Here is a 1,007,525-nt window from a genome sequence, read left to right on the forward strand (position 1 = left end):
GATATTGAATAAAACCGGCCCCAGGACCGACCCTTGGGCCACTCCACTTGATACCGGCTGCCAGCTAGTCATGGAGCCATTCATCACTACTAGTTGAGCCCAACGATCCAGCCAGCTTTTTATCCACCTTATAGTCCATTCATCCAGCCCATACTTCTTTAACTTGCTGGCAAGAATACTGTGGGAGAGCGTATCAAAAGCTTTGCTAAAGTCAAAGAATAACACGTCCACTGCTTTCCCCTCATCCACAGAGCCAGTTATCTTGTCATAGAAGGCAATTAGATTAGTCAGGCATGATTTGCCCTTGGTGAATCCATGCTGACTGTTCCTGATCACTTTCCTCTCCTCTAAGTGCTTCAAAATTGATTCCTTGAGGACCTGCTCCATGATTTTTCCAGGGACTGAGGAGAGGCTGACTGGCCTGTAGTTCCCAGGATCCTCCTTCTTCCCTTTTTAAAAGATGGGCACTACATTAGCCTTTTTCCAGTCCCCGATCGCCATGAGTTTTCAAAGATAATGGCCAATGGCTCTGCAATCACATCCGCCAACTCCTTTAGCACTCTCGGATGCAGCTCATCCAGCCCCATGGACTTGTGCTCATCCAGCTTTTCTAAATAGTCCCGAACCACTTCTTTCTCCACAGAGGGCTGGTCACCTCCTCCCCATGCTGTGCTGCCCAGTGCAGCAGTCTGGGAGCTGACCTTGTTCGTGAAGACAGAGGTAAAAAAAGCATTGAGTACATTAGCCTTTTCCACACCTTCTGTCACTAGGTTGCCTCCCTCATTCAGGAAGGGGCTCACACTTTCCTTGACTTTGTTCTTGTTGCTAACATACTTGAAGAAACCCTTCTTGTTACTCTTAACATCTCTTGCTAGCTGCAAGTCCAAGTGAAACTTCCTGATTTCACTCCTGCATGCCTGAGCAATATTTTTATACTCCTCCCTGGTCATTTGTCCAATCTTCCACTTCTTGTAAGCCTCTTTTTTGTGTTTAAGATCAGCAAGGATTTCACTGTTAAGCCAAGCTGATCGCCTGCCATATTCACTATTCTTTCTACACATCGGGATGGTTTGTCCCTGTAACTTCAATAAGGATTCTTTAAAATACAGCCAGCTCTCCTGGACTCCTTTCCCCCTCATGTTATTCTCCCAGGGGATCCTGCCCATCAGTTCCCTGAGGAAGTCAAAGTCTGCTTTTCTGAAGTCCAGGATCCGTATCCTGCTGCTCTCCTTTCTTCCTTGTGTCAGGATCCTGAACTCGACCATCTCATGGTCACTGCCTCCCAGGTTCCCATCCACTTTTGCTTCCCCTACTAATTCTTCCCAGTTTGTGAGCAGCAGGTCAAGAAGAGCTCTGCCCCAGGTCGGTTTCTCCAGCGCTTGCACCAGGAAATTGTCCCCTACACTTTCCAAAAACTTCTTGGATTGTCTGTGCACCGCTGTATTGCTCTCCCAGTAGATATCAGGGTGATTGAAGTCTCCTATGAGAACCAGAGCCTGCGATCTAGTAACTTCCATTAGTTGCCGGAAGAAAGCCTCATTCACCTCATCCCCCTGGTCTGGTGGTCTGTAGCAGACTCCCATCACGACATCACCCTTGTTGCTCACGCTTCTAAACTTAATCCAGAGAGTCTCAGGTTTTTCTGCAGTTTCATACCAGAGCTCTGAGCAGTCAAACTGCTCTCTTACATACAATGCAACTTCCCGACCTTTTCTGCCCTGCCTGTCCTTCCTGAACAGTTTATATCCATCCATGACAGTATTCCAGTCATGTGAATTATCCCACCAAGTCTCTGTTATTCCAATCACATCATAATTCCTTGACTCTGCCAGGACTTCCAGTTCTCCCTGCTTGTTTTCCAGGCTTCTTGCATTTGTGTATAGGCACTTAAGATAACTCACTGATCCTCCTGCTTTCTCAGTATGAGGCAGGAGCCCTTCCCTCTTGTGTTCTCCTGCTCGTGCTTCCTCCCGGTGTCCCACTTCCCCACTTACCTTCCCACTTCCCCACTTACCTATTATCTCTGGCCTGTCAGCCAGGTGCAGCCGGTCAGACACTTAGGTGCTTAAGCCATCCTCTTCTCCCCAGCCCCCTCTCCAGCATTTCATTCCTGGCTAACTTAGGCAGCTCCCTGCTTAGCTGTTGGCTTCTGAGTATCGGTTTCCTATGGCTCTAACTCACCCACTGTGGGGAGCCTGAGCACCTAGCTCTAGTCCAGGGATTCCACTAGGTGGCAGGACACCTAGTGTATGTCTACACTGCAATAAAAAACCCACAGCTGGCTCATGCCTGCTGACTCGGGCTTACAGGGCTATTTAACTGTGATGTAGATGTTTGGGCCTGGGCTCTCAGCCCCTGCCAGGGAAAAGGGACCCAGAGCTCAGGTTGCAGACCAAGCCCAAATGTTTACACCACAATTAAACAGCTTCTTGCGAGCCTGAGTCAGATGGCATGGGCCAACCATGGGTGTCTAATTGCAGTGTAGACATACCCCTAGGGGTTAGGTGTTGCAATGCTGAGTGGTACAATACCTAAACACGTTTAACAAAATATGGGCCTTAGTCTCTCACATTCCCATCTGTAAAATGGGGATAACAGTAAATTCCTATCTAATGGGTGTTGTGAGGATAAATACTATCAATACTGTGAGGCACTCAGATAGGAACCGGGGGCGGGGTGTGTGTGTCATATAAATACCCAAGATTGATCAATAGTGGACTACGAAGCCCCCCTAAACAGCCATCAAGTATGGACAAACCTTGAAGCAATAATCAGAAGGGCCCATACTTTTTTACCAGGCTGTAGCACAGACTTATTTCTGCTTTATAAAGTGCCAGCATCACATTCCTTTTGAAACTCGGCAAAAATCTCGCTTTCTACTTAAACTATTCATTCCATTTAGCGTAAAACTAAATCAGAAATACCAGATGATCAAGTCCAACCAGATTTTCAATGAAGGTGAGATGTTTTCTGAACTACCGTATACAATTGCAAAAAGAAAAGGAGGACTTGTGGCACCTTAGAGACGAACAAATTTCTTTGAGCATAAGCTTTCGTGAGCTACACTGAATGCATCCGATGAAGTGAGCTGTAGCTCACGAAAGCTTATGCTCAAAGAAATTGGTTAGTCTCTAAGGTGCCACAAGTCCTCCTTTTCTCTTTGCGAATACAGACTAACACGGCTGCTACTCTGAAACATATACAATTGCTTTCTTATTTACAGCATGCCAAAAAGAAGATGCCAAAACAATGCCATATCAAAAACCACAGACCAAGTGTTGTTCTTATGAATGAAGACACGTGAACGTTTTTAAAGCATTGTCGCGTAGGAGCTATTTTGATATTTGCCTCCATGGTTCAGATAACAATTCATGATGATAATAAGCTGAGCCCTAACTGCACGCACACTATGATCATGCTGTGTAAGTTTAAAAACGCTACTTGTCTGCCTGCCTGTTTAGCTGGCAGTATTACCCACCAGGAGCACAAATGATTTGAAGCCCAGATGCTGAGCAATTTGAGATGCAGAAGCACCCTACAGTGAACAATTATTGCCTTGGAAGGTCTTATTATCCTCATCATGCCATGAATTCTGCACAAAGTAAACATGAGTTTATTGTTATGTATTTCCCAAACTACAGTCTTGCAAGGCAAGTTTTGAAGACGGAAGTTTCTCATCTCTAAATTTTAGCCTTTTCAGCCCCACTTCCTACTAAAATGGCAATTGATGTTGCTAGCCATGTGAGCATCCCTGGCCTAGTCATGTCATGCTGTCAGACCTCGTCATTCTAGAAACACCCTCGTTCTTCAAACAGGAAAGGCATTAACAGTTCTATTTTATGAGGACAATAGGCAGACAAGTGTGGCCTTTTTAAACCCAACAATCTTGTGAGGCATAGTTCAGAATAAGGACACGTAGCTCTTCATGAAAGGACAACATCTGGCCCTTTGCACATTCATAACACCTTTCTGAAAAATATGATATTGACTTTATTATTATTAAGGTGCAGCTGGAGGTCCCCACCCTCGGTATATTAAAACACATGGAAGCAACTGAATCGTTGATTTGATTGGAACTTCCCCTCCACCCCCTGACTGCAGACTTAGTCCGTGTGTTTGATTTCTATTGATCGTATGAGGTTCTCTAGGATTTAGCCCAGTAATGTAAGTGTTATGTATTAGTGCAACAAGGATGCTGGCCAACAAAATGTGGCATGTCGTAGCTATGAGTAAGCTGACAGCCCTTAAAAAGAAGACAAAATACAGTAGTTAGCTTGGAGGAGATTCATCACCTTTGCTGAGTCACAAACAGGCACTTTCAAACCTAATGGTTTATTCAACTTTATTGACAGTGTGGTTTAATCTATGTTGTGATTATGCTGCATCAGTCTGTATGTTGCATTCACATAAACAAAGGGCAACCATATATTTTTGGACTAGATGACTTATTTTAGAGCCACAATGTGTGTCTTCCATGAAAAGCTACAGCTGAGCCAAACACGACATGGCAGCTGTCTTCACCAGACAGCAAATTTCTAGATTTTAAGGTGGGAAAACACAGAAAATAAAACCAAACCACACCAAACTTCAGGCTCAGTCAGTGTCCTACTTAACCCTCCAACAGATATGGTAGGCAAGTATTTTTATGTAAATATTAAACTGAAGCACAGAAAGGGTCCTTGGCTTTAGCACAGAAAGGGTCCTTAGCTTTCCCAAAGTCACACAGAGGGGTAAACTGAGGCACAGAATGATTCCTTCTTCATAAATGATCTGGAGGATGGTGTGGATTGCACTCTCAGCAAATTTGCAGATGATACTAAACTGGGAGGAGTGGTAGATACGCTGGAGGGCAGGGATAGGATACAGAGGGACATAGACAAATTGGAGGATTGGGCCAAAAGAAACCTGATGCGGTTCAATAAGGATAAGTGCAGGGTCCTGCACTTAGGACGGAAGAACCCAATGCACAGCTACAGACTAGGGACTGAATGGCTAGGCAGCAGTTCTGCGGAAAAGGACCTAGGGGTTACAGTGGACGAGAAGCTGGATATGAGTCAGCAGTGTGCCCTTGTTGCCAAGAAGGCCAATGGCATTTTGGGATGTATAAGTAGGGGCATAGCAAGCAGATCGAGGGACGTGATCGTTCCCCTCTATTTGACATTGGTGAGGCCTCATCTGGAGTACTGTGTCCAGTTTTGGGCCCCACACTACAAGAAGGATGTGGATAAATTGGAGAGAGTCCAGCGAAGGGCAACAAAAATGATTAGGGGTCTGGAACACATGACTTATGAGGAGAGGCTGAGGGAACTGGGATTGTTTAGCCTGCAGAAGAGAAGAATGAGGGGGGATTTGATAGCTGCTTTCAACTACCTGAGAGGTGGTTCCAGAGAGGATGGTTCTAGACTATTCTCAGTGGTAGAAGAGGACAGGACAAGGAGTAATGGTCTCAAGTTGCAGTGGGGGAGGTTTAGGTTGGATATTAGGAAAAACTTTTTCACTAGGAGGGTGGTGAAACACTGGAATGCGTTACCTAGGGAGGTGGTAGAATCTCCTTCCTTGGAAGTTTTTAAGGTCAGGCTTGACAAAGCCTTGGCTGGGATGATTTGATTGGGGATTGGTCCTGCTTTGAGCAGGGGGTTGGACTAGATGACCTCCTGAGGTCCCTTCCAACCCTGATATTCTATGATTCTATGATTCCCAAAGTCACCCAGGACCTGAGCCAAATCCCAGCAAAGTCAAAGGGAGTGTTTCCATTGGTCTTTCAATTGACCCATAGCGAATCAGAAACAAACTAAAGAATAGAACCCAGGTGGCCTGACTCCTGATCTAACTACTAGGAGACATTGCCTCACTAGGAGAGGGTAACTTTCATTCTTTATACCCAAATTGGAATTCTGAGTTATGCAGCCTTCCCAGCAGTGTGTTTATGAGTTCTCTATGTGTGGTATACTATGTGCTATCCAGGGCCTTGATTCACCGTGGCAGGTTATATAAAGACGGTAATAGTTGCTGGTGAAAGGACTGCAGCTTTTCTTTCGGAAACGAAGAGGGAAAATTAAAGAGCTCCACACATTCAAATTCAGGTGCAGACTTTTGTGTGTGTCGTTTATCACAATTAACAGCCATAAATCTAAGTGCATGCAATATTCTAATAATGATTATTCCAATGGGCTCGACTGCCGTTCACCGTCAATTTCTGGTTTAAAATATTTGCAGTAGCACATTAGCTGAATCCCAGTATCAGCCGTGTCCAATTCGCTTAGAATCAGCAAGATGACTACAATGAAGAGGCACGGAACACTTTATTACCTGAGCGAAGCAGATGCTCTAATCTCTCCGTCGTGAGTATTCATCATCACTGGGGAGAAGGGAATCAGCGAAGGAGCATTGTGCAGAATGTCTCACCGCTGCTGGGCTGCAGCGTATTCTGCTTTTCAAGCTTTACAAATGCCTAATGAGTGCCCTGCCAGGACTGAAATTAGAATTAATATTTTTATCGTCAGCCATGCCAACCCAGAATAGAAACAGGGCTCGCATTTTCTTCTCGGGCGACTTACCAGTGGGCACGTTTAGAAATGTAATATTAGCTACTTTGCACTTTCCAGGCTGTACTTTGGTAGGAGGGAGGATAGGAAGGCCCCGTGGAGGCTGAGTGGGGAGGATGGAGGGTTTTGAGTTTTGGCTGAAGTCTCGCTGTGTCATACAGTCTGATGGCGGGGCGGGGTGGGGGGCACCATTCACTTCTGGGTGAATAATGAAAGAGGAAAAAAAAGTGTATATATGTGTGATCTTTGTGTGCGCGCTCAGGGGTGCGGGGGATGTCTGCCACGCTGCCAGCGTAGGCTTAGGGTATATACTGGAGCCTGCTTTAACCTCACATCCGCTGTTAAGCACTTTTCAACCGATTACACTGTTGCTGAATCGTCTTAGTGAGACTTTCCCCTTCGGATGCCTCTGGAATGTTATTTTTCTTAGCCGGTTACACCCCCTTGTTCAGCTGCCACCCTCCCCTATCTTGGGTGACCAGGTATTAGACTCTCTTTGCACAGCTGCTGCATTCCAGAGTGGTGCACCATGGAATTGTTTGGCACCTGTACTCCTTCCTGATCAATTTATTTACGCTTAACGTTCAACTTACACCACTGATAAATTTAACCTGATGTATCCGTAAGTACTTGCTGCTGTTGCTGTGGATTTATCATCAGTTCAGACTTATTGATATAGCCATTGATTTTTCTTCAGCTCTCCTCTGTCTTTTATACCCTAATTTTCCATTAATCCTCATTCATTAGTGTTTTCTTGCCATTAGAACCTGCAGACCTTTTTTATTGGTGACTTTTATTAACTTGTGATAAAGAAGACTCTACTTTTTAATGTATCCCGCAGACCTGACTTTGTAGTATAGCAGTGTTATTTACATTGGAGTAGTTAAGTTTGTGCTACTGTCTTTGTACCATAGAGAGGTGTCAGATGATGCAGGTGTTGGATACAGGGATGAAAGAACAGAATTGACTCTAGAGAAGCAAGTATTCGGTTGAATATATGGAGCCATCTTCGGGTTAAGTAGAGCAATAAACCTGAACTGGGACCCCAGCTCCAATCACCTGTTATCTTTGGAAGAAGTATGGATGTCAATCCAGGTCCAGCTTTTGCTGCTCACGCCTGTCTTTGTTTAATTGTAGTCCTAGGCGACATGGAACAAACTTTCCCGAGAATTCTATAGCAAACAGGGAAAAAGACTGGGGTACTCAGAAACAGTCAGGGGGAAATCTACTCTCCCAGGAAGACCCACAATTTAGACACTCCTAGCAGAGCAGGAAATGGGTAACAATAAAGAACTCCCAAAACTCACTAAAATCCTAAATGCTGAAACCAAATTTGGTGCACTGAATACATCACTGAGCTCCTAAAGGATGAGGTCTCGGGGTAGCAGATGAAGTCACCCAGATGGAAAAAAGATCTTTTGTGCTTCAGGCTCAACACAGACAGTAAAAAAAGAAAAGTTATAGGGTAGTTGCCTTGGCTGAACTTCAAAGTGCTGTCCTGTCATAAGATTAAGAACGGACCACCAGGCACTCTCGGTTTGTATTCAGCTATGTGACTGACTATAGTCAAAAAATGGAACAATACCCTGTAGAATAGCACTTCCATTCAGACTTGCTCTCACTGAAATCAGTGGGAGTTCTGTCATTGACTTCAGTGGTTGCAGAATCAGGCCCTAAAAATACTTGCCATTTATGGGTCCCATATACAAGCTATGTTTAGCTATGTGATTAGCTGAGACCACTTAAAAATGGTTCTGCCAAAGGGTTTATTTTCTTGTCATGTTATTGATGTCACTTTTGTAGCGGTAATGAGGGTGGCCCATTTCAAACAGTTGTCAAGAAGGTGTGAGTAACAGTAGGGGGAAATTAGTATGGCGAAATTAGTTTTTGTAATGACCCATCCACTCCCAGTCTTTATTCAGGCCTAATTTGATGGTGTCCAGTTTGCAAATTAATTCCAGTTCTGCAGTTTCTCATTGGAGTCTGTTTTTTTGTTGCAGAATTGCCACTTTTAAGTCTGTTATTGCGTGACCAGGGAGATTGAAGTGTTCTCCTATTGGTTTTTTAATGTTATAATTCCTGATGTCAGTTTTCTGTCCATTTATTCTTTTGCATAGAGACTGTCCAGTTTGGCCAATGTACATGGCAGAGGGTATTGTCGTGGTACATCATGATTAAATACCATAGTTCCAGAACCCCTCTGTGGTAGGTGTTGTGCAAAAGCTTTATTTGCCTAGTCTGGAAGATTTAGGACCCTTGAAATAGTTGGTTCCACTCTTTCACTTGAATGATTTTCAGCCTTTTTTGTTCAACAGTAATAAAGAGGAACTGAATTTACAATCTATTAATAAGATTGTCATTGCTTTAACTCTTGCTATAATCTAAGGAAGACACCAGAATGATATTTTCCTTATTTAGGGCTTGATTCAGGACAGTCCATAAGCATGTGCTTAACTTTACACATTGACAATAAATATTTGCTTGAAGTTAAGCATGTGCTTCAGTGCTGTCTTGAGTAGGGATGCTCTCCTGAACTGGCACCTTATAAAGCACTGACTCTGTGCAGTGAATGCCTTCTTTATGAATATAGACCCTGATCTTGCAAAGATTTACACTCATGCCTAACTTTGAGCATGTCTTTACGGGATATGGGGGTATAATGAAGAAACCTTCAAAAGACTCGAAAGAACCAAGACAATGCTGGGCGTCTCCTGTTCAGAGGAACCAAAAGTGAAATCCTGGCCCCCTGGAAGTTAATGGGAGTTTTGCCACTGACTTCCAGGCTGTATGTGTGATGGCTCTGTCCTAAAGCAGAAACTGCGCGGCGGTGCATGCGTTTGCCATTTATCTGTCTGTTTTTAATCTTCTGTGAATTTTTCTGCTGGATTGACAGTCCTGGGCACTAAATTCCTCTGTTTATCCACAGAATAGGTTCAGCATGTGCAGAAGCAATGTGATCTTCCTGGCACGTAGTCCATTGCCAAACTGGGAGCAAGGACGGTTTCCTCTCCATTGCCATTTAGTTTTTGGCCTTTCTGATGAGATTATGAACAAAGCAGACAGTTCTCACCAAAACATGTTGGCAATTTTGTAGTGTGGACATAAGGAAACAATTCAAGACCAACCACTCATTTGGCATAGGCTACTAAACAACCTTCAGATGATAACTTTTGATTACAATAGGTATGGGGAGGATTTGAACTGGCAAGCTAGAAATGAGAGTTTCTGCATAACAATTAACAATTCCTTGAATGATCTAGGACCTGATTTTCATATGAGCTCAACACCCATCATCTCCCATTTAGAGGCCTAAATAAAGTGACTGTATTTTCAAAAGGTCTCAGGTCCCATTAGGTTTTGGCCACTTCATATAGATGTCTACTGGGAACTGAGCTCTTGAAAATCTGCTATCAGTTCTGGGTACTGAGCACTCTTGAAAATCTCATCCTTGGTGTCTAATATTTAATAACTGAATAATTCCCTTTGATATTCTAAAGCAAAATTAAAAAAAACAATTTATCTATTACAAGATTCTTAAAATATATCTAGATGCAAGGGGGGAAAAAATCCAATGTGATGAGATAGGGTTGGTTGGATACTGAAGTCATCACTGAATTACAAAGAGTCTCCACTGAGGACACCAGAATGATTTCCAGATTCAATGCCATATTGTACCTGGATACATCCAAACCCCTTCATTAGTTACACAATAAATGTCAGGCTGACCCAGGTAGAATTATGGCTACAGAGGAGAGGTATAAAATGTGGCTAGCACAGTTCATAAATCAGTTGCAGAAGTGAAAATAAAAATTATAAATTTTAACCTGCTACATTCTGTATTAACAAAACCTCTCAAAGCATGGCCATCTGTTTTCACTGAGATGGTTTAGCTTTGTTAGGCATAAAAAGGAAAGGTAGCTTGCTCACTAAGCTTTTTTTCATGCACATAAACATACACGCACAATTTGTATTTTTCTGAAAACCTCATAGTTTTCTCATTAATACTAATATGAAAATGGAAATAAAAAATAACACTACTCCCAAAGCGTGTCCCTGAGTTGATGTAATGATTCCAGAGGAGTCATTAACTTTCATTGTGTCCATAAATTTAGGCTGCATACAGTAAATAGGTTGTTTATGAAAAGGTATTTAATTACCCAATAGGCTGTAATGGCTCCTTTGCATCAATAATTACGTCAAAAACCTGAATTTTTTAAACATCACTAAACATATATTGATAAAGTCGATTTTAACAATCCCACACCCTTTTGGTCCATTGGGCCACTAAAATGATTTTTCAAAAGTCACTAAATATGTATTTAAGAGAATGAAATGACTCTACAGAAGGTCAATGCGTCAAAGTCACTACTTTTAAAAAAAACTACACAGAAGACAATTTATAGGAGAATATGGTTATAAAAAGTCCCCAGGCATGGCTTTATGTCACAGACCGGGAAATGCAATTCAGTACACTTGGGGCCTGGTCTTGCAACCACTCACTGCCAGATGTGCTGTTTACTGCCCTGAGATGTCCCTCTTGGCATTAATGGCAATACTCCTAAAAGTAAAGTTACTCACATTCACAAGTATTTATGGAATCAGGCCCTTAAGTTTGCATTCCTGGTTCTGTCTTGACTTTGCTGTGTGACCTTGGCAAATCACTTGACTTATCTGTGCCTTAGTTTCCCTATCTCTGAAATGAAACAAGTAATACTAAATAGCCTTATAGGCAAGTTGTGAGATTTCATTATGGCTGTAAAGAACTTAGATGCAAGATACTATATGGAAGACAAAGTATTAATATTACTGTTGCAGAGCTACTTTATTAGTCATGTCAGTGATCAGAAAAAATAAACTAGAAAGAGGAACCTAGAAAATCGTGATGGGTCCAAGGAGAAATTATAGTCCTGTTGGGACAATAATGAATCTTTTACAAAGACCATTCTTAAAGATCTCAGAAGAACATGTACGTGAAATATTTTTGGATCAAAATTGACCTGTTTTCATGTTCAAAAATGTTTAGTGAAATTGGAGAATTCTTTATGAAATGTACTAAAAATATATCATGCAAACATTTTTCCCTCTCTTAGAATAGCAGTAAAACATTTTAACGTTGCTTTTTTAACTCGGATAGTTGGATAGTTGTGATTAGGCACGTGGTTTTGGTTCTCATTCTCTGATTGACTGAGTGTAACCCATATGATTGGAAGCCATTTTGATTCATTTTTTTTTAGAGGTAAGGTCTATCAGTAGGGCTGCCTGTCACTCAATATAGCACACTGGAAGAACAAAAACACCCAAAAGAGAAACAAAACAAAAAAGGGGTCTTTGCATTTTGGAGGCATTTCTTCTGAGGACCACTGAGCTAGTAGACGCTGCAGAAAACATTTTTCTGTATTATTTGTCTCCCTATTATATTGTTTGGGTTTGTATTTTTAATATTGCTAGCCCCAAGTGTTCAAAAGACATGAGACAATTCCAAACAAACAAACAATCACAAGATTGAGTTAAAAATCAAGAGCTATAATAAATTTATTTTTTATTTAAATTTTATTTGCCTTCGTCATTGGACTTATTAGGCTTCATGTTTTGAAGCTTTTCTCCACAGCCATGAGGAATAGAAACTGTTTTTAATTTTAAATGAAAATTTAGATTCTTCAGTAATAACTTGTTTCCAACAAGTGGGGCTTTAATATTGTGAAACTGACACTAAAATCGCTAGATTCAGAGTAGCAGCCATGTTAGTCTGTATCCACAAAAAGAACGGGAGTACTTGTGGCATCTTAGAGACTAACAAATTTATTAGAGCATAAGCTTTTGTGGGCTACAGCCCACTTCATCGGATGCATAGAATGGAACGTATAGTAAGAAGATATAGGGCAACTTCCACCTTCTCTGTATGTGTGTGTGTGTGTGTATATATATATATATATATATATAGTCTTACTATATGTTCCATTCTATGCATCCGATGGAGTGGGCTATGGACTTGTTAGCCACAAGTACTCCTGTTCTAAAATCGCAAGAGTAAGCAACACTGCATTTTTTAAATATAGGGCTCGCTCCTCAGGTTGTGTAAATTGACATAGCTCCTTTGACCTCTGCAGATTTACACCAGCCTAGAATATGGCCCATAGAATTTTATAACAATATCCTTACTGTGTAATGACCAAAAATTGTGTTTCTCGGGGAAGAGGATAGCTTTAGTATGCAATCACTGTACATACCTGCCTCCCTATCTAGCCTAGTGAACTTTGTGGAGGATTGATCTAATCCATGCCAGCAACAGCCTCAAATCTTGTACTACATTCATAGCGGTCTCTCCTCTCAACACTGTAAGCAAAGCCCTGAGTGGATTCACCATAAAAGTAGCACATTACTATACGCTCGGAAAGGATTGTCAAAGCATTGTGCTACCAGCTGATAAAGGATATACTGCTCAGCATGGGTATATGCCGTAATTAATCATTGGGCGTTAGGTAACAACATGAAAAGATAGTGGCATTCAGCTAATAAACTACTCTGACCAATTGCCAGTGTCTGTTATGACTGGCAGCATGAGATCACAGTAAACAAATAAAGCATTTTAAAAAAACAATCCTAATTCTCAGTGCACGGTAAAAGTAAAAGAACAGCAGAATAAAATCTATTCAGGCAGAACAGCGATTTGAATCTGTGCCTGGCACAGTGCACATGAGTTCTGTAAGTATTGGGCTACCAACTACTTGGGAGGGAAAGAAGAGGGAGAGGTATATAAGTCTCTCAGCCTCTCTTTGAGACGTTCCATAAAAGTTTTGAGAAAACGAATGTGGTCCCTTGTAAAGATTCAATTTTGCTAAATTGGCATTTTTTGAAAAAAATATTTGATTGAAAAATTCGCAAGCAGCTCTTCCTGCGATTGTGCAGCCATCATTACTAATTCTGTCTTCGGTAGACTGAGCTCTGGCATTCAAGTCAGCCCAGTGAGTTTTGTTATTTTGCTTCAGACTTTTATTTATTTATTGAAGCCTACAAACTGTTCTTCATTGGAGCCTTTACCCTTTCTTTACCTCCTTCAGGTTTGTGACAGAACAGCCTCCTCCTCCCCATCTCCCTTGTCTGAGGATTCCTGGGGCTGGAGAAATGCAGTGGTGTCTCCCTGCAAGGCCTTCCTGTTGAATCTGCCCAGTTCACCAGGTGACTTTATGTAGAGCTTTGATCTGCTGCTGGCCATTTCAAGCCTCAATGCCAGGAAGATTCCTCAGTAGCAATGATTAAACCTTTTCACTTTTAGAGGTTTGCCCAGCATCTCACCTCACTTATGTAGGTGGCCCTGGTTATCTATTTATTGCTGCATTGTCCTGGAAAGGAGGGGAAAATACCTGTAGTGACACTATAGAAACCCCCAAATCCCAGAGAAACGCAAGATCTTCTCAAATTCTAGGAAACAACTAGTCCGCCAGGAATTTTCGAGACAACCAGGGTAGCCATATAGTAATGGAGCACAATATGTCCCTGTGCGATGCTTCATGCTATAAGCTGAAAGAGTAGCCACTCCATGTGCATTATGTTAGTGTAACCAGGAACTGGATCAATTTCCCAGTTCTCCGCTGTACACCAGCCTCTTTTGACCTGGATGGAGCCCACCACACTCGTGCAGTGGATACAGAGTTCTCCCATGCAGTCATTCCACCTACAATGGATCACCCCTACAGATCCCTACTGCAAAGTTCTCCATATATGGATGAGTTTCACCCTCTGAGGAGATTGGTCTTGGGCCTGATTCTGGTCTCACACCAATTTTACATCTGTTGAATTCCACTGATTTCACCAGAGTTAGAACCTCATGATCGAGGCGATTATTGCTAGTGAAAGATACTGTGGTGAGCTATGGCTGGAATATACCCTTACTTGGAGGCATGATAGAATGGAAGTGCCTTTAATTCAAGGGAGTGAAAACATATATAAAACTTTTTGTGGGGAACAGAAACTGAGACGCCCAAAATAATAAAAATATTCAGCACATTCCAAGAAAACAAGATAGCAAAGGATGAAATAAGAATCTTTCATCCAGAGGCTGCTCAAGCGTGCATTTAAAAGAAGGAATAGATCTGCCCGTTGTAACCCACCTGTACATACTCATAATGCTCACTGCTCAGCATAACCTATTAAGCAAAATCAAGTGTGCAGACTAATACCAAATCAATTACAGCCGCTAATGTGTGAAATAACCAGCCAGCAGAAATATTTCAAGTTGTACACGGTGTTCATCACAGGTAATCATAACCTCTTAGCCAGAGTATCAGAAATTAAATCGGCTGGTAAGGTTCAAGGGAGAACTTAATAGAACATATATTAAAACTTCCCAAGGGGTCATGTAGTCTATTGAAATGGAATCTGGGTTAACAATGTCCTTGGTATTAGCTTTGAAAATACCCAGTTTCTTATCGCTCCCTAAGGGCTTAGGCTTAGGTCTTGAACATGAACATTCCTATTGAATCCAAGAGGGTTACTTGCTTGAGTAAGGGTTACTCGTGTGGCTAAAGGTTGTAGGATTGGAGTCTTTATTAAAAATGCTCATATTGTTAGATCATTTATTTTCAACAGGGGGGAGGGGGGGGGGTCATAGATTAAATAATATACTTCCTGGAGTTGTAAAAACAGCCATAGGGTGCTATAACCTGCACTGTAAATCCTGCAGTGATATTTCTGAGGTCATCATCTCAGATTATGAATATGATTTACAATTACCCAGTTTAACTGTTCTCAACAACGTGACATGGTACCTCAGCATCATGGAGGAGGAAGGAGACTGACTCGAATGTAGAGGGCACAAGAACCAGACCCGGGGTTGGCCAAAGGTGTAGGTTAGTATAAGTGGCCTGAGGAAAGCACGGGGAGACTAGGACCAGAAATTTTTGGCGGAAGGTAGTCTGGGACTGGAACTGGCTGAGCAAAGAGACTGGGAGCCCAGTGGGAAGGGAGTCTGGGGAAGTAACTGTGAAAGTAAAAATGCTGGTAAATGAGTCTGGGGCAAGTAGCAAGGTGGGGGTGGGGACTAGGACTCAGATGGAGAGTCCTGTGGAAGAAACTGGGAAAGGAGATTGAGTCTGGGATGAGAAGCCCAAGATTGGCTAGGTGAGGACGCTGGCACAAGGACACACTGAGGCTGAGACAGGGACAGTAAGATGGGAAAGGGAAAAGAGAGAGGAGTGGGACAGGCTGGAGGGAACAGAGACAAAAGGAGCCAGGCTTGGAGAGAATGGGAAAAAACAGTCTGTGACCATTATGAACATTGTTCTTCAGGAGCTGGAATGGAGCCCAAGATTCCTGAGTCTCACCATTCCTCTGCTGTCAGCAAATACTTGTGAAACCTACTGGCAAAGAGTCTCATCCTTCTCTAGTTCCAGTCCACATTGAGGATGATAACTTACTACTGCTGTCAGTTATTCCATTAACTCAAGTGGCAGAGGTCTGTGCTGGGGAGCTAAAGGTTCCAACCATGCTGATTAACCATATAAATATAGGTCTGGAAAGGATCTTGAGAGGTCATTTGGTCCTTCCCTTGCACTATATCAGGACCAAATAAATGTAGACCATCCCTGATAGGTGTTTGTCCAACCTTTCTTAAAAATCTCAAATTATGGGTCAGGTATCAGAGGGGTAGCCATGTTAGTCTGGATCTGTAAAAGCGGCAAAGAGTCCTTTGGCACCTTATAGACTAACAGACATATTGGAGCATAAGCTTTCGTGGGTGAGTACCCACTTCGTCGGATGCATCCGACAAAGTGGGTATTCACCCACGAAAGCTTATGCTCAAATTATGGGGATTCCATAACTTCCCTTGGTAACCTATTCTAGTACTTAGCTATCTTTATCGATAGAAAGTTTTACCTAATATCTAACCTTGCTGCATCTTACGATTGCTTCTTCTCCTATCTTCAGTAGAAATAATGTGGAACAATTGATCACCATCCTCTTTATAACAGCCCTGAACATATTTGAAAACAGGTATCAGCTTCCGCCCTCAGTCTTCTTTTCTCAAGACTAAACATTCCCAGGTTTTTTTTAACCCTTCCTCATAGGTCAGGTGTTCTAAACCTTTTATTATTTGTGTTGCTCTCATCCAGACTCTCTACACTTTGTTCACATCTTTCTTAAATGTGCTGCCCCACACTGGACACACTACTCCAGCTGAGCCTTACCAGTGCCAAGCACAGCAGAAGAATTACCTCCACATAATACAAAAATGGCAAATATCATTCTGGAGTGTAACTGCATCACATTATTGACTCATATTCAATTTGTGGTCCACTACAACCCCCAGTTCCTTTTCTATAGCATTACTACCCGAGCTAGTTATTCACCATTTTGTATTTGTGCATTTGATTTCTCCTTCCTATGTCTAGCACTTTGCAACTGTCTTCATTATATTTCACCTTGTTGATTTCAAGACCGATTCTCCAATTCATTTTCAATTCTAATCCTATCCTCCAAAGTTCTTGCAAACCCTCCCAATCTTGAAGTTATTTAAACATTTTTTATAAGCACATGCTCCACTCTAATTTCCCAACCATTAGTGAAAATGCTGAATTGTACTGGACCCAGCACAGATCCCTGTGGGACGCCACTAGATATGGCCTCCCTCTTTGACAATATGTTTTTTTCAACTAGCTGTGCACCCACCTAAAAATGATTTAATCTAGACCATATTTACCTATGAGAATTGTGACATATCTTTCTCTGAAGAGCCCATTATTAAGTATTTGTTCCCCATGTAGATACTTACAGACTGGAATCAAGTTACCTCTTAACCTCCTCTTTGTTAAGCTAAATAGATTGAGCTTGAGTCTAACATTTTAAGGCATATATTTTAATCCTTTAATCATTCTTGTTGCTCGTTTCTGAACACTCTCCAATTTATCAACAGCCTTCCTGAATTGTGGGCACCAGAACTGGACACAAGAGTCCAGCAGTGGTCACACAGTGCCAAACACACAGAGAAAATAACCTTTCTAATTCTACTCAAGATTCCCTTGTTTATGCGTCCCAGGATCACATTCTCTCTTTTGGCTACAACACCACCACCGGAGCTCATGTTCAGCTGATTATCCACCACAACCCCCAAGCTTTTTCAGAGTTTTTCCTTCCCAGGATAGAGTCCCCCATCCTGTAAATATGGCCTACATTCTTTGTCCCTAGATGTACACACTGACATTTAGCCATATTAAAATGTATATGTTTGCTTGCGCCCAGTTTATCAACCAATCCATATTGCTCTGAATCAGTGACCTTTCCTCTTCATTATCTACCACTCCCCCAACTGTTGTGTCATCTGTAAACTTTATGAGTGATTATTTTATATTTTCTTCCAGGAAGAGGGGACACATGGGGAGGTATGGGGGGTCACGTGCCCCCCAGATTTGTTGCTTGGCTAGTATTAAGCATGCTCAGTAACACTGCGAGAAGCCAGCTGCCCTCATTCTGCCCCTTCTCCTCCCCTACTATCATCTCTGCTTCCAGGTCATTGATAAAAAATTTAAATAGGATAGGGCCAAGAACCAATCCCAGCGGGATGGCACTGGCAACAGACCCCCTTGATGAGAGTCCTCCATTTATAGTTACATTTTGAGACCTATCAGTTAGCCAGATTTTAATCCTTTTAATGTGTGGCACATTAATTGCATTTTGTTCTAGTTTTTCAATCAAAATGTTGTGTGGTACCAAGTCAAACGCCTTTCAGAAGTCTAAGCCTGTTATGTCAACACTATTATCTTTATTAACCAAATTGTAATCTCATCATAAAACGATATCAAGTTAGTTTGACAGGATCTATTTTCAATAAACCCAGGTTAATTTGCATTAATTACATTATTCTCCTTTGGTTCTTTATTAATAGAGTTCCATATCAGCTGCTTCATTAGCTTGCCAGGGATCAATGCCAGGCTTATAATTATCAGGACCATCCCCTTTACCCTTTTTAAATAGTGGCACGACATTAGCATTCCTCCAGTCTTCTGGAACTTCCCCAGTGCTCCAAGACTTATTGAAAAACAACAATAATAACCAGCTCTTTTAAAACTCTTGGATGCAAGTTACCTGGACCTGCTGATGTAAATATCACCTTGACTGCTTGTCCCCTATCAACTAGACCAATAACCCTGTCAAAGAAGAAATTAGGTTAGTTTCTTATGATTTGTTCTTGACGAATCCATCTTGGCTTTATCTTGTCCCACTATTATCCTCTAGGTCAGTGGTTCTCAACCCATGGCCCACGGGCCACTTGCAACCCAATCAGCACACAGCTGTGGCCCATGTGACTTCCTCAGGGCCATACAGGTAGTATATATATTTTGTGGACTTGGCCCACATAACACACGGATTGCTGCCTAGGCGACCCACAATGGTAAATAGGTTGAAAAGCATTGCTCTAGGTGCTTACAAATTGATTGTAAGCATGAGGGATATGATATCACACGGGAATTTATGGGAAGAGTTCATTTGCTTTTTTAAAAATGCTAGGAAATTACAAACTAAAAAAACATTAACAACATTTGCAAAGTCAAACAGTCAGAAGTGAGGAAGCGTTCAGGTGGCCCTGCATACCTTAATTCATCCCCCTTGTGTGTTTGCATTCTGGTACAGTACTGAAATATATGATCAAATACTATTTTCCATATATACACATACACACTCATACACATATGGAAAAAATAATATATATTAACTCTATTATAGGTGGCATAGGAACAGCTCTCATATGGTGCTTTTCATCCATACATTTCAAGGTGCTAGACAAAGGAGATCAGTATCATTATCCCCATTTTCAACATGGGGAAAGTCAGAGAGGTGAAGTGACTTACCCAAGGTCACCCAGCAGGCTAGTGGCAGAACCAGGAACAGACCTTGGGTCTCTCGAGTCCCACCGCAGTGCTCTATTAGGCCAGACTGCTTCCCTTTGGAGCAGTATAGCCAGAATAGCTCTGTTGATCAGGCGTGTGATGAGGTCTGACCGACGTAGCTGTGCCAGCAAACGCCCCTGGTAGACACAATTATACTGGCGCGCACACACACACACACACACACACACAAAACCTATACCAGAATAAGTACAATTTTGACAGCATAAGCTGTGTTCACACTAGGAACTGGTAAGCTGGTATAACATGCTGTTAAAGTGCTCCTAGTGTAGACATGGCCCAAGATCCATCACCACCTCTCCATCAAAAGTTCCTGTGTTAAAATTAGAGCTGAGCAAAACAGTATCAGTTAATCATTTAGCCTTTTTTTCTGCTCAAGGAATATCCCTGAGGAGGTTAGTTTCTGAACTGTATTCCTCTTTTATGTATTTATGTTTCACTCTATAGATTGATCACACTGTTCTGAGCATTTGCTATTCACTTTTGCTATTTGTTTGCTGGTTAGTTTTGATTGGCCACATAAGTCACTTGCAATTGTTCCTATTCTGAATTAATATGCACACACAAACTCATGCTATGAGCTGTGCAATCGAGAAGCCATTTGCAGCAGATAACTTTATTTATCCTACAATCTGATGACGCAAGACATATTTTATATCCCAAAAGGTGGCATTATTTATGTTAATATTTACATATAAAACTCTCATAATATCATACATGTGAATTTGTATAGGTATTCACACATGTAAGTTTCAAATTTGCTCTCTACAAACCTGATGGCTTCTTTGCTCATGGAAAGCAAACACAAAGAGGTGTGAGCATCACATGAAGTGAATTTGTTAATATTCATAGAAAGTTTTTTGCAGTATTTAATACTGTTTAATGCAGTTGAAGTAAAAGAGACACCTCTTTTTTAAAATAAAATGTAATGAGCTCTTTATTGTGCATCACGAATCCACAACAAAGGGCACAAAGAAAACATTTTGCTTCACACTTCGCCTTTATCATGTAAAATTGGAGAGCCTCCCCCCCCCCACTGCACTTTTACCATACTAAACTAGGAAGACTACAATGCTGCAATGTTGTATAGTTAGTAATACAATCTCTGAACTTCACCATGTCTGTTGCTTGTATTGTTCCTAGCTAAATGCTAGAGCCTTTCACATATTCACATAATGTCTAAAGTTGGGCTCTGTAAAGAGATCTTCTCTCTGTTTTACTTTTGAATAGGAACTTTTTACATTTTGGAACAAGAATGAACATACCTTCTTTCTTGTGAGCCTATGTTCAGCCTGTAAAAAGAAAAGGAGTACTTGTGGCACCTTAGAGACTAACCATTTTATTTGAGCATAAGCTTTTGTGAGCTACAGCTCACTTCATCGGATGCATCCGATGAAGTGAGCTGTAGCTCACAAAAGCTTATGCTCAAATAAATTGGTTAGTCTCTAAGGTGCCACAAGTACTCCTTTTCTTTTTGCAAATGCAGACTAACACGGCTGTTACTCTGAAACCTATGTTCAGCCTGTGTTAGAAAAGGCATTTCATGAACCCAAAAAAAAAGGAATGCAGTTCCTTGAGAAATTACGTATTTTCCAAGAGCAACTAAAATGCACTTCCATACAGGGGGTAACAGCTTCAATTATTTGAGTCTCAAAGGTTTTCCAAAGTGAGGTAAATGGAGTTCGATATCAGAAAGTATAAAATAATCAGGGAGAAAACTGTCTGTAAAACCTTGAGTTTTATGAGAATATCAGCATTTCAGGAAATAAAAACGTATGAGAGTTTGGATACATTATATGGAGATAAAGGTATGATGCAGCCTAGTTTTAATGAAGTAGCCAAGATTATAAAAAGATAATTACACACATTATTACAACAAAGTAATTTATACCTGAAATTATCTACACATCCTACAGCAAAATGTAAAAGTGGCTGTACCATGTACTTTGAAAATGAAGTGATGATAATCGTGCACATGGGCAGTGGGCATCTCCTAAATGATCATTACCACCTTCTCCCTTTTAGAGTAGGAGTTTTTAGCTGACTGTGAGGAGTTCTAGCAGCCTTTGGGAACCTCATCCTAGTTACTTAGAATTAGTGTAGAAGTCAATTGGAGTTCTGCGTGTGGAGTGGCTGAAGAATTTTTTCCTTAATACTCGCTCCATTTTGGGCAAACACAAGACCTAGATTAACAATCTAGGAATAAATGAGTGTAACTCCCATTGGACACTCTAGGGCAGCAACATGAACACTGGTGTCTAACTGCACAGTGGATGTAAGTAGTAAAGTACTGTAGTTTGCACCAATTTGTCATCCAATGAGAGTATAGTATGAGGGTAATTTCCACACAAAGAGGAGGAAATGGGTAGGTATAACAGGAGCAAGGGTATCCTCTGTCTCTCATGGTCCTGTCAGTAGCTTTTCCCGTAGACCTTTTCATTTTGTCATTTCAGCATATGAATTATACTCAATCTGCACACACTGAATGACCAATCAGTACAAGTTATTTAAGACTTTCAGCCACATTTTCAAAACAGTTGTATTTAATATTTTATGTATGGATTATGCCCATTTTCTGACCACCTAACCCCACTGTTTAGGTGACTGGAGAACTTGACCGAGTGTGCTTGCTTCCTGGAGTGTATATTCCAAAGGAGAAGAGTAGTCTAGCGTTCAGAACATGGGAGTGGATGTCAAGAATCAGAGATTACAGTCCTGTCTTTACCACTGATTTGCTGTCCATTTAAGCGCATTGCTTTATCTCTAGAGCGCCATGTCTCCTTTACAAAGTAAAATGTAGAAATTGTCAATAAACAGTCCAAATAACAACACGCCTTTGTCTTCATCTTTACTGGATAACAAAATTACAGCTCTCTATTCTTTTCCTTATGCAATAGCTGTTAGTGCAGATTCTCTTGAACACTACACCCCTGATCCCTCCTTTAGTTACACCAGTGTAAATAAGAAGTAACTCCACTGAAGTCAATGGAGTTACACTGGTGTAAAAACAGAGTGAGTAGGAGAATTAGGCCCCCCATATTCATTTTATCCTCGGCTTAGCTTTCAGTTCAATGTAAGATGTTGTAGGTGCCATGAAAAGAAAATCCATGCCCCGTTCTCTTACATTTCCAACCAACAAAAAAACAGCAGCAAAACTATAGATTTCTCTTTCCCTGTTTCTTTGTGGTTTAGCATTTTTGAGAAACGAGTACTGTGCTGTACAAAGAAATGAAGGGAAAAGCTCTACCCAGGGAGCACACAAACAGTGGCATGCAATTGGAGCCGAGCTGGGAAATTTGGTGCGCCCTATTTACACCGACAAACAATTGCTAAAACAACTCACTCATGCATAAAAGTTCAGAAATTTCAAGAGCCCCGATGGTGGTCCTGTACCTGGAAAAAGTCTCTTCAGCTGCATGGTTCCTTTTGGATGTAATCCAGTATATAGACAGCCCTGCAGCCTTAAAATCCCACCAGAGATGGTTCTTGTTTTGGGGGGTGAATTCCACTGAGCAACAATGGGGCACTGGTAAAAAAGCCATTGCCTTTCTGAGGGATTTTCCAATTCCAGAATTGTAACCTCCACACCCTTAAAATGCACAGCTAGATATCGAGGGCACTTCCAGCAGGGAACCTGGTGTCTTATATCAGGGGTTCTCAACCTTTATCTTTCTGAGGCCCCCCCCCCAACATTCTTTGAAAGTTCCCCAGCCCACCTGTGCCACAACAGCTGTTTTTTCCCCATATCCAGTAGATCAAAAGCCAGGGCTGGCGTTAGGGGGTAGCAAGCAAAGCAATGGCTCAGGGCCTGATGCCACAGGTGACCCTGCAAAGCTAAGTTGCTCAGACTTCAGCTATAGCCCTAGGCAGTGGGGCTCAGGCTTTGGTTTTCTGCTCTGGGCCCCAGCAAATCTAATGCTGGCCCTGCTTTCTGGTTTATTTTGGTGGACCCCCTGAACCCAGCTCGTGGCCCCCACCAGGGGGTCCTGGACCCCTGGTTGAGAATTACTGTTTTACATAAGAAAAGGAGGACTTGTGGCACCTTAGAGACTAACCAATTTATTTGAGCATAAGCTTTCGTGAGCTACAGCTCACTTGACCACTTTAAAATATCCTCCAGGACAGGTTTGTTCGACGTAAGTTAAAGATCATCTTCAATTAATGAGCAGATTTTTGTTGCTCCCTAAGGTGATGGTTTAAGACAGACCTTTATTTGAAATCATTTCTCATCTTTCTAAATGATTGTTGCTCCTTTTTTCTTTCCATCAAGTACTCCTCCCCTTGGGCAGACACTTCCGGGTTTTGAAGACTCCAAGGAAGCAAATTCTTCCCAACATAGCCTCTGATCCTCTAAGCTGCTGCACAATCTCACTGAAGTATACAGGGCCTAGTGCATGGAGCATTTTACTGGATCAACAATGGCCACCTCAGACTCATTCAAAATGTTTTGAATTTATTTAAAATATTTTAAATACAATTTTTCAAAGCCTTAAAAAATCCTGATGAAACTGTAACCCTGTGGAGATCAAGTGGCAAAGACATGTGATGGAGGTTTTAAAACCTCATTTTTTCTTCTCAACCTTTTATTTCTTTAATAAAAGTTAGGTACCTTTAAGCAGACATGAAAGTAGAGAAAGTGAGGCCAAGGACCTGAGTTACTCACTCAAGGCAATTGATGGAATTAGAACCAGGATTAGAACCCAGCAGTTCCTAGCTACCTTTCCCATGTTCCATTTACAAGACACTTCTTTCCATGTATTTATCCTTTGACCCTTCACTTGTTTCCAGAGCACTGTTCCTCAAAAGACCCAATCCTGCAATGAGGTACATGTGGGCAGATCCTAACACTCATATGGAGCCTCGTTGGAGTTCTGCATGGGCCAGAGGTTCCACCCATGCCGATCTGATCACAGGATAGTTCCCTTTAACTGAAAAGTAGTTCACTGTAAACTATGATTTTTGCTAATGGAAAACTGGTAAATTCGGCAAATGAGTTTGTTTTTCCAATATTTTTTCACTAATGACAGCCAAAAGTCAAATTTCAAAAGTATTAGAGATTGTGATACATATTTCTAAGGCTGTAGTATCTTGGTATCAAAACAGCATCAATACAGAATACTGTATCTTTGTTTTTTGTGCAAAATGCTCACGTATTTCTAGGGTAAGAACTTATAAATCTTACCCTGAATTTCACAAAATAGGATGATATAACATAACGCAGGTTGTGCATTTATATTGATTTTATTCTTTCGGTGTTCCCGTTCTAACATTTTTCACTTCTGAGGAGCCAAAGTGTCTGAGCTGGTATTGGCTATTGTATAAAAACGAAACCCAGGCAAATTAAAAGGAAAAATAAAAGGCACTGAACAAAACCAGTTGATGTGATTTGCTCCCTTTCTCCTAACCATAGCAATAAATCTGGGTACCAAAAACCGCACTTCCCATATTGAACCTTGCAGTTGTTGAGCTCGGTTGTGTATAAGTCCAGAGTTTACCCCCACCATAGTTAGTACGTAACATATTTCAACTGTCAAATCGTAAATCCAAAAACTACAGCTGGGACCATGGAAAACTTTTACAATGAAACTTAAGTGAAATCTGAAAGGTTTCTTTCTTCTCTACCCTTAAATAAAAGATTCTCTTACTTGTTGCCAGACATGAACCTCAGTGTGTGATTATACTGCTCAGTAATAATATCGGGAAAATGGTTCTTTTGTTTGTTTTGTCCAATTTGAATTAAAGCAATAAGAAGAAATGAAGGAACATGCATTACGTGAATGAGAAACACAATGTACTGTAAAGGAAATAAAAAGGATAGAAACTATAGAAAGATGAGTGTAAAAAAGTAGGAAGTCAACACTGGCAATGAAAAAAAGATTGCAGAGTAAGTAATAAAAACAATAAAATCTCCTTCTGATATATAAAGTGGAATAAGTTGACAAGGGAAGACATTGAACCACAGCAGGATATTTGAGGAAACTTAATATAGCTGCAAAATTAAATGAGGTCCCTTCAGTGTTTGTGAGAGAGACTAGAGTTAGGATCCTAGAAATAAAGAGTGCACTTAGATTTTTCAGAAGGCATTGCCTTAACATCATCAGGTTAATGTTAATGAAAGTTATACATACACCAGGTGAGACCTGGGTGTGCAGTGAGGACCAGAGAGGAAAAGAACCACTCAAGGAGTGCGGCAGCTTGAAGTACTCAAAGGTATTACCTTTCCCATACATTCCAGCAACACTCAGGTGACAGTGCAGCCCTTTTTAGGACTGCACTGCTCTCCCTTTGTAAGGGAAGGGGGTGGAAAAGGTACTTCAAACATTGCCTGCCCAAATTAAATCCGGCCAGTTTACCACAGCTGGTGGATCATCCTCAATGCAGTTGAAAACCAAAAATAACTAAAAAAGCACTAAAGACAGCTGCTTGGAACATCAGGACTATGATAAACAAAGATGATACTTCTTGATCTGAAAGAAGAATTGCTCTCCTTTCAAAACAGGTAGCCCGGTATGACATTGACATTGCAGTGCTCAGTAAAACTAGATTGGCAGCTGAGGGCATTATTACAGAACCGGCTGGGGGTTACACCTTCTTTTGGAAGGGAAAAGAACCACACAAAGATAGAATCCATGGAGTGGGAATTGCCATCAAGACCAAACTCTTGTAATGTCTTGAAGACTTTCCAATAGACATTAACAAAAGACTCATGAAACTCCGGTTACCACTAAATAGGTTGCAATTTGCTACTACCATCAGTGCATATACGCTCACCTTAACGAGCCCTGATGGTGCTAAGGAATGGTTCTATTCCGATCTCGACTCTCTCAAGTCAAAACCAAAAAGTGACAAACTCATCATCCTAAGAGATTTCAATGGAAGAGCAGGCAAAGGTAATAACAACTGACAAGGTGTCATTGGGAAAAATGGCACTGGAAAAATAAACGAAAATGGTCTCCTACTCCTAAGCAAGTGTGCAGAACATAACCTGACAAGTCCAAATACCATCTTCAGACAGGCAGACAAATATAAAACTACATGGATGCACTCCAGATCCAAAAAATGGTGCATGCATGCGCGCACACACACACACACACAAACCAGAGTGATAAACTATGAATTCGACCCTTTGCACTGGCTTGGTCTTTTCTACACATGGACTCCCTCAGATCTAACTACTCCCACCCTACCAGTGTATAAAGAACTCTAGGTTGGTGTAATTTACACGCCAAGGAGACAAAAGAAGGTGTGAGCTACATTAGCCTCCATCTTACTTTAACTTACATCTTCTTGCAAATAAGTCTTATCCATGTCAGTAGCATAGTAGTAAGTAGGCATAAGGAAGTCAGACTGTAAGGGAATCTAGGGGCGTGATATAACTCTCATTGAAGTTAATGGGAGTCTTTCCAGACCTCAGCAGGAGTTGGATCAGGCCCTGTGCTAGTGTGAAGGAGTTAACACCACCTCTGAATCTAGCGCAGAGATGTTTTTGCACGGGGTGCATGGGTTAACTACATGAGCAAACAGTTATTGAATAAGGGCCTGATCCAAAGCCCACTGATACCCAAGGGAGAATTTGGCTATTTAGAATGACCATTTATTACGCAGCTGGAAATTAACATTGCTAAGATTTTTTTAGAGCTGCTAAGAAGTGTTCAGTGCAGCTGTTCTCAGCTCTGGGGGATACGGTTTCAAGGTGGACCATGCAGCTGCTTTCTGCAGGGTCACAACATTTTCTACAGATTCTAAGCTTCCATTTTAAAGGAAATTTACTTTTAGCTCATCTGGATGTGAAGATAACCTTCTGAAAATAAATAGCTGAAGCAACTGGGTTTGTTGAATATGCAGCAGTAGGGAATACCTAATTCCTGATAGAAAATGAGTACTTGTGGCACCTTAGAGACTAACAAATTTATTTGAGCATAAGCTTTCGTGAGCTACAGCTCCCTTCATCGGATGCATTCCAATGAAGTGAGCTGTAGCTCACGAAAGCTTATGCTCAAATAGATTTGTTAGTCTCTAAGGTGCCACAAGTACTCCTTTTCTTTTTGCAAATACAGACTAACACGGCTGCTACTCTGAAACCTAATTCCTATGCGCTCAATAAATATGTATACATTACGCTCTTTTGATATATGTCATAAAATGTGAAATAATCAAATCTGTCTGTATTTATAAATGCCAAATTTGGCAAGATCAGCTGAAAAATTCCAACAAATTATTGGGTGTTATGGTGGCTTGTTTTCGGTTGAAAAAGCAGAGGACTCTGAATGATGGGTCTCTGGGATTTGGAGAAAGGGATAAAAAATAGGGATGGTTTGTGGATTATAGCTGTAAAGAGATTATGGACCTCAGAGTCGGGATCAGTTAATGGTTTCAGTTCTTTAGATGACTTGGCTAATGATACTGAAATCAAGATTGGTAAGGGTAAAATATTGCTCTTAACATAGTAAACTTGCAGAGTGGAGAGAAACTTGGATAGCACTGTGAGAGGTGTATTAGAAATGGAGACAGATTAGCAGACAGACATAGGGCAAATCTTATTTCTCCTTTAACAAGAAGCAGCATGAGCTCCCCACAGCTCTTGTTGTCAAACCCAGGCGGTTCATAGGGGACATGGATACCTAAACATGCCTTCAAGACCATGCCCACCTGCAGCTGCTGTTCTTATCATCCCCGCAAGCCTAAAGCTGAAGAGGTAGAAATCTAGCCCAGCTGTACGTTGAAAAGGCGTCGTGTGCTTTTTCTTCTCTCCTCACCCAAGGCCTGATATAAAGCCCATTGAAGGCAATGGAAAGATTCATCCCATGCTTCCACACAACATAAGGAAGCATTTTCCTATAAGGCCCTGAACGTACAAAGAGTAAATTCCCTCTGCTCCTAGTGAAACCAGTGAGTAGAGCTGAATTTCAGAATAGTTGTCCCCTTTTTTTGGTCCAGAAATTGAAATTCAGAAACTGTTGACCTGTCCTAGTTAAGAACATTCATCACCTTATAGGCTATGGGCCCCAAGTTTATAGGCAACAGAGATCTATGGAGAAAATGGGAAATCCTTCAGATGAATTCAAGTAAAACTCTTTACACTTGAAAAGGAAAAGGCTACTCTAGAGGGCCCAGTATAAAAGGGGAACAAGATGTGTTTAGGCAAAGAATCAAAGAAATGTAGGGCTGGAAGGGACCTCAAAAGGTCATCAAAACCAGACCCCTGAGCTGAGGCAGGACAGGTTTGTCAAACCTGTTCTTAGAAACCTCAAAGGATGGGGATTCCACGACCTCCTTGGGAAGCCTATTCCAGAACTTAACTACAGTACTTGTATAGTTAGAAAGTTTTTCCTAAATCTCCTTTGCTGCAAATTAAGTCCATAACTTCTTCTCCTATCATCAGTGGACACGGAAAACAATTGATCACCATGCTTTTTTTAACAGCTCTTAACATATCTGAAGACTGTTATCAGGTTCTGCATCAGTCTTATTCTGAAGATGAAACATGCCCCTTTTTAAAATCTTTTCTCATAGGTCAGGTTTTCTAAAACTTTTCTCATTTTTAGTGCTTTCTTGTGGACTCTCTCCAATTTAGCCACATCTTTCCTGAAATGCGGCACCCAAAATTGCACACAGTACTCCAGCTGAGGCCTCACCAGTGCCAAGTAAAGCGGGACAATTGCCTCCTGTGTCTTACATACAACACTCCTGTTAATACAATCCAGAATGATATTAGCCTTTTTTGCAACTGCATCCCATTCTAGACTCTCATACAATTTGTGATCCACTATAGCCCCCACAACTTTTTCAGTAGTAATACCACTTAGCCTGTTATTCCCCATCTTATAGTTGTGCATTTGATTTTTCCTTCCTAAGTAAAGTAATTTACACTTGTTTTTATTGAATTTCATCTTATTTTTCTACAATTAATCAAGGTCGTTTTGAATTCCAATCCTGTCCTCCAAAGTGCTAGCAACCCATTTCAGTTTGGTGTTGTCAAGGTTCCTTCCCCACTCTGAACTCTAGTGTACAAGTGTGGGGACCTGCATGAAAGACCCCCTAAGCTTATTCTTACCAGCTTAGGTTAAACATTGCCACCACCAAAGTGTTACACAAAGAACAGGGGAAGTGCCCACTTGGAAACGTCTCCCCCCCCAAAAAAATATCCCCCCAAGCACTACACCCCCTTTCCTGGGGAAGGCTTGATAAAAATCCTCACCAATTTGCATAGGTGAACACAGACCCAAACCCTTGGATCTTAAGAACAATGAAAAGCAATCACGTTCTTAAAAGAAGAATTTTAATTAAAGAAAAAGTAAAAGAATCACCTCTGTAAAATCAGGATGGTAAATACCTTACAGGGTAATCATATTCAAAACATAGAGAATCCTTCTAGGCAAAACCTTAAGTTACAAAAAGATACAAAAAACAGGAATGTACATTCCATTCAGCACAACGTATTTTATCAGCCATTTAAACAAAACAGAATGTAACGCATATCTAACTAGATTGCTTACTGACTTTTTACAGGAGTTCCGACCTGCATTCCTGCTCTGGTCCCAGCAAAAGCATCACACAGACAGAGAGAACCTTTGTTTCTCCCCCCTCCCCCAGCTTTGAAAGTATCTTGTCTCCTCATTGGTCATTTTGGTCAGGTGCCAGCGAGGTTATCTTTAGCTTCTTAACCCTTTACAGGTGAAAGGGTTTTTCCTCTGGCCAGGAGGGATTTAAAGGTGTTTACCCTTCCCTTTATATTTATGACAGGTGTCACTACAGATTTTATAAGCATACTCTCCATTCCATTATTCAAGTCATTAGTGAAAATATTGACTAGTATCAGGCCCAGGACAGACCCCTGCAGGACGCCACTAGATATGGCCTCCCAGTTTGACATCAAACCACTGAGAACTACTCTTTGAGTATGATCTTTCAACCAATTGTGCATCTACCTGGTAGTAATTTCAACTAGACCCCATTTCCCTAATTTGCTTACGAACTACCACATAGAGAGAAAGAAACATATGGGCTCAGAGTCACTGCCTGTGTAAGTCATTGTAGTTCCATTGACTGTGGTGTGGAGACTTCAGTGAAGCGATGCAGACTCACATGAGCTGAGGCTCTGGCACAATAGTGCTAAACGGAGCTGGTGAAACAAGACAAATGAATGAAATGAAAAGAAATTTAATGAGACTTTGAGAGAAATGTATGTGGAGTAATGAGACAAACGGCTCTGAGGAAAGTAAAAGGGGACAAACCTGACGGGAAAAAAGGGGCCTCTCCCTGCTCTACGGATTTTCTAAGAATAAACCTATTTAAAGAATGAAATTATTGCAAATCTGTCTCTACAGTTACTGTAGTTATAATGAAATCCATTAAAATGAATATTTGATAAATGAATAGAAATGAAGAGAATAAATGCATATAAATACTAAATGGTGAAAATTAAATTAATAATTCTCTTAAATGAATAACTCCACTGTGCTTCTGTTTGTTAGGGCTCCATGCAGATTAAATCCTTCTCAAAAGGCAGTTTAAAAGGAATTTACAATGCAATAAAAGGCTATATGTGCTGGAGGGTAGAAGGGTAATGGAAAGTAAACATTTCTGATGTTTACTTATTGCTGCAACCCTTTGATGCACGCCAAAACACAACAGTTTAGCTACTGGATAGGTTTTATGGATACTGTATGCTGCAGAAGAAGCAGTATCTGCACTTGTGTACACTGCTCAGCTCTCTGCCAGTGACTGTTCACAGCTTGCTCTACTATTACTTATTAAATATCAACATGCTTGGCTTGTAGGAGATCTAGACATCAAGAGAGCTCTTGATTCAGAGAGCTTACAATCCAGAAGATAAACAGAGAAAGACAAGGCACAGACAGGGCCAAAGAGCCAACCAAATAGCTGATTTTTTCAGTTTGGGGGCTAACCCGGAAAAAAAATTGGATGAGTTTAAACTGAAATTGATATTTTTTTTTCATTTTTTCCCCTCACCAGGAAGAAACAACAAAACACAGTAGATGGAATTATGGGTAAACAACCTTATAATTCATGTAAATGAAGCTAGCCAGAACTGGCTTTTCCCCTTTTCCCAATAGAGGGAGAAAAGAGCTCCATCTCTCAAGGTCTACTATCTCTGGTGCTTATCCTAAAGTTATTAGTATAAAGAAACAAGCTACCAGTTAAATGGGCACATTGTACACCAGCTGGGTGGCTCACAATCCATTAAACATGGCAAGCTGCACTCTGCTAGCCCTGCTTCTGTTCACTAAACCTCAGTGGAGCTATGCACAGTAAGCAGGATTTGGCCTTGTGAAATGAATCATATATATTCCTGGGAAAATTACAGACACAAATTTGCACCAGATTGCATATAATAATGCACATCAGCACAATTGCGAGCGTCCCCATTGGTCTTACAGTTTTCTTTGGTTAGTGTATCTTCAAAAATGTGCATATCCAGAAGCATATAGAGTGCATTTTAATATTTTTAGGGCTGGTTGAACGACATTGGACAGCATATTTCATTACCCATTATATTGCTTTAGTTACAGTGCTCTGACAAGTTCAAAGTCTGTTATCTCCCTCATCCACTTACAAAGTTAAAGTTAAAATAAGATTGATTAGCAGAATGTACAAAGCTCCATGTGCTATTATTTACTCATTAAATGCCAAAGAGCCATTTCATGCTCTTCATTCCTTTTTATCGCTATCGACTGAAACCCTTCATCAGAATCAATTAGAGGGATTTGAAATGCCGAGAGTGATGGAGAAATGGAGAATGAGATTTCATGATCGCAACAAGCTATAAATACTGTCATCCTTACTGTCCTAATGTCCCCTAATCTTTATGTAATGCTTAATTTTTTTCTGAAAATCTGTTCTAGATTCATTTAATTTTTAAGAATTAATTAAGAATGTGTCCTTTTTCATTAGTTACAAGGGATTATTTTTTAAAGTAAAGCTATATATTATGTGGCATGAAGTATAAAAGCAGTTGTCATGGAGATACTGGCAATGGAGGAAACTATATGCTGTCTACTTTGAAAACTGTAGAGCGTATCTGTTTTTATGTACAGGATTTTGAAAGCATGGTGGCTGAAGTTTAGGGATATCACCTGAACATTTCAGTGGAACGTTCCAGAGCATTATGTTATAACAGTGATGAAGTAAATTCAACTTCAGTGGGACATACCTGGATATGTCCTTGGAGCATTTCAATAGTACTCAAAGATAATAGTGAGTACAGCTGGCTGAAAGTTTATTTCCTTCAGAAAATGCCATTTGTCAAAATGTGCTATTGGGAAGGTAGACCACTGGAAGGTTTCTTCAGCATGGAGTGGAGTTTCTGAAAGAGAAAGAGCCTGAGAGAGAGAAAGAAACCCACCTCCTCAGAGCAGCCAATAGCCCAGTGGTTAGAACACTAATCTGGTATGTGGGAGACTCCTTGGGTTTTCGTGAAGCATTTGGAAAGGTCTTCATTTCATTCCACTTCTGAACAAAAAACAAATTCCAAAAACCTCAAAAATGTTGGCAAAACAGAATTGGTTGTTTTCCAGGCACCTGTAGTAGGGCAGAGACAAATTCAACTGTTCTGTGACTCTCTTAACTTGTCTATCAGACAAAGTTGGTCATGATCTCAGCAGAAATGGAATCTATAAGATTGAGAGATCACCATCTACTTCTTTCTTATGTGATTATGTCAACCTTAATATATAAGTTATTCAGCTGCACACCACTAGGGCAGGAAAGCAGCTCTTTAAAATGAGTCAGTCCTTGAAATCTGGCAGTTTATGGTTCATTTATCCCTGTGGGATATGAGGGTGTATTTCACTGAATAGGCCATAGAACTGAAAGTCAGGAGGTGTGGATTCTAATTCCAGTTCTCTCTCTCTGGTTTGCTGCAAAACCTTGAGAAATTAACTTCTCTGTTCTTCAGTTTCTCTAGACATAAGATGAGGGCAATTACACTTAGCCATCTTCGTAGCAAGCTTTAGAGCTCTATAGACAAAAGCGCTATGTAATTGCTACTTTTTTTTTTTACTACGAGTTGGGTAGTATTTCAAAGTCTAATATTCACCTATCTCTATTAATAAAGTGTATTTCCTTAAAATGTGATACTTAAATAACTGGTACATGCTGAGCCCACTCTTCTGACCTTAATGGTTAATTTGCAAATACATCTACTTGAATGCTGGCAAATAGAAAGGTCTTGTTTTGAAGATGAGCGATTTCTTGAGCAAAGCTTGCATTACTACAGTATCATATAAGAGCCTAGTGTCATTATTCTGTCTTTTATGTATTGTAGGTAGTAGATATTAGATTTTCTGACAGAGAAAATACTATGATGCTTAAAACTGTTAAGTAGGTTGTGTATTAAGCATCAGTTCACTACTTTATATTTTTATAAATATATAGAAAAACACAAAGCTTTTGCAGACAAAACTTAAGGGACTGATTCGTGAAAAAATGTTATGCCTCATTTACTCTGGCCTCTTATGCACTATATTTATTAACTTAATTACTTTTCATATGCAGGAGGCCATTTTGCTAATGTGCACCCCAGAAGGGCTCACATCAGAATGGAGAAGGAGTGAGCCAAAAGGGCCATTAGCAGCTCCAGTGCAGAAAATGAATTCCTAAATTCACCACACATTAGAAAATGAAACACAGGGTTGGGGTTTTTTTTTCCTTTTTGGTTTTCTTTCTTATTCTAAATAAATCACAAACAAAATGTTTAAAAATATGTTTCATCTTTTTGTGTTTGCTTTTTACGGGCTAGTGTGTGGATTTGGGCACAGCCCTGAGCAAGGGTAGTCTGTAAGTTGCACCACTTAAAGATTTTTCTCCTGCTTCCTCTTTGCTTCTGATGTGGAGTAACTTCCTGATGGCTTATACCAGCAGCAAATTACACCACCATTCAGATCCAGTCAGGTGCATGGGCCAGCAAGGAGGTGAGATTAAGGTGACCAGATAGCAAGTGTGAAAAATCGGGATGGAGGGGCAGGGGTGTTAATAATTGCCTGTATCAGACAAAGCCCCTAATATCGGGAGGGTCCCAATAATATTGGGACATCTGGTCATCCTAGGTGGGATAGAACGAAGGCTCCACTCCACTTCACACATCTGCTCCAGTGTGAAAATAAGCAGATGCACTTTGCCCTCTTTAGGGTGCCTCCACACTAGGAAAGGAGGTATGGTCTTACCTTGTGATATTGTGTAACTAACATGAGGTGAAAAACCTAATGAGGACAAGGCAGTTCGTAGTTTTCACATGTAAAAACTACAGACTGCCTTGCTCTTACAAGGCTTTTACCTCATGTTAATTACCACGTATTAGCTAACATGAGGTGAGAACACGTTTTACCATAGTGAAGACAAGGCCCTTGTGTGACTGTGTAGTGCAAATAATTATCTGACTCTGAATGTATCTTTACATGTATCTTATTAGCTATACACCAAGCACACAATATAGGTGTTTGAGTAATAAGAAGAAAGCCATAATGAACATCATGTGTAACCATCTCTGCCTTACTTTGCTGATTTGCATTTCCTTTTAAAAAGGAAATCAAAGGAAATAGCTTCAAGCGAAAACAAAATTAAATATGGTGAGGCTAATCCTGCAGTCTTTCGTCTGGCAAAACTCCCCATTGACAACGCTGAGTGAGGGAAGGACCACACATGTGGGCTTGTTTCAGTGCAGTAAGAAGATGCTGTTAATTTGCTGCGTTCTTCAACTACTGGAAAGTCTCAGACAATATTGTGAAAACTAAGCTTTCATTGGGCTCAAAAGTATATTGGAAAGGTGACCTGAGTTGAAAATTCTGAGTGTTATGACCATTTATTATTTACAAGAGTGAATGACGACGTGACGTTTCCTGTATTTAATTGTAAGATGAAGGGTGTGTTCATAAAGAGCTGCACAGGGAGTTCAGTGCTGGCAGGAGCCTTCTAGTAGTTAGAAGGCAGGACTGGATGTTAAGATACCTAAATTCTAGTCCTGATTCTGACACTGACTGTGTGTGTGACCCTGAACAAATCGCTTATCCTTCCTAAGCTTGGCCATCCAAAGCACCAAAGTCCTAAGCATCTCCATGGTAGTCTCAGTGTCCAAGGATTTCGGCAGGAGTTGTGAGCACTCCATATATTGAAAGACTGGACTCCCCATGTCTCAGTTTACCCACCTAAATCTACTACAGACTTCCCTGTGTCACAAAGCTCTTTAGAGGCTTAATCCATAGTTTATAAAAAAGTTTTGAGTGTCTTGAATGGAAAGTGCATTGAATTGCAAGGTATAATATAACTGGGAAGTATATTAATCAATCAGAATTGCACAGGGTAGTGTAATACTTAAACATTCAGCTCATTAAAATATTGAGTTACAGTTGCACTATAATAATATAAAATGAACCTTGTCATATGCCTATGAGAGCAAAAATTGATAATGAAGTCTCACACAGCGTAAGCACAGTATATGAGGGACATTAACAACTATTAGAGCATCTTGGGTAGTTTGGCCCGGCCCCACATTCTCCTGGCAGAGTGAGGCTAAGGATATGGACATCAGTTGTCATGAGATCAAGTCATTGATTGAGACTAGTAATCCCAGTGCTGATTTGAGTCAAATTCAGTGGAAATAGGAATTAGAAATTTAGAAGAGTATTGGGGCAAGACTGACCACGAAGGATGACTGTTAGCCTAAATCCTATATGGCACAGTTTATTCCATAGCACGTATTCACACAATAGATGACTGACTGAAAAGGTGCAAAAGTCACTTCTCCAAGTGAACATGAGGAGTGAGCAGCAATGGCTGTGTCGATTGTGGAGGAGGAAAATGGAAAGGTGCAAATTTCTGGAGTTATTAAAGTATTCATTAATCCTTCCCTGCATGTCAGAGTGCTATACTCCGGGGGTGAGAATGTGTTTGGCTGAAAACAAGCAATTATTAAAATAGATTTGGCAGATGCGTATTTCCAGATGCTCATGCAAGATGAATCATGACAGTCCCTGACAAACACACCAAAATATCTGTTCTGCTGTAATTGTTTCCCTTTAGGCTTTGCATCAGCTGTACATATACACACACACACAGCTGTGTGTGTGTGGAAAGGAATGTGTGCATAATGAGGAAAATTCTGCAAGGTCCATCCCAGAACACAATGCTACCTTAGTCGTATCCTGGTCACAGGGAAAAAACAACAACCACCAAGAACATTTTAAACACTTGGATAGGTTCTTCAGAAAGACTATGATCTCTGGTGCCCAAAATAATCCACATGAATTCTTCAAATTATCTACAGATGACTTTTTTCCCCATCCAGATTTTCACCATGCTGAGTGAAATTCAACCCAAGGAGAGATCTCCATGGACAGTTTACCCCAGAACTGAATATGGCCTCTTCTTTTGGTATTAACTAGGATAAACCCATAGGATTAAATACACAACACGTGGCTATGTCTCTGAAGATTCCTATGACAGCTGAGCAACATGGAATCCTATTTTATGTTTCTTTGAAATCTCTAGTGTGAATGGCATAAAAGGGTTTTTAAGCCATTACCCTGAGAGTTGTTTCTTTTGTGGTGGGCAAGGAGGTTCGCTGATCAAGTAGGACTCCCCATTCACTAGTCTTCATTTCCCCTAACTTTCAAAGTCTCTACATTCATTATTAGCGATGATTATTTGTATTGTGATAGTGCCCAAATGCTGCAGTTAGATTTGCAGATTAAACACCCTAGGCATTGTACAAACATTGAAGGAAGAGGGTTGAGCCTGGTTCCCTCTGGGTGGCTGGGAGGGTCTCCAAAGTGGCATGTGGCTTGTGGGACACTGCTCCAGACCACTCCCTAGTGGTCAAGGAACAAGGGGTAGATCTTCCAAGGGAATTTTGGAATCTTTATCTGAGCTGGGGTGAGGGGGGAGTGAACAGTATTTGAAATGCTGTACTGATAACTAATAAGGAAGGGAGGCGGACAGCTGTACCAGCAAATGGGAATGTTTAAGAAGCTTGTCTAGCATCGGCGATTAAGGGGAAAGAAGATTTCTTTAGAAATGGTCCTGTCATCTGCAGAGAGGTGGTAGAAGAACCAGCCAAGCCCGACCCAGACAAAGATGCAAATAGACTTGCTGAAAACAAAGGTAATGAAACCTTTGATGGGCAGGTGTTTGGATTGTTGCTTCAACTAACCAGAAGCAGCTTCATTTGTAGAAAGGCGTTGCATAAAGTAGGACAAAACACCACTGTATAAAAATTAATAAGTGGGCACCATGTTACTTTCCCTATCAATGCATTAAAAAATCCTTCCACACATTTGTTTTAAAATCAAAGATGCAGCTTTCCTCAACCAGCTCAGTGACATGGCCCCAACAGTGAAAGTCCATATTTTTCATAAACAGAAAATACTATTGTACTTGCCCCAGAGGCGGTGCGTATATGCCCCTCACTGGCAAATAAAGGGTTAACAGGGAAACTAAGGGCCCAAATAGTCCATTCCATGACACCTGGAGGAGGCACATAATTAAGGAGCAGACCAGCTGAGGAGAACCAGACTGGGGAATAAAGGAAGGACTGCAGGGCCAATGAGGGAGATTAGTACATCCACAAGAATATCCAATTTTGTAGTTGTCATAACAGCCAAACTAGTAGCAATTATGCTAGCACTAAATTGGATCTGGGATGTACATCCAGCAGCGGTGGTCATTTTTTCAGATTCAGTCTCAGGCTTTATGACAATTAAAAGAGTGTCTCAGTACACAGAAGTGATGTAATCAATGAAATTATATTTCTAACAACAGAGTAAGTACAGAAGGGGATACATGTAGCATTAGCTTGGATCCCAACACATATTAGGATAACCGGGAACAAAGTGGTGGACAAATGAGCTAAAAACGCAGTAAGAAATGGAAAGATTGACATGGAAGGGCCCTTGAGTACACAGGAATTCAAAAGTCTTGCACAGAAAAATGTAGAAGAGGAATGTCAAAAAAGTTGGATTAATGAAGAGAGAGGAAGAAGATTTTTTGAATTGTGCCCTAGAGCTGAGGATAATGACATATGTCAGGGCCTAGATAGGAAAAATAAAGTGATTTTCTTTAGAGTACTAACTGGCCATTGTGGCTTAAAAATAAATCTTTTTTTGAATAAATAGACATAAAGATGGACGATATGTGCTTTTTAAAGTGGAAGAAGCAATGCATCACCTTTTATGGGTATCTAAAGGCTTGGATAAAGAAAGGGAAACGCTTTCTGAGGAATTAAAACATCTTAAGGTAACAAAAATTACATCATGTTTTTAGTAAAAATGTTGGGGAACTGGGGTCATATTAGAAAGGTGTTGTTACATTACCTGAGGGACACATGGCAGGGTGAGAGAACATAAACCTCTAAGTATTTAGGAATTATAATTGACTATATTCAGTCAACTCTTCTAAGAAAGAAAGAAAGAAAGAAAGAAAGAAAGAAAGAAAGAAAGAAAGAAAGAGCTGTGGTAGAGAGAATACACCCTGGGATTGAGCCTGAAAGGAGAGAGCAACAAAAGTGAAGGGTTTCTAGGCAGCTGCCAGAGATGCTAGGAGATGCTTGGAGAAAGCTTCCTACCAACAGACTGGCAAAAGCCGCATGAGAGATCAAATTCCAGGGAGAGGGGACCGGAGAGCACATCTCCATGACAGATGCTTGCAAACAAACAAAGGTAGAAAGAAAAGGAGTACTTGTGGCACCTTAGAGACTAACCAATTTATTTGAGCATAAGCTTTCGTGAGTTACAGCTTCTCTAAGGTGCCACAAGTACTCCTTTTCTTTTTGCAAATACAGACTAACACGGCTGCTACTCTGAAACAAAGGTAGGAAGCAGCCCAGGGAGCCATTGAGGAATCATAAGAAACAGACCTTAGCTGCTTATCACAAGGGCCATGAGCTGGAACCCAAACGAGAGGGTGGTGTGAGCCTCAGGAAAGGGGCAAAGACTATTGATCCCAGACTGGAGCTGAAGGCCTGCTACGTGGCCACCAAGACTTCAAGTTTTCATTTGGACTTAGCTGGTGACACAAAAAGGGGACTGAACTGAAAGGTGCCCAGGCCAGAGGGCTAGGATATGGGAGACACAGACTGCAGCATAACTAGAAAGGAGGGAATAGGGGGTGCTAGAAGCAAAGGACCCCTGCAATGCCATTACCTGACGCCAGAAGTGCTTTGGTGGTGTTACTGCTTATACCCTGCAAATCACATTAAAAGTGTTGTATTTTGAAGAGTAAATCTTCACTCAATTAGGCAAGATTTGTTTTCTGACACTGTGATGACGGCTTTTATTTATATAATGATGGTAAGGACTGAACTTAAGTCAGCAAAGCAAGAACATTCAAAATTATGGCTGGGACTCCATCTTTAATGCAACCAGTTCTGCTTACATCCTGCAGCATCTAGAGCTTCAGCTCACTTAACAGATTTGTTATCACTTGTAATACAGCACAACATATTAAAAACTGAGTTACAATCCTAACTTTTTCAGTTTCCTACCTTAGAGTAACTTTAGCAGGGAGCTTTTAGTAAATCAGTTTGTTTACTGAATAGTATACAGCTCCCAGAACACCTGGATTTTGAGGGACAGGCCAAGATTCTGAATTCTGAGTCCTCTCACCCGACATGGTACAACCAAATGCCTGAAAGGTCCACAACCATAAAGGTTCTCATGCTCCCCTTTATTGCCAGAGGGGGAACTCAATGGAGCAGGTGAAGGTATGGAAAAGGACATGTTCTCCTCTTGCATCTGTGGGGCTGGGCATTTGATTTCTCAGCTTCCATGGACAGCCCCATCCTTGTCTGACATTCTAGCAGGAGAACTTGCAAACTCCTTGGTTCCAACAAAGTACTGGGCTTTTGAATTTGGTTGCTCTCCTTCCTACATTTTGACAAATGAGGAGTCAGATCACATGGAATTCTGAATCTGGTTTGGTAGCATATGGCAATGGGGTAGCATCTCTTTAAATAGCTAATGATCTCTCTACTTGTGCTCATTGTCTCCACTGCCAAATTCTCCTTTTCTTGTCTCCTTCCCCGGTGGAGTTCCCACGGATATCTATGGAGAGTCAAAGCATACAATATGCAGTAGAGATTTGCAGTGTAGATCAGCAGAGAGAATATGCCCTTGGCTTGGTGCATGCGTGATTCATCATAACTGGCATTTCAGATGTTCTGGGTTATGGCCTACTTTAATGTGTGTTACTCACAGGGAATGAGTAAAGTATTTTAGAGGCTGATAAAAAATCCCTGAAACAATATTTTTGTCCTACAAAGGGGGAAATGCTTTTAAAAAACAGATCTCTTCAAAACTTTGATTAAATCTCACCTAGGGTCTTATTCAAAGTCCATTGAAGTCAATGGAAAGATTTACACAGACTTCAAGGGGCTCTGGATCAGACCTTAATCCCTGACTAAAATAGACTGGGTTTTTCTTCTCTATATAAAGGATTGCCTAATGACAAAATGGGACTATGCCAATGAGCCAGGGCTGCCAGGTCAAATGTATTGCTGGGTAAAATGAGAGGAGGATGAAACTGTGGTTAAGGTATTCTGTGAAAACTACAGATATACCTTCAATCGCTGGCTGCATTCCACACTTCCTGTGTGACCCTGGTCAAGTCACAAAGGCCTTTACTCAGCAAAGCATGTGTTCCAGCACATGTCTAAGTACTCTGCTGAATCAGGACCTTCGATGTCTCTGGGCCTGATGCAAAGCCCACTGAAATCAATGGAAGTCTTTCCATTGAATTATATGAGCTTTGCACCAGGTCCTCTGAAGCTCAGTTCCCCTGAAGCTCAGTTCCCCAGCTGTGAAACGCAAATAACCACAGCATTTCCTTTCTTTCATCATTTGTCTGTGTGGCTGGTTGTCCCTACCAGAGCACTCTCTAGCATCTGGTGTGCACCCATGCAGGTCCCACCGGTTACCACTTAAACTGTTCTTTCAACTCAAATACAAAGGACATCAGGGCTCTTTCACTGGGTCACAGGGTATCTCCTCACACTGCCCATAGTTCAACAGAATGTCCACGAGGAACAACATGGACCAGCCTTATGTGATTCTTTCCCACCCATTGTCTGGCCCAGCCATTCCACAGACTTGTAGTCTGTTTATTGCTGAAGAGCAGGAGACCCTCAGGTCCTTTGCTTCCTGACGTCATCTTATCAAAATAAATCTTTACACAGTCTTTGCCAGCCACAGCTTAACTTCTAAAACCCAACCCTGCCTGAGCCCCTGCTCCAGGCAGTTCTAGCTTCAAGGAAAACCTGTCAAACCCCTACTCTCTGGTAGCCCTCCTTGTCTTATATTCCCTCTCAGCCTCCACCCCAGCTCATTAATCAGCCACAGGTACACCCCTCTGGGATCAATTGGCTCCTGTGAAGAGCCAGTCGCTACTCATATGGGCTGGCACATGCCCTTTTAAAGGGACCATACACTTTATGACAGTCTGTCTTTTCTATTTAGATTGCTCTTTGGACAGGGACTGACTCTCACAATGTGTATGTACTGCACTGAACACAAGGAGACCTTCAATCTAATTGGGCACTATCACAATACAAATAAAAATGATAACAGTAACAATATTTATAAAGCATAAAGCATAAGGCTGACACTGTCTTCTAAATGCAACTGAAACTTGTCTGTACATACCCAATGTACATTTCCCCCCATTTTCCAAGTATTAGACATTTTGGGCTCAGTCCTGCAAGAAGATAAGCAGCTCCTGAAAGGTTTGAAGCCCCAGTTCAGCAAAGCACCGAAGCACAGGCTTAACTTAAGTAAATGTGTAGTTCCATCAAAATCAACAGTAGTTGAGGTTGTCAGCCCTTCCAGGAGTTACTCAGCACCTCAGAGGATTGAACCCTTTACACATATGTTTATAAAATTGCACAAATCTCAGAGAAGATGAGAATTGGATCAAAAATTGGTCCTTTCTATCTCACCTTTATAAAACACTATATCTATGTGAGCTTTTTTTTAACCACATATTATACATAATCATGAACATCAGCAAGGGGAAATTCATAAAACATTAGCACTTTGATCTTTAATGCTCTCAGTTAAAACCAGGTTCTACAGGAGAAAAGAGAGACCCATATATGTACTTGCCTGCTTATACTGCAAATGAAAGGCTAAGATAAGAGATTCCAAAAGGAAAATAGAAAGTAAAATGTTTATCATGCAAATAAGTTTCAATAATATAGGAGATATTTATCTGGACCCCATGTGGCTGCAATTCTCTGCAATGAGGAATGGTCTCTCTTTTGTAAACAGCATTATAGTAAGGCAATGGCAGGCATCGGAATAGTTTATATACTGAAAATGCAAGATAAAGATAAAATATATGGATTAAGAGATGCAATCTATTTTAATCTTGTTAAGGTATAGGAGGTGGAGAAAATAATCTTTACATTCAGGCAATTCCACCAAGATCGAATGATGGTTAGACTCCTTAGAGTGTATGTTTCCAATTTTTAGCACTACTTAAATGGTCTTAAACTGCTAATATTTTATATGTATTATTTTAAATATCAACTGATGATGGCAATACAGTATTCCTATTGGATAATAAAATTCTAAAGGACTATAATAATCAAACATGGACCATCATTATGAATACAAATTAGGGATTCCCAATTTTAATTCTCCACCAAATTCTTCCACATAAAAACACATTTTATGGACATAGCCTTATTCTAGAGGTTCATATTGGTGCTGTTCAATAACCCAAGAAAGAGTAGTGTCAGCACTTGTATTAAAATGTCTTTCATATATTTAGAGACTTAAATAACTCGGTTGTAAAATTTTTACTCTAGACTATCAGAAATGTAAAAGGCTTAGGGCCTGGTCCAAAGCCCACTGAAGCCAGTAGAAAGAGTTTCAATGACTTTAATGAACTTTGGATCAGGCTGTAAAAGTATAAGTTTCCAAATTTAATAATTGTTCCAGAACATAAGTACATGCAAAATCCCAGATATCCCCAACCTCACAGTCAGTCCGCATAGAGCTGAGCAAATAATTGATTTTTCTGGTTCTATAGCCAAATCTAAAACATCCCAAAAGGGTTCATTTCAGGTCAAGCCAAAGTGAAATTTTTTTTTCTCACTGAAAAAAAACCTGCCAAATTTTAGTTTTGTTCACTACGAAACAGTTTTTCCTGATTTTTTTATTTTGTTTTCAGGTGTTTTTACCCTTTTAAAAATAAATCTAGATAAATTATTAAATGAAATGTTCTTTCAAAATGAAAAGTCAAAATGTATTGTTTCAACATTTAAAAAATATTATTCTTTTGGCCAAAACTATTCACCTAATTTGTCCAAATTCACAAATAGTTTAAGTTTCCCCCAAACTGCGTTGTTTTTGATGAATGAAATTATAATTTCCTCTAATTATGTTCACATTTATACAATTCGGGTTTTTTGAAAATTGATCCAGAAAATTTTCGTCTGTGAATTCTCAGCATATCTCTTAATTACTTCTACATGCAAGAGCCATGAATGTATGAAAAACAGAACTACGGGTGGAAATCTCAAAAGACACAAGTGAGTGATAGGCATGCACTCGGACTGAAAATCTATGAGATTGGAACCTAACTCCTATTAAAAAGAAAAGGAGTACTTGTGGCACCTTAGAGACTAACAAATTTATTTGAGCATAAGCTTTCGTGAGAGTGAGCTGTAGCAGACGAACACGGACGAACAGACGGCTGCTACTCTGAAACCTAACTCCGATTAGTGTCTTTGAGAATTGCCCTTCCAGTGACTTACAATGCTTAAACATCTGTATCGCAAAAGCTGCTTACATTATTTAGGTGCAACTCATGGTCTTTTGGAAATCAGTGGAAGTGTTTCCATTTACTTCAGTGGGATCAGGAGTTAGTACTCTATCCAAAGACCAGAAACCAGTACATTTCAGATTGACTTCAATGGGAAATTTACCAGTATATGGACTACAGAGCAACCCTTTGCTAATAATGATCCCGCAGGAACTAGCAACTCAAATTATGAAACTGAGTTTTCAGTGTACAACTCTATAGAAGGGAAATGTAACTAATGGATAAATAAAAGCAGGCATTAATTATGCAATATGAATTAGCAGGAGGTGGTCTATTTAATATGATAATCATACCCCTTGAGCCATAATAGTAAAAGAGAAAAAAGTCAGAATAGAGTCACTACTGAGTATTAAGCTTATGATTATATTTTAATTACACCTACTATTCTGAGTACACAGAACATTCTCCATTAATATGATACAGGCTTTAAAAATATTATAGATGCACCTGTACAACCAGCTTTCAAAAGAACCTCTGCACTTCTGGTCATAAGTGGAACTGAGCACTTCGGAAAAATCTGGCCCATATAGTAGAACCTCAACAATCCACACTTAGCTAAACAGCATGCATGCAAAATCACCCAGTCAGCGCAAACACACCCAGAATCCCTATGTTTCTTAGCTCTTCGCAGAGATTTAAAAGCAGGTGACTTCTTAAGGTCACACCTGACCAAATATCAGTATTTTCACAACATATGATACTTGTATGTAGTATCAACTTAAATAACAGTTAACCAATAGAAATCAAGTACATGTTGGGATGCATTATTCCTGCTTTTTTGTGTTGGATCACACGGGGTTAAATGCTTCCCTATGTGCCACCTGAGTCTTATTTTGAGGGCTTAACCTCTTCATAAGGCCTGGTTCAGGGCCTTTGCCCTGAGGAGAATTCTCCATATTCAGTATTTTGCAATAGATCTCTCACAGTCATTGCCTATTAATGGGATCCTACTATATTTAGATAACTTTAACACTGACCTGCAAAGCAACAAAGAAAAGAAATTCAACATTCAAGATTCCATATAGAAAGCTCTAAGCACCATGAGAATTAATTAAATTTATAGTCACATAACAATGACCAGCCATCACCAGTAAATAATCATATACAGGTAACAAGATAATTCAGTGACTTATGGAGCCAACAGTATTAAATACTTGTATGGAAGTAACAAATTCAATGTAGATTGCTGTTAAAAATGCAAACTGCCTTTTTTTCATCGAGATTTGTTGAAAAAATAATCTTTTGTGAAAAATTACCGAGTCCAAATGGCTCTGTTGGAAACATCCCAACCAGGGTTAAAAATGTATATATATAAATATATAGATATAGATATATAGATATATACAGGCATTTTCTGAAGTCTAGTCTCGCTCTCCAAATCATAATCACAAAGAAAAGGCATAATATTTACGCAGTAGCCTGGGATGGCTCTTACTTATTTGCTGTGATGAAGAGTCAATCCTGTACTTCCTACTCTGACAAAATGTTCATTGAGGAGCACAGGATTGAGCCCTCAAACATTTTCTTTGGGGAGAATGTACTGCACATGTGCCCATTGCTTTAACTCTCAGAAGCCTGGTTCTATCAGCTCACTAGATGTGGAATTCCTAGTGATAACAGAGGAAGGGTGGTTCCACATACCGAGACCAAAAATTATCATCATTATTATTGTTTGTTATTTGCTGAGACAGTGGCTTGTCTCTATACAGAACATTGCAGAGAAAGTATGGTCTTTGCATCACAAAGGGTTAAAAGTTTAAGGCTACGTCTACATTAAGAGGGAGCGATGTGATTCCCCTGTTCAAGTGCACATACCCACACTAGCTCTCATCGAGCTAGTGCAAGTGTGAATAGCAACATTGCTACGACAGCGCTGGTAGCAACAGCCATGCCATGCCATGCCGAGTACATACCCCACCAGTTTCAGGTGGATTCACACTTCGCATTGCTCAGCCAAGCTACACTGCTATTTGTACTTACTTTAGCTCAATGACAGCTCATGCAAGTATGTGCACACGAGTATGGGAATCACACCCCTAGCTCGTAGTGTAGACATAGCCGAAGGGTCCAATCCTTCAAGGACTCAGTGAACTTGGCAGAGAGTTTAACTATCAGGTGGAGTCCCATTGAGATCCCATAATGGGTTTCTGCCTGGTCATAAACTCTACATCCAATAGTAAGGGTGAAATACTTGGTCCACTGAAGTCAAAGTGAGTTTTGACATTCTCTTCAATGGGGCCAGGATTTCACCCTAAGTTTGGCCAGATCAGGCCCCGTGAAGAACGCCCCAGTCCAGCAAAGACTTAGGCACATGAGTAACTTTGAGCATTTGGGCAGTTTCGGGACAACTTATGTGCTTCAAGTTATGCAGGAGCTTAAGTGCTTTGCTGGGTTTAGCCCTTTTTTTCAAAAATTTGACTGAAGTATAAATAATTTCACTGAAGAATGCATGGTTTGATTTTATAGAAATGCAGTGCCAGCCATTAAACTTTATTACAAAATAACGGGACAAATCTGCCCTAACTTATGCAACCCAGCTGAGGAACTAGGGTTGTATAGGATGACAAGTCCTGCAGAATTTGGCCAACTGTTTGCTAAATTTGGGCCCAAGCAAGCAAGCTGTCCCCATTCAAGAAAAATTGCAGTCACAATGAAATGTCAGGTTTGGATCAGAGATGCTGGCTGGCCAGTGGGGAAGACGACTCTAAAAGTTTCTGACATTGTCCTGGTCTGCTGCTTGTGTTTGCTAAGTGGAGCTTGGAGGAAAACCTCATAAGTCTAGACCTCTGATCAGAAAATTCAGAGAGCAGTCACATGTCTGCTCTCCATTCAGTCACATATATTAATACCTTACGTTGTTTCTGCCACAGCTGTTACTATGGAATAATTTGGAAACACAGGAATGCTGTTCTCATTACAGGAACTCTGCCATTTATTCACTAGCTTCTGCTGATACCCTGCTGCTAACACTCCACAACGGACAATAGATGCTGCTGAAATAAGGACATCACCAATAATTCAGCATAAACTCTGGCCAGCTTATTAACAATCCTTTTCATCAAACCTATTCATTCTCCAGAGCTTTGATTAAAACAGACCCACCGTGTAGGCATGGAGTTACCAGGTGCTTTTGATTTGTTACATTTCATCCTCAGATACATTCTTATAGTAGCATGGACTTAATGAGAGAGTTATACACAATAAACTGCAGGACAGGGTCCATATTGGCTAAAGCCATGGCATAGTCCCACCTGTTTATTCCAAATTACTCATAATTAAAGTGCTTGCTAAAGTAATATGGTGTGATAGAGAACCATGCAAAGCAGATATAGATTGGCCTGTATCTTTCAATGAAGAATAATTTTTTTAAAAAATGTTCTGCTTTATGTTTGATGTTAAGACAGGCTGTTTAAAACAGTGCTTGGAGCCTGTTGCAAGAATTAACATTTAGCATACGTATGATATAGTTGATAAAGATATACCTTGATAGAAATGGTAGTAAATAATGGAGTTTTTGCTATAGTATAGCGATACTGACAAATTCTTTATTTAGAACTTACCTAACATTTTCCAGTCATCTCAATCCTGTTTTATACAAACATCAGTTTTTCAGGCCATGGTTTCTTCATTATAGAAAGTATTTCAAACAGATTATAGACTCATAGAATGTAGGGTTGGAAGGGACCTCAAGTCCAGGCCCCCTCCCCTCCCCCCCCCGGTGCTGTGGCAGGATCAAGTGTACCTAGACAATCCCTGACAGGTGTGTTTATCCAACTTGTTTTTTAAAATTTCCAAAACTTCCCGGGGAAGCCTATTCCATAGCTTATTTCGTTGTCATTTTTATTACAGCACAGAAGGCCTTATTCATTAATTTGGTGGAACTGGTGCATTACAGGTATGGTAATGCATATATGGACACGGCATACCATTCTTCTCTATGGCCTTGTTCCTACAAAAAGTTTCCACTGCATATACACAATAAAATAAATAAATTAGGTGCAATTTAATGTTGGGGATAGTATAGACATTTTTCTGTACTAACTGCTATGATACTAAGATTATCATCTTGTTTACTTCAATAGAGATTTTCATACACAATGAGCCATCTATTCCAGTACCTTGTCTCCAGTGCCAGATAATTCACAGGACGGTGCAAGGACACCAAAGTTAACAATTATGGAGTAATCTGCCCATAAGAAACTTTTTCATGAAACTCTCGGCTAGTAGTTAGTCTATGTCCTGAAGTATTAAGGTCCATATCCCTTCAAAAGTTATTTTTCCCTGTCTAATATAACATTATAATCCATCTAAACATCCAATACCATATGAATGCTCGGTAGGTGTAACAGAGCATTTTGCCCCAACTTGTCTATATAATTTTGTAACAATAATATAGTTATAATACAAATTAAATTGTAATGCAAAGAACTTTGCAAACTATGGCCAGATCCTCAGTTGATGTAAATCATTGTAGTCAATAAAGCTTAAACTGGCTGAGGTCCTAGCTTTGTCCCTACAAGCAGAAGTGCTGCCATATTTCAGGTGTAACAAAGCAAAATAGTTTGCCATAGTATGTGAAACTGACTCTAGCCAGAGAGGCCCTCTGGGAGAAGAGAGACAAATTCCTGCCAGTGATAGCTTGCAATCACAGGTACAGTAGACAGACGTGGAATGGGAAAGCAGGCAAAGGAAGTGGCTAGGGAAATGGTTCTCAAGAATCACAATAAGAATAATGAGTGAAATCCTGGTCCAGTTGAAGTCAACAGCAGAACTCCCATTGATTTCAGTGAATCAGGATTTCATCCCGTGTGAGTCATGCAATATAGTGCAAATCATATCAGTTCTGATAGTGTTAAGTACACACAGATGTAGGTCAATATGGAACTGGTAGTTCGCATAGGCCAGGAAATCTACAGTGAAAAAAGGAAGGCAAAGAAGATGGGTTTTGAGGAGGGTAATGTTGCTTGTTCCACAGAAAGAAGGATGCCATTAGACATAGGGAGCAGCAAGAGGAACAGAATTACAGAGGACGAATATACATTTTTGGCAGCACACTCACGTCTGCAAATCTGCCTCTTCCCACCCCCAAAGAGTTTGAATAAGTGTAATTTGGAGGAATTCCAGAAAAATGAAGCAACAGGGATTTTTGTCAGTGCCTTGTAGTTAAAGGCTGCAACAAACTCTGCAGAATAAAGACCAGGAAATGATACTGCATCATCTTTGCAAGAAACGTCAGATTTTCCCTTTCCAGATAATATGGTAAATTCTCCCTCGACCTTCTTTTCTTAAGAAAACAATGAGATCAGTCTTGCAAAAGAAAACAAATGCCAGAGTTAATCATCCTGTAACAATTGGTATATCAACAACAACTAAAATTGCAGGGCTATACTAAGATAGGCTTTTTGATATATTGCCATTCAGGGGAAAGAACGTGTACGTTTTATGAGGTTTAGATAGCATTTAGCTGCATATATGTAATTGTACACAATAAAGTGACATCAGCTGGAAAATTCAGCTCAAAGAAAAAGTCAATTCTTCATCAGTTCTCCCAGATATTTTGTCCCCTCTGATTTCAGCCTCATTTGGAACCAGGAAAAGTTATGTGAACATTTTTCAGAGTTAAGGAAACCTTGGATCAGGGACTGTTTGAATATGGGGTGAAGTTCTGGGCCAATTCAAATTTTAGCCAGAGCGGTTCACCAGTCCCTAATGATAACACTTGGCCTCCATCTCTCAATGGGAACCATCACGAATCCTCCTTATTCCTTCCTCTTTGATCTACTACTATTCTTATAGCCCAGTATCGTGATGCTAATTTTGGCCAGATTCTTATAACAAATAGTATGTTACTCCATGAGTAACCTCATGGAAGTCCATGGTCCCGTTAAAGTCAATAAGGCCATTTGTGCAGTCATCAGGTACTACTCAAAATGTGTAAGAGTGTCAGAAACAAACATTCTTTAACCAGTGAAAGTGATCATTGCTGAATGCCGTGACGCATGCCCTTGCCCCAGGACTGAAAATGCAGCCCATATGCAGCTCAGAATTCCCACTGAAAAGTGACAGATTGGAAGCAATGCACAGATCATGGCATCCCATTTAGCAGTGCTAAGCACTATCACTAAGCCAGTGGACTGCTTCCCTCCCTGCGGCACACTGAGTGGAAACTTTTAGTTCATTAAAACTGTGGCTTTGATTAATCTAGCTGTAAATTACAATACCAGCCTTTTTAAAGTACATAACTTATTCCTTGCATGTATATTTTACGTAACATAGATTATGAATTAATAGAGCAATATCTTTAGATAAAGGGATGGAAAGTAAATGTCGGCAGATGATAATATTCCCTACGTCTACATAGCTGCTTGTGTTGAATCTCTATAATCTTCACCTGAGGCTAGATTCGGCGGGAAAAACTGGAACTTATAAAACTGTCTAAGGTAGTGTGGACAATAAATAGCTACCATAATTAGTTCATAGTCATTATCAGCTTTCTTCAACATGCGGGGCCTTATCCAAAACCTTGACATCAATGGATCTTGGATCAGGCCTGAATTTCCATAACTGGTGTTCCCTTGTTGTAACTCAGAGCCAAATACAGACAATTGTTTTACTAATTTTTTACCAGGACAGGGAAGGTGGGGAGTTCTCAGCCTTAGGACTATCAGGTGCACTTTCAGCAGAAATTTTAAAAAGCATCAAGTGATAAAGACATTAGCAATTTATTCATTAAACAAGCCTGATAGTTTGCTACTGCATTCCACATCTGAGTTTGGTGGCACAGGTTTGAATTCACGCTACTAATGAATTTCCTAATCTCACCAATTTCACTTCCAGTTTGAATAAATCAAAATAACAAATTCTGTATTCAACGCCCCCATTTCATTCATTATTACTCCTCCACTGCTTTGTGCCTCTACTCCTGCTTTCATCCTTAACTTTTCATTTCTCTTTTTATTTTTATATTAAGAATTTATGCATTTTCTCCTACCAGATACAAGCCATTTGATGCTGCTAAGATCACACACTGTCATTGTTATTTTTATCAGTATTAGTAATGGAATCATTATCATACTCATCACTAAAAGCTAGTTCATTTTCTGATAAGACAAAATTTCCTCACATACATTTCAAGGTATTTGATTTTCCCTATTTATATTCTCAGGAGGCATTTCATCCTCCCTTGCTGGAGCTGAAAATGCATCTTCAATAAGTAAATTTCCATTCTGGTCATTACTCAGCTTTGATTATTAATTTCTGTTTACTACTTTGCAGCACAGGAAGCCAGATATATTTGCTGCTTTTAATTGGGTATGTGACGCCAAAAGGATTTCTTTCAAATGCTAAAGGCCACAATGTGATTATGGGAGGCTGATATAACTCCCATTGAACTCAATGGGACTGACATCTGTGGAGTTGAATCATGACATTGGCAGGTTCTTGAAGGAAGAAGCCCTGGACGAAGGTGCTCACTGGGACAAATACCTCGGCTCTCAAGGAAAATACTGCCTGACCCTTATCCAGGGCAAAAAGGGAAGCAAAGGTCCCTTATGATCTTTCTTCCCTTTGCTCACCCATACAGACGCAGCCCCAGTCTAGCCCTATAAAAATATCAAATCCTTCATGGAATAAGTGATTCATCCTTTTAGTATTTTATTTGGTCCATATTCTCTGTCTCATCTTTGCTTGCTATAGGTCCCATAGGTCTAGTTTGTGACTGTGTATGTTTATCTAGCACAACTCAGGCCATGACGCTGTACCAGTAAAGACAGACTCCGTATGTATGTTCACATCTAAAGTCTGGAGCTGCAGTTTGGCTAATGGGGTGAACCAGTACTCCGCAGCCACTCCAGATTTATAGAGAGTTCAAAATTGTTAACACTTGAGTCCATCTCTCTTAAAAGGTTCATGTTGGCTTTATGGATGGATAAATATTCAGGCCCGCCGCCCCCAAAAGCTAAGTTCAAATCCTGCAAAGATTTATATACATGTTTAACTTTATATATGTGTGTAGTCCCATTGACTTCAATTCAGTCCCATTGACTCGTAATGTTAAGCATATCTCTGAATGTCCTTGCAGGATGATGGCTTTAGTTCGCACAGCTTCCTTCCTTCCTATCACTGTTTACGTGTTCCATTGTTATGACAATATTTTCTTGACTATCTATAAAAGGTAAATTTTTTCCTCCTACATCTGCACTTCTTTGGGAACCAGCTTTCTGGTCTCCCTAGACACATGGTGCTCCCCTTAACAAGTGGCATTGTTGCCACTGGGTTAAGAAGAAATTTCTTCAATGAGGAGGTTATCCACTAGGAGTGAGAAGTGTTGGAACAATATTTATATTAGGCGTGCTGCTGATGGAAACCATGAATTTGGTGTTTGTTATTACTACTTCTAGGCATGGAGTTCAGCAGCATCCCCAGCACCACTGCTAGGACCACCATGTATGTACAGAGTGCAGAATATATGAGAAAATAATTTGACCACATGTAAGGGTTCTGCCATCCTGCATCTGCCCTGTTGCTTTTCATTCACAAAGAAAGTGCCCTGATTATGAACTACCTGATGTGTCGGTTGACAGTGGCTTTTTAAAATTTCACTCAACTTTACTTAATAGGCTTCATGCATTTGTAACATTAAGGAGTCACATTACTGAAAATTAGTTTCAGTGATGTTCTGCTAACATTACGGTGCAGCTATTTGTTACCACATGGAAAGAAAGCAAATTAGTGGGCTTGCTTCCCACACATTGCTGGTGCTGCTTTATTCTCTTCCCCTTGTACACCACAAGATGTTGCATGCATGCTTTTCAATTATACTGTAGGCCAAAGACAGTCTGAACTCTTTGGAAAACTGAGTGCTTCTAAATGCTTAGCCTGGGATTATTAAACCTGCATAAGGAATTTGGATACCTGATTCCCATTAATCCCTCAGGCAGCTTTGAGTTTGTGGGGTGGGGGGCGGGGCGGAGGGTGAGAAAACCTGGATTTGTGCTGGAAATGGCCCAACTTGATGATCACTTTAGATAAACTATTACCAGCAGGAGAGTGGGGTGGGAGGAGGTATTGTTTCATGGTCTCTGTGTATATAATGTCTTCTGCAGTTTCCACAGTATGCATCCGATGAAGTGAGCTGTAGCTCACAAAAGTTTATGCTCAAATAAATTTGGTTAGTCTCTAAGGTGCCGCAAGTACTCCTTTTCTTTTTGCGAATACAGACTAACACGGCTGTTACTCTGAAACCTAATTAGGCAGCTTTGAAATTCTTAGCCTTAGTATATGAAGTTTCCCTGGATATCAAGTGTTTTACTATTGCCTATACGATAGTCAGCCAGACACCAACATGGTGCCTAGACTGACCTATTTCACTTTATATAATGCACTTATGTAGCTTTGTAAACACTATGCAAATATTATCTAATCATCCCATCTGGTCTGGCTGTGTAGAAGAAATTCAGGCTGGAGCCTTTCCCCAAAGCTTTTACTGTATTTTTTCTTGTTGATTCCCCCCCACCCCGCCCCCCGCCCCCAAGAAAACCCAAGTAATTATTTTTAATGGTTTGGAAGATTATGTCTAGACACGCTGGGCAACAATTTCATTTAAAAATGTGAGGGGAGGCCACTTAAAAGGTACAATACACAGCTGCACATTGCAACAGAAAAGCCACTATTACAAAGTAAGTCAAAAGAAAATTAAAGACAGAGCCCAAAATTCACCACAAGCAAAATTCACCAGTGCCATCGGGATCAAAGTCTTGAATGTCCCTTGGACACAAAGTAAATATAAAAGTTAAGAACTATAGTCATTGTAAAAGGCAGATTGTACACTTTCCTTGGGCAATGTCACTACAGGGATCTGAAGTTTGCAATTCATTAAATAACATTATACATTTGGTTCCATTTCATGGGAGTTCATATTGTCCTTGTATTTTGCTTTGAGCTTTGGGTTTGAGCAAACCTAAAAATGTTAATTAAACACAGCACAACTTGTTTCAATTTCACTGCAGAACTTATTCGCTACCCTTCATAAAAAACCTGGGCAGGAAGGGATGTGCTTTAAAGTTGAATGTACCATGCTGAATCTTTGCACAACGCTGCAGCGTGTTTCAAGGTTGTCATGAAACAAATCATGTTTGGTAGATTTATACAAATTCGATATGTGACTATCCTGACCGATCTGCAGAATAAGTAGGCTTGGCAGAATTCAATTTTTATTTTTTATAACTTTGATGGCTAATATCAATGTTTATTTAAGCATTTTAATTTGTTTAAGCCGTATAAAATGTTTAAGCTTGCAAAAATTATGGGGGAGGGTGTCAGATGACAGGGGGCATCAGACAATAATTATTTAATGACAGTAGGTGCTGAGATTCAAAAATTTAAAGTTTTTAAATGGTTAAAACACAAAACGTCAATATCACATGTCAAAATGTACAAAGCAAATATACTTTAATCAAAGTCTAATAAGTTCTCAAGCAGCATTTTTTTAAAAAATTTGCCTCTCTGTAAAAATTAGATCATCATCGATGGAAATATTTTTGTCTTTTTGTGGGAGGACTCTGAAATTGACTTTACTGACATTCACCAATAACGATCTTATCCTTCCAAATCTAAGAGTAAGCTACATGCTAGTTAAATGGAATAGGTTACACTGAAAGTATTGAAGCGAGAGACAAATTAAATACAGAACAGATATAAAAGTACTTTTCTCACTGCTTTCCTTTTCTTTATTTGTCTGTCTTTGTGTTATAAGCCACTAGTGCTGAATGCTAATAAGGCAAATCCAGCTAATAAACAAAATATCGTGCATTTACATAGGATTGTGCCTTTCATACCAAAAGATCTCAAGGGCTTCATAAACTTAAAATGATGTATGAACTATTTCTTCATCCATCAATGGAATACAGCTCCCTTTGCAAATACAACATGTATTGCATGCACAACATTCTACAGCCAGAAAGGTATCATATACCCAACTGAAACTGTAAAAAGAAATTAGGGCAACACTCCTCGTGTTAGGAAAAATTGAATGACCATACATGAAAGGGACCTTGGTTTTATAGCTTAGTAGAAAGATAGCACCTCCAGACACACAGTGTCAGCTTAGCATCATGCTGGCACATTAGGTCAGTACTTTCCAGCGCCATTTTTCTGGAGCACCTAGGTTTTTCCGGAGGTCTCCCATCTAACCATTGCCAAGGCATAAGCTTTCAAGGTATAACAGGATCACAGCAGAAGGTGGTTTGGCTGCAGATCATGTGCCATTATCCTCCTGAAAACTGGTAATGCCTAAGTGTTACCTAGGCAGCTAGGAATTTCAATTCCCATCAGCATCTATTGCACCCCTGACATTTTCTGTCTCATCAGTCTTCTGATGAGTTCAGTAAATACTTTAATTTGATGCAGCATTTTTCTTTTGCAGTGTCTGAGATGTAGTTGTTTATTACAGTAAAATTAAATGCAGGAGAATGCAGTAATGATTCTTTTTTAAATTTATGCAGAATGATTTGTGAATTAATTGAGCAGTTAATTTCCCTTTTGTTTATCTTAGTAACCCAAAATGTGTCATAATTTGATGTCAATGTTACCACACATTCTGAACATGGAGTGGAAAGGATCCTTACCTACAGGCTCTCATATTAAGGATTAAAGAATCCTTATCAACTACAGAATGAATTGTCTTTGGATAATGCCAGGGTAATGAAAAGTACATTTAAAGTGACTTTAAGACTGATAACTTTTCAGGAGAATGGTTTAAATAACTTTTGTTTTTCTTTTTCACTCCTTCCACCATCCCCAAAAAAGCCTGTGGATTTAATACAAAATATTTACAGGAATTTCAGCTGTCTAATTGCTATTCCTCTTGTTGTCTCCGCACAAAAGGGTTCTGAGGTAGATATTTGTGCAAAGGAACATTTCTTTAAAAAAGCAGACAGTTGCTTTGTTAGTTTTATTGAACACACCGTAGGGAACACTAACAGCAAGGATAAAATACAAACTCTAAATTACACACAGAAGACTTTGTTCTTATATATTTGGTCTAAACGTATCAAGAAAATGGCTGTAACAATAATTTTGGAGAAGAGAAGAGGAAAAATATTGTGTTTTAATGAAGACAAACAAGAAAAGCACTAAATCTTGCCATTTTCAGCATGCAAGAATATGTGATATAATCTTTACCGGCTGAATGATTAATTGTCTATCAAAATCTACAGCAAACCAGGAAAAGGTTGAAAAAACCAGATAGTCTTGGCACCTACAAATATTTTTTTAAACATAATAGTCAAAATTTTTACCTTAAAAATCATGTGTGTACAGATGCTCAGATATCAGTGATGGGCATGGTATGGGAAACTAAATAGAAAAAAAGTAAAGTATTTACACTTGCTACTCAAAAAGCCCAATCCATTGTAGGCTCCAGAGGGAAGATCTTCAGCTGGTGTAGACTGTCAGAGCTCCAGGGAAGTCAGTGGAAGTATGACATTGTACACCAGCTGAGGATGGTCCCCTAGATCTATACGTCAAGCACCCAACAAATGCAGCCTTACCCCATTCTTGCTCTTCCTCCTCCCCCCAGCTCCTCCTGCTGTTTTCTAATATCTCATGTCCTGTCTTAACTTAGGCCCCAATTCTACAAAAAGGCACATGGGCAGAATCCTGCACCCCCAGAGAGCCAGGTAGCCCCTGTGTCTACAGCGCACTTCTGCATGTCTTTTTCACACGGGCAAGCCTTAGGTGCACAAGCAGCTCCATCTGGCTTCAAGGTGAGATCAAGCCCTTGGGCTGTAAGCTCCTTGGGACAGGCTCTGTCAATCACCATGCACATGCATAGTGCTATAGAGGGAGGCGGTGTGTCCTAGTGCACAGCACTCTGGACTGGGACTATTCCTGACTCTGCCATTGGCCTGCTGAGTGACTTTGGGCAAGTCACTTCATCTCTCTGTGCCTCAGTCTCCACGTCTGAAAAATGGAGATAATGATATTCACCTTGTTTGTAAAGAACGTTGAGATCTACTGATGAAAAAGCACTATATAAGAGCTAGGTATTATTATTACATAATAAAAAAATAGATCCATGCATCTTGGTAACATCTCAGGCATGCCATTATAGCAATTCAGAATTATTCACATCATAAGAGTTTAAATGTTTCCATTTGCTTGTATTTACTTCATGTTTTTGTTTATAGGGCTCTTGTTTGCCTGAAATGTTTTAAATCAGCATGTATCATAGGATTGGAAAGATTCCCAGGTGTTTTAATTTTAGTTATCAGTCATAGTTTTAGTGACCCAAAATTATAAAAGGAACTTTACAGATTTTTTTTTTAAAAAAAGAATGAATGAATGAATGAGGCCGTTCTTTTCCCAGTGAGCATCCCATCCCATTTCAGACATGATGTGAGAAGTGTCTAAATAATAGGAGGTGCAATGAGATCATGTGGTTCCTTAGTTAGGTCTATCTCTTTAACAGAACCCCTAACTTGTTGTTGCTTTTAATACATAATTATTCTTATTCATTTCTTACAGACATTATGAAAAAAGTAAGCCTGGCGTGAGAGAACTGACCTGGCAAAATACAATTAGGAAGGACATTCCATTCATATGGGATGCTGTGGAGAAAGGGACTGAAACACTTTGGGAGAAGCAGACAAACGAACGTCAAAGCTGGCAGTGTTGGGTGAATGACAGGCTTGGAGTAGAAAAAAAAAGACGAAGAGTAAATTTTTTTAAAGCGTTTAACTGACTTACAACCCTACATGTCATTTTGAAAGAAAACTTAGACCTTATCTACACTGCTGGTTACTTTGGTATAACTTACTTCGCTCAGGGGTATGAACTATCCATACCCCTGAGTAATATAAGTTACACCGACCTAAATGCCTGTGTAGACAGTGCTATGTTGGCATGAGAGCTTCTCCTGCTAACATAGCTACTGCCTCTCATGGACGCAGGCGTTATTACGCCTATAGGAGGGTTCTCTCCCTCCTGTAGAGCATCTCCACTACAGCAGTGCTGGATGTAACTGTAGGCACGTCAGAGCCTAGGGTACATTGGATTTTGAATGAGACTTGAAGCCTACATCACCTTTGAAAATGAGACTAAAAGCTTGTCTAGACGGAGAGTTAATGTGCAGCAAGCTGCGGTGCAAATCTACAATGCATTAGCATGCTGCACGCTAACTGGCCATGTGGACCCTGCCACCATGCACTTACAGATCCCCAGTGCACACTGACCTACTCCCGTTTCAAAGTGGAGCACACTGACGCTCAGGACAGAACTTTTCGTGCACAGTAGCAGCATCCACAGAGACAGCTGATAAGCAGCACATTGGTGTGCTGTAGGTTCCCAGCCCAGCTCGCTGCACATTAACTCGCACTCTAGACAAGCCTTAAACCCCTTAAATCACATATGAAAATTTTACTCTGGATCAGATGTGCAGAAAGGGGTATGCACTAGCTCCAGAGGCTATCAATAATCTGTCACTGACCCTTTCCCTACTCTTTTTAGAACATCTTTTCTGTTTTTCTGCCAGCAGACTTTATACCCCATACTAAATATAGTGGGGTTTGCTACAACGTTTTTGCTACATCAACTTTCAAATTGATTTAAAAAAAAGTTGGCTCTCAGACATATAATAACTGAGCTACACTCAACTAAAGACCATTTAATTTCCTAATTACCACTTTGTCATATTTGCTGTCACCATATTCTTAATATGACCAGATGTGAAACAAACATTTAATCATTTCTCTATTAGCAGGAAGAGCCAACGATACTGCAAGATCCAATAAAAGATATTACCTCACCCACCTTGTCTTTCAAAATATTCCCAGTGATAAGATCAAAACAATGGGTGTCTTATTGAATAAACAGATGCATATTATATTGTAATACCTATTATTCAAAAACATATTAACCCACGCAAAGAAAGAAACTAGGGGAACAGATGATTTTGACATTTAGTATGACTCCGTTTTTTTCTTTCGTACGGTCACGTCATTTAATCTCTCCGTGCCTCTGTTTCTCCTCCCATTCTTTGTCTGTCTTGCTATTTAGACCGTAAGCAATTTGGAGCAGAGACTGTCTCTTGCAATGTGTTTGTACAGCACCTAACACAATAGGTGTCTGAGCACAGTTAGAATTTATAAGCATTTTTATAATCTGAATAATTTATAATGATGAGTTTTTCAGCATTGCCCATGTGTTTGTTATGTTAATTTTTTGAGTTCTGCTTGGCTGTGCACAGGTTACCTTTCACCTCACAAAGTGAGTTTGGCCATTTCCTCTCCCTTTAATGAGAAACTTCTCCACTGCTACAGTATGTACAACTTTGTGTGGGCTCGGAATGAAATCCAGGCCCTATTGAAGTCAATGCAAGTTTTACCATTGACATCAATGGAGCTAAGATTTTATCTTTTGTCTCTGGATGAATTTTCACCTTGGTGATCAATAGGAGATACTCCCACTGCAGAATCTGCATATTCAGTAGGCAGGGTAAAAGGTCACTAACAATTTGTTGTGTTGGGAGATTTAATAATTCACTGGAAAGAGTTAGGTTCTGTTGGGGGAAGTCCAGACCTGGCCAACTTGGCAACCTCTTTTCCATTCTTGGGCGTGGGGGTGAGGCAGAAGGAGGGAGGGTGAGCTTGACTATGCACCCAGGCTTCTTGCACCCTGTACATCCACTTTCTGCTGATCGTGGCACCTTGGTCTTTAACGTCCTACTCGGATATTAGCCAATCACTTTCTGTAAATGTGAGAGAATATTATACCTCTGCCCCCCTTTTTCTTTGCCTTGACTCTAATCTTTTCCAATGGTTTCATGCTTTCAAGTATTTAGAGTCAATTATAGATGCTCAAACTATCTTTGTTTCTAAATGGCTTTTCTGCCCTTCAGTTAGAAAAAAACATCAAAGGGTTTGGCAGCCTTTAAAACTGAACACACACTAGAATTACCTGGAGAAAGATAACTGTTGATTTTTTGGACTTATATTAATGGGGTGATATTTTCCCCTCTTGCCATGCACAGAACTCCCATTAACATTAATATGGTTGTTGTTGCAGAATAAGTTTGACCTTGTATATTGAGCACCATGGATTGGTATTAATATTTTCTGTACTTAGCAGCAGTCAGGGGAAATCTAGCCAGTCATGTTGAATGATATATTCCTACCTTTGCACCATGATCCTACTCACTCAAGAATTTAAGGCATAGATAAGGGTGTTTATAACATGTTATCCTTTTCCTTTCAACAGTGAATTATTATGCTTGGTATTGAGAATGTTTAAAAATCAATATTAAATGTCTGATCTTTAACACCTATGTTTATCAGTGGTTCAAATACAATAAGTGAACTGAAAAGCAATTGTGGTACGTTTCTGAAGTCAGGTAATCAATACATGGATTTGTTTGATTTAATCGGAATTTTTTAAAATTGTGCTAAATTAAAATTTAACTGAACAAATTCAGAATGCTAAGGAAAAAAATATATTAAATGAAAGGCTTAGGACCACATCGGTGATATTTCAGGACATACACATATCTCCAAATCTGAGTAGAGAGTACTATGAACCAGAAATCTACAAAGTTGCCAAATGTTGTGAATTAATTAGGAGAGGTTTTTATATAGAACTATGTGATGCTTATGCAAAGTAGAAAGGGGATACAGAGTAGGATACTAAAATGAATAAGAAATGCTTGTTTTGACCCATCTGGTGGCCTTTGCTTGGAATTGTCTGGACGTTGCAAGTCAGGACTGAGGTGCATTGAAAAAAGCCTTTTGGGGAGTTGTGGATAGCATTTCACCCTACAATGCTTGACTTTAGCCAACCTTTTTTCCCCGGAACTAAAGAAAATATATTTTTGTAAGCTCTTGAACTGAGATGATTGAGAGCTTATGAAATACAGATGGGCACCTCTTAGGTGAATATGTTTTTTTGTAATGGGTAACCACATTACAGAAGAATCTCGTATTTCTTGTGACTGTTTGGGATGAAAGAAATCATATTAGACCCACCCAAGACCCATTCCATTAGACTGGGGAAAAAAGAAAAAGTTGAAAGGTAATATGATTTAAATTGTTAAAGAAAACATGTGTGTTATTCCTCTAGCTTTGGGCATGTCATGAGCGTCCCTGCTTTATTATCTGTGTTGTTAATTGCTCTAAAACGTTTTGTTGTGAGAGTGCAAAAGCAAATGTAATGAATAAAAAAGGAACTCTAAAACTTGGACTTTCTTATAAGGCTATCCTTGTGGTTCAATTTTTTGTGTGTGATGCTATGCTTATGTTCGTGACTTCGATGAAATTTACTTTGCTCTTTTAAATGGGCTAAAAAATCTGTAAAAATAAGTAAATATATACTGCTAAGCCAAAAAACAGCACAGGTGGTTCACTTTGTGAGTACTGTGATATAAGAAAAGACCATTAAAAGCCTTTGAACTAGTATATTTCTATGTTTTACTCTACTGCCTAAAGCACAACCACAGACCAAATAATTGAGAAATTTTAAAGGCTATTGAACACTGGAAATGTGAAATCAGCACCAAGTTATTTAGCACAGATGCTCGAATGAAATGAAGGGTAAATTCACTGTATTCAAGGACCTTTAAGCTCACACTTATAATTGTGTCATGTGGCGTGGTAGTCTAGTGTTTCATATGATGGGCTGTAATATAAAATACTAAGATACTTGTTTAAGTCTGTTTCCTCCACACAGACACACACTCTCTTTAAAAAAATCATCTTGGTGTTTTACGTGATCTCCAAGCCACACTATCAACATGTGCTCCTGATTTCACCCAGTTACACCAAATTTCATTAAGTCAGCATTTCAACAGCTTTTTAATACCATTAAAAATTGTGCTCCGATTCCAAAGGGCCTATGTGCATGGTGCTGAGTGTGCTTACCTTTACTGCGTGATGAAGGTTTCTAACCATCAGAGGAGTGAAGTTTTGGAATAGCCTTCCAAGGGAAGCAGTGGGGGCAAAAGACCTTTCTGGCTTCCAGATTAAACTAGATACATTTATGGAGGAGATGGTATGATGGGATAACATGATTTTGGCAATTAATCGATCTTTAAATAGTCATGATAAATAGGCCCAATGGCCTGTGATGGGATGTTAGATGGAGTGGGATCTGAGTTACTACAGAGAATTCTTTCCTGGTTATCTGGCTGGTGAATCTTGCCCATATGCTCAGGGTTCAGCTGATAGCCATATTTGGGGTCCGGAAGGAATTTTCCCCCAGGGCAGATTGGAAGAGACCCTGGCGAGGTTTTTGCCGTCCTCTGTAGCATGGGGCACGGGTCACTTGCTGGAGGATTCTCTGCACCTTGAAGTCTTTAAACTACGATTTGAGGACTTCAGTAGCTCAGACGTAGGTGAGAGGTTTATCGCAGGAGTGGGTGGGTGAGATTCTGTGGCCTGCGTTGTGCAGGAGGTCAGACTAGATGATCATAATGGTCCCTTCTGACCTTAATATCTATGAATCTATGAATCTATAAGGACACTCAGTAATGCTCAGCACTGGGACTTAAATTTAGCTGGGCTACAACACAAAAATAGGGCCCAAGTTCTAAAGTCTTGGTGGCTTGCTTCAGTTTAGAGCATCACTTACATGTACAGAAGCTTATCTGAATCATAGATAAACTAGGGTCCTGGTCCAGACAGGCACTTAAGCACAAGTGTAACTTTAAAACCATGATCAGTCGCATTAATAGCTTCACGAGCATGCGTAGTGGAACTACACATGTGCATAAAGATACACTCATATTTAGTTCTTTGACGGATTGGGGCTGTGGAGACCTGGGAAATAGCTGTACATTTTTTTATGAATATTGTGCATGCTTCTGCGTGGTTATGATGAGTAAATTGTTAGGGGATTAGATAAAAAGAGGACTCAAACAGGAAAGGGAACAATGGCCTATTGACCCTAATAACAAAGTGTGCAGATGACACAAATATTGGGGGAATGGTACTTAATGAAAAGGACAAGTCACTGCTAGAGTGATCTGGATTTCTTGGTTAACTGGGAGCAAGCAAACAATATGAATTTTAATATGGCTAAATGAAAATTTATACATATAGGAACAAAGAATGTAGATTATACTTACAGGGTCGGGGACTCTATCCTGGGAAGCAGTGACTTTGAAAAAGATTTGGGGGGATCATGGTTGATAATCAGCTGAACATGAATTCCCAGTGTGATTGTGGGACCAAAAAACCTAAAGTGCTCCTTGGATAGATAAACAGGGAAATATTGAAAGGTTATTTTTACCTCTGTATTTTGCACTGGTGCACCCACTGCTAGAATATTGTGTGAGTTCTGGTGCCCACAATTCAAGAAGGATGTTGATAAATTTGAGAGGGTTCAGACAAGATTAAGGGATTGGAAAACATGCCTTTTAAAGATAAGCTAACTAGATTGGGCTCGTTGAGCCTAACAAAGAGAAGGTTAAGAGTGACTTGATTAAGTTTATAAGCATCTACACATGGGAAACAAATATTTAATAATGGGCTTTTCAATCTAGCAGAGAAAGACATAATCCAATGGCTAGCTAGATTATGGCATAACAAACCTTTTGACGATGAAGGTAATTAACCATTGGCACAATTTACAAAAGGTTGTGGTGGATTCTCTATCAATGCCAATTTTTGAAATCTAGATGGGATGTTTTGCTAAAAGACATGCTGTCCAAGTTATTTTGGGAGGAGTTCTATAGCCTAGGTTATATAGGCGAGCAGACTAGATGATCACAGTGGTCCCTTCTGATCTTGGAATCTATGGAGAATCCCAACAAAACCAGCAGCCCAGTAAACAGCTGTGAAGAAGAACTCCTCAGCCCTCATTACATAGCTATTTTGCCAAGGTTGATACCCTGGAAATCAAAAGATACTGATCAGTAAAAAGATCTGTCCTGCAGGAGTGGGAGGTCAGCTGTGGCAGGCGAATGGACAGTCAGGGTCTGTAACAAGTAGTCTGCAACTTCGTACCAAAGAGAAGAGGGGGCTTCAAAGCTAAATTCTATCTGCTTAGGGGCTTGAGGGGAATGCCAAGTATAGGTAAGGCAGTTTGTGTATAGGTCTTTTGCTATGTTCGCTCCATTTTTTCAGAGTGCTGTGTACTTTTGGGTAAATAAATCATACTTTGTTTTGGAGAAGCTGCTTCAGTGTCAATGCATGCTGTTACTGTCCACAGGCTCCTGAAATAAAATTCTTGCAGGTTGCAAATCTCAGAATTAGCAATCAGGGGGTGTAACTTGGAGACTAATCAGAGAGTGTTTGGATCATGGAGTCCCACTCACACAGAAAAGTGGAGGCATGGGCCTGTCACTTGAAAAGGGTGTACTGGGGGACTGGCTGAGGGTCCAACAGAAAGGGCAGTTTACCCAGTGCCCGTGACAACAGCCTATCTGAGAATTTTGATGAATTTCCTCCTAAGACTTCCTTTTGTCAGAAGGTGGTGGATAGCCAGAAGTAGCACTTTCTAGGGAAGCATTGGCCATGAGTCCATTAACAGGAGTGTGGAGAACCTCTCAGCAGCAATAGGTGGGAATGCTAGGATTGCTGCTGCCCTACTGAAAACTTAGATGCTCTTGGACTTCTCTGGTACTGTTTTGCCAAAATGTTTATGCATTCTGGCCAAGCCACGATCATGGACATTCCCAGAAAGAGGAGCACAACTGATATGAAATCCTGCCAGTAAAACAGGTGAGAATGCAGGGTAGAATTACCTGAACTAGTGCTGAAACTCAAGGAAGTTATTGATTTGGTTCAATTTGAGGGAAGGTTCTGACTGGGGAAATCTCTGGCATTTCACCAAATTCACAGTGGTATCACTGAGTGCAGAATTTGATCCCATCATATGTGATCTTGTGAAATATTAGAATCACGTAATTCAATGTTGTATACATTTAATGCAAGTCTTCTCCTTAATGGTCAAGTTCTGCTCCGAGCTGCAACTCCAGAGTAATTCCATTGTCTTCACCTATTCATTTTGAAGTCAATGGAATTGCTTTGGATTTACACCAGCATCATTGAGAGCTCTGAAGTCTATTCCTGCTCTCACAATCCTTTCTACTTTGAATTTCATGAGGTCAGATGTGAAGATGAATTTGTTGTTTAAGCTTCTTTCTCCTGAGGGCAAGAAGCTTTATCATTTTTTTCTACTGATCTTGTCTTGTCTAAAGACGAATCAATGGATCAAGTTATGAATGGTATGTCATGATTAAGTGATTTATTCCTGGGCAGATCAAATATGATATTGCTTAGGTTCTTGCCTATTACTGACTATAAAGATTTATTCAAAGTACAGTATCAATGGCTAAGGGAAAGAATTGTTAGCTTTCACCTAATGTCCTTTTGGAAAAGATGTGTGCAACTGCATCCTTCAAGTTCAAATATTAGATCTGGTAGAATTTCTGTGCTGATAGGCTTGGCAAGGATGGTCTAGTGGATAGGGCTCTAGCCTACAACACCAAAGACTGGGCTTCCAGTCCCTGCTCTGCCACATACTTCCTGTGTGAGTTTGGGTAGGTGTCCTAGTCTCCCTATGCCTCTGCTCCCCATCTGTAAACTGAGGATAATAGCACTTCCCTGTGTCATAGGATTGTTGTGAAGATAAACTGTGAGATGCTGAGCTATTATGGTATCAAGAGCCATATAAGCACCTTCCATAGAGATTCCGCATGAGTCACTCAGACTTCATCAAACAGATGATTGGTCAGTGAGCCCTTTAGGTATTAGAGTGCAATAATCACCTTCCACAAGCAAGGCCTTTCTAAAAGCAACATATGTTATTGGCTATCACTGTACTCTCTGACACTTGCCACTGGAGACATACGTGACTTGATTCTTAATGCAGTTTGGAAATGTATTTTATTTGGTAGAATTGTGTGCACCTCATTGAGTCAGGTTAAGCCCAACTTGCCTTAAAGGGCCAGCCAGCCTGTGAGATTTCCCTCCCACCCCTTGTAACTCTTGCCCAGTCCCAGGACAAGCATCACCCTCTAAATCCTATCCAGCTGGATGATTTTCATACACATGGGAAGCTACACCCTCTCATCCTCAAAGGGTTCTCTCCAGACTGCCCACCTAATTTTCTCTCACTGGAGCCTCCGGTGCCACTGCCAGCCTCTCTTGCTCATCTTCAGCTTACGCCACCCAGAGCCCCAATGTTTTTGTCTGGCTTTATGTCCATTCTTCATCCTGCTACCCCAGGTCAATATATGTTCACCAATCTGTCCTTCTTCCTATGTGCTGAGGGGTCTGAGTCCTCACCGTGTATTGTTTGGTACCTATTTCTGTCACAATATTGGTCCACTTTATGGCATGACTGGGGTATGGGTGGTCTGACCTAGTGGTCAGAGCAGAAGCCAAGCCAGGTCAGATACCAGGAGATTAGAGTCCAACACAAGCCAGAGGGCAAAACTGAGATAATAGAATCATAGAAGATTAGGGTTGGAAGAGACCTCAGGAGGTCATCTAGTCCAACCCCCTGCTCAAAGCAGGACCAACACCAGCTAAACCATCCCAGCCTGGGCTTTGTCCAGCCGGGCCTTAAAAACCTCTAAGGATGGAAATGTCACCACCTCCCTAGGTAACCTAGTCCAGTGTTTCACCACTCTCCTAATGAAATACTGTTTTCTAATATCCAACCGAGACCTCCCCTACTGCAACTTGAGACCATTGCTCCTTGTTCTGTCATCTGCCAACACTGAGAACAGCCTAGCTCCATCCTCTTTGGAGCCCCCCTTCAGGTAGTTGAAGGCTGCTATCAAATCCCCCCTCACTCTTCTATTCTGCAGACTAAACAAGCCCACTTCCATCAGCCTCTCCTCGTAAGTCATGTGCTCCAGCCCCTGATCATTTTTGTTGCCCTCCGCTGGACTCTCTCCAATTTGTCCACATCCTTTCTGTAGTGGGGGGCCCAAAACTGGAAGCAGTATTCCAGATGTGGCTTCACCAGTGCCGAATAGAGGGGAATAATCACTTCCCTCGATCTGCTGGCAATGCTCCTACTAATGCAGCCCAATATGCCGTTAGCCTTCTTAGTAACAAGGGCACACGGCTGACTCATATGCAGCTTCTCATCCACTGTAATCCCCAGGTTCTTTTCTGCAGAACTGCTGCTTAGCCAGTCGGTCCCCAGCCTGTAGTCGTGGATGGGATTCTTCCTTCCTAAGTGCAGAACTCTGCACTCATCCTTGTTGAACCTCATCAGATTTCTTTTGGCCCAATCCTCCAATTTGTCTTGGTCACTCTGGACCCTATCCCTACCCTCCAGCATATCTACGTCTCCCCCACCAGCTTCGTGTCATCCACGAACTTGCTGAGAGTGAAATCTATCCCATCATCTAGATCACTAATAAAGATATTGAACAAAACCAGCTCCAGGACCGACCCCTGGGGCACTCTGCTTGATACCAGCTGCCAAATAGACATCGAGCCATTGATCGCTACCCGTTGAGCCCAACAATCTAGCCAGCTTTCTATCCACCTTATAGTCTATTCATCCACTTCATACTTTTTTAACTTGCTGGCAAGAATACTGTGGGAGACCGTATTGAAAACTTTGCTACAGTCAAGATATACCATGTCCACTGCTTTCCCCTCATCCACAGAACCAGTTATCTCATCATAGAAGGCAATCAGGTTGGTCAGGCATGACTTACCCTTGGTGAATCCATGTTGACTGTTCCTGATCACCTTCCTCTCCTCAAAGTGCATCATAATGGTTTCCTTGAGGACCTGCTCCATGATTTTTCCAGGGACTGAGGTGAGACTGACCAGTCCATAGTTTCCCCGGGTTCTCCTTTCCTTTTTTAAAGATGGGCACTACACTTGCCTTTTTCCAATCGTCCGGGACCTCCCCCGATCACCACGAGTTTTCAGAGATAATGGCCAATGGCTCTGCAATCACATCAGCCAATTCCCTTAGCACCCTCGGATGCATTAGATCTGGAGCCATGTCCAGCTCTTCTAAATAGTCCATAACCTGTTCTTTCAACACTGAGGGCTGCTCATCTCCTCCCCATACTATGTTGCCCAGGACAGCAGTGTGGGAGCTAATCTTGTCTGTGAAGACCGAGGCAAAAAAAGCATTGAGTACTTTAGCCTCTTCCACATCATCTGTCACTAGTTTGCCTCCCCCATTCATTAAGCGTCCCACGATTTCCTTAACCTTCTTCTTGTTGCTAACATACTTGTAGAAACCTTTCTTGTTACCCTTCACATCCCTTGCTAGTTGCAACTACAACTGTGTTTTGGCCTTCCTGATTACACCTCTGCATGCTGGAGCAATATTTTTATACTCCTGCCTAGTCATCTGACCAAGTTTCCACGTCTTCTAAGCTTCTTTTTTGTGTGTAAGCTCACCGAAGATTTCACTGTTAAGCCAAGCTGGTCGCCTGCCATATTTGCTATTCTTTCTGCACATCGGGATGGTTTGTTCCTCAGCCCTCAATAAGGCTTTTTTAAAATACAGCCAGCTTTCCTGGACTTCTTTCCCCCACATATTAGCCTCCCAGGGGATCCTGCCCATCAGTTCCCTACAGAGTCTAAGGCTGCTTTTCTCAAGTCCAGGGTCCATATTTTGCTACTCTCCTTTCCTCCTTTTGTGAGGATCCTGAACTCAACCATCTCACAGTCACTGCTTCCCTGGTTGCCACCCACTTCTACTTTTCCTACCAATTCTTCCCTGTTTATGAGCAGCAGGTCAAGAGGAGCACTGCCCCTAGTTGGTTCCTCCAGTAGTTGCACCAGGGATTGTCCCATTCACTCTCTCAAGACTTCCTGGATTGTCTGTGCATACTGTATTGCTCGCCCATCAGATGTCAGGGTGATTGAAGTTCCCCATTAGAACCAGGGCCTGTTCCAGAACCTGGAAACTTCAGTTAATTGTCTGAAGAAAGCCTCATCTACCTCATCCTCCTGATCCTGTGGTCTATAGCAGATGCCCACCATGACATCACACTTGTTGCTCTCGCTTCTAAACTTAACCCAAATACTCTCAACAGGCTTTTCTCCCGTTTCATACTAGAGCGCTGAGCAATCAAACTGCTCTCTTACATACAGTGCAACTCCTCCACCTTTCCTCCCCTGCCTGTCCCCTGATTCAGATGTGGGGTTTTTTTTCCAAAACCAAAAAAATTCATTTATTGAAAAAAAACAACCCCTCCCCCGCCAACTCCTGAAGAAATTCACATGGCATGACACATCTGTGCAATGTGGGAGGAAGTAAGGGGATGGGGTGGAGAACAGAAAAATCACAGATTTGCATATGTTCTGTTATATTCAGCCTTCCTGTCTGGAGTGCCATGCAATGAGTGCTGCACTTCAGGCTGGCTAAAATGCATGGTGATGGGGGTTGAGTGCAGTGGCTAAGGGTCATAGTTTGCAGGGCTGGGCGATGAAGGTAAAGGTGTTAGTAGGCAGGCAGGACCAGGTTACCAAAAGATCAGAGACCAAGACAGGCCAGAGAACAAACCGGGAGTCAGGTGTTAGGCAGGCAGGGTCAGGTTACCAGAAGATGTGTAGCAAGGAGCAGGCATTGTAAGTAGTCCTAAGCAGGGAAATCCCAGGTGCACAAACAACTTCCTGTTCCTGTGCTGGGTTTATCTAGAAGCTGGGAACCAATCAGGACCCCCAGTGTTCTGCCAATTGGATTCCAGGACTGATGTCCTATGTCAGAGTTCAGCTTCTATTTTGGAAACTGCAAGCAGGTCCCCAAATAGCTGATTACTAAGAGCCCTCTGGCCCAGGATTTAAAACCAGCAGTCCTTGATGTGGTAGCTCCATAGTGTCACTTTTGTCACACTGTTCCCTCTGGACTGCTCCTGAGGGAATCAGGTGTGTAAGTGAAAGGGCTTCCATTACCCGAACTCCACTGGCACCCTTAACTTTGTGATGCGGGCCAGTCCCTCCTCTCCATTTTTGTTCCCACTTTACCCATTGTGGCCTCTTGATGTCTTACAAGGGTAGCCCCTTTTCCAATGTCCAAGCTCCCCACACTCCAAACACTCACCTGATGTCTATGCCTTGACACCAGACTGAGTCCCTGCAGTTTTGCCTACAGTCTGTCCCCCACAGTAAGGTTTTATGTCCCACTTTACATATGGGCAAACTCTTCTTATGTGACCTATTTCTCCCCATTAGTAACACACCCTTAAGTGGGCTTCCTGGGGCCCAGCTCGCTTTTTCTTCTCTGGCCCCAACAGCTGATGACAGTTTCCTTACACAGGATCTCCAACATGGTTTGTTGCTGCTCCTCTACCCAGGCCAGTTGCCTCAGTAAATCCAGCTTCAGATCCTTCTGTTTTCATTGGGTCTCCTGGATTTGTCAGAGGACTGCCAGGATCCATTCTGATGGATAAATTACCTATTCCAGCAGCTGGGGCAGGAACTCTGGCAACCACATCTGTGCCCCCACAGATTGGCTTGGGAGAGAAGAAATTCTCCTGGCAAAGAGGACTTCCATGTATTTCGGCTCCATCCCGCATTTGTAACTGTTCCCTCTTTCCCCTTATTCCAGGAGTCAGTCAGAGCCCATTTCTGATACCTCTATTTAGTGGGACACACTCACTTTTGGATCACCCCATTGCCTCTGTGTATAATTTTGCCGGCATCCTTGGCTCCAGGATTTCCTGCAGGCTGTCTGCCTTTTGCCAGGTCTTCTGTGGCTCAATCTTCCAGCCAAGTCACAAGTTCAAACCCCTTTTGGAGTAACTTCTAAGTCATGGGTCATGCTGAGCCACGCTTGCTTTAAAGGGCCAGCTGGCCTGTGCCAGTGCCATATAACTAGTGACGGGAGAACGGACTCAAAACTTCACCCTGAACTCAACTAAATATCTTTTATGATTTGGCAAAGGTTGGGTAAGCATGTTTCCACAACCCATGTAAATATTCTTTCTCTGAAGAAAGGAGATTGGTGGATGGTCTCAACATGGGCCATACAGCCCCCCATTATCCTCCTCACTCTCCTGGCTCACTCGCTGGCTTTCTCTCAAGATCTTCCTTTCGCTTCTCTATTAGCAGGCCTTCTGGACGCTCACTTTGCCACCTCATCTATGACCCTCGAAATGCTCATGCCTCTTGCTAATTTCTTTCACTGGCTCCCTAATTAGCTACAAATCAGGTTAAAGAGTCTGGCTGACTGGGTTTTTTATAAAACTCATCATGCAGTTACAAACAACCATGGGCATGAGCCATCCATTTAAAAATAAATAAATGTCACTTAAAATGGGTCAATCTTGAGTATTTCTGTAGATGTTAGAAAAAAATGTTAAGTGGAATGGTTATTGCAAAAGGCAGCTCATTTCAACTTGAAAAAAGAAGTGTGGCTGGTAGCAGTTGAATGCATGTGTCTTTATTGCATCTACACACAGATGCCCCTAAGAGACCAAAACATTCCCAAGGAAACCAAGTTCAGCAAATAGTTCATACTTTCTAGTGTGAGCAGAACCAAATAACTCAGTCAGCTTAAGGAGCAACACTGATTTTGCCAGCTGAGAATCTGGTCCACTAGAGCTTCTGTGAAACAATTATGTGGGAATCTGTATTTTTGAATATCTACAGGAGCAGGTATGTGGCCAGTTTGATGAAACATATGCTCCTACCACTTATTACAAATCTGCTTCTGTCAATGCTCCTGACAAAGCATCAGTAAAGTATGCCCTGGAATATTAAGTTAAGCGCTTCATGTATTAATTACTATGTTACTCTGAGTATTTCTCTGTTAGCATTTGTCTGCCTTTTTATCTCAATGGCAGCACCCCTTCCTATTTTATACTAGTACATGGTAATGAAGTTATCGTTTACTTATAAATTACCTTATTATGAATAGAAGGCGATCATGGTGCTCCACTTGTGTCAGGCTAGGAGAGTGTGACTTGAGCACTTTATAAATGGAAAAGTCCAGTTCTGTATTCATTGCGGGGGCATCCCACTGGAATTTTCTATATGAACTTTCTGAGCACAGGCATGTTAAATTTTCCATACTTACTGTATGTTAATATCTGCATATCTTGGGTTCTTATAGTCCTGGTTCTTTGTTGTAGGTTAATATCACGTCCTTTCTCTTGGAAAATGCAGTGACACACCACATAGTGGAGATTTACCCTGCATTTGGCCACCTTTCATATAGAGTCCTGCACAGATAAACATCTGCTTGTCACCTGGTCAAGGCACCAATCCAAGTGTGCAACCAAGCATGCTCTTTTTTCCTCTGAATACTAATAGAGCTCAAAACTTCAGGGATTCTGATTTTGAGCTCTATGAGTATTCAGAGGAAAAAAGAGCAAAAGGATGCTTGAAATGTCAGGCTTGTATTTTATGGAGTGAACAGGGTGGTAGTTGCAGTGGTGGATGGATAAGCTGTTTTCTTCTTCCTCTTCTATGGTTGCTGCGTTCCAGTTTTGGCTATCAAAAGTCCCCTTTTTTTCTGGGTAGTAGGTATTTCTCAAAATGTAGGCCTTGATTCTGCTCTTACCCCAGTGTAACTCCATCAGCTGTTTGGTGTTACACCTTACCTCCATGAATTTAACTGGGAATGGGATCCAGTCCCTCACTGAGAATATCTCCACTCTCTATTCCCAAAGCAGCTCTTCACACTTGGACTGCCCCATCAATATAGAAGTCTCGAGTCACTTTCTCTCTTCCCGCCCTGCCATACAACCCTCCTGTTCACTTCAGTCTAGACCCTGTTCCCCACCAACCCCTTAAACTTTCATCCCAAATTACATCACATTACGACATTTACATTCCAACTCTTCTTCATGACAGTCCATCCCTGTGCAGCATTTTTCCCTTTCTACTCATACAAGAGTCATTGACAACACTTCTGTGCAGCATTTTCCTCTCCAAACAGCGTTCAGTGATACTGAAGGACACTATATGAAACTAGATTGTATTGTCTAGTGGAATAAATAGCAGATAGTTAAGGACTGACAGGTAACATTCTCTTTAAGAGAGAGGGTCAATTTCCAGCTGATTATAGGGATGTAAAAGGGAAATAAATAACAGGTTGGCTTTTAGTTTTTAAGTGTATTTCCGATTGTGCTGGCAAAGTAACCCTAGAGACAATGGATCAACTTAATCCCGGGTGCAATGCTGTTTATCTGTATTACACCAGGGATGAATTTGGCCCATTGGCTCCAAACCCTCTTGGATACCTCCTGAAATCGTATGGTGAAGCTATATCAGAAAAGAGCTTTAATGTATTTGAGGCTAAGCTACAAAAGGGTCAGATCCTCAGCTGGGGTAAATCAGGGTACTCATGGCAGCTACCTTAATTTATTCCAGTTGAGAGTGTAGCCCGGAGTTTTTGGACCTGAGAGGTGAAGATTGCAAGTAGAAAGAGACACAAGTAAGGTAAAAAAAAAGAGTTGAAGAACAGCATGATGGGGCATCCCCCTGCCATCCAAATCAGGAGAAGGTTAACGAGCTTTTCTGGGCTCAATCCTTACCAGACACACCTGCAGAACCTGCTCCAGGAAGCAAGCAGGAAGCAAGCTTACAAAGGAGAGCTGGTCACAGGAAAGGATGGCAACCAGAAGGAAAGCTGCCGCCCCCTTGGAAGGACCTGACTTGTTACAGAGAAGTGGAGAAGAAAACAATTGACAAGCCTCCGCTGCCCACAAAGACTTACCAAAACCCAGACAGGCCTTTGAAAAGGGTTGGGGGCGAGGTTCTGAAACTGTCTGAGTTAGACCCCCTCAAGGAATGCCCTGCCTATCACAGCCAGCATCGTGAAAACTCTGACTCTTATTTAAAGATGTATCTTGGCAAGCACCTTGGACTTCCCATTCTATTTCTTCCCCATTACTGGGAAGGTGATGAGCCAATTGTTGCTCTTAAGTACCACAGAACTGATTCAGCTCCCAGGACTACTCTCATAACTACTTTTATATTCACTCCCAATAGGATATTGAGGCTAACTCGTCAGGCAGTAGAATTCTTTTTCAAGGGCAGAGGATTAGATGGTATTTCCAGACGTTCCACAAGCTACTATATTACACAGGATTTGTGTGTGTGTGTGTGTAAAATCATCTATATCTCCAGCTAAAAGAGATCAATGCAGAAGTGAGCTGCCATTGCTAGTTTAAACTGGATAACTGAGTTTATGGGCCAGCTGGTATCAACTGACATAGTTCCACAGAGGAATCTGAGGCAGGGTCTTTATTATATGTTTTTAAGTACTTTGCACAATTCGGCCATAACCCATGATTGGCGTACCTAAGCACCGCTGCAAAATAAATAAAATAGCTGAACCAATGGGGCTACATCTACCCACACCAGCTGAATATAGGGCCCTGTATTACTTGGATTTGCCACAGTGGAAGATTTACCCCAATTTTTTTTTGGTTATATTCATAAATCATAGGTTCATTCACCACTTACACAAGCTACCAGCCCTTTAAATTTAAAAATACATATATATGCTGGAAAGTACCGCCAGAGCTTTATTAGACCTCATGCTCTGAAAAAAGCTAGTTCTGATGGAAGAAGACGTCCGTTTCATAATGTGGATGCCAGAGCGAAACAGCCCTTTAAATTGATAACTAAAAAATTTCACATAGTCAGCTTGAATTGATTACCTAAAACACAGCTAACGGTTTAGGACTGTGATAAAAAGCTGAATGTGTTTAAAAGTTTGTGTTACCAATAGAGCTGCGTGAAAATGTTTTGCCAAAAATTGCAGATTTGCGTTCAACCGAAACTTTTCATAAATTTGTGTTTGCCAAATGGCTTCAGTTGAAGAATTAAAAAAAAAAAATTTGAAAAGGTAAACATGGTTCAACATTTGCTAAACCAAGCATTTCAGCTTTTCAATTCAAAATAACTTCTTTGCTTTGAATATCAATTCTATTAAAAAAAAGAGGTTAAAAATATTAAAAAAAACCTTTAAAAATGGAACAAAACATTTCATATAATCTGAAACAATTTTTTTCAACATTCATGGTTTGCTGAAAAATTTGAAAAAAAATTGTTTCAGATCGACCCCAAAGACTTTTTTTCCAATCAGATATTCACACAGCTCCAGTTACCAACCACATACAAATATGACTGCAGGATCAGGACTTCAGATATTGTATCACCTCCTCGATGTGCAAGTGACTTTTGTGTTCATGACACAATGCTATTTAAAGATAACTTTTCACAGGAAATGGGTCATTGGTTCAAGCTTAAACTTGTGGCCAAAACCAAATGCTTATGCATCATACAATTTGAGCAGCTGCCTTGAGAGAGAAAAGTTTGATAATTAGGAGAAAAGGGCTGTTTTGAATATTGTCTCCATTTTATTTCCTGAGTTCCATTGCTCTATTTGGGTAGGGAATAATTTTAAGTAGAGTCTATCAGAGGTTTAGTGCCAAAGGTAACATTGTATTATTCACCAGAGGGTTCGCAGATGGCTTTTTAAGGACATAAGAGAAACTGAAGAGGCAATGAAATATTAATTTCTCCTGTTTAGAAGTGGACTAATACAACCATGCCTTGGTCAACATAAGCCAGATGAGAATTTTAGGACATTTCAGAGCATGGTTTTGCATCACTGCCCATCCTGGCTAATAGCCATTGATGAACCTATCTTTCATGGACCGATTTAGTTCTTTTTTGAACCCTGTTATAGCCTTGGCCTTCATCCTTGACAGAGCTCTTCTTTGTACCAAAACAGTGAGTTATTTCTCTCCACGTTCTGTCCATCATTCAAAAATAACCACAAATCATTTTTATTATTATTTTTAATCCAGAGAAAAGGAAAGCACTTTGGGAATAAAACAACATAGTGTGGAAAAAACATAAATTTGGAAATACACATTCATTTTACAATGAGAACAATTCATTACACCTCTCGAGTGCTTCATGAGTGTGGGAAAACTCTGCAGCTTCATCCAAACACTCCATAAATCTTACAGGCAGAGTAGGCAACTCCTGTTTTCCTGAGAGAGTAAGCACTTCTTTGTAATTTTAGGACATTTGTAATACAAACCCTAACTAGCTGGATTTCAGATGCTCTGAAATTTAGATACCATGGTCAAGATTTTCAAACGGAAGGTGTGACTACTCGAGACATGCTGAAAAGAGTTTTCAGAGTAGATGTTCAGCATTTTCTGCAAATTAGGCTCCCTCTAAGTGTTTCAAATCTGGTACCCAAGAAGTGAACCCAAATCGTTAGCTATTTTTGGAAATCTTGGCCACCCAGAGCCTGAAATCCACATAGAAGATAATGTCCTTTATCTGAAATTCCAATTATCGAATGTGTTGGATCTCTGACCACCAATTCCTGGAACATTTGGATGATTGGGATGTACCTGTCTGTAAATTGTAATAAACATTTTTAAACGGTTTGGAATGTCTATTGATGTCCCGAATGACATTAGCCATTGCATCCCAGGTTCTACCATATTTTAGGGCCCTGGGATCCATGTTATTGAACCAGCAGTTTGAGAGGCATATGGTACAATTCATTGACAAAGCCAACAAAAATCAAAGCAAATGAAAAGAATTCCATATAATTCAGTGCAATGTATATTAGATTCATATCTTCATGTTCCAGTTTAATCTATAAAAATATATAATTCAGGAAAAAATAAAGACTAATTCACAATTACAACCACTTTCACGTCATGTCTATCACTGCATTCTATTTCAGTGTCTTTCTTTCTCAACACTGATATATGATGTAAAAATTACAGCAATGGTACAAAACAGGTAATATGTGCTTCTTAATCCAAGTATGTAGAATCTACCTACATTAATAGTCAATGTTAACTTTTTATTATACTGTGTTATAAAAGTACAAATTCATTCAAAGTAAACTATTTTCCAGAAAGAAGCTGTTATACCTCCACTCTGTGCCCTTTAATGTATTATAAAAATCAACTTTTCATTGCACATTACCACACAGTATGAGATTTATTGGTTCCCTGGAATCACTATATCAAGTCTGTATTACTGCATGGTGAAAATCCTCGTTATTTAATCTTCTTCTGAATTGACTAGCTATCATTTACTGTAGGTGAGCATATTTTGTATGTTAACTCTATTTTACTATTTGAAAAGTTAGAAGGAGACAGAATGAGAGAGGCATACATTCACTGTGTTTCTCATATTCTGAGTCAAAGCTGTTCATTGATGATGCAATTTGATAGATGCTTTTTGTAGCATTTTATAAAATGTGGAAATATTTGCATATTGCGTCTGATCAGATAAATCCCATAAGAAGTTGTGGGACACAGTCTCAGTATGAACTAGTGTTTTGAACATTAGCACTGATGACAGCACTAGGATTAATCCCCATGCGACACAGCAGTGGTACCAGGGCTCAGAGGTATAGAATGCATAGGTATGAACACAATATTAAAATCCTTTACTGAAGCAAAGCAACAGAATTTTCCAAAAGAAAATATCTGCTCATACTTCTTCACTTCATTCTTGTTCTCTCTTGTGCACAAATGGTTAAAATATTTGAGTGTAAAGTGTTCCCTGAATTCTTTCTGCTTTCTTTGGATGAGGAATTACATTCATTTTCCATTTCTCTTAGCATATCAAATCATAATATACATGATAACAGTATGCTGCCCACTAACTTCCGTACACTGCAGATGGAAAACAAAGAGCTTTTGTCTTTATCTCATCTGATTTAAATGTGAAATATTAAGCATCTCCTTAATTCCCCTCTAGTGGATTCATAGAATGGAAAAAAAATTTTAGATGCTGAGGCCGGGAAGTGAGGGCAGATAGGGGAAAAAAAAGGTCCAGCTGAATGTATGAAAAGCCACAAATAGTGCATACATAATACCAGATTGCCACAAGGCAGAACATTCTAGTAAGTACTGGAAAACACTGGTGCCTTAACGTTCTGGGAGGGGATGAAAAGCGGCCTCAAGACTGCTCTATTCTATATCAGCTGATCAAGCCTACAAAGTTATGCTAACTGGGAATCACAGGAGCACATTGGGAGCTCTGAACCATCCCGCCAATGTGACATGGATACAAGGGGCCTGCAGAAGGGGGAAGTCACAGGAGTTCTCTATGAAATCTCTAAACCCCTATGCACGCTGGCAGAATTCCCAGCTTGCCAATTAAACCAACTTTCTAAATACTGTAGCTGAGGATATGGCCCAATGTCTGTCAAGGTTCCAGTCATGCCTGATTTCCTGTCAAATAATACTGCTTTGAGCAGTGTAGCTTTTCATATGGCCTTAGTTGAATTGGATGGATAAAAATTCTAACTAAGAATGCATCACAAACTGAAAATGTAGTATAAACATGAATTGTAGACAGAAATAAACATAGGAAAGAAAACATCTACACAATCCCTGGCAGAGGGACCTTATGATTTTCTCTAGTTCCCAGAGCTATCTTTTTTTAAAAAAAATCAATGCTAGGGGACCAAAGAAAATCTCACAATCAACAGTCAGGGAGCATTTTGCACCAGGAAATAGATTATGTTCCCAGTGCCAATATTCTGAAGGTTGCATTGGGGAGGTGCTCTTAAAGAATGTAGAATAAAAGCTGAACGAACTGCTCAAACCCTAGGAGTCCTTCCCACAGCTCACTCCAAATGGGGTAGACTGACTAGGTCTTTGGAATCTGATTACACCACCACATTCAGCTCTCTCAGGTTAGTGCCTCAGAACGTCATCAAGGGGTATGTTTACACTACCCACCGAGCGATCAATCCAGCGGGGGTCGATTTACCGCATCTAGCCTAGACGCAATAAATCGACTCCCCCGAGCACTCTCCCGTCGACTCCTGTACTCCACTGCTGTGAGACGCGCAGGCGGAGTCGACAGGGAGCAGCAGCAGTCGACTCACCATGTTGAAGACAATCTAAGTACGTTGATCTAAGTACGTCAGCTAAGTAAGTCGATCTAAGTACGTCAACTTCAGCTACGTTATTCATGTAGCTGAAGTTGCATAACTTAGATCGATCCCCCCTCTAGTGTAGACCGGGCTTTGGATACCTATAGCGATTCCATAATAAAGACATAGTAAAAGCCACCTAAGTGTGTTACATTAAGTATGCTAGTGAATCTGTAAAGTATCTCTGTCCCAAGAGACTGCTTCAAAATAATACCACTTTAATTCTGAGGGCTTGTCTTCATTACGGGGGTAAGTCAACCTAAGTTATGCTACTCCAGCTATGTAAATAACATAGCCAGAGTCGACATAGTTTAGGTCGACTTATCCCGGTGTATTCACTATGCTGCGTCAATGGGAGACGCTCTCCCATCAATTTCCCTTGCTCTTCCCGGAAAGGTGGAGTACCGGGGTTGACCTGAGAATGCTCTGCCATCAATTTAGCGGGTCTTCACTAGACCCGCTAAATTGAACCCAGCTGCATCGATTGCAGCAGCATCAATCTCTCCATAGTGAAGACCAGCCCTGAGTTCTGCCTATAAATAATGCACAATAATGATCAGATAAAGAGGCCTTAACATCATTATAAAGCAAGATAAGCTTCTCAATGATTGTGTAGCATCATTTAAAAATATTAAAGGCAGCAAGCACTTAAAAAAACCCCAAAGAACAGGCGCTTACTTCATTTTTAAAAGCCTTGTTGGGGAAAAACAACAGAGAAAGTAGCTTAAACAAAATTCTTTTTTACCAAATGAATAGATAGCTGAATAAGCATGAAACTGTACTTACACATGAAAAAAATATTCTGTTCAATGCCTGTGTTCTAACTAGGTTTCTTAAATTAAGCCTCTGTTCTGATTCCAGGCCTGTGTATTTCCTAGAACAAAGGATTTACATTAATACATTCCAAAATTTTTAATAAGCATCATGATTGTACCAGATTACAGTATATCACATATACATACACTATATACACTTATACTCTGTCCTGTGCTTTATGCAGTACTGACCAACGAACACGAAAGGTTCCTGCAAACTTTTATAAAGTTGGTCCTGCCTTTATTATCATATGTTGAGGGATACAAGGAATTACGCAGAATATAAATAACTAATAGTCCTTACAAAATGTTTTGGAAAACGTTATCATTAAGCCAGCTTCTGTCACCATTACACTTGATTATGTCCACCCACTTTGCGGACGAACATATGGGAGCCTTCTGTATGATTTAGTCCCATAAGGTGAATACTTAATGAAACACACTGAAATAACATATTATGCTGATGACGTGATGACATCTTGTAACTCTGCATGAGCACCCAAAACTATGGTGATAGGTGGGGCTGGTAGCACCACCTATTATTGTGTTCCCAACACTTCCCATTAAAAGACCCTGTTTTCAATTGCGTATAACTTTGCCAAATTTTTACCATTTGGGCTGAAAATGTCCAGGCTGGGTTTTTTCCTCAGTCTGAGTATTATTAATTAGTACTACTACTACTACTGGAAATGTTCAGTGAAAATGGTTCAGTCATTTCTGAGAATAAGGCTAGGGAAAAATACATTGTTTTGCCTATTTTCACAATGTTTTGACAACGTGTAATTGAGAAGATATAGCACCCTCAGGGAGTTGAAATTTGGCAGAGGAGTGGCCTTTGTGTCAGAGGCGGGCCTTTTGCGATCCCCAAGAAAATCTGCCCAAATTTGGCCAAGTGATAAGCCTTTAAAAAAATCAGAGTTTGCACACGCTCAGAAGAGATGTCCTACATTTTAACAGATTAAAAACCTCACAGATTCCATCTGCACTGGGCATGCTCTGCCTGGTGCTGAGCAGGACTTTCCCTGCAATTGTGGATAGCTCTGGGCTGCCCTGGTCATGTTGGGACCGAGACCCTGATCTGATAGCAGGACCCTTTGCTCTCAATGCCCTCTCTGCTGGCCCCAGGCAGTATCGAGGAGGAATCTGCCCAATTTGAATGCAGAGGGGAATAGACCAAAACCTGTGGAGGGACACAGGGAGTAGATTGGTACCAGGAGCCTGGGGCTAGATACTGGGAACAGACGAGGAGCATGGGGAGAGACTAGGACTAGTGAAGCAAGGAGATGAACTGAAATCCAGTGAGCCAGAGGGAAGGAGGTGGGGAGAAGGGGAGACAGATTTGAGGAGGAGCCAGGGTGATGGAGGAGAATTGGGACTGACTAAGGAAAGACAAGGAGCCACGGACTCCAGGGTGGGGGACACTAAGATTGGATGAGAAGCCTGGAGAGGGAGACTGGGACTTGGAGCCAGTGGGGAAAAGGAACATGGGCAACAGAGAAAAGGGAGATTAGATGAGGGGCCTGGAAAGCAGGAGCTGAGACTGGCTAGTCAAGAAGACTGGGGCAAGGAGCTAGAGGGGATGGGAAAGGCTAGACAGGAAAAATGGGACTGGGAACAGAGAGGGAACACTGGATTTGGGCTAAGAAGCCTGAGGAGTGGAAACTGGGACTGGCTAGGTGAGGAGAGTAGCACTGGGATGAGGACGCCAGGGTGGGGAAGAGACAGGACTGAGACAAGAACAAGGGAAAAAGGATCAAGCCTGGGGGGATTGGAGAGAAGAGTCCATGCTCACTAAACCACACTTTCCTCCAGATCTTGGAATGGAATCCAAGTTTCCTGAGTTCCACCTGTTGTCAGCAAATATCTGTAACACCCTGGCAAAGTGTGTGGTCTCATCTCCCTCTAGTGCTGGTCCAAAGAGAGGAGGACAACCTACTATTACAACTTGCTACCCCCCACGTGGCAGAGATCTGTGCTATGGATCTAAATGCTTCAAACATGTTGATCAGTCAAATGGGTATCATTATGATGCAACACGATGGAATTTGCTTTTTTGCTTTTGCTATTTGAAAGCCTTAGGAAATAACACACACAAAAGTTTGATGTTAAAAGAACACTAAGGCTGCAAAGTCAATCACTCAAATTTAGGAAATGCCAGAATTAAAGTTTCCTACAAAAACTTGTTACCCCTTGTGCATATGCATTATGTAACAGTCTTTAAGTACACAATAACATATTGTTTTTCCATAGGACTCCTGCCTCATTCAGTGCATAGAATGAACAAGCTCTGGGGATGAATCAGGGCTGGGTAGTGAAGGAGGCTGCTGTTTGTAGGAACCTTACATTTCATTAGTTTTGGAAGGTGTATAGTGAATAAGACAGGGATCGTGAGGAGAAAAAGGATGGTCTCATTGTTAAAGTAGTTGGATACTGTCCTGGAGAAACTGGATTTTATCCCTGCCTCTGACACAAAGTTTCTTTCTGGTGCTGGGCTAATCACTGCAACCAAACTTTTCACAGGTGGCCACTTGCTGTCCTAGTTTTCTGGGTGCCTGACTTGAGACCCTGGAGTCTGGCTTGCAGAAGTATTGAGCACTTACAGAAGCACCTGAAGTCAATGAAGCTGTGCTTTAAACATACAAAGTGCTATATGCTAAGTATGCTGCAAAATCAGACCCCAGACATCTGAAATTGGATTTTGCTTTCCACTCCGAAACTGGCAGGCACTAGTAGTGCAGTGCTGGAAAGAATGTGCCTTCAGAGCAAAGGGAATGCCACTCAGGCAACCACCTGTCCAAGTTAAGGTCTGATCCCGAGATCTACTGAGTACCCTGAAGTCCCACTGAGAGTTAAAGGAGCTTAACTTCTTCCACCCCACATAACTGGTTCTTGAAAGAGTGACACTAACATATTTTAGAGGTAGTCACTTCCAGTTATCCTTAGCTAAAAGAATGATAGCCCATAATATAAGGCTTTGAGCATGGACCCATCTCTTGTAATTACTCCCTTGAAAATGTGTCTAAGCCCAAACTTAGTTCTCTCTCTCTCTCTAAAATGAGTCACAGATTTTAAGACCAGAAGGTACCATATTATGATCATCTAGTCTGCCCTCCTGCATAACACAGGCCATGGAATTTCATCAATCTCTTACTGTCTGGAAGAAAATATGTAGTTTATGATATTTAACTATCTCCATGTATTTTTCCCTATAAGTTTATACCCTTCTCTAGATTTCCTAGTGAATCCTGGTTTCTCTATATCCATCTCTTAGACAGTATGTGTGATGACCAACTTCTTGCTTATGGGCAGGGATTGAAAAGGGGATCTCCAGAGATAAAAACATGAGTCTTTACAGCTTGAGCTAATGGGCTTGCAAGTCATATTTCTTTGGCCAACAAATAATGGCTTTGGAATCCCAGACAGTTAGGCTGAGACTTTTCACACCAAATTCCCTATAAAATGAATGATAAATTAATATTATAATGATGGGCATTCTTTGAATGCATGCAATAAAAATGATTAAAGTGGGTAAAAAAAGATATGGAAGAACTACTCCTAAGGGAAACAATGTAGTTAACTGAGAGACTGATTTGTTCCCCATGCATTGCTTTGTACAGCTCCCTAGAACAAGTCCTAGAAGCTGTGATAATGGGAAGAGGGAAGGTGAAGCAGTCAAATGTAAGGTAAATTCATTCTGGAATTTATCACATGGGTATCACCTCAGTCTATGTGGGTGGGGAGGGTACCATGTATAGAAATCAGTATTTGCACAATACTTGAAAAATGAAGGCACTATACAAGTCATATGTTTATTTGTGTATACTATACAGCAAAAAGGGCTTGTTTTTCTTGGGTGATAAAAGCAATTCACTGCCCACTGTGAAGTTAATGCTGAAATTCCAGCTTCAATGTCCTTGTTATTTCTCTGATTTGATTATATTTTAGTTCTTTATGGACTCACAAAAATCTGCACTAATAAAATCATGTTAGCCTTTTATTATCAACTGCTTCACCACACAAATATTGCAAGCCTAAGGATTTCTGGTCCTGGTGAGTATGGCTCTCTAGCAATTAATGTATTTGTTATGCTGGGTTTGACAATCGATGCTCATGAAAAGATAACAGATTTTTTTAGTATCCTTCAAGGAGTTTGCAAACACCGCATTTTTAAAAAGGGCATTACATTTATTTCAAGACAATACCAGAAGGAATTTAGTTTGAGTAAACTATTACAATTTACACACACCTTTTCTTACCTGATGTGGAACAAGTGGCTGAGAGAAAGATTCTATATTAGAAATTCACTGGATATTTACAGCTTTATCTTGCTATCAATTCCCTGAATCTACCAGACTACATGTAAAACCAATGGCAGGACATGGCCCGCAGTACCTTTTCAAAGGTAAAATGGTTCAAAAATTATCTGTGAGCACCGACTTACACCTCTAAAATCAGACAAGTTAGAGTCTAGTATCCCATCAAGCCTATGCCCCTGCAGGTGCAGGGGATCATCTCTAGGTAGACATATACTCAGAGGTGAAAGTAAGCCGGTATGCCCTGGTACGCTGTACCAGCAAGAGCCGGTGCGCCGTACTGGACCGGCTTCCCCAGGCGGCAATTTAAAGGGCATGGGGCTCCCAGCAGCAGCTGGAGCCCCGGTCCCTTTAAATGGCCCCCAAGCCCCGGGGCTCCCAGCTGCCTCTGCATATGGTAGCTCTGGCAGCGATTTAAAGGGTCCGGGGCTCCCAGCCACCACTACCGCAGCGAGAGACCGGGGCTGTTTAAATCTTGATTTAAAGGGCCCGGGGCTCTAAAGGCCCCGCCTCTTCTGGTTAAGGCCAGGCCCCTTCCAGCTGAGGCCCCGACCCTGCTCCGAACTGCGGAGTGCCGGTAAATCCTTTAAGTTACTTTCACCCCTGCATATACTATAATGGTGTTGTTTGCAGTAGAATACTTCAAGGTCTGTGATTTTAAAACTGGTTATGGTCTAACATTACTGGAGGAAGGGGAAAAGGAAAGTTAATCAGGAATGATGCACTTGTAACAAATGACACAGTATTTTCAAAAAATCTCAGTTGATACAATATTGGAAATGACACAGAATAGTTTAATGGGAGATTGGGGGATTTTACATTTTAGACACTTGCCAAGAGGTGTTGGTCTATATTTTAGGCCCCTTTATTGGAGCCTGATTCTGTACCACTGAAGTCAACAAGTGCTTTACCACTGACTTCAATGGGATCAGGATTAAGCCCCTGGGGATCAGTAACCCAAGCGCTAACCTCACAGCTGGGAGATTACGCCTCCTCAGGAAATACAATACAAATCTAGTGCATACAATAAATTGTTAAATATTGTTGGGAAATACAAAACACACAGTTCATACGAAGCAATTCCAACTGGTTAGGAACCACGGTGATGGGTGCTATTGGAAACCCGATGATCGAGAAGAAGTGCTATGGCAGAAGAAAATGGTGCCATGCCATCTCTTTAGAGTAGGTTTGGAAAGTCAAATTGCTCACCTGCCCTCCAGCAGACAGATCCCTCCACCTAGTGTCAGCTGAAAGGTAGAGAGTAAACACTTTCCTGTGTTAATAATGTACGATGAAATGTGACAAAAGCAAAGTTGCACACACTCTGTATCAAATCATTGCAGCTATAGAAGTATATTTATGAAGTACAATATGTGGGGAAATAAAGACTCAGAGTTGTAATAAACTCCCTGTTTTCACTTTGGGAACATGCTCTTGTTAAACAGCACTGACATAAAATTGCACCCTTTGGAGAAATTTTGCAATTTTTCCCAGGTGAAATTTTTCTCCATTCAAACAGAAATGTGGCTGTTTCCATTAGAAATTGAAAAGCCTCCTTTTTATTTTCAAGGGCAAATTTGAGGTAACAATAAACTATTTAGGATCCCAGACAGCAACGACTTTTCCAGTCTGGAAGTCCCAGTGACGTCTGATCATTTTTTCCTGCAGCTCTAATTCCACGCTCTTCATTGTTAAACCTGTTTCTCTACACGCTCTAAATTTTATTGCATGGAGTTATAATAATCTATGGATTTAAAGCCCTAAGGCCCAGTAAACTTTAGCCCTAACGGTCACCTGTTTTGCAAAATTAAATGACTTGCATTCCAGTTGTCCTGTGTGCACTCACATTCACCCCAGGAGCACAGGGAGGTACAAACTGCACCTGCTTCACCCATCAATAATTCCATGCTATGCAGTGGTAGAGGTATTACTGTTTCTCTCAGACAGGGATTCCATTAGGGGAATACTGCTTTATGTTTCAGACGAGAGATATGCTTAATCTATTTGGGTTGTGCTGGCTATTCTAGGTTCTCTGGAGGGGTGGGAATTGTGAGTGGCTTGCACTACTATGATTGCACTGCTGTGAGTCCACAGCCTGGGTTCTGCCAATGAAACAATCAAGCCCTATATCTTAAGACCTTCCCTAGGATTCTTGGGGTTTGATTCTCATTTACGCTAAGGTCCCTTTATACCACTCTGGGAGTGAAGGGGGGCCGTAAAGTGGATGCCATTATAAAGGTTGACAGTTTTGTTAACCAGGGTAGTACTACACCTAGTTCTATAAGATTAGGCACTTCATTTCATAAACATAAATATTCAAAATATTTTTGGTCAACTCCGTCGACTAATTCAAATCTTTCTGAATCATCTGAATTGTTCATATTAAAAAAAAAACCCAAACACTTTTTTATTGAAATTAAAATTCTCCTTTTCCTGTGCAGAAATAGGATAATCAAAGGTTCTTAACTCTCCCAGAACCTAAGCAACATTCACACTATATGCATCATCCCCAGGAGTAAGGATTGTCTCAAAATGTTGGACTCTACCTGCAAGGTATCGAGTGCCTCCTCCTTAGTCCTGCATGCCCTGAACGCCAATAGAATGAACCCACATCCTTCAACTTCCTCTCCCCAGACATAAAGGGGAAAGAACAAAGATGAGTTTGTTGAGGAGGTGTAACAAATCTGGGTACTGGAGGACTTAAGGGTGAACCAATGAATTTTAGGGTACTGCAGTCAATATTTTTCTGAGGAATCACAGCTCTAATATACTTACAGCGGTGGGTGTTCCTCACCTCTGAAAATCAGGCCCTTCGCATTTTGCAGGAGGTGTTCAGCACTTTGCAAGACTGAGCCCTCAGTCATAAAAATATATTTTACATACAAAAATACAGCAGATTTCCTTCTAAAAATCAAATCTTGAGTGTTATTCCCCTTTTAGTATGTTTTTACACATTCTCAAAGAGACATTTGGGATATACCATGAACAGTGCAAAAGACTGTTTTATAGTTATTAGAACACACATGGTAGTACCTTTAAACACCGATTGGAAAAAAAAAGTTGGAAAAACTTTCAATCTCAATGAAATTCTGGTCCGACTTGAACTTTAGCTTAGTGAATTGTAAACAAACTTCTTAGAATGCTGAGAGTTTTCTCATTTCTTTCCAGCAAAGGCAGTCTCAAACACATCAAGTCCTGCTTTGAAATAAACCTGAGCTGAATTGATGCTGTTCAGCACCTTTGACAAAGCTGCTTGAAGGGTCTCATTTGACTGATGTAGCTTGCAGTACTCCAGTGCCTCTAGCAGAACTGAAAATTGGCTCATCTTTTCATCCAGCCTGAAAAGAATGTTTCTAAAAGAGAACAATGGAAAATGGTAAACACTTTACTCAAACAGATGAAAACAATTACTTCATCAAAAATCATCAAGGATCCCTCCAAGTACCATCTACGCTTTACAAATGATACATATTATCTACAGCAAACCTAGCCTGCAGCACACTGAAAAGATGAGTGCATATTTATTCTGGTTTTTGAAAGTGCACCTGTCCATCGCTTTAGGTGCATGTACACTAAAAACATTTACAGATCCTCTGGAAGAACACCCAAACTCTTCCTTGCCCACTCAGTTATTCAGGATTCAATTGAACTCACACGCTTAGGCCCATAACACCTCTCTTGAAGTATCTCATGTTCTCAGCGGGATTGCGTTTATTCCCCCTTTTAAAAGATTTTAGTTATTACTAGGGAGCCTATATATGAAAGAAATATTTTCTTTCCTTTCTGCTCCTGTTGCTTATTTCCCACTTCAATGTCACAGTAGGGAGAAATCCTGGTCACACTGAAGACAATGGCAAAACTCTCACTAACTATAGCAGGAACATTATTTCACCCATAGTCTTCTGTGACATCATCACCAGTGCAACTATCTTTAATATCGTAGACTTAAGACGGAGAATACACTAAAGGAACAGCAAAACTCTTAAAAAACAAAAACTTGTGTTTTCAGGCAACATCCTTAGGAATTAAAAAAAAAAATAACCAAAGAGAAATACAGACAACATAAAACATGAGCAGAATTATTTATACAGAATCCAATCCTGAAGTTGCTATTGCAGGCAAACCTACTACCAGATTCTTTGGGAACTTTGTCTGTGTAAGGTATTGCAGACTGAAATTAAAGCTATTCAGTGGTTTTCATGAGACTTCTGTAGGTCTTTAAAAGCAGGCTATAAATGTTATCTAAATGCAGTAGTAAATGCAGTAATTATTATACCAATTAGATAATCATGTAAATATCACAAAACTCTACCCTAGTGGCTCCTTTGATTGCAAACCAAAGTGTGTAAAGTTTCAGATAAAAAGGCCATAAGTGATTCTATGCAGGACTATATCCAGAAAAACACAGGGAGGAAGAAATCCCATAGCATGAACATGAAAACAAGTAACAAAGAAAGCAGGACAGCCGAGACACTACATTAGTAACTTAATTACAAGACAGGCCCAGTGGCAACTCCAAATTAGTAATAAAACTCCCATGGATACTCACCTGGAAGACAGAAGACTACAAAAGAGTATCTTTTGCAGATTACTATCAGAGTCTTCTAATTACCAGTCTACAAGAGGGAGTGGTAATGAAGTGGCAGGATAAATGGCAACTCAGAACAGCCACTTCTGTTCAGTAGTGTTTTGAGTATAGCAGTGTGTAACAAAATGATATAAATAAAGAGTGACATTTTCCAAGTACATGAAACATCTCAGATCTTTTAAAATGTATTTCTTACTAGCCTTACCTATTTCTAATTCATTTGCTCTTACAGGGAATATTATATACCCAAACAATAATTAGCATGGTGCTATAGGAATTATAATCTTTGTAAAAACAATGAGGAGTCCTTGTGGCACCTTAGAGACTAACAAATTTATCTGGGCATAAGCTTTCATGGGCTAGAACCCACTACTGTATTTTCCACTCCATGCATTTGATGAAGTTGGTTCTAGCCCATGAAAGCTTATGCCCAAATACATTTGTTAGTCTCTAAGGTGCCACAAGGACTCCTCGTTGTTTTTGCTGATACAGACTAACACGGCTACCCCTCAGAAACCTGATAATCTTGGTATCCTCCAACAGGACAGCACCTAGCATATTTTGAGTGCTACACCCAAAAAATAATCATTATCAACATGTTTGTGGGAGGGGCGAGGGGGAGGGGAAACGGTATAAGTAAAACTGTGCAGTGCCCACTTCAAAGATCTGTTTAACATGCTTCTGTTACATGTGAAAAGGATGTACCATAAATTCAAAGGTGACTGGATTATGCTGCATGTAGTCACAGGACTACTGTGTAGTATAATGAGTGAAATCGGTGCATGCTGATAGCTAGAGAGGTGTTTTTTTTTTTTAAGGTGAGTTGAGGGAGCACTGACAGCCTTGCACTGGGTCCCAGAGCAGTCATGCCCTCAGGGAAGTCACAGGAGAATGAGTTATGTAGCATACCTTACTACTCCTTGAGGGCTTGATCCTATTTGCCCTGAAGTCAAGGCTTCTGCTTTCAGAGGATATGTGCATGCCCCCCTCATGTAATGTTCACAACATACTACAGATACATACTGGGGAGACTGAATGCCTGGTCATACTCTCAAACCATCAAGCCACACAACCCTGTGGGCAGTGGCCAGCACAGAAGCCAGTCACCTTCCTTCTTGACGGGTATGTTGCAGTCCTGTCTGGCACTGTGTGAGGTGGGAAGAAGCAGCTCACTGTACGCTCTCTCCCCACTAAAGCATCCTTTACATGAAATAGAGGAAAATAACACCGATAATTTAAAATTATTTCAACAATGGCTTTTTTAAAAAAAAGGTTAAATTATGCCAAGCAATGAAACATAACGATGGCATTAAGGGATAAATTTTAAACTGTTGAAGTCAATGGGAGTTCTCATTGACTTCGGTAGAGCCAGGAGTTCATCCTAAGTACCTAAAAGCTTTGGCACTGTAGTCTGGATTTAGGTACCTAGATAAAGCTATAGGACCAGATCTTCAACTTGTGTAAATCTTTACATGTCAACTGAAGTCAGTGGAGCTATGAAAATTTACATCAGCCACGGATATGGCCCATAGAGAAGAGATGGCAACCTAAAGATGGCAAGACTTTGAGGTCAATTAGAAAGTACATTTTTGAGGCATATAGGGACCTATCTTTACCACACCCACCTTGAATATTAAAATTTACTGTAAACAAGCCACATGAATAAAACAGATTGTTTATCTTTATGAACATCTACTGGGATCTTAACACATTTTCACTCTGCTGCAGTGATTCCAATGGCAGATTGGTTACAGGCTACTATTTAAGTAGGGCTGTTGATTAATCACGGTTAACTCATGCGATTAACTCAAAAAAATTAACTGTGATTAAAAAAAATAATTACGATTAATCACACTGTTAAACAATAGAATACCAATTGAAATTTATTAAATATTTTAGATGTTTTTCTACATTTTCAAATATATTGATTTCTATTACAACACAGATGCAAAGTGTACAGTGATCACTTTATATTATTATTTTTTATTACAAATATGTGCACTATAAAAATTATAAACAAAAGAAATAGTATTTTTCAATTCACCTCATACAAGTACTGTAGTGCAATCTGTTTATCGTGAAAGTGTAACTTACAAATGTAGATTCTTTTTTGTTACATAACTGCACTCAAAAACAAAACAATGCAAAACTTTAGAGCCTACAAGTCCACTCAGTCCTACTTCTTGTTCAGCCAATTGCTAAGACAATCAAGTTTGTTTTCACTTACGGGAGATAGTGCTGACTGCTTCTTATTTACAATGTCACCTGAAAGTGAGAACAGGCATTCGCATGGCACTTTTGTAGCTGGCATTGCAAAGTATTTACATGCCAGATATACTAAACATTCATATGCCCCTTCATGCTTCGGACACCAATCCAGAGGACATGCTTCCATGCCAATGATGCTTGTTAAAAAAATAATGCGTTAATTAAATTTGTGATTGAACTCCTTGGTGGAGACTTGTATGTCTCCTGTTCTGTTTTACCCACATTCTGCCATATATTTCATGTTATAGCAGTCTTGGATGATGACCCAGCACATGTTCGTTTTAAGAATACTTTCACAGCAGATTTGACAAAATGCAAAGAAGGTACCAATGTGAGATTTCTAAGAATAGCTATAGCACTCGACCCAAGGTTTAAGAATCTGAAGTGCCTTCCAAAATCTGAGAGGGATGAAGTGTGAAGTATGCTTTTAGATGTCTTAAAGGAGCAACACTCCGAAGCGGAAACTACAGAACCCGAACCACCAAAAAAGAAAATCAACCTTCTGCTGGTGGCATCTGACTCAGAGGATGAAAATGAACATGTGCCAGTCTGCTCTGCTTTGGATCGTTATCGAGCAGAACCCCTCATCAGTAAGGAGGCATGTCCTCTGGAACGGTGGTTGAAGCATGAAGGGACACATGAATCTTTAGCGCATCTGGCACGTAAATATCTTGTGATGCCAGCTACAACAATGCCATGCAAACACCTGTTCTCACTTCAGGTGACACTGTAAACAAGACGTGTGCAGCATTATCTCCTGCAAATTGTAGCCAAACAAAGTTGGACTGAGTGGACTTGTAGGTTCTAAAGTTTTACATTGTTTTATTTTTGAATGCAGTTATTTTCTGTACATAATTCTACATTTGTAAGTTCAACTTTCATGATAAAGAGATTGCACTACAGTATTTGTATTAGGTGAATTGAAATATACTCTTTCTTTTGTTTTTTTACAGTGCAAATATTTGTAATAAAAATAAATATAAAGTGAGCACTGTACAACACTCTGTGTTGTAATTGAAATCAATATATTTGAAAATGTAGAAAACACCCAAAAATATTTAAATAAATGGTATTCTATTATTGTTTAACAGTGCAATTAATCACAATTAATTTTTTTAATTGCTTGAGAGCCCTATATTTAAGACAAATACTCTTAACTGACCGGAGTACAAATCAACACATAATGAGGCATTTTTAGTTGCCTGGTGAATGTAAGAGACAGGAGAGCTTTCATCATCATGTAAAAGAAGATCTTAACTTCTGCAATAATAATATAATTTAGGAACAGTTGATCTATTGCACAGTATGGTGGAAGCTTTTTGTGATTTATGACAATACTTTAAAAGCATAACAAGTAACATTAGAAGTATCTTTAAAAAAAATTCTTCTGTGGATTCTCACCAGGATCTTATATTTTCCAATTACTTATCTCTGCATTGCAAACCATACCACCTGTTTTTTGCTGCATATAACGAATTCTCTCTTTATAAATCCTTTACAAAGAGTCAGCGAACAGTATTTCATTTTTGTATCTCCAAGTTTCATCAAATGACAAAATGGCTATAATGTTTCTCAGTTTTTGAATTTTCATGTATTTTCCAGTCAGTAAAAAGTGTTTTAATTAAAAATTACAACTGCTTTGAAAAATACCTACTCATTTCACTTGCATGCATTAATATTGATATCCAATTGCTATACATAGAACCATACCCAAGACACCTACGTTTACTCTATGTAATTCAATCACTAAAACATTCTGTAACTGAAATCATTTTTGTAGCCTACACTTTTAAAACAACATTAATTCCACCCTGTTGCCTAATCGTTTAAATATCTTCCTTCATCTTTAATTATTTTGATCTTAAAAATATAATTCATATAGTCAGCCTGACCCACACAAAACACAGAGAGACTACTAAAAGGAAAGTGTAATACATTATTGATGACACTAATGAAATTACAACACACATCACTCATCTTAATGGGTCTGTTTCAATGACACATCACAGTGACCTGAAAAGTACAGCATCACACTAGGACACCTAATTAATAACTCCAGACAGTACTACTGAAAGAGATAAAGCATCTTCATATAACTGACAAATCAGTCTTAATAAACTAAGGCAAAGGGGCATATGAAATGAATTTTAAAAGAAAGGCATCTATAGCCCTTACAATGAGTCATTTCCATGTCTGCAAGCATGCCTGTCACTGATGGAAATAATGACTTTGTATTCTAATGTTGATTTTCATTATCACAACTGGGTATGGAATGCCACTCCTTACATAACTGAAATTAACAGGCATTATACCTCATGCCAGGACATTTCTCAGTGATAAATCACACTTGATAATAAGTCATGTCTTTCAAAACAGACTAAGCTGTATGTACTGTACCATAATATAGGGACCAATATATACCCCCAAACTATTTTAGAAGTTATACTGAAGCAATTGGACTGTTAAAAGTAGATTACTGTATTTACCTTGTCACTGAAAGAGATTATTTTATTTGGGAGACAAGCATGTACATAAGTAACGTAAGATATATGTGAACATATGAGGTGAATTATTGTGCTGTTCACATATATCTTCTATCTTAAGGGTTCCGGTTTGGATTTTGCAGACCAAAAGTAATTACTAAATCACTGGAATGTGACAGAAAGCAAAAGGTCCCCCATGAGTCGAGTTCACATTGTCTCAGTGGGATCACACTAAAATCACTTATGGGAAAGTGCAATGAGTATCTCCGTCTGTTCTACTTATAATCAAATGTGCTATGACTAGAGCTGTTTCAATACTCTCACAAATTCATTTTATGTATCTCTGAATGATTTGTACTTATGCTCTGGAAAAAACAACAACAACCTACAAGTGATTTCTGACATTCTTTTTTATTTCCCCTCTCATCATCATGAAAATTTTCAGTTCTGAATACACCTTCCTTAAAGGCAGGGAGCTTGTCCACTTTCATGTTTGTAAAATACCTAATGCATTGCTGTGTTACATAAACAAATAAATTATTATAATAAATATTCACATGCTGAGATTTTCAGATTCACGGGGTCTGGATTTATTACAGGATCTAGAGCACTATATATTCACGAGATTTAAAAAAATAGTTATACTAGCTTGTATCTATGAAAACTTTATAGGTTGGTGGAGATGAAGGTTCCCCCTCTACTCACCCACTTATATTTCCTACCTCAGTCCTTTTCCTCTTCTTTCTTCTTTTCTTCCTTTCGCCCTACAAATAGTTTATTCTGAAGTGTTATGATTATGGTATTGTCGAATGGCATGATGATGACAAAAGAGCAGCATATTGCAAAATTCTGCTCCAGGGTGTATAATTTTTGTTGATAGACTGGTAAGAATATCATTAGCTTTCTCATCAAGATGGATGAGTAAGATTTTATTCTTGGGCTGGTAAACTGTCATGAAATATTTGCAAGGCTGATTAAAGGTAAGAGGCCCTTCCCCCCTTTCTTACTTCCTCCCTGTCTCTTCTTGGCCTGTTCTCCAATTTATTTGCATACTGCATTATTAGTGGCTGAAATGTGTCCATTTACAAACTAATCACATACTCTATACTCCATACTCTCTGGAAAGCCACACTGTATTCAAGTACAATTAATGAACACTTCTATGCATAAATAATAATACCATGCTCTAACATAGTGCTTTTTCATGAACAGATCTCAACATGCTTTACAAAGGAGGCAAGTATCATTATCCCCATTATAAAAACTTGTAGGGTCAGATTTGACTCACAAAATTCTACTGAGTGGATTGCAAGAATGTAAATGAGGGCAGAATTTGACTTCCAAGGCCAAATTTTCCATTTATTTACACCAGCGTAATCAGGCCAAACTACACTGATGAAACAGTGGTGTTTCATTGGTATAAACCTAGTCAAAGAGAGAGCAGGATAAGATCCACTGTGGTTAGCTCAAGATAAAAAGTCAAATCTCGACTGCTCAGCAGAGTTGAGGATTTGGACCTTCAGGTTAAAGCTGAGCAAATAACTGATTTTTTCAGTTTGGTGGACAAACCAGAATATCCAGGAAAAAAAATCATTCATTTTGAACAGAAACTGAATTTTTCTGGTTCTTCTTACTGAAACAAACACTCCTCCACCCAATTTTGTTCAGGTCAATTTGAACTGATATTTCATTGAAAAACCTTTTGAAATGAAATGTCCAAATGATTCATTTAGGCAATGTCAAAATGAACCATTTCAGCATTTCTGAAAAAAAAAAAAACCTGTTTCATTTTTTTTTGGATGAATTATTTGCCTAATTCAATTTCAATTCGTGAATAGTTTCATTCATTCTAAAACTTCATTTTGGGGTGAATTTTATTATTTCACCAAAAAAGTTTGGCCAGCTTTACTTACATTTATCAAAGAAAAGGAAGCTGGACATATGATTCTTTCTTTAATTGTTAATGACAAAAGACTAGCATTTACATGTTTTAAAGTATATAACAAATCATTCTAGCCTTGTGCATAGACAAAGATAGCACAATTACCATCATAAAACGAACAGAATGTAAGTCGTGATTTTCTGTTAATAAGACACTGATCTGTAATTCCTTAGAAAAGATTTCAAACAGAAGACTGTATCCATAACAACATGCAGCCACACAGTTTAACTTTCAGCACATAAAATAGTAATTGCTTTTTTCGTTGACATTTTTATATTTCCATGGTTTATAACAACAAAAATGGCCTCCAGCATTTCCTGACAGTTAATCACTGATTCAGTTATGGGCCCAGTAAGATGTACCTCTTCAAGCCAGCCTTGCATCAACTGGCAGGAAACGTTCTCCCTGATGGACATTCAATGAATTGTATTCGCATCTGTAGCCCCAATTCTGCACCTTGTACTGCACAGAAGGACTTCACTGGAGTTCTATGCAGGGGTAGGGGTCCACCGGCATGGATCAAAATGCTGCATTGGGATCTAAAATTGTACTGTTTTTCCCATAAATATTGAAATGCCAACAACTTTCCTGAGAGCTGCAGCATTTTTAAGCTTTCATAAGGGGAGTAACATTAAATTCCAATTTTTAAAATTTAATTACAGGTAAATAATCCTCACAGCAATCCCTGAACATCAAGTGAGACACAGATTGGTGCATACCTGGTATAGAAAAAAAACCCTACATTTTTATACAGTACTCCAATTTGTTCTTTAGAATTCAGTTCTGCTCTTATCAAAGTAACTCCTGTATCACCTGATTTTGATCTCACTCCCATGGTTTTTCCACTGAACTCAGTGGGGTTGTTCCTGATTTACTGTGGGGGTAAAGGAAATCAGAATGATGCCCACTGACTTCAGTAGTGCAGATTCAGGTACAGTACAGCAGAATCAGAATGTAAAGGGAAGTATCAGGAAGGCAAATGGTCTTCAGGACTCACAAATGGATGCTTATCACTGTTAAAGAACAGTCCTATGTAATGTATTAGGCATGATTCCCTGTAGGGTTTTATAGATATTAATTAAATAGGTTTCTCTAGAAATGAGTGTAAAACCCCATAAAAAGTATCAGATCTTTTCTAAAGAATTTTAAAACCATCTTCTAGAACAGACTAGAGAATGATATACCTCCTACAGAAATGTATAGGTTGCTTTAAAGATTCTATAGGATTTTTCCATAAGTGCGTGGACAGTGGATTTGTACCTTTGAGAGTCATTGAGGCATATTGTTTAAAAATTAAAACTAACAACTGTATCTTAAAATATGCTATTTGCTGGGAACATGTGAGTCAATGGTGTCAAATATGCTTTCTGTTATTTGTTGAATGATATTTAAAATATAAATATAGTTACCTCTACCAGTAGCAATAAATCTGAGTACATTCCTCGTTGGTAGATTTATCTTGTGCTATTACATTGCACATGAGAGCAGCATATGTTCATGTTGAACAATATGAAGGAACTTTTTTGTTAGAAGGATGTCTCAGCCTGGGATACTGATTCAAAATTGTTGTGCTACCCGTTGAAGAAACTGACTGGGGGTGAACTCTGAATGTTTTCCGAATGGTGCTCACCTTATGTTAAGCAGCTGCTGCAGGAATTTAGAAAACAGGTAAGACAAATGGTGATTCCCAGTGGGAAAAAAAATTCGAATTCAAAAAGTAGGAGGCAGCATCCAGTAGTTAAGAGTAGCACACCCCGGGAGTCAGGTGTCCTGGGTTCGATTTCCAGCTCTTCCACTGAACACGTCTACCTTTTCTGCCTTATTAGTGATAATTCTACCATTTTCAACTAGTAATGGACCAATACTGTTAAGATTATTTTTGTTTCCAATATACTTGTTTCTTAATGTCTTTAACTTTGGTGGCCATAGATTTTTCCTTGTGTCCCTTTGCTTCCTTTATCAATCTTCTAAAATTTCTAGCTTCTGATTTATATTCACTACTGGTTTCAGAGTAACAGCCGTGTTAGTCTGTATTTGCAAAAAGAAAAGGCGTACTTGTGGCACCTTAGAGACTAACCAATTTATTTGAGCATAAGCTTTCGTGAGCTACAGCTCACTTCATCGGATGCATTCAGTGTAGCTCACGAAAGCTTATGCTCAAATAAATTGGTTAGTCTCTGAGGTGCCACAAGTACTCATATTCACTACTATCAACTTCCCCTTTCTTCCATTTATTTTATACTAATTTTTATAGCTGCCCTCATCTCCCCTTTAAACCAGGTCAGTTGTTAACCAATAGGAGCTTCTTCCTCAACTGTGGGATTATGGCTTTTTGGACATCCAGTGAAGTGTTCTTAAATAACTCCCAATTAGCATTTACATGTTTCTAATGAAATTCTTCCTCCAAGCTAATCTGGCTCATAATTGTTTTTAGTTTTGTATAACTGGCATTTTTAAAGCGGCAATTATATATAACACTGGTCTGGATTTTAATCTGTTTTCACATTGAAATATGATCAAGTCGTGCTCACGGTTACTTAAGTTACCATTCGTTTTTAGTTTTAGATCAGTTCCTCATTGCTCTTTATCTGTCAAGACATAGTCTAATATAGGAGTCCCCCATGCTGGGATGCAACACTTTTTGAGTTAGGAAATTGTCATCTATAATACACCTCCACCCCGATATAACGCAGTCCTCGGGAACCAAAAATTTTTACCATCTTATAGGTGAGACCGTGCTATATTGGGGTAGGGAGAGGAACCGCTCCCTGCCCTAGCTCACCTCTGCTCCTCCTCCACCTCCTCCCCTGAGCATGCCACCGCTGCTCCGCTTCTCCCTGCCTCCCTCCCTTCCAGGCTTGCCGCGCCAATCAGCTGTTTGGCACGGGAAGCCTGAAAGGAAGGGAGGCGGGGGGAGAAGCAGAGTGGCGGTGGCACGCTCAGGGGAGGAGGCGGAGTGGAGGGGAGCTGGGGCGGGGAGCGGTTCCTCTGCGCCCCCCCCACCCCGGTTACTTGCTGCGGCCCTCCCCGCACCCCCTCCCGCCCCAGCTCACCTCCGCTCCGCCTCCTCCCCTGAGCATGCCGCCACCACTCCACTTCCCCACCTTCCGTCTCTCCCTCCAAGGCTTGCCGTGAATCAGCTGTTTGGCACGGCAAGCCTGAGAGGGAGGGAGGGGGGGAGAAGCGGAGCGGCAGCAAGCTCGTGGGAGGAGGCGGAGTGGAGGTGAGCTGGGGTGGGGGTGGGCTGCAGCAAGTAAGGGGGGGGAGCGCAGAAGAACCACTTGCGGTAACACGAATTCGGATATAACGAGGTAAAGCAGCCCGTCTCCCCGGAGTGCTGCTTTACAGTGTTATGTCCGAATTAACGTTATATTGGACCGTATTATATCGGGATAGAGGTGTACTTAGTAATTCCAACCATGTTTTAGTATTGGCAGCATGAGAACTCAAGCATTTGTCACTCAGATTGAATTTTCCCATGAACACACAGCTGTTTTCTTTCACATTACAGATAGGTGCACAAAGAATCAGTCATCTTGTTCCCTAGTGTGATTTGGCGGTCTGTAGCAGACAGCAACTAATAGCCCATCTTGTGCGTTATCTGTTAGGACATTGATCCATAAGCATTCACAATCATTTTCTTATGAGTTAGCAGTGACTCAGAAACATGTAATGCCATTTTTATCATAGAGTGCTAATTCTCTTCTCATTTTGTGCACTTGATCCTTCTTAAATAGGTTATAATCATTGGTTTTAACTTTCTCATAATGAGAATCATCCCACCAGGTTTAAGTAATGCCAACTAGATGAAATTTATGCTCATAAATGAGCAATTCCAATTTCTTGTTTATTACCCAGGCTCCTAACATCGGTGTACAGGCAATTAAAGAATTTCTTCTTTGTGTCCATTGGTTCCTTGATTAATTTTGTGTTCTCAACAGCTCAATTTTATGCTAATGGTGTACTCATATCTTCCCTCTTTTTCCTCCTGCCCACTCTAGCCAGCCTTCCCCCGAGACAATTAGTCCCCCTTCTATGAAGATGGAAGCCATCCAACCGACACCGTCCTCCCTCCCCATAGAAGGTGGACCAGTGTTTCACAAAAGCGAAACCTTCCACCCTAAATCACTTACCTAGTCAGTGCTGCACGTCCAGAATCTTCTGCTTTCTGTCTTCCTTTACTTGTGGGAGAGGAAAGATCTCAGAGGAGATTGCTTGGACATACTTCTTCCTCAGCACACTTCAGAGTTCCCTGAAGTAATCTACTATCTGGGAGATATCTGGTAATGCAGTGTCATTAGTGCTAATATGAATCATTACCAAGAGAGCCTTTCTTGTTGATTTAAAAAGCCTATTCAATCAGAGTTATGTCTCATGTCTTGGCTTCAGGAAGGCAGCACATTGTCCCGTTGTCCATCTATCTCTTGCAGAATGTTGTTTTGATTCTACTGAATCCCTAAAAAGGATCATCTGTCTTCCTTGGACATTTGGAGAATCATTTGTGGACAAGCGTGATTTTCTTACAGGTTGGGGCAAGCTGCCATTCACAGATGTGTCCCCTACATACCTCCATTCCCTTGGACCAGCTGATACTTGGTAGGTATCTTCCAGAGTTTCCACACAGAGGACCTGGTATTGATGGGAAACTTCTAGCTGTGTGGAGTTCCCCCTGGTCCTCTTCTCTCTGGTAGCCAAAGCCTGCCCCTCCTCATCTATCTCCAGCCAGGCAGATTGCCACCGTAACCTCTTGCCTTTGGTGGTTACGAACTGCTAGGTCTCCTTTCTGAATTCCTCCTTCTCCAAATTCTTGAGCTCCTTTCTTCTTTGAACAAGAAATAATGGTGATTCCTTAGCCTGGATGCCCAGGAATTCCTCAGCCCCTCTCCTCCTCAGGAGCAGCTCTACTTTTTCTTCCAATCCAAGAATCTTCTCCTCCAGCACTACCACCAAACTTGCACTTCAAGCACAGGAAGTCCCTTCTAGCTTCAGACAGGAAAGAAAACATGGCACATCCGCTGCAGTTCACCCCCACTGTACCACTCCAATTTAAAAGCTTATAAAAGTTAGTTTCTTCCCATTTTCCTACAATATTCAGCCATGTACAAATGATAATCTACATCAATACATTGCAAATTACAATGAGATCCCATTGTCAACCACTTGACATTGAAATCTGAATCTGTCAAAGGGAGATACAATAATAGTATGCACTCTGCTGTTACCATAATTGTAGCTATATTTGTCTAAAGTTCAAACACGTTCTTACAGCTAAATTAATTCTCTATTTCGCTTACCACACTTACTAAAACAAATCAAATCCAGAAGTGCAGAGCAGATAAGGATATACAAGCAAACCTTTGCTGAATATGCCAGACTAATACAACAGATAAGATGTGTGAGGTAATATCTTTCATTGGACCAGCTTCTGTTTGTGGAAGAGAAGCTTTCAAGCATCACAGAGCTCTTCTTCTGTTCTGGAAAAGGTAACCAGAGTGTCACAACTAAATACAAGGTTGGACAGACTGTTAAACCTAAGGGGTTAACACGTTGCAAGAATCCACATAAAATGAAGTGGGCAATTGTGGAAGATGACCCCCCACTGGCAGTGCCACCTAGCGGTCAGGCAGGGCTGTGGTTGGTAGTCTTTCTTTCTTCTACAATACCAGCCTGTGGGTTCGGTCACTTCTTTAGGGCTCACATTTTAGTCCACCCCTTTCAGGGTAAACATAAAGGAAAGCCCAATAATGGAGAAGTCTTTTGGTGCCCAGGAGGGCTTCAGGACTTTCTCCGTCTGGACCCCTGTGTATTCAGGGTCTTCCCCAGCTGGATTCTCTGCCAAGGGGACTCCAATTATTGTCCCACCTTCAGGTGTTGGAAGGGGAGCCTGGGTCCACCCACGCCACTGGGCTTCCATCCAGGGCCCAGTGGTGGGCAGCTACATTCTGCACCTTGGGGTGCTAAACAACTGCCTCTCTGAAACACTTCTTACAGCTGAGTGCCCCCTTCCCGCAGGATAAATTAAAGAACTGAACTGAAAATGAAGTTTCTGACCTTCCCAAACAATCACCAGTCTCTCCAGCCTTGGTCAAGTAGGTATGGTCAGGTCTCAGGCAACAAGGACTTCTGGGCTGTTAGTAACCCAATGTTCAGGCCTGTTCCCTTCCACTGCTTTCTCGCTTTTGAGCTGCTCTGCTTTCCCTTTTAAGCTACACTCCCAGAATGTGCAGGCTTTGCATGTGCAACTGGGTGAGGTGGCCTGGGCCCAGAGCTGCTCATTATCACTTGTTCTCCAGTGTGGGATTTCAACATCCCATCACAAGCAATTAACATCTCTGCAGTCATAGGACAAAGGAGGGTTAGTATGTTACAATTCATTGGCATAAGCCATAAACCAGTTTCTCTTTTGAGGCCATGATTTTCAGTATCTAGCAGAGTTATGAATTTAAGTTCCTGTGCTTGTCTTTTGAAGCTGTTGTGCAGGTTTCCTTTGAGAATAAGGACAGAGGTCAGATATGAAGGAATCGTTTTGTGAAAAGGGTTTGCCTCCAGGTAATATGGTGTTTTTGTCTTCTTTCATTTTTCTGTGTGAGTTCATTCAAGAGTGTGATGATTTTCTGGTTTCACCCACATAGTTGTTGAAGCATTTGAGGTGAACCTCATCCAGTGCACAAAGCGATCCTAGATATTACAAAAGATGTTACCTCACCCATTTTGTGTCTTTCATGTTCTGGTACCAGCACAGCTACAATACCACTGCAAAGAGTCATGCTAGGAAGAGACAAGATGGTGAGTGTTTTTATGGGAAACACAGAATGTCAGGCCAGTCTAAGTCTAAGCTTGAGAAGAAGCTGTGCCTCAAGCTCCCCTACATGCATGGGTGTTGTACAAGCTGCACCATCCTTTAGTAACTTACTTCTTCCTGTGCAGAGTTAGGGGCCAGGTCATGTCGCCAAATCTGAACTGGCCACTGCTAGGGCAACGTGTGCCCCAGTGCCCGTGGACGGAACACTCCCTTTGCTCCTGCTGCAATTGTCTCTGGCCCTCATGCTGATGCTCGATGGTGGCAGAAGGCACTTTTCCTTTGGGGACAGCTGAGCCTTTTCATAAAAATTATAGGCCAGGTCCTCATCTTGTATAAATCAGTGTAATTCCACTGATATCAATAGAGACATGCAGATTAATACAAGGTAAGGGTTGGGTTCATATTTTAATATACCTTTCAAAATTATTTTCGAAGCCAAGAATTCTTTAGAGTTACTCTGCTACAGTAAGCCTTTGAATATGACAAAAGAAACTAAAGCCAGTACACATAAAGAGGTAATCCAAAACTGCATTCAGTCACACTGCGATCAAATGTCAATCTAAGCAAACTAGAAAAAAAGATCGTATTGATCTTAATAAGATTACACGTTAGTGAAGCACTCAAGGCTCAACTACACCATTGAAATCAATGGGAGTTTTGTCTCAGATGACAATGGGTTCAAGCTACACTATAGGATTCAAGCAGTAGCAGATATAAACCAGGGATGGAGAGCTTGCTTAAAGAACAGGTTTCATGCAGTCTTTTTTTTCTTTAAAAATTCTTCTTCCACTGAGCTATACTTTAGCTGTGGACACATTATCAAGCACAAAGTTTTCATTCTACAGGCCTATGCTGCATTCCTGCCACCTCACTAAAGTCAACAGAGTTTCATTTTTGTAACAGATAAAAAAAGGGTCTGCTTTAAGCTACCTCAAAGCACCACCTTTGAACCCCCATATTCACCACTGTCATCTAATTATGATATGTTTTGTACAAAGTATGCCTTGTGAGGTGGTGTTGTAAAAGTCTTGATCTGTTGAACATTAATATCCTGTTTGATTGTATGTGCTATCGTTGTATGTAAAGTTTTTCAAGTCTTGCTGTGTTACTGAAATATGTTGCGAGGTTGGGAACACCCACAATCAGCCTTTCAGGTACAACAATGGAGTAGCCAGACAGTGATTAATGGCTCATCAACACCCATCAAGAACACAATCCACTATCTTGGAGACTTCTCGGGTGAGGCACATATGCCATAGGGGCAGGCTAACAGATGTCACAACAAAGATCTTTCCAGCAAGCTGGAAGAAAATATAGAAGAAGGGAAGTCATGTCATCACTAGGCCTCTGTCTCCCTCCAAATCAACAGCTGGAAGAAACGTCTGGAGGACAAAGACTTTGGAGTGGGGAAGGGTGGTCCCAGGCTGGAAAAGAGTCCCCGCCTGTGTACTGAGGATCAATGACCTGTTTGTACCACCTCTCAGGGTGAGACACTGCTTGATTCAAATCCTGCTTAGTTTGTAGAACTCAGACTGTGACTTTATTTTTATTTCTTAACTTTGATTGCTATGCCTGCTACTTATAGCCACTTAAAATCTCTCTTTATGTAGTTAATAAACCTATTTTGCATTTTACCTAACACCTGTGTGTTTTGGTTGACGTGCTTAGAAAATCTCAGCGCAGCGCAGTTCACAGCGCAGTTCACAAAGGCTAGTATGTGTCCACTCCACACTGAGGGAGGGGAGGACTGGGTAATGAACTTATGCTGGCCAGGCTTCTGACCAGTGCAGGATGGTATAGTTCTGGGGTGCAAGGCTGGGGAGCTCACGGGAACTGGCTGGAGCCTCCCAATTGATGGTTGATGAGTGTTTGGGAGATCATTCATGTAACTCAGTTGGGTGTGTTCCTGCCTGTAGATATCCGTATAAGTGCAGTACCTGCACCAGAGGTTTGTGGCTTGACACAGCATTGCAGTGTGAGGGACAGGCCCAGGTTAGTGGGCCAGAGGGCTCAGTGATACCACAGTCCAGGTTGCACTCTAGAGACCCCATCACAATCTCTACTTGAAAATCACTGTAAAACTTCATGTCTATTTATTCTTTATTTTCAAACAGCTTGCTGTAGGTGCAAAAGTCACATGTGGAGATTTTCACAACTCAGAATAAGCTGCACTTTTAACTGCCTGCTTTTTCTGTCCATCTGGCATTATAGGGTTTTGTTGCTTAGGGAGACAGTGGTTCACTTCCCAGCTCTACCACATCTCTTCTTTGTGACCTTAGGCAACTCACTTAGGGTAAGATTTTCAAAAGCACATATGTAGCTAAATCCCATTTCCACATAGAAGCTGAACGCTCATTGAAAGTCAACAGGCTCCTAAGTCAGCTAGGCCTGTTTGCAACAATTACCCTTCATCTCACTGCCCCCCTGTTCTCAATCTTCTGCTTCTATATCATACCTCTTTCTTCCTTCTTTGTCTGTCTCATCTATTCAGGCTGTAAGCTCTTCAGAGTGGGAAAACTCTGTTAGTATCGGTCTGACATAGCACAATTAGGTCCCTATCTTGGAAGGAGCCATAGGCACTACTATAATGCCTATAATAAAACAAATCATAACACAGTTAAAGGCATAGCTGAAAGTCAAAACAAATACATATTATATATGTCTATTGTCTTCCTTACCAATTACTTGCTATTTGTAAGCATTCTTTACAGTCATCATCTATCATCCTGTACGCTGAAAACAAACCATCACAAATTTGCAACTTTGTGGAGAGGTTAAAAAAATTCAAGCAGGAAAAATATCTAAATGTTTTCATTTTACTTTTTTGAGCATTTTACCAGGTAAATTAATTTATGTAAAACAAAGTTATCATCAATACAATTTTCATATTTTTCCCTGCATGAAAATATCTAACAGCATGGAAATGTCACCCATCTTTTCTTGCTAACACTTTCCAAAAGACCATACATTTCAGGATAAAATGAATACTTTGGGGAAACTCAACAGAAACTACTGGATAATCCAAAATTTTCAGAGTATCTAATTCTTGCAGAAGTACTGAAAAGATTTTAATGTTCCTGTTTAACTAATTTTTTAAGTCAACCATAATTAAATCACTGTTGAATTATCTAATATTCAGCATTGATTAAGTGGCAATTTCTCTTTAAAATGTGAAGAAAATTGTGAGACAAGCCAAAGTCATGGGTAAAGTAAGACATGAATATTCCACTTCATGCTGTGTTTAGTCACATATTTGTGGTTTGCAGATAGAATCCATTTGTGTTGCCACAACAACATGACACACTGAAGGATCATAGAGTTATATTATGGCATTTATCCAAAATTTATGCTCAGTACCTTGCTCTCTGAGAGGTGCAAAAGGATCAGACATTTAGAGCATGGGTTATGCTGAAAGTATTACCTCCTATAAGTATTAAGAAACAGCATAACTGGACATGATTAGCAATAATGAGAAAAGACTATAATCACAATAGGAGTTTGTAAGAGCATTATCAGATTAGTGATTAGTACTGGTGTACATTATGATAAATTTATTGCTCCAAAACCAGCTGAATGTTAGGCCCAGCCATGCATAATGCACAGTACCAGTTTGCATCACCCCAACGGGAGCTTGAGGGAAGACTGAAGCACAATACTCCCAATGCACGGGAGACATATGTGCACGCACTGCACACTATGCTTTAGGAGGGGCCAGACTGCTCCCATGGTACACGCTGCCCATTCTGCAAGATGGTATGGCGGGGGCAATGCCTTGCTTTGTCCAACCCCAATTCCTCTCCTTTGGGGCAATTTACACCTCCAAGGGCAGTGCTTGTGCTTCCTCAAATGCATGGCTGTGACTATCCCAAGGGCTTGCATGGGCCATGCATGCAGTGTGTCTAGGAAAGCTTCTTGTGACATTCAGGGGTACAGCTTATTCTTTCTGCTGCACTGGTTCTGCTCAGCAGGCTGGCCCAGATGAGGGCAGGGCTATGGTCTTATCTCCTCCCTGACCCTCCTAATCCCTTTTCTGGTATTTTGCACCACTCAGGAGAATAGGAAGTAACTATAATTATAGCTGTCTCTTCTGCTGGCCACTCAAGGGGGAGGAAGTCTCCTTTCTCCCTCTCTCCATCTGTGTAAGGGCTGGTACAATCTAGAAAGAAGACGTTTTGACAAAGCACAAAGACATTATCATTCCAAGAGAATTACTCTAGATTCCACTGGTGAAACCAACACATGAGCCTGGCTCAAATTATGGAATTAACTAAAATGAATGTAGCAAATGTTATTTCAATTTTTAAAAAGTTACAATTAGTTATATAAGTGCTATTAGAATGTTCAGGATTTAATTGGAAATGGTATAATTATTACTTTGTATGGTTTGCACTATATATATTTGGTGTGGGTGTTCTCAATAAAGTTCAGATCTCATAATTGTTTCATAAATGGTAATGTCTCTTATTTCTTTAGAAGGTAAATCAGCAAATAAGAATTGCTATAATGCTTTTATCATTTATTTTTAAATGGAAAGTACTTGCACAAAAGATTCTCTGTATACTTAGTTTTATGATCCAATCCACTTTTAACTATGTTGTGAAAGTGTTGAATACCTGATTTATAGTTTATTTATTGTCACTAGTCTTTACTATCCAAACAATTTACAAGACATGGACTAAGACACATATTCTAATCCAAAGAGCTCACAAACCCAGGTTCTAATCCTTTTGTGGTATCTGATAGCATAGACTTGGAGCAAATTGCCTGCCAAGAAAGCCCATATCCCATTTTTATCAAATAAACCTCAATTTTATCAAATAAAGTATAATATCTTGGACACTAAACTGGTAGATGGTGGTTAGTTTTCAAGTCTCTTGAAAATACTAGTTGTCTTCGCATATTTTCAGCACATTGAATATCTTTGCTTTATCTCCTGTGAATTATTTCTGCTTTAGTAGTTCAAGAACTGGAAATCTTAGACTATGTCTACAATGGCAATTGAATGACAAAACTTTTGTCTTTCAAAGGTGTTCAACCCCTCCCCGCAAGACAAAAGTTTTGCTGTAACTAGTGCAGTGTGAAAAGCCGCTCGTTGGGGGTAGAAGTTTTTTGTCGGCAGGAGAGCCGACAAACAGCAGCTACACTGCATACTTTTAGGAGCACAGCTGAAAGGACACAGTCCTGTTGCTAAAAGCTATGCCTTAGTGGCATTGTGTGTTACTTTTTCAATCCCTAATATTTGATTGCATTATCTTTGATTTAAACCAACACAAACTACAATTGGATTGCCTGGTAGTGGGAGAGGTTTACAGTAAACAAGATCTGGAAGAGGTTCTTGCAGAGAAAAGCAAGGTAGGAAAAGCAGATGAAGAGGCAGGGAGGCTGCAGAAAAGATTATAGTACACAGGGCAAGAAATGACTAAGATGTAGAGAAGGATTTTAGCAGTGAGGATTGACTAGAAAGGACTTTTTGGAGGTACAAAAGACAACATAACAAGACTTTCAGTTGGAATATGTGGGTAACAGGACTCAAAGATGTATCTGGAGTGAGAGTCTGAGAACATAATGAAGTTGTCAACAGTGATAGAAAACTGACATAAAGGAGAAGGGTAAAGGAAGATAGATAAGTAGTTCTATTTTGGAAAAAATGAGTTTTGAGATGGCAGAAGAACATGTAGCAAGAGCTATTTATGAAAAAAAAAAGGAATTGCAAGTTTGGACAGACTTGAAGACACTGGAATTGGAAAAATCTGATTCACAAATCATCAGCATGGAGGGAGAAGAGGAGAGAATTTCCTTATCCTTAGAGGATGGCAAGAAAATGATAAGAACTTATTTAATTCTGAAAAACTTACAATTTCCTCCCCATCCTCCAGCATAAAACAGAGTGTTACATTTATAAATATCATAGCAGGTTTTATGATAAAGTGGATACTTATCACCCACCATAGTTAATTTGGCATGGTCTTTGTGGCATTTCCCATTCTAAGGATCAGAAAGACCACTGAACATGTTTGGTTCAGGTCTGGTCAAAAATCTTCGTAGATCCAAACTGACAGAAATGTTATAACAAAGTTTGTTTAAACATTAAGTTACATGATGTGAAACCACAAAATGATGAGCTCAAAATGCAATGCAAAACTTGAAAAGTGTTTGTGACAAAAGAATTACTGTAATTCAACAGTTCTCTTTGCTGAGGTGGGTTTTTTTTGTTTTGTTTTTGTTTTTTTAGTGACATTGCATTACATGTGTATCCATGTCACAATATAGGATTAGGAGGTCTTCTGGGAATATTTGTATCAATAAAGCTTGTCCTCCATAAAAACCAATGAGAAGTTTGTTTGCACACAGAGATTTTAAAAGGGACTTTAATTTTCTTAATAAACATATCTTTTGAAGACTGAATCCTGGGGCATGTGAATTTTGTCACCTGAGAGCCTGCTGTAGCTTATCAGCTAAACAGGAATATATCAAGTAGACTCTGTACATATATCAGGAGTGAATGCAACAGGGAAAGACAAAACTCAATCTGAAAGACAAACATTTGTTCTAATGAACAACAAACACTTGAGTGGCATGAGATTAGCAGCAAAGCAAAGTATATTATCATGTGGTGCTAAAAGTGCCTCAATATCATCATTATGGTGAATTTAAATTTTAGACTGAAGTAGTCAATTATTTTTTGTCAAGGTACAAATTTCTTGGTCAAGGTTCACACTCCAGAGAAACATTTTTCACACTGCAATAACAATAATGGTAATAATTAGAAAATTAAAATATTTCACGATCCATTCAAAATGTCTCGCAGTCTGGATTTGGCCACAGTCTGCCTATTGACTACCCCGTTCTAGATCCTTTATTTGCTATACTGTACCATTTCACAATATAATGATGTTATAGAGTGCTGACCTGTGTCCTCAGCCCTGGATGTAACCAATAGCATGTTTGAATCTGCTTCAAGCCTCTTTTCTCAGGGCTTCAGCTTTATTTCTTCCAAAGAATCCAAATTCAGTACATCAGTCATCCCTTCCCTATGATTTCCTGCGGCAGTAGTCTCCTGTAGTACTCCACTAGTCTTCCTGCAGGCCAGCCGCCTGGGAGTCACCACGCTCCAGGAGCCAGCCTCCTTCCTGTAGTTCTCCACCTCCAACTGAGCCATTTGCTGGCTTTCATAATCACTTTATCATTAACTGGTAGTTGATCCATCACAGATGAGGCTGGGTGCAACTCCTCTGTGACAGGAGTATTAGTGTAGCATAAATTGTTTTTTCACGTCAGATAGATTACTTCGAGACATAAAAACAATGCAGTCACTGAAAAATATTATTCAAAAAATGCATCATCCAGGGAACAAGAGTTTAGAAGCAATCTTGTATGAGAAAAATGAGTAACAAAATTAATTACTGGAAGTCTTCTCGAAAAAGGTAGCAGATGCCAAGCTTACTTCTCCAGCGCTATTTGTAAATCATTTATGATCTCCACCAAAGTAGTCACAACAACTCAGGTAAGATTTTATGCAAAAATGGTGACCGACAGAGACAGCTTTAATGGACTGGGTAAAATTGGTAAGGTGCAGTAGGTGGACCTCAGCAATGGGTTTTATGCAAAGCTGAGTTAGGGAAGAGCTTTTGTAGAGTCACTACAAACATGTGTCAGTGTGGAGATACCTGTGCTTGAAGTGGCAGAATAATAGGAAGAATAAAAAATAATTGGAGCAAAAATGACAGGCTAATACCTTGCATGTACTCTTTGCTTTTTTAAGACTGAAGAGACGAGGTTTGTTTGGTTTTTTTGGTTTTTTTAGTGTCTCCTTCAGCTAAGAAAAGTATGGTGGGAACATCAAAGGAAATTTCAGAAGTGTCTGCAGTGAAAGACAGAGTGTATCTCTAATGTAAATAACAAGTCATCTTAAGATGTGGTTGAGTTGTTAAAATGGACCAGAAGGAAGGAAACATACACCAAGAGAGGAAACCAATCCTGTTTGCATAGTGTGTGTGTCATGCCAATACAGTATGAAGTTCCCTCATTTTCACTGTTGTGTTTGGAATATCATGGAACATTGTTATTTATTGTATAGGGCCGACAAGCATGTTAGACACTTGAAAGAAAACACATAAAAATCAGGTCCCTGCCTAAAGATCTTACAATTTAATATATGGGTTTGACAGACAAATGGCACCCGCAGGCCATGGTGATGGGCAGGGAATACCAACCAGAATACAATATATTGGGAATAGGAGGAATGAGCTAACTTAGTCCAGTCATAGAAAAAAGTCTAGATAGTTCAACGTTTTTTAAAACATAAACACATTCAGTTAGGTGATGCTGCAGAAACGGGTTTTCAGCTGAGATTTTCATGAAATGATGGCAGAAAGGTTTTTGAAAGGCGTTTCAAAGATAAGAGACCGCAGGGCAGAAGCTGATGAAAAGGAGATACAGTAATGCACATACCCCACTCATCATAGACGGATTTGCCTGATTACCTAACAAATCAATGCTTACACACAGAAATTCATTTTGTCATCTTGTCGCAGGAACCAATGGAGCTTTTATTCCCCCATGTGGAGAGTTGGTTCATCAGTATCACTGTAAGGCGTCAGTTAATATTTCCATTGCTGGCAATTTGCTCCAGGTTTCTGCATTTTTTTTAGAAGGGGAAATATCTTCTCCTCTCCTTGGCATCCAGGTATACCAGTTTAGTGGGTGCTGATGGGGTTAAGATGTTTTGATTTATCAGCATCTATAGAACCAGTTTTTATTACTGCGGATACTGACCACCAGACTGAGAGGATGCAAGGGAAGATAATTCTATTAGTGGCTGTGATAAACTCATGTTTACAAACGTCACCTATTTGCCATCAACTTGATGATCTAGGCCCCTGTCCAAAGTCCACTGAAGGTAATGGAAATATTGACCTCAGTGAGCTTTAAATATATGTATATGGTAAAGGGATTATCTATTTTTTGCAAAAACAATGAGGAGTTCTTGTGGCACCTTAGAGACTAACAAATGTATTTGGGCTTAAGCTTCCATGGGCTAGAACCCACTTCATCAGATGCATGGAGTGGAAAATACAGTAGCAGGTATATATATACCTAGTACATGAAAAGATGGGAGTTGCCTTACCAAGTGGGGGGTCAGTCTAACGAGACAATTCAATTAACAGTAGAATACCAAGGGAGGAAAAATCATTTTTGTCGTGGTAATGAGGGTGGCCCATTTCAAACAGTTGACAAGAAGGTGTGAGTAACAGTAGGGGGAAATTAGTATGGTTAAATCAGTTTTTGTAATGACCCATCCACTCCCAGTCTTTATTCAGGCCTAATTTTATGGTGTCCAGTTTGCAAATTAATTCCAGGTCTGCAGTTTCACATTGGAGTCTGTTTTTGAAGTTTTTTTGTTGAAGAATTGCCACTTTTAATTCTGTTATTGAGTGACCAGGGAGGTTGAGGTGTTCTCCTACTGGTTTTTGAATGTTGTAATTCCTGATATCAAATTTGTGTCCATTTAGTCTTTTGCGGAGAGACTGTCCGGTCTGGCCAACGTACATGGCAGAGGGGCTATTTTTTGCCTTTGCACTCATTTGTTAGGTTAGGTCAACTATAATACAGTACAGTCGAACTCAAAGAGGCATAAAAATAGAAAAGCTGCAACACTATGTAACCTCTGCTTTGAATCTACCAGCTTCTGGAACTCAGAACTCTAGGAGTCCGACCTTATGCACGACAACAACAACAGTCAGAGCCCTCTGACACCATTTCTCAGCATGCTTGGAGTCACGGATGGGTACAGAATGGACTAGAAACTCTTGGTGAAGCCAATAGGGAGGCTTCTGCATGGTGTGATATGGACAAATGGTTTGCTGAGCCAAAGATGAGCCAGGGCTGCTCAGCCCCTCAGTGGGAGGATGCAGCCTGACTCAGCGGCGGAGCCCAATTTTAGTTTCAGTTTTGAGCTTTGAGTTTGGGAGCTGAAATAAAAGCAGAACAGCCTAGGAAGTCTCTGATTTACTCCTCCGCCCTACAAAGAGAGCTTTTTAACTGCTGTGGGATCTAGTACATGGGAGGAGCAGCTCCAGCCCTGCAAAGTACATAATCCAGAATGGCTGAGATCTGACCCGGTGCTAGTTACCGAGAGCCAGCCAAGATCTCCACAGGCAAGAGAGGATCCTGCCCTGCTCTGGGGCAAAAACAAAGTAAGAGGACTCCTTTCTGTTCAAGCCAGCCAGTATTCACAACACTTGTCTCCAGACTCATCCTCAGCATACTGCTCACATTAGAAGATACCAGGGAGGGATCTGGGGATTGAGATAAGTTGTGTATATTAGAGGTTGGGGAATTTGTTGATGTGTTAGTACTTATTAACCGTAACACTTTCCTTCCCCAAATAATATATTCCTGTTCCCAATAAAGTCCCCTTCTTATACTGTTATTTTTGGGGGGTGCCAATTGTTTGCTGGGGTTTGTGTTGATGTACTTCATTGTTTCTCGTGTACTGGGTTTTACGCTCCTATCCAGCAGTGGTAGCATTATTCGTGTTGGGCCCAGTGAGGAGTCACCAGGCATCACTAAAAAGAAGCCAGCCCAATCAGGGAAAGGGGAGAAGCCACAGCAAATAGCAAGCACCAGGGAGAAGACTTGAGTTACACCTTATAGAGGAGGAGGGGGACTACGCTTGATCATTGTGGAAGTGTAAAGAACTGGGGGCATAAAAACTGTCCGTGAGAGTTTATATATTCACCGGAATATTCATAGTTTGTAAAATTTCACAGAAACCTGAATCATTTGGTTGAGGACTTGTATTCAATTTGGAACAATATTTCCCATCTGCTTTGTTTACAGACACATAGAGTGGTTAAGCACTGGAATAAATTGCCTAGGGAGGTTGTGGAATCTCCATCACTGGAGATTTTTAAGAGCAGGTTAGACAAACACCTGTCAGGAATGGTCGAGATAATTAGTCCTGCCATGAGTGCAGGGGACTTGACTAGATGACCTCTCGAGGTCTCTTCCAGTTCCATGATTCTATGATTTCTGGGTTTTTGTTTAAATGCACACACATTTTATTTTAACTTCAGTGAAAGGTTTAATTCAGGTTTGGACCAAGATTTGGGATGGTTTTTATTTTGTCTGATCCTCTTTTCCACAGTGCCTTGCCATCTTTTCTCTAAGCTAGAAAATAATCTTCACACTGTCATGAAATACTCTTTGTGCAATTAAGTGAAGTATTAGGGAATGTGGCCAAGAATTCATGGAAGCTGTGGTCTTTAAATACAGTGGTGAAAATGTTGAATTCTGGGCCATTAGTGTACATCTTGTTTTCAGGGTTAAACAATCGCAACATGTGAAGTCAGGAAGGAATTTTCCCTCAGGTCACATTGACAATGACCACGGTTTTTTTTCTCCTTCCTCTGCAGCATCAGGGTGTGGGTCACTTGCCAGGATTATCTGGATATATATATCTCACTTAATCATTTCCCTGCCATTGTGGAGGCCTCAGGCACTGGGGCACCTCATTCCCTCCTATTCTCTGCCTGTGGCACATGACAGTTTAGTCTCCTGTGGGATGTAATACTTTGGTCTCAGTTCCATTGTTGGACTCAGTGTGTAGGCACTGGGTGGTGTTAGTGGCCTGTGATACACAAGAGGTCAGACTAGATGATCAGGTGATCCCATCTGGCCTTAAGCTCTTTGACTTTAAACAAAAGAATATGCACATCATGACAGAGAATTCATTAGACCTAATAACAAAAGCAAATATCAGTAACATCTTAGAGCAAGCAATGGAAATCATCCCCACTTGATACAAGAGAGTAGCAGAAACAAACAAATCAGTAACCATCAGACTAACAGGTTCAGTTTACACAGACCGAGGATAACACAACACTGGCACAGTCAACAAAAGATAAGACAAAACATCAGGTTCAATGTATAGGTTCTAAGAGCTCAGAGTCCTGACTCTGCTCCTCTTCCCATTCTGTGGAGCTCCCTTTCCCTCCCACCTCTGACTCAATCCCTTCACTCCGCTCTCACCACAGCAAGCCAACAGCCTTATGTTCCTTTTATTTTATGCCCCCTGCCAAGCCTCCTCTCAGAACAGAATCACTTTGGACTTCTGATAACAAGTTCCTGCCCCCTGTCTGTCTTTCAAATGCCATCTCTCAATACTGGCTCCTGATCTAAGGGGGTTGGGCTCAAAGCCCATCAGCTGGGGAAGTATGGCTTATCAGGCACACATGGTATAAGAGATCAAAAGGGCACATGAATGGAATGTCTTCAAATTGCAGCGTTAGATAGGGAAAAGGACAAACTAAGTAAGGTTAGAAATGACTCCCCTGATACTGAGACGATACAAAGACCTTGTCACTTTTATGAACATCTGCAAAGCCACCTCACTTCCTCCTTCCAATCCCTCCTTCAAATTCTCATTTGTAATGATGCCTAAAAGCTTAACAGCTAGGCAACAGGTGTGCAGTGATCACGGCCTATCATGCTGTCCAGTACCGTTTCACTGTTTGCTTGTACTCCCCTTCTCTTCATCCCCCTGTTGTCTCTTGTCTTATATTTAGATGGTAAGCTTTGGGGTGGAGATAATCTTTTTTATTATGTGTTTTAATCGTGCCTAGCACAATGGGGTCCTGATCCATGTCTCAGGCTCCATGCTGATATTCAATTCATTATTATTAATAATAAAATAATGACTCAAAAATAAGAAAATCAAGAAGACAGAACTGCACAGCAAAAACTGCAATAAAAAGTAAATTGGAAGAAAGAAAGTGGGTAGCTGAAAGGAAGGAAAGAAACACAGGATATGTACACATCATACATTCAAGAGAATCAAAAAAACATTCAAATAACCATCAATTTACAATATAAGGGCAGATTCAATTATAAGAACAGGAAGAGAGATGGAAAATATCCGGTAGCTTTCAAACCTTGCCCTTCTTGATGATAATATCACAGTGGAAGAGGAAGGGAAAATATCAGGTTTAGGATTAGGGAACGGAGAACTGATTCACATAAAATTTTAAAAAATGAATTTTCATCCAAAACACAAATCAAACTTGAAAATAACCTTTTGTGAGGCAGGAAAAACTTCCTCACCCCATTGTTATTCACCTCTGTCCAGGTTTCTGGTTAAGACTAGAAGCAGAAAGCCCTAACATTTCCTGGTAGAAGCTGCTCTTGTGTATTTCCAGTATAGCTGGGACCAGGAAATCTTGAGAGAGCATGTTATTGCGAGATTTTTCAGATTTGCCAGATAATATGGATAATCAATCAAATGATGGTGCTTTCTTAAACTAGACTGAACGGGCTTTTAAGGTTTGCTCATCACAGTAAGTTTATTATAAGGACATAATTACGTATGAAAATGATCAATAATCGAAGGAACTTGAATTCTATCAGTTTACTAGAGTTATATGGTCACTCATTATTAATAATTATTTAATTTCATTACAGTAGGTCCAACTGACATCAGGGTCCTACTGTGCTAAGCACATACAGACAGATAGTAAGAAACGCTTGCTGCGCCAGACAGCCAACAATCCATGTAGACAAGACAGACAAAGGAAGGAACACTATCCCCATTTTACAGATGGAAAACTGGGACACAAGGAGGTTAAGTGACTTGCCAAAGTTTGCCCAGGAAGCCAGTGGCAAAGCACAGCCTAAATGTCTTGAGTCTCAGTCTAGTGCCTTAGCCACAAGCGCCATCCTTCCTTTTCAGCTTAGATTCTAGAAAAGAACAATATAGTATAGCTTCAAAGACCTAAGGATTAAGGATAAACACCAGCCTGCCAATAGTGACTGAGAAGCGATGCCTGAACTTCAGTGAATTTTGTCAAGTACTTTGATTGAGCTTGAGAATATGAGTCCAAATGACTATACAGGAAGAAATAATTTTTTTCATGAAGAATATGTGCTTTATTGTGCACACACATTCTTCCTTCAAAAGACGGTAAATTACAGTATTTATGGAATCTTAATGATCTAAACACAGTTGGAGCCTGAAGGTCAAGGCTGCAAACTGCATCCTAAATTTCTGTTTACAGATGAAGTACAGTATTTATTATGGCACTGCTTGCGCTGCTATAGTTAAAGGTCTGCCAGCGTTGCCATTATAAACCACTATTTCAGAGGGTTATAACTTGCCCATCAATCTTCGCACTGGGATGAAACACAGCACACAAGGTCTCAGCTGTGGGATTGATTTTTGTTGTTGTTGTTTTCTTTACCAAATTACAAAAAAGAAATTCATCTGGTAAGTTTTAAAGTTATGACAGCAATAAAATAAAGGTCACTCGTTTCAAATACTTTTTAGTGTTCCTATTGTATAACCCAGCTATAGCTTCAGTTTTAAGACAAATTTTGCAGGCCATTTATACATTATTACACCAGCACTTAATTCTTTAAATAAGGAATTCCTCCCCGCCCCGAAATCATTAAAAATACTGCAAATAAAGTTGCATCAGTGGATTAACATTTCCCTCCCAAAAGGAAGCTATGGTGCATCTTGTTATTCTTAAAACAAACAAACAAACAAACAAGCAAATCAGATTTCTAGTTGTACTGCCTGAGTCTCGTTTACACTAAGGGTACATCTAAAGCTGGAGGATCAATTTAAAATGCACGTACATGCTAGCTTTCACAGTGCTAGTGTGCTACAAACAGTGCAGCCACGGTGGTGCAGGCTGGCTGCCCGAGTGTATACCTATGTTATCAGATGGGATTGTACATGGGTGGCTATCCCACACCACTATAGTTACACTGCTATTTTTAGCTCACTATCTCAATCAAAACTAGCTTGTGTATGTCTAACTGAGCTGGAAATTACACTTAAAGCTGCAGTATAGGCATAAGTCTCCTTTACACTGCCCTGGCTATGTACGGGGGCTTGAAAGGACACGCACATGAAATTTACTATTTACTTAGTGTGAATGAGAATCAGGCCTGTTGTGTAAGACACCTCCCTTTAAAATGGTTTGACAAGAGTCTTCGTCAAATAGCATTGTTGGATTCCATGTTATTGTTTCTTAGTGGCCCTGGATCACACTTGCTTAGTTTCCAAGGTGTATCAAATGGGGGTCTGTCCTGGGTCCAGTACTAGTCAATATTTCCATCAGTGATCTGGATAATGGAGTAGAGATTATGCTTATAAAATCTGCAGATGACATGACGCTGGGAGGAGTTGCACGCACTTTGGAGGACAGGATTACAATTCAATAAACCTTGACAAATTGGAGAATTGGTCTGAAATCAACAAAATGAAATTCAATAGAGACAAGTACAAAGTACTACACTTAGGTAGAAAAAAAATCAAATGCCTACAAAATAGAGAATAACTGGCAAGGCAGTAGTACTGCAGAAAAGGACCTGGCGGTTATAATGGATCACAAATTGAATATAAATCAACAATGTGATGCAGTTGCAAAAAAGGCTAATATCATTCTGGGGTGTATTAATAGAAGTGTAATGTAAGACACGGAAAGTTATTGTTCCACACCAGTACCAAGTAGAGAGGTCTAAGTCAGAATACTCTGTCAGTTCTGCGTGCCGTACTTTCAGAAAGATGTGGACAAATTGGAGAGAGTCCAGAGGAGAGCAACAAAAATTACAAAAGTTTTAGAAAACCTGACCTATGAGGAAAGGTTAAAAACTGGGCATGTTTAACTTAGAGAAGAAAAGACTGATGGGGGACCTGATAAGTCTTCAAATATGTTAAGGGCTATTATAAAGAGGATGGTGATCAATTCTTCTCCAGGGCCATTGGAGGTAGGACAAGAAGCAATAGGCTTAATCTGCAGCAAGGGAGATTTAAGTTAGATATTAGAAAAAAAACCTTTTAATTAAGCACCGCTATAGACTTCAAAGGGAGGTTGTGAATCACTGTAATTGGAGATTTTTAAGAACAAGTTGGACAAACACCTGTCAAGGATGGTCTAGGTATATCTAGTCCTGCCTCAGTGCAGGGGGCTGGACAAGATAAGCTCTTGAGGTCTCTTCCAGCTCTACATTTCTATGATTGTGTGATCTCCACCCTATTGTGAATTGCTCTCTACTTAGGAAGGCAGGAGTACTTCTTTGATCAGTTTCTGTAGATTGGAGGATGGTGAAAAGTTAAATTTACATTTTACTTCCATACAGAGCAATTACATCTCATCAAGGAACAAAAGATGATAAACACTGCAAGGATATGAAAATAAGGAGAACACAATGTGACCCAATGGAAGTATTTCTCACTATCCAGAGTTTAGACATTTCCTATTTTTAAAAAATTAATAAAAAGTACACATTTATATTGGGACAGATGCACCAGAGTGCTCTTGTGATGCAAATACAGTCACCCATTTGAAGGGGTTTATAAAGCCAAGGATATGACTGCTTTGTGATGTCAGAGCAACTCAGAGCAGCCACTGAGTACGGCTGAATATGGTCTACCAGTCGTTCTTTGGTGAACATCTTCCTTCATGCCACAAGCTCAATTACTGTGAGAATGACATTGATTGGTCCCACCACAAATTTTACTCTTCTGTTAATATCGCCTTCATTATAGCTATAGGACTGATTCATTTGCATTCTAGGCTCCCCCCACAATCTACTTTTCTTATATGGTTGCACCTGTTTCATACCATCCTCAATGCTTGGAATAATCTCCCTCTTCTTAAGTACCAAGCTTTCGACTCTCCTCCAAATCCTCCCTGGAGGCCCCAAACCAATGCTCATCTTGGAGCAATTAAAGGGAGGAAGACAGAAAAAGAAAAACATTTCCCATCTATTTCGTTTTGAGAAAACCATAAAACAACATGATCACTACTGAGCAGGACTTAAATCCTAAACATTTGGGTCTGAAAAGTTGCTTAGAACTATTTTAAAATAGTATGATGGAACCAGTCAAATGGTTGCCTTTAACCAAACACATTTTTTTAAACTAACAAGGAGTACATATTTCTCCAACTACCAAGTCAACTCTGGAAGCAGAAGTGAGGAAGGCTCATTCTTTCTTCTCTAGAAGATGAAAAGTGGACTGCTTGAGCCATTTAAAACTAGTCTGGACAAAGCACTTTAATATTCAATAGGGAACAATTCAGGTAAGGGGGAGATAAACTAAATGCCCCCAAAGCTCCAAAACGCTAGTTACTATGAGGGGGAAGTTATGGAAGATGGCTGACTAAAGCCCTACCATTCAGACCAAGGTACTATCTTTGTCCTATTGAAAGTACCTAGACAAGGAAAGATAAATTAGCACACAAGTACAGATTTTATATATATCACTTTGCTTAATCTTCTGTAAATCAGTGCTTAAATTTTTTTGTAAAGTTTTTAATAAAACATTGAGAAGCATGTCAAATACCATTCGATTTCAAAATATTTTTTCTTTTGAAAGCTTACTGTACCATCTAACATAAATATCTGTCATGCTGCTTGAGTTCCTATAGCACAGAACATCTTGTTAGCAGTGATATCATGTCAGAAATGTTACAAAGATGCACTCTAATCACCTCCTGCACTGGTATGAATTTAAATTTTTTGCTGTAAGGATTTTTTTTTTAATTTAGCTTTTATCTTGGATTCTCACTGAGACTTTTAAAAGAGGTATGACAGTTTTGAAAGCTAAGCAATGTGAGATTATTATTTTAGTTGGAATAAATGAATGGAGAACATACTGAACATCCTACCTGTAAAACCCTGGAGGAGCTTGATGAACTAAGAAGTTTTGCTCCAGACCTCGGAGAACATCATTAAGCATTCTCACTCGGATAGGAGCTCTCTCCTTGGGGTCATTAGCTGGACGCATCTCATCTGACTGGAATAATTCTGCACTGTCCCTCAGTCTTGAAGCCATTGCCAGCAACTGACGAATGTCTAGTTGGTCACCTAGTAATGATAACAGAAAAATACAGGTCTGTAAATTATTCAAAAGGCAATAATTTATTGCTGTTGTCAATAAAATAACCTATACTTTTTTAAAATGGCCAAGTTGTCTTAGGCTGGAACAAAGGCATCCCTGGTGGAGTTAAACCATGGGTCAATGGAGCCTATAATCTATTTCACATGTACAGTAATTTCTCCAGCAGTACCAACTTGTGCAGTGATATCTTAAAAATCTTACAAGCTAAGAAGAGTCAGACCTGGCCAGTATTTGGATGGGAACCGTGCAATGAAAACTTAGTTCTGCAAGAAGTGATGGTTAAATATCAGTAGCTGGAACGCTTCTTTCTGAGACAGTATGGATCCAGTGCTGTTAGATACTGCTTCTCATGCCACAGATTCTCTCTCTTCAATATGTATGTATTAGTCTACTGCATCTGAAAACCTATCCCTATAGTATATAAGCACCAGCTCCTGCCCTTTCACCCTTTTCTCCCTCATAAAAAGCATAAAATCATACACACCAGAGCAAGAATTTACTTGAATTCCATCTCTCATCTTAGAATACTAAGCATACTGAAACTCTGTAGCCCATAAGGCTATCTTGCCTTTATTATAACCAGCAGTTATGCAAGAAACCTATAGGCCTGTATCCTGTAAGACATTAGCTTCAGCAATTACATAACTCTTGAGGTCTATAAACTTTGGCACAGATAAATGGCCCAACCTTAATCCCTAAGTCTGAGGAACAGAGTGTGAGGGGGAGTTTTGTCCATAATGACACCAGCCAATGACAGACACCTGAGCTAACACCACCTTTTGGAAAGTTTTGGAAAGAACATCCAACCACAAGAGTGCCATGGCAACAAATTGACATATATGATAATAAGTTGAGATCATGAATATACTAACCTATAGAAGGACATCCCAACATTAGTAGGGTGAGGAAATACAAATAAGGAAGAGGAGAGAAACCCCTACTGGCACTAGACATGGTGGCATCAGTATAACATATTATGAAAGCTGTGTCCCAGGCTGTGTGTTGTAGGGGAGAAAGAGAGATGCGGCCCTTGAGAGGTGCCAGAATGATGGCCACTGGTGGTGATGATGAGGAAGATAATGGCTAACATTTTGGGTTGTTCTGCAGGGGATGGTGTGAGTGCAGATGTTCAGATGTACTTTCTGTATTATCTCTATGTACTGAATTAGAGTGTTTTTGATTTTGCTAAATGTATTAATAAATTATTGTAACTATAGAAGGTTTCCTATAATGTGAGTGTTGCAGCTGTGCACATCAGGGTTCCCAATATATATATTAATTTTAATAATACTGGGCCTGATCTTGGGACAAGAACCTGTCAACCCTCAAAGTGATAACTGGGAATTCTTAAGTAATCAATAAATAAATATAATTAATAAACTATAGATTGGGCTACAACTTCTTAAAGGTTAATCACATTTGTAGAAGGGGTTTGAAATGATTCCTCTATAGTTAAACTGTAAGTAAATGCAGACTCTGTTAACACTTAAAGGGACATTTAAGTGTGATACTCCAATTACCTCAGTGTTTTCAAAATTATTAACACCACAGTAAAAATTAACCTAGCCTGATATTTGCAACCGACGGAGAAATTGAACAAATGAGAGCTTATACCAATGCACAGCCCAGATTCAGTTGAGATTGTTCCTGATTTAAAGAGAAGAGAGAAAAAAATGAGATGCATGAATTGGAGAGTCTCCTGGGTTGTGGAGTGTATTCCCACCTGCAGTGCTGGTGAAGGGTATGCTCTCCTCTTAGTGCGTGCACAGATCCCAGTAAGGGGTCACAGAATCAACAGTGTTCTGGTAAGAGCAAGATCTCCCTGGCCTATTAATGATGGGAAATGAAACTAGTGATTCAAATAAACCTCAACATTTTTAAATGCTAAATTTGATTCAAACAGAACTTCCAGGGCTTTAGAAGTTTGCCCATCAGTAGCTGAAAGTACAATCTTCAAATATTTTTGGATCTAAGATTTTAGCTCATGGGTATGTATAATTAACACCAAAGAGAAGAATACACAACCCCAAGATTACAAGTTAAAGGTACCAAAGTTGCTTGGTTAATAAATATAAACAGATATCAGAACTGATTCATTAACACCACCAAAACCTCTTTGGGTACATGGATGGGTTGACTTAGGTGGGAAGGGTGTGTAACCATGATAGAAAAACATTGTGAGGCTGAAGAATCCAGCAGGACCCCCTGAACTTCCCACTGTCTCCTTGCCCTGAACAGAGTACTTGCTATTGATTATATTTTACAAAGGGAGAGGGGAGCTTACAGATCGCCCACACACTCTTCTGGCTGTTGCATTCAAATCTGGTGCAAATCTGGAGTCATCCAAAATGCATCATCATGGTGGAGAAGACCGCAGGTGGTGTAGCAGAGGTTGCCACATTTGCTGAAGTATCAATATGAATTTCAGCACAGGCAGAAGTCACTTTGAGGGGGGAAAGTGAGAGAGGGTGGGTTAGGGTCAGATTTGGTTTGGGATAAGATTTCTTTGGGGCATAGGGGAAGGAGAGGTTGGGCTGCTTCTAACTGCTTTTAACTTGTTTGCTATTCCCTAATGAGGATGGATGATAGGCAGTGATCCTGTACCACTGTATTGACATAATTATGGATTAGAACTGTGAAGTTTAGTGACTGATTACATTAGGTTGACAACTCAGTCAAATATTATTTGAAGGTATAAAATGTGATCATAGGAAGCAGAAAATTTTTGGAAAAATATTACATGAAAAATTAATGCTCTTACTTATCAAAGCTTATCTTCTATTTTATCTTATTCTATCTTATCTTCTATCAACACAGCATGGGGAGTAGGTGGCCAGCCCTCTGTGGAGAAAGAAGTGGATAGGGACTATTTAGAAAAGCTGGACGTGCACAAGTCCATGGGGCCGGATGCGTTGCATCCGAGAGTGCTAAAGGAGTTGGCGGCTGTGATTGCAGAGCCATTGGCCATTATCTTTGAAAACTCATGGCGATCGGGGGAAGTCTCGGACGACTGGAAAAAGGCTAATGTAGTGCCCATCTTTAAAAAAGGGAAGAAGAAGGATCCTGGGAACTACAGGCCAGTCAGCCTCACCTCAGTCCCCGGAAAAATCATGGAGCAGGTCCTCAAGGAATCAATCCTGAAGCACTTACACGAGAGGAAAGTGATCAGGTACAGTCAGCATGGATTCACCAAGGGAAGGTCATGCCTGACTAATCTAATCGCCTTCTGTGATGAGATTAGTGGTTCTGTGGATGAAGGGAAAGCAGTCGATGTATTGTTTCTTGACTTTAGCAAAGCTTTTGACACGGTCTCCCACAGTATTCTTGTCAGCAAGTTAAAGAAGTATGGGCTGGATGAATGCACTATAAGGTGGGTAGAAAGTTGGCTAGATTGTCGTGCTCAACGGGTAGTGATCAATGGCTCCATGTCTAGATGGCAGCCGGTATCAAGTGGAGTGCCCCAAGGGTCGGTCCTGGGGCCAGTTTTGTTCAATGTCTTCCTAAATGATCTGGAGGATGGTGTGGATTGCACTCTCAGCAAATTTGCGAATGATACTAAACTAGGAGGAGTGGTAGATACGGTGGCAGGTAGGGATAGGATACAGAGGGACCTAGACAAATTGGAGGATTGGGCCAAAAGACATCTGATGAGGTTCAACAAGGATAAGTGCAGGGTCCTGCATTTAGGACGGAAGAATTCAATGCACCGCTACAGACGAGGGACCGAATGGCTAGGCAGCAGTTCTGCGGAAAAGGACCTAGGGGTGACAGTGGACGAGAAGTTGGATATGAGTCAACAGTGTGCCCTTGTTGCCAAGAAGGCCAATGGCATTTTGGGGAGTATAAGTAGGGGCATAGCCAGCAGATCGAGGGACGTGATCGTTCCCCTCTATTCGACATTGGTGAGGCCTCATCTGGAGTACTGTGTCCAGTTTTGGTCCCCACACTACAAAAAGGATGTGGAAAAATTGGAGAGAGTCCAGCGAAGGGCAACAAAAATGATTAGGGGTCTGGAACACATGACTTATGAGGAGAGGCTCAGGGAACTGGGATTGTTTAGTCTGCAAAAGAGAAGAATGAGGGGGGATTTGATAGCTGCTTTCAACTACCTGAGAGGTGGTTCCAGAGAGGATGGTTCTAGACTATTCTCAGTGGTAGAAGATGACAGAACAAGGAGTAATGGTCTCAAGTTGCAGTGGGGGAGGTTTAGGTTGGATATTAGGAAAAACTTTTTCACTAGGAGGGTGGTGAAACACTGGAATGCGTTACCTAGGGAGGTGGTAGAATCTCCTTCCTTAGAAGTTTTTAAGGTCAGGCTTGACAAAGCCCTGTCTGGGATGATTTAATTGGGCATTGGTCCTGCTTTGAGCAGGGGGTTGGACTAGATGACCTCCTGAGGTCCCTTCCAACCCTGATATTCTATGATTCTATGATTGTGTTGGGTCCCAACATCGCAGGTTTTAGGTTAGGTGCTAGATTTTGGCTGATTCTAAACGGTTTGCCATACAGGCACACTTCATATGTCTCAAAGTACGTTAGACAATATTAACCATCCTAAAGAATCAAATGATAGTGCAGTCTTTTCATAAAACTGTGAAGTTTAATGTAAGAGAAACAATAATCTAATCACAAAATCTATAAAGTAACAAAAGTTTAATCTTTATGCTACTATTTACCTTCATAAAATCTCTTACTTTACTCAGAACCCTTCTCTTTCTGTTAATAAGCAATCAGCAGCCAACTAGAACTTATTGGTGTCATAATGAAAAAGGAAAGAAATGTATGCTTTGATCTAGATTTATCTCCTGCTGTTTTGAATGCAAAAGATGTGAGACAATTTGGTGCATTTGGTTTTTAGTGGTTTCTTGAAACAGATTAACAGAATCACTGTGTTATTCCTCTATTTTCAGACATCCAGTAAAATATCGTATTTTTTTCCCTTAGATCTGAACATTAAGTTTGGGTTTTTTGGATATCAACAAACTAACTCCATTTCTGGTGTGGATAAACGTATGCTTGAATCAGCTCAACAATCTCATTAGGGCCCAGTTATAGTGTGTAAGTATAAAATTGCACCCTGCAAAATCCACCTGACAGTTTAAAAATATCTACTCAGAGCAACAAAATGAAAGACAAGGCAAATTTATGGTTAGAACTGGTTCCTTTTAATTTTGAAATATTTAGGTCTCTTCAGAGTGTGTATGATAAGGCCTAGATTATGTCATTTAGAGCCACTTTAGGGGGAATTCTGGCAAAAAATCCCTTCTTGAGTTCCAAGCAGTGAATAGAGATGTTACACAATGTCCAGCTCTCCATCCTCGGCCAGCAGTGGTAGCCATGGCCCCTCCATCTTCATGCCTCCTTTTGGAGCACCCAGGAGAAGCAGTAAAAACACAAGCAAAAGAGGAATGATAAAAATCCCCTACCCATATCAGCAAAAGTGCAAGGACCATATACGAGTAATGAAAGATATCAAACAATCCAATGGAAGCATCATGTCTAGCTAAGGATATCCTTACATAGTCTATGCATAATAGATGGACTATGAATGCATGATCCTTGCAGTCTTGCCAGCATGGAAAGGTTAAAATTCACTGCATTAGCAACATTTATTTAGTTTCATCAGCAGTGTTTATATATCAAGCAGCATGCAATATTTAGAATTGTCATTCTTAATATAATACAAATGATTGTGCATATCAATCAAGCCTCTCCAACAGTGAGTGTGAGCTTAGGGGAAGAGTTCATCATTCTATATCTGGAAATGAGGCCATGCAGACCACCCTTTTTAACATAAAAACAAGGAAATGCTTACACTGGAATTTTTTGTTTTAAAACAATGTGATAAGTATTTTGCCCTCAAACCCACTACATTTCATATAAAATGATGAGCTATATATACTGTGTGCATCACACACTAAAACTGCACTCATTATATGAAACAAACAATTTATTTAATAGTCTCTCATAAAACCTTAAGTATTTATAGATATTGAACTCATAGGGAATTATAAGGGCATGAGAAATCATATTATCCTAAGATAGTGGACTTCACTGATGGGACAAAGTGTGATTTATGTTATGTATAAACACAGAGGCTGAAACTGGAAGGGCAGATGATTCAGAAGAAAAGGATGTGTTAACTAATATCATTTTAAACATCTTGTGACATCACCCTAGAGAAAAGAAAAAAAATTACAAGTGTTATTTCACTTAAGGGAAAACAAGGGCACTTTATTATTCTACATTTTCTATTCTTTGTGCTGCACACTCCAGTATGAATCATGATGAATCATCTAGCTAGTTATTTAAAGTTGTTAAATAAATAAAAATGCAGGTACCAGAAAGAGACTTGGGAGCCTGCACTCTGTTGATCACTGAATTATACAGCTGACTTTCATTACACATGGTGTATGTGGATCTTATTCAAAGATAGGTGACAATGGATAGATATTTATTCTAGACAGCTGGATTGAGTGCAATAATGTTTCTCTTTAACCAATTGCCCTTATAAAAAGGTAGTGGTGGAGGTTTAAGTATTTAAAAATTACATTTCTGCCCTCTGACAGTAATACATTTCTTCAGGACCACTTGGAAGAGCATGACTGGTCACAAGCAAATCAACCAATTAGAAAAGCCCTTTTGACATGGATGTTTGTGAGAAACGACTGATTTGTTCTGTGACTGGCTACAGTCTGCAGGACCAGTTAGGGTACAGTACTATCTTGAAGTTTAGAAGATTTTGCACATTTAGAAAATCTTCTAAAAGCATCTCTATAAGTCTTCTAAATATAAATCTTCTAAATGCTTTTATATCGTCATCAGTAAACCTCAAAGAACTTTACATTATCCCCATTTCACAGATGGAAACCTGAGGCACAGAGGTGAAATGACTTGCCCAATGTCACCCAGCAGGCCAGTGGCAGAGCTAGTAGTCTCAGTCCAGTGGTCTTTCCACTAGACCACATGATTGCTATGTGATTCCTCAGTGCCACTCCTCCTTCCTGTATATTTTGCTACAATGGAATGGGGATAATGGTCATGCTTGAAACGTTTACAGTGTGTGATTACTAACAGAGCTGGTGAGAGAAATCTCGTCCCTGCTCTATATCCCAAAACATTAACAGTTTTATTACATGGCTGCTATAGTAACAAAGTGTGAAAGAAGACCTGTGTCTGCCTCTCCTTCTCCACCCTGCAACATGTAGCCCCCCACCACTTCCAGCTCCCCTTTCCATTCTCATCCCATTAAGACATTAACTGGTACTACAGACACCATCAACACGTAAGAAGTTGTTTCATTCTGTCTCCTGCCCTATGCTGCTGCATACACACATCACAGGCTGCAGTTTACTGGACGGCCGCACACTACACTGGTTATATAGCCCAAGCTGCACACTGAGGTGGGCCTCTCACTCCCACTACCCACCTCCATTTGCTGCTGTTTGCCCCAGGCTTCTCCAGCCATGGGTCAGGTCCACTCAGTCCATCTCCCCTCCAAACTGGGGTCCTCCCACAAATGCTGGCCAGCTCTCCCCACCACACAGGTCCTGTTGGGATCCAGGAAGTGGGCGGGCGGAAGCTCGCTTCGCGGCAGACCACCAGCTCGATCCCAAGATCCAACAACCACACAGGTGATAGGCATCTTAACTATTCATTGTCTGGATTTCAGATGTTGTTACCTTCTTTCCCCCACTCATCCCAGATCCCAGCTTGCATGGAAGGACAGGGACAGGAGCTCAGACTCTCCAAGAGGAGCAGGGTCTCCCACATCCCACAACACACAGTAGGCAGGGAGAGGGACTGCAGAGAGGTAGGACAACGTCAGATCCCAGCACAGACATGAGGGAGAATTCAGGGCTGATTTATGCACTCCTAACCCCCAAATTTCCTCTGCAACCCCTCACATTCTCCAACCCCTCCCGTGTTCTCTCCTTTCACTGCCTCTAATCCCTACCTCTTTTCCTGACCACTCTTCCCTCCCTTACCACCCATTTGCATTTACCTCCCTCCCTTGTACCCCATCCCTAGCTGCAGACACAAACCCTTCTCCCCCATTCCCACCTTCTCTTGCATCCCTGCTCCCCTCTCCCCTCCCAGTGAGCATTCCCATGTGTTATTTTCTTTTCAAAAATAGTTTCAGCACCTACTGAATATGCTGCTGTACTCAGATTACATTTCCCCCAAACAAAAATGTCCCTTTCATAGAGGCACTGGAACTATGCCTGCTTTTTTTACTTCAGATTTCTGCCCTGGGTTGAATTTCAACTCACAGGGCTGGATTTGTGCTCAGATTCAATGACCATAACATAACCTCAATCACCCAGGTCATGCAATGTAGAGGTATTTTTCCAGAGAGCTGTATCTTGGGAACCACTTGGTGAAATGGTCCCAAATTTGGATCACTAACAATCCTGTAGCCCCATGATGCACATCACATTTCAAGGCAAAATGATTAACTATGTGGATTTTACAGCTTAAGGGAAGGTGATGGTGTCTCATGGCAAGGACGGATGTTTCTCAGCATCATGATCATGCCTCGCGTGGCAAATGCTTGCCATATTTGGCACATCTATGAGCACCAAAGGAGACAGCTTGGATGATGGGGAAGGGGAGCTGGAGGTGTCAAGAAAGGCCCGCCGACGGGCGTGGGCAAAGGTGGCAATTGCCTAGGGGCCCATATGATTTTAAAGGGCCCAGGGAAAAGTTCCCTGTAAGCTGTGTGGCATCGCAGCAGCCTATTTAGTGCCGCGCAGGCACTCAGGGAACCCACCCAGGGCCTGGCCCCCAACCTGCTGTGGCACCCCTCCCCCGGCCCCAACTCTGCTATGGCCTGGACCTTCTGTGGCCGGGGCAGCCCAGCCCGGACCCAGGCGTTGCCAGGCCCAGCCCGGACCTGCTGGGGCCATGGGGAAGGGTGCCTAATCTGCAGCCCCAACCCTGGAGCTGCCACAGCAGGGAGAGGCGCCTCTCTCCTCCAACCTAGGTGCTGCTGTGGGGCGAGAGAGCTGGGGAGAGTACTCTCTCCCCGCCGTAGCCTAAGAGCACCCTCCTTCACCCAAACCCTTCATCCCCGGCCCCACCCCAGAGCCTGCACCCTGAGCCGGAGCCCTCATCCCCTGCACCCAACCCAGCTTGACCTTTGTAACAAAAGGTGCTCCGTCACAAACCATTTGCCTCTAACACTTAACCCTTTCCAGGGCCATGCACTCCAGTTCAATCCTTTGTGAATGCTCCAGGAAACCATCCTGCCACACTTTTGCCTTTGCAGCCCTCTGTTGGGATGAATTCACTAGTACCGGGAACATATCCTCTTCACCTCAATTGGAGACATATCTGCCTCTCTATGGGTGATAATTCCCCTGTATGTGTAGGCCATGATGCAGCAAGTGCTGAGGGAAATCTCTACTTTCCCGGTACAGGAATTGTTTTTTTCCCTTCCCTCAGCCTGTGATCCAAACACACAGACCAAGGTCATTCAGTTTCAAACACAGCGCCTTCAGGATCTAACTGATAAATCAACTCAAACAAATTATTCAACAGTACGTTATCCTGCTTCCTACTGGCTGTGAAAACAGAGGCAAGTTGGAGTGATCTGCTGCCAATGTGAACTAGTGTAATAAATAAACAAGCAAGATGGCCACTTGTCAAATGGTGAAAGTTACAGAGCCTAAATGGCTGTGAAGTTCAGAGTCCCCTTCCTGCTTGTACTGAATGTAGCATTAAATGGAAAGAAAATCTTGCAGCTCAGTCATGGAGGTTGCTTATCTTTGACAGTAATTATGAGATTTTAATATTAATTATTGATTAAACTGTTTTAGTAAGACCAAAAGAAATGTAAACAATTTATCCTATGTTAAACTAAAATCATGTTTCAGTCAACGTCATAGAAACACTCTGAGTAATAAAATCAGCAGGTATTGTTTACTCTGAAACTGAGAATCTCAGTATTGAAATGTAGGTGACCCTTTTTTTATGTTAGCTGAGATTAGTCTTGCTTGAAACAAAATTACCTTTAAGCCTGTTCTGAACTTCTAATGCGATGTCCAGGGCATTAAAGGGCAGAACTGGTTCACTGGCAATTTGCAAAGTCACCTCTCCCGTTAGCTGAAAGAAATCAAAAGAGATTAAATAATTTCTAACCCATTTCATACTCAGCATTTCATTTGGAATACCAGATAACTTCATTACATTGGTCTGCCAGGGAAGCTGAATAAAACACACAGGACAAACTGAAAACACACACACACAACACCCGTTATTAACCAAATAATTCTAGTACAAAAATGTATAAAGAGATTATAATTTATGACCACTTCTGTTCAGTGCTTTCCTATGGCACAGGATACTATTGGAGATTTTTTTTAAGAAAAAATATCTTCTTGTATTTCTAAAAGTGGGAAGCAAATTTAAAATGTTCTTTTTTTTTTTTTAAACAGCAGACAGATGAACTACTAAGACACTAAGGGCTGGATCCAAAACCCAATGAGGTCAAAGGGAATTTTTTCCACAGACTTTAACAGGCTTTGGAGCAGACTCTTAGCACAGAATCCCATGAATACAAAGAAACTGAGCTGAGTACTCACAGTGTCTAGGGAATATATGATGGCTTGACATGAATAACAGCTTAAAGAAGGTTTCAGAGTAGCAGCCGTGTTAGTCTGTATTCGCAAAAAGAAAAGGAGTACTTGTGGCACCTTAGAGACTAACAAATTTATTTGAGCAGAAGCTTTCGTGAGCTACAGCTCACTTCATCGGATGCATTCAGTGGAAAATACAGTGGGGAGATTTATATAAATTTACATAAAGATTTATATAAAATTTTTTCAATGCACATATTCAGATAGGAAAGTTTTTGAGTAAAAAGCATTGGGAAAGGCTGCTTTTTGTGAAATATCACAGAGGTGCTGTGGAAGAGAAGTAGCACAAGAAAGGAAATTCCCAAATGCAGCAGAAATCTACAAAAATCAGGCTTCCATTATGCAAAAAGAAAAGGAGTACTTGTGGCACCTTAGAAAGTACTTAGAAAAGTACTCCTTTTCTTTTTGCGAATACAGACTAACACGGCTGTTACTCTGAAAGCTTCCATTATGGGTGCTGAGCACTTCAAAGTTCAGCCCTAAACTCTGATCTCAAATGGTCAAAGCCTGCAAATCCTTCCTTGTGCGAATACCACATGTGAAATGGACTCAGTTGCCCTAATCACACGTCGACATGTATAAGTTGTTGGGGAACAACATGGCTCCAGATCCACTACCCTACTAAATGAGAATGAACTGTGGGCATTTCAAAGATACATATACTCCACATATATACGTCCTAAGTATTGGGATACTGTCTGAAATATTTACACTTAAAATCAACATTGGCTCTTAATTTGATCAATACAAACCTTCACTAAATTTTAATTCATGATTACATAAATTTCACTCAGCCTCCACACATCTCTGGGCTATGAATGCTATGAGACTGTTGCAGCTTCTGTTCAAAGCATAGTCTGATACAGAAACATTTGAGACTTGAAAAGCACTGGAAAATGTTTCTTTTGTGATATATCAGAAGTGCTGTGGAAGACAAGCATCCCAGGAAGTTGCTTCCCCTTTCACCTTCATCCTAAATAGCATCAATTTTGATTATGCTAAATTCCTCCTCCTATGTATGTTTCTCAGAAACAATTTTGTTTTGCTTCTCAGCTACAAAAGATGAATACCCTATTGTGCTATCCATTCGATTAGGCAATACCAAGAAAAAAAAGTTATGACTGAAGCAATTTGCAAATCTCATAGTAACAGTTTTACATATTGCTGTGGACGCCTTTGTATGTTTGTTAATGAAGTAATTGTAGTGTTTATTAAATCACGTACATGGCAAGTTAACCCAAAGAAATCAATCACTGAGAGGAAAGCTCAGAGCATTGATTTGAGCCAAGTGAGTAATAATGCTTCAGAAACATACATCAAGCCCACGTAATGCAGCAAGACAGAAAAGGCCACTGATTTCTTATTTACAGTCTTATTTTTGGATATTCTATCCCCAAAGAATACACATGCAAACTAAAGACGTGTTTCTCCCCCCTTCAAAACATGGTTCAGACTAACTACTAAATTATTAAATAGAAGGCTACTTTAGGGAAAGGTACAGACAACATTACATTCACAAACTGAAATACTAAAAAGCAAAATAATAATTGATTCCCCCACCACACATTACCAGTTGTAATTATTAATGACAGCTCCTCACACAACAATCATAATACACAATAACTGATGCAACATACACACAATTATCCAGTCTGAAGAACAATGTTATAGTTAGTATACCAATTGATTGTGAGCTGTTTATGTTCTGTGTTTTAGTATGGAAAAAAAACACTGAATGATATTTCTATTTCACTAAAGCTTTGGGTATCTGTTGAGAAATTGTTTTCTGTAACCTTTATAGTGCAGATCCAATTATTTTCAAGAGAAATGCTAGTATAAAAGATTCTGATAATAGCAGAATGCTACTGGGTATGTTACAAAAGGACTGAAAGGGAAGTAGGATACGATTATTTCTTTGAACTGCTGCTTCCATCAAAAAAATTTTGAATATTCAAAATATATTTGACCTTTGCTGTACATAATCATGTTTTTCATGCTGTTTCACTGTCCAGCTAAAACATAACAAGAACTGCTGCAGGTGATCCATTGACAGGCAGACATGAGACCCTAAGCAAAAGAAGAAATCGTACAAAGCTCAATGGATGACAGTAACTAAGAAATTCCCAGGGATGAACTGGATGCCTCATCTTGCAAACACCTATTACTAGGCACAGTTCTTACTAGCCTATGTAGTCCCTTGACTTAAACAATGGGAAGCACCGGCTTAGAGACTAGACCTGGAAATATTTGCAGCATCAGACACTAAGTATCTAAGTTATGCTTACGAAGTATCCATGCACAATCACATAGCTGAAAGCACAAAATACAATTAAAACAAACCCGATAGGCACAAGTTATGGGAAGGCTCTTCTGTCCCAGCCATATTTGTCTTGACTTAAAATACAACGTATAGAAAATATTAATTATGATTATTTTGGTCTGACAAATGTAGTTTGGTTTCTGAATTGAGGATACCTGGGAATGTGACAGTCAATAATAAAAACGGTTTTCTAAATTTAAGGGTTCTCCCCCTGGCTCTGCTCTCTTCCTTCTGGCTTCCGATGCACACACATCCGCCTCTATCTGTACCTCCTGGAGTTGATTCCCCTAGTCTGACCACCTATCCCTTATGCCCGTAGCTTGCACCTAAAGACCCTTCCTACTTTTGCCTGTCTCCTCCTTTGAGCCCGCTTACTCCCTTGCACCTGTTCCTCCATTCTGTCTCTCTCACCTCCCCAACAGGAAAGCCCTAAAGCAGCTGTGTACTCTTCTCCTCCCTGCTCCCCTGCAACACCAGGCTGGCTAGACATAAGCAGTGGGAGAATTTCAGGCCACCCACCACTAGCCACTGCCCAACCCTCTCCAATGGGGCCAGGTTTGAGAAAGCCTCTCTTAAGAGGGGATTCAGCATCACATGACACTTTTTAGGGTAGCTGTATATTTGGATGTATTTTTCCTCCACCCAGTCATCGAAATCTTAGCACATCTGCTCATCAGGGAGCTCCATTTGCTTGCAGTTTTACCCAAGTTTCATCCAGCTCACGGATCTAAATGAACTATAAAAGCTAGCGCTCAGGGACATCATGTGGATTTGTGACATTCCCTGGAGGACTGGAAGGCTATAAACAATGAATGGATTACACGCATCTATATATGTAGTTTTTCACCTGTGACAGATGTAATATTGGTAATATTCCTCATTTAATTCTTCACCACTTTCTCCAAGTGTACTATCTCCTATTCTAAACTGGAAATATTCTGCACTTTAACTTCCACAGTATCTGAGGAAATCCAGGCAAATGGATTTAAAACGGGCAGGGGGACTGCACTGAAGTGAATAGTATGTCACACTCTTCTTATGGCCACTGAGGCAATCACAGCCCTTGTGGTAGATCACAACCCCAAAAATAGAATGTAATATGCCTTTACCTTTCCTAATATGCATGCCTCTTGCCACAAAATGCTGCAGCAGTAACTGCAACTTGTTTACTGTTTCTACAAATGCCGTGTCCATCCTAACACCTCTAAGTACTTTCCCCAGCATGTACAATCTAGAAAAAATACAAAATATAAACTTGCCATAGCCAAGAGTAGGTAACCCTGACTAACAAAATATATAATCAACCATCAGAAAGCTTACCTCATCTGAACATCTCAGAACCCAAGCCAACCCACCATCCAACTCCCAACACAAAACCCTGAGATGCAGCAAGAAATCTGGAATCTAACAAACCAGTGGGATTAGCAAATTCCAGATTTGTGGACCACACATAATGTCCTACCACTTAGTTTTGTCCCCAATGAAAGGAAAAACATTTTAGCCCCACAAAGTAAGGAGAGGGAAGATAGCTCTGTTAATCTTGAGACCAATGCTGTTTTTACACCAACAAATTGGACTCTTACACAATTATCAGTAATCCAGTATTTATTTAGGGCCTGACCCAAAGCCTATTGAAATAAGGGGCGGGGGAGGAGCTCAATTGACTACAATGGACATCGGATAAGACTTTACTGATTATTCTTGTGTTATTTTGAGCAAATCAATTATTTTTGGAGATTTATATTCTAAATGTGAGATGTTTTATAAATTTCAATTTATTTTTCTTTTTACTATCCCAAAAGATGTTTTTCTTGTTACTTGATTTATGTTTTGTCCACAAAGATAGTTACAAATTCCTAATATCAATCTTACAAAATTCCTGTGCGTTTTGTCATAGGTTATGAATTAAATGTCTGTTATTCTGACATATATTAAATATGTAATCGCAGCAGTCATATATAGGATATGGTGATCATGGAAGTCACATACACAGTTGGAGGAATAGTAGCATTTGTTTTTCGCTCACATGTTTGCTAGCTGAGCTATTGTTTACTTGCACTTTCAGAAAACGGTTTTGTATTCATGACATAATACCTCAATCACGATGGCCCATATCCTGCAACGGACTGCACTGGCAGAGTTCTACATCCCTTTTTAATCCCATTCACTTCAACTGGGCTCCAGCTGGGTGCTGGGGTTTATTGCACAAAGTCAGTTGCGAAAGTAAAAGCCGAAGACTTATTGATACAGGGGCCAGCTCCGGCCCCCGGAAGGGGTGGGGCCTCGGACAGAAGGGGTGGGGCTGGGGGTCAGTGCCCCCAAGCCAGTCCTTTCACACTGCCTGGCCTGTGCCGCCTGGGGCTCCAGTGGTGATTTCAAGGGCCCAGGGCTCCAGCTGCTTCTGCTGCTACCCCGTGCCCTTTTAAATTGCCAGCCCTGGGGCAGTTGCTCCTTTTTCCCCCCCATCGGTGACTGGAGTGGGGGGGGGAGGAGCAAAAGGGGCAATGATATTAAAGCGCTGCCACAGCACTTTAAAGTCAGCTGGGTACGGGCCAGTACCGGCGGCCACTTTTTACCAGTACGCCGTACCGGCTTACTTTCACCCCTGATTGCAGGACTAGGGCATGCGTTGGTATATCCGATGTCTGGCAGAAAAACAGCTTGGAAACCTGACCTGGACAGGACAGAAAAATGACAGCACAGAACAATGGGCAGCCCCCACCTCCACATGCAAACTGGTGACCACAGTGATCATATTTCACAGACATCGTGATATGAAAAGCCTGCCCACAGTGAAATATTCATGTAAGAACATAAAAACATAGGCATGGTCATACTGGGTCAGACCAGAGGTCCATCTAGCCCAGTATCCTGTCTTTGGACAGTGGACAGTGCCAGGTGCCCCAGAGGGAATGAACAGAACAGGTAATCATCAAGTGATCCATCCCCTATTGCCCATTCCCAGCTTCTGGCAAACAGAGGCTAGGGACACCATCCCTGCCCATCCTGGTTAATAGCCATTGATGGACCTATCCCCCATCATTTATCTAGTTCTTTTTTGAACCCTGTTATAGTGTTGACCTTCACAATATCCTCTGGCAAGGAGTTCTACAGGTTGACTGTGCATTGTGTGAAAAAAAATACTTCCTTTTGTTTGTTTTAAACCTTCTGCCTATTAATTTCATTTCATGGCCCCTACTTCTTGTGTTATGAGAAGTAGTAAATAACACTTCCTTATTTACTTTCTCCATACCTGTCATGATTTTATAGACTTCTATCATACCCCCTTAGTCATCTCTTTTTCAAGCTGAAAAGTCCTAGCCTCTTTAATCTCTCCTCACATGGGACCCGTTCCAAAGCCCTCATCATTTTAGTTGCCCTTCTCTGAACCTTTTCGAAGTCCAATATATCTTTTTTTGAGATGGGGCTACCACATCTGCATGCAGTATTGAAGATATGGGCACACCATGGATTTATATAGAGGCAATATGATATTTTCTGTCTTATTATTGATCCCTTCCTTAGTGATTCCTAACAGTCTGTGCGCTTTTTTGACTGCCGCTGCACATTGAGTGAATGTTTTCAGAGAACTATCCACAATGACTCCAACATCTCTTTCTTGAGTGGTAACAGCTAATTTAGAACCCATCATTTTATATGTATAGTTGGGATTATGTTTTCCAATGTGCATTACTTTGCATTTATCATCACTGAATTTCATCTGCCATTTTGTTGCCCAGTCACTCTGTTCTGAGAGATCCTTTTGTACCTCTTTGCAGTCTGCATGGGACTTAACTATCTTGAGTAGTTTTGTATCATTTGCAAATTTTGCCACCTCACTGTTTACCCCTTTCTCCAGATCATTTTTGAATATGTTGAATAGGATTGGTCCCCATACAGACCCCTGGGGGACTACACTATTTACCTCTCTCTATTCTGAAAACTACCATTTATTCCTACCCTTTGTTTCCTATCTTTTAACCAGTTGCCAATCCATGAGAGAACCTTCCTTCGTATGCGTACTTTGCTTCAGAACCTTTCAAATACAGATAGATGTGTCAAAATACACATCAGGATACGGTCTGCGTGGCATTGCTGTTCTAGCACAGAGCTATCCCACAGCTTAGGAGTTATTCCTTTTTGTCAGAACTGTGCCCGAAGACTAGCTACATGCTATGCAAATCTCAGCGGGTGCAAATGTTGAGCCTGTATTTGTAATACCTTTGGACATTTTTAGCTACACCACGTGTAGAATGCCAAACAGACATCTCAGAACTGTTTATGTGCCAAGTTACAAACAAAATAATTTAAAAAGCCAGGTAAACTGCTGTATTTACCCTTTTGTGAACACTGCTCTTCACCACTGGATTCACTCCGATTCTATCTGCTGCAGCGAATTAGAAACAGGTACTTGAAGTTTGAATTGAGCATCAGCTCCTCCTTTACATGTCAGTGTATTACTATACTGGACTTCCTATCCTCTCCTGTACATGATCATTTTGTTCTGTGTTAGCCATTACACTGTATTGGGCTGTGCCTTCAGAAAATGACCTTCTGATCTGCATGCACACATCATCATGTATTGGAGAAAATGAGTACATACCCAGAAGCTGATTTTACTAGATACACGGTGATACACTGTAGAGTAAATAAAGGCAGAGCAGAAATTTACAGTAGCTGTCGTCTAGAAGACGGAGTCCATGGTTGGGATTCAAGAGACCTGGGTCGTATTCCCAGTTAGAGTTGCCACCTGTCCAGGTTTTCCCAGGATCATTCCTTTTTTTGAGGTAGCTGTCCTGGGAAATTGATAATCTTCTCAGGACTTGAAAAGTCTTGGTTTTTCTCAGCTGAGTTCCCCTCCTAGCAGCAGCCTGAGAGGTGACTTATCTTCCGCCTCCTCCTCCTTGAGGGTGCTGCTGTTCCTCCTCCCTCCCAGCAGCTGTTAACAACTGTTAAGAAGCTGCAGCTTCCCACCTGATCAACAAGCTGCTGAGAGCAGTGAAAAGAGCTTAAGGCAGCAGCCCCACAGCATGCTGCTCCTCACCATGGTGGCAGCTGTTCCTGCTCAGCATGGCCCTGTTCCCACTCCCCAGAACTGTCTCCTACTCCCCTCCCTTCTGTGCTCCTCTTCCCTTGCTAAGGGACATCCCTTTTTTGTTTGTTTGTTTTTTTGCGCCTCAGGGGTGGCAACCTTACATTGATTCATTGTGTGACCTTGGATGCAATGCTTGATTTGTGACAGAAGAGGTGAGGGGACCCAAGCAATAATGATGGCATCCTCTGCACAGTGTAACCTGGTACTCACTATATGTACAAGGTCATGCCTTGCACGCCACTGACAGAAGAGGTACCAGGGATCTTCCCCCAGAATGATAAGAGCCCCATCAGAAATTAAGATCTGCTTGGATGATGAATTTAAACTCTGGGGCTCAGTTTTCCAAAATAGACAGCGTCTGATTGGTCATGTTTTTTTCTCTTGCATCTATACCCATGGGTGGACAGTTGAGGGTGGGCACAGAAAGATAACATGCTGGCTGAGTTACTTGGAATATGGGGGGAGGAGCGAGTGATTCGAGTAATTTAGTTTTAAAAAGTAAATCACAAGACACATTTAAAATGATGCTTTTATGTTGCATGGCCATTATTTTCTATCTTGCTTAATTGTCCTAATTATCAGCTCTTCATGGCAGGGACATCTTCCCTCTTCCCATATATATGTACAGTGACTAGCACAATGGAGTCCTGATCTCGCTTGGGGCCTTTGGGAACCACCACAACACAAGCATCAATAGTAGGAGCGTCCTGACCTTAATAAATCATAATATTCTGCATATATTTATTGATTTTCATAGGGGAATCTTGGTGTTTGACAACGTCAAATATTCAAAAATCACGAGTGACTCCAAACCTCATGAGATTTTTTAAAAAATAACAAATGTGGGTTCTTTTTATTTGCCTTTTGGTTTTTCAAAGTGCAGTTGCTTCACATTTTCAAGCTTTTGTCTGCATGAAAGATGGTGAGGTTTGTTTGGTGTGTTTTTTTAAAAAATAAAAGCAGAGGTTCTCATGCAATAGCATGATTCTTGCAGCCAGGACTGTAAGAAAAATACAAAAAATCATGAGATTCACGATAAAAATCAAAAGAGTTGACAACACTGGAATCTGAACATGCTCTATAAGCATTGCTTATACAATCAAGCATCACTGGACCTATTATTGCACCCATTTATAGATGGGGAAACTAGAGCACAAAAGTAGTAAAGTGACTTTCCCAAAGATCATACAAGAAAAGACGAGGCTGAGGCAGGAACATGACCCAATTTCTTTGACCTCCTTTCTTTCTGCTTTACCCCACAAGACCTTGTGTGTGTGTGTGTGTGTGTGTGTGTGTGTGTGTGTTTTGGAGGGGGGAGGGGAGAAACTAGAGGAACATCTGCTTAAAAAGTACAACTGGTAAAAATAATAAATTAAGCTTTGCTTACCTAGTCTATGAGGAAATGTGGTCTAGATGAAATTACTATGGGGGGGTGCACTACTGGTTGAAAGACCGTATAAAAAGTGTAGTTATCAATGGTTCGCTGTCAAACTGGGAGGGTGAATCTAATGGTGTCCCACAGGGGTCAGTTTTGAGGCCTGTACTATTTGATATTTTTATTAAGGACTTGGATAATGAAGTGGAGAGTATGCTTATAAATTTGCAGATGACACCAAGCTGGGAGGGGTTGCAAGCACTTTGGAGGACAGAGTTAGAAATCAAAACAACCTTGACAAATGGGAGAATTGGTCTGAATTCAACGAGATAAAATTCAACAAAGATAAGTGCAAAGTACTTCACTTAGAAAGGAAAAAAAATCAAATGCACACCTACAAATGGGGAAACACAAGCTAGGTGGTAGTACTGCTGAAAAGGGTGTGACGGTTAGGAGTCAACAATGTGATGCAGCTGCAAAAAAGGCCAATATCATTGTGGGGTGTATCAACAGTCGTATCATGTAATACACAGAGGTAACTGTCCTGCTCTACTTGGCACAGGTGAGGCCTCAGCTGAAGTACTGTGTTCAGTTCTAGGTGCCACACTTTAGGAAAGATGTGGACAAATTGGAAGGAGCTTAGAGGAGAGCAACAAAAACTATAAAAGGTTTAGAAAACCTGACCTATGAGGAAAGGTTAAAACAATTACACATGTTTAGTCTTGAGAAAAAATGGAGGCAGGACCTGGTAACAGATTTCAAATATATGTTAAGGATTGTTATAAAGAGGATGGTGATCAATTGTTCTCCATGTCCACTGAAGTAGGATAGGAGAAGTAATGGGCTTAATCTGCAGCAATGGAGATTTAGGTTAGATACTAGGAAAAACTTTCTAACTAAGGGTAGTTAAACTCTGTCATAGCCTTCCAAGGTAGGTTGTGGAATCACCATCATTGGATGTTTCTAAGAACAGGTTCGACAAACACCTGTCAGGGCCGGTCTAGGTTTACTTGGACCTGCCACACCGCAGCAGGCTGGACTTGACTTCTTGAAGTCCTTTCCAGTCCTATGTTTCTATGTTAACAAGCTTTGGCTGTAACTAAGTGTAGTTTTGGTGGACAGATTAAGAAACAGGAGATTTATTTAAATTTTTTGCTTAAACTTTTGTTTATTTATTTTTAAAACAAAGGCTGTTAAATTACCCTTGCAACATTTTTATCAGCACTTATGGAGCGACATATGTATTATTTGTTCTTCCAGTTTAAAGCTGCCTCAGGACTAGGTCACGTACTGAAAATCAGAGACAGATATTTATATATTTTTAACACTCAGTTCAGCACAAGTTATCTGGCAGCTTGCATTTCAAGTCAGCAGAGGGCTCTCTGAGAGAAGCAGACAGTGACTCTAAGGCTACAATAGATGAACTAGAGAATAATCATTCACAACAGATAGCTGTTTCTGAACAAGGGAAAGTATTAATCATACTATGAAGTGTTATAAATATTAAATGCATTACTCCAAAAGGAAAACATTTCACCTAATATCAATTTATTCTCAGTTCAGGAAATATTGATCAGGAAGTAAACGAGTTAATGGACAAAAAATTATCTGTGTGTGTGTCTATACACACACACACACACACCCACTACATTAAAACAACATTAAGGTTACAAAGTCAAGCACTCAGAAGTTAGGAAATGCTAGAATTAAGATTGCCTGTGCAACCTTAAGACACCCCTGGTGTGTATGCATTATGATACAGTCTTTAATTACATACTCACATACTATTTTTCCTACAGGATCCCTGACTCATTCAATGCTTGCGATGGACAGTGCTCACTTAATAAGCAACTATACAATATTTTATTTCCTCCTTGTTGGTCTGTATGTGGTCCCATGCCTTATTTACATTTTATTCAAACCCTGCCTCAAGACAGAATTGTTTGTTTCCTTATGGACTTTTCTATGGCATTTTTCACTATAGTGTGAGACAAGGGAGTATTATTGTTCCCCATTTACCAGTGGGTAATTGAGGCACAGAGACTAAGGCAAACACATCCACTGCTTTTGGGAGCCCAATTTGATGCCTAGTGCCTGACTTTACCGAGTAATTTAGCATTATGCAATCATTTATATGTTCAAAGCACAGCTCCATTGATATCAGTTGCAGCTGTGAGTGCTCAGCACTTCTGCAAATCAGACCCAGGTTCTCAAGTTAGGCATCTAGAAAATAAGCAACCTTAATAATGTTCTTTAACACAGATGTGTGTGTGTATTTTATATATTATATATAATTTAAATGTTCTTAATTTCTAATGGCAGACCATAGCCCAGCCTATAAGGGTACACAGGACAGGCATAAGGGTAAGACAGACCCTGTTTATCTTGCTCCAGGGGGAATTCTGTGCCACTACTTACATGCAGAATTCATGTCCTCCACAGATTCTCCCCCCTCCCCCTGAAAATAGATTCTGCTGGATTCTGCTGCAATTAAACCTTTTGCCCACCAGGGGCTCCTGTGGCCCCAGAAGACAAGGCAGTCATTTCAGGGTCAGAGCAGCCAACCACAGAGAGGGATGAGGCAGTGGCTGCCTTCCCCGCAGCGCCCTGCCCTCCTCAGATGAGAAGACACAGGATGTGAAGGGGATGGACAGAGCAGGGCACATGGGGCTCATGGGGGCGGTCACAGAGTGGGGTTCAGGAGGGCTAGTGGGGGCACAGCATTGAGCCAGGGGCTGAATGGGAGTGGGGTGCAGGGACACATGGGGACAGGAGAGGCTAGGGGTCAGCCCCGGTCTGTTTGGGGGACGCTCCCCAACTCCCTAACAATCCCCCCCCCCCCCCAAAAAAAACCTCCCTGTTCCATACTTCTCCCACCCACACCCAACAATCCACCAGGTTCACCCAAGGCTCCTTCCCAGTAATTAGTTCCCTCTCCCTCAGCTCTTCTGTTACCCCTGACTCCCCCACGCCTATGTACTGCTTCTCAAGGGTGCAGGAAATACATTTCTGTATTGTAGTTTAAATTAGTTATTACTCAGAGTTCTGTATTAATATGCCTAATAAGGAATCTATTTGTCAAAAAACATTTCCTGAATCTTTTTTGTATTAGTAGAGACACACTTGCTGACAGGTATTTTGAAATAAGTTACCAAAATAATTGAAACTGGCATGATTGTGTTATTTTGACAAATAAAATATACAGAATTTTGCAGAATTTTATAATATTGTGCACAGAATTTTCAGGTTTTTTGGTGCAGATTTCCCACAGAAGTATTATCTCCATTCACCTAGATGGCCTACTTGCATTACCACTGCAGGTCCTGCTGAGGGGGTGTGACGGTGTGTTTCTGCATTTGTAGGTGCGTGGGGATGCGGGTAGAAATGGGCAGAGCCTTAGCTCCTTCCCCCAGCACACTGGCTGGCATAGCTGAGTTGCCACAGGAATTAGTAATCTGCTAACGGTCATGGCTTTCTGAGGCACAGTTCCTTCCATGAGCTGCTCCTGAATAGCCCACTACATGCCACCCATTACACAAAGGTGGATGCAAAGGGACAAGCTAGCCTTAAGTATTTTATTCTTGTTTTGTACTGGTAGATGAAGGGAGAGCAGAAACAGCATGTAGAGTCATTGGGGCATGCATGTAACTTGCATTACTACCAATAAGGGTTCATGCTTATAGCTATTTATATCTGTTAAAACTCTAATCTTTAGGTGCGCCCAGAATGTAATAAACCAACAGCTAGAAGGGGCCTCTCCTCTAAAACCTCCTGCTATTACAATCATTCTCAGTTAGGTTTTTTTCTGAGGAATGTGGGCTAAATTAAGTGTTACGAACATGCATTGAGGAAGGGGTACAGTAAAATACACTTGACTTTATGCCATCATTCTGTACCCATAGCTCATGCCAATAAAATCTTTAGCCTTATAAACTATGTGTTTTTTCTACTACATCTCAGGGAAAAGCTTTTATTTTTTTAAGCATTTTAAGAGTTTGTATGTGTATTAATTTTATGTATCCCTTCAACTGTAAAGCCAGGTTGCCTTGGTTACCATGTGCAGGCCTGAATGAAACAAATATAGAAGACTGCTTTTAAATCCCAACAATTTTGCATAATACCTTCCCCATAAATCAGGATGCCACAACTGTAGGGCAAATGACCTTGTAAATTTCTGAATTTCTTTGACACGCCTTTGGATCAGGGAAAAGAAGGGGGAGAATGTTGGATCCTTTTTAAAATAAACAATGGTGACAGAAGCCGGTTAGTAGAAGTCTCAGAGAATCTGATTAGCTGCGTGCGGGTGCATGAGAGATGGGCAATGGTGCACAATATCTTTGCATATATCAAAGATATATAGTTTCCATTAATTATTTTAAGCATAATTTGATGACAATCATACATTTACATAGCATCCTGCATCTTGAAGGATCATAGAGTGGGTGACTGTCAAAACTGATATATGAATTACAGACCAGTTTCTCTCGTTCCCACACTGAAACAAAGTCACATTTGGGGTAAAATGCAGCAACTGTTTAACAGTGCACAGCCACACAACAGCACAGTTTAGGATAGGAAGTGAAGAATACCTTTTCCAGTTTAAATTATTAGGTAGGAAGAGTACAGTTACCAAGACAGAATTTCCCTAGGACAATGGAGTGACTTCCTGTTATGTACTGTTATGAAAAGCACCACAGGATGTTAAAGATGGCATGTGGTCAGAAGCTGGGATATCCAAAAATAACACCACCGGAAGCACTGTGCCCTCCAGTATTATCTGTGGCCTTGGTAAGTGAGTGTCACCTACAGAACAGTCAACATCACTTCCTGAAGCACCTAAGTGTTTATTAGGGGGCTCCTATCTGAGTCCTCATTCAGATGAATCCTGCATAGTTATAAGAACTGGCAGGGTCACAGCACAAAGTGGCATGACTTCAGAGAGCTGAATTACACCAACGATCATTTTCTTAGTGGATGTATGCCATTCTACACAGCAACAGGAATCAAGCAATCATGATTTGCATTCAAAAGGAGTAGTGGTAAAAATACAGCTCTAGTTGCATATGCTGTCATAGGGAGGTTCAGAAGTCCTGCAGCAGCTCCAGCCTGACAAAAATCATTTGCACAGCAAATAATACTTTGCTTTAAGGCCCTGATTAGTCAAGGAACTGCGCACATGCTTAAAGTTACACACATAAACTAAGTATCTTGTTGCACTGGGGCCTACGCAGGATCTTCCATCCAAGGACAACAAAGTCCTTGCCAAAGTGCCAGTTCATCAGTAAAGACCACTCTTATGCTGAATCTGTAAGAGTCAATCAATCAGACTAAAACTTCTGGCACTGTAAAAGCTAGATGACAGTCGCCAGAGGGGAGCAATAACAGAGAATTCCGTAATAGGAAGCTTGAACCATAGCTTACAGTATAGGGCCTGATAACATCCCTCTAATCACTTGCCATTTACAGAAATGTATTTGATTTAATTGAACTTATAAAAAAGAGCATCTCTAATCATACCTCATCAGCACATACTTATTATTCAAAAAGAAGCCATATGTATTACCAAGCACTCTTAAATAAAATAATGCATATAATCTGCTTTGGTATCTCATAGTCTTTTTCCTTCTGATTATTCTATAGTAAATCTTTTCCTTCCATCCTTCCTTCCAGTATTTGTTCTTCTTCCCCCTTCTGTGCACTGATTCCATTTATAGACTCTTCAGTGTTGATGATCATAATGTCAGCAACAGGAAATGCCTTTGCTACTATGGCAGTGAGATGCATAACCCCTCAAGCCTCAGTGCATAATTATGACCTTCAAAATATTCAGCTATATTGGGCCTGACTCAGCGTAAAGGTTAGCAAGGAGAGGCTGAGGAGATGCTGTCCTGTTTTCTGCAGCTTGGAGCCTTCCCCAATAGGCTGTCTGTGTCCTGCCTGGCTGTGATCCTCACTGACCTTTGACTTCTGATGAACATCCAGAGTCCCAGGAGAGCCTGGGTGCCAGGAAGAAGTTAGTCCTGGAACTAGAGGAGTCAGGGTTGAAGAGAGTCAGGGCTGAGGGAGCAGAGAAGCAACTGCAGGGAAGAGATAAGGCAGTGGGATTTTGGGGACCAGGGTCATGGAAATGTATCACAAATTCTGTCTACACTGCTTAGATTCAGTATTTATGAAAAAAGTCAGAGATGTCTTTTGTCTCTCCCTCCCAACACACCTGACTGTGTGTAAGGTTGGTAGTATTAGTCTGAAAAACATTCCCCATCTCCCAGTGCATAGTTGTGTGCATTTTTTCACTTTGGTCACCCTAATCAGTGAGGACTGGCGTATCGGCAGCTGACTAAAGACAACACATTAGCACGGAGGGACAGAGATTGGCCTACTACAATACCAGGGAACCACAGGAAGCTGCAAGTATGTAGGATTGTAGTCACCAGAGATGGAAAAGACTGCTAAGATTATCAAGTCCATCCCTCTTCAGGGACAGCATAAGACAGATCAGACACTAAACTGATACTTCATTAAATCATAGTCAAAATGGAGGACTATACAACACAGAGCTTATTTCCAAGAGACTTTCCAAGGAGGCTCAGTTGGAATAGCCTATTAGGAAACTTTTAATTAGGGCTAAATTCTGCTCTGACATGCACACATGCAATTGTCATCATTTCTAGCTAGGTGTGTACGCTTGTTGCTCATGGCCTAATTGAAATATACAATTTCTGTGCACTTGTTCCAGCTATATTTTTTAAGAAGTATGTCAATTCAATTTCGTGTAACTATAACTTTATTTATACAGAGCATGATATTTAGAATAAGAGGCAAGCACTAGACTGATATCAAGACTGATTAATACCTTTGGGAAATGGAGAGGAGAAAACACCCTCCAACTCAGACCACTTTCCCCTAATTAAACCATGCAACTTACCAAGTAAAGAAAAATTTGTTTTTGTGTTTTGTTTTTTTAAGACAACATTAAGGCTGCATATGTTTGGCATTGAGTGAGCTCCCCTCAGGCTTTGTGACAATGCCTGGGCTGATAAACTCCTTAAGCCTCAGGAAATCTCTGAAGTACCTGCTGAAGTACCTGCTGAAGTATTTTTTAATTAGTCTGCATGCTCCTGAGGCTACTGATTTACCTGAAAAAACAAAAACAAAAAACATCCCTCATCTTTCAAATCCATCCCCGAGTAACAAAGAAGAAAGAACTAAGCAGCAATATTTCTCATTTCAAACTATTTATATGACTAGCAAGAGAGGAGACTTGGAGAAATATATTGAGCTATATATTGTTACAGTCCCATATGAATCCTGAGACCCAATAAAACTGCAAAAGGATCTGAAAGCAGAAGCGAGATTTATGCCCATGTTTGGCTTCCTAATAACTGACTTGTTATAAAAGTTATTCAAATTGTGATGGAGATTTCATTCCATTGTGCTGTCTTCCCACATGTAGTTTATTCCTTCCATAGTGATATACTAATGTAGACTCTGTGTTAAAACAATAATGGCAGCAACACATTATAGCAAACTACTCCAGTCGCATAGATTAAATAGAGATATAACCTTAAACTACTGAAAAAAATGATATTGCTCTGTCAAATGATGGCACTTAGTCTAAAAAAAGCCCAATATTTACCCACAGTTACCACACCATGGTAACTCTATTTCCTGTTCTAAGTATCTTACTGATATTAATAATTACCATTAGTTTTCAAGTACCAAAGACACACTACGTGCCTCACAAAACAAGTAAAGACACGTTCCCTCCCCTGAAGAGCATACAGGCTATACCAAACAGGACACAGAAACCTAATGTCAAACAGAGAAGGGGGCAGAAGGAAGATGATGAAAGACAAAGGTGACAAGAAGATCACAAAGTTACCCTAAGGGTCCTGTTGCACAGAGCACCTTGCAGGATCAGGGCTGAAGGCATATACTCATCTTGCTGGTTAAGTCCCTTTTTTGGCTGATGTTCCCTTCCTTTTTTTTCATTTAGTTGAATATCTATTTTCCCCCTGACTTCAGATCAGTTTCATAGCAGAAGCGAGTTTTCAGGAGAGATTTCAATGTGGTGAGGGACATGTTTAGTGGACAAGTTCAGCATAGGCATTCCAGGCATAAGGGACAGCATGGAGGAAAGCACGAAGAAGCACTGAAGATGTGGGAGAGGGGGAAATAGGAGAAGAGACCAGGTTTGAGATTGAGGCAGAAGATGCGTGACATAGGAGCGTGAAAGCAAGTTTGAATTTGATGCAGAGCACAATAGGATGCGTGGGGACCATCTTGAAGTGGGGGTAAAAGGACAGCTGAGGAAGATCATTTTGGCAATGGCATTATGGATAGACTGGTGGGAGCTGAGATTAGCAGAAGATGCAGTAGTTAAAATGTGAAAAGATTAGGATTTGGATAAGTGATTTGTCATTAGGACAGGGAAGAAGGGAAGAATATTAGAAATATGACAAAGTAAAAAATGTAAAAGTTTTATAGGGAAATACTACAGAATCTCCTAGAACACTGTAATAATGGGGTAACTGTCAGCTTGTTAATTATGTCCAATGTAAGCAGTTTATTGTCAATGCAATTCCCCCAATCCCTGCATGATCCTCAACTAAATTGTTTTTCAGTTCAGAAGACAATAAGTTCTGCAGAGTGCAATACGATCATTGATAAACAATGAACAAATTAATATGAGAGTCCACAGCAGCTATTCAAAGGGGCGTGCATGCACAAATCAGGGAGCAGAATAGGTCTCTAAAACATACTGTGTGTACAAGACAGATGGCTGGCTACCGACTGAAATGTTGCTTCCCTTCTCTTATTTTCACAACACTTTCGTTTAAGCAGGCTGTAAAAATTCCCATTTTTTTCTCTGTGGAAAGACAACCTACAAACTCTGAGGTTCTCGGAAAAGCTTTAGCCTCAGATGAATTAGTCTAGACTATCTTCAAAAGGCTTTCCATAACAGAGTTAAATTTCTCATCAATCTTTTTCACTTCTACATTACAAATCTGAGAAATACAAACCACTTTTAAAAAAAAACAAAAAAGCTGCTTTTTTTATAATCAAACTGAAAAGATCTACAGGAGTTGTTCAGATCTCTTAGGTATGCCACAAGACGGTATCTGTTTTAGAACATAAGCTAATTATGCATGTGGCCAGGACAGCGACAATAATCATCATGTGGTTTATCTGTGATTTTGGCATAATTATGTATGTTATAAAAGTATTTACTAATGCTTATAACTAAGGGGATGATCTAAAGAACATTGAGTCAAACCCCTTTGAAAACCTGCTCCAAATACTGAGCGCTGAACTCTTGAAAATTTGACCCTAAATGACTCAAAACATTCCCTCTCCCCATTTATATATTATGCATTTGTGAATAAAAACACTGCTTATTGCTTTTAGAGAATTTTAAGGCACTTTCATGGAAATATTTGTGACTTGCTTTCCCCTGCCTTGAAGCGCAAGAATACCAAGATGAGAGCAGCCCTCACAGCTGAGAAGCGAGTGGCGATAGCCCTCTGGAAGCTTGCAACGCCAGAAAGCTACAGTCAGTCGGGAATCAATTTGGAGTGAATAAATCTACTGTGGGGGCTGCTGTGATCCAAGTAGCCAGTGCAATCACTGAGCTGCTGCTATCACGGGTAGTGACTCTGGGAAATGTGCAGGTCATAGTGGATGGCTTTGCTGCAATGGGGTTCCCTAACTGTGGTGGGGCGATAGACGGAATGCATATCCCTATCTTGCGGCTGGACCATCTTGGCAGCCAGTACGGAAACCGCAAGGGGTACTTTTTAGTGGTGCTGCAAGCACTGGTGGATCACAATGGATGTTTCACTGACATCAACATGGGATGGCCAGGAAAGGTGAATGATGCTCGCATCTTCAGGAACACTGGTCTGTTTGAACAGCTGCAGGAAGGAACTTACTTCCCAGACCAGAAAATTACCATTGGGGATGTTGAAATGTCTATAGTTATCCTTGGGGACCCAGCCTACCCCTTAATGCCATGGCTCATGAAGCCATACACAGGCACCCTGGACAGTAGTAAGGAGCTGTTCAACTACAGGCTGAGCAAGTGCAGAATGGTGGTAAAATGTGCATTTGGATGTTTAAAAGCTCGCTGACGCAGTTTACTGACTAGGTTAGACCTCAGTGAAACTAAATTTCCCATTGTTATTGCTGCTTGCTGTGTACTCCACAATATCTGTGAAAGTAAGGGGGAGATGTTTATGGCAGGGTGGGAGGTTGAGGCAAATCGCCTGGTGGCCGATTATGCACAGCCAGACACCAGGGCGATTAGAAGAGCACAGCTGGGCGCCCTGGGCATCAGAGAAGCTTTGAAAACCAGTTTCATGACTGGCCAGGCTACGGTATGCCAGTTCTGTTTGTCTCTCCTTGATGAAAACCCTCCCCCTTGGTTGACTCTACTTCCCTGTAAGCCAACCGACCTCCCCCCTTCAATCACCGCTTTCAGAGGCAATAAAGTCATTATTGTTTCAAAATCATGCATTCTTTATTAATTCATCACACAAATAGGGGGAAAACTCACAAGGTAGCCCAGGAGGGGTGGGTGAGAAGGGAAGCACCGGGTGGGGTGGTGGATGAGGGGAGGAAGGAAGGACAAGGCCACACTACAGTTCAAAACTTATTGAATGCCTGCCTTCTGTTGCTTTGGCAATCCTCTGGGGTGGAGTGGCTGGGTGCCCGTAGCCTCCCACCCTGCATTCTTGGGCATCTGGGTGAAGAGGATATGGAACTTGGGGAGGAGGGCAGGCGGTTACACAGGGGCTGCAGCGACGGTCTGTACTCCTGCTGCCTTTCCTGCAGCTCCACCAGACGCCTGAGCATGTCAGTTTGCTCCCCCATTAGACTCAGCATTGCATCCTGCCTCCTTTCATTGCGCTCCTCCCTCCTCTCATCGTGTTCATTTAACGCTTTCCTGGTCTCTGCCATTGTTTGCCTCCATGCACTCTGCTGAGCTCTTTCAGTGCGGGAGGACTGCATGAGGTCTGAGAACATTTCATCGCGAGTGCGTTTTTTTCACCTTCTAATCTGCGCTAGCCTCTGGGATGGAGATGATAGGGGGAGCGTAGAAACATTTGCAGCTGCGGGAGGAAAAAAGGGAGAATAGTATTTAAAAAGATACTGTCATAAATATAAAGGGAAGGGTAAACACCTTTAAAATCCCTCCTGGCCAGAGGAATAACCCTTTCACCTGTAAAGGGTTAAGAAGCTAGGATAACCTCGCTGGCACCTGACCAAAATGACCAACGAGGAGACAAGATACTTTCAAAGCTGGGGGCGGGGAGAAACAAAGGTTCTCTCTGTCTGTGTGATGCTTTTGCCGGAAACAGGAAAGGAATGGAGTCTTAGAACTTAGTAAGTAATCTAGCTAGATATGCGGTAGATTCTGTTTTGTTTAAATGGCTGATAAAATAAGCTGTGCTGAATGGAATGTATATTCCTGTGTTTGTGTTTTTTTTCTAAGTTAAGGTTTTGCCTAGAGGGATTCTCTATGTTCTGAATCTGATTACCCTGTAAGGTATTTACCATCCTGATTTTACAGAGGTGATTCTTTTACTTTTTCTTCAATTAAAATTCTTCTTATAACACTCTGATTGCTTCTTCATTGTTCTTAAGATCCAAGGGTTTGGGTCTGTGTTCACCTATGCAGATTTTTGAGGATTTTTATCAAGCCTTCCCCAGGAAAGGGGGTGTAGGGTTTGGGGAGGATTTTGGGGGGAAAGACGTTTCCAAGCAGGCTCTTTCCCTGTTATATATTTGTTAGACGCTTGGTGGTGGCAGCAATAAAGTCCAAGGGCAAAAGGTAAAATAGTTTGTACCTTGGGGAAGTTTTAACCTAAGCTGGTAAAAATTAGCTTAGGGGGTTTTCATGCAGGTCCCCACATCTGTACCCTAGAGTTCAGAGTGGGGAAGGAACCTTGAGAGATACATTTTAGAGAACAAAGGGAAGACTATTTCACACTGAATCAAGTGATTCACATTACATAGCACATGTGCTTTTGGTACAAGGTCGCATTTTGCCTCTTATATTGGGTGCCTGCTGGTTTGGTGAGAGACATCACACACGCTCAGCTGGGCAACAGAATTCGGCTTGCAGGCAGCCATGGTAAGGCAAAGGGTTTCAGCTTCTTCAACCTTCATAACGTGGGAACAGTTTCAAACAGCAGCGCCCTCCTTTCCCATACCAAGGAAAGCCCATTGGGTTGGCCATTTAAGAGGCGGGGCTGCGGTTTTAGGCTGAATGTGTAGCACAACCCAACCCCCACTCCCACCCCCAATTCTCTGGGATGATCACGGACAGTGGTGGGGTAGTGGTAGGGGCGCTCCCTAGAATTGCATCCAGCTCATCATAGAAGAGGCATGTATGGGGCTCTGACCCGGAGCGACCGTTTCCATCCTTTGTTTTTTGGTAGGCTTGCCTCAGCTCCTTAACTTTCATGCAGCACTGCTGTGTGTCCCTGTTGTAGTCTCTGTCCATCATGCCCTTGGAGATTTTGGCAAATATATTGGCATTTCATCTTTTGGAATGAAGTTCTGCCTGCATGGATTCTTCTCCCCTTACAGCGATCAGATCCAGTGTCTCCTGTTCGGTCCATGCTGGAGCTCTTTTGCGATTCTGGGACTCCGTGGTTACCTGGGCTGATGAGCTCTGCATGGTCACCCGTGCTGATCAGCTTGCCATGCTGGCCAAACAGGAAATGAAATTCAAAAGTTCCCAGGGCTTTTCCTGTCTACCTGGCCAGTGCATCCGAGTTGAGAGTGCTGTCCAGTGCAGTCACAATGGAGCACTCTGGGATAGCTCCCGGAGGCCAATACCGTCGAATTGCGTCCACACTACTCCAAATTCGACCCAGTGAGGTCGATTTTAGCGCTACACCCCTCGCTAGGGAGAAGTACAGAAATCGATTTTAAGATCCCTTTAAGTCGACAAAACAGGCTTGGTCGTGTGGACGGGTGCAGGGTTAAATTGACCTAATGCTGCTAAATTGACCTAAACTCGTAGTATAGACCAGGGCTGAGATTGGATGAGGAGAAGGAGGGGACAGTGGGACTGGCTGGACAATGAGACTGGGACCAGGAATGAGTCCCAGGCAAAATGGGTGGAAAGGAAGGGAGATAAATTGACAAGTACCTGGAGTGCCAGGGAAAATCCAGGACTGGCTTGGCAAAGAGACTGGGACAGTGATTTGGAGCAGGAAGGGGAGACTAGGCCTGGTTGGGCAAGGAGGCTGGGACTGGGACAAAGAGGCAGGTGTGGGGAAGAGACAGGTCTGGGATAGAATGGATTGGAAGGAATATAGCAGAAAGGGTCAAGCACAGGGGAAATGGGCAGAAGTGTCTGTGTCCACTAGAGTATACTCCTCTCCAGAGCCTGGAATGGAACCCAAGCTTCCCAAGTCTCCCTATGCCTCTGCTGTCAGTATCTCTCTTTGGACCCTACTATAAATTGACTCTCATCTGCCTCTAGTGCTGGTGCACATACAGACTGAAAACCTACTACTACTACTGGTTACTCCATTAATTCAAGTGGCAGAGGTCTGTTTGGTGGAGCTAAACTTCCAATTCTGGTGATGAACCATGTGCCAATATGATGCCACATGATTTAATTTCTGGGGTTTTTTTTCCACTTAGCTTTTTACACACAAAAATGATATTAAAATAAAAATAAGGTTGCAAAGTCAGTCACTCAAAATGTTTTGAAATGCCAGAATTAAGGTTGCCCGTGCAACTTCATTCAGCCCCATAATGCATATGCATTATGACACAGTCTTTAGTTACATGATCACATACTACTTATTCCACAGATCCGTACCTCATTCAGTGCACTGAAGGGACACTGCTCACTTAAGACGCAACTATTCAATATTTTGTTTTTTCCTCATTGTTCAGTTTGTGGCCCATGCTTTATTTACTGCTGTTGGGGAGAGACCTCAATATCGATGTAAACTTCATATTAATAAAATTATTGTCATTTTTTATTCAGTTATTACAAACTTGTTTGCGCCTTTACTGGATGTTAAGATATAGCTATATGTACGTTATAGCCAGGATGCTTAAAATATAACAATGCTTTAGCCAGTTATGTAACAAAATGTTAAACCTAAGAAATTCCAGAAGGCTTCTGCTTTTATCTTCCAAGGACAAGTAAACATCAAGATGACAAACCGTGTAGAACATTCACATTTTTAGCAAAAGGTCTGACTCCGAAAGGAATGCAGGGTGTTTTCTCAGAGCAACAAAACTAGGTAAAATAGGTGTACCAATCCTCACCCTTGTGCACAAAAACCTGCTTGTGTTTTAAACTTTAAAGGAAAACGTGTAGTTGGAAATGTTTTAAACTTAGTTTATTTCTTAAATGTTGAAATGGCAAAAACATTTGTAAAGTTCATACTTGCAAATATATTAGCAAAATGCAAAGCTTCTAATATAGCTAAGTAAATGGCAATATGCTTTGTATACCAATAAGGAATCTAATGTTCTTGCTAAATTAGTGTAACAAGCCATTTAATGACAGAATATTATATTAATGGAGAATTAATTAATTACTGGCAGTGTGCAAACAAACCCTCACCCAGCTCGGAAAGCCAAGAAAAATCACGGTTCCAAAAACTGTCACGTACAGTCAACAACTTAAGCTAAAGACTTTCTAAAAGTTATTGAATTTTAAAAGACTCTTTTGAGAACTAAAAAGTTTTATATAAAGAACAGGAGTATTTGGACCTTTTGAAAAGAGAATTTCATTTCCTGTCAAATTCTAATAAAATGTAAATAATATGGAGTGAATAAAAAGAGAATTATAATGAGCTTTGAAAGTTATCTGATGCTTCCCTGCCACAGGAAGCACAAAAGCAATTAAAGAAATACTGCATATTCATTAATAAGTGCCACATACATAAGATAAAAAGTTCCCAAGGACTACCCGTGAAGGTGTGGAGCCACTGAATGAGTGACAGCAACCAACTTGCATCTAAAAAAGCTTGTAAGATGTGCTTTACTATAATTTCATGGAAATAGAAAAGTATAAGAGACTCTGGAGTGAGCACCCACTAAAGCAGCAAGCTCTCCACAACTCATCCTGGAGTGAGCACCCACTAAAGCAGCAAGCTCTCCACAACTCATCCTGTCCATCTCTACAAGCAAGCTGCCACAGACAGATAAGACAAACACAAAGAGACTTTGGGGGGAAAAATCAGCAGAAGGGGAATGCCGCAATTTCTGAACAAAAAAAGGGGAAAATGCAAGCTTCACCATCCTGGCTACCACCACATCTTGAGACTCTGAGATCTACCACTGGGCCTTTGTCATCCTGATCCTGAGAGATGTTCTGACCAAACTATGCCAAAGGGAGCAACTCAGATAACATTGCCCCCTCCATTGGCTTCAACTAAATTCCACACACCCCCTGGGATGTGAGACTTTGTCTCCTGCCTCCCACTCTCCTATATGTCCTTTTCCTTCCAGATGTTATTTGTTCTTTTTCCTATCCCTCTCTTTTCCCCTTCTGTCTAATAAAAGTCTGGCATAGCTGGCCAAGACTGTATATTCTGTAACCCTGCTACGAGCCTGTGACAAGAGAGGCAGATAAAAGCAATGCCCTAAACAACCTGATGCTGGTTTGCTAGATCTTGGAGTGGCTAATAAGATGATGTGCCATCCCTGTGTTTTTCCAGCAGTAAGTTTGCAAGTGAGAGTCAGCACCAGAGACAGAAGCTGGATTTCCTGTCTTTGCCATTCTTCTTTCTCACGGCTTGTGTGTGCTTTGTCTTGTTTTGGCTTTTCGGAAATGGAATCGGCAGCTCCAGCCCATCCCAGCTAACCTCTTCTCTCTTTCCCCAGAATGAAACCTATTACTAATCTTGGCAGAATTCTATTTGTATGTTTTTATCATTTCAAAGGATATAGATCAGGGATCGGCAATCTTTGGCACGCCGTCCCAGGCCAATGGGGGCAGCTGGAAGCGGCGCGGGCTGAGAGATGTGCTGGCCGCTGCTTCCTGTAGCTTCCATTGGCCTGGAGCGGCAAACTGCAGCCAGTGGCAGCTGCAATCGGCCAAACCTGCGGATGCTGCAGGTAAACAAACTGTCCTGGCCCACCAGCGGCTTTCTCTGATGGGACGCATGCCAAAGGTTGCCAATCCCTGATACAGATGTTTATTGTAAGCTTTTTTTTATTTTTATCCATTTAAATTTTCACAATTGCAGGAAACTATGGGGGAGTCAGGCAACAGTTTTTTCATGACAGTAGACATTAAATGAAATAAATTAAAGCTTGAATTCTGAAAAACTGTCAACATCATATGTCAAAATATACAAAGTAAATATCCTTAAAATCCAACTCTAATATGTTCTCAGTCAGCATTTTTCTTACGTTGCATATCTGTAAATTTCAAATATCAATGGAAATACTTTTTTGTCGGTTTGTGTGTGTGCAAATAAATTTACAGATAAAAATCCATTCTTTCTAAGCCTAGTTATTACCATCTAAAACAGCAATTCTCAAACTGTGGGTCGGGATCTCAAAGTGGGTCATGACCCTGTTTTAATGGACTGGCTTAGACTTGCTAGTCTCAGGGCCAAATTCAAAGCCCAAGCTCAAGCTCAACCACCCCGGGCTGAAGCCGTAGTTCAAGGGCTTCAGCCCTGGGTGGTGAGGCTCAGGTTGCAGGCCTCCCATCGGGGCTGAAGTCCTTGGGCTTCGACTTTGCCCTCCTCCCTTCTTTTTCTGTATTTTTCATGAAAAAGGTTAAAAGATTTTTAATGGTGTGTTTTCCATAGTAGTAAGCAGGCTGAGGTCTCTGTATACCAAACCTTGTTTAAAACTGTTTTAATGTAGGACAGTTTCAGGGTCATATTAACACCTTTGACTCTTCGGGCTCATTTTATTCCATCTGAATTAATATAACCATTAATACCACAGGTCAATAGATCTGGACTATTATATTAGTGAATGCAAAGCTGAGGGCCTTTCAGAGGGGAACCTCCTCCTATCAATTCCCTCTCTTTTAATCCAGTGGGGACCCAGGTTGAGCGTCTCCAGTGAATGTAGCTGGACTATGTCTCTCAGATAGCCATATCCAAAGGCATGTTGGACTTTAAATATGTCAAAACCTAATGCAAATTTAAACATATGGTATCCTATGCAATTAGCTAAGAAATGAGGTCACTAAAACCGCCTCTGTAACAGATGCTGAAAAATACAGTTCCTGAGCTAGTTTCTCAACATGGATATGAAAGTCAGTGTTCTGATGGGGTATGTATGCTCAGAAGCGAAAGTTGCTATTTAAAATTACTGCACAGCACTAATGTTCCACAGAAAGATTCCGACTACAAACACTGCAAATATAGTACATGCTAATGAAAAGAAACACATGATTATGCAAGACACTGTATATTTTAATCTCTGTTTAAGAGTAATTCACAGAATTCCAGCAGATCTCCACAAAAGTAGGTGAGGATATGAAAATCACTTGTTAACAGCTTCTTGGTTACAAGCCTGTTCAGTTTATAAAGCATTGCTAAGAGCTTCTAAAGAGCCTTACTTAAGCACTGTCATTAAAAATATGTTGTCACTGTTCTGAATGATTTATAATCAGTACTGCAAGCTTGTATGTAAATATATTAAAGGGATAAGTTCTTCATGTTTTTATAACCTGTCAGTGTTGTTAGACATCTCAAGCATAATGTATCCCTGGAGACCTGGGTTCAAGCTTTACTTTGGTTACATGTAATGCCTGTAGTAATTTCAGTCTAGTCCATGCATAAACCACAACTGTCTTTCCAGTTCTTTAAGTCTGTGTCCAGTGAACGACAACTGCCTAAGATAACAGAGTGCTGGATCATAGCTGTGAGGAACATGATAGTGTGGGCAATGCTATCCTTACTATCTTTCAAAAGCTCCAAAAAGTTTCACTAGTATTCTGTTTTCTCAAATACACACACACACAATAAGTCAACAACAACAGCATTGATTACTTAAAATGGGATGGTGGGAAGACATGACAACTGAAAAGTGCATTTTAGTGGGCAAAGGATTTTTATTTTTATTGTTATTACATTCTCACAAGACCTGCTATTTTTCTGTGTTCCACATCAGTGATCCAATTCAAACTGTGAGCTTGAAAGAGTTTTACTGAAATTCAGCATACTTCAGTAGTCTATATCATGAGTTTTCTTCATTCTGTACAGAGCTGCTTATATACTTTACATTAGAACAGGAGCAAGTTAATGAAGAGCTTTAATTTAATCCACAGCTATCTCGCACGTCCATGAGAGACTTGCTCATCACTCAGATAACGACTGTACAAACAACAAACACATATATATTAATTGTACCATGTTTAATAGGGGTGACATTCTAGGTACAAAAGAGGGATTTCCAATTAATAGAAACACGTATGTATGCCTTTTTGTACATCTTGTGCTAAATATTGTGTAGAAAAACATATATTTCTGCTAATTAATGCTTCTTCGATGAATGTAAACAGCATCTGAAAACAACCCATCTCATAACATGGTTAATAGTTTTATCAACCAATATTTTACTGTGTAGAAAGATTATCCCTAAACTTGAATTGAACTATTGGACAGAGAATCCCTGGCAGAATCAATATAATTGAATTCCCAATTAAGTTTAAGAATATATGGAATGTATTGTCATGACTATTATTTTTGGGGGGGTTTTATTCCCTCAAAATACTTTAGCAAAATGAAAGCACAGAAACTGAATTGAGACTAGGAAAAGTCTTTTTAAAATAAATTGAGCAAAAAAGTATTTGTTCATTTTTGCATTTCTCACACATTCCTGAGATGCACACATTTTCATGTCCTTTATTTTCTCATTTAATCTAATTTTGGAATGTCTGAACTACTAGATGAATCATTAGGTGTTAAGATGGAATAATTAAGGGAAAACCCACAAGTATTGATAATCTTCATAGAATGCAATACCAAGCAAAAATTCTCGTTGCTCCAAATTTGCTGCTGCAAACACCACAAACAATGAGCATTTGTTTTATTTTCTCTGGAAATATTGCTACTGGAATAGCTGATGTTCTTAAAATAAGACAGGCAACCAGTAGCCTGACTAATGGTTTAATATCAACGAGGTTTTGTCCATTTTTTTTTCTAATGCTGCAAACATGTGAAGAACCTACACATCCAGCATCCAGTTAGGGTAAGAAAAAGCAAATAAACACTATTCATTGTTACACGCTAACAACGCAGTTGTTTACAAGAGATCAGAATTTGAAAGACTGTCATGGTCTGAAGGTAGCTCTACTTATTGGCAGCTAGAACCCAGTTCTATTCTCAGACTCAAGGTTACAATCACCAGGGGAGTTGAGCCCCTCTACCTGAGGTTAGAATTGGGCCTGGTGTCTTTCAAAGGTGGGCTAACTCTGGCTAAATGACATCTGCCATGCATGTTATTAGGAATCTTACACCTTCCCACAATGTGAGGAGTGCGTGCAGCAGGGAGAAAAATTATACATACAATTAATCAACAAAGTATTTTTAATAGACACTGAGTCGTTCTTTGACAACTAGAATAGCATCATCAGACAAAGGTGCCTGCTGTATTTTGGGACATTAACCCACATATTTATGTCCTCTGATCTTTTTTTTTTTTTTTTTGCTTACTTTCTCTTCACTGAAGCGAAAGGCTCCAGACTATCTTTCTTATTCTTCCCCAACAAGCACAACCTCCCAGTTGAAAAGAATTTCTTGCTTGAACTAAAAGATGGCTCGATATTTTTAAGATCTAGCTCATTCTTTATTTACAAAGGCAGTTCCTCTGATCTGCTCATTACTAAAGGATTTGTGAGAAAACTTCCATCACTGCAAGCCAGGTTGTTATCGGATATATTATAGGAAGGTACTTATTCCTGTGGACAGTGGCTAATATAACAATATACAGTTCTAAAATAAAACACTTACAGGGACTCCATAAGTTTACATTATTTTGCCTTCACGCTATTATTTTGTCTTCTTTTTTTCACTGCTGTGGCCACACGGCCCTTGAATGTGCTGGTAATGATCTGCACCTCATGGGATATGTCTTGCTTTTTTAAGTCCTGTGGAGAAATGTCTATATTTGTGATGGACGTTTTGATATCAAAATTTTAACGTGGTGAATGTTTTTGACCCATTGTGATTGTGAAAGGGATGTCTTCAGAATAAAACAAAACTACAGGTGAGTGGGAAACCATACAATCTATATCCTGGTAGCTTATTAGACAGTGATGAAGTGTTGATGGCTAGACAGATTTTTTTTCCCTGAGATCAGTTTAAAAGATTTAATAAACAACCTTACAACGTTCTTCTCTTCCTTCCAGTTGTCTCTCTTCTTATAAAGCTGCTTCCAAATATTTCTCTTTGTGACTTATTTCTGATACGGTACAGTAAGCCCCCATCACATTTTGGCACAGAGCTATTCCCCTATGAATCTCTGGGTATTAACAATAGTGAACAGTGACCCTCAATTTTAACAGGAAAATCCATCCATTGGAATGCAGTGTGCAGCAGCAATCAAAAAAAGCAAACAGGCTGTTAGGAATCATTAAAAAATGGATAGAGAATAAGATGGAGAATATCTTATTGCCCTTATATAAATCCATGGCACGCCCACATCTTGAATACTGCGTACAGATGTGGTCTCATCTCAAAAAAGATATACTGGCATTAGAAAAGGTTCAGAGAAGGGCAACTAAAATGATTAGGGCTTTGGAATGGGTCCCATATGAGGAGAGATTAAAGAGGCTAGGACTTTAGAGCTTGGAAAAGAGGAGATTAAGGGGGGATATAATAGAGGTATATAAAATCAGGAGTGGTGTGGAGAAAGTGAATAAGGAAAAGTTATTTACTTGTTCCCATAATATAAGAACTAGGGGCCACCAAATGAAATTAATGGGCAGCAGGTTTAAAACAAATAAAAGGAAGTTCTTCTTCACACAACGCACAGTCAACCTGTGGAACTCCTTGCCTGAGTAGGTTGTGAAGGATAGGACTATAACCTGGTTTAAAAGAGAACTGGATAAATTCATGGAGGTTAAGTCCATTAATGGCTATTAGCCAGGATGGGTAAGGAATGGTGTCCCTAGCCTCTGTTTGTCAGAGGGTGGAGCTGGATGGCAGGAGAGAGATCACTTGATCATTACCTGTTACGTTCACTCCCTCTGGGCCACCTGGCACTGGCATTGGCCACTGTCGGTAGACAGGATACTGGGCTGGATGAACCTTTGGTCTGACCTCAGTATGGCCATTCTTATGTAAGGCTTTCAAAGTCCTTCCTCATTCTCCTCCGATACTACTACTTAGCAGTGATGTAGGACTCATCCAAAGTTCCCTGAAATCAATAGGACGCTTTCAATAGTGCTCTGAAAATATTAACTAATAGTCACACCATCACTGTGACATAGGTTAAGTGATGTAGCAAAGGCCATACAGGCAGCCTGTGTCCCTTGATGTGAGATGAACTGAACATCCACAGCTGAAGTCAATGGTAGTTGTGTAGGGCTGCTCAACACCTCTTGAGGCTTATAGGTCCTTAGTTCACTTAACCATTCTGCCTCATACTATTGAGTTGCCCTACCATGATAAGAGGGTATATTAACTACTCAGCATAGGAACAAACAACTCAGCTGCAGGCAGTTAGCTGGCAAATGGAAGGGAATTTGTGGTGGATTTAATACCACTTTAGGGGCCTCCTCTCTCCCATAGACATTAACTGGTCTGGCCTCTACCTAATAAAATGTATCACAATCAGGGCTGGCTCTAGGATTTTTCCCACCCCAAGCAAAAAAAATTTTGGCCACCCCCACTTTTTTTTCGTGCCCCCCCAACCCCCAGCTCCACCCCCAATTCCGCCCCATCCCCAAATCCCTGGCACTGCCTCCTCCCCAGGCGTGCTGCATTTCCCCCCCCGCCGCATTGCTTCCTGCAGCTCCCCCGCCCCCCGCAACCTCCTGCCCTAGCTCACCTCCGCTCTGCCTGCTCCCCTGAACACGCCGCCGCTCTGCTTCTCCCGCCTCCCTCTCAGGCGAGGGAGAGGCAGCGCATTCAGGGGAGCAGGCGGAGCGAGGGTGAGGGGGGAGCGCAAGAAGTAACGGGGGGAGTAGAGGAACCGCTCCCTGCCCCAGCTCACCTCCGCTCCACCACCGCCGCCTCCCCTGAGCGTGCCGCCGCTCGGCTTCTCCTCCCTCCCTCCCTCCCAGGCTTGCCGCACGAAAGGAAGGGAGGGGGGAGAAGCGGAGCGGGGGCAGCGGGCTCAGGGGAGCGGGTGGGGGCAAGCTGGGGTGGCAGGGGCACATTTCTAGGGGTGGCATGGCCGGCACCGGAATGCCACCCCTAGAACTGTGCTGCCCCAAGCACCTGCTTGTTTTGCTGGTGCCTAGAGCTGGCCCTGATCAGAATGACTAGCTCTAGCTTCCCTTTCCCAAACTTTCTCTGAAACAAATAGTACCAGACATTTTCATTAAAATATACAAATTAAGTTGAGACTATATTAGTCACAGATAGGGTAAAAAATCAGCAGGGGGAACAGCTGTGAACTTCTCACATCCAAAGGTCACCTCTATTAATGACCAACCATCCAGAAATACACCAAACCAACTGTGCAATGCTGCGCATATGTAGACGTATTTCTTCCTGACTCTTGTAATGATCACTGTATGCCCTGAATCATAACATTTAACTACCCCGTGATCACAGGTATAACCGTCAATGTTAGCTGTAACATTATTTAAGTAGCCACTGTTTTAAATCAACCTTGGTATTTTATATCGCATAATGAGCTATCTCAAACTATTTCAGGTGAAATTAAAAAAAAAAATCACACACACCCTAAGAGCCAATATATTTTGAATCATATAATACACCCATGGCCAAATTTGTCCCTGATAGAACTCTCTGTTTGGAACAATATTTTCAAAGTTAATGATCTCCCCCAGAAACAGTGGAAGATACGGTTTCTGACTGATTCTTCTAGATCCACCAACAGCTTTTGATATGGGTGATCATGAAACTTTGTTGACCCTAGACGCAACAAGGGTAAATGGAATAGCTTTTGAGTGATTCTGTTCATATCTAGGAGGACTCAGAGGATAGTTGTGGGCATTTCTTCCTCTTTGCTCATGGGTCTCTCTTGGAGAGTACTACCGATTTCCCACAAAGACCTCCCTGAGGAGGTTCTATACTATTTCACCTCCTGTTCAATGTGTACATAAAATCGCTGAAATTATTAATGAGGAAACATGGCTATGATGTATTTTGTATGCTGATAACCTCAAGCTCTACATTTCCATCACAGCTGATCTGACTGGAGTAGTGGAATGAGTAACTCACTCCCTGTATGAATTTGAAGCTTGGATGAGGACGAGCTGGCACAAATTAATCCAGACAAGGCTGAGATGTTGATGGGATGGGAGAAGCAGATGGGACAGATATCAGCACCCTTACTGAGGATGTTTGACAACCGACTGTAATGCAAGTATGGAAATTAGGTGTGTTTTTAAACCCCAATCTGCTTCTTAATCTATCAGCTGCGGCCAAAAGTACTGTTTTAATCTACTGTTGTTAAACAGAATGAAATCATTTCTGTATGTGAGGCTGCATCTTCAACCACACAGAAACTGAAGCTAGTGGAGAACGTACCACCTGCATGCTGAGTGGTATTCCACACCAGATGTGCATTGCACCAGCATTTCTGGATTCTGCAGTACCTGCCAAAGGTTTTCTGGTATTAGTGTTAATCGATAAAAACAAATTTTTGTATCATACTCCACTGCAGAGAAGGAGGCTGGCCTTGTCATTAAGGTACTAGCTTAGGACTCAGGAGAGCTAGGTTCAGTTCCTGGCTCTTATACGGATCTTCTGTGTGACTCTGAACAAGTCACAGCCTGCCTTATCCAAAGACCATTCAAGTCATTGGAAGGACTCGTTGACTTGAATGGTCTTTGGATGAGAGTCTTAATTTGTACCTCAACTCCCACCTTACTGGGTGCTGTAGGATAATCTTGTTAATGCTGGAGATACTATAGTGATGGGAATCTTTTTTATGGTATTGATTCTTATGCACCAGGATTTGATATTTATATGGGGTTCCAGACAGGTCTATTTTTTAAAGGTATAAACAACTATGGAAATACTGTAACTGCTCAGTAAATATCACATGGTAATACAGTGATACAATACAACTGTTATTGCATAAAGTGCAGTTTTCAGTTCTCATATTGCCAATGCAGAAGAGAAGGGAGAATTGAATTAAGAATTTCCAATAGGCCCTATGTTATCATCGCTGACACTGACTTTTAAATAAACCTCTCTCAGAGAACAGCCCCATGTATTTACATTGGCTATTGCTACACTGTAATTAGAATTCAATTACATAGTAATCTGTGCAATAAAGCAATGCCCAAAGAGATTTGCAGGCCTTATATTTGAAGGTTTCTTTTAATCAGCGAGCAAGTCTTGATTTCAGCTGCCTTGGGTTTCTTAATATATATTATTTCTAATGTTTAGAAGTCTGTGGAATTTTTCTCTTCCATTTTTGGTTGTTAGAGGAATAGTAATTGGCTTAGTAAAGGAGAATTTACAATACAGGGTTAAATTCTACTTTCATTTACAACAGTCTAAACCAGGGGTGGGAAAACTACGGCCCAGGGGGCACATCTGGCCCTTCAGATGTTTTAATCCGGCCCTCAAGCTCCCACCAGGGAGCGGGGTCCAGGGCTTGCCCTGCTCCGGCGCTCCAACCGGGGAGTGTGGTCGGGGGCTTGCCCTGCTGCATGCTTGCCGTGGCTCCCGGAAGCAGCAGCATGTCCCCCCTCCAGCTCTTACGCGTAGGGGCAGCAAGGGGGTTCCACATGCTGCCCCTGCCCCAAGCGCCGCCCCTGCAGCTCCCAGTGGCCAGGAACCACGGCCAATGAAAGCTGCAGTGGCGGTGCCTGCGGACCAGACAGCGCACAAAGGCGCCTGGCCATGCCTATGCGTAGGAGCTGAAGGGGGGACATGCCGCTCCTTCCAGGAGCTGCTTGAGGTAACAGCCACCCAGAGCCTGCACCCCTGACCCCCTCCTGCCCTCCGAACCCATCCGTCCCAGTCCAGAGCACCTTCCTGCACACCCAACTCCTCATCCCCAGCCCCACCCCAGAGCTCGTACCCCCCAATTTCATGAGCATTCATGGTCCACCATACAATTTCCATACCCAGATGTGGTCCTTGTGCAAAAAGTTTGCCCACCCCTGGTCTAAACCCATAGTATTGTAATGACATGGATTTCAGAGGAGTTACTCTGATTCCATACTGGTGTAGCTGAGATCAGAATTTGGTCCCTTGAATTTTGAGCAGTGTTAGAAGAAAGGCTGAATAAATCCCTGTATGTATGTCATATTTTATATGGAAAGATCTTAGAATAAAGTTCCACATGACAAGCTCCTGTTTACTTATGTCCTATGGAATTTTACTTTGAGCACAGATTATCTGTTGTGATGGAAAAATAGAATGCAAATGAAAGATTTCAGACTAGAGGAGATTTGGAGGGAGGAACAAGATGAAACACTAATTAAGATTCCCCACATGATCAGTGTTCAGAGCTCTGCATTATGCAGGTATTGAGTGACCAACAGGTTAAGCTTTTATGGGTCAATTGTATTGTATGCCAGGATACTATAAGATGGTGGTTTCAGTACTTAAGCATTAAACAGGAATATGACCCTTTCTCATTGCCTCATTAGGATCTCATGTGACGCTCCTGTCATGCAGCAAATTTTGTATGGCTTATATTTAAAGAAAAAGGAACCAAGAAAGCTCAGGCATGTACCACTCTGGCTGAAATTATCGAAGTCAGAATGAATGAATTCATATTGTTGGTAAGGAGAAACTCTCTGCCTCTCCTCTCCCTTCCCCACTTCTGTGCAGATGAGTATTTATGTGAAGGCCCCTCCCCAACCTGCAAATTAGCTCCAGACTCTATTAAGCTCTCTACAGATATTCAGGCCATGATTCCAATGTGCATTTTCCCTTATTTTTTATTTTAAAGGAAAATTAGTTTAAAATATTAATTAGCTGAGTGTAGTGAGGCCCTGCACTTAACTCAATGGCTTTTCTCTGTTTGTGTGTCTTAACTTAACTGTCCAAAGTTTACCTATAACATGAAAAATTTTGAAGACTGCATCCAATCAATTACAAAACATAAGAAAGTGTTCTCAGCATCTGTAGACAGAACCCAATTGATCTGGGTGAGAATCAGAAAACCCTGATTTCCATTCAGATCACCAAAGAGAATATAGGGGTGAGTCAGTGACCTCGCAGAGGTCTGTGACAGGGAGCAGAGTCAGACCTCAGGGTTAAGGTTTAAGCTGAGGGTTAGTGGACCCCTCATGTCACTCCAGCCAGGCCACTCCACCCAACTCTGATTAGCCTCTCCAGGAAAAGAGACCTGGCTGACTCCAGGGATGGTCCTGCCATCCCTCCCTCACCCCTCCCCACATACACTTTGGTCAGAACGTTGTTGATTTGGGTGAAACTTGGTAAACTAGAAAAGCCTGATTTTTACCAGAAATTAAGCATTTCATCCAAATCAATAAGGTTCTGACCAGAAAGGGGTGGCAAGTGATCCAGCTGGGGGTACAGCTTGACCTATTATTAATTATTATTATTATTAATTGTACTTGTATTACTGTTGGATCATATTAAAGAAGTTCTGTATTAAAATCACAAATGAGTTTGATTCCCCATAGTTTAAATTCCAGGGTATTACTAATTAAGAGGTCTCTTGGTTTTTGGTACTGTTTCTCTCCCTCTCTGTGTGAAACTTGCAAGCTGCTAATTGTGTTAGACATTCTAAGACTGAGTCTGTTCTCAAAGCAATTCTTTGTAACAACAACTACTCACACAGAGAGAGACTCAAAGCAATACTCTGTAACAACAGAAAGAACACCCAGAGACTCCCCGCCCTTTTGTTGTATTCATCTCGCTTTGTTAACAATTGTGATTAAAATAGAGATAGAGGATGTATGTGGATGGATGCTTGGTGTGGATAATAACTAAATGATCAGCGAGGTGCCAGCCTAAGAATCCAGTGTCCATTGGCTGAAGAAGGCGTCAAGTGGAAATAACCAGAGGACCCCTGGAGGGCAGACTGGAATCCACCCAACAGCCTCAAGAATGGGAGAACCAAAGAACAAGATAACATCTGGCAGCATGGAGTCGGCAGGAATGTGCTATCTGCTGATTGATTCTGCAACAGCATGATGAAGCAATTCCCATAGGCTGGCAGAGGAAGAAATTCCTATAAAAATGGACTCTAGAAAGTGAGAACTTTGGGGTCTGATTCTGCAAACCAACTTCCAGGAGTGTCAGATGAGCATCTGACAAGGCCCTGCTCCCTCCTCTTGTCCAGGCCACCTGGCCAATGGTTTGGCATGAGCAACTCTAAGGCTTGTAACTAAGATAACAACCTTGCAGAACATGTGTTTCTGTGTGTGTGACACAGAACAGAAAGATAGTCCTTGCCCCAGAGAGCTTGCATAAGCAACAAAATGTGCGATCCACTAGTACACTATCTAATACCTAATATTATCCTCTGGCTACTACAAATTCTATGGCTATTCCACCACCACAGGCATTAGCTATTCTACTCCCTATTCCTCACTTTGCTGTGCCTCATTTTACCCATCTGTAAAATAAGGATAATGATACTTATCCCTATTTGTGGACTCTGTAGATGAAAAGTTCAAAATCAGTGCTAAGTAGTGCTATGGAAAATGTTAAAATTCCTCTGGTGGATCTAAGATTCTTTTTCCATGATAAACTCATTTATTTTTTAGTCTATTGCTTTCTTTTCCAATTGAGTAGCAAAACTGTAAAACAAAACCCAATTCTCCTGTCTTTCCCTTTAAGCAAATGTGTTTTTATTATAATCATCATGTATTCTACTGGGGCTTTGGACTCAAGAGATATGTCCTTTTAAATTACTCTCATAATTTTAACAGTGTCATCTGTCTTCTATTCAGTATTATATTTATCTCTTTTTAAAAAATTACATGTTCGTTAATAACTGCAACGTTTAGTATCTGAAGTTGTAAGAACTTTTTTTAAACATCAAAGTAAGACTATCAACCACTTGAGATCAGAATACTGCTCTAATGGTATTGTTGCCTCCAGCAAGCAGGCATCTGGCATCTACCAGACAAATACAAACATACAATCCTTTCATAGAGGTTTCAAACCACAAGTCCTGTGACTGCAGGGGCTGAAATATCACTTCGCAGCAATCAACAGGATGTTGTTAAAATACTGGGCAGTCAGCTCACATTGCACTGAGTTTTGCTGTCATTTTAAATAAAAGCTAGTGATCTAATACTTGCATAAATTATATTTGGTATGTTTCATGATTTTGTGAAGAACTCAGCCTCTCCTCATAACTCATGTGTTCCAGTCCCCTAATCATTTTTGTTGCCCTTCGCTGGACTCTCTCCAATTTCTCCACATCCTTCTTGTAGCGTGGGGCCCAAAACTGGACACCGTACTCCAGATGAGGCCTCACCATTGTCGAATAGAGGGGAACGATCACGTCCCTCGATCTGCTGGCAATGCCCCTACTTATACACCCTAAAATGCCATTGGCCTTCTTGGCAACAAGGGCACATTGTTGACTCATATCCAGCTTCTCGTCCACTGTCACCCCTAGGTCCTTCTCTGCAGAACTGCTGCCTAGCCATTTGGTCCCTAGTCTGTAGTGGTGCATTGGATTCTTCCGTCCTAAGTGCAGGACTCTGCACTTGTCCTTGTTGAACCTCATCAGATTTCTTTTGGCCCAATCCTCCAATTTGTCTAGGGCCCTCTGTATCCTATCCCTACCCTCCAGCGTATATACCTCTCCTCCCAGTTTAGTGTCATCCGCAAACTTGCTGCATGTGTCTGCACAGATCTGTTTTTGTGCTTTTTCAGGGAGTTTCTTGAGCAGATGGTGTAGTTTCTTTTGGTAATCCACAGTGGGATCAGAGGATAATGGCCTGTAGAATGTGGTGTTGGAGAGCTGCCTAGCAGCCTCTTGTTCATATTCCAACTTATTCATGATGAAGACAGCACCTCCTTTGTCAGCCTTTTAGATTATGATGTCAGAGTTGTTCCTGAGGCTCTTGATGGTGTTGTGTTCAGCAAGGCTGAGGTTATGGGGCAAGTGTGTCTATGGGCTATGTCTACACTACGAGCTAGGGGTGTGAGTCCCTCACATACAGAGCACAATCCCGCCTGAATACTGCAGGTATATACTCAGGACAGCTAAGCCAAGCCGCCCCTGCCCATACTACTCCAGCTACACTACTATCATTGAGCTACTGCATGTATACGCAAGCTGAGAATCACACCCTTAGCTCGCAGTGTAGACGTAGCCTGTGTATCCAATGGGGGATGGATGGGGGATGTTCTGCCTTACTGTGCTCTCTCACTAATGGGATGGCTAAGCATATCACCCACTGCTCATATGGGCACACCTGGTGGCCTTCTGTGCTCCAGCAGCCCCTCCAAGGGCTCTATTTGATAATTAACGATGGTCATCAAAAGTAAATATACTAATATAACCTTCCCTGTATGTCACAGTCATGTCCAGATTGAGACAAGGCACCAGAACCATCTAACGCCATTTGACTAAAGGAACCTTGGTCCTATTACCTGATACCTATTACCTGGCTGTAAGTAAGACACAGGCTTCTGATAGGGGTTTGGTCACTGCCCAAGCTATAACCCTTAAAGGAGCTTTGTTAACTGTAAGCCATGCTTCTGCTCAACTGCTATCATCAGCAGCATATCTCTTTGCAACTGACTGTATTCCATGGGGGACCCACCCCGTTTGTTTGTTTGATCGATCCTAGATGTCAGCTTGGCCAGCGTATGATCTGGACTCCCACCAGGGCAGCACAGAAAGACTTGGGCACCTAGCAAATTGAGGTGGGAGTGTGTGTGTGTGTGGGGGGGGCGGCACAAGGGTTATGCAGAAGCCTGAGCAAACACCTCCCACTGAAATTTTCAAACTCTTGTGCAATACACTGGGTGCTCTGGGCTGCATGGAAACACCGGTGAGGAAATTGTTAACATATGCTGATCTATGTACATTCACAGGCACATGATTCAATAGGGTGAGATGCTCTGAAAGAGATTTGAAAGTGTCTGTGCAGAGCCAGATCCTGTGATACTAGCCTTGCTGAAAATGTCACAAGGGCCAATGTGTTAAGAACATCCCAAGGGGAGAGGGCAAGGGACACCTTGATATCTAGCACTGAGTTTCAGCTGGTCTGCCCAGCCCAGTGTACCCACCTCACTATTGGTTACAATCTGTATGTAAAAGGTGTCATGTAATATGTCATTGAAAAGCTCATAACTTGCTGACTATTAATATCACTGTGTAATGTACGTGCAAGCAACTGATGCAAAGTTATGAACATAAACTGAAATTATAATTCTTAAAATGTGTTTGCCAGTCAAACAGGAGTTACCCCAGCCTAAACAAACAAATGTGGTTTCTCCACCTGTCAGTAATTTCCAAAGTACTTTGAAATAAAATGAGACTGCATTGGCTACACCCAGGAGAGAAGAGAAATTTTACCTGAGCTATAGAGACAGATCAGTCTAAACCTCAAATAATAATCAATTGAATCAACGGAATGAATACAAAGTTAGTGTATCATGTAAGGTCTTTTATGAATGCCTGGACCATGCTGATGATTAATACCATTGTAAAATTAATATTATGAACTCAATAGGAAGAATTATGAATACTCATTGATATTATGTTTTTAAGTGCCTGTCCGAATAAAGGAAGGAACAGTGCACCCAGACAGGAGGGGGCAGCTATTTACCTGTCTCCTATGTAAATTAGAATCAAAACAACAAAAGCCCAATTTATGTACAGGGGGATGGGAAGCCCACAGAAGGGAAAGAACAGCAGGAAGTCATCTTCCTGGTGGACCCAGCAAGCTGGGCACACAGGAGGGCTTCCTGCCTTCTGAAGCAAAGTCACTGAACTTTGGGAGATATAAGCAAGGACAGAAAGCCATTATTATTTTTTGAGCTGTCTAGGAGAGGGCTGGATACTTAACGGCACATGGTTTTGGAGAAGTTTGGGACTGGGAGTGCATTGGGGCTATCTTGCTACTTGTAACCAATGCTGGTGGAAGCCAGAGTGGGGCTCTAGACAGGCTTCTTGGTTCAGAGCTGCTTTGAGTTATATTTTTTGGTTGAGTCTCCCTCACAGCTCGAACAGGCTGGGTGGCCTCCTGAGTGAGTCAGGGGGTAGAAGTGGCACGCCCTCCCTGGACCCTGCTGTGCGGAGTTGGCTCGAGTCCCGCCAGCACTTGCCCTGCAGAAATTGAAGTTAAACTATGCCTATGCCCAAGGGTTTTCCCCTTTTGGTCCAGAGTCCTGTGCTCCCCTGATCCCCTGGCATGTTTATAGCATGTTGTGGGTGGCCCTCAGCAAGAAAAAGCTTGAGAACCCCTGGTGTATTAGGAGTACATAGGCCGCAAGAGACTCAAAGTGTTCCCTTGACACCTTTGTTTGCATTCCTGGCTTAGCTGTACCACTAAGCTAACTAAATTCTGAGCAGCCCCGATGCACCTCTTGGCACTTAGGAAGTTACCAATTCAGTGCCAGACCAGGCCCCAAACCTGCTCCTTTGGAATGCACAGTTCTAAGGGAGTTCAGCTGACTGGGACACACCCAAACAGAGCTTCAAAAGCTCCCTACATGCCCAACTACCACTTACGCCTCTTTCTGGACACTCAAGTGGCTATTTACACTTACGCAGACATTTTAAGAATTCTGCCCTAGTTAATGCAGATGGCTCTTCTTTTGTTCACTGACTTATCTGAAAGGATGGACGTATAAAGTGATTTTGATTTCAGATGAAAGGCAGAACTGAGCTAGTCCGAGTTGCATCATGAAAACCATAATTTTCCAGAAAAATAGTGAAGAACCAAAATGAACATGTAATACAAGCTGGGATTGTAAAGCTACATTTCTCAGAGCCTGCCTTTCATTAACTCATGAAAAAATAAAGAAATAATGTTTACGAGTTTATCTAAAATATGCATTTCATTAAGAGTCAAAGAATAAAAAGGCCTTAGCAGATTTATAGCAAACATCTCTCAAACTGATTTACAGATCCTACCCTGCCACAGATTTAAAAGTCCTACAACAGATATACAAAACTTGCCAATAAATTTGCATTGATTTACAGAACTCTGACTATGCCTTACAAGGATACAAGGATTTTGGAACTGTGCCATTAGGATCAGATTACAAACCCAACTTTAACACATTAGCTCTGAGGTTGGCTTTATAAATCCCGATCAGGTTTTCTGCCGCTTTTTCCTTAAAGTTCAGATTTAGTAATGAGCTCCATAAAAGGTTATGCAATTTGTTTCCTGTCTTCCTCCAAAGCTCAAAATGAAGCCCACTCCACCCACAAGGCATCCTGGCTATGTTGCAAAGTGACGATATGTTGTATTTTGTCACTTTTAGCCATGAGGTCTTGTATAATTTTATAGCAATAACAATATGTATTTTTAAAAATGACAACAGAAGACTTCTTTTTAATTAAAGAGGGGTGTTTGGGCTGACGTACATTACACAGTCAGCTTTTTGCACTGTGCACAGGAAATGAAGCTTTCTAAGGGCTAGATTTTGACATCCTAACTCACGCTGGGTTTGTATCTGACTTAAGTGTGACAATGGGAGGTGCTGGGTGCTGAGTTCTTTTGAAAATCTCCCCCTTATTTAGGTGCCTGAATGGAATATGAAGTCTTTTGAAAATCTAATCTCAATTGAGGGTGCTGAGCATTTGAAAATTTGACCCTACTTGTGAGAGGCTCTGTGTGCGGCAGAGAGGATCAGAGTGGTGAATTAGCAGAGAGATGAATGGTGGAATGAAAGTGATGGCAGGGGTACCGGGGAGGGGGAGGGGGAAGGGGGGAGGTAAATACAGAGGTGGAACCAGAGAGTACACAAGGTAGGGAAAGAGAAATAAATAAATGGGTGGAGGAAGACAGAAAGGAGACATTGAAGACAAAAGAGAAAAGAGATCCATCATGATCCGTGATAGGAAAAATAAGAGAAAATTGAGTGAAGCCAGGATAGAAAACAGATATAACAGCAGCAAGAGAAATTTAGTATGTTACAGCTCAAAAAAATGTATTCAAACAGAACACTGATAGACATTATATATAGTTAAATGCAGAATCCAATAAGTTGTACAAGGCTGCAGGAGGTAGTCTTTACGGGGCTTGGCATCACAGGTGTTTTTCATCCTGGTTGGTAGGCATAGTCCTCCAGCTAATAAGTGCCAAGGAAATTTCTCAAGAGCAGATCACGGCAATCCTCACTCCTGCAGCACACATCGGATGTGACATACAGTTCTGAAACCTGTTCAGTGCTCACAGGATTTAAACTCAGAAACCTGATCACAATGACAGGGCTTTACATTCCTGATGAATCCGTGAACAGTGCCCCAGGTAGAAGAAGTACTGAGGCCTGCTATCGGTTATTAGCATTCGCTGTGTGTTTGTGGCAAGATGTGAATCTCCTCTTGTTGATTTATAGGTGAAGTTGTTAAAATCTCCATACTGTGCTGTGGAACAAGCACATGCCATAAAAGCTTTTCCCCCCGTTGTTAGACATTAGCAGGGCCTTGATCAGTATGAGAATTAGGCAGATTTTTATTGAGTTGGAGCCAAAGAAATTAAGCAAATGCTTTAAATAAAACAGAAAAATTCACTATAAAAAGGGTTGATTTCACTTCATAAAGTAAAATGAGGTTTTAAAAAGAGATTTTGAACTGAAAACCAACATCTACATTGCTGAATTAGTGATTAATCTATTTTAGATATTTCTAGGGTGCCAGTCACTGTAGCATGTAAGAGCACTAAGCATAAAAGCCAACAAAAGGACTTTGCACTCTTGCCAGTCTACAGTTTGACTGCTTACACTTGATTTTCTCCCTCATTAGTGCAGGTAGACTTGTGGATGTGGTCAGAATATGTCGTATTCTGATCTCTTACAGTAGGTTGTTCCACACCCTGAACCCAGCTATATGAATGGCTTGCCTTTTGCTCCCAAATGTTTCACCCTAGACCTGTCTAGTTTCCATATCCCCGGTGAATGCAGTTACCTTGGTGGGTCATAGATGGAGAACCAGTCATTAAGGCTGCCTTTTCCAATACAACAAATGCAGAGTCAAGATGCTGACTTTGGTCTGAGAACAAATAGGGAGCCGGTGAGAACATAGAGAACTGGTGTGATATGCTCACAGTAGCTAGTTCTTCTCAGGAAATGGACTGCTATGTGTTGTTCCCGCTGGTAGTTTTGACAAACCTTGACCTACAGCCCTAGATGGAGGGAAGTAGAGTAATCCTTCTTAAGGTGATGAACATATAGACTGTGGTTGCCTGATCCTTATACAAGAGGAACGAGTGTAACTACCTGGCTAGTAGGAGGTAGAGAACATTTCTTACTTCTGTCACTATTATTAAAATGTCAACAATATGCGCAGTCCTGTACATAAAGACACAAACTAAGATATATAGTTCCTGTCTTGAGGAAATTACAATCCAAGACCCCAGTCCTACAAGCAGCTCCACATGGAGTCCTACTAAAGGCCATGGGGCTCTGTATGGGCTCAGGGATTTGCCTGCATACAAATGCTTGGTGGATCGGGGCTAACCAGGCATAAATCTGGGATAAAGGAAATTATTTTATTCTAGTTTAAATACTGCAGAGGAAAATCTACCATGGGGTTCCACAAGGTAGCTGTGGTGAATTGACAGTGAGATGGTGCCTAGAAAGACCACTCACTAATTGTGTCACCCAACCTCCCTAATACAGCCTTGCAACAACGTTAATAAATTCCAAGGCCAGAAGGGACTATTGTGATAATTTAATATGACTTCCTATATAGCACAGCCCATAGAACTTCCCCCAAATAATTCCTTGAATGTATATTTTAGAAAAAACATCATATCTTGATTTTAAAATGGTCAGTGATGGAGAATCCACCACAGTGCTTGGTATATTGTTTCAATAGTTAATTAACTTCACCATTAAAAATGTATGCCATATTTCCAGTTTGAATGTGTCTAGCTTCAACTTCCAGCCATTGGATCATGTTATACTTTTCTCTGTTAGACTGAAGAGCCTATTATCAAATATTTGTTCCCCATGTAGATATTTACAGACTAATCAATCACCCTTAATCTTCTCTTTGTTAAGCTATATACTTTAAGCTCTTTGAGTCTCTCACTTTAAAGCAGGTTTTCTAATCCTTTAATCATTTTCACGGCTCTTCTCTAAACCCTCACTAATTTATAAATATCCTTCTTGAATTGTGGACGTCTATGTCTTGTTCTTACATCACAAAAGCCACTACCACAAATATTACTAACTAACAGCATTGTTGGTGAGCTTAGTCGAGAGACCATGGACTAAAGCTGTGACTCAGCAAAGCACATGTTTAACTGTAAGTGTTTAGGGATCGACTTAAATAGGTGCTTAAGAGCTTTGCTGAATTGTTGCCTGTCTGAGTGTGGAAAGTGGATTACCCTTTCACTCTGGGAAATCTTCTCTTCAAGTTAGGGTTAAAGCATGTTTGCAGGGTAATGTGTGTTAGTGTATATTGCTAATGTTTGTTAATCCCTGTATAAGTACAGAGCTTCAGCAACTATGGCTCTCAACCTGGTACCTTCCACAAAGTGATTTTCTTGTTGTAGAAAGATTTTGAGAGGGTAACGTTTTTTTTTTAACCCATAGAATCTTTTACTGTTGTCATTCAGAAAACCAAATTTGAATATTTCTGTAAGTTACCCAGCCTTTGTCCAGACAAATCAGGCATGTTTTAGAGTACAGGACACTGAAAATGTATAAATCCTCCAGTTAAAGTTGACACTTTTGGTAAAACAATCTGAAATCAAACTACAATGGTTATATTATTATTACTATTTAGACTGGAAACCCTTTGGGGCAGGTATGATCTTTTTATCACACGTACTTTGCCTAGCAATATGGGGCTCTAATTCCTGAAATTGTCAGCATCTTACAAACAATAAAATTTATTCAGAAGATATTTCTATCTAAAAAGTGAAGCAGTCTGAATTGTACTTAGTAACCTGTACACTGAATTTTATTGTCTCCATCCGGAAGATTTTTGTTTATGAAAAAAGATGAAATGTGAAAATGAATGTTTCATAACCAGTTTTATTTCCCCCTTTTTTCTTCCTCTTCAAACTAGGGTCACTCATGGCTCACAACACATTAACAAGATACATTAAATGATGCATCAACTACACATCAGAGGTGGCCAAAATTGTACTGTATAATTATACAAGGTAATTATACAACGTGACCTGGAAATTTCTATTTGACTTACAAGAATATTTCTTTGAATTGTGTAACAAACGCTATTTCTTATTTGTAACATTACTTCAAGTGTGATAGGTCTGACATGCTGCTTCCTAACATTAACACATGAGGAAGGAAATACACCTTGCTAGCCTCTTTTCCATAGAAAACAATTACTAATTTAAAAGAAGCTGAAAGGTGCAAGAGGCTTTTGGACGATTGTTAAATGCTTCTTCTCCTTTCCTATCTTACACAATATAGCCTGGCACCAGCATATTCCATGGACTTTGCCACATAGTTGTTCTCTGGAATCTAAATCTTCAAATATATCAAAAAATGAACATTTGTTTCTGGTCCTTATATTCAAGAAATAACGCGGGGTGAAATTCTAGCCCCACTGAAGTCAATGGCAAAACTTCCATTGACTTCAAGGGAGCCAGGATGCAGGTTTATCCACCACTGTTCCACAGTTTCAAGACAACAGACTGTGGGGTAGTTGGTTGCTGTTAAGGGTTGTGTGATGGGAAACTAGGAATTCAAATTCCTCCTCTTCACAAACTGGAAGTCTTTCCTGTCCATGGCCACAAAGGAGTGAAAAAGATGACATTTACTTTCCCCACATGTGCCAAAAGCGCAGGAAAAATAATAGTGTTCTCAATCTTCCCTACACAGGGATCAAGTGTCTCCAGAAGATGAACACTGGTGGGGTAAACTCTGTGGACACCGTCTTGGTGTCTTCCTGTCCACTGAAATATCCCAGAATGCATCACTGTTTGATATCACAAATCCATCAGTGACAATGAGACTTCTGGTACAGAATTTGTCACATTCTGCGATACTGTCAGTGAACTAGGAAATACTGAGAGAAGTTAAAATATATTTCTATGCCGAGTGTGCCCCACAGCCACTTTAGCAGCGGGGCCTGCCCACATCATTTTGGCACCTGAGGCGGGGAGCTCAAATGACGCCCCCATACCCCCTCGCTTGGGCCAAAACTTTGAAAAGTCTCAATTATGCCTTCTTCCTGTTCTACTCCTCTCATGGTACTGCTCTCACTCCACCATCTCTGTGCATCTAGAGCAGAGAGAATACAAATGCACCAGCAGCAGACACAATTTTCTACACTCTGGGTCCTAGAGGTGCCCCCCCCAACAGTCTGGCACCTGAGGTGGCCGCCTCAGTTCACCTCATGGTAAGGCCAGCCCTGTTTAGCAGAGATGTTCAGTGAGCAAGTATGAGCTTAACTCAGTTTTTCACTTTTGCTCTGTACTTCACTTTTAACATTTAAAAATAGCTCAGCTGTTACCAGACACCATAAGGCACAGAATCTGCTGGAGTTTCCGTAGTAAGGTACATCAGTCTGACCATCCCTCATTACCATCAGTCAATCTTCTTGGCCTCTTGCTGTAAGCAATCTCAGTCAAGGAACTCTGCCAATACTACAGTGGTTGTGTGTCAAACGGGAAGTTAATGACTGCAGCATGTGGACAAATCTTCCTGACATTACTGTCAGTGATACTTCTGAAAGATCTGTTCCAGAGCAATCTATTATTCCTATAGTTGACAGTAATCCAACAGAACCAACAGAAAACCTATTAAAATATTGGTGTGAAAACAAACAAACATAACCAAGACTAGCACAAATCACTTGCAAATATACTTTTTTCTGTGCACCCATGGGTGTTTGCTCTGAATGAATTTTAAGAGCTGCTGGTCTTGTGGTCACTGAAGCAAGAAACAAATGTCACACCTGAAACCATAGAAATTCTGAGAATTTATATCTCCGTGCATTTTCATCTTGATCGCGGGACACCTGGTTCTTTTACACTGCTCTAGATATGTGAAAATATTTAAATTGCTAAAGGAATAACAAAAGTAAAACTGGAAACATAAAGACAAGTTATAATAGTATTCTTCAGGCTATCACACAAATAACACCGCAAATAAAATCTCATAATAAACCCCCCAAGATTTATAGCTGAGTACAATACTTACTAAAATAAATACAGGTCTCTCTCAGATAGCTACACAAAATATGCTTTTAGGATATTTTGCAATGTAAAGGCTCTGCTCAAAAACCAGGCTGCCAATTCCTCTCCTTGTCATAGTACATAATCTAAAAATCAGAGGTCATACAATGTTCTGCAAAATAGTACTGCAGAGACAAAAGAGCGGTACTCATTATTTAACTGAAAATAAAGAAGTCAAGAAAGGATTTTGTCTCCTATTATGCTGATGTAGCTGATTTACCTTTTCATAATAATACTTAGCACTTGCATAGGAGAGCACTTATTCAACCGAGCTACATCAATTTACAGTAGTGAAACTGAAAGAAGTATTTGGTTCTTAGTCTTCAAAATCTTTTTCAGTTTTTGAGCTATATTTATCTCAGCTACGGCAACGTAAATCTGGCATCATACTGGATGTGTGCTCTTTGTAGAGGAGCAGAATATGGCTTATTATACAGTTCCCAAAATGGAATTAAATGCAGTATTTATAAAGCAGGAAAAAAGGCAGTTTTTATTCTGAGTCACAATGAATCACATTTGCAGCAACTGCTGCCTCTGATTTTGCACCTGCAAATAAGAGTGTGCATCTGTGCTTATGGGCCCAAAGTCAAAGTCTAGTTTGTGAGCTGCTGTAAATCTGTCCAATTTTTTCTTTATATGCACACTTTATGAAAACATGTAAGGCTTGATTCTGAACAAACTTACACCAGTGTAAACTGAATAACTCCACCGAAGTGAGTACAGTCAGATTAGTGTAAGTGAAATCAGAATCAGGCCTATATGTTTATGCCACATCCATTTGGTCTGAAATGGGTCCCTAGCAATGAATTTTAACACAGAGGGAAATGTGAGCGACTAATAAAGGTTAGACACTTGTACAGATGTGACTAAACAGATGCAACATCAAGTCTTGTTATTTAAATCAGATTACCCAGAACCATACACCCACGGTAACAACGTGAAGAGAAAACAATGCTTATGGTATTTTGCCACTTCCTTTTTACTCATTTTCATTACTTAACATGAATTTTTCAAAAGACTTATTAGAAACTCTACCTCCAGGTACAGTAATGATAATTTCAATGTGAGCTGAAATCACTGAAATCTGGTTGCTTTTGTTCCATTGGATGCTTTGAAAAGCTTTAAATGTGCCCAGAGACTGGCAGTATTTTGTAAGATCATAAATACTTTGGAGCAGGAAGTCTCTTTTTTTATATCCAGTTGATTTTTTTCATTAACACTTTATTCTTATTATTATAAAAATAACTTTTTTATCAAAACATTTTCTTAGAAAAATTATTTTGGTAGAAATTTTCCATTTTTTTGATGTTTTTTTCCAACTTGATTCCCCCCACCCCATAATGATGTTTATGATTTAGAAAAACCAGAAATTTCACAGGAAGTTAAAAAATATTCCCCCGAATTTTCCATGAAAAAGAATTGGCAGTTACAACCAGATTTAGTTTGTTAATACATGTTTGAATTATACTAAGCACAACCTGGCCTCTATCCCTGAATGTGACCTCTAGGCACTACTGTAACACAAACAATAAATAATAATAATTTGAAAACGTTCTCTTGCCTAAAACAATGGTTCCCATAATACCTTACTTCAAAGACATGAAATATCATAACCTTTTCTGCAGCTTCTTACTTCTCTGCAGAAGTAAAGGGGCCATTGGGGCTGCTACTGTTTACAGTGGTTGCCCCTTTAGCTTAGCCAATAAAAGTATGATTTTAACTAATCAAATGCTTTTGATAAATTTATGAAATCATTTTACCTTTGACACTGAAATAATGGTATAATTCCTCACTGTTAAGGAGAGTAATACAGACAGTGTAGTATTGATGGTGTAGAGATAATCATGTGCGATCACATGGAAGGACAAGGAAAAAATTTCAGGTAAAATAAGAATCCCTCTCACCTGTCCTAATACTGCCCATTGTCAGAAGTGAACATGAGAAGAATTTTTTTTTTTGAGTTTCTGAAATATTTACGTAGGTGATCCTTTATTTCCAGTGTCTCTCAAGTACTAGGAAGAGTACGTGGTGAAATACCAGTCAAAATGCTTTACTCTGTTCTGTTTTGGAAGCAAAAGGGCTGATAATCAATTAGGAAAACCCGTTTCCTTGAGATGCTGTAATGGTGCCTACAAACCCCATACTGAGCTTAGGCAGGAGGGGAAGGCAAGCAGCTTGATCACACCCACACGCAGCTGCCAACCCTAAAGGCAAGTATTCACAGCTGCGCCCAACAGAGGAAACAAGACCTACTATAAAGGAGAGAGAGGAGAGAGGGAGGGGGAGGCAAAAAGGCCTGGGACAGCAAAGGGGCAACATCCCAGCTCCAGGCTGCCTTTCCGAGCACAGCTAGAGACTGAGGTATGCTTCCAGCAGGGCTGGCTCTACCTTTTTTGCCGCTTCTGATTTGCCACCCCAGGCACCAGCTTCCTTAGCTGGTGCCTAGAGCCGGCCCTGGCTTCCAGATTCAGTCAGAGTTCAGAGTCAAAGAAACACCTTGACCAGGAGCAAACTAAGGGGTTCCCAGCAAGGGCAGCAGAGACCTTCCAAAGGACCACAACCGGAGTCGGTGACAGATGCCCAGTCCAATTATTTTTTCCAGAGTTGCATGGTTGGGATAAGCATCAGTAGTGTGGGATGGTTTTCCAAAACGAATTTAAACTTTTGAGATTGGCCCATTGTAAATGATGGGTAGATGCAACAACTTTTTTGATGGAAAAAGGGGGCTCGATGATGTGGTCGGGTGTCATCTCCACTATAAAATATAAAAAAAAATCAACTCAACCTGTGAAACATTTCCTAATCTATTGGGATATGAGTTTATAAGATTTGCACCATGTCTAATCTAAAGTTAGAGACAAACATTCAACCTGAGAAAGGCTGACTTATATCAGCTTTACTGCATGTCACCTTTCATCCTACCTCAATTACACCACTCTCATTTTCTTACTGTACGTTTCAAAATTTCCCTGAGCTTTCATCATGAATTTTGATGGATAAGCCAGGCTGTTCTGTCTGTCCAGGCAGGTGTGAGATTAATGGCTGGCCAGGTTATGATCTTTGGGTACATTACTCTCCTAGACTACAATATATATTGATGAGTTGTGTCAGTTTTCATATACACACTTGTCAGTTGTATTAGCTAGGTAATGAAAGCATAAGTTATGGGGGCCATCAAAGTGAAAGGAGAAAATTTTTCAGTGTCATAAGAAATTAGTGAAGGATAACTCACAAAAATCTTACATTAATTCTGATGAGGCAAAATGTACAGAGAATCACAAAATTTAAAACAAGAGTTTTAAAGCGAGCCACATCTTCAAGATCCAGCAAAACTGTCATTCCTTTGGTGATATTGGAAGTGACTATAATTAAAAACATTTTGGCTTTCTAGGTTACGTGTTCAAGTCAGTGCTTCATTCTTTTTGAGAATAAGCCTGTGCACCTTGATAAGTCACATTACACCCACTGCCAAGAAGAAATTACTGTTGGATTATTTGTAGCCATTTGCCATACGGACTCGGAGACTTGAGAGATCTGATAAAGTAATGGTGAACATTACTTTGAGAGAAGTTTAGGACATACTATATGACAATAGATTTGATTATTGCAACTTCCCTTTACTTTCTGCACAATATAAATTCTGTAGTTACTGGAGGTAGTGAAGTCAAGAGCACATCTTGAGGGCACTGGCATGAAACAGAATTTAACTCTACAATTACTGGTCCTCTTTCTGTAAGGCACATTTTTTTTTCTGAATGTCATGGTTCAATGAACCTGGACTTTTTTCCAAATCTTCACAACTATCAGCTAATCTAATAATCAGTGGACGTTTATGCCAACAATAATTTCAGTCATTTTTATTAAGAATTTCAACAAACAAAAGTGAGGACAATGATTATGACCCCTTCCTCTTCAAGAAATCATTGAGAACTTTACATCTTTCATTAAAAGTTTCATAGGGCCAAATTCTGTACTCTGTTACAAGTCTGGAGTAATTCCATTGATCTCAACAGCTGCTTAGAGCTCAGCATCTCTGAAAATCAGGTCACTTATTTAGGTGCTTAATTTTAAGGCACCATTTGTGAAAATCTTGGTCTTTATCTGTAACATTGTTTGTATGTCTTTTTATAATCAGCTATAAATCAGCATTCTAATACATGACCTCTGATTATGAAATAGCAATGATATTTTATTGTAGGTAAGAATAAAAAAAATATGTGCACAAAATAAAGCTGCCTTGACAGTCAGGATATAGAGAATGAATGCTGCTTGCCAATTAGTTGGATTGAGTTTGAACAGCTGTTGAAAAGAAATGTGCTGGCTGGTTATATTTTCAAAAGTGAATTCATTTGTATATTACAAAAGCAAATTCAGTATATTTAAAATTCTTCCTATGAGCCAGTTTGTTTTTTGAAAATTAGGGGTTATTCATAGATCACCCTTTTTACCAACCTGCTTTGAATGATGCAATGAATTCTCATCAGAAAAACAAAACAAAAAGTATAAGCTTTCACCACGGTGTAAATGTAAATATTAATTCCCTGTATGGCAGAAACCACATCACAGAACAACAACATTTTGAGTATTATCTGTTTTAAGTGTAAACTACTAAGCTCAAGTATATGGGAAATATTCTAACAAAGAGGAAAGGGAAAAATAAAACATGAAACATATCCATCTGCTGAACCAAAGATACTTGTGCCCAGCTTCACCAATAACTAAAATGAGTTTATCAGTCATGTTTCTATCAACAGATGTCACTGCTGTCTATGAAAATTACCAGCGCAGGTTCCCAACTAGAATGAAATTGATACATTCCAAAAACATTAAGCAAATACTGCTTTATAAAAGAAGAAAGAGCAGGTAGCTAATTGTCTCCTACTTTTGCCATTCTCTGAAACAGGGAGAAAAGTTGAGAAAGCAGGAAAAGAGATTAAAAAACTGTTGGGGAAATTGTTCTCTCCAGCTCTTAGGCCCCAATTCAGCAGAGCACTTAAGCACATGCCCTAGGGCCACATTTAAAAAAACCCACAAAAACTCAGACCCAGGTTTGAAAAAGTGTGCGCAGTACCCAAAACACACTCAGAAATTTAGAGCTCTGTCAAATATCTGTCCAGAAGTGTTTTGTTGAATAGGGATTGGCTTAAGCACACGGTTAAGTACTTTGGTGAAGCACAGCACTTAACTAAGAGAGGACTCTCTGGAAATGGATGTCACCGCTGCTGCACGGGGTAGAGAGTCAACCATTCACACAGTGCCATTCCCCCCTTGGCCTGAGCCCCATATAGTAGCCCTCATGGTCCAGGCCTCCATGGAAAGGTGAGTGGGAATAAGGGTAAAATGAACATGCCCCCTATTCACACCCAAATATTTATTTTACAAATGTTTTTCATGTCCCCTCTCTGCACCATGGACCTTTCCTGAAAGCTGCAGCCAGTGCAAGATGCCCTAGCAACATGGCTCCAATGCAGGAAGATTTTGACAACTACCTAACTGTACACACCCACACCACCCTACAACTGAGGACACGATGGACACCAATTTCAAATGAAACTGCAGGGACAATCAAGATAGGCAGAATATAGTTACTCACACATTGCCATTTTGTCCAGGACACCAGTATTACTTTGACCTCATACATTTCTGTTTGACGTCAGGGTAGCTTTTTTTTTTTTTTAAATTTGATAGTAAATTACAGATTAAAAAGTGTTCTGATCCTTGATATACAATAGCACCATACCCTTCCCATTGGAGTTGCAACTTGCTTTATTCCATCAGATTATAGAACTTTCCCCCAAAGCATTTATAAAACAATCTTAGGAAAACTCTGACTTCCTTTGGCTGTAGGCAAAGCCGCTCGATATGCTAGAATACCACATGACCAAGCAAAGTCCACCCTCTCTGAACAGACTGTAGATACTATGAGCTTGTCTATATTACCAGTACTTTGTTGGCTTAGCTATATGGGCATACCTATGCTGGCTAAGCCCCCTAGTGGATATGCAGCTTACAACAACAAAAGCAGTTATTTTGTTGGCATAGCTAAATCACCTCCCCAGAATGACAAACTTTAAACTGGTAGAAGGACTCTTTTGTTGGTATAACTGTGTTCACATTCATTTTTTTACCAGCAACAAACACTTCTGGCTGACATAGCTATTCCAGCAAAACAATGTAGTGTAGACCAGGCTATAAAATCCAAACTTTACCTCTTTCCTTGAATCTGGCCTTACTGGTAATTCACGTGCACAGAACATAGACCTCTGATCAGCTTGACAGTTTGTAGAGTCTTCACTGCAGGACCTCACTGTCCCTGGTGACTTATGTGAGAGACAATCGAACCTATCTCATAGTACTAGATTGGAGATAATTAGATATGCCTGATCTAACCTTGGCATGGCTCAGCAAAAACACATCTCCCTCACATCAGGTTGATGGCACAGAAAAGCCCTGTATCCCCAAACTGGATCCAGAAATCTGCCACCATGTTACACACTGCTTATGAGATGTAATCACTGTGATTCCCAGTGGAATTTTGCTAGATGGTGAATATTGCACACATAGAAAAGAGTAAATCTATGTCTGAAAGGTGAATGTTTTGATTCCGCCAGGCTTTAAGCGGACTAACATCTCCCAGATTGGCATCAGTAGCCTCCGGGAGATAGAGCCTGATTCCAGGACACTCCCGGCAAAAACGGGAGGGCTGGCAAACCTAGGCGCCTCTCCCGCGTCCAGCCCAGGTGCTGCTATCAGGAGAGAGAATTGGGGGGAGTCCTCTCTCCCTGCCATAGTTCCGGGGCAGCCTGAACCCCAAACCCCTCATCCCCTGTCCCAGCTCTGAGCCCCCTCCTACACTCCGAACCCCTCATCTCCACCCAACCACATGAATTTTGCTATGTGCACCAATATGGAGGTGATGTGTCAAATTCATTCTGCACATGTGTGCTAAAGTGTATGGAGTTATGAGACACTGATGTAGAAGAAAAGTCCCAAGGTATTTAAACCCTAAAGCACAGTAAGAAAACATTAGGAATGAATGGGAAACCATCTCTGGCTGTGGAGCATTTCAGTGATTTTCCAAAAGTGGCTGGTGCATTTGTAACCCAAACACCTCCTGGGGTGGTGCTCCATCCCATCCACATAGCGATTAACGAGTTTGCTACAGCCTTAGTGAAGAGCCATGTGGCTTTTAGCTCATGCAGTAGAGAGAGGCTCATGCATTTAGCTCCAGAGGTCCCAGGTTCAATCCCACCAACTGATGACCAGGGTCTGTCAGTGTTACACATTTTCTTTCAACAAGCAGAGGCAATTTCTACAATATCACTGTATATTCTTTCCCAACAAACAGAGAATACAGTGGAGGAGGGTCCTTCCCCTGTTCTGTATTCTCTGTTTGTTGGGAAAAAATATACAGTGATATTGTAGGAATTATTTTACTCTCTGGGAAAAGAAGAAATTTGCATAATACAAAAATAATAACTGAACTGAAACTTAACAGCAAGAAGGGACAGTAAACTTAAAACTGCACCATTTTTTTTACTGTGAAGAACCTAAGATATTGAAATAGAAAACAGAATACCAGAATTTTAATTTGATTCTTCACCTATTTCTTGATGCTAATGAGAGGGTAGTTTTACACATGGCTGCAATTCACTGTGATCTTTTGAACTACTGCTATGAAAACTAACCACTCATCTTAACAGTTTGAATCATTAACTGGAATTATTATTCACATTGCTTTAGATTGTGACATATTCCAGACATCATAAATGACATTTATACTCACATTCTGTAAAGTTTAAAGCACTCTGAATTGCACAGGTTTCTACAGGTCTGTAACAATGCATTAAACATAGTCCCCTCTCTGAATTCCAATTCACATACTATTGAGGGAAGGTGGAAGAAGAGACTACAATGGTACTTTAGGATTTCATGGTAATTGCTACACTGGTTGGCATTTCAAAATGAACATGACCCTTTCACTGACATCTTTCATCACTTAGGGACAATGCGTTGTCCTTGATCCAGGCATTATATTACTATTTACGTGAATGGAAATTGCATGCTAGGATTGAGGCCAATAATACAGTATTTAACAGATAAGAGCTGTTCGATCTGGAATTCATGGTACTCATCTGGGGTTGGATCCTGCTCCCATTCAAGTCAATGTGAAAACCTCCACTGAGTTGAATATTACAGGATCAAGCCCCTGAAACATAAGTGTTTTAACATGTTGCATTAGAAAACTGAAAAACTTTCAGGACAGAGATATTAGTGTAATCTCTGTGCCAGTAAAGAGATTGGTAACAGCTCAACTGGTCAAATAAAGTATCTTTCAATAAAATCCCATGATGAAGGCACTAGAGTACTGTATCATCTCCACATACAATGTTTTTAAGAGAAACTCAGTTGTAAGGAGAGTGTTCTACTAACCACAAGAAGCAGTCTAAGAAATGGACTGTCTTTGCTGGAATTGTTTGTATACTGTCTAGTTTGAGGGGGGGGGGGATGCGGGGAGGGCTGATCCCTAATTAGGGCTTTGATATGCTACCTCAATAGAAAATTAATATAATAATTCCACAGTGCGGATTGAAAGCATCAGTGATCTCTCTTAGGAAAGAAAGAGAGCAGCAAGTTAATACAGTTTTTGAGCAGCCAATGGATTAGGAAAAACATCATTAAAGCAACACAAAAAATTCTGAAACATCTGGGGGGTTTTCTGTTTTTTCTTAAAGTTATTTTCTTTGTGTAAACACCTATCTTAATAAGCACATGCCAACAATGAGGAGAGAGTTTTTGGCAACTGAATTACCTTGATAGCCAATAATGTGTGCGCTTAGCAGTTTTGACATTGAAGAATGGGTCATTGCAATGCTACCTTTATGAAGTTTGATTCACTAATAGAACATGTACAACTGGTACAGAATGAGACAACTGGAAATGTGGGGAGGACTTGAATAACTCCAGGCATGTTCTTCAATCCTTCTGGTTAGGACAGCTAGTGTCAGGTTGTTCTTTCAATTATTGGATTTCAGGTTAGATGGGCAAGGATTTGGGCTGCAGTGTCTTTTCAAAATGTGTATGGAAGTCCAACTATATTGCATTTCAAATAACAGCCAGCTGCTCTATGGAAACTAATTGGGGATGGGCATCAATCACGCTCACATATTCAAAAGTACAATGAACAGAAATAGTAGACGCAAAATATTTTCATCATTCAGTATGGTGGCATTTTGTGGCCAAAAAACCCACAACAAACAAAAGACACCTTTAGAGTCCGTGATAACATTGGCTCTTTCAGGCATATATACTAGTGGCTTCTTTGTATTGCAACAATGAGTCACAATGTTCAGCAAAAAGAGACAGATGTCAGGAGGGACTGCCTTCATTACAGCTATCAGTGGCCAGCTAGTGGTGTAGCTGCACCATTACAATCCCTAAAAGACAAGGTAAGCCACCATAAACCAGGATATTCCCCTGGTCAGTATATCCTCTTTTCAAGCAGGAGTAAGCTTCACCATTACAAAATAGACACTTTGCTTATTTATACATTAAGGGTTTGCAGTTATACTAGTGGCTGGTGACAGATACCTGTAATTGTACCAAATCCCCTGTGTGGATGATCCACCAGTCACGGAGAACTGGGCAGATTAAACTTGGGCAGGCAGTGTTTAAGGGCTTTTCCAGACCCTTCACTGAGTAGGGGGAGCAGTGCTGTCCCGCGAAAGGGTTGCTCAGTCACCTGAGATGTTGTAGAACATCCTTGATGCCCAGGATTCAAGGCTGATGACCAGAATCCCAGACCTGCATGCAGGTTTGTGGTTATGATTCCCAGCATTCATCTACACCTGACACTTCAACATTCACCTGTTGCCACAGGGTTCTCTCTTTCTTAACAATGCATGAATGTCATCACATAAAAAACCTCATGCATGAAGACAAATGCACAGGGGCAGTCTCAGTCTCTCAGCTGCTGAAGTCAAAGACCTACAGCCCCACAAGTCACAATAACTGGGAACTTCATTAGCTACAGCCATTGATGTCTTTTGTGCCTTGTCAGGCTTTACATATTCCACAGTGCATTGTTGCATTGCCTTTCCAGCCACTGGACCAACATGTCTCCTCTGCCTGGTCTGCCAAAGGAGATTTAATGTGCTGGGGATAGGAATTTTCCCTCATGACTATCCTCTACCTGGTTTCACCTGTCAGTCAAAGCAATAACCTGTGGTGTGGGCCACTGCCATCAGCACTGCGGCATATTAGCAGCTATTTGGAGCCACAGGTGAGAGCTGGGTGTGAAGTGAGGACCAATGAAAGAACCACTCGAAGAGTGGAGCTCTCCTATCTTTCAGGGAACTACTTCTCCTTCTATACCCCAAGCACCCCTAATGTTTACATAATGATTATATTGTGCTTAGTTCGAATTAGCTGAGTTGCTATATATCCCGATGTTTTTTGCTTAAATTGCAGTTCTTTAAAAAGTGACTTGTCAAAAATATGTTGCTTGTTGTGTCTTAAAGAGGCCAGACAAAATTTGTTCATTAACAGATGCACCCTCAGAGTAAAACAAGCAGGGTTTGGGCCTAAGAGGAACTGGGGTATTCAGGATCTGTAAGATTCTAGACAAAAAACAGTGGCCTGAATTCCTGTGAACCTTAGTTGAAAAGATCTCTCATTGAAGTCAATGGGAATTTTGTTTTAGGACTGTATTTGCCTGAACACTGTAGAGAGAATGGAAGTAACTCTTAAAAAGCTGGGACTTGGAACATCATGAGTGTGCTGTGCCTTGATCTTGACTTTAGGGGATCAGGAATTAATACTTTTCTGGCATCCAAAGAATGGAATGGTTAGAAGAGTATATATGTGAACCATGAGCTATGCCCACATAAAACTGGGTGCAGTCTACAATGGCCCAGATACTCTGATGCAGCCAGCTTCAACGGGGAGCAGGCCACGACTCCCTGTTTATCTGCAGAGTTTTATGATGATCACGGCTCTGGCAGAATTGAGCACTCTAAATCCACCAGCTGGTAACAGTGCCCAAGAGACTGCGTTGGAGCACAGTGTATTCTGGCCATTCCAGCTCCAGCCAGGGCTGCATGAAAGGGTGACATAGCAGAGTGGCACCATGTGAGCAATGCAAAGGAAATGGAACAGGCCAGAAATCAGGTCCAAAATAAATATCTTGATTGACAACACTGCAACTTTAACTGATTTTTATTACTTTTAATCCCCCCCCCACACCCCTCAGCTATTAGAGTTCAAATATAAGGTGCAGAATTCCTTGAAGAAATTAGCTTTTATTATTAAAGAACATGTGGGCTCCCAGAAAATTCTAATCCTAGGAGAAGTAAGTTAGAGAATACAGTAGTGTAGTATATAGTATCTGATCAAAGGCAGCTTGATTGTGTGTCAGAGCTCTTATTTTCTTTACTAGAAAAAGGGGCCTCCTTTTACATGTGGCATTGAAAAAAACCCTAGACATGATTTTTCCTTTTGAATGCTGTTATTGCCCTGTTCATCACAGTTCAGACAGAATGCTAGATGAGGTGAAGATTCAGTACTGGTTCACGTTGCCAGGTCTGCCTCATGGTTTCCATTATTCCATAGCAATTGTCAGTAACAAAGTATACATTTCCAGAATGGAGCTTTGTGCAGAGCATCTTATTTACCCACTGCTTGAACTGGATTATGCCCTCTTTCATGGAGGAAAGATGGGCTGGAAAATAAACCACCTCACCTGTACACTTGAGAGAATATGTGCTAACTTCAGCTATTCCAATGAAACATGACTACGCGTCTTTGCAGAAAAACAAGTTCTGTCTTTGCACCAGCTGATCCAGATTGTCACTGCAGAGCATAATTCTACAGTGCATATTCTGAGCTTCACGAGACTAAATTGTAAACTACTAGTGATGGGCAGCATAGACTCAGCATAAGGGATGCTTGTAAATCAAGGAAAAGGCTGGTGCCTTAACTAAGGATGAGATTGTCTGGCAAACAGAATTAACATCTTGGGAAAGTGTTTCAATTACTACTAAAATTGAGACTCAGGCTATGTCTACACTTTCCACAGTTTACACTACAGAAGGATGCAGCAAATTGCTAGACTATAATTCCCCCGTGTGGACACTGCAGGGGCGAACTAAAAGGTTCCTAGTTCACATTAAGGTAATCCTGTTTGATAATGATTACATTAATGCAAACTAGGAGCCTTTTAGTTCACACTGCAGCATTTACATGGGGGAGTTATAGCGCTGCACTTTGCTTCACAGCCCCGTAGTCTGAACAGCAGGGCAGTGTAGACAAGCTCTTAGTTAGAAGTGAAGAATGTGAGGCCAGGTACTAAGCAGAAACCACCCCTGCCAAAGTACAAGAGAGTCCTAGAAAAGTTAAGAGGCTTGACTGAAAGTCAAGCAGGAGCAGGAGTTTGGACAATGGTGAATAGCTGTCCAGCTGGTTGACTGTAATGAACCACTGCTTTGTTTTTAAACCAGGACGATGGCTGGAAACAGTGTTTGTTTGAGTTGTATTGTTCTACTCCTACACCGTACTGTTCAACCTTTCAGTTGCTTCTACAGTAATTAAAGAAGAAAAAATGCATGTAACCTAAGGGGGAAAAATACTAAAGTTTTTGTTCCCTGATCTTTTTCCTCATAGTTTCAACATCACAACTGCCACAGTACTCAGGTAAAGAAGGAAAGCAGGAGGGGGGAAAAAAACAAAACAAAAAACACACACCCTGGGATAAATCCTGGACAAATTTTTGCACGTTCCTTCCCTCCTCCCTACCCCCCCCCCCAAGTTTTCAACCAACTATATCGGATGCACTGAAAATGTCTTCAGTTTCAGGATGGATGGAATTTCATATGTAGAAGGTTTAAAATTTAGAAATTTCAAAAGTTGATTAAACAAATCACACCACATGATTTTTCTCCCTTTCCTTCCAGCTATCCTTAATACCAAAATGGTCCCCCCGCTATTCTTCCTGAATGAACAGCTGCAGAATACGTTGTGCTTTTGAATCTCAGGAATGCAAGTTTCTATGCAAGTCTGACGGCACTCAGTGAGTGACCATTACAGATTTATGGAAGAAAATACAAAAGAACAATCAGCAATGTAAGAATGAAATTATGTGATAGATCGGGGACATAACCCTGCGTAGTCTAATGGCAATACTGCAAGACCCAGATTATAAAATGAAGAAACTCCTATAGTGAAACACCAGTGGGTTTTTTCAAACTGTAAAAGTACAATCATCCAAAGTACACATGCACGGCACTAATTAAAGCAGTGGCGTTTCTCCTATATATACACAAATGTCATGGTGTTGGTGTTCTTTCAAATACAAGGAGAAAGAATGATAGTAAGCAGCCATGTTTGTCCAGTTAAATACCATCCCTTGTAACTCTGAGGCTCCACACTCTGGCTCTGTTGAACATGCCTATAATAGCTAAGGGGCTAGCTACACCTTCCTGGAGTAAGTGTGCCCATCTCAAGTCTGGGCCTCCTGCTCTTACCTGTCTCTGGTTGCCATCTCACAATTCTTCCACCCTTAGACTGGTACATACCCTATGTATGCCAACCGCTTATCCCGCTGCAGTACCAGCTGAGTGTCAGGCACTTGCATTTCTTCTCTTTGAGGACTTGTGACCAGCGATATTGGCCAACAGGCTTCTTCAAACAAAAATATTTTTTTTTAGTAGTTGGAGTAAAACACAAACAGCCTACAGTCGTACTTAGTCCTCTAATCTTATGCTTCCCTACAAACTAAATACTCAAAAGAGTTGGAAAAAAGCCATTTCGCCTAACCTGGATTTTTTCTTTAAATTGTAACAATTCTGAAAAAATTTCCCAGAAAAACATTTTTTTCTGAAATGAAAACAATTTAGAAAAAAAAATTCAGAATTGCTTCAGTTTTTAAAAAAAATTATGTTCGTGTTTTACAATATTTCATGATGTCAGTAGTATCAGTACATATGACGTCATAATACAATATAGTCGCTGAAAAATTCTATTCTATTTTATTTTTAGATTATTTTATTTTACTGTCTGAGAAAACATTAAAGGCAGCTGCTACTTAGTACAGACTGAAACATCTTATTTTCTAGCTCAATTTATCTTCTGTCTCTGTTGTAACATAACCAGCTAGTGCCTCATTTAAATACAAATGCAATGGCACCTGTTACCCATTTGTTTCTTTTTCCTACTGGCCCCTCTTCTCTCTCTGTTTTAGCAGTGAATGCAAACATTGTTTTAAGATCATTTTAAAAGTCTGTTTAAGAAAAAACAAAAACAAACAAATATACAGGACGTTGCTGCAGCCAGTGGCAGGCTCAAAGGCTCCTCCTCCCCCCACGTCCCAGCTCTCAGCAATACACGGGCCACATCAACACTGATGCTCTTTTCAGTGGTAGCTGTTACTTATCCTCTGCAGTGACTGCCAGTATTCAAGCTGGAGGAGGGAATAGTTCCCTTCCTTTTTTTTTACTTTTACATTTCTTGTTTGTGATGTGCTTGTCCTTCCTGCTCTACTCATTTCCAAACAGCATTTGATCTTTAAGAAAAAATAGCCTAGTATAATGCACCTGTGGTATAGTTCATATAAGGTACAGCTGTTATACTGTTTTTCATTATAGCTTTCATGTCCCATCTGGAACAAAAATGTGCATACCACTTATTTGCAAATGCTATAAGGAGCTTATTTTATGTCAATCTATATTATCTCAAATGTCAACTATAAAAATGGTCCTTCAAATATTACAGCCCATGCACAAATAGGATCTAACATCTGTAGGTATGGAAGAAAAGAAACCTATCTTTCCACATGGGATCACTGTAAACTGTTTGCATGAACTAATAGAAGAGGTTCAGCTGGTGTCAGATGGTGCAAGCAGTGATAGAAGGATATTAGAGGGCGTCTCTTGAGTGGGGGTAGCCGATGCATATGGAAAAACATAAGGAAGACCAGTAAACTCCATGTTATGGTTTTCATCATGCACCACAGGATTTGAATGAAGGGGGATGAAATGGTGTGCACCACTCAAAGTGAAATGTACAAACACATGCAGAAGTAGTTAAAAATCAAGGCCACTAAGGCTAAACTTGTAAAAGGTATCCTAAGATACAGGGATTCCATGATTTTCACATTTCAAAACATGCATTCCTGACCTTTGTCATTGTGGAAGGATTGCCATTTTCATATTAGTTCATACATGCTTTAGTATCTCATCGCCCATCGATTCAATATATAAAACAAATGCTACTTATATGACACTCATATAAGTTACATATTTTCACATATTTAGTTTTGTTTGTTTTTGTAAGAGAGAAAGAAAAATACAAAGATACCCTATAGTGTAGAGAAAACGGGAATTGGTACATACACAAATATTTAATACAGTATTTATATAGTACGTAACAAATAAGATATTTGTGATTGAAGTGGATTATTTACAAAAGAAATGTCAGAGATAGCAATACTGTTGTATTCCTGGTACAGTTTCGTATAAAGTTTAGCTCCCTCGCTCCCACTCTCAGCAGAGAAGCCAGCGATTCAATAGGCACGGACACTTGAGTGCATCCTTCGGCCTCAAAAGGAAAGAAGGACTGAAATGCATTTGTGGGCATTATGTGCAATGCCAATTCTTGTGCTGCACCTTGTCTCTGGGTCAACTTCATTTACCCACAGTCTTGCAGTCATTCAGTTCAATTTCAAGGAAAGTGTTCATTTGTAGCCTCACTCAAAGAGAAGAGTTGGATTGTAATATATCTTTTGTACGTTATTTAGATATTTAGGTCAGAAGGGACCATTATGATCATCTAGTCTGACCTCCTGCACAACGCAGGCCACAGAATTTCACCCACCACTCCAGCAAAAAATCTCACACTATATCTGTGCTATTGAAGTCCTGAAATCGTAGTTTAAAGACTTCAAGGAGCAGAGAATCCTCCAGCCAGTGACCCATGCCCCATGCTACAGAGGAAGGCGAAAAACCTCCAGGGCCTCTTCCAAGGTATGTCTATAACCTGAATGCGACCAAGACATCTTAACTCAAGAAGAAACAAAGGGTATTTCTCCCAGAAACAGAAGAGGAAAAAAAAGTATTTATTGAGGGACATTTGAAACACACCGGTTTTTAAGGTATAAAGGCATAAGGATTCTAGATTATACGACTCCCTCATTGAATCACTATCAGCATCACTAATAACTTTCTCAAGAGCTAGTGATTCAGAAGCCAGAACTCATCATAGAACCAATTACGACATTTCTAGCATGCCTTTTGTCAGTTTGGTCCCTGCCAAAGAAGAATCAATGCAAAGATTTCATTGCTGAGAGTCCAAGTGCTGGTGAATGGCCCCATTGGCATTCCCTCAAACACTGCCATTAAAGCTCTCAGCAATGTGCAGTTCCTAAGCAATGTATGTTGTCATATTAAAAGTTACACACAAATATTTTAAAGCCAGTATTGTTAACTCAGATAATCATAATCATAATGTAGCTATTATGAAACTGTGAGAGAGTTGCAGAATTGTATTGATGGGTCTTATTGAAACAAGTTAATATACCATTGATGTTAACGGAGTATCACCAGATTTATTCCAGTGTGCGAAGAGATTGAGGTCCAAGTTGTTTGCACTAATTCACATATTGCCTATGGTGAGGCACATTCCATGTCCAGCTGTAACAGTGTCTCAAGGCTCCAGCTGACAGATCACTAACTGTTGTTCTGCAACTTGCTCCAATACTGAAAACTTGGGCCAATGCTTGTTTACACTAGGGCTAACTTGCCATTATAACACCACTTCTTCTACCATCAGGCGGCCCATATATTTCTCTCATTGCACCCAATCTTTTAACCCATCCCAGGCCTTCCAGCAAACAACCCCATATTTGCCTTCAAACAACTAGTCTCTAACACAGGGGTCTCAAAGTCCTGGCCCGCGGGCCATCTGTGGCCAGAAAACCTCCCCACTGTGGCCTGCAAAGGAGAGACATAGGCAGACACGCTGCCGGTAATCTCTGCTGTAGGCACCGCCCCCCACAGCTCCCATTGGCTGGAGGAGAGGGACAGAGAGACCATCATTAGTTGCCAGGCAGAGTCAACCATGGAGGCAGCATCATTAGTTGCCGGGCAGAGTCAGCCAGGGAGACTGTCACTTTTTTCCACAATGAATATAAACGAGTCAAAATACTGAAAAAAGAAAAGGAGTACTAGTGGCACCTTAGAGACTAACCAATTTATTTGAGCATACGCTTTCGTGAGCTACAGCTCACTTCATCGAATGCATCCGATGAAGTGAGCTGTAGCTCACGAAAGCTTATGCTCAAATAAATTGGTTAGTCTCTAAGGTGCCACAAGTCCTGCTGTTCTTTTTGCGAATACAGACTAACACGGCTGCTACTCTGAAACCTGTCAAAATACTGAACACAACTATCTGATGCACACCTTGCTGCAATCCTACAGGTTTCAACTGCTCAGTCACCGATGCCAAATATCAACAAACTCACAGAATTGAAGCATTGCCGGGTGTCTGGCAAACACTAAAAACTCTCTGGCAGGTGAAGAATTGTATAAAGTTGTATGACAATTTTATTATTTCTAAGAAATTCAAAATAAAAAATACTATATGAACGTTTTCTTTTTTGAGCACCATCTTCAGTAACATTATTGGCCCGCTGGGAGGATTTGAGGACTGACACTGGCCCGAAGGTAAATTGAGTTGAGACCTCTGCTCTAACATATGCTGATCTGACAGCTATTCTGAGCCATCAGAGCACCTGCATGCTCTGATTATACACTGTTTGCCTCTTAATTAGACACTCATTCACCATTTATTTCACCTGGTGAACCCAAGAATACCTTTACCTTGAGGGTATTCATTGGGTTAGATTAGTTATGCTAATCAGCCACCATAGGCTGACAATTAACCCTAATTAGCTAATCCTTTACTCTTAAACATAACCCCAGGTATTTATGTTTTAAACTTTTCATAGATTCTAGTACCAGATAATTCACACATTAGATTTCATTAAGGTTCCACGGTACCTCTCTTTGAGAATGCAGCCAATGGGCACTTTACCAGTGACTCCACTGGGCGCAGGATTCAAGCCTTTTATGCACAGAACAGGTGCAACATAGGCAGTTGCAGTTTAAGCTTCTCCCACACCGATCTTGCTAGTGTGCATCTGCTGATATGGGTGAAAGACTGTCTCAGTCTCCAGGATCTGTGGCCTCTTATTTTAGACTGATACTGAAATGCCAAATGCGGTAGTGGTCCTATGCTGTGAATAGCTAGGAACTAGACTAAGACCACTGTGCCAGCAGGCTACCTAGAAGCCAGTAGACAACTCACACTTGTTCTGGAAACAGACGGTTTTGATGACCTAGTTTACCCACAACCATTTTGGCTCTCTGTGTGGACAGCACCCACGATGAGTCAAGTATTTCACAAGCCACCCATATGTAATTTACATGCAGTTTGGCATTTTATAATACTGTTTTAACATTTACTTTGTGCATATCTTTCAATTGTACAGCGTCTTCATAGCTGGATCAGAATAAATAAATCCTGACTTAATAAAGTAAATATTGCTTTTATGATAATCATTATGCAGCAAATGAATCTCTTAATGCTGTGATTTTAACATTTTCTCAGTTTCTAAATCTCAATTTGATACGATAAAGCTACTCTGACTTCAATGCATATGTACTAACTGTGTCCTAAAATACCAATTATGGGTGGATCTTCCAAGGGACAGACAGAGCATCATTCAAATCAAGCCCAACCTGGTCACTAAAAGAGTCATGATTGTAATTTAAAATGCATTTTCTCTCACATAAGCAGCTGAGAAAGGGCAACGTTATAAAGGCATGGCACTCAGACTTTGATGCTTTCTAGTGAGATTTTTCTTTGGGCATTACAACTTGATAAAGGAAAATTGAAGATTATGCATAGAAGCATAGATGACTGTTAAAATATTAATTTGCACTAGCAGCTGACGGACACTATTCAAATTAGGAAGCACCAAGATATGGAGCATTACACATATGATTACAATATACTATTGCCTGCTTTTTAGGCCTTAGCATGGACCAAGTGTCACAGAGCATCATGTGTAAAGTCCTGAGCTAGCCCACAATTCTCTGAGTCTACCTACATTCAGACTTCATCATCATCTTACCACACACACAGAACGTTGGGAACAGATTCATGACCTACAGTTCCAAAAAAACCAAAACAAGCCACCACCACTACAGGTCTCTCTACCTCTTGAGATAAGAAGCATAATTTTGCTAGCTCAGCTTTGCAAAAGAATCAAATACTTGATATTTGTGTTCCATCCCCTAAACAGCAATGGTACAATACTCATATAGATAGTATTTACAGTGTAAATCAGCTGTTTAGAGCACAACTTGTAAAAACTTTGCTTCTTCACTCAGAGATTCGTAGAAAAGGCAGGTTGACTGAAATGACGTGTGGTGGATATGCTGATGGCTTATTGCTAATGAGGGAGTCACCTTCACTGTTACATTCATAAGGGCAGTCTATTAATAGGGACATACATTTAAAACATATATGATGTATTATTTTCGGAGTGTAAAGTGCACAGAGTTTAAGAAAAACTCCCATTTGAAGATGGGATGGTACCAAGGCTGGAGAAGCTGGAAGGGATTTATCCGTTTCTAAATGATACATGCAATTTTGGCAAGTGCACTGATATTGCCTTTTCAATTTGTTTGTTTGATTTCATGTCATAAGTCAGCAGGATTCTGTCCTCTGTGTTTAAGTTGGGGACAGAACAGCTTCAAGAATGGAAGTCAGGTTGGTGAGGCGGGAGTCTTTAAAAAAATTAAAAAAAGCCTCTGTCTGAGGTATATAATTTAGCAGCAAAAATACCCAGAGTGCATGAGATAAGCTTTTCATACAACTGTGGGTACATCCATACTGCAATAAAACAAACCCTCACACCAAATGTCAGAGCTCAGGTCAACTGACCCAGGCTCATGTGGTTCAGGCTGCAGAGCTAAAAATTGCAGTGTAGACGTTCGGGCTCAGGCAGGAGCCTGGGCTTTGAGTTTCAGAGCCCAGGCTCCAGCCTGAGCCCAAAAATCTACACTGCAATTTTTAGCCTTGCAGCACGAGTCAGCTGACCTAGGTCAGCCACGGCCATGCTGCGGGTCTTTTATTTCAATGTAGACATACCATAAAACCCGCAGAATGCAAAGCACTTTGTAAGTAACTATTCACAGTTACTAAAATCAGACACTAGGTGCTAGATTCTCAGGTAAGGTAAATCCATTACACCAGCTGAAGAACAGGCTCAGAACTACAAAAATTATATTAGTTATACAGGGGTCAGTGGGAGTAGGCCCATCAATTGGTATTCTGTATGCATTATTCAGGTTCATGCATTTTAGTGTGCAAGACAATTTCTTCTCATCATTTTATGAGTATGCAGGAAGCAGAGTCAGATTAAATATGATAACCGACACTATCCATGGACCAAACTGCATGTTGCCTTGAATGCTGACAGCACTGTCAGGGATCTCAATCAAATTTTAATTGCATTGTGCCAGAACTTCAAGGGTCAGCTCTAGTCAATACAATGCAGGAAAGTAGGAGTCACATGTCTGCGTGCAGTAGGAATATGTCCATTTTTAAATCATAACCAGTGTGCCCATCAGGACAGAATATTTGGTGCAACGCTAGCCATTTACTCCCTTAATTTTGAGGAGAGAAAATTCCTTTAACATGCTGCATTATTTGGTGAAAGGACAATTTAATGATTAGCTTCGGTTTGAAAAAGGAATCAATTGTTGACAGCCTCATTTTAAGTAACAATGTGCTTATAAGTAGTAAAAGCAGCTAACTGCACAAGCTATAATATTTCAAGTAATATAATGAAAAACAATAAAATAAACCTCTCTGTGATGGAAAATACGTAGTCAGTATAAACTCCAATTTCAGCAAATGAATCCTTTGTTTGAATTTAACTATACATTTGTGAATGAAGAAAGGCAAGACAGGTCTGTGATATTCCCCTCATGGGAAAGAGGGGTGCTTTAAAAACCTAGATCCAGTTTACGGCAGTTTGATTCTTTATTAGAAACAACGTTCACTCTCCACATTTTACAAGTATATGTATTAGCATTTTTTTTCACTTATTTAATATGTCAGAAAACATATAGTGCATCTCTCCGTGGAGATACTCTGCATGGAATAACAATAATTTGATGTAAAAATATAGAGCCTGGAGTGTTTTTTAAAAAGGCACAATTTGAGCACATAGCTTCAGAGTACCGCAAAGAAAATGTATGGTATCCTTTCAGATTAAGCAACAGTATTAAAAATGCTTATACATTTCTTTAACTATCTTTCTTTACATCTTAAATCTAAATGATATTTCCACTTAAGAGACTCTGACAAAAGCCTGATCATTCAACCTGCCAAGATACACCAAGGTTTCCTAGGTGTCTAGAGAATCGCATCAAAAATTCTGTCGACATCATTAATACAACTTGGCTTTGAAACTCAAAAGACCAAATAAAAGAAGGCTATTTGGTCTCTCTCTGTTTAATTCATAAAAGGCTACAGAACTTTATTTTCAAAGTTACAAGATCTTAAGAGAGATGTTTCTGCATTCTTATCCACCTCCTCTGTTTTACTTTCACTTGAATAACAATGCAGATCTTTATTTTCAGGCAGCAGTATTCCAAGAAAAACCAGCAGGCGTACAATAACTAGTATACTCAAAAATATTCTAATGGTTTGCTTTAGAACAGAACAAAAAGCAAAAAAATAAAAATAATAATAATAATAAAAAAAACAAAAAACAAAGCACCAAGTCTCATGTATCATTCATAAGAGTGAAGTACAATAGGCTGACTTCTACTACTATTCATACAGTGACCACGGATAACGGATCAAAAATAGAATGGGCAGAATAGGCAAGGTTTAAATGATCTATGGAACTGAAATTTCCTTTCTTTTACTAGATCAGACATTTCCATTAAGAGTGAACTGAAATGTGTTTTTTTCTTTTTAAAAGAAATAAAACTTTATTGAGCCTTTTCCCCCTCAGGGGGATCACATTGAAAATCAATACGCATACAGCATACAGAAAATATTTTTAGAATTGGGAACGTGCAGATGTATAAATACACAGTCAGGTTTTGTTCCCTACTAGTAATCTGAAAACCATGAGTTCTAACAGCTGAACAGATAATACAATTATTCCTTTTCAACCATCTCTCTTTTTCCCCCTTTTCTCTCACTATAATTAATCGCTAGCTAAGTAACTTCAGAAACTGAACAAAGACACAGCAAAACAGAGCGTAGCGGTACAGAACCTAAAAACTGACTCTGTTTGAAAGAGTTTTGCCAGGTAGCTTTTGATACCAAAGAGGACTGAGAACATCAAGAAAAGGATTTAAAAAGTCTGACCATGAAGGCAAGAGAAGAAGTAGGACTGACTCTTGAATGCTGTTGCCCTAGATGAACTTCAATGTGTTCAATGATTCTAATCCATCCCTTTTTAAACTATTCTACTGGGTTATTTATTACAGAATTAAGCTTTCTGCTGTGTAATAATTACATTTCCTTTTTACTATATCTCCCTTGTGTTTGCATTTTTCTTCTCACTCTTGTTTGTTTCTGAATTCTTTTTCTTCCTTGATTTCCCTCAGTTTTATTTTTCTATGTCCAGTAACTGTTCTCTCTGTCATTCCATCTCACTTCTTTCCCCTTATGCCTTTGTCTGTGTTGTGTTCTCTCCTAGCATCCCCATTAAAAACAAACAAACAAAAAAACCACATTCCCTGCTCCCCTTCAATTTCTCCCTCCTCCTTTCCTGTCTTTTTCCCATCCATCCTTCCCTTTGGATAGCAAAAGAAGTTCACTTCTGAGTCAGGACGGCAGAAGTAGGCCTCAAACATATAGATTCTGTCAAGCAAAGTCAATTAAAACTTCTATTTAAAGACATCAGTGATGTGTGCAGTGACCATGATATATTTGTGTGAAAGCAAGTCCAGAACTCTCTGCAAGTCCAGTTTGCTATTTTCTGAACAACAATATGAGTGAATAGTGTCATCCATGTCCAACAGGGACAGGAGTGCAGACATCTGAGCCCACCCCTTCTGCCTGATACACTTGAGATTTTCTGGATTCTCTCCCTGTCCTCAAAGTTTTTAACTGCACATCAGTAGTGCCATCATAAGAGGAAGGTTAAGACAATAGAGAACCTATCAGCATTATTATTTGATCCCAGAACCCTTTGATTTTTATACAGGCCCAAGCTACATGAAAATATACTGGCTTTGGGTTTGGCACTCTCAATAGATTGCAGGCACCCAGTTACCACAGGATATGTCTCCCCTGGAGCTAGAGGTGTGGCCAGCAGCTTGAGGAGACATAACTGCACTAACTCTGATTGAGACAGTACACTACAAATAGAAGCATTAGCACAGGGGCGTGAGCAGCAGGATGAGCGAGCCCCCTGAGTATGATCCTGTCCAAGACCCCAAGTACATACTTGAGTGGCTAGTCCCTCCAGCCAGAATAGCTACAATTCTATTTTTAGCACACTAGCTTGATGAGAGCTAGAACAGGTGTGTCTCCTCAAGCTGGAAATTGTACCTTCAAGATATTGTATAGACCTACCCATAGTTGGAGTATATTCAAGGGAGTGGTGTCCTCAGAATACAAGCTGACTGTGCTCTACCCTAATCTCTTTAAACTTCCCACCGACTAGTGATGTTCTAGTGCAAAGGCACATGAGAAAAGACAATGTGTGACTCTAAAGTCAACAGTATTCCCAAACCCCAACATTCAGAACTCGTGAATCAGGACCTCAAAAAAAAATCACAAGATTATTTTAAAAAAAATTATGATTTTTAAGCCAATACATTTTAAGCTTTCTTTGCCCTCTGGGTTATAGAGCCTTTAGGTTGTGCTCAAGTCATGTTTTCCAGCTTTTCTTTGCCACCATGAGGGCTAATGAAAGCTGAGATTCTCACAAATCCTGGAGTTGGAGCCTTAAGAAAAAACAACAAATAAAGTGAGACATGCTATAAAATCACAGGAGTTGTCAACACTGCGACACTCAAACTTTCAATGTTATACAGCCTGTTAGTGCTACAGCAAACTGTAAGCATTCATCATCATCTACATTGCTGCTCTGCAAGACTCTTAGGTCTTGGATCTTTTCTTATAGAGCTTTGACAACCTGATATTAATGTTTGCATTCAAGCGTGGGTTCATGTGAATAAATAAAATATTATGTACTGGGTAGGCAATCCACCTTGTAGTAGCTGCTCTGTATCATCTCCTCTGGAGTCCAACTCCTGGCAGTCAGACTTCTGATATAACTGTATACTTTATTCTTGCTATTTCATACCCATATATTGTATATAAAAACATGCCCATATCCATATTGTACATTCCAAGCATGGACATCACTGAACGTACACAGGAAAATGGCAGTTGAGCCAAAATGTTTTGCAGTACATTTATGCTACCACAAATGGCCAGAATAATTTAAGCCTCTTTCTTTTATACGTTACCCCTTTACCGAAATTTCTCCATGTACATACCTGTACTTTGAAAGAATTAAGAGCAGGTACCAGTAATAATGTAAAAAATTTGCTGTCACGTTGGAACCCATAGCGTGGAAATCAGTCTCAGGTAAAAAGACCAGCGGAATAGTTTCTAATCAAAAGACTTGTCCGAACCCTGATTACATATCCTGAAACTCTGTTGCATGGACATGCAGCCACCAGTATCAAATGTAGGGTTGACAGAAAACAAGCTCGCCAAGGAAATGGCATGATACCTCAGGCACAGAGGCAAGAATTCAACGAACAATTCAGGCTTTACAATTAATAACACATCTTACAAAGATAAGTTAAAGGAGCGGATTGTTACAACAACAAGCCATAACAGGCTTTGATTAGTAGGTTATTGGTGACAGATCAAAAGTCCACTGAATGGGAATCCACTGACTTCAGTGGTCTTCAGACCACACCTGAGACAGTTAGAGAAGGAGCCTAGGGTGTGCATCATTAGTCCTCTAAATGCTCATCCATTTATGGCTGACAGCTCTTGCTATCCAGTACAGCCATGTTGCTTCTCTCCACCATACAGAATATATATGTGCGAGTGTGAGAACAAACTTTGCTTTCATAGGCCATATCCTCAGATGGCATAATCTGATTTAGCTCCATTGATGTCCATGGAGCTATACCAATTTACACAAGCTGAGGATCTGGCCCCATGACTCTATGTGCTATTTATCTCCATACAAGTATTTTGGGATACAGCAAGAAACACACTGCAAAAATAACGCTGTAGCATACTGCATTCTACACAGTTTTATCCCAAGAGACTTGCAATGAGCAATGGGAAGCTGTGAAACTACTATAAAGTCGTGTGTGATATTCCAAAATATTAACAGACAACTCTCTCATTACTTTATTAAAGCATGTTTTTCTAGGCTAATCAACAGGTACTGAGGGACTATTCAAAGGTAGAGTATTCATCGTGGTCATGGTTCATCATGAAACAATGATTAAATTATTCACATCTCCTCCAGCCTCAGGGTTCAAGGATGGGGGTCTCACGATCCCTTTTAAGTTGCTTTGGCATGAAGGACCCATGTCATAAGAGCCACCTTTCCTGCCAGGAAGGACCAGAGGGGACTCCCCCATCATTACTGCTCCTTAATCGTCAGTACTCCCAGCCTCTTGCAGCCTGAGGCTCAAAAGACCATGTCTGTTTTTTTTTTTAAATCCAGAGGAGTTACTATCTATCTTGTCAGTGCAGCTGCAGTGCCTGCCTGCTAAGCCTACACCCTGCTAAGCCTCGGGAATTTTTTGTTAGAAGTGTGTCCACAGCAGCTGCTTTTCTCAGTGAAATAACTCCAAATATAGAAAGCACTCAGTTCACAAGGCCCATGTATTTGTAACTTATAAGAAATCCTGTTCTTACGCTCTTATAACTTAAGAAAAAGCATCTGGTTGCATTAAGTTCAATTTGTTTGTAGTCTTACATCTTGTTAGAGCCAGGGCTTATTGGAGTTGTAGCAGGGTTTATTCTCACCTGGGGGGTCTACTTGTGGCTGCAGCTGGGGATTAGCTCTCTCATAGTCACAGAGCTTCCTCTTAATGGTGTGGCCCTCTGGCCAGGTCATTATACAGTTTTCCCCTTCCAGGGTAACAAAGTCTCACCTGATCAGCTGTCCGGGTGCCATTCCAGGCAGTCTTCCCATTCAAGACTGACACTTTCCCAGAAGAATTCAGGCCTGCCCACTATTCCAGGCTCCAGCGGAAGGGACCCTCTGCCCAGCAACTGAGGTCTGCTCAAGCTCCGAGCCCATTGCTGCTTCCCCGGGCTCTTTCCTACCTCTCTTCTCTATCTTCTCGCCCACCTCTGGGTTTACCACTGGAGTGTCCCCTGCTCCCCATGGCTACTTTCCCTTCCCAGCTTCTGCCCAGGGTGTGTAGTGCAAAGCAGGATCCCAGGGCTTACTCTCTGCCTAGGACTCCTCCTTGAACCTAGCTAACTCCCCTCCTCTCTAAAGAGTGACTACCGAGCTCCTCCCTATAGCCCTTTTCCACCAACTTTCTCTCTTTCTAAGCCTCATTCCAGCTCCTCCCCCAGCTAGGCTTCATCAGCCATTAGGCCTTATCAGTCCTTGGCTCTCCTGGAGGTGCAGCCTGTAAGGTTAATTGGCTTATTTCACCTGTTCAGGCTTTGTATGGGGTAGACACCCCATCACAGGAAGGATGTGAGGAGGAAAGAGGAAATGAGAGCATCTTGGAGGACCAGGGAGAGATTGCTAGGATATACTAGCAGATTGTTTGGAGGCATACTCAGGTCATATTAGAAGGCTGAGAGAAGAGCCAGAAAACATTCAGATGTTTTAGATAAGCATTTGACCTTTGCCTTGTCAGGTTGGCCATTCATCAGAAGCTAGCAGGCAATACAATAATACTATATCTCTTCTACTGGCAGAACCCAACCTAGGGGCCCTCCAAAACCAAAGACACAACCTCCAGTAACTTGTTCTCTACTGGGGAGGCTGGAGCCAGCCAGTGTTGCTCAGAAAGCGAGTTGGTCACGTTACCTGGGAGATACACTGATTCAGTGCCACTCTTGGGGAGGATCCAGGAAGAATTCCTGTGGTTTCCCAGTCATAAATTAGCCATTCACTTGTAGTAGATTTCCCACAAAAAGGATGGTGCAACACTCTGCCATCCAGTGAGAGTCAATCTACTGCACCAGTGGTACCAATTCAACTGTGCAACATGTCTCTGACCATGAGACAGGAAGTTACATAAAATACAGCTTATATAAGGTTACAAGTTTTCTTTGTTCATGCAATCTCATCAGTATCCCCAGTAGTGCACATAACAATACTAATATGACTGAAAGACCCACATGTTACTTTTAGCTATGAAATAAACAGACCCCTAGGAAGGAGACATTTCATCTTTGAAAACAGCTTGTCTGACTAACAAGCACAATTTGCCAACATGAAATAAAGCATTTGTGACTTAGGTAAGGCGTCTCAATTTCCCTTACCTTAGCAATGGTCTCATGCAGGTTGAACAAGGGATCCAGCTCTTCAGTTACTGTGTTATGTGCAGGAAAGAGAGCTTCAAAGAGAAAGCTTGGACTCTGTGGAAAAAAAGAGAAGAGAAACCTTTTAGGACTCCAAATGGACTTCCTTTGTCAGATGCTTATTGGATTTTGTTTCAAGATTCAAAGGATTGCACATTGTTTTAAAGTTTGTGCTGATTATTAGCGTTCATCTTACTGATCTAAATGAGTCATTCCAAGCTGCTGAAACAGACACCAAGAGCCTAGTTTTATAACTGTTTCTAAAAGGATGGTTGTCTTCATAATTTTATTTCCCAATACAGTTGAGTCTTCTACCCAGAAGTAGAAGATCCACACTGATTTCATTTTAAGCTAGCTAGCAATTTGATATTTGAGGTGATCAATTATGTTTAGTGTTCAGAAGATATACACATATGATAATAAGGGATGGATAGATAGATAGATAGATAGATATGTCCTGTGTAAGAATAATTCCCCACACACACAGAGGTCATTAATTTTTATGTGATGTGCACTTCTTTTTGTACAATAAGCAAGGAGGAGGTCAGACTGCCCCTGTCAAAGGCTCACATGAGCCCAGCACCTTATGGAATAGGTTTGCATCAGACTTACAGAAAACAAATTAACACTGAACTCAAGATAGCCACCTACATGTTAAACTCCTTAACATAAACAATTTTCATTCACAGAGGTCCAAAGCAAATACACTAATCAAGGCTGGGGTCCTGACTGGCCAGGTTACTTGGCTTAAGGCAGGGAGATTGATCCTTCCTTTCCTCCCTCCCTCTCCTGACAAATGTGTCCCCTCGCAGAAACAGCCAGCTCTTTTTATCTGGCCTGCTGGGCCTTGATTGGCCTCCACCTGCTCCTGCTCCATCTAGGTGCCAGAGGACCAACTCTTGGTGGTTTGGTTGGCAGCTCATCATGGCAGGCTGCTCTAAGCCACCTCTAGAGAGGTAAACTTGTCTTCTTCCCTTACAGCAGGATACCTTCTGAGGGGGGAAGCACTAAGGCAGGGTGCCTGAAGGCAGTGGAGCCTGTGGCAAGGGGCAACAACTGCCAGGTACACCCCATCACAGCCCCTTTGTTGTCACAAGCAATAATTGATACTAATATGGCCACTCAGTCCATACTGCAAAGTACTCCACATGGAATCTGAACACCATACTGAACTTACTCTCTCAGGAGAAGTTTGATTTAATTTAATTTAATTTTTTTTTACAAAAACTGATCAGGATCTGGTTGGATTTAGAATATTATGAAACCAAGCCTGATTCTAAACTGGCTGGGGACCTGGATTAAGAGAGTTTAATGCGTAAATATTAATACTCAGAAAAACTTTCTAAAAACAAGCATGTGATATAAGTTCATGAAATAGTTAGGAAAAGAAATCTGCACCACTGTTTTATGTTTACAGTTAGAATAGTGTGTGCAGGGAGAGAAAGGAACAGAGTTGTTAATCTTATTATTTGTACTGTCTCATTGGACTCTGTATAATTTGAAGGGTTTCTTATGAATTCTCTGCAGAATGACGGTTATCCTATAATCCTTTATCTGACAACCCTCCCTGAATTTCTAGAATCCAGTTTCCAATTACAGCAGGGCAATCTCAGAGCAGATGTCTGTCTTCTTCCAGAGGCCACCCATCTTTCTCTGTGAAGGACACACAGTGCTCAGACATTAACAGCCACTCATCAAGCGGGGCTAAGTAGAGAATGTATTATTAGTTAAATTAATTTATATTTAAGGTGCAAATCATGGAATATAAGCATCTTGGGGCAGGAACTGTATTTTCATAGAGTTTTGTACAGCACCTAGTAAAATGTGGCCCCGATCCCCATTGGGGCCTCAGAGTGCTATTATAATACAAATAATTCTACCATCAAGTAAGTTGAATTTGCACTCTAGGATCAGAAATGCCTAAAAATCACTCTGCAGTACTGTGTTTACACTGCTATAAAATTAACCGTGGTGCATGTCTAAATTCTTTTGGGATTAAGTTGCAAGGAGGATCCAGTGCAGACTATAATATGGTTGAAGAAGTCCTGAATTTGAGTTGACCGTCTTATCTATTCTGGCTTTTCTTTCCCAGCTGATTACTCTCAGACAGACCTGTGGGCAATACTGACAGATATTACAGAATGTTCTTAGAGGCATTTCCTTTCTACTGGATAATGAACCAGCGGATACCGATGCCTGTCAGACTAACATTTTTGAGGTTTCTCCATCCAGACATTTATTGACGTCCAATAGCCTCTGCCCACATCTGCCAGAAAAGACTCCTACCTAGTATGCACATATATTAAAGTTGTGCCTTTGGGAACTGTAAATCTGGCAACCACGTTTAATCATGTAGCCAGAACATTATTTTCATTTAGAGATTGCATGCTGTCAAGTGGTGAAATAAAGCTTTGGTTAAAAACAATGTTAACACTGCTCTGAACTTTAACTGGACCGATTTGTAATGCCTGCACCCTCCAACCTTTTTCACTTGCTTCGGATACCTAGGAACATTCTCTGGAAGTGAGCTGGAGGGAGACAAACTAGAGGCTTTGTCCTGGCTCATGCACAATTTATACTCATGCCTGAGCCTGGCTCTTTCATACAATGGGTTTTAGGTTTGGTGAAGGGCAAGCAGAAATGCTATTTTGGCAAACGCTTTAGTTGGTCTTAATCCCAATGAAGTCACATCCTTCCAAGTTAAAAAACAAACAGCCCATAAAATATATGTGAATTATGCATCCACTGGCGGGTACAGTGTTATCTCTGTAATATACACGTTGAGACATGGAAAGTCAATGGGAGCAGGGGGTGGGCAGGTAAATTTCTCCCATCATTTGTAATTCTATAACACTTTGAAGTTTGGAGGAAAAACAGATATATGGATATATAGACATATAAAATGTATCAGTCAATGTTCCCCTTTCATCCTGGGATGACCGTTTCTGATGATTTCCTACAAGTCCCAAAACTTCCTTAAAAATAATATGATGGAATTAGCACACAGATGCATGACTGAAAACAAAGATTTGGACATTGTATAATCTGTCACAGAAGTATCAGAATAATAAATGATGTAATACATTGCTTGACGTTATTCTTCTCTTCAGAGGAATATCACACATTTTTTGTAAGATCTCAGGCAATACACATGAAGTCATTTATTATAAAGATACAATACAGACATCAGGACTGATTCATAAAACCTATTCATCTTTATTTTAAATGTTTATACAGGAATTGGCTCACAGAGCAAGGCCACTTCAGTTATGGTGGGGAGTCTGTCTAACGCAGCAGCACTAATGCAGTTAATCATCCACACAACTGCAATCAATCAATACATAACCTAGAAACAATTACATTATTTATCCTTATTCTTATGTACCTTATACAAAGTAACTGAAGGAAATAATTACAATTTTAGATTTGCCATACCAGATATGATAATTGGTCCACCTAGTCCTGTTCTCTGCCTCTAGACTTGAGACTTGATGCATCTTACGTAGCACACACACATATACCCCTCTGTAGTGAAACTGTATTTGTGTATGCTCTTTGGGATGTCTGTCTTTTAGACTCTGGCCTCCCTATGAACTTCCTATGTGTCCCCCTTTCCTGTGTACAAGCACTTCCTTCAAGACCACCATAAGTTAGGCAGTGAGACGTATACATTCATAAACCTGTTCCAGTTGTTACCTGTACTTGAATTGGCTGAATGTCTGTCCCCAGGAAGACACAACACCCATTATCCCAATGAACATGTCCATTAGGTCTAAGATATATGCAGGAGAAAAATTCGTTCCAACTTCTGCAGGCAAAGAGCTAACTCCATGAATCACAAGGTTTATTTCTTAATCTCATTCCTGCCTTACATTTCTGCAAACATCAATTTGTAAATTGCTAGTTCAGCATTTATACTCCAGAAAATCCACATTTTACTCTGCACCGCTGCAAAAGTGGGGAGAATGCTCTCAAAGAGAAGACACCTTCTTTGTGTATACATAACAAAGCAGCCTCTGAAAGAATCTGCAAATATCTATTACCAAATAGTCCAAGATTTGTCAAAAATAGAATCCTAGATTTTGGCTCCTAAGACACCTATGTAAGTGGCCTGATTTCCTGAAGTGCCAAGCACTCAATAGCACTCACTGAAGTTAATCGGAGCTTCTTTGTCCTCAGCAGTTTTGGAAATCAGGCCACTTGTCTAGGTGCCGACAGACAGCCAATTTTAGGCTCCTATTTTTAAAAAATCTTGTCCAAAGCTTTTATGCTAAAATCTATTTTGAGCAGAAATGTCCTTTTAACCCACAACAGTTTTTATACATAAAGAATCAATTTATGACATAAATAAAAGAGCTGTGTGCAGCGTCCCAGTACTACAGTCTAAACTAGTTTAATTACTGTACGGTTGACTTGTTAATCCCGCCCACTGGTTATTCTGCATTGCTAGAACTTTAAGCAAAAGGTGCTGCACAATACACACCAGAAGAACTCTGAAGGTACACAAAATGGCAGCACAAAATGGCACCTGGAGTATGGTGATCATCATCATTAGCCAACAAGGAAAGAGAACCTGTGCACATTCCTGTCTGATGCCACGAGAACTTTGATCAGCAGCCATCGATCAAAGCTCTTCCTCTTTCAAATGGAATTACATAAACATAATTTTCTGTCACATTACAGCTGATGCAGAACACCATATCACTCTATGATTGATGTAAGGGCTTCAAAAAAAAATCATTGACATATGTCACAGCACTGGAAGCAGAACAGCCAGCTTTTAAAATATTTTTAAGGTGAAAAGTTAAAATAAGTGATGTGAGGGCAGAGATGGCAACACAGCACATAATTATCACTCAGATACAGAACATATTCATGCTGCGGGGGAGGGGACATCATCAGAAATAGTCCAAGCCTGTGTGTGTCAAAATTTGAATCTGTTTGGTTTTAATACTCAACCCCCATCATCACTAGGATCTTTCTTTAAGTCCCTTCTCCCTTTTGCTAGTCAGACAATTCTCATAGATCATCCCTACACCATAATCTGGTAGCATCCTGAACTACCATAGCTCAACAGCCAAAGAAGAAAGTTATATCAAGTAACTCTAATACTGCCTTTAATGGGGACTGGCAACTAAATCACGAGCTGCCACTTTCAAAATGTGTGGAGGAGTGAGTAAGAGCCAGATTATCCTCCTCCTCTAGGAGGTGACAGCACCTCCTGGAGGATCTCCTCACAGAACTTCCTCCACAGCTGCCACTCAAGTAAGAGAGATTTTGGTCTTTGTAGAAAGGACCAGGTCTGTAGAGTGGATACTCAGCACACACCAAAGCACCCCAGGGGAAACAGGTTTTATCCCCATAGATACTAGCTCCATACACGTTGCTTCTCTGACCCCCACTGCTGGTCTGATTCATGTTGCCATTACTTATTCCACCACTGTGCTTGCATCTTTCCCTCCCTATTCACAAAGAAACCTGCTGATCCCTCAGAGCAGCACATTCTCTTAGCTCCACCACTTCCAGACCCATAGAAGCCCAAACCTGAGAGCTCCCTGGGAACGAGGAGAAAATGCTTTGGTGCCTTCATATTCAACTGCACCTGGCCTCGCTCCTCTCTAACAACCTACAGGGAGGGATGTATTAGGCCCCAACATTTGAAAAATATAAATGAATGGCAAATCCTTTTGTATAGCCATGCCTTTAGGATCACATGGGTATGCCTCTTTACCCTGATCTGCTTGGTAAGGCTTTAAAAAGAAATCTTACACAATCACCGTGTTTTTACTGGGTTGGAGCACTTTGGCCTGTGGGAAAACATTGTGCATCTCGGCCATAGAGAAAGGCTGCCCGTTCCAAACCTTCCTAATGTTACATGCAGTGTAACATTAGGGAATCCAGTGGTTGCCATGAAAAATATCACTTGCCAACGGTATCAAAAAGGAGGCTATCTGAAATGCCTCACTGGCATCTGAAATATTTCCATCTGTAATAACGGGTATGTGTTGGGAAAGGTCAGTTTCTAATTGACTGTACTGTATAGACCTACTAGAAACCAAGGCATTGTCTGGCTTTATTCTTACATAAAAATAAGGTCAAATATTACTGTCTTTCACATACAGCGTTCACCACAGGAAGCAAAGTGAATTTCCCCAAGAACTGAAGCCCACTCTTTATCCCAAAGAGTATAGGCAAAAATTTGATCCCACAGGATCTTTCAGGAACACCACTCAGCATTTAATACCAAGACAATGCTTTCCAGCAGTGAAAGGATGAATGAAGCGTTCCCATTTATTCCTTCAGCAGGCTCACAAATGCATGTGCGTTTTTTTGCAGCAATTTGCTAAGCAAAGATGTTCACTGCTCTGGTAAACATGCAATAAGGGAAAGAGATGTTAACCTTAGAGAGCGGGAGTCTATCCTTCCTTTATACCTCTCCCCTACACAACAGGAGTTCCAGCACCCTTTCAGATCCTGCTTCCTCCATGAACAAAGTGAGACTCATCCCATCAATGTACCTTCCATTAATTCCTCATCACGTGCTAAGACACAAAGCAGACAGACAACCACATATGCCCTTCTGATCAGCCTCTACTTCTGGGTCCATGCCAGTCCTTCCCCACTGTGACTGGTCTCTGCCCTGCTGATTTGCTCTGCACCTCAATGAAGTGGGTAAGAAATTGTCAGCAGGAGGAAGCAGGTCACATCAGGTATGATGGAGGTGGTAAATAACAAGGGGCAAACATAATGGTAATTGCTCCTTCAGAGACCCTGTTCTCTTGCCCTTCCTCCCTGCAGCTGGCTAGAAATTCACCCTGACCCCTGCACAGTGTCCCCTAACATAACCACGAAAACCAAGGAATTAGTTTCATAATGTCATATCTAACTGTGGAGTGATTTTCAAAATCATGGGCAGTTAGACTCCCAACTCCCCTTGGAAGTTTAGCACCTAATTCCCATTTGGGCCTGTTGAAAATCTCCCCTTGTGTGCCTACAATGCATATATCCCTCATATAAAGGTCCTTTGTGACCCTCTGCTAAGATCTACCCAAGTATGAATATGTGAATCTGAGTGGATTAAATACTTTTGTTGGTCTGACAGTGCTTCAGAGTTCTCATAATACAATTTTCATAACACATATAAAAGTACTGCAAATAATCCCCAAAGTCCCAGTGTAATGCCTTTTGCTCCTCTTTGAATGTGTCTTCTTGAAAGGAAAAAATGACAGGTAAAAAACACCTTTATTTTGAACTTAGCTCAAAAGAGCATCCTTTCCCCCTCATCTTCCTTTCAGAATGATCAGTTATCCTTATCTTCCCAGTACTCATTTAATGAAGCATTCTGTAACATTAGAAAGACATTGATGTTCCACTTTTCAAACAATGGGTCACTTCTGATTAATCTTCGATTGAACATTCAACTTTCAATCTTAAAACAAATTGCCTCCTTTTCCTTTTAATTTGGACCCAATTTCCTGCTGCCCTCGGGTCTCTTGACAGTAATTAATTGATTTATAAATCAATTAAATGGGGATGGGAAATGCAAAAAAACCCACCTTGCTTCCTTTCATTTATTTATGAGGGATATATGCACTGTAATCTACTCTTTATTTACTAGGCTCATTTTCTTAACTAATCCCATCCTTTCCCACTTAATAAACTATACAGAATGGTTCCCTTTCATTTTCTGGGCACTACATGTGCAATCCCTTGTGTACTTAGTTACAGTGCTCTTTCTATTTAGATCGCACCTTTCATCCAACACACTTTAAACATTAAACAAACCTCACAGCATCTTTGGGTATTGGGTTTAAAATGTGGTAAGTATCATTCCATGTTTTAGAGAGCCACAGCTGTTGCCATTAAAAAATCAGCATTTACCATGCAGTGCATTTCCCCTCTACTTAGAATAGAAAATAGCTGCGGTATCTTCATCAAATAATTGTCTTTATGCCTGTTAGAGATTGATCAGCATGGAGTGTGCTGGCATCTAAGAATTAGCTAGGTTCCTCTTTTCTTCTCTAATGCTCCTTAGAAACTACCAATCATTTTGTTAAAGAACTCTAAACAGGAGTTGGGCCATTCTTTATTCTACCACCTCCAATTGTGCACCCCCACAACTTTTCCCTGATGACATCATTTAATTCCCCAATATCATGGCACTGACCCATGTGATGGAGCTCTCCCTCTCTCGAGACAAAGAATGTCACTACAGTAGCTAGTGCCAGAGGGGTCAGAGAAACACAAAGCACTTGTGTCCTCTCCAAAAGGCTAAATATGCTCTCTTCACAGTGCTTCCAATCCCTGTACCAGAGAGTTCAGGATCTGAATGAAGATGCCCCTGCATGGTAGCTCATTGTGCTGCCCCTAGAACATATAGATAAAGGACTGAAGAGGAAGCAAATGGCCAAACTGTTCTGAAAAAAAAAAATCAAAGCCGTTCAGGATCTAGATGGCCCAGCAGTCTGGGTAATGACATTCAGAGACTTTCACCTCTAGGTTTCTTTTGGGTCACAGGCAATGCAAGCTTGTCCATCTTACCAATCATTTTCAACCTGGAGGGACAGTCTCACGGTTTGAGTTTCCATGCCCACTCAATCCCTTGGGGGGAGGGATAGCTCAGTGGTTTGAGCATTGGCCTGCTTAAACCCACGGTTGTGAGTTCAATCCTTGAGGGGGCCATTTAGGGATTGGGGCAAAAATTGGGGATTGGTCCTGCTTTGAGCAGGGGTTGGACTAGATGACCTCCTGAGGTCCCTTCCAACCCTGATATTCTATGAATCTTTAGCCTTTGTTGATATTGCCAACAAAGATGCCAGCTACTGCAATTTTCATGAGTTTTGGTTCTGGCGTGATATGGACACTTAGCCACCAAGAATTCGAAGAAGACCTTATTTCACATCAGCAACTATACAGTGAATACCTAGAAATGACTTTCAGTCTCTACCAAGCTGGGCGGTATTCAACAAGGGTTTTAGAGGTGAATGGCCCTGAGTCCAAATTACTACTCTCCTAAACCATACAGCCCCATAACTTTACTATTTCCAAGTGACAACAGTGCATATGTGATAGACATATTTGCAGGACCACAAGAACGGGGGCAGAGTGACATCATACAACCTCCTTCCTCAGTGCATCCTTGCAGGATATCATTAGGGAGTGTGTGTGTGTGTGTGTATCATCATATGTGTATATAAATACACACACACATATATATATGCATACACACTTTAATTGCATTAGCTGAACTTTTGTTGACCAATGCTATCCCACAACCCCATAGGCCTGTGTGTCCCAGCCCTTCCATCTCCAGCCTTTCCACTTGATTCACAGGAACCAGAAGCAACCTCATGGTTCAAATACAGCTGTGCAGCATTTAACCCTTCATCTCCACAGGGACTTCTCAACTGGAAACACAGCCACACAACAGCTTATGTCGGTATAAGTTATGTCGCTTGGGGGTGTGAATAAGTCACCCCCCCCAAGCAATATAAGCGACACCGATCTAAGCAGCAGTGTGGACAACACCATATCGGCGGGAGAGCTTTTCCTGTTGGCTTAGAGCATCTGCACTAGCAGGGCTACAGTGGCCAGGTGCATTAGTGCTGCTGTCAGCTCTGTAGTGTAGCCATAGCCACAGCTAACCCTATCGGGTGTTAGCTATGGACAGCATTAAGAAGAAGGCCTACATCAGTTGCACTACTAACTGGCCAGAGGCACACAACTGAATTCTGGTAAAACTGGAGTGAGGAGAGAAAGATAGTTGACTTCAGTGAGAGTACAAGAAATAAGTATGTGTCCAAAAGAATCTCGGACAGGCTGGTGGTGCTGGGGATCCTGCAGACCTCCTTTCAATGCCAGGAGTGAGTCAAGCAGCTCAAGACTGACTACTGCAAAGCCAGCGATGACAACCACACCTCAGGGAACTCCCCTTCCACCTGCCTGTTCTACGATGAATTTGATTGGGTGCTGTGAACGGCACAAAGCACAGAACCCACAGCGCTGCGTGACAATCTGCTGCTCAGGGATGGCACACTTAGAACCCCACCAGCAGAGACACCGCCAGAGGAGAGCCTGCAACCACTGGATCAAGCGGACGAAGTAACCCTGGGGCTGGCGGCAGTCCCAGATCAGGCTATGCCACCAAAGCAGCTACAGCACATTCTGGATCCACATTCAGAGGGCCTGTTTGGGGATTGTAACGCTTTGGGGATTGACCCAGACCAGTAAGGAATTTTGTTAATGCCTGCCCTGTAGCCCTGAATGCCTCTGTACTGTGCGGCTTCGGCTCAGAGACCTGACAACAGCAGCCTGCTCACAGCACAATGATCTCACTCTGGCTTCCAGCAGCCCAGTTATTCCCTGCAGGGTGGCCCCAGCAACTCTTCTGGTCCTGAGTCTCCCCAAAACCATCTCCCCTGCGGAGTATTATCCCTGCTCACAGAAGTTACCAGGTTTGCTGCCTCCAAAAACAGACCGTGCACACATAAGCCTGTTAGGTTTGTTAAAGACTCACACCTACTCCAATATAAACACTGAGAGGGTTTGTAGTAAAACTAAGAATAAATTTAGCAACAGATAAAGCCGATTTAAGTGATTTCAAGCAAGAATGAAAGAGATTTGAAAGCGTTACACACAAAAGCAAAACAACATGCTTTCTAGCATCTAAAACTAAATTCTAGCAAGATCAATTTCTTACTTATGCCAAATTGTTAGCGTTCTCCAGCACAATTGGCTGTTCCAGCCAGGATCCAACCCCCACAGAATCAAATTGTTGGTTCTTTTGTTCCCTCAGAAGATGGATACACTAAAGTCTTTCAGCGGTTCCTTATATCCCCAAAGTTCATTTTTGTTTTCAAAGTCCAGAAGACCTCCTGGGAGCTCAGAATTTCTGTGTCCAACATGGAGCAATATGTTAATTTTCAATCTCCTGTGGTTTACAATGCAGTGATCCTCCAACAATCTCCAGTGCAAACGAGCAGCCCCTTGTCTCACTCCATGGTCACAGCTGGCTCAGTTTGCAATTGAGCTGGAAGAGGTGTTTGCCTTGCCCCTTTGTCTGGAAAAAAAGCCTGTTTTGCCTCCCTTGTCTGTTTATAGTCTCAAACCAGAATATCAGAGAGTATCCATCATTTCATCTAAAGCATTGTTAGATACATTTCACAGTGACATTAATGTCCAGTGTCTTGTTCCTTTTCAAATGATATATTACAGGACACCTTTTTAATAAATATCGTAACAGTGTGCGTGAGGTATGTTGAGCTGGTCAAGCCAGCTGAGTTTTACTGTTACATACCAAAGAGTCCATTGCCATCTCGCACTGGGCCACTCTTAGGATCACAGGAAGGGCTGAGAGGACAGCCCACAGCTGAACCAGCAGAAGTAGTCGTTTTGGAGCTGGAGCCTGGTATGTTTGGGCTGCCATATTTTTAGTTATTAATAGTACGAACGGGAGGGATTTCCAGGTTATGTCCAATTAATGTATTGTTACAAGCTACGGGCTGTAGTGTGCTTCTGTTGAGCTCAGAAGTCATGCCATTTCTCTAGCAAACCCCTCTTTCTCTTCCCCAGCACCACGTAGGATTCAAAATGGATACTGAGACATGGGAGAGAGTTAAACAAGCAGTTAGCATGAAATGTTTACTAGGTACAGGCTTGTTGTTAGAATGATGGGTTGGCAGGTATTCTATTTGTGAACCTTACATTCCTTTCCCTGCTAGTACCATACAGCCTAGAAATTAGCCATGCTGGAAAGCTGAACTCTCCTAGGCTATCTGTATTGTCAGCCCAAATGTACAGATGATATATGTAGTATTCTGAGTCCAAGTAGCATTCAGTCTGTGGTGCCTATATTATGAGCCCACATGGTAGCACGAGATGTATTTAGTCCTAGGTTGCTAATCATTTGAGGGATGTTTTTTATGCCCACTACCTTTGGGTAAGCCACAGTCCTGGTTGCCTCACAAACCTTCACCAACACAACCCCCTCAGCTGACTTGCCAACACCAAATTTGTTAGCCGTGGACCCATAGCAGTCTGGGGTAGGCAGCTTCCAAGTGGCTATAGCAACCCACTTCTGGACTAGCTTGGACTCCCTCGTGTGTGTGTGTCCTGATGCAGTATGGTTGGGGTAAGCTGATCACACAGAACAGCTGCTTCTTCATGTGAAGGTTCTGGAGCCACTGCTGGTCACCTCAGGTCCACATGATAATATGATCCCACCAGTCCTTGCCTGTGGGCCTACTCCAGAAGGGCCAGTCTACATATGGGGTGTCTGCAGTTATGACAATGGACAGAGGAACATCAGCCTATCCCCCCCAAGAAGTGCCTTTGTAGGACAAATACTGATGCCAAAATGTCCACCAATATCTCAGAGACTATCTGCCTGCACCTTAAAACACCAGCAAAAGGGCAAGCTGTTCTTCCACAGCACTGGATCCAGGTTGCAGGCTCCAGATGCAGGGAGTGCACAGACCCCAAAATGGGTCCACTGGATGTCTTGGTGGGCTAAGAGCACTTCTGCTCAAGTGCTTTGGAATGGACAGAAACATTCTCCCATAATATACCCTGAACCAAATCCTAGAGCAGTACAGCTAGCAAGGGCTCTAAGGAGCCTAGGATATGCCACTCCCCAGGGGTGTACCCAGGAATAAAATTTGACTGCTTTTGGAGAGGCACGTTCTCCCACACCCTGCCCCGCAGCCGGAGAAGCTCTCCCTGCCCAGCATGGCCCTGGGGCCGGAGGAGCTCATTCTCCCCCGTGGCACAAGGAACTGTCAGCTCCCACCGCAGCCCCGGGGCCAGAGGAGTTCTGTGCCCCTGCCAATTACTGGGTGTGTGTGTGTGTGCGGCTGCTTGCCCCCCTCTTGTGCATGCCCCTCGCCCTGCCCCCCACAAGCCACTTGTGACTGCATAATGCAGCATGGATGCATTGTTGCTTGGTATGATGCTCACATAGCAATGTGATATGGACACTCAAGAGTGAGCTTGGAAAGAACAGGTCTACAGGTTTCACAGATCCAGCCTTACTTTTCAATACAAATGTACCCATTTTGGCAGGCTCTGCAAGGAAGTCTGCAGAGAGGAAACCCCCCCACCCCCCACAAAACACACACCCTTATCCCGATACAATTAGACTGAGTGGTGCAGATGGAAGCACTAGTCCAGTGCTTCCGTCAGTGCTAAGTTCTCCAAAACAAATAGAGAGGGGCAGGGTAAAGATGGGGCCATATCTATGCTGTTTTCACCAACACAAACCAGAGAACCTGACCCAGCACAACACAGAGGGTACCCATGCAGTAGTATAAAGGGGTGTCAGAGCCTTAGTAGAGGCAATTGCTATGCTGGGACCAAGAACTAATCTGTTGTCTGTTCATACAAAGAATCTGTGTCTGTTTTGTCCCATTTACCTTTCTGTAATACAACAGCAAGCAGTTTAGAGTTGCATCAAGCTGGGGAAATACACACACACAATTCCTGGACACTGAAAATTAAGCAAGCAAAAGTTCCCATGATCTCTCAAAACAGAAAATGTGTAATTGGGCAATTGAAGCCACCTGTACAGTATGAAGCACAAAGTTGTGCCAGTGCCCAAAACTTATTACCCAAAAGCAGATGCTGACAACCGATTGGCTTCATCTGTATTCAGGACCAATGCCAAAGTCTGTCATAGCATGAAGGAGAAAGACACATAAGAAGAAAAGATAAAGGGAGAGCAATAAGCAGAACAAAAATACTTCTGAAATCTGCACTGCAGGCTCTCTCACTAATTCCTTCTTCCTACTTATCCCAAGTCAAGCAACTGGTACATGGTGCTTTGGCAGCAAACATACCATTGTATGCTTCTGTCAAATAGGTGTTTCATCTCCTATCAGCAAGAGTGCCAACTTTCTGTGTCTTTCTATTTTTTTGGGGGGGGCGGGTGGAGGGAGGTGAGAAAGCGGAGGAATCACTTGGAGAAGCTTCAGAGAAAGACAAAGAGAGAAAGCAGCTCATAAGCTAATACTTCTAGGTCATTATCAGCCTTCTGGCCAACTTTTTTTTAATGAAAGATTATATGATCTGGGAAGCTTTCCAACTACATCTATAGAAAAGTGTTCTCAAATGCATGGGCCAAGATATCATGTAGTGTAACTCCCTTGATATCAATGAATGTATGACATGCATGTATCCAAGGGCAGAAGTTCCCAAGGAAAGGATTTGGGGCACTCTCACCAGAAGTTACATACATTCTAGTTACACAATGGATTTAGGGAACTTATGTTTTCGTGGGAGCAGACCACAGCTGATTTGTCCCAAGCCAGTAAATGGACTGTGACATCTAGTGTGTTTATGTAGAACATATTCAAAAGAAATGTGTAAAGTTAAGTAAATGTTGCTTTGCATATGGAAGCCGCCGGCACAAAAATTGTTTAACAAAAAAGCATCGTTTGGTCGCTGGCTGTGACATAACACAGTGCAAAGGAGCCAAAAATATCATTGCAAGCAGTTTTGCCTTCTGTGAGAGAATGAACACAGCCAGAGAAGGAACTTCAGCCAAAAGGCTTTTCGTTGATAATTTCCCTATTTTGTTCAGCACTAAAGAACTTCCAGTAAACAACAACAACAAATCTATTGCTTGTGAACTTTGTGTTAAGGATATGCACTGACCTCATGAAATCACCAAAAGCAACTGGTCATGATGGAAGAAATTAATAATGCCTACCCACTCAGAATAGACAGAGAATACAAGGCACAGAACTAAAGTCACTGCTGTGCAATTTGGTTTACGTTAAACTGAAATGTAGCCAGACAAGCTCAAACCAACAATCATCAGAAAATAGAAGAATGCAAGCATTCTGCGGTTGTTTCCTTTCATTTTTTCTTCCTCGCAGTTCGAAGCAAACTGAAATGATCACTGACAGAAACATAAATTCAGAGACTGCAAGACACAGGAAGTGGTTTTTGAGCTAGTAGGATGCCTGCCTAGCTTTGTTCCTGTCAAGGACCTTGCTACCTTATTTTACTCCCTGCTACTTGACTGCAACACTAAGGGCACAGTGGATATAATAAGTGGTAGTGATGGCCCCAAGCCTGAAGTTTGCAGCCAGACTGAAACGTCTTCAATTCCCTGGAGATGTTTAGGAATCAATGTTCCAACTCAGAGCTATCACCGGATAGTGGTGAAGAAAATATGATAGAGGTATATAAAATCATGAATTGTCTAGAAAAAAAGTGTTATTTACCCTTTCCCACTATACAAAAACAAGGAGTCACACAATGAAATTAATACTCAGCAGGGATAATACAAACAAGAGAAAGTACTTTTCCATACAATTCACTATTAACCTGTGGAACTCATTGCCATAGGATGTTGTGATAGCTGAAATTATAACTGGGTTCAAACAGGAACTAGATAAGTTCATGGAGGATAGGTCTATCAGTGGCTATTAGTCAAGATGGTCAGGGATGTAATCGCATGAGGCAAATTTAAACCTCTGACTGCCAGAAGCCAAGAGAGGAAGATGGGGTGGATCTCTCCAAATTTGCCCTGTTTTGTACAAACCCCTGATGCACTGGTACTGGCAATTGTCAGAGACAGGATACTGGGCTAAATGAACCATTTATCTTACCCAGTATGGAAGTTTTTAATAATGTAGTTGGATATATTCTGGCTCAGTGGCATCTAAGCATGCCAAAATACATTGATACGTTGTGGGCAATGGCTATTTACCACTGGCACAGTCTTAGATAAATAAATAGTGTTACCTCTGTATTTGCACTCATACTTAATATTGGGACTACTTTGTTATCTGAGGCAATTGCCAAGTTTTTAAGCATGAGCACTTTACATATACGTATCTCATATACACATCCTGTATGTACATTTAAACCCATGACAGATCGATAGCTCTCATTACCCATATGATTTGTGCCTTTGTGTGGTATTTTATACATTTACATGTTCTTCAGACTTGCCATTAGCAAACCCAAGGAACTCAAATATTTGTGAACATTAAAATAATGCTCATGCAGAAATTGTGACGGGCCTGCAGGATCATACTTACAGTCCATTGCTATATGCACAGGCACCAACTCTGTGGGTTCTCTGGGGCTCAAGCACCCACCAGCCGCCAGTCGGTAGTATGAGCACGCAGATGGCGCACAGTGAAACCGGAAGCACCCACCGGCAAAAACGAAAGTTAGCGCTTGTGGCTATATGTACTGAATCATGGCAGCAGTGCAGTTGACAGATACAGATACATATGTTAAGAAGCACAATGCTTTTGTTTCATGAGTTGATATATAAGACTTCCCGTTTTTATCTTTAGCGCTTAGCGTAAGGTAGTGAATTCACTGCACTGCAGAATGAGATCCTCCTTTTATCCCTAAACCAGATAGTATGCGGGTGGGACTGTCACCATGCTGCAATACCAACTGGCTTCAGTTTTTGCTAAGAACAATAAATATCTGTGTGGGTGATAGGATGATTTATTCCTTGTGTCAACCATTTCTTGGCTTTTTAAAGCGGGTAGGAAGGAGGAAAATGTCAAATATGTGAAATTCCAATTCTTCTCTTGTAAATATATTATGAACTTTTAACTTGCCCCAAATTCACTAGAGGTCTCATATGCATGAAGCTACAGATTTAATCAACTTATCAAAACAAAAGTTTTAAAAAAACAATTATTCTAATTCAAGTTTTGGAGCTAAAAATAAAACCTCTCTTTATAGTTTACTTCTAACAAGCAATGTGTTTAATAGATTTTGGCATTTAAACACATAGTTCCATACAAAGATGTTTTCAGATCTGCACAAATGTTAGCGAGTTCTGCATTTAGTTCCAATTAATCTCAATACATTTGACTGGCATATGGGAGTTTATGTATTCCTGGGATATTTAGATTAGCCTTTAATAACCTAACTAGAGGACAAAATGCACTGTACAAATATTTGGAAGATGATGGGTATGCTGATGAGGTAAAGCTGCGAATAAACAATCTTTTATCGTTCTTCTAATACTACCATTCCTGCCTGTCAGTGGGGATATTTTAAAACATACAGAACATGCTGGAAAAGGAAACATCTTAATACAAAGCCTATGGTTGCATGCAATGAACTGATGGTGTTTAACATGGGATATACTCAGACCCCCTGGCATCTGTCAATTTTGCAAAATATGCTGCGTCAAATTCAGCTCTAGTCTAACTTTATTGGAGGGATCCATTTGTCCTTTTTCCTGGAAAATGATCCTTCTTCCATTATAGTGAGGGCTATGAAAGAATCCTCATCTCTGAGACTGAGGTTTCTACTGAGGTTGGCAGAAGGACTGGATTTTAGGGATGCTACTGGGTTGGGTTTCAAGAAAGATCTTGGGTTCTTTTGGCCTCTTCACTTCCATCTTACCTTTCAGTCTACTATCTCACTCATTCTCTATTTACGGGCTACCTGCTTAATGATCTCACTGACTCCTTGCTAATAATATTCATACAACAGGAAGATAAAGAATAGAGTAGGCTCCTATCTGAGACTCAGAGATGAGATCCTATGGTTGGTAGGAACTTGTAAAAGAATAGTACAGTACATTCTGGAGTAATCCCCAAAAAGACAACCATTGAGAGCCAGAATCTGAATTGAGAAGTGTCAGGCATTGGCTCACAGCTGCAGAAACTCTGACAAAGAAAGGACGCCCCATGGAAACATCAGAATAAGAGGGGTGGTAACTGGCAATTTACAATAGGTCACAGAGAAGGAGGGAGTTATTAGCTGGAACTGGGAAGCCATGCCATACGGAGAAAAGGAACAATCTTCTGCACATCCCCAAATATACTTCCAGCTCCTACACTGTTTAATACATGTATGTTTGCTAATATTTAGTTCTACACCTACATTTCTGTATTTGTTTTTTCTATTTGTTTCATGATTATGCTAAATGAAGTGGGATTTGCACCTATACATTCTAAACTGCAATTAAGTCCAATGCATCTATTCTTCTTCAGAGCATTTTTGCTTCAGGACCAGAATTCTTGCTGGAAAACAAAGGCAAGAGATGAGATGAGGAAAAAGAAAAGGAGCACTTGTGGCACCTTAGAGACTAACCAATTTATTTGAGCATAAGCTTTTGTGAGCTACAGCTCACTTCATCGGATGCATACTGTGGAAAGTTCTACACTTTTCACAGTATGCATCCGATGAAGTGAGCTTTCCACAGTACGCATCCGATGAAGTGAGCTGTAGCTCATGAAAGCTTATGCTCAAATAAATTGGTTAGTCTCTGAAGTGTCACAGGTACTCCTTTTCTTTTTGCGAATACAGACTAACATGGCTGTTACTCTGAGATGAGGAAAGGCATTCATCTCTCTAAGGGTCCAGTCAATCATCCATTAAAGTTAATGGGAAGACTCTTATCAACTTCAGTTGATTGTTGAATCAGGCCTTAAATTATGGACCCAATTTCAAGCACAAACTGCATAAAAAGGAACAGCTTGGGAGGTCATCTCTGTTCAGGAAAAACCCAGAATTTACACTGGGCCAAACAGAAGGAAGAGCCAAGATGCACATTTCCAGTGATTAAAGCACAATAAAGGTGTTTAAAGAGAAAAAGAGCTCTTTAAAAATGAGCCCACCAAGCATGATAGGAATTATAGTTATGCAGGTGCAGTAAGTAAGGTTGGGATTTTTCAAAAGACCTTAAGAGTTAGGTGCCAAAATCCCACTGAAATCCAATGGGAGTTGGGAGGGAGGTACTAGCCTAGGTGCTTTGCTGGATCAGGGCCTTACTCTGCAAAAGATTTCCAAGAAACAAAGACTCAAAGCATCGGGTAGGGTTTTATTTGGGCTCTTTGTGGGATCATTATAAATGAGCAAAAATCCACTGTACATTCTTTGTAAAAGTGGGGTCAGAGGACTCCAAGATCTCTATTTATATAAGCCAGGGATTCTTTCTGAGGTTTATTTTTGAATTGGCCTCAATTCTAACTGCAGTTTCATTAAGCATACAATCACTGCCATTTTACAGCCAGATACCAACTGAGGCAAGTGCACATTTTTTAAAGATCTCCTACAGGAACTTCGAGGACTTTTTAGTGTTGCAAATTGATTGGTCTCATGATTAATAGCTATAAAATACTGAATGAGCTGAGTCCCAGTTAGACAGTTTAGATTCTGCATTTTCCCAGAGCAGCCACAAAAGTTGCAGCACAGATGATCATTGCCATATCTCTGTCTTATACATATATTCATTGTGTCCAATCACCACCATCACTGCTGCATTAATTAGAACAATTCATTTGCCCTCTTTTTTTTTTTAACCAAAAAAGTAAGTATAAAGTGAGTGACAAATGAATTGGAAAAGAAATTTCTTTAACTCACATCATGAAGTCAGCCTTCTAGCACAGATGATACAACAAAAAGATCCTTGCCTTTACCATGAGTGTGACTTGCTGTCCCCCACCCCCGCCCCAATATTGGTTAACTGCAGAGCTGAGAAAATACCATACCCATTTTCTGTGCAGAGTTTACTGAATTTTAGTTACACCCATTTCACACTAGCTCTCACTTTGCTGTCACAAACATTTTTTGCAGTGGTTTTACTGGCATAAAGAAGCAAATTTCAAAATCACACACAAGCTTATTTGTGGAAACTGAATGTTAAATTTGCTTCCAACAATATTCACACCAGAAGTTCACACAGACTCCTCTAGTCGGGGAGCAGGAACAATACCATCAGAATAATATGACAAAGCACTGCTAGCAAGCATCCTCACATTTTAAATGTCAAATAGACAAAGAAGTGCTGATGCTCGATCCACATCTTAAAATGAAACAAAAAAATCAAATCGACCACACTCTGAATGGTTGTATACTTAATAATGAGTAAATATGAGGAAGTTTAATAAATACTGGAGGAAAAAGTGAAGACAACTGCAAACTCACCATATCATTTAAGGGAGAAAATAAATACCTACAGCTGGTCCGAATCGTGCTTCTTAGGAAAATGACTAATGCTAGGAAAGGGAAGAAAGTGTACAATCCAATTGGAAAACTGAATCCAGGAGGCGGTAGGGGAGATGTGATCCTTTCCAGCATTCTCTTTTTTAACAGCACAGATTTCTGGGTATGCAGTAGGGACATGCCACAGTTTCACTTCTCCCAAATATTCACCTTTGATGGGTCATCAGTTCTGGATGTACTAGATGCTCCAGCCACTTGCCTTGGACTCTGTTATTCCATGGATGCGCGGTGTGTACCAACCACCTCTTTCAACTTCCACTTTCCGTGTCTCTATGATGGGGGATCCATTTTTTGATGTTATGCTGGCAACCTTCTGCTCCAACCTAGGCTACGGTATTAGCAGTTTATTCAAGGATTACTTCTTAAAATGTATAAAATATTATCAGTTGCAAACATAATGAAATTGATATGAATTTTCAGTGCATTACAGAATCAAGGAACCTCATCACTATATTTTACAATAAAATAGCACACTCTCATATTACCAATGCACCAAAACAAATTGCTCAGGGAGAAATCAAATTTAAAAGCAAGCATTTGGGAAATGAAATTCCGATAGCTAGAATAGCATCTTGTATGTCGTCTTCTATGGAATCCTTTTAATGTCAGGAAGAGAAATCTCACCCTCATTAGCTTTCACTAAATGTCTTATATTTCCATGATAGAGACACTCTTGCAGCTTTAATCAATCTTGGACTGAACATCAAGTTTTCATCCTAATGGATTTGGCTTAATATCATAAAGTACACTAGCACATGAGCAGAGAAACTCAAAACTACACTGCACAGAATAGAAAGGTCAGTTTTTTCAGCATTTCTTGTAGTGTCGTATTTAGTATGATTTATTGGAAAGGTCTACAGACCATGTAATATTCTTTGTCTATCTTCAAACACATTACAAGGAATAATTAAGATAATCAGATTTGGGGGGAAATTCTCATCTCTAATCTCATATGATAGACTACTCTTTCTTCATGAATCAGAGGGGTAGCTGTGTTAGTCTGGATCTGTAAAAGTGGCAGAATCCTGTGGCACCTTATAGACGAACAGCTTATGCTCCAATACGTCTGCTCATCTATAAGGTGCCACAGGACTCTTTGCCGCTTCTTCATGAGTGGTATTCTCAATTCCACTTGTTGGGGACACTGGGGCACGGCCACTAGGTAACTCGAGGGGATGGAAGACCACGAGTGTTGATGAAGCCCCCTCGCACTAGGCCCAGGTGTCCTTGGCCCCCCCTCCCGCCTGGAGGCACTCGCAGCAGCTCTGCGTACTAGGCCCAAGTGTCCTTGGCCCCCCGGCCTGGAGGCACACACAGCAGTTATGCTGAGGATCTGCAACAATATGTTGTAGAGTCAGATTGCCTGAAACTAAGCAAGGCTACACAGGGCAGATATGGAAGAACAATGCTGAATAAAGCAGCTTTATGTATAGTTTAACAAATGATACAGAGAATCAGGGAACTAGCTGGGAACTGGATTGGCTGGCTATATGGATACTTGGGGCAGCTTGCTATTGGATAAGTATGCTGGGAAAAAGGATGTATAGAAGCCTGTGTAACTTCCTGCTCTGTGTACAGGATTTGAGATTCAAATCTCCCTGTACCTATTTGAAGCTTCAAATAAACTTTTCTGCTTCTCCACCCCGTTGTGATTATTGGGTGTAGCACACCGGGTAACGAACCACTCAAGCTGTTGTTCAGCCTCTCGGCACTGGGTGCCGGCAACACACTGATGGAACAAGAGCAGAATATCATTTACCATGTGAATCCAAGAGAAGTTTTCATATAGTGATTAGAAGAATCTGAGCTTTTTTAGGTAGAAAGAATTTTTAAAATATATATATTTGCACCATATATCTGCTGTATAATGGCTTGATCCATAAGCCAATCAGAGTCTTTCCACTGACTTGAGTGAATTTTGGATCAGGCCACAAAAAGAGGTCATAGGCAGCCTGTGAGAGGATTACTAGGCCCTGAAGTCCCCTGCTGTAGGCCTTGGAGCCCTACCACAGGTGCCTCCAGGCTGCTAGAAAGGCAGGAAGCAGCCAGAGAGGCTGCAGGGAGCAGTCAGTCAGAGCCCAACAGGCTCATTAAAAGGAGCTGCAGGGCCTGAGCAGATTCAGTTTTCTGGCTGGAGCCAGAGGAGCAAGGATCGTGCCCCTGGCTGGCTGCAGGAGCTGCAGGGCTGGACAGATTAGCTGCTGGCCAGAACCAGGTGGGCAAGAAAGGTACCGGGGCTGAGAAGGGAACCGTCCCAGGGAAACGCAACAGCAATCAGTAAAGGGATGCAGCAGGTGGCTGCTATTTGTAGGGTCCCTGTTTTGGGACCCCTAATAGTTGGTCCCCCCCACCAGCCACTGGGGAAGTGGCTTAAGCCCTGAGAAGGGGAGTTTAAACAGGCCCAGGGAATAGGACTGCTGATGAAAACACTGCCAGTGAGAGTACTATGATAGGCCCTGTTGGACTAGGACTGTGGCTAGAAATAGGGCTGCAAACAAAGACTGTACTGAGGGCACTGAGATAGATCCTGTTGGACCATGTACCCCGGAAGGGGTCCGTTTTGTGTGTGTTCACATACGGACTGGGTGTGACTCAGCCAAAAGGCCAAATCACTGAAAATCCATTTGAGAAGTTCACTACCAGCAGGGGTCACTGCAAACAGCGCAACACAGAGAGCATGCAGGTGCGCGCACACCCGGCCGGCAATGGCATTCATTTGAGGTGAGTCACCCTGTCACACAGCCCAAAAACAATGAGCTAAATTTTGGATCTCAGGTGTGCTCACTGCATAATTGAAAAATTTTCTACATTTTTTTGAGTTAAGTAGCAGGACTAGCCAGAAAGCAATTCCATTTTGCAAAAAAATAAAAATAAAAATAAAAAATGTGGTTTTGAAATTTGTTTATGTTCTGCTACCCAATGAAAAATGATTTTTTTTCAGGGGTGATAAACAGAGAGGGAACGAAATCTCAGAATAACCAATAGCCTGGTGGTTAGTGCACTTCCCTGGATGTTCAAGTCCCTGTGTCTCCCACATCCCAAGCAAAAGCCCTGATCACGGGGCTATTCTGGAGTCTCTCATTCTCGCTCACTTGCATCCTGGACCTGATCCACATCCCGGATTAAGATTTTATCTAAACAAATGTGTTTCCACAAAACATTTCAGTTTTGATTAACTGGCATTTTTCAATGGGAAATAGTTTCATCAAGCAATAATATTTTGAACCTCGGTATCTTTCTTATATTTAGTCTGTTCTGTTTAAGTATTGGAACAATTGGAACCTCGGTATCTTTCTTATATTTAGTCTGTTCTGTTTAAGTATTGGAACAATATAAACCCATTGTCCCTAATTTCCTATGTTTTTTAAATAATGTGGAAAAGCAAAGTAATTTCCACTTTTTATACAGAAAATTCTATAGGTTCATATTTTATGAAAGATTAGGGCCACAGTCTCTCTGACTTATTCGTGATGAATAGTACCTTACTCCATGAGCACTCCCATGTTACATCTAGAGAGCTATATAACAATGGCAGAATTTGGCCTTTAGTAATTTTCTTACCACATTTTTAGTCAGGCTCCTCCTGCCTTTTTGTGCATGAAGTTGTGAATAGATTGCTAAATGTTAATTCACTGCAGACTGAATTGTGTAAGTTTGCACTAACCATCTGTCAAGGTTCCTTCCCCACTCTGAACTATAGGGTACAGATGTGGGGACCCACATGAAAGACCCCCTAAGGTTATTTCTACCAGCTTAGGTTAAAACTTCCCCAAGGCACAAAGTCGTTGCCCTTGGATTATGTAAAACGCTGCCACCACCAAGTGTTTTTGACAAAGAACAGGGAAAGGACCACTTGGAGTTCCTATTTCTCCAGAATATCCCCCCAAGCCCTTACACCCCCTTTCCTGGGGAGGCTTGAGAATAAACAAGATGAGCACAACCCCCTTGGATTTTTAAGACCCAAAAAACCCAGTCAGATTCTTAAAAAATCAGAACGTTATTAGAAGAACAAAAAAAGATAAGAGAACAACTCTGTAAGATCAGAATGGAAGATAATCTTACAGGCAGTCAGATTCAAAACGTAGAGAATCCCTCTAGGCAAAACCTTAAGTTACAAAAATACAAAAACAGGAATACACATTTCCTCAAGCACAGTGAATTTACAAGCCAAAAAACAAAGAAAACCTAATGCATTTTCTAGCTAGATTACTTACTAACTTTACAGGAGTTGGAAGGCTTGCATCCTTGATCTGTTCCCGGCAAAGGTATCACACAGACAGACAAAAACCTCCCCCCCCTCCCCATCCAGATTTGAAAGTATCTTGTCCCCTTATTGGTCATTTTGGGTCAGGTGCCAGTGAGGTTACCTTAGCTTCTTAACCCTTTACAGGTGAAAGGATTTTGCCTCTGGCCAGGAGGGATTTTATAGCACTGTATACAGAAAGGTGGTTACCCTTCCCTTTATATTTATGACACCATCAATAGCCAACAATCCCTGTTCTCAGAACAAGCCCACTTCAGGTCATGGTAGTGGTTTAAGGAATGGAAAATAAATAAATACATTTCTACGCACTGCCCATTCATCTAGAGTATATAGACACAAGCTCTATCACTCTCTTCGCTATTTATTCATATATCTATTTCACTAATTGTAACATTTATTCCTTAGGTTGCAATCCTGCACCTTCACCTGCTCAGTGATTAAGTTATCTGTAAAACACTATCTCTTCATCACATCATGCATCTGAAGAAGTGGATATTCACCCACGAAAGCTTATGCTCCAATACATCTGTTAGTCTATAAGGTGCCACAGGACTCTTTGCCGCTTCATCACATCACTTCATCATCACATTGAACTCTTTCCTCCACACAATTAGAGGATTAGGCACATGGATGAAGATCACCTTCAGTCATACTAGATAACAATCAGCTAACAATAACAAGGGATATCAAACTTCATGCTTCAGGGCATGTTATAATCCACAGGTGGCATGAAGAAAAATATCCTCCATACAGCCAGAATAATACTGTACAGGTGGCCAAGTACATTTGTTCTCCTCCACCCCTAGCCTCTTCTGAAACATCTAGTGTAGCCATCTAGACTTAGACATAATACCAGACTACATGACCCTTGGTCTGTTCCTGCCTGGTAGTTTATATGTTGGGGTGTTCATAGAGAAAAACCTTCAGGATTATGTAAATTTTGAGACAATGACATTTGGAAAGGGCGGAATCTATAATTAGTTGATTGATACCAAGTACAAAGAAGATGTTAACAGAACACTGCAACACCATTTGTTAGTCTATTAAACTGTTCTTCCATGATATTAAGCAACACTACATTCAAAGTTATTCACATTGTCCAATAAGACAATTCATACAAATCAGTGTGTTGTCTTATAAAACGTTGAGTCATTAACCTTAACACTGGCAGTGTGTTCTTACTAGCAAAATCAACTAAAATGTCTAGGATAATATTTAAGAGCACACTTCACATAGAGCAATGTATTAATGCATTAATGGCTTCTGTTTAACTGAGCAACTCTTGCATGTATTGCAAAGGATTTAGAAAGCACTAACGTATGGTAAAGACAGTCAAAGAAAGGCAACCACTTTGGACAGGCAAAGAAAAATGGAGAGTGCAGAATGAATGCATGCCAGTTAGGGGGCACTGTAGTCAAGGAGGGAGTAAGGCAGGATGCATTGATATTTGTGATTCAGGCTCATAGGTTAAAGGTAACTCTAGTGACAGTGAGCCAGAAAATTAGGAAGCAGTCAAGTGGCTGACTACTTGCTGGGGTGGGCCAGCTCATTTTGGAATCTGGCCTCCTTGTCTTGGCGGGGGAGGGGAATCAATCCTACATGCACATGCTGCTAGATCTCTCAGCATTCTTTTATCTCACTAACCACTGAGTGCGGATGCCATGTGTCTGAGACCTAGAAGAGATAAATTGAGCAACCCTAAACCTCAACCAGCTCCACCACTTCTGAGAGAACCCAGGAAGTCATTCAGAGCATCTGCTCCTCCTCACAATGAACCCTCCATTTGTGGAGTCCTACAAGCACCAGAACTTTCCACCATCCCCTTCAATATATGCATGAGCTAGCTCCCACTATTCACACATCACCTTTGTGCAGAGGACACTCAGCTATGTCTCCTCAAACAACACAGCCTCCATTGCTTCCAAGGTCTCCCAAAGCCTGGAAGAAATAAACCAATGGAAGAAAAGCTGCTGGTCTAAAAATTCTGGGAGAATAGAAATGATAAAAGGGAAGAGGAAACTACTTGGAGATGTTTGTCAAAGAAGTGACATCCCCACCACTGAAGGTCACACAGCTGCAGATCCTCAGGGTAGCACACTCCTTTCAGTCCTGCTGAACTCTTCATTACTCTGGAAAGAGAGCAGAACAGTGGAAAAGACTGTCTTCTGCCACATCCATTCAGACAAGAACCTGCCAATGTGGGCCAGGTCTCCAAGACTTGATAGTCCAACTACTGGAGCTCATTCTCTCTTGAGACAATGAAGGCAGAAGCCAAGTGGTACAAAGTAGCTCACCCTCTTAAGCAACTGAGGCTGAAGTGAGCACATCACTTCTTTGTCCACATGCTCCCCATTCACTTCCAGACTGAATTCAAAGTCATAGTGACTATTCTATCAGACTCTGAATATGTTCGGACTGGTCTCTCTCAGAAGCTGTTTCCCCTTATATGATCTTTCAAAACAGCTGCACTCTGCAGGACTAATGCCATGGCTAGGTTCAGACTCTCAAGTGTTAGATGTAGAGAATGATCTCCAAGATGGGACCCTGGGGAATGCCTTGCCAGAGGGTATTTAACTAAGCCCCACTCCAGACATTCAAAACAAGATGCTAGATTGACCTTTCACTAAAGGTTATACAATGTCAGTCATAGTGCAGAGAGATAGGAAGAGAACTGTGAAAATAGAGGAGAGAATGGAGAGAGGGGGGAATTTAGAACTGGGGTAAAGATAAGATCAAGTGACAAAGTGCTGAAATGCTAAATAAATACCTATAGTGCATGATACAATGGTGACAGAGACCTCAGAAACACTTACAATGGAGACAGATCAAATACTTAGAAGTAAAAGAAGGCAAAGGTCCATTGTGGAAGGGGTTTAGTAAGCCTTAGGTGCCCCTATGTTTTGTCCTCCATCATAGACCTAACAGACAGGAGCAGTAAGAGTCACAGTGATACTACTGACAGACAGGTTTCTGCTCAAATAAATTGGTTATCTCTAAGGTGCCACAAGTACTCCTTTTCTTTTTACTGACAAACAAACTTGGTATCACAGGCAGGGGTGAACCACCAGTATTTTGGGTTAGCAGCACAGCAGCTGTGACTGTGTCGACACGATTAACTGTGATTCCAATTCTTTATTTGCTAAGGCATGTGGTGCAAAGCTTTTAGTGCAGTAAGTATTGTAGTTGGGACAAGGATGTACAGTGCCTAGCACAACGGAGTCCTGATCCATAACCATGGCTCCCAGGCACCACGGTAATACAGATTATTATAATATTGAATCTTTTTAGGCAGACTCCACAGACTTTTATTTTGTTTTTAAATACCGTAATTTAAACTGCAAATCCCATTTATGCTACAGTGTGATTTGTCAATAGATCACATTATAGGTCATTGGACAAACCAGGGTGGAAATATTTACACTGCGAGATAGAGTTCTTTGCCTTACATATTAGATGATTTTCCAAGATAGCTAGATCACTGGCTGTGTTGTTTTCCATAGTGTCATCTTGATATACTGTATGCACAAGAATGCTTCACAAGAACCCTGCTGGAGGGGCGGGAAGAAAACTCTGGTCAGGAATTTACAGTGGCAGAATCAGTGTTTGTTTGCAATATCACCAGCTGCTTCCCATTAAAATACATGTTACATTCTCAGGTAAATTGCAGCTCAGATGGTGCAGCAGTGAAGACAGCCTTTGTGACTGCCACTGGGGAATATCTGTCTCTCTTGTAAGGTAGCACATTGTTTACTGGCTGTTTTAAATTCTGTGGGCATATTCAGTCCACCTTGAACCAATGGAGGAAAAAGTTCCTTTTTTTTTTTAAAAACAAGGCAGCAGCAGTGGGGCAGCACAGTCCGCCAAAAGGATGGTGACGGCTGGGTGGTAGGTAGCACTTTTCTTTATTTCCATTTTGTACTTGTACTGTGAAATCTGGGAAATGGTGGGTTTTCTTTTTTACTGCCCTTTTGAATAAAATCCTGAACAAATATCTGCTAGACAGTATAAATTTAAATGGCCTATTTATAATGAATAATGATCAGCCACTATCCTTATAATAAAATGTTTATGTTTCTGTCACAGTGACAGGCAAGCTGCTCTTTAGACACCTTTTAGTCTCTCTCGGGTGCACCCCTTGGGGGACAAGTTTTGCTACCATCCTCTCTGGGTGTAATCACACAGTCCAATCCCTGTTAGGGGATGTCTGCTTTGCAACTGGGGTGTGAATGGCAGCTTGTGTAGACACACATGTGCTAACTGTATCCTAAAAACAGCAGCAAGGATGCCACAGCACAAGCACATATGAGGGAGGGTCAGGCAGGCTTGTATAGCTGAAGCCCACATTGCAGTGGCCTCACTGCTACATTTAGCGAGATAGCTAGTGTACGGCTAGCGTGGGTATTCCTACATGAGCTGCCACTCCCCGCTGCAATCTAGACATACCGTCAAGACTGGATCTCTGGGCTGCAGGTCCCCTGCTCACCAATAGCATTAACCTGGCAGGCCCGGCTACGTTTGTTCCTGTGACAGCAGCTGATTAAAGAGACTCAAAGACAACTTCTTCAAAACAAAGATTAACAAATTTATTAGCGCATAAGCTTTCGTGAGCGACAGCTCAGTTCATCGGATGCATACAGTGGAAAATATAGTGGGGAGATTTTATATACACAGGGAACATGAAACAATGGCTGTTACCATACAGACTGTAACAAGAGTGATCAGGAAAGGTGAGCTATTAACAATGTGATATATGCCATCAAGTGCCAGCAATGCCCCTCTGCCATGTACATTGGCCAAACTGGACAGTGTCTATGTAAAAGAATAAATGGACACAAATCAGACGTCAAGAATTATAACATTCAAAAACCAGTCGGAGAACACTTCAGTCTCTTTGGTCACTCGATTACAGACCTAAAAGTGGCAATTCTTCAACAAAAAAACTTCAAAAACAGACTCCAAGGAGAGACTGCTGAATTGGAATTAATTTGCAAACTGGATACAATTAATTTAGGCTTGAATAAAGACTGGGAGTGGATGTGTCATTACACAAAGTAAAACTATTTCCCCTTGTTTATTTCCCCTCCTACTGTTCTTGTAAAGTGCTGGAAATGGCCCACCTTGATTATCACTACAAAAGGTCCGTCCCCCCCCCCCACACTCTCCTGCTGGTAATAGCTCACCTTTCCTGATCACTCTTGTTACAGTCTGTATGGTAACACCCATTTTTTCATGCTCGCTGTGTATATAAAATCTCCCCACTATATTTTCCACTGTATGCATCCGATGAAGTGCGCTGTAGCTCACGAAAGCTTATGCGCTAATAAATTTATTAGTCTCTAAGGTGCCACAAGTCCTCCTTTTCTTTTTTACGGATACAGATTAACACGGCTGCTACTCTGAAAACAAAGATTATTTGTTTACCCAAAGGTAAGTGAAAATCAGAGTCAAAGGCTAAAACAATAAAGGCTTAGATGGATATTTCCCCAAACCTAAACCTTACTCTTTTCTTGCAAGCTTTGGCAAGATCCATTCAGCCCAGTTGCCTCCATCTCTGTGCTGGAAGAAGTAGATTACCCTGCTGCAGTATTCTTTCTGTTCTCTCTCTCTCTCTCTCTTTCTCTGTCCAAAACACCCTCTGGGCAGCTGCTGACAACTGACACAATCCCCCTTCCTTTTTTAGGCTCAGCATACATTAATGGTTGAGTATCCCCTTTTCTCCTAGTCTTAGGCCTGGGAAGAATAAATCTTGCTACTTTGGTTGGAACCAGGCAGGGGCATCTCCCAATTAAGAGCTCCCCCTCATAGCACCCTGTTTCTGTCATTGTTTTGTTGCCCCATAAGAGTCTCCTTTAATTTAACTCTATGCAGTCAAGAAGAGTAATATCAAACAGGTAAATTAAGGTGAATAGGATATTTATTTGAAAACACACACACACACACACACCCTCCCTCATTTTCCACAATGTGACTGGCCATTAAAAATTCTCTCTTCTTGCTGATACAGTCTATACTTCAGTCAAAAGTCCTTGAACAAGAGAGGTCAAAACTGAGCTTCTTGGTTTAACTGGTACACTGATAACCAATAGGTTATTCGGACAGATTACAGGGAAGGTAGTTATTTACCTCACGCTACTTTCCAGCACACATGAGTCTTTAGCCAAGCCATGGATGGGGAGTGCAAGTGGAGTTTTTTGTTAATTCCATCATTTTACCTTCTTCAATGTGGCTGAAATTAATGGAACGTGATTTTCTTACAGTTACTATGAGCCAAGAATAAAAACTCAGCTCTGCATGAAGGAGGCAGAAAGGTTCACAAAAACCCAAACAAACAACAACAAACCATCCCATAAACAGACTGTTGCAGCTGGGGCAAAGGAAAGACATGCAGAATAACCAAAACTCGCACATGATTTGTTGATTATACTGAGGTTCATAATAAACCCTCAGCTAAAAAAATCTCAAAGCAGTACTTTACAGACAATTAAAAACACAGAACTCCTATGAGGTCGTTATTTCACCCATTTTATAAACTGAATTTCAGTAACTTGTCCAAGGTCACACAGGGTTTAATCATGGCTTTGCCACAAGCAAAATGTTACTGTGCTCCCCTAAAGGAGAAAGGAAGGCAGACTGTGACTCAGTTTCCCCTTGCTCTGCAAGGGAAGTATCATGCACTAGGCATACAGCTGGCCTAGGACATATATTCTTTGTTATTCTTTGGGGACATATAGAAGTCCCATGGGCGCTGCTCTCAGCTCCTCCTCCCCACCCTCCTGACCCCCCCTGCTGCCAGTGGTACAAGTAGCCAACACAAAGAAGTATGCTTGTGCTTCCACATGAGACAAGCCACAATCTGGCCCACAGTGAATAGATGTTAGAGCCTGGAGCTCCTCGGACGTTAGAGAAATGGACGTGTCATAAGTTTGTACGCTCAGTTTAAAACTGTACAACTCACTAGAGTTTACAGGCAGATCACAAAAACAAAACAAGTCATACAGAATGTCTCAGAGAGATTCAACCGCACATTTCCCATTGACCTAAATGGGTTCATGCTGCAGAATCCCATTCACTACTTTGAAACACATGAGGACAATATATTGGAGCCCTCTCCACACCTTAATACACACAAATACAAAAAAAAAAAAAGATAGAAAAAAGAATAGAAACATAACATGAAAGCTATTTCCCATACACTAGACCCTAAATTCTCCCTGTCAAGGACAGCTTCTGTTTTCCTTTCATGTTAACAATGGAACTTTGTTTTTTATTTTCTCCAAAGCAGCATATGGTGTGGAAGCCTAAGCATCTAAATAATCACATCAAGAAGCCGCAGTAAATTTCTATAAAAAATACTGAAAAGAAAGAAGAAAGAGTAAGAGGGGGAGAGGTGTAGACTTACATTCACTCTCTTAACAGTTAAGATTTGGTAGCCTTTGTTTTAACATCGATGGTGGAAAACTCACTCTTGAGGGCTTTAATGAAAGCTGAAAGTTACCTTCAAAAAGTTATGCATATTTCAACAGAAATAAAAATCATTATGCATTCTCTCTAAAAAGGATACAATCTCCAACTGTCAAAATTCTAAACTCTTCTACATATATTACATATCAATGGCTCTTTTAAAGAAAACTTTTTTTCATTTTTCTTCTACATTAGCTGAGTGGGCCATGGTACTGCATTCTTTTGGTCCAGCTTGTGAATAACGTGACAGATAATTTTTACACTTCTTTTTGCCTGTACTTAAGTTTGACTGAAGATACGGAAAACAACTTTTATGGCATAGGTGGTAAAAGTAAATGTTCTGTAAGCCTTACATAGCCAGAGCTTGGACAGCTAGCATAAAATATTTTGTGCTAAATTTATGTTCAGCAATAAATAATAAAAAAAAAACCTACCTAGAATTTTTTAATGTACACTAAATTATTTTCTCAAAACAAACTGATAATGCTAGCAGTAATCTTGATGTACCCTGCCATGTTGTTATTGGAGAGGGAACATAAGCTTTTGTTATGAGAGAAGAACCATTATATAACTGGACGTTCTGAAAAGGATGAATAGAAAGTAGAGAACATTCAAAACAGACTAGCTATAATTTTAAGAATTGGTTTCTTTGTGAAACTGTAAAATGTCTACAGAAAATGTCATAATGGTAATAGTCTATTTCAATCTCTACAAAGGATCAAGACACTCCCGCCCTGCACACGCCTATGATTGTGAATGACATGAAAGCTATTTAAAATGCTGAACAATGTAACTTTAGTTAGTTTATAATGATCATGATTAAATCTAAACACAAACAAATCACTAACTGGAACCACAGCAAATCAAGGTTTTATTTTCTACCCTATGCAGTCATGAAGAAGTCAAGACAAAGTTTTTAAAGCTTACTGATTAGTTGATCATTGGAGTGAGAACATAAGTAAAGCATGAATATTGAGTTAAAATAACTAAGGAGTAGCAGCTTGCAACTACTGGTTTGTTCCCTTGATATTAAACAGGTAGGAAGTGCACTAGGACACTTCCAACAAAGCTCTTTTAAAGCTCTTTTACGCCTTCCCTCCACTTTAAGATAAATGTAAGTATTGCAGTTTAAAATCTTTGATCCATCCACCAGCAATAATACTTGTATTGTGGTCCACCAGCTATGAAAAAAAAATCCAGGAGAGCGATATGAATAATACCAGAGGAGGGAAAGAGAAATGCAAGAAAGGTAGGAGAACTAAAGGAAAAGAGGAGGAGGAATTGGAGAAACTAAAAGAAGATTAAACACAAGATGGGAGTTGTAGCTAAAACCCTGAAATACTGCTACACAGAGTCTTTGACGTTTGTTAAGTAGAAGAAAACAAACATGGTTTCGTTTAAGATTCCATTCTACTTTGATAATAGCAAACAACAAAATTCCATGAAAACTATGTGAAGAATATAAAGTAACTTTGAATTTCATTGCTTTTATGGTCTAAAAATAAAATATCAGCTTTCTTCATAATTAGAGGTTGGGTAGCTAAGAGTTTCTGGCCAAAATTCAAATGATTTGGGGAAATCCCAATGGATCTAAAACTGGAATTCAGAATTTTCTTCCAATATAACTTCTTCTCCCTTAGACTTACTACCATATTTCATTAATCTTGGTCAGGAATATAAGCCAAAATTCCTTGTTTCACATAATAGTAATTTCTACTTTGTTCACATGCATTCTTTCTCCTTAGGCACACACCCAACACGCCCATTTCCAGAAGTCCAAAATGCTTCTTACAGGAACCACTCTTTAGTTCCGTAACTCAGACTATCTTGCAGTGAAACATATTCCGTTGCATCACCACATATAGAAGCGAGTACCTCTGAATGACAAAGGTGACCTGGGGAATCAGATTTTGCACCTATGTGCAACCAATGGGGTAGAAAACAAAATACCAACAGCTCTGTTGAAAGTTTAGTGAAGTCTCATGTTTGGAGACACTTAAAACCATTGCAGGGCTACAAGCGAATTATGATCTCTGGATTTGTAAACCCATGATTAGTATAATAAGGAGTGACAAATGGTGTCCTCCTAAACGTAATAGCTATGGTTTTAGTTTTTTCCTATCTTATTTCCTGTGAATTCCCATGACGTTGCTGAAGGGTGTCTAGGATTTATTGTTTCCTCTTGGCCTGAAGCAACATACAAAGACTTTCATAAGACAGTCTCTGACACCCATTAGCCTAGCTCCTGCACATTCTTACACTTGCTAGCTTAAAAAGCCAATAATACATGTCTTTCTGGAAAAGGCACTTTTGCAGAAGTTCTGAAGAAGAATCCATAGACTAATCTGTTCCTGTCTCTCTGGTACAGTTTGAATACTGAGCCCTTAAAAAGGTACCAATCCTGAAAAGTTGCCTGACTCTCAGTAAGCACAACTGGCAGATTTTAAACACAAATTGTCTAAACTCTGCTCGTTTTGTGTATGGCCCCATACGGACTTTTTTGGGGTCAAAATGAGCCAGGGAAAGAAGCACTATACACAATTTCCAATTAGAGTACATCAATGTAACCTTGTTACAGCTGACTGCAAGCTATGTGAAACCACAATTTCTTGAGGGAACGCTACCTGTGGCTAGTCTACCTCACCTATGAAAAAGCGTGCAGAAACCAAGCCTCTGGAGGCTTACAAAAATATTAAGAAAAGGGTTAAAAGGGAATGTTTTATTATAAACCATCTACACTGTAGCTGCAACTAAGGGCCTCAATCAGATTGTGGTCCCATTGTACCAGGCATTATATAATCACCTAGTTCATTTCAGTCCCTGTCCAATGTATTCATCTATATGTGCATTCTGAATTTGCAACGTCTGGAAAGGAGAAAGGCTGACTCCCAATATCTGGCAAAGGCTTCTGCAACTGAGCTTGAATTGACCTCACTGATCCCAGTGTTCCACCCACAGGAGGCTTCACTCAGGGACAATGCCACTGGAATTCCATGTTTTGCAAACCTGACTTTACCTTTTTTAGGCTCTCTCATCAGCAGCGTTCCTTCTGAGAGGCACCACAGCCATGCTATTATGCACAACACAGGTGCCACCTCCGTTCAGAAAATGCAGAAAGGCTGAGCTTTTTGAAATCTACTCTCACGGCACCTGAATGTAAGCACTGATGGCTTTTATTTGTAATTGTCAAACAACTTTTCCAGGTTTTCTGTCTAATGTATTGCACTATGAATTTAGCCTCAGAGAGCTTTCAACGTTTATTAACTCGTATAACTGAAGCACTTACCAAATATCCAATAGTTTACTTTTGAGTTTTAAACTGATCTGCTAGCACTTTTAAACTAAGTCATATTTGTATCATCTCAATGTCTTTATCTATGAAATATTCATCCCAGTTTGCTATGTAATGATAAGTGCAGTAAATCAGTAGGAACCCAGTAAATTCCTTTTTCTAGTAAAAGCCATCAGGGCCAAACTGCATGTGGAACCCGGCCTGGTGCAAAAGGAGGAAGAGACAGCACAGCAGCCTCCAATCCACCCGGTTGCTTTTGGTATTATAATTATGCAGTAGGGCTGCCAACTGTCTAATCACACAAACCCAAACACCCTTGCGCAGCCCCTTCCCCGAGCCCCTTTCCGTGCCCTGCCCCTTCTCGGAGAACCCACCTCACTCACTCCATCCCCCCTCCCTCCATCGCTTGCTCTCCCCCGCCTCACTCATTTTCACTGGGTTGGGGCAGGGAGTCGGGGGGGAGGGGCGGGGGTGCAGACTCTGGGCTGAGACTGAGGGGTTCGGAGTGTGGGAGGGGGCTCCAGGCTGAGCCTGGGACAGGGGGTTGGGGTGTAGGAGGGGGCTCAGGGCTGGGGCAGGGGGTTAAGGGTGCGGGATGCGGGCTGTGGGAGGAGGCTCGGGGCTGGGGATTAGGGTGTGGGAGGGGATGAGTAGTGTGGGCTCAGAGAGGGAGTTTGGGTGCAGGAGGGGGCTCCAGGCTGGAGCAGGGTGTTGGGGTGCAGGAGGGGGTGAAGGGTGCGGGCTCCAGTCAGGCAGCGCTTACCTTGGGTGGCTCCGGGTCAGCGGCGCAGCAGGGATAAGGCAGTCTCCCTGCCTGCACTGGACCCGCACCACTCCCATGAGTGGCTGGCATGTCCCTGTGGACTTGGGTGTGCGTGTGAAGGGGGTTCCGTGCCCTGCCCCTGCCTGCAGGCACTGCCCCCTTAGCTCCCAATGGGAGCTGTGGAGTTGGTATGGGGCCAGGGTAGGCAGAGAGCCTGCCTTAGCCCCACTACACCGCCAGACTTTTAGCACCTAAAATCTCCTGGTTTGGCTTCAGTAGCCTCCGGGAGGTAGAGCCTGATTCCAGGAGGTTCCCGGAGAAACCAGGAGGGTTGGCAACCCTATTATGCAGTGAGGTTGATACGGAAGTGAAAGACAGATGCTTAGCAGGTGTCGCGAGAAGGCCAGAATCACCACTGACAATAAAGAGAAAATTGCCTCTTTACCTCAACATTAACGTGTTTCAAACAGGTCAACACAAATATTTGGGAATCATTAATTTGATTAAATTAGTCTCTTGAGAAACAAAATACCACACATGATCCTGAGTCTCAGCAGCGATGAAAGTCGTAAAGGTGGTGAAGTATTGCAATCATTCAACTTGAATAGATACACATCCTCCTCAAGCCAGAATCATGGTCTTCTCCTGTCCTTCACCACCAACAGGGCAAGATTAGCAATATCCCCACCGTGTACGTAACAATTATGTATCAGCAGCCACACTTACTTTCTCCAATTCACAGCCTCAGTTATCCTTGGTGATGCTCCCTCTTCTTTCAAAAGAAATTTGACTTTACAAGGAGACACTAGCCTTCAAAAAGTGACTTTCAGCAGGGGGATCCTGCCTTCCCAAACATCCTCCCCAGTGCATCAATGACACCAGCAAATCACTTCTGCTCTCACCAATAACCATGGTAGATTTAAAATTCTTCAATGAATGGTGACACTTCTCTTGCTGTTAGAAAGTACTGGGGACAATAATCCCTGCAGACCCCTAAAAATTTATTCTGCCTCTCTATTTTAGCTAATTTAAGGTGTAGGGAAAAACCAGGATTCTAGTCCTAGTTTCCCAGTAATACCATTATGTGAGTTACTTTCCTGAAGAAAAAAAAAATAGAGAAAAAAGGCCAACAACTCTTCCAAATGGTTCACAGATAAAATGGCACTGAAATGGCTGCAAAAGTTAAAGTTTTATGCATTTATTAATAAACACATATTAATAAATAATACATGGCTCTTACATAGTTTATGAATAAATGTCAAAGTGCTTACAGAGGTAAGTATCATTATACCCACTTTACAGATGGGGAAACTGAGCCACAGAGAGGAAAGGTGACATGTCCAAGGTCACCCAGGAGGCCAGTAACATACCTGAGAACAGAACCCAGGCTTTCTGGGTCCCTCTTTAGTACTCTACCACTAGGCCACACTGCCTAGTGGCTATAGCACTTTTCATATTCAGAGCACTTTCCAGGCTTGGGCTAGCTACTGCTAAGAGATGAGCAAGAATAACTAATCCTATTTTACAGGCACAGAGAAATTAAGATGAACATTTTCAAAAAGTCTGCTAAATTTGGTTGTCCCAAAAGGACTCACCTTGGGACTGATTTTCAGGTGTATTGACCACCCACAGATCCCACTGACATCAAACAGAATTAGGGGTGCTCAGCCTCTCTGTAAATCTGACCCCAAATGCTTAAAATTGGCAGCCTAAAATATAAGAGACAACTAAAATCAGTGGCCATTTTTAAAAAAGTTTTCGTCAAAGGGACTTATTCAAGGTCACAAAGGAACAGAACTCAGGAGTGACAGTCCTATTCTTCTGTTTGGATATAAGCTTCTCAAACATTTATTTGCACAACACCATGCTAACCAAGCTAATCCAGAGTTATTTCTTTAATTGCTTCCTTCTTCCCATTTCTCATCACTTCTTTCTTTTCCCATTCATAAGTCTTCTCCAGACATATCTAGAGTTATTACAGAAAAATCACACAATAATTAATGAATGTGCACAGTAAAACAAAGACCATTTTATGGTAGGATAACCTTTGCGAGAGCTAGAGTTTACTTCATTACCCCTCTCCTAGTATTTAAAATAATTCCTATAGAAAAGCACATACAGACCCAGAATTCAGTCAGTAAGGATTTTCAGAAAGGATTGCACAGGGTGAACCTGCCCACAATCAAGTCTAACAAGAACAGGTGTAATGAACTTAAGAATTAAGTACCAACTTTATAAAATCTTATAGTCATAAAGAAACAATGTTAATAACTTAATTTCTACTATATTACAAGGCTACTTCAGAATCCACATATATTATCTTCACAGTTATAGATAAATATAAATAAAACACACAAATTAAATCTAAACAGGTCAGTCTCACAGAAACCCAGTGACAAGTAACTCAGAGTTCCAAAAGATTAGGTGAGTTCACCTGAGTTTCAGTCTTTGTTCGTCAACTCTACATAGTCTGCTAAGGCAAAAGCACTGCAATAATACCTTCCCTCCTCTTGACTGCAGAAATCTCCAACTGAAACCCATACAGACTCCTTCTCCTGCTGGACTGTGGAGTGACTCAGTTAGCTAGTCAGCTAACTAACCAACCAATCTGTATTTCAGTATATAAGTGAAAAACCCGTTTACAAGAAAAATACAAAACTGAGAATAGCAAAATATCAATAACTCTTTCCCCACCATCACATTTAAATAAGAAAAGAGTTAGTGAATGACACTGGTTTAAAACAATTTAAAACTGTTTGGCTAAAATCAAATAAAGAGAGGTATACAATTAAAATGAAAGAACTTAGTTTTCCCTCAGAATTTCTTCTTTCTATTTCTAACTAACACTGCTAGGGCTTCCCTGTGTTGGAAAGTTAACCGTAGCACTAACCTGCTGCTAAATGCTTCAGAGTTAGGGGGAAATAGACTATTTTTTACTCCTATAGCTCTGCTTCTCCCAACCCACACAGGTCAGATGTCCTGTTGTAAAACAGCTGACCTGACTACTTGCACCCAGTGGAGTTTATTATTCCAGCTACAGGGAGTCTACTGAACATGCAGAAAACTACCTAACCCAATTCCAGAAACTTCTGGGCATGGCATGCTAATTGTGCATGTGCCTAGCAATGGTGACCCAGACACAACTCATTCCGCTTTCCACCTTGGCTCTAGATGTCTTAGAGAGATCTCTCCCTATTTGGCACATGGGTACACTAGCAAGTAGTACAATTGTTAACTACAAATCTGTTTACCCATCTGCTGTGCTGTGAAACATAGTTTCAATGACTTCAATCAGATTTACTTAGATTATGGAGGGCATTTACAAGAGCAGAGTTCAGCCTAAGGTGGATGTTACTTCATATGGAAGAACACAGCTATCAATTATTCATTTGAAGTAAACAGACTTATATGAAACGGCTGTATTAGTGAGATTTAAAAAAGACAGAATAGAAACTGAGACAGAGGAAGAAAGAAAAAGAAAGCAAGCAATACGCAAGGGCAGAGGAAGAGGGGAAATAATTAAGTGATGAAAGGATAGTCTCCATTATACCAGACATGCAAGCACATACAATCAATGCACAGAAATGGAACCAGGAACAACCAAATAGGAAACTGAATTCACACACAGAAACTGATTCTCATCTCACATTACTGTAACTCCATTGACTTCAACGGTTGCTCCTGATGTTCAGAAATGAAGCTGAGAGCAGTATCAGACTTGTATTGCTCCTTACAGCCCCCTCAGACCATAGGTAAGGAATATAAAGGAAGCTGAAACAAAAACACTTTAAAAAGATCCATCCCTATATAGGTTTCAGAGTAACAGCCGTGTTAGTCTGTATTCTCAAAAAGAAAAGGAGTACTTGTGGCACCTTAGAGACTAACCAATTTATTTGAGCATAAGCTTTCGTGAGCTGTAGCTCACTTCATCGGATGCATACTGTGGAAAGTACAGAAGATCTTTTTATACACACAAACCATGAAAAAATGGGTGTTTACCACTACAAAAGGTTTTCTCTCCTCCCACCCCACTCTCCAGAACCTTTATAAACACAGTGACCAATGATGTGTCAAATACAGTGGTTTGGCAATTGTGCACAGGTACTTTCCAGCAGCATGGTGCACATTCATCTTTTATATCTAATGCTCTATTTACTGATATGAAGCCACACCATTGTGAAAATACAAATTTAGTACATTCAAGAATATAGAAATGTACTGTACAAAAATGGAATGAAAAGACTAGCACTTGAAATTTACGCTTTTCACGGGAATTTCTGTCAAGTCTATGATTTTGCACCAGCAATGTAGATATTACAACAATATGGAGAGTTACAATGATGGACCAAACTACTGTGCTCTAGAATGTCTTCACTTGTGCAGCTCTAGGATACTGATGAAGATTTGAGTAAGGTTGTTTCTGTAATAGTACCATTACATGCCACTGAGAAAAGGAAGACATAGTCATGGACCTTCAATTATTGTCTACATATCTTAGATACTTATACTGCCCCCACCACGTAATATCTAAGCAGCCTCACAATCTTTAATGTATTTTTCCTTGCAACACTATTGCAGGGGAGAGCAGGGCTATTATCCTCATGTTACAATGGGGAACTGAGGCACAGAGAGGCTAAGTGACTTGCCCAAGGTCACACAAGAAGTCTGTGGTAGAGCTTGGAATTGAATCCAGGTCACCAAGTCTTAAGCTAATGCCCTAACCACTGAACCATCCTTTCTCTGTTAGAAGAGCTCAGATGTGTTCTCAGCACAACTCCTCACTGCTTCTACAGACTCCTCTGCTATTGCTTAAGATTTCCTGAAATTAGCTTGAATAGTTTGGAAAACTGTTCTACATCATTTGCTTCTTGGTCAGATTCCCCTTCAAACAGGGCCCAAAGAACAGGGGAATCAGTGGAGTGGTGTTTATACCAGCTCCTCAGTTGCTTGTGTATTAAACTTGGGCTTTGTCATAAATATAAAGGGAAGGGTAAACCCCTTTGAAATCCCTCCTGGCCAGGGGAAAGCTCCTCTCACCTGTAAAGGGTTAAGAAGCTAAAGGTAACCTCACTGGCACCTGACCAAAATGACCAATGAGGAGACAAGATACTTTCAAAAGCTGGGAGGAGGGAGAGAAACAAAGGGTCTGTGTGTCTGTCTATATTCTGTCTTTGCCGGGGATAGACCAGGAATGGAGTCTTAGAACTTTTAGTAAGTAACTTAGCTAGGTACGTGTTAGATTATGATTTCTTTAAATGGCTGAGAAAAGAACTGTGCTGAATAGAATAACTATTTCTGTCTGTGTATCTTTTTTCTAACTTAAGGTTTTGCCTAGAGGGGTTCTCTATGTTTTGAATCTAATTACCCTGTAAGGTATCTACCATCCTGATTTTACAGAGGGGATTTCTTTATTTCTATTTACTTCTATTTTTATTAGAAGTCTTCTTGTAAGAAAACTGAATGCTTTTTCATTGTTCTCAGATCCAAGGGTTTGGGTCTGTGGTCACCTATGCAAATTGGTGAGGCTTTTTATCCAACATTTCCCAGGAAAGGGGGGGTGCAAGTGTTGGGAGGATTGTTCATTGTTCTTAAGATCCAAGGGTCTGGGTCTGTAGTCACCTAGGCAAATTGGTGAGGCTTTTTACCAAACCTTGTCCAGGAAGTGGGGTGCAAGGTTTTGGGAAGTATTTTGGGGGGAAAGACGTGTCCAAACAGCTCTTCCCCAGTAACCAGTATTAGTTTGGTGGTGGTAGCGGCCAATCCAAGGACAAAGGGTGGAATATTTTGTACCTTGGGGAAGTTTTGACCTAAGCTGGTAAAGATAAGCTTAGGAGGTTTTTCATGCAGGTCCCCACATCTGTACCCTAGAGTTCAGAGTGGGGGAGGAACCTTGACAGGCTTCCTCTTGTTGATGTGATGAATTAGAAAGTGACCTTCAAGCTGTTGTTATCCATCCTGGAGGTAAAGCTAATGCCCCGGAGGCTATGGAGACAGAGGCTTCCCCCAAGCAATAACAGCAGGACCCTTAGAAAAAGGAGAGATTAATAATGTGATTTTCCTGCTTGAAAACTCTTCCGACTTGATTTCTTACCAGGAGACTAAAATGCTATGTATTTCTGTTAGTAAACAGAGGAACTACATTTCACTTAGTATATTTTTATCATGGTGGTTGGGCACTTAGCATGCAGTCTGCTTGCTCAGTTCTAACCAAAGCTGTTTGCCATCGAAATCTCACCTCCCTGAAACATTGCTTCAGTATATTAGCTAAATTTCAAAAAAGATATTTTTTGCTCACTCTTCTGGTCTGAGCGTTTCCTCTTACATTTTTAATTCCTCGTATTTACTTCTCAGGCTCCTGCCAATGTAGTTTTTATATCCTTCTCTCTGAGGATCAGCATTGCACGCTCTGTGCAAGAAATACGTTTCCGTAGCTGATCTGTAACTGTTGCTCTGTACATGACACTAGGGGGAGAACTCTTTGACCCTTCTGCCAGAGAGCAGTACTTTGAATGGACCAGTTCTTAGATGAGTCGCAATGGTTTTACATGATAACGTGTGCTGTTTGACCAGTGTACGAAACAAACAACTACTGTATCTGCCAAAAGTTACTAAGCTGTGCATTGGAGCTTCCTTCAATATATAATAGAATGGATGCAAGATCAGCGTAATTTGTGCCTCTCTCAGAGCGGTGCTATCGTTTTTTGATACTCCCAGCCTTCTCCAGAAAATAGATTTAGCATCCTTAAATCGCTCCTGAACTGCTCATGTCTGGTAGTATATAGCATACTATATGAGCACTGAGCCAGTTTCATAAGAAAATGTTAATAAATCAATGAAGTGGCATGTAAATGATGGAAGATTAACTGCTCACATAACCAGTACAATAAATAATCAAGAGAATCCAAATTTAATCATGCTGAGTAACTTTGCTTGTACTAAAAACCCATCCACTTGCCTACATACATTTGCATATTTTTCTAAGTGTTTCATTTCTCACATAAAGCAGATATTATGAGGTTCAGGGCAAAATACACTAAGGTCTGAAAGGTGCGGTACATCAACTTCAAGACTGGAGATAATATCTATCACATAATTTATTTAAGGTATTAATTTACAATACAAGAGATAAAGTAACTAGATTTTCAATAGAGTGCGGCGCCTTAAAAGTTCAAATTCATTGTGTGACATTTAATCAAATGCTCCAATATTTTCTTCTACGAGTTCAACTATATTGCTCCATTTTTTTCAAAGCAAAATGATAATTAATAGTTGTAAAAAGAAGATGGAATATGAAACTTTCTATAGGAGTAAAATAAGCAATATTGATGGGAACTTCAGTGTTAATACCATACATGTTGCTGGGGAAAGGAATATGGTTTTGATACAATGAAGGTTGCAGATTCTTTCACATGCCCTATATATAGTGAATACCCAGATCTGGAACAGAAACTACGTGCAACAGCTGTTAAGTGTGTATTGGACCATAAGCCTGTCATAAACATTGCCTCTTAATCTGAAAGCGTCTCCTTTTTCATTTCCTTTAAACCAACCTCTGCATTGCATTTAATCTGAAACAGAATGATTCTCCTAATAGGTGCAACAGTGTTTACAAATTGAAAACCTACTTATTAAACTAAATCTTGTGACTACAGACATTTCCATTAACACCATAATATCTTCTAAAGAGGATCACTCCAACATTTGGCACATCCATAGTTTGCTCTGCATTTGTGAAATTGAATCATTAGCAAATTAGCAGTGCAGATGCCAAGCAAAGCTAAGGATGAAAAGGGATCCAGCCCTGTTACTCAGTTTCATTTTTGTATCTAAACCGCAAAGGGAACATGTGTAGGCACAGAAAGTGCTTAACACGACAATCAGGGAAACAGGATGTTAAAATGTTTTCATAGTTAGAAATAAGGAAACACACCATTTTCATGTCCTCTTCTATCCACATGGTAGATTTTCACAAACATTGCCACCAATTTTCAAAGGTGTTTAGAGGTATTGGAGGTCTAATTTGAGACTCCTTAAAAGGAAATTTATTTTCAGACGGTGAGTGCTCAGAATTTCTTAATATGAAGACTCTATAAGATGTCTCAACTTAGGCAACCAAAAATTCACTTCTGAAAATGTAGGCTATTACTAGAAAGGAGACATGATAAAAGAATGTAATATAATGATCTAGAGAAAGTAGCTCACAAACTTCTATTCTTCCTGTTTCCTAACAAAAGAACAAGAGGACATTCAATGAAAATAAAAGATGAGAAATTTAAACTGTTGAAAGGAAATACAATTTTCACACAACCTGTGATTAAACTCCGGAATTCACTGCCACATCAAGTTGCTGAGGCCAAGAATTTAGCAAGATTCAAAAAGGGATTGGACATTTATATGTATATCAAGAATATGCAGAGTTACCATAATTAATTATAACAAACAAATTTGTGGAAGAGATATTAAACCTCATGATTAAAGGCTTCAGAGAGGTAGCCGTGTTAGTCTGTATCAGCAAAAACAATGAGGAGTCCTTGTGGCACCTTAGAGACTAACAAATTTATTTAGGCATAAGGTTTCATGGGCTATAATCCACTTCATCAGATGCATGGAGTGAAAAATACTGTAGGCAGGTATAAATATACAGCACACGAAAAGATGGGAGTTGCCTTACCAAGTGGGGGTCAGTGCTAACGAGAACAATTCAATCAGGGTGGATGTGGCCCATTCCCAACAGTTGACAAGAAAGAGTGAATATCAACAGAGGGAAGATTACTTTTTGTAGTGCTAATGAGGCCAATTCATGCAGGGTGGAAGTGGCCCATTTCCAACAATTATGTTTATGTTATGTTTAAAGGTGCAAGACTATCTCTAGCTATTTGAGATTAGGAGGAGACATAAATGTGGAGGCTAGATTACTCCACATTTGCCTTCTTCCTACACATTCATCGGAAGTGTCTGGTTTTGGCCCCTGTTGGAAACAGGACACTGGACTAGACACTCAATCTGATCCAGTATGACAATCTCTGTGATCCTAAATTTTTACATATCTTCCACAGATTTTTGTTTGAATCAAATAGAATGCTAAATCTTCTCGTTAGCCACATAAAGAATCCATATACAGAATATTCAGACCCTGCTCAGAAGAGCTTCATGTTACCCTGAATAGCTTCCTAAATCAGTTATATAGAAAGAACAACATTTGAACAGAGAACCAGTGTACTTATCTGACCGCACAGAAGCTCTGTCTTTCTAAAGGTTAACACACTGGTTCCACACCGGGAATGAAATTCCATATCTTAAGGACTTAAGTTGTAATCAAGTGGTGCATAGGGTTTTGTGCAGGCTTCCCTGAACCCTGAGTGACTTTCACCCCTCATTAAAAAAAAAAAAATCAGTTAATAATAAGTCACATTTTATTTGATGAGTACAACCATGTGCTTGGTGCTATAAAGAACAGTAGATAAGACACAGTCCTGACCTTTGCATGGTGTGAGAAATAATAAAATGACATTCTAACTAATCACAGATTATTTTTAAAATGTTGGTCTTTATATTCTTTCCCTTTTGAATCCAGATGAAAATATAGAAATGGAAAGACTCATTAGAACTTACTACTCCATAAGCATTATGTACTGAATTTATTTCACTCACCATAAAGGAAATAGTCACTATGAGTGGTTTATAATCACACTTGCTGATAATACTCCCATTTTGAAGTTGTGTCCAAAAATAGTTAAAGTCAGTCATTTTTGACTTCAGGGATATATCTTGATATTGTGATAGATGTTCAGTAAACCAAATGCTTGTTTTGTTATATCCCAGTCTGTCTTTCATACAAAGGACAGAAAAATTGATCCAAATTTCCCCAGAAGGAGTTATCTAGATAGGAACATATGCTGATTGCAGTATATTACTTGAAATGAGAATGGTCTTGATTTATTTTTAAAGTAAATAATAATCATAACAATAAGAGAAGCAGCTTGAAAAATGTTTGATTCTTGAAAGAAAACAAGAAGGTTTCGTTGGCACCAGATATTTTTAATTAATTCTATCAACCCCCAAACTTCCCCTTTTGTTGACAAAAAATGCACTGCTAAAGTATGTTGCCATTTTGCAATGACTCTGGAAGGAATGAAGACTAACAGTTTACGTGCATAGGGAGAGAAGAAATCTTGAAGGAGACTAGTGGGAGTTTCGTTCATCTGAGGAGAGCAAAATATTGCAGTGCCTGGTGGTTTCACCCTACATGCCCAGAATGCTGGAGTTACCAGTTCCTCCTCTACACTATGGAAATGGCAACACGGTTTAACTCTTCCATTAATATTGCACATAGGGAGTGAAATTCACCCCAGTGCACGGGGCTAACAGAGGCCAATGCACTGAGAACAGTGGGGCAGATTCTCCACTCTGCTTCGGTGTAGTGCAGAGTGAGTAGTACAGGGAGCCAATTGTGTCTTTATAATCCTCAACCACCTAACCTCGAGACAAATTAGAACTGTGCCGGAGCAAGGCAGAATTAGAAATAGTGGAGCTCCCCTCCACCACAGTTGATCTCTGTGCCACTAAAACTCCACCACAGAACAATGTCCGCATACACTCCAGATATACTCAGGATAGGGGGAGAAGCCAGGATTTATGCCACAGAAAGTGGTCTTAGTGGATTTGGGAATCTAACCCAGTAGATGGGAGTTAACAGCCGCTTGTAGATTGTAGAGCAGAATTTTGCCCATAGTTTGGAGACAGATGTAAAATGCATTTTAAGGTTTTTCTTTCCTTGACATACAGAACAACAGAAACACACAGATATTCATTTTTTTCTTGTAGCAGGCTGTCTGACAAGTTGGGTTGGCTAATCCATACTGTGTAATTTCTTAGATGACACAGAGCCTTAAACATATCCCTCAAAAACAAGAAATAAGAAAAACCACTTCACATATCATGGCGTTACTCTGAATGCTGAAGATTACAATTATATTTTGATATTAATCTTACTATTGCAATTTGATTGTAGTGATCTGCTCTATCAAAACGCAAAAGACAGTATACATCTTTTAAATAGAATGCTACAACATTGCAAAGAACTGACATTTCTAAGTACTATAGAAACTTCCAAACATCTAAAATAATTCATTAAAATGAGATAGCTTTCTGCTGTAACCTACTTGGCATGGAATATCACACTGAGTAAAACCAGATTCTGCATTTTTTTTATTCCCTTGTGTTGTCTTTTTCCATTCACAATTACCTGTAATGTTTTGATGTCTTCATAAGAAAACTGCACAGTGGGAACCCCAAGATGGTTGATGAAATAATCAGAATCGCCCTGCATCTGCACAGAACTCACATTGGATCCTGGGCACTTCATTTTCCCCAGACAGGTAAGGCTCTGACTCTGAAAAAAACAAATCAAGAGTTCCAGTTATTTAATTATTTGCAACTGACCTGTAATGACTCAAGATAATATCTGATATTTATGCAGCATTTTCAGCTTGAAGGACCCCAAAGCAATTTAAAAACACAGGCCAGATCTTCCGCTGGTGCAAATCAGCATGCATCAATTCATATCAGCTTCGAATCTGGCTACATATATAGACAGAAATAATTTCATCCACCATTTAAAGGCAGCAACCTCTGTGGTGGAATGTTTAAGTGTGCACAGCCACATGGCTGATTATTTCAGAGTAGAAGTGAAGGTGAATATCATATTCAAATGAAAGAGTGGTGGGGGAATTTAGGTAGGCAGATGCAATTACCCAAATTGGCCATGATTTGGGGAATTAGCATCCTACTCTTACAAAGAATGCCATCCGATGAAGTGAGCTGTAGCTCACGAAAGCTTATACTCAAATAAATTTGTTAGTCTCTAAGGTGCCACACATCCTCCTTTTCTTATAGCACAGATGGTGAGCTTTAGAGTTGCAAAGAGTTCTTTCAGAATTAGTTCCATAGGTTATAGTCCAATGTCCAATATCAGGGTGAGCGAGTTTGGAGCTGGGGGACCTCAGTCTTGTGACTCAAACTTCCCCTGAAACCTTAGCAGATCTGAGATACAGGATCAGGGCCCAAGACTTCTTTTTATAGTTTCCTGGCAGCCTCTTGACAGTAGGTGAATAATAGGTAAAATACCGTGGCTTTGAAGTAGACCTATTTCCTAAGCCTCATCGATAATTAGCTACATGGATTAGCATAAGGCAACTACCTATCTACCGCCATTTACAGATAGTTTATTACATACTTCAAAGAGAAATGAAGACAATGATATTACCACATTCCCAGTTCATCTAAATATTAATATTCCCTTTTGATCTTTGAATCAACAGAACACAGTGACAGACAGGAACCCTCTGGTTACATTGTTAATCTCTAACAAGATATAGGTAAACATAGACTACAATCACTATCTTCTTCCAATTCTTTAACAATACAAGTCTACAGTTCAAAGCTGTAGTCTATCTAACATGGCTATGTTAGCTATTTATAAGAAATAGCCCTAATTACAATTTACATACTTTCCTAATATGTCTTTAAAAGATAGAATTTGGGTCATTTAGCCTGCAAGTTGCTTAACCCTTTCTGGCTCAGCGTCACAGCTCCCTAACATCAGAGTGCTGCAGCAGATATCTGGTCATCTCACTTGAAATGTTCCATGAAATGCTGGCAATGTAAAGGACTGTGCTACAGTGGCTCACAGACAAGGGGTTAAGGAGTGAAATGCAATGAAAAGGTTGAAACTACATAGTACAAATTTTCTGTGCTATTGGTTTAAAAAAATCGGTGCAATAATATCTTCATAATCCTTGTGCCACAGGAGTACTTCATGGCAAAATCTTAGCAAGGAAAGTGCAATAAATGAAAGCTGAAAGCTAGAAAATAAACCCAAGACTGAGTACTAGCATCATGTACTAATGTAGCTTTCAAATGCATTAGGTAATTAAGCACCTTATAAATAGGCAAAAAGGCTTTCAATATCTATGATAGAAAATAAGCTGCCTAGGTTTTCTTAAGAATAGTAAGAGGTTAAAGTAGTCCACAATGCTTGGATGACAGTCTATATAGTATATTACAACTCCTTAGTGCCCTCCTTGTAATTGAATAGCCTGTTTCAAAAGCGCTTTGTTCATCCTTTAACATTTAAAAAAAATAAATTCATGAGACTAGTCAATTACAAACAAAGAGCCAGGTCCCAATATTCTTTCTTCCTCATATAGAATAGTACATGTACGACACCACAAGCAGAGTCATCTCTGTCAGTCAGATTGTGCTGGAGGAAGGCATAATTCAACATGAATAAGAGCACTGGAATCCGGCCCAAAACTTATGTAAAGTATTTGGAGGTGATATTCCGACCTGGACTCCAACTATCAATTATTTTGTTGTTTTGCACTCCCATTGTCCTTTATTCTTGATTATTTGTTTCTCTCCTGCTGTTGTGTGAAGACCCATCCAAGCATCAAGGGAACCTGGCTGACTATCTAGCCAGGAGAAAAAATGGATCTGTCTCTAAACAAAGGGCTAGCTTCTCAGCTACTGTAAATTAGTGTAGCTCCACGGACATAAATTCTTGCTCTTTAAAGTACAGAAAAAACAAACAAAAACGGATATAAAAATTAAAAATTAATCGTATGTGCTCCTTGTAATCATAATTGTTAAAACATTTCAGATAGAAGTTTGATTTTTTAAGTTGATTGGATCCTTTCATTCCTGGTGTCTCACTTAACCTCCCACCCATTCTTTAAATAGTAGTTTTCAAACACATTAGGAAGACATTTAACAACTTCACAATGTGTGACTGTTTAAAGGAGTGAAAAATCCACCCACTCAGTACTGTTATGAAACCAGCCAGATCCTGTACTCTATGTACTGGGAAAGGTTGTCTACAGATTAATGTGTTTAGCGCTCTTATGTGATCAAAAGGAAAGAAAAGACAACTTCACTTTTCAAAAATGTTGGAATCCTTGTCTAGAAAGAGCGGGATAATAGAGAGTACCTTTCATTGTCCTTCCTTACGGGCCTGATTCTGTAACTCTCACTTATGCCAAGCAGTACTTACTGACATAAATAGTCTGATTGAAGTCAATGGCTTTATTTGATAAAACTGAAGTCACATTAGAAGCAGCAGAAACTTGTCTGATGCTCCTTGTATACTCAGTTCAATAAAGAGATGTTTAAAAATAACTAACTATATCTGACTTTCATACTTTAATATACATGATCCACATCAAAAATGCAATATGACTTACGTGTCCACATACAAATACATGTACATAATATTAAACACACACACACACCGTTTAAGAGTTTCAGTTTGTGGAAACGATGCAGCAAACACAACTGCTTAGTCAAAGGCAAATCATGTAGTGAAAATGTGTACACTATAGGTTAAAATGGATGAGTTAAGTCCAAAATAACTTTTTTTATATATCTCTAACTATGAGCTAGACATTTTCAGGGGTCGCCTAGGAAATACCAGTCTAGTAGCATATTTTTTAGCTTGTGAAATTTGTGGTGTTCCGTAACTCCATCGCCCTCTGTCCCCACAGCAGAGAAACACACATCTAATGTACAATACTAGTACATGAAAAGAAAAGGAGGACTTGTGACACCTTAGAGACTAACCAATTTATTTGAGCATAAGCTTTCGTGAGCTACAGCTCACTTCATCGGATGCATTCAGTGGAAAATACAGTGGGGAGATTTATACAGACAGAGAACATGAAACAATGGGTGTTACCATACACACTGTAAGGAGAGTGATCAGGTAAGATGAGCTATTACTAGCAGGAGAGCCGGGGCGGGGGGGGGGGGGGGGGGGGGGGACCTTTTGTCGTGATAATCAAGGTGGGCCATTTCCAGCAGTTGACAAGAACGTCTGAGGAACAGTGGGGGGGGGGGGGGGGAATAGTTTTACTTTGTTAGTCTCTAAGGTGCCACAAGTACTCCTTTTCTTTCTCTTTACAGTGTATTCTCCCCACTGTATTTTCCACTGAATGTATCCGATGAAGTGAGCTGTAGCTCACGAAAGCTTATGCTCAAATAAATTGGTTAGTCTCTAAGATGCCACAAGTCCTCCTTTTCTTTTTGCGGATACAGACTAACACAGCTGCTACTCTGAATACTAGTACTTGGTTTCAATGTTGAGTACCTTTTTGTTTCCTACATGACAATGTTACAGAGACACCTTCCCTCTGTATGTTGTATTGGAGTAATCTGACTACTATCAGGATTATGCAAATTGGTAAATAAGGTCTGGCAATGTATAACACAAAATTGTACAAAATGAGATTTTCACAATAAACCATTAACATTTGCAGATTTACTTGTATCTCTATGTAAAAATGGATCTTACTGCTAGTGAAAATTCAGTGTTTGAGTTTTTGAACATCTATAGTGTTTCACGAAAATTTCCAGCATTTTGCTAAGTCAGGACATTTTTGTGAAATCAGAATAAAGTGTGAAAACCTCAAATGCAGAGATTTATTAATTTAATTGATAATATTTCAGAGAGCTCTAATTGTCATTCATTAAATTTTACATGCTAATATAAAACTATTTTTCCTCCCTCTACCCAGATTTTCAAAGCTCCAAGCATCTGTAATAGAACCTGTGGGTGCTCAATACCTCTGAAAAGAAAGATTGTGTTATAGGACACCAGGCACCCAAAATGGAAGGGTATTGTGCCTAAGTATTACAACATACACACCGATATTTTCCACTGATCTGAGATTTTGCAATACTTAGACACAATATGTTGGTTAACATCTTGGTACCACTATGTGCTTTGCCATCGAAGGATACCACATTAAAAAATTCCATTAATTTCCAACTGCAGGAGGAGACAGCATGAATTGTTAGCATTAATTCATTTGCTAGTGCATTTACCTTGCTTTTCAAACCATGTTTTCTGCTAGTTTTTGCTGTTCAGCTTCCTCAAGTTGTAATACTGCCAGATTTTACCATGCTATATGGTGCAAATGAACTTTTAAAGGGTACAGTCTGAGGAAAAACTTCTGTGTGATGGGGCATTCACCCCACACCCGCACAGATTGGGTTAAGGTGGCAAGAGAGGCCAATTAAACTATAGGCTGTACCCGATGGAAAGCCAGGAAGTGCGAAGGTCTAATTGCTGATGAAGTAGAGCTGGGGAAGGAGCAAAGCTGGGCACCGTTTATAAAGAGAGGAAGTTGGCAGTAGATTGGGGGAGATTGGCCTGCAGGGAGGGAAGCCTGCAGTCACAAGAGGGAAAGGTGGAGCCTGAGAAAGACAGAGTAGGATACAGTCCAGGGATGGAGCAGGAAGGGTATGACAGGGATGAACCTGAATTGCTGGTTTGAGCATCCCTAGATTGGAACCCGGTGTAGAGGGCATGCTTGGGTTCCCCTACCAGCCACTATGGGAGTAGCGAAGTCAGCACAGTAGAGATGGAGACTGCCTGAGATTTTGAAGAAGGAGACTCTGAGAATACCTCAGAAGGAGAGGATAATGGTGACTTGGCCAGAGGGATAAGCCATAAAGGAGAAGCACTGAAGTTCCAGACCAGTGAGAGAGGAGCCACAGAGCGAGTGACTGAGGTAACGGGCTAAGCGACTGCTGGAGGGGATGCTGACAGTGGTGAGCTGATTACCCAGATGAGCCACAAGGAGGCACTGCCGAGCGGTGAGTAGCAGACCCTGTGATAGTCTGTTATTGGATTTCTGGGCATTTCATCTACATTAGATATTATGGATTGTATTTCCCTTTTTAGCTTCTGCAAATGACCTGGTCAGTTTCAAATTTACTCTGTTAACATGATTAAAATGCAAGGGAAGCCATGTTATCTCAAACTGAAGAACTGTGTCAATAATCTATTTTTTCCCCTATGCATATCAGCAGGGTCACTCTAGATTCTGAGGTTGGTCATTCATTAAGTTTTTAGATATTTTTACTGTAATTTTTCACACATAGATTTGGACGATGTCTAAAATCAGAGCTAACTCAAAATAAGTAATTGAAGCACTGATCCAAAGGCCACGGAAGTCAATGGGAGTCAATTGGATCAGGCCCTACAATGGCTTAGTGCCTCCTATAAGACCTCTCAGGAACTGCTACAGACTGATTAGATCCTTGCGAGGCAGTAACGGGCAAGTCACATGTTTGACAGGACAGAAGATGTCATGGGAAAGTTAAAAAGGAAGACAATGTTTCACAAGAATAAGATACAGACCTTCAGAAACTTTCAATCTGATACACGAGAAGTGAACAGGTTTTCTGGTCAGTCAAGATCAAGTTATATAATATCTATCATTGTGACATCTCTCATCCGTGCCCCAAAACCTATTCGTTTAGCATCAGCAGTGTAAAGAAAGATCTTTTTAGTCATCCCACAAGGGAGGGCTGCTTTAAAAGTGCAATCAAGGTTCCACAGAAGCAACAGGCGGTGCCCAACAGATGGGCTGCATCTGTATATCCCTTGGCTGCATCACTGCGGCCCTTAGCTCACCTGCTATGCCCCCTTCCTGGCCAGCACTCCCCACTCTGGGGGCAAGGCTTGCCAGCTGCAGGACCCCCAGTGGAAGAGGGGTTTCAAGCTCCTTGTGAACTTCTGACTCTCATTTAGATCAATGGACCAAATCGAGAGTTCCTTACTCAGTCCTTACACAGACATGGTAAATGAGATCTGAATTTTTAAAAAAAGCTGAATTAAAGACTCAGGGCTGGCCCACTGAAAGTTGCAGATGCACCTCAAGATTTTGCCTCATCTGCTTAATACAATTGGGTCTCTCTGAAAGACTTGTTCCTTAAAAAAACAATTCCTCATTGCTCTATATAGAACAACATAAGGGAAGACTTTTTATTATGACAGTCTAATAGACTGATGTTTTGTTACTATTTCAGAGTGAATGCTCACTGACTATAACATAATATTTCATGCTTTTCGCAACACCACATAATAAACTTGGGCATGTCTACATGGGGACACTCAAAAGTTAATCTGAATTAACTACAGGTGTAAATTTAAAGTGGTTAAATTAAACCTCAATAATCCCCTACATGGATGCTTTTATTCAGAATTAAAGTAGTCTTAATTTCGTTTCGATTAATTTATTTTCTGCTTAGAAAACAGCCACTTTTTAATCCTATTCAACAGGATTCTTAAAATGAAAAGCTTCAAGACAAGAGGATATCACAATACAAACACATGCGTTCACTTCAAACTATATCATTTCACTCAGTTCATCACTCTGCAAGTACTGAATCAAAGAACCACTTCTCACTGTGAATGAATTGTGAAATGCAGTGGAAAAGAATATTGGCATTTCTGAGTTGACTGCTGGTGATCTGTCTGAAAAAGTGAGAGCATTGTGACACTCTAGCAATATGGAATAAATAAAAGCAAGAATAAGGTTGCTTATTATTAATTATTTTTATTGCAGTATTAGATAGTGGCACTGACAGAGGACGGCTGGACTGCACTCTGCTAGGCACAGTAAACAGTTGCTGCCCCAGAGAGCTCTCATTCAAGCTTATGATAAGACACAACAGGTGGATGAAGCAAGCAAACTAGAAGGGGAGAATGAAGTAATATTAAGTTATTGTACACTAGTATTCAAATTATGGGGCAGTATATATGTGTACTTATGACAGCGCATTTTGATACAATATTCTTTAAAACAACATATAAATAAGAATGTGGCACACGCACAATGCTTAGGGTTTGTCTACATGGAGACTGAGTGTGTAGCAAGCTAGGATGAGTGTGTGTAGAGTGTATCACAATCTGGAGTCAGAAGGCCTGTGTTCAACTTAAACTTCATTCAGCTTCACACTTTATGAATGAGACGTGGTGGCAGCGTTTGAGCTGTGCGTTCTCTGCAGTGCAGCAGCTGGAGTCATGGAACTTGGTTTGAAGTCCCCATAGCCCTGGATTTTGCAGATGCAAACTTAGCCTAGTAATGGACTGGGTGGAAGGAAGAGGTCAAGCTGCGCACAGACCTGGCCATGCAGGGGGATGACAACAGCAGGAAAGTAAAACTGTTATTTTACCTTATTGGAGAACAAGGCAGAGCAGTCTACAGCACTCTGAAGATCACCACTGCCTCAAGCCTCAGCACAGCAGCCCTATTGCTCCCCAAAAGAGACTCAAACGGATATAGGTTTTTCACTAGGGAAAAAATCTGAAGAGGAGGAGCTAGAGCCCTATGTTACAGTCTTACACACACTGGCAGCTACATGCAATTTTGGGGACTTGTGAGAATCCTGCCACTAGAGAGACACCAGGAGTGGACTAAAGGAGTTGTGAGGGGTGCAGTGGCACCCAGATATGAGATGACTACACAAGTGGGACGAGTGATCTGAACAGAGGTGAAAGTAAGCCGGTATGCCCCGGTACAGTGTACCGGCAAGAGCCGGTGTGCCATACTGGGGGTGCATCGGCTTCCCCAGGCGCAATTTAAAGAGCCTGCGGCTCCCAGCAGCGGCTGGAGCCCCTGGCCCTTTAAATTGCTGCCAGAGCCCCGCTGCCGGAGCCCTGGGGTAGCGGCAGCAGGGCTGGGGTAGAGATTCAAAGGGCCCAGGGCAGTAGTGGCGGCCGAGCCCTGGACCTTTTAAATCATCCCTGGAGCCCCACCGCCGCTTCGCCAGGGCTCTGACAGGGTCCAGGGATGATTTAAAGGGCCCGGGGTGGTAGTGGCGGCCGGAGCCCCGTCCCCGGAGCCCTGCTGCTGGAGCCCTGGGGAAGTGGACCTCCAGCCCCGCCCCTTCCTCCAGAGGCCCCACCCCTTCCGGGGGCCAGAGCCGGCCCCAGCCCAGCCCCATACCGGTAAGTCCCTAGACTTACTTTCACCCCTGGATCTGAAACAACAGGTGCTTAAGAGCCAGCAGACAACATCCAGAGCGATCCTACAGAGTAGGGATGTAAAATGTTAACCGGTAAACATTAGTCTTACCGGTTAACCCACCTTAAACTTTAACCCCTGGGCCGGCCAGCCGGCTGGCCCCAGCTGCGCCAGCCCCGGCCGGAATGGCCCCAGCCCCGGCTGCTCCAACCAGTTCGGCCCCAGCCGCTCCAGCCAGCCTTTAATCGGTTAACCATTTAAACAAAATATTTTTAATCATTTAAACAGTTAACATTTTAAATGGTATTTACATCCCTACTGCAGAGATACTGAGATTATCACAGAACATAGAGACAGAGAACCATCCAGCGGCCAATCCCACATAGGGAAGAGTCTAGAAACACATTTTACTTGACTTGAAGACAGGTGAATAGGATACAGAAATAGGTCACTCTCTGTGTGATTGCCTGTTGAGGAAACCAAACTATCTCAGACTACGTAACTGAGTTTGTGGTAAAGATGAGACTTCAAACTGGCTACGTGCTAGCAACTTCTGGCCACAGGGATAGAGGTTGGGGATCTCGGTGTCAATTATTTGTTGTTAATGTTTTATATTAAAAGGTTTGTAAAACGGAGAAATGTATCATGATCAGTGGAACTGGAGTCAAAGGACCCAGGTTCCCTGGAGAGTCTGTTATTGAGGGAGCAGGGAATGCAGAGTTAGGCTGGAAGCAACTCCATCACACGGACAGAGCAATTCACAGGGTTAGATAAAGTTCCACTTGTTCAACATAAGCTGCATTCAGCTTCACACTTGGTGGATGCACAGAGCCTCATGTTTTCTCAAATGCAAAATAACACAAAATGAAATGAAAAGGAAAGATTAAAATGACGTAAATCAAAAAACTCACCCTGCAGAAGTGGCTCCTGCAACTCCTCTCAGGGATGGGACCAGCTCCCCACCCTGGATGTTGTGACCTGGCCACCTGCAGCACCACTCATTCAACTTTGGCCCAACTGCCCCTCCACCATCATGACAAAAGGACAGTTGACCCAAACTGGAGTGGTGTTGTGACCCCGTGCACCAGGTCACAATGCCTCGAGCCAGGAGTCAGGCCCAGCCCTGTGGGACAAGAGCCACCGCTATGGGTGAGTCCAAGGTGGGCTTACTCTACACTGCCTATTGGAGGTAAGTTCTCAGACTCCTGTTCCCTTTCACACACACGGCACAAAATCCAGGAAACACCTATGCACATGTTTAGCTTTAAGCATGTGAATAGTTCTAGTGACTTCAGTGGAACTATGAAAATGCATGAACACAGAGACTAAAGACTTTAAATTGAGGCCTACAAGTTCTGCTAAAACTATGACTGCAAAGCAAAATTGGTTTCCTTTAGCTTTTCTTAGTTTCATTACACGGTAGAGTCACTTTCTGCTGATGCACTTTCTCACGTTTTTAATTCTATGGAGAAAACGTATTTGGCCAACTAATAGAGAAAAAATAGATTATTATTAAAATATCTTCATTTTCCATTACTGTCCTTGCACATGATATTTTTGTTAATATAGACCATGGTCCTATCAGCATTTAGGCATGTGTTTATCTTTATTCACTTGATTAATCACAATGAAATCACTGGGATTGTTCATGTGAGTAAAGTTATGCATGTGCATAAAGGTCCAATTCTGCACCATTCAAATCATTGGGAGTTTTGCCATTGAACTGAAAGAGCATGGGATCAAACTCCAAATATTTGATGGTCTGGGGTCTAATACTATCTACCTATTCTTTTTCTTTACCTTTTATATACTTATGGCAACATTCTGAACAATTTTGTTTGCATGAATAATCCTTACCCATAGGAGTTATCCAATTAAAATAAAATCTGGAAGGACTACTTTTTTTTTTAACTCAGTGCTTACTTGTACACAAGAGAACACCTGTAAGAACTATTCTTCTAAGAGCTGGCAGGACTGGGCCCTCTCATTTTATCCTATATCTTCAGAAATAAGCCCCAACCCTGTTTTTTGCTCAAGTGGAACAAAGATGAAGTAATAATTCTATGAGCCAGCAAAAAACCCCATGAAATAGGGATGCAATCTATTTAGTTACTTGATAATGTAATTAAATAATAAGGAGGAGGTTTGATGTTTTAAAATATCATTATCCTTCATGGTCCAAGAGCGATATATTTGTGACACCAATGTACAAGATCAATAGTTCTAGATACAGTAACTGCTTGGTTCAAGTTTTAGTTTACTAACAAGCACCAGAATGTAAAACACCCTTTAACATATGAACCTATGAGGCCAATTAACACTATAAGAATAAGTTCACCAATAAATATTTAACACTAATATATAGGGGGAATGTTTTACATGCACCACACTGCTTTTCCCAGTTTATCTTCATCATGAAGCAGATTCCAAACCATCAATATTCTTTAAGCCAGTATTCTTTAAGCCAATGGTTCCCAAAATGCAAGGACTATTCTATTTTAAAAGAGAATCATTTTTTGCAATAAAGAATATCTTATCCATGAAGACAAATTTGCAAAAAAATCCTAATCAGTGGGAAAGACATATACAATAACTGCCCACTATACACAGCACATCACACTTACCACCCATACAGGAATAGTGAGGAAGGGCATTAGGGTTGCCATCATTTGCATTTTTTCTTGGAACAATCCTACTTATACTGCTTGGGTGGGGGAAGGCTTTGAGGGGCCACAAAATCAAGGAACTATTGAAAAAAAAGGCCAGCAGACAAAAAAGTGTGGGGGTGGAGCAGTCACAATAGGATAGGGTCTGCAGAGAAGAGGAGGTGGGCCAAGAGATTCAGCAGAGGCAGCTGTATCCACCCTCCCTTTTCCAGAGTGCCCCCATGCAGGGTGTAAGGAAACTGTTTAGAAGCAGTAACACTTTCTCTTTTTAAACAGCCTGAAGGCAGCAAGATTGGGGTGATGCGAAACTGCTTTGCAGCAAGTGGAAGCACAGGATGGTGGTAGGAGAACAGAAGGAGGAGGAGCATGTTGTTTCCTGGCTGGCTCTCAGATGAAAGGGCTTCCTCATCCTTCCTTTATATACCAGCATGGGCTCTGGTTGGCAATTTCCAGCCAAACTACTCCTTATACACACTCCCATGTCCAAAAGTAATGTGGTCCATGGATCATTAACCATGTTGCAATACGGCAGTATAACACCATGACCCTTTGATTCAACTTGGTGACATTTAAACTGTGACAAAGCTCTGTCCTTGTCTCTGTGGGTCCCGCGTTTCCTGGAGGATTTCACTAGCCTCAGAGGCTCACTGTGACCCTCCACATAGCCCTTCCCTTCTCTCTCTAGAGGCAAGGGTCACAGCCTACTGAGCCATTTTCATCATAAGCCAGTGAGGGAGATGAGGAGAAGCTATCTTCCCTTGCACAGTCTCTGTTGTCTCCCAGTCTCAGTGATTAATCAGGGAGGCAAAGTGGGGAGCCCAGGCTGGCCCTCTACTCCGGACTCCAGCCCAGGGACCCTAATAGTATCAGCTATGGTAACTGACTTTTTTAGAAACAGGACGCGTACAATGCCCTGGGCTACTTCCCCACAGCAGCCCCCACTTTCTCAGGATCCACTTCACCCTTACCTCAGAGTCTCCTTCCTTGTGCCTGATATGGTGTGTACTGCCCAGTCTTTCCAACAGCACAACTTCCTCCTACAGCTCCTGACATGCGCGCCCACCCGACTAACTGGGAGGCTTTTAGCTAGTTTCAGCCAGCCCCTGACTGACTTCAGGTGTCCTAATCAACCTAGCTGTCCTCCCTGCCTTCTGGAAAGATCTTAATTGGCCCCAGGTATCTTAATTGACCTGAAGCAGCTACCATTTGCTTATTCTGGTAACAGGGATTTGTTTAGCCTGTGGCCCCAATATATGTCTGCCATTACTTTACTATAGCCATCTGGCCTTGCCCCATCACAAGATGTATCATCAAACTGCAACATGCAGTGCTGGTGATTTGATACAATATGATGCTGCTGGCAAGTCAAATGCTGAATGCAATGTGAGATCATCATGAAATAGGTATATGCTCTATTGGGGGAAAAAGCACAAAAAAACAGAGTGCTGACCTATTGCCACCCTTAAAACAATAGTATCTAGGGTAAAAATTTTGTCCTTGTTGTTTTTGGCAGGTACAAGTAACATCACTTTGACGTCTATCTGCCACGTAGGGGCAATAAGTTAAGCAGATAGACATCTAAATTGCACCTGTAAATAATTGGGTAGCAAAACAGTTACTGCAAATATTCACACATGCAAAGTTGCAAGTGTTACACGGATTTGGGATTTGGAAGGCATTCAGACTTAAAACTTTTGTTTCTTTGTTTTGTTCTTTTCTCCTCCTTCTCCAAAAAAGCTGTCCTAAAGGTTTCTGTCAAAGCATCGAGGACCTTCCCAGGCTGAAATCCCTATATTGCAGGCACCTCCATTTCAAATACCCCTTTCTCTTAACATCTTCAGCTCTGACTAAGAATCAAAATCTGGATCCCCTGCACAGGAATAAACTAACATGAAGCATTAAGACAGGTTAGGTAATATTTTGGATGGAGGAGAGCTTCCCTTACAGCACCTCCAGAGGAGCTACCCATCGCTGGCACAGGGAAGCTTTTCTTTGTCCCTCTTTGTAAGAATGGGCTCTCGGAGTATGCAGCCTCCACATTGTATCTGTTCTCTCTCCTTTCATGTTCCCAGAGGATGTCAGTGTCATTTCAGGCTCACCGAGCATGGCCACCATATGAAGGGAATTCTCTTTCAGAGAAGATGGTTTCTTTCAAGAATAAAATTTCATGGGTGATGGTTACTTTAGGATATAGTTCAAGGGATACCTAGAGGCCTAAACAGGTTGCTTAGCTGTGCCACTTGTGCTGCATAGGGTGCAGGCATCTACAAGATCAATAGAAATATTGTTTTGAGAGCTCATTCTTAATCTTGTGTCCTTTTACACTCTGTTCAGCTCCACTAGATCATATTCTGAGCTCAGTAACATCACTCTAAATCTGGAATAACTTCACTGAAGTCATGACATTTCTTGATGTCCTGCAGTAACATCATATCATCAGTCAATCCTTCTTGCATGACCATCTGATACCACTTCTTGTTCCACTGATGCATAACACATTTTTCATATTTCAGTTTAAAGCTGTGTCATTTACAAAAATCCCTCTAGCAATTTTAAGAGGGAGAGACTTTATAGTTTGTTTCATTTTTAATACCGACAATCCCCAAGAGCCTCTCTTTTATATATGAAAAACAATCTGTGAGTTCCCAGTTAAAAAAAAGTTTAATTTCTATGAATTACTTTACCAGTTGCACTCAGTTCCTACTTCATGATCCTTAAATACTACTTTTTATGTAATCAAGTAAAAATTAAAAAGCTTTTAAAAATACATCTCTAATAAATTATCAGAAGCATATTCTGTAATAGTTATTCCCTTGTTTGAGAGGCAGGCTGACTATACATCTTCATCTGATTGGCTTTAAAGGGAAACATACAGTCCTGACTTGTCTAGATCAGAAATAGGCATCATCTACTGGATGTCGCACAAGCTGATCTTCAGAGCTGTGGCAATCAGTTTCTCTTTATGGGCTAACTAAAGGAAGGAAAGAGGACAATGCAGTCTGCAGATGATCAGTCAAGTGGCTCACTTCAGTGCAAGGGTATGTTTGCTGCTCAGGCTCAGCCAGTCTTTTTCTCTTGGGGTTTATTTTATTCCCCAGTACCAGGATCTGTTATTCCCTCACATCAAGGATTTGATCATAAGAAACGAGTATGATCCTACTGTGGGAGGCTGTTGGCAAATTCCTCAAACTTAGCATAGTTCAGGAAATCACATTTAGCCAATAGTGCTTGCTAACTGGCTATCCTGAACTGAAGACTGGAAGATGAGAAAACCTTCCTTCTCAGTAGATCTAAGTGTTTACCTTCCATGTCTGTGGGAGCAAATTTGTTGTCTGGACCTTTCTGAAATGGCCTGAAACACCCAAGAGCTGGGTGAGAGAATAAGAATTCTGAACCCTTAGCCAGCACATAACAACATCAGTTTTCCCTTTTAGGGGTAAGAGTGCATGTGGCGGGGGGTGCCACACTGTCTTAGCTGGCTCCAGTATGTCCTCATTAACAGGAAGGGGTATTCTTGTAGATCCAGAGGTGTGGAGGATGTTCAAGACCTTGTGCTGGGAGTCCTGTATCTCCTCTAACTGGAATCTGAAGTTCCCTGGCAACTCTGCAGAGAAGGTCTTGGAATTGCCTAACGTGGGGAAGAGCACATCAAAGTCACTGCTTCCGCTGGTGATAATGATGGTAGTCTGGCCAGTTCTGGTGGAACTGCCAGAACTGGAGCATAGTACTCCTCCTCTTCTTCTGTTGGATCCAGGGGTATAATTGATGTTTCCCTTGGAGGGGAGGCAGGTGGTAAATTCCTAGCCGACTGGATTGATTCTGAAGGGGAGATACTACTCCCAGGATTCCCAATATGGCCAATAGGAGGGGTCAAATAGTAGTCATGGAGGTCCCCATGGCATGGGGTACCAGTGTCTCTGAGTCAGGTGAAATTGTGGTTGGCCCCAGGGCTGTGGGGAAATGGGTTAAGGCGGTACAGGAGGAACAATTCCTCTGATGGTTCTGAATCTCCTGTGGAGGAAAAGGCTGACTTGGGTTCCAGTGCCAGTATTGAAGGTGCAGTTGGAGAGGTGTAAATTGTGTATGGGGTGGTGATAGGCTCTGTCCCACAGGCATGCCTCTCCGAGGAGATATAAATGGAGGGTCCTGATGGTGGGGGGGGGGGCGGGGTAGGGGAGATGCTGGATCCAGGAAAGCAAAAATGTCCTGTGGTCCAGCCACAGATCTGGATCTCCCAGGTGTAAGGGGGACTCTGTCCAGGCTTTTGGTGCCAGTGATGATGATGGTATCCGGCAGTGATCAGTCTTCTGGGTCTTGTGAGGATCTGGGAATGGCAGTACCGACGGAGCACAGTCCAGAGGCGGTGGTGCCCAATGCCTATGGGACTTAGGACGTCCTAAGTCCACATGAGTCAAGCTGGTGAATTTTCTTGCAGGCATGTCTGAAATCTTTGAAGTAGACTTAGAGGAAGACTTAGTTCCATGCTTATGGGACTGCTTCCTAAGTTCCCGATTAAGCCCCGCTGTGAGATCTGTGGGGGTGGATTCTCCAACACCGATTCAGGCTGATGTGCGGCGGGGTTGGGGAGGTTCCCCAGCCTGGGTCCAACTGGGGTCTCATGGCCATCTCCATGAGGAACTTGTGAAGATGAAGTGGTTGCCCTTCACAGGTGCAGCTGGGGAAGGACTGGCAAACACTACACCCCTTGTGAATCTACACTCCCTTTTCCCCTGAATATTTTTCGCCAAAATTATTTGGCAAATTCATGTAAAATCATAAACAGTTTCAGTTGATCTGTAACTTCATTTTTTGGAAAATAAAATATTAATACTATAATATCAAATATTTTGCGCAGCTTCATAACCGGGGCACAGAGTGGTTTAGAACTTTGCCCAAGGTCACACAGCAAATCAGTGACATAACTGGAAATCAAACCCAGATCCCTCCCAATCTGGTGCCTAATGATCCAGATCAGGTTGACATGATGTAGTACCTTGTAAGATATCATTCAAAATTACATTCATTCTTTATTTTTCACATGGAGAGAGACAGAAAATCTAAATGTGTAATGTGAATATATATGCTATATCAGAGTATGATACTTGCAATTTATGTAGCATATACGGTATGTATTCTCTGATGTACTTGACTCTCTGCACACAAAATGCAATCATATGATCATCACCACCATCATTTTTAGGCGCATAAAAGAACATGGGTAGACTGTAATTATCCACTTCAGAGTGGATAGTAAAGTGTGGTCATTTCTATGCTTCTACATCTATTTTGTCACTGATTGCAGAGTTCAAAAAGAATTTACAGTACAGCTTTCACAATGAGCCTTGAGTTGCTTTTATATAAGATGTAAAAAAACCTATCCAAACAGTCATATCTGATGATATTCAGTCCACTCTTCAGTATATTTTAAGTCAACAATTGAGCAGCACAAGTAAAATATGCTCACTGAAAAAAATATTCTTTTAATCACTGTGATGGGGTGTCCAACCCACACAAGGCCTGATCAGGCACAACAGGCCAATTAACCAATAGGCTGCAACCTGGAGAGGAGCCAAGGACTGATAAGACCTAATGGCTGATGCAGCCTAGCTGGGAAAAGAGCTGGGCAAGGCTTATGAAGAGACAACATTGGTGGTAAGAGAGGCCTGCAGGGAGGTGCTATCCAGTCACTCTTTAGTGAGGAGGGAGGTAGGAGGAGGAGTTCTCTGGAGGGAGAACAGGACCTAGAATCCTGCCTTGGACTACAGATTTGGGTAAAAATTTGGTAAAAATCCAAGAGAATGAAATAGCCATGGGGAGTGGAGGAAGCTCCAGAGGCAACTCAGATGTGGGCCAGTTGATAGGGAAGAAAGGTATGAAAGAGCCCAGGGAAACACTAACATGGTCAGAGCTTTAGCAGACTGTGGTTGCTGGGCATAGAGTCCCTGGGCTGGAACCTGGAGTAGTGGGTGGGCCTGGACTCTCACACCAGCTACTCGGAGAGTGACACAGACAGGGCAGTAGATCAGAAGACTGCCTGAGACAATTCACCCAGTGGGACTTTGTTACTCCGGAATGGGAGGACTATAGTGATGTGGCCAGAGGGCCGAGTCATGAAGAGAGACACCTGAGTCCAGAGAGAGAAATGAGATGGGAGTGGGGTGTCATACCGGGCAAAGCTCTTGTGCAGACACAGCCACAAGGAGACATCCCAGGAGTTAGTAGAGAACCCTGTGTCCCCTACCTTTCTAATATTCAACATAGAATAGGATAAGTAGACAAGATTAAAATATATATGTTCACTGTTAAAAGGACTGCCAGGGACTCACCATTTATGTATCAGTATTTCCCCAGACTGGCCCCATATTTTCTTGGGCAAAAAAATATTTAATTTTGAGGTGCAGGGAAATTCAGTTTTCCAGTCTTCAGGGAAGAAGAATGTTACTTTGAGCGGCTCAGGTCAAAGCCGTATTGATCAAGGGCCCACTCCTAATTTCGTAGCATACCAAATCTCCATTGAAGCCTATGGAAATGTAGTGGATGTAAAGAATGTAAACTGGAAATCAGAAATTCCATTTTTAGATTAAAAAGAAAAGTTTAATCACTGTAGTTGCACTTTTTTAATACTGATTTCACTATCTTGCATAAATTTAAGAACTGTCAAACCACTATTTTTAAAAAAAAAGTCAAAGAGGAGACACACGTAACCTTGACTTGAATTGTTTTAATAAAACATTGCATATCATATGATGTAAGAGATAATTACCACCCAGGGTCTAATTTCTTATGTTGAAGAGACACGCAAATGTAGATCTGCCTTATTTGATCAGTTTCCTTATTTTTAGTCCAGAATATTTTCTTATACACAAATAATCTATTGAGTTTGAAAAAAGTGACCATTTAAAGCAGGCCAACTTCACAAAGTATGGAAAATGGAAACAAAGAGAAATGAACCACATCTGAGATGTTTAGTTTGTGCTAGGCAGATATATTATAGATGCAATTTAAGGAAAATAAGATCTAAAGGTAAATGTTTCTTCATTCTGTAAATGCAGCATTTAAAAAACTGTTGACTGATAGTCTCTCTGAGTTCTCCAGCTTTTAATCACAATTTCTGAAATAGTGCTGAAATGAGTTTCTGTTTGTCTACACTTGTATCTAAATTGTGTCCTGCACTGCTTCAAGTATACCTATTGCTAACACCAATTGTCAACAATTGTCCATAGTGGAAACCAGGCTTTATGTAAGAAATAAAAATAAAAAAAAGGTACATTCCAGCTAATAAATTCATTCCAATTTAAGTATATATTTAAAGGAACAATTACATAGCACAAATAAAAAGATGTGGTGACACTACACCTCGAATACTGTCAACAGTTCTGAGCACCCGAAACATATACACAAAGAGGGAATTCAGAAAAATGCAACAAAAATCATTAAGATCATGGAGCAAGTGACTATGTAACCCCAGTACTCTCAGAATATCACCTCTTCCCAGCTTTTAGATGGCACCTACACATATCAGCCGCTACAAATCAAATACCTCCTACCCCACATCATCAACATGGATCAAACCCGGGATCTTCAGTACCAGAAGCAAAGTAACTCCAGTGACTGACTTGCCATGGCCTGCGGCTCAGTTTGCATGTTTAATGCTCTTCTGTTATTTATGAGGCAATCCAGAAAACAAACTCAAGATCACAGTGTGTAAAAATCCAATCTCCAAAGCAGAGAATTTCCAAAGACATAACTAAGAACTCAAAAATTATTATAAGGGATAAAAAAAATTGTAGGATGTATTGGACAAGCACAATTTATCTTTTGAATCTATTTGTTTTAAATGGCTTACCACTTTGATGCGGGAAGGTAGCGGTGTTTGTAGGTAATGCACATATTCATTGTATTTTTTTGGATTACTTAAAACATTTAGAGTACACTCTGCTTGACTGAATAGTGCCACATCTTTACTTCCAAGTACTTAGCAGTACACAAATAAAGGTCAGTCCTAGCTGCTGTATATATACAGAGCTGTTGTAAAACACAGCTGTGCTAAATGCAAATGAATCAGAGTTTTAGTACAAAAGCTTTTGATAAATGGGGACTTGCTAAAAAATGCATGAATCTCCTAATGTTTTCTGCTGTACTAACATTTGTTGCTGATATAAAAACATTAGTTAAGAAGGTCCAGAATTAGGATTTGACAAGTATGACCTCCTTTTCAAAGTGGCTGATATTTTATATTCCATGGAAAAATGGATGTGGGTTGTAGATCATTGTAAAGGGCTTGAGGCATTCTCATTCTACCGTATATAGAAATGGAAATGTAGTGAACTTAGTTTAATGCATTTTAGTGGAATTTTACTCCATTATAATCAGGTTCCACTGGGCTACTCCTGTTGGAATGCAGCAATTATCAGTGCCCAGATAGGTATTAAATAATGCATGCCACTAGGCTATAGCCTCTCCTCCCTCCTCTGAGCAAACTGGTAGAGGAGAGGACAAAAGGAAAGAGAAGGAAGAATCCCTGACTCCTGTATTTGTTGCCACTACTTCCTTTTGGGAATGCAGATATGACCTTCGAGTCCCCCGCAGTATTACAATCTATTTATATTGTAGTACTTCCCAGATGCCCCAGTCAAGATAGGGTCACAATCAGGCTGAGTGCTACAGGAACATGCAGTAATATATGGGTCTCTGCCCCCAGAGAGTTTACAATCCAGAGAACAGGTACAAATCAGACAAGAGAGGATACAAACATAATATCAGCTGATCTTTAATTTGCAGGATATACCCTATTGCTTGTTTAGAGTGCAAATGAAAAACAAACAGAAACAAACCTATAAAAATAAGCATATGGATTATTTCAAATGAGTGATGTCTGCTCAATTAGTATGCACAGGATGTATTGACAGAGTCATGCCTTGTACATTAGACAATAAAATTGCCTGAATTATCTCATCATTCTATTCCAAACATAATAGCAAATGACAATATAATATTGGTCAAGCTATGTCTTACAATACTGAAATTCCATTTCCATCATTGCTATGGGTAACGTTAAAAGAAGCCTTAGGCAAACCGTTGAGTATTGTACTGTGGATACCAAGAAATTATATATCCAGCCTAATTTCTCTTTCCCAAATCCATTAGTACCAGTAAGCCACTTTCCTTTTTTTACACTAGAGAAGAGACACTGGACTGCAGGCTTCTAGTTGAAAAGTTCTTTGCCACTAATACCCAAAAGAACACCTGTCAGAGTGAGTGTAAATCTGCTCACCAAAAACATCCTATCAAGTCTCATCAGAAAGCTGAATCAAAAAGACTGATGTTCAGAGCTCCAGTAGAAAGCCAATTGATTGAAAGAAAGCCTTTCGTCCTCCCAATGGATTGGCTTACCATGCTGAGACTCCTCCTGCTTGGTGTGTTCACCCCAATGTAACTGATATCACTAGGAACAATTAATGTTAAAAATATCTCCCCTGTCTCTCATGCTCAATGTGCTCCTGCTTCACACTGTGTCCTGTATGTTCCACATAATAACTTTTTTTTTAAAGTAAAGGAATACTTAGTTGCTCAGTATAGCATTAACTATTTTCAAACATATTACCAAAATATTTATTCCATGATATTGCAAATTGACTATACTGCAAAGTGTACTATACTGCACCCTTTAAATTTTGCTCTAAAGTAAAGTAATATAAAGCAAAGTATTTTAAAAGAGTGATCTAGCCTTATGAACTAAGACAGAGTCTTTTTAGTTCTGGTTCTCCTACTATGTCATACTGATTCCCTTATTTAAGAATTTACAGCCAATTACCTCTTCACTAAACACTAAGTGACAACAATAGAATATTATTGTGCTCTTTTTACTGGACCCAATAAAATCAGAATTACAAGCAATGACATTTTGGATATTGTTTAGAACAACAAAAGGTATTACTCTCAGAAACATAAAACCTGCCTAGGAATAGTCATACCGGCATTTATTCTGCATACTGAGATACTTTAAAAAATAGTTTGAAAAATTTCCTCCATGTTTTTTTTTTTGAACAAATTGTTTCAATAATATTTTGGGACAAAGTCCTCAGTTGTTATACATCAGCATCGCTGCATTGACTTCAGTGGAGCTATATTAATTTATTCCAGTTGAGGATCTGCCTGAGCTCCTTTCTTGCTGGTTTGGATTTTATGCTCTGTCTTTTTTGAATAACGTGCTTTCAGTTCGTTCATTTTTTTTGTATTTTCTATTTTAAGGTCAGCAGAAATATATTACAGAAAAACTCCCAGAACTTCTTCACTATTGTGAGATTCCTTTAATCACAGTGCACCCCACACTTTGAAGAATTAATTGCATTTACTTTCCTTTGTCTTTAAATGTTCGGAGTACAATAACTGCTTAAGGATAATTTAATCATGCTACTCAACACATGAACATATGCATGGACCCTATAGTCAACAACCCAGTAGTTTCCCCCCCACTCCGTTTCTATCCCACACCCACCCGATATTCCAGGATGAGAGAGCTTTGTTCCTTCCTGGGCAGTGATCAAGGAACATTGCATGGTTTCCCCAAATTCTGCCCAATCGATATTTTGTGCTGTGGACCTATATTGTAGTCAAGGTCCTCTGCATAATGGGACAGGACATGGCCTGCAGATAACATGCTAGCCAAATAAGAGGGTGGAGATGCAAAAAAAAAAAAAAAAAAAAAGACAGGAAGGCAGTAAAATTTGCAATCACACACAGGGATGCGTTTCAGAGTAGCAGCCATGTTAGTCTGTATCCATAAAAAGGAAAGGAGTACTTGTGGCACCTTAGAGACTAACAAATTGATTAGACCATAAGGGATGCAGAGGTCTTCTGTAGTCTCACACTGGGATAATCAGGATAAAGTTGCTGATTAAGTTCATACTGTCCTGTGGCGGCAGAGATTCCTTGTTAAATCTACCAGGAAGGGAGAGGTGGGCATGATCCCTCTGGCCAAAGAGCAGGGAAAGAGACAGGAAGGTCCTGCAGGAACACAAGGAACCGTCAGGCCTGGGGGGAAATCTTAGGCTGAGGTTTATGTTTTGCTATTAGAATTAGTTAGAGTTACTAGTGAAGCCAATCCCCAGGAAGGGTAAGTTTGATCATATACAGAGCATGTAAACTTTTTGGAACAGGTTTAGAACATCACAGATGACTATCATGGAAAAACAAAAGGAACATTCTTGCCCCAATGGTAAGTTATAATTCTTTCCAAAGGCACAAGTTTAACCCTGGAAAATATCCAATGTAATTTACAGTTGGCAAAGCTTTTAACTGGCACTGAAACTATGGTCTGACATTTAAGTCTCCTGATTTACTCCATGTATGAACAAGTCACTCCTTCCCTAGTCAACCCTTGAAATAGTAAGTCACTTCCAACCATCATATAGAACAGTGGTTCTCAACCAGAGGTCTGGAACCCCCTGAGGGGGGGCACGAGCAGGTTTCAGGGGGGCAGCCAAGCAGAGCCAGTTTTAGACTTGCTGGGGCCGATGGCAAAAAGCTGAAGCCCTGCTGCGTGGGGCTGAAGCCCCAGGGATCTGAGCCCTGCCACCTGGGGCTGAAGTTGAAACCTGAGCAACTTAGCTTTTCGGGGACCCCTATGGTGTGGGGCCCCGGGCAGTTGCCCTGCTTGCTACCCCTGGCTTTGCAGGAAAACAGCGTTGTGGCACTGGTGGGCCGTGGAGTTTATATAGCATGTTGGGCAGGGCCTCAGAAAGAAAAAGGTTGAGTATCCCTGATATAGAACATGAAAAGCTACAGGGTATATGCTACATGCAAAACTCCTACTGACTTGAATGGGATCTGTGCAAATGGAATAATAGCACTATATGGCCATTCACATTCATCAGGCTATCTGTACCAACTTCATTTTTCAGAAAGATCAGCCTGGAGCAGACTTATTAAAGCAGAGTTGAGGGCACTATGACCATTATCCTGCAGACAGCAATACAGATGGATGACTCAAATGACGCAAGAGATGCCACGTGATTATATTTTCTACAGTATGAATCATTGCAGGGTAGTATCATAAACAGTTTACTGGAAGAAACTACTAATTCAGACCTTCTCTGAAACACCAAACCTGAAGACAAATTTTCTTCTACGTGTCATCAGCCTATAACACAGGATGATTACAATATTGTCATATTTCTGCATATTCCTGCCTGTCATCCAAAGATCTCAATGTATTTAACACACACTTTTTGAGACTCTCAATACTCTTCTTTTAGTAGGCCTTACATCATTTTGATTAAACAAATGGGAGGAGGAGGGGCGAAGGCACAAAAGTCAAAATTTTCAAGGCTATCATTGGTTTCTGGTGCCTCCAGTTTTGCTTGCCCAACACGATTTTCAGATATGTTGACGGCTCACAACTCCAACTGAGATCAATGGGAACCATGTGCCATCAAAGCTTCTGTACATCAGGCTCAACATGTCTGAAAATTGGGAACCCAAAAATGGAAGCAACCAAAAGGAGAGGTCACTTTTAAAAATTCTGGCCAAAGATTTTAAGTGAGTTGCTAGTGGTCACATTGCAAGTCAGTGGTCAAGTATTAATCCTCAGTCTCCCATTTAACTACTAAGCATTTTTTCCCTTTGTTATATACGGCACTATAAAAACCATCCTATTTTGGCAATAGCCTGTTTTATATCACTACCATTTAATTGTAAGAATCCGAGTCTGAAAAAAGTAAAAGAAAACAACAAACAAATAAAACCTCAGTATTTTTAAATCTATATAATTAAATCTTTCCTTTAATTGCAGATTTCTCCTGCGGGCTGAGGTAGGGTTGTTGAACCTCCTTCCCCTATTAGACTCTTCTAACTGCACCTATATCTGAGCCATCCCTCTTCTCCTCTACTCATAGCATGGAGAAGGAGATCTGTATTTCCTCTGTGTGCAGGGCAGGAGCAGGCTCTTGAGAAGAGGAGCAGGGGTGGAAGAGTAGAAAGGGACTGTGGTGCTAGCTGGCATGAGGGAAAGGAGCAGAGACAACTGAAGCAAGTATAGGTCTTAATCTTTCCCATTCACGGCGGGAGGATACTTCTCCCCAGTCTTCCAAGATCCATGGACTATTGTTTAGATTTGGGAAAGCTTGTTGTTTCACATAGCCTACTTGCACTGACTGGTAAAATGCAGAGAGATCCAATTATTTTCTTAAAGTGTACTTGATGTGTTATTTCACTAAAATGTACAGGAATGGCACATGGGGAATAAATACATAACAGCTTATGCCCCCAGTCTGTTTTTACCACCACTGAGAGATCAGAATAATCTCTTAGTTGTGTGCTTACAAGACACATTTGTTGTGGTGTTCTCTTTCCTATTTGACATCGAGTGCTGTAGGACTAATGTCAAATTTAAAATCTGTTAAGGAAAAAGTGGGGTTTACTATTTACAGCTTTCAAGAGTTATTTGGCTAGGCTTTTTTCATAACAAACAGGCAAATCCCACAAAGGCTGATAATGTACTTTATCTCAGAATTTATTAGATCAGACCTTTAAGGAGTGAAAGCTGATAGTTTCTAAATGTTGCACAATATAATTTAAGATGAACATATATTACATTATCTTTCAGGTTTTTATCCTTTAGAAGGTGACCTTCAAAAATTACTTTTGCAGCAATGAAGCTGAACTTTCAAGAATGATGCATGCATGGTGTATAAAAGATAGAAGTGTTTACATGGTACACATTGCAGAAGATAAATTGGCAGATCTGGTAATCTATATCTGCCTACCCTTTTCAGATAGCAAAGAGCAGTAAAATCTGTATATGCACATTTCTGTGGAAGATACTGAGAGCCCCGGAGGGTTTATATCTGTTTTAAAAGATGCAGATTGTAGACACCATTATGGAATAAGATTTACTCCCCTGTCCTCAAACTTCTTAATAGAATAAAGCTGTTGTTCCAGCTACATAGGAAACCTCTTTTTTTCTTCTTTTTTTAACTCAAAGTTAAATCTTCGTCTGAGCACCACATCTTCTGCATTTTGTCTCTTCCATCTTGATGTTCCAGAAACTTACACACACAAGTAACTTTATACATGAGTAGGCCCACTAAATTCAATGGGAATGATTTATATGCATAAGCTAAGCACAAGTGTGAATGTTTGCAACATCCAGACATTTGACTTTAACATCTTCAGGACATTGCTATTTCATTCTATGTCTTATACAGTATTAAGAAGATCGTTGGGACTTAGCAAATAATAATAATCTCAGTGCTTTCTTTTCAGAAAGTAAGAGCATTTTTGAGATTCTCTCTTCACTCATAATTCATAGATTCACAGATTGTAAGGCCAGAAGAGACATAGGACATAATAGATGGAGAATCCACCACTTCCTTCGGTAGTTTACTAGTATGGTTAATCACCCTTACAGTAAAATCTTTATGCCTTATTTCTAATTTGAATTTGTCTGGCTTTAGTGTCCAGCTATGGTTTCTTGTTATGCCTTTCTCCACTAAACCCACAAATTTTATGAGCAGCAGTGATTTTATATTTATTTCCAGATTATTAAAATGTTGAACAGCATCAAGTCTAGCACTGACTCCTGTAGAACCCCACTAGAAAACATCCCCATTCGATGATGATTCCCCACTGACAACTATTTTTTTAGACATGTCAGTTAGCCAGTTCTTTATCCATTTAACATGCACTTTGCTGGTATTGTATGGTGCTAATATTTTAATCTGAAAGTTGTGCAATACCAAGTCAAATGCCTAACAAATGTCTAAATACATTACATCTACACAGTTACCTTTATCGATCAAACATGTATCTCATCAAAAAATGAAATCAGGTTTGTTTAACAAGTCCTATTTTCCACAAAACCATGTTGACTAGCACCAATTATATTCCCATCCTTTAATTTTTTTATTAATTGAATTCTGTATCAGCTTTTCCATTATTTTGTTTGATACCATGGTAACTGGCCTATAATTACCTGGGTCATCCCACTTGCCCTTTTTGAAATATTGGCACAGTATTAGCAGTCTTCTGGAATTTCCCCGATATTCCAAAATGTATTAAAAATTAACATCAGCAGGCCAAGGATCTCCTCAGACAACTCTTTTGGGACTCTGGTGCAAGTTATCTGGTGCTGCTGATTTTAAAATCTTTATCCCTAGTAGATGCTGTTTAATATCCTCCCATTTACAGAAGCACTGGAAAGTACTTCATCTTCCTCATTTGATTTGAGTACATCATCCTGCTTTTCCCCCCCAAATATTGAACTGAAATATTTACTGAACGTTTCTGCTTTTCTGCATCATTTTTAACAATGTTATCTTCTCCATCTAGTTGTGGGCCTATCACACAGTTAGGACTTCTTTTGTTTCATAGAATCATAGAGTATCAGGATTGGAAGGGACCTCAGGAGGTCATCTAGTCCAACCCCCTGCTCAAAGCAGGACCAATCCCCAACTAAATAATCCCAGACAGGGCTTTGTCAAGCCTGACCTTAAAAAACTTCTAAGGAAGGAGATTCCACCACCTCCCTAGGTAACGCATTTCAGTGTTTCACCACCCTCCTAGTGAAAAAGTTTTTCCTAATATCCAACCTAAACCTCCCCCACTGCAACTTGAGACCATTACTCCTTGTTCTGTCATCTGCTACCACTAAGAACAGTCTAGATCCATCCTCTTTGGAACACCCTTTCAGGTAGTTGAAAGCAACTATCAAATCCCCCCTCATTCTTCTCTTCTGCAGACTAAACAATCCCAGTTCCCTCAGCCTCTCCTCATAAGTCATGTATTCCAGACCCCTAATCATTTTTGTTGCCCCCCGTTGGATGTTTTCCAATTTTTCCACAGTTTCTAATAAACTTAAACTACTTCTTATTGTCCTAACTGACACTCATGGGTTTCTCTCTGATATCTTTAGCTTCCCACGTGGTAGCTATTTACTACATACAACAAGGATGCCTATCAGGGATGTCTCCTGTAGCTTTCTGTTCCTGTATTGGTATCATTCTTTAGTATATAATGTCCCACCTCTCTAGACTGTGTGCTGGAAATATTAGTTTCCTAGTGAAGTCAAAGACCTAATCTGACTTTTTAAAATTAATACCACCACCAAAAGAGAAGCTACATTGGTGGCAGCAAAGATGTATGTACTCACAAGTCTTGAGATAGCTAGTGTTCTTCTTAAAACCATAACTCCTGAATCATATAATAACATGAGTATCTCAATTTTTATTTTAAAAATGTTTCTAGCCCTCATGGTTGTGGAGAAAAGATTAAAAACGTAAAGCCTTAAAGGCTTAAAAGGTAGAAGCAAATAAAAAATCCCCCAAATTTATTACTTTTAAAAATCTAATGATTTTTTGGGGCCTGACTTATAACTTTTGAACTTTTGGGGTAGCATTTCTGAGGATGAACCAGATGACCAAGTATATCTTTTTCTTTTCTAACTTATGATTCTGTGGATTTTAGAACAACACTAATCTGGGCTCTTCATTTCAGTTATAGAGGCAAATTAAGAAAACATACAAAACACTACTCTCATCACAGTTAATGCTAAATAAAATCAAGTGTCCTTTGTCTCTGGCTTTCATCTGCACGTGTCTTTAAAAGAACTATATAAAAAAAATCAGCTCATTAGCTGTTAATTCATATTGCATAATCTCTAACTCTCCTCCAATATTTCTACAAGAAAAAACGTACTAAAAAGAGCAGTATCAAGCCAACTTGCATTAATCTTAGCTCACTTCAGTATAAGTCAAAGACACATTCCTGTGAACCTCTATAAGGAACCAACTCCATATTTAAAAACACATTTTGAGGCAGAACTTTCAGACAGAATATAACCCAATATCCATCTCTGTCTTCTAGGCTGTACAGAATTACATTTAAATTGTTAGAAGGCTGTGTACACAAAGGATTATTTCAGTAAATGACTGGATTTCTAGACTTTCTAAACACAGACCATTTTACCAATACATAACTAAGAGACATATAAGCAGAAACAAAGCCAAGTCTTCATACATGCTTTAGAAATTAGTCTCTCTGAAGACTGTATAAGAAAACAGATCAAACTGCAGTGAAACTTTCATTCAAAAAAGGTGGACGGTGATCATTTTAATCTGCATTTAATTCACAATGAATAATGTATTCTACACATTTTGCCATTTCCACTCTTGTTTTTGAACGGTCTGTGAACTGAACAGGATTTTCTACAGTTCATCCATTATTGAAAAGTACTTGCTAAAAAAATCACTGCAGATACTTCTGGTTCTGTAGCCTGCGTGCAATTATTTGATATTCAGAATTCCAACTGTTTTGATTGGAGATGCAGGACAAATTTTTCAAACTTCAGAATTAGTGTCCTAAATCCATATTCAGGAAGCTAAATAAAGGCACCTGATTTTCAAAGCTGCTGAGCATCTGAGTCTCTCATTGACTCATGGGTTTTTTGGGTGCTCAGCAGCATCCATTGACAATGAGACTGCTTTTATGAAGGCACAGAGTTGGGAAGTGACCAGCGTAAGGTCACCAAGCAGATCAGTGGCAGAGTTGGGAACTGAACAAAAGGCTCTTGACTGACTCCTAGTGTCGTAGTCTATCCACAGGCCCACACAGGTTCTGACTACAATAGTTTGGATACTTTTCTGCAGAACTAGTTTGGAAGTCCCAGGTTTTATGTTATTTCTGATTCCAGAAACACCCCAAAATTGGCCCCACCATCAGCATCTCTGCATTCCTAATCCAGGTCCAGCTGTAACAAGGAACTGCAGACATGCACACAAGTGAAAAACATGATTTAAACAAAAATATTAACCAAGCTATTTAAAAAACTGGATGAGGTTGTATGTCTTTTGGGTGACGGTTTGTTAGGTAGAAGTGACATGTAGGGAGTATTCTTATTTTATTCTAATCAGTTAGCCCATCTGTACTTTTAATGTTAAACTAACCATATGAGTTCTAATCTACAATTTTTCTGTGGTATTTGGTTCTATTATGAGTGACTCAAAGGAGAGAGTTCGTTAAAATTAATATCGTTGTAAAGTTTATAAAGTTCAATGGCTCATTCAGTTGTTCAGAGACTATAATCAATCCGATTCCTCTTATACCAGTAAAACCTATGAGGTAAAGGTAAAGGACATTCACTGCTTGTTTTTCTCAATGTCATGAGTTCGCTGCATTATTTTATTTGCCAGAAAAGAAAAATCAGCTAAGGTTAGAGCCAATATTAGATTACAAACAATTCAGCTTTTCCAGCCAGAGCCTTTTGATGCCAGGAGTGCATTAAAATCTTAACATCTATATGTCAGCAAAGAAGTGAGAAGAATGTGGTGGAAAAGAGAAAAAAACCTTTGAGATTTGCTCACAGAGAGGCACATCCCAAAAACCTTTCCATTTTCTGGCTTACTGTCTTGAATACATTTTTCAGGCACTCACCTGCCAGATTCATTAGCATGACATAAATAACTAGACAAATTGAACTATCAGCCTACAGGGGTAATTTCACTCAATACAGAGGGCCTGCATAAAGCCTATGTGCCATGTAATGCTTGGTTTAAGGAGCAGTTAAGTGGTTCCTAGGACTTTGTACACTCCCTCTGCACTGTGATGAATTTTACACTATACAAACTTAAATATGATGAAAGAAAAAGTTAAACTATAACTCCCTATGTTTGCTTTTATACTTGGAAGACAACCGCTCTGTTTCATTGCATTTCAGTCTTCAGAATGGGAAGTACTGTAATGTTTCAAGGAATGTCCTTCATTTACTCACACCATTTCTTCCATGACTCAGCATGAAAAATCTTTGCCAACCTACTCTATGAATCCAGTCCATTCACTATGTAGGGTCTAACCTCACCCCTTTTGCGGGTTGGCAAGAAGATAAAGTCCAGTTCAAACTTCTGCTAGCCTTGGCTGTTTTAGAGTGCCTTCCTCACCGCTATTCAGCCCACATGTTAGATTCTCTAATTATGGCCCGATCTGGTGAGTACCCAGAAATTCCACTCAAGTCAATAGGCGCTAAAGAGTTTCAGCAACTTAGATTAAAAAAAAACTTGGCATTATTTTCAATCAGTTTGACTAGGTATGTGGGAAAGTTTACTAGAATCATTCATTAGTAGCAGTAGTACTTTGAAAAATGGAATTAGATATTCAAGACACAGCTTTGGCCCCAATCCTGCTCCTTTTGAAGTCAACAGTAAAACTCATGTCAACTTCAAGTGAGAACAAGATCCAGACCTGTACTTAGTAAAGAAAAGGGACATAGTAAGTTGTTATGAAGGATATAAACGGGCCACATTGTATGACAAACCTGTGAAAGTCAAAAGTTGCATAAGATTTCCACACATCCTTTTCATAATCCATAAATTTGCCTTCCCCTTCAAACTAATAGCATGCAAGCAGCAAGGAACATGCATTCGGAAACTCATTTATAATCTCATGTACTGTATCTCTAAGCTTCTGCATATTGGCACAGCAAGGAAACACTAATAATTATTATCCATTACACTAACATCCACCTTCTTGTTGAATGGCATTGCATGATATACCTATGCTGAATTTGTAGTAATTTATGTCTCAAAATCTGCCACTTCTAAGGCTCTTTAAAGGTAGTGATCAAAAATGAGTTCCCAGAGCTACCAATTCTACTTCAAGGGCTTTATCTAGCACATAGGAGTGCAATCAGATTGACTTCTCAAAACACTGGAGAATATGCTGCAATTGGAGCCAGTCATGCTAACTAAAAGGAGTTATGCTGGGGCGGGGGGAGGGGGGAACGTTTCCAGAGATCAATACAAAGAAATAAACAAGATTATTCTACATTAAGACACTTTCCATCTGAAAGCATTAAAGGAATTTTTATGTCAGGAATTCTTTGAACCTGTTTACCACATGGTACATATTAAAACAAGTTCTAAAAACTGATATTGTACCACTGAAAATCATCTCTATATTGTACAATCTTCCAGCAAGCTTGAACATATCCTTTTGCATGTCTCAAACTGCAACATTTTGTTCCCAGACTAGACAAATTCTGTAGATCATAAAAGTTAAGGGATCAAAACAACCAAGTAGAGTCATCATTTTCAAACTTCAGTGTTTAAAGTGAGGCAACTTCCACCTGATTTTCAGAGTTACTAAGAACAAGCAGCTCACCCCGATTTAAATTGGGGCATGTCTACACCTGAATTATCAGTTGGATGTAACATCTGTTAACTATCAACTCTGAAAACTGTAGAGCAGACAAGGAGACTATCCTTTTAACTGGCTGAGGTTAATTCTAAGGGTCATGTAGGGTTAACCACAATCAGCCGCCAATGTGATATGGCCGTGAAAAAAGCTAATGCGGTCTTGGGATGCATCAGGAGAGGTATTTCCAGCAGAGATAAGGAGGTTTTAGTACCGTTATACAAGGCACTGGTGAGACCTGACCTGGAATACTGTGTGCAGTTCTGGTCTCCCATGTTTAAGAAGGATGAATTCAAACTAGAACAGGTACAGAGAAGGGCTACTAGGATGATCCGAGGAATGGAAAACTTGTTTTATGAAAGGAGACTCGAGCTTGGCTTGTTTAGCCTAACTAAAAGAAGGCTGAGGGGAGATATGATTGCTCTCTATAAATATATCAGAGGGATAAATACTGGAGAGGGAGAGGAATTATTTAAGCTCAGTACCAATGTGGACACAAGAACTAATGGATATAAACTGGTCATTGGGAAGTTTAGACTTGAAATTAGATGAAGGTTTCTAACCATCAGAGGAGTGAAGTTTTGGAATAGCCTTCCAAGGGAAGCAGTGGGGGCAAAAGACCAATCTGGCTTTAAGATTAAACTCGATAAGTTTATGGAGGAGATGGTATGATGGGATAACATGATTTTGGTAATTAATTGATCTTTAAATATTCATGGTAAATAGGCCTAATGGCCTGTGATAGAATGTTAGATGGGGTGGGATCTGCGTTACCTAGGAAAGAATTTTCTGTAGTATCTGGCTGGTGAATCTTACCCATATGCTCAGTGTTTAGCTGATCGCCATATTTGGGGTCGGGAAGGAATTTTCCTCCAGGGCAGATTGGAAGAGGCCCTGGAGGTTTTTTGCCTTCCTCTGTAGCATGGGGCACGGGTCACTTGCTGGAGGATTCGCTGCTCCTTGAAGTCTTTAAACCACGATTTGCGGATTCAATACCTCAGACATAGGTGAGAGGTTTTTCGCAGGAGTGGGTGGGTGAGATTCTGTGGCCTGCGTTGTGCAGGAGGTCGGACTAGATGATCATAATGGTCCCTTCTGACCTTAGTATCTATGAATCTATGAAAAGAAGTGTGACTTTGCTTACCTTAGAATTTTAAATCATGCTAAATCAAATGGTGTTAAAACATGACTGCTAATTCAAACATAGACAGACCTTGGCATTTGAAAGAATTTTGGACTAGACAAACCTGCCAAACAGGAATTTACAACAGCAAATATTAGTGACTATTTGGGGAAAGCTCATTTTGAATTTGTAAACATGAGAATTGACACCAGAAACCTGATTCTAAGGGTTGCCCTCATCCAGTCAAAGAAAAGAAAAAAAAACACCACTTGTACTATATGTTCAGCTCAGTTCAGCCAACAGGCCAAACTTTGCATACTAAAAACATTGCACCAAATTGCTCACAAACAATCTACAGACAATAAACCAATCCTAGAAGGGAAGGGACATATGTCACCCTTAAGAAAACAAAATAAGAATAATAAAAAACCCAAACCAACCCCAATTAGGGTAAGAAATGTTATTGTAAGGGTGACACCCTGTTATATCCAAGCAATCATGCAGGTTCAGCTCATGTAGTTGGCTCTGTGTCTGGCAAGACACGTCCTGGGCACGACATCTCAGATAGCTGGCGAAGTGTGTTTGGATGAAGTGTGGAGAATGGTGCTGCTCTTCTCATCAGGATAAGAATGCCCTGGCCAATTGCTGCAAGCTAACACTTGATAAAAGCAGCACTTGGTAATATCAGACTAGCTCGATAGATACTGGAACACCATTCTCTTTCAGTGGAGGACTGGCACATGTGGATATTGTAGATTGTTCCACCATAATAGATTTGTACAGCTCCCAGAACATACTGGTGCCTTATGGCTGTATTCTGCTTGACTGTTTTAAGGTTTGGATGTAAAAGAAGTCTTAACTATTCTTCTCTTTTGCTCTGTGCTTCAGCAGTAAGATAGGAGCCATTAGAGAGTCACAATAGAGAGCAAATAAGCTAAATCAGTAGCTAGTTACTAAAGAAGGCTCAGCACTATTCCTGTAAATATAAGGGGAAACTCTGCTTCATGAACATGATTGCTTCTTAAAGGAGGATTTGGGAAAAAAAAAATCTAGCTAGTTGCAAATCAATCCTTTAGCTCTATACAGAGAAAAAGAGCCTGATTCTGATTTCACTTCCCATGCCCCAGTTTTACATCCATGTAACTCCATTAGCTTCAATGCTTTACACCAACATGAGATCAGAATCAGGCCCAAAACATCTCTGTTAGAGCCCAAGGCATTTTGTGTTCTCTCTGGAGCATGACCACATTACCCAAGTAAAGGTCATATCCTAACTCTCCTCCTTTCAGATATGGTCATATTTCTTTTCTTAAAAGGTCATAGGTAGGTTGTAAGTCAAATCATCAAAATATTTGGCCTTGAGTCACTGGGCTTGTTAAGCAGCCATGCTGCAGATGACTCTTTAGGCTCTAATTGCAGGGCAAATGTTGTACAATACTCCTTGCTGCTTTGCTTGTGGAGGACAGAAAGACAGAGAGAGGGGAAAATATAGATAGTATGTTGTTCCAGAATGATCAGAGGAGAAAGAGGGATGTGGGATCCTGCTTGGACTAGCTAATGTCTCAAGTCACTACATTCTGGACCAAGGTCCACGTGATGCACACCCTTCGTCCAATGTTAATGAAGCGGCGAAGAGCCCATCCCCAATTCTTCTAGTCATCACACAGGCAAATACAGGTGTAGGGACCAGTTCTGCCCAGACACCTATGTAACCTCATTCATTTCAATTGAGTCATATAGGTGTAACTGAGGGAAGAACTGATCTCAGTCTTTTGCTCTTTATGTCTCATTTAACATCAGCTGGAAATGAACATGCGCTGCTTAAAAACACAAACATGTTTGCCTCCCACTGTTCTCTCTTTTTTATTTTGTCTCTAAAACTTTAAAGGGCCAGATTGTGGCCGAGAATTAAAGTCAAGCCGTGTCACCCCTTGACCCCTTCCCCCAACACACACACACGCCTCAGCACAGCCTCCCTCTATCTTCGCAGCAGATTCAGGGCGCTGGCAGGAAGTGTGCATCTGGTGCTGGTGGGCAAGAAATGGGCACAAAGAGGTAGGGAGTGGGTGAAACCGTGGCTCTGCCCCATCAGTTAACCGGCCAGCACTGCTGAGCTAGTATGGGGAAAGCACTATAAGGTTACTTTCCCCTAGAGCCAGGGGACTGTGAGCTACATTCATCATGCTCACCGCATGCACCACTCCTTACACAGGACAGAGTCTAAAGGCTCAATCTAGCCATTAAGCTGAGAATGCAAAGAAGTGGAAGGAAACATTTTAAATGTCAGTGAATTTAGTGCTTGTGACTGTTTCCTGTGCACTCAGCCTGTTTATATTTGCAGCAGACAATGCACAAACAGTGGCAGCACTAGCTTTCCCTCATTGCCCTGCCAATCTAAGAACTTTGAGGGGTTGTGGTTTTTTGGTAAAACCAAAGCAAGACCATACCCCATAGCAAAACCATACCCAAGAGCATAGTGATCAGGGGATCAAGTCACCACCTGTTACGTGGGAGATCTAGGTTCAAGTCCTGGCTTTCTGTCTGGGTTGAAGCAACAACATCCCACATCCTAGGTGAATGCTCTAACCACTTGACCACTGGAGAGTGGGAACTCACTCACAGTCATGCGTTGACCAGAACTTCCAATCTAGACATGAGCAACATTCCCCGAGTGTTTCACTGAAACTAATACGTTCCCGCAAAATGTTTTGGTTTCGACAAAAAAAGCATATTGCTGAAAAAATCCCAACCAGCTCTAGTCTCATATCATGACCTGAACGAACTCCCTCTAGTGGGAGATTGCATAGCCAGGTCTCCACACCATTCATATGACTGTCTGGTACCTCTGCTGAACGTGTCAAACATCAATGCAGGCATTTTGGAAAGTTTTTGGAATGTGAATACCTGCCTATCAGGAACTGCCGTGAGACTGCCACCATTTCCATAGTTTATCAAACTACTAATGAGAAAATCCTGGACTGGACTGGAACTAGTGACCCAGAAACAAGATGTTCCATATTCTGGCACCAGTCCCCCTGAGCTATCTAATCCCTCATGTCTTTTTACAAGTACGTACTAAAGAAAATAAAATGTGGAATTCCCTTGTGTATCTCACAGAAGCCCCGTCTGTCCTTTAGGAGCGTTCAGAAGTTGTATACTGTTCATCTCTACCCTAAGGAAATAAATACTATTATACTTTTTTTCACCATGGTAGTTGTCCTCTATCTCATACACATACCCACATATCTACACCTGTCCATAAATATAACAGCTGGCTTTCAACTTTGTTAGGTCATGAGTAGGAGGACGAATTGTACCTCAGGAGAAGAAAATTCTGTAGTACCTTCCTTTATAGGTATTTTAAATAGTGACTAGATACGTATCCTGCATACAGGGTCAAAAGCAAGATGATCAGTATTGTATTTAACAAAAATAAGAACAGACAACATTCATGTTAGTTTTCTTTTCATGAAGCAAACTGATTCCTTGCATCATTCAGAAGTTGCCTAATGTCATCTGCCTACCTCTGATTAGTTGATGCCATTGACAACCAGTCTCTGATGAACACTAACAGACTGGTCAACTGAGGTATGACCCATAACAACTTAACAAGAGGCACTGAAATGTAATCCAGACAATCTACTTGTATGTGAATTTCAAAGAGATTCCTAGACCAGCAATCATTAACCCATTTATCTATAGTAAGAGAAATCAAGGGTAGATACAAAGTGTATTTGTCTGTGTTTACCTGTATCTTGTTAGAAGTTTAACAATGTGATCTAATTAGCTTGTAAATGCTAAAATCCTGTTCTTGTCTCATAATGCTTCATTACTGTGTTCTGTTGATTTACAGATCAAAAGGGGACGTTATCATTTAAATGGGACATGTGGTGTAGTAATATTATTGTCCTAATCTCTCCTTCAAACTTGTAATTTAACATAGTGAACTGTCTTGATGGTTTGAATGGCTAATTGCCTTATGTTAATGAATACAGCCAGTTTGCCTGTGTATGCATAGGAAAGAGAAGATTAGCTTCAAAACTACACTCTGCACTGCCTATTCTTCACTGGGGAAAGGTCCTGCTGTGACAATTGCTGTCAAGAGGTTTATAAACTTGCTAGAAATCTATAAAGAAAAAGCCACGGCCTGATTATTTTTATCTCAGGTCTGCTTAAACTTTGACAGGGAAAGTTTAAGTTGCAAGACTGAGGTCTCCAGGTTTACTCTGAATTTACCTTGGAATTCTCATGGAAGAACTTGAAAAAAAACTCTGCACCTGGACTGCCTATTAGACTATAAGCTTTTAAATTGATTCCAGAAAGATTTACACATCAGCAACCTGCCCATCTCTGCTATGAAACTGACCCAAGGACTTTTCACATATCTGTATGTATACTGATCTCTTAACCACTGCAACTCTCTTCCTTCTTTTTCATTTTATTATTAAAACCTTTAGTTTTAGCTACTAAAGGATTGGCATCTGTGTGATTATTGGGTAAGACGTGAAACTCATACTGACCTTGGGATCAGTGTCCGGTCCTTTGGGATTGGTGGACCTAATATATGGTGAATCTGGTTTTCAGTAACCACTTACTATATTAAACTTGGCTGTCTATATGGGAATCATATAGGATGCTTATGATGCTGGGATGCTTAAAGGGGCTTTATTTGGTTTCTTGGAAACTAGTATGGTATTAGAGAAGCTGTTTTGTTACTGCTTTTTGGTGAATCTTATATTTAAATCAGTTGAGTTACACCTGTTTTCCAACAGTGTTAGTAGCGAGATAAGGAATTAAATCGTTAACCTCACTAGGCCAATGAGAATAATAAATAAATAATAATAATGATAATAATTGCACCATAAAATTACGATAAATGGTCCTCACAAACAAAGTGAGACATGCCTCTGTCCTGAAATGTTTATATTCAAACACAAGAAAAACCCTGGGACAATAGCTTAAAGAAAAGATCACTGATGAGACATGAAAGTGAGTTTGAAGAGGGAATTTGGAGGAGGAGAAAAGAGCTTGGATGATAGAGAGTGGGAGACTCTTCCAAGCTTAATCAAGCTGTGTTTTAACACAGCACCTTTCATTCCAGGTTCATTAGCTAGTTGGCTACTTCAGTTCAGCGAGACATATTTAGAATTCTCCATTACAAATGCCCTGCTTTGCACCCAATAGATGTTATTTGATAACGAATCATAAATTTGTTTGTTTTTACAGCAATACAAGCATAATATAAATTAAAGCAATATACATGTTTCTGTTCTGATATGTCCACTCACACAGCATCTTCTACCTTACATACATTTTTGTGCCATTTTAACTCAGTTAAAATATTACCTAGAGAGTCATGTGCCTGGCGTGATAATCTTCTGCAAAACTGAAGTTAATGAAGCACAATCACATGCTTACCTGAGCTGTATTAGTCCATTTCTAATACTAAACTTCGCACCAATGTCTATGTAGATGTATTGCTTCTCTGAAAAGATCATTCCTGTTATAAAAGGTGTAATTGTTTTTGACCTATGTGCAGTTTCCTTTCTTTGATAAGAAACACCTGTTTTTTTAATTTTATCGAGGTCTTGGCTGATAGAAAGTCCTTCAGAGCTGTAACTGTTACATGTTTAAGACTAACACATTTTCAAGATTGTATCCATCAAAATACGTCTATAAATTTCGGATTTAATACAGAAAAACAACCACCCAGACACTTTGGGATTTAACCAGCTTCCTGAGTAATTGGAAAGATTCACTGTACCCAAGATCATTATGACATTAGAAACCTCACAATCTAATGATTGCTTAAACTCCGTGTTGACACTGAGATGTGAAAGCTAATGTTTCTGGTTAAAGTTCCTCAGAAGAGAATGTTTCAACTCTTCTCATGCCAAATTCCCTATTGAAGTCTAAAAGTTTAACTTTCTCCAAGTAATTATACAATACAATATCCACCACCAAGAGGAAGAGACAGTACAAAGACATGGAGTACCTAAGCATTTACGTCTTAAAATAGAAATCTACAAAACAGATTTTGTGGTTATCTTTGTGGCTATGTTTCAAGAAACAGAGGTTTGAAGGGTCTGACCTATTTGAAGTACTGAATTTTTTTTTTTCTAGAAACCTTGGCAGAACTGCATCAGAGATATGCTACTAATATTTTAAGAAGCCGCACAAATTTTCTTCTTTATGCACGATCAAACCCAAGTCCCAAGACTGTGTGTACTCATCAGCAGCAGAGGTGATGCACTGGGCAATCTATTTGCCTGATCAATAAAACAAATATATTTTCTGATAGGAAGGAGGCAAGATAGCTCAGCAAACAAACTTATATTACATGTAGTTGGCTGGAATATTTTGTTCCTGAAAACTCTTTGTATAATAGATGGTACAGCACAGTGTTCAACTTGTTTAATTGGAATGGGAGGCAGAGAGGTGATGTCCTTGTACTGGAATCTGGGAGCATCCTCCTTCAGACACCTTTTTTTAAGTTGTTAAATATTTGGTTCAATCTGGTCTACGTCAATGGCATAACTGTGCTCTTCCGAAGTATTTTATGCCCCCCAACAGTAAGCCAGCTCTGGAATTAGTGTTATCCCAAGGAAGGGTAGATTACATATAAGACTTGGGAAATTATCCTAACATCTGTTCAATTTGATGACAAAATGGGGTTCCTGAATGCTTCTTCCAGCATATCACTGACAAACTATTTTACTGAGGGACTGGATGGTTTAGGGAATTGGTAATAGGACAGGGCGCTTTCCGAATCTAGGTGACTAGGTATTTGAAAACAGCACTAGTGAGTTGTCACAGAAAACTATTTTATGGCTGTTCAGTGGCCTATGTGAAAAGTGCTGGTACTTTCAGTTTATACCCTACTGGATGATTTTATACAGCATAATAAACACCACCACAGTTGCTGCCTTTATTGAGATCCAGCAGTAAAGGAAACTGATAGGAAGGCCATGAAGACTGAACTACTTTCCAACTGCTAGAGACATTCGAGTTAATGATCATTACCGTTCAAGTTAATGCTCACTGGCAGAACAGCGTGGGAACAGTTTTCAGTGAAGTCGTACCCGATCTCTGGTGAACCAGAGGATTTAAAATCTGCAGGGCTGTGAATCTCGCCTCTTTCATGAGCACTAGAAGTTCAGTTTCAACTATCTGTCTGAAAGACTTTTTATTGTCATGAAGAAGACAATTTCAAAGGGAAATAATGAGAAGTAATAAGATGAAATTGAGCTATGGCGTATTTAGACAGAATAGCAGGAGACATTTCAAATAATGCATTTTATTAGAATGAATAACCATTTTTTAAAGGAGAAAACTGTTCTTGTAAATAATATACCTTATTGCAGGAGTCATTTTGAACTAGACTGGACAAAGCATTCCTCAAGAAGGAAAGATCCTGCATTGGTTGAAGAACAGAGTAGGAAGCCTAATAGATCTTTTTCCATCTATAATTTCTAAATTACAAAGAAGTTAGGAGCTACATAAGACATTTTTTTTATCTGAGGTCAAACTCAAATAACTTAACTTTCATTTCTGAAAACCAAAATGAATATGAAAGTCACATATTATCTGCATCACCTATGTTTTCAATGGGGGTTGTTGAAAAATTCCAATTATTTTTTGCAGAATTTTTGCCCCACAATAATGTTTTGTTTTTTCAGTGAAAAACCATAACATTAAACCAAAATGAAAATTTTCTGTCAAATGTTTTATTTTGCGCTCACTGGATATTTTGTCTAAACTGATGGAAAGACTTCCATATCTACCCCCAAGCGCTCCTGAAATATTTGAAAATTGGACTGGCTAGGTCCTATTGTTCACTGGTCTCTCATGTGGAAGCACCTGAGAAAAGTTCAAACTCTGCTAAAAGATGATAATCTTTTGAAGGCCAAATGATCAATGGCTTGATTAAAATAAATTAAGATTTACAGCACAACCATGCATAAGGTTGTCTACTAGAGGATACATTTATTGAAGTACATTTACTTTCTATAAAAAGTTAATCTTAAAATAGAAAAAGCAATAACGAATAAATAATAATGTGCATTTATAAAATGCACTCAATACAAAAATCTGAAGGCTTTGGAGTTTTATTTTTTGAACTTTTGTGTCCCTCTCAAGTATTTAAATGACATATTTGACATATAACATATTTATATTAAATATCTGAGAGTACTCTGATACTAGAACTGTTTGGCTCAACCTTCAATCTGTGAATCAAAGTTACTATTTTAAAAAATTAAGAGGGAAGTGATGAGATCTTCAAGGTTCTTTTTACATGTTAGGCTTACTAGCAGAGCTGATAAAAAATGATATATTTCATGAAAAATTTGAAAAACATCACATTTTGAAACATTATTTATAAAACAATGAGAAATTTTCTGACTTTATATGTTTTTATAACTTTAAAAAAATTGCTTTTTCAATTGTTCAGGTTTTGTTTTCTTCCCTCTTTTCTTTCCCTTCCCTCTTCCCACAGACCTTTTTCAATGACAAATGGCAAAAAGAAAAAAGGAGTTCTGGGGAAAAAGAGAAAAAGAGAGGAAGAAGGGAGAAAAAAACAATAACCAAAACACCACATGAAAAGTTTTGAAAAAATATTTTTTTTCACAAAACATGTTTTGTTTCTTAAGGCCATTTTGTTGACTTTCTTTTAAAAAAAACTATACTTACTAAGAAACTGCCCAGAAGAGAAAGGGGATTGGTGATATCATTGTGACTGTAAAGAGAGGGGTGGGAGCAGGGAGCTAGGTTTGGTACACTCTAGGTACTTCCAGAAGGTGCACAGGGCATCTGGTAATGTGACCACAGATAAACTAGCTAGCTCATCTTATTTTCCAGTCTTCACACTGTGAAATTCAGTATGGAGTTTTTTGTCTTTCTCACTGTAGTTAGCGCGAAAACTGCTTATCAATACCTCAAAATGGGTGATCATTGGTTAGTGATTACAAAATCTTAATATCAGAATTTATCTGACTCAGGCTACCTCAAGTTGAAGGAGATATTAACAAACAGGCAGTTGAAAGGACTTGAGTAATAGAAACTGATAATTTTTAAACACTGTCAAGAATGTAAAGTAGCTAGTGCTCAACTCAAAAAGCAAGAAAATTAGTTTCTTTGACTTAAGATCAAATGTGTCATTAAATGAAACCTTGTCTACTGAACTGGAAGAGCAGAACATTGATGAGTTTGATGCTTGAAGTGAGACATTTTCAATGGTATCAACACAATTTAAATGTAACTTAAATTCTTGATCTTCAACATCAGCTTTGTTTAACAGCAATCTTAGCCTTCAACATTGAAAAAAATGGTAAAGAAAAATGGGTTATTTTGTTATTAAAAATAAATAACAGGAAAAGCCTCTAACTTGGCAAGAATACCTTCCTTTATGCTAACATGACCACCTTGAATGCAGCACATAAGAGCAATTTAGAAAAATAATTGACTAGCTTTTCCTTGTTTATACTCCTCCAGATCAGACTTTCAACATTAAGTAGAGGATCTGCAAAAGCAAGCTGGAAAAATACAAATGAGGAAATATTACAGGAAGAATGAAAATAAACACTGATCTTAATGTAAGATGGTTTGACAATCACAAGAAATTACCCAAGAATGGCAAAAAGCATCCATACAGGAGTAAAGGTGTTCCAACTTAAACCCTCTGTGTCTATGTCTAAATAAAACCACAGAATACTTTGCTATTTGGTGAAGATGTTATCCAAGAACACACAGAAAAGTAGGACAAAGGACGACTTTTTCATCTGCTTAGTCAACAAAGATAAAATGAACAACATGAGAATTTATCAGGTGCACTCATCCTTCCCTTCTAACATACAGGGTGCTCAGCCCATACTTATTTCAAACAAAGTTTAAAGAAACACCTAAGAGTCCTAAATCATATTGCAAAATTACTCCATAGCCATCATTAATCTGGTGGTTGGTTGACTGAAAAACAATTGATACCTTACTTTGCCATGGACTCTCAATGGAGCTCACAGGAAGACACTGTCTCTACATTTGTATCCATTTACCAAAGTGGATTTTGAACTGAGCATGAGAAGGGCTTCAATAATAAGAACATAGCATGCATGTTACACAACAAGGAATTCTACTAGCAATCAGTATACTTGCAAAAACAGTTAGAAGGAACTGACAGTTTACAGGCTGAAGCCATTACTGTCTCACAGGAAATCTTCCTCCATCTAATTAACAACAAACTGGAACTACACAATGTCAAGACAAAACTGAAAATGATCCACAACTTAGCCAACATGATTGATCCCAAACACAAAAGGATGTAGGTTGGGCCCCTGGAATGGGGCTGATGTAACACAATCCTGCATTCTTTTCTTCTCATTTAGAATTTACAACTAAAGATCCAGAATTCTACATAAATCTGTTTGCAAAGGAGGTTGTGTCACAGTTTGTTGAATCACAATGATGGGGAATTTTTGAAGTTACAGCATGAAACACCATAGAATGTTATAATTTTTTTTTTTAAATCCACACTTCTAACTAGCCCACTCAGGAGTGTCAGCACAGTCAGATGGCTTGGACTGATGGGCAAACTTGATGTTTGTTTGAGATTTACTTACACAGTTACCATCTTTACATTTTGGACAATGTACGAGCTTTTGTATGCCTGAGAAATGAAATATAATTATGAAGTGAACAACATGGTGTGTATGTGCTTTGTGTTCCATCTCATAAAACCCTCACGGCTTTTTGGAGGGATTTAGTGGAGGTTTTCAGTGGCTGTTTTTCTCAGAAAGAATGAATCAGCAGGATTTTTTGGGTTCAGTAAAAATAACTGCGCTAGAATGTTATCAGCACTGACCATAGCATCGGGCTGAAAAGAAAATGGCAATTAATTTGGCAGTCACAGTAACTTTCATATCTGTGAAATGTTAATTCTAGACAAATCCACTAATGGTCTTGTTTCGGGGACAGATTGCCAGCACCAAACATTCCTGAACTGACAATGACAATCTGCCAGCAAACGGTGATTCATTAACACAGCAAGTGAGTAAATGATAACTTTCCTTACAAAATAGTCAGAGGCACAAATGTTACTTTGCAGTATCTCTTTCATTAATGTGGACAGTAATTAGCATGGCTGAATAAAAAGAGTTCACGCTAAATGTGTCAAGGTCTCAGAATTGTTTGAATTCCTCTTTGGTTAAATAATCCAAATATTTAAATTAGCCTTCTTGCTTAATTCAGTTTCTCAGACAGAATCCCATTGAACGTTCCCACTGACAGGCACATGAAATTAGTACTTGCAGATTGTTTCTGTATCAAGAAATAACACCCACTCTGAACCTGCTAATTAAATGAAGATGTGACCTTCTATTCACTATTCACTAAACAAACTATTCTAAAAAATGATTCCTCCCTAAACAGACCAAGTCCTTACTCTGTCCTTCCACAGAACTCACAGATCCCATGTTAGTACCCAACTCACCTCCTTCCTGGGCTTGGTGTTATTGGTAACTGAATAACAATAATACTAAATAAATCTCAGCTTGAAGTTCCTCTCTGACGTTGGCTGTTCCTACAGTTTCCCTGCAGGACCTTCTCTGCCCTAGTTGCCTCTCCCCAAAGAGACACTCCCAACTCTTTTACTGTAACAAATGGACCCACCAGACAGCATGACTCAGGAGTAATTACCCTGAATGTTAATGCATGGTGTTGGCTAGTGTGGGTCAGCAGAAAAATCCTGCACGGGACGCTATTCAGGGTCTTGGGGTATGCCATTCTGTTAGATTCTCATTCAGTAAACATCTAGAGATGGACAAAACATATAATACAAACCTCTCCAAACTATTGCCCATCTTTTGGGCTGAGAAGCCGAAATGAACCTTTTAGCAGATTAAAAATCATAGATGTTCACTAACCTTTAATGAGAGAGAGAGAGAGAGAGAGAGAGAGAGAGAGATTTTGAACTCAGTCAAAACCACAAAGTGCTAGAAACCTCATAGAAATAGTTTGCTCTTGAGAGAGCTGAAGATCCAATTTTGATGCCTTTCTCTGTGGCCTCTCCTTGCTAGAAAGAGAGAAGAGAGCTTGTTCTAGGAGATGGACTGATGAAAACGTTAGGTCTGCTTTGGAAGTGCTCAGAAACAAATGAGAAATACCCTGTATTCACTGCATGTGGGCTATAAGGTCTGGTGCCCTATCCTTGCCACACTCTTTGCAGTCAAATCAGCTTTCCCTATGTCACTGCTGACTGCAGTCAGTGTTTTGGTGGCATTTCTTAGCAAGTTCCCATAGTCGAGTGCTCTGGGAGAAGTATATTTTTCTTCCCAACATCCCCTCACAGAACAAAACAAATTATTGTTTTCTTTAAGGATGTACTGTAGTGGAACTGGTTAAATGGTCAAATTAAAAATGGGATTTATTAAAACTGGAGAGGAAAAAAATCTTTAAAAAAGTCATACACTAAAACTCCAGGATTTGTGTGACAGCTAATTTTCATCTGTACCAGCTATTCTACATAGGTACCAATCATCTTTCCTCAGGAAAACAAGCAACCCTTTTAGGCAGGCAGCATGTCAGGGAAATTGGCCTCTAGTCTCAGGGGCGTAAGGGAAGGAGACACATTTTTTGCAAGAGTTTTGTTAAAAATTTGCCCCCCTCCTTTTCTTTCTTTCTTTTTTTTAAACTAGCTCTGGTTTCAGGTATCTTATATCACCCTCCCATTTTGTTTCCCTCCCCTTCCTAGTTTCCAAGGATTCCCAGTGTTTGACCTGCAGCAAACACTGAAAATAAGCATTTTAGGTCCTCAGAACAGTGATATTCTTGCATTAGTTATTTAATTATTTAGTGTGTATGTATTTTGAGTATTCAACAAAATATTGCTTGTGGTCTCTGAGACCCTCTGGCAAAGATAGCATGGAAAGTCCTGTTTAGGAGTAGAAAAGTAAGACAAGTTGTGCTGCTGAGTTGAGAAGCTGAAGAGGTGCCATGGGTCCACAATATTTCACATTTCTATATGGCAAAACCAGAATAGCCTTTTCTCCATTCCCTTTTAAAAACAGGTTTATAAACCCTGAATTACAAATTCCAGCTCCAGTTTCTAACAAGCCTGTTCTCAAAGGACCCTTTTTCTGATGAACTGTTACATATAAACTACAGTATTTACAATTATCTTGGGCTCTTGCTGGACTTTTAAAGCACTTTTTACAACCTGCCTCTGTTAGAAAGAATCTAATATGAATGAATTGACAATTTCTGCAAGAGGAGACAATTTCCAGAAAAACAGAACTCATTCCCTTTAAGCTGATGTACCTATAAATATCTGGCCTTTTCAGCAACTACGGGAAGCAATATTAATATTCTTTATAAGAGGCTCATTCTTCTCTTTAAAGTGAGTACCATGGAAGTATCCTAAGCAGATGGCAAATTGGGAGCACCCATGGGAACAGACGAAAGATCTGTCTGGCTTTTCCATCCTTCAGGATATACTTGACATGAACTAACAATTCTGGCTAGTGTTTGGAAGCAGGACTTCATATCACTTTTTTTAAATGTCACCACCAGTATGGCATTTATGTTAATTAAAAATGATATCACTGTACAAAAAATACAGGTTCCCTTTATTGCCTTGTTTTTTTAAACATTTTTGTGTGTCAGAGAAGAATGCAGAAATCTATAACTGTTAAATATTGCCCTTGCTATAAGAAAGCATGTTGGGTGAGAAAAAGCTGGCTCCTGGAAGGAAAGAGTGATGATGATCTAGCCTTGCTCAGGATTCCTTAGCTACATGAATGATGAGAGAGGCTGGAAAAAAAGTTCTATGTAATGCACCTACTGCTACCATAGACATGATTATAGGGGACTGAGGACTGACCTCCAATATTTCCAAGAGTATGCTGGTGCTTGGGGCAGAGTGGGAAAAGAGGAGAGAGAGACTTCATTTGCCTTCCAGCACAGGGTAGCATTTTGTTTCTACTATTATTATCTATATTACAATTGCACCTAGAACCCCCATCAAGAATAAGGGCCCTGTTATGCTGGCAAGTAACAAAGAAGGCAGTCCCTGCCTCAGAGAGCTTACCACCTAGGCATTAGACAAGCTAAAACAGGTGGAGAAAACAGACAGACAATCAGAATGGGGTAGGGTAGGCAGACAAAGTAACAAAACAAACAGTGTTTATCAGAAACTTAATGCCTGAAATATATGATTTAAAACTGAAAACTTTCTGAGAGGAGCTGGATCCAGTTTCCACGGAAGCAAGATTGCAAATCTCACTATGGAGAATTTGCAGTCTATTAACATGGCACCACTTGTATATTTTTTTTAAACATCTCTTTAAACCTTTATAACAAAATAATCCTTGATAGGTCCCAGGAACCCTTGTAATCATCCCTATGGTTCTGTATACAATGTTCAGCCGAAAAAGGCCCCCTTTTTTCCTGAGGTGGGGGAAGAGTCATCTTATATGTCAGTAATCAGTCAGACCTGCCTGGAATCCACAAACCCTGGACAAAAGAATATCTTTCTTTGCTCTGTTCCAGAATTTTTGCTTCTGATGTAAGCTGGGATCCAGAAGTAGAAGGTGCCCAGAAAAGCTAAATTAATCAAACTTTCCAGTCAGACTCAGGTCCATTCTTATTAGCAGGTATGTTACCCTTTGACCTGGGGGTGTGATTCCCAGATCGATGAGACATACTCACACTACGCTACCTTCATTGAGCTAGTGTGCTAATAATAGAGTGTAGCTGTGGCAGCGTGACCAGCAGGCTGGGCTATCCAGCCCAGTTATGTGCCTAGGGTCTCAGACAGGTAAATAATGGGGATAGCTAGCTCCTCCTGCCACTTGTGGTGTAGCAGCTACATTCTATGCACGTAGGTCTCCTTGAGCTAGGAATCACACCCTGAGGTTAAAGCCTAGAAACACCCTTAGATTAACTGGTTCACCTTTCACTGATAATAGCATCTTATTCCTTCAGCATAGAACTGTGCTTGGCTACAGAAAGTTGACTCTCTGTTTACAATAGGAATAAACAAGTAATTGACTATCAGAGTTCCTTCCTTAAAAAGAAAAGGAGGACTTGTGGCACCTTAGAGACTAACCAATTTATTTGAGCATAGGCTTTCGTGAGCTACAGCTCACTTCATCGGATGCTGTAGCTCACGAAAGCCTATGCTCAAATAAATTGGTTAGTCTCTAAGGTGCCACAAGTCCTCCTTTTCTTTTTGCGAATACAGACTAACACGGCTGTTACTCTGAAAAGAGTTCCTTCCTTAGTTCTTTCCCACACATGAGTATGCAAAACTGAAAAAATTGGGCATTCAAATACATGGGTGGCTTGGTTACCTTCAGAATGTCCACCCTTACTGCTCAACTCCTGTGAAGTGACAAAAGATACCATGTCTTAATATCATCCCCATAAGTACAAGAAAGCAGTGTTCCCAGATATGATGCCACTGCTTCAGTCAATCTGCAGCTTCTGATTCTCTTATATAACAATAAATCAAGATAATGGGAAAAAAGAATAAAGGTACCAGCTGAGAACTGGTAGGAATATGGGTGGCAAAGTCTACGTATTCCCATTAATCTATTCAGTCTGAAATATACCCTGGGAAAAGCAAGTAAAATGCAGGATCTAGAGCTGGGTGAAAGAGTGATTTTTCAGTTTGGTGGCTGAACCAAGAATATTGAAAAGAAATTTTGTTTTGTATCTGACAAATTTTGTTTTAATTTCTTGCTGAAACAAAATGTCTTATTTCCATTGGGGGGAGGTGTTTAAAACATTTTAAGTAGTTAGTTTTGGAAATGCTGAAATGAACCATTTCCACATTTCCTATTTTTTAAATTTTTTTTAAACCAACACCATTCACCAAAATCAACCCAAATCCACATTTTTAACCAAAAATCTATTTGCATGAAAAATTTGCCCCGCTCTAGTAGGGTTTTCATTCAATAGGGATTTTACTGTGTATTGTAATGAACACATTCCTCAAAATATTTCCATTTCATTTCCAATTATATTGAATTCTGTAACCTTTGAGAAATTATAGAAAGGTCATTAGACCAATTTCTGAACTCCGTTACACCAGGGTAACTGTGGAATAACTCCACTGACTTCTTCCTAGCTACAATGGTGTAATAGAGTTCAGAATTTGACCTATTCACTTTACACACTGCTGATTATAGGAGCAGTAATTGTTTCCCCTCTGTGCAAAATGTTACCGCTGGTAAATTTACAAGTTTAAATGTCATTTGATAAACAGCTTTTAAAGATCATAAAAGGAAGAGGAAAATGTGAATTGTGCTAATGAATAGGAAATAAATTACTTTAAAGTGCCAAGAAGTGGAAAAGCTGAAGGGCATGCAAGTGTAGTGAAACTTAGTATAATGAACTCTTGAGGGCTTTCCATGGAGCTAGTATAGAAATGTAGGTTATCCTTTCTGCCCACTGTTTAATCTGTATGGTAAGTATTTAAGTGTTGTTAGTTAGTGTGTTTACTTGATTGAAAACAGCCACTGAATAACAAAGGCTACAATGAAGATGTTTTCTTTATGTAGCACATAACAGTCTAGTTGCCAGTGGGCTGTAAGACTTCAGTCTAATTGCGGTTGTTGAGGGTGGTATTGTTGGCTTCTGATACACACGAGGTCAGACTAGATGGTCTGGTGGTCCCTCTGGCCTTAAACTCTATGACTCTATTTGTCAGTATTCACTCAGAAGGATCTCATTGTGAAATTAAGTAAAAGCAACCAACATAAATGGAAGAATTGTATCATCTGAGAAGTTGAGCTGTAAGGAAAATCTCATATCTCTAACCTCTGTTGCCAGTTGCTGAAGAGAAGGCGATGCTACAGGATGCAAGCTTGAGTTGCCTCTTACTGGGTTATGGAGGCTAACATAAGCCACAACATTTCTCTGGAGAACTTTCTTGAGATCCTACAACACAAGCACAGCAATGTTTATTAATATGTATGATTATAATTAAGGCTTGTTTTCTTACTTTAGTTCCTTAAAGGGAAAAAATACACCCTATGTTTTTCCTCCACTACAATTCCCTAAGTATTATTTAACTTCATTTTCCTATATCATCATTTTTAAAACTTCAAAGGATATTTGAGTTTTATTTCTCTGTATCAAAAGTTATAATTCCATTTCACACATCATCTGAACAAAATGCAAACAGGCCCTGGAGGAATTAAGAATGACTATAGCTGCAAAGCCGAGAGTGAAAACATTACATACTGTGAAACAACAAGAAGGGCTTTTAAACTTGCGCCTGACAGAAGTCAAACTTCAAAAGTAATCATTATCAAACAGTTAAATGCACTTGAATTTTCAGACCAGGAGCCCAAATTCAGATTTGAATTGCATAATTTATCCAGTGTTGTCATTTGATTACATTTTAAACAAGGGAAGTAGTATATATGAACCACTTCAATTATTTTTTTTTTTAAAAGATCCTCTTTGCTTTCTCAGTAATGAGCTGCTCTTTGCATGAAGTGGCTTTTTATATTGAGCAGAAGGGGGGTAGCCCCATTACATCTGTTGTAAAGCTGACTTGAAGTGGAACTAAACAAATTTTGCTTCCTCTCAGTCACATGGATTCTTTCAACTTGATTTTTTTTCTCCCCTCTTGTTTTTGAAGAATAATCATGTTGGAAGGATGAGGTTTTGATAAGTGCTAGCTGCTTCCAAAAAATGATAAGCGATTAAACCTTTATTTATCTATTATTCTAATTCAGCAGCCAGGAACTTCGCTGCAGGCTTCTTCTTTTCAATTGATCAACTGAAATCCATTGGAACCTTATTTAAGCTGGATAGCATGTCTGATAAGTTATTTTCATAGAGTTGCTGTTGATTTACCATTCTGTTGAAGCTAACAGCTCAGGAATTGTGCTTGTCAAATTGAATCCAACTTTTAAACACACCTGGGTGATAACTGAAATAACTATTAGTCACGGGGACTCCAAAACATATACGTGATTAATGGCTTGTATGTATGGAAACTGCCTTCCCTCAATGTTTGGCTATACCAGAAGGAGGACAGGAGACCCTGAATGTGGTTTACTTAGTCTGCAACTTTATTTCTAAATGTCAGGGAATACCCAGCAGATAAAAGTGTATTGTGCAGTTAACGCCATAATTATTTACATATAGTCGGGATGGCCTTCTGTCAGGGCTGATCAAACACCGCTGAGATGCCAACATCTATTACTAAGATTAATGTGATCGACCCCAATTGCTACAGATGTACTTGGGAAAAATCTGATAGTAACAGGCATTCTGTCATAGAGCCCAGATTGCACTCAACTACCTGTGAGCTCAAAGACAACATAAAGGCATATGTTGATATTGTTGATACTTACAGACCAGCGTCAGAAAAGAGAATATACCAGCTACAAAAAGCAACCCTGACAGACATGCAACTTCAGGAAGTTCTAAGTTACATTAGGGGTGGCTATCTCAGTATGTGAAGTGACAGGAGACTGCTTTGCGGTGCCTGGACAACTAAGAAAGTCAAATGGACTTATGATTAAAGGCAATTGCATCATAATTCCAAATGAAATGAGAGGAGAAATCCTAAATCTCGTCCCCATGAAGGACATCAAAGATGCACTAAATTCCATGAATGGGCCAACCAGTCAGTGTGGTGGCCAGGCATCCGCAATGATTTAAAACATAAAGTATCTGCATCTGAACACTGCAGAACGGTCAGACCAACAGAAACTTTAACAACACCTCAACCACACAGACCTTGGAAGAGAGTAGTGGCAAATTTATGTGAATTCAGAGAACATCATTACCTGGTCATTGTGGACTTTTTCCCCATGTATATAGGAATAACGTACTTGAAAGATGTAACATGTTGCAGTGTTATCAAGAAACTGAAGTAAGCTTTTTTGCTCACATCAGTGACGGTCAAAGGACCACAATTCACTGCAGCAGAATTTAACTCATTCTGAATGAAATATGACTTTGATCATATTACTAGCAGCCTACATTACCCACAAGTAAATGGAGAGGCTGACGGAGCTGTACAGATAGCAAAGAAAATCTTACAACAGGAAGATCCATTTCTTGCCCTTCTGAGTTACAGATCAACACTAAAGAAGTTACTGGATGTAGTCCAACACAACTCCTGATGGGATAACAACTCAGAACTACTGTTCCAACTTTGGAAAAGAATCTCCAAAGTGGCCAACATGAAGAGAGTAGCCAAATCGGTTAAAAAAGTTAAACATTTTTACAACAGATGTCAATAAGTTAGAGAACTGCCAGTTAAGAATTTTGTGACTGCATTCTGTCAAACTGGAAGGAAAAAACGAATGGACAATCTCAGCTGTTGTAAAGAAAAGGAATTCAACACTCAGTTCATATGTGGTCAAGGCTGACAGTGGAGAGTTCAACAGAAACGGTTGACATCTACAGTTTGTTCCTCAGAGAGAACAATCAACAGAACAAACTGTGCAAGTGGCAGATGCAGAACAAGAAGATGATGACTCAAAGATTCTGGACCAATCACAACCAGTCATGGAAACTAATGGACAGCCAGATGACCGAGCTGTTATGCATTTGGGTCATTAACAGATAATATGCAATTATCCAATGACCAGACTGTTTGTCATAGTGATTACTATAGTATATGGCCACAGATTGTTGTGATTAATACTAAGTTGTAATGGGAAACTCTAAACAGACTCAGATATGTAAAACACAGGTGAAGCCTCTAAGTCTGAAAAACTGGGATGGAAATTTCTCAAGCATAGGCTCTCTTCACAAAACCCACAGTAATTTCTGTTTCTAAAAAGCCATTCTTGAGCTATTTTTACCACTTCCAGATCTACTTCTGGATGGAATTGCATGTGTGTGTGTGTGTGCATTATATATATATATATATAATGCACACACTCTCTCTCTCTCTCTATAACTCCAGGCTTTGCACAGAGAAAGAGTACTCAAGAGGGAGTTGGATGAGGGATCGGAGAGCACTGGTAGTTTCCATACATAAAAGCCATTAATCACATACACATTTTAGTGTCCCCGTAGTTAGTAGCTCTTTCAATTATCACCCATTTGTGTTTAAAAGTTAGATTCAATCTGACACACACAATTCCTTGGGCTCTTAGGTTCAACAGAATGGCAAATCAACTTGATGAAGGTAACTTATCAAACAATGCTATCCAGCTTAAATAAGATTCCAATGGATTTCACTTGATTGATTAAAAAGGAGAAGCCCATAGCGATATTCCTGGCTGCTGAATTAAACACACACACACACACACACACACAGAGCAGATATACAGGCATGAAATACACATTTATATTTTAAATTAATAAAACGATTCTCTATACCTTATTTGGTTTCAGCTTTAATTTGGCGAAAGGTTCAGGTCCCTTTTTATTTCCTACTATTCAAACCTCCCCAATCATAGTCACAATATGTCATTTATCCCAAGATCCTCTTATTTTGATGTTGAGTATTTATGCAATTAGTTAAATGCCCTATCAGTAGTCTTTTTTTTTCCAGTAAAAATATAATTCTCCTAATCATTTTCCACAGTAAAACAAATGTCATCTCACTCGCTAACCAGGGTGCAGCTTTGATGGGGCTAGGAGAGAGAGGGAGGAAAAATCTCAGCCAGAAGCATCTTTTATGGTTCCAATGGGATCATGAGTTAAAAGGGTCCAATTTGAGGTCCATGTAACTCAGTAGGCTGGATAGACACTGACATGAGTACAGCACTGCAAAGTGGGGCAATTTGTTTACATGGGTCTCATGCAGCATGCAGCTCCCCCCTCCAGCATGGAGGAGGGGAACAGTTTGGAACCTTGGTTTCCAGTCAATGTCCCCAGGCAGGCCTGAGGTGTAGAACAGGCATGGCCTCCATGCTCAATGTCAGGCTTATAGTCCACCCGGGCTATTGGTGCCAGTTGAGTTCTGCACAGAAACAACCCTGCCAGGTTGTTTGGACTGTTTATCCCAGTTAAGTAATAGTTTTTAATAGAGCGGTGGCTTCCACATATAGCCATACTGTGGTGTCTGCTTTTCACAGTTTCCATAGCTGCATCATCAAATGTTTACCTCTGCCCATTCATATGAGCCAATGTTGCCAAATGATGTTCCTCCCCATGAGCAGAAAACAATGGTCCGATCAGGCCTCCAGCCTCTCTCAGCTTTTAGCATCAAGGCTTGTATAAATGCTGTGATGACAGCAGTGCTACTGGCCCATTCTTGTCCACTGTAACCATATACACTGTTGTGGTGGCTACCAACTATGACATATCTATCTGAAAAGAAAAACAACACCAACAAAACATTTATTTCAGTTAGACTTTAACAGAAAAATAATTCCAAAAATAAAGGACATATTGTGCCCATACTTGATGGTGTCACTGATACAGGTAATCAAGCTTGCATGATCATAAAAAGATAATATAAAACTCTCTCTACTTTACCTACACCATCCTAATATAAGTACACACGGTCCAATACAGAAACCAAATCAAGATGTTCACATGCTTTAAATGAGAAACCTGTGATATTATTTAGTTATTTATTTGGATTTATACTAACGTACAATGAAGAGTATCCATCCAATGCTCTGGGCATACCTGACAATCTTTTAAAACAACACTAATGGAATTAATTTAAAATTTTATGACAAAAGAGTTTTTCATTGGAAAATGTGGATTTGATGAAACTGAAATGTTTCATGAGAACATATTGATTTCATCTACATTTTCTATGAAAAATTATGAAAGCCCTCCATATCAATGTTATTATTTTACTGTATGATAATAGTCAAAATTAAGCACGTCAGCCTTATTGAAATGAAACATTTTGACAAAGTCATTTCAATATTTCTGAATTCTTTTTTTTTTAATTTTGTTTTACAGGAAATTTAGAAATTTTTGCTTTTTGTTCTGAGTCACACAGAAAGGGCATTTCAAAACGTCCGAATTTCCTATGGAATAGAAATTCTGAGTTTTGGCCAGCTCTAGGTACTAATAAATAAACAGACCCGTCAGTTATGACTCTTGTTGTACTTTTATTCCTTTTCCCGATCTTCACTTCTTGCATCATGTCTACTGTTTAGATTTCAACAAAATCCTAAAAAACATTAGGTGTCAGGTTGATTCTAGAGAGCAAAAGGGGGTTGGAGTTTTTTGAGTCCTTTATTTTATCCATTATTTTTGTCAATATGCTGAAGTGCAACAGGATATGTGTAAACTGTCCACACATTAAATTGCCTATGAAATTAAATACTACACATTCCTTGGGGATATTTGCTGTGATTAATACCTACAAACTCTTTTGAATTTGACATGCACTCTCTAATTATAAAACTCCTCTCCACCAAAGTGGGTTTTTACCAGAGTTTTGGTCAATGTAATACTCAGGGATATTGTTTAACTAGAATACAATAATGCTGTCTCATGTTTTACTGGAAAGGTTGCTGCAATGTATCTGCAACGTAAACACTTTTTAATCATATCACACAGCTGTTTGCTTCTGTTTTTAAACAAATATAAACATGAAAATCTATTTGTAAAGGCAGCTATTTCTAAGTTTCACTGGGTGGTACTGACAGAATCATTAAAACAAAACTGTACAGCTTGTCAGCAAAAATTAAATCTAAGCATACATAATTGACTATAATGAGCAATATAACTAATGTAATTAGATTTCTGTATTGTGTCAGGAAAAATGTATTTAATATAATGCAATGGCAATGGGAAGACCTAACACTTTAACCCAGCAAGAGGATATCATCCCTCAAGTGGAGACAGGGCATTCATGGATGTAAATTTCACCTCCTGTATTCCTTAGGGACCCAAAAGTGCCTGCAGGAACCACTGCTATAACAGAGGGATTAGTCAGGATGCAAGGACTACCTTTCACCACTTCTCTGATTGGTCTATGCAAGGAAGGGATAGCAGAAAGATAGACAGAGACCTCACAGGAAATGACAGAGAATCAGTAGGTGGCTGAGAAAGCTGCCAAATGCCATCTTCACTCCAGGAAGTTCCTGCAGATGGAGAGGAGCATGGACAGCAGCAGATGGCTTTTTTGAAGCGACTCACCTGCCCACACCCCTCTCACCTGAACATGCACAGAAGCCCCCAGAGGCAGCTGGCTGCAGGAGCAGCACCTGAGGGATAGCAGTCACCCATACAGCAGAGTAGCGGATAGGCAGCAGCAGCAGCTTCTCTTGCCAATCACCTGCTGGAGTAGGCAAGGAAACTGAGAGAGCATGATGAGAGGAAAGAGAAATAAGAACTGTGGGTCTCGAGTGGAGTAGGAAGAACCACCAAGTACTGTGGAGAGTTAGGATTTAGGCAGGATAGGCAATGACTGGTCAGCATAGAAAAGGTGAAATACAGGTGACTTCATACAGTGTTTTTCTAGGTCAGTTACACCTCCCTTTTGTACAGTGGCAGACCATTTACTGTTTGCAGTCTATAAAGCCCACATACATTTGATTACTTTTTTAAATTCCCCACAGCGACTAACAAATAAGCTACACATTTATTCTTTCCCTTATTCCTTTAACGTTACGGCTGGATTTCAAATGCTCTGGGAGAGTTTTTAAACTCTGTCTATAATACTTATCAAACTAAAAATCAAAACAGATGGCTTGAGAATTGGAAGCCTTTATGGAGTAAAATCCATCCCTGATGTAACTCCTTGGTCTTCAATGTAATTACACCAGGGATAAATTTGGCTTTCCCTCTTTACTCATAGGAGCACCAGGGAGAATAGTGTGCACACATAAAACTAAGAAGAACCACATCAAAATGTCAAAGTAACAAATGTGCCAGGAAAACATCAAGTAGGGAGGGACACAGCTACAATACCAACTAGGAATCCCATTGATTTCAGTGTGATTACATGATCTTAAAATTAGGATGTGCTTAAGTACCTACATATATTATCATTAAGTTTCATGTGTACTACACAAAAAATTGAAGTTGATTCAAGTATTACAAGATGCACTGTGGAAAGTTGATATTAGGGGTGAATACATGCTTTTTTTCTTATTTGTTGTCCTATTTCTAATTTGCATTTTAGTTGGTAGAAAAAAATCTGTCTAAACATGCCCTTTTCTACTGTTCAAGTTTAGTTATTTTTCCAAGAGAGCCATTTGCAAATATGCAGCAGATGAGAACATCAATTAAAATTTCTTGTGGAATGAAACCTCTAACCAAAATTAAATACTCAGATAGTAATTGTTCTCAGTTCTTTATAAAATGGACTTAGTTCTGGTGAAAGGTGCTGAATTGAGCTTGCTGAAAGCTGCAGCCATTATTTCACTGACAGACAAGATAAAAGCTTTCCCTATTACTCCACCTCAGTGCCTCAAACCTGACCTTAATGGACAACCTCTCGTGACAGAGTAGTTAAATCAGCAATTTCTCTGCATAGACTGCCTACAAGAGTGCTAACCCGGGGAATTCTGATGATGGTTTGGGGAATGATTCCATCTGTCCATTAGGAATTGGACTGAGACCACCTCTGCCACATGCTGGTAAACAGCCATCAGACAACAACAGCTTTCACTACCTGCTGAAGTAGCCCTCCCTCCTTTCAGCCAAAGAGTTCTCATGGGGAGAGTCTACTCATGTTCTACTCGTGCTAATTTTGATGACCTCCTATTACTATTATTATTTATTTATTCTCTGTATTACCAAAGTGCATATGATGTCTCCACGATCGCACTCTTTACCACTAGTATTACAGCTGAGTGAGATTTTGTGAGCTGAGTGTGTTTTGATGTCACAGTTGCTATTAGGGCCTGATTCTGCCACCCTTATTCATGTTGAACAGTATCTTATTCCGAGAGTGATATCAGTGGGAATACACATGGTAATAGGCTACTACTTACCATAAAAAAGGTTGCAGAACTGGGTCTTAAATGTTATTAAAGGTAAAACGGCAAAGGTTTGCATGTCCCTAATCTCCACTATAAACACAGTAGGTTCTAGGTCCTGGACTACATGGCTAAAGATTGTTGTATGTCTTATTTTCTATTAGCAATCTGTTCACAATCGAGCCACAGTACAATCCACTGCTACATATCCAAATCACACACAGTGAGATTCTCGCATTCAATTACTTCTTAAAAAAATAATTCATTCAATTTGCAAATGGATTGGCCACTAACATAAGAAAAACGGTAGACTTCCAGTATTTTGAGTGATGTACTGCACCTGCTTCCTGCAATTCTAGTCAATATATAATTAAAAATATAACGTAACAATAGTCCACACTTAAGAAGAATTAAGCCGTTGCTAAGGTCAGATAGACTGCTTACATAGAACAAGCCAAACAATAAAGTAGTTTCTAGAATTTGAAATACTAAGACATTTACTTAACATAAATGACAAAACAGTAATATCATGAATGTTTATAAAGATAATTATTGTTTATTGGGCAAAAACATGCTCGTTGTACTGGTACCATCTCTCCTTGCCTTTTAACCAATTCTCTGTTTAATCCTCCTGTTGTTTCCTGGCATAAATCAAACTCTTTGGATCTAGAATAGTCTTTTTAATGGAATATTTGTACAGCACATAGCATGAAAGGAACATGATATTTTATTGCAGTCCCTCGGATTACTGTTGTACACATAATTAATAATAGTAATAATAGTAGTCATAGAGGTCTACTTACCGGGAAATGTAGATCCCTTTAAATAACCAATAACATTAGAAATTGTCTTGTATGTTGGGACTGTCTGAACATTTAGACTGATTATTCGCTTTTCTGTTGAGATAAAAACAAAAAATGAGAACATTTTATCTCAGCCTTTATCAAGCCACAGAATCCCGTAGGCCATCAATTTCCCCTCTTTCTTTCTACCCACAGAGAACAGAAGAATATATTTTACACTTACTAAACTACATAGATTGCAGACAAAAAAGGTAACTATCCTATCTCCCACACTCAGGTAACGCTACAACCTTGGTTGGTACCTCAACAGTGGGGACTGAACAAGGGACTTCTAGATTCCAAACACATGAGCCTCTACTGACTGAGATGAAAGACTCAGCTCTAGTAACTGAGCTTATAGCAGCCTCATCAACCCGTGCATGTGGCCCAGTCACCACTAGAGGAGGACACAATACCATATGGACTGGGTGTTACACACTATCTGGCCAGGGAACTTGTCCGGCGCTTCAGAGGCCCACCCAACTCACATCCCTATATGGGCTGTCAATTCTAGTCTCTTAAGGAGCTCCCCAGCAGCATGATGTTTGGAGTTGCATCTTAATGGCATAATTGAGCCAAAATCAGTATCAACATCCTTATCTGAAAAGTGACTGAACCAAAATAAAATATTCTGTGGAAAGATTATTTTGTTCTTAAGCTCACAGACTATCATCCTTCCAGTGTTGTATTTTCTTAAACAGTTTGTTTTCAAGTCTTGCTTCCTGAGCAGTCTGGAGTGTTTAAATGATGAGTGCATTGGAATATGTAAAATAAAACTAACTTGTGTCTGTCTTTATCAGAAAGATTTTCAAGTTCAGGTTCATTCTCTGATACTTTTGTAATGAGTTGATTTTAAAATTATATTCAGAGTAAAACCACTTCAATTTCATTAATTTCCTAGACCTTAGAAATGGATGGTCAGTTAATGATTGAATCAGGTACAACAATGCCAAGATTCTTCCTTTGCTTTCAGGAAAATAGTTTTAAAAAATAAATTACAGGTCAAAACTTCAAATTATTATTCAATGCCTTATTCAGGCAAAATGCTCAGTATCCTCAATGGATATGCTGTCGTGTAAGAACTCAGTAAGAACTTAATAAGGACTTTGGCTCTGCCACAGAATGCAGTGGAAATGCCCAGTGAAGTCAGTGGAAGTTATGAGTGCAGTTCAATAGAAAATTCAGATCCTATTAGTATATAATCACCACTGATAATTTCCATGGCGAGTCCTCTCATATACCTATGTTAAGGTTAGTGTTCTGATGAACCTTATCCTTCTGACATGTATTGCCATAGGTGTCACTGACTCTCCTGAAGGAGAATGCCTTAGTTGCTTTATATGCTTTGTAAAAACCTCATATTGTACCCTGGAATTTCAACTAGAATTTCTAGCTTTGCCCAATAATGAATCCAAAGAATTCCCACCATTGGCTTTTATAAAATACAGCTTGAAAACACCTTGTGGTATATGCGCTACGAATTATTCCCAATTCTGGATATAAAACCATTTTAGAGCCGAACGGCTCCCTCTTTTTAAAGCATTTTTCAAGCCAAAGCTGATTTGACTTTTGTTCTAATCCTACAGCATTTAATAGTGGTATGTTTTATTAGGCCTCAATTCAACAAAGCTTAAAGACGTGCTAAGCCCCACAAAAGACAACTAGACTTAACCATGTGCTTAAGTGCTTTTCTGAGTCAGTGTCTTAATACACACTGGCTACTGAGACTTGAACTGACGACAAAGCAACACAAAATTTTCTTCTGTCAAGTGATATGTTTTGGAATCAGATAATAAAATGAATAGACATACTGTACAATACTCCAGTTTAAAGTGGCTTAGGCTTAAAGGCTTAGTACACCTGACAAAAAGGCTCAAGGGGGTTTCCACGTCGTATACAGAGAAAAGTAAAATCTAATTTTCTTTAAACAGTTCTGACAACAAATCTTGGTTCCTGATGCTACACGTCTGATGAAAGACTTTAAAGGTCTTGACAACATTATCTCTTTTCCCTAAATTCTTTGGCAAGCTATAAGAAGATTTTAGCTTAATACTGCTTGAAATACACATTAAGTTTCTTTAAGCCATAAAACAACTTCAGAACAAGAAAAGAAAGTGATTTATCGATATCATTAATATTTCTGGATTATTTTATTATTTTTCTTTTAAAGTTCTCTTGACTTGAAACCTGCCCATTGTTACCTAGCTAACATACATATCCATTTGTTCCTATCACGGTTACCCATCACTCAAATAGAGACAAAAGTGCTCCACTGGTTTCCATTGCATGTAATGGAAGCTGTTAAGTCCTCAGCACTTTTGAAGAGCAAGGTCACTTATTTAGAAGCTGAAATAATGATTAGACTCGTTTAAAAAAAAAAAATCTTGCCCCAGGCTCACACTGACATTGGGTAGAGAATATTTGGGCTCAATTTTCAAACATGTTGATTCAATAAGATTTTTAAATCCTTCATTAAATGCTCAAATTGCCATTTAGGCACCAAAATGTCAGCTTTATATGTTATTTAGGCACTTAGTGGGATTTTAAAATGCTCCTAGACACCTAAAACTCACTGATTTCAATGGGAGTTTGGTACCTAGATGCTTCTGAAAAGACCACTTTGTGCCTAAATACCTTTAAAAATCTAGTACCAGTTTTAGTGTGGGATTTGGAAATTTTCTTAAGGCACTAAGGTTTGAAAATTGAGCTCCTTCTGGCAAAATTCTTCTCCAAATATATTAATGAAACTCCATTAACCCACACATTAAAGTTTAGGCATATGAGCATTGGAGTAAAGTTGAGCACATGCAGAAATGGAGCTTCAGACTGTAACATTTTGCAAATTACTCTGCTGTGTTGCAGGAGTCCACTTGTGTGGAATAACTAGCAGAATCAGGGTTTAAAGATGTAATTCAGTCTCTTATGAATACACAACTTCCACTGAAGTCAATGGGAGCTGTGCCTGAATTTTTCCCTGAATCACAGAAACTTGAAAGACAAGATAATAGTCCTGGAAGACTGGAGAAGGGCTAACATAGTGTCCATCTTTAAAAAGGGGGAAAAGGAGGAGCTGGGGAACTACAGCGAGTCAGCCTGACTTTGATTCCTGGGAAGCTACTAACTACAGCGATGTATCAAACATTCAATTTGCAAATACCTGGAGGATGAAGGGGTCAACATGTATTTATCAAGAACAAATCATGCCAAACCAGTGATTTCCTTCTTTGACAGGATAATTGATTTGGTGGATAGGAGAAATGCAGTGGATATAACATACCTGGACTTCAGACAGGCTTTTGACAGAGTCCCACATGACATTCTGATAAGTAAGCTGGAGAAATGCAGGCTCAACAGAACTACCATTAAGCATAGGTGCTGGAACTAGTGGTGTGGTGGGTGCTGTTGCACCCCGTGGCTTGAAGTGGTTCCCATCATATACAGAGTATACGGTTTGGTTCAATGGCTCTCAGCACCCCGCCCCTATAAAAATTGTTCCAGCACCCTGCCAATAAGTGGATACATAATTGGTTTAACAACTGCAAACAAAGAGCTACTATTAATGGAATTATGTTGGACTGGAAGGAGGTCTCAGGTGGGGTTCCACAGGGACCTGTTCCAGGTCTGGTGTTGTTTAACATCTTTATGAGACCTGGATGTAGGTATAGCAAGCACACTGATCAAGTTTTGCAGATGACACAAAGCTAGGGGAGGTTACCTATATTTTGGGGGATAGTGCTAAATTTCAGAGGGATCTTGATAAATTGGAGAACTGGACTACAGACAACAAAATGAAATTCAACAAGGACAAACAGAGTGCTACACTTAGGGAAGAAAAACCAAATGCACAAATACAGAATGGGGGAAAACTGGCTTGGCAGCAGCACTGCTGAAAAGGACCCGGTAGTTGTGGTGGATCACAGCTTCAACATGAGTTAGCAATGCAATGCTGTTGCAAAAAAAGCAAATGCAATTTTAGATTGCATTAACAGAGGCATATCATGCAAGTCATGGGACGTGATAGTACCACTCTACTCGGCGCTGGTTAGGTCTCAGCTGGAGTTCTATGTCCAGTTTTGGTCACCACTGTATAGAAAGGATGTACAGAAACTGAAAAGGATCCAGAGGCAAGCAACAAAGATTATCAAAATTCAAAGGGATGGAATGCAAGCCATATGAACAAAGGCTGAAGGAACTGACTATGTTTAGTTTGGAAAAGAGAAGATTAAGGGGCTACATGATAGCCGTCTACAGCTACTTCAAAGGCTGTCGTAAAAAAGATGGAGAAAAGTTGTTCTCTTTTGCCACAGAGAGCAGGAGAAGAGGCAATGGGTTCAAACCACAGCCTAGCAGATTTAGGAAGCTTTTCCTGAGATTTAGTCTAACTGTAAGAACAGTAGGACAATGGAACAGACTGCACTGGGAGGTTGTGGAAGCTTCTTCATTTTTCACAGAGGGGCTGAATAGCCATCTGTCTTGGATGGTTGAGACACAACGAATACTGCATCTTGGCAAGGAGTTAGATTAGATGACCCTTGCAATCCCTTCTAACATTATGGTTCTATGATGCTATGATAAGATGACCATTTTAAGTCACAATTAAAATGAAACTTTAAAATAAAGTATGATGCTGTATGTAATGTTACGGTATTTCAAGGAACACTGAATTCTATCAGGGTATTTAGCCCCACATTATATTTGCAATACTGCTAACCTCAGGCATTCAAAAATCACAAGTCAGGCCCCAAAATATAATGAGATAATAAATTTAGGTATTTTTAATTTGCCTTTAGCTTTCAGAGCTACTTGGGCTCACATTTTCAAGTTCCATGGCCAAAAAGGCTAAAAACTTATTTTTGCTTAAAAATGAAAGCTGAGATTCTCACAAAATTACCTGTCTCCAGGAGGTGAAGCTTTAAGAAAAATGTCAAATATTGCAAGACTTAAGGTTGAGAGAGTTTACAACACTGCATTAAGGAAGTTCATGCACTACCTAACATGGTACAGGAGACCAAACTGGCTACAGTATGTTTATTTCACATGGATGATATATGAAGATGAACATAGATTGGTATATCACATTTTGCATATGCTGTTAAATGCACTAACATGATGTATACACTTTAAAAGCTGTACCTAACAGCAGATTTGTCCATCATTTAATTACAATACTTCACCTACATTAGACATTTTGCAGGAGTAATTGACATAGTAAAAATTGCATAACTGCCACATTAGAATTTCTGGTTACCAGCTTTTTAAAACCTTCTTTAAATGTAAACATTTATTTCAGTTTGTTGCCAGTCTTTCATCAGGTATCATTTTCTGTAAAGAAATCGACCCATTCCACATTTTAAATCAGATGATAAATAATTTCAAATATATGTCTTTATAAACAGGGAAACGTGCCTGTTTCATCTAAAATTGGATCTTGATGCTGGTCAACGAGGCAGCAAAATATTTTGTATTAGATAATTTATGCACTGCATTGCATCTCTGAAAAAAAGTAATTCTTGCATAACAGTGTATCAAATTGCATATGCAGAAAATTGATACTGAATATATTGCAATGGACAAAATGCTAAGTATACTGTAAACATATTTGTGCAATATTTGACATAGCAGAAGGGATGAACTGAGGCTCCTGCAATAAAAAGATTCCTTTCAGACTCTTTTCCCATGCAAGTGACTGATCATCTGAATTCAGTCTCTTACAAATTTGAAACATCCCTAATTATTTTCTCAGTAGTCTTTGATTGATTACCAAATTAATATTGTCCAATATCAAAACCATTCTTCTATTAACATGTATATTCATAATACCTGGCTTGGTCTAAAGACTTGCATAATTAAATTTTTCACTACTTGATTGAATCCTGTGGACCTAGACTAAAAAGATCAGCAACAAAACTAGTTATACAAAAGGTTTCTGAGGGCTTGTCTACACTGGCAAGTTTTGTCAACAAAAACTGGCTTTTGGTGACAAAAAAGCAATAGCATACACACGGCCATGTGATTTTTTTTAAAAAAAATCCACCTAGTTTTGGTGACAAAACACTTTCACACCTGCGAGAGACTTATGTCTTTTCCCCTCCATTTTTTGTTAACAAACATTCAGTGCAGACACCAGGTTTTTCTTCAATTTTATTGGCCTCCAAAAAGTATCCCAAAATTCCCATGCTGCCACTCTGGTCAGCGGTTTGAACTCCGCTGCTCTGCAGCCAACCCGCCCCTCTCCTTTGCAAGCCCCAGAAATTTTAAATCTCATTTCCTGCTTGCTGGCTTCCCAGAGGAGTTTCCCAGGTGGCTTCCCAGGTCAGCATGGCTGGCTATCACACCAAACGTGCTCCCGCTTGGACTACCGCGGAGCTGTTGAATTAGGAGAGGGAGAGGAGTCTGTTCAGTCGCAGCTGCGAGTGACCCATAGGAATCGGGACGCATATGGGCAAGTTTCTCGAGGCTTGTGCAAAAAGCGCTATGATCAGGACATGCAGCAGTGCAGAGCGAAGATAAAGGAGCTCAGGCAGGCATACCATAAGCCGCAGGAGGCGAACTATCGCTCCAGTGGTGCACCTAAGACCTGCCACTTCTATAAGGAACTGAATGCTATCCTCGATGGTGACCCCACCTCCATCGCCGATAGCCCCGTGGATACTTCGGAGGCAGCAGAAAGAGGGGAGAACCCAGAGGCTGAAATTCTGGATGAAGAATTTGAGCTAGAAGAGGATGTGGAGCTCCCAGCGGGGTCGCTCGATGGGGCAGGCAGCCAGGAACTTTTCTCCACTCCAGAAGTGCTCAAAGGGGAGCAGGAAGCAGATGAGGCTCTGGGTAAGTTTCTCTGGCTTGTGTAGGGAATCAAAAAGTGGGAGGTAGGTAGTGTTTTCTGTGAGCTGGACATCGCCCTACATAGCTAATCTGCATGGCCAAGCAGGGTGTCGATGGACATCGAGACCTGCAGAGAGGCTCTGGAAAGTTTCCAAGAGGTACTTGTTAATCCTCAGCCACAGATTCCAAGGAATTGCAACCTTGTTAGTTCCCCCACTGTAGAAAACTACCATGCCATTTAGCAGTCACTGGAGCTGGGACCAAAGTGGCACATAGCTGAGCTGCACATAGACCGGGGTGAAAGCCGCAAGCATTCAGCAGTTGTGCCATGGTTCTCTGGTCACCCGCAGCAGCGAGATGTCAGCCAGCAGGTTGGCTGCCTGTGAAAAAGTGTAGGATAATTTTAGAATGAGTTCCCTGCAAAGCTGCCCTGCAAGCCGTGACCTTTTTGTCCGTACACACAACTGCCTTCCCCCCACTCCCAACACTCACCATGATTGGGGTGCTCGCGGAGCTGTGTGCCTGCCTAAAGTCTCAGAGAGAAAGTGATTGCTACTCGCAAAAGGCCCTTGTTACTAAAATGTTTCAATCATTTCTCTTCTGTTCAGCATAGACCTTGAAGAACACACCACACCCCGCCCCCGCTTCGGCAGATAAGAAAAAATCCTAGGTGCAGCAAAGACGACATGTTCCAGGAGGTGCTGCAGTGCGATGAGAGACAGACCAGGGAACGGAAAGAGTGCTGGGAAGCCAAAAGGCCCTGAGTGTAAAGAATGTCTGGAACTCAGTACTTAAAAGTGGCTCTAAAGAGGGCACACCTGATCTGGTAGGGAGCAGATGTGTCACACTGAATATCTGAGACAACTGTGAACTTCAAAACAATCCATATTACATAGATAAATCTTGCCATAGCCCACTCTATTTGGCAGAAGTAAAGATGTTATTTTTTCTGAGAGGTCCAGGCTGCTGTTTTGTGACCTATTAACCTCTAAGAATCACCTAGAAGAATGAGCACTGTCCTCTTTTGGGATAAAAACTCAACAATGAAAGCTTTTTTGGAGTCGGCGGACAGAATACAACTTATATGTCTTGGTCTTTTATAACTATGAAGCCTGCGAGGAAGAGTAGAAAGAAAGATACTACAAGAAAATGCTGTAACATATGATGATTAAGAATGAGTATCAGCAGCATACAGTTTAAGATTACTTCTTTCTATAAAATTCTATGAAATAGTGAGGCTTCCATTTCAAATAGTCACAGGGCAGCAACACATAAGTATACTAGGCCATCTAGACATGGAAATGTACATCACCAAGCTCCCTTGTGGCATTTTCCTCCATTTGTTCTTCTGGATGTGTAGCATGATGCTCATGTACTATGTCAAGAAATGACAAGGTTGTTTGCATATTGACATAACTGAGTGATGGCATGGTCAACATTATTAAATGAGGTTCTTCCAGCAAGCTCTGAAGGAGAAACACATATAACAGTATCACAGTGCTCCATTCTACTACTGCAATGCCTGTCAGAGAACGTTGTTTGCCTTAGACCAGGGGTCGGCAACTGGCGGCAAGCAAGCCGATTTTTACTGGCTCGCTGCTGTCAGCCAGGGTCCCGGCCACCGGCCCCGCTCAGCCCGCTGCCGGTCTGGGTGAACGGAACGCCTGGACGGCAGCAGGCTGAGCAGGGCCGGCAGCCGGCTGAGCGGGGCCAGCAGCCAGGACCCCGGCTGGCAGGAGCTGGCGGACGGAATCCCAGACCGGCAGGGGGCTGAGCCACTCAGCCTGCCGCCTGCCTGGGGTTCTGTCCACTGGCCCCGCTCAGCCCTCTGACGGTCTGGAGTTCTGTCCCCCAGCCCCTTGCAAGCCGGGGTCTCGGCTGCTGGCCCCGCTCAGCCCGCTGCCTGTCTGGCTGAATGGAACCCGATAGTAAAGAACTAACACCAGTAACCAAGCAAAGTGAAATTCTGCTAAACGCAAACCTCCCCACCTAGCTCTTTCATTGTAAAAGTCAAATTCTTGATTCAACCTCCCTGATATACAAGTCCTAGAATAGCCTTGAATAGAGGCTGTGAAATATACCAAACTGAGCAATATTAACATCGCAATTTTGTGGTGTGCATCTGGCATCCTGCACTAACACAACTCCACAAACCTCATTTTCACTTATGACCCAAGGTAAAATTTTAAATACAGGTCTCAAGTGCTTGTAAGGCTTGAATATTAACCCACCTTCATCACTAAACCTCCAAAAAATAGTGCTATTGAGTGATTAGAATGTTTCTTGTAGCTACAGGTGTAAAAGATAGAATTGCTCAGATTCAGACGTATTTCACGCGTGGTATACCTTCACAGATAAAAGTACATCAGAAACTCACTAATAGGCACTAATAACTCAGAGACCCAATTTAAATGACTGAAATTCGTGAATTGGTAAGTAAGTGAACGAACAACAACAAAGCAAGGTTTCTGCAAGACAAAATATACTTTGTTTATGTTGATGATTTGATTGGGGATTGGTCCTGCTTTGAGCAGGGGGTTGGACTAGATGACCTCCTGAGGTCCCTTCCAACCCTGATATTCTATGATTCTATGATTCTATGATAAGTATATTTTAGTTTTATGATAATACTTCATAACATTCTAGTAAATATGCCATAATATATTCTGTAAAAATAAGATCGATAGTATTATAAGACATCACTACAGTACACTGCTCTTAATTCTTTGCAAAGATGCAGGGAGAGACCACAACATTTTTATTTTTACGTTATTGTTGGGGGGGTTATAAAACGTGTGGATTAAGGAGGTTGTACTGCAGTAAACAAAAAGCAAAACAAAATATAGGGCAAACTTTTATTCCTACAGTTTATTTCATAGCTTGTAACTCTTTAGTATGCCTGAGATGTTTCCCTCCCGATCTTCCCAACCCCTTTGTCACGTTACATCACTTGAAAACTGCTGGGCTGGGGGGGGGAAGGAAGCAACAGAAGAAAACTCTATCTAAATGCTTAATCATTACTGATGAATCTGCTGTTCAGCTTTTTGAAACATACTGACAACAGAATGATGAGCATTTTATCCTAACAAATTTTAAGCCACCCAGTTGTCTGAATTGCTCATTCATCTCTTTTGACATCTCAGTGACGAGTTCTACATCAGAAGTGAAATATTTCTTATGCGTTCTTAGGATCAATGGGGAGTCTGAAGTATCAGCCTTCTAATATGTATCATTCTGCTCAGCCGGCAATTTTAAAAATACATTAAATAGTACATAGATACATACCAGCTCAAATCTTTGGTCCATTCCAACAAATCCTCAGCAAGGATCATGAGGGTCTCGAGGACTGTGTGTCCACTACATGAAAGCATGACACATTCTTCAGCTTTATGTGAAGTTGTTATTACAGACTCTCCTAGTTAAAATCCAAGAATGCTCCACCTTGGTAACTTTAGTCAAGGTATTTTCTATTTGGAATCAGACATAAGCTGTTCCCTTCAGGTCCAGGCTAAGATGAACTATGGCCAGGTTTTTTCTAGGCATAGAGTCTGACAAGCCCTTTACTCCCAGAAAACATGCAACTCCTGGTGTCCCAGTAAAATAAAACAAACTGAAATAAACAATCAACTAACCAATCCTGAGGCTGCCAGGCAAGCAAAGCTGAGTGCCTACCTTTAGGATGATTCTTCCCTGGACCCTGCAAGCAGAGATCTTGTAGAGCTGGAAGCAGTAAAGATCCTGTCCCTCTCTAGAACAGAGGTTGCCCAGCCCAAACACAAACTTTTAAGGCTTGCTTGCTTCCGGAAGGCAGCTCAGCTATTAGCGTTCCCTCTAAGCTATAGAGCTCACACATCTCATGCGGGGGAGTTTACAGCTAACTGTCTGGCTCGGTGTCCATCAAAGGGAGCTACTTCCCCACTTTATTTATCACACCCACACTGCACCAGGAACCAGAGACTAGCGCGGCCATAGCTCGGACGCCTGGGAAATGGTGATTTCATTCGGATCTGCATACTCTGGTGTAGATGCTGGACTCCTGGATTTGGTGCCCAGGTCTAGAAATTGTAAACGTGGGGTCACCAATGAGTATGGATGCTCTAGCACTGGTCTTGCAAACCCAGAATCGATGGACTTCAGACCCTCTAACCCTGGTCTTACACTGCAGTGTAGACATAACCAGAGTTTCAGTCTGTAAAGTCTTGTCTGAAAAATTCATCCACCACAATGTGCAGGACTCCTTGAAGGATGAAGAGGTGAGCGAATCCTGCCTAGATTTGAAAGTGTGGCTTCATAGAAATGGGGTAATTATTAATATCAAAATTGAACTAAGTATTTGTGATTTGCATTACCATAGCCCCTCGGAGCCCTAATGATGTGTTGGTTCTGCTCTCTCTACCTTCTCTTTCATTTTCTTTTCAAAATCAGCTTCTCTCTATGCAGAAAACGCTTCTGTCAAGCATTTCTCTCCCCTCAGCCACTGCTATTTACATAGAGTACTTGCATACCATGAGACTCTCCTGTCACCCTCCCTGTGGAAGACCTTAGCTGCAGACAAATGAAGGGATTTTGTTCTCCTTACGTGGTGCTGCTCTCTGCTGCTCCCAGGGATGGACAGACACTTCTCCCTTCCAAAGGGAAAGTTCTTTAACTACTTCTCCACTTGCTGATCACATTGCCTTACATTTATTTACACTGCCTCTGGCACTTCCCCCACCCTTGATGCCTTTGGGGAAGAAGTCCCTCTATAAAAACCACCTAGTCAAGTCTGCATAGAGGAAAATATTCCTTCCTGACCTCAGCAGTAATCACGTTATGTCTGGAAGCATGAGGTCTCACTGCCTTCATTCTTAGTATGTGTAATTACAAATGCTAAGAGTGGTCATAAACTTAACCAACCTTTTTATGGTCTTGTTTTATTATATCCTTATTCCACAATAACTTTCTAAAAGTGGTAAACAACTGATACAACCACACGCACTGTACAATGGTTGCCCCTAAAAGTGCATTTAAAGTTTGCTTTTTACTATAGTAATTGTTTTATCGCCTATAGATAGCGTAGGGAATACTGTGCTAATGTTATTTATTTACAAAGGAAATTGGCAAAGCCTTTTAAAAGGATGGTATTAACACATAGGCCTAAAGCTCTAAGTTAGGTTAAAAAATTGTTAGTCAAAATTATCATGAAGGTCTGCAAAATTAGGCTAAGAAAAATAATAAAAAAATGATAGCAAGCAAATTTTACATTGCTTATAGAGTGAAAAATATATCTAAAGGTCATGACTTATTTTTGCAGACTTATTTTTACAGTTACTTAAACATATATGCTTGTAATCAGTGCTAACTGCTTGAACAACAAGTTATAAGAGTATAAGAAAAACTATGAGAAAGGAGTAAGTCTTTCAAAACCATAAAATGTTCCAACTGCAAAGGGGAAAAAATAAGTGATTAATTAAGAAATGTTAGTTATTGTCTCTGTTCGCCAAAATTCTTGTGATCTTTTATACACTGGAAATTTGGTGTGTGTTAAATGTAACTGTCCAGACAATTAATCACAAGGTAGTCATTTGTTAGTAATAGGACAATAATAAGTTACACATTTAGCCACAAACTGTAATATGAACTAAATAAAGGGGAATATAAGAAACCTGTAAACTTTGAACCACCTCAGCCGATTATGAGTGGCAGACTTGTGGCCCCAGAGTGGGTCAGTAATTGCGTCTCTTCAATGTGCTGCTGTTTGCTTTGGTCAGGCAACCTGACTTAATCAAATAGTAAATTGGCATTTACTATTTGAGGTTTCAGTAATCAACACTTTAATAGAACCCATTACTTACAATGGCCACAACACCTACATATACAAACAATACCTCGAATGGACTGGGTTAAATAGATGAGACAATACAATGTGTGTCCCCACTGTATTTTTCCTCTTATAAAAGATAGACTAACACAAAATAAAAATCAAGAGAATATTTCTGTTTGAAACATGCAGCATTCCTGGAAGGTTCTCTGTGCTTATTCCTTCACTTAATCTCTATGAAGTATCTCTTCTGGCATTTTTCTCAAATCAGTAATCAGTTTGTTAAGGCAATAATCTGCATGACCTTGGTGAAGATATGGCCTTTGGAGAGGCATTCTGAATGCATTCTCCCTTTTCTTCCAGCCCTACTCAACACATTCCTTTCTATTGCTTTTGTTGTCAGAATTCAGCCATCTCCAGGTGAAACATGGGAAAAGGTCCCCTTAGATATGGGCACAAATACACATTACTGATGTTTATTTTCTAGCAAACAGATACAAACTAAATAATGTGAAAGATGGATCACCATTTAGAAATGCTACGTATGTGCTGTAGGCAGAAATAAGATACAACCCATCGCATTAATATGGTAGTTTAAATGCTCCAACAAGGCCTAACAAACTGCATTGCATCACTAGCAACATCTCCAGGGTGATGATGCATAAAGTCAGAGGGATTTTCTAGTCAACAGCAGGAATTAGAGTTTAATGCCTTGTACTAAGAGACTTCATACTCCTGAAATGTGACTTACATAAACTGAATCTTGGCAGATGCAGTGTTTGCTGAAGCTGAAACTTGGAAGCAATGCAAATATGGTTTCTGAAGCTAATGCACAAAATGCCTTATTTTAAAAATGGCTCTTTTATAGTACTTCACAGCATTTTGTTTTCACTCAGCCTCAACTTAGCAGATCTTTAGAGTGTAATTTATGGGCTTTTTCATAGCCTGTTCTTAAAAGGCTGCTAGCAGAACATACCTGCAATCAGACAAACCCTCAATTATACCCAATTTCTCAGAATGTATTTGAAGTACTTAAGGACCATTCCATAATGAACAGAAACCATCATCACCTGTCACAGGCAGTTTGAGAGGGATACACCCATCACTTTTGCTTCTGTCCTCAGGTAAAGAAACCAATCTTTTGATGAGCAGTGCAGATATGGGTTGCACTAACAGTGATGTAAGGTTCGATCGGTTCTGTCTGTAGTTTCCATCTGCAAATGAATGAGAGAGAGCAAACAGCAATTTAGTAAATGAAAAATTAAAAAGGAAAATATTTCCAGAGTCTGCATATGTCTTAAAACAGACAAAGCCAATACACAGTTTATGATATAGCAGACTCACCCCTACAATGAAAAGTTGGATTTAGATTAGCAGCCATTACTCTGCACTTACATTAATGAAAGAATTTTAAAGCTCTTTGGTGAAGTATACTACAATTTAGGATTTGGGAGAGTAATTTCTAAAGAAGTAAATCACCCCAAAAAAATCTCCTGTAGCACATATTAAATTGTCTGTGTGGTACAGATATGAAATGAGGGTGGCATGTAGTAAGAGGAATAAAAAAAAGAAAAGAATTATTGGGATTCTATGTTTACCTTTGTTCAGTAAGGAATGAACAAGATGATACAATAGTATCAGATGGCAAAACAGACATTAAACTCAATGGTGGATTCTAGAGCAAACAGATGCATAGAGAAATGGAAGCACAGTGTCAAACTAACTGGATTGTTTAGTTTTGCACAGATTTTTAAATGACACAAAAAATAGCAACATATAGCACTGGTCTTATTCAAGGAGCAAAAGACCTACATTACCATACAGAGCAAGGCTTTCACAAGAATTCTGAAAATAAAACATACAAAGTAGACCAAACTGCACAGAACAATAGCTTCATAATAAGTGTTCGACTCAGAGATCCTGGCTTTTTGATGTGAGGAGAGCCAACATGCATATATCTCCAAGCACAAAAATAAGAAATATATTCTTTCCTCTTTAAAGACCAAATCTTCATTGACACAAATGGGAGTTGCATTTGACTAAAGTGAATAGGATTTATCCTCTAAATGCAAGTATGTTTTTGTAATGTACGGGTGAAGGTTCAGCTGAGGGATTTCTGACTGATTTCTTACAGATTCATGCTGAGCAGATGTCAAGTGGGGGAAGCTTACATAAAAGCAAAAACCTTCAAATACAGCTACAAAGAACTCAGGAAGCAGTAGCACAAGCTTGGTCATATCAAAAGGCGCAAGTCAACTATAAAAGTCTCCCCCAAAATGGCAGCAAAAGCTAATACACTATGTGAGGTTGGAAGCCCACCAGTTGTGGTGAACTGATTCAAGAGACAAGATGGAACTTAAGCTCTCTCATTTGAAGCCATAATGCCAGTCATTTGAGAAAGTAATGGGAAGGGAAAAATCTCTAAAAAGATAGATGCAGTAAAGGAGGAAATGACCATTATGAGAACAAACAAAACATATTTAACATTAAAAGGTTGAGTGAGTGAAGCAGAAAAATTGATTATTTCACTAGGGGACAAATACAAGATGCTTGAAGAGGAAAACTCCTGACTTAATAAAGGATTCTCAACCTGCCCTGGAACAAAAGACTGATGACCTGAAAAACAGTCTAGATGAAATCATGTTTGTTTAATTGGGGTCTTAGGATATGCTAAACCCCACAACCTGGAAGAATTTTCAGAATCCATGCACCAAAATGCCTGTCAGCTCAATGATAATGATTTACCTATTACCAGGGAACCAGGAGACATCTTGCAAGGAACTTCCCTCTAAGAGCAACTATGATCCACTGTTATGTAAATTCCAAACTCCCATGCACTGAAACTGGTTCTATAGCAAGTGAGAAAAGTCAGAAAATCTGCTGTATCCCTGCCTATACTACATTATTTCTAGTTTGGAAATCCAGAATAAGGGTAGATATTTGATGAGATTAAAAATAAACTCTGATAAAAAAGTATCTGCTTTATCCAGCCTGGTTGAGGCTGGTGTGCAGTCCTTTACAACACCAAAAGACAGCTGGCTATTCCCGGTGACCTCCATAATGCAGTCACAAGGTGTTGGACCCATCAAGAATCAATAACATGCACTCTAATTAAATTCTACAAAATTACTAACAAAAATCCTGTTAGTGAACTAGCATTGAATTAAATTCTACAACCACCTGCATGTAGCTTTCCTTTGTGGACAGTGCTGGAAATACCAGAGGCTTTCCAAGGTTCCATAATTTGCCTTTACAAATAGTGCAAAATCAACAAAAGCTACTGTATATTGTTATAGAGAAGAACCTATTGTATGCCTAACATACAGTAGAAACACTCTCAGCCTGAGGAGGCTTGTAGAGTCCTGAAGCTAGCAAAGTAATGCTCAATTATGTCTCTGCAGAGGCACAACCATGCTGTGGAGGGTAAAAGAGCATCATTCAAGTGGCAGTCACAACGACCACAGGGCCCCTGGTTCACTCTGTGGGTTGTAGGCACCCAGTAAGAGGAATCACAGTCTAGGTTTCTACATATGGAGAAGATTTCTGATAGTAGAGAGCTCTTTAATCTACTAGACAAAGGCATAACAAGGCGCAGTGGCTGGAAGCAGAAGCTAGACCAGGATCAGATGGTATTCACTCACGAGTTCTGAAGGAACTCAAATGTGAAATTGCAGAACTACTAACTGTAGTTTATAACCTATCATTTAAATCAGCTTCTATATGAAATGACTGGAGGATAGCTAATGTGATGCCAATTTTTAAAAAGGGCTTCAGAGGTGATCCCGGAAATTACAGGGCGGTAAACCTGACCTCAGTACCAGGTAAACTGGTTGAAACTATAGTAAAGAACAAAATTGTCAGACACATAGATTAACATAATTTGTTGGGGGAGAGTCAACATGATTTTTTAAAGGGAAATCATGCTTCACCAATCTACTAGAACTCTTTGAGGGGGTCAAAAGCATATGGAAAAGGGGGATCCAGTGGATATAGTGCACTTAGATTTTCAGAAAGCCTTTGACAAGGTCTCTCAAAGCCTCTTAAACAAAGTAAGCTGCCTTGGGGTAAGAGGGAAGGTCCTCTCATGGATTGTTAACTGGTTAAAAGATTGGAAACAAAGGGTAGGAATAAATGGTCAGTTTTCAGAATGGAGAGAGGTAAATAGTGGTGTCCCCCAGGGGTCTGTATGGGACCAGTCCTATTCAACATATTCATAAATGATCTGGAAAAAGGGGTAAACAGTGAGATGGCAAAATCTACAGATGATACAAAACTACTCAAGATAGTTAAGTTCCAATCAGACTGTGAAGAGCTACAAAAGGATCTCACAAAACTGGATGACTGGGCAACAAAATGGCAGATGAAATTCAATGCTGATAAATGCAAAGTAATGCACATTGGAAAGCATAATCCCAACTATACATATACAATGATGAGGTCTAAATTAGCTGTTACCATTCAAGAAAGAGATGTTGGAGTCATTGTGGATAGTTCTCTGAAAACATCTCCTCAATGTGCAGCAGCAGTCAAAAAAGTGAACAGAATGTTGGCAATCATTAGGAAAGGAATAGCTAATAAGACAGAAAATATCATATTACCTCTATATAAATCCATAGTACGCCCACATCTTGAATACTGCATGCAGATGTGGCCGCCCCATCTTAAAAAAGGTATATGGGAATTGGAAAAGGTTCAGAAAAGGGACAAAAAAAAAAATGATTACGGGTATGGAACGGCTGCCGTATAAGGAGAGGTTAATAAGACTGGGGCTTCCCACAGCTCCCATTGGCCGGGAATGGCAAACCACGGCCACTGGGAGCTGTGGGCGGTTGTGCAAACGTAAACAAACTGTCTGGTGGCCTACCAGCGGATTACCCTGACAGGCCGCAGGTTGCCCACCACTGTCCTATGGTTTCAGCACATGCAGTGTGAATAGTATTTTTAAGTTGATCCCAGTGCTCTTGAATGTCAATTATGTTGTCAGATTTCACAGTAACAGCCGTGTTAGTCTGTATTTGCAAAAAGAAAAGGAGTACTTGTGGCACCTTGGAGACTAACCAATTTATTTGAGCATAAGCTTTCGTGAGCTATCCGATGAAGTGAGCTGTAGCTCACGAAAGCTTATGCTCAAATAAATTGGTTAGTCTCTAAGGTGCCACAAGTCCTCCTTTTCTTTTTATGTTGTCAGAGAAGTTCGAGAGCTTCTCAGACAAGTGTTGCTGGAAAGTCTTGCCGCTGGCTTGGTCTTGAAGTGCTTTGAGGTTGTACCACTTTCGCTTAGTCTTTGGGTGTTTGCAGTGTGGTGGAGCGAGCTGCAGGTACATGAATGATCTTACTAATCAATGGTCTGTCCAACAGTGATCTGTACTTCTCATTGCTCATGTTATACAGCTGTTGGTGTAATCTCGGGCTCTAATTATAACAGTCAAGGAGGTGCCAGTGTTCGGACCAAGGATGTTTCCAGGTGGTCTTAAATTTGTTGATCTGCCTAAAGATGGTATTTGTGATGAGCAGGTCATACTCCACACAATTGCTGAGGAGGAGAATATCATTGAGGTTTACATTTCCCACCCCTTCTTTGTCTATTGTGCTGCTTCAGAGTTGGGAGTCCCATCCAACTCTGGCATTGAAATCTCCCAGGAGGATGAGTTTGTCTGCCTTCGGTGTGGCTACAAGGACTATACCGAGAGCACTGTAAAACTGTTCCTTGTCGTCTTCCTCATCATTGAGTGTTGGGGTGTGTGCAGTGATGACTGTGGCATATTGATTGCATGCTGAGCTTGAGCTGAAGAATTATGAGACGCTCGTTGATCCCCAAGGGAAGCTCCAAAAGCTGACTGGCTATCTTATTTTTGATGGCAAAGCTAATCCCGTGAACGCATCTCTCTTCAGGTGGCTTCCCTCTCCAAAAGAGGGTGTAGCCACCCCCATCTTCTTTTAATTGGCCCTCATCAGCCTGGCAAGTCTCACTAAGGGCTGCAATGTCAATGTTGGGTCTTGCCAATTCTCTGGCAATTCTTCTTTCTGGCAGTTCTTCTTTCTGGGCATTCACTGTGCTGAGAGTCCATAAGGGTGTGGACATTCCAGGTGGCAAAATTCATTGTCTTGTATCTCTTATTTCGGCCGCGATGATGAGTGATCCCACTGACTAGGGTCTTCTAGGTGGAAAAGTGTTAGACAGCCTATGTTTGGGGCACCTTTTTTGCCCCCCCCCCCATCTTGGGTGAGCAGAAGGGATCCTGAAAGGCCTGCTCAGTCACAGCCGCTGCTGCCGAAATGCCCTTCTGTCTCATCGAAGGACATGATGACCATCACATAGCTGCCGCCTCCATGCAGGTTTGTGACTGAAGACTCCCAGAGATCGCTGCTCCTGTCTTCACCACCACTCATCTGTCACCACAGGGCTTTGTGTGGGTGTGAGCTCTTTGGCAGAGGCCTGCGCATGAAATCTTTTAATGTGGGGAAACCGGTATGCAGGTGGTAACCACACGAGACTTGATAGGAGGAAAATCCTGACCTAGTGACAAGGGAATCCAAGAGAACCAGGGACCTCCCGCCTGCTGAAGCTCTCATCCGCCTTCACAGCCACAAAGTACTACAAGGTCCTCTTATGTGCCTGATCCACCGCTGGGGTCCTGCACCTCAGATATACCAGAAGGAACCACCTCAGATAAGAAATCATCTCATGCTCCCACACAATGGAAGAAGAAAAAAAAAATCAGAAAACCTATCCGGAGCACATGCAAGAAATCCAAAACAACAGAAGTTGGTCCAATAAAACCCTCACTCACCTTGTCTCTCTAAGGATATGACACATTCTGCACCAGAAGTCTTTAAATCAAGATAGAATGTTTTCTCTAAAAGGTAAGTGCTACCAGAAGTGATGAACTTGATGCAGAAACCACTGTGTGAAATTCTATGGCATGTTCACATGCAACAGTTCAGACTAGATGATCATAATGGTCTCTTCTAGCCCTAAAATCTACATGCCTAGAGGCAACGAGTGACTGAGTGGTCAAGAGTGAAAATGAGGGACAGAATTGCCACCTTGAGGATATCCATGTTTACTTAAATGTACAAGTAGTAAGCAACTGAAACAAAGGCACATGCAATAACAAAAACGACTACTACCTCATAATTAATTATAAATTAAATATGACTTGAATGGGAATAAACTGTTTAAAAATATTCATGTCAGAAGTATTCTAACATATCTGATAAATGATGAAGAACAAGGGAAAGGGATGTTTGAATAAATGAATTCACTAAAGGACAACCAACATATTAGAAATATAAACTCTATAAATTGACATCCAATCCTAATGTTGTAATTACTTTGCCAACAATGGCACACTGAGGAAAGGATCTGTAAATGCTGTTCTACTCAGTTTCTTTTCACAGCACCCTTCATTATGATGTGGCAATAGCAAATTCCTGGCACATTATTCTAATTATGCTAATAGTGCTTAATCTTCATGAGACCTAATGAACGCCACTGAAGTTATTGAAAATAGAGGAAAAGGAAAAAATAAGTTTAATCTCAAATGCTACACCCCAGCTTGAAATTCCATGTACCTGGATGGGATTTACAAAGGGTATTAAAACAGTTAGGTACTCAGGATAGGATTTTAAAAGGAGCCTAATGCAGTTGGGTGCCCAAATCTCATGGGTTTTCAATGGGAATTGGATACTTAGATTCCTTAAAACTGAAAACCCCACCCTTCTCACGGGACTATATATAGAACTAAAGACAAAGATTGCAGATGCTGGGCCATATTCTGCTTTCAAATCATAGTAACCATGGAGTAACTCCAGTGAAACCTATGAAATTGTGAAGAATTTATACTGTTGCAACGGAGAGCAGAATATATAGTCTATATTGCCAATCAGTGTTAAAAAAAAATTGCAGTCCACACATGAATTTAGCATGCTAACTACTTGCTTTAGTGGAGCTAATTGGGTGAGTATGAGTCAAGTTTGCAGGCTCAACCCTAAATCTTATGGTATCCAAATCCTAAAGCATTTAGGCAAGCAAAACTCCCACTGACATCAAAATTTGACTCCAAAAAATATCAACTCAAACAATAATTTGCATCATTTTCTTTATTCCTGATGAGATGTAAAGATTTTAAGGCCAGAAGAGAACATTAGATCATCTAGTCTGACCTTCCACACAACACAGGCCATTGCATTTCATCCTGTTATATCATTATTGATCCAAATATGGGTTCTTTTCCTAGTTGTTTAGACTTGCTGTATGACTTTTTACAAATAACAGCATCCTTGTATCTCAGTTTCCATATCTGTCAAATGGGCATAACAATTCTTCCCTATTTTCCGAGGGTGTTAAGCTACTTAATTCATTAGAGTTTGTAAAGTGCAATAACGTCCTTGGAAATTTGCCATTGTGAGAATATAATAATTACATTTCTACAGCACCTTCCATTAAATTCTTTATGCATCCAGGTGCAAGCATAAGCTTTCACACTGTCCTACTAATTTTCAGCCCACTTGGAATAAAGAATCATAGGGGGGAGGGGAAGTGCAAAAAATCTAAGAGGGACTGGGAAAGGTTATGGACTTTTTTTACCCTCCTAACCACATCTTATTTTATCCCTAATTTCTTACTTTAATATTTCCGGATTATTTTTAAATACAAAAGAGTGTGCGGTGCAGGAATTATTTAGTGTTGTTTGTTTTGATCTAGTGCACAGAAAAAGCGTGGACAGTATTACTATATGTTGTCATTTCTGTTTATTAAAGTCACCCTCTACAAGGATCAGATAAAACAAAAAGAAAATTAATAAACAAACGTGGCCCAAATTGTATTCTGTTATTGACAAAATTCAGTAAAATAATTCCCCTTTTATGCCCTAAAATACCATTTTAATGATCTAAAATATATTTGAAAAAAAGATTAACTGTGACTGAACACTGGGCCATAATTGTACATACTCACATCTTTGACTTTCTGGTGCATTAATAATAAAATGGTATTCGTTTTGAAATATCTGAAGTGAATGCCTCATTAAATTTTCACCTAAAGCTTAATGGAAATCTGACAAAGTTTTATGTTGAGAACAGACACCCCAAGCAGGACTTTACAGCACACTAGGAAAATTAAATTATGGCATAAAAGACAGAATAAAGTGTGTTTTGTTGAAGAAGAGGTTCTCTCCTGTTAATCCCCTTGAGTGAAGAGGGGATTTCTTTGGTGATAGAGATGTGTGTATTCTTAGCATTGCATCTGACCGCCCTTTGACAAACACTTGATCTTGCACTAACCCTGGCGAAAATGTACCCGCTGTAGGTGAGAATCTCTGGCCCTTACAGAAGTGCTCTTTCAACAGAAACTCATCCCCATTTTTCCCTGATTGAGTCAACAACTGGTGTGCCACCCCTGCTGCTTGTTGTATGGATCATGATTTTTTCAGTTACCTTGTCTTTCTCCCACCCTGCCTCCCTATCTTCGTTGTATCCATCTTTTGTTTCTAATTGTATGCTGAGAAAGGAATGGACTGTCATTATTAGGTATGTACAGTGCTTAGCGTAATGGGACCCTAATCCCAGATTAGGGCCTCTTGGAGAAACAAGGACTTTATTCTGAAATCATAATAATTCTGCTCTGCACCACCTGTTCTCAAACCCTCAGTGATGACTATTTACTTTCTGTCACAGCAAACACTACTTCTAATATTGATGTGATTCTGCCTACATGAAGTAACCTGTCACCCTCTGTATTAATGCTGATGGAAGAAAACAACTTGCACTGTTACACTTCTGTGTACCTTTCATGTAAACAAATCAGTAACAAAAAAAAATGAATATTTTTTTCCTGCAACCCTTAGAAGCATTTCCTGATGAGTAGCACCTTCTCATGAGACTAGCCCTATTGAATTCAATGGGACTATTCGCAAGACTATGAGCATGGGCTGCAAAATTGGGTCCTAAATATTTCGTGAAGCTACTTGGGGTCAATGCCAAACAGGCCTCTAATGAAGAATAAGCCCATCAGCTGTAACTATGGGAAGCATGGTGGTAGGCTGAGAAGCCTTTTTCTTCCAGAGACTATTTAAGCAGTGGAGGAGAATTAGACTGAGTCATGATGCCGCTCCAGTATGCTTTCTGTTCTCAGTTGTGGGAGAGGAGTTCAATAAATGTGTGAAAGGTTGTTTGATCCCTTCTACACCTTTAGAGAGGAGAAGCTTTGTGAAAACCATGTATCTTCTCCACAAACAGAGATCTGGAGGCCATCCATGTTTCTCTCCGTGGGCAGATATAGCCCAGCAAAGGGGATATCTGTCCCTCCACCCATGTCTCAAATATGGAGAGTTCCATGGAAGTGGGTGTCATGCAGTATGCGCATAAGGAGTGAGCTGTATCAGAGGGGGAAGGCCATTTTGTGGGCATACTTGAAGAGTACCTTACAGTGGTGGAAGGAGAAAATAACTTAAAGGTAGAAGGTGTTCTGGGAGGTATAGACAAAGTGTAGTTAAGCATGCATGGGAAAACGTACCCCTGGTGTAGGAGAATATTACATTAGGAAGGAGCGCTCCCTGGAATAGACATCTATAGAGTACAGCTGGTCACAAGCAACCTCCCCTACTATTTTCATTCATCTCCTATTGAAGTAACCACAACATAAAGAGCCTAGTAATGTATGTCAACTCAGGAGTATTTTGTTTTACTACTGCTATCATTATTGATAAGTTATTGAAGGCAGAACACCACTTATTGGTCTTAGTAAAAAAGGTCCAAAACCTCTGTGATTCTGTAAGCAGGGATTTAGTGTATTCACATGGCTACAGGAATTGGGGTTTGAAGAAAACCATAAAATATCACGAGACTCTTGAAAAAATTGTGTTGGCAACACTGTGTGTGTTTATATACATTCACACTGATTTGAAATTTTTTTGTGTGGCAGGGGAGGGGACAGAGTTCATCTTGGTTTATACTAATTGAGAGTGTCCCTTTAAACAAAGGATACTTTTGTTCTTAAAAAGAAAACAAAACAAAAAAAAAACACCAAACAGGAGCACTTTGCAAGATTGGAACCCATGTCTCTAGAGGGAAAAGAACCTTGCACGACGGTCACTGTCATTTCATTCCACCCCAACAAATCTGCTCAACCATTAGATAAGAAAAATGCCACTCCTCTGTCTCTTAGTACAAATCACTTGGTCTTAATGCCCACTTAATGTACTGTAAAAACATTGTCAGTCTTGTTTCTCTTTAAGTTAAATGGAATTGAAAGAAACATTTATTTTGCAAAGGCAAAACCACTGACACATGTTGATGCAAAAGCATCTTACAGCTGCTGCGCCTGCTCTCTCTCCCCCTGCATTCCTTCCCCCGCCCCCCACTGTAGAATATTTAATAAAATGGGGGGAATACAGACAAAATCTTTTCACAGTGTTTTTATCACTTTATATCCCCCTTTCCACTCAGGTTGTTATAGTCACTCATCATTAAAATGACATAAAAGTGACTGAAATAGAGCAAAATTAAGAAATGTTTCTTCTAGGCTAATGGATATTGTAAGTCAAGAATTTCCACCTCACAAATACCCCAGAGTTTTGTTACATATTTAAATGAAAAAAGGAAATAGAAACCCTGCTACAGTGAACAAAAGGGAAACAAACAATCAGTAGGAAAATCATTTTGTCATCTCCTTCTGACCACACAATAGATGGAAAAGGAACTCCAGTAGCTGAAGCAGGGGTTAATTATTTCACAAGAAATAAAAGTCAAAACTAACTAAAGAAAGGTACTTCTCTGATATCATTGTGAATATGAACTTGACCACTACCACTTGAACTAAAAGAAAATCTTCATTGACTGTCAGAAGTATAGGTCCTATGATATATGCTTGAGCAGTTTTTATTCTATCTTGTGGATGGAATCGGTAGACATACACACTAGCAGGTTCATCAAAATATGCAGTTTTAGAAGACCTGATAAAAAGAAACACTATTATAATAATTAGTCCCCCAAAATCATGAGTTATGACTATATAATGAGGTCTACAAACCCTCTACCGAACATACACAGAGCGGGGAGGAGACTGTGACATACCAGGGTACTGTCCAGACCAGTGGTGGGCAACCTGTGGCCCATCCGGGTAATAAGCTGGTGGGCTGCCACACAGTTTGTTTACATTTGCATGGCCACCCTCAGCTCCCAGTGGCTGTGGTTCGCTGTTCCAGGACAATGGGAGCTGCGGGAAGCGGCGCGGCTGTGTGTAATTGCAGCCTGTTGGCTACACTTGGATTACACTGTGCTCTCACCAGCCTTGGTTATACTTCAGTGTGACCCCAACACACACCCAGTCTCAGATTTCCCCCCAGAAATATATGCCCTGTACTGCCCTGCCCAGCCCTCTCCTAGATAGCACACATATTTTAAGTCTGTTATTCCTTTAAGGAAATAATATGCCAATTTATTATCTCAAATAGTTATTCAGACACTTCAATTTAAACACACTGGATTAGATAAAACAGTAAAACAAGATTATTAACTCCAAAGAGATAGATTTTAAGTGAGTACACATAACGAGGCATAAAAGTCAGAAATCGTTACAAGAAAAAAAAAAGATAAAATGTCTACTAATGCCTAACAAACTATATTTGATTCAAGCACATTTTTTCCACCATATGCTCCAGCAGATGACTGACCAAACTGTCAGGTCAGGACACTTCATGGCTGGTAGACTTAATTGGAGTTGGGAGTCCAGGAACTGACCTGACAGAGACCAAACTAAGGAAGATCGGTCAGGAGAAACTGAACCCCTTTGAAAGATCACACCAAAAGACTGTGACAGAGTCTTTAAGAATTGTCCAAGCATCAAGGTCTTTTAGAAAAAGTAGAACAGAGGGCTGAGAGAATAAACACCCAAGGTCTAATGGCTAGATTTCTTCAGTAGTCTGAGCAACTGCAGCTTTTTGTAAAAATGTACCACAGGTGCAGCTACAGGGACTCCCCTTTTCCCCTGTCTACGAATGAATTAAAATCATATTAAATTAATATCAAACATTGATATTACATGATGTGCCAGATCCAGTAGTAAAATGGGGAACTCGATGGTAGTTCATATTATAATTAAAATGTTTATCAAAGGAAAATCAACAGTAAATGATACAGCTTTGGATAAAATACTGTGAACTTTAGTGGCATGGTCAACCTCATGAGCAATCATGCTAGGAAGGAGAAAGGTTAAATTCATATTGACTTATTTTAGCGTAAGTGATAAAGTGAAGACGTAAGGCTGTTTGCAGTCAAGCATGCTTCTACTATCAAGTTAGTGAAATACACCTGTGCTGAAAGAGGCAGTAATAAAAATAATGGAAACAAAATAGTGTGTATTTATAAGAACAACTGACCAGAGTGGAACAATCAGAAATGTAACTGTTTGGTTAATAATGCAAAGACTCAGCTCAGCCATACATATTTAGGTCCTACCATTGCTGTTAAAACAAGGAGAACAGAAATGGGAGATTTATACAGTTGTTCCAGCCTGCTGAAGAACAACAGTTCTTGAAGTGATTTTGCATTGTACAATGAAATGTTAAAATGTTAAAACAAGTTTACAGAGCAACAAAGAATATGGAAAGACTTTTTATAAGTTACATGAACTGTCACATTCCAGGGTGCAATCCAGACCAGTGAGGGGTTGTTTCACCTCCTTCCCTACAACCTTGGGTGCCTCACAATGCTTTGCTGCTGTAGCTCCCAACCTGGCCCACTCACAAATAGCATGCAGATCACACCCTGAGTGTCTGTGTACAGCTGCAGCCTGCCAGCAACACTCCAGTCAAAACTCTGGCTTCCACCAGCCTCAGTTACCACTTGCAGGTGACCCAACACACTCCCAGTCCTGGATTTTCTCAAAATACACGTGTTCTGCACTGACCAACCCTCTCTTCGACAGTTCAGATATTAGAGGCCCATTGCCCCATAAGGTGTGTGACAAAGCTCTGTCCTTGCCTCTGCGGGTCCCGCGTTTCCTGGCGGATTTCACTAGCCTCAGAGGCTCACTGTGACCCTCCACATAACCCTTCTTTCTCTAGAGACAAGGGTCATAGTCTACTGAGCCATTTTCATCACAAGCCAGCGAGGGAGGTGAGGAGAAGTTATCCTTCCTTGCACAGTCTCTGTTGTCTCCCAGTCTCAGTGATTAATCAGGGGGCAAAGGTGCGGGGGGGGGGGAGAGCCCGGGCCTACCCTCTACTCCGGGCTCCAGCCCAGGGACCCTAATAGTATCAGCTATGGTAGCTGACCTTTTAGAAACATGACATGTACAATTCCCTGGGCTACTTCCCCCACAGCAGCCCTCACTTCCTCAAGCTCCACTTCACCCTTACCTCAGGGCCTCCTTCCTTGTGCCTGACATGGTGTGTACTACTCAGCCTCTCCAACAGCGCAACTTCCTCCCACAGCTCCTGACATGCACGCCCACCTGACTACCTGGGAGGCTTTTAACTAGTTTCAGCCAGCCCCTGGTTGGCTTCAGGTGTCCCAATCAACATAGCATTCTCCCTGCCTTCTGGAAAGTTCTTAATTGGCCCCAGGTGTCTTAATTGACCTGAAGCAGCTTCCATTTCACTTAATCTGGTAACAGGGATTTGTTTAGCCTGGAGCTAATATATCTATCTCCCGCTACATTTCTATAGCCATCTGGCCTTGCCCAGTCACAGGTGTCAATATACAACAGTTTGCTACTTTAATTAGAGTAACCAACCAATTCAGTTTAAACACAATACTAGATTAGTTTTGATTAAAGAATAAAACAAGCTTATTTAGTTGCAAAGAGATAGATTTTAGGTAAGAACAAGTACAAGGTATTAAAGGCAGAAACGGTTACAAAAGATGAGTAACCAAGCTGGACCAGCAGAAATGAGATAAAAGGGGCTGTCTCCTTCAGCACGTAGCTTCCCAAAAGCTGAAGACATCTGGAAGGGAGAAGACTGAGGTCCTGCACCAGCCACCTGGGAGTTGTCCTGCTGACATCAAATATCTATCTTAGATAAGTACCTTTAACTGTCTCTAAAAAAAGAAAAGGAGTACTTGTGGCACCTTAGAGACTAACAAATTTATTTGAGCATAAGCTTTCATGAGCTACAGCTCACTTCATTGGATGCAAGCTGTAGCTCACGAAAGCTTATGCTCAAATAAATTTGTTAGTCTCTAAGGTGCCACAAGAACTCCTTTTCTTTTTGCAGATACAGACTAACACGGCTGCTACTCTGAAACCTTTAACTGTCTCTGTTTCCAACAATTCAGGTTGCCTACTAATGCACTGGGAAAGGACTATAGTCATGTCTGTCCCTCACTCCCCCTTCACAGTGTCAACTCCTACTGTGAACAATAACTGAGCTGAAAGTTGACAGCTGAGCAAAGATCTGGTGATAAGTAACACACAGACTTTCTTTTGGGTGACAACCCAAATCAGTCAACTGACCACTTCCTGAAAGGTACCTAATTAGTAAGGAAGTGTACACACTTGTGTATGTGCGCTAAAGATTGTCTCAGAGTTACTGTGAACTTTTGTTTTGGAACAGGTTCCAATCAAGATTGTTGTAAAGTAGGTTTAAAACTGAACAAGTTAACTGTTAATTAAGATTATAGACCACTGTACATGTCTACCTTAGTTAATGGTTTCACACTGCCTTTTAAGTTTTAGCTGTATATAGACATAAAATGAGACTAAGCATGCAAGCTTTTTGAATTGTACTCAATCTATATAATCTGTCATAAAGGTAGGAGTTTATTTTAGGTACTTCAAAGGGTCAATCATACCCTGGGGCTAGTATCATTTATTGGGAAATAGATAACTAGGGTTGGCTACTGTACATTCATTTGGAAGGAGACCTTGATAAACTGGCATGTAAATACTTAACCAAATTATTTTGTGACCAAGCTATGGAGTGTTGTTCCTCTGTTGTGTTGGCAACACTAGAGTTGATAACTAATTGGCACAACTGAGGTCCTGGTCTGAGAGACAGTCAAAAATCTAAATAAAGTCACCTTCCAAAGACAGTAATTGAATATAAGTGTTATTTTCTATTGTGGTTGTGGAACTTGATTCTGAAAACCTGAATGGTTAAATGGACCAGTTTTCTAATTTGTGCTAGCCAAATCATAGTCTAATACCATTTTTGCCTTCTTATATTCTATACCATTAATTGCTGTTAAGGATATTTAAGAAACTCTACAAAACTAATTTCAATTGTTTCTCTAGTTGAGCAATCAAATTTGAAAGAACTCGAAGAAAGGTGGTCTGGGTAATCAATTAAGCAGTTGTTTAATGAAGGAAGGGTTTATACCCTATCTTTCTTGAAAGAGTTAAAGATTTTAGTTATATAAATTAATTATAAAATTTCATATTTTTGCATATTGCTCTTCACATGCAAAGGACTTTTCCAAATTTCCCAAATGTGGCCACTGATTTGTGGTGTGCAACTTGAGACCCTTTGGGACTGATTTCAAGAGATCCTGAGCACCTGCAAATTTCACTGAAATGTGGGTGCTCAACACTTCTGGACAAAAAAAAAATAAAAAAAAATCAGACCCAAGATGTCTGCGCTGGGACACTCAAAAATTAGTGGCCTCTTTAAAAAATGTTGACCACAGTACATTACACACACTGTGATTGTGTTATATGAGTCTTAAATTGGGCGCAACACAACATTAAGGATCGAGCACAAAAGAAAATAAATTCTTACTTAAAACATTAATGCTGCCCATTGTCCTAAATCACTTTGTTGCACAAATATATATTTATAATAAAATATTTCTAACATAAAATTGTGTCATGATGCGAATACTACCTCACGTGGCATGCTAAAATGTACTACAGTAGGAATTAATTGGTGTTTAGCTCAGAACAGTTTGGAAATGTTATTGCTCATGCTCAGGATTATGGTTCTGAATGAAAGATCTATCTATCTTATCTATAGAAACATTTCTATTTTTTCCCAGAATGCCCAGTGATTAGTTCACTTCAGGAATGTATGTTTGCAAAGCATGTATCTCAAATGTAGCTGCCTTTGTGACCCTCGAGCATAGAACCCTAAGCTGTGCTATGTCCTTCAAAAATACAAGTCAAATTTACCTACCAAGTTTGACTGCGATAGCTTTTTAAATTGAAATGTAGGCCATTTTGAATGAAAGTGCCAAGCGGATTATAATGCTTTTCTTCAACTTCATTAAAAAACATTCTTTATCTAAGATCTATTTGGGTGTCTCTCGACTGCTTGTACACACTCGGGCCAATTCTTCCATACCATAACCCCACTGATTTCAGTGAGTGTTTGTCTCACTGATTAATTTGGCCCGCCGTACTGATATGGAAACACATCCATTCCCACTCGATCTATCACTCTTTTACTATAAGTCTGGATCGTTCCCTTAAGTGTTCTTTGCATGTGAGAACTTTGAAAACATAAAATGACACCATATGAACAAGAAACCAAACAAGAGACACAAAAAACATCCACTTTATCGTTTAGTCCTACCAGGATATTCTGTGCTCATAAAATTGGAATGATTGGCCATCTGCAAGCTGTAACCCTTTATATATTCACAAGCTAAATTCAGAGGCAGCTCTCAGCAGTGGAAGTTTCCTTGCTGGCTTTTTATTGATAATACTCCCCTTTAATCCTGAAGGCTATGTGCATGTGAGATGATTCGTTCAGTATCTGGTTATGGAAAGCACTAACTTTACATTTTTATAAGGCAAGGAAAAATTAGCCAGGCTGATATGTGGGTAAAGAGCTTTTTAAACAAACAAAACCCCAACAGCAGCACAGGACTACATGTGTCTACCCACTCATACCCCCCAAGTTTGCTGACCATGCATTCATTTCTGGAGGAAGTTTTACTCCTGGCTGGGAATAGTTCATATCAGCTAGAGTAATTATTTTATTCAGTGTTGAGATGTTATTTATGAATAAAGCCCTTCTGAGGGTGAACAATGTTAGAGTGCAGTAAGATATACAGAACTGCCCTCTTCCCCAGTAAATTAATACTGCTACGTGTTCCACACACAAGTCTTGGCTGGGGTGGATCTGACTAGGGTGACTGTTCCCTACTCCTTATCTAGCTGCAGCACACCAGAATGAAACAACAATGATAATAATGCTCCAGCTGTAGATTTCAAAGTGCTTTGCGAAGGTGGGCAAGTGTCATTATTCCCATTTTACAGATAGGGTAACTGAGGGTAGCTAAGCGTATTGCCTTCCGTCAGGCTGTGTGGAGGGCACACCACAGGTCCCGGAATCCACACAGGGGAAGTACGTGTTTGGGAGAGGAGCAGGCAGCTCCTGTATTGTTGTGTATTATCTGCATATGCCCTCATTATCTGCAGAGCTCACTATGGCAAGATAACTGCCTCTAGGCTTCCCTCCCCTTTGCAGCACGGATAGACCATAAAGGATGGTTCTCAGGGTAGCCACCAGCTGCAGGAGCCCTGTCAGCAGGGGTTCTTTGAGGTTACACTTTCAGATAAGGGGGTACCAGAGACCTAGAGACATGAGCCTCCATGTGGATGACCCTTATTTCCTGCTGAGTCCCCCAGGGGCTGAGTGACTCTTAGGGTATCCATGAAGTTGATGGGCTGGCCCTCTGGCCACTTGGGTGAAGGGAGAAATCCTGCCTTTTCCTAGTAGTGCTCAGATACCCTGGCGATAGGCACTGTGTAAGAATCAATGGAACAACTGGAAAAGAGGAGAACCTCACAGAGATATTCTCCTCTTTATCTCCTTCTTGCAGGAGAGGGCAATCAGGCCAATAGGTGGCAAAATAACTGCCCTGATTATGGTTTAGTAAATTTACACCAGCCAGAATCTGCATTTGGAACACACATGACATCTTTAAATGAGTGTTCTGTTATGAACAAGCAAGCAATATTATGTACCCATAATAATGAGATTTATTATTATTAAAAATAATAAAAACCTTATTACACTATAAGGGAATGGAATGGAAATATAAAATCTTTAAGAAAAACCACTGATTGTGACAGCTTTAGGATACCAATTATTTTGTTTATAACACACAGTGAATGCCGCAGTGATTCAGAATCTCTCACGTCCAGTATATATGTTGCAGAAAACACAAAATAAAGTTGTATGTGGTACCTGTGGTATGGTATGTGTAACCTATAAAAAATAGGCATTAAATGATTTATTCCTCCATACAGATTTGAAAACCACAAAGCTACACTGTGCTAGATATTCCCATGCCTCTGAGATGAGGTGACTTATTTTGGGCCTTAGTCTTGGTCTTGCCCTTCTTTGGATGTCATTCCAGAAGCTATTCATTGCTTTAATAATCTTTGTTGCCCTGTACTTCACTTTCCCTGAGCTTTTTTCTCTCTTTTAACCTAATCTAGTTAAATCTTGATTTGGGAGAAAGTGCCAGGTACCCTTACATTTTCATATTTAGGAAGTGACTCTTTGATCTTCACACAGGAAAAACTTTCTTTGACTGCAGTGGGAGTTTTGCCTACATAAGGGATAAAGGATTTGGTCCTTATTTGGAAAACTGATCAGAAGTCATAATTATGTGACAGCTGTGCCGTGGCTTATGGGAAATGAGTTGATAATTTCAGTCCAGTTCCTATAGAATGGATGTCCATATCATAAAAAAAAAAAACAGGCACACGCTGTTAGCCCAAGTGAAAATAGACACGAATTTATTTTCTTACCCCTGGATGTGGTCACTCCAGACCAGGCCTTGGGCAATTTGTCAGCCTCTGCCTGTGGAATAAAATGATGTCTTACAGCTGTTCCGTGAATTAACAAAGGACACCATCCCTAAGGATTTCAATCCCTGTTTACAATCCAGAGCATTTCATATGTACTAAAATTCCCTTTTAGAATTTATTTTTTTAAAAGTGGTTATTACATTATGTACCCCTACTGTGTAATAATCTAATATGCTGTTATAAAGTAACAAATCTGTAGAAGAGGCATGCTGTATGGCAGTACAGTAAGGTCCAGAACAACACAGACATTGTATTCCTCCTCCTCCTCTTTGTTTCTTCGGTATAGTAACGAATGTCAAGTCATTTTTGCTTAGGCTTGGTCTACACTGCTATGTCGGTCATGGTTGTGAAAAAACCACATCCCTCACCAATATAGCTATGCAGACCTAACCCCAGTGTAGCCGCAGCTATGTCAACAGAAGAATGCTTCTGTTGATGTAGCTAACTTTGTTCAGGGGATTTGGTGTTCCTACAGAGACAGAAAAACCCCTCCTGCAGCAAAGGCTGCTTCTACACCCTGGCATTTTGCTGGCATAGCTATGCTAGTAATGTATCCATGGTGTAGAGACAGCCGCAGATTGCTTATTTCTCTCAGTCACTTTGTTTAGCTCTTTTTACAGTTACCACACTTGTTTCTGATCTTGTCATACCTTTGTGTGTAATGGCAGACACTTAGCTTTACACTTGTGAAAGAGTAGTAAGACAATCCCCTTACTTTCTCTTTTGACTGCCATCTGTTAAAGCTTCTTCTCGGAGAAATCAACAACATTCCATATTGGAACTCTGAATTGCAAATCTGCAAATCTTATGAAAATAATTCCTTCTGGAAAAGATGAGAGTCTCCACTCGAAATTATTGCAGGAGACCAAAATAAGCTAAACAGGAGGCTCTGCATGGATTTTACAGGGAGGCTGATGGTGGACCCTATACAACCAAAAAGAGGAAGACTACAGGTATGTCTGCACTTGGAACTGGAGGTGTAATTTTCAGTTTCAGGAGACATACACATGCTAGCTCAGTCAGAGCTAGTACGCTAAAAACAGAGCAGAGCTGTTGTGGCACAAGCCATGTCAAAGACTAACCTTTTTTTCATTTGTTTTTTGAGAATGATCATGCAAAATACCCTCACAGTTTTGCTTTCCCCTGCACAGCGCTTAGTTTGCAACAAAAGACCTGCCGGGGCTCAAGCAATTAGGTACTGAGGCTCAAGCAATTTTTATATATTCATAACCGATGCAGCAAGCCCAGGGGCGCTGGGGCTATGAATTGCCAAGCCTAGAAGTGCCTGGACTCAGCCCTGGCAACCTCTGGCGCAAGTTAAGCACTGGCAATGCACACTAAATCAAGAAAATAAAAAGAAAAGTTTTCTACCATCTACCCTTTAGCATTCTCACTCATAAAATAAACCAAAAGGTGTGTCTAGATTTTACACAGTTTGCAGCAACATAAAAATAAATTATAGGAAAGCTACAATGTTAATTTTAGCACTGTGTGATGCTACAGGAAAAGTAATTTCTAACAGACAAAGATTAATCCGTTTCAATGTGTCTATTGGTACCACTATATTTGAACCATTCCTGGACTAATTTTAAATGAAATGGGACATGTACATATGACAATGCAAATGCATATGACAACCAAGTACCAAATGAATTACTATGATAAATATGAAATTCCCATGCAATGATAGGATGGTTAAAATAAAGTGAACCCTCTATATTTATGTGTTGTTTTAAAGGTCTTTTAGCTAATGCTAAATTATAGCAAACCACGTCTTAATACACAGAAGAGTTACCTGATCAAAACACCCTGCATTTTGGAAAATGACTATTTCATTCAGTGTCTTAAAAGCAAAAATTATATTACAGTCATGTTCAGCTGCTTATCTAATGTAGAAGCTTGGCTTATGTACAAATAGTAATTTGATTGCAATTGTTAGGGAGATAAGAGTATGGCAAATTAAGCAAAAATGACATTTTTTTCCAGAACAAAGGGGTGGGTATCATCAGGGTCCTTATATGACCCCATCTGCAGTATATGTGGGTGTAAGGGGGGGAGTGAGGAAGGGGGAAGGAAAGAAGCAATGCTGCAACAGTGGAAGGTAATACAAAGAAAACTTTAAATTATAAGTCCACTGAGATACTTTGAACATATATTTGAAGAATTTGCTTAATGAGTGATTAAGTAATTTTCCTTCTTTTTATGCTTAACTATTCCAAATGAAGCCTGTTGCTTAGAGAAACTGATATACTCCCTTATCTGGCTGCCCTACTGAAGTAGCTAAAATGTCTAGTCAAAGATTTTCCTATTACTAGCATTAGGTCATCATGACATGGCCTAGATCAGATATTATGCACATTCTTTACATACCAGAATACACCAAGTGCAAGACAAGCAGGGGGCTTGGGGGTTTTGTGTGCATTTATTTTCAATCCTACAAAGCCGTTGACATGGCTGAGTTGCAAAGATCTGCTTTGTTCTCCTAAACTATCTTCTTTTATTCTCTGCTGAAGTAACTAATGTTAGTGAGTGTGTGTTACAGGTCAACTTCTGTGTTGATCAGAGAAAGACAGGTGTATTGAAGCCCCAGCTAAATAAAACTTGGCTGATGATTTCAGCAGGAGCTGAGGGTGCTGTGCCTCTCTACAGCATTCAGCTAAATCAGGGCCCTCATTTTACTGAAGAGAATTGTTTTACCTTTTTTCAGTTGTAAAGAAAAGATTATTGTTGTACAATGGTGAAGAACTGTAGAGCTTATTATAATTTCAGGAGAATAATGTACTATTTACAACCGTGACACACTTTTACAACTGGTAGTGAAAACTAATTATTCCGTGTAATATTTCTGCAAACCACCACTCAAACTTACTTCACTATGTACATATTAAATAATGATTATGGACACTAATCTAATCTATATCTATATATATTTTTTACAGGAAATAAGGAAAAAAGTTTCCCCTGTTTGAATTATTCTTTATGTCCAGTAGAAATATTAAGCATCATTGCTGGAAACAAAGATAATCAACCCTCCCATATTAAGATGTATTTCAGACTCTATGATAATTTGCTGCTGTTTTTTGTCTGTGAATCATGGTAACTCTCTGATGACTAATACTTCACTTATCAGTAGAATACTTTTCCCACCCAACCCACAGCAGTATTCTTAAGAAGAAAACAATTTGTATTCTGATCTCGAATACCTTGTCACTTGCAATTATAGCATTTTTCCCCACAGATGTAAATTCGCTGTTTCATGCCTTTATATCTAATGAAAAAAGGTCAGAGGGCTTTTATTGTTGGTTGTTGGGTTTTTTTTAAACAAAACTTTGTTTTTATGCAGTTCCCTTTAAATAATAAGAAAAGTTATCCTCCAGTCACTATTATTATTTAATTATTTACATATGCCATTCTTCTGACTCCATTCTACCGAGCAGATAATTTATTCACATAAAAACTAAGGTTTCCACTGGCAGTAGCCTCTGAGTAGAGTTTTGTGATCTCAGGCCCATAAAAAATGAACTGAAGTCATAATAATCTGAAAAGACCGTGCACCACAACAGAATAAAGCAACCAGGAAACATAGAATAAAAACATAATGTTCAAGCAAAGAAAAAACTACAGGGAAAAGTAGTACAATTAAAAAGACAAAATGAATGCCACCCCCTTCCTGATTAACTAACTAGGGCCCCTATCCTGCAAGCAATTACACCCATGCTTAACTTTATTACAGTGACACTGCATCTGCCTAAGGTGCTGCAAGTGCCTCATGAGAGAGTTTGGGTACTTCACGCTCCCATTGTCTCCAATGGCCCGTCTCCTTGGCTAGACTACGTCTCCCATGATGCACCACAGTCTCCCCTCTGACTGAGCCATGGGGTGCTGCAAAGAAGTCACACGGTTGCAGGTGCATCCCAATTCAGGCCAAACACAAAATTTGAAAGACTGGAATTTCACCACGCAAACATTCTAACTTTTGCTCAGCTCTATATATAATTACATATTTTTCATAACGCTTGTATTAACTTTTCCTCAAATTACCTCAGAGCACTTTTCTAATTAAGTTCCCACTGTGTATTAATTAAGTTTCCCAAAGTATTTATCTGAGTACTTATGGCCATTGTTCCCACAGTTTCCAAGCTCCTGATTATAACCCTTTGGGAGTTAATACATTAAAGATGGACAAAAAAATACACAGACATTACATGAATTGACTAAGTTCCCTTAGTCAGTAAGTGTCAGAGCTCGGGCTCACTGTTTAATATTTTATATTGTTTGATTTATGTTGGTTTTCCGCACTTCCATACAGACTACCCCCAATCACCCACATACCAAGCACTGCTACTGCCCTTTTTAAATACAAAGACTCCTTATAGCACTTTCAGATAACTTGCCCTCTCTTTCTAAGTCCCCCTCACCCTTATGTGCCTGCCCCAGGTATGACTGAAAGGCCTGTTAGCTCCTGATGGTTTTTTCTCTTCTCTCTCTACTGCCCAGGGTGTGTCACCTCAGGTTTCAGGTACAAGAAGGCAGAAAGTTCATTGAGCAGTTATGAATGATATACTTTTTTCTGTCATAGTGGTCAGAGGCTCTGAAGATGCTGCAAAGGTCTGTCCATCACCAACCCCTCTACTTCGATACTCCCCCATTCTCTCTCTCTCTCTCACACACACACACACACACACACACAGGCTACCAAAACACCTCATAAAGTCCTGAACTGCTGACATTATCAAGGTCCTGATATTGTAAATGTATCACCATCTGTTGCATCCCAGGGACACGTTGCTGGGGATATGCCCCCCTCCTCCCAAAGTCTTGGCTCTGGGGGTGATGGAGACAGGTGGCATGGATAGCATTGAAACAGCTCCTTTCCTATGATGCTGCAGGTTTAAAGTGACCTTCCTGAAGGTCATTCAAGTCAACAGCAGAACTAAGAGTAGAACTCTTATCTTCTGACTTCAAATCCTGAGTTTGTTAAACAATGCAAAAGTCATAAGAATAGTACTGAAACTTTCCTTCATAACTGGTCAGACTCCACCTTTAAGAGTGGATTGTGACACTTCTGTATTTTTATATATGAGTTTGAGTACTGTACTAAGCAAGTAGTTTTTAAGTGAGGTGAAACTTGGGGGTACGCAAGACCAAATCAGACCCCTGCAAGGGATACAGTAGTCTGGAAACATTGAGAGCCGCTGGTTTAAAGAACCAGAAGTCTCTCATGGAGAAGTTAATCATATGGCTGTTCAGTATTGTTTACCTACTGAATCTAACCCCAGCAGAAACATGAAGGTTAATATTTTCAAAAATAATTAACTGATTTTAGGTGCCTATCTTGAAACACTTTCACTGGGCCTGATTTTTAGTGGACAGGTGCTTAGCACTTTCTTAAGTTAGGCACTCAACATCACTAGTTACTTTTGAAAATCCTGCCTCAGAACATTAGAGATAGAGAAAGCTCCTGAAGATACCATAGCAGGCTACATTTTACTAACAAGAACTTGTATAGGGGATAGAAGCACAAGCCCCAGTTACAAAAGGGGTTTGAAACAGCGTTTCTCAGTAGTGCTTTGAAAATGTCCACATGTTCTTCTGAGAATTTTTTTTAAAATGTAATATTCATTACAAGCTGAGTTATAGCAAATGCTACATCTATTCCTGGCTTGATCACAAATGTGATCTGATTCTTCACAGTGTTCCACTGACTCTTCAGAGCCTTATATGCAATTGCATTAACATTTCCTCTATCGTAATGCATGCTCTTAATGGAGAAGAGATTTTGGCCCAGTCTGAAAACTGATCACTGGCACCAAGCTATTTGTTAGTACTTACTGGGGAATTTAAATTCCTCTCCATAGTGCACATTAACATTCTTTTCCGGGAACCATTCTCCTTGTAAAGAAAAGGAGAAGGGTTTCTTTAAATAGATTTCAAGTTCATTGTTTTGGTGAAGTTGGGGCTGCCAAGAAAGGAAAGGTTTGATGTGACTAGTCTGTACAAAATTTATATGCTTCCATGTATCATTTAAAGTTCATTCAGCCTTGCTTTAACAGCAGAAGTATAATCATCTTTCTATTGATTTATTGACTCTTATTTAATATAAAATTTTCCTATGTGATTCTTGAATTTACCCTATCCTAAGGAAGCATTGTAATCTAGTCATCAGCATATGGCCCTGTAATCCAGGACTCTTGGTTTCAATTCTCTGCTCCATCCCTTGACAAGTAATTAAACCTCTCAGCATGGACGGTGGGTGAACCGGCAGTTGGGGAAGGGTAACCCCTCCCTCTTCCACCCGAGGCCCCTGCCCCCAGGCCTGCCGACAGCAATTCCGGACCCCAGGGCAGAAGGGTCAATGGGTGCTCTTCCACATGTCCGCCTGGCTTCCTTCGCTGCCGCCAGTACCACCCTGCGTGCCGCCTAGGGGCCCTGCGGCCCACCCAGGCGATTTAAAAGGGTCAGGGGCCCCTGGGCCCTTTCCAATCGCCTGGGCCATTGGGCAATTGCCCCCTCCCATCGGCAGGCCTGCTGCCTTCGCCCGAGGCCCTGCCCCTCTCCATCCCCTTCTGTCCCCGCAGCAGAACCCCACCGTAGCTGCTGCCACCCCCCCGGGCCAGCAGCCCAGCCCCAGCCCCTGCCCAACCCCAGAGTGCAAGATGGGCGGCACGGCCGCAGCATCCCTGACCCCAAAGCACTGGGCAGGCGGGCAGCCTGGCCGCAGTGCCCCCAACCCCAGCCCCAGAGTGCGGGGCGGGCATCACCGCTGCAGCGCCCCCAACCTCAACCCCAGAGCGTGAGGTTGGTGACGCAACTGCAGCGCCCACGACCCCAGCCTATGATACCACTGCCGATGCCTCTCAGATAACCAGTCTACACAGTATGAAACTGACAAAGAGCGGAAAGAATAAATATCAGTTGACTCATTGCGTTCCAGGCCTGAAACAGGATAAAGCATTTGTTTCAAGAAGTGTGAGATATTCCATGAGAACAGCTTTTACTTAGTTTGTGATTTCCTGCCCCTCCTGCATGCTCAAAAGCAGAAATTGACTTTTACCTGGGTTGTGAATCCAGATTAGGAATCATAGGTCCAAACACTGCTGAAGCATGTAGGTTTGGGGGGGCAGGAATTGTGGTGCAAGCCCCACCGCACTTAGTTGTAAGGCTTAATGACCATTTGTAAAGCATTTTAAGATCCTCAGATGAAAAGTGTTATATAGCTCTTTATCACAGAGCTTATCTCTCCCCCCCCCCCCGACCCCCCCCCCAAAAAACCCACAAAAAAAACCAAAAACCAACCAACCAAACAAACCCTGGGAATCTTCAGAGTGTGAATTTCAAGACACTCCACCATGGTACCTAAACATGTCCACCCAAAATTTGATAATAGTTCTTCTTTTTCCTGGCAGATGAGGAAGCATAATCAAACCAGTTTACATACCATTGGTCACGGTTTTATAAAAGCATCGTATAATGATCAGTGCAGACAGCACCTCCATGGTATTGTATATTTTAGTGTTAAGTTGTTGTGGTCTTGTATGTTATTTATGTCGTTAGATCTCAGTGGGGGCTTTAGCAGGAAGTTGAGTCTTGCCTATGCATGCTGGAGCTGGTACTTGCAGTGTTCAATAAGTCCCCATGATTTTATAAGCGAGTATTACAAATGATGGCAGCAGCTTCAAGAGGGCAAAAGCACTTCTGCCTGAGAAGAAATTTACTGGTCATGCCGATGAGACGGGAGTCTGAGAGTACTTCACAGACTTTGAGCTGTAGCCCATTGTGAATGAGGGGACTGATGAGAAAGCAGCACGGTACCTAACAGGGGGTTAGGATCAGTGCTGCAAGTAGATTTTAACTCTTACTGGTAGGGTATCAACCCCACCAGCCGCTCACAAAAAATGTTCCATGACTAGAGCCCTGCATGGATACAAATTTATACCCACAGATGCAGAAAGCTGTATCCGCGGAACCACAGGGCTCTCCTGGGAATCGCAGCGGCGAAAGGAGCAGAATGTGAGGCCGCCGCTCCCAGGAGCCAGCGCCCTTCACCAGCAGTTCCTCTGGTGTGGCTGTACAGGCCCGCCGGAGGACAGGGCTGGGGGGCGGTACAGATGTGCGAGAGGATTCCTAGGAGTTACTGTTTTAAAATTCTTATTTAACTAGATGGGGCAAAGAAAATTGTGACGACCTGTGCAGACAACACTTCCACTACTAGATGGTGCTGTATCGTTATCTTAGTTGTCTTGTATGTTGTTGGATCTGACCTGAGGCTCAGGTTTAGCAGGCAGTTCAGTTTTGCCTGTGTGTGCTGGAGTTGGTATATGCAGTGTTTCAGTAAATCCTTGTGATTCTATAAACAACTAAGCAAATACTAAATTAGAAAACTTAATAGGCACAAAATATTTGATTTGGGACATTTAGGACACAGAGCAACACAGGATATGCCGACAAATGCAATGTTTGTACACTGTTCTGAGAGTCAAATGTAATTTAGGGATTTGCGGGCAGATTTGTAAAGGTATGTAGGTGCCTAAAATGAAGTTAGCTGCCTAATGGGTTTTTCAAATGTGCCTAAGCAGGTTAGGTGCCTAACTCCCTTTGAAATCTAGGAAGTTAGGCACTCTTGAAAATCCTGCTAAACACCTAACTTCATTTTCAGGTGCCTAAATATCTTTGGCACCATCAGCACTACTTCTATTCAAATGCTAGTCACGGTTTCAGTTGAATGGATTTTTTGCCTAAAGTTACAGCTGAAAAAAGCTGGTAAACTGTAAACAAAACTTTGCAAAAAGTAAAAATGATAGATGCTTTTGTCTGGTGCAGATGAATCCATCATACTGATAAACACAAGCATGCACACACAGACAAAAATATGGTTAAAATGAAAGTAGCCAAATAATACAAATAAAAAAATAGTTGGACTATTCTGATAGCGTGGGTTAAAGAACAGTTCTTTTTATAATAGAAATGTGTCACAAGTAATCATCACTTCCATGGTGTTTCATCTCTTTTCCAATATGGGTGGAAATAAATAAATGCCTCATTTGTAAATTTCATTGACACCGTACCATTAAAATGACACTTGATATATTATGTGATTACCTCTTTACAATATCTAACATCTTTTTTTTATTGTTCCAGGTACTGATTTTTATATGAATGTGTAATCTAACAGTTGCGGTTTATAATAAACTCCCTTTTTCCTGCTACTGGCATCATAAGAAAGTTGTAGTTTGTCTTCAAGTATCTTTTTCTGCTGACTAATAAATAATTATTTATAGCTTCTTGAGTGTCAGAAACTGTTTTTCCATCAACTACCAACAACATATCAATTCCTGTAAAGGTTTGAGATAGCCCACTGTATGTCAGATATAACGGATTACACATTTATTTTAGTTCTGTATCACCATTTATTACAAAGGAAGAAATCAAGTGTTTTTCAGCCTTCATGTCAGATACAGAATCATAACTTGATTTCAATGCCAGCAACTGAACTGCTGAAGCAAGTCGAGTATTTTCAAAGCAAGAACTGAAGAGAGGGCAAAATTCTATTCTCTAATCAGATATCTGACCTCTGTTATTCCACTCTCCCACTTAAATCAGTATAATCATTTTTTGGAAGTTATTAAGCTCTGTGAAATCCACCTTCTGCACATGAACAAACTATTTTATTTGTATCTTATCGCACAGAGAAATATTTTGTTTCGTTTAAAAAATTAAAAATCACACACAAGGCAGGATCTTAAAAGTGGGAGCCGAAAGTTAGGCTAATTCCATATTTAGTCTTTTAGATAAAAATGTCCTGACTGAGTACTCAATAACTTACCCTGAATTCAATGGGAGTTCCTAGGTACTGAGCTTTTTTTTTTTTTTTTTTAAATCAGACTACTTTTCTTTAGAAGTCTAAGTAGATGGCTATGAACCTAACTTTAGGCACTGCTTTTTAAAAATCTCGCCCACAATACCCACTGGACATTTAAACTACTGCATTTTGGACTATTAAGTAAACATGATTGAAAAAATTCTGCCATGCTACTCATATTGATAAGTTCCTTACTATGTAACTGGACAATTGGATCAAATTGTCCTTGGTTGGATCTATACGACATAATGCAGAATTTGGGTCAATGACTTCAGTGGGTCTTCTCACAAAGGAAGGTAATAGTGAACATGAGTGTCATAAATATAAAGGGAAGGCTAACCACCTTTAAATCCCTCCTGGCCAGAGGAAAAAACCCTTTCACCTGTAAAGGGTTAAGAAGCTAGGATAACCTCACTGGCACCTGACCAAAATGACCAATGAGACAAGATACTTTCAAAAGCTGGGAAGAGGGAGAACATCAAAGGGTCTGTGTCTGTCTGGGTGAGGCTTTTGCCGGGGACAGAACAGGAATGGAGTCTTAGAACTTAGTAAGTAATCTAGCTAGATATGTGTTAGATTATGATTTCTTTAAATGGCTGAGAAAATAAGTTGTGCTGAATGGAATGTATATTCCTGTTTGTGTGTCTTTTTGTAACCTAAGGTTTTGCCCAGAGGGATTCTCTATGTTTTGAATCTAATTACCCTGTAAGGTATTTACCATCCTGATCTTAGAGGTGACCCTTTTCTTTTTACTATTTCTTCTATTAAAATGTTTCTTTTCAAGAACTGAATGCTTTTTTTTCTGTTGTTCTAAGATCCAAGGGCTTGGGTCTGTGGTCACCTATGCAAATTGGTGAGGATTTTTACCAAACCTTGCCCAAGAAATAGGGTGCAAGGGTTGGGAGGATTTTTTTAGGGAAAGACGTTTCCAAACAACGCTTTCTCAGGAACCCAGAGAAACATTTGGTGGTGGCAGTGGAAAACCAAGGGCAAAGGGTAAAATAGTTTGTACCTTGGGGAAGTTTTAACCTAAGCTGGTAAAAGTAAGCTTAGGAGGTTTTCATGCAGGTCCCCACATTTGTACCCTAGAGTTCAAAGTGGGGAAGGAACCTTGACAATGAGTAAGGCCACTTAAAGCAGTCTCTTACTCTGATTGCAGTTGTGAAACATAGCTGGTCTCCTTGGTAACAGGAGTCAGCACCACTCTGTTGCGCAACGGACACTTGATAAAATTACCGTACTTAGTGACGGACATTTGGGTGGGGAGTTTATGTCATTCAATTTTTGAAAAATTACCACAGACCACAAAATTTTTACCATGGACATGTTGCTGACCCCTGCTTGGTAATTGCATCTCTCCTATCCACAATTATTTTACCTTCCTGCCAATCATTTATCTCCTTAGGCTCCTAAGTCAGTTGGATGTTATAACACTGAGTGAAACAATGACTAAATACCTTTAAAAATCTAGGCCTAAACTCTTTTAAAAGTTTAGCCCCAATGATGGGTGCTGAGCACGTGGAAAAGTAGCCCAAGGCTCATTTGAAAAAATGGCCCTAAAGAGCTAAATCAAAGGCAATCAATAAGGTTTTCTTCAAATATAGTGGAGAACTGAAAGAAGTCATCCAAATTATGTAGGATTTCAATTTGAGTTTACTAGACAACAATAAATATAAGAGAAATATACTTTTATGTAGGCTGGTACAGAACCAGTATTGATGAGACAATGTATTTATGAATGTATATGCCTTGATCACAATAAGATATTGAATCATAAATGAAACTCTGAATGTTTAAATAATTATTCTCTCCCCTCTTCCTGCCCCCTCCTCCCCAGCTATTACTGAACAGAATAAGGCATTGCTTGAGATTAATTGGGCTAATTAGGTTCACTTTCAAAATCTGTTGAATAATTTTCTGTCTCTTGCGTGTGAATAATTATCTTAAGGTACTTTGTTTTTTAAACTCTACTTAAAATCCTTGGAGGAAAAAAAGGGCTGGCCGTGTGCATTAAATAAATAAACCCATTCAAAATCTGCTGCAAAATGGGGTATTTTTCCTGCTGATAGGCTAGCCATGTGTATTCCCCATCTATTGCTTTATACTCTGGCTTTATATTTGGAAAAAGGAAACTATTTTACTGTCTTGTTCTTGCAAGATTCTTATCATCAAAATAAAAATTCTTGGAATTGTTGAGCTCCCAAGGACTCCTGAATTGTTTTATTACTTTAATGGAACTGCATGTTATTGAAAATTGTATTGAGTGGGGCTGTTAGGCTTATGAAAAGGATTTATGAGCTCACTCCATTTGCTTTCACAAATCCTTTGACACCCACTATTTAGACAGTGACTGTTTCTGTTTAGGGTGAGATAAAGAATCTGGTAGAAATTCCTCTGATCCTCCATTCTGACCATCATTTAGTTGTTCCTGTATTTTGGTTATATGTGCTTTTAAAATCAGACCTGAAGTCTATTTTGGTCCACACAATAAAGCACTGGCTCCCCAGTAATCACTGTCCCTGATCCCATACAAATAGCTCAAGGAAATAATGTACATGTTGTTATTCTGTTTCAAACAACCCAATAGAAAAGTCTTTGGTACAGTGGTGTGACTTTGAAGCTCTAAGCCCATGTTGAGCATCCCTCAGACTACACAAAGTTGAATATTTGTTGCCACTTAGCTCACAGCACAGAGAAAGCCCCAGCCAGATTCTTTGGAGATATGTTATTAACCAGACAGTAAAAGTTCCTTGAGTACTCTCCCCAGCAGTCTCAAATACATCAGATAGATTAGTGTACAAACAGTGAGTAAAATCTCATAACATATTACAGTTTTTAGAATACTGCATTGTCTCTTTCTGATAGTGCATATGCCTTAAAATGTCCATTATTAAATATACATAGCTTTGCATGTTCTAGGACCAGTCATACAACTAAGTCATTAGATACCTACCAGTGTAACAGAGGAAGATCACTAACCATCTATGCTGATCTCCAAATTTCTATCTTTTGGAAGAAAAAACTTGTTTTGCATGTTAGAATTAGTCCTGGGGCCTTTCCATCCCACCTGATGTGATATTTTGGGGTAATTGATACAGGGCATAAATCAAGGCCTGTATCCTTAACTACTTTTGCTTTCCCTTTAATTTACGAGAGATATAGAGAGAGAGAGACTTAGTAATTGACCTGCCATAGTAGAGACATTTCACATGACTATATTTTATGGGGATTCACTTTGTAATATGCTTATACTTAAAAGCAATGCAGTGAACACCCACCAGGATTATGTATTCATATGAGGTGTTGATAATACTGATGATCACTTAGACAAATCCATCATCTAGATACTGTCCCAGTCAAGTCAAAGGGCTCTCCACAGGTGCAGATGTCTACCCATGCAGGTTAAATTGGAGCCTAACAATGCATGTTGCTGGTGTATAGCATATGGTTCAATGTTCTTCAGTTGTAATTAATGCATTAAACCATAAGTATCAGGACGCCACTCTTCTCATGCTATTTCCAGTCACTCTGGAAGAAACAAGTAAAATTGGAAATCTTATAAGGATTCTTAATGTCATGAGACTGGCAGTCCAATTTTTTGCTCTGTGTGTGTGCATGCACACACAATTTTAGCGCTTATGAAAGAGGTCAGACTGACAGCCCTGGAAACTTACATGCACTAGTTACCTGAAGAACAGATACTGCACTGGCAAAAGGCAAGAGTCTCCAAAATAGCCCAGCCATGTGTCGATAACCTGTAAACTGAACTGAGAGCAACTTAATGGTCAGCCACCAAATGGCAACACATTTCAATCACTAGCAACCTAGCTGAATTTGAACTAGCAGTCTGGAGGTGAAAAGCTCTATAACCTATTAACCATCCCTTGCATAATTGAAAGATTCAAAGAATTCAGATAAATATCTTAACCTTTGGGTACTTCTTCAAACCAAGCTTTATAAAAGTTCATCCACCATTAAAACACTAGACCCTGGGCCCTTTCAGTAGTGGTGCTTCTTAGCTGCATATCATTTAGAAAGGCACCAGACAGACTCCTTCAGTGGTGAAGTCAAGATAGGGACTATCTGACCTAACTCCAACCCTCTAGATAGCCCTTCTATATAGAACACATCTACATTTGATAACCTGTAGATATGTGTTTACAAAATAAAACATTAGAACAACTTACCTAGGGATGTGCAGGATTTGCCATCATTTCAAGTCTTTAAATCAAGACTGGATATCCTTCTAAAAGATATGCTCTAGCTCAACCTAATTTATGGACTTGATGCAACAATTATTGGGTGAAGTTCTTTGGTCTGTATTATGTAGAAAATTACTCTAGATGATCACAATTGTCCTTTCTGGTCTTAAAATGATGAAACATTTCTATGATTAACAGTTTTAAATAGGGCTGTTGATTAATTTTTTAATCACAATTAATTTTTTTGAGTTAATCACACTGTTAAACAATAGAATACCAGTTGAAATGAATTAAATATTCTGGATATTTTTCTACATTTTCAAAATATATTGATTTCAATTACAACACAGAATACAAAATATACAGTGCTAAATTTATAATTTTTATTACAAATATTTCTACTGTAAAAAAAAAATAATATTTTTCAAATCACCTCATACAAGTACCTTAGTGCATTCTCTTTATCATGAAAGCGCAATTTAGAAATGTAGATTTTTTTGTTACATAACTGCACTCAAAAACAAAACGATGTAAAATTTTAGAGCCTACAAGTCCACTCAGTCCTTCTTCTTGTTAAGCCAATCACTAAGAAACATGTTTGTTTACATTTACAGGAGATAATGTTGCCCACTTCTTATTTACAATGTCACCTGAAAGTGAGAATAGACATTCACATTGCACTTTTGTAGCCCACACTGCAAGGTATTTACGAGTCAGATATGCTAAACATTCGTATGCCCCTCTATTTGTGGGCTTCATAGAGTTTACAGCCAGAGAAGACAACTAACATCATTTAATCTTATATATTGCAGGCCCCCAAGAACACCCACACACTAAACCCAACAACCAAAATTAGATCAAAGCATTTCAGCCTATAAAAAATTAATTATATGCCACAGGCAGAGAATAGGCAGGACTGAGGTGAACCAGTGTCTGAGGCCCCTGCAATGACATGGAACTGATCAAGTGAAATATACCCAGATAATCCTGGACAGTAGCACCCACATGCTGCAGAAGAAGGTAAAAAACAAAAACAAAAAAAATAAGCTCACTGCCAATCTGACTTGGGGAAAAATTCCTTCCTAACCCCACATATGGTGATCAGTTAGACCCTGAGCATGTGAGCAAGAACCAGCCAGAAAAGCGTGACTGAGAAAATGCTCAGTGCTGTCTCAGACCACTAACCCACCTCTTCCAGTGTCCTGTCTCTAACTGTGGCCCTACCTGATGCTTCAGAGGAAGGAGACAAAAAGAAAAAAGAAACCCTACAAAACCCACACCACCACATGGGGAAGCAGGGTAAATCCCTTCCTGACCCCCTCTGGTTGAAGCTCTGAGGCATGAGATTTTAGGAATATAAGACAAACCAGAAGGGACCTTCATGCCTGCCTTGCCCTGCCCCCACTATACAATCCCACTTATAAATTTGTCCGCCTCGCTCTTAAAACTAATTGAGTTGTTTTCCCCCCCCAACTCCTGTTGGGAAGCTGTTCCAGAACTTTACCCCTCTGATGATTGGAAACCTTCTTCTAATTTCCAACCTGAATTTGCTGATGGCCAGTATATACCCATTTTTTCTTGTGCCAACATTGTCCTTGAATTTGAACAGCTCTTCACCCTCCCTGGTGTTTATTCCTCTGATGTATTTATAGAGGGCAATCATATCCCCTCGCAGCCTGCTTTTTTGATAGGCTACACAAGCCAAGCTCTTCCAGTCTCCTCTCATAAGATAGGCCTTCCATTCCCCTGATCATCCTAGTAGCTGTTCCAGTTTGAATAAATCTTTCTTTAACATCGGTGACCAGTATTCTAAATGAAGTCTTACCAGTGCCTTGTACAGTGGTAATGTTACATATTAAGTCCTATATAAATGATTCCATACTGAATCATTCACTGTGATTTTCAGTCTTCCTCTAACCTCTTTATAAAGGTTCTTTATAAACTCTTTTAAAAAAAAAGTTATGTATAATGAAAAACATAAGATAAAAAAGAGTTAACTCACACTCAGAGTATGTTAACAGTCACAAAGTCCTCCTGCACCCAAGATCTGCCATTTGTGAAGGTACTGAAAAGTTTCTTGTCAAATATGCCAATTATCTTATCAGGGGGCTTGTTAATCACCGATTAATCTGCCTAACAATCATATGGTTCAGCTAAAATCTGTATAAGAATTAAATTGTTTTAATGCGTGATAATTATCTCCCATGATGATTAGTGTGTGCTAGCAGTAAAGATTACCAATTTACATCTGAATGTCTATCACATATTTGAACTATATATGCTAATCGGGATGGCAAGAGAGATACCAAAATGTAAAATCGATAAAAACAAAATCAAATTCCTGCAACTGTTTTTTCCCGGAAAAATTATTGGGCAAGAGACTTGCACTTCAATAAGACCCCAACCCTGCAGAACCTTACACACATCCTTAACTTTACTACCATGAATAGTCCTACTGAAATCCACAGAACTACTCATGGTAGCAAAGTTAAGCATGTGCATATTTGCAGAATGGGGCCCCAGGACTACTCACATGCTTAAAATTACGGATATGCTTAAATGCTTTGCTAGACTGGGGCCTTAGGATCCAATCCCACACCAAAACTCTCATTAACTTCAGTGGTGCTAAACTTCCCTATGCTTTCACGTTTCCTGAAAAATGGTGTTTATTTATACTTCTATTTCTCACAAAGGTGGTTTTCATTATACATTACTGCAGTCATTCATTACTCAGTAAAGGACTTTGAGATCCTCAGATGGAAGGCACTACAGAACTGCAAATATAATCTCATTAGAATGCCCGTTACCTTCAGTGATCCCATAGTCTTTTAAAAAATTGAATTGATCCATACTTCATGTATTTTTCCTCTTACCCCAAAATCCACTTTATTTCACCTGTTGTATCTGATACAACTGAAAATTAGAGTCTTCCAGCTAAAGGAATCGAATAATTGCATATTCCACAACAATTTTAATCTCATTTTAGTAAATGAAATAAAACAATTTAAAAAGACAAAAAGTCAGCCATCATTAGCAAAATATCATTAGGAAAATATCACTGAGAAATGGCTCAAAATAAGCCTTTAACAACAAATTAATCGGAATGATTCATGGGAGTAAACAATATTTTAAAAAGCATATCAGGAAGGTATGCCTGATCAATCCTATCACAAGCCATGTCTGCGAGCTGCAACTTGGCACTTAACCCAATTTACATACCTTCTGCTTCTTCCTCCTACTATGGCTACATTACAAACCTATACAAGTGGAAAAAGAGAATCCCAAATGACTTTTGGCAATTCTTCCATCAATACCACTGCAACTATGGAGCTCAGAGTTCAATACAACTCTACATTTAAAATTAAATATCAGGATTAACATGCAGCTCACACACTCGGCTGAAAAACAACTTCTGGGGAGCGCCTGTAGATGTTCTTTGGATACCCTGGTATAGAATTTGGGTACGCTAGGAAAGTTGTCACATGAAGCACACAGGGATTACAAATCTATTTCTCTTAAAAAATCTTTTATGTTTTCCACACCTGAAGATGGAGCATTGATTGACATAAGTTTACTGTGACAGTGTACATTCATATAAATGAACCCTGAGATAAAAATGGGAGTTAAAATTTAGTTTAAATACGTGACAGGTAGTCTCATACAAAAAAAATGGTCCAACTGGAGATTTTTCCACATATTTATGCCTTTCCCTAATTCAAGAAATCTCTTGAATGCAAGTTATTCTAATCAGAGCGAAGCAGAAGGGTAACTGTTATAAATAGATAAATAAATAAATAAATAAATTTTATATATAATTTATATATAATAAATATTTTATAAATAAAAATAAACTTTTAAAAATACAAACATTCAGGGGGAAGAAATTCAACATTTTAAAAGTGAAGTGCTGCAGGCTCTCAATTCATTTCACTCCACAAAGGAATAAATGTAAACTCTTTAAATAACAAGACGTTACCCACTCCTTTTGTGATATTTTCTACAATAAAGAGCAATATATCTGTATATCTAGATCATTCGTAGTATTCAGGCTACTTACAATACTCATTGCTCCTTACCAGTTAACATGCATTTATCTTAAGATATCAGCTTCCTCATATATTTATATTATATACATTAAACTCCCATATAGATTTCTACCATAACTTCAGCCACCATCATCTGTCCATTAAACTGTCTCTGGAACACTCCCACATAAGCATCAGCTTCAGCAATGGAATCCTTCAGACAACTATATACAAGAAACCCACAGATCACCACACCTACCCTCACAGACCCAGTAGCCACCCAATACACACCAAGAAATCTGTTATCTACAGACAGGCACTCAGATACCACAGAATGCTCCAAGAAGAAAGTGAGGGATATACAGCTTAATACACTCAAAACTGCCTTCACCAAACGACGACACTCCAAAGAAGTAGATTGCATCATTGAGTGGGCCACACAAATACCCTGAGAGAACCTGATTCAATACAGAACTAAAATCCCCCCTGACTGCACACTGCTAGTTGTCACCTACCAGTCCACACTGGAGCTTATACAGGATATCAACAAACAACTGCAACCCATACTTGATGGGAACCCTATCCTGAAAAAAATCTTTCCAAACAATCCAGCAACCTCTTCAAGCTCATCATCAGAAGCAAGCTTCCCATAGACCAAGACACTGACTCAGAGCAGCACCAGACCCTGCCAGAACAACAGATGCAAAACCTGAAGAGATCTCTATTGCTACAATGATCAACACCACCCATAATACACCTTTCAAGATCCAGGGGTCCTACACATGCCTGTCACAACATGGGGTGTACCTCATCCAGTGCACTAAATCCCCACTAAAAAGCAACTATGTGGGTGAAACCAGACAATCACTATGAACTCATACAGGAAAATGATCAAAAAACCAAACACCCCCTGTCACCTGTAGATGAATACTTTACATAAACCGATCACTCCATATTGGACCTATCAATCCTCATCCTCAAAGGAGGCCTGCACAACACTTTCCAAAGATGAGCCTGGGCACTTATTCATAACTTTTCTAGACCTAAAATTCATCAACTGAATAGAGACACTAGATTTATGGCTAATCACAACAATCTATAACCCACTAACAACCTTCCCTGTTCACACTGAGCTGCTTTTTCCCCCTCCCTCCCTCCCTCTCCTCCTTATGACTGGAAGGGTGTTAACAAGCCACTTCATCTTGAGTGGTCCCTTGAAATATGTGGTAACTACTTATGCTAAACAATGTGTTCCATCTTGTATTTAGTTATGACACTCCGAGTAAGTTTCCCAGACCTGAAGAACAGTTCTGTGTAAGCTTGAAAGCTTTTTCTCTCACCAACAGAAGTTGGTCCCATAAAAGATATTACCTCACCCACCTTGTCACGCATTTATATTGTTGTTTTAGTCATTTAAACTGGGCTTTCTTAAATTACTTCATGGTAGCATTTCTTTCTTCTCCCACAAAAACACATAAAGAGTATATTTCCCAAAATCTTCATGTTTTCCAATGCAGTGTTTCTCATTGACTTTAATCAGATTCATAGTGCTGAAACCTCACACTGTGCATTGTGAATTTAAAGATTAATGTAACCATGGTTGTGCGAATGAAAAATTCTAACCCAAGATTTAAACATTTTAATAACCTTTAATGTATTTACTCTTTGGAAATAACATTCCTTTCTAGCTTGCAGCATATATATTTGCATGGTGATGTGACGTGACCCAACATGACATGCTGCAAGCAACATGACAACATTTTGACACTTTATGTGAGACAAGGAATGCTACATGGCAGAAGAGGCATTCCACATGCAAAGTTGTATTTGTACATAAATGGCCATGGTAAATATTTGATCCAGACTAGTTTGTGTTAACCATTATACAAGAAGTAGTTTCCATATGGGTTTATAATCAGAGGTGGAGATCCTCACCTGAGGTAAACTGAAATTAATTTACACCATGTGAGGATCTGCCCTACAAATAGGCTTGGAAAGATTAGATTTTTACTGGTATGTGTCAGATGTTGATGTCACCATACACACAAAAGCCAGTAAAAATTTTTCATCAATACTAATCAAAATTTACAGGTAGGTATAGAAAGAAAAATATTGCTTGAGAAGTCGTTAGCATTTGATTTTGTACATTTTGGAATGTGATGCTGACAATTTGTGTTTCAATGGTTATAAAGCCTTAACTTTTTGACTCTCAATTGTCATTAAATAATTATTGTCTGGTTGCCCCACATACCCAGAATTTCCCACAACTGTGGAAAATTTAAACAGATAAAAATGGGGGGAAAATGCTTAAACATCGATATCCATTGAAATTATAAAAAAAATTCTGCCAACCCTACCTATAAAACTGCCAAATATGCTAAAATTCTAAGGTCAATATTTTCAAAATTGACTAGTAATGTTGGGTCCCTGATTTGAAATGCCCTAAAGGGGCTTGATTTTCAAAGGGCAGATTCTCAGTACTTATTGAAAACTCAGTCTTCTTTAAGGTATCTCAGATTGGGAGCCCACAATCACTAGTCACTTTAAAAAATCTTGGCTTATATAATTTAGTAGTGGTTTTTGGTCTGAAGCTAAATATCTTGAGCTTCAATAACCTCACGGGAAAAAACTTCACTAGAGCACTGATAAGGCTAATGCCAAAGAACTGCTCTATAATGATGAGTGCTTTTTTGGTACCTTGCCAGAGTAACCCCCTTTTCAGTTATCTGCAATGACATGCTTATTGAATCAATTATATTTGTTTAACGTTTACAATGCTCTGCACAGTGGTACACTGATGGAATCTACATTAAATACAATACATGTTCTTAAGGCAGGACTTTAATCAAATGTTAATCGACACTAGTAATAGGTTATTTTCTACATTTATTGACCTCATTATTAGGATACATTACAAGCATCTTACTGTTTTTTTCCCATTGTTCCCCAAAGTAATTTTGCTGCAATACACAAAACAAAAATAAAATAGAATTTAGTTTTATATAGCACTTGTCACACTGAAGGCTTCTTACAGTGCTTTACAAAATAATGAGTTCAAAGTACTGGTAGTTCAGAGACTTGGAAGGCACACTGAGCAATCATTATATGTTTAACATCAGAAAAAAAATTCAATATTAGAATTTTTTTTCTGCAAGAAACAATGTTTTCTACAGTACCTACATTATCCCTCTGCTCGTAATCTGTGGTTAATTTCTCAACCGTTAGTAAATGTAATCGAGGTCTAAGTTGTCAGAAAGACCCATGTGCTTTTTATTCACAGAACAGACACAGTACAGACAGCAGCATGCAAAATCCCTCTAGTCTGTCCATCACTAGGATTCCTCAGATTCTCTGTTGAGATGGTCGCAATTAGTGCCAGTTGGGATGGTTTCCAGCTCCTGAAAACAATCTCCCATCACATAAGATAGTGGATCTCAACCTTTCCAGACTACAGTTCCCCTTTCAGGAAGCTGATTTGTCTTGTGTACTCCCAAGTTTCACCTCATTTAAAAAAAACTACTTGCTTACAAAATCGGACATAAAAATACAAAGAAGTGTAACAGCACACTATTACTGAACAAATGCTGACTTTCACATTTTTACTATATAATTATAAAATAAATCAATTGGAATATAAATATTGTATTTACATAGTATATAGAGCAGAACAAACGAGTTGTTGTCTGCATGAAACTTTAATTTGTACTGCTCGTGCTTTTTATGTAGCCTGTTGTAAAACTGGGCAAATATCAAGATGAGCTGATGTATCCCTAGTTGAGAACCACTGACATGAGGTAATGAATAGACAGCTGATAACAACTTTCAAACTATTGTGAAGATCGGGTTTTCAGTTGATGTATAATATAAGTATGAAGTCATCTGATTCAGTTATTAGACCTCTGAGCCATCTAGTCCCCTTTATTTATCTTTTTATAAATGCCCTGGAATCTAACTTCCATTTTGACAACCTGAAATAAAGAGAAGGGATCTCACATTAATGTATCACCTCAACCAACCAAACCAAAAAACCTTCAACAGTGTCATACCTGCCTCACTCTGAACTAAGGACTCAGCATTATCTGTGAGCCTAAATCAGTGGCGGGCAAACTTTTTGGCCTGAGGGTTTCCAAAATTGTATGGAGGGCTGGTTAGGGGAGGCTGTCTCTCCCGGCCCTGACCTCCTATCCGACAGCCCCCTGCCCTGCTTCTTGTCCCCTGACGGTTCCCCCGGGACTCCTGACCCATCCAACCCCCCTGTTCCCTGATGGCCCTCACCGGGACTCCTACCCCATCAACCGCCCCCTGCTCCCTGTCCCCTGACCACCCCTGGACCCCCCACCCCTGACTGCCCCCCACCGCCCCTCCAACCCCCCCTCTCATTTATGACTGCCCCCCCGGGACCCCTGCCCCACCCAACCACCCCTTCTCCCTGTCCCCTGACTACCCCTGGCAGCCCTGCCCCCATCCAACCCACCTGTTCCCTGCCCTCTGACCGCCCCGACCCCTATCCACCCCCTGCACACACACACCCCCAAACTCCCCTGCCCTCTATGCAACCCTCCGCCCCTCCCCCCGCTCTTACCTCGCAGCACAGAGCACTGGTGGCTGGCAGTGCTACAGCCGTACCGCCCAGAGCACCAAGTCAGGCCGCGGCTCTGCAACTGCGCTGCCTGGTGGCCCAGAGCATTGTGCCAGCAGCGTGGTGAGGCTGCGGGGTGGGGGGGACAGTGTGGGAGGGCCCAGGGGCTAGCCTCCTGGGCCAGGCAGGAGGGTCCCGCGGGCAGTAGTTTGCCCACTTCTGGCCTAGATCCTGCTATAAAATCTTGAATGGATGACCTAATCTGGATGTTAATAAAAAGAGACAAATCCTGCAATCCTTAGTGATACAAGGCTCCCAGTCATTGCGGCATACTCCCATTCTGTTTTCTTGTTTCACTATTTCTAAGTAGATGTATACCGTATTAAAATCAATGTAGCAAATATTCACTGTGTCAAGATGATTCGGTTTAGTTAACACATGAATATTGTAGGTTGGAATGGAAACTATATTGTTTACCCACTAGAACATAATTCCAAAGTACATGTACAGTAAATTAATATTTAGAAAACACTTAACTTGAAAATGACATTACTTTCGCTGTCACTGCATATAAAATTCATCATAGATTCATTTACTGGATTTTATCAGGGTGAATCGTGCTGGGTCTATACAGAGAAAAATCCCATTGACAACAGCAGCTCTATTCTGAGGAAGGACTGCAGGCTTTAACCTAACATTTTCTCTCTCATTCTAAAGTGTTTACACAGGAATCTCTCCACCCATCACCTCTGAGATGGAATCTGGCAGCTGTTTCTCAGTTCACCGCAGCACAACAAATCAGTTTAAAAATAAGGAGTACATCATACCCAGTTAAAACAGTGTGAACCATTTAAGTAGGCAGAATGTTGCTGCTAGAAGAATACAAAATACGTATATCAAAATGCCAGTACTCTCGTAATTTTTTTCCATTTTGCTGAATATAGAAAATGGGTTGATTTTTGTAGGAAACTTTTGCAAAGGTATGAACATTTTGCGCAAAAGTAGGCCCATTATTTAAAGTGTAACAGTTTTGAGCAAAAGCAGGCCCATTTCCAAGCAAAAATGAGACCCAAAGGGACCATTTTACCAGCAAACATGTTTTTGCATTTAGAGCATGCAAAACATTAACATTTCACTCATTTTTCTTGCAAGAATAGCCACAGAATCAAATTGCAAATACAGTCCAATTTGATTACATGATGAAAATTTTCATGTAAATGCTGTGAAACAAAAATTATACATTTTGTGTACTTTAACGGCTACCAAAGCTGGATCAGTTCATGACACCTGGTTCAACACTATCTGCTTTTGTGAATGTTATCATTGTGCCATAAGACCTTTAGTGTCGAATTTTTAGCACCCCTGCCTCTATGATGGAACACTGATTCAGAGGTGAAATTGCCACTTACACCTTTTCTTGCAGCACCTAATTGTAAGCCTCCCTCTTTTAATATTGATGGTCGTATTATACATAAAAGTTTACTGCAGTGAGAATACTAAAATACTGCCATACATTTAAATCAGGTTATTAGTTTAGAGAACCATTTTATGAATTACACAATAGTCGTTTTTAATAAAAACCATGGTATCAAATAGGACCTTATTATTTTAATTGTACAACACTTTAAGAAGAAAAATAGCATGTGTTCTAATGAACTAAGAGGAAAGAATAGTGGTTACTACCTAGTTAAAAGAAAGATCACTAAACATGTGCATTAGATGAATAGTTTACTCTCACAAACATGCTTGCAAACTATCACTTAATGACCACTCATGTTACTGAATGATGGAGGAGCTGTTGCACGAACCCCTGCTCAGAGAAAAGGAGAGATCTATTAAAGCACAGGAAATGATCAAAGACAGGAGGAATTCACATTAAAATCTACCAAAGGAAGGCTTGAAGCTGCATGTAAAATCTAGCAGAACATTATTTTATGCTTTTAATAAAGATATGCTTAAAATACCCTGAATTTCACCTCAAGGTATCTGAACATACTAGAGTTGCTATAGGATTGGGCAAAATAGGGGAACAATTTCATTTAGTGTGCTGATGTAAACTATAGACAGAAGCAACTATATAAAAATATCCTTGTTCTACAGTTCAGGAACTTTGTTATAATTATAAAAATATACAATGCCATTAAAATATTAATATTTTTGAAAGTTATTCTAAGCATGGTTTTAAATGACAAAAAGTTCTCTTTGCTTGATAAAATATGATCTGCTCAGAAATATATGACAAAAGAAATTTGCCGCAAGCATGACATTAAAAAGAGAAAGGAAGACAATTCTAAGTGAATGACGCACGTAGGCCAAAAATGTATTCTAAAAGCAGACAGAACAGGCAAGATGTACAATGACTGTACAATAATCACTAGACAGTATCAAGAATCCAGTCTTTCCACGTTTGGCTAACTTAAAACGCTAATTCTACAAATGCTCTACCCCAATATAGTGAATCATAACTGTCATTAGCCCAATCCTCAGCGGCCTCTACTTTTCTGTGATGTCAACAGATTCCACAAGTGACTACAGAAGAAGACAGCCAACCGCCAGGATAGTCCAAACTGACTGTGCATTTAATCCCTAAAAATTGCTATTCCATCATTTGAAGCTGTTAGTGATTTGATTGCTGGTATCCCTTCAATGGCCTTATCAGCAGCCATCCTCAAGATAGGATCTCTAGTTAAATATATCATATCCAATGTCCAAAAAGTGAACCCATCAGGATGAAATAACTGGGAGCAATCTGTATCCTAGGATTTTCTTGACAAATCTGGGGGGTAATTGGAGTTTACATTCTCCCTGGATCAACAGATGTGACTGACACGTTCACACCACTGGCACAGCTACTCAGGAAGTATGATCAAGCGTACCAGTAAATATTTTTAAAACCTCTCCCACCACTGTACAAACTTAAAACTCAGAGGATATCACTGGAGAAAGATAATAGTGCAGCTGCCTTCCCTGTCCCTCTGTGGTTGCCTTCCCTGAGGACCTTGTCCACAGAATCAAACACTGCACAAGGGGCGTCATCCTCTTTTTGCTGGCTGTCACATGGCTTGGAAACCTGGTCATCATGCTGCTGCATGCAGCTGCTTGTCTTCAGCTGAAGGCAGTACACCCTTATCCATCTTGTAGCAGATGATGGATGCTGCAGAAGAGCTACCAAGTTAGCTATTATGCTGTGCCCTCCTCCAATGCCATGGTGATAAGCACCTGCATGGCAAGGGAGGCTGCCACAAGGCCTACGGAAAGGTGAAGATGAGCTAATAGGCTAGTGTCAGTCAAAATATCTGCTTCTCAATCTACTACCAGTTCTTGCTGATCAGTGCAGTGTACAAACTTGCCCAGCATATCCCCAAAGGATTCCTTTACAATGCAGAGGGTTTGGTGCTAAACTGATCTATGTGCAGCTGCAAAGTTGAAAGAACAGGGGAGTGGAAAGAGCATAGGACCATGCTGGTAACGAAGTGGCAAGGAAACCAGGCAATGTGATAATACAGGGTAGGGGCAGGGGAAGGTGAAGTGAGAAGGGAAAGAGGTGCCCCAACTAACCCAAACACCCACTCTACTCCCAAGAAGAGATTTCACCTCAAAAAGGAGAAGTGCAAGAGACTCCATGAAGTCCACTATTGGTATTGATTTTACATGGAAGGTGCTCAGATGCTAAGAGCTTTATACTGCTGCCCATCACCAAAGACAGATTCAACAGGAAGGCTGCATATGAACAGAAGATGAGAGCCGAGGCAAAACTAGAATGAATGAAGAACGTACAGGGAGGTAAGAGTGCTGGGAGGGACAGGTTATGAGGTCACTGCATGTGAAAAGGGCCCAATAAAACATCTTTGTCTCATATTGTCAGTTTTTATGCTTGTAGAAACTATTTTCAATAATATACACAAGTGATAGCAAACCTACAAAACTGAAGCTATTTGGTGCCCTTGTTTTTAAAAACAGCCCTAATATCTACTACATTTTGTGCACTTGCCTGATACACTGATACTACTGAAAACAAAACAGATGCAGTAATTCCAGTCAGACTTCACACTGCAGCTATGACAAATATTCTCTTAGTGTGGTAGCAATACTGAAGAGAAATAGAGACCCAGATTGTAGAACATGAACAAGGATTTTTTGTTTCTCTAAAAATAGCAGCAGAAGCAAGGCAGACCTCAGCAGAACATAAACATCTTTCCCATTTATGTGAAGCATTGTCTTTAGATTCAACTAAATGTTTGCCCTCATTTTTCAACATAGTCAAACCAACAAAAATACCTCATTTGGAGAAACCTTTTGCTACATTAAAGTCATATTAATATATTAAAATGATACGGTTGCTTGTGGGCATAAAGTACTACTGTCAAAGAAGCGGCAAAGGCCTGAAAAGCAGCAAATACATGTAATCACAGTTCTAAATTGCTAGCTACTCCTGAGCTGGACAACATTCACTCTGGGATTTAGAGGAGAAGGAAAAAAAAATCTATTTGGTGATGCTTGGTTCAATCTACCTGTTCTAATAACTACTGTTCCCAGTAGAAATTCATACAGAAGAAATATTATCCCATAGAATGGGAGGTAATAGAAGGTTAGTGATGTATTACCTCTATAATAAGAAAGGGGCTTAAAGTTCCCCCCACCACACACCTTAAATTGCAGAAAAAACTTTTTACCAAACACTACATACCTCAAGGCTTCTTCATCATCAGTGGAAGAAAACTAATACAAATATTGTCCACACCAACTTCAAACGAGTGATTCTACAAACCAAATTAGTTAAATCCTTACTGAGTGACATTACTGCAACATGGTGTTGTGTCAGATGTTCATTGCTGTATTAAAAAGTAGTAATATTTTATCAATCTGGCAAATTTGTTAAACAGACTTTGAAGTCTTCCTGGTTTTTGCTACAGCACTTTAATTACCTACACAAAATTGCCTGTATTAAAAGAATAAATCTAACTTATTTAATAACCTTAAAAATAAGGTGCAAAACATATTTATAAATATCTTTATAATACAGAATTTCTTTTAAGGAAAAAAAGATGAGTTCACTGTAACAAGGTGTAAGACTAGTTCAGTGATACGTTGCCAATATTTAACAAGCAAACTATAAAATTTTCTGCTCAGCCTTTGGTTAAATCCTTTGAAGCAAGTATTCATGTGTTGGAAGGGTGAATACTATCAAATCGAAACATTTTTTCCTCTATTGAAACAAAACTGCTTTATCATAACTATAACCAATGAGGGATGCAATGCCACTTGGCAAACAAGCTTATATTCAAGGCATATACTAGATTTTAAAGCTAGCCGTAATGGAGTCTATTCTGTGGGAAAAATTGAAATTTTTATTTTCAAAAAATTTAGTGGATTTTTCCAAATTTTTAATTTTTTGTTAGTCTTTCTCCCTCCTTCTACTAATAAAAGGTAGGGAAAAGAAGAGGAAAAAAAACCCTGAAAACACTTCTGATTTCAAAAACAAAATTATGTTCTTGGCAGAAAAAAATTGTGAAACTTTGGCCAAAATGAAAATTTTCTGTCAAAATTTTTATTTTCAAAATAAAGCCATTTTTAGTAAAAAAAACTTTATCAAAAATTCTCTCCAACTCACTGAATATGTTTAGACTTTGTCCCCAAAAATCATACTCGGTGCACAGCATAGTTAAGGCCCAGATCCTGAAAAGACTTATACATGTGTTAAAGTTTCTGGATTCTAGGTAATCCTGATGAAGTCCATGGAACTACAAAGAGTGCATTAAATTAAACATGTGCATAAATTTTAGCAGTATTGGGGCCTACGTGTTCAACCTGTGTAATCTGAAAAGATGGCATAAATCACTGTTGCGCTACTTCCTATCAAGCCTAGTAACAAAAAGTTAACACACACCACAGTAACTCTACTGAAAACTCCACTATTTTATACCATTACTGGAGAACAAATTATATATATATATATATAAATAAACAAAATAAAGAACAATTCTCGAATACAAAAAACCCCATAAAAAGTTGTGTAAGAAAAGTGTGCACATTAAAGTGTCCATACCAGATATCATGTATGAAGTTTTTTGTGAGATAATCAAAGTGACTAACAGTCCAGACCAGATTTTGCTGCCATAACTAGAGTAATCTTACTTAAGGGTAACCTATTACTGGACAAGTTATCCAGTGTATTTGGCACAAATTAGTTTCCCATAAAGGTCAGGCATAATGTACATGTCTTTTTGTTCTCTTTTATATTAAAACCCAACCACTGTTCTGCTTTAAAATAAATCCTATCACCCTTGAAGCTGGACTTATTCCTTTCCAAGGTAATGATGAAATGATGGATCTTAGTCCACATCGTTGTCTTTAATTTAGACTTCTCCTGCATCTTTCCAATACTGTAGAACAAAACTGAGCGTTCAACAACCTATCACACTAGGTCAAAATGAAGAGTATATGTCTTTTCCCTGACTGCGTGAGTTTGTACAATGGCACCAGCAGTACAGTGTATGAACACAAGCCAGAAACTCTTAGACCTCATACATTAATCAGTACAAATGAAGCAACTGAGATAGCTCTCTGACGTCATGGTGAGTGGCACATACCTTCGTAGTAGACTTCTGTTATCTTCGGCACTAGCAATTCTTTGGCAGATCTAGGTTAATTTTACTCGTCTTGGAATTTGAATGTCAAAACTGTCCCTGTGGTCCAATTAGAAGTACTCAAAATAAGCAGAACCTGTGCCACAAGGTTTGTTTTCCCACCATCATGAACGGAATATCAGCATTATTCATGCAAAAAGAATTATTGATTGATTGCACTAATGGCAAAAGCTACAGATGCAGCAAATATCTCTCGTCTTCTATTTAGGCCTTGTCTACACTGCACAATTGTGTCAACAAAAGTCAGGTTTCATTGACAAAACAGCGGATGTGTCCACACAATGCTCCGCCCGCAGATATAACTCTCCTGCTATGCTGACATAATAAAACCACCTCAACAAGCGACAGAGCTTTTTGCAACAAAGTTAGAGTGATGCAGTATCAGTGTAGATACTACACTTGCTTATGTTGCCCTCAGTGGCCTCCAGGAGGTGTCTCACATTGCCCATCATGACCTCTCTGAAAAACAGTTTCTACTCTGTTGCCCTGAAGCCAGTTACACAGATATGCGGCCCTTTAAAGCCCCAGGAATTTTTGAAATTCCAATTCCTGTTTGCTCAGCACGGACAGCTCACACTGCATCTTCCCAGCTCAAACAGGCTGCTGTGTGGAGTACACAGGAGTTGCTGGATCTGTTGGGTCTGTGGGGAGAGGAGGCTGTGGAGTTGCAGCTTCCGATCCAGTCGTAGGAACTGTGACACCTATGAGCAGATTGCTTGTGGCATGGATGAGAAGGGGCACAAAAGGGACACCCACCAGTGCCATGCTAAGATCAGGGAGCTCATGAAAGCATGCCAGAAGGCACTGGAGGTCCAACCATCATTCTGGTGCAGTGCTGAAAACATCTCTCTTCTACAAGGAGCTGCATACCATCCTTGGCAGCAACACCATCTCCACCGCCAAGAGCCCCATGGATACTTTTGGGGCGGGGGCGGAGGGACTAGAGGCAGCGACCAGTGGAGTCACCCCAAGGATAAAGTGGTGGATGAGGAGGTCAAGTTGGAGGAGACTGTGGGAGAGCCGAGAGGCTCGTCTGGTGGCATGGCAAGCCAGGACCTCTTTTTGATGGCAGAAGGGTCTAACCAGTCCTAGCAGTCCAGATCTGGAGTGCCTGAAGCAGAAGCTGGGAGCTCTGGTAAGTACTCCTTTTTCTTTGATAGTGCAGAGTCACATGAGGTAGATGTGTCCTTTATTTTGTTACATGGTGCACATGGGAGAAGGGATTGAAAGTGGAAACATGGACAATCACTAAGGATGAATACAAAAGAATAGTGGAAGCATGTAGGGACAAAATTAGAAAGGTTAAGGCACAAAATGAGTTACACCTAGCCAGTGACATACAAGGCAATAAGAAGAGGGTCCATAAATACACTAGGAGCAAGAGAAAGATGAGGAAAAGTGTAAGTCCACTACTTAGCAGGGAAAGAGAGCTAATAACTGATGACATCGAGATGGCGGTGGTGTTTAATACCGGTTTTGCTTCAATCTTCAGTGAAAAGGTTGATAGTAACCAGGTGCTTAACACAATTAATATTAACAACAAGGGGAAAGGAACAGAAGCCACAATATGGAAAGAACAGGTTAAAGAATATTTAGATTAGATAGATGTATTTAAATTGGTGGGCCCTGACAACATTCACCTCAGAGTACATAAGAACTTAGAAAATCTGTCTTATGAGGAAAGGTTAAAAAATGGGCATGTTTAGTCTTGAGAAAAGACAACTGAGGGGGAACCTGATAACAGTCTTCAAATATGGTATGGGCTGTTATAAAGAGGACAGGACTACTTGTGGCACCTTAGAGACTAACAAATTTATTTGAGCATAAGCTTTCGTGAGCTACAGCGTACTCCTTTTCTTTTTGTGAATACAGACTAACACGGCTGCTACTCTGAAACCTGTCAAAGAGGACAGTGAACATTTGTTCTCCATGTCCACTGAAGGTAGGACAAGAAGCAATTGGGTTAATGTGCAGTAAGGGAGATTTAGGTTATATATTATGAAAAACTTTCTAATTGTAAGGATAGTTAAGAATTGGAACAGGCTTCCAAGGGAGGCTGTGGAATAACCATCACTGGAGGTTTTGAAGAACAGGGTAGACAAACATCTATAAGGGATGGTCTATGTATAACTAGTCCTCCTATAGCACAGGGGGATGGGCCCTTCTGCCCTATATGTCTACGATTCTAAATGGTAACTAGCAACTTTATGTTGTATTGCTGCATACCGGTCAATTTAAAATTTGTTTGCTATTCAGTGACATTGACAAAATGCCAACTCTCATTAAAATGACCCTTTCATTGTTGTCTGTCCTCAAAATGAGCCTTATGATACTGTCACTGTCCTCAAAACACCTATTTTAAAAAGTTTAAAATGAAACCAAACAAGTTATATTTAGTCACGTAAGTGATCAAAGAACAATTCAGCAGCAATTCCACCCAATTTAACCAAGGTCAACTCAGAGGGCAATAATTTGCAATTAACAACATTAAAGGGTATAGCCAGATCAATACTATTATTGATTATTACCCATGGCTGTAGAAATATCACTGGCTACTTTGAGAAGAGCAATCATGGATGCACACAGCCTAAAATATCTTACTGTACTGGCAGTGATTTATGTCTATACCAAAAAAAAAAAAAAAAAAGAACATTAGGTGACAGTACACAAAATATTTTAAGTATTCGGTCAAAGAAAAAAAGGGAAATTAAGAAATAGGTTGACAGCTCCATTTATCAGCAGCTGGTCCTAGGTATAGATGGTGAATTTCCTGTACCTTTCTGAGTAGGGTTACATTACATGCTATCAGTTACCATGAATATAGGAAACTGTATGTGCCTCAGGAAGGGCAGCCCAAATACAATGATGGAGATTATACACACATACAGACAAAGGTAATGACAGCAGAAAAGCACATGTGGACATGCATGGGCAAACTGAATTAATGAATGCGCACAACTTCAGAACATTTTCTGAAGAGACACTTGCACAAACTACACAGATGTGGTGACTTTTGATCTCAGTTGACTTGGATTTACTGCAACTAAAAGGTGAAAAATAATGAGTGAAATCCTAACCCCAGTGAAGTCAGTGAAAAAGCTCCCTTTGATTTCTATAGGACCACGATATGGCTATAACGACACTTGGCTCTGGGGTGCGATTCCCAGCTCATGTACACATACTCGTGCTGGTCTGTCCCCCTTTTCCATAACTTTTATTATACACAAAGGTATTGCAGCCAGTTAATTCAAATCTCACTCTCCATTTTAATCTGAGTTGACCAATGACCCTTTAACCCATTATCTCACTTTAAAATATACATCAGCAAAGATTGTTACTGAAGATAAATGTGGTATTTAGAGTTTTTCGATTACAAGCTCTTTAGGGTAGGGACTGTGTGATCACAATAATAGTCTAGTCCCCTGTGGATATCATTTACTTCAGTCTCATTTCAGTTGTTGGGTTTCGTGTATGGGTGCCAGGTGGTGTGGGGTGAGATGTACAGGAGATCAGACTGCATGATCTAGTGGTCCCTTCTGGCCTTCCACTCTATGACTCAATAACAATACGGCTTCGATCTTTAGTGGGGGCTCTGGGTCATCTTGTAATACTAATATTAAGGGGGAGATTTTCAAAAGAGCGTAACAGACTTAAGAACAGAAGGTAAGTCAATGGGACTTGTGATCCTAAGCCCTTTAGTCTTATTGGAAAAATCTTCCCCTAGATAAATAAATAAAATTAACACAGTCCTGGTCTGACCTATTATTTCAAAATGTGTGCCACCTGGTAAAGGGTGTTTTCAGATCATAATGCATTGGTTCTGCCATCTTTATTCAAGCTGAGTACCTTATTTGGTGAGTAGTCCGGTTTAAGTCAATGGGACTGCTTGCAAAGTTGGCAAGGGCAACAGAGCTGGGTCATAAATATTTATATCTCACCAAAAATATGAAAGACAATCACTGTGTAACACTAGAATAGATTTACTTTGCTGCTACAAAACCAGGCAGTCAGCAGAAAGATCTTACAGTCAACTGACTTTCCAGAGAAATGCACAGTATTATGACAGTAAAGTGTTACTGCTTTCTAAATATTCCCCAATTCATATAACTCAGAAGGCTTCTCCAATTATCCCTCACCTACAAACACGACAGTGAGTGGTGCGGACATCCTGATATCAATGATGCTGATGAATATCAGCAAAGTAAACAATGCAGACACATGCTCGTTTGTGCTCAATAAAGAGACGGGAAAGTCAATAAAAATAATAAGCATTTATATGGCACTTTTCATCTTCAAAGAGCTTTACAAAAATATTTGCCAAATGGGAAAGGACAAAACTCATGTTATTTTTTAAGCTTCTAAGAGGATATAACAAACTATAAAGAATTTTTAAAAAGACAAATTGTTGGGAAAAAAAGGCTGCATAGCTCGGGAAGTGAGAATACATTAGTCATCTGGTGTAAATCAAACTCAGGTGCTTGGCATCTATTCACTGAACTGTGGCCTTGATCCTGCACCACTGAAGGCAACAGGAACTTAGTGGAGCTGGTCAAATATTTTGTTGAAATTGTGTTTCTACAGAAAAATGGGTTTTCAACAACAAAAGAGGAAAGTACTTGCTTTTCAGTGAAAATTTTGAACATACAACAAATGCCCTGAATCTGAAATATTTTCCTGAAACCTGAAATATTTCATCGGCAAGCTAAGATAATTTGATTTGGAGATCCCACTATGGTGTCTCATGGGGGTTGCAGTTAAGTTTCCTTACGTCCCCGTCGCCTGTGTTCTGCAGCTAGACTACATCTCTACATCATGGCTACAGTCTCCCATGATGCAACTTCTTCCCCTCACCATGAATGTAGATTATGGTGTATCATGAGAGATGTACAGGCATGATAGTGGCATTTCCAAATCAAATTAGTTCAGTTTTCGAAAGGGGGTAGAGGGAGCCCACTTGTTTTCTGACCAGCTCTAGAACTTAGCAATTGACTTCAAGGGTGCTGGATCACCCCTACATGAAATAAATTTTTGGTGTCCCTCTGCTTTCTGGAGAACAGTTCCTCTTCCCCACACCATCACAAGTGATGCCCTTATTATTTATTGTTTAAGTGCCCCCAATATTCTTGGTGTTGTGCAAGACACAGATAATGAAGACATTGTAATTTAAAACCCAGACCCAGAAAAGGCAAGGCATACCAGGAAATCCACAGAAGGTCCTTTTGACTTTTTAAAATATTAGTTTAGATCTTGGAGCAAATGAAATTAATGAGTCTTTGGAGTCACACACCAGAATGGTGAAAGGTTTCTGTACATAGGGGGCAAAATGGAACAAAGGATGGCCATCGGAATGAAATAAATGGGAAACAGATATTATAAATCTTCTCTAGACTATGGATTGTAGAAATATGAAAAACAAGTATGCAAATTGGTCACTGGATGTCACAATCTATGCAAGTTCTTTTCAAAGTGCACATTTGGCACTGAAAAAGTGTTACCTAAAGAAATCAAACTTCTTGGGAATTATTTGGAGGTGGGATGGTGTCCTCTAATTTTAAAGAAATGAAATGACTCTTAGATGAATGGAAACTCAGATTCTTCCTGAGTCTAGTCAACCCATTGTGAAACGGATTCTTAAATTAAGAATACAGATTTGGTGCCAGAAATTCAATCAAAATGATCTTACTCCGATGTCTAGCTTTTATCATTGTTATGACTGAATTGTAAATAAGTATAAAACCTCTTTTTAATTATGAAGTTTTCCATTAAAGAAAGTTAAGGCAGGACCTCGGACAGATTACATGTACATTAGATGTAATCCAATTTAGGTCTAGTACTTCCACAGATATAAACCCACAATCACTGTAATGCTCCGACTTCCACCATCTTACATTGATCCCAAGTAGAAATGAAATTGTTTTGTAAACATTTCAAACTAGACCTTCTCACATTTCATTAATTGATATAAAATGAGTACTGGTCTATCAGATTAGATTATAAATGTGCAGCTGTCTACATTAATATCAAGACTTTTGTCTCACAAGTGTACAGTATCTTTCATCCTGAAAGAACCTATGCTGCTTTACATGCTGGTGGCTAGATTCAATCCTGAGTTAGCCCATAGTGCAAAGTCTGCTGGGATGGGTGTTGTAAGTTTGTAAAATGCCCACAAGACCCATAACATAGTACAGCAACAATAATTTAAGAGAAGAAGCAAAACATAAGAGGACATGTTCTGTGCTGCTATAATTCAACGGAAATCAATGGAGTTACATCAGCAGTGAATCTGACCCACTATTTTCAGTTTACATTATTTGTAGGCAGAATGCAATTATTCAAACTAGATCTTAGACAGAACATGAGAGTTATGTCTTTAATTTGTGTGAAAAGTGCTACAGAATCTTTAATAACCACAATTTGCCAAGACCCTGACTTTGCTTCCAAAATTTCTTAAAACTGGGTACATTTTTAAACTAGCCTCAAAAGTCCAGCTGCATCTGTTTGTAAAGCAAAACCCCTTGTTTACACACAAATCCAGGAACCAGGTGGCTAACTACCCAATTTATTTGCTTGCCTGGTTGTATGTTCAAATGATTTCACCTTTACATTTTACAGGTGAGCTTGTGGAGGCCAGTTGAAAATCTGACTCACAGTAGTGACAGATGCAGAAGGCTGATGCTCTGTTGATTCATTTCACACAAAAAGAGATTCAAGCAAAACCAAGATTTAATCTTCACAAACCAACTTAAATCAAAATCAAAAAGAAAGGGCTACTTCAACAATGTCCGGGTTTGGACTGAGACACGAAAAACTGTCGAGCATAAACATATGGCTTAAGTTAGCACCAAAAGACAAGGCCAATCTTTGTGTTTCACTGCATACATAATGCTAACACAGCTTTTTAAACTTACAGGATAAAGTTACTGCAAATTCCATCATGCATTGCCAGAACAGTCAAAATGATTTGACTGTACCTTAGCTTATCTTTTCACAGACAAAAAGCCAGGACTCAAGCAATCATTAGCTAGTCATCAATCAGCTTAGACTATAACTGGCTATAAAAATAATACTATTTTTCATTTCATGTACCAACTATCTGTAATAGAAATAAATCATCATCACTTATATAAACATTTTTCATGCAAAGATCTGAAAGCATTTTATAAGCCTTACTTAAGCTTCACAAATAGAGCTGGTTGGGAATTTTCGAACAAAACAGAGTCCCGGGGTGTGCAGCTCTGGGGAAGTCCTGTCATTGGTCTGCCCTGGACTGGGATGCACACTCCTTTCAGATTCCCAGGCCAACCGGTTCAGCGGTTTTCTTGTATAGGTTTAAGTGCTCTACTTCTCTGCCTCCCCTCCAGCTCTGGAAGGGCAGAGAGGTAGAGAACTAGCTGCCTTCCACCTAGCTTCAGGGGCCAGGTAGCTCCTCTCTGGCTTCTGGATCTGGGAGTCGGCAGAGAGGTAGAGAAGTCAGCGTTTTTGCCTCTCTGGAAGCCAGGCTGGAGAGCAGCTGAGAAGCTAAAAAAATCCATTTCAGTTCTCCTGAAATGAATTTGTTCTTTAAACTCCTTTCCACAAAAAATTTGGCATTGTTGACATTTTGTTTTGCTTAACGACAAAACTTTCTCTTAAAGACACAAAAGATTTTACAGAAAGAAATTCCCCCTTTTCAGACAGCTCTAGATGCTGGTGACCAAGATAGAGAGATACAGTGTCTGCAAAGTGAGCTGAAGTTTCCCACAGCATGAAAATCTATAAAAAAAAGCTATGAAGAACTCTGATCTGATTAAAAACAAAACTGACCTTTAAGTCAAACATTTACTTCTAACACAAACAGTTTGTTGTGGGTGATCAACTCACATTTTGCCCAGACACTTACACTCTTGCAGTTTTTTAGGGAAGCCATCTTTGATGGAAAAATTAAAAGAAATGACAGAATATACAAAAACGAAGCTGAAAGCAACTCCAGCAGATCTCAGTCAGGAACCCAATGAGGGAGTCTGAGAAGATGAGAAAAATCAGAGAAAAAAAATGTGTGAATGGGGTAATCATTTAGCTACGGGAACCTGTGCTCTCTCATCAAGGAATGGTTTTCTTCAACTGTATGAAAATAAATGATACAAACGAGCAAAACCTTGGCGTCTAAATTAGCTGTTATCACTTGAGAGAGATCTTGGCATCATTGAGGATGGTTCTCTGAAAACATCCACTCAATGTGCTGCAGCAGTCAAAAAACAACAGCATGTTGGGAGCCAGTAGGAAAAAGGATAGATAAGACAGTAAATACCACAATCCCACCATATAAATCCATGGTACACCCACACCTTGAATACTGCATGCAGTTCTGGTTGCCTTATCTCAAAGAAGATCTTTTTAGAAAGGGAAGAGGTACAGAGAAAGGGCAACAAAAATGGTTCCATATGAGGAGACATTAAAAAGACTGGGACTGTTCAGCTCAGAAAAAAAGAAGACTAAGGGGTGGGGAGCACAGAGGTAGAGGTCTATAAAATCATGAATGGTGTGGAGAAAGTGTATAAGGAAGTGTTATTTACTCATTCGCACAACACAAGTACCGGGGGCCACCCAATGAAATTAATAGGCAACTGATTTAAAACAATCAAAAGGAAATACTTCCTACAACACACAACCTGTGGAACTCCTTGCTAGAGGATATTGTGAAAGCCAGAAGTATAATTGGGTTAAAAAAAGAATTAGATAAGTTCATGGAGGATAGGTCCATCAATGGCTATTACCGAAGATGGTCAGGGATGTAACTCCACAGTCTGGGTGTCCCTAAGCCTCTGACTGCCAGATGCTGAGACTGGACAACAGGGCAATCACTTGATGGTTGTCCTGTTTGGATCATTTGCTTGGCAGCTTCTGGCACTGGCCACTGTTGGAAGACAGGATACTGGGCTCGATGGACCATTGGTCTGACTCAGTGTGACCATTCATATGTTCTTATGTTAATGATATTAGCAGTAAATAATAATCCAAGGAAAATCAATAGCGTGAGGAATAAGGAAGGCATATTATGAAAGAAAGCTGCAAATTACCAGGGCAGAATATCTGGCTTGAGATCTTTGAAACATCCAAAGCATTTTCCACTTTTAGGAATGAGTGTCTTTCTCCTTTGACCCAAGAGAGAAAAAGTAGGTGGCAGAAATGTTCCATGACTTTTAGATTTGCAAAACTAGTTCAAACACAAAAATACAAACCTTTTTAACACTGTAATTTAAATCTATGTCCCTCCCTCACCCTCTCTCTTCCCAAAGGATATATCTACTTTAAAAAGTCAAGTTCTAGCTAAAGGGAAGCCAGTGCTATATATTAGGGATAGAAGAAAATCTCAAAACCTAGGCTAGTACAAATAAGTGTCTTAAGCATGGTATATAAACTTGATTTTGTTTTTCATTTCTCTTTACTTCTCTGTTCCTTTCCAACAATATTTAAATCCAACTTTCAAAACTCATGTACAAGTGGGTTTGAAATCAGGCAAAACATCCACAGTAATAACCACTAAACATTTAAACTGCTTCCATTTTTTCCTCTTTAAAACTACAGATATTTTCAGCAAACTATAAAAAGAAATATAATTGAACAAATCCATAATGACAACTATGATATTAGGAAGACATTTTCCAGACCATTCTCTATTTATATCAAGTATTAGGTGCTTAGATCTAATTATTAAGATGCCTCATATAATTTTGCCATTCATTTTAATTAGACAAAGCAACAATCTACATCTTTCCCCAAAGGATTTCAAAAACAATGTAGAAATCTTAACTTTTCCAGTTGTTTGGTGTGTAACCATCATTAAGATCGTAGCACTGTCATAACAGTATAACGTGCTCCTTCTGTTCTTACACATGCAGAACTCCTATGACCTTTAACTAGCATTACAAATGGGGAGAGATGAAGAAAGAAAGAGAAAGAAAATTGCATGAGTAAACTGAATGATAGAGGAGATTTGACATGACAGTTATAAGTCAAAACATGATGTTTTCACCATTATGGATTTATACTAATCATAGTTTATGTGATTCAATAACAATTTGGTATAGCAGTGACATAAACCACTGTAAAAAGAAAAGGAGTACTTGTGGCACCTTAGAGACTAACAAATTTATTTGAGCATAAGCTTTCGTGAGCTACAGTTCACTTCATCAGATGTTAAATAAACTGTTTCAGAGTAACAGCCGTGTTAGTCTGTATTCGCAAAAAGAAAAGGAGTACTTGTGGCACCTTAGAGACTAACCAATTTATTTGTAGCTCACGAAAGCTTTTGCTCAAATAAATTGGTTAGTCTCTAAGGTGCCACAAGTACTCCTTTTCTTTTTAAATAAACTGTGTTGATCTGCACAGTTAGACAATACAAAATCATCATTATAAATTCAGCTAATCCAATTTTTAAAGACAGATAAGAAACAGGCAACCCATCACAATTAAAGGGATATCCTGACCCTAAGCTAAAATTAAAGTCTACGCAGATTATCTACACAATCAAACCTGCAACACGTTAAAATAACCATACAACTACAAGATAGTAATACTCAGTTTTATCTTCCCAGAAAATAAATCTGAAATTTCTAATAGGACAAAGAGAACTGCAAATAGTCCATTAAAATTAATTGTCACTAATCATTTTAATGTATTAAGAACTCAACAGAACTGTGAAAAAAATATATACTACACACATACACACAAATGCTCTAATTTGTGTTAATATATATGTTTTAAATTATTATTTTCAGTTGGTCAGATTAGCCCTTAGGAATAATGTGTGTTATGAATAGTGTCTGTCACAAATTCAGCCATGCTATGGTTACTAAATCAGTCACAAAGCAACCCTGATTTTCCATTAATATAGTCATTATTTTCTATTTAGTTTGAAATAAAAACATCATTTTCCCACCTAGGTTATTCATTAACTGCTTGCTTTGATGATTTGTAAATCATTTTTCCATGGTGTGAGTTTAATCATCTAAGTCACATGGTATTGTTTCTACTCTGACTGCATGACAAATGTTTTGAACAGCAGACTAACGAATAGGTACCTGCAAATATGGGTCCGGTACAAATGTGTGGATGAATCAATCATGGTAATACCGATGAACCTTTTGAATTTGAAAACATTTTCATAAGCAGTGATGGTCCAAATACCCCTCAGAAATAACACACAATAGTGTTAATTGAACCCAGTGTTTTTGATGACTATGTTTTGGTGCTCCCTCTGTTGTTTGGTGGGGCAAAGACTAGAATGTAGATTGGCAACTTCTGTAGATTGGCCATTCCTGTGATAGTCATGCTCCCAGGGAGATGGGGGATACAAGGGAGTCCACAAGGAAACTGTAGCACTAGACTTGAAGCCTGGTTTCCTTCTGGAAAATTGAGTTCTGCAGAATTTCCAGGAATCCTGCAGCGTTTCCAACCACACATTTCCTCTCCTGTGGAATTTTCCACAGTAGAGTTTCATCAGGCCCCAAAGTCTGTTTCTTTGGTCTCTTTTCTTCAGATAGTTCTCAAAGTCATCAATTTAATTTTTTGACTGGAAAAGACAGTACCTGACTCTAAAAACGCCCTTGAGTTTGTCTGCCTGAGGCTACCTTCAGGTGCGTGCTATGAATGCTACAGTACATTCCAGCCCATCATTGGAAGAAGCGGCGCAGAAACTTGGCTTTTGTTAGGATATTTTTGCAACACATCTCTCAACAAGCAAGTCTTCTCTGGCTGCCTATGATTGAACGAAAAAGGGAAACTCTCCCTGCCAAAATGCTGAAGCAGTTCCAAACAGGAGATCAGGCATTTCCAGCATTTGTTGTATTTTCCCAAGTTTACAGTTACTGCAATGACAGAGCTTGTGAAAGAAGCCATTCTGAACACCAGATACTTGGAGACAATATACTGGGTTTTTTTAGCCTTGGACCACCTGGCGTAAGTTTACCCTTCAAACATTTCAGTCTACAGGGGAAATGAAATAGTTTCATCCCAGAGGGCTTCATAAAAACATTTCTGATGGACACCCCAGGGAAGGGATTATTTTTATCCATGAGCCTTCCCTTGGACCATTTTCAGCTCTTTTCAAAACAAGATGTTTTCATCCTGGAGGGTGGAAAACATAGCAGCTTTTCAATCCTCTTCACTTTCCTCCTCCTTTCTTACTGACATCCTAAATTAAAAGTCTCTTCTGAGAGTGCTTAAGATTCTGTGTCAAATACAGGGCAAGACACAGCAGTCAGTTCAAGAGGAGGACTGAAGAGCAAAATGGTAGACAGAGGGTTAATAAGAAAACTAGGGCACCATAGGGAGCCAGTCAAAACTGAATAATCTGGTCATATAACAGACATGTAGCAAATAGATTCAGGACAGTCTCCTTTGTTGACAGCTTCTGTCCTCTTAGTGGTGCCCCAGTCCGACCTCTAAGAAACAGTGTCCACCTTTTCCTCTCAACTAAACAGGACAGAGGGAATTTTGAGTGACTCTTGTTTCTCAACCTTAAATTCCAAAGGGGGGGAAAAAGCCCTCTTTGAGGTACAAAGGGGTGGAACAGAGATTCTACTTTAACTCTGAATCTCTTTCCCTTTGTGGATTTCAGACCTTTAATGTTATTTGAAGATGGCTTTTTTGTGTGTTTTAATGGGATTGACATTTCTTAAAGGACCCTCTCAGTTCTGTATGGTCAGCAGCTTTGAGAACTAACAAGGCACAAAGAGCTTTCAAGAAGTTAAAAGAATGGGGGCTTCTCCTCCCCACAGCAAGAGCATGCTTCCAATATCTATCTGTCCTCTCCCTGCACACTACTGGTGCTAATACAGATGCTAAAAATGGAAATATTCCTGTATTTGAGATTCAGTGACATGAGGCAATGTCCCAATCTCTAGCAAACTACTTTTGTTTCTCCTATAAATTTTGTTAGGTATTGAACCGAAGACACCATGCAGTTTTAATCTGACAGTTCATGAGAAATCAGATGTTTCTAGGCCTGAGCTTGCCAGGTGCCTAGCACTTTGCTGAAATTGCTTAGCACCTTGTAGGATTGGGCCTGATACCAACTGCATTAAAATCAGGGGAAGATTCCTGTTGACTTCAGTGGCTTTGAATCAGGCCCTTTCTGAATTCAACCTGTTGGCTTAAAAAATAATAATAAAAAAAAAAGCTTTGAAATTAGAGCAAAAAAAATCCAAGTCACAAAAGCCATGAGTGAAAGGGAGGCTATTAAAATGTAAGGATGCTGGGGTGCGGTTGTTGTGGGGGTTTTTTAGCATTCGGTTGTATTTCATTTCTTAAAATGCTGAAAGAAAGTCTCCTGAATTTTCATATTATCTAGACAACGTACAAAGGTATGTCTCATCAGCAACCCATTTAGAGAATAACCATTAACACACCAAGTTTAAATTCACCTACAACTAAACCAAACTACATGTTTCACTTAAAAGAGTAAAAAATCCCTTAGGGAAAAGAAGAAGGTCCTAATGAAATAGCACTATAAAGGGCATTTACTACAATGTGTGTTAAATTGCCCATCTTTTCTTCACAATACCGTACAGAATACTGTAAAATACTAAATAGGGCAGACACTATATAAAATGGATATCTAACAGACTCCTCATTCTCATCCAAATTACATCTGTACACTAGTGTCAGTCCATTGATTCAGATGGATACATTCTTGACTTTCATTGGGGAAAGACAGAGCAGAATCAGCCCAGTGTCTTCGTCCAAAGTACAAAGTAAAGCCCCAGTCCTGTACTGAGAAACATGTAGGCGGACTCCTATGTGTGTACATTGCCTCATCAAAATAAATTAGATCTGTGTAGGTGCAGGGGTCTAACTGTATGGTTCTCAGTGCAGGATCACTCTCTTTAGGTTTGAAAAATATAAATGACGCTACAAGCCAAAATATAAGGAAATGATTTTCCCTTTCAGGGTGAGCCTGCTGTATTCATATTCAAAATAAACACAGTTACAAATAATAATGCAGTTGGGAATTTAGCTCGGTTGGAATCAACATTTTAGTGGGACATATTCAAAGGCGCAAAGGGCGGTTAGATGCCCAGCTCCCACTGAAAGTCAATGAGAGTTGGGTGCCTAATTTCCATTTACACCTTTGAAAGTCTTTCCTCTCATGCTCAGCTTTTTAACCAAACCTACTGTGTCTGCAAAACCGAGTTAGAATTCTCACCAGAACAGACTCATGTTCCAATACTGCCCGTTCATGTTATTTGTATCATCTGCTCCCAGTTGAAATCCAGCAAGGTGCACCCAGAAAAAAAATTACCTCATCCTTTCAAAACAGAACCTAAAAAATGATCCAGTTTAAATTGTAAGAAACAAAGATTTAAATATTTTATCAAAACCAGTTCAACCATCCTTAATTGCAAGGATAATGATTTGAACTGCACAGCTAATTTGATAGGCACCAGCAAGTCTCACTATCTGAATATATTCTAACATGCACAACCATATCTCCCTTGAAAAATGGTACAGGAATTTTTTGTGCATAGTCAGTATTTTAAAGGTCATCGGGATCTTTCAGGTACTGCAGATTTGGAAAGGAGGAGTGGTTTTCAGTTCTAGTAGTTATCTGATTAATTTTAAAGGGCTTGTGTGATACATTAACTGGTCAAAAAGAAAAGGAGGACTTGTGGCACCTTAGAGACTAACACATTTATTTGAGCATAAGCTTTCATGAGCTACAGCTCACTTCATCGGATGCATTCAGTGGAAAATACAGTGGGGAGATTTATAATACATAGAGAACATGAAACAATGGGTCTTACCATACACACTGTAACCAGAGTGATCACTTAAGGTGAGCTATTACCAGCAGGAGAGCGGGGGTGGGGAACCTTTTGTAGTGATAATCAAGGTGGGCCATTTCCAGCAGTTGACAACAACATCTGAGGAACAGTGGGGGGGGGAGGGGGGGAGGAAAACATGGGGAAATAGTTTTACTTTGTGTAATGACCCATCCACTCCCAGTCTCTATTCAAGCCTAAGTTAATTGTATCCAGTTTGCAAATTAATTCCAATTCAGCAGTCTCTCACTGGAGTCAGTTTCTGAAGTTTTTTTGTTGAAGTATTGCCACTTTTAAGTAAAAATAACCCTTTATCTCAATAACTTCCCCTTTCCATTAGCAAGCACAACTGATTTGCTTGCACCAAAAACATTGCCTTATTAGTAAAGCTACCCAAAATCCATAATTTTCAGTTCACGGGAAACATTGTTATTTTTCAATTTCCTGCAAACGAGAAATTCCACAAAAAATATTTTGGAAACATTCAAAATGAAATATTCTCTTGGGACCCCCTGCAGCTACGCAGTGAAATTGACATGATTCATGTGAGTTTCACTGCTGTTCACCAACTAGCATGTGTGAAGCTGACATAGCGGCTGGGTATCCTGGGGACTGCAAGCTCCAGAATAGTTCAGCCATGCAGACTGCACCAGGGCCTGGGACCTCAGAGCTTCTAAACTCCCAGGCCAGCTGGTTCCCCAGGCTGCCTGAATCCTGGAGAGCCAGTTGGCCTGGGAGTCAGAGTCAGCAGCAAATAGCCTGGGAGCACTCGGAGCCCAAAGCTACTTACTAGAAGGAGAGTCATGGCAACGATTACATGAAACGGAGTCATTTTTGCATCATCTATTAGGCAAAACATTCCAGCCTTACTGCATTGCTTATCTGACATCTCCATAACTGTATCTATTTCTCTCTTCCATGTTGTGCGCTATTCCATGAAAACCTTCCCTAGGTGGACATTCCTGGTCACTATCATCTCATCATTCAAAACACACCTTGAGACCCATTGCTGCAACACCTCCAAGAAATGAGCTTGTTTATATCACTTGGTAAGAGAGCATACCAGACAGTTTATGCATACAAAATAAAAAAAAAATAACCCTTGAAATTTACAATATGTATGCCTGTCACTCTGCTATTTGTTGCATCGTTTTCGCCCACCTTTCATCCTTTATTGCCTTTTTGAATGTAAGCTCCTCATGGCAGAGAAGACACTGGGGCAGTGTCTCTTATGTTTGAAAACTGAGTGTCACATTGCAGCTATGCTGCAACATAAATAACAATATCATAAGAGGCACAGTGCACTGTATTTACATGTTTATATCTATCCCTACATCTACTGGTAGGAAGTTTTACTTTATCTTTTTGGTTGAGCCCCTGATTGGAAGGGGCTTCCATAGCTTTAAGTCTCTGGCAGTTACTGCTTTTAATTTTTATTTCCAAAAAAGAGAGAGACATAATCATTATAAAAAAGAAATCTCCCCATTATTGTTTTAAACAAATTCTTATGGATTAATAGAATTTGAAGTCAGAAGGAACCATTATGATCATATGATCATCGTCTGGTGGGTCCTGCACTTTTCTTGGCAGGGAGCTAAGATGCCACTTTTTGCCCCTGCTTTTGGGTGCAGAGGGCCCCACTACTAGCCTGGGAAGGTGGTAGAGGAGGGAAGCGGGGGAGGATTCTGGGTTTGCTCCTCGCTCTGAGTCCCAGCCCCTCTAAACCCCTGGGGATTTCTTACCCTCATCCCCCTTAGGTGGGGTTACCCAGTCCTTAGATGCTGGGGGGGGAAGTAAGTCTCCCTATCCTGCTGGGGCAGGGTCTCCCGTACTTCAATTCTCAGGTCTTCCAAATATCTCAACACACCTCCAAACTCTAATCCTTCCTCCCTGTCTGCCTGATGCAGGGAGTTTTATTAGGTTCCTAACAGGGCCTTAATTGACTGCAGGTACTCCAATTAACCAGCAGCCACCTTCCCTAGTCTACAGGGAACCACGCCTTAATTGGCCTTCAGTTTATATATTTCCCCTCTAGCACTCTCCTACTGCTCCCTGGCTCTCCTGTGTCACAGTAGATAAAATAGCACTTCCCTTCTCCTACTTGATACTTCTCTTCTTATACATCCAAAGACTGTGTTTGGCCTTTTAGCTAGCCACAGCAATTCACTTGTAGTGCATGTGCAACTGGTTATCTACTATGACTCTTAAATCCTTTTCAGAGTCACTGCTTCCCAGGATACAGTCCCTCGTCTTATAAATGGGACCTACGTTCTTTGTTCCTAGATTACAACAACTAGCGGTCACCAATGGTAAGTACAAAGTAATTAAGAATGGCAGTTCCCTGAATGCCTTCTTCAGCTGATGCTACATATAAGAAATCATATATTTATGAGAAGTGTGTGTATACAATTTACAACAATTAAATCCTCAGGACAAAAAAAGAGAGCAAAATGTAGAAAGCCCAAAGGTAACAACACATAAGTACATTTTATGAAGTTACATTTTTAACATGTTTCAGAGTAGCACCCATGTTAGTCTGTATTTGCAAAAAGAAAAGGAGGACTTGTGGCACCTTAGAGACTAACCAATTTATTTGAGCATAAGCTTTCGTGAGCTACAGCTCACTTCATCGGATGCAGGATTGTTGTCTTTAGAGAAACAGCTTTTACTCTTCAACACTGAACAGCTGTTCTGAACTCAGTTTGAGATACTGTAGTGGCATTCTGACCTGTAAATAACATATTCTGTTATATTTTGAGGCACAGCGCAGCTGTACTATCGTGTTCTAGTACATAATTTAGTAATTTACAAAAAAAAATGGAAGGAAGAAATCAATACTGTGAACTAGTGTGTCAACTTTTCTCAATGTCATAATCCCTCAATTCCTGTAGCAGATCAGTACGTTTACTAAATTAGCAAACAGGAATGTCCAATGGAAAGCAATGGAATTATCATTAGGAGTCCAGGATTCTATATCCAGCTCTGCTACTAACCAACCCTATAGTCCCGAGTAAGTCACTTCAACTCCTTGCCTCCATATCCCTAACTGAAAAATGGGGATAGTAATGCTACTTATCATCTTTGGTAAAACACTTTGAGAACTGAGTATTATTATTTTTAAAATATGATGGCAGCCAAAAATGAAACATTCTTCTAGTGGTTGCTATTAAAAACTCACCATTTATGCCGTTATAATTTTTAATAGCAGAATATTTTCGATACATGAAACAAGCTATCAGTCAGGTTAGCTGTTCTAGATTATTTTTCTAAATATTCTAAGGACCATTGTGTGGCTAATTCTAGCTAAATGTTGATTCTTTAATGGTGACCTCCGTATCTAATTGTTTTTAATTTAGTTTTTGAAGTATTTTTTAAAAATCCTAGATATGTGGATCCTATATTTTGAGTGCCCTTCCAATAATTAAAACCACCAGAGTAATCAATAATTATACAGAACTGTTAAAATGGACTGCCAACCACAAACATTATTCGTCCACCTCCCACAATTCTTTTAGATTGCAGTATTTGTGTGTGTGGTGGTTGTTTGTTAACAGCATGCAAAAACACACATGGCCAGAAACATGGAGTAACCAAGAAAAGATAAACCCACACCTGCGTAAATAATGATGATAAATAGTTTTTCTCATGCAGCATGGCAAACAAATGAAAATGCCAATGATATTTGCAAAAGCATTAATGACTAAAATGGGCAAAGTGATAGAATTAATGCTGAGCACTTCTGGAAATTTCGCCTCAAGTATATAGAACTATCAGAATATTTCCAGATACCATTTAACATATTGCTAACTGGACATAGCTGTTATTTTTATCACAGGGAGATTTCACTTGGAGTAACCTATGTGTAGCTTTCCTTTGTAAAGTACTAGCTAAGATAAAGATTTCTTTTTTATCCTGCATTCTGGCTATAATCTATAGTCATGGATAATGGGAGACGTAATTTGGCAGGCTGCTAGCTCTCTGGCAAAACAATAACTTATTCTTTCCCTTATCCACTTAGTGAAAAGAGTCAGCTTGATATAAGAGCTGGCTTGCTCTTATGAAAACAGTCATTATGACCAAATGAGTTTAGACAGCTTCTTCTTGAAAAAAATATTTCTATGAGAACCGTATAGATTACTGCAAATTGCGTTACTCCAACAAACTATCTACAGCCTGAGTTTGCCAAAGAATACGTATGTACCATGAAATTAAGTTGCATTTCTGTACAGGAAATAAGTTGTATTTGGTACTTAAAATTGTACAGGAACAAGAGGACTTGACTCACATTAGTTCAGGTGAATATTCGTATTGGACTTTATTCAACTCCCACTGAAACCAACTGGAGTCTTTCCATTAATTTCATAGGAGTTGGGTTGGGGCCAATATAGATTTTAAAAAAATTATAGCAAATCTCCCACAGGGTCTGTTACAGATTCAGGGAGCTAAATTTTGAATGTCTGGAATCCATGTTGTACACACAAAATGGGAAAACATGTAAGTACCCATTTGCACAGAGAAACAATGGTTTCGTACATTAAACAGGTGTGCATGCAAATTTTGGTCATGCCACCTTTGAAAATGTGGCCCAGAGAGTAATTTCAGTATTTTATCCCCATTTGTCTGTTACGAAGTTAACAAGCAGTATTTAGATTGTTTATACTACTTTCATATAAACTATTGTTTATACTATGTTGATGTTACATGCTATGCGTGGAGTGAAGTCCATTTAACATGCAAATAATGCTTTTTGCTGTGGTATTATTATACAATAGTGATACATGTGTGAAATACTGTATCAATAACATTGAACAAACACCTTACTAAAATAAAATTAACAAGAATTCTTTATTCTCCACAGCTTTATAAAAAAGAGTCAGGGATAAGGTGAAAAGTTCTTATTCAGATCCACCAAAGAGGAAGGGTATTCAGACCTAGGCTTTTTGTTTCAGGCGGATTTCTTTGGGACAGGAACTTTCTTTTGCTTCTGTGTTTGTACAGTGACTAGCATAATGGTGTTCTGGTCTGTCAAGGGTTCCCACTCTGAACTCTGGGGTACAGATGTGGGGACCTGCATGAAAGGCCCCCTAAGCTTATTTCTACCACCTAAGGTTAAAAACTTCCCCAAGGTACAAATTCTTCCTTGTCCTTGGATGGTATTGCTGCCACCACCGAGTGAGTTAGACAAAGATTCAGGGAAAGGACCACTTGGAGTTCCTGTTTCCCCAAAATATGCCCCAAGCCCCTTCACCCCCTTTCCTGGGGAGGCTTGAGAATAATATACCAACCAAATAGGTAAACAAGGTGAGCACAGACTAGACCCTTGGGTTTTTAGGTCACTAAAAACCAATCAGGTTCTTAATAGCAGAACTTTATTATAAAGAAAAAAGTAAAAGAAGCACTTCTGTAAAATCAGGATGGAAGGTAATTTTACAGGGTAATAGGATTTAAAACAGAGGATTCCCCTGTAGGCAAAACTTCAAAGTTGCAAAAAACAGGAATAAACCTCCCTCTTAGCATAGGGAAAATTCACAAGCTAAAACAAAAGATAATCTAATGCATTTCCTTGCTATTACTTACAATTTTTGGAATCTTGGATGCTTATTTCAAATAGGGTTTTAGGAGATGGTTTCTGCTGCCCTCTCTGTCCCGAGAGAACAAAAAGAGAGCACAAAACAAAACCTCCCCCCCACAGATTTGAAAGGATCTTCTTCCCTTATTGGTCCTTTTGGTCAGATGCCAATCAGGTTATTTGAGCTTCTTAACCCGTTACAGGTAAAGGAGGAATTTTATGCTACCCTTAGCTGTATGGTCATGACATGGTCTATGACCATGGCTTACTGGTGCTGCTACTACTGCTGTTTGTTTGTATTGCTAGGTGCTCTATAAACACAAAATAAAAAGAAAAGGAGGACTTGTGGCACCTTAGACTAACAAATTTATTTGAGTATAAGCTTTCGTGAGCAATGAATGCATCCGATGAAGTGAGCTGTCGCTCACGAAAGCTTATGCTCAAATAAATTTGTTAGTCTCTAAGGTGCCACAAGTCCTCCTTTTCTTTTTGCGAATACAGACTAACATGGCTGCTACTCTGAAACCTGTCATTATGCAAGGCACAAAATAAAAAGATACTCCCTGTTCCCAAAAGCTTATCGCCTATCCATCAGACGTATATAAATAAGATTTCTTTCTTCATCAGCCATCAGTCAAACCCTGAAAGGTGCTAACTTCAATAAAGGCTACTCTTTTGAATTGTCCTTTGTTTTAAATGGGAGCTGACGTTAATTTTTTCCTCTCTAATACTTTCTGTGCATCTAATAATGGATTATGTCAATGCAATTTACTGCTGATTCAGAAGTGGGGAATCACACCTTTAAAGATAAATATAAATGAGGCATGAATGGTATTTTTGAGCTTTTTTTCCCCTTCAAGTCATGGTGGAAGATAATTGAAACCTGAAGGACCTTCTACAACAGATCATATAACGCTATAGTAGAGTAAATCAAATTTTGGATTTCTAGTACTTTATGTTTTTCTTGTTCATTTCACTCTAGTTCCTGGCAGGGGTGTGCACAAGGGGGTGGGGGCAATCAGGCACACGGGTCCCCCCAATAATTGGCGTGGGCACGGAACTCCTCTGGCCCAGGGTCAAGGTGATGGGGAGAGCGAGCTCCTGCCAGAGCCGGGATGTGTGGGAGAGAGGGAAGAGTGACCTCTGGCCAGGGAGGGGTGGGGGCACAGAATGTGCCCCCCCCAAAGGGGTCAAAGTTAAATTTCTGCCCATGCCCCTGGTTCCTGACATTTCTTTCTAACATTTCTAAATGCAGCTGACATGCTCGTTCACTCAATCAATAAAACGGTATTTTTTTTCTTCAAAATACAGGTAAGGACTATATGTGCACTCTTGTACCTTATTTCTGTCTAAGCAAATCATGGTGATGTGAGATCAGATCTTACCCAGAACTTTGTGCAGCTCTTTGAACATATAAACTTTAACCCAATTATACGGACGGAGGAAAAAGAGGTAGAGATGGCTCCTCTAACTCCTCAAAACAACTTATTAACAAAAAGGAATCTCTCTTATGGAAATACTGCAACTGCTGGATGTTAAGAATGTTATAGTAATAAGGGATTCAATTAATTTTACACAGTCCCCTTTTATGGTATAGTTAAAATGTAATGAAGTGTAAGTGAGATGTCTGAGTTTCCTATTTAGCCATAGAACAAGTACAACCCACAAAATAGCAATAAAAGCTTCCCCAAATATCCTCCTCCTTTAGAGCCCCCCAACTTCATATAGGCACAAGGCTATACTTTGGACTCTTGTGAAACACAGAGCAAGGTCTCTGGCCAGGAGATGAGTACACCATTAACTTCAACAGAAGCTAAAAGTGCTCAACATCTTGCAAAATCAAGCCCTAACAGGCCTGATCCAAAGCCCATAAAATTCAATGGAAAGACACTTCCAGTGTCACCCCTTTGATGAGCAATGACTTTGAGGGGCTTTAGATCAAGCCCTAGAAGAAGTAATCTGAAGAAAATTCCTCTGTCTTGTATATTTGGGGAAACAACTGAATGATTTGTTATGTAAATCACAATTGGCATCAGAAAGCACCTAGATTGTCTCAGTACATCATGCACTGAATTCATTGGACACAAAATGCATCACCACCTCTCGACTGACCTACACCTTGATATAGGTTATATTCCTCATTCTGCTGAAGATTAGAGAGAAAACAAATTATCTATAGATGAAATACTGCTAATCAAATAAACCAAGTGGAATAAAAAATAGTGTGGATAGGACATAAAAACATTCTAAGGATGATTCTCCACTGGGGAAAAAAATGGATCTGTCACTTAAGGAGAACAAACAGAAGAACGATTGATCGAAGTACCGCCATGAGCTGAAAATATGTTAACAGGCAGCAGTCCTACCACAGTCCTGAACATTAATATATTGTTTCCTAAATCCTTTTTATAGTGGTTGAAAAAGTTGAAATTTATGGTCCAAAAGTAAGTTAAGAAAATATCCTAATTTCAGTAATAGTCTATGAATTCAATGAGCTGGAAAAAAGATACAATTGCACTGCTACCTTTTGAAGGAAGAGTCTTCATATTGCAAGAAAGGTATGACGTGACTAATAGCCTGCATCAGCGATCCTTCTTTCTCAAACATAACACCTCCTAATATTCCTCTTGTTGCATCTCCAGTAGGGTCTGAGTCTTATATGGGACTACAAGGTATGTTAACCTCTATTCCTGTATGTTTGAAGTCCACACTGGCCTGACCAATCCTGAAGTTATTTAGACCACTGAAAAAAGGGGAGCAAAAAGGTTCTACAACTGGGTCACTGTCAAAGTCTTAGAGATGGTATTGTTGCTCATTCTTCTGATACCACTGTCACCCCTTTGCTGAGCAATATCAGATGTCTGGGGTCTTGCAGATCAGCTTCCAAGTGAATGAGAAATCAATGACAATATCTGGGAATTTTCTAAGTGTAACTTGTTTTATTTACACACACAAATCAGCTCTGGACCAGACGTGATCACAAACAGCATTCAGGCAATCTTCTCTTCAGTAAATCTCAGCCCACATACCATTGCCTACTTCCCGTGAAGCTACTTTGAGACCAAGAATATACCCTAGCTAGACAGATTAAGGCAGAGAACAAACTCTCCTGAAGCTTGACACTGCTTTTCTCTACCCAGAACTATACAAGTATTTCTTCCAAGACTAAAAACTTGCTCACACACTATGAAAAAGAACTTAGAAGACTTCTTATAACAGTGCCACTTGGTGACATGTGACATAACTTGCTTCCAATACCTTCAAGCAGCCTTTCATGGATCCTGGTCCCCAACTCCTCCACACATGATTCACTGAGGCTACCATGAGCCTGGGGATACAGAAGCCACACAAAGCTGTCACAAGGAGGGAAGGAGATTGGAATTGCTCCAGTAAATATCATACCTCCCCATATAGAAAAAAAAACAAAAGTACTTTGGTGACTGAGTTAAGTGAATAAAATGGGGAAGGGGGTTGTGTCCTTCTCCATTCCTTTCCAGTGGCCCTAATAAGGTTTCTTTAATCCTTTTTTCCCTCTCTGCCAACAACTATGTTGCTGAGCTGTCAGATGGATCTACTCAGCAAATTACAGGCCCCCTTTAAGGTCCTGTGACGGAGTGAAAACAGGTATCTGGTGAACCAGCACTCTGATCATGCTGGCACTAATTAAATTCCCCAGAAGGACTGACTGGGGAGTGGAATTTAATTAGCTGATATGCCTGGCAGGCTGGGTGAGCTAAAAGATCAATTAGCCCATCAGCTGAAGACTGATAAAAAGGGCACAGGAAGGAAGTGTAAGAGAGAGTAGGGCTATCTGACCCAGAGTCAGACATGTCCAAGAAGGGAAATCTCTTCTCCTCTCGGGCCCAGAGAAAACAGCTGAGGATAAGAGAGATGTTGTAAATAGTACTGCTGCACAAACCTGTAGAGGCATTGGTGGAAAGAACATAAACACATGGTGTAGCTATCCCACCAATGGAGCCTGAGCAAGTTCTGTGGTGCCAGAAGGCAGGAGAGGAATGTGCCCGCTACAGGTCCTCAACAATTGACAGTAAGCCATCAAGGCCTACCTTCAACCACACAGAGTCAGAGGAGCTACCCAAGTGACAAAGGGTTGCAGGACCAGCATTCACTTCACAAACCATTTATCAAAAACCAGAACAGAACAAAAACAATCCCCACCACGGATCAAAGGGTCTCTAAATAAAACCTAATAAAAATATTACATCCCTGTCATCCACCTCATTGCCCAGCAGCCATTGTTGTTAGAGGGGTATTCTTTGATGTTTGCAGCTGAGGATGACCATATGATATCCCGGTATTTCATCCATTTAATTCCCCACTTAAACTTACAGCTTCCACATTAAAATTCAGCTGATGCTTCTAATTCAGACAATTTTGTTTCCATTTTTATTCCCTAGATTGGGTCACGAATGATGACTCATCATTGTGTTGGAACTGCACTGTACTTCCGTGTTTCCACCTTAGGCATCGCATCAGTTACTCATTCTCTTGCAGGCCATTGGGAGAAGATGAAACGGCAACTTTCCCTTTCATTGTTGCCATTCTAAACGACAAAGTAGCGAAGTGACTGTATGCTCTCTCTAGTTAGCAAGAAGTTTTCCTTCCTCATTTTTGGGGAAAAATGGGGGAATTAAAATAAACCACTGAACAAGAGTGAAGGAAAACATACCAACCCTACAATATAGAGTGATGCTTGACTTAATTTAAAAGAGAATTGGCTCCATTTAATACGGCAAGTTGAAATGTTAATTGTGCCAAAATCATAGTTTGTTCTCCTACTTTATTTTGTTGATGGAGTACTTAGAAGCAGAATCTATAAAAAGGTAAAAAAAGACATCATAGAAATGGTTCATCAACACCCACAATGTAGCTTCTACCTTCTTACAATTGCCACAGTACTCTGTTTATCTTTCTCTTGTCCAATTCTACTTTTCCGGAAGGCGTTGAGCTTTGGCCAGCTCTTTTCTACATGATGGCTACTGGAAGGATTCTTGGGCCTTATGGCATGTATAAGATCTGAGTACTTTCTTTCCATCCTAACATAGTTCACATATATTCAATTTTACCAATACCACCAAGAATTGGTTGTCAGACTGAATTTATTCTAAACTTAGCTGCACACTCCTGTTTCCAAATGATAGACATAAACCCAGGTGAATCAGAAAGAAAGGCAGTCAAGAAATTTAGGACCAAATCTTCTCTCATCCCGCAATCATCATCCAAGAGATGGGAGATGGGAAAACGGAGGCTCGAAGAAGTAATTTCTACAATGTAAGCATTGCAGGGAAAAATCATAAAAACACACCCTGACCTGAAAAGGACAGATATTAAAATGCAAAAGAAAGCCTTACCGTGATCACAGAGCTACTGACTTAGAAACAAGTAACTTGTATGTCAAGTGTTAAGTAAGGATTTGTAGAGTTAAAAATCACTTTGTTAACATTTATGGTGTAATCTGTAAATCTTTTGCAGATTTGCAAATTGACTCCCTGACTTAGAAAGCAGCTGAAAGTTGTACCTAAATCCTATGTTAAGATAACCATAAAGCTTTGATCTGAAAATTAAGACTTACTGGCTGGCTATATAAGTCAGAGGGTAAATCCTCACACTCTCAGAAGTGCATGTCTATATAGCCAGCATGGGTGAAATCCACCTCTGTGTGGAGGGCCAACACAAAGCTCTATGGTCCACTTAAGCCTTTAACTTGGATGTGATGGGGTTCAGGGGCTCTGCCCGGTCCCTAGTGAACAAAGGGTTAATTATAGCTCAGCTTCCCCCTCCCTTTATGCAGCTGCACAGAGGAAAGGTTTTCTGCATGGCTGCTTGGAAAGAGAGAAGGAGCTAGATTATCATCCTCTGACTTCAGTGGCACTACACTGGTTTATATGAGCTGAGAATCCGGCCTCAGATCTTTGGGAAGGCATCACATACAAGGCTCAAAGGACTGGGCTGAGACTCAAAACAGGAGTATTTTCTGTTTCCTTTCGGATCATCCTAAATTATTCTAATTCCTTGTTCTACACACAAACACCTGAGGCAAAGACCTTGGTGATTGCAACTGTTCTCCGCACCCACTGCTGAATCAGTCTACAGATTTAGAATGGGGCTTAAGTGATGTGCAGGGCCTTGTGCCTCTCTGAACAGGAGTAAATTTTGCCCTGTGACAATTAATAGTAAAACAAGAATCGGTCACCTACATAAATTCTTATGGATACCTACCTTTTCTTTTGAATACCCCCTAGATACCCATATGTCTGTAAGGGCATAAGACCAAACTCACTTGCTATGATGTCGCACTCTGATGGAATGATGGTGGGGTCTCAGCCAACCATCATCTTTGCTTCTATTTCATGATTTTTCACTGTTACTTCTGATACTTTTTTGGGGGGTGGCGGTGGGAATGAGGTGGCGGTAGGAATGAGATGGCACTTCTGAGACTTAAACACCAACAAAAGGACAATGATGTTGGCCAGTTTAGGAAAGGTGTGGGTCTTGCTTTAATATGTCTCAAGAATACTTTCCTTCTGTGTTTCAGTTTGTTGTATTACCAACACTAAACATTCAGAAACAATGAGTCAGGTCCTAAAAATCATAAAATTGGGTTAAAAATCTGAGGTTTTAAAAAAATACATTGAAAGTTATCTGAATTCAGTTTATAAAGACAGAGAAACAGAGATTTTTAGATTGCACTCAGGGCACATTTTCAAGCTGTTCTCCAAAACCATTAGAACTAGAGACTTACTTAAAAGCTTTTCACCATAAACATGACAGCTAGAGATTGTCCCTCCCCCAAAAAAAAGAGAGAGAAAGAAAAGAAAAAGGGGGAAAAAAAGCCAAAAAGCTGAGATTCTCAATTGGTAACAGGACTCCAGGAGGTGAGGATTTTAAAAAATGCAACATACCATCAAATCACAAGATTTGGCAATATTGAATGTGGTATCTACATTCACATTACTTCAAAACTGTCTGTCAACCACTCGCTCACTAAAAGAGAATATGATGCAGTTGTGATGGTTTGTTTATTTATTTATTAAAATATATGTATGTTGAGGCATTATTTATATACACTTTATCTAAATATTTTTTAGTCCTTCTAATTTTAAGGGTTTTCTATTTCTTATTTTTGAGACATACTCCATTGATGCTACCTTCCAAAAGCTCAGCCTTGCTCACACTGGACAACCATTAGTCTTTCTACAGGTTAACTTCTCATCTGGTAATTAGGTTTCCCTGAGATCTTCCATGACAGCCTATGTATCTTTTCTTTCAATGGATTAGGAACACACTGTGGTGTTACACAGAGGAGGTTGGTAGGCAATATTGTTCACATCACTAATAAATCGCAAAGCACCATCTTTATACAGCTGCATTTCTGAAAGGTGTTTTTTGTTGTTGTTGAGAGGTTGGAATGGAGAGGAGTTTGTTTGGCAAGGCATTGACCCATTACCTTTTTCATTGCCTAATGCTGGGCTCCAAGTATGAAAAGGAAAAATAATGTTATACAATATCTAACAGCATGCAGAAATTACAGCCACCTGACTCTTAACTGTTAATGGCTTGGCAATATTGGTTCAGTTCTGTCTGAGTGGCAGATTATTATTGAAAATCCCTTGTAGGACTGAAATAAATTGTTAGTGGAAATTATGCAATGAAAAAAGCTGAAAGATGCAAGACTTCTGGGAATCAAGAAAGTTTTGAGGTGCTCTAAAACACAAGTAGACCCCAGCTGTTCTAAAAATGGTCTTGTTGTCATGAATGTCATATTAGAAAGGAATGTACTGTCACAAAATGGCAACTTTAGCTGACATCTGTTATAAGACATAAATTTTACCTCCCAAATCAACAGCACAAGCATTTGTTCATTACGTATTTTGTACAGTGAAGTCCCAAAAGCATACAATTTTAAATAAATATGCAAATCATTGTTATTATTCTAAAACATCTATGACTTCAACAAGGATTTTAAATAACCCAAGAGGCTTTGTTCTTTTTTCCTCACTGAATAGACCCACCTGTCAGCCACCTAAAAGTAACACATAAGAGGTATTTGAAGTTATACGCATTTTCTGCTCATACGTGTTCTAATTGAAAATAAAACAGCTATCATAGTTTCAAAAATGTATTCAAACTATTCTCATGGCCTACTTTTTGCACATGAAAAACATGTCAGGAAACAAAAGCATTTTGCAAGAAACTGATTATTTCCCAATCTTGCTTTGTGCACATCACATGGCGAACACTGATCGGCATCATCTCATAAGGGATCCCTTCCAGGGGATTGAGAGATCAGGCTCTTTAAGCTGTCATTTCCTCTACTCCGTTATCTCTTTTGGTTCAGGCCCAACTCACATTGTTGTGGTTCATTCTAACAGTTTTTTTCCCCCACACTTGAAGTGCGCAATGAACAACTCTGCCACTATCTTCTATTAAATGTCCCCTTATTCCCTGTTCCCCACCTGGAAGCTTTACAATGGTACAAAACAACCACCAGGTGATTTGGGGGGGACAGAGGGAGGGGCATACTCTTCTCTCAAATGTTCATGTTTCCATCTCTCAAAACTTATGCCAACCCCCTGTACTAAGTACTCTTGCAAGGTTGTACTGATGATGGGAATTGTCCTGGTCCCACTGAATGGGAGCAGTACCACACTGCCTTTAGCAATACCACACTACGGCTATATGTGTTTCAGAGTCGGATTGTGATGGAGATCGTTGACTGTGAATTTGTCTCTTCAGCTTCTCACATCACCCCAGTGAAACAGAGTTTTGGGCTGTGCCCAACAAAAAATGCTTCCCACCCTCCACTTCATCCTGGTCTTCTCGTTCCCAGTGGGATAAAACTTGTTGTGGAGGAGGAAGCAGACAGGGGAAACACATGAAGTGTGAAAAGTGAACAAATACTTTTGTGTTGGGAAGATTGGGAAGAAAAAGAATACTATGATAAATGTTGCCTTTATCTAATTTCCCTCTGTAACTTTATGCATATAATATGATAGTAGGTATTTGTGCAATGAAAAAAGCAGTTTTCGTATCCCGACCTAGACAGGAATTGTTTTAGTAGTGGGGACTATCTGTCTGTCTGTAAGTCGAACAGTGTACTATTATCTTTTGTATTTAGCTGCTGAGCATGGCTAGCAATGGGCTGGAACAGAGATCAAGCTGAGTTAAAGATCGGTTGGTTTATTCTACTTTGCACAATTCAGGCTACACAAGGCAAAATTTCAATTATAAATCTAATTATACCTTTAATTGCTTAAACAATCAGCCAACTGACTTTCCAGTGATTGCTTCCTGGGAGTCAAATGCAGTTGCACTTGCAGGTGTTAAGTTTGCTGCACCTCAGAGAAACTGTGTACAGTCCCAGCCTCCTAGCACCCTGTGTCCCAGAAGATTGTACAATTCCATATGAACATCTGGCAGAGTTCAACTCTTCACTGAACTGTATGAGCAAGTGTATCCACATAGCTGAAGTTCACATATACAGCTAGGTTGATAGCCATAGCAGGCCCATTTCACCCTTGCTTTACATTTCCAGTTGTCATTTACACCGGTGCAAAGTCAGTGTAACACACTACCCAATCAAAAAGCTAAACTTTTACATTCATTTTGCCCTTGTGTAAAATGGCTGGACAAGGTGCAAGGCAATGGTGAACTGGGCCCAGCATGTTCAAGCAATGTCCATGGTGAGGACAAAGAAGAGAGGTCATGCCATCGTCTTGACTTGTTGAAACTACACCTTTCTATAAGTACAACCCTTCTGCCTAGACTCAATAGGGAGACATGAGCTTTGAAAATGGTGGCAAATATCATTGCTGAGGAATGCAGAATAGGTAAGCTGATTTCTCCTCCTGGTTGTCTGATGGAGAGGAGGGCAATCTTGTAACACAGTGATCCACTGCTGAGGAAGAGAAGGCCAAGGTGGGAGAAGAACAGTGATGGGGCTAGCCTAAATGGGTACCCTAATTTTGGCCGGCTCCTGAAGTCTCATACATAGACACAGAGTAGAGTGGACCAGGAGGAACCAGTTGTAGGGTGTTCATTACCGAATTAGTCTTCATCACTCCATTCTCCAGTCCCTCCTTATAGAACTAAATGCCTCAGGTACCTTAGGGAAGTATCCATCTAAAGAGACAGTTACCTCCTACTATAAATCCCTCTTGACTTGAGAGGCACAGAAGAAGCCACTGCTGCCTGCATGGTGCTGAGAGGTGCCATTTTGAACTGCTTCGGTAAGCCTAGGTGCGCAACCCATTTATAGCTTCACATAGCCCCAAACAGAGACACAGAACTACATTCTCCAGCTGAAATAAAATAGGAAATTGCAAATAACTTATGTTTGTCCTGTGCGTAGGAGTGGGAGGGAAATGCCAGCCGCTTCTGGGAGCTGCATGGAGCCAGTGCAGGCAGGGAGCCTGCCTTAGCCCTGCTGCGCCACCGACTGGACTTTTTAGTGGCCCAGTCAGCAGTGCTGACCGGAGCCACCAGGGTTCCTTTTCGACTGGGTGTTCCAGTCGAAAACCAGATGCCTGGCAACCCTAAGCCTCGTTTCTGTTGGAGGTACAAACATTCTTGGGTGTCTATCAAAATTTCTGGTGCAGCTTCATAAGGATAATTTTTTCTCCACTTTCTGTTCTAAACTGAGGGAAGGTGTCATCCAGTGGCTGAGCATGGGACCTGACTGCTTTCCTTTATTTCACCAATGAGCTATTGCATAACCTTTAACAAGTTACTTAACTTTTCTCTGTATCATGTTTGTCATTTGTAAAAGGGGGATAATGATGCTTACCCACCTTTGTAACATCCCTCCCTTTACTGATGAAGAATACTATATAACTGCATAATACTATTGCCGAACTATAGCATAATTTTACTGTGTGCTGCTCAGTAGATGTCATGTTTCAGTCGAGAACTAGAGCAGATGAAGTAATATCTGTATTACTATATGTGGGAAAACATTTTTAAAGCTGGGGACCTGAAATTAGGCGCACAAATTTATTGTCTGATTTTCAGATGTTCTGAACATCTGAACTCACATTGAAAACAAGAAAAAAAGATCAGGCCACTTATTTAGCAGCTGAAATTTGGATTTAGGTGCCCAATTTTAGGCCTCCAACTTTGAAAATGCTGGCCATATTTCTTAATATACTTTGGGACTGTATTAGCTTTACAGATCAATAATTTAATATAAAACTATTGGCCATTTATCATTTACCTACAGTAATGACTATTAAAAAGCCAATATTTCCTAAAAGTTACCACATTGTATGAGATACCATAGTACTTTCATATACTTAAAATAGGAAGTAATAGTGGTATATCAGATACAATGGTGTGGCAGCTGGTGGCAAACACTGGATTCATACAATTTATGGATGACATAAGTTCAAATGCATTTGCTTCTCCTGCTCAGAATCATCAGGATAATATATTCTGTTGCTCTGCATTCAGAGCATGTATAAGGAGAAAATTAATAATTCTTTCCACAGTATAGACCTGATCCAAAATCCACTGAAGTATACATAAGTCTTTCCATTAAACACAATGGGGCAGGATCAGGACCCATGTGCAGTTAAAATGCATTCATAAATATTTTTGTGCGTTTACGGGAGAACAGGCCCAAATATTGCATAGTCATACCACCAAGTGGGTATGTAGCACTTTATCTAATTTCTAGCATTTAAAATAAATATGAATCTATATTTTCATACTGAAAAATATATGATTCTCTGTTATAAAACGCTTAATTACATTTTTAAAACTGTCCAAAAAGGAAAAAAAAATCTTTGGAAATACCTTCTCTGCCTTTACTAGTTGGAAATGATATATAGCTCTTTCAGATCAATAGAATTACTCTATCAATTATAAGCTTTTGTTCTGAAATTTACTTCTCAAATGTGATTTTACATTGAGACTTTCCTCATGTCATTCCTCTGATGTCATTAGGAGACTTGTAAACACAGATTTTGTATAAAATACTTCAAACTATTCATACAGCAGAAAAGGTAAATATGCAATAGAAAAATTATGCTGATATTAAAAGCTGAGTTTGTGAAATACACTTCTTTGAAAGAAGAAACAAATAAGAGCTACAGGAATCTTGTACAAATCGTAACCGTTTACAAGTAAACACCTTAGAACATGTCATCTTGCATGTGCATGATAGAAATTGTTAGACAATGCTGTTTTCTAATTAATTTCTGCTCAACTTGCTGGTTCAAATAAGTGAAATATCACAAAGCAGAGGACCGTGAGGACAAGCTTAGGTTCAAAGCAGCAAGTCTCTAAACCTACGGAATCATTCGACTCACTACAAATAAAGCAGGCATATAATTGCATCACATTCCAAGGGGTCCTATGTAAATACTGCAGAATAACTGACTGAGCTCAATTAAACAATACCACCCTATTAAGGCTGCAAATATCAAGGGCTTTTTATGATGTGCACTGGGTGTTCCGCAACTTTTGCTACAATTCCACAATCAGGTGAACATGGGTACCATTTTTTTCAAGGATGGAGAAGAACAAGAAAACAAAAGATGAATATTCCAGTTGGAGTATGTACAGTATTCCAGTTGGCTTTATTCTATAGCAATTAGCACAATCTATTTTGTGCTGCTTTTATTGCATGATAAATAAATATATAAAAACAGGATGGCACAGGAGACAATTATTGTAGGTGAAGCTCATTTGCATTCACTTTCCCAGCCCACTCTCTATGGCTTTTAAATTTAAAGTTCAGCTTATTTTTCCTCCTTTTTTTAAAGCAATATTCATCTTTTTAAAATGAAAGCAAATACATTGCTTTTTCCTAATTAACCTGCTTAGCTCATCTAAGTCCCACATCAGTTCTAGCCTTGCCCTTATGACACAGCCCAAACCATTAATGGATACTCAAGTTATACCATAGTGGTAAAGATTTCCTTGAGACCCTTAAAATTAAAAAACAGGGACACCAGAGCTGCAAATTAAATATACTGTCTTGGCTACTGAAGATTAACAGATATGCCCATAGCAAATGCACTGCACTAACATGCCTTCGGTCTCAAGCAGTGCAGTCAAAGAGCACTGTAAAGCTTTTTTTTAAAAAAAAACAAACTCATTATTTATAAAACCAAAAGACAACAGAGGGAACATGAAAAATCAATATATAATACACGAAATTCATTGCAAAAACTAACTAAAAGGCTTTGGTAATGGAGGAAGAAAACTCATTTACAAATGACAGGCAAAAATACTGTCTACTTATTAAAATCTAGAGCGCGTTCCTTTTGCAATCTCCCTCAGACCTCTCGTATAAAAGAGCTCATGGTATCTGCACGTTGTGAGAGATGAGACAAGAGTATCTACATGTTTTCTCATATTTAAGCCTTTTAGAACCACCAAGTCATTCTTTGAGATAATGACTGCCTTTCTCTGGCTACCCCATCTGTGGATTTTAAAATTATCAAGATTTATAACAATTCTCTTTGTTTCTACACTGTAAAATTAATGCCCCAGCTACTCAGAGGTACTGAGCACCTACAGCTCTGATTGTCTTCAATCTGTGGGTGCTAGGCACCTCAGAAGATCAGTCTAATGTCCCAAACCCTGAAATAATGAATAATTTTATTCTTCTCCCCGTAGGTCTGTACCCAACTGCCATGGAAATTAATGGGAATCTATCTTTTGTGTTCAGTGAGCATTGAATCAGGCCTTATTTGAATACAAATTGCTCGCACGCAATGTGAGTATTGAATTAAAGCTGAACTATTTCCTGCCAAATGCGACTTCAGGTTTCCAGCCTCATTAGAAGTAATGGGGTACAAAATATTTAAACAATAAACACAAGGAAAAAAAGTAACTTCCTCACTAGCAAATGGCATCTTTTACTTTTAAAGCAACTAAAAAGAGGAAAACATCTGGGGTTTTTAGATTTGAAATGTTGTGAGGGGTATATTGCTAGTCTCTAAAGTACACTAGGGCTACATAGCGTCTCTTAAGTACAGTGGGCTATAAAAGATCAGAGGAGTTTTTAAACTAAGGGGTGGAGGAAAGCCAACAGTTTTGGAGGAGCCCACAGTTCAGAGAGAGACATCCTTTGCGGGAGGATTTATTAAAGGAGAAATTCTATATCCTACTAAAGAGGAGAAGATTAAGGCAAACAATTAAATACTGACAAATTTTATAAATGCTTGCATGCACACGCTAAAAGCCTGAATACGAAGATGGGCGAACCTGAATGCCTGGCATTAAATGAGGATATTGATATAATAGGCATCAGAGAAACTTGGTGGAATGATGATAATCAATAGGACATGGTAATACCAAGGTACAAAATATATAATAGGTCAGGCTTGGGGGGAGTGGCACTAAATGTGAAAGATCTTGGAGTCATCGTGGATAGTTCTCTGAAAACATCTGCTCAATGTGCAGCAGTAGTCCGAAAGCTAACAGAATGCTAGGAACCATTAGGAAAGAGCCAGATAATAAGACAGAACGGATCATAATGCCACTATATAAATCCATGGTGTGCCCACACCTTGAATACTGAAGGTAGTTCTGGTCAACCCACCTCAAAAAAGGTGAAATAAGAATTGGGAAAAGTACACAGGTCAATGAAAATTATTAGGGGTATGGAACACCTTCCATATGAGGAGAGATTAAAAAAAAGTGGGATTGTTCATTTTAAAAAAGAGAGGACTAAAGGGAGATATGATAGAGGTCTACAAAATTATGAATGGTGTGGAGAAATTGAATAAGGAAGTGTTATTACCCCTTCACAGAACATAAGAACCATTTCACCTAATGAAATTAATAGGCAGTATGTTGAAAACAAACATAGGGAAATATTCTTACAACACACAATCAACCTGTGGAACTTGTTGCAAGGGGATGTTGTGAAGGCCAAAATATAACTGGCTTCAAAAAAGAATTGAACAAGTTCGTGGGGGGTATGTCCATCAGTGGCTGTTGGCCGCAATGGTCAGGGATGCAACCCCATGCTCTGGGTGTCACTAAACCTCTGACTGCCCAAAGCTGGGACCAGATGACAGGGGATGGATCACTTGATAATTTGCCCTGTTCTGTTCATTCCCTCTGAAGCATCTGGTACTGGCCACTGTCATAAGACAGGATACTGGGCTAGATGGACCATAGGTCTGACACAGTATGGCTATTTGTATGTTCTTACACAGTATTTTAGACAAAGAGGCTCCTGTGAATAGTGCCAAGATACCTTATGGGCTGGAGTAGAGGAATTTCTGGGAAAATGGCTTTTTATTGTAATGGTAAGAGCAAGTTAAGGCAGCTTTCAATAAATTTTGACATAACAGCTGTGTAAGGAAAAAATAGAGAGGGGATTTATTATTAATAATTAATAATATTTATCACTTACATAGCATCTGACCATCTCAAAGAGCTTTTAAATCAATGAACAATGTCTTGCAGTACCACTGGGAGGCAAAGTAGTAAAATAAATAGTAACTCTTAAAAATGTACCCGAGAGCTAGATTGTGCAAATTGCATATAATGTAACACATAAAAAAGGAAGGATCATCTCAGGGGGATCCTTTAGAAGCCTTCAGGCCAGAATTCTGTCCATGACTTATGTTGGTTGACAATAATGGATAGAGGCCCCTTACTTCCTCCCCTCCAATTGTGCACCCTTATAAAGATTAGAGAGAATCTCTCCCTTACATACCTAAAGTATCTTAACCTTGGTATTTGCAACATTCTCTAAAAATACTGCAAGCACAGAGATGAAGCTTTCTAAAACACAATTGGCAAGTTTTTATGCATGACGATTCTGTGATTACCCACATTTTTCCTCTATTACAGATTAAGAAAAAGAAGTGTCTTCTTAAGGTCACACAGGCCAGGGCAGAGAAACAATTAAAACATAAGAATGGCCATACCGGATCAGAAAAATGGTCCTTCCAGCCCAGTATCCTGTCTTCCGACAGTGGCCAATGCCAGGTGAAATCCAGAAACCGTGATTCCAATTCCTGTGCTCAAGCCACAACACTATCTGTACTTGACTGACAGTATCTGCCTGAAAACCCAACGCTGTTATACAGTTTTATTTTGAGTTCCTTTTCTGAATAGGTCAGTTTTGATTGGCAACAAGCTGTGTGGACTCTGTTTGGAGCAGGGTGTGGACGTCATTTGCTCACACCATCCTTCCTCTCCATGACCCAAATGATGCAATCCTTGAATTCAGTGAACGTTTTATCTATGTACTGTTTGAGGACTACAGGATTTGATCTCATACGTTTAAACATCTGCTTTATATCTTTGTTTGGAAGATGTCGCTCTGCTTAAATTTAATTACTTTCCCTTGCTGCTTGTATGGTACAAGGACAGGTACTAAAAGAATGTGAGCAATGAAGATATACTGTGTGATATTTCAGTAATAAACATCTCCGTAAACCATGCCGTTCAGTTCTCTATTCACAATGATTTGGTTGCTACTACCCAATTCCTACTACATGATAAGTGTCCAAAATGCATTTACAAAATAACAACAGGAAAACCACCATCATCAACATTGACATTTCTGTGAAGAGAGCAGGTCAGAATTTTCCAGAAGAACATTTCTCTGTCAGAAAATGCTCATTCATCAAAACTGAAACATTCTGAGGAAGGTGTTGATTTCTATAAAATTGTGACAGAAACCAGGCAGGTTTCTGATGGAACCATGCATGGTATAATCCTATCGGGGGCAGGAATAGCTCAGTGGTTTGAGCATTGGCCTGCTAAACCCAGGGTTGTGAGTTCAATCCTTGAGGGGCCATTTAGGGATCTGGGGCAAAAATTGGGGATTGGTCCTGCTTTGAGCAGGGGGTTGGACTAGATGACCTCCTGAGGTCCCTTCCAACCCTGATATTCTATGATTCTATGTCAGCTCGCCAACCTGGCTCTTAGCAGTCCTCCTGGTGTGCTGATGAGAAGCCAAGAGTCTGGAAGTCCCAGCTCCTACCTTGTCAGCAGCCTGCCAGGTAAATTGTCCCAGAGCCAAAGCTCCCAGCTCCTCAGAATTCCTGGCTCTGAGGTTCCCTGTGCTGCCGAGCTTCCGACATGGCAGGCTGCCAGGGCCCTGGACAGAACAGAAGAAGCCTCAAAAATATTTAGAAAAAGGTCAAAATGAAATGTCATTCTGAGTTTTCCTAAATGAAGTTTTGGAATTCCTGTTCTGTGGGGAATTTCAGAATTTCATGTTTCATTTGATTTTTGGAATGACTTTTTTTTAAAAAAAATATTGGTGTTACCCATGGAACAGGAGTTAAAGTGTCTGGCCAGCTCTGTTTGTTAATAATCTCAGCAGAGACGTCAAAGACTGCTCTCTCAATCCAAACAGGTCCTTTCCTGGCCATAGTTGAAGTACATTGGAGGGCTCAAGGTAGAGAAGAACACCCCAAACCCTGCTTTGCTATCAGAGAAAGGTGAGGAAAGAGAACGACAAAGGTGACTATTGTACCTATTCTGTGAATAGAAAACCATGTTGTTCCAGTAATGTGGATAGAAGATATAAGTAACTGGGAATGCTCAAACAGGATATTCCATGAATATGATGGAGCTGATTCTACCACTCTTAATCACTTTATGTAACACATCACTATGCATGCAATCTCACTGAAATCAATTAGACTACTCAGGGAGTAATGTACTACTTAATGTGAGAAGAATGGGATCTTATGTGAGCGGGAGCATGGGGGAGCTATTTGCCATTGCCCTATACCAGCTGCGAATTATGTCACCACCACCCCTGTACCATTTCAGCTGCACTGACCAGCTCATTGGGTGTGGGGTGAAATTGAGTCAATGCATCAGTCACGCACAGACTCTCCCTGCCCTCTCCTTTCCCACCTGCTTACTCCTGTGTGCCCATACCGAAGGTCTAGGTAGCCCATGCAGAGTATAAGAGGTGGTGAGTATTAATTCCCCTTACATCTCTTCACAGAGTCGTCCACATCACAGTCTAGCCCCACATGCACGGGGACACACACACACACAAAAAGCCTTGTGCTTTATTATAACTGATTTCTCTCTCACACCTGTTTTATGGCTCAGATGACTAGCTGTGCACCAGGATCTGAAGCACAGAACACTTCTCAACTGTTTATATGTACTTTTTTTAGTGCTATAATTTTTGTGTGAAATTCTTGAAAAGAACATTACACTGGATACTCCTCTCAATATAGTAGGATTTTATTCAACTGAGCTGTTATATTTCAGCATTTAAAACTGATAGCAGTTTCTATCATGCTTTCTGAAGAATTCTTCATGATATAATTTCCATTCCTCCACTGCATAGATAGGAATTCTATTACTGAGTGCCTTATCTCAGGCACAGGGTTCTTACTGCTCATACCGAGGACACTTTACTATTTACATACTAAGATTGACAAATAGGTTCTGTCCGTATCTTCGTTTACTGAGCCATTTTTCTGTCTGAAGACAGATTTGGTTTGAAATGACTCTGAAGTACAGCAATAGCAAAACCAAACATATCTCTGGCATAGCAAGCTGGGCAAGAGAAAGTACAGCATTCAAAAAGTCAAAATGCAAAAAATGAGAAGGGAAACTCATCATACTTCTCTGTAATGCAGGTCCTCTTGTCCCCCTCCTGCCTATTGATGTCCCCAGAGCCCTCTCTGCTCCCTAGATCTCACGTTTCTTCTACTGCAGGGTTCCTTAGCCCCCGATTCCTAAGTCCAAGTCCCAAGCATTGAACCCGTCCAATTCAAGAGTGACACAATGTAGACTCGAAGAAAGGTTCCAGAGAAAGAGACTGTCCTTGAAAATCAAAACCAGGCAGAGAGGACAGAGGCCGACAAAGGCCTAGAGGATTATCCCATGGCTGTCATGGTGGAGAAGCAGGAGAACCAAGATTAACAATGTCAGATTAGAAGTGAAGGACATAGTAAAGGGCCCAAAAGATGCAAACAAGGCAGTAGTTATCTTTATAGAGGAGCACCTGGACAACTCCTTGCCAAGCTGCGTTGGTTGCCCTTTACAGGCAGCTAAATGGATTGTGCCATTTACAGGTAAGAGGCACATTCATCCCTCACCCAGCATATTGTCATTGGTACATCCTAAATTAATCCACATACTGAAGCTCTGCATTTTGTCTCCATCTCCATAAAAGAGCAGGATTTGAGCTGGAATTTTCTGAGAGCCCAGAAGTCTAGTATAATCAATTATATAAATCCTATTAAAAGTGGTAATTGACTTCAAAAAATGATTCTAAAGAAAAATTAACCACTGTAATATTCTGGGTAGAGCTGGAACAACTTTCTTCCCCACAAATAGTAAACTATCAAAAATGTATTTCTGGAACACAAACTTTTCACAAATTCGGTCCAAATTTGGTGAGCAGTTTTGGCTTAAGAACAGGTCAAAAGGATTACTTTCAGCCATTTTGAAACAAAATATTTCAAATTTTTTGTTTCAAAACAGTATTTCATTTAGAAATTTAGCAAATATTTTCTAAAACCACACACAAACACACAATGGGAGAGAGTTGGAAAATCCCCAAAAATGATCTCAAATGAAAAAAAAAAAAATTTTTGGATTGAACAAAATGTTTCATTTGATCCTTTTGGCAAAAAACAACAACAAACAAGACAATTCACTTTCAATTTAAAACACACCATTTTTTGCCAGTTCAGCCTCTAAATAAAATAAAATAATGAAACAATAATATTAATTTAAAAAAACAAATATTAATTCAGCTCTAATTTAGAGGCCATGGAGAAATTTATTTGGGGGGTAAGAAAAGAAGATTCACTATAAACAGAAAGAAGCTGAGTATCTGCTCATTGTACATATTATGTAGATCTTACTAGGACATTTATTAACTTTGCACCCATGTCAGTTAGTACAGTGACGGGTGTTACGTGCAAAGATTGCTTAAAAAATTATTACCTTTGGATCTCTCATGGGTCTACAGGTTTCCTACTAAAACAAGATAAAGTTCACCAATTTTCAATGACAAATTAAATTAAAATCCCCATCCTCTTTTTCCTTTACAGATTTTGATGTTTTCACCAAAGACCATTCCTTTTCTGATCTATCTCATGTGTGTTATGGATTACACTTATCCCAAGACAGTAATGGTAACAGTTTATCCATTGCCAAGGGGAGAGTGTAAAGTGCAGATGGTATCCTCCAGACAACGATGTACTGCCAATATTTTAAGCATGGGATTCCACAAAAATCCCCGCCTGTAGTCTGTGATAAACTCAATTGACCAGGGGGATATGTGCTTGCAGGGAAGAGGGATAAGCATCTGGACAACCCTGAGTATTTGTCCCCAAGATTTTTTTTTTAAATACCTGCCATGTGATATCACAAAGGTAAAACATTTGCTTTTCAAACTTATTTGTATACAGCCCAGACACAAGTTAACTCTGGCCAGGGTGATTTATTGGCCTTCAGAGAAGTGTGAAAACCATCAGAGACAGAGAAATCATTCCAACTTGCTCCACCACTTGGTGACACAGCTTTAACAAGAGGATCCCAGGAGTTCTCCTCAGAATCCCTTCAGTGCATCATTGCATCCAGATTATCACAAATACTTTAGACACATGATAGCCTGTTCCTGCTGATGAATGACGTTTAGAGACTTAAAAACAGGTGCAAGATACATTAAGGTTCTAGCACAAACCATCAACCTACTTAATTCTCTCTGTTCCTCTGTCAAGGTTATCAGCTTTTTTTCTTGTATTTCCCCCCTGAAACTAGAGATTGGAATCTACTTAACCCAAAAGAGCATTTAGTGTAACTGTCAGCAAAACAACAAACAAGGTTTAGACAATAACCCGGCATCCTACTGTCAGCGTATCAGTCGTAATTAACTTTATTTTTCATGTAGGGTAAATAAAATGTTATGCAGTCAGCCAGACTGATAAACAGACCACTCTTCACAGGGCTTCATGAAATGATTAAGAATAAAGCTCGAAGAGTGCTACATTTACTTCTGTAGTTCCCATGGCAGGTCTAGGTCAGGTATAGTGAGACGCTGAGAAAATGTGCAATTCCTTTCCCATTGCGCTGTCAAGGCATTTCACGATGTGAATAGTTAACACCCTTCTCTGACAACTAGGCCAATATTTCTATTTTCTGCCATTCTAGTCATGAAGCATCTCAGCATTGCCTCAGTTGATTTAGTGCCAATTCGAGTCAGCCTTTAGATGTCTGTGTTAGTACCTGGACCAAATATTCTTAATGAAGCCTTGTCACAAACTCATAGCATGATTCTTAATACTTTTCTCCATCTAGCTAGATATTAAAGGAGGTTGTAAAGCTGAAAAGATAGCAGACAGGCAGAACACATGTTCACTGAACTGCTAGAACAAAGATTTTAAATAGAACGTATAGTCTGATGTGCTGCAGGTGGAAATTATTTTCAAAACCATTGTTGTGGCACACTAACATTTATGTTTAATTAACGTCTTTTTTTAACTTCAGATATTTCCAAAAAAATACATTTGCCTTCCTATCACTTAACAAAGCAGTTCATTAGCTGAAATGACCAGGTCTGTTCTGGCAAAATTGGAACTAGGCAAGTAGAACATATATCATATGAAAGTGTTATTGGCAAAGATTGTACAAGAGATCATTGCTATAACCTTTTCTGATTACACTGCACTTACATCTATAGCCAACTGCCCCCACCATCCACAACATGGGAGCACAAAGCCCAGTATGTAATGGAAATTGCTTTATTCGTGGGGGAGTGATCCTGGAGAGCCCAATTCAACACAAACCATTGAGCTGTGAAGAGAATTGTTGTACAGTGGTTCTCTACTTGGGCTAATGGTGGAGTGTGAATGTACTGACAAAAGCCAGCCTAAGGAGGTGTGTAGTCCAGCTACTCCTACCAAGAGTCTGCAGTAGCCTTTGGATGCCAGTTGCACAATTCTATAGCCTACATTTAGGTTATGAGTGTGGATTTATCCCTTCAGCCATATTGCTCCTCTGCGCAAAGCCCTTTTACTCAGGGTTTGTACCTGAGACCAGGATTGGGCTTATTGTTTCAGCTCATGTATTATTCACAATCAAATTTAAAATGCCATTTAACTGGACATTACTCAAATAGTACTTACCAATACTGGGATAACCAGGTGTCGATGGGTCTCCTCCATTGTTCAGGGAAACCATGAATGCTTTATCACTAAGATTTTGAGTCTTTGGTAAATCGCAAGGATCAACATAAAGAAGGACGCCTCCAAACCCCGCCTCTTCTAACAGAGAAAGCTGAGGAAACAGAGAAACAAAGGTGACTATTAACAAAACGCTTTGACACCACAATACAGTAGCTTCTACATTAAAAAAAGAAGAAAAGAAAAACAAAGTAATTTAACTCTGTTTCCCCACATTTACCTAAAAGACATTTTCCAAGCATAACAGCAAAAATAAGCTCTCATTTAAACATAAATTATAGAGCACATGAAATGAATTGATCGGACAATATCAACCTAAAGTCCATCTAAATTTTGCAAAGTATTGTGTTGTAACTACATCAGTTAGGCCCCGATTCAGAAAGGTATGGAAGTACACGGCTCACCTTAAGCACAGAAGCAGTCATTTAGAAGTTAGTCAAATGCTGATGCACATAGCTTAACTGGGGCCTTGTCAATTATATGTCCTATTTTAAATAACTGGAGTAGATAAAATAATCCCTTCATTTTTAAAATTAGATTTCATTGTTGCTTATATTTTAAGAGGTTTATACTATGTGCACTTAGGAGTGATATATAAACTGACAGTTAATATTGAAAACTTGGGGGGTGGGGAATGCTGGTTCAGAAAAATAAGATGTTGCTCATACTTTTTTAGTCTCTCCAAAGTACTGTAGCATGATGCAACATGCTGCAAATTTCAAGCTTTCATTTAAAGCGGGGGGGGGGGGGCCGGGAGTCTTCCAGTGGCCAATATGTAGGCATTGCAATGTAAACAGATTTGTTTCTGCCCAGATAAATCAGGCCTCCACTAAACCTGTCTCTATTAATTTACTCTAGAAATTCAGATTCTAGATTCCTTCAGTAGCACTAAATCAATAATGGGCTGTTAAAAATGTAACAAGGAGCTCCTCTATAATCCAGCACGTCATCAGGTGACACAGTCCCATCTGTTGGTGCATTGGGTGGCTGGTTGAGGAATGATCCTACTTGGATTTTTGAAAAAGAAGGGCAACCTGACTTCTGGCAACAGCACCAAGTGGATATCTGAAGTAGGTGAGGGGCAGGGGCTCAGCTAATCAGTGTGAGGCCTCAGAAGTGGACCACAGCTACAAGCTCCATCCCAATACCTGCTCTGCAAATAGGAAGATTGACATGCCTCTCTATAAGATGGGGTTTACTGCGTTGTTTTTCTGACAGGTGAAATGGCAGATGACGGAAAGAGGAAACTACCCTGGGAAAAGTCATGGGAGCATATCAGCAGAGCTGGTCAGAAAAAAAAGTTGACAAAACAGATCGTCTTTGGAATTTGCCAATTCATTGAAATCAAAACAGTCTGCAGAGATGGTTCAATTTCAGTTAAATTTGTCTAGAAACAAGACAGCTTTGGAAACCTGCCTTCTTTCCTGCCAGCTCACCAGCTGCACTGCTGAGGACCCTGGACTTACAGGATCCACAGCTTGGGGTCAGCCAGCCAGTTGAACTATCCTGGCGCTAGGAACGCCAGGGTTCTCAGAGTCTGCAGCTTCAAGGCAGCCATCCATGCAGATGGTCTCTGATCTGGGGACCCTCAGGCTTTCCCTTTTACAGAGAATTATGAAATGTTGGGATTTTGTTCTGAACTGGAATAAAAAACAAATTTCAACATATTGAAATTCTCCAGGAAACGTAGTTATCTTTCCCCACACAGCCCTGTATATCAGCAATGGACTGATCAACCTGTACTATGTCTGAGGCCACTCCAGCATTTGAGAGGTGTGTAACCAAAGCTGGTGTTGCACTCTGAATCACAAGGCTCAGCTTTTCAAAGAGAACCCTGTTTATTCTGGAAACTCAAAACTTCTGCTCTAAGAACTTCTTGCAGACAGAGACCTCCTCGGTGCCTAGCTACAGGCCAGCCTCCACTCCATGCATCTGATGAAGTGGATTCTAGTCCAAGAAAGCTTATGTTCAAATAAATTTGTTAGTCTCTAAGGTGCCACAAGGACTCCTCATTGTTTTTTACATACACTGAACACTCTACTCTGAATTAGCTCACTCAGTGTACCCCCATCCCATTCTTAAAAGTGCAACCCCCATTTCTCTTATTAACAAAAATATATACAATAGATAAACGTTCAAAATTATTACTCAATATGCACAATTTGGATCTATTTCTAAAACATCTGTTCCAGGGACTTCACACTGGCCCTTTGTGTTTTGGCCTCAGGATGGAAAATGTTTTTAGTGCCCACTGAGTAAAAACAAAACACAAACAAAAAACAGCTGAGCAATTTGGTGACTACCCTGATTACCCACCTCTAAGGCGAGCCCTGCATTCTAACTGCACATTGTCAATGACCTTTTGAGTGGCTATTACAAGATGTCAGGAGTAACTGCAAGTGTACTAGCTTTCTGGACCGCAACATCCTGTTTTAGGCTTTGTTACTGAAACCTTATAGTATGGTAACTTTTCTCCATCTTGTGGTTCACTGTCTGTTTCCCTATGCTTTTTCTTTTTTTCCCTTTCGCTTCTCTCTGGGTACATTTATTTATTTTATTTTTTGGCTTTTTGCTTTGTTAAATGTTGGACTTTAGCCCAGTTGTTTGTGGCGTGGCTTTATTATTTCTACGGTATTACACTCTGTCTTTGGCTCAAGCTTCAAAACTAGCTTTGCTTTTATTTAAAGATGGGAAAATCCAGTGTGCACTCTTAGCTACAGCATACTGCTGTATTCTAATGGCCTTCTTTGCAAGTACTAAGCTTGCAATGATATAAGGTCCTTAGTCCTTGTTTCCAAACCAGGGGTCAAATTCAGATGTTGTGTAAAAAGTGCAACTCTACTGTAGTTTTGTGTAACATCAGTACATCCTACAAATCTTACTCAAATATGTAACTTGTAGAAGACAGTAGGACTATCTGCTTGAGTAAAGACAACTCATATGAGTAAGAGTTTGCAGAATCAGGTTTTAAAGGAGTACAATAGGTGATTTTTAAAGGGTTAACATGAGTGAATTATTAAATGTCATGCATGAGCAACAATAAAAAGTGGCACGTCAGTTAGCTATTGCAATGTTCTGCCTCCTGTTTTTACTTGCATCTTCAGATAGACATCCAGATAATAAATGGTGTGGGGAATCATTGAGAAGAGAAAGAAGCAGCGTTAAAAGCCAAGTTGTTTGACAGTGTGTTTAAAATCACAATTGCCTCTTTTCCTCAGTGCCCATAGTCTTCTCCAGTTTCATCTTTTCCTTCATCTCTCCATTTATTATAATAAATAATAACAGAAACAGAAAAGGCAGTAAACATGTACAAAGTCATTTCATTTATTTCAAACGTATTTTAAAAACTTTACATTTAAAAAAATATTTTTCCAATATTAAATTCTTCTGTTTCATTAAGAAAGGCTACATAGGTCATAGTCACACAATGCAACAGCTACTGCTGCTGCCATGGTTACAGAGAAGAGGATGTTGTATAAGTGACATTATTGGGGGGGTGAGGGGGGGTCTTTCTGAACCAGAAAATGAAACTTTTCATTTAGAAAATGTCAAAACAAGATGTTTTAACAATTTCAAAAACATTTTCTTTTCATTTTTTTTTTTCAGTTTGGGAGATTATGGAAACCAACCCTTTCCTGCAAACAGTTCCTGTTTCCATGACTCAAGAGTTTCTGACAAAAACAGAAAAGCTGGACCTTTAATTTGGGATCTTTCAGTGTTGCCCTAATTGCTGGGAGAGGAGTTGGGCTAACACTGAGAGCTCTTGAAAATCCCACCTTTAGGCCTTAATCGTCTTGCCCCAATCATACAGTAAGTCAGTGGCAGAATTCAGAATAAAACCCAGGAGTTCTTACTCCCAAGCCCGGATTTTCACTGGCAAGTTGGCAACAGCGCATAGTTAAGAGAATAAATGGCTGTTGATGCAATAAAGGCCTAACATTTTACAAAGGTGTTTGGAGAGTGAGAAAGCTGATCCATGAACAGGGAAGTGTTGGGAAAAGTTTTGGTTTGGTGGGGGGGGGGGGGGGTTGTTTGGTTGGGTTTTTTTGCAGGGGGTACAGAGGGGCAGGTTTTATTGTGGGATAACTGCTGGCTTTTAATGGAATTGTCTCTAAATTTTGTCAAAGGAGTTTAGGATAACAGATGCACACCTTTTTGAGTGTGGTATAGTGGCTTTGTCACAATTCTCAGGATCCTGATGAATTGTACAGATACTGAAAAACCCTCTCTTCCCCTGCCCCATTTCTCCAAATAGGGGTCTCGGTGATACAAATAAGTCAAATAGTCCACTTGGGTTTGAAGGGGAGGGGCTCTTGCCTTCCACTCCCCTAATCCCTTTAGTATGGCCTCAGATTTCCTAACCCCAAACAGGGTAGAGGGTAGCAGTACCAACTGTCTAACAGCTAGCATTGTGGCTTGGCAAACCTGTCCTCCCAGCCACTATACCTGGGTATTGGGGCCTTGTAGGCAGGGGACAGAGTGGGAGAGGGCGCTGATGAATGGCCTCCCTGAGAGCAGTTCCCCTGAAGGCTTCCAGGATTCTTCCTTGGGAGCTGTAGAGACACTGTCTGGTCTTTCCCTGTGCTGCACAGCAACTACTGGGAACTGCCTGCTTTTATATCCTTATTCCATTCCTGATATGATGGACAGGGTCAGAGGGGCAGGGCCAGCCTTGCCCATAGGAGCTCTATAACACCTCTGTCTATCACTGGTGCAGGATTTATACCCCCCATCACAGGCATGTTCTAAACTGAACTAAATAAAACCACAACGGGCACCTGACCTCTGGTCACTTTAGTTCACTCTCAATCACACATTATATTAAGATTCCACTTAGAAGTGATTTATAAAGGGTTAATATGTTATAAGCATGTCACTGTCAAGAGTAGCATGGATGAGCACATCAGTAGAAGATGTTATGTTTTGACTGTTGTGCACGATAACAATTGATAAACCATTTATCAGAAGAGCTATTGATCACCACTGCCTCTTAATAACCTAAATCAAACCTTAATATAAAGTGTGACCAGACTCATGCCAGCCCCAAATCTGCAACAGACTGTTCATGACCATGTCTTTGTGTCCATCTGAATCCCCTCTGAAGTTAGCAGGACTCTGTACATAGAGTCAGTTGCAGTTTCAAGGCCTCAGTTAGTCTGTCCTCCTCCCTGTCCCCTGCTCCCCTTGCCACCTTATGTCTTGATTCCCGTCTCCCCTGCAATTTCTATGCTCTACAGCAACGGTTCTCAAACTTTAGCAACCCGAGGATCCCCATTTTGATTTAAAATTTTTCATGGACCCCCTAGCCAGCTTCTAATTTTCCCTGGGGGTGCTTAACCCCCACTCAGCCCAAGGCCCTACTGCCACCCCCACCTCTTCCCGCCCCTGCTCCACCCTTGCCCCTCCTCTTCCCGCCTCTTTCTGCCCCCTCCCCCAAGGATGTCCCATCCCCGCTCCTCCCCCTCCCTCCCAGTGCCTCCTGCCCGCTGCAGAAACAGCTGTTCAGCAGCATGCAGGAGGCACTGAGAGGGAGGGGGACGAGTTGATCAGTGGGGCTGGTGGCCCCAGACATGACTTGCAGACCCCCTGGAGCACCCTCCCAGACTCCCAGGTGTCCACAGACCCCTGTTTGAGAACCGCTGCTCTACAGGATAAATATCAGAAGCAACCCTTTTGTTATTGTTAAATATTTTGTATTTCCAATGGAAGAATTTTTCACGTGATACAGTACACAAGATACATATTCAAGCACTGCATATTAATTTACAATCTTATATAGCAGATTTCTGGCGTCAAAGAAGATGGCATTTTTCTGGAAAATGGCTAGCACAAACATTACACCTCAAAACACTAATTTAATTTTAAAAAACCAACAAACTAACTTTTAAGTGCATTTCACAGTTTATAAATGCTGAGAAGGGTCTTTCATCACTGTGATCATTCAGACCGCTGTTCTGGGGAAAAAAACAAGACCTCTTTCCTATGTAATTATTTTAGTACTACTTAGTACTGCTGGCGTACTCGAAAGAATCTCACCACATACAATTATGAGTACGGACACACTTAAATGTAGGAAGGTAAGATTATTTTATTTATTATTTATATTGCACTAGTGCCCAGAAACTCCAGTTCTGGAACAGGGCTCCACAACACAGAACAAAACAAAAAAAAGTCCCTGCCCCAAACAGTTCACGCTGCTGCACTCACCACTTCTCACATTCTGTAAAGAATGGGTATGACTTCATAGCAGACTTAACTTGAGTTATCTTCACTTGAGGTAACTCCTCTCACGATAGCCTAGCTCAAAGGAGAATGGCCTCACTGCAAAATGAGTCTCAAGTTCAACCAAAAGGTTGTGTTAGCAATTGACAAGCTTTTGTCAATTCAATCTGTGGCCTATAGCACCTGACAGGCAAGCCAACTGAAGTTAAAAGCACCACCACACTCAATTTAAGTGTTAAGTTAAGTGTTTGTGTGCGTGTGTGGGGACTTGAAATAGGAGCAACACTTAATTCTGCAGTGAAGACAAGCCCATGTATCATGAAGCAAGGACATGACAAAAAATGTCCACCACGGGAGACCATGTGTTGTGAAACATGAGAGGGTGGAGATATGATTGGGAAAGCAAAGAAGAGGATACAAAGATAATTACCAGTAAGTTATTTTATCTTGTAGAGTTTCTTTTCTTCCGCAATCCTACAACACATCAGAGACTAGGGGCGAAAATCAGAAGTGATGCTTAAGGTAATGTAAATTAGACCCTTCACACTAACTTAGACTCCCTTGAACTCAGATTGTGTAAGGCCCAGTTATACCAGATCTATCAATGGGTGAGGGAGACCAAAGCTGGTTTAGCTTGTACACCAAGGAGTTGAAATAAGGGTGTAAATGTAAGTACTCCTTACTCTGATTTAATGTACACTTTCTCACACCATCTTCCAGCTTCCTTCCTACAGCTGCAACTTTCCCTCTTCCAGCCTGAAGATTTGGGGAGTGGGGGAAATAAATAGCCAAGGACGAGCGGCCAAAGTCTTAGAAAACCCTGGTGACTGCCCCAGGATACCTGGAGAGGATGCACGGAATCAGATTCTCCCCCAACAGGAGTCTTGACTTGGCTCTCAGATCTGACACTCTCATCTGTCTTTCTTCTAATCCTTTTTCTGTCATCTTTATTCCCTTTTTCCTCTTCTTTCCTTTGCTGTCTCTAGGAGAGTGGCTAAGGAAAAATGAGGCCGGAGCAAAGCGAAGTGTTGGCTCTTATCTACCTTCATGAGTGACCCCTATTTTTACCTGCTTGCCTCTCGAAAGGTGGAAACATACCATACACCGGCCCTGATCCTCCATTGCCCTGTACCTTGTGCAGTCATGTACGCTGGCACAGAGTGAGTGCAAAGTGAGTGGAACATGCTTCCAGTGTTGCACAGGTGCAGGACAGTGGAGAAACAGATCCTAAGTCTCTGACTCACTGTAGGATAAGAGAAGACATGACACTCAGCTGTACAATTTTACTAAACGTAAGAGGGTACCCATTCAAGTAATAGATCACTTTTACTACTCAATCTCAGCTACAACACAAATCAAGTGACATTTTTCTTTTTCTTACTGGGTCACATTCCACTCTCAGTTACATTATGCAAACCCACTGTGTGTGATCACAATATAATGACTATAAAATAACTATGGTACATTTTCTAGCAGCAGATTAGTGTTCAATTTTTTTCATTTTATCTGGGTTATTATATATTTTAATTATTAATACTGCCAGGGTCATTTAAAACAGCTTATATTTCCTAAAGGGCATTTAGCACAGCATGCTATCTTATGCTGAAATTGCCTTCAAATACAGGACCCTGTCTCCATTAACCATTCATATTAGCCATATGCTACTATTTTGTATTACCAAAAATGTATAGTTAATATAAATCCAAACCCTTTTTATACAGAAAATGTGCCTGTGTCTTTAGATCCTGATTTTCATTTATATTAAGGCCCTTTTACACCACTCGACAAGTGTAAAGAGGCCTAATAGTGAGTGGAGAAGTATAACAATGATCAATGTGTGGAAAAAATATGCCTATTACTGGTAAAGTACCCTCATACTGAGATAAGTCATTTTATTTAGCAAATGTAATAAAAGCAAGTTATTTTTAATTAAACTCAATTTTAAAAGTCCTAAGTGTGGAGCTTTTTAATCATCTTGGGGCATTTCAGGCTCTGTGGGTCCAAGTTTCCACCTTTCACCTAATGTAGTCATTACTATAAAATTCAATATTCAAATATATTTAAAAAAACAATCCAAATATTTTGAAAATGATTTGCTGGGTTGGTTTGTTTGGTTTTTTTTGTTTTTATTTCTCTCAAAGTTTGTGAAAACACTTCCACCCAGTCATAGGATTTACCCTTGACAGATTGGGTTTAGTTTTTTATTGGCCTTATTAAGGGAGCATTGCCTCCATCTTAACGATGTAGGAATGAGTCATCTCTGTATAATGTTTGATAAATTGTTAAAGCAAAAAGCTGCTTCCAAAAGATTGAACTAAGAGCCCCTCCTATGTTTTTCAATGAGAAAAGCAGTAGTACGTGTAGTAATACGAGCACATCAATCCTACAAGAACTTAACCCCGGTGCCCATAAGCTTATAGTTAAAGAGTCCCACTGAAGTCAATGAGACTAGTCATTTGTTTACAATTAAGCATGTGCATAAGTGTTTGCAGGATCAGGACCTAGCATTAAAATTACACTTCTATGCAACATGGCTAGGTGGCATTGGTCATAATAAATAACCTGACTCAGTTTGAACGGGTGCATTTTGTAAGTTCATAGTGCAATGGGCAATAGGAGTTGTTCATTAATGAATCAGAGGTCCTACTTTACTAGCTGGACAGGTTACAAGTTGTTAGTGAATTATTCTTTCCTGTTCAAGTCCCAATTAAACTAATAAGGCCTTGCTAGCAATTCCCTTCTATTTTACTAATTGGCAATGCCTAACACCATCAATTGGGAGGATAACACCATTTCAACTGTTCGAGAACCTCATGGATAGCCTGCTTTTTAATTTCTAAAGCAAATTTCTCAGGGAGAAAAATAAAACTTTGCACAGTGCAGATTTAATTGGATGCTACCACCCTCTTATTCATTTGCTATAAAACAGTGCACCCGTGAGCTGCTATAGGGTCACAGTTGAGACTAGAGGGAAAAGATGTACGCACATCTACATTTTTATATAAATCTTCTAGCCCACATTTTTAACAAATAAGGTAGCAAAGGTCCATTTTAGCTCTGATCTAATTTTTGAACACTACATTGAATGTTTAATCGTGCTGCTACATTTCCCATCACAGATGTCTGGGGGGAAGAGTTCAAGAGAATTGTTTGGTTAAATAGTATCCCAGGAGGCTTATACATTCACTGATCCACCCCAAGGTGTTGTGTTAAGATAGTATAGTAGACGGGTGACATATCCAGTTTAATGCCTGAGTGCTCTGGGATGATGAAAAGAATATATCTTTGCTATACAGCTCAAACACTGTCCTTGTCTAATGAATGACACTACAGCTACATTGAACAAACAAGAGTGGGAAAAGGACCCAGGTGCTTAAAACTGCAAGTAGCTGGAAATGTGGGTAACTGATCTTATAAATGACGGGTTGTTCCCCACAAAAGTTTAACAAGGTGGAAAATGTACTAAATTTGAAGCAAACAACATTGTTCTTGGCAGGTTTCAGAGTAGCAGCCGTGTTAGTCTGTATTCATAAAAAGAAAAGGAGGACTTGTGGCACCTTAGAGACTAACCAATTTATTTGAGCATAAGCTTTTGTGAGCTACAGCTCACTTCATCGGATGCATTCAGTGGAAAATACAGTGTGGAGATTTATATAAATAGAGAACAGGAAACAACGGGTGTTACCATACACACTGTAACCAGAGTGATCACTTAAATTATTCTTGGCATAATTCTGAACAGTTCTATACAACTTAATAAAACACAGTCAGAAATTTGTTGGTACTACTTACCACGCCAAAGCATCATGACAAAATGTTCAACCTTTGATGAATTTATCGTCATAAGAACGACAGTTAGAAATGTATAAATTCACAGATGATAATGCCAGAAGGGATCAGTGTCATTATCCAGTCTGACCTCCTGCATAGCATAGGCCATAGAACTTCCCTGACTCAATCCCTGTTTGAACTACAGTATATTTTTTCAAAAAAAAAATCCAGTAATAGAGAACCTATGTAGGTGCTTATAGACTGTACTCTAGTCACCCCTTAACCATCTGTTTTTTAAGATGAACAGACTGAGCTCCTAGAATATATCACTCAAAGGCATGGTTTCCAATCTTTTAAACTCCAATTCTGTCTTGAACTGTGGACACCAGAACTAGATGGTATTCCAGCAGAGGTTGCACCAGTGCCAAATACAGAAGTAATATAACCCCTCTACTCCTACTTGAGATTCCCCTGTTTATATATCCACTGTGGTCACATTAATCCTTTTGGCCACAGCGTTGCACTGGGAGCTCATGTGCAGACTAGCAGCACTGAGGATCTATCACAGCATCAAGCATGGGAAAGCAGCCTGCATGGGACAGCTGCTCACTCTCCAGCAAAGGTGGGTGAGAAGTGAGCAGAGTTTTGACAACTGAGCCTACACAGAGGAGGAAGCAAGAGGATACCAGGGACCAAACTCTAATTCTGAGTCACAGTTCAGTCCATGGCCTGCTCCTGGGTGCTGTTCCCTGGGATCCTTGCATAATATTTCTCTCCTGGTTTTACCCTGGCAGGGCTTTTTGTTTTGTTTGTTTCCCCTCTCCCCCAATCTCTAAACTCATTAGATACCAAAAAGCAATTTGGCCCATTCCTGCAATCCTTATACAGGCAAAACTCCTAAGGTCACACTCGCAAGGACACAATACCAAGCTTATACAGAATTAAATATTTTGTCCCATATTTTTACTGTCTGTTCTTGTCGTGATTGCAGTTGTATAAAATAAAAGTAATTTGTTACACAACAGCAGTTTTTAAAAATGGAAATTTTTACAATAGAATACTTGGATGTTTAAATATAAACCAGTTATACTGCCAGTTCCCTGCACTAGATTTCAGGAAGTTTTAATACAAACGGAGTGCATATTTTATTGCCAGAACTTGCTTACCAGTGCTAAGAAATCCACAATGTTCAATTCTAATTAAAATTGAAATTGAACTACAATTCCCCGGAAACAAGGGCTGGTTGGACTCAATACGCTTTACTTAATTTATTTCAGAAACAAAATAATTGAATTGCTTACAATCCAGAAAAAAATGCTTACATTATTTGATGAGTATATGGCACAAAATCTTTTACACTGCTATTGCATTCCTCAGTCTCCATGAAATACTATATATTTTAAGTAACCATGTAGTGGAGCACTGCGCGTGTAATAAATATCATTAAACATTTCAACAAGCAAACAAAGGAAACATTCCAAAACTCTGATAGCATTTCCTTGTAAATAATGAATGCATTATTCCGCCTGCTGTTTATAACTCAGTTTTAGACTATTTATTTCCAATATTTTCTCCCTCTACTGAGTGAGCACACAACCCTGGCAGGCCAAATGCCAGTTCTGGTCCAGGATGCAGGCATTAGCTAAGAACTGGCAGACTCATAGCTGGAGACCAGACCAGTTCACGTGTATATTAGTTTTGCTCAAAACAGGTATTAGTCTTATAAGAAACTATGAAATGTTTGTAAATTGATGCATGCATTAATCTTACTTGTAATGTGGGTATTTCATGCTATAAGAAAATATGTAGGTTTTGCTTTATAACTTTGAAAATGTTTTCTCTGAACTTGTGAACCCAGGCATGGGAATCAGAGACTCTAAACTGAGACAGACATCCCCAAGGATAATCCCTGGGTCTTCTCTGAAAGGCACTTTGAATTGACAGATCACTCACTACAACTTTGTCATTATTGGCATTAGATGATAACTCATTTGTGCGCCAGTGTTTGCTTGCCTTAATCTGAAAATAACTCTCTTATTTCTCTTTCCTAGTTAATAAACCTTTAGATAGTTTATTACAGGGTTGGCTACAGGTGATGTCTTTGGTGTAAGATCTAGGGTACCAATTGACCTTGTGTAAGGGACTGGTCTCTTGGGACTAGAAGCAACTTAATTTTTGTGTGTGTGATTTTTGGTGTAAGTGCCCATTTATCACTAAGTCCAGTTTGTCTGGGTGGCAAGATAGACAGGACAGTCTAAGGAGACTGTCTGTGACTCCATGGTAAGACTGTTGTAATGATCCAGGATTTCACATTTGTTATTGGCTTGGGGAAATCTAATTACAGAACACACCACCAATTTGGGGTGTCTGCCCTGTTTTTGATTGTTAGGCACTCACTGTCATGAGCCACTCCAAACAGTGTGACCAACACAACAGACAAACAAAGATACATAAGGAGATACTTATAACCCTGGTGAAATATATATTTTAAAAAAATCTGGGGAGGCCTTGATCTATATTTTACGGCCTCTACTGTGGCTATCAATCCACAACTTACAGTGGAAGTGGTGCAGACACGCCTAATGGCAGTTTCAGGAGGCGCTGGGCCGTGTATGAGTTGCTGGCACAAGGAACATGCCAAGGGCTTTCTCGGGGGAATGGAGGCATGGCCTCAATACTGCTAGACTGTGACAGCACTGAAGAGGCCTTGGGCAGATGGGCACAAGTTAGAAAAAATACCAGGACAACACCATCCAATTTTACCCAAGGCCTTCAATACCTGCAGTGATGAACTGCACTGGTCATGAAGTTTGTCACACTACAAACCTCAACGACAGATTGTGATGCTGTATGATTGAATATGACCATTTTTAATCATTGTTGCTAGCACTGTTATACAACTTCAACAAATCTCATACAAAGTATGTCATGTAAGGTGTCAATGGAAAAGTTATTATTTGCTAAATGTGATTTATCCTGTTTATATGCTTACAAAATATGTTTATCTTTGTTATCAGAAGTTATGAATATTGGCCATGGACTTGTATCTTATACATGTATTGTATTGCTGAGTAACACTCCCTTGGTTGAATTTACATTAAGGCCAGAGAGCTATGGACACTTAGCTCTCACAATTGGCCACAGAAGAAATGCATCCTGCACAGTAAGCTTTCCTGTGGACACCTCAGCAAGAATATGGAGAATGGCTGCCCTGTGAGACATCAAACCATGTAAGGACATGTGATATGCTCATGAAACAGTAAGTTTCCACAAACAGGGGCTATGAGCTTTGTTTGAGACAGTAAATTTCCAAGCAGATGGCAGAGGATATAAAAACCCTAAGTTATCTCCATTTTGCCTCATTCTTGCCCTGAGTCTCTGGACTGTGGCTTTACAACAAAAAGCATTTTGAAGTATGGACTGAGGACTTTCCAATCTTTTGGAAGTTACCAGAGAGACTTTGCAAGCCAGCAGTCTATTTAATCACTGCTATAAATCTGATGTACGAACTTTGCAATTATTTGTATGTACGATATATTAACCGTTAATTCTCTTTTTCTTTTCTTTGATTAACCCTTTAGTTTTAGTTACCCAAGGATTGGCATCAGCGTGATTATAGGGTAAGATCTGGGTTATATACTGACCTGGCTAAGTGGTTGATCTCTTGGGATTAGAAGATATTTGATTAAATTGATTTTCAGAGCGCTGTGTCTGGGTGGTGAGTCAACGGCTGGAATACCTAAGGAGACTGTATTTTTGACTTCTTGTTAACCAGTGTGTTGAGACAGAAGTTTTCTTTTGCTACTGGCTTGGTATAATCTAATGAGAGAATAATCACCAGTCTGAGGTGAGTCTGCCCAATTTCTCAGCAATTTGTCCTGAATTTGGCATCCTCAGCTGTGACCCACTGAGGCATGATGACACAGATTCTCTCCCCTCGCCAGGGTAGGGCAACAGCACTGTCTTCTTTGGGGCTTCTAGCTCTGCTGCGGGTTTTAACCCTCCCAGTTTGTACACTAAGCCAGGACAAAGACTAAGAAATGTTGCTATCTGCTGCACAGAGCATGTGTAAGGGGAAGGCTTCTCATGCATTTTGTGTTCCCTCTTGTGCATTCACAGTCTAGCCTCACATGATGAAGGATGAAGTTCACTGTGTAATGGTATGCTCCAAATATGATAAAGAGACCTATATTCAAAGCAAATTCCTTCTGAAAATAAGATACACTGGTTTGATAGTTTATTTACACATTTTTGTAGCAAATCTATGTAACTAGAATTGGAAAAAATTTCTTCAATTAAAAATGGTTCTTTTTTCCAAAATGAACATTTTCAGGTTATTTTAAAAGAAGTTTCAGGTTAAAAAAACTGAAAAGCACCCTAATCTTTTTATTTCAGTTTTCAGAAGCCAGAAACAATATACAAAATTGTGTTTTTCGATAAAATAAAAACTCTCAACATTTCATGAAAAGTTTTGAAAACATTTTTCATTTCTTCAAAAATTGTCATGGAAATTCTTATCATTATCCAAGCAACTCTGAATATGAGTGAGGGAAAACCCCTTCTAAATAAGACTTTTATGGCTCTTCTGAAGTACAGTATTTGCATACGGCAATGTTTTGAAATTTAGCAAACTGGAAGAATTTAATCATAATCCAGGGTAAATTAAAGGGCAATGGCATGTGGGTAGATTGGATCCCCTCACAGCAGCCTGCCCATGTCCCTAGCCCCAAATGAGATGAAGTTTCCAGCAGTGGAGCGTCTGATCTTGAAGCTGCCGACCATACACCCTGTGAGTGGCAATGAATTTTAGCTTTGCTACTGAAACAGTCTATAAAGATTGCTAAAGGGGAGTCTATTTCGTAAAGCTATCAACAGTGTTACATCAATACAGGAATTACACCCATGTGTCCTTTTATCTTAGTTGGAAAAATGGAATTTTCCAAAAAGATACATACCTTGTGTGTCTGTTGGTAGCGGTGGTGTGAGTAGGAGAGAGGGGATCAGTTGCTTAATGTTGAGAACACAAACATTTCCAGTGTATCTACATGGTTCTACAACTGCATAGGCACTTCAGATCCAGAACTCTCAGGGATAACATTTGTTCCAGATTCTGTTCTAATCTATAAGATTCTTATACTATGTCCATCACCACGGTATCTGAGCACCCCAATTCATTTCAAAGGCTCTACAGTGTCTCAATACAAGTGTCCTCAAAAGAGGTCTTCCACCATTCTCCATGCTGTTTGTTTGGGGGCTGAATAAAAAAAAAATTCTTTAGTTTTGAACTGAAGCTGCTTTGTTTTTCCTTGCCAAAACAAAAAACTAAAGGAGAAAAAACATGAAAAAAAAGAACAACACTGGGATTGATAAACAACTGTTTCATTTTGGGATTTTTGTTTTGTTTAACTACAGGTGGTTTTGATCCAAAATATTTTTTTAATGGGGTGGGGGGTGGAGTGGGGAGAAAGCTAGTTACTTTGATTTCGATCTTGGATAGTTTTTCTATCCTTTTTTTTTTTTTTTTTTTTTTTAAAGACAGCTATATCTCAAAAGGAAATGCCATTTTGAAATGAAAAGAATTTTCAAATGGATGAAACAAACTGTCATGACTTAAAAAAAAATAAAAAATCTTTTCCAGCCAAAACGTTTGCTGAATTCCATCTGAATTTGTGAATAGGTTTGGTGCCCTGAATTTTTTTTTTTTTTTTTTTTTCGCTTAAAAAAATTGCCCAGCTTAATAATTAGGAAGCAATTTTAATAATTACCCTATATTTTCGCTTTCTTAACTTCATCCCATTTCACTTAGTTATGTCACTTTTATCTCCAGCCTTATCTCAGGGTCAGTATCCTCAGGTTCTTCTCTCTCAGCCACAGAAGAGCATATCCCCCACTCCCTCCCTTGTCCTAGCCAGGAACGGACTGGCTAAGCCCCAGCAGCTACTTTTATCTGAGCCTGCTGGGCTCTGATTGGCTGCTTATGTGAGGCCTCTCTAGGAGGACCCACCTTTGCTGCTCCTTTCCTGTCACTTCATTGCTTCCCTGGGCAGAGTGTAGTGGAACTTCAGGGCCTCCTATAGAGAGCCACAAAGGCCAGGAACACTCCCAGTCACATAATCTTCAATGCAAGTCAACAGCTGCAGTCAGTAACTGCTTTAGTTAAACCTTTCAGAAATGTGGATTCAGTTGTGAAAGCTAAAAGAGGTGAAAAAACCTTCTAGCTGTAATCTCTGGCCCACAAATGCCCTCCACCCTTGCACACAACTCTTATTAATAGATAATGGGCGGTACATGGCCTTACGGGTTTGGCCATGATATATTTGCATCAGTGTATATGCTTACAGAGATCACTATCAAAATATTTAAGACAAAAAGCAGGGTCACAAAAGGGACCTCATAAATACAAACAACAGACTCTTCTGAATAAGCTGATGTCTTGTCTCATGTGAAGGTTACCACCCTGGCACCTACTGAAGTATTCTGGGTTTAGGAAAATGTTTGGAAGATTTTTCGGTGTTTGTAAGTTTTGATAATTCTTCAAAAAATTGTTTTCTACTGACCATATCAATAATAATGAAACAGTGAGTCACAAGAAGTCATCAATACATGTTAAATAAGGACCAGATTGCAATACCTTTACTTATGTAATCCACTGTTGAGTGTGTATTACAGGCCTTGCTCTGTCCAATCCACAGAGGATGTGAGTTGCTACAGAGACTTGGTTTTTTAGCTCAAGTTGTAACAGCTCATACTTTTAGCTCTGGAGGCCCCCAGTTCAATCACCAGTGTATCAGCCAAGATGACGGTCATCACACTCATGTTTTAGTAGTACCTTACTCTGTGAATAGTCCCATTGACTAAGGTACTACCCAGTGTGCATAAGAGACAACAACTGGACTTAAATAAGTAGTAGTAAATATAAGTTTAACAGAACAATATGTTTATGTGTAGTTTAGGATCCTGCATCCCAAATTAATGCCAGTCAACGTGGGTTTACAGAAAATAGATCCTGTCAAACTAATTTGATATCTTTTTTTTTAATGAGACTACAGATTTGGTTGATAAAGGTAATAGCGTTGATGTAATATACTTAGATTTCAGTAAGACATTTGACATTTCGATTAAAAAACCCGAGAATGATATAAGCTTAACATGGACCATATTAAATGGTTAAAACTAGCTAACTGATAGGCCTCAAAATATAATTGTAAACAAGGAATCATCATTGAGCTGGTGTGTTTCGAAGGGGCATCCCACAGGGATTGGTTCTTTGCTGTATGCTATTTAAAATTTTTATCAATGACGTGGAAGAAAACAGAATATTATCACTGATAACGTTTGCAGATGACACCAAAATGAGGAGAGAGGTAAATAATGAAGAGTAGGTCACTGACAGGGCAATATAGATGGCTTGGTAAGATGGGCACAAGCAAATATGCATTTTAATATGGCTAAATGTGGATGGTATACATCTAGGAACAAAGAATGTAGTCTATATTATGGGATGGGGGCTCTATGCTAGGAAGTAGTGACTGAAAAAAGATTGAGGATAGTGGTGATGATCCACTGAACTTAAGTTCCCAGTATGATCCTAGGGTTAAATGGGCTAATGATATCCTTGGATGCCTAAACAGGGGAATCTCAAATAGGAGTAAAGTGGTTATTTTAAACTCTGGATTTGACGCTACTGTGACTACTACTGAATACTGTTTCCAGTTCCGGTGCCCACAATTCATGAAGGAGGTTGATAAACTGGAGAGGAGAGCAACTAGAGTGATTAAAGAATTAGAAAATATGTCTCATAATGATAGACACAAGGAAGTTCAATCTATTTAGCTTAAACGGGAAGGTTAAGGAGTGACTTGATTACAAGTCTATAAGTACATACATAGGGAACAAATATTTGATAATGGGCTCTTCAATCTTTCAGAGAAAGGTATAACATGATGTAATGGCTGGAAGTTGAAGCTAGACAACAAGGGCAGCAAAAATTATTAGGGGTATGGAACGGCTTCTGTATGAGGAGAGATTAATAAGACTGGGACTTTTCAGCTTGGAAAAGAGACAGCTACGGGGAGATATGATTGAGGTCTATAAAATCATGACTGGTGTAAAGAAAGTAGATAAGGCAGTGTTGTTTACTACTTCTCATAAAACACAAGAACTAGGGGTGAATGAAATTAATAGGCAACAGGGTTAAAACAAATAAAAGGACGTATTTCTTCACACATCACACAGTCAACCTATGGAACTCCTTGCCAGAGGATGTTGTGAAGGCCAAGACCATAACAGGGTTCAAAAAAGAACTAGATAATTTCATGGAGGATAGGTCCATCAATGGCTATTAGCCAGGATGGGCAGGAATGGTGTCCCTAGCCTCTGTTTGCCAGAAGCTGGGAATGAGCGACAGGGGATGGATCACTTGATGATTACCTGTTCTGTTCATTCAGTCTGGGGCACTTGGTACTGGCCACTGTCAGAAGACAGGATACTGGGCTAGATGGACCTTTGGTCTGACCCAGTAGAGCCATTCTTATGTTCTTATATTCTAGACACATTCAGATTGGAAAAAAGGCATATATTTTTAATGGAGAGGGTAATTAATTTTTGGAACAATTTACCAAGGGTTGCAGTGGATTCTCCATCACCAACAATTTTTAAATCAAGATTGGATGTTTTTTCTCAAAGATATGTTGTGGGAATTATTTTGTGGAAGTTCTATGGCCTGTGTTACACAGGATATCAGACTAGATGTTGACAATGGACCCTTTTGCCCTTGGAATCTATGAATACTAATTTGCCCCTTTGATATTCTATCTGTCATCCAAACACATTATTTTGCATTTGTGTTTTCAATTTGGATTTTTTTTCTCCCTTAACTCTTAAGAAGTAGACAGTTTGAGGAAAACCTAGGCAGTGTTCTCCATTTTTAGCCTAATCATATACAATAGGCTAATCAAACAGGGGGGTAGGTGACACACTTTTGGTAATGGGTTATTGAGGCTTTCAAATGAACTGTGAGGGGCAATGGATGAAATCCATTCCTGACTAATACTGACTGAAAGCTCTTTCCAGCTGATGGCTAATTGGTGACCTATTTGAAATAAATTGCGATTTCAGCCCAGATCCCAGAGCATTGGTGCCTACAACCCAAAACACCCTCTGCATAATTGACACTCTTCCTGGACCTCAGAGAGGAGAAGTCAATGATTAAATGGACACAGAAGCAGAGCTAATACGTTTATTTGCTTACTAGTGTTCTTTATTCATATGCTTGGGATACATTTAACTGAAAACTCACAGAGTGGATATTTAGCTAAATCTGGGTGTGGGCATAGTTACCACTGATTTAACAAACTACCATAATTCTCTGTCTGATATTTACAAGTCAAAATTGTTGTTACGTTTTAGCCCATATTCCTGATGATAATTTAATGCAGTGTCCTAACAGTTAATTTAAAAAAACAAACATGATGTTAAATGTATTCAAGAAGTGCTACTGAGCTGTAGTTCACAAAAGCTTATGCTCAAATAAATTTGTTAGTCTCTAAGGTGCCACATTTTCTTTTTGCAAATACAGACTAACACGGCTGCTACTCTGAAACTTAGTCTTATAATAACTTAAGGCAAATTTACTGCATTGGTAATTGGAGCTTAGGATCTCTGACAAGCTGTTTTTAAACGCAACTGTCTTCAGCTGTACTGAGAAACAAACTTTCCTTTCTCTTATTTCACTATCCTCACAACTACTGTCTAGTAATCTTGTATGAAAAGCTTTTGTTTCTTATAAAAGCAAAACAAACTCATTCACTGCTCTTCCTGCTAACTGTGTTCTATGTGGCAGTAAGGTTTGGTGGCATGGCAGTAAGGTTTGGTGCTTTTAGAATAACGCTTTGAAGGGAACAACACAGTCCATATATTGTAGATACCAATTGTGTATTTAGATATTTATATTTTGGTTTAATTTTATGTTTCTAAATGCAATACATAACAATGCTGAATATAATGTATAAAACCTCAGGCACATCTATACATCATCTGGGGAAACTGCATAATATTAATTGGTTGATTAATATTTTACTTTCATTTACAGAGAAGAGCCAAGCAATGTTTCACTACTTGGTTAGCATGCCTTTAAGTAAATCAATACAGGAAAATGAACTTATTTATCTTACTTATTAGAAAAACAGTCACAAGTCAGCAATGATAAAAGAAATTAACATAAACAGTGTGCCCCGGTGGATAAAATCCTTTTGAAAGCCATAAATATTAAAGATGTTATTAAAAAACCTTAGTTGTATAAGTTCTTTATAAACTATCAACATTAATCCTCCTCTCCCAAGTTCCCCTGGAAATCCAGAAATTCAAACTATGTTAAGCCTGCACTGTTTTCATGACCAAAACATTATACTGGGAGTTCTCAAGGGTGCCTTTTCACCCAATGTGCTATACAGTCTACGTTCATATTGAACGTTCTGTGTTAGTGACTTATATGACAAAGAACAGCTGCAGCTTCTGAGTAATTTGGGTGAAGTATAATTGCAGGAACTGTACACAGAGGATGAAAGAGATGAATAAGTCAACAATTACTAGTTTTAATTCCCAAAGTCCTTGTTTTTTCATTGTTTCCATTCAGCACACCGATAAATCAGGGCTTTGGGACCCTGTCTGACCTTCTAAATATCCTCTTTCACTAAAATGAAATAGTAGAAAGAGCTACTTGGAGAAGGTCTGGAGCTAATGTGCTTGATGAGACCAGAGATGGCAGTTGTATTAGTCTGGCAATCACAGAGCACTACAGAGTCACTCATTCACTCGGTGAGAAAACATCCTCCACACAGTAACACCAGTGTGCTATTAGGCCCAGAAGCATTAATCCACAGTTATGCCCATACCTTGTCTGCAAGAAAGGAGTGGAAAATGAGAAAAAAAACTGCCAGATGTATTGCCATGAAGATGGTCTATGCAGTGATTATGAAAGGTGGGGTTCAGTACCAGAGCAAGGATATACTGAGGATATTAAGAAAGCCCTGTTAGTAACAATGACCCCCAAAACAGGTAGTGGGCAGCAAAAGTACTAAACTCATTCTTGTGATTCACTAGGTCAGTTTCCTTCTTTTACCAGCAATTCTTTCGGGGAGTTGAAAGGAAATATCTTTCAGAACCTCATATGTGCTAGAAGCAAATGCAGTTCTGCCAAAATAGGTTCAGTGAAAAAGATTCAGCACCACTTTAAGTTTCTAAGAGTCCATTGAACTGACATCTCGGAAACATAAACATGCAATACTATAGTTAGAAGATGATAGGGAAAGAAACAAAGAAAAGCTGGTAACACATTAATTACAGCTACACCAGAGTTTTATTTTAAAAGACAAAACTTTTAGTAAAAGCTTTCAATAGTCCCAAAAACCCATCAAAATGCAACACCATACTGTGACGGGTTCCCTCCGAGGTGCCATCTGGAACTGGGGCACCTCTGAGCCCCCCGACCCACCAGCCTGAGCTCCCTTTTACACTGTACTGCTGTGACAAGCTGCAAAACCCTCTCTAGCCTGCACTTTCACCAGCACACATACAGTTAGAGACATACTTAACTGCAGTTTCATGCAGGCAGGCTTTCTGCTATGCCCCTGCATGGGAAGACTCCAGCTAAAGCATCTTCCAGCTCCTCCTGGAGTGTAAACCCAAAATTATACTGTCCTGCACTGCACAGGGAACAGTACAAGGTAAGCTCATAAAATTCGCCCCCTCCTTCAATGTGGAAAGGAATATGCAACAGCCTTTTGCCCCAAGTTATGATTTTCACACACCAGTTTAGATCGAGCAAAAATAAGTTTATTAACTACAAAATATAGATTTTAAGTGATTATAAGGGATAACGAATAAATCAAAGCAGATTACCTAGCAAATAAACAAAAAACACAAACTCAGCTTAATATACTAAATAGATTGATTATGAATAGCAGATTCTCACGCAAGCGATGGTACAAGCAGGCTGCAGATTCTTAAGGGGCAAGCTGCACTTGCTTACAGCTTGGAATCCCCGGGTGTTCCATTCACAAGCTAAATATCCCTTTACCCTGCATCCAGCACTTCCCCCGTGTTCAACCTTTGTTCCTCAGGTGTTTCCAGGAGTCTTCTTGGGTGGGGAGTCAGCGAAGAACCAAGATGCCGTCATTCTCCTGCCTTATATTGCTTTTGCATATGGCGGGAACCCTTTGTTTCACAGCTTGGTTCCCACGTCAGTCAGCAGAAAAATACTGACATCCCAAGATGTAGTCCAGCATCAGGTGACCTGGTCACATGTTCCCGTAGAGTCATAGCAGCCATCTCCCACTGGCTGTTTATCTCCCAGGTGGTAGATAAACTTCCCCTAAGGCCTACTGTTTCCTCCTAATGGCTCATTAACCTAAATGGGCCCTTCCCAGCCAGCAATCTAGACAGAGAACATTTTTGCCTAGTGGGTGTTGCCCAGGAATAGCTACATGTGAAATAGATACACAGTCAACATACATAACTTCGGCTACAAAAATGATTCCGGCATACAAATAGGATAGTCATACTATAACCTTTCCACTGACACCTCACCTCACATGCCTTATATTACATAAAATATATTATAATTTTGATATAATTATATCACTGTGTAGAATATCGGGTGCAGTGTCACACACATAATGAATGAAAAACCTGACACCGAAATGAAGGAAGCATTCAGATACCATGGTGATGAGCACAGGGTAAGAACCTACATAGAACAGAGAATAGTAGGAGCTCAGTCTGGCATGATCTTGTGCAACATCTTTGTGATTATAGCAGGAAGTGTAAAGAGTAAATAGAAATTTTTCTTCTCACCCGCTAATTCCTTTTCTCTGGTGACAGCACGGTTGTCAGCTGTGATTGATGAGAGATCTTTGCACTTACCAGTGCTTGCAGGCAGTATGTAATGTGAAAAGAAAGCCAGAATGAAGATACCTGGCCAGATTACTCTTTCAAAGCTTAATAACAGAAAAATAAGTATTTTAAATATAATGGAACCATTAACAATTACATAAAACATCATAGCCTTGATTCTCCACCTCATTACACCAGTGTAACTTCACTGAACTCAATCGATTTACACTGGCATAAAACTAGTGTAATGGAGAATCAACCCCATAATGATTTATGTATGGAGAACATAATTCCTACCAACAGTAGGAATAATGAAAAAAAATATTAGGGCAGACAAACTATGACCCAGTTTGGCAGTAACTGATGAAGAATATGATTAAAATAGCTGTTGAAGAAGTTTAATCAGCAACAGACATAATATGCACTCACATCGATGGGGATCACTCTGCCAGTCATACATTCATCAGAGAAACAAAAATGACAAAAACATTCCCTTTTCTCTGATAGGTGGCTGGCTGTCCTCACTAATGGAAAGTGACAGGCAGTGCAGAGTTGAGTAATGGGAGGGTAATTAATGCAAGACAACAAATTTTCCCAAGTCTACCAGGCGGACCTCAATAAGGCCACAGGATTTTATATACATATAAAGAACGAGTGAGTGTGTGTGTGTGTGTGTGTGTGTGTGTTGTGTATACAAACACATATTTATACATACGTGTATATGCATAATGTGTGTGTATATGTACATGTATGTGTGTATGTACAAGTCTTAGAAAATGATTCCTCCTGAAGGTATTATTGCCCATTCCACTAGGTCGATGAGTACCTTGTGGGCTGAGAACAGAGGAGCCTCATCCTTAAAGGATATTGACAAGGCAGCCATTGGGATGGATATTTGCGAACTGATCTCCAACCATCTGTTCAATGCACACTTCAGTTTACAAGCCTCATGAAGAAAGGTGAACAGTTGGGGCAAGGTGAAAAAGACAAAGAGAACTTATTCTTAAATGGGAGAAAATCTATAGGACTGAACCACCTCCTTGGTTTCAAGTGACAAAAACAACCAACCACGAAAGCACTAGAGAGATATTTTTACTAGAAGTGAATTGGCTCCCATGTAACAGGCACACATACCAATCAAGTTTGCAACAGGGATAAATCAAAGCCTGCTTTATTCCTTATTGGTTTCTTGTAATCATTCAGGGTCTGCCCATGAAGCCCTTGATGCAAAATAAAATTTGCTTAGGTCTATAAAATAGGATGATTAGTCTGTGTTAGAAGAAGAAGAATCATCAGGGTTATGATGAGAAGAGAGGCCCAGCTGGGAATCTTAGATCCAAACACTTCCCATTATGTTTAGAAAAGTTCAGATCCATAAATATGCCTTTGCGCTGTGGCTCACCTCTCACAACAAAGAGCTCAATTGTGTCATTTAGGCACTGATCTTTGGAGCCACGTGACCCCTGGGGAAGATCAAGAAAGCAGAATTCCTCGCCAAACTCCCTGGGAACACATGCATTGCTAAGCTCTTTCATAGGGTAAAGCTTACCTCTCCTGCTGAACCAGGCTTCACTGCAGGCCAGTGCAAAGGTGGTGTGTGGCAATGGCTTAGACATGTCATGGCTGAGTATCAGATATGTCAGCCAGGACTGGCCAGGATGGAGCCACCAGAATGATCGTGGCTTTGTCTCACGTGATGTTTGAAATCACCCTGGGACTGAGGAGATGGTATACAGCAAGTCTCTGCCCCACCGCAGGAAGAAGACATCTGGTAATAACCCTGAACTGAGGCCTCATCTGCAGCTAAAGTTCTCACATTTTGCATTGTCCTTGGTGGGGATCTGAACTGAGGCAATATCGGTTCTGTGATGGAGTGTGCAAATACCATTTGTATTTGGTCAGTGACTGCTTGCTCAGGAAGTCTGCTAAGCCAGCCCTTTTCTTCTGGCTTCACCAATGTGCTGGGGTACCAAGAGACAGCTCTAGTGAGGACTTTGTCGGTGCCTAGGGAACTGGTGTCCAAGCTCGTGCAGAGGGTTTATGCCAGCTCTCTCAGTTCCATTGCTGAGGTAGTTGCCTGAGTGGCTGCACTGACAACCCCAGCCACCCCAATAATCTGTGATGATTTTGATGTGGTTTTCTTCCCTGCCTTTTCCTTGTTGCGGGACCATGAAGTGTGGCGTCTGCTGAGAGGAGCAGTCTCTGAGGGTGACCCCTTAGGTTCCTTGGAAGGAGATATCTCCTCTGGTTCTACAGTGATGCTCATTGATTACTCGAGTAGATGTAGCTTGAACCTCATGTCCCTTGACGTGTGAGACTCCCATAAGAAGGGTTTTCACACCACAGAGGATGTGACTCTTCCCCAAACAGAAAAGGTTTCGGCTATCCCCATCAACAAAGGGGATGAATGTGTTGCAGTTCAGACCTGACTTAAAATATGAAGGTTTAGAATCTGCCAACGCTGTTGACGTGAGCACCTCACCCCACTGTACTGGGGATATGCAGTGGGGGTCTCGCTCTGTCTCGTCTTTTTATTTGGGGTGGGGAGAATGTCCAAACTAAAAGAATTAACAAAATAAGGAAAGGGAAGAAGGATTTCTTCCAAATAAAAACAGCTTAGAATGAGTTTGAGGCTCAAGGGAAAAATAGCAGGTTGAACACTTGCCAGATCCTATCCCGCTGCCACCGACAGTAAGAGGAACCTGAGGGAGGGTCATGGCTGTTCCATGCTTTATCTCCTCACACAGGAGCACAAGGACTCATAGGATGCATTCACAGCCCCAATGGACACTTTTATAAATTAAAAAAAAAAAATCTGATCTCCAAGGCTTGCAGCACAGGTGCACCTACAATGGGATTCACACTGACATATACTCAAATAGGAAAACTTTTTGAACTGCTTATTTTGTTAAGAAAAATAAAAGCTGCTACCACTGGTATTTCCTTCCATAAATATATACTCTTTAATACTGCTAAAACACAGCAATATTGCTTATTTATTCAATGATTAATTTACATAACTGTATATTTTCTATGTCTATAGGCAGCTTGTATTGTTCAACTTTATTTATAATACATAAATTTGCTAATACGTACAAGAATTATATTCAGAGACTGTTGTAAAATTCAGTCATATTTTATCATGCCTTTCCCACTGACATTATCACTCCAGATCATCCTGCCCTCTCTAAAATTCACAAAGCAATAAAATACCATGTAATATCCCTCGGCATAAAAAGCCCAGAGGGGTTGAGCTAGGAGATTAAAGTATGTTAATGACAAGAGGCATAGGCATAATATACAACTCCCCCCCCCCCCCCAAAAAAAGGGATGAAAAAACTAAATCAAGAAACAGATATCCATGTGTTTTTAGTCAAATTGAAGGAGTTCCATTTAAAAATAAAATGCCTGAAGTGTTAAAATGGCAACACCCCAAGAGACTGAAACCAACATCAGCAGACATGGTGAGAAGCATAGTTGCCCTTTTGGTGAGGGTGTGTGTCCACCATTTATTATGCAATTTGTTCACAAGTAAGTTGAGTCCCCAGTTAGACAATATATAACAGTAATGACCAGGATATATGTCTGTGACCATTTTCTCTAATTGGACTTTGTCAATAGGATCCATGACTTTATCATATTAGACTACAGGTACTACCACACTGCACCCTACATGGGGCTGTGGCTTGACACAGTTGCTGGCAGGATATTTGCATTAGACTTGGAAATCACTCCTCTCTTCGGCAGGTTCTAATTAGTCCACACCATCCCTTTACGTCAAGATGCAAAGCCCATGTGTTCCACAGGCACTTGGAGAGGGAGGGCTGGAATTTGTGCACTAGGGTATGCAGCTGGAGTGGGGTTTTAAAAATATTGTTTCCTGAGATTTTTGGGGAGGCTGCTGTATCTATTTTTATATTTGGAATATATGACAAAGCTGCATAGCGCTTTGGATAAGTGCTTTCCTTAATGTTTACACAAATCTAAATAAATAAAGAAACCTGATCAAGGCAAAACAGGTATCAGACAATGCTTCCTCTAGTCCAGTGGCTCTCAACCTTTCCAGACTACTGTACCCCTTTCAGGAGTCTGATTTGTCTTGTGTACCTCCAAGTTTCATCTTACTTAAAATCAGACATAAATATACGAAAGTGTCACAGCACACTATTACTGAAAAGTTGCTTACTTTCTCATTTTTACCATATAATTATAAAAAAATCAATTGGAATATAAATATTGTACTTACAGTTCGATGTACAGTATATAGAACAGTATAAACAAGTCACTGTCTGTATGAAATTTTTGTTTGTACTGAGTTGACTAGTGCTTTTTATGTAGCCCGTCATAAAACTAGGCAAATATCTAGATGAGTTGATGGACCCCTAGAACATCACTGTGTACCCCTGGTTGAGAACCACTGCTCTAGTCAATAGGAACTCAGCTGTAGAACACTGCAAGAAGCTCATCATTTTGGATGAGACACTATGCATGTGTTTCATATCTCCACAGTTTATAACATCAGTATTTCAATAATTACAGTATTAAATGAATTTCAAGAGAGTTTTTTCCTTTTGCTAAAGGAGGTTTGGAACTTTGAAGGTGCTGAACATTCTGGCCCTAAACCAGCAACACACTTAAGCATGTGTTTAATATTAGGCAAATAAGCAGATCCATTGAAGTCAACTGAGACAGCTCACAGGCTTAAAGTTATGTATGTTTCAGTGCTCTACTAGATTGGGTCCAGAATGCTGAGATCCTTGCAGGACTGAGCCCTAAATCTCTACTGAGAGGTAATCTCAGTTAAATATTACTCTAAAATAAAGCTCCATTGAATTTGATTTCAGGTTTTAAAGTTCATGTCATACTTGCTTATTTAATATTAACACTATTAAGCCTTAACCTACTTGCTCATGCAAATAGTTTTTACTCACATGCATGGTCCTATATACCTCACTGGGACTATTCCCATAGCATGGATTGTTTGTGTGAGTAAAACTGTGCAGAGTGGGGCCCAATGGTATTTATCAAACAGATTTTTATGATTGGATAGATGAACAGCACACAATACAATACTGCAGTCCTATAACTCGAACATCCGACATTTTATAGGTCTTTATTCCACAGAGAAGATTGACCTTGCTTTGTATTTAAGTTGCATTAATCCTGTGATAAAACACAATTCCACTATAAGCAAAGAATGTAAATGTCCTACTTACAACACAGAATAAGGAAACTTTGAGGATTTAAAATACCTGTGAAAAATTTCACTCGACACACAAACTTGGCAGCCAGTTCTCTGAATTATTTAAGCAAGGTTTTGGACCAGATGCTGGCCCTCACTAAGACTCTTAGATGTCACTCAATCCCCTTACTTCTGACTCCTAAGGTATACAGCAGTTTTTTGCTCATTTGATTTTGGATGGACCAGGGTTTGTTACCAGCTGTTACATTTTAGACCAGCCCAGGTTAATAGTGGGGGAAATAGTGTTAAGCCACTCTTCTTTCCCCTGCTGCCACCACCACCACCAAACACTGCACACGTGGGTATTCTTTATTTAGATGCGGCAGGGGGAACAGTAGATCCAAACTGAACGGGAGTGGATTAATCAAGTTCCAACTAAAAAAATGACATCACCCTCTCCTTTGAATCTTTCACTCACTGACTCCACTTTCTACCAGCGTATCCAGTTCAAGTTTCTTGTCCTAAACTCCAAGGTCCCTCAGAGGTCTTCACCCATCTCTTATTATGTTGCTGTCACATTGCCCACTTCTGCCTCCATTCCATCAATATCCCCAGCCTCAACAGGGCACTTGTTTGCATATCCCATGAACATCTTCACGCTTTCCTCCAGACCACCCTTAATGTATTGACCATTGTCCTTAGAATGACCCACAAGTCTGCTGCCAACCTCCACCTTCAAATCCTTTTCCAGGACCCACTTCTGCAGCGACAACTAGAGAAATCAGTGGACAATGGCTAGGCTCAGAGAAAGCTGGGCAAAATCTATAATATTAATAAACCAGAAGTTATAAATATCAAATACAGTATTGCTAACCCTCAGCATTTAAAAATCATGCATCAGGTCTCCAAAACATCATAACATTGACTTAGAAAACGATGGGATTTTAAAAAATAATAGATGTCAGGTTCTGTTTATTTGCCATCTGTTTTTGAGCCTCTAGGATTCATGTTTCCAACTCTTTCTCTGCAACTGTAGGGGCTAGAAACTTTTTTTTAATGAAACCTGAGATTCTCACACATCACATGTCTCCAGGAGCTGGGACTTGAAAGAAAAATACCTATTGATGTAAGACTTGTGATAAAATTGTGTGAGTTGGCAAAACTACTATATGTACACAAAAATACACACATGAACAGATAGATAAATAGCATATATTTGATTTTCACAACCTACTCCAGTCTTTGAAGTCTTTGTGCCATTATATTATAGAAAGCAGCCGGGTTAATTCTAATAATTCACTTTGAAATTAGTATCTTGCATGCCTCCATGTTATCTTCACTTTGCAAGATCCTCTTCTCTTCCCCCACCCACCTCCAAGTGTGAGTCTTATGAGACCCAGTGAAAGGAAAGGAGGGGGAAATTTATGTCCAAGGAGGTTCCTAAAAGAACTTCATCTTCAAAGAAAATAGAGCTCAGGTCCCTGAGCAGGGACACCCAATTTACTCACTGCAGCATTTAATCATGCTGCTACTCACACATACAACATAAACAGCCCGTCGCATGACGATGCCAGATAAAGCCATTTGCAAAAAACAAAAACAATCAATAAAACATTTTAAAATGAGATTATGAGAAGTAACGTGCAAACAAGTCATCTTGAGATCTGATTCATACTTAGCTAAAGAGACAAAGGGCAAACATTCCAGAAAACTTGCATATACAAATGCAACCAATATAGAAAAATAAAATAAAATCCACAGATTTGCACATACAAAAGAATTAATCATTGTGTGTGAAAAGGAGTAGGTTTTCACAGGTACTACAGATGTATGGGTACTACGGGTTCAAAAGCATTTTACATATCAAAATTTTTGAGCTTTCAATGAGTCCCAATTAATCTAATCTGCAATGTATGCACATGCCACAGAAAAGGGACAAAGTACATCTAAATACTCCACCCTGTACTCAACATTTTGGTGTTTTTATCTTATCGGTCTCCTATTTATTATGGTAGTAGTTTCTGCAGCAGAATCCACAGACTTTGATGCCTTACACTGTCACCCTTGCAATGCCATTTTCCTTGGCCAAGGCAAAGGATGTACTTCAAAGACTTCTTCCTCTGCAGCAAAGTTTATACTAATGTGAAAATATGGTACTCATACAATTTCTTAAGTATGGTATGACAAACAGAAAGAAAGATACACTGTTCTGAATGTGATCACTGCTACAAGTAGGTTCTTAGCACATTTAACCATTAAGGTAGGGTATGTAATTTTCTTCATTTCTTTTAGATATCTTCCATGTATTTCATTTTTTAAGGTTCTTGTGCACTGTCTCAATGAAGTACCTTATATTGCAAAGCACGATAAGAGCCATTAAAGTGTTTGTAAACGTCAAAATTTATCTGATGTCAAAAGCAGCAGGTCCAATGCATCACACCTTTATGTGATCAACTAAATTGCTGGAAGTTAATTTGACAATTAAAATGATAAACATGGTTATTGAAGGAGAGAAAGACCTACAGTAGTCAGACACACTGGGCTAATAAATCTTTGATCTGTCATAAAGATTCCTTAAAACTGGAATTCTAGCATCACCCGAATCAGCAGATTTGGACTCACCTGGCAACCCACATAGCTCACTATATGATAAACAGGAGTAGGACAAGGTCAAGTGGATTAAATTTTATCTTTTCTCCTTTGGGATCCTGGTAGGAATCCAGTCTGAAATTAGTTTGTTGGGTCAATTCCCCCATGGACAGTTTATATTATAAAAACATCCCATAACTGAATACTGCTATAAAAGGCAACATAATCAGTATCTACTCTGGGGAAACTCAAGATTGATTTAGAAGTGAAAAATATGCCTCTTTCTCACTGACAGGGTGCTCTTTCTAGGTCACGTTGAGATCATTTGTGAGGCTGTGTGGGGAGGTTCTTATAATGCCTGCATAATAACCTGTGGTAGAATGTCATAAATAAAAGGCTCAATTGTCAGTGCAGACATTCCTATAACCTTCACAAAATGCAAACTCTCTCTCCTCTAATCTAAACCACTACCTGTATCTATTCTAGGCTTAGTTGCATGCTGTACTGATAAATCTCAGCCACTGCACTTAATGGCTATTTTCAATTACAAAGCCAGGATTATCATGATTAGGAATTATGTTTCTCTGCCTTTATTTTTTTACAATCTTTTGCCTAAAATGTAGATTTTCTGTGGTTGCATTTTTAAGATTTAAAGTCATGGGGATTCGGGAGACACTCATGAAAAGATACTGGCTAGTGACTTTTACTTCAAAGTATTCCCCATGAATATTAGCCTAAATCTGCATTGATTCTTGTGTTCTTTCTAGGTGAAGATTAGAAGATGGATCTTTTCTAGTATAAGTATCCTTGGGTGAAAATATGTATCAAAAGTGTTCACAAAGTGTATCAAAAGTGTTCCTTATCTAATCAGGAAAAAATAGCATGTTACTTTTCTGACCAATCACCACTAATCATCACAGCTCAAATTTCTAATTTGGAAAATCAGTTGCTTAAAGCAAATTGCCCGTGATCAACTCAGAGAAGCTTAAACATAATTTTAAAGAACGTGCAGAATATGTTAGAGTAGCAAATAAATTCAAGGAAATTGCAATCTATTTACAGAGATATACCACGAATAGAAAGGCCAGGCTAAATTTGTTGGATAAGTTGTGCTCTGTGAATTATTCACTCAGATCTAGTGATAAGTAATAAAATGCCTCAATTCTTTTCTGAAATACACATTCTTTTATAGTTACTGAAAATGCAAACTGTAGAGAAATTTTTGTGTGCACGAAAACTTAGTTTACTGCTTTCTCCAATCAAAGTAAGTGATACATTCCAATTTATTATTGCTGTAGCAATTACATTTGTTACCCACAATAGGCTCAACCCTGCTCCTATTGAAATCACTTTAAAGCACTGACTTCAGTAGGAATAGAAGTCGGCCCCAAAGACCAACAGTGAAATCCCTACTTTAGTGGGACCAGGATTTCACCCTACACTACACTGCGTGGAATGGAAGGAAGGCAGCAAAATGGTGCAGAATGCCTTAAGCAGCCTGCTTCCACACATTGAGACCCAGAGACCAAGGAAACTCCTCCATGCAAAAATCACTTGGTCAAGGCTCCAGGAAAGGACAACAACTGCATGGCATCAATTCCCCCGAAAAATGGGGATTACCTGTGTAGAATAATACTGACCAATCGGTAATGTTGTATGTATGTTTTCTGTCCTGATTTAAGAACCCACCCTCAGAGTAAGCCTCAAGTGAAAAGGCCATGAAAACATGAGCACTTCAGGAGCCATGTTGCCATGCGGTGTGGGGTTGGGGAAAGTATGGAGACACCTCAGGGATGATCTTGGTCTCCAACAGGTGTCTTAACATCCACATGTATCTTGTGCTGCGGGATGGGGGAAGCAGATCCCATCCCCAATACAACTATTTGGAGGAAACTTCACCGCTGAAAATTCATTGCATATCTTAATTTTTTTCTGTGCATAGGGGGCAATCTAAACCTGAACATATTTCCTTGTGACTCAGGAAAACCAATTTCTCTTGTACCCCTATTAGGGCACTTCCTCTTTATTCAGCAATGTTTCCAAAATAAATCAGACACACAGGAAAGAAATGGAAAAAATAATTACATTCAAAAACTACATTTTTTTTACAAGAGACAAGAAATAAAATCACCCGAATTTTCTGAGGATGTAATTAGTCATTTGTATTACTTATTAACCTTTGGTGCTAGCAAATCGAGGCTATTGTATGACTGTTGTATCGTTACCGCTAACAACAATTAACTACTGTTCCTTTACTATACCTGCTGTTCTGCTGGCACTCACTGTAAATCCCACTGAAATCAATGGAAGGTTAGAGCACACTTGGGTAGGTTCATTCTACTGCAATGTATCTAGAATGTTTGGAATCAGTCAATGCTTAATATAGCACACAAATCTTGTTAACTCCAGTGAGTTATCAGACATATAAAAACCTGTGAGACAATTCTTATTACATATATAGCAACATTTCCCAGTTACAAATTCTTCTTGTCCAACACAAAATTTAGACCTTGTGACAGAGTGCTGAAAGCAAGCAGCTGACCCAGCACTCTGGTCACTTAGGCACTAAGTTTCACCCCAGAGAAACCCTGATTGAGGGACCAAAGACTTAATTACCTAATGGTCAAATGAGCTAAGGAGCTAATTATCCCATCAGCTGAGAAGGTAGTTAAAAAGCACAGGAAGGAAGTGCAGAAGAGAGGGGCTAGTAGAGCCTAGGGGAAGCTAGGTCTCTGGCTGGTGAGATTGCTTCTGCTTCCTCTCCCTGGAGAAAGGGCTGAGGATTGAAAGACATTGTGGGTAGAATGTGATGGTGGCTTGGTGGTGGTAACAGAAATAAAAACTCACAGAGGTGTTGACAATCAAAAGATGTCCATGGCTGCTTGTGAGGAACTCCAGGGCAGGAGAGGAGCATCCCCAGTTACTGGCTCTAGGTTAGTTTCATAGTTCTTTCCTTTCTCATTCTGCCCCAGGCTCCCCATCCCATAAACTGTCTTCAATAGACCCATATAAAATACTTAAAATGGGATTAAACCAGAACACTCTATCCAAACACCCCCAAAAGGGTTTAGAATTTGATCCCAGATGCAAATTTTGCAGCCTGCTAAATCTCTATAATGGACCACACAAACTCTGAAGAGGAGTAACACTTGGATTTTTTGTGGGATTATCAATCTGGATTTGGATGTGAATTTTGTGGTTGGCCAGAACTGCACAAATCAGTGCCATGGGAGGAACGAAAACTGCATATCCAAAGACCCAGAACTCTGAAGGCTTCAAAAATCCAGATCTATATCCATATTTTACAAGTTCTATATAAATTGTCACCTGGTGCATATTTGGATGAACAACTGTTTTCCGCTTACACAAGTTTCTTTTTGCCGAGTATGATCTATAAAACCAAGGAAATGTGCTTCTTGTGAACTCAGGCTTAGCTTTGCTAGTAGTAAAAATGTATTGTTGTCTTTTGGACTTTCTCCAGTGGACTCAGTAAGGAGAGAAAGAGAGGGGAGGTAAAAAAAAATATGGGGGGGAGGGGAAGTATGAAGGACAGAGAAAAGATAGAGGAGATTGCAATAAAGAGATACAGAGACAAAAAGATTGCCAAAGTAAAGGGAGGGAGGGAAATAGAAAAATAAGGGCACAACTGTAAACTACAGGACAAGGATGATGTCTCTCTGCATATACCTGCCATGGAAACACCCCACTCTTGATTGGGACCTTTGGTCCCAATTACAGTATTATATACTGTAATATAAATACAATTGTTTTAATATAATCATGAGAGATCAAAGTTCATTAAATAGGGAAAATGTGAGCTAAATATAAAATTTAGGATAAAACCTTGAAATAAGAAATTATAATTACAGCTCTGCTTGGAATCGACTTTCTGTGTTAACATGCTGTAAAACAAAGTACGTGGAAGAAAGAGAAGGAAAAACAGGCAAGAAGGAGGGTCGGGTCTGGAAAACAGAAATGGAAGACTCAGTAAGTACAAAAACACAAACAGAATGGAGAACAGTTTAAAAAAATGGAAATCCCATTGATCCATGAATGGGAATTTTGCCAGGGATTTTAAGGGGCCAGGATTTCACCCCAGCAGCACAATAAGAGTGGGTTTTCCAATATGTCTTTTCATTTAGAAAGATTAACCTTTCATATATTTTTCCACTACTTTAACAAAGAATACAATTACTTCAAAGCCGAGCAAGACTCGTCTCAATCTGTGTCCTAAAAATGAGGGCTTGGGACCTGAAAGAAGAAATAATAAGAGAGGGCAAATCTTCCCACATATTGGCTTTAGTTCCCTGTCAGAAGGAAAAGGTGGTATTTTAGACTTCCGTAGGACTTCCTGACAAGCTTAAAGTCCAGAACATATATGTGTTAGCAGGATCAGAACCTTAAACCTTAACAAATCCTCTTTGTGGGTGATGTACATAACGGTATTGCCCTTTTTGTGCTGCAGACTTTCCCTCTTATTCAAGACTGTACTAAACAAACCCTGATTGTGATTTCATTGTTACTGGCGTTTAAAAAGAAATGCAGCATAAGATCTATGCGCGAGGCTGCTGCACATGTCAAATTCTGACAATGATTACTGACCTTTCATGTATGTAATGAGATTGGCTCTAAATAATTTAAATAAATAACCGAAATTATTCAGTTGAAAATGGCATTTTCATTGAGACAAAGACTGTTTCTATTAAAAAAATATTAAGCAGCTATTTTATGAACCAGTGTCCTGGTCTTCACTGTGATTTCTGTGGCCAGCGGAGCAGCTCCGGATTCTTTAATTATAAAATCTGGAGATACTGGTCTTTTATAATTGCTTCTGTGAATTGGGCATGAAGTGTCTTGTTTAATTATTTACTGAGCCAGCAGACTCTTTCGAAATACCAAACTAATGTAATTCTTATTTATAAAATATTCACAATAAAAAATAGGGGTTTTTACATCAAAAAATATAACTCAATTTTTATATAATATTTGGATCTGTCAAGTCTCAGATGAAAATGGACAAACATGTTTAATCTCTGTGCTCTCCACAAATATAAGAGATGGAAGGGAGCAAACACACGCGCACACACACACACAGCAAGGAAGGAAGGGAACAGAAACTACACAATACGCTCATTCTGAGCTGGCAGTCGGCCTTTTGTATGTCTCTTTAAAATGTCTTTCTAGTTGTCCGCTGAATCAGAGGATGTGGCTGACCTGCAGTGGAAACGGCGAGCTAAAGTACAGATGCTTTAGGCAGCATGCCCTCACACATTTTATGGCAGAAAACTCCATAAAAGTGAATGATGTTTTCCTCTCTACAGTTCTTCCCTCCCTCAGAGGTAGTAAGAATGGGGAGCAAAGCTAAGAAGCCAACGGCAGCATTGACACTGAGCCAGCTTGGGTATGTATAGTATACACAATTAAACCAGGTTAAAGCAAACCATAGTCAAGACCAAGAACTTCTTATTTGCAGCCTGCCTGATAGGCCCCATCTGTTTATTCCTCCTGTGCTGTATTTTTATTGAGGATCACCTCACAATTTCAGTGTCTGTAGAGCACAGTCTTAGCAAGTTAAGAAGCACTGGATTTTGAAGGCAGCCCCGTCGGCTTGGGAAGATCCTCAAAAGCCTGACGTTAAGCAGGCACAGGCTGCACTCAGCTTCACCTCAGGGCATGTTTAAGTCTCCAGCAGTCCAAGTACTAGATATGATGCCTGAGTCAGAGATTTCAGTTTAAGACGACATGCAAATTTTAGACAGACGAGGCTCCAGCTACCCCTGCTCTCAGCTGCTTCTTTTCTTGGACTCGTTCCCTCTCTCGCCTACAGATTCCTTCCCTCGCTGTAAGATTTACACCAACAAGGGAAAATATGACACTATCAACAGGCAGCCTCTGATACTGTATTATACAATTCAATAAAACAGATGACATATCAAAACTGGAACTAAGCAAACACTGCAGACACTTGCAGGAAAGAGTTAAGGAGTCTATTAAATGCCAACAAATACTGGCCTGCTGAGAGATGGCAACACAAGGCCCCATTTTAGTATCTGGAAACGAACAACAAAAGAAATTACTTAGATAAAGTACATCAGACATGTAACTAACCTTATAGAGTAAAGGTGATTGTCCTAGCTTCAGAAGTGCGATTTTATTGGTCACATTTGTCATGACTTGAATCAGGACTAAATCTTCTACAGTCCCATACTGCACATCAATGACTTCTGCCTGTAAAGAGAAAAGGTAATTAAGGCTCTATTGTTTGCCATTTACCATTAATGCTTGTACTGACTAAAGCACCATGGACAAGAGGGAAGTAAATTCTACTGGATATTAGCATGTTGCACACTGACTGGCCTGTGTGGACCCTGCTAGTGTGCACTGAAAGCTCCCTAGTGCAGAGTAATGTCGTCCCGCATTAGGGACCTTTTAGCGTGCAACATGCTAGTGTGCATTAGAATTTACACCCCTTTAGTGAGAACAGTCACACTGTGTAAACAAGAATTTAGTGCCACTAAAACAAAATTACCTGTAAGAGCAACAAAGTGCTCAATCAAAGTTCTATAATTAACTTATCTCTATTTCCCAATCATGTTTAAAACTCCAAAGGGCTTGAGAATTAAACATGACTGTTAAATACACTTCTTTCAGCACAATTTTCCACCACAGTCATTGGCTGTGATTTAAGAAGCCCAACAATTTTCACCTATGATCGTGATTTGGCAACGATTCTTTTAATCTAAATTCATTAATGTAAATATAACATTCCATGCTCTACACTCACTGGAGTTGTAGGATCTAAAATCAACAGAATTATGCCGATGCAACCAGAACTGGGAAATCTGCTAATTCATTTTTGAAGTGAAATCACAGATTCATATAATACTTCAGATAAGCAAAAATGATTATGTTAGTCACTCAGGACAATACCCTAATTCCCCCCAGCCTGCCACATTTGTCTTGTGAGATATGGTTCATATGGCTCTTGAGCTATCTATCTATAGCATTAAAAACCTTGTTTCTAATTATCTATCCATCATCCAGGCATTTATGATGAGATTATCTCTGCAGTATTCGAAAGACCACCTCTGAAAATCTGTCACTAAAAATGGGCTTTAAAAAATTGTGGGGGACTTCCCATGTATGTGTAAACCCAGCCCATGTGGAGTCTATACTTCCTTATTGAGCTATTTCATAAGGACACTGTGAGGCCTTACTAAACAGTGTTTGAAGAGGGCTATCTAAGTCAAAATATTATTAAACCCAAGCACTAGGAGAGGTGGAAAAATAACTCACAAATTCTTTTTATACTGGAAGATTTCTTTTCTCCCTCCCCTCATAATTCAAGAAGATTGTGCTCATTGTTTCCACAAAAATTCACCTTTGGGCAGAGACGAAGCATGGAGGAATGTCAGCCTTATGTTGTCATTTTGGAATATTGTCCAAATATTGTTGTTGTCAGGTGATTAGAATATACACTGTGACCGCTATACAGAAATACATTACCAAGAAATCAATCATACGAACAGCTATAAATCAGTGCAGTACAAGAACATTCTTTCAATGTAATAATAATAATTAATAACAACCACCAAATGCCCCTTAGGGAAACTGAATAAAATCAAAAGAATTTATCAAAGTAAGATTCAAATAATCCATAGAGGAACTGTACAGTACAAAAAGGACTTACCTCTTAGTAAGCAAATTTTGGGCAACTGCAAAACCTTAACTTTAACTTAACTTAACACACCACCAACACACTCTTATCAACCTCCTGGCTCCACTCTCTACCCGCAGCATTCCACTCCTCCCTCCTCACAGTCCAGCAGTATGGACTCCCACTACCCACTGCACTCAACACCCATCCCCTGCAGTTTGGCCCTGCTGAAGCACAGCACCCCACTGCATTGTACTCCAAAGGAGAAGGTTAGGTATGATCCCTGGACATACACTAATCTGTAGCTGTCCCGGGACCTCTCCTCCTCTGGAGACCTTCCCTTCCCTCATCCTTCTCCCTGCTGATGTATTTTTGTCATTTGACTCTCTCCTCTGGTTGTTGTCTTTTAATAAAGGAATTGTGTTGGTTTGAAAGCAATCTTTTTGCTATTAAGTGAAAGCAAAAGGAGCACTGCAAAGCAACATGCAATTATATTAAACCCCCTTATTGCATCATGTGCACCAGTCACCTCCTAGCATTACAAGCACTGCAATCCCGAGCACAGAAGCAAATATTAGTGGCTTTCAGCTTCAAATTGTTGCCTCAAGGTATCCCTGATCCTTATGGCCCTGCGCTGTTCCCCTCTAATAGCCCTGGTCTCTGGCTGTTCAAACTCAGCTTCCAGGCGCTAAGCCTCCGCGGTCCAGCCCTGAGTGAAGCTTTCACCCTTTCCTTCGCAAATATTATGGAGCATACAGCATGCAGCTAAAAGCATAGGAATATTGTCATCAGCCATGTCCAACTTCCCATACAGGCATCGCCAGCAGGCTTTTAAATGGCTAAATGCAAATTCAACAGTCTTTCTGCACTTGCTCAGCCTGCTGTTGAACCACTCCTTGCTGCTGTCAAGTTGCCCCATGTATGGCTTCATAGGCCATGGCATTATGGGGTAGGCAGGGTCTCCCAGGATCACAATGGGCATTTCGATTTCCCCTACGGTGATCTTCTGTCCCTGCTTGCAGCTTCTTGAACAGGCCAGTGTTCTGAAAGATGTGTGTGTCATGTACCTTTCCGGACCAGCCTCTGTTAATGTGCGTGAAATGCCCACGGTGATCTACAAGCACTTGGAGAACCATTGAGAAATACTTCTTGCGATTAATGTACTCGGTGGCTAGGGAGTCTGGTGCCAGAATTGGAATATGCGTGCCCCTCCCATTCCATCCCCCCTCCGCAGTTAGGGAAGCCCATTTGTCCAAAGCCATCCTCAATGTCAGGCACGTTGTCCAGAGTCACGGTCTTTCGGAGCAGGTTGCAATTAATGGCCCTGCACACTTTCATCAACACGACTCCAATGGTCAACTTTCCCACTCTGAACTGTTTAGCGAGTGATCAGTAGCAGTATGGAGTAGACAGCTTCCACAGTGGAATCACCACGTGCTTCTCCAGGGACAGGGCAGCTAACATTCTCGTGTCCTTGCACTGCAGGGCTGGGGCGAGCTCATCACACAGTCCCAGGAATGTGGCTTTCCTCATGAAAAAGTTCTGCGGCCACTGCTCGTCGTCCCAGACGTGCATCACAACGTGATCCCACAACTCAGTGCTTGTTTCCCGAGCCCAAAAGCAGTGTTCCACTGTGGTCAGCACCTCTGTGAATGCCACAAGCAATCTCATGTCATAGCTACTTTGCATGGCGAGATCAACTCCTCTTGATCAGAGCAAGCAGCATACTGGTCAGCAGTTTGGGATCCATTCCTGCAGCCCGAAGAGGCAGGGCAGGGCGCACAGTACACAAACCATTGAAAGATGTTCCCAAATGCGAATGGAAGCACAGGGATTGCTGGGATGTGAAGCAATGCATCATGGGGCACTGGGACTGGACCCAGGATACCCCGTGACCCTCTCCACCTTCCCACAAGTCTTAGCGGCAAAACAGAAAGAGGTGTTCTGTGGGATAGCTGCCCAGAGTGCACCGCTCCGAATACCACTGCAAGTGCCGCAAGTGTGAACACGCTATTGCGCAGGCAGCTGGCAGTGTGAACACACAACAGCAGTTTTCCTTCTGCACTCTCTGAGAGGCATTGTAACTGCTGGCACTGTAACTTCGCCAGTGTAGACGCGTGCCCGAAGTATGCCATGTATAGTGTGCGCTGCCAAAACCATGATCTTGACGTGCCATGCAATGTAATAAAATGCTTCAGCAACAAAAAGACATTAGCTTTAAAAATCAAATGCTTGAAATGCAAGGGCAGAAAAATCTTATACTTTGCATAGGTGATTTTTTTAAAATGTGTTCTTTCTAATATCTAGAGAGCATGAGAACTGCTTACTAAGAAAACACAAATGGGAGGTATAGTTCAGATAAAATTTAAAGTACATTATTGGTGTTGTGAACATGTTATTTGAGAGAGATGACAAAAGCATAGTTGAAGAGGTTTTCAAGAGAGTGGAACATATTTCATGTTTTTACCTATACGGATAATCCCAACTGAAAAATCTCTCAGAAGGAACATGAGCATAAACCACCCCTGACAACTGAGAACAAAGAATTCACTAATGTACTGTATAGAAGTTTACACAAAATTTTACATCATTCTATAGCTCCCAATTTTTCTTTCACAAAGTGCCCTTAGAAAATACATACCATATACAATAATTACTTGGAGTCTCAAAAGCCATAATGGTTTGAGAGGTTATAATAAAAATATATATGCTGCATTCTGAGGAGGCCTCTGATATAGTTCCTTTGTGAAATGTGCCTTTTCCACTTATCCTCAAGCAAACTGAATATCACAGCTTTCACCGCTCAGATGAGAAAAAACACATTTAATTTTCCCCAGGCACAAATCCATATACAAAGATATAATAGGGTAAATTGTCAATCCATTTGCTTCCACAACATGCCTTTGTGAAAATGAGGTGCTCATTTATATTCATAAGAATGGCCCTACTGGGTCAGACCAAAGGTCCATCTAGCCCAGTATCCTGTCTTCCGACAGTGGCCAGTGCCAGGTGTCCCAGAGGGAATGAACAGAACAGGTAATCATCAAGTGATCCATCCCATAGCTCATTCCCAGCTTCTGGCAAACAGAGGCTAGGGACACCATTCCTGCCCATCCTGCCTAATAGCCATTGATGGACCTATCCTCCATGAATTTATCTGGGTTTTTTTGAACCCTGTTATGGTCTTGGCCTTCACAAATCCTCTAGCAAGGAGTTCCACAGGTTGACTGTGCATTGTGTGAAGAAATACTTCCTTTTATTTGTTTTAAACCTGCTGCCTATTAATTTCATTTGGTGACCCCTAGTTCTTTGGTTATGAGAAGTAGTAAACAACACTTTCTTATCTACAACAAGGAGTCCGATGGCACCTTAAAGACTAACAGATCTAAAGACTAATCTGTTAGTCTTTAAGGTGCCACCGCACTCCTTGTTGTTTTTGTGGTTACAGACTAACACTGCTACCCGCTGATACTTGACTTCCTTATCTACTTTCTCTACACCAGTCATGATTTTATAGACCTCAATCTATTAATCTCTCCTCATACTGAAGCCGTTCCATACCCCTAATAATTTTTGTTGCCCTTTTCTGAACCTTTTTCAATTCTAATATATCTTTTTTGAGATAGGGCGACTACATCTGCACACAGTATTCAAGATGTGGGCATACCATGGATTTATATAGAGACAACATGATATTTTCTGTCCTATTTGCTATCCCTTTCTGAAATATTCCCAGCATTCTGTTCACTTTTTTGGCTACCGCTGCACATTGAGTGGATGTTTTCAGAGAACTATCCACAATGACTCCAAGATCTCTTTCTTGAGTGGTAACAGCTAATTTAGACCCCATCATTTTATATGTCTAGTGGGATTATGCTTTCCAATGTGCATTACTTTGCATTTATCAACATTACATTTCATCTGCCATTTTCTCGCCCAGTCATCCAGTTTTGAGAGATCCTTTCGTAGCTCTTCACAGTCTGCCTAGGTCTTAACTATCTTTAATTTAAGATGCCTCTATTCAAGATGCCTTTTCTTGTATCATTCCTCCTAAGTATTCTTAATTAGACATTCTCACCTCTCACTTCCCTTTGTATAAAAGAACTATAAGTGTGCACAGCTTGCTATTTACATAGTTCTTGCTTCACAAGTTATGAACTAACTTCCTGGTGAATGCTGTATCTTGATCTAAGACACTATATATTGTGCTTTTCTAAGTAAATACGTGATCTCGCCAAGAACTAATTGATTGAAAAGTCTTACAAAAACATTATTTACTAGGTACCAAGATCGTGCTCACTGCTGTACATAATACTAAGGAATACATGACTTTTTGCTGCAAGGAGTTTACAATGTAAATTAAAGGTAGGATCAAGAGCTCAAGTTAACAAACTATTCCCATGAAAAACGTCCAGACATAAGGGTGTAGTCCACCTAACTTAGAACAGTTGTTGGGTACAATATATGTTAAGGCATGGGAATGGTTAATTATAAAAGGCAATTTAATTACTTTTCTTCCACTTGATGGAACTGTGAAAGTTCATTATACTAAGGGTCCTTCTTATGTGAGTGGATCATCTAGGACTTCTGTCAGTATCTTGATTCTAGGAATATTCATGCCCCCTGCATTTCCCTATAACTTCCAACTGGTTCTCTTGGTGTCAGTTTTCTTTGATATCTCATTTCACCTTTTGGGGGATTTGGATAAACCAAATGCTCTTGTCTACTAACCTGAATCACCAAATCTGAGTACTGAAGTAAGATGTCATATGTAGTCAATGGGTGCCCTTAAAAGATATTGCTAAAAGTTTGTGTAACAAAACCTCATTGAGGCAAATGACTACATTGCACTAAAATCTAGTACTGAAGTTACAAAGTGCTGAAAAGAAACATACATTATGTAAAACTATACGACAAAAAGACAACTACTATTAAGGAAATTACTAATCAAGAGAGTTAGTAACAAAACCATATACATTTGGTAGTACATAGATGAACATTGGGGGTTATAAGTGTGTTTGGTGTAACTCTGCTATACTCATTGATTCCAGTAGAGTTTTTATGAGGGAAGAATTTTGTCCTTGGGGGAAAAACCTAATTATTTTTATTGATTTTCATAAACAAAGACGGAGGATGAGAGAGCTGGAACTGACTGCCTATGGCCTCTCCAGCTGCCACCATCCACTACCCAAAAACAGTTCAGACATAGTGGAGAATTATGGCCATAGAGAAAAAAACACCACTAGATCTGTTATTGAGGAGATTTAACTATTCTAAATCTACCTTCCAACTTTTTGTCCTGCCTTTTACCTTGTCCTGAAAAGAAACTGAAAAGTCTTTTGATGTTGTGGGCATGATTCTTGTCTCTCTCTTTAAGTTGGAGCAAAAACAGGCACATGAAGCAAACAGTGTCAGAGAAAAGGAGGAGAGGATAGATGATGAAGGATTTTTTTCCCCAAAGATAGGTTATTGTTTCTTGTTTCTGCTGGAAAATAAATCCAACCATATTTTCATTGACCCATGCCTGATTTAAAAAACAATAATAAAAAAGTTTTTCTTCTAAACTTATTTCCTCCCCCCATGAAGCACAAAAACACTAACTCCCCCTCCACACACACACACACCAAACTCACTATGCTTATAAATGTTCCAAGTCAGACTACCGCCTGAGTCTTCTGGGGAGTTTTGCATTGTCTATTTAGTTCATAAGCAATTCACGATAGGAACTCTATGACCTCACATGCTGTGTCCAGTCAGCAAATAATAAGGTATTACATCTGGTATCTTTCACAGCTATCCTTTCATCTATTCGTGGGTCATCTGGAAGGGCTTGATACACTTTCAGATAAACTTCAGATCATTGCAAAGAGAGATCCCTTTATCAAAGTCCCCAGTTTAAAGCGTAGCGATAAAAGTCAAAGTTTTCAGTTTCATTTATAAGGGAACATTTGCCAAGGGTAAATAGTAATACTAACCTGGGCCTGATTCTGATCTTACTTACACTAGTATGAATGAGGCGTCACCCTAGTGAAGATAATGGAGTTATTTCGACGTTAGTTCCTCCTGTGATGCTGACACACTGGGCAGTCCAGTTCCTGTACTGATTACAGTTGCTCTCTAGTTGTGGTATTTCTGCCCAGCACATTCAACATCCTCTGTCACTGTCTTCTGCCAGTTCTTCCTTGGACTTCCTTATTTTCTCTTTCCTCCCTTGGGTACCAAATTCAGTGCTTGTTTAGCATGTCTCCTATCTTCCATACGGTGCACATGTCCCAACTACTTGAGCCGTCTTTCTTTGATGATATTTTCTATCGTGTCCTGCTTTGTCAGCTCCCTTATTCCCATTTTGTTATTCTGTCGTTCCACGAAATGTGTGACATCTTCCTCTGCTATCTGTGATAGGCACCCTCCACATTTTTTTCGTTAGCCACTTTCAGCGGCCAAGCCTCTGCTCTGTACAATCAGATAGTATAATCTTACCTTCAATTTGGCGTGGAGACCTCTTTCACCAGGTGTTGTTCATCATTCCAAAAGTAGTTTGCTTTTCCTAATCTTGTATGAATATCTTTATCACAAACACCTTCAAATCTCATCAGACTCCCCAGATAGAACTCTTCTACCTGTTTGATTTCTTTTCCATCCACGTACACTTTTGCATCTTTTGGCCACTTTCCTCTTTTTGTCTTCTATGCATTTATTTTCAGTCGAATTTTTGCTGCTTACTGTTCTACCTCTGAAGTAAGGCTACTCGTTCTGTTCCAAGTCATACTTAGTAAAGCAATGTTGTTGGCAAAGTCAAGGTCACATAACTCTCCGCTAACCATTTTACACCACCTACCCCTTCACTCAGTCTATTGCTAATGCAAAGAAGATTGTTGATAACACACCCTGGCCTGTACCTGACCTCACTGTGCATCTTTTTCTATCACATAAACTCCTTATGATGATGATCAATTTATCTGTTATCCCATACCTTCTAGCAATATTTCAGGGATTCTCTGTCTCTCTGACTTTCTTAAAGTCAATAAAGTTTTTGCCAATCAGTAGATTTTTCAGTGATCTGGCAAAGAGTGAATATTTGTTGACAACATAATCTACCTGGACGGAACCCACCTTGTTCTTCTAATACCATTTTATCCACTGCCTTCTTTATTCTATTAAGCATGATGGTAGCCAATACTTTGTCCAGGATTGGTAGTAGAACAATACCTCTATAGTTTGTGCAATGAGTAAGATCACCCTTTTTTGGCAATGCCATGATGATATCGTCTTTCATGATACCTTAGGGTCAGTGGAGTTGCACTTATGTAAAATCAGCATGAGACTTGATTCAGGCCATTAGTAGCAGAAAGGTCCTGAAACCTTTAGAAAATTTACAGGAAATTATAGACTTGGGAGCCTTAATCAGTAGTTGAACATCCAACAACCATAAAAATGTCTCAGCATATTCTTCAAAATGATCAGCGTTAGGGTGATTTTTTTTAAGGCAAAACAATCGCTACCCTCTGGATCAGATATGGTTGCTCTCTCTCCACTTAACCTCCAACTTCTAACTACCCAGGACTTTCTCTTCTGTCAGCTCTTTACATGTCTTGGAGATGGACCAGAACTACAAAGTCTAGGTGTATTTGGATCCCAGGGTTTTTGGTTCTCTTATCTTGTGATTGTATTGCAGCAGTCATAGCTATGACATCTTATTGCTCCCTACGAAACAAGTAGGGCAGCCCTAGGTTCTATCACACTGAAAACTCTGTATTATAGTCTTCATCAATTTATTTATACATACTTATGTTTTGCAAGCCAGTATGAATAGATATGGTGTCCTGCTTCATGAAGTAATTTGTCCCCTAGTCTGTGAGTTCATTAAAATACTCGTTATTCCTATCTGTGAATAATTGCACATCCTACAAAAGATTTATAGGACCAGGTTACACTGCTATTTCAAGGTTATTAGTATCTCACTCAGTGAGTAGTCTCATTGACTTCAATGGACCTTCTTGTAGAAAAAGGTTCTCCTGAATGTGACTAAGAGTATTAGAATCTGGCCCATTATGTCTGTTTAGAGTAGAAAGGGATTTTTCACACCCAAAATAGATATAAAACTGCACACAGCATTGCATCCCACCTAAAATCAGTAATCTGCTCAGGCACAGACAGTCCAATGCTTTATGGAAGACAAAAACAACTTTGCATTTCCCGGAGCTGAAAGTTTTGGTAGTGAACTTGGCCTTCACAGTAGGTTGAACTTACATATCTGTATAATATTTTGACCTCCTTGAAAACATCTTTAATCAGCTACATTCCACTTAGTATTCTACTGAGGGAAAATCTCCCGAAGTTCAAGGTTTCTCTTTGTTCCCAATTTTTAGAATGACATTGTGAATATTTTTCACATTTATACTAGTTTTCTTTTTCTTTTTTTTAATTCCAAGGGTTACTGAATTAAAATCAAAACGTATTTCTAGCCAAGAGGAAAAAACTGTGCTATGTACTAGGGATGCGCGACTGCCACAAAATCTAAACCTACATAAGTGAGCACTCCCCCCGGTAATCTTTGGATATCTGTTTTTTATTCTTTCTGTTGTATGCTTCATATTTTCATCCTACTTATTTATTATTCTTTTCTCTCTGCTCCTCTGTCCCCAGTCCTTTTCTTCTACAGTTTCTTAGCTGACGGCAAACCTAATATTTGTGTCAAACTTTTGAACACACAAAATACAATTGAGTTTAAAATGAGGAAAATATTGTTTCCCTATCTTTTCTAAATTCTGGCTTTTTGTTTAAGCTAAAACCAGACATTTCTACCTCTGATGAATTTACATTCGGGTAATTACCTTTAATTTTTACACATAAATGGGTCTCTTAAACAAACAACTTTGCCTTTGTTTCAAATCATTGCAGAATATGGGGAATTTTCAGACTTAAACACATCATCAGCAATTTTCACTTTAAAGACTTTAAACTCTGCTCAGAAATGTCTGATTATCAGCCATCTCCCAAAGTTCACTAGTACGACATAAACTTCTAACCTCTTGAATTATTTTTTGCTCTGTTGGCCCCTTGTAATTTGCATCTCTCTCCTTATAACAATTTACTGGACTGATATATTGCCAGTGATAATGCTTTCCTAAGCAGAAATAACAACCTAAAGTTACCACCTGTCTTGATACGGGAATAATTATTCCTATAATGCAAAAGGCCCTCAATTACACAGGTTAAACTAGAACTTATGGCCACTATAAATTAATCAAAATGAAAGGAAAAACCCACAAAAGTCCATCTAATAAAAATATAAAAGAAAAATGTTCTCTTCAGGTGTTGCAACTTCCTTACAAATAAATATAATATATTGTTTGAGGATGGGGTGTATAATGTATGTAGTTATATAAGCATGAATTTGAGCTGGTTGAAAACATTTCAACAAAGCAGTTTTCCATGGGAAAATGATGTTTCGGCAATATTGAAATGTTTCCTGGCAACTGTTAATTTCAATGAAATTTGACTGAAAAGTTTTGAAACAATTCATAGCATTTTGTGTCAACTTTTTTATTTTTATTTTTACTTCTATATTGTGTATATTATATTTACATATAATATTTACTATTATATTATTATGTTTCAATATTATCAGAACATTTCAGCATAATAAGGTCATTTACATGTTTCTCAATTTAAATATTTCAGAACTTTCATTCCATTTTCCAACCAACTCTACACACACACACACACACACACACAAGTACGTGTATGCATACACACTGACACTGTATTATATATGTGTGAGTATGTGTGTAGATAGAAAGATAATATGCATCTGTAAAGATATAGCTACACATACGTGTAAAGGATGAGATCACCTACTATTTCAAGAAAACAACGAGGAGTCCAGTGGCACCTTAAAGACTAACAGATTTATCTGGACATAAACTTTCATGGGTAAAAACCACTTCTTCAGATGCATGGAGTGAAAATTACAGATACAAAGAAATATACTGGCACATAAAGAGAAGGGAGTTACCTTACAAGTGGCTAACCAGTGATGACAAGGCCAATTCAATCTGGGTGGATGTGGTCCACTCCCAATAATTGATGAGGAGGTGTCAGTACCAAGAGAGGGAAAATTGCTTTTGCAGCCACTCCCAGTCCCTATTCAAGCCCAAATTAATGGTGTTAAGTTTGCAAATGAATTGTAGCTCTGCAGTTTCTCTTTGAAATCTGTTTTTGAAGTTTTTTTGTTGCAGGGTGACTACTTTTAAATCTATTATTGAATGTCCAGGGAGACTGAAGTGTTCTCCTACTGGCTTTTATATGTTACCATTCCTGATGTCTGATTTGTGTCCATTCATTCTTTTATGTAGAGACTGTCCGGTTTGGCCAATGTACATGGCAGAGGGGCATTGCAGGGGTGAGGTGAGAAATCAGAGTGGCTGGACTCTGCTCCCCAGTGGTGAAAAGGCCTGGGCAACTTCCCTTGGTTCCCAGCAGGGAATGGGTAGGGGAAAAGGCTTGGGTGGTTTCCCCCGGCTCTCAAAGGGGAATGGGTAGGAGAGAAGCCCCAGGCGGCTTCCCCCCACTTCCAGTGGGGAGCAGCCTGTCCAAAGGCCATGAGCTTGTGAGGCAGCCAGGCTCCTAGCAGGGAACTGCCAGCGTAGCTGAGACCAGGCTCTCAGCTCCAACAGTGCCCTTCTTAGGTCAGTGGAAGCACTGCTGGTGAGGACACACACCACTGACTCAAGGAGGGTAGTGTGGACATGCACCACCTCAGTAATTACAGACCTAATAAAGGTCGACTAAGGGTATGTCTTAACTAGCAACATTAAAAGCGCTGTCGCGGTAGCACTTTAACATGGCTGTGTAGTCACGGCACCAGCACTGGGAGAGAGCTCTCCCAGCACTGTAAAAAAACCACCCCCATGCAGGGAGTAGCTCCCAGCACTGGAAGCCGCTGGCACATTGTCTACACTGCCATTTTACAGAGCTGAAACTTGCAGCGCTCGGGGGGGGTGTTTTTTCACACCCCTGAGCGAGAAAGTTGCAGTGCTGTAAAGTGGCTGTGTAGACAAGGCCTTTAGGGTATGTCTACAGCACAAACCTAACTCTTAATTTGTCCTTTCCCTATTTTAGCCTCAGATCCTACACCGTGTAGACTGATGCTTGCTGTATTAGTGATATTATCACTGCTAACCTTTTTAGTGAAAATTGAAGCAAAGAACGCATTTAACAGTTTTGCAATGGCTGCATTTTCTATTATTTTCTTTCCCTCCTCATTGAGTAATGGCTTTTGCCTGTCTTTGGTCTTCCTCTTGCTCCTAAGTATTTGCCAACATGTTTTCTTGTTACCCTTTATGTCCCTAGCTAATTTAATCTCATTGTGTGCTTTGGCCTTTCTACTTTTATCCTTCAGCAATTGTGTTGTTATGTTTATATTCATCCTCTGTAATTTGACCTAGTTTCCATTAGTTCTATCTAGTTTTCCATTTTTATTAGAGTTGATGTGTGGATATTTACTTTGTCAACATTGCATGTCAAAATATACAATCTGTGTTTTAATAGTTAGAAAGGTTTACCTTTTTGAATCTGTCTACTGTCAAATAATTATTGTCTGACCCTGCCCCCACAGACATTATTGTCTGCCCCCACAGTTTCCTGCGACTGTGAAAATTTAAATAGATAAAAAATGTAAAAACTTAAAAATAAACATTGATATTATCTACTGAAATTTATAAAAATCCAATTCTGCCAAGCCTATTTAGAAAACTGCGTACATGAATTGGCTGGCCAAACATGATACACGTGAATATAATCAGACAGGGAGATGAATGAACATGTAGCACTGCAAACATAAATCTGCAAGTTAAAGCAGCTTTAATCAATCTAGATGAGCAAAAGGGTAGTTCTGAAAACTGAAATTACAACTTTCACATTTAATGTGAATTTACTTGCTTTAAATCATTACACAAAGCATAGGACCATATCATTTCTTTAGGAAAAAGGGTGTGTGAAAACATTAGAAAATGTTTTTAAAAGCACTAAGGCAATGTTTTAAAAAGCATTCAAAAGAATACTGGATGAAAAACAGAAACCATTTTTTCAAAGTGGATTCAAGTGTTTATGTTACAGATATTTTTTGCAAACATTTATTTAATATTATATAAATTATCAACCAAATCAATAATCAAATAAGATTTTAATGTGAGAAGAACATAGTTTTATCTGATGTTTAATCACATAGATATTAGTATTTTTCAGTCACTAAAAATTCTGGAAAGCAGCTTTGTCCCCTTACAAAAAACACACAAAGTGTGGTCTGGAGAATCAGATAGTACCTTCATTATACAGAAGTGGCAAAAAGTCAGATCATACAGGTCTTCTATAACTATCTTCTGATGTTGGCTTTCCAATTCTATTTTAAAGCTACACTCATTTTTTAGCACTGTCATTAATTACGGTACTGTATTCTGTATTGATTACTTTACTAAAGGATTTCAGATTTAACAAATGAATGGCTGGAGTGCTTCAAATAGCAAATACTTGCGCTATGAGCACGTTATTCTTGATGACTGATAGCAGGGGATACAGGCAGCCACAGGATGGGACTCTGCCACATTCTCCTTTTAGCTCTGCCTTGTTAAGCTCACTTGTACCATTGACATGTTTGTGGCGTGTGCCTCCCCTAAGCAGAAGTGACTACTTTCTTGAATTGTGCCAAACTGCCTGTCAATATTTTGGACAGTTATCCAGGCTAAACCCATCTGGGCCTATAAGGTGTTAAGGCCCCAGCTCTGGGCCTGAGACTGAGTCAGATGATCAAGGATCATGTGAGAGAAGCCTGGAAGCAGGGCCTACTATAAGAAGGGCAGCATATTGAACAGCAACTGCGACCTGCAGGGAGCAAGAGACACAGTGGAGTTCTGGATTAGAACTGTGCTAGGGCTGGAGAGAGCCAAGTAGTGGGAGGAACAGGGGAAGAACCTAGGTTCCTGCACTCAGCTAGTGGGACCTGGGCTTTCAGGGACAGCGTGACTAGGATAGGAACTGCTTGTACCTAGTGAACTGTTTATTTCTTGTTATGTCTCATTAAACCAGACCCCAAAAGGTTGTGTGGGGAGGACAGGCATTATTTGAAATGTGTGCATTTACTGAAGACCCACAGAGGAAACTGAGGCCAGGATGACTAGGTGCCAGGATAGGTTAGCCTGACCCTCTGATACCATCCAACTCATTTAGCAAGTCTCTTGAGTGGATAAGGCCCCAGGACACTCATGCAACAGCCAGGAGGATACCCAGTTTGTCTTCAAGTCCTGGCAGGAGTTATCCCCTAAAGCAACATTTGAATCCTGAAAAGAGTTTACATTAACTCTCATGCCATCTGGTCTTCAGCATCATCTCCCTGACATATGTTAGTTAAAGGAGACAAGTGTGTGGCATTCCATTTACATATACTGGTTTTGTTGAACTCCTGAGGGTTAGCATAAGCCTAAGTAAACTGCCTGGTTTACTTGTTTACAATTATTAAATGCATATTTTAATGGGAAATACCAATGGGTAGAAGAAAGAGGGCCACCTCTGGCAGAAAAACATACTGGAGTATGGCCCTGGGGAAGACAACTGTACCTGCATGTTCTTCCCAAGTCACTCGGTCAATGAGAGGGAGGGTGTATGGGTCCCAGGGCCAACAGAGATCTGATGATTCACTAGAGGCTCAGAGACCCTGTTCCTCTGCACCTGCTACGGACACCCTGCTTACCCTCCAGTCAAGCTCCCCTGCTATTGGGATCCTCTGTCATGGGGCAGTTCCCCAACACAGAGGAAGATGCCCCTGATGGTGGGATCACCAATCAAAAGACAGGCACGCAGATACCACAGCGGTGGGCATGGTGTGAGAATTACAATAGTTAAGGGAGTTTGTGGACAAGTGAATGTAAACTGAGTACGCATTAGATGGATTTATTGCTGGTGCCACAGATACAAGATGGGGAGAAGAGGAGGGGAAAGGAAAGACAAGTGTTACACGTTCTGACACAGACCTTCCCCTTCTTACAAACAGGAAGGCTCTTCTACATTTTGAGCACAGAGAGGATATAGCTAGTCCACCTTCACGTGAGACAGGGAGATCTGAGTGGGAAGGGTCCCCTGTCTTCCGCAAGCGCATGGTGTGATGTGATTACATTACATTGTTTCCAGTAATAGTGGTAGATTTTTGAGGCAAGCAGGAGACTTACTGCACGCATACTTAGACACAGGCAATATTTAATGGTAAGATAATTACCTGCCACCCTTAGAATAATTAGGGACATTATTACAGAACTGTCATCTCCTGAATACACTGAAGAAAACCTAACCCAAGTTCTTCTTGGCCCTCTTTTTACGACCCACATGATCTTGACCAAAGAATAATCCAGAGTAAATGAGTGCAAAACTGTCAGGAAATAGAAAACCCTCTCACTACAAGCAAAGAACTTAATATGCACTCACATAAATTCTGATTAAGCTGCAAATTTCCCTAATAATCTATCATTCAACATCAAAAAAGTCCTATTCCTGAAATTCTACAAACATCATTTGTCTTAGTCTCTGCATTGGGTGCAAAATTGGATTGTAAATTTGATAAACATCACAAACTTTGTACCATGGTCATCCTTAAAAATACTTACCAATTTTGCCTTATATAAATATTAGATGAGGTCACCTCAGTGTTTGCAGATTTCCCTGTACATTACATATATTTATTTAAGACAAAGTCGGAAAGTTTTGCATATTTTTTTGGTTTTCAAAGGGTGATCATTGTACAGTCACAGACCTATAATAACAGTAACAATATATTCAGTGAAACATTTAAGTTTGAAATGATCCACATCATTTTTTGGGCTCCCCACAGGAGTAAATGGACGAAATTATATGGGCTGGGTTATGCAGGAGGTCAGAGAAAATGATTATAATGGGCCCTTCTGGGCTTAAAAGTCTGCGGATTTTAGAGGTAAATGCTAGCACTAACATGGATATTTTTTAAAAAATCCTCAGGAATTGAAGTCTTAGTTAAAAGTCTTATTTACTGATATTTCATTTCTAGATTTTCATCCTATTTTAATCCTCTACAAATACTTTTACGATCAGATCATGACTGAGGGGCATTAGCTTGAATCAAGTGGCAACCTCCCTCCTAGAGGTCAGTGCAGCATGCTTTCTCCTCCAGGCCACGTCAGCTTGGCTGGCTGGAGCAGAGGAGGGTTGAGCACATGGCCTAGCCTTCTCCCTCATCCACCTGGTCTTTCCCTAGAAAGTGCTAGGGTAAAGTAGTCTCTCAGTCTGTAGAGGACAGAGGGTGCAATGTTGATTCATCTCTGAATGGTGGCATAATTTTGCACAGGGTGGGGCAGGGGGAGGAGGGGGAAGCACCTTGCAACACCACCCCATAATGGTATTTAATCATCTCTTCTTTGAACTGCAACGTAAAGGGACATATGACAAATGGGAACAAGACTGATATTTCTCATTACTAATTCACTTATTAAGGCCCCTAATGAATGAGAAAGAGAGTACTGCATATTCATTATGAAAGTCAGACACAAGACACTTTAGTCTTTAGATTTATTTATAGTTAATAGTAGAGACAGTGTGTGTGTGTGTGTGTGTGGGAGCTCTCTCGAATCAAACCAAATTTTAAGCTCGGAGTTCATAGAATCATAGAATATCAGGGTTAGAAGAGACCTCAGGAGGTCATCTAGTCCAAGCCCCTACTCAAAGCAGGACCAATCCCCAATTTTTGCCCCAGATCCCAAATGGCCCCCTCAAGGACTGAACTCACAACCCTGGGTTTAGCAGGCCAATGCTCAAACCACTGAGCTATCCCTCCCTCCCCTCCCCAGTTGCTTACACATTTTTTTCTATTTTTAACTTGTGGAATCCTGCTGGGACTGGAACCAGAACTGTGACCCACAGCAAGAAGTGCATTTCTGAGGTATGTCTAGCCACAACCAGAAGTAGTGATGGAAGACATGAGACAGCACCTCTTCTCATGACTCTTCCAGTTTGCAGACTCAGGAATTTGGACAGCTGAAATAAGCACCTGCTTATCCAAACTGCACCTTGATGCCAAACATTGGCCTACCTGGGGGTTGGGTTTTTTTTAGAATTTGGTCCAGTTTATGTATATCTTGGTGCAACTGTATCAATATTGAGACTACGTTCTGCTGGTTTCTTCATCTTTCTCTGAAAGATTTTCAAGAGACGTTTGCCAAAAATAGTCCTCGCTAGGAGAGGCTGTGTTAGCTGTTTGTTTCAAATATTCCAGCTTAGTTGTTTTAGCTCCTATAATGGCTTTGAGCCTATGGCTTCCCATGGTTATAACCACTCCTGAATGCAGTCTGTAAACAGGCCACCACCCACCTTCTTATAGAAAAACATGCAGTAAAGCTTTTAGAAAGTTCAGTGAAATCCATCCTCAGCAGAACTATTCTGAACTATTTGTCACTTGATACTTTGAAAGCATCAAGTCTTCCGTGTGTATTTTAAGAATTCCTTTTATGAACGAAGCTATAAAACTAGTTCTCTTCTTGATCCGCTTAGCTTAAAACACATTCTTCTGTATTTTCCCCTTAATAAAAACTGATTGGTAGTGTCCTCAAGTGGTGAGCTAAGACGACTTATGTTGTTGACTTTGTTGTCTTGTCCTAATAGGTTGGAAATTACAATTTTTATCAATGTTGCCATTATTTCAAAGAATAAAAAAAATGTGGTTTTTTTTCCTCTCCTAGATAGAGAACAGCTATCTTGTAGAAAAGTATCCACAGATTTGATACCATTGTAATAGTACAGAACAGCTATTTCTTTTTTAGAGTCAGTGACAATATGTCTAAACAACATGCATGATAGGACATACTGTTAAAGGCTCTCATCTCTCAACTCTGCCATGATATATCATGCTGCATCAAAGAATAAAACATCCCACTGCTTATCTTTTTGAGTGTCCAGCTCTAATTCACAACACATTCCACTTTTATTTATATTTGCTTCTTTCTTCCTGCCTACCAAGCCCTTAAAATTAATATTCAGTGCAGTGATCCAAAATGTTTATTTTTATAGTGTGTTTATTTCACGTTCTCATACAGACTGACATATTGCTGGTAGAGCAAGGGTCAGATTATTATGGTCAATAAAACAGTATGAGAGCCTTACTGCTCCCTGTGGTAGGGGATTAAATATCTAATAGGCAAGGATGTCCAGGCAAGATAATATGTAATCTGTCTCCAACTACAGTGACTTTATATTGACAGTGTTCCTAAATTTTTAGCACTTACTATCCTTATTTTCTGAGGAACAGAAGCAAGTGATGTCTTATTGTATTTTATAATCATCCATAAATACCACAGTTTTGAAGGGACAGTTCAAGAGCTGTTTACTCTAAAGGTCATTTAATTTTTAGACTGCAAGTTGTGCAGTTGCTTAGAGTGACAGGAATTCAGGGTTGTATAAATACAGCATTTCTTACTATATACAGTTCTGATAACACTAGCTTTAGCAACAGTTCCAAAATGGTTTCTATTAGAAGCCCCTGTTTTCACAGTCACAACTTTCATCTTTTGATCTGACATTTTCCATATTGGCGCTCTGTCTGGAGGTGACATTTTTTGTTAAAGTTTGAACAAATTTCCTTCAAATCATTTCTGAGTACTGAAACTAGAGAAAACAAACAACAAAAAACCACCACAAAAACCCCACACACTTTACTTCATTTTAAAACAAAACCAACAGAAGTCCCACCGGAGAGGAAGAATAAACTGAGGTTTGAAATGTGAAATGTGGCCTGAAAATACTCTTAAGGACTAGCATCTTTGCACGGCTTGAGAAAAATTGCTATTTAACACAAATATAACATGAGAAAATTGCATACTAGAATGCTCACTTGAAAATTTCCTTAAGCCTACATGTGTACTTTTAAACGAGAGCTGGACAATTTTATTTCAGAGTTTATTAGATTAAAAATGCAATTTTGCTCACCCCAAATCTATTCACAAATTTGACATGAATAGTTTCAGCCATTCGCAATACAGGCAAAGGAGTAGGAGGGGATGCTCCTGCTGCCCACCCTAACTTATAAATTTTAGCCCAGTAGTTAGGGCACACACCTGGGATGTGAGAAAGACAGGTTCAAATTCACACTCGAACAGACCCCAAATGGATTTTTTTGTGTCACCAAAAAATCCAAAATCAGTCATATTTGATTTGATCCTCACAAAAAAAATACATTTGGAACTACCAAACTGAAAAAAAAGAGGAGTTATTTGTCCAGCTCTAGTTAAAACAGATGTGTTACCCATGTGCTCACATTTGTTTCAAACAGCTACAAGCTGCTGAAAGAAGCCAATTTGTTACCACTGAGCAAGCAGGGCATATTCAGCCATGGTGCAGAGAGGCTTCCACATAGTTTGGTATAATCTCTATGTCTGCACTGACAAGAAGTATCAGAGTTCAAGGCTGGAAGGGACCATCAGATCATCCAGTCTGTCTTACACAACACCAGCCACCAACACTACCCAGCACTCTCACACTAAACCCAACAACCCAAATTAGACCACAAGTACTACAGCCCTCAGAAGACATGCCACATGCAGAGAATAGGAGGAACCGAGGTGCACCAGTGCCTGAAGCCCCTGCAACGGCAGGGAATTGATTATATGAGATATACCCAGTTAACCCCAGCAGATGAGCAGCACCCCATGCTGCAGCAGAAAGGGAAAATACCCCAAGGTCACTGCCAATCTGACCTGAGAGAATATTCCTTCCCAACTCCACAATCTTGATCAGTTAGACCCTGAGCTTTGACAAAGAACCAACCCGCCAAGCACCTGAGAGAGAGAGAGAATGCTCAGTGCCACTTCAGAGCACTATCCTATCCTATCCAGTGTCCCATCTCCAGCTGTGGCCATTTCTGATGCTTCAAGAGGAAGGCGCTCAAAAACCAACTCAACAAACATTTACCATAGTGTGTGTGTGGCGGGGAATAATCCCTTCCTGACCTCTGCAAAAGGCCAGCTGAAACCCTGAAGCACAAATTTTTAGGAACATAAGACAAACCGGAAGGAATCAGCAAGGTTGCTGAACCCTGCCCCTCACCATCACAAGCAAACCTGTAATACAATACCACGCATAAATTTGTCCAACTCTTTCTTAAAACTAATTAAGTTGTTTGCTCCCACAACTCCTGTTGGGAGGCTGTTCTTGAACCTCACCCCTGATGGCTAGAAACGTTCTTCTAATTTCCAGCCTGAATTTGGTTCACAGTTAATTGGTCCCCATTTGTTCTTGTAGCAATATCATCCTTTAGCTAAAACAGCTCTTCACCCTTCCTGGTGTTTTCCACTTTGATGTATTTATAGGGAGCCATCATATCCCTTCTCTGCCTTTGATTTGCTAGGCTAAACAAGCCACGCTCTTCAAGTCTCCTTTCATAAAATAGGCCCTCCATTTCCTGGATTATCCAAATAACTCTTTTCTGCACCTGATCCAGTTTAAATTCATCTTTCTTCAACATGGGTGACTAGAATTCTGCACAGTATTCCAAATGAGGTCTTACCAGAGACTAGTACAATGTCATTAACACTTCTCTTTCTCTACTGGAAATGCCTCACCCAATACATCCTAGTATCATATTTGCCTTTTTCACAGCTTCATCACATGCGGGGCTCAGTCAAACTGTGACTGATCAAAACACCAGGTGTCTCTCCTCCACTGTCACCTCCAACTGATGAGTCCCCAGCTTGTCACAGATCTTATTATTATTAGATCCAAAATGCATGACTTTTCACTTCATATTATTGAATTTCCTCCTATTTCCAAAAAGAAAAGGAGTACTTGTGGCACCTTAGAGACTAACCAATTTATTTGAGCATAAGCTTTCGTGAGCTACAGCTCACTTCATCGGATGCAGTGAGATGTAGCTCACGAAAGCTTATGCTCAAATAAATTGGTTAGTCTCTAAGGTGCCACAAGTACTCCTTTTCTTTTTGCGAATACAGACTAACATGGCTGTTACTCTGAAGCCTCCTATTTCCGTCATTCAGGTCTTCAAGATCATTCAGATCTTCTTGTATAATATTCTGATCCTCCTCTGTATTGACAATGCCTCCCAACTTTGTGTTGTCAGCAAATTCCATTAGCACATTTCTACTTTTTGTTCCAAGGTCATTTTGATTAAGATTGGTCCCAAGACCAATCCCTGAGGAACTCCACTAGTAACCTCGCTCCAGTCCAATAATTCACCTTTTAGCACAACCTGTTGCCTCCTCCCATTTAACCAGTTCCTTATCCACCTTACAATTCTCATATTGATCCCCATCTTCTTGAGTAGAACTAATAATTTCCCATGTGGTACCATATCAAATGTTTTACTGAAGTCTAAGTATATTAGATCTACACTATTAGCTTTATTAAACTTGTAACCTCATCAATTGTCTTATCTAAAAAAAAATTAGTTATTTTCCTCAAAGAAGGAAATCTGGTTAGTCTGGCACAATCTACCTTTGGTAAACCCGTGTTGCATTACATCCCCCTTTCTTTTTACTTCCATGAATGCAATTATTCTGTCCTTCACATTTTGTTCTAAAACATTGCATACTACTGAGGTTAGACTAACAAGTCTGTAACTGTGCAGATCACTTTTGTCTTCTTTCTTATATATAGGTAAAACAACATTAGCTATTCTCCAGTGTTATTGAAAACTGAGGCAACATATTTGTTTAGTTTTGTGGCATACCTAGATTATCTTTAGTCTCCTTCCTCTCCATAATTTTCCTGGTCCATCCCACATAATTTAAGAGAAAATTATGTCTAAGGGTCAGACACTGACAGAAATAATTCCACTGGTTCCCGTGAAATAATCTCTCTTCCAGGTGGCTTTCTCAGTGCTTCAGTGACTAGACTGAGCAAAATTCAGTCCTCATTAAAAGTGGTGCAACTATTGACTTCTAATGTCATAGAATCATAGAATATCTAGTCCAACCCCCTGCTCAAAGCAGGACCAATCCCTCAGCTAAATCATCCCAGCCAGGGCTTTGTCAAGCCTATAATACGTCTATCATACGGGTGCCACAGCAGCACAAGATACAGTCCTGTATCTACGATGTTTCCTGCAGTGATGGAAAGAGCTTTTCCATCGTTGTAGGAATGCCAGTTCAGTGAATGATCATAGCTGGATGGAAACATTCTTCCATGAACCTTGCTGTGAATTCACACCCATGAGCGCCGTTGCTATGTCAACCTAACTTTTAAGTCGGAGACCCGGCCTTACAGTAGGATTGAACTTAATGCAGTGTCCCCATCATTCCATCAACCTGCAGTGCCTTCACCCTTCCATTTACTTCACAGCACTGGACTATGAACAACGCACCATGCTTAGCAGTCCCCACCAGTGGATCAGCACTGCTCTTTCTCATCCATTCCTAAGCAGCACAGAGACATTGGTGCATGCCTGATTAAGTGCACAGTTATGTAAGTGTTCATTGATTGGTCCAACAAGCTTACAAGACCCATAATCAGAATCTGTAAGTCCACCAACCCAGGAGCTCTTTTTAAAGGAGATTGCAAACACTGTAGCTGAATAGCTGAAGACTTTTGGTCCTTTTTATTCTTTAAGAATACCTAGTAAGTTAGAGGGGGCGGGAAAGTTAGTGCAGCATTCAGGTAGCACAGTTAAGAATACAAAAAAAAGCAGGCGATTAAGAGTGATATTTTCTACTAATTGCCATTTGTGCCTTTGAAAATCTACCCCTCAAAAGTTAAAGTTCTACCAGCAACATTGCTCTGGCTGCAGCACACAATGTTCTCTTTTCTTTTTCTAGTGAAATGTGTAGTCTGAAATAGGAACAGTTATGCCTTAAACAGATACCATAAAAAACAACAGAATGTGCAACACGCCTTTGTGAAGGCTGTCATTGTGAGGATAACTTTTGCACTTCCTGATCATGAGTTTAACTGTATAACCGTCACGTTGCATTAACACAGCTTTCTGCGTATAATTATAGCAGAGTGGCAGCTCTGCTATCATTAGGGTTGAGCATCGCTTTCTGTTTAAAGGACAGCTGTTCTTTAAAAGCCATGTGCTTTTTCAGATGGTCTTGAAATTTGCTGTGCTTCTTGGGGGGGGAAGGATAGAGTTAACAGTTCAAATATGCAATCATTTGAACAAGGAGCTCTCAAGATATATTGCCCCTTAAACAGAAGGTCAGCTGTTTCCATAAATTCAGGTGATTTCTTTGGGGTACACCTGGGACTCGAACTATAGCTCTAATCCTCCCCAAATCAGTCTCAGTCACTTGGGGATTTATCTCAACTAGTGCATGGCACCCACTGTCTGTCTGGGGAAGCAATAGTGAAAAAGTTACTGGGGGGAAATTTGTAACTCCATGTTAGTAGACACTAAAATGCATAAAAGAATGAAATGTGCAAACGCAACAAGACTAGGGCTCAGTTGAAGCCAGACGGTTTGCAGTCAGTGTTGTCTCACTCTAACTAGATGGCTCAAGGGGATTTGCTGTGGTTACTGAACCTGAGCTGCACCCAAACAGTATGACTGCAGGTAGGCATATCCAGGGCCGGCTCTAGGTTTTTTGCACCCCAAGCAAAAAATTTGCTGCCCCAAGCTCCAAGAGCGCAACTGCCCAAGGGAAAAAAAAGAAAGGATGGCTGGAATGCCGCCCCTGGAATTGTGCCCCCCCTAAGCATGTGCTGGCTTTGCTGGTGCCTAGAGCCGGTCCTGGGCATATCCATGCTAGTCTTAGTCTGGCTAGCTCAGGTAGCAGACAATTGTTGTGAAGATGTGGAGGCACAACCTTCAGTGTGGACTAGCAACCAGAGGAAGTACGCAGGGATTTCCGGTGCGCTTGTACTGGGGCAGCTAGCCCACACTGAAGTTTGTGCCCCAGTACATACTAGCACTCTTCCTTTACAGAGGTCTACAGAGCACGAGTACTGTAGGATTAAGTTTAACACCTTCTCTGTGCTACATCAGAATTTAGGTTTAGGTTAGGCATAGCAAACAAAAGCTACATACACCTGGCCTTCATTCAAATATCAATGCTACGCCATACAACCATCTCAGGCTTTTACATGTTACCACCTCTTCACTCAGGGCATTCCTTCTGACACATTGCCTCATGAAGCTCTGGAGATGACGGACACATATCCCAACAGATTACAGACAATTCCCATGGCAAGAAGACATCTTTGTGCACCTCTATCGATGCAACCTACAAAATTCAGCTTTGAAATGAGGCATACTTGATCCCACATCATAGTTATAAGCTCTGCCAAGATGCTCCAATTAATCCCTCGCAACCATTCAATACAGCTACACCTAATACAGTGAACACAGTTGGAGTTCATTGAAAACTCTGGAACACAACACAAATAATGGCATATTCTCTTAGAACTTTTGCATGTGTACTTATTATGGCATCCCGCCACCAACAGCCCCCTTTACTGAATCATTCGTAATTCAACAGGGCAGAGTTAAGGTTGCATTGTTTTCAAGTTTTCATTACCTTCATTCTCTATGTCCTATTTCCACATTCTGGAAAGGCACGAGCACTACTGGGCAACCTTAATTCTGCATTAGGAAAGATTTTGGGCAATTAACCATAAACCAAATTGTCTTTACTTATGTTAAAATAATTTATCTCCAACCTGTGTTTCTATCCAAGGCTCTTTAACGAGCATGGGAATTAAGAACCTGGTGCTGCAAGGTTTTCAGCACTTCACAGGATCAGAATCGGGATGAAATTCACCCGTGGTCAGAGAACCACCAAAGCGTCTATGTACCACTTGAGTCATAATTAAGCTCACCAATACACCTTGACTTAGGTGGTGTATTAGCTATGTGCTGGATGTCTCAGAAAAGGGGTAAATTTAACTCCAAATGCATAATTTAGATGCAATGTAATTTCCTCTTTTAATATAATCTGTAGTTAGCCAGATTTCTTTCCCTATTTTCACCAAATAGGCAAAGTGTTTAACCTTGCTATTAAATTGTGGTCAATGCTCAACTTTTAATAAAAATATATTACACAAGTGTCTTTGTTTTTTCAAGATGACCTGGTTTATGCTAATTTATTTACATAACTACTGTAATATGTATTTCACAGCTGACACGGCAGCTCTGTTAAGAACCCTACCGTGACCTGCTTCTCGTTTTGATGGGGTAAACAGTGTCACCTTTCCAGTGCCCAGAGAATTACAGAGAAGTAGCAAGGCATGCCATCAATCACATTGCATTAAGTTGGCTTTCAAAGTAGATTTCCGATATCACAAATGCTAGTTAGGCCGTTACGGAAAGTACAAATTGGACAGCTCATATAAAATGGCCATATGATGAATGCACATGACGGGTCTTCAAAGAAAAGGAGCACTGCTATTCTACAAATAACCTTGTCAAAACAAAAGTAAGACTGCAGCTCTTTTGGTAGTCTGGCTACTTCAATTTAAGAATTCTTTAATTGCTCTATCTTCTAGAAGTTCAAACAAACATCATTGGTAACCAAAACTCATGTTTATTTATGGACCATAAATTCTATGTCAAGCTAGCCCCTGCTAAAAATTTGAATTAGGTTTTGGAAATTAAAATATTCCATATTATGGCAAGTTTGTTACAAAGTATCTTTTAACAGAAAAAATCCCTATGATGTTTCAATCATAGCCAGGCTGCGTGACATCCAAAATAAATGTAATTTGCTGGCTTACTTCATGTGATCATGTCTCCCTCTACTGGTTTATCTTAGTAACAATGACAACCTGCTACTCACACTTTAAGATACTTGCACATTTAGCTCAAACATTAGTGATTTGTGCTTTAGGCACTCCAAGTCCAAGGTTAGATCACTGCTGATAAAAATGTCTAGATAAATATATATGTGGTCATGGTTCATTATCACCAGTGGGACTTGCACTTTGTGGACCTATAGACACTGAGGAAAGGCTTTTCTAAGAGCAATGCATATAATCCATTGGGGTCTAGCCTTTCTAAAACAACATACATATAATCCGATGATCATATCTCTAGTTGCTGATCTTAAACCCTGATATAGCTAAAGTATTCCTTTGGCTCAAGTGATAAAGGTGTGTCTTTTGCTTTTCCTGCTGCAAGATCCAGAGTTCAATCACCACTAATGTCTACGTAGTCTCTGTGTCCTGCTTCATTATGCAGAATTCCTAGTATAAAGAACTATTTTGAAATGTAATTTATATTGCTGTGTGGTGAGATATCATTGGTAAAAACCTCTTTGATTTTGCAAGAGTCTTCATTTTAGTCCCCAGAGAGGCTAGCTCTCTTTTAGCCTGCAATTTATTAAGCCCCTTATTGGTTAAGGATAGCTTTACATTTGTGGGATTAATCTCAGAGACCACAACTGTATTTTTATCTCATTACAATTAATGCAATGGGCTTATTAAAACAAAGGGATACTGTATATTGAATTTTTCCAGTTGACAAGACCCCCACAGTGCATTATATCCTATCAATAGGATGCTCGGGATGTCTACTCAATCAGCTGTTGAACAGAAGAAAGGAATACCCAGAGGAAATAGAAGTCATGTGGACTTTGAAAATTCAGTACTGTCACAAAGACAATACAAGCAAAATCTACAAAAACTGTATCATACTGCTGGTATCCATGTCACTAAGAGATGTCTCCACAGCAACTAGACACCTGTGGCTGGCCCGTGCCAGCCGACTCGGGCTCACGGGGCTTGCCCCTGCGAGGTGGGAAGGTCCCAGAGCTCAGTCTCCAGCCCAAGCCCAGAAGTCTACACAGCAGTGAAATAGCCCGCAGCCCGAGCCCAAGTCAGCTGGCAGAGGCTGGGTTTTTCTTTGTTGTGTAGACATATCCTAATATATTATAAACCTCATTGTGATGGGGCGATGTTCAGAAAGTATAAAGGTCAGAGGGAGGTGGGGAGGGGGGGTGGAATCCCCCCAAACTCAACTTCCTAGCCACACTTCTTTGGTCTATTAATATTTTAGTCATGAAAACAAACTAAATTTATTTTTGAAGCATGGGGAAATAAAATAAGATAAATACAGTCTGCTTCATTGTGTGTGACACATCATGTAGTGGAGAGGAGAAAGATACAACAGTGGAATTTTTATTGTGTTTGCCTTCTTCAGAGCACTTTACACACATTTATGCAGCCTCACAACATCCCTGTTAGCTAGGCAAGTAAGAATTATAATCTCCATGTGGAAACTGAGGCAGGGATGTTAAATGACTTGCCCAAGGCCCAGGATTATAATTAATGAGTTTCTGGCACCTAATCCTGTCCTCAAACCAGATCTCATTGCAAAGAAACTCATCTTCCCTTCTCTGTGTGCCTTCCTCAAGAGTTAGTTAGCAGGGCTTGCTCAGCAGTTGCTTCACACAAGCATAGGGAGAACACAAAGTTCTAGACAAAGCTCTCTCAGACTCTTATACCCAGCTAAAACCAGGATGTATAAACCCACCAGCTGAGAGACTGCTGAGGTTTAATTGTAAAAATATAACATAACAGATTATTTCAAGGTCTGAGCTGAGGGCCACATCTTATTTACCTGAATCTGTTTGCTCATCTCTAGTCTGAAGTTTTCACCATTACTCCCATGACTTGCCAGTTAAAGACAGATGGAAGCTGTTTTCTAATTCTATTTCACTGTAAATCACAAAGACAAATGACTGTATTACCTCGAGAGTTCCTTTGGCAGAGTAAGCAGCGTATGAGTACAGAAGGTCTTGGCTGTGAAGCTTTTTGGTCTCCCTGTAACACTTCTGTCCACTAGGATAAAAGCATTCACCACTATTTTTCAAAGTTACTGTATTTGAAGAAGAGCTTGGCAGGTCAAGCAAGACAGAGTAATTTACGAGCTGAACATCTTCAAGGCCACAAGACGTCCATTGAACCAGAAGTTTCATTGCAATGTCTGTATCTTCTTCTTTCCTAGGCAACTGTATCAAATCTCTGGGGGTGGGAAAAAAAACAGAAATAGTACATTTTTTCCAATATACATTCATCTTGTACAGATATAGCAGTTCACAATTTCATTAATGTGAGCCAAGGAATTCATGATAGATTACCATACAATACAACAAAGCACCTTTCATTCTCTTTGCATGTAATTCCTATCAGTCATCAGAAAAATAAAACTCTTTGTGGAGAATAATAATTTTTGTCTTTTAAGAAAAATATCCTATTGGAATTCCAAAATCCCACAGAAGTGATTTCAAATCATGGTATAAATTGTAAAGCATTCAATATTTACAAGTAGAATTTGCACTTCCATGCTGAAGTATCTGCTTGTTAAATTTCTGGGTGCTGGCTTTTAGCTAGCCTGGCTACAAAAGTATGTTCAGAAGAAGTATTTACATATTAACCTCAAACCTGATCGATTCTAAACCATATAATTTGATATTTAACATTTATAAAGTAACTTTCATTAATGGGTTTAAACATTAAAAACATTAATTCCACCTCACAAAACCTTATAAATTAGGTACATTTTACAAATGGGCAAACTGTGTCACAGAGGGGGTAAATAACTTACCCATTATCACACTGCAATTAACTGACTGAGCTTGCAATAGAAATCAGAGATGGAATCCTGGCCCCAGCGATGTCAATGACAAAGCTCCCATTGACTTCAGTAGGGGTCAGAATTTCACTCTATGCATCTCGCGAAGTATGGGAAAAGTCTCCACATTTTGATCCACTGATGAACATGAAAGCAAGTTCCAAATATTTATGCCCAGACTTTCTTTTTAAACTAAGTCTGCTAATTTTATATTCCATCTACTTAAAAGAATCGCTCTAAATTCTGTAGTATTACAATCCCCACAAAGTAGTGGATCATAATTAAAACTTTGCACAGGGTGATGCTATCTGGAGCACACTCCTGCAGCAGGCTGGGGAATGACAGGCACGCCTACCTCAGTTACCCTTTTCAGAGTCCCCAGAGTTTTCCCAAGTGAGGTTAATTTATTACAAAAGTCCCATGCACATAAATCATAATAAAAGTCCCATAACATAATCCAGATTTCCCCCATGATAGTCCGAACAGTGCAGCATAGAGTTATGGCATATCTCACTACGGCCTGACTCTCTAGTGCAGCCCCTACATCTCTCACCATGTCTGAACATCTCTCACCACGTCGCAGCTCTCCAGTGCGGCCCTCTCCTGTCCTTGTAACAGGATAACCACCTCACCCCTTCCAACTTGAGTGCAACCCAGCTCTTCCAATCAGGAACCCTCATTTTCTCTATGCTGGAATCATCTTTGCCAAAGGAACATTCCTCACTCCCCCTGGGCCTCTCAAAGCTCCTCTGGGTCAAGCTCTTCAGCTCCAGAGATTCCAGCAGTTAAGCACCTTTGCTGCTCCCTACCGTCAAGGCTCTTCAGCCCTAGGCCCCAGCTCAGAGTCAGGAGGCAACTCCCTCTGCTACTGCTGCTTCTCTTGCTTTCAGCCCTGGCTGTGGCTTGGGCACATCAACCAGCAAACCCCTTTTGCTGCTGTCCTACGTTCAGCCTTTGCCCAGGTTTCAGACATGCAGTCTCCCAGCCAATTCCTCCCTCTTCCTAGGGAGGCCTGTCATGAGCATTCTGCTCACTGAAGCTTTCCCCAAAGACGACCTCTTGTCTTCTGACTTTTCCTGACTCACTCTCACCAGGACTCTCCCTCAGTGGGTTGCTCCCTGACCTTTTCTAATCCTTAGGTGCAGCTCCGCCTTCTTAATTGGCCAAATGGGAGCACCTGCTTTGACATACAGGAGCTGGATCTGCTTCATTTGCAATGGCCAGCTACCCTGTGAAAAGGATGCACACAAAATCTATGATCAGTAGCTTTGGAAGGGTTAGCAATTGACCATTAACAGGAGATTAGAACTTCTCTGAGGCATAATCTATGTTGAATTTTAAGACAGCCAAAGACATACAAAATGAAGGCATGGTTACAGGGGTTATACTTTGCAGTAAAACTGCATCTTTAAGTTGATTTTCAACCATTGCTAACAATTGCCATAATAACTACTATTATTTTATAGCACCCAGCAGTGCCAAAATATGGTACAGTACTTTACAATGGCAACAAAGTCGAGGCCCCGGCCCTCAGGAGTTAACAGTTTAGTTGAAATAGAAGACCATCTGCAGTGTAATAAAAAAGCAGAAACTCCACTTCCAAAGAGCTCAGAACTCAGTGGCACAACTGGATTTTTAAGAAATAGCTCATTTTTTTAAAAAAACCTCCTTATTTAATGAAAAAAATGCCTAATATTGACTGGACACCCACTAGGTTTTTTTTGTTTTGTTTTTCCAAAAGTTTCACTTTACAAAATGATTGGTTTGAATCAAATCTATCCAAGACAGGAGAGTTCATTTGATGTAATTTTGTAGGGGGCTGCAGGGAGGGGACGATCCTGGAAACTAGCTACAATTAAACATTTAGTCTACATTCACTGAGAAAAGCTGAAAAGAGCAGTTTCACTAAGTATCATAATATATTATTTGACAGAAAGTTTTCCTCAGCCTTGATGTCCACAATAAAGGGTTATCCAGGCAGCATAATGAAGTGTCATGCAGAACACCTGAGCCTAGAAATGATTTTGTCAATACTGTTCAATAGACTGCCAGACCACGAATAGGTCGATTTTGGCTTTTCTGGGACAAATACAGTTTATATCACTGCTGAACACCCATTACTGGATGATCCACAGAGTGGGAATGATGAAAGAACTGAAGGAAACAATGAATCTAGTCTGACCAGCTTCAGAATGAATGCCAAGCGAATAGCACTGTAGAGAGACATCTAATGATAATTTCAGTGGAAAAATGGAAGCCTAAAATGAAAGGGAGAAAAATACATTGATCAATCTAACATAGCCCACCATCCCCAAACTCAGAATCATTCACCAAACTGCGGGGAGCTCTGAAGAGTAGTAGCCTTGTTGGCATATTGAAAGGGTACTAGGAGGTCTTTGCTTGGATATCTAAACTGCCTGCTGTACAAAATGTTTCAAAATGTAATGTTAATGGGAAATCATCACTGAGAGGGTGTGTTTCCAGTGGGATCTCCCAGGAATCAGTTTCTGACCATATGCTACTGCACATTTTTATCAATGACATGGAAGAAAACACAAAATCATCACTGATAAATTTGCAGATGACACAAACATTGCTGGAGTGGTAAATAATTAAGAGCACAGGTCAGTGACACAGAGTGACCTGGATATTTGTCTAGCTATGAGCCAGGAGAAGCAGGGATGGTGTCCCTAGCCTCTGTTTGCCAAAAGCTGGGCAAAGGTAACAAGCGATGGATCACTTGATAATTACCTGTTCTGCTCATTCTATCGGAAGTACCTGGCATTGGCCACTGTCGGAAGACAGGATACTGGGCTAGACAGACCTATGGTCTGACCCAGTATGGCTGTTCTTATGGATACCAAGCAAAAAAGAAGCATTTTAATATGGCTAAATGTAAATGTATACATCCAGGAACAAACATTGTAGGCCACACTTAGAGGATGGAGGACTCTATTCTGGGAAGCAGTGACTCTGGAAAATGGGTTGTGGTGAATAATCAGCTGAACATGAGCTCCCAGTGTGACACTGTGACCAAAAGAGCATTCCGGGGAGGCACCCCAGAGAATCTCAAAGAGGAGTACTGAGGTAATTTTACCTCAATATTTGTCGCAGGTGTGATCACTGCTGGAAAACTGTGTCCAGTTCTGGTGCCCACAATTCAAGAAGGAGGTTTATAAATTGGAGTGGGTTACAGAAGAGCCACAAGAATGAATTAAAGGATTAGAAAATGCCTTATAGTAACAGACTCAAAGAACTCAATCTGTTTAGTTTACCAAAGAGAAGGGGTGACTTGATTACAGTCTGTAAGTATCTACGCAGGGAACAAATATTTAATAATGGTCTCTTCAGTTTAGTAGAGAAAGTTTGGCTGGAAGTTGAAGCTAGACAAATTCTGAATAGAAATAAGGTATATATTTTTAAAGGTGAGGGCAATTAGCTATTGGAACAATTTACCAAGGGTTGTGGTGGATTCTCAAATCACTGACAATTTTAAAATCAAGACTAGATACATTTTTTAAAAAAGATCTGCTCCAGGAATTATTTTGGGGAAGTTCTGTGGCCTGTGTTATATAGGAGGTTAGACTAGATGATGAGACTGGTCCCTTCTGCTCTTGGAATCCCGGAATCTATACACCAAGTAACAGTATTAACAAATTTTATATTGAACTGAATTAACTTTCAATTGTGTTAGGACTGAAAAGTACATGATAATAAAACTGAGACTCAGAGATATAACCCCAAACCACCAGTTAGTGACACCTCAGCTTAGATCTCGCTTGTACTCCTTAGAATAGCTTGTGACATTCGATTTTTCTATGCTCAAAGGGCCAAAATTTTAAAGGTATTTAGGCATCTAAAGATAAAGATAGGCACCTATTGGGATTTTCAGAAGAGACTAGCTCCCTAACTCCTAGGGTAATCAATGGATGAACAAAACAATGAGCAATTGTTAAAACACTGGCAGAAATCTATTGGAGTAAGGACCCGGACAATTTTGAAAATCTTACTAGTTGCCTATCTGCATCTAAATACCTTTAAAAATTTGTCCCAAAGAACCTGATCCAAAGACCACTGAAATCAATAGAAAGACTTATATTGACTTCAGTGGACTTTGGAACAGGAAAACATAACAGGAAAAGAGTATTTAAACTTCTCCTTTTAACAATACTACCTTACAATTTAAAACTCCATTAGTAAGGGAACATTTACTACACATACAATGTCACTCACAACCTTATAAAAGTGAAAAGGAAATACCATATCATATTGGTGATGCATTAACAACCTTGAGTGATAACGGCTGTTACTCTGAAACATGTTACAACTGCACCCGACAGTATAGTACACGTTTCAAAGGCTAATGCCACCTACAGGACATTACAGGTTGCAGCATATGTTATGGGTTACACATGCAGATCAAAATATTTGAAAAACCTCTACTGAAAGAGACTAGATATATTATATCTGAATGTAATCTGTACAACAGTCAGAGTTACAGCTGTACAGAGTTCAACTTCTTTACAAGAACACTGGGCTTATGTTAAAGACTTCAGAAATCCAGTCAGGAGGAATAATTGTCAAAGGTCACTCTCCAGATTTAATCTTCTTAATTTATCTAAAATAAGTCTTCAAGCAGGCTGCACAAAATGGACAAGTTAATCCAATCAGTACTACATTACAAGTCTCCAATTTCATCTGCTATGCCCTTTAATGCAATGACAAACTTGGACAGTACAGAAACATACAAAGTCATTTGATTAACACAGTCACTACTTGAAGATCCACATTTCCCACAGGTGTTAGAAACAGTAATAGAATAAATAATTGGAAGAAACCCATCCCATACAAATAAGGTTATGGCACATTTCAACAGCCAGCACTCTGTCGCAATAAAAGGCAGGGTTTTTTTTTTTTTTTTTTTTTTTAAAGGACACAATTATCAAATTGTTCCCTCACTAATAACTAAAGATGCTTTTTACTCTATAATTAAATGAAGCATGCCTTTGAAACTTTTGTGACAATATACTTGACTGAATTACAGAAATGAATACACTTACTATTTACTTCATAAATTTCCTTACAGCATATCAAAATCAAATTGCAAATCATGGCACATGTGTTAAACAACTCAGCAGATATTAGGTGTCTTTGATAAGTCTCATGGAGAACAAAATAACACAAACACTTTTTGGCAGGTTAATTAAAAAGATTGAGCCAAATTTCTTCCTGATGTAAATCCACTAATTTCATTGATTTACACGAGGGATTAATTTGGACCATTATTTTTTGTGACGGGCTGGTTAGATAACAGAAACAATGTCACAAGAATAGTATTTCTGACAGTACTCCAAATTCAGAAACCCAGAAAGTACGAGAAGGTTTTTTTCCTTATCAGTTAATGAAAAACAACAACATTACACCTCACAGATTGCAGAGTCACCTTCTGCATCCTACTAATGTGAGTTAATTAATTTTTTTAATTTACAGAATATAAAGGCTGGTAACAAGATAGCATGTGTGATCTGTAGAAAGGAACAGAGTCTCTGCATCATCATGCAACTGCTACTGTGAATGTTTTCAGTATCTAAAGCTTCAATAGCAATGTTATGGCAATTTTCATTTACACTACTGGCTTTAATGGTGAGCCAGTTCCTGATACCCTTATTCACTTAATAATTTGTAATACTTTATTCAGCAAGTTGTTCCATGGAAATCAATAGTGATACTGCCAAGTAAGGTACTACTCTAGAGGCCACATCTTCAGCTACTCTAAATCTGCACAGTTCTATTGAAGTCAGTGGACTTTGATTGGCTAATGGTCTTCATGTACATAAGGGTATTAGAATCTGGCACAAGTACATTACATGAATAACAAGAACAGGCAGACGAGTATAGCGGATTTCATCTGAGGATTTCAAGAAGCTTTTCCCAAATTAAGCTTTAAAACACCCTCAGAGACAGGCAGACAGAAAAGACCTAAACCTCCTTGAACTTCAGGTAGAAGAAAGTCACCAGTATGTGAGTATGGGGCCCCATTGGGATACAGGTGGCAGAAGAGGTAAGACAACAAGCACGCTTCTTCAACTCAGCAGCACCAGCCCCCAGAACGGGTGTGCCGACCACCTATTTGCCGCCACCTCCTTGAGCCAATGGCCACTTGTCCCACCTGTCTCTATCCCCCCACACGCAGCGACCACCTGATCTCTACCTTCCCCAGGCAGTGACCACATGGCGTGTGGGGGCTGCCGCTTCCTTTTGTCTGTGGGGGCAGCTGGCCCCTCACCCTCCTCTCTCTGCCTGTGGGGGGAAGCTGGGGAATCAGCTGAACTTTCCCTGTGTCAGCAGCCTCTTTGGGCTTCTCCCCACTTCCCCAGCTGAGTTGCTTGAAAGTGGCCAACCCTACCCTCACTTTCTCCCCCACCAGCCTGCTAAGGAGGAAGCCAGCCCTCCCCTCTCCCCACCACTGTCCTTGAAGCTAGCGGGCTCTACAGACAACTAATCTCATTCTTCTTTCTTCCCCTCCTAGTCAGCAGCCGACCTCCCCTTCTTCCTCCTTTTTTTTACCAGCATCTGGGAGTGGCCACAACAGTTTCAAAGCAATACCGAAATAAACCACTGGCTGCACATGTCCTAACAACAACACACAGCTATTTCTCTGTGATGACTATACGAAGTGAATAATAAAAAATAAACCAAAGGTTAACTATCAATGTAACTACATGGTCTTGTTACCGTAATGCTTTCATTTCCCCTTGTTTTGGTTTAGGACCCTTAACTGTGCTCCCATTAGGAAAGCTTTGCAGGTACAACATTCTGGTATAGACCACGCTTTGCTGGTTTCATGGCTGAATTTAAATGACAAACTCATTAGGGCCGGATGGATGCCTTTACTTGTGTCTGTGAAGCACCTGGCACACTTTTGGGTGCTGCCATCGCACCTTGGGTGCAGTGTATAATGTTACCTATTGCATAATCAACTTTAGAAAACCTGCTGAACTGAAGCATTGAGACAGCCAGTAGAAGCAAGGAAATCTGATACTGATGTAATTAAATCTGCATTCCTTGGTCTGTGTAACCAGTAGCAGTCCTCCGATGCAATGTGGATTGATTCAAAACACTGATTTTAATCAGAGTTTACATTAACAAGCAGAAAACCTTGATTTAAATTGATTTATTTTTTACTAATAAGTGTACTAATTATTTTCCTAAAGAAGGCTTTACTCTCATTGGTTGGTACAACCATTAAAACACGTTTATTTGCAACCTAAAATTGGTACTATTTCTTGCTAAGCAGGAGGGTACACTATATCAATACACATTTATTTATAAAAAAATTATGTAGTTTAACATACATTTATGCACATTATTAACTTTTCCCCTTTTATGTTAGAAAATGGTGAATGAGGCTACATTTCTTATTTACCAGATTGTGTTTTGTTGTTCGGGATTTCTGTCAAGCTGCATTCGGATGTAAACTGGAATTCAGTTACACTTGGCATACGAACAAATGGGTATAAACTAGCTATGAATACATTTTGGATGGAAATTAGAAGGAGGTTTCTAACGTCAGAGATGGAGTAAGGTGCTGGAACAGCTTTCTAACAGCTGTGAGGGAGCAGGGGAAAAAACAAAACCTAACTAGTTTTAAAATGGAGATTGATAAATTTATGAATGAGATTATGACTAGGTTGCTTGTGATAGCAGGGGACTGGATTAGATAGCCCATTCCAGTTCTCTGTTCCTAATTCCTAAATTCTTAATTCCCTCCTGTATACCCTGTGCAGCCATAAGGGAGATAATATGTTTTACAGGCTGAAGGTGAGGGCAGAACCTAGGCCCAAACATTTAATAACAAACTAGGAACCTAGACAGGCAAAGAGGACACAATGTTTCATTAAGGCCAAGATGCAAATCTTAACTGGTTTTCCTTCTTTGAAATGATGAAAAGATCAGGAAAACCTTGAAGACATATTCTCGAAGACAGGAGACAGTTTATACTCCCTGACTTGCAGAATGTCAGAGACTAACTGCAAGAGATTACAACATGGCCAGTATTGCTTAAGGCTGGAAGTGCTAAAGATGATAAAATTAGGGTTACCATACGTCCGTATTTTCCCAGACATGTCCGGCTTTTTGGTTGTTAAATCGCCGTCCGGGAGGAATTTTTAAATATCTAAAAATGTCTGGGATTTTGCCATTATTATTTTTCCCCAAAGAAGAGTTGATCATTCAAGAAAGAGTGAATGTTGATCATTCGAGAAAGAAAGTGAATGTTGATCACTCAAGAGAGTGCCCACTTTTTCCCCCTAGTTCCCAGCGCTTGCTCCACGAACCAGCTGTTTCGCATGGCTGGGAGGGAGGGGAAAGGAGGTGGAACGTGGCGCGCTCAGGGGAGGAGGCAGGGCCAGGGCGGGGATTTGGGGAAGGGGTCCAATGGGGCAGGGAGGGGCCGGAGTCAGGGCAGGGACTTTGGGGGAAGGGGTTGGAACGGGGGCGGGGCCGGGGCAGGGGGGTGCGAGTAAATACCCCCTCCCCCCCATGGAGTGTCCTCTTTTATGAATGTTCAAATATAGTAACCCTAGATAAAATAGTTTATAAGATGATGAGCTGCAGGGGTAGCAGTCATAATGCTAGGCTTTCCATCCCAACTCAGCAGAGTGACAACATCAAAAGACAAAGCTGTATGAGGTGACTATAAAGAGAAATGAACACATATGCCACACAGGAATTTCATTTTAAAAACGGATGACCATGGGGAGAGTAGGGCTGAAGCAGTGCAGTGGGGACTTTTTTCCTCTAGCAGCACTTCTTTCACCATTGCTTGCTAAAAGACATAACTAGTCCTACCAGCTAATAAGCCAGATGTACGCTGCTGATAGCATATCCGGACACTTGGAAATACATGAAGTGATTGCTGAGAAACTGAGATTTCTTGCCCTCTAAATCAGAAGTTAAAATTGGAATAATTCCCCCATTAACACCAGACTGCCCTTGTCTAATGGATATAATAATGATAATCACTAAGATATAGAGTCTTTTATCAGCAATTCCTATTTGATATAGCAAGAACAGTAGGGTTCTTCATAAAAGGCTGATAGAATTCTATAGTTTTTCTCTCAAAACAATAGAGACAGATTTTTTTTCCCTTCATATGTAAAAAATCTTTATTGGGGACTTTGAGAGGAAATAACTGCAAGGATTTTCAAACTGAGATTCTCCATCCACTATCTTCCTGGGAGTGAGGGGTTGCCCTAGAACTAGTTGAAGAACCAGTTTTTCAAAAAATACAACTGTCAAAGTTGTTTCAGTTTTAAGGGTTTAGGAACTGACCTAATTTTTTTTTTCCAAAAATGTTTTGTGAATTTTAATCAAAAATTATTTCGTCATCAGAAAGTCACCAAAACTGTTAATAAAATAGCCATCGACAATGTTTTGCTTCTTGAAAACTCACTATCAAAAAAATTCAAACACCGCTTTGCTCACAATTTGCTCCAACAGTGATTTTGATAAGACTTTCAAGAATGATGTCACATAAAAAAAAAATTCAGTTTCTCTCCAAAAAAATAAGGGTGGGGAGAGGCCAGTTTTGACAAAGCAAAACAGTATTACAATAATGTTGATCTGCTCTAGTTTGCCCCCACCACAAAAGAAAAGCTGCTTCCATACCTGACAGATCACAGGGGATTCATGAGATGCCAGGGCCATTTTTTCAAAGACTTTGTACCATAGCAACCTCAACATTTTCCTTCTCCTGCTCCCTCATAGCAATGCAACCAGGCAATCACCTCAGCTGCAATAGTTCCTGGGGACCAAAAATCTGTGACTGTATTAACTTCACAGGTTGCCATTATTTTTATACAAGACCATGAGATGAGACACATGTCCTTGGATGCTGTGAGTTCTCTCTCCATGCAGACGGGCATTTTCTTCTCATGTCCCTTCCTGCAGGTTTTTATGGGACTTTGCACAGACATTATTAAGGATCTACAAACTATCCTGAAGGATGACCCAACGCTCTCACAAATCTTGGGAGACAGGCCAGTCCTTGCTTACAGACAGCCCCCCAACCTGAAGCAAATACTCACCAGCAACCACATACCACACAACAGAACCACTAACCCAGGAACCTATCCTTGCAACAAAGCCCGTTGCCAACTGTGTCCACATATCTATTCAGGGGACACCATCACAGGGCCTAATAACATCAACCACACTATCAGAGGCTCGTTCACCTGCACATCGACCAATGTGATATATGCCATCATGTGCCAGCAATGCCCCTCTGCCATGTACATTGGTCAAACTGGACAGTCTCTACGTAAAAGAATAAATGGACACAAATCAGATGTCAAGAATTATAACATTCATAAACCAGTCGGAGAACACTTCAATCTCTCTGGTCACGCGATTACAGACATGAAAGTTGCGATATTACAACAAAAAAACTTCAAAACCAGACTCCAGCGAGAGACTGTTGAATTGGAATTCATTTTCAAATTGGATACAATTAACGTAGGCTTGAATAGAGACTGGGAGTGGCTAAGTCATTATGCAAAGTAACCTATTTCCCCTTGTTTTTTCCAACCCCGCCCCCCCGACGTTCTTGTTAAACCCCGGATTTCTGCTGGAAATGGCCCACCTTGATTATCACACACATTGTAAGGAGAGTGATCACTTTAGATAAGCTATTACCAGGAGGAGAGTGGGATGTGGGGGGAAAGAAAACCTTTTGTAAACATCCATTTTTTCATGGTTTGTGTGTATAAAAAGATCTTCTGTACTTTCCACAGTATGCATCCGATGAAGTGAGCTGTAGTTCACGAAAGCTTATGCTCAAATAAATTGGTTAGTCTCTAAGGTGCCACAAGTACTCCTTTTCATTCTACAGTAGCAGATTCCAACACAGAATCGAGTTCCAAGACAGCGTAAGAACTTTGGCCCAGACCATCACTTCTTGCAGAAAAGACACCTTCACATCATCTCTTCTGCAAAGCAAATGTCTCCCATTCAAATTATGGAAGAAGTGACATGCAAAACATATGTAAAGAGTTTTTTTTTAAAATGAAAAGAAGTACCACAATACTTAAAGCACAAGATAAATGATGCTGAGGTATAGATGTAGAAAACCATCAGAACTAATAGTTTCTAAGTAGAATGTTTCTGTATATTTTGTATGAAGCATAAACGGTTATTTAGCAATATACAGTAACTGTGCTTTATTACTGACAAGATGCATGTCATAGGATGGCCCAGGCTGGAATGCTCTCATGAGGTACGCAGCACTGTGCCAGATGTGTCTGCCTCAGTTTCCCCTTCAGAATTCCCAGAAATAGTCCTTAAAGGCTTTTCCAAGAGTCTTGCACACATAAACCATAAAATCCCACAACCACACACCAAAATTCCCCAATATAGTCTAAACAATAAATGCAACAGAACAGCTCCGGCATCTCTCCCCACGCCCCAGCATTCAGTAAAACTCCGGCATCCCTCATCATGCCTCACCCTGGTCTTCAGACTTTGCTGGCCCTCAGGACTCTGGCTCAGAACAAGCATTCATCTTATTCTGCTGCTCTCAGCCTTCAGCTGTCTCCTGCCTTCTTTGGCCATGACTCGCTGACTCAGGAAGGTCAGCAGGCTAGCTCCTCCAGTGGCTTCCTGATAATCCCCGGTTTCCAGGGAAGGTCAGTGGAAAGCTTTCTGCTCTCTGCAGCATTGCCCAGAGACTTCCTCCAGTGTGACTCCCAGGCAGTTCGCACCTGCCCTTTCCCTCACTGATCCAAATAGCTTCCCCTTTACCAGACTGACTCTGTGCTCTAAGGCTCACCATATTTCTCTCTTTATAGGGCTCAGGTGCCTTCTTTTAAGCCCAATTGGTGCGTCACAGTTGACACTCGCCCTGCTCCCTCTTAAAGGACCAATGTCTACCTATGACAAAGCCAAATTCTGCTCGCCTTAAAATGATACTTTTTACTGTTTTGAGTTCCCAGTCCCAAACTGATGTAATGAAAGATATCTCAAGCAACCATACATACACACACACTCACACGCACACACCCAGTACTTGCACACAATGAATTTGCTCAAGACAGATAGTGATGCACATCATGCATCAGAAGTTAGAATCTGCATAAGTATTCCCACAGTCCATCTGATTAAAACTATTACCATAAAATATTGTAATATAATAAAAATGAAGATTGTTTTGAAAGACCATGCTACAGTACACATAATAATTTAGAAACTCAGATCCATGACCAAAATAACCTACGAGCAATCAAGCAGAAAAGATGGTCATCACATTATTTATAAGGTTATTTTTCTTTCTGGTTCCTGACTAGCACAGAAAGCAGGATCCACATTTCTATCTACCCACATACTTGTCTACGTATTGTTTTTTAGTGTGTCTAGCACCAAAGTGCTCTGAAATATTATGCAATCTTTAGCTTCCCTGCTGAGTATGTCAACAAGGATGAAAATTATGATGCAGGGTAGGTTTACGTGTGAGATGTGGATATTTGTCCACTTAGAAGTGGACTAACACCAACAGCCCATTTCACTACGAGCACCAAAGAACTGTCTTATGATAATGACCCTTGATCTTTTGGTCTGAGCCTGAAATAAGATAATGCTGCAGATCCCCATTATCAATGCAGCCACCTAGTCCGCTTAATTTTGTACATTTGTTTCCAATTTTGTATTTAAAATATGTCAATGCAAATGGTGCCCAGTACTGCTTTATTCTGGAACTTGGACAGGCAAGATGGCAGCACTGACACATGCTAATTTTGTGATGGCTGTGGGCTACAAGAAATTAGAGGAATTCAGCATGGGATGTGTTAATGTAACACACACACCTCCTGGGTGTGGTGTTCTGTCCCATCTAGTGGCACCGAGACCACTCAGAGAGAGAAATTAATGAGTTTGCTCTACAGCCTTAGCTAACAGCCAGTTGGCTTTTAACTCATGAAGTAGAGGCTCATACAGGTTCAGTCCTGCCCGCTGACGACCAGGATCTGTTGGCGTTACATTAATGGTACTGCATACTCTACCCTTACAGAAAGACTTGAGTATAGTGGTGACTTGCCTCAACAGATTCAGACACACTTCCTAAATCATAAACAAGTGAAACAATGCCTGCCTATAGTGCCACAATTGCAAAACCATAGTGAAACATTATTTTCAGATACTCAGTATGGTACAACAATTAAATATGGTGCAGATTATTACGAGAGGTCTGCTTTCACCATGCACCATCTTTATTGGCAGTGCTGTTCCACCTGCAAGCCAGTCCCAACACCTAGGAATAGCCAAGAATAACTTTCCTGACAAAGGTTAGCAAGTGCCAGCTCAGGGCTGTGACTCACTCTCCAAGCCGTATCACTTGCAATCCAGTCCTGGGTGACGTGGCTGATGGAATAATTCATGCGTACCTCATCACAGTGATGAACGTATTGTTTGTCCTAATAGAAGGGAAAGTTAGAAGCATATTCCACTCTATTGTAACATTATAGGAGCATTTGCAAATCTTGAGATAGATAGATAAATATATCTGCTCTCTGAATGTTGTAATATGGTACCTACAGTATAGTGATGATGCTACTAACATACAACAGTCTGATTTATGGTGGGTTTTATTTCCCATATGTATAGTATAAATTTGATTTATAAAATTGAAAAAAAATTAGAATGTTGTGGTTTCAGACATTTTTGCAGTCCTATAACAGAAAAATGGTTTCGATTTATTTCCAGGATTTCAGTATACTGTGTGAACAAGTGCCGCTGGGTAATTCTGAGGAAAAAATTGCAAGAGACTGGACTCTTCCATTTAGAAAAGGATGGATTGTGCGTGCCTGGTAATATTTTTTTCAGTGAAAATGTCAATTTTTTTTTTGCACCATCACAGTGGCTGATTCATTCATTTGTACACTAAACAGAGACAGAAAGAAGTGCCTATAAGCTGGTAGTATTAACATGATATAATACACAATAGACACAGGCCAAATTTTCCATCTTTCTGGGAATTCCTTTGTTGATAGATTAAAGAACAATCATAAACCTCTGCCTAAGCTTCCTTTTGAGGCTGGCTGTACATATTTTTCTCTGCAAGCCTTTCTAAGCCTACTTCTATTTCCCGCAGCATCAAACAGATATTCACATTTTTTTATACTTTTTGGTTGGAACTAAAAGGACACTCCTTATCTGACTGCCAAGGCGAGTCAGAAGGCAAGCTCTGCATCTCAGTGCAGGGTGTTAGGAACGGACAATCTGTCATACAGTAGAACTTGAGTCACAAACACCTCGGGAATGGAGGTTGTTCTTAACTTTGAAATGTTCGTAACTCTGAACAAATGTTATGGCTGTTCTTTCAAAAGTTTACAACTTAACATTGACTTAATACAGCTTTGCAACTTTACTATGGAGAAGAAAAATGCTGCTTTTAACCATCTTAATTTAAATGAAACAAGCACAGAAGCAGTTTCCTTAGCTTGTCAAATTTTTATTTAACTTTCCCTTTAGTTTTTAGTAGTTTACATTGAACACAGAACTGTACTGTATTTTTTTTTTTTTTTTTGGCTCTGCTGCTGCCTGATTGTCTACTTCCAGTTCCAAACAAGGTGTGTGGTTGACTGATCAGTTTGTAACTCTGGTGTTCATAACTCTGAGGTTCTACTGTATTACCATTTGTGTTCCTGAAATTTGCACAGGTAAATCTCCTTTGTAACAATGGGAAAACAGACAATTTAGTGTTCATGTACACTAAATATTAAGAAGTCAGTAAACACTGGCTGAGATTTCCTAAGCTGCCTAATGAGTTTTGACTTCAAATGGGAATAGGGCATCCAGATCCCTTAGGCAGCTTTGAAAAACTCAATTTAACTGTATTCGTAGAGATCACTCTCCATATTTCCCTGCAATAAGTTGGCACCCATACGATGATCTGAAAAAGATACAGGTCTTAAATATGAATTGCTTTGGTTTTGTTGATTCAGGTGACAACTTTTCCTGGTATAGAATCATAGAATCATAGAATATCAGGGTTGGAAGGGACCCCAGAAGGTCATCTAGTCCAACCCCCTGCTCGAAGCAGGACCAAGTCCCAGTTAAATCATCCCAGCCAGGGCTTTGTCAAGCCTGACCTTAAAAACCTCTAAGGAAGGAGATTCTACCACCTCCCTAGGTAACGCATTCCAGTGTTTCACCACCCTCTTAGTGAAAAAGTTTTTCCTAATATCCAATCTAAACCTCCCCCATTGCAACTTGAGACCATTACTCCTCGTTCTCTCATCTGCTACCATTGAGAACAGTCTAGAGCCATCCTCTTTGGAACCCCCTTTCAGGTAGTTGAAAGCAGCTATCAAATCCCCCCTCATTCTTCTCTTCTGCAGACTAAACAATCCCAGCTCCCTCAGCCTCTCCTCATAAGTCATGTGCTCTAGACCCCTAATCATTTTTGTTGCCCTTCGCTGGACTCTCTCCAATTTATCCACATCCTTCTTGTAGTGTGGGGCCCAAAACTGGACACAGTACTCCAGATGAGGCCTCACCAGTGTCGAATAGAGGGGAACGATCACGTCCCTCGATCTGCTCGCTATGCCCCTACTTATACATCCCAAAATGCCATTGGCCTTCTTGGCAACAAGGGCACACTGCTGACTCATATCCAGCTTCTCGTCCACTGTCACCCCTAGGTCCTTTTCCGCAGAACTGCTGCCTAGCCATTCGGTCCCTAGTCTGTAGCGGTGCATTGGATTCTTCCGTCCTAAGTGCAGGACCCTGCACTTATCCTTATTGAACCTCATCAGATTTCTTTTGGCCCAATCCTCCAATTTGTCTAGGTCCTTCTGTATCCTATCCCTGCCCTCCAGCGTATCTACCACTCCTCCCAGTTTAGTATCATCCGCAAATTTGCTGAGAGTGCAATCCACACCATCCTCCAGATCATTTATGAAGATATTGAACAAAACCGGCCCCAGGACCGGCAGCAATGCACATCTTTCTCTGTGAAACAGCAGTTGTCTATTCTAGTGCTCTACTGATTTCAATGGAACATCCACTTGAAGCAGCATTAGGAACAGAACCGCAATATCGTAACATGCATTTTGTGTGTGGCAATATTGTATATACTTCAAGAGTCCATGTAGTGCTCTTTTCACTGTGTTAATGTGTGAAAACGAGCAATTTTATTTGGAACATTCTCTTGTAATACATCACCCATTTAAACAACATTAAAAAAAAACGGTTCTGCAGATTAAAGCAATATTAGTGTTAAATGTTTAATAACTCCAAATTCACATTGTTTTAAACTGACATGATCTCTCCCTTCTGTGTTAATATAAAACCAAAAGTTTTAAAACCCACATCAATGAGATATCTACCTGATGACTGAGATTAGAGGAAGTTATCTTTCTTTTAGACTATTAATTCCACTCAACTCCAATGCACACATTTTAAGGGTTCAGAGGCCCCTCCCCCAAGTTATTATAGGTCATGTATCCACATGAATTGTAGCCCAACTAATGAAGAAAGAATACTGCTCAAAACATTTTTAACTCACCACAGAAGTACTGTTAGCCTAAAAAAGCCTTATGAGCAGAAATGTTATACAAAACTACCATACAGGAGAGAATTAGTTTTGTAGTTTGGTGGTTGTTTTAAATTCATTCTCTTTAATATCTGTGAGATTCAAGATTGATGTTACATTTTCAGTTACCAAGCCTGTAAGTTTAATTCTATGAGAATTAATAAGGACTCACGTGTATATTTTAAGATAACTGATTTGTGCAGATATTTGTTGACATCCATGACAGATGTAGAAATGAGGAGAAATTGTAAATACACTCTGTATTCATTCCCATCTTGTCAAGACCCTGTGGTGGCAGAAAACGTGACTTTTCACGAAATCTGGCTCTTACCTTTTTCAGGAGACAGATACAGAAGACAGATGATAAGCAATATTTTAACTGTTATAACACAAACATACATGGCTAGATCCATCAAAAAATCAGCAACTGGTGTTTGTACAAAGCACCTCAATTAATTCACCCCTTCAGTTTTAAAAGATAAATATCTGTCAACAAGCAGTCCTCCACAAATGCATTATACATTTGCAATGGGTGTAGTGCACTCTAGCCCTGTTTAAATGATGCCTGTTCGTGTCTGCTCTTAATCTGAAAACATTTACTTTTATTTTCAATACTTACCAAAAATATTAATCATTTCCAAAGCAAGTATTTCATTCTTCCAAATTTAAAAGACAGACAATCTAGCATAATGGGCTTTATATAAATAAACTGTAGAATTTCAGGATTCAGTTGCATCCACAAATTCTGTGCATGTACACCCTGCATATCTGACACGTATATGCAACAATTACTGTCCTGATGTTTCACTGTGCGCTGAATCCAGGAACTGCAAAGCTAAGAGCACAACCCTCTATCTGGTACCTATAATAGAGCAAAATCCTTTGTGGACCAGCTACTAGAAGTGGGGCATATAACATACGAAACAGTAAGTTATATATGCACCATTTGCTGGGACATCTGTATTGGAACAGTTAGAAATTTGGCTTGTACATTTGACAAGAATCATCTTAGAGGAGCCATATTTTCAACAATTTCCTTTTGCCAGTGCAATTTTTACCTGCAAAAATATGTGCTACATTTCCGCATCTTGAAGTTATAGTTCATGTGGAAATCTAACTGCTCAACTGCAGGTGCAAATCCAGCAGTTAGAGGTACAAATATTCTAATATGCACCAATAATTCATTTCACAGATACAAAAATGTGAGTATAAATGTTTCAGGTGTCAACTGCCGGTGCAAAAGGGAGGATTTTAAACTCTTTTGAAAATACTCCCACAAATGATCCTGTGGCTAAGGAAATGCACTTGGAATCAGAAGATGTAGGTTCAGTTCATGACTCTGACACAGGCAAGACTGTTTGATTTTGATAAATAATTTAATCTCTCTGTGCCTCAGGGTACATCTACAGTGGAGAAAAATCCTGCAGCAGTGAGTCTCAGAGCCCAGGTCAACTGATTTAGGCTTGTGCCACAGAGCTAAAAATAACAATGTAGATGTTCCGGCTCAGGCTGGAGCTCAGGCTCTGAAACCTGGTGAGGGGCAAGGATCCCAGAGCTCCTGTCCCAGCCCTAATGTCTACACTGCTATTTTTAGCCACATAGAGCAAGGCCAAGTCAGTTGACCCTGGCTATGAGACTTGTTGCTGCGGGGTTTTCTTTGCAGTGTAGATATTATACTCCACACCTGAACATAGCCATTATATGGACAACATACCCCCATATCTCAATGTCTGTGCTTTGACCCGTTAACCTTTTACCCCCTATCGGGGATATTGCAGATTATGTATTCCTTATGCCACCCGATCCTAAACCGAACTTCGCACCCCGTGATAATCTGTACCTTATTCCCTGATAATCAGAAACTTCTATGCTTAAACTCTGTACCGTTTTCTTTTTATTTTAACACCATCTTAATAAAATTATTAAATCTGATACCATTAGTTCCTGAGCTATATAATGGAGATAATAATACTGCTTCACCACATGGGGGTATTGTGAGCATTAGTGGTTGTGAGGTGCTCAGATAATATGGTGATGGTGGGCACAGTAGTACTTGGAGAGAGAGAAACAGAAATTCAACCCTTATAGTTTAACATCATAATTTCTTGCCATTTGCAGTAACTAATGACAACATAAAATTATTGTAATGCAGCTAAGCAACCCTCCCTCCCCCTTGGTGCCACATGAAATTAACAAATTTACCTATTTATTACTGCAGAGGTTCTCAGACTTTTCCATACTTTGGGCTATACCTGAATAGAGATGTTGTCTCACATCCCCAGCTTTCCTCTCCCACGTACGATAGTGCAAAACACCTCCCCTCCCATTTGTGATCACATAGTGGCAATAACAGTAACTGATTATATGAAAACATAATATTAAGAAAGAATTTAATACATTTTCCACTACCTTGTAATGTCATTCAGCACATGAAAGCACAGAGCCAAATCCTCCATTTCTCTGGAGCTATGCCAATTTGCCCTGCCTGGGGATGTGGCCCAGTAAAAACAGTTAGCACAATATGAGAAGCCAAGCTTGCCACAGACCACCACTAAGTTTTTATTTTTATTTCTGATGTAAGACAGGGTCTGAATGAGCTCTCCCCTCGCATCTATTGAGAAGCAGGCTATATTTGCACAGATACATCTACTTTGCCTACTCAGAGGCAGATTAGCGGTTTGTGGGGCCCTGGGCCAGAACAAGTGAGGGCCCCTCCCCATCCCTTCTGCCTGCAATCCCCCGTCTTCCCCCCTCTCCCGCCCAGCACTCCTCCTGGGGAAATGGGGTCAGGGCGTGGGGGCTTCCCCAGCCTACCTGGCACTCCTGTCAGGGAACGGGGTCGGAGTGCAGGGGGAACAGGGGAAGCTGCCAAGACCCGATCCTGCTCCCCAGCAGGAGCGCTGGGCAGAGTGGGTTGGGGTACAGGGGCGCCCATTTTTCCAGAGGCCCCCAAATTGGCCAGGGCCCCTGGGCTAATCCACCATTAGATCAGCAAACCGACCTGCTTTGCCAAAGTGATCAATTTTGGTTGTTTTGAGTTAAAATTCATTAATCTTTAATGCAGGGGTGATTAAATGTTATTATCTTTATTGTATGACTGAAAAGAAGAACTATATTTAATATGCCTTAATTGATGGGTCATCCTAATTTAGTGATACCACAGTGATGCCATATCCAAGTGGAAGTCAGAGGCAAGTCAGGGTGGGAATGGATTTTCCTCCATGGTGGTGTGCCTCGCTTTAAAGAGTCCTACATACTATTTGATTCCCCCACCTCAGTGATTAAAGAAAGAGCTGATCAGACTCAATTTAGAGTCCTTGTTTCTGCTTAGTGATCACTAGAGCTGAAATCACAGATGAGCAGTAGGGTTGCCAACTTTCCAATAGCACAAAACTGAACATCCTTGCCCCACCCCCTGCCCTGCCCCTTCTCTGATTCCCCACCCACATTCTCTCAACCCCCCCTCTCTCCATCGCTCACTCTTCCCCACCTTCATTCACTTTTTACAGGGCCGGGGCTGGTGGTTGGGGTGAGCGAGGGGGTGAGGGCTCCGGATGGGGGTGCAGGCTCCGCGGTGGGGTCACAATTAAGTGGCTCAGGGTGCGGGAGGGCCTCGGGTGTGAGAGGGGGTGAGGGCTCTGGCTGGGGGTGCAGGCTCTGGGGTGGGACCACGGATGAAGGGTTTGGTGTGCAGGAGGGGGTGTGGGCTATAGGAGGGAGTTTGGGTGCAGGAGGGGGTTCCAACCTGGGGTGGGAGGGTTGGGGTGGGGGGGTGGGTTCAGGGGGTGGGCTCTGGCCGGGCAGCGCTTACCTCAGGCGGCTCCCAGTCGGCAGCGCGGCAGGGCTAAGGCAGGCTCCTGTCTGTCCTGACTCTGCATGGTTCCCAGAAGCAACCGTCATGTCCAGCTCCTAGATGGAGGGGCCAGGGGATGCTGCTCATGCCCGCAGGCACCGCCCCAGCCACTCGGGCGGGGGCAATGTGTGCAGTTCCCATGTCCATCCTTGTGCCTAGGAGCTGGACAGGCTGGCCGCTTCTGGGAATCAGAGAGAAAGGGAAGTGGTGTGTTAAAGGAACATTTGTCTGTCAGACTTTCACACTGCAAGGTGGGAAAATGAGGCAAAGGACTAAGGCCCAAATGCTGTAGGGTGGGTGTTTACACATGGTTTGCATACTTAAAAATCACTGTTGTGGTGTTTTTCCAAGTTAATGCTGAGTTTACTTTCCCTTTTTGATACGTTGCTTTTGTTATATTCAGACTCAGGGCTTGTGAGTGAGGAAATATTGTCTCATAAAAGCATCCAGGGATAATATTTAGTTTTCCCAGATAATCAAGGTGGCCTATTTCCAGCAGTTGACAAGAATGTCTGAGCAACAGTGGGGTGGGGGGGGGGAATAAACAATAAACTTTGTGTAATGACTCATCTACTCCCAGTCTTTATTCAAGCCTAAGTTAATTGTATCCAGTTTGCAAATTAATTTCCAATTCAGTAGTCTCTCGTTGGAGTCTGTTTTTGAAGTTTTTTTGTTGAAGAATTGCCACTTTTAGGTCTATAATCGAGTAACCAAAGAGATCGAAGTGTTCTCCAACTGGTTTATGAATGTAATAATTCTTGACGTCTGATTTGTCTGATTTCACCCATAACTACTTCACATTTGGGGACAATGTATACCTTCAAGTCAGCGGCACTGCTATGGGTACCCACATGGCCCCACAGTATGCCAACATTTTTATGGCTGACTTAGAACAACGCTTCCTCAGCTCTCGTCCCCTAATGCCCCTACTCTACTTGCGCTACATTGATGACATCTTCATCATCTGGACCCATGGAAAAGAAGCCCTTGAGGAATTCCACCATGAAAATAACAGAACGCCACTAGCCATCACCTTCAGCCCCCAACTAAAACCTCTCCAACACATCATCAAGGATCTACAAACTATCCTGAAGGACGACTCATCACTCTCACAGATCTTGGGAGACAGGCCAGTCCTTGCTTACAGACAGCCCCCCAACCTGAGGCAAATACTCACCAGCAACCACACACACCACACAACAGAACCACTAACCCAGGAACCTATCCTTGCAACAAAGCCCGTTGCCAACTGTGTCCACATATCTATTCAGGGGACACCATCATAGGGCCTAATCACATCAGCCACACCATCAGAGGCTCATTCACGTGCACATCTACCGATGTGATATATGCCATCATGTGCCAGCAATACCCCTCTGCCACGTACATTGGCCAGACTGGACAGTCTCTATGTAAAAGAATCAATGGACACAAATCAGACGTCACGAATTATAACATTCAAAAACCAGTTGTAGAACACTTCAATCTTTTTGGTCACTCGATTACAGACCTAAAAGTTGCAATTCTTCAACAAAAAAACTTCAAAAACAGACTCCAGTGAGGGACTGCTGAATTGGAATTAATTTGCAAACTGGATACAATTAACTTAGGCTTGAATAAAGACTGGGAGTGGATGGGTCATTACACAAAGTAAAACTATTTCCCCATGTTTATCCCCCCCCCCCCCGTTCCTCAGATGTTCTTGTCAACTGCTGGAAATGGCCCACCTTGATTATCACTACAAAAGTTTTTCCCCCCCTGTTCCTGCTGGTAATAGCTCACCTTACCTGATCACTCTCCTTACAGTGTGTATGGTAAGACCCATTGTTTCATGTTCTCTGTGTATATAAATCTCCCCACTGTATTTTCCACTGAATGCATCCGATGAAGTGAGCTGTAGCTCAAGAAAGCTCATGCTCAAATAAATTTGTTAGTCTCTAAGGTGCCACAAGTCTAATAATTACCTAAAACTATCCAATTTCCTAGACAGAATACTCTGATTTTAAACATTTCTGAATATAAGGCCCAGGTTGTCTGAAGTTGAACACCCAACAATTGGGAATCTCAAAATTAGTGGACACTTGAAAACACTGTGTGAGGTCCAACATGCAAGCTTTGGCAGAGCTAGGAACAGAACTCAGATTGCCTGATTCAGAGTGTGCATGCTAGTCATCAGACCAACTCACTCATTTAAATTCTCCTTAGCCCTGGGTCTTTTTTTTTTAATTTTTTTTAATTTTTTTTTAATGATTCTAAGTACAATCTAATTTACCCTCTCAGTGACACACAGATTACTGAATTATCAGGTGTGGTACAATGCAACAATGAGTGTCAGTTGGTATTTCTCTCCCATGGTGACTGGAGACGTATTCAAAAAGAGATTTTGCTATTTATCCACTTTCAGGATAGCTACTGAACTGCGACAAACTTATTACGAAGATAACAGCAACAGTTCCAGACCCCCAGTATTGTCTACTTCTATTTTTCAGTAGCCCAATGATCTTTTTACTCAAGCTATCAAAGGAAGAGATAAGTGATACCCTTCAAATTATCCACCTGGAAACAAGAAAAGCTTAAAGTCACGAAAGATTTGGGTGAAAGGCTAGCAAGACAGACCTCTCTCTTCCTGATAAAGAGTTTTCAGTCTTTGGATGCTTAAAAGAAAAGGACTAATCTTACGTGCAGTTCCTTTCCTACAGTATATTGTAGTTAATAGAGGAATTTACTATAAAAAACTTTTGTATAACACAGAAGCCATCTTTATTAGGAAACCTCGTGTCTTAAAATGATTCCCCAAAGTGTTCCTATAAATCTCAAGTAATTTGTTTGTTCAAGCGTCACTAAAAGACCACAATTTTTTATCAGTTCCCTTAGTTGCTAAAGTTTAGCAGTCACATAGGCCAAGTGTCACTGCATATTACATATGATGATAAAATCCCAAGCACACAATATCACGTTACATGGTTAGGCCCCAATCCTGCCTACTCCATGTGTAATAAACCAATTCTGTGTGCACTCAGACTGAAGTATCAGGCATCCTATACATAATTCCTCTTGCAGTTCTGATAGCAGCATTTTCACAAAAAGTTGCTTAGCCTACCTTTTAAGGTGCAACATTACAGATATCGACTCCTCTTTAAAAATTATGGGCCTGATTAGTCTCTTTCTTACACTGGTTTTATACAGGTGTAAAAACCCTCTACTGATGTGGAGTTACTCCTCATTTATACAAGTATGAGTGAAGAATCAAGCCCTCTAAATTCCAGATAGCACTAGTATGAAGGTTTGGATGGGTTAAAGCACCAGTGCCAATGAATCACTGCAGTGAAGAAGGGGGAAAAAATCCCCCAGGAGGGAACTGCTCACATATAACCCCTTTTTTGCAGTTAAAGCACTGACCCAGCAAGACTTCACAAGGATATAATTTTCTTTACTTCACAAACTATAGGGAATATATCAATGTCTAAGTAAAATGTGACCAGTCACATAATCAAGTCCAAGTGGCATCTTTTACTTCCCAACGCAGTTCCATTAGCTTAGCTCAAGACAGGACGATGTATCTAAATAGCAGTGGAAGCTTTTTCCAACGCTTTTTATACAGAAAATCCACTGCTCATAAAATCTTGAACCTTTTAGCCCAGCTGGTGGTGTTTTGTCCCTTTCAAATGAATCATTAGTCTTCTCTGTGAACTTGGAAAGCGATTAGATTGCATACCCGAGTCGGTATGTCATAGCTAATGGGCATTTTTGTTTAAACTGTATGATTTAGTTCCTTTTAAATAGGAGTCTAGTTCCTGATGAACACTAAGGAATTAATAAGTAAGGTCTGGTAATTGAAGTCCTAGAGAAATAGAGTAATAATTAGGGAAACTACCTAGTAGTTAAAGGGTCCATGCCACTCACGTAAATCACAGTGACTTAGAGGATAGATGACTCCCCAAATAAACATTTCATCTATGAAAATAAAATAAATATGGTAGATAAACAAAGTTTCTCGCTCAAAAGGTTAGAAACGGTTAACCATATACAGGACACACTTATGTCTGATTTATGAAATTAATAATGGTACATCTCCACATTTTCTCTTAAGCCAACTATATGTTTCTTATCACTGTACATTAACTTATCAATGTAATGCAATTGGGATTGCAGATTTCCAGCTGACATTGTGTAAACTTAGATTTATTTGTTAAATGTTTTATTGTAAACTGTGCTTGAGCCTAGAGGATTTTGTCTGACATTACATAATCTGCAGTAACAAACATATAAACAAATATAGAAAGGAAAAGGGCACATCATCATTTACACAAAATTATACAACCAAAAATCCTCATGTGAATTTAATCACACTGGCATATACCAAATAAATTTCATCTCACCAGCTACTCTCTAGGAACTGTATCTCACTTAAAAAAATTTAATATATTACATGCACACACGTATGCACACCATGCCTTCACATAGCAAAAAGCTCTAATGTCTTTATTTAGGTTGACCTTCCAACTCTGACATGGGACTGAAGATACCACTCCTGATCACCAACAAAAATCCTGGTTTAGGAGGAAGTAATCCCAATTCCCCTCCAATACAAATTTCTCATGAACATGTGCAATCTCTCCAAGAAGATAAAACCTACACAACACTGAGGTTCAAGATAAACTCAACAGTTGAATGATTATCAGAAGTTTATTGACCATTTTTAAGATCACCCTTTTGTGTCCTTACTCTCCTTTCTCCTCTCCAATCATTCTGTTCACGTGGTGCTCAAGAGGCCCACTGGACCCACAAACTTTCAATAGGTCTCCTTCCTATTGCATCCAATGAAGTGAGCTGTAGCTCACGAAAGCTTATGCTCAAATAAATTTGTTAGTCTCTAAGGTACCACAAGTCCTCCTTTTCTTCTTACGTGGGTAATCTGTTATGGGAGGTAGAGGCCCTGAGCACAGCACTGCCTTTTGTGCTCTCAAAAAGCGGGGCCAGATTGTGTAAAAATGTTGGGGTCAGATTTTCAAGTACTCAGCACCCACCATTGGGTCCAGATTTACCAAAATGCTCAGCTCGCATTTAGGCAACCAAATGTGTGTCAGATTTTCAAAAGAGCTCAATATCCAAACTGCAGCACTCTTTTGAAAATCTGGCCACTTCAATTTGGGCCTAAATAGGAGTCAAGCTCTTTTGATATCTCACATATATTACAAGTCAGGGAACCTAGACTGCACTAAGTACACATTTTATCCAGGGAAGCTCCGAAACTCATTAGATTAGATTAAAATAACCAGCCAATGGGATTGCCATGCCACGGAACCAAAAATACATTTTGGCGAAAGCATGAGGCATGTTGGGGGTCCAAGGGACAAAGCAGGTCAATTTAAAGTGTGGTTCTACTGTAACTAGTAACTCCATAAAATGGAATGTTAAGGTGCCGTGTTTAATGCGTTTCAGCGATTCAAATTTGCCCATTTTACAAGTAAAAAGATTTTGTTGTCACTGACAACTTCACAAACTTACCTTGGGAACTAAGAGTTAAGATGGGTTCTTTCTTCCCTGAACATTATCACCAATAATAAGTAATCTGCAGTCCAAATTATTTTCTTACTTACAAGTTTGCAACCCCATTTTCTTCCAGTTATACTTTCCTAATGATATTTGTGCAACACCATTACACTTTCTCTGAGAAAATCCTTATTCCCCTTCAACCTGTTCTGCAATGGATATTATGACAAAAGGGAGAGAGACAGCATGATACTGCCCATTTTAGTGTATGCAGACTCACTTCCTACCTCCTGAAAATTCCTTTTCATTTTCCCTCTTGATACCAGGATTCACTTGCCTACTTCTAAGGACTGGTCTACACTAATGCTGTAAGTCAATCTAAGTTACACTACTTCAGTTACGTAAGTTACGTAACTGAAGTCGATATAACTTAGGTCGACTTACAGCGGTGTCTACACCGCATTATGTAAGTGGGAGATGCTTTCCCATTAACATAGCTTCCACTTCTCGGGGAGGTGGAGTATAGATGTCGACAGGAGAGCGCTCTCCCATCCACTTAGCATGTCTTCACCAGACCTGCTAAATCGACATCGCTGCATTGATTGCAGCAGTGCCGATTTAGCCAGAAGTGTTGACATGGCCTAAGACCATCACTGATTTCATGCACTGATAGCCGTCCTTCCAGCAACTAGTGAATCAACACAGAGAAGCCCTTTCCCTTTGAGATTATAATAATGTTTATGGGTGTAATGACACTTGCCATATAAGGTCCAGCAGCAGGTTGCTCTACAACAGCCTTCTACAATCATAAACACTGGCAAGATGAACCCCAATAATGCAGTGTCCACTCCTTGGGTATCTGAAATGAGATGCTGTTCATTTTTTCGGATGTGCTGAGCCAAGCAGACATGCCATAAACCAACCAATTAATTTCTCCTGTGCCATCCATGTCTTCAACAATTTACTTTCCCAAAAGAAGAATTAAAATGCTTAACTGTATGTAGTAGAATAAGTGCATAGAACTGCAGTGGTGTATACTCTTCTGAAACAATTCATTCTTCTAAAATCTCTTCTCCTTATAGGTAAGGATTCTTATCCTTCCTTTCTTTGTTGTCAATACTTTCTATAGTTTTTCTTGGTGAGAATATTTGGAATTCCTTTCACCGTAGTTCCTATGGTCTAGCTGACTCCACAGAAGGAGCCTATTCTCTAAATTTAAGACAAAAGCTTGCTTGTCCATTCTATTTTTCTCCCAGAGTTTTAGCACTTTTCTGTCTGACAGCCATCCTGCTGTACAACAAAAATGAGCACTAAATAAAATGGAACTTCCCCTCTCATATTGCATGGACAGTCTGCCCTGCCCCCAGAATTCAATCCAAAAGGTTGCACTTCTTATCCCAAAACACAGTTCATATGATAATATTAAAATGGTCTAATTCATCTACAGTGTTTCCTGTGTTCATAAAACTAAAACTTCAAGGCAACATTTGAACAACTAAAATACCAGTAAGAGAAATTAAGCAACTGCAACATGCAGATGTTTGGGAATTAGAATCAAGATTTCAAGATGCCCCCTAGTATTAAATGTGCTTTAATGTGCAATCACCTGAATTGCTTACCAAAAGTACAAATGGGCCATTCTAGAATGTGAATGTTCAATACAGAAGGCCAGATGGAGGTAGCAGTTACTAGGCAGTAAAGAAGTAAGCAAGCTACGCAGAAACTGCAATATCAATTAAATCTTTGGAAAACGAAAGCAGAATCATTACATGTCAAAGGTAAATTCTGGTTTATTTTCTTACCTTCCTCTCCACAAAGAAATTGAGGTTCTGAATCTCAGCTTGTTCTTACCGTGATATTAAATAAACCACACATACAAAAACAAGCAAAACAAAACAAGAGCATTCAGAACTGCACTGGAGTGATGCATATTTCCAGTGAGACTATAGGTTCAAAATAGAGTCATATTTTTACATTTCAGAAGGCACAAAATATTGGCATGGTCACCTTTTATTGCTTCTTATGTCTACCCTTAGACTGCAAAGTCATCTAGTAGCAATTAATTGGGTGGAGGGATTCTGAAAGACAGTGTGCCAACAGTTATTAGCATTAATACCATTTATATTCTGTAAACTGTGTGAACAAGGCAAGATAATCACAACATGTCATCCCCATGTTCTCAAGACTCTGTGACATATTTACTAGCATTCTAAGGATAAATATCAAAATGGCATAATTAATAAAAGATGGGGGGGGGGGTCTTTGAAATATTTTATGGAGGAAGACAATCTATGTCAAATGTACGTTTTAAAACGGAACTTTACCAACCTAGGCACAAGTGGAGAACTCTATAAAGATGGTCTGAAACATGAATGTAATAATTATATCTTAACCAGTGCTTCTCCAAGAGCCCTGCTGCTGGAGAAAGTCATGGTCCTGTCAACAATCTTTCCTTTAAAGATCCTACAGTATTAAGTAAAAACAGTGTGCAGCTTTCATTCAGTTCAATCAATCAACTAATAAAATAAGTATGCTGTGTAGGTAAATTAAATCCCCAGAAGTTCACGGTACCTGTAATCCCCTGTGCTAACAGAATCTTCAAGTAGAGTATTTACTTTCCTACTGTGCCAGGAAAATATATCATATTTCCCAAATAGCTTGCTCTAGTAACCAGAAACTAGCAAAATAAACAATAAGAAATAGTTAATGGGCTGCATAACAACAGTTCAGATTATAACCTAATTAATGTGAGATTATTGGAACATAAATCGTTTTGATAAATAATTGCTTTTAGCATCAAACTGTTGTACTTCGTCCATTATTGTAAAAGAAGAATATCCAATATATTCAAGTTGTGCACTGCGGAGTAAAGCCCTGCGGCTACAGTTCTTCCCAAAATGTAGCACTGTTGCAATTCACATTTAGCTGAAGTTTATGCTTACATTTAGCTGTGACTTTTATGGTGGAAACTTTCCAAAGTGCCTAAGGAATTTAGGAAAAGTAGTCTCACTGAAAGTCAAAAGGACATATACCCTTAAATTCTTTAGGTATTTGGAAAAATCTCCCTATATATTGTTTCACGTATCAGGATTTTCATAGCTAAAATAACTAATGTCACAAAAATCCTGGGTGCCAGTATATTGTACAGACAAGAATAGAAAAAGCTTCAGACACACAAAGATCTGTGTCAATCTGAATTCAGAAATAAAATAATAGAAAACTAAATTTTTAAAAGGAAGCTTTCCTCTTTGCTTTGTCATCCTTCTCAGGCTACCAGCTGCTTTTGACTCTGTCTACCCCGCCCCGCACTCCTCTCTCTGGTCTTTTATGACTTTGGTTTTCCTTACACCCCAGAAGCAGTTCATCTTCCCTTTTCCTAGTTTGTCAAAGTTCCTCATGGCTCCCTCCTCGAAGTCTTCTTCCCCCTATATACACACTGCCTGGGTGACCCCATCAACTCCAATCCACCTCTGCTCCCTTATCTCACCTCACATCTCTTCATGCACGTCCATGTGGCAACTCAAACTCAACACTGCAGCACTCAGTGGCTTATTTTATAAGCTCACTGGTGAGCCTCTCTAAATCAATAATAAAATAATGCCCTTAAACCACTGGATTAAAAACAACCAAAATCCCAAATAATTAACCTGCCTTACAAACTGAGAGGAGACCATTAATACCAGCTACTTGAGCGTGGAAACTGACAACAGCTGTCTCCCCATAGCGACTGTCTGGCAACTCAGGGTGGGAATGCTCCTGGGCAAAACTGGAACAGATGCTGCTTCAGAAGATATTCCATAAAGAATGTGATTATGACAGTAATTTACTCACAGTGTTTGTCCAGACCAGGGAAGTAGGCCTACCACAGAATACAAGAGAGCCTTTAGCTGCTAGAAAACATTTTGTCTTATTAAATTCTGGCTGGAGAAATGTAACTTCTGCCTTTGCCATTTGGACCTGTCTTCTGACAACAACAACAATGCAGGTTATCTGTACTGCACCTGGATCCAGTCAATCTGAGCCTGTTACATTTGAACATTTAAGGCCTGATTAGAAACCCAGTGAAGCCAATGGGAAAGACTCCCATGGGCTTACCTCAGCTTTGAATCAGGTCTTTATAGCACAGTAGCAAAACATAAACACCCAAGGCTCCGTATGATTAAAACTTTCAGCAAATGTCTTGAATTCGTACTTATAGCAAGGAAAATTAATATTAGAGTGACAAAATTAGAAGTAAAAAAACCAGTCTTGAATATGGGGATTCCAGAGGCAAGGTGGATAAGGAAATATTTTTTATTGGACTAACTTCTGTTGGTGAGAGAGAGAGAGAATTGTTGTCTGTAGGGTTTCATTGTTGAAGCTGATTGTGGTTGTCCAAGAAGTTGATGCTAGAGTGGGAGTGTTCCAGACTTGAACTGCCTCACTACTTTGCACCACTACTTCAATAACCACAATACATCCCTTAAACTCTCTCTGGAATAATCCCAATCAACTTTCTGGACACCACGATCAGCTTCAACAATGGAACCCTACAGACAGCCATATTCAAGAAACCCCTGGACCACTACACCTACCTTCACAGATCCCGTAGCCACCCCAAACACACCAAGAAATCTGTTATCTACAGTCAGGCACTCAGATACAACAGAATATGCTCCGAGGAGAAAGTCCAGGATATACACCTTAACACACTCAAAACTGCGTTCACCAAACAAGGACACTCCACCAGAGAAGGAGATCGCATAATTGAATGGACCACCCAAATACTCCAAAACGATGTGCTTCAATACAGAAAATAATCCCCTCGTACCGCACACTGCTAATTGTCACCTACAGTCCCATATTAGAACTCACATCATCATCACTCCCATAACCGCATTGGCTGCTGGGGCACCATCACTGATGAGCAACCAACCAACTGTCTCCACCCCAACGACTGTGTGTCAGTGCTTGTGTCTCTGCAAAGTCCATTTCTGTCAACTCTTTTATGTTGTCAATCCATCTCTTCTTCTGTCTACCTCTTTTTCTCTTCTCTTGTACTGTCCCTTGGAGAATAATCTTGGATAGGCCAGATGACACATGGCCGTACCACTTCAGCTTGCGCTTCTCACGGTTGTCAGGAGGTTTTTAAATGAGCCAGCGCACTGAGTGATGATGTTGTGAATCTCTTCATTAGTGACGTGGTCGAAGTAGGAGATGCCCAGGATTTTATGGAAGTATCTCATCTCTATTACCTATATTTTCCATTCAAGTTCTGCCGTAAGGGTCCATGTATCGCACGCATATAGAAAAATGGAGATGACCAATACGTGCAGCAGTTTCAGTTTGGATTCTAGGGAGATGTTCTTATTTCTCCAAATTGGCTTTAGCTTTGCCACTGCTGCTGTTGTTTGCACAGTTCTTGCCTGAATTTCTGCCTTGGATCCTTCACCAGTGATGATTGCCCCCAAATACTTGCACTGTTTCACTGTCTCCAGCTCTTGTCCCCTGACAGTGATATGTGAGCTGATCCCGTCATGTTTATTTGTCATCAGCTTTGTTTTCTCTGCACTGATTTCCATGCCATATTTTGCAGAGGTTTCATCCAATCATTTCACAAGATTGGCAAGTTCATCTTGGGCTGCTTGTCAGGCCACCAATGTCAATAGCAAACTGAAGATTTGAGATTGTTCGCCCCCCCCAATGCTGACTGTGCATATGTGATCTTCTAGGGTATCAGTCATTATGCGCACCAAGTAGATGTTGAACAGTATGGGCGAAAGAAGGCAGCCTTGCCAGACTCCAACAGTGGTGCAAAACCACTCTCCTATTGTGCCATTGACGAGAACTGCACTGCTGGCCTTGGCATACAGTTGTTTAGTGGTAAGAATAAGCTTACAACCAACATTGTACTTCTTCATGGTCACCCAGAGAGCTTCGTGCCATACTCTGTCAAATGCCTTCTGGTGTTGTAAGTACTTCTCACATAGAACACAAAAGTTGAAAATCTGTTCTGTGGTACTTCTTTCAGCACGAAACCCAGCCTGTTCTTCAGTGATATTCTCTGCTTGTGGTTTCAATCTGTTCAACATGTCCTTTCAACATCACTTTGCTGGGATGGCTAATTAAGCTTATGGTCTGGTAATTTGGACACAATTGCAGGTTGCTTTTCTTTGGCAGAGTGATGATTAGTGACTGTGTCCACATGGAGGGCCACTCACCGGTCTGCCAGATCTTGTTGCAGATCTTGGTGAGTACATCTATTACTACTTCTCCTCTGAATTTCATCAGTTCAGCTGGGATGTTGTCAATACCTGTAGCCTGTTTGTTCTTGAGTTCCCGGATCATCAGAAGCAAGTTCCCACAGACCAGGACACACCGACTGCAAGCAGCAGCAGCCCCTGCCAGAAACAGATGCAAAATCTACAGACATATCTCCACTGCTGCAATGATCAACACCCTCCACAAAATGCCTTTCAAGTTGCGTGGGTCCTGCACATGCCTATAACAACATGTAGTATACCTCATCCAGTGCATTAAATGTCCCAATAACAACTATGTGGGTGAAACCAGACAATCACTATGCTCTCGAATGAATTCACATAGGAAAATAATAAAAGACAAAAACACCCTATATCATCTGTGGATGAACACTTTGCACAAAGTGATCACTCTATATTTTACTATCAGTCCTCATCCTCTAAGGAAACCTGCACAACACTTTCAAGAGACAAGTATGGGAGCTTAAATTCCTAACTCTGCTAGATACTAAAAATCATGGACTGACCAGACTCTGGATTTATGGCTTATTACAACAATCTCTAACCTACAATTTCTCCCCCACTCCCACCCGTTGGTTTTTGTCCTATGACTGCAGAAGTATCAACGGGACATTTTGAATGGCCCTTCGAATATGTGCTAACTACTTATGCTAAACAATATCTTCCACCTTGTATTTAACTGTGATGCTTAAAGTACCTTTCCAGGCCAGAAAAAGAGCTCTGCATAGCTCAAAAATTTGTCTCTCTCACCAACAGAAGCTGATCCATCCTGGGACCAACACGTCTACAACAACACTACTTTCAAAGTTTATCTATTTCCTACATAAATGACTGACAGTGCAGTTCAACCCCCCCCCCTTTTTTTTAACCAAGACAATTAATAACTAACCCCTACTGTTTTGTTCTTCATGAAATCCACTAGCATTACTTCCTCCATCTAGGATTCAGAACAATTAAAACTAAACCCTTGAAACTCCACAAGGTAACCACTATTTTCTCGTAATAGTTTATAATGACAATAAACATATGTTGGACAGCCTATTATTTGTAACATGAGGACTAGCTAGGTAAGTGTGCACTCTAGCCAATCTTTATCAGACTAAATGCAGGATTAGAGTATGGGACACGGAGGAAGGGATCCAATGCTGAGTTCAATTCTGTGTGATAAGACAAGTCTTTGTGCCTCAATTCACTTGTTTCTAAAATGGATAACATCAGTATTACAGTACCTACCTTGCAGGAGTGTTCTGAATCTTAAGGTTTGAAAAGCATTCAGAAATTCAGATTAAAAGTCTTAGTCCAAATTACTAGTAATATTATAAAACAAGACCAGCATACCTCTCTTTGGAGACTGATCTGCAAAGTGCTGATTTCTATAAGATTACTAGTACAAGCACGTGCTTAAGTGCTTTGCTGGATTGGGACCATAGGGTTAGATTCCAAAAGGGAATTTAGGCTTTGCACAACCTAATTCCTAGGCACTCTGCCACACATTGGAATACACAGCCCCTCAGTTAGGTGCCTGTGTTCCCCGTGAATTATATGGGGAGAGTTTGGCACCAAAGAAAGGGAATCATTAATCTGAGTTTTAGGCATCTGACTGACAGGCTGGATGGCGGTGCATACACACACAGAGAGCCAACCAACTTGCTCCAAAAATTCCCAATGTGCTTTCCCCCAGCTGTGCTTTGTGTAGCATTAGATGTGCTCTGAGAACGCCTACTGGATCAGGCCCTGCAGGCAAGATAAGGGGGAACGCCTACTTGGGAGTCCCACTGGGGCTTAAGCATGAACTAGAGGTCTAAGCAGCTTGTTAGCTATGGGGTGGCATCAGGACTTGGTTGACTTTGCGCATGCCCAGCTGCATAAGCTTAGGTACTGTGACAAAGTTCCTCCTCTACCTTGGTGGGTCCTGTGCTTATTGGCAGATTTTGCTCGCCTCAGAGATTCATAGTAGCCCTCAGTTTGGCCACTTTCGTGGCTCAAATCTGCCGTTCACTCAGATAACCTCATCACTGGCCAGCACGGGGAAAAGGGAGGAGAACAATCCTCACAGTCTCTGCTGGTCCACCTAGTGCATTGGGGGACAGGCCAGGGACCTTCCCCTCTGGTGGGACCCACAGTCCAAGTCAACTCCTCCTGTATCCAATAGGGGGTTGGAGGGGAAGGGGGGAACCCAGACCCGCCCTCTACTCCAGGTTCCAGCCCAGGGCCCTGTGGATCACAGCTGTCTAGAGTGTTTTGTGTAACACCTGTGTGACAGCTACAACTCCCTGGGATACTTCCCCATGGCCTCCTCCCAACACCCTCTGTATCCTCACCACAGGACCTTCCTCCTGATGCCAGATAGTGTTTGTACTCTTCAGTCCTCCAGCAGCATGCCCTCTCACTCTCAGCTCCTTGTGAGCACCTCACTAACTGGAGTGAGAGCCTTTTTAAACCAGGTGTCCTGATTAGCCTTAATTAATTCTAGCAGCTTCCCAATTGGCAACAGGTGTCCTAATTAGCCTGCTGCCTTAATTAGTTCTAGAAAGTTCCTGAGTGTTCTGGAATAGTCCCTGTTATTTTAACCCAGAGAAAAGGGACCTGCTTAACCTGGAACTAATGTATCTACCTTCAACCACTCTTTTGTAGCCATTGGGCCTGACCCTGTGACATAACCTATGGGGATTTAGGTACCTGAAGAAAAAGTAGCAGCGTTGTGAATATCAGTGGTGCCTACATGTTGGATATAGCTGTCTAAAGAGGCAGTTAGGCACCTAAATCCCTTTTGAATCTAGCTCATATTCACTTCATCTTATAGGAATGAACACAATGCTTAACTAGACCATAGAAACTAACGCTAGCAACAGAAACATGAAAGATTAGCTACAATGAACATACAGACTAAAGTTTTCAAACTTGCGTGCCTAAAGTTAGGCACCAAGGTTTGAGAATTTTAGCTATTGTGGATGTCACTTCCCAGAATTATGGCACAATTGCATAGGGTTCTGTATACTGTAGAATTAGACTGGACTCAAGTTCACACTCTGTTCCAACGACAAACACAAGCTCTTTCTTCTAAAGCGGGTGAAATATTTGATCGTCCAAACAGTTCATTTCTTGGATTTTATAAAAAGTGCACTTGTGTTCTGCATGACTAATGCACCACTTCCATGTTTTCTGAACAAAAGAGCATCTTTTGAAGAATTTTTTATTTAATTATTAGAAGATTGCATATAACAAGTCATTATCCAGATATGAACCTTGTGAGATTTGAGAATTAGGAAATTAAAATGATCTTGCTGTACTTCCTCTATCATATCATCCGTTCACTTTGGCTAATAGTAATAGGGGGCACCTAATTTGTCATCTGTCTGCAACAAATAATGGCTGTGTAATTTAATATACTATGTGGTCCAATTATGTTTTTAGACTGTCAGAATTATCCACTTCAGCTATACATGTAAGTGATCAGAAAACCTCACACTGAACCCGGACCAAGGTCAAATTTTAAAAAACAACTGGATGCCTAAAGTTAGGATCCTAAATCCATATTTAGGGGCATAAATAGGTAACCTGACTTTAATAGGAGTTGCTGGATGCTCTATTGAAACTCAGGTCACTTATTTAGGAGCCTTGACTGACAATCTCCTGGGGGGAAAAGGACTTTTCAGGAAGTAATTGGCCACCCTCCCCCATCTTCTTCCTAGGTTTCATGGAACACTGTAAAAGCACTCCTGTGTACTCAGCAAGAGAAGTTGAGGGATCAGAGAGAGGATATTTCTTTCATAGGATGTGCATAGAGTTGCATTAATAGTATGAGTTTCCTAATACTCTTTTAGTATAGTATATGTTTGTTATGTAAGGGATGAGCAATACTTGTCCGATGTGATCTACCTGGACATTTCCCTAATAAAGATAAACTAAAGTTCTCATTATGCTTTCTACTCTCTAAGCACAATCAAATGTTTGAGACCATTTATTCACAATCCTCCTCTCACTTGACAGGCCAAGAACTTTAGACCAATATCCTTTGCTCACCTAGAAATTCACAAAGACACGTGGACAGTTCTGATCTCTTAAAGTAAAACACTTCATGGAACAATAATAATCAGAAGGACCTTTAAAGGTATGGAGGACTTGTGGCACCTTAGAGACTAACCAATTTATTTGAGCATGAGCTTTCGTGAGCTACAGCTCACTGGCTGTAGCTCACGAAAGCTCATGCTCAAATAAATTGGTTAGTCTCTAAGGTGCCACAAGTCCTCCTTTTCTTTTTGCGAATACAGACTAACACGGCTGTTACTCTGAAACCTTTAAAGGTATATTACTAACCAGATATAGCCACTCCGCCCCTGCTACCCCCAAGTAATTCAGTACTTATACAGAGAATGCGTTCAAATGAGCCCAAATGTCTAGAAAGAATGAAATATGCACAATCCTGACATTAAAAAGAAAACACACTCAGCAATCAACTACAGCTGTCAAGAGATTAAACAAATTAATCGTGATTAATCGCACGATTAATTATGCTGTTAATAATAGAATACCATTTATTTAAATATTTTTGGCTGTTTTGTACATTTTCAAATATATTGATTTCAATTACAACACAGTGTACAGTCCTCACTTTATATTTATTTTTATTACAAATATTTGCACCTTAAAAAACAAAAGAAATAGTGTTTTTCAAGTCACCTAATACAAGTCCTGTAGTGCAATCTCTTGATCATGAAAGTTGAAATTACAAATGTAGAATTATGTACAGAAAATAACTACATTCAGAAATAAAACAATGTAAAACCTTAGAGCCTACAAGTCCACTCAGTCCTACTTCTGTTCAGCCAATTGCTCAACAACCAAGTTTGGTTACAATTTGCAGGAGATAATGCAGACCACTTCTTGTTTACTATGTCACCTGAAAGTGAGAACAGGCATTCGCATGGCACTGTTGTAGCTGACGTTGCAAGATATTTAGGTGCCAGATGTGCTAAAAATTCATATGTCCCTTCATGCTTCAACCACCATTCCAGAGGACATGCATCCATGCTGATGACGGATTCTGCTTGATAACAATCCAAAGCAGAACGGACTGACGTATGTTCATTTTCATCATCTGAGTCAGATGCCACCAGCAGAAGGTTGATTTTCTTTTTTGGTGGTTTGGGTTCTGTAGCTTCTGCATCGGAGTGTTGCTCTTTTAAGACTTCTGAAAGCAAGTTCCACACATCATCCCTCTAAGATTTTGGATGGCACTTCAGATTCTTAACCTTAGGTTGAGTGCTGTAGCTATTTTTAGAAATCTCACATTTGTACTTGCTTTGCGTTTTGTCAAATCTGCTGTGAAAGTATTCTTAAAATGAACATGTGCTGGATCATCATCTGAGACTGCTCTAACATGAAATATATGGCAAAATGTGAGTAAAACAGAACAGGAGACATCACAATTCTCCCCCAAGGAGTTCAGTCACAAATTTAATTAATGCATTATTTTTTTAACAAGCATCATCAGCATGGAAGCATGTCCTCTGGAATTGCGACCGAAGCATGAAGGGGCATACGAATGTTTAGCATATCTGGCACGTAAATAGCTTGCAACACCGGCTACAAAAGTGCCATGCAAATGCCTGTTCTCACTTTCAGGTGACATTGTAAATAAGAAGCAGGCAGCAGTATCTCCTATAAATGTAAACAAACTTGTTTGTTTTAGTGATCGGCTGAACAAGAAGTAGGACTGAGTGGACTTGTAGGCTCTACAGTTTTACATTGTTTTGTTTTTGAGTGAGGTTATATAACAAAAAAATCTACATTTGTAAGTTACACTGTCACGATAAAGAGATTGCACTACAGTACTTGTATGAAGTAAATTGAAAAACACTATTTCTTCTACTATTTTTACAGTGCAAATATTTGTAATAAAATAATAATATAAAGTGAGCACCGTTCACAGATTGACAGAGCCAGAGGAATACTCAGAAGTCGCCTACTACAGGACAGGCCCAACAAAGAAAATAACAGATGGCCATCACCTTCAGCCCCAACTAAAACCTCTCCAACGCATCATCAAGCATCTATAATCTATCCTGAAGGAAAACCCATCACTCTCACAGATCTTGGGAGACAGGCCAGTCCCTGCTTACAGACAGCCCCCCAACCTGAAGCAAATACTCACCAGCGATCACACAACAGAACCACTAACCCAGGAACCTATCCTTGCAACAAAGCCCGTTGCCAATTGTGTCCACGTATCTATTCAGGGGACACCATCATAGGGCCTAATCACATCAGCCACACTATCAGAGGCTTGTTCACCTGCACATCCACCAATGTGATATATGCCATCATGTGCCAGCAATGCCCCTCTGCCATGTACATTGGTCAAACTGGACAGTCTCTATGTAAAAGAATAAATGGACACAGATCAGATGTCAAGAATTATAACATTCATAAACCAGTTGGAGAACACTTCAATCTCTCTGGTCACTCGATTACAGACCTAAAAGTCACAATATTACAACAAAAAGACTTCAAAAACAGACTCCAACGAGAGACTGCTGAATTGGAATTAATTTGCAAACTGGATACAATTAACTTAGGCTTGAATAGAGACTGGGAGTGGATGGGTCATTACGCAAAGTAAAACTATTTCCCCATGTTTATCCCCCCCCCCCCCCGCACTGTTCCTCAGACGTTCTTGTCAACTGCTGGAAATGGCCCACCTTGATTATCACGACAAAAGGTTTTCTCCCCCCCCCCCACACCCCCGCTCTCCTGCTGGTATTAGCTCACCTTACCTGATCACTCTCCTTACAGTGTGTATGGTAACACCCATTGTTTCATGTTCTCTGTGTATATAAATCTCCCCACTGAATTTTCCACTGAATGCATCCAATGAAGTGAGCTGTAACTCACGAAAGCTTATGCTCAAATAAATTTGTTAGTCTCTAAGGTGCCACAAGTACTCCTTTTCTTTTTGTGAATACAGACTAATATGGCTGCTACTCTGAAACCTTTGTATTCTGTGTTACAATTGAAATCAATATATTTGAAAATGTAGAAAAACATCCAAAAATATTTAATAAATTTCAATTGGTATTCTATTGTTTAACAGTGCGATTAATCACAATTAATTTTTTGAGTTAATCACATGAGTTAACCAAGATTAATCAACAGCCCTACAATCAACTATATGTAACTGTATGATATAAAGATGCATTCAGGTAGAAATTTTCAAAGGGACACATGAGAATTAGGTACCCATCTCCCACTAAGCTTCATAGGGAGTTGGATGCCTAATTGTCCTTTGTGCCTTTGCAAATCTCCCTCTCATTGTTTCTAACACTACATCCTTCCAGAACCTAGACACACAAAATACTGCTTGTTAATATGTAGTTTGGGGCTGTGGGTTCTTTTTTGTTTTTTTGGGGGGGGGTTGTTTTGTTCGTTTGGTTTTTAATATATCATTACCAACAAAAATAAATATAGCTAAATTAACTAATATTGTTCCACTCTTAAAAACAGGCAGAAGACGACCTCCTACGTAGTTCTAAATCACATAATTTTATAGCAAATTTTCCAAACAACTGCATTTTCTTTTTTCAAAAGTCAATCCAAAAATATGGAACAAATTTGCTACATTGAATAATCAGTGGCTGGAAGAGCCTCGACAACTGCATAATCTGCATCTGTTATTTTCAAATCTGTTTGACTGCATGAAAACACTGCAAGAGTTCAGTGCAACTCTTGACGATGGCAAACAAACGAGATGTTTGGAACACAACCTGCTTTTCCTACCTTAGACATGTCTAGCTACAGTTCAACTTGTCTCCTGCTAGATGAAGCATGAATCCCATGAGACATAGCTACATTGGTGTCGCTCCTTGAACTAGGAAGCATTTTGCACTCAATGTCATTCAACAAAGCCTTCGAGAAAGCGTTGCAATAGCTTTCAGCCTCCGTTAGCTCCTGTTTAAAGAAGGGAGGAAAAAATGCATTCGGCTGTCCTGCTGGGTGAAACTTATTTCTCTGGGTTTCTTTGTAAAAAGTCCCTTTAACTCTGAAGAGTCATGCCTGTCAGAAAGAAATGAACACTGAAAGGGAAGAAAATGGACACTGTTACAAACTAGGAAATGAGAATTACTTTTCCTTGAGAATTTGAACGTTAACACGTGAAGGGACGGATTTTTCCAAGGTACTGAGCAACTACCATTCCCACTGACTGAATTCAGATTTGTGGCTATCCAGCAGCTTGAACACTCACAATCCCAGTGATGTCAAAGGAAGACTCAGGTGAACAGCACCTTTGAAAATCAGTCCCTAGATTTCAACAGTACTATATATACGGCACTAGGGCTTTCTAATTAGGTTAATTTCAGAGCAAGTTCCAGCTGTTGCACTCAAACCCAGAAAGTTACACTACCGCACAAAGAGTAAAACACCAGGCTTAATTGGTCTAGGGTTGCCAACTTTCTAATTGCCCAAACCGAACACACTTGCCCTGCCGCCTGCCCCGTCCTTTCCCTTCCCTGAGGCCCTGCCATCCCCCGCCCCGCCCCTTTTCCAAGGCCCCCACTCACTCCATCCCCCCTCCCTCTCCCCCACCCTCACTCATTTTCATCAAACTGGGGCAGAGGGTTGGGGTGCAGGAGGCGTTGCGGGCTCTGGGGTGGAGCCAGAAATGAGGGGTTCAGGGGGCGGACGGGGGTGCAGGCTTCAGCTGGGGGATGCGGGCTCTGGGATGGGGCCAGGGATGAGGGGTTCGGAGTGAGGGAGGGGGCTCAGGGCTGGGGCAGGGACTTGGGGTGCAGGAATGGGTGCGGGCTGTGGGGTGGGGCTGGGGACGATAGGTTTGGGATGCAGGAGGGGGCTCAGGGCTAGGGCAGGGGGTTGGGCTCTGAGAGGGAGTTTGGGTGCAGAAGGGGGGTCAGGGCTGGGGCAGGGGATTGAGGTGCAGGCTCTGGCCAGGTGGGCACTTATCTCAGTTGGCTTCTGGTAGCAGCCGCATGTCTGGCTCCTAGGCGGAGGGGCCAGGGGGCTCTGCAGGCGCCACCCCCGCAATTCCCATTGGCCGTGCTGCGGCTGAAAACTGGATGCCTGGCAACCCTAAACTGGTCACAGTGTCACACATTCAGCATTAACAAAAATTAATGCACATTGCTGAACACCTTTAAAACGTAGTAGCTTTCCTTGCCTCCTCCTTTCAGCATACTCGTCGCCATCAGCATGTGACAAGTTGAAAGCCAGTTTTGTTATAAATTATAGAAACCTGCCAGAGGTCAGTACTTATGGAAAGCATTATTTACAGCAACTTCAAGAGTTTTCTAACGCAGAAAATCAGTGTTTTGCAGTGAGCCTCTTGAGTCACACATATGGACCTGATCAAATCAAGATAATTCTACAGATCAAGGGATATTTTTCCAGACAGAAGATCTCTTGCAAAAACACAGAGGCAAGGTGCATGTTCGTGTTCATTTTCTTACGAAGTTAATTTTATAAACCTAGCAAATCTTTTCATCGCCCCCAAGGCACTACTTAATTTAAAGTATTTTCAATCATTTTTATGACTTGAAAATTACTTAGAAATTGTGATGTATCGTCTAAAAATAAATATGCAAAAAAGAAAAGCAAAGATGCTTCTTTGTAACTTCTCTTTGTTGCTATGGCATCTCACTTCTTTTTTTTAAAAGATGCACCTTCCATTAAATGTGGATGTGACAGATTGCTGTAATTTTCAGCAGCTAAATGCCTCTGTCAAACCCCTTCAGGCATTTTTAGAATTTTTAGCCTTAGAGGTAGCAATTCTGAGCTTTTTTTTTTTTTTGGTGGGGATGGAATGGGCAACAGCTTCAAACTTTTTTGATTCATTTTGGTCTGAAGCTTTTGTCAGCATCTTTCAAAAAGAAAGAAAATGACAAAACGACTAAAAATAGCAAACATGACACCAATCTCATTCAACCTGTTAATTTCAGAGCTAATATAAACTAGTTATTATAGTCAGAGAGTCTTAGCAAAACGTGTCTTGTCTTTTAATATGGACATCTTTGAGACTAATGGGTGGAGCTCTGAAGCAGTCTGCACTGAGGTCTATCATTGACTAAATATAAAAAAGTATGAATTCAAATTGTGAAGTAGTGCTTGTGAAAGATTCAGCCTTAACAGCCCCAGAGGACTTTCACCTCCATCTATCCACAGAATAGGTGCAAGCAACACAGGCAGCAGCAGTGCAAATTTCCCGACACTGCCCCACAACCTACAACAAACAGAAAGAGAGTAGTTTGTTCTCCATTCACATACCCTTGGCTTTTCTGTCGATACCGACAAAGATGTTGTGTAGCAATTATGGTGATGGTCCTGTGACACAGGCCCTGATCTAACATGAACTATGCTAAGACCAACAATTACTTATTTTATTTTAGTAACAGCCTTCTACAGAAAGGAACTACTTGAGCTTTTCATGGTACCAATTATTCTATTGTGCTACAGAAGTTGCCCATATAACTGAAAAAAATATGGAAGTGATAAATCTGAAAGCTTAATAGGCACTTAAACAACAAGTTGACAGGGTAGCTTATAAACACATAAAAACAACATATGAGATGAATTGTGATCTGATTTTTCCCCCCAGCAAATATTTGCAAATTGATTGAGAATGTAAAAAGGTTAACTGCAATTATTATAGCTCAGATTGCCAAATAATTCCTAGTCAGCATAGCACTGGAAATACTATTACAATTAAAGACTACAGTTGTCAGCTGATGGCTGTATAATGAATATGACATACTGCATACGATCATAAGGAGGAAATGTGTGATTAGTTATTTTTGACAGTGGTAGACTGAGCAACACATGAATTTCAATGCGATTATCATTTCCATCTCTTGACAGTCAGATCTAAGAGAGAGTGACCATTGTTTTAAACGCAAAAGTTCTGCTGTTTGCGTTTGGGGAAGTTTTATGACCTGTGTTTTACAGGAAGCCAGAGGAGACAATCACTGTGGTACCTTCTGGGCTTGAAATCTATGAATCTAAGAGGCATATTGTAGAACCCTTGTTGACTATGCTGAACAAACATATGTTACTAATTATTATTATATGCAGTGTTGCTGTAGTTGTATCAGTCCCAGGATATTAGAGAGACAGGGTGGGTGAGGTAATATCTTTTTATTGGACCAACTTCTGTAGGTCAAAGAGACAAGCTTTCAAACTTACACAGAGCACTTCTTCGGGTCATTTTATGATTTATGTCATATTTATTATACATTCATCAGTTGACAACCATAGTCTTTAATTTTAACAGTGATGCCAATGCGACGATAATTAGGAATTATTTGGCAATCTGAGCTATAATAATCTGAGTTTACTTTTTTATATTCTCAGATCAGTTTGGAAGTATTTGCTGGGGGAAGAAAATCAGAAAATGACCTGAAGAAGAGAGCTCTGTGTAAGCTCAAAAGCTTGTCTCACTCACCAAGAGAAGCTGCCCCAATAAAAGATATTATCTCACCCAGCTTCTCTCATTAATTTGTCGTTATTATTATTAATTATTATTATGATGATGAATATTATTCTGCCCAAAACTATGTGAGGCACTTTACAAAAACAAGTAGACCCAATCATTGTTCCAAAAATGTACAATCTAAATTGTAAACGAGGGTCATAAATAAGACAAAATAGGGTGAAAGGGGAGAGGAAGAATGGAGATGACAAAAAGAAGATGACGTACTACTTCTGACCACCTCATTTAGGTGCCCACATGGGAAATGGAGTTTTGTGAACATCTGGCCCACCGTGTAGATCTGTATTATGATTGTGACCATTACTGTGGTAGATCTGAAGTTAAAAATGCAGTTCATTAATGATGCCGATTTTTTTTTCTTGATAGGATGTGTTTTAATAACTGTAAAAGGGCCTGGAGCAACATATGAATATTTTTGGCAGCGTTACCAATTTTGCAATTCATCCTGAGTTCCACAATATTTTGTGGAGGGATTTTAAAGCCTCGGCTCCAGGAATGGTGGAATATCGTGAGAATCTCAGCTTAAAAAAAAAAAAAAAAAAAAAAAAAGGCAGCCTCCAGCACTCACAGCTGCAAAGAAATGGCTGAAAATGTGACTCAAATGTACTTTTAAAGCTCAGAAATAAGAAGGCAAATAAAATCCCCCGATTTTAGAAATTTCATTATTTGAAGCCAATTTCCAGATTTTTGGGGGGGTCAGGGTGGGGTGGAATACTGCCTACCTATAAAACAAAATTATATAGGTGGCAAAACTGAGGCACAGAGAGGCTAAGTGGCTTGCACAGTCCTATAGCGAGTCAGTAGCAAAGCCAAGAACAGCACACAGGAGTCCTTTGCCCTAGCAACTAGAAAACCCTTTGTCCTATCATCACTCAGTTATAAACCACACTACAGGGTTTATGTTTCTGTAAAATGATGGAGGAAACAAAGGGAACCTGGAATAATGGAAGTGCTGAGACAAAATCCACTTTGATTTCTACCGATGAAGGGAAAAGGACTTAAACTGATATGTTTAAGTACCACTCATTTGCTGGAGAATAAAGAAAACTATTCTAAAAAAAGCTCCTACTCTGGAAAAACCCAAGGCTATCAATTTGATTTCTCTCAGAGTAACAGCCGTGTTAGTCTGTATTCGCAAAAAGAAAAGGAGTACTTGTGGCACCTTAGAGACTAACCAATTTATTTGAGCATAAGCTTTCGTGAGCTACAGCTCATCCGATGAAGTGAGCTGTAGCTCACGAAAGCTTATGCTCAAACAAATTGGTTAGTCTCTAAGGTGCCACAAGTACTCCAATTTGATTTCTGACTACAGAGGCATTACCTTGTTAAATCAACAGCTAGAGAGAGGCGTTTACTTTTTCCTGTAGGTATATTATTAATGCTTTCATTTCCCTTTATAATTTTGCCACCAGACGGAGTACACATCTTGCAACACTTTCTGGGAAAACAACAATGAACACGACAGTTCCATTTTATAGGTTTTGGATAATTCCAAAGGAAAAAGTATGATTTAAAGTTATTGCACATGCTAAACTGAAGTAACTGTTTAGCATACAATTTAACTAATTAGTTGGCTGTCCCCCACAAATGATTACTAGTGTACTAGACACCAACTTACTATTTTTAAGAGGAATGAAAGGGTTCATTTGAGATCGTTCTTCGGATAAAAAGTGGGTTAGTCTGTTACGCAATTACCCCACCTCTTCTCCCGATTACAAACAGAGAGTTAATTGGTAAAAGGTTCATTCTTTTAAACTGTGCTTGTTAGTGCGGGATTGAAATGTTCTTTAAGAACCAGGAAGGGGGAGAGAGGGGCCCAGAACTTTCACACAGAAGTGTTCTGAATGCTGTGAATAAACTTACTGTAGGAAGAGGAAATTAACTGAGATCCACTGGGTTAAGCATATTTCTTAATTGACGCTATAAAGAGATTGCTAATTTAAGGCCCAGTCCTGCAGCACACAGAAATCCCGTTGATGTCAGTGGGAGTTTGAATGCCGTAGGAATACAGGATTGAGCCAAAACTCTGTTTATCCCATATTAAGCTAGTCTTCAAACACTGGTCAGAGTTCTGGTTCTTATCTATTGCTGTTTGGTGACAGATGAAGTAAATCCAAGCCTTCCCATAATTCATGACTTCCATAATGGTAACTACCTTGGCCCACTTTCAAAGGAGAACATAAGTCCTGAGAAAAGGCACCTGAGTAGCCCCATAAATATGTCATTACTGTCCTCCTCTATAGGAATTGACTAATGTGTTTTTTAAAAAGGTATGATGTGATGCCATGCATTATAATTTGAAATCATACTGTAATTTAACTAAGGTTAAGGCTACCAGCACACTATTCCAATATAGCAACCATGCCAAGTACTCTGCTGTTACAGAAGCTCTCATTGCCATATATAACAGCACTGGGCAATAAAAACAGTGTTTGTGCTCAAATTAATCTAAAATGCATTTCCACCCACGCTTGAACAACATTTAAAATCTTAATTCACTGTCCTTCCTTAACCTAGCTAAGCCAAAAAACGTTGCAGAGCACATGGTTTGGGAAAAATCTTAGACTTCATGCGTGGAAAATCTGTGGTACAGTAGACTACTTGTCAATCAGTGTATAAGGAATAATATACCATTACTGTACATGCTACACCTGTAATAGTAGCCACTGTGTTCATGTGTGAGACAATATCTTTTGTTGGATCAACATCTGTTGGTGAGAGAGGCAAGCTTACACAGAGCTCTTCTTCAGGTGATCGGTCTCTTACCAGTGCTTCTCTGTGTTGCACCTTTATTGAAAAAGCCGTAGCACTGTGGTACTGAAAATATCTGTCTCAAGGAGCTAACTTTCTTCACCATTCACATTATTTCTTTATTTTTTGGGGGGAGAGGGGGTGCCTTCAGACACCAAGTTTGCATCTAGAATTGCACTTCCAAAGCTCTTGTGTTAGTAGCAAATACAAATCTATTAACAATCAGGATGTTTTTATTTGCCCATTGCTGACAGTTTCTTAATGTGATGAATCTGCTGAGAATTGAATTCAATAATTTTCTTCCCTTCCGGTGATTCAGAGAATCACACACTAGCTGCTGGCAACATGAGAGCTGAGGTCCAGGATGAGGTGGGTGATAAGCATAAAACAGAACCAAAGAAGCAGGATAAAGATCATCATCAGCAACAATAGGATATAAGGAGAACAGCCTGCAAGCAAGGGGGATAAGGGAATTATTATGTCTAGACAGAAGAAAAACACAGAGGCATTAAACAAGACAACAGGACTGAACCCTGGTCCGTGGAGCCATTTGTGACTAAGGCCCAGATTTTTCTAGGTATTTTGGCCCTAACTCTCATTGATTTCAATGGGAGTGTGACCCTAACAACATTTCAGTGCAAGAGGGCCAGGAGCTCATTGCAGTCTGGTAGTGAGTTTCAGCTGGCCTGACCAGTTCAGTGTTCTCCAATTTATTAATGTCATAAACTGCATTGATATGTATTATGCAAGGTATCATTGAAAACAAATAACACACTGATCATTAATATTCTTGTGTGGTGTATATTTGGTAAATGCCTAATGACCATACAAATATGAAGAAAATGTGGAACTAAAAGGTGTTTACCAGACAAATGTGGGGAGTGGGTAAACAGGTTTCTCCCAAACAAAAGACAGGCTGACACCTTCAGCCAGATATCATTAATCAATTAGCAACCACATATCAAGTGACCATTCACTTGCATTTTAGCAAATACCAGTGGGGGAAGAAGCCAGCGTGGAATTTCCCTCACCAGCAGGCTCCAGGTCTCCTTCCCCACAGCTTGAATGAAATTTACTTTGGGGGGTAACCTTCAGAAGAATCCACTGAAAAGGTTCACTGGAGTAGAAAACAGAGGGGGCAAAGAACCCCAAGTTATCTTTCACTTAAGAAGACAAAGAAACCAAGCACTTTGGGCTTTGTGGAAAATTCTGTCCAGAAGTATGGTTAGCCATTTTGCTGGAAGGTACATTGGTAAAGAAACTACCTTGAACAAATGCTGTAGCTTGTGCTAAGCATTAGCCACTGCAAAGCATTTTTCACTTTTATTTGCTTGTAACCATTTCTAACACTGTCTTTTATACCTGAACTCACTTAAAATCCTACCTTGCTTTGTAATAAACTTGTTTTATTTTTCATCTAAACCAATCCAGTGCTTTGTTTGAATTAGGGTTGCCAGCCCTCCAAGATTGTCCTGGAGTCTCTAGGAGTTAAAGATTAATCTTTAATTAAAGATCATGTCATCTGATGAAACCTCCAGGAATACATCCAACCTAACTTGGCAATCCTAGTTTGAATTGAAGGGATAGCTGGCTGCAATTAAAGTAATATGCTGTCAAGGTTCCTTCCCCACTCTGAACTCTAAGGTACAGATGTGGGGACCTGCATGAAAAACCCCCTATGCTTATTTTTACCAGCTTAGGTTAAAACTTCCCCAAGGTACAAACTATTTTACCTTTTGTCCCTGGACTTTATTGCTGCCACCACCAAGCGTCTAACAAAATATAACCGGGAAAGAGCCCACTTGGAAATGTCTTTCTCCCCAAAATCCCCCCAAGCCCTACACCATCTTTCCTGGGGAAGGCTTGATAAAAATCCTCACCAATTTGCATAGGTGAATACAAACCCAAACCCTTGGATCTTAAGAACAAGGAAAAAGCAATCAGGTTCTTAAAAGAAAAATTTTAATTGAAGAAAAAGTAAAAGAATCACCTCTGTAAAATCAGGATGGTAAATACCTTACAGGTTAATCAGATTCAAAACATAGAGAATCCCTCTAGGCAAAACCTTAAGTTACAAAAAGACACAAAAACAGAAATATACATTCCATTCAGCACAACTTATTTTATCAGCCATTTAAACAAAACAGAATCTAACACATATCTAACTAGATTGCTTATTAACCCTTTACAGGAGTTCTGACCTGCATTCCTGCTCTGGTCCCGGCAAAATCAACACACAGACAGAGAGAACCCTTTGTCCCCCCCACCCCGCCCCCAGCTTTGAAAGTATCTTGTCTCCTCATTGGTCATTTTGGTCAGGTGCCAGCAAGGTTATCTTTAGCTTCTTAACACTTTACAGGTGAAAGAGTTTTTTTCCTCTGGCCAGGAGGGATTTAAAGGTGGTTAGCCTTCCCTTTATATTTATGACATATGCTATGCAGTTGGTCTTTTTAGAAGACCAAACAAACCTTGTTATTCCTCTGAATGGTCCAGGAAAGGACTGAACATTGCAGAGCACATGGTTTTGGAAAAATCTGGCACTGGGGGTGTTGGAGTCATCTTGCCAGGTGTAACGAAGACTGGTGTATACCAGAGTGTGGCTGAGGTGTAACATGCAGACTGCTGGAATCAGAGTTGCTGATTCAGAGCTGCTTATTACACAGACACGCAGTGCATGCTTGTCTGCTGGCTCATGGTTTCTAGGTTTTGAACCACAGTAGCAGACATTTAAGGCACTCATGGTAACAAGGCAGGTGGTGACACAATCCCTCACTGGTCTGGATTTCACCCCAGAACATGACAGCGAGTTAGGTACCTTTAAAAATGTGGCCCTCAATATCACTGACTTTCAAAGAACTGTAGGCTCCTAAGCGCCGTACTCACTTTTGAAAATGATATTTAGGTCCCTAAATCAGTTAGGCATTGCAATGCTGAATGGAACAGCACAAATATAATTAAAATCTGGTTCGAATACAAAATTGCTCTCCAAAAGAGAGAGATCCGGGAAAGTGTATCTCAAATACCAGACATAAGGAGCCTCACAGCTGCAGTTTTCCTAGATTTGTAATAAGGTTTCCACTTTGACCTATAACAACACCCTGAAGTGTTAATGATCTTCATACTGGTTCTTCTACAGCCAAAGATATGTATATTGCTAGAATTTAAATTTGCAAGGATAAAGACAATGGGCTAAATTAATTGTTCATTCAAATCAATGGGCTTACAAATGGGGGAATGAATTCAGACCACTTAGTAAAATTCATTCATTTCCAATATGTCACTGTTTTACACTGAGTATTCCCAGTCCTTGGGCATGGAGTTACACTAATTTATAATATCTGAGGCTGTGAGGGTGCAGAGAAACAGCTGTCCAGCACAACAGGGATTAAAGAAAACTTTTAGGTTCTGCTAGCCCCACCTTGCTATACCTGCAGCTCATGCCAGGCCTGGAGGGGAGAGAAAAGAAGGGAACCTGGCTCAGTTAGGGCTGACTGGCAAGGAGGCAGGAGCTCTCTGTCTGCCTACCCGAAGGGCCGGATCAGCGACCTGCCAGGCACCGCAGCCACTTGAGACCGGTGATCTAGCCACTAGGCCACCCAACCATATAAGACCCTGTCACAGAGATCTGTGGATAGAAAGCATGATATAAAAAAGCTAGGTATTATTATTATTATTTATGGCACTCACTCTTTATAACAGAGACCTACATACTGTGCTGTATAGCTTTGTGAAACTATTGCCTGCAATACGACAGCAGAATGTATCATGAATAAAGTCACACTTCAAAATCACAGTGAATACTGGCAATAACGATTATGACTTTAATATACCAGTGCTGTAAGTCCTATATTAACAACATCTGCAGTCAGGCAAACATTCAAATATCACCCAGCAATGATCAAATATTTAAAATTATGCACTGCTAAATTATGCTCTACAGTGTGCTAGATTAAGACCTCTAGATAGCTAGTAATTGGGGGTATGATATCGGTTCAAAGACCTTGAAATGCTCTACAATAGCTCACAAGCTAATATTAACTAAGAAAACATCTTATTTCTTGACTTATGATGCAAACAAAGAGCTGCCTATGGGAATAAATACAAATTAAATGTATTTAAAATATTGTACCCCCTAAACTCCATAAGTTAGAAGCTGAAGAAGGAATAAGATAGTAAATGGAGGAGTGTTTTTTTAATCAGTTCTGCACTGCAAGGACAAATACTAAAGTTCTTACTCAGTTGTTTGCATAGAGCAAACACACATTTTAGCAGTGAAGGTGATTAACTACTGGAACAAACTACCAAGGGAAAGGGTGGATTCTCCATTTCTTGATGTCTTCAGATCACATTTCTGATGTGATCTGTTCTCTCAATAAAGAAGAAACTGGATGAAATTCTATGGCCTTTGTTAAACATGAAGTCAGACTACTTTATCAGAAACGATCCCTTCTTACCTTAGAATCTATTAATCTCTAAACCTAACCCAGTTACAACTCCTTATTGACTCAGTCAGAGTTTTCTATAAGAACATAAGAACAGCCATACTGGGTCAGAACAAAGGTCCATCTAGCCCAGTATCCTGTCTTCCAACAGTGGCCAATGCCAGGAGCTCCAGAGGGAATGAACAGAGCAGGCAATCCTCAAGTGATCCATCCCCTGTCGCCCATTCCCAGCTTCTGGCAAACAGATGATAGGGACACCATCCCTGTTCACCCTGGCTAATAGCCATTGATGGCCCTATCCGCCATGTTGATGGACCTATCCTCTATGAGTGGAGACTGAAAAAAACATGAATAAGAACATGAGGATTTGACCCACAATAAAACAAAATGGTTAGGAGAGTGAGAGTCAGATTTTCATTTAAAAAGTGAATCCACCACCCCGGCATTGCAAGTTTGATTTTTAAATTAAAAACAAACAAACAAAATCAGATATGTACTGTGACCACGTACACACATTCTACCTTGTAACCCTGTCACAGGGAAACCTCAGCACAGTTTCCTATAAAACAGAACACCGAGAGAGTTACGTATTTATTGTGTTACATCAAAAGTTGTTCAGTAACAGTTAATCCAAATTCAATACAGTTTGGAACTAAGATCAGGTGTTTCAGCAAAATTACGGTTACCTCAAATCAATACACATATTTTAATGAATTCATTGCCTGTTAACTATACTTTTCCAGATGAGTGGTTACAGCAACTACATTTTGGTGGTTTCACACCAGTGACTGTAAATAAATACCCATGACCTGCTTAACATGTTACAATAAACACACTCAAAATAATTGAAATATACCCAAAATGTGAGTTACTGGATGTACTTTGACTGGAATGGATGTCTATGCATCTCCATAAAGTATGTTGCATGGGAAGTGCATGTATTGGATAACAGGAAATGGATAGGTTTCACAAGATCCTGTCCAATCAAAAGTGTATTGGCTGCGGTGATTTAACAAACATGAAACAGTTAAATCACCCTAAAAACAAACAAAAAAGAAAAGTAAAATCAAGCGTAATTTAAAATACAGTAATTGAAATATGTTAACACCAAATTGAATCATTCAATAAGAGAGGTGGCAGAAAAGAGGCATTTTTTCTACTCAAAAAAAAAAAAGATAATTCCTCCCTTCCCTCCTATTTTTCCCTAAAATGCAAAATTTTGAAAAAATTTAAGTAGCTCTGTAGTTGGTCGGAAAATGGGAAATTTTTTGTCAAAAATATCTAAAGTTTGTTTTCCTTTTTATTTTTTGAATATTTTGAATTCAAAATCTGAAAAATGTCAATGAGCAGTCATGATGTTTTCCACCAAATGCTACAGTTTGTCCTTTATTCTACAAAGCTTGGTGAAGGGAATAAATTTGGTCTCTGCTCTACAAAAAAGTACGTGCTTCCCCAGCCCCTAGGACAATGGGGCTAACTGGGATTAGGAGGACAGAATGGCAACCCATTCCTCTCTACAGTGGCTCTGTATTCCTACATTACCCATTCCATATCCCATCCTCACCTCATCTTCAATATAAAGCTCTGGAACACAACCAAGTACTTATCAATCAGATGTATCCTAATGATGTCACGAGAATTATCCTGAACATGAAGACTGATAAATTTAGCTTTGGGGTTTATACCTCAGCTCAATGCCAAACCTGAAGAAGATAAATACATTTCTATGATCATTTAATTCACTTAGACTACCAAAAATGGTGCTAATTCCTGCTAAATATGAGAATCCTTTTGTGATGTGCACAATAGTTGTTGAGTAGGAACCAGACAAGCAGCCTGCAAGTGGCTTCATTAATCAGGGCAGAAGAGGATAAGCCGAGTCTCCCAGAAAAACCAATGAAATCTCCACACCATTAAAGACCATAGTGATTCTGGGGGCACACTGTACTTTATTCGTTAAAGCAAACAGAGCTGAGTTCCAAAAGATCCTAGCACTGTGGACCTTTCCAGACCATCCTACATTTATGTTTGTAAATCTGACATGGAGATCAACCAGCCCTTCAAGCACCACAGAGAAATACCCCTTTCTGTTTATAAACTCTGAGCCCTGGTACGGGGGAGGGGGAGGAAGGGAATGATAGGCACATAGGTCTCATCAATTGCCCCAATACAATTTGAAAATAATTTATGCAAAGTCGTCAATAATCTCCTGAGCATTAGCAGGCTTTACAAGCCAGTGCAACAGTATCTTATCCATGTTGGCACACTCCTTCATGACAGTGGTCCCAGCAGTTGATCTCCCTATGCTAAATTGGTTGTCTACAGTCTAGTCACATTTGGGGGTTCCCAACTTCCAGATGGCAATGCTGACCCACTTTTTGATAGGTGTGAGGCACTGTATACTGGTATGCTGCTGCTGCAGCTCCATAGCTCGGTCAACACAGATCTCAAAAAAGGTCGCCCTCAACATACACACTGTTAAGAAAATGATTAATCATAACATGTTCTTGTCCGTCAGCAACTTTCTATAAATCTGTATTTTCATCTTGCATTGAGAGTGTATACATAGAGATTAGGTTCTGACTAATATTAATATAATGCTGCACTATAACCTTAATGGGTTTTTTTGTCAATGGAATTTTAATTTTGGATTTCCACATGACAAGGAGGTGGACTGGGCTGTAAGTCAGAAGCAAGCTTGATTCTAAGGGCCTGTCTACAATGCCCCACATTTCAGACTATGAGAGGCTGAATAGCAGTGCGCACCGAAGTGGTGCACTGTAACTCCAGCATGTGGATGCTATGCTCACGAGCGAAAAGGTTCCTAGTTCACATGAATGTAATCCTATTTAAAGGGGACTTTAGGCGAATGAGGAACCTTTTAGTTTGTGCCCATAGCATCCACACAGGAAACATTACAGCGCAAAACGTTGGTGAGTACTCATATTCACACCTGGGTAGTCCAAACAGGGGGGGCAGTGTAGACAAGCCTTTAGAAGCTGCTGAGTGTTTTAAGATATGAGGACAACATGGGAAACTATGGGAAACAAACAAGGGCTATTGGGTGTCAAGGAAAAATATAGTTCCATTATTCCATATCTCTGGTTTGATCTTTAAAGCTGGGGCAGTCTTTAAAGTGGTCTGAAGAAAGTGGAGAGTCTTTCATAATCTGGGAGCAGCAACTTTGGCAAAACAGCGTGTAAAGCATGCTCCTCAGTGACTGAGCTGGATTTATTTTTTTGGGAGGGGGCAGGTCTGCATCCCCTCTCCCCTCACCCCACACACACTCATTTTAAGCACTGACCTGGACTATTGTTAGAGCAGCGGTGGCCAACCTGTGGCTCCGGAGCCCATGCGGCTCTTCAGAAGTTAATGTGCGGCTCCTTGTCTAGGCACCGACTCCGGGGCTGGAGCTACAGGCGCCAACTTTCCAGTGTGCTGGGGGGTGCTCACTGCTCAACCCCTGGCTCTGCCACAGGCCCTGCCCCCACTCTACCACTTCCCGCCCCCTCCCCTTTCACTCGCTCCTCCCCCCTCAGAGCCTCCTGCATGCCACGAAACAGCTGACTGGAAGGTGCAGGGAGGGAGGGGGAAGGCGCTGACTGGCAGGGCCGTCTCATGTCCTGTCTCATTTCTAGCAAGGTTCAGAATACATTTCACAGAGTCATTGCTTTGTACTCTCGAACACATGGTATTGGCCCAATACGTAGTGTACCGTCCTTTACCGGGGTGCCTGTTGCTCCCCTGCATATTCGGACCCTTGGCCCCACTCCTCACAGACTCAGGGGCAACACCAACACCAAGCTGGTGCAACACCTGTGCTCTTTATTTGTGACAGTTTCCCACCACCAATTTCCTACTATATACAAGCTATTTGCAATGGCTTGGCATAACACAGGCATGGTCAGCAACAGAGTAGCAGGATCCTTCCTCTCCCTAAGCCTCCTAGTTTCCACCCCCCTTTTCACTCACTTCCTCCCAGCCTTATGGCTCCTACCTAATGAAGCTGGCAGGTACAGTCAGTGATTTGGCAAATCTCAGCTATTTACACAGCCCCAATCCATTTCCCTGATTGGGGTAGGAGCTGATAGAGACTTCCCCAGCAGCACCATTGCCACACGTCTCCATTATACACACGGTATTTCCTACACATGAAGGGAAGATCCCCATAATTTAGGGATCTTTGTCCAGTGGGTGCCATAGAAAGTAGGGAAAAAATCAGGGGAAAGAAACCTGGTAAGTGTCTTGCCTGACCTCTACAATTTTCTGGGACTCTGGAGTTGGGGAAGGAAAAGGTGGGGACTGGAGAAAGGAACCTGATGTGGAGAAAGCTGGAGTCACAATGAGGGAAAAGCAAGCAGGGCAAGTGAATAAATAATTTCAGTTAGTCAAGACTACAGCAGACCACCAAGGGGACCCTAAATAAGCAAGGGCAGTACAAGGAGAGGTGGACTTCAGAACTGACAAGTGCAAGGTAATGCTCACTGGAAGGAATAATTTTTAAATATTCATACATATAACTGTAACCAACCAGGAAAAAAGACGTGAGTATCACTGTGGTCATCTCAATGAAAGCTTCTGCTCAAGAGACAAAGCAATGAAAAAAGCAAGCAAAGTGTTACAGAGAATTCAAAATGGGATAGAGCATAATACTGAATATATTACAAAGCCATTATACAAGTAAATGTTCACCAAAATTACTGTGCTCAGTTCTGGTCACCCTGGGTAAAAGTTTCACAAAGTGACTCAGTGAAGTTATTTTCAAAAGGGAATAGGCACTCGGATCCAAACTTTAAGGTATTTGGATGCTTAAAGATGCATATAGGCACCTACTGAGATTTTTCAAAAGTACTTATGCACTTAACTCCCATTGGAATGATCCATAAAAATATCTAACTCCTTTTGAATCTTACTCAGCTTTTGGCTTCCATTATAGAAGCCATAGAAATGTAGGACTGGATAGGACCTTGACAGGTCATCTAGTCCAATTACCTACACTGAAGCAGGACTAAATTTTATCTAGACAATCCCTGACAGGTGTTTGTCTAAACTTTTCTTAAAGACCATCAATAACAGAGATTCCATAACCTCCCTAGGTAATTTGTTCCAGTGTTTAACTATCCTCACAGTTAGGAAGTTTTTTCCTAATGGCTAACCTAAATCTCCCTTGCCGCAATTCAAGTCCATCGTCCTCAGTGGATAAGAAGAACGATTTATCACCCTCCTCTTTATAACAACCTTTTGCATACCTGAAGACTATTATCAGTCTTCTCTTATCGAGACAAAATAAATCCAATTTTTTCAATCTTTCCTCGTAGGTCACGTTTTCTAGACTTTTAATCATTTTTATTCCTCTCCTCTAGACTTTATCCAATTTGTCCACACCTTTCCCGAAGTGTGGTGCCCAGAACTAGACACAGTACTACAGTTGAGGCCTTATCAGTGGTGAGTGGAATAATTTCTTCTCATGTCCTGCTAATAAATCCCAGAATTATATTCACTTTTTTGCAACAATATTACACTGTTGACTCATGTTTAGTTTGTGAGCCACTATAACCCCCAAATTCTTTTTCGGCAGTACTCCTTGTATGCAGTCATTTTCAATTTTGTATTTGTTTAATAGATTATTCCTTCCTAAGTGTAGTACTTCCTAAGTGTAAGTAGCATTTGTCCCTTATTGAATGTCCTCCAATTCATTTACCACCATTTCTCCAGTTTGTCAGGATAATTTTTAAATCTACCCTCCTACGCTACCTGCGCAGAACAGCACTTGCAACCTCTCCCTTTATATTCTATGGCAGAGAGTTCCACAGATTAATTAGGTATTGTAAAAAAATGCATTGCACCTAACCACTTTTAAACTGGTCACCTTTCAATTTCATTAAATGCCTCCCTTTTCTTATACTTGAACAGAGGGGCCATACGAGAATCCAAATTACCTTCTTTGATAGCACTTCTTATTAGGTTAGTATACATTTATCATATTCCCTCATGTTCATATCCTCTCTAAAGTAAACATTCACATTCTTTTCTGTCTCTTCTCATATGGAAGCCTCTCTGTACCTTAGACTGCTCAGAAGTGCCTACGTGACTTTGAAGCAAGAATCACATTTTCAAAAGTGACTTGGTATCCTAACTCTCATCGAAAATAAGGACCTAACGGCTAGATTCTAGGTATTTAGGATCCTAAAAATGCAGATAAACACTTAATAGGATTTTTCACAAAAGCACTTAGGTGCCTAATTCCCATTGAAATCTTAAAAATAATCATATAGCATGTTACCAGTATGTAAAAATAATCATATAGCATGTTACCAGTATGTTTCAACACTTTGAAATGTTTGGTTTTAAATTTAATCTCAGCTTTGAATGTCCTTGGTTTCTATTGTTTGATTACAACAGCATTCTTGGAAAAGGTTTTATTTTTTAAAAACCTTGAAATTACAGACATACTCTCAACTTTAACTAGATCTTACGGTGTTCTTTTTTTGCCTGGGATTCTAATCAAATTCTTTGCCTGGAGACAGAGCACTGTATATAAAAACAGCTTGAGAACTGCTCGTGAGAAGACGATTGGCTTCTGGAATATGGTTAGAGTGTCTGTTTTGATATCTTTCTCCCGGAACCTACCTTCTGTACATAACTAGAAGCTACACATTAGTTAAACATATTTAGGTGGGAACCTTGTCATTCTTTAATACAAAACTTCACCTGTGTGGGAGAATTTATTATAAACTTAGCTGGTGTACTGTGTACAAGTAAAAAAGAGCCCTGTGGCAACTTACAGCCACCCACGAAAGCTTATGCTCCAATACGTCTGTTAGTCTATAAGGTGCCACAGGACTCTTTGCCGCTTTTACAGATCCAGACTAACATGGCTACCCCACTGATACTTGTGTACAAGTGAATATCTAAAATCAAATTTCAGCAAGGACAATATCTTGCATGGAGCCTCAATGTAAGTGACATAAATTGCCAAATATTTTTAACATATGGAAATGTCTATATTAGTCTTTGCATATTTCACAGGGTAAAGATGCACTCAAGATCTCTGCTTAGTATATTACATCCATCACATTTCTTCAAGCTGACTATAGACATTTCTACGTTTGAAGATGTGTCACTAAGATTGATCTTCCTAGGCTTTGAAATGGTGTTGATTTCAGTTTAATTAGCATTGGGAAGCATCTGACAATTATGTCCCTGAGAAAGACCAACTGATAAAATAGTAACTCCTCCACTGTGGTAGGGCTGGCAAAATCCAGTCTTTAAAAATAACCCTCAAATAGTATCTGGCATGCAGATAATGGGGAAAAAAATCATGAATAGGTAACTCATGTTTATTTGACAAGTGTTAGTTAGACATTAAGTACCATCCTAAAACAAACTAACCCTGAACATAAAAAACTTGTCTAGGCTGCCCAGACCCTAAAGTAGGTGTGCAGATGTTTGTCAGGAAAGCCACGATCACCAATGATGGAAAAATAAGCAACACATGAGGCCCCCAAATACATAAAGTATGCTTGACAGTGTTCCAAGCCTATAATTTGTTGGCTATAGTAAACAAGCAGAGATCAAAGCAATGTAATAAAGGGATCTCCATTCCAAACAAACTGAAGAACAGCTTCACCGAACGACTGCTCAATACCCACCTAGTAGGTGGCCTGTTGACACACCAGGGAAATACATAGTCAATACTGCAGCCAAATTTAAAAGGACTGATGAACATCCAATGAAGAGAGTCCATTCAGTTTACTAAGAAGATGTCATTTGTATTGGTTCGTTCTGCCTGTTCTACAGAGAACATTTCAAAATACACATTAAGAAATTAAGATCAAAGCATAAGAGTACATGATACAAGAACCACTCGAGCACATATTTGTAGCCTACCATTGCAAGCACATTTGCAATATAATAAAAAGGAACCATAGCTAAAGGAGTCACATGTCACTGACAATAGTTTAGCGTCCTAAAAGGTGACCATCACAAAATTACTGTAACTGTGACTGTATTCATTGATTTAAAAAAGTGTATATTTACCCACAGTTACTACACAGTGGTATGTCTGAAATGTTGCAATATTTCTCTAAACTTGGAACAAGAAATAACAGCTGTATTTCCATTTGGAAACTGAGTAAATGTTGATGGGGCAGGGGGAAAGAGGGTGGTAGGGGAGACACTGCTGTGTCAGACAGGAAAAGTTCTAAGAGCATGCCAGGAAGGAACTGGGGAGCCATCTCAAGTGAATTGCATCATGTAAGCGCTAACAGGCTGACTAGTGACAGTGTGTTGAATGTGCCATAAGAATGCAGTTTAAAATCCACTGGTAAGGTGGTCAACTCAGAATGTGGCAACTAAATGCAAGACAGTAGATGCAACTGTGACACTGGCAAACCAGGTACCAGCTCATGCCAAGGCCCTTAGGCCTCACTGAACACTGACAAACCCACAGCTAGAAATCAGCTGGCTCACCTGCGTGCTAGTATTGTTAAGATTGAATCATAGGACTGGAAGGGACCTCAAGGGGTCATCTAGGCCAGTCCCCTGAACTCATGGCAGGATTAAGTATTATATAGACCAGGTATTAGATTTTTGTGTTTGCACTTTATGATATGCTTGTAAATTGCTTCATGCCTTATTCTCACTTACAATAGCTATATCCTATGTTACAAAGGTAATTTTTACATATTTGCTCTGTAACTATAAAAGTGGTTACTACAAAACTGGAAAATCCTCCAGTCAGGAGACAGAAAGAAAAGGAGTACTTGTGGCAACTTAAAGACTAACAAATTTATTTGAGCATAAGCTTTCGTGAGCTACAGCAATACCAAGTGTGAAATACTAGTTATTAGAAGAGGTTTTGTCTCCTACCCAACAAAAAAAGGCCTTTAGACCTCAAAGAAGCCATTGTGGGACATCAGAGATCAAATGACTTTGTTGACTCCCCCCACACCCATGAAGAGGAGCATGCACAAAGGCTCATCCCATCAGTTTGAGGTCTGAGGAAAGGGAACGAAAATCCGTCAAGAGAAATTGTTATCTCTATAAAACAATGAGGAGTCCTTGTGGCACCTTGGAGACTAACAAATTTATTTGGGCATAAGCTTTTGTGGGCTAAAACCCACTTCATCAGATGCATGGAGTGAAAAATACAGTAGGGAGGTATATATATTATAGCACATGAAAAGATGGGAGTTACCTTACCAAGTGGGGGGGTCAGTGCTAACAAGGCCAGTTCAAACAGGGTGGATGTAGCCTATTCCCAACAGTTGACAAGAAGGGGTAAATATCAACAGAGGGAAAATTACTTTTTGTGGTGCTAACGAGGGTGGATGTGGCCCATTCTCACACCTTCTTGTCAACTGTTGGGAATATTACATGAGCGTTTATTACATTTTGGAACCTAAGATTGCAGCCCATTTGTATGTATATGTTCATCTGCTTTAACCTTGTAAATAAGTCTCTTGTTTCTTTTATTAGTTAATAAACCTTTAGTTATTCATTATAGGATCAGCTATAAGTGTTGTTTTTGGTTTGAGATCAGAAGTCCAATTGCCCTGGGGTAAGTGACTAGTCCTTTGGGACTGGGAATAACATGAATATTGTGATTTGGGGTGAAAGGGACCATCTATCACAAAGGTAAGCTCGCCTGGATGACAAGATAGATCGGAGTACCAAGGGGGACTGTTTGTGACTCCATGTTAAGGCTCTTCCAGTGCTTGAGGAGTTCACACTTGATACCCGGTTGGAGAAATCTAAGTTTTGAATTCACAACCAATTTGGTGTTTGTGCCCTGCTTCTTCACGGTCTGCCCTAAAGGCTGGTATTCACACTCGTGAGACACTCCAGATAGTTTGATAGTAACAGTGAACCGAATTCTGTCCTTGGTTAAACTGATTTAACCACACCAGAATTACACAGGTACATCTGAAGCTAGGATTTGGCCCAGTCTGTTACTGTAAGTAGCGTAGCATGAACAAGGTGCTAAACCGCTACAAGTAAGGAAATAAAATTGAATAGATGGTCTTCATTCAGCACCTGTAAAGCTAGAGAGCTGAAAACAATGCTAAGTTGCTTAAGCTTGCTGCATCAACAAGCCATAACAGGAAGTTACAAAATGTGTCTCATGGCATCCATTCCTACTCAACATCTAACAAAACAATAAAACAGCAAACAGCAAAGTCAAGTCGAACCTACATAACGACTCACTTTGGGAAACTTCTACATTGGCAGTTTATGAAACAACTAGTGAATGATAATATGAGGAATGCAGAATATAAAAATATAGGGACACCACACTGGAAAAATGAGAAGCCATAAAGGGCCCTGTTAACAGTGTAGTTCAGGCACAGGAGCCAGCAAAGCCAGTGATGGCTGGCCGTAGCGAAATAGGGGACTCATCCTGGAGGATGCCAAGGGTACCCTGCTATTAAGTGCATTCAGCAGCTCACAAGTTCAGCCACAAAAGCAATAACTACAGCCCATAACTTCAATGTAAAACCATGACAAAAGCAGGCCAAACTCACATGAACAGTCTCAGTTGCTATAACCTATGGTATAGTAACTAGAAGCACAAGTCAGAAGGAGACTCCTCAGTGGTGTCCACGTGCACATAAATTACAACACAGTATGGCCCAGGTGTGCTCAGTTTTCAGGTATCTCCCTGATGGAAATAGCTGCTGTACTCCCAGATCAGTGGTAAGATTTGCAGGGAAATCCTCCACACCCTCCTGAAGTTGCTGCCGCCTGTCTTGAAGAGCAGTTGTGGATGTATGTATGCGTGTGGATGGCAAGTTTGGAGGTTGTTGTGAGGCATGTGGTGGCAGTGGTGGGCAGACATGCCCATTCTCCACCCTGGACCCTATTTTATACTGCAAACCTGCAAGAAAGCAATGAAAGACCTGATTCTGGTGCTATTAAATCCATAGAGAAACTCCCATTCACCTCAGTAGTGCAGGATCAGACCGCAGATGCACAAGTACATCAAGACCTATTACAGTGTAACCTAGAGCAGTGCTTCTCAAGCTATCTGATGTGGGGGACTGGCATTTTTTTTCCCAATGTGCACACAGACCGGTAGCCAATGGCTCGTGGACCGGCACCGGTCCACGGACCACCACTTTGAGTAGCACTGACCTAGAGGACTCCAGCAAGAGCTTAACTTTATTTGCCCCCACTCACAGTTGTGCTGGAGTGCAAAAATCTTCTGCACCAAACCAATATTTGCATGATTCAAACCACCATTATATTTGTACAGCTCAAAGAGGGCTTCAGTGAAGCAATTTCACAACACAGTGGATAAATTGCACTGAATCTTCAAATTTGTGTGTGGAATAATCACATAACACATGGAGATATAGTGCAATTTATTACTTTCAATGTAAAAAAAGTCCCATTTTCTTCTTTAAAAACGGAAAAATTTCTTTTGCTTTATTCACACAAAAAGCTAAAGTAAAACAGCGTAACAAAACAAAAATAAAGCAAAAAAACCCCATCCTTATTTTAAATCAGAACAAACTGCATTCAATATATTTACACTCATAAAAGTACAAAATGTCACTTTATATGGCAAGATCTACGGATGCCTTTAACTCCCTACTTATTTTTAGTGAATGGTTACGCTGCTATATTTTTGTTTGCTTATGTTCTTCAACAAAACTTTACTTTTCTGGCAAAGAGTGGGTACAGAAAGCGTCTGCATCATTTGTATTGGTAGATTGTACAATTCTCAAGAACAAACGCAATCCTCACCATTTCCAGCTAAAATATTGTATGCACATTAATGATTCATTACGTTCCCCTTCCCCTGGGTGAAAAGTAGCTGCCTCTTAGTTATTCACTCAAGACTGTGTAGAAAAAGGCAGCAAAGCAAACACAACTGCACCCCTCTACTCAAAATGTACATACAGCAATTTTTGAAAATCCAGCTGTCTGGACATTGAAAGGAAAATAAAAGATATTAAGTTATACTGGTCTCATTTTTACAATGTATATTACATACCATTCAGTGATAAATATTCATAGCCAATAATATTCACAACATAGTATGCTAGTCCCTTGCCTCTTCCAACAAGAAACACTGTCACACACTTGAGCCCACAATCAGACAGAGTCAAAAGACCATGGCCCTCGTTTGCATTATACATTTCTTAGGAGTCCCCTTCTACTTTCAGGAAGAAATAATAGAATCATAGAAAAGTAGGGCTGGAAGGGTCATTAAGTCCTGCCCCCTGCTCTAAGGTAGGACCAAGTAAACACACACCATCCCAGACAGATGTTTGTCCAATCTGTTATTAAAAGCCTCCAGTGACAGGGATTCTACAACCTTCCTTGGAAGGCTATGCCGGAGCTTAATTAGCCTTATAGTTAGAAAGTTTTTCCTAAATCTCCTTTGCTGCAGACAAAGTCCATAACTTCTTGTCTTACCTTCACTAGATGTGTAGGACAAATGATCACCATCCACTTTATAACAGCCCTTAACATACTTGAAGACTGTTACCAGATTCCACACACACACACCCCACCGCAGTCTTCTTTTCGCAAGAATAAACCTGTCCAGTGGGGTTTTTTTTAACCTTTCCCCATAGACCACATTTTTTAAAAAAATGTGGTCTATCATTTTTGTGGCTCTCCTCTGGTTTCTCTCCAATTTATGCACATCTTTCCCAAAGTTTGGCACCACAAATAGGACACCGTATTCCAGCTGAGGCCTCACCCATGCCAAGTAGAGCAGGACAATTACCTCCTGTTTCTTATATATGACACTCCTGTTAATACACCCCAAAATTATATTAGCCTTTTTTCGCAGCTGCATCACATTTTTACTCATATTCAATTTGTGATCCACTATAACTCCAAGATCCTTTCCAGCAGTACTACCACCTAGCCAGTTATTCCCCATTTTGTAGTTGTGCATTGACTTTTCCTTCCTACATGCAGTACTTTGCGCTTGTCTTTATTGAATATCATCATGGTGATTTCAGACCATCAATATTTTCATTAATGACTTAGATAACAGATTGAAGAGTATGCTTATAAAATTTGCAGATGGCCCCAATCTGGGAGGAGTTGCAAACATTTTGGAGGACAGGATTAGAGTTCAAAATGACTGTGACAAATTGTAGAATTTTCCATGAAATTGAATTATCTTTCTCCACACAGCTGTATTAACTACTTCAAGCTGTCTCTTACCATTGTGAAAATTACTATCTTCTTTTTCTATGTCAGCATAATTAGCAACTGTATTAGAAGTGAAATCATAGTTCTCTGTCTTAACAATGGAATCATGTGCATATGTACAGTTGCCAGTTTACTCTCTTGCTCTGCAGGGCAGCAGAGACAAGGATGAAGGTAGTTAATTTACTTCATCCTTAGGGTGTATTGGAGTGGCCCACATTACTCAAAAGGAACTTGTGTGGGCAACTCAGGAGCAAAATTCCAGACAACAACTTCCAGGGGTTTATAAAAACAAAGATGGTGCCTTGGACTCAAACTTTTGAGGGTGATTCTGCAGGGTGAAAGTGGGAGTTTGCAAAGGTAACAGTTTGCCCTACTTCAAGAGAAACAAACTCACCTTAAAAATACTATCATAACTACTTTACCTTCAGAGTCACATTAAAATGTCAGCCAGTTTTGCAAATAAGCATGATTCTCCACTCAATTGAATTACTCCTGATTTACACAGGTGTAAATGACACAAGAATCAGTCCCACAGTCCCTAATCAGCCTTGATTTTGGTATTTCCAATCATCTTTACTTTTTACATTCCTATCAAAAATTCAGAGTAATTTAATTGACATCAGGGAACTAGGGAATGGGAGATTCAACCACCACAACAAGACAGCTATGAGGAATGTCAATAGAACATAGTGGCATGGGAATCCTCTCCAACCCACTTATCTTCAAAACTGACTTGGGTAGGTTTAGCTGGCCAGGGGTTCCCTAAGAGCTAGTGCTGCTACATAACCATCACTTTACTAAAGGAGTTTTGTGCAAAGAATCATGCATATCTTAGTAACATCAAGAGGAAGAATAAAGAATACCTGGATTAAATACAATATCCAAAGCAGTAATACTTGGGCAATATTTTTAGGTGTGTGCTATCTTTTAAACAGTTGTCTTAGGTTTTTCTACTGTTTGGGTGGGAGGTGGGGGGAGTGTTTTTAATTTGCTACAATTTAGCTGTATTTCTTTACGCAAAACTACATAATAGTCTAATTTTTGCCACCATTATTGATACAAAAGTTAATACCAAACTAAAAAGAAAAAGACAAGTCTACAGGCTTCTCACAATTAGGATTCCTTTATCATTACAATCCTAGACTTTTTTTCACAGCCTTCAAAACCAGGGACAAGTAGGATTTCAATGTTCAAATAAAAAACAAATATAGCGAATAGTAAGTAAAATTAATTACTGATCACATTACACATAATACATGTTGTCCACATATAATGGACTTCACTCACACAAACATATTCACATTACCTTTTGTCTTCTGACTAGTGCAGATATTTATAGAGAGAGTTCTGCTAGACAAAAGCTGTGAAACTGGGCATCCTGCAGGGACTACAATCTGATTTCAAATCTATGCCACTTTACAGTTTGCTGTTAAAATAAGTAGATGAGGTTATTGAAATAATAATTGAAATAATACTAAAGTCCACTCATTATCTGAAAGCCATGTGACTGAGTTTATGTGGGAGGCACCCGTCTACCAGGACAAAATCTAAAATATTCATTTATACACATGACAAAACCAGGCATAAACATGACAGATAGGAAGACAACCCAGTTTAGCAAACAATATAAATATTCTCCTCTCAGTAAATGGAAGTTTATACTGTAGTAACTCATTTTGCTAATATAAATCAATCAGTTAATCCCAAATTACAGCAGTGTAAGAAAAGAATCAGGTCCAACACTATTTTATAGTTACATGGCACTTTTCACTATGAAAGATTTCAAAGTGCTTTATATATTGTATATATTACTGAACCAATGAAAAGCAGCCATACCTGGAGTGAACAGCAACCCACTCACAAGGCATGCTGCACAAGAGTTGTGGAAGGGTAACTTCTGTCCCAAACAAACTCCAAAACAAACGTGTTCACCAGAGCTGGGTGATTAAATGCAACTTTTCTTTTCTTTTTTCTTTCCAACATTTTATTCTACATGTTATTAGGGTTGCCAGACATCCAGTTTTTGACTGAAATGCGCGGTAGAAAAGGGACCGTGACAGCTCCGTTCAGCATAGCTGACTGAGTTGCTAAAAGTCCAGTCAGTGGTGCAGCAGGCCCAAGGCAGGCTCCCTGCCTGCCGTGGCCCTGCGTGGCTCCCGGAAGTGGCAGCATTTCCTTTAAGAGTGGGTAAATGTAAAGTAATGCACATTGGAAAAAATAACCCCAACTATACATACAATTTGATGGGGGCTAATTTAGCTACAACTAATCAGGAAAGAGATCTTGGAGTCATCGTGGATAGTTCGCTGTAGACGTCCACGCAGTGCGCAGCGGCAGTCAAGAAAGCAAATGGGATGTTACGAATCATTAAAAAGGGAGTAGAGAATAAGACGGAGAATATCTTATTGCCCTTATATAAATCCATGGTACACCCACATCTTGAATACTGCGTACAGCTGTGGTCCCCTCATCTCAAAAAAGGTATACTGGCATTAGAAACGGTTCTGAAAAGGGCAACTAAAACGATTAGGGGTTTGGAATGGGTCCTGTATGAGGAGAGATTAAAGAGGCTAGGACTTTTCAGCTTGGAAAAGAGGAGACTAAGGGGGCATATGATAGAGGTTTATAAAATCATGAGTGGCGTGGAGAAAGTGAATAAGGAAAAGTTATTTACATGTTCCCATAATATAAGAACTAGGGGCCACCAAATGAAATGAATGGGTAGCAGGTTTAAAATAAATAAAAGCTTATGCTCAAATAAATTGCTTAGTCTCTAAGGTGCCACAAGTACTCCTTTTCTTTTAACAAATAAAAGGAAGTTCTTCTTCACTCAGCGCACAGTCAACCTGTGGAACTCCTTGCCTGAGGAGGTTGTGAAGGCTAGGACTATAACATGGTTTAAAAGAGAACTGGATAAATTCATGGAGGTTAAGTCCATTAATGGCTATTAGCCAGGATGGGTAAGGAATGGTGTCCCGAGCCTCTGTTTGTCAGAGGGTGGAGCTGGATGGCAGGAGAGAGATCACTTGATCATTACCTGTTAGGTTCACTCCCTCTGGGGCACCTGGCATTGGCCACTGTCGGTAGTCAGGATACTGGGCTGGATGGACCTTTGGTGTGACCCAGTATGGCCATTCTTATGTTCTTATGTTCTTGCAGCCTTTAGATGCAAGGGTGGCCAAGGAGGCTCCGCGCGCTGTCCCTACCCTGAGCGCCAGGTCCACAGCTCCCACTGGCCAGAAACACAGCCAATGGGAGCTGCTGGGGCAGAAGCTGTAGGCATGGGCAATACAGAGAACCCCCTGGCCCCTCCACCTATGAGCCAGACATGCCAGCTGCTTCCAGGAGCCACCTGAGATAAGCGCCAGCTGGTCAGAGCCCACACCCCAAACCCCCTCCTGCACCCCAACCTCCTGCCCCAGTCCTGAGTCCCTTCCTGCACCCAAACTCCTCCCAGAGCTCACACCCCTTTCGCACCCCAGCCCCCTGCTCAAACCCTGAGTTCCCTCCTACATCCAAACACCCCTCCAGATCCCACACCCCCTCCCACACCCAACTCCCTGCCCCAGCCCTGAACCCCCCCACACCCAAACTCCCTCCCGGAACCCACAACCTGCATCCCCCTGCACTCTGAGCTCCTCAACCCCAGCTCGGAGCCACCTCCTGCACCCCAAACACCTCGACACCAGCCCCACACCAGAGCCCATACCCCCACCCAGAGCCCTCACCCCCTCCCAACCTCCTATCCCAGCCTGGATCCCCTTCCCACACTCCAAACCCCTTGTCCCATACCCTAGCCCGGAGCCCCCCATTGCACCCCAAACCCGCAGCCCTGACTCCCCGTCACACCTCAACCCCCTGCCCCAGCCCTAAGCCCCCTTCTGCACCCAAAACCACTCATCCGCAGCCCCACCACAGGGCCTGCACCCCCAGCCAGAGCCCTCAGCCCATCCCGCACCCCTACCCCTGCCCCAGCCTGGTGAAAATATGCGAGTGTGGGGGAGAGTGAGTGACAGGGAGGGAGGATGGAGAGAGCAGGGGGCGGAGCAAGGGTGTTCGGTTTTCTGCAATCAGAAAGTTGGCAACCCGACATGTTATACAATTATTTATGTACATAATGCTTTCCCTTTGTTTTCAATAACACATCTAAACCTAAGTGGAGTGGCACAATATCTGGATCGCTATTTCAAATGTATACAAAACCATATGGATGGGGTAACTCTATGTATGTTATCTATTTTGAAATAAATGATTTTTGTTTCCCATATCCTTTCTACTGCCCTGACATCTGTGCTGCTTTGGCTGAGCTATACGTATTCATCCAGTTTTTAAAAATGAATGCACCTTGACTGTGTTCATACCTCTGTTGAACTTGCATTTCTTGAATATTCTAGTGAGGAAGTATTCAATGGCAGAAATGTTTGCAGACAGTGCATACTGAAGGAATACTGGACAATATTAGTGGATAAATATGAGCATTTGACCAGATGTTTGAGTCTCAGAGGAACGTTCTGCCAATCAGAAAACAGAAACAATGACATGTGACCTCTGCCCAAATACAAACCAAGCAAAGTAGCTCAGATATGGAATACTCTCAATAAAATGTTTGTGAATAATCTACACTGCAAGAATTATTCAGTACCCAGTATCAGGAGGAGGATCTGGGGAACTACAGGCCAGTCAGCCTTACCTCAGTCCCTGGAAAAATCATGAAGCAGGTCCTCAAGGAATCAATTCTGAAGCACTTAGAGGAGAGGAAAGTGATCAGGAACAGTCAGCATGGATTCACCAAGGGCAAGTCATGCCTGACTAACCTAATTGCCTTCTATGACGAGATAACTGGCTCTGTGGCTGAGCGGAAAGCAGTGGATGTGCTATTCCTTGACTTTAGAAAAGCTTTTAATATGGTCTCCCACAGTATTCTTGCCAGCAAGTTAAAGAAGTATGGGCTGGATGAATGGACTATAAGGTGGACAGAAAGCTGGCTAGATCGTCGGGCTCAACGAGTAGTGATCAATGGCTCCATGTCTAGCTGGCAGCCGGTATCAAATGAAATGCCCGAAGGGTAGGTCCTGGGGCCGGTTTTGTTCAATATCTTCATTAATGATCTGGAGGATGGCGTGGACTGCACCCTCAGCAGGTTTGCAGATGACACTAAACTGGGAGGAGTGGTAGATATGCTGGAGGGTAGGGATAGGATACAGAGGGACCTAGACAAACTAGAGGATTGGGCCAAAAGAAATCTGATGAGGTTCAACAAGGACAAGTGCAGAGTCCTGCACTTAGGACGGAAGAATCCCATGCACCACTACAGACTACGGACCCAATGGCTAGGCAGCAGTTCTGCAGAAAAGGACCTAGGGGTTACAGTGGACGAGAAGCTGGATATGAGTCAAGAGTATGCCCTTGTTGCCAAGAAGGCTAACGGCATTTTGGGCTGTGTAAGTAGGGGCATGGCCAGCAGATCGAGGGACATGATCATTCCCCTCTATTCGACATTGGTGAGGCCTCATCTGGAGTACTGTGTCCAGTTTTGGGCCCCACACTACAAGAAGGATATGGAAAAATTGGAAAGCATCCAGCGGAGGGCAACAAAAATTATTAGGGGGCTGGAGCACATGACTTATGAGGAGAGACTGAGGGAACTGGGATTGTTTAGTCTGCAGAAGAGAAGAATGAGGGGGGATTTGATAGCTGCTTTCAACTATCTGAAGGGGGGTTCCAAAGAGGATGGATCTAGACTGTTCTTCGTGATAGCAGATGACAGAACAAGGAGTAATGGTCTCAAGTTGCAGTGGGGGAGGTTTAGGTTGGATATTAGGAAAAACTTGTTCACTAGGAGGGTGGTGAAGCAGTGGACTGGGTTACCTCGGGAGGTGGTGGAATCGCCTTCCTTAGAGGTTTTTACGGTCAGGCTTGACAAAGCCCTGGCTGGGATGATTTAGTTGGGGAATGGTCCTGCTTTGAGCAGGGGGTTGGACTAGATGACCTCCTGAGGTCCCTTCCAACCCTGATATTCTATGATTCTATGATCAGTGTTATCAGTTAAGTCACCCAGCACCCAGTAAGTGGGGACACAACAACTAGATGCCATGGTTATGGATGCAGTAGAAGAACCTGAATAACATAAAACAATTTGAAAGCCCACAAATGGTTAAAAAACAGAGCATCCTATAGAATCTTCTGTCAGTAATTCATAACTGAATTTGTATGTGAATGAAAACAAGAAAAACCCTACTCTCTGAAAGCTAAAATAAATCAGAACAATCCGAAGGCTTATGAATCTGACTTCAGATTTAGAATCAGCTAGAGAAGACACAGAATTCTTATATATTTTAGGGCCTGCTCTTGCAACCTTTAGTCATTTAAGCCATCTCATTGGGCCAAATACTGCTCTTATTCCCACAGGTATATTAAAAACAAAATTTAGTCTGGCTAATGCAAAGAAAGTACTCATATCAATGAAGTACTGCAGGACTGGGTCCTTAAAGGTCGAGAGATGAGAGGGAGTTAGGTAATTGGTGAAGCCAAGTTCAGGTAACTAGGGGATCTGGGTTCCATTCCTGGCTCTGCTAGAGACTTGTTATGATATCTTAGAAATTTCAATTGTTAATACTGCTGTACGTGACTGCCCTATAAAAATGCAAAACATTAGTGTATTACTGGGCATCATACTGGACTCAAGGAATTTCACACTAGGGCATTTTTCCACTCCCGCAGATGTCCAAAAATAGAGCTTGCTTTTAAAATAATCCAATATGTATTAGAAATGAATCCTGCAGTTAATAATGTCAGATTTTATTTTTCAGTGAAAGCCTTCCCTTATAAATCGGATGCAGATTCTTGTTACTTGAATTAAAATTCCCGACATTATTGTTTTAGTGCAGTCTAAATGTTGGCTTTAGAAAACCTCTGGAAACACACAAGTACACAAAATCACACCTGTCATATTTTTTCTAACAACACTCAGAAAGAGAGATGTGAGTGGGAAGGCGAGAAGAGGACTTTACAGCTGAGATAAGCAGAGCTGAGGCACTTTCCATTCGTTGGTACAAAATCCAACAATCTTATTTATGAATGGCTCCAGGACATAGTGCAAAACCAGCAGAGGCTCTTGTCATCAGCTTTCACATGTAATAGACTATCCTACATATTTTGGCAGCAACCACAATAGCTCTTGAAGCTGGTATTCTGAGAAAACAAAATATTTTCCATTCACATCCTCTCTGCTTTTTTTAAACTTTCAAATTGCATAAAAACATAACATAAATTTTAATCTGCATATTACATGACATCCAGATAGCTCATCTCCAAAGTTGAGGAAACATATGCTGTCAGCAAAGAACAAAATGATCTCCTTGATTCTAATACCTGTGATAGTAGAATGATAGTAACTGTGTGTGACAACTTCTCCCTCCTCTCACAATAATTATGACTCTCCAGAATTCAGCATCTGTGTTACCAGATGTCCCTGTCAAACACGTAAGCAATGGGCATGAGTGCAGCATAAGTCTGGCTAGCATTTATACTTCTTTGTCTGAATACCTCAGCAGATGCAGGTGGTTTTCAGGAGTCCAAAATTTGAAACACCATACCATGCAAACCCAGTTACACGAACAGGGAAAGAGCATCAGCCAATAATGCATTGTGTCCAGAGGGGTTCACCATAACCACTTTAGTTTGACTGAGACTGACATTTCTTCCATCATACTGCAAGCTGATGTCAGGGCAATGCTAACTGACGTCAGACCAGAATATAAATAAACAAACAACTAACTGGCAGGAACAAAAATTAATGTCACTATAAATTTCTGATAAACTGCATGTTGAAGTTAAGGCAACTAACCACATCTTAATGAAGGTTTGGAAGAAAATGCTTTTATATTCAGGCATAATACTTGACAGTTGAATGACACATTAGCTATTTAAAAAACAGGTATGTGAAGCAGAATTTTGAAACATTATAATCAAATATATAAATCATTCAGACTTAAGACAGATACCTGTAACTTGACACCAAGCTCACTGCTCGCTGATGATAGCAAAGGTTTTCATATAGCAGAGATTTCATAGAGAATGTTACTTGACATATACCACTAAAGTGTTGCAATTTGAAATCAAATTATCTTCAATAAGGAAGGAGTCCAAAACTTAGCAAAAATTTGTGATCCAGGTTTAAAAGTGTATGCATATATAGAAGGCCAAATTAATTGTAGCTAAAGAGAGCAAATGATTACAAAAATGTGGCCTTTAGCATTTTAGACGTATAAGATTACTGTGCTGTAATATTTAATAATGAAGTTATCCGGCATTAGTATAAGAAATAGAAAGTAAATGAACGAATCCATCGATCATTTTATTTATACAGAGCTTTTCATAGTAAGCATCTCAAAACATTTTGTAAAAGAGAGCTCAAATCTTTAATTGAGGTTAGAAAAATTCACATAAAGATGTCTTTGTGTAACAATCTGTTTATAAATGAAAAAGGAAAAAAAAAAAGCCTGTTTATAACCTAGATGTGAAAAACTGGCAAGCGGAGAGTAAATTTAGTACATTCTGGCAGAGTGCTGTGCAGCTAGAGCACAAAACTACAGAAAGTCTGCTAGCCAAAGATTGCATCCAGTATTTACAAAAAGAAAAGGAGGACTTGTGGCACCTTAGAGACTAACACATTTATTTGAGCATAAGCTACAGCTCACTTCATCGGATGCATTCAGTGGAAAATACAGTGGGGAAATTTATATACACAGAGAACATGAAACAATGGGTGTTATCATACACACTGTAAGGAGAGTGATCAGGTAAGGTGAGCTATTACCAGCAGGAGAGCGGGGGAGGGGGAACCTTTTGTAGTGATAATCAAGGTGGGCCATTTCCAGCAGTTGACAAGAACATCTGAGGAACTGGGGGGAATAAACATGGGGAAATAGTTTTACTTTGTGTAATGACCCATCCACTCCCAGTCTTTATTCAAGCCTAAGTTAATTGCATCCAGTTTGCAAATTAATTCCAATTCAGCAGTCTCTCATTGGAGTCTGTTTTTGAAGTTTTTTTTTTTTGTTGAAGAATTGCCACTTTTAGGTCTGTAAACGAGTGTAATCGGGGGGGAGGGATAGCTCAGTGGTTTGAGCTTTGGCCTGCTAAACCCAGGGTTGTGAGTTCAATCCTTGAAGGGGCCACTTAGGGATATGGGGCAAAAATTGGGGATTGGTCCTACTTTGAGCCAGGGGGTTGGACTAGATGACCTCCTGAGGTCCCTTCCAACCCTGATATTCTATGATTCTATGACCAAAGAGATTGAAGTGTTCTCCGACAGGTTTTTGAATGGTCTAATTCTTGACGTCTGATTTGTGTCCATTTATTCTTTTACGTAGAGACTGTCCATTTTGACCAATGTACATGGCAGAAGGGCATTGCTGGCACATGATGGCATATATCACATTGGTAGATGTGCAGGTGAATGAGCCTCTGATAGTGTGGCTGATGTGATGAGGCCCTATGATGGTGTCCCCTGAATAGATATGTGGACACAGTTGGCAACGGGCTTTGTTGCAAGGATAGGTTCCTGGGTTAGTGGTTCTGTTGTGTGGTTGCTGGTGAGTATTTGCTTCAGGTTCGGGGGCTGTCTGTAAGCAGGGACTGGCCTGTCTCTCAAGATCTGTGAGAGTGATGGGTCATCTTTCAGGATAGATTGTAGATCCTTGATGATGCGTTGGAGATGTTTTAGTTGGGGGCTGAAGGTGATGGCAAGTGGCGTTCTGTTATTTTCTTTGTTGGGCCTCTTCTGTAGTAGGTAACTTCTGGGTACTCTTTACCCTCTGATCCCACTGAGGGCTACCAAAAGAAACTATACCATTTGCTCAAGAAACTCCCTGAAAAATCACAAGAACAAATCCGCACAGACACACCCCTGGAACCCCGACCAGGGGTATTCTATCTGCCACCCAAGATCCATAAACCTGGAAATCCTGGATGCCCCCTCGTCTCAGGCATTGGCACCCTGACAGCAAGATTGTCTGGCTATGTAGACTCCCTCCTCAGGCCCTATGCTACCAGCACTCCCAGCTATCTTCGAGACACCAACTGACTTCCTGAGGAAACTACAATCCATTGGTGATCTTCCTGAAAACACCATCCTAGCCACGATGGATGTAGAAGCCCTCTACACCAACATTCCACACAAAGATGGACTACAAGCTGTCAGGAACAGTATCCCTGATAATGTCACGGCAAACCTGGTGGCTGAACTTTGTGACTTTGTCCTCACCCATAACGATTTTACATTTGGGGACAATGTATACCTTCAAATCAGCGGCACTGCTATGGGTAACCACATGGCCCCACAGTATGCCAACATTTCTATGGCTGACTTAGAACAACGCTTCCTCAGCTCTCGTCCCCTAACGCCCCTACTCTACTTGCTCTACATCAATGACATCTTCATCATCTGGACCCATGGAAAAGAAGCCCTTGAGGAATTCCAACATGATTTCAACAATTTCCATCCCACCATCAACCTCAGCCTGGACCAGTCCACACAAGAGATCCACTTCCTGGACACTACGGTGCTAATAAGCGATGGTCACATAAACACCACCCTATACCGGAAACCTACTGACCGCTATGCCTACCTACATGCCTCCAGCTTTCATCCAGACCACACCACACAATCCATTGTCTACAGCCAAGCTCTACAATACATCTGCATTTGCTCCAACCCCTCAGACAGAGACAAACACCTACAAGATCTCTATCAAGCATTCTTACTACTACAGTACCCTCCTGCTGAAGTGAAGAAACAGATTGACAGAGCCAGAAGAGTACCCAGAAGTTACCTACTACAGGAGAGGCCCAACAAAGAAAATAACAGAACGCCACTCGCCATCACCTTCAGCCCCCAACTAAAACGTCTCCAACGCATCATCAAGGATCTACAACCTATCCTGAAGGATGACCCATCACTCTCACAGATCTTGGGAGACAGGCCAGTCCTTGCTTACAGACAGCCCCCGAACCTGAAGCAAATACTCACCAGCAACCACACACCACACAATAGAACCACTAATCCAGGAACCTATCCTTGCAACAAAGCCCGTTGCCAACTGTGTCCACATATCTATTCAGGGGACACCATCATAGGGCCTAATCACATCAGCCACACTATCAGAGGCTCGTTCACCTGCACATCTACCAATGTGATATATGCCATCATGTGCCAGCAATGCCCCTCTGCCATGTACATTGGCCAAACTGGACAGTCTCTACGTAAAAGAATCAGTGGACACAAATCAGACATCAAAAATTATAACATTCAAAAACGAGTCGGAGAACGCTTCAATCTCTTCGGTCACTCGATTACAGACCTAAAAGTGGCAATTCTTCAACAAAAAAAACTTCAAAAACAGACTCCAAAGAGAGACTGCTGAATTGGAATTAATTTGCAAACTGGATACAATTAACTTAGGCTTGAATAAAGACTAGGAGTGGATGGGTCATTACACAAAGTAAAACTATTTCCCCATGTTTATTCACTCCCTCCCACACCCTAGTTCCTCAGACGTTCTTGTCAACTGCTGGAAATGGCCCACCTTGATTATCACTACAAAAGGTTGTCCCCCTTACAGTGTGTATGGTAACACCCATTGTTTCATGTTCTCTGTGTATATAAATTTCCCCACTGTATTTTCCACTGAATGCATCCGATGAAGTGAGCTGTAGCTCACGAAAGCTTATGTTCAAATAAATTGGTTAGTCTCTAAGGTGCCACAAGTACTCCTTTTCTTTTTGCGGATACAGACTAACACGGCTGCTACTCTGAAACCATCCATTATTTAGCGACTGATCTCAAAGGGATAGTGAGTCTATATCAACCTAGCACTCCAGATAAATAAATCAAGGAACAAATCACTAACGGCCTTGTTTTAGAAGCACCCTCAAGCATTCCAATAGGAAAATCTGTCAATGTTTCCGTTACACACTACTTTTTTATTATAACTTGGCTGTAAGAATTTACTCCATGCAGAAACATAGTTTACAAGCTCTTGGCCTTCCAGAAAATTAAATAAAATGTGTCCAGACATGTTTAAATTCGGGCTGTCAATTAATCGCAGTTAACTCATGCGATTAACTCAAAAAATTAATCATGATTAATCGCACTGTTAAACAGTAGAATACCAATTGAAATTTATTAAATATTTGTGGATGTTTTTCTACATTTTCAAATACATTGATTTCTATTACAACACAGAATACAAAGTGTACAGTGATCACTTTATATTGTTATTTTTATTACAAATATTTTCACTGTAAAAATGATAAACTAAAGAAATAGTATTTTTCAATTCACCTTATACAAGTACTGTAGTGCAATCACTTTATCATGAAAAGTGAAACTTACAAATGTAGATTTATTTTTGTTACATAACTGCTCTCAAAAACAAAACAATAGAGCCTTTAGAGCCTACAAGTCCCCTTAATCCTACTTCTTGTTCAGCCAATCGCTAAGACAAACAAGTTTGTTTACATTTACAGGAGATGCTGCTGCCTGCTTCTTATTTACAATGTCACCTGAAAGTGAGAACAGGTGTTCGTATGCACTTTTGTAGACAGCGTTGCAAGGTATTTATGTGCCAGCTATGCTAAACATTTGTATGCCCCTTCATGCTTCGGCCACCATTCCAGAGGATACGCTTCCATGCTGATGATGCTCGTTAAAAAATAATGCGTTAATTAAATTTGTGAGCGAACTTCTTGGGGGAGAACTGTATGTCTTCGGCTCTTTTTTACCCATATTCTACCATATATTTCATGTTATAGCAGTCTCGGATGATCACCCAGCACATATTTTTTTTAAGAACACTTTCACAGCAGATTTGACAAAATGCAAAGAAGTTACCAATGTGAGATTTCTAAAAATAGCTACAGCACTCGACCCAACGTTTCAGAATCAGAAGTGCCTTCCAAAATCTGAAAGGGACAAGGTATGGAGCACACGTTCAGAAGTCTTAAAAGAGCAACACTCAGATGCGGAAACCGCAGAACCCAAACCACCAAAACAGAAAATCAATCTTCTGCTGGTGGCATCTGGCTCAGATGATGAAAATGAACATGCATTGGTCCACTCTGCTTTGGATCATTAGCAACCCATCATCAGCATGGACGCATGTCATATGTCCCTTCATCTTCAACAACCATTCCATAGGAATCTTTCGTGCATCTAGCACGTAAATATATTGCAATGCCAGCTACAACAGTGCCATGCAAACGCCTGTTCTCACTTTCACGTGACATTGTAAATAAGAAGCGGGCAACATTATCTCCTGCAAATTGTAACCAAGTTTCTTTGGCTGAGCGATTGACTGAACAAGAAATAGGACTGAGTGGACTTGTAGGCTCTAAAGTTTTACATTGTTTTATTTTTCAGTGCAGTTATTTTTTGCACATAATTCTACATTTGTAAGTTCAACTTTCATGATAAAGAGATTGCACTACAGTACTTGTACGAGGTGAATTGAAAAATACTATTTCTTTTGTTTTTTACAGTGCAAATATTTGTAATAAAAATAAATATAAAGTGAGCACTGTACACTTTGTATTCTGTGTTGCAATTGAAATTAATATATTTGAAAATGTAGAAAACACTCAAAATATCTAAATAAAGGGTATTCCATTATTGTTTAACAGCGCGATTAATCATGATTAATTTTTTTCATTGTGCGATTAATTGCAATTAATTTTTTAATCACTTGACTGCCCTAGTTTAAATGATAGAAACAGTAAAAAAATAAATATTAATACTACTAATAATAATGAAAATGGTGAGCTTTACTGGATTTTAGATGTGTCTTTTTGTCTGAAATAATAGATTTGGGGATATTTTAAAACAAAAGGCACTTTGCAAGCTCTAACAAAACTCTGTGCATTAAAGATGGCTCTTGAAGTAGAGAGAAAAATTGAAGTATGTAGAACTTGATTATCAGCTCCACTTGGACCCTCGGGGTTTGTCCTTGCAATTGATGTCAATTTATATAATTATAACTGAGTGTGCATATCAGGCAGTTTGGCATATGAACAACATAATCTACACCTGCAAACACTTGTTCTTTCAAAATGACGACGTTATTATTTAATAATAATAATAATATTCAATAGCTCCTAGAAGCTCCAGCTGAGGTAAGGACCACAACGTGCTGGGTATGGTATAGGCATATAATGAAATACATTCCCTGCCTCATAGGTTTTACAATCTATATAAATGAGTTGCCAGATTTTAAAAATCAACACATTAAATTGTTGACTTTGTTATTTCAGCCGGGTGCACAGTAAAGTTTCTTCTGAATTATTTTAACAAACAGGTGCATATCAATGTGGTATCTATCAAGTTGTATGATTGACTCTATATAGTGCTGATCTCAGACCTATAGCTTTATGGCACTTTTTTCTTTTGGTCTAAAAATAACCTCCAGCATGTTATTTCATATAGCACAGATCTGCCAAGGCTTTCAAGGCACTTCACCAACCAAACAGAAAATATTAGAATAATTCAAGATCACATCTTAGTGCCATAAGCTATAGAAATATATAAAAGGTAGATTCTGAACTCAGTTACACTGTTGTGAATACAGAAAAACTCCAATGACTCCAGGAGAATTAATTTACACTGGAGTAATTGACATCAGAATCCAGAGCAAAATTTTTGACTATTTTCAAAATGGGCTAAATTCAGAGCACTTATTTAGTCACAAAATAGGATATTCCAAAGGGTTAGGGCTAATGCAGCAAAAATACAGGCAATTCCCTGTTTCATCCCTGACATGCAATCAGAGCCAAAAGTGTCATAGGTTCAGAACTAAGCAGGATAAGCAGTAGGTACATAGATTGAGAAGTTGTCATAAATATAAAGGGAAGGGTAAACACCTTTAAAATCCCTCCTGGCCAGAGGAAAAGCCCTTTCACCTGTAAAAGGTTAAGAAGCTAGGATAACCTCGCTGGCACCTGACCAAAATGACCAATGAGGAGACAAGATACTTTCAAAGCTGGAGGGGGGGAGAAACAAAGGGTCTGGGTCTGTCTGATTGATGCTTCTGCCGGGGACAGAACAGGAATGGAGTCTTAGAACTTAGTAAATAATCTAGCTAGATATGCGTTAGATTATGATTTCTTTAAATGGCTGAGAAAATAAGTTGTGCTGAATGGAATGGATATTCCTGTTTTTGAGGTTTTTTGTAACTTAAGGTTTTGCTTACAGGGATTCTCTATGTTTTGAATCTAATTACCCTGTAAGGTATTTACCATCCTGATTTTACAGAGGTGATTCTTTTTTACTTTTTCTTCTATTAAAATTCTTCTTTTAAGAAACTGATTTTTTTTTTATTGTTCTTAAGATCCAAGGGTTTGGGTCTGTGGTCACCTATGCAAATTGGTGAGGATTTTTATCAAACCTTCCCCAGAAAAAAAGGGGGGTAAGATTTGGGAGGATTTTGGGGGGAAAGACGTTTCCAAATGGCTCTTTCCTAATAATAAACCCGGTTAGACGTTTGGTGGTGGCAGCGAAAGTCCAAGGGCAAAAGGTAAAATAGTTGGGGAAGTTTTAACCTAAGCTGGTAAAAGTAAGCTTAGGAGGTTTTCATGCAGATCCCCACATCTATACCCTAGAGTTCAGAGTGGGGAAGGAACCTTGACAGAAGTGTAGCAGGGTGAGTGACCTAATGGGTTAGGCTTCTATCCACCTAGCACTTCAAATGTTAAAACAAAAAAATTAAACTTAAATCCTTTATAAAAAAAAAAAATACTCCGGTCTTCTATGGCAGAGGCGAAACATTCCTGTACCATATGACAGGAGTCATTAGGAGAAACCACACAAAACACACACATTCTGAGTCTACTTTTCTTTAAAAAGTTCACTTAGACACAACGCAGTGAGAGTTACTGTAGTGTAGAGGAATAGGGTAAGTATCTCTTTCAATACTTTGTGAGCTCTCTACTGGTACCTGCTACTATGTTCTGGGTTTCAGAAACTAACCAGAGCAAGTGCGCATATGCTACTGGGCTTCGGAGATGAGGTTATTGGGACCCAGCCCATTATGCCCATGTGATTTCTTCATACTATTATTATTGTGTTAAGGACAAGGGGCACAATAATTGCTAATTAACAGAACCACTGAGAGTCCCTCGTGGTGGACCAGCTGTAGTAGACGGAAGGACAGATGTGGGCCTCTGTGAAGATGGATCCTCCATTGGATCACGAAGGATCCACAGTTTTTCTAGGTGAGTCCCATGATCTCTTCCATGGGGCAGGAAGGCAAACACCACCTAATGGTGGAATAAGAGAGGGGAATAGTTCAAAGAGGATCCTCATGGATATTTCCTAAAACTGAGCCAGCTGCCATGGGAGGGGACAACATGACCTTAAATTTCAACCTTAACTCTGTTGGCTGTAGGGATGCAATCCTGTCAGATCTTCAGTGTTTTCAGAACACAGGTTTCTTTTTGTTTTTGTGAGCCTCAAGTCATTGCAAAGTCAGGAGAAAATAAAATGAGACTTCAAAATTCACAAAGTTTGCTCTTCCTAAGGGAACCACAGATCATTGTTGCTGCCACAATCTGAACATGTTGCAATTTCTGCAATAGCGATGCTGGCAAAGCTGCAAAGAGGGAATTAGATTAATCTGGTTGGGATGTGACGAAAGCATGGAAAAATAATTTCCAAATCCATAGCAGTGAGGCAGGATTTAATTTTTATATTTCTGAAATGATATTAAAAAAATCTCCTTGTTTTAATAGTCTCTTTAAAAAAAATATTTGCCATTACAGAGCTGCAAATCCAAGATAATGCCCTAAATTCCTCATATCAGTGGGAATAGGCATGTGAGAACATTCCAGAAAAAATATTACCGAGTTAGGTTTGGCTTAGACATTCATTACCACCACGGATCAAATACTCAGTTTTATTTTGGGTTAGTAAACACAAGTGAATATTAATATCAACTCCATCAGACACCATAATGACATCTCTCTATGTTATAATTAAGGATAATATTGTGACACGGATTCTGTGAGTTTCAGAGAGCTCCATACATTTTCCGCTTGAGCCCCGGGGTTGCAGGACCAGAGCTTATAGGAACTAGGAGTGCTGGAGCACCCCCTGGCTTGAAGTGGTTTCCATCATATACAGGGCTTAGAATTTGGTTCAATGGGTCTCAGCACCCCCACTGTATAAATTGTTCCAGCATCTCTGCCGGAGCAGTCAGCCAGCAGCGGCCCCCTCCGTGGCGGCAGCCCCCCCCCCCCCCCGAAGCCATCAGCCTCTGTGGGTGGTGGGTGCTGGATCCCCTCCCCACACAGAGGGGCTTGGGTTCTCATGCCTCCTGTCTTCCCGGGTTTCAGTTATCCCCATTTCAGCCTCCCCACCATTATTTTTAGTAAAATCACAGACAGGTCAAGGGCTTCCGTGAATTTTTGTTTATTGACCATGACCTGTCCATGACTTTTACTAAAAACAGCTGTAACAAAATCTTAACCTTAGTTATAATGAAGAAAAATAAGACACAAACTCCAAAATGCAACAGCACGAAAGCTGTAAAGGCCAAATGCTACAGTCTTTAATCAGGCAAAACTCTCTTTGACTTCTTTAGAAGCTTTGCTCAATGAAGGGCTGCAGAATTTGACCACATCTGAACACGAATGACAAAATACGGACAAATCTTTTAAAAGGAGATAAGACATAAACTAGGAGATGTGCAGCTAAAGCAAATCACTTTGGACCCGGGCTTATGACACTTCCTTAGAGCAGCACCTTTCTCCAGGAGTAATCCAATTGACATTCGTGGGACTACTTACAGAGGAAGGTACTACCCAATGTGAGTAAAAGTGGCAGAATCTAGCCCTTTATCTTTAACTTATGATGTTCTTTGTTTTGTTAATTTGGTCTGATGTTAAATTACTAGAAATCACAGTATTTTACATTTGTATTTGGCCTGTCACCCCAAAGGGGTTTTATAAATTACAGTGTACGATAAAAGGAATTCACTTCCACCATCACTGAAATTGTCATTTCCTGATTGGACAATGGCAACAGATTAAATGTGTATATCAGACTTAAGATAAGAAATTAGCAAGAACATCCTATCCAATTTAAACTGCAGGTGGAGTTTAGGTAGGAATAATGCAATTGCCTACATTAAACCTCATCAAGAAAGCAGAACTAATATTCCTACTTTGGAAGGAGGAGGAGAAGGTAGGAATGCTGTGGCACCTTTGATGACAAAAAACAAAACAAAAACAAAATCCTGCAAACAAACAACAAACAAAACCTTGCCAAGGTTCTGATTTTATGTTTCGTCTAAAAGCCAGCATTTCAGCAACACTAATTTCTCTAGGACTATCGCAGGATATTAGTCGAGTGCTGACTCAGAAAGAAAAAGAATACCATTCACTGACAAACAAAAATCCATTTCTGGTTTGCTCAGTTATCTTCCATCAAAGTAATTACCAAGTCCAACACTGCTTAGCTTACAACATCACAGGCTCAGCTGTTCATTTTGTGTGTGATTTATTGATTTATTTTTAATAAAGGTATATATCGCCTGCTGAAATCATACAAGATCCCAGTCTTCTCTGGACCTATGCAATTTCAAAGGAAACAATTATTTCACTGAAATTGTGATGGTTATGTGGACACTATATGATCTCTGTAAAAGTCTAGGGCAGTGGTTCTCCAACTGTGGGTCAGGACCCCAAAGTGGGTCCCGACCCCATTTTAATGGGGTCGCCAGGGCCAGCATTAGACTTGCTGGGACCCAGGGCTGAAACTGAAGTCTGAGCTCCACCCCCACCCAGAGCGGCAGTGCTCAGGCTGTGGCCCTCTCTCCCCGCATCCAAGGTGGCGGAGCCTGGTCTCTGCCCCCCCTCCCGAGGTCATGTAGTAACTTTGTTGTCAGAAGGGGATCATGGTGCGATAAATTTTGAGAACCCCTGGTCTAAGGCAATTGTATCAGATGTCTCAGCCACATCATTTCAAGCTATGCACCAATAGGTAATCTAATATTCTCTATTTTCAAAATGATGAGTTATTTCCAATTATTTTGGATATGAAGACAGACCAGGTTTTCCAGACTCATGCTGATTACAGTGAAGAAGAAGAGTATTGCTGATAGGAAATTGCAGCTATGTCTACATACTCTGCACACACCCCTAGCATGGGAATAAACAGCAGTGTAGGTGGTGAGACACTGCTTAGGTGAGGAAAAGATGTGCCAGAACATTAGGGTATACACCCTACACAAGTCTCTACACACCCAAACAGTGCCTCCCACATCTACACTTCTATTTTTAGCACTGTAGTGCTAAATTATAGCTATATTTAATTAAATATAATGATATATAATTATAACTATAGAACTATAAGCAAAGTACTAGTCTACGCACCCTGCACAAATAATTTTTTTCTAAATTGATATCAGAGATTTCAAAGCTTAGGGGTATTTCTGAAGAACAGCTTTCATTACTGTGCTTCAGAACCACTGAAATTTCTGTGCAAGAGAAGTAAATGTATGTGATGAATTTTGATTTCTCGCCTCATGAATGATATTTTATAAGAACTGCTTACAATAAATTGCTATACCCATGAAGTGCCATTTTTAAATCAACTTCGCTTTTTTTTTTATACAAATGATTTGATCTCAAGACTTTTGAGTGTTTGTGTGTGTGTGTGTGTGTGTGTGTGTGTGTGTGTGTGTGTGTGAAAAATCCTTCAGAAGATGATGGGTGAAATGTATAGATTCACAGAGTTTAAGGCCATAAGGAACCAATAGAATAATCTAGCCTGACCTCTATATCACAAGCCATTAAATTTCACCCAGTTACTCCTGTGTTGAGACTCCCGTATTGTGTATGGTTAAGGTATATCTTCAAATCAAGACTGGGTACCCTTCAGGGAGATATAAAGAAACGGAAAATCCACTGCTTCCCTTGGTAGTTTGTTCCAATGGTTAACTACCCTCACTGTTGTTCTTTGGTTTTTTTAAAAAAGAAAAATGCTGTATTTCTAATTTGAGCTTGTCTGGTTCTCGTTATGCTTTTATCTGCTAGATTAAAGACCCCACTAGAGCCCAATATTTTTCCCCATGAAGGTATCTATACACTGTAACCAAGTCACCTCTCAATCTTCTTCTTGATAAACTAAACAGATTGATCTCTTTTTAGTCTCTCACCATACATCATTTTCTCCATGCTGTGTTTCATTTGAAAACTGGCAAGAAAGAAAACCCCTTTCACCTATATCCTAGGCTTACAGAAATATTTACTACTATAAAATAAACACAGAACAACAGGAGATTATGTCACAGGAAATAAAGTGCTGACCTGCAGCTGAAATAAGGACAACATAAGAATTTTAGATCTTGCATGCAAACCAGGATTCCGCCTATTATTGCTCCCATTGAAGTCAATGAGCTTTGGAGGTCAGGATTAGAATTCAAAATGATCTTGACAAACTGGAGAAATGGTCTGAAATAAACAGGATGAAATTCAATAAAGAAAAATGCAAACATTACACTTAGGAATGAATAATCAATTGCACAAATACAAAATAGGAAATGACTGCCTAGGAAGGAGTACTGCAGAAAAAGATCTGGGGGGGTCATTGTGGATCAAAAACTAATTACTTGCAATACTGTTGCAAAAAAGCGAACATCATTCTGGGATGTATTAGCAAGAGAGTTGTAAGTAAGACACAAGAATGTTACGTGCACGGCACTTGTATGCACATTTATTCACATTGTATAAGGTGGTGATAAAAAGTGCCCCTATGACTAAATGCAGACCCATTTGAGAAAATGCATTACACATATACCCCTTGTGAGGTGCTGAGAGACCTCTACTCCATGTGACTACACTGAGAATTGAGGGCAGTGGTAGGATCAAGCCCTAATTATCTATCTAGGCATTTATACCACATTCATCATCTTCGTGGTGTCTGAGCTCCAGCAAGCCGACAGGAGGTATGGGTAACAGAAAGGGAGAGGGGGGTAAGATTAGATTAGAAATCAGGCTTGAACCTTAACCATGGTGAGCAGTAATAGTGAACACATAGGGTATATAATGTAGGCAGTATATCTATAGCTAATATATATATTGCCTTGTCTCCACTGGCAATAACGTGTAGGGTCCACATAGCTGCGCGCCACAGTGAAAAGCAGGTTGCATCCACACTTCAGGAGTCTTTTCACACTGCCTCTCCCCTGCCAGAGCCTTTTCCTGCATCTGGGAAAGGCTCTGGCCTTAAAAAGAGCAGTGTAGATGTGGGAGGCACTGCTTGGATGTGTCGAGAGCCAAACAGGGCACATACCCTAGTATTCTGGCATGTCTTTACTCTACATGCCTAAACAGTACCTCACTACCTAACACCACTATTTACACCTGTGCTCGGGTGGGGCAGGGGTAGCAGCATGCAGTGTTTGTACTCTACAGGCCGCTGCAAGTGTAGGCATAGCCAAAAAATAGATGTGTGTGTGTGTACATACACACAACTCCAATATAAATTAAAAGATGAGCATATCTAACTATTTCTGTCCCATCACAGGAAATGGCCTTCATGGAACTCATTTCAAGTGAAAACACTAAGGTGATTAGCAAAAAGAAAAGGAGGACTTGTGGCACCTTAGAGACTAAAAAATGTATTTGAGCATGAGCTTTCGTGAGCTACAGCTCACTTCATCGGATGCATTCAGAGGAAAATACAGTGGGGAGATTTATATACATAGAGAACATGAAACAATGGGTGTTACCATACACACTGTAACCAGAGTGATCACTTAAGGTGAGCTATTACCAGCAGAAGAGCGGGAGGGCGGGGGGGAACCTTCTGTAGTGATAATCAAGGGGGGCCATTTCCAGCAAGTGTGTATGGTAACACCCATTGTTTCATGTTCTCTATGTATATATATATATCTCCCCACTGTATTTTCCACTGAATGCATCCGATCAAGTGAGCTGTAGCTCAGGAAAGCTTATGTTCAAATAAATTTGCTAGTCTCTAAGGTGCCACAAGTCCTCCTTTTCTTTTTGCGAATACAGACTAACAGGGCTGCTACTCTGAAACCTGTCATTATGTAAGGTGATTAGGTTTCCCATTAGGAGAAAAGACACACCCATATTACCTTCCCAAACACAATGTCTTATCAATCTTCTCAGCAGGGATGCTGAATAATTTAGGAACAGGGCTGGGATTCTGAGCCACCATACAGAATTAACTCTTTCCTTCTCATGAAATAAAGTGTTCATAAAACAAATAGTCTCCAGAAATGTTAACTTTGAAAAACAAGCTTAGTGATACTGAAGAATATTATTTGTACTATGTAAGTTATTTGCATTGCTAGCAGCACAGTGGCAGCTTCCATTTGCCTTACGCCATGAATAATTCAGTTTCTTGCCTCGATCCCTAAGTCGGTGACAGGAAATGGAAACTTTATTCATAACAGTATGCCTTTTTTTCTAAGCTTGTGTATATTTAATAGTGTACATCACTGTCCCCATCATGCCAATGCTGGGGTGCATTGACTGAAAATGAAAGCATTCAATAACTATTGCTAACAAATGGTCATAACACAAACCGTTTCCCAGCATTGGCACCTTTTGCTCATGAACAATATTCATAATATTTATAGATTGACAGAAAATTGAATTGTATAGTTGAGACTTGAACTGTATCAGACTTGGCCTTGGGGGGGGAACTTCAGCTGGAAGCAAATTCCAAAACTATTAAGAAAACTCTCCCTATGTGACTAAGATTTCAACAGTAAGGGTTATCAGTACAAGAGCATTCTGAGAATTTCCAGCTATCACGATGGAGCAGAGGGGAGGAATTCCTTGACTTTTGTCATTTAAGGATTTTTACACAACCACCACCGTGTGGAATTGTGCTCAGAACTAAACTGGTATTCATGCACAACTCTTTCCTACGGACTTGCTAAACTTTGCTGGAGTAGCCATGTGTCAGTGGGCCTCAAAATCTGGAGAAGCAAAGCACCCCTTCCTTGAGCTTTCTCTACCAACCTAACGTAAACTTTTAGCCTTGATAAAAAAATAAAAAATAAAAAAATTCCAAACACCAACCACAGACAGGTCCCACACGCACAAAAAGAAAAGACAAACGAATTACTATGAATGGTGTGTTTCAGTAGAATCCAGTCAACATTAAAAAACAAATTACACTTTCTTTGCGAAGATAATAGTGAGTGATAAAAGATTATATGGTAACAGGGAATTGGCTGGGTCCCTTAGCTGCTCCTTTCTAGGATTTTTAATGTGTTTGTGTTTTAAGGTGTAGAACTTTTGTCAGGAAAGCATAACTTGTTATTGAGTGGTCAGAGGTGAGGGTTAGCTACATTACACTGAAACACACTTTAAACCTTATAGCTTTTGTTAACAATTTGATTTCGGAATCTAGAATTAAAATAAATTAGATGTAAATAGAAAAATAGGGAGGGGGGAAAAGTCCTATATGTTAAATAATCTATCTAGGTTTTTGGGGAAAGGAACCATTTTTTTGTTAAGTATTCGGCATTAGGGTCAATGAGCAGGGTTCCTATGTGCTTCTGCAATACAAATAATAAATAATAATTTATGATCAGACCTTATTTTGAGAGGTTAGAATAATCCCTACCAAAGGAATGACTGTTATCTAGTGAAAACAAAAGACCCACTGATTCTTACTTCTAACAGACTTTCATAATACTACTGTAATTGCATGGTTACAACAATGCCTCTATGGGAGCATGAGGAAAAAAGACTAACTTGTCACAGCAGGCAGGTGGATGAAAAACACCGTGTTTAAACTATTTAAATTAATATACAAAGACAAATTAAGATACAAGAGCTGGTCAGAAAAGGGAATTTTGTTTTGTAGAAAATTCTGACATTTCAAATTTTATTATGTTATATGCATATATAGTTTAATATAATATAAAAGTTGAAATGGAATTAATTAAAGCAGCCCAATCCACATGAAGTGTTTCAACTGTTTCTCATTTTAAAATGTCAGCAAAATAGACACATTCCCACGAAACATTTCAATTTAGATGGAAAAGTGTTTCAGCAAATTTTTTTCACCAGCTCTGTTAGACACTGATACAAAGTTTTCACCATAATACTCCATAAGCTACATTCACTTTTCTCCTTGTCCAACAGACTACTAATATAAATCAGATCTGTATTAAATGTTTTCAAAGGAAAACATTGACATAAAATTGGACATGTGATATTTTGATTATCTACTGGAACTGAAGAAAAGAAGGAGAGCTCAGATAAATTATGCAAATTACATATACACAAACTTTCTTAAATTTTAGCTTGATGGCTGCAAAGAATGAAAGGACATTCACTGAGATACGTTTATGTATAACAAGGAAATGTAATGCTTTCTAGTGCCCCTTAAATGATCTTGATTAATTGGAAGAGACTTTATAACATAATATTATCAGTGCACAAAAATGCTTGCTTGTTTTGTGTATGAAATAGTGGTAACCATAAAGGTCATGATACTGTAAATGCAGGGAATTAACTGTGTATGTACATAAAGTTGCTCACTGAGTCTGGAGGATTATACACCAAATATGCAAAATAATAAAAAGATATATTTCCTTGGAATACTTAATACAATAAATTATGCCTATAATTTATGTAAAGGATTCGGTTTTTTTAGATGTGTCACGTACGTAGTGACATTCTTTACTGAAAGAAGATTATTCGGAGTCATTTAATTCAAAATCAATAATAGACAGTCACGTTTTTCAGAAGTTTATCGGCTTGAATTTTAAAAAGTGCCTATGAAAAATATCCACATAACCATTTATTTGTATCACATAATGGAGTCTCCTCAATTTTGATTTAATTGATTTAGAAAATACACAGCCTTGATCCTGCATTCAAAAACACAAAGGTGCAACCTTGACCTCCACGTGGTTCTCAATGCAGGATTAAGACCTATAACATGTAGGTGGAAGTTGACTTGTGTCATGCTAAGGGCAAAAATATATGAAGTCCAATCTTGTAATCCTCAGTCCTGCAAACAGTCTCACCGGACCAGATTGGGGCAGGCTGGATGATCCCAGTGGGATTCTGCAAGAAGTTGTCACCATCTTGCACTGCCAGTAGACTAGCCAGCTATAGTCACAGTCCCTGAGCTCTCCTGTGGACAGATACTGCTTCCTGTTAGCAGTCCTTGAATACAAGCATCCTAAAAGAGGATGTGTGAAAGACTTCTGATAAGCACTGTGCATCTTTGAGATAAATAATTCCGGGGATTCTGATGGAGTGAGGCACCTCTGTACCACACAGCACAGGGCTGCGGCTACAACCACAACAGAGTCCATTGACATAAACAGGAGTATGTGTATATAAGGATAGACAGACCAGGGCTTTACATTCAATCTTTATCCAAACACAGGAACAAAATCTGCCAATAGAGACACGAGCAGGTTCCCATGGAAGTGGCAGACTTAGTACTTCAGAGGGTTTATATCACCAGCACAATTTTTCTTGAGGCTGCTGTTTTTTTCAGTATGCTCACAGGGCTGGATTCTGATCTCACATACAACAGTTTTATGTCATTCTAACTCCATCAGTCTCAAAAGAATTACTCTTGTTGACACTGATGCAAGAGAAGAATGAGACCCCTTGCGTCCCAGCCTAGCAGTGTTCCCCGAACTCTTCCCCCGGAGCTGTACTTGCAATTATCTTTGTGACTGACTTACCACAGGCAAAAGTGTTCACTGCACAAACCCAAGTTACTGCTTCTAATGATTCAAGTGATGACACCTTCACATCAAATTCTGACCTCTTAATTCCTGTGAAAAGCTAGCGGCACTCAAGGTACTGGTACATTGCTTTGGAGTGAAAAAGAAAAAAATATGTACCTCTGTGTGTATTAGTATCTCTCCGAAGAGTATTCAACATAACATGGAATTTTACTTTACAAATAAGGTTAAGGAAGTTCTGGCTGCCTGCAATTCAGCTGAGAGAAAAAAGCCCATGCCACCTAACATGGCATGCAGAGTGAGAAACATTCACAGGCCACCCATGCCACAACAAACCTCCCACATCAGCAATTCTTGAACTAGCCACATCCCCAAGTTGTGGCCTCCACATTCAGGTGCAGCTTAAAGCAGCCAAGAGGTGTTGTAGAAAGTGTTTCCACCCCTCTCTGCAGGGCTTTATTTAGTACCTAGGTAGCTCGAAAGCACTCATGAACCCTAACTCCTATATTGAGAGTCATTCATGCCTATGTGGGTAACTGGTAGGGAAGCAAAAAGATGACTGGAGAAGGGGGAATGAAGAGAGAAATAGGGAGGGATAGAAAGCTGGAGGCTGGGGAGGATGACAGGTGGTGGAGGGAGCTCTAGAAGAGGTGATGGGGGGGGGGAGTCTATGCTTAAGTAGGTGGAGTGGCACCAGCAACAGGACAAAAAGGGTGAGGGAGGAGGGTCAGAGAAGGCAAACGCACAAAAACTTCAGAACACAACCTGGGAAGAAGTTATGCTCAAATACCATACTGACGAGCTTGGTAAAAAAAAAAAAAAAATGGATGGAATGAACACTAAAAAAATGGAACAGAAACACAAAATGCGGCACGACTATCACTAATGAGATGATATTTCTGGTAAAAATGAGCTGGCATGTGTGGACAGGGCAAGAAATACAATAAAAATAAAGGGTGAGACTGAGAGAAACGTTCTGGGGAACAGAAGGATAAATACTGTTTTCTGTCATTTTATCCTGCCCTGCTTTCTTCTGTAATATTCTCCGGTTTTATCTTATTCTGAAAGAAGAAGGTCATAAGGATGCTTCACTGTGGGACAGGGCAGTTGGTTAACTAGGAAAGAGGGAGCACTGTTTCTCACACCCAACTACCTCATCCCTGTCCCCAGGACACAATTTTCACTCTGTGATCTACATTACAAATGGACTTCAAGTTTTACAGTTCTACATCTAAGACTGTGTGAACAGATCACAACGCAGCACCATATGCCTTTGGTATTCTGTCCTACCTAAACCTAGAAATTTAGGGCAATATTTTCTATCATCTCTTAATTAGTGCTAGTGATATATGCAAACATTACAGTCCACATATGTCGTTACCCATTTCTTAGGGGCAAATATCCATTTTTATGGACTGATGTAGGCTTTTACTTGGGCAAACAGGTGCTGCAGGCTTTACTAAGGATTCTAGGGATTGGATCCTATAGAAATATACAGAAAAGCTATTTCATCAACAGAGCTAGGCCCAGTTTGAGAAGTGTCATAGCGGAAAGTCACAGTTTTACTGGAAAAAGCCCTTCCTTTTAATATATTTTATATTTGCTTCTGTATGGCAACTACTGTACCTTGGAAGCACATGAGCTTTCCAACTGAACGGAACTGAGAATAGCAGCCTCTCATTGAAAGGCTATTGTAACATACAATTATTAAAATTGATTACTATTCAGACTATATCAATTTCATTATCCCTGATTAATTCCCAGCAATGCTCCTTAACAGCCTTCATTCTTGTCGCTTCAGTTATGAGTGCTGCATGAACAACAGCTTAATACTTCACAACAAGTTGCCGTCCTGCTGGTCTCAGTGAGACTGGAGGCAGTCTGCCTTATTAGCAGGCCTCAAGTAAATGGCTGTCATAGGTGCTGACTACAGAAACCTGGATATCACCGCCACACGAAATAGGGCTGAAAAAAAAAAATCAAATAAAAGCCTTCAGGGGCATGAGATTATGTACGCAAGTCAGGATACTGTACTAACTGCTAATTGTTTCAGCGTATGCTGTGGAATTGAAGCACTACACTTAAAAGTTGTTCCTAAAGAGCACATTGGATTTATGTTTTTCAGGAAGTGCATCCTAAAAAGAGGTTTGATCACTATGAAGATTCTGTGCCAGGGAAGCCCTTGCGACATTTTCAAAAGAAACTCCTTCCCAATGCTCACTACCAGGATCCCCCACTCAGTAAAAGATTTAAGGGTGGCAATTTTGCAACAGAAAAGCTTCAAAAACAGACTCCAACGAGCAACTGCTGAGCTTGAATTAATATGCAAACTAGATACCATTAACTTGGGTTTGAATAGAGACTGGGAGTGGCTGGGTCATTATACATATTGAATCTATTTCCTTAAATTAAGTATCCTCACACCTTCTTGTCAACTGTCTAAATAGGCCATCTTGATTATCACTACAAAAGTTTTTTTCTCCTGCTGATAATAGCGCATCTTAACTAATTAGCCTCTCACAGTTTGTATGGTAACTTCCAACTTCTCTGTATGTGTATATATATATCTTCTTACTATATATTCTATTCTATGCATCCGATGAAGTGGGCTGTAGCCCACGAAAGCTTATGCTCCAATAAGTTTGTTAGTCTCCAAGGTGCCACAAGTCCTCCTGTTCTTTTTGCGGATACAGACTAACACAGCTGCTACTCTGAAACCTAACCTTGGATAGTAAAGAGCAGCCGTGTGTGGTTTCAGCACACCTTTGCATTTTGCTACTGAAAGCAAATGGCCTAAAATGTAAATAACTTGCCTGCTGAGTATGGTGTGTGTGTGATTTTGTCACATTCAGTTCCTTCAAGAAGCTAACAGGTGGCTGCAGCTGTGAGACTGGCAGGGGTGGCGCTGTTTATGAAGTCAGATGGCAAATAGACCCATGGCCCAAAATGCTGCCACTTAGTCAATTTGTGAGAGAGTATCAGAGACAAGAGGTTTTCCTGCAGACAAGGAATATTCAAACACGTCTGGCAAAGTATTTTTAGTTATAGGCTAATGTAGAGTCCTGAAAGAGTGGGAGACCAAAAAAAGAGGCGAGTATATAAAATAACCATGCAAACTAGTACGCAAAAAGTGTAGGGCAACAAAAATTATTAGGGGTATGGAACAGATTCCATAGGAAAGGAGGTTAAAAAGACTGGGACTGTTCTGGTTAGAAAAGAGACGACTAAGTGGGGATATATGTTAGACGTCTATACAACCATGAGATGTATGGAATCACAGAATTGAATTGAATTGTAAGACTGGAAGGGCCCTTGAGAGATTTTCTAGTCCAGTCCCCTGCACTCAAAGCAGATTAAGTATTATCTACACCATCCCTGGCAGGTGTTTGTCTAATCAGCTCTTAAAAATCTCTAATTACAGAGATTTCACAATCTCCCTAGGCAATTTATTCCAGTGCTTAACTAGCATGACAGTTAGGAATTTTCTCCTAATGCCCAAACTAAACTGCCCTTGCTGCAGTTTAAGCCCATTGCTTCTTGTCCTATCTTCAGAGGTTAAAGAGAACCATTTTTCCTCCCTTCTCCTTGTAACAACCTTTTATGTACTTGAAATATGTTATGACCTCACTCAGTATTCTCTTCTCCAGACTAAACAAATCAATTTTTTTCAATATTCCCTCATACCTCATGTTTTCTAGACCTTTAATCATTTTTGTTGCTCTTCTCTGGACTTTCTCCAATTTGTCCATAATTTTCCTGAAATGTGGCACCCAGAACTGAACACAATACTCCAGTTGAGGCCTAATCAGCATGAAGTAGAATGGAAGAATTACTTTTTGTGTCTTGCTTATAACACTCCTGTTAATACGATGAGAAAGTGAACAGGGAAGTGTTATTTAGCCCGTCACAGAACACAAAAACCAGGAGCTGCCCAATGAAATTTATAGCAAACAGGTTTATAACAAACCTAAAGAAATACTTCTTTACACAATACACAGTCAACTTATAGAGATGCCAGGAGATGTTGTGAAGGCCAAAAGTATAACTGGGTTCAAAAAAGAATTAGATAAATTCATGGAGAATACGTCCATCAATGGCCATTAGCTAAGATAGTCAGGGATGCCACCCCATCTCTGAGTGTCCCTACACCTCTGACTGCCAGAAGTTGGGACTGGATGAGAGGGGACTGATCACGCGACAGTTGCCATTCTGTTCATTCCCTCTGAAGCGTATGGCACCAGCCACTGTCAGAAGAGAGGGTACTGGACTAGATAGACCATTGGTCTGACCCAGTATGGTCATTCTTATGTTCTTAATATTTTGTGATTCATAGAATGCTACAGTCTGTACCCATTTGTCATGTTGCAACAAAAACAATGCTCAGAACTGATTTTTCCAAACACTATTCACCTATCCTTCACCTAAGGATAAGTCGGTGACTCTGCCTCACACTGTGTAAGGGTCAGTGCTTAGATGTGCTGCTCCAAGAACAGGCTAGGGAGGGAAATATGATTCAGAGAGTCACAATTCCCTCCCTGGGTCCCCTACTGATTCAGGAAAGGGGAAGCATTAATCTATGCCAGCCCTTTGCCAAGCAGTTTATTTCTCTTCTTATGCTCATTCAGCTCATTCTAGTGCCTACTGGGAAATGTAGTATGTCACAAAAGCCACCACTCCACTTGGGACTAGCATGCACCGCTTTAGCAGTCTCTGAGAGCAGGGCAGGTACTCACTGGGCATGGACACTGGACTGCCATGTACGCCCTAACAACGGTTCTGCCACAATAAGGTTGAGGCACACTGGCAGGGTGATCTCAGTGCCCATGCTTTACTTGTTCTGTACTTAAAATAAATGACAGCTGTGCAACACAAAAACATAGGTCACCAGAGAAAACGTACTTTATGTCCAGATAGTGTTACTGAGGGAATGATTACATGCAGCATTCTAAATTAAGCAAGAAAACAAATATGATGTTCTGAATTATCACACTTAAGTTTACAGTGAAATATTGTATCTACAGGACTTCTACACACTGATTTTAAGAATTTGTCCCTTTGGATTGGTTTTATTGTTATCAATTTTATTGACGCACCATAACTGTAGTGTTTATATAGAACACTTCCTGCACATCAAAGTTAGGCATGCTTTTCTTCTTCACTGGAAACAAAGGACTCCAAAGGCTGGGAAATGCCTCCTTTATGTCTTCAATTCCATCACCATTTGATCTGCACATTTCAGAGACCAGTTAAGACATTTTTTGTGATTTAAAGAGTTTATTAACTGGTAATTTGTCCTGAATTTGTGATTTTCTTTCTATTTTTCCTAGGACAATACTACATAATGCTAGCAAGAGGCAAGCTATAAGAAGGAAGTCATTAGGCTGGGCTGTCTTAGATAATAAGGAAATTTCACAAGGGACTAGTTACTTATTATGCCAGTGTGAATGCAAGACTCATTTGGGTTTAATTCATTACTATATCACACTGGTGTAGTGCTTAGGGAAATGATTTTTAAGCAATAGAGTGTACTTTACCTGTATAGGACATATCTAGAACACAAAATGATTTCCCAAATCATACATCTAAACTTCATTTTTTTAAAGGTTATCATTAAAAAAAATAATCATCTGTGGGAAAAAAATGTCTTCTGCGTACCACACTGCGGACCTGAGATACAAAATGTTGTGTGCTTGTGATATTGAATACAGTCTTGAATCAACCAATTTTGGATGAAATTCTGACCTTTTTGAAAGTCTGTGGGAGTTTCCTGATCATAGACTATAACTAGCATTAGAAGGATTAAATTTATATTCCTGGACCTCCCTGCTTTATATTTAGATTTCACTATAGCCAAAAATAGTTTATAGATTCATAGATTCTAAGACCAAAAGAGACCACTGTGATCATTTAATCTGACCACCTGTATAACTCAGGCCATAGAACTTCCCCAAAATAACTTCTAAAGCATATTGTTTAGAAAAAAAATCCAATCTTGATTTAAAAATGGTCAGTGACCGAGAATCCACCACGACGCTTGGTAAATGGTTCCAATGGTTCATTACTCTCATCATTAAAATATGCATGCCTTATTTCTAGTCTGAATTTGTCTAGCTTGAACTTCCAGCCATTGGAACAGGTTATTCCTTTCTCTGCTAGATTGAAGGGCCCATTATTAAATATTTATTCCCCATGTTGATACTTACAGATTGAAATCAAGTCACCTCTTAACCTTCTCTTTGTTAAGATAAATAGATTGAACTCCTTGAGTCTATCACTATAAGGCATGTTTTTTAATCCTTTCATCATTTTCTTGTGGTTCTTCTCTGAACCCTCTCCAATTTATCAACATCCTTAAATTGTGGGCAACAGAACTGGACACAGTATTCCAGCATGGTCACACCAATGCCAAATACAGAGGTAAAATAACCTCTTTACTTCTACTTGAGATTCCCCTGTTTATGCATCCAACCATCACATTAGCCCTTTTGGCCACAGTGTCACACTGGGAGCCCATGTTCAGCTGATTATCCACCATGACCCCCAAATATTTATCAGAGCCTCCTTTCGTGTAAGTATGGCCTACATTATTTGTTCTTAGCTGCATACAATTACATTTAGCCATATTAGAATGCATATTGTTTGCTTGCACTGAGCTTACCAAACTATCCAGATCACTCTGAATCAGTGACCTGGTCCCTTCATTATTTACCATCCACCCAACGTTTGTGTTATCTGCAAACTTTATCAGTAAGGATTTTATGTTTTTTTCCAGGTCATTGATAAAAATGATAAATAGCATAGGCCCAAGAACCAATCCCTCAGGGATCCCACTAGAAGTACACCAGCTGAATGGTGATTCCCTGTTTATAGTTACATTTTGAGATCTATCAGTTAGCCAGTTTTACTCCATTTAATGTATGCCATGTTAAATTTACATCCTTTCTAGTGTTTAATCAAAATATTGTGTAGTACCAAGTCAAATAGCTTACAAACCTTTAAGTATATTACATCAACACTATTACTTTTATCAACCAAAATTTTGATCTCATCAAAAGAAGATTTTCTGCATTATTATTGATAATTCTATCATTTCCATGCAGTAATGGACCAATACCATAGTTAGGATTCTTTTTATTCCTAATATACTTTAAAGCTCCATATTGTTCTTAACTCTGCTGGCCACCGTTTTCCCCTTGTGCCCCTTTGATTCCCTTATCAGTTTTATATTACCTAGCTTCTGATTTATATTCACTGCTATTAACTTCCCTTTTCTCTCTCTTTCTCTCACACACATACACACACACACAGACACATCTAGAGAGTGAGAGCTACCTTCACTTCCTTTCTAAACCAGGCCAGTTTTTTTTAAAATCTGTATGACCTTCTGACTTCATAGTGAAATTGTGGCTTTTTGAACATCCAGTAAAGTGTTCTTAAACAATTCCCAATTAATATTCACATTTTCCTGATTAAATTCTTCCTCCTAGCTCATTTGGCCTACAGAGGTTTTCAGCTTTGGGAGACTGGCACTTTTCAAGCACGAAGTATATATATTACTGATTTGGACTTTATTCTGTTTGCATACTATAAATATGATCAGGTAATGATCACTGATATTTAAGCTACCATTAATTTTTAGTTCTGTGATTCATTCCTCTTTGTCTGCCAAAAGGAGGTCTCACATTAATCCCGCTCAACTTTAGGAAAACAGAAGGGCCACATTTGATCTCCATAAGATATGAGAAACAGAATGTAGATGATTCCTTTACACAAAAATCCGCAAGAGACCCATAGACTTCTCTCCTTTGAAAATTAATAATCCATAAAATTCCATGTAGACTTTCTTGCAACCTTCTGGATCCTGGATTTCTAGAGGTTTCTGAAAGATCCATAGGCCATAATCAGTGGTGAGCTGGAGCCGGTTCGCACCGGTTCACACAAACCAGTTATTAAATTTTGAAGCAGTTTTAGAACCGGTTGTTAACCCGCTTCCCTACAGGGGGCGCTGAGGCTTTGATGGGCTCCCGCCAGGAAGTGATGTAATTCCTCCTCCGGCCACTGGGGGCACTGCACTGCGGGAGCCATGTGGGAGCCACCCCCTGCACCCCCTGCCTGCAGCCAGCCCCTGCACCTCCTGCTTGCAGCCAGCCCCTGCCTCCAGTCACCCCCTGCACCGCCTGCCTGCAGCCAGCCCCTGCCTCCAGCCACCCCCTGCACCCCCTGCCTGCAGCCAGCCCCTGCCTCCAGCCACCCCCTGTACCGCCTGCCTGCAGCCAGGCCGTCTCCAGCCAGCCCTGCACCCCCCTGCCCTGCCCGCAGCCAGCCCCTCTTCTCCAGCCAGCCCTGCACCCCCCTGCCCTGCCTGCAGCCAGCCCCACACCCCCTTGCCTCCAGCCAACCCCGCACCCTCCTGTCTCCAGCCAGCTCTGCATCCCCTGCCCTGCCCGCAGCCAGCGCCGCACCCCCTGCCACCAGCTAGCAGCCAGCTAGCCCTGCCCCACGCCCCTGTCTGCAGCTGGCCCCACGTCCACTGGTGCCCTGCAGTTCCCAGGGCAGTAACCCTGCACACCTGCTTCAATGAGGGGGGCAGGGAGTAGCTGGGACCCACGCATGTGCACACCCTAGGGTAACCAGACAGCAAGTGTGAAAAATCAGGACGGGGGTGGGGAGTAATAGGAGCCTATATAAGAAAAAGACCCCAAAATCGGGACATCTGGTCACCCTAGCACACCCCCAGGGAGTGGCGGCGACCCACACATGTGAAACGGAGCTCATTTCTAGTTCAGGCCCATCTTTTTAAAAAAGAACTTTAGGCAGGGTTAACATACATCCGTATTTTCCCAGACAGGTCAGGCTTTTTGGTTCTTAAACCGCCATTGGACATATGGTAACCCTGCTGGTACAAAAAATACATACTGGGGCACATCCCTTAAATCAGAACTTTTTATAGGGAACCGGTTGTTAAGATTTTGGCAGCTCATCACTGGCCATATCCCCACTAACAGGTTTTTAAAACCTATTCCTATGTTCTCCAAGTTATTATGCATGGGTATGGAGAGCACTGGGATAAGGTAGAGAGCAATATACCTTTTGCAATTTTGGGGGCTTTTTTTTTTAAAAAAAGAAGTCTTTGTACTTGTACCTATATTTGATAGGCGTTTTAAAGATTAACATATAACTAGATACTGTGACCCCCAACTGACTGTATAGTTTGTGGAATGGAGATCTGTAGATTCACTTGGCTAGTGGCTACCAAGCAGGGTGCCGACTTCAATTTCCAAAGAGCTAATAAAGAAGACTCCAATTTCAGTCTAAATGTATTTAAGCCATAAACTTTTCTTATGGAGGAACACATCAACTTGCTTTCTAGGAGGAGGCTGCAATACAGTAGCGGGGAAGTGATCCCTATTTCAGGCTCTGCGTTCCACCATACACACCCACCAATACCACCATAGGTTTCAGAGTAACAGCCGTGTTAGTCTGTATTCGCAAAAAGAAAAGGAGTACTTGTGGCACCTTAGAGACTAACCAATTTATTTGAGCATAAGCTTTCGTGAGCTACAGCTCACTTCATCGGATGCATACTGTGGAAAATACAGAAGATGTTTGTTTTTATACACACAAATCATGAAAAAATGGGTGTTTATCACTGCAAAAGGTTTTCTCTCCCCCCACCCCACTCTCCTGCTGGTAATAGCTTATGTAAAGTGATCACTCTCCTACCACCATAGACACCCTCCCCCCATTGGTATGACTGAGCCTGAGTTTATTGATCTTTAATTGAGGGCTGCAAGACATACTCTCACAGGCCTTTGTGTAAGAAATGGTTTAAGGGTTTGAAGATTTTTTTACAATGTCAATGGCTAGGAAATAGGAGACTTCTGTATAGAGGAACTAAAGCTTTCCTCATAAAAGATGAAAGTTTTCTTTTTCAGAAAGACAGTGTATCTGATCACACAATTACCTTTCACTATACTGCGGGCTTGGTTTGGGGAGAAGGGGTTGGGCACTGGATAGAAGTGGGAGCAGAAGAATTGTTGGTTTCTTTTTTCCTGTAGCATTTCAAGTCATTAAGCTTAAGTTACGGATTGCATTGTACACCAGTGACAAGTCAAATCTTAACAGAGACAGATTTGTGAGATTCTGCAGGGAAGATCACCAGCTGGGAGCAGGACCAAATGCCCCCTATAGTACGGTGAGCTACAACTATGCATATTATGAAGGGATCTATACCTTTCTCTTGTAAAGCCCTGGCTGTTGCTATAGGGAACGACAGTTTCACAATGAAGAGTGCAGTGAAGTAACTCTTCAGGTATGAGGGATAAATGGAATGAGAAACAAAGGATAATTGCTAGTAGGAATCTGCTACCACCAAACAGAATGGGAGAAGAACAAGAGGAAAAAAATTCCAACTCCCAAGGTACTCTAAGCCAGTGGCAACGGTATTTAAGTTGATGGGAAATAGTTGATTGAGAGACTAGTTGAATGTGATATTAATAGACTAAGTAAGATCCTGTAGTCATAATCTACTTGAATTCAGTATAGTGTGGACAGAGTGCAGCACTACAAGGGTACTGGATGTCAAGAAATCATAATTTGGAGAATTTAGAAAACTGATGAGTAAGGTACAACAGAAGGAAGTCGTAACATCCTTCGGTGAGGGAAAATGTTACGGATTCCTAAGAGGCAGTCTAATTAAGGCACAACAGACTACAGTTTCTGTGATAAAAGACGAAAGCAGCAAATAGGATAAGTCCAGTGTAGCTCCCTCAGAGGAAGCAAAAATATATGCGGGTAAATGAAAACCTGTCCTGGAAGGGGAAAAGGAGGAAGCAGAAATATTCAGATAGGCACATCTTGCAGGGAAACAGAAGGACACCAAAAACAAAGCCGTCCAGGAGGTTCAGGGGATTCCACAGATCTATCAAGTGAAAAAGTACTCGGGAGAAAGTAGAACCAATAATAAATTATGTGGAAGATGAAATTAAAGCTGAGCTAAAACTCCCTTGTCAAATCTGTCTTCAACATGAAAAATACAGAGGTTGACATAATGAGTTACAGAAAGGAGAACCAGTCAAATTAACCACTGATAAAGGACAGGTAAGGAAATATTTAAAGGCAAATTTAAATATAAACTAATCAGCTAAGCCTAAGGGCACAGCTACACTAGAGAGCTTACAGTGGCGCTGCTGCTGTCAGCCAACAGGAGAGAGCTCTCCTGTCATATTAGCTACTCCAGCCCCCACGAGTGGCAGTAGCCATGTTGGTGGGAGAAGCTCTCCTGCAGACATAGCACTGTCCACACAGGCACTTGTGTCAGTATAACGAATGTCGCTTAGTGGGGACGGTTTATTCACACCCATGAGCGACATAAATTATGCCATCAGAAGCTGTAATGTAGACAGGCTCTGCCTCAATATTACTACAGTTGCCTTTAGCTCAAGGGATGGTGGTAACCTTTGCTGTTGCAGGAAAAGATACCCAGATTTTACTCTACCATGAAGTCTATTTGGCACGGAACATGGAACAGCTGATTTCTGCGGACCAGGTAATCATTTGTTTCTGAAGCATGAATTACTAGCCACAGTCAGAAACAGAATCCAGGCTAAAGACAAACTTGATAGTTTCTGCTCCTATCAAGAACTTTGGAAGACTAGGAAGTCGCAGACTTCAGGTTAAAAAACTGCATCTCTCAGCCATCACCGGTGAAAATAACTCATTTGGTTTGTGAGACTTATTTTTGCTTTCCTTGGCAGAATAAACAGACAAATGTGCCAAATTCTGTCACTGGAACACAATCTGAAAAAAAATCAATTGTCTTATGAACTGATCTGGAAAGAAATACAAATTTTAAAACTGCTGTAATATTCCATAATAAAGTTCTGGTACTTGAGACATTTCTGTCTGTTAAAGCTGAAATTCCTCCCTACTAGTCACAGCAAACAATATAATTACTATATTATATTTCTCCGACCCAAATGCATGTGGTTTGTCAAAAATATAATGCAGCAGAAAGGAAAACAATTCAATTTCAGAAATTACATTAAATTGTACACCAGCATTCACTCAAATATATTAAAAAGAACAGGAGTACTTGTGGCACCTTAGAGACTAACAAATTTATTAGAGCATAAGCTTTCGTGAGCTACAAGTACTCCTGTTCTTTTTGCGGACACAGACTAACACGGCTGCTACTCTGAAACCTGTCAAATATATTAAGGACTTTAAAGAAGAGAGACATATTTTTGCTTCCTTTCATCCTTTGACTGTCTTGTCTATCTACATGTTCTATGCCTAGCACAATGGGGCACCAATCTTGATCCGAGCCTCTAGGAACTACTTTACTAAAATAATAAGTTAATAATAACAGTGATTTAATTCAAAGAGGGATGGCAAGGGATAAAATGCTTTGCAATGTACTAAAAATAATACCTTGCAATACACTCGAAATTAATTCTCGTCGACATTATTGCAAAAGCTTCTGTAACATATATAGCAGAATGCACAGGAAGGTAGAATCATTCACTCAAGCAATCAAACACAGACTGTTTGAAGTTTAAGACCATTCCAGATATTTTGGCTGTGTATGTTTCTTAAGAAGTATCAAAAGGTGTGTTTATAATTTGACTGTCAAGTTGTTTTCATTCTTGTACTATCACATTTCTATGGTGAAACTGAACCAACAAATCTAAAGGTTATTTGCTAATTGGAAATCTTTTTTCCATTACTGCCCCCCCCCCCACCCTGCCACTGCTCACTCTCTTTCTCCCCTCCCCATGTCTGTCTAAAATGCACGTGAAATTCAATTATCTCTATCCTACCTCATAAAAATGAATCTTCATGACATGCCTGATTAGAATAGTCAGCATTACATATTTATGTTTATGGAAAATTCCTGCCTTTAGGGCTCAGTTCAGTGTTTAAAGGATAAATGAATACATTATATTTATGCAGGAATTTGGTTTAAGTGCAGTTACTCTGGTTGTATTTCTAGATGACTGGGGAGAGTAAAATACTGCAAAATATATTCATAAGTGTTCGTTTGCACAGAAACCTCAAATTCACTTTGATGGTATTTACAATTGCAACCCTTATATATTTGTTTTCCCACAAACATTCATATGAATTTTTATTAGTATCATTATTTATTGTTCATAAGAAATTATAGAGTGAGGCGTTGCTTAAGAGAGTTTAGGACTGCACTTGCATCTGGACTGAATTAAGCTAGCATCTAAAAGGTAACTAACATTTAAAATCTAATTAGATGAGCTAACTGGGAGTCCAGTGTATGGTATTGTATTCCTATTGGCTAGAGATGCTTGGGAACATTGAGACAATATGCTGTTGCAACTCCTGTTCAGGATTGCACCAGCGTCTAATTCTGGAGTCTTCTCTCTACAAAGAGAGAGCACCTTCGCGAAGCTGAGAAGAATGGCCTTGAATATCTATGATTCCTTGAAATACTGTTCTTTCTTTGTCTCTTTTTGATTATTATACATCAGCATTTTGAACCTATCCTTTAGTCTTTACTCAAAAATACTCCCACTGAAATCACTTGTTAGGAAAACAAACTGATGTTTTGTGGTTCCTCAACACACAGTGTTAACAATAAACACATTGAGTGAAATTCTTGCACCACTGAAGTCAATGCCAAAGTTCCACCGACATCAGTGGAGCCAGAAAGTCATCCATTGTGCTGAATCTTACATTATGTTTTCCTGTAAAATATTATAGGGCAAGGGGAAAATATACTGAAGATGTAGGGAAAGAGAACTGACATATTTTACAGTACAGTACAAATGATATACTGCTGTTCCTTAGTTTGGCAAGTTCAGTTTACTCATTATAAACACCATTCTGCAAAAAGGTATAATTACCAGGTAATTAAAAGTATTCTCAGACTATAATGAGGGATGCTGGGCTAGACTGCATCTCACATGTGCATGCTGAGGGGAAGGTGGTTTTTTTTCTCCATTTCACCTCCACAGAGGCACAGTGTGGAGAAAATGTAAGGGGTTACATTGTCAAGAGTGCCTAAGTGATTTAGGACACTTTTTGAAGTTCCCTTTTCAAAAGTGGTTTAATAATACCATCTAGATTTATATAACAGGTTTCATCAGTAAATCTCAAAGTGCTTTACAAAGGACCATTATCCCCATTTTACAGATAGGGAAACCAAGGCACAGAGGTGAGGTCACTTGCCCCAGATCACAGAGCAGGCCAGTGGCTGAGTCAAAAAGGAACACAGGTTTCCATAAATCCAGTGCTTTATCCGCTAGGCCATCTGACACCCTTAGGGACAGATTTCACTGGAAGTTAGATACCTACCTTGGCATTTTTGAAAATCCCACTAGATTCCTATCTTCTTTAGGCTCCTAAATACCTTTGAAAATCTGGCCCCTGACGAGCCTAAATCTCATTACAAAATCAATGGGACTTTGGCTTCTAAGTGCCTAAATCACTTTTGAAAATGGGATTTAGGTGCTTTTGAAAATTTTATCCAGGATTTTTCCTGCACCACCACCACCACACCCTGCAAGGACTAAAACAACTGCAGTAGCACACCTCAGAGGCCTGCTTGCTAATCATGCCCCTAGGGGTACAGATGGCTCCAAAAATGGTGAGGAGGATGTGGGGCCACAATCTCCACCTCAGAGGCTTGTAGAGTTGGCCAGGTTGTAACATAGGTATAGGCTGCGCCACCCCAAAGGACAGAGCACCATGCATTTATCCCCAGGCACTAATCCTTCTTTCTTTTGCACATCCCCACTGCACTGGGATGGGACTTACTAGTTATGGGTAAAACTTTCAATAGCACCTAAGTCACTTTGGAGTATAAGCCCCACTTGGGTGCTTTTGAAAATGGGATTTAGGCTCTTTTGAAAGTTTTACCCTAATGTTGGTGGGAGTTAAGATATGATAATAATAATAATGCTTATTTGTTATACGGTGCTTTTCATCAGTAGATCTCAAAGCACTTCACAATCTTTAATGTATTTATCCTCACAACACCCCTACGAGGGAGGGAAGCATTATTATCCCCATTTTACGGATGGGGAACTGAGCCACAGAGTGACGAAGAGGCTTGACCCAGGTTACACAGAAAGTCCACAGCAGAACCAGATTTTCCATGTGCTAGGCCGGTGCCCTAAGCACTGGATCAGCCTTCTCCAGCTATATATACAGTACGGTCTGTCCCTATAACTTTCTTCGATCTCTCTCTCAAAGAAAATTATGGAGACAAGTTGAGCCATTAACAGGTTTTAGCAAAAAGAAAAGGAGTACTTGTGGCACCTTAGAGACGAACCAATTTATTTGAGCATAAGCTTTCGTGAGCTACAGCTCACTTCATCGGATGCATCGGATGTAGCTCACGAAAGCTTATGCTCAAATAAATTGGTTCGTCTCTAAGGTGCCACAAGTACTCCTTTTCTTTTTGCGAATACAGACTAACACAGCTGCTACTCTGAAACCTAACAGGTTTTAGTTCCACGAGGGTCACAATATTTGATAGTTGTCAATGAAGTTGTGCCTGTTTATATCAGAATTGCATTTGGCCCATAATATGTTTCTATTATAAAAATGTTTAAGCAAATTAATACTTAGACAACTTAGAAGGTTCTACCAGTATAATTTGTCATGGTTTCTGCGGCACTGAACAATGCAGTGAGAAGGCGGAACAGATCAGTTGATTTTACAGTGATTTTTTGCCTTTCAGGGATCTGTGATGATCTTAGTCCTGCTAAAAAATGGAACCACTTACAGGGACTAGACTGATTTCTATTCTTATTGACTACATGCATCGGATGCAGTGAGCTGTAGCTCACGAAAGCTTATGCTCCAATAAATTTGTTCGTCTCTAAGGTGCCACAAGTCCTCCTTTTCTTTTTGAGAATGCAGACTAACATGGCTGCTACTCTGGAACCTGTTAAAACATTCAGTTTACAAAACAGAAAACTCAGTTTTTCTAAGGCCAACAGTTTGGTCTGAGACCATCTTTTGGGTAATAATGCATACTAAAAACAGTGTTTATATATATCTGATAGAGAATTGATAGCCAGCCACTCAAAACTCTTGTCCAGTAATACTTTATCAAAAGACTGATGCTACTGTAATGCCGACAGACCCTGGTCATCGGCAGGAAGGATCAAACCGGGGACCTCTGGAGCTTAGTGCATGAGCCTCTTCCGCATGAGCTAAAAGCCAGCTGGCGCTTAGCTAAGGCTGCAGAGTAGACTCCTTTTATCACTCTCTCTAAGTGGTCTTGGTGCCACCAGATGGGACAGAACACCACACCCAGGAGGTGTGTGGGTTACACTACCACAAATAAAAGTGACAAACCGCTCAAAATTAAACAGGTTAAACAAATAACAGGATAACAGCTGTATAAACATTCCCATTCAGACTCTCCATATGGTCCAAACTTTCTGTGTAAAGCTCTCTCTATATAAGGTCCAGACTCTCTTTCTAAGCGCCAATCGTGCTGCAAACCAGCAATCAGACTTGCCAGTATCCTGCTTCACAAGGGTGTAACATGCAGAGCTTGGATCGAAGTTATGCAAAACCTTCTGCCTTCAGCATTCACAGCTGCAGGAAAATGGTCAGAGCCTCCAAACATATAAGGCCTGATCCCATACTCTGATACCACAGTGATGTGTCCTGTATAAATAGTTTGATCAATGGCTACTTCTCCAATAAAACAATCGGTGGTTTCAATAAGCATTTTGCAGTATTGCCCACCCTCAGAAGTCAAAAGTTATAAACTAGGCCACCCAAAATCATATCGGCTTTGAAAACATGATATTTGGGGGGAAAAATGTGTCAGTCTTTTTATTTGCCTACTGGTTTTGGGACCTTCAGTGTTCATATTTTCAATCTTGTCTTTTGCATCCATGTGGATAGGATCTTTCATATTTAAAAAAGTAAGCCAAGATTCCCAAGTAATCACCTGTTTCCTGGAACTAGGGCTTTCAGAAAAACACCAAATATCATGAGACATTGGTTCTGAGTGAGCAAGAACTGTAGGACTGAATCCGAAGAGATGATATTACTCTATATTTCATTATACCCTTGCTTCTACAATCCTGCATGAATCAATCCTGCATGCATCAATACTGAAATATCTGGAGAGTGTCTGTGTACATATACACACTTGTTTGCTTTTAAATAATTACACCCTTTACATCAGAATCTAGAGATCTATTTGATAAATATGGCTACCACCCAAGACCTTTTTTATATAATAAACCTATAAAAAGACTGCCAGCTTCAGCACTTGCTTTGAATGGTCTGAACTTGTCTATCTGTGCACATCCAAAATCATTTCAATGTTTAACAAAATAATGTTCCCTACAAAAATAATCCCCCATTTTACAATAGGAACACTGCCCAGATTTGGGTCATTATGGAAGTATTGTTTTTAACAAGGTTCTGCATTAATTTTATACATTTTTTTCCGCATCATTCTAAGTCCCTTACAAATATATCTGATGGAAGTGTCACAAACTTCATGAGAAATTTGAATATACGCAGCAGAATTCAATGTTTGCAACCAACATACTGTATAGAACAGAAAGCCCCTGGCAGGCCCTGGGCCAGTTTGTTTACCTGCCATGTCTGCAGGTTCAGCCGATCGTGGCTCCCACTGGCTGCAGTTCGCCGCTCCAGGCCAATGAGGGCTGCAGGAAGGGCGGCCAGCACATCCCTCGGCCCGCGCCGCTTCCCACAGCCCCCATTGGCCTGGAGCGGCGAACCGTGGCCAGTAGGAGCCGCAATCGGACGAACCTGCGGACGCGGCAGGTAAACAAACCGGTCCGGCCCTCCAGGGGCTTTCCTTGAACAAGCGGCGCCCCTAGTTTGAGAACCACTGGTATAGAAGAAACAAAAGATTAAAAGAACGTGTTTACATACTATCAGAAACATCAGCTACCAGTGCTAACAATAAATAAAATAAAAAATAAATAAATTAAGGTACATACCTGAAAATCTGTTGAATATTTTCAGCTTTGATTTCCTTGAGAATCTCGTGGTAGAAATGAGGGTCACTTGGTTCTGAAGGAGTGGGGGAAGGAGGACATTTTTTGTGTGCATAATATCCTAGTAAAATTCCAAAAATAAATAAAGTCAAAACAGTGCAAAATAGTTTAAATATCCGACAAAAGTTGCAGCGGTTGCTCTTTGGTGCTGGTCTCGTATAATGTGACACATAGTCTGGGTCTTCCTGAAGTCGCTGAAATCTTCCTTTAGGGGATGCCGAGGGCTGAATAGGCTCGAGATCAATGTTGGTGTTTTGTGGATTTCCCGAATGGTGATCGACTGTACCATCCAGTCGGAAATGGTCAAAGCCAGGCTCCTCCAGCTCTTTTTCCATGTCCCATTCTAGTTCCAACGCGGTGGCCTGGAGGTCATCATTGTCAAGGTATTGAGAGTGCCCCTGTGTTCTCTGGTCTGCATTCACTTTGTGATAAGCCATCTTTTTACCTATTAAAAAATGACAAAAAGCAGTGTTTGCTTTGATGTCTATAGAAAGCATTTAAATATTCATGGGTGTCAGTTCTGTCTTCATATGCAATTGTGTGTGACTCTCACCACTCTTAGAGAGATTTTGTGTGTCCATATTTAAAGGAAAAAATTGAGTCCACAATGTTGCATTCTTCCTAAGCATTCCCTTCTTTAATTTTCTTCTCAGTGCCATTATACTGTCAGTATTTCTATTAGCATCTCCATTTGGTATTAAAAGAAAGGTAATAATAACTGTCATCACATATTTAAAAGCATGAGAATGTAGGGAATACTTCAGTACTAACAAGGGAACATACAAGTTGTCCTTGTAGTTTTTTCTGCATTTTTAATTTGTATAGTTCTCTAATATAGCATTAATCCAGTGAGTACAAATGATATATTTTCAAAATTTCCAAAACAAATATTTAGCAGTACACTTCAATATCTTTTTGGAGCTTTTGAACATGGCGAATGTCAATTTTTGTATGCAGATTTCATTTAGCTTGACATCTAAATCAATCATGCTGCTGAAGTAAAATACAGTGTCTAACACAAAGGGGTCCTGGAACATGTCTAGGACTTGTAGGTCTTATGGATAGTGCAACAAATAAATAAAAATAACGTTAAAGAAAATATAAATAAAATAGCTTTATTCGTCTGACTGCAAAGGCAAGGATGCTGGATTAAAGTTTGAAATTTGAGGGTGACACTCAACTTTACTTACACATCAATAAAAGGCTTCCATTTGGATAGACTGTTCTATTATTTACAGGTATTAAAATGCATAGTTTCTGAATGACTGATGAATTTACTTAGAAAGTGTCCCAGCTGCTTTGCTCCAGTTAGTTTTTCCATTTTAATGAATCAAAATTACTGCCAAGTTGGGATTCTTACCTAAAGCATTTACTTAATAGTAAAACATAACTCTAGCAATTCTAGACATTTCTACAGCTGTGTGAGCCTTCTAAGTGGAACTCTGACCTCTAATGCAAACATTCAAAGTCAATTCTCTACAAATCATTTTTAAACTGACTGCAGTGATGAGGCTCAGTTTTCATCCATACTTTGACAATAGACATTCCATCACATGAGCATCAGCAATTTAATGCTTTTCAAACATCAGACAGACTCATCAATTAGAATGAAATGCAGATACACATATTAACTCCTCACAATGATGGATATCTGAGTGACATCCGCACTGCTACCTTCCTTGTTACCCGTTAATAAATTTTCTTGATCTAAGACCTCACTTCCAGATGGCATTTTCTGGGTCACATACTGGATGAACCCACTTTATATGACAAAATAGAAAAAGAGTTTAGCAATAATGTTTGAAAAGAATAAAAGACTACAAAACACGATTTACTGAAACAGCCTATCATACTTAAAAAAAATTGTCTTGCTCTATACAGTACCTAATTTACAAATCCTATTTCCCGACAGAACATCTGCCATTTCAATGTCCCTTTCCTAAAAACAGACACAGCAGATAGGCTTACAACAGCTAACAGGATACCCACCTTAAGGTAAACTATACAGTATTTTATAGCACATCTCCCACACACATTTTGCACCTGATCCTTCCATCCCTGCTCAGACAAAACTCCCACTGACTTCAGGGGAAGTAGATACAGATGCTAAGATATGACCCAGAACAACATTTTAGATGGTCAAAGTTACAGTCAGATTAGCGGCCATTTAGAGGAGCTTAAGACCATCATAAGAACATAAGATTGGCCAAACTGGGTCAGACCAAAGGTCCATCCAGCCCAATATCCTGTCTGCCAACAGTGGCAATGCCAGGTGCTCCAGAGGGAATGAACCTAACAGGTAAGTGATCAAGTGATCTCTCTCTCCTGCCATCCAGCTCCACCCTCTGACAAACAGAGGCTAGGGACACCATTCCTTACCCATCCTGGCTAATAGCCATTAATGGACTTAACCTCCATGAATTTATCCAGTTCTCTTTTAAACCCTGTTATAGTCCTAAACTTCACAACCTCCTCAAGCAAGGAGTTCCACAGGTTGACTGTGCACTGAGTGAAGAAGAACTTCCTTTTATTTGTTTTAAACCTGCTGCCTATTAATTTCATTTGGTGGCCCCTAGTTCATATATTATGGGAACAAGTAAATAACTTTTCCTTTTTCACTTTCTCCACACCACTCATGATTTTATATACCTCTATCATATCCCCCCTTAGTCTCCTCTTTTCCAAGATGAAAAGTCCTAGCCTTTTTAATCTCTCCTCATATTGGATCCATTCCAAAGCCCTAATCATTTTAATTGCCCTCCTCTGAACCTTTTCTAATGCCAGTATACCTTTTTTGAGATGAGGAGACCACATCTGTACGCAGTATTCAAGATGGGGGCGTACCATGGATTTATATAAGGGCAATAAAATATTCTCCATCTTATTCTCTATCCATTTTTTAATGATTCCTAACATCCTGTTTGCTTTTTTGACTGCCGCTGCACATTGCGTGGACGTCTACAGCGAACTATCCACGATGACTCCAAGATTTCTTTCCTGATTAGTTATAGCTAAATTAGCCCCCATTATATTGTATGTATAGTTGGGGTTATTTTTTCCAATGTGCATTACTTTACATTTATCCACACTAAATTTCATTTGCCATTTTGTTGCCCAATCACCCTTGAAAGGGATCAGCAGTCTTCCCAACTTTCAAGGCTGAAAGTCCATTGCCAGTTTTACCTAAGGCTACTGCAGTATCTGCATCATTCACTTGTATTTCTCATTTGCCAGTGTACTACTCAGTTAGTTACTACAAGGGAATAACTTTAATATTGCAAATATAAGGGTTATCGAACTGCAAACATTTGGACCATGATTTACTCATAGACTTAGCTTTACACTTACAAGTAGCCCCACTGAACTTCTTAAATGACTGGAACAACTTTAGATCAGAAAAAAATAAGTCTGTGAAAATCTGGTTTGTTTTTAAAGGAATATAAACACAAAACTTACATTTAATTAACCTTTCAAAAGAAACTGACACCATTCAGAGCTCAAATAAACATGCCTGTCTTAACTCATTCAGTTTTGCTGGGATGGGGCATTGTGCTGTTTTATTTTAACAATGACCTGGTGTGATGTTCTTGAAAATCTTGCCATTGATCTTAGATAAGCAAGGGCTTGATTCTGCAAGATTCTGAGTACTGTACCCTGCATCTAGCAAAGCTTGTAGGCATGTGTTTAAAATTATGCATGTGCATCAGTGCTTTGCAAAACAACATCCAGAATCCCAAGAAGGCCCTGATCCTGCAAAGACTCACACACACATTTAGTTTTATGCACATGAGTAGCCTCACTGTGTCTCATGCTCTTTTGTTAGGGATGGGACTGGGTTGCATATTATCAATATACTGTGGTCTCCGTTAAAAACAGTCAGCCCTTATGGACAGCTGCCAAACCACATTATCTTTGCAGACCTGTATTTTATTGATTTCTTTGAAAATTAATTTAAATGTCAGCTTTTGTATATATGGTCCTTTAAACACAAACCAAAACATTCATGTGGGTGTTTAAAAAGCCATTTCAATCAATTAAAATGTCAGCATTCCCCAACAGGTAGAAAAGGAAATAACTACAGTATGTCAGATCGTGTGGTGTGACAACTCTCACTAGGTGCTAACTTTTTATGGTGGCCACTGTATATTGGCAGTATGCAATTAGTGTACACATTTATGACATTTAAAATGCATGTTTCAATTGAATCTATATTAATAAACATCATTTAAATATCTATTTAAGCGCACCATAAAAATTTCTTTAAATTGTTGTTACTCTGCATAAACAGTAACCCCTTTTTTTGAAATTTAATTGCTCAGCCATTTTATTTTTACTCAAAATACCACAACCAGTTAAACCATTTACTAGATCAGGGATCGGCAACCTTTGGCACGCGGCCTGTCAGGGAAATCCGCTGGCGGGCCGGGCCAGTTTGTTTACCTGCAGCATCCGCAGGTTTGACCGATCGCAGCTCCCAGTGGCCACGGTTTGCCATTCCAAGCCAATGGGGGCTGCGGGAAGTGGCGGCCAGCACATCCCTCGGCCCACACTGCTTCCCACAGCCCCCCTTGGCCTGGAACGGCAAACCTGCTCTACCTCCATTCTGCCATATATTTCATGTTATAGCAGTCTCGGATGATGACCCAGCACATGTTGTTCGTTTTAAGAACGCTTTCACTGCAGATTTGACAAAACGTAAAGAAGTTACCAATGTGAACTTTCTAAAGATACAGCACTCGACCCAAGGTTTAAGAATCTGAAGGACAAAATCTGTGAAGGACAAGGTATGGAGCATGCTTTCAGAAGTCTAAAAAGACCAACACACTGATGCGGAGCCTACAGAACCTGAACCAGCAAAAAAGAAAATCAGTTGTCTGCTGGCATCTGATTCAGATGATGAAAATGAACATGCGTCAGTCCGCACTGCTTTGGATTCTTATCGAGCAGAACCCATCATCAGCATGGATGCATGTCCCCTGGAATGGTGGTTGAAGCATGAAGGGACATATGAATCTTTAGCGCATCTGGCATGTAAATGTCTTCAGTGCCGGCTAATGACTTCAACAGGAGCAGAAGTAGGCCAAGGATAAAATTTTCAAAAGTGCCTAAGTGACATAGGATCCTAGGTGCCATTTTCAAAAGTAACATAGGCACAATGATAGAAGCAGAGTTCTTGAATACTGTATATTGACCTAGCTATTGGAATTTTTACCACATGAATATATTGGTTTAATTGAACAGCGGGCTAATAAGGAAAAAATCAGGAAGGAAGAATAACTCAGAATAAGCCATTCTCAGCAAACATTTGAGGGTTGTTACAGGACAATGGCAAAGCCATTGGGTCTGAGGAGTTCTGTTCAACCCACTGAACTGTTTTTTAACAAGAAGAGCCAGACCCCTCCCCACCCCCCCCACCCCCGAACTGACAAGAACAAAAACTCAAGTTGAATAAAAAGAGATTATTTCCAGAGGGGTGGTAGTTACGGTGGAGGTTTTTGGGGAAACCAGACTGATACAGGCTCTCACTGGGGTGTCTGGGGAAACTAGGCCTGCTTAGGTGCCCTTCAGGGGATGGTAAGCCTTTAGGTAAGACAGACATCCATGTAGCCTGTCTGCTTTAAAATCCTTTCTTGAAATACTTTGTTCTACCGTGAAAATAAATAAAATTTGGGTTTAAAAGTTTGGCTGGTCACTATCTATATTCACCACTAGTCTCAAACTCCCACAGGAAAGTATCACAGATGCTGAACCCAGCTGGACTTGTTTAGTAAGCATGGTGGATCCACAGGGCCTAATCTAAGGGTGGGACAATTGTGTGATAACTGCATCTCTGTCCCCTTCCTTGATCTCTCTGAATGGAACCCTTCAGGCCTCATGCCTTTACTTCTTCTGGAGGTGCAGCAATCTCTCTGTGCCCATGACAGGATCCTAGGATCCTAAGATTGACTTTCTGTAAGATTTAGGCTAAATGCCTATAATTACTTTTGAAAATGGGACTTCATCTCCTAAATCAATTAGGTATTGCTAAAATTTTTACCCCAAATCAGAATGATAGGCACAACTAGAGGTGATGCATCGGGGGCGGAGGGGGGGGAGGGGAATATGGGTCCTATCCCCCCACCCCCAGATTGCTCGGTCACGTGGTGAGCTGGCAAGGTGCAAGCTGCATCAGGCAGAGAGAGCAAGAGGCAGGAAGAACAGCTGGGAGCTGCAGGAAGGGGGGACGGGGAGATGCTGCTTTCCAGGACGAGGGATTTGGCTGGGGGAGCGTGATTTGAGCTGTTCCGGGGTTGTGTCTCCCACTATCAGCAGGCATAGGTCGTCTCTGGGCACAAGGCAATAGAAAATTAGGCCTTCCTCAAATTCCAAAAGCTCAGGGCCAGATGTTCAATTCCTCAGCACCCACAACTGAGGCCAGATATTTAAGAGAGCTCAACTCCTACATACATATCTTTATAAGGGCCAAATTTTCAAACATGACTAGCACCCAGGAGTTCCCATTCTGACACCTATGGCTATACGTTATAGAACAGCTCGACACCGAACCTGTCCACTTTTTATTTTCATGCCTAAAATGGGAGGTGAATCCCATTTGCGGGTGCTGAGCTCTTTTGAAAACCTGGCCCTTAGGACCTACTCTGAAGACAGTTGGATTTGCATAGGTACAGCTAAGGGCAAAATTTGGCCAGAAGACCCTTTATAACTGGTAGTGGTGCACAAGATGAGAAGACTGACTTGATTCTTAGAGCTTAGGATGAGATAACAGGGCTGGTACTTAGTGGGGAAAATCTATTTATTTCTAAATTGAGCAAATTTGATATGGAAATCAACGTGAGGCACAATGAATATCAAGCCCCACAATGCTCTTTTACAAAGCCATGTTTTAGAGTAGAAACTTTTAAACTCACTGATATCTGTAAAGTGCTTTCAGATATTTAGACATAAGATGTTATTATCGCATGGTCTACTGACTCCCTGTGCAAAAATAAGTCAACACTAAAAAAATGAAAACTTACAGGTTTTTTTATAACGTACAGTCTATAAAATCTCATTCTCAATTGTTTGCTCAGTGGGATTTAATTGAGTTTTATCAATTTCAACCCTGAAGTGGGACCTCTAGAAATAATAGATTATATAGCTGAAGAAGGCAAGATTTACAGCTGGGCTATATTTTGGTGTTTTGCTATATTTTGATAGATTGCCTTAATCGTTTTATGCATGGCTTATAAGAGAAAATAGACTAACATAATGTTATGCTTTTTTGAACTATTTACATAATTTTCTGCTTTTTTTAAAAAATATTTGTATCTGAAGAATTCAGAGAACAAACAAGTTTATTTCACCATTTGTACAAAGTGTACTTTCTGGGTGAATTCCAAAATGTTAAAGCTCAAGTATAGTAAGTTGCCATGACAACTGCTGCAGCAAACCGTACAGTACGTTTATGAACATACATTTACTGAGACATATATATACATCACCAGACTCACTGACACACCATAATTATTGCTAATTAATCTATCCAGTCACATATATAGGACAAAATTCTGCTCGCAGAAAATCAAAGAATATGCTAATTTAAGTCAACTGGGCTATTCCAACCCATAGAAAAACCAGAGGGAAAGCAGAATCATTGTGTGTATGATGTACAGTACAAGATGGTTTCCAAATACCAGTCAATGAAGCCTTCAAGCTACAACCACTTCTTCTTGGAACTCAATACAAAGGCGAAAATTACTATAAGGTATCATATTGCAGAGTTTGGGCTACTACAGCTATGGGCTAACAGTGTAGTAGTAATCGGTCTAGTAACCTTTGACCTTCTTTTCTGAGTCTCTTCTGAAATAAGCTGTCAAATCTCAGAAATGCCCAAGTTTGATCATTTGGGTCTGCCTAGAGGTGTAATTTTGCATGGTGTACAATTCCTGTGAATTCATTACAATGTATTATGTCACACATACTCAATGTGGTGTGACATTCAGCCTCCTGAATGTTCTAATGTGCAAATGCTGAACTGAGCTTTATTGCTTCACTTTAAAAACAAAAACTCACATGAATTAACTCAACTCAAATAGTCAGTGAATGTATATGTATAATACAAATGTATCCCTCTTTTCTGTTTCTCATTTCTTGATAGATCTGCAGTGCCCTGGATACACAGCCCCCCATACTAGACACTAATCTGTTCAGTCTCTCTGTTAGCATCTTACCTAAAATCCAGTATGTTTGTATTCATAAGACATCTAGTATATCTGTATTTCCAAACACACTTAGGTCCCATATGATGGAGTAAATCTAAATTTAAAGCTATGTATCTCAGCTGCATATGTGCTTTTGATAATTTCTTAATGGGTTTTTCCTCTTTATTTTGAAGTCAATCCTTAGTATTACATCACATAAACAAAAACTGCTGTAGCTGGAACTGAAGCTCTTCCAACACACCCAATTGTGACCTTGACCTTGGGACAGCAGATAAACCTTCTGTCCTTGGGTGTGTGGCTGGAGGTGAAGATGCAATGCTAATTCATTTGATAGACCCTGTTTGTTTCTTCTGACTTTATAAAACATTCTCAGCCATTCTTCTATGTATCTGCTGAGATGAATGAGGATGGGGTATTATGCTAAATAGAATAGGAAAAGCTGCCACTAGAAGGTAATTTCCATCTTCAACTACCCATGCCACCTTTCCATTCTGTAGTGACCCATGTTTTTACTCATTGGAAGTTAACGCTTATGCTGTTAATGGACTTTCAAGTAAAACTTCAATGTACTACTGCACGTGTTTCATTTTCTGAATCTATAGGATTACCACCTGGGATTGAACCGCAAACATCCAGCATTAAGAACATTGGCCTGTGTCTATTGAGTTAAAGGATTATCTTCTTAACTTTTAGCTAGTAGACTCATATCCTATGTGGAACTGCCCATAGAAGAGGCACAACAAACTGAACAATCATTTACATGTGCATTTTACAGTTCAGCTCCTTTAACAGCAAAACTTTTCAATTGGTCTTCTTTACCTTTTAGACTAATTTTTACAAGTGAGTAAGTTAGTTGTTTAAGCTTAAACTGCTTACTGTTTAGACCAGCCATTCTCAACTCTTCTGAACTACTGTACCCCTTTCAAGAGTCTGATTTGTCTTGCATACCCCCAAATTTCACCTCACTTAAAAACTGCCTGCTTACAAAATCAGACATAAAAATACATAAGTGTCACCACTCACTGTTACTGAAAAATTGCTTACTTTCTCATTTTTACTGTATAATTATAAATAGATTGGAATATAAATATTGTACTTACATTTCAGTGTGATACTTGAGCTTGTTTTTCACTTGTGAGCCTTATCTGAAGCCCGAGCTCCAGGCAGTGGGACCCTCTTTAGCATGGGGCTCCAAGCAATTGCCCTGTTTGCCACCCCTTAATGCCAGCTTTGCACCTGTGATCCCCCTAAACTCATCCCATGGCAACCCCCAGGTTGTGAATAACTGATCTACAGGAGTTGAGTACCCCCTGGAAGACCTCTGTGTACCCACAGGGGTATGCAAACGCACAGGGTACACGTACCCCGGGTTGAGAACCACTGGTCTAGAGAGTACCTCCTTTTGTTTTAAAGAACACATTTGTGTACATAATTGAAGATGAGGGAAATTGTGCACTAAAACTAGGAGAACAAAAAGGAATTTACACCAGGGTACTTCTTAGTAAGCTGAGTTAAAGCAGAACATCAATTGTTTACCCCCTATATGGTTAACCTAGATTTTGTGAGGTATTTCAGCAATAGCCATTTGAAAAAGCTTAATGCATTGAGAAATAGACAAGAAGGCTGATGGTTTGTGCTAAATCAGTAAAACACATACAAATGAAATGCAATTCAAACATGATAATTTTGGACCGCATAAAAATATTTGACAATTGTAATATTTCACATAGATCATTAAACTTTGCCTGGATACCTCTCTGAAATTTGCAATTGAAAGCTAGTCGCATCAGTGTGAAGTTTATACATTGTCAGAATGTTCTTGGTTGAGTTTCTCCATAACAACACTGGGAATCAGAACTCTGTTTTCTTTTTCTAATGTAAGTGCTTTAGTGGTACGCATTGGACATCTCTGACCTCTGTCATCAAAGAGTACATACCATAATCAACAAAGGAAGGCTATGTTCTATTTTGTTAGACAATATAATGCAATTTTATGTTCTTTATTACTTTTACTATATTAGGAAGATTTAGTAATAGTACTATAAATTACATGGATTTATGTAGATCTAACATAGTTTGTATTTATTTTCCAGGAATGCTAGATATACTATACAGAGGGCAGTGTTACATGGAAGAATAACTAATGAATCAAGATTCAGAAGATCCTGAAGTCTAATCCGGGCTCTGTCACTGACTCACTATGTGACCTTGGACAAGTCATTTTAGCTTATTGTCTCAGTCTCCCAATTTGTAAAGTGAGAATAATAAAAAATGTATCCAATAACTTCCTAGGGGTATTATGAGGATCGATTAATGACCAATCGTTAGAACATTTAAAGCATTAAATATTACTATATTCTGTCATTAACCACCCAAATGGGCCTAAAATTACAGCCTCAAAACATTCAGTATTAATTGTGTGTTTTGTACCAACTGCAACTCCAGCAATCATTAACTCCAACAACTCAGCATGAGCATAACTGTGATATTTACTCAGGCAAAACTGTCACTGATTTACACACTATCAATTAAATCAATGGGATTTTTGCCTGAGTAAGGACTGTGGGATTGCAGCCCATTACTCTACCAACCAGCTCCCACGCCTGGAACTTTGAGCTTGTCCTCCTTTTCCCACCTGCCACAAGAGGCCACTCCCACTTGACTCAGAAATATTCCCAATTGTTCATTTGGTATCTTCTTTGTCCACTGGCTACTCTGTACTCACAGCTCCTTTTCACGAAACCTATGAGCATCCTAAAATAATGCCCAAGGTCACAGGAAGCCTGTGAATTTAGCAAAGCAAACATTTGCGAAAGAAAGGCATTTTTATTTCTTACCCTTTTCAAGTCTTAGTTTGTATTTGTTATCAAATCAGTTGCAACAGCTAATCTCAGTGCTAAGGAAAACAATCAGTCAGCTAGCACTATATTTGGTGTCAAAGTTAATCTGATTTCCTTAGTCATTTCAAAGATCTTCCATAGCAATGTTCTGTCCTTCCCTGCAGTCTGCAGAGATCTTCTACCTCAAACTCACCAAACCTACACCAGCCTATAAAACAAGGAAGCCCAGCTTTGAGCAAAACAGGTCTCCCAAAACCATTATTTTTTCCCTCCTATGCAATATTAAAACAAGTTTATTTGCAGAAAAATGAACCCTGTTTATAAACACAATTCTCATGATTCCCCGTGATAAAACCTCCATAGATAGTAAATATTAAATAGATGGATACTTCTGAATCTTCTTTCATTTCTGGATTATTAAGTAAATCCATTTATTCATATCTGAATACAGGGGATATCGTTGCAGAAATTTCCAAAACTTTCTCAATCCATTGTTAACTTCAAGCACTCGACAGCTGACTGTCCAGTGATATGCCACACACCCTCTATCCAGGCCCTCGCTAGTCATCCCCATCAATGATAACTCTCCACTATTCCTTCCTTGATAACTTTCTCTAGGTTATTTACATCTTTATATATGATGTGCACAGACAAGTTTGTGTCTGTTGATTTTCAACATCAAGGTCTGCATCGCTCTATTAATATTTCTAACGTGAGCGTTCATCTGTTCTCTCCAGGAGATTCACAAGATCTTGAGCATCATTTCAGGATCGCCACATGTAAACCTTCTGATTCTGAATCCAAATCCTTCCTGCCATGTCACCCGTAACTGAGGGCATGAAAAAGGCTCTGCAGTCGCTGTATAACACACTCTTTGCTGGAATGGCTAACTTGCTGTGTTTCTAAACTTAACTTTTTTTATGAGCATGAGTTGTTGAAGACATAAGGGACCCAGTCCTGCTTCCATAGGCTTCAGTGAGAACAGGAACAGGCCCTCAGTATTTAAAATAAGACCTACTTCTTCAGTTACACCAGATTTACAATGGAGTAACTCCTTTATTTCAATGGAGACAGTTGACTCCTTATTTGCAACAGTGTAAGCAAAAGGAAAAGAGGCCCAAAATCTTGAGTGAAAAAGTTATCCGAGCTGGTTAAATATTAAAAACAAAACTACTAAATTTATAATTAAGTAGAATCAAGAAAGTGATATTAGGAAGCATATTGTACATTTGGTTACTGTAGTTTTAAGAATTACAACTTTTATTTGTTGCTTTTGTACAGCACGCTTATCAACAGTATACACTGTATATGTATTTTACATACTCCGGTATATTTATAGTTTTTAGATGAATTAAAACTATTACAAAGCCTACCATGAACTATTTTAAGTACTCCTCACTGCTTATATATTTTATTTATGAATAGAGATATTATTAAAAATAAAAGATCTCCAATGGCACATAAAAGTAATGCTGTTATGAGATTAAATGTCAGGCAACTGGCATGAAAATGTAATATTCATTAAGTCATAAAATATAGACAACATTATCACAGGATCTTTATACTGTCAACATGCAGCCTGAAACAACCATGTTTATTACAATAATGTAAATACAATGACTAAATAAGCCTCTAATTTCAAGTGTAATTGTTCCATTAAATAAATACAGTATTTTTTCAAACCTACCTCTGTGTGTACCTAAGATCTGTCCTTAGCACAGATTCAGAACTGCACTATACACACTTACATACTGCACTTTTAGTACAGATTTAGCTGCACAATAAATATTGCATAGCGTATGATAGCATAAAGTGTACATGGCAAAGAAAAAAGCTTAATTACTCGTCTTCATATACTTGCCAAGACGGCTAATATAATGCAGTCAAAGACGTGCCAAAAGAATACTCCTTCAAAAGTAGAAACAGCTGCAATTGGTTAAAAGAGACTATTAGATCACAGGGCTGTGTTAGAAGATATACATAATTATTGTAAATCTAGCTATCTTGAAAATCCACTCATCCTTACCTTTACTTACAGGCTTTGAGAATAGTTAAAGATTATAGTTTGCCTGATTCGCTATGGTACATTGTTATAGATCTGAGCTGCAATTTTCTATTTTACTCCTTTATTAAAATTTAAACCAAAATAATGGCAATAGATTGAATTATCTATTGCAACCAGCATCAGGGACATGAAAGTAAATACCTTAATTATTCAAGCTATAATTTATTTATTAGACCCAGAATGCCATCACTACTGGAGTCACATAGTAAACTTATCTATTCTGCACATTCTTATGCTCTGATGTCGAACAGGTACACATTATGGCCAAAAGCTTCAACCATGGGTGACTAAAATTCCACAGGATGCTTGTGGCATAGTAGGGATAGCACTGGACAGAGATTCAAGAGAACTGGGTTCAATTGCCATCTTGCTCACTGGCCTGCTGGGTGATCTTGGGCACATAACTTCATTTCTGTACATTAGGGATAATGATCCTTACCCTCCTTTGCAAAGCACTTTGAGATCTATGAATCTGAAAGGTTGATTATAATACACATTATATAAAAGTGACCTGATTTGCAGAGATGTAGAACATCTGGAACTCCTATTGACTTCAGTGACAGTTGTGGAATCTCAGTCTCTATGCAAAATCACTAAGTCACTTTTATTTAGATGACTCCCTATGAATTGAGGTGTCTAACTTTAGGCATCCAACTTAGAAAAGCTTGGCCTCCATAATAAACATTCTGTGAGAGGATTAACATCTGTAATTCAGTCAAAAGACTAAATATTTTAGTGCAAGAAATATGCAGAGGGTGTTAACTTGGGAAATGTTGAAAAAAGCAATGAGGACAGGAAGCTAAAAGGACCTGTGGGCAGTTGACGCTTATTTTGCCCAGGTATAAATGATTACAAGATGCGCAATGAACAGGAGAATCAGGGCCATAGTATCTATTATTGGTAGTACACAGAGCAAAAACATCTTTGCGTATGACCTTTACAATCTGTGCACACTGCCCATAGAGCCAAATCAGACTGGAATGAAAAGCAATATCTTTTTTTTGTTTATTTTTTTGTTTGTTTTGTTTTTTTATAAATCACATGTATTGAAAGATCTTGATTTAATCCTGTGGTTTTAGACCTAAGGTCAAACAGTATTATATCCAGAGGTTTGTGCAACATATTGTTATTTCTATGAAACAGCCCCCACATGTATTTGAGACAGATTTCCCAGGTTTTCTGTTCAAAGAAGGTCTGATCATAGAAAAGACTGAGCATCTCCTGTGAAGTGCTAGGCTTCCTTAACTCTCGTAAGTATCAGTGGGAGATAGGGGTACTCAGTAGCTTCTTGCAGGATCAAGCCAACAATAATTTTCCACCACACATCAGAATTCAATATCTTACCAATTAAGCTGCTATTGTTTAGGTTTGGCACTGTTCTATAAATTCAGACTTTGGTAATTATAACTAAGACTTTTTACCATTTATTGTATCTAACATGCAATCTAAAGAATAGGAATGGTGAAAAATATAATATGTTGTGGAACCCAGGGGTTCTCAAACTGGGGGTCGGGACCCTCAGGGGATCGCGAGGTTATTACATGGGGGGTCATGAGCTGGCAGTCTCCACCCCAAACCCTGCTTTGCATCCAGCATTTATAATGGTGTAAAATATATAAAAAAGTGTTTTTAATTTATAAGGGGAGGGTCACACTCAGAGGCTTGCTATTTGAAAGGGGTCACCAGTACAAAAGTTTGAGAACCACTGCTTTAACCCAAGACTGGGGTATTACAATATGTTCTGTGTTTGGGAGACAGTAAAAGTTACAATTTGTTCAATTCATGGTTGCCCATCTCCTAGGTATTAGAGGCTGATTTCAGCACATCATCCCAATAATCAACACCTCATCCTGGACATCCAATACCAGGTCTGTTAACAAGATCCTGGATCTTGTCTTCAAAGTTCTAAATGGGCATATAGCTTGTTGGTTATCGACCCACAGAAGCAAAAGGAAAGGAGGTCATTTTGTTTTCTGTATACTGTGTCTTATAATATAGAGGACTCGTCCCCCTGCTTTCTGCAGAAGAAGTTGTAAGGTAGCTGACATTTTATTTCTTTTAGGATACAGAATGTGACAGAAGGAGTCAATGAATGAAATCCTGGCCCGAGCGAAACAAGCAGGAATTTTTCCATTAACTTCAGTGGAGCCAGGATTCCACCCACTGTGTTCTGTTTTACACGGAGATATATTTGTATTTTGTTTTTTTCCTCAATCTGAAGTCAAAATTATCTAGGATAAAATTACATTTTGTTTTTTGGTTGAGTTTCTGCCTGAGAGACTGCCACCAGCTCTGCACAGAAGCTGCATTTTATGGGGATATGAAGACTGAGAGAGCCATGGTTTCCACGACCCAGGCATGTGCTTAACTTTAAGAACACAAAAACACCCACAGATCTCAGAGGGATATTCTCATCCTTAAAGCATTAAATATTAAATGCACACATTAAATGCTTTGCTGGTTCAAACCTTAAATGTCAACTGTTTAGTGGACACACTATATACACCCACATTAGATGCTCAGCTTCTTAACTTTGTTTATTGCTCAGGGTAGGGAATAGCTAACAAATTGAAATTTCTTGTTCTTAAGGACAATGATTTGACTGTTTTGAAATAATAAACTATATAATAATGACCTAAGGCATATGTAGAAAATATGTAACATTTATCTACACACATAATGCATTTCTTTACATCTTCATTCCAGAAGTAATAATTTGTTATTACAAATACTTTGCTGCCATCTTTTGAAAAACAATAATTAAATCTAGAAAAAATGCTTAACTATACCCAAAACAATCAATGCTCACTGCCTGGAGGGTGAAGTTGCCCAGTCCATCTGCTGAGTATATTTACTGCCTTTTTGGCACTTTCTTCAATTCATAAAACCCACATAAAAGAAGGTTACAAATATTTCTAAAACATGTACACAGATGGTGATACAGCAGGTAATAATTTAATTAAATAACTCCTACAGCATGAACAAATTGTTCCAAAGATAAGTAAACAATATTTATCCTTCAAAAAAAATCAGCTCAAGTTTGATTTTTTAATTGCAGTGAAAATCCCTAGGTTTTTTTAATTAAGCAATGATTTTCCACTCTCCTCTGACATACGTAAAAGCAGCAAATTAACAGCAAATGCATTTTCTGTCATATTTCATTCTAGCAAAAAAAAAATTATGCAAAAACATAAAAGGGAAAAATGCAAAACTAAAAAAAAAAAAACACTGCATATCAACATCTTCTGTAAGACAGGAAAATAACTATATTCACTGCGCAACCGAACAAGATGCATTAGCTATTTTGCAGACACAAAGAGGTCAGAAGGATGTATATATACATGATAGACTCTCAAGTCAGAACAGAGCATCTTCCCTGTAAAATGTGAAAGCATCAAGGAAGTGTTAGGCTTAATACTTTTTTATTTCTGGACAGACATAATGATCAAAGTGAAGAGGATTAGAAAGGAAAGCAAGCAATATAAATGATTACAAAGAAGATTTTTATGATTATTATTTCTAAATTGAATTGAGCTCATTAAAACAGTACATTCCCAAACAAAAATTGAAGGGAAGATATCAAGACTATTCGGAGAACCTTTGGGTGACTGGCAAGTACTACTCTCTGCATAAGAAAAGGAACTGTCATTCTGGATACATGGAGTAGAAACATGACATTCAAGAAACAGTGGAGTCCAAAACATATAGGCTTTAATTAACAGCCCATCAAAGTTAGTGGGAGATCTTTCCATTAACTTCAAGGAGCTTCAGATCAGGCCTATAGAGATGTATCCTGGGCATCCCATGGGAATGAGAATAAATGGGTAAGAAAGAAAAAGCAAAATCGCAGAGAGGTAAAGCAACATAGCTGTCTTGTTTTAAGAAGCAACAGAAGGTGTGCTACAGTGGTGCTGTTACAGGATGCACTCTGTGCCCCAACAATATCTCTGTATCCCTCAGAGAAAGAAATAATGTAGCATCAAAATCACTGTGCAGTAACAAATAGTTAGTCCGTGTATATACTGTCTTTTAGTGGGACTTCATAATTTGAAAAGATAGGAGATGCCACAATGTGTTTATAGTGTAACAATGTTAAATGATGAAATTCCACTGCAAAATAAGGGATGGGAGGTGACTTGTGTTTGCCAGAGAATCTTGTCTTCCTGTTAAATGAGAAGATGGACACAGGGATTTAATGAAAAAAGAAAAGGAGGACTTGTGGCACCTTAGAGACTAAGGTGCCACAAGTCCTCCTTTTCTTTTTGCGAATACAGACTAACACGGCTGTTACTCTGAAACCAGGGATTTAATGGGGATTCTTTACATTTAATTTATTGCTGATCAAAAATTATATATCATCTATATAACAAGATTACAGGACTGTCACTCTGTATGGCAGTGTGAAACAATGAAAACAATTACAAGCATGGTTGACAGCTCTTTTTGTTTAAAATATCACCACATTGAATCATGACTGAGATTCATAAGTTCTCAGCCATTTTCGTTTTGTTTTTTTACACTTTACTGACTATATGCCCACGACAACATGGGTTTCCACCTAGTAATAGGTTATACATTATGAACAATTGGTTCAAAACCACTGTCTAATAAATCATTTGACTAATACTGTCCACAGTTTACAGAGCTGGTTGACTGATGTGAAAATGTATTTGCCTAATGATTTAACCAACTAAAATGCAAACATTCATTGAATAAAGTGTTCAATTCATATTATCTGACCAACTCTAATTAGAATGCATCCATTTCCTAGCCAGCTCCAAGAGTGCCTAGGATGTTAATAATTCTGCAATGGATTTTGTGATGAGGCAGAATTTACTATATTAATGTATTTTCATAATGTTCCGTTTTATAGATAAACCAAGTTCATCGTGTTAATTCTAGTGATGTGTCCTTTAAGCTCCAGATGGGTGTACGACTCCCTTGTGGGATACAGAGGAGAAGAATAAAGCAGCAGAGTTTATTAAAGTGCCATTTTGTCTTCGCAATCCAGCTATTTTTCTAGTTTTGTTTTTTGTATTTTTCTGAGTACAGTGAAGTGTTAGAACAAATCATATACTAACGACATACAAGGGTAAAAAACCTGGATGGGAGGAATATTTGTTCTCATTTCATTGTGTGTGTTCTCACAGTTTGTTGCCTTTTGTATTAGCAAAACATTAAATAGAAGCATCACAAAAGGTCACTTTGACATGGAAACATCAAAATCCGCAGTGTTTTTCCAAACTGGTTTATGCATTTGTAGCTTGAAATGTTAAATAACAGTGAAAATGTATTAAAAGAATCCTCTTAAGAAAAAACACTTCCACATAAATATTTTTGTGCTGTGCTCATTACTGGAAGAGGCTGGGCAAATCAGATCTTAATAAACATGACATACTAGTTTGCTGACTACTGGTTCATTTTTCATTCCAAGATATGCAGATTTTTGTTTTTACGTTAACTGCAGCTTGATGAATCCTCAATTACCTTTCATTCTGCCCACCCTGAATGGTAAAAGACAAACTATGAAGTCAGAACACATAGTTAAAGTCATCATATTGGTCATAATGTACTATTATATAACACCATGTGCTGATTTTTATACGAATGCATGACAATATTGAACCGTACATAAAATGCTTGCACGTTATTAATACTATTCATGGACAAAAATCTTTGATTACTGTTAGTTAAGGTTGCTCTCATGAATAAACTAAATCACAAAAAAATAGGAAATAGAAAGTTAAGAATTAAATAGGATTAAAAGGTTGCAAAGTTGAGGACTCTCAAGGAAGAAATGCCAGAATGAACATTGCCCATGCAACCTTAATTCATCCCCTTTGCGAGCATGTATTATGATACAGTCTTTAACTACATGCAGAAGTGACTAACTGTGAAAAGTCTGGTGTCAGTGACTTGCCCAGCATCACACAGGAATGAAGGGCTGGTCTACAGTACCATCCTACGTCAGCACAGCTGCACTGATGCAGTTCGTCGCTGTAGTGCGTCTAGTGAAGATGCACTATGCCAATGAGAGAGTGTTCTCCCATTGGCATAGTTAGTCCACCTCAACAAGAGGTGGAAGCTATTTTGGGGGGGCAAGTGTCTCCTGCTGACATAGCGTGGTGTAGACACTGCTCTAAGTCGATGTAGCTTATGTCGCTCAGGGCGTGGCTTTTTCACACCCGAGTGACGTAAGACATATTGACTTAAGCAGTAATGTAGACAAGACCGCAATGGAAGAGGCAGGAATAATATCCCAAGTGTCCAGGGTGAATTCAACTACCTTAACCATAAGACTACCTCATTCACTACAACCTTCCAACTTCTGCAACAAGGCACCTGGGTTCCTATAGACAAAAGTCCACTCAGTCCTACTTCTTGTTCAGCCAATCACCCAACAAACAAGTTTGTTTATATTTGCAGGAGATAATGCTGTCTGATTCTTATTTACAATGTGACCTGAAAGTCAGAACAGGCATTCGCATGGCACTGTCATGGCTGGTGTTGCACAATATTTACATGCCAGATGCGCTAAAGATTCAAGTGTCCCTGCATGCTTCAACCACCATTCTAGAGGACGTGTGTCCATGCTGATGACGGGTTCTAATCTATAACAATCCATAATAGTGTGGACCAGCACATGTTTATTTTCATCATCTGAGTCACTTGCCAGGAGCAGAAGACCAATTTTCTTTTTTGGTGGTTCGGGTTCTGTAGTTTCCGCATTGGACTGTTGCTCTATTAAGACATCTGAAAGCATACTCCACACACCCTGTCCCTCTCAGATTTTGGAAGGCACTTCAAATTCTTAAACCTGGGGTCGAGTGCTGTATCTATCCTTAGAAATCTCACAATGGTACATTCTTTGCATTTTGTCAAATCTGCAGTCAAAGTGCTCTTACAATGAACATGTGCTGGGTCATCATCCGAGACTACTATAACATGAAATATATGGCAGAATGTGGGTAAAACAGAGAAGGAGGTACAGGAGTTCAGTCACAAATTTAATTAATGCATTATTTTTTTAACGAGCATCATCAGCATGGAAACGTCCTCTGGAATGGTGGCCGAAGCCTGAAGGGGCATATGAATGTTTAGCATATCTGGCACGTAAATACCTTGCTGGCTACAAAAATGCCATACAAACGTCTGTTCTTACTTTCAGATGACGTTGTAATTAAGAAGCGGGCAGCATTATCTCCTCTATATGTTGTGACAGGGTCGGGCCAGATGGCTATAGGAGAGTAATAGAAGGCAGATATATTAGCCCCAGGCTAAGTAGGTCCCTTTTCCCTGGGTGAGGTAACAGGGAAGGTTCCAGAACAATCAGGAACCTTCTGGAGACAATTAAGACAGGCTGATTAGAACACCTGCAGCCAATCAAGAATCTGCTAGAATCAATTAAGGCAGACTAATCAGGGCACCTGGGTTTTAAAAAGGACTTCAGTTTGTGATGTGCGTGTGAGGAGCTGGGAGCAAGAGGCACTAGGAGCTGAGAGTGAGAACGCAGACTGTTGGAGGACTGAGGAGTACAAGCATTATCAGACACCAGGAGGAAGGTCCTATGGTGAGGATAAAGAAGGTGTTGGGAGGAGGCCATGGGGAAGTAGCCCAGGGAGTTGTAGCTGTTGCACAGGTGTTCCAGAAGGCACTCTAGACAGTTGCATTCCACAGGGCCCTGGGCTGGAACCCAGAGTAGAGGGCGGGCCCGGGTTCCCCCCAAATCTTCCCAAGTCCTGGTCAGACACAGGAGGAGTTGACCTGGACTGTGAATTCAGAAAAACGGCCAAGCTAAGGGCTGCGTGAAGCTCCCAGGTGAGCAAATCCGCCAATAAGCACAAGACCCACCAAGGTAGAGCAGGAACTTTGTCACAATGTAAACAAACTTGTCTGTCTGAGCAGTTGGCTGAACAAGAAGTAGGACTGAGTTGACCTGTAGGTGCTAAAGTTTTACACTGTTTTGTTTTTGAGTGCAGTTATGAAACAAAAAAAAGATCGACATTTGTAAGTTGCACTTTCACAATAAAGAGATAGCCCTCCAGTATTTAGGAACATAAGAATGACCATGATGAGATAACTGGCTCTGTGGATGAAGGGAAAGCAGTGGACATGTTGTTCCTTGACTTTAGCAAAGCTTTTGACACTGTCTCCCACAGTATTCTTGCCAGCAAGTTAACGAAGTATGGGCTGGATGAATGGACTATAAGGTGGATAGAAAGCTGGCTAGATTGTCGGGCTCAACGGGTAGTGATCAATGACTCCATGTCTAGTTGGCAGCCGGTATCAAGTGGAGTGCCCCAGGGGTCGGTCCTGGGGCCGGTTTTGTTCAATATCTTCCTAAATGATCTGGAGGATGGTGTGGATTGCACCCTCAGCAAGTTTGCAGATGACACTAAACTCGGAGGAATGGTAGATACGCTGGAGGGTAGAGATAGGATACAGAGGGACCGAGACAGATTGGAGGATTGGGCCAAAAGAAATCTGATGAGGTTCAACAAGGACAAGTGCAGAGTCCTGCACTTAGGATGGAAGAATCCAATGCACCGCTATAGACTAGGGACCGAATGGCTCGGCAGCAGTTCTGCAGAAAAAGACCTAGGGGTTACAGTGGACGAGAAGTTGGATATGAGTCAACAGTGTGCCCCTGTTGCCAAGAAGGCCAATGGCATTTTGGGATGTATAAGTAGGGGCATAGGGGCAGATCGAGGGATGTGATCGTTCCCCTCTATTCGACATTGGTGAGGCCTCATCTGGAGTACTGTGTCCAGTTTTGGGCCCCACACTACAAGAAGGATGTGGAAAAATTGGAAAGAGTCCAGCGGAGGGCAACAAAAATGATTAGGGGACTGGAACACATGAGTTATGAGGAGAGGCTGAGGGAACTGGGGATGTTTAGTCTTCAAAGAGAAGAATGGGGCGGATTTGATATCTGCTTTCAACTACTTGAAAGCGGGTTCCAAAGAGGATGGCTCTAGACTGTTCTGAGTGGTAGCAGATGACAGAACAAGGAGTAATGGTCTCAAGTTGCAGTGGGGGAGATTTAGGTTGGATATTAGGAAAAACTTTTTCACTAGGAGGGTGGTGAAACACTGGAACGCGTTACCTAGGGAAGTGGTGGAATCTCCTTCCTCAGAAGTTTTTAAGGTCAGGCTTGACAAAGCCCGGCTGGGATGATTTAATTGGGGATCGGTCCTGCTTTGAGCAGGGGGTTGGACTAGATGACCTCCTGAGGTCCCTTCCAACCCTGATATTCTATGATTCTATGACCATACTGGGTCAGACCAAAGGTCTATCTTGCCCAGTATCCTGTCTTCCAACAGTGGCCAATGCCAGCTGCCCCAGAGGGAATGAACAGAACAGGTAATCATCAAGTGATCTATTCCCTGTCACTCATTCCCAGCTTCTGGCAAACAGAGGCTAAGGACACCATCTCCATACTTTCTATTCTGTGTTGTAATTAAAGTAAATATATTTGAAAATGTAGAAAAAAATCCAAAAATATTTAATATATTTCGAGTGGGGTTCTATTGTTTAACAGTGCAACTAAAACTGCGATTAATCGCGATTAATTTTTTTGAGTTAATCGCGGGAGTTAACTACAATTAATTGACAGCCCTAGTCACAGTGTTACCACTCAGGCAGCAGCAGGAGGCAGCAAATGTTTGGGGTGAGGGGGAAAAGGGAGAAAGCAGTGTTTTGGTTTTCCCAACTTTCCTAAAAAATTCAACAATATGCAAACAAAGTACACATTGGAGATCACTCCTCACACATTAATTAGTGGCTGAAATTTGGTTCAAATTCCATATGGCATGTTTACAAGAAAGGGCTCTGTAAAATAAGGTGCGCCACTGAGGTACAGCCTTGAAAAAGAACATTTTTATGCCACCTTAATTATGGTTGCGCTACTGTGAGAACATACACTACTTATTTACTGCAATATATTTATATGCAAACTATCTGTGTAATGCTGGATACATTATTTGAGCAAATATTTGTTTTAAATATGTGCCTAGTTTCACTATCTGGGACCAGAACCTGACCTCTGATGAAGATGCCTTGTCATCAGAGTGCTGCAAACCAGTCTTACCTCTGTTCTAACCAGGTAGCCGAGGACACCCTTGGCATCAAGGAACACCCAGCTATCACATTGCCAATACAGCTAGCTCAAATCCACCTGTTCCTGGCCCTCCCAGCATAGGGGTGTTACAAAAGTGATAAATCAAAGAGGTATCTGTATATATATGAATAGGTAGACAGTTAATGTATATATTGCCAACTACTAGCACATAAGACTAAGTAACATGGTTCAGAAGTTGGTAGGCTGAGTAAAGCTATTACTATGCACTGCACAAAGGCTTCATCATCTCAGTTATCAACATGGATCATGCCACGAGCCAGGCCAGAGCTAACTGAACTCTAGCTATGTATGCTGGTGTAATGGTGTCTAGAGAATCTATTACAAGCCAGTGCAAGTTAGAGTATCCCTGAGGCCACTAACTTAGGCTGGGGCCAAACTGACCCTGCCTGCCCCAGGGATCAGCAGAGGGCAAAGTATCACTCAGAGCCAACTGTGGTCCTCCCCTGCTCACAGCTGTGATGGGAAGAGCTCTAATGCAAATGAAAATCTGGGCCCTAACAGTTTACCCATTGACATTTTTCATATTGATTTCATTGTTCAAAAGTTTTTTTTCATTATGGTACAGAGTAGTGGTAAGTAGAAACACGAATATTCAATGTTAAAACTACATCAGTCTACTGACTGATAAATAGTAATGTTAACTCTAAAGAAAGAAACCTATGCCCTAAAAATCTAACTAAACCCCATTACTAAATCCATAGTGATAGACTCACATAGCTTTAAGAGATGTCAAACACTATTCATATTTCCTATTTCTTCTCTCCCCCTCTCATTCAGGCTCTCAGAACTGCTCAGTTATTGCACAACCTTCTCCTTACCTGCAATAATCTGGCAATACATTATTTTTTCAAATGGAATATTGGACATATCCACATTGAGCGTATCATTCTAGTGTCAATCACTCCATGTGAAAAAAAGATGGCAGTGACCTGTAAGTTGATGGAGTGGATAATACTACAGAACTATAATAATTTCTTTCCTTTCTCTTTCAGGGTTTTTATGATACTCTGCGCAAACTTTACAAGTGAAACCAAGCTGTGTTTAAACTAAAGTAACCCAAGTACATTCATGCAGCATTGGACTAACTTTTTTGAACAGATTCTCCAGTAACCACCAGAATTTATACATGCATCATGGAACAGCATTGTCAAGCCTGAGAAAGCCATCTCATTAGAGCACTGAACAGCCATGACTTTGTCTCTCCTTTTGATATTTGCATATATATGGTACTTTTTATGGTAAAACAATAAAAATACCGTGATTGTGTTACAATCTGGTAAGTAAAGTTGCATGTGCTGAGATGCAGCCTCACAGGTACAGTTGGCCAGTAAGTATTTTTCTATGGAAAATGTCACTTATCTTCAAAAATTTTGGATTAAATTGGCTGAAATCAGGAAAAATAATTTTGTGGGGTTTTATTTTTTTTGACAACCTCCATTTCCCTACATTTTCATGAAACTAAAAAAAAAAAATCAGTTACATTTTTGTGTGCTGAAAATAAATCACTTCCCAATCTGCTCATTTCCCAATCAAGTCGCTTTGTAGAGTTACCAACTCTTGCGACTTTCATCTCATGTCTTGCAATGATTGTTTTTTGTCTTAAATCCTCAGTTACTGGAGTCATTATGTTAGACTACTATTAGTTACTTTTAAAATAAGTAACTATCCCTGTTGGTTGTAGATAATATACTGAGAATATGAATCCTTAAGATTCATAAACCAGAAAGAAAATAAGTACCCAAAATGTATTTTTTTTTATTTCAATTGTTTAAGCCAATTTCATGAATTTCAGGGGGCCTGACTTGTGATTTTTGAACCTTTGGGATCGACAACATTGCTTTATGTCTGATAAAAATACAGGGTTTTGGGGAAAACATTACTTGGACTTCCAAAAATGTATATATAAAGAGAAAAAGTTATAACACTGTCTTCTCCTCCTTTCTAACACCTTCAAGTGGTAGAGATCCAGAACTGTATTTCCCTATAAAACATAGCTGGCCAAATTCATCCCTGATATAACTCCCTTTACTTCAGTGGAGCTATACTTGGCATGAATATGGCCGAATAACTGACATAAATGGTGACTGCAATCCTAAAGCTTAGTGGGATTTTAAAAGATGCCTACTCGGCCAGTATATCTCCTGAGATTTACTGTTTCATCATTGCACAAAGAGGTATGAGACAAACATGCAGAAGAGCATAATGTTTCTACAAGAAGATTAGTTTTACAGTCTATATGTTAAAAGAAATAAATTGTACATTCATGGGTAGAAGTAGGCCACATGCTGAAAAAGCCATTAGACTCGATTCAGAGAAATAGTGTATGATTAGAAAGCCTCTGCAGTTCAACAGGTCCAGTGGATATAAAATGAATTTGTAATGATTCAGTTATAATCCGGGAGACTTTCTAAGTACTGAATGGGCTTGTCAAAAAAATAAAGGGAAGGGTAAACCCCTTTAAATCCCTCCTGGCCAGAGTAAAAACTCTTTCACCTGTAAAGGGTAAAGAAGCTAAGACAACCTCGCTGGCACCTGACCAAAATGACCAATGAGGAGACAAGATACTTTCAAAGCTAGAGCGGGGGGAGAGGGGGGGAAATAAAGGGTTCTCTCTGTCTGCATGTTGCTTTTGCCGGGACCAGAGCAGGAATGCAGGTCAGAACTCCTGTAAAAAACAGACTAAGCAATCTAGTTAGATATGCGTTAGATTCTGTTTTGTTTAAATGGCTGATAAAATAAGTTGTGCTGAATGCAATGTATATTCCTGTTTTTGTGTCTTTTTGTAATTTAAGGTTTAGCCTGGAGGGATTCTCTATGTTTTGAATCTGATTAACCTGTAAGGTATTTACCATCCTGATTTTACAGAGGCGATTCTTTTACTTTTTCTTTAATTAAAATTCTTCTTTTAAGAACCTGATTGCTTTTTCATTGTTCTTAAGATCCAAGGGTTTGGGTCTGTGTTCACCTATGCAAATTGGTGAGGATTTTTGTCAAGCCTTCCCCAGGAAAAGGGGTGTAGGGCTTGGGGGGATTTTGGGGGGAAAGACGTTTCCAAGTGGGCTCTTTCCCTGTTATATTTGTTAGACGCTTGGTGGTGGCAGCAATAAAGTCCAGGGACAAAAGGTAAAATAGTTTGTACCTTGGGGAAGTTTTAACCTAAGCTGGTAAAATAAGCTTAGGGGTTTTCTCATGCAGGTCCCCACATCTGTACCCTAGAGTTCAGAGTGGGGAAGGAACCTTGACAGGGCTCACTGACTAAATTAAAGTATTAGTTTTAACAAATTCCTGGTACCAACAATGGTCTAATAATTTTTCATTTAAATTATCTGTAGATGTTTTATGAAGACAGGTGAAGCTATGATCAGAAATCTATCTATCTACCTACCTACCTATCTATCTGTAGGCACTCTTTGCTAGAGGGGCCTCTGAACTTTATTGGGAGTGTTCCAGTTGGGAAGATGCTGTGTGCTGCAATCTAGCCTTAGAGACAACAACTTCCCTGATGCCTTGGGGAAAGAGGCAGGCAGAGCAGGCGGTGGACTCCATTTTTGGGAAAAGGAGTGAGATTGCTGCTGTGGAGCTCTGTCCATACCAGGGGCTGCTGCTAGGATGCCAAAAGTTGCTACTGAGGGGCTTTGATCGAGCAGGGAGCCTTGGAAGCGGTTGGTGGCTTCACTGGAGCCAGGGCAGAGACTGTTGCTGTGCCTAAAGCTGACTGAGGTGGGCCTGCAATGAAGGAACTGTGAGTAACTGCTTACTCTGAACATAAGAACGGCCATGCTGGGTCAGACCAAAGGTCCATCCAGCCCAGTATCCTGTCTACCGACAGTGGCCAATGCCAGGTGCCCCAGTGGGAGTGAACCTAATAGGTAATGATCAAGTCCTGCACCTGTGCTCAGCTCTTGTGTCACTGCTCTTTGTACCAGGTCCAGAGAAAACCACTGATCACATTCATCCTTGGAATGCTGGACCTGGCAGTACCCCTAGGTGTGTGTTAAAAGGGTAAACTGGAGTTGGTTTGAGGAGGGGACCATGGATGAATAGGAAAAGGAGGAGCAGACAGAAAACAGATTGAGGGAAAAGGAAAATGGGAAAGACACTTTAGTGGATCTTGTATGCAGGCTATGCCATGTGTTTTATGGTACGGGCCAGTGCATCACAGATGAGATGCAGATCTGCTTTCCCTGTCCGCTACCGTATCATCCCACTAGTTCCCCATAGCAAGGTCTTGCCTGGTGGTGGGTATATGGATGCTGTGATGTCAAGGGAGGTTGTGTGTATGTAAAACCCAATCCATGACAGTGACCATTAGCGCACCATTTAAGAAATACCCCAAGGAGCTGTTCCCTCCTTTGACTGGCTCACTACTGCTGAGTGATTTCTCATTCCTGACCAGTTGCAGAGTCCTGCTTTATAATACATACTGAGCTGTGCTGGGCATGGTGGAGGAACCAATGAGCAGACATGTATATGCTTTCTTACTGGGGAAAAAGTGTAGGGTGCCTAAGCTTTGATCTTTGTCGAAAGTTGACTTATTTTTATATTTCCGCTACTTTTGAGCTTCCTGTAACTCTGGTTTGGGAAAGTACTTGCAAGGGAAGGGGCACAGCAGAGACACTGAGTCTGAGGAGAGGCAGTGTGATCTTCCCAACGAACCAGGACCCAGAGCTGCTGACATTTCGTGGGGCCAACTCCAATCGTCAGTGGGGTTGTGCAGCTTGGTGCCTTGGCTGGACTGATACACAGAACCACCAGAGTGCTGTCTTCAGCTGCAGATCTTCCTGAGCTCCCACACAAGCAAGCGTCTAGGACTCTGAAATCCAGAGGAGTGTAGACTTCGGGGTGGGGCGAATGGTGGCAGTGCAAATGCCAGTTAAATACGTTTCATTTATTACTGTGTAATATATTTAAATGATTTTATTCAACTGCCCCGTGTGGATTTAAATTAGTAGTGACATTTAATCTTAGTCTGTTATACCCTGTTTCTTTAAATTGTTAAGTAAAGGTGTGTTAACTCTAATTTAAGTATACTGGATGTATATTATTTATAATTGGTATTTTTGAGGTAGATGCATGCCACAGATTATTATTAATTATTAGAATAGGTTTTTTTTCTTGGAGGTTCCCAAGGCACGCCATTGAGTGTGTACAGGGGCCAGCCAGGTGGAGGCACCGCCAATTGTAAATTCCTTTAGAAGTAAAGGGACTGCAGCAGAGGGGTGATTAGAGGATTCCCACTTATTTAACATCACCACTGGGATACCCAGGATCTCCTTTAATGTCAACAACATCAAGCGCCCAGGCAAGTGTTGCCTGCTCCCGCGTAACCCACGGAGGAAGGGGGTTACATATACATTTAACAATCAACTTTGATGTCCACCTTCCACTTTTTTTTAAGTCATGCAGAATATACATCAGACATATTTATACAGAATGGATTTTAATAGAGATATTAGAGAGTCTAAAAGTTTGTCACTAGCACTGTCACATTTTAACATGAGGCTGCATATGAGGGCTGTTCAATTGAAATCAAATCATGTCATGACTTTGTTGAAAGAGAGTGTAATCCCTTACTCTCTCTGTATTTGTGGTCTTTGGCCCTGATCCAAAGCCCAGTGAGATCAATGAAACTCTTCCAACTGACTTGAATATACTTTGAATCAGGCCTGTTAGCCCCAAAAAAAGCAAAAAGAAACCTAATGCAATATGTTTAAGAATATATTCTGATCCCACTGATGTTGAAGGCAAAATACCTAGGAAGGACATCAGGCTAGATGGCCTGACCCACTTGACAGACAAGAGTATTCTGCCTCTTGATAGTTAATGACAGTTTTCTAATATCTCTGAATCTTAATAGCTTTCTGATCACAAGGCCACTTCTTGTTCTTCAAACATTTGCTTCTGCAGTGACCTGTCGAGGTAGAGCCTGTATTTGCCGCTTCTGGTGTTTTTCCATTGTCAGGGACACAGCGGACACATTACTTTTATCAACACACAACAGGAGTAACTGCACAACTTTCATGTAGCATTTCTTCTGTTTTTGTCTCCAGGCTACTTCATAGTTAAGTGCCTTTCGCTCCTAAACCTTAACAGACGTTGACCTTCTGCACATAAGACTCCAGCACCTACTGTTGCAGACCCCATTAAAACACACACACACAAAACCCATCCCCAAACCTTGAGAACCCAGTGAGCCTCACTGAAATTTAAATCAAATGCAGCTTCAGTTCAGGTTTTCAACTGAAGTAACCTGTTTGTTATCTTTTTCCTATTGCAGTTCTAGTATTGAACGACAATTGCTGAAATGCAGTAACAGGGATGAGACTTCCCATGAGAACTCCATATCAATTTTGGGTAGCATTTGGATGGAAGCCTGCTATGATATCATAGCAATTAAAAATGACCAAAACAGCACACTTCTGCTCTGTTCTAACCATATGTTTTGTGGGTGTTAATTCTGCATCTGACTTCCCTCTTATGGTATGTCTGCACTGCAGTCAGAAGTCCACCTGCAGCATGCATAACCATACTAGAGTTAGCTTTGATCTAGCTAGCTTGAATAATAATAGCAGTGAAGCAATGGATATCAGAGCGAGCAAGCTACCCAGTAGACATGCAGAGTCTCAGGTGGGCTCTTACAGCCCATGCTACCATTGCTTCACTGCTCTTTGTAGTTGCACTTGCTAAAGCAAAGCTAGCTCAGGTATGTCTACATGTGCTGCAATCGTGCATGCTGCATTGTAGACATACACTCAGAGATACTAACACGCTTCGAACTCTACTTCAAAATCTACAGCAGGAAAGACTTCCCATTTGTCAGTTATATCAGCGTGCAAAAGAAATTAACAACACAACAGGATTGGTGATGCCTTAGGTAATTTACTCTCAAATGAAGTGTGTTCATTAATATAGCTAAGCAGGTGTACTTAGCAATTACATTTACATTACATTCTACTCAATTTGGAATTATATATCTGGATGGACACTGAAATACAAATGCATTAATGCAGCATTACTAGGTCTATGATTCCTATTTCTAGCACTCAATTATTTTCCTATGTGCTTTGGGTTCTTCAAAACTAAAGCATCCAAAAACTGGTACACATGGAAACTTGGGGGGTTGAGCTTAAGGAGTTGTTTGGGGTATATTTTGTTTTAAAATTATTTTTAATTAAAAATATAGAAATTAATACATTTCTTCAGAGCATAAGGCAAGTGCCAATCTGTAGCCCAGAAATTTTTTTTGCTATGGCTAAATTTTAAACCTCTTGAAAAATGGGTTTATTATGAAAACACTGGCAACCCCTTAATTATAGTAGTGACAGTCTGACAGGTACGGCTAGGAGAAGCAATGGTATACTGTGCAGCTACCACTCATATTTCTATACGATACCCGGTTAAAGATTTACTCTGCTATAATACCAGCGGTTCCAAGTGGGGTCTGACAGAACTTTGAAAGGATCTTTGAATGACCAGTCAGTCTAAATGGTTGAGGAAAGCAACCAATGATTTATATGAGCTATGGTAAACATTGGCCCAAATCATCTCTTACACAAGGGGGATGAAAACTCCAGGGCCAGCCCTCCTCAATGTGGAGCAGAATACCTCCTTTAAGGCATTGCAGTGTCCTTCCTGACTCCAAGGAAACTCCTTCATTGACCTGGGGGGTGTCTTTGCACGGGAAAGTGATGTATGGTGTTCATTCACCAGTCCCATGGGATTCCATACAAAAGTCAATACTGTCCATGGACTTTGCTGAATATCCTTACTCTTATCCCCCTCCTGTGAGTTTTACCAAGGGATGCAATGATCTAGTCTCCCATGCCCACTTCTGCTGGTTATTTTTAAAATAGAGTGACTTTTTGTTAGTGTGACAGACAGCCCTCCACAAATACAATTTCTATGGGCTTTTTATCAGCCTGTTTAGTTTTCTGATGAATGCATCATAAAATTCACCTAACTGGAAAATAGTTGTTGCCCATTGCTATGTCACGGTCCCTCCCCCTCTTCCAGACCTTAAATATGCAAATACTTTTTCCAGTTCACAACATACATAGCTGAAGGGAAATAATAAACAGACTTCAATTACTTTTTATTTCCAGTTTATCGGAAAGGTGCAAGAATTAAAGTAGAAATTCACACTACCAAAAACACAGTAAAAGGTTGGAAGAATATTACTCTAAAGGTCACATTATCTTAATGAAGTGCCATTATTTGACAACATGGCAATATACTCCATTTAACAGAAAATGCTCTACGAGATCCATGCCCTCTGTACTCTAAACAGAGACATTAGTAATTTTCTTAAAAGGTCACACACACAATGTGTTATTTAAAAGCAGGCCTTTCCCAATGGTGAATAGGGAACATCAGACATAGAAGTTTGAGATTGTTCTTTTAAAATGCCACCGTCTTTTCCCTTCTCATGTGGAATAAGATTTGTCAAAAACAAGCAAACAGAAAACCCTTCTCTTTAGACCATACATTTTTTTGCTGTGGGCACCAAAATTCTGCCCCGATGTGTGCCTGGGACCACTGAATTTGGCTTGCAACTTTCAGACAGACTTGAACTTCAACCGTAGGCTTCTGTAATTCTGTGCTATACCCCTTACAAGCCATTTGTTTTCATAAAGCGTTTTGCTCTAGAGTCACTGCCTCCTTTCAGCACACAGGAAGAGCAACACAAACATTCACTTCTTAAGTGTTGCTGACATTTTGTGTATGAAGAAGTGGACATTCCACTGGTAAAATGTTACACCGAGTGCCTTTCTGCTTCGCTCTGAATGTGAAATTCTGCACATTAGTCTAGCGTTAGCAATGTTACATAAGAAATCACTAAAGTGAGTTCCTGGGAACTGTTCCATAACAAAAGAATATGACAGCACATTAATGTGCCACTGAGCTGTTATGACTCAGATAACAACACATGAGAAATACATTGCTGCCTGGAACAACATTTTCTCTCTCCCTTTTAAAACCCTCATGGCACAGTAGCTGGTACGCCAACCAGGAATGGAATCCTATTTAAAGGTTATTAAAAGGGCAAAACCCAAGAAAACAATAATGATCAGTTCTGAAATGCTCACTGTTTTAATGCACTGACATTTTTGGATATGAAGCATGAAGTTCTGACATGAAGTAAACATGATGAACAACAACTCAAACGTGGATGCCGACTTTCCAATAAGCTCCACCGACACAGAGGTCATTGCAGGATCAAGGCTTAGGAAATGTGTTTAAAAGCTCATTCATTATTTTAATCTTAACTTACCAAGCTTTTCATATTTGTTACAGTAATTTAAACAGCAAAAAATCAAACAAGCTTGAGTGTTATGAAAGCAGATTCTCAAAGGAACACAAATTATAATTTAGCCTGAAAACACTGTTTTCATGTAAATAGGTTTATTAAAATGATACTCCCTTGTTTACCTTCTTTATCTAACCTTAGTAGGTTGTTTCTATTTGCATTTTAATGAAGACTATTTTCCCCAAATATCTTAACACTTTTGCAGAAATATTAGTGTGGTGAAATATTATTAGTCACGTATGTATACAGAAAAGCACTTCATTTCTGCCATAAGATGTGTAGATTTATATCAGAATCAATTAAACCTGGGCCCCGAACTACATTACAAAATTATTTGGGTATAACGACGTGTGGAATATTCACACCCCTGAGCAATGTACTTATACCGGCCTAAGCGCTGTTGTAGACAATGCTATGTTGGCAGGAGAGCTTCTCCCGCTGAAATAGCTATTGCCTCTTGGAGGTTGAGTTATTAAGCCAATGGGAGAGCTCTCTTCATCAGCTGAGAGAGTCTTCACCAGACGCGCTACTACGATGTAGCTAGCTGCGCCAATGTAAATTTCTTGTGTAGACCTACCCTAAGCAATTTAGGGTATGTCTACACTGCAGTTAGATACCCACAGCTGGTCTGTATCAGCTGACTCAGGATCGTGGGGCTTAGGATAAGGGTCTGTTTAATTGTAGTGTAGATATTTGGGCTCAGGCTGCAGCCTGAGCTCTGGGACCCTTGCACCTCGCAGGGTTCTAGAGCCCAAGCCTGAATGTCTACAGACACCACAACCACACAGATCCTTAAGCTCAAGCCACACAAGCCTAGTCAGCTAGAATGGGCGAGAGGTGTCTAACTGCAGTATAGACATACCTTTAGGGCCTTTCTGGTATCCTGAAGTCCTTACTGAGGCCAAAATCCCACTGGGTGGGAACACCCACTCCCATGGTGACAGTGAAAGCCACACACAGGGGAAAAAGAGGGAGGAAATTCTTGACAGACTCCACTTCCAGATTCTCTTCTCATCATCCTGTCCCAGATAGGTTGCCATCCACCCCTGACATAGACAATGGGGTCCACTCAAAGCTGGCAGAGATGCATGGGAAGCCAGGGCCGTTTGTGTGGAGACAGTCCTGTGTTCCAAGCAAACCACCCTTCCTATCCCCGATAGCACAGGGAACAATGCTACCAGAGACTCCCAGGGGACATCTATGCTAGCATAAAAGATCTGTGGCGTGACACAGCTGGTCCAGGTCAGACGCCTTGGGCTTCTGGAGCTGAAAACTGCTGTGTAGACCCTCCCCCCTTGCAGGGTCCCAGAGCCCAAGCTCCAGCCTGAGCCCAGGCTCCAGCCTGAGCCCAAACATCTACACAGCAACTTTACAGCCCTGCAGCCTGAGCGAGCTGACCTGGGTCAGCCAGAGGTGTTTAATTGCTGTATAGATGTACACCCAGTGGCCATGGCTTCCTCATGCTCTCCCTTAAATATCAGTCCCTACCACAGTGTGGGTTCTGTGGAAAAGATAAGGTAGCCCCAGGCTAGATTACATATTTTGGGGGATCTCTGTAGGGTTAGATGGAAGATGACGTGCTTTTCCTCTGGTATGCCCAGTCATCTCTTGGCCCACCCAGTCCTCACCCATCCTGCACATGCAGCTCCCCCATTGCTGCAGACCACTCGCTGCAAGGTTTGGAGGAGGTTGCCACAATGCCACAGAGATGACTGAACCCCCATTTCCACACAAGTGTGGTGAGATCCTCTCATGTACATCAGGGCGATAGGCATAAACTCCTCCTCCCCACATGAACTGAAATTAAGGGAGGTGAAAGGAAAACTCCACTGAGGAGGAAAGATGGTCTTGTGAGCAAAGGAGGCCTGGGACAAACTTTGGTTCTACTCCTATCTCTGCCACAGACTGTACTATGACTGTGAGCAAATCAATGGCCTATATTTTCAGAAATGGTCTCTAATTTTGGGTGCCCAACTTTATACATCTACAGTCTGATTTTCAGGATTGCTGACTGAGCACCCTCAGCTTTCATTAACTTTATGGACTTGAATGTGAGTTATGGGCCTTCAGCACTTCTAAAAACACAGGATGTCTAAAGTTGGGCATCCAAAGCTAGGGGCCATTTTTGGCACTTGTGGCTATTTCTTCTCTGTGGCTCTGTGTCACCGTCTGTAAAATGGAGCTAGTGATACCTACTAACCCAGAGTGTTATAAAGGTAAATTAATTAATATTTGTAAAATGCTTTGAGATACTCTGGAAGAAGGGACTATAGAATTAGAAACAATTATATACAATTCCTGTAAAGGGATTTAGACCTTTACAGATCAGCTGTTAGTAATATAAATACATTTCTTTTTTTAATAAACAAATTATGACTGATATAGTTTTTGCCAAATTAACAGAGTAGTACCTTTTTGGAAGTACACTTCTGTACCTTATTACTGCAATCACATTTTAATTTCATGCTTCCTTAACTTTGCTGCTGTTAATTTTACTCATTTAATTGTATCTAATTTCTAACTATTTTCTATTGTGTATTGTGAAAACTGGAAGAAAGTCATAGTTTTCAGACCATTTTAACTAACACATAAAGTATATATATTTTTCCAGTGTGCTTATTTATTTCCACCAGTAGAAGTCTTCTGAGATCCCATGGTATCCCATGTATATTTCATCAAGTTCTGTCAAAATCCTTGACAACTGCAGCAGAAACCACAGCAGACTTAAACTGCAATCAAAATAAAAGGAAAGATTCTGATTGACTTCAATGGGTTTTGGATCAGGCCCTATAAGTGTTGAGTTGGCATATGGTTTTGAACATTTAAGTCTTCAGTCAGTGCTGACTGAAGTCTAAATTAAGTGATAATTTGGTTATAGTTACAGCTGGTCAAAATTTCTCATATAATTTTCTTCCAATTGAAAAATATCCTTTTTTCAAAATTTTTGTGAAAATTATTGATACAAATCTACTTTTCAAAAAATGTCTGTGATATTTCTTACCAACATTTTAAGGAAAAGTCATTTTTGAACTTTTAAGAGAATATTTTTGGCAAATAAAAACAAACAATCAAAATATATTTTGATAAAAATGGTAAAAGTTATACAAAATTATGCAAAATAACTCCAAAATGGGTTCATTTTGAACCCTGCAAAAGGAAGACAACTTTGAATTTTTTGCACAATTATTTTCCTGATTTTCAACCACCTCTACTCACGGCAATGGATAATTTATTTTCAGTATAACACTGAGAAGTGAACATGGATTGTTTTCAACTTGGGTTCTTGGCCATTATATCGCTCTTTTCCCAACCGTCAGGGAGGCCTGTCAGCTTCAAAACCAAACTACAGCCTCATCCTCAAAGTGCAATGCAAACTTCATCTATATAAGAAGATTCCAGGGTTGTCAGTTTGAATCCTAGAATATCTGTTGAGTCAGTGAAGTGATAGAAACAGTTACAAGAATGGCAGAGAGCTCTTTTTGTTGAAAATATCAGGTGGAATCACACTGGGATTTGTGGTCTGTCACTGCCCACTTTTTAAGTTCTCAGCCATTTTTGCCTTTTTTTACATTTTACAAATTACACATGGGCTGTCGCCTAGCAGAAAAATAATCTACCGCAGTAAAATCTTGTTTATCTGAAAGTCATGTATTCAAAATTAAATCAATGAGACTATTCATGTAAGTAAAGTTACTCATGTAAATGTTTACAGGATCTGAAATCGGTTAACCATGAGCCAGATTCAACACACCACAGACTAACCTGCATTTTACACAGACAACATAATGTTTCTATATAACAGTGTTATAGAACAAACTGGTATCAAAGTCTAAGCCAAATAATATCTGCTCCATCTCGCCACCAATGGATATTGAGGGGGGCATACTTGGAACTCTTGCAAATGTAATTTTTCACAAATCTTTCACTGTTGTTACTGAACTTCCTGTATATTCAATCATGCTTCCTGTTACCTTTTACAATGGTCATAGTTTACCTAAAGCAAAATTTAATTATAGCAATTATATGAGGGACTCTGACCAATATGCTGAGAGAAGAATGTAGAAGTTTCAGCTTCTTCCTTTATGATTTCACTGTATTAATTTGAAGTGATATGGAGCTTTTCTTACCATTATTTGGTGCCAAGTAATAATAAAAGAAAAGAAAAACTATTTCAAATTTAATATCTCGGGGAAGTTACACCAATACCTTACAGTTATTAAAAAAAAAAAAAAAGAATCCACATAAGGACTTCTTGGGAATGAAAATCCTTTCCATACTTTTAGCAAGACAGGCTACAAGTATCTTAAGATGAGGGCACATCTGTTGATAGATCACTTTTTCAAAAAATCATGCCAACAATTTAGCAAGCTTGAATGCCAACCAGATGCTTTCATGAGCTAAATATTTTCTTAGATACTGTTCCAAACACATTTCTGAGCTAGTTTTGATAAGGTGCTGAATGGTGATATACAAGATTTATCAATCAATATGATCTAATATGGCAAGAGTAAAATGAATAGTCTATTCAAGAATTTTACATCTAATGGTGGAATGTGTTATTGGAAGGGAGTGGGATAAGATCATTTTTATGTTAAAAAGGGAACAAACTAGGCTTTGAACCTTCAGTATGTTGGAAATTTGTCTCATCTTGGTTTCAACTCCAGCCTAAACTAGTGTGGGATTTTAGAACAGAATAATTGCATTTCTCTTGGTCAAGAAGTATCATGCAAAGATGCTAGAAAAAATCAATATGTTTCGTAACCTGCAATATCATATCACTACATTACCATGTCAGCCTATTCCCTTACGCTGTGGGCATATTGACAGGTTTCAGAGTAGCAGCCATGTTAGTCTGTATTTGCAAAAAGAAAAGGAGTACTTGTGGCACCTTAGAGACTAACCAATTTATCTGAGCATAAGCTTTTGTGAGCTACAGCTCACTTCATCGGATGCATCATTATACATTATCATTATACATTACATCATCATCATGTAAGGAGAGTGATCACTTTACATAAGCTATTACCAGCAGGAGAGTGGGGTGGGGGGAGAGAAAACCTTTTGTAGTGATAATCACCCACTTTTTCATGGTTTGTGTGTATAAAAATGTCTTCTGTATTTTCCACAGTATGCATCCGATGAAGTGAGCTGTAGCTCACGAAAGCTTATGCTCAAATAAATTGGTTAGTCTCTAAGGTGCCACAAGTACTCCTTTTCTTTTTGCAAATACAGACTAACACGGCTGTTACTCTGAAACCTGTCAAATAAATTTGTTAGTCTCTAAGGTGCCACAAGTACTCTTTTTCTTTTTGCGAATACAGACTAACACAGCTGCTACTCTGAAACCTGTCCACTTGGAGTGTCCTTGCAGTCCCAGTTGCCCTCCGCTTACTGGTCTCGAACATTCTGAACGCAAGATTAGGAAAATGGGGCATGGCACGGCTGCCTCAGTTCCTTCCACCACCTCCGCAGCGACGAGACTGTAATTAGAACTCAGCAGAAGAGGGGAAGATGCACAGGGAGTGTGAATGTGTCAATATATTTATGTTTCTGAGAGAAGCCAGGTGGTTGTTGGGGTTTACATGGACTGTTGCTTTAAGTTCCTGAGTTATTCCAGGGTTAAACTTGGCCAGGATGAATCCACGTGGGTTTAAAGGGAAGGAAAGAAACATTAACATGAACTCCTGCGACAAAACAACCAAGCTTCTCACAACCCTTCATAACGTACATAATTTACATAAGGAATAAATAAACTAACACTATAGAGCTTCTGTGCTTAGCTATTAATTATATAGACACCTCACTCTTCTCAGCAATGATTTTTTTCCCCTTTCTTGCTAAAAGCTGATTTGCAGTCAGTAATTCACCATCACTCCACAAAATAATTCTGTAAATTAAACCACTGTGGCCCCAACCAGTACAAATGATAAATGCATGCACTTATCTCAGACCAAGTCTAATGGATATGTTTTAACTCTAGGCTATGCCTCTGGGACAGGAGCAACTAAAAATCCCATCCAAATCTGCCCTGAAGCTTTTTAAGCTTGACTTTATTTTTGGCTCCTGTTATTTACGGCTCTACATTACTATGTGACTCAAGTGTCACAACAGTGGGTGAGAGTTTAAATGCACCTCTCCTGCAAAATGTAAATAAAAGTGTGACTTCACTGAAAAAAAATGAGCTAGAAAAGATAGCTGGCTAATGGACTGTAATATTTTAATTTGCTAGAAAACTAAAGAAATGGATGCACAGAAAGCATTTCCTAGACCAGCTAACTGTGATGAAGCTTGAAGGACCCTTTGTCCCTAAAGGCACACTGCTGAATCAGAAACAAGCATAGCAACAAACGTCTTATTAAACAACAAGTGCACAAAAGCAAAAGTCAGAAGCCTCCAGGGCCTTGTTAATTATCTCAGGGTCGAAGTCAGTAAGAAGGCTGTCTCACAGATTCTAAGGCAGTCAGATGGCAATGCCAACGCACTAATGTCCCCAAGGTCTTGCAGTTACAGCACCGTCATATTTCAAATGACAGGTAATACTTTTGAACACGCCGACACTAACCTCCTCAATTATATTCAATGTCAAGGTTTTACTACTGAAGGAACTGCTAATATCCAACATATATATTTCCTGACAAAAGGTACTTTATCAAAGGGAGGAGTTTTGGGTATCTGTTGCAAGATGCTAAGGAAAGCTTTTTGACACTCACAATGGGAATAATGTCCTTTTTGCAAGCTCTCAACTGATGAAATAAATATTGCCTTAACTTAGTATAGCATATAAAAATCATATTTACTTTGCTGACAGAGAGTGCCTTCTCATAGAAATCTTTCTCTGCCTTCAAATGCTGTATAGATGGGGAAAAATATTCTCTTGGCATGTATTTGAACTTCCTCTGAACAAAAAGGCACAAGGGGTGTCTTTTATTGTAATGCCTCAGGTGCACCAGGAGGCAAAACTAAAAAGACAGAATGCCTTCCACTATCCAAAAAGTGTAATCATGCATGCCCTGGAACAGTTTAATCCAATTATAAAGAAAAAATAAGAACTGAATTTAAATAGACATGCAAATATACTTCCCCATTTATTAGCAAATCTGCTCTTTTCGGAATTTAACCAAACGTGCTAACTACTGAATTGAGGACATTTAATTTTATAGTAAAGAAATTAGCTGATACAGATGTGGCCACAGGTGAAAGAATATTGTCTCATTAAAGCTTTCTATCTGCTCTGGATGCACCTCACCTAACTATCCCACTTTCAATTGTTAATGTGAATTGGAGGCACCTTCCACTTCGAGTAACACCAGTTTAAAACCAAACTTAACTCCAGGCTGCCCCCCGTTTGCATTAATGATCAGAGAAGGTACAGCAATATGAGGCATGTCCAAAGCAGGCATAAAACTCTAAGGCCAGGTCTACACTACAAACTTATATCAGTATAACTATGTCGCTCAGGGGACCTAGCCCCCCGGTGTAGACAGCACTATGTGGATGGGAGAGTTTCTCCTGTCGACATAGCTACTGCCTCTCATGGAGGTGAATTAAGTACGTCAGCGGGAGAAGCTTTCCCATTGGCATAGTGTTGTCTTCACTACAGGGGCACAGCTGCAGCACTGTATGTGAAGAAAAGCCCGAAGTATTAAAATAGCACTAGCACCAGTGGACTTGCTCTGAATGTAAAGGGACACAGTCTATTTAAATATTGCACTTCTGTTGGAACCTTTTTTATCTGCTATTGTTACATGTAATACCTACCATTCCTATAACTGCAAGGGATTCGAGGGAGAAAAAATGTCTTCCATTGTTTTCAGTCTGTTTACTTTGTATTTAGAGAGAGAAGGTGGTTAAGGTAATATCGTTTATTGAACCAACTTCTGCTGGTGAGAGAGGCACACTTTCAAGCCACACAGAGCTCTTCTTCTGCTCTGGGAAAGGTACTCCAAGAGCCACAGCTAAATGCAAGACGGAACAGATTGTTTAGCATAAGTAGTTAACACATATTCTAAGGGACCATTCAAGGCAGAATGGCCCATTAACACCGCTGTAGTCCTAGGACAAAAAGAGGGGGTTAGTGGGTTACAGATAGTTGTACTAAGTCATAAATCCGGTGTGTCTGTTCAGTCCATTATTTTGAATGTCTAGCAGAATTATGAATTTAAGCTCCCACTCTCTTCTTTTGAAAGTGTTGTGCAGGTTTCCTTTGAGGATGAGGACTGATAGGCCACACAGAGCGATCACTTTGTGAAAAGTGTTCACCCAGATAGGGTGTTTTTATCATTTTCCTGTGAGTTCATTCGAGAGCATAGCGGTTATTGGGTTTCACCCACATAGTTATTGGGGCATTTAGTGCACTGGATGAGATATACCAGGTGTTGTGATAGGCATGTGTAGGACCCATGGATCTTGAAAGGAGCGTTGTGGATTGTGTTCATCACCGTAGCAGTGGAGCTATGTCTGCAGGTTTTGCATCTGTTTTTCTGGCAGGGGCTGGTGCCACTTTGAGTTGATGTGTCCTGTGAGGAGCTTGCTTCTGATGATGAGATTGGAGAGGCGAGGCGGGGAGGGAGTGTTTGAAGGCAGAAGTGGAGGTTCAGGAAAAATTTATTTCAGAATGGGGTCCCCATCGAGTATGAGTTGTAGTTGTTTGCTGATACTCCATATGGGTTCCAGTGTGTAGTTAGGCTGTTTCACTGCTTGCTCTGTATTATTTTTTCACATTTATATTACGGTAGCACCTAAAGTCAGTTGGGCCCCAATCCTGCAAACACTTACATGATGAGTAACTTTACGCATGTGAATAGCCTTCTTTACTCAGATACAAAAGTTACCCATGTCCCATGTTTGCAGGCTTAGATTTTGGTCAGTTATACGAGTATGGTTTTTTCCACTGTAGCCGAGGAGAGAAAACTTTTTTAAAAATGGGAAAACATGACAGTTAAGCTAGACAAAAAATGGCATGAGGCCTTTAGGGCAGAGATCTTACTTTAAACTGATTTTAACTCTTTTTTTAAATTGACTAGATCTCAGTTTGATGGTAAGTATTATTATCCCCATTTTACAGACACAGGGACTGAGATCATCAGCTTTCTGCTGGGTAAAAGTGACAAAGCAGCAGGGGGGATTCCCCTAGTGTAGGCACTGTAGAGACATCTGCTGACTTTCTTCTGGGGACCATCTCACACAAGCCTAGGTATAGGAGGACTGTCTGGGCAGGAGGGGTGCGTAGCAGGCAGGACTGTAGCATGCAACCTTACAAAGATTGATCAGGACACAGCACCAAATGAGGACAGACAGATGGATTTTAAGCAGCAGGCCTCAACTTTATAACCTTAATGCAGACCTACTGGGTTCCTACCATATAACCCATAACTCAGGGTACACTCTTCTCAGCCTACCCCTGGGACTCAGCTTGCTCTTCTGAATCCTACCGTCCCACCCCCTGCAAGTGAGGACCATGATCTGGAAAAACCACAAGATCTTCCCTATCTCATGAGCATAAGGTCCATCAGCAAAATTACAGGTCTTTTACTTCCTGGAGCCAGTCCTTTTAACCCCACTGAAAACCAGCTGCAAGTTGCAAAAAACTAACATCCCTATCACATACTACCACTAACTGCTGAATCTTATTCCTATTTATTGTAACTATGCCACTAGGATGCAAGGTGGGAGGTGAAAAAACCACCAGTCCTATCCAATTTGGCCTAAACAGGAAGAAAAAATTCCTTCCCCCCCCAAAACAGGTGATCGGTGACACCCACAGCATCTGCAAAACACAGCTCCAAAACTACAGTTACAGAGAGGGGGTGAAGCTGCTGAAAAAGAGCAGAGAGGCTCCTTATAGCTGGAACTAGGGTTTAAAATAATGAAAGGGCAGAGCAAGGAATGAATAATAACCCTTCCTGCTCCAGCTGGCCAATGGGTGGATAGAGCCTCTGGAGAGAGAGTGGCCACTTTTGTGTTCCCCGCGCTAGTGCTCTCCTGCCCCTTTCTACTGAGCTGTCCCAATCCCTGCCAGTCCCATCAAGTTTTCCACCTGTTAAGGTGGATGCATGGCATTCTGGGCAGCGCTATGGCTCAGGATAGCCCAGGGAGGTGCCATAGGCCCTCGGTGATGCCCAAGTTGTTTGTTTATTTGTTTTCAAGCTGTTGATTGGATTTTTTTTACCGTCTACAAAAAAAAGTTACATTCTGCTATATTAGATTGGTTCAATAAACTATCACTGTATTTCTGTATCCGGTTATGGTTGCATTATACTGAAATGGTACACACATGAAAATGAAAACAGAAGCAAGTGTGATAAGAATATCATATAGTATAATTGCTATAATACTGTCATAGGACTTTTTTTTAAATCTTTGTCATTATAGTATTACAATGGCCTATTTAAATTCATTTGCAACAGTGACTATGAATACAATGACATGCATTTTTATGTTTTTGAATGAAATTTTGCCCACATTCCAGATGGGAACCTGGGCTATATTTTTATGTAGGAACAATGAGATGTCTCTCCAGTACTAAGATTCTACATAAATTTGCATGCATTACACTTATTTAAATGAAGAGGCAAAAATTGTCTGCCATGTTCGTACTATGAATCACACAGAGGAAAAATGCTGAAAGATTCCGCTTTGCAGAAAAATACAGGCAATTTGCCCTTTTTTAAAGTAGACTTGGGTAAATGAAAGTGGCACTCTACCTGAAAAACATCCAAGTCTATGCTGAAATTCCATTTATTTCCTATTATGGGCCATTATATAGTTCGAATTCTATGTACACTATGTATTTTATTCTTCAGGATCTACATTTGATAAACAGATTACACTAATCCATCACCCTTTGTAAAGGAAAGCACCAGAATTTAATACCAATTCATTTTCTTTTTTTAAAGAACAAAAATCACATTCAATACTGGCCCAGCAACTTCCTTTTCTCTTGTACATTCTGAAACACTTTAAGTGATAAATTCTGGCTTTTAGGCACTGCCCGCACTGTGGGGTAGGAAAGGGCTATGTGTCAGTGGCAGATAGAGGCAGCTTGTGCCTGAGGCAAATACGATGCCTCCTAGGTTTCAGGGGGATCACTCACTCATACCGTTTAACAAAAGCCAATATATACTACCCCATGCTGACCCAGCTCTGCTCTGCAGAAGACCCAAAGGGCTCTAGGTGATGTAAGGGTTGTGTGTGTATGAATGAGAGAAAGTTAAATAGAATAAAGCCTGTGTTTTTGGACCAGCACCAGCTCGACAGGTCTGTGAGTGAGTGTGTGTGTGTGATTTCGTTAGCACATATGTCTGCAATACACAGATTCACTGCAGAGTGGCGACTCAAGAGTCCTGTGACAACGGTCTTGCCCAACACTTGTGGGGTCACTTGTGTTGCTGCCAGTGCTATACTTCCCACATCTTGAGAGTTAAGAATTATGGGAGGTATTTTCAAAGGCACAAAGGAGTTAGGCACCTACTTCCCACTGGTTTTCCAATCTAGCATTAAGTCAGGATCAGGAGCAATCAAGACATTTTTCCATGGGCCAGAAGGAGGCAGTGGATATCACAGTGAAATGGTCAGTGGGAATGGTGGGAAAGCTAAAATAATGAATCAATCAAGTTGGAAGACATTACAGGGAAAACATGAGGGAAATCTGCTGGGACTTAAAAAATGGGGGGGGGGGGCGGTATTCATTATATTTTACACAATAGCACTAGCTATACAGGAAATGTTTGGGTTTAGAAACTGGATTAGGTCTGGATTTTCCAAAAAAGCCTGTATTTGGTTAAATATAAATGTAAAATAAGAATATTTAAGAGGGTGTGTGAGTGAAAGAACTGTAGATATAAAAATAAACAGGTCTTCTGTAACGCAACTACATTTTTAAAACTTTGAAGCTGTCCAATGGGGCTTCACACCAATCGATTGCCTGGATGGAAATTTTTGATATAATTTATATGCAGATGCCTATGTGCCTTGTTAATTTTGAAGTGTACAAACAAAACATGTTATAATAAAGCCATAATAACTCTGTTTATGTCAGCCCTCTATTTCCTGGATGGGGTAAGGAGAGAGTGGAAGAAAGAGAAGGAAATACATACAAATGTCTTTATATGGCATTTATGGGACAGAACCTGTCACTCTATAACTTGTGCCAGGAGCAGCCCCGACTTTCTTCAGTGGGACTACTAGGGGAGTAAGGTACTACTCAACATGTCATTCATCTTCAAGAGAATAAGGGTAGCAGAATCTGGCCTTATGTCTATACAGACTTAGAGCCTTAAATTTATTCTGCCCTGATAGGCAAAGTCCATTAAATACTATGAAGTGCTTGTAAAAAGTCTCTTCTTTCTGCCGTTGGAAATTTAAGCCTCTAGGACTGTATCAGGACACTACATGGTTGCAAAGCTGTATTTCAATATTAACACGCGCTCTTGAGGGCTTATTTGAGATAATTGAGTGCCTGGCTACTCAGTCCTTTTTGAGCAAACAGATCAACCTGTAATAAAACATTATCATGGGTTTTCTACCAACAATTCCAACTTTAAAGTCAGTGCTCATAAACACCTCTTGGGATTTATTCAGATCTTTACACCTGCCCTTATAGAATTAAGGGACCTTGAAAGGTCATCTAGTCAAGTCCCCTGCACTCATGGAAAGTATCATAGCAGACCTAAATTTGTTCCTTTATCTGAGATTCAAAATGCACCACCAATTTTCTATTTAGTTTCTGCTGCAGAGTGTTGTGCTAAACCACATGAATTATGTTACTTTTAAAAATCATTATGATCTGGTGTTGAATATCACATTTATATATAATTCACAGTTTTCATCATCTTGTTAGCCTTTCCAAGCATCTGTGTCCAAATCATGTGATCTACAGCTGTGCTTTCAGCTCTGATTTCTTTAAGCAAACAAATCACAGGCAGAATCTCTCAGAATATCAGTCTGTCCCTTTGGCATCACCCAGTACATGGTGGGGATATGTAATTGCAGCTTCACATTTTCATCTGTCTTGGATGAATGTCTGACCACTCGTATAGGTCACTTGCCAAACTCAGGGGTAGAAGAATTAGTATTTTTCTTTTTTCATCTAGATCATTTTTCCTAGCATCTGTCAATTCCCTCTGTTATGGATTGTCAAAGAGGGTTGCAGTTATGGTGCTCCCTGCTCTGTGGTTTGTTGTTTTTTGCGAGTGGATCTATGTTGGGACATATTAGTTATTATGTAGGGCAAGGTTCATTTTCCCCCATGAACTTAGTTATACTATTTTTCCTTTATTTGGTCATATTCCCAGAATCAATATATTAATACTTCTTCCCTGTGCTTTTCACTAAGTTGTATTGAATAGTCTCATTTCTAAATGTTTGCTGCAAAATCAGGTATTCTTGTACATTTTCAAACATTTTTTCACCTTCTAAAACTGCCATTTTGGTATGAAGATAATTTTCTCATTCATTGATTCCATATGAATGGATAGTCATTTAAACAGAGATGGACAACAGTAATGGTGAGTTGTACTCTGCCTATCTGGAAAAAGGCAATTATTTTCCCTTAATTCTTTAGTTTGGGGGTATCATCACCTATGCCCAGATAATAAATACTGCTTTTTTTTTTTTAAATTTAAAAGCTGAGTTTGCAGGTTCTGAAAAGTTACAGGTTGTTTTGGCTTGAAGGCATTCACATAAACATCCTTCCTCACTCAGTCTGATTAAAAAAAAACATTGAAATCAGTGGAAAGACTCCCATTGATTTCAGTTGGCTTTGGATCAGGCCCTTTGGTTTCTGTCCAACCTAAATTAGGGCATTTGAAGAGTTCATGTAACTTTTATATGCTCAGTTCATATTATCAAGCTGTGTTTTGCAACTGCTAAAAAATTATACAGGGTATAGCCAGAGATCCAACCTCTAGAGGTCAGTCTAACACTCCAGCAGTCTCACTTGATAAGACAAAATTTCAAAGATTGGTGCACGCAGTTATGTGCATCTATTACATCCATAAAAACAAAACAGTATATGCAAAAATGCACTTGTGATTGTTAACTAGCTAACTTGTATGCATGGAGGTCCACTAGCATGTGTGTTTTTCCAAATTGTATGTGCACGTTTGTGAACGCACACGTTGCATGTTGAAATTTGTCCCTGTTAGTCTTACTCTTTAGCACTCTGGTTATCATTAGAATTCATTTAGTGGATTGAATTTAAATTTAAGCATATGAAAGACCTGTGTCTATCTCTATTCTCATTAGAAGACTACAACTATTATTATTATTTGTATGTTAGTGGCTCCTTCTGAGATTAGGGCGTCATTGTGCTAGGTGCCATAAAGTCCTATTGTAGAAGAGTCTGCATGCACCCTGAAATAATTCCATTCTAAATAGACAAGACAGACAAAGGCTAACAGGGAGACCCTGCTGTTACTGAAACCAATGGGAAGATTTGCCATTGACTTCAATGGGGACAGATTTCACCCTAGGAGAAAGGAAATATTATCCCCATTTTTCAGACGGGGAAACTGTGGCACAGGATGACTAAGGGCCTGATTCTGCAAGGTATTGAACATGCTGGCCTCGATCTAGGAAAGTGTTTAAAGTGCACAATAAGTCCTATTAACTTCAATGTTACTTCTCACATGCTCAGAGCTAAGCTGTTAAGGACTCTGCTGATCTGGGCCAGATTACTCAGCACCTTGCAGGATCTAACCCTTAGTGACTAGTCCAAGGTCACATTGGAAATATATGGCAGAGCAAGGTACTGAACCCAGATGGCATGAGTTATAATCCAGTATCTTAACCACAAGATCTATCAACCCTGACAAGTCAGTAGCTTAAATACATTCACCTTTCACCTCTGGAGTCTCAGCTTCAAATATCATAAATGAAAATAATGTCCATAGTGGATGGGTTTTTTTCCACATCATAAGAATGTATCCCATTCCTGCAAAACTGGAAGTCTCCACTCATGAGAATCCCAGGAATGGAATGAGGGAGTGGTTACATTTAATTTGTGTTTGAGGGGAACAGAACATTTCCATAGCATAAGATCTTTTCAGATCTATTGGTCCTGGGCTTTCAAGTTCACCAAATTCACAGGTAATTTTAAAAAGAAAACAACAAACCAAACAATTTTTAGAGAACAGTTTTAAAATAAAGACAGCCTGCCAGATGAGACTAAAGTTAACTACCAGAAGTATTCCAAATAATTTTTACAAACAAGAAAAAGGCTTCAAACACAAGGAATTATACACAGTCTTTATTACCAGCTGAAGAAAAAAAAAAATCTAAAGAAAGCCCTAAAGCAATTTTTGAAATGCCGCTTTTAAAACTCTCTAACTTAAATCGCAAAAGATAACATATTATTATTTTAGACACCCTCATTTTCCTCACTTTTCGTCCTGCTTAATAAACATTTTACATAAAATCCCATTTGTATGTCTAGTATGGGTGGCAATACAACTGAGATTCTCATCTCTCTTATTGTTGTATATCGTTTAGAAATCTCAGAGTCTCCATCCCACTACTCACTGCTCCAGAATACACAGGTTGCTCTGACAACCAAACGCCAGTATATACACTGTAGTGTATATAATTTTGTCAGCCGAGTCAACCTGTTGGCAGCTTATTGCCAAGCAAAACTGCAGAGAATAAGCAAGGTCTCACCCCTTTTTCATGCACAGTAATATCCTTTATCCTACAATGGTGAAGTCTTTAAAATTAAATGGAATATTTAAACCTTCCCCCCCCCCCACAACTATAATCCACACTAGTTTAGTTTATTACACAGTTTATATATGCTCTTTCTTAATGCCCTTCATTGCTCCTAAATGAGCAGGCTTTAAACACTGCTTTACTGTTACCATTGCTTTTCTATTTTCCAGTTTCCAACAGTCCACTTAATCATTTAACATCTTCCCATTAGACGTAAACGTTGCACCACAAATGTGAACCTTAGTGATATACACTGGAGATGGTCCAAAGGTGAACCTTCATCCCTTGACCTGTACCTCCACTAAATGACCTTTGTGATGCTTCCTATGGAGTTCTGGCTGCAATTTAAGGCTGTCCTCCCCTCAGACGAAACCATGAGGGAGGGCAAGCAGCGGGGTGCAGTTTACACCACCTGGAGCCAGCTTGGTTGAATGCAAATATATCAGGCCAGGCACAAAATCTCACCCACCATTGTCATGAAGAGGATAATGGTGACAATAAAGATATATTATTCTCTGATCCAAAAAGAATTGATCACCCTGGGCAAGTAGACCTTTATGAGGCTGCTTTAGTATTCCTGGATAGTAACATTTCCAAAAACTGTTTCAATTCTAATGTTTTCCTCTTCCAAGACCACTTTTTATGCAGCTTGCATGTGGTCCTGATAAATTGACAGGCTTAGCTAAAGGCCCTTCCTGCCCCAGTCTTCACTGGATCTGATTTTTCTGCAAGGAATTCCAAGCCTGATTTTCAAAAGGTGCTGAGCCTCAGAAATTCCCCCGTTGACTTTTAAGTTGTGGATGCACAGCAGTTTTGAAAATCAGGCCACTATTCTTTAAAAACCAATGTCACAGCAAATTTGCTGTTATTTTAATGGATGAAAACTGTGGCATGTCATAGCAAATGTGTCCAAATTTGCTGTTATTTTAATGGATGAAAACCATGGCATGGAATGCAGAAAGACATACATATTTGGACAGTTCCACGAAGTGACAAGCATGGAATCCCAATAGGGAACTGCTTATATTCTAATGAAGACGTCATAGAACAATCTTAGTGCCTGAACAATGAAACATCAGAACTCGAGTCTGACAGTTTTTAAGGTCAGATGTTCAGTTATACTCTGCAGTCATTCATTATGAACATAGCTTATACGCACCTCAATATGACAGATAAAACACTATGTTTCTCAAGTTAAGAAAAAGAAAAAGCTGCAAAGAAGAGTATGTGCATCAAGGACGACATTTCAGCTTCGATCACAAAGACTTCTGGTTAAAGCATTAGGACACAAACTGTGGAGGGCCTGGTCTCTTGCAGAGATAACTGGTCTATATCACTTGGTACTTCCCAAAAGTATCACCATCATTTTTTTCCAGCTGTGGGTGGGGGGGGATTTGCAAATATAAATGTGAATTTTCTTATATTTTCACTTTAAGATATCTAAACCTAACAAAAGCATTTTCAGCAACTTTATTAAAAGCAGTTACTTGGAGACAAAAAAATACCTGAATGCTCCAATCTAATCTACCCTCCACTTTTGGAAGGTTGGGATCCAAAGCTGGATCTATTATTCGCAGTTGACCCCTAACACTGGTAAAACCAAAATAGAGAAACAAAAGCCCCAACCATTTGGGATTTTGATTATATCCTAACTTCTTGGATCGTCTCTGGTTACACTTTTAATTTTCAAACATTGGTGTAATCCTAGTTAGCCATTTAAAAAGTGAAGCTTGGATTTATTCTCTGTCAGAAGTAGCCACAGTTAACTAAGAATTACAAATTACAAACATTTTAGTAGTCATATTTGGTTACTTCGATTTTAAACTGTGCAAAATCTATCTAGTGTGAAATTTTTGGCCAGATTCTCTGATGTTTGCCACCTGTCAGGAAGATTGAGACAAACTGTGCACAAACCTCAGCTGGCTTATGACTGTCATTGGAAACAAGGTAGAAAATCCAGTTTCATCCACTATTTTCAACTTTATCTTGGCAAAACTCAGTGCTTTCAGATGTTGGTTTTTTTAATCTGAATTTTCAAGTTCAGTCAAACCCTAAACTCCAAACCAATCTCAGGGGATGCAAACACAGCAAATCAAAAGATAGGTTTACACAAATTTCTGAGTGTCTCCCACTTGTACTGGATACTGGCAGTATATAAAAAAGTACCATTAGCAGCATTTAATCCACATAAAAGGAAACAAATCAGAAAAAGACAAAACATCCACCAAAATCCCTCAGAAACTCTCAGCATTCATCAGTTATTTTCATATACAAAGCAAAATAATTAAAAATCATAAAAGCCAAAACCACTGTTACTCATGCAAAACTTCCACTGGTCAAATGCTACGTCTTGTGTAATGTGGCTCAGAATATGAGACCCAGTGAATCTGAGATACGGAGGCTGACACTGTTATGTCCTGCAATTGCTTTATACAGTTAAAATACCATACACCCCAAAATGATAAATAAACTGAAATTAAATTACCAGAGACCTCAGTTATGAGTTTGCTATTATTTGGTCAGTTTTCTAACCAAATTATTCTATCTTAATTATGCAATTAGTTTCTCAGGAACATAGATAAGTGCCTGCCCAGTGTTCTGTAACATATTACTGATAAGTATCTGCCTAAACCTTTTTCTTGTTTAACCGTATGAGCTATGAAAACAAAACTACTTTGGATCTGTTGCAGCTCTTCTATATGCCATATTGCAGATATAGTACAGGGGAGACATGTCTTCTCATTGTAGAATAGTTTGGCAACAGGGGAGAGTTATGGTGTGAAAGGAGGTTGCTAAAAAGAACAATTCCCCCCCTACCCCCTCCCCACACACACCCCACATTAACTTTTATTTAGGTGCTATTTGTGCCTTGCCCATGATCCAAGAAAGCTGCCTTGAACATGCAAAAAACAGAAGGGACCTCACTGCTTTCATTGGAAGGTGATGAAAGGCTGCATGCTGGCAGCGGCTCCTAAGAATTTCCGTACCTGACACAGGCACAATGTCTTGGAATTCTCTTAGAACACAGCACCATCTTTTTGCAAAATGCAGCACATGCTCTCCCAATGTTTGTCCTGTCCTTTACACATCCTATACTCCAGAGATTATTCCTGATCCTTTGTGGGGGAGTGACAGGAAATCAGTAGAAGCAGAATGCTCATATATCCATGCAGGGCCAGACAAAAACATAATGTACTAGGCATTATGTACATTTTACACATGGAGAAACTGAGGCAGAGAGGGACAGTGGCTTGCCCACAGTGCTGGCTCCCAGTCGTATATCCTCATGTCTAGAAAGCTCCGTTTCTCAGACGAGCCTGTTAGATCCCCAGGTTACAGTCCAGGAAGGACAAATGCAGCCCTGACATTTGTAATGAACTGATTTATTTTTAAGTTGAAGGAGCAAAACACAAAAATAAAACAGCTGTTAAAGGCACATTAAAGAAAATCTTATCGAGCAAGTAGTTACAACAATTAAAATGAAAATTCTGCAGTAGTTATTGGTCCTTTTTAAAAAATAATTTCAAATAGTTGGGAAACTGAGCGGCTTATAAAAGTAGCTACAGGACTACAACCTTTTATAGCAATATTTTTCTTGTAAATGATTATAATATATTTAGCATTGGTAAAAACACCGTGACATAGTTACTCTGTTGCTCACAAGATGTTTCTCAGCAAATTCATTGGCCTGATTTTTACTACCTGCTGCAAAAGTGTCAGATCCCCTATAATGTGTTAGAATGTTATTGTGTAGAACTTTTTTTTAAGTTTATATTGTTATAAAAAGGACTTTAATGGCTCCCTCATATTAAATAGGCCTCTTGGTGTTAAAATTTGCACAAAATCAGACCAAGGCTGGAGACGAGCAGTACATACTAGGTTAAGTACAAAGGCCCAGTCCTATAAACAGAATGAGGCAGGTGGACCCCTGTGCTTGTGTAGAGCCCCGTTGGGACTTCTAAGAACCGTATAAGGCCAGAACCATAGCAAGAGGTATTATTCTTTTGCCAAATAATGGCAAGAGACAATTCCTGAGCACTGCTGTGCACCAGTAACTCCCACTGAAGTTCAGCACCACCCAGGATCAGAATTTAAACCTCCGGATGATTATTTTTAATTAAGGTAAGTGTCCCAAATATAGTTGGGAAGGATGAGAATTTTTTTCTCCAGCAATCTGTGAAAAAACTTCCTTTAGTTTTACTTGTGGTATAAAATCATTTAAGATAGCTGTTTGTTTCCAACGTGGTGCAAGAAGTTATCTGAATACTGTCTCCAAAATATTTGCAAGCACACAATGCCGCACCAATGAAGTACTGAATCTAAAATTGCATAAAATTAAACCTCATAGGAGAGAGAGACTATTAGCAGATTATTCAGATAAAATCCAAGAAGTGGACAAGTACTGTTGACATGTAACAGCTAGAGATGTGTGAAGTATTTGCAACAGAAGATGAAGCTATCTGAAATGTTAACTGTTTCACATTTCTTTATAAAGTCAAAAAATGGACCAATTTCACCAAGCAATGTTTTGCAGAATTTTGCCCTCAGAAATAGGCCTCTTTTCCATGAGTGCTAAGAAAAGATTGGACATGCTCCGAGTAAAAGGAGACTTTGATTATTAACATTTTGCAACTTTCTAATATTTTGCAACTGCAAATATTTTCAGCTGTTGTGTGCAGCTAAGAGAGTGCAAAGACATCTGATTTTAGCTACTGGAGAAGACTTTTAACTCTGATTTTAGTAAAGATCACTTTGCCTTTAAAATTCTAGAAAAGATCAAAAAAATATGGCAGCTTTTACCCAGAGACTTTCCACAAGTTTGGGGTTTTTTTTTACCAATTACAACAGAAACATTTTTTTGTCAGGACAGTTCAACATACGTTCATACATGTGCCATGCTTATTATACTGACAGAGCTCGTGGGATGTGAGTGGCTTCAGAACAACAAAACTGTGTTCTGGTGGAGAATTTGCTACACCTGAACCTGACTTAGCCATTCCTCAAAGATCAGTATGTTTCCTACAGATGAATAAGATACCTGTAAAAAAAATAAAATAAAATAGCAATTGGCAACTCAGAGCCATCTCACTTCTTCTTACTTCATAAAGCCTTGTAGAGTCACAAAAAGTTCTATGTGAGATTTTGAGGGAAAGGCATGGATTTTCTGACTTCCAATCAGTTACAGTTAATGGAAAGGGAGAGTCAGATTTCACCACCTTTGGAGGACATTACATGTTTTGCCAGGGGAAACCAGTGCAGTATCAGACAGCCAATCCTCGTCATCAGTTTTCAGGGGGGAAAACAAAAAAAAATACTAACCCCAAGAACAGGATTTTGAAACAGACAGTATTACTTCCCCCTACCAGTGACATTGATGGATGTTTTATGTACCACATTTGACAATGACACAAGAGTTTCCAGCATGAAAGAGCCCTTTCAGTACTTCACTACAAGTGGGAATGTTGCTACTAGCTGACAAGCAAGTCAGTATATTAAGAATGATTGACACCCCTGAATATATACATGAAGGCTTTTCATCTAAGAGATGGTGCAATTGCTACAGATACAGCTTTTGATGCTTGTTATGACTGTACCACTACATTGTGTTCAGAGAAGGCCAACAACCTTTAACTCTCTCCCCTCAACCTGCTCCACTTTCTGTGTGGTTCCCATGCTTCCCTGCTTTGCTTTCTTTTCTGGTAGCAGACAAGTGAAAACTTTGACTATTATGATCCCTGAAATGCCCAAACAGAAATTTCATGAACTCAGATGTTACCCTGCTTCTACTATTGTGAAAGGAACTGTAAAATGGCGGGGGGGGGGGGAAGATGAACTGGGGGAAGTGGCACAGAGACCCAACAAGGGTCGACAACTAGGGAATAGCAACCGGCAAAAGGGAAAGGAGAAAAAGCAGATGAGCTGAGCGTCCTACTTGTACCTGGATTTCCATTAATTGCACAGTTAGCATTGTTACCAACACAAGTGTTTTTCTCCTCCTTCTTGGCCACACTTTTTCTTCTCTTCTCAACAAGAAAACACTAGAAAAGTTGCCTCGATGCCCCAGTTGCTTCTCTGGAATAACCGTGATAAAGGTCCAGCATCTCCTAAGAGCCAAACTTGTTCCCAGACCTTTAATCTTAATGAAAAAAGCCATTCTCTCTCCATTCTGAAAGCTGAAGCAAGCCTGACACCAGACTCATATGTTCATCAAAATGAAACCAGCCCACAGAACATTTCATAGGCTTCCGCTTATGTCAAGAGAGAATTTTTTTGGAAAGTCTGAGGAAAATTGTCCAACGTGTTCCAAATATATGAAAGTTAAGAAATTAATGAAGTCATCTCTTTTCTTCAATGTTTTCTTCATTTTGTTGTTTAGTCAGTTGTTTTTATCATCTGTCTTTAGGAACTGAAATACTTCACCAGTTTTGGGGTAGATTGAAGGAAAAATGTGTTTATTAAAAATCTGTCAACATATATTATGAACATTGACATTTATAGTGTCTTCACTGGGACCAGATTCATAATACCTGATACAGATTTAAGAGAACACCCACGTACATATTTTATTATCTCTTCTTGACCATTTACATTCAAGATATTTTAGACCTCAGCCCAAAAAAGCATTCAAAGACACGCACAACCTTCAGTAGTTCCAGATACTTAAAATCATACATGTTTAAATGCTTTGCTGGATTAAGGCCTTAATTATCTCTTTCCTGATGGACTCTTTTCAACTAATCTTATATGCCATTTGTTGTTTTTTGTTGTCCTCATTTTTTGTCTGTGTTTTAGGTATCCATTAATCTTAATTGCCCTGTCATTGGCAGGAAATTGGATGAGCTTATTTATCTACTGTTTTTCAAAGGTGAGTTTAGATTATAAAACAGGTTTTTAAAAAGAAGGTAGGAGAACACCAATGGAAGAGTGGTACCAATAATTGTGGTACCAAGCACCAACATGAGCAAATTGCCATGAGCCCAAAGATTGCAGCTAATTTACAAGCAAATTAAATGTACATTTTTTTTAAAAAAAAAGTCAGAAATAAAAAACACATGCAACTATAACATTTGCTTCTCCTTTTATCCTCCTGGCTAGATAAGCAGAACTTTGCTTGTGGCTTGAGCTCACTAGCAATAGCTGCAAGGAGCAACTGTCTACACTTGGAGCTGGGGGTGTGAATCCCACTTTGTGTACACGTACTTATCTGTGCTCTCAGATGGATACCTTCTTGGGATGGATAGCCCACCCTGTCGCTTGCGTCACCTCAGATGCACTCTAATTTTAGTGCACTTGCTCGATTAGAGCTAGCATATGTTTCCTTAAGCTGGGCATTGCACCTAAGGCTCCAAATGTAGACAAAGCCTTAGACTTCCCCCTTTGGCTACAGGGGGGCAGATGGCTCGTGATTGCTATGTACTAAACAGTTGCTGTTTTCACATCCAAGAGTAGCTATATGTTGACCTTGGAGGAAAAAATAGCCAACCCTGGTATTTTCTGTGCTTAACGCCATTGGATCATTGTACTCCTTGAATCTGGAGACAAGAACTAAATTAATACACAAGGAGCACTAAGGGACTCAAGCAACCTCTCAGACTTTGCAGGCAAAAGAACCACAGCCAAGCCACAATTTTGGGGCCAGATCCTCAGTTACCGTACACCGGCTCCAAATTTACAATAACTAAGGACTGCTTGTGTGACCTTAGGCAAGTCCCTCAATCTCTCTGGGCCTCAGCTCCCCATCTGTTATAGGAGAGAATACCTCACAGAGGTGTTTTGAGGATGAATAAAGATTGTACCACTCTTTTAAACTTTACTTAGGAAAAGGCCTATATAAGAGATAAGTACTATTATTACGACTGATCTTGCAGATTACCTTTTATTTCAGCTTGCTGAAACTACTGAGAACTTTGGCAAATTTAACGTTCCATCATCAAACAGCCACAACATTATTTTAATAAATCCAATATGAGAATCACAATGTTGAAGTCAACATCCCACAATCTGTCAATGCTACTAGGACCTTAATGGAACACCAAAAATGGTTACAGGACCAATACATTTCCCCAGACCCGTAAGATGAAAAAACAACCTTCTGAAGTATCTTAGCATATCATACATGCAGAATTATGATCCACTTAGGAGTAGATACTCATCTCTTTACAATGCATAATAAAAGATGCCTGATATGGTATGTAATCAAAAGCTCTAAGTTTGATGGGCTTTGAAAATATTCCTGCACAAAGTATTTATTTTTTGTAAGTTTCCCCTTCCCTTTCAAAATCATTGTTTTTAATTAGGCCTTTTAATATGGTCGTAAACAATAAGGCAGAAAAAGAATCAGTATTTCTTCTTTGTTGTCTCAATTTTGATACTTTGATCCAAATGCTAATTCCTTCCATGGATAAAAATATTTTATGAGTTATGTTTCTATTTTATCTCATATCATGGGTGTAAAAAAAAATCAATATTAAAGTAACATGATGACCACTCATGCAAGTCAACATGCATCCCCTGTGCTAGCATACGAGAAGCTTTTATTCCTGGCCTGTTGCTTTAATCTCTACATGCTTGTTGTGGGGTTGATATACCCCGCCGCAGGATGCTGGGCCGAGAAAGACAAAAAACAGGGGCTATGACGCAAGTGGCAAGAGTTCCTTGGGCTGTCTCTTGTCCCTAAGGTAACAGGGCCCTGTCTCCAGGTTCAATACAATCGCCCCTGTCTTCAGGGCAGTGTGGCCTAGTGGCTGCCCTTGAGCAGTAAAGCGTGCTCTTCAGGGTGGTGACTGCACCCACTGGTGGGTGCGGAGTAGGATAGAGGGACTCAGGCCCACCCTATTCCACTAGGTTCTGACCCAGGGTCCTCAGGGACGGATTCTCCTGCATTTGGGCTCCGTCTCTCTGCAACAGTTCCACTCCCTGGGTCGCATCCTACCGATGCTGGAAGTGAGGGTAGTCTCCCAGTGTCAACTCTTCTCTGTCATCCTCAGCAGCTGACAGGGTGTATACAGGGGCCTCAGCGCAACTGGCCTCTGCAGCCTGGGGCTCCTGCAGCTTCCAGGCAGAAGCCTGCCACACATATCTGCTCTCTCCTCAATCAGCAGAGACTGAGCTGAGCTTCTCTTTTATGCCTTGCCTCTAGTCCGAGCATGCCCAGCAATGGCAAGGGGGCATGGCCTCTTCAGCCCACAGAGTGTGGTTAACCCTAGCTGGGCCAGCGTGGCGTTGATCCACCCTGTCACAATGCCTCTCCTAGTTCTTAGGATATTTTGAATAGACACCACTCATCTTGTACATGCAACAAACAAAAACAAAGTGGTTAACTAAAAGCTGGCATGAATGCCTGTAAAACAGTGTGCACTCTTGGTTGCTAAACAAATCACCAGGTGCCAAGCTAATAACAAAGGTTAAGTTCCTCAAATATTGCAGAGCTCTCTGTTCTCAAAACCTTATTCAAGAGAGTCTTATAACCAGATGTTTACAACCAAGGTTTTGTACTAACTGGTGACCTTTAGAAGTACTATATGTTTCCATGGCAGGAAATGCATGTTATTTGGTCATTACATTTATAAGTTGAATTAGTCGGGCACACTCTAATTATTGAATAACTGTTTTGTGAGCAAGAACAATAAAAGACTTTACCATCTTGTTTTCCTTGAAATGAGCTACTAAACTTAGTGTAATCCTCAAATGAACAAGTGCAGTGGCTGTGTCATAGAAATACACTTTATTGCAGCTGCTGAACATTGTATATAAAACAAAACCATCAATTTGTGTAAGATGTTAGAGGACAGTAAGAGGAACAAATACTCTTTAGATGGTATGCTCTGCATGGGTTTAAATCACCAAAACAGATCTATAATAAAGGCCCATTATTTCACAAGATGATAGATGTTAGCAATGGGAAAAAGTGTCATTTTCCAACAAAAAATGTTCTGCCAGAAAATTCACACCTGGCAGTGAATTCTGGCATTAGAGGTATATTGGAATTATTATACCTCTGATAACTACAAATGAGGAATAAGAATAATATTAACACATCAGATTATCCCAGTGGCCACTAAAAATTAGATTAAATTAATGTTTCAGGTGTGCTTAATCTAAATTTCTGTCTTCTAAATTGAAGGCAATTGATTCTAGTCTCTATTTCTGTACCATCTGAGGTTAAGGGTCCATTATTTCTGCTTTCCACCAACGTGATTAAATTCTGATTCAGACAACAAAACAGTTAGTAACCAAATCCATTTCCTTTAAAAATCTTCTGTACTATCAGTTTATAGGCTTCTTCAATCAAAACAGTGAAACATATGGTCTTGGATTTTCTCCTGTTTGTTATGTCTGATCAACACCAATTTTACCATGTTTCACCTTTCCATTTCTTTCTGTGCCATACTGTACCAACCTACGTTAAATGATTTTGACTTTACTTCTGTGTATGTCAGTAATTTTCAATAGATGATCCAGACAGATCAATGGTAGAAAACATAAATTGCTATATACGAGCTTTTAACCTGATAACAATGGACAGTGTGTATTTTTATCTTATAAAATGCAAAGTTAATTAACTTTCTACAGTAAAACTTTCTTTACCATACCTCGTGCTTATAAAATATCTGATCTTTGTGAGTAATCTGGCTGTAGAAATATTACAGAGAACAGTCAACATTTCTCTTTTGCAACTCGACATCTTCCATCTTTGAAAGAATGCCACGCTTAGATATATTCATTGTTCCCATTAGATATGCAAGTTGCAGCACAAACCCCTGAAATGCTGGCACACCAATTGCTGGAAGAGTATGCGGGGGGAGGAGAGGAGAAATGTTATACTTAAATGATCTAGCCTTAATGAAGCCTTCAAGCAATATTGGTTAAGGCACATTGTCAATCATTTACCTTCAGCGTAGTTGTTAAAAGAGCCACCATACAGGCACCTGATGCACAAAACTCATCCTGACTAACAGGTAGTGCAATATGAGGAGGGAAAAAAATCCTTTATCGAGCCACAAGCTAAAAACAGACACCATCCGACGCAGGAAGGGTGAAATCCTCACCCCATTGAAGTCAATGGCAAAACTCCCACTGAATAAAGGCAGGATTTCAACTAAAGATATGTTTTAAGGACAAACTGCAATCCTTACTCCTGTGAGTATTACATTGAGGCCAATGGCCCCAATTTTGCATTAAGCTACGCACAGGCTGACCCCTGTGTCCGCTTAGGGTTGACAGGCATCCAGTTTTCGACCGGAACGCCTGGTCTAAAAGGGACCCTGGCAGCTCCAGTCAACACTGCTGACTGGGCCATTAAAAGTCTGGTCCACAGTGCACCAGGAGCCTGGGGCTAAGGCAGGCTCCCTTCCTGCCCTGGCTCTGCACGCCTTCTGGAAGCAGCCACCAGATCCCTATGGCCCCTAGGCACATGGGTGGCCCAGGAGGCTCCATGTGCTGTCCCTGCCCTGAGTGCCAGCTCCGCAGCTCCCATTGGCCAGGAACCATGACCAATGGGAGCTACAGGGGTGGCCCCTGCGGGCGCAAGGATAGGGGCTGTGTCTAGGGGCTGCGTCTAGGGGCTGCAGGGACCCGGCAGCCGCTTCCTGGGAGTCGTGGTAAGCACCACTGGGACCCTGCACCCCTCACCCCCACACAAACTCTCTCCTGGAGCCTGCACCCCTCACCCCCACACACACCGCAACCCCCTGCCCCAGCCCAGAGCTCGCTCCTGCACCCCAAACCCCTCATCCCTGGCCCCACCCCAGAGCCCACACACGCAACCCCCTGCTCCAGCCCAGTGAAAGTGAGTGAGGGTGGGGGACAGCGAGTGACGGAGGGAGGGGGGATGGAACAAGCAGGAGGGCAAGGCCTCAGAGTAGGGGCAGGACAGGGCAAGGGTCTCAGGGAAGGGGCGGAGCAGTGGGCGGGGCATGGGTGTTCACTTTTCTGCAATTAGAAAGCTGGCAACCCTATGTCCACTGCAGCATTGGGACCTATAGGAGTGAGAGTTACTCACATCAGTAAGCACGATCAGGAATTTTTTTTTCCAACTGGTAAAAATAATGTATTGAGGAACACAACCAGTCTAAATTCTAACTCAAGAAGTGCATTCGTCGGAGGGCACAGTTAGTTTTTAGGTTTTTAATAAGAAAATGAGTTTCAAGAAATAGCTAGCCAGAGTGACGGTAGAAGCAAGTCCCCTGGCACATCTCTGTACCCACCACTGATCCCCCAGGTGTAGAGGTGACCAGCACAGCCTCTCTCCTGGCATTCTGCAGTCCATGGGGAAGGAGTCCTCTCTCCTACCAGAAGCCCTCCGTACCAGCCCCAGTTACTTGTGCTACATGCAGTTTAGGAAGGATTTCTGCATCAGCGAACAACACGGTTAAAAAAAAAAAAAAAGTCTCTCTAGCTTCTTTCACTCCTTGCAAGGTCGTAATGAAATTGGCTTCCAGAGCCTCAGCTGGAAGAGAATTGAGCCCCCTGAGCAGCGTCTCCTATGCGCACTCAAAGTTAGAAACACTCAGCTCCACTTTACAATCCTAGAGCAATTTTAGGAATATATACAGACTAATTAAGTGGTACATAAAAGAAGCACCTAACAGGGAGGTCACTCCAGATAGTGCATTATACTCCCTCTTAGGGCTCCTCATTACCCATGCCTGCAAATATATTATCCCAAGACTCTTTCCTTCTCGGATAATTGACTCTTTCTGACAAATGAATCAGTCTTGCAGATAAATATCCAAAGTAACCAGTTTACTCATGCTGCCTCTTGTTTCCTTCCACTGGAAGGCGCAGAATTGAACGTACTTCTGACACAGATGCATTCAACAAAGATGACTCTCCTATTATGAGACCAGCTCTGCAAGAGGCCAATCACTCTAAACTTCCACAAGGCTTGATTTTGTTCAGTCCATATGCCTATCAGCAGAGTGAGAGAGGATGCCAGGAGCCCCCACATGCTTACATGGCTGTCAGGATAATGCAGAATTGCTGTCATGCAGGGGCTGTTCTATCCCTACTTAGTGTCATAGAATTTAAAGCCAGAAAGGACGATGAGATCATCTAGTCTGATCTATCCCATGCCACCAACACCACCCAGCATCTGCACACTAAACCCGACGACCAACATCAGATCGAAGTCTTACAGCCCACAGGGGACTAGACTGTACCACAGGCGGAGAATCGGAGGGCCTGAGGTCTATCAGTGCGCAAGGCTCACACAAAGGCAGGGAAATGATGAAAGGAGGTATACCCAGATAATCCTGGCAAGTGACCCTCATGCTGCAGAGGAAAGGGAAAACCCTCCTGAGGCCACTGCCAATCTGACCTGGGAGAAAATCACTTCCCGTCCCCACATATGGCAATCAGTTACAGTCCGAGCATGTAAGCAAGAACCAGCCAGCCAAGCACCTGAGAAAGAATGCTTGGTGCCAACTCAGAGCCATAGCCCACCGTGTCCAGTGTCCCATCTCCAGTCGTGGCCATCCTTGATGCTTCAGATGAAGATTTAAAAAAAAAAAAAACAGAATACATTGCTGGGTGGGAGAGAGGGAGGAAATCCCTTCTTGACCCCTGCAGGGGCTGGCTGAAACCCTGAATCATGAGCTTTTATAAACATAAAACATAAACAGGAAGTGACCGCCAGGGCTGCTAAGCCCTGACCCCTACCATCACAGGCAATCCTGTCACACAATCACCCTCATATAATTTGTCCAGTTATTAAAACTAATTAAGATATTTCCCCCCACAACTCCTATTGGGAGGATGTTCCAGAACCTCACCCTGTGATGGTTAGAAACCTTCTTCTAATTTCTAATCTGAATTTGTTCATAATAAGTTTATAGCTATCTGTTCTTGTGCCAACATTGTCATTTAGCTTAAATAGCTCTTCATCCTCCCTGGTTTTAAACCACACCCTATGCCCCAGATATATTTATAGAGAACAATCATATCCCCCCTCAGCCTTCTTTTTGCTAGACTAAACAAGCCAAGCTCTTTCAGTCTCCTCTCATAAAATGTGATGGCTAGGGAAATGGAGACTGTTGTGATTACTGAATACAATTGGTCCCAAGACTGATCCTTGAGGAACTCCACTAATAACCTCCCCTCCAGTCCAATAATTCAGCCATAGGTGCTAACTTCTCCTGGTGCCAGTGGGTGCTCGCCCCCCGCCCTGCCCCGACTCCACCCCTGCCCTGCCCCCATTCCAACCCCTTCCCCGAAGTCCCTGCCCCAACTCTGCCCCCTCCCTGCCTCATTGGGCCCCTTCCCCAAATTCCCGCCCCGGCCCCACCTCCTCCCCTGAGTGCCCCACATTCCTGCTCCTCCCCCCACCCTTCCACAGCTTGTTACGCTGTGAAACAGCTGTTTCGCGGGTGGCAAGCACTGGGAGGAGAAGCAGGGACGCGGCGCACTCAGGGGAGGAGGCAGAGGCAGAGGTGAGCTGGGGCAGGGCGGGGAGCTGCCGGAGGGTGCAGAGCACCCACCAATTTTTCCCCATGGGTGCTCCAGCCCCGAGCACCCACTGAGTCAGCGCCTGTGCTTTCAGCACAACTCGGTGATATGGTTCACCGCAGCTCCACGCAATAGGCCATGCCAGAACGGTCTAGATCAGAAAGATGGTGGCTACTGGTGCTGAAACCATCACTACCCCTTCTTTGCTTAGTGAAGTTTTCCTTCTTTCTGCAGCATTAACAAAAGAATGTATTTCAATACTATATTTATATGATAAAATGGTAAATTTACTAAGAATATAAACTTTCCCTCCAGAAGGGAAACCATAGTAACATACTGACCTATTAAATGTCTTTTTTCGGCACTATTTGGTCCGTCAAAGGCTGTTAAAGGTTGTATGAGTGTTTGGGCTGGCATTTCTCTCATGAAATTAAATAAAAGTCTTGGGCTAGAGGGAAGCTGGCTAAAGTTTAATAAGGAATTGAATTAAAAGGAGATATGACTCACTAAAGAATGTGAACCTGCTCCATCTTACCGTTTTTTTAGCTTGATGATTTTTCAACTTTCTCAGAAAGATTACCGTTGGTCACTAGACATAACTTAAAATTGAGAACTCAGTAAGTGGGATTTGGGAATTTTCCCAAAAGTTTGGAGTCTGCAGAGGATAGAACAAAGCTGATGGTCATGGATTTAAGATAAAAACATTACATATGAGTGTAGCACAATGGCAGGCCAGTTATCTCGAGCTCCCACAAAACACGTAAATTCACACTAACCTATCTCCTCCTTTACCTGACCAAAACAGACTATGTATCCTTGTCTATACTTGAACACCTAAAACTAGGTTATGCACATTTGCTTGGTAATAGTTGGGACACATTTTCTTTCTGCTTTGTATGCATGGTTTTTGCTTCTTACGAAGAAGTGAGCAGAGTGTAGTTTTTGGAAGTATATAAGTAATTTCTTTGCAATTCACCTATTTCTTAAAGTTAAAAGGGCATTAATCAAATATAACCATATTTTTAAAAAAGAAAATGTTACTTTGTGTAAGTTGCATGAAAGTTCTTTTTGGAAATTGTTCACAAAAGAGATAAAGTATCGCCAGAGACAAGCTACATCAAATTTATAATGGTAGCTGTAATAATTTAAATATTGAAAAATGTCTATGTCAGAAGGATGAACAGCCTCAGCTAACATTACATATGCACTTTCAATATCTAATTAGCTGATAATTCTCTGGGTGCTTGTAAGGTACAATTCAAGTGCCTTGCTTACAAATGTCTTTATTATTCTGCAAATAAATCTTCATAGCAATTAAATCCTTAGTTATCATGAAAATGCTTCCACACTGTTGTAATAACAGAGGATAATACAGTCAATGTCACTAATCAAGAGGTTATTCTTTGAATAATTGCTGGATTTATGAGTAATCATTGCTAAAGATATGTGGTTATTGAGTACACTGAGTAAACAGAATCTAAAACCTTTCAAATAAATGTGACTAATGTTATACTACCCTTTCAGGGAGGTATGTATATAAACACATTTCCAAAACTACTGTGGAGTAACTTACAAGTGACCCACCTCTCACACAACTCTCTCTCTTCCAAGGAACTGAAAAAACTTTACAAACATTGAGTAAGTCTCACAAGTCCCCTGAGAGATTAGTATTATTACCTCACTTTTACAGATAGGCAAAGTGAGGAAAAAATTTAACCGACTTTGCGTAATGCTACATAGCACACAGCAGCAAATCCAGGAACAACACTCAAGATTCCAAGTGCTTTAAGCCAATAGATCATGATCCCTTAATATTTCCACAGAAATATTTCATGTTCTCTCTGACATTTAGGGCTTCAGACTGAAGTTCAGTCCTTAATGAGAAAAGGACTCCTACTGAGTCATTTACTATAGTACACAAACAATTTATCATAAAAATCAAATATCCACTTTAGCTATAAAATGCAATAATGTTTCAATCTACTTAATTAAATTCTGAGACACTTATTCAAGAACCAGGCATTCAATATGTATTAATGTACTAGTACATTTTAATTCTTGAACTCAATTATAAACTAGAAATATTCCATTTTATCTACCTCTTGCTCCACGGAGACAGGTTATATCAGTACTGATAACTGTTACCTCTAGAACAATTAAGTTCATGTTAGATGCTTGAAGTACAAAGTTAAATTACTGATACATATGAAAACTCCCACAACTATGTCTGTCCCCTGCATCAATTATTTATGCAACTGAATTTTTAAAGAAAAAAGTAGACCTTGTTCATGGTACCAAGCAACAGAAGTTTCATTTTCATTAATTTGTTTGTTTCTCTTCTCCCCCGTGCATTTGGACAGCGTAATTGTGGTCAGATTATTTATACCTTGCATTTTGCGAGGTTATTAGAAACCCTGATTATTCTTTTAAACCAAAAATATCACTTAAATATTTGATATTTACATTGTAGGTAAATAAGATGAAGTAGGTAGCATCACCAGCCCTATTTTTGGACTCCATTAATGAATTTGTTAATTGCCTGAAGCACTCAATCTTCTATTTTGTTTCATCTAATGTAAGGTTTCTAGTTTTCAGTCCTTTGGTATATGGCAATGAAGCAAGGCACTCCTGACATCAAAGTAGATTACTTGCATTAATCTTAGGGATTTGGAGCAAGATATAAAAAAAAAATAAAATTAATATGTAAACAAACTTGATCACTTACAAAGCACAGTCAACCAATGAATTTTTTTTATAAATCCTACCCTGACAGCCTGTGAAATCAAACAAAACCTTAATTATCTTTACTACTAGAAGATAGATATTTTAGAGAAATTGACCTAACTTTTTTTTGAAAATTAAAACAATATTTAGTGTCCTCCTAAGGTGATTTACATCTTGAGACTAGCTACCTTCCTATGGACATAGAAGACGATATGGTAGTGTACTGAGGCACGAAGGGATTGACTGACACACTAAGAAAACGGGCAGATCATGACCTGTGAGATGAGTAAGTCCTTACCTCCCCTGGCCACAACTTACCCCTTAAGCAAGCGTCTATCCTAAATATGTCTTACCAACCCAAGCTGCTGGATCCCCTCATCACTCATACTAGGAAGCAGCAGGGGCAGTAAACACTTAAAAAGAGAGACCAGATGATTAGACAGAATCTTCCATGGTGCCCAAAGCAGTTCTGTGCAGAGGCTGAGATGTTGGCAATGTTAGAGTATCTCTTCTAGCACTCCTCAGGATACACAAGGGAAAGAACTAGAGGGATGAGAGAGTTCTAACTGAGGAGGGGAGGAGATGGAAGTCCCAGGAGCAAAAAGGAAGATAGGGCTACTTATGGGAGGAGAATGGTGACAGCAAAGTTTTCTTTGGTTCTAGTCCTCTCCTTAATGATATTCCAATGGCCAATGCAAAAATAATTGCATCAGAACATTAGGGTTGACAAGAAATACTAATAAAATTCAGAATTCAGTTTGCCATTATGAGGTCTTAACTCACCTTGAACTTATATTTTCTAAGCAGAAGAGACCTCGAAGCAATATGTGCTGCAACATTATCAGTACAATAAGATGAGCATCTAAACCAATCCCATAATACTCCTGATCACACAACTAATAGTTTCAATATGGTGCTCCAGAACAGAGGTTCTCAAACTGTGGTCCGCGAGCTCCATTCAGGTGGTCCACGGATAATTCCCTCTAAGGTGTGTGCCTGGGTGGCCCACACAAAAAAATGAAGGGCCACCACCTAATTAGTAGAGCCGCGCAGGCGTGGCTCCACTAATTAGGACCCTGGACCCTGGAGAAGGTGCTCATGTAAGGTGAGCTGGTGGCCTTGGGGGGAATAAGGGGTAGGTTGGAGGGGGAAGTGGGGTGAGAAGAGGTGGTGGGGGAAATTTGGGACATGCAGGGCTGCAGCAGCCAGAGAAAGAAGCACCATTCTTCAGCTCCAGGGCTGTGGCTGCCGGGGAGAGACAGCCCCTCCTTCCCAGCCTCAGCTCTGTGGCTGCTGTGGCAGGGGAGAGACCCCCTCACCTTCCGAGCCCCAGCCCGGGGGCTGCCGCGGCGGGGGGAGAGACCCTCCCCCTCACCTTCCGAGCCCCAGCCCGGGGGCTGCCGCGGCGGGGGGAGAGACCCTCCCCCTCACCTTCCGAGCCCCAGCCCGGGGGCTGCCGCGGCGGGGGGAGAGACCCTCCCCCTCACCTTCCGAGCCCCAGCCCGGGGGCTGCCGCGGCGGGGGAGAGACCCTCCCCCCCTCCTTCCGAGCCGCAGCTCGGGGGCTGCCACAGCGGGGGGAGAGACCCTTCCCCCCTCCTTCCGAGCCCCAGCTCGGGGGCTGCCGCGGCGGGGGGAGAGAGGGCAGATCTGTTGCATTAGAAAGGTAAGACTACTGATATTAAAATATAAGTTGTGTGCTTTTATTTGTAGAACAAAAAACACTAAATTATTATTAAGGGTTTTTTTTAATATAGCACTTTTATCCAAAGCACTTTACACTAGTTAGCTAAAGGTATGAACAACATTTGGAAAGATCATTAAGTGGTCCGCCGAGACACTCAGCAATTTTCAAGTGGTCCGCGGGAAAAAAAAAAAAGTATGAGAACCACTGCTCTAGTACATAAGGTTCATAAAGCAATCTAGGTTATGACCACCTAAAGCTCTGGGATGAAGCCTGTGCTTGACAACTTTGCTCCTCTGGCACAATGCAACTCTGTAAATTAAGGATAAACTTTATCTGTACAGGAGACAGAACTTTCTCAGAAGCAAGTACAAGACTGCAGAAAAACTCCCCCAAGAACCACAACCTCACCATCTACCATTCCAAATATAAGACACATTTCTTTGATTTTCCCTTCTCTAACATAAATACACAGCAGCATATATATTAAAAACAAACAAACAAAAACCCCAAGCAAAAAAAGACATTCCACTGCACACACTTCTCCCCTCTGGGGAGAGGATGAGAGAACAAACAACACGTGATAGATGTTAGGCAGACCACTTACCGCAATACTGGAAGGTGAGCAGACACTACAGTTTCCCCATCTGTAAAACGAAGATATCAACCTCCTTTGTAAAGCACTTTGAGATTTACTGATGAAAAGTGCTATATAAGAGATGGGCATTGTTATTATTATGGTAGTTAGTGAGGTATAAGTACCTGGAGAGGAGAGAACATCATCTGTTCATAAGGATTGGGTGATCTTTCATGGAAGCTGCATAAGAAAAAATTCAGGGTCCTGTGGATATGGGGAAAAAAACCTCTCTTCCTTTCTGAGTTACTGGCCTATAGGACAATCTGCCATAGGATGTCTTGGGAGCATTAAGTCAAAGATGCCTATAATGGTTCTTGTTGGAAAGTTTCATTTTGCCCATACTGCTTAGAATGGGAATATGCTGGAATTGATACTATCTCTCAAAATAGAAGAGACTTCTGAAGTGTGACCACTGGATTTAGTTGGAATTCAAACACAATAGCTGGGTGTGCCTGCCAATTAGCAAGACCCACTTCATGGCAACAAAGGAGGAGTATGGACTAGGAAGACTTCAGATGAATTCCTACAAATTCGTATTTGAAAAATCACGGTCTAACATAGCTTATTAAAGCCTTATTTTGTTTAAATTTCAAAGCACCGTACCCTTATATTCCTTGATTGGAAACTATCATGCCATGTCTTGAGCATAACCCAAATTCCTAATGTATGAGTTGGTCCATAAAAAAATATCAAAGCTGTTTCTCTTCCTAGTGATTAGATAAGACAATGGCAAGTACTGGTAGAAATATCTGAAAGCATAAGCTAATTCTACTAGGTCAGGGCAGAGGAAAGAAACCAGAAGTCATATGTCTGTATAGTTTTTCATTATCTGATTGAACAGAACTGGCACAAGGATTACACAAATCACCACATTATTCTACTTTTGAAGCTCTCGTAGGCATCTAATCTCTAAAGGTCAAATTCTCTCTTTCCCATATAAATGCTTGCAATAAATGACCCCTGTCCATCTTAAGGAGCATGTGGTTTTAGTGGATAGTGGGAACCCACAAGGGAGGAGGAAAAGGAAAGGAGATTTTAAAATGTTGAAAGATAAATAAAAAAAATAAAGGGGAAAAAAAAACCAAGAGGAGAAAGAATAGAAATTACCAGAAAGAAAAAGGCAAAAGAGAAAAGGAGGGTGAAGGCTGAGACATAAGAAAAAGATGGGATGGAAACGTATGACAATCAATTAGACGGGTATGGCTCCATCTAAGAAAGGTCGGAAACCATTGACCTTGACAAGGATTATCAAGTAATTTTTTCCTCAAAATATTATTGAAATGTTTGACAGGACAGTGATATGACTAGTATACGATATGGCTCCTAGCTCATCACATACAGACAGAAGAACTGCATGAAATACTTTGAAATTAGAAGCCTAGGCCAAACTTTATATAAGGTAGGGTTTATGTTTGTCCTTCATTTCAAATTCCAGATATCATGGTCTCCATTTGTTCAAGAAATCAAAATAGTTTCTCCATTTTCCCATGGGGGGCGCAGACTTCAACCTTCCAAGACACTCAGACCAAAAAGGCGAAACATGGCTCATCCCTTCTCAGACCAATACCATGCTAGGCTACTTCACAGAGAATGATTCAGACCAAAGAATGACTGGAACCTGGCAAAGGACTAAGCAGAGATGTATTCCTTCTAATGAGACATTTAATTTATTTTCTTCTACATGATACTATACGAGCTTCTGTAGGGTCTTTATGGGCCAGCAAATGGTGATATCACATAGCAAGCAAATGTCAGAGCACATTACAGGAGCACAAACGGAACAGCTGGAGATGTTGTTAAAGCAGCGTAGGTCAGCTACACAGCCATTTGCTTTTGGAAGCTTACACTTGGCCCAGACAAGCTATTTGATAAAATGTAGCTCATCAGTTAATGGATTTGATGTTAACCTGTTGCAAAGGATGTTATCGACCAGCTGAGCAGCAAGTTATATTCATCTGAAATCATGCAGTGTCAGAGAGAAGTTACAAATTCAGAGTGGCACATTGCACACAGTCAGGACAGTCTCACATTGGCATAAAATAACTATTTCCCATAGAATGTTCTGCCCTACAGTTGTGTTCTGGCAAATGTTTTCTGCTGACTACATTTCAAACCCAAAGGGAGGTCTGTGAATCCCATTATTCAATCCTCTTTCTGTCATCTTTAATTTGGTGTAAGGTCCTTGCCAAAATGGACAAATAATCCATGATATAAATATGGGCATTAGCCCATCCTATCATAAGAAAACAGCTGATTTGCTCTGGCCACTATTAACATGACTTTATCTTGTTAAAATGGGCCGTATTGGATGTACTGTGCTTTGGATAGCACAGGTTTTCACACCAAAATATGTGGAATTGAGTATTACTCTGTGCTGTATGCCACCAGACACCTTAATCAAAGACTGATCAAGAAGCATCTAGAATAATATATCCTAAAAAAAAGAAGCTAAAATGAAATTAATCTTCTAATATAGAATCATAATAGGTGTCTCATAACTAGGTTTGATTATATGCAAAATGCAATAAATGTACAGCAAGACAAAAGAAAATATCTCAGCCATCTATTACAGTCTATTACAGTCAAACAAACAAGTCAGGTTACTTTCCTTTTTAGAAGAATAGTGCAGGTTAGTCAGGCAAAGCACTTTAGTAGAAAATCTCTTCAAAAATGGCAGATTAAAAATTCCATGGAGAGATGAACTGTTAGGTGAACTGTTGCTTCTGGTTTCATGCCCAGTAAATGTTTTTTTCTATTTGAACAGTCATATTACTATGCCAACCATTAGTACACATGGTTGGAGTCCACCTCCTTCTTTTACAAAAAGCATCATTTACTGCTTCTATTACGTTTCAATCAAACACAGAAAATTTCACCCACAATCTACAGAGCTGTTTTCTGAGACAATTCCATGTCAACAATATCCAATAGTGTCTTATTTTATTTTTATTTTTTTAAATTTCAAACGTCTATAGTACGTCTATCCCAGGCTACAGACACTCTGCCAGATTATGAAAAATGTAATCGAAAGACAGAAACATCAGTAAAAAATCCAACATCCTTTTCCTGTACAAAACTAGCTGCTCCCCATTGCAAACGCCAAATCCCAATGAAAAACTCCACACTCCTACTCAGACCTACCCAAACGGTGAAGATCAACAGATTTGGCTTATTTCCAACCAAGATAAGATGGGAATTCTAAAGTCACAGAGCCCTTACAGAAATACTATTATAATCTCAGCTCCTTTTCTTATATACCACGGATGCACCCACTTGCGTATCCACACTCATTTCAACTGTGGCTTGATACAAGACAATAAGACTTTGTTTTCCAAGGAGGCTGTGATGGAGAAAAAGCCCCAGATCAAACACTGAAGTCTCTCTGGTACTCTTGGAGTGATGGAGTCTTCTGATCCTGCTTTGTTCCCCGGAAATGGCTGTAATTACATTTGTCTCATTTGGAGGGCTCTCACAAGTGCTCTCAGACAGGAGACTCTGTAAGAGGAGGAAAATTCTCTCATCTATATCTGTGCCACAAACTGTAGTAGCAATTTGTAGAAACTTGTCATTTTATTATATGGATTGGAACTATAGCAGCATAACAAGTGATCTTCCAGAATGGTAAAGTATGTATTTACCTAGATTGTATACTTGCTTTACTTAGCTAAAACAAACTCTTTCCATATTTCTAAGAAGCTATTATTGATAATTAGAGTCAAAACTACTGTTTTATCCTGCTCAGCTACATTCATATATTTTTAATTTGGTGGAAGAAACAGAACAACTTGATTCAGCTAGGACCTGGATATTTAATTGGTGTGGCCAGATATAGGTGAATTCAGTTTAGTGCTTTAGCTTTGTCTATAAGGAAAAGAATGGCATCATCTGGGTATCTCTCACCTATTTCCTTGTCACTGCAGGACCTTGGGAATTGGTGCACCTTGGTCCCTCCTGATCTCTGCTGGTGGCACACAATAGTTAGGTTCTTGAGGGCTGTAATCCTTTGGTCTAACTCCAGTTGTTGGGTTTAGTGTGCGGATGGCTGGAAATGGGGAACAACTACATCTCCAGTTCACTGTCAGGTTTGCAGGGTTTTTTGGGGGGGGGGCGGGGGAGGAGGGGCTGGATGGGGGAAATGGATTAGACCTGAACTCAGACAGAAAATGCCACAAAACTTTGGCAAATTCAAAAAGTCAGCAAAAAATGTGTTTCGGGTTGAATGAAATGATTTGTTTGGCCCCAAACAAACCATTGCACTTTTTAATATGAAAGCAAAAAAAACACGCACAGACACAGTCCCAGGACTAGATTCATAAACCAGGAACAGGAGGAAGTGTTGGTGCAGTGGTTATGGCACCCGCATGAGATGTGGGAGACCGAGGTTCAGCTTCCACTTTTGCCTGATGTAGAAAAGGAATTTGAACTTGGGGCTCTCACGTTGCAAGAGTGCAGCCTACCCAGTGGGCTATGGGATATTTTGGTATAAGTCTTTTGCAGTGTCTCCTGTTGAAACTGTTCAACTATTTACAAAAATTTGAACAGTCACTGGAGCAGAGACTTGAACTGGATGCCCCACTCCCCAAGTGAGAGCCCTGGTTACCAGGCTATAGTCATTCTCACTATCTCAGGCCCAATGACTATTCAAGTATTTTATACAATATACAGGTTTATAACATAAGAACATAAAAATGTCCATACTGGGTATGACATATGTTCCATCTAGCCCAGTATCCTATTTTCTGACAGTGGGAGGCTCCAGATGCATCAGAGAGAAAGAACAGGACAATTATCCAGTGATCCATCCCTGTGACGGGGTTGGGACTCACCACCACTGTGCCTCCCGCTGGCACATCTGGGAATTAGCTCAGTCCTTGTGGAGCGCCCTCCGTCGGTGGTGTCCCGCCCGTCTTTTGCCCTCTGTTGGCGTCTGGACCCACGTTGCTCCTCGCTCGGCAGCATCCTCTTCAGGACACTGCCCTCTGGCAGTGCCCACTGCTCTGGTCTCACTCCCTTCCAGGGGTTTGGTGTTATCAGCAGTCCACGATCTGTACCTGCCATATCTGGAGTGGCAGGCTGCAGCCTCTGAGTCTAGGCCCTCGTCGCAGGGACCAGCCACAGCCTGGATCAGGCCACACTCCTCTTCAGCCAGGTGTAGTACAAGGGGGAAGGGGCAGACCCAGGCCCACCTGCTACTCTGGGTCCCGACCCAGGGATCCTCTAGCGGCAGCCTCTCTGTCTTCCTTCTCTCCCCTTGCCCTGCTATTGTCCCTAGGCCACTTCCCCTTCGGCCCTATGCACCTGCCTGGCCCTTTGTAGCTAGGCCAGCAGCCTGGGGTTTTCCTTTGCCGGAGCTCCCCAGCTCCTTCTGTCCTTCCCCAGCACTGCTCTGTCCAAGGTGCTACCTTTCAGCTCAGGAGCCAGTCCTCCTCCCTTGACCACCAGGGAGAGCTCTTTGCTAGGCAGCCTTTATATAGGGCCTAGGCCGGCCTTGATTGGCTCTCCCCAGGCCTTCTCTGATTGGCTGCTGTGGGTCTGCGCAGCCTCTCTCGCCTCGCCTCACCCCACCACAATCCCCTATCATCCAGTCCCAGCTTCTGGCAGTCAGAGGTTTAAAGACACCTAGAGCATGAGGTTGTGTCCCTGACAATTCAGCAGAAGAAACTCATCCCAGTCTACCCTGTCGCCGAGGGGTGCTGGCCTTCGCCTACAATGTGGGAGACTCACTTCAAATCCCGTCTCCACGTCAGGCAGGGGGCAAATTCAACCCTAATATTCCAGGTGAGTGACCTAACCATTGGGCTGAAAGTTATAAAGTAAGAGTGCAGCACAACCACCACTGTTGTCATGTCAAATTCACAAACTGCATTTTTTTGGTAAATAAACTATTTGTCCAAAACTTTTCATCCCAATCTAGATAGAAATTCTTATTAATGTTGCTTAATCTACTGGTTTCATACCTATTCACATGCAACCAGTGCATCTAAATGTACAAAGCTTGCTTGTTCCTGAATAAGAAAGTTGGCTCCTTTTTTAATAGTTCTAGTTTAGTTCCTAATACCATTATACAAATCTCCCATCTCTGAGAAGTACCAAATAATTCAGTCAATTACTAGTAAGTTTATATAAGGAATACATTAGATTCCCCATGTTATCAGCCTCCTTAGGTCACTGTTGCATGGGATTTATGCAGTCTGCAGGCATAAGATGGTCTGTGGGGACTGCCCGTGTCATGTCCACAAATGGCTTTGCAAGCTTGGGGCACACTGAAGAGGAGGTTACTTACCTGTAATCGGAGGTTCTTCGAGATGCGTGGTCCCTATCTGTATTCCACTGAGGGAACCAGAGATTTTGAAAGTAGTAGTGGATGTTGGTCCGCGCATGTGTCCTTGGCTTGCCTCATGGTTTCATCCAAGGTGATAAAGGACAGGACAGACTGACCCATCTCCTGTTCCTTCTCCACCACAAATACAAGAGATCCACAGCAGAGGGGAAGGATGGCAAGAAGTGGACTACAGATAGGGACCACACATCTCGAAGAACCTCCAGTTACTGGTAAGTAACTTCCTCTTCTTCTTTGAGTGATGGTCCCTATTGTATTCCACTGAGGGTGACTAAGTCAGAGGAGAGTGTGAGGATAAGGATGGAATGGGTTAGTGGAGGACAACCGCACCGAATGAGGCATCCATCGCAGAGTCCTGCACCAAGTCATAATGCATAGCGAAGGTATGTACTGAACTCCACATGGCCATTCTCCATATGTCCTGAAGTGGCACATTGTGGAGGGTGGCACTGGTTGATGCCTGGAATGGGCCCTCACACCAGGGGATGGAGGCAGTCCCGACAACAGATAGCACAGTGTAATGCACTCTGAAATCCACTTGAAGATTCCCTTAACCCTCTCAGCTATTACAATAAACCATCTAGGGGATTTCCTGATCAGTCTCAACTTCTGAAGGTAGAAGGCCAAGGCCCGGCAGACACTGAGGGAGTGAAATCATCATTCCTCTTCTGAGGTGTAGGGCTTCAGGAAGAAAGCAGGTAAGTGGAAGGGTTGGCTGAGGTGAAACTGGGATATGACCTTTGGCAGAAACTTGGGATGTAGGCGCAGGGAGACTTTATCCTTATGGAAAGTGGTGAATGGAGGGTCCCCATCATGGCCCCAAGTTCACCTACCCTTCTTGCCAAAGTGTAAGCCACAATGATGGTGACTTTCATGGAAAGGTGGGGCATAGAACACAAAGCCAGTGGCTCAAAAGGGTACTTCATTAGTGTAATTAGAACTAGGTTGAGATCCCACTGGGGAAAGACAGGTTGTATGGGTGGGAAGGTTCTGATGAGGCCTTTCCAAAAACTAGCAGTCAACAGTTGTGTAGATACAGAGAGTCCTTCCATGGGAGGACGGGGGGGAGGAGATGGGGGGAAGGTGCTAACGGTTGCCAGGCGGACCTTGAAAGAATTGAGGGCGAGACCCAATGCTTTCAAGGGCAGGAGGTCATCTAAAAGAAGGGGAATCTCCATCTCTTCTGGTGAAAGTCCTTTCTGTTAGGCCCAGGAGGAGAAGCACTTCCACTTGGCCTGGTAGGAGTGCCCGGTGAATTCGTTCCTGATGCTCAAGAGGATGTTTTGCACTTCTGATGACCATGCTCATTCTAGAGAAGATGACCATCCAAATACCACACTATGAGGTGACGCGTCTGCAGATCGGGATGTCTGATCCTGTCATTGTATTGCATTAGTAGCTTGGAAAAAGTGGGGATGAGAAGTGGGGGACAGGCTGACATACGGAGAAGATTGGGGAACCAGAACTGTCTGGGATGGGGCAATCAGGATGACCGTTGCTCTCTCCCACTTGATCTTGTATAGTACTTGTATCAGGAGTCGCAGAGTGGGGAAGGTGTAGTTTATCTGGTCCAATCAGAATAGTATGAGAGCATTGCCCTAACAGTAGGGACTATAACCCCCTCTGGAGCAGTATGTGCTGCATTTGTTGTTGGCAGGGGAGACGAAGAGGTACCTGGTCAGAGTCCCCCATTTGTTGAAGATATCATTCACTACAGTGTCATGAAGTTTCCATTTGTGATCAGTGATGAGTCTTCTGCTAAGGGAGTCTTCAATCACGTTCTGAGTCTGCAGAAGATGGGCTTCAGACAACAGAATCTTGTGGACAATACACCAATTCCATAGATTGACCAACTTCACACACAGCACAATTGACTTTGTGTCCCCCTGTTTGCTGAGGTAGTAAATAATGGTGTTGTTGTTCAATAACAATAATAAGAACATGATGGGAGTAGAGATGGGATGGGAGAAATGCTTGGCATGCCTTCTGTACAGCCTGGAGTTCCAGAATGTTGATGTGCATCCTGGATTTCTGAGGGGTCCATGTTCCCTGTGTCATGTGACGACCCATGCGTGCTCCCCATCCTACAAGGGAAGCGTCGGTGATGACTCTCCTGTCTGGGGATGAGGGGAGAAAGGGAACCCCCACACAGACCTGTCATGGGTCCATCCACCACTGGAGGGAGGAGAGTTCTCGTGGGGAACTCTCAGCAAAAGGTCCACGGGATGGCACGTGAGTGAGTAAACTCTCTGGAGCCATATCTGGAGGCAGCAATGGTGGAGACGAGTGAAGGTGGTGATGTATGTTCATGAGGTCCTGTGGTCCAAGAGAGATAGGCAAGTCCTGGCTGGGACAGACGGACTGTTGACTACTGTGGCTATGAGTTTTTTCAGAGTCTGCAATCTGTCCCTTGGTAGGTAAGCTTGTGCTGTGACTAAATTGATAGAGGCTCCTATGAAGTATAGAGACTGTATGGGATCCAAAGTTGATTTTTCAACAATGATGCTGACTCTAAGGGAAGAAAGGATTCTGAGCAACATAGAGATTGACATCCAGGCTTCATCTGTGGATCACACTGCTAGGACCCCCTAACGCCTGAGGTAGGCTGCCACATTGGAGAAAACTTTGGTGAAGACCCTGGGAGCTGTGGTGAGTCTAAATGGCAGGACCCTGTGTTGAAAATGCTGAGGACCTACCACGAACCTCAGGGTCTGTCTGTGAGCCAGATGTATGTCTATGTGAAAATAAGTGTCCTGCATATTGAGAGCCATAAACCACATGCCTTCTTCCAATGACAGGATAATGGCTGTTAAGTTGACCTCACAAAACTTGGATTTGCGGATATAGCAATTGAAATAGTGGAGATCCAGGATTGGTTTCCACCCACCCTTCCTTTTGGGTATCAGGAAGTAGGTTGAATAGAACCCTGTCCCTTGATAGTCCAGAGGGACCTCCTATATTGCCCCTCTTTGTAGTAAAGAGTCCACCTCTGAAATGTGGGCTTCTCCAAGCAGTAGATGCAGAATGGATGTTTGCCGCTGACTGAGAAGGAACTTGGGCAGGAGGTACAGATCTTAAAGCCTGGGGTTTTCGGCATAGTCCAGTACCAACTGTGGAGGGGGCGGGGGAGAAGGGATCACAGGGAACCAAATTCCCAAGAAAAAGACCCCCAATCTTATTCCTAAAACTAACAAACTACTAAAAACTACAATATAAATGATAAAAACTGTAAAAACTAACTATATACAACTGAATATTTTAAAGCGTGTCACACGCAAGAGGACACTGATAGTTCCAACCTGGACCATGGGGCAGTGAGAAAGAACAGGAGATGTGGTCAGTCCACCCTGCCCTTTATCACCTTATATGAAATCATGAGGCAAGCAAAGGGCGCATGCACAGACCAATGGACACTACTCCTTTCAAAATCTCCGGCTTTTCCTCAAGCATCGCTTCTAAAGATGATTTATCGTGTATTTTAATATATGGAGATATCTCTTCCCAAGATTTATGGCAACACTCACAATTCATGCTGGTATACATTGTAAATGCTTATCAGTATTTGAAGTACCATTTGTATACTGGTAATTTGCAATGAGAAGTACATTCTTATGCTCATCTTTCTGATGTAAGGATAATTGAGCATTGTGGCCATGCTTAAAGGTCCTAATCTACAGAGTTGGGGTTTTAATTTTTTAAACCACTGGCCATTTTGTATAAACCCTGCAGGCAGGTGGGCAGAATTCCTGTATGCCACAGACAGTTTAATATTCTGTGTGGAAAAAGTTGTTACAAGGCTTTTGCTCAAGACCCACTAGTCTGCATGCATGAGTCAAGTTTGGTACTCACATTGCAGATAACTAAAGTGCGGGATCAGATTTACCTTATCCCAGGGTACGTAAACAGAGGGAAGAGGGCTCAAAGCAGCTCCGCCTTCTACTATACTTGCACTCACCCAAGCTCCCACAGCAGCCCCATAATGGTTTGCAAGTCATCACTGTTAGAGTCCCCAAAGTCTACCCCAAATTTTTGCAGATGGCCATTTTTACATGTGCAGGCACTGTACCAACAAGTATGTAGCCCAGTGTTCGCAAATCCAATAGGCAAATGCACTTCCTCAGACATCTGAAGAATCACTTGTACAGTGCATCAGGTGCTTGAGGGATGGCAAACTTGTCAAGAAATACACCCCACTTCACACAACTGGAGAGCAACAAACACAACATTTGGCTCCATCATTGCCCCCTGCATATTTGTATCTCTACCCTGGTATCCTGAAATTCAGTATGTGTACCACATAAGATTGTCTTCCCCGCCGCTGACCTCATTCGTTGACCTCCAGGACACCATGCAACAGGCCCATCAACCTTTGTACTGAAATCACAGCCCTAGTGAAAATATATAGTTTAAAAGAAAACCCATGTACTGGTCAGCCAACTGAGGGAAACGGATATGAAAGGCCTGCAATAAATCATGACAGTGGCATGTATCAACAAGCTATATTTTAGATAAGATGAATGCATCTGGTATTTTAAATAGTCTTTTTGCCCATTATAAGCATTTCATTTATTATCATCACATGTATTAAGTGCTCAGTCCCAACTACTCTACCTTGAAAAATTGTTCATCTTGGTGGACCAAAGGGCATGCTCTAGGGCCAGAGGACTCTTCCAGTGTTTGCACTTTGTGAGACTGTTACCAGCCAGAGGTCTCAGCCTTTCAAGATTGTATTTATTAATCTCATAATAAAAGGTTAAGTATGCCAATAGGCAACATTCCAATGAAATTCTGCAGTTATACAAATACACTGTAATGCTATTAAACCAGCATATTAATATTAATTGCACTAAAACTATGAAAGTGAAATTCGAAGCTAAACTCACGAGAAATGATTGGACATCTTATTTCCCTTTTTTTATTGCCTGAAATTTTGACACTTGCTTGAGCCATCTTTTTCCCCCCATAAAAATACTTTGCAGTACTCAATCAAGTTAAAGAATTACTTATCGCTTTATGTTGCATAAGTATCTGATTAAGTGCCTGCTTAAAAGTGTACTACTGTTAAGCTGAAGTGTATCAACACAGTCTAGCTCCAATATGTCTAAATGTAAATGAAAAATTTCTGAATTAAAGACATGGCCTGCCGATAAAAAAGGGAACATACACCAAGTGCATCTGCCCGATCAATTTCACCCTTCCAGTCCCCATAAGTTCTTCCCCCTAACCCCCCATTTCTCTAGCCCCCACATCTGCCCAGCCTCATCTCTGCTCCTAATGTGGTTCTTTAGCCCCCTCTCCCAGGCTGTTGTGGGGGGGGGAAGGGCTGCAGTAGGGTCTTCCCTGGGAGGGGGAGGTACAGGGGTTCTTCACCCTCCATGCCCTTCACAGGATGGGTGTTACAGTGGGGTGGGGGGAGAAAGAGTAAAGAGAGCCTCCTTGAGCTGCAGCGCTTTTTCTGCTCCCTCCTCCCTTCCTGTGAGCAGGGGCACACTCCTTCCCCCACCCCTCCTGTGACAACAGGCTAGGCTCCTGAAGGGAGAAATAGACAGGTCTGCTGTTTCCTGAGCAGCTCTGATGGGTTGCAGCTTCCCAGGAGCCATGAGGAAACAGTTGACTCCAGGGGGCCAAATCCCTTGTGGACAGATCTGGCCCACAGCCAACCACTGAAGAACAGTGCAGTAATTGACATATTTTGGGGACCCTTAAAAATCGAAGGCCCTTGGCTGCAGCCCCTAAGATCCCTGTGTTAATCTGGCCCTGCTCCAACCCATAATACTTGAGAATCCCAGTTAACCTCTTTATGCCTCCTTTACCACTGGGACCAATCCAATGTCCACTGAAGTTAATGGGAGTCTATTGACATCAGTAGGCACCAGGCTGTGTTTTAAGGCTCTGCAGGCTCCCATCTTACATCTCTGATGGACAGCATGCTCCTCCAATACAGTAAAAATCTTCTGGAGGATGGCCAGCTACCCACACTCTCTCATTGCTGTAGGGACAGAAACAAGAAACTCTTGCTCCACTGCTGCCACAACTTGTTCTGGATGTGGGCACTGAACCAGCTGTCCAAGTAACAAATGATGGCCCTAATTATAAATGTATTTCTTTGTTCAGTGTTCCACACAAAATGTAAGAATCTAATATTCTGCCGCTGATTTATATCCTTTTGGGGTGGAGTCAGTTTTAAAAGAGTCCATTTGTCTTTGACACCAGGAAAACACCCAAAACTTTACTCTTCAGGCTTTATACAAAGGAGATGCACTTCTTTCTCTTTTTAACTGGACGACAGTAGAGAAGGCCTTTATATGTCCGATACGAGCAGTCCGAGTTCCCAGCTAGCAAATGCCTTATGAATATCTCTTATCTGCGGATGTGTGATTGTATCGTGAAAGGGAGCTAACCTTGTTCCTTTGTATGAAACAATACATTTGAATGGAATTTTGTACAAATCTTGCGGTTTTCTTCCCTCCTCACCCACATCAGTAATTGAGATATTTTACTTAATGAGAGAATCAGTGACTATCAGCCTGGCTTTTGCTTGAGTCCCTCAACCATGACAATATAATTAAAAGTTGTGAATGATATATCAAGTGCCATATAGAAAGAAGAATTGACAGGAGTAATTTTTACTACTCAAAAGCCTTCAACTTCATATATCCTGTTAAACAAGGTCACTGACACAGGCTTGAATGCTAAAGCAGTAGCTTGGTATAAACCCCACTGCACCCTTCAAATAGGCATTTGTGTTTCTCGCTAATCACTAGAACTATGTACATAGCTACAGTTGAATTTTGAATCCTTCATTATCTCATTTCTTTATTAAATACTCACGAAAGACTGGGGGGGCAAAGCTTGCAGGGTTCTTGCACGAAAGTGTTCCAGTATTCAGCCTCAAATGATTTATTTGCAATGTTTTATTGTCTTGATGTTTTGCTTGTTGGTGAATAAATTTAATACTGGAGTTGAGTATGGTTGGTGATGATCAAAATAGCTATTTTTCTCTTTAGGTTTTAATGTCAAACTATCATCAACTCTTCTCTTATTTTGGTATTGTAATCTCATCAAGCAGGGACCGTATGTTTGTTATGTGTTTGTTCAGCGCCTAGCACAATAATGATGCCTAGCTCTTATTTAGCACTTTTCAGCAGTAGATCTCGTAGCACTTCCCAGTCTAAGGTTTTGATCCTCACAATGCTCCTATGAGGTAGGGAACTATTATAATACCCATTTTACAGATAGGAAACTGAGGCACAAAGAGGGCTAAGTGATTTGCCCAGGATCATACACGAAGTGCATGGCAAAGCAAGGAATTGAACCTGGGTCTCCCAAATTCTAAGCTAATATCTTAAACATTGGACTATAAATGGGGCACTTATGCATGACTGGGCCCCCTTAGGCACTACCACAAGGCAAATATTTATTATTATAATTGAGCAACCCAATTAACACATCTAGGTGTTTCAAATAAAACGGAATCTTAGTGGCAATGAATGCTCAGACTGACATTTAAAGAAAAAAGTTTTATTCTCTGAGGAGGATAAGATGTAAACTGTCACCCTAAAACACTGATTATGGTGAAAAATATTTGGAAAAGCAGATATAAACCCTGCTTCATTTTGGGGGAGTATTATACTGCACTTGTCGGGTTAATAATAAATCTGATTCCACCAATAGGGAATTTTCTTCTATCCTTGGGATCCTCTGCAGAAGAAGTGAACTTAATTCCTAGAAGAAACATGCTCCTTTAAAAGAACAATTGGATGACAGCAATTTTGGTCAGAAAGGGTGGAATTCACCCAGTGTAGAGGGCCAATGCAAGGACTATACACTACTTAAGCTCTATTTTGAGTGGGTTAAGTGGGACTTAAAGTGGTGAACAGACTTTTTTCTGGCTCTCCACATGGGTAAATTTGACCTAAAGTGTCTATCCAAATAGGTCCTCCTTTCTCCATATTCATGTTACTCTTGCATCTTGGCTAATCTGTTCAGTTTATCTATACTGTGCAACAAGAAGCTGTTATTTCTATCAGCACTGCAGAGCCAATGTTGCAAGAAAGAGAAAACTGGAGAAGCTCTTACTGCAGAACCATGATAGGTCACAAAGAGATCTGAAACCAGATCACTGCAGCCCAGTGAGTAAATCACTCCATGACTACAGAATTTAGGACAGGCAAGCATTGCTGTCCATGTTATTCATCCGTGGAATTAGAAAGCCAGAGAGATTGCAAGTTGCCTGCCTGTTTCTAGCACATTACCTAAAAGTTTTGAATTCATTGCAACAGAACCCCATGCCTTTTATCCAAGAGAACATTACCAACAGCATGATTTTCAGATTTCAGGCTGAGATTCCAAATTAGAAAAATCTTGTCTGGTATTGTTGAACAGCACAAATTTGATATGGAAGTTCTCACTGAGAAGAAGATAAGATTCACTTCAGAGTCACTGTCTTGCTATGCTGGAAGGAGGACAGAAGACACTTTACTTCTAAATGCCTGGCAATACCAGGAGATAACACTGTACAGTGCTGGTAATTCCATCATCAGTTAAATACACCTGGGGGGAACCGCTGTCTGCCCTTCCCCTTTACCCACCCTGGTCTGCAGCCAACCTGCTGCTGAGACATCCCCTACCCCTCAAATGAGTGTTAAAGGGGGGCTATAAGGGGGGGGGTGGTTGAGTCCCTTCCGTATAGTCATAGGAGCCCCAATCCACCACTTCTGCTCCTTTAAAGAATACATCAGTTAAATCCTTTACCAATCCACGTTATCTGATCACTGTATTCCTTCCCTACAGGATATCTGCACTGCACATCGGCCCCATAATGAGTTGCACCATCATAGCCTAACCCCCATTTCATTTTTGCCCAAACCAAGCCACCAACCCATTTTGAGGAAGGCGAACCCTCCCACACACTTTGCCTTGGCCAATCCAGTGGTGAGGGAAAATATTCCTTCCCAACCCCCTGAGAAAGGAGCAACTAGCATAATGCCCACAGTGGCTCATGACAAAACCTGGCATTTAACTACTTCCATGGGTGGGAGGATGAGTGCTGCTCCACCTCGTCCAGGTAAAAATGGGCTTTTCCTGCATGGGCATGAACATAAACAGTCACCATCGCCCTTCTGGTCATGTGGAGGGCAGATGGATTAGTGACCCCATGCTGACCTGGTATGAAGCAGCCACAGTAAGTCACACTCCGGCTCTCTTGCCTTTTTAGGGGCCACCTTTTCCAACAAGCCAGACAATGGCTCCTACCACTTAGCGTGTGGTGAAGTCACTCTGATATCATCAACTTTTTCGAGCACAACTGGCTTTTAAGTGATAGAAAGATAAAAAGTGTATACTTGGTTTTGGTTTTACTTGTTAAATGTAGAACATTAAAAATGTTTATATAGCTGACACATGCAGGACCAAATTTGCAACAGTGGTGTGCAAAAGAGGTACTATTTACATGCCCACACCCAATGAAGTCAGTAAATAGCACGCACACACACGAACATGCTCAAATTCTTGATTTACATATGTACATTAGGCATTGAGTGTGCACCCTCACTTCTGTATGGATACCATTAAAGATTATGGCTGCAGCAAGGAACATTCATTTGCACGTACTTTCAGAAAAGAATGCTGCATGTCATTTTACAACCCACTTTGAACAACTCCAAATATTTCTGTTAGGGCTTACCCATTTCCACTTCCAATGCAAGGAAGAGGTGAAGGCGATAGCTTTGTTAAGCTATCCCTGAAGCCCATCTGTTACCTATGTCACTTTCTCAAATTTCTATCCATCTATCCACATCCAATAATAGTGTGATCTTAGTCAGAGCACATTCATTAAAAAAAATGATTAATTGTTGTTATGCAGCCACTTGATGTTAATGGCAAAGTTGACATCTTAAATCACAGCTATTTCCCTATGATAGCCAAGGGGCTAAGAAATATTTTTTTAAATAGAGGCAAGTGTAGATTAGAGAAACTATACAAAAGCAACATTTACCATAAAATGTGATACAAACAGTCCTGGGCAAAAGTGTTATAAAAGCAAATCACAACATAAATTAGGCTTTATATATTCATTTGGATATTGTACAAGTTAACAGCTGTAGTCTGATATAAATCATTCTTCTCCATGTAAATGTTAATATCATGAAGGATTTCTTTATGTCTCTGGGTTAAAAATACAGAATTTTACAACTAGATTTTAATTTTAACTGGGAAATAGTCTGTTTTCAAACTTGTATAAAAGTGTATGGTCCTGGAAAATAAGCCCTTCATATACTTAGTGCCAAGTAAGTACAATGTAGTTCTTTCCACTCTGTTTAAGCATCTCAACCATAAGGTAAAGAAGGAACCTTCAGCAGAGATACTAATAAAAATGTACACTGCACTTGGTATATGTTCATTAAAACAAACAGAGATAGGTCAATTGTGGCCTGATTAATCTGTGCATGTCTGGCACCTGATGACTGAAACAGTACCAAGTATGTGTGTGTTTTAAACCAGGCATCTCTGTATTGTGTATGAGATCCATCCTGCATTGTGCTGAGCATTCTGATCTTCGTCCAGTGAAGTACATATATATGCATGCATGCATGCAAGTGGCCCATTGACTTAAACCTAACCACTTGCATGCTTAAGGTTTAGTACATGATTAAGCGCTTTGCTGGATCACAGCCAGTGTTCCCAGCACAGTGAGGGATTGAACCATATATAAGAGCTATTTAGTGTCAAACTGCTTCAAGTACAACAGATCTGATCAAAACTCCCACCCTCTGTGGCTTTAAAGGATACTTAGTTATTGTGCAAAGACACAACACAAAAGTGTGATGGATACTTTACAGCCAAAAAAGAAAAAGTGAGTGGGGGCATCCCAGAAGCAGTGCAAGTGATGAATTGTTATTTCTATGCATAAGACTCATTAGTTCCATGATTTTTCAGGAGGGCTGGGGGAGAGTGGAAGGTGCAGGGTTGTTTCTGTTTGTTAGAGACAGGCACCCTGCTCATTAAAACAAACTGTCATTGGAGTTGTGCCCACTTACTGCAAGACTCTATTTGCTTCATTGATTGGTGTTTGCAATTGATTACATAATAGCCTGGCAGGGTTTCTGAATAAGTACTGGATGAGCTTTGATAACCTACTGAACTTGCAAGACTGCAGTTTGATTTCTGGACCCACCAATCTAGCCAGTAATTGCAATCATACCAATATACTAAAACTAAAAAGAAAACCCAAACCCTTGCCTACTGTATGGTACATCAAACAGGTGATAAATGATTGTAAAGCTAGCAGGGTGTTGAGGAGGAAGAAAAGTCACAGAAAATCAAAGCAAGATGTTCTGGATTTAGCACTGCTGAATAATTGCTGGCACTAAATAGGTTAGCTTCAGTTACAGTCCAAAAAGTACACAACGGTTACATGTAAAGACACACTCAGAAAGAATTTACAGCACTGAGTAAAGATCAGGCTGTTTCTTACCCAAAACAAGGGAGGCAGAGCCTATGCCATCTCTCCTGAGGAGCTTCCAGTGGAAGGTAGATCTTATTTTACAGCCTGCTGCTGTGGGAGACCCACAGTGGCTGACGAACATGCGTCACACATCTGCTTTCTCTTAATGATATTTTTGTCACATGACAATTTATAACTTGGAGTATGGATTTAACTGTTGCCCTGGATTTGAGGGCTGTGTATACCCCAAAATGTGATCAAGCTAATTACAACCATCTTATGTGCATCCAGCCACCCAGAATTAATGAAATAGAACACTGCATAGTTAAGGGTTAATTTGGAGACAGGCTTTTAGAAGCAAGGTCATATCTAGCAGGCAATTTCTGTTAGTCAGAATGGGAGGAGGGGACAGACAAGTAAATAATTGAGTCTAAAAATCTTGGCAGTTGGAAATCTTGAGTCTAGACGCTGCTGACATTACAAATTTATTGAAAGTTAGAAAAGTGATGACCTATGTATTTTGTAGAAGTTAGTTATGAAAGGTTAGCTAATAGAGTGTACTTTGGAGCAGTCCTCTGAAGTCATCTTGAGAGACATTTTTCCCTGGTGGGTGAGCAACTGGCTACTGCAAACCTGCTGTTAATTACTCAGTACCGTTCCAGATGTTAGGTAAATATCTGGGATGTTCTAAAACTATTGCTTATGTTTGTGTGCTTAAATCTAATAAACTGCCATTTAGGATCGAGCACGCTTATTGCATGAACGGAAGTGCTGTGTTCCTATTGATTTATTCCTGACACCGCCTGGAGTAAAATAGTTAAGTTGCCCCTGTTGGGGGTTCTAAAAATATGAAGTAACATAAGGGCAATGTGGTCTCCTTCGTAACAGCCACTCTTTTGCATTTAGGAAGATCTGCTAATCAAAATGATGCTTTCTAAGATTCCAACAACTTTCCTCAAGCACAATAAGCTGTGAGGTCTTCTGGTAGGACGTGTGCTCGGAATCTGACAGCTGGACACCCAGGGCCAGAGTGTGTATACCTGTGATGTGGGTTTGCTGGAAAATGGAGAAAGTGAAAAAAAAATGCTACTGAGAAACACTATCACAATTGAATTAACGGGATTTTGAGAGGATCAAGGAAAGTTCCTGCAGCTTCCGCCTCCTTTATAATGTCATAGTTTTAATTTACTTCATTTATATTAATGAATAGTAGATTGCACAACTATTAGCATGATTGAAAATTGCACTAATGATCAGTAAATCTACCTCTAATTATTATGATTAATGAGAAGTTGATCATCTTGGACCAGCTTAACAACCTAGAAAAATTGAAACTGAGTAAAAGAGATGTTTCTTGGTAAATCGGGTCTTCAGTCTTTTTTATTTAATGAAAATCTAAGCAGTCCACTCAGCAATATTACCTCCTAATTCACTGTAATCATCCATTTACATATATTTGCATAGATTATGTCTCCTCCATCTACGTATTAACCTGAAATTAATTTACTTCAAAATTGCATTAAAATTAGCCCTATGATTAGCTAAATACTGTAAAAAGAAAAGGAGTACTTGTGGCACCTTAGAGACTAACCAATTTATTTGAGCATAAGCTTTCGTGAACTACAGCTCACTTCATCGGATGAAGCTCACGAAAGCTTATGCTCAAATAAATTGGTTAGTCTCTAAGGTGCCACAAGTACTCCTTTTCTTTTTGCAAATACAGACTAACATGGCTGTTACTCTGAAACCTCTAAATACTGTAGTAATGTTCCATTCTGTAGTTGGATAATAACTGTAGCCCTGCTCTTTTTCCCCACTTAGCTCCTGAGCATGTGCATGGTGCAATTATCTATAAGTATCACTCCCAGTTAGATACATTGGTGTTCACTACCTCCCATTTTAAAGAATACTTTCTCAATTTGATATGTAGTTGCTGGCATGCTGAAACCACTACCTATCATGCTGACCAATACTGTCTCATCAATTCCTTGTATTTCCCCATCTATCGGTCTGCACCATCTCTCTTTTGTCTTAAATTTACATTGTAAGCTCCCTGAGGCATGGACTGCCCTTTTTTTTATTCTGTGTTTGTACAGTGCCTAGCACAGTAGGGTCCTGGACCATGACTGGGGCTTGTAGGCACTACAATAATACAAATAATAAAAATAAACTTCCACACATTTTAAAAGGACAAGGTCAACTTCAAATGTAGTTTGTGGAAGTTTCCCCTCTCCCCCCACATCTGTTTTTTAAATCACTTGAAATAGTTTCAGGGACTATACCTGATCTGTGGTTTGTGTGATGGGGTGTCCACCCAACACAGGACTGACAGGGGCTAAGGTGACCAGGTAGGTTAAATAACTCCACAGGCTGCACCTGGAGCAACAGCCAGGGAGCAGGGAACTAACTGGAAGCAGGTTCAGCTTTGCAGCAACAGGAGGGGCTTGAAAAAGTCCAGGAGAGGTGAGCAGTAAAGGCACTGATGGGAAAGGCTGCAGGAAGGCAGGCAGCAGTCACTCCCTATGAAGAGGGAGGAGAGTTTTGGATCTGGTAGACCCAGAGTGAGAAGGGCAACCACGTGTGGTAGGAAGCAATCCAGGGAAGGAGTTCTGAGAAAGTAAAGCCCAGAATTGCTAAGCCGAGGGTTCCTGGACTGGAACCTGGAGTAGAGCGTGGGCCTGGGTTCTGCTATCAGCCACTGAGGGAGTAGCACCATGGGGCATTGAGAGGGAAGACTGCCTAGGACTTCTAGGTAGAAGGGACTTTGCTACCCCAAAAGGGGGGAACACTGTATGACCATATGGAGGGCTTAGTCACAAACAGGATGTTGCAGATTCTGGAGCTAGAGGAGCTGCAGACCAGAGAAAGAGAGAGAGTCGGAGTGAGGGCATTCAAACCATGGACCAGGGTGTCAGCCTCTAGAGATAATCCCCAGTGTGACCAGTGAATGGTGCACCCAGTGACAGTTTGACAATCACATGTTCTTCTCCCATTTCTGTGGGAAAAGACAGGGGAGAAACACAAACGGGGGGAACAAATGAGGGGAGAAGTGAAAGTGTACGCAAAGTGCTGTCAAAAGCACAAAGGAAACTGGAAACAGAAACAAGTTTATGATGTTATCAAATCCCTTTCAATTATACTAATCTTAGGCTTTACTTATAACTACAGCTGGACAAGGAAAATTTTGTACATTTTTGAAAATTTTGAAAATTTTTTGGTGAAAAATCCATTATCCACCCTGGTCTACTTATAACAGTAGGTACAAAATTTCCAGATGAAGTGCTTTTTAAGTTAATGGTCCCTTTAACTTGAGATGAAGAATTTTTATTAGGTTTACAGACATGTCTGAGTCAACAAGTTCAACTCCAAAATTAGACCCAAAGTTTCAAGAAGATCAACAGTGTTCAGATCTGGGATTATAGCAGTAGGAAGACAGCTGCCAAGTTTGGATCCAGAGGCAGACATCCACCCAAAGAGGATTCAGCATTTTGGTTAGGACACATCACTAGTTAAAATATGGATTTCCCTTCTCCTTACCTCCCCCTCAAATAAAGTCACCCATCTCTTGAAATTAACCAAGAGTTCTTTAAGAAATATTAGGAATATTTGGTGTAATGGACCAGTTTACAAAGCGATACAGAGGGCTCTACATAAAACTGATCTGTCCTCATTACTATTTACAATCCACCAGCCTGTGTATCATCCCCAATGTTAACAGTAATCACTTAATTTTCCTCCAAACCATTACTAAAAATATTGAACAGCACTGGGCTGAGAACTGATCCCTTCAGCACTTTACTAATCCCATCTTGTTGCGGAGTTCCCATTAACAACTACCTTTTGAGATCTATCACTCAGCCAGTGGTAATCCATTTAATATGGTCTATATTGGGTTTCAAATAAGACTTTTCTGACACAGTATTAAAATCAATAAGCATGAAGGTTCTATTTTAAAATATGGATCAAAAGTCCAGGAACAGTCAGCAATAAGTGAAAACTACTGACTGAGAAAAAACTTGCTTCTACTTGAAAGTTTCATTTATAAGCTGTAAATTATATACCAGGTTTAAACAAGTTTGTGTACTGTACTTCTCTCACACTTGAAGTAAGAACATTCATTCTTTCGGATGTGTGATTCACAGAGGCAGCATAGATTAAAAGAGAAAGTTGGTAACTAAACAGCAGGGTGGGGAACCTTACAAGTCATCAGTGGGAAACTTTTCTTGAAGTGGAAGGACCAGCCTCAGAATTCTCACATTAGTCAGGGAGTGTCCTGCAGATAAGTGCCTTAGCCTTTATGGCCCTGTCACTGATCTGGGGGGCAGTTATTTATTTAGCGTTTGCAGCAAGCAATAGTATTCTTAGTGGCCAAGTGAAGCTCTCCGAGCCCGCTGCTGAATTTGGTTAGCGGTCACTCCTCAACAATGCGTATCATTGTTTGATCTGCACCACCACTGCAGCTTGGAGTGTCTCTAAGACCCCAATGGTGCTGGCTGGCTGCATAGAGGCCTTGCCCAGTCTGAATTCAGTTAAGAAGGGCCTGCTGATGATGTGGCAGGTTGAATCCAGCCAGGTGGGCAGTAGAGTCTGTGACAAGCAACTGACTGGTGGTTGATGTTAATTACCAGTCTTCCTGCCACAGGGACTCCGCTGACATGTCCTGGCATGACAGCCTTGAAAGAGGTGTAGCTGGTGGGCTTAAAAGGCTGTTGAACAGGAGCAAGCTTGGGTTGGCATGTACCTTCTCAAGCAACTTGCCAGCTGCAATCTCCCTCCAGACGTAAGGAGGAGCAATGAGGCTCAGAATTGGAAGCTGTGGAAAATGAGACGGTTGGATAATTCCTGTGATGATGCGCATTGTTGAGTTGAGTTTAATATCAACAAGTTTGGTGTATGCTGACCAGCTCCATACTGGTTGTACATACTCTGCTATTGAGTATGAGATGGCAAGGGCTGAGGTCCTTAGGGTTGGAGCAACCACTCCCTATGAAGAACATGCCAGTTTGTTGCTATCTTGCTCAGATGGCTTTTGTATATCAGTGTTCGGTTGAGGGTCATGCCTAAGTAAACTAGGTATGCTTCGTGCTTCAGCCTCTGGCCATTCATTATGATGTTTAATTTCCTCTTAACATTGGCATGGTGGGGGTGGAATGTGCTAGAGACTGCCTTGCAGATGCTATGTTGAAGGCGTCATGTCTTGCACTAGTCAGCCAGCTTTGCAGAGTCGTCACTCAGGGTCTTCTCCAGCTCAGAGAAAGCTGGAGCCTGTAGCCCACAGCAGATGTCACCTGAATAGATAAACTTCCATGACTGGGTTGGTGGCAGGTCACTGATGTCTAGTTGAACAAGGTTGTGACTAGAACATACCCCTGGGGTAACACGTTCATCTGGGACAGTTAGGCCTGAGCGCACTCCAGTACAAAGGGTTGTATGAACACTCTTCAAGCTAACTAGCAAAGCAGTGCAAACCTCACCTGTTTTGGTTTGCAGGAGGTTCAGCAAATCTCTGGTGAATTAAGTTTGCAAAAGGCTTAGACTCCCACCTCTGTTGTAAACTGATGCATTACAAAACAGCCATTTAAAGCCTTTTGTTAAAGAATTTTACATTTATTAAGAGAGAGACTGACTTCCAAGAAGGAATAAAAGTGAAAACAGAAGCACATCGTGTCTGGAATTAGACAGGTGCAAGCTTGGATTTTAGTAATTACAATATACCAATTTTTTCCTGTTCCCAGGCACTTACAGCCAGTTGAAATGTATCATGTATATGGTGTTGCAATTACCTCATGTGTAACAGACTCAGATAATTAACCCTTTCAATGCTGGAGTAATTTGCAGTGCTGCAGAGTATATCCCTAACACCTCTTACTTTAAGTTATCCTCTGGAGACAAGAAAGAGGCCTCGTGGCCTCTACCAAAACATGTTTAATCCTGGCAAAGAGTCCTGTGGCACCTTACAGACTAACAGACGTATTGGAGCATAAGCTTTTGTGGGTGAATACCCACTTCTTCAGACGCATGTAGGGCACCTGCTCTGCGTGAACCCCTCACCCACGCCAGATGCGCCATCTGGCCCACATTCCTAGCTTCCCCTCCTTGTTAGGAGCTCTGTGTGCCGCCCCCTCCCCCCCAACCCCACTCCCTCGGTCCACGCCGCTTCCCGCAGCCCCCATTGGCCTGAAGCAGCGAACCATGACCAGTGGGAGCTGTGATTGGCCGAACCTGCGGACACTGCAGGTAAACAAACTGTCCTGGCCCACCAGCAGATTTCCCTGACGGGCCGTGTGCCACAGGTTGCCGATCCCTGGTCTATAATTACAGGGAATTCAGGAAAAATATAGTTTTCTGCAAGGAGACATGAAATAAATTCATGCTGGGTCTTATTTCTTTGTGAGAATAGAAAAGATGCACCTGTATTTTTGAAACTATCCCTAGGAAATTCCCACTGATTGCACCAAAGCTTTTTTGACACAAAGGAGAGATAGGGCATGGGGTGCTCTGCTGGTAAACTCAAACAACAGAACTCCAAATATCTGTGGTTTGTACAGAGCACTATGGGAATTTTTTTTTCTTTTACATCCAGAAGCCGATTATGGCACATTCAAGACACCGACTGCTGCTGCTCACAAAATCTAGGACCAAGGCAAACCCTGAAGAGTCTGGTATCTTCGCACTTGAAATGGTTAATCCAAGGATTTCAAAAACAGGTGACTAAAGGATATACTTCTAAATCCATATTTAGGTATCTAAAGAAAGTGACCTGATTTTCAAAAGCATTAAGCAATGGAAACTGCAAGGTGGTCAACAGTTTTAAAAATCTGGTCACTTTATTTAGGTGCCGAAATATGGATTGAAGAGCATCTTCTCCAATTTTTGAAAATCTTAGCCTTAATATAGTGCTGCCTTCTTTCAACATTTAAATTCAATCCTTTTTTTTTTTTTTTTTTACACAGCAATACCACTGTTATACAGGTAACATGAATTGGGAGGGGAAGGAATGAACAATTTGAAATATATAAACACAGAGTGTTTACAATCCTACAGACACAACAGATCCATAATCCCCCAAAGCAGAGATGTCACCACACAAACATTAGTGCAGGAAGTAGTACAAGACAGGAAGACCGATAAGTGGGCTAACAAGAGTCCTAGGGAAGAATAACCAAGAAATCTAGCCTCCAGGAAATCTAAAAAGAAATGGTGTGCTATACATAATGTGTTCCTGCCAATTCCCGTGATCTGCACATTAAAAGACTGAAGATGAGCCTTTTCTATATAAAGGTGCACTATTTTGCTAAATACTGCACATATGCTTTTCATAGACCTTCATCTTTTAAAGGCTTCCCTCAAGAACACAATACTTTCTCGAGAAACCCAATTATGGAAAAAACAGCAGGTGAATGTGATAGAGTAAAATGAAAAGTAAACCTAGTCCCGAGGCACCTCAGGGCATCATAAAAACAGCGCACAGAGGGGCTGCTTATATAGGGAGATAAGTCAGCAAACTGAATGAAAGATGGAGGTTTTCCCTTGTGTGTCGTTAGATGAATGTAGCCATTTTTTTTCCTCCCAAGTGGACCTCCCCACATCACCTGTAACTTGTGAAACCTCCGCTGGACTACTGGCATGTATCTGTGGCCCTGTTGTGCATTCTTTGGAAATAAATGTAGAATTATTTTTATAGATCATATGATTTTTCCTTATAAATATTCTGTAAGACATTTATTCTCATCAAATCACTTTGGACCAAGTCAGCGTAATACTATGAAGTGCCCACAGATGTTTTAACATTTCATAAATCAATCGATCAATCAATCAATCAATCAATAAATGTTCCTCCAAAAGAGTTATAATGGCAAGATTTATTATTATTGGTGAATGGCAAAAGGATATTCAGCTAACAAAGGAATTGATCTGGCTGAACTTCCAGAGAGACTTTGTTATAACTGATACAATGTACTTGATAAAAAAATTTGTATCTATGACAAAAATTGGACATCAAATGTTATTTCCTAAACTTCTACTTACGAAGAAATATTTCTGTTTAAATGAAAAGGTAGCTGAAAAGATTCAGCTCCACCTTCGTCAAATAGTTAAATAATGTTTGAATTACTTGCCTATATCCCGTTCATATGGGAAACACTTCTCATTTGCAAGCATTAAGTTCTTAATTAGCTCTCTAACAGTTCCCAACTCTCAGATCTACTTACTCTGGTAGCAAGGATGCACCTATCACCAACAAACACAGCACACTGTGAAAATCTAAACTAGCAACATCAGGAGGTCAAGTAGAATGTTTAAATATTTTATTCAGTTAACTTTCCTCTTCTTGAAAATATTACCTTTGGCTGTATAGTCACTGAAGTTTACCTGTCTTCTGACAGTGGCCAATGCCAAGTGCACCAGAGGGAATGAACAGAACATGTAATCATCAAGTGATCCATCCCCTGTCGCCCATTCCCAGCTTCTGGCAAATAGGGGCTAGGGACATCATCCCTGCCCATCCTGGCTAATAGCCATTGATGGACCATTCATCAATAATCCAGTTCTTTTTTGAATTTGGTTATAGTCTTGGCCTTCACAACCTCCTCTGCCAAAGAGTTTCATAGGTTGACTGTTTGTTGTGTGAAGAAATACAGTACTTCCTTTTGTTTGTTTTAAACCTGCTGCCTATTAATTTCATTTGGTGACCCCTAGTTCTTGTGTTATGAGAAGGAGTGAATAACACTTCTTTATTCACTTTCTCCATACCAGTCAATACATTGCAGTTAACAGGCCCATAAATGGATGAATATTACTTTTTTAAAAACACACTCACAGCTACCATGTTGAGAAGTTACTTTGTAGAACGTGCTGCTCTTACAAGAATGAAGTTTGATCCCTGCTACCAACAAGCTGGAAAATACATTCCAGCCTACCAGTTTAAGAACAATACCAAGCTAGCTGAGTCTCTGAAGTTCTGAGCAGGAATATTTGAGAGTTTAAATGACCTACCACTGACTTGGCTTTTATATTAGAAAATCTGCAGTAGCACTACAGTATAGTGTATACACCACAGTGAAAAATTCAGGAGACTAATGTATTTGGCAGAAGTAAAGGAGAGAGATAATCCCCTAAAATCAAACCCAGATTTCCTGGAAGAAAGCCTCCTCTACCGATACGGTTAACCAATAAGTAATGAACACCTTCAGGTACCAACTTTACAGGACTATTACATATAATACCAATCTAGGTAGAGTACTAAGCATGAACATGTATACTGCAGATAGCATATGATATTGATCTGCAAAATAAGTATGAGTTCTCTACAAAAGAAAACGCAACCTAGCAAAACGATTTCACGTTTACTATATTCATTGAAGTTCTGTAATAGTTCTATCAGCTATTTCTTGTCTTCCTTTGTATATTTTCTACATCCTTCCTAAACTATAGGGACCTGAGAGGCACACAACATTTAAAACAGTCACACTAGGGCTGTGACATGTAATATGACAATTACCTTTGTAGTGTTAGATATGATTTTTTACTTACATACACACACGCACACAGAGAGAGAAAGAGAGAGAGAGAGAGAGTCTGATACCTTTATTAGCAAGAATACCGCACTGTTAGCTCATTTTTAATTTACTCTCTATTTTCACCCCTTGGTAATATTAGAGGCCGAGCTTTCTAAAATAATACCATCACCCAGTTTGCCTATGTTCTGTTTAACATCCTCTCCCTAGGACTGCACAGATTTACTAATTAATCACCAGACTATATACTTTGCTAGAAACATTTAACATTGCTATGTATTTGATAAAGAGAACCTGTCTGTTGAGCTGGTGATCTTTTGCTATGAAAATATATTGTTCCAAGTCAGCCAGAGCAGAAGAAGGAACAGCACAAGTAGTAACATAAATGGACAGTGAGGATGAAATGAACTTTCTAAGAAAGAAAGACAGACAGACAGAAAGAAAGACAGAAGGAAAGGTGACAGTGGCAGCAGCAGGCGTAGTGAGTATCTGACCACAGAGGTCCATCAATGCCCACCCTCCTGCAATCACAGGAAATTGATTGTATGGGAAACACCCACTTGATCCTAAAGGATGATCCCTGGCTCAGTATTCCAGAGGAAGCTGGAAAGCAAGTTCCCTATATATCAAACCCTGGAGGAAGTAGTTATTTTATTCCCTTGAATGCTAGTATGTATATGTTATTAATCAACAGTTGCTGGAAGTTTGGTTCCCCACCATCACCCTAGTTTTACAAGAGCTGGCAACTTTACTGTAACCAAACAAATCCAATAAAACTTCTGAATATAGAGCCCAGATTTATTTTATTTTTTTTTAAGATGGACAGATGCTTAAAAACTGATCTACACCACTTGAGGAAGGGAGTCAAGAAATTACATTTTCTTTTTGAATAAGTCATATTGAAATAGTGTGACACAAAAAGTTCAATACTCAATCTGTTTCTGACCCCTTTTCTTTGGCCCAAAAGTGGGAGATTCTGTGCAAGGACAGCTGGGCTTACTAGTATTAATATTGAAGGAATAGATGTTTGTTCAGAAAGTTTGTGATAAACCCTGCCTACTTATCTTATACAACGATGTGTAAATATAAGGAGCCCTACCCAAGAAATATGTATTATTTAGAAGTAAAAACCACAAAATTCAGGAAAGAAATTCAAGGAAACAGCATCCAGGTTTATTACTGAAGTCTGTTTCATTAATAAAATAGAAGTTTAAAGAGAATAACGAACAGTGATTGCCAAAGTCTGTCTTATATCTGTCCTTGAAAGAGATTAGCACTGTCAAGGGAATAAAAGGGAAAGCTATAGTATAATACAGCTATTCCTTACTTTGATTAGTATTTAAAGAAGGAATTGCTATTCTTAGAGAAAGGTTATATTCAGATTACTCCTATAAATTTTGTAGAAGAAAAACCATAAAACAGCAATCTTAGACTTTGCTTTTCCACTAAGCCCTGTAAATTCCCTTCTGCAGTGGCTGGGTTCAACCTGACTAATATTTAATTGTGTGCAGCAAGAAGGATGCTTGCTGAGCACGAAGCTATTCCACACAAGAGCACAGGACGCTAATGCTGTTTGATGCTAGCTTTAACCTGTAAGCTGATCAAAATAACTGCAATATAAAGAGCATAAAATATATGAAATCTCTGTGACAAAGAAAATATGCTCTTGACCTTCTTTGTGATACATGCACTACCATTTAAGTCATGATGTTATCATTCTGTGCATCAACCAATTATCCCCTTTAAGCACTTTCATAGATCAAGCAAATTACAGGACTGCGGTCAGAGGTGAGGATTTAGGTGAGCAATGGTTCTACCTTCAATAACCAAATTATATGTTCCATTGTGGCTAATAATGTCTGCATTTCATTAATCATTTCAGTTAGTCACCTGTCTCAGTATGCATGATTAGAAATGAGCTGTGCGTGTGTATGCTGTAGGCTGCTAAAAAGTATCCTAAAAGAGTGCTGTAATGTAAGCAACAACAAAAAAGTGCAGATTAACATAGGGCTCAAACTCTGACCTCAGTTTCACATGTGTAAATCATAAATAACTGAGGGTCAATGGAATTTCTTGGGATTTACAGCAGTGTAAACGAGATCAAAATGTGGACCTAATACTGCATTTTCATACTCTCTACAGTGAGACATGTCCTGATGTTGGTGTCCCTCCCGCCGGCTGAGTGGGGCCGGTGGCCGGGACCCGAGACTGGCAGTAGACTGAGCAGCTCAGCCTGCTGCCACTCAGCCCGCTGCAGATCTGGGGTTCCGTCCGCTGGCTCCTGCCAGCCAGGGTCCCGGCTGCCGGCCCCGCTCAGCCCACTACCAGTCTGGGATCCCGGCCCTGCCCACATAGAGTGGGTACCTACCTTTTCCCTGGTTCTAGCCCATTCTCTTCCTCTCTCTCTGCACTGAGCTGAGGGTGGGAGTGCACTGAGCACAGGGCTGGGAGTGAAGGAGCAGGCTGGGGGTTGGGGTGTAGGGTCTGGCCAAGAGCTAGAATGAGAGAGGAGGCGCAGGGTTGGGGCAGGAGGTTTGGATGTGGAGTGCTTACCTGGGCAGCTCCCATTTGGTGTCAGGGTGCAGGTGTGAATGGGGGGGGGGGGGGGTGTGCAGGAGCTCCAGTTTGGTGCTCAGGGTGGGGGTGGGAATGTGGGGGGTGCTGGAGTCAGGGCTGGGGCCGTAGGGGGATGCAGGAGTCAGAGCAGGACGCTGGGGTATGTGGGAGGTGAAGGGGTCAGGGCAGAGGGCTAGGTGTGTGTGAGGGGGATGCAGGGGTCAGGGCAGAGGGCTGGGAGTGTGTGAGGGGGGTTCAGAGGTCAGGGCAGAGGGCTGGAGGTGTGGGCTAGGGTCCTGAGGGTGCTCCCAGACCCCTGTCCAGAGCGGCTCACAGCAGGGGGCTGGAGGGGATATACTCTGATTCCACTCCCCTTCCCCACCTCTTCTCCGCCTCCTCCCTGGAGCAGCAAGCGCACTGCGGCTCCGCTTCTCCCCCTCCCGCGCAAAAGCCATCAGCTGATCGGCGGCAGGGAGGGAGAGGAGGAGGGGCAGGAACCCAGCATGCTGGGAGAAGAGGTGGGGGAGGGGGGAGCTTGCCTGCCCTGCAGCAGCAGCTGGCAGGACCAAGCTTCTTCACCCTGCCCCCGCGGAGGGCAGAGAAGAGCAGGCTGGGGTGGGCAGGATTTTTAATGGCACACTGCTGCCTGACTGGGTCCCGGCTGCCAGCCCCGCTAAGCCCACTGCCGGCCTGGGTTCGATAGCAGGCTGAGCGGTGCTGATGGCTGGGACCCGGCAAGCAGGCAGCAGCGTGCCATTAAAAATCAGCTCGCATGCCACCTTTGGCACGCGTGCCATAGTTTGCCAACCCCTGTTCTAGCCTGTAAGCTGCTCCTTGGATTGTGCAACTGAATGGCACTAGCCAATAACTCCAGTCCCAGAGATAACCCTAGGAACCTCCATCTTGCAGTGTCCAGTTATGCCCGCTGGATGCTGCAAGCTTATATGAGTTCGTCAATTTAACAAAAAAACTGATATGCATCAGGCTTGTTCTCCCAAGGGGAGTCTCTGACACTCTTCAAACCAAACACACTGCTTCAGGTAGAACAAACAGGCAAATTTATTAACTATAAAGATAGATTTTAAGTGATTATAAGTCAAAGCATAACAAGTCGGATTTGGTCAAATGAAATAAAAGCAAAACGCATTCTAAGCTGATCTTAACACTTTCAGTGCCTTTACAAACTTAGATGCTTCTCACCACTGGCTGGCTGTTTCCTTTTCAGCCAGGCTCTCCCCTTTGATCAGCACTTCAGTTGCTTGGTGTGGAGGTGGAAGACAGAAGAAGAGCATGGCAAACATCTCTCCTTTTTATCATGCCCTTTCTTCGGTGAGCATTACCTCATCACAGTCCCAAAATGACCAAAGGAAAGGGGGGTCACTCTCTCAAGAGTCCAGCATATCCTTTGTTGTTGCCAAGGTCAGCGTCCTTTGTTCGTGTGAGGCTGGGCTGGGGTTGTCCCATACATGCCCTAATGAGGTGTGAACTGCCCCTCTGCTTTTGGAGAGTTTTTGCCTGAGCTTGCTTTAAGTAATGAGGACACATTTTCAGCCTCATAAGTATATACACAAAATTATAACCTATAACATTACTGTAACAACAATTACTATAACATCACTATAACAACAATGCTCAGTGCATCATGAGCCTTCCAAAGACACCCGACATGACGAACTTTGCATTAGATACCACACAATCACATTATAAGGATGAACATGGGTGTTCCCTCGAGGTACAGAATGTCACACTGTGCTTTTTTATTTGCTGTTGTGTTTAACTGAATATAGCCACACTGAAAATGACATTTTCTAATTAGTCATGTAACTGTCCTAAAATATACCATGAAGCTATTTTCTCAATTTTTTTGGTAATGCCGCTATCAGAAAGCTCTCTGAACTTGGTACTTGTCTCCTACAAAAGGCACCAATGTCACTGTATGATAGTTATGGCCCTTGTAAATGAAACAGTTGATTCACCGTCTTTTTAAAAACTGTACCTCCCAACTGTGTTCTATATTTAGCTTCTGTCTGCCCAGAGGTGAGAGTTATTTTAAACAAACCCTCAGGACTACACTATAATTAGTATAAGTTCTATTATACACTAGACTCATGGCCCTTCAATCTATATTATCTCACCTGTTAGCCTTTCAGTCTGCAGAATAAATCGGTTGGATTCTAATCTCAACCTCCCACATCTCGCGTCCACATCACAACTCTCAGATACATGGTCATAGTATAACAGGCTTGCAGCCCTATACAGCAGAGATCAGGCTGAGTCCTATCTAAATCCTAGCTTCCAAGTTTGCAGGATATAATATGTAAGATGGCTGCTATCAGTTTCCAAACTCTTAGAAATCTACAGGACAAACCATTCTAATTATGCTAATCAGCTATTTTTCTTTCCCTCTCCTAATCACACTGATGTAAAGTGAGACTGGCCAAGTCCGCATGTCAGGACTGCTAAATTTTTTGTATTTTCCTCCTTTGCCCCTTTATTCTTGGACAACATTTTGCTCTGATGTTGTTTTATTTTGTCTGTCTAGGTTCATCTATTGTTCCTGTTACTGCAGTAATTGAGCAATTCATGCCCCTTACTGCCTAATCGTGAACTCCACCTTGGTGGGAAAACCCAAGGAGATGCACCTGCTAATATTGATATGCTGTGACCAGACTACAAGGCACTCAACCCATGTGCATCACCTTCTCCGTACTTCATATTCAGCAAACACAAACCCTACTTCTCTCACGCCTTACATTGTTGCTTAACCTGAGGACTGATTTTGAAAATGTAATTTCTTATTATCAAAAGGGGTAAAAAATACACAAACAAATAACCCCAAACACTTGGTGAAAATGGAAAACTGCTACGCTATCTAGGTCCCAAATAGTCTCTTGTTCTGTAAATCACTTTCTCCTCCCACCCCGATTTCAGTTAGTTAATTATGACAACTGTCAGTTATGCAACATTGCTTTTACAGAATGAATAAATCTACTTCCACATTATCCTTATAGGACAGTAATATAACAAATGGAAAATAACAAGCACTATAACGAAGGTACACACTAAGTCATTACTTCTAAACCATCCTCATTATCAATCAAATGAATACAGTGGTCAAACTCATAAGAGCCATGGTACACTTCTGCACCTCAATAGAAACTGTAAGAAATGTAATTAGGACTATGAATTTCAAAAAAAGACAAATTTCGTTTCCCAAAATTCAAATGCTATGTTCTGTTTTTTATAAACAAAAACTGTCACTATGGCCTGGGTTATACAGGAGCTCAGACTAAATCATCACAATGGTCCTTTCTGGCCATAAAGTCTATGAATGAATGCATCTCTCTTTCTCCAGTATGCCAAAAATAGATAGCGTACTCACTCTAACTGAAGTCCTGAAGCAAAATTCTTAGCTAACCCTGGATATTCTCCTATAATTGATAGTTTCCATTTGCTGCCACACTTTTCATGCATTTGATATATTTTCTGAATTTTTTTTTAAACCTTGCACTAAAAAATAATCTGCCCACTCTAAGTAAATTTGAGGGCTTTCAAGGGCTATGTTCTGCCTATCATGGAAAAAATACACAGGAGGTGAAAGCTGTTCTCAGGTTCACTAAGTATTATGTGGCAGTAGTGGTGGTGGGATGGGGAGGGGAGGTACCTCCCTGAGAAATGGAATAGCTCACCAACAGGACACCTGCTCATTGTTGCTCCTTATTCTTGACCTTATCTTTCAAGGGAGCACAGTTCCTTCAGGACTTGAATACCTCCTTATTTCTATCAATCCACCCACCTTCTTACATGGCACCCATCAACAAGGGATCAGAGAGCCTTATCTCCAGATTGCCAAAGGTTTTTCACAGCATAAGGCAGAAACACACAAATCTACACTGGAAGTGTTAATTCTCGTTGGTTTTCCACAATGGCCTGACTTTCCAGCATGGACACAAAAAGGCTTTCATAGTTTGGGATGAGGTCAGGACACCTGCCATGTAGGATCAATTTACTGCCCCACAGTAGATTTTGGGCCACTGTTGTTTTCGTCTACATATACCCACTACTCAAGATATAGCATTCAACTCAGATATCATGGTGTTGTGGGCAGTATAAAAACTGAAAAAGATTAGATTAATATAAATAGTTTGGAATAAATTAGGGTAGAAGAACAGACAGGGATAGATTAAGATAGCTAGATTACACAGATTAAAATAAATTGATAATATGAATGATATATGGCCCCTACTACATTCTCTCCCAAATGAGAATTTATAAATAGGCTTTCTGAGGTTCTGAAGTGAGTTTCATTGTTATAGAACAATTAACAGTATTTTGAATCATTTATGAGTGAAAATGCACAAGGGGATTTATCCAGGATATATTGTTAATGGTTTTATGTGTACAATACAGCGTCTCCCTTTCACTTTTGGGAAGAAAGGATGGAATTTTTTTTTAAGAGATCCCAGATAACTCTTGTTCTTGAGGCCTCTGTTGAAATGTGTTTACTTCTGCCATTGGAAGGGTCTTAGTGCTTGTCTACACAGCTCCACAGTTCGTACTACGGGGATGTGAATTGCAATACACACTAGCATGCTCTGCTGTAACTCCCTGTGCAGATGCTGCAGGCACAAACTAAAAGGTACTTAAGTCCATGTTAATTTGGTGCTGTTCTGGATAGGAAGAAACCTCAGAAAGGGGACAAAAAGATCATTTTGAAGCATAGCGAGAACCAGTTTATCTATTCTAATGCAAAGTAGTTTAGTCTTTTCCCTAGAGGGGTTGGATATTGTAGGGGGTGAGACTCATTCCTGAAAAAAGAAAAGGAGTACTTGTGGCACCTTAGAGACTAACAAATTTATCTGAGCACAAGCTTTCGTGAGCTACAGCTCAATTCATCGGATCTGTGTGCTCAAATAAATTTGTTAGTCTCTAAGGTGCCACAAGTACTCCTTTTCTTTCCTTTTGTTACAGACTAACACGGCTGCTACTCTGAAATCGTTCCTGAAAATTTCACATTCCCCTGGAGGACATACTCTTTGACAATGGGAAAGAGTGAAAGGCCTGTCAGATGAAAGATAAAGAAAAGGGAGCCTGTTTAAATAAAAAATGAGAACAGGAGAGTTAGTGCATCGCTGACGTCAAATAGGAGTTTTGCCATTAAGCTCAATGGGAGCAGGAGCAAGACATTCATCACCCTTCCATAATTTCTGTGATTCAATAAATAGTTGCACAATGCCAAAGAGAGAGGAAGCATCATCTTAGTATATGTAGCAGGGTTTTCTCTAGAAGGATTCTTTTAAGTCTTCTGTGCTTAAGAACATTTATTATTGGTTGACCGAACAACTGCAGTTCTTCCACTGGTAACTCATTGACCAAGTCATAGAATTATAGAAAATTAGGGTTGGAAGTGATCTAAGGAGGTCATTTAGTCCAACCCCCTGCTCAAAGCAGGATCAACCCAGTCACTTATTTGTAAGATAGAACCATGGATCTGGAGGCGTATTTCTGATGCAATTTTGCCACTAGTTTCTCCTGACAAACTCTACACTCTATCGTGGGAGAGCCTTCTATAATGAAATCATTCATTCTGTTTAATAAGTCAAAACTGCATCTAGCTGGATAGGCTCCAAAGGTACTTATTTAAGATTGACAGGTATTAGTAGTCTGGATCTTCCTGTTAGAGTCCAATGACATGGACACTTTTCCAAGAAGGCTTTGAAATAATTCTTTTGAAAAATAATCATTATTCTTCTGAAAGACTATGGAAATTATGTGGTTGTCAACATTTGCCATGAACTGACAGATTTATCTCCTCAAGAGACCTTGTTGGAAATGTATAATGATTTAGGTTCCATAGGATTATAATTAAGCACTCTCTAGAAAGAACCTAAGGAACCCTTTGCAATAAAAACCTCAGGAAAAGGAAGGTTGAAAATACAGAACCTTTTAATCAGAGGTCTAAAAAGCACAAATCAATGTCTACAGCAAGGCCATCATAAAGTCCCTACAAATTTGTTTTTCAAGAGAGGGCAACACAGAGGTCTTGGAGAAGAACTTCATCCTCTAAAATAAATCACAGAGAAAAATTACAAAACAGACAGACATTGACCAAAGTGTGATCAGTGCAATCCCTGTTGTACTGAATACTTTAAAATAGTTTACTACAGTGTATTGTGTATTGCATGTGGTGATGCTGAAATGATCATAAAAAAATTATTTGGAGTCTCCTCCTTAGTCATATTTAGAATGCAATGTCCTACAATGCCAAAGTCTTGTTCTTAACCGTGACATAGTTGTCAACATCTCCTCTCACTGAAAAAAGGGGTGAGGATAAGAATTGATGGGGCTGCATGATGCCCCACACCATTGTTATTTTTAAATGACCTTGAATCTCAGTCTGAAAAGCAATTCTGATCGCTGACTTGCTTGTGGGTAAGTGAGGTAGTGAAACAGATGAAATAGAACCTGTAGGGGGATGCAGGGGAAGCAAGCAATCCCTGGATGAACACAATTGTCACTTTTATACAGCCCTCAAGGATCCTGTCCCATACTTCAATCCAAGCACAGCCAGTTGGATTTGAAATGCCACTGAAGCATGTGATTCTAGTAATCATCATGCTAAAAGGAGAGGAATGATGATTCTGAACTTGGATAACTAGCAAAAAGTAAATTAAAAACAGTTTTTATAGTGTGCTCCTGTTATACTGAGCAAAAATAACCCCAGTGGTTATCATCAAGAGCTATGAGAAAGCCTACATTTACTGTACTGCCACCCCTGTGCCTAAGGGTGAGCTTACAACAGAAGTTGATCAGCTATTTGTATGGTTACCACAAGTCACTTGCAAAAACCAATGCAGAGCAATGTTGGAGGATTAGTAAGAAATGAATGAGAGTGGTGGAGAGACAGTAAAACACAAAATGTGAGAGCTCTTGAGACTACATGGTCAATGAATACTGCTTGACACAGAGAATCCATGAGAACGTTCTTTCATCCTGGACAATTTATATTTAAAGAACAAGTAATCCTGCATACGATACTGCCTGCCTAATTTTAGTAGCCATTTCTCCCTCTCTGAAAGGATAGGACAGAATAATTTAAGCTGTTCTTACATTTGGAAACAGCATTCCTGAAAACTCTCTGGCTATATCTGTGCATCATTCCCTTCTTTGCAAAATCAGGTGTGTTTCTGCACTGTCTGGCTCTCTCCCATTAATTTTTATTTATTCATAATACTTGGATACAGTATGGCACACTCAACAAGCTGCTGTTATAACTGAGCTACATAATCAGTTATATATCTTGTAATCCAGAAAATCCATATTTTATTAACAAAGGCCACTTTTCAACATTATAATCCAGATTTTTTAAAGCCTTAGGAGATCAGCTAGTAAAATGCCCCACATGTAGGAAGTAACTCAAGAGAAGTAGTTGTGAGATGCCTGAAATGTAAATTCTTTTGAAATGTTACCAAATGAAAAGCTTTTCCTCTGCATTTGTCTTTGCAGCTGACAGACAACTGCTACCCTCTGAGATGTTCTCAATGGGCCAGATTCTGCTTTCAGTTATGCCAGAGTAACTGTGAAGCAATTCCATTAACTTCAGTGAAATTACTACAGATTCATTCCTCTCTTCCCAAAAGCAGATTGCGGCCCATTAGATGTCAACTATCTGCTGTGTTGAATAATAAAATTCTACTAGCTATTGTGTCATTTGATGCCTAAGTTATCTTCCAAGCCAACAGCAAGTACTCAAACTGAGCCAAATTTAGTCATGAATTAAACAGGTGTAACTCCATCGATACCAACCTCTTACAAACTCAATATTCCTTAAATGCAGCTGCCCAAAAGAGGCCTGACTTTTGGTATTTCTGGGGAAAGAAAACAGTGTCAAGTTGAGCCCCGAGAAACTGAGACACCCAAAATCACTAGTCACTTGTGAAAATCTTGCCCTAGAGCTTTGTGATTCTACAGTATCTACACACTCACACTTGTGCTTCAACGAGTGCAAGTTGTTCGTTTCAGTTTATCTTCTTTTTAAATAAGAGACAAATATTTCAAGCAGAAAAGAACTTGACCCAGAAATGTGAAGCCAAACACCACAGAACTTTGATGGACATTACAGCAAAGTAATGTTTTTCTTGTGTGAAATTAGAGATAGTTGATTTTATTTATTTTAAAAAGCAATAAAATTATTTTGAATCATCAAGATGTCCTTAGCTAACCTGAGTAGAAGTTGGGAATGGGCAACAGGGGATGGATCACTTGATGATTACCTGTTCTGTTCATTCCCTCTGAAGCACCTGGCACTGGCCACTGTCAGAAGACAGGATACTGGGCTAGATGGACCTTTGGTCTGACCCCAATATGGCCATTCTTATGTTCTTCCTCCGCCTTCTTTCCTTTGGTTTTGTTATACCATTTTACTGCATCTGGTCTCAAATTAATTCATAAGCTCTGCCAACTGGGAACAGATCTACCTGTGTGTTTTTACTGTACCTAGTACAATACAGCCTTAAGCTTGACTGGGGACATTAGGTGCTAATATAACAAATCACAGTATATTCACACCATTGCCAAAAAAGATCAGACTCTTACACTGTAAACTGTATATTGAAGAGGCTTTCAAACTGCGTATCATGAACCACTGGTAGTGTGCAGAGCATTTGCGAGGGGCGAATAGAGAATGGTCTGGTCAGAAGGTCCAGGCTCCTCCTTATTTTCAGCTATTAAAACTTAATGAGGACAGCTAACATTAATTTTGCACATAAAGAGGGATATTATGCACCGGTGAATGGAAGATGAGTGGGTGCATGTAATTAGGAATTGGAGGAGAGGTGGTCACAGGGCAATCTTTCTATTAAAAAGCTGTCCATGCTATGAAAAAAAATTGGGAACCATAGTTATGTTGGCAAAAGCCATACAAAAAGTACTACACACACCCAAAGCTGGATCCTTTGATTTAAGGCAAGAAGTAAGCGATATTGTCGGTATCACGACTTTTATTAGGATAATTATCCTGCCTCGTTCTTCACACAGAGAAAAAGTCGATGGATGAGAGTTTTCTCTGAGTAATCACTTCAAGATTTGTCCCATTAGTATTAATATGGTAGGAGTTCAAAAGGTTATTTGTTTTTAAAATCTAAACATTTGCGTTTCTTTCATTTGGTTTGATGCTTTTGCGGAAATTCAGTTGCACCGAAATTCTATTCTGCAGTTATATACTGTATGCGCTGATGACACAGATCATGACAAATGTATGCTTGTCAATGCCATGTCTCAAATTTAACTTCAAAGCACACAGCAAATAAATTCTATGAAAAGCTTATCCAGCAGTCTTCTTTGATGTTTCGATATGCTGTTGATCTACAATTCCATCTTTCCTGTCTGGATCACTGTAGCACTATTGCACAGTGTCAAAGCATACATAGGCCTAATGGGGAAAAATACCTCATTTCAATACTACTTTCCAACCAACTCTAAGGAAATAACACCACAATGTTATTTATACTATTGGTGTCTGTTTCCTGCAGTAAATCTTCTAGTTGATACTATCTCAGTCCTAGGACTGAAAGATAAAACATTTTATGAGGAAAGGCTAATTTAACAAGATGCACCATTAACTGGGAATATAAGTTTATATTTTCTATATTTATTGTTTGCTAGGCAAGTAGATTTGACCAGATTTTGTTTGTTTGTTTTCCTTTTGATGCATCTAAATACAAACGGGACAAATATATCTTCTAAGGAGCAAAGGTGACTGAAAATACAGTATGTTGAGACACTGTTAATTGCTTTATCCCATCTCTGATTTTTAGCTTCTTTTTAAAATTTTCATTAAAGTTTTGCAAATAAGAAAGCACAGAGTACAAAAGAATAAGTCATCTTTAATAGAGTGCAAGAAACCATAGTTCAATCAATAAGTATTAAATAAATATAGTGTATGATGCCTTTAGGAGGGATAAAGAAAGTGATAGTTGCACTGGCAAACCTGCTCCTCCTACTAGTTTCTTCATTTCCTTCTGTTCATAACTCTGTTCCATTTTTTATACCACTATGTCTAGAGCTAATCCCTATTCCAAGGGTCTAAGCAGCCTCATTCAGCTTCTATAAGTTTTTCCTACAAACTCATTTCTTTCAAGTAGGCTTCCAGCCATACTGTCCGGCCTCACGTTATTATTATTTGTGGCACATTAGCTCCTAAGGTCACACTCAAGTTCAGAATTCCATTATAACAAGTGCTGTACAAGCATAAAGTAAGAGACACTCTGCTCTGAAGAGATTACTGTCTAGTAGATAAGGTGGAGGACCATTGGAGAAAGGAAGTATTAATTCAGTTTTACAGATGGGAAATTGAAAGAACAGGCAGATAGATTGACTGGCTCAAATTCACAAAGGAGTTGAACCCATCCCTCTTAAATCCTAGGTCAGTTCCTTGACCACAAGACCAGCTTTTCATCTTGCATCATACACATTGTAATTAGCTCACATTGGAGCAAAAACATGTCGGGGGGATTTTTTTTAAATGACTTTGGCACTAACAAGACTTGTACCAAAGAAAATCACTTTGCTTTTCTGCATTGCATCCCTTACCCACTTCTTTGTCTGTATAATGCCTGTTTAGATTTGTGGCAGGAAACTCGGCTTTTTATATGTGAGTAAAGTGCCAAACACAACAATGAAGCTCTATCAGAATAATAAAAATATTTCCTCCAAATACAGTTCTTGGAAATCACAAACTAACAAGACTGAAGATGCTGCATTCTTTGTTGTTGTTTTTTTAAAATAAGTTAGCCTTATTTTATTCAACTGAATTTGATTAATAGATTCATAGATTTGCTAGTAGAACAAATCAAAGAGGTATTTGTGTGAATGCTTCATACTGCACAAATATAGCTACCAGCAAGAATCTATAATATTCTTTTACTCCCTGATGCGTCTCAGGATATAGAACAGAAAACCTTTTCTGGACACTGTATGAAAAACAACTGCACCATCAACCTCAATGCATTATTATGCACAATATATAGCATGGGGTTTTACTGAAGTCGGGTTCTAAAATATAACATTTAGAAAGAACTTCATTTGGGATTTCTATTTCACAAAAGCCACACAGAGCAGAAATTAGCTGCTGCCCAACTAACATAAAAGCAGAATTAATAATATCACGTGGTACCATAAATTGTCATGGAGTCCATTATTATTACTATAGGCCGGGCTGGTAGCTGTTTATTATGAAAGCGTCCCAACATTTCCATTATAAGACAGGTTCCTGTGGAAAAAATAGTACCTCATCATGCATACACGCAGGGGGGACGAATTAAGGTTGCACAGACTGAATTCTGACATTCCCGAAAGTTCCAGTGGTTGACTTTGCGAGCTTAATAATGTTCATTTGATGTAGCTGTGTGTGTAGAATATAATATTTATATTGTGGTCCACTGACTGTGTCCACAGATTTGAACGAAAAAAAGGAGGCTAGAAAGACGTTCCCTACACTCAGTTGCTTGCCCTAAATGCAGAGATTTGGAAGGCTTCTGGACTAGGGCAGCAGTGAGGAGGCAGTCAATTAGCACACTGAATTAACTGATTGGCACTGTAAGAGGAGGACACGCTGTGGCAAGTTGGGGATGAACCTGATGCTAAGACCTAAAGGGGGATTTACTCTTCCTCGCTGGAGCTTGCTTGGCATGGGCCACACTTTGGATGCTTGCCTCCACTCATAGCCAACACAATCTGTATTTAATGAGCCAGATCCCCCAGCTGGTGTTAATCAGCATAGCTTCATCTAAGTCCTTAGAGCTACATTCTTTTATGTTAGCTGAGGATTCAGCCTGCACACCTTTAATTATAAGTTTTGTTGAGGGAAGCACTGATGTATTTTGCTTTTAAAAGGGGTAGGCCATTCTTTGTATGTAACAAGGATATTTAAACAACATGGTGGCATGCAGAATCCTTTGCTGCTGTGACAACAGCCTCTCACAAAAAACCAAAAGACACATCACAACTGCACCTTAACGGCAAAACATGAAACAAAGAAAACTCTAAAATCCAGTTAAGATTTGTTAATGTAATTTATCTTGTATCATTTTTCAGAGCTCTCTCTCTTTCTTTTCGGCTCAAGTCCCACAAACATAGTATGTGGCTGAATGCATTTACAAGGGGCTGTTACCCAATAATATGATGCTTATAGATGTGGGCACAGCAGCAAAATGAAGACGGACACATGCATGGAATTGAGTGGCAGGCCGCAACTTATTAAACTTCAACACAAAGGAGGGGGTGCTATCCGCCCATCACCCATACACTCCAATACCAAGCATTTAATTGGTTCCAGTGTGGGGATCCCAGGGCTCTTTGCCATATAACCTGTAACTGGTGCAAGGGTTACATGGAGCCTTACCATATAACCCACAAACCAGGGTAGGCTCTCCTCTCTGAGTCATAGCACCCTCCCCCTCGTTAGGGGGGCAGAGTGTGCAGCAGGATGGGGACCTCAGCCCACAAAGTCTCACCCTATCAAATGAACCTAACAACCAACACCAAAATCCCAGATCTTTTACCTCTCAGAACCATTCATTTTATTCTCTTAACCACACTGGAAACCGGCTGCAACTTCTGACAAGTAAACACCACCCTCTCAGTAAGGTACCATGCGTATTCCTACTTAAGCAACTGTGGCCTGCACATGCTGCGAGAAAGGCAAAAAAAGCCCTTGTCCCCCACAAATTGGCCCATGGAAGAAAAAATTCCTTCCTGCCCCCTAAAGAGGTGATCGGCTAGTCCCACAGAGTCTGTGAGCCCGGGTTCCAATTCCTTGTGCAGGTGGGTAGGGTGAGCTGCTGGAACAGAGTGGAAAGAGGCTCCACGCGGCCCGTGTGAGTCTAAATTCTGAGAGCTGGGGAATGCTTGCCAATCAGCACCCCTTTCCCAATGGGTGCCAATGGGTGCCAGAGACTCCTAGGGGAGGAGCTACTTATTGTCAGCTGGCGAGTGTCTCACTCCCTTGCTACAGGGACTGTCCCCCTTTCACCATCGGCCCCATCCATTTCCCTCACCCATTGAGCAAGGTGAGTAACATTTTATTTTGTTTTCCTCACAGACTAGAAACTATTTAAGGCAACTGGTCCAAGGGCAAAACTGTTCTCAGATTTTAACATGGCAGCATTTTTTGAAGTGCTAACACCATATTGGAATATCAGTATTTCATACATAATACACTGGATAAACAGATCAGCACTAGGTGCCAGTTCTCCCCACATTCCTGGCTTGTCTAGCAGCCCTGAAGTGGTTAATTTCTGTAGCCTCAAGGCAGCACTAACTTCTGCATTGACAATTTACAGATGTTTTGCTCACCTAATTTGTTCCACTATTCACAAAAAAAAAATGCAGTACCTCAGTAACTGCCACATTGCATTTTATCTCTAAGCTGCAGAGCTTTCTCTTTTCTAAAAAACAAACCCCACAAATGCACTGATATAGCATGTAATTTTTGGTATTAGTTCTAGTCATTTCAGGGAAGACATGCAAATAAGACAAGTGTAACAAATACAACCTTCTGGATTTTATTTTTTTTTTTGTAATCGCTGTTTGAAAGTCATTTACTTATCAACAGCTTTTCCTTTGTAGGTTTAATTTATTTCACCTGAACCTACTCTGTGCTTGGCATTCTTTTGGTAAAGTGTGAGTGCACGTGTGACGTGTGCCTGTTTTGATATAAGGAGGTAACTGGAGTTTGTGTGATGATTAATTTCAGAGTAGCAGCCGTGTTAGTCTGTATTCGCAAAAAGAAAAGGAGTACTTGTGGCACCTTAGAGACTAACCAATTTATTTGAGCCTCCGATGAAGTGAGCTGTAGCTCACGAAAACTTATGCTCAAATAAATTGGTTAGTCGCTAAGGTGCCACAAGTACTCCTTTTCTTTTTGTGATGATTAATGAACTGCTTTGTTACTCAGCAGAGAGTGAGAGTTGGTGAGGGGAAATTGAAGTTACTAACAGATGGAACTAATACCTTAAAGGCCTCTGGCCCAAAAAGTTGATTTCTGGACCCAACTACTGACACCTGAAAGCATAAACAACTGTTTTTAAATGGAATTGATTGGTAAGGAGCAAAGGCTCTTCTACAGTCAATGACCTCTTCACCTTTGTTTACCTGGAACAGTGAAGATGGTACAATATACCGTACGGAGCAATGGGATGTTAGTCACAGCATTCCCTTGCTGTCCTAGTAGAAATGTTCTTTGGCTTGTCTTTTTATTTATTTATTTTAGATTAAAAGTGCATTTGGAGTCAAATCCTGATTCTACTTAAGTCAGTAGAAGGGAAAACACCCATTGATATCTGTTGGAGGGAGGAAGATTTGTCCCTAGGGACTGATCCAAAGCCCACTGAAAACATAGGGAGGAGACTTCAATTTACTGTTGATCAAACATAGGGCCCTGATTAAGGAAAGCACAGAAGCACATGCTTAAGTACTATCCTGTGTAGGGATGGACTTTAGCATGTGCTTAACCTTGATTTCAATGTGCTTAAGCATGTTTAATGTTCAGCATATGCTGGAGTGTTTTCCTGAACCAGAGCCTTAGTGAATACTTTTAATTTGGGAAATGTCTTGTATAATGTGGATTGTGTGACATGTCCATAACAATAAAAAACAGTATGCTTGATTTTCACATGATTGCTCTATATGGTGCATCTGTGCCTGTTTGAATATAGCATGGAATTTTTGATTTTGTTTTCTGTAAATCACAGACCCCTTCCCAAGCTTGATCTTTCCATAAACAACAGGCAAAATGAAAACATAGCTGGGGCAAGGATCTTTTAGTGTTGCTTTTTATTGAGCTGGAAGTTAAATTTTCAAACAAACAGCTGGTCAGCACAGAAGCACATAAAGGCAATACAATTTTGTATGTATTCATCAGTACTAAGTGCAATTCAAACTTTTGAAGTTTAATTCCAATTAAGATGTTGGCAGATCAACCTAGTGTTCCTACAGTGGTACCACTAATTAATCTGACAATGGCTTTTCAAATTGGTTCTAACTAGAGATGAGCTGAAGAAGCCCCAAAATTCAAATCCCAGGCTGTGTTTTGAACACTTCAAGACCTTTGCAGGGTCAAAGACAGGGTTTTGGCATTTTTTTCACAACATAAGCATTTACATATTGCTTATAGTATGCTGCTTTATGACACTAAATATTAGCTTATTAGTACGTCCTTGTTTAATACAGACTTAGGAGAGTCTCATCAAAAAATCACATCCTCTTGAAAACCATAGTTGGACAGAGCACTATCATCTCAGGGACGAACACAAACAGACAATAGTTACAGAGTATGACTTTTGGCAGAGCTATTCTGGTGTTCTCTGTAGGTTTGCAGGAAGTTGGGAGGACACGAATGGCACCTGGAAAGCCATGGAAGGGTAGGATGGGATTTTTTCCCCCCCTTCATGAGAGTTGGGGTTGGGATGTATATTGGGGATAGGAGTTTTGCAGCATAGTTCTTGCATCGATCTACCTGTATTTTCAGTGTTATTTTTAAAATTACAAATGTTTCATTTCCCCACTGTTATCCCTTATAAGGACCTTATGATTAGGGAATGATGATGGGGCAAAAAACCACAAAAAAAACAAAAAAACATTTTTCCCCACGTTTTTCAGCTCACTGTAGAACTGGTCAAAAATTTTCAACATTTTTTTTTTTTTAAATGAGGTGCAAAATTCAAAGAAATCCTGTTTTGGGGGGGGTTTTTTTGGTTGTTGCAGTAGTTGTTCTAAACAGCTCTAAATAAGAGGCACTTCCAAACACACTGGATTCTCTGAAAATCTGGTCTTAAGTGTGATCAAGCACCTTAAAACTTGTCCATGTACCTTCTAAGTAAACAGTTTACTGATAAATTGTGGAACAGATTATTCAATGAGAATTCTTAAAACAAAAGTTACTACTACTATAATTCCAGGAGAATGAAATAAATCTTCATTTTGTGATAGTGTGTTATGCATGTTTCTCTTTACAGCTAAAAAGGGATCATTAACATTTAAATTAAAAAAACCCACTGAGTTCTATGCCTAAGAATGAATAACCTGCAAAGCAGGAAATAATATCTAGCATCCAGCAAATTGCCCCCAATTATGACATGTCAGATTTGTTATTCAGGCAATACTGATAAGACGTGGTGGTGTAATATCATGTACCCAGAAGTGAAATGATTCACAAGCAGAAAGACACCCAGAATGCATCTACAACAGTCACTGCTGCAGTTCTGCATGGAGGGAGTGGAGGTGTTGAAATTTCAGCTATCCTCTTACATCAGCAAGCAGAAGACTCAATTAACCATAAATGATGGGCCCTCATGCATCACTGCATTGTTCAAGTGACCCTGGTTTACGCAACAGTAGATACACAAAGAACAAAACATGCCCTTTCAGTCTAGAATTCCATTTCATTTCAATTTAAGGAAAGCTCCAACAAGAAAGAACAAAAGTGAAGTTCCCTCAAGAGGGTCTAACCCAAAGTCTAGTACAGTCAATGGGAGTCTTTCCATTGACTTCAGTGGGCTTTGGATCAGGCCTAGAGAGAGGGAGTTACAGGCTTGCAGCCGTTTAGTTCTCAGAGTTGCTAATGGACTCTGTATACAGGGAGCGTTCTCTGTGCAGTAGACAGACATCACAATTTCATAGCTACATTCACCACCATTAGGACAACATCATGTTACTTCAGGCCCAAGTTTTAGAAAATGTAAATAAAGTTTGTGTTCCATCATGCATTTGCCCCTCTTCAGAAAGCTCTGCACAGACCTGGCGTTGAGTGCAGCTCCATAACATTATTATTGGTATCACAATAGCATCTAGACAAGACCGGGGGTTGGAGGGTGAGGGAAGGAGGGGCAATGATGTTAAAGTGCTGCCGTGGCAGCGCTTTAAGCAGGGTCCTTTGCCTCGGCAGCACTTTAACATCGGCTGAATACAGGCCAGTACGGGCGGCCACTTTTTACCAGTACGCTGTACCGGCCCGTACCGGTTTACTTTCACCCCGGACAATCAAGACTGAGTCCCTACTCTGCTAGTCACTATACAAACACATACTAAGAGACAATCCTTGCCAAGGACAGCTACACAGACAAGATAGACGAGGATTTTTTTTTTTTTTTAAAAAGGGCTACAGAACAGTTCTCGGTTCTTTTGTGTGCACACCTACCCACAATCTTACACTTACATTGTTACGTCAAAGCACCATGGGTAAGATAAGAGTTGTATCCCAACTGGAACCAGGTTCATAATGACAAGTGCTGGAGGAACCAACTAGGGACAGAGCTCTTCTTGACCTGCTGCTCACAAACCGGGAAGAATTAGCAGGGGAAGCAAAAGTGGATGGGAACCTGGGAGGCAGTAACCATGAGGTGGTCAAGTTCAGGATCCTGACACAAGGAAAAAAGGAGAGCAGCAGAATACACACCCTGGACTTCAGAAAAGCAGACTTTGACTCCCTCAGGGAACTGATGGGCAGGATCCCCTGGGAGAATCACACGAGGGGGAAAGGAGTCCAGGACAGCTGGCTGTATTTTAAAGAATCCTTATTGAGGTTACAGGGACAAACCATCCCGATGTGTAGAAAGAATAGTAAATATGGCAGGCGACCAGCTTGGCTTAACAGTGAAACCTTTGCTGATCTTAAACACAAACAAGAAGCTTACAAGAAGCAGAAGATTGGACAAATGACCAGGGAAGAGTATAAAAATATTGCTCGGGCATGCAGGAGTGAAATCAGGAAGGCCAAATCACACTTGGAGTTGCAGCTAGCAAGAGATGTTAAAAGTAACAAGAAGGGTTTCTTCAGGTATGTTAGCAACAAGAAGAAAGTCAAGGAAAGTGTGGGCCCCTTACTGAATGAGGGAGGCAACCTAGTGACAGAGGATGTGGAAAAAGCTAATATACTCAATGCTTTTTTTGCCTCTGTCTTCACGAACAAGGTCAGCTCCCAGACTACTGCACTGGGCAGCACAGCATGGGGAGGAGGTGACCAGCCCTCTGTGGAGAAAGAAGTGGTTCGGGACTATTTAGAAAAGCTGGACGAGCATAAGTCCATGGGGCCAGATGCGCTGCATCCGAGAGTGCTAAAGTAGTTGGCGGATGTGATTGCAGAGCCATTGGCCATTATCTTTGAAAACTCATGGCGATCAGGGCAGGTCCCAGACGACTGGAAAAAGGCTAATGTAGTGCCCATCTTTAAAAAAGGGAAGGAGGAGGATCCTGGGGACTACAGGCCAGTCAGCCTCACCTCAGTCCCTGGAAAAAATATGGAGCAGGTCCTCAAGGAATCAATTCTGAAGCACTTACAGGAGAGGAAAGCGATCAGGAACAGTCAGCATGGATTCACCAACGGCAAGTCATGCCTGACTAATCTAATTGCCTTCTATGACGAGATAACTGGCTCTGTGGATGAGGGGAAAGCAGTGGATGTGTTGTTCCTTGACTTTAGCAAAGCTTTTGACACTGTCTCCCACAGTATTCTTGCCAGCAAGTTAACGAAGTATGGGCTGGATGAATGGACTATAAGGTGGATAGAAAGCTGGCTAGATTGTCGGGCTCAACGGGTAGTTATCAATGGCTCCATGTCTAGTTGGCAGCCGGTATCAAGTGGAGTGCCCCAAGGGTCGGTCCTCGGGCCGGTTTTGTTCAATATCTTCATAAAGGATCTGGAGGATGGTGTGGATTGCACCCTCAGCAAGTTTGCAGATGACACTAAACTGGGAGGAGAGGTAGATACGCTGGAGGGTAGGGATAGGATACAGAGGGCCCTAGACAAATTAGAGGATTGGCCAAAAGAAATCTGATGAGGTTCAACAAGGACAAGTGCAGAGTCCTGCACTTAGGATGGAAGAATCCCATGCACCGCTACAGACTAGGGACCAAATGGCTCGGCGGCAGTTCTGCAGAAAAGGACCTAGGGGTTACAGTGGACGAGAAGCTGGATATGAGTCAACAGTGTGCCCTTGTTGCCAAGTTACATTTTGGGATGTATAAGTAGGGGCATTGCCAGCAGATCGAGGGATGTGATCGTTCCCCTCTATTTGACATTGGTGAGGCCTCATCTGGAGTACTGTGTCCAGTTTTGGGCTCTACACTACAAGAAGGATGTGGAAAAATTGGAAAACATCCAGCGGAGGGCAACAAAAATGATTAGGGGACTGAAACACATGACTTATGAGGAGAGGCTGAGGGAACTGGGATTGTTTAGTCTGCAGAAGAGAAGAATGAGGGGGGATTTGATAGCTGCTTTCAACTACCTGAAAGGGGGTTCCAAAGAGGATGGATCTAGACTGATCTCAGTGGTAGCAGATAACAGAACAACGAGTAATGGTCTCAAGTTGCAGTGGGGGAGGTTTAGGTTGGATATTAGGAAAAACTTTTTCACTAGGAGGGGGTGAAACACTGGAATGAGTTACCTAGGGAGGTGGTGGAATCTCCTTCCTTAGAAGTTTTTAAGGTCAGGCTTGACAAAGCCCTGGCTGGGATGATTTAGTTGGGGATTGGTCCTGCTTTGATTAGGGGGTTGGACTAGATGACCTCCTGAGGTCCCTTCCAACCCTGATATTCTATGATTCTATGACAAGCATTTTATCTTTATGGTTTTCTTAATGCATAAGAACGATATAAACTGATTTTGTTTGTAATCAGTTTACGAAGTCTGTGGCTCTTCCTTAAAAGACAACAAAGCCTGCCCATGGCAATCCATTTCCTAATTTCTGACCCACTTATGGCAAAGCAAGACACGATAGAGAAGTTTCACAAATGTATCATTAAAACAGACAAACAAACAATCACCACATCGTAAATTAAATGAATGGTCTCAGCCTTCAAACGTCAGGGGTCTGCCATGAACCAAGCCAGGGAAAGAAATGTTCATGGATCAAGCTGAATTTCCCTTCCTCTCTGTTACTCCCCCACCCCATATCCTGGTGAAATTAATGTTGGTGAAATGATGACAAGCTGAAGACCGAGTGCTGTTTATTCATGAAAAATGTAGAGTGGAAACACCAGTGGAAGCCTCTGCCGATCTGCTTGCAGGGACCTGCTGAAATGGTGAAATAATAATCCAGCCCCTGTACCAATGCAGCCCTAATTCAATTCAATGCCGCTTCACTAGGTCACCAACCAGTGCTGAGACAGCTAACCAAGGTAAAAGAAAATAAAGGTAATCAAGCTCTGGAATCAAATGTTAATTCTGAATTCTTATTTTCTAATTCCTTACTGTTCAATTTGCAAACTCAAATCTTTTTCAATTAAACAATTTAAACAGAATTGCAAAAGTACCATAATATGATTAACATTGTTAATTATTTGTGCATTTATATGGTACCTTTCATCTAAGACTATTATAGGTGTGATGGGGCGCCTGCCCCACACTGGGTTCTCAGGAGTTAATAGAGCCCTAGGGAGGCTGCACGGGAGGCAGCCAATCAGAGAAGGGCTGTGAAGAGCAGCCAACCAGGGTAGGCCAGGCCCATATAACAAGGGCTGCAGAGCAGAGCACTCACTCTTTTTTTCTTTTCAGTCACTCCCTGGAGCTCGAGCAGGCTGCAGGCAGCAAGCACCCTGGATACAGCAGTGCTGCAGAGACAACCAGCAGGAGGCACCACAGTGGTGAGTGGCACCCCGTCACATATGGCTTTAGAAATATTTCTGACATAGAACATCAGATTTACAGACAGATAAATCGTTGCACAGATAGGTTAAGTGACATACGCAGGGGCCACAGAGTGAATCAGTGGCAGACACAAGAATGAACCCAGGAGTCTTGACTACCATGTCCCTTGTTCTAACCACTAAACAAGACTCCTTCCCTACAATACAGTAGCTTCAGTTCTTTCACACTCTATAATTAAGGGTACGTCTACACCACAATTAGATACTGATGCCTGGCCTGGGTCAATTGACTTGGGCTAAGGGGCTGTTTAATTGTGGTGTAGACATTCGGGCTCAAGCTGGACCCCTGAGGGTCCCAGAGCTCTGGTTCTAGCCTAACATCTACACCACAATTAAACATCCCCTTAGCCTGATCCCGCGAGCTCAAGTCAGTTGGCCCAGACCAGCTCTGGATGTCTAACTGCAGTGTAGATGTACCCTAAGGTGCAGCAAGTCTCAGAACCTGCGTCAACAGGCTCGGGCTTGGGCTACCATGCTAAAAATAGCTGTATAGACTTTTCCACAGTATGCATCCGATGAAGTGAGCTGTAGCTCATGAAAGCTTATGCTTAAATAAATTGGTTAGTCTCTAAGGTGCCATAAGTACTCCTTTTCTTTTTGCGAATACAGACTAACACGGCTGTTACTCTGAAACCTGTATAGTCTTTGTGGCTCTTGCTGGAGCTTGGATTATGAAGCAGCTCACCCCGGTCCCCAGGCTTCAGCGCCTAAGCCACACCATCTACCTGCTATTTTTAGCAAAGTACCCTGAACCACTCAAGCCTGAGCCTGTCAACCCAGGCTCTGAGATACGCTGTCATGAGCTGCGTAGACAACCCCTTCGACTGATGAGCAAGGTTTTTTGGTTTTGTTTTAATTATTTGTTCCTAAATGTACTTTAAACACCAAGTGTCACCCCACAATGAATAACTGTGGCCATGGTGCAGGACTGGGCCCTAAACCTCCAAAGAAAGGAATCCCAGCATTAAAGCCTTGCTATCATCTTCAATTTTCTATTATGTATAAGCCATTGTTTAAACACTTACAACCATTTGGGAACCTCTTTTTGACAAAGACATGCAGAGAACAGGATTTCACTGAGGACATTAGTTTTGCCCACTGACTATGCCTAATAACGGCAAGGTTTTATAAGTAGCAAGTTCTTAACAAATCCAAGCAAAGAACTAGATTACCATAAATCATTCTGAAAACTAGCCACCGCTGAAATAACTTGTATTTTGCAGTTAACCACACAAGTAATTTGACTCAATTTATATCTTTTGGTTGATACAATAAACACAATTCAACACCAGAGTAATAATAGACTTTTTAAAAAGTCTATTACTAGCAAAGCAAACCATATAATTACATATTTATGCTAGTTACTGCTAGACAATGGAACACAGGAACAGCATACTAATGCAAATGGAGCACAGGTGGTTAGCCAGATAAAAGCAATGCCCTGTATTATAGTAGGGTGACTGTGTCTCACTTTTTAAGATTTTAAGATACCGGTCATAGTGTCTTTGACAAAAGATGAAGTCTCATGTTGAATGAGCCTGTCATTTTCTGGGAATTTCCATATCATGTCATCAGTGACAGTGCAATGTAGATGCTCCTAACAGGCACTTTGGTAGAATTGTAGAAGGAAATTTAGTCAGCAAGAGGTGAACTGTTTGTATACAGGAACCAAATAACACAGTAAGAGACCCAGAAGTAAGGTTTGCTATAAAATGTGGTTCATTAATTTTTTTTAAGGTGGACTTCAATTTGGAATGATAAGCTAGTTTATATCACATTTTCCGTTTGGTTGTCTTACTTGTTGGTTAATTTTATAACAACCTAGAATCCTAAATTAGTTTTGATTTCTGAAAACTGAGACCTCCTGAGTCAAAACTTTGAAGTGCTGTCTACATGAAGATGGACACATGTTCCTCTTTGCTTTGGATTTAAAAGTCTACCTAAAAATTAAAAGATAGAAGCTTTGGGGACACAAACTTGGTATGTGAAATACAAGAGGTAAGTCATATTTTACAATTATGATGATATATAAAATGGATAATATGATAACACTTGAGTTTAATAACACAATATACAGATTCATTCTCCCAACAGACTCAATAAATCAGCCAAACACTGTTCAAAATGATTCATCTTTGATATACTCCCTTGCCACCTGAGCTTTGCTGAAGCCACAGCATCACTAAGTGCATCTGAAAACATCAATTACTCTTGCATGAAATTGAACTTTATGAAGAATAGGAAGTTACTGATGATCTTCAAATTCTGCAGCATAATGTAAATGTTTATCTTTATCCTTGGCATAATTTAAACATTTATACACTAGTAATTTAGAATAGTTGAAATAGCTGCAGGGTTTACAAACAATGACTGCACGATAAAGTAACATTTTAAACACTACTCTTTTCAAACATATCTTAGCACTGTGATATGCAGTTTTAATACACTCCTATTACATTAGGCAATCATTCCTCCATCAGATTTGTATCTTTACAACAGATGTGCATATTCAAAGAATCAAATGCTAACTTTCCAATACAGATATTGAAAGGAAAATAAAAACTAATATAGAATGAGAAGCATAGCCAATGCTGACCTTTTAGCCCACTAGAAAATATGAACTGCACAAGTCAGGAAATTGCACTAGGAAAAAAATATCATCTAAAAGCAGTGCTAGTCAAGCAAAAAGGGTTACAACTGTATAGATTTCTTATTATTTAAGGAATGTTAATGAAGATCTATTGAGAATTCTTCACTAAAATGTGATTTCCTGAACAAAATTTGACAGTTCTTAAACTTCAATGGCTGGATAGATTCCTTTAGACAAACGCCCTCTGAACCTAACTCCAGACAAACAATAACTGATAAAGTATAACTCAAGACAGCTCCACACAGATACATAGGAGATGCTTCCACTATGTAAAAAGCACAAAAATTTATTTCCCATGTGCACATATTGTTGCAAGGACAGGTCAATATGGCTATATAGGGCCCAATTTTGCATCCACTAAAGTAAAGACTAAGCTCCCATTGATTTCAGTGGTAAAGGATCATGACCATACTCTACTTCATGTGTGCTTGAAGCTTCCAAAATCTACATGCAACTCAATGGCTGTTTAAGGATCACAGAATTTTCTGGAACCATCTAACTTTAAAAAAAAATCACAGGATTGGAGGAATATTGTATACAACAACATATTTCATGGATACTCTTCATTTACTATTTAAACTGCTATGGAAAACAGCTGTGGAGTGAGAGGTAACGTTATGAAATGGACTGAAAACTAGTTATGGGGTAGAAAAGAAAAAGATCAGAAGTAAACAGTTGGTCTTCAGCATGGAATGAAGTAGCTGCGCCAAAGACTGATCAGAAGTCAGTGCAGATAATTTCAAGGACAACGATTGCTACCATACACACAAAGCTCACTACTAGAGCAACCGAGGTCTGGGGCACAGTCATATTGTCCCGGGACCATACACAAATTTTAATGTTTTTCATTCTCACCTGGAATTTTTCTTAAAAGCAAAAGGCAGCTTGTGGAGACTGCACAGTATCATTTTCACTAGCTGATTTTGACTCATGGTGGCCGAGAGGAGAAAAACATAGTGCATATAATCCTGTGCAAACATCTAAGAGCGAATAGGGATTTCATTTGGGAAAGCTCATTCCGTGGCGCTTTTGCTACTGGCTCCTTGCTTTATGTACCCTTCATCACACTTTTTTTGTTTTTTAAACACAGATTTTGTCCTTTTTGTCTGAATAACGTTTGTGTGTGCCCGTGCACTTGGGTGCCCTTACAGACTCAGTAATAATGAGTTTGACATACTCACACAAGATGGAATGGTTTTACTGAACAGCAAGGGGGAAAAACATACTTAACCTTCTCCATACCCTTTGACAAAAAGAGAAATTCAACCAAATCCTCTGGGTAATGGAACTTACTCTTATAATAGAAAGGAACCATGATGGTTAGAACATATTGAATCTAATGGAAAAAATGGACTCAGCAAAAAGGTCCTGTTAAGATGTGTATGATTGCAGTGAGGTAAAAGTTTAAGAGGTTGGCTTTTGTTCCAGATTTTACCCAAACACAGGCATTTGTGTATTGGATTGGAAATCTCGTGCAAAGAAACTCTGTCATAAGATTGTATGTATCTGTCTACTTATCAGCATGTTAAAAATACAACAGAAAACCACCTTTCCAGCTATGTAAAAACAAAAGAATGGCCATATTGGGTCAAAACCTATGGTCCATCTAGACCAGTATCCTGTCTTCTGACAGTGGCCACTACCAGATGCTTCAGAGGGAATTAACAGAACAAGGCAATTTTGTGTGAGCCATCCGCTGTCATCTAGTCCCAGCTTCCAGCAATCATAGGTTTAGGAACATCGGGAGCATTGGGTAGGGTTTTACATAAGTTTTACTTACTTTGTTTTATGTCTTGGCTAATAGCCATTGATGGACCTATTCTCCATGAACTTATCAAATATTTTTTGAATCCTGTTATACTTTTGCCATTCACAACATCCAATGACAATGAGTCCCACAGGTTGAAAGCGTGTTGTGTGAAGAAGTACTTCTTTGTTTTAAATCTGTTGCTTATTAATTTCATTAGTTGACCCTAGCCCTTGTATTATGTGAAGGGGTAAACAACATTTCCTTATACCATACGCGATATTATAGACCTCTATCATATCCCCCTTTAGTCATCTCTTTTCCAAGATGTACAGTCCCAGTCTTTTTAATCTCTTCTCCTATGGAAGCTGTTCCACATCCCTAATCATTTTTGTTGCCTTTCTCTGCACCGTTTCCAATTCTAATATAGCTTTTTTTTTAAAGCGGGGTGACCAGAAATGCACACATGATTCAAGGTGTGGATGTACCATGGATTTATACAGAGGCATTATGGTATTTTCTGTCTTACCTTTCCTAATGGTTCCTAGCATTCTATTAGCTTTTTTGACTGCCACTGCGCACTGGGCAGATGTTTTCAGAGAACTATCCACAATGACTCCAATATCGCTTTCTAGAGTGGTAGCAGCTAATTTAGACCCCATCATTTTGTAAGCATACTTGGGATTATGTTTTCCAATGTGCATTAGTTCGCATTTATCATAATTAAATTTCATCTGCCATTTTGTTGCCCAAACAGATCCTTGTGAGATCCTTTTGTAATTCATCGCAGTCTGCTTTGGACTTAAATATACACTGTATCTGAACAAGAAAGAATGAAGACCAGTGAACATGAAAAATATTGGATGGTAAGGGATACAAGAGAGGCAGGCCACATTTTTTGAAACTCTACAGATTTTAAAGTTTGGGATCCTATTTAGTCCAAACTGGATTGCCCATCATTAACTGTAGGTATCCAGTTCAGATTTAAGTTCCTGCATAATTGAAATGCATGGCAAATGATTGAAATTCATGAGCTTGCTTCACTGGCAATTGTGTTCCTTTTCCTGGGACACTTAATTCCCTGAAAAAAAGAAGCCCCATTCACAGACCACAGCCCGCTGAAGACTCTTATTAGCTTGGTCCTGAGGCAGTTTCAATTACTGAAGACTGTTACAAAATTAAGAGACAAATTAAGTCTGAGCACAAGTTCATCAAATGTCTTTAAACAAACATCTGTTTCTGAAACCACAGCAAAAGGACATTTAATTAACGAATCGTTTTAGAATTATGACTTTTTTGTTTAACTTAAATTAAAAGGTATCAATTCACAACATCTGGAGCTGACATTAAGCTGAAAAATGAATGATCTTAATTCTCCTTGGCTCAATAGCTGACTTTAGTCAAAGATAGGCTCTGCTGGACCTTACTCTAGGAAGTAATGATAGTACAAGCTGCAAAATTAGGACATAGACATTATTAAGCTCAACAAAATTGTTTTTTGCTGTCTACATTACAAAGAAGGCAATAAACAGGAACAAAGTTAAAATGACCTCTTCTCATTACATAAATAAAATAAACAAAAGTAACCTGGGGCTACACATGTGCTGCCATGGAGCCTGCTCCTGATTTTAGATCCAAACGATTTTTTCCCTCTTCTTCTGCATCTTGCTTTTGGCTAAATCTACAGGACATGCCTCTTCCGCCCCATGCCATGCCCAGTTATGGAAGCGGACAACAGCAGGGCTAATCTGATTATTCTCGGTGAATATGCTGCCAGCTCCATGGGTTTCAAGTGTAATCACAAGCAGTTGTTATAAAAAGGTGGGGGAGAGCAGCAGGTATGGTGGGGTTTATTTTAATTTGAATGTAGTACTAGCAAAAGATGCTGAAAACAGAGATGCTGTGTTTGGCCACAGAACAGGTACAGAAAGGATGGCAATAATATAAGCTTCCCTCACACTGCCCTGCCAAATTGTCTCAGCCTTGATGTAGTGGGGGGACTGCACTTAGGCACAATAAAATGGTTTACACTGCAAACTTTTTCTTCTCTCTTCCTGCAGCCCTCCTCCTTGTATTTTAAGGTGTAGCAGAGTCACACTCTGAGTCTATACTTGCTAGGTGCTGGATTTCAGGATATATAGTTAAATCTCTATCTTTTTCCACTATTTTAAAAAACTGTAATATTGCTTTCTTAATGATGCCCAATTTTCCTGATGCTTTTAATAGGTATTTAAGAGTAACTGTCACTTAAAATCCCCCTTGCACATTTCACGCTGCCTTTTCTTTGTGTTTATTATTAAGACCAAGTTACTGTTTAAGCCACTGTATCTGATAAAAGAACAGGAGTACTTGTGGCACCTTAGAGACTAACAAATTTATTTGATTTATGCTCAAATAAATTTGTTAGTCTCTAAGGTGCCACAAGTACTCCTGTTCTTTTTGCGGATACAGACTAACACGGCTGCTACTCTGAAACCTGTATCTGATAAGTATTTGAGTTAAAGCTACCTCACTCTTTCGCTCACGTTCTTGCTGTATGTCAGCATTTTCGATTAGGGCATTGTCATGAAATCCTTTCCCCGTTGTTTCTTTTGTCCATACTTCCTGACACTCCCCTCTTAGTTCATTAGTTTAATTTTATATTCCTATTTAGAGGAATCTGTCATTTTGGTCATTTTTACAGCATTTTTTGCTACTTTGCCACCTTCATTTTTTGCTATCCCAACATGCTGTGGGATCCATGCTATTTCAATTGTTTACTCCCATCTGCACCAATTCTGTTGTTAGTAACAATATTTAACATTAATTATATCATTTCTGCTATCTGAATTCTTATTTTTGATTGCCAGAAGTCCTAACAGTGAATCTGACAAGATGACAATAGAGGATTCACATATACAGTATCTAGTACCCCACCATCATTATCTCTGCTACTTTGTATATCATAATGGCATCAAAATTTGATAGACTAATGTATTTCTATTCGAAGTGTTGGGACGCAGAATGCTGCCTCCACTCTCCCTATTTTCTCATCTTTATACCATCCGCAAATATTTGGCAATGTTTGCCCTGTTTATCACATATATATTGAGTTGCTAAATTTAATACATTTAGCTCTCCTTTCCAATTTTAATTTCATTATATAGTTCCACATTTATATCGGGGAGAGGGGTGATTCACCACCCATAATGCATTTTCCCATGTCTCTATATGCTAATATCTTTTTAGGTCTTTCTTTTCTCTTAGTTGCTTTGTCCGTACTTCAGTCCTATTAACAAGGCACTCTTGGTCCCGCCCATGTTGTCCACTGAATTTGCAAATATTTCCATTTCCATAAATTCTTCATATATTTGTTTAGTGTTGCCAGCTTCCCTGTCTCCTATGACTTAGTTAGGGATTAATTTAGTTGGGGATCAGTCCTGCTTTGAGCAGGGGGTTGGACTAGATGACCTCCTGAGGTCTCTTCCAACCCTGATATTCGATGATTCTATGACTTTTGCCCAAAAGGTTAAGTCCAAAAATTTCATTCTCAATGCTACAGGCATTTCACCTGCAACTACTAGCAGTACATGCAAAGGGGTCATGATGAACGCACCACATGCAATGCTCAATTTCAATTTCCTGTTTGGCCAGCGTGGCAAGCTGCAGGTGACCATGCAGAGCTCATCAGCAGAGGTGACCATGATGGAGTCCCAGAATCGCAAAAGAGCTCCAGCATGGACCGAATGGGAGGTACAGGATCTGATAGCTGTATGGGGAGAGGAATCCGTGCTATCAGAACTACGTTCCAGTTTTCGAAATGCCAAAACCTTTGTCAAAATCTCCCAGGGCATGAAGGACAGAAGCCATAACAGGGACCCGAAGCAGTGCCGCGTGAAACTTAAGGAGCTGAGGCAAGCCTACCAGAAAACCAGAGAGGCGAACGGCCACTCCGGGTCAGAGCCCAAAAACATGCCGCTTCTATGATGAGCTGCATGCCATTCTAGGGGGTTCAGCCACCACTACCCCAGCCGTGTTGTTTGACTCCTTCAATGGAGATGGAGGCAACATGGAAGCAGGTTTTGGGGACGAAGATGATGATGAGGAGGAGGAGGTTGTAGATAGCTCACAGCAAGCAAGCGGAGAAACCGGTTTTCCTGACAGCCAGGAACTGTTTCTCACCCTGGACCTGGAGCCAGTACCCCTGAACCCACCCAAGGCTGCCTCCCAGACCCGCCAGGCGGAGAAGGGACCTCTGGTGAGTGTACCTTTTAAAATACTATACATGGTTTAAAAGCAAGCATGTTTAATGATTAATTTGCCCTGGCATTCGTGGCTCTCCTGGATATACTCCCAAAGCCTTTGCAAAAGGTTTCTGGGGAGGGCAGCCTTATTCCATCCACCATAGTAGGACACTTTACCACTCCAGGCCAGTAGCACGTACTCGGGAATCATCGCAGAACAAAGCATTGCAGTGTATGTTTGCTAGTGTTCAAACAACATCCGTTCTTTATCTCTCTGTGTTATCCTCAGGAGAGTGATATCATTCATGATCACCTGGTTGAAATAGGGTGCTTTTCTTAAGGGGACATTCCGAGGTGCCCATTCCTGCTGGGCTGTTTGCCTGTGGCTGAACAGAAATCTTCCCCGCTATTAGCCACGGGGAGGGGGGAGAGGGGCTAGCCACATGCTGGGGGGAGGCAAAATGCAACCTTGGAACGAAAGCACATGTGCTATGTATGTAATGTTAACAGCAAGGTTTACCATGAAAGAGTGTACCCATTGTTCTATAAAATGTGTCTTTTTAAATACCACTGTCCCTTTTTTTCTCCACCAGCTGCATGTGTTTCAAGGATCACAGGATCTTCTCCTTCCCAGAGGCTAGCGAAGATTAGAAGGCGAAAAAACGCACTCGCAATGAAATGTTCTCTGAGCTCATGCTGTCCTCCCACACTGACAGCGCACAGACAAATGCGTGGAGGCAGACAATGTCAGAGTGCAGAAAAGCACCAAATGACCGGGAGGAGAGGTGGCGCACTGAAGAGAGTAAGTGGCGGGCTGAAGAGAGGGCCGAAGCTGAAAGGTGGTGGCAGCGTGATGAGAGGAGGCAGGATTCAATGCTGAGGCTGCTGGAGGATCAAACTAATATGCTCCAGCGTATGGTTAAGCTGCAAGAAAGGCAGCAGGAGCACAGTCCGCCGCTACAGCCCCGTGTAAACAACCGCCCTCCTCCCCAAGTTCCATATCCTCCTCACCCAGATGCCCAAGAATGCGGTGGGAGGGCCTCCGGCCACTCCACCCCAGAGGATTGCCCAAGCAACAGAAGGCTGGCATTCAATAAGTTTTAAAGTTTTAAACTTTTAAAGTGCTGTGTGGCCTTGTCCTCTCCTCCTCCACCACCCCTCCTGGTGCTTCTCTCCTCCACCAGCCCTCCTGGGCTACCTTGGTAGTTATCCCCCTATTTGTGTGACGAATGAATAAAGAATGCATGAATGTGAAGCAACAATGACTTTATTGCCTCTGCAAGCGGTGATCGAAGGGAGGAGGGGAGAGTGGTTAGCTTACAGGGAAGTAGAGTGAACCAAGGGGTGGGGGCTTTCATCAAGGAGAAACAAACAGAACTTTCACACTGTAGCCTGGCCAGTCATGAAATTGGTTTTCAAAGCTTCTGTGATGCCCAGGGCACCCAGCTGTGCTCTTCTAATCACCCTGGTGTCTGGCTGTGCGTAATGGGCCACCAGGCGATTTGCCTTAACCTCCCACCCCGCCATAAACGTCTCCTCCTTACTCTCACAGATATTGTGGAGCGCACAGCAAGCAGTAATAACAGTGGGAATATTGGTTTCGCTGAGGTCTAACCGACTCAGTAAACTGCGCCAGCGCGCCTTTAAACGTCCAAATGCACATTCTACCACCATTCTGCACTTGCTCAGCCTGTAGTTGAACAGCTCCTGACTACTGTCCAGGCTGCCTGTGTAGGGCTTCATGAGCCATGGCAGTAAGGGATAGGCTGGGTCTCCAAGGATAACTATAGGCATTTCAACATCCCCAGTGGTTTATTTTCTGGTCTGGGAATAAAGTCCCTTCCTGCAGCTTTTGAAACAGACCAGAGTTCCTGAAGATGCAAGCGTGATGTACCTTTCCCGGCCATCCCACGTTGATGTTGGTGAAACGTCCCTTGTGATCCACCAGAGCTTGCAACACTATTGAAAAGTACCACTTGCGGTTTATGTACTCGCCGGCTTGCTACTCCGGTGCCAAGATAGGGATATGGGTTCCGTCTATGGCCCCACCACAGTTAGGGAATCCCATTGCAGCAAAGCCATCCACTATGACCTGCACATTTCCCAGGGTCACTACCCTTGATATCAGCAGATCTTTGATTGCGTTGGCTACTTGCATCACAGCAGCCCCCACAGTAGATTTGCCCACTCCAAATTGATTCCTGACTGACCGGTAGCTGCCTGGTGTTGCAAGCTTCCACAGGGCTATTTCCACTTGCTTCTCAACTATGAGGGCTGCTCTCATCTTGGTATTCTTGCACCTCCGGGCAGGGGAAAGCAAGTCACAAAGTTCCATGAAAGTGCCCTTACGCATGCGAAAGTTTTGCAGCCACTGGGAATCATCCCAGACCTGCAACACTATGCGGTCCCACCAGTCTGTGCATGTTTCCCGGGCCCAGAATTGGCGTTCCACCGCATGAGCCTGCCCCATTAGCACTATGATGCCCACCTTGCCAGGGCCTGTGCTTTGAGAGAAGTCTGTGTCCATGTCCTCATCACTCTCGTCACCGCGCTGATGTCGCCTACTCGCGCGGTTTCGCTTTGCCAGGTTCTGGTGCTGCATATACTGCTGGATAATGCATGTGGCAGGCCTTTTCCTGTCTACCTGGCCAGTGCATCTGAGTTGAGAGTGCTGTTCAGAGCGGTCACAATGGAGCACTCTGGGATAGCTCCCAGAGGCCAATACCGTCTAATTACTAAGGTGCCACAAGTACTCCTTTTCTTTTTACTATCCTATATTCATTGTTTCTCATACTTTTGTGCTTCCATCTGTACTCTGACTATATGATCAACTGTACTCCTTCCCCTCCTGAACCCACTTTGCCCGTTGTCTGTCAGTCCATTTCTCTCGGGATATGTTGTTAATATTTCAGTCATCATTCTTTTCAGGGCTTTACCCATCCATACATGATATAAGGGCAATTGGCCTGTACACATCTTTTATCACAGCTTACTTGGTTTCCACACTGGGGCTACAACAGCGTGTTTCCACTCCATTGGTAGCTCACCTTTTCCCCATATACTGTTGTTCAGTTTTTGACTCCCTTCTTCCAGGTGTTTTAGCAATTTGTTACATACGCCATCATTCCCTAATGCAGAGTTTTTGCTATTATTTGTAGCTTTCTGAAGTTCCTTCATACAGAAGTTTTCTTTGAGTATTGTATTCTTTTCCTCCTCCCTCCTCTTCCAGTTGTCATGTTTCTCTTTAATTATTTTTCCCCTCACATGGATTTCTATAATCTGACTGTCACCATTACTAACGTGTGGAATATTTCTGCTAGGGTTTCTATTTTTCTCTTTATTAAAGCTTTTTATCCCTCGGCTTTCTACAATAAGGCCTGGTATAGAACTGCTACTCCAGCTTCCATTTATAGTCTTAATCTGCTTATATATGATGTTTTAGTATTTATTTATGTTCCCCACAGTACTTTCTCCAGCTTCCTTTTTTTGGACTTTTTAATAGCCCTCTGCACTATTGCCTTGTTTCTTTTACATTTCAGTAAGTCCTATTATTTGTATTTTTTGCTTTCTTATATGCCTTGTTCCTTTCCTTAAATCTTTTTCTCCATTCCCCAGTCCACCATGGTATATGGTTGCTACCTTAAGGTGACTTGATGTCTTCAGTATAGCTAACTTTGCTGCCATCATGATTCCCTTAGTTATGTTGCTACTAACCTCCTCAATGTCATCACTTACACACTGTTCATTAAAATTTTCATTGCATTTGCTTCTAAATTCTTCTCAATTTGCTTTTTTAAATCTTCCAAGTAATGGGCCTTCCTCCATCTTCAACAGCACTGTTACCTTGGCAACCTGTAAGTATTGATCGCTTCCTATTCCCTCTTGTTTATGGGCTTCCCATCTACATTTTCTTGCTATATTACTTGGAAATTTCTATGGGCTGTTAAACCTAGTGGGTATAACATCGTTCAATATTACTACATTATTTTCACCAATTAATTACTCTAGACATTTGCCGTTTTTATCCTTTTTTCCACTTCCCCATAATCCGTTATGGATTCTTAGGTCTCCTCATATATTATATGGATCTATTGCATCTTCAATTATCTCTCTTAAATCCTGAATTTCAAGTTTTCCACAGGGGCTGTAAACATTATATATTCTCAAAAATGGAGATCTATTTTGCATTGGACTCTCCATAGAGTTATACTCTATATTTAGTTTCTTCGCCTCAATTACAAGGGAATTTGTTTTCCTTAATTAATGTAAAAACTCCTTCTCTCCTTCCTACTTCTTTATCTTGCCATAGATGCCATATCCTGGGATTCTGAAATCTAGTTTTCCTATTCCCCATGTTTCTTGTATGCAAATGATACCAGGTTTAGTACCTTATCAAGGATATTTTACATTCGTTCCTGTCCACATGCTATTTGGCGATGTGCAGTCCAACAGTAAATAGTCAGTACTATTCTATTTATCCTTCAGTATTTCCTTCACTTTAAAAAAAAGCATGGAGTTGTTCTTCCGATAAGTTGCTAACACACAGGTACTTTGCTGCTGCTTTAATTAGAACTTTCATTTTCTCTGTTCCCCCAGTCTGTGATATGCAGTTTATTCCTTCAGTCATAAAAGCTATTAATGTCTATTTGTCTATGCATGTGTCTTCTCCTATTTTCCCTGTAACACCCCTCAGATCCTTTGATTTATTCTGTTGTGTGTTTCTCTCTTTATCCTTACTAAGCTTCCTTTCCTCTTCCCCTTTTGGTCTTAGATGTCTCCTAGTAGCTTCCACCTATTTTTAACTTTTGGTTTTTGTATCTCTTTAGCTTGTTTTGGTGATATACAACCTCCAGTGTGCTGCACTGTGCTTTCCTCTACACTTGAATTGTGTTCCTTCCACACAACTGTGACAGAAGAGCTCTCTTCCACATTTACTGCATCTAATTTTCCCCTTATTTTCCACATGTCCAAACCTTTGGCACCTGTTGCACCTCACTGGGGGTGGAATATATGGTTCTGACCAAAAAATCTGATATCCAGTTGTTACCCTATCTGGAAGGGTTCCTCCTTTAAATGCATCTACCACAGCTGTTGACATCTTTCTTTCCACTCCTCTTGCTAAACATCTGCTTAACATATAGTACCATATCCGCTATGCCTCACCTTTAGTCATTTAGATCAGCATCCCATCAGATACTTGGAAGTTGGCAGCTTACTTTGTTTTACTATCATTTAATTTTTAATAGTTTCCCCACTTGCCCTTGCTTCTACTTTCAACTAATATATCTCCTGCTTGTAGCTTTGTAACTCTTTCTGTCTCCAGCACTTTTTTTAAATCCACTCTGCCACTTGTACTAAATTCACATCCTTGACAAATGATTTCAGAATTATAACAGGTTTCAGAGTAGCAGCCATGTTAGTCTGTACCACAAAAAGAAAAGGAGTACTTGTGGCACTTTAGAGACTAACAAATTTACTTGAGCACGAAAGCTTATGCTTAAATAAATGTGTTAGTCTCTAAGGTGCCACAAGTACTCCTTTTCTTTTTGAGTATTATAACAGTTAGATTTTTCTCCTTACTCTTTTCTGTCTTTTGCCTGCTGGTTCTTCTTCTAGCTTTGGCATGTCCCCCCTTTTCTTTTTCCTAACCTGCTACCAGTCTTCCCCTCTGCTGTCTCCTTTCATCATCTTCTAGAGTGGTTTCCGTATTCTCCATTATATCTTCCATCACCCCTCAATGTATCGTTCAGCCAGATCTGCTCAGCTGCCCCACCAATCCTCCTCTAGCCCAGCCTGACTGAAGCCTGGATCCCTCAGCCTCCAGCCCAGACTCTACCAGCCTTGGGCCATCTCCACTGAGCTCTCAGGGAGACCTACACTTGACCTTCTCCAGTGACCCCTTCCTTTGGCCCTTATTAAGATGCCTAAAGGGCAACTGAGTTCTTGTGATGATCTGGCCCCAATTGTGAGTTAAGGCTTTGGTATTCTGTGATCCTGGTTCTGTATCATGATTCTCACTATGTGCTTTTTTAAAAAACAATTTTTCCTTGAGTGTAAAGAACAAACCTTCCTAGTTCTGTACATTATATCCCACACAATCCAGGAATATGAAAATATTTCTTGCAAAAACCACCCCAACAACATGCGTTAGATATATTTTCTTTTGCCATTCTTGAACTGGAATTAACATGCAAAAGAGAAACAGCCAGTCTGGCTTATTTACCTTTGAATGTTGACCCTCTTTGCAAAGGCCTAGACACACCCTACTGTCCCATATACCCACTGTCACTCTGACTGCCAAGGATGGTCTCCCAGCGCTGTTCTTCATAACATTCCAGCCAAACAAAATGCTTCATATTCACATGACATGTTTTGTCACCCAGTGTGTTCTTAATCGGTTTACCATGTACTTGCTGGAATGCAATCTGTCAGTTTGGCAACCTCAGATAGCTGCAAGCACCATGCTATTCTCTCATCCTTTGCTCAGGTACTTTAGCTAGGCACAGATATGTCAGTGAAAGGGATGATGTATCAGGTACTTGCACTTAGGATGGAGGGACTTCCTGTAGAAGAGCTAGCGGTTACCACAACAAGCGGCTCATCTGAAATAAACTTTGGTCATCACCTGTGTCCTAGTTCAGATAATGTGCTGTCTGGTGAGTGGAGAGCAAGCTCACTCCATACTCACCCTGCAACGCTGACTCCAGTCCTGCAGGTCTGGGCCAGGCTCCCTGCTCCAAACATGGAGACTTGTCGCACGGGATTGCAGCACTATTCATGTTTGGCTTGGTTTAGCTCTGTCACGATGGAGGGGTGACTGGGCCAAACCTGAGTGGTGCTGTGACCAGAGATTTCTGTGGCTTCAGCTGAGCTCATGAACTCACCCTTAAGCCGTTCCTGGGTAGGAGTTACATGATCAAAGTGTGCACGCCGGGTGAACCAGAGGCACCAATCCATCAGGGAGGAGAGGACTTACAATTTAACCTCCATTTCCCATGGGTTTCTTCTGGGAATGATTTCATACTACTTTTAAATGCAGTGAGCTGTACTTTGGCTTTTGAAGCCAAATCTGCATGAACAAGGGGGCAGGGTTTAAGCGTATCAGATAAATTAAAGCAGGGAGCCAGTGCCTAAGGCTATGTCTACACTGCGCACTTTACAATGACGCAGCTGCTCCGTTGTAAGGTGCGCTGTGTAGCCACTCTTTATTGTCGGAGAGAGCTCTCCCAGCAACAAAATAAAACCACCTCCAACGAGGGACGGTAGCTTCATCACTGGAAGCCCGGCTCCTGCCAACGGAGCGCTGTTCACACCCGCGCTTTTTGTCGTTTAAAACTTTTGTTGTTCAGGATGGAGGAGAGGCGAGTGTTTTTCACACCCCTGAGAGACAAAAGTTTTAACGATGAAAGTGCCAGTGTAGACAAAACCTAGGCATATCCGGTGCGCCACATCAGCAGCAGTTTCAAGAGGAGGATGTCAGCAGGCCCTTTGCCCTGAGGGTTGCTGCGGGGAGTGCACTCTGAGACAACAACGACGACACTTTTTTAAAAGGGTGCAACAACACGTGCTCCTTTAACACATGTGGAAAAGGCGGGAGGAGGATTGAATGGCAGCAGAAGAATTCCCAGCACCTTGCACTCAGAGAGCGATCACCAGAAGTATTCTGGCTTCCTCCGGCACAGAAGGGAAGACAGCAGTTAGCTCCCAGGTCACACTCACCTCTGTCACTTGCAGTACTTAACGCCGCTGGCTGGGATAACACCTTTAAAAGAATGCTACACCTGTTATGCTCAGTGCAATACTCAACCCAATGAGGGAAGCAGCACCTCTCGCCATGTGTAGTCTGACAACTGTATGTGAAAGTGAAAATTGTAATTCAGCTCCTTATTTTTGAGCCTGCTCTGTCCACCTAAAATGGGAACAACTTGTGACACTGAAAAAAATATGAGGACCTAAATTTCCATAATCCACTTTCTATTACACTTTACTACTGGCTTAGCAAACTGAAACACTACAGTATATGGATTTTTTCTTTTTTTTTTTCTTTTTTGGTGGTCATGAAATTCAAGCCCTCTTGAATTCAATGGGAGTTTTGTTACTGCCTTCAAGGAGGTCAAAATTTCACCTTTCGTATTTAAACGAGATGCTTGATGTTTACGTGGTGACATGAGTGTTTGGTCTGTCAGCTCAGTTTTAAAGCAGGAAGGATGGAAACTGGTTTCTAATTGCTGGCATTCGGCCCTTAGAATTGTCACTTTTCCACAGTACTGAAATACCAATATAATTGTAATTGTTGTTTCAAATGCAGTTTGCATATGGCAAGAAGCAAGTCTTATGTGAATTTCAACATGTTAGAATTGGCAATATATGGGTGGAGCTCTCAGCTGAGATGTTCTCATTTCCTCAAGGAAACAGTCCTCAAAGAGTCTCATTTCCTCAAGGAAACAGATTTGTCTCATTATTGATGTTTAAAAAATAAAACTAACTGAAGAGGCCTAAGGCTTCCATTCTTGAATTGTTCTGGAATAGCAGTTAATATTTTCTTGTGTCCAAATTTGCATTTCCAGAGTCTAGAATGCAGATTTCTCCAGAAGTGACTTAAAAAAAAATCTGGTAAAAATATTCTTCAGCAATAAAAAAAACTTAGTAGCTAACCCTCCCACAATTATTTTTATTATTACTGTTTTACATAGGGTGCATCTTTGAGTCCTGTGACATTTTTAATTTTTATCTTATATGACAATACTACTCAGAGGCTAAGTAACAAAAAAACAAGCAACTTTTCTGATGCCAGATGCTGAAGATCAATAGCTATTTCACAAAGTTTATGGCATAATTAAAATGTGTAACAGGAATAATTTTCTTTTCAACCCCTCAGGCTAAGTCGAGAATTACTGACTAAGTCAAAGTTATGTGGTGTAACGTTTTTATTATGTTTACGGATAATATAAAGGAGTTTATGGCTCTTATATGTAATTTGGTAAGTATAGAAACAGTAAAGAGGAAAATTCCTCTGCATCGGCAACACATCAATTGTAAAAGTCATTTTAGGTAGGTGTGTGGAAGTAGATTTATGCCACTTTCCTTTCATTCATGATCACCTAAACTTTAACCTGGAAGCATATGAATTTAAGAGAACTAACTTACACATGCGTATTTGCATTAATTTCAGTGGTGCTCATATACTTAGAGCATGTGTGAAGTCTTTGCAGGATTGGGGCCAGAGGAAGTGTGTGGCTTTTGTTTCAAAACAAATGAAAGGGAATCTTTGAACCCACTCCTTCAGTTGCATAAAAGAAACAAAATCACTGAAAGAAAGTGACCAAACTACACACAAAGATGACAAATATGAATAGGGCTGTTTTCGTTTTCAAATGTCTCAGCTCCTTGTGCATTGGCAACAGCTCAAAGGAACTTCAGGTAGTATTTGCTGAGTGTGCTGTAGGGATGCCAGCCAGTCACTCCAGAAGTAACTGACTCATTGGCTGAGACAGCCACACATGGATGGCTAAGAGCCAGGGCCGGCTCCAGGTACCAGCGTTCCAAGCAGGTGCTTGGGGCGGCAGTTTGAAAGGGGCGGCTGGTTTTCCACAGCGGCGGCAATTTGGCGGCAGCTTCTCTCTTTTGCCGTCCGCGGCGGCAGTTTTTTTTACTGCTTGGGGCGGCAAAAACTGTAGAGCCGGCCCTGCTAAGAGCAAAGCGGAAACCTGACACCTCGCACAAACAATGGTTGATAAAACATGCATAGTAAGAATAAACAAAATTGCTAATGGGAGTGAAAAATTATTTGATGCATTGTACTTCTGCTCCATCTCTTATCAAGGTGTCTGCAAACAACCTGACATAATACATTTTTAGTGTCCCGTGGATACTGCTTGAATGCCTGCAGCGCTTATTTCTAGTTTAACAATTCATAAAGGCAGCTTTATGAAGCAAAAATCAAGCAACACACCTGTAAGAATCTATACTATTGTGGTCACCACTTTTACAAGACTATATGATAAGTTGTACAAAGTATGCCTTGTGAGGTATCATTTGAAAAGACATAATACGCTGAGTATCATTATCCTATTAATGATATGTGTAACGGCATTATGTGAAGTTACAAGATTCTGTTCTATGATTGTTACTTAAATATGTTGTAATTCTAGGTAACAGCCACAAACCAGTTTTTCAGAGACTCTAGAGACACACTAGCACTTTAGATAGGTCACTTACTTAAGCAGCCATTCTCCAGCAGTGGGGAGAGAGTGTGGTGTAAACAATACATTTACAGTTTATCATAGGGATGATTCAAACCTCACATCCACAATGCATATCACAGTGACTCAGCTAATGTGTTTTTAGCACAAGGAATTGAATTATAAAGAGGAAGGAAGACGCTTGACTTCATCTCTCCTCCTCCCATCTCTCTGCTTATGACATCAACGACTCTCAAAGAACTGAACTATGGGAGAGTGGTCCCAGGCTGAAAGGAGACCCAGCCTGTGACATGTACAACGGTCTATGATGAGACAAAACCTTTGCTTTTAAGTTCACTTAGCTTGTTAAATTAGGCATTAGCTTACATATTACTCTTACTTTCTTTTATAACCAATCCTGACCTTTATGCATCATCACTAGTAATCAATCAAAATCTATCTTTCTATAGTTAATAAACTTATCTTATTGTTTTATCTTAACCAGTGTGTTTGGATTAAAGTGGGTGGGAAACTCCATTTAGGATAACAAAGCTGGTGCATATATCATTTTCCTTTGATAAAATGACAGACTTTCTATGAGCTTGCATTGTTCAGTAGTGTACTGGACAGTACAAGATGCACATTTTGGGGGGAACAAGGCTGGGACTAACAACTTGCAGGTGTCACTCTGTATGTAACTCATGAGGGACTGGTAAAAGTGCTCATGTATTTAGCTGGGAATGAATTTGCATGCTGAAGGCTGTGTGAGCAGGCCAGGAGTGGCTGTTCTGACAGCCACAGCAGCATGGCACCCCAGGCTAGATAATTAATGGGGGCAGCTGTTCAGTGGTCCAGATTGTACCCTGGGTAATGTCAGAATACCTCATCCAAAAATAGCCTACCTGAGCTTGATAAAGAGAATCATAGAAAGTAGAAATGGAAAAATCCTATTAGCTCATCAAAATGGTCCTTCTGCAAAGGCAAGATTGTTCCCTGTAGCCATTGATACATGTACTTTTACCAGAGACATTGTGAACGTTAAGGGTGTACAAGGCCAGCATCTCTCATAAATAATAGTTTGAAGGAGAAGTTTTCAGCCTATGAGGTACAGACTTCGAATGACCCACGCTGAAACTTTCAAAATTCTCCACCAATTTAGCTTTTCAGGGTTTGATGGCTTTGATACACATGTACATCACCGCGATCAGCTTCACTTCAACCCATCTCACGAGAAAAGGAAACCCCACAGTTGTATTACCAGAGGAAGGGTTGACACTCTGAGTGAGAAAGAGGAAGGTGATTAAGGGAGAGTGGAAAGGGAGATGGGAGGGACTGGTGAGTGAAGAAGGATAGAACTCATGACAATGCCAGAGAAAGAAACTGGCCAACCTTTCACCCCCAGTCACAATAGGTGAGGGTAGCAGGCCACCAAGAATATAACAGGTGGGTGTGATCACCAGGCATTGCTTAGGAAGTGGTGATTATAGAATGAAAATTGCAGAGCCTGGTTGGATTCTCCATGGTTTCTGGTAAGTATCCACATCCAACTTCTGAAAAGCAGATGCTCTCCCACCACTCTGTGCATTTTGTTTTAATGACAGAGTTGTGCTATCATAAGGCAGCACTGTATCACTGTAATGAAACAATCAATCGCAACCCCACGCCCTGGCAGGAGTGCTGGGTGGGGGAAGCCCCAGAACCCAGACCTTGGCTGCGGCCCTGGGACTGCAGGAGCTCTAGCTCCCTGCCTTAGCCTCAGGGCTGGGGGAGCTCTCATCCCCTGCTGCAGCCCTGGGGCCATGGCGGGAGGGGGAACAGAGCTTTTTCGGTCTTGGGGCCGCAGAAAGGAACAAACAGGCTGCAGGGCCATGGGGGGGAGGGGCGGAATGGGGCAGGGCTGAAGGGGGAAGGGCTGGGAAGGGGCCCCACACTTGGTCTGGCCCAGGGCCCCACAAAATCTTAATCTAACCTTGGGGGAGAGGTTTACGCAAACCTCAGAGGATTCTGTTTTGCAGTCAAATTAAAAAAAGCTGAGCCTGGTTTTGGGGATCTGCCACAAAACGTTTGTACAATCCAGGAAAACACAACCTCTGTAATACCTCCAGTATCAGTGCCTTCAGGCATCAACTGCTGCATGCTCATCACATTTAATTAAAGCTGCCCAGAGGCAGCATGAGCATCTGCACCTAATTATTCCAAATATTCTTCCCCTTCCACACATGCAGAAATGCGTGTTCTTTGCTTGTTCACCACAGTTGCTACTTCCTCCCCACTCCTAAATTATCCTCCTGATTTAGCAGAAAAAAAGGGGTGATTATAAGGGTGCCACTGTCAGGGAATGCTGACCAGGCCCCTCTACCTGGACAACTCAGTCCTTTTATCGGAAAGCGTTACTTCCCTGAAGGCTCTGTTTCTCCCCACCCTCTTCAACTGCCAAAGCTGGCCCCAGCCCCTGCTGGAACTGTCACAGACAGGCAAGAGAGAACCCGGCTGCTCCTTTCTTGTGGACACAGTAAAGGAGATGGAGTAGAACTGCCTCCTTTACCTGGTCCCCAACTTTGTTCCTCCTCCCTACAGCCACTGCTGGGATCAGGAAAACGTGCAAGAAAAAATTCACATGAGCAACTCAAAAGCGGGAGATCTCATAAATTATCCAGAAGGGGGTTAGGAGAGTCCATGAGGCCACTCAAGAGAGTACTGAGGAGAGCTGCTCAAAAAGATATCGCCTGCAATATCTGAGCCCTCCAGTCTTAGACTTGAGAGAAGTCATTTGCGTTAGAGGCATCCCAGTGAGTTCCCTTTGCAACTGAGTGAAGAAGGGATAGCTTGGACTTTTGCTTGTGGGCTGAGCAAGGGAAGTGAAAGAAATGCAACAACCTCAGGAAGTGATCAGCACCTGGCAGAATCCGGCCTTTTTGTTCATTTCATTTCACATGGGTTTGCAATCAGTTTGAAGAAACCAAAACACTGAAAGTAAAACTCAGCCAAAAAGAACCACATGTTCGGCCTGATCTGGGGCAGGGGTCAGCACCACCATGTTGCGGGATGGACGCTTGACAAAATTACCGGACTCAGTGACAGACACTGGTGGGAGGCAGGAGGGGGCTCTGGGCTGATGTGGGGGCTGGAGTGTGGGAGGGGGTGTGGGTTCCAGAGTGGGGCCAGGGTGTTGGAGGGGGCTTCAGGCTGAAGCAGGGTGTTGGAATGCAGGGGGGGGGATGAGGGCTTTGGGTGGGGGTGCTGGCTCTGGTGTGGAGCCAGCGATCAGGGATTTGGGGTCCAGGAGGGGACTTCAGGATGGGGCTGAAGGGTTCAGAGTGCGGGAGGGGGCTCTGGGCTGGGGGTTTGGGTGTGGGGGGGTGAGGGCTCCAGCTGGGGGTGCAGGCTCTGGGGTAGGGCTGGGGATGAGGGGTTTGGGGTGTAGGAGGCTGCTCTGGGCTGGTACCATGCGGTTCGGACAGCGGGAGGGGGATCAGGACTGGGGGAGGGGCGTGGGGGGAGGTGTGTGTGCAGGCTCCATGCAGTGCTTACCTCAAGCTGCTCCCGGAAGTAACAGCAAGTCTCACTCCCCCCTCCAGCTCCTACATGGAGGCGCGGCCAGGCAGCTCTGCACACTACCCTGTCCACAGGCACCTCATCCGCAGCTCCCATTGGCCCCGGTTCCTGGCCAATGGGCTGGGAGCCGGGGAATCAGCACTCAAGGAGGGGGGGCAGAGGCAGTGTGCAGAGCCACCGGGCCACACCTCCGCCAGCAACAGCAGGGACGCCAGCAACAGCAGCCGCCCGTGAGCGCCCCCCACAGACCTCAAAATGTTTACAGGGACACTTGTGTCCGTCTATGGTCACATTGCTGACCCCTGATCTGGGGTATAAACTGTGCAGAGCCATCAGAGTTATGTAGTTTCCGCTCAAAAACTACAATTTATCCCAGATTCATCAATTGGTTTACAAGCCTTAGAGGAACTGATGCAGTTGCAGGTTCAAAGCAAAGTTTGGACAAGGCAAGTGTCACCTGGTTTCAATTTCATTGCTAGAGATTTGCAATACTCTAGTAGTAAGGGTAAGAAATATGTATTATGTGTAGCTTAGAAACAGAACATGCATATAGGGCCTCCTGGCAGTTTCTGCATCCTAGGTAGACCTATTTTGTAAGGATATACTTAGGTTCTAGGATTTATATATAAATTTCAAGAGTTTGTGTTTGTCTTTTATAAAATTGTATACGGCAGACATCTTGGGTAGGATCTGATCTTCTCACAGTATCTGACTGGCAGCAGCCCATGAAATCATAGGCAAAAATAAAAATATATATGGGTTTATTCAAGTTGCTGCAAAATGAGAATGCATAGTCCAAATATTTAGGAGCCTCCCATTGTGGCTTTTTAGCTTGTGAAATTGGATGTGTATCATTTGCGCCTTTATCTAAATACGATCAGTTTACACATTCACTTGGACCTGCAGAGGCAGTGTCCAAATGTGAATAGAGAGCTCATAAAATACAAATAACTTTTATATGAAAATCAGAATTCAAAAGCCTGGTTGAGTCAGAAACTTTGTGGATAGTTCTCTGAAAACATCTACGCAATGTGCAGCAGCAGTCAGAAAAGCTAACAGAATGTTGGGAATGATTAAGAGAGGGATAGATGATAAGACAAAGTATCATATTGTCTCTGTATAAATCCATGGTACACCCACATCTTGAATACTGCATGCAGATGTGGTCGCCCCATCTCAAAAAAGATATATTGAAAATTGGAAAAGATACAGAAAAGGGCAACAAAAATGATCAGGGGTATGGAACAGCTGAGGAACATAAGAGGAGAGATTAATAGGACTGGGGACTTTTCATCTTAGAAAAGAGACGGCTAAGGGGGGATACGACAGAAGTCTATAAAATCATGACTGGTGTAAAGAAAGTAAATAAAGAATTGTCAGTTACTCCTTCTCATAACACAAGAACTATGGGTCACCATATAAATTAATAGGCAGCAGATTTAAAACAAGCAAAAGGAAGTATTTCTTCACACAACACAGTCAGTCTGTGGAACGCTTTTCCAGAGGATGTTGTGAAGGCCAAGAATATAACAGGGTTCAAAAAAGAACTAGATAAATTCATGGAGGATAGGTCCATCAATGCCTATTAGCCAGGATGGGCAGGGATTGTGTCCATAGCCTCCGTTTGCCAGAAGCTGGGAATGGGCGACAGGGGATGGATTACTTGATGATTGCCTGTTCTGTTCATTCTCTCTGGGGCACCTGGCACTGTCCACTGTCAGAAGACAGGATACTGGGCTAGACGGACCATTTGTCTGACCCAGTATGGCCGTTCTTACATTATGTAACTTATCCTAGTATGTCCAGTCTGTATAGGGGAAGGTCAGCAGACTCCAGCTGTTAGACTATTGGGATTGATTGAAAGGAAAAAAAAAACATGCCAGTCAAAAAACTTACAAAATATTCTTTGCCCTTTGAAGTGGGAAACTAAAACAAAACAAAAATCACCAAATACATGCTTGTAAAACTCTCAGGGGTCAAATGATGAGGTGTGCATGCAGCTCCCACTGGAGTCACACTGTCATTGAAAATGGCCTAAAACTTAGAAAATGAGGATGACTCTACTGATTAAGCTTAGTTGATTCCAGCTCTCCAGAATATATTTCCCAAATGGGTGACCTATTTGGGGAGGAGCAGAGCTAAAGGATGGTGGGCAAAACAAAATGGGGCTCATCAGCATTTGAGGTTTATATAGGTCACCCAGTAAGAAAAATGATATGCAAGAAAAAAAATCCTAAAATAATTTTCCATGTAGTAAGTCAGGGTCTGCTGTCTGCTACACTCCCCCGCTGCCAAAAGGTTGTTTGTGCATTCTGGTGCATTTTAGGATTTGATTTCCTTCAACTTCATGATCAAAACAAGAGAAATGACAGTTTTCTGACTATTCCTAAAGATCTTCCCTCTTCTAGCAAAAATCCACTAACTTCTTCAATCTCTGCCCCACTTATTGCATTGACATGTTGCTATCTCCCTAGCAATGGGCTCCTGTTTCAATAACAGGCATGCTATATTAAGAAGCAAATCATGCAAGCACACCTGTGAAAATTGGAAAGGATCCTAAGTTAAAAGCAATGAGTAGATGAGAGCAGGGACGGAACACCAGAAGTCCGGAGTTCTGTTTCGAGCTCTGCAACTGACTCAATTGATCACCTGGGGTAAAGCAACTACCCCCATCATGCTTCAATTTACCCATCCTTAAAATCAGTATTTTAAGGTTTTATAATTATTATTTTTAGTTGGTTAGTGAGCGGGGTTGTTTCTGTCAAGCCAAAACTAAAATCCAAACAGCTGTTCTCACCTGCAATTGAAGCAAGGAAGCAAAGCAATAAATATCACATCTGTGATGAAAGAGTTAAAACATTTGGCTAGTGTTAAAATGGTTTATGCTGAAGTCAAGCAAAGTGCTCTGCACTGATCCAGGTGTTGCTGGCTCTGTGGGACTGTTTGAATCTCATACTTTTGATAGCACCTGGACAGTGATCAGTACGTACTTCTTCAGTTCTCTACATTTGCCACTTTGAAATGGAAGTCAGGAATCTACAGGAGGCAGCAATAAAATGAATTATTTTAAACTACCCATTGTGATTGTTCCTAGTTGGTGAATAGAGCCAATCTATGTCAGACATGTGACCACAGAATACCCTCGCTATTATCATTCAAGGTGCCAAAAGGGGTCCAGTGATGTTCCACTAGTACTTTTCCACAGACCAAACAGGCACTGAAATGTCCAAGGACTAGGGTCATTATGTGCAAAAAAATAGCGCTTTACAGTAGACCTTCAGAATTAGTTCCTTCTGCTACAAAGCCGCCATTAATAAATACAACTGATTGCACTGCTAATGAGCATTATTCAGAGTGCTCCAAACTTCTCGGCTACACTTGGTTAACTCACAGGGGGGATTACTCCTCCCAACAGTGTGGCTGGCTGGAGTAGTCTCCAGGGCCCTGGGGTCCTCTGTGTAGGGTAGGGTTGCCAACTTTGGTTGGATGAATTCCTGGAGATTTCATCAGATGACATAATCATTAATTAAAGATTAATCTTTAATTCTTGGAGATGTCAGGACAACCCTGGAGGGCTGGAAACCCTAGTGTAGGGGGCAGAATCTGGAGGATCCATGGAGAAATATCTTCTGGACCACTCTCTTCCCTACCCCAGTTTTACTCTGTACCATGCAGTGGGTGCACGTTCCTCATGTGGGCTCCTGAAATCAACTTGTTACCCCTTTGTGTAGGAGGAAAAAGGATTCTCCTCATTCAGGCCTGGCCTGGATTAGAAAAGTTGCACAAGAGTAACTACATCAGTGTAAAAATCTATAAAGTTGTCCCAGCACAAAGCCCTAAAGACGACACACTTCGGGCTCAATCTGAAACCTGTTTACATCAATGAAAGAATCCTACTGACCTCATTGGGTATTGTATTAGGACTTTAACCAGTTGCTGATTCTCAACTCATTGAAACCTTTCTTAACCATTAAGCTAAACTAACCTAAATGTATGCCCACATTCAATTTTAAAAGTGATTTAATTATACCAATGCAATTTTTATCATACAGACAAGTCCTAAGAACAAAATAAAATATTCAAGCTGACATTTTAATAATGCTCATATGTGACAGTGACCTCCTGGGCCTCCAGTACCAAAAGCTTGAGCTGCTACAGCTTGAGCTAAAGCACTAAACCTCTCTAGCTGGGGCTGTGGATAAGACCTGGGGAGGGGTGGGAACCATATTATACATTCTCACCAGATAGGCTAGACTCGCTTTGGTCATCTTTCATTGCAATATGGAATGCAATAAATTACAACACAAAACAATGTCCTCTCAAAAGCAAACATAGGTTACTAATATTACTAGCCCTCCACAGACTGTTTCCAAATTCTCCAAATCGCACATTAAGATTAAACAAAGCCATGCAAAGTGCAATGCATGCAGGAATGCATCTTGATTCAAACTGTAACAAAATGTGCAAGTATGGTAAAAAAAAAAATTACAGAGTCTTCTCTAGAAGTGTAAAAACATAGCAAGTGTCCATGGATTTTTAAAATACTCTCAGCTGAATCATTTTGAATCAGGCATCAATTTAAAATCAACAGTCAAAAGGCCTATTGTCCTATATTTACTCATTCCAGAGCCGCACCCCGCCCCTCTGAATGCAAATTCAAAACGAAAGTGTACAACATTTCAACATCAGTGTCTGAAAATATTTACAGAGGAGATCAAGAGATAATAGCAGCAACCGAGGAAAGGGACAGATTTCTCAAGTTACTTTAGTTGGAGTGAAATAGAAAATTGCAGTGGCAAAGTGACCTTGTATTTCTGATTGACCAGATGGCTGGAACTGGCTGATTTATGTAAGCCTGAAGCAGAAATACACCTTTCTTTATCATCTGATGCTATTCAGTGACATGAGCTGGCAGCCCCCAACCAGTCACTAGTGTACAAGTACTCTCATCCCAAGACCATCAATGGCATTAATTTTCACGCTTACAAGCAGATGTTGCAGAGAGGCTAACGAATGAACGGGACTGGACTCCTGGGACTCTACAAGTGGTCCCTCCACAACAGAACATTGAGGGACAGAGCGAGGAAGTTTGAGCACCTGCCGCTCATGCTGTACCTGTTCTGTTAATAAATGAGGCCAGCCTCCAGGACGGTCAGTCCAGCAGCTTCAGCAATTCACACAAGCACTACATCCACTCCAAATAAATACACAAATAAAGAAGAAATGCAGCCATCGTGCCATCAATAACTTTGAGAGGTCTTTGGTGCAAACTCTTTAGTTATTGATTTTAAACATCAAATCTCTAATTATTTTTGAGCATTTCTAAAACAAAACAAACCCAGAAAGAATCTAGCTTTCAGGACAGAAATGCAGAAGAACGGGATGTTTTGTAAGACACAAAGGATCACGTAACACTTCTTATTTTTCTGAAAAGAGCCCTTTCACCCCATGGTCCTAATTCCAACCTCAGTTACACTGGTGTAAGTCAGGAGTGACGCCATTAAAGTCAGTGGAATTATGCTGGTGTAAAAACGGTACAAATCAGGTCAGACTCAGGGCCACGTACGTTGGTAGAGTTACCAAAGACACAGTGGGACTTACCCAGCCCTCATTTTACACCAGTTTTGCATTGATATAATTCCACAGGTATCAGTGAAGTTTCTCCTCATTTACACCAGCATAACTGAGATCAGAATCAAAGCCATTATGTCTGAAGAGTATGCAGCCATATGTTTTTCAACAAAGCAAAATGAAAAAAAATCAAATCAAATCCTCTTATCATCATGACGTGCAAAGAAGTTTCAGACTCACAAGCTAGAAGTAAAGGGTCATGTTACCCTTTCTTGCTCCCAGAAGCAAAAACTCTGGAAAATACTCCAGTCAGTGGTGCAGTTTGTGTTAGTAAGCGGCTGCAAAATCAGGCCCAGAGAGAGAAAGACTATGACACAAAAGGAGCAGAGAGAGAAAAAAAATTCTAATAAAAAATAAAAAGCCTGATTCTTCTCTCTCAACAGTTTTACACTGAAGTAACTCCATTGACGGAATTAGTCCTGATTTATATTAATGAGAGGAGAATCGGACCCTAAGCACAGTAAGTTTACACACACACACACACCACACCATATGTAGGGGTACTTGTGCCAACCTACCTTTTGAGGAAAGCAATAGAATAGGCTTCCCTTTGGCTAGAAAGCCACCCGTTGATTTCAGTTGTAGGACAAACATTTATGAACTGAAAGTAGCTTTGTGATGCTTGCAAACCCATCAAGCAGTTGGAGACTCCAACTCCATGAGTTTTACCCATCAGCAGTATGCAGAATTAATAGGGACTTCTCAGTTACACACTATGGGAAGGTTAAAGAAAGAATGAATTGAGCAAAGGGAAAATTTAGGCTGAAAATTTAGGCTGTCAGGGAAAACATCCTAACCAGAAAGATCTATAAAGCCATGGAATAGCCTCTCAAGAAAGGTTTCAGAGTAGCAGCCGTGTTAGTCTGTAGCCGCAAAAAGAAAAGGAGGACTTGTGGCACCTTAGAGACTAACAAATTTATTTGAGCATAAGCTTAAGTGAGCTGTAGCTCACGAAAGCTTATGCTCAAATAAATTTGTTAGTTTCTAAGGTGCCACAAGTCCTCCTTTCCTCTCAAGGAAGTGTCACTGTTTGGAGAATTCAAAGCTGGACTGGAGAAATGAAATCCTCATGTTAAAGACACAATAAACAAGGACAATGCAAGTTCCCCAACTGCCCTGCTCAGACTTCTACTAAAAGATCAGCGTTCTCAGAAAAGATCATGGAGTTCTTTTCTACCAGCTAGCCTTGGTGATCGTAGTGCGAACAAGAGCTGTCTTAGCATTCACAAGTCAGTGTTATGGTAGCACAATTGACAAAGAAAAAATGAATAAAATGGGAACTAAAAAGGAAAAATGATGTATATTTTTCATTCTTGGCTGCACCCAGCTCTGAACACCTGCTGCATGCATCTGTAATAACAAGACAAAACTACAATGCGGATTATCTCCTAACTAAAAGGTTGGGAAATAATTAAATTTCATTAGAAACAGCAACTCACAAAATCCACAGGTAACCTTACGGTTAAACACTGAGCTTCTGTCAACAATGGAAGACTTCCACACACTGCTAAATGCTACCACAACTGTGGCATACCCTCCAACACTCCTCTGGATTAATGCAGCATTTCACAAAAAAAGAACAGGCTGCAAGCTCCAAAATTTGGCTTTCCTTCTTTCTCCCAAAATGCTTGCACATGCAGAAACAAGTCACCTTCTGTATGTCAAGCAGCACATGTTGCTGTTGCTGAAAGCAAAACAGAAACATACACCCACAGTGACTAACTGAATACCCACTCACCCACATTGTGTGCACTTACCTTGCAGGGATCTATTAGGTAAACTTGTTGCATTCTCTCCCATTTAAAAACAAAAAAAAATTCTTTATCAAGAAGCCAAGCAGTCTCAAGTTGAGTCAGTTACTGTGCAGGTTTTGACCTCCAAACTTTCTACTGTAGCACTGTAACCGTATACCTGACTTTCTTCTGTGAATAATTAGTATTCTGCTTCCTGAGTTACCTGGGCTTGCCTGACCTGTTTCTCTATAGAGTGACATCACACCCTTTGATCTCCCATGCTGTATTAACACGTGCTTCAGACAACATTGCTTTGTCTCACTTGGGACTCTTCAGTTCATTTCCCTCAACTCATTTTTTACTTTCACCTGTTTACGCAGAAAGCTGTTTGAACAACTTTTATCATTAGCAGCTAATGTCACAGTCAAAACGCTGAAGCTTTTAGAAAGTTAGTAATTGATTTTAAAGATTCTCTGAATTTGCATTTCATAGGGGAAGCTAAAAATAAAATGTTGACGATCATGCTAGTCTATGTGGGAAAGGAACTTTACAGGCACAACTGTTAAGCGCAGAGAAAGATGAAAATTTGAGATAGGGTGGCTTTCGCGAAAATTATCTCCAAGAAAAATGATTTACCTCAACACTGCAATTTCAAGATTGTTTTGACTGTATCATTGAAGAAGGAAGGGGAGTACATACAAAACAGAAGGTTATTTTGTTTCTCTACCCTTCCCACTCTAGCCCAAGGACACAAATGCTAAAATAATCTTACCCAAGCAGCAAGTTTGTGGTCTGAGGAAATATTTACTCTGTTCTCCTACATGAGGCAAACAAAAGCATTTCATATATTCATGCCCAATTTACCAAACAAGGATCATTGGCTTTTTAAGTACTTTATTTTATTTAATCTTGACATTTACATGCATATCTATAAAATATAAAACAGTGCTGATAAACTGGAGCTACAATATTACTTTGAGGGAACAACAGAAACTGAATTAAATACTATTAAGGAGCTACAGCAATATTCAGCTGTGTTTAGATCACTTATGGGTATGTCTGTGCTGCAATCACGGGATGTGATTGTAGTGCGTATGGACGTACGCGAGCTAACTTTAATCTAGCTAGTATAGGTACTGGAGAGCGAACCTGCTACAGCATGGGTTTCAGCACGGGCTGTACAAGGCTGCCCAGAACATTAGGAAATTGCTCGTTGGGCTGGCCTACGCTGACACCCAGGCTGCCGTAACCTGAGTTAGCTAGATTAAAGCTAGCTTGGGTATGTCTACCCAAGCTGCAGTCACACCCAGTGACTGCGGTGTAGACGTACACGAGGAGTACAATCCAATCAGTAACGCTAGACATGACCACTTTCCTTACCAAACAAAAAAAAAGCAGATTTTTTTTTATGTTGATGTTTAATGTTTTTCTTCCTCTAGCTGTAGTAGGGCACCAGAAGAATGGTTTCAGGGTGTGAACAAAAGCATAGAGAAATAACTGAGCTTAACATGCAGTATGAAGATTTCAGTGCAATCTAGGAGCTTCCCCTGATACACTAGTAACTTAATGGCATTTTATTATGTACACACTAGACAATTTCTCTTACCTATACACACACAAGTGTTTTTTAACCATCCTCAAAAAACCACCACCCTATTTTAAGAGAGACAGCCTAGCACAGCAGAAAGAGCACAGACTGTGTGCCAAGACTGCTGTGTTTTACTGCAGAGTCTATCACTCACCTGCTGTGACACCTTGGGAAACTCACCGCTCTGTGCCTCAGTTTACAATATGTAAAAGGGGAAGGCTCACACCTACCTACCTTACACAAATGCAGAGAAGCTTAACAGATTGTCATTTAGAAACTGCTCCAAGACCTTTGATTAAAGCAGAGACAACACATAACATGTTGATAGCCGGGGGAACAAATTAAACTGCCACACAGAGGTTTTCAAACTGTGAGGTACACCCCCCAGAAGATTGTTGGAGGGCGAGGGGTGAGTGGCGATGCCAGGCGGCTTTGGCCAGCGATGCCAGGCAGGGCTTGGTTGGGCCAGCCCTCCTATGGTGGGGCTCAGGGAGTGAGCACCACCTCCACCCCCGACTCACCTCAGCAGGCCACTCAGCCTGTCTGGGTTTGGCATGCAACCAAAAAATTGGGCAGGCACATGACCCCATATGCCTCCGCCATGTGTTGCCTCTGGATTAAAGGCAGATATAAATGCAATATTTTTCATTTGCGCATTTATTAAGTAAGGGAATGAGATTTTCTTTCATAGAGGGATAAACAAGCACAGTTTGTAGGAAATGTGCCATACTTTAAAAAAATATGAATGGAGAATGATATTTAGTCTCCAGAACATGGAGCATTCATACATACAGCTTGAGCCAGGCAGAGAGAGGAAGCAGGAGTCATATACGCTTTCACCGCACAACTGTGACAAAAAATCTTCATTCCTCATCTTCAACACGTACAATATTCCAAGCCACGGTCCTTCCTTGAGCAGAGTATACCATTAAGTTAAAGTATAGGGTGTGGTGGTTTTATGATGTAGCTGAAATGAGGCCCAAATGAACCCATTACACATGCTTTCCTGAACATATTACCTATACCAGGATTTGTCTCCATCATAGGCGAAATCACTAGGCCTCCTAGCTTCGGGAAGATGCTTTACTGAGGATAGTCCATTCCTGCTTCTCATACCAGGTTTCTCTGTAAAGTACTTCCAACTGCACTGCACATTTACAAACATTAAACTCTTTGATGCCCTGCGGGGGAATTTGAATCCAATTTAGAGCTTAATCCTCTGTTCAGCCCAACAGGCTGGGCTAGAGCATGCTCATTTCTTAGCTGGAGGCAATGGTTTACGTCTATCTGAGTAACCCCTCCAGCCAATGTACTTCAAGAGTGGTATACATAAGCTACAAGAAGAGCTGTATCCAGCTGTCCTTGGCTGGAAAATGGGTCAAGTCCAATGCAAAAAGCATCTATGGCTAAATCCTACTTTCAGCCAGGTTACCAGGCCCTGTACTAGGACTGTCAAGGTAGGACGGATGGTATCCTCCCGCCAGGAACAATGGGCCTGAGTTCGCTCAGCTGACTATGGGGCTAGCTGGCTCAGCCCTGAGGCCAGCTAATGAACCTAGCTGGGATGCAGCAGAATCATCTGATTGGCCAGCCCACCCAATTGACTGCAAGGAGCCTGGAGCTCTGTATTTAATCTCAGCAGCAGCGTGTCACTGGCTACCCAATGCTCACATCCCCAGCTGTGATGGTTCCTGCTCCAGCCTTGTTCTCAGCCTTGCACCAGTCCTGCTCCTATCCTAGTCAAGTCTGCTCCCCTGCTTGGTTCCTGAACCTTTGCTCTGACTCTCAGCTCTGATACCAGGTTCCTGACTCTGGCTCTGACCGCTGGCCTCTCACCACTAACCCTGACTGCCCATGCCCCAGTCCGTGACAACCCCTGCCTATGTTACAGAGGGCTAGTGGAGCTGCTCTGTGGTTTTTGTGCACCCCTCCACCCTCTATGCAACCTGAAAATCCCTGTGCACTGGATTGCTCCATGGCACACAGAGGGTACTAACCTCCCCCAACCTGCCCCTCATTCCTATGCTGCCCCCTTGTGGAGAAGATCCTCACTAGTTCAGGGCTCTCCCCTCTCATGCATGGGGAGCATGATTTGCTCAATATTAAAGACACTGTCAGTGAAAAAAAAATGTAACTCCTGAATCCCAATTAGGTTCTCTATTGCAAAATATGCGGTATTTTGTTATCATTCTGTCTACATTTGTCTCTCTCACACACACACATACACCCTGAGAGCAAGGAAGCACCCAAATGTCTCATTCTATTACCATTTCTAAAAAAAGGGAAAATTATAATGATTTGTATGTTCTTTTACAGTTGTGCAGATGTTGTATTTTTCCTTTGAAGACTAGGCACTCAGTTTTTTCCAGCAATGAAAAAAGAAGTTGAGGCAACAAAGAGAAATGTTCATGCTAGCTGTTGAGTGCTGACATTCTGCATTTGGCATCATGATTCTCTCTGATTTTAAGCTTTTAGCACCTACTAAAGTGTTTTGTGGCTTTTCAGGTTCCGAAATTTTATCACATCACCTTCTGTTGATTTTTTAAAAATATATTTAAGCTTCTGAGAGTTAAGGGAATGACAGTTTTGAAAAGGTTTCTTCTATTTTAAAAGAAACCTACAGTCAGAAACAATGCAAAAAGGACTGGAATACAGTCATTTTCACACTCTCTTTTCAACAACTGCTTCTAGTGGGGAGAGGTGGTTAGTTCCATTTTATGTTCTCCTAAAACTATTCATTGTGCTCAATTATGTGTAGCAATTTAAATGGGCTGTTTCCCAAAGAAGGGAAATATAATTTGCTAGGGTGTAAAACTAGTTTTTAATTATATTTTTGTTGAAGGAGAAAAGGTAAATATTGACCCATATGCAGATACAAAACATGAGTGTGTAAAAAAGGAAAATAACAAATCAGAGATATAGCAGGTGCTCCTGAAAGTTGAGTACTCCCCACCTACAGAAATTAAGCTTACTCTGACATTTGAAAACTGGCATGTGCTCAAGTAGCCTGGGGAAGTTTCTGCAACACAGCAAGAACATAGGTGTGTCAAGCACACTTGCTGGACTCTGAGCATCTGACACCTCCACAGATCTTCCCCAGCTTGGTATAGTTAACACTTGCTGCATATCTAGGTCTTATCTGGATGAAACATTCCCCACAAAATCAAAAACCAGCATCCAGAAACCTGATCACTAGATACCTACCAGTCAAACAATTGTTGGCTAGTCAGTTTACACAAGCATACAAGGTTCCAAACTCCTAAGATACTAATACACTAAGATCCCAAGCTTCTAATAATCTGCACAAGGTCGCTGATCAGTAGGGTGACCATATTTCCCAAAGGGAAAACAGGACATCGCATGGGGCTAGCCCGAGCCCTCCCTCCACTCTCCTGTGCAGGGCTGGCCCGAGTTGCCCACCTGAGCCCCCGCCCCCACTCTACTCAAGTCACCCACTCTACTCAAAATACACTACAGACCTAGGCCCATACAAGGCAAGAACAGACGGAGAGTAGCCATCGTATTCCAGTATAACCTCATATGCAAGAAGGATCACCTTGACACAAAATCCTTTGAGGGTATCAAGCAGCTTTGCAGATCCATAGAGTAGTCCAAACGAGCTGACTACTAATCCCAAAAGCAAAGGTTTCCTACAGGAGCTGCCTGAGATGCTGTCTGGCATGGTGATAAAGCTCTCAAGTCTTGTTTTCATTGGACACTTCCAACATTTGAGAACACCTCTGATGCAATGGCCCTACTTACTAATTTCTGCATACATTCTGACGAATCATATTTTGGACCAGATTTTAGGACTGGATAGAGCTAAAGGGAAGACAAGAAACACCCTACTTATCTCTGGACTGGCCTCTGCCTCTATCAGGCTGAGATCAGAACCTTCCCCTGCTAGCCAAATAAAGTGAATGAGTTTATGAAGGTCTATCCTGGAAGCTCATGGATCCAAATAAAATTCCATTTACCCCTTGATTATTGTAATTAATTATACACTGTGGAATTGCACCCTGAAAAAGCTTCATGTAGCTCATTCAAGACACAGCAAGCCACCCACTAAGCAACACAGAGCACCAAGCATACATCACCCCAGTGATCTGGCTCTCTTTTCTAGTTTTGTAGGGATTGCAGAGTCAGGTTCAGTCCTCCTCTTTGAACACCTCCGTATAATAGCTCCCAGTTGCTTAGGGACCACTACACTCTATGTGCTCATGACTTCTACTGGCCGTTAGAACAATGGAACGGTCATCTTCAATAGTGAAATAAACCTGTGCAGATAACAGCTTTCTTGGCAACAGGCCCTCCACCCTGGAACTTGCTCCCAGAAATACGGCTAATGAATGTCAAAAACTTGAGGGCAAAATGCAAAACCCATTTCTTTGACATAGCCTGCCCATATTAATGTCATTTCAAAACAATAGACAATAGTCCAGGTCTTCCAGTTGGAGGTGAGACAGAAAAGCAGAGAAAATGATTAGTGATTTTGGGTGCCCAACTTTAGACATTTTAAAGGAGTCTGATTTTCAGAAAGTGCTGAGCATCTGAGCCTCTGAAAAACTAGGCCTCTCTCAAGGCGCCTCAAGTTGGGCACGAAAACTTGAAGCACAAAAAATCACTAGTCACTTCTGAAAATCCTGGCCAACAATATGTGAAAACTTGATAATTTGCAGAGGTATTCAGATAACACACTGATTGGGATCATATTAGAATCTAGCTAGATGGATAGGTAAAAATAGACAGATTACAGTGATAGGCCAAGTGCCATTAAAATCTGGCACTCTGAACTCTAGGGTACGGATGTGGGGACCCGCATGAAAGACCCCCGAAGCTTATTTCTACCAGCTTAGGTTAAAACTTCCCCAAGGCACAAACTTTTTGCCCTTGGGTTAGGCAAACTCTGCCACCACCAAGTGATTTAACAAACAATCAGGGGAAGGACCACTTGGAGTTCCTATTTCTCCAAAATATCCCCCCAAGCCCTTACACCCCCTTTCCTGGGGAGGCTTGAGAATAAACAAGATGAGCACAAACCAGTCTTGGATTTTTAAGACCCAAAAAACCCAGTCAGATTCTTAAGAAACAGAACTTTATTAGAAAAACAAAAAAAGATAAGAGAACAACTCTGTAAGATCAGAATGGAAGATAATCTTAAAGGCAATCAGATTCAAAACATAGAGAATCCCTCTAGGCAAAACCTTAAGTTACAAAAAGACACAAAAACAGGAATACACATTTCCTCCAGCACAGCGAATTTCACAAGCCAAAACAAAGAAAACCTAACACATTTTCTAGCTAGATTACTTACTAACTTTACAGGAGTTGGAAGGCTTGCATCCTTGATCTGTTCCCGGCAAAGGTATCACACAGACAGACAAAAACCTTTTTCCCCCCTCCAGATTTGAAAGTATCTTGTCCCCTCATTGGTCATTTTGGGTCAGGTGCCAGCCAGGTTACCTGAGCTTCTTAACCCTTTACAGGTAAAAGGACTTTGCCTCTGGCCAGGAGGGATTTTATAGCACTGTATACAGAAAGGTGGTTACCCTTCCCTTTATATTTATGACACGGGGGAAGACATGGTGATGGCAGGTTTGTTTGTTTTATGGAGAGGAGAAGAGGGACACAAATATCTTATTTCATGCATAACATAGGAGTGTTATGGACAGAATTACAGCCCCTTTCTTTAGTCTCCTAAATTACAGCCAGTAGCTCATTCAGCCTACAACCTCTATTAAAGCTGGAGAGGAGAAAAATAGGTTTGTCCTTGTGTGTACCTGTTTTTACAGTGAAAATTGTCTAAGCATAAAGGAAGAAGAAATAGTCTTGAAACACAAGAAAATATACTTTCAATGTCCACACAAATGATAGATCAACAAAAAGGTGCCTGAACATTAGCACACACTGGCTGAGAGTCTGTGGAATTGAGTCTGAGCTACCGCAAAGTGGAGTTTATAGAATCTAGACATGAAATTACCTTCCTTCATCAAAATTAGAGGACAGGTTTAATTAATGTAATTCTGAAAGGGACCTGAGCAAATATCAATCTCCCTTTGCTCAACAGCAGAGCTAGAAAATAGCCTCTCCGAGTGAAATTCCCCCAGCAACACAGGTGCTGCAGTAGGAGCCAGACACAGCTGACAGCTGTAGAGCACACACGGGGAGATGGGTGATGGGAGAGATGGTAGTGCCCATGGCTTTCCTACCTGCCTTCAGCAGATCTCACTTCTGCAAAAGGAGGTGGCAAGTGGGGGCGGGCTGGCACCAGAGTGTGGCCAGGAGGCGACAATTTTGTTTTGTGCAACCTTTGACGTTTCAAATTTTGTTTTAATTCTCCATTGGGGGGGAACCAACCAAGACCTTTGGAATGTTTTTGTGAAAATGTAATTTTCAAAATGTCTGTTTTGGGATGAAAACTCAAGGGAAGGGAGACATGAGTCACAGCAGAGTGCTTCATCCCAGATCACTTGAAATCAGAGAGACTAGTCACTTTAACCTCAGTCTTCCACATCCCAGGCCAACACCCTATATAAAATGGCCAGCTTGCCTGCAGTTTGGTGGAGCCACTGGCCATGAACTCCCGCACAGGCATGCACACAAGTCACCGATCCAGAGTTGGAGTAGCATCCTGTCTCTGGACCACAGAGATCATTTATTTTCTTTTATTTCGAAGTATTTATTATTAGAGCTAGTGGGGGATTTTTCACTATTTTTTTAAATCACAAAGTGTGGATTTATAGTCATCAAAACTTTTCGCAAAAACAGTTTTGACTAAACTTTTGTTGGGAAGGTTTCTCCAGTCTAGGATGGAACTTCTGGTTTAAGAGAGAGACAGGGAGACAGATATCCAGAATAGCCAATAGCCCATTTGGGGATAGGTGGTTGTCTCTCATTTTTCAAGAACACATTCAAAAGATCTAGGTTTCATTCCAATGTGGAATGAAAAGAAATACTGAAAGCCTGAAAAAAGTGCATCTGAAGAAATGGGTTTTTTACTCCAAAAGCGTATGCCCAAATAAATGTTAGTCTTTAAGGTGCCACTGACTCTTCGATCTTTTTGTGAATAGACTAACACGGCTATCCCTCTGATAATTGAAAGCCTGAAATTTTTCATGAAACATAATTCTTGTTTTACAGCCAGCCCTCTTTATTATAGCATTCATCACCACCTCAGCGTCTGAGCACTGCACAAATGCAAATGTATTAAGCATCGTATTGTTCATAAGCATTTTATCCTCATTTGAGAAACAAGAAAACAGGCACAGCGGGATTAAGTGACTTGTTCCAGGTCTCATACAGAGCCTGAAGCAGAGCCAGAAATGGACCTCAGATTTTCCAAGTCCTATTCCTATGCACTAACTCCAAACTCACCCTCTCTGACTTAATTCCAACCCTCCTTCCCACCCAGTCCTTGAATGATTCCCTTGCATCTCGCCCATTAATTAGGGCTGTGTATATATGTGAGAGAAAGACAGAAATTCCCCCCAAATGAAGCAGCGGCAGGCTAACGCTAACAGCAATAGCAAGCAATTTATATGCTTTCATTGCTGTCTTTATTGATACTATTTTATAGCACAAAGAAATGTAAGGAAACCAATACCACCAATTAAATGGCTTCAACATTAGGACAGATTTACCCAACAGTCGTGACCATTCAGAGGCTAGTCTGTTATCCATGTGCCATATAAATACTATAAAAGGAGGAAGGTAATGGGGTTACTGGTTGAAGCTGGGAATCAGAAATCTGCTACGGACATCTCAATTCTTCTTGTGCCATCAGATGTTGCTCAGACTCTACCATCCCTGTCTATACTGGGCCACCCTTTGCACATCCTCTATGTTGTTAAGTCCCATAAATTTTCCTTTTTGGAGTAGTATTTGATGGAGGCCCCTTTTACATGTTCCCCCAACAGTCCAATGGCATGCCCATCATGACAGAAGCTCTTGCTTCATATTCTTATGTCCCCCATATTTCCATCTTCTTTACTGACATGATGTTTGATAATGCCTCAGTTTTCCCATTTGTAAAAAGAAAACATTTTCCTCTTTTTCCTACCCTTTGTCTGGCCTGTCTATTTAGATTATAACTCTTCTGAGCAATAACAGTCTTGAAATATATGTACAACAGCTAATACAATGGGGCCTGATCTTAGCAGGAGCCTTTGTTATTATTTGTACTACAGTGCCAGCTAATCACTGTCTTGCACATAAGAATATTTAGCTACCTCAGGCTCAATTATTAGGGTATCGGTGGCACTTTGAGATTGCAGGAAGGTTATTATAACAACAACATGACCACAAAACATAATAAAACAGCACATCTTTTTCAAAAAATGGAAAAGGAGAGAAGTTTCACACCATAAGCAGTGTAAAAAGAGAAAGCATGTTATCTGGTGATGGAACCCAAATTTAGGATGACGGAAAAAGAGGGCTGGATTATGTAGCTAGCCATCAAATAATATTGTCTAAACTTTCTGCATGACACATGAAATGTCATCTTTGAAGAGCTCTTATGGCAAGTGAAATTGAGGTATCTCTCATAGAATTCTGAAAGTAATCTTCACCATTGGCACAATCTGCATCACCAACTGCAAGCCAATTCAGTTCAAGCCAGTAAAGCAGAATTGCTCTTTTAGCCCCCAAAATAAGTTTCTTTTCCAACCCTTTAAAGGTGTACGCTAAGCTTTCCATCCATGCCCACTCCTAAAGGGACAAGGGTAGGTAAGAAACAGCAAGAATAAAGAGCCAACAGCTTCATGTTGGTGTCTGCAAATTCCTGTTATCAAACAATCCAGAAATAGAAGAGTAGAATGTTTTCTACCTGTTTTTAATTCTTTGGGGGGCAAGAACTGTCTCTGTCTGTATATGTACAAGAACTAGGAAGCATCTAAACTGTACCTGACAGGGAACAATATGAGCTCTTTACGTATGAGGATTATATCGATGTCTGCTAAATATAACACAGTGAAGTCTTTTTATCCACAGCCCAAGCAGAAGTCAGGCTAGCAGCATTACAAGCATCCCCTACTGCACTGTCAGTATGCTTACACCTGTCGTGTAGAAGACAAAAGAATAATTCAGTCTCTATACCCATCCAGTCCTTAGCCGCAAAATTGCATCTGACCACAGTTTTGCCAATTAATTCCAGCTGAGTGGAGGCTCATTTGTTTGGTACTTAGCTGAGACCAGATGTTAACAAGCATGTCGGACGCTAGCTGGCCGAAGAAAAGCCCTACACGTTACTCTGTCTGTAACGTGGTAACTTTGGAATGCTGCATATGATCAACTCCAAATTCTCCGGGACTATTCCTGGCATCAGTGGGCAGAACCCTATTGATTTGGGAGCAAATATGAACATCAGAAAAGTCTGATTCAGAGGAAAATCAGGGGCCCCAGACTTCTAGTTGGGTAGGCAAAGGAACCTCTGTGTTGCCTCCGCTGCTGCCCACACATATCAGAGGCAGGGGAAGGCAGGGGGCAGAGACACAGAGGGGTGAATGGAAAGGGTACGGGGGGAGCACAGAGTCCCTGATGTGGTGGAGAAGGGAAAGGAGTGGAGGTGTGGGGAGGAGGAGGAAAGAGCTCCTGGCATGAAGGAGAAGATAGGGGAATTTGCACAGAGTTCCTGACAGAGCTGTGATGGGAAAAACACCGTTACTGATTCCCAGTCCCAGCCCCACCGCCCCCCAACTCTAACCATTAGATAAGACTCCTTCCCTATAGATGTTATACAGAACTATACATAGTTTATAGTTTGATTGTGGGATCTAAATTCAATATTATAACCTGGCTTCTTTCTACACTTAATGCTTATGTTTATGGCTGAGTTGTGCACTCTTGCTTTCACAAACATAGTTTCCATTTTCATCAGGCCCTCTCTCTAAATAGCATCTCCATAGCGCCCTCAAAACTTGGCTCACATTTACAGTAAAGAAAACAATTAGCAGGGCCATCTCTGACATTTTGTGATGGGTTTGCAAAACTATTTCTCTCACACACAGTTTCTGTGCACCCATGATCATGCTACTTTATGTAAAGCTGCCCTGATAATCATCTCTCTGATCTTGCCAAAATTCCTAACTTTGTCCATATGATCTTTCGTTCTGTTCCCCTATACTTCTATTCCAGGACACGTGGAGCTCAGCATGTAAATTTGTTTCCTACAGTACACACACAACTAATTCATGGGAACTGGGACTGCACTGCATGAAATATACACTCCTAAAAGTAGCATGTTTCTGACCCAATGCAATAATAGTAACTCACCTGCTTTGGCTATTAAAGGGCCGAGAAAGGCACATAAGATCTAGCTTAGAAGCCAAAGCACCATCATAGGCGGGACATCTTACTATAAACCTTTTAGGTATAAAAGAAAAATAAGTGAACTAATATAGTATTTATTTTAAATAAAACACTACTTCTGGTGTTCAATTAATCCTTGATGAAAAGGACACCAGATGCTTGGATTTTTGAAATGGTTTCTCTAAATGTACAGAAAAGCACTTCTAAGGAAGAAAAATGTGCCTGTTCTTGAGAAAAGCTCCCTTATTTTCTTCTTTCTAATGCAGAGAAAAACAGAACTTGCTGTACTGAAAAGCATTAAAGTTTCATACATTCGCATACAAACTGACATTTGCAATACATTTTCCACACAATTATCTATGTACACTAAACATTTCCGTAAAGCTCCATTTCAGAGATAGCTTATACTGTATGGTGTTGTAAGTATAGGGTGTAATAATTTTTTTTCATATTCTGAGCAATATAAATGTTTCCCCTCCAGCAACATTGTCACTTTTGACCGATGTGAGAATTCACAAGTGGAGATGAGGCAGCCGCTTAACAAGACTTAAGGTCAGTAAGAAAATCTATCAAATGGAACATTTTAATTAGGTCCACCAATGAAAACAAACTGCAAGGAGGTACAAGGAGAAAATAAAGGGAAAAGTTTTTTTTTTTTAATCATTAGATATTTGTGGAAAAGAAGAAAATAAGGGTCAAAGATTTCTGCAGTGCTTTTGTAAAGTAACATCCTTCCAAGTGTCATCTGCCCCCCACCCTATGTAGTTGTCAAGTAATTTTTAATTTTGTTCGATAATAGAAACTTTTAAGATAAACCATGTAGAAAATAATATAATTAAACAAATGTGTAAACTCAAAAGCATATTTAATTATGATTCCTGCTCACTGTATAAAAGTAGCTAGTAGGGAGCAGCAATATGGGACACCTTTTCTAAATGGAATTAAGGTACAATTTTATACAAACCATTCTGTTCTCTATAGTTTCTTATGCCACTGTCATCCCTGTAGTATCTGGGCACCATTCATTAGTGCATTAAGTGATGTGGCTACACATCTACCACATGTAGTTCAGTTTTATTCTCAAGGCCCCCTGGGGGAGGAATTGATTGTACCAGTTTGCAGCAGAAAAGGGGAGTTCAAAACTTTCATGATTTTTTTAAAGAGTCTTCGGTAATCCATTTGTAAAATTTGTGTTACATCCTGTAATGCCTAATTCGTTACATAAAGATTATGAAGATATGTACGCAGTGTTTCCAACAAATGAATTAAGTGGCCCAGGACCCGTGACACACCAGAGACAATTGTGATGTCGTGGATTGGGAGTCTACGCCCAAGGTTCTGCTTCTGACCCGGCCGCCACCGATGGATTTGTGACTATGGGCAAGTCTGCTAACCTCTCTCTCTCCACCTCAGTTTCATTATCATTTTGGGGTTCTGTTTGTTTTTCCATAGAAAATGGTAGTTTCATCTGAATGGAAGTTTCCCCAGGAGATGTCCATTTTCTATGACATTTTCCTCAAAATAAATAAATAAATAAATAAACAAACACTTAATTTTTCAGCAACCCAAACTTTTTGAAAATGTTTTGTTTTTTGGCAACTAAACACTGAAAAAGTTCAGCTGGTGCATGGTTTATTTGGGGTGGTTTTTTTTTTTTTTTTTGGCTCTACTGGCCAATTTTTTTAAGCTTTCAGGTGTCAAAAATAAAAGAAGGGGAGGTGGAAATGGGAGGACAGTTATCAAAACCTTGAAAATTCTGTAAAAAATATATATATATATATATATTTTATCAACATTTTTCATGGTAAAACAACTATTTCCTGATTAGCTCTAATGCTCACCTATTTTTTGTGAAGAGTGTTGAAATATATGGTTGAAAGATACTGTACGAGTGCTATTATTTTTAGTAGTATGGTGTGTAGTTCCTATTAGCAATATTTTTATTCACTATTTATATTGTGGTAGTGTAACAAAGTGAGAATTATCTGTAATATTTTTATTAATCCTATGTGTGCGTCGGTTTCCCCTATATGCCGCATTGTTACCCAGTGAGTGGGAAAGGACTGTTTGCTCTCAGGGCAGGCTAAGAGACATAGGTATGAATACAGGTTTCAGAGAGGTAGCCATTTTAGTCTGTATGAGCAAAAACGAGGAGTCCTTGTGGCACCTTAGAGACTAACAAATTTATTTGGGCATAAGCTTTTGTGGGCTAAAACCCACTTTTAGTCTCTAAGGTGCCACAAGGACTCCTCATAGGTATGAATGTCACCTAGCTGTCTGAGACTAAATGGGTCATTAGAAAAAGACTGGTTGAAGCTGACTTTGTATCAACAGAGAATTTGTGAAGCCAATGGCGAAGTCAGTCACCAGGACCAACGATCCACATGGAGATAGCTTCCCTGCTGAGAGATGGAGAATGCTAAGCAACATCTTCCAGCTCAAGAACAAAGGACTGGAAATCTGTGAGGTGAGGGGATAAGAGTTGGAATGAGTTGGGGCTCTCTCACCAGGAGTCTAACCGTGGAGATCAGACAGAGACAGACAGAATTTGAACAACGGGGTTCACTCCAGCTTGGCTGGGCTCTGTGCTAACCAGAATGGTCTATGCTTTAACCTTCAGTTCCCTATGCTAATCTCAGTACTTTCTAAATTGTGTTCCAGTTGGCTAATAAACCCTATTGTTTGAGTGTCATTGCAAATGCTTTCGAGCTACACAGAGTTCTTCAGGTCTGGGAAAGGTACTCAGAGTATCACAGCTAAATACAAGATCAAACAGATCCTTTAGCATAAATTTGTTAGTCTCTAAGGTGCCACAAGTACTCCTTTTCTTTTAGCATAAGTAGTTAGCACATATTGTAAAGGACAGTTCAAGGTGAAGTGGCCGGTTAACACCCATGTAGTCATAGGACAAAAAGGGGGATTAGTGGGTTACAGATTGTTGTAACAAGTGTCTTTATTAAGATCATGATTTTATACAGACAGCCCCTAGTTCTCAAAAGAATACATTATTATTAAAATAGTCACTAGTAACTATACAGTGCTTTTCACCTTCAAAGCTCCTTGCAAACATTAATTAATTTAATCCACACATTATTAGGTATGGAAGCTAGTAGCTCCTAAGCTGCAATCCCAGCTCTTCTGCTGACTTGAAGTGTGGCCTTGGGAGGTCACTTAGGACACATTCCTCAGCAAGTGGAAATCTTGTGCCCACAGCCAGCCAGGAGTGCCTACCTTTTTCTGCTCTCCACATTTCAGTTTCCTGGTCCAGAAAACAGGGATAATAATACTAGCTTCAGTAACGCAAGTTTAGTTATGTTGCTGAACAAAAGACATTGGCTTTGAAGGTGAAGTGATGAATAGAGCAGTAATGAGAAAAGGAGTACTTGTGGCACCTTAGAGACTAACAAATTTATTTGGGCATAAACTCACGAAAGCTTATGCTCAAATAAATTGGTTAGTCTCTAAGGTGCCACAAGTCCTCCTTTTCTTTTTGCGAATACAGACTAACACGGCTGCTACTCTGAGAGCAGTAATGAACTCATTTTCAGTCCATATCAAGAAAGAAAACAGAAATATTTACTCCCCCCCACTTTAATCTGGCCTTGAGTCAAAAATGAGGATTAAACAAATTAAATTTGTGTATAACAAGTTTAAACAACTGATGTATGTGAGATGATACTTTGTTAGTTGCAGGCCTAGAAAACACCCCTTTAGATCTAGTATAAAGGGAAATGAAGAAAGGGATTTTGGTGCCTTTCAATACACCCCATCATTTATAATGGTGATGCACTGCAAGAATTTTTTTGCAAAATTATATTTTTACTCTAAAATCTTTGCACTGCTAATTTCCACCAACCCTCATCTTGGTGAACATGTAGTCATCATCAAAAGCCTGAAATCAAAGGATAAACTGACTGATGAAAGCAAGCAAGCTTAAAAAAAACCTAAGGGACTGAAAAAGTCCTTTTCTAATATTTGTTGGCAAGAGAACTAAAATTCTTATAAATGCCAACTAATGCTGAACTTTATCTTACAGAACTAAGAAGAAAAGCTTACCGCTCTGAAGACCACATTAAGAAGGTTGAAGTGTAGAAACCTTGGTGAAATTAAATCAAAGGCTTTTCCTCTTTTTAAAATCTATTTTTATCACTTTATTCCCTACATCCTTTTTCTCTCTTAGAGAGTGTGCTTTTTAAAAACACTAGAATGTGCAACCACTGGAATTCTGACCTAGCAAGAGCCCAGGCTGCAGTGGCAAATACAGAGTCTAAAACACAGAAAGAAAAGGAGTACTTGTGGCACCTTAGAGACTAACCAATTTAGTCTCTAAGGTGCCACAAGTACTCCTTTTCTTTTTGCAAATACAGACTAACACGGCTGCTACTCTAAAACACAGAAGTGTATTATAAGTGGAGATTTTCAAGTCAATAGGACTTGTGCTCCTAATTCCATTAGAAACTTTTGGAAATCTACCCCATAAAGTATATATGAGGTGGATAGAATCCTTCCATTGGAAAGAGTTAACTGCTACAGACCACCCTGCCCCATAGTAGCAAATGAGGAATTTAGACAGTCAATACTGTATTAACACATTCTTTTCCTTGATGGTAGCAGGGTACTCCTACCAGCAGCTGTATCTCTGAACAAACCAAGTCAGAGTGTATCCTGTGGAGCAACAAAAGCTGGCAAATGGCTCCCAGGCTAAAAAGGATACTTCAGTGCCAGCCTAAGGGATGGTTTTGACTGACACCTGGTCCCCACGCTGAGAGATCAGTTTTGATTAACAGTGTTAACGTAAGGAGTGAAATTGGGGCCACTTCACTGCAGATGCACTAGAGGTGAGTATAGACACAGGGATCACCTTCTGGCTCCTTATCTTCCCACAGAGAAGACAGGCAAGCAGGGCCATCCCTAGCTATTCTGGGGCCCTAAGCAGCTCCCCTCGGGGGGTTGGGGGGAGAGGGAAATGCATGCAGGCCTCTGCTGGGGGGGGGGGCTGGCATGGGGGACAGGGGGGAACCACCCCCCAGCACTCACGGGCAGCGCACCTGGGGCCGGGCCGCTGCACTTCCTGCCGCCAATGAGTGCAGGCCCAGCCCTGCTGCAGTCCTCAGGGGTGGGAAGGGGCGGAGCAGGGGCTGGAGCAGCATGCAGCTGTGCAGGGCACCAGGAAATGTGGTGCCCCAAACTTCCTGGTGCCCTACGCAGCAGCGTACTTTGTGTTTGGGTAAGGACGGCCCTGCAGGCAAGCACTCCCCAAGCACAGGGGAGGAGGTGCTGCCAGGAGCGCTGTACAGTCTGGAAAGGGGTATGCGTAGACAGATAGCAGTCACGCCTGTAGCACTACCATCCCAGCACAGTGGCATGCATCAGTGGCTTGTGCTCGGCCAGTTGCAAGCTAAACCTTCTCTAAAGGTTTAGGAAGGGTCACAGGAAGTACTCTTGCAGGGCACCTAATCTTTAGGCACTTCCTTTCCCCAAAACGGTATAGCTCTGACACTAGGAATCTTAACTGAGCCCTAAAGATTCAGGCCAACATTTTCAAGTGTGCACTAAATTTGAATTCCCGGCCTGAGACATAGGGCCTGATCCTCCCCTAACTTACAATGGCGTACAGTCGACGAAATTACACCAGTGCAAGTGAAAAGTAAATCTTTTCCAAGGGACTCATTTACACATATGTTATGCACCTGCAGGACCCATTGGCATTAATGGAAGCAGCAGGTGTACAGCGCCTCTCAAAAATCAGGCCTATGGCAGCTCAGGTAGGGGACCCAAAACTCAGGGTACCCAAAATTAGTTGACAGTAGTGAATATTTTGGCCCCAGCCTTCTGACAGGGATTGCACTACTATGTCCTGGAGCAATTGCAGACCCAGCTGGAGGGTATATATACGGTTCCGTATGTATGAAGCTCTGCATTTTGAGTTATACCCTACTTTTATTATCTAAAATACAATATAAAGCATCCTTGGTCTGTCTCCACTTATTTCCTTTCCCAAATAGCACACTGTTGGAGTCCAAATTTTCCAACAATGGTGGGAAAAAACATGTTAAAATCGTGAATTTTGCAGAACTTGGAGGATCATAAAAAACACTAAAGTTATTTGCTATTTCTTTTTTGCTCACTATAGGTAGCAGGTTCAGTTTTATGGAAAAACAAGGTGGTGTAATCCACAGGGTGTAGTGTTACCTACCAATGGGGTAGGCTATAAACAGTAAATAGAAAATGTATAAAGAGTATAAGTTTCTGTGGGTTGGCAGCAGTGAGAACTTTTATAAATAACATTTTGTGTAATACTTATGCCTCATCTCTCACCCACCAACCAGCTTATTAAGGAAACACAAACATCAGGTTGTCATGGGAAACAAAACTGTTTGATGTGTGGCATCTTCCACAGATTGCAGGAGCTGTGAGTTCCTGCTGAGTTCCTGGTAGGCCTGACTAGAATGCACATGGAGTGTGACAGTTTAAATACAATAGGCCAGATTCATCTACGGTGTAGCTACCATGAAGTTATTTTTTCAGCCTTTAGAGGGCAATGTTAGCAAGTGTTTATACTGGCTCCTTCATCACCATCCATCCTCAAGAAAACCCTTGTGTCCAGCAACTCCTATTCTGCATTAAATGTGACCTTCTCCACTTCATGGCTTCAGCCTCCCCAAAAGAAGTTGGGGAAATCCCTCCCCTAGAAGGAAGACTCTATTGCTATGATCTCAGATAGGAGGTCAGAAGAGAGCCACACTCAAACTCAAATGGATCAGAGGAGGTTAATTCAATTGTTTATACAGTCCACTGCCATAGGCCCTGAACTTTCGCACACAGAAGTCAATCAGTTTTGCCATTGAATTAAATGGAACAAGATGAGGAAGAGAAAGCCCATAAAACAGCAGACCCCAGTAACCATAATAGCCAGCTATTTACAACAGAAGGAATTGTCTCCTTTAACCCCAGTGTTACGAGTTTGTGGTTTTGTTGCTGAAGGTCCCAGGTTTGACCCCTGCTGACAACTGATTTATATATGAGGCCACATTTAATTACATTTGTAACTCATCATCTCCCCCTTCCCAACTGCTTTTCAATTCAGGTTACCCATCACCTATGATTAAAAGAAACGCCACATTTTGGGGAACAAAAGGTTAAATGTGATGGACGTAGGAATTTGAGGTGCAAGGCAGAGAGGCTGAAGATCATTATTTTGATCTATCATGTTACTGCCATTTTGACAGAAAGCAACAAAATTGTGAGTCATACCACACTGGCTAATTGATGTCCTACGTAAACTACAGATGTTAATTCTGTCACCAGAGTGCCACACTTAATTAGGCCCCAGTGATTCACTGGAGCAAACCCTTATATATAGGGCATGATTTTTCTGAATCTGTAGCTTGACTTCTGCATACATTATTAAATTAATGTGACCCAACTGCATAAGGGTTTTTTTTAAAAAAATGAATGCAGCCCCTGGCTGAAAGAATAATTACCATTACAAAACTGTTAGATTACAAAGATCTTCAGAATTCATTCCTTTTAGCCTGGCTAAGAAACATTTATAAGGATTTAAAATGTGCATTCCCAAAGATAGGGATAGCATGCCCATTTTTAAAACAAACATATCCCATATAGCTTATTCCTACAATGTGTGTGTTCTGAACACCATATAACATCAACTAGAATGTCTTACATAGAGCATTTCTGCTATGGAGTATCATTTAACACGATCCTTTCATGCATCTCTTTTAGGATTGAAGACTATATCCATGCATTATTCCTAAAACTAATCAATATATATGTTCTAGAGGAAGTAAAGACACAAACCCATATTGTCTCCAACTGGAGAAAAGCTGACTTTTAGATTAGCACAGTTCTCCCATTCTGCTGAAATTTGCAATAAGGCATTACTTTTCCCACTTCCAGTCACCATGCTGTATTTTAGAATCACACAACTATTTGCTCTGTATTTACTTAATACATAACTACTTTGTTTAAACATATTTCTATAGATGTTTTAATTCAAAACCAACACTGGGAAAGGAGATCTAAAATTAATCACACGTGCCCCTTTCCGCCATTCATCTTCCTTGCATTTGTCTGATGTGCCTTAATTAATAAACTGTCTTAATATATCTGATAAGGTGGAAGGTAAGGCAAAGCAAACAGCACAGAGGCCAAATGCAAAACAAAACATTTTTCACTGAGACATTAGCTGTGTGTTCATAATTAAGGTAGAGAATCAGCATCCTTCCCATGCCATCAAATGTTGCTTACGGCACATACAAAACTTTGCCATCTTAGGCTGCTCTTTGCATGTGCTCTATGTTGTAAAGTCCCAGGAGAAAATTAAAAGCCCAGCAAAAGAATATCTGAATGATACAGAATGAAGAAACCAATTTAAATATGCATTTAGCAGTAAGAACAGTTATTCCACTTCATGCCAGCTGTGACTTGCAAATAAAACATACTAGTTATATGCAGACACTTCGAGGAAATTGCCATATTAGTTGGAGAGTTACCAGACATGCCAATGGAAAGGCTTTGTCTTGTATGCGTATTTTTAACTCTTGTCTCTCTGTATAGCTGTTATAGCATAATGTAGTACTGTAGTGCTATAATATAGAGATGTAACACAATCCAGTGAACTGAGCATGATACTAGGAGCCAGGAACCCCTTTAGTTCTATCTACGGTTTTGCTCCTGCTGCATTGTGCAGTCTCAGATACACCTTTTGACTGCTCTGGGTCAGATTCTCAGATGTGGCATAGCTACTTTGTGCCACACCTCAGGTGTAACCGTCCTGGGGAGGATCACCCAACACAAGTGTGCTCTTCCCATAGAGTAGAGATACCATATCAGCTCTCACACCACCCTTTTTCCCAGCTGCCAGCATAGCTAGAGAAAAAAAGCATGGCCATATGTTCCATCATGCTGTCACCAATCTCTGACGTTGTTTGCATTGCTTGTAGTTGGTTTAAGTCAGAGCAGCCCTGTGTTTGCCAACTGCTGAGCTCAAAGATTTTATTCCTGAGTCACCAAAAAAAATAAAAAATAAAAAGGAAAAAACCAACCCTCAGAAGATCAAAAATCCATTTGAGTGGCCTGGTTTACTGTCCTATACACGTTACAACAGAACATAAAAGATTGACATATACATACCAAAACAGGACAGGACAAACTATGCCTCATTAACCATAAAGTTGTATCTTCACACCCCTGCTACTCAGTCAATTTCACTGTGTGTCAAATCCTGCCATCCTTGCTCAGTCTAAACTCCCACTGAAGCCTGTAGCCACGTCAAACACTGCTGGATAAAAGTGGATTTTTTTAAAATCACTAGAACTGCACTTTCCACTCGACCATAACTGAGTTCCACATGGGTGAAATGTACCACCTTTTTGGAAGGGGCCACTCCTTTGTACTCCTGCATGATGAACATGTTGGCTCCAAAAAGGCCAATGTAAGAAAAGCATATGGAGTGGAATGGAGCCTCTGGATCGACGCTTCACAAATCCGGTGAATGGGAATCCCTAGCACAGAGACAGCAGTTGGCAATTCCAGCCCACTGGGATGGAGCAGCACCATAGGAGGTTCGGTGCTGCTTCCCCAGAGCTTCTCCCTCAGACTCAATGCAGAATACCCACACAAACACCTGTTACTCTAGAATCATGCGGGTTTCCTGCATTGCACCTCGCAAGCCAGTTCTACTACATGCTTGAGGGAGATTTTCAAAATTGCCTAAAGGATTTAGGAGGACAAATCCCATGCTCCTAAATCCTTATGCACGTCTGAAAATCCTGCCTTCTGCGTTTATATGTCATGAAGGTAGGACTCTCATTCACACAATACTGAGTCAAAATAGTCGAGTTCAGTTTCATAAAAGAACAGCCAATGAAAGCCTTATAGCAGTTTCCAAGGACACAATGCCAGTTCCACAAATATTTTTGATAACAGGAAACCACTAGGTTGTACACATTAGAGAAATACCATTCTATTATATTCCTGAGCAACAAAATTAGGATTAAGAAATGATGACAGCAGCCAGTTTCCTGTTCAATTACCATAGAGTCCCATTAAAAATGCTATATAGTTTTCAGTTACCTAAAAGACAAACTTTCTAGTTTGCTACAAGGTATAAAAACATAATTAGTAACTGAATTTCTGCACAAGAGATTGTTATCCTTTGGACAATTGTGCTGATGTTCCTTTGGAAACAGTCTCGCTCTGGTTTTTAGTGCTTTTGAACAGAACATGCTTTGTGATGCAGTGAGAAAAATGTTACATTGTTTACCACTGCAGGGAGTCTCGCTACAATACAGATAAAAGTAGTGCTGTATAGTGCATTCAGTTGTATAAAGCATACTAATTACTAATGTGGGTTCAAACCAAAAATTTGGGCCCAAATGTCCATGAACATTGAGTACGTTTATTTCTCTTATTACTACTACTGATTCGTGAAGGTGCTACCTCCATCTCCCTCAAATCTCTCCTCGAGACCCACCACAAACACAAACCCTACATCCAAACAATAATGACTAGACTGAGGGGCAGTCAGGAAGATGTTGGGGTTTTTTTTCTTTAATTCAGATGATTAATTATGCACACAGCTAGACTATGTAATTTATCTTATTACTATTAGCCTCATTCTCTAACCAAAAAAAGAAAAGGAGTACTTGTGGCACCTTAGAGACTAACCAGTTTATTTGAGCATGAGCTTTCGTGAGCTACAGCTCATTTCATCGGATGCATAGCATATCGTGGAAACTGCAGAAGACATTATATACACACAGAGACCATGAAACAAAACTTCCTCCCACCCCACTCCCCCGCTGGCAACCAGCCTCCAGCCTCCTATTGCTTGTGAGGATACTTGCTGCATCTTGTCTTAAATGAAAATGTAAACTCTTTGGGATACAGACTGTATTCATATTTATTAGTACAGGTACAATGTCTAGCATTGGTTCTCTACAGTAGTACAAATAAACAGAAGATGAGATTTTCTAACAATAGTCTAACTGGATTTTTAGTGGAAGATGGGTAAAATTTTCAAAAGTCTTTACGAGACTTAGATGCCTAAGTCCCATTTTCAAAAGTAAAGGAGTACTAGTGGCACCTTAGAGACTAACCAATTTATTTGAGCATAAGCTTTCGTGAGCTACAGCTCACTTCATCGGATGCATTCAGTGGAAAATACAGCGAGGAGATTTATATACACACAGATCATGAAAAAATGGGTGTTGTCATACACACTGTAAGGAGAGTGATCACTTAAGATGAGCTATTACCAGCGGGGGGAGAAGGGGGAACCTTTTGTAGTGATAATCAAGGTGGGCCATTTCCAGCAGTTAACAGGAACGTCCGAGTACTTAAGACCCTAATCCTCAAAGGAATTTGAGGTGCCTAACTCCCATTGAAGTTAATGGGAGTTGGGTACCTACCTTGAGGATCTTGGTCTTAGGCACTTTTTGAAAATTTTACCCAATATGTCCAAATCCCTGAGAATACTCAACCTTTATTATTACTATTTATTATTTGTATTGCAGTAGAATCTGCTGCTGGGACAAGCACTATACAAAATACAATCCAAGTGTATTGGTCTTAAATTCAGATCCAAACACTGAACCTCTTCCCCCATTTATATAGCAGGCCAACCCAAAACTTTTAAACTTTGGGTCCAAATTTTGAAGCTCAGGTGCATCACCAATACTAATGAAGTATGCATTGCAATTCAGACACTTTAAACACTTTAATGTTAACAAAGTAAACATGTCTGAAAAATCTGGCTGTATACTAATTTTTTGTGCCCAAACAGATGCACCTTGCACCCAATTTCCAGAGTAGTTTCAGCTTATAGACAACATAAAATTGGGAAAAACACTTCTGGAAATGTTGGACCTTGTATTTTAGCTCTTATATGTGATAACTGTAAATGAATTGGGAAAGTGTTGTTAAACATAGATAAAATGAATTTATATCTGTCTTTTCCAGGATATCCAGCCATCTCTCATTACATAGTGATACCTTGGAAACATTAACTGCTTTCTCAATAGTTTTCATTGAAACATTTCCCCTACAAAGGGCCCAACTTTTCACCTGGGACTGGTCTCCTGATGTGTTCTAAGCGCTATGGGAGTTTCCGTGTTAATAGCTGAACTGCCAGAATTAACAAAAGAATGGAGACGGGAGCAGTTCAGTGAATTGTTCTTACTGATGTGAGATTCAGATTAAAAAGTAACTACAATCTGTGGACCCAGTCCTGCTCCCAATAAAGTCAGTTGTGTAATTCCCCTTTTTTACTTCAGTGCAAGCATGATCTGACAGATTATAAGCATGCTAATTTCTTCATTATTTATATGGATTTTCAATAGCTATTATTATTATATGACTGGCAGTAACACCAAGGGGCCCCAATCAGGGCCTCCTGTTAGGCACTATTCAGAAACAAAGAGACTGTCCTCACACTGAAAAGCTTCCCATCAATGTATACATTGAGAGACAACAGGTGGATACAGACAGATGGGGGAGCACAAGTAAACAAAGTAATGAAGTGGTACCAAGTGTTCAAAATTATACTAGGAAATAGGGGGGAGGGGGGGAATGGAAAGAGCATATTATTCTCAATGGCTCAGACATATAAGCCCAGTCTTTAACTTCGGCAACAATACCACAGAAGTCAAGGGGGGGGGGGTGCTGATGGGGGAAAGATAAGTTTGTAAGTTTTTAAAAGAAAGATTGACAATTCTTTATAGATATAAGACCTTATAAGTAGAATTTTATTCACTGTATTTACTGAATATGTTAAAAATGATTATAACATTTACTTTAACACTGATGTTGGGCCTCTCTGCTATTTCATGCATCAGTAGATATAATTTTGTATTCTGTACCTTACCTGTACACAGTTCTTTAAACTTTTACCATTAAATTTAATTTCATTACCAAGAGTACACACATTATCAGCTTCTTTAATAGTCACTCTGCCTATTGATTGGAAGCATATAGGAGTACAATGCTTCATGGAAGTAGATGAATAATGATATATTTGTTTTTATTTTTTCCAATTTTATCAGGTCTGTCTTTGCTTTCATCAGAATTAGCTGATCAGTTCCATCTGCAGTTGTCTCGGTATCCTCCTTATGTAGAATCACTTTGTAAAATATCATCTGCTGTTTATTAATAAAGGTTTCCAATAAGTCAGTTGACTTCACCATTCCCATAAGGAACTTCTCAAAGTACATTTAAAACCGTAGGCCTCGAATCTTATGGGACCATCTCATTTTACTCCTGGAAGAACGGAAATCTCTTTCAGGGGATCAATCTACTTTTTTTTTAGGCAAACCACCACAGGATGTTGCACTTGCATCACAACTTTAATAAAAGAATCCCAAAGTGCTTCACCAATGTGGATATATAGAATTATCCCCTTTTGACCGGTGTTAACTGGGTCACACACAGCAAGACAGTGGAACAGTCAGGAACAGAACCTGTGACCCTCCGACCCTTGGTCTAACTATTAGGACACAATGTCTTTCTAGAAAAACAACTGAAATGTGTGTACAGAAGAGTGAGAAATTATACTATTTCTTCAGTCTACAAATATCAGCTATATACAAGGTACATCCTACACATAGCAATCTGGACTCATAAGCCATTCACGTGCTTCCCCGAGTACACTCAGTTATATAATTAAAGCCAATCTCCTTGTGGGATAGAAATAAATAGGAATAAACTCAATATGTAGCCTCACAGACAATTACATTTAATCGGACTTGCAATGGAAATCGCCAGGGCCAGATTTAGGAGGCTTGGGGGGCACCAGGCTTGGGGTGCTGTTTTTGTTGTTAGCATGAGTAAATGCAGATTTACAGATCCTAGTGTGCAAATGTATCATTTTATATGACAGGGATAAATCATGCATGCAAATCACTCATCAAAGTCATGAAATGGGCTACAAATGCCATTAAAAATAAGGCATTCAAAATTTTAACAAATGGAGGGTGGGACACTCCTCTGCTGGGGTGCCATCTGGTCTATGGCCAGCCCTGGAAATCACCCTTGAACTCCCATGTTTGGCAGTGTGAGCCAAATCTAGTGCTAACCACCAATGTATCATCTGTCTACAAAGAACAGCCATCAACAGCCACAGACCATATTACATCTCCCTAATGAACCAAAGAACACACAATTAACAAACTAGAAGGGAAAGCCACTTCTCGGGCTAATACTAACCCCCACTGTTCAAAACAAGTTCTCACTGAAAGAGCAACTCTGATAGTTTAAGCCAGTCAAGTCTCTTGTATTCCTTGTTCCACAAAATCAGGGACTGGATGAATTCACAGCCTGAGATGGTGTGACTAAAACATAGGAAATATAGGAGATTAAAAAATTATATTTTACCTACAGCACCATGTTTTGAGTCTCAGAGAATTCATTCTATTTAAGATCCAGAAGTCTCAGTTTATCGTTATTAGGCATTTAGCTAATTGGTGGTAATTCCCAGAGTGGTCTTGGACTAAGCCAGTAATGACTCCAGCTTGAAGAGGCTACTGCAGAGATCACAGTTCAAAGCATGCTTACCCCATGCTTCACTAACTTCTAAAACCAGATGTTTCCTGAGTTTGCTTTGTAATACTGATCCTTATCATCCCACTACCAAATACACAGAATTCTCAAAAATCTAATGATATTCCATGGCAGGTCTAGCAATGTAATATCTCTTACTGAATGTGCGTATCAGCCTTAAAGCAAAGCACCCTTAAAGAATACAGACTGGGGGTTCACAGCATGCTGCCTCTTTCTTTAAATCAACACTGGATTTTCTATCATTCTCCTTGCTTTTACAGAAGAGCATGCAAAGAAAGATGGGCAACATATGAATCTAACTCATCTACCATTACACATTCAGATATTAGAATCCTATGCACAAGTAAGTCTTCAACAGCTCTAGAGATGACCCAAACTGTTGCTGAATCTTCTGTTTATTCTTTGGGGCCTTCAACAGATCTTCCCCAGTTGCCAGGCAACTGTGATAATATTGTTAGGTTTATGGTAACAGCCATAACGCCTACTTTAAAAAAAAATGTACAAAGATAACAATAATGTGAAATAAGATTACTTTCTTTGTGATCAAAAGTATCATCATTTGAATGTTAATGTCTAAAGTTCTTCAGTCAAACCACACAATTCATATAATTGCTGTAGAAGGGGTTCTGTTAAAAGTCAGTGTTAATAGCAATCCTTTAGAATACCTCTAAAGCATGTGTTATTAGATTCAATTATTTGAATTATTCCAAGTTCTGTACCGAGCAGTTGCAGCAGAAAGAAACGTGCACACAACCCTTTCATTTTATGTAAAGAATTTCTCGGAAAAAACACAGTACAAGCACATCGTGCTTGAAGTTTACTGTGCTTCTTTAAATAGGGCTCCTGGGTATTTTACAATATCTTCCATAAAATTTAAGATGTCCTGGATGGGGAGAAAACAGGTGATGCAATATACATATATTGCAGGGAAACAATCCTACACTGGAAAGAGAGGAACTAGATGAAAAGAGAACTTCTCCACTTCTACAGTTCTATGAAAAACATCTGATTTTATCACTGTATATACCTTAGCCAATGCACAACTCCAACTTGCTTTTAGATATGGGCATGCACATGGCCATCCTTGTCATAAAACTGGCTTCTGCTCACGTCTGTGCATGCAACAACAGGGACATCTTTACGAGCTACAGAGTGTAGTGTGTGTGACCCCAGGGTCAACATCAAAGAATGGATGGTCCAAGAGCCCACATCCGGATTCCAAGGAAAAGAAACAGAAAGACTATTCCTGCCTGTTATTCCAACCTTGATACATTAAAAGCCAAAGTAGGGATTCTCTTTTTGTTTCCAGAATCCAGTTACAGGACTTTTGTTATTTTTTCCACTAAGAACCTACAACATGGAAATATAGATTTCATGTGTACAATTTTATCTACATTTATTTTGTTACATCAAACAATTGGAGGCACGTACAGTGGACGACTAGTCACAATTTCTATACTCTTAAATCGGAGATACTGCAGCTGTTTCCCATTAAAGTACATAGGGGAAACTGCTGCATCTCAGCTACTACTCTGGGGTAACTGCTGGCAAATGATGAATATTTAAATAGCAACCACAATAATTCCCTCATTCTATTTTAGTGAAAGTTCCAGTGTCACATGGTTTCACCATTATAAGTTCCTTCCAACTCCCTTTATCAGCAATTTATTGAAGCTTTTTAAAATGATCTTTTTATACACCTTCGTCCAATGACCGCAATTTAGGTAAATACAGTGCTCGCTAAAAATAAGATATCCCCCAGCAGTTACTTACCTGTAATGTATGAATAACTGTGGTATTTCCCAGAGAGCTCAGATACTATATCTGTCATTAACTGCAGTGTTTTAAGTGCCAACCTCTGCATATTAACTGTAAATTTTTTAACTAACTTAAGCATCAGAGGGGTAGCTGGATTAGCCTGGATCTGTAAAAGTGGCAAAGAGTCCTGTGGCACCTTATAGACTAACAGACGTATTAGAGCATAAGCTTTCGTGGGTGAATACCCACTTCATCGGATGCATGTAGTGGAAATTTCCAAAGGCAGGTATAAATATGCCAGCAAGAATCAGGCTAGGGATAACGAGGTTAGTTCAATCAGGGAGGATGAGGCCCTCTTCTAGCAGTTGAGGTGTGAACACCAAGGGAGGAGAAACCACTTTTGTAGTTGGCTAGCCAGTCACAGTCTTTATTTAATCCTGAGCTGATGGTGTCAAATTTGCAAATGAACTGAAGCTCAGCGGTTTCTCTTTGAAGTCTGGTCCTGAAGTTTTTTTGCTGCAGGATGGCTACCTTTAAATCTGCTATTGTGTGTCCAGCAAGGTTGAAGTGTTCTCCTACAGGTTTTTGTACATTGCCATTCCTAATATCAGATATTTTGAATTTTTGGGATGTTCAAAATTCGAACTGTCATCCAGATCCCAGTTCTGAGGCACGATCCAAAATCTGTTACTAATAGGGAATGAATGGCGCCCACAGTAAATCTGAGAATTAGGGAGAACAGCCCATATATTAATATTCAGCTGTTTAAAGTTTGGGGAAAGGTTAACAAAATTTAACTTGGAAATTAGAACTGGATTCTTGCCTCCCCTAATCTCCCCGTGCATGCCATGCTACTGAGATCCAAAGGCTTTACAAATTGAAGAATACTCATTTTGCATAATTTGAAAGAGAGTGAGAGAGAGACACACAGCAAATTAAATTATGCTTAAGGTCAGCGCTCAGTATATGTAACATTGAGTTACCTATAGAGTATAGCTAAGTAAGAAAGAGCTTGCAAAGTTATTAAGTGATACATTTTCATGATCATTTCCGTTGTGCACTGACACTTTGCCATAAAACATACAGCAAACTAAGCAATAATTATGAGGATTGGGGCAGAATACAAAGATGCTGACTCAACTCACAGTGTTTTAGGGCTAGTGTACTAGATGTGAGAAATGAGAGTGAATAATGGCAGAAAAAATGAACTATAAAATGTACAACATGATAGAGCCTGCATTCCCTGAAGACATTTAATTGTTATCCTTATTTTTAACACTTTGCACCATAAAAACAAACATAACGCTTACTTTGTTTTAAACATACTTAAAAGATAAAGCAGTTTGGGGTGGTTGTGTTTTTGTTTGTTTCATTTGTAAGAACATAGCAACACTGTTTCAGTGTTGTAAGCAGGACACAGAAAGTAATTCTTCCATTCTACTGAGCTCTGATAAGGCCTCAACTGGAGTATTGTGTCCAGTTCTGGACACCTCACTTTGGGAAAGAGGTGGACAAATAGGAGAAGTCCAGCGGAGGGCAAAATAAATGATTAAGAGTATAGAAAACGACTTACAAGGAAAAATCTAAAACACTGGGTTTCTTGAGTTTGAAGAAGAGAAGACTGAGGGGGGACGTGATAATCTTCAAGTACATTAAAAGGTCATTATAAAGAGGAGGGTGATAATTTTTCTTCCTTAACCACTGAAGACAGGTCAAGAAGTAATAGGCTTAAATTGCAGCAAAGGAGATTTAGATTAGACATTAGGAAAAACTTTCTGTCAGGGTAGTTAAGCACTGGAAGAAATTCACTAGAGAGGTTGTGGAATTCCTGTCACTAGAGGTTTTTAAGAACAGGTTAGACAAACATCTGACAGGGATGATCTAGACAATGCTTAGTCCTGCCTCATTGTAAGGGGGGGATGGACTAGATGACCTATCAATGTCCCTTCCAGTCCTACATTTCAATTATTCTATATTTCAGAAGCTTGGGAAAATTGCAATTGCAACATGGTTTTAAATTATTTATCATCTGCTGCCTTAATAATGCAAACTTCTCATTCAATTCCAGTGATCTGTCTTTCATATATATTTTTCTCCTTAGCACAATGGCAAAACTCTCTCCACAAAGTGAAAGTAAATAGTTACCATAAAACAAAAAGTTAGACGCGACACCCAGTATAACAAGTTGTTTCACATACCTTAAAGCCAAGACAGCAAGGGTCACTGTTTGCAGACACCTTTTCATGAAGGCATATTTCTAGTCTTGAGTGCAGATCTCTAGATTATTCCGCTGCAAAAGAAAGAAATCATTCCATTACATTTCATAAGGAAATCCAAGAAATTGGAGACGGTTCGGGTAACAGCCCTGGGAATGATGAAAGGATTAGAAAACCTGCCTTATAGCGATGACAACATACTAGATGTATTTAGCTTAACAAAGAGAAGGTTATGAGGTGACTTGATAACAGTCTATTAGTAACTATATGGAGAACAACTATTTGATAATGGGCTCTTATATCTATCAGAGAAAAGGTATTACAATATCCAATGGCTGGAAGTTGAAGCAAGACAGGTTCAGACTGGAAACAAGGCATGCATTCACCACTCGAACACTTTACCAAGGGTTGTGGTGGATTCTCCAACATGGCAATTTTTAAATCAAGCTTGGCTTTTTATTTATTTATTTTAAGATCTGCTCTAGGAATTATTTTGGGGAAGTTCGATGGCCTGTGTTATACAGGAGGTCAGACTAGAAGATCACCAATGTCCATTCTGGCCTTGGAATCCATAATTCTAGTTACCATTATACAGTAGTATTTAGAAACATAAACAAAAGATGCTGTTTCATTGATATCCAAAACCCCACACAAGATATTTTTATCAAGGCTTTGTTACTACTTTTCAAATGGTTTGCATTTAAACAAATGAAGAGGTTTCACTGTACCTGAAGAATTTAGAGCTAATTTTTATTAAAACAAGAAAACAAACAAAAACCTTCTATCGAGCATGATCTAACAACGAGGACCCTGGGTTAAGAGGCAAAGAGGTAGGTTCCACTCCTAGCTCTGTTATTAACCTGCTAAAGAAAGCTGGGCAATCTCTCCGTGCCTTGTTTTCCCCATCAGTGAAATAAAGATAATACTACTTATCTTCCTTTGTAATGTACTCTGAGATCTATGGATTCAAAGTGCTATATCAGCATTATTATTAAGCTTATGCACTGTATATAGTCTTGGTGCTTTCAAAGAGTCAAACCCAGACTAATAGTTTGATCTGCACAGCACAGATGTGCAGCATTACATTTCTAAGCATTATGACTAGGACAGAAAGCACAGGGACCGCAATCTTGCATTAATGACTGTGCTGCTATGTGACTACCAAGTTATTCTGGTCTCGTAGGAAGAGCAAGGCTGGAGGGGAATTTTGAGGATGAGGTGGATTGCATTTATGTCCATGCCAATTCACTGCCATGCATTGCATTTTCTTACACTACAAACTTCCAGGTTGGGGAGAAGGTACACTGGGCACTTGAAACTTCCTATCACTCCAGGCAAAGGACCATGCCTTCCACTTAATCTCACATGGTTAATAGCATTCCCTTTCATTTGTGCTGAACCACAACAACTTTGCATTCCCCTGCTGCATATCACATATGGACTTGTAGGATCAAGACCTCCCTGCTCACCAAAAAACAAACAACCCACATTTTGTTCACAAAAATCTAATGTAGAACCCATTTTCCTCTACAAGCAGGATTAGACTTGTTTAATACACGAGAGAGGAAACCAAAGCTGTATGGACATCCAGATGTTCTCACGTCAGACCAAACTGTCTATATTTATTTCATAGACCATCTATCAGGGTATAAAACATTACAATCCCTTTTGATGGATTAGTTCTTTATTATTAAGTGTTGTTTTGCTAAAAAGAGCATTTCTTATATAATCTAGCACGCCAGCATTACAACTCTCACTCCAGTTCCACAGCCAGCTCTGAGTACTAAATATTTGTTCTCTAACTAATATTTCACACATTCAAACTTAAAATTAATTATAAATGCAATCTGTCATCTGTATCTCAAAAATTCTCCCCCCACGTTCCACTTCTCTGGAATGTGGGATTCCATACTCCTCCGCTGGCCAACCTTGTCACGATCAGTGTATTGAAATAAAAAACAATACCCGCCCTCTGTGTGAAATACAAGAGCATTTATTTATTTGTTTCTCACAAACATCACACACAAAAGCAAGATGTCTCACTCAGTAATGAGAAGGCAAGTTGGTGCAAACTTAAACAGAGCTGCTATTTGTCCTGCAGGATCCTGGTACTGATGTACTAACTGTAAACTAATACGAAGATATTACAGATAATAAATATTACAGATACTCTGCTGCTACACAATCACTGGCAGTGTAATATGCATTAAATTAGAAAGAAGGATCAATAGTAACTGAGAGATGCTTATTGTAATCCACTGAAAACACAGTAGCATGCCGGTAATGAAAAGGCTGTAATAGAAAGAAGGCCAGTATCGCCTCCTTCCAAGGTCTGCCATTGAAGTTCACATTGGGAATCCATAAAACCATCAGAAACGCTCAATTTTAATGGCAAAGGCTTCAAACATCACCAAGCAAAAGAAATAAATAATACAATTAAACGGTATGACAGCAATGTGGGCCCATGAAAATTGTACAATTTGTACAATTGTATTGACAGAACATAATGACTATGTTTAGCATTCATACTAGAATCAAATACTCTGCCCATTGGAAAAAAAGAGAATAGAAAAGGACGAAGCTCTCTAGATGTGCTAGGACTGTATTCAAAAAGTCAAAGGGAAACTTGGTTTTAAATAAAAGAACCAAAGTTGTAAGGTTCATAGGAGCACCAAGTGCCAAATTTAGCAGCCCCCCGGGCACCCCATTGTGAGGTAGGGCATTTTACAGTTGGGGGATTGAGGCACAGAGAAATTAAGTGACTTAACCAAACCACACAGGAAGTCTGGAGTGGAACATGGAATTGAACTCAGGGCTATAGAGTCCCAGCCCAGCCCCCTAACCAATAGTCCATCCTTTCTCCTCAGCTAGTGCATCATTTGCTTTGCACAGAAAAAGCCAAAGATGAAGTAGTCAAATGCAGCAGCAGAAAGCCAAGCAGCCCATCAGTCACAGTGCATCTTCGCTACAAGGGACTCAGCCTGGCAAGCCAGACAATAAAACAAAACACTGCTGCCTTCAAAGAGAAAGAAAACAGCATTAGCTCCATAGTTAAGCCATATTTTGCCCTTCAAAGTACAGACAGAAAGATAATTAAGGTGACAATGAATATCAAAGCAGCAGAAGTTTAAAACGATGAAGCAAATGATATTTCATTTGGGGAAAAAATAATTCCTTGACAGCCACAAACACATTATTGTACTTTTTTTCTTAAAAAATAAGAGACTTTGAAATGATGTCTGTAATGGTGCATATTATACTCATTACTTATTGGCCCTGATACCAAAACAGCCCTTTCACTGGGCTATCAATAGGTATGTTTGCTCAGATAAAAGCTTCACTTTAGCAAAGCAGTTTATCTGTCTTACAGTTTTATTGCTTAAAAGATGAATTATAAGATTAACTCCACCTTACAGCTAAGCCCTAGAGAGAGCCACATTATAAATATCTCATAAGAGGTTAGGGGTTTGGACATTAATAGTCAATATTAGAAATCTGAGACAGGCATTCCAAAAAGGCATTAACGGTAATGGAGCTTACATACACGCATCAAAGGAGAACAGCCACTAAGTTATGGTGCTAGTCAGTTATGATACATATTTTTGTAAGAAAACGAATACTAACCAACTATTAAATATGAGTATGTTCTAAATCAAGGGTTCTCAAACTTCATTGTACCACGACCATCTTCTGACAACAAAAATTACTACATGACCCCGGGAGGGAGGACTGAAGCCTGAACCCACCCAAGTCCCGCCATTGGGGCGGCAGGGAATGGGGGGCCGGGTGCAAAACCAAAGCCCAAGGGCTTTAGCCCCAGGTGGGGGGCCTGTAACCTGAGCTCCAAAACTCAGGGCCAGGCAGTGAGGTTCGGGCTTCGGCTTTTGGCCCTGGGTGGTCCGGCTCGGGCTTAGGCCTTGGGACCCAGCAAGTCTAACGCCAGCCCTCGCGACGCCATTAAAACAGAGTTGCAACCCACTTTGGGGTCCCAACCCATAGTTTTAGAACCGCTGTTCTAAATAATTTTCCTGAATACATCCACTCAGTAGAAATAGAAAACAATTAGGTCCAAACAGCCTATGACAAATAAAATAAATTAAACCCCATTCTGCAAAGGTTAACCATGTGTACAACTTTGCTTGTGTAAGTAATCTTGCTTAGGTCAATAGAAATACTCGTCTCAGTAAATATATGCATATGGATCAGAGAGCTAAGATTTACATTGGAACTAAAAGAATTAACAGGATGGAAGGTTAATTGTAAAGTTCACCATTTTTTTGACTGCAAACAGGGTAAGGTTCTATTCTCACTTTAGTTGTGCCGTGGACCCATTCTGTACTTGGGTAAGTCACTTGATCTGTTTCAGTTTCTCCATTTTAAAAATGGGGACAGCTCTACGTAACCTCAGAAGTCCCTCACACATATTTAATTAATCTTAAGGAAAGTTTAAGGGATCCTTAATGAAAGATGCTAACTGTTATTAATATAAAACTAAATCTCCTCACAGATTGAGAAGGTAGTTTGAGGCTGCGTGGTCTAGTGGATAGGGCACTGGGCTGAGACAAGTTCACCTCTGTGCTTCTGTTTTCCCTCCTTTCTCTATCTTGTCCATTCACGCTATAGTAGAGCTGATTCAACTTTAATTCCTAAGGTTTCCTGCTGACAAATACAGCTTTGTCAAAACCAAAATGTCTCACAGGAAAATGTCCTTTCTGACAAAAACCCTTAGTTTTGCTGCAGGAAATTTTGAAAACAACACTATTCAGTTCCCAACCTCCACCTGGAAACCCAATTTACAAGGAAACACTAAGGTTTTTCATTCAAAATATTGCCAGAGAAAAATAAATCTGCTTTCCAACTGACTCTAGACAGTAAGCTTTTTGGGGCAGGGATTCTCTCTTACTGTGTGTTGGAACAATGTCTAATACCATGAGGCCTCGGTTTTGGTTGGGACCTGTACAAAGCTACTGTAGTACAAATAATAATATAATTTTGTACTTAGGAAAATGTCAGACCAGAGAGTTTTAAACAGTGCAAATGTGATTCAACAATATTCTCTCTAGGTTTGCTTTTTCATCTGATTTCACAGGTACCTAATGGCTGCTTTGCGTCTGATTAAGATAGTTTAATTACCAATAAAAATCATTAAGCTTATTAGAGCAAATTTTGGGGGGGGGGGTCTTGGAGATCCTTATCCTTCACCCAGAAGTACTGTGATGAGCATAGTATAAATGGCAAGGTGAAGGATGATAAGTTAGGACTTCTGGCAGGCATAACATTTATAACACTCTAGGGGTCAAGTAGCAGGATCTTTGGAATCCTCCAATATTAAGCTTTATTTTAAGACACACTGTGCAATCTGTTGCATTCAGAGCCAGAATGTGTTCTGATGCTGTGAACTGTGTTCCCCAAAGATTCGCTAAAGCTGTCTCTGATATTCACTGGTTTTGTAAAGCTAAAGTGCTAAAGATAATGTGCCTCAAGTGCACAAGAAGCATGCAACTCTGCCGTGCCCACCTATCACCCTGGCAGCTCTCTCACAGGCTCTCTCTAACATCTCTACATGCTGTTTCACACAGTGAGATTACTGATCACCAAACAGTTGGAGCGGGCAGTTTCCTGCAGACGCCCATGTGCGATCAGGGATGCAAAGCCTCTACTAAAAATTCTTCTGTTGCACAAACAAATATTTGCAATGTGCAGATCTGGCTGTGAGTGGCTTGTTTGCAGTAACTTGCAGAACCACACTCTCTCTTATAAATGGTTAGAACTCAGCCAACAACCAGCCTCATATCTTAGGCCACGTCTACACTACAAAGTTCAGTTGACATAAGTTACGTCGGCATACAGCCACCAAATCTGTATATTGCTGAGACACACGTGTAACCCACACACCTCCTGGGTGTGGTGTTCTGTCCCACCTCATGGCACCAAGACCACTTAGAGAGAGAGAGAGAGAGAGAGAGAGAGAGAGAGAGAGAGAGAGGAGTTTGCTCTAAGCCTTAACTAACAGCCAGTTGGCTTTTAGCTCATGCAGTACAGGCTCATGCACTAAGATCCAGAAATCCGAGGTTCGATCCCGACTGCGGACGGCCAAGGTCTGTCGGTGGCGTTACACACGCACACTTGGCTGCTTGTGTCAGTGTAACATCAATGTAAAAGCATGGTGCACCACAGGTAGGTGTGCCCTCTGCCCTGCACTGCCTTTTGGGACATTTTTACAGTACTTTGAGGGATAGTAGCAAGTCATCCTTGGATTTCTAGAAGTTAAGGGTCAAATCCCCACTATGCCACCTTCTGCATCACATAATACTTTACAGATCCCATAATTTGTGTGCAATTTTTAAAACTTCCACCGTCCAGCACTGCACTTTTCAGTGTCCTCCATCTCTCTGACAGAAGCATGGAGCCTGAAGAGCTGAGCACAATTCTCTTGTGTGTTGCTAATACAGGGTATGTGATTCTCCAGTATTTGCACAGTTTAAAGGAGTACTGCTACAATCAGGACTGGGATGCGGACGATGTGGAGCACGCTAACTGCACACTGACAGACATAGTGAAAAACAATGCCAGGTTGCTGCTGGCCTTCATGGACCAGCGCCGCGCTATGCAAGAAACTAGCACAGACTGGTGGGATTGCATCATAATGCAGCTTTGGGACAACAAGCAAGGACAGCAGAACTTTCAGATGTGCAATGCCACATTTCTTGGGCTGTGAGCTGAGCTTATCGTGGCCTCCTGCATAGTGGGAAAAGGACCAGGAGGAGCAGCAGGAAGTGCATGAGAACATAATGGGTTTGCTCAGGTAGCAAACCCAAATTTTGCAGGCCCATACAACACCTTTTCTGTGGTGATGTTGAAGATCTAACAACTTTCTCTTCACATGTGTCAAAGGGGAAAAGCGTTGTCAAGTTTTTCAAAAACAAACAAGTACCAGCAACCATTTTTCAACATCTTTTAGTACAGCAGTTAATTTAACCCACAATGAGTAAGCTTTGTTGTAGTCAATGTGCATCTTCTTCTATTAAATGTCTCAAAGATCTTCAAATATGCAAGAAGGCTTATCAATCAGCCGCTGTTGAAGAGGAGATGGCCAGATGTTGCCCCTGAGTGATCCACAATGACATTCTCAATGACAATGTCTTTTGGATTCAAAAGTCAAAATTCATCTCACTGTTGAGCCCATACCTCAGTCAATTCAGAATATGGAAATGATAGTTCTGTATTGTCTGGTCTGATGCCAAGAACAAGTTCCTGAACGTAAAGGAAAACATATTTGTGAGACTACTGAATGCAGTCCACTTACAAAAGCTGAATAGAAAAAGATAATTGACAAAATATTATTATGGGCGGGGAGAGAGGAGGAAATCAAGAGATCACTCCTGCACATATTGTTGCCTGCCTTCTTGATCCATGCTTCCAAGGCCAAGACATTTCTGATGACGAATTCAATTAGCTTGTTACCTTATAGTGGCTCTTGCAAATTTTAAAGGATAAAGAACAAACAATTTTGACAGATGATGCACATAATAAAGCAAGAAGCAGCCCATTCAGTAGTAAAACAATGTGGAATGCAATCCCAGCAGCTGAATCAAATCAGTTTGCTCCTTTGTCATGGTGGAAAGGGTTGTGTTCTCCTTGCACTCCAGGTACATTGGCAGAAATTCTTTTAACACTTCTGTGTCCTACTGCATGCGTGGAACAAAACTGGTCAGTTTGGGGAATCATCCATTCAGAAACCAGAAATAGACTGAAGACCTCTAACTCCACTGCTGGGAAACTGGTGGCCATGTATCACAATTTGAGATTAAAGGAGAAAGTGGCAGATGAAGAATGGACACAATATTCATCAGCTGAAGAGGAAAAAGGAGATACTGATGAATTTCATGATGGCAACAAAGACATAGGTAAAGCACTTAAAGCTGATAAAGAAATATGCTGAAAAAGTTGGCCTGCTGCCTACCTAGCGTAAGTGCCTTTAAAAATGACTGTTACCCTTTATAGTTGCAATGTGTTTGTTTTATTTCTGTTTAATTTCATTTTTCTTACCTTTGGTAACTGTTCAGTCTCGAACAGCATTCACATTTAAATGCTCACCTAACATTATTATTACTTTTTTAACAATTATTTCTTTTTTAATCTTCATTTCATTGTGTTTCATGTTTTTCTGAGTTAAAATAACTTGATTAAGTAAAACTTGGTTTTTGTAATTAGGCATAAGTGTCTAAGGTTCAGCCTTTTAGAGACCATAAAGTCTTGTTCTTTTTTTGTTACTGTTCTAATAAATTACTGCTTTAAAATATTTGGGTTTTTTTTTTTACTTTATTTGACATTTGACCAATTATTTTCAGACCAGTCAAATGCCCAACCCTACTCCTCCATGACACAGGCCTTAGAATTTCATGCAAGTACTCCTGAAATGTGGACCCAGTAATATCTTTGAGATTTGCTCTTCTCCTCCTATTCCACTGAGCTCAACAGATCTGGAAAGAGTCCAGCTAACCTCACACCTTGCCCTTACTCATGTCCTTCAAGAGACTGCAGTTAACAACAGTAAGCAGACCAGTTTGTTGTTTAAACTGGTACAAAGCATAGCCAACTTATCAACACAACACAGACAAATGCTGCTAGAAGAAGCTCCTTATAGGCAATATGGAGATCCCCCTGAACAGCCCAAATACAGTAGAAAATTAGTTGATTTACTCCATGCAAAACAGTGGGTCTGATACGGCACCGCTAGGAGCCTTTCCCCAAATAAATGGGGCCAGGTCTCAGAGATAACCTATTATCGAGATGTCAGCAGTGGGGATGCCTCCTTAAATCCATGCCATCTCTCCTCACCCCCTTGGCAATAGTTAGCTGCTCTGCCCTCTTCAAGGCAGTGGTCCTACCATTGTGGAGTCAACACTGATTGTGCTCTCTAGCCATGTAAAGGTCACTTTTTAAACTCACTGAATTTCACTGTGAAAATCCCAAACATTTAAATACCAAGAATCTCCACTACACACCAAGTGACCAAATAGCTCCCAAAATATGGCAGGCATTGAATGCATTCCAAATTGAAAAAAATTCACCCTGCCTCTTCAAGCCTGCTTCAAACAAAAATGTATTTGAAAGAAGATACTCCAGTCCTTAATCCTAGCCTGGGGGCTTCAAAAAAAGCTTCCCAAAAAGTATCTGAGTCCTTTAAAACTAAATGTATATACATCTACAGGGGAATATGACCCACATGTGTATGCACCTCTTGTCACTTTAACCAGAGGGAAATAGGTTGAGAGAAGTCATTTGGCACTTGGTCAAAAATTAGTGCATTTGAATGTTTAAAATATTTTTAATTAATATTCGAGATACTTTTGAACTCTAATGCTAGTGATGCTTAACAAAAACTTTGAAACAGTTCCTTCCTCTGTCCACTCTAAAATGTAGAGGGAGAGAAGGGTAACTAATACACAATGCGTTAAGTGCCCTGTCAAGGTTCCTCCCCCACTCTGAACTCTAGGGTACAGATGTGGGGACCTGCATGAAAACCTCCTAAGCTTACTTTCACCAGCTTAGGTTAAAACTTCCCCAAGGTACAAATTAATTTTATCCTTTGTCCCTGGATCTCCACTGCCACCACCAAACTCTAACTGGGTTTACTGGGAAACGTAGTTTGGACACGTCTTTCCCCCCAAAATCCTCCCAACCCTTGTACCCCACTTCCTGGGAAAGGTTTGGTAAAAATCTTCACCAATTTGCATAGGTGACCACAGACCCAAGCCCTTGGATCTGAGAACAATGAAAAAGCATCCAGTTTTCTTACAAGAAGACTTTTAATAGAAGTAAAGGAATCACCCCTGTAAAATCAGGATGGTAGATACCTTACAGGGTAATTAGATTCAAAACACAGAGAATCCCTCTAGGCAAAACCTTAAGTTACAAAAAAGACACACAGACAGAAATAGTCATTCTATTCAGCACAGTTCTTTTCTCAGCCATTTAAAGAAATCATAATCTAACACATACCTAGCTAGATTACTTACTAAAAGTTCTAAGACTCCATTCCTGTTCTATCCCCAGCAAAAGCAGCATACAGACAGACACAGACCTTTTGTTTCTCTCCCTCCTCCCAGCTTTTGAAAGTATCTTGTCTCCTCATTGGTCATTTTGGTCAGGTGCCAGCGAGGTTACCTGTAGCTTCTTAACCCTTTACAGGTGAGAGGATTTTTCCTCTGGCCAGGAGGGATTTTAAAGGGGTTTACCCTTTCCTTTATATTTATGACATGCCCCTTTATGTATCTATGCATTTTCCATGAACAGAACATGATTTTCTCAAATGTTTCCATTATTCAAAATATAATTATCATGTTAATAATCTTTTGTCAGTAGCAAGTAGTCCATCAATATTTGTAATTAATTCAGTTTTGACTCGGCACATAGGTCACATGGTATGTATCTTTCCGCTGATTGGATAAGCATACCTTTTAGGATCAGATTTCCAGCGCAAATACTTTCAACTAAATAATTTGCAATATTGGCTAAAAACTAGAGCTGGTTAATTTTTTTGAAACAAAAGATTGTGGTGAAACTTGACTTTTTTCCTAGATTTTTTTGTAAAAAATCTGCAAATTTGCAATTAAATTTTCAGATGTTTTTTAAATTTTCTATTGTTAGATCAAAATGGAAATTGAATTTTTCTTTTGTTTTTGTAGGAAAGGGCAAAGGAAAAATGGGAGAAAAAAGTGGTGGGGAAAGGGAAAAACAAAAAATGAACAAAAATTAGAAGAAATATTTTCAATAAAATTATTTGTGAAGATTTTTGAATCAATGAAAACTCATTCCTTTTTAAAATCTGTAGAATGAAAACTAATTCAAGTTTTTTGTTGATTCCCTCCTCCCCCTTCTTTTCAACCAGTTCTACTTAAAATTCACTTGTGCCACAATCATGCCTGTCATTTAAACTTATTTGCCAGAATTCTTATGGAAAGCAAATAGAAAGGAAGAGCAAATACAACCTAAGTGATTTCTGTATATAGTCATGAAAGCTTTTTCAAGTGTTCTCCCACCACTAGTTAGACACTACAGTTATCCAGTTTCTCATGGATTTTTACTGGATCCAATATAGATCTAAAATCTCGCTAAATAAGGACTCCCCGTGTTCTCTTTTACTGTACAACACACAGGAAAGCAAGACTGCACAAAAAGTGATTGACGACAACAGGTATATGGGGGAATGGTTGTATCATGATCAGGAGAACTGGAGTCAGAGGACAATCCATAGGGTTTAATAAAGTTTTACTTGTTCAACTTAAACTGCATTCAGTTTCACACTCTGTAAAATGAAGCAGCGGAGGCTTTACCACACGTTTTCCTTAACTAACACACACTACTCCACACAAACACCATGTAACTGGGTGCTGTAGAAACCATGTAACCATGAAACCATGTAGCACCATGTAACTGGGTGCTGTGTGGGGTGTTTATGAGATGCAAAGAACTAGTGACTTGATGCTGCATAATTTCCTTTTAATATGGTAGAGAAGTTTATTCTGTATGGAACAATATTAACTGCCCCTTAAAGTCTATGAGCTCACAGAAGAGAATATGCAGATGAACTGAGCTGCAGAATTACTTTTTCTCTCAATTAGCTCTATATATACTGCACAGTCAGATCAACTGTTTTCTTTTAAAGGAGTCTTTTTTAAGAAGTGGTTTATAAAGAGCTATTATTTGGAACCACAACATTTAAAATGTGTGTTGTATTTGACTTTTTTACATCATCATCAGCGATCCCCCAAGGTGGAGGATGATCTCTTTCACAGGTTATATTTTTCACAGATCCTTAGGTGGCTTAGGAGTCTGATCCTTGAGCCACAGACTTGTTGGCAGACACTGCAGGTGGTGTTGGAAGACAGGGTTGCACCGTGATTGCTGTGTAACAGTTGTCTTTCCTTTCTTTTCTGGCATTTTTCTGCAACCAGGGCAAGGCGATTTTCCTCTAAAGCGGACGTTCCCTCTCTGACAAGTCTTTGCCAGTTATCCCTATCCTGGGCTGCTGTCTCCCAGCGTGTGGTGTCGATGCCACATCTCTTGATGTTTATCTTGTAGGTGTCTTTAAAGCATTTCTTTTAGCCTTCCCATTTCCTTTCTCCTTTGGTGAGTTGGGCATACAGCAGTTGTTTTGGTATGCATACATCAGGCATGTGCATGGAGTGGAAAATACAGTAGAAAGATATATATACACAGTACATGAAAAGATGGAGTTGCCTTACCAAGGGGGGTGGGGGGTCAGTTCTAACGGGACAATTCATTTAAAGTGAGCTATTATCAACAGAAGGAAAAATCACTTTTGTAGTGGTAATCAGGGTGGCCCATTTCAAACAGTTGACAAGGATGCACCCCATGCATCCGATGAAGTGGGTTTTACCCCACAAAAGCTTATGCCCAAATAAATTTATAAGTAACAAGGACGCCTCGTCGTTTTTGCTGATACAGACTAACACAGCTACCACTCTGAAACCTATATTATAGTCAGTGTCTTGCAGATTTGGATTCCATAAGAAGGCTAATGCAGCTCCTCTTTCTGCATTTTCACTGCAGGCAAAGAAATCAGGCCATTGTGATTGCTATTTTGCAGGGCAATGTTTTCTTGCAGTGAAGTTGTTGGAGCCACTATAGAAAGATGGCAGCTTCACCATTACAAATCCAAACTTTTTGTGTTTTTTGATTGTGTGTTAAAAAAAAAATGCCATGAGGTAAATCTTGGGCAACAAAGTCTCCAAATAATTATTATAAATATGTTTAAATCTACTTAAAAATAACCAAGTGCCCAGGGTTTAATAGAGTTGAATGGCACTAATTCCCCCAATCAGCAGGATTTGTCAGGACTAGAGAGGAGACAATTAGTTCAAGAAACAATAATAATAAGCCGCTGAGGATACTCTCAAAAGGATGGCTGTTTGACTATCCACAAGTAAAGCAGCTGCTTTGCTTAGCACTATATCTATTCAAAATATTTACTGTGTCAAACTCTGAAACCTCTATTTTTTTTTAAACCCTACTGGGCCCCATTCTGACTACACAGCAATGTTATATTGGCATAATTTCATTGAATTCAATGGAGTTACTCCTTCCTGATTTGCAGCGATGTAAATGAGATCAAAAACCGGGAAGTTGGTTATTACAAGCTGGCTGAAAAATGGTAAATTTTACTGATGAAAAATGTGTCCCTTTTTATGATCACAAATTCCAAATATTTTTAAAACAGTTCTTAATTAGACTTTAAGAGCATTCAAGGTACCTAAGGTCTGATTTGAATTCATGGTGCACCCACAGCTATCTTTTTATTGAGTCTGCCAGGAATATGGATCACTCCTCTGAAATGATTAAAGCAAGCAGGTTTTGGCCCAAAGCAAAATTTCTGTTGTCCAACCTCTCATGTAATATGCCAGGTCTTACAGAAGAGCCTGATGCTTAAAGAGCTGGGTACTTTGCTGGGAGAGGGAATGTTATGAATAAGAACAAACATGCCAAAAGCACTTTCACCATTTTAACAATCCAGATGTTTCACAAGAAGTGTCCAGAGGCTGACAATATGTGAGCAGATGACCGATTAGATCCCCTGTCACTTATGATTCACCATTACTGTTTCTTAAATTATTAATTTGTAGTTTTCAGAGTAGTATGTTTCACGGTTGACAGATTGCAGTTTCAAAATGGAGGCATTCAGAATGTGTTAAGGTTTCGGCCTTTTGAGGACTAGTCTGAACATACAGCTTGTTAATAATCAATAGAAATAGAACATAATCTGCAAGAAATTCTTCCAGAGGGTTTAATGCCATGAAATGGGCAAAGTTAGAAGCTCCTGAAAGATCACATTATCAAACCAGTTACTGCTTTTCATTTTTGTTTTACTGATCTTAAACACTTTGTTCCCCTCCACTATGCTGATAGGAGATTAGAAAGATTATTAGATTAAATCTATATTCACTGCAATTTAGAGCAGCAATATCAATTGTTTCCCATGTCCACTGAAGGTAGGATAGAAAGTAATGGGCTTAATCTGCAGCTTTAGATTTAGGTTAGATATTAGGAAAAACTTTCTCACTGCAAGGGTAGTTAAATTCAGCAATAGGCTTCCAAGGGAGGTTGTGGAATCCCCATTACTGGAGCTTTTTAAGAACAGGTTGGACAAACACTTGCAAGGATGGTCTAGGTTTACTTAGTCCTCAGCACAGTAGACCAGACTTGATGACCTCTCAAGGCCTTTCCAAGCCCTATATTTCTATGAGTCACATGCAAAGTTTCTATAGCAACTTTTTTTAATTCACTCGTTAAGCAAAACACCAATTAGCTTTTTATTATAGACAATTAAAAATCTGCACACTACTTGACATCCTCTCCACTCAATTTGAATTTAAAGTCTATTCAAAAGGAAATTGCAATGAAAATTCCAGTGGTAATAGTTTACTATTGTATTCTTCCCTCTTAACAAGTAGTAAATTATTCTTGACAAATATTGCACACTTATTTTCAATCTAAGTCATTTAGAGACACAGAAGCAAGCTATCCTGTTGTTCATTAAACATCACTGAAGCCTGTAGATTACAGGTTTCAGAAAAGCAATAGAAATGTAATCACCTGACTTATTTCTGCACGACAGGAAATTGGGCATGGGCCAATGCACCTGGAAATCATGTGAGTGAGGACAAGCAGTGTCGCTGTATGAAAACTGTTTAGGTGCTTTGAGCTCAAGGAACAAATGGCCAAAAAAAGAGCGTGAGGGAGTGGCTTCATTCACTTATGCCAACATCTGAAAAGATCAACCTGGCTGAAAGGGCAGCTTGTCTGTACACTGCTTCTGGTAGCAGATATCAAAAGACACTAATAGGAGGAGAGTTATTAGACACGCACACACAGAGAATATCAGGAGATTAATTAACAGCAAAAAGCCTAATTGTCCTCTCCAATATGAAGCCCTGCGAGAGGGGGAAAAAAGCCTCTTGGAAACTTTGAGATTCACCTCACAAATTCCCTTCTCATCCTCTCCTCCGCTGCAGGGCCGGGGGGTGGGAATCAGAACTCACCCTGAGAACAGAGGCACAGCATGAAAATCAGAGTTGAAGAAGCAACCCACGACATCAACATCGGGGGAAAGGGGCTGCTTCTGTGGGGCCTAGTCTAACTCCTCTGAGGAAAACTGATGATGCCAGAGGAGAATTACCATTGTTTGGAGCAGCCTTAAAAACCATTAGGTTTCAGAGTATAGTTCTCAAGAGGAATATGAAGCAGCTGTTCCCTGGTTTCTGGCCTGGATAAGCCCCAAATCCCAGTGAAGTTCACATTGCATGGTTTGCCAACTACAGTGAGGTTACTGAAAACAAGGAATTAGTGGGGGGCAAGACAACAGGTACACTCAATCCAGTTCTGCCCATGGACGTGGAAGGGAGCACTGAACCCAAGCAGATTTACCATTATGAATTTGAATCTAGACTCAAAAACTTGGTGGTCATGTGACTCATTTAGACAGCCAATATAGCAGAGATGATTGCTTCACATGGAGTCCATTCACTTGCTCTCCATGTTTACCCCTACTTTTTATTTCCCCCTCGGTACTTTGACATCATCCTCTTCATCCACGTCAAAAGGCAGACTATCACACTGTCACGTGCAAACACAGGATAGTCTGAGTGTAAGGAAGGAGGAGCTGTATCTACATATAGAGTCTTTAGACAAGGCTTTGTTGGGAGGTTTCACATAATTCCACCAGGGAACAGATCTTCGGAAGCAACCTCTTCTTATTCTGTTTTGTCCCAGTGCCACCCATCTCTCAAATGCTGGCTCTTACATCTTCAACGTCAATCTCCAGTCATGGCTGGAAGAGAGGTTGGTAGCTAAAAGAACAGAGAATGCCAACAAAGCTTAGGGCCTCAGACATTCTCTCATGTCTCATGTGTGGGTCTAGCAGTAGGCGATCTAGATAGCCACCTCTCAGGGCTATACTTGGAGCATGAGGGGTTATGTGATCTTTCAACAGCACTGCAGCAGAGAAATGGGAGACCTATCCTCCCGGGGAACAGTCATCTCATCATTAGCTGGGAGTGAAGGAGATTGTCCGCAGGAAGACATCTGCCCAACCACAAAAGAGCCTGAGGTTGCCAGGCACCAGTAGGTGAAGACCTCTTATTCTTCTGGAAACCTTTGTGGTCTGTGCAGCGGGCAAGGGCACCACAGATGTCTGAGCCCAGGTCCACTGGAGTTGAGCAACACAGTTATAAGTATTAAAAATCCTTTTATTTCTGACACTGTGGAGAGATGAACTTGAAAACACACACACCCGGTTACACAAACAATCCCACAAAACTAAAGCAGACCAAGTACAGAGCCTCTCACCCTCTTTATTATATGGCCCTATGTCCTGTAAACAGATGTCACAGGCTCAAGGTCCAGCAGACAGATCTCACTGGCCCAGGGCCTAGGCAGAGTGTATTTCTGACAGGAACAAAGGGTTTCTCCTGTAGTCTATCCACTGGTTTTAAGACTTTCTTCTCTAATATGCTCCAACTGTCAGCTCCTCCATACATTTTTAAGAAGAGAGAATATAGTTAGTGTCTGCCTTAAAAGTGTCCTAAATGCACATTTATGCAGGTGGATACTGTGCACCTACAACAGCGGTTCCCCTGCAGATCTTTGTTTTGAATATCAGAGGTGCTCAAGCTAGTGGTGATAGCAATTTTGCTCATACAGGTTCATACACAACATTGGTGGGGATCTTTGCCTCTCTTCTCAGTTTTGCTCTCCGCCCAGTCAGACTGCAGTGTGCAGTCACGTTCATTTGGATAGGCAGGTGTTGTGTCATGGTGGGAGTAAAAGAAAAAACAGGATTTCTGGCAGTTTCATCCTTGACAAGAAAACACCTTTACAGTCTAAAATATAAACCCAAGCCAGCTGTCTGGAATCCTTGCATAAAAGCATTTCCAAATTAAAACTATCACGTACCATAGAAGTACATTGATTGACAGTGAGAAAGCTTAAATGTTTCTTCTTCTCCACCCCTTCTGTTACCATAATTTAGGACTAAGATTATCTGTTCAAAGTATCTTTTGCAAACTGCATTAAACTATATCCATCAAATTGCTTGCAGGCACAAAAAGATAGCCATCTTATTTAACACTATAAAAGCTAAAACCAAAACTTTGGCTTTTCTGCAGTTTGCAAGTGAAACTTGTTGCAAACAGACTAATTTGTGAGAGTGTAAGACTTAGATAGACAGCAAAAATATTCTGTTATTTGAATGGATTGGATGGCTTTGCTGCTTATCAAAGTTGTCTACTCTCCCACTGATATGACCTAATGCAGGGCTTAATGTGGGCTAACATAACAGACAGAACCGCAACCAGCCAACAAGGGATATTCAACAGTTTGAAACAAAATTATCCTCTTATGGGACGCTGTCAGATCAAATTTGGCCTAACATTTAGGATTTATGGAAACAAACTTTAAAAAACCAAAGACAGAAAGGGCTTCCATGGCGCTGGGCCATTAAAGTTCCAAGAAAGATTGTCTTAAAAACAAACAAAAAACAGCAAACATTTCTCCACAAGGTATGCAACTCAAACACTGTTGGGCTTTGAGCCTTGTAGTACCTGAAAATCAGGAGCTAAAACAGACTAGAAACCGAAGTGACACTAATTAGTATTTTTAATATCCAAGGTAAGAGAAATATGAGTTAAACAGCAAAAAAAAGAAATCTAAATTCCATTTTGAAGCCTTTGTTTTAATAGTCTAAGTTGTTATAAGTAAAAATATGTAGGAAGTGTAGGTTTAATATATTTTTAAGATGACAGTGTCTCTTGCCTCCTTTCACCCATTTTTCCGAATTTGAAATGCAATGAAATGTAGGAACATGAATAGGGTAAAACTTCAATGGGGTAAGTAATATTTAGTGCACATTTTGCTTTCTCTCACTAAAGGGGAGCAATGTCAGGGGATCTCTGCAGCCCTCTGAAAATGGTGTTTCATTTTGGCATCTCAAGAAGGTGATGCTTGGTTTTGGGGCACAGCTTAGAAGAATACCACTGCTTCCCTAACCCCCAGTTCAACCTCTGCAAATCAGTGTCCGCAACCTAACCACTGCAGCCTTCTGCTGGTTTATGAGAGCCTGAGAGTGAAGGTGACTCTAAACAAAGCGAAAGTGATTTTCATTGTTCAAGCTGTGTAATGAAAGAAAGTAAACACAGTGACAAGTAAATCAGGTTTATAAAATTCCTTCACTTTAATAATGTGAAGTCTAATAACACAGTTGAGGAAATTTGATTTTTATTAAAAAGATATATCATTATCCTAACAGTATCTTTTTAATACTTTTCATAAGTATTTTATTTACTATTAATAATTTTGCTTCTGTTGTAGATCCATGGACAATAATCTGAATGATTAAATGCAACCTAAATGTTAGGTAATGATGAAACCTATTTATTCCTTTTTAGTTATTTTAAAGTCTGCCTCCGTGGCAGAGAGATATTATGTTTATCTATACTCATTGTATTAATATTGTATTCTTGCATAGAAATGTGGGGTTCAAGGGAAGGATTGATCATTTGTGTGTAACATTCACTTTTGAATCCCAATAGCTAATCCTTTGATCAAAAAATTGAGGCCAAGCCAATAACCACACTTGTGACAATCGGGTTAACTCCAAAATCAGAACTTGTGAGCGGATACCACATAGAAGAGACTATATAACCACAAATAGAGCTTCCAACTTGCTGCACAAGAAGAAAAATGCATCACACCTCTCCCTAACAATTGCTATCTGCTCTGCATATTGAGATTTGTGAGGTTTTTCTCAACCGAAAAAAGTGAAAGTGACCTGTTCACAGCTGCAGTATTTGAACTCGTTTTGTCCACACATAGGTTTCTTTCACTGAAGCCAGTAACCTGCTCTCCCTAAGGGAGGCTGTGTGGGACAGGAGCTCTCTAAAACCCCCTACAGACCCAGCTGTCCATCCTTTATGCTGTCTTTCCTCCCTCCAGTTCTTGGCACAGAAGGGGTTCTCTGAGTCAAACAAATAGGCAAAAGAAAGGTCACCTCCCCTCTCTTTTCCTTATGAGAGAGGGGAACCTGAGCAAAAACAAAGAAATGCAGAAGTGGCCTGTCTCTCAAGCAGTCTCTCTGGATCCAGGTCTATGAGCTTGGTCCACCCGAGTCTACTGCCCCTTAGTGGGCCCTAGGTTCAGCCCCTCTTCTTGGGGCATACTGTTTTTCCACTGGTTCATGTGGCTTCAGGAGTGGTGCAACTTGTCACTGTCCCTTTCTCAGCTGACCTGTCTCTGGTGTCAGCAGTTTCTGAGTTGGAGCAACACTCCTCCTCCTCTTCATCCCACCTTTCCTGTGGCAGATTTCCCTTTTCAAGCTCCTCCTTCTCCACGGAGAACAAACCTTGCAGGTGCAGATTTTTAGTGCTGAACAGGCCCAGAAGAGCTCGTTAGTCTCCTCTCCACCAGAGCGAGGGCATGTCCCTTCACAGAGGCTTTGAAACGCTCCACCTGCAGTGAACCTGGTTCTTCCCCGCTGGCCCTCAAAAACCAAGCTAAATATGGATCCATAATGCATGATTATGACAGGAACTATTTGCACATCGTCAGTCTGTGTCACTGGCCTAAGCTCAATATAAAAAAAAGAGCAGTGTTTGAACCCTCCCAAAAGTCACTCTCCGACCATGAAAATGGACAGTCTTTTTAGATCAGTCTAAATCAGCTGATTTTCTCCATTAAGTAGCATGAAATTTTGTCCAAGTGGTTTGATTAATGAAACTAACTGTTGGAAAAACTGCTTTGGAACAGGAAATTGACAACAAGTCAGTGCTTCAGTCAGAGACCCAAACATGAACCCCAAGGCAGAACATGCTAAGAGTTTCACAGAACAGGAGAAGGCCAATCAAGAAAACAAATATTGCACCTCCCAAGCACAAGATTTGAATGAAAAATGTCAGTGCTGAGTACAGCAAACTAACAAAGCCACCAACATAAAATGCCAAATAATGACAGCATTTGTTCCTAAACAAGAAATATGCCCTGAAAAATAATCTCTATTAGTTGTGGGGTTAATAACTGGAAGTGAGTTTGGTTCACCCACACAGACACAAGAAGTCAAAGAGCACAGCATAGGTGAGAAAATGGTGCTAATATTTTAATCAGAGGATTTCACAAAGTGTTTCTCCTAGTCTGTGGTGAATTCTATGTACCAAGCGTGCCTGTGCTTTCTGGGAGAGCGAATGAGGGCACAGATAATCTGTTTATTTTCATATTTATACAAAATGACTCATAATCAAGAAAGGAAACAACACTGAATGGTAAATTTGGTTGTATCAAGTTGCCTGTAACTGAAGTTGTTTAGGCTTTATTAGCAAAACTATATAACCTGTGCACATTGAAGGTGTAGGTTGGCGGTCCACCTGCGAGGGGGCCTGGGTGAAAAACCTTGAAGGGGAGCTTAGAGACACCTTCCACTGGAGAATTTTTTTTTCTGTAAATACCTTCCCATTTGGTGTAGTCAGCACCATTTCAAAAAGCAAATAATTTGCCTTTCAGATGTATTTTTACAATCCCCCGGGAAAATTCATAATTTGGCAATATCCAGTAAGGGAATGAACTCTACCAGAGAACTGATGGATTTCCATTCCATATGGGTAAATTCAGTGCCTTGCATCCTTTCAACCTCCTGACAGCAGTTTAATAATGAGCTCCCCCATGAGCCCCCAAAAGACTTCTCCAACATATCACTGAGTAAAGGTAATTCAGTCAGTGACGAGAGGAGGGAGTACCTCAAGGGACACCTCCTTTCTTCCCAGTGCTCAGAGCAGCATTGTAAGGCTTCAATAAATCTTGCAAACTGAAAGTGAATCAGGCTTGATTCAGCCTCTTGTGATTCAAGGTTTTCTTGGACTGAGATAGGGATGCTACTATACAAGAGCTTGGTGAAGGAAGAGGATATTGAAGGACAATCACCCCTAAAAAAATCCCCTATCTTTTTCCATCTAAATCTTCAAGAAGAAAGAATCATACTACGTGTTCCATTACTAGCAAAGGTGCGTGCACACACACAAATCAATAGCTGGAATCAAGCAGTGCAATTCAACACCCAGCAGAACAGGCAATGTGATAGATGTACTGTTGTAGCAACTGCCAGGTAGCACACTGGAATCAACCAACAATTACAATGCCATTGCTCTGACTCTTGCAATGCTGATTGTTTCAGCAACCGTGCATATCTCAAAGCCCTCAATAAACAAAGAACTGCAGGAAGAAAGACTCAGGGTAAGATATTAAGCAGGGAGATAAGTTGTACCCTATGCTTATAGTATATATATTGTCTTCAAAATAAGATCTCCAACAATTTAGCTCAAAAATGTTCAGGAAAAAGCTAAAAAAGAATCTAGCACTTAAATCAGAGGATAAATATCTCTGCCTTGACTTGGTAGCGGAAGGTCAAGAAAAATCTTGTTATTAGTTACAAAGAAGTCCAACACCAAGAAGTGGAATAATATTGTATCTCGGGGGGGGGGAAAGTATTACCTATCTTTTCTATTCCTAATGGAATCCCATAAGGTTTCTTTCTTGTCAATTTCAAAAGGCCAGTCACTGTCTCAGAGTGCTTCTTGTCAATTTTAAAGTCACAGTCTAGTCTTTGATACCAAGATAAAAGCAGCATTTGCTGGTGTAGAGCAGCACAAACTGAGGATAAGGCACATTTCAGTATTTCAAAGAGGCAAGAGTAGCACAAGGGTTAGTATGGATAGAACTAAGGAGGAGACAGATAAGGTAATATTCTGAAAGAAAACAGAAAATAACTTCTTGATGTTATACTCAACGATAAAGTTCACTTTGAGCCCAATCCAAAACCCTTTGAAGTTGATGGGACTTTTATTGACTTCTACAGGCTTTGAAATAGGTCCTTTATCTCCTGTGAAATTATATCAAGAACGATCTTTCAGTTACCTTGGTTTAGTCAGCATGTATGGCACATTTTGCATCCAAGTTTCACTCATTTGAGGAAAGCCAAGGCTCAAATGCTCAAAATATTTCCAGACATGGGAAATGGGTGCAAAACTACATTTCTCAGTCATAGGACTATGAAAATTAATTTGCTTTCAAATTGTGCTGTGCAATCCCCTTAAAAAAATAAAATGACATTTTTCAAAACTTGTGTTTCTCATCAAGATTCATTCTGCATATCTATTTTCTAATGGAGTGTGTGTGTGTGTGTATATAAATAAAAATTCCTACCAAAAAGTCAATTTCCAGCTTTACACCTATTTTTTCCTAATAATTTGTTGCATTTTGCAACTGCTAAGTTATAAAGTTCTCCAAAATGGAGTTTATTATGGCATAACTATAGATAATGGTGTGTCCGCAATTTTATTAAATTCCTTCTTTCTGTGGGGTTTATAAAATCAGCAATAAAAATGTATTCCAGACTGAAACTAACAAACAAGATCTCAAGGTTGCTTTTAACTTAGAGCTTAAAAAAAAAAAAAAAAGAAAAAGACACTATTCACTTTACATGCCTTGTCTTCCCTGCTTCAGCAACGACTTTTCCATGGTTGCTATATAAGTCAAGTGTTAGATTTTCTTAACAAAATGGCTTAGAAGTTATTCAGTGATTCTTCCATCCATAGCAAAAGTGTGAAAGAAGTTTCCTGCCATAGTGGACATTTATTCACATTAAACAAAAGTAGCATATAGGGACAGCGTAGCTAACACACTCTGCTCAACGGAGGCTACAAAAACAAAAAAACAAAACCAACCAGGAATAGCAAAGGGCTGATTCAGGCAGCCCTGACGTGCATTAGTAGAGCTGTATGAGGAAGGTCACACTGTCTATGTGGCTGCCTTGCTTTCGCTAGTGCTATTAATCCCTCATTTTCATAAGCACCAAAATTAATGCAAAAATCTTATAACCACTAATTGATTTCCACTTTTACTTTTTATACATGATACTATTAATGATTGTCTTGGCTAATCCAAATCCAGCTAATCCACCAATAATAGGAACTCCAAAAGGTATGATACAATGGCTTCATTGCCCCACTGAGTATGAATTGCAATGGTCTCTACCTTATGGGTGATCTTACATCCCATAATGTAGCTAAACATTCAGCAGCAAAATATACATTTTGAATATTGTTTTGATCTGAATTACCTTGTTTGCCTGCGTGTTAGTCAACCCCTTAGCAATGTATGTTCGTAGTTAGTTACTGACACTCTTAACTATATGCTCACTAGCAAGTGCCATTATAAATCGTATTGATTTTTAAGAGTGTACACTGTAAAAATCAATATTCCAGTAGGTGGAGCAGAGGTGACATTGGAATAACAGAGACCTGCCTGGCCCGGTATACAAAACAGAAGGCCCAGTACCAGGGCAGTTCCACAAAACAGAAATATACATGAAAGCAAGAAGCAAGCATTACTCGACCTACGACTGACATTTACATTCATGCTGGAATACAATCTTATGCACATACCAAACTAAATGTATAAAGTAATAACAAATATTTGACAAGACCAAGGATGTAATTTGACTTGTTCAAAGATCATGGAGCAATGACTTATAATCATTCTGTAGAGTGAAGGAGAAACAAAGGGTCTGATTCTCTTCTTCAGCCTGGTCTAAGCTTAAGAATTAGCTCAACCTAGCTAAGTCACTCAGGGTTGTGAAAAATTCCACGCCCTGAGCACTGTAGTTAGGTCAAACTAACCGTGCTGTAGAAGCACCAAGGTTGACGGAAGAATTCTTCTGCCTCTTGAAGAGGAGGATTAGTAGAAGCCATAGAAGCATCTACACTATGGTACTACAGCAAAACAGGTGTAGCTGTACCACTGTAGTAAAGACATACCCTCAGTTACATTAGTGCAAATCAAGAGTAACTACACTGATAAGAGAATTATGCTGGTGTAACTGGGATGAAAATCAGGCACAGCCATTACCAGTATGCCATCTCTGGGCTCCTGCTGGTGATGTATTTTCTTATCTTTTCACAACCTCTGATTGCCGAATATGCATTTAGTAAGATACAGCTCAGGACAGAACATTGGTGTCTGCAATATGCCCTGCATATGTAGTGTACAAATTTGCAAATTTGTATGGCCTTATTAAGAACCAGTGTCAACTATTTACAGCCCGTTCACCAGCTCCAAGCTTGTACTATAAAAACCAGGCCAGCATGAACTAAACAAATCCAACACTTGGAAATACATATGGTAAAGACAAAAGAGCGAATAGTCACAGATTTTTACTATTACAGTCTGACTGCAAATTCAGGCATTTAAATATCTGTCAAATCCCTTAAACCTCATGTTATGTCAAGTCTAACTAAAATTAAGAATTGTTAATTTGAGGAAATTTTGTCAGGCCAAAAGAAGCTGTAACCTTTAACCAAGTTACAAAATACTTTTTACTCTCTTACCATTGCAAAAATTCACTTGTTACCAAAAGTTTAATTGCAAAGTCAGAAAGCAACCTGGCAACTTAAAGTGGTTCTAAGTGGTTTGATTTCTGCATTTTTGAACTACCTGATTACCAGTTTAGTATATAGCCCTAAACAGAGAATATCTGCTTTAAGTCAAGGACCAGAAGATGTAACCATAATGGGGTCTTTTCTGATCCACATTTCATGTGGCTCAAAGTATATTCAACTGAGGCACAATATTCATATAACACTGGAAATCATGGTGTTGGGATTTGACTGTATATACATTTTACAATTTAATTTTTATTTTACATATATGGCCATGAAGAAAGACCTACTTTTCACTATTTGGTGAAGAAGAATAAATCCAGCTGTATAACCCACACAATATGCTGCTTCACATAGTGTATTTCAAAGGCGCAGTCAGACAACGTTGTACTCACGTTCCCAATTCTACGGTTCCATTAGGATCTATTACATTCAACTCTCCATTGTGTTCAGGACCCATGGTGCTGAAAATGCATGAGACAAACTAGCTTCTTGGCAGATTTTTCCAGAGAATCTCCCCTTAAAGATTTAAAAGCCACTGAAATGTATGCCCCACAGAGCAGTGCAAGAAACTCTAATCTCGCAACAGTAGAGGGAGGAGTGAGCTTTTGTTACAAAATGTGGATGTTCTTGCAATGCACTTTCAGGCATCAGCTCCACAAAGAGTTTGATGTTATGCAGGTACAGCTCAGCAGCAGCCAGTGTTCAGCTTTCTAGTTTCCACTGAACGAGGGGAGAGGCAGTGATTTACTACTGTTGTCCCCATTTACAGCTGTGAAGTGGGACTCCTGACTGACCCTCTAAAGATACCAGAGGACCAAAGAGGAAGGCAGACTTCCCTTGAAGAGGATCCCCCGTGCTAGAATGCACCAGCAGACCAACTGGTCCACTTTAAGGAAGGGGAACTCTGACTTTTCGGGAAAACGAGGGCTTGCAAAGTCTATTTGGAAAAGTGATATGGGGGCTAGAATGGAAGGTATAAAGGGGTTGGTGGATTTAAGATTAGTATAAGCTTCCAATTGATGTACCTTCCTTCCAAAACAATAAAAATTTACCTTGGGCAATTATCACTTACTAGAAAAGTGGGTCTCCCCTGTAGCCTATGTTTTACATAGCTCTAGCACACAATCTTACTAAGAAACATACAGTGTTCTAAGAGTACTCAATAATAACCCTATTACACATAACCACCCCACTTAGTCATAAGCCGTTGGCAAGGGTGATAAGGCTGTCTGCTGTTAATAATGTCTTTTCTGAGCTTTGATCACAAACTCTGCCCCACAGCAGGCATGAGTGTGCCCCAGAATCAGTGAAGCCTGCAGAATATCTTAAAAACAAAACACAACAAAAACCCTTTTCACAGTGTGGAGGAAATACCAAAGCATTTGCATGAGGAAGTGGTAGGAGATGGAGAGTGTGGTGGACTGTCCTTCCTTTTGGGAAGGGCACAAATAGCATCTTTTCACCACATTCTGCCTCAAGCATCTTATAAACTGAAAAAGAGTGTAACCTTGCTAATTTCAGCAGGTCACCACACACACATGCTTCTCTGCCTCAACCTGTGACTTCTCCCATACTGCCTCTTCTGCCGGGGAGGAGCTCCCTGTAAAGTCTGCAAAGCTGCCACATTAGCCTCTATTAACCTCTGCTACAATGCCTACAAAGCACTTGACAATGCAAGAGAGCCAGTGTGCTGTGTCTACTGCTTATTATGCTAATCATAGTGGTCTCACTGTTAGCTTGCGTTCCCCCTTTGTGCTTATTATATCTGTCTGTTGTCTCTTGTCATACACTTAGATTGTAAGCTCTCTGGGGCACAGATTGTCTTTTTGGAGGGAGGGGACAGGAGGACATGTACAATGCCTAGCACATTGGAGCCCTGATCCCCAAATTGGGACTGCTAGGCACCACCACAGTGCAAAGAGTAAATTATTATTATTTATGAAAAATGCAGCAGATTAATTGATTTTAGGCTGTAAGTGAAACATAATAAGTTCATAGAACAGTATCAGTCTACTTCAGAAAGAAGCAACACAGAAGATTACAAACCCAGATGCCTGACACTTATTAAAAAAACAAGAATACTATTAAAGGAAAGATCATTTTTGTGGGGATTTTTCTTGTATATATATATATTTTTCTTGTAAACAATGAAGCTGTTTTTTTTGCAAATGAGTGGACATGCTTCAGACATACATGTATAGACACCTTATTGTGCAGGTTAACAAAAGCACCGCTTGTGGCAAGAGTCTTGCCAGATTTGTAAGAGAAATACTGAAGAATTGTGTTATTTATGTTAGGCAGGCAAACAGCTTCTAGTGAGCATTTTCAGCATCAAGCATAGAATGAACTGATGCCAAACTAATTAATGTGGCTGCAAAAAAATTGATATATTTGAAATGTGATTAAAGGATCATGTGCAAAAAACCTCACTGGCAAAAATCAGGACACATCTAAAAATTTGATTACACTGTATATAACTGAACAAATTAATTATTTGATAATCATCCATTTGGGAAAAGACATGTCTCCAGCTTTGGTGATTGGTTATTTATTTCATAGAATCATAGAATATCAGGGTTGGAAGGGACCTCAGGAGTAGGATCAATCCCCATCTAAATCAACACAGACAGGGCTTTGTCAAGCCTAACCTTAAAAATATCTAAGGAAGGAGATTCCACCACCTCCCTAGGTAACACATTCCAGTGTTTCACCACCCTCCTAGTGAAAAAGTTTTTCCTAATATCCAACCTAAACCTCCCCCACTGCAACTTGAGACCATTACTCCTTGTTCTGTCATCAGCTACCATTGAGAACAGTCTAGATCCATCCTCTTTGGAACGCCCTTTCAGGTAGTTGAAAGCAGCTATCAAATCCCCCCTCATTCTTCTCTTCCGCAGACTAAACAATCCCAGTTCCCTCAGCCTCTCCTCATAACTCATGTGTTCCAGTCCCCTAATCATTTTTGTTGCCCTCTGCTGACTCTTTCCAATTTTTCCACATCCTTCTTGTAGTGTGGGGCCCAAAACTGGACACACTACTCCAGATGAGGCCTCACCAATGTCGAATAGAGGGGAACGATCACGTCCCTCGATCTGCTGGCAATGGCCCTACTTATACATCCCAAAATGCCACTGGCCTTCTTGGCAACAAGGGCACACTGTTGACTCATATCCAGTTTCTCGTCCACTGTAACCCCTAGGTCCTTTTCTGCAGAACTGCCGCCTAGCCATTCGGTCCCTAGTCTGTAGCGGAGCATGGGATTCTTCCGTCCTAAGTGCAGGACTCTGCACTTCTCCCTGTTGAACCTCATCAGATTTCTTTTGGCCCAATCCTCTAATTTGTCTAGGGCCCTCTGTATCCTATCCCTACCCTCCAGCGTATCTACCTCTCCTCCCAGTTTAGTGTCATCTGCAAACTTGCTGAAGGTGCAATGCACACCATCCTCCAGATCATTTAGGAAGATATTGAACAAAACCGGCCACAGGACCGACCCTTGGGTCCATACCAGCTGCCAACTAGACATGGAGCCATTGATCACTACCCGTTGAGCCCGACAATCTAGCCAACTTTCTATCCACCTTTAGTCCATTCATCCAGCCCATTCTTCTTTAACTTACTGGCAAGAATACTGTGTGAGACCGTGTCAAAAGCTTTACTAAAGTCAAGGAACAACACGTCCACCACATTCCCCTCATCCACAGAGCCAGTTATCTCGTCATAGAAGGCAATTAGATTAGTCAGGCATGACTTGCCCTTGGTGAATCCATGCTGACTGTTCCTGACCACTTTCCTATCCTCTAAGTGCTTCAGACTGGCCTGTAGTTCCCAGGATCCTCCTTCTTCCCTTTTTTAAAGATGGGCACTACATTAGCCTTTTTCCAGTCGTCCGGGACTTCCCCCAATCGTCATGAGTTTTCAAAGATAATGGCCAATGGCTCTGCAACCACATCCGCCAACTCCTTTAGCACTCTCGGATGCAGCGCAGCTGGCCCCATGGACTTGTGCTCATCCAGCTTTTCTAAATAGTCCCGAACCACTTCTTTCTACACAGAGGGCTGGTCACCTCCTCCCCACGCTGTGCTGCCCAGTGCGGTAGTCTGGGAGCTGACCTTGTTTGTGAAGACAGAGGCAAAAAAAGCATTGAGTACATTAGCTTTTTCCACATCCTCTGTCACTAGGTTGCCCCCCTCATTCAGTAAGGGGCCCACACTTTCCTTGACTTTCTTCTTGTTGCTAACATACCTGAAGAAACCCTTCCTGTTACTCTTAACATCTCTTGCTAGCTGCAACTCCAGGTGTGATTTGGCCTTCTTAATTTCACTCCTGCATGCCCAGGCAATATTTTTATACTCTTCCCTGGTCATTTGTCCAGTCTTCCACTTCTTGTAAGCTTCTTTTTTGTGTTCAAGATCAGCAAGGATTTCACTGTTAAGCCAAGCTGGTCGCCTGCCATATTTACTATTCTTTCTACACATCGGGATGGTTTCTCCCTGTAACCTCAATAAGGATTCTTTAAAATACAGCCAGCTCTCCTGGACTCCTCTCCCCCTCATGTTATTCTCCCAGGGGATCCTGCCCATCAGTTCCCTGAGGGAGTCAAAGTCTGCTTTTCTGAAGTCCAGGGTCCGTATTCTGCTGCTCTCCTTTCTTCCCTGTGTCCGGATCCTGAACTCGACCATCTCATGGTCACTGCCTCCCAGGTTTCCATCCACTTTAGCTTCCCCTACTAATCCTTCCCGGTTTGTGAGCAGCAGGTCAAGAAGAGCTCTGACCCTAGTTGGTTCCTCCAGCACTTGCACCAGGAAATTGTCCCCTACACTTTCCAAAAACTTCCTGGATTGTTTGTGCACCGCTGTATTGCTCTCCCAGCAGATATCAGGGTGATTGAAGTCTCCCATGAGAACCAGGGCCTGCGATCTAGTAACTTCCGTGAGTTGCCGGAAGAAAGCCTCGTCCACCTCATCCTCTTGGTCCCCCTGGTTAAATAGGGGTTTATTTAACTCTCTACTCCTAGAGGAATTTGTGTGTGTGTCAGTATTGTTACAGACATACTTGCGGACAGATATTTTGAAATAAATTCCCAAAATAATTGAAACTGGCGTGATTATGTAGTGTTATTTTGACCAATAAAATTTGCAGAATTTTAAAATATTGTGCGCAGATCTTTATTTTTTTGGTGCAGAATTCACCCTGGAGTAATATGTGCCTAGTGGGGGCACAGGAGGCTGTACCCAAAGCAGTAGTTCTAAACCTTCCCAGCTGAGGACAAAAGGGGGTTCTGAGGCCTAAATTCTCTGATGGGTGCAATGGAGTTGAAGTCACCAGAGTTGTGCCAGCAGATAATTTCTCCTCTCATCTTACAGTGGGAGGAATAAGAGTCCTATCACTAAGAACTATTACTCAGAATGAGATTATGGGAGACTCTTTAGTTTTTTCTGCAATACGGAGTCCTGGTTACCCTTTTAGTTCAAGTGTAAAGTTTGCAGACAATCCATTGTGGGGGGAAGGGACACATGATGGTTACAAGGTTCTGTCTGTTCTTCTATGCTCAAAACCAGTGTAAAATTATCCTCCTCACACAGGCAAACTGAAATTCTATATGAAGGCCCTTACTGAAATGTAACAAAACATATAAGCTCCATAAAATCCTATGCTAAATTATCCTAAACACAATTTAAAAATACTGCATTTTAAAAAACCCATCATACACAAAAAATTCAGGGGCTTCTTTTATCAACCAGTGAGTCATTTACCCTGGTCACTTTCATTTGATTCAATGGATGGTGTGATATAAAAGCTCGCCCATGCATTAACAGAATGCAATCTGGAGATCAGTACTTCACAGCTGAGAGTTTCATCTATCATGAGAAATGTGTTTTCAATTACAGTGATGTAACTATGTCAAATGATAATTGTATCAGGTACGTCACTTTCCATTTCAAGTACACAGTGCAATTTTCAACTTGGCCTTTACTAATAAAAGCACATTGTATATAAATAAAAAGTCTCACATGATTTTCCTCCTGAGGAGAGAAATGAAGAATGAGTCACACGTGGCAGCTGTTAGTCACTTCACTTAATGCATCATTGGAAGGTGCTCCACTGCCAGGGTGATGGAATAAGGATTTAAACAGTACTGTATAGAAGACTTGTTTGTAGGTGTGTCCTTACTCATTCTGCATCATATATTTACACCGATACAACTGCATTTAAGTTATATGAGCAGTAATGATCACTTACCATATGATCATTAAGGGCCAAATCCTGCAGCCCTCACTCAATCCCTAATCACACACAACTCATGACCTACAATGGTGATTTTTGCCGAAATGTCAAATAAGGATTTCAAGATTTAGCCCTAAAGGCAATTCTGGTTTGATATTCTCCTAAACTTTAATATTTGAGTTACCCTCATTAATATACTTTTGGAATTATATATGTTGGCAAGTCTGATGTGCATTATTTTTGAATGTCGGGTAGTATCATAAGATGCAAAAATCACTTATCTGATTTACAGTGGAATCTGCAATGTGTTAAAAAGTTAGCATATCAGTGGATTGCTGATTTTTTCAATGCAGTTAATTTTTTCACTGACTTGTGAGTCTATGTAACAGATGTGTCTAATCTAGGGTTAAATACAAACAATCTGTGCACATCAATTTGTCAAGTGCACATGGGGTGGTTCATACTGACAACCTTCTAGTAATTTGCCTATTTGGAAAAGATCATTTTTCACCAAATCCCCACCTACTTCGTGGGATAAATTAACACCCGCCCTCACTTAACATGAAACAAGATGTATAAAAGGTTTAGAGTGACAGAACATCAGTTCAGCATTTAACTAAAAGAAATGTTTCACAGGCATCTTAATTACAATAAATGTCATTAACTTCACTTTGTGACAGAAGAGGCCACCAAATGTTCTAATAATTTTTCAGCTTTATTTGTAGTTTTATATTTAGGATTTTGAACTGAAAGCAGCTCTGCCACAGTTCTAACACTAATAGCCTACATATTTTTCATCCTAAAATAGACAAAAATATGCCCATTTGACATTTATTAGTCATATCTTTGAAACAAGGAGTATTTAATTAAAAGCAAAGCCTCACTCTATATGATGACCCACAAGGGATTGCTGAACATGAAATAGAAAGAGATGCTGGAGACTCCCATTCAATGCATTCTGATTCTGCCGGGTGAATTCCACCTAATCTTTTCATAAGTCTAATAAAATATGCTTATTATCAGAGCCTAATTTAAGACGTAATGATGCAAAAAAGTTTGGGATGTTCACAATGAAACCGGAACAGTATCAATAAGAATGTAGCCATAGTCTACTATAAGCAAACAAAAAAAATTTCTGGCCAATTAGATTTGATTGTGTTAAACAATGACAAAGTACAGGAGTAATTAGAAATAACAGTGTTAGCAAGTCACTAAATGCTGCTGGGGGTTAGCAGCATTTTATGCTTCCTGTAGTTTGTCATTTCCTTTCAACTTGTGCTTTAAACAAGAGTCAGATTAAATTTAATACTCAGAATTATATTTTTCTCTTCATGTCGTTAAAACCAAATTGTTTCCTGAATTTTATTTCCCTGCTCTGAATTTATTGCTTACTGCAAAATACATCATTAACATTAGCTGGAGGTTATGGGACTCTTGTTCCCATACTGTGTAAGACTGAAACACAGGAAACTGTAAACAGTGACATCCATCAATAAAAATTTATATGTAAGTATACGTTTCAGTTCCCTACCCCAAAGAATGTTGGGTCCTCTGTTTCCCTTTATCATTAAAATAAAATGCATGAAACTGTGAAGATCGATTGAAATTTTCCTCAAAAATAAGCTGCCCAAGGTAACGTGTAGCACGCAATCCAGCGCTGAACAAAATTTACAGTTATCAGCAGTAGTCATGACTACAACCAGCAATTAGCTACACACAAAAAAACCACATGAATATATCGATGAGGAAAATGTAGAAGGCTCTGTAATCTACCTGCATATGGCAAACTCGGACAAGGAGCATTCATGATTACAGAGTAAACTTACTCTAGCCCTTTCAGAGTCTGAGCCTACATATCTCCATATGGTCCCTTGTGTGTTTAGAGAATCACTCTGATGGTTATTGCTGCAAAACAATTTACAATGGGCTAAATATGCATAAGTCAAAGCCTGAGTAAATGAGCCACATACTGGGGGAATTGCTCTGAGATCGGTCTCCAGACTTCACTCTGACAGGTAACACAGCCTCTGCAGTTGGTATAAGCCCACCCTGTAGAAAGGCGGGGGAAACAGAAAGGTTGGTGGTTCCCTGTAATCATGAATCCACTAGGTCTGTCCATCCCCTGAAGCCTCTCCCCTTTCACACTGGGTTGCTTGCAGTGAAACACCATGAAGCTGTGATTATCAGCAGCAGCTCCCTATATTTCAATCGCAGGAAGAAGATTTACTCCCAACTCCAAAAGAATGTCAGATTTGTAGTATAGTAATAGAGAAATTCTGCTCCCAAGTCATACCAGTATCTGCTACAAGTTTACACTGGATTTACAAAGGAGAGCAGAACTTAGCCCGGTGCTCATTCTAGGACTAAGTTCTATTCTCAGTTACACCCATAAAACCCCATTTTTAAGTGCCTTTCCTTGTAAGAAACTATTCCGGAGACCTCTTCGGAAACAAGAATATCAACGCGAATTTCCTCCGCTGCACTGGAAGATTTAACATATTTCCCTTGAACTGGAAATTAATGCCTGTTGGTGACCTCTCTCATTACTAATAAGATATAAAGATTATGCATTATCATCAGGACTTGGTGCAGCCTCACTTTCATTTTGAGAAAGAAAGTCCTGCAACATTCCATGACTCTATGAACCTTGAGTAGGGGTAAAACAGCCCATCCACTCTGCCAGAAGCTCACACACACGAAACTTCTGTAGGGATTCCTCACCCTCTTAATAAAAAAAAAAACAGGCACTGTTCATTCATAGATCTCAAAGCAATTTTCAGGGAGGGGGCCCTATATTTATCCACGTTTTACAGATGGGGAAACTGAGGCACAGCAAGGTTCTATGACTTGAGTGTGAAATGACAGGAAGAGAACCCAGTTCTCCTGCAAAAGGCGAGGTGGGGAGAGGTGCCAAGAAAATATAGGCAGAGAAATATTGTTTTTGAAGATGTGAAAAGGATTTTATCACACGAGGAATAAACAGTAGCTCACGGTCACTTTTCTCCAGTTCACATAATGGCTGGTTTTGTGGCATCCACCAGGCCAGGGTTTCCCTCACAATAAGGGAGTACTTTAGTGATTCCACTTCAAACTGAATCCCTTCCCTGCTGATAACTCTAGATAATGGGCTAATGGTGCCTTATAGAAAGAAACTTTTAGGCCCACTTAAGGACCGAGTCATCTGGAACACTCTGCCACACTGCTAGTTCTGTTCTGCCCTGCTCAGATTATCCCCTCACACTACCTGAACTCCTCTGATCCCTCCAGTTCTCTTACCACGGACACCCACTGCACGGAATGGAGCTGCAGACCTCTCAGACAGTAGCTGCGATGAAACAGTCCAGGGCGCTGGAACAATCTGTATAATGGGGCTGCTGAGAGCCATTGAACCAAATTGTAAACCCTGTATATGATGGAAACAACTTCAAGCCAGGAGATGCAGCACCCGCAGCACCCCTAGTTCCAGCACCTATGGAAACAGCTCACCCACATGGTATGGTCTTTGTTTTGCACCTTCCCTCTAATTGGACCATTTGTTAGAATTCAGGTGGGGAGGGAAAAATCAAGCATTTGCCCTGATTAGCTGGGAAGTTTCACCAGCAAGGATTATGCAGCCACACCTCCCTTTCCTGCCATACCTCAGGTTAGCAGGAGCCCAAGAGTAGCCCCACAACTGAGCTGCTTGGAAAGTTCCCACTCCAGTGTCTGTAGAAGCAGTCACTTTTCAATGTACTCACTTTTCAAATTTTAAAATGCACTCACTTTTCAATTTTTTCTTAAATCCACAAAAACACTTAAGTCACAAAAAAAGCGCCTTAAGGGGATGTCCAAAATTGTGAGCTTAACTCACAATGGCTCATCTAAACCCAATCTTGGAATCTTTCTCCACATGAAATTCAGCAGTCTGCATATCAGATAAGTAGACATCTTTGTCTTTACAATAGGCTAACATTACATTGCAACAAATGCTAGCAACATGCAAAAATGCGTAGAGAGAGAGGGGATACGTAAGGTAATGCTCATAGCCAATTTACAGAAAAGGCTATAAAATATTCTGGCTCCAAACACTAAGTAAATTTTGGTAACTATTTGAGTTAAATCAATATACCCATTCTTAACATGAGTGTGTATAAAACAGGTCTTTCCTGTAAGAGACAAGGGGGAATATTTTCAAAAGGCACAAATGGAAGTTAAAAGCCTGACTATCTTTCAAAATCTTCCCCAAGGTGGTAGAATCAATGTGAAGAATTTTCACCAACTACATACACAAAAGTTCTCAAACCATTAACCATCAGGAAATATTAAGCCATAGGGGCTCCTCCACTAACATCTTACTTGATACAAACAGCACAGAACCAACCATCTGTATTACTGCACTTGATTAAAAATCAAGTAGTCATATGCCAACATGTTTGGCAGAAAACCTTGTTTTAGCCCTTGAAAAGGTGTAGCACACTAGTAGCTGGTAAAAGGCTGATCTCAAGTGACATGGGTCAGGGTGACAAAACCTTAGGTTACTTCCCCTTTCGCATGGCAGGGGGCAATATATAACTTCCATAACTCTGCTGAGTTTAAATTCAAAGCAAACATTTTGTAAAGCAAAGGAATCGAACGTTCATTATTTCCTGTTCAGTTTGAGTTGACAAGCTCAAATCCATGGCCTTTAGGGGGGAAAAAATACAATTTCCTTTATACATATCTGGTAATGTCAATCACGTTGTACAAGCACACAGCCTGCACTGGAACAGCCTGGCGTAACGCAACCCAGTCACGAGGTTCACGTCTAATGAACTGAGAAAAATGGGATGTGCCCACTAAGCTGTAAAGTACTGACCCCTGACAACCAAACTCAAGCTCACTCATGGAGTTTAGGGCAGAAGCCTCCCTTTAAAAAAAAATAATAATAAAGATATATCCAGCATATATCTTCCACAGAACCTATGTGCAATCTGTGAGTCTTCAGATACCTGACAGACACTGCTGTAACTGGTCGTATTTATCATAGTCATTTATACCGCTCCTTTCTTGGCTCTTTGATCAGTGACTTTCCTCTTTAGCCAAGGTTCAGATTAATTCTTTATCCTTCCTGTCCATGCAGTGCACAGGGGTTAGGGGATTTGTCACAAGATCACATTAAGACTCTTTGTTTGTTTATGATTTCTCTGCCTTTGTTGTGTGGTTTGCCTCACCCCCCAGCCTGACCCCACAACCCTGTATCAAGTTGCATATTTATTAACTGAGGGGCACAACTCCCATTAAAATATGTGGCTAAATCCCCAGCTTTGCTATGAAATCCTGAACCTATTTGTTTTAAGCTGGGGACATGACCATGTCAGTGGCTATTTCCCCATGTGGTTTTGTCTGATTTTTAACTGACCTCGTACCTTCGTGATGACAAAGTTCTAATTCATTACTTTTCTACTGCATAGTATAACATGCTCAGAATCTAATGCAACATAACCCACGCTAGTAAAGTTTGTTCAGTTGGATTCCAAACACTTTACAAACATTTCAGGCTGATTTTTTCAAACAACGTGCAATAGATTTTTGTTCACTTCAGTGGGAGTTCCCCACTCAGACAAGCAGCAGGATAAGAATAATTTCACCACTGAAACACAGTCAGCTCTGGGGTGAAACTTTAGATTGTTCAGAGCGGACACAAATGTGTCAGAATCACTCGCCTTAGCAATTCCTGTACAACTCAGCTGCTTATGCAAAAGACTTACAGTATAACATATACAGGAAATAGGACTGAAGTACCAGAGTAATATATAGTAGACACATTGCAGCTTTTATCAATTCCATTGTATATCAATAGTTACATCAGGGAATCAATGTAGGCATCTTCTGAAGCAAAGAATGGGTTTCCCACAGACGGGGATCAGTTTGAACATATGCACTCCTCCATCCTCGCCTCCACTGCACACACTAAATAGTATATGCAGAAGGGAAAAACCTGCAAAAGAATGTGGATATAGTACTGATTGAAGACACTCACCAGGACTCACAAAGAGGGGGAATTATGTGAAAAACAGGAATTGGCAGTGAACACACGCATGCGCATAATAAATTGTTGTAACAATAACTTTTAATGTTGAACCACTGGCAAGCGTATAAGGGAAAACATATAAACACAGAAATGCTGTAATCAACTGAAGCTAGCCTGTGGGTGAAGGTTATAGAACAAATGTGTCAATCAATGAAGAGGAAACTATTTGACTCATCTTGAAGAAATTAGTAACTAGCTATCTTTACTTTCATCAGTAAGAATTCACTACTTATGTTTATCTGCCTTTAGCTCTATAAATATTGAACAGTACCAAAATATCCAATATGCCCACAGCATGTGATGAGCAGTGAGAACCCATCAGATACATTTTACTGACCGTTCCTACTAGATTTGCTGTGTTCATAACTAAAATTATGATTACAGCTACATCATGTCATACAAAATGTATGAATTATATTATGGTAATTTTCACCAAAGGGATATTCTTTTCTAATGAAAAGCAGGGGTAACAGTCTCATTGTAATGTGGTTGAATTATAGGGGAGGGAATAGCAATCCTTCCCATACAAACAAAATGCAGAATACTTTTTCATAAAGTTGGAATATTTTTAAAAGTCAATAAACGGTTTGAATGCAGCCAAGGGAGGCTTCATTTATAAAGCACACGTTCTTATAGCAAATATAAACTATGCAGATATGGACATAGATAAAATTATCAGGAGGCGGGGCTGGGGTAAATTGGAGAAATATTTTACATGAAAATATAAATACTCCTCTGAACAATTTCCCTCCAAAAATCTGATCAAATACCCATGGGCTTCAACGGACTTTAGCTCAAGCTCCAGCACACACAAATTGCCTTGGTAATTGGTATTACAATTTATCCCTGTACCAATCTGTTCAGTCAACAGTCTGTTGCTAGTGGGTCCCACATGTTTCTAAGCCAACCAGGTCCAGGTAGTCTACTCACCATTTCTAGATCTACGTATATAGGGCACATTTTCAGGTCCAGATTTCTTGTCTGATGTCCTTTTTCAGAATGTGGGGGGCCACTGTTCAGCTGCCTTCAACCACAAAATCACAATCTGAGACCTTCTGAGACCCCAAATCACTTATATGGCCATAAGACTTATGGAGAAGCTAAACAAATTCTTTGAGTAGGTCCCAGAGGATGGGAGGGAGATTCCAACACTGGAGCCATTCTTGTTAGGTGACAGATCTGAGGAGCTATCCCAGGCTGAGGTGTCAATAGAGGAGGTTTTGAAATAAATTGGTAAATTAAACCAGAAGAAGTCACAAGCACCAGATGGTATTCACCCAAGAGTTCTGAAGGAACTCAAATACATAACTGCAGAACTACTAACTGTGGTATGTAACCAAGCATTTAAACCAGCCTCTGCTCCAGGTGACTGGCAGATAGCTAGTGAAATGGCCATATTTTAAAAAAAGGCTTCAGAAGTGATCCTGGCAATTACTGGCCTGTAAAGAATAACTTCAGTAGCAGGCAAATTGATTAAAACTATGCTAAGCACTAGAATTATCAGACACATAGATGAACACAATATGTTGGGGAAGAGCCAATGCAGCTTTTGTAAAGGAAAATCATGCCTCACCAATCTATTAGAATTTTTTGTGGGGATCAACAAACATGCACAAGGGTGATCCAGGGGAAATAGTGTACTTGAACTTTCAGAAAGCCTTTGACTTTCCCCAAAGGACCTTAAGTAGAGTAGGCAGTCATGTGATATGAGGAAAGGTCCTCTCAGGGGATCAGAAACTGGTTAAAAGATAGGAAACAAGGGATAGGAATAAATGATCAGTTTTCACAGTGGAGAGATGTAAATAGCAGGATCCCCCAAGGATATTATTGGACCAGTGCTGTTCAATATATTCATAAATTATCTGGAAGAGGGGGTAAACATTAAGGTGGCAAAGTTTGGCAAAATTACTCAAGATATTTAAGTCCAAAGCTGACTTCAGAGAGTTACAAAGGACTCTCACAAAACTGGTGACTGGGCAACAAAATGGCAGATGAAATTCAATGCTCATAAAGTAATGCAGATTGGAAAACATATTCTCAGCTATACATACAAAATGATGGGGTCTAGATTAGCTGTTCACTCAGGAAAGATCTTGGAGTCATTGTGGACATTTCTCTGAAAACATCCACTCAATGTGCAGCGGGAGTCAAAAAGCTAATGAGGTCTATATAATCATGAATGGTGTGGAGAAAATGAATAAGGAAGTGTGATTTACCCCTTCAAGTAACACAAGAACCAGGGGTCAGCCAATGAAATTAATAGGCAGCAGGCTGAAAACAAACAAAAGGAAGTAATTATTCACACAATGCATGGTCAATCTGTGGAACTTGTTGCCAGGGGATGTTAAGGCCAAAAGTATAACTGGGTTCAAAAAAGCAGTAGATAGGTAGAGAATAGGTCCATCAATAGCTATTAGCCAAGGTGGTCAGGAATGCAACTCCATGCTCTGGGTGCCCCTAAGTCTCTGACTGCCAGAAGCTGGGGCTAGACAACAGCGGATGGATCACTCAATAAATTGCCCTGTTCTGTTAATTCCTTCTGAAGCATCTGGCACCAGCCACTGTTGGAAGACAGGATGCTGGGCTAGGATGGACTGTTGGTCTGACCCAGAATGACCATTCTTATGTTCTTACACATGGTCTCCCAGGGCTCCACCTAGGTTAGCGCTTTGGGGACAATGTGGCAGGAAAACAACACAAGCATAGCCAAGGAATTTCTTAACCATAGAGACTACTCTTAAAGCACTCAAGAGTCTGAAAACAAACAAGTGTCCTCACTTGGTCTAACATCACCCTTCCTGTGCATCTGAGGTTTTTCAGCATTTCAGGCTGGGCAGAGTCCATCCTATCCCCTCTCTCCTGCAAGTCCTTGTGCATGTCGATGGTTGCCCTTCCCCCATACACAGAGCAGCATCCTGCTCTTATATAGAGGCTCTATCTCTTACCATAGGCTCCACTGGGAAGTTCCAACCTCTCTCCTGCCAGACATGCTCCATCCTCCATGAACATCCTTCAGTAGACACAAAAAGAAAACGAGGACTTGTGGCACCTTAGAGACTAACCAATTTATTTGAGCATAAGCTTTCGTGAGCTACAGCTCACTTCATCCGCTACTCTGAAACCTTCAGAAGACAGTTCACTGTTCAGGGGGTGGCGATGGGAATGGGCCAGTTGTTCAGAGACAGTCAATGGCCCCAGATTACCATCTTGATGGCTTCCCTGTGACAGTCCTCCAACAAGCTGTCCAGAAATTTTCCCAGGGAGGACAGCTATCTAGAATGCAGTACAGTATGCTGTTCTCAGGCAAGTTTAGTCATGTGTTCTCCACCATACAAAATGGAGTTCATGATTTGATACAGACATCTCTCTCTACCACTACTGTTGTGTTGCTTGCTGTGAATTAATTGTGGACATTGAGTATGGGTGCAGTGGAGGGAACGCACAGAGGTGTAGACTGCTGAGAGGACATCAGAGAGAAGAATGACTAAGAAGCATAGGAAACATCCCTGTCAGTTTAAGTTAACTAGAGTCTTCTTAGGCAGCACAACAGAAGTAAATCCTCAAGAGTGACTTAAACAACATTATTGTTCTAAAATGTATTGTACATGGTCTACCTGCCCAATTTCAGTCACAGTGTACTTAATGATTTCTTGCATCAGTTGCTAACTCATAATAATATAGATTTACATTGTTACCTGCCTTTTCATATGGGTTCCAGTTACAAGGCAACACACAGCCGCTGTAACAAATCTACAAGGCACCTGTTTTCACAGAGTTGCTGATAGGGCGTTCTTTAAAATGTGGACGCTTGTCTTCATACATCTCACACAAGAATTTAATGTAGTGAGATCACACAGCTCATTTAAAATGCAGTGGGATAGTAGTTGCTCTTCATATCAGAAGTTTTGGCACACCTTTTTCCAGTGCAGGACACACTCATGTTGCAACTGGTAGATGGTGATTCAATCCATTTTAGACTTTTGTAAAGAATCAAGTGACCAAATCAATACAACCAGATGGACATTCTGTACAAATAAATGCACGGGCTGTTTGCGCATCACAAGAAAGATGGAACCCTGAGACCTTCATCAGTCAGGATGTTGTGTTTCCTTCATCTTGTTAGCTATAGGTATTTCAGTAGCAGTAACTACGGCTCATTACCTGGAACAAGTCGGTTTGAAGTAAGTGAAAGGAAAGCTGTTAGCTGGAAGTCTGATATATATATGACATCGACTGAGGAGTATCTCTCCATTACAGTTTTCAAAACAATGCAAAAAAATTCCCAGATGGAAGGAGGGGTGTTTGTGCCCAAGATAATGGCTACCAGGGTATGCCTACACCACCTTGCAATATGAATTCTAAGAAAATCATGCTAGGTAGTGCTGTTCATATTATACTAGAAACTATACCACGTTAATGAGAGGTTATAATTAATTGTACATGAGTGCTAGACGCCTAATTGAGATGAACCGTAACTGCAGTGTCCACCGTTATATTAATTTGGATAGAATAAAATCAGCCAAAGGTGTTAATATAACCCCATCACGATCCAGCATTAAACACTGTTAAACACAGTTCAGGATTTAGGATACAAATGATCTCAGTCTGCTTAGAACCATGGCAAACATCCCATTAAACGCCTTTTAACCTCTTATTAAAGATGAAGAAAAGACGAACAAACAGTTAAAGCATTTGAAATGTGAAATATTAAATAAGGCTTTCATTTTAACAACATCCTTTGTTCCCTTTAGCTGGAGAGCATTTTTAGAAGGGAAAAAAAAACCCTTGTATAACAGTATCTTAGATGTATCAAAGATGGTAATAAAACTGTCCTTTTGGGGAAGAGAGAAGAAAATCAGCAGAGCTGTTTCATTCTTGCTGTCGTTAAAGTCCCATCGTGTTCCATTTCAGACAGGGCTTGGGATTTAGCTGGAGCCAGTGGAGGTGGTGATGTCATCTGGGTCACTCTCTCTGGCCTGGTCTGGCCAGGACATCTCTCAATATCAGGACGATGAAGGCCCAGTGTCCCAGGAGATGGTGCAGGTGGCAGTCATGATGGTGTCTCTCATTCCAGTAGCTAATTTTTCTCCCCAAACACTTTCTTTAAGAACACAGAAAGGGAGTTGTGGGAGGAACAGCTCATCCTTTCATTATTTTGTCCACCAATTAAGCCTAGTTTCTGACACACCAGTTTTGGGTCACTGATTTCTAGTTTTACACTTTTTTTGTTTACCAAGTATGATCTTAACACAGTCCTTGAGCTACATCAGTAGGCATTTTCATTTGGACTCAGTCTGTCTTCCTTTCATACTTTTTCCAATCAACATTGGTTATCATAGGCTATTGTGACATCCTATGAACTTTAATGTATGTTTTTACATGTCAGACATCAAGGGAGTGAAGTCTCTTCTCTTCAGCAAAAGCATGGGATTTAGGGAAAAATAGAGGTAAGTGTACAGTTTATTTGATGTTGAACTCAGAAACAATCTTGGGGAGAAACTTATGGTCTAAGAGAAACCGTTTCTTTGTGAAACACTGTATAAGGAAGGTGCTGCATAATAGCTCCGAGCTCGCTGACCCTCCTGGCCAAAGTGATAGCCACTAAGAACACCACGTTAACAGACAGATGGATCATGGCATATGTCGCCATGGGTTCTAAGTCAGACCTGTGAGTGTCAAGAGAATGACATTAAGGTCCCATTGAGGTGTAGGTGACCACTGATGGGAAAGTCCTGATCAGGGCTGTCATAAACTGTACTGTAGCTGGGTGAGTAAAGAAGGAATGTCCTTCCACCAGAGCGAGGAAGGCACTAACCACTGCTAGGTGTACTCGCAACAAGCTAATGGACAGGAGATAGTCTAGGAAATCCGGAATGCTCACAGCGTCTGGAGAATGCTGGTGAAGTTGTGCTCAGGCCAAAAGGTGTCTCCACGTGGCCAGAAAAAGATATTGGGTTATAGTTTAAAGGGGTTTCATTTAAAATTAAGATTTACAAATTTTAATTTGTTTAGAATTTACAAAAATTACAGTTAACTTTATTAACATCTAAATAGTTTAAGAACTTACAACTTGTTATTTGTAGTTAAAACAATAATGAAAGATAGATTGTTCTTAAACAATTTACAGACATATAACAGCAGCAAAGTTTTGTTTTGACTGTTTAAGATAAGTAAAAATGGGGGAAATTATTTTTGCTGTTTATACAGTTAAAGCTGTACATTTGTAGAAACTATAAAAAATTTATGCACTAATAGATAAACTTGTTTATCTGGAGAAAAACTTTAGCTGTGATGGCATTTTTGTGTGTGTTTTGCTTGTATGAATCATGTGATGCTAATAGATATTTTGGTAGCATATTCAAATTGTGTAACTGGCATCACAAATCAGCAACATATTCATACTGTGACACTTCTTTTTGTAAGCGTATTCATGCTGATCTGGGGCTTTTAGGGACTGCACGAGCCAACTGAGTGGCACCAACCAAGATTGGAGAAAACCAGAATTATTAAAGAACTCTTGTTATACACACTGCAAAACTTCTGCTGTTTGAGGAAAATAAATGTACACGTCCATGTGGGCCTCCCTGGCAACAAGGAATTCTGTGAAGACTTTAGAGGTGGAGTATTGGCTCATCTAAGCATTGTATTGGTGATCCTCAGAATGTCTGAGAGATAGGCAGCATGTAGTGTTGATTCAAATCAATCTGTATGTTTCTCCTCAAGGTTTGTGAAAAATCAAAAATATGTTGCTTATACAAGGGGGAATCTTTGGATAAACTGCATATAGGATACAGCCAGCACACTCATACTCCCATGAAACACTACAAAGCTGCATGGTTTCTGCCTAGCTATGTATAAAGCCAAACCAGAATCCCTTACAGACTTCTCATATAAAAGAATAAGTGGAATAAACCTGAATTATAAACCTAGTATAATATATAGTTTCTGTAACCCATTCAAAACTTCTCCTACAATGCTATCAGGTTAGTCCTTGCAGCTACTGGCCAAATTAGTGGTCATTATAAAGCGATATATTCTCAGTAGGACACTATCCCATGTATGTAGTACTGTTGTAGACATGTTTCAGAGTAGCAGCTGTGTTAGTCTGTATTCGCAAAAAGAAAGGAGTACTTGTGGCACCTTAGAGACTAACCAATTTATTTGAGCATAAGCTTTTATGAGCTACAGCATCCAATGAAGTGAGCTGTAGCTCACGAAAGCTTATGCTCAAATTGGTTAGTCTCTAAGATGCCACAAGTCCTCCTTTTCTTTTTGTTGTACACATGTTGGTCCAAGGCTATTAAAGAGACAAGATGGGTAAGGCAATATCTTTCACTGGACTATCTTCTGTTGGTGAGAGAGACAAGCTTTTGAGCTTACACAGAGCTTGTCTCGCTCGCCAACAAAAGTTGGTCCAATAAAATATACTACCTCACCCACCTTGTCTCTCTGCAATCCCTTGTATTACTTTGATCAATCACTCACACTGCAAAGTTATAGTAACACAGGCATACATGGCAGATACTCCAATTTGTGACCAAGAGGTCTACACTGTGTTCTGAGAATCCCCAGTGTCAAAACCTGGCTGTCTATGCTTTGCATAAATTGTCACAAAATACAGCTTCATGAGTTTGGTTAGCAGTCACCTTTATTTACAGAAATCCAGCTGATTAAACAACCTTATAATACCAAAATAGATTACTTCTGAAGACTTAACATTTACAGTATGCCTAACCATGCAGTTTGGCACATCTCTACACCACTGGAGGTCTCTGCTCAAGAGAAGATGAAATACGAAGGTCAGGAATGAGGTGCCCTGGATGAATAGTGAGCTAGCTAGGTTTGGCTCAACCTAGTGTTTATTGTATCCATTTCATAAGCTTCTAACTCATTTACAATTAAAAAATAGAAAGCTGACTTCAGACCATTAAAACAAAAATTAATCCCTTCCACAATATTTTGACGAAGTGAGCCGCTGCATTAAACTGTCCATCTGGGAGTTATAGAATGTTTTCTTCTGCCGCAACATCACATATTAGTGAGCTTATATGGATACTGTGCAATTTTGCCTGCAATTCTCACAGGACGTGCTTGTAAATGAGGTGACCACCTCAATGAAGCAATCCTATTAATTAACAAAGAAAATATATTAAAAGGATAACCTCATCTAAAATAGCAAGCAACGGAATCAGCTACAGCTAACTGTTAATGCAGCACTTATAGAAGTGTGGGGTGCAAAGAACTAGTGGGGGTGGTTGGGCACAGCTGATGTATAAATTAAGATGAGTATTAATTAGGCCTTTAACACTACTTGGTGGGATTGCAGCGGGGAACATGATTGGTTTTATTTTTCCTGAAAGGGAGCTCAGCTATGATACACTTGGGAAACACAGGCAACAGACAATAGTCTGTCATGAATGCTTACACAACATGGGCCCAAATCCTGCCTGATGCTAATTCAGGCTGACGTCAAAGGGCGCTCTTCACAGATGAGGTGCTGAGTGCCCTCAAAGAGAGATTCTCAAATTTCTAATGTAAAGTTGTTTGTTGAATAATGGCTGTGAATAATTTTTCTTATGGGGCTTAGTCATCAGCAGCAGACTGCATAGTTTTGATATGCAAAGTTTAAAATGAATGCTGTTTTAACTGGATAGTGTAGGCCGGTGGGCAGAACTACTAGCCAGAGACTATGAAAAAAGCTCTCGCCAGTGGCTGAGTTTCATTCTTTTTTCCTTTCTGCTTTCTTTTACTGATTCGTAAACAAAAGAGCCAGAAAATAAACAAGCCCTCAGAACAGTGGGTCCATATCACCAGAAAATTACACAGCTTCTCAGCCATCCGGGACGGAGAAGGTCACATTTTACCCTCTAGATATGGATCGTCACAGCCACTTCCCCATCTCCCATGAGAGAGGCAGGGGGCTGGGTTAACCTTTCATACTCTGGGACTTGTAGAGCATCTCCCTCTCTCTCATGCACACACACGGTTTCTGTCCCCTGATGGGAGGAGTGTGACATTTAGACTCATGTGTCTGATGCAAATATGAAATTAAAGTTCCCTTTCTGTGAATATTCCACAACGTTTGTTTAAAATTTGCCAGTTCGAGGCCCCATCCAAAGCTCTTGTAAGTCAATAGAAAGACTCCCATTGAAGACAATAGAGTCTTCATCAGGTCCTCAGGAAACATACCCGTAATTAAAATCATTTGCTAAAATATTCATAGAAAGTGAACACAAGGAGTGTGGACAGAGTCACAGCAAATTCACTGAATGTTTTGAACACAAAATCAGAGTTTGTTTTTAATTATTTGCTCAGCCTTAACTCTAATCAGTTAAACTGACATTCTTTTGCTGTTATTTGACTTTCCATAGTTTCTTAACTGGAAAGAGAGACTGGAATAAACCAAAAGACAATCTCCCAAGAGTTGTCAGCTGCTACGCTTTAATGCCCCTATATTGCAGTTCAGCCCAACCCTAGGAGAGTTTCTACCAATTTGGAAAAAGTCACAGCCTATTGACATTTATGCTGAGAAAGCCCTTATGAAGATGCTTAATTAATACCCTCCCAAGTCACTGAAAAGCTCAAATGGGTGATCATCCCAACTGACAAGTGTGTTATCAGTGCCAGTCACTCCCTCCCATTTCATTCTTTTCCAGCAGATGAGCATGAAAGAAGACTTCCCTTGGGAACCCACAGACTGAAAAGCCTGATTCAATCAGCCCACCCAGGGAATAGCATGAGGCAGAGACAATGAGACTGAGGGCATATCTATTTTCCAACGCAAGTTACAGTGATATAAAGCTGTCACGTTAATATAGGGCTTCTGCTCATGCATTTTTGGCTACTTATGTCAATACTGTGCATACTCACCAGGAATGCTTGTTTCAATGCACAGTCTGGTGCCCCATGGTTAGGTATCCAAGTACGCAACTCACTACTGTTCAGCACATTATCTTTTGGGAAGTTTTGGCAATGCTTGGTGGGTCAGAAACGAGTCATGCTGGAGTGACTGGGACGGTGGGGTCAAGTTCCTATGATATAACTTTCGCCATCCCACAATGCCATCTTTATACCATAATTTTCACACCTATTTTGAAAATACCTCACACCCACCCAGACTTGTTGCTGTCCACCACTTACGACAAAAGCATGGAGCCTAAACAGCTCTGCACTACTGTCATGAACGTTTCAAGCACAGGACGCACGATCCTCCAGGATTTGCAGAACCGTACAAAGAGCTGGAGGAATAAGACAATTTTGTGGAGGGCAGAGGACACTGGGACATAGCGAGATTCACCAATTCAGAATCGTTGGTGGAGTTCACAGAGCAGCTGCAAAGGGTGGAGCACTGCCTCTGAGCCTAAGAAATAAGTACTGACTTGATGGGATGGCATCATAATGCAAGTTTGGGATGACGACCAGTGGTCGCAGAACTTTCAGATACACAAGGCCACATTTCTGGATCTGTGTGCCAATCTCACCCCAGCCCTTTAGCCCAAGGACACCAGAATGAGAACTACACTGGCAGTAGAAATCTGAATGACAATCACACTGAAAACTTGCAATACTGGATTGCTACTGGTCAATGGGAAGTCATTTTGGAGTTGGAAAATCCACTGTGGGGGGGGGCAGCTGTCATGCAAGTGTGCAGTGCCATTAATCATCTCCTGCTACACAGGACTGTGACCCTTGGCAATTTACAGGACATAGTGGATGGAGCTACAGCAATAGGGTTCCCGAACTGCGGCGGAGCAATAGACAGCACACATATCCCTATTTTGGAACCAGTCCACCTTGGCAGAGTAAATCAACAGAGAGCTATTTTTCTATGGTTTTGTAAGTGCTGATGGATCACCTGGGACACTTCACAGACTTCAGTGTTTACTGGTCAGGGAAGGTATAGGACTCTTGCATCTTTAAGAACATAGAACTATTCAGAAAACTACAGACAGAGACTTTCTTTCCCAATTGGCAAATTACCATTGGGAATGTTGAGATGCCAATAGTGAGAAAACCTGTATTTGTGCTGGAAATGGCCCACCTTGATTTTCATGCACGTTGTAAGGAGAGTGGTCACTTTGGATAGGCTATTACCAGCAGGAGAGTGAGTTTGTGTGTGTGGTTTTTGGAGGGGGGGTGAGGGGGTGAGAGAACCTGGATTCCTGCAGGAAATGGCCCACCTTGATTATCATACACATTGTGAAGAGAGTGGTCACTTTGGATGGGCTATTACCAGCAAGAGAGTGAGTTTGTCTGTGGGGGGGCGGAGGGTGAGAAAACCTGGATTTGTGCTGGAAATGGCCCATCTTGATGATCACTTTAGATAAGCTATTACCAGCAGGAGAGTGGGGTGGGAGGAGGTATTGTTTCATGGTGTCTGTGTATATAATAATGTCTTCTGCAATTTCCACAGTATGCATCCGATGAAGTGAGCTGTAGCTCACGAAAGCTCATGCTCAAATAAATTGGTTAGTCTCTAAGGTGCCACAAGTACTCCTTTTCTTTTTGCAAATAGTGATTCTGGGGGTCCTAGCCTACCCCTCACCTCCCTGGCTCACGAAGCTGTGCACCTGCCCCATTGACAGCTCCAAGGAATGATTCAACTACCGGATCAGCAGGTGCAGAATGACAGTTGAATGTGCTTTTGGCAGACTGAAGGGACACTGGTGTTGTTTCCTCATAAGATTGGGGAAAAAATCCCCATTGGTATAGCGGCCCTCCGTGTCCTGCATAATATCTGTGAAGCAAAGGGGGTAGAGTGACTGTCTGCTGAGTTTGAACAGTCAGACACGAGGCTGATCAGAAGAGCTCAGTGCAATGCTATACAACTCAGAGAAGCTTTGAAAGAGCAGTTCAACAGAGAGCCACAGTAATCCATTCAGGTGTACTGTGCTCTATCTGGCCCTTCAGTTTTGGCGGCCTGTTAGGAATTATGTGGTGAATATCTATGAATGCAACACTGACAATTCATCTTTTGATTTTGTGGGGCGTGCTGTATACGTACAATTGTTACACTGCGTTTGTCACTGATCCTATGAGTTGTGTCAGTGTACACCACCACCTAACTCGGTGCTTTCACTAATGCCAGGCATTTGGCAGCATACATTGGGAACGAATAAAGATGAATCATTTTCTAAAGAACAGAGAGTTTTATTGAGTAATGAAAACACATTAAAAATGCAATGCAAGTTAAAAGCAAATACATTAAAATTTTAATAAATTTATGAAACAGACCTTAAAAAAGGAAAAAACATTCATGTCAATTTTAGCTATACAAACAACAAATGTGACTCTCTGCTCAGTGTATGTGAAGCTATGGTTGTTCTTAATGCCTTCCACTGTGGAGGGGTGGAGGTAGGCATGCCACGGGGAATGTTGGAGGGGGGAGAAGGAAGTGTGTGGAAGAACTATAACAGAGTTCTCCATGAACCGCAAAATGAGGCAAGCCCGAGACAGTTGACCATCTAGGCCAGAGCTTGCAGCACCTGCATTTGTTGCAGGAAAAGCCCCATTATGCCCTGGTGCATCCCCCTTTCCTTTTCCTGCTGGGACTTTCTCCTGTCCACTCTTTCCTTCTCCATACAATCCACAATATTTACCCTCCAGACTCTGTCCAGCATCTGATGCCTTAGTGGGTGGCCAGAGCTCATTGTACAGGTCATCCCAGGTCATCCCAAGTCCTCTCCTTTCTCATCATCTGGCTCTATGGGTGCTGCGGGGGAATGCCTCAAGGGCACAACAGTAATAGCTGCAGATAAAATACAGAGGTACCATTGCCAGTGTAGTCAAAATGGAGAGTGGAAGTTAAGATTCAGAATTCCCTTCCCTTGCTCACCTAAAATTTTAAGGAAGACACACTCATTGACACGTCTACTTTGGAGCGCTTGTGCACAGCGCCACTCACAGCAACTGGCCACGGTGACTATGACCCACCAGAGGTGAAGGAAATGAGAAGGGAATTGTTCGGTTGCATGAAGCCATGAATATGGGAAAATGGCACTGAACACTGGGACCATTTTCCACAGGTGGTGGTGATTTTAGCTGATCTCTCACTCCTGATAGTGACAAAGGCACAGAGCGCACAGCTGCTATTGGTGTCCCAAAGCCATCTGGGCCCATTGGCTGCTAGCCTGTTTCCTACAGTGATGCCTGCTTAAGTTATCGCCAACTAGCATGGGAAAGTGTCCTCCCGCAGATGCAAAATTAAGGCTGCCATCCCTAGAAACCTTTGAGAGAGGATTGCAGAGTACCTCCATGAATGTTTCATAGAGATCTCACAGGAGGATTCCAGGGACATCCCTGGATACATAAACTGCGCCACACGTTCCCGTCCCCACCTTGCCTAACTCTACAGGGGAATGAACAGCAGATAACACTACCTCTCTTTGTAGTTCCACTACCTCTTCTAGTAATCAATAAGTCTATAGCTAAGTCCTGTGACATTGGAGGCATCAGCACTGCAATGGGAAATAAATTTATAGGCTTACCCAAGATTCTTTCCCCTGCATTGGGCTCACACGTGCTCAACTGCCAGGACTGACCAAACTGTGGTGGAGTCTCACACAGGTATTGGCTCGCAGCGTAACTAGACCACCTCCCCCAGCCATATATCCTCCTCCTCTTCCTCATCCTTGCTGTTCATGCTGGAGGCCTTTGACCTGGGTTCCTCGGAGGTATCCACAGTGGTGTGCAGGGTAGTGGAGGGGTCCCCGCCAAGCATGGGATGCAGGCCTTTGTAAAAGGTCTGCTGCTCAACATCAGATCCTGTTGGCCTTCTGACATGCCTGCCACAGTTCCTTCACTCTCACACGGCACTGCTGCTGATCCCCTTCTCCTGTATCCCCTGTGCAATCTGCTCATTGAGGTCCATATTTCTATGGCTGGTCTGTAGCTGTGAATGCACAGCCTCTTCTCCTCACAGGCCTAGGAGATCCAATATCTCCTGCCTACTCCAAGCCAGAGTGCATCTGGAGCGTGTAGCTGGCATTGTCAGCTGGGCAGTTGCACACAACTGCTCAGGAAAAGGCATTTCAAAAATTCACAGGGTTTTAAGGGTGGGAAATGCTTCTGGTCTCTGTGACCCCCCTGAGCAGTAGAGTTCACAACTGTGACCAGAGCAGTCAGCGTCAGGCATTATGGGACAGCTGCTGAAGAACTGTTATGGTTAACTTAAGTAACAGTGTCTATGTTCACACTGCATTAACCTCAACCATGGCTCTACATCGCTAAGGGAGGTGGTGTTGCTATGTCAGCGTAACGGGGCACTTAAATCAGTGGGAGACAAATTCAAATGTAGACGCATGCACAACTAGGGAGATAAAAGGCAGCTTTCATTGACCTAACTTTGTAGCGTAGACCAAGTCTGGGAAAACAGGAAAGAATATTGGTCATAAATTAGTGGCTACAAAACCACAGAAGTTTTAAGCTCCAGTCTACACCTAAAAATTAGATTGGCCTATCTACATGGCTCAGAGGTGTGAAATTCTGCGCATTGTGTGTGAAGTGGTTCAGTTGACATAACTCCCACCGTAGACACAGCTGGTTGAAAGAAGATTTCTTCCATTGATCTAGCTATTGCCCCTTGAAGAGGTTAACTCTCTTTCCACAGATGTAGTTAATGTCTATGTGACAGCATTACAGCTGCAGTGCATAACTGTGCAGCTATAGCCACCGCAGTGCAGACAGGGCCTTAAGCTTTTATTGGCTAGCCTTCGTTTCTCCAGACTGTAAACAGAATAAGAACCATCAATTCTTCTGCTGACTCTTGTTTAAACTCTGCTTCTTCTTATGCAGCTGGGAAGAACAGACTTGCAAGCTGAAAGATTAAAGAGGCTCAAGGAAAATTTCAATAAAAGTTCCCATTCTTCCACATAATAGTCACTAGGACTTCATTTATAGACTCTACAACTAATGAGATGTTACCTTTTCCAGATTTATTATTGCTACAGCAGTTAAACTAGATCTTTCTTCACAAAGTAGGGATTCTCCTACAAAAAAAAATACATGCATACCCTGCACCCAGAAAAAGGGTACCAAAAGGCCAGTTTGCAGAACCCAGTAAATTTGTCCTTCAATTAATCAGGAAGTGACTGAATATACCAATAGCAGGATTCTTTCCAAGGAGAAAGAAGCTCATCACGGCCTGCTTTATACTGTTCAGTAAATTGGATCAGAAGAGGGAGAATGTGTTTTCTGAGGAAGCTGCTAATTGAGAATCCAGTGATAACTGAAGAAAATGAAACCACTAAACTGCATACATATATAATTTGTGGATAATTAACCTCTAACAAAGATAGTGCTTGGGACACAAGCTTCTTCCTCATCTATATGAGAATCTCAGACACTGGGGTAGCTGGGGAAAGCAGTATTAGCAGGTGTTGAAGAACAGAGAGTAGCATACTGTCTACATATTGGTGGCCTCTGAAACCATTTAGTCTCACCATTTCTCATGCCAACTCAGCACACAACTACTGCAGAAGTACAAGGGACAGAATAAAACCTAGTGGTACTGCGTAGGTGAGAGCACCCAGGGAAGAACTGCAGTTTTCCATCTTTACGATCAGAGTACAGAACTTGAGGAAGGATTCAACCCACTTCACAATGCCATGGTTGAGAAGAAATCCAAGAGTATGAGCATGGATGTTTGCCATGGATCAGCACCACCATCGTTGTTTCTGTCTGTATCCTGCCCTGAAACCTGACTGCCCTTGATACTGACTGTGGACAGTGTTCTGAAAGAGTTCTCTCTTTGTTTCTCAATAAGCTTGCCCACAGAAAGGAAAATGGCATCTCTTCCCAATCTAATAAGGTGCTGGTTCAATTCTGGCTCAGAGAAAACAGTCTACCTCTGAATCATCAGCAACATCTGAGTTTTCCCTAGGGGGTCTCTAACCAATTTTTCACCAGGGACAGCCGTTTTTTGCAATCAAATCCTATCAGGCCAATTGGGATCTTGGTACTTCTAACATCAATTAAATTTGTTTTATTCTCTGGTAATGTCATAGCTTTGCATAAACATTGTTCAAGCTTTTATAATTATTATAGGGCCCTCTTTATAGTGTCATTTTGGTCCTATTTTAACTAACAAATATAAACAGGGTTTTTTACCAAAAAAAACCCTCTGAATTCATGTACAATATATTAGATCTCTGGTTGGTGAAATATTTAATAATTATTTCAATACAACACTTAAGTTAGAAATATTGAAATTAGTCATGTAAAAATGGTTTTAAACTCAAGCACTAGAAATGCACATTTTGTGCACTTCATTTCATTTTATAGTCTCCAAGAACTATTACAATTTTTAATAAACTTGTATCTGGGATTTGAAGCCAAACGTTTATGCTCAAAAGGCATGAATTGATTAACTAAAAGACACCCAAAGTGGTAATAAAATGTATTCCCCAGTGGTATATTGCAAATGGGTTGTAAAAATTACATTTTATTAATCCAGCCACAATTAAAGAATACAACTGTCCTATCTCCATTCCAATGCCCCACTTTCGGGGAGAGGACAAATATTTTTCATTATATATTGCCTATTGGCAAGCATTTTTCTTTGTCCAGGAGTGATATCTCCTGGGCATGGCTGCTTCTTTTTATGATTGCAAACCGAGTTCTCCAGGTATCACGGGCCTGCAAATGCTAAGAGTCTCTTTTTTTCCGAGGATATTGCACATTTCAAAGAGAATGATAAATTTTTTGCTGAAATCAACGAAACTGAGCAACAGATACACACACACACCCCCACGGCAGTATCTGATTAACAAGCCTGTCAAAACATCATTAATTTACTTTGAACCCCGACTCATAAATCAGTGTTGTAGCCGCTTTTTATTGATATGACAAATTAAAAGGTGCAGTTGTTGTGACTGACAACCAAGACACATGTTGAGCAGAATTTTAAAATATCTTTATTATCTGAGAGGTTTTAAAAATACTTAAATAAACTCTTAGTCATAGTCTGCTACATTCTTCTATAAAGCCTTCTTCCTTTTGAATGTACTATCATTGTAGAAGATTATATAAAAATCAGTACTAGATCGGGCTCTCTTAAATCAGTGGGATTCCCGCCCCAATCATGGACTTCACTGGTAGTAAAGTCAGCCTCTGGGTTCTTAGTTAAAGCGCTTATAGTGGTCCATATACATCAAAAGAGTCGGAAGTGGTGTATGCTTCAGTGAAACATCTCATTTCTCTAAAAAGATACATAGCCACTGTGTTTCAGCTAGAATCCAATACAAGGTGATCACAAATAACATTTGAATTATATACGTCACAAAACCCAAGCTAACTCAATTTTGAATATGACCTTAATAACACTAACTCTAAAATGAACACTTTAAATCCTTTGTTTAAAGTAAAATTTGAATTAAAAAAATACGATTTGCAGCCCACAAAGGAAATCATTGCTAGCTACCTTTAATAAGGCTGCCATCATTTTCTGTCAACGTTTTTGACAACATATTAAACACAGCAACAAACCGCCCCTCAAATGCAATACTGCAGCAAGCCACACTTATGAAAACAGCTGTGTTATTGTTATAGGTGACAAAAAAAGGGAAAAAAATAATCAGATTTCATAAAATGACCAAGATCCTAGGAGCAGCAAGAGATAGATAATTAAATAACCTTGGAACCCAAGTCTGATGTCTAAAACAGTGAAGCCAAAGCAAATATTTGAGCAGAATGGCTGACAACACACAAATAACATCTAAGAGACAGAAAAATACAGTTTTATTTTTTTTAAACCTTCGGTTACATTTTAAACTTTTCCAGGTTTGCTATTATTATACACCACCTGTGAACTCAAGGGTGTTATTATCCAGTACTTTGAGGCACACTGCTATTCAAACCCCCTTACTCCAAACTGCCAATGTAAATGTGCCCTAAACTCATGTGGCCTTCATACTGCAGTGAATTTTAACCACTGCATAAATGGAGGTTGCAATGCTGCCACTTACTGCGCTTCAACTGCAAATATCTAAGGGCATGGCTACACTTGCAGCTGTAGCGCGCTGGGAGTTAAACCAGCCCTCGGAGAGCGCAGTAGGGAAAGCGCTGCAGTGTGTCCACACTGTCAGATTCAAGCTCGCTGGCGTGGCCACATTAGCAGCTCTTGCAACGGCCACAGAGAGCAGTGCATTGTGGTAGCTATCCCAGCCTGCAAGTGGCTGCAACGTGCTTTTCAAATGGGGGGGTGGGGGGTGGAGTGTGACAGGGAGCGTGTTGTGTGTATGTGGGGGGAGGGAGAGTGGGTTTTGGGGGGGCTGAGAGCATGTCAGCATGCTGTCTTGTAAGTTCAGACAGCAGCAGACCCCTCCCTCCCCCCCCGCGCCTCTCTCTCTCACAGACTCACAGCAAACATTCCACACTAATGGTTGCTTTGTCGCGGAGCAGATAAGCATGCCGGCTGTCAGAAACGGAGCTTTGAAAGGGCATATCCGCATTCCTGCAGCCAATTCCAAAACAATGACAAGAGTGGCCAGTTGACCTAAGGGGATTGTGGGATGTTTCCGGAGGCCGATCAGAGCGCAGTAAGGCAAGACCTCATTCACACTGACGCTGGGGAATTTCAACAGAGGCGCAGCAAGCATTATGCTTCTCGTGGAGGTGGATTACCAGGAGCACTCCAGCTGCAGAGTCCAGGCGCTCTAAGTGCCTTGCCAGTGTGGAAGGGCCGTGAGTTAGGGAACCTGGGGCTGCTTTAATGCGCTGTAACTTGCAAGTGTAGCCAAGCCCTAAGTGTCCTCTACTCTCACTGTAGTCCAGACTCTGCATTCTGTAGCATCGGGATCCTAGGAATGTAAAGAATGCTTTTAACTGGGTAGCACTAAAGCAGGTCAGGTGCAGAGCCAAGTACTTTCGATATTATTCACAAATGTTTTGGCGAGTTCCAAACTGGACTTCAATCTAAGCATGTTCATACCCTATTTCTGATGTTCTCTCTTACACCCTTCCTCCCCCAAAAATATCTTTTGTCACGCCCAAGTCCAAAGAGCAGCCTTTGGGAAGCCGGGGGGGAGGAGAAGGAGAGGGGACAATAGTCCCAACGGAATAGGATGCTCCTCAACCCGAAAGGTGGTTGTGTGCACTCCATTACTTTAGGACACGTCTACAAATGGACGACTTTACTTTACTACACTGAAAGAATAAATACTTGATCTCTTCTCACCCTGCTGCTAATTAGGACACCATTTTCTTACAAATGGAAGATGCTTTTTTCCCCCATTGGTATCTTCTTAGATACACAGAAAGTCAGCGCTGTCATCCCTCCGACTATCTTGCACTCCACAGCATTATTTTCACGCTCTAGCAGACGGATACTCTAATGAATCAAAACCAATCTCAGCCCTTCTGGATTAATGTCGGACTTCAATATCAGCTCTGTAATGAGGATCTTTGGGAAATGACAGATTAAAAAAAAAGGAATGGAAAGTCACCAGCAGGACAGGAGTTTGGATCATCCTCTCTTCCCACAGCGATAGGCTATTAGGAGTGGCTATCATTCTTTCAGGAAGGAAATTGAACCTAGTAGTGACAATGCTGTTATTTATCTACGCAGTGTCAATAAGCTTCAATTTGCCTGTTATATCAGTATTTGTTTTTTAGATCAACTTAGTAATTCTCATGCTGAAGAGATGGCCACTCCTGAACAGATGTCTAGGGGGGCAGTCTAGCAGCCTTTATTCACTGGAACCAGAGAATGGCTTCAAAAGAAGGTTTTGTGTAAGTAAGGATGACAGGAATAGGCCCCAACACTGGGATATGAGAACTGATTTGTAAAAATATCGTGATCATCTCCAGCTTCAGTCAAACAACCACGTTGGATCCAAAGATCTGGGTCAGTTTGTATCCATACCTGATCCGATTTCTTCGGCCCATTAAAGTCTTCCCCATCTTTTGCTTTAATCCTGCTATGGATTTTCATTATGAGGACTCTGCAGACCTGACAATCTCTGCTGAGCTGACTGCTGTCTTCAAATCTTACACTCTCTGTAGCATTTCCAGGAGCAGAGGTGCATGCTATGCGTGGTTCCCATTGATCCAAAGAAGCCTCACAACAGGATAGATTTGAAAACAGAAGCCAGTACCACAGAGACTGCCATCTATTCAAAGCTGAGTAAAAGCAAAGGAAAGACCAGGGAGCATTAGAGACCTAAGACTGGATCAGAGAGACACAGAGAGTGTATGAAAAGAAAACATCTAAGGGAAAAAAAAAAAAGGCAGCACCAAAAAAGTGAACATCACCAAAGTCAGAGTCATTAAAAAAAAAAAAAATTCAGAATCATTCAACACATGTGCAATGATAACTACAGTAACATTTGAGTATCTCAACATTGAAAAGTTGCTACTTGCCATGACTGACAATTTCCCCCCTTCACAACAGAACAAGAAAACATCCCTCTCCCCTCTCCTCCCATCCCATACTGCAGCAGGCATCATCATCTACATTTCTCACAGAGAGACAAACACAGAATTCCAGTGACTTGCATAAGGCCAGACTGCTTTACCATATGGGAGATGGGATTCATACCTTGGAGTTCCCAACTCCCAGCTCTGGGGGTAGCCCTGTCAATCAGGATGCCACAACTTTAAAATCTCAGGGCCTGATCCAAAGGCCACTGAAGTCAATAAGAGTCCTTTCCATTGATTACAAGAAGTTTTGGATCAGACCCTGAATTAGGCAAAATAATCTATGTCTCCTTGCCTCACATCAATTATTTCCTTATGTAAAGCGGGATTATACCACCCTTAGACAGGTTGTGTAGTACTTTATGCTACAAGTAGTCCCACTGAAACTACCAGGGTTGTCGCTATTGTAAAAAGGCAAATTCAAATTAAGATAAAATAAAGATGGGTCCTAACAAAGAAGCCAAGTGTGACACAAGTCAAGTCGTGCCACGTGCAGGCCGGGGAAGTAAACAGGCCCATCCAAAGTTTAAAAAGAGGAGGAAGTAGTCTTTAGTCACAGCATTGGGTCTGACACACCCAGAGTTCACAAACCTGATTTATGCTGTTTATTATGTACCGACAGTGCACAACAAAGCTACATAAATATGTGCTGGAGGATTTGGAAACCAATGGAACATTCTGAATTTGAGACTACCCGGGAGAAACAGACCTGTCCAAACTGATGTTCCATTTATATTTCCCTATTCATGGCTGCCAGGGAAGAAGTTTTAATGATAGTTCACTCACCCAAACCAGCCTGTCAAATTGTGGTGGGTAGTCTGAGCTCTGTGACAGGAGGGAAAAGTAAAAGACAGCATTGTCCAGACTGGTTGAGCAGAGTAAAGCACAACTACTATTGTGTCAGATGATGAGATGTACGATAGATAGACGTGAGGGAAGGTCAGGAAAGGGACAGGGAGAAATAAGAGTCTGGCCTTATAAATAAAACAAAGATGGAGCTTCAAAATGAGGGAGGAAGACAAGAATAACTGTAGGACTCAGGAGGAGAAAGAGGGAGGGTGCATGAGAGAAAGAACATTATCCAGTTTGGGTACTGGTGAGAGAAGGAAATATAGCGAGAGGACAGAGAGGGCTCCACAGAGAATGTGAAAAATAAGAGGTTAGATATATACAAAAAGAAAAAGCAGGTGTCTGTGGGCATATAATTAACATGGCCATGCATGTAGACGAATCCATAAAGGAGAGAATGAAAAATGCTCTTAAAACTGGGGTTTCTCCAGTTCTCAATAACCCCATTGCATTTCTTCTTCAAAGGATGCAAGATGTCCCCTTCACCATCTGTGAAATTATAACAGAAGTTTCCAAACCTGCTCCCTCTAAGGCATTCCCATTTTGTTGCTCCAAATTAAAGGAGATGTTTGCATCCCGCTAAAGCATGGCAGAATTTCTTTTGTTGAAATACGCTGTAAAATATTTCCCTCTTTTAAAGGTAGGGATATGAAGCTAGTGAACTCAGGCACCTAGACAAAGTCATTGATTAATACTATGGCTTTATTTTTGTCTAAAGACCCTCTGCTTTAAGGTTCTATATCTTCTTGTCCAGTCCATTAGTGAATTAATATTACCTCACAAATAGTCTTTCAACTTGAACTGATATATAAATTATGCCAGCTCTTTCTTCTGAAGGAATTATCAATTCAAAGCATATTATAGATAGATAGATAGATAGATAGATAGATAGATAGATATAGATATAGATATATAGCATAAAATGTCAACAGCCTGCAGGATACAAAAACAAAAAAAAAACACCCACGAACGAAGGAGAATATTCACAACTTTACACACACACACTTTATAAACTATTCACTGATATTTTCTAGAACCTTCAGAATGCATAACTTGGAAGAAATGAACTCTACCACCAGGATACATTATGCACTGGGAGCCAGATTTTCCAAATAGTTCCGCTACCTAGTCACCAAAATACAGGCCAGATTTTCCAGTATGTTCAGCTCCTGTTGTGATGCTCATAGCCTGATTTGCAAAAGAGCTTGGCACCCAATGGGCCACCAGCCTGCTCAGCCCTTCTGCAAGTCTGGCTACCTATTTTGGTACCTAAATGCACGCTGAGCTATTTGCAGAATCTGGCTCAATTGTGGGAACAGAGCCCTTCTGAAAAATTTAGCCCTAATTCATATGCAAATCCCCACCACCACCTCTTTTTTGCATTAAAAAAACAAACAAACACCTTAGAACTCTCCCTCAAAAGCGTCTCAGACAATTCACTTTCAGAAATCACACAAGAGCTGGCTAGAATCATGCTGTCCTTGCACATTCTATAATGTTTGCAACTAAAATGGCAGCAAAGCATCCAGGTCAAGTTAGGCTCTCTCACATACCTGACCTGCATCACTATCCTGTAGTTTCTATATTACAGAATCTTGTATAGAAATAAGTTTCTCACCGCTCTGCCCTGAAAGATATTTCACACAATGATTTAAAGCTGAAGCCATTCCGATGAGGGAAGCTCACTGCAAGATCAGGGTCTCATTTGGATACAAAGTCAAATAGGGCTAGACCGTGGCTACACCCACACAAGCACCAACAGCAGTAACAACTTATCCAGGAATGGCACTCAAGGGAGTAAAGAGGACTAAGAATCCCTTTTACATCCCTGCAGGTGCTGTCTAGGCACATGGGAATATATGAAGCTAGTCATCCATTTGTTCCCTCTTCAGGACAGGTGGTCAGGAGTAGGACAGGTGATAAGTGTAGCCTTTCCTCAGCTCCACCCACTGGACAGGGCAGGGGATAATATAGGGCAGGTATAGGCCTTCAATACCCAATACTACCCTCCTGGGAGGAAGCCGGGGATGAACTGTGACTTGGGGGGTGGGGGTGGTCCTCTGAGTCACTCCACCTGCAAGGTTACTCCTGGAATGGTACAGCTTACATACCCCCAAGGTCTCTTAAAACAAAAAGAAAAAAACCTTGGTTTTGAGGGGTTTTATTTGTGTTACCATAAAATACGTTAGCATTCTTTTTAATGGTTGTTTGACAAAAAAAACAATATCTCAAAAGGACCCAGAGCACCACAGGCCCTTTCCATTATGTGAAACATTTGGAAACTTAAGATGAGTTCAGGAAAAAAAAAAAAAGATGAACTACAGAAGGCTCTAAATATTACAAAAGCAGCAGGCTTTCACACATTAGAGCAGTGTGGGTTCCTGAATTCAGCTCTGAAAGAACCCAAATAAAGCAATAATGATCTTGGCACAGGGCATTTCCTGCGGATTAATGACCAGCTGGGAGGAGCTGATGGCTCACAGCACAGCCAAGGGCCATTAAATCCAGGCTGTCATTAATCCCAAGGAAATGCCCTGTGCCAAGATCATTTTACTACTCTAAAATGAAAAGGAAGCATGGAGTATGTAGATTTTGTTTTTAAATGAGTGATGCTATTCAGTTGGTACCTACCGGGCACAATGTGTCTGTAGCTATCTATTTGAGTTAAAGACTTTGTTATAGCTAGGACTGAGGCTGAATGCAACCACTTGTGTTCCATATCCACAAGGGTGGTTAACATGGCCACATAACTTGACACTCCCAGCTGGATCAAGATTTTGCGCCTCCTGATCACCTGCTAACTGCCCAGAGGTTGGTGTAACCGAAGTGCATGCTACAGCTTTCTGCATCATGGTCAGAGCTGTCCAGTCATGCCCAACCTTTCCCCCTCACACCCTTTGAGGCATTCTGCATGCACCTCCCCTTCTCAGGCAGAAAGCCCACAGTACTACTCATCAGCTGCTACAGTTCTTCAACAATCGCCCTCCTATTCCTCACAACAACCACCACTTATCAGAAGTACTCGGCACCTGCAGTGTTCATTGACTTCAGTTGAAGCGATGGGTTTTCTCCACTTCGGAAAACCATATTTAAAAAAATCACCCCCAGAACAATCCAGAGCACTCTCGGATGTACACTATTTGATTTCACAAAAGTTGCATATCAATATCGGGCAGAAATGGATATACATCCAGAAAAAAAACCAAGGAAAAATAGTAAATCAATGCTTACTAGATGACATGTCACTGTAAAAAAGTATTGTTCATGTTTTGCTAATAGATAACTTAAGTGCCCAATTATGTTCTTTGCTTCTGTACGGGTGGGAATAATTTTAGCTAGAATTTTCTGATCAGAGTTCACATGTGCAATTCTATGGACATATACTGCCTCCAGTACCAGAATACCGGAGCACCTGAATCTTTAAAGAATTTATCTTCACAGCACTCCCAAGAAGAAGGGAAATACTAGTATGCCCATTTTAGTGATGGGGAACTGAAACACAGCACCAAAGTAACTTGTGCATGGTCACACACAATTTCTTGTGGCAGAACAGAGAATTGACCAGAAGCCTCTCAAGTCCCAGACTCGTGCCAGCCACTGGACCATCTTTCCTGACCCACAGAGAAGGGAAGCCAAATCTGAGGAGGAAGGAAGCAGTAAACCTTTGATTTTTTTTAAATCAATTCTGTGTGGAGGGTTATATCTTCAGTATGTCATGTGTATGTAGCCATCAGAAGACAATGTGGCCTAGCAGCTTTGCCTGCCCGTAATGAGGCAACTGTGGTTTGTCTTTTTGTTGTATTATCACTGCTTCAAAGATTTCAGGTTAAGAAATATTCTGCCAAGAAGGTTTTAACTACGTCCAAGTTAAATGAGGTCCTGGAGAAGTGTAATTTCTCAGTGTAGTTTTTAAGTCTCCAATTGATCTCATTTGGTTCATTTGTAATTTGTCCATTCTCCATCTAAACTGCTGGAATAACCCTGGGACGCCTGTTTTACTCCTGAGAAAAGAACAACAGCTACCACACTTACTTTTCCTCTGCTTTGATAATCAATTTACTGTTTGGTTGTCTGTGAAAGACACTTACCACTTGGTTACAGAAATTCTTGGTTGATTTTGGTGGGCAAAATTTGATTTGGTGGTTCATAGTCCTTTCCAATCAATATTTTTGTTATTAGTTTTTAGCTGAGCTCATTTTACAGAGTATATCTCCTTAATGGCCTTTTCTCTGCACTCAGGAGGAATATTCTTTTTGGGGAATTAAGCTTACTACACTCAGGGATTTTTCTATGGAGGAAACATATGCCAATGTGTTTTTGTTTCGACAACTGCATGTCCTGCTACTAACTCTAATGGTACCTGATCTTGTAAAGAGCTGAGCACCCTCACCTCCAATTGACTTCAATAAAAGATGAAGATATATAGCACTTTGAAGCATCAGGCTTTTACCAACAATATCCTGTGTGATCAGGTTAATGATCCAAACTCTCTTTCTCTCTCGCTCTCTCTCAGGAGTATTTACTGTCCCTCAGATTACATATAAGTTACTAGGAACAAAAAATAATGCATGAACACCATTCAGGAAGGACTGAGTAAAACCATTACTTTTTTGCAGAGACTTGTTACCTAGCTCTCAGCTCTTCACACAGTGATGTTATCCTCACATCTGAAAGTAGCACTGGAGGTTCTCCCATCTACTTGATCAACAGACGTAGAAGACAAGGCAGGTGATGGTAACAGTGGACATCTCTGTATGAAAACTGGCTGGCTGATAAGCATGATGCCATGGTTCAGAACACAAAAGACCAAGTTAATTCTCTTTCCAAGGCACATCCAAATAATAAGTAATTTCCACCCACCTTTCAGAAGGTGGACCCATCCCAGGCTCTCCTCCTACAAGCTAACACAGTCCTACCACTCTCAGCTATAAACACACACCAAATTTCTCTTTTGCAGAAAGAGGAGGAACTGCAGCTGCTTCTACTTCTTCACACACAATCAAGCCAAACCAGCCCTCTTCCACACCATTCTCTAGTTTCTGCTTGGTAAATAATGCAGACGGGCCTCATTTCCTGAAGAGCTCCCGCTGTTGTGACCCACCTCCCACACCCTTAACTCTTTCCTGCCTTGTCCCTGAATCCTGCAAATAAGCATAACAGGGGAAGGAATGTGGAGGCTGAACTCTTTTTTTGGTGACCCTTCAGAGCCTGATTCTCAGTTATTCGGCCAGGATCCACAAGGTGAGGCAACACTTAATGACCGGAGCAACAATGGGCTTCACAGAGCCCGAGTCTGTTACCCAGGCTCCCTATATAACAAACGAGGGAGAGACAGGTGCCTAAGAAAGGGAGGCACAAAAGCCAGGTTGTTAGGCAGGGAGCCACCTAAGCTAGCAAGTGGGAGATACTGAAAAGAGAACAGTGTCTTAAGCTCTCTCTCTCTGGTAGGCACCTAAAACCCACTGCAGGAAGGCACCTATCTCTGCTTGCAACACACAGCAGGGAACCCCTCTCCTGGAGTTAAGGTAGCTTAGGTGCCTATGTCATTTCTTTCAAGAAACAGAGGAGGAGGTGCCTCCATTATAACTTTTATCCCTGGGGTTAGCACACTTACCTGGGATATGGAATTCCCCTCTTTCAGATGGAGGGGGGGAAAAGATTTGACCAGGAGTGTGTCATGTCTCAGGAGAATGCTCTGACCTCTGTGCTGTTGAATCTGTTCTGCTTTAGACCAATAATTAAAGAGTCATTAGGGATGGGACTGTGGGTCTCCTTCCTCCCAAGTGTATGTCCTAACCACCAGCCTATAGCACTCTCTCTGGCACAATAACTATTTAAATATTTCTACCCCTCCCCCATCAGAATATCCCATAACCCAGTGGTTAGGGAACTGTCCAAAGTGGTGGGAGAATCCCTATTCAAATCCTTTCTATCAGGCAGAGGGGGAACTGAACTTAGTTTTTCCACATCTTAGGTGAGTGCTGTAACCATTGGGCAAAAAGGTATAAAGGAGGCTGCAAGACCACCATCTGCTGATCCTCCTTGATTGTGAACAGGCACGCCCACCAACTCAGGACCCACAAGTAACATGGGTGGGGGAGCACCTGTCTACCTCTGCTTTGTGGATCGTGCTAGGGCATAGGCCTGAGACAGGTGCTCAAAAATGCCCAGAGGCAAAAACTCAGGCACCTAAGAAACTTTTTCAGCAGAAATGTAGGCATCCACTGAGTTTAGGTACCTACAGGGTTAGGCGGCAGCTGAGCTGGGATCACAGTGATGCCTAAAGCTGGGGTTTAGATACCTCAGTACCTTTGTGAATCTGGGCCTCCATTCCTGCACTTGTGTAGGAGCAAACAGTGGAGCATTAAGATGGTTTTAAGCTACCTTTGCTTTCCCCCTATGTCGGGGGCCATGTAGGCAACCTCCCACTTATGTGCCTACAATATGCTAAAGTCTTTAATTACATGATGACATACTACTTGTTCTCCAGTAACCCTGCCACATTGAGTGCACAGGATAGATGATGAGTGGAGCAGAAGGTCATAAGAAAAGAAAGGGCATTCTCTTTTGTTGGACTGGGTTCTATTTCTGGCTCAGCCACCCACTTCCTGACTGACATTCTATGCTGTGTCTCTATAGGCCCATGTGTACGTGACAATACCTTTAAGCTATCTTTAGGTCCTCCCACTCCTAGGCTGCTCTGGGGGCTGCAGAGACCCTGGAATACTTTAGACAGCTCCAAGGGTCTATGTAAGCTACAGCAGCAGCCCTTGGCTGCCCAGAATCTCTACAGCGCTGTGTGATACAGATCTACACCTAACATGCTCCTCCCATTGCCAGTTCTGTCCACAGCATGCCCCTATGCTGGGGCTTGCAAAGAGCCCCATCGAGGCCCACCTTATGGCTGTTTTCCACAGTTAACGCATTGGTGGTCTCCTTCCCTGGTTGGATATGAAGTTTTTAGAGACTCCTTCTGCCACCCTCTTTTACTCTCCCTAAAGGTGCTGAGTTGAGCATCTCACCACCTAAGTAACTTTGCGTGAGTCTGTTCAAATACATAATTGCAAAGTGGCTAGATTTAAGTTGAACAGGCGACTTAATGCTGGCATTTCCTCAATTCTGGGTGTTGACTTTTTTAGTTAATTTTCATATGCAAAAGCTGAATAAAAACTGAAAGGTGAGAGAGGTTCTTGTGGGCCCAACATGGACAGAATGTTCTCTGCGTGGTGACTAGATGAAGTCTGGCCACCAGGTTCTGTAGTTTTGACAGGAGTGGTGTTGATAATCATTCCACATGGCCATTAAATTTCTGCCAATTTGCCTCGTGAGATTTTATTTGTGAATTTTAACCAACCAATTTTGACAGAGCAAATACTATCTTCCAGTGAAGTCCCATTCTAAAAGGTGACTCAGTAACAAAGTGAGTTTCCATGATTATTTGTGACACCTTAGAGACTAACAAATTTATCTGAGCATAAGCTTTCGTGAGCTACAGCTCACTTCATCGGATGCATTCCCCTGAATGCATTCCCCTGAATGCATCCGATGAAGTGAGCTGTAGCTCACGAAAGCTTATGCTCAGATAAATTTGTTAGTCTCTAAGGTGCCACAAGTACTCCTTTTCTTTTTGCAAATACAGACTAACACGGCTGCTACTCTGAAATCCATGATTATTGTGCCTCTGTGAATTCCAGATCAAACCAGCTCAGTTTACAAATAAGAAGAAGTTTCTTCTAACTCCCATCCATGCCAACTCAGCCTAGAATCTGAATGTTAAGTTTGGTTATTCCTTTCCTGTATATCAACCAGTAATAATGATTCTGCAGGACAAACTATTCCTGTACACTTAATTGCCTTAAAAGGGCTCACAGAGATGAAACTGAAGACAGAATTTTCCCTTGCAAATGGATCTTGCAGTAGTTAGCAATTCTGTTAATACTCCTTGAGTACTTCCCTCTGTCTGATTTAAAGATGAATAAGTTTACTCCTTGACCCAGACCTCCATATGCACAGCACCCCAAGAAGTAACACCTTAAGTGTTTTGGTAGCATTCCTTTTATCTTGTTTCTCTACTTCTGAATATAGAGAGCAAGATGAGGATGAGTCTTGGTTTCAAACTCCACCCTTCATCCTCTGAAAGCCCAATCACAGCTCAGCAGACATTCCCTAAAAGAGAATCTTGTACATTTTATGGACATTTTGAATGATGTTTTATGCATATTTTAAAATTAGAGTACATTTTGGTCAATACTTCTCTTGCGTACCATCCTCCACCACCACCATGCTTCAGTCCCATTTTGTTTCTAAACCAGAATTATGGGAAGGCATACCAACTTAATATGCAGATACCCAGGGAGTGGTTTCTCTAGAAATTCTCATTACATCCGTCACAAGTGGTCAAAGAACTGTCTACAAAATCAGAAGTTGATGAACTAAGGAAACCCTTGAACCCTACAATCATAAGTTTATTTCTAGCCAGCAGGCATCATGGCCAACTACATCAGCGCCGTTTTGATTTTTATTAACCTACATATAACAAAAGTATACCTTATTAAAATGAAAATGGTACAGTTGTATACACCTTGTCATGCTATTTGGGGAAGGTTACAGAAATAATGGATTGTTATAATGAATGAGAAAGGCCAAGTTAGAAGGAGGGAGGTCAAAATTCTACTCATGTACACTGACATAAATCTAGAGTAACTCTATTGATTTTGGCCAAGAGTATTCTGTCCAAGGTATCCACAGAGCTGTAAATTAGGTCATTTTTCTTATTATTCATAGCAAGCACTATTCTCAACAGATTTCGTGCCCAGTTTTGCAAAATAGGTGTCAGATTCCTCTCTATTACATCAGTGTAACTCTGGAGTAACTCCATGGACTTCAAAAGATTTATTCTGCATTTTACACCAGAGTAAATAAGTTTAGAATTGGCCACAGTAGTTCAAGAAACCCATTACAGTTTTTTAGTTCTTATTTAATCTGAATGAGCCTCTCAAACTTGGGAGGTGTGCTCACCACTAAAAGGATGAGATCTAATGCTTGTTCAATCCCCATATGATTTTGTTTAGGTATTGGAGTTTTAATCCTGAACTGACTGTTCTTACTTTGTCTAGATTTATATTACAACCTTAACACTAATTAAATGTATTTTTTCCTGCTTGATTTTTTTCTAGGTTGTATGATCAGTTCCTGTTCATTATGATCAGTTCCTGTTCATTATGTGGGAGTGGCTTCCTGTTTTAGTTCTTCCGTAACCCTGTTTGTTGTTAATCTCATCTTTCATTAGCCTCTGTGGGTAGAAGATATACTGGTTCCAAATAAGAAAGCTATTACTACTTTGATACAGTAATTGGACTTCCCACTGTGTGTGTGCACGAGCATCTTTAATTCTCTCAGCACCTGTTTATTGACTCTTCTGGGTCAAAATTAGAGAAAAGCATCTATAATCTCAACATGTGACGATGCTGTGTATAGTGCAAAGTTAAAATATTTATGTGCTCAGGTGAATATTCAAATGTTAGGGAGAAAACACTTGCAAGTTCCCACTTTGAAAAACTGTATCATTAACTAGTTGTAATTTTAAACTATTTGCGCTGTAACATTTAACAGTCCATCTGCAGCTTTAAAATTCATGGGGCAGAGTATCAAAAGTTCCTAATGGATTTAGGAGCATGAACCCCATATTGGATTTCTAAGCAAGTTAGGCACCCAAATCCCTTTTAAATGTCTCTTCTAGGTCATCCAGTGGAGAGTGTGTGCAGGAGATATACACTGCAGATAAAAGAGGACAGATATAGCCTATTGTTCCTCCTCAAAATTACTGGGGTGGATGGAGAAATAGGTGACCAGTGGGCTTCTCAAGCAAGAAAAGAATTGCAGGTCATGGGGGTGGGGTGCCGATTGGGGACTGTTGAAGGGCTGTTGTTTGGGAGAGAATTGAGACTCCCTGCATTTTAGCTGCTTAGCTGAACCCCTAACTTTTACAAACATCAAGGGATCAGATATTAACACTGAAATTGCATTAAATTCCCTAGGATGTGCCCTGATGCCCTCACCACCAAGTTGCTTAAGAGCCCTGACTTCTTCTCAGCATTGTGACAGTACTTTTTTTTTAAGTTGGCAACAGTAAACTCACATGACTGGAAGGACTGGAATTGTGACTGGCACATTTGCACAGTAGCGAGCCACACACTGATCCTGGAACAGTGTATCTTTCTTTACTGGGCCCTACGAAGACAAGTCTCAAGTTTCTATCTTCAACTTTGAGTTCTATGGGCTCAAAATTCCAATTGGAACATATCGGGAGAGAGTAAAAACTGAAACTCACAGCTAACTGAACATGTTCTGGGCTGAGAGCAAGCATGGAAAATTTCAATCCTCAAAGGAGTTTGAGAAAGTTAGAAGCATCTGAAAAAGGGTAAGAATGCAAAGTGCATCTCAACCTTTACTCTAGCATTTGCAACTGTGGAGTATTTTAATAAAGGAAGGGGCTATCCCAAAATCTTACATAGAATCGTAGAATATCAGGGTTGGAAGGGACCTCAGGAGGTCACCTAGTCCAACCCCCTGCTCAAACCAGGACCAATCCCCAACCAAATCATCCAACGGGAAGGAAGGGAAATCTGACTGATCCTTTAAAGGAGCCTGGAAAAAAAGCCTAAGGTAAGATTGAAGGTGAGCTTTTTGATGAAGCATTTTGTATTTCTTCTTAGATATTCTCAGTTCCCCAGGCTTGATGACTCAGTCCTAAGTCAAAATGGAACTCTCCCAAATCAACAAGTATCTCTCCAACACCTGAAAGTAGTGAATGAGATCATTCTGAAAAGCAAAAAAATAAAAGATCCCAAGAACATTATCGCAACAAAGGCAAATTGGACTGCCCGCAGAAGCTTTTGCTTTGAAGGTCAAATATTCTCCACCTGAAAAGGCCTGCTTTTCAATCAAAGGTGAGAAGCACAGTTCTTGTATGCAAAAATCTTCTGCTAAACCATTTCATGCATACAGTTAGCAAAGCAAGCCTGCTCCATTTCCAGCTGGAAACTCCAGGACAAATATCATGCTAAAATAATTTTATACTGCAGTCAGAATATCGAGATGCTACAAGTGGCAAAAAACCTTCAGCATCTCAAAAAATGGCAATGTTCCAGCATGACACACAGACTGAAATGATTTAGGAAAATGATCAAACTGGTTTCAGCCTCACTTTTCTAAGTAGAACATTGGTTCTGTTTACAATTTATCAATCTGTCAATTACTGTCATTCTCAAAACAATTTGTTTCAATTGTAACTTATACAATTAAAAGCAGGCATATGTTAATTTCAAATCATGTAATTACAGTTAAGAATGTTATAGTCTTGATTATATAAGTATGTGTTCTATTTATTTCATTACTCCCTAAGTGGATGATTCCCATTTAATTTGCCACATGGAGACAAAATTTAACCTCTTAACAATCTAAATAAGGCACCTAACAATGATCTTGATGGTTTTTTACTTGCTTTAAACAAAAGGGAGCAGTAGCAGCTCAAATGCAAGTAAAAAGCTCCTAACTTGAGAAAAGGGATAAAAGTGGTATTGTGTTAACATCACTGAATCCTTAAAATAGGATTTATTTGCTTTCATAATATAATTAGAGTTTTTTAATTAAAACAAAAATTTTCAGAAAAAAAGCAGTCAAGCTAAAGGCAACTTCAAACTTCAGTGGCAAGAATCATGAAAAAAACCACATTATATTGACCTGTGCATTGAAGATAAGAATTCATAGTGATCCCAAAGATCACTGACTGCTTTCACAATACACATTTTAGAGTGCAGATGCACAGGCATCAGATTCGATGAGCCCAGTATTGTATTCCCTTAAGGCTTTACAATCTATTCATCTAAGGCTTCAAAAACTTCCTTGACTGCTTCTAGGTGCTCTGTTCTAGCTCTGAAATCGATTCATCTGTGGCTTGAAAACTTTTCCTGAGCACATAACATCTGTGCCACCGTTCTTCCCAAAAGCCATACACCACCAACCCACCTCTCTTTAATTTACACTTCCAACATTCACAGGCCCCAAACAGATCACTCCCAGCACAAAATGCGGCAGTTCTATTCCTAGTCAATTTGGAGTGACAAAATCTGCATCATTTAACTCTATGTGTGTGTCAACCCTTGAGTCAATTAGTGCTGCCTCACCCACCCCAAATTAAGCAAAGAATGCTTGGCCCTATCTCCTCTGCTACTGCCCCCACAGCTCTCATGGGCACATATAAAAACTTCCACCACCTAGCTCCTCCTATACCTGTGCCTCCCACTCCTCACATCACCTTCCCTACTCTTAAAGGGAATTGTAGCCCAGTGATTGCTCTGCTTCTCACTCTCACCATACCCAGCCAATGCAAAGAACAGTCCAAGGGCTGATCTTTCCCTGCCTCTCCCTTATATGTCCTGTGAAAAAAATGTCAAAGGTCCAACCACTTTGCTCTTCCCATCATCAAAAGTACCTAGCCATCTCGGGTGCTTTTCTCTCTCTCCCCCCACTCCACCATCCAAAGAAAGGCTCCTTTGCTTCACTCAACCCAAAATTTGTACTCACTCTGGAAAAGTAGGCAAGTCAGTTTTTCAGGCCCTGCTGATGCAGTAGCTTTATGCTAAAAACAGATAAGACTTAGGCTGCTGGTGTGATTACATCACTTCCTGTCATGCTGATCAATACTTTCGCATTGTTTCCTTGTATTCCCCTACCTGTAACCATCTATTGCCTCATCTTATACTTAGAATGTAAGCTCTCTGGGTCAGGGACCACCTTCTTCTTCTGTGTTTGTACAGCGCCTAGCACAATGAGGTCCTGATCCATGACTCGGCACTATGATAATACAAATAAACAATAAATAACAAGCTCCAGGTCTTCAAAATGATTGTAAAGCTCAACTGCCAGAATCAGAGTGACAGAGACAGACAACTAGAGATTCAAATTGCTAATGGGCTGGAGAGCTAAAATCTTAGACAACTTAGATTTAAAGGGCCCGGGGCTCCCAGCCACCACGACCGCAGGGATTTAAGGCCCTGCCTCTTCCAGTTGAGGCCACGCCCCCTGCTCAGGACTCCGGCATACTGGTAAGTCCTTTAACTTACTTTCATTCCTGATTATACTACCCCTACTACAGAGGAGGGCTGTCTAAGTAACAGCTTTTCAGAATATTGAGATTAAATCAATATATTAATCTGTGTCTCAGTTCCCCAGTCTATAAAATGGGGATAATAATGTTTAAGACAACCTGTGCACAATATTTCAGGTGAAAAGCCATTTTGATTATTGTAAATGCTACATATGTACTAGTCCCACTGCCAGGGCATTGCTTCAATGTGTGCTGAGAATGAAGAATGCCAACTTCTGAACGACCAGTCCCATTTCCTGCAACTCTCTGGAATTTTCCTGGAGGTCTACCACACAGCAAAAATCTATTTATCCTTACAACATCCTTGCATGGAAGGAAGGTACTATTATTCCCTCCTTTTACAGATTAGGCAGAGTCTTGTCTAAGGTCACGCAGAAAGTCTGTTGTGGAACAGGGACTTATCCCCAGGTCTCCTAAGTCCCAGGCTAGTCCCCTAACTACTGGACCATCCTTATATACAAATGGGGATATTCAGTTTAGAGATGACTCCATACCTCAAAACTGGGATGCAGGTTTTGAAACTCCAGAAGCCTAGGGATATTTGTAACTGGGGTTTCAGTTTGGCCCGTTATAAACATGTGGGTAGCCATAAAACCTAGTTCCAGATTCTAATTCACCCCACCAAACTGCAGATTTTGCTTCTGGACCCTCTGAAATATAATTGCATCTCAGTTTGTTCTAATTTTTCTGTATTGAATGTGTCTGGAGAAGCTTGCAGGGTCAGAGCACTACGTTTAATTTAATATATTTCCTTTTTTATTTATCCTTGTGGGAAACCAGAGCCCAAGGCATATATTGTTAATAAAGTCTGTTTCTACTGCTTCTAAGAGTGCTCAGTGCTGAAAGGTCTCCTAATTGAACCAGCATTTCCGACCATCCAAACCGATATCTATAAATAAAGTGGAGACACTGAACTAAGTGAAATTATCCTGTAACCCATGTGGGATGTTCATGCTGATGAAGCATCTTCTAGGTCAAGTCACGCTATATACATTTTTACAATCAAACGAGGAGTTCTAAAGTCATTCACCAATGCACACTTTTAAAGAAATACATTCTTCTCAAACTCTTCTTTGCCTATACACAAGTCAATCTCCAATCTGTCAATATATAAGTTCCTTTTAAAGGCCCTCTTCAGTCATGCTTCTTACAGTCAACTGAACTGAGGGGCGTAAATTACCCCCCATTGTTCCCTGTGTCAGAGAGTTAAGGCATTCCTGCTTGGATGAGGTTACCAAGTTTCTGCCTATCCTCCTTCTTTGTAGCTAACTGGAACTGGAAAGGCCTTGCATGGTTCTTATCCAGAGGTTTAGGCTGATTGAGTCTGGTTGTAGTTTTGAGCATGTTTTTGCAAATAAAGATAGCCTCGAAGAAAGGGATGCAAAGAGACTTGTAGCTGGGACTTGGCTGGTGAGTCTGCACACTGGTTTATATTCCCCTTCCCCTCACCTGCACCTCCTTGTCTGTCTGTCCTTAGATAGTAAACTCCTCAGAGCAGGATCTTCTTGAATGTTTGGAAAGCACCTAGCACATCATGGGCACTTCTGTAAATTAAAAGCTACCGATTTTAATAATGACACTCTGGTCCTAATGCAGAATGACTAGGAGAGGTCTTTAGAAAGCCCAAGGGATCAGGTGTTCATCTCGCCTTGTAAAAGGCTTGATATTACAGAGTGGAGGTTCACCTGTAAGTAGTAAGGCCCAGGTCCACAAATGGACTTCAGCACCTAAACCCCAGATTTAGGCGCTACTGTGATGAACAAACCCCGCACTCAGCTGCCACCTAACTCTGTAGGCATCTAAACTCACTTGGCACTTACATTTTTGGTGTAAAGATTAACTACTTGCCTATGTTTCTGCCTCTGGGCATGTGCACTGGTGCCTCAGGTGGGCACCCGGATACCTAAGTCCTAGTGTGATCCTCAAACCCCTCCTATCTCACCTGTGGGACCCCATTCCTTAGGCATACTCTAAGCACACACACTAATTCCATGAGAGGGGTGGGACTTAGGATACACCTTTCTCTTTGGTGTCTCCCATTGGTTCCCTTAGGCAGCTCCCTGCCTAATAGGCTGGCTTTTGTGGATCCCATTCGCAGGCACCTTTTTCTCCCCATTCATTTTATAAGGAACCTAGACACCTACCCCAGAGTTTGGGGATTTCATTGATTTTCAAATTGCCAAAGTCCCTTTGTGGATCTAGCCCTAAGTGCTTTGAAATTACTCTCTTAAACATTTATTTGTAAAATATGCAGTCAATACTCTGCTGTGTACTCAGGACAAATCCAAGCCCATCTGGCAAAGAAAGTGGACATTACTGTTGTAGCAAGTCTTTCAAGCTTCCACAGATTGCAGGATAAACACACGATTTCTGAAGGAGTTATGCATAGAGTCAGCCCCAGTGGTGGCTATCTATTTTAAAGGAAGACCAGAGTCACCTCTGTTGAGTTCAAGCACCAATCACTGAGGAAAAAATTCCAGTAAATAAAATAACCATGATATCCTCTTTCCCTCTTCCCTCCACTAGTGGCAAAACAGTCACAAGTGTACATCAGGGAGAGCAGTATTATTCTAACTCAGCGTCTCAGCAAGCCTGAAAAAACAAGAGATTTAAGAGACAGCTGAGACGTAGTGACAGGCAAGATTAGCAGCAGCAGCAACACTGGGAAAAAATACTACAGAAGAAATATTCATTTGATATGACTCAATCTCCACATTATGATGTAACAGAAGTTTATTTATCAGTCTGCCTGTTATTAGGATTTGGGAAAACTACTGAAATCTGGTTTTACACCGTAGCCTTTATAATTTGTATCTTTCCATTATTATGTAATTTCATATTTGTTGTTCCATATTAATCAGCATAGCTCTATTGAAGTGAATATACAAACTGACGTCAACAGAGCTAGGCTGATTAACAACAGTTGAAGAGCTGGCCCAAATGAGTTAACTTGCAGTGTGGGTGCTACTCAAGGTAACCTGGAGTAGCAAAATTGGTCTTCATTGTATATACAAAAGAAGAATATGGTATAGAAGACATTAATAACCTGGATACTTGGAATCTGCTAAGAAATAAATGACAACTTTGTCGACAGAACATCAGTCATCTTTTATAATTGTGGGAAAAGATTTGCATAATAATAATGCTACAACTGCAAGGTTAAACCCATTAATTTACTAGGAATAGAAAACAGACTACAAAGGTTGGCTATTGCAAAAATTGCTTTCTGCACTTGTCTTCCCCACCATCAACTATGTTCGATGAGCACAATTGCTGTTGCAAATTCTATTGTTGCTAAATGGAAAAAATTACTTAGCATGGAGTGTAGTGAGTGCTTCACTTTCAGGGAAAATATTAATCTTGAAAAGCCTCCTAATTAATATTCTTCCCTCAGCATTCTTTTCACAAGATGATGCAGTGGATTGTAGTTATTCTGATCAAGGTTAACCAGACAAACAGATTTGTGCAATAACTCAAGAGCAAAACATCTTTTCTGTTTCCTTTTTTCCCCCTGATAGCTAGAACCATCTGTAAACCCTAAACTTTAAAGGGGGGGGGGGAGAACACAAATAAAAAACTCACTATATAGTCCAGGTCCTTTAAAGTTTCTTCAGTTCTGCAGGAAGCGCATGGTGTGTGCTTTGTTTTGTTTTTTAAAAAGGAACTCAGTGTTTTTCAATGGAATTTTAAATCCTCTCAAGTTTTCACTTTAAGAGCCCACCATACCTTTTATAACCCTGAAACCTGATATTAAAAGGTACGTTATTTCTCAGAAAATACCATACAGACAAAAAATAAGCTCACAAATTTTGGGCCCTAACAAATGTAGATAATATAAAAACAAGAAGCAATACCACCTAGTCATGTTCCATGATCTCTGGAAGGGACAGAAAGGAGGGAAGAAATGGGGAGTCATCTATGAAGGAGGACTAGGGCCCTGATTAAGGAAAGCACTTAAGCACATACTTAAGTCTCACTGATATCAATTGGACTTAAGCACATGCTTAAGTTTTCCTGAATTGGGGCATAGGTTTCTAGTCCAAGCATACTTTGCCATGGATGAACTGAAAAGTGTGTGGATCTGCTTTTAAGGAAACTCTAAAAAAACCCCAAAACTCTTTCTGATGGTTTCCCCTTATATCCATCTCAGTTATAGTTTGTGCTTTCTCATGATAATGCCATCATGTGTATTTGAGAAGAGGCTCAAACATCTTAAAAAGCGGCTTCCAAGTTTCATTAATTCTTCCCAATTAACCTACTGCTGAAAAACCTTATTGGTGTAAAAATAATTAAAGCAGTTGACACTGAACCTACATTTTTGCTAGTAATTATCAAGTTCTAGTATACACAAGAATCTGTTCCTTTTTAGATAGGAATTCACAGCTCAGAGTTGTTTCTAGAATGGGTCATATCGCAACATTCCATCCAAACACCTCCAAATTTTTGGTTTTCAGACTTGCATCCAGAGATGTATCTCCCAAATCCGGGAGTTTTTAGACTTCGAGCACATTAAAGAGGTACAGAGTCACATCCAGCTATGTTCAATTACAGCTGCTAAGGATCTTGTTCATGAATCTGCTTTCTGGTCTGAAAATTTGTTTAGGGCTAATTAATCTAGGGTTAGAATTAGTTAATCTTAGATTAACTTTTCTACTAAAACTATAGGGTTACAGCTGGAAGAGAGTTTGGCTCCCCTTGTTTATTTTAGAGCATCAAATCTACAGAATGGTTATTACCTGCAGGGGACGAAGCAGAAGTACAAAACCACTTGAGGCATACTTTTGGATTAAGTCATAGTGGGTTATAATAGAGTGCATGGTCAATTCTCAGTTAAATTTAGCAGGGCTTCAGTTCTTCTAGTCTTGTATGTATTGAAGATGCATGCCCTAAAAAGAATATTTCTAGAAATAGATCCAAATGAAATTCTGGCTCTGAATAATCCTAGATTTTTTGAAAGCTTGGATATAAATCCAAGCTTTGCAGCTGATCTCCATGTTTATAATGTGCCAAACAGGGCCCTCATACCCCCCTCTAGTTATTTCCATGTATAAGTAGTTCCACTATGTTAAGACAACTGCGACCCAAACAATAGCTTTCAGTTCCATTAAGTGAGTGAAAAAAGGCTTTCCCCTAGCCAAGACAATAAAAGCTGTTACAATTTCTCCCATTCTTTTCACCCATCTGACAACCAGATGCTAAGGCAAACAGCTAATTATTAGGCTAGGCTTACGTATGCATGTTGAAGATCATTAAATCGAAGCATCAGATAAGGATACTTCTAGACCAGGGGTGGGCAAACTTTTTGGTCCGAGGGCCACATCTGGGTATGGAAATTGTATGATGGGCTATGAATGCTCACAAAATTGGGGTTGGGGTGGGGGCTTTGGCTGGAGGTGTGGGGTGGGGCCAGAAATGAGGAGTTCAGGGTGCAGGAGAGGACTCCGGGCTAGGGTATGGGGGGAGAGGGGTGCAGGTGGGTGAGGGCTCCAGCTGGGGGTGCAGGCTCTGGGGTGAGGCTAGAGATGAGGGGTTTGGGGTGTAGGAGGGTGACCTGGGCTGGGACCGAGGGGTTGGGAGGGTGGGAGGGGGATCAGGGCTGGGGCAGTGAGGGCTCCGGCTGGGGGTGCAGCCTCTGGGGATGATGAGTTTGGGGAGCAGGAGGGTACTCTGATCTGGGACCGAGGGGTTTGGAGGGCGGGAGGGGGATCAGGGCTGGGGCAGGGAGTTGGAGTGCAGGGGACTGGCTCAGAGGTGCAGGTTCCAGGCAGCGCTTACCTCAAGCGGCTCCCGGAAGTAACAGCATGTCCCCCCTTTGGCTTCTATGCGGAGGCATGGCCAGATGGCTCTGCTGCATGCTGCCCCATCCGCAGGCGCCACCCCTGCAGCTCCCATTGGCCATGGTTGCCAGCCAACGGGAGCTGCAGGGGCGGTGCTTGTGGTGGGCGCAGCGTGCAGACCGGAGTCCCTTGGCTGCCCCTACGTGTAGGAGCCAGAGAGGGGACATATCACTGCTTCTGGGAGCCGTGTGGAGCAGCACCCGACCCTGCTCCCCAGTTGGAATGCCAGACCAGGGTAAGCCCCAGACCCCGCTCCTCAGTGGGAGCTCGAGGGCCGAATTTAAATGGCTGGCGGGCTGGATCTGACCCACGGGCCGGATCCGACCCACGGGCCATAGTTTGTCCATCCCTGTTCTAGACCACGGGCAGTAGTTCTACTAAGTGACCCAAGCAATGTCTCATCAGAATGTCAACACTTGGAAGTTGGAAAATAATTTTGATTCTCAAACAAAATGGGATTTACTTGGTTTTGTTTCAAACAGAAGCAAATATGACCATGTTTCATTTGCTTTTATGCTTGTGAATAAATAAAGTCGCTATATCCCTGGGGGAAAGTTTTTTAGTTAACTTCTAACACATCTGATAATATTTTGAAAATAATTTAGTGACAAAACTGTGGGTTTAAAGAAAAAAATGTTCAATTCCAAACAGATATTTTCCATTTAATAACAACAAATATTATGGTAGATCAAAATATTGATCCTAGCCACTTGGCAATTCCCCTTTAAACATTTAGGCCTCAATCCAGCAACCAGCTATGAATATGCTTAACATTATGCATGGAGATAGTCCTAATGAAGTCAATGGCACTACTCACACTTGTGAAGTTAAGCAACTGCCTCACTGTTTGCAGGACTGGGGCCTTACAGTTTCCACAAACCTTAGGTCACTTCAAATGTGTGCAGATATGATTTATGTGAAACTGTGATGCAATACAAAAATCGGTACAGCTGTTTAAATGTTTGGCGAAATTTAAAGGCGGAATGGGAAATATTTTAGGGATGATTTTCCAACAGAAAATAACCAGGAATTACCCATCTAAATTTCCTGTTGCCCCAGCAAGTATTTGGGAGAGTACAAAACTTAGTTTGTGATCGAATTCAGTTCAGTTGCTTTTTCCCCCCGGGGTTCATCAGCATTAGCTCAGAAATGTTTAAATGATGGACACACTGTTTCCAGAAGACAGGGTTGAGAATTTGCAATGAAATGAAAAACTACATTGGTATTCAGAAAATGAAAAATTATCAAGTTAGCCTTGTGATTCCATAATTGAATGCCCCCAACATGGCACAAATAGGACAAGCCTGCTATAAATTCACACACCTTAAGCTTTCAAGGGCAGCATGAGGACTTCTGGTTCCAAAAATCTATCATATAGCTAAATGTGCATTACCTGGCATGTATGATGCCAGACAGTTTCAATCCAGTGGGATACTAAATTGATGTGCGTCTGAAATTATGAGACTTTGATGCAAGCACCAGAACCAAATTTACAACACACCCTGTACCAAATACATTCATTTACAAAATCCAGAGCTTTCTAAACTCTGGAGACCACCTACCAAAGCCAACATACAGTTGGCTTGCACAACACACAGAAGAGCAATGTGTGCATCCAAAATAACACTGTACCACAACACACTCTGAATGGTCTACAACTGAAGATATACAACAATGCAAATGCCATAGCCGGCTGGCGGGAAAGTGGTATGCCCCCCAAGCATATAAACTTCAACTTATCCAAAGATTATGGCATTCCCATTACCAAAACCTTCAGAAAAGATAGGAGTATTGTAAAGTACAGCCTTTCTCAGCAAATGTGTTGCTTATTTCCTTATATTACCTCCACTCAGAAAGCATCTACTTCTACTGATTATACTACTGTTCAGTGTAATAGTATTTCAATATTGATTTTCCTGACAATCCTAAATAATGCTGTCCTAATGATAACCTCCAAGGCATTCCTGGGATCAAGCTGAACGTGTCTTCTTTAAGATAAGTGTTATCTAAGAGTTGCCAGGTTAACAACATTTCATTTAACCCAACAGATTTTTACATAAACAGCTCATGAATGTGTGTGTGGAGGATGAGGGAAGAGAAATAAAATAATTTGCTTAGCTTAATCAAAATTTTCTTTTTTTAATACTACCTGGCATATGCAGACAATTTGTATATTATATCCTACACACACACACAAAGCAAGCAGACAGTGAGAGCCCACTAATAATTACAAATATTGAAATTTTGGGTTATTTCTTAAAAATGGGAAATTAGAATTAGGAAGTGCCTTTGAAACCAATATTTGATTTTCAAGCCAATAGTGTGGTCTTGTTACGGCAGTTTTTAGTGCCCTATATACCATGGTGATCGCTTGTACAGTAACTCCTCACTTAACGCTGTCCCAGTTAACGTTGTTTGGTGGTTACGTTGCTGATCTATTAGAGAACGTGTTTGTTTAAAGTTGTGCAATGCTCCCTTATAACATCGTTTGGCAGCTGCCTGCTTTGTCCACTGCTTGCAGGATTCTCTGGAAGAGCAGCCCCTCCTCATGGGGATTAGAACCAGGGGGGGTTCGGCAGCCCCCCACCATCAGCTCCCCTAAATTCCCTGTAAGGTATGTGGTTTGGCAGCCCCAGCAGCAGTTCAGGTGGCCCTCCCCCCACTGCCGTGCTGCTCCTGCCCTGCCCTCTGCCTGGGAGCTGCTCCCAGGAGCTTTCCACTTGCTGGCGGGGGGCGGGGGGGGGAGAGGGGTGTTGATGTCAAGATGTCCCCCTGTTCCTGGCCCCACCCCGTTCTGTACCCCTCCTCCACTTTGTTGACAGTCACAGGGCTTGGGGACAGAATGGGGGGGGGGTGGAAGGAAGCTGTTGTGTCCTGTCTGAACTGGCTGATCTACTTAAAAGGGCAACATACTTGAAGTGGCGTCAGAGTACTTAAAGAGGCAATGCACATCTCTCTCTCTCTCTCTCACTCATGCACGCACCCCCACAGCACTTTGGAAAGTGCCGCCCCGTGCATGTGCTGTCAGGAGGAGAGAGTGGTGCACTCCAGCTGGATAGCATGGGTTCATCATCATGTTCAGTTTTTGCAGGGAAGTGTTTGCGGCTAGTGCCCTGCATCTATTGTGTTTCCTCCCTCCTGCCTCAGCCCATGCTGCCTTGTAGAGCATGAGGCTACATTAACAACAGCAAATTAACCCTTGAGGGTTCAGCCGAGTGCTAGTTCATCATTTAGCAGAAAGGCATTCCCTGGAATATTCCACCCTCTTACTCCACCACCTCAAGCAAGCTTTACAATCATTCATTGCTGTGTACAATATTAAACAAATTGTTTAAAACTTATACTGTATATGTATATAATGTCTTTTGTCTGGCAAAAAAAATTCCCTGGAACCTAACTCCTCCATTTACATTAATTCTTATGGGGAAATTGGATTCACTTAACATCGTTTTGCATAAAGTCGCATTTTTCAGGAACATAACTACAATGTTAAGTGAGGAGTTACTGTAATATTATTTAATTATAACAGTACTTACTAAACTATATTGTTTTTATAGTAAATTACCAATTGCATTGGATGGGTAACATTCTGCAGAAATACAGGTTTCCCAAGTCCATCAAGGACTCTCCCTGGCCTACTTTGAAAACTCACAAAGATCCATTGGATCTGAGAAGTCCTACCGCTTTAGGACCTGTGTTTAATTGCTTTACTGAATGGGGTAGAATTCAAGCATGCGCTTAAAGTTCTGCACATGCTGAATCAAAGTCTTAAAGACCACATCTCGCTACAAGCACAATCCTGGACTTATTGAGGTGAAGGGGACTTTTGCCACTGACTGTCAGAGTTTCACCCTATATGTTTGTTCTGTATGGTAATGTTGTAATGTTGTAATAATGTAATTCATACATTAGTCTCCAAGATCTTTGAAGTGGGGATTCTGCTAGCTTTTGGTCCATTTCCGTCATGTACATCTAAGGCAGCATATAAATAATGAATCAATAAAAATACAGATAGAGTATAGCCAGTCTGAATGTGAAAGTGCAATTTTCCAAATAAGCATGGGCAATCTTTCTTTTAGAGTTTTTAAACAACACTGCACAATGATACTCTTGCTGATTTGAACCAAGTGAGAATGACAGAAGCCCTGCTCATTCCCCTTTGACTATGCCCTCTGTTCAACTGTTCAATCAAAGATGCAGCCACTGTGAACAACCTACTGTAAGTTGAAACTCTGTACTAATTTAAAAAGAAGAAATTTAGACATAGACAAAAGAAGGGCACGAAGGAGGATATCATTACAGGTAGTCAACATTTACTATACGTATACACTTTTTAAAAAGTTTACGGATTCAGTGTGGCTGGCAGCATTAGGTATCAAAGCTCCTGTTTTCAATAGTCTGTTGTAAATCATGAATCTTGAAGCTCATGCAAACAGGAAGAGCATTAAAGAGAAAGAGAGAGCACACACACACTCTTGATACTTAGGATTACAAAGTGAGGCTCCAATTTTGCACCCACCAAAGACAATGGCAACATTTCCAAGAACTTATCTGAGAGGAGATCAGGCCCGCAGTGGAATAACTAGAATTTTGAATGAACATCTCCCAAAAGCACTAAGAAAGAAAAATAACAAAGGCAAATTGAAATATAAATCAAGATGCAATTGTAGTATCTTTCTTTGACAATTATAATCATCATAAGAGGAGAACATACAATATTGGTTTTACATTTACAATCAACATGAATACAAAGAGGACCCAACCATTTTGTAAATGCTCAGGAAATAACAGCAGCCAACAACCCTATAAAAGGCAAGGCACGTTGTATATAAGTGCACAAAGATAGGTCAGCTTTGACTAGGCCTGTCACTCCAACTGCAATTGACAGTGCTGCCAAAATCGTATTAGCGAGAACCTGTTCATGTTTTATGTATTTATGTGTGGTTTACTTACCACTTCAGATCAAGATGAACAGTTTAGCAACTTTAATGAAAGACCTTTTAAGATGAACACTAAAGGGTTTTGCATGCAAACAATTAAGGTGGTAGGGGCAACACCTGCTCTCCATAAATAAATGCATCATGCACTGTAAAACATATACAAATGTTTTCTGTGACTTTGTGACAAAGAGGCCCATTGGTGGCTCACTACTCTACATCAGCAACTCTTGTCAGGCCTGATATACTTCCTACACCTAGCACACTGTTGTCAAATATATACCCAAAAGGTGGCATGTAATACACGATTGGAAACTATTAACTCATTGATCATTAATAGTCTTGTGTGATGTATGTACAGGGTGTGTTTAAAGAGTTATAAATATGAGCTAGAATTATGTTCTTAAAATGTGTTTGGCAAGGAATGAATAAGCACAGCCTTCCCTAGACAAAGGAATGTGTATTTGTTTTCTCTGACCAGTCTGGTTATCAGACAGCGACAATGAAGGTAAATTTACATAAAAGGTAAATAAATCCATCCAACTAACAAGTGGGGGAGATAGCCTCTTAACTATCATGACAGGGGGAGGAGACTGAAAAAAATGTACATGGCGTCAGCTCCCTGGTGGACACAGCAAGCTGAGCTCCCAGTTGAATTAATAAGCTGCTGTTTACCATCTCTTTAAAGGAGCAGAGAACTTAATAACTTCTGTGAATGTTCCAGGAGAGGGCTGGACACTACAAAGTAGTCAGTTTTGAGGAAATTCAGGACTGGGGGTGTTGGGATCACCTTGCAAAAAGTAACTGGACAGTGGGAGCCAGGCTGTGACCTGCATGCTGGCTCTTGGTGTCAGGGCTGTGAATCCCAGCAGCACAGCATTTAAGGTATCCAGGCTGGCAGGGCAGGTGGTGACAACCCCTTACTGATGTGGGCTGAACCCCAAAGCATCACAGACTTAAATATTAGTCTCACATTATCAATAAATTCAATACAAAGCAGGTGGTAACCATTACATATCAGAATGCACAGCACACATAGTATACTGCTGCAAAAGGGCTTTACTCCACCCGTGGAGAAGTGCTTTGATACATGCCTCCACAATACAAAAAATATATATCAGGCAAGAAGAGAATGGGTTATATTCTCCCCTGACTTTACCCTTTGTGCTAATCCATTGACTTTAAAGATGTTGAATAGGGAGCAAGGCGGAGAAGAAAACAGGGTGGAATCCTGGCTTTATTGAAGTCAATGGTAGTTTTGCCATTAAGTTTAATAAGGCCAGGATTTCACCTCCGCCTCAAATGCAAAACTATAGTTTGGGGGTTGTTCTCAGCCTTTTTTGTACTGTTCTCTGGGGGTTTGGACATACAGGAGCATGCCCTTTTTTTTTTTTTTGTCTTCCAGAGGTCTCTGAAAAGTTCTGAAAATACACATGGAGTCTTAGGAGGGGAAATAATATCAGACACAGAAAATTTCTGCCTTTTCCCCATTTTGAGCCACTACAGTCAGGAGAAAAGAATAGCGCTGGCTGGTGGGTCCCAGAACTTTTCTGCAGGGCAGGATGGCTAACGGTGGTCAGAGGGAGGGGTAGGAATACGTGATGGTGCACACAAAACAATAAATCAGGGATTGGCAACCTTTGGCACGTGGCACATCAGGGAAATCCGCTGGCGGGCCAGAATGGTTTGTTTACCTCCCACTGGCCGCGGTTCGCTGTTCCAGGCCAATGTGGGCTGCAGGAAGCAGCGCGGGCCAAGGGATGTGCTGGCCGCCGCTTCCTGCAGCCCCCATTAGCCTGGAACGGGGGACCGTGGCCAGTGGGAGCTGCGATCGGCCGAACCTATAGACACTGGAGGTAAACAAATGGGCCCGGCCCACCAGTGGCTTTCCCTGATGGGCCGCGTGCCAAAGGTTGCCGATCCCTGATCTAGGAAATGAAATTGTACTCTTCCTTCTATGGCAGCTTGAATCCACTCCCACTGATTTCAGCAGGAAGAGGATTAGATCTTTAGGCCTCAGGTGCCTACTTCTCATTGAAATAAATGGGAGTGAGGCACCTGCATACATTGAAGGGTCTGGGCCTTCTTACGTTTAGCACAAATCTTAAAAAATGTAGGGTGTTTTTCCAAAGTCAAGTAATCTTTTACTAATACGTCCCCTGTATTTCCTGACAAAAGCCTTCAAAAAGGAAGTCGAAAGCTGCTATAGCACTCTGTCATTTATTAGACCATATTTAACTCCCACGTGTGTTGGGACACTGGGCACTACACTAGGCAACTCGGGAGGGTGGAAGACCACGAGTGTCGAGGAAGCCCTCCTGCTCTAGGCCCGGATAAACCAAGGCCCCTTTGCTTCTTGAACCCTCGGTGATCCTGCATAACTCTGAGGAAGCTAGCACACAAACAGACAGGTTTGCACACGGCTCGCCAGCTAAGGCCAGCTTCGGCCTGGGAAACAGATAGATAAGGCAGAAATGTTTAGCAAAAACTAGTAACAAATAGGACCAAATAAGGCAAGGCTCGGGCAATGCTACTGAGAAAAAACACAACTGGCTGCTTTAGCTGATTGGCTACGTTATTGTATGGGGCAACAGGTAATTAGTTGCATAAGCTTGTGTAGTGAAGTAGGAAAAGGTATAAAATGTATACTGGAATCTGCTGCACTGCTGCAGGATTTGAGACAGCTCAGTCTCCCTGCACCTTATTTGGAGCTCCAAATAAATCTCTCTGCTTCTCCACCCCGTTGTGGTCATTGGCGCGACGCACACTGGGCAACGAACCCAGCTGTTGCTTGCCTCGGGCACTCTGTGCCGGCAACACGTGGATAACATATTACCTTTAAAAGTTTTTTAAATCATTTATTTGCACCATTATCTGAGCAGCATCTCTGCATTTTATAATTTTTTTTTTTTTTTACTGTTGCTGCGATAGAGGGGTTCACCCTTCCAAGCCACAGTGATTGATGTGCCACTGGTGAAGCTGGGAAACTCCCACTAAAGAGAAAAGATCAATGTAAAATAAGTAGTACTTCTGTGCACCATTCAGAGACATTATTTTTAACAGAATAGCTCTTCCAAACATAAGGATTCATGCAGGGGAAGCTGGCGCAGTACCCCTGATTACATTGAGCACATTCTTTCTAGTTCCTGAGAGTAGCAGGAACAGAACTTCACTGAAGATCCTGATAACTACAGCAGACTACTTAGACTCCTAAGCTCATCCATTTCTACCACTAATAAATGGATCTACCATCTTTCCCCAAAAATAAATTTACATTTCCTTGGCTAGATCAAAACCAGCAGCAAATTTCCATGTCGTATTCCATGCCTAAATCACTGAAAAACCAAGAAAAGCCTGTTAAGTGACTGGAAAGCTTTTGCAATGACAACCAGGACCTCAGAGCCTTAAAATAGGGATTTTGTAATGAGATGAAACAGGAGCTATCAATAAATTCTCCTGATGTGGAATAATGACACTATGAGTCTGATTCTCTCTTTTATGCTGTGTGATGGACTTAGCCAGAGTAAAAATGGTATAATCAAATGGAGAATCTGGTCCTACATTTGAAATCTATTTATGTCTGATACAAGAAAATGCAAAAAGGAGGAAACAGAGACTTTTGAACATATTACAGTATTACAAGACATTACCCAGGATAATGAAAGGGTCAGGGGGCTGGGGGGAGGGGGCAGCGGGGTGGTATTATTAGATATATTTTAGTAATTCAACTACTTGCTATTTGCAAAGGTGCAGCTCCCTCAGAAAACTAATTTCTGCATGGCTTCAGGCCAGATGGCAAACAGCTATTGCAAGGAATTGAGGAGGTACTGTCATGAAAAGAACAAAAAAGACACAACTGAGATATATTTAGTACTAAATGTACAGTTTAGAATTATTTTAAAGAAATAATCTTGGTGGTATTTTGCATAAAAATCCTTTCTAAAATATGTTTTTAACTGATTTTTCAAAGAAACCATATACATCAACTAAACCAATCAGACTGAAACGTATAAAACATAATAAAATATAATTGAACGTGAAATAAAAAATAATCAGACACTATACTACAGACAGTAGGGACTGCCCTTCGGCCAGATTTTGATCTCAATTACACTTGTATAAATCTGGTATAAACTCACTGAAATCAGTAATGTTAAGATAGATTTTACATCTCTGTAACTGTGACTTAATTTTAGGCCTTTATCTCTAAACAAAGCCCATAAACTCATCAGCTATTCAGATACCATATAACAGTCCATCATTGCATTTATTTCCTTTAATAGAGTGGGGGTCAAACAAGAATTGTGATATTTCTAGAAAGAAAATCAACCCTTTAGAAACCACTTGATTGAGAGGGTTCTATTTTGTGGGCTATTATCCTACAGCTTTATTCACATCTTGACAAATAAATCAAATTTCCATAGGATATACTTGCACCAACTTTTCATGTTACACTCTTTTCAACAGAAGTTCGAACTAAGTTGGCAGAGTGATGGGCCAATACCAATTCACTTCAGCAAAATATTTTCACTACCTATTTCAATAGCAAGGATGCCACATGAGCCCCACTGACATGCTCTTGCAGATCAGGAGGTCTGATAAGGGAAACTGATGGCGTGAATAAACCCTACCCCGGGACAGAAGGGGTTAAGGAGCAGTTCTGGACCCAGGAGATTCCACTCTGCCGCACCTGCAGAGCCTTCTCAAACTGGAGCAGGAGCTTAAAAGAGAGCCAGACAGCTCAGAAAGGGGGCAGACAAGAAACATTTATTTTAGAAGTGCCTGAGTTAGGGTACAGCAGTAGTCCTGATTGCAGGGGAGATATCTACAAGTGGTAGCTACACCCGGCCCCAGAGAGGGGACTAGCCTTTCCCTAGGACTAGGGAATCCTTCACTCTAACTTCTGGTGAGTTATCTGTGAGGCTTTCAATCATGCCTTGGTCTGGGAAAGCAAGTGGTAGGAAATGGCCCAGGGAGGCAGCTCTGTTACCCTGTAAGGGGGCAAACACAATGGATAATCTGGCCCAAGGGCTGAATTACTACATACTGGAAGGAGGACCACCACAGCTTCAGAGTTATTTGCTGGCAAGGGACACTGAAGATAGAGCATTGGAACCCAGTGATCTAACCACTGGGCAAAACCACTGGTAAGACCAGCCTTGTCACAGAAACACAACAGGACAAAGGTTCATAATTTTGTTTAAAGCCGCAGTTCAGAATTTCTTAATTCTGGCTATTCGGGACAGGTAGTGAACTGACCATATATTTTAGGGTATTATTTGGTTTGGCAGAAGTTGACACAGAGTATTGAATCAACCCACTATGTCAAAAAGGGGTTAGATCCAAGTTTGCATTATGAATCACCAACTTAGTTGCGGATAGTTTAGATTTGTGAAGGAAGGATCTTGGTTGGGTTGTTTTTCTGAGTCTTTTGTTCCATTATATTAAACCTCTTCATCTAGAAAATCCTAATGTTTAGCTAAGTAACAACAGAAGTTGTCCAAAAGATGACACAAGAGCATAGCTTACGCAGGCAAAAAATGTCCGCTACTAAGAAAAAACGTCATAAGGTTTTGAAACCCAAGAAGGGGCAGATTTTGCAAACTTTGTTTAGTAACAATATGAGATAAATCTATCTGGGTTTAGAAACTCAATTTAAAATCTCTCTCAAGCTGTCCCCAATTTCCTCTTATTTAGTGGAAAAATGAATATAATTCTAACATGAGTTCAGTAAAACATACTAAAAAGCAAACTATAAAAAAGTTAAAATTATAAAGTTGCATTAAGGAATTTCCAGGTGGGAGAAGGCAAACTGATGTTATGCAGCATGTTTGCAACGGTTGTAGCCATGTTGGTCTCAGAATATTAGCGAGACAAGATGGGTGAGGTAATATCTTTTATTGGACCAACTTCTGCTGGTGAAAGAGACAAGTTCTTGAGCTACACAGAGTTCTTCTTGAGTCTGGGAAGGGTATTCAGAGTATCAGAGTTAAATCAAGGTAGAACATATTGTTTAGCATAAGTAAACACATTCTAAGAGACCACTCAAGGTGAGGTGGACTATTAACACCTCTGCAGTCATACAACAAAACAGGGGATTAGTGGGTTACAAATCGTTGTAATAAGCCATAAATCCAGTGTCTTCATAAATAAAGACTATGATTTTTAATGTCTAGCAAAGTTATGAATTTAAGCACCCAGGCTCATCTTTTGAAGGTGTTGTGCAGGCTTCCTTTGAGGACAAAGCCTGAGAGGTCAGATATGTGTGATCATTTTGTAAAAAAGTGTTCACCCACATGTGATATGATGTTTGTGTCTTTTAACATTTTTCTGCGCAAGTTCATTTGAGAGCAAAGTGATTGCCTGGTTTCACCCACACAGTTGTTACTGGAGCATTTAGTGCATTAGATGAAGTACACCACATGCTGTGGGCATATGTAGGACCCACGGATCTTGAAATGTGTGTTGTGGGCAATATTGATCATCAGAGAGGTGGAGATATGTCTGCAGGTTTTTCATCTGTTGTTATGGCAGGGACTGGTGCTGCTTTGAGTTGGTGGATCTTGGTCTGTGAGGAACTTGCTTCTGATGATGAGCTTGGCAAGGCTGTGGGGGATATATGAAGGCCAGAAGAGGGGGTTTGGGAAAGATTTGTTTCAGGATGTGGTTGCCATTGAGTATGGGTTGTATTTGTTTAATTATGCGGCCTAACATTTTTACATGGCAGTTCTGGTGACATGTTCATCTTCATATGCCACCACATTCCAGTTAGTATAGAAAGCACCAATCAGAATAGAGAATTTGGCCAATAGAGCTGTGCCAACAGTCATAATAAATAATTCAGTTGACAGGTGTGACCACTTTTGTTCCAAGTGATTTGTCTACAATTTTCTCATTTATTACTTATTTCAAACTATTTCTTGAATAATTTCTGCAAATAATTCTTGGTCTTTAGCTTGAGCACAAGAAGTTCATTGCAAGCATTCCATTTTCTGAAACTCAAATTGGTTAGTTTTGACTGGAGATATGGTATGTTTCTATTTCCTGACTCGATGAGCACAACTCTTAGAATAAGGTTTCCTGTGCAAAGTTTGTGAACTTAAAATTCACTCAGCAAAGATCTCCAAAATTCACGTCCTGAGCCAGTAAATGTTGCTGTCAGTGAATTCGTTCACTAGTATATTCACAGAAGGTAAACATAAGAGAAGAGCACAAACACGGTTGAAGCATATTCACACAAAAGTTAGAATATTTACCAAGCTCTAATTGGCAGGATCAGTGGCAAATATATACAACCGGTGACATGAAATGGTAATGAAGTATGTTAGTTTTAACAGCAAAGATATGCACACAAAAATCAAATACATATGGGGATTTTCATAAATGGTAAGGAACAAAAACCTGAATCAGTAAAGTGTCTTAGCTTTATTAGGAATAATAGGCCATATGGTGCCACTGATTTTTAAGCAGAATTCCCCCTTATTTGTCTGCCTTAAAAAATTGCCCATTATCACATAGGATCCTTGCTGTGTGATGAACCTCCTCCTGTAGTTTCAATATAGGCAAGATTCAATGAGATCTGACAGCAAATACCATTCCCCCTAATAACGAAGTGATGACATCAAGAGTTTGTTAGAAACAATCATGCCTTGCTAATTTGAAATGCCTCACACTATTTCTTTGTTTATATTTTTGAACAGAGAGAGAGAAAAAAACTCCACCAACCGTCTCTCTAAAGGCCACCTGGTCTAGAAGAATGGACATTGACTAGAAGTGATGCTGTCCTACAAACAGCTGTATGAATAATCCATTTTTAGCTTTACTGGTCACACTGAAAAATCCAGAAAAAAACCTGTTTTGGATTGAGCTGAAATGAAAATCTGTTTTCTTGATGACATCCCCAAACCAAAATAAACAAATAAATAAATGTTTCAGGCCAAACAAAACGTTTAGTTTCAATTTGGGGCATTTTAAATTTTTTATTAAAAGCAAACCTCTGTTCCGAGTTTTGTTTTGTTTTTCTTCCTGAGTGGTTTGCAACATGAGTCTGAATGCAATTAGAATGATCAAGCACATTCTGTTACGCTAAGGTTTGAAGTAAGAATCTGCGTGGTATTGTAATGGGTGCGCGTGGAAGGGCTACAGAACTCAGCAACAACATGATTTGGGTATTTGGCCTGGGCTGGGGTTAGGTAAGTTGCCCCAGTTCCACTACTGTTGTATCAGTTCAGAGAAATTGCCAAGCAAGTTAACCAGTCCAAGGCTCTTAGGATAGGTGATGGTCTTGCTGAGTTTATACTGACTTTTTTTCTTATTTATTTATTAGCAAATTGCAGACTCAGGTCCTGATTCTGTGAGGTACCAATTGCCTTCAGTTCACATTTAGGTTTGTGGGAATGCTCAGTGTCTTGATGGAGTCCAGGGTTAAGTGTTCTCTAACTACAGACAGAAACAGCACAGATGTCAAAGGGGTGAGTGTCTCCACAATGAACTTTATGTGAGAGGACCACTTCTAGATCTGAGAAGGTAGCTCGGACACCACGGACAATAAATTTCTCCCCTTCCCTGCTAAGATTAACAAGAATTGTGCCACCTGTGATAATAGGTTTGGTGATGTGAATAACCTGTTTACAAGCAATTGGAATTAAAACACTAACTCATTACACCTAGGCTGCTAGAGTAATAACTTTCCGGCTCTAATGATATAGGCTGGATTTAAAATTAATTACTGCCCTTGAATGGAAGCCAGAAAACGCAAGAAGAAAGAGAGCAAGACTGCGAATAAGATGGAAATGAACAGTTCATCAACAGTTCAAGCACCTCAACATGAAATGGGAAGATTTGGAGAGAAGGGCAGCTGACAGGCAAGGATGGCAATTGTGGGTAGCCCAATGTGCAGCAAAGCACGGGATGGACAAAGGTTTAAAAAAAAAAAAAGGATTTAAATTGCTCATCCAAAAGTAAAAGGTTTCATATCACCAATATTGTGAGCTATCCATAAAGTGATCTATGACTTTCCCTCACTTAAAGCAGAATTAGAACATCTCCATCTGTGGGGATGAGAGGACATCTTTAGTGTTCCCTTCTAGAGCTCCTTCTAGAGCTGATCAACCCTGTTTCCTGTCTTGTCTTGTCAAGAATGGTGACTACAGAATTGTTTCATCATTGACGATCGAGGAATTAAGCTTCTAAAGAGAGGTTCCGATTTTTTATTTATTTATTTAAATACAGCAGATGAAAAACAGCTCCTTGCTAGAGAAAAATTTAACCTCACTCATAGCTGGACTAGGGCCCAAAACAATATGTTTTTGAAAAAAGACGCTGTAGATTACTTCCCCCTAAATAGTGCAGTGCCCACTAACTGCTTCCTGAAACAGCAACAGTTCATGCACAATGCATTAAAAAACTGTTTTCTGCTGTTCTACCTGTGTATTATTTATCATCTTATACACAACGTGTCTGGTAGCGATGGATAAATATTTGAAGTGAAAGATGCATCACTCCCAATGCTCTCTAAGATGCAAGAAGCTTAAAATATCTCAGCACCATATTTTTTGTGACACAGATCATTAGGTAAATGAAAGAAACATACTTTCTTCTTTCCTTTATGCTCCCCATAATTACAAATATATAATTACATAATTTCACACACACACACACACACACCCAACAACATTATTGTATTGTTCTGTGAGCTTAAACTTGAAAAACAGCAAGCTCACAGCTAATGAAAGTCAATATTAAAACCCTCACATAATCTTTCTGAATCACCAAGAATAGCATAATTACGAGATGGGGTACAAGTATAAGTGATCGTTTTCATTGTTTTCAGCCACAGAGTTGAGGAGGTCAGGGTGACCCAAACTCAGTACATACTGAGGGTTATAAAAATATCAGGGAGTGAAGAAGGGAGTTCTAGATGAAGGCTACGCAAATATATCTTTGCATGTACTAAAATGGCACAATTTGTGCAATGTAGTTAAGACTGCTTCAGTGTCTCGCAGGGTTTATAACAAAGCCATCGAAAATCTGCTGAGGGCTGCAACTTGCCACATAAGGTCACCCCAAGAGCAAAGCTTTTTACCTTTTTAAATCTGGTTGATCACTGGTAAGTTAGAGTGTAAAAATGTAGCTTACTGTGCTTTTTTCCCCTCTGTTTTTTAAACAAATACTTTCATCATGATTTTGCGCATAGTGTGGTTTTCACCACTTTTGGCTCTACACACAGGACCAAATAAGAAATGCATGTACTTCTACAATAAAAATAAATGTATCATGTAGGATACACCCACATCACATACACATTGTCCTAGGGTGATCCCTGCTCAGTGCTCCCGAGGAAAGCTATTAATCAGAAGTCTCTCATCAACACACCACAGAGGAAGGAATTCCATCCCTACTTGTATTTGGCGATCAGTTCAAACCTGTGTTTGTGAACAAGAAGGAATCATCATCTTTTTTTTATTTTGTTTTGTTGTGTTTTTGTTTTTGCTGGAGGAATGGAGGGGTATTAAAAACTGACAGGACACTGAGGTTTCAAGATCCAGGTGATGTTAATGGAAATTAACATTTGCTCAGTATTTCCCGAGCACTTTGTGGCAAATTCTGTCCTGAAGTAGGATGGTATTTTCAAAAGCATCTACGCAAGATAAACGTACCAAATTCCCACAGGAAATCAGTGGGAGCTGGGAGCCTGATTCGCTTCATTGCTTTCGAAAATCCCACCCATACATGCTACCCCTCAGTGAGTTTCAAGGGCCTGATCCAAAAGACCACTGAAGTCAACAGGAGCCTTTGGATCAGGCCTCAATTTCTTCTGTTGCGATATACAGAGTGTCAGTTCTTTCAGATGGAGAAAGTGACAGCAACATTGTGTAAAGCCCCATGGAAACTTACAATGTTATATACATGTTTTATTAATGTATTATTAGTAAGGAAAGATGAAATCGTAAAGAGAACACTAGATGATCATGTGTAACAGTGATCATGCACTTACCAGCAAAAAATGAATATCCATCATCTATTTATTTCCATGTATTAATACTGTTATAGTGGATTTAGTTATAAAATATCAAATATTCACTATTCATTTTCCAGGATTTTGAAAAAGCGCAATAGATCTACATGCTACTTAATTACAATTGACATCATATGAAGAATTCATGAAACTAAAAGAGATCTTTGTTTAATAAGACAAAAGTTGTGCAGACATACCATGAATATTTTTCCTCTAGAACTGTTATGTGATAATCAGACTGTCTCTAATGCTTGCAGTTTAATAACAAGAAGTGCCCAAACACAAGGTTTGCAGGTCTGAGAGAGGCAGGGAATTAAGTGCACACTCCAAAATTTTAAAAAAGTTAACCATGTTCAGAAATGAGAATCAAGATTTATGTCAATCCACCAGATGTAAATGCTGCCTCACCATATATAGAATACAGTGAAATAACTGTATGTCTTAACAGGCCTCAAAGTATTTCCAAATGTATGTGTTAGTTTAAAAAGTTTAGTATTTCTTAAGTATATTCAAGCTGCTATAGAAGTGCAGATATGAAAAATGAACATTAATTCATAGGATGCAGGAAGGGCTACTTAAATGTTTAAAAAAAAATCTATATAATCCTCTGATTAAATCAGCATAGTATCAGTAAAGTCAATGGAGTTATGCTGTTTCACAGGAGCTAAAGATATGTCCAGATCAGATTTTTATTAATAAATTACTACCCTTTGTGTCAGAGCTGTGTTTAGAACTCACACGACCTGTTTCCAGAGCTAGTGTTTAAACCACTAGACCAGCTCAAGTACTTTATGGGCCAAATTCTGCTTAGTTACAGTGGTGTGAATTTAGAATAATCCCACTGAAGTCAAAAAAGTCCATATATATAAATGTTTATAATACATAAAATGTATGCTATCTGTATAATGCACAGTGTGTATAAATATAACATAATGTAGACAAATCCAAGCATGTTCACAAATACTACTGGTCAAACTCTGCCTTAAATTACACCTGTTCCACCTTCATTTATTCCAATCCTATCAAACTTCTAATTCAAAGGCTGGCCTTCCTACCTGATATTATGAAGAGTATAGTTAAAAACAGCTGAGAATGTGTTTTAACTCTGCTATAATGGGAGCAGACCCTGTGGTAATCACTCTAATCTTCCAACAAACGATCTAATCTCTCTTTACCATTGAGTCTCTTTCTTTCTTCTTTGAGAAAAGACGTGCAAGAAGGTTCTCTCTTTAGTCAACAAATCCTCTTGGCATCAAAATCTTTTTTTCCAAGAAACGAAGGACACTTAGAACTCAGCTGGCTGTGTCAACTGCTGGAGGCCTCCAACCGCTGCAAAAGCTTACTGCGGTTTTTAACTGTAAGTACCTCGGAGCAAGAAAAACTTGGACTGCAATTTGCATCTCTCTTCCAGATTTACAACTATTTGTCTATGCTGCTGTCTGTTCAATCACTGTATGATCCTGTAATCATGTTTTCCTAAGTTGACAGTATAATACAGAAACCCGCCTCTTCCTTCAGTTCAGTTCGCCTAGAGCAGTGGTTCCCAAACTTGTTCCGCCGCTTGTGCAAGGAAAGCCCCTGCCCGGCCAGGCCGGTTTGTTTACTGCCGCGTCCACAGGTGCTGGAAGCGGCGGTCAGTATGTCCCTCGGCCTGCGCCGCTTTCCACAGCCCCCATTGGCCTGGAGCAGCGAACCGCGGTCAGTGGGAGCCGCGATCGGCTGAACCTGCGGATGCGGCAGGTAAACAAACCAGCCCGGCCCACCAGGGGCTGCATAAGAGTGTGTCAAAAATCCTCTCTCCAAGATTGCAGGAAGACTGACAAGGACTTTGCCTCTCAATATTTGGGTTCAGGACAAGACAGAGGCACTGACCTAATTGATTATTAGAAATGACTGTGTTTGTTACATATATCCTGACGTTTGAATGGGGTGGATTACGGATGCCAATCAAAGTCATCATGTCAACTGGAGAGAGGAGGTGTTATACTTTGTGTTTGGGGATGGAAAATACCCAGAACCAGAACAAGTGTTTTTTTTCCCCCCTGCACTCCTAAAAATAGAGAGTAAGGCAAAGAAAAGTATACAGCTAGAGCCAGAGCCTGCCCTGGCAGGTGATGTGAGGGGGAGAGGGGTATTAGCAGAAGTTCTGGGAATCCTGCCAGTCAGGATGGGAGACAACAGGGCAAGCCTGGGAGAACTGGCTCTGGACTGCACGTTACTGCCGCTGTACAGAGAACCAGTGCGCACTCCCGGCTAGAACGTGCTGCTGGCTGCAATACACACAGCAGCTGGTTGGAAGTTGGACACAGCCCCTAGCACTTGAAGCAGAAGTGCATGGGCCAGCAGAGTACCCAATTCCTCCACCACCGCAGGGTGCCTTGAACACTAGGGAGAGTTCCCACCATGTTGCTTACGCGGAAATGGGGTCATGATGAAGGGCCCAGGGGAAGTAACTTACTGCAGCCCTGAGAAGGGTGGTGGCCTCTCTACCCACTTGCTAAGAGTGGGAGCAGCAGTTATGCAGGGGCTGTGCTCCACAGGGGACCCAGAGCTGTAATTCCAGTAGCCCGGTTGCAGCTACATGGAGGCTGGGGAAAGATACCTTTTCTCCCCAGCAATCCCTGAAAAACCACATTAGGGCTAACAGAAAAGGAGGACTTGTGGCACCTGAGAGACTAACCAATTTATTTGAGCATGAGCTTTCGTGAGCTACAGCTCACTTCATCGGATACATTCAGTGGATTCCACTGAATGCATCCGATGAAGTGAGCTGTAGCTCACGAAAGCTTATGCTCAAATAAATTGGTTAGTCTCTAAGGTGCCACGAATACTCCTTTTCTTTTTGCGAACACAGACTAACATAGCTGCTACTCTGAAACCTGTCATTAGGGCTAATGACAGTCTAGCCTATGGTAATTAACTATTACTTGGCCAGACTCACTATTATTGCTGCTCTCGTTGTCCCAGGCTGACAAACACTAGGAATTTTTTCCTAGCATTGTTTAAGGCAATACACTGGAATTAATTGGCTCTATAAAAATAAGAAAACATTAAAACAATGTTTAACAGCAGGGTACAACATCTGCCTCTGTTGGGTCATTAGCACTTAAGACAGTTAATGTATGAGACTAAGAGGTTAAAGGGACAATGTCAGTTTAAAAATCATACGACTTTCTGATTTTTTTTATTATGACACCTACTATTACGGTATGTGAAGAGACTAGAAGGAAAGGATTTTACTCTGTTTTTTCAGTTGACACACAAAATGCTAATAAATGCACAAAGCAATCCACTCTTGTGATAAAATCACACATCTTACGATATTAGATATTTTTCTTAAAACCCGTGCTTCTGGAGTCATGTGATTATATGAGAATCTCAGCTTTCGTTTAAAAAATAAAAGTAAGGTGTTAGGCTCCTGGTCGCAGGGGAAAAAAGGGTGAAAACATGGACCCAAGAGGTTCAAACAACAGAAGAAAAATATAAAGCACCCAAAATGTTTTTTTGCCTTTAAATCTCATGATATTTAGAACAATTTCATGTTTTTGGGGACTTAACTCATGATTTTTGAATGCTTGGGGTTGACAACACTGCAGCCGCAAGCATTCAAAAATCATGAGTCAGGTTCCTAACTGGTTAGTTTCCTCTGTTGTTTGTTCTTGTTGATGCTTTCACACATTAGGGGACAGAAAAACATTTTTGCAAAACACAGGAAAATTTTATTGTAAAACCACAACAATTGACTGGAAGACTCGGGGGCAGTTGTAGGAGCTGAACTAATTTTTTAACTCTTGTCTACATTTCAAGTGGTCAGTGTCTCTTTTTAGAATGAAAAATATAATAATTCTATTGTTTTATAGCTCTAGGCAGAGAGCTACTAAGATTCCTGCTTTCAAAAAACAAACCAAAACACCACCATTAAAGAATAAAAAACAGAACCCGAAAATGGCAATTTTAGAAGCCAATCAAGGCAATAATTATGTTGAAACAGCTACAAGCTGTGATCAAATACTCTATAGGGAAGCACTGTTCCTGATTTCTTACAAAACACTTTTAAAACAACATCTCTGTTGCCAAGCTCAGGAAGCTTATACTGTTGCTGAAATCCACTCCTTGCCAAATTGAGACAAATTCATAGCCCTTCATTTCATGGTTGGAAATTGTAGGCCAAAAGCATCTCTTATTTGTAATCACAGCCTTAATTAGAGAGACGTAGGCTAGCATCTCTGTAGTTTAAGGGTCTGCCAGTATTTCCATTAGCTATCCTTGTTTTAGGGGCTTATTTCTAAAACAGACACTCCAGGGAGGTTGTTGTCAATGGAGGATCTCGGCATGGAAGAAAACATGCTTTACAAAATTTGGCATTTGCAGCTACTTCGACAGAAATAGGGCATGATCAAAATTAACACTTAAAAAAAAGAGAGAGAGAGAGAGGTGAGACCGCCAATTTCAGAATCAAAGAAAAAGGCGCACTGAGCATTTAAAGAGAAGATATTTTACTATAAATGAATGCACAGAAAGGCATTACATTTGGGGGGAGGAGGGGAAGGAGTCAGGCACCTACCTGTATTTGCTTGTTTATTTTTTCCCCTCTAGGTCTGAGGCCCCAGTCTTGTCACAAGCCACCATGCTGACGGAACCCTCCGCCCACACTGAGTTCATTGCAGGATTGAAGCTTACATCTGTTTTGAATTATGGTTGCAGCCTCTGTATAGGATATCTTCCAAGTGGTGCCTGGTCTTGCTTTTATTCAGCTAAGGCTCTGCCTATACTAGAAAGTTGTACTGTTTTATAACTACATTGGTCTAGTTACAGCAGCACATCCCCCCTCCTGTGGACATAGTATAATCGGTATAACTGTGCTTATTCCTGTGTAGCTATTCCTATATAGGAAAGAGAATGAACCAGTATAAGGCATGCTTATACTGGTATAACTGTGTCCACATTGGGGTTGTACCTAACTCACATAGTTATGCCAGTACAAAAGGTGTGTGTAGACCAAACCAAAGGTTCTCTTTGCTTTTTCTAAGTACTGTCAGTTTTTGAAAAGACAGACTTAGGATCAAGCCAGATTTGTTTCCTGAACAATATGTTGCAGGCTTTGACCTATCAGAGTATAATCCCGTTTTCAATTGCTCAATCCAATCGTCTCTAATTGCATAAATTCATGGGTTAAGCCACTTGTCCGCCTTTGGCTCTTCATTCTTTCCAGGTCCTACTGGAGCAATTCTCTCAGGACAGTTCTTTTTCAATACTTGGGATATGCCTTTTTTTTTTTTTTTTTTTTTTGCATAAAGTACAATATCAATTGCTTCCAGAGCTCTTAAAATTTTAGGGGAGCAAACAAATAAAACGTGGCCTCAGATGCACTCCATAATTCTACATATTGTACTAACAGGCTGCCAAATTCCATTTTTCAATCACAAGAGTGGGGGGAAAGTGTCAGTTAAACCAAATGTTGTTAAAAAAAAAAAAAAAAAAAGTACAGATTCTCCTAGGGTGAGACATTTCATGCCAAGATTCAACCCAGGCTGAACAAACTTTTACGGCTGAGTTACACAGCTCTGAAAATAAGGTTTTTGATGGAAATGCACGAAACCCCTTACCTACAGCAGCATTTGAAGACTTTGAAGGAGCCATTACAAGCTCCTATGTGAATGATCCATCGAGTACAGCAGCATGTGACATACTTCCACTGTGAATTGTTTTATATAGCAAAGTAAAAGGTAAATGAATTGCACCATTATAAAGAAATGCAAAAATCAAGGTTTCCATTCCAACTTCAACTTTACCTGCTGTGCCTCGTTACTTCAGCTCTTTTGTTACTTAAGATCACACCCTAATCTCATGCTCTTGCAATATCCAGATACAACAGAGCAGTGAGGATGCACTGAATGGGAAATATTGCCTTGGATCATGTGGATAACTCATATTAGCATTAACAGGAGTTGTACATGCTTATCAAGAGGAAACAATATTCCAAAGCCTTCACTCTGCTTTTGTGTTTGCACCTTTAGGGGACATATTTTAAAGCACTACAGAGAGTTTCAGCTATGTGAGTCCTATTGACTTTACATGAATACATTACCTTTCATTCAAGAATCTCAAAGCATTTTGCAAACATGAAATTAAATCTCTCGGCATCCTGTGAGGCAGGTAAACATTATCCCCATTTTACAGATGGGAAAATTATGGCAGAGGAAATGACCTGCACCAGGTCACACAGTGCATTCATAATGGAGTCTTGAATATCACCTAATATACATTGACTCCCTGTCCTATTTATCCAGAAAAAATACAGCACCAGAAAGTGCAGGCTTTCTGACATCACACCACCAATATCCTCAGCTCCATTGTGCTACTGTAACCCACTGGTTAGTGTGTGTGTGTGTTACAGGTTCCCCACTACTCCAATCCACAAAGAATGTGACTCTGTTACTTCTAGAGCACATGGGCTCTTTAGCTCAAGCTGTAGCAGCTCATGCTTTTATCACTGGAGACCCCCAGTTCATTCCTCAGTGTGTTGGTCAAGATGGAGGCCACCACATCACATGCTGTACGAAAACATAGGAAACAACAGTCCCTGCCCCCCAAAAAACCTTCCCTTTAGCTTTTATTCCATCTGCAGTGGCAACTCTTTCCTGGTGAAATTCACCCCTGTACAGAGGGCCAGCATTGTGGCGCATAGGCCTTCTCCTCACTCTCTCCACAGGGGTGAATTTCACCCTATTAGAACATGTCCAGGGTTTGAGTGTTAAATTCCTGCATATACTGTACTTTCTTTCAACTTTCACTTCAACATCTAAAAGATCAGCTCCTCTTATTTAGCAGCATAGTAGCCGTCAGATTTAGAGTAAACTGCAGTTAGTGTCTGTTTTGAATTGAATTATTCCTTGTCTATCACAGCTAATATTCAGCCCCGAAGCCACCCCACTAGACGTTATAAGATCTGCTACCTGTCGGATGACTGAAAGCACTGACTCAAGCAACCCTTCAACTGGAGGGGATTAGCTCACAACTGCTGCCGCTATCCGTGAAACAGCAAGTAGCAGGCAGTTCATTTTACAAAAACTTAATGGAGTGTATGGCTCTGGCTGTTTAATACAAGCACTGTCAACAATTTAAGCAAAAAGTCTCAGCTGTCGTGGCTGACAAGCTGAGCAGAATTATTTATCACAGCAGACTAGATAAGGGGCTGGTGGAGTGGTATCTGGTGTTACTATCCTACATCTCCATACTGCAGATGCAGATAGCATGCAAATGGTGACCTGAAATACACTGGTAGTGGCACAATCCTATGACATTGCAATACAGTTACCTTATTTTTACCTTCTTTCCTTCATATTTTAACAATCATACTACGTTCCTTTGCTTTGCTGCGTGTTTTACACAGCACAATCAAATAAAGTCTCCCCGGTTTGCATCTCCAATATTTTTGCTGTAAAGTAATACCACAAAATCACAGACCACCAGTTCCTCAGCTGGCGTACTCAGTGGACCTATGCTGAGGGACACGAACTGAAGAGCTGGCCCATTGTGTGTTCTCCATTGTGCATGAGACTTTGCCCAGACACTTCTGCTAACTAACTCACGAAGGGCCTGATTTCCTATCCTTAAGCACATTTGTGTTATTTAACAAAACAAAACAAAAACCCTCCTAACCAGCATTTACCAGGAAGTATTTATCATGCCAATGCTGAATTTACACAGCCCACTTCTTTATGCACACACAATGTCTATGTGCACACAGTCAAGGGGACTTAAAATTCTATCTGTTCTGCATGTAAAGTCTCTTCTTAAAAATATGAATATTATTTATTCATTGGAATTCACCTTGCAGGATAGGAAATCTCAACTGGAGAGGAGGAACGTTAAGATTCCAGGGCTGTAACTGGGAAGATATTTCCCGTTATAGACACTTGGCAGTTACCTATCTATTGAATAGAACTGATCGAAATCTATTTGCAAGTAAAATATGAAAGAAACAAAAAAAATTGATAACACTAAGTTAGAGTGAACTAACTGTACCTGGCGCACAGATGGTGAGCAAAGACTAAGATTAAGCAAACTACAAATCCCACTTCTTTTACTTTTATCTTGCCCACATGCCACACACCTCCATTTGTCTTTCTTATCCATCTGTATGCATCCTGTCATAAACCTAAACTGTGAGATCTTTAGAGAAAGGGCTGTCTTTTTTACTATATGTTCTTTCCGTGCCTAAGCACTTTTAGGACTTAGTCCAGACTGAAGGCCCTAGACACTACTATAATATGCATAGAGCACTGGTCCCCAAACTGTGGGGTGCATTCCCCTCGGGAGGCACAGAGGAATGTTCAGGGGTGTCTGTAGCAGGACCCAGGCCATCCCCCATGGAGGATGGAGAGGGAGCACCATGCTTCCAGCCCCGCTCCGCCCAAAGACCAGCTCCACCAACAACCCCATTTAGCCCCCAGTCCTGCTCCGCCTTCAGGCCCAGATCCACCCCCAGTTTCACTCCACCCCAACCCCGCTCTGTCCTCATTCCCGCTCCGCCCCCAGCCCAGTTCCACCTCTATCCCAGCTTCTCCCCCATCCCCAGTTCCAGCCCCAGCTCCACCTTCAACCCAAGCTCTGCTGCTGAGGAAGGCTTGGCTGTGCAGTAACAGGCTGGGGGGGAGGCCAACAGATTCCATTAATGGTAACGGGTGTGGGGAGTACGACTGGAAAAGTTTGCACACCACTGGCATAGGGAGGCTATTAATGAGTGTAAGTTATAGAGGCAATATGGTCCACTGGAGCGGGCACGAGACTAGGAGGCAGGAGACCAGGATTCCACTATTAGCTCTTCCAATGACCTGCTGTGTGACCTTCAGCAAGTCACTTCTCTTCTCTGTACAAACAAATGTTTACAAAATACTGTTACAAATTTCTAAAATATCTTTTTTTAAAACTACTTTAAACCAGTTGGAATATTTTAAAAGCAATCATGAAAATATTTCATCTAAACTTTACTAAATTAAGTAAATCATTGATCAGCCATTTTAAGGATGCAAAAAGGTCCTTTGTACCATTTAGTTAGAAATTAACATGTTCCCCTAAAAATGTTTTTAAACATTCAACATATGATTACTATGAATACTCTGAGGATTATATATGAGTTCAAGTCTGCAGACGTGATAGTGAAGATCCCATAGGAGAAATGCCCAGGGGACTGTCTTCTGCAGGCAGCAAAAATGTCATCTGGGACACACAGTTAAGTGGATGCTTCCTAAGGGCAGCTGCTCAGTGTTAGTGAATTCATTATTACACCTATATATTTCCTCCCACGCAGATCATTAATGCTGATTCAATTCACCCGAGACCAAATCTTCATTGCAAGCATCCCCAAAGCTCTTTTATTCTTGTAATAAATTAATCTATCTCCTTAATATTATGCCAAAACTCTGCATTGAAATACTTTCTGGAAATTTTAAACAAGGATATTGTCACCAACCATCAAACATTGATGCATGCAGGGTTTTCTGTTCATGCCATTAAAAAGTGACAAATTGCCCAGTTTGAACAGAATTTCAAGTGCCAACAAAAAAGTTTTTGAAACTGACTCCTTTTCCTGTCCTTACAAATTGATCTTGGGTGGGGGGGGGGGGGGGGGGGGGGGGTCAATGCTAAAGGATTCTGATTACTGTAGAGATCACCGGGCATGAACATGATGCCTCCCATACACCGATAAAGACAAAGGAGGAAGAGAGATGAAATCACACGTGGAAGAAGTTAGGTGTCCAACTCCCATGTGCCTTTGAAAACCTCTCCCAGGACGGGAAGGAGGAACTTTTTGAAGAGGTGGGATGCACAGCGAGATCTGAAGTCGAGTGAAAGTGCTTGATCGGTGAAAATAGAGCGATTCAGCCTGTTTCAGCGGCAACAACAACAAACCATTTTTCGCTCAGTTTCCCTCCGCAATGTTTAAGGCGGGAAAAAGAGACTAAAGGCGGAAAGGAAGGGGAAGGAGGGTAGAGGGTAATGAAGAAGGGCTTGTGAGCAATTAGAGTGAAACTACGGGGGGGGGGGGGTCAAGTTACAAAAGGCTGTCAGGTGAGGATGAGGACAACTGAGTTTGGCACGGTAGGTAAGTGGAAAGATTCAAGGATACACATGCTTCACCCCCTCAGTGTGTGACTGCTCAGTGTTGCTGCCCACAATTGTACATCAAGTGCCCAGTATTGTAGCTACTGTATGTTCTGCTCTGGGAACACTGCGTAGTTGTACTCCCTCTGGAATCCTCACAATAATGATCTGAGGCTATTCCAGCAAGCAATATGTTAATTATTATTCATAGATTCATAGATATTTAGGTCAGAAGGGACCATTATGATCATCTAGTCTGACCTCCTGCACAACGCAGGCCACAGAATTTCACCCACCACTCCCACAAAAAAACCTCACACCTATATCTGTGCTATTGAAGTCCTCAAATTGTAGTTTAAAGACCTCAAGGAGCAGAGAATCCTCCAGCAAGTGATCCGTGCCCCATGCTACAGAGGAAGGCGAAAAACCTCCAGGGCCTTCCAATCTGCCCTGGAGGAAAATTCCTTCCCGACCCCAAATATGGCGATCAGCTAAACCCTGAGCATATGGGCAAGATTCATCAGCCAGATACTACAGAAAATTCTTTCCCGGGTAACTTGGATCTTACCCCATCTAAAACCCATCACAGGCCATTGGGCCTATTTACCATGAATATTTAATTACCAAAGCCATGTTATCCCATCATACCATCTCCTCCATAAACTTATCGAGTTTAATCTTAAAGCAAGATAGATCTTTTGCCCCCACTACTTCCCTCGGAAGGCTATTCCAAAACTTCACTCCTCTGATGGTTAGAAACCTTCGTCTAATTTCTAATCTAAATTTCCTAGTGGCCAGTTTATATCCATTTGTTCTTGTGTCCACATTGGTACTGAGTTTAAATAATTCCTCTCCCTCTCTGGTATTTATCCCTCTGATATATTTATAGAGAGCAATCATATCTCCCCTCAACCTTCTTTTAGTTAGGCTAAACAAGCCAAGCTCCCTGAGTCTCCTTTCATAAGACAAGTTTTCCATTCCTCGGATCATCCTAGTAGCCCTTCTCTGTACCTGTTCCAGTTTGAATTCATCCTTCTTAAACATGGGAGACCAGAACTGCACACAGTACTCCAGGTGAGGTCTCACCAGTGCCTTATATAACGGTACTAAGACCTCCTTATCCCTACTGGAAATACCTCTCCTGATGCATCCCAAGACGACATTAGCTTTTTTCACAGCCATATCACATTGGCAGCTCATAGTCATCCTATGATCAACCAATACTCCAAGGTCCTTTTCCTCCTCCGTTACTTCTAGTTGATGCGTCCCTAGCTTATAACTAAAATTCTTGTTATTAATCCCTAAATGCATGACCTTACACTTCTCACTATTAAATTTCATCCTATTCCTATTACTCCAGTTTACAAGGTCATCCAGATCCTCCTGTAGGGTATCCCTATCCTTCTCTAAATTAGCAATACCTCCCAGCTTTGTATCATCTGCAAACTTTATTAGCACACTCCCACTTTTTGTGCCCAGGTCAGTAATAAAAAGATTAAATAAGATTGGTCCCAAAACCGATCCCTGAGGAACTCCACTGGTAACCTCCCTCCAACTTGACAGTTCACCTTTCAGTAGGACCCGTTGTAGTCTCCCCTTTAACCAATTCCCTATCCACCTTTCAATTTTCCTATTGATGCCCATCTTATCCAATTTAACTAATAATTCCCCATGTGGCACCGTATCAAACGCCTTACTAAAATCTAAGTAAATTAGATCCACTGCGTTTCCTTTATCTAAAAAATCTGTTACTTTCTCAAAGAAGGAGATCAGGTTGGTTTGGCACGATCTACCTTTTGTAAAACCATGTTGTATTTTGTCCCATTATTGATAATAATGTTTATGATGGATTGCCTAAGAGCCAAATGAGAAAGGAGCCCCATTGTGCTAGGCACTGTACAAACACAGAGTAGTAGAAGATGGTCCCTGCCTGAAGAGCTTACAATCTCAATAGCCTTGGCAGAAACAGGGTGGGTGAAGAGGTATAACACAAGCAGAGTTAACAAGGTTATGGCAGGAAATGTCAAGTTAGCAACACGTTTTATTTTATTTTATTTATTTTGGGAGGGGGAATTAGGCAGATCAGCTAAAGAGCAAGAAAAGTGAAGAGGAAAATGGGGTGAGGAGGGTGGAGTAGATAAGAAGGGTAGGTTTGGAGTGAAATTGAGGTGAAGACACTGTGAGGGAGGGGGAGGCAGAGTGTTGGGATAAATAGCTTATCAGCACAGGGCAGAGAAAGTCCAGTCAAAACAGTGCAGTAGATTATTACTGATATAATATTGTATTCATACCATCATCAAATAACTCTTTTTCTCATGTACGTTAGCGCTGGGATTTGAGGAGGAAAAGTGGGAATGTCCACAAATGTGGCATTTTCTGGAATATTCTCCTTAGGAAAGTTTTAAGGGGTAATTATTTAAATTTTTATCAAGAAAGGAGAGAAAACTTGCATGAAAAAGTCAACTTGCCTCATATTTTCTGCATTTCCTTTGCTAGTATAGCATTTTTTATTTAATATATGAGTGTAAGGTACTTGGGTGAATCATCCATTTCAGCAACAACAAACCATTTTTCACTTCGACAGATTTCCTCCTCAAGGTTTCATTTTTTAGTTTTTTAGAGTGTGTTGGTTACAACTGAAATAAAAACAAAAAGCCTTGGGATGTAAAATAGCCCTTTAGCTATTTAGATGTAGAGTTCTTACTTCTCAAATACCTCCTCCATTTCTAGGCATCAGGTGGCTGCTTCTAATGTAGTTTTCTGTAAATCATTTGAGAGCCTGATAACACTTTCTGTCTTCAGCCCTTCTGTAACAAATCCGTGCTGCAGACAAGAGATGATTACTGTATAGCTCACATGCAAACTTCAGAACCAGGACAAGAACTCTCATCCTTCAATTCCAAAAAACATAGGTCTCTATCACTTGAGCTAAGAGTCCCTTATTCTCTATTGATGAAATTCACTGCTGGCAGAGGATCATCTCTTCACTTAAATTATTGTGATTACTATTATTTGTAAAAAAAGGAGTACTTGTGGCACCTTAGAGACTAACCAATTTATTTCTTTTTGCGAATACAGACTAACACGGCTGCTACTCTGAAACCTATTATTATTTGCATTACAGTAGCCCACTTGATCCCTTGAGAGATGGTGTAACAGGTATTGTGCTAGCTTTTCTGGAGAGAGGTGAATTTCACCCTGCAGGTAAGGGACAGCATCTCTCACTCATACAATGACAGAGCATTACTCTGCCTTCTTCCCTGTGAGAGTTCCAGGCAGAAGTTATCTCCTAATTTGACAGAAAACAGGCCTGGCATCCAGAGCTTGGAACAACAAGCTTTTGCTCTCATAACCCAGAAACTCCTTTTTTCTTGATTCTGGAGCGAAGTCCGTTGCTATAGTGATACCACACTAAATTGCAGTATCACAAAATTAGCATTATGACTTCTCTGCAGGATCAAGTAGGAGGGAAAATAAAAGGAGACAGGCTGAGGAAAAGTAAATAATGAATGCAAATGGGAGTAAACATCAGCAATCTGAAAACATCCAGTAAAGACACTTGCTAATTACATAGTTGAAGAGTGCTTAACAAATGGGTAACCAACCTTCTGACTGGGTGCTCAACAAAGGGCTCAGAAATGCCAACAAAGACAGCGTATCATCTCAGAGGAGCACATTTCAGGAAGAGCTTTAACGCCATCTGAACAGACAAGATTTTAAATTCAATTAATCACAAATACAAAGGATAGAGGGGAAATAAATCCACCCTGGAGTTATAGATTTGGAAAAGAGCCATGCTTAAATTCTACCAGCCTGTGAGAGAGCTCCTCCCCACCAATTCAGCCAATCAGTTAATAACCTGACATCATGCTTCTCAGCAGACATCATTAACTCAAACAGAAAAAAAAAATAGAAAGTAAATTACAACCTCCTAATTTTACAAAAATGGATAAACTGAAACAGGGAACAAAAACAATCACCTAATTCACACAGGAGATTAAGAATTTTAAATCATTAACAATTTAAAACAAAAGTAATAAAATAAGTATACCATTATCAATTACAGGACAATAATTCAACTCCAAGATGTAAACACATAGAACACATTTCAAAACATGAAAGCTCTTACACAAGAATAGAATCAGAATGGGAATGAACGAGGTTTTCTCATTAGACCAGTCTCAGATGAGAAAAAAGATTAGTTGGGAACAAAAAGGTACCCAGAGTTACCCTTCCCCCCTAAAAATGTTACTGAGAATCTATGGCAGAGCCAATCTGAGGATGTAATATGAAGAAGGGTATCCAGAACCCCACCTAGCATGCGCATCAAGACCATCCAAATAGTGAACTTGCACTGTGTCATCATGTATGAATTGTATATGTTTGGGACAAAACAAATTGTGGCATGATGCTGCATCGTAAAATGACAATGTTTGCAGCTGCAAATTGCACCAGCTCATTATCAACAGCAACACAACATCACAACTTAAGTGTATGTCATTATTACGGTGTGACATACAACTTTGGAGAACCTTGAAAATTACTTGTGTTGTGTTACTGCTCCAGAACTCGGGAACATTTCTTCTGTGTGAATGGACAATGCTACCATATTCTAGTTAATAAAAGTGTCACAGAACACATGATGGCAATGATTCCACCTCCCCTACTCATGTTAAGTCATACCGTACTCTGCAAGTCACCTCTTATACACTTTACTTGCAGAGTAAGGTACTACTCAATAGGAGTAAAGAAGCAAAATTGGTCACTTTATCCATTTTACTACCCAAATATATGTTTAGTTTTAACATGGAAAGTTTCAGGAATGACAGAAATTTAATAGGTTTTCAAATAATATCAATTAAATTACAAAAGTCTCTGAAAGGTTCTTATAATTACCAACATCATGGACCATGACCTTCTCCTCAACCTTTATGATTATTTGCAGGAGTCTTCAAAACACATCTCATGACCTATCCCATCAGTCTGGCTCACAAGATGCAAAAATAAACATACCTGGCCATCTGTTTTTTCACTGACTATAGAGAAGCTGAAAGTGCAAGTCAGGTGCTTGTTCAGAACCCAGGGAAAATCCCTTGTATTATCTCAAAAAGATATCAAAAATGTTCAGTGTGTGGTGCATGCCATTGAGAAAATACTGGTACAGGAAGATGCCCAGGAGAGAGAGAGAGAGGGAGAATGCACCTGCTGTTCTTTCATAGAACAAATGACAAGAAAACTTGTGGGGAAAAAACATTTTTTCTAAGCTGGTTTATCAAGAACATGGAAAGAACATTTCTTCCAATTAGCTCATAAGGTCATTACCATGAAAGTTAATTTTACAACTACTGTAGAAGCAGCACAAACAGAAGTACAATTTCAATATAATTTTATCACTGGAAAACAGAAGCTTATTATAGTGGATGTCATAAAGGTCGCTTTCTCCAAGAGAGAAACTATATAGAAAGTTATAGTATTCATTTCTAGGTTTTTCCTTTTCTGGATGCTGTTCCCTACACTGTCAACTACTATTTGAGGTCTCACTTTAAGCTCTTAATGGGTAAGATAATGCCCTAGTAAGAGCAAGATGTCTGAAACAGCAGAAACAGGAGATTATAGAGGATGTGCTTTAGCTGCCTAAGTCTCGGAAAGGAATCCTGGTCCTTTCAATGGCATACCGTCTAGTCTTGCAGGGTGAACTTCACTTACTGTTTTGATTGTCTCAGATTATCCTGTACCCCATGTCATTAAGGCCAACCAGTTCCTTAGAAGCTTTCTGTTCAGAATGCTAACCTCCAAATGCACTACTATTTTACAATGGTACAACTGCTCCTTTATTTGCCCTCTCACCATGCCTGTTTCCTCTATCCAACCGCTTAAGACAACCACATGTCATGAAACACTGGCGCTGGCAGGACTGGATAATGCACTTCTGAGGCACTTATGAATGATCTCTTAGCCCCCTCGATGCCCCACTGAAGTTGTAAATTGCCCCTGATTTATTCCATAGTTCAATTTGTCTTTCCTCTTGCCATCCAATGACCACAGATTGTGTTCCTTCTCTGTAAGACTTCTCAAGCAGCCACAGTTCACAGTGTCTTGGAACTCTTCAGAAGCGTACACACTCCACACCATACCAGATACATGGATGTCATGCTCTGAGTCATCTCCCTAGTCTGTGTAGGCATCCGGAAAACGAGATCCAACACTGGAATCCAGAGATTAAGGGAGAGATGTTACACAGTGTCCCTTGTGTGGTTTTTCCACAATGGGCAAGCTGATGAAGTCATCTTCTATATGACCATACATATAAATGATGTCTTTTTTGGAATATGGATTTCCTCTTGCTGTACTGTATTTCTTCCCTCTCTTTCAAGGCTACATATAATACTTAGTGTGATAAGAGGAAATTTGTTCATCTCTTGGACTCCTAGGTTCAATTCTGCTGCAGCTGTGAAAAAAACAAATATATGATACTCATGCGAAGCTGTTGGTTTTGTTTCAACTTTATATTTAAGCTTTGACATTAAAGAATTCAAATATCAAAGTTAGAGCTTCCCTGTTCTCCATTAGCATAAACATTCTTGCATTCCACTTCCATCTTCATTACCCCTGCCCCTCTTCTGGTTCCCTTTTGCTCCCCCAAAATACACCATTTTCCACAGACTCAGAATAAGGACTCTGTTGCGGTAACATTGCTCATGAGTCGCAATCTTCTTATTTGCAGCACAAATAACAGGACACGTCTCCAAGAAAAATGCACTGATGTTTGGGAGGTGATTGAAAGCCTGGATCTTCCTATATTGCATTACCAGAACTGTTCAGACCTTCACCTCCTCATTGGTCATCAACCTCAGAGAGGCTAGACTGAAAACCATGAAACGAATAAACTCTCTCAAATGGCAGTGTTTGATAGGGCAGCTTACTGCCGCTGATGCTGGTATCATGCAGTATCCCATTACGAAAATACTCTTACAAGAGTTAGTCCAAATAACACATTTTAACTAACTGACGTTATAACAAAGTGACATTTGTGACGGCATGCAGGAATTTACGGAATATAATTCAGGATGCAGCATGCATTGGGAATAATTCAAGCTAGAAGGTGGTCTCATTGAGGGTCAGTACCACTACCTTTCTGTACTACCACTCTCTCCTCCATGGAAGAGCAGGTAATGTAGGCTCTACCTCTGGTCTTTTAATGAAATATCTTTCTTGTCAAACTTATTTGGAGGGCTTTGATGTTCCTAGGTAAGGCAGGTAAAAGAGGTGACAGGCAGACTCAGCGGTACTATGCATGGCTTAGAAAATGCAGGTCAGAATTTCAATTATAGAGATGTTTGTCTTCCTTGTCTTCAATTTGCTGAGTGCGTCCAACCTCTTTCTGGTGCTTATCCTTCAGAAAAGCATGGAAGTGTGTCCCAAATCCACAAGGATCATGCTATAGCCTATGAGAAAGTGAGTGATGAACAGAAAAGCATGGACAGTCTGCTGTGCTGTCTGCTGTGGGCAGGAAAGAAAAGTTATATGCATTAATAATGCTTTTACTTTTGCCCTCAACAGATCTAGTGTGATGACAAGAGGCATAATTCAGAATGGTAAACCACTATGCTGGTAGCTAATTTGAACTTCTCATGCTATATCCATGCTACCTATATGGCACAGTTGTGACTAATAGTAATTGCTCACCATTATACAGCCCTATAGATCAAGGGATAATAAGCGTGTTTCCTTGGCTTGATGAATGGATTGTGATATAACAGATGAAACACAGGTGATTTAAATGCCAGTGATAGTGCAGATTGAAAAATTAGAGAGACATATCAATAGGTCAGGAATGGCAAGGACAGTAGCACTGCTGTTTCCTCACACCTGCTGGGCTTCCCCCAAGACCTCTTCCACTTGGTTCCCCAAGAACTCAATTCATCACTTTGGTTCCTTTATTTCGCATTCAGCAAAGCTACTCTGAATAGATCAGACTCAAGTGTAACAGCTGGATATAGGGCATACCACACAGCCAGGTTACACAGCAAAACTTATATACATTTTGCTCACACTAACAACGCATGCATTCTTAACTATAAACTGCAACAGACGCTTTACGATTGGCTTGGTTACTCTGCAGGAACCAATCCCTGACAGCATGTTCTCTCCACACACTGTGCAGGCATGACCTACTCTTTACTTCATCATACAGTTCAGGCTTATCTTGTTCACTGTAAATAGTACCAGGGTGTTTCCCCTTATCTCAGCTAGTACAGACATCCTGTCTCTAGCTCACTCATCCATTTACCTTCCCAATCATGCCCACTAAGAAATGAGGCAAGGAGAGACACAGACATCTGCCTCTTAGGAATTGGACTGAAAACACTATTTCATTTCACAGTCTTAGATGATGGTATTTAGCCACTGGCGAGCTAAATTGAAGCTTGGGATCTAGAAATAAAAGGATATAGTTTCTCTTAACCCCAAGACTCATAGGCTCAAACACATCTTACAAAAGTCTCTGTCTATAACAGAGGTTCTCAAACTGTGGTCCATGGACCACCAGTGCTCCGTAAGCTCCATTCACGTGGTCCACGGATAGTTCCCTCTAAGGTGCACGTCTGGGAGGTCGCACACGAGAGAATGAAGGGCCACCCACCTAATTAGTGGAGACACACAGGGGGTAGGTGGGAGGGGGAGTTAGGTGAGAAGATGGGGGGAATTTGGGATGTACAGGGCTGCGGCATCCAGAGAAAGAGGCAACTTTCCCCAGCTCCAGGGCTGTGGCTTCCAGGGAGAGACCCCCCTCCTTCCCAGCCCCAGCTTGGGGGCTGCTGAGGTCGGGGAGAGAGGGCACATCCATTGCATTAGAAAGCCAAGACTACTGATATTAAAATATGAGTTGTGTGGTTTTATTTGTAGAACAAAAAAACATTAATAATTATTACTTTTTTTTAATGTAGCACTTTCATCCAAAGCGCTTTGCAATAGTTAGCTAATAGTACAAACACCATTTTGAAAGATCATTAAGTGGTCTGCCGAGACCCTCAGCAATTTTCAAGTGGTCCGTGAAAAAAAAAGTTTTATATCCACTGCACTATAAGATAATATCTACTCACGTGAAAATGGCACTTTTTGTTCAGTTATCAGAACTGTTCGTATGTATTTTCAGAATCCTAATTGCTCTGGTTAGCACTGCAGCGCTGACAACTCAGAGGACATGAGCTGTATTCTAGTCCTTCTTAAGCACCAGGGGAAGTGTTTACTAAATTCCAATCTGATACATCTGTGCAAATAATGTTACATAGGAGTTGCTCAGGACAGACACTGAAGTTCTAGGGTGAAACTGAGCGTCTAATCTAACTGTGAAAACCTGTATCACTGGTAGTGATGAAGCGGGAAGGAAAAAACCCAGCTTGACTTTTAGAGCCCAGATTGAATTTACAGAGCTGGAAGTTAGAAATACTTTCCTTTCACTTGCAAGTTATGGATATTCAAGCCAGAAATCACTGACAGGAAACAAACATGGCACTGCACATCAGTTTTACACAGTCATTTTTCCAGTAAAAACCACATTTTGCAAGTTTCAAAGCACAGTGGTGATGTCAGTGAGCCTTCCCTGAGGTGTGTGTATCAATGTGCTCTCAGAACATGTTCGCTTCACATCCTCCATCCCTGACACATGTCTAACAGGGCCAAAGAGAATGCCATATGGCTTCAGTTTGCATAGTAAAACAAGGGTTGTATCCAAAGCCAGGAAATCCCTGGGTAAGGGGAAAGAATTGCCTTCTCGACCTGAATAAAACCCCAACAAGCAAACTGTGATAGTCCCATATTGAAATAGAATTTGTGCTTCCTGAGGTCCTTTGAGTTACAGTGCACTTTCAGTATACAGCAGTGTAGTGGCTGCCCTATACCAACAGATCTTACAATGTTACATGCTGCTATAAATACCAGGACAGCCACTTATTTGGTAAACTAAGATATGCATCTTCTTGTGTTAGAGATAACCACAACAGGCCTACAAAGTATGTGTTTCAAACTCTGTTCCTTTTCAGCAATTTTATTTGATCAAGTTATCATGCTACAAGGGGGAGGGGATATTCTAGTGTGTTTTTGAGGAGATTTGAAATTTAAGGAACATGATGGAAACATTATTCAGATAAGATACTTATAATCATTACTTGGAGAAAAATGAATAAATTTCAAAGAATATATGAATAGAATCTGAAAATGTTTAATGAACCAAGGAATAGCAGTGTGGCTGTACTTTTGTGCCTGAGATGCTCATAAGTTTGCATTATTATTATTTCAACAGTTTTCTTTTTCTTCCTATCAGCAGGAAAGTAATTTATCATGTTGCAATGACAGTCCGGCAATCACAGGATGATGAGTGCATCTTTTGTGAAAGGACAATCAGTGTAATCTGTGTCTTAAATATTTCAGGAAGCAATCAAACCTACACTGTATATTGAGGAGGAAAGAGACAGAAAGAGAATAGTTATCAGGCAATTTACAGCTGAAATTTCAGGTGACAATATGGATTTCTCAGCTGCTATAGCTATGTGGAAATAGAGCTTCCTCTCTGGGGCAATTTGCTACTCTTGTCAACTGGTTAAGATATTTTTTTCTCATTATTTCATTTTTACTTCAGTTTAAAGTTTTAATGTAACATTAAGCCAGAACACTGTGAAAATGATATCAAAAGCTACCTAAAATAACAACTATTAAATAAATCTACATATACGCACAATCCTATCTTTGGTGTTTAAAAAGCACCAATCACTGCAACATGTAGGCACTTTACTCTCCGATAACAATGACAATAGAGAAACTGGAAGATGCGTCTGACAGCCAACAAAACAATTCTAATGATTTTGTACTTCTAAGATGAACTTATTGGACATACTGTTATCATAAGATTAAAGGAACTCTATTACAAACACTGCAAACATATCTGAAAACAGGAGCCAAATCCTCAGCTGGTATAAGTCAGCATAGCTCCTTTGACTTCAGTCAAGCTATACCAGTTTACACTAAATGGAGGTCTAGCTTCAGGCTTCTAAATCAACCAGTTAATATGCTCCATAGTTCTCCGATTTGTTAGGACGTTATCCTTTTTCCTCTTAGAGAAATGAGTTTTGTGGCTTAAAAATTGTTTTGCTGCTGTGGACTCAAAAACCACTGCTGGATTTAAACTAAGAACTTCTATTAAGGCTAATATTCTGATAACTTTTTATGGAATGAACTTTGCAAATGTTTGTGAATGGCTTGCACTCTTACTGGAGAATGAATGGCTATCAGCAAATCTGGGACCCTATCTTGCAACCATTACTTTTGAAAGCATCCCTCTGACATTAACGGGACTGCTCAAATCTGTAAGGACTGTTTGTGTTCTAGGTATAGGCACCTGAAGACATGCAAGATTTGCCAGTCCCTTCAGCACCTTTGGGAGCTGTTTTGTCAGTGGATGCCCAAGAGGAAGTGGAAAGATGAAGCTTGAAAAAGCCACAAGAGACTGAGCTGATGTAATTTTTCCTGCTTGCTTTTGTTTTCTTTTTCTCTTTCATGTCATTTATCTGTCTTTTTGTCTTTGTCCCAAAATTAATTTTTGTAATTGTACTAACCAGTTTGAACGGAGGAGTGTTTGCTCCAATTAAACGCTGAAGGGATTAAATTCTTGTGTTTTCAATCTCCCTCTCTGCACAGAAGAATCAAGGTCTCAACTTCAAAAAAAATGCTGTGTTCAGAGTAAATTAAATCCACTTCTCTATTTGTGTAATAAAAGGGGGACAAGCTACACAACGCATCACAAAGAATATAGGGTTTCCGTGGCATGCTTTAGACCCGCAGCCAAAGTAACCTCTTCTGACAGGAGCAAAAGGGAAGCAGCAGCCGTAGCACGTCCATGGCTGCACAATCCTCTCGGGAGGCACTGTCACAATCTCTGCTCAGCCTGATGGCCAAGATAGGCAAGTGAGCCTTGTTGAGACACTGTATGTAGCCAGGTTTCAGAGCAGCAGCCGTGTTAGCCTGTATCTGCAAAAAGAACAGGAGGACGTGTGGCACCTTAGAGACTAACCAATTTATTGGAGCATAAGCTTTCGTGAGCTACACAAAAGCTTATGCTCAAGTAAATTTGTTAGTCTCTAAGTTGCCACAAGTCCTCTTTTTCTTTTTGTATATAGCCAGTGTTTTCCCAACATGGCCTGAGTTCCTCCCGGCTTGACTGACAGCTGGGAAGAGACTGCATAGCCCCAATAGGGTCTCCAGTTTATGGCACTGGGAAAAGGGGGAAACAGAACAGATCACCCTAAACCCTTGATTTCGGAAGTTATGGAGGAATTCCTAGAGCCCTTGGGCTGTAATAACTCCTGGGCCTCCAGGGCACCAACACAGAATGGAAGGGGTTGGAGTCTATGCAGAACGTTACCAAGGGGTGAAGGAGCAGCGGCTAAAGGAGATAATTTCTATCACTTCTCAATCTCCAGGTAGTTCCATGCTTTACTCCTAGGAAGCAGAGGATTCCTCTCCTCCCCCTTTCTCCCTGGCACATTAGGTTGCAAACCACAGTTAGGATTGCTCGGCCCCATGAGCAGCTGGTATTAAATTGATCTAGTTTAGGCTATTTCTTTTTCATAGAATATCAGGTTTGGAAGGGACCTCAGGAGGTCATCTAGTCCAACCCCCTGCTCAATGCAGGACCAATAAATGCAATAGTTTTAATCAAATTTGCTCAGAGGGTAGAAGATTAGTTAAGAAGAGAGGTAAATGCAACATTAGATTAAGGTATCACTGGGGATTAAAAATGTAATTTTGGTTACCAGTTATATACAATTAATAAAGAATATGCAATAAATTAAATGCAGCACAATATGAACACCAATGGAGAAAAATTAATCTGATATATAAGGCAGAAAGGTCATGAATACTTAAACCCAACTCAATTTTGCTTTGCTCTGTTCATTTTCTTTCAGAGGCAACTCAGTTTAAATATTTCTGGGTGCAAGGAGAAAGTCAGTGACTAAGTTCTGCCATGCATGAACATCACCTTGGAATACAGCAGAGTAACAGAGCAAATTGCTCTAAAAAAGCAAGGTCCCAATCCTGCAGCTTGTTTTGTGTGGGCAGATATCTCCTTCTTGCAGCCAGTTGGAACACAATGGGACAGGGCTGCAGCAGTTCAGCTGCATGCAACGTGTAGCAGGATCAGAATGGAACAGAACAACATACAAGGGTGTAAAAAAAGAATGATTTTTTAAATTTTAAAATAAAAGGCTTCCTCTATCTCAGTGATAAATCTCAGAGATTAGAATTTATTATTTGATTTGATACCAGTGTGCACTAGCCTGTTTCTCCTTATCTGTGAAGCCATTCATTTCTCTATGCATCTGATGATCTTTTAGAAATGTCAGCAATGCTGGGCTAACATGCACTTTTCTCACTCCCATCCCCACCGATAATATCTACAAGGATCACAACCACCCCTGGAAAAAATAAAATTTAGAACTAGGCTACTTTTGTAAAACTATTAAACATATAACAGCTCAGTACCAAAAACACATAAAATACTCAGTAATACCCACTAAAATGACCAGCATCTCCATTTATAGCAAATATTTTTTTTCTTTATATGTGATCAGTCTCCTACAACACTGGTTATTTTGCCTGACTTAAGTATAAAGGGTTGCATTTGAATACATCTTAATTTTTCTTCTAATCCTAATACCGCTTAAAAGTCCAAACCTGCTCTTATGGAGCACTGAAAACCTGTGATTCACCAAAACCATGGAAAATAAAATCTCTGCCCAAGTTTTGAACTCTGTAACATGTGTTTGCAATTGACAATAAGTGTCCAACATGAAGGGTTTTTCATAGATTCCAAGGCCAGATGGGACCACTGTGATCATCCGACCTCCCGTCTAACATAGGCCATAGAACTTCCCTGACATAACTCTTAGAGCAGATCATTCAGAAAAAAAAAATCCAGTCTTGACTTAAACATTGCCAGTGATGGAGAATACATAATGAATCTTGTTCCAATGTTTAATTAAGCTCACCATTAAAAATGTACACCTCATTTCCAGCCTGAATTTGTCAAGCTTCAGCTTCCAGCCATACGGTCAGATTACACTTTTCTCCGCTAGACGGAAGGGCTTGTTATCAAATATTTGTTCCCCATGTAGATACTTATAGACTGCCACCAAGTCACCCCTGAACCTTCTCTTTGTTAAGCTAAATAGATTGAGACTATCACTGTAAAGCACATTGCTCGTTGAGACTATCACTGTAAAGCATATTTTCAAATCCTTTAATCATTCTCGTGGCTCTCCGCTTAACCTGTTCCCATTTACAAACATCCTTCTTCAACTGTGGACACCAGAGCTGGACACAGCATTCCAGCAGTGGTTGCATCAGTCCCAGATAAAGAGGTAATATAACCTCTGTACTCTTACTCGAGATTCCCCTGTTTTGTAGTTGAGGCTCCACACAGGTGCAGTCATCTGCTTGCATGCAACATATTACAGAACCAGGCTCTCTCTCTCAATTACAGAAGTTTGATGTAACGGTTGGGAGATCTTTTCCCCACTCCTGTACTCTTTTTTCAGCAAAATATTTGTTAAACATGCCACAGTCCAGATCAAAATTGTTTTATGGATTAGCCTTTTGTCTTCTGAATTCATGAATCCAATAAGAGACCATCAATTTCATTAATCTGATAACACATTCGTTAATTTGATAAGACTGTCAATAGGCATTTGTAAAGAATTTTAATGGTTTCAAAATAACCAATCGTACTGCAGCACTTTCCTGAAAGCAGCAATTCTTTTGTCAGTTTCATGAAACCATTCATTTTATCCTTCCAGAATAATTATATATTTTGTTCATTATTATCCACTTACTTCAACCCAGGCAATCTATTGATACTACTCTTCTACATAATGCTTCTTAAACTAATGCAATTGTATGTGTATGATAGATAGATTTTAAGACCAGAAAGGACCATTATAATCATGTGGTCTGACCTCCTGCATAACATACATCATAAAATTTTACTCAAGTTCTGCATCAAGCCCTTAACTTCTAGTTGAGCTAGTGCATATCTTTTAGAAAGACACATAATCTTGAGTTCAATACTTCTTGTGACCAGAGTCCTTCATTTCTCCTGTGTTGTTTGGATTTGTCTTTATATGACTTTGTCCGCTAAGAAGTTCCCAATTTAAAAAATCTTCTGCCCTTTTAGATACTTACAGAGTTGGATCAAGTCACCTCTTAACCTTCACTATGATAAATTAAATAGATTGACCTTCTTAAAAAGAAAAGGAGTACTAGTGGCACCTTAGAGAGTAACCAATTTATTTGAGCATAAGCTTTCGTGAGCTACAGCTCACTCAGCTGTAGCTCACGAAAGCTGATGCTCAAATAAATTGGTTAGTCTCTAAGGTGCCACTAGTACTCCTTTTCTTTTTGCGAATACAGACTAACACGGCTGCTACTCTGAAATTGACCTTCTTAAGTATCTCACTGTACAGCAGGCTTTCCAGAAGTCAAATAATTCTTGTGGCTCTTTTCTTAACCTATCAATTTTTCTGTGTGTGTGTGTGTATCTTTCACTAAGTATCAGTTATTTACGGAGAAATCTCAATAGATCCCATGGGCTGTAGAAAACAATTAGGAGTGAAAATGACTACCCCCAAGACTCTATATTTCCCCTTCATGATGTGTCCTCAATCTGACCCATTTGTCCTCAATCTGACATCTCTGTCCTCAATCTGAAATCTCTTTTCCATGGTGTATCTGGGTCAGCCAGTTCCACTCCTACTCTGTTCCCATGGTGTACCGATTTACATGCTTGAAGAAAATATTCTGTCAACTGTGCTGTATTGCATTTGGTTATCTATCTAAATAGTCACATCACTTCATGGGAAATTCTCTTGCGGTGTAGCTTTTATATCTAGTCTGCAATAAAAGGCTCCTGTAGCCTTTGCACATTAATAATGACCTCTGCTATACACATTTCAGTGCTCCTACTAATTTATTTATTCACTTGTTTTCTTACTTATTTAATGTGTTTTTCTATGTAGACCAAAAAAATGATAGCAGAGATTTAGCACAGAAATAGGTCATGCTAGGAAGGTGGCACAGTTTCATCTACCCCACTGGAGTGGACAATTATTTACTTATCCTTTAGGTGGTGTGACCCAGCTCTGTGGATTTGGAGCTGAGTTTATTTTGTTCCTCGAACCCAAATTAAGCTCACATAGATGTTGTGGGATAGACGTTAGCACAGGGAAAGATTGTCATCCTTCTCCATTGTGTTCATAAATAAAGCCACTGTGCACTGTTTGTTCTTCTCATGCCATACTACAAATTATAGGGAGAGATTGGTAGGTGATGTTAACAATTAACTCCACAAGGCCACTTTAGCATAATCTGAAACAATCTGAATATGGACACTGGAAGTGGAATTGTGCAGCTCACTACACTGCAATCCATGCTTTTTAGTTAACTTTTCCAGCCAGTAAGTGCACTCACAGATAATCAATCATCCATTTTACTGGCATCACCAGAAAAGGGCCCTGATTGGTTTCAATACTCTTCAGGGAGAAAAGCCCCAATCTTAGATCAAGGGAATGGGCATCAGAACACGTGATTTTATTCCAAACTTTTCAACAAGCTTGCAGTGCATCACTGCCAGGTAGGCCAAAATTTACAAACATGGGTACCTAAATTAGACACTGAAATAAATGGCCTGATTTCTCGAGGTGAAGAGAATCCATCACTTCCCTTAAGCTGTTCCAATGACTAATGACTAATTGCCCCTCACTATTACAAATGAGTGCCTTCTTTCCAGGTTTAATTTCTGTAGTTTCATTTACTTCATTTAGTTGAATCCAAGTGCATGAATTTAGGAATCCGTGTTTGAAAATTTTGGCCTGTGGCCACACATAAAAATAATTTATCTTATAATTGTAGTAAGCTATTGCTGGCTATTAAAAATGCTCTACAAATAAGCTCCAGTGGGTCACAAACATGAATATATGTAGAGATAAAGTAATCCGTTCTTTCAAATATTATTGATCACTAGGAAATACAATGGGGGCGGGGGGGAAGAGACCTCTGCAAGCATTCTTGCAAATCAGAAAGGGGTAGCATCTTAGCAAGGCACTCTCATGCACCAAGTTTCTTCTTACAGATAGGAAAGAAGCTACAGATCTCTGGATGCACTGTGGGAAGCTCATTTCAGCATGAAGAGTGATCAGTAATGTAAAAATACTTATCTTAACAGTTAGATCTTATGTTTATTTTAATATTATGGTTGGGATTGTTTTTAAAAAATATGAAGTATGTAATTGCTAATTTTTTTAAAAAACACTAAATGTGTAGTCTAGGAGTTTAATTTTTAAATTGTCCCTTTAATTGCATGCAGTGAAGTCACATTAAAGTTTGAGAGCACACTGTATGCTGTTATTAACACCCTAACTCTGCTGGAGATGTTGGTTGGGGAACTCCTTCTAGTGATAACTGAAGATAAGTAGGCTTATCAGCTTCATTCTACGCCACTGATTGTGAGGTGGTGTTGAGCTCTTACAGGAACAGGCAGGATTGCTTGAATGGCTCTGTTCCTTTCTAAGAGATCCCACAAGACAGGTTGAGGCAACTGTTTATTTTCCTGGAGGGGCGCTCTCATTTTGTTATCTCTCCTGTTCTATGTGTGCATGGAGCCACCAGGGGGGCTAAGGAGGAGGGGTGGGTTGAGATATCGTCAGTACACTGAAGACACCAAGCTGTACAGCTCCATGTGTTCTAATCCTACGCATGCAAGAGATCGCTGACCCAGTGCTTAAGAGAGATTGTGGAAGGCTCAGAGTTAAAATCTCAGATAAGACCAGGATAATATTTATACCAGCACCTGTTTGACAGACATGATCCCAATTCAGGAAAGCGCCTAAACATGTGCTTAAGTCCTATTGAAGACAATGGGATTTAGGGTTTACGTCAACTGTTGGCTACTAAGGTTCCCAATGTGGGGATCTTGTTGGATCCCCAGTTGCTTCTGGAATCAGGTAGCCCTTAGCCACCTATGTATTTTCTGTCACTTGTTCTTACCAAGAAGGTTGCTTCCTTTTCTTTAGGAAGCAGAAATCACCACGGTTATTCACAGCTATTGTCTCCAGTCTGAATTACTGCAATGCACTCAGAAACGGCAGTCAGAGCAGAGTGTAGCTAATTAAGCAGTGTTTCCCCATAGCAGCACATTATGCCATTTGCAGTACCTTCCATAGAATTGCCAGGTGAAGTTTAAGGTGTAAGGCTTTAACTTTACAAAAGTCCTAAATGGTTTGGTTCCTGGTTAGAGATGGCCTCTTTCTCCTTCTCCCCACCATGCAGTATCACGGCAATTAGACTCATAGAGTTTAAGGCCAGAAAGGACCATTAGCCCATCTAGTCTGACCTCCTGTATATCACAGGCCACCAACAGCACGCAGCACCCGCACACTAAGTCCAGCAACCAGAATGAAACCAAAGCATTACAACCCTCAGTAGACTAGACTATAATGTGCCACGGGCAGAGAACAGGAGGGACCGAGGCTCAACGTGATCAAGCGAAAAAGATCCTGTAGGATAAATGGCAGGTATGCAGCTGCATGAAAGATCAGTGACAGATCTTTGGCTCTAGAGCTCACTTCTACCCATCGTGTGCTACCATCTGGATTTGGTGAAATTCAGAGCAAGCTTACCTGTTTTCCCGGGCTTTTATGGATAGCAGAGGAGAGGGTGATTAGCGTTACAAGGTGGATGATAGAAAGGACTGGGCGGGAGCAGCTTTTATGGAAGGTTCATCTTAATGATCTTTTGACATATTTGCTTACTGTCTGTGTTTTTGAATTCTAGGTTCACCTAGACAGCTATGGAGAGGCACAATGTATTAATCTAATTAAATTCATTTTAAAAACTTGGGAATATCGTAATAAATAACAAAGTTCATTTATAATCCTCTGTTTAACCCAGTTATTAAAACTTCACTTCTTCTAATGACAATACCTAATATTTAAATATTTTAAGTGCCATATACATTTAAGGTTTGCCATTAAACGTTTTCACGGATACCAGGTGCTTTAGATGGAGAAAGGAATTGTTAATTGGTATTTAATATGAAGCCTGTACAGTTTTAGAGGTGTGCTATTGAAGTGCAGATGAGCCTGGATTATTCAAAACAGAGGGAGAGGCATGGACTTTGAAATGTTAATTAAAACACATGGGATATGAAACAGGAGGGGAGGGAATAAATGTGTTGACTATGAGAAATAAAAGAAATCTTTTATAATAGAGCTCCAAAAATAACAGTAGGAGTAACAATGGGGAGAGATGGAGAGCAGAGGAGAGTGCTTGCAGTTCACATGCTAACAAAAGGCCCTGTTGTACTGTACACTTGGGTTCAGATAATCTTATTTATACCATTGTCCACACTAGATTATTGCACCATCGCTGTACTCAGTGACATCCCAATCCAACTCCAGCTGCTCTCAATGGGAACTTTGCCACTGACTTTACTGGGATGAAGATGGGACCCTAAACTAAAACGCACATAAACTCAATTCTGCCCATTTGTGCAACTCCCATTGCAGTGAACAAAGTTTACTTACATGACGTCAAGTCAGTCATTTAACTTCCATGGCAGTGATATTAGTTTGAAAATTTTCCATTATATGGACTTCTGGAGAGGGAGGGAGACTGCAAAACGTATTGAAGATGGCTAGGGGCATAAAAGACATGTCTCCCATGCAGCAAATCGCTCCTGCTGTCCCTTCCAAATGAACAAGTTATCTATTCAGAAGTAGCCAGCTACATTTAACCTGCTGCCAGTAACCCTCATGTCCTCATCACCTGTGATGCCCTCTCTCCACCTCCAGATCAACCCAGCAAAAATAAATAAATAAAATCTAACACATATGGGCCTGATTCTGATTTAAGTTACAGCAGTCTGCAAATCAGGAGTGACTCCACTTAAGTAAATAGACTGCAACAATGCAAGCCCAGGGTAAGATTAGACTCAGGCCTAAAAATATCGATGAAACCATTATTCAACTGCTAACAATTGACTTTAGTCAGTAAAAATACACTATTTTTCATGATATGACAGTAAAATACATATCACACGGCAGCCCGATACACCTCTCCGATATAACAATACAAGTATGAACTAATGTGTTCAGCACTTCTGTGAGGCATCATTCCCATTTTACAGATATGAAAACTGAAGCAGAGAGGTAAAAGGATTTGTCAAAGGCCACAGAAGCAGACAGTGTCATTAGTGGACTTGCTCCAAATACTGTGCTCTTAACCATTAGATTACAAGGCAAATGTATTTCTTTCCTGTGCTGCTTTGCCAAAAGACACGGTGGTTTTACCGCACTGCTGAGCATATTAATCGACAAGAAAGGAGTGCTGCTGAACTGGGGCAATGACGTTTGGGCACCTCAGCGATGGACATAATAGTAATCACTGACACACAACCACATTTTTTAAATAGGCGGCATTTTCAACAGTTGTATGGCATGTAGAACATCAGATCCCTCTGCAAAGTACACTGCTGACATGAACTCATTCATCCAAATGCATATGCTTTCCCAAAAGAATGCAACCACTTTGTCATGTAACATAAGCGAGTTAATTATATGAGCTAATTTTAGTTGCTCTGCTACATGCAGGATCAGTGTACACCAGAGCTTTTATTTGCTTGTTTTGCATTAACTGAAATAAATCAGACATTGCCAGAAACCTATGAAAGCATTAAATGAGGTTGATAATGGATCCAACTGCCACAAGGTATTGTCTCCACCTGCTGGCAGGAGGGTATTGAAACACCACTGTGATGTAGCTATTCATCACTAGCAAAAAGCCTAAGAGGGTTGCCGGAGAATGCTTAACTTCAAAGGCATTAACCCCTTTATCCAAAGTCTAATAATAGAGACCTAATGCACAGGTGAAAACACCTAAAGGGGGTACACACTACAGAATTGGTCTCCTCCATTTTCCAACCCCACTACATTAAACCGAGACCCGATGAGTCTCTCACCTTGGGAAATGCTCTGCCGTGTCCTGGGTCCCCTCTAATTCAGTCATGCAAGAGAAGCCAGCACAGCCTGTGTACTGTTGGAGGAGACCATTTTGAAAAGCATGTGTGTGGTTTTAGGGATGCTGCTGATTCATAGGCTTGGACTGCTCCAGATGATGGCAGTAGTACAACACCGCAGATGCTCACTGAGGTGATGGGGAAAATACAAATAGATTGCTGTACCAGCTTGTATTTTTTTCCTTTGTTTTTATTTCCTTCTGCTTTGTGTTCTTGTCTGTTCATGGGTGAAGAGTGTTGGTCTCTTTGCTTCCTGTTAGCCAAAGGATGTCTACACTGCAAAAAACACAGCAGCAAGTCTCAGAGTCCAGGTCAACTCACATGAGGTCGTGTTACAAGACTAAAAATAGAGCGTAGATGTTTGGGCTTCGGCTGGAGCCAGGGCTCTGAGACTTACACCCACCCAGGTTATCAGAGCCTGGGCTCCAGCCTGAGGCCAAATATTTACACTGCTATTTTTAGCTCCGTAGCATGAGCCCAAGTCAATTGACCCAGGCTCTGAGACCATGGGCCTTTTTTTCTACAATGTAGACATACCCTATGTATATAGTGTGTTTGATATATTTAAGGGACAGCCACCATATTTAGAGGCCTGGTTCCACACTTAGTTATACTAACATAAATCAAGAGTAACTCAGCTGCAGTTAATGGAATTATACAGGTGCAAACAGGCACAGAATCAAGCCAAGGGTATGGTTCGCTCTCTGTTGCTGCAGGATGCTGGAATATGTTAAAATAAGACAGTACATTTACATTCTAATTCAGATTATATTGATTTGCTACAGCACAGTGCAACATACTACACTAACAGGATAGTATACTAATTCATAGGAGTCATTCTGAACAATCTTTATAATCAAACACTTGTTGAATTTTATAGTATTAATATTTTTAAGGTACTCAAAGCACAGATTTTCTTTAGTTATCATATACGATTTTTCAAAACGAGGCCTTATGGATAACTAAACATCTGTATTTTTATTGCAATTGAAATTAATCCATCTTTTAGAATTTAGCATGTAATTAGTTCAATTCTAACTCATCTAATATAATTAATGGATCATAAAAGACTAGTTACTAAATTCATTAATGACATTTTAGAACTGGCATAAAAATTATATAGTCAAACTTTTTAATTACGAAACTAATGGACTGTAAAGTTTCACTGTTTCAGCAGGTAATATTGGAATTAGATTATTTTTCTCCTAAAATAATAATTTATTTCAGTATTTTTTGTTTTGACCTTCATAGAAAAGAAAATTGATGTTTTTCTCCAATAGCTATGTGAACAAAATATAACAGTGTGCGCACACAGGCTCACATACACACAGGTAAATCCCTGCTGGTTATTAGGAATTGCTAACAGATATTCCTTACTCAGGGACCCATTTTTCCTGACGCAGGAAAAGGAAACTGACTATGTTCCCTAGGGGTTTTCCCAATCATGGCTGGTGCTCAAATGCTCATAGAATCATAGAATCATAGAATATCAGGGTTGGAAGGGACCCCAGAAAGTCATCTAGTCCAACCCCCTGCTCAAAGCAGGACCAAGTCCCAGTTAAATCATCCCAGCCAGGGCTTTGTCAAGCCTGACCTTAAAAACCTCTAAGGAAGGAGATTCTACCACCTCCCTAGGTAACGCATTCCAGTGTTTCACCACCCTCTTAGTGAAAAAGTTTTTCCTAATATCCAATCTAAACCTCCCCCATTGCAACTTGAGACCATTACTCCTTGTTCTGTCATCTGCTACCACTGAAAATAGTCTAGATCCATCCTCTTTGGAACCCCCTTTCAGGTAGTTGAAAGCAGCTATCAAATGCCCCCTCATTCTTCTCTTCTGCAGACTAAACAATCCCAGCTCCCTCAGCCTCTCCTCATAAGTCATGTGCTCTAGACCCCTAATCATTTTTGTTGCCCTTCGCTGGACTCTTTCCAATTTATCCACATCCTTCTTGTAGTGTGGGGCCCAAAACTGGACACAGTACTCCAGATGAGGCCTCACCAGTGTCGAATAGAGGGGAACGATCACGTCCCTCGATCTGCTCGCTATGCCCCTACTTATACATCCCAAAATGCCATTGGCCTTCTTGGCAACAAGGGCACACTGCTGACTCATATCCAGCTTCTCGTCTACTGTCACCCCTAGGTCCTTTTCCGCAGAACTGCTGCCTAGCCATTCGGTCCCTAGTCTGTAGCGGTGCATTGGATTCTTCCATCCTAAGTGCAGGACCCTGCACTTATCCTTATTGAACCTCATCAGATTTCTTTTGGCCCAATCCTCCAATTTGTCTAGGTCCTTCTGTATCCTATCCCTCCCCTCCAGCGTATCTACCACTCCTCCCAGTTTAGTATCATCCGCAAATTTGCTGAGAGTGCAATCCACACCATCCTCCAGATCATTTATGAAGATATTGAACAAAACCGGCCCCAGGACCGACCCCTGGGGCACTCCACTTGACACCGGCTGCCAACTAGACATGGAGCCATTGATCACTACCCGTTGAGCCCGACAATCTAGCCAGCTTTCTACCCAGCTTTCTGCTGTGGTGGTTGGGGACCAATCAGATTAAAGAGGAAAGAACCTTGCTCCACTTCCTGCTTTTCCTCAGCAGCCTGGCCTCTGGTTTGTAGGCTGAAGAAAAATCAGTAGGAATCCCCTGCTGTCAACCTCAGATCCTCTGTGCGGAGTCTTGATCTTTTTAGAGCCTCCCTTAATGAGCTTTCATCAGATGGATACAGGGAAAGTCCTTCTAGAGGGCTAGAATATAGTCCACATCCAGCACCGCACTGCTATTCAGCTCTTCAAAAGACCTACTGAAATCAGATAGGCAAACCCTAAGGTCCTTCTGCAGTTTTTACCTACTTCCTAATCATGCAAAATCCCATTGACCTGGGTGTTTGGTTTGCCTGAGATAATGCCTCAGGACTCATCACAGTGGAGCTTCTTCCTGAGTAAGGACTGAAGGATTTTTACCCAGAGGGAGGACACCTGGTGCTGTGGTTTCCTGGGGAGGTTGTAGCAAAATGCCACTGCTGACATGAAGAGAGTCTCTTCTCCTGTTGAAGTACATTGATTAAATTATCGGCTACCTCATCTATATGAATAGTTATTGCCTGAAATTAAACTTTAAATGAATGTGATTAATTAGCTTTTCTTCAAAGAATTCCCCAACTGTGAGCTAATTTGCCAACTCATATAATCTTTATGGTACACTGTCAATCGTTATTGAGGACAACATATATTCAAGAGCTAGTGCAGTGAACAGAACATCCTCCTCCTTTGGAGAGGTTTAGCTTTTACATACACTTTGCTTTCTTTTCCATTCCATAGGATGGCCTTGATACGGCTGTTGCTCTGCATGCAGTACTTTCACAGACTTACTAGGGAGTCATGTGGAGCCAGAGCATTAGAGCTGCCATCTTTTAAAAGATCAAATGTTAAAATTTAAATATTAAACTTTTTTCCTTTAGTGCAAAAATACCCTGATGGTGTTAACGTACAGTGCAATAACTTTTCTACCCACTAGGGTTACTTTCAGAATTCCATGTTACTTAAAAGAAAATGTTTTACTAAATCCTTTTACTGTTATTATTTTCAAATACAGGTATGTGCAAAAGATTACAGAGACAATAAAAACACAAGGCCTGCTTCATAGGCCTGACTGACCTTCATGGATCACTAATTTTGGAACTCATAAAAAGCTAGTATGGCCCCTGGCCTAAATAAAAGAAGCATCAGGGCTCTTCTAACCTGTGCCTTTTTGCCTACAGCCCCAAGAGGGTATACCAGCAACTGGGAATTAGCCCAATGCTCTGTTCATGCTTCCTTTGCTTTGCCCATGCTGCCTATGCAGGGAGTTGGAAAGGGGGTGTACTGTACAGCTGACTCTATGTCACCCAGGGAATCCGACACAGGAGAAATTCCAACTATCCAGATGCCCCTGATCTCCAGTCCATTTTTAACTATGGAGGAGCAAAAATAAGCTGTAATGGAGTCAGGCCCTAGTTCCTGTCCCAAGGAGTTTATAATCTATAGGCCTTATCCAACTCCTGGTAAAGTCATGGAAAGACTCCCACTTACTTCAATTTAAAGAAAAGATTATATGACATAGGGAGAGATGACATCAAGCAAGGGGAAAGTCTTAGCTCTACAACCTATAGAAACTACTACTGCATCAACTGTAAGTTTTAGCGTTCATAAATATTCTTCTCTATCAATGACTCAAGCAATCTTGTAGCTAATAAAATATATGCACCTCTATAGCTAGAAAAGGAAACTGGTTTATTTCTTTACAGAAATTGAGGTCAATCATTAGTTTCCTCTTTTGGGATTTGGCCAAAGCAGGGGTTTCTTGGTGCTTTAAACAGGATTTAATATTTTTAAATAGTTATACCAATCACAGATTTTTAAAGAAACTTGAAATGTGCATGCAACATAGTTTCTCTTTTAAATAACATTTGGGTCTCACTGTATTTCATTCAATGAGCTAAAAATGACTTCAACTACTTAATAGCCTTATTTGCATAAATAATTATTAATAGATGTTATGTTACCATAATGCACACATGAATATATCTATATCAAGGAGGAGTAATCAATGCTTCCCCTTAATGGGAAATCAATGGGAGCCTCAGAGCAAAATTTATTTTTGAATATTTATTCCTAAGTCATATTATTCAAAAAACAATAAAACGTGTGTATGATAGCTATGGATTTAGCTTTAACACTCTGAAGCAATCTGAAGCACACCACTCGACACATACACACAGATTTACACAACAGATGTGTAGCCATTACAGGTCATTGAATCATGAAAGGTTTCAGAGTAGCAGCCATGTTAGTCTGTATCCACAAAAAGAAAAGGAGTACTTGTGGTACCTTAGAGACTAACAAATTTATTTGAGCATAAGCTTTCGTGAGCTACAGCTCACTGCATCCGATGAAGTAAGCTGTAGCTCACGAAAGCTTATGCTCAAATAAATTTGTTAGTCTCTAAAGTGCCACAAGTACTCCTTTTCTTTTTGTGAATCATGAAAGCATCTTTAGATAAAATTATAAACATAGATTTTCTGACAGATGAGTATTTGCTCTAAAATGGACCTTGCCAGTGTCTTCCATGCCTTTGTGACATCCCAGTTGGGTTACTGCCGGGCCCACTCTAGGGGGCTAGGCTTATGTGTCTCCTCCATAGCAAGCTGTGTCATCTCTGCTTTATGGCAGACAGCAGACTCCTAGAAATGTAAACGGTGCAGAACAAATAAAAAAAAAATAAGAGAGAGTTATACAAGTGTATAGTCTGCATGAACTCATTCTACCTCCTGGCCAATCAGAACCTAAAGTCTGGTGACCTTCTTGGCACCATGTAATGTTCATCTGTTCATGCAGGGTAAAATTTACATAAGTGATTAAAGAGCTTAAGTCCCATTTTCATAAGTGACTTAGAGACTTGAGGCTAGATTTTCAAAGGTATTTGGTGCCTAAAAATGAAGACAGAGGCTTAGTGGGATTTTCACAAGAGTCTAAGCAGATTAGGCATCAGGCTTCCAAGTGCCAGATTTTCAATGGGAGTTAAAATACCTAACCTGCTAAGGCATTTTCGAAAATCCCAGTGGGTGCCTATCTGCATCTTAAGTCACCTAAATACCTTTCAAAATCTGACCCTTGGAGCCTAAGTCACATTGAAAGTCCATAGGAATTAAGCTGCTAAGCCACTGTATATGGGTCAGGGAATATATACTACACTTTTCATAATAACCTTCTTTCAAAAAATAAAAAAAAAGAGTTTGGAATATCTTCCATAATATTTTTGTTCTATTTTGCGCAGAATAGCAACTCCCTGGGACAGGTTTTCAGTTTGAGCTTGAACATGCACATGTGCTTAGATAGGCAATCCAGGGATCAAGCCCCAGCTACATCAAAGACCAAATTTCAGTCTATGAACCACCATGACAGCTGCGCTTCTATGGAACAATACAGATCACAAAGCCCACGACAAAGTATATGACAGCTGAAGGCAAAAGTATTTTCAGTCAATGGGATCCAGCTATAGAACAGTCTTCCCAAGAAAACTAGGCACATCCAGAGTCTGACAAGCTTTAGGAAATGTTGCAAAATCTTCCTCTTTGAGAAAAACTTTCCACTGTGATGTTCACAATAAAAACAAAACAGCCCTTTTTATTCCCCAACACCGAATAATATCCCCTTCCAAAAAAGCCACCCTACTCCAAGCAGATGTTTGAGCCCAAAAAGAGAAACATGCAAGAGATTCCATGCAGTCTGGTAGGTTATTGCTAGTAATTTTATGCACAAGGTATTCAGATACTATGGTGATGGGCAGCAGTATGAAACAGACAGACGGACTGACAGATTTTGCATACTGATAAATAATTAAACAGAGCATATTATAAACTTCTAAGAAGGCCTGTCACTTTTTACATTAACTACAAGCTCCAGAAAGCCAGGAATTTCAAGAGTTCCATAAACACATCTGCCACGTGCCTATATTCTTGCACTAATTTGCCGGAAAGCTGAGGACTAACAGGAGAGACCCATCCCCTTGCGAGCTTTCACTTCACAGTTCTTGGGCTATGTTTTGTGTCACACCATTTGAATATTGTTTCAAGACAATATACTTTTCACATTTAACATATTTATTACTTAACATTTGTAAACTGCATGATGGGTGTGCACATTTACACAATGAATAAAGACACGGCCCCTTCCTCAAAGAGATTACAATATTAACTGATCTGAACAAGACAGGACATGGGAGCAGATATGCAGAGTATGAATATAAAGTAAGCAACTTTGTTACAAGTGCTTTATGATGTTACCTATATGCTAGGGTAATATGTGGTTTTATACCTATCTATTACTGCCACTGAAACCACTGGAGTTATGTTACAGCTTCTTTATCAGATTGCAATGCATTTCTTCACAATTTCTATCTACTTTCAAATTTAAGCAAACTCTTGGGAGCACAGCCATAGCCATTCAGCATTTCAGCTGATAGCTTAGCAGCTTTGCTGCCATCTCTTTCCAGAGAACTTGTTAGGTATAATACCTCTATGGAAAGGTTTAAGTAATCTTTTGTTCCATGTCTTGAGAAAGGTAAAAATAATTATGTCCTCATTTCAATGGGAAGCATCTGCTTTACTAGGACAACCAACTGCATTCTATAATGCGACAGATTTCAAAAATAGTGTCCTTAATCTAAGGAGATTGTTTTAGTATTTCAGCAGTAGACATCTGAAATGCCTATCATAAAGAAGCTGTAAAACATCTGAACAGATATTTCTTATTTCAGAGGGTAGAGAGTGAATAGCTAAGGCATCACGTGGAGACAAATCAGTAAAATATTTGTATCTGTCAAGCTCCAGCTGACCTGAGGTTTAGGAAAAATCTGAATGAGTGAAATAAGAAACAAAGAGAAATGTAATGGGCTTTTCATATCTGGTTGAGGGAAGCAACAGAACTGTTGAAAAACTACTGATATCTATAAACCAGTGGTAGGCAACCTGTGACCCACAGGCCGCCCACCGCCCATCAGGGTAATCTGCTAGCGGGCCGCAAGACAGTTTGTTTACGTTTTCCCGGCTGCCTGCAGCTGCCTGCAGTGGCTGCGGTTCGCCGTTCCTGGCCAATGGGAGCTGTGGGAAGTGGCAGCCAGCACGTCCCTGCAGCCCACGTCACTTCCTGCAGCTCGCATTGGCCAGGAACAGCGAACCGTGCCCACTGGGAGCTGCGGACGGCCGTGCAAATATAAACAAACTGTCTCATGGCCCGCCAGTGGATTACCCTGACGGACAGCTCATGGGCCACAGGCTGTCCACCACTGCTATAAACAAAAAGTTATAGTGTTCCTTATGGCATAAATATTCCAAAGGTAGCTGCACCCTGGAAAACTGTAATGCCAGGCATCATCTCCTGACTTCTCCCCTAGGTGGGCAGCAGTAGTAAGGGAATCCTCTCCCCTGCGCCTCTGGCAGTAGTAGTCAGTGTGGTCCCAATCCCACTCCATTTCACAAGTTCCTATTCATTCTATCTCAACTCATGTGCTGTCCAAGCCTCCTTCTCTACTTGTGTCATTGAGGCAGCAGAATAGTGGATAAGTGGAGAGAGGGAGCCAGCAGCAGCAGTGCAGAGAAGAAGAATTAGGTCCAAGGTATCCAGGAAGGGACTGGCAAAATGACAGGTTATTATTACACTGATATTCCAAAGAAAAGAACAACTTTTCCCATTGAGAGAGACTGTGGGGTACATTTAATGCTATTTGGCATAGAGCATATTTTGTTTTCTAAAAACTTTGTTGGGGCATTTTGGGAAGTTGAACCATGAGTTTTGTAATTACGAAAGAGAATTCAACAGATTTTATACAATGCATTTAAAAGTTATTAGGTCCATGTCCAAACTGATCTGCTAATGAAATGATTTGCAACTCACAAAAGGGTTTTACCTATTTTTTTAATTATACCTACTTTTTTCATGAACTATATTATTCCATTCTGTGTACTGCATGCATTACATATGTTGATGAAAAAGTAATTATAGTATTGTCTAGGATGAGAAATCCTTTTTCTAGGAAGAGAGGTATACATTGTAAAAAGAACACATGTGGCCCAGGAAAATAATAAAGCTCCTCATAAGGTCACCCTTATTTACTGAAAGTCCATGAGTTCTCTGAAGTTTACAAAGTTGGCAACACTTGGCTTGAAGTGCTTTGAAAAGATTGTAGACGTAAGTCATTCTAACAAGAGAATACTAGTACATGGCTGAGTGGGGAAGAAGTGGCAGCAGTACTTTCATAGATTCCAAGGCCACAAGGGACCATTGTGATCATCTAGTATGTATTCTTGTATAACACAGGCCATAAAACTTCCCTAAAACAATTCCTACAGCATATCTTTTAGGGAAAACATCCGATCTTGATTTAGAAATTGCCAGTGATGAAGAATTCACATCAACCCTTAGGGTATGTCTATACTATCCGCCGGATCGGTGGACAGCAATCGATCCAGCGGGGGTTGATTTATCGCGTCTAGTCTAGACGCGATAAATCGACCCCCGAGCACTCTCCCGTTGACTCCTGTACTCCACTGGAGCGAGAGGCGCAGGTGGAGTCAACGGGGGAGTGTCAGTAGTCGACTCACCATAGTGAAGGCACTGCAGTGAGTAGATCTAAGTACTTAGACTTCAGCTACGTTATTCACATAGCTGAAGTTGCATAATTTAGATTGATTCCCCCCTCCCTCCCCAGCGTAGAGCAGCCTTAGTAAATTGCTCCAATGGTTATTTCCCTCGTTGTAAAATATTACACTTCATTTTCAGTCTGAATTCATCTAGCTTCAACTTCCAGCTATTGAATCAGGTCATACCTCTCTCTACTAGACAGAAGAGCCCATTATCAAATACTTGTTCCCCTTGTAGATACTTATAGATACTTACAGACTAATCAAGTCACCACTTAACCTCTTCTTTGTTAAGCTAAATAAACTGAGCTCAAGTCTATCATTATGAAACATGTTTTCTAATCCTTTAATCATTCTTATTGCTCTTCTCTGAACCCTTTACAACTTATCACTGTCCTTCTTGAATTGTGGACACCAGAACTGGACACAATATTCCAGCAACAGTCGTACCAGGGTCAAATACAGAGGTAAAATAATCTCTCTACTCCTACTCAAGATTCCCCTGTTTATGAATCCAAGGATTGCATTAGCCCTTTTGACCACAGCTTGGCACTGGGAGCTCACATACAGCAGCTGATGCTCTGCAACACACAAATCTTTTTCAGAATCACTGCTTGCCAGCATAGAGACCCCATCCTGTAGGTATGGCCTACATTCTTTGTTCCTGGATGTCTGCATTTAGCCATATTAAAATGCATATTGTTTGCTAGTGCCAAGCTTACCAAGTGATCCACATCATGCTGTATCAGTGACCTGCCCTCTTCATTATTTAACATTCCCCCAGTTTTTGTGTCATCTGCAAACTATCAGTGACAATTTTAAGTTTTCTCCCACAGCATTCATCAAATTGTTAAACAGCATAGGACCAAGTACCAACCCCTGCAGGACCCCACTAGAAACACACTCATTGGATAATGAGTCCCTGTTTACAATTACATTTTGAGACCTATTAATGAGCCAGCTTTTAATCCACTTAATGTGTGCCATGTTAATTTTATATCGTCCTAGGTTTTTTTAATCAACATGTTGTGAGGTACCACATCGAACATCTTATAGAAGGTCTAAGTATGTAATGTCAACACTATTATCTCTGTCAACCAAACTTGCAATCTCATCAAAAGAAGATATCACGTTAGTTTGACAAGATCTATTTTCCATAAGGCCAAGTTGATTGGCATTTGTTATGTTATCCTTCTTTATTAATGGAGTCCCATATCAGTCACGCCATTAACTTGCCTGGGATAGATGTCAGACTGACAGGCCTATAATTACCCGGGTCATCCCATATCTCCAATAAATACTGGCAATTGTAGTACCATGTAGAGGTTGTAGAAAGAGGCTTCGAAGTGCTGCTGGAGCAGTTTGCCCATGAATGCCCTATTTGCCTATCTTTTCATGATAGAAAATGGTCTGAACAATAGACTTAGTCATGAGGCCCGTATTCAGTTTTTTGCAAGCCTTAGACAGCCTAACTCTTGATGCTGAAAGCTTATAGTTCTTCTAATGGAGATTTTGTCTTCCTATTATGTAGATTTTTACAAATTGGGCCATCATTTTTGGTTATGGTTTTCTGAAAGTATGTTGATACTGGTACAATTAAGTTTTGTGAAAATAAAAGCAGGTGCAAAGTATTTGCTTCAGTGGATATGAGCTCTCTTCCTTGATGCACTGAGAAGTAAAGTAATTAAAATGTTCATACGAGGATTGTGAAATATTTTGCTTTGGGCAGCACTGTATATTTACATATATAAAAAAATCTCATTGGAACAAATCATGGGCCCGCTGAAATCCACGGAAGTTTTGCCACTGTCTTGCCTGTGGCCAGGATGGTTTATTTGTACAAAACACAAGTACGATGTTTTAATAGGTTTCAGAGTAACAGCCGTGTTAGTCTGTATTCGTAAAAAGAAAAGGAGTACTTGTGGCACCTTAGAGACTAACCAGTTTATTTGAGCATGAGCTTTCGTGAGCTACAGCTCACTTCATCGGATGCATAGCATATCGTGGAAACTGCAGAAGACATTATATACACACAGAGACCATGAAACAAAACTTCCTCCCACCTCACTCCCCCGCTGGCAAAACTATTATGTTTTAATAGTAATCCTAGAAAATGACAGCGTTGTAGCAACATCTCATAAAACACAATTTTAAAAAGTTCATTAACTACACTGCTTGGAATGCAATTTATTAATTGGTCAAGCTATTCCTGATCATTTCTTAATTCCTTTCCTGCTAAACCAGTCTACCGGCCTGATGCTATTAAAATCAGTGGCAAAATTCCTTCTGAGAAAGAAGCAGAAGTCTTAATCAGATCTGCTACAACAGCCAAATACAACAATAAGATTCCTTTATATTTGGAAAAACAATATATTGTATAAGAGTGAATGTTTAAATACACAGATATAAAACACCACAAGCATGTATATATTTCACAGATTTTAAGGCCAGAAGGGACCATCATGATCACCGAGCCTGACCTCCTGCACATTGCAAATCACAGAACCGAACTCACCCACACATGTAGTAAGTACATCCATAACCTCTCGCTGAGTTACTGAAATCCTCAAACCAATATTTAAAGACCTCAAGTTCCAGAGAATCTACCATTTACTGTAGTTCAAACCAGCAAGTGACCTGTGCGCAACTCTGCAGAGGAAGGCTAATTGTGAACTCTTTTCCTACACTTAATAATTTAAATTAGATTGTGAGATCTTTTGGGCAGGGACAGTCATTTACTTTGCCATTGTACAGCTCCTAGGACAATGGAGTCCTGATCATGACTGGGGCCTCCAGGAGCTCTGGTAATACAAATTAATAATAAAAAATAATAGAATTCTCTCTCAGGGGTTGATTATGAATGAAATAGTAAGTAATGGATGAATAGTGTGACAGAGATGGTGATTTCCGGCAATATGCTGGACAAACCTTACTGAATTAAGTTAAACCTTTTAAATTAAGTTTCATATCTCAGGAGCTCATTGAATTAAAAGGAAAATATTTGTGTTATTGTGGGATTAAATGTTTGTGTTATGGTGGGATTGTATGTGACTTGTTTAGGAGACATAACTGACATAGCTAAAGTAAACCTCGGGAAGCATTATGTGCTTCAAAGGACTCTTTTAAACAATGGGTTAAGCGAAGAATGAATTGTTAGTTAGAAAAATGACTAGTTTTCCTCGAAAATACAGGGGAGGAGGGAAATGCAAATACCCACCTCTGAACCTGATCTTTTGAAGCTTTGCCCTGAGGAGGGGAACTTTGTCTACAAATTACTTCTCCCAGGATCAAAAGGCCCAAACAGAATAAAGGAATAACTCTCTGACTCAGGAGGGTTCTTTTTTCTGAGCCAAAGGGGTTATGAACTTGTAATGACAGAAAACCCCCTTGGTGGGGTTTGAAGGACTGATCACCAGCCAAAGCCGTTAGGGGAGCTGAGGTGATCTCTGGGAACCTTGTTAGCATGGGAGTAGGTTCTGCTATTATTTTAATATGTTTTCTCTGTAATGCTTTTACCTTCAGAATAAATACGCTTGCTTAGAAAGAGCTGTGTGCTAACTTAACTGTGACAATTACCATCTCGGAGGAGAAAAGTAAAGCAGGCCTATTTAGGCTATTGGACATGGTGCGGAATTCACACTGCAGGCAGGGTCTGTGCAGCCTGGAAATACCACAGTCAGGAGGGAGAAAGACATATTTCTCTGCCCAAGAGAAGCAATGGCTGGGGAGCAGAAGCCTAAGAGTGGGTGTCTTTGCTAGACCATAGAGGGGGAACACAGGTGCAGCTGCCTTGACAAATAGTTTAAAGACCCCGGGGGTAAAAAATCTCTGAGAAGTTTTTGGGTAACAGGTGTTATGAACTAGATCTGAAGTTGATGGCTACTTCCCCCCTCCCAGTCTCCCACTTTTCAAACAGCAAATTATCACTAGAGTTTCAGTTGCCCAAAATAAATATATGTACTCCCATCTCCAGCTGGAAATGCATTCACCTCTGTGAAAGTGAGAGGAGTACTCTGAAAGAAACACTAGTGTAACTTTAAAAGACACAGCATTTGATGAATAACAATAAAAAAAACCTCACTTCCATTTTTCCCTTCAATTCCTTCTCCATTTCTTTCATGTGGAAGAGACAGCAGGAGGCAAAAATGAAGATTGTCGGGCTCTGTCTTTTTCCTTGTGAGACTTTAGACTGCTAAATGTTGTGATTTTTCCAAACTACAGACCAAGCACAAACATTTATTTATCTTCTTTCTCTATGCTTGCCTTTAGTCCTCGAAATTAATATCAGAAAAAAACAAAAACTACTCAACAGTCACAAATACACGGACTTGTTCTTGCACATTGCCCATTGGCATTTGTCATTTGTCAATTAACAGTGCAAATATTGATTGTCCTATATTGCTTGAAGCAGAAGGCTGAATGTTATGCCATGTGGGATTATAGACGAGGTGTTTCAGTCTGAGGGCAAGACCACACGCCATACTATACAGCATAGGCGCCAACTTCTTGGGTGCTCCGGGGCTGGAGCACCCATGGGGAAAAATTAGTGGGTGCTCTGCACCCACCAGCAGCCAAGCTCCCCTCTCCCCCCTACCCCACCTACTCCCCTGAACGTGCTGCGTCCCCACTCCTCCGCCTACCTGCCAGCGCCTCCCCCCTGGCCTCCAACAAACAGCTGTTTGGCAGCGTTAGCATACTCTTGGAGGGAGGGAGGAGCGGGAACATGGCACGTTCAGGGGACGAGGTGGGGAAGAGGCAGGGCCGGGGCAGGGATTTGGGGAAGGAGTTGGAATATTGGCGGGGGGGGGGGGGAGTTGGGGCGGGGACTTTGGGGAAGGGGTTGGAATGGGGGCGGGGAAGGGGTGGGCAGGGGCGGGGCCTCATGGAAGGGGTGGAGTGGGGGCGGAACGGGGGGGGTTGAGCACCCAGGGGAAAGAGGGGAAGTCAGCGCCTATGCTATACAGGATCTGATCCTGCTCCCCTTGAACTCAGCGGAAAACATTGCAGCGAGCGGGCCTATTGTGCACATTTGCTGGATACACGGTTTGGCTTTCCGAGTCATATCCTGTGTAACAATCAAGGGAATAACTAACCTTTCCAATCCATAGCAGGTTTCAATGTTCTGTGTGAAACAGAGGAGAATAAAGTTTGACAAGGCAGGGAGTTAAGGATTTTTTAAAAAAAGAAAAGGGCAGCTTTTCTCCCGCTACACATTAGAGTATCCACTGATCTGGCTTCCAAAATGTACTAAGCAAATTAAAAAAAAAAAAAAAAAAAAAAGATACAGGGAGTTAGGATGAATCTTAAATCAGTTTGACACAATAAGCAAGGCAATTACACATACCAAATTACACCAGGATTTTATGATGGCACTCAACTTCCAGTTTACCCTTCTGGGAGGAAACCTTATTTGATTAAGTGAAATTTTAAAGGACTCATTAACAATTCAGTTCTCTCACTTTAGTAGAATCACTCTGGACCAGCTAAAAATATTAGTATAACACAGGGGAGTTGGCGGTCCAGGTGACTGGAAATGGGATTAAAAAGACCCTTTCACTGGCCCAGGCGAGCAGTAAATGAAACTCATTAGTAATGACTCATTACACTGTCTAATGGTCATTCAGCATTATATGAGAAATAAATTGCTGGTCTCAGTCCGGTTCCTAGCGACCGCATCATAAAATACACTACTGCAACTGGTATGTTTGTTGCCAGACTTCCTAGACACCTAGGAGTAAATGTGTCCTGAAACTGAACTCCCTTTGAACCCTAGAGCAGGTCCCACTAGGATACATTAGCACAACAGCCTTTTAATACCTCGGCCAAGTCTACACTACACGATTAAGCCAATGTTTGTTAGGCTGACTTACAGCCACCTCAGTAATTACTGCAGTTTTTCATTGCCACACTACCCTTCTTCTGCCAGCAGTGCACGTACTCACCAGGAGCGCTTGCCTCGATTTAAGAGGGGCAGTGCAGGGGAGGAGGGGCTCCTGTTGACCTAGTTACCGCTTCTCAGGGAGGTGAAACAGCTATGCCGACAGGAGAAGCCCTCTGGCTGGTATAGGCAGCAACTTCACTGAAGTGCTACAACAGTGCTGCTGACGCATTTTGAGCGTAGACAAGCCCTCGGAGAGGCTAAAAAAGGCGGGTGGGGAATTATGATTTTTATACTCTCTCTCTGCTGGCTCTGCAAAAAAGTTCACTACAAAGCAATCCTTTCATTGCTGCCCAGACATCAGTCCACAATGTTCCTGGACAAACGCTACATATAAATTGGGCCTGGAACCGTTAATCCAAATCAGCCACATCTACCCCATGAAGGAGAATCTAACAATCAGCAAGGATTTTAGAGGGAAAATACGGAAAGAATCACTACACTAGTTGTCAGGTTTCAGAGTAACAGCCGTGTTAGTCTGTATTCGCAAAAAGAAAAGGAGTACTTGTGGCACCTATTGGTTAGTCTCTAAGGTGCCACAAGTACTCCTTTTCTTTTTACACTAGTTGTATCATTCACAAAGAAAATTACAAATACTAGAGGCCGCATAGGAATTTACAAGGTTGGTTCTTCAGCCCCTGAACAGCAAGGCAAATCTCACCTATGGATTTGCCAAGAGACCAAGAAAAACCCATAGCTTGATAATGCAACATTTCTGTGTGCTGTAAGTACCATAATTGTGCAAGAGAGTTTCCAACAAACCATCTTCTTTTTGCATTGTGTAATAAATCTGGCAGCCTAAAACCACTCCTCCCCCTTCTTGGAGTCTCTCTCCTGTAAATATTTACAGATAGTTAACATAAGATAAGTTCGTAAAAAACAGGAATGTCTGTGTTCCCATCCACTTTGTCCAGTTTTGTTGGAACTCAGCAGATTGGCCACCTAAAGAAAGTGTCCAATGGAGCAGGTGAAACGGAATGGAGCAGGTGAAACGGAAAGCAGGCAGGCTGAGTGCATATGTGCCTTAAGGACTGTTCCTCCTCAGGCCTTTCTCAAGTTGACACCATCCTCACCGCCTTAGGCCTCTCTGGATATGTCTACACAGCAAAGACAAACCTGCAGTTGGCCTGTGCCAGCCAACTTGGACTCACAGGGCTTGGGCTGAGAGGCTATTTCATTGCTATGTAGATTTCCAGGTTCAGGGTGAAGCCCAAGCTCTGGGAACCTGCCATCTCACAGGGTCCTAGAACCCAGGCGCCAGCATGAAAGTCTACACAGCAATGAAAAAGCCCCATAAGCCTGAGCCCCACGAGCCTGAGTTGGTTGACACAGCCCAGCCCTGGGTGTCTAGCTGCTATGCAGACATATCCTCAATGACATCTCCCCAAACCTCTACCAGAACTTATCTACATGTAAAGCCCACTCTACTTTGAAGCAGAAACTCACTCTGACTCTGGGCAGGACTGGAACAGGTGAGTCCAGAGGGAGATCGGGTGCTTCAGTGTTTCCATTTGTCCATTATTTTAACATGACCTTTTTATTCTAATCAAGAAAGGGACTGTTTGGTTGAGGTGGAAGAAAGAGAATCAAACCCTCTAGTTTCTTTCCCTCAAATGTTGTCAAAATTCTTCCATGCCCAGATCCCTGTCCCACACCAGAATACTCTCTACTCCAAATCCCAGACTGTTGTCCTGTTTTTCCATTTAAAATATCAAGCCATCTTTATATTGTTTAGTTAAGATAGATGTATTTAGATCTTCATCCTGCTCTGGACACAGACACGTGGTCCTTTGCTTTTGTTAATCCAAATGTTTTCTTTGAAAAATGATTTTCCTTGTAGGACTGTATAGTTATATTAGTTTACAGTGGCTGCCAAAACTCACAACCATCTGTCATGAAAAATATATTTTTTGTCTTGGCACAGAGTCTCTAGTACTCTTCAATCATCATTGAGCAAAAGTGTATTTTCCTTGTATTTCCTTTAAGGCAAAAATACACAACATTTTTTGTCAATTTTAAATTCTAAAACAAATACTTTCACTTCCAGTTTGCTTCAACCAAATCATCACAGCCCTCAGGAGTTTTATTACTTAAATATGCCATCTAGAAAACCTATATGTTGTTCTACGGGATTATTTTATAGCCCTACAGTATTACCATGGTGAGCTGTAAATTACTATGAAGTCAGAAAAGATTAATTCATTCCTCTCTGGAATTAATATGCAATACTAAAGGATTATGTTATGGTCCTCTTTAATTACTTATTATGCCCTGCAGAAATAGAGAGATACAACTTTAAAATATCATCACATTTATATTTGCAAAATGTTGTTTGCCTTATGTACCATTTTAGTATGACACGTTAAGCCACCACAATCTTCCTTTGCCTTTTGCAATTCAAGTTTTTACAGATGGTAAAATCTTAATTACATCTACATACTAAATTAGAGAACTTAATCCGAGTCCTTTCCCAAAGTAATGGAGCACAATGAGTACTATTTATGGGAGTTTTGCCATTGACTTCAGTGGGGCCAAGATGTCACCCCATTTTTAGCGGGAGGGGAGAAGACGAGTGGTGCTCAGCCATTCTTAATTTGCACTGGGATTTTCAAAGCCGCATAAGGGTTAGTGTAATAAATGGAGCTAAAATAACTAAATCAATTGCAATTCATGCCTTTTTTTATAGCAGTTCAAGTCTCTGTGTGGACATTCTTATTTTGGAATAAGCGTGCTCCATTTCAAAATCATTCCCTATTCTACTCAATTACAGTCTCTCAAAATAGGGCACTCTTATTCCAAAATGAGAGCATCCACATACAAACTTGAACCGAAATAATGGATGATGTGAATTACAGCCCATTTAGTTATTTCGGTTGCATTTACCACATAGACAAGGCTTAAGGGCGTTCCACACCCAAATCCAGTGAAAAATAGCAAAATCTGAGCTCCTCTGAAAACCCCAGCCTAATTATTTGCATTGTTACGGTGCCTAGGGGGCCTAATTGGTTAACAGTGTCCATAGAGCTGAATGCTGTCCACATCCAAAGGAAGTCCCTGTCCCAAAGAGATTACAGTCTAAGATTCTAAGGACACGTCTACACTACAGATGCTACAGAAGCAGAGACGCAGTGCTATAGCTGTGCCACGAATGCTTCCACTTACACCTCTCTAGATCATCCTGCTAATATGACCATCAGGGGAATGTATTCACCACAGATAAGTCCCTCCACCTCCCAGTTCGAGTCACTATTTATTTTGGCCTTAAGTCAAAGCTTGTATTAGCACCTACGAGCCAGTGTGATAGCACCGCCACCCTTTACCCTTTAATCTTCAGTTTTTAAGAAAATAAACCAAACGTTTCTCCATTAAAGTTGCTTCACAGTTTGTTTTTTGATGGCTAATCTGTTTGGATATTATTAAATGTGCAGTAACTTGAGGCAATAATGACATGGTGATCAACTAACCAAGCGATTTAGCAAGTTCCCCTTTCCCACTCACAACCCTAGAACAATTCACGGGCTTGGACCCGACCACCTCACAATGAAGAATGAAGACCCATTTCACCTGGTTACTCTTTGAAATGCAAATTACCTGAACTCAGCTCATTCAACCACACAGACGAGTAACTGGAAAATGTCTGTAAGTGCTGCTGAGGGTATTGCTTTATGGAGAGCTTCTGTTTAAGTGCCCTTATAGGAATATTGCTACAACACTTGAAGTGATGTTACTGATAAAAGCATCTATACAAAAGTTTCTGGTAGATACAAAGGACAAAGCTGGTTGGATGAAGCAAGTAATTATAACAGTATCTTGAGGATAAGTCCTGTTTAGTTTTTAATTGCTTCCGAGACCAAATGGATTCAAGGTGGTTACAGGCAATGAACTTTATATGTGAATGCCAATGAGTTATTTAGGCTGAAATATATATGGCTATTACTAAGGGCTTGATTCTGATATCCTTATTTCATGTTGAACAATACTCTATTTCATGGGTGGTCCCACTGAAGTCAAAGGTCATTCATGGACCAAGATTCTACTCCCGTGAATGAGAGTGGCAGAATCTGGCCTTATTTTAACCGAAATGACCCTCGAGGTCTTATTAACAGTCAGGAATTTTAATTCAATATTGCCATTTTAAATGAAGGGGAGAAAAAACCACAAACAAACAGGATCATGAACCAGCCCTAAAGTAAAAGTTATATCCTTCTGGCTCTTCCTTCCCCATCTCCTCTGTCAAACTGTCTGGAGTGGTTCACGACTGTGAGTGCCAACCTCAGGGCAGAGTGTCAAAAATCAGGATGGAAACCCCAAACTGGTTGTATGTTCTATAGATTTCACCAACCCAGCAACAAGTGTGAACTCCCAAAGCACTGTATCAGTCTTACCATGGAGTCACAGACAGTCCCCTTGCACATTCCAGTCTATCTTGCCACGCAGGCAAGATGGATTATGTAACAGATGGTCATTTACAACAAAAGTCACGCCAAAATTCAGATTACTCCCAGTCCCAAGGGATCAGTCACTTACCCTAGGTCAATTGGTACCTAATTAGATCTCACACCAAAGACAATGCTTGTAGCCAATCCTATAGTAAACTAACTAAAGATTTATTAAGTAGGAAAAAAGAAATGAGAGAGTTATTTACAGGTTAAAGCAGGCAAATATATATACACAAGTTACAGTCTATGGTTCCATAAAATGACAGAGTTGTACTAATCTGTCAGCACTGAATGTCTTTTAGGGCTAACCCAGGTTGACCCTGGAGATCTTCGCTTCTGTTCTGTAGCTGCAGCCCTGTCAGAGTCTAAACAGTAAAAGAGAGATGAAAAAGTTTCTTGTCTGGTATCTTTATTTCCTTCTTCCAACATTCACACTGATGGGACGAGCCCTTTTGCAGGTAGCCTCTTCATGGGTGTACAGGGGCAATTAGCAAAATCTCTGTACTGTGATGTCCCACAATGGCCCATTTAGTTTTGATAGTCCTTCCTGATGTGCAAGAGGTAATATCTTTCATAGGGATTTAGCATTTTGCACAAGGTACAGTTTTCCCTTGTTTGGCGAGCTACATAGTTCAGAACAAACATTTTACAGCTATAGCACAAACACTTCAGCATTACCTTATAGCATGGGATACAGACATTATAAGTAGGATTAATACATGTAGCAATTTACAGGCATTTCATAAAGTCTAAACACATTGTTATAAGTCCAATACCCATGTTAACCATGCTAACACACAGGTGAGCTGGACTGGTTTCCAGCAACAAATTTGTCAGTGCTCAGCTGAGGCCTAAAGCCTTGGCAAGAGCTGGCACATGGTCTGCCAGTGTCACATCCTCATCTTCCCCCTTTCCAGCCTCTTCTCTCTTATTTCCCTTCTCCAGTTCCTTTCTTTTCCTACTGTGAAGCAACCTCTTATTCCCAGAACAGCTGTATTTTTTTATTATTATTATTTTTGTATGTACTTAGCATCTGTGAATTACGATAAAAAGACTGGGAAGACAAATGGGAATGACACATATTCCAGTAATTCTCACAGGGAAAAAAAACCCTGTTGAGTTTTAGAGACAGAAAGAGGAGACAGATAAAAAGGAGTAAGATAAGCCGAAGAATTTAACTTTTTGTTTTTTTTAAACAGTTTCCTTTTCAGAGCTTGGACAGATCCACTTTCATAGCTTTTAGGATTTTTTTTCTTCACTCTAAGAAAAATCTGAACATATTTCGCTGCTGGCAAACAGCCTGGATATTCTGTTTACAAGAGCCAGTCAGAATAAAGGAATTTTAGCAGCCAGTAAGAATAGCCACATATAGCATACACACTGCACAGCCACAGTACAATTATTGAAAAATAACCAGACAGGGCTAGATTGTGACTTTGGACACACCCTGTGCAAAAGGGGTGCTTGTAAGTTACACCATGCCAGGAATGGGCTCAGAAAACCCTATATCAAAGACATAGCTCTGAGTCACAATTTCCTCTCATCTCCCTCCTTGCTCCTGGCAGGTAGTTACTTACTGATGGGTTACATTAGCAATAAATTACTATTCCCTACACACTGGCTCAGCCGCACTGGCCAGTGAGGGGTTGGTAGAGCCAAGCCTCTTTCACCTTGTCTTTCCTGGTTCATGCCCTGCCTACCTACTTCATGGAGGGCCAAGGGAGAGACTAGTCTTATTACTCCTGGGTCTGGGTAGCCAGTATAGAGATATTAAGGGAATTCTTTTTCCCTTTGAATCCCTTACCCTTGCATAGTACAAGTCAGAACTTAGTCCACAGTGATCATGTTAAGTGACTAGTTCATACTAGTGATGGTCACCAATTAATCACAAGTTCCTCGAACTGCACAATGCTGTTATTGAGAAATAACTACATTACCTATGTACAACCAACTGCAGCTTAGAGAATTGCACATATGGTTGGGAGGGGAAACCCATGGAGTTATATGCAACAGTTCATTACAGCTCTCCCCCTTCATTCTGACTGGCTGGGACAATTCAATTTCAGCATAATTCCAGGTAATATTGTGATGCTAAATATCACTACTTTATTAGGAGACTCACATATCAAAGTTTGAGCTGCTGCCCATTTGCCAGATCATAGTTTGCCATGATCTTTCTATCATTCAGGACACTATAGAAGAATTGCCTAGATTTCTTTGAGCAATACTTGCTCACATTTTTACGTTTCTCTATTTCTATTTGCATAAAAACCATTTTACTGTAACGTTAAAAGTCAAATGTTTTCTCGGGTTTGCAATTGACAGTGTTGTACATTATGGTATTTTCATCTTCTCTTCCGCCCCGCCCCCCACACACACACACAATTTTCTTAGGTACTGTAGACTGTACATATGTGTGTACATATATAGAGAGAGAGAGTTTGATTCATTATATCAGTGCATCAACCTTACAATGTCTGATTATTACTATTTCATCAGTCTTTGCACTGGGAGAGATCTTTTCTGTCCTTAGTCCTGCTTCACATCTCAGATTTTCTCCTAATTTACAGGTACTGAAAGTAACAGTAAATAGCTCACTGCATCATACCATGACTCTCTTGGAGACTCCGGTCTCAAGGACGTACTGAGCACTCAGCCCAGGGTGTCTGTCCAAGAAAACAGTTTTAAACTGTTAAATACTTGAATCAAAAAAGAGGAAGTTACAAAAATTGTTTTAAATATAAATATTTTCAAATCTGTTTTAGGTACTTAATTTTAATTAACCAAAACGTGTTTCTTTTTAACGTAATTCCCTGGGTCAGTGAGAACCCAAACACAGCACCACTGTGCAAGTATATGGGAACGAGAAACTGAAACTAACTGTGAAAGTGATTCTTTTGTGTCAAAGCTTAATTAGGAAGGGACAGCTGGGGTCTTTCCCCAGTTTAAACAAACAGGACTGACAGTTATTCATGTACAAATGTGGCATTTCAGAAATAGTAGCATTTTACTGCTTTTATTAACAAAACCGAAACTAACCAAGTTATTTTCACTGACCAAGGTGAATGAAGTACAGGAAGTAAACACACCAGCATGAAAATCAAATAGCAAATCAGAAGCCTGATTATGTTTACCTTGTATAATCCAGTCTCCCACTGGACTCCGTAGGAGTTCTAGATGTACAAAAAAGGATGACTGGGACCTAAAATTCTTTCCATTTTAATAGGGTGTTCTTGGTAATAAGGGGGAAATTTCAGATGAAGTTACTTTTCTCTTGACGCCATCCTTCTAAAAAAAATATATGTTCTGTGGATGATGCTCTCTCACACACACACACACATACATGTCTTTGTTCGAGGTAAACTTTCAAAATAGATGCAGTAGATATAGATATATTAACAGGAAACTTTTTATAATCCAATGCTACAAACACTTGCTGTTGGTTTTTTGCTTAGCACTTGAAAGTCATTGGGAATACAGTCATAAATCTTGCTCTTAGAGTGACCAGATGTCCCGATTATATAGGGACAGTCCCAATATTTGGGGCTTTTTCTTATATAGGCTCCTATTACACCCCCACCCCCATCCCAGTTTTTCTGACTTGCTGTCTGGTCACCCTACTTCCTCTTGGTATTACGGTTTGTTACAAACTGTAGCTACTATACATGATTTCCATTGCACTTCACCACCAGAACACTAAACACATACAGAAAATGCATAAAGCTAGAAAACACATGTCACCCAGGTAAGGTTACATTTAAGCTCTAACATTATGAGCCCATATACAATATCTATAGAAAGAATCATTAGCAGAATTTCAGTTGAGGTTGTCCTGGCATAGTAATTTTAGCAAAATGCTTTCTGTACTTTTGATTCCTAAAAGCACAAAGTAAAGTGCAAAGAGCAAAATAAGTACTTAGATATTAGCTTCATTGAAATGACAATGGTGGTCCAGAGACTCCAGAGGACTGTTTCCAATAATTCTTCAAACTCGAGTTCCAGGAAGGATTTGCATTCTTACGTTATTCAGACTTTTCCAATAAAAGCCTTTTTAAATCGATAATACCCCACTAGCCTACTTATCTAGCCAGAACACATTAGGAAGAATAAGAACTTGCTCATTCTCGGATATTTACAAGCAAGGATATGCACAGCAAGAATGTCTTACAGAAAAGTGCACTGTAAAAGAATTAGGCATAATATGCAACATCTGAGGGAAAGAATGTTAACAATTTAGGAATATGGCTTTAAGTTCCTTGGTAACAAAGGAAAAGTATAGCCATGTGCCTTTTATATGAATAGCATGTTGTTTCAATATATATTCCTCTAAATAATCATCACATTGATACATATTTCTGCAGGGAAGAAACAATTTATTTTGGTAACATTTTCAAATGCGTACGACTTCCTACATTTCTGATTTGCACACATTGGCAATCTTGCCTGTTGGATGCTCAAAGAGGAGGAAATAACACACTCTTTACCAATGGCCCAAACTGTTGCACAAATATTAATGAAAGGTCACAGACCGAGGTCTTACCCTGGGTCACATGAAAGAAGCCCAGAACCATCAAAAGCTATTTCCAATGTCCAGCTGAGAAATCTGAAACAGAATAACAAAGACAGTTTGTGACAAAGCTGACACAGTCCTCTGGAAGGAGCAAAATCAATTGTGACATTTTTCATTTATTTGTAAATGCCTCTTTGGCAGTACTCTCACTCAAAATGACAGTTGCTTCTTACAGACTGGGGAGGTGATGGTAAAATAGAGGAATCCTGACAGTTGCTTTAATGAGATTCTGCATTAGGACCACTCTAAAGCTTTCCCCCAACAAGGAGCGTGCCCTTCACTTTCAATTTCATATTCCCCTAATTTGGAAAGCATTAACCTGTTTCAAAACCTGAAATCACCCTTCTTTAATCTGCTTCAATGCCCCTTTCCCACCTCGTCTCCCTCTCATTTTTCCCATTATAAGAGGGAATTCCAAACATATATTTCAGTAAGTATAAATGGCATAAAACAACTGTTAAAATTTTGCCCCTCTTGCTCATGTTGTGCATTACCTTACTCAATGAACGGTCACATTAATGAAAAGAGGACTACCCAAGAGAAAGGTACTATTTGACTTTACTAAGAATGGCAGAATCTAGGTCTTTGTAATAAGTAGTGTCCCCATTTCTACACTAAAAACACTGTGCTGTTAAAAGTGCCTACAAGAACCATTTAGGTTTCTGCCTATTTTGGAAACATTTATAATCCAGGTTGGAATTTAATATATAAGTAATTGCTAAGAGAATGAATACTTTGGAGGTAGGAGCAGAGAGGGAATCTTGATTTTTGTCGTTGACTGCAAAACAATAGGACAAATTTGACAATATGGAATATTTCTTGCACTTCACTTACTCGGCTATAGCTGCAGGTTAAGACATTAAATTTCTCCAAAGAATACTTTATGCCATAAATCAAACCAGAAAATTGAGATGCTGTCCTACTTTCCTGTTTGTTACTATGCTACTGAGCTCTGACCTTGCAGCCTTTCCTCACATGAGATGTCTCACTGAAAATAACAGGACACTACTGCATGAGCAAGGATAATTCACGGGAGCAAGGGTTGCTGGAGCCCGCCCTTCTACTCTTAGGATTATTATTATAAACACGATATCCAAAGCAATATGCAGACAAACTTTTAACTTTTCCACACTTAAGGTAGTAATTATTTTATTTCCCCTTTACACGTTAATACTTCCTGAGTTTACAATAGCAACGATCTCCAGGTCAAGCAGCACTTCCTATTATTCAATGACCAGCTAAGAGTCTGAAGCAAATAACTCCATTAAGCCAGTCAGTACAATTTCTAGGAAATTCCATCCCTATCAGCCATTACCCTTTAAATGTTCTATTATGACCACATAAGATGCTGTCACAACTATGCATTCTAGATTGGCACCTTGACAGTAACATACACAGCTTTCAGACATCTGTACAATTAATTCCTCCCAGGCTCTGTTTTCTTAGGGTGAACTGCCAAGGGGGACAATGTTTTTTTTCTTACGGTTTACTGATCTTTTATTATGTATAAAAGCAGCTTTGATAACTTTAAAAAAAAGTATCCTGATATCAGGAATCTCATACCAGTAACAGTGCAAGGATCACACAGGAACAAGGCAAGACTTATAAGGTTCAATTTACATTCAAGGATCATGAACCTTTAAAAGACATGAATATTTAATGCATGATTACATAGGCATGCCTTTCTGCATTTCTGACAGACTGTTTCCTGGTTTTACTAAAAGACTGAGAAACTACTGGATTGGTGAAACCTAGATCGGCTGCTTTCTCAGCTTAATCTTAATCTTTGTGTTTAGATTTGTCTCTTACTAAATATTCTTTCCTCAATTGGAGGAGAGGGGATATTAACTCTGCAAAAAGGAAATATTTGCCAAAACTCCATAGCAGGCTTCACCAGTGATAGCAACAGGGAGAACTTTAGACAACATGTCAGCAATCCTGGGTGCTTTAAATATGGCTGGCTGAGAATTTTCTTTCTAAGCTTTTTTTCAATGGGAAATTGGGTTTTTGACAAAATGGACTTCTTTTTTTATGTCAACTACACATCTTCTCTGAATGAAAGCTGGGAAACCATAGCTCATGTTACATAAGAATGTCCATACTGGGTCAGACCAATGGTCCATCTAGCTCAGTATCCTGTCTTCCAACAGTGGCTGGTGCCAGATGCTTCGGAGGCAATGAACAGAACAGGGCAATTTATTGAGTGATCCATCCCCTGTCTTCTGGCCCCAGCCTCTGGCAATTGGAAGTTTAGGGACACCCAGAGCATGGGGTTGCCTTAGTGACCAACTTGCTAATATCCATTGATAAACCTATTCCCCATGAACTTATTTTATTCTTTTTTGAACCCAGTTATACTTATGGCCTTCACAACATCCTCTAGCAAGGAGTTTCATAGGTTGACTGTGTGAAAAAGTACTTCCTTATGTCTGCTTTACACCTGCTGCCTATTAATTTCATTGGGTGACCCCTGCTTTGGTTTGTTCTGTTCTGAGTTCTTGTGATGTCCTATTTCCACTAGCTGCAATCCACTAGATAGTCCTTTAGCATAAAGGGGGAAGTCAAGACTTCATATTTCTAATGCAAAAATCACAAGCAAAACAACTTTTCCATATACAAAAAATCTGAGGTTATCTTTATGCATCACAAAGAAGCAACAAAAGCCTTGTGCCTTAGCTGTAATGGCCCAATACACTATTGCTCAATCACTCCCTTTTGCCAATTCATTTGTTTTAAAGACCTTTTACTTTGCAAAATCTGGCCAATATTTTCAAAAGTGACTAGTGATTTTGGGTGCCTTAATTTTTAGGGTGTCCATCTGGAGCCTCATTTTTTTAAGTATGGGTGCTCAGCACTTCCTGCTAAATGTGCCTTTAAAAAGTGTATCAAATTGGGCACCCCAAATTGATGCATCTAAAATCACTAGTCAATTTCAAAAAATTGTAACCTTTGTATTTAGGTTTGTCTCTTACTAAGTATTCTCTCTTCAATGTAATATGAAATTTTATACAATATGTAATGGCCCCAATACCTCATTCCATGAGCACCTAAAATTCCTGTGGAAATTAATGTGAATGTGGTAGGTGCAAGAGTTTCAGGACTGCCCTGGATTCTGGGCCTGACAAAATCTAGAATATTTTAAAACAAAGAAATATAGTGCATCTGAAAACAAGCCTTCTGTGGCAGTTTCTTGTTCTTAATATCCATACTCAAAGCTCAAAAGGCACTTCATATTTCATTTCTAGAAATATATAGTTACTCATAGCAACCTTTTAAATTTCCATTGAAAGCATGAAGAGCCAGATTCTGATCTCATTTCCAGCCACTGAACTTCATGGAAAATAATGAAGTTACTCTGGATTTACACCAGTGGAACAGAGATCAGAATTTTAGTCCTGCGGAATGCTACATCACAATGCAGACAGGTGATCCAGAGGCACAGTGGAGCAATAATGATGAACATCACATTCTAGAGGGAGTATAAATTTTAATGATGTCACTCATAAAATCCACATTTTAAAGGTTACGAAACAGAAGCAAGCTTATAAAGAAAGCACACACATTATTCAGGGATGTTGTTGAGTGTCTGTTCTTCACTTACTTTAAGAATTAACATCCTGTCCCTCAGTAAAGAACTGGAATACACTGTACTTACCCGCATGTGGACAGAAAGAAAAACACATGAGAGTTGAGCAAATAATGTGTAACAAATCATTCTTTTTTTCTGCTAACAGAATGCCCACAGCCAGAGTGCAGATTTCTCCACTTTATTTGTTATTGATCAAGTGTGTGTGTTTGGCCAAATTATTTTAGTCTCAGGAGTGATCATGAATATATAAAACTGGAGCTGTGATGCTTAGTTGTGACTCGTCAGGTAAGCCACATGATATCGTTCCTCTTCCCTGACTGTGTGCATCAGCATCTGGTGTGAATACCTGCACATGCGAATTTCACATTCGGTTTCTATGAATACCTGCAGATGAACAAATATGTCTGCAAACTTGATCACGTGAATGTTCACAGAAAGTGAATACGACAGGGACGTGAGCGTGACTGAAGCAAGTTCATTTTACAAATTAACAATATTAGCAGCGTTTTTTTCATTATTTGCCAAGCTCTAGCATGCAAACCTTATTGCGTCAGGGGGAGGGTAGCGCTCATCTAGTCAGCATTAACGGCTAGTCTGTTACAGCTATTTGCCAGAGAATTTCAGACCTTCTAACGCAGCTTGCTGTATGAAGCATCCTCTCCCCACTCTTCACTTACTCCTGCCAGGCACCTCCCCCTCAATTCCAAATTGGGGCCCTTCCAACTATTTTTCTGCCTCTCTGCTTATTTCACTCTGTGCAGTGGCAGGAGCATCTGGCCTTTGGACAAGAAAGGAAACAAACATACAGCAGATATTTTACAGGCCAAGATTTTAAAATATAGGAACTTGATGGCTCCCAAGTCCATAAGTCAGGCTCGTAAGAGTAAATAACGTAATTTTCAAAAATGCTGTGTGTCCAACTGTTCTCATTGATTTCAACAGGAGCTGTTCAGGGCTCAGCAAATTAGAAAATTCCAATCACCTATTTAGGACCCTAAATCCGGATTTAGGGTCCTGTTTTTTGAAAATATGGACAGGTGGGTTTTTTTCTAATTTTAAAGAGAAGGGAAAAAATACCCTGAACAGTCTACATTATTTTCTACTTTGAAATATTTTTTTGCAGTTTAAATAGATTTGACAAATTTTCCTGTTTCTTTTTTACGCACAGAGATTTAAATACACACACACACACCCCATCTCATGGCCAACACATTCGGGGTTGAGCCTCGAGAGCTAAAAGCATGGGATGGTACAGCAAGAGCAGAAAAATCAAGCCTTTTCAGCAGAAGCTGTAACAGCCCATATCGTCTGTGGATCAGCACAGAAGGAACCTGTAAAACACACACACACACACACACACACACACACACACAGTTAAAATGAAAACGTTGTGATAAAATTCTAACCCAAACTCAGGTGACTTGAGTTGACAGTCATTTCCCATAGGTTTGTACAGTATAAAGCACAACCGATCTTTCTGGACTCTAGCAGTTACCACAGCAACAACATCGAAAACATTTATGTAAATGCTAGCAAATACTATGTGCATGGCATGCCATGTTTACATTTTATTAAATCTACCGCTAATTAGTAGTGTACTGTATGAGAAAATAGGCTCATCCTATTTTGTTTTCATAAGACAAGTGTATGGGAAATTGGTGAGATGTTGAGGATTCTTATGGGGTCAGGTGTACGACTTTTATTTTAAGGTAGGCACAGAGTCAAATTCAGCATGGACATACACCCCATGAAACCTGAGTGAAGTCAACGGGATGGCACTGGGTGTATGTCAGAGAGAATTCAACCCTCTGTGAATAAGTTAGAGTTGCCTTAACATGTCTTGTTTTCAACAATAGACGAAAAATAACAACTTAAATTTGGCCTTTCTCCCCACAGTTTAAGTTGCAATCTATCCAAGTCACATGACATTTATGGGTTCGTAGCTTCATACAACTTGCTCATTCGACCCATATCTCTGGCCTCAAGTGTCTGAAGCACACACCAGTTCAATATACACATCATGCTACAGGTGACTGAATAGGAGATTTTGAAATTTAAAATGTTTGATTTGTTTTCCTCTAATAATTCCATGCTAATACACTTGTGAGTCACACTGCTTTCTATCCTGTGATCTACTCATAAACCATCAGACTGAGTCTGAGAGGTTGGGTGATAAGGTATCGTTTTTATTAATCTAATTGCAGCTATACTTAATAACTGACCTATAAGGACAATAGTAACATAGTACATTTTACATGGCCTGGTATTTAAAGTGGTGACTTTGGGCTAACGAGCCACCATTTATATTGAACCTTGACACTCTTTTTGTTCTTCAAGTCCACAAACGATTTCACCAACTTTACCGGATTTTGTCAAACTCAGAAAAATTGCACTGGTTGAATGGTTTTTTCACCTTTTCCAGTTAATTATGTATCTACATCCTCCTGGCTACCTGAAAGACTGCCTCTCCTTGTGTATGTCTACACTGCATAGCATACCCAGGTCCATGTACCATGCATGAGAGCCTGTGCCTGTGAGCATCCACACTGCATTGGTGTGCACGCCTCATACCCTGACAGGTACATCCATACTGGTGATGTGCTGACACTTGTCTGATGTTGTGGCTTCTGGAGGTGTATCCCAGGGTTCTTAGCATGTTACTAACTGTAGCTACTCTAGGTTTTGGTTCATGGTGCACTGGGGGAAGAATCTGCCCCGCAACACTTGTGCAGAAGTGCTTTTAGTCCACCAACACATTCAACCAAGTCCTTTCTGGCTCTGAACGCTCCTTGCTACCGGAGACAGGCCATGGATCCAGCACTGATAGATCTTTTTCTGCTAGTTCAGGTTTCAGGAAGAGTACCTACTAAACACTGGTGGACATGTTGGCAGTAGTTTCTGTCCTTCTGAAATCAGCTCCCAGAGGCGGATCCAGACATAACAGCAATGGCCCACGTGATTGAGCTGATGCTTGCTGCAATGGCTGAAGATTTCCCACATGGAGACCAGCATTTCTGGACCAGGACCACAATCAGACTGGTAGACTGTATCATCATGCAGAGCTGAGCTGACCAGCAGTAGCTGGAGAACTTGCATGAGGAAGCAGACCTTCATGGAAGTATGTGAAGATCTTAGACCACTGTAACGCTGGCCATCAGCAGCAATGCTCCAGCTAACAGCCTCTTGGTTACAAGGGAGGCATGCTGGAGTAAGACATTTTCTGGGAGGAATCCTCAAGTTTGACATGAAGTTCCCACCAGAGCATTAGTGCATTGACCTTCAGAGTATACTGCAAAGCTAATTTCTTCTCCTGGATGGAGCAGATTGAGGGCTAAGGGCTGGCTGTTAAGAGAGGCTTTATGTACGGTGGATAAGTTGTTGGCGTATTTTTTGACAGATGCATCAACATGAGAGAGGAAAGGTAAATCTTTTATCAATTATATTTATCTTATTATTATGCTTTAATGTGAGCCGTGGAGCCGTGGATGGATGATTGATTTAAAAATAATTTAAAGAAAAATAAATATGAAAAATGGAGATAATGAAAAGAGACCCTCACTTGGTCTCTACTGAGGCTGACAAGACCGTCAGACAGCGCTTTATCAATGGGAATATTCCAATTAATATCCAGGGGCCATAGGTGCTGGGACTCGGAGTGCTGGGGGTGCTGCCACACCCCCTGTCTTGAAGTAGTAATAACAACCCAAACACATGGTTTCTGCCTTCGGCACCCCCACTGTAAAAATTGTTCCAGCACCACTGCTAGGGGCTTTGGATCAGGCCTTTAATGCCAGCTATGGTGGTTTGTACATGATGGACACTTATCCATTGGGCACTACATTGAAGTTTGCACAGGACAATGAATAGCAATTCAGTGGTTATGAAGCTATCCCTCACTACTGATCTGCATTGGCTTTAAACCTGTAACCTTGCATCTGAAGGCTCTGTTTCCAATTACCAGTCCCCTGAGCCAGTCAGTGCCTTGTAAAATCAGCTATTTAAAAAAATATATATATCAGAAAGGCTGCATTAAAACAACTGCATAGTACGGGCGGTCTCTCACAAATCTTTACTTCCAAATCGCAAAGTTTTCTCTTATACCATCTCGCAACTTCAGGATTTTTTGCCTGTAACCCCAGAAAGGCTTCACTGTGTTCTTGTAAGTAATCTATAACCATTTGCTTGTATTAAGTATCCAATCTTTATTTTCCTTAGGAAATAACTTAAAAAGAAAATGAACAAACATTTGATAATTCATGTAATGGTTAACTTTAGATAAGACATATAATTGTGCTGCTGCAAGATATTAGGACTTTCCCATGGGATAGAAATGTCTTGGCAATTCAAGAATAGCAAAGTCAAATGTAAGATATAAGCGGGTTTTTTTTTCCTGGATGGGATAAATATAATTTCTCACAGCAGTGTATATCTCTCTTAAGCCTCAGGTGGTTTTAAGTTAATGAGATTAGTTCCAGCAGGCAGTGAAATCCCATGAGATAGGATTTATATTTCATCAGTTTTCACTTCATCCAGCAAGTACAGTGTAGTCAATCTTTGTGTCATTCTGTTATTGTCCTGGCTTGGGTCTTGTTTTCAAACTCAAACCAGGCTAAAGCTGTTCATAACTTTGACATGAAAGCTTAAGCAAAATGTAAAGAGCATGTTTTAATGTTTAGGGCAAAGAAAAGGAGAAATCCTTAATCCTTTCCTCCAGACTGTGATTTTATTTTACGTATATAAATTATTATGTGTTAATGTGTCTGTATTTAAGGGCTTTAGTGCAAATATAAAAACATAAGCAATGAGATTGTAATGGAATAAAAATTAATTTCCATCATTCTTCACAAAAATTCTCCTTTTAATAAGAAATAAAAATAAATGTGATAAGTTATCGTTCAAAGCTACTGGAGGGGAAAAACAATACTTTTTTTATAATATGGTCATTAGGAGGGTAAACATTAAAATAAAAGGATAGGAAATTGGCAAGCTCAATAGAATTACCTTGTATGCTTCCTGCCCAAGTTGGTAGTAACCAAAATTTGTTCCCATCTGACCCTCCAGTTCCCAGGGCTCTTCCCCAAAGTGGTGCAAAAATGACACTCCTATTGCCAGTCTCAACAGCAAAACCAATAGTTAATAGGCATGGACACTAAACACTGCTCTCACCCAGGGCCATCCCTAGCTATTTTGGTGCCCTACGCAGCCCCCTCCACGGTAGGATGGGGGGGCTGGCCCCAGGCCTCCACAGGTGGGAGCAGGGAGGGCTGGCCCAAGGCCTCCGTGGGGGACGGGTCTGGCCACTTCCTGTGGGAAGTGGAGTGACCCAGCTCCAGCCTGCTCTGCTCCCCTGGCTCCCAGCCACACCACCAGCGAGCGCTGGGGAGGCAGTTCCCCCGCCTCCCGCAAGCCTGGGAGTAGGGGGGAACCACCCCCCAGCAGCACAGCAGGGAGCCAGGGGAGCGGAGCAAACTGGGGCCGAGTCGTTCCACTTACTACGCGGTGAGTGCAGGGTCGGGCCTGGCTGCAATCTTCAGGGGAGTAGGGGTGGAGCAAGGGCGGGAAGAGGCGGGGCTGGGGCGGGGAAGGGTGGAGCAAGGGCGGAGGCCTGCGGAAAGGCCGGAGCAGGGGCTGGAGCAGCACATCCCAAATTTCCTGGTTCCCTACGCAGCTGCATGCTTTGCGTATGGGTAAGGACAGCCCTGCTCTCACCCCAGCTGTTCTCTCCATGCCAGGGATGAGGAACATTGATAAGCCACAGTGGAGGGATTCAGGCGGCTTGCACTGCAGGTACAGTACATGTTTGATATTTAAATACTGACTTTTCAGCTTCCGGGGCTGTTAACCTGGCAGCTTGGAATTTGCTGCATAGGGCTAAAATGAAGCAGGGATAATGAAAATGATTTATAAAGCCTGATCTACACTACAGTTAGGTCAACGTAAGGCAGCTTACGTCGACCTAATTATATCAGTGTCTATGCTACAGCCTTCTCCCACCCTACTACACCGACATAACATCCCCACCTCCCTAAGAGGCCTAGGGCTTATGTCAGGTGATGACAGTGTCTGCCTAGACACTGTGTTACTTACATCAGCTTTTAGCTCTCCTGTCAATTTCACGGCTCCAGCAGAACTGTGAAATTGACAAGAAAGCTGGGCAGATAGAGCTCAGCTGTCCCCTGCTCCCCTGGAGAGCTGGGCCACTAGACCCCGCTCCCAGCTTGGAGCCAGGGTGAGAAGCCCAGACAGCTGGACCCCGCTCCCGGCAGGTTGGGGGAGGCTGTAGAAAAGCCAGTGCTGCATGGGGCCTTAGAGAGCTCTTTCCCTATACAGTACAAGAATGACAAAAAGGAGTGCTTCTTTCTCTCTCTTTCAAAATAAAATGCATGGGCCTAACATCAATATAATGACCTTTGCCCAGTACTTCACAGTAGTTTTAGGCTTTTTTCCAGGAAGCAGCCTGATTAAGCTACATATCCCGGTAGCCTATAGAGGGATCTATTTTTACCACAGTCGTTTAACTTCAAAATACGAAATAAATCCACTTATCCAAGCAAAGGACAAGTCTAACATTCCAGCATGCCCATCTCCAGGCTGTCACAAAGAAAAGCATGTTTGCATCTGTTTTAACTTACAGAGCTGGCTTTAAAGAAAAAAAAAATGTTTTATGGTTTGCACTCATGCATCTACTTAATCTTTTCCTTTTGTGCCAGATCGTTCTCTTATTCCTTCATCTCCACCCACTGTAAAAATGTTTCCCTGTTTCAGCCTCCTGCATTACACATAGCAGACAAGCGTCTCTTGTTATGTGGGTCAAGTCCAATGACCCCTCTTTACAAGAGGTGGGGCTCGCTATATTGCAGCCTTCAGCTAGACCAAGTTGAAGAGGAAGCTGCCAGAAATGAAACACAGGGATGACTTTTCAAAAGGAGTGAGGCCCAGTTTCCCTATTTGCAGGCTCACTGGACTAGATCCTTGTTGACATACATCAACATAGCTTACTTGACATGAAGCAATGCCAGTTCATGCAAACTCAGGAGGAGGTGCTCAATACTTGACCACAAATGAACTACAAGCACAAATCTGAGGACTTGAAAACACAACTATCAGACTTGGGGCCAGAGTCAGGTAGACAGAGGTGCAAATATTCCTACTGACGTGTATTTCTGTGGGTGCAAACTGTGATGGCAAATATCGAGGTTGCCCTTCTGAAAATGTACCCCATAATGTCTCCTATCTGTAAATGTACCCCATAATGTCACTATCTGTAAATGATTGGCTAACAGAGATGGTCCCCCAAGTTTAAGCCATTGAAAATTTACAGTATTGCAAAACCTTATCAAGCAAGTGCATCGACACTGATTTCAATTAAATCCAACAAGCAAATATAATTCCAACAATATGAAAATGAACTGCCAGGGTAATTGTTCTGGAAGTGCTTCAATTATAAATGTCATGGAAATGCCTTACGCTTTCTGTTGGCATAAGAAAGCTTGTATGGTAAACCCAGAGAGCCCCTTATGTGCACTTTAATAATCAGCAGATGATCTTCAAAAAAAGAGAAGCTTCTTAAACAGGATATAAAACTTCTGCCTCCTCCCTGGAAGTTACAAACTTACCAGAACATAGATACATTTTCAGATGTATGTACAGGGCTGTGTTATCAAAAACAAGTGTTACTGTAAATAAAACACAGCCTGCAAGATGCTTCCATATATTCATAGATTTTAAGGCCAGAAGGGACCATTATTATCATCTACTCTGACCTCCCACATAACGCAAGCCCAGTAACTTCTGCATCAAGCCCATAAGTAATAGACTGAGCAATGCATTGCCACAAATAATTCTTTCTTTTCAAGAGGTGCTTGTTCATATTGTCCAAATATTTGGGAAGATGTTGGCTCATCAACAGAATTATACATCTGTATTTTAAAGTGTCATTTCAAGGCCTATTAAGATCGCCTAGTCTGATCTCCTGAATAACACAGGCCAGCAAGTTTCACCAAGTGAAAATACCTGCTTTAACCTTATCATGCCCACCTCTGCCTGAAGTCAGCTGCCCCTTTGCAGTTTTTCATTCAGAATCAGACTGTGACTAGTTCCTGCACAATTGCCCAAGGTGGCTTCCCTATTGAGCCCCCATGCAAGGACCAGCCATCACAGTGTTGAGAAGACCGTACTTTGCTAATGGGCATTAGTTGCCTGAAAAGGGACAGGGTCCTGGCCCCACCCACTAACAGAGCTGGGCTGATGGAGGGGAGCACGTGCATCCTCTTCCAGGGTGATGGAGCTACAGCTCTGGGATGGAGGGGAGTTCATGAGTCAATCCGGATGCACAGCTCTTCTGTACCTCCCATTCTTCCAATTTGCAGAACTATGGCCACAAACGCCAGAATTTAGTCCATAGATTGTAAAGTCCTTGGGGTAAAGACCTATCTTTGGTTAGCACTCTTCAGGTATCCTTCACATCTATGGAGCTGTATCAGTGAACATAAGAAAGTTGTGCTTTTAAGAGATCTGGTTCTACCATCCCCTCCCATGGAAAACCATACAAGCCCCCCACCACACACCCCCTAAAAAAGGGGTGTCAGCCTCCACAGGTTCGGTCTGCTATCACTAAGGGAAGGGATCTATAACTCCATGGAAGGGACAGACAATTAAGCCTTCATACTATGTGGAGCTCAAGGATCTAGGGAAAATAATTAACATCCATCCATGTGTAGATAAACCCCCTTCCCATGCTATATATTTGGGTTCTTCTGTGTCTAGATTTTGATCTCCTTAATTTCATCATTTAGTTTTGCTAAACTAGAGGTCTGATTGAAGGCACATTTAGGTGTAAAGGGACCCAATTCTCATTTACATTATAGCCACTTTACACCATCTTACTTTTGAAGAGTAAAGGGGTCTAAAAGTGAGACTGGATGACATTTTACAAGCACTTTAAGGCTTCTTCACTCATTGTCAGAGCAGTGTAAAGTGGCTTTGTTATAAATGAGGATCAAGCCCTATAGCAGGGATCTCAAACTCAAATCACCACGAGGGCCACATGAGGATTAGTACATTGGCCCGAGGGCCGCATCACTGACACCTTTTCATACAACGATACAAAACTATAGTCAAAAATGAAAAAAATGAAGACTACTGTAGTATGCTATTAAAAGTCAATATATTAACTTTTTTTTAAATGTAATGCAAAGAGGGGTTTTAATAAAATATAAACACCTGTAACTATTCCTTATGTGGTCAGTAACACTGATGATCTACACTAGCAGTGTATCAACACAGCTGTAATAGCAGGAACTTTTTAAAGTAACTATTCATACAAAATACGTTGCCACTTTTAACAAACATTTTTCCCAACTACTCACAGCAAAGAATCATACATGCTGAACTTCATACCTCAGACTGCTTGTCTAGCCTATGAGGCTGCGCCCTTTCCCTGCCCCCATTCCAACCCCTTCCCCAAAGTCCCCGCCCCAACTCCGCCCCCTCCCTGCCCCCATTCCAATCTCTTCCCCAAAACTCCACCCCGGCCCTGCCTCTTCTCCGCCTCCTCCCCTGAGCACTCCATGTCCCCGCTCCTCCACCCTCCCTCCTGGAAAGTCCTAAGCACCGCCAAACAGCTGTTTGGCGGTGGGATGTGTTGGGAGGTAGGCGGAAGAGCCGGGGACACGGCGCGCTCGGGGGGTGAATGGAGGGGGGGGACGGGAGCTTGGAGTCAGCAACTATGGTGGGCCGCAGGAAATAACTCCACGGGGGTCACATGTTTGAGACCCCTGCCCTATAGCCTCAAAGGAGAAGTTGGATGAGGAGATTCTGCTCTGGGCACTAAGAGACACTGGTATTTGTTGGGTTAATTATCCAGTTCTTCATAGAACACACTCTGCCTGTTAGCTGTATTAAAACCATTGGCAGTCTTGTTGTAGCTGTGTTGGTCCCTGGATATGAGAGACAAGGTGGGCGAGGCAATATCTTTTATTGGACCAACTACGGTGGGTGGAAGAGACAAGCTTTCAAGCTTCACAGAGGTCTGGAAAATTGTAACTAGAGTGTTACAGCCAAATACAAGGTGGGACGGATTGTTAAGCATAAGGAGTTAACACGTGTTGCGAGAACCCACTTAAAATGAAGTTGTATGTAGCGACCAGGGCAGCTACAGTAATAGATCGTTTCAAACTGGATTATGCGATAGAAACTGATACCCAAAAACTTCTGTGCTCTTTTTGCTTTGTGACTATCCTAAAGCTAAACTCCTTTGTGGAAAAAGGAAAAGAAAATAAAGTTATAGCGAAAGCACTGAGGTTGAAGTCCCCCATGCTTGCATTTTTGTTCCTAGGACTGGAGGTCTGCCTGTCACTACTGTCTTGATATGTCAAATGAAGGCTCTACACCGGGGCAACAGATCAACCTAATGCTTTAGAGGGGCCTTATTTGGGATAGGAGAGAGCTGCTGGCACAAAGATGATCTATATGAACAAAGACAGGCTACACGAGTTTGAGGAAATGTGGAACCTTTTAGAGACAGTTTTTGGTAGAAGATAAAGAGACAGAGAATGAAATGGACAGATTGTCAAGAGACTTAATTTTTTTTTTTTTTTTTGGATTTTACATGTACTTTAACAAGTATTGATTGATACATTCAGCGTTTCATTGCAGCAAGCATTAGATTAGGATGACTGAACTAACTTGATACATTGTATGACAACTGGAAAAATTAAAAAGCTTTCAAGCTGTGATCCTGTCAGATCTCAGAAGCTAAATAGGGTCAAGGCATACAAGTAATTGGATAGGGAATTTCTACTGAAAACTTAGATGTTGCATGTAATAGTAATGGGGATTCAGTGCAGTATGAGTCCCTATTGAACCAATGCCCAAGGCAAAGTCTGCTGGAGGTGCTGCCTTTTCAGGATAAGACTGAAATCCAAGTTCTGACCACTGTGATCTTTAACAGTCCCACTGCACTTTTTGCAAATGATAAATTGTTGACTCTGTTGTGCTGGCACAACTCCAGACAAGGGTGTGGAGAGTAGAAATATCTTCGTCTATCTTCACATCGAGGGTTCCCTCCGCACACACACACACACACACTTCTCACACTCCCACGTCAGGAAGGAAGGTGGGTATCAAATGCCTCAGTAGCTCAGATTTCAGAGAACTGTTTCCATGGGACCAGAGTCCCACATGTGGGTAGGGCCAGAGGTAGCAGGTGAGCTATGGGTGCAACAAGAATGTACTTTTTTCCCCCCCACCCAATACCTACAGACAACTTCACCCAAAAGGCAACATAGCCCAGTCTGTTCTTCATTCTCCACGTCCACCCCTCTTTGGAATGAAACCTCCTTCATGAGCAGGTCCCATGGCAGCAACTACAGAGCTAAGCTTTCTGTAGGTCCTTATCGTGTGTTAATCTGCAACTAGCCCACATAGTCAAGAAACATATAAAATGTGAAATGTAACCTCTATATTCTGAATGACACTATTAGGTAAATATTATCAGATCCTCATTCCCAAGGTGATATGTTGCTCCAGAAGCCACTAGATCAGATCCACCCCCTCCTCTCCTCCCCCACGTCTTTCCCCACTCCAAGTTATGTTACAGTGACTTTATGACTGCCATGAAAGATAGGCTTTCCACTTCACCACTGTGGAAATGATTTCTGTAGCCTATCTTAAATAAATAAGCTGGAACCATGACTTACTTCTTAGTTGAGAAGATAGATAACCTTGAATATTAAACTTTACTTGCCATTTCCTTGATCTTGACTTGCCATGACAAAGGTAGAGAGCATCCTCATCTGCAAATTACTAAAAATAATCAGCTGCAAGATGTGACCTTGGATGGAGCAATGTTAAATTGGCCAGCAAATTTTTTCTGAGGCATCACTGTTATTAACCTGCAATTTTTTCATTTCAGTCTGCCACTGATGCTTGGCAGGTTATAATTTTTCATTTTCGCACTTGGTTGAAGCTCACTGAAGTAGAGATTATGGAGATAGTGGTGGAGAATTTTTACAAAGGGATTTTTCCCCTTTCACTCCTTCACATCAGGATACAAATACAAAACAGGTTCTCTTTTTGAGGTGGTTTATCAGCGAGGCGTAATGGGACTGATGCTTAAAAAAGTAATGGCCTTGTAGCACTGCAATGCTAAAAACTGCTTCTATCCTATTCCAAAACTCATCAGCCTTCCAAACTGCTGTAGGTCAGGAGCAGTCTATCTCTAGCTGCGGAGAGAGAAGGACCTGGCTGTCTGGGAGCTCAGGGTACCGGGAGTAGATCAGTGCTGAGGAAAGGGAAGCGGAGGTGGGGTGCTCCAGCCTGGCAAATCCCCAGGCTGCGGCCTTGCTAAAGGCCAAAGCAGCTACTGGGGTTGAAGTAAATTCTCCCGGTACCTCCTTATCACAGGTTGTCTGGGTTTTCTTTTCCGTACAGTGCTTTTCTAACTGTCCAGTACTTTATCCAATGAAGGGAACTCAAACATAGTAAAGGGCCCATTTATCTCCACACATCTTCACTAGTCCCAGAGTCTCAGTCCCTTTCATACTTCCCAGATTTCCATCTTTGTCAGGCCAGCAGATGCAATGAACAGCTTCCCCCAATACTTCAGTTTGGAGCAACACCTCCCATTTTAACTTCCCCATGTAACTGCTTTAAAAATGCTTCTAGGATACGAATATTACTATCCTCTATATAAACAACACAAATGCAGAAAATATGGCCTCATTCTTTCACAGCCCTAAACATGCAATATCATTTCACCTGCTCTGCATGCAATGCTATCTAAAACTGCTTCCTCCTTCACCCGAGCATCAAGGAGAACCAAATTTAATGAAAAATCTTTCGCTTTGGCTATAAGTCAGCCCTGCACATGCTCCTGACACATGAATTTTATGAATACTTTTCAGCCCTGCATCATTATCAGAATAAATATTTACAAGCCCTGCTCATAGCTCATCCCAGAAGATATACTGTTAAAGAAAGTCTACAAACACCTTAAAATCAGTAAAGGCGGAGCACAGCTCATCATGAAATGTACATCATCCTTCAGGAGATACACTGTTCACTCTTATGCACCATTATTCAAAACCAGAGAGTGAAACCATACCGCCAAGGACAGAAACAGTATCTGAAAACACATAGTGTCTTGGAGATGATCCATTTTTAGTCTACACCCTATTTATTTATTTTTCACAGGTCAGATTTAAATGATGTATTCACATTTTAATTGTAAAAGGAGCCCTGTCCTGCTACTAACCAAGTTAGTGTGAGTTTTGCCACTGATGTCAGTGGAAGTAAGCTCAAAGTCAAGTTCTTTTACTTGGTCTTGTATCCTGTCTTTATTTTTTGTCTTAGATTGCAAGTATTTTAGGGTTGTGAACCAGGCAGAGAAGCAGGTTGCCCGACTGCCATCAAAAGTTTTGATGGACTCGACACGTTCCACGGGAATATATTGATTCCATGTCAAAACCGTTGACCCAGCATTTTTGATGGAAAAACTTTGTCAGAATTTTCATCCACGATCGGCCAAAGCTTGACTCGATCCTCCCAATGCATCCAATGCTGGAGTTATACCAGTATGTCAAGGAATCACAATGTGCTGCCCCTAACTCTGTGCTAGATCACAAACTGATGACCTCAACGTATAGATTACTATAATACTAGTAGCAGTAGTAACAACAACATACTATACAATTTCTACTAAGGTAAACTTTAGGTGTACACTTGCAATTTTAATTCTGCTATTCTAATGCAGGAATGTAACTGAAGCAATTGGGGAAAAGGATGGATTTTAGCAACTTTTTGTTTTAGCATCAGTGATTAGTTTACACAAACGAATCGCTATTAATTCCACGATTTGTTAGATAATCCTTAAGTGACCATCTGCACCAAACAGCTTAGTCTTTTCAAGAGAGTGCAAAGGAAATAAACTTCCGTATCTTGGGTCAAGTGAGAAAATTTTGTAAAATCTAGGAAAGCCATTCTAACAGTTCCAACAGTGAAACTAGCAGCACAAAACTGCCAACAAAGCTTTCCCATGGACACAATTCCTCCTAACTTTATTCTCCTAAACTACAGAAACTCACAATCGGCCTGATCCAAACCCCAGTGACACCAATGGACAGACACCTATTGACTTCAATGAGCTTTGGATGAAGCCCTGTATCAACCTGAGCCGTTCATAATGGAAGTTCCCGTTCCCACGGAGTCTCTGTAACCAGGAATATCTGCCAATAAACCCACTACAGTATGATCTCTGTTAAACTCAGCTGAGTCTTGAATTCCTTTAGCTTTCTCATTAGGTAGTTAACATTTGGACGGTGCTTTGAAGATGCAGAGCTACATTCCGCTCTGAGTTACGCTGATTTAATCTGGAGTAACCTCTCATTTCTACTGACTTTCTCAACATTTCTCCAGCATAATTAAGAAAAGAATTTGGCCAAGAATTTGGAAGTGCTGTTGTTATCAAGTATTATCAAGTTTCTTCCCTTTCTATGGTGGGTCTAATATTCTCATTTAAAACTTTCAAACACTTACATCTTTGTTCACAGGCCTCAGACAGGAGTGCCCCAGTGATGTGCCAACATTTTCAGCAAGGGCTCCCTGCTTTCAACTTGCATACCTCTTTAGGGGCAATACAGAAAGCAGAAAACATTGTCCTCCACAATCTCTACTGCCAACCACCCCACATACACCCATTAAATACGGAAATGCAAAATAAAACAATCATCAAAAGTCTTTATAAAATTGTGTTGGGTCAAACAAAATGTTTCCTGTCACCTGAAACATTCTGTTTTGATTTTGAGCATTTAAGGTTCTTGGATATTTTAAAACAACACTTAAGAAAATTTAGAAATAAAAAGTCATTTTAAACAGAAAAAGCAAAACCTTTTCATTTTGACTATTTTGGAATTTTTTGTTGGGTTTGTTTTGTTTTTTTCCCCCAATGTGAACAATTAAGTGAAACTGACACAAATTCAAATTAGCATTTTTTGTTGAATATAGTTTCAGCCCAAAAGTTTTGCCCGGCTCTAATTATTGGGGAAGGTGAGGAGGTTCTCACAGGACTTACATCCAAATCTCCATGTTAAAGACCCCTCCCATACCTCTGTGTTTTAGCTATCACAAAGGCGATTGTAAGACAACATTTGGCCCCCTCCCCATTATGTCACCTCTACACCACTACCAACTCCTATTGTTCCCAAGTGAGGGACAAGAATTCAGAATCCAAATGCCGATCCCCAAATGCCTCACAGATCCCCAAACATAGATCCACAGCCACTCAATCCCCAAGCTGGCACCAGACACACCGTTTCACAGTGCAAAGCAAAAGACGTGCTAGTCAATGGGGAACAGTATTTGATAGAATAAGCGGAATTTTAGAAAACTACTGAATCCTTCTGGGCCTGCCTAAAGGTACTGTACTCATGTACAAATCAGTGAAACCTAGTTTTAGAGAAACAATTCATGAACCTTCATTCATTACTCATAAAATTATCACAAATTCTCAGAGGGAATATACTTTAGACAGCAACTTTTGGAGAAATCATTTTTTGGCACTGAAATCAGATATTTAGTGTCTTGAGGGCTGAATTCAATAAAAACTTACTACAGCTTCTTCTATTGGACTGAGTTTTTATTGAGTCTAGCCTTAGGTTTGCACTATGGTAACACATTTTAACAATTTAGGCTTTTGTTAAGTGAATATCCTCATGAATTTATTACTCTAACCTAACTTTTGTTTCATACTCTTCTTTTGCATTATAATAAAATAATAATACAATAAATACTGCCCTACACATACACACAAAAATTGCTCTTAATTCAAAATACTTATTTCCCCACTAATGTAGGGGATGCAAATGTCACGTCCTTGAGTCAATGGTCTTTGCAACACGCTCAGGGCAATTCATCCCAAGGGAGGGAAGGTGGTATTTGCACCAGCTCCTGGAAGTTTTGCCAGGGAAGGGTGGTCTCATCTTGCAATCAGGGTTGCATAAGAAGCAAAGAAACGTATGGGCACTCTGACCACGCACCCATCTCTACTCAATCTTGCCAATTTTGGGGGGCTGAAATAATTCTTGAACAGTGAGGCTGAGCTAGGGCTGGTCAAAACATTCATGGATAAACTTTTTTCAAAAAACTAAACAAAGATACTGGTGGAAAGCATCTACTTTCCTTCAGAATTTTCATTCATCAACAAAAAGTCAAATTTCTCCACAGAAAAACCCCACCACCCCAATTTTCCAGCCTGCTTAGTCTGAGTCCTCTGGAGCACTGAGGGTTGTGTGTCTAACTGCCACCGCACCCACACCCAGCTGTTGCTAGTGGGTGCTGAGCACCCCTATTTTTTTCCATGGGTGCTTGAGCCCCGGAGCACCCAAGGAGTCAGCATCTATGAGCCACTCCCATCCTGGTGGATTTCCCATTGTTGGGATTCTGAGCAATAGGTAATGCTCGGTAACTAGCAGAGCCTGGGAATGCAGTTAGCCCTGTATCTGCAGGATAAGGCCCAGACAGTGCCAGCTGTTCCAAAACAGGCAGACCTATATTCATGCAGAGTCAGACTCAATGCGGAATGCACCATGTGGAGCAGATTGCAGGGTCAGGACTTAAACAGACACATTACTCTGCACCCAGTGAAAACATTTTAGCATTGAGTATACACCTTCAGCTATTAGAAATACATTAATTTCTCTGGGGGTTGACACTGGATAAATTGTGTGGCAACTATGGAGGGTAGATGGATAAAGGTATATTGTAATATCAGGCTCTGCCTAAGATTTCTAGTATTCTCTGCTTCCAATTGGCTGAGAAATGTCACAAAAAAGACAGCCTCTTCCATGGCATATTGGCACTTCAGTTCACAGCTAGAGCCAGGAAGTGTAATGATGCATGGTAAGGAAAAGTAATGGGTTGGGGGAAGGTATCAAAATATAACATAGTCTAAAACATATCAGCTATTTGATCCCCTTTAGTAGCTAAGCCATGTATCCTCAGGCACTCCAGGTCTTGATCTCAGGCCCACAGTGCTTGAGCCTTACCTTCTGTGTCACTGGGCTGCCGGGGGATGAGGGAACTGATGCTAATATCCCACCACCAGAAGATACATCAGCTGACACAGTGGGGCCAGATGACTAACAGCAGACTGCTGATTGGACACCCTGGGGGATAAGACTTCCTGCTCCTGTCCCATCCCTCATCTGAGTAACTAGTTGGTAAGACTGTTGCTGCCCAGACCAAGGCCCTGTCTCTTCTCCTGGTTCTTGTTCCTGCTACCATGTCTCATCCCTGTTTCTGTTACCATACCTTGTTCCTTGCCCCGATCCCAGCGGCTGATTCTGGCCTTGACCCTCGACATGACTTGACTTCTCACTCAGATTCCCGCTTAACCCTTGGCGTGACCATGACCATGTCTCTACTCCTGCATCTGACCACTAGGTCTGACAGTCCAAGTTACGGGCCCTGACATGTGTAGATGTTTAGGAGTCTGCTACCATCTCCCAGTCAACGAACCTGTGCCCAGATTCAGGAAAGCATTTAAGCATATGTGTTTAAATCCCATTGACTTCAATGGGACTTAAGCATATGCTTAAATTCTTTTCTGAATTAGGCTCTTTATCTTAAAAACTTTATCTTAAAGTTAAGTATACATTTCAGTGCAACCTTGACTGAGGATGTTCTGCTGAACTGGGGCTATGGCCTTTTGCTTGGGGATTATAACTTCATGCTTATAGATCCTGAGACCTCAGGCTCAATCCCCACGGGGGGCCAAGACAGCAAAATCATTACAGAACCTTTTTCAAACCTCAGAAACATTTTAGTTTGGTTTGGTAAAAACTGCAGGCAAAGTCTCTTATTTTATCTATTTATTCACCCATCCCTAATCCAGATGGAAATCAGCACTTTGAGTGAGGATATAAGGAAGTCTCAAGAGGAACAAAAGGGCCAAAAAAAAATCTCCATCAACTTTTCACAGCTAAAAGACTGGAAACAATTTAGATCATCTATGAAAAAATACTACAAACCTTGCCAGTTCGTGTTTAAATTAATAACAGGTTATTAAAATACAATACATTAAGTTATAAAGAGGAACATTAATACATTTTGGACAAATAAACTTTCAGCCACAGTTATCAGCTCCACCATGTCTTACCCTGAAATTCAGGGAGTCATAAATCACACATATTTACTCTGGCTCATGCTGACCCGTTGTTGTTTGGTACATGTGACACAGTCAAGGGAGTATATGAAAAAACATCAGTTCTACAACTATGTCAACACCCGTCAGAAATATGGGGTGGGAAAGCATGCCTCTCTTTAATTGTACAGTATCTTGGATAAACAAATGTTAATTAAGGTTTCCCCTGGTACCGTTTTATTCTTAGTATGAAGTGCTGGTGAACTGAATTTTCTCAGTGCTAAGTCTGCAGTCACCAGTGTTGGTCTGTTTAATTTTCATCAATCATTCATTGTAAATTACAAACAGCTATCAATAAAACTGACTAATAATACACAGTACAGAATCCAATTACTGTACAACGACAACAAGGAGTAAACAGTTCTAAAACAGAGTGATTATACACACAAACAAATGCACACACATTGCTGGGTGTACATGGACAGGTAGTATCCAAATAACTATCTACAGTGCGTAGCCTCAAAAAAATTCCAAATTTACTTTGATAGCTAGATAATGCAGCCTTAGTATGTGCATTTCCTACTGAAAAATCAAGGGAATATCTAGAAAAACACTGCAAATACTTAGGTACAGTTATTTAGTTAATTAAGCCATCTGAAATCATGTGAAGGCAAACACCTGCCCATCCACCCAGATTAGATGACTGCTTTGCTTGGCAATAGCCTGCTCACCAAAAGCAAGAGGGTATCTCTATTATAATTATTTGTATCATCACAGTACTTAGGAATCCTAGTCAGAGACCATTCTCCCAATTACACAAACCAGAGAGCTATTCTTTGTAATGAACAGATCCCAACATTTCTGAAACAGAGGTGTTAACACACACAATAGCTCAATGAAAGAAAAAACAATGACTAAAATCGGTCTTACCAACCCTTGCAATATTTCAACTCCTAGATCAGTTCTAGAAGAACCAATACCTACTCAGAGATTTCAACTGAAGTTATATAGCCTGACACATTCACCTTTTTTTGTGTCTGATAGAATTCTGTAACCTACCATTTTTCTGGCCTCCAGCCTTAACTCATTTAGTGAACACTGAAGAAGAGTGCGCATGTGTAACTATTAAGATGCTGCAACACACTGTGAATTTCAAACTTAAAGCGCTGGTAAGAAAAAGGCACAACAACTACATCTAATGCTGAACTGTATATCAGCCACCAGCATCAAACAGCATGGACCAAACAGCATGTGAGAAAGTGCTTAGTTCTCCCTTCAGCTTTCCCTAGAAAGGTTACAACAGAGCACAGGAGTTTTTTTGTTATTTTTTTCCTATTAAAAAGCTACCCCTTAATCACGGTAAAAGCCAAAAGCAGTCTAGTTATTGACCTCGGCTCTAAAAACAAATCAAGAAAATAGAAAAATGTAAGGGGACTCTTGCCCCCTGACTAACATTCAGTAGGGATGTTTTAGTTGTTAGCTCCCAGTACTAAAAAGGGGGAAGGGTCGATGGGGAATCAGGACCCTGAGACTGACAGCCCCCAGGAACAATGGGGAGAGGCCAGTGCTCCAGGTCAGCCTGAATAACAGGGCGGGCAGGCTAATCAGGGAGTCAGAAGGCCAGGGAGGTCCCGTCCTCTGTGTGAGCTGGAATTGCCGGGGTCAGACAGAGTGGGGCCGAGCTAAGGAGAAAGCAGGGGCCCAAGCTGAGCTGGGGAGCAGAGCTGTGCCAGCTCAGAGAGAGCAGACCCTGTCCTGGGAGCAGAGCTGCAGCCCCAAAGCCAGAGGCACCAGCCCAGAGAGAGCAGACTTGCCCTGGGAGGAGAGCTGCAGCAACCGGAGCCAGAGGGGCCAGAAAAGCAGCCCACGAAGCAGGTCAGTGCTGGGAGCAGAGTCACAGAAGCAGCCTGCAGAGCAGACCTGTCCTGGGAGCAGAGCTGTAGCAACCAGAGCCAGAGGGGCCAGAGAAGCAGCCCAGGGAGCTGGAGGCAGAGCAGCAGCAGCTGCAGTGCAGAGACAGAGTTGTGGAGCTGGGGCTGGAGCAGTCCGGAGCTGGGTGCGGTGAGCAGCTGGGGACAGCAAGCGGGACCCTGGGCAGCGGGCCCAGCACAGGGAGACGCCTCAGCCAAGAGGCTCTGCAGACCAGGCTTGGATCATAACCCCGACAGGGCAGAGGCGACACTGGGAAGAAGGGTCCTACCACTTAGAGCCTGAGAGCGTGTGGCCACCACCAGAGCGAGTGTCCAACCCACAGCATCCCTGCAGCACAGCCAGGGCCTGAGAAGAAGGCCTGGGACTTACAAGGAACAGACTGTGAACGGCCCTGACATTCCAGAGACACTGTTTGTGATGTTCCCTCCCACAGAGCGGGTTGATGTGTTTCCTTTAACCTTTCCCATTTTTCCTTATTCTTTTTAAAATTAATTGTTGATTAAATAACTTGCATTTGCTTTAACTTGTATGTAATGGTCAGTGGGTCAGAGAAGTGCCCAGTGCAGAGAGAGTACCCCAGAGTGGGGACACCCTAGCCAATGTCCTAGGTGACCACAGCAGGGTTGGGGGTCGAGTCCCCCGGGAATCCTGGGCCCAGCCTTGTTGGGGTTAGGAGGACTCTGCCAGACAGGAGAGTGGAAGGGGAGTCCTCAAGGGCAGGGAGGCCACTGGGTAAAGGAAGTGGGAGCGAGGACTCGGATCCTTTCTCTAGCCCACTTCACCGTGGTAGTGCAGAAGCCAGGAAAGTTCCCCACAATAGTGCGACTATTCCCCCGCTTACAAAAAGAAAGAAACACCGATTGTACAGACCTGAAATGTTGAGATTGAACAGAATAGAAAAAAGAACCCTTAAAAACAATGTTTTGTTTTACTTTATCTGAATAGGCAGAAGTGTACTTTGAAAAAAATCTCTTCTTTAGCTATACAGTACAGTTTCTTTTCAATCTAATTGCAATCTGGGTATTTCTGTAGGAATAAATGAACCTATGGGAACTACTGTACCTACATCTTTACATCACATTCCTCCAAATTCAACTCCCAACCCAATGTAACAGGTAGACGATAAAGAATATTTGTCCCTCAACACAAGTTCAATGGAGTAGACTACAGGGTAAACCGGTGAAACAGAAAGGTAAATATTCAACACCAATCTTTTGCAGAAATGCTAAAGAGAACAAAGTCAAGATGTTTCTCGTGATTTACACAATAATTCTGTCCCACAAGTTGCCCAGGGAAGTCTGAATGCTGTTTACATACCACATATGTTTGCAAAAAGAAAAGGAGTACTTGTGGCACCTTAGACTGTCACATATGTTTGTTAACTTACGCATGCAAATTGCTTTGCTAGGTTGGATTGTTCCAAAGGTAGAATAACAAAAATCTGCAAATTGTAAGGATTGTAAATTTTTTCCCTTGCAATTCCGCAGAATTATACTCGGAGGTTTAGTTCTTCTCATTGCAGTGATATAGCCTCAATGCTGTAATGAGACAACTGCTGTCTTTTTGAGCCTCTGTCATAATTTGAAGGTAGCGTGTGAGCTGTGAATATCTCCAATCATTATTATCATTTACATCTAATGCAGCAACATCTCTGGAGCACAGAAGAGAAGTGTTTTGGGAACCCATCAAAACAAGATGATGGTCAGCTGAATTCCACACAAGCACTTGTCTCTGGATAGCTTTCACCTTCAAACCTCGATACAGTGAGTTACAGTAATCTAATATGAAGTTATTCAATGTACGGAGCACTGTGGCTACATAGATCCTTATCTGTAATAAAGGCATGAGATGAAGATGGGAAAAAGGCTTTTTTTTTTCCCCTACTGATTTGCTAGATTTACTGACAGAACTCCAAGACTTCGCATGGCTTTGGTGAATGGGAGGCAGATGATTTCCGTTTATTGGCTAGACACTGTTCTAACTAGTTCTTCCACACATTTCTCCCTTGCAACCAGTATCACTTTGCTCTTGACTGGGTTCAGTGTGATCGAGCTGTTCTCTATTCACAAGCTGATTTCTTGTGAGCACAATAACATCCCCAAGATACTATTGGCTGCATGTGTGGAAAATGAGATACCTGCACCAAGGTCACTGGTATGTGGCTGGCAGTGAGACTCTCATATCAAATGACCTCTCCAAGTGGGCTCATGTCAATGTTGAAGGGGAGACAAAGAAGAGCGATCAGTGTTGCAACTTGCATGTGGGAACTTCTGGGGAAGAAGCTACCCCACACCACTCTGGGTCCTTCCGAAGATGAATAATTGGAGCTACTGTAGGGCTGCACCATCTGCTCCAGCTACATCATACAAATGGATCAGCAGCATCGAGGTGAACAATGTGGAAAGCTACAGACAGGTTCAGTGGGATGAGCACTGAGATGTGACCTCTGTCTGTTGCCATACACAGTTTATTGTGTCACTCCATGCTGTGCCCCAGTCTAAAGTCTGATTGTGAAGTATCCCGGATGTCACAAATTGCTGGAGCTTGGTGATCACTTTGTGTGTGTGTTCTTTGTGTGTATGTTAACATCTCAGCCCTTCCGTTCTCCCACACTCCCGTTTGGATCCTATGCTTTGCCCAACCCTCTCTCCTTAATGCTCCTTTTGAAATTTTCTCTCATGCTAGACTCCATTCTGTAATCCCAGCCCTCTTTCCCCATCCATTTCTGGCACAGTCTCCTTCTGTTCATGCTCCAAATTCCCCCCTTACCCCCAATTACGGTTTAAAATTCACTTCTTTCACCTAGATTTTTAGTCACTGAGTGATGACACTTTATCAGCCTCCAGACTAACACTCAGCCTTGCCTTTCTATTGTATCCATCCAGTTTAGACTCTATGCTCACTGGGACAAGAGCTGGTCTAATTTATGTCTGTTTTTGCAAAGTACAATACACACCTAATAAATAATCTAATTTTCCCTACAATTTCCATTTGAAATGGTATTCTTATTCTCTTCCTTTCAGCACCAGCATAGTATAGTGCACTTTTAAATTGCTGTCACATTCTAGGGGCAGGAGAAGTCAATGCTCTATGCAAGCTATATACAGCAATGTAAAGTTTCCTATCACTCAGATTCTTCTGGATGAAAAAATGTTACATATAGTAAATGGATTCCTTTTATGTGTGGGGAATTATAATAGCTGCCTTTCAGGTTTTCTAGACCTTGTAGTTAATTCGTTACGGGGTCAACTGAACAAAAATAAAATCTCCTAAGGCAGAACAAAAAAATTGTATTTTCACCTATAACACATGTAACTTTAAAAGGAAGATTAACTTTGAGACTTAAATATCTTGACAGTGTCCCTTTAAAATCAAATCCATTTTAACTTGTTGTGAAAAAAATGAATTCATTGATATATTTTTGTATGATGCCTTTTTTTTTTTTTTTAATGCCATCTCAGGACATCAGTGATTTCCAGACATCTGAACCAGTACTAAAAATAGGTGAGGATGATTTTTTTTTTTCTTTTTGGTAATGTTTCTTTTATCCCATCTTTCTGAAAAGTATCCTTAATTAGTGCCTTTCAACCGAAAAGACATTTGAAATGTCTCTATTAGGCAAACAGAGAAGGAACTGGGCTCCAAAACACACTCTCTCTCTCTCTTGCACGCGCGCACGCACACACACACACACACACACACACAGAGTGTCTAGTAGGTAGGAAAAAGAATAAGCTGCCTTGCTTGGTCACTAAGAGCCTTTTATACAAATAGAAGAACCTTTTGTATCCCATCTAGTGGTAATCCTCAGAAAGACCATACAGAAGTCCTTAAGGCATTGGAATTAACAGTATTTTCTGAGGATGCTCTCAATCAGCAGAGGTAAAAACGGGATTTTTTTTTTAAAACATCTTTCAAGTCTCTCCATCATTTGAACAATATAACAACTGCAGGAGACTCTTTTGATGCTAATTTGATACATGCTTCTCAATAATGGAGAGTACTCCTGAATGGTTTTTATACTGGCAACAGTTCAGGAAAGCACTTAAGCATGTGTTTAACTCCCACTGACAATGGGATTTAAACATATGCTCAAAAAGATAAGCATGCATTTTAGTGCTTTCCTGAATCCAGGCCTAGATGAAGAGGGACCTGAATGAGGTCTAACCCTTGGCCTACATGAGATACTTCATCATCATATTTACAATGCACTGAGTGGGACCCTGTGAGTCTAGGACCCATTTCAATGACTAAAGAGACTTGGCTTGAATGGATCAATTTCATATAATTAGAAATAAAGCTGCATGTAGCTTTGAACAATGTTAAGCTATTAAGGAAAGCAACTCATCTACTTACCATTCTTACTAGACTTTCTCAGCACTGTAATAACTGAATACACAAATTGTGCTTTATCATCAATGTTTTAGCTACAGTGATTCAATAACAACTGCACATTAGTATATATCTATCTCCAAATGTTAAGTGTGCTAAAGTTGAATGAAAGGAGTAGCATTAAGCACAGTGTAAAAGAAGTCAAACACTCCCAAAATGTGGGAAAAGGGTAAGGTTCTCTCAGAGTCTCAACTTGGTCACTGTAGTGCAGTGGTTCTGAAACTTATTTGATCGGGGCCCCCTTCTTCGGGTCTGTAGTTGTTTACTCTCCACTCCCCCCGCCCCCCCCCCTCCAATACATATACCGCCACCCCGTGCTGAAGGGAAGAGCGGAGAGCAGCAGCTGCTGGCTGAGCGCCCAGCTCTGAAGGCAGCGCTGAGCCAGCAGCAGCACAGACGTAAGGGAGGCGATGTGAAAAGCGATATTCGTCAACATCACTTTTCACAGCACACTTGGCACCACCCTTACTTCTGCTGCCACCCTGGGGCTGACAGTCGGAGCCCCGTCACCTGCAGGTGAGGGACTGGGGGGAGGGGATTTAGTTGGGGATTGGTCCTGCTTTGAGCAGGGGGTTGGACTAGATGAACTTCCAACCCTGATGTTCTAGGAGTCTATGAGGGGGAAAAGGAGAGTCTGAGCCTGGGCTGCCTCCCTCTTAGGGATGGGGGGGGGGAGAAGAGCCTGAGCTCGCTGGTGCGGCCCCAGCTATCCTCTTTCTCCCTGCCTCCTGGCCACGCACGGCCCTTCTGCACAAGCCCCAGCCACCCGGGGCTGACAGCCAGAGAGCTTCAAATAAATTAATAATTAAAAAAAGAACATACAGCTGGTGCCTCCCTTGGGAGGCTCGCCCCATCGTTTGAGCACCGCTGCTGTAGTGCATAGGAATTGGGTATTATCCTTATAAGCGGTTTGTAAGCCCTCTGGTGGGCTTCTCTGTCTTCTGTTCTGCAAGCCCCTAGCAGCTGAGCAGCGGTATGTATATGGAGTTAGGCCTTGTATGTCTGTATAGAGTTAGTAAAGGCAGTTCTTTGGTTTCCGCATTCTTACTTTTGCGTAAAGAGCAAAGACACAGCAGTCACACTACACATTCTAGGTCAGATAAACGGCACTGAGGGCGGTGCAGCTTCATTGATTTACCCTTGCAGGGAATCTGGCCCTCTATATTTTTCACAACTACAGTAGATTCCACTTATTAGCAACCCCTCAGCTGCCAGCAAAAAGTTGCCATTATCTGGCAGTTGCTAATAAGTAAAAGGCAGGTTTGTGAGGTGGCAGCCAGGGAACAAAGTGCTAGGACATGCCTTACCTGGCTACACCCCTGCAAACCTGCCTGAGGGCAAGGTAGCAGCGGGGAGGAGGAGGGCTGCAGCATGGATGCAGGGTTTTCTACAAGGAGTAGGGGCACGGGAGGCCCCTCAGAGCTGCATGGTACCTCTCCCTGTGCTCTCTGGGGTCAGGGCTCAGTATGTTCCAGGGAAGAGCCCGGGGAATGCAAGGAGAAGTACTGTGCAGCTCCGGCATCCAGGCTGCAGCCCCCCACTTCCTGATACTTCTCTGCCCACAGCCTCCCTCTCAGCCCACAGCCAGCCCCCTTCTATTAGAGTTGCCAGGTTTCCAAAACCGGACTCTACATGCCCCCGTCACTCCCTTCCCCCCACCCCTGTCGCTCAATCCCCCTGCAGTCGTTCACTTCTCCTTCCCCAAGGACTCACATGCTGCCTGCAGAGCTGGGAGGAGCTAATGCGGCGTCTGCCTGCCTGCCCAATTGGGCAAACGGGTGGTGGTCCCTGGAGTGAGGGGCCAGAGAGAGCAGGGGCCCCGGGAGGCTGAGAAGGCAGGACGGGCTGTCACAGGTGGTGAGCCCAGCCACCGGCCCCACTTCTCAAATGTTGTGCGCTGCCAAGATCCCTCGTCCTCCAGCATCAGCTGCTCCTCCCGCCCTCCCGGTGGTGGGAGCCAAGTGAAGTTATTGCAGTAACCAGACTTTTGGTGTCTCATCAGCCGTACTGATCGGCCACTGTGTAATGCCGATAGACCCCAGTTGTCGGTGGGCAAGATCGAACCAGGGACCAGGGCCGCCCGGGGGGGGGGGGGGGATGCAAGTGGAGCAATTTGCCCCGGGCCTCGCAGGGACCCCCATGAGAGTTTCCAGGGCTCCCAGGAGAGTTTTCGGTGGCACTTCGGTGGTGGGTCCTTCAGTGCCGCCGAACACACCCGGAGTGAAGGACGTGCCGCCCAAGACCCGCCGCCACTTTTTCCGCTCTGGGTCTTCGGTGGGGGGTTCTTCCGCTCCATGTCTTCGGCAAAGTGCCCTGAAGACCCAGAGGGGAAGGAACCCCACTACCGAAGACCCCAGGACCCCTGAATCCTCTGGGCGGCCCTGCCAGGGTTCTCTGGAGCTTAGTGCATGAGCCTCTACCACAAGGGTGGCCAACCTGCGGCTCCGGAGCCACATGCGGCTCTTCAGGCGTTAATATGCGGCTCCTTGTATAGGCACCGACTCCAGGGCTGGAGCTACAGGCGCCAACTTTCCAGTGTGCCAGGGGGTGCTCACTGTTCAACCCCTGGCTCTGCCACAGGCCCTGCCCCCACTCTACCGCTTCCCGCCCCCTTCCCTGAGCCTGCCTTTCCCTCGCTCCTCCCCCCTCCCCCAGAGCCTCCTGCACCCCACAATACAGCTGATCTGGAGGTGCGGGACGGAGGGGGAGGCGCTGATCAGCGGGGCTGCTGGTGGGTGAGACGTGCTGGGAGCGGGTGGTGGGAGCTGCTGGGGAGCTGCTGACGTATTACTGTGTCTCTTTGGCAATGTACATTGGTAAATTCTGGCTCCTTCTCAGGTTCAGGTTGGCCACCCCTGCTCTACCGCACAAGCTAAAAGCCGACTGGCTGTTAGCTAAGGCTGTAGAGCAGACTCATTTAACTCTCTCTTTAAGTGGTCTCAGTGCCACTAGATGAGATAAAACATCACACCCAGGAGGTGTGTGGGTTACAACTGCACAGGTCCCCTTTTCACCAGACAACCCTCCATGCAGTCTGTCTCTGCAGGCAGGCAGGTTTGTGGGGCTGCAACCCTGAGAAAGTGCTGGGATGCGCTAAGCACCGGCCACACACAAATGTGCGGGGCTGCAACCAGGAAAGACAGGTCTCAGCACTTCCTTCACGGCTGCAGCCCCACAACCCTGCCTGCAGCTGGGGCCTCTCTTCCAAAAAATGTTAATAAGCAGCATACTGTTGCCAATACCCAAATCCCATTAACACGAAAGACAATGGGAGGGGACTGTTCCCAACAAAATCTTACTTCTAACTGAACATTGTTAATATCCTGGTTGCTATTAAGCCGCATGTACTGTAGTTCAAATGATGATAATGTTAAGGTTGACAAATAACAAGGAAAGCAGGAATAGAAAATACTGCATGCTTGAATTAACATGGTGGGGACAACCTCTGCTTCTGGGATTTTCTGACTTCTGAGAGTTTGATTTCTCAATCTTAACTTTGCACTAATAAAAGATTTTGCATTTAAAGATTCCATTTTTATTTTGTTTTTAAAATGTACTGCACATCTTACTTGCTACGGAGGAGTGGCACACCCTTTCAAAATGTGTTTAGAAAAAAACCAAATCTGTGTATATGCATGTGCAAAATTTATAGCTTTAAACATCCATAACTTCAAAGCTAATGATCCCATTTACTTCCAATTTATATTTTAAAATCTTGGTGTAGGGCTACAAAGCAAGCAAGAGTGACGTGTCTACTTTCAGTCATTTTGGGGTTATGAGAGTACCTATAGTCATGTTTTCTTTATTAAATACTTATTGCAGAAAAAAATCAGCCAGAATACATAGGAAATGTATTTTTTCCACCCCCATATTCATCAAAAACTGCTGATCCAGTTTCTCTCAGGTTTTTTCTAAAAATGTTGATCTTTGGGCTGAGAGCAAACATAGAAAATATTAACTCAAAAGGAAATGTTTTGAAAAACTAGGTGCATGTAAATAAAGAGGTTATAACAGAAGCTGGAACTCAACATAAACAGCCGCCACTGTGGCAAACCATTACAATGAAAATGCAAAGAAATCTGATAATTGAGCTGCATCAGGAACACTTCCTCTGTCTCGGAACTAAAAACAGCTCCCATTCCCTATTAGAATCCTTGCAAAATGACACTTGTCTTTTACTTGTGTAACAGCAAAGTAACCACACACAAGGCATACCTAACCACAGACTACATGATACTTTTAAAATAGGGGCACCCTACTTTATAACATATAATAAATATAAATAGCCAGATATTTAATGACTTTCTCAAGGTTATACAAGTACTCTGTGGTAGACCCAGGAACTGAACCCCAGATCTCCTGAACCCCAGTCCAATCCAGTCCAACGCCTTGGCTACAAAACCATGCTTGCTTTCATACATCAGCGTCTGCCTTCCTGTAGATGGAATATGTAGTAATATTTATAAAAACGCTAATAGCTAAAAGATTATTTATGTTTATCCATGCTGGGTATGGGGTAAATACAAATAGACTTACACCCTGAGGCAGTCGATCGGCTCTTAGCAGCATGCATGTATGCACGCAGTACATATTCAGTTTTTGCATCAGAGCTTTACATGGCTTTGCAGAAATATCGTTTGAGGCGATCATTACGGAGAAGTCCTAGTATCTGGTGGCTGCTATATTTCTTTTGACCTTCACTGCTGAACACTTCCCACCATCTAAACTACAGCATGTCAGATAAAGGGCATTTTCCAAAGCAACATGCTTTACCAGACCAAGAACTCCTTCCCTTAATCATGTCAATTATTTTCCATTGCTGTTCTTGGAGGCCCCTAAAAGATCAGGACTGCAAATATTTGGCTAGGCTTTCAAAATTCATTTGCAGATAAAATCCAGTCCATCAGGCAGAAGTAGAGCAATATTTGGGTTTTTTTCTGGTCCCAGAGGCATCTGTTTTCTCTTCATAACTAGCTCCGTCATAGTGTAGCTCCTTGGCAATGGTTCCCAAAGCAACAGTTACTGGTAGCAGCAAGATGGCAATGATCAGTGGAAGTCTTTATCACAAATTCTTCACCTATTCTAGACACGGATTGCATATGTCCAGCAATTCAAAAATCTCCTTCTGCCTCCAGTTTAAATGTCTCTGGAGTGAATTGTGTGGGCAATTTCTGGGGCAGGGATCATGTGGGTTTGTTATTACTAATTATGACAGAAAGCAAAGTTATTCCTAGCAAATATCTGCACTGGAAGCATGTTCTTAAGTATGCTCCAACTGTTATTATTCCAAAAACAAATTAAGCAAGGAAGTACCATAGAAAGCCAATTAGCTAATTTAGGCAGCAGCACAATGTAGATCACTGCCCTTATTTCCACCTAACATGATGTTCTGTGATTCAGAGATGTCTATCCATTCGCATATATTTACAGAAAAGGCATATTGAATAGTGTTAGTGTTTAAATGCAGCTCACAGTTCCCATGTACGAATTCCTATGGGACCACATAGCCAAAGATGTATTGTTTTCATTAAAGATTTCACTATTGGCTCATACCATATAATTTAGACTCAGTGTCTCAAATTTCAAATTGAAAGCCAAATCGTAAGCCAAATCGTGTTTTAAAAAAAGTCTGTAATCAAGAGTTTACGTATTTTTCAGGGGTTTTAGAATTTTTTTAGTGCCTGAGAGACATGTCACATTGACAGTGAAGAACTGCCATGAACGTTGGGGAAAGAAACAGGACTGACACACACAGACAGCCTGGAGGGGAAAGAAGCAGAAGGGATCAGGGTCAAGGGGAACAGAGGCAGATAGGTCTGTGACCACAAGAGCACACTCTCCTCCAGGACATGGATTGGAGCTTAAGATTCTTGAGTCTCACCATTCCTTTGTTGTCAGCAAATGTCTGTGAAACCCACTAGCAAAATCCGTCTTATCTACATGTGGCAGCCGGTCCACAGCAGTAGTAGGCCATTAACCTATATACCAGTTACTCCACTAGCTCAAGTGGCAGAAGTCTGTGCGGTGGCTCTAAAGGTTCCAATCCATGACCAGTGTACTAGAGTCAGAATGATTCCATTTGACAGAATTTCTGAAAGGGGGTGGGGGAGAGAATCAGTTTGCTTTTTAAAAAATAACCTGGGAAAACTATGTTAAAAGAATGTTAGTGTTGCAAAGTCAAACACTCTAAATTTAGGAAATGTCAGAATTAAGGCTGCCTATGTAACCTTAATTCACCCCCTTTTGTGTATGCATTAAGATACAGGTTTTTAATTACAATGATTTCTGTTTAAAATGTAGATTACATGATATGGCCCATCATCAAGTCAATTTTTTTCCCACAGGCCAGGCATGATATCAAGCCTCCATGTTAACTTGGAGCCTGATCCTGAGAGGGGCACATCCAATCCCCACTCCCCACTCCCCATAGGCTTCAATGTGCTCAGCACTTTAGTGCTCAGCACTTCTTGTAAATAGACCACGTGTTCCTAAACTATCTGCAGGGCACTCTGAAGAATTGCTAGCTTATGGGATGTGCTGAATTTGTATTATTATAGACAGAGAGCTGATGTTCAGTTTATCCTCATCAAAAAAATACAGACTGGCCTAAATGCTGCTTATGTTATCTAACTATTCCCCTTGGGCTCAGTTCTTCTCTCCCACTGGTGTAGAACTGATGTAACTCCACTGACTTCATTTACCACCGAGTGGACACTCAGGTCTTAGAATCAAAAGGTGCCATACCAGGGAATAACTGGTGTAAGCAGAAGGAAAATCAAAGCCCACAGATATCAGTGGGTCTATTCAGGGGAGTAAAAAGTCAAAAATAGGTTCAAGTCTGGTGTTTTCACTTGAACAAAGCGTCCGAGCTCCACCAGTCTTCCTGTCCTAACTATGGCAAAATTCCCATTCCCTTTAATTGCCTTTAGATTATTTAAACCATGTTTCTTCCTTTTTTAAAAAAAAAAGTGCTTTGAACTATTTGATTCCAGATCTCTGCTGAATTCAATCACTCCCAATAGCTTTCTCTTTCTGTAAATCAGCATTTTTCTACGTGTTCATGTCTAATAAACCTATTGCAGTTGGCAATATGCAAATCTGACCTGAGACTTTGCCTCTCCAAACTCCTTAAACAGGTATGTTGAACTGAGTAAATGACTTCTTGGTAGAGTTCTTCAATTTCACTCTGATCAAGAAACAGCTTGTCCACAGGCAATGATTTTAGGTTCCATCTTTGGCAAATAAATTGGGTGCCTGGCCCTTTTTTGTGTTTATCTTTCTGCTAAAATACCAACTACCTAGAAAATTTTAAAGCAAGTATTATTTCCACCAACCCCATCCACCCATATTATGTAACTCCACTGTCAGACAGTATAATAAATGTTTCCAAAGATAATAAAATTCTAGGATTTGATTATTTTATACAAACTGGTATCAACTGTAATACAACCTGGTACATTTGGGGAGATCTAAAACCACGAATTTCACTGAGTCAATCTGGAAGAATATTGTAGCTTCAGCAAGATACAAAACTTACTGGAAGCCCTACATACAAACACCATCTGCTCACTCACAAAAGGTATAATGTTTGAAACAACAACATTCCTTTCCCTTCCCCTCTCTACCACACAGTTACACTCCTGATGGAGCAGAATGATTCTATTTTTATGGAGAGCCTGAAAAATAACGTACTGAAAAAACAGAAGCATATGGCCAAATAATTTTGCATTGCACTTAGAACATTCACCTGTAGAATAAGAGCTATAACAGGCTGAAAAATATAATCCTGTCCACCTGGAAATTGCCAATACGCATGTTGTTTTCCTCAAATTAAAGTGTCATTCCTCACTAATTACATTATGTAGTTGCCTAGTTAGAGTAACCCTTTGCTAATCACTAACTCTATTCAGCAAGGGTTTAGATTTTGCCTTTGGTATCTGAAGTCATATATAATTTTCATGGTAGTCCTTAAAACTAGTAGCAAGAACACTGTTCAGAAGATAGCAAGAATTTCATTTACTTCATTTGCTAAAAAACTTTCAAGTTATTTTTTATTACCAAACATTGAAAAAAATGCAAAATTTCAAGGAGGCTTTGAAATAATGTTGAATATAGATGCACATATAAAACAGCAGTCAAGTTCAAACAAATGCTCCATTTAACTGTTCTAAACAAATTACCAAACAGCCTGATTGTAAACCCAATTTAAGCTAAGAAACATCAAACTTGTTTTAAAAAATTATTATTAAAGGAGGTGAGGGGAAAATATATTTAAGCACATGGCTAGATATAAGTAGGAATATTGCCACCCTCATAGCTATATCACCAGTACAGAGCAAAGGTTTCATCATATTGGCAAGCATCTCTACCCTGGAACACAAGTTAATGAATGACATAGCCTTTACAGGATAAATCTTTTTGTATGCCTGCCATCCATGTTTTCCATTTTGAAGAGAGAAGATGGCTTAGAGCCCTTCCACTTTAGTTTGTTTATTGTGTATTCTTCTCCATCATGTAATATCAAGGAGCCTCTCCATGCATGCTATCCAGCTTTTACCTTCTATGCAACGTTCTTCTTAAATGCTCATGTTTGTCTTCAATGTTTCATGACACTGATAATACTTAATCTTTCAAAAGCCTTTCCAAGCAGAGGAGCATCATGACATTCTTCAGACTTGCAAAATTCTAGCCTAGATTCTTCCATTCACTTCAACTTGGCTGGAATATTATGTACCAGATGGTTCCTGTGAAATACACTTCAAAAAAAATACACTTTGCATCAACTGTGATGTTTTTCCACCTGCATTTGGTCTCCTGCATAATGTTCCTTTGTAAGCTGTCCTATGATCACTGCTTCAGGGTCTTTAGGGATTTGCACAAAAATGTCACTTTCACTTACCAGTCTGGCCAGGTCCTTTTCATTTATCTTGATGCTCCTCTCCTTCTATTTGAGGATGGTTTCCGAGATCTTCTCCAGAAAAGAGTTAACATGAACAAAGTCACCCCTTATCTGACTTCACACTTCAACTTGATTTCTGCTCTCTTGTCAAGCTTAAATGTCAAGATGATGTTTCATGACTCTTATTTATTGTTCTTTTATTGCTTCCTATATTGCTTCTATGTCCACCAAGTCAAAGACCTTTCTCATAGTCTGCCAAAGCCATGTAAACAGAGAGAGCCAAAAACCGTAGAACATTCCTGCTGGCTCTTCACTGCAGCAGATAACGTATTGTAATGCAGATTTTCCACAGATCTCTGCAGGATCTTGCAGGTTCTGTAAATACCTCATGCCAAACATTACAATAAAACTGTATTTTTCCAGTTGTCTTCGCTGTAAAATAATTTGCGGTATTCCACAGTCCTCCAAAGAAGTTGATCCATTCTGCTGTATGGAGCGTGCTCCAAGGTAGAGAGATTGAATTCCACCCTCTACTCAGAGCTGATTGAAGTCAAGAGCTTCTTTAGGTCTAATTCAACAATACCTTTGAAAAGAATTTCGTAGAACCCCGACAGTAGACTTATGAACCTAGTTCTTGTGGTCCTTTTTGGTAAATGAATTCATACTACTATTGCAGTCACTGAGTCTGGTGGCATCTTTCTATTGTTCAAGAACTCTTGTTGGCAACATAGCATTCCGGTTCTCCAATGCTCAGTATACAACTTGTAAAGCCTATTTATTTGAGCATAAGCTTTCGTGAGCTACAGCTCACTTCATCGGATGCTCACGAAAGCTTATGCTCAAATAAATTGGTTAGTCTCTAAGGTGCCACAAGTACTCCTTTTCTTTTTTCGAATACAGACTAACACGGCTGTTACTCCGAAACTTGTAAAACATAACCATAATTTCTTGGTACTTCACTAATTTTCAAATTCTTAGCAGCCTTTTCAGCTCCACCTGTTCTGATTTCAGCAATATTCTTGTGTGATGAAGAATCATCTTCTAGGTAGCTTAATTCTCTTATGTATTCTTTATAAATTCATAGATTATAAAGCCAGAAGGGATCACTGTGATAATCTAGTCTAAACTACACAGCACAGGCCATAGGATTGCCCTCAATTAATTCCTGTTTGAACTAGAGCATATCTTTTAGAAAACCATACCACCTTAATTTAAAAGTTCCAGTGACAGAGAATCCACTACAACCAGTGGTGAGCTGGAGCCAGTTCGCACCGGTTCGCTAGAACCGGTTGTTAAATTTAGAAGCCCTTTTAGAACCGGTTGTTCCGCGAGGGACAACTGGTTCTAAAAGGGCTCCTAAATTTAACTGGCCAAGAGTGGCACCTTAGACGCCGACTGCACGGGTGCTCCAGCCCTGGAGCACCCAAGGGGAAAATTTGGGGCGGGGAAGAGCACCCACCGGCAGCTCCCCGCCCCACCCCCGGCCCCAGCTCACCTCCGTTCCGCCTCCACCTCTTCCCCTGAACGCGCCGCCCTGCTCTGCTTCTCCGCCCCCCCCAGGCTTCCCGCAAATCAGCTGTTCGCGCGGGAAGCCGGGGCAAGCTAAGAAGCAAGCGACGGCTTCCCGCTCAGGCCCAGGAAGGCGGAGGTGAGCTGGGGCGGGGCAGGCACGAGGAGGGCCGCCCGCGCCGCAGCAGGTAACTCGGGCGGGTGGGGCGCAGGGGAACTGCTCCCTGCCCCAGCTCACCTCCGCCACCCTCGGCCTGAGCGGGAAGCCGTGGCCTGCTTCTCAGCCCTCCCCGGCTTCCCGCCGAACAGCTGATTCGCGGGAAGCCGGGGGAGGAGGCGCGGAGAAGCAGAGCGGGGCGGTCGTTCAGGGGCGGAGGCGCGCTGGGCCCAGGCACAGGGTGGGGAACTGCCGGTGGGGGCTCTGCACCCACCAATTTTCCCCCTGGGTGCACCAGCCCCGGAGCACCCAGGGAGTCGGCGCCAAAGGCGCCACTTCTGATGTGATCAGTGGGGGAGCGGCCACTCCCCCTGCTCCCCCCCAGCTACTCTCCCCCGCCCCTAGGAGCCAGAGGGACCTGCCGGATGCTTCCTGGGAGCTGCCCCAGATAAGCACCACTGGGACTCCCCACCTTGCCCCCCGACAGGTGCCTCTGGCTCTTAGGAGTGGGGTGGGCACCCACTACGGTGGCCCACGAGACCCTCCTGCCCGGTTCTGGGGGCAGTCAGGGGACAGGGGTGGATGGGGAAGGGGTCCTGGGGGGCGGGGGGGCGTCAAGGAACGCAGGGGGGTTTGATGGGGCAGGAGTCCCGGCGGGCGGGGGTGGGCAACGACCCCCTCGTGGGGTGAGGAGGGAACCCGTTGTTAAGATTTTGGCAGCTCATCACTGACTACAACCCTAGATAAACTGTTCCAATGATTAATTACTCTTACTGTTAAAAATTTACATCTTATTTCAAGTCTCACTTTGTCTAGCTTCAACTTCCAGCCACTGGATCTTGATATACCTTTGTCTTCTAGACCAAAGAGCCCTCTCTATTGTCAAATTTCTGTTCCCCACAGAAGTACTTATAGACTGTCATCAAGTCACACTGTAATTTACTCTTTGATAAACTAAGCAGATTGACCTCCTTGAGTCTTTCACTATAAGGCACGTTTTTCAATGCTTTACTCACAGAATCATAGAATATCAGGGTTGGAAGGGACCTCAGGATGTCATCTAGTCCAACCCCCTGCTCAAAGCAGGACCAATCCCTAACTAAATCATCCCAGACAGGGTTTTGTCAAGCCTGACCTTAAAAAACTTCTAAGGAAGGAGATTCCACCACCTCCCTAGGTAATGCATTCCAGCGTTTCACCACGCTCCTAGTGAAAACATTTTTCCTAATATCCAACCTAAACCTCCCCCACTGCAACTTGAGACCATTACTCCTTGTTCTGTCATCAGCTACCACTGAGAACAGTCTAGAGCCATCCTCTTTGGAATCCCCTTTCAGGTAGTTGAAAGCAACTATCAGATCCCCCCTCATTCTTCTCTTCCGCTGACTAAACAATCCCAGTTCCCTCAGCCTCTCCTCGTAAGTCATGTGTTCCAGTCCCCTAATCATTTTTGTTGCCCTCCACTGGACTCTTTCTAATTTTTCCACATCCTTCTTGTAGTGTGGGGCCCAAAACTGGACACACTACTCCAGATGAGGCCTCACCAATGCCGAATAGAGGGGAACGATCACGTCCCTCGATCTGCTGGCAATGCCCCTACATATACATCCCAAAATGCCATTGGCCTTCTTGGCAACAACGGCACACTGTTGACTCATATCCAGCTTCTCGTCCACTGTAACCCCTAGGTCCTTTTCTGCAGAACTGATGCCGAGCCATTCGGTCCCTAGTCTGTAGCGATGCATGGGATTCTTCCGTCCTAAGTGCAGGACTCTGCACTTGTCCTTGTTGAACCTCATCAGATTTCTTTTGGCCCAATCCTCTAATTTGTCTAGGGCCCTCTGTATCCTATCCCTACCCTCCAGCGTATCTACCTCTCCTCCCAATTTAGTGTCATCTGCAAACTTGCTGAGGGTGCAATCCACACCATCCTCCAGATCATTTATGAAGATATTGAACAAAACCGGCCCGAGGACCGACCCTTGGGGCACTCCACTTGATACCGGCTGCCAACTAGACATGGAGCCATTGATCACTACCTGTTGAGCCCGACAATCTAGCCAACTTTCTATCCACCTTATAGTCCATTTATCCAGCCCATACTTCTTTAACTTGCTCATTCTCATGGTTCTTCTCTGCACTCTCTGCAATTTTTTTACATCCTTCTTGAAGTGTGGACACCAGAATTGGACACATTATTCCTGCAGCAGTCACACCCCAGTGCCAAATATAGCATTAATATAACCTCTCTACTCCTACTCGATATTTTACAGCTCAGTTTCTGTTCAAAATCCCTCCTTCAATATTGCCTGTAAGAAGAGAATAATTAGCTAATAAGAACAAACAAGTTCCAAGTTACTGATATTTCCATGGGTTCTCAGTAGGTCCCTTCTTCTCTCTGCCTCTCTTTTAGATTGCAAGTGTAACCCACCCTCCTGGGTGTGGTGTTCTGTCCCATGTGGTGGCAGAGAGCACGATTAATGAGTCTGCCCTACAGTATTAGCTAACAATCAGTTGGCTTTTAGCTCATGCGATAGAGGCTCATGCACTAAGCTCTAGGGGTCCCAGGTTTGATCCTGATGACACCCGGGGTCTGTTGGCATTACAAGTGGGAGCTCGTCCTGGATTTCAGTTGGGAAGTCTCTGAAGCTTGGGATGTGCTTCCTCAGCTAGGGGATATATGTAACCCAAACACCTCCTGGGTGTGGTGTTCTGTCCTATCTAGTGGCACCGAGACCACTGAGAGAGAGAGAGATAAAATGAGTCTGCTAACAGCAAGTTAACATGCTGGAGAGGCTCATGCACTAAGCTCCAGAGGTCCCAGGTTCCATCCCGCCCGCCGATGACTGGGGTCTGTTGGCGTTACACAAGCTCTACAGGGCAGAGTCCATCTTAATTTTGTGTGTTATAGTGAACTAAGCACATTGGTAGTGCTAAAAGGAATAATAAAAATGTTCAAAGTTTCTATCAAGAAAAATTTCTCACTGTCTTTATTTACATTGGTATTTTTCATATTTGTCCATATATAACTTTGGATTTATCCTAGCTACTCTGTGCAGTTTTCTGCAAGGCTTCTATAATATCCTTAATCACCGATTTGATACTGAGTTTGTCGTTAACAACAAACACAAAACACAAAGGTTTGACATGTATTTGCTATATTGTATCCTTGTTTCACAGTAAGGTTTATGGATCCACTTTATTCCAGTATTCTTGTAGAGACTTAAGATCACACTCGAGAGGTGTTGAGCGCTCTCAATCCAATCCAGCAAAGCACTTAAGCACATGCCTAACTTTGAGCAAATGATTAAGCATATGTATGCGTGTGTGTCCAACGAGACTAAAGTTAAGCATGTGCTTACAACCTTTGCTGGAATGGGTTAAGAGTGCTCAGCACTTTGCAGGATTGAGCCCTTACTGTATTTTAACACAAACATAAAACAACATTTAAAAATAAATATATATTAGTCTGGTTTCAAGTTATTTTTTTTCATGCCATAGATGCCTTCTTTCATATGAGTTAAAAAGGAATTCAAGAAATTTGGGAGGATCCCATTCCTATATTTTTTTCCATTTTCCATTGTAAATCAAAGCTCATATTCCAATTATTCTGGTTTATGTCACTGTAAATCACTGTCTACAAAGTCGCAAATTCCATTGAAAGGAACATAATTTCAGCCGGCCACCTGCAGGGGTCAGGAAGGATTCTCTCCCACCGCCCCATGTATTCTGCTGGGGTTTTTTATTGTCTCCTTCCTCTGAAATATCAGGAACAGCCACAGCTGGAGATGGGGCATTGGGCAGGGGTTTCTTGCTCACCTGCTCAGAGGTTAAATGATCACCATCTGTGGGGTCAGGAAGGAATATTTTATCTCAGGTCAGACATGGAGTTTTTTTGCCTTCCTCTGCAGTGTGGGGATGCAGATCACCTGCCAGGATTATCTGGGTATAGCTCAATCATTTCCCGGCCATTGCAAGGGCCTTGGGCACTGGTGGTGCACCTTCTTTCTGTGCGGCACGTAATAGTCTAGTCTCCTGTGGGCTGTGATACTTCGGTCTAATCTTGGTTGTTGTGTTTAGTGTACAGGTGCTAGGTGGTGGCGGCCTGAGGTACACAGGAGGCCAGACCAGATGGTCTGGTGTTCCCTTCTGGCCTTAAACTCTGAATAATGATTAAGCCCAGATACGGGCCAGAGGCCCAACTGAGCTGTTTACAATGGCCTGGAAAATTGTTGCGGTCATACGTTGCTCAGTCAAAATAAATTAGACCTAAAAAAACTCACTACTGAATACACGGAACACTCAGGATTTAAACGGAAGTAAAACTCTTAATTTTGCATGCCACTGAGGCAAAAGGAGGCTGAGACCCCTGCCTTTCATACTGCAATACCTTTGACACACAGGGGCCAGGAGTTCACTCTTTGACCTGACATGAGCTTTGACTCAATAAGAGATATAGCATATTTGTATATTCATATACTTCAGGCCCACCTGTGTCCTCTGCTTTAATACACAGCCAAAAAGAAGCAGAACCAATGCTGTGTGCGCAGCTTTCATTTTGTCATTTCCTGCCTTTTGAGTACTTAACCACCCCAACCGTAATGTTTTCTAAATGTGGCTTCATTAAATGAAATTTCACAGGTTTTTCAATCAAGTGAACAAGCTAGAAAAAAAGGAATTGCATAACATGCAAGTGTTTGGCTTGACATCACCAGAACCTTCTACCCTAAGTCCTTTCCTGTGCAGTTTGGTAGGTGCACAGGACAGACACTCTCAAGTTCAACCCTTAGAAGTAGTGCATTTGTTGAGGTAAGAATTCCTGCAAAGCCCTTCCTCCTTTACAGCACAGCCAACCATGGTTGTACAGTACAACCTTCTCTAACTGCACATTTTACAAGCTAGTGAGACCATCACACATAAAATGCACCTCTATGCACAGAGTTTAATTCTTTAATGAGTCACAACTCTCATCAAATAAAAAATCAGTTTTCACAAGAACACTGAAAGGCACTTCTCCATTAGAGTTACTTTCATGCCAAACTTCATCTCTCAACCCCTTAGCCCTTTAGGCAATAGACTTATGACAAAGAAAGTCACCAGGACAATTTTTAAACAATGGGAACATGTACCCACTCTCCCCCTAGGGCTTGTTTACACAAGTTTTTTTTACACTACAGCAGCTACACCAATGCAGCTGCACCAGTGCAAATCCCTAGTGCAGCTCTCTCCACCAGCGTCAGAAATGATTTTGTACTGGCACAGTCTACCCCAGGGCAAGACACACCAAACACATTCTTAGTGTAGACAAGCACTCAATCATAGAGGAGGGGAGAAAAAAAAACCAAAAATTATACTGACAAAAGGCTAAAGTTTCCAAAAGTTATAAACAGGGGGTTCAAACAGAACGGTTTCTGCAACATTTGCTATGGAGGGCAAGGCTATTCCTACTGTTATAATATGATAGTGCTTTCTTATATCTTAGAAAAAAGGGAATACTACACATGTGGACCCTTTCCCAAACAGGTCTCTTTGTGTGCTTGAAGTGTAATCAGAAAATTGCCCAAGATCTCATTCTCTGATTCCTAAACTGATTCTATTCTCTGTAGAGCGATATTTGATTCCGACACTTCATTGCACAAAAACCTAATAATCAACAGAGCAAGACAGCTGCAAAAATTGGTAGCCAATATAGCAGCCTTGTGAAACACTTGTAGTGTAAGCTCCATGGATCTGCTGTTTGTGAAGTTTATAGAGAAAAATGATTTATCTCCTCACACTAACATAAGAAGACTCCTCAGCAGTGATTCACGCTAAAGATCATCATACTCTATACATAAAATTACCAAAAATATATGGATGAGATATAAACGTGATTAATATGGAGTTGGGACTATCCGTATAAAACCACATAAAAGATGGGGTATGGCACATAATAAAAATGAGTATGACCCAGCACAGTACTACTGTTTTGTATGCTGTGCCCCACCATACAAGGAATGAGGCAATAACAGGGAGCTATTGTTTCTATAGGTAACAAAAGCCACCAAGTGCAAATCACATATCAAAGCAGGAATGACACCAAGGTGTGTCTTCATGGCAGGGAAGATGACAATCCTCTCCATTACAAAATAATAAGTAATAGTGCTTTAAACATTCCGAGTGGTGCGCGCACACACACACATTTTACAGTTAATACTCAGAACACCCCTATGAGTGTAATGATCCTCATTTTACACATGGGGAAACTGGCATACGGAAGTGAAGGGATTTACCCAAGGTTATACAGCAAGTTAGTGAAATGGAATGCAAAAAGTTCCCGGCTCCATGTCCTGTGGTTAGTCCACGAAACTAGTTTGTCTCTTCTCTCACGTTACACTGCATATGTCTATATTCAATTACACATAGATAATCTATATCTTTCGTCTATCTATACACACAGAGAAATTTACATACAACACAACCATATTTAAAATACTTACAAATTGAAGTAATTTATTCTTCACCAGTGATATTTACTATATATTGTTCCTATACTAACATTTAGCATGCACATTTTACCACAACAATAATAGTAGACATGTGATGGCCGCCCTCTTGCTCAACACACTGGGGATTGAACCAGGGACCTCCAAAGCCAAAAAGCATGAATGGCCAAAGGCCCAAATAGGACCTGCAATACAGTAGAGATGCACAGCAATTTATTTTATTTTTTTTAACCAAGAGTTTATTCACAAAGAAAATGCAGTCTGGGGTCAACTGGAACTATTTGTGAATTCAGAAGTGTGAACGAATTGTTTCTGCAAAAAAATATTTTGACTTTTTCAAAACAAAACGGCATGCCTTTCAGTTTCAGAACAAAAGTTGAGAAGTTTAGCTAGATTTATTTCTAAAAAAAGAAGTAAATACATCTGAAAAAGAAACCATTTGAGTTGAACAAAACACTGCATTCGACCTGAAATGATTTTTTTTGTTGTTTTGTTTTGGTGAGAAACATTTCCATTTTATGTCAACCTGAACAAAATATTTTTTAGTTAAGCCACCAAACCGAAAAAATGAATTATTCACCCAGCTCTGTTAACCAGTGAGTTACAGATGGACTTTCACCGTATCATCAGCTAACTTTTTGAAAACATTTTTTTTAACTGAAGAAAGTTCATGTTTAAACCAAGTTCCCTCCTGCCTGCCCACTCAGGGTTGTAGGGGAAGACCAAAATGCAGGTGACCGTTATGTAACCACACTGTAAGTGAAAGAACTTGGAAAGACAGGCCCGTGTTCTAGTGAAGCTCGAAAACTTGTGATACAGGAGATATTGGATGCTGTTACTGTAGTGAACCTGAGTGCAACCTGTGACAACCATATGAGCCACAAGTATCTTTGTACTGATATATACAACGGGCGGTTTTCACTATACATAAAACCCCCTTGCCAATTTCTTCATATTTCATACTATGAACCAAATTCTGTGCTACTTACTTGAATACAAAATCCCATTGACATCAATTTTGCTATGCTTGAGTAAAAACTGAAGCATTTGACCCATTAGTATTGGATTGGTTAACAGAATTTTCTACATTCAGCAATGTGACTGGGTCTTCTGGTATCTCTTAAAAGAATCAAGTGTTTTTCACCCTTGTTTGAAAACTCCTAAGGTAAGGAACCTAAAATATACAGGTTAACATGCAAGACCTTCTAGGAAAACTTTGTAATGCTTTATAATCGCATTGATTTTATCAGATGCTATTTATTCTGCATAAAATTGTACTGTTTAATAAAATTAGAACAGACAAACCAAACAATCTGCCTGCAACTCAAAATCAGTTCTGTTTCAATTATTTTAGACAAGTAATACATATAGCACTTCTCTTCTATTCTAAGACTTGTCTCTACAATTAAATGCTTTGACTGCAAGATGAACAAAACTGGGAGTAGGCTCTTTTCTTGTCCTAATTTTGTTGATACTGGAAATAAATGCTGGATTATGGATGTACTTGGCCTCTTACAAAGGCTTTCTAGATTAAGAATCTAAAAATATGTAGCATTGGTTGATATACAGTAGTTTGGCATTGTTACAGTACATACTATATAATGCCTTCTATATAGAGATGACTAACAAAATTGCTTGTATATGATAATACCAATAAAAAACTGTACTGAGTGATTTGAAAAGAAGCCTATATGAAATAGGTTATTTTTTTAAACAAGACATTCAGAATAAGATCTGAATTCTCTGTTTTCTTTCCTGACGAAAGATTTTCTCTCTTTAGATGAGCATAAGAACAGCCACACTGGGTCAGACCAAAGGTCCATCTAGCCCAGTAGCCTCTCCTCCAACAGTGGCCAATGAACAGAACAGGCAATCATCAAGTGATCCATCCCATCGCCCGCTCCCAGCTTCTGGCAAATAGAGGATAGGGACAGGATTCCTGACCATCCTGGCTAATAGCCATTGACGGACCTGTCCTCCATGAACTTGTCTAGTTCTTTTTTTAACACTGTTATAGTCTTGGCCTTCACAACATCCTCTAGTAAGGAGTTCCACAGGTTGACTGTGCGTTGTGTGAAAAAATATTTCTTTTTGTTTGTTTTAAACCTGTTGCCTATTAATTTCATTGGGTGACCCCTAGTTCTTGTGTTATGAGCAGGAGTAAATAACATTTCCTTATTTACTTTCTCCACACAAGTCATGATTTTATAGACCTCAATCATATCGCCCCTTAGTCGTCTCTTTTCCAAGCTGAAAAGTCCCAGTCGTATTAATCTTTCCTCATATAGAAGCCATTCCATATCCCTAATAACATTTGTTGCCCTTTTCTGAACCTTTTCCAATTCCAATATATCTTTTTGAGATGGGGCAACCACATCTGCACACAGTATTCAAGATGTGGGAGTACCATGGATTTATATAGAGGCAATATGATATTTTCGGTTTTCTTATCTTTCCCTTTCTTAATGATTCCCAACCTTCTGTTCGCTTTTTTGACTGCCGCTGCACATTGAGGGGATGTCTTCATAGAACTATCCACAATGACTCCAAGATCTCTTTCTTGAGTGGTAAGAGCTAATTTAGACCCCATCATTTTATATGACTCATCTATAGCATTGTCAGTACAGTTGAAGTCAGCCAAAGTCCTCATTGATGTTCTCATTTGCTGTATTTGCAAATCCCATAGCCTTTACATAGTAATTCTTAATTATGGTCCTAATCCTGCAATCTAATTCACATAGGCACCCTATACCTGTATAGAGTCTTACTGAAGTCAGTGGGGTGCTACGTAGGTGAAGGGATGCAACTAGTACAGACCACATTGCATGATCAGGGCCTAAATTGGAATCAGTGAACTACTAACATGAGCATGGATTACTTGAGTGAATGAAGACTGAAGGACAGGGGCCTTGGATGGGAAGAAAGAGTTTGGATACATTTGTATCTTTGCATGCTTTCTGGAAACAGGGTTTTCTAGATGATGATTTTAATAGTTATTTTAAAAACCTAAGAGACATTGGCCTTTGTGGAAATTTTCTGAACTATCACTGATAAAAGTCACACAGCACTAATGTTCTTCATCACACTTCTGAAATTTTTAAAAATCCTTCAAAGCCTCATAAGCGATCAGAGCACAATTCAGTTCCTCTAAGTGTGTTAAGCTCTTTTTTTTGTTAAGTGTAACAGAGGCCACATTTTCTATTTCTCATCAATTTTACGAGTTAAAAAGATGTTCATCCCTAACTGGACAAAGAACAAAGAATAAAATAATCTACAGTCTGAGTAACTTAAGGCAACCAGTTAAAATTTAAGAATCAAAGACTGTGACAATGCAACTGATCATATTAGTGCAAGGGGTATTTGCAATGCAGATTGCCTGTTACATTTCAAAATTTTAATGAATTCAAGACAGCACCTTAGACCCAGCTACAAGAGAGAAATCATGCTGAGTTAAAAATGCTATGTTTCTGGGTAGCTTGAATCACCTTCTATTTGCATTATGCAGATAACAGTGTCAGAATAATTAGTCTGCAGTTTTGTCTGACATCTAATATGCCCTGCAACAACAAGAGAGAGACAACCCATTTTTCAAAGTTTGTTGACTTCTTGTTACTGGTGAGCAAATTTAGCAGCAAACCTAATTTTGATACAGAGAATTTAAGTCTTTAAAGTATTTCTGCATTTTGATACAGAAATTCTGTTGGAACAAACAGTTCACACAGCCCATCGAGATGTCTTCTCTATTCTCAGAAGAGCCTCTGATTACTTTCTGATTATTTAAAAATAATAAGAAAGTAATTAGCGTCTTTGCTTTCACAAACCTTTCTCCCGTTATGTTATTTCCAACACTTCTTTGAAGATATATTTATGCCTACTACCTGATACTCGTGCAAAGATAGAGGTCGAAATGCACTGCCTTTTTAAAAACGTGTTTTAAAAGACCAAAAGAAGATCAACGTTGAAGCCAAATACTGCGTTCTTTACCCAGGCAAAACTCCCAGCAAAGTCAGTGGGAGCTTTGCCTGAGTAAGGACGGGAGGATTGATCCCTCTGCTTCATTCTTCCCCCGGGTTCAAAGAAGATTTCTTTAAAACACCGCTGAGCTCGCCTCAGCGTCACTCTGAGACGGATTTACCCCGTTCGGAAAGAGTCTGCCTGGTGCACCACGCCAGGAGACCTCTGGTCAGTTTCCCTCTGTCTCTCGCACAAACACAGGCGTGACTTGTTACACAATGAATGGCACTCTAGCTGGCCCTGGCCGATCGCACTGCTGGGGCTTCTCTTCTGCTTCACGTCCACACGTGAGTGCCCCCAGCGAGAGATGACCGCGGACCCTCGCCGATCTCCAAGCACACCCCGCCGATCTCTTTGGCCACCCCACCCCCGGCAGGAAATGGCCCCAGCTGGCAGGCGGCTGCAGCTGCTCCGGACCAAGCCTCCGCTGAGTGTCAGAGACTTCCTTCCCCACCCACCCCTGCTCTTGGAACAGCCCATCGCCCCGCGGCTTGGAAGGGAGGCGAGCCCGAGCGGCGAGCTCCGGCGGGGGCGGGGGGCGAGAACTCGGGCGCGGCGCAGCTGGGCGCAGCTGGAGCAGCAGCGGCGCCCTTCTCGCCTGCAGGCTGCACCCGGCCGGGGGGCGTTCGCCCAGCGGCGCTTCTCCCCGGGGGGGGGCGCCTCGGAGTTGGCAAACTTGCCCCCGCCCTGTGCAATTCAGCTCCGCGTGCCCCATTACCTTGCAGAGGAGCGAGCCCGGGCGCGGCGTGGCTGCACTGAGCTGGCTGGGGAGGGAGGGTTTTCAGCAGCCGTAAAGCGGGGAGAGAGCCCTTTCCCTTTCCCCGAGCTGCTGTGTGTGTTGCTCGTTACGGGAGATCAGCCCGCTTGGCAGCCCCGGCGAAGGGCCGGAGCCAGAGGGAAGGAGAGAGCGGCTGAGTCACAGCCAGGGAGACATGTCTGCACAGGGAGGAAGCGGGTGTAAAGGGCAGGAGGAGAGGGGCTGTGGCGGGGGGTGGATTCCTGCAGAACAGAACTAAAGAGTGGCAGAAAAGAAAAAAAAAAATCAGAGCCTAGCCACGTGGAAAAGCAGAAGAGGCTCTACCCTGCCCCCCTTTGCTGTCCAGATGGTCCTTGACCTACATTTCAACAAGACCTTCATGAAGCCATGTGTCATCCTACCATCATTCAGGGATTTTATCCTCACAGGGCTCTGGGAAGTAGGAAAGTGTCATCCCACAGATGGGGAGGCAGGATAGGGTAGATCAAGGGCATTGTCTACACCAGTGGTCTCCGAACTTTTTGGCCCGCGCACCCCCAGGGTGAAGACCAGAAGACCTGCCGCAGGTGCGCTGCCGACGGAAGACGAACGGAAGACTTACCACAGGCGGGCCGCCGGAGGGGAACACCAGCCGTGGACGTGCAGAGCTGCCGCCGAAGAAAAAAAACGGTGGAGTGCCATCCGGTGGCACTCCTGCTGCCGGCGCGCACCCCCTGGGATCATCTCGCACACCCCAGTGTGGAGACCACTGGTCTACACTACAAAATGATGTTGACCATGGTCACGTCGCCATACAGCCACCACAATAATTAAATGGCTTTTGCGTGTCCACACTATGCTCCTCGTGTCGGCAGTGTGCAGCCGCAGCAGGAGCGCTTACGGCAATGCACTGTCTGACACTAGGTCAACCTAACTACATCAACATTGACTCTACTAGGCCTCTTGAGGAGATGGAGATCTTAAGTTGGCAAGCAGGGCATTTAGGGCGGCAGGAGTGAAATTTTAATGCAGACACTTACATAGGTCGACGTAATCTGTCTTGAGTCCACTTTATTCTGCAATGTAGACCAGGCCTAACTAACTTGGCCAGAGCCACACAGAAAGTCTGTGGCTGAGCCAAGACTTGAACCCAGGTAATGGGTGTCTCACTCTAGTGCCCTAGCCACTAGACAACCCTTCCTCACAGCTGAGTGGCTTATTTTGTCTAGGAGCTGGCCTAAGCTATACCACCCAAACCACTCTTTTGCCAGTATAAGATATGTCTGTGTAACCCACACACCTACTGGGTGTGGTGCTCTGTCCCACCTAGTGGTACTGAGACCGCTTAGAGAGAGAGTTAAATGAGACTTTTCTACAGCCTTAGCTAATAAGCAGTTGGCTTTGAGCTTATGCGGTAGAGGTTCATGCACTAAGCTCCAGAGGTCCCTGGTTTGATCCTGCCAACGACCAGGGGTCTGTCAGCATTACATCTGCACTAGGAGGAGTTTCCAGTATAGCTATACTGGCAAGCCCTTTCTAATGTAGACAAGGCTTAAGGGAAGGAGAGGTTTCAGAGTAACAGCCGTGTTAGTCTGTATTAGCAAAAAGAAAAGGAGTACTTGTGGCACCTTAGAGACTAACCAATTTATTTGAGCATAAGCTTTCGTGAGCTACAGCTCACTTCATCGGATGCAACGATACATCCGATGAAGTGAGCTGTAGCTCACGAAAGCTTATGCTCAAATAAATTGGTTAGTCTCTAAGGTGCCACAAGGGAAGGAGAATAAGCTATACCAGTGTAAGGCACCTTTATATCAGTATAACTGTGTCCACACTAGGAATTGTACTCGTATAACTGTATTGTATTAAAAAAAAAACCCACGACTGAAATAGTTATATCAGTAAAAAAAACCTGTGTAAACCACGCCTAAGTTTAAAATCATGAGTCAGGAGCCAAATCATCTGTTTTGGATCCTGTTTCTTAACAATCTGGTTTCTGAGCCTAAAAGCTGAGGCTTTAAGAAAAACAGTAAATATTGTGAGATTTGTGATAGAATTGCAAGAGTTGGCAACAGTGACAGTTGGCCACAATCTGCAGCGGAAATTTTGACCATTTGTCTAAGTATAGTTAAGTCTTTGAATGTGGTTGTTCAATAAAATGTGAGCTTGCCCATATTTTGGGGTTGAATTCTCATTTTCTTGGGCACATTAAAATGAAATAACACTGCTGCTGCAATTGCCTCTCTGCATTCTGCTTGCTGTTTTGGACAATTGTGCCAGGTTTTCCCATTTTTATGCTCTAGTTTTTAGTGTGTCTGACTCTCACTTGGGCTTCTATGTTTAGTTTTGCCTATACTTCACTATAAATTAAAATGTCATTGGCACCACCAGTCTGAGGCTATGAGTCTCAACTGAGGCCACATAATAATTTATTTCAAAAGAAAGCGAAAATTCTAATACCTAAACAATGTTACGGACAGCATCCATCTGGTTTGAAAGCGACACCGAAATACAGACCAGCCCTAGTTTAGGCTGCTGTTGATGCGGAACACTCATTTTGGCTGTGTCTGCAAATAGGTTTTATTCCAGGTTCTGCTTCAAGACAATGGAGAATAACCTGATGAATCTGGAAAGCATCTACAGTTGGCCCATTGACTTGTACCTGCATCAAGTGTTGATAGTGTGCAGGCACCTCTGTCCTATTGCTTTGCTTAGTCCCTCCTTTCAACCCCTCTCCTCTGACTGATGGCTCTGTCCTGTTGCTGTGCTCCACCCCTTTCCTATTCCTATCCTATTGCAGCAGCTCAGTTCTCTTTGTCCCATTCCCCGTCAGACCTCCAGTCACGTCCCAGCTGACTGGCAGCTCCATGCTGTTATGCCTTTTTCCAGCTTGAAAGCTTGTCTCTCTCACCCACAGAAGTTGGTCCAATAAAAGATATTACCTCACCCACCTTGTCTCTCTAATATCCTGAGACAGACAGGGCTACAACTACACTGCATACATTTTTCCACTCAGTCCACTCTCAGCCTCCTTGTCCTGCAAACAGGATGCCTGACTCTCTTCCTTGCCCAGCTAACATGTCTGCTTGTCCTCTGACTGAGAAGGATTTTTCCCAGCTTCGTGGGCCAGATTCATGAAAGGCATCTTTAGTTCCTATACTTCTATCAAATAAGTGGTACTCACGTTTCTACTTTAGTAGTGAAGAAGCCATACAGATAATTGAGGACATATATTTCTATATGCATATACAGAAGATATCGTTTTGTGGTGTACATGTACAGTAAGTAATTTAGGGAACCACTAAGGATCAGCCATTCGGAAGGGGGTGGGATGAGGTGGACTCACTGAGGTTTAGCCAGTAATCCTAGATTCCTGAGTTTTCCTCACAATTATATATGAACGTGTAGGTTGAACAATTAGAAATGGTATTCTGCAAACTCTTAAATTTAGCGTACTAATTAAATTAAATTTAATACTAATTAATTAATTCCACAGCAACAGAGGACAGTTTCCCAATGCACATCCTAGATTATGTATAGCTTTGAAATTGTCTGACATGCAGTAATTTGATGGCTTTGCTGACCCCCCTTAACATCAATAGGTAAACTTTGATCTTGAATCCAGTCCCATTATAATACTGTCTATTTGTAAAAAAGGAGCTTCCTTGAGGCAATTAATGATTTAGTTCTGACTGGGAGCATTTTACTATTCCTTCTGTCCTAAATCTGCAGTTTGTCTTGGATTCCGGGTTTCTAATGTAGAGGCTACCGAGATCAGCAGCCCTTAGCAAAGCTGGAGAAACAATCTGTTAAATTTCACTGCGTAAAAGTCAGGGTTAAGGGACTATTGTTTACTCCAAGAGAAAAAGAGAAGAGAACGGGGATCAGGAAGCATTTCCTAGAAGAGTGGATATGACATTCCCATCCCCACTGAAAAACAAAAACTTAGGAAATTGTTTTCCCGACCAGAGGATAAAAGTGCTACCACCAAAACCTCCACACATCTGACTTGTATAAGAGGAGAGCATTTCTGAATTTCAACCCGTCTAAGGAAAGTAGCTTCTGCTCTTCGCGTATAGCAATTGCAATGTCTGAGAAGATGGGTACTGCTACGAAAGCAATTTCAGAATAGTTCAGAGAGCAGCAACACAGTTAGCCACTCTGAGAAGCAGAAGAGAGGGAGAAGCTAATTTACAAAATCAGTCAAAAAAGCAGTTTTTCCAAAAGGAAGGAAGAAGTAGGAAAAGTACCCTGAAGAAAAACAATGTGTCATGGGATTGTAACCTGGAGCCTGCCTCTCTCCTCAAAGTCCTGCATTTTGTGGGCAGGACCTTGAAAGAGCCACCACAAAGCGTTACTGCTAGGGAGCCCAAACCTACAAGCATTTAAATACATTAATAACTTTACTCATGTGCATAGTCCCATGAGCTGTTAATCTGTTCATTGCTGCTTTAACACAGTAATAATTCAATATTTCCTTAAAATCTGTCCTCTTCTCTCACTAAAATCCTTGCCTATGACTTGGTCATTTTTTTTACCTTGACTACTCCAAACATCTCTTCTCTAGCCTTCTGCTAAGTCATCCTGCCTCCCCTCAGCCTGCCACTGGATATCCCCGCTTTGCATCTCTTCACTTGCTTCTTCTTACCTTCAATCTCAAGTACAACATCCTCACCTTCAAGATCCTGTACAACTTTGCCCCTCCCCAAGCCTCTGCTCTTACCTTCTCCTGCAGACCAGCAGCAAAGCCTGGGTCTTTTTTCAAGTCCCAGTCCCGTGCTCCATCTATAGCTTTTTATAAAACAGATGTTCTAAGGAATTGTTTTGTTCTACAGCCTGTGTAACACAGGAGGTCAGACTAGATGGACCCAATGGTCCCTTCTGGCCCTAGAATCTATGAATCAGGCCAATACTGAGCATCACATTTCCTTATGTAGTCACAAAGAACCCTTTCTGGAGTTCTCTGTCCAAGTTGTATCTGAGGTCCCATATTATTTAGCATGTATATCCCTTCTTCTACTTCTCTACCTGTAGCAACAGCACATGTGGTGCAGTGTCGCTCACTGTCTAAAACTTTATTACTCAGATTAAAACCAAAACACTTGTTTTGCTACCTAAAAAACTCTCTGTATATTACTGTTCTAATGACCCATCTTCCCCCAGTCATTCTTACATGGTATCAGTCAGATTCTATCAGGATGAGAGAAACATATATTCAGCTTCCCACAGTACTCAGGTATAGCCAAAGGCAAATGTCTGAGTTCATTGGCAAGGAAAATAAACCATTTTGGCTTGTGACTCAGGATCACAGTTTCCAGAGATGAGTCACACAAAGAAGTGATGCCGCAGCATCCAGAATCATGAAACTAGGGTTTGAAGAAGACAGATGCAGGTGAGATTACATTTGCAAAATGTTAACGTGATTTAAAAATGACATTCAGGACAATGAAATGTAAACTGCCCCTTCCCAGGAAAGCCTCTTTTGGAGGGAGGAAAAATGTGATGTGATTAAAATGAAAAACAACACCAGCTACCAAAATTATGGCCTCAATTCAGCGGAGCACTTATGTGCTTAAATCCATTCAGCCAAGTCCTTAAGCATGGGCTTAAAGTCGCAATGAAATCAGCTTAATGTTATGCATGTGCTTAAAGACTCTGCTGAACTGGAGCCTCTGTTGTGAGGTACTGTACTGGCAAGAGCTCACAAATGCCAAATTACAGTCACTGCCCACAGGTGTATTAAAGTCTATACTAAACTGGCCGGTTTCTTTAAGGTGGAGAGTGCCCCCCAACAATACAACCTTAAGCAATACAACCTTAAGTCTTTTTTTTGCAAAGGGGCCACTCAGTTCAACAAAAACAAACTCTGTACTCACAGCATTGCAGGCTGAGAACTTGCTGCTTTAGTCAACTGCATCAGAACGGGGGGTGGGGGTGGGAGGGACTCCAACATACAAAACAGAAGGATGGAGAGAACATGACTCCACCCCATAATACTCTGAGCAAGTTCAACCCAGTTAACCCTAGCATGATCACTTTATGACACTATGGTGGGTTCACAGGCCTTGAGATGGGCCAGAAATGATGCAGAAGTGAGAGCCTAGCTCAAGCCAAGACTGGACAATGTGTACTTTGCATGCTGCACTGCTGGCTAAAATGCTTTACTGGACATCCAGCGAAGAACAAGTTGTAGTAATCATTGTAAAACATCATAAACACATCTTTTAGGAAAATGAAAACTAAAATAAATAAATACATACATACTGAAAACTTTTGGTTTCCTCACTAAGGCTTACAAAGTATGATGTGGGAGTTTGGTAAAAGCCTTGTAAAAGCATTTACCAGAATTTCTGGTAAAAGCCTATGGCATGTGCTTTAACTCAACACCATATTTTTTTCACTTTAAATCAGGCCAAACTGTAGGGAAGCAATCTCTAGGTGCTCCTACTACTAATCTTGAGCTGTCAACCGCAGCAACAAGCGTGTGTTTGTTCTTGTTTGATTGGCTGGTTGATTGGCTGGTTTTTTACAGCCTGGTAAATGATTTATCTGCTGTATTGGTGTGGAGCAACAGTGACATCTAATGGCTTGTGTTGTTAATTATTAGTGTGGAATCTCTGTTGGAGCTACGTTAGAGATAAAGGCAATATTGTGAGTTGTAACTGAGAAACAGTTCAGCATATCTGTGGTAAATCATACTTTTCATTCCTTGCAAGCAGGAAGTAACTTATGCACGTTACATACTTAGCCCCGATGTAACAATGACCTCATGTGGGCAAACCTCTGCTCCACAGGGAACCCTACTGACTTCAATGGGGCTCTGTATAGGCAGCAGGGTCCTCAAGCAAAGATCTGATTTCAGGATTAGGGCCTTTTTAATCCTGCACTGTTTAACTAAGCAAGCCACCCCACTGAAGTCAATGGAGGTTTTAGGTGCGCATGGAAAGGCTTTTAAGCACATATGTGAAGACGTGAAACGGCAGAAACCCCGGCTGCAGAACCAAGAAACAAGATGTGATTAAAAGGCCTGAAACTCCTCTTTGTGACCAATCTCTGCTTTTTACACTGCAGGAATTAATTTGAAGTGTGTATTTTGTCAAACCCATCTATGATTCTGCAAGAAATTAATGAAATGACTAGACAGACAGGGCAGATGCCAAGAATGGCCGTTTTAGACCTACCAACCTTGGAAATGACCTCTTAAATAACGAACCTGGAAAAATATGCTACACACCCGTTAAAGTCAATGTTATCTACCAATGAAAGCCTACTGATAAGAATAGCAGATAAGAAATTAAAACATTAAATAAATGTACAGTATTATATGCTAGGGCTATTGGTTAGTATTTTGTACAGCACCATACACATGCATAGCATCCCTGCCCTGATGAGTTTACAGTCTTTGGCCCCAACCTCATAAAATATGCATTTCCATTCAGTACTTACTGATATCTCTCTCTATATAGGCAGGCCTCCATACTCCGTACTCACATAGGTCCCCATTGAAGCCAATGGGGCTCCACACACATGCAGCATTCTGCAGATGAGGTGCAGGTTGTCAGATCAGTCTTATATGGGTAGGTGATTTTCACTGCACTTGGAGATGGACACCCAACCAAAAAGCAGTGCAAGATATTAAGACAGTTCCATTGCATACCTGTTATACTTTAGACAGCAAATAATTATTTACTAAATAAAAGGTATTTATATTGGTATATTTATATACACACGTATATTTGCTGAAAATGAGATGAATTTCAAATCCATGTTAAAATGCTCAGGAAGCATATGAGCTCAGGAGGCTGCAATGATGCACAGAAATTGTGTTGATTGAAGGGAATTTCAGAAATTGGCTCCAATTTTACTTGTGTAAATCAAGCGTAACTCAACTAAGGGCATGTTATTCCAGTTTAGCCCCAGTGTAAATTTAGCCCTAAGACTCACCATTAGGACTCATCAGTCCATACAGCATAAAAATGGCATATTTTCACTTTATTTTTGAAAAGCTTTTATTTCACTGTTTCAGAGTAACAGCCGTGTTAGTCTGTATTCGCAAAAAGAAAAGGAGTACTTGTGGCACCTTAGAGACTAACCAATTTATTTCAGCATAAGCTTTCGTGAGCTACAGCTCACTTCATCGTATGCATACTGTGGAAAATACAGAAGATGTTTGTTTTTATGCACACAAATCATGAAAAAATGGGTGTTTATCACTACAAAAGTTTTTCTCTTCCCCCACCCCACTCTCCCGCTGGTAATAGCTTATGTAAAGTGATCACTCTCCTTACAATGTGTATGATAATCAAGGTGGGCCATTTCCAGCACAAATCCAGGGTTTAACAAGAACGTCTGGGGGGGGGGGGGGGGGAAGGGTTAGGAAAACAAGGGGAAATAGGTTACCTTGCATAATGACTTAGCCACTCCCAGTCTCTATTCAAGCCTAAATTAATTGTATCCAATTTGCAAATGAATTCCAATTCAGCAGTCTCTCGCTGGAGTCTGGTTTTGAAGTTTTTCTGTTGTAATATCGCAACTTTCATGTCTGTAATCGCGTGACCAGAGAGATTGAAGTGTTCTCCGACTGGTTTGTGAATGTTATAATTCTTGACATCTGATTTGTGTCCATTTATTCTTTTACGTAGAGACTGTCCAGTTTGACCAATGTACATGGCAGAGGGGCATTGCTGGCACCTGATGGAATATATCACATTGGTGGATGTGCAGGTGAACGAGCCTCTGATAGTGTGGCTGATGTTATTAGGCCCTGTGATGGTGTCCCCTGAATAGATATGTGGGCACAGTTGGCAATGGGCTTTGTTGCAAGGATAGGTTCCTGGGTTAGTGGTTCTGTTGTGTGGTATGTGGTTGCTGGTGAGTATTCGCTTCAGGTTGGGGGACTGTCTGTAGACAAGGACTGGCCTGTCTCCCAAGATTTGTGAGAGTGTTGGGTCATCCTTCAGGATAGGTTGTAGATCCTTAATAATGCGTTGGAGGGGTTTTAGTTGGGGGCTGAAGGTGACGGCTAGTGGCGTTCTGTTATTTTCTTTGTTAGGCCTGTCCTGTAGTAGGTGACTTCTGGGAACTCTTCTGGCTCTGTCAATCTGTTTCTTCATTCTGCAGGTGGGTATTGTAGTTGTAAGAATGCTTGATAGAGATCTTGTAGTTGTTTGTCTCTGTCTGAGGGGTTGGAGCAAATGCGGTTGTATCGCAGAGCTTGGCTGTAGACGATGGATCGTGTGGTGTGGTCAGGGTGAAAGCTGGAGGCATGGAGGTAGGAAAAGAGGTCAGTAGGTTTCTGGTATAGGGTGGTGTTTATGTGATCATCGTTTACTAGCACTGTGGTGTCCAGGAAATGGATCTCTTGTGTGGACTGGACCAGGCTGAGGTTGATGGTGGGATGGAAATTGTTGAAATCATGGTGGAATTCCTCAAGAGCTTCTTTTCCATGGGTCCAGATGATGAAGATGTCATCAATATAGTGCAAGTAGAGTAGGGGTGTTAGGGGACGAGAGCTGAGGAAGCGTTGTTCTAAATCAGCCATAAAAATGTTGGCATACTGTGGGGCCATGCGGGTACCCATAGCAGTGCCACTGATTTGAAGGTATACATTGTCCCCAAATGTGAAATAGTTATGGGTAAGGTGCCACAAGTACTCCTTTTCTTTTATTTCACTGCATACGACTTCTTTTTTCAAAACTCTGCTTGAAGCCCACTATTTTTATAAATGCTTCCTGTATTGATACGCTCAGCCCTTTATGCTTTAGTAAACTTATTCTGCACACTACCTCAGTCCCTATCTATACCATACTTACAATGTTTCATAAAATGTTACAAGCTCACACTTGCATACCATGGACAGGCGAAACCATTCTGGTGATTTTCTGCATTGCATCCAAGGTCCAAGACATTCGACAAGTGGACATGTTAGACGGTAAGGGTACACATAGTGAGATGCCCTGAATATGAAGCTTGTGGAAAAGTTCAGTTAAAGCTATTTAAACAAATAAAAACTTCAGGCCAATAAAACAAAGGATGGGGGAAAATAAGAGGTCCAAACAAAATCCAGAAAAGTTTGCTGCCCCTTCTTCAAGTAAAAAAAAAAAAAGCCCGAAGACACAATATTCAAAGTAATACAATTCCAAGGACATAAAGTATCTATCCTAAAAACAATGGGACAAAGCACACACATAAAATTACTCTCATTTGTGCATGTTTGTAGAATTGGGTCCTCAATCAAGGCAGCCCATTGTATTTACTGTTACTTAATATATTATAATGATATAATAAAATAAGAGAAATTTTTGGTCATCTTTGACTTTGCTCTCAATGACCAGTTTCAAACACGAAGATATCAAGCTGCAACACTACCAAAGAAATGTAGAAAGATCCATATGTTTCCCTTAGATCCTGGAGGCTGGTAAACTATAGGTGAACTAATGACTGGTAAACTTTGTGCACTAATGACATCAATAGTTGTTTTGCCATTGATATCAATAGGATCAGGACTCCCGATCACATGCAAGTTCAGTATCAAACCTCCTTGGAACATGCAGTTTACTAAAATATTCACATTGATTGGCTCATCAAACAGACTAAATGAGTGCATAATATCCAGTTCTCTACTAATGTATTTGCATATAGTTCTAAGCTGTTTTACAAGAGAATCAGTACTTACAATAAAGATTATAACCACAAATGATCAAAAATAACAAAACCAGCAGTATTCCATTTTTACTTGATTAACCATTTTAGTGGCGGATTTTATCACATATTTGACAATTTAGAGAGAGAGAGAAGCCTCAGCTGCTGGCCCTTAATCCACATTTTAATTTCCTTTCATTTTAACAATAGAATGCAACCATCATTCAACGACCCAAGCCACTTTTCCGCTGAAGCAGAATAGTCCTGGATCCTCTTATGATCATATACCACAAGACATACACGTTTCCTGCTGCCAGTGACATTTCCTGTTTCAGTTCCTCCACCCACATCTGACCCACACTGGCTTGGCTTCTAATCCACTATGGCTAAAAAAAAATAAAAATTAAAACAAGAGAGAAGATACTGCACTGGAAATGGCCCGTTGACATCCTGCAGGGCTCACACTCTCAGCAAGTACACAGAGCACAGGTGGGGTGGCTTACCCAACATTAGAACTAAACAGAAAAAACAATCTCTATTCATCCTCATTGAGCATTGAAACTGGGATGGGTAATTTGTTCCGAGTGGGAAAGGAGCACGGCAGATTTTAGTGCTGCAGGCTGTTTTGGGTCCTTATCATTTAACTCAATGGGGGGGTTTCTTCACATAACCGGCCCTCCAATTGTTTGTGAACAAGAAGATAAATACTTGCTGCAAATGTGTGCTGAAGAACAGTTTTATTTCACCAAGCATGGCATTAGCATTTAAAATTCACCCAGGTGATGCGAACGGAAGCAAAGCTTTGCTTTAATTTAAAACTGTGCAGGGTTTTGTTGTTATTTGGGGCTTGTTTTTTATTTTTTAATAGTGGAAACATTTTATATAAAAGCAGATCTGGCAAAAATAAGGGAGAGCCTAGAAAGTCCCAATGACTTCAGGCTCCCTTTGGTGTGTTAAAAGACAAGGACCCACAGAGCCTATAAGGTGTAATTTACTTCAGAGGAGAGTAGCTTACAGTCTATGATTTTAATGATTGTCCTACAACCAATCATTTTGTCAAGTACCAAATAATGTGTGGTTAAACTAAATCTTACTCTCTTATTCTTCAGTAGGATGACATTTTATGTAATCAGTTCAGATAAGAGAGTTTTCACGTTTCGGGGGTTGGTGATGGGAGTGGTGATGTTTTTCAGGAGATATTTTAACTCAAAGGTTTCAGTCTTAAAGACTTGGATGTATTTTTGGAATCATTTGATGCTTTCTTTTATAAATAAATAAATGAATAAATAAATAAAAACCTTCTTTACAAATTGGTGATAACAAATCTGTTATGGGGCCGGATTCAGATCTCACATATACCAGTGCAGATCAGGAGTAACTCCACTGAAGACAATGGAATCACTCTGACATAAATCAGGAATAACTCCATAGTTATGCAGGCATAAAACAGATCAGAATCAGATCCCTGTATCTTTTATTCTCTCTTGATTCTCTTATGGCCTGATCCTCCGCCATTAAAAATAATGGGGCTTTTACAATTGACTTCAATAGGATTAGGATCAGGAGCTTATTAGGGTTAAAAATGTGTTAAATATTTTTGTTGCAGGAATCTCCCATCTAGAGCTCATTGCAAGATTGAGGCCTAAAAGAGATGTCTGTAGTCCAAAAGATTTATTTCCCTCTCTCCTACTCATACCAAAAGGAAGAATGGAAATATTTACAGAACAACTTCCCCTCAATAACCAGAAAAAAATCACTGCCAAGAAACGTGCTGTTCCACAGTCCTGCTGTTACAGTACATTCGGTGTCACTGATACAATCTTCCACAGAATGCCTCTGAATGTAAAAGACCTACTATACGAGCAAAGGAAGCATGGAACAGCGCATCAAGAGATGTGATTATGGAGGAAGGATGTTTGGTATGATCATCAATCAAAAGTATTTATATGGCTTTTGTTACCATAGTGAGCTCGAAAGCTTGTCTCTTTCACAAACAGAAGTTGATCCAATAGAAGATATTGCCTCACCCACTTTGTCTTTCTAATGAGTGCTTGACAGTCTTTAATGTATTTGGGCATTTGAAATCCATGGGAGTTAGGCATCTAAATATCTTTACAGTCATGTCTCTTTATTACAACATCCATTTGGAATAGATCTACAATACTGTGAACTAGAGCCCATCAGCCGGGTCGACATGGGGCAGTTAGAGAGCAACACGTTGGTGCACTTTACACATCACACCTCTCTAGTGTGCTTTGCCATGATGTGTTGACAACCCCTTAATAAATCTTGTTTTTAGGAAGACCAGTTGAGTCTAAAATTGTATGTGAGTAAAGTCACAGTAAAGTCTTTTCAAAATCATATTTTAAAAAACAAACAGACCAATCACTATCCTGAGTCAAAACTTTTCCTTCAAATTCATCCTGCAGAGTCATTGGAGTCAGTGCCCACCATGGTGTCTCCTCATGGAGATATCTAATTAAATGAACCACAGGAATTAAATGACCACATGGAAAGTCAGTAGTGGAAAAATGCCATAACTTGGATGCAGAAACATCATGAGACAGATTTCTGAAGTAAGGAAGGCAAGTGAAAGTTACAGCAACAGGAGACATATTTGCTAAACTTTCTGCAAATTACAGTATGAACCACACGCAGGAGGAAAGAGAATTACAGAATATGCAGGGAAGCAATTTTTTTCTGCAACAAACCTTTGAAACCTTGAGATGTGGACTGTCTAAACAAAATCTCAGCAATTAAAGTATTTTATCCTCTTCATCTCATCCCAGCTGTAATGACTGTATAGACTTCTGTGTTTGTCTTGTGCTGTGTATTTCTGTTTGTCCCATTAAAACGTAAGCTCTTTTGGGCAGGGCCTGCTTATTTGTTTGGCACAAACTTCCCTATTGAACAATACCAAGTACACACAAACAGGGTTATACTCCTAATGTTAATCCTTTCCCTGAAGCAAGCTAATTAAATCTAAAAACTGATAAAATGGTGTTACAGTTCTCACATAAATCAACAGAATCAAGGGCATTTAAATTTAACTCACTGCAGAGTCTTGTGTATATAACGTTGAACAGCACTTACAATGCATCATTAGAAATGTAATCGGAACATTTTATTCTGTTATAATTGTTGTAGGACCAGACTGGGAACTCGCTACTGGGCAGCTGTGAGTGAGTACATGATAAGTCTCATCGATGTCAGTGAAACCACTACTATTGTAGTGAGTTGGGGTGTGAGAATGTGGTTTGTATTACAAGTTTGATATGTTCTTGGTACCACTTTTATCGCTGCATCATTTATTCGCTAGAGCACCAAATGTGCATAACAATAACACTGTGCACTCCCATAGTACTTTCCATCCAAGGTCCTAAAAGTGCTTTGCAAACAATAACTAGTTAAGTAGATCTGCATCTGCAAGGTGTTCAGAACCTTCACCACGAGCCTGGTTTACCATGACTTTGTACCTGGGGTAGTTTGCCTCTCCCCTGGCTAAAGGCTGCCAGGACCAATGAGGCTGCCCCAAGTTGCGCCCCTGATTCCAAGACTCTTAAAGGGCTTTGCAAGGGTGCAGATTTGCTGGAGTGCAGGGCTGCCCCCACCACAACCCCTCCGACTGCAGATCTGTCACATTTGCATACCCTGCTTCTCCTCTGCCCCCATTGTGCTTACTGTATCCAGGGCTCTTGCAGAGACGGCACTGAGCTGCACAGAGGTAGTTCTGCACCATTTCTAGGAGTCCCCTGCACTAGGTGTATTCCCCAAGGCCCCTCCAGTGCAGGGGTTCTCAATCTTTTTTGAATCACTCTCTACCGTAGGTTATTTTTTTTTAACTTGGAAGGCCCCCCTCAAAAAAATAAAAATTGAGCGAGTGGCATTGTGACCTGGTGTGCAATGCCGCTCAAATTTAGCCTGGCTGCCCTATCATATGTCATAATGGAGGGGCAGCTGGACCAAATTTGAGTGAAAGGCATTGCAACCTGGTGCTTGCCCCCACCGCACACTGAATTATGAGAAGGCTTGCCGTGACACCCCCCCCCCAAGAATATTTGACATGCCCCCCCCCCCCAGTTGAGAACCTCTGGCCTAGTGCAATGGGCCTCTTGTGTCATCATTTACAATAGTTCAAAGGGGTGTAAAATGCTGCCACATCAAAGTAGCATGTTTCATTTCCTCTGCACTGTTGTAAATAGTACTGCAATGTGCAGAACCATAGCAAATTGGGCTCATAGATTTCAGAGGTAGTTAAGGGGAGTCAGCCTGAACCAGGCTTAGGGTTGCCAATTCTGGCTGAAGCTATTCCAGGAGATTTTTTCCCCAACAGGAAGTAATGTCATTTTTAAAAAAATATCCTGTTAAAAGCTCTTGGATTGCTTTCAATCGTCACCGGGAGATGGATAGATGCCAATTCCGGGAGACTCCCAGCCAATCCTGGAGGCTTGGCAATCCTAACCAGGCTTTGTGCCTCACCTCATCCCTGTGTAATAAGCATTTACATTAAACAAACTTTGACACAAATAGTTATAACATTTTGGGGGTGAAGTTTGACCTTTGACTGGTGGATGTGGTTCCCATTAACTCCAGGATGAGCCATGCACATGCATCAAAAAAAGCAGACTCTGGGATTTACATTGTTAATACAATATGCATAATCACTTAATATATAATCTAGGGGCCAATCACAAATGTAGCGAAAGTGGGTGCAACATTATTAATTTCATTAGACTTGCATCTGTTCCTATCAGATCTCAATTTGGCCCTTCACTGATTTTTTATTTTATTTTTGCTCTCAATTAAATGACAGTTTAGCTGATTTAATCTGTTTTTTTTTAAACAAACAGTTGACAGCCTGAATCACTCATCCTACTGCAGTGCAGTGCATTCAAGATATTATTAAACCTTATAATTTCAAACATACTTGTGTGATTACAATTTAGATGAGAATTCATGAGTTTGAGTCCCACTTTATCTCCTTCTAGTGCTTGCTTGGGAAGCACAAGCCTTTAATACCAAACAGAATAAATAAATTGCTTCCATTGCTGAGATTGCAAGGGGGAAGGCCTGGCTGTTTTAAAGAGAATCTTCATTTTTTGTTAAATGGTGGGCTAAAGGGGAAGTACATGGCTGGTAACTGGAGACATACTGTGTTTCCAGATGGCTAGAATGAAATTAGAAAAAGAGCTGGGATATGGAGAAGCAGAAGGGGGCCAAAAAAGACCATGGGGGAGTTTATATCATCTCAGTGCTTCTGTTATCAGATGGCGATGAGGGTCATTTAGCAGTTTCATTGAGTCTCATTTCATTTTGGTGTTATCTCGGGATATTAACATTTTTATTTCATGTGGCCAACAGAGCTTTGAAGGCTAACGGTGATTGAACTGGCTTTTAAACTGGTTGCTACTTTAGCAGCTAGGCTTTAAGTAGAATGAAAGAGCGTTGTGGACTAATACATGCCTACAGGTGCCAGCGTGTAAGGGATGTTTTTTTAACGGTCTAGTTCATTTTTATATTGAGTGACGGTGCACAGAGCAAGACAACAAGTCAGCCCAGAGTGGATGGTTTTTTGAAGTGTGATGTCTCGTTGGTACAGACATTTCCAAGGATATGAAGAGCTGTCAGAAAGCAGTGAAGAAATTTAGGGATTATTAGCTGAAGAGAAAGCAGAGGACTTATCAACAAGGATGTCATTTCTAGGAAACAAGATATATTCTTTAAAAAAAATAGTATTCACAGCCTCAAGGGGAAAATTACAGCTTTTTAAGGAACTGGCAGAAAAAGTAGCAAGGGCAAAAAAAGTCAAATGACAACAGATGCACTCCTTGGTGGGTCATTTGAATTTTGCCTGAAGGGTAATCCCAGTGGGGATGGGTATTTGCACTTCGTTTAGCAGCATCCACAGCAGGGATAAGGAGATTTAATCACTTTAATAGAATAACACAGTCATTAAAGGAGGATTTGGGAATGGGGGGGGCAAGTAATTTTAGAAAGATTCAGTTGGATACCAAGTCTCAGTGACTAGCTTGCAGTTGGAGCTGTTTATGGCTGCATCAAGAACATTTCTGGCTAGATTCCTGGTGTGCAGAAAGGTTGGCCTGCTGAGAATAAAAGTATTTAAACATTAGTAGGTGTCCTAGTTAAGGATAACTCCTTGTTGCACCTAAAAAATAGAAAATCTGGAAAACTTTATAAACACATGCAATGCCTGCACCATAGGTCTTTAGTGTCTAGAGTAGTGCGGGGGGGGGAGGGGGTGTCCAACTAATTATCTTCTGTTGTTTCTAAATGCCTTGCAAGAGTCTGATCCTTGCCTCCATACATCAACATTTTTTAGGATACCTAGTGACCCAATCATGCAATGAGTACCACCCAGGCAGACCTCTCCATCCAGGTAGAACCCCATTGACTTCATAACCTGCGGGTTAAGGACCGAGGTTCTCAAGGTACAGAACAGAGTTCTTTAGCATGTATGGGAATGTTACAATGAAGTGTTCCAAACAAGCAGTAGAATTTTATCAACTAAGTCAAAGACAGCTGTTGTATTTTCCTTCACCCTCCCCTCCCACATAACCATCTACAGCTGTTACTGAACAAGTACAGAGTCACTTGTTTCATTTACAGTATGTTGCATCAAATGTTACATACACAATTTTCTGTGTTGAGTAAGAAAAGGGAGTGCCATTTCCAAGCACTACCCTGCTAGCCAGAAGAATTTTCCTCTAATTACTTCTACAGAGTGATCATAACATCTTGGGATCAAGAGCCCAAATGTCATCAAATCTGTCCTAGTTTTTACTCTGGGCTGAATGCCATTTTCCAAATTGAAGAACTCATAGCATTGGTTTGGAGCACATGAGCCGTGTAGGAGCTTGGACTCCCACTCACGTGAACAGCATTGTTCCTAAAGTGAAAAGAGAGAGAATGTTAAGAACTCTTTGTTCCAGGTTTGTCAATTTGTCAAAATGCGAACAAGTACCCCACACAAACAGTTGTCTAGAAAGCTGTCCTTTCTTGTCAAAATTTTTTTAACGTGTCTCAATCCACCACCCTCCAAAATCAATCACAGGCAGTCTCCTACCATGCATAAATAATCCGGTTCATTGTTGCCATATATTTTATGGGATCTGTATATATCAGAATTGTATTATAAGAACAGGAGAAGTAGGTCTTCTCTATAGCTTATGAAGAAGGGTTAGTGCTAGAAATCATGAAGAAGTGAGAGGGAAATGTGTGATATATGCAGTGAAATGTTATCTAAAATATGTAACATGGATATGGAAGGAAGAATAGGGAATGAGCTAAACACTTCTTGTGAAATACAAGGAAGGATTGTCTAGTGGTTATGGTAGCCTGGGAGCTGAGAAACCTGAGTTCTGTTCCCTGCTTGACACAGACTTCCTGTGTTATCCTGTGTTAATCTCTCTGTGCCTCACTTTCCGATCTCACATGGGGTCATGCTGGGGATAAATACATAACAAAGATTTATGTGATCAATATTATAACATTGGGGACCTAAGATAGATAGACCTCTGAGGTGAGTGGTGCTCATTTTTGCCTATGCATCTTCATGAGTCATGCCTTGGTAGTCTGCATTGAAGCTCCCATGATCTGCCAGGCAGCCATGTATAAGTAGCTCTTGAAGGCGGAGCAGAGGTTATTTGCCCCCTCCCTGTGGTGGTGGGGATGCACTTTCTGGGGGTGTTGGAGTAACAGTGGACTGTGGAGATAGTCAACTGCAAGGTTGTGGAACAATGACTACCCCTGGGGTGTCCCTGCACCCCTTTCCCTATCCTCCTGTCTCTGCACCCCCACTCAGCCACCTCACTTTCCCCCATTCCCAAGTGGCCCTGCACCTCCACTCCCATTCAGCCCCTGGCTCAATATTGTCACCCGACTAGCTCCTGCCTGTCTGTTCCCCCACTAGCCCTTCTAAATCCCAGGCTGTGTGACCCCCACCCCCAGCAGCCCCATGTGCCCCACTCTGTCCATCCCCGCCCATATCCCATGTCTCCTCACTTGGCCCCGCAGGCAGGATGCTGTGAGGAAGCCAGCTTCTGACCCTCCCTCTCTGCGGCAGGCTGCTCTGGCCCATGAGCCCACTGTGTTCTCTTCTGGCACCACCTGGTGGGGGCAAAAGGCATAATTACAACTTCCCTTCACCTCCCCATCATAATCTGAATGCGGGGAGGGGGGCAAACCTTGGGGGACATTAATTCTGTGCTTGCACAATGGTGCAGAATTCCCCCAGGAGTAAAAGACCAGTGCATGAAGAGGATTTGCATTGTACATGGAGGCTGTTCCAGTTGGAATGGGTTTTCTAGGTACTGACTGAGTGAAAAGCTGACCAACTGCTGTGGAATTAGCCAGACTAGTCCAGACCTTGGCTGTTCTTCATTCTTTGGAGCTAGCCACCCCAGTCCTGATGCTCTACACTCATGCAGGCCCATTTTGATGGTGAGTGTCAGTTTAATTTAAAGAATGTGCTTAAATCAATCCCTTTTCACTAAAGCACTCAGGGACTCACTTAACTTTAATGTGCTTATCTTGCAGTCAATTGATTTTAAGCATTTGCTTAAAGTTAAGCCTGGGCCTCAAGGCTTTGCTGAATCAGGACCTAAGTGTATGGTAAAGCAGACGTTGAATGGAATTATAGCAGAACAAAACAATACATTCAGTTGCTGCCATTAAATTAGATTAGTCTGAACTCTTATGGGGCTGAAGTGCTTTTATACAGGGAGCATACAAATCTCTTAAAAGTCCACATATTTTATGGGATTATATCAGATGATCTCCCCATTTGGTAATCTTATTACCAACTGTGTAAATGTATAAGTTTGGCCATTAGTAAATATTATTATGATAATTTAATGTTATAATTAAAGATGGCATATGTAATAAAATAATAATACAATTATGTGTATTAAATGATAATATATATATAAATTATATATATAATCTGAGTGAGCACATGCCTGTTTTAACAAATAACAGGTATGATTTACTTCGTGATTATATAATGTGCATAAAACAACAATCTTGTTTATAAAACCAGATATCTGGTTGCATGATACATGATCAACTTCAAAGCTGTCAGGGTGAGTTTCTTCAGAAAGACTTAGCTATTGCTTCTCTTTAATCAAGTTAATATTAGCAATAGCAGCTTCAACTGGGACAAATAATAAACAACTTATTCAAATCCAGTCTTATTCTAAACTATACAGTACTTCCAAGACAATAATTCAGGGCCCTTTTACTTCCCATCAAAAGGTTTGCTCTTTATTACTCACATAACAATCGTGGACTTCGCTTGTATGCTTACCCTTGACATGTCCAACCTTATCATGTCTAAATGTCTGACAGAACCTTTACATCATGATATCTTAGAGAAAACTGGCTTTGGGCCAGTGCTACTCCACAGACTCTCTAAATGTGCTGGAAAGGGCCTGCTCCATGTAGGCTGAAGCTAACATTATAACCCTCATAATCCAGCACTGCAAAGTGGCTAGTATTGTTATATCAGGAGCAGCACATTGGCTGTTTGTTTACTCACTTCCATTGTCATAGATCTGTTCAAGGACATTGCTCTCTCCAGGCTCCTATACTTAGAAAAACTTTTTAAAGCCAAATTCATACAGGCATTAAAATTAAAAATTGCAGCCTGAAGAAATCCCTTAAAGAGATCCCTCTCAGCAACATCCATCTCTCTCTCTATAAATCCACTGACATCTCCTGAGTAGTCTTTACCAGAGAGGCTCCTACAGCACTTGCAGTTCTTTACATTTGCACTCCCTTGAAGGGCTTTAATTCCCTTTGGACGTAACTGCCCCGGCTAATACAGGCAAGGTGCAAATTGCACCCAATGCACCAGCAGAGGTAAATCAGTCCCTAAGTCTGATGTCAGCCTCCTTATCTGTTCTTGCAACAACTCCCAACGCTAATAATGAGATCTACTGCTGTTATTTTACAGTCTCTTAAACACTCCATTGTTGGAGAGGATACGTGCATGCATTGGAAAAGAAAAGAAAGAGAAAGCATTACACTGTCAAATTCATTTTGCACCCCCAGACACGTGTTCCTGTAATTAGACAACGACAGTTCAGAAGCAAGGCAGGTCAGTTAATCACAGCTCAGCTCATTGTTTCCTAACTCCATCGACTTCTTACATCTTGAGTCTTACATTTTCCCCCTCTAATTCATAGCCCCATAACAAAGTAATCTACTGCCTCCACTTTATATTTCCAGTTTAACTTGTGCGCAGTGCACTCAACATATAATTGATATCGTTCACTGCTGATATTGCACGTATCACTGCAGCAGTAAATAATAATATATACAGTAATATACCACAAATGGAAGTAGAAAGGGGTTCTGTTTTTTGTCTTAGTTTTCAGCCTTGACAATATATTATCCTTGTTACATTTCACTAGCCAAATGACTGCACTGTTTTTGAAATGACCCAGTATGTAAATTGATATGAACTGGGGCATTGCTTGTAAAATTTTGAGGGAGCAGGAAAAGAAATTGTTTGGGTTTTAGCTACAAAGTTGCCAGTGTCAAAGTAGTGCTTTATTATCATAATACTTTGCATTTATACAGCACCTCTCACGAAAGTCAATGGAAAATGCAGGTGCTCAAAATAAGGTCGACCCTGCAACTTGCTGTGCATGGGCAGAGTACTGCACCCAGTGAAGTCCTATACAAAAGCGGCAAGATCAGGGCCTTATTTAAGTGCTTGACTAGGGATCTAGGTGCTGATCTTTACTATCTCTTTTTGACCTAAATGACGTGCCCATAAAGTTTGTTTGAAAATGTTTCTTTGTCCATGGAAAATTTCAGCACAAAGGAAATGAATCAAAAACTTGAAAAATTTCAGCTGAAACACCAAAATTTTGAGGCCAAACTTGTTCAGCTGAAAACTAAAATTTCAATTTGGAAATATGGCCTCTAGGTTTTATGGGAGATGTAGTTTGGAAGCTCATGCCCCCATTCTCCTCTACAGGCTGGACTACATCTTCCATAATGCACCATGATTTCTCTTCTTACTGAGTCACCACGCTGTATCCCGGGAGACGTAATCCAGCTCGGGAATCCAGAGGAGAATGGGGGCACAAGGCACCCCAGCTATTCCTCCTATGAGGCTCTGTCGGCATATTTACAAATCAAAATGTTTCCGCTTTTGTCTGGAAAGTCAAAATTTTCTGCAGACAACAAGTCTAAATCCAATTTTCCATTGAAAAACAGTTTCGATGAAATTTTTTTTGACCAACTCACTTGCCCAAGATCATATGCGAAGCTTGTGGCAATTCTGGGATAAGCTCTCAAGTCTACTGACATCTATTTCTATATCTTAGCCAAAAGGCTATTGTAGCAGAAGAGCCAGAAGTTATAAAGTGGATAATGGTGACTCTCACAAGCCATTTATTCAAATCTGGAAAATAATACATTTTCCATACTAAGGAACAACAACAGAGAAACAGAAAGATCTGATTTAGTAAATCCAATCTGGCTTGCTTATTTTATAGTAGATACCGCTCACTAACATCTTGCAATTTCCTGATAGCAATCCGAAATGTGTTAAAGAAGGGCACATGAATGGAACATCTTATTTACTAAATCAGAATTATTTCCAGAAAAGCTGAATACCGAACAAGCAGTGTCTTGCTGTAATTTACAGCTGGCCTCCTGTTTACACATTGATGTCTGTTTTTGCGAAATATACAGAAAATCTCTCATTTTGTGCAACCCAAAAGGAACTCTACAAGAGCTCATCAAGCAGTTTCTCAACATGCTGCTTAATGTATTATTCCACATCCATAAGAAACAAAGGCTTGGAGGTCAAGTTAACTCATGCAGAGATGTGTCACGTTAGTGGGCAGGAATGAAGCCATTATTTTATGTTACCGCTATGTCTGACAATTTTATTTTGACCATTTTCCTATAGTAGCTAGGATTTTCTTTCCCAGCCTCTTGGCCTAGTCTGTCTTGATGGCTCTTGACCACCAAAATATTGTTCAAATGAGTTTTTCTTCTGATCTTCTTACTCAGTCTCTCCATTTAAGTTAAGACTTATCAAGATGTGCGCTTGTCAAAGCGAGAGCAATTAATTCAATCTTAACTATGGAGCCATGATTGGCACCCATATAATACACACACACACTCATTTTTAAAGCATGCATGCACCTGTTGTAGCCAGATTATTCTTGGGCCTTACACACAATGAAAAGAGTAAGCAAGGACACTTACCCAGTTTAATCCCTGCACAACATGCCAGCCACATTTGTAGAACCTGCGCTTTGCTGAGCACAATTTAACTAACTGTCTACTAGTGCTTCCTAGAGAGCTCCCAAAGGGGCAGGGAAGAGGCAAGACCATGACCCCACCCTGTCTGTTCCAGGAAGGGGTACCGGATAGCCACAGAGGGGTGTGTATTGTAGCCTTGCATATAAGAAAAATATTGATTAATGCTGTAAGGCAAGTAGAAAACCAACAGGCCAAGGCCTATAAAGTAAGGATGACTTAGCCTAAAAAAGGCCTAGGCTTGATATAATGAGATGACATACAAGTGACCATAAGTCACAAGATGCTTGCACTGCAATAAATAAAATGTGCTAAGCACCAACGGATGTGACATTAAAAAATCCCAAACCACCAGTTACTGATAGTTTAGGCAACATGTATAACTGAAGCGCACAAGATTTGACAGCAATAATACTATGGCAAGCAAGTGACGCAAATGCTGATGAGTTTGATGTAAATGGCTAATTAACCTATAGGAATTAGGGGACCTCAGCAGAAGAAGGGTGTGGCAGTTCAGAGAAGTAAAAAGCGGTCCAAACCCTCATGGATATGTATACGATATAGGGAGCATCAGCATAACACATTATAAAAGAAGTTACCTGGTCTATATACCGTGAGAGATGCCAGGATGATACCCACTGGTAAGGATAATGATTAACACTTCGGGTTTCCCTGCAAGGGATAGTATGAGCAATGCAAGTGCTGGACGTTTTTGTATTCTCACTAGTACTTGCTATTTTGTGATGTTTGTGGTTCAGTGTGCTATGCCATTAAAATTGTTCATGCTTCAAAAGTTCTCCCCAACTTGTAAGTGGTTCTCATGCGCTCATCGAGGTTCTCACACTAATGACAATTCTAACGCGATAGCTGATATGGCCAAACCCTGCCAGATTACTGTATGTTAAACTATCAGTTATAATCTATATCCAAATGCCAGATTTGGCTACAGCACTCTCCATCCTTCTAATAATACATTCAACACACAACTGACATCACTCACTGCTGGTACTGCATGCATCCCTGCCGCACTAATAATATATACAATAATATGCCACACATGGGAGAAGGGGTATTCAAGGAGTGTTGCAACAGGTGCACTCCCCACATTTTCCAGGGCGTTCTCGAAGAACTCTACCTCCTGGCACTCTGCCTGGGAAGACGGAATTTCTTATTGCCCAACACAGGCCAGGCCTGTCCCCCATTGTTTTGGGAGATGTTTATTTATTACTGATTATAGCCCTGGTTATGTAACTAGAATTGTCTTTGTTGCTCATCTTTTCAGCTCTTACCTTCATGAATGGCCTGTCCTTAACAGAAGGTTGTGAAGGGAGAAATGGAGGCCATAACGCAGACAAGAAGTGGGAGGTAGTTCAGAGCACAGGGACTACCATGCAGTGCTGAAGCAGGGAGCACAAGGAAGGAATTTCAGTGTGGAGGACTCCCTGATGGCTTACAAGGAATTTAAGTGATGCACAGGGGCCTTTTGTTGGCTGTCTGTGCAGGGATCATTTCATTCACACGACATTTATTGGTCATATTTTGTAGCTTTGTTCATAAGTAATGATGGAAGTTGAAGAAGGAGAGAGGGTTTCTCCACTGTGAATAGAAGTATATGTACAGGAGTGTGATAATGGCTGGTGACTGGGTAAATGCACTGTCCCATCTTTTTTGTCATTAGATGAATAATTCTGCAAACACACGCCCATTCACCCCATCACCTTCTGTATATGTCAAGCTATTACTTGTGCCAGAGTTACTGCATAGTGGCACAATGGGGTATGCTGTGAAAATGCTGTACAGTGGAAGGTTTGATATATATAGAAGGAGAGAGAGAGACAGAGAAAAAAGACCAATTTCTTCACCTCAGGGGCAAAATTGAAGTTCACAGGTGTGATGGATTGAATAACACTTCATCACAAGAGCCAATTTTCTGCCTTCCCCCCTGCAGCTCTTAGAACATGGATTTAGATTTGATTAATGGTTTTTCTCTCTTTTTCCCCCCTGATTTTTTTTTCTTTTTTGAAAGGCAAATACAGAATTTTGTGATTTCCTGTGCTCAACAGCAGCTGGTTGTTTTTAGCAAAAGCCATTGTTCTCTCTAAACAGGTAGCTAACTGATTAATTATCTTTATTTTTTTATGTGAGACAAGTAGAATTCTTTCATTGGTGAAAATAAAAAGCTGAAAGGAAAGAGAAAGCCATGAAAAGATTAATTATTGATATTATTATTATTATGTGTATAATCATAGCATCAAGGAGCCGCAGTCACAGTCCAGGATCTCATTAAACACAAACACAAAACAAAAAAGCTAATCCCTGCCCCCAGCCCCTACCTACTTAATTTACATAGCAATATAAGAATAGCCATACTGGGTCAAACTATTAGTCCATCTAGCCCAGTATCCTGTATTCTGACAGTGGCCAGTGCCAGATGCTTCAGAGGAAATGAACAGAACAGGGCAATGTCTAATGATCCATCCCCTTCATCTAGACTCAGCTACTGGCAGTTAGAGGTTTAAGGACACCCCGAGCATGGGGCTGCATTCCTGACCACCTTGGCTAATAGCCACTATGGAGCTCTCCTTCATGATGTTACCTAATTCTTTTTTTTAATCCAGCTTTAGTTTTGGCCTTCACAACATCCCCTGGCAACAAGTTCCGCAGATTGACTGTGTTGTGTGAAGTTCTTCCTTAAGTTGATTTTAAACTTGCTGCCTATTAATTTCATTGGGTGATCCCTGATTCTTGTGTTATGTGAAGGGGTAAATATCACTTCCTTATTCACGTTCCCGACCCCAGTCATGATTTTATAGACCTCTACCATATTACCCTTTGGTTAGCTATTTCTAAGCTGAACGGTCCCAGTTTTTGTAAATCTTTCCTTGTATGGAAGCTGTTCCATACTCCTAATCATTTTTGTTGCCATCCATATTGCTCCACTTCATTTTATTGACAGAAGCTCCAGGGCACCTTCGTCTTTTATTACTGCCCCTATGCAATGGTGACGCCATTCCAAAAAATCTGTGCTGCTCTGGGTTCTATAAACTCTATTACCTGTGATTTACGTGGTGTGTCTGGAGTTTTTTGAGACGGGAGAAGTAGAGGAAAGGCAGAGCGATAAAATGCTCCAGACTCCGGGGTCCGTCAGCACACTGCTTTGTGGTAAGGATCTGCAGTTTAGAGGCAATAGTGTCATTTCTTCCCTTGAATCATATTCTTCCTGTTTAATAAATAATAAGGACTCAGTCTGACTCCCATTGTAATCAATGAGGGTCTTGCCATTAAAGTCAATGGGAGCTAGATTGGACTTTTAATCCAGAGAAAGTTTCAGAGAGTGCATTTCTTGTAGCATTCCCATTGCTTATCTTCTGGGCTGGATAATGCCTTATAGGGAGAGTCCTGCTGCCACACTCCTATATAGGGTGCAACTTACCTCCTCTGATGTGACTAGAAGCTCTACTGGCTGGTGGCTTGAGGGAGGGAAGAAAACAGAGCCATGGGGCTCCCTTCTCTGTGCCAAGTTTGGGGCACCTGTGGTCCTAGGTGAGCAGAGCGGGATCAGGGACTGGAATTCCTGCATAAAGGTCAGCCAGGCTCTGGCTCTTGGGTTAAAAACCTGGCTCCATTGAAGTCATTAAGAGTTTTATTATCAGTCAGAAGTGTTTGTATCCATAGATTCTGCCAGTTCCATTGATAATTTTTGGATAGTTACATGAAAGTCAAAGTCAACCAAAGGGATGCCAGGATCTTGCCAAAGTTCTAATACCATCTAAAGATAATCTATATTACAGTAGCACTGTTAATTGCTCTTGGGGCAGTCTTCTAGCAGTCCCAACTATCTCCTAACTGGCTTCCCTTTATTCATCTCAAATTAGCCCAGTCCATCAGCTTAACCTAAAATTAGTCTGTCAGCCCCTAATCCCCAGGGCTTGCAGTCTTCCTTTGACTCTTTGTCAGTTTCTTAGCAGCAGCCTGACATGGGGCTGGGGCCTTTCTGCCTCTTCAGCGCTCTGTGATCTCCTTACTTTGTAGCTGGGCTTGTTCTCCTTATTGGCTCCAGCTGTGAGTGTCTGCCTCCATGACTGGCAGCTCTGGCAGCTGTGCTGGGGTATCGTCAGCTGGGTTGCCTGTAACCTGGGTTGCCTGTCCTCTTTATGGGATCTGAAAAGCCCATTACAAGCACCTAAAGCCCCATTCACAATTAGAGCCACAGTGTGCTAGGAGTTGAATGTTAGGAACACGTAACAAAAGATGGCCCCTGCTGCAGAGAGATTACAGGCTATTGCCTGAGCCATGTAATTGGGTGCAGCGTATAACTTAATACAAACACTAGATTTTGATATTCTCACTTTGGGTGGTTGTAAGGAGGCCTGTGACCAAAGACTATGGGCCAAATTTAGACCTGGTGCAACCCCCATGAAGCCACTGTGATGTCCTGTTTGCATCTATCTTGCTGATATTCTTCTGCTGCAGGTTTGACCCCAAATGGCATTCTCAGCCATCTGTATCTCCCTGCTGATGTCCAAAATGTGGTGAGTACATGCTTACCTTTTCCAGTAATACTTATTAATATCTGCCTTTGGCATCAAACACGGAGAATAATTTAGCTTTTGCCAAGTAAGTACAATTGCAGACATTTGGTAGTGAGCTCGTTCTAGTGCTTTGCTTAAATTGCTTGTTTCTATGCAAATGCGCAGCTTGCCTGGCTCCTCAGTGGCTACGAGGCTGCTTATCCAGCTTGTCAGCTCAGTGACTTTAGCAATGATTCTTTCTTTTTACATTGGCTTTATTGCACCTGTTATTTTTTCTCATAATGCAATGACTACTCTGTGAGGCAGGTGCTGTGCTGTCTGAATCATTTTATTTATTTCTAAGTATAACATGCCTGGAAAACAGCCCATGCCTTCGAAAACATCTTGGTAATCTGTCAGTGGCTTTGCTACAGGGATGCCACAGTGCATTGTCTGCTCTGGCTGCCTTTTTTCATTTTGCTTGTGTGTTGGAATCGTTTGTCCCAGGATGAGTGCCACCATGTTCATGCATTCCCCTGCTTTAGGTGAAAGCAGTGACTTCTATGTTGTTTATACTACCTGAAATTTCAGCCTATATATTTTTCCTTGCTATTCTGCTTGAAGTTTACATTGTCCTAGCGGTGTTATGATTGTACCATCATTTTAAATTTGGCTTTGCTTGGTTGCAATTTACCTTTCTTTTCATGCTTCTCCAGTGTTGCTTGGTGAATTACCTCTGTGTCTGATGTATGGAGGCTTTGCATTTAGACTCCAGCTTGTTAACTAGATGCACCTGTAGCCCTTGGTAGTTAGTGAGGGGTCTCTGAACATTCTCATTCAAGCTCCTGTATCTTTCGTCCCTAGTACTAATCTATCACAAATGACTTCATTGTTTAAGATTTGATAACTGCCTGAGTCAGCTATTTTGCAGTTTGCCAATATAGGGGTCTGTTGTTTCTTCAGAGTTTTCCATTACCTTTTGGGAAAAGATACCTTTTGTATCTTTTTGTATTTGTATCTCTAAGGTGCCACAAATACTCCTTTTCTTTTTGCGAATACAGACTAACATGGCTGCTACTCTGATACCTTTTGTATGTGACATTTTTTTGTGGGTTGAAAATGTTTTTGAAGCACTTGTAGGATTTTACACTGGTTTTCCTGGTCTGCTGCTGACATATCCCTGTTTAGAGCAGGAGGCAGCCTTTGTCCATTACAACTAATAGTATGGTTGTTCCATCCAGACCCATTACAATTTTGTAGTTTTCTCACTGTGAGCTAAAAAATGTTCATTTGCTAATCTTGTCTACTTTCATGTAAGGGCAGGAATCAGATAGGCTGTGATAATAATTGTTTTCTCTCCCCCTTTTTTCCCCCTTTGTGGTTGGTTGGTTTCATTTGGTTTGCGGGGGGCGGGGGGGGGGGGGGGAAGAAGAGGGAAGGGGGAGCGTTGTAGCCACATATTGTAGCAGTGATGTTGCCTGACCAGCATGAAACTTACTGGTCTCTTCCTTTTTGTCTCCTGTCCTGCCTTTGCTGGTGGTACATTTTATAGTTGATTAGCTTGTGCAGCAGTGACCCTTACCATTGTGTCCTCTCTCTCACTCTCTTCCTCTGCACTGGAGTCCATTTTCACTCCTCCTGAGCCACTTCATGAATGCAGAAGCACTTATTTTCTGTTCCCTTTCTTGAGTTAGTGTCACTTTCTGCTTTATTCTTAGGCGCCTCCAAAACAGAACACCCGGCAGTCTCTTCTGATGTAATCAAATGGGCAAATACCATAAAGTTATTTTCCTTTACAAGCCAAACCTGCAAGGGGATTTTTGTTGTTGTTCATTCTATTTCCACCACAGATGTAAATGTCCTTGTTGCTTTCACCACTAGTGGAGACAGGGCAAATGTCATATTCACAGAAGCAGAGTTGGCTTTGAAAAGCTATTGATTTTTTCCTTTCGCTTTCTGAAGCTTTGCTAGACTCCACTAAAGCCTTTCTCTTGTTCAGAGGCTCCGGATTGAGACACAACAGGGACAGCAGTGATATTAGGTGATGCAAAAGGGAAGTGGGCGGTCTGGTCAGGAATGAGGAAAAGAGCTTGACAATGTTTTTTTTTTCCCCAGACGCTGAACCGTTTTTGTTTTAACCCCAGTACTACTATCAGGCAACCTCAGGGACCAGAACAAAAACAAAGGGGGGAAATGTACTATGATGTACAGAATGTTGGGCATCATTAAAAAAGGGATACATAATAAGACAGAAAAATATCATGTTTACTCTGTATAAATCCATGGTACGCCCACATCTTGAATACTGCATGCAGATGTGGTCTCCCCATCTTGAAAAAAGATATATTTGAATTGGAAAAGGTACAGAAAAGGGCAACAAAAATGATTAGGGGTATGGAACAGCTTCTGTATGAGGAAAGATTAATAGGACTGGGACTTTTCAGCTTGGAAAAGAGGCGACTAAAAGGGGATATGATAGAGGTCTATAAAATCATGACTGGCATGGGAAAAGTAAATAAGGAAGTGTTATTTACTCCTTCTCATAACACAAGAATTAGGGGGTCACCAAATGAAATTAATAGGCAGCATGTTTAAAACAAATAAAAGGAAGTATTTCTTCACATGGTCAATGCACAGTCAACCTGTGGAACTCTTTGCCAGAAGATGTTATGAAGGCCAAGACACTAACAGGATTTTAAAAATAACTAGATAAGTTCATAGAGGATAGGTCCATCAATAGCTATTAGCCAGGATGGGCAGCGATGGTGTCCGTAGCTTCTATTTGCCAGAACATGGGAATGGGTGACAGGGGATGGGACACTTGATGATTACCTGTTCTGTTCATTCCCTCTTGGGCATCTGGCATTGGCCACTGTCAGAAGACAGGATATTGGGCTAGATGGATTTTGGTCTGACCCAGTATAGCCGTTCTTATTTGTGACCTTATTTATATCCACCCATTCCTTCCCATTCCAGTTCTTCATGTGAATTGCAATAATCTTGGTTTGTTTTCATACTTCATTCTGAGACAGTGAGTCAACTAGATAACTCTAAGGTGTTCCCTCTGGAGAGGTAGCTACTTTTGGTGACAATGATGGTTTTATTCAATGCTATGCAGACTCAACATGTCTTTATCGTTCCCCAGCAATATAGAGCTCTCCATAAACTTCTCTGAACACACACCATGCATGTACTGAAAAAACAACAACCCACCAAAATATTTCTCTCTCCCAGTGTGTTGTGGCAGGATATTATAGCTGGATCTTGGTTTTAAGTCTCATCCAAAAGATGGCACCTCCAGTAGTGCACTGTCCCCAATACATTCTTCTGTCGACCTAGCTACTGCCTCTTGGGGAGGTGGATTACCTATGCCAACAGGAGAACCTGTTCTGTTGGCGTAGGTCATGTTCACACTGAATTGCTGCAGCAGCAAAGCTGTGCTTAAGTGTCTTACATGTAGACAAGCCCTACATTAAGTAATCATTCCAAAATACCTAAGTTCAATTATTGCCTTTTGTAGACTTGCCACCTACCTTACGTGATCCAGAGCAGGACAGGGAAAGAAATCAGACATGAACAAAGAGGAATAGTTCCCCGTGTTACTGTGAGATTATGAATCTCAGGCCCCATCCCCTATGCTTTAAAAGAAACAAATTGTTCAAAATAGTCCTTTTTATTTAGAGTTGGTTGGGAATTTTTTGACAAAACTGGAAAGTGCCAGTTCATTGAACCCGAGGGGATGCCCAGGGTTTGTTGCTCTGCAGCAGCTCCAAGGTCCTGGGGAAAATATTTCCAACACATGGTGTTTCCGAAATAAAAATTCTTAAGAATTTCCAGTTCATGGGAAATCCCGAGTTTCAGCCAGCTCTGATTTTATCCGCTTTCCCCATTCAGTCCTTTCTTCCAGTCAGTACGTTTACTGAAACCTAGAAATCCACACACTGCCCTTCACCCGCTCAACTATTCTAAGTGAAGTTAGAGGGCCAGGAAAGAATGTCTCTTTTAGCATCTTTGGCAACCTATTTTATCCAAAACAGTAAAAGGGTTCATCTGGCTAAAGGCCATTGTGAGCAATTCATTGAAAGGGGAATAGAGCAGTAAGCAGTATTTTGAAAGCCACCTCTACAATGAATAAGAGGAAGATGTTTGATAACAGGAGTAGCTTTTCCCCTCAAGTTTGCTTACTGACTTTCCTTCCACTGACCTACTTTTTGTGCATCAGTACTGCCCCACCTGGTGCTAACACTTGTCAATACACTTCAACCTCACCCTGCACAATCATAGCTGGGGCCCTTTTGTTCTTCCCACCACCTTGTACCTGTCAGTGCAATTTTGCTGTCTCTTTCTCTGAGAGGAGGAGGGTGTCTGAAAACAATGGCACACACTGCATGGGAGAAGGGAAATGTTACTGATACTGTTTGCCCCATAAGGACCCAAGCACAGCAAGCAATAAATACATGGTAGCTTTTTAAGTGTCCTGGGTCAGCTTTTACATTACACGGTCATCTCTGAAATGTATAAGGGCGCATCACACTTTCGACCAGTGCAGCTGTATCACCCATCCAGGTGTCAACATGTATTCGTTTTCATTACACCTGCCTTCCCTGCTGTTTTCTCTGACAAGTTTGGGATTTGAGAGCTGCTTTACTAGACCATTATGTCCAGCATCAGCTAGACTGCCTACGGAAAGCTGCAGCATGGATTTGTTTTCACAAAAGGCATCTACACAACCTGCCTAATCAGCAGTTACCCAGTTTGCTCACACAGGACAGCATCAGTTTACAGACCATACTTCTTCTTGTCCCTCCTGCATCCTCTGAATTATTCCAATCTATCTCCATGAACTGAAATTAAAAGGTCTTTTAACAGGTGTTTATTGGTTTCAGTATCCCATTCCTAGTGGTCCTATAACTCTCTCAAACAGGAGGAACTGGACATAAGGAGCCAGATTCTGCTCCCTGGACCAGTGAGGCTCTCTTATGCCACTCTGGCTGTGCAAAGCAGCTTTAAACTCACTTTAGCCAGCTATCTGGGGACTTCCTTGGCACTGGGGAAATCCCAGGTGGTCTAGCTAGCTCTTGACCAACCTAACCCAGTTTACATGCACCCTTGTATTCCAGAGATCCTAGCTGCTGGAAGGAAGCCTTGTGAAATTGTTGCAGCCACTGCAGCTAAGAACAGCTCTAAATTTCACCTGGGATATGGAGAGGTCCCGGTGGCTTGAGGATAAGTTATCTGCAAAACTTACAGTCACGTATGTAGACTACAGTCCCCTACCTGTGGTAGGCACCAAAGCATCAAACAGCCAGTCCTGAGAATCTTGATCAAGATGTTTTGGTGCTGTTGCTTCTCTTTTCCTTTTTTTTTAAAGGACGGATGAGATTTGCAGATATTTCTTTAGTAAATGTTAAACTTTATGAATAGAATTGTGCTTCTGCAGATAAACAAAACCATGACCACTCCAGCATCCTTCTGGAAGGAAGGAGATTATTAAAGAAGAGTGCTCTCACTGAGGGAAATATAGAGACTGAAAAAATTATTGAAAAAACAATTTACTTGGCCAATATTTTCTGGCATTTCCTTTGCTTCGTGTTTTAATTAAGGCCTTCCTTTCTCTCAGGCATGTTTCTGTACTTGCTTTTGCCCCGAATTCATTTAATTTCACATCTTAGGATAAATCCTGCCTATCCTAAGAAGTTCTTCTGGAAACGGTGAGTAGGGTTTGAGGCTGTAAATATGTGGCCTAGCTCCAAAGGGGGATACCTTTGTGTGTTTTTGTTGTTAGTTTGTTTTTGGTGCCCCCTATGGACTCTGTGGGATGAAGGAGATGGGAAAAGGGCAGACTGGAAGATAGCAAGGCAAATGGCTCTGCAGCAGTGAAGATCCACTGGCCAACTGAGGGCTCAGACATTGGCCAGGAGCTCTAAAGGGCTGGCCTAGTTGCCAGAGGTTGGATCTATTCCCACACATGTTTTGCAGCATAAGGGGAGGATTATTTCCTCACAGGCTCTGTGGAAATTATTTGTGTACAGCTTGGTTTATGCCTGGATTAGGCCCATAGCCGGGAGAAGTTGATGCTCTCACACACTCAGGCACTTAAAAATGTAAGTTTGAAAGAGGTTTCCATTACAAAAGTCCCTTTTCTTAAAGCTCCATAAGGATGGAAGAGTTATAGAAACCTGCAGAATGATTTCTGCTGCTTTGCACAGCATTAGTGTCATACGCAAGCAAAAATCTCATCCTCTGAGTTACTAGTTGCTTGCTAATTATGTCTAGACAAAAGTTACGTACAAAATATGATGATCGATTATTATTATTTATATTGCATTAGCGTCCAGGAGCCCCAGTCCTGGATCAAGGTGCTGTGACGCTAGAACAGAACAAATGGAGGGTCCCTGCCCCAAAGAGTTTACAATAATCTCTCTACCTGTACAAAACCTAATTTTATCCATTGCAGAATGACTCTCCCAACCTGCTCCAAGCCATTATTCAGCACTTCTTTATATCCTAAGGAAAGTCATCAGATTCTGGCTCTAGCCATCCAAGGGAGGGGGGTAAGTGATCTGAAGATCTCTCACAAAGATCACCCTGACAGCAGCTAACTCTCCTTGAAACCAGGGGAATGTTAGTTTGAGAGCCTCACACAGTTGTAATGGGCACTGGAACCATATGGGGGAAGAGGCAGTCTTTCAAGTAGACAGGACTGAATGCATTTACAGGTGAAGACCAGAAATCAGATCCCACGGCACTGGGGCACAATGCTCTTTATGGGAAACCCTGCTGAATTAATGGGGAGCTCCATTCTGCCTTAGCTACCACTTTGGAATAGTCTTAAGGTAAAGCCCATGTAAAACACATTTCAGCAACCTGGTCCTGAGGCACTAGGTGAATCTGACAAGATCTACAACTGAAAGAAAAAGCCAAACCTTCTGACCAGGTACCACCAGTGAAAAGCACTCTTGCCAACTGCTGCTATTTAGCAGCAGCTGGGGGATACAACGTGCCTTCCCCAGGATGTAAGCCAGCACAACAAATGGGACAATATTCCACAGTCTCCCCCCATTGCTTCCTCCCGCCCTCTGAACATCAGCTCAGTATTATCTGGGTTGATCGGACAAGAGCTAGCCCCCATTCCCACTCAGGTGTCGAAGATACTCATCCACACTGGGTTAACAGCAGAGAGGAAGAGCGGCGAACAGCAGAGAGGCTAACAGAGGGAGTTTGCCTGGGATCTGTCTGAGACGAGGTACGCTAAGGGCTGCATTAGGGAGGCTGTGTTGGTAAGTATCTGAGTGTCTGTTATGGGGACAGTTTGACAGTTTGACCATGTGCTTGACTGGTTGTTTGTTTGAAAAGTGTGAATTGGGAGTGTTTGTTCCAGGTGAGCCTTGAGTGGGCCTGACTGTTATAAAAAGCCAGTCAGCTGCGAACCAGCTGAGCGGCAAACAGCAGAGAGGCTAACAGAGGGAGTTTGCCTGGGAGTTCGCCCGGGGAGAGCCCACCAAGGCTTACATTTTGCTGGCTTCTCTGAGTAGTTACTACAACTCCTGAGGAAGCTCGTGGAAAGAAGGTAATATGGATGGGGAGTGTTCAGCTGTTGTGACCTGCACTGGATGTGCCATGTTTGTCTTTCTTCCACAGGACAGAAGCGACTTTGTCTGTACAAAGTGCAAGTTGGTCTCCATATTGGAAGAGAAGGTTAAAGGTCTGGAGAAACAAGTATCAACCCTGTGTTGCATAAGAGAAACTGAAGATTTCCTGGACAGACGTCAGGATATGCTTCTATGGGCACAATGTTCTGAAGATTCAGAGCAGGCTGCGCAGCGGGGACAGGAGGACGGTGAAGAAATTTGGCAGCGTGTGACCTCCAGAAGAAGAAAGGGGAGCGTCCATGTACCAGCAGCACAGATACAGGTAAGCAACCGTTTTCATGTTCTCTCCACAGGTACTAATGTGGAGAGTGGACTAGATGATACATCTGAGGGAAGGGAACAGAAGGAGACTCCACCGATTGGAAGGCATGAGATGCACTGTCCTAGGGATGGGGGTTCCACGACCACCGCTCCCAAGAGGAGGAGGCAGGTGGTGGTGGTCAGGGACTTTTTCCTCAGGGGCACTAAGTCATCTATCTGCCGCCCTGACCGGGAAAACCGAGAAGTCTGCTGCTTGCCAGGAGCTAGGATTCACGATGTGATGGAAAGACTGCCGAGACTCATCAAGCCCTCGGATCACTACCCCTTCCTGCTTCTCCACGTGGGCACCAGTGATACTGCCAAGAATGACCTTGAGCAGATCACTGCGGACTACGTGGCTCTGGGAAGAAGGATAAAGGAGTTTGAGGTGCAAGTGGAGTTTTCGTCCATCCTCCCCGTGGAAAGAAAAGGCCTGGGTAGAGACCGTCGAATCGTGGAAGTCAACGAATGGCTAGGCACGTGGTGTCGAAGAGAAGGCTTTGGAATCTTTGACCATGGGTTGGTGTTCCAAGAAGGAGGTGTGCTAGGCAGAGACGGGCTCCACCTAACGAAGAGAGGGAAGAGCATCTTCGCAAGCAGGCTGGCTAACCTAGTGAGGACGGCTTTAAACTAGGTTCACCAGGAGAAGGAGACCAAAGCCCTGAGGTAAGTGGGGATGTGGGATACTGGGAGGAAGCACGAGCAGGAGAGCGCGAGAGGGCAGGGCTCCTGCCTCATACTAAGAAAGCAGGACAAACAGCAAGTTATCTCAAGTGCCTATACACAAATGCAAGAAGCCTGGGAAACAAGCAGGGAGAACTGGAAGTCCTAGCACAGTCAAGGAATTATGATGTGATTGGAATAACAGAGACTTGGTGGGATAACTCACATGACTGGAGTACTGTCATGGATGGATATAAACTGTTCAGGAAGGACAGGCAGGGCAGAAAAGGTGGGGGAGTTGCAGTGTATGTAAGGGAGCAGTATGACTGCTCAGAGCTCCGGGATGAAACTGCAGAAAAACCTGAGTGTCTCTGGATTAAGTTTAGAAGCGTGAGCAACAAGCGTGATGTCGTGGTGGGAGTCTGCTATACACCACCGGATCAGGGGGATGTGGTGGACGAGGCTTTCTTCCGGCAACTAACGGAAGTTACTAGATCGCAGGCCCTGGTTCTCATGGGAGACTTCAATCACCCTGATATCTGCTGGGAGAACAATACAGCGGTGCACAGACAATCCAGGAAGTTTTTGGATAGTGTAGGGGACAATTTCCTGGTGCAAGTGCTGGAGGAACCAACTAGGGGCAGAGCTCTTCTTGACCAGCTGCTCACAAACTGGGAAGAATTAGTAGGGGAAGCAAAAGTGGATGGGAACCTGGGAGGCAGTGACCATGAGATGGTCGAGTTCAGGATCCGGACACAGGGAAGAAAGGAGAGCAGCCGAATACAGACCCTGGACTTCAGAAAAGCAAATTTTGACAACCTGAGGGAACTGATGGGCAGGATCCCCTGGGAGAATAACATGAGGGGGAAAGGAGTCCAGGAGAGCTGGCTGTATTTTAAAGAATCCTTATTGAGGTTACAGGGACAAACCATTCCGATGTGTAGAAAGAATAGTAAATATGGCAGGCGACCAGCTTGGCTTAACAGTGAAATCCTTGCTGATCTTAAACACAAAAAAGAAGCTTATAAGAAGTGGAAGATTGGACAATTGACCAGGGAAGCGTATAAAAATATTGCTCGGGCATGCAGGAGTGAAATCAGGAAGGCCTGGAGGTGCAGCTAGCAAGAGATGTTAAGAGAAACAAGAAGGGTTTCTTCAGGTATGTTGGCAATAAGAAGAAAGTCAAGGAAAGTGTGGGCCCCTTACTGAATGAGGGAGGCAACCTAGTGACAGAGGATGTGGAAAAAGCTAATGTACTCAATGCTTTTTTTGCCTCTGTCTTCATGAACAAGGTCAGCTCCCAGACTGCTGCACTGGGCAGCACAGCATTGGGAGGAGGTGACCAGCCCTCTGTGAAGAAAGAAGTGGTTCGGGACTATTTAGAAAAGCTGGACGAGCACAAATCCATGGGGCCGGCTGCGCTGCATCCGAGAGTGCTAAAGGAGTTGGCAGATGTGATTGCAGAGCCATTGGCCATTATCTTTGAAAACTCATGGCGATCAGGGGAGGTCCCGGATGACTGCAAAAAGGCTAATGTAGTGCCCATCTTTAAAAAAGGGAAGAAGGAGGATCCTGGGAACTACAGGCCAGTCAGCCTCACCTCAGTCCCTGGAAAAATCATGGAGCAGGTCCTCAAGGAATCAATTCTGAAGCACTTAGAGGAGAGGAAAGTGATCAGGAACAGTCAGCATGGATTCACCAAGGGCAAGTCATGCCTGACTAATCTAATTGCCTTCTATGACGAGATAACTGGCTCTGTGGATGAGGAGAAAGCAGTGGACGTGTTGTTCCTTGACTTTAGCAAAGCTTTTGACACGGTCTCCCACAGTATTCTTGCCAGTAAGTTAAAGAAGTATGGGCTGGATGAATGGACTATAAGGTGGGTAGAAAGTTGGCTAGATTGTCGTGCTCAACGGGTAGTGATCAATGGCTCCATGTCTAGTTGGCGGCCGGTATCAAGTGGAGTGCCCCAAGGGTCGGTCCTCGGGCCGGTTTTGTTCAATATCTTCATAAATGATCTGGAGGATGGTGTGGATTGCACCCTCAGCAAGTTTGCAGATGACACTAAATTGGGAGGAGAGGTAGATATGCTGGAGGGTAGGGATAGGATACAGAGGGCCCTAGACAAATTAGAGGATTGGGCCAAAAGAAATCTGATGAGGTTCAACAAGGACAAGTGCGGAGTCCTGCACTTAGGATGGAAGAATCCCATGCACCGCTACAGACTAGGGACTGAATGGCTCGGCATCAGTTCTGCAGAAAAGGACCTAGGGGTTACAGTGGACAAGAAGCTGGATATGAGTCAACAGAGTGCCGTTGTTGCCAAGAAGGCCAATGGCATTTTGGGATGTATAAGTAGGGGCATAGCGAGCAGATCGAGGGACTTGATCGTTCCCCTCTATTCGACATTGGTGAGTCCTCATCTGGAGTAGTGTGTCCAGTTTTGGGCCCCACACTACAAGAAGGATGTGGAAAAATTGGAAAGAGTCCAGCAGAGGGCAACAAAAATGATTAGGGGACTGGAACACATGACTTATGAGGAGAGGCTGAGGAAACTGGGATTGTTTATTCTGTGGAAGAGAAGAATGAGGGGGGATTTGATAGCTGCTTTCAACTACCTGAAAGGGGGTTCCAAATAGGATGGATCTAGACTTTCTCAGTGATAGCAGATGACAGAACGAGGAGTAATGGTCTCAAGTTGCAGTGGGGGAGATTTAGGTTGGATATTAGGAAAAACGTTTTCACTAGGAGGGTGGTGAAACACTGGAACGCGTTACCTAGGGAGGTGGTGGAATCTCCTTCCTTAGAAGTTTTTAAAGTCAGGCTTGACAAAGCCCTGTCTGGGATGATTTAGTTGGGGATTGGTCCTGCTTTGAGCAGGGGGTTGGACTAGATGACCTCCTGAGGTCCCTTCCAAACCTGATATTCTATGATTCTATGATCCCCATTCTGAAGACAGCACTACCCATATTCCTTCACTAATCTGCGTGGTGGGCCCACATATGGGCCAGATCCTCCATTCTATTTAATTCAATTGAGTTATGCCAATTTATGCCAGCTGAGTATCTGGTCTCATATGTTGCACAGGAGGGGTGACAGATGAGCATCTTGTGGAGCCCCACATGAAGGAGACCAAGGGAGTAGATGAGCAATAAACCTGTACCAGGATCTCTATGAAATAAAGAGCAGAGCTACTCAAGAGACACCCAGACGACCAGTACAAGGTAGGGCCCACAGATGTGCAAACACTTTGCGATCAGTGGTGAAGAAGGCAGCTTATGTTTGTAAAAGAATCACCATGAACACATCTCCAATCAGCTCCAGGAGGAGCTAGTCACCTGATTCACTCAGGGCAATCTCAATGCTATGCGGAAGCCTAAAACCAAAGAGAGGGAGAATTCCATAGCATGTTCTGCTTAGTAACAGAGGGATGACTATTTCTTTTTATTAGCTTTAAAAACGCTCATTTGTGGAGATAAACAATGGAGCTCTTAGGGAGGGCAGACCCTTGTGGAGGAATCCCCAACCCTGTGCAGCAGAAACACACCAGTTCCACTGTAGCCAATACCTCCCATGATAGTAATGAGCTAAGACGGGGAGCCGCATATCCAAAGAACCTCACTGCTATTTTATTTAATTTATTTATTTATTTTTAGATGTAGAATCTAAATCCAGCTATGGATCCAATTTTAATGTTCTGATCCCTATTTCTGTTCTGGGAAAAAAACACCCCAAAACTCTGGATCTAAACATCCCAGAGCTTAACACCAGTGAAATCCATATAAAGGATTAAAATGTGCAGCTTTGTTCTTCATTAGTCTTAAATTCCAGTCTGCTGGTTGGGAATGTACAGTTTGGATGTTGACTCAAATGACGCTGACCTGTTAGGGCACCACAGGTGCATATGAGCCTGATAAGAGGCAGTCTCCAATATCAGTGCATCCTTTTGATAACCTTAACACAGCTTCTCAGAGTGACCTTCACAGGTAGCGCAGAGCCAGATGGTATGCCTATGGAAGCTGCAGTGTTTGCATTCCACTGTGATGAATGACTGTTTTCGATGATCATCATGTTTTTACTCTATTACTGTATTCTAATGTGACTTCCAGTGACACACTTCGTTCAGTGTGTGTGTGTAACTGAGACTAATAATGTCCTATGAGCGTACTGTGACTGACTCAAAATGAGGCCAACGTTTTTGTAGCTGAGGTAGAACAGGCACAGTCAAGATTTCTGGTTTCATTGCAGCATGCCTGTGAGAATCAGGAGGGGGGGAAAGAGATTAACACAAATTCTATTACAGGAGCTAACTACCTCAGCATTAAGAAGGAAATCAAGAAGTCTCCCATTTCCTAGAAGCACTCTTCATTTAATTACTGAAAGCCAAATGAAGCTATTAACATGGCAATTAAATATGCTGCACAATCTCCCTACCTCATCTCATCAGAAAATGTCACATGTAAATCAGGCCTCCTTAACACATCATAAGAGTCAGTGCTTTTGTTCAGTTATATCACAAAGGCCTGAGCGTTGTCTGAGCAGCTGGTTGTCCAGTCAACATGAGCTGACTGAAATCCTGCCACCACATAACTGCACCAGGGCGACCCAGTGTTCAGCAGAAGAAACGGAAGATAAAACTTTTCGGATCTTCAAAAACTTCTAGAATAGACGATGCATCTGTGAAAACCAAGCCATCTTTTCGAAGAAGATCATCCTAGGTTACTAGTGAATCCCTTTTGAAAAATGTGAAAGCAGAAAGAAACCAAGTGATAAGCGCAGAGTCCTGAGCCTCACTCTCCTCTGCTGCAAGATACTGTCTTTTCAATCGCACTATTGCTACACTCAGACTTGAGTAAGTATGTGTCATTCCAAGGTCCCTCACCTTTATATTATCTATTTATTCTGGGATAGTGCCTCACCAGGAAGTTCATATAACTGCTTTGTTCTCTTAGCAGATTCGTTGGACTAAGAGAACCCTTTGAAGATTAGCAGAGTTAACGAGTTCTGCGAGAAGCCGGTCAGATGCTGTGACTACTGTTCCCTGAAAATCAGAGTTTTCTGGCTGTCAGTCAGTGCTTTCACCTCTAACCCCTTTAACTGGAAAACCAGTTCATAGAACTTTTAGAGCTTGACAGTACGGACTTCTGCTTGGTAGTGATCACAACACGTTTAGTATCAGGTAGGCTGGTGCCTTTCTTAGTGATCTCTCCCCAACCTTTGCTGTTTCATTGGGACAATAAACATTTGTTCATTTTGCACACTTGTGACCTGAAGCAGGGCACACCTTTGGCAGGTTCCTCAGTTTTGCTCTGACCTTTTCCTCCCATTTCATCTGAACCCAGTCTGAAGTTCACAGGTTTCAACCCACGCAGATATATAAAAAAAAACAACAACCCAAAACAAATTACAGAACTCACCCTCCAAGAACTAAAATGATCAAGTTTTGCATAGCTCTCCTTATACCGTAACTTTTTCTATCGCGGCACTGCTGCTCAGCTATCTCTCTGGCAGAGTACAGTTTACAATTATTTAAACCAAATATAGCTCTAGAGAAGCGTTCAGGTCTGCTTGTGATCTTGTCTCCCGGATGTTAGGGACCACACAGAGGGCTAAAAATACAATGTGCAAAACTATCTGCAACAACTTGGCATGGATCCATCTATTGTACGGCTTCATGCTCCACACAGATGGGTTAAAACAGTGCTCTCGCACAAAGCCAGTTAACTGTGATATTATAACTAGAGGTTGCAAAGCT

At 40.7% G+C, this 1,007,525-nt stretch overlaps 1 protein-coding gene and 1 long non-coding RNA gene across 4 annotated transcripts; one reads left to right on the forward strand and one right to left on the reverse strand.

The window, feature by feature from the left end:
* Positions 1–83,818: 83,818 nt before the first annotated feature.
* NAALADL2 (N-acetylated alpha-linked acidic dipeptidase like 2) lies at positions 83,819–965,960 on the reverse strand. Of its 3 annotated transcripts, XM_043521778.1 has the most exons (16): positions 965,683–965,960; positions 915,819–915,881; positions 767,467–767,558; positions 588,959–589,460; positions 480,283–480,556; positions 452,029–452,148; positions 415,209–415,359; positions 324,723–324,866; positions 310,992–311,084; positions 306,399–306,604; positions 302,132–302,251; positions 252,781–252,927; positions 205,725–205,820; positions 130,280–130,373; positions 120,034–120,232; positions 83,819–87,625 (listed from the first exon to the last, which is right to left on the reverse strand). In XM_043521778.1, the coding sequence occupies exons 4-16, from the start codon at positions 589,450–589,452 to the stop codon at positions 87,427–87,429; spliced, it is 2,337 nt and encodes a 778-aa protein (XP_043377713.1). In that variant the 5' UTR covers positions 589,453–589,460; positions 767,467–767,558; positions 915,819–915,881; positions 965,683–965,960; the 3' UTR covers positions 83,819–87,426. The 3 variants fall into 3 exon arrangements, with proteins under 3 accessions (XP_043377713.1, XP_043377715.1, XP_043377716.1); XM_043521780.1 differs by lacking the exon at positions 915,819–915,881 and having other exon boundaries at positions 84,682–87,625; XM_043521781.1 differs by lacking the exons at positions 83,819–87,625; positions 120,034–120,232; positions 130,280–130,373 and adding an exon at positions 201,688–202,177.
* LOC122461586 lies at positions 389,614–409,161 on the forward strand. The gene is made up of 3 exons (XR_006283562.1): positions 389,614–389,839; positions 406,744–406,843; positions 408,937–409,161. It is a non-coding gene; the product is annotated as an uncharacterized LOC122461586 (long non-coding RNA).
* Positions 965,961–1,007,525: the final 41,565 nt, after the last annotated feature.

The sequence above is a fragment of the Chelonia mydas genome, chromosome 9, assembly GCF_015237465.2.
Source record: "Chelonia mydas isolate rCheMyd1 chromosome 9, rCheMyd1.pri.v2, whole genome shotgun sequence".
Classification (NCBI taxonomy): domain Eukaryota; kingdom Metazoa; phylum Chordata; order Testudines; family Cheloniidae; genus Chelonia; species Chelonia mydas.

What these genes read in the sequence shown, in the direction of transcription:
- NAALADL2 (XM_043521778.1), bottom strand. Translation starts at nt 589,452, where the DNA reads ATGGCTTATCACAAAGTGAATGCAGACCAGAGAACACAGGGGCACTCT. An exon ending in AATATTCAACAGATTTTCAG is followed by an intron (nt 480,557 to 588,958) that starts GTATGTACCTTA and finishes TCCCACCCCCAG; the next exon opens with AGATTTGATACAGTTGCCTA. An exon ending in ACCTGGTTATCCCAGTATTG is followed by an intron (nt 324,867 to 415,208) that starts GTAAGTACTATT and finishes ATTCATTTGCAG; the next exon opens with ATGGAAACTACAGACAGAAC.